The sequence below is a fragment of the Fusarium falciforme genome, chromosome 12, assembly GCF_026873545.1.
Source record: "Fusarium falciforme chromosome 12, complete sequence".
NCBI classification, from domain to species: Eukaryota; Fungi; Ascomycota; class Sordariomycetes; order Hypocreales; family Nectriaceae; genus Fusarium; species Fusarium falciforme.
In genome coordinates, this window is record NC_070555.1 from 1 (window position 1) to 903378 (window position 903378).

The window sequence follows — 903378 nt, forward strand, 5'->3', positions numbered from 1 at the left end:
CCTAACCCTAACCCTAACCCTAACCCTAACCCTAACCCTAACCCTAACCCTAACCCTAACCCTAACCCTAACCCTAACCCTAACCCTAACCCTAACCCTAACCCTAACCCTAACCCTAACCCTAACCCTAACCCTAACCCTAACCCTAACCCTAGCGACGCCGCCAGCGCTTGACCCCGTCAGCGTTTACCTCCAGCCCTGCTCAGCGTTTAACCCCGTCAGCGTTTAGCCCCGTCAGCGCTTACCTCCCGCACTGTTTAGCCCCTGACCCCAGTAGCGCTTGCTCTTGTCTTTTTTTCTTACTTACTTAACTAACCACTTACACTAGCGGTTCGCCTCCGCCTGCCTTACACCAACCCTTACGTCAGTGGTTAGCCCCTTCCTTCCCTCTCCCACAGCACTTTTGTCTTCACTCCTTATTTTGTCTTCACTCCTTAACTCCTCTCTTACCCCAGATCTTACCTTACTTCTCTCCCGCCCACTGGCGGTTACTTTTACCTTCCTAACCCTCGCCTCACACCCTCTGTCCTTTTCTCTCCTTACCTACTTAACTAGAACTTACTAGCACTTAGCTTTACCTCTCTAACTCTTCTCTCCTGGACAGTAGCGGTTACCTTCACCTTCCCAACTCTCCTCTCCTAGACAGCAGCGGTTAGTTTTTACTTTCCAACTCTTCCCCCCCGGACAGCAGCGGTTAGTCTTGCTTCTTTAACTCCTTTACCTCGTACCTTCTCACACCCTCTCTTTGTTTCTTTTCCTACTTGTGCTAGACGTCAGGGCCTTTACAACACTAACCTCCTTACCCGTTCTAACCCTAACTCTCCTTTTCCCCCTAACCCTAGCCCGACATTGGGGTAGGGTTAGGGTTAGGGTTAGACTTAGGGTTAAGGCTAGGGCCAAGCTTGGGGTAACGGCTAAGCAGTCCTTGTCTCTCTTTGGTCTAACCCTCTGAAACACCCGCTAGGCTCTTACCTTCCCCGATTAAATGAAAATTTAACGTTTTGCTTTAGGGTTAGGGTTAGGGTTAGGGCTAAATACCCCCTCTAGTCTCTTTCAGCCAATACTTCCTAGGGGCTACCCTAGGGTTAGGCCTAAGTTGGGGTTTTTTTTTTTTTCTTTCTTAACTAACCCCTTAAAGCCAACTTTTCTAATTACTTCCTAGCTTAAAGCAAAACTAAGGGTTAGGGTTATATACTTTTCCTTAATTTCTCTCATTTTTAACCCTAGGGTTAGGGTTATATACTCTTCCTTATTTTTCTTTTCTTTTATTCTCCGGCTAGGCCTATATACTTCCCCTTTTTTTCTTACCTTAAGGTTAGGGTTATATATATATATATCTTCTATTATCCTAGGGTTATCCTAAGAAGATTTCTTTTTTATTATTAAGACTTTTTATCTTTTTTTCCTTTCTTTTATTTAAATATCTAATACTATTTTACTAATAATAACTAACCTCTTTTTATATTACCCTCCCTTTATCTTATTCTCCCCTCGGTAGTTGCCATTATGGCTGCCTGCTGTGCCGCGTTGACCTGGTCACCTTGCCGTCGTCTTCGTGATACCCTCATGTGCCAGCCCCATCTCGACCTTAGTAACTTTGAGAGCGAAAAGGCGCTTCAGCTTAGTGGTCAGAGCGATCCCTCTGACTAAGGGACAGACCCGGGTTCGAGTCTCGGAAGCGTCTAGCCAGCCTCAAAGAGCTTTTTTTGCTGATTAGAATGATATTATTTTTGCCTACCCTGGACTACTATATCTTTCTCTTTTTCGTCTTTCTTCTACTTCTTTTATTTTTACCTCCTCTTATATTATTTATACCATCTCCTATAAGCATTCTAATTATATAGTTAAAGCCAGCTATTATCACCAAGTCCTATTCGTATGTATAGTTACCGTTAAGTATTATGTGGGTAGTATACCTACTGTGGGAGCCCCCCCTCTCTCTCTCTCTCTCTCTCTCATATACTCCTTTTTTTTTTATTTTTATTTTCCCTTCCTATTATTGCCTATCACATCACATTATATATCATTATATATAACTAGTCAAACGTATTACACTATGCGTAAAACATAGTAATTAACTAAGCTCTTGAGTTTGTCTCCACTTGAGCACTAGATCAAAGACGGCCATAGCATTGGTCATCTCTCGCCCGCATACCAACTTGCTATGCTTACGGCCCAGCCAGTCAGCATAGTCATCCCGACCTTTGAAGTCTCGACCGGCAGCCTCCTGGACTTGCGACCATATATCTGCCTCCGTCACGGCGGCCAACGCCATAGGGACTACAGCATGCTTCCACCGACATGATGCTCCTTTGGTCTCGTAACCGTCCCGACAGAGCTCCTGCGATACGTGACAGTAGAAGCAGCTCAAGAAACGTGCCTGTGGATCCTTCTTGTAGTTGACCAGACCCTGAAAGATCATGCAGCTGGAGAAGGACAGATCCTTCTCTGCTGTGGCACCACAGGTACCCCACTGGTGCCCGGCCTCCTTGACGCCATCGAACATCCAGCAGATGCGGCAGCCCATCTTGCCAAGCTCCTCTATCTCCTCCAAGGCGGCCTCGAAACGTTCTAGAGCGAGGGCATCGCGCCTGCCGCGGGCATGTGATGCTATGATACCCTGCGAGGATAGCTCACTCTTCCACAACAGCTCATCGCGGCGGCAATTATCGCATCGGACGGCATCGAGATCTCCACAGTCCCGTAGGTCACCGTCCAAGCATTGGCCAAGGAGGCGGCGACGGCAACCTTGTGTCCGGATCAGACTGCGTACCTCGCGCGTGCTCAAGTCTAGGTAGCTGTCGCGGATATGGTCCTCAACCGGCCAGTCCTTCTCCTCGACGACTATCTCTGCGGTGACGGGCTCCCCAGCTCGCCCGCCCCGCCCCGCCTCCTGGGCGTAGTCGATGATGCTGAATGGGGCCTCGAGATGGATGACATGGACGATGCCTGCAACATCAAGGCCCGTGCCTAGAGCCGCGGTAGCCACGATGTAGGGTGTTTCGCCGTTGACCCATGCCTGGAAGCCCTGCTCGCGCTGGGCAAGGAACTGCGCATCGCTATCATCGCGCTGAGCGTGATAGTAATGGCAACCAAGCTGCCGGGCAAGCGCTCTACACTTCGCGTGGCTGGTGCAGTATATGACCCCCTTCTCCCCCGGTGCTAGACGTGGGAGCCGGGCGTCCACCAGCCTCTTCACCTCCATGACGCCCCGTCCGTTACGGACGCGAAGGACGGAGTACCGCACGTTCAGCCGATGGCTCGAAGCCCGTATGTAGAGCGGAGCCTGGAGCTGCATGGCTTCTTCGAAGTCGCGTTGACGGAGCGGCGGCAGGGTCCCAGTGAGGAATACGAAGGGACACCCCAAGCTCCGCAGGAGAACGAGGCACCGGAGCTTCGCGCGGTAGGTTTCGGCGGCAGTGAATGACAGATGGCACTCGTCAATGACCACTCGGTCCAGCCTTCCCCTGACACTCAGATCAGCGGCCCACTGCAGGAAGTCATCGGTGACAGCCGCCTCGGCCGAGACCAGCGTAACCCTGGGCCAAGATTCACGCGCCTCGGGCCAGGACTTGCAGTCTAGGCCGGCATCGACGCAGCGTGTGACTAGCTGCCTCTTCAACTCGGCGAACGGAGCCACCACGATGGTCACGCCTGCACCTGCCAGCATAGCCGGGACCATGAAGACCAAGCTCTTCCCGCCGCCCGTTGGCAGCACGGCAACCAGCGGGCTCTGCTTCGCCGCGGCCAACCTGACGGCCTCTTCTTGCTGGGGTGACCGAAACTGGGCAGCGTCATCACGCAGGACAGCCCGGAGTGCCCGCAGGATCATGTCGTCCTTCTTCTTGTCCCCCACTGCTGCTGTCATACCTGCCCTTAGCTTCTCGAGCGAGGCGATCTTGGCCCGCTTCCGGGGAGGGTGGCACTTCTTCTCCTCGCCGCCAGACTCGGCCGCACCCTTGCGCTTCGAGGACGAAGTTGACGGCGGCGGCTCCAAGGCCGATTGCTGCTGCGCGTCGCAGCCGAGGAACTTGTGCCAACGACGGCTCACCTGCCCGAATATGTCCAGAGACTCGGCCGTCAAGCGCTTCAGCACATCGATCGTGACACCGTAGTTGGCGGCTGTCTGGCCGGTGTGACAGGCAGCCAGATCGTCCGGCGCCTCGTACTGCTCCGACTCGTCATCGTCGTCGCCGTCCTCAAAGTCTGCCCGAGCGGCCCCCGGTCGCGAGCGTGCTTCTTGCTGATGGCGATGGCGATGTGGCGCCAGTCTTGGAGCGTGATCCTGCGGCCGATATAGTGGGAGGTCCACTTCCCCATGGCCCCAGACATACGACTGCTCTCCCATGGCCCCGTCTCGTTATGCCAGATGAAGTCGCTCGGCGGTGCCATCTTGCCATATAGCTCCCATCTGTCCGCCTCCCAGCGATCCGTCAGCGGTCGGATGTAGACCATGTACATCACGAGCAGCTGCCCGATCCTCTCCGGCAGGAAGCGGGGGATCACCTTCGGCGAGTCGAAGTGGGCCAGAGACTTGTGGTACTGGGTGACGAGCACAACATCGCCGTCGATGACAAAGACGTTGCGGTCCCTGTTGATGCCGTTGACCAGGCGCAGGCCCGTGATCTCTTCCCCTCGGCTGGGCTGGCCGCCGGTGATGTGGGAGAGGAGCAGCAGAAACTCCTCGAACTTCTTCACCAGCTTCAGGTACTTCCTGATGCCCGCCCACTTCCACTCGCCCGCTCGATCTAGGAACTCTGTCTTCCGCGAGCCCATGACGAGGTCCTCGAGCATCTCGACCTCCTTGCCAGCGAGGTCGTTGGTATGGATGAAGGACCGGCCTCGTCTTGTATGGGTGAGGTCATCCTCAATGCCGGCCAGAGGAAGGATGAAACGCTCGTCGTCGCCCTCCTTGAACATCAACTGACCCCACAGCAGGTCCTCGGCGTCTTTCGTCATCCTAGCCACCATGTGACGAATCTTCTCCATCAGGATCGGCTTGCCCATGAAGTACATCATCTCGCCGTCCTTGCTCCAGGACACCATCAGCCGGCTACCAGTCTCCTGCGCGATCTTCCTTCCGTATAACAGCAAGCTGAGCGTATAGCCCATGGGAGAGTATGTCGCCTTGCAAAGCCAGGCGTCTCGAACCTGGGCGAACCGTTGCGCGAGGTCCGTCATCCCGGCCCGCTCCCGGGTGGGTATAGCCCACTCTCCCAGCAGCGCCCGCCCCGTGAAGACGAGTCCCGCAAGCACGTAGGTGAATAGGTGGGCAGGTCGGAGCTGCCCCGTCTCGCCGTCGATTCCCAGCACCCCGACGAAGTGCCACAGCGGGCTCGCAAAAGGGTCCCCGTCGAGCCGCTGCATCCAGAAGTCCGCCAGAATCTGCAATATCTCTTCCTGCAGCCCCTCGCCCGACTGTTCCTCGTCCTGCAGATGCGCCCAGAGCAGCTCGAGGCTGGCCCTCTGTGCAGGCGTGAAGCGAAAGCCGTGTTCGGCAAACAGCGCATCCTCCTCCAGCGACAGCACGTTGAGGCAATAGCATAAGAACCGCTTCACATATACCAGGTAGCGATCCATGCTGGTCTTCTCCTGCAGCGGCCCAAACGGTCGGCTGTGGGCATCGTGAGGGTGGGGGCTGGCCAGGAGCAGGCGGGTCATCAGGGGCATGCTCTTTAACCCGCCGATGCAGCGGTCGAAGAATAGACGATCTAGAGCCGTGGCCATCCGTCGCAGCTCGTCGTCGTCACAGCCGGGCATCCTGCTGCAGGCTTGGATATCCACCAGATTCCTCCCGGCGAAGTGGGCTGACCAGCCGGTCCTCTTCAGCCAGTTCGTCGTCTCGTGCCTCAGGATCCCCTCCTCCATGACCTTCTGCATCTTCTCCTGCTCCTCCTGCTGCAGTGACCACCCTTGGGTGATGTCGGCGATCATCGTCTGATCTTCCGGGTGCGTCTGCTGCCTGTCTGCCATCGTCGCTCTTCTCCCCCTGCCGACCGGCGTCGGAGGATCTCCTGCTGCCGAGACAGCATCATCGTTACCGCTGGTCGAGATTCTTACGCAGAAGTAGTAAATCGCCCTCTTTGGACCTGTAAAGAAGGTTTGCAGATAGACGCCGGTCCAGAGGCCCGCCTGCGCCTTGGCTCCCTTTATGTTGTGCTCGCCGTTGAGGTGAACCCGCAGGCACTTCCAGCTCGGCGTGAGGTGCCTGCAACCCGGCCAGGTGCAAGCGAAGCCCCGGTGAACGACGAGACCCTTGACGGCCCGGGTCGGGTTTGACGCACCGTGCTGGACGAGCTGCTCCAATGCCGGCCCTTGCAGCTGTAGACCCTTATGGCGGTGGATGATATCGCTGCGGGCCCGATGGTCGATGTCTGGGTGACGGTCCCTCAAGTGACCCTCGAGGCTGCAGACCGCATAGCCGTGAAAGGCGCAGATCAACGACCGGTATTCGCCATTATATATAAGCCACCCTTCTCCCGGTTTGGTGGCTTCTGCATGAACACAGCTGGCGGACTCTCCTGTATCTTCTTGCCGCTCCGGTTCGTTGCCGCCGGGCGAGTCTGTGGGACGCCCTCGGGCCATGGCTGCGATCTGGACTATGTCGAGCCCTTCCCTACCTCCCTCTGGTTCCTCCTCTTAGGATACTGTACGTGCAGTCCTTGTTTCCCTTCTTTCTTTCTTTTCTTGATAGTCTCTCCCTCGAATGATTGCCGCTTGCTGGGAAACTGCTCGGTCGTCCTTAGTTGCGCTCATTTTATAGACTCATGTCCATATGAAAAGGATATCCCTCGTTCACCCGGTCGGTCGCGAGAAGGCTGGCCTTGGGAGACGCGTTCTGTTGTATTTCCCTCCTTTGCTTGCTTTTTCCTTAACCCTGAAGTTGCCCTTCCCTTTATCCTGATTGGCTGCAGCATGAAATGGTAGTTTGGGACTGGTAGTTTGGCCCCCCTGCCCGCGTCTGGGACCCACCCCCGCGTGTATCCCTGCATGCCCATTCGTCCGTGCCCCTGACCCCGAAATGGTAGTTTGGCCCAAACTACCACTGGCCTCCCGGTTAGGCATTATATATATATATTATCTAGCCTATCTTAAAGTACTTTCCTCCTAGTAATAATATATAAGATCTTCCTAGGGACTTAAGAGTGCTTAGGGTTTAGATAGCTATAAATAGTGATTTATATAACTTGCGGAAAATATTTATCCTAAAATTACTTAGTATTTATTTACCTCTAATAGGTTTTATAGAGGAGTTAGATAATATAATAGCAGGCAATAATAAGACTAAGATAATACTAATCCGCTAATATTGTATTCTCTATAAATATTATAAAAATAATAAAGATAGTAATAATCATAATAATAAAAATAATAAAAAAAAAAATAAGAATTATTATTAATATAAATTAAAAGTTTAGTAGGGGATTCTAATATATTTAATAGGAGTAGAACTTAATTATATATGTAATAGTAGGGCCTAGATTATATATGCGATAGTAGGGCCTAGATTATATATGCGATCGTGGGGACTTAATCACATATATAATAGATAAACCTAACCCTAATACCTTAGTATAATAGGCTTCCTAGAGGGCCTCCCCTCTAGCTATAGGCATGCTAGGCTAGAAAATGCTAGCTATTTTAGCCGCAAGTGGCTTAGAGTCTTGCCTACTTAAAAAGCCCTATCTTTTATAGACTCTAAGATTACTAAAGCCCTCCAAAGCCAGCTTTTCTACCCAATTAAGCCTATTAGCCTACCCTGTAGCTCTTATAGAGCTATAGCTACCTTAGGCCATTAGGATACCTGCAAGGGTGCTAATAGAAGGTAGATTATAAGGCATAACGCGATAACTAGGGCCTTTTTCAAAGCCCTAAGTAGCCAGCCTACCCTAGAGGTCAAAAAAGAACCCCTAGTCCACCTAGAAGGTAGCCTAAGGGCCGACTTCGCAGTTACCCTAGGAAATAGCCGCTATTACTATGATACTCAAATCGTAGCTATTTCAAAGGATTCTACCAAGGAAGACCCTTATAGCACCTTGAGAGAGGCTACAGAGGAAAAACGCAGAAAATATAGGTCTCTCAGGGCCTTCTTTCAGCCTCTTATCATCTCAGCAGGTGGCCTTATGGACCTAGAGACCGCTAAGACCTATTAAAAGCTCTAGGACCTCATCGGCCCCCTGGCGGCAAGCCAGCTAGACTCCTCTATAAGCCTTGCCCTTATGAGGACTAGGGCGACCTCTGCGGCTTCTATAGCCCGAGATACCCCTAGCAACCTAGCTAGATCGATCTGGAATACTTCTAGGGCCTCCTAAGGCTATTTTGCCTTTATCTCTTATCTCTTATCTCTTATTTCTTATCTCCTATCTCTTATCTCTTATCTCTTATCTCTTACCTCTTATTTCTTCTTTCTTATTTCTTATTTCTTACTCTTTATCTCTTATATCTCTTATATCTCTTATATCTCTTTTCTAGCTATATCTCTTTTCTTTAGTTATATTTCTCTCTCTTAGTTATATCTCTCTTTTATTAGCTATATATCTCTTCTTCTAGTTATATCTTTTTACTCTTATATTTCTTTTATTTTTCTTTCCTAGAAAAATCTCTTCTCTTTACCTTATAAGCTATATCTTTAGCTAGAAGAAACCTGTAACGGTGCACCTTAGCCGTCACGCCACAGGCCAAAAGATTGGGCTATAATCGCTATTGTAGCAATCATAGTAGTGCTTCAGCTGCCTATAGAGGCTTACAGCGCCGTTACCTGTAACCAAGCCATAACAAAACCTCTCGGGCAGACTAGCTTAGATAGTAAATACTAACCCCAACCATAACCCTAACCCATAAAGCTTATATGCACTAAACCTATCTATTAAAGTCTTATAAGCTATATTAGTAATCCAGTAGATAGAGTTTAGGTAATTATAGAAAGACTTAGTTTCTAGCTAAACTATTAACCTATAGGTAGCATATATTAAAATCTAATACTAAGCGTTATAAATAAAGCTATCTAATAGGCCGTTTATATTATTGTTATTAATGCTTATTATAACCCTCTTTAAGCCTTTGTTTAGGTTATTTAGGCTAGCTGCTCTTTTTCGCCCTTTAGAACTAATAGTTAGAGGTATATATAGTTTTAGCTTTAAAGCCTAGTAGTATTTATAATAATACTATTAATTCTACTCCTATTATATAGTAGATAGTTAATAATATATCTTAAGGAGCTTTAGCTATAACCGAGCGGGTAGGGCTTTATTAATTATATATGCTATTAATAGCATTTAGGGATAGTAGCTAGCCCTAGCTATAAATATTTATATTAGATTAATTATATTAGATAGGTAGTAATAGTTTATCTTTTTAATAAGTTTATTAAGGTAATATTTAGTAATAGTAAGAGCTACTTACCTATATAAGGAGAGAGTCTATAGTATAATAAGATCTCGAGTTAGATTTTTAAGGATATATAAGGCTTATATTAAGCTAAGGTGCCTTTTTTTATTATAAGGTTCTTAGAAGAAAAACTTATTACTTATATAGTAAGATAGTTTTAGCTAGTTTACTAAGAAGTTTATAGCGGGCTAAATAATAGTAAGGTATTTTAATAGGCTTAGGCTAAGGTCTAGTAAAAGATATTAAATAATATAAAAGACATAGTTGTTTAATATTCTAGCTTTATTATAGCTAATAATAATTATTATTTAGCCTCTATAAAAGAATATATTATATATAGCAAGTTTAGTATTAAGGTATTAGATATTAGTTACCTCGGTGCCTTAACTAGGTAACCTACTTGCTAGCTATAATATAGCAAAAGCTAACTTATTAAGGTTAATGCCTATGTTTAGATACGCTATATAGGTCTCGGAATGCTAACTAGAGGTATTAGTAAATAGCTTACTATAAAAATAAGATATCTAAAGCCTATTTATTAGTATCTTTTATAAATTAGCTAGCTTATTTTTAGCTTTTTAGAGGAAAGACTAGCTAGCTATTTAGTAGGTTAGGTTATCTTAGATATTATTAATATTAATTTTAAGTTTAATACCTAATATTATTTCCTTTACTTACTTATAAATAAGCATTATAACCCTATAATAGGTCCTATAGAAATTAAAAAGCCTTACTTTCTTATTATAGCCGATTTTAAATAATAAGCTATTTAGAGCCTATAAGAGGTTTCTAGGAATACCTTCCTATCTAATAATAGACTTTATAAATACTTTTAGCTTAATAATCTCTCTAAAAGGGGTATAATACCCCTATATAAGATATCTTTTATAAATAGTATTAAGGCAGTCGAGTTAAGATAGATATTAGTCCCGGGATAGCTAATAGTATATAAGGGTACTATAGCGATAGATAGGCAGAGCATACTCGAGGAATAAGACATAGCTAACCTAAATAAGAGCTGCTAGCCTAGGTATAGAGTTATTCGCCGAATTATAGGCAAGAGATTCCCTTTATATCCCTATAATAGCTATATAATAGATAAGTACTAACAAGGCTATGTTTCTAATAGGGTCCTAGTGCGTCTAAAATATTATTAAGAGTTAAAATAGGGCCTTGGATAACTGCAACCAAGAGCCAAATAGGGGTATAAAGTCTGATTCATCTCCTATTAGATAGTTTTCCTCCTCTATATATTCCTCTTCTTCGTAGTCAGCATCTTTATCGGTTTCGGCGTCGTCGTCGTCGTCCGCTTCCTAGTACTCCTAGTTATAGTTATCAATAGGTACCCAATCCTCTTAGCCCAAATGATCAAGGTTATAGCTACCTCCTTCTAGTAGTAACTAAGTAACCAGCGTTAAGATATACTATATTATCTTCTCTTTATCTAACCCTAACCTTAAGTTATAAATCTATTAGCGCTACTGCGCCTTAAATTATAGAACCCGGAAGATAAAGCAGATAAACCTCTTCTATACTAAGATATATCTCTTAAAGTATAATACTAACTAGAATATATATAGCTAAAATATATCTTTTGAGTATATATTTAACCAGCAGCGGGATATATATAATATATAAGCTAGTATAGCTATTGCCCGATCGAATATAAGGTTAATGCCCTATAGTAGAATATACAGCTAGGCTTTAGCATTAGTAGAGCTCTATAATAAAGTCCCTTTCTATTAGCCTAGTAGGTAGTCTTTGCCCCTAATAAGCCCTGGTTGCCGTGCTAATATAGTAATAATATCGAGCGGTTAATTACGGAATAGCTCTGGCCACCGAGTATATTAGAGCCATAGAGTTATTTTATTCTGCTCGGTAACCTTGGCTTTATCGGGTAAAATATTCCCGAATACTATATTTATAGTATTTAATTGATTTATTAAGAGTTGTCACGGCCCAGGAAACCCCCCGGCCACATGACCAGAAGGACCTATGTCATCGCATTAATTAGGAACAGATCAGAATAGATCAAGCCCTATAGTCTATAATCCCCTCTAATCTAGCAAGCGGGATCATAATGGCTTAGACCTTATAGGCTATGATCTATTATGATCTACCTTACTATATAAAGTATATAAGATGCACTTATTATATTTCTTATATAATAATTACCTTAGCTATTAATATAACTTAGTTATACTTAATACCTTAAGTATATTACTAGATATAACTTATACCTACTACTACTTAGACTATGCCTAGTATTCTCTACTAATATAAACCTAGTATAACTAGTTTATCCCTTAGGAAATATATAATTATTATATATTAATAGCTCTTATTTAGTAATATACTATATACTCTAAGTAATATTATTACTATAGCGCATAATATTAGATCCCCTTTTACCTCTTATAGTAAGCTATTTATTACCCCCTAGTAGGGATAGCCTATAACTAAGCTAGAGGAACCTAATATCCTAATAGATATAGATAATAATAATAAGGAATATATTATCCCGGCCTTATATAAGAATAAAGTCTAAAAACTTAGAAATAAGTATAACTACTTAACTACTTAGTATAATAACCTCCTAGATGGTATATATAATAACGCTAAGATTACTTAGGAATAACTAATAAGCATAAAAGTATCTATAAATAATATATAGAAATGTTTCTACTAAGCTATAAAATAATAATAATAATAATATTAGTAGATAATTAATAAATAATAGAATTAAATTAACTAACTTACTATGCTCTAAGCCTAGTAAAATAACCTAGCATAATAGCAGGTCTATGATCTCGGTAACCTAATATTTAAACATAACGCCGCTAGTATTACCTATAAAGATATTAGCGAGATTATTAAACCCAAGGACCTAGAGCTATTTAATAGATAAGCTATCTATATTAGGACATTCCTTATATCCCTTAGGGTATACTAATAGTATTTTCTTACTAGGATGGCTAGTATAAAAAGTAAGGTCTTATATATTAGTAGATACCTTATAGGTAGCGTACTTACTTAGTTTAAGCCTAAGCTATGTGACTTTCTCGGGAATAAACCTATTAAAGAAATATAACTCTTTTTTATTAAATATAAAAACTTTAAGGATATAATTAAATATAACTTTAGAACTATTAATAAAGAATAATAAGCTATATAGAAACTTAAGAACCTATAATAAATAAAGGCTATTTTGACCTATATAGCTAAGTTTATATAAGTTATTTTATTTCTTAACTAGGAAATAAGCGCCCTTTAGATTATATTCTATAAAGGACTTAAAAATAAGATTAAGGATAAACTCTATAAAATAGAAAAACCTAATAACCTTTAGGATTATATTAATATAGCTATTAAGATTAATAATTAATAGTTTAAATAATATATAGAGAAATCTAATAAGGGATAAATCTAGGGCAATAAGAATAATACTAACTAGTCCTAAAAAAGAGAATAAGCTAAGGGTAATATATTTTATAGGACTTATATAGGACCTATAGAACTTAAAGTAGCCTAAAAGTATAATAAGGATATTAAGTATTATTACTATTATAAAAAAAGCTATAAGGCTAATAAATATTAAAAGAAATAATAAAATATTAAGGAAGGATATTATTAACTAAAGCTATAATAAAACCTCCTAGAAGGTAAGAAATACCTAAATATAACTAATTAAGATAATAACCCCTAGATAGCTATTTATACCGCTAAAATACTAAGAATAGCGCAGAAAGGATATAATAAAATAAGACTTTAACCTAGAGAAGTTACTATGCCCTACTAAGCTGCCTACCTAATAAAAGAATAAGCCACTAATAACTATATAATTAGTAATATCACAAAGGAATAACTCTATAAACTAATTAAACCCCTAAAGGTCTATTAGTTATATCTCACTAACCTAGATATATAAAACCCTCTACTAGAATTAAATAATAAAAAGGGAAACCTTACTTATAAATAATAAATAATCGCTACTACTTAGCTAAATAGATATTATAAACTTATTAATTATAGTTAATATTCCGCGGGAGCATAAATATAGTGAGAATAAGATACTATATAAATCTATAGATAATAACGCGGCTAATATATAGCGCTCTAGGAAGATAATTATAAGGTATTAATCTATAAAGGGACTAATAAATACTATTAGCTTAGCATAGCTACCTAATATATCTAATTAGCTAGAGAATAATAAAATATAAATAATATAGAGGATATCTATATATAGGTATACCACGAGGAAATAGCGCTAAACCTAGGATAGCCTAAACCCTATTATAACCTATAGGATAACCTATATATAATATCTATATACCTATAATATAAAGAAATCTCTTAGGTATTATATAAGGATTACTACTATAGTATATATATCGCAAATAAGTAATAAAATAATTATTTCTTAGCCTAATTACCTTAACCTAATATTAAACCCTACTTAGCCTATAAAACCTTCTAGTATAAGATAAAGAAATAATATAAAGGACTTAGTATTACTATGCTATGCTTTTACCCCTCGAAGGAAGGAGCTATTAGCCTAGAGCGATAGATTATTATTACTATATAGCGAATTATAATAAAGTAAGGGGAAGTACTAGATAGGAGCTATCCTAACGCAGAAGTAACTCTTTGCTATAAAGAAATATACCTATAATATAGATAATAGGTACTAGTTATATATGATTAGCTAGAATATATAATAAAAGAAGGATTTAACTTCTTAACCTACTAAGGAAATACTATTAATAAGAAATAATATAAAGGTATTTAATTATACCTTAGAAAAGACTATAGACCTATAGATAAGGTCTTATAAGAATATACTAAATATATCTAATATGGAGACCTTAATAAGGTTTACCTAGAAACCTAATAGCTAAATTATAACTATAATAATAATAAGGCTATAAAATAAAGTTATTAGGAATAAATTAATAGCTAAGTAAATAACTATAACTATAAAACCTATATAAATAGTAAATGTAAGTTTAATTATTTTAGCTATATAATATTAAAAAATTAAATAGCCTGTTTAATATAGGGTAATAGATAGATAAATAAGGATAGGAATTGCCCTAAAAGGCTCTTTACTCTATAAATAAAGTATATAGGCGATATTACCTAGAACTAAAAGTATAAATTAAGGGAGAATAATTAAATACTTTAGTAAATAATAGAGCTAAGTAGAATTACTTTAACCTAATAATAGTAAATAAGCTTAAGCTACTATAGAAGTATAAATAAATGCCTTACTTAGTTATTAACCTAGAAGGAACCCCTTTTAATTATAATAATAGTATTATTAATAGCGAGATTAATTATCTTAAAGTTTTTATTAAAAAAAAGAACTAAGGGATATTATTTAATATTATACTAAATAAATAATATAATCTTATACTTAGGTATTTATAGTTATGCTGATTTAACTTATATTTTAATTAGAGAACTAGCTAGGTGCTCTCTTTTAATAATAAGATGCCCTCTATATTAGATAATAACTTAGATATAAGATCTTAAATTTCTACTAGAAATGCTAAAGAAGTTAGATAAAGGTAAATATAAAATACCTCTTTACCTAAAGGGATATAATATAAATACTATAATAGATAGAAATAATAGAACTAATAAATAATTATATATATTATATAATAATTCTATAAGCTAGAAGAAAACCTTAAGTAAGCTAAAAAGATATTAAAAAAAGAATAACTTAAGAATATTTTATTATAATATTATATTTATAAAAAACTTTTTATAAAAAAACTTAAAATAAATCTACCTAAATATATATACTATAACCTCGAAATTAAGTTTATTAATAAGAAGTAACCTAGCTTTAATAAACTCTACTTACTTAATAAAGCATAATTATTAATATTAAAGGAATATATTAAAGATATATTATAAAAAAGATATATTAGGGAAAATAAATTATTTATTAGATATCTTATTATATTTATCCTAAAAAAGAATAAAAAGCTCTAACTCTATATTAACTTTAAAATACTTAATACTATTATAATTAGAGATTATATATTATTACCCCTTATTAATAAGTTAAAGGATTAACTTTTTAAGATAAAATACTTTATAATACTTAACCTTAAAGGAGCCTATAATCTTATTTAAATTAAAGAAAGATATAAATAGAAAACTACTTTTTATACTAAGTATAGACTATTTAAGTACCTAATTATACCTTTTAGACTTACTAATATACCTATTATATTTTAATAAATAATTAATAATATACTATAAGAATATCTAGATATATTTATTATATATTACTTAGATAATATCTTTATCTTTTTTAAAATAAAAGAAAAATATATAAAATATATCTATAAGGTACTATAAATACTATAAGACGCTAAGTTATTAATAGAACCTAAGAAGAGTAAATTCTATGCCTTAGAAATAGAATTCCTTAGATATATTATCTTATATAATAAGATATATATAAACCCTAAGAAGGTCTTAGTAGTTAGGGATTAAAAGGAACTAATAAATATTAAGGAAATATAAGCCTTTCTCGGCTTTATTAATTATTACTATAGATTCCTTTAATAATTTAAGAAGATTACTATATTATTAATTAACCTTATAAAGAAAAATAAAATATTTATATTTAGGGATAAAATAAAAAAAGCCTTTAATATAATTAAGGAATTTATCCTAAGTGAATTAATACTTAGGATATTTAACCTATCTTAATAAATTAAACTTAAAATAAATACCTTAGACTTTATACTAGGCGCCTAGATTAAATAATAAGATAATAAAGGACTTCTATACCCTATTATATTCTACTCTTATAAGTTATATAGAGTAGAACTTAATTACTTTATCTATAATAAAGAATTCCTTATAATAGTTAATACCTTTAAGGAATTTTAATATTATCTCCTTAGAAGTAAATATTAGATTAAGGTATATATAAATTATAAGAATATTACTTACTTTATAAAACCTAAGAACTTAGTAAATAATAACTATAATACGCTAAATATCTTTTAGAATTTAATTATATTATTATTTATATTAAAGGAATAGAGAATAGTAAGGTAGATGCTATTAGCTAATAACCTAACCTAGATACTAGAAAAATTAAAGCAAAAGAATAGCTTTTATAGTTTATATAAGAAGGATACCTAAAGTAATAAATAACCGCTTATATTAAGTAATAAATACTATTATATTACCTAATAAATAAATAAAAGGATAAGATTATTATTAATAATACCCTTAGAGAACTTAGGAGACTTATAATTAAATAAATAGACTAAGTAAAAAGCTAATAAGAAATAATTATATATTAAAAATATATCTTTATACCTTAGAAATATATAAAAGAATTTATTAAATACTATTATTAAATAATAAAATATAATAAGAAACTTAATAATAGAGATTTCTAGGAAATAATATATTAATATTTTTATTAGGAAAATCTTAGTATAAGACTTAAAAGCTACCTTAACTATAAAATATACTATAATAATATATAGCTAGGAGATAAAGACCTACTAAAGTTATATAAATATAATTAAGCTATAGGGATATCTTATATTATTATTAAAAATACCTATATAATAAAATAAGATAATTTACTCTTAAAATAAATTTAGGAATATAATATATAACTCTTAGATAATATGAAAACTAATAAATAATAAGTCCTAGATAAACTATGCTATAAACTTATATATAAAATATATAGTTACCTACTATATAGATACTAAGGAATTAATAAAACCCTAGAGCAAATTAAAATAATATTTACTTTTCCTAATATAAAAAAAACTATCTTAGTAATTATTAAATAATGCGATATTTATATAAAAACTAAGGCATAATACTATAAACCTTATAGGAAGCTATAACTACTCTTAGTTATATAATAACTATAGGACTCTATTACTATAAATTTTATTACTAAACTACCCTTATTAAAAGAACTAGCTACTAGAAACTTCTATAATAATATTCTTATTATTATAGATAGACTTATAAAATTTTCTTATTTTATACCTTATAGAGAATTAATAATAACTAAAGAATTCACTTACCTTTTCTATTTCTATATTACTAAGATATATAATATACTACTTAAGATTATTATAGATTAAGGACTATTATTTACTTTAAAATTCTAATAAAGCCTTATAGGATACTTAGGGATTAATTATAAGCTCTCTATTATATACTATAAGGAGATAGATAAATAGACTAAATATATAAATTAGATATTAAAATAATACCTTTAATATTATATTAACTATAAATAAACTAATTAGGTTAAAAAGCTATTAGCCGCATAGTTAGCCTATAATATAGCTATAAATAAAAGTATAAAAATTATATTAGCTTATATTAATTTTAGATTTATATTAAATATATATTAATAAATATAAGATATTATTATTAACCCTAAAGTAATCCTTATTAGTAATTAATTAAAAAACCTATATAAAGAAATAAAAATAAAACTAGAATTTATTAAAAATAAGATAATAAACTATGCTAATAAGAAAAGAATTAAGGGATTAATCTTTTTAGAGAGAGATATAATTTATTTTATAATAAAAAATATTAAAATAAAATAATAAAATAAAAAACTTAATTATAAATATATTAGACCTTATAAAATTAAATAGAAAATCTTAGAAAATAATTATAAATTAGACTTATTACTAAAAGTTAAGCTTTACTTAATTATTTATATTTTATTACTTAAAATAATAGAAAATATTATTTAAATTAAAACTAGAAATAAACTAGAAACCAAAGTTAATAGACTAGAAGAATATATTATAAAAGCTATTCTTAATATAAATAAAATTAATAATAAAATAATATATTTTATTAAATAAAAGGATTACCCTAATTCTAAAAATATATAAAAACCCCTAAAATACCTTATTAATATATAATACCTTCTAAAGGATTTCTACTAATAATATTAAAAAGGGAAATAAACTTAAGACTAATAATACTCTAATTAATAATATCTATAATACCTATAGACTATATAGTAATTATAGCCTCTAACTTTGCCTTCTTAGTTACCTCTAACTTATCTAAGGAGCAAAGTCCCCGGATAGCTATCTTAATACCCTTAGTATATAGCTAGTATTTTTAGCGATAAAGCCGGGTTAGATAAGCTAAAACTTTATTTACCCTCGCTTAAGCCTCCTATGCCTCCTACTATAGACATAAAAAATCCTCTTTAGTATACTCTTCTTTAGAATTTAGATAATTAGACTCCTAGTAGATATAATTTCCTTAGAAAATTATTAGTAATAAAAACCCCGTAAGTAGGAATATATAAATAAGCACTAGAGATATTCGCCGATATATTACATAAAAGGCTATAATAAGTATATTCTCTATAGTAATTTAACTTCTTAAATAAGACTAAATAATAAAGGCTATAAGAATAATAAAATAAGCAAGATATAATCTTAAATCTAAAACAGTTAATAATATCACTTAGTTTAATAATAACTAATTACTTCTTAGAAAAAATAAAATAACTAAATATATTAATAGAAGATTTTTATAAGTCAAAGATTAATATATATACGTGAAATAACTAAGGTTATAGATATAGCCTTAAGGATAAAATTAATAGAGGGGAGATATTATATTATAGCCTAAGAAACCCCCTGGCTACATAACTAGAAGGACCTATGTCATCGCACTAATTAGGAACGGATTAGAATGGATTAAGCCCTATAGTCTATGATCCCCTCTGATCTAGCGAGCGGGATTATAACAGCTTAGACCCTGCAGGCTATGATCCATTATAATCTGCCTTACTATATAAAGTATATAAGACGCACTTATTGCACTTCTTATATAGTAGCTACCTTAGCTATTAATATAACTTAGTTATACTTAATACCTTAAGTATATTACTAGACGTGACTTATACCCACTACTACTTAGACTACGCCTAGCACTCTCTGCTAATATAAACCTAGCATAACCGGTTTATCCCTTGGGAAACACACGATCGTCATAAGAGTAGTAGCTTGCGATATTGCATAACTAAAGATAATAAAATCTATAAAGATAAGGAAGCTATGTATAGTCGCAATGTTTATAGATATAAAGAAGATATATTCTTCGCATATTAACTTTAGTCTTAGAAGCTAAAGCTGAAATTAATATCATATGGCGTTTAGCTACTATGCCAAAGTTGTGAAGACTTGCGTAGGGTAAATACAAGGGTAAAAGGGTAGTAGCTAACCAGGGGGCTAAATGTCTACTTTGTTATGAAAAAAGGGCCAGGGCGGCCTTATTAAATATACTCTTTCAGGTGAAAGGGGACTATAGGGGTGCTAGACTAATCAAGACGCGTAAAAGTCTACTTTCAGTGAAAGTAAGAGGAACCATAAGGATGTAGACCTCTGATGCTCATAACATCTGTACTTTCATCCCCTGAATGCTGCAGTTTCAACCCTCTATCACGCTAGGTGCAGTAGGCAGATCGCTGAATTCACTACCAATTGAGGAGAGCAAATTTCCCAGCTCTGCCAATATGTCGAGGGGGAGGGCGGCAGTTGGTGTGGCATCTGTGACCTCACAAGTGTGAAACCGCCGATATGCTCTTCAAAGATGCCCATGCTTGTTCGCAGACAAAGACGGACACAGCGCATAGATAAGGCTAGAAATACAGCTAGGTACAATGGTCAAGAATATGTAAAGTATCTACAGATTGCAGTGCCCAGAAGGAACCAGATTTTGATTAACAAATGTTTGTAACATAGTATACCAATAAAAGCGTGCTGCATAACATGCCCTGCTAATCACCGAGAGTAGAAAATAGAAGAGAATATAGAAACTAACATACGGTGTAGCTCACAAGAACCCAGATTGGCTGGCTGTAGATCTCCTTCGAACTTAATCCAGGAAGTTTCACAACGATGCCATCTGCTTCGTAGTTTCCAGCCCCAACTTCAAACACCTTCATGCCACCGATCTCTTTTGATGAAGAAACCACGGGTAGTTGATTGATAGTTGCTGCTGCGTCAAGTTTTGCTTCACCTGGTCCAGCAAGCCATATGTTGTTGATAGATATCTTTCTAGAACGCGTCCAGTAAGGGAGTCGAGAAACAATGCCACCTAGCTCAACTGTCTGACCCTCAGAACTGTTTGAGAGCTGGATCATCCTGCCTGAACTGAGCTCGAATGGAGCTATGAGCGTCTGGTTCAACAAAGACACTTGGAAGTTTGTTACTGCTGTGGCGGCATTCTCAGTCCAGCCAACACCTCCATCGAGTGATGTGTACTTGACGTGAAGGATAACGTCAGAAATTGTACGATAGTCAAAATGACGAAGCTTGGCGAGTTCGAGAGACCAGGTGCTGATCACGCCGGCGCCTTCAAATGGACCATAGCGTTCCCCGGTGAAAGAAGCTTCGAAGCCACCATTATCCTGGTTGGCGGTGCTGATAGCAATGGAACTGATGGGGATTCGGTCAGTGTGGTAGCGCGGGTCAGTATCAAGCTCTTCAGCTGCTGGATAATAACCAGAACCAGCTCCAGCTGACTGGCGTAAGCGGTAGCAGTGAGACAGCAGGCGGAGAGTGCATGAGACACTGGTGTAAGGCCCATGAACGCATGGGATAGTCACAGAGACCGATTTGATACGGCGGCAGTGGTGGCCCGGGAAGTCCATATCGAACAAGAGCTCTGAAAGGCTGAAGTTGGTGCTTCCCTCTTCTTGAAGGCGCAATAGTGCCCATGGATCAAGCTGGCGGAGAGATATGTCTTTTGAAACTTCATAGTCGTATGATTTCCGACTATGATATGCATTCTCGATCCTTTTCAGTCCCAAGTAAAGGTTCTGCGCTGCAAATGCACCATTTCGACCAGAATCCCAATACGAAGTCGACAGAAGATTCCCACCAGCTGCTTGAACTCCTCGCTCGAAGAGAAAAGCTTTCTCTGCGCTTTTTGCGAGGTCCATTGCGAGGGTGTAGGTTTGGTACATGAGGCTATGCATACTGGCGTCCATCCATGAGTAGAGACTTTCATTCGTATACTTTGATCGAAGGTAGTCAATCATCTCAGCAGTGTCAGACATCTGCTTTTTTTGAGAGTCAATGTCGCGTTCGCAGATCTGCAACTTGATGCGCTGAGACTCCAACTGACGGTCGACATTCTTGATGTCGCGCCCAGCCATGTTAGCCGAGAGCCGACGTTCTTGAAGCTGACGGATTAATTGTCCCTTTCGTGAAGCTCTGGATGCATCGGTAGACCTTGTACCAGATTCAGTGTGAAGAGCAGACGCCACAAACTGCATTCCCTGTGCTACGTTTGACGCATCGAATTTGAGACTTGCGCCCATGCCCATCGGCTGAACGTTGCTGGAGAAATTTGGGAGTGCCATGAGTGTGGAGCATGTTTGTTCGATGGCTTTGGCAACATTGGTGAGAGCTGTGGCCTCCTCGGTCTTTCGCATCTCCAATAATTCTTCCGGACTCATGACAAGTTCGTCCTTTGTAGGGGCTCCGATGGCTTGCTCAATGTCTTCCCACAAGCCCTCACACTCCGGGATCCTGCTCTCACTTTCACCGGCGAGAGCAAGGTAATATTTGAGTCTCATGACATGGGAGTCGCGCGTCTCTTGGAGGATCTCGATGGCTTTTTCCGCATCTTCCTTCTGCATCTTCTTGATATCAAGAGCCAGTAGCAAGTTTGACGCATCTTGGTTTGTACGCAGAGCTGTTAGCTTCTCGGCATCTTTCTTTTCCTTCACCGTGAGGTATGCGTCACTCAGAACCTTGAGCTCAGAGCATAAGTCGAAAGACTTTTGCAGAAGGAAGAGGAATCGATAATTTGGCATGGGTCCATCCACAGCCCGGTCAAACGAAGAGGATGAAATGCCACCCATAGCAAGACTTTGAACAAGTTGCATTGGATCGATTGGCGGGTCAAATAGGGGCAATTTTCGCTTGTTCCCATTAATGTCCAGGCCGTGGCGGATTTTGTAGAAGCGATCGTCAATCAGCCCTCGAAGAGCAGCCAGCTGAGGGTTTCCAGGAACACAGAAATAGCTCGTGCGAACCATTCCAAGCACACCTCGAGACTTTGGAGCGTCCTTGATAACGGCGGGAGACTTTAAAGATCCAGAAGTTGCGGCGAAGAACGGAAATTCCAGCTCAAGGTCCACCAGTGCGTTGGAAAAGTCGGTGACGTTGTTGAATAGTTGGGCATATGACTTGACCACCCGCTTTGTGGTGTTGGGTAGCGACTGGGGTGCAGAACCAAAGAGCTGTGAGGCCTGGACGTATCTCTGCAACGCCAGAGCAATACTCTCCATTGAGCTGTGACGGAATAACTCATCTCCGCTGGCAATGAGTAGCTCGATGTACTTGGTAACGAAGCGTTTCATGTAAACAGCTGGTCTTCCCCGAGCTATACTGTGAGCGTTGAAAGGGTCTGAAAGCCATTCGTTCACTTTGTCGTTGGTGTTTTTGCCAGGCCTCAGCTTTTTGACTATGGTCTCCATGGAACCGGCCAAACGCATCCTTGAAGACTTGAAAGGCGGAAACCGCCAGCAGTTTGCTAGCTGTGACTGGTATGCTGTTCCTCCAGCGCTGGAAGCTGTTTTGGAGGTCTCTGTGGTAGTGGCCTTGTCATTTTGCCTGCCCTGGCTCCAGGGGTCAAACACCATGTTAGCAACTTCAAGGCCGAGCTCAAATTGCTGCGTCGACAGTAGTCTCTCCACCAGTAGGTTAACGAGGTGGAATCCAAGCTCCCAATTGTAAAGCGAGTATGGCGAAGCTAATTCGCTGAACTGGTCTGTCCCGCGGCCGCCAAAAGTTGATGACAGGTACTTGGGCGTGACATTCTCGAAAACATCATAGATCTGAACTAGACTCTCGCTGTTCGTGGCGCTCTCCATTAGCGATTGACTAGTGGTGTACGAGAGGCTCCAAGTCTCTTTGGCCACTCTGCTGCTCTCATCGAATGAGCCGTCGAGCTTACGGCGAGGAGCACCAAAGAAACTCCCCACCCGCGACCCAGTCATTCTCTCTACCACTAGACCCGAGGCACCGGTGCATTGGGTTTCGTTGAATGACATTGTCCATACCATCTTCTGCGTATCGGCTTTCATCGCTGGCGCCAATGCCAGTAGGGGTCTGTTGGCTGTGACTGTCGCCCCTGGAGCCACGCTGTCGACTTCCTGAAACCTGTTCAGCTCACCATGCAGAGTTTCCCAGTTGGAGTCGGTGGTTGAGTGGTGAAGTTTGTTGAAATAAGTCGGGCTCGTCGGCTTGAGCATGGTCGCTTCATGTCGGATGTCGCTCGTAGCCACCATGCTTGTTCCTCGAAGCTCGAAGCGGCCCAAATTCTGAAGTTTATGCTGGGTTTGAGTCTTGATTTCGGACTTCAGCCAGCGAAAGACGTCAATGATGAGAACATTTTCCTCGTTACTTGTCAATCCTTTGCCGCTCGCGTCGTAGTCTTCGGGTCGCTTTGCTCGTACCCAAAACCGAAACGATGATATGCCTGGCAGAGTGTGCGTGTCAGATGGCGATGACTCAATAGCTGCAAGGATTGCATCTGTCTCAGTAGCGGTACTGCGTGTCTCTTTCAATGTGCGTTCGTTGGTGCCTCCGATCTCCAATGACGCTGATGACACTCGCTTCGTTGACCAGAGGCCGTTTCGACGCTCAGACCAACCCATCTTGATCTCCCAATAACTCTGTGTACCCAACTCGTCAATCGCAACATCTTTAGCAAAGTTCTGACAGGTCTTTCCGGATCCCTTGGGGCTTTTAGCCTGGGTTTTGAGCACAATCTGTGGCATGAATAGGAAGAGGCGGCCGTTGTAAGTCGATGGAACAAGGTAGGTTCCTGCAATCGGCAGAGTGTTTCCGTTCCATTCCGCCTCGTACGTTGGAATGTCGATGTCTAGCTTGATCCACGGGTGCCAGTTATAAATAGGCGTATTGACTTCAACACCAGATACCTTGAGTGCTCTGTAGTAGTACGTATAAGGAGCCGTGCGAGTCCGCGCAAAAAGATGGTAAGTGCCGCGAAACTGATCAGATTGCTCCCAGAAGTAGCTTTGAGTCTCCAGATCCGCAACTTCATGGGTATCGTAAACATACTGCCGGGTAAGCTCCACCACCTTGTCCCTGCTGAGGTTGGCTTGCAGAATCGCAGCTTCAATAACCTTGAAGGCATCACTCTTGTCGTCGCGCAAGCTAGGCTCAACAAAGTTTTCTGGAAACAGAAATACCTTGCGATTGGCCTGCCATAGTGTAAACTTGCGCATCCACTGCCACTTGTTCCGATCAATTGAAGTCGGCCTCAACCGGTTCTTGGCCTCAAGGCCGAGCAGGCATCTCTGAATGTAAAGCTGGACTGTGGATATAGCTTGTTGTAGACGTGACGTTTGTTGCTCGGTGCCCATTTGCACGTCAATGAGGAAATGCTCAAACAAGCCATCGGCGTCAAAGATGCCTAAGTCTCTGATTGGTTTCCTCGATAGCAGGAAGGTTATGAGAGCGTTCCTCTTCCGGGAAATCAACCTATCACAAGCTGAGGACGTTTTGGCGTTGTTGCGCCCTAGTAAAACTGTAGACATTGTTTTGGCCATGTCAAAATCGAGTTGCGTGTCTCGGGGTAGGTGAGGTTGAGTCCAGTCGAGTAGCCCGTCAAGTGGAATCGAGAGGATATCAACAATCGACGCCATTCGCTTAGCAGAGAGTAGAAACCGGTATAGCCATTTCTGGCTTTGCTTGTGCAGAGCGGCCTGCGCTTTGAACTTTGGGATGAGGATGCTCTGGATCTCCAGGAGCTTCCAACCAGTCGCAACCGAAACACTGGATAGTATGTCGCTTGCTACTGATGCAAGTGAGGACCCTCCAGCAAACGTCTCCAAATACCCAAACAGCCGCCCAAAGCTGGTACTGGGTACAGACTCTCGAAGTCTACAGTAACTCTGAATGGCGTCCAAATCGTCCCAATCAGGCTGGGATAGATTCACGGACATAGATAGAAGAACCCTGGCCTCGGCAGAGCTGATTTTGCACTTGTCGAGCAGCGATGATACGCGCTGCAACGACCCCAGCAGCCGAGTGCATGAGAGAACAGTCTTGCTCGAGATAATGAACTTGGAAGTGGTTGACTGCTGGACATTTGCAGAACTCGACACCGTAGCGGTCTGAATCCCGCTAGTTCCGGTAAAAGACAGAGGATAACATTGACCTTTCTCAAGAGAAATGCTTTCTTGCTTCCCTGGCTGCACATCGTCTTTTCCAAGAACCATTTTTGAGCCGCCTGGCAGTGTAAAGACATAGTCAGCAGTATCTGGAGCAATGAAATGCCCGGTGAAGTTGGTATTGTTAGACTCGACAGAAGCCTCGTTGATATCATTGAGGACCTCTACCAGGCTGCTCTCTAGCATGGAAGTACCAGACTCTTCGAGCTTTTGACCTGATATCAAAGCTGTAGCTAGAGATGGCCCCAACAGAGGAAATTGGTCTCGGAGGAATGCTTGCGTTGCAATTTTGAGGCTCATATTCTTCAAAGCTGGCAAAGCTAAAACCATAATCTTGTTGCATCTTGCAAACAAAATGCTCTCCAATTGAGCAGGGTTGAAGATGTCCTTGGAAAGGGTGCCGTACAAGAAGGATAAATCTGAGGCATTCCTAACTTGAAGGGGGCCAGTCAGCTGGGCAAGAAGCGTATCAGACTGAGAGGCTATAGCGAGACAGGCCTGTTGCCATGACTCGCTCTTTTCCCCTGCAGATGTCAAAGCCTGGATTTCGCCTGGAGTCAGAAGACCCCAGCACTTAAGACAGCTTCGTGTTTTCTGAATCTTTGTTTCGAGATGTTTTGGGACGTTAATGTCGTCGCAGGCATCGAGATTAGCGGTCAGAGGCCTTGAGCCCTCGACAAAATGAATGATTCGAGGGGCAAGGATAGACCCAAACAGATCAGTGCAAGTGTTGAGAAAGAGTTCGCCGCTGATGATTGGTCTACCTCCATCCGCGTTCTGATCTTCCCCCATAATCCCGTACTTTTGCTCGACGTCTTTGTACATGTTAAACAGATTTGCGGCTGTCGCGACGTCTTGTTTTGTCACCAGAGATTCCTCCATAGGTTTGACTTCCAAGGTTTCGAGTAACCATTCGGAGGTGAAGTTTCTCTCACGGAGGTCATACCATTGTTTGAGAACTCGTAATGTGATATGCGGGTTTGAGAGTGCGATGGAGGCTTCAAAGTTACTGGATGCCCAAACAGAATACTTTGCTGGTGGAATATCGAGGATTTTGCAAAAGAGATGCCACCGATACAGAGCCGAAACCGGTTTTATACCCCAGCGACTTGACCCATCCAACGAAGAAAGTTTGGTGAGTATATCAATTTCTGGCTCGCGAATGCCCAGAATGCTCCTGACAGGGATGAGATACTCGGCAAGTGAAGATAGATCGGGCTGGCGAAGCGACTTCTGTTCAGCGTCTTCATCATCGTTATTGCCATCTTGATCTTCGTCCTCATCCTCGTCTTCATCCTCATCTTCCAAAAGTGTATCGCTTGAGAGGTATTTTGAGTCTAGTCGAGGGAATCGGGCCAAGACGTCAGGGCGCATGAAGGTTTTCCGATAGAGGGAATCTGGTCCCTCGTACCGAATGTCACCCCAGAGAGGGAGTAGATTGCCGATTTGGATGTTGGTCAAATCGCCGACTTGCTTGACCGCTGCCAAGTCGTCAACTGTCTGAGGGTTGATCTCATGAAGACGACCAGCGGATGAGCCTGATAATCGAGTCGATTCGACTGTGATAATGGCCGCATCTGTATCCCCTATTGACCATCCAAGGCGTTTCCATAGTCGGATGAAGCTGTGCAGTCGGCCACAGTTAGCTTCAAAGCTAAGGCCATCTTCATCTGCCTGAGGGGAGTTTTGAAGTCTCATTTTCCCGTAATCCTCGGTGACGTAGCCCTCATCGTTGAGAACCGACACCACCAAAGTCTTGGCGATGTACTCTGTGTTGAGAATCTCCAAGAGCTCTGGAACTGATATGCCAGCTCTTGGTAGCAGTTCAGCCATGATGTGATCGAGTCCATTCGCGTCTTTTGCTTTGCCAAGCATTTTGTCGGTTGCAGCGAGAACATTGTCACTTGAGTAGTCCCAGTACTCTCCAGTTGTCTTCAAACCAATGATAATGTTATACTCAGACCGCGAAAGATTCTGTGACCGATTCTTCATAGCCTTCACATACTCGAACGAGAAGACTGCCTCTTTCGTAATGGCAATGAAGTCATCCTGGTCGAGGCCTAGGTATTCAGCAGCCAGACGCCTGTGTGAAGCCTGATCGACTAGGGAGTAAGCGAGAGCATCATCAACGAGTGAGAGAGTCTCTTTAATCTTGACTCGATCCTCAAAAAGAGAGAATAGCTCGTGTGTCGAAACGTCGACTGACTTTAGGAGTTCCCTAGTCGTATGGAATGCCAAGTTGAATGGAAAGTGCTCCATGGGTGAAACTTTGTGGAGGATGCCCTCCTCCTTTTGGTAGACATTCCAGTTCGTATTGGCAAATGGGGATTTTGGGGATGAGTTGTTGTCATCCAGATTTGTTTCATTGAAGACGAGCGGGGATGGGTTGGTTGAGTTGTTGTTTGTCATCGATAAGTAAATGTAAGACTCTAAGATTTCGATGACCAGGTCTGAGTACCGAAGTGAATTTAAAGTGTTTGGCTTTGAAAGTTCAAGATGCTTGATGTCCCCGCGGCGTGAAAAGAGTTCTTGCAGAAGATTGCTTTGTTCACTCATCTTCCGAGGCGACGTATCCGGCTTTGAGGGTTCTGGGTCAATGAGAGAGTATCTGAGAAACTCAAGGAGGTCAACGAGATATGCAGCTGGACTGAACACAGATGTATGATCATCCGCTGCCATTTGATTGATCTCGCCGAAAAGACTGCCCATGTCGGCTCGTTTCTCAGAGCCGCTCGCTTCCACATCCCCTCCCTCAAGAGCCAGAATCGGGATATTGCTCCTGGCCCGAATGTAGTCAGCCCAGCGCTGCTCGTTGTATTTGTCGATAGCGACGGCACGTTGCCAGATACTGGCTGTAGTATCTCTGTCCACCCCTTTGGACTGGAGAACGTCCATGAATTCACCAGTGCTGGCAATATCGTGGGCTGAAGAGAAACCAGCATCGATCAGATACTGCATATCATCGACCTTGGGGACCAAGACGTGTAATCTCTGAAGAGTCTTGAGCGAATCGACGAGTAAAGTCCGTTGGTTTTTCGGTAGACTCATTATCTTTGCATCTTGAGCTACACGCAAGGCCAAACTGCTTCGACTGATATTGAAGCCCTGCGCAATCTCACGATCTAGAAATTCGATAGCCTGTTGCTGTATTTCCCGGTCTCCAAGCCGGAGTTTTCCGCATTCGAGGAGTCCACAGATGACAGCCGTGGGCTGTTTTTCGACCAGTTTGGACTTGAAACTGCTCTCATCTGCTTTGGAGAGACTGGGACGATTGGGCACGGTGTCAAGAGCGTAGAAACGCTTTGCCACCTCAGCAAGACTCTTGAACGATCTGTCTCCAAGTACAAAAAAGAGAAGAGCCAGGTTGTTCTTCGTAATCTCAAGAACATCCAGTATCAGTATCAAATGTTGAATATCCTGCTCTGGCAGTGTATGCTGAGAGCAGTATAACTGGATAGAGTGACTGGCATTATCAGACTGGCTGACAGATGTGGCCAGACTCTGGGCGAGCTGGCTGTTGGAGAGAAAGGTAGAGAACAAACGCGACCATTGTTCTTGGAAGGCCATGTCGACAAACTGATTTGAACGCGTCTTTGTCTATTGATTGAAACCGATGAAAAAAAAGACAATGGTCAAGCCCTGAAGAAAGATGGGACAACGGAGGATACCTATCAAAGTCGTGATAGCCGCTGGTTTGTTTGTGGCTTGTTCGCATGTGTCCATGTATAGGTTGGGAGTCTATCTACCTTACTATCCAACCCCTGAAGAGGGGGGTGCATACATCACTTTATCATGGGGCATGGTGTTTAGTCCACCCACACCCTTTGCCAAACGCAACGTGCGGCACACGGAGAGACTAAGAATGCAGCTACACCACGTAAAGGGATGGCATAAGGCTAGCTTGTTCCAAGGTTAATTTTCCCGTTCGTTCCAGCCTAAACGGGAGCGGCCCGCATAACGAAGGCAGCCTGACGAGACGCAACAGAATCTAGATCGCCCGTGGGGGAACTGAAGACAAGAATGTGAGACTATTTCGCTGCACCCCACTCAATACTTTACTAATTTGACTTTTCCCGCCGTAGCTAGAGACGTCAAATTCTACACCAAAGTAGATAGTTTTTACACAATAACAGCATCTCAACAGACCTAATGCTGCATAGTACCGAACCTTATTGGATTCTCTTGATTTAGTCCGATTTCACAAACCAGCTGACTGATAGTGGCTGGCTGACGTCGCATAGTCGGGTTTTGGACGTTCCAACCCCTGTCGACAAGAATGTGACAGCAATTGGCATTGTGAACAGTCCACTGAAACTGACAGGTGCGTCATTAACCCAATATCATTGCGAATGATGCACCTGAGCCGCTGGATCCTGTCACATGGCTCAGCGTTGGGTGCATAAGACATGATAGGTATCTATGCTAAGAAACAAGTTATTCGTTCCAGGTGTTCTGTCGAGATTAAGAGATGCCGCGTTGTGATGTTGTTTTTAACAGATCTATCATAATTACAAAGGATAGCTTCAAAAGACAATTACCTTATCTCTTAGAGATCGACTTCCATTTTAGAAGGAGGAAAACCGACTCTGACTCGGCCGTAGCCAGCGATCACAGTCGAATGGAGAATCGGCCCTGTTGGGACAAAAACTTGAGTCTGTGCACGCATGAGAGCATCGTGGCTGGGTGAAAGGCTGGAGTCTACGCTAGCTACGCTGATCTATTCGGTGAACTGAAAGAAACATGCAAGATGAAAATAGTGAACATGTTTGGTCAATCTTAGCAACACTCTATTGCGCACTTTTGAGACCTCGGCTTGAGCTGAGCTGAGACTGATCTCGGTTCGGAATGTAGCTTTTGGTAACTAGGAAACACTTCCGCTACGCTCGAATACGTGATTAAGTGGATATTCCAAGACAGCAGGGCATTCCATCACGTACTCTTTTGCCGGGAGTTCGTCTTGTCACACGAGGAGGGTGTTGCTGCCGAAGAGTGGGTAATACACCATGTTGGCTCTGCACAGTTGAGGGTTGGACTAGTGTTTCACTGGGGGCTGCCCGAACCGAACAAGCATGCCCCTCATGTGGCGTTGAATAGTCTAGTTATTGACCGAGTCTGGGCCATGACCATCATGAACTTGCCAGACCGGGACGCGGCTGTCCTGATGCGTCCCCGCCCCACTAAAGTTATCGTCAGCGCAAACTTGATCGAGTTTGTTGACAACTTGGGATTGCTGATCGAATGCCCCGGAGAGCCGCCACCCGCACTGGCTAACCTGTAGAAGCCAGATCGTATAGCGAAGCGAGAATTCTTCTCCACTGACCTTCCCAAATTTCGCAAGGTAAATACGGTAGTCAAACACACTATCGAAACGGCCACGGCCATCCAAAGAGTTGAGGCTGAAAAAGGGCGTCGTTGTTGGATGTGGGCTTCACTAAACAATGTGGCCAGGCTTGTACCTGTGTAGCGTCTTCACATGCAGTATCTCGGCAAAGTGATTACGAAACTATTGTATTCATCTCCAACTTAGAACCTCCACTAATATCCAATATAGCCTCATCATCGTCTCATCCCGGTAGCCAGCTGCAATCATAGTGAGTTAACGCTACGAGACTAGCTAGATTAGGCTTACCATACTTCGGAATTCTTGACACGTAATACTGGAAGCCACTTAGTCGGTGTGTTGATCTAGACTCTCGATCATGATAGCCTGGACTCTTGCGACGAGACAAGTCAGCCAGCCACGACGGGACTCGTTGTCAGCCTTCAAAGCTAATTCTAGCTTTGTGTAAACAAAGGCACTGTCCCCTCGGCTTTATCAGCAATTCAGACAACCACTAAGCGACTTGAGAGAACAGATACCAATAAATAGTCATTGGTACCAGGCCATCAAGAAGAAGAAGAAGAAAACAAATAAGACCAGGTGAAGAGTTATCTATCCATAATCATTCACAACTCATCCAATCTATCAGAGATTCGTCCTCGCCTCCAAAACTCGCCAAGATGTCTTCCTCTGCGACTACTCCTGCGTTCCGTAGCAGAATCGGCGAGTTCATTTCCGCCATAGAAGTGATTATCCAGCCCACCTCAGGCCAAACTACGTTGACTCACACATCATAGGTTATTTACCAGGACGATAAACCAAGCGGCACCGTCAACGGGATTGGTAATAGCAATGCCGATATCAATGCTGGGCATGGCGGAGAGTAAGATACCACTTACAAATAGGTGCTGTTTGAGAAGCTTCCCCGCTAATGTAACTCAACTTTAGATACGTGTGGCTCAAAGTCCACTACGCTTCTAAGCCCAGTGAATTGGTCAGCAACATCTGGTTTGAACGTCGCAACAGCCATATTGAAGGTCGTGACGATGATCTTGCCAAGGGAGATGAGGGACAGTTTCGTTACTTTCATCTGGACAACGATATGTCGGAAGACAAGTGAGTCATCTAATGAAGTCATAAACTGAAGGTCTTAGGCTCACGTATGATCTTTTCCCCTTTTTAGATTTGTGACCGAGGTTGCCCTTTGGCGAAGCGGTAGCCACCAGGATGGACTTCCTGAGGATTGGAACGGAAAGACTACCGATATCAACGACAGCCGTGCTGGCGATTTTCTTTACCTGGTTTGGAAGACCAAGAAGTATTTCGGACCCAAGAGTCCCTAGAAGATAGCCATTACATACGGCATAAGGATCTGTTAATTTTTTATTTGTCTTGTGCCGATTTCACGATGTTAGAGTCTCTGTGATTTCGAACATGCCGATTGGTAGTCATTTCTCTGGCCACTCTCGTTTATTAGGGGACTGAGGAGCTGTGATGTGTCCCGGCCTCCCCGTCGACCCGTGTCTTCTCAGAATTCACAGACAGAATGGATGTGATTTCGTTGAGGTTCGCTGCGGCGGTTTCCAGAGTTGCGATCACGTACAAACGATGTGAATTCTGTTGGCCGCTTACTCTGAATGGCTTCGGATGATCGGACTGATAGTTTATCCTTGGCAAAACACATGGCATTCTTGGTGTGTGTCCTAGCGCGAGACCATTCCCCTTCCTGTCATCATAGAGGTGCTAAAAATGGTTCGATCACTGCTGATCTGGAATTCAATAGTTATAAGAATTTTATGATACTGGTTAAATTTATCACACCTGTCACAACAATAGTGTTAACCTTCTTTTGCGTGGCTTGCATTATCGGGGGCCGACCAAGGCTCGCTGTCACATAACGATGCAGATCTAGATAGTTTCCACTAGCACTGCAAAGTTCTCGCCCCAGAGCAGCAAATGTGTTGGTGGCCCCTTACTATCATTCTAGACTATGAGATGTCTCAAGTTAGTGGCGACCTGGAGACTAGAGGCTTTCTAGATTAGTGTAGTAGAGTGGCTGAGCTGATAGTGGCCAAGAACGGTAGATGTGTTGGTGGCCCGTTGCTGCCATTCCAGACTATCAACTAAATGTCTCAGGTTAGTGGCGAGCTGAAGACCCGAAACCTCCTTGGTTAGTGCGGGTAAAGTGGCTGAATTGATAGTCCTCAACTACTAGCGACACAGATCAAAATGGACCTTGTAACTATAACTGAAAGAGAGGGTTGGGAGGATACATGTGGGACAGATCTCAATTGATGCACATGCAACCATCTCAATGGTATGTGAACTGTCGAGTCTGAGCACTGGGGGTCAGATGATGGCGGGTGAGGGAGTATTGGCTGGCTGCATTCTCTTAGATCACGTACTTGCCGAAACTGACGACCACAGTCTGTTAATGGATGAGCCGAGAGATTTGAGATTTAGCATGATGTTATATGAGCTGTTTCTTTACAAATACCGTGGGCCGGGACTTAATATTCTTCTTTGCCACTTGTGTTGCTGAAACCATCGCCCAAGTATTGTATTTTCTCTTGCCTCTTATTACAACTTCTTCTTACCATCACAATGTCGTCTCAAATTCAAGCTCCCGTTTCGGCTATGCAGATGAAAGATGTCGATTCCCGATATATGCTCCAAACTAGAACCAACACACAGCCTTGGGATCAGGTTACCGGGGTGTCCCAGGATATTGTCAATAAGAATTTCGAGAATCTCTTCCGTATTTACCCTCAGATGAGTTCCATGGATGCCATGTCCTCGCGTGGCCGTATTGTGGCAAAGCTAGAACCTCCAAAGATTCTTATCCCAGCTGGAACTTACGGCAGTAACACCTCCGAAGTCTTGTTCCTCTTACGGTTTGTTTGTCTGTGTCTGGGAGAACTTAATTTGCACTGACATCTACTGGTATGAAGCTTCAAGTCTGGTTCCGTCTATGACGAAGAGGGCATGTTCCTTGTTGAAGACCTTGCCGGCTGGGTCATCGCCTATTCCGTCCCACTCAAAACGTTTTCAGATGATCCAAGCAAGGCGAAGACGTTTACGAGCAATAACGAACAACAGCGCGAAGAAGCTCTGTCGCAGTCACTCAGGGAGCGCCTGAAGCTCAATGGCAAGGAATTACCTGGCCAGTACTCCATTGAGAGGCTGTACGCCAAGCTCTCAAGTAAGATACCAGCTATACTCTCGCCACAAGAGAACATTCACTAATCTAAATGTCACAGGTGCCAAGTTTAGTGATCCAGATACGGCGCATTCTGTAGCTGTCATCGACGGCGAGAAATTAGCATGGTCCGACTGGGCTACAGACAACTACGATGCTTATGATAAGTTGAAGAGTTTCATTGAAAGATGGGCCATAGACCAGGACAAGAACGGTCGTAACGCCATGGGCTACAACATCCAGCTCAAAGGTATGTTTCTGAAGTCGACATATGCCAGATTCGATAGACTAATTCTTGTATTTTATAGATTTCAAAACACCCCTCCCGCCCACATTTGGTAAGACAAGATACACCTAAATGAGTCCTTTTAGCCCTGAATTCATCAGCAAGGCTAATGTTGCTTCGCAGAGCCAACCGACTTAGTCTACCAAACCCATGCCTACAAGTCAGCGCCGTTATGTCCAGATGGAAAGACAAGCGAGGGTGGATTCGGCGGACGAAATGCACTACTCTACTGCGAAATGGTAGAGCATCGACAGCGGCCAGATGACTTCAAGCTGGTTTGGTCGGGAAACTTTACGACTATGCCAAGCTCCCCAGGCGCCTCCGACGCCATTGAGGGGACATTTCTCATGAACCGCGACGTATTCCTGGAGCGTTTCATTCTACCAAAGATCCGCCAGCTAAATCAAGCCAGCGAAATCTGCCATTTGCTGCCACGGGGCGAACAAGATGGTGATCGGATCAGTTGCCATGCTCCTTACACGACCTCGGTTGATCATAACTTATCAATCTCTTCACCTTGCTATGACTTTATTAATATCAACAAGACAAACAACATCGACCTCACCAACGGTTATCGATTCAAAAAGGTCAATATCCAGCCTCCTGATGACAGTTGGGCTACGAAGCAGAACAGTGTAGCTGGCATGTCGAATTTCCGCGGGAAGATGCGAGGTTCGTGCAAATTACTTTCTAATTCTGTATGGTGGCATCATGTCTCACCTCTCTCTAGATGAGACTCAGGTCAGCGTGACCTGGCAGAGGGGTTCTCCAATCCTCACGATTGAAGGAACGATGACGAGTCATGAGGTGATGGAGTGGGATCAGGGTGGAGATCCAAATCTGACATCATGGGAAAGGAGAAACCTGTGGGCCTTTCTCGAGTAAGTCCCTAAAGTTCGTTCAGACGAGACACACTGACGAGAAATCCAGTGATACATATACAGCCAAGTGGAAGATCACAATGACTTTTTGTACTATCCCGGGGCCGAATAACAACGGCATCCTAGGTGTCAAGTTTGACACTGGAGACGATCATTGCTGTGGTGTCAGCGTTACCTTGGCCAGGGATCACAATAACTTGGAGGAGAAGGGTCGTGACCAAGCGATGCTGAAGAGCTTCAAGGCCCGCTTCAGCGAAATTGTGCCCCAGATCACAAGGTCTATCGAAGAAAAGGTTGCACAATCCGGAGGCTTCATATTCCCTGGCAACGGAGTTTTTAGCTTCAAGAACCCTGCCTTTACCCAGTGGGGAGACTTGGTGGCGGAGATCGATTATCTGCCGTAAGACCCAAAATCCTCCTCATGATAAGCTCAAACTAATGATAGTATCACAGACTCAAGGCGGACAGTATGGTTTTAATTCCTGCACCCACTGAGCCTCTGGTCGTGAAGCCACCTCCTATCAAGATCGAAACCCCAATCATGTCCGCGCCCCCGGGCCAATACACCCTGAACTGGATCTCTAACCCGGAACCATGCATCCTCAAACCCAATCAATACCAGAAACTTGTGTTCCGTGGTGTCAACGAAACTGGCAAGCCAGTGGCTTTCAAGGAGATTCGATTGACATTCACGGCCAAGAAAGGCCCTTCCAATCTGTTTTACACGAGCGATTTCTTTTTGAAGGGCCAAGAGCCTAAATCAGGGCCCACAGAGAAGTCGACGTCCAGCGCAGCGTCGCCCGGGGCAGCAGCTAAGGTGAGCTCCGAGACTCAGACGAAAACTACTGCTGGCGATGCTTCGAACAACACGCCTGTGCAGAAGAACGGTGAATCTGGCCTCGCCAGTGACACCTCCGCCGTTCCAACGGGTGACACCGCCAAAGCACCGGTCTTGCCTGCGCAGAGTACTACTTCGGACAAACCCATCGATGCCACCACAGATGCTGGTGTCTCTGGGAAGGGACCAAGTGATCAAGCAGAAGGTCCGGGGTTGTTGGCTCGTGCAAAGCATGCTATTGCGCAAAAGTTGAAGGGGGCTCCAGAAGCTGCTGAGGAGCCTGAGAGCGGTATTGTGTCACTCGGGCAGTCACCTGGCAAAACAAGTGCAACTATCAAGCTCGTGTGCCAAACGAGAAACAGGGTAAGCAGCAAGTCAAAGCTGATTAAATGGCTCGTCACAGTCGACGACATTTCAGATACGCTACGACTCGAGCCGAATGAGTGGATTGAAGTTGTTCTTGAGGGTCGTGTCAATATGGAAGGAAGCTACAGCGTGGGAATCGATGAAGAGTATGTACAACCAGATGGGTTCCACTGGAGCGGAGACTCGCCAGTCATTGTCCGTTAGGCTGCTGTGTTGCGTTATTTACTGTGTCAAATTCTTGTCTTAGGCGCACATAATGGAATGACCGTTATCATCTCACAGACTGCGACGGAATGTAATGAGGAGGTATTGACGAGCACTGCCCAATTCATCCTTGGTTCATGACGTGAATATGAACCTGGGTTGGGCTTTTGCCATCATTGACGCGGCACATCCAATATCCTAAACCACTGACAGCCTCATCGTAATGATCAGCATTAAAACAAGCTCACCACAAGCATGGATGCTCTCGTCGCATGACGCCCGCGACTCTGAGAGAGCATTAACATCAATTAGATATGTCATCGAGTTGCTCTTTCCGCCAAGGCCCCACTTGGTGATTGGCCCTGTTCGAGGACATCCGAGAGTTTGGATGCACAGAGGCATGTGTCATGATCTACTGGAAATGGTTTGGCGACCACCCACTCTTGTGGAAGGTTATTTAGGGTTACGGACTGATATGAATGTTGAAAGATGGCCATGTACAAGTAGAAAACATATGGCTTTGCAGTAGACAGGCAGAGGTCTCTCAGCTAGCCACACGTAGCTGATATGACATGCATTCCATCAAATAGCCATGCCGTGTATGGCTATACCAAAGCGGCCCGGGGCGGTGCTTCCGGGTTTTCAAAGTTCATTAGCACTTTACTGGTCAATTTTCTGTCATCTTGAGCGATATACCGATGCACGGCTTTAGATAAGACACTGGAACGTAAGACATATCTGAGCGGGCATGTTCACAAGAACTATCCACATACAGTTGTCTAATCATCATAGGTGTGATCCTGGGCCATGGGAGAAGCAACACGAACCATTGTGGTATCCCAGCGTTGAGACTGTGGCTGGCTGATAAAACCAACGGGGAATGCGCACTAGTAGATATGCATGTAGTATGTCTAAAGTCGGTGGGAGTGTCTCCCTATCAAAAGCCACGCCACCAATCCTCCAATGTGTCTCACACGCCCAGATGTTTGCTATTCGCGCTGTGACTTAGCCAGTGTAGTCCAGAACGCAGGACGGCTCGCTAGCGACCGGCGCTTACAGCACCTGGCGCATACTATCAAATGTAAAAACCGTGGAAGGCATGGTGTTTACCAATCATATTTTTACCTACTTAGGTAGTAGATGTTCTTGCCAGCCACTATTTTGAACCTTTCTCAATCTGGATAACTCCTGTCTTAGTGATCAGACCCTGCTGCATGGACTAGTCAGTGGCCAGCTCAAACTGGCTATGGTATCGACTTGGTGCATAAACCAAGACACTCATACGCAATAGCTCACAACTGTATCCAGCTGATACCTCTCGAGACCATAGTGAACGAGAATAACACTTGCCTATAGAGGAATAGTTCCTGCCGTAAACGGTACTCAGCCAGCCCTGACCTGTTGCAGCTGCCAAGCGGGCGGAGTCTTTCGAAAATCACGCTTTCACGGGGGGTCGAGAACCAGTCACACTGGCTACTAGTGCAGGTGGCCGGTCATTTGTCCCGCAAGCTAAGTCGTCAACGCCATGGCCGAGCCGTGTTTATCCCACCCGCATGCCAGCTGGAACAGCAACGTGTTATTGGGATGGGTCATGCGTGAGAAATGCACTACGCCCAGTGTTGGCATACGCCTTCGAATGGGGAAACCTTGAAGTGAGTCAAGGGAAGAGCGTGACTTAAGCTTGTCCGATTCTGACAACTTCTGTAACCATCAACCGTAGCACGTTGGCCAAAGAGACAACCAGAAGCTACCGTTACAGACAGTCTCTAGGTATAAATATGTATATGTATAGGACTTCTTCGTTTATATCAGCCATCTTTCTACCAAGAACCGAACCCGCCTATGAGATAACTTAGGGCTCTTCGATCCTTTACACAGTCGAGTGTCGTTCATATTCAAATTACCAATCATGCCACCTGTTTTCCATCGCCCACCAGGTCCTGGCGGGCCGTCTACGCAGAAAGCCAAAGCAGGAGTAACGCTACCAACCAGCAAAGACAATACGGCTGCATCAAAGAGTCACATGCTGGCACCTTCCAAGACCTCCAACTCCTTCTCCCCTCGAACTCGGACGCTGGGTGAAGGCGTCCCTGGTTTTCGTACCTCCTTCGATGTCTCAGGAAAAGGCGGCGGCGCCTTTAAGCCTATCAGTGAGAACTTCTCTGTGAGCCCTGCGAATGGCACCATGTCGTTTGCGCTGCCTATCTGCACATCGCCAAGTCGCGGTGGGTATGAGCCTAAGTTGTCGCTCGCGTACGACTCCGGTGCAGGCAATGGCCTCTTTGGATTTGGATGGAGTGTCTCACTCCCGTTGATCCATCGGAAAACGACGCATGCTGTTCCGAGATATAACGACGATGAGGATGATCTGGCCATGTCTGGAGCAGACATCATTAGAAGATTGAATGACGACGGCACCGCTGAGACAAGAACCGAGTCGGGACCGGAAGGCGAGTTTGATGTCGCCATCTACCGTCCAAGGTTTGACAATGGCTCTGTGCGGATCGAGAGATGGGCTAGGAAGGCCAGTCCCACAGACGTGCATTGGAGGACTCTCACGGCCGATAACGAGACGGCAATCTATGGCGACAATGACCACAGTCGAATCATGGACACGTCTAACGGCACAACACGAATATTTTCCTGGATGTTGAGTCGGTCTTATGATGCATTTGGCAACGCAATCGAGTACACATATAAACAGGAAAACGCCAAATGTATAGTCGATGCGGACGGAATCATGCCTGACTGGGAAATGAATCGAACCCAGGACGCGAGGTGCCGTCAGAAATACATCAAACGAATCAAATACGGCAACAGAGTTCCAAACCGCGATCTGGCGACATGGGAAGCATCAAAGTGGCCCCAAGACTGGATGTTTGAACTTGTCTTTGACTACGGCGAGCACAGTGGAGCCAGCCCGAGTACTGTTGAGTCTCATGACTGGCCGGTTCGTCGGGATGCTTTTTCTCAAAGCCAGGCCGGATTCGAAGTGCGGACCTATCGGCTCTGTCAACGTCTACTGATGTTTCATCATTTCCCCAAGCAAACCAAGGAACCAGAGAATCTCGTCTTCTCAGTATCTATACAATACGATGAGTCCCCCCAAAGGACTGTGCTGAGAGGCTTATCGATGAGTGGACATGCTCTCGACAAGGACGGCCCTGAAGATATTACAAGGTACAGGTCAGAGAGTCTGCCTCCGTGGTCATTCGAGTACACGCCGACGCCGGAATCCAGCCACTTGGCAGCCTTGGAAGCTAACGTTTTCAATCTTCTTGAGTTACCTGATCCAAAATCAAAGGTCTCGGAGTGGCTGGACCTCGACGGTGAGGGCATCCCAGGGCTGTTGATACGATCCAACAATGGGACGCTCTGCTACCAACGCAATAAAGGCCCGGGTTCTTCAACTGATGAACCACAGTTCTGTCCGCCAATAGTACTTGGGCAACAGCCGAGCCTAGTAGGCGGCACGTTTCAGGATCTTGATCGGAACGGACATCTCAACTACGTCCTGCGAGACAGCAAAGGTTGTTTGCAGGGCTTTTTTGAACGAGGGGAATCAGACACATGGAGTACATACTCCAACTTCCCCGAGACCCCTAGTGGGGATACATGGCCAGACAGTGTTGCGATTGACTTGACCGGCGATGGTCTAGTTGATACGCTGTGTGTGGCGGACGACTCGCAGGCGCTGGTCTGGCAGCAGAACCTCGGTAAGAAGGGTCTCTCTGGATACAAACGCATTCACCAAGTAAATCCGAGCAGCCTGCCACGCTTGACCCAAACGCCTGACGCTCAGATTCATGTTGCAGACATGACAGGTAGCGGATTATCAGACGTGGTACAGGTCTCAGCAACATCAGTCAGATACTGGCCAAACTTGGGTTACGGCAATTTTGGCGCTGCGGTTGACATGGGCAACCCGCCTTTGCTTTCGACAGGCGGGGAGTTTGACCATGCCCGCGTACGGCTCATTGACGTGGACGGCAGCGGCACGACAGATCTACTCTACGTTCTTCCTACGGGAGGAGCAGGTCTGTACTACAACCTGAGCGGCAATTCCTGGAGTGAACAGGTCTTCATTCAAAATCTCCCATTGATCGCCAATCCTTCTTTGGTCTTCACCCTGGACATTCTTGGAAAAGGAACTGGTTGCCTATGCTGGGCCGATACGTCGGATGGAACGAACAGAATCAAGTACCTTGACCTCATGGGAGATACAAAACCACACTTACTGCAGAGCTATAGCAACGGACTAGGCGCGGTCACATCTATAGCATATACGCCATCCACCAAGTTCTTTCTGGACGATGAAAGCAGAGGTCTACCGTGGTCAACGAAGTTGCCCTTTCCTGTCCAGTGCGTTGCCAAGGTGGAATTGAACGATACCATAACGGGAAATCAACACTCCACCGAGTACATCTATCACAATGGATGCTATGATCAAGTTGAAAAACAGTTTGCTGGGTTCGAGATGGTGGAAGAGTTTCATCGGGAGAAGCTCATCATCGGCCAAGACGAAACATGTGAGCCCCCAGTCACACACACTAAGTCATGGTTCAGCGTTGGTCTGGGCCTGCAGGTGGATGAATCTCGCTTTCTAACCAGGCCACTCGTATCATCGAATCTTCAGGATTCTAGCGACAGCGACCCCGCAGAACACTTACAGGCTCTCCGAGGAGTGAATTTGCGCTCTGAAACGTACAGCCAGGACGGAACAGACAAGGCCAGCCTACCATTCGTGGTCCAGGAACTTTCGTACCAAATAAAACTGCTCCAGTCACAAGGGCCGAACAAGTATTCCGCGGTCCAGGTCAACCCAAGAGAGACGCTCTCTAGGCAGTATGAGAGAAACATGCAAGACCCGCGGACCACGCACGACATTATCCTCAAAACCAACCTCTTTGGCGACGTGGAGGAAAGTTTGCACATTGTTTATCCTCGTGCCTGTGTGGAGACTACGTTTACGGATGTCGACAAGAACCAAAAGGCCGGGAATATGTCACACACCCAGATCTGGTACACCGAAGACGTTCAAGAGCGATACAACTTTCGCAAGCCAGCGGCATGGAGGCAAAGAGAGTATGAGATTCTAAACTTCTCGTTCAACGGAACCCTGACTGTTGAGGAAGCTCGCAAGTACGACTTCCAAGTGCTTCCCACAGCCAAGTGCCTGGCGACATGGAAAGCTCTGCGAAGCGAGAATAGGGCTTTTTACAAAGACTCGCTTCTCGAAAAGCGGCTTGACGAGGGCAAGCTACAGGCACATTCGCTACTAGACCAAACATACACTCTTGCTTTCACGCCAGACATCATGGCCCAAGTCGAGCTGGGCTTGCGCAGCTGCAGTATTGGGGGCTCGGTGAAGGATCTTTTGGCACAGGGCAAGTATGTGAGTTTCAATGACAGTGAGGCTTGGTGGGCTCCATCCTCACGCTCCCTCTTCTATCGTCCGGAAAGCGTGGGGTCGGGGGAGGAGCTCAAGCATGCCCGCGAGTCATTTTACACCCCTTCATTCTTCGTGGACGTCTTTGAGAACGTGTCACGGATCAGGCTGGATGAGAACTTCCTGCTCACCGAAGAGATGGAAGACGCCTTGGGAAGCATAACGTTGTTCAAGAACGACTACGAAAATTTACAGCCCGTTGAGATTACCGACCCGAATCTCAACACCGTGCAAGTGGTACTTGATCCCTTGGGCCAGATCCTTGCCGTTGCAGCTCTGGGCAAGGGTTCAAGAGACGAAGAAGAAGCGGATAGTGTTCAAGACATGGTTCGAGACGTTAGTCTTGAGGATGCCGAGAGGATCCTTCTTAATCCTGCTGGAGAACTTGCCAGGCGTGTTCTCGGAAATGCAGGAAGTAGAAGCATTCACTGCATCAATCGCTACTCCCATTGGAAAGCCCGGCAGGTTGTTCAGACAAGCTCCGAAGTCTTAAAGATCAATCAGACGTCGACTGCTCCTGCGCCAGCATTCACCGTCCACATGACACGCGCTCTTCCAGCGGGAAAATCGAGAATACCGGAGATTCGCGTTAACGTTTCCTATATGAATGGCCTTGGAGGTCCTTATCAAGAGGTGCATCTGAATGATCTGGACACCTTTGAGAAGACATGGTTAATCCCTGGCCATTCGGTATCGGATAAAGCTGGCCACGCTATCTGCACATATCACCCTTGCTTCACCACCTCGCCAGCACCCCTCCCAGTCCAGCTTATGAAAGCCAATTCCGTCATCGCTTTTCACGATGCTATGGGTCGTAGCGTTGCCTCGCTCGCAGCAGACTGTACGTGGACAAAAACGGTCTTTAATCCTTGGGCTACAGTCGAATACAACGCCGGTGACTTGATTCTCAAGTCCAGACCACAAGACGATCCAGATGTTGGCCACTTCTTCACTCGCATTCGAGCTAGCAGATACTCAAGGACTTGGTACGACAAACACAGACTCGGGACGCTACAGGAGAAGCGAGCTGCCGAAAAGTCCTCCATTTACTCTGACACCCCTGTCGTTACTCACATCGGTAGCTGTGGGCTTCCGATCCGTACTGTTCGTGTGGTTGATGGCGAGATGTATACGCGCAGCTCTGCTTATGATGTGGATGGAAACAAAGTGCGAGATGTCGACTCGTACGACCGTCTTGTAGAAAAGATGGTTTACGACAAACTCGGTCGGATGCTGCAGAGTAAAGGGATGGATAAAGGTGAATCATGGGCTCTCCATGATGCCCAAGGCCAAGAGTTTCTGGCCTGGAACTGTCGCGGATACTCATTCATGACCCGGTATGACGGTATGCGCCGTGAGATCGAAAAGTTGGTGCAGAAAGGGACAGTGGCGTCGAAGTTGGTCACGAGGATTACTTATGGGGAGAGCTGTGCTGACGCACCGGTTCTCAACCTGAAGGAGCAAGTCTGGAAAGTGGAGGACCAAGCCGGCGTTCATATGAGCACCCGTTACGATGTACGCGGTCGTTGCCTTGAAAAAACATTCCAGTCTACCCAAGAGTACAAAAGGGTGGTTGACTGGAGGTCCAATAACTTGTTGGAAAAGGCAATCTACTCGCATACTAGCAAGTATGACAGCTTTGGCCAAGTACTCGAGGAGAAAGACGCTCAAGGGAATCGTACCCGAAGACATTTTACGCGACAAGGGCACGTCGACAGTGTCGAGTTCAGTTCGAGCAAGGAAAACAGCTGGAAACCATATCTCTCAAATGCAATCTTTTCCGCCGATGGACTGCCTCTGAGTATCACGTACGGAAACACAGTCACTACGCAGTTCGTGTACGACGAAAATTCAAGAGAGCTCCTTTCTCAACAAACCGTGCGCGGGTATCGTGGCAGAAGAGAGCTTCTCGAGGACATCACACACATCTACGACTGCCTTGGTCGCCTTATCTTCACTTATGATAAGTCTGAACAAGTGAAGTACTTTAAGGAAAGCCGCATCAAGCCTGAATGGGACTATACGTATGACCAAATGGGCAACCTGATATCTGCCACCGGAAGGGGCCAGCTCTCATCAGCACTTGGCAAAGGTAATCAGCTGAGCCCTCACAGCGCCATGAATGGGCTCAGTCCAACGCGCGGTATCTCTGATGGCAACTTGCTCTATCAGTACCTTGAGACGTACAAATACGATCGTGAAGGCAACATGCTTTCGACGAAGCACGACGCGCCCGCAAGCAAAGGCGTCACGGGATGGACGAGGAGCTACTTTTACGAAGAACAGAGCCTCCTCAGTGACGACCCGCTCGTCAAAAGCAACCGCCTCAGCAGAACAGCAATTAGTGGCAAGGATGAAGGCAGATACGCTTACTCTGCAGATGCTGGACTTGCGGGTTGCATGACATCACTTCCCAAATTCTCTGAACTCGATTGGAACATGGATAACATGCTTTCATTCTCGTCTACCCAGTATGTCAACTCCGGCACACCAGAGAGGACATACTACGTCTATGGTCACACAGGCAAGCGCGTACGAAAGGTGACTGAATCCGCTGCTAAAGCTGACGGGGAGCCTCGCAAGAAAAAGGAGACGCTGTTTCTCAGTGGTGTCGAGTTTCAAGCCCGAAGCGACGGGTCTGATTTGTGGATTGCAAGTGTCGGAGGTGACAGTGCATTGGCCATGGTAGAGGTCAGCAGCAGTCGTCAAAGACCCTTGATACGTTTTCAGACTGGAAACAACATGGAACTGGACGACCAGGCCCAGCTCGTCTCGTACGAGGAATATTCTCCCTTTGGCAGCGTTACTTACTCGGCCGTGCACGGTAATGTCGAGGCCCCACGAATCTATCGTTTTGCCAAGTACGAGCATGACCGCGAAACGGGACTGTATCATTGTGGACACCGTTACTACTGTCCGTGGGTCAGCCGCTGGACTTCACCGGACCCCCTTGGCGACGTAGATGGGCCAAACCTCTACGAGTACGTCAAAAATGACCCAGTCAACTCATATGACCCATCTGGGACCTCTAAATTCAAGAAAAAGCTTGCATTGCATGCGGCAAAGAAAAAGGAGGCATCAGAAGCAGTCGACAACAATGCCAACGCACTGTCTCCACTCGATCAAGAGAATGCAGGCCTCGACAATATCAAGAGTAAGGCAACCGACATTCTACTGAAAAGGATACAAAAGACGAAGGAATTCTGGACTGGCATTGCCACAAAGTTCGAGAACAAGATGAACCTTGCCTTGGACAGACTGCGCGCCGCCCATCAGAAGATGATGCAAAAAGTTCGAAAGCCTCCAGGTGATCAGCACCACTTGTTCCGCGATTGCTTTGAGCATTTCTTCACAGCTGCTGGGATCGATCATAACAAAGCCACTCTTTTTTGCGACAAGGAAGTTCATGATAGGATTGGCCCTATTCACGACCGGGGCTGGGAGGAGTACTTTATATCCAAGCTTCACGAAGCTTTCCCACATACTAAAGACTTACCGCAGAGGTTGTTCCGGCAAGCGCTACGTGATGAGATGTATGATTTCTCACAGGCTCTCATTGAAACAATCGAGGCAGATCCGGCCAAGTACCGGGAGGAAATGATGGGGCAGCTGGTTGAGAATATGTTGGAGTCCGGCATGAATCTGACGCTAGTGACAGCGTCTATTGCTCCCTACCAGGTCCCTTACGAGTATAGAGGTGAGAGACTTACGTGGGAAAAGTACATGGGCTTTCAGAGCACGTACAGCGCGCCTCAACAGATGGCAGACAATATAGTTTAGGATGGTGGTTTTGGTATACAGTAGTAATGGTGCATCTTGCGGCGTGCTTGATTGTGGTGAAGGTTGGGCGACCGGGAAGGTCGGATACGGAGCGGTACATGCATTTAAATGTTTAGATGGAGATTAGGCAATTCTGTTAACATTGGTTACGATGCTATGACGTGGTAAGATAATGTGTTCTTCGTTATTGTGGAAGCTTGCTCTTGAGGGAATAACTTGCCTGACAGATAGTCGAAATAAGGCTCGGTGTTATGCAGCATTGGGTCTGTTGAGATGCTGTTGTTGTGTAAAACTGTGTTCCTTGGGGTGGCTGCTGACGTCTCTGTCTGCGGCAGGAAAAGTTAAACTAGAAAGTAGAAAGTAAAGAAAGACATATATCGGATGGCCCCAAGGTCTACGTGGTTTATTAGTACTTTACTGATAAGGCAGCCCATATTTTGCTTATAGCTATTAGTTCCCTAACCATAAGACTTATATTAATATATAATATAAAAAAAGTCCATCATAAAAAAAACTATCAATAGCTTAACTAATAGTTTGTATAAATAATAGGCTTATTTTTAAACTTATATATATTACTTTTATTATTTATCCTAAGGCTCTTTCTTTTCATTTTTCTAAGCTATACTATAGTCTGTTTAATTAGGTATAGTTTATTTAATATATTAGAAATCTTCTAGTATTCTTCCAACTAGTAATTAAGTATATATAACTACCCTTAGAGCTATTATATAAGGTCTAATCTAATAGTAACTAGCTAATCCTAAGATTATAAATTGCGTCGTTTAGCAGAAACTAATAAATACTAGGTTACTTACTCCAAGTAATACTATACGTCCGAAACCTTGCAATTATACTAAACTCAGCATTCCCTAGTCCTATTTCGTTTCTGTGTCCTTAAGAAAAGAACAGGCATTGGGCTTCTAGACATAGCAACTCAGTTGGATGATTTCGCTACTATATTTTAACTCATCTCGATAAGGACTGCCGGCCGGACAGCGAAGACACATGGAATGTCTTTTGTGTCCGCTTTCAGACCAACTTCGCCTGCATCTTCGAGACGTGATGCATCCAGAACCTGGATACCCTGTAACCTATCCACATAAAAGCGCACACAGCACTTGATATTAACCAGAACTTTCCGAAATGCGGGTTTCCGGGGCCCCAGCTCGTCTGCATACCAAGAATAGCAGCCAAGGCGTTGAAGGGAAGTGCAACAGTGGCAATGAGAGTCAAGAAAGATAGTCTATCATTCTGCTTGATGGACTGCTCCCCCGCCCGAACTTGCATGATAGAGGCGACAAGGTCTAGAGTCTGGGATAGCCGGGCTCCATTGTTGTCTATGGTGCTCCTAACCTGTTCGAAATCGGCTTTCATCTCGGTCCTTGCTTTCTCGGTAGCAGGTGAAGGTGTTTTTGTCCAGGCGTAGGGCAAACAGTCGCGGAAGAGCTGCAACTGTTCGTCAACTAAAGCCTGGTACTTGCGGATCCGACGACGCAGAATGAAGAGCTTCTTGAGGAACTTCTCAAGTACTTCTATGCCGACCTCACCGTCTTCCAGTCTCCACTCAAGGGTATTGATGTCTCGCTCGATGTAGGCGCTTGTGGAAATCCACTCAGACGCTATGATGCGAGCCACTGCTTGAGTTACGACGAGGGGATGGAAATCGCCCCCTTGAGCAATCTCACGCACTATAATATGTGCTAGAGAAGCCCGGTAGGTGGATCTGGGCTCTTTCTCCCTCTCCATCACTTTGTTGGGTAACGGACGGCAGATGAAGGACCGGTACGCCGAGTCGGCTCTGGTGCCGTACATGGTTTCGCCATCCTCAGCTTCGAAAGGAGGGTCAACAAGGATAATTGCTGCATTTATGTTATCCGGTGTTCCTTTAATTTCTTTTCTCTTTTCTATTATCCGTCAAAAAAACTCGAGGAAGGGCACCGTACCTGTGGTCCACGCTGAATAAGTAGCGTCGTCGGGTTGTTTGAACCAGATAGCGGCACAATGACGTGTCATTGCAACGTTGTCGAATTGTCGTCCCCCATTACCTAATTTTCGGGCTATGGGGACATGAAGTCCCGCTATCCGTTCGACGTTCATTTTCTTCATATCGGGCTTCATTCGCTCGGGAGCTTTGCAGTAATCTTCTCCTCTGTATTCTCTCGGACCGACAAATCGCAAGGACATATGATCGCGGCGAGTGTTCATCGACTTCAGAGTGGGTAGGTGCCCTTCGATACCCTGGTGACGGTACCATGCCGTGGGAATCAGGTCGGGCCTAGACGATATTTCCTCCTTCGTGACGTCCATCTCAGCCGGCACTGCATCGATGTAGTCGAGGAAAAACTCAGGATCGACATTCAAAAGCCCCCCAAAGACACGGATTACCTTCGGAGTTACATTTTCGACTATAAAAATTTGCCGAGTAGAACCCGTATCGATCTTAGAAGCGAGTTCATATTCCTTTATGTCGCGGGCAAAAATCAGATTGCCAGGCGTATCGAATGATATATGGGATATTTTTGCCTCTCCGACATGGAACGGAACACTGTTTGGGGCTGGATAGCTATCGAGATGAAGAAAGGTGTCGAGAACCTTGTATCTTAAGAAGATCCTTGAAGTCTTCGCTTCCTCGGCAAGGGACGCAACGAAGCTGACGTACCGGTCTTCCGCCTTGTCAACCACAACCTGCGCGGCGGTCATATCTGTCGCCATCTTGAAGAGAGATACTACGTCTAGCACCTTGCTTGACCTAGCTCCCTTAGTTTCTTCACACGAACTTCTTCTCCAGCTCCTGCTACGTCCACCTCCACACACTTAAATACATAAAAGCAAAAATGCCCCAGGTGTCAGCAGAGCCTATCGCACATCCAAGCAATGGCATCTGAGTCACTCAGGCGCAGTTGGGCATGACGTGGATCCTACAGGGATAATGTACATATCTCGTCTCGGGGAAAGAGAAAACTACGTCGATCCATTGCCGTTTTTGGTTTCAACGGAAACCCTTATCGGAGACCCAATTTGACGGCTTGTTTGACCGGCTGCAGCCACAACAGCCACGCCGTAGGGGTCGCATATGAGCACACGCCAGTTAGGTGCCCAATTGCAGGCAGCTGATCAAGTCATGGCGGGGACACATGGGTATCAGACCTTCGGTGGCGCTTGATCAACAGACAATGTACGGAGTATTGCCCAACTCTTTGGTGTTGATTGGCTTGAGCAACCGGCTCGACACTTTCCCGCAACCCGGGAGATTTGACTAATACGAGGCGTAATTATTGGCGTTGCGGGCGTTTCCTGCCCCTTCGGATAGCTGGCGGAGGGCTTTTGTAGCTCCAACGGCCTGAAGGTTTGTAATTTTATGAGAGATGGCGGTAAAAGCTTTCACCCACACGCTTGGCTGAGCTGACCAAGCCCAAAGGCCAATGAATATCGCACAATAACCTTGGGTAAAGGCCCGCTTACCCAGCATCTACCTCACTCGATCAAACACGCCACTGACCAGGGTCGGTAATAGGGGTTGACAGACATGTGATGTGTGAGTAACAAGAAAAAAACGAGAATATTATCATCACGGTATTTGAAAAGGAAGTCTGGAGTCATATGACTGCCGTGACTATCGAGAATAAATAATCGTGGCTCCTTGGCGTCATCTGGCTTAGTTTGGGGGTGAAGAACTTTCTTAGCCATTCTAACGCAATCTGTTCATTCGTCCAGCCGTTGGGGGACGGTGTGAAACTCCAGCCGTCTTGAAAGTCCAATTCCTTAGGGAAATATTATTCTTAACCCGTTGCTCCCCCAAAAACCACCAGGGGAGTCAGTACTCTCCCATCTGCAAAGCAATATTCAAGAATCGAAGTCTAGGAACGCGATCCTGGCCATTTCTTCAATACCGGCTTCTTCTCTGCGTTCCCTAGTACGAAACTGTTGTATCTGACTACTTCCATCATGCCAACTTCGTCGACGTTGTACCTATTCTTGCGTCTAATGAATTTAACGGCCGGCATCACCAGTAGCATGAAAAACGCCTTAAAAGGCTTAGTAGAAGCGCCTTTAAACCGGTCTAAATTTATCCTTTTGCCTTGTAGTATCCTTAATTCCTTCTTTAGACTCATTCAACGCTTAATCTAGTTCTTCCCGACGCTATCTTCGTATCTATTACGTCTAGTAACTTTGCTGGCCCAGTCCCGGACCTACTGGTGCATAACAGGGTCCCTAGGTCGTGCTGTATGAGAATCCAGTTGGTCGGATGCTTTTCCTGCACCCGTGATAGCTTCTTATAAGCTTCGTGCGATTCTTTTTTTATAGTACAGCCTTGCAACTTTGCCTTCAAGGTTAAACGTGGGATCTCATGCCGGTCGGCAGCAGAGTTGGCAGAGAACCTGTTGTTGGCGTCGTTGAACGCCGCTTAAAGGTTCTCTTCAGTCCATTTAGGCATACTGAATCGATTTCTAAAGTCGCTTTGCGATAGCTTCTTTTTTGCGCGAGAAATCGCCATTGGAATGCCTGTTGTTATGGTTGTGTTGGTGGTGTGGAGGGGGCCTGATTCTGGGGGTGGTCCGTTTCTGCGTGGGCCACGCTGATGATGGAGGGAAAAACTTTGATCATTTTGACCCCAACACTTCTAAGCACCCCAATTTTCTCCACTTTATGTCGAGAGCCGCAATGTTGCCCTGTCCCATCGTTGTTTTTACTACCCGTTGTCACCTGGCATTTATGTGTCACTTCACATCTCAGGTCCCCAGCCTCTAGTCTCGCCCTTCAGCGCATCCTGTCACCATGATCTTCACCTCAATCGCCATCATCGTAGCTCCCTACCACGTAGGTGTCTACGATCACCGTGTCGGCGGAGGCCCTCTTCGCATCCTCTCTCACGGCATCGATCGGGACCTCAGCGAGTTGGCTCCTGTTTCCTTTATCAACATCGGCCCGGTCGATGAATTCGAGGGCGAGATCGGCAGGACCTTTGAAATTCTCCGCCGTATCTCAAATGCCGTCTCTACGGCTGCGAAACGCAATTCGTTCCCTCTGGTCCTTTCTGGCAACTGCTATGCCAGCACTGCAACTATGGCTGGTCTCAACCAAGCAAAGTCAGGCCAAACCAGCCCCAAAGCTGGAGTGCTGTGGCTCGATGCCCACGACGACCTCGATACCCCCTCGACCCACGAAAACGGATATCTCGACGCCATGGCTGCGTCGATGCTGACTGGCACCAGCTGGCACACCTTGATGAAGACTGTCCCCGGCCACCAGCCTGTGGATGTCAAGCAGGTCATATACTGTGGACTGCGGGACGTATCCGAGCTGCAAACCAAGACCATCAAGGAGGCTGGAGTTGATGTGGTTTGGGGCAAGGCGGACGAGAGGGTGGATTTTACTGCCGGCCTAGCTGCGATTCTAGATCGAAGGCGCGATGTCCAATATGCCCATGTCCATCTCGATTTAGATGTTCTCGACGAATCACTGGGCCGTGTCAACGAGTTCCCATCTCCTGGCGGCTATTTGCCCGAGGATCTGATGGATTTGATGCAGATGATTCCCACCAAGGTAAACCCGACCTCGCTTGTTGTCTGCTCTTTCAACCCACGCCTTGAGGGAGGCGACACGGTAGCTAAACTTGCATGTCAAGCGGTGTTTAGACTCATTAGTGGCTTGAAAGAGAAGGGTGTCCTTACTCCGGATGCTGAGGGCTGAAGTATGAGGAATAAGAGTGTATTTCGCGGTTAGACATTGAACAATTACACCAGCTTTATAAACCCATGTGTACTCCATGCGACTGTCTTGACTGGATGATATGTGAAGCAAATTAACTGACTTCCAAGCCCCCGAAGGCAAGACATATGCTCAACTTGGAGTGCGTGGCCCCGTTCGGTGGTAGCATGACAATGCTCTCTTGAAATGGATAAAACATCTATGGACAGGTAAAGCCTATTACGAGTTCACCTTGTTCCCTTCTTCTCATCCTATTTAGACAGCTCTACCTCCATCAACACAAAGATTTACTCCTGTAACAACCCCCGCCGCGTCAGAACAAAGAAAGAGAGCTGCTTTTGAGATATCATCGACCTCCGCTAGCCGGCCAAGGGGGACATTCGCGATGAACTGTTGGCGAGCCTCTGGACTTATCAGCCACTCCAGTAAACGGCTCGAAACTGTTCAAGGTCAGCATCTGTCGAAAAGGTCCCTGGGGGTACATACAGTCCAGTGCTAGACAGCAGCGGACTGATGCTATTAACTCGGATGCGCGCTGAGCCATACTCAAGCGCGGGACCCTTCGTTGATTTGGAAACCGCCCCCTTAGAAGCGTTGTACCACACGAGCCCCCTACGCGGCCTTTCAGCTCTCACACTGGAAATATTCAGGCAGACGACGTGGTCTTGTTTTATCACTATCGGAAACACTGCCTGGACCGAGTGGAAGATGCCCAGACAGTTGACGTCGAACGTGCGTCTGAATTCCTCCTCGGTCACCTCGAGAGTAGTCTTGTTCCGGTGGCTCGTTCCCGCATTGTTGACCAGGATGCCCAGTGTACCAAAGTGCTTTTCGATATTAGCTATGGCCGCATCCCACTCGGCTCGAATGGTGACGTCGAGATGTCCCGCGATCGCTTGGCCCGGGTACTCGTTGGCGATAGCTTCCACGCCACCAAGCTGGATGTCTCCGATATACACCTTCGCTCCTTCCGCAAGGAAGGATCTAGATATCGCAGCTCCGAAGCCGGATGAGCCTCCTATAGCACTGTTAGCTTGTGGAAACCACATAAACCAGCAAGGGATGAGCGATGTTGAGCTGTTCGATTCTGAATTACTCCACTGTCGCTATTCAGGGTCTCTAGCCTGCATCCTGGTAAAATGATGACTTCATCGCCACGATATGGAGCAACATAGGCCATCTTGACAAGACTGTAGGCTTAGCTGATGGGCAACAACTCGAGGAGGCTATGAGAATTAATGCCCTGTTAACGGTAGTAGCTCTTGGGAATAGTGAGTTGGATGATGTTTAGTTTGTCTAGGACCCCCCTCGACGCTTCTAATTACCTGCTATACACCCTAGTAAGCTAGGAGAGTTTACAGAGTAGTGTTCTAAGTCCAAGTATTTAACCTCGATCTTTTAGCTTAGTTAACCCATCAAGGGCCGGGCTTTAACTACAATAAAGAACACATTATCACTACATCATAGCATCATATCCCAATGCTAACACAGTGGCCTTTTTTTTAACCTTCTCCCGCCTGCAGGAGAAGACTCATACCTAGCTGCATGTATTTAACCTCTATAGCAACGGAATTGCTAAACCTTTAAGGTTCCTATCTGCCCTCCCTTAATGCATTTATTAACTTCTCGTCCCTAGTTCAAGATACTCTGCTTATTTAGAGGAATAAACTATACGCATCTTCTAAATTAATCGCATTCGCCCTTATCACATCTAACGGAATATAGGTTTCCTGCGTTCCTAAAAACTGCACTTCCCGCTCTAATAATAAAGTCACAAAATCCGCTATTTTAGCAATAAATTAAGGCTTCTAAGAGGGTTAGCATAAAGACATAAATAAAGAATAAGGCTAGGAGAGGGTTAATCTTACCTATATTAATATAGCCTATAGTAAAGAAGGTAATAATAAGGAAAAAAATAAAGAGCTATATTTTAATAAGTATAGTTATATATATAGGCTATATAAAGTTAGCGAGGAAGTAATAAGGCAATTAAATAATAAGTAATTATAAGGTATCTAGACCCTATGATAAGTATTTAATTAATAATTTTAAGGGCATAGTTAGGTATTTTTATACTTAGGTTATAGATATAACTTAGAAGCATTATATTCCTCTCTTCCCTAATTATTTATAATACTCTTAAAGTAAAAATAACATCGCAGGCCTAATATAACAAGTTTTATTATAAGTTCTAATATCCTGATTTAATTTAGGCTAGTAGAGTCATCATAGTTACACAGAGCGTTTCAGCTAGAACAAGGTGCAGCAGGTAGCAGCACCAACGTTTAGGTTATTCTAGGTCTAGAGTTAAGACGGTATTAAAATAGCCTATATTAATCTTAGGAGGTATAATATTAAGTCACTCCTAACATCACGCTTAATAGAACTTAACGCAGGGATACCTCTTCGCCGACCAAGCGGCCCAGGTTTCATAGCTAATATAGGGTTCCCTTATATATAGCCACTATAGTTTATATATAAAATTAAAAAATACCCGCCTAGATAGCTTCTTAGGGGAAAATAAATCTAAGTCCAAAGGATAACGCTATTATAGCCAAGAGACCCAGTCCTACCTTTTAAGGAGAAGTCTATGTAAGTAAGTACTCCTTAATCGCATATAGGGACCATAGTGCCCGCGCAAAGGGTAATCCCCGGATAGCTATAGAAGGACTTAGCAGATTAAATAAGTAACTCGCAGCCAATCTATATACCTAAAGGGGATAAGTAAGGAGATAGAATGTTACTGATAAAAATAGGGCATAATAAGTAAGACCCAGATGAATAATAACTCTGGCGAGAGTATCATAACCGCTGTCTCTCTATAGCGCTAAGGATAGCTTCTCCCTCCGTGGCAACTATTCCGGGTATAACCCTAGTGGTGCTACCATTATCGAGGCCATGTTCTACGCCGACTCGGGCAAGATTTTCATTGCCAAAAAGGCCATGCGGAAGTATAGTCCGTGTGCTATCAGCAAGGGAGTCACTATGCCATACCCCCGTTGCTGAGTAAGTATAAAAGGTATTATACCGTCGCTTAATCTTATGTCCTCATTGATGTTGGGATGCTATAATAATTACCTCCCTCTCCCGGTATATAATGCCTCTATTAAAGACTCTACTAAGCGATTAGAAACTGCCTACTAATATTACGCTTTAAAATTCTAATAAGCGCTAAACGCCTTACTAGTGCGCTATAGGTCTTTTAAATCATACGACTCTTACTTTAATAACCCCTTTAGTACTTAATAAACTATATCCCTAACCTTACTATACTTTATATTACCCCCCAGATCTCTAATTCTAATCTCTAATCCGCTATTCTCCTTTACATTAAGCACTCTAATAACGGCCTACTCTATAGTAATAGCCTCTTTCTCTAGTAGGAACAAGTACTATAGCATTATAGCCAGGCTTAGAATCTCAGCGATAAGGTTTATAAGATCCCTACCTGAGATATCTAGCGCGCTACCATGGACTAGCTTATATAGACCCTTATATAAGCCCTTTCTAGGAATACTAGCGAGATTAACGCTAGGTAGGACGCCTAATATGCCTATGAGACTACCTAAGATATTAGAGAGGATATTACTAAAGGTATTATTTATATAAATAATACTATAGTTAAAGCGCTTAGGGTCCTTAACTATTAATATAGCTAGATTATTATAACGATCATGTGTTTCCTAAGGGATAAACCAGTTATGCTAGGTTTATATTAGCAAAGAGTACTAGGCATAGTCTAAGCAATAGTAGGTATAAATTATATCTAGTAATATACTTAAAGATATTAAGTATAACTAAGTTATATTAATAGCTAAGGTAGCTACTATATAAGAAAATATAATAAGTATATTTTATATACCTTATATAATAAGGCGGATTATAATAGATTATAACTTATAGGGCCTAAGCTATTATAATCCTACTTATTAGATTAGAGGGGATTATAGCCTATAGGGCGTGATCTATTCTAATTTATTCTTAATTAGTGCGGTAATATAGACCCTTTTAGTTATATAGCCTAGAAGTTTCCTAGGCTATAATATAATATCTCCCCTCTATTAGTCTTATCCTTAAGGCTATACCTATGACCTTAGTTATTTCATATATATATATTAATCTTTAACCTATAAAAATCTTTTACTAATATATCTAATTATCCTCTCTTTTCTAAGAAGTAATTAGCTATTATTAAACTAGGTAATATTATTAATTATTTTAGATTTAAAATTATATCTTACTTATTTTATTATTTTTATAGTCTTTATTATATAGCTTTACCTAAGAAATTAGATTACTATAAAAAATATACTTATTATAGCCTTTTATATAATATATTAATAAATATCTCTAGTGCCTATTTATATATTCTTACTTATAGGGTTTTTATTATTAATAATTTCCTAAGTAAATTATATTTACTAAGAGTCTAATTATTTAAATTCTAAGAAAAAATATATTAAAAAGAAATTTTTATATTTATAGTAGGAGGTATAAAAAGCTTAAGTAAAAGTAAATAAGGTTTTAGCTTATTTAACTTAGCTTTATTACTAAAAATACTAATTATATATTAAGGGTATTAAGATAGCTATCTAGAGACTTTATTTCTTAGATAAGCTAAAGCTAACTAAGAAGGCAGAGTTAGAGGCTATAATCGCCGCGTAGTCTATAAGTACTATAGATATTATTAATTAGAGTGCTATTAGCCTTAAGTTTATTTCCCCTTTTAATATTATTAGTAGAAGTCCTTTAAAAAGTATTATATATTAGTAAGGTATTTTAGGGGTTTTTATATATTTTTAGAGTTAAGGTAGCCCTTTTATTTAATAAAATATATTATTTTATTATTAATTTTATTTATATTAAGAATAGCTTTTATAATATATTTTTCTAATTTATTAATTTTAGTTTTTAATTTATTTTTAATTTTAATTTAAATAATATTTTTTATTAATTTAAGTAATAAAATATAAATAATTAAATAGAGCTTAACTTTTAATAATAAGTCTAATTTATAATTATTTTCTAAGATTTTTTATTTAATTTTATATAATCTAATATATTTATAATTAAGTTTTTTATTTTATTATTTTATTTTAATATTTTTTATTATAAAATAAATTATATCTCCCTTTAAACAAATTAATCCCTTAATTCTTTTCTTATTAGTATAATTTATTATCTTATTTCTAATAAATTCTAATTTTATTTTTATTTCTTTATATAGGTTTTTTAATTAATTATTAATAAAGATTACTTTAAGGTTAATAATAATATCTTATATTTATTAATATATATCTAATATAAATCTAAAATTAATATAAACTAATATAATTTTTATACTTTTATTTACAGCTATATTATAAGCTAGCTATATAGCTAATAGCTTTTTAACTTAGTTAATTTATTTATAATTAATATAATATTAAAGGTATTATTTTAGTATCTAATTTATATATTTAGTCTATTTATCTATCTCCTTATAATATATAATAAAGAGCTTATAGTTAATCCCTAAGTATTCTATAAGGCTCTATTAGAATTTTAAAGTAAATAATAATCCTTAATCTATAATAATCTTAAGTAATATATTATATATCTTAGTAATATAAAAATAAAAAAAATAAGTAAATCTTTTAGCTATTATTAATTTTCTATAAAGTATAAAATAAGAAAATTTTATAAATCTATTTATAATAATAAGAATATTATTATAAAAGTTTCTAATAGCTAGTTCTTTTAATAGGGGTAGTTTAATAATAAAGTCTATAGTAATTAAATTCTATAGTTATTTTATAACTAAGAGTAATTATAATTTCCTATAGGGTTTATAATATTATGCCTTAGTTTTTATATAAAGATTATATTAATTAATAATTATTATAATAATCTTCTTTATTCTAAGGAATATAAATATTATCTTAATTTACTCTAAGGTTTTATTAATTCCTTAGTATCTATATAATAAGTAATTATATATTTTATATATAAGTTTATAATATAATTTATTTAAGACTTATTATTTATTAGTTTTCTTATTATCTAAGAATTATATATTATATTCTTAGATTTATTTTAAGAATTAATTTTTTTACTTTATTATATAAATACTTTTAATAATAATATAAAATATCTTTATAACTTAGTTATATTTAAATAATTTTAGTAAATCCTTATCTCTTAGCTATATATTATTATAATATATTTTATAATTAAGGTAGCTTTTAAGTCTTATATTAAGGTTTTCTTAATAAAAATATTAATATATTATTTCCTAGAAATCTCTATTATTAAGTTTTTTATTATATTTTATTATTTAATAATAATATTTAATAAATTCTTTTATATATTTCTAGGATATAAAGATATATTTTTAATATATAATTATTTCTTATTAATTTCTTACTTAGTCTATTTATCTAATTATAAGTCTCCTAAGTTTTCTAAGGGTAATATTAATAATAATCTTATCTTTTTATTTACTTATTAAGTAATATAATAGTATTTATTACTTAGTATAAGTAATAATTTATTACTTTAAGTATTTTTCTTATATAAATTATAAAAACTATTCTTTTATTTTAATCTTTCTAATATCTAGGTTAAGCTATTAACTAATAATATTTACCCTATTATTCTTTATTTTTTTTATATAAATAATAATATAATTAAATTCTAAAAGATATTTAATATATTATAATTATTATTTACTAAGTTCTTAGGTTTTTATAAAGTAAGTAATATTCTTATAATTTATATATACCTTAATTAAATATTTACTTCTAAGGAGATAATATTAAAATTCCTTAAAGGCATTAATTATTATAAAGAATTCTTTATTATAAATAAAATAATTAAGTTTTACTTTATATAACTTATAAAAATAAAATATAATAAAATATAAAAGTCCTTTATTATCTTATTATTTAATTTAGGCGCTTAATATAAAGTCTAAGGTATTTATTTTAAGTTTAATTTATTAAGATAAATCAAATATCTTAAGTATTAGTTTACTTAGGATAAGTTCCTTAATTATATTAAAGGCTTTTTTTATTTTATCTTTAAATATAAATATTTTATCTTTTTTTATAAGATTAATTAATAATATAATAATTTTCTTAAATTATTAAAAGAATTTATAGTAATAATTAATAAAGCTAAGAAAGGCTTATATTTCCTTAATATTTATTAATTCTTTTTAATCCCTAATTACTAAGACCTTCTTAAGGTCTATATATATCTTATTATATAAGATAATATATCTAAGGAATTTTACTTCTAAGGTATAGAATTTACTTTTCTTAGGTTTTATTAATAACTTAGCGTCTTATAATATTTATAATACCTTATAGATATATTCTATATATTTTTCTTTTATTTTAAAGAAAATAAAGATATTATCTAAGTAATATATAATAAATATATCTAGATATTCTTATAGTATATTATTAATTATTTATTAAAATATAATAGATATATTAATAAGTCTAAAAGGTATAACTAGGTACTTAAATAGTTTATACTTAGTATAAAAAGTAGTTTTTTATTTATATCCTTTTTTAATCTAAATAAGATTATAGGCTCCTTTAAGGTTAAATATTATAAAATACTTTATCTTAAAAGGTTAATCTTTTAACTTATTAATAAAAAGTAATAATATATAATCTTTAATTATAATAATATTAAGTATTTTAAAGTTAATATAGAATTAGAGCTTTTTATTTTTTTTTAAGATAAATATAATAAGGTATCTAATAAATAACTTATTTTTCTTAATATATCCTTTTTATAATAGATCTTTAATATATTCCTTTAATATTAATAATTATATTTTATTAAGTAAATAAAGTTTATTAAAGCTAGGTTATTTTTTATTAATAAATTTAATTTTAAGGTTATAATATATATATTTAGGTAGATTTATTTTAAGTTTTTCTATAAAAAGTTTCTTATAAATATAATATTATAATAAAATATTTTTAAGTTATTTTTCTTTTAATATCTTCTTAGTTTACTTAAGGTTTTTTTTTAATTTATAGAAGTATTATATAATATATATAATTATTTATTAGTTTTATTATTTTTATTTATTATAATATTTATATTATATCCTTTTAGGTAAAGAGGTATCTTATATTTATCTCTACCTAACTTCTCTAGTATCTCTAATAAAAGTTTAAAATCTTATATCTAAGTTATTATTTAATATAAAAGGTATCTTATAATTAGAAAAAAATACCTAGCTAATTCTCTAGTTAAAATATAAGTTAAATTAGCATAACTATAAGTACCTAAGTATAAGGTTATATTACTTATTTAATATAATATTAAATAATATCCCTTAGTTTTTTCTTTTAATAAAAGCTTTAAGGTAATTAATCTTATTATTAATAATACTATTATTATAATTAAAAGTAGTTCTTTTTAGGTTAATAACTAAGTAAGGTATTTATTTATACCTCTATAGTAGCTTAAGCCTATTTACTATTATTAGGTTAAAGTAGTTCTACTTAGCTCTATTATTTATTAAAGTATTTAATTATTTTTCTTTAACTTATACTTTTAATTCTAGGTAATATCGCCTATATGCCTTATTTATAAAGTATAGGGCCTTCTAGGGTAATATATTCCCTTATTTATCTATTTATTACCTTATATTAGATAAGCTATTTAGTTTTTTAATATTATATAGCTAAAATAATTAAACTTATATATACTATTTATATAGGCTTTATAATTATATATATTATCCTAGCTATATAGCTAATCTTAGTATTACTATTTTTATTTAGCTCCTAGGTCTTTTTTATCTTCCTAGCTAATTGTTTTTTATTAGTCTTTAATTCTATAAGTAACTTATTTTTTCTCCTAGATAGTATAATAAAGTTCTAAGAAGTATTATATATTTGCGATACTAATAGATTTATATTAATATATTACCTTATATCCCTCTATTTTATACTATAAGTAAGGTTTATTATTTAGCTAATATAGTAATAAGATAAAAAAATAATCTTATTTTTATTTTTCCTCTTAGTAGGTTTTATACTAATAATATTAATATAATATCTAAGAGATATTAATATATTCCTAGTATATTAGGTATATTCTTATATTATCCTATAGATTAAAAAATACTTCTAGGTATTAAGGGTTTTTAGCTAGTTCCTTATAATAGGCTTAAATATAGATTTCTTATTTATTTACTATTTTTATATATTCCTATATAATCTAAATATACTTTTCCCTTAGGCTATTTTAATACCTATTATTATTTTTATTATATAATTAAGGGTAGTTTTTCTCTTTTTATAGTTTTTTATTACTTTTCTAGGGCTTCTTAGAGTATCCTTAGCATAGGTTTTTTTATAGTTTCTAAGTATTATACTTATACTTAGTTTAATTAATATTACTATTACTTATCTTAGTAACCTAATTATTGCGTAGTAGCTTACTATATTAATTTGCCTTTTATTATTTATAGACCTTATTATATTCCTAGGATACTTTAAGTTTATATTAAGGGCATAGGGTGCGGTTATATTATACAGAGTTATCCTATTAGTAGTCTCTGCGGTGGACTATGGCGGGCATATGGGTTTATTTATTATATCCTATAATCTATTTCTTATAATTAAAGCCTTCTATAGTAGCTTCTTAAAAGTTAGCTTATTTATTAGCCACTAGCGGTGGTTATTAGGCTAAAGCTAATACTATAGGTTCTTCTATCTAGGGTTCTATACGTCTAGTCACGGCGATAGTTTATTATTATAAGAAGCTATTTAGATTTCTTTTCCTATTATCTAGTTCTAGTAAAGGGCTCTATATACCTAGGTTAGTAAGGTATAACTAGTTAGTTTTTTAGGGCTTAACTAGTTTATAGAGCTATTTCTTTATAATATTACTAATTATATAATTACTAATAGCTTTTTCTTTTATTAAATAGGCAGCTTAATAGGGCATAGTAATTTCTCCCTATTATATACTAATATAGTTATATCTTATTTATGCTATTCTAAGTATCTTAATAATATAAATAATTATTTAGGGCTTAATATCTACTTAGGTAAATCTTACTTACTTCTTATCTTCTAAGAGGGGCTATTATAGCTTTAGTTAATAATATCCTTCTTTTATATCTTATTATTTCTTTTAATATTTATTAGCCTTATAGCCTTTCTTATAATAATAATAATATTTAATATCTTTATTATCCTTCTAGGCTATACTAAGTTCTATAGGTCCCGCATAGGTCCTATAAGAAGTATTACCCTTAGCTTATTTTTACTTTTAGGACTAGTTAGTATTATTCTTATTGCTTTAAATTTATCCTTTATTAGATTTCTCTATATATTATTTAAACTATTAGTTATTAATCTTAATAGCTATATTAATATAATCCTAGAGGTTATTAGGTTTTTCTATTTTATAGAGTTTATTTTTAATTTTATCTTTAAGTCTTTTATAAAATATAATTTAAAGAGTATTTATTCCTTAGTTAAAAAATAAAATAATTTATATAAACTTAATTATATAAGTTAAGGCGGCCTTTATTTATTATAGGTTCTTAAGTTTCTATATAGCTTATTATTTTTTATTAATAGTTCTAAAGTTTTATTTAATTATATCCTTAAAGTTTTTATATTTAATAAAAAAAAATTATATTTCTTTAGTAGGTTTATTTTTAAGAAAATTATATAACTTAGGCTTAAACTAAGTAAATATATTACCTATAAGATATTTATTAATATATAAGACTTTACTCTTAGTATTAGCTATCTTAGAAGGGAAATATTATTAATATGCCCTAAGGGATATAAGAAATATCTTAATATAGATAGCTTATCTATTAAATAGCTCTAGGTCCTTAGGCTTAATAATTTTATTAATATTTTTATAAGTAATATTAATAGCATTATGCTTAAATATTAAGTTACTAAGATTATAAACCTATTATTATATTAGGTTATTTTATTAAGCTTAGAGTATAATAAGTTAATTAATTTAATTTTATTATTTATTAATTATTTATTAATATTATTATTATTATTATTTTATAGCTTAATAGAAATATTTTTATATATTATTTATAAATACCTCTATGCTTATAAATTATTCCTAAGTAATCTTAGTATTATTTTATATATTATCTAAGAGGTTATTATATTAAGTAATTAGGTAGTTATATTTATTCCTAAGTTTATAGACTTTATTTTTATGCGAGGCTAGGATAATATATTTTTTATTATTATTATTTATATCTATTAGGATATTAGGTTCCTCTAGCTTAATCGCGGGCTACCTCTACTAAGAGGTAATAAGTAATTTACTATAAGGGGTAAAAGGAGATCTAATATTAGGTATTATAGTAATAGTATTACTTAGAGTATATAATATATTACTAAATAAGAGCTATTAATATATAATAATTATATATTTCCTAAGAGATAAACTAGTTATACTAGGTTTATATTAGTAAAGAGTATTAGGCATAGTCTAAGTAATAGTAGATATAAGTTATATCTAGTAATATACTTAAGGGTATTAAGTATAACTAAGTTATATTAATAGCTAAGGTAGCTATTACATAGGGAAGTATAATAAGTATATTCTATATACTTAGAGTGCTTATTAGGGTAGAACCTATAGTGCTTACTTACTTATTGCCCTTATGCCATCGCAGGTAAGCGCGATATATAAGTACTTACTCGTATTATAGTAGGTCCTGCTTACTTCTACAGCGTCTTGTTACGTGGTGGTTTTCTGCCTGGCTAGACCGCCTGGTCTGGTACTGGGCCGTAACACCTAGGGTTAATAAGATATAAAACCTAGGCTTTATAAGTTAGTTACTAGCGCTATGCTAAATCCCTATATATAATAATCTTAGGTTAGCTAACGCCTGATTATAATATATAGTAGGGCTTTCTAATAGTATAGGTTAAGCCGCGTGTATTACAGAGCTGATTTTTCTAGAATTATTTAAAGCTATTTTTTCCCCGAGTTGATTTTTTTCTCTCTGACTTTTTCTCTTACCCACGGGGCTGACCCTGGCACCTATACGGACGACTATGTTGGGATATCTCAAATGAACTTTCAGCTGTCACTGCAAGTCTCAGACCAATCGAAACGTCTGCAAGTCAACCCCTCGACCACGCAAAGCTTCTGGAAGCATACGAGGATCTGAATTCATAGTCTCTCCTGTGACTCTATTCCGGAACCACATAAAGAAATGCGGGTCGTCCTTTGTCCTATCCGCTTCAATGGCTTCCCACTCTGGGGTTAGTTGGCCTAACCTAGGATCTTGCTGGACCTCTTCCCCTGTCTCTTTATTAAAGAAGTAGGGGACTTCAAACCCACACGAGTCGGGCTTGTATTGCATGACCCATGGTGCTGGCAGGGGGCCGAGAAAAGCCTCCACGCTAGAGAAGCCGTGGAGATAGCAGCTGCCCACAACTCGGAAACTACCCCCTGCCGTCGGGCGGAGAATAACCAAGACTTTGCAGCCAAGGAACGCACATACGATATCACCTGTAACTTGATCAGCTTCCAGAAGCCATGAGCAAGCCGGTTCGTGGACTTTTCTTACCTGGCTCCGCATCCCGATGGCCCAGACCAAAATACCCTCTCTCGCAAGTGACGAACGCCTGCTTAGGGAGAAACCGCAGGCCATGGGCATAGTTATTAATATCAATGTTGCTCGAATGCCCGTCAAAAGGGTCCTCGAAACTCGCCAACAGTTTGGTCAGTTTGTCTTTGAATTCCTGAAGGGAAGGCCAGGTGATTATGGCAGGGAACCGATCCCTAAGTCGGTCCTGGACGAGAGTCGTGATAAAAGCGTCCAGGATGGTCTCCCCTGTAGGATATATCCCTGTCATTAAATTATCTGGCTTCCAGCCGTGGAGTGCTGCCAGGCCCTTAGTTGTATCAACCGGGTATGCTCCTTTGTTGCACTGCACAGTGCCCACCGGGATGCCGCATACTTCGAGAATGTTAGGGGCACGATAAGTTGCCTCAGCACGGGACATTCCAGACACAAATCCCACCCCCCGGGATATCAACTCCCCCAAGTCACTAGACAAATCGGGGATCCATGACGAAAGTTGCCGAAGCCGACTCGTTCGCAAGCTACAGAACTCAAAATGCAGCCGCTTCATCTGGTCTGTCAGGCCTAGAAATAGACCTCGATAGACGGATGCCACCGGCAGAGTGTACTGAGGCTGAATGCGAGCCAGCAGGCTAGGCGAAGCAAGTCCAAGAAGCCCATACACTTTATCACGAGGGTCAGAGCAGACTTGATAGGTCATAGAGAGGAGCAGAGTAGCGAAGTTCACACCCTCAAAGTGGTAGCAGAACGTGCCGAGTAGTGGGAGCTTGCTCAAGGAAATAGAGCCAGGGAGATTTTTCTTCCAAATGAGGCAGAGAATTGCTCTGCGGAACCGTTGCCACGTGGTCTGGTGTAGTCCGCATTGCATGACCGCTTTGTGGTTAAGGAGATGGATCTCTTGCACAACCCATAGTCTGCCGAAATAGGGACGGTTGGCCAAGTCTGCAATAGCCTGCCAAGTGTTGTTGTCGTATGGCATGTCAGTGAGCGAATGAGACCAGCCTTGATGCGCGCTTCCCGGGGAAGGCCGAATCCAGCTTGCTTTGGTCATCTCGATCTGTGCGGCTAGATAGTCGAGCGTGGATAACGCAAGCGCGCTATTGTCTGATTCTGCCCCCAGCCAGACCACGACACGGTCTGCCAGCCGGAAAATGTCGGCCATGCGGGGAACTTGGGTGTTTTTTTCAGGTATGTCGCGTTGGTTTATGCAGATTGCATCAACCCATAGTGTCCGAGTCTTGTCTGGATATCGTAGATGTTTGAGCGCGCCGGCGAGGTTTTGGTGGATCTGGAGTGCCCTGGATATAGAAAAGGCATCTTGAGAGATAACTTGAACGGTTTGGGGGTTGTTTGCACTGCCCCAAGTGTATGATAGAGCCTCATATTGCGGGGAAAATGCGGGATCATCTGCAGGGGAGCTGTATAGCGATGGTGTAATACTGGCATCTGGGTGAGCCCACGAAGTGATATTTAACTCTTCATTCCAGAATATAAATCGGCCCTCGACGGTTTCTTCTGCCCTCCAACCGGAGGGTAAGCTTTTCTGCAGCTCATCTAAGCGCCTTTGCTGACGAGGTCTCTCCGGTGGGGCTCTGAGTGGCGCATGGTGGATTGTGATCTTGATGCCAGAGTCAGGTTGACCGGGTAGCAATGTGAGTAGCCGAATATCGAGGTCGGCCAGCTTAGAGTACTGATATGAAGACATTGTCACTCCGGGGGAAAGACGAAGGGCTTTAAAAGCATCTGCCTTGCGCGGGGTTGGGTTTATTTATAGTGGGTTATTACATAATCAAGCAGATCAATGATGGGTGTTGGATTTCGCTCGTGTTCGGACAGACTCAGCTAATAATAAATTATTTAATTAATTAAAATTATTTATTATCTTTTTTCTTAAATATCTTAATTATTACTTTATATATTTTTATATTATAATTAAATTTATTATAAATATTATAATATTAAACCCTTAGTTGTATTAATTTTATTTTAATTATTATTACTTAATATATATATTTTTATTTATATATTTATATTTATTTAATTAATTATTTTTTTTATTATTTTTATTATTTCTTTTCTTTACAATTAAGTTTTTTTTATCTTTTAATATTAACTTTATATTTTATTTATTTATTTAAGGTTTTTAATCTTAGCTTTTAATAAAATAATTTTATATATAATTATTTTTATTTCTTTAAAAGAAAACTATATAGCTTTTTAAATTAACTTTAAGGAATTATTTTTATTTTTTTTAATATATATTTTAATATATTTTAATTAAAATTAAGCCTTAAATATAATCTTTAAGGTTTTTAAGACCTAAGGAATTAATACTTTAGCCTCTATTTTAATAAATATTAAAGTCTATAGTTATATATTAATCTTTAAAATTATACTTTTTATATTAAGAGAAATAAGCTTGATCTTTTTAAAGATTAATTTAATATTTTATTTTATTATAATAGCTTAAAATATAATATAAAAGGCTAAAAAAAACTTAATTTTTAAGATATAAATTATAAAATATTTAATTAAAAGCTTTATTTCTTAATTATAAGTATTTTTAAATATATTAAAGTATTTAATATTAAGAGACTAAAATAAATAAATAAATAAAGTAATATATATAATTTAATAATTTTATTTTTTTATAATATCTTTTAAATTTAATTAAATAATAATTTTTATAATTATTAAAAATTAATATATAATAATAATTATTTAATTATTTAATTATATATTAATTAAAATATTTAAGTTATTTAAGATTAATTTTATTATTAATTTAATTATTTTAAGTTATTATAATAACTTAATTATTTATAAAGTTATTTTTTTAATATTAAGTAATAAAATAATATTAGCTTATATTAGTAATAAATAATAAGATTATTTAGTTTTTTATATTTATTTATATTTATAATAATTATTTTATTTTAAATTATATTTATTATAAAATAAATTTTATTAATATTATAAATATAATTTAATTCAATATTATATTTTATAATTTTATTTATTATAAATATAAATAAATTATAAATAATAATTAGATTTTTATATTTACCTCTTTAATAATTATATTTTTAAAATAAAAATATTTTAAGGTCTAGGTATTACTTAATAAAGTTTAATGCTAAATATATATTAATTAATAATATATTATAATTAATAAGTAATTAATTAGTTATTTTTTTTATATTATATAATTAGGGGGGAATTCTTATAAGTCTAGGTTAAGAATAAACTAGATAATAATCTATTTCTTAAGATAAAATAATTAATATAATTAAGGGATCTAATTATATTGCGATTAAATATTATTCTATTAGTAATAAAGCCTATGCTTAGAAATCCTATAGAGGTTTATAGCATATTAAATACTTAGTTTTAGGTTATTTTAAAGGGCTTAAAAAGTAAAAAGAGTTTTAGCCTTAGTATTTAAGTCTACTATATTTAATAGTTAAAGAATTAATTAGTTAAATAAAAGTTAGATATAAAAGGGAAAAGTATAATATATACTTGTCTATAATATATGCTTATTATATATATTATTTCTATTTTATTTATTTTATAATAATATTATAAAAATATATTTTTACTAATAAGTATATATACTTAGATTAAAAATATAAAAATATAAGATAATAATAATACTACTTAAGGGAACTATAAATAATAAGGTTAAAAGACTAAAATATATAAAAAAAACTATTAAATAAGATATAAGATATATATATTATTTTAAAAGTACTTAAATATAAATTTATTAGTAATATAATTATTATAGCTATTAATAAATAAGTAACCTTTTATTTTTTTCTATTACTATAGCTATAACCTAGGCTAGGTAGGGAGACCTAGTAAAATAGTTTAACTAAGCAAGGGACTAAAGGGACTTAATTTTATTTTTATTAGTCCTAGGACTAAGTAATAAAAGTTTTAATCCTACCCTAGACTAATACTTAAAACTATTAGTATAAAACTATTATATTAGTATATAAAATGCCCTTATTATACTTTCTTATATAATAGCTACTTTAGCTATTTATATATGTAAGTTATACTTAATTATAAAAGAGTAGGCCTTAATAGCTAGATTAGGGTAAAATTATAAATAAAAGGTAGGTCTTTGTAAAAGACTAAAAAATACAAGAAATATAGTCTTTAAACACTATAGGGTAGGTAATAGAGATAGGAGGTAAATAGGTAAAGGAATTAGTCCTTATATAAAACTAATTAGCTAGGTAAGGAATTATAAAATAATAGAAATAGGGCAAATAAATCATAGGGTTAAAATAGAGAAGACTAGCTTTTAATTAATATTCTTATTATTTATATTAATTAAAGATCTAAGGAGCTATCTTTAAGAGAAGGTATATAGCTTATATAGCAAATTATTAAAATCTATTAGCCTAATTTAGATAAAGGTTATATGATTAAATAGCCCTAATTCCGCGATTTAAAATCCTATTAGTTTTACTAATAATAAATAACTAAAAGCTAAGTTATAATATAATAAATATTAAAACCTATAGGGTTTTAAACTAGGATATTTAAAACTAGATAAGAAATACCTTATAGAAAAAGACAGGTTTAACAGCGTTATCGGGCTTATAATAAAGCCCTAAGTCCGAGATCACATAACCTTCCTAAAAGGGAAATAAGCCCAGAAAGGGCAATATTAATACTCCCTTATATCTTACTTATCTAAGCAGATATTACTTAGTTAAGTACTCTATAAAAAAGCGCATAAACTAAAGTACAAGGTAGTAGGATCCTAGGCTTATATCTTATAGGCTTATTTTTCTAAAACTGTATTTATAAAAGACCTTTATATAATAATAACTTTTATATATTTAAAATTCTGTATTATTTATTATTACTTTTTATTAGATTTCTTTTTTAATTTTATTTATTTATATGGTTTTTAGTTTTATTATTAATAGTAGTTATATTATATTATTACTTACTTAGGCTATATATTAAGATATTATAGTTAATTCTTAAATATTTTAATATTTATTCTTTTTATTTAATAATATATACTATTAATTATATTTATATATTTTAAGGTAATTACTAATATAAATATTAATATAATATATTAGCCTAGAGGTAAGGTAAATATATATATATTATAAAAGAAGTTATATTAGCCTTATAAGAGTAATATTTATAATAATAATAAAAACAATATACTTTTAAATTTACTTAAATATAGCTATAAGTTATTATAACTTTATAATTACTATAAAGTAATATATGCCTAAAGATTAGAATTAAGACTTTTATATCTTAAAGAATTAAATAGCTTATAAAAACTTATAGTTTAAGTTAGGCTCTTTAACTAGAGAGTTTATAACCTAGGGTATAAATAGAAGTTTTATAGTTTTTTAAGATATATATTAGTTTAACCCTAACCTTAAAAAGTATTTACCTTAAGGATATAATATATCTTAAATTTAATATAATAAAATTTTTTATAATTATTAAAAATTAAAAATAATAAAAATAATTTAATTAATTAATTATATATTAATTAAAGTATTAAAGCTATTTAAGATTAATCTTATAATTAATCTTATTATTTAAAGTATAATAATAACTTAATTATTTAAGAAGTTATTTTCTTAGTATTAGTTTATAAGGTAATATTAGCTAATATTAATAATAAATATTCATATTAATTACTCTTATATATTAAGTATTTAAATAATTATATTATATTTTTACTTATAAAATTATATTTATTTTAGGTTTTTATTTCTTTTTAAATATATTTTAAGTATTTTATTTATAATTATAGCTATAAGAAAGTAAAGCTTATTAGAGTTATAAATATCTTTTAATTAATATTATATTTAAATCTTTATATTTAGGTTTTTAAAAATTATATTTTTAAGTCTTAAGTATTATTTAATAAATTTATATAGCTTATAATATATATATATAGCAAGCTAGATAGTAAGCAAACTAAATAAAAAGTCACTTAATTTATATTATTTATATTTATTTAATTAATCTTTAATTAGTTAAGATATTATAATTTAATAAAAAGGCTAGAATTCTTTTTATATTTTAAGTTTATTAAAATATTGTAAAATTAAGTCTTAGAGGTATTATAAAGCTCTATTAAGTTTAGTATTTAATACTTGTTAATTAATATAATAATATCTAAGCCTAAATTTATTTTATTCTTAATTTATATTAGTTATTTAATATAAAAAGATAAACCCTTATTTATTTTATTTTTAATTTTAATTTATATAGATTTCTCTCTTAGCTTTATAATATAAAAGAATTAACTAATTAATTACTTATTAAGTATAAGTATTATTAATTAATATATATAATATTTTAAACTTTATTAAGTAAAACCTAAATCTTAAAATATATTTATTTTAAAAATATAATTATTAAAAAATTACATATAAAAAATTTAATTATAATTAATAATTAATTTCTATTTATAATAAATATAATTATAAAATATAATATTTAATTAAATAATATTTATAATTATAATAAAGTTAATATTCTTATAAATATAATTTAAAATAATATAATTATTATAAGTATAAATAAATATAAAAAGTTAAAATTAATATAAGTTAAAAAATATAAATAAATTATAATAATTTAAGTAATTAATATAAAAACCTATAAAATTTTATTAGTTATTATTAATATAAATTAATAGTATTTTATTAATTAATATTAAGAAAATACTCTTTTAAGTAATTAAAGTATTATAATAATTTAAAATAATTAAATTAATAATAAAATTAATCTTAAATAATTTATATATTTTAATTAATATATAGCTAAATAATTAAATAATAATTACTATTTTTAATTCTTAAGAATTATAAAAATTAATATTTAATTAAATCTAAGAAATATTATAAGAAAAATTAAATTATTAAGCTTTTTATATTATTTTACTTAATATATTTATTTTAACTTCTTAATATTAAATATTTTAATATATTTAAAAATTACTTATAATTAAAAAATAAAGCTTTTAATTATATATTTTATATTTTATATTTTAAATATTAAATTGTCATTAGCCTTTTATATTATATTTTAACTTAATATATTAAAAATAAATATCAACTTAATATTAAAAGAGACTAAGTTTATTTCTTTTAATTTAAAAAGTATAATCTTAAACCTTAATATATAACTATAGATTTTAATATTTATTAAGAAAGAAATTAAATTATAAAATTCTTAGGTCTTAAAAACCTTAAAGATTATACTTAAGATTGAGTTTTAATTAAAATATATTAAGATATAAATTATAAGATATAAAATAACTCCTTAGAGTTAATTTTAAACCTTATATAATTTTCTTTTAAGAAAATAAAAATTATTATATATAAAATTATTTAATTAAAGGCTAAAATTAATAACTTTAAATAAATAAATAAAATATTAAATTAATATTAAAAATACAAAAAACTTAATTATAATAAAAAGAAATAATAATAATAAAAAAAGATTAATTAGTTAAATTAATATTAATATATAAATAATAATAAAATTATTAAGAAATAATAATTAAAAAAAATTAATATAGTTAAGTATTTAATATTATAATATTTATATTAAGCTTAATTATTTTATAAAAATATATAAAGTAATAATTAAAATATCTAAGTAAAAATATAATAAATAATTTTAATTAATTACAGAATTTATTATATTTTTATTATAATTTTTATCTTAAAGCTTAAAAATAATCCTTAACTTCTTTAATATTTAGCTTATTATATATATATATATTATTTAATTAAAAAACTTTAAGTTATTATAATATTTTTAGTTTTAATTTAATTTATATTTATAAAAAGATTAAAAAATATTATTATAGAGGTTTTTTTTAAATATTATTAAAATATAAAAAAATAAAGATTTGATTTTTTATAACCTATTAAGTACATATTTTAATAATTAAGACCTTTTATTATTATATTATAAGTGCTTTTATAAGTAATTTAAGTAAAAATAGCTTATTAGCTTTAATAATAAGAAATACTTTTTATATAACTATAAATATAAAATATTTATTTTTTTAATACTTATATTAAATAAGTTTTTTTTATAATTAATATTTATTTTATATAATATTACGATTTATATTATTATTAATTCTTTAAAGGAATTTAATTATATAATCTTTATCTTTTAATAATTAAAAAAAAAAAATAACTTAACTTATACATAATTTTAATAGTTATTAAGTAATTCTTAGGCTTTCCTTAATTACTTATTATATTTTATTTATTATATTTTTTTAATATCTTATATTTATAGTATTATAAAGGTAATTATATTAATAATTTATAAATTAATAATATAAAAATATATTTATTATCTAATTCCTTAATTTAATTAACTTTAATAAACTTTACTTAAAGAGCCTAAGTATATAAAATATATTTATTATATTTTCTTATATAATCATTATCTTAGCTATTAATATAACTTAGTTATACTTAATACTTTTAAGCATATTATTAGATATAATATATTATTATTTAAATATAATATAATTAATCTACTTATTAATATAAACCAAATATAACTAACTTACCCCTTAAGAATATATATAATTATTATATATTAATAGCTCTTATTTAGGAAATTACTTATATTACCTTAAATAATATTAAACGTAATAGCTACCTAGGTAACTCCTATATATAACTACTAATAGGTTTTACCTATTAACTATTTACCTATATTTATGCTAGCTAATTAAAATAAAAATATAAATATTATAAATAATTCTAATAATAAAGAAATTAAATAGCTCTAAGCTTAAATTAGTACTATAAGTATTAAAATAAATAGACTTTGTAACCCTATTAAAAGAATAAATAAAACGCAGCGAGTATAAAATACCTAATATATAAATAATATTTACAATATTAATAATATAGCTATTACCGCTATAAGAGGTAAAAATAAAAAAAAAATCCTAAAGCTAGACCCCTTAGAGAAATTTAATAAGACTACTAATAAGCTATTTATATTCCTTATATAGCTACGCGCCTTTATAATATACTATCTAACATAACTTAACTTAATATCTAATAAAATCTAAGATATTATAAAATAATTTAATAAATATATTATAGCCTAATTTAAACTTATTATAAAAAAATACCTTATTTATTGAACTCTTACCTAAGATTATTAACCTTTACTTTAATTTTAAGACCTTTAAGTTTATATTTTAATAAATATTTAAAATATTTAATAAAAGAGTATAAGCTAAAAAGGAAATTAAGGCACTTTAATAAACCTACTTAGCCTTAGAATATAAAATAAAATATCTTTAATTTACTATAAAGCTTAATTAAGACTAAAAACCCTTAATATTCTTTTTTTAATAAACTTAAAAAAAAGGTCTAAGTAAAACTTTATAAAAGAAAAACTAATTAAATAACCTTAATAATTATATTAATAAGGTAATAATAATTATTAATTAATAATTCTTATTAAAAAAACTATAAACCCTTAAGTTTAATAATAATAAAGCTAATAATTTATTATTTAATATTAATTAAGATAAGAAAAAAATAATAATACCTTTTATAATATTAAAGCTAACCTTATAGTACTTAGCTATATAAAAAGTAAATAAGATTATTATAGCTCTAAATATTAATATTACTATAAAATAAATTATATTAAGAAGGTTTATTATAAAAAATAATAAGATATTAAAAAAAGATATAATTAATTAAATTAATAATAATCCCTTTTAAGAAATAAATAATATATAAATAAAATATAATAAGTTTAATAAAAAAATATAAAACCTTAAGCTATATTTTAAATAATTAAACTTATTATAATATTATAAAGTAAATATAATATATTAATAAAAATAACTAAGATAAGTATAAATAAAAACTAAATAATAAAATAACTTATAATTAAGTAAAATAAGCTAAGAAATAACTAAAAGAAACCTAAATATATAATATTAATTACTCTTAGTACTAATAAAATAAAAAAACCCTATACTTAATATAATAAATAATAAAAAAGCTATTATTATAATCACTAAGAAGCTTAAGTAAAAAAGGGAAATAATACTAATAAGGCAAAAATAGTAAATACTTTTAATACTAGCTAAGTAAAAAGACTTTAAAAAAGCTATAATAAAAGGTTTTAATTATAAAAAATAAATGATAAAATATAATAAAGATACTTAATTCTTAATACCCTTTACTATCTATTATAGGGATTACTAATAAGATAATCCTATATAATATAACTATATCTTATACCCCTAATATTAAATTAAGGTATTATAAAAGTATAATAAGTTCTATAAATAATAAAAAATATATTAATATAATAAGCTACTAAGATATATAGACTCAAATATAAAAGAAAATAGTATTTATATTTATGAAACTAAGTTTAAATATAATACTAAGAAACTATAAAAAGAATTATAATAAGAATATTCTTAATAATAAAAGTACTAAAAAAGTAATAAAAAACTATAAATATAAAAAAACTACTTATAGTTCTATAATAAAAATAATAACTAATATTAAAATAGCCTATAAGAAAAATATATTTAAATAGTATAAGAATATATAAATATTATATATAAGTAAGAGATCTATATCTAAGCCTATTATAAGGAATTAGCTAAAAACCTATAAAATTAAGAAATACCTTTTAATTTATAAGATAATATATAAATATACCTAATATATAAGAAATATCTTAGTATCTTATAGATATCTTATTAATACTATTAATATAAAAAATATTAAAAAGAATAAATAAAAATATAAGTATTTCTTTATTACCTTAATAGCTTAACTTAATAATAAACCCTATATATAATATAAAATACAAGGCTATTAGGTATTTTATTAATATAATATTATTAATATTATATATACTAAGTATAAAAAAGAATTATATAAAGTTATTTAGAAATATAAATATATAATTTATAAGGTTAAAGAGTAATAGAAATAAGTTAATTAAGAAAAATAAAAAAAACTAAAAGATAAATACTTAGTAACCTAATTAAATATTAAAAAAGACTTAAGATAAAAAGAAATATAATAATACTAAGACTAGCTATATAGGTAAAATAATATATATAACTATAAAGTATATAATAATAATATATATAAATATAATTATATTAGCTATATATTATTAAAAGACTAAGAAACTTACTTATAAAAAGGCTATAAGTAAAAGAATAATATATAATATTATAAAAGGCCTTATATATTATAAAAAGAGGTATTAAATTAAAATATTTTAAAATATTAATATAAATCAAAGAAAAATAATTATATCCTTTAGTAAATAATAAAGCTAAGTAAAATCTTTTTAACCTAAGGATAGTAAATAAGCTTAAGCTATTATAAAGGTATAAGATAAAACCTTATATAATAATTAATATTAAAGGGAAATAATATAATTATAATAATAGAGTTATTAATAATAAGATTAATTACCTTAAAGTTTTTATTAAAAGAAAGAACTAAGAAATCTTATTTAATATTATACTTATAAAAGGCTATAACCTAATACTTAGGTATTTATAATTATATAAATTTAACTTATAATTTAATTAAAAAACTAGCTAAGTATTCTTTTTTAATAATAAGGTATTTTTTATATTAAAAGATAACTTAATAAATAATAATAAATTCTTAAATTTCTATTGAAGATATTAAAGAAATTAAGTAAAAGTAAACATAAGATATTTATTTATTTAAAGAGATATAATATAAATATTATAACAAATATAATTAATAAAATTAATAAATAATTATATATATTATAAAATAATTTTATTAATTAAAAGAAAATCTTAAGTAAATTAAAAAGATATTAAAGGATAAATAGCTTAAAAATAGCTTATTATAATATTATATATATAAAAAGCTCTTTATAAACAAACTTAAAATAAGCTTATTATTATATATATATTATAATCTAGAAATTAAATCTATTAATAAGAAATAACCTAGCTTTAATAAACTTTATTTATTTAATATAATATAATTATTAATATTAAAGTAATATATTAAAGAAATATTATAAAAAAGATATATTAGAAAAAGTAAGTTATTTATTAAATACCTTATTATATTTATTTTACAAAAAATAAAAAACTCTACCTTTATATTAACTTTAAAATATTTAATATTATTATAATTAAGGATTATATATTATTATCTCTTATTAATAAGTTAAACAATTAATTTTTTAAAATAAAATATTTTATAATATTTAACCTTAAAGGAGCTTATAATCTTATTTAGACTAAAGAGAGATATAAATAAAAAACTACTTTTTATATTAAATATAAATTATTTAAATACTTTATTATGCCTTTTAGACTTATTAATATACTTATTATATTTTAATAAATAATTAATAATATATTATAAGAATATCTAGATATATTTAATATATAATATTTAGATAATATCTTTATTTTCTTTAATATAAAAAAGAAATATATAAAATATATCTATAAGGTATTATAAATATTATAAGATATTAATTTATTAATAAAACCTAAGAAAAGTAAGTTTTATACCTTAAAGGTAAAATTCCTTAGATATATTATCTCTTATAATAAGATATATATAAACCCTAAGAAGGTCTTAGTAATTAGAGACTAAAAGGAATTCATTAATATTAAAGAAATATAAGTCTTTCTTAGTTTCATTAATTATTATTATAAATTCCTTAAATAATTTAAGAAAATTATAATATTATTAATTAACCTTATAAAAAAATATTTATATTTAGGGATAAGGTATAAGAAGCCTTTAATATAATTAAGGAACTTATCCTAAGTAAATTAATACTTAAAATATTTAATCTCTTTTTATAAATTAAACTTAAGATAAATACTTTAGATTTAATATTAGGCGCCTAGATTAGATAATAAGATAATAAAAAAATTTTATACTTAATTATATTTTATTCTTATAAGCTATATAAAGTAAAACTTAATTACCTTATTTATAATAAAGAATTCCTTATAATTATTAATAATTTTAAAGAATTTTAATATTATTTCCTTAGAAATACTTATTAAATTAAGGTATATATAAATTATAAAAATATTACTTACTTTATAAAAACTTAAAAACTTAGTAAATAATAACTATAATATATTAAATACCTTTTAGAATTTAATTATATTATTATTTATATTAAAAAAATAAAAAATAATAGGGCTAATATTATTGGCTTATAACCTAACTTAGATACTAGGAAGATTAAAGCTAAGGAATAATTATTATATTTTATATTAAAAAGATTGCTTAAATAAAAATATATTAGCTAAATATAGAAACTTATACCCTTATTAAAATACCTTATATTTATTAGCAGTTATAGAAAATAAATTATTAATTTTATTAACTGTATAAGGAGATATAATTACTAAAAAGATAAATTCCTTATATTTAAAGGAAAAATTATAATCCCTAATAAAGTTTTTAAAAAAATATTTAACTACTATTATAACTAATTCCCTTATAATAAAGACTATAAATTAATATTTAATGCTATAAACTAAATCTATAATAACTACCTATTTAAGGAAGAAATCTAAGGTATAATATAATACTATAAAGAATATAACTAGAATATAAAACCTACTATCTATAAATAGAATAGGATTATAGGGATACTGCACTAAATTATTAAAGTAACCTATATAGTAAAATAGGATTTTTACTTTTAAAATATAAGAATATAATAAGTAACTCTTAGATAATAAAAAATTAAATAAGCAATAAGTCTTAGAGAAACTATAATATAACTTTATATATAAAATATATAAATACTTATTATATAGATACTAAGCAATTAATAAAACCCTAGAATAAGTTAATGTAATATTTATATTTCTTAAAATAAAAAAAACTATTTTATAAATTATTAATTAATACGACTTTTATATAAAAACTAAGGCATAATGCTATAAACCTTATAAGAAACTATAATTACTTCTAGTTATATAATAACTATAAGACTCTATTACTATAGATTTTATTATAAAACTACCCTTGTTAAAAGAGCTAGCTACTAAGAACTTTTATAATAGTATTTTTATTATTATAAATAGACTTATGAAATTTTTTTATTTTATACCTTATAGAGAATTAATAATAGCTAAAGAATTTATTAATCTTTTTTATTTTTATATTATAAAAATATATAATATAATATTTAAAATGATTATAAATTAAAGACTATTATTTACTTTAAAATTTTAATAAAGCCTTATAAAATACTTAGTAATTAACTATAAATTCTTTATTATATATTATAAGAAAATAAATAAATAAATAAAATATATAAATTAAATACTAAAATAATATTATTAATATTATATTAATTATAAATAGATTAATTAAGTTAAAAGATTACTAGCTATATAGCTAGCTTATAATATAGTAATAAATAAAAATATAAAGATTATATTAGCTTATATTAATTTTAAATTTATTTTAAATACTTATTAATAAACTAAAGATATAATTATTAACCTTAAAATAACCCTTATTATTAATTAGCTATAAAACCTATATAAAGAAATAAAAGTAAAACTTAAATTTATTAGAAATAATATAATAAATTATATTAACAAAAAAAATTAAGAGATTAATCTTTTTAAAGAGAGATATAATTTATTTTATACTAAAAAATATTAAAATAAAATAATAATATAAAAAACTTAACTATAAATATATTAAACTATATAAAACTAAATAAAAAATCATAAAAAATAATTATAAATTAAACTTATTATTAAAAATTAAGCTATATTTAATTATTTAAATTATATTACTTCAATTAATAAAAAATATTATTAAAATTAAAATTAATAATAAATTAAAAATTAAAATTAATAAATTAAAAAAATATTTTATAAAAGCTATTTTTAATATAAATAAAATTAATAATATAATAATATATTTTATTAAGTAAAAAGATTACTAAGACTCTAAAAATATATAATAATTACCTAAATACCTTATTAATATATAATACCTTTTAAAGAATTTTTATTAATAATTTTAAGATTAAATAAAAATAAAGTATTAAAGAAATTATTACTTAGACTAAGGGATATCTAATTAATCTTATTAAGGATATAATTAAGTTAGAGATTATAAATTATAATACCCTTATATATATTTAATATAGATAAAATATTATCTTATTATTTTATTTCTTAAGGACCCTAATAAGTAGCCTTTAAATATTTCTTTTTACTTAGGCCTAAATCTTATAAATAAATAATAAATAGGCTATAATAGCTATTTGATAAGACTATAATATAGCTATTCTTTTATAAAGCTTTAATAAATTATTATTAGTCTTACTCTTATTTATCTCTAATTTCTTTCTTACTTTATTAAGTTAATAACTATAAAATAATACTAAAAGTAAGAATTATAATAAAAAAAATAAAAAAAAGATAGATTTATAAAATAATATTATATAACTATTATTATAAGACTTTTTATTATATATATATTTATTATAATATATAAAATCTATAAATATTAAGCTTTTTTTCCCGAAATAAAAGTAATAAATATAAGATTTATTAGCCTTTTTATTAATAGATTTAATAAAAAAGATACATATATTAATTTTTTTATCTATATAAGAAAACTATTTAGAAATATAATTAAATATTATATAATATAATAATAAAAGGTCTAAGTTAAGATATATTAAGAATAAAACTAAGAAAATAAAAATATATAAGTCTTAAGGATAAGACTTAATAAAGAGGAGATATTATATTATAACCCTTAGTTATATTATATATTCCTTATAAATCCTAAGATTTAAATTACTAATTATAATAAGATTAATTTTACTAAGAACTAATATTATTCTTAGATTATATTAGTCCTAGAACAATATTACGCCCTCGTATGATTAGCTTTACTTAAAGAATCCTAAGTAAATAAAATATATCTATTATACTTTCTTATATAATAATTACCTCAGCTATTAATATAACTTAGTTATACTTAATACCTTTATTTATATTACTAGATATAATATATTATTATTTAAGTATAGCGCGACTAATCTATTTATTAATATAAACCTAGTATAACTAGTATCTCCCTTAGGAATATATATAATTATTATAAATAAAGGTAATTAATTAATTAATAATAATAAAAGTTATATTTTAAAAAAAAGCTTAAGCTTTTTTATTACTAAATTAACCCTAAAGAAGGTAATAATAATTAAAGGTTTAAAGGCCTTTAACTTTTTTTTTATATATAAGAAATTACCTAATAGCTTAAAACGGCTTAGTACTAATTTTCCCTAACTTAATACTTACTTATTAAGTATATTATTACTTTAATTATTTAATTAAAAGTCTTTATAAAAGGCTAGTATAATTCTTATAATATATTAATTATTAATTAATAAACTAATTAGTTATAATTATTATTAGTTATAATTAAATCTTTTTTTAATAAAAATAATAATAATAATTTCTATAAATAATTAAAAATTATAATTAAAAGGTTAATATTAAAAGAGAGAGCTATTATAAAAAAGGGATTTTAATCTTCTTAATTAATTAAGATATAAGTTATGTATTATAAACAGAGCTAGCTTTAGTAAATTATTAAAGCTATTAAAAATTATATAAATTAACTTTATAAATTTAAACCTCTTAAGATCTCTAGCTTTAAGTATTAAGCTCTTATTATTAAAACTACTTAGATATTAATTAAGATATATTAATTCTTATTTTAAGTAATATAAAGTTAAGTTATATTATACTAATTTTAAATTTACCTTAGATATTTATTAATAATTCTAAGATATTATTATTAACCTAAAAGTAGTTATTATTAATAATTAATTATAAAATTTATTTAAAAAAATATAAATAAAGTTTAAGCTATTTAAAAATAAAATAATAAATTATATTAATAAAAGAAATATAAAAATAAACATTTGTTAAAAAAATATAATTTATTTTATTATAAAGAATATTAAAATAAAATTATAAAATAAACAACTTAATTTTAAGTATATTAGATTATATAAAATTAAATATAAAATCTTAAAATATATTTATATATTAAATATATTACTTAAGGTTATATTGTATTTAATTCTATATATATTTTTTTTTAAAGTATTATAAAATATCAATTTAATTAAAACTAATAATAAACTTAATATAAAAATTAATAAACTAAAGAAATATATAATAAAAGCTATTATTAATATAAATAAAGTTAATAATATAATAATATATTTTATTAAATATACAAATTACTTAGACTCAAAAAATATATAAGAATTACTAAAATACCTTATTAATATATAATACCTTTTAAAAACTTTTATTAATAATACTAAATATAAGTATGTTCAGACTAATATTATTTTTATTAATTAAGTTAATAGCTCTAAGGGAATATATCTTTATAACTATAAATAACTCTTTATAAAGCTTACTTAACTCCTTTAAAGTATATAAGCTATACTTAAAGGCTTTATTACTCTATGCCTTAAGTAACCTTTTTTATTTTTAAATATATATAAGCTTAGGTATTACCTCTTTAAGAATAGTTTTTATTTTAGCTCTTTTATTTTTTAACTACCTATATTCTTAAATATTCTTAGCTATAATAAATAAATAGCCACTTAATATAAAAGAGATTAATATAGAGCTATAAAAAGAAAGTATTTTAGCCTTATTATATATAACCTTTAAATTACTATAATTAAAATAAGAGTAAGAAATAATAAATAATTACTTTATATAATAAATCTTAATAAAAATTATAAATTTAAAATATAATTTTAAATTTAAAAGCCTTAATATATATAAAAAGATTTTATATCTTAAAAAGCTTATACAATAAAATATCTTTAAAAACTTAACTTAATATTATATAAAAAAGAAAAAAGATTTATATAAATTAATGTTATTTATTAATAATAGTTAATTACTAAAATTAGCCTTATGAATAAAACAATTAAAATAGAGATTTTATATTATAATTATAATATAAGCTAAGTAAGAAAGCTAAATAAAATAATTTAATTAATTAAGAGACTATAGGGATTAAATTTTATTTTCTTTAGTCTTAAGACTAAGTAATAGAAATATTATTTATACCTTAAATTAAACCTTAAACTAATTAATCTAAATGAATTATTATAAATATATAAATATATTTACTATATTTTTTTATATAATTATTACCTTAGCTATTAATTTAACTTATTTATACTTAATACCCTGAAGTATATTATTAAATATAATATATATTTTTACTTTATAATATATTACTTAATTTTCTCTTAATATAAACCCAGTATAACTAGTTTATCCCTTAGGAATACCCTTTTATTATACTTAGGTTTAAAAGTAATAGTTTAAATATTTATAAATAAAGAGAATATATAAATACTTACCCCTAGGGTTAAAAGTAAAAAAAAACTTAAAAGCGGTATAATTCTAGGCCTTACCATGCTAAATATAGGTAGTTTTACTTAGTAATACTCATAGCCCTATAGCGTTTTAGCTAACTATAAACCTATAGAATAGTTAAGATCCTTGCCCTTAATAAAAGCTATCTATGTCCCCTAGTTTATAGTAATTTCAGCCCGAAAATAGACAGGTTAGATATATTTACTAAAAGGCAGTCAATGTTAGCGGCAGACGATCCCGCTGCCTCCCGGCTTCGCGGACAGTTGGGACCGACCTTTGCGGAAGAAGTCATGGTTTGGCGAGATAGAGAGACCAGCAAAACGTCTTCCAATGTGGGGGACAGTCGTAAAGCGGCACAGAAACCTTAGTTAGGGCGGATGGCCAGTCTCCGGTTATCAGCGGAGCAGCACATGCTGCCAAGTCTGAAAGAAATTTAATCTATCACGGCTTATCACATGATGCTTGAACTTTGTTTATTTCGGTTCAAGTAGGTATTCTGTCGTAATGAGCGTACTAAAAAGATCAAGGGCTAGGTATATAATAATAAGCTATAGCAGTGTATTAATTAATTGTGATCTAATGTTATCTCTTATGCGAAGTATTCTATCCCGTAGAATTACTTAAAGCATATAGGTAGATTACTAAACGTAGTTATTTCATAAGGCCGTGAAGATGATGCCTACCCTGTGATATATTCTCTTACCATCGCGCTGGAATTATGCCTATGCACTTGTCTCTGCAGTTGCACAATAACGAAGTGTCGTATTGCCTCTTCGATCATATCATAGCTCTTAGCATATCACTAGTATACATTATTTTCGTCCAGCTGAACAACGCTCTCGCCCTGGTGCTTGCTTGCTTGAATGGAAATATTAGACTGCAAATTAACCCATTGGCTTCTGCGGTGCAATGCAAGACGCAATAAAGATAAACCAGCGCGAGAGGTAATCGGACGAGACTGTGTAATCAGCCTATGCATATAAATAGGTTACAAAACCCACAGGTCAGCTGCTGGTCAGCCCTAGTCCTAGAATGGCACCTTGGTAAGCATGAGACACGGCATCTGGCAAGTATTGTTAACCTCTCACATGATATCTTCCCGCGAATGGAGGTAATCCAATCGGGGCTGCTGAACGCCAAACTGCACAGCATGGGCGGCCCCTCAAGGCTAACATCCGGAAATCTTGCGTCCGGAAGTATGTTTTGTCCTGAATGTCGCCGGCGACGAGCGTATCTTTCACCGCCTCCCGAGATGGCTGGATGCTACAATCATCGCCGAGGAGAAAGTGTCGTAAGAAAAGGGCACCAACATTGCAGTTATGCCGCTCTGACGTGGAAATCCTCGATTTTCACTTCCCCAGAACTTTCTCAGAAGTAGGAGGGGTTGCCTGCTTCAATAATACAGGTCTGATGCTCAAGGTCTGGCAATACGAACTGCCGATGTTGGCTTACTGGGAGTCTAACAGGTATCCCGCGCTCTCCGGTTCGCCAGAAGATAGCCTGATTCTAAATTTTTAAGTCTGAAATAGAGTTAATTGTTTAAAAGTCACAGTTATGAAATTCAATCCAGGTGGCAAACGCCTTGCGTCTGATCACCCTCTAACGACGGCTGCGACTAACAAGGCAGGAGAAAGAAAGCTGAGATGATGGCAAAGATACGGCCCATGAACACCTAAAAAAAACCACACGATCCGGATTCAGTCGGCCAATCATGGCCTCCAATTTCTGCCGTTTGCACAGCCATCGTCAGCTCTCCCAACTAGCCCCTAACAGAGCACAAGTCTCTGCACGCCTAACCGTCCAGCCGTTGTTTCCGACCCTCCAAGTCTGGTCTCTTGCTTTTACAAAACTAGTCCGTCGCAGATGGCGTTTATAATGATGACGAAAAGGTATAGTAAGAGCTGTGAGCAGCCTCGCCTTTCCTTATCACATGTTCCCCGCATCCGGAACGTCGGGGCCAGAACTCGTCGGGAGGTCGGGACATTGATAGAAACCCAGCTTTTCGGCTGCATGTATTGCCGATTTATTTTCTCCGAATTACTGGCTTCTATATTTCAGCTCTTGGGAGATTCAATTTAGCCCATCGCTTCCCGGCATCCCATACCCGTATTCCTTTCAGGATGTCTCGCCACCTTGTCAGACGCACATTTGCGGGTGGACGTAAGGTCATAGACGAGAAGCTGCTAGACAGGATCCACTGTGATTGCATTGCAGATAAAGCATCCACAAATTGTACCCTCGAGATCCCGTAGCTCTACTCCACACCTTGTGTTGAGTCCAACCCTGGCGGCCCAGGCACTCGGCAATGCTGCCGCCCCTGGACAGCTGGGCGAGCGGTTTTCGCTCGTTAGCGTTAGACCGACTTGTTACCAGATTACCTTGCTGGCGGCGTTCTCACGTTGAAGCAGGGAAGCATCAGACTATGTTATGTGCGCCTGATAGACTTCCACCACACGTAAAATAAGACATGGTGGGCTTGTCTAACCACCCCTGGGGGACGTAAACACCATATTCGGATAGCGCCTACAGGTAACATCTCAATATCTCGTATTCGGAACTCTCCGGATGCCAAATGATGCTTTCCGACTCCAGACGGAAGGCCAATACACCGGCGCCTCTTTGCCACGATTAGTTCACCCGGCCATCATGTGATACTGACAATGCCGCCTGCCAAGCTCTAGTTAGTACGGCTCCACTGGGCTGCATTGGCGGGACAGCTCCTTTCCGGGACCTACATCTGATCCAGGAGGGGGTTTCCTCATATAGGTCCTTTTTTTCAATGCAGAGAGAAGGAAAGCGTAGAGGCTATTAGCTTTAGAACTAGCGGTTAGAGTCTAATGCATCCAGGAATAGCACGATCTAATCTCAAGAAATGGTAACCTGGTCTGTAGCGACGCAAGGTTTTTTTCCCCAGATCATTGAGAATGGATACCGGCAGGAGGAATTTTCTCCAGCTGTCTATATAATCCCCTGTATCCTCTGTATTCGGGATTTATCAACACTCCTCAGGCGGTCTCCAGGGCTTCTCTAATATCCTCCATATACTACTCAAATATTCCTTATCCTATCAAACTACCTTCACCGCGAAAGGATACCATAGCTGCCTAACATGCTTCTCAAAAGTCTTCTCTTGACTCTCCTCCTAGGCGCCTTCTCTGTGAGCGCCCTCCCGAACCCTGAGGCCGAAGATTTTGGCCTCGAGGCTAGGGACGACGACAACGACCTTGCCGCTCGTGGCTACAAGCCTCCTAAGTGCGGCTATGACTCGGGCGCGTATTGGAAGCACGGGCGTTGCCACTGCAAGAACAGGTGGGAGGATTACAACAAATACTCCAAGAAATGCGAGAAGAAGTGCGGCGATGACGCATATTGGAAGAATGGAGACTGCCACTGCAAGAACAGGTGGGAGGATTACAACAAGCACTCCAAGAAATGCGAGAAGAAGTGCGGCGATGACGCATATTGGAAGAATGGAGACTGCCACTGCAAGAACAGGTGGGAGGATTACAACAAGTACTCCAAGAAATGCGAGAAGAAGTGCGGCGATGACGCATATTGGAAGAAAGGAAAGTGCCGCTGCAAGAACAAGGGAGAGAAGTTCAATGAGTGGAAGAAGGAGTGCTACTGCCCCAAGGGCAAGAAGTGTGGAGGCTACGGCTACGGCTATGACGATAACGATGGTGGTGATTGAAGGAATCATATGTTGGTGATGGTGGGGTTTGGTGGTCATGGCAATGAGATGGGCTTCCTAGTTAGGCTTGAAGGGCGAAGTTGTGAGTATTGGGGCTGGACTACTGTATCCTTCCTGTCGCTCCCTTGGTCTGCATTTATATGTTTTCACTCGTTTTACAGATTGTACGGCAAATCAATTTGATTAGGGTTAAGTCTTAAAGCTGGTAACTCCCGACACTTGCTTCCACCAATGCTTTCAGGTCTGTGAGGTTATAAGTTGATATTGTTGCAAAGCAGGGCTATCCTTGTGGATCGCCTCAATCAGTGTGTATTACTTGTTCCTGCCGAGATAATTCCCTCTTTCCCTTTTCGGACGGTGACGAGGCCTTCCTACTTGGACCTAGTCTATCCGACGAGCCGGAGATCACCCGGACATTGAAGGCACGTGACCATGCTCAGAGTTATTATATAGGGTCCAATCTAATAGATATCCCTTTAAATATATTAAGGCTTATACTAAGTTAGTATAAGAATATTTATATAATTAAAATAAAAGAATATATAATAAAGAATTTTTTACTTAATTTAGCCTAAGTTATTTATTTTAAAAACTTTTAAAGTAATAAATTATAATAGCTTATTATTTATATTATTTAATAAAATATTATTTTATTATTTTTATTTAAGTATTAAGTTAGGAAAAATAAGTATTAAGCTATTTTAAGCTATTAGGTAATTTCTTATATATAAAAAAGGAATTAAAGGCTTTTAGACTTTTTATTATTATTATTATTATTAGGGTTAATTTAGAAATAAAAGACCTTTAAGCTTGTTTCTTAAAAATAATTTTTATTATTATTAATTAATTAATTACTATTATTATTTTATATAATATTTAATTTATAAAAAAGTTTATAAAGTTTCTTTCTTAAAAGTTATTTAAAGAAAATTATATTTAAAGTTTTAGTTATAAATAATAATATATATAATAAGTAAGTTAATTAAGTAAGTAAGTTAAAGAAAAGTTCCTTAATTTATATCTTTTTTATTTAATTAATTAATTCTAAATTACCTAAGATATTATAACTTAATAATAAGACTAAAATTCTTTTTACGTTTAAGACTTATTAAAATTAGTTAAATCTTAGTTTTTAATATATTGTAAAGATTTATAAAATTATTTATAGTATTCTTTATTATTTAAACTAAGGTATATAAGCCTAAGTTTATAATATCTTGTAATTATATTAATTATTAAATTTAAAAGAAAATATTAATAAATATTTTATTTTTAATTTTAATTTATAAATTTTTTTTTTTAGCTTTATAATATTAAAGAAATACTTAATTAAGTCCTAAATAATTATAATATATAACCTATTAATATATATTAGGCTTTAAATCTTATTAAGTAATACTTAGAGCTTAAAATATATATTTTTTAAAAATATAATTATTAGAAAATTAAATATATAAACTTAATTATTATTTATAATTAAGTTTAATTTATAATAAATATAATAATAAGATATAATATCTAATTAAATAATATTTATAACTTTAATATAATTAATCTTTTTATAAATAAAATTATAAATAAAATAAATATTATAAGCTTAAAAAGGTATTTAAATTTAAAATTAATATAACCTAGAAATTAAAAATAAATTATAATAATCTAAGTAATAACTATAAAAAATTAATAAATCTTAGTATTTATTATAAATATAAGCTAATATTATTTTATTAATAAATATTAAAAATATAACCTCTTAAGTAATTAAGCTATTATAATAACCTAAAATAACTAAATAAATAATAAAGCTAATTTTAAAGAACTTAAATATTATAATTAATATATAATTAATTAATTAATTAATTTTTTAATATTTCTTAATTCTTAATAACTATAAAAATTATTATTATATGAAATTTAAGTTATTATTAATATTACTATTAAAATTACTATTACTTATATATTTATATAAGCTAAGATATATATATTATATATTTAATTAAGTAAGTTTAATTAATTAAACCCATAGACCTTTATTTACCTCTAAGTCTAATATTAAGCCTTAGCGCTAATTCTTTTTAGGTTTATAAAACTCTAATATTAACTCTAAGAACTAATCCCTCTAAAAAGTATAATATTAATAACCCTTATTTCTCAATATATTTATGCTTATAGCTATATAGCTAGATCCTAGCTAGTTCTAAGACTTCTTTAATATTTTTATTTAATATAATAAAAGGTATTAATATTTATAATAAGGGTTATAAGCTATATTATATATTAATTATATTTTAAGTCCCTAAGGAATTAATTTTCCTTATTAATAAAAACTTATTTTTCCTCTAGCCTCTTTTTAAAAGCCTTTAATAAGAAAAGTTTTTTTTTAATAAAATTAATTCTTTTATTAGTATTATTATTAAGTAAAAAAAGGCTAAATAAAAAGAAATATTATAATTAAAGATTATAAATTTAATATATTTTAAATTATTAAAGTCCTTATTTAATATAATACTTTAAAAGTATTTATTTAATATTATTTCTTATAGCTTATTATAAATATTTTTTATACTTTTATAAGGCTTATAGTCTTTCTTACTAAGGTTATTTTAGTTATATTAAAAGGTATATTAATAGGTACTAGTTATATTACTTTAATTACTTAATTATATATCTTTATAAAAAGCTATTATACTTATTAATATATTATTAATTAATTAATTAGTTAATTAATTAGTTAATTAATTAGTTATAATTATTATTAGTTATAATTAAGCCTCTTTTTATAAGAATAATAAAAGTATAATCCTTTAAGATTTTAACCTTTTTAAGGAATTAAGAATTATAATAGTAATTAAAAGGTTAATATTAAAAGGGAGAGCTACTATATAAAAGGGATTTTATAAGGATTTTAACCTCTTTAATTAGTTAAGATATAAGCTATTTATTATAAATAAAGCTAGCTTTAATATATTTTATTACTTAAATTAATAAAAAAAACTATTTAAGTTAAGATTATTAATAAATCAGAGATAGAAATTAATAAGCTAGAAAAATATATTATAAAAACTATCCTTAATATAAATAAAATTAATAATAAAATAATATATTTTATTAAATAAAAAGATTACTTAGACTTAGAAAATATATAAAAACCCTTAAAATATCTTATTAATATATAATGCCTTTTAAAGAACTTCTACTAATAATACTAAGTATAGGCTTATTAAGATTAATAATATTCTAATTAATTAAATTAATAGCCCTAAAGGAATATATTTTTATAATAATAGATAATTCCTTATAGAGCTTATTTAATTCCTCTAAGGTATAAAGGCCACGCTTAAAAGCCTTATTACTATGCGCCTTAAATAACCTCTTTTATTTCTAAATATAAGTAAATTTAGCTATTATTTCCTCTAAGGTAACCTTTACCTTAGCTTTCTTATTTTCTAAATATTTATATTCTTAGATATTTTTCGTAATTATAAAAGATTAGCTAATAGCCGCGAGGAAATATTAATATATACTTATAAAAAAAAGCTATATTAGCCCTATTATATATAACCTTTATATTAATATAATTAAAATAATAATTAAAATAATTAGAGACTACCTTATAAGATAAGCCTTAATAAAAGTAATAAATATAAGGTATAATTTTAAAGCTAAAAGCCTTAATATAAATAAAAAAACCTTATATTTTAAAAAGTTTTTATAAAAAAGTATATTTAGAAACTTAGCTTAATATTATATTAATAAAAAGAGATTTTTTATAAATTAGAATTACTTATTAATAATACTTAGTTACTAAAACTAGTCTTAAGGATAAGACTAATAAAGGAGGAACCTTATATTATAACTATAATATAGGCTAGGCAGGGAAGTATAATAGAAATACTCTAATTAAGTAAAGGACTAAATATTAAATATATTAATCTTACCCTAGATTAAACCTAGAGAATTTTAGTCTAAAGAAGTAACTATAAATATATAAAATATATTTATTATACTTTTATATATAGAAGCTACCTTAGCTATTAATATAACTTAGTTATACTTAATACCCTTAAGTATATTACTAGATATAACTTATACCCACTATTACTTAGACTATGCCTAGCACTCTCTGCTAATATAAACCTAGTATGACCGGTTTATCCCTTAGGAAATACACGATCGTTATACCTAGAGTTAGTATTAGAGTTTTATAAACCTAAAAAGAGTTAGCGCTAGGGCTTAGTATTAAATTAAAACTTAGTAGTAAATAAAAGTCTAGGTTTAATTAATTAAACCTATCTAGTTAAATATATAATATATATATCTTAGCTTATATAAATATATAAATAATAGTAATTTTAATAATAATTTTAATAATAAGTTATTAAAATTATAAATATTATTTAATTAAATATTAGACCTTATAATTATATTTAGTATAAGCTTAACTTAAGTATAAATAATAGTATAATTTTTATACTTAGCTTTTTAGTAATTACATTTATAAAAAAGAATATATCTTAAGCTCTAAGTATTTCTAAATAAAATTTAAAGCCTAATATATAATAATTAATAATATATTATAGTTAATAAGTAATTAATTAGTTATTTTTTTTTAATACTATAAAGCTTTAAAAAAAGTCTTTATAAATCTAAGTTAAAAATAAATTAAATAAAAATATATTTCTTTAAATTAAATACATAATAGAATTTATTAAATATATTATATTAAGATTAGCTAGCTTATTATTAGCGGTATAGCTTTATTTAATAAATATTATATATTACTATTAAGTATTAAAGGCTTAATTTTTACTTGTTTTTAAGAGCCTAAAGTATAAGAAATAATTTAGCTTTATTATTTAATTAAGATATAATAAGTTATTAAGAATTAATTAATTAAAAATAATATAACTTAAGGGATTTTTATTATTATTAGTTAACTATTATATTTACTATATGTATATCTTAATATAATTAAAAAGATTTTATATTTATAGAAATTAATAAAAAAATATATATTTAAAAACTTAAATTAATATTATATTAATAATATAAGTATTTATAAATTATAATTCTTTATTATTAATATTTAATTATTAAAATAAATTTAAAGAAAAAGATTATTTAAAAAAAACCTTATATTATAGCTATAAACTAAGTAAAAAAACTAAATATAATAACTTAACTATATAAAAGACTAAAGGGATTAAATCTTAATTTTATTAGTCTTAATACTAAATATTAAAAACTTTAAGTTTATCTTAGGTTAAATTTTAAAATTATTAATTACTTAGGCTAATTATAGATATATAAAATATACTTATTTATATTTTCTTATATATTATTTATTTTAGTTATTAATATAACTTACTTATACTTAATACCTTAAGTATATTTATTAAATATATCTAATATTTTTAATACTTATATTATACTTAATACTTCTTATTAATATAAAGCTAGAATTATTATTTTACTACTTAGGAATTATATAATTATTATATCTATAATACTTATTTAGTATTTTAATTATATTAATATAAAGGTTATATATAATAAGGCTAATATAGTTTCTTTTTATAAGTATATATTAATATTTCCTTATCGCTATTAATTAATTTTCTATAGTTATAAAAAATATCTAAGAGTATAAATATCTAGAAAATAAGAAGACTAAAGTAAAGGCTATCTTAGAGGAAGTAATAATTAAACTTACTTATATTTAGAAATAAAAAAGGTTACTTAAGGCATATAGTAATAAGGCTTTTAAGCATAGCTTTTATGCCTTAGAGGAATTAAGTGAGCTCTATAAAGAGTTATTTATTATTATAAAGATATATTCCTTTAGGGCTATTAATTTAATTAATTAAAATATTATTAGTCTTAATAAGCCTATACTTAGTATTATTAATAAAAGTTTTTTAAAAGGTATTATATATTAATAAGGTATTCTAGGGGTTTTTATATATTTTCTAAGTCTAAGTAATTTTTTTATTTAATAAAATATATTATTTTATTATTAATTTTATTTATATTTAGAATAATTTTTATAATATATTCTTTTAGCTTATTAACTTTTATCTCTAATTTATTATTAGTCTTAACTTAGATAGTTTTTTTTATTAATTTAAGTAATAAAATATAAAAGATTAAATAAAGCTTAACCTTAGATAATAAGTCTAATTTATAATTATATTTTAAGATTTCTTATTTAATTTTATAAGGTTTAATATACTTATAATTAAGTTTCTTATTTTATTATTTTATTTTAATATTTTTTATTATAAAATAAATTATATTTCCTTTTAAGAAGATTAATTTCTTAATTCTTTTCTTATTAATATATTTTATTATTTTATTTCTAATAAATTTAAGTTTTATTTATATTTCTTTATATAGGTTCTTTAATTAATTACTAATATGGATTACTTTAAGGTTAATAATTATATTTCTTATTTATTAATAAATATCTAATATAAACCTAAAGTTAGTATAAGCTAATATAATTTTTATATTTTTATTTATTATTATATTATAGGCTAATTATATAGCTAATAGCTTCTTAACTTAATTAGTTTATTTATAATTAATATAGCATTAAAGGTATTATTCTAGTATTTAGTTTATATATTTAGTTTACCTATCTATCTTTTTATAATAAGCTATAAAGAGTATATAATTAATTCCTAAGTATCCTATAAGGCTTTATTAAAATTTAAAAGTAAATAATAATTTTTAATCTATAATAATTTTAAGTAATATATTATATATTTTAATAATATAAAAATAAAAAAAATATATAAATTCTTTAGCTATTATTAATTCTTTATAGGGTATAAAATAAGAAAATTTTATAAGTTTATTTATAATAATAAAAATATTATTATAGAAATTTCTAATAGCTAGTTCTTTTAATAAAGGTAATTTAGTAATAAAATTTATAATAATAAAGTCTTATAATTATTATATAACTAAGAATAGTTATAGTTTTCTATAAGGTTTATAGTATTATGCCTTAGTTTTTATATAGAGGTTATATTATTTAATAACTATTATAACTATTTTTTTTATATTAAAGAAAATAAATATTATCTTAACTTATTTTAAGGTTTTATTAATTCTTTAATATTTATATAATAAGTAACTATATATTTTATATATAAGTTTATAATATAATTTATCTAGAACTTATTATTTATTTATTTTTTTATCTTTTAGAAATTATTTATTATATTACTAGATTTATTCTAAGAGTAAATTACCTTATTTTATTATATAAATAGCTATATTAATTTAATAAGATATCCCTATAATTCTATCTTATTTATAGATTAATATTTTCTTTTATTTTTAGATATATTTATAGATAATATAATCCTTAGTTTACCTATGGCATTTTTTTAAGAAATCTCCTTAGAAGTATTTATTAATATATCTTACTAATCTTTCTAGGTATTTATAGTTTATATTATAAAATTATTTGATAATTTATTCTTAGTATTTCTTTTCTAAGAGATAAATCTATTTCTAGCTTATTTATATAACTACCTTATAATATCTTTTATATTAAAATATTCTTTTTTATATTTTAGCCTAGAGTTTATAGTTATTATAGTATTATTATATAGCCTAGGTTATTTCCTCTAGGTTTTTATAATATATAACTTAATACTAATAATAATTAAAAATAATTTAAAATACTTTATTAGAGATAAAGAGTTTTCCTTTATAAGTCTATAATTTATCTTTTATTTATTAATATCCTTATATATAATTAATAAAATCTATAACCTATTATTTATATTTCTTAATAAATATAAAGTACTTTAATAAAGGTATTAATTTTTATATTTATCTAATAGACTTCTATTTAAGGTATCCCTCTAATATAAAATATAATAATTACTCCTTAGCTTTAATCTTTTTTATATCTAGATTAAGTTATTAGCTAATAATATTTACCTTATTATTTTTTATTCCTTTAATATATATAATAATATAATTAAATTCTAAGAGGTATTTTATATATTATAGTTATTATCTACTAAGTTCTTAGGTCTTTATAAAGTAAATAATATTTTTATAATTTATATATACCTTAATCTAGTATTTATTTCTAAGGAGGTAATATTAAAACTTCTTAAAAGTATTAATAATTATAAGGAATTCTTTATTATAAATAAAGTAATTAAGTTCTACTTTATATAGCTTATAGAAATAAAATATAATTAAGTATAAAAGTCCTTTATTATCTTATTATCTAACTTAAACTCTTAGCGCAAAGTTTAATATATCTATCTCAAGTTCTATTAGTTAGGATAAATTAAATATCTTAAGTATTAATTTACTTAGAATAAATTCCTTAATTATATAAAAGGCCTCTTATGCCTTATTCCTAAATATAAATATTTTATTTTTTTTTATAAGGTTAATTAATAATACTATAATCTTCTTAAATTATTTAAGGAATTTATAATAGTAATTAGTAAAACTAAGGAAAGCTTATACTTCCTTAATATTAGTTAATTTCTTTTAGTCCTTAATTACTAAGACCTTCTTAGGGTTTATATATATCTTATTATATAAGATAATATATCTAAGAAATTTTACCTCTAAGGCATAAAACTTACTTTTCTTAGGTTCTACTAATAAATTAATATCTTATAGTATTTATAATACCCTATAAATATATTTTATATATTCTTTTTTTATCTTAGAGAAAATAAAAATATTATCTAAGTAATATATAATAAATATATCTAAGTATTCTTATAGTATATTATTAATTATTTATTAGAATATACTAGGTATATTAATAAGTCTAAAAGGCATAATAAGGTATTTAAATAATTTATATTTAATATAAAAAGTAGTTTTTTACTTATATCCTTTTTTAATCTAAATAAGGTTATAGGCTTCTTTAAGGTTAAGTACTATAAAGTATTTTATTTTAAATAATTAATTCTTTAGCTTATTAATAAGGGGTAATAATATATAATCCCTAATTATAATAATATTAAGTATCCTAAAGTTAATATAGAGATAGAGTTTTTTATTCTTTTTTAGGATAAATATAATAAGATATCTAATAAATAACTTACTTTCCCTAATATATCCTTTTTATAATATATCTTTAATATATTCCTTTAATACTAATAATTATACCTTATTAAGTAAATAAAATTTATTAAAGCTAGGTTATTTCTTATTAATAAACTTAATTTCTAAATTATAATATATATATAATAATAGGCTTATCTTAAGTTTTTCTATAAAGAATTTCTTATAGATCTAATATTAAAGTAAGATATTCTTAAGTTATTTATCCTCTAGTATCTTCTTAATTTACTTAAGGTTTTCTTCCAATTAATAGAATTATTATATAATATATATAATTATTTATTAGTTTTATTATTTCTATTTATTATAGTATTTATATTATATCCCTTTAGGTAAAGAGGTATCTTATATATATCTTTACTTAATTTCTCTAGTATCTCTAATAGAAATTTAAGATCTTATATCTAAGCTATTATCTAATATAGAGGGTATCTTATTATTAAAAGAAAATACTTAGCTAGTTCTCTAGTTAAAATATAGGTTAAATTAGTATAATTATAAGTACCTAAGTATAAGATTATATTACTTATTTAATATAAGATTAAATAATATTTCTTAGTTTTTTTTTTTAATAAAAACTTTAAAGTAATTAATCTTATTATTAATAATATTATTATTATAATTAAAAGGGGTTTTTTTTAGGTTAATAATTAAGTAAGGTATTTATTTATACCTTTATAGTAGCTTAAGCTTATTTATTATTATTAAGTTAAAGTAATTTTATTTAGCTTTATTATTTATTAAAATATTTAATTATTCTCCCTTAACTTATATTTTTAATTCTAAGTAATATTACTTATATACTTTATTTATAAAATAAAGAGCCTTTTAGGGTAATTCTTATCCTTATTTATCTATTTATTACCTTATATTAAATAAGTTATCTAGTTTTTTAATATTATATAGCTAAAATAATTAAACTTATATTTATTATTTATATAGGCTTTATAATTATAATTATTTACTTAGCTATTAATTTATTCTTAATAACTTTATTTTATAGCCTTATTATTATTATAGTTATATTCTAGCTATTAGGTTTCTAAGTAAATCTTATTAAGGTCTCTATATTAGATATATTTAGTATATTCTTATAGGACCTTATCTATAGGTCTATAATCTTTTCTAAGGTATAATTAAATACCTTTATATTATTTCTTATTAATAGCATTTCCTTAGTAAATTAAGAAATTAAATCTTTTCTTTGCTATATATTTTAGCTAATTATATATAGCTAATACCTATTATTTATATTATAGGTATATTTCTTTATAGTAAAAGATTACTTTTATATTAAGATAGCTCTTATTTAGTGCTTTCCCTTACTTTATTATAATTCGCTATATAGTAATAGTAATCTATTACTTTAGGCTAATAGCTCTTTCCTTTAAGGGGTAAAAATATAATATAATAATACTAAGTCCTTTATATTATTTCTTTATCTTATATTAAAAGGTTTTATAAGTTAAATAAGGTTTAATATTAAATTAAAATAATTAAATTAGAAAATAATTATTTTATTATTTATTTATAATATATATATTATAGTAGTAATCTTTATATAATACCTAAGAGATTTTTTTATATTATAAGTATATAGATATTATATATAGGTTATCTTATAGGTTATAATAAGATTTAGGCTATCTTAGGTTTAATATTATTTCCTTATAGTATACCTATATATAGATATCCTCTATATTATTTATATTTTATTATTCTCTAGCTAATTAGATATATTAGGTAGCTATACTAAGCTAATAGTATTTATTAGTCTCTTTATAGATTAATACCTTATAGTTATCTTCTTAGAGCGCTATATATTAGCTGCGCTATTATCTATAAATTTATGCGGCGTTTTATTCTTATTATGTTTATACTCCCGCGGAATATTAATTATAGTTAATAAGTTTATAATATTTATTTAGCTAAATAATAGTAATTATTTATTATTTATTAATAAGGTTTTTCTTTTTAATATCTAATTCTAATAAAAGGTTTTATATATCTAGGTTAATAAAGTATAATTAATAAACCTTTAAGGGTTTAATTAGTTTATAGAGTTATTCCTTTATAATATTACTAATTATATAGTTATTAGTAGCTTATTTTTTTATTAGGTAAATAGCTTAATAAGGCATAATAATTTCTCTAGGTTAAAGTCCTATTTTATTATATCTTTTCTATACTATTCTTAATATTTTAGTAATATAAATAATTATCTAATAATTATTATTTTAATTAATTATATTTAAGTATTTCTTATTTTCTAAGAGGTTTTATTATAGCTTTAATTAATAATATCCTTCTTTAATATTTTATTATTTCTTTTAATATTTATTAGCCTTATAGCTCTTTTTATAATAATAATAATACTTAATATCTTTATTATCCTTTTAAGCTACTCTAAGTTTTATAAGTCTTATATAAGTCTTATAAGATATATTACCCTTAGCTTATTTCTTTTTTTAAGACTAATTAATATTATTCTTATTACCCTAGATTTATCCCTTATTAGATTTCTCTATATATTATTTAAATTATTAATTATTAATCTTAATAACTATATTAATATAATCCTAAAAGTTATTAGGTTTTTTTATTTTATAGAGTTTATTCTTAATCTTATCTTTAAGTCCTTTATAAAATATAATCTAAAGGGCATTTATTTCTTAATTAAAAAATAAGGTAATTTATATAAACTCAGCTATATAAATCAAAGTAGCTTTTATTTATTATAAGTTCTTAAGTTATTATATAACTTATTATTCTTTATTAATAATTTTAAAGTTATACTTAATTATATCCTTAAAGTTTTTATATTTAATAAAAAGGAATTATATTTCTTTAATAGATTTATTTCTAAGAAAATTATATAGCTTAGGCTTAAACTAAGTAAATATATTACTTATAAGGTATTTATTAATATATAAGACCTTACTTTTTATATTAATTATCTTAATAGGGAAATACTATTAATATACCCTAAGGGATATAAAAAATATCTTAATATAAATAGCTTATTTATTAAATAGCTCTAAGTCCTTAGGCTTAATAATCTTATTAATATCTTTATAGGTAATATTAGTAATATTATATTTAAATATTAGGCTACTAAGATTATAAACCTATTATTATACTAGGTTATTTTACTAGGCTTAAAGCATAATAAGTTAATTAATTTAGTTTTATTATTTATTAATTATTTATTAATATTATTATTATTATTATTTTATAGCTTAATAGAAGTATTCTTATATATTATTTATAAATACTTCTATACTTATAAGTTATTTCTAAGTAATTCTAGTATTATTTTATATACTATCTAAGAGGTTATTATACTAAGTAATTAGGTAGTTATATTTATTTCTAAGTTTATAGACTTTATCCTTATATAAGGCTAAGATAATATATTTCTTATTATTATTATTTATATCTATTAGGATATTAGGTTCCTCTAGCTTAATTATAGGCTATCCCTATTAGGGGGTAATAAATAGCTTATTATAAGAGGTAAAAGGGGATTTAATATTAGGCACTATAATAATAATATTACTTAGAGTATATAATATATTACTAAATAAGAGCTATTAATATATAATAATTATATATTTCCTAAGGAATAAACTAATTATATTAGGTTTATATTAATAAAAAGTACTAGGCATAATCTAAGTAATAATAAATATAAGTTATATCTAATAATATACTTAAGGGTATTAAGTATAACTAAGTTATATTAATAGCTAAGGTAGCTTTTATATAAGAAAGTATAATAAATATATCTTATATACTTATAGTTACTTCTTTAGACTAATATTCTCTAGGTTTAGTCTAGGGTAAGACTAATGCATTTAATATTTAGTCCTAGGACTAATATAAGCGACATTTAGTCCCTTTAGTCCCTTGCTTAGTTAGAGTATTTCTGCTATGCTTCCCCGCCTAACCCATATTATGGTCATGACATATATAGCATAGAAGGCTAGAAAGAACTTAGTCTTTAAAATATAGATAATAGAGCATTTAATTAAATGCTTTATTTCTCGACTATAAGCCTTCTTAAGTAGCCTAAAGTACTTAATATTAAGGGGCTAGAGTAAATAAGAGAAATAAAATAGTATATAAAGCTAAATAATCTTTTTCTCCTTATAATATCTCTTAAATTTAATAAAGTAATAACTTTTATAGCTATTAAGGATTAGAAGATAATAATAATTATTTAATTATTTAGCTATATATTAGTTAAAATACTTTAGTTACTTTAGATTAGTCTTATTATTAATCTAGCTATTTTAGGTTATTATAATAGCCTAATCGCCTAAGAGGTTATTATCTTAGTACTAATTAGTAAGGTAATATTAGCCCGCGCTAATAATAAATAGCTAGATTACCTAGCCTTTTATATTAATTACTTAGATAACTATAATCTATTCTTAGTTTCTAGGTTATACTAATTTCGGCTTTAAATGCCTTTCTAAACCTATAATAACTATTTTACTTATAATTATGCCTATAAGAAAGCTAATCTTATTAAAGTTATAGAGATTATTTAATTAGATATTATACTTTATAATTATATTTACTATAAGCTAAAACTAATTATAGATAATTATTAGGTCTTTATATTTAGCTCTCTAGTAGTTATATTTATAAAAGAAATATATCTTAAGCTCTTAGTATTGCTTAATAAAGTTGTAAGCCTAATGCGTATTAATAAGTAGTGCATCGCGGTTAATAAGTAATTAATTAGCTATATCTTTTATATTATAAAGCCGGGGGGGAAATCCTCGTAAATCTAGGTTAAGAATAAAGTGAATAAATATTTGTTCCTCTAGATTAAATAGCCGATATGATTTCTAGATAGTATCGCGTTGAGATTAGATGCCTTGCTGCCGACGCCAGAGCGTTATTAGATTGACTATATAGATCGTTATAGCGCGTTAGAGCTTTAATTTTAAGTCATTTTAAAGGGCCTAAAGGGCAAGAAGCATTCTAGTCTTATAATTAGATTATAATATACTAGGTACTTAAGAATTAATTAATTAAATAGATAAGGTATAGGTTAAGGGATTTTTGTTTTACTTACTTATTTGATTTACTTACTTATTAAGTATATTATTATATTTAATACCTTTTAATATAAAAATTAATATTAAATAAGTTTTATAAATTTCTTTATATTTAATACTTTACCTTAATAAACCTTCTTTTATTAAAATAATAAAAATAATTTATTTTTTTATTTAAAATTAATATAAATAATATTAATTAAATACACTTATTATAATTATAAGATAGATTTTTTTACTTAATAAGATTAATATATTAATATTATAATATTATAATAAAATATAATACTCTTATAATTTATTAACCCTATTAAGGTTAAGTCTTTAAAAGGTATTATAATACATTAAAGATATTAGCTTATTAAGGTTATTAGACCTAAAGAGGCTCTTAGTAGTCTCTAGGCCCTTATTAGACCTCTAGAGGGTTAATTTAGTTATTTTTAATTACTTTTTATTTATTACTAAATAAGTATTTAGTAATAATACTAAGAGGTATTTTATTAAGGCATAAAGAACAAAGCTTAAGCGCCTAATAATATAAATTAATTATAATATATTATAGGCCTAAGATAAAATATTTCTTAGCTAATTATAATAAAAAGAGATATATTTATAAGAATTTCTTTATTACTTAAAGTAAGTTTAAATAATAAGTTAATAAGTAAGAAAGAAGACTTATAAGCTTTTTAATAAATAAGCTATAAGATAAGAATAAAATAAAGTTAAGGTTTAATAAAAAGTTTATTAATATAATTTTAAATAAAGTTTTAAGATATAAAAATAATAAATATAATATATAAATATAATAAGTAATTTAATTAAATTACTAGGGATAATAAATATAATATATAAATATAATAAGTAACTTAATTAAATTACTAAGAAGTTAATTTATTATAATATATTATTAAATATTATAAGATATTATATAAAATCTTATAATTATATTTTATATTAATATAATCCTAATATTATTAGTTTATTTCTTAAAAACTTTTATAATTATTATATTAATAATATTTCTTTAAATAAGTATAAATATTACTTTTACTAATATTAAAATATAATAATTACTTAACTAATTCTTATAAGTAATAACTAATAAGTCTTACTTAATATTATAGCCTAAGCTATAATAATTAGTATATTTTAGTAAAGCCTTATTATATTATTTAAGGCTATAAGAAATACTAAGTAATAAACTAATTATCTTAATAACATTTAAAAAAAAAAAAGAAATTACTAAAATAACTAAGCATTTTAGCTTATATTACTAGTACTCTTAATACTCTTAGTACTTTTAAGAAATATTATAAATATATAAAATATATTTCTTTATATATTTTTCTATAATAGCTACTTAGTTATTAATATAGCTTAGGTATACCTTATCCCTTTAAGAATATTACTAGATATAACTACCTTTTTATTACTTAGATTATATGTAGTACTCTCTGCTAATATAAACCTAGCATGACCGGTTTATCCCTTGGGAAGCCTACGATCGTCACATAACCCCCCACCGAAACCCCGTTCCCAGCCGCTCGTCTTCGGGTCCTGCACGGGCCTCCCCTACCTAAAATACTTACATACCCGGCCGTGCGTTCGTTTTGCATACATGGTACGGTGTCTTACAGGGGGCCTTGGCTTCCGGCGAACACATCACAAGTATGTTAAAAGCATCAAGACAATATCTAATTCAATTAACTATACCTCTTACGCCAAGCCCGCCGGCTTCGGCAGCCTCTCAACTTCAATAGGAGCATTCGCCGCCGCAAGCCCAGTAAACTGCCCCGTAACATGGGGAATCAGGTCCAATAAAGTCATTCGGGAACCCTATGTCAAGCGTCTTCACACTTTCCAGAAACTCCACTTGCTCCTCGGTCAATTTGATGCTAAGAGCCTCAATATTGTCCTTTAGATGTTCCACTTTGCGGCTGCCAACCATGGGGAACACGTTGTTCGCCTTCGCCCGCACATACGCGAGCGCGATGGCGGTGAGCGACTCCACGCCGTGTTCGGCGGCGACCTTTTCTAGTGCCTCGCTGACCTTCTTTTCTTCCTCATTCTGTTCAGCGCCGAACATGGACCGAAGACCCTCGCCTTTCTTCGCTCGCTCCTCTAAGGCTTTCTTCCCCTGAAACTTCCCGCCGCCTAGAACATCCCATGGTGCAAGTGCCATTCCGTAATGACGAGCCATGGGGATAATCTCCCTCTCGAAATCCCTCCGCATGACATTCCATCGCCCTTGGTAGATGCTAAAAGGGGTCTTTCCGAAGGCCATAGCGTATTCGTTGGCGGCACTGACAATCCAGGCAGGGGTATCAGACACCCCTAGGTAGAGGACTTTGCCTTGTTCGACAAGAATGTGCAGACTATCCATGATTTCCTTCACCGAGGAGGTGAAGTCCCACCAGTGGACATATAAAATATCAATCCAGTCAGTTTGCAATTTTCGGAGAGAGTCTCGCACACTCATATGCATACTCCTTCGGGAGTTACCGCAGTGATTCGGAGCTCGACCTTTTCCAAGTGCATACGACTTATAGTCTGTGGTAAACTTGGTGGCAATAACCATCTGATCGCGGTTCTTTCGCTTCGCCATCCACTCTCCGATCCATTCCTCGGATTCCTCGTTTTGATAGTTATTGGCGGTATCGATAAAATTGCCGCCAGCGTCGAAGAAGTAGTCGAGCAGTCTGAAAGACTGTTCCTTGTCCATTGATCCCATGAAGCTGCGCCAGGCACTGCCAATAGACATGGCGCCGAGTTGGAGTGGCGAGACACGGATCCCGGCTGTTGAGGAGAGGATCCGATACCTTCCCTGTTCCGTCTTGGGCTCCGGAGCCGGGCTCCAGATTTCGGACATCTTGCTCAGTATGAATTGATTCTTGTGAGTGATGGGTCAAGTCAAGTAAGGATTGAGTGAGTGAAATGAAGCCTCAAAGTGGGTGAATCATATTCACATCGTACACCTTTTATCCCTAAGTCATCCGCATCCGGCTGCTTCGGAGGCCACGGAGATAACGGGCTTCACGGTCAGCGTATATAGAGGGTGAGGTAGGGGTGACGTCTAGCTTCAAGCCATCACACGACACCCATTGGTCGGCCCAACTACTCCTCAGTGGCAGTGGTTTCGGCCCCACGACCGAATTTTATCGGCCGAAAGGTTCATACACGCGCTAACCAATACTTGATAGGAAACCCTTTTAATGCAATATCTCCGGGTTTTTTCGACACGGCCAGGCAGTCCCATAAGCGCCAACTCATCATGGCTCAGGAACAGCTCAGGAAGTCTCAGGTTAAAGCAGCAGCCGCTCAAGTTTCCAAAACATGGGAGGAAAATGAACAAGGCAACTTTCGGGATGCGCATATGTGGTATTTCTATCAAAATACAGGATGACACTTTTTCTTGGTAGTTTGGTATTGCTAGTTATTTTTCTGTTGACTTCTTTCCCTCTTCGCTGCTTGCAAAATCTGCGAGCGTTTTCCTCTGGGCAATGGGTATACTCTTGCCTGTGTTAGGTGTGTGATGAGATGCGATTAGTGTTAAGCTGGACTTGCTAAATCTTTGAACGCAGGTGGGAATGACAGGTCGTCAACTGAGTTATCGCTATAGTGTCTCAATTTTCAGGGGACTAAAATATAGATATCAGTATTAAACTCGTTAGGATTTAGGTTAATTAATATGTTTACTTTGGGAATGTTATTACCTCTTAGGGTAAGGGTATTTATAAGCTTAGTAAGATGTATTTTAATATATCTTAATTAGACTAAGGTTATTAAACACATTGCTATTATGTTTTTAAATAGGTATTTATTATATATAGTAATATACTTAAGGGTATTAAGTATAACTGATTTATATTAATAGCTAAGGTAGTAATTATATAAGAAAGTATACATTAATATATTTATATTTTTAAAATATATCTTAGGACTAAGATTTATATAGTCCAAGGTAAGGTTTTTTTCTTTTTTAGGATTTAGTCCTAGGACTAATTAAAATATGGTTCCGTCCTAGCGGTCCTTAGCTTAGTTAGTATAGTTCTACTATGCTTCCCTGCCCGGCCTATATCATAGCCGTGACAACCTCTATATGCACTATGCATATTGCACTACTCGGCTCAGCTGTTCCAGACAGTAATTGGATAAAGTCGTTGGTGGGAAGGAGGGGGTTCTGATACTGGGTGTAGCTTCAATTAGTTTGTACCCAGAGGACTTAGGAAGCAGGGGAACTAGGAGAGAATGGGGCAGTTGTGCCATTTGGCCAATAGCATGGATGACCGATATAAAGACGATGAAAGTTAGAGTGTGCTAACTCCCCCCTCCACCCAACCCTCAAGAGACTAAGGTTACCTCAATACAGAAATATCTAACCCAGTATCGCTGTCGTCATTCATATTTGCTCTCCGTATTATCTCCTCATGTGATAGTTTTGGGGAGTATCGACTATACTTACCTTTATAATCACAAAAGTCCATGAAGTAAAATTTCTTCCGAACTCGGAGACTTTGTCTCTTTAAAGTCGGGAGGGAAGATTTCTTAGTTTCCACCTTATAACCTGAGCAAACCGTTGGCGAAGTTACCACATGCCATGAATAGCAAGCCGGAGGCTGCTTGTATGTTTTACTAGCTATTGCAGAGGCATGGCCTTCATCAACGCCCCGGTTGGCGCAATGGATGCTTATGAACCTTTTTAGGATGATTCTCTATTGCTGTGCGACTTCTAAAGAGATGCCGGTCTTGATCGACAGGACAGAGTAGGTAGCAGATTCCATCGTGGAAAACACCGAGGAACTATGTCAGACGCTCAATTGATAATGGTCGCACCCTTCTGAATATCTCATTAGGGTCTCGTGTGAGAAGTAGATGGTCGGAACTTGGCTTAAACAGCTTGATATTAGCGGTCCTGAATTCACGCATTGAATTATAGTGCTATCAGAGATGCCGGGCAATGTTAGTTTTTGTGGGATAATATCACGCTGCTTGCAAATAATGGTACGCTAAGAATTATTATTACAAGGGAGATCGTGAAATCCTATAATGAAAGGAGGATAAATTTCACTAGAGATTCGATAGTATCAACTTGCAAAGACTATTAGAAACACGTCTTGGATCAAATGTATTGCAGACAGAGTCGATAATGTAAGAAGGACAGAGCACGCGTTTACAGGCATTAGTAACGCGCACCGACCACCGATCAAAACGGTAAAGACAGGTTGCCATAGTATGGATATGTGGTAATAGACCGGAGATAGATACACCCATGAGAAATGGACAGAGGTACAGGACAATTAAGAATAGAAGAGTAGGGATCCCTTGACTGCCCTTTACACACAATTCCTGCTTCATTGCTGTTTACTTATCGTTCCACCGAACCCTCAGAGATCATTGGCCAAAAAGACTGGCGTCGAGGCGTGCGTGTTGACTCGAAGGCTCAGTTGATCCGGGCGAGAGTAGTGTCCAACAGTATCAAGGTTCTGTTTAGCCTTGTGCTTCTTCTTGATATCAACCTGAGCATACAGGGTACCCTCCTCGTCAGGCCTCAGTGGCTCGACAAGTTCCTGTCCGAATGGCGAAAAGATGGTCCTAAACCACCTCCGCTCTTTTCCGTGTAAGCGTAACCTTGAACGTTGGCCGCCTCCTTGCTCTTCTCGGTGAGAATCTGACTCGCCAGAACAACAAAGCATACAACCTCTTGAGACAGAATATTGGAAAAGTTCTTGTATGTCTCTGGGACAATGTGGTAGGGCCACCCGGGATTGTGTTGCGGGAAGATGGAAGGCTAGCTGGAGATATGAAGATCCACATCCTGCGAGTACTCGTAGTATCGCAGAAGCGGCTGGCTGTGCTCCCAGCAGTTAAGTCCTTCAATTCTGCCGAACTTGGAGGGCACGACCGTTGAGCGGCTCGCCCTGTCCGTCGCCATAGAAGGCTCGCTCCACGCGGGTGGGCTTGATCTTGCGGCGATGGTGAACGATGGTACCAGTCTCATCGATGAAGGACAATATTAGGACCCTAGAAGGAACGAGACGACGTTTCCATTATTTTCAAAGTTGATGTGTACCAGCCAAAGTTTGGCAATTCGCCGAGATGTTGCATTCAAGCTCTAACTGACATATTTCTCCCCGTACTCCTATTGTCTCGTACCGAGGTTAGAGCAGTTAAATACCCCATGAGAGTTTTAACCTTTTATGATGATGCGGCTAGGTATGACTCTTCTACTGCGGGCAGCAGAAGGTTAAAAAAAGCCTACTATATTAGCATTGGGATATGATGCTATGATGCGTTGATAATGTGTTCTTTATTATAGTTGAAGCCTGGCCCTTGATGAGTTAACTGAGCCACAAGATAGAGACGACGTTGCCTTTGACATACGTGAGCAATATACAGAGTTCCCTTGTATCTCTCACTATATCCCAGCACAACAAACACTCCAGCCTCATGAACAGCATCCCGAATATGGTCTATCTCGGTGGAGTCCCTCTCCAAAGAGTTCTGGAAGTACTCATTCATATATGGCGCATTATCCGTGGGATAGTTGGCCCAGATGCAAGTAAGATAATCCTGCCTCGACACGATCATAGTGGTCTGCACTTACCATGGGTAGCCGGGGATAAAGACCTCCGGGAACCCGGTGACATTGGTGCTGTTGCTAGAAGCCTCTTGGATGAGGCTCATGACCTTGGCAACGCCGCCTTGCAAGTCGTTCCAGGCAGGCTCGGCCTGAATGGCGGCGACTTTGACGGTACTCCTGTTGCTAGACATGTTTGATGAGGATGGTCAGTATGGCAGTGGAGTGGAGAAGGTCATAGGTGCTGATGTGACTGGTGTTGGTTTGGTTGAGTTGCTACGGATGGTTCGGAGTTGAGAAGGTACTTTATAGTTGTTATTCAAACTTGTTAACCAACACCTATAGATCAACTCTAAGTCCTCCAGTTTGTCCATTTCCCGATATACTAATCGGATAGTTCGCGAATCATTGGATCAAGAATGCTAGTAAGTGGCGGACGCAATACGACGATGTTTGGCCAAGTGACTACCGGATAATGAGTACCCGGCCAATAGCACAGGTTTGCGTCGCTGATCACGAGCATGACTTAGACTATCCCATCGCTGATTACGGGTAGTGATTATCCTATCCTATCCCGTTCATACCTATAGCATTTTACCCGACGCTCAAGTCTACATGCCGCCCCACCAGCCGAAAACAATCCGACAGACAATCCGAGGGCCGGCGTGCTACCGACCCTCCGGTTCGCTTGGCAGTAGAAGAAAGTTGAGGAGGTTACGGATGACCCAGGCCAGTCTAAGCTTGGAAATCCTCTTGACTAGTTAGCATTTATGCAGCCTTCTTGTTGGGGTCCATTGCGTAAAGGATCGATAGGTATTCCGACGTATTGGTGACAAGGAAGTCTCCAGTGGTTAGCACTATGGCGTTTCTACTTTTGATCAACTCGACATGCTCGTTTCAACACAGAGACCAACCGTACCCGGTTAAGGTTGGCGGTGCAAACAGGGCTTCAGTGCTAGATTCATCCGGCAATGTGCTGCCGGGGGCGGCGGCGGCGGCGGCGGCACTGTGAGGTAGCCCAAAACCAGGAACGGGCCCCCCGTCCCCAACTAGAATACTTGAGTAAGAGGATCAGGCCAATACAGAGTTATAGTTGGGTAGCCATGCTGATAGCAAGGCAAAGATATCTACAACTCTAATAGGGTGTCGTGAATGCATCTAATACCACCTTGTTTGCCTTACATCGCGTCAAATAACTGTGGCTTCGGACTATACAAGTGATAATGGTTGCTCAGCTGAAAGCCAAACCACCAACCACTGAGGTCAATGCCTTGGCGATCAGACTCTAAAGGATCCTGCTGCATGAGAAGTTATGCGAAACCACTCATGACAACGGACCCTTTGCGCCACCGCCTGAGGACCTTGGTCGGAGAATGGTGACAGGACTTGAACTGCTGGCACAAGCTTCAAGATATACCTAGGAGGTAAGAGATGCAGTTCTAAATAAGGCGTCCCGATATACCAGCGTGTAAACTAATAGATCTTGCAAAAGTCTGGAAACAACTATGGAGTGAGTTTATGGACACTAGCCCTGGCCATCATCAAAAGCCCAATCTAATCAATTAAAAGTTAACATAGACCCTACTCTCCCATCCCTCAAGTGCTGGACGTCCACTCTTTATCTCTGCAGTCCCTTTGGTTGTTGTGCGAGCTAATAACCGGACTTGGTTGTCTGAGCAGCCAAGGGCAGTATAAATATCGGGGCCAAGCCTGGTTTCCTGTGACATATTCAAAACAACAAGAGCTCTCCTCTTTGTTGACTCCTGTGCATTTATAGGCACTGCACTCTCCTTGATGTAAGTGAACGTGTGCTCGTCGGCGGGATCCAGCAGTTTGAATGAGCCAAATACAAACAAATCCTGGTACTCCTTGCGTAGTTGCAGAGTATGCTTGTAAAAACTCAGAATTGAGTCAGGATCCTTGACCTGTGCGGCTGCGTTGATATCACAATAATTCTCATGGACACGCATCCAGGGTCGTATTTGAGCATCCGTAAAGCCAGCATTCGGAGAACTATCCCACTGGAATGGAATTCTGGCATGGTCACGAGCCATGATCTGCAAGCCATGCATGGTGGCCCGGACCTTCTCCTCATCCCCAGACTCGACGGCCTCAGCGTAAAAGTTGGTGCTTTCGATATCCTTGTATTCTTCAATACCCCAAGACCGAGGCATATTGGTCATGCCAATCTCCTGGCCCTGGTACAGGAAAAGTGTACCAGTGAGCGTCGTCTGCCAAAGAGCGATTGTCTTTGCAGATTTCAACCACCACTCTGCTGATGAAACATCCCCAAAACGATCCACTGCACGTCCATTGTCATGGTTCTCGCAGAAGGCCGTCGTCCACGCATCAGTGCCCTCGATGAAGCTCTGCCACCTGTGCACAAACTCCTTGAGCTTGGATAGCGGGAAAGGATCATAGATGTACTTGCTGCCGAAGCCATTGCCATTGCCGAGGCGGATCATGGAGAACTCAAAGACCATGTCGAGCTCCCTGGCAGCTCGGGACACGTAGGGGATGACTTGGGAAGGGTGTGGAGTGAGGGAGAGCTCGCCGACTGAGACAGCGTTGTAAGGGCCGAGGACTTGCTCGTACATCTCATGGATGAACTCATGAATGCGAGGTCCGTTGCACCACATCTCTGGGGCGGGCTGATGGGGAGAATCTGGGTCGGTGATAGGGGCGTCAACGAAGTCGCGTCGCTTTGAGTACTTGTTGACCGTGTCAATGCGGAAGCCATCCACACCACGGTCGAGCCAGAAGCGCATAGTATTCTCATAGATGGCCTCCCGGCACTCATCGTTGTCCCAATTCAGATCTGGCTGATCCGGCGCGTAGAGGTGAAGGTAGTACTCTTGGGTATGCTCATCCCAAGTCCATGTAGAACCTGCAAAGTACCCACGCCAGTTTGTCGGTGGGTGCCGAATGCCGTTCTTGTCGTAGCGAGCTGGCTTCCAGATGTACCAGTCTCGCTTGGGGTTGCTCTTGGATAATCTGGAGGCCTTGAACCACTCGTGCTCAGTCGAGGTATGGTTGACGACAAGGTCGAGGATGATCTTTAGACCACGGCTGTGGCATTCCTCGACGAGAACGTCGACATCTTCGACGGTACCGTATGGCTCGTATATCTTCTGGTAGTCTGACACATCATAGCCCATGTCTTTCTGGGGACTCTCAAAGATGGGCGAGACCCAGACCACGTCAATCCCCAAATCGCTCAAATAATCAAGCTTGGAAATGAGGCCGGGTAAATCGCCCCAGCCATCGCCATCGGAATCTTTGAAACTGGCTGGGTAGACCTGGTAGAAGGACGCAGCTTTCCACCACGGTTCTTTGCCGACATATTGATTGTCGTCATCCCAGATGATGGAGCCCATGGCGAAAAGATTCAAGGAAGAGGATGAAAGGAGACAAGAAATCTGCAGTGCAACTGATTGTTGGGACGGATGGGTGCTTATTATTCACTATATTTGTGGAGTATGCTCTCTCAGCAGCGGAGTGTCCGCATGCAATGAGTGTCGCTACGCACACACGGCAGGGATCGGCTGTGGCGAGTTTGTTGATTGATGTCATCATATGAAAAGGGAGTCCGTTCTTCCGCCAGCGTGATCAATTTCCGGCGGAGCTTCCGCATTTAAATCATAAACGAGGAGGCTATCGTCGGAGTTCCTCCGCCACCGTCTCCAAACGCATTCACACACCAATCATGATCTAGCTGTGCTCACCAAACAGGGGCTAGCGGCGGAATCTCCGCCAGATACCGCCAAGAGACGGAGACTCCTGATCAAAATCGCTCCTCTTGATGCTCACGAGCCAATGCAAATCCTTTCCTGTCACCCCACAACCCCCAGGCACACTCTCCAGATTTCCCCACGCTGTTTCCAGACTGCTGGGCGCATGGCAAAAACCGGGAGAAAAGACTCTGGGGATTGAATTACAAGCTTCTGCTCAATCAGGCTTGATCGAGACGTTTTCGCCTTATATAAGGACCGTGTGATCCCCCCTCAAAGAGCATCAGATCTGCCTTGACTCCATCCAACCCTTCTATCAATTGCTCAGTTGCTCAATTCCCTTCAGCACGACACAATGGCGCAGCCAAAACACTCCCTCCACGAAAAAGACCTGGACGCCTACCATGAGGAGACAGCCAACACCGAGGCCCTTGCCTCTGAGGCAAAGGTCGCTGCTGACGCAGAGCATCACATGAGCCTCTGGGACGCTGTCAAGACGTACCCCAAAGCCATCGGCTGGTCCGTTCTGCTCTCCTCGACGCTCATCATGGAGGGCTACGACCTCGCTCTGCTGGGCAACTTGTACGCGTCGCCCGTCTTCAATCAGAAGTTCGGCACCTACAACGCCGCCACTGAGGAGTATCAGGTGTCGGCAGCGTGGCAGTCTGGGCTCTCCAATGGAGCGCGTGCCGGCGAGATCATTGGATTGATCATTGCTGGCTGGACGGCTGATCGATACGGATACAAGATGACGACTATCGGGGCATTGGTTGCCATGATCGCATTCATCTTTGTCTTGTTCTTTGCTCCTAACGTCAAGATCTTGGTCCTTGGAGAGGTGCTTTGTGGTATGTCCCATCAATCCCCAGCAGCAAGAAATAGTGTTGACTCGAGTAGGCATTCCTTGGGGTGCTTTCCAGAGTGTCACACCAGCATATGCCTCTGAAGTTGCGCCAGTCGTCCTGCGTCCATACCTTACGACATTCATCAATATGTGTTGGGTCATTGGTCAGTTCTTTGCTGCTGCTGTCAACAAAGGCTCCGTTGGCCGAAATGACCAGTGGGCATACCGTATTCCCTTTGGTGTACAATGGGTTTGGCCAGTCCCTATTCTAGCCGGCGTGATTTTTGCTCCCGAGTACGTCTTCCATTGTCACATATCAAGATCTCTCCTGTGCTAACTATCTGCCAGATCTCCTTGGTGGTACGTCCGCAAGAATAACAGGGCCGCCGCCAAGAAGTCTCTGCTCCGTCTCACATCCCGAAACCAACCCAACTTCAACCCCGACGACACTATCGCCATGATCGAGCACACAAACGAGCTGGAGAAGAACATGAAGGAGGGCACCACCTACCGGGACTGCTTTAAAGGCGTTGATCTGCGCCGCACAGAGATTGTGGTTGGAATTTGGCTTGTTCAGACCCTCGGGGGACAGAACCTCATGGGCTACTTCTCCTACTTCCTAAAGCAAGCCGGAATGGATCCCAGCAACTCCTTCTCTCTTTCCATGGGCCAGTACGCTCTCGGAATGGTCGGCACTTTTGGATCCTGGTTCCTGATGGCCAAGGTCGGCCGTCGTACCATCCACTTCTCAGGCCTCTGCTGCCAACTCATCATCCTCGTCATCGTCGGCTCTCTCTCCTTCTCAAAGGATAACGGCTCCGTCTGGGCCATCGGCGCCATGCTCATTGTTTTTACTTTCGTCTACGACTTCACCGTCGGCCCCGTCACATACTCGCTCATCTCCGAGTTGTCTTCTACGCGTCTGAAGGCCAAGACGATCGTCATGGCCCGCGCTGCCTACAACGCCAGCAACATCTTTGTCAACGTCATGACCAACTATCAGCTTTCGTCGACGGCGTGGAACTGGGGAGCTCGAACGGCGTATTTCTGGGCGGGTACTTGTCTGGTCTCGGCGATTTGGGTCTTCTTTAGACTCCCCGAGCCCAAGGGTCGGACATACGCTGAGTTGGACATTCTCTTTGAAAAGAAGATTGCAGCGAGAAAGTTTGCCAAGACCCACATCGACCCTTACTCTCATGAGTTGACGGCTGAGAAGAAGTTGAATGCTGAAAAGGAGCTGTAATGTAAGAACCATGCTGGAGGAGGTTGAGTCCAGTTGTCAATATCAAAGGAATACGAGATATCTCTGCTTTAATTAATTTAATGGTGTCTGATGCATTTTCGTCTTTGGCCCTCGACATGTCGTTTACCCCGTCGGGCTGCTTAGTGTAATGCTCGGCCCTGGACTTGGAAGGGCTTGCTGAATGTGATTGACAAGCAGCGGTTCGTAAATGCTTGTACCACCTGGTAGTTGAGCCATGAGGCCTCGAATATATGCCAAGTCATCTTGCGGCGATGTACCCATTGCCAGACCCTGAGGGCTTGATGGGTTAACAGGAACACGGGCCAAAACATCCACCACTGCCGAGACCACATCGTAAAGCTTTTCAGTCAATCCGACCCCGTGTACTTTGATGCTCTCAAGTGGCAGGTCCCGTGTCGACAAGGTTAGGTCCTTTGCTACCTCGAGGGGATACTGAAACGTGAGACTGTGCTGGGTCGCACTTTCGCTGAGATGCCCCAGGCGCAGACGTAGCTTCCAGATGATAACGCGAAGCCAAAGTTGTGTTATCCGCAGATTTGCTTTTTGAGTGTCGTGTAGGTGTATATCAGCCTTCAGGGCCGTGTTGACCGATGTCTCGACATAGTCAAGTGACGCATGAAGCGGCGGCGTTGCGGCAATCTCTTGGTTGAGCAGCGCGACGAACGAAGTGTCGATGGGTCGAAAGAGAGCTGCCAGACTCCAGAAGCCGACCAGTGAAGGGTCACCCATCTCTAGCTCTGGTGTTTCGCTTGTGATTTGTAGCGTGATAGGGCGACGGTAACGGATTGCGTGTGATCTTTCTGATACAAGGAGAACCCAGAAGAGGCGACCAGCCAGGGCTCTCGTGGAGACGTCCATGTCGTCGAGTCTCAGTAGACAAAACAGAGTTGTTGCCTCGCGGAGGAATAGGAATGCCTGGCTGTGATGTGACAGCCTCGCATGGCATGCGTACAGGAAAAAGGCGAGGAGGCACTGATTGAGGCTGGGCTTGACATTACGGGAGATGGACTGATGCGTCGCCACAGCGCTCTCCAGGATCATGTTCCCGTAAATGGCATTACTCTCACGGATGACGCCTTCAGAAAGGAGATTCTCTGGCTCTTCGGCCTGGAGGAGCACCTGCGCGCACATGGCGGCTAGTACAGCGTGAGCCTCGACCAACGATGAGCCCTTGAGGCTGAGGACATGGTCGCGGGTGAGGATGGGGATGGTGGGATACAGCCTCGCAAAGAACCTCTCGACGCAGTGATCAATGATCTGGCCAGGCACAAGCTCTACTAACCGCTGGGACGGATCTCGCCCTCCTCCTATGGGCGCTGAAGGACCGGATTGCGCGGCACACTGTTCCCCGAGGCCGGCGTCCACGCATCTCCTGCAGGGCCGATACTCGTTGCAGCCGCGCCGCAATGTCTTGCATCGTTGGCAGGCTCGGGGTACCTGAATCCGCTTTGCGGGCGGCGTTGATCGAGTATCGTCAGACATGTATGAGATAACGCAAGATTTTGGGTGCGATAGTGCGATAATTGCCTCAAGGTCGGAAGTGGGGATGCTTCAGAATTTGAGAAGTACCGCTTACCCTATAGTACGAGGAGAGAGTTTCGGGCTTGGCTTCCAGTAGCGGTGAAGGATAAATGTATTACTACAACGCGGGTCTGACTCTTAATCCATTTTTCATACTGGCAATAACACCGGAAGGCATGAAGGATAATGCTGTTTAAGATAACAACGATGAGATTTGATGTATACACTATTGGGAAGAACACATGTACAAAAAGCAAAAACATGCCCCGAAAAAAACGTTGAATCCTGATACTTTTGCATCATGCACACAACCTCTTATCCTCAACCATCGGCACAAGTGCAAAAGCCTTTGTTTATCGATGTCTCATTCGATAGAGTGACGTTTGCTGGTCAAGCCACGCTTCAGTCAGATCGAGTCCTACAATATCGTGGTTCATTTCTGATGTAGAGTAGTCATCCCCATCGTCCATCCATCCCAGTGTGCCGCGACTGGCTGTCAGCTTGTGTCCGATCTCGCGACAGGAGCCAAAGTCAGCCAGGATGGGAAGTCCTTGAGAGTTGACGAGGATGTTGGCCGGGTTGATATCGTTGTGCGCCATTCCGATCCTGTGAAGGTGGCGGACTGCCGACCGTAGAGCCGTCATGAAGGCTGTTTTATCCACCAGCCCTACTCTCTCTAGATGCCGATTTAGATCGTTGGGGTGCTTCTCGAGAACTAGGCCGGTAATGCGGCCCCGCTGAACGCGGCAGCCGTAAAAGTTTACGAGGCCAGGATGGGGCTTCCTGGAGATGACCTGGAGCGCGTGGGCTTCTTCCAGAACCGCGGCAGGTAGAACTGGCAGAGTTCCCTCGCCTTTGCAAGTCTCGTACAGGTCTAGAGGCGGCCGTTTGATGAAGACGTCGCTCCTTTTGCTCACATCATTGGGTACGACAGTGAAGCATTCTCTTGAGCTTGATAGCCTTGGAAACACATGGTCGTCTGGCACCAGAGTAAGAGCTGCCGTTACTTGGTCCAAGGTGATGTCTTGTTTGGGTATATCCAGCCGTCCAGCATATACCACGTCATCATCGTCAATGACAGTGAATGTCGTGTAGATGTCCGAGTGATCCTTGCCGGAGGACTCGCAGACCGTGTGTAGGTCGCTCCAGCACTTGACGACTGGTGACATGGCTGGCGAAAAGTGAGATCGCTCGGACGGTGAAAGAAGGAATGACGAGTCAAAGGGGGTGAAAGGTTTGACGATTGATCTGATCTCACAGCTCGAGCGGAAAGTTTCTGATCTTGGACCCCTCTCACGCGACGCACCGGCCCGTGATTTGCCGCCAGCGTCAAGCTTAACGCCTCAGCTGACCAACGAGGCTTGGCTTTTTGTGCTTTAATAAGCGGAATCTGCCCGAGGCTTATGCATGATATCCATTACATGATGTTAATTGGACCCACTTGGTCTCCAAGTTTTGCGCAACCAGGCTAATTACGCCAAGCGGTGTCGCGTGCTCAATATCAACACAATCACCGCCCATCTCCTCTCTATCCCTGAGCCCATATCTCGGCGCGAAAGATCAGAATCGTCTACAGAGAGATGCACGATAAATACACGGTCATCATTCGGCCTTGTATGTCCTCTTGTATTGGCCAGTGTCCCCGACATCAGCCCATCTAAGGCATCTGCTGCAAGGATCGTCCCATCATCGCATTGAGCTAAGTCTTGTCAGCCCTGGAGGCATGCAAGTGTTCCTCTAGACACGGTTGACCTCAGCGTGCTTAAATCTCAAGCGGATAATCTGCCAACCGCTGCCATCTTAGTACATTTGAAACAAACAAAGCTCAGGCTTAAAGCCAGACAGGTCCAAGATTCTATTTTCCTCTGGATGGGATGGGTCTCTTTCGATGCTGAGATCTGGATCCAAGCACTCTATTGGGAACTACCAGAAACCAAAAGCCAACTCTCTAAGGGAGTTGTGACCAAGGCCCGCATTTACGCCTTTGCGCGACACCGCCTTGTTGTCCATTTCCCAATCCAGCTCAAAGTCTTCAATGCAGTATCTCGATCCTTGATGGTCACCCGTGGTGTTGATTGACGAGTGTGTACAAGTGGGTAGATGTTCTTCGCAGCAACAGGTTCGGGTACCAGGCGCCCCAAAAAGAGTTGCCGTCAAAGGTGCACAACAGATGAAATAGACACATCTTAGTCTCTGAACAGCCTCTCGAAGACGGAACACGTTGGCCTTTTGGGCAAGGCATACCTCCCAGTTGATTTCGGCTGGCCACAGATTCTCCAGAGCAAAGTTGGCGAGACCAACGCGCTGCGAATCTTTGAGCCAGAGTCAATGCGCGAAATCGGCGAAATAGTTTGGGGTGCTGGCCAGCGATCGGTTCCAGTCGTAACTATCGAAATCGGGGTCAAGCTTTATTATGTCAAGCTCAGGATTAGAGTAGAGAGTTCCGCTTTTCTCAACATATTCCCAACGATATTGACAAGGCAACTGGACTCGATAGAAGCGAAGCGCGACTTGTCGGGATTGTTGGCAGACACGGAAGAGCTTGCTTATAGGGAAGGGCGCCAATAAGACAATGATGTATCTTTTGCTCTTTATTGTCATGTCAACGGCACGGTAAGGCTTGTACAGTTTGATGTGTAGCAGGCGCTCATGTCTAAGGGCATGCTCCCAGATGTCGCACTGAAGCTCAGTAGGGCGTTGAGAAAAGCTGGGGAAGCCTTTGTCAATGTTTTCAGGAAGAGGATTGTGAATTTGTCGGTCTGGGAGCATATGCTGATCACTTGAGGCTGGTGTCATGATGAAGAAAGCTTGCTCAGGTGATACTAGGGTTAGCCGAATCGAAAGGCGGGTTGTCGACAGGTTATATAGAGAACAAAAGACCTTGGGACTGGTGACTCATTTGATCAAAAGATCGGATGCGGTGCACCCTTCACGTGGGGACGCCTCACGCATCTATGTTTGATTTTGTTGAGTGAATAAGCTCTGTACATCCCCTGCATGACGTGCCACGAGCTCAATCAAGGACTCCGGCCCGACTAGCCTAGAATTGCTCTGTTGTGGATGTGGTACCGTAGTATTAGCAAGAGCATTATTATGCGTTCCATTCCTCGAACGTTTCTGAGACCAAGTTTCATCTCTCACTGGGAACGATCTTCTGGTTCAGTTAACCCATCGAGGGCCGGGCGTCAACTATAAAAAAGAACACATTACCAACACATCATAGCATCATATCCCAATGCTCATCCAGTGGCCTGAAAGGCGGATCGCAAGATGAACACGTACTGCCGTCTCGTGATCCATTTTCTGGCCCTTCCCATTGAGAAATGTTGTATAGTAATTATTACCGAGGCTTTGTCACCACTGGCCAAGAGAGAAGTTAGTCTGTAAGGAGACAAGTCACGGTAGGCATGAGGCTGATCCCAATGGATCCAGGCACCACCCACCTCATACAACTGTCCATTGACCTCGGCAGTGTAGGTTCATCCGCCGATTCTGTCTCGGTCTTCAAGAAGTAGGACATTGAACCCTGTGTGGATGGGAGGGTTGTATCCCTTGAATGACTGAATGTGTCAAGTTTGTGCGTAACACGATGCTTTTTGCGTTGGAGATTTTGGTGATGTATTGCATTAAAAGATTATGTCCTTTGATTCCCTTGTTCATGACCCCTTTGTCCCAATTGGTAGGGATGCGCTGGGTGGTCGTCTCCTCGATTATCTATAACTTGGTTGCTACTACGGCCTGGGCCGTCCCCTTGCGGCTCTTGGATCTAGGCTTCGTCGACTTGAGTGATAAAGCTGTACCACCAGTCTTCCATCAAGTCATAGGCGTCATCAGTTGGATGCACGCAATCTCGGAGGAGGTTATGTCCGGCCTCCTCCCAGCGAGAAAAGTCGACAGCCACGACATGCTTACCCTTCTGCCGCCGTTGTCGGACAATACCAAGAATGAGCTTCTGATACTGCTTGGTGCGCTCTCGCCGGGCGTGGTGGCTGTCGCATGTGTAGATGATGATTGACACCAGAACAACAGCGTCTGGGCACTCTTCAGTGATTTTATCGATGAGATTTCCCAGTCGCCCAGCCGCCTCCCTTGGGCCATTGCCATCTTTGGCGATTGTACTAGTATTGCTATTCATGTCGTTAGTTCCTGCGGCCAGCAGAATGATATTAGGTTGTTACTTCAGCGTAGGCCCGACGTGGTTGGTAATGTACTTGATCGTCTTGCCTAGAAGCCCTGCCTGTGTGTCTCCCATATTAGCATCATAATTTCTGGGCATGTCATAAGCGCCGGCTGTAACTCACATGGTTACCATCGGCCATACCACTGTTCTCATTGAGTTGTGTCCCAGCCCAGACCACCTTGTTCTCTAGGCAAAGGTTGTTAGCGAAGTAAAGACCATAGCACTAGGTGGCTTACTAGACAAATTCTTTCGCAGCTATTGTCGCTATCCATTTCCATCAGTGTCGCCGTATCCGGCTGTGATGGAGTCGCCGACGCAGAGGATGCGGAGTTTGATGCCGTTCTTGATGGCTTTGCTTGGTTGTCTCTTTTGATACTGAAGAATTTCTTTTACATGCCCTGGTCTACAAGTGGGATTTGGCTTTGGATTTGGCTGTTTGGTTGGTACCACAATAGACGTATATACCGTAAGTGTCGGGGGAGACCATGGAGTGGTAGTTTGACCCGAGTGTAATGGTGGAGGCTCCGTAAAAGTCTCAGTCGAGAGAAGCCGTTCTTCAACAGTCTCCCCACTCCACGAAGAAGAGGATTGAGCAAAAGAAGGAGGAATTTCTGAGTCTTGGCCTCTAGCAACCACACGCAACGTGTCCGCCGGGTGTGAACCGGCGTGAGGAGGCGCGGCGACGCCGACCGTGGCCAGCGCAGATAGTAGTAGGAGAACAACACTCCGAAGCTCTGGCATCGTAAATAAGAGGGCAGAAGAATGGAAAGTGGGCTGGCAGAGTCGGCAAAGGCCGGTGGACGTTGGCTTTCCTATTAATAACCAACAAGCAGATGATGTGGACAGGCGGTTCTGGCCTGTGGATTTAGGTCGAGAGCGACATTCCGCTTTCCACAACCCTCGAGTAAGCGCAGCACCATGATGCTCGTTTCAGCACAGCCTTGGGATGAATCTACCAACAACGCACTTAGTGGACCTGGAACATTGGGCATGGTGATTCGGCCTATCAACTTTGATGTTGGATTTGTAGTCATCTAACAGTTCGGTCACCCGTGATCCCAGACCGGGCTATCGTGACTATAAACAGCAATTTCTAACCGAGGCACAGATGAGCAGTGGATCAGTTATATGGCCGTGCTTCCGTGATAATTCCGCCAGCCTCTCTTGGCAGGACAAAATAGGGAATTACTTTGCGACACAATCTAATTCTGTGCACAAGGGATTCATGCCCCCAACAACAGGCCCAAAGGCCCTGCTGTAAGCCGCATTGAGCTGATTTCAGGCTGGCTTCAAGAATGAACGCCAGCTTTCACTGGAGCAAGCCGGTCCCCTGTAATTTCCGCCAACAGTCCAGCCGTTGGCTTCACTTCTGCGTTGTCCCCAACTGCTGGCCACATCTCCTGCCGCCTGGACCCGCTACGCCTGAACAAAATAAACATGAGGGTACGGATTAACATCGCAAGTACCGGGTCTCAGCTACTAACTGCTTGACTCACCACACTGGAAAACTTTCTGGTACCGAGTAGACGGATGGCTGGAATATTTCAAGTCACCCGCCAGTATGTGTTCATTACCACATTCTTTGTGACGAGCCACCAAGCTCTCAATAACTTCAGTCTGCTTGGCAAACAGCAGCTTGTCGCAAGAATTAGTAGACGCGTTATCAGAGGGGCGCCCGAGAAGACCAAGGCAAACTATCCCAGTAGGTATTTCTTTCTATTGCGAGTGCAATTCGGTCGAATTCTAGATATGCCAGCATCAATGGCCGACCACAAATAACATGTTTAATTCTGTCTGTTTACTATGACAACTGTAACAGCATATCCCATAACTTGGCTGCACATGGCTCAATCGGGTTTGACGGTATTTCGGCCGAATCCCTCCCAACCACTTGCTTACCTTGATGAAATTGTTGACCCCAATCAATGGACACATAGCGAAGTGGGCGCACGGGCGAAGGGATAAGCAGAGGGTCGTCTCAGAGAAAATAATGTTTTTACCAGATGAATGTAAAATACTCGAAGATTTCAAGGATAGGGATGGAATCAGTTAGATCTCTGAATATATTTCCTTGTCCTTTCTTCCCTTATGAGATAAGGATATCTGTATGCCTTCCGATGCATCATGCCCTTTCAAGTTGTTGTGGTGGGCGGCTGGGGATAACCAAGCAGCGGGTCGATAGAAAACCCCGACAATCGGACGAAATACGGACGAAATCTACCCCAACTTTCTGTGCAGTTTGTTAGTGAATCAACTGACGAGCGGAAGTATAAAAGAACCAGAGCAATGCATTAAATATGGTCATCTCAGAAGAGCGCTCATCCCAGTCCAAGCAACATGAATGTCACCAATCCTCCCACGGGCCAAAGCCCCATCGAGCCTTTCAAGGTCGACTTGTCAAAGAATATGCCGAGAATGCTCGAGTTGGTGAAGAATACCAAGTTGCCTGATAAATCTGCCTACTCTAGTCTTGGATCATCGGCCGGTATTGACTTGGATGTCCTGAAGGAACTACAGAGAGAATGGGTAGCGGATTTTGACTGGAAAACAGAGGAAGAAGACATAAACAGGTAAGCCCTGGATGACATCACGATCTTGTCACATGGTAGCTTCACTCACACCGAATCTACCATAGTTATAACCACTTCACCACAACCATCGAGGACTTGAAGATTCACTTCATCCATGAACGCTCTGGGGAACCTGATGCAATTCCGCTTGTCCTCTTACATGGCTGGCCAGGCTCTTTCCTGGAGGTTCTGCCTGTCATCAAACCTCTGACTCAAAAGGCGAAAACCTCGGCGGGCAGAGACGTCTCGTTTGATATCGTCGTCCCCTCACTTCCAGGTTTTGCTTTCTCCCAAGCCCCGCCAGCAAATTGGACTGTTGTCGACACGGCTCGCATTTTTCATTCCCTCATGACTGAAGTTTTGGGCTATCGAACTTTCGCTGTCAATGGTACCGATTGGGGCTCCGGAATCGCTTATGCCTTGTATGAGCAATACCCCGCCGCTACTCGGGGTGTGCACTTTTCCATGATTCCTTTCATGCCCTTGCTGAAGGATCAGCTCACAGCTCGCGATATTACCCTTACTCCAGAAGAACAATTCCAGGAGAGGAGGTTCGCAGGTTGGAACATGACTGGTAATGCCTACTTCATGGTGCAGGTCACAAAGGTATTGGATCCAACGCATAATGCTACAGCTTCAATGGCTAATTTGACTCCAGCCAACTACAATCGGACTCGCCTTACAGGATAACCCAGTTGGCCAGTTGGCATGGATTGCGCAGCAAATCATCGACTGTGAGTATAAAAGCAGCCCAGTGTCAGTGGAAGCCGAAAATATTCTAATGCTCCTACAGGGTCAGATCCCCGGGCTGGAACTGGTCCGTCTGCTCTAACTCACCGAGAAATCCTTCGATTTACGTCACTCTACTTCCTTACTGAAACATTTCTCTCGTCTGTCTTTATTTACTCATCAAATCCCAATGGGTTTAGACCAGAGTACACCAAGGCTCCCACTGATGCCCCGATGCTTTACAGTAATTTCAAGTACAACAACGCTTTCTTTCCCCGAGCCTTAGTGGAAAAGGTTGGAAACCTGGTGTATTGGAAGGGTGAGTCACTGTGCCACATTATTCATGGTTGAGACCCATGCCCATGGACTAACCGTCGTCCGTCTTAGATCACGATTTTGGCGGCCATTTCCCAGGGGTTGACAACCCATCAGCCCTCACTTCTGACCTTAGAGAGCTTGCGAACTATTGGGTGTCATAGTCGACAAGAACGTAGTCGAGGGGTTTGAAGAATCCGGGGCGAGTATCTTATTGATGAGCTGTACTGGTTTCCCAACCTTTGCTCTTCTTGATTTCGATGATGTCGGGCAACTCTACTCAGGCCTTTCTCTCGATCACCAAGAATGACAGCTCGGTTCCTAACGATCCGCCGACACTGAAGCCATAGGGCTTGATGACGTCGGGATATCTCAAATATCATATCACAAGAGTTACTCAAGGAGGCGGGTAGTCACGGAAGTGGGATTTATGAAGAATATGATCGATTACAAAATAAATACGACAACCCTAAGAAATCATGGGCTGTGGGTGATTAGATCGTCGTCGGATGTGCGTATTCTGCTTAGGTATTCCTTGATCGGAGCGTCGTTTAACTTAGACACCAGGAGTAGTGAAGCCAGGGAGCTTAGGCCAATCGCCCAGATGAGCTGGATCGCCACCAATTCTCACCCAGATGGCATGCGAGGGAGTTGGTCCGTCAAGGACGAACATCTGATACCAGGAGGGGGGACTGATGAAGGCGTTGGGCGGCGCCTCGACAGTGCAAGTGGTTCCAGTGCAGGAAAAGGATGGGAACATGGTGCGCTGGCCCATTGTGATACCATGGGTAGAGCCGATCGAGGCCAAGAGCGACACACGCATGTTGGCAGCACCCTCAGTCAGTGGTGAGGTGAGAGTAAAGGTGTAGCTCTGACCATAAGCCCAGTCGCGATCCTCGATAGTGAACTCAGGCTGGGTAGCGCCAGACAGAAGATAATCAGGCACGAAGTACTCAAGGCGATACTCCTGAGGATGCTTGCCCTGGTCCTGAGGATCCGAGCCTGAAATAAGCACCTTGCCATCACTGAGGAGAACGCCTTCGGAGTGGTACATGCGGGCAATGGTGGTGTTGGCCAAAACTGTCATGCGCTGACCAAGGGGCTGCTCGGGATCGTACATAACAGCGTTGAGGTTGGAGTCGTCAGCCAGTCCGAACCCACCGCGGCCTACCTTGGCTCCATTGACAATAAGGTAACGACCGTCGGGGAGGGCGATCATAGTAGGCATGACACGCTTTGAGGGCTGTCATCAGAGTTAGCATGTGCATAACAGAGTGTGTGAGGGTCATCTTGTCTTACCATTCGCTCGATAGTCCACTCGGCACCAGGGGTATCTGGCTCGATGATGACACAGTTGTCAAGGGCCTCGTTTCCAGGTTCAGCAGTAGTGCCACCACAGACAAGAACCTCGAGAGGGTCAGTGTAGGGTGCCTTCTGGGGCATGAGCATCATGGTTCCCTGCAGGGGGTAGTTGCGACCAGTCAGAGGGTTGTCGACAGCGCCAGGCATATCAGGCAGCTGGCGGATGGTTTGGAAGTCTGTCTGGGAGATGATGCGTGACTCGTTGAACTGTGCAAAGAACATGTCGCCCGAGGGTAGAATGGCCAAGTGCGGGTACGAGTTGGTACGTCCAATGTTCTCGGCGCGCTCGAGATAGTCGAGGTAGGTCGACTCAGTGACACCTTCAGGATGGGGCAGCACCTCACACGACGGTACAATTGGGGCATCAGAGCCAGACTCACCACCCATGGCGAGCAGAGAACCGTTGGAAAGAACAATAGCAGTGGGGTACCAGCGGGGATCAAAGAGGCGCAACAGCGAGTAATCCTCCTCCCAGTCATTGGTGCCATTATCGACTCCTTGCGGCGAGTCGGGAGTGAAGAAGCGGATACCATAGACAGACTCGGCTGACCAACCACCAATGTTGATCATCCGACCGGCCTTGTCAGGTAAGGTAAATGAGGCCGAACAGAAGACGTCGGTCTTGAGAGCGAGCTCACGGTACGTGTTGGTCGTGTAGTCAAACTCGAAGGAGCCCTCGGTGTTGTCCCAAGAGGTGCCGTGCTTCTCGACAAAGACGACCTTGTCGTTGATGCCAACGGAGCTGATCAAAGGCACGATGGGCGCGGTCGAGAAGAAGTCATACTCGCCCGCGGCAAACCCAGATGCATAATGGAATGTGTTGAGCGAGCTTCCAGTCCACTCATAGTAGCTGATGTGGTTGCCAGCACCGCACGTATAGTTGCGATCACCCGGGCAAGGCATGCTGCAGAATCCGTCGTCCTTCCAGACATCGCCCCTGGCCTCGACGGCACCGAGATCACCACAGACGCACTGACGACCGTACTCGACACCAGCGGCCGAGTAGCCGAACCTCTGGCAACGCTCGAGGCAGAAGTCAATGGTCATTTCGCTGCTGTCATAGTTGGGCGCATCCTCCCAGAGCCACTCAAGGATATAGGGGTTGGCATTGTCAAAGACGCAGCCCTTGTACTCCCAGTCGCCAGGCAGATCCTCGTCTTTGGCCACAGGAATCGGCCAGATTGGAAACTCACCATCTGAGTAGAGGGAAAGACGATTGCCAGCACCGCACATCTGACTGCTGTCACCTGCGCAGGGCATGTTGCACTCTGACTCAGCTGTCTTGGAGGCGGCGTTGTTCAGCGCATTGCCACAGAAGCACTCCTCAGAGTACTCTAGGCCGGCAACCTTGAAGCCGTTGGCGATGCATGTAGCAATACACCTCTGGGGAGTCATGGAAGACGATGGGCTACCTGGAGCACCAGCCATGGCACGTCCAGGGGGGTCAATGTAGCAGCCCTGATAAGCCCAGCCGTCAGGCAGGCCGGTGGCACTGGGAAGAGGGGACTCCGTCTTGGATATGGTGACGCTGGACTCTGTCCCAGTCTCGGTCTCAGTCTCAGTCTCAGACACAGAGAGGCTAGACTCCGTCTGAGAGCTCGAGAGAGTAGCAGATGACGTGACAGTAGCAGAGGAGCTGGCAAAGACAGTCAACCTGTCGCCGGCACCACAGGGCTGACTGCTGTCGCCAGAGCATGGCATGCTACAGTCAGCCTCGGCAACCTGGTTGGTGGGCCTAATATTGCCACAGACTATAGAGCACCCTGGTCAGCCATCAAGATCTCCTATATCTCGGTTGATGGTTCTCACTCACAGCATTCAGCCGTATACTCCATACCGGCGTAAGCGAAACCGGCATCAGAGCAGAAGGCGACGCAGCTCTCAGCAGTGAGGCCGGTGGTGTCATAGTGGACAGCGCCATTGAGAACGCGCTGGGCAACGCTGTCAACGAAGCATCCGATATAGTTCCAACCTTCCTGGGGGTTTGTTGGGGGGGTCAGATCCCTACGAAGGATGACACTGGCCGAAGTCAAGTGAAGGAACACTGCACCAAGTGCAACAAAATGAAACGCGGTCATAATGAGTGAAAGCCGCAGGGAATTATGAATGAATGTCAGAAATTAAATGAATGTGATGGGATAAGAAAAGGTGTTTGTGTTGTTCTCGTGAGTGAAAGAGCGATGTCTTCATCATATATCCATGGATTCGATGTGTCCAGCTGATGGTGGCTTTCTAGGCATCGTGCCATATAATTTCCCTAGGGTAGCTTTCTATCCATTTTGGTCCCTTCTTGCCGCCCGTTTTCCAATAATTAATTCAAGTCGGTTCAGCTCGTAAAGCTCTTACACACTTCGGTTATCAAGGAGGGGATCAAAGTCCTGCCTCGGCTCCTATCATGCAGTTGTACGGGCGCCTCAACGCAGGAGAGTCGAGTCAGGCCGCGCAGCTGGCGTGTGACGGGGGTTACCATTCGTCGTCCTCTAAGCATGCCTTGTAATTGCCACGGCACTGTCCTTGGATAACGCGCTGTGCACCCTGTTAGATGATGGCGCTCAGATCTTGTTCACGGTCCCTCCCTGCTGGTGCATAATGGTCCCAATCTGGCAAAAGTGTGAGGATGAGGAAGAATTCAGTCTGATAAGTGCATCAAGGGGCGTCAGCCACGGTTCTTGTGTTGACTATCGCGGCCGCAATCTGTACTGGCCAGAACAGGGATCTCAGGGGCTCACAGTAGGAGGCCATGTTTGTATCTAGATCCGGACGAAGATGCATGAATTGGCTGCAGCTTCACATGGGCGTATCAACACAACATGAACCCCTGCTCGTTGTGTTTCAAGGCGTGTGCATAGCGAATGGGCACTTTCGGTTGGTGGGTCATTGCCAATCGCCAATGCAACATTGAAGAAAAGAGAAAAGAACCAACAAAAGTTCTGCTGCACAGGACCGAGGAGGGAGGGGCTGGCGCCCAGCTGCCCACTTCGCAAAAACATTGTTTGTCAAGCCAATCTTGGCGCCGAGAGAGCGGCGGCGAATTACCATCAGCTGTGCATGGTTGGCGGGGAACCAGTTAACGCAGCCTCGGTTATTAGATAAGAGAAAGGCAGCATTGAAGACAGGCTTGTGATGTGGCTAGAGATCTTTGATGAGCCAAGATCGGTTACTCTTCAGCTCTGATATGACTTGCCAGCGTAGGTAGAAAGAAGCAGAAAGGGGAGGGAAATGTCTCATCTACCCTGAAGAATGCATTTGGCGCAAGATTTCAGATAAAGTCAAGTACCGAAGCTACCAAAAGACCTAAAGCCACAGACTGATTTCAATACAGGGATTAAAATCCCCTGGCTGCTCGCCAAGCGTAGCGCCACATGACGGCATCTGAGCCGAGAGCCCCAACCGTGATATCCCTACCGAGATTTGATCTCTCCTTCTTGGCATCTCCCCGGTGTGTCTGATAACGACGTTCTGCAGTTCCAAGCCCTGAGAACCTTGGCAGGCCATGCATGCCCAGCACAAACAGCGGGACTAGCATTGGCCTTGCTGCCACATTTTGACCGATTTTACAACCATGCCGCGCTCCTCCTTGGGACCCCAACTTGGAAGCCATGTCTCGTTGGCCTTCCAAAAGTCCCGCATGGGGGTCTCACTGCGGTCGGCCCACGGCTTTCCGCCAACAGCGTCGCTAAAATAAACATTAGAGTTAGCCAAGGCGCTGTGCAGATCGAGGCTAGGAGATAACGGCTCGTATTGCAGGGATCGAGAGTGGCTGGAGACAAGGAGGGTGTGCCAGAGGGTGCCCAGGATCTCGGGAGGGGCTTGGCAGTAGGTGTGGTGGCCACTGAAAAGGGGGAATTTGACTCACGGAAACCAGCCATTGGTGCCACCGACCGCCACGTTCAGGATGAGAAAGAAAGACTGGTCAAAGGGCGTATTAGGACGGCCCGTGCTGCCCCAGGGATCTACAGGGACCGAGCCGTTGACGGACTCTCCGGCAAATTCGCCGTAGGTCCACAGGTTCTTGTTCTTGGTGAAGTCGAAGAAGATGACTTGCTGCAGATGGGGTCAGCGGGTCGTCTGGACATTGAGCGTAGCTGCTAGGGCTGGATGGAATAGATCCAATGCAACAACTTACCCGAAGACGACCGTCGAGCCAGGTGAAGAGGTACTTCTCACTCCACTCGAGTCCATAGGTGTGGAAGTCGTCAGTGTAGCGGACTCGTTTGCCTCCCCACTCACCGTAGCTCCTCCGCCAGCGATCATTCTCAGTAGCAGTGCCCCAGTGAAGTGCCGACGACACGAGGTTATCACCCATGGAATATTTGCGAGCGTCATTGCCGCGGCTCTCGGCGATATCAATCTCACCCGACTTTGGCCACTCACCGTAGACGCTGTCCTGGGGCATCATCCAGATTGCTGGCCACAGCCAGTCTCCACGAGGCATACGTGCCGTCACCTCGACACGACCATAGCGGATCGTCTTCTTGCCCTTGGTGTTGAGTCGTGCTGACCGCACTGGGTTGATGATCTGGCCCTTGGTGCTGTTGCTGACGGCGGCGCATGGCCAACGGGTCTCCCATTCATCGTCGGTGGCTTTTTCATCAGATGTGCACTTGCCGTCGGAGCGTCCATCGGTCGTCAGGTTGACAGTGTGGCCGTGGACCAGCTGATCATAGGTAATTTCGGTGCTCTCAAGCGTCAAGGTGGGTACGATGTGCAGGCCCTCGGCGTCGACATACGAATTGGCCTTGTCGGTGGTGGTCCAGTCAAAGGTTCCAGTACTGCGCCATTGTTAGTGATACGTACGAGGGATAAGTTCGAGCACATACCCAAATCCGCCCATCTGGACCTCATGATTCCAGTTGTCGAGGTTCTCAAAGTGATCATCCATGATCAAGCAATACTGCCCTCAGTCAGACCTGGAATACCTCGAGGATTTGGGTGGCACTTACTTCATAATTGGGGATGCCCTGAGTTTCCTTCCAACAAAGGAATCCTCCAATGCCTAAGAGGGATATTGTCAATGATCTGGCCGAGCGGATACTGCTGATCGTGCCAACTTACCAAGTCCGATAAAGATACATGTGTAAAAGATAATGCTGTCCCAGTTGACTTCCTTCTTGGACTTTTCGAGCCATGGCTTCTCGAATTCGCCCTTGAGCCGACTGCTCTTGAAGCGTCTGCGAGGGCCAGCAACTGGACGACATTAGCTACAAGCTAGTGCTTGACAACGTGGGCTCGCCTACCTTCATATGTAGAAGCATTCCGAGTGTGTGGTGACCGTCGGGACGTTAAGGACTCTGCAATAGGTGTTGCGGCAACAGGAGTTGAGAATGGGTTCTCGGGCGGCTCATCACCCGGGGTTCCGAAGGGGTTAACCCGCCGGGAGGACGATCCCTCGGCAGGAGAAGTGACAGCCGTCGAGCCTTCCATAGCTAGAGCGGAACTTCCAGTGCACGTAGGCTCGGCTTTTCCAACACCAGGGAGCAAAGGGTGAAGACGTTCGACTTTGTCCAAGGGAGTTCTAATGATATGAAGCAGGACGAAGTGCCCTCTGAGAGGGCTTCCCTTCTTGTTGACTCTTCCTCACGCACATGCTCCGAGGCGAGCTCGAGTTCCCCAACGCTCAATCACAACAAACAATCTAAGGGACATCTCGATCGCGTAAGCCCCTCCAGCCAACCTCCTGATATGCGGCTCCAAAAGCGGCTGAAATGCAGACAGGCATGGAGGTCGATTAGACAATGGGATCCTATCGTATCGCCTCGTTCTCACGATTGCAATATGACCTGTAAGCTCAACCAGAGATACGGTCGTGATGAGACGGGGACGCGGCCCGTGTGCCAAGATTCGGGCCTTCGGTACCAAGGGCATCCCGAGCGGCTATCATGCATGTTGGGTAGGCATTCCTGCAATGAAACTGCAACCCTGATAGTACTGCCTCCGGAAGCTGAAAAGGAAGCTGGAGAAAAATCAAGACCAAGACGGAGCAAACCCCCGCTGTGCCAAGAGGTCGCTTCAGGGCCTGAGTGGATGCAGCCAAGGCGGTTTGTCACGGTTCAGCTGTGGTGGCTGACTCCTCGTTCTCCTCATAAAATTACGGGGAGTTGTTGATATCTAAGGCCACGGGCGCGTGGAGTGGGAACGCAAGAATCTTCCATGCGTATGCTGTCGTCATCACCACCAATATGGTAGGCAGTGGGCAATATTTGAAGCACGAGGTCTCGGCAGCACCCGAGGTACCTACTTACTGGTCGGTAGGGTTACACCCCGGAAGTGTCATCTTTTCCCCTAGCGCCTCATCAACCTCGCCAACGGGAATCACGTTAAGCGATAGACACGTTGCGTTGGGTATGGGGACTCGGCGGCGGATCGATGAGTGGGTGTGGGCAGGGCAGCTGAAAGGGCTGCCGCCCCTGGACAAACAGTGGGTGGATCAGACCAGGGGTCACTTCAACGAGTTGGATAACGTTAGAGATTAGCTGTGACAAGGCGAAACCCATGGTCGGCAGGCGTTTACGATCTGGATGAACATCTTCTGCAGACTGCCGAACGAGTCGTTACAGGCTGAAGGCCACGCATGTTGTGCAACCTTATACAGCCCCTTGTTGGTCAAGAGTCTAGACTCTACCCTCTTGGGCCTCGCTTTTCTAATATTAGCCGAGCACGGATTAATCGTACGCCGCATGAGTACATTGCATCGCTGCAAGAATCAAGCAAACATTGGTAACAACCATGCTGCCTTCTCGGGTCCTGGTCCTGTTCATTTGCAAACTCTGCTTATCTGGTGGCGGCTTGCTCTTCTTCACCGTAAGCTGGGATCGGGTCGCTGAGCTGGCAATCAGCCAGCCTCCGTATCTGGTGGCGGACGGTTGGTCTGCAGTCGGATCAGGGTTGAGGTTACGTGCTCGCCTGGAAGTGCTCGCCCGCCTCGATACGAGGGGGTCTGCACAAATTTCCACATCCGCGGCTGCCGTTTGGCGTAATCTAGAGGCTTACATGTTGACCGAGAACAGACCAGCCTCCAGTCCAGCTCGATGCTGGCCCCGCGTGCGCGGCCAGGCTGCTCTCTGGCGTTTTCATGGCAAACAAGCCTCGATACGTCTACTGCCCAAGATTTTGGAATGAGGCCCGTGAAAAGTTTTCATAACTTGACCCATGCCGTTCAACATTTGCTCTTCTCTTGGCCTGACCAACTCGTCCCCTTTTCTGCCTCCCCCCGAGTTCACTACTCCCCTCCCCCCAAAGGCAGATCTTCGAGTGCGCTTGAAAAGGGATTACACAAGTTTACTCTCGGATCTTGGCGATGGCTGCTGAAAAGTCACGCTCTCGCTTTGTCGAGTCGGGAGTGCTTCAGCCGCCTAGTCCCACGGCCGACACGCAGACTTTGAAGAAGCTCGAGGGAGGGGATTACCCATTTCCCACTACTCAGAAGTCTCCAGAATGGCTCTTCAAAGGATACCCTCCTCCGTCTAGGTCCCCACACAGCTCCTATTCCGGGACGCCTGCCATGCAGTTCCCCGAGGCCAAGGAGCCAGCCATGGTGAGTGCTACCAGCCCGTCCCCATGCCTTATTCTCTACTATCTACGCCTCCGTACAGTGGTCTAATGCAGCTTTTGCTGGCCAACAAGTCTGTCATTGTCTTGGAACACCCACTTCTCTCCCCTCACACGATGTGTTATCAAAGTTCCCTTTCCCTTGAGTCAAATGTTATGGTTTCAATGCCGATCACACCTCTTACTCGCCCTACACACACAAACCAACCGGTCTCTCTTCTGACACAGAAATCTAACATGGCGTAGGTTGCCAAGTACATCGCTCGCCGCGCAACTCTGCTTGGCTGGTTCGATGAGCCGGCTGCCGCTGCCATCACCAGTGGCTGGTCGTCAACATGCATCGCGCTCAAGAAGCCCGACGGCTCTTATACCTATGCTCCAGATGATCCGAGTCCGGACCTGGTGGCAGCCGTTGCTCGCTTGGATGAGAGTGCCGTCGTCTCCATGGTGTCTGAAGTGACCAACCAAGTTCTTGATAGCATCAAACCAGAACAGGCCAGCCTGGTCATTGAGAGTACCGGTGCCCGTATCCCGATCGTCGCCAGGCTGGCTGATGTGCAGTCGTCACTTGTGCACTCGGCCAGCTCATGCATTATCGTCGAGGAGCGGTGTGTTCTTATCTGGTCCAATGAGACAAGAACCATCATCAATGTAGCTCACAATGTCGAGAAGCAAATGCTGGGCTTTGTAAGTATCACTGCGTCTGTCGATAGCACCCATGACATACCAGTAGCTGACCCTGGTATCATTTTTCAGATTGTCGGCCCAAACATGCCGACCAACATGCTTGCTCAGACCGAAGAGCAATCAGTTGAAGGCCTCGTCACACCTGTCCGCGGTGCCATCGACGAGAAGGATGAAGTCTATCAGCGCGCAATCAAGGTCGAGGAGGGTGAGGGAGAAGGGGAGGAGGACATTGAGGGCAAACAGCCTGTACGGCCTGTTCTGAGGGTACACTCATTCCGAATTGGCGTTGTCATGATCTTGGTGATCCTAACGCAGAGCGTGGGTGTGTCAAAGGTGAGTTGTCCGATTCGTTGCTTGATTTATTTGTATACTGACCTTATGTACTTCAGCTCCTCCGGCAGTGGACTTGGGACGGTGACTGGATGCGCTTCATCCTGGTAGCTGTTATTCCACCTCTTTGCCTCCTGTCACTGGTACGCGTTTTACTTTGAAGTCGGCAGCTTATACAGCCTAACCAATGTCCAGTTCTTCTTCATTGTTGTCGTGAGCAGTGTTTTCCAGCTCCTTCTCCCAGCTGGCATGTGTCTGAGAAACTCGAAATATCACTCCGGTAAGCCAATCTTCCAATAAGGCACATTTGAATAGGACTGAAAGTAGGTCACAGCTGTCAAGCCCAACCCCAAGCGCTATCGAGACTATGAGCTGCCACACATCACGGTGCAGATGCCTGTATACAAGGAGGGTCTCCGAGGGTAAGTTCATTACTCATATCATATAACTCTAGTCCAATTTCTGACTCTCATCAAACAGTGTCATCGTTCCAACCATGGTCTCCGTCATGGCCGCCATCCAGCACTACGAGAATCAAGGCGGCACAGCTTCTGTCTTCATCAACGATGACGGTATGCAGTGTATCCAGCCTGAGTTGGCTGCGGCCCGTAAGCAGTACTACCGTGAAAACGGTATTGGATATTGTGCACGGCTGCCAACCATGAGAAGTCACAAGAGCGGGGGCTTCTTGTCGTGGTTCAAGCGATCGCCACCCATTGACCCAGCAGTGGACAACCAGGACGAGAGCGAACTCAGTCCACAAGGTCGAGCCAACAAGCTCGGCTTTGTGCGCAAGGGAAAGTTCAAGAAGGCCAGCAACATGAACTACTGCTTGGCCTTCTCTAACCGCGTCGAGGATGAACTGCATCGGCTGACGGAGCTGGAATGTCAGACTCGCGACTGCACTTACGAGAGCCTGACAGCAGAAGATGATGACAGGCTCTATGAAGTTGCGCTTCAGAACATGCTCGAGGCTGACGAAGGCAAGACTTGGGCTGAGGGTAATATCCGTATGGGTGAGATCATCTTGATCATTGACTGCGATACCCGCGTCCCTGTCGACTGCCTACTATACGGGGCTCTCGAGATGCACGAGAGTCCTGAGGTGGCCATTCTGCAGCATGGCTCTGGTGTCATGCAGGTTGCTCACAACATCTTTGAGAACGGTATCACTTACTTCACCAACATTGTCTACACAGCCATCAAATATGGCGTTGGCACCGGTGATGTCGCCCCTTTTGTCGGTCACAACGCCTTTCTTCGTTGGAAAGCCATCCAGAGCGTTGAATTCGTTGATAGATCCGACGGCATCACGAAATGGTGGTCTGACACGCATGTCTCTGAAGATTTCGACATCAGTCTGCGAATTCAGATGGCCGGCATGGTCTGTCGTCTAGCCACCTATCACAACGGGAGCTTCCAAGAGGGTGTCTCTTTGACCGTCTACGATGAGCTGAACCGTTGGGAAAAGTACGCTTACGGTTGTAACGAGCTCGTGTTTCATCCGTTGTGAGTCAACTGGTCTTTTAGTCCCCCTTTTAGTCCCCTCCCTCGTTGGCATCATACTCATCGCGTTATCACAGCTACCAGTGGATTTACAAAGGGCCAGTAACCAGGCTATTCTTCCGATTTCTCTGGAGTAACATGCCAGTCTCCAGTAAGGTCTCTATCATTGCCTACATTTTTACCTGTGAGTACACCACACTTTGGCGTTTGACAGGTTGGAGTTAACAGCGTCACCTAGACTATGCCATTGCTGCTGGCATGCTTCTTACACTCGTCAACTATGTCATCGTCGGCTTGTTCTTTTATGACCTCGACCATTTCTATACTCCATCGTGGGGTATCTGGGTGTCTCTGCTGGTTGTCTTTAACGGTGTCGCCTCCGTATCAACCAGCATGACCCGTCACCGACTCAAAGAAAAGTCATTCTGGGTCGCCATTCTTGAGACAGCCAAATGGCTGCCATTTCTGCTTCTATTCTTTGGTGGCATCAGCATCAACTGTGCCAAGGCCTTGCTGTGTCACGCCTTTTCCATCAACATCGAATGGGCGTCAACATCAAAGGAGTTGGGTCCTACGGGCATTTACATCGGTCTCAACAAGATGATGCATCGGTTCAAGTATACCTTCCTCATCTGCATCGTCATCGCTGCTGGCATGATTTACATGGCTGTCGGTGCACCCTGGGGCTGGACCATCGCCCCTGGCCAGTTCTCGGCAGGCACGTACGCCATCGTCCCTCTCGCTGTGCAAGTGTCCTGTGCATTCACTCTTCCCCTGTTCCTTGGCTTGACATGATTCGGTGTACTAGTTTGAAGAGTGAGGTTGTCACATTACCACTGAACTCTATGTATGGCGAGGAGAGAACGACGGTTACATATCAGTGGCCTCGTTACTTGGGCGAACTTACATACCTAGTCATAAGAAAAGAGAATTGTCTGCCTCAGTCTTGCAAAAATTCGCATCTTCCTATGCCTAGACAGACATTACTGCGGCGTTGGAATAGTAATGTGGCCAGCTTGGAAAATGGGTTTTAAGCGAGATACTTTCTTTAATAGCAGAATCTCTAGCAATAATAGACTCTTAGGTACTATAGTATGCTCTTAACCACCGTCTCAATATCCTCCTCTTTTAGTCCAACTTGTTCCAATTTCTGAAGTAACTTCGTGTCAACCTTGTGCTCGATATCGCCCCCGTAGCCATCCAGCAAATGCGTGAGGATAAACTTCTGATACGAAGCCATAATATCCCCTTGGCTAATTCTTTCGTTAAACTCTTTTAGGGAATCACCAACATCCCGTGATGTGATTTCCCAGTCCGCATCCGTTGTTTTGGAGACGCGCTGCACAGCATCCAACATCTCCCGGTGTGTGGTATGGAATGAGGGAGCGTAGACAGCCCGCTTTTTATAGCTCGCCAGATCAGTCTCTGGTAAACTCAGCACCGCCGCAATAGCCTCGCCAGTATGTTTGATGCTGGATGTCGTGACTCTACCGCCAGCCCCAGGATAGAGAGTTGCCTTGCGGCCCTTGGCATCAATGCCCCATAGGCCATTGCTAAGGTTAACATCCAGCCATACGCCAACCGTGACCGATATCCAGCTACTGACGCCGAGTTCGTCAATAAGGTCACGGATCTTCTTTTTAGCCTGTAATAGTCCATTCTCTTCGATTAGCTTTGTGGCGAAAGGATCCGGGCCGTACTCTGCAGGCAAAAGGTAGGGAACACCCGCCTTCGCAGCGGCACGAATAGCAGGCTCCTGCAAGGTAATGATATGCGAGAGAGGAGGCATCAAGACGACGACATCTTGACCTTCGAAGATATGCCCCAGGAATGTTTCGTCTTCAAGGTTTCCAGTCTTAACAATGACGCCAGAGGGAAATTCGCTGGACGACTCAGGCCGCTGGACCACTGTGATGGTGTGCGCGTCCTTGGCGAGCAGGGCTCTGAGCGTTGGGGACCCAAGGCTACCGCCTGCGCCTAGGATAGTGATTTTTCGTCCTTGAACTTGTGCCATGGTTGGTTTCGGGGGTAAGGGGATGAGTAGATAGTGGTTGTGGATAGAGGATTCCAGGAATTATTCTTCATGCTTCTCAGTCCAAGCCTTAAGTATTCGAGTGTTGTCATTGTTGCGTAATTAGGCTGAATAATCAACTCGCACGTAGGTAGTAGGTAAGCTGACATCAGCTTACCGCCCAGACTCGGTAACCGTCATTAGCCCCTTGCTATATATTTCATGAAGTAATAACTCATATTATGAATGAGATTGATTTGGTGAAGTCTATTGGCTGACCAAGGGCCATTAGCTGCGGGTCTCTCCGTGACCAGTGATCTGTAAAGTAGACAAGCAAGCTCAACCCAAAGTGAGCTCTTGTTTTTGGTAGAGATATTCTCTATAAAGAGTTCTTAAATCATGTATTTAAGCAGCATAAGTCAGGTTATGATGTGGCGATTCCTGTGATAAGGATGCAGGCCCCATTCTGGGTGACAACGACCAAACTGCTTCCAACACAACTCTTAAGTGGACGAACATGGCTGTCCCTCCTCAATAAACTCTACGCGAGGACCTTGGTAATGCTTTCTCGCATAAATCATCTAGTTGATGAGGCTCATAATCCCAACCTCAGCTAAAATGACCGACGAGTAATCCAAACGCCTCGGTGCGAAGAATGAAGCCGGTGACCTCGCCGCCTGGAAGATGTGTGCATGGAACTTCAGTAATATCCCAATCGCTTCCATGGAAGGGGAAAGTAAAGTCAAGGTCTCCCACGACTTGATGGTCGCGACACCAGGGCTCGGGGCGAGGTTCTTGGCCCCGCCCGGCGTGGTGATGACTCGACGCCCGTCAAGGAGGCGACGAGACGACCCTCAAAATCGAGGTTATCGATGTGGTCTGGAAGCTGGGTGGAGCCATTCTGAAGGCAGTGATTCGTTGGACTTGGTAAGATACCAAGACAATTGTGAAGGTCAAGTCTGAGGTTTGAGTGAGGCTGGTGGTGATGGTAATGTTTTTTGGTCAGGATGCCGTCTCGCATCGTGCTTACATCCTTCAACGCTACTCTTGATAAGCATCAGAAAGATAGTCTTCTAAACTCTTCGACTTGGAGATTGCATTCTACACGAAACGTATCATCGCAAGATTGAGCGCATGGCCATGGAACACTCCGTCGAACTAGGCGGATGTTGTCGTGAATGCTACCTACCCTATCGTCGCCTAGTCAGATGTCGAGGGATTTGTTCCCATTTCGAGACTTATTAGCCGAGACGCTAATTTAGTCATGCGCGCCATCAACGTCATAACATCTTGGCGCTGATAAACCCTCGCAAAGGACTAATAGCGTTAGCTTTAAGGCCCGCCAGGTTATCAGTTCGCATTGTCTTTAATGCGCTTATCTACTAAACGCCTTTATCTGTGGACACCCTCACTTGGTCCCGGTTGGATTGGCTGAACATTCTTCTGCTTGTTCGATGAGCGCGCTCATGGCACTTGGAGATCTGCAAAGGGTCCTAGACAAGTCTGTGATGCCGTTTTCGCAACAAGTGTGGGCGAGTTTCGATTACCATGTGGATGCATCGCTTTGAATTTTGCCCGAGAAGAAAATGGAAACAGGAGGATGGACGTTTGAAGTCGAAAATGTTTATATAACTGACCTTGCTGCTCTAAACATGATAATCTGGGCTCTCTAGATTGAAACAGATCAAACCCTTTCTTCATATTCAAGTAACATACCAACAAGATGTCTACTAAGTCTGGCGAACCCCTCTCTAACGCTGCCCAAGAGCTGCTGCAGCTTGAGGAGAAGTACTCCGTCGGTGGTTTCGCGCCCACGCCAGGCTTCCTTGTGTCAGGCAAGGGTTCCACCCTCATTGTATGTGACCTCAGCCTGTATTAGTTCTTGAATTGGACGACTAACGTAGGGATCTTCCGTCTCACTGATAGGATGTCGATGGAAGGGAAATCATCGACTTTGTCACCATGTTTAGTGCCACCAACATGGGACATGGCCATCCCAAGCTGATCGAGGCTGTTGTCGAAACCATGCGAAAGAGTGAACCTCCAAAATTCTTTGTGTTTCTTCGGGCCCAACTAACTCTTGTGCTTTAGCTACCCTTATCAACATGTCTACTCACTACGCTGGATGGCCGAAATTGGCCAAGGAGCTTTGCGAGCGATTTGGCTACGACAAGGTGACAGCCATGGTTTCAGGCGCTGAGGCTGCTGATACTGCTTGTAAAATTGCTCGCAAGTGGGGTATTATACACAAGGGAATTGCTCCAGAGGAGGTTCTCGTTCTTGGAACCTCTGACAATTACCATGGCTTGACCTCCGGCATCTGGCCCATTATGACCCCTGGTAGCCAAGAAGGTTAGCATCATAGTCGGACGTCTTTTGGCAAATGCTAAATTTGCTAGGCTACGCCGTGTTTAGTAAGAATATCACCAACCGACACCCTCCGGACGGGCGAGGTGCTCCGATACGGCCACGTCGAAGACTTTGAGGCTGTGTTTGAGGAGTTCCATGGCCGAATTAGTGGCGTCATTATGGAGTGTATCCATGGAAAGCTGCCGTAAGTGCCATCTTTGTCTTTCTTAGCCCGGATCATGATCGCTCGGTTATCCCTGCTCATCGGCAGCCTGGTCGCACCCGACCGGCCTTGGTGTCGATGGTGTTTTCCACCATTCAATGACAACACTGACTCTTCATCTAGTACCTCTCAGGAGGAGATCGACTTTGCCAGCGGAGTCCGCCAGCTGTGCAAAAAGTACAACATTCTCTTCATCTCTGATGAGATACGAATGGGTTCCGCCAAGACTGGAAAGTTCCTCTGCAGTGATTAGCTGGGTCCTAAGAGTAAGCCTGATATGATTACTCTGGGCAAGTCCATCACTGGCAGAGCGTTCCCGGCTTCATACATTCTTAGCAACAACCAGGCCATGTCACTTGTTGAGTCGTTCCAAACTGGAGGTACCTTTACCATGGCCCCTGCAGCTGTTGCAGCCACCACCGCAGCCTTGAAGATCTACGATGAGGAGAAGCTTTGCGAAAAGGCTTTCGTGATTGAAGCCAAGTGGAAGGAGACTACATCCAAGTGGGACTACCCCTGGATCAAGTACGTCACCTCTCGAGGCGCCGACATGAGCATTGCGACCGAGCAAAGGTATGGCACTGTCACCCCTCGTCGTATTGCGAGACTTGCGTGGCAGAAGGGGCTATTCATCTATCCCACCAAGGCCGCCATCCGTGTGTACATGGCGTTGACCATCTCCGACGAGGAGCTGGAGAAGGGATTGAGTATCTTGACAAACGTGATGGATGAGATTGAGTCGTACGGAGATATTCCTGGCTCTATCCATCCGTCTGATGATGCTAAGCACGGGGGTTACTAGAAGGGGTGTCATGTGAGGTAGAATCATCGCCTGAGCCTCATCCAGGGCTCAAGTATAAAGCACCCACCGTGTTAGCATTGGGATATGATGCTATGATGTGTTGAAAATGTGTTCTTTATTATAGTTGAAGCCCGGCCCTCGTGGGATAACTGAGCCAGAAGACCGAAGATGACTTTCAGTAGATGACGGCATGGTAGCACAATTACATAATACGATAACCAACGACTTTTGGCATTGAATGAATAGGTATTTAACATCACAATTGACCTGAAAGATGGAAGTCGGGTGGGATGGATCACAATTTAGCTGGCCAACGCGACATGGACTAAGAACCTCATGCTACCAACACAACAGGGTAACCTGTATCTCAGAAGCTATTTTTCTGAATATACCGAATGAGATTCTCGTATTTAATTTATTGCCGGGCGCTGAGATCGTTTCCTGTAAGTCGCGATGCGACTGCGAAGCGTAAATTCTGTCAACAGCACATGTGTCACATCTAGCGTCCTAAGAGATGCAACTCACCCAAAGCTTTTTGCATGTCTTCTGATGTCATACTAGTCGAATGGATAAGCTATCATGGATATAGCCGCACTGAGATCTAGGGCACGTAAAAGGGACCTTTGTAATCCTCTATCGGGAAAGCAGGGAGCCGATTAGCACCACTTTGCTGCAGGTCTTGACAGACACTCATACGCTGGTCTCTGCCATCCCCTGCTCTGTACACTGAAACTACTTGGCCCAACTCTTAACAGAATGATGCTCTGGTGGATCCTCCTAAGCTCCAGCTCGCGAGCTTGGAGCCTTGGCAATACCCGAAACGCCGATTTGCATGTTCACATCAGCGGGTCAACAACCATTGCGGAGACTGAGAGGCATTACTCGTTGCCTGTGTCGAGTCTTTTTCGCCAGAGATACACGAACCTCTAGAATAAACTAGATCGAGGACATGACAATGGTAGGGACAATGAAGAAAGGGCGCAGTGGGATTCGCCATGCCGAATTCGTTGTCATGGCCCCTCATGGCAAACATGCGCTATCTCCTACCATACCGCTCACTGACCATGGGTACAGTCTACAGTGTCTTATGGTATTGGGTTTTAATGCCGTCATGTATTGGCAACAGTATCTTGTGCTGTTATAAGCGACGGTCTCTTTCGAGATGCCATTGATGACAAGAGAGCAGTACCCGGTAGACATTTGGATGGGAGACCGTCATCCGACTATAAAAAAGCTTCTGGTCCCGCAGATTCATGACCCTGGTATGGGTGTAAGAATACATTCGTTGAGAAACTCAGTGTCAAGATAATCTCACCTCCCGTTGAGACGGGCTCGTGCTAGTATTGTTATTAGCTCTAGTTAGAAACGGGGAGAAGGGCCTTCATTGGTTGTTCTATGAGACCACCTGCAGCTTAATATCTAGATACACAGATCCCGTCTTAACGCCCATTGTGTTCCTCCTCTCCAGGTGATGCCATTTTTCCAGGGATTGTCTTATTTCTGGCGTACCAATATCGAGCTGCTCCAAAACCTCCATGACCACTGCGTAGAGAATCTCGATACTTCCGTCATCGACCTTGACTGCGATGCCCAGTGCGTCACGTGCGCCTAGGCGTCTGGTCTGCTCAGACTCGCGGATGCCGACTCCGTAACAGCCATCGGCACCTAACTTGCCGATCAACTGTCCCTGGTATACCTCCATGAGCTCTGTACAGAACCTCCCGTCTCCTCCTACACATTCTGGATGGTTTGTCATGGCATGAAACACGCGTGAGAGGTTCTTGGTTCGTGAACTAGACTCCTCCTTCTGTTCAGCCTGATCCGCCGCCTCTGCGAAGAGGGCGTAGATGTGCCCCAAATAGGAGAGAGGAAATGCAGGAGCAGGCAGATTGCAGCCATCAATTCCCCATTGGATAAGGGTAGGATCAGGGCAAAGATCCTCTACTACTTGCTTCACCAAAGTCTGCATCGGGTGATCTGGAAGGTGGTAGTCCTCGACACTGGAGCCTAGAGCGAGAGCACCAGCCATCATAGCAGCATGCTTGCCAGAGCAGTTGTTGTATATGCCTCCTAACGGCTCGATTCCCGCCCTAGTCCAACGTTTGTTGACGAAGTCGGATAGGGAGGCATGGCCACCGCAGCGGTATTGTTCTTCGTGTGCACCGGCCTTGGCCAACATTTTCCTGGCTCGGTCGATGTGTCTGTCTTCACAGCTATAAGAAGCACACATGAGAGCGAGCTCGGCCTCACTGAAACCCGCGTTTTCAAAGGCGCCGGTCTCAATGACAGCGATAGCCTGGGCTGGTTTGGCTGCGGATCGAGCGAGGGTGACTCTCGAGGGGTTACCAATGGCAAAGAGGACGTTGCCCTGGGAGTCGGTAACTGCGACATGAACACGATGAATGTTCTCCACGATGCCACCTCGATCGGTGACGACGCAGTTGTTTCCGATCTCTTTTGTTTGTGTCATGGTAGTTATTGACGGGATGGATGAGAAGGAGATGGGCTGAACTGAAGTGATGGGGGCGTTGGATACATGACACTAGTTGGCATAGGTATTTATAATGAAACAAGGGCACGAACAAGAAGTCCCTGTGAGTGAGAAAGGAGCTTCTCCCCGTCCCGCCATCCAATGAATTAACCTGGAAGCCCAGTCTCTGTGACTGTCGCTCCATCAACTTCCTCCGTACCCACAAGGTTCCGTACCCACAAGGCTCCGTCCCCGGTTTTACGACCGCTTCGTGTGATGAGATTCGTCCTATTTTGAGCCACGACCGACTCTGCGACAAATTGTGCTTCCTGAAAATCGTCTTCTCCATCCTTCAATGGGTCTCAGAGATGGAGTATCTCGGCTGTCATAGCCCTGGCTGCCATGAGCTATTGTGAAGAAAATCAAGCGACAATGAATCAATGTCGAACAATTCCAACTCCTCCGGAATCACGAATAGAGAGTCTCCTATGTTCATATGGGAGTCTGACGGTTGCTCTCCCCGGAGTAGGTGTTCGTCTTCATCCAACGGCATGACAAAGTGGCTCTTGAGGCATATCCTCGAGTCGCCAGTGTGCCCTAGTCTCTGTGTAGAGAGCTTGTTAACCTTCTGGAGGCCATTCTGCGTATTGTTGCAAATTTTCGGATCCAAAAGCTCCCAGAACCATGCGGGCTGGAAACCGATTGTCGTGTCTTGATCTGAACTCTGTAGGTGGATCGACCCAGCCAAAGCTTGAAGCTTTCTCAATGTGTTCAGCTGTTCATCCGTGTTAGCCCTTTCGTTTTAGAAATCTTTCCCAGCTCCGGTAAAGTAGGATGCATTGCCCACCTTTTGGGAAATGTGTGGCCAAGTCTGGGCCACATGATTCAAAAATGCATCGCATTTAGCCAAGTTCTCTTGAGCCCTTCGAGACACCTTTGCATCTCTGGAGAACTGGAATAGCCACAGTACTGTCGAAGCTGCCGCAATCGCATCGGTAATAATCGGATCGACTACGTCTGTCAGGTTACAGCATTCTTCAAGGATTCGAAATAGCCAGCCTGTGTGGTATATGGCTAGGTCCGCTCTTTGCTGAAGGAACAGACAGGATGGAGGAATGCCCTCGGGAGAACGCAGCAGAAATGTGTGGATAAACGGATGGTTGAGGATAACGTGGCAAGCGTGCCAGAGAAGTTGACTCGTTATCCAAGGGTTCCAGTACTCGCGGTTCTGGGACACTTCTACTGTGGTTCGGTCAGGTAGTGACGCGTTGCATAAGAAGTATTGGGTGTTGAGCTGGGCTTCATACTCAACCATCTCGACACATAATCTCGTGTGGGTTGATTCGGGCGACCATGGCTTCTCGACCATGCCCTGCCGTAATCGGTGTAGGTAACATCGTATCTTACCCCAGATGTCGATGATGCGGAGACCATGCCAATTAATGCCAATATCCTTTAATCTGGATCCTGAACCCTGCCCATTTGAACTAGTATCATATCCATTGGCGGATAAAGGGGGAGGGGGCAACGGTGCGCTGAGAGGATAATCAGGAACGCGAATGGCTGTAATGTTCGATGTGAAAGGGATGAAGATTCTTTCAAGCGCAAAAACACTCCAGTGAGCCCTAGCGATGGAGTCGCCTTCAGAAGCCGGGCTACTATCATTCGAGAGGGCATACAGAGCTTCCAGTCGCGAAGTAGCTCCGATGACCACCCAAGCTTGAGCAAGCTGCTGGGCTTGGGCATCTTATTAGCAGCTTGTCTTGGCTATTCTGTTAAGGCAAGAGACACCTACTTCTGATATGTTTTAGAGCTACAAGACACAAGGCTTGTGTGAGCTCTACTGTCGGAACCCCCTCAAAGACTAACTGCATAGTGGCCTCCTCTGCCAGTCGTGCGTAAAGGTTGTTTGCAGCGGGCTCGTTATCCTCATAAAACTCATGAGTGGAAAAGTTCATCATAAGAGCCATGAAAGCCCACAAAAGAAACCGGGGTCCGGTAAGAAGTTGTTGGGCGAGGTTTTGGAGGCAAAGCAAGGGCAATGGCTGAAGGTGAAGTCTGAGACGGTAGACCTCGATAAAGTGCTCGAGGGCTTCAGGAGATGGCTCCGGCCTGAGGAAGAAGTGACGTCAGTGGACATTGAGCGGCATGTTCTAGAAATTGAGGAATGAACCTTGACGGAGAGAATCGCTGCGGCGTGCCAAGTGCATCTGGAAGACGGCCAGATGATCTGAGAGAATATGAAGACACAGGCCTTGTGGACGAATGGCTTGACGATGCCATGCCAGGTGAAGCCTCGAACTGGGTAGCCATGGATATTGCTGAGCCCAGTAGAGGGTTAACAGCAGCGTTAGACTATTGATGAGCCCAGGAATAGAGTTAAGATTAGATTCTTGATGCCTTCGCGCCCTTGTTCTAGTGGGTCTGGTCCTGATTATAATGAGCTTCCACTTTTGTCTTGGAAACCCGCGACTTACAACGCGTCGATGGCTTCCCTTTTTCCGAACCCTTGAGCACACGATCGACCTCTTGGCATATAGAAACATTCAGTTTTGAGACGCTTGCAGTAAGAGCAGGTCGGCCTTTCTCCCGTGCATTTCGTCTTCTTCCGGCTGGTTGACGGTGAGTTTTGCAGAGGCCGCGGTGCACTCTAAAGGCAAAATGCACTTACCGGCATGGCTCACATGCTTGCCGTATTTGCGGCTGCAAGCTTGAGATGGCCGGCGGCATGATGTTCAATTCATAGGATGGATGACTAGGGATTAGATGGAATAGGCTTGTGGAAGGAAAAAGGCTCTCGTGGATCTCGTGGAGGTAGAGAATTAGACGAAATAATCCGATAACTTCATAATGCGTAACTAATAATCTCGAAAAGGCTAAGCATGAAAATTAGATATTCTTTTAAGTGAATATTGGTCCCCATCCGTCATCAGTCGCCAAAGTTCCCAAACCGCCCCGCGCGAGAACACAACAAGGCATATCCGACGGGGCCTTAAATGCCGCTGCGGCCAGAGGTTATACTCAGAGGTAGTACGGCGCTTGGTAAATACGTCCGAGGTTGGAATGATGAGCGGGTATAAGTAATTGCACTTGTGATATTCTTATCTCCAGTATGTGTCATCACCCTGCCTTCTACGTCCCGTCGCAACTCGTTTCCATAGTTTAGTTCGAGGCATCCTTCTTTCTATCTATCCGCTTAGTTATCCCATTAAGGGCCGGCCTTCAACTATATCAAGAATGGTAATATCGACACTTCATAGCATCATATCCTAATGCTAGCAGAGTGGTCTCTTTTTCTTTAGTTTTTTCCCTTGCATGCAAATGATGCAATGTAAGACTATCCAGGGTCTTCGAAGAGGACTCAGTGGATCCAGCGGCTGTTTACGAGGCCGCCCTACAAAATGACTAGTAGATAACATCGCTGAGAATTGACGGGCCGTACGGTGCCCCAGCCGAAGACGTTTTCGATACGGAGAAAGCCACCTTGATGGGAGCGGGGATGGGCGTAAGACCATGGACCTCTGTCTTGAACAACATTGGGCATATGCGCAACAACAATAATGGTCTTGAATGTTTGTTTCGTGTCGAATTTATCTTTATGACCTGAGGTGTCACTTCCTTTGAATGGTTTGAGTCACAACTTGGTGCTCTCGAAGACCGCCCAAGCAAAAATTCCAGACGCGTCGAACGATCGATTCCTTCGAATTCATATCTTCTTGACAAAAAAAATCGACTATTATATGGCGCAGAACGTGATAATTTCGAATGTTCACAGGTATCCGAAGCAGAATCTTTGACAAAATTTATCTTCGTCGGCTTGAGAAAAAAAGGAGAACACAAGTAGGCATCTATTTCTCAGGTGTCGGTAAATGTCCATGACCAGTCTCTCCTGGTGATTCATCTAACATTTTGTAACAGCTTGTTAAATCAGGTCGACACGCAAGCAGGCCTCTGATGTTGATGTCGAGGCCAAGTTCTGGAAAGAACATTTTTGAGCTCACTAACCAACCCTGTTGCTATATATTAAATAAGAGTGACATGGGCTTATCGGAAACTTGTGGTACTTATCCAGCTGGTCTGTTACTTTACCAAACCCTCTATATTGTACTAAGCTTGTTATGGGCAATGTCAGATCATGCCACCCCCAAGTCTTCCCCTCGTCTCTGCCTTGCGTGGCCTCGTCTGCAGACGGTTCATCCTCTCAAACAACCTTTGCCCTTACTAAATCAGCCTTCATTATCGATAGATTCATCCCGCCATGAGTAGTTCGTTCTTCAGCGCGAAAACCCAGACTCTAACGCTTCCTGACGGTCGCATCTTATCCTTTAGCGTCTTCGGCGCTGGCAGGGATACAGAACCTGGAACAGAGAATCTTCCGGTCGTCTTCTACTTTCACGGAGTCCCTAGCTCCCACGACGAGGCATACATGATGCACAATGCCGCCCTCGAGCGAGGCATTCAGATTGTCGCCCTCGACCGTCCTGGCTATGCTGGCTCCACGCCCCAGCCTGGTCGACAATTCCTCGACTGGCCGTCCGACGTACTCGCTGTTGCCGACCACTTCTCCATCCCCCAATTTGCTATAATAGGCGCATCTGGTGGCGGACCCTATGCTTTGGCATGCTTGCGGTCGCTGCCGAAAGACCGGCTCACTGGGGTTGCCCTCTGCTCCAGCGTCTACCCGATCTCGTTTGGACTCGCAGGCATGAAGTTTCTCAACATTCTTTTGCTTCGTATCGCTCCTTGGGTTCCTTCTCTTCTTGCCTGGATCGTGGATTATACCCAATCGTCGGCTGCGCGAGACGAGGAGCACCCCGAAGTCTATGTGAGCAAGATGATGGAGATGATGAAGAGCATACCTGCCGCAGACCGCGTTGTCTTTTACGACAACATTGGCGGCTACAGGGACGCCATCGTGGCCGGCTCCCGCGAGGCGTTGAAGCCAGGCGGGCAGACATTTGCCCAGGAGTATGCATTGCTGGGAAGTGATTGGGGGTACAAGATTGAGGAGATACAAGATGCAGACCGTCTTTTCATCTGGCATGGCACAGAGGATATTCACGTGCCGATTGCCATGGCCGAAAAGGCAATTCAGCTGCTACCAAACGCCGAGCTGAGACGTCTCGAGGGAGAGGGACACGTTGGCCCTGTTCTTCGAGCGAGTGAGATTCTGGATGTGATGAAGGGCAAACTTGGCTGATCTGCACAGTAGGTGTGTCCCAGCAGCGGTGGGGTCTGGAGTAATTGTCCTCTTTCCTTGTTGACTGCCTCATTGAGGAACCATCGAAGACCAAATACAACTCTAATAAAGTTCGACTTCAAGATGAGATAAAATGTGGTTCAAACTACCTTCTTGGGACGTCAGGCCACGAGCCAAAAAGCCCGATGCGCCAATGTCAGCAGGTCGCATTAGCGTGCGGGGCGAGCGACCTTCGGGTGGTCGCCTCGCGTTGCCATCACTCGATCTTGCCCTTTGACTGGAGGGTTTAGATGTGGCTCGAGGACTTTGATATCGATGACGAAACTCTCTGGCAGCGTAGATGAAGGGAAGAAGTTTTTTCTGGCTATATATTGCCCAATTCTCCCAGTAAACCGAAGTGCTCAACCCTTCCTTCGTTAACACGCATCACCAACCCCAACCCCAACCACCAACTTCACAAAATCAAACCAACCAACATGTCTCTTTTTCAACCTCCACCAAAGCCCAACTCCCCAATGGGCTATCACCGTGTTCTCTCCCCAAATGCGGCAGTCAAGGTCTCTCCCATATGTCTTGGTGGAATCAGCATCGGCAACAGTTGGGCCGAGTACACGGGCAAAAACCAAGACCCCTTTGAGTTTCTCGACGCATTTTTCAAGATTGGAGGCAACTTTATCGACACCTCCAACGTCTACAACTCCGAGGACTCGGAGAAGCTCATTGGGCAGTGGATGGAAGAGCGCGGAACCAGGGATCAAATGGTCATTGCTACAAAGTACAGTGCTCACTATCGCGCCCACGATAGGGAGAATACGCCTCTCCAGACCAACTTTCTTGGAAACTCTGTCAAGAGCATGCACGTATCAGTTCGGTGCAGCTTGGAAAAGCTAAGGACCAACTACATTGATATTCTGTACGTGCACTGGTGGGACTTTACAACCTCGGTCGAGGAGGTCATGAGGGGACTGCATGCCCATGTCATGGCCAAGGAGGTGCTCTACTTGGGCATCTCAGACACTCCAGCTTGGATAGTTGTGAAGGCAAACGCCTGTAAGTTCCGCTTCGGCCTCGATTGCAATCATCTCTGACACGTTCTAGACGCAAGACAACATGGGCTCACCCCATTCTCTGTATATCAGGGCAAATGGAATGCTTCATGCCGTGACATGGAAGGTGAGATCATTCCCATGTGCGAAGACCAGGGAATGGCGATAGTTCCTTGGTCTGCACTGGGCAGTGGTCAACTGCTTTCTGCAGAACAGAGGCAAGAAAGAGCAAACGATCCGGATGCTCTCCAAGCGACCCCAAGTCGGAGAGACCTTGCGGTGTCTGAAGCACTGGAAAAGATTGCAAGTGCAAAGGGAACGTCGTTTCAGGCAATAGTAAGTGGACAATTTACCATTGACTCGAGAGTTAGTAACTAATTCGGCCTTGGGCACTCTCTTATTTGTTCCATCAGTCGACTTATGTGTTTCCGATTGTCGGCGTAAACACTGTTGCCCACATCAACGCCATGCCTGATGCGCTGCGTGTGGAGCTCTCCAAGGAGGATATCGACGCCATTCATGAAGCAGCACCATATGATCCAGGGTTTCCAATGAGCTTTTATTTCTCGTGGACAAAGCCCCAAAAGTATGATCTTTCTCTCACGGCCGCCAATCATAATCAGATTCAGATGGGGGCTTGGATCGATGTTCCGCCAAAGCAACTGGTGAGTACCTACCCTACAATGATCGTCGATGAACTGAAGCTCACCAGTGGCAGCCTTACCGACCCAGGCCTAGTTAGATCATTTAAATATTATCGTATAGGAAAGGAAGATATTGAGTTCAAAATTAATTCCGTCTCAAAGGCTTCGTAGCACGCAGGATGCTGACCCGGTAATTTGGGTCCATTATCCTCGCGAGTGTTTTTAATTTGCTTCTGTGAACCACAACTTGAATACTCTTGTAAAATCCCCTTAAATCTTCTCCCCCATAGATATTGGGTAGTGCGTAAGTAATAGATCTTTGTTTCTTTGGGAAGTATAGATATTGTTTCCTACCCATGGCCGCTTTTTGATAGGCACTCTTTGGCGAGATGGCAGGCTCCCCCGCAAAACTACCTCGCAAGTTTCCCCATCGGGCAAACACCGATCCTAGTTACGTAGTAGCTGACGCGTTTTATCCAAAAAGAAAGCAACTATGTCGCTGCCTGTTTAGAACTTGTCCTGCCTCGTACGAGCGCGATATAGCTGCTGTTTAGGCATCTTTACCGAGAGAGCCAGTAGGAATGCAATAATATTCCTTAAATCTGTTACTTCCTGGGCTTACAATCCCTTGTAAGGTACTGCACGTGACTACTAATATGGTAGCCAAGCAATGATTGCTCAAAATACGAGCGGTTCGTAAAAAGTTCCATTGGCTTTCGCCCAGGGTTGGGATGTGGGTGTGAATCCTCCCTTGCAAGCTCAACGTAACTCTTGCTGCATCGTTCCACTTTTCTGGAGGATTTAGCCAGGGGAAACTCACAGCTGCGGATCTTTCATACCAGACCAAGCGGTGGACGATCGGTGAAGCGAAGGATCTAAGCAGAGGGGGCGCAGTAAAGCGAAGGATTTAAACCGAAGGGCATTTAGGCGAAGTAGGATGTTTATCAAAGATTTAAAAAGGGAACATGTCGCATGATTCACTCTCATCTTCATCAACCTCGCTACTCTATCTGTCCCCTAAAGACGATTTCAACATGCGTATTCAATCGAGTGTCGCTTTTGGCCTTTGGGCTGGCGCTGCCACAGCTGCCCAGTCTCCTTGCGGCACCTCACCTTCCAGCCACGCTTTGAGGGCTGTAACTGAGAACCTCAAGGGAGACTTGGAGATTCGAGGAGGGAGAAAACATGTCACCATCAATACATACGTTCATGTTATTGGAGCAAGTGACAAGGAGGAAGATGGATACATCACTGTGAGTCCCGTCATTCAAGAAACTTCAAATGCGTGCTCATATTCTTTCTATAGGATGAAACCGTAAAGGGCCAGATCGATCTGCTCAACAAGAGCTACAAGCCTTGGGACTTTTCTTTCAAATTGATCGAGACCACCAGGTCTATCAATGAGTCTTGGGCCGACAATCCCGGAGGCAGCCCCGTGGAGGACCCCACTGAGCCTGACTTCAGAGCGGCCCTTCGGAAGGGAAGCTACAAGGATTTAAATCTCTTTTATATCAAGGACATGGTCCCTGGTGGAAAATGCGAGCTGCCGATCCCTAACCCCACTAGCCAAGACATTGTCAACGACGGTTGCCTCATGAAATCTGAAAACCCTGGTCAACTTCCCCCAACGTATGGTTTTGTCACTGTCCATGAAGTTGGCCACTGGCTTGGTCTTGAGCACACGTTTGAGAATGGCTGTGAGGAGCCAGGAGACGGGGTTGACGATACTCCCGCCGAGGCGTATCCAGTTGCCGATGGGGACTGTCCCGAGCCAGGTCGCGATACTTGCCCTGATCAGCCGGGCCTGGACCCAGTGGACAACTTCATGACCTACATTAGCCCGTGAGTCTTTAGCCATTGTACGTGTTTCAAAGTTGAGCCACTAACAGAGAATAGTGATTGCGGTCCCCAGAGGTTCACACCTGGACAAGCCAAGCGAATGCATAGTCTTTGGAAGAAGCTGCGCGCAAATTGCAAACCCAAGGCTTAAGTGGAAGAAATAGATGTATCTCGATTCTCAAATTCATGAGGCGGAAGGGGACCGAGAGGTGGGCTACGCTGGATCCCAGAGCACACTTAATAGGTTGAATGAAACTAACCGGTGTGCGTATAGAGTGGTTGTTTTAAGTTAGCTGGACTCGTTCTTTAGCGAAAATGGCCAGGCGGAGGTGAAAGTGGCTGAGGGTTTGGTAAGCGAAAGCAGGGCCAAGACAAACCCACAGAGAGTCAGGAAGGTCATATTCACGGTTTACGAGACCGACATGTGGCGGAAGACTCATCTAGCACTAGTTGGACTAAAGACCTGCAATGTATCTTGGCCGTTTGTTGGGTATGATGGCTTTGACTGATCTCGATACTGTCATTCGAGTGTAACGTTCACAGGTGACCTGACAATGTGTTCTTTATTATAGTTGAAGCCTGGCCCTTGATAGGTTAACTGAGCCAGAAGATCGTTCACAGGTTGCGTGTGACGATCTCTGCAGGGGTTTCGTGTTCCGTGTGTACACCTCTGTGTCTTTGACTGGCAAAAGGATCTTCTCTGGCGCTAATAAAAGAGATGATAGAGTTAGATATCGTCAATTGCCTGTTGGAACTGATCCGCGACTTGCACCACAATAATGTAATGGTGGTAGGGCAGGTCACGTGGTGGACAGAATCCTTTCCCCCGAGTTCTGAGTCGGGTTAGATGAGAATTAGGGAGCCCTGGTCTGATCAAAAACCCCTGTACAAGAATTTCAACCATCCCTTCCCCGAGATCGCTAACAAGCATAATTCAATCACTAAAACCGTTCGGGTCCCTGCATCGTCGCGCGTGAGCCGTGAGAGTCAGAACCATTGCTCATTTCCAGCTTCAGTCCAGAATTGGTCAACGTCATGGCAGACGCGCCACTGATAAACCCAATCTCGGTGAGTATGTGGAAAATTGAATTGATCCATAGGCAATTGCGCGCAGTTCGCATAATGGCTGACCATCCCAGTGCAAAAGGTGCAGGGTTAAAAAGGTCGGTGCTCTTGTGCTCTCAGTCAAGCTCAACTGACGCGACAAGATCCGTTGTGACCGACGTTTGCCCGGATGTAACAGGTGCCAGGAGCAAGATACTGAATGTGTCTATGTTCGTCGGGTGCCCAGGAAACCCGTCATAACTACCGGGGACCGTGTAGGGTGAGTGATGAGCTTTGACTTGGCAGACGCGTAAGTTGACGTGTCAGATCGATTGAGGCGACCTTGGACACGATTCTACAACGACTGGATCGAATTGAACAAAACTGCCGTTGTCAGAACCTTCAAAGTCAATTGGATGACTCGCCCGAGTTCCATGCTTCACCCGAAGATGCATTTCAGAATCAATCCGAATTAGACTTTGCTATTGACGCGGGTAGCGGTGTCAAATCGGATCCTCCATTCCCAGTCATCCCTTTGACTTCTGTGTCTGGCGGTAACGTTGCCTCTGAGCACTCAGAATCGTCATCTGCTGCGTCAGATCCAAATGCACCGTTACCTGTCCTTCGGTATGCCGTCGAAGAAGCCCAACGGCGTGTGGCTGAACGCCATAATTCCCCCAGTGCAATTGCGGAGGAGCCCATTGAGCCGGCACTAGCGAAGTCATGGATACAAAGCGAGTGATTGCTTAACTGAAATAAAGATGCACAACTAACCATGTTGCGCTCAGGTTACTTCGCTCACTTATCAGAAGACCTTTTTCCTGCCTTATTAAACATTCAACTTATACAACTCATGCCTGATATCGTCGGGCTGCCCAATGTCCATCTCGATGCAGCCATCATCGTTGTTTATTATTGCATTTTATACCATGGCTGTTTTCTCAGTCGCCAGTTCACATCGGCTTCTGACAACGCAAAAACCATGAGCAAGCTATATCATCGCTGCTTGAACGCAGCCTCAGCCTGGGAGCCACAAGCGACGGGTACAACCACGGACTTTATCGCTGCCTTCTTTATGGTAGTATTGGCTTTCAGTTGGTATATATCACCGCTAATCCAAGTTCGCCAGGTGCGAGTAGCCGCCGAACGTTTTGACATCGAGCTGAGCTGGAACATGTTCAAACTCGGATGTCAATATGCCGAGAAAATCGAACTTCACCGTCTTGATAACGACCCCAACTCACACGCGACAAACTTGGACAAGTCTGTACTGAATGCAGGCCGAAAAGGCTTCTGGGAGCTGGTTACCATGGATGTGTATTTCCGTCTGATTCACAACAAACCACCCGCTATAATGGCTTGCCGACCGGAGGCCAAGGTCAACCTCCCATGGCTTGCTGAGCCTGGATCGCAAGTAGAGGAAGAAACGACAACAACAATCCGGTTCTTGATCGACTCTCGACGGACCTTCATTCTCCTGGACTTTTTACAGTTACTGGAGGATTCTGAAGGTAGACCTGACCCGGAGCTTGTCTCGAAAACCGAGGCGCTTTGCCGCGACATTGAGGCATTGTACGAACAATGGGGAATTGTGAGAAGCCCAACCCCGAGAGTCCTTAGTCGTGTAAAGCTAAAGCGGCGAGAATAGGACGACTGGGTTAAGAAAATGATAGACTCTGACGGTCAGCTATGGACGATTGCTGGTGTTGCTTTAGAAGGATACACTTGTATTATCTTCATGCTCCGTCGCGCTCTCAGTGTCCATTCTGGCATTCCAGAGAACCAGGCACTTGGTCTTGAGGTTGTAAATCACCCATTGGTGCTCAACGCGTCACGGCATATCCTCGAGATAGTAGCCCTTCTTCTGGTGGCTATACCCTCCATGGGTGCTGTTGCTGTCACGTTTGTTGTCCTCCAAGCGCACATACCGCTTGCATGTTTGGCTACTTACTTGCTGCATCCGGTGGCCTCTCACGATTGCGAAACAGACATTATCCTGCTTGAGCATGTGGCCGAGGCGACGAGGGAAATATCAAGGGATGTAGAGGAACTGGTGCCTTTAACAGCGGCCATGGAGGAGCTCAAGACCAAAGTGAGGAATACAGTAGGTGACAATGTGGCGAGATGATTACGCTCTCTGTTGAAAAAGCCCCAGGAGTTGATGAAAAAAACATACACATTGATTAAAAGTATCTACAAGAGTCCTATCGTTCTATAACCTTTCCTCGCTATGCCATAGTAGATCTACATTGCTACCGCGCCTTAATAACAGCTTTTGATACATGTGCGGTGTCCTTCAGCCATCACTCTTTTTTCATCCCTTCCCATCTCTCAAAGTTTCCAGCTTCGAGCCCAAATAGATCCAATAACCGCCCGACCATCTGATCCAAGATATCATCAACCGAACTCGGTTTCGTGTAGAAACCGACCACTGGCGGCGCGATGATGGCCCCCGCACGAGTAACCTCCATCATGTTCCTCAAGTGTATCTCACTAAGTGGCGTCTCTCTAACCGACAAGACGACCCTTCGCCGCTCCTTTAGGCACACATCAGCGGCACGCGTGATAAGATCGTCGCAGATGCCCGCGTTGATGGCGGCCAGTGTTTTAACAGAGCATGGAGCGACAATCATGCCGTCGACACGATACGAACCGCTTGCTATCGGCGCTGCTAGGTCGCATGAGTTGTAGGCGTGGTCTGCGAGAGCACGAACAGCGGCTGGTGCGTAGTCGGTCTCGTATTTGATGGTCTCAGCTGCCCATTTGCTGATAATGAGATGGGTTTCGACGTTAAGGCGGCGAAGGATCGAGAGGATGTGAATGCCAATGGCGGCCCCGGTTGCGCCAGTTATGGCCACTATAATCCTCTTTCTGGTGATCTCTCCCATTTTTGTTGGCAGTTCAAAGTTTATAAGGATGAAGATAAAAGATGTGGCGCTCAGGGACACGCGATCGATGTTTAAGTTGAGGGTGAGTCACAGGTAGAAGGATGATCGATGTAGATTTGAAACCGTGGTGAATCTGAACAAGGAAAGGAAGGCCTCAATCGTAGTCTAATATAGAGACAGCCTTAGGGCGGAAGCTGCATGGGCCTATGGTTCTCGGGAGGCGACTTCGTGGCACTCGGTCAGCTCGGAGTGGCTCCCCTATTGAAGCGGCCCGAGATGTACCCACCCCGAGCCTCGGAGGGTTCGGCGGACTCGGAGGCATCGGGCATCGTTCCAGCAGAGCCCTGGACATTACGCAAAGAGGGCTGGGACTGGCTGGCTTAAGGACTATAAGAAGCACCTGGGAACTATCTTGGTGATTGCTTTTACCCCGATCATTAGCACCCTTACCCACACATCTGCAAATATCAACACCTATTCTCACAACATGTCTTCTCAAGATCTCCCACACATGAACTTCCGAGCCTACGTCGAGGCTCTCGAATCTGACGGCGATCTTGTACAAATCAACCAAGAATGCGACCCCCATCTTGAAGTTGGCGCCATCATACGCAAAGTTGTTGAGAACGACGAAAGGGCCCCCCTGTTCAACAAACTCAAAGGCCAGGACAACAATGGCCTCTGGAGAATCCTCGGCGCTCCCAACTCGCTCCGCTCTGACCCTAAGCAGCGTTTCGGGCGACTCGCTAGACACCTTGGCCTTCCCGTGACATCATCTATGAAGGAGATCTTGGATAAGATGATCGCGGCCAAGACTGCTGCCCCTATCCCGCCCGTCGTTGTCGAGACCGGGCCCTGCAAGGAGTTCCGCCTCACGCCGGACCAGTTTGATCTTACTCAACTTCCCGCGCCACTGCTGCATCAGTCCGACGGTGGCAAGTACATACAGACCTATGGCATGCACATTGTTCAGTCGCCAGACGGCAAGTGGACCAACTGGTCCATCGCCCGCGCAATGGTCTACGACCGGAACCATCTCGTCGGCCTCGTCATCAAGCCGCAGCACATCTGGCAGATGCACCAGATGTGGAAGAAGGAGGGCCGCGACATGCCCTGGGCGTTGGCCTTTGGCGTTCCTCCAGCTGCCATCATGGCGTCCAGCATGCCACTGCCTGATGGACTCTCCGAGGCTGAGTACATTGGTTCGTTGGTCGGATCTCCGCTTGAGGTAGTCAAGTGCGAGAGCAACGGGCTTTACGTACCTGCAAGTTCCGAGATTGTCTTTGAGGGTACATGTTCGATTACCGAGACTGGCCTTGAGGGCCCCTTTGGAGAGATGCATGGGTAAGGAAAGTCCTGACAACCTAGACAAGCTTTTGACGCTAAATCTTATCCCAGTTATGTCTTTCCTGGCGACTCCCACCCGTGGCCCAAGTATACGGTTGATCTTATCACTCATCGTAAGGATGCCATCCTCCCAGTCTCAAACTGCGGCCGCCTGACGGATGAGACTGTAAGTAACCAATAGCTACCCACTGCGCGACTAGCCACTGACCTTGACCAGCATACCATGATCGGTCCGCTTGCGGCTGCAGAGATCGGTTTTCGCCTCAAGTCAGAGGGCCTCCCTATTAAAGAAGCATTCTCTCCGTTCGAGTCGCAAGTGACGTGGGTCGCTCTACAAGTTGACACTCAGAAGCTACGGGAGCTAGATACCAACCCCAAGGATTTCTGCCGCAAGGTGGGAGACATCGTCTTCCGTCATAAAGTCGGATATACAATTCATCGTCTGGTCCTCGTCGGCGATGATATCGACGTGTACAATTTCAAGGATGTCGTCTGGGCTTTCTGCACGCGCTGCCGTCCTGGAATGGATGAGTACCACTTTGAGGATGTGTCTGGGTTTCCCCTGATTCCCTATATGTCTCACGGCAATGGTGCCCCTGATAAGGACGGGAAGGTTGTTTCGGATTGTCTTTTGCCTGTTGAGTATACCACAGGAAGAGATTGGGAGGCAGCCGACTTTGAGCATTCGTTTCCTGAGGATATCAAGGAGAGAGTTATTAATCGGTGGGAGGCGATGGGCTTCGGCTCGTCCAAGTAGATGCTGATGTAGTTCTCGCGTGAGACTAGTGAAATGGGTTTATTATTTCTACAGCCAGTCTGTAGAGTAGTTGAATAGAGTCATGTTTCTGCTAAAGTACCTATGCTGGGCCCTGCTGGAGCCTGGTCAGACATTATGAAGTTGTACGCGTCCAGAGGAGAGAATGCGTCAAAGTCAAAGGTACGAAGCCAATCGTCCATCCCTAGCAAGCTGAATAATAGGTCAGTGACATTGCTCTCTCGCTGAGGCTATTAAACTGACCTGGAATCTTGAAGGTCAAACATGCCCTCTTGGAATATTACATCCTCCCCTGCGTAATTTGGAGATGGTACTTCTCCCACTTGTCCTGTAGAGGCAATTTCTCCCGTCCTGGCTTCTTGCAACACTTTGAGAGCTTTTAGAGCCTTCCTATGTGCCGCGGAAAAGCGACCGGCGTCTTCGCCCCCCTCGGACAAGCTCTTGACTAGCTGAGCCTGTATCTCCCCAAAGTCCTCGGAATCGTCAAGGTGCCTCGTAAAGGCTAACAATAACGCAGAAGAGAGCCCGTTGTGCACAAAAGCCCATGACCGGGTGGCAAGGTTACTTAGAGACCGTAGACGAATGAATGCGAGCACACTCTTCTTAAGTGCACTTTGGAACCTGCTTAACCACATTGCGGAATCATCTGTACCTAGGCTTTGCCTGACCTGCCGGGAAAGGACCGGGCGGCATAGGGTGGATAGAGTAAAATTCCGGTGCAGTTCTAGGCTATAGTGCTCTTGAATATCTTGTATGGAGGAGCAATGCTGTCGATCTTTTAGATGCGGGGATAACGAGTCCTTCAGGGAGTCGAAATTGTCGAGGAGCTTGCCCACACTTGATAATGGACAAGATTGGTCCCGGCTTCGAGTGTGCGTGAGTGTTAGATGACAGAGCCAGTTCATTGCCTGCCGGTAATTCAGAGCCACCTCTTGCCCCAGAGGGAGAAGATCCGATGTCAAATCCATCTCGTGCGATGCTGGAGGTCGATCAAAGGCTAAAGAGAGGAGGGCATCTTGCCAAACTATAGCCAAGCTGTGATGGCAAATCAGATTTCAGAACTCGTAACAAGCTGAATGCTGTAGGTCTTACCGAAGGTGCTGCGCCTCAGAAGAAGAGACCCCGAAGCCATCATAAGCTGAGGCATGTTGATGAAGGCCCAAAGAAAGTGCGAGTCTGATGGTAGTCCCACCAAGTACCCAAGCACCCCGTGGGTTCATGTCGTTCTGCAGTACATGGCCAAGGATTATGAGAGCCTGGAGCAGCCTCTTTGAAGGATTCCAGAGGTAGTCAAACGCACCAAGATGGCTCAATGCATGTTTCACTGTGTATCCAGATGAGCTATCAAGCTAAGAAAGGTGAGCCGAGTAATACTAACAGTGTTTTTGGGACTTTTTAAGTCTGGTTGATGGTGCGAGGTCTGAGAATTGCGCTCCTGCAGCAAGGATGGCATGGAGTAGACAAAGGAGATGGCTGTCGCTCTGTCTTTGTGCAGAGTCCCGATTTATCAGCGAGCAAATCATTCTTTCCACCTCGTCAATGTCGTCCAGCACAAGTTGAGACGGATGCACTCGATGACGGTACGTGTTAAAGAGCTGAATTATTTCCTGGTCTTCAGGAAGTGATGGGCCTGGAGGAGAAACTTGGGTAAACTCCCTCTGTTGAGAACTAGTGTCCATACCCAGTAGGGGAAAGATGCCCGTCTCAAATGCCTCCCGACTTTGGGAATCTGACTGAGGCTGTATGCTCTCCCGTCGAGCTACAGCGATGATGGAGTTGCCGCCCAGCAATGATGGGGTGCCAGCGTTGACAGTCGCCTGGGATGTCTCCACGGAACCGACATGTCCAAGGACTGGTCCATCCTCGCCGTGTCGGTGACTCCGGCGCTTGGGGGAGCGAAGACCAGTCTCGGGTTCAGGGTAAAAACAAAGGTCAGCATGGCCTCGCTTGCGGCATGTCTGGCAAGGCTGTTGGTGATCACAGCGTACTTTTCTCTCCCGGCATGGGAAACATGCCTTGCGACTATGAGCTAAGCGTCTTTCTCGAAGGATTCTTCTAAGGTTTGACGGAGGGGTTGGGGTTGAGTTTGCAGACTCTGGCGCGGGCTCGGTCGGGAGGCTCGGATGGCTCGGAGTGCGAGGCATTAGTCTCAGCGATAACGATGGTCGGTCTGCCGTGAGACAAGTACGCTTTGAGTCTGTGAGTTGGTTAACGTATAGTCTATTACTGATTAGACCAGAGAGTTGGGGTCTCCTGATAACAATTTTCTGTTTGTTTGTTGATGACGAGAAATGGTAATCGGAGCATGAAATATTGAGGGATGACGATCGCCGGAGAATTCGGAGCTAAGGACGCCAGATCCACATTCTCAGGGCGGAACTCCATGGTAGTAAACCTTCCTCTGAAGCGACATTATGGAGGAAAGGCTGCGAGGCAGGTTGGTGTGTTTCTACTGTCGAAAAAATGTTGGAATATGAGAGCCTATTCGAGATCTAGGCCTTTCTAATGGTATGTATCAGTCAGCTATGAACCATTCTAATCCTGCATCAAAATCCACCATGCCAGCTTCCATCGGGGGATCTTATCTAAAACACCTCTGCTTTTGGTTGTTCAGTCAACGGTATCTATCACGCAATGACCAATCCTTCCAATTTCCCCCCCTCCACCCATCCATGGACAACCTCCTGGAAACTGAGGATACCTTCACCCCAGTAAGACCTCTTGGCCATTTCATGCTCCTCCTCTTCAGTGAGGCTGCCTTGCGACTGAACCATACCTTCACCAGTCAGGTATCCCGGGGTGCAGGTGGGAAAGGCAGAAAACCATCGGGCTCGCTTGGCAATCTCCTCGGACCACGCATCCTCAGAGCTCTTCTGAACTTCAACTGTTGCCCTGGCCGGGTCCTCTGCTCGGATGAAAGTTTCCTTGACGACGTGTGCAATTAGTCGGGTGAGGAGGTTATAGAAGCTATGCGCGTTCTGAGACACGGTGCTCCCGTTACCAGAGGCAAAGAACAGGTTTGGAAACCCCTCCGTCATGGCGCCGTAAAGGGTGCCATAGTCTGGCCCATCCCATTTGTCCTTAAGAAGTCTGTTATCACGTCCCGTCAGAGTCGCATTGAGTGCTGACGAAGGACAAGAATCGACGAGCCCAACAGTGTAGCCTGTCGCAAGGACGAGGACATCAAGTTCATGTTCCCGGCCGTTGGCCATGACGCCATTGGGAGTGTACCCCTCAACACCCTTACCATCTGTATCAACGAGTGTAACGTTGGGCTCGTTGAAGAGGGAGAGGTACTCGGGGTGGAAGGTTGGACGCTTGCAGAAGCCAGAGTACCAGGCCTTGAGTTTCTCGGCCGTCGATGGGTCCTTGATCAGAGCGTCAACGCGCGACCGCATCTCTTCGGTCCATGGATAGTCCCGGTTGAGCATGTCCTTGACGTGTTGCTCTTCCTCCTCCTTGGTGACGATTTTACCTGCGTGGCCAGCCATGGCAGTCATTCCCACCATGTTAGTCCAGCCATCCTGGATCTTGTCCTCAGCATCCTCCTTTGCCGTGAACATGGCGTCCAAGCTGGCAATGCGCTCATACTGCCAACCGGGTTTATTCGCCACCTTGGACCAGTCCTCAACTGTCGTCTCCTTCTGAGGCTGCGGCCCAACGTATGAGGGCGTTCGCTGGAATATGTAGAGCTCCTTTGCCCGCTTGGCCAGATATGGGGCAACTTGGACAGCCGTAGCTCCAGTTCCAATGATGCCAACTCGCTTGCCTTGAAACTTGGTCACGTCTGGCCTTTCTTGAGAACCGCCGCTCTTGGACCAGTCCCAACGCCCAGTGTGCATCAGGACCTTATCTGACCTGGACTGAAAGACATCGAGCCCGTTCAGCTTCGGAGCGTGAGGGCACATCTGAATGCCTCCAGCTAGAAGCAAAAACTGCGACCGAACAGTTATCTTTTCTGGCTCTTGGTCAAGTCCCAGCTTGTGGAGCATCGTCACGACCCAACGCTTTGCCTTGTCATCCCACTTCTGGTCAGTGACAGTGGTACAGAACTGTCCTTGGAGGTCCCATGTGTGAGCGATTCGTTCAAGCTGCTCACGAATCTCGTAGCCGTTGGAACTTGTACTTTGTGTCAGCTTGGGGCCGTCGTAGGCAGAGATCGTACTTACTATCTCAGCTTGGGCATGTAGCCAGTCTCCTCCAACAAGGGCACGTAACAGTATCCTTCAATGTCACAGGCGACACCTGGATAGCGGTTCCAGTACCAAGTGCCTCCAAAGCCGCCCGCCTTGTCTACCAGGACAATGTCTTTACTACTGATGCCAGCCTTGGTCACCAAATGATAAGCAGTCATCAGGCCCAACATGCCGGCTCCTGCGATGAGGAACTTGACCTCCGCGCCATCTTTGAGAGGGAACCCCTTGGAAGTAAGCGCCTCATAGTTGACATATGGGTCCTTGTCCATGCTGGCGAGTGTCGGGTCCCGAAAGTCGACGAACTGAGCGACTTGGTCGGGACGAAGTCGCTTTTCTCGCTCGGCGGCATATTTCTTGATGACGTGCTCAGGGATGCCCATTTTGGTGTTTGAGTGTGATACTTGGAGAAAATAGGAGAAAAGGATCGATCTAAGCTCAAGTATTTGTATTTGACTCTTCTAAGATGCAACCACAAGCTGGTATTGCTGTCTACTTATACTACTGTTGTAACGACCCGAGCGTGATCATCTGTGTCCATTACATTTCCTACGAAGCATACAGGTTTCTCAAATGTCGGAGACAAGATTAGATGTCACGGTATTTCGGAGCAGAGATATGTCCGTGGCTGCCTCGACTCCCATCCTCACCCCTGTTGTACATCCACTCGAGACTGTCCTTGTTAGCGCTCGCGTCCGGACTTTGCCAAGACTCCGTTTCCTACTTGGTGGGGCGGTCTAATGCAAGCTGCTTACGCTAGGCGAAGAATCCCTGTTGTTCGTGCCGCCACTCATCAACGACTCGTGATGCGGAATTTGCATCTACCTTTCACGGTGAACACGTCGTTGAATCCAAGAAGGGTAACTTTCCCCGGCAGCTCGTGGTTCATTTGGCTTGTGAGATCCAAGATGCTTCCCCTGAAAAGTTTTCCATCTTGCACAAATGTCTATGGCTGGGGTGGCAAACATATGGTCTTCTGACTCAGTTATCCCATCGAGGGCTGGGCTTCAACTATAATAAAGAACACATTAGCTGGCAAACATAAGAAGTGGTTAAGCACAGGTGCGAATCACTGCGATTGATGTAGAATCATTTAGAAAGAGGAAGTTTATTGAGCCAATAGACTTCCTACTTGTGCTACGATAATTCTCTGCCTGGCTACCACCATCTCGAAACACCCCTCCCATTCGTTGTCCCGTATTCCCCACCTCCAACAAACGCTATCTTCACTTGCCGGTCCAGGCCTTGGCGATAACATCCTCTGCAGAGGTGAGGGGGATCTCGGGGAACATCTTACTGAGTCTACGGTCGTCATCAGGCAGGACACACGCCCCAGAAATGATCATCTGGCACACCCCAGCCAGCAGAGTCTTAAACTCGCCCTCGTTGACCTCTTCCGAGGGGGACAGAAGCGTCACCTCTCCCTTGGCCAGCTTTTCGGCAGGGTCGTAGGTGACGTCGATCTTGTAGCCTGTATGACCATGTCAGGAGGAGTTGGAGGGTTAAACACTCTGGATACATACCGCGGGCCTTCTCGACACTGGCGATAACTTCATTAAGAAAGATGTCCGAGCCAGACAGGAAGGCAACTGGGGGCCACTTGTCTTCCGCATCCAGGAGTCGAACGATCATACGGGCAAGATCTTCACTGTATGTAACAGTGAATTTGTCCTGACCGGTGCCAGGGACCACAGCTTTTCCATTCTCCACGTCGATGAAGAACGGGAACGGCTTCAGGTTACTCTTGATATGAGGCATGCCCCAGTAGTCCGAGAAGAAGCCGATCGAGATGCGGATGTACTCGAGGCTTGTCTTCTTCAGTGCTCGGGCATTGGGGATCCAGCCGCCAATTCCAGGCCCCGAGTTGGCGTCACTATCGTCTCATGTGAGCATTCCAATTCTGGATTGGCATTGATACATACTCTTCGTCAAGCTGCGAAACAAACTCGCTCGGAATAAAACGTCGAGTAGTCTGACACTTGTCAGCCGCAGCAATGAGGTTGAGCTGCGACTGGCTGCCAGCGTCGGTCTCGAGGTTAATGGTAGAAATCACTGTGTCGATTGCATAATCCTGCAAGGTGGTGACAAGCGAGCTGACATCTGCATAGTTGACCTCGAGAAACGTCGGAGACCCGGGAAGGGGCTCGGTTGGAGTCTGGCCGAGTCAGTCAAGCCTTCATCTGATGGAGACGCCTGTTTACCTTGCGGCCGAGGACAAAGACTTTGTGGTGGGAACCATGATGCTGCAGATGCTCTAGGACACTCTTACCAATGCCTCCAGTGCCTCCGGCAACAGCGACGATAGCCATATTGACGTGTATTGCGTGGGTTATTGAGTGAATTGATAGTTTGTGCTCTGTGATATAGCGTATGTGTGCAGACTAGCTATCGAGTCTTTACAACATGAGTTTTCCGGTATTTATAGCCTGAGTCTTGACCGTGTGAGCTTTCGCAGCTAATTAGGCGGCGGATTTCTATTTCGTACTGCGGAGTTCCACGGCGGAGTTGATGTGTATTGGCTCACGGGTTACAAAGCAGGAGCTTGATGATCTCCCGTGTCCAGACCCATCGGGCTACCATCACGAAAACAGGGGGGCAAGCGAGAGCGGGAGCGAGCTGGGAGCTTTGGTTACATGAAGCCAAGCCACGTTACTAGCCTTCGATAGCCCGGACCTACGGTCGTTTCGGGTCCCGTGTTGGACGTTTGCTTATAAAGTCGGCCCGTGGGTCTACCGGGTGCCGTGGCTATGCAATTATCTATGCAAGGTACTGAGCCTTAATCCAAGGCTTGCAATCACGATGTTTCGTTCTGCTTAACAATCAATAATCCTGTCGGGTCGATCATACAAGGATTCTGACAGTCAGTCTCACCAGTACCTCACATCCCTTGAACCCACCTCTCTTCTTTTCATGTTGAAACATCACTATGCGACTGAGCATGACAACTCCCTTTCGATATATTATGATGCCTAGCTTCAATGGCTTCATTGCCGCCAAGGATGCCTCCGCCGGCTGATTCATCGAAGACTCTGGTGCCGACTTTGAGGCTCTCTCCGAACAGTATGAGCCAACCATCGTGGGTCACAAAACCTACGAGCTAATACAAAAAGGGGTTTCCTGAAGACATGTCTTCGCCGTGAAAAGTAGACCAAGTCAGTGTCAAGAAGCTTGGCTCGAGCAAGTTTAGGGCCAACTATTATGTGGTCCGATAGGATTGCAAATATGGAGATTAAATTACATAGAAGCAGATATGGAGATATGGGTCATATTGTCTAAGTGCGATGTGCAACTGTTTGCATGAGAACGAACGGACCTCACCGGTTATAGAGGAGATATAGGGTGATAAAAGAATATTATCAGCAGAAAGGCAAGGACAGATGTATCTTACCCATTGGAGGTTGATCTGGGGGACTCTCGGAGCAATTGGGTTTGGCAAAAGTAGAATGCAAGAAATGGAAAGTATATACGACGACCTCTAATCTGATTCTTTCGTATACTCTGGAGCGAGAAGTATTATCAGGGAATCAAACATGTGACGGAATATAACCTATATAATCTGAAGCTCGAATCGGATTGTTGCGACTTCTCACACCGTTTTGGGCATGGTGACTCCTCTCGCAAAGAGAAGGGTAGGATGAGAACCGCCTTCAGCTCTTATCGCCAACCTCACAGCAACGAATAACAGATCCACACTACGGGTTGGTGGCTGGGACTTTCAGGGTAGTGAAGCGCCAAGTCTTGCCACCATCTGGAGTCGACATCTTGCCACCAGTGGCACCGTACTGCCAGCCTCCGGAACGGCCAAAGGTTGAGTCAGCCTGGCTCAGCGTGATAGAAATGTCTTCCCAGCCTTATCAATAATTAGTTACTATATTAGAACATTTAGGCTGGTAATTAAGATTGGTATAAGGCGTACTGTGGGCAGGAGCAGTGGCACAAGTGCCAGCTGCACACTCGACTGAGATGTAAAAGATTTCGCCATGCTGCCCCTGGCCTGCAAGATGCTATTAGCCCGTATCCAATACCTAAATTGAGATGCGTACTGGTAGAGACACTGGACATTAGCTTGTCATTGATGTAGAGGTTCTGGTCCCACATCTGCGTCTGATAGTTCAGCTTATCTACGATCAAATCAGTCAAGCTCTTGAGAGGCAGAGATAAATTCTACTAACAGTGCGTCTTGATACGAGATCCTGGGGCGGCCTTGACTGGCTTGCCGTTCTTAGGTTCAGAGCCTTTTTGCAATATTGTGTTAGTTTTAGACCTAAGTCACTTGGCCACGATCATAGGGTGCTCACTCTGGTTGACAAGAGCATATGCAAAGTTGCACCACTGCTTTCCGAGGTCGGTGCAATATCCGAGACTCCCAACGTCAGCGGCATGTCTTTAGGGTTTTCAGATCACAACATACCCCTGAGGAGCATTCTCTGTTACACCCTGGAGGAAAGAAGCCTGGTTCTCCATCATAATGGCACTCCACAGAGCGACATCTCCAGTAATGGGGCCAGGGACATCTCCAACAACAAGCGTGGCAGAAGCCTCCTGGATGTATGCATTGGGCTTGGCGTAGAGAGTGACTACATCGAGGTTGGCGATGGAATGTTGGATGAGGGCCGAAAGAGTGGCGAGAACAGCAGTGGTCTTCATGGTGGCGGGCAGTTTGGTGCAATAGAGACGAGATAGAAGGTGCAAATTGCGACGCCTAATCGAGCGAGTAACGAACAAATCTACAAAAAACAACGTCCTGTATTAATAGAGGTTTGAATCGACCCCTGAGCGCCGGAGCAACTGAATGCACGGCCGTTGTTTCAGTGACCTCGTATTATTGTAACAACAGGGCGCAGGTTGGTTAATTTAAATGGAACCGGCCATTCTGAAACTCCAACTTGTCCAAATCCACCAGTCACTGCCGGTAAATTCGAGCATGGGTTTCGTTCCCCGGCATTTGTCTGCCGTGAGCATTGCTATTGCTAACTCGCCAATCGAGGGAAAATATTCCTCCTCAAACAGTGAGCATGGAATATCGTAAAGGATACGATAAATCGCTATACGAGCATTACCCCAAGTCACCGTATATTTTATAATCCTTGATACATACAGGTTGTTTTCAGGGAGCCTTCAAAATGCTGGTGACCATCATGGTTATTGCTCGAGAGGACGACCACTACATGGGTCTTGACGGACCCCTTACATAAGATTCCGGCTCAGCCTAAGTACACATGCATCGAATCTCAATACATTTACCAAGTCATACTCCATCTTGCCCCTCTCCAGTATCTTGCAATCACAATTCCTTTGGAGAACCTGCATGATTGGCCATCTTAGACGGCAAACGCGTGACGAGTGCTCTCCCCTCGGATTTCTGGAACCAGCCCATCTAGGAAAGGCGGTGAGTAAAAGTGAGACGTATCCAGCTTAGCCGTCTTGGCCTTAATGAGACCAAGCTTTCCATGCTCCAAGTTCGGCGCCATCCCATCAATGGCATCAAGCGTAAAGCTATCAATGTCAAAGGGATCTTCGCGGATCATGCGTCTGCTCTGCAAGATCTCGACGATCTGCGACTCCTCGGGGGTCAAGTTCTTCTTGATATCTTCAAGCTCCTTTGCCGTTGTGGTTTCGCCTTGTGCACCGACGCCGAGCTTCTTGAGTTTTTCGAAGAGGGCGTCCTTCTTCTCGGGAGGGACGTAGACAAAGGCTCGGAAGCAGAACTCGAGGACCTTGGAGATCTCAGTTTGGGACAACGTCTTTCTGGAATCAGCATCGACAGTTCCTTGTATGACTGCGTCATGTTAGCTGGCACCCAAGGAATAGCTCTGAGAATCTTACTGGGCCGAAGCAGGTCAAAGGCTCTCTGGAAGCCTTCCTCGTCAATGCCTTGAAGCACTGGCTCATTTTGGGTGCGAATCTGCTTTGTAGCGCTACTCACGGCCAGGAAGAAGCGAGTGTAGCTTTCAATGATCTTCTTGGAGTGCCAAGAACCAGACTTCTCCTCGTCGTAGTCGCCTCTAAGCGAAGACATAATAGTGACTGCCGCAGAGAGGCCACCAGTGATAGCCAAATGAACACCAGAGGAGAACAAGGGATCAATGAAGCATCCCGCGTCCCCGCAAATACGGGCATTGGGCAGATGGTACGTGGACGCAGTGTAAGAATAGTCGGATGCCGACCTGATTTCAGAGACCAGCTCCGCGCCCTCGAGCAGTTCCTTGGTCTTGGGAGCCAATTCAAGTACCTTCTTGTAAAAGTCCAAGGCTGAGGGTCTGCCAGATGCCTGCCTCTTCTCAGTGGCCAGCTTTTGATCCTGGACTATACCGACAGATCGGGTGCCATCGTGCAGGGGCATGAACCACGCCCAACCACTGGCATCTGTTGATAGTGAGTCACCGTTCATACACAATTTCTGATAGCCATACCCTCAAGACCCTCAAAGTACGGGGAACCCTCCATGTGGGTTCCCACACCATACAACTTATCACTCTTCCAGTAACCCCAGTTGGCGATGTTCTTGAAGTTGGGGTTGAATGTTCTGTTCTGCAGGTACTTGGTGCTCAGAATGCCGCGTCTTCCACTAGCATCGACGAGATACTTAAAGGAGACTGATCCAGAGGTTCCATCTTTTCGAGTCCATGTCGCAGACACGGGTCGGCCAGGTTGATTAGCCTTGACGTCGCTTGCTGTCTGTTCAAACTGAATAGTGTCGACCTTGGTCTCATCAAAGATATGAGCGCCACAGGCGCCGGCATGTCTGAATAGCAACTCATCCGACTCTGATCGAAGCAGATTCCAGGCATACCCATCAGGGCCCCCTGCCGCGAGAAAGTCTGTGTCTAAAAGGAGGTCAGTCAGGTCCGCTGGCAGGGTGCAAAGGCTACTCACAGGCATCGGGCTGACCCTGGGCTAGCCGGAACACGGCTCCGTTCTACGGGCAAGTCAGCACATAGCCCACCATAGTCTTTAAGATGCCCTCCCTACCTTTTTGAAGAATCCGTGCGCATTGAACTGATCATCAAAGTCGATGAACTTGAAAAAGTGTCGCAGTGACGGCAACGTGCTCTCGCCAATGTGGTATCTGTTGCCTAGTGAGCACGATGACACTGTGAAACTGCCAAAAAGCACAATAATGACTGACCTAGGGAACTTGTCTGCCTCGAGCACAACTATGTCAATTCCCTCGCGCGCCAAGCAACAGGCCGCGTAGGAGCCCGCCGGGCCACCTCCAATAACCAACACGGTGCACTCTTGTGGGACTGCCATGATGGATAAGAGAGTTGTGACGAATTGACTCAGTAAGATGAAGATAAGAAGAAATCGATCTTGTAAATAAAGCGACTGTGCCCTTAAGAAGATTGAGATTAACCGGTATTTGTACCTCGAGCAGCTCGCCCAAATAACGGAGAGGCGAGTCTTCTCAGTCCCCCAAGACATTGAAAAGACCAGTAGAACATGTGCATGTTTCATCTTCCCCAAGTTTTGCCTCTCGTTCAGTTTAAACTAAGTGCCAATTGCAAGATCTCCCCTCACTCTGACGGATCACTTGCAGGTATGTGACGTATATCTGGTTCATGCATGCGATTCTATCTAGATCCGGACCGAGTTGCTATAAACCCGCATGAGATCTGCATCGGGCCGGACCTGGCCCGCAACGAAAAGAAAGGATTTCCACAGAGTGGGCTCTACAAAAGCAATCACTTGCGGGCCTCACGGAGAGTTGCCGCCTGACTCTATTGGTAGTGGTTCCTGCATGTCTTGATCCCTTCGTATCCTCTCCAAGCATCTTCGAGAGCCAATCATTGCCACTCTTGATGCTCCACTAAGAGAATTGTTGAGGAGCTTCTATTCCCACCTTTATGCTTTACTTCTCATTCTTGGCCCCTCACTCTTGGGTCTGTGGACCCTAGTTCCCCTATTTCCTGGCGCACAGGCAAAATGTCTTGTTGGGAGCCGCACCTTGGCAAGTACTTTTGTGAGTTATGACGCGCCCGACATGCGGAAAGGGTCTCTTGCAGCTGCAAGACCCTGTTACGCGCCCAAGACAGTCCCAACTCGAAGATCCTGAAGAACATGGGGCAAATACGGGGACGCGACGAGATCTACCAATGCTAACTTGGCTGGGTGTCGGACAAACATGTGCGTGGAGGAAGCTCGAATCGGGCTGACTCAAGAAGCCCACAAACGATGTTTATTCATCCAGAAATGTTGCAGATGTTCAAATGCGAGCTTCTTCCAGACAAGACCAAACAGGCCCTATCTGACTGCAATCACAGAAGAGTACTTGTAGTCTAGTACAAGGAACAAGGCCCTATTCTTCCATCCCAAGTCAGCAATACAATCACCATGAACACTGATGAGTTTCGCACGCGGGCCAAGGAGGCCATCGACCAAAGTGAGTCCCAGAGATCCAATCAACTTGCAACTCTAACATTACGTCTTCAAGTCGCCGACTATCATGAATCAGTTCCGTCTCGTCCTGTGGTCTCAGCGGTTGAACCAAACTACCTTGCCCCTTTGCTCCCGACCTCGGCGCCTCTTGACCCAGAGCCTTGGTACGACATCACAGCCGACATACAGTCCAAGATTATGCCAGGCATTACACACTGGTCCAGTCCCGGTTTCATGGCCTTTTTCTGCTGCACAAGTAGCTACCCCACTTCAACTGGGTCTGTAGCCCTGCTGTGACAGAGCTCGAAGTCATCGTCATGGATTGGCTGGCAAAATTGATTGGGCTCCCTGAGTGCTTCCTTTCAAAGGGCCCGACGAATGGAGGAGGTGTGATTCACGGTTCAGCGAGCGAGGCTATCCTGACAGTCATGGTCGGTGCGCGGGACAAGTTTCTTGCCGCCAAGACGGCTCACTTGTCCGATGATGACCCTGATGACCCTGATGCCAAAGAAGATGAACTTTGGCGCCTACGAAGCCGCTTGGTCGTCCTTGGTAGCGCTGGAACTCATTCTAATACCAAAAAGGCCGCTCAGATCCTTGGTGTTCGGTTCATCGCCGTTCCAGTCGACGAGGAAAAGGGATTTGCTATGCAGGCCAGTGATCTGGCCCATGTCCTCGATGGCCTTGCGTCCCGTGGTCTAGAACCCTTCTTCATCACTGCTACTCTGGGTACCATCGAAGTCTGCGCTGTCGATGGCTTTCCTGGCGTTGTCAACGTTCTCACACCTCGCATGAACACCCCCAATGAGATATGGGTTCACGTTGATGCGGCGTATGCTGGCTCTGCTCTCGTACTCGACGAGTATAAGGCTATCGCAGCCCCTTTCGAAAACTTCCACTCGTTCAACTTTAACCCCCAAAAGTGGCTTCTGACAACGTTTGACTGCTCCGCTCTCTGGGTGCGCAACCGTTCACACCTCATCAAGTCGTCCCTCAGCGTCAAGCCGCCATACTTGCATGATCAGCTATCGGATGATGATCGAACTGTTGATTATCGAGATTGGCAGATCCCCCTAGCTCGTCGTTTTAGGTCCCTCAAGCTTTGGTTTGTCAGGCGTGCTTATGGCGTCCGAGGCTTGCAGGCCCATGTACGACAGGGGATCCTCCTGGGCAAGTCACTCGAGGCAAAACTACGTTCTCGACCGGATCTTTTTTCTATCATGACCCCTTCTCACTTTGGCCTGTTAACACTACGCCTATGCGCTGGCGGCAATGAACAACTTAACAACAGCCGCACAGAGGCGCTCTGTGAAAGGGTCAACAGTGGAGGCCAGTTCTTCCTGACTGGAACAACCTTTAATAGCAGATTTGCTATTCGAGTCTGCACCAGCGGTGCCTCTGCGAGTGAAGAACACATCAAAAAATTGTTCGACCTTTTTGTGGGGGAGGCCGAGAGCATCATGAAGGAGGGAGAATTATTGCAACAACTGTAGATAGACCTTACTTGTCGGGTCATTATAGGAAATTTGGCATCCCAACTTTGGAGTACAATATAGAACACCTTGTTTAAGATGAAGCTTAGAGTGCAGCAAGCATCATGGTAGGAAAGAGAGGAATGAAAGAGCCATCAGAGTGAGCTAGAGCAACAATTACCAGACTAGAAGGAGATTCATTTTCTCCCTCTTCACAATATCCAGCCAATACACAAATAGCTCGCTTTGATCGCTCGACCTCCATATCAGCCGCAGTGTATTCACAGCCGTGCCTAGAGAGCCCCACGGGAATACCAACCCTATTCTCCGGAACATATCCCAAACCCAGGTCTGTTGATCCAAGGTCACAGCCTCAGCGCCAGCCACGAAAACCGGCCATAACGTCGAATGCAAATTAGGATCTTGGTCAGGAATAGAGCTCAAGTAGAAAATCAAATCTCTTCCAATACAATCCCGGAGATCGCATGGTATCATGGTATGGATGGATGGGATGGCACGGAGGATGTACAAGCAAACCGAAAGCTGGTGAGCAGCCCCTGCATTTTTCCGGCACTGGATATTCATAGCTTGTCGTTCAATCGGTACGCAAGAGGTGTTGGCTGCCCAGGCGTTAATGTCAAATGACAGGGCAGTATTGAAAAGATCAAGCCCTGCTTTCATCACATCGCCAGCGAATTTGTCGTCAGCAGCCTCATTGGAGAGATGTGCAGCTGTCGCTAGTAACGGACATATCTCAGCAGGGCAGCACATGTAGCTGTTCATGGAGGCGTTTTGCAAGAGAATTGATTGCTCTGGGCAAGCGTTGCTAGGAGGCTGGACAGGGGATCTTTCACCAAAGACTGTGCAAACGCAGAATAACTGACCATATATAATCAGCACTATGCAAATAAACGGCGAATCGATTACTAACATTATTAGATCCGATATGACACACTTTTCTCACGTCTCTTCATCTCGCCCGACAGGGGGAGTATGCAAGAACAACTGGATGGCACCCTCCAGATGAGGCTTCCAGTTGTGCCTCCCAGACCCGATAAGCTCAATATTGATGAGAAGCAAAATTGTCGCGAGGAGGACAATTCTCTCACAAGACTGAAGGTTCTGGATGGTCATGTGTAAAAGCCTCAGGCTTCTCTGTCTGGCCTGGAACGAATGCATCAATGCTCGATGTGACGCTTCCACAGAGTGGTTCCGGTCTGCTGAAGTCTAAATATGATCATTTTCATCGTATACAGGCGCTTTCAGTAGATTTGACATGTATGCAGATGCGGCCGCTATGATCGATGGCGAAAGGGATTACGGTCTGGCAGGTCGACGGCGACAAGGTCCTGACAAAGTCGATGGGTAACTGTATGAAATCAGTGTTGAGTTTCACCAGGCTGGGTTTAATGAAACGTACAGTGGTCCAAGTAGTAGCGTGCCATAGAATCGACATGCCGAAAAGATGGATCACCAAGCCCGAAAGGGGACGAAGACGATAACTGGAAGCAACTTATCGACTGTACTTCATCACCTATAAACATTTTGCTAATAGATGTCGTCCTCTACGCTGCTGCTAAAGATATCTCATCTCGGATTCGACACACCTTCTCCCCTTGGGCATCCGCGTACCTTGCAGCTAGGCTTTTGCCGGCCGACTTGCCTCTGCTGGCCACAGCATTTGTCCATTTGTATAGCCTACCGTAGCCAGGACACTGAATATCAGAAAAGGTGCATCTTTTGCATTGAGGTTGAGAAGAATCGCAGGTGAGTCTACGACTTCGACAGAGATGGCAAGGCTTGGAATTGCCTCCCATTTGCTTAACGCTTGCGGCGAGAGCTAGCGGCAGGTATTTTTTCCAAGGGTCTTCATACAAACTGCAAACAATTACAGCGGTGCAGGTCTTCGAGAAAGGCGGCGGTGATGGTCAGGGGTGGAGGATGAGGGAGGTAAAAGTAGGGGGGCGAAGAAGGGGACGATTGATGGAGGGCTGGAAAAGCCTGGCGTCTAATAAATACGGTCAACACGTGATGCTGATTCACTCTAAGCCGTGATACTATCACATGAAGATGCGATCCTTACATCTTTACCACATAAGTGATACAGTGATTACGATGAATGTCTCCAAGTTGTACAAGGACTTGATGCGCTTAAATCAATGTCATCCACACTGCCCCACCCAGGTGCTACCGGTAAATTGGAACCTGAGGAAAGTGTTGCCCAAGACTGCGAATGACAAAGCACAGTTGTATTTCATCCACTAGGAGTGCTTCCTGGGAGCTGGCCAAGTCGAGCGAATATATCAGGGCCTCATGCCAAAAAAAAGGTGCAAAGTCAGCAACCCCTCTTATGCCGACTCTTGCCAGCTAACGGCAACATCAGTAGATATCCCCCCATTGAAACCACCCTCCTCATACGAACAACAGCTGACTGCGATAACCGAGTCCATGAGTGCTTCAAATTCGATAAAGCCTCCTGCCTTGCTCGAGTCCATCCAGCCCTTCATGATGTAGTAGGGGGTGTTTCGAAACGTGTTGAAAGGATCGTGAACCTGGTACCACTCAAATTTTACCTGCGGATCCACGTTCTCGTGCAGGTAGGTTGTCATAGCCTCGGCAAAGTTTCCAGCGCAACTTCTGTGCTCAGGCTTGCCGATAACTGCGTAAAGTCCTGGATTGCAAGCCATGTATTGCATAGCGTGGACTTTGACCCTGTCCTCAACAACCTTGAACATCTTTCTGGCATGGTTCGAGTAGAGGAACTGGTCGACAGCAGGAGGTGCTTGGCTGCCCAAGAACCATCTTGTATAAGATGTAGAGAAATGCTCACATGAGGTGTCGGACGAGTAAGTGGCACGCCAGGCCATCATATCAACGACCTGCTCTCCGTGGAGGTCGATAATGCGAAGCCGGCACCCAGCCTTGACGGCGAAGGCAAAGCCGCGACCTGCAGGGACGATATGGGTTTTGGCAGCACCAGTGAGGGTGTTGACAACGGAAGAAGCCATTGTCTGGATTGGATCAACCATTTGATCAACTAACGGACGGTATTTGAAGGCGGGATGGGTAAATGAGTTGTGATGTGAGTCAGGAGAAATTTGGGATAGGAATGTCGATGCTGTCGGCGAACTCTGTGGTCCAAAGCTCTCACTCAGACAAGAGATGGATGGGGATTTATACTCCAGTCCAAGCATCATGGCACCATGCCATTTGTCCTCTCAACAGCCCGACCACGGCTGATGGAATTCCGGGCAATTCGGGCCATGCCGTACCTACCTATGGATAACAACACGAGCGTCCACTCAACAGGACAGAAAGCTGTGTTTCGGCGTCGATGTGGTAAAGTCGTACCTAGTCATGGAAAATCGCTCTACCTTGAAAAGGCAACCCAGAACCAGACTCACCTCCCTCCCAGCTAATAAACGGCGCGGGATATAACATGGCCAAATTAGCATTACCTATTTGCTGTGCGGGGCCATTCAAATTTTCTTCTTCCCGCTCCTATCTGACCTTAGACCCTCGTTGTTCGTGATGCGTCCAGACTCGCTACGGACCATGGGTTATGACGCTCTATCCCCGCAGTTTTGGTTTTAGCGTCTTGTAAGGGGTGGGGACATTTATTGGCTGGCTTCCCTTTTTGGCAATAGGGCCTTTGCAAGTACCCCCGGATCTGATGATGTACTCACATCCCGCCACCATTTTATTTAATTGAATCCTTTTCTATACAGCTCTAGAACGATAAGAAAGCGTCAGTTCTCGGCCCTTCTCAAGTGACACCATGTTACTCCCACTCGCCCGTTAGAATCGAGTCTGAATGCGTCATACGCTGACACAGTTGTGCTACGCTGCACCTCCAAAAGGCCTGGCTGACAGTTCCCTCAAGTATCGAGCGTCAAGATAGTCAGCAAAGTACATCTAATAATAGTGTCACCTGTACTAAAGACATCGAATATTGAAGCATTTTTCGAGGGTTCGCCAGCGGCTCTGAGCGACTACGTCAAGGTCAAGATTTGACCTGCAGAACGTCCTCTCTAAGCGCACGGCATCTCGCGGAGACGCTGTCGATATGGTGAGAGCTAAGTACCCCCTATTGGCTACTTTTGGCACCTTAGATCGGCTTTTCCAGTCAGCATGATGGATTTTTCTTGCCAAAGCGTTGTGTGTGGGACGACCAGAGTGAGAAAGGTTTCTCGAAACCTCAAGAGCTTCTTAAATAGCTACACTGGATTCAGTTGGCGATCAAGATAGTCAATTCAGCCTTCCCCGACTGTACTCAAGTCAGTCGGACCAACAAACGATCCGAATTCCTGCCCGCACCGCCAATCACTTGTCGAGTGTAGACCTCATACTCAGACAAGAGCCAGCCATGTGCAGGTGATCCCAATGTTTTTGGAGAGTGTAATCGGCTGTACGGATATACGGATATACGCCACACTGAAGTGAGTTCTGGCTCTTGTGACTAGTTCGCTCTAATAATTATACCTCGTTTAGGAGATGCTTGAATATCTATCACTGGAGCAGCTCGTCGATTTGCCCCTTCATCAGATAGATGGACATTTTAGCAGGAATTCTTTCGAGTGAAGTGCCCATTCTGGCGCCAGATATACAAGGCGAATGTCATCTTTTCTTCTGTTTTCACAGTGGTGGCTATCACTAACGTCGCATTACTTGCACAGCCATTGCGTTGATTTCTTGGTCTAGGATGAGTCACCATTCGAATAGTGCTTATGCGGCCCCACTTAAAACTGCAACGTCGTGTTACGGTGAAAGAATTCTTCTCATTAAATATCATTTCATGACCACACTGCTTGTATCTTTGCAGCTGAAGCATACCATTACAATAATACGAACATGGCCGAGACTGTACCACAGGATAAGCCGACCGTAGTCTGCGTCTTGTAAGTTGCCTCTCCCCTTTCACTGCAGTAAAGTCGCTGAATGATACAGTTGCGGCGCCGCAGCTGGCTACAACGAAATCCACCTCGAGGCCGCACGCTCTTTGGCGCGCGAATTCCACAAGAATAATGTCCATCTTGTGTACGGCGGAGGCACGGTCGGGCTGATGGGCGAACTTGCCAAAACGCTTGTGTCCCTCTCTGGCCCAGAAGCCGTCCACGGCATCATCCCCAAAGCTCTGATCCGAGTCGAAGAAGGTTATCAGGATAAGGAGTCAGACTCGGGATCAAAGAAAGCTGAGCGAACCGTTCAAAATAACGGGGCCGAGTTTGGGCGTGTCACCGTCGTTCCCGACATGCACAGCCGCAAGCAGTTGATGGCGAAACAAGTCTTTGAGGGAGGCCCGGGGTCGGGATTTATTGCTTTACCTGGTGGCTTTGGCACTATGGAAGAGATGATGGAGATGACGACATGGAACCAGCTTGGAATCCACCATGTTGGTGTTCTCCTGTTGAACATCAACGGCTACTGGAACCATCTTGTTGCTTGGGTCAGGAATGCAGTTGACGAAGGATTCCTTTCGAGTCAGAACGCAAGTATACTGATACAAACGGATGATACGGCTGCTGCTCTGGAAAAGCTGCGGGCTTATCAGGCCAGCGGCGACAGATTGAAGCTGAGCTGGGGTGACGAGTAATCTACGTCGATCCCTTCATCAAGTTCCCAACTCCACTCTGATTAGTTTCATATTAATACCATGGCCATTATTACCAAGCAGTATGTGTCATCTTTCCCAATACTCTTCTCTATGAATAAAACAATAGGCATACGTGTCGAGGCGATTTGGCGAAAGGGTTGATCTGAAAGACAATGTCATGACTCTTTTGATGAAACCCAATGAATCTTGGTCTCTGTACATCATTGACAAGCCATGACTATCTACAAAATCCCAGTCCAACATTCGTCAAACCTTCCGCCGTCAAAAATGACAGAAACAGGCATGCTGCCTGTTACACCCAGAGGCGCTACCTGGGACCTAAGGCACTTTCATAAAAGCAGGTAGGCCAACATGCTTCTTGGCTAGGTCACTGTTTTGTCTAAGGTCAAATAATGATATTTATCGTCTCGGTCTCGTTCAGGTCTCTTCATAAAGTAAAAGGTTGTGCCATTAACGTTGTTTGATGTTGATATGTTAGAGATAGTTACTGTGAGTGTCTGACTGACACCGTCATACCTATATGACAATATTAACAAAGCCCTTGCAGCTTGGAAAGGACACAGACTGGCATTAATTAAGATTATTACGAGGAAGAAAAACGTAGATAAGGACAGGAGGTAAAATTAAGATCTTTAAATCCTCTTCAACGTGTCAAGACACCCACGTTTTCACCCCACTGCTAGAGCACTATCTTGGGCTCTGGCTAGCTTGGTGAGGTAATGCTAGTACGGTATCACATGCAAAGGTTACCACTTTCCAACTCTAGGTGCAAAACCTCTTGGGCGAGCGGCGCATCCTGCTCAAACACGGTATAGCGCCCCTTGTTCTCAGCCTTGTTTTCACTGCCGCGCACATCATGGCAGCTGAATCAGGGAACCTGGATGCCAAGATATTGCTGGGAACAGTGAATCCTTACCTGATTGGCTGGCCGAGATTGCCAGATATTCTGATGTCATTCCATTCTCCAGATCTTCGCCTGGATTGCCCAAAACAGCACAAACGCAGCGCCGCTCAGCCTCCACCATGATATCCCCAGATTCACTGCCTTGTCAGTGCCTCGTAGAATTATCCTTCGAGATCAATGCGATCGGATTATTCAACGAGACTAGTTGATCAATTACCGAGGTTGACGAATCCAGGCGCTCTAGCGAATTGGCATCCTGCATGATGATTGCATGGCTGTGCCTGGTCTGTAGCACATGGTCTCAGCTTGTGAAGTGAAATGAATATATATACTCGAGAATACGCATGCTCTATGGTTAACTCTCTCTGATATCCATCTACAAAATCATATCATCAACGGCTTGCCTTCATCATGCGGCGCTTCAACCCTCTTTTCTTCCTCTTCTCCTACCCCGTCGTTGGGGCCATGCCCAGTGCTCATCTCTCAACAAGAGACGTTGAAGGCCTAGACTGGAAGCCATGTGATCTACCTTTGCCAGAGACAGTCAAAAACGCTACCACGGTCCCAGTCGACTGCGCTACACTTGAAGTTCCTCTCGACTACACCAACCCCAAGTCGGACAAGAAGCTACAGTTGCAGCTTGTCAAGGTTAATGCAACAGAGAAGCTCGTCAAGGGCAGTGTCATCTTCAACCCTGGAGGCCCTGGGAGTAGTGGTGTTGAAGAGGTCACACAAAAAGGCTCGCTCTACGTCAAGTAAGTCACGCTCGGATATGGCATACCTGACCGCTAACAATCGACCAGGACTCTCGGTGGTCACTTCAATGTAATTGGCTTCGATGCACGGTAAGAATTACTCTGTAACATGATTGAGTAGCCAAAACTGACAACTCTGCAGAGGCACAGGCCGAACCCTGCCCTTCATTTGTGATACTGGAAGCGCTGCCCCTGGCACTCCTGAATCAACGAAGTTATCCCGCCGCGACAACAAGTACCCTCACCCCTACTCCGATGTACCACCATCGCCACTGTACGACCTTCTCAAGTATCAGGTGTGGGAGCTCAGTGCAGAGTATGCCAAGATCTGTGTCGAACCCAACAAGGAGAATGCCACCTTCTACGGAACAGCCTTCGTCGCCAGGGACATGCTGGCGATTGTTGATGCTCTCAAGGAAGATGGCCTTCTTAGGTTCTGGGGACGTTCTTACAGTACCATTTTGGGACAGACCTTTGCCGCCATGTTCCCTGATCGTGTTGGCCGTATGCTTCTTGATGCTGTGGTTATTCCCGACGAGTACTATTCTGGTACCTGGCTCAGCGCCCTTTCAGGAGTGGAATCGACAATTCTGCGCTTCTTTGAAGAATGCGTCGATGCCGGTGTTGATTATTGCCCTCTCGCCAACTTCACAGGCCCAGACACCACCGCCCAAGGCCTCATGGATGCTACAGTCGAGGTCTGGGAAGAACTCGCCAAGGACCCAGTCTTGGTATCAAAGGACTTTCCCATCCCTTATCTCACACCTGGCAACGTCAGCGTGCTACTCGCCAGCAAAGCCCAGATCCACTCGGCACTCTACGAGCCAGCGTCCTTCACTGGCATGTTTCAGGTTCTCGTTCCTCTTCTGAACCGCAACTTCAGCATGTGGACCGACCCTGTGAAGCCAGAGACACCCGAGGAGCAAGAAGAGCCATGGAACATTTCCCTAAGCCCCAACTTTCACGCAATTGGGTGCTCGGATTCCACCTTCAGGGCTGACTCGCCGGAGGATATGTACAACATTGTCGAGGGCCAGAATGCGCAGAGCTCATTCGGCGAGATTCTTGGCCCAAAGACATGGATGTGTGCTCGATGGCCCGTGTTTGCTGCTGAGAGATACGAGGGAGAGTGGCAAGGATTGAACACCAGCTTTCCACTTCTGTTTGCCAACGGCCAATGGGACCCAATCACACCTCTCACTGGTGCCTGGAATGCTGCATCGAGGTTCAAAGGAAGTAGAATGCTAACCCATGAGGGCTTTGGTGTAAGTCATCCCATCCTATCTTGAGTTGGGGGAAAGCTAACAGACCCAGCACGGTGTAATGAAGCAGCCGTCCGACTGCACCAACAGGGCGATTCGAGCATACTTCCAAGACGGTATCCTGCCTGAGCTGGGCACTAAGTGCAAGCCCAACAAGAGTTCTTTTGAGCAGTTTGCAGTTGATCTGGAGAAGGGAGTTGGGACCGCGCCATGGGGAAATGAGTAAAGCGTCATCTGTGGACTATTGGTATAGGATTTTGAAAGAACATGATTTGTACTATTATTTCATGACTGACACGCATACACGTTTTAGTACAGCATAATCTCTTGTGTTTGATTATTAAATAAATCTCGACTTGAGAGACAGAAAACTCCTACATGGCCATATCTACGGCAGTAAAACCACCGGATTTGAGTAAAAGTCACCTAGCTTAAAGCCCAACACTCTATCGGTGTTTAGGAGAAGGACATCCTCTCCTTACAAAATAGTACTCCCAAGCGCCATGTTCCCGAACGCTCACTGCGCGTATGGCCCCTGCCACTGGCTAGGACCAGCCTCGCCATCGTACAACTGATAATCATATCCAGCAGCCGCCATGGGCTGATCATCACTGGCCCCCGTACCGGCGTCGCCATGGGTATAGTCTCCAGCATCAACAGCGCTGTACCCGTATGGTTGGTAATATGCATCCTCGTAGAGCCTGGGGTCGACACCTCCGCTCTCCGTAATGCACGGATCCTCTTGTCGGTACATCACCTCCTGTCTTTGCTCGTCGCCTCGGCGTCCCCTGTAGTATTTCCTTGAGCTTTTCTTGCTGTATGATGGCTTCCTGCTCTGCCTCAAGCTTGGGCTGCGGGGCTCGGGCATGGGATAGATCCAAATCAAGAACTCCTTGTCTCCATCGGAAAGCTCAGTATTCATAGGGATCACCGTCCCACCTTGGGCGTCTCCTCGTTCCACTGGGTAATGCATGATGGACTTGGGATCATAAGCATTGCGTATTGTCATGGAAGCCTTGTCCAGCTTGCGATAGTTGTGTGTGACTTTTTGAGCATCCCATCCCCTCCTGCCCTGAACTATTCTGTAGTTCCACTTGATCGGGCAGTCAGGATGAGCGTGCTCATGTTCCATGCCTAGAGCGTGGCCAAACTCATGCAAGACATCAGACTGTCTGTGCTTTAGTCGATCCTCCGCGCTTCGCTGGCCTTTGTGATGCATGTTCAACGTCATGGTCGATTCATGTGGGTGCCGCTCAGCGTCAGTGCCAATACACGAGCTCGAGACACCGTGAGAGATGAATGAAACGCGGATGTCGGAGGCTCTGGGGTCGTCATCCTCGAGGAAGACGAATCTGATCCGCATACGAAGAGTGTTGTAGTGCTCCTCGATGAGAGACTTAACCTTGTCCTTGTCGGATGAATGACCGTTCAGGAAGCATACATAGAGGAAGGACTTGTCCTCAGGCCATAAGCGATGATTCAAGCCAGCCGCGTTTGCCCATCCCTCGGTAGCAGTGTCTGGGCCGACATCATCGTTGTCGTTAGGGGCCCCGTCATATTCAGCGTTACCACCAGTCCAAGACGAGCCTGGATCTGGCTGCTGATAGCCATGACCGGAAGGGTATTGATTAGTGTCATTTGAAGACATGTCTGCAACCTTGAGGCGACAATAGGGCATTGAAAAAGATTACCCTGGTAAAGTAGGAGTAGCTCACTGCTACCAATGAGACGGAAACTAGAAAGTTGAAGGCAAGTGGCGAAGAGAGTGCTTGTATAAATGTCGTTAGACAAGTGCAACTGCCTTCCGTTGGGCACTAACAACGTGGCTCGGTTATCATGGTTCGCCCTGCTACAAGAGCCAACGGCATATCGATGCTGCTGCCTACAAGGCAAGCGGCAAGGCCGAACCAGAGACTGCCAGGAATGAGCTCGTATAGCGTCCGATCAAATTGATCACTTGGCGTCTACTAACTCCCACAACGACCAAGCATTATAGAGTGAAGCGATATTATCCTCACTTAGACAGAGGCGATCAGACTAGTTGATTCAATTTATCAAATTAGCCGACTACCTTGACAACGAGCCAGGCGTTAAGCCGAACGGGCAGCCTAGGCTGGAGTAGCGGGTTGAGGGATTTATGCGCGTCGGCGGAACGCTGAACCGCCATCACAACTGAGGGCTTTGCCTAGACATACCATAGGCTCTGAATGCTCCTCTGCATTCTGTGATGTGTCTCAGACCATATCAACACTTGAAAAGCTCCACTTGAAGTGAACTTGCGCCGTCTTTTCCTACGTTGACCTGCCTGACTACACCATTTGCACTCTTCTGGTGAGTTGTTCTCTCCGGCTGTCTGCAGATGGCCAGCACACTGACTCAGCGCCACCATAGCCAAGGCTGTTCGGAATCCATACGTTCGTCCCGGTTGGCTGATATCCAAATATCCACTGCGAACACACGGTGCGTGACTTGGCAGGCAAACTCACTGTAGTGGCTATTGGCTAATGGGTTTGCTGACGGTATTTTCAACCGTCGCACGTACCCGTGCTGACTCTGATGCGGGATGCGTGGGGGGCAACCTCTTCGAATTGTGGGTGAGGCCGGCTGCACAAATGTGCTACGAATCAGTTGCCTTGTCTGTGAATGCGGTGAAGGAAGAGGGTGTGTTCAGGACCGTGAGCGTCTAGTTTAGGCATCAAAGGAGGATGCACTGTTTCTGATGGAAAAGATGGCCATCCGTTCATCCGTTTCAGCACTGAGGATGGTGTTTAGAGAGCGACCAGATGAAAGATGGCGAAAGGGACGATCCGTTCGTGACGTAAATATGAGAACATGCCTCATGATCACTATTTGGTGGATTAGAAATTCCCAAGGCGATTGGGATTCACGAAGCAAAGATTACAAAAGTAACGCCTTTCATTACGATGGGCATAGACCTGATCAGTGAAGTACATGGGAAAGAATAAGGCTGCATTTGTAATACGCAAAGACGCATGATGAGGCTACAGAATAACCAGGGTAAAATGTCTCGTGTTCTTGACTGGTGATAGTTGAACTCCGGCCGGTGGTGTTCGAGTGCACTGTTTCTGGACTTATCTTCTGTCCAACCCTGTTCTTGGTTTCCATTCCATGCTTTGCACTCAGGTTATATGAGAGAGGCATTGAATAGACTATAGCTTGTGCTATTTATAGTCTTTCGGCCCCCGATTGGTCAACTTGGAGTTTCTGTGCGACTCTTATCTGACGTCGTCGTTCTTACTCTATGCTCACTCCTGATCCTTCACTACCAACTGTATCTCCCAGCAAGAGGCATCGGTTACCACATTTAGCCCATCACAGTAGACCAAAAAAAGACAGATCCGAAGCCTCACCGCTTCCTTGTTTACCGCCCTCAACCTAACTTCCATGCCAAAGGAACGATCGGCAAACGAGACACACATAACCTATCGCTAATCACCTTGGAGTACGCATGGGAGGTCACTGATTGAGCCCCAGCTGTCTTAATCACCCACTATAGCATTATAACAACCCATAATCAGAGATGTAAAAGAACTATAAGTAGCCTGGCAAGCGTCCGTTCTTCCAGCTTCGCTTTTCCTCTGGCAACTATCAACCTCACTAAGAAACGAAATAAGACGACCGAAACGACGACCAAAAGCAACATCAAAGCAAACACTGCGTCCACACACCGACAAACCACCATGTGTCGCAAACTCACCATCGTCACATCATGCAGTAAGTGCTGGTTTTTGATGAATACCAAATTTGAAGACGAGATCTGCGACCAGGCCAAAGGCAAGCTGGGTGGGTGCCAGTTTGGGATCCTAACAGATCGGATCGAGTACAATTCCATTTGTGATCCCTGCTTTCAGAAGCAAAAGAAGAAGAGGGAGAAGGAGAGGGATAACTCTCGTCTTTCTTAAGTGTCTTCGGTGATGCTCTCTTTTGCAGATGTGTCCTCACGAAAACCCGAAGGCAAGGGGACAGAGATAAAGACAGATGCATTGAAGGCAACAGAATCAATAGTGCTCTCCCCTTGAGAGGGAGGTCCAAACTTCTTGTAGGATGAAGGGGTCGCTCTCGAGTAGGTAGCTAACATTGCTTTAGTCTGGTATTCTGCCTCCTCGAGCACTGGCAAAACCATGCAGGGGTGGGCAGAGAGGCAAAAGCATTAATTTCGCACTATTCTAGCATCTTTATCTATTTTCACTTACCTATCATTTCATTTACATGCCTAGCGCCCTCGTGCATCTCCATGCGACGAATAAACCCAACGCTCCCTCTAACCCTTGTCACTCTTATCAACGCCCATATTCTTGTAGCCCTTGGAGCAATAATCCTTGTACTTGATATCTCCATTTGTACCAGGCGCACAGTAGAACAGAGAATTCTTGACATGCCTTCGGTCGGCGCAGATGCCTTGCTTGGTGGCGGCGAGGGTGTCTTCAATATAGTCGTTGTAGTTGCCTTGGCGAGATGCTAGGCAAAGATTTTTGCAAATGAAGAAATGAACTTACCGATATCCAGAAGAGAGCTACCGCAGTAGTAGAGGTCGGGCGTGCAGTTCCTCGCTGCGCCAAATGAGGCAAAGCAGGCCACGACGGCCGCAGGAAAGGCAGTCACGTTGACCATTATGACGGCGTAAATGTATAGGAAAGCCTGAGAACTGGAATAGGTTGATAGAGATCTGGACAGTTTCTTGGTAGCCAAAACAATCCGATGAGGAGGTTCTATAGCTTGAAGCATCGAAAGCAGGAGATCGATAAACCCAACCCTCAACCACCCAAAGGCGCCACGAACCGCTCGTTTGGTGTCTGATTGGCCCCGAGACGCCGATTTACCCCTGGGAACTAGATTCAAGCCCAATATTGGTCGGTGATTTGTTTGGATCGAGGAGCTGAAGAGTGGTGGGCACTGGTGGCGTGGTCGAGAACACGCTGGCGCGCCAAAAGCTTACTGTTAATTTACCCTCATGTCTGCCAAGAGACGGGTCTCGAATAGAGCAGGCAGGTTTTGACAGAGATTCCTAATCCAGAACCAAGAGGGTCTACGCGTATCAACCTAGTTTCATTCTACTTTAGGAGCAAGGCAAGCTGATACTTACGATCTTCTGGCTCAGTTAACCCATCAAGGGCCAGGCTTCAACTATAACAAAGAACAAATTAGCTGATGCTCACTATGAGGACACTAGGCTTGATAGCTTCACCGCTCATCGTCCAGTCCAGAGAGAATTCTCCTAAACTGACGCTCCGAGCTAGGCCAAACGGCATAGAATTGCCTCGAATCTAGATGACCTCATATTCGAGGGCGACATGGAAGCTGTGGGGATGAAGGCAAGAAGCCTCCAGCCAACAAGGATGACGAAACTCAGGAGGCTACCACACTACCATACACAGTCATGCGAGTACTTCCTTCAATTGAGCGCCCCGGGACTTACCCCGATGCCGAATGCGAATATATGAACCGGGCCATTTTATTCTCCGTTCCGACGCCACTGGTGACTCCATTCTGGCTTGGGGCAATTGGGATCGTTAATCCTTGACTAAAATGATCATGCCAAAGACCCCGAGAGAAAGTCCGACATCAACAGGTCATACGGTGTAACTGTTAACGTCCATGAGCCGCACAAATGAGAGTGCGCGTGGTTTACCCCGCAGCAAGAAGATGCTGGGGGGCGGCGCAAGTTTCGGTCCATTGATTAACTATGGCAAGGGGAAACGCATAAATAAATGCAAGGTAATCAAAAGCAACCAAGGCTTTCGAGTTCGTACTAAGGAATTTACCAGCAAATCCTGCTATCTATCCGTCAAATTGTTTCTGTCTATCAGACGAACTAGACCTACTTCCTAAAGCGAGCGAGTGTAGTCCCGCTTGCTGATCTTCCAGCTTTTGCTCACAGAGCTATTTATTCTTCCAAGCACTCGTATAAAAGTGCGAGAGTAAAAAGAAATGAAGCTTCTGTTTCCGTTGCGTACTATTTTTTTTCTTATATCGTCTTTCATCTACATCTGCGGCGCTCAGCAGTTCAGCACGAAACGTGGTTAGTTGAAAATAAGCCCTGCCACTTGTCTCTGCTTTGTTGACGATGATAGGCCTTGTACCTTTTAAATTCGAGCAACTTCCCCTAGGAAGTATCAAGGCCTCTGGATGGCTCAAGGACCAGATTGAGCTTTCGGCTGAGGGTCTTGGTGGCCACTTGTTCGACTTTTATCGCTATGTCCAACGCTCCACATGGCTCGGAGGGGACTTTGAGTACAGTGAGCTCCACGAATCCGCCCCGTACTGGTTTAACTACATTGTGCCTATGGCGTGGGTTTTGGGCGATAACCGCTTAAAATCACAAGCGAGACAATTTCTTGATTATGTATTGGAGCATCAAGCCGAGGACGGCTGGTTGGGTCCCGAGAAAACTAGAGAAACGAGGGGAGTCTGGGCTAGAAGCCTTCTCCTCTTCGGCCTTGTGGTGAGCTCCTGCACCATTTCCATCATATTTCCACGTTACTTATGGTTTCAGCAATATGTAGAGGCAGATGCTTCCCAAACAGAACGAATCGTCGACTCAATCCACAAGTTTACAGTCCTAGTGCATTCTATGTTGAAAAACAACTTCACTGGGTTGCTTCAAGGCGAAAACGACAACTTTGATCCTTATGGTTTTGGTGTTTCTCGCACTCATGAGTTGCCAATCTCGCTCATGTGGCTCTACGAAACACATCCAAGGAACAACTCAGAGTTGATACTCGAAACGATCGAACTCATGTTTGAAGGTGGACGGAAGGGAGGCCGCGATTGGACCACCTTTTTTGTGGATGGCACCTTTCCTACCAAAGGCACAGGCACATTTCGTCCGAGCGGCTTTACTCACGGTGTCAATCTTGCCCAAGGTTAGAATACGGTACATGTGCTTTTATGCCTACAGTCCTAATGATCTTTTACAGGATTGAGGTATCCAACCGTTCTGTACCGACTCACCAATGATTCCAAACTAGTTCATCAAACACATAAGGCTATAAACCTAACTCTTAAGTATCAAACATCACTTTCGGGCACAATTATTGGTGATGAGCATCTCGGCGGACTCAGTCCTCAAAGAGGGAACGAATAAGTTGCACGCCCCCCGAGAGTACATCAAACTAATAACTCCCAGGTCAGAACTCTGCATGGCTGTCGAGTCCATGTTTTCCTACTCCTTCCTATACCGATTTCACGGATCAAACTTGTTTGCGGACAGGGCTGAGCTTGCTGCTTTCAACGCCCTTCCCGCGGCAATGAGCCCTGATTGTGAGTAGAGGACATCCAACCTAATACGTATTTGACACTTAATTATTTGCTGTATACTGATCTACATAGGGTGGTCTCATCAATATGTCACCCAGACCAATCAGCCGTGGTCCCGAAATTTGACGGCAAACCCGTTCTTCAATGTCGTTTCATATGCCAATAGCTTCGGTTTGGAGCCGAATTTTGTAAGCCTTGACTGGAACTGTCAACACCATTCATCTGATTCTGACTTGTCAGCCTTGCTGTACCGTCAACCATCCGCAGGGATATCCAAAATATGTTGCATCGTCGTTTGTCAAGTATGGAGAAAATGGCCTTGTTCATATGTTACTCGGTCCATCGATAGTGGACACCAAGGTCAAGAACAGGCCGATTCAAGGTACGTATTATGAAAACAAGTGACCCAGCTCCACTAACTCTGGTCCAAGTGAAATGTCGGACTAACTATCCGTTCTCGGATCGACTGGACTATGAAATCCTGGCTGCCATCGATTTTGACTTTTATGTGCGAATCCCACAGTGGGTAGACGAAACCACGGCGCTGAGCCAATTTGCCGGCCAAAAACCCCAACCTATTTCGGCAGAAGATGGACTTTATCGCATGTCGATTCGGAAAGGCTTCCACAGATTGTCTATCTACCTCCCTATGACGACCACCATTGCATACAGGAACAACACCGTCGGTGTATATCGTGGCCCTCTGCTCTACGCCGCCGACATCAAATACTCCTCTTCATCCCATCGACCGCTCAATTGGACAGACAGACAGCCCTTGCCAACTTCCGAGGTGGATGCTCGAAGTCTCGATTGGGTGCTTGAACCCACATCCAATTGGCGATACGCGATAGACCCCACGACAATTAAGCTTGGGAAGACCATTCCTTACGACACCAAGCTGCCAAACCCACTGTTCGATAGACACAATTTCTTGCCGAGTCTCGAGGTCGACGCTTATCCTTTGAACTGGCCAGAGACGCTGGGTACTGCCGCTCTACCTCCAGAGCATGTGGAGGTTAAAGAGTCAGAGGTCACAAAGCTTAAGCTCATTCCGTTTGGGGCCGCCAAACTTCATATAGCTCAGTTCCCTATTGTGAAATAGGTTAGTGACGTCTTTTAGGTACAGGTTGGTATGAAACATAGCCACGGCTATAGGTATTATAGTTATATATCAATTTGACCAAATCCACATCACGAGCAGCATCTCTTCAAGGAACGTACATGTGTCATCAACACCAAACTTTTACATCAGGGCCATGCAACCGACAAAAGGAGTGAGTTTCATAGCCCATCGTCAGCAATCCTCATCACTTCCAGCCCCTTTAGTAGTACTCCTTCTTACACTTCCCATCATGGCCGCGACGATATCCCTTCTGGCAGACACAAGAGCCTCCCTTCTTCCACTCGTAAACCGGACAGTTGCACTCATCTTTATTTTTGATCTGGCCATGAGGACACTTGCAGTAATTGCCCCTTCTGTACTGACCGTCCGGACAGACGCAGTCCTTACCCTTCCTCACAAGCTCCCCGGGACACTTGCACTGGTCCTTATCCTTGACCAGACCATGAGGACACTTGCAGTGCTTGCCCTTTCGGTATTGTCCGTGGGGGCAGACGCACTTATCTCCCTTCTTGACAAGCTTGCCAGGACAATTGCAGTACTTGCCCTCTTTGATCTGGCCATGGGGACAATTGCAGTACTTGCCATCCTTGATCTGGCCCCAGGGGCAGACGCAGTGATGGTGCTTGTCGTAGTGCTGACCGTAGGGGCAGTACTCGTAACCGCCGCGGGCGACTAGATCCTCATCGTCCCTTGCCTCAAGATCGACGTCCTCGGGCTCTGGCTGAGGGATGGCTGCCACCGAGAAGGCACCCAGGAGGAAGCCCAGGAAGAGATGTTTGAGAAGCATGTTGGTCGGCCGACTAGGCGTCGATAGCTTGTCGAGATGGTAGTATAAGGAAATGAGTTTGATGATTGTCCCAAAGAAAGAACAAGAGAATGTCCAGAGGTGTTTGTGTCTCTGACTACCCTTGGGTGAAATAATTGGATTGAGAATGTCAAAGGGTCTTTATGTACTATTGTGTTTGCTTCCATGACGTTACTCAAGTTGGTTCTTCTCAAGAACCTGATTCTGTCGTTGAGCTGGACACACTCCGTCACGAATCGAAGCACAATCATGAAGCTTGATTAGCCTCAGCTCGTATTCAGCTCCAAACTCAAATCTCTCGACAACTCATGACCTCTCAGACACCGAGTCACACCACCCTCTCTTAGAGATAGAGTGGACTGCCGCAGGAGCCGAACATGACTTGACCGCAACTTACAGTTCGCGATCAGGCTAAATGGTTTCCCCGATCAGGGTCTATGACCGCTTGGTTGGCTACAAGGAGGAATTGAGTTTGCAGTACTAATATTCCCAAGGCGGCAGTTGGGCGAGAGAAGAGGCCGTTTATGAAGTTAAGGTGAAGTATGCTTGTCTAAACAAGCATACATGCAATGTGCAGGTGAGGTGGCTGTATTAGCGTACCATGGTGGTGGGAGGACGTTGTGTTGTCCCTCTATGCCAAGAATGTCCATCTGCTCGCCCTGAAGGGATGGATTAGAAGACTTACATGGTGTTTGTTTCGCAGCTATCGTACCCTTCTTCTCGTGCGGCAAACCGCTGCGTGTTGAGATCCGTAATGCGAGCACTGCGTAGAGGGACATATACCGAAAGAACTGTCATGCACAACCGAGATCCTCATCATTGTGAGCTTTCCATGAACTCGAGTTTGACTACTCAGTTGAGGCTTCTCCCTGACGGATGCATGACCTCAACCTCTGCCCAGCTCTCCGGTAGCTCACCGATGATCCGAGCCTCCGATATGCGGAGCGTCACACGGAGGAGGTTCTAGACCGAGCCCTGGTTGGATGCCAAGTTGTAGACCCGCAAATTAAGAAGCGCCGGTGGCCGAGAGCCGGAAATTTACTCTCCCGAGGATGGCATTCTCGGCGAGACAACACATTCGATGACCCATCTTCCGTCAATGTTCGGTCAATTCAACTCGGAATATGCCCCTTCCGTATCCATTGAGGCCGATTCAACAAGACAGCTGATCACCCAGAAATCGGTCACGGAGCCCCGAGGTGAGATGAATCATCAGCTGAACTGGCAAACTCTTTAAAGTGGGATATCAAGGTTATAAGCGTAAGACGGCAATGCCCGGCCCTAACTCTCTCTGCAATGAGGAGCAACAAGAGGTTTTTCTCCCGTCCCTCCCTTTCATCTTGGAGAACCGTCTTTGTCAAATGATTCCATAACAGAATCTCGATCGTTGGCTTACACGCATGTGAATCTTGCATGTTGCCTCGTTTGCCCCCCAACATGGCAAGTCATTGGCAAACACAAACTCAGCTCCGAGGGATTATGGTTGTCACAGAGTGTTTGCAGAACTCTTCCCGCATCTTCCTTGAAGTTGGGCAGTTTTCGATCCATCCCCATTACTGCCTATTCAATGGCACGCTTGTCATTCTTCCACCTGGCAACGAACTCGCAGGAAATAGAATCATCTACGATATAGAGAGTTCGGGTGAAAATAGAAGATTACAATTGACAGGCTTGCCGGGGGAGTACAGGTTCGGGTTCCGGCTTAGCCGCACACCTTTGGGTTTCAGCCCTGGCCCAGCTGAGAGACTGGTCGACATAAGGCCTCACATTTTCGACCAAAACTGATGTGTCTCTTCCCAGGCCAGCATATTAAAAACTACATCCGGTTAATTTGTCCATGGCTTCCACCATGTCATTCCGTTAGTTTTTCGGCAGCCTACCTTGAGATGTTTGCATTGTGTCGACTAAGAAGCTCAAAATATCGTCAAGAATTCTATTCCAACAGACGCCGTATCGTTGCACTTACCCAAAGATTCTCATGTGCTAAAGATTCGAGCTTTGTTTTGTGCCTTAAATTACAATGAGGCTTGAGGAAAGGTGGGCTGGGAAACTGGAATGCACTGTTGGAAGTGATGCCGTCTAGTACGATCGAACCTTAGAACCGGCTGAGACCCTCCATAAAATAGGAATGACATCATTGTCGGCTCGTCTCTTCCCTATCTTCTAATGCTTTCATAATTCTTCCATGATAGCAACAGTCAAACTTTGTTTGCCTCTGCCGTGCGCGAGTAGGCATTCTCTGCAACGAGATTCCAAATCCTTTATCTCCTATCCATGGCGTTCCATATATATGTCACTAATCCCAATAGAACCGACACGTTCCTTTCTTTCCGATGATGAGACAACATGTCACACTCTACGCACCGAGATAAGTGTGGAGATCATCACTTAGATGGTGTGTATCTATGGTGCTGATCGATCCCTGCAAGTTCCAAGGATAGAAGAGGTAAAGCAACATGTATAAACTACATTTCTCGGTACTCTACTACAGACCAAGATCCTTCTGCAACTGCCCCAGCTCATATCTGATCTCTGGGACGCGGGGCAGAGACCATTCTAGAACGTTTGTAAATATGTCTTTGATAGTTTCGGTGCCATCCTCAGCGCAGATGTTGGTCTTTGCCCCCGCAGCCAGCAGAGTCCTAGCTATAGAGATGCACGATCGGAGAGTATCCACAGGCATGGTGTGGTCAAAGATGGTGCCATCAATCATCCCTTCAGCCACGAGATAAAGCGGCGTGATGCCGTGACGATCCCGCAGATTCACCGGCGCGCCTTGAGCCAGGTTTGCTTCGACCGCTTGGAGGTTCTCGCTACCTCGATCAGACGCCAGGAAGCCTGCCGCCCAAAAGAGAGGCGTTCGGCCACGACTGTCTTTAGCAAAGACGTTAGCTCTGCCGTCAGTGATGAGAATCTCTGCGGTTGGACCTATGGCCAAGTGAAGGGGCGTCACTCCGTGGATTGTCATATCTGAGCCCTGACAGCGGACAGCAGCCGTGGACGTAACTGCAGCCTCGGCATCTAGGAGTAGCCGGGTCATTCCAGGAGAGACACGAGCCGCGACGTGTAGCGGAGTGTAAGATTCCATGGCCATGTCGCCAAATTCGAACCACATTTTGCCCTCGTCGGCACCACGAGGCTTGCTACGCAGAGGCCCCTCGCTTAAACCTCCAACCCACACGTCCCAGTTCAGTAGACGTTTGGCGGCTTCTGCATTGTCCTTGCAACAGGCTGCACTTAAAGGTGTCTGCGGGCAGTTGGAGTGGGCGTCGCAAATCGGTTCGTGCTCCGTTTCAAGGAGACTAGACACCATCTCGACATCATCCCTCCTGACGGCATCGAGCAGAGGTGAGGTTTTGTTCTTGTTTAGCTTATCGATCCTTGCTTTCCCTAAATGCACAAGCGCTGATACCAGGTCCAACTCGCGCTTCTTGACTGCCAGACTGAGGGGCGAGAGGCCATCCCACTCTTGGTCACAGTCAGCACTATGCTTTATCAGGAGCTTGACAAGCTCCAAGTGACTGGCAGCAACGGCCATCAAGATCAGAGGACACCCGTTGGGTGCATGCAGCGTGCCACTCCCAACAACCAGTCGAGCGAGGCCTAAATCGTCGTTCGACTCCAAGATCCTCTTGACTGCGTAGTTGATGGGCGAATAGCCGTCGTGGTCGCAACCTTGTTGGTTAACATTGTGTTGCATCAGCAACTGAACAATATCTTGGCGGCCTCTCATGGTAGCGACGAGTAATGGCTCACGACCCATCCTATCCCCTCGGCAGCGTGCGTAGTCGTATTCAAGCAGGAGCTTGATAAGGTCTACTCGACCGCTCGCCACGGCTATGGAAAACACATGTTCTCCGACCTCGTTCTCGAGGTCTCGCGCTTCGCCCACTTCCAGCAGAAACCTTGCCAAGTCCAAGTGCCCTCTTGAAATAGCCTCGACCAGAGGTCGCGGTCCAAGGAGTCCGCTCAAGCTTGCTCCGCGGCTCACCAGACTTCGAGCGATGTCCAACGGCATGCCATCATTGATGACTCGCTCGATGGCATAGAGAAAGGGCGTGTGCCTCTTTTTGTCCAGAATATTCGGCCTAGCGGAATGATCCAGAAGCAGATCTACAATATCTTGTCGACCTGTTTCCACTGCCAGGTGAAGTGGGCTCTTCCCCTCCGGATCTCTCCCTGAGCCGTTGACTTGAATGGTCTTTTCTTCAAGAAGGTATTTCGCCCATTTGAAATTGCCCTCTTCGCAAGCATCGCATAAATCGTTAAGATCCTCGTCATCTGACAGGTCATGTTGGAAATACTTGACGGGAGATCTTGGGACAAACCTCGTTTCTGCGAACATAAACTTGGTCTTTTCTGGGCTCCTGGGTGGGCTAGATGCCAGTGGAGGGAACGACGCGTCCATCAGCCTCTTGAGGAATACATCATCGAAATTTGGTTTTGGATCCTCTGGAGATGTCTTCAGTGGGACAAGGACATCAGACTCTTCATCAACGCTACCAGTCAGTGAAGCTGGCTTCATACGCATCCAGCCACCAAATGGCGTCCATCGAAGATCAAAATCCGGTGACAGAGATGGAAAAATGATATCCTTGACAGAGTCTAGGGGGCGATCTTCAAGTTTCTGGGTCTCATGCCACCTCTCCGGAGGTGGTTCAATCGGGGCGCTCAGCGGTTGCTTCATGGTTCCTGGCCGATGTGATTGAAGCGCTTTCATGACTGCCACCTTGTCGAAGGGTTCGTTGAAACGCCTCGGAGAAGAAACAAAAGCTGCTGTGGACCTCTTGCGTACGGGCTTGGGAAGAACAGCAGCATTCTTGGGGCCATGTTCCTCTGTCTTCTTTTCCAAACACTTTGGAGTCAAGGCATTGCTCTTCGGTTGCATCTGGACTGGCGGCGGCTTTTGACCATCTGGCATCGACTTGGCGAGCAAGGCTCTGTAGTTGGCGACATAAGGGCCGCTCTTGAGTATCTCCTCATCAATATCAAACTCAACTTCGGTGTTGGTGGAGCTAGACCATCTACTACTGCTACTAATGGACGTAGAGATAGAATTCGTGTCTCTGCCTTCGCGGATGGAGCGAGCGTCACGGGCACTCTTGGCAAACGTTTTCCTGGAGCCGGGCTGGCCGAGCACGGAGTTTTGCTTTGCAACATCATTTCTGCAGACAAGCGGTTCAGTATTTTCACACTTTTGAGGTGGTAGAAATCGAGGGCACTCACTCCCGAACGAGGCTGATTAGGAGCATGACCGTCTGTAGTTGGCGGTGCAGCGTTTGCTCCTCTTTGCCGACCGAACTCTGGCTCCAGAGTAGCCTGATCTTGCTGGTGAATGCGAGACCCTTGGACCCGTCGCTACTTGAGATGACCTTTTTTACGTGTTCTTCGAGGTCGCTGATAATGTCGTCGCAATCCCGCATGGATGATCTGATGGTATCCTTGAGTTGGTCCGAGACGGTCGGCTGTCCGTCTAACAGTTTCTCCAGTTGCTCGACAGACACGGCAAAGAGGTGTAGCTGATTCGCAAGCTTTGCGACCGACTTGTTGGCTGCTCGGTAGCCCGTGATAAAGTCGTCGAGTTCCTTGGCCGATGCTACAGCGCGTGCGCCAAGTCCCACGCAGCTCGCGACGAGGCCGACAATCCCGGCTGGCTCCATTGCATCGTGAGTCTTGAGGATGAAGCTGGCAGCTTTTTGAGGTGGGGAGAATGCCTTGTCTCTGAAAAGGATCTGGACCGAGAGTGTTTGCCACGGGCTGAACACCCACCATGACAAGAACGCCTTGAAATCGTACTGTGGCGTTGATATCCCATCTCGTTAGGCCAATGGTTGGACGTTTTACATGAGAACTAACGACGCCCGCAGCTCTCAAAAGCAGGGATCTCAGCAGGGTGAGTGATGCATTCGCCTCGGTCACGCGTTGACTGCAAAAGGCGCAGCTCAAGTCAAGACTGGAATAAAACACCTTACTCAGTGGTTTAATCCTTACATTCTTCTAGACTTGCATGCAATTACAAGTGTCAGGCTGGTTGATGGTGCGAGCTACTAGCCCAGTGATGAGCCATGCAAGCTAAACAGACTAACGCAGCATGTCTCAGAGCCGAACGCAGTTGCGCAACATCAGGCTTCAGTGCTCCTCGTGAGACTGATTGAACTCTCGACAACACGTTTCAGGGTTACAAAAAGACCGGGATGGTTTGAGCAGTTCTCTTGCTGGTTTGCCTTGATCTGCCTGTGGGTATGTAATGGGGTTAAATAACTTGAATGATTTGACCGGGACCCTCGCCATATTCTTCCAGCCTTTTCGTGACCTAAATCTCCCTATCTTGTCGTTGCCCTCATCAGGGCTATTAATAGATAACCTTAAAACTTTGACAGAGATCAAGTTACATGGCCTATGAACCTCAAAATATAATTTCCATCATTAGCATCTGGAGAATAATATGATGAGACAGAAGCAGAGGTATACATACATTTTAACCTTGCCTTCAACTCGCAGAATCCCCTATAAAAGAAGCTGTATGCAACTGTCAATCCCGCGATATGGCTCTCGGTTTCCGTCCATAATTGATTGTCTCAACGAAGCAACGACAACGGTAGCAGTGTATTCATGGCATTTAACATGTGCTGACAATATCCAATAGCTGAAGTCTCTATCTCCTAGTTTCCCTTTCCGATTTCACACTTACTTCATTTGCAGCATAACCAACATCGTCGTTTCAACATCCTCCTCCCCCTCCTCCACAACCTCCACCACCTCCACCTCCACCGCATCCTCCTCCTCCTCCTCCGCCGCCGCCGCCTCCACCTCCGCAGCCACCACCACCACCACATCCTCCACCTCCTGCACTGCATCCTCCAGCGGCTACAGATCCCCCACAGCTGCCAGCGGCGCATTGTGCCCAAGTACCGCCATCTACACCTCCAGCCCCTCCAGCTCCAGACGAGTAACCGGGGTCCCAGGCATAGTACATGCCGGGCGTAAAGTAAACAGGATACATCCACGGTCCGTACACTATAATTTCGGCGTTAGCCTCTGCATGGGTATATATATAGCCGGGTTCACTCACTGTAATAGCTGTACCCCCAGTGGTCATAGTACTGTTCCTTGGGAGGCAGCTTACGGCCCTTCTTCTCGGCCCGTCTACATGCCTTCTGGTAGTTCTCTTCTAGCCGACGTTGGTGCAGTTGTTGAAGATGATTCTTGACCCGTTCTGCATTATTTGTAGCCAAGAGAATGTCGCCGGGGGCCCTCACGGCATTATGTGAGGAGATATGGGCCGAGTTGTCTGGAGGACAGAGGCTTGCAGCGCCAGACTGATGGAAGCTTTCTGCGACTAAGAGACATTTAGCGAACTTGTTCCAATATCACGCGGTATATCTTACCCTTTTCGTTCTTGGAGAGCCCGAGAACCTTTCCCACCGAAGATACATGCGACGTCCTCACAGACTCGCAGTACCAGCAAGTACATTCAGAGTACACCTCACCATATGTCTCTTGGTACTCTTTGCTTGTCCATTCAAATGCCTCACTCAACTTCCCCTCTTCGATCTTGTCGTCGTGTCGGATGTAACGAGCCGCGACGCGAGTGGTGTACTGGTAGTAAGAGAAAGGCGTGAGTTGGTGAGTGTGCCAAGGAAGGTCAATGTCTAAAGTCTCGCTGTCAGTCCGGTTCCCATATCTCATAATGACTATCATGCTTACCAAGAGTTGGAACGGCGACTTTTGATACGTTCTTGGCCATGATGCTCATGAACCGCTCGTATTTGGTACAAAACCTCGCCATCGTCTCCCGAGCAGTGGGTGAGTGCAACCAATCAATCTTGCACATCTTCTCAGAAAAGATGCCCTGTCTCATGATGGCTCCGCAGAGATCCAAAGCAAAAGGGCTGAAGTTCTCCCAGTATCGCGACATCATCTTGCGTATGCACATGCGTGAAATAGAAGGCACACCCAGTCTCCGTCTTGCAACAAAAGCCCCAGATGATTCGTGTATCGTGCGGAGAGAGCTTTGCTTCATCAATACCTCATCTTGTATCATTTTCCGCACAGTCTCCATGGTAGGCGGTCGGTCTGGGTTAGCCTGGTTTAAGAGATCGTGGATCTTGACGCTCAATATGAGCTGAATCATGCGGTTCGGAAAGGTCCGATGGTCCCACCGCTGCTGCGCGGTTCGAGTCCATCGTTCTGGCACGCCACTAGAGGTCTTGAGGATGGTTCCAGGCATAGGATAGTGCTTGACGAGAAGGTTCTTAGAGTCGTTGCAAAACTTGGCAACACTGAGTAGTTCCTTGTTGATGAGAGTGGCACATTTGGAACATCGAAACTCTAGTTTACCGTCTCCGTACCCGGATCCGATCAGACCTGGTCGCTCCAGAGTCTTTGGGTTCTCTTCAAGGCCGCAAGTCGTCCAAGGAATCTCGAGGTTTGTTGTGCAGACAGGACAGCTCAGAGACTTGACAAGGGAGTCGTCGACGTTCTCCCACTGGCGGCCAGTCTTGGCAACCCATCTAGCCTTGTGGCTATTGGGAACGGTGTAGTTGAAGGATTGGTCGATTGCAGCATTGACTCGGTTCCATGGGAGGCCACTTTGCCAGAACCGACGATATCCTTTTCGAATGCAATCTTCGAGAAAATCGGTTGGGTTGAGGAGATGAGCGTGGAAGACCATCAAGACGTCTCGGTACCTGTTAGTAAGGCACAACCGAGTGACAGTTCAAAACGTACCTAGCGGAGGAAGTGCTTCCTTACTCCAGTAACTGTGCTCTTTTCTAAGAGCAAAAGCTTCATATGCTGTCGTCCGGGACTCTTCCATATCCTTCTCAACTAGTGGTCGCCCACCAGTCAAACTGTTCCACCACGCTTCGTAGCGATCCACTGCCCTTGCAACAAATAGGGCCCAACGCTTCTCCCGGATCTTGCTAAGTGCCTTTCGCTTCTCTTCATCATCGGGAACATCGCCATCAGCGCGGACGTGTTCTTCGATCTCGCCATTGTCAGCTACGGTGATGGCTCCATCTGCGCGGCTGTCCCAGATGCCAAATAGCCCATCGGTGTACCCCACATCTTCTTTCAGGGCTTGGAAGGCAAAGAGAAGCTTAAGGTGGGCTAGGCAAGTATCTGGGTCCGGGTCATGAGGTTGGGAGTCAATCTTGAGGTCTGCGAACGAAGCCACAGGGTCGATATCTGGCGGGGCCGGTGCCCCAGCCGTTTCCTCGTAGGGCGGAGGGGCTGACGCTGACATGATGTTTATGGTTCTTGATCTGAGTGGGAAAAGATGTCTTGTTGTCGTGAGAGTATGGTGTTCATGTCTTGACGATGGTGCCGGTTGTGGTCAGACGGTCAAGACGAGGTTAAGATTGGTTTTAAACATGGCAATGTTCATGCCGAGGCCTTTATCTCCTCGTCAATGCATCCATCGTCTGCGGCTGCGGCTGACTGGGGCTGTTCCGGGTGTAGGATCGACGTGCCGATTTACGGGCAGTGCAAGAATGTTGGTCGCACAAGATTGCGTCATATTATTGGCCACAAGTTGTACAAGACAAAGACGACCCTTGGTCACGCAGAAACCCAATCCAAAATGACGCTTGAGAGGGTCAATCACCTTCTGCATGCAGCATAGCCACTGCGACCTCGCTCCCGAATAGCCGAAATCATCTGATGCCGCATCACAGCTATTGGTCAGCTTGGTCTGTCTCTGGTTCATTAGCTCGACATCAGCCACCGCCCGACCAGAGAAGAGATCTCGCTTGTTGGTTGACGGGGCCGATCGTTCCGCATACACAGGCAGATCTACGGCCAATCGTCCAAGCTGAAGAGGTGCCACAATTTCTAGAAGCCTTGGAAGGCAGCAGTATTTCCATTGTGCCTTGCGGTGTGGCTGTGGCATGTGGAATGTGAAGATCCTCTCGTGATGCTGCACGGGTGTAATAATATGTTGTCTCTATAGGTAGTAATATGCACCTTGACGCGTCTTCGGCATCCGAGCTGCTGTCAATCCATGAAATTTATCGCTGTACAATGTGGCAAGCTTCAAGTGGCTTTGACGTCGAGGCTCGAATGACACCGCCAACAACAATGCATGGCGGCCTTCCTTGCTTCGAGGCATACTCCTCTAAGGCAGAATATGATTATGTTGGTATTATTGTTGTTGTATCGATGACGTCTGCAAGAGGAGTCATCAGGCACAATGTCAAAGAACATAATAGTTGACACATGACAGCATTAAAACCCAATGCTGTAAAACACCGCAACCTGCCTAGATCAAGGTTAACGCTCTATAAAACTTAAGGGAGCATACAAGTTTTGGAGACCAGCGCAAGTCTAGACTTACATCAGCCACAGGTTGGTCATCCCCGGTGTAACGAGCTGTCCTTGGGTTAGCAGTCTTGGCTGCATCAGTGCCACTATTTTCCAGACACCAAGATATCAGGCACATCTAGGTTGAATTACAAGGACGAAGTGGATGAAATTGAAGCTCCAAGTAAAATCTATTCATACTTGGCGTTGGATACCAGTCAAGTTCGTCCTCGCGCTTAGAGCACGCTGTCTCAGAAGCCACAAAGAAAGTAAGACGGTACGAGATTAGTCCGCTCACCAATCAGCAGCCGGCTTATCATGGCGATTGTGACTCCCCCAACCACTATTGTACGTGTCATTGACGACCAGAAGCAGTCTTACTAGCCGTTTTAAGTAAGACGGGAGACTATTTCGGTGTTTTGAAAAGTCCGTGGCCAGCTACATATACGGCCTCTAGAGTAGACGCTACCACTACCACGTCTTGGCATTTCTCTCTCTAATAGAATTACTTTCCTACTAGAATGGAGTCGTTAAGAGTCCTTATCGTTGGTGGTGGCATCGCCGGTCCAGCTCTCGCACACTGGCTATCACGAGTCGGCGCCAACATCACCCTCATCGAACGCTCTCCAAGCATCCGAGCGTATGGCCAACAACTCGATCTACGCGCGCAGGGCGTCCCAATGATGAAAAGGATGGGCATCGAGGATGCTATACGGGCTGTGACGGTTCACGAGTCTGGCACTCAACTCATCGATCTCAAGGGCCAGACCAAGGCCTTTTTCCCAGCTGCTCCAAGTGGCACCGGAAAGCAGAGCTTCACGTCCGAGTATGAGATCATGCGCGGTGACTTTGTCCGTATTATATATGGGCTTACTGAGAAGCGCGAGAATGTGAAGCATCTCTTCAGCACAACCATCGACTCATTCACCCAAGACCCAGAGGACAATCCCACCGGCAAGGTTCACGTCAAGTTCCATGATGGTCACAACGAGGACTTTGATCTTGTTGTCGCTGCTGATGGAACTGGCTCAAGGACTCGAAAGCTCATGCTTGGTCCTGACGCTCCAGATCCACGACATCGGCTGGGAGGCAACATCGGCTTCTTCAGCGTCCCATCAAAACCAGGGGACTCAGACAGGATGACATTCTGCCATTTACCCGGAGCCAGCGTATCTCGCATCATCGGCACAAGAAAAGACTGTCCAGAACTTACGCGCGTGTACATGCACGTGCGCGGCAATGACCCTGCCCTCGATGCGGCACACAAGTCTGGAAATCTAGCAGAGCTCAAGAAGGCATGGAGCGATTTGTATCAAGGCGGTGGATGGGAATGTGATCGGTTCATGAAGGCATTAAGAGATGCTCCCGAAGCCGACGATCTCTACTCTACGCCACTTGAAGAGGTCAGACTCCCAGAAGAATCTTGGTCAAAGGGCCGAGTTGTTCTTCTCGGTGACGCTGCTCACAGCCAGACAGCAAATGGCTTTGGCTGCACATTCGCCTTGGTTGGAGCCTATGTTCTTGCAGGCGAGATTGCCACTCTCTACAGGAAGGACATGTTGTCTCCAACAGCAGCAGTGGTGCAGGGGGCCAAGAACTACGAGAAGAGGTATCGACCGATAGCCACTTCCAAGTACGGAGGGAATCAGTGGATCAAGGCCCTGATATCACCCAGGACAAGCTTTGGGATATGGTGTCTGCATTCCTTTGCAAGGGTAGTATCGTACTTTCAGTTTGATCAGGGGGCTGGGTTGGATGCGAAGACATCGGCTTGGAAGCTTCCAGACTATCCAGAGCTAGAGGGGAGTGCAGTTGAAGTCAAGTGAGCAGTCACTGGAAAGTCTTTCCTTGTACCATAGATCTCCTCTCCCTCATAACCCTCCTGCGAGTTGGATCACGAGGACAATACTAATATTATTTTCCATTCCACAATATGCTTCATCAAGGGCGCTCGGGTACGCAACGTGAGACATGCTCAAAGACTTCCAATGCATGGAGCTCTGCTTCTTTCGCATGACAAGTTCCGTGGCCAAGTTTATCTCCCGCGATCGCAAAGACCGCGTTTGCTTCGAACCTAACAAACGTGAAGTCGAAGTAGGTTTAGCCTAGGAACCCCAGCAAGGCAATAAGCGGAAAGATGGCCCCTATCTTTCCCTCTATCCTACGTTCAGACAACTATTGGGAGATTTCCACAGAAAAAGTTGGCACTAAAAGCCTATTAATATTTATTTTACGCAAAATCATGTCATCGCACGCTTGTTTCTGAAAGCCTAGAATCACTCCCTTGAGATCCTTGTAGACTAGACATTCGATACTCTCGATGGTGAAAAATCCCCCTCCCTGAACTAGAATTATCTTTCAAGCCTGGTAAGCTGAGCGTGTCGTACTCCTGACGGGTTGACCCACGCTCTGAATCAAGGGGATCTTCCCTGGGACTTCTAGGTGCCTGAGGAAACTCCGAAGGGGGTTGAAAAGCAACGCTGGGGCGGCTAGCGGCGTAGCTGTTTCCGGAGGAGAGGCCCGGGATGACCTTACGGAAGATGGGTCTGAGTAGGGCAAGACAACCTGGGCAATAGGTTAGCAGCTATAATGTATCAAAGGAGTGGACTACTTACTTATAAACACGGCCAAGTGAACCTCGACACTCCCCCAAACCATTGCCAGAGCAAACTCATACGGCAACTCGTTGGTTTTGGGGTTGTAGCTTTGTGACTGAATGATCTGAAAGATGGAAGCGATACCAACGCTGAGATATCATGTGAGCGGCCGGTCAGGCGGTGTAGTTGATAAGAGGACGTACAGAGATCCTAGGGCAAATAGACCGAGGACGGCAATCTTTTGTCCAAAGGGTAGCCTCATTCTAATAATTTCCCATATGGGTAGAGCCAAAATGATGAAATCCATCAAGCAATGTGTCAGGTCCGTTCCGAGATAGAACCTTGCGACGTGAGTAATGCACCGCGCATTCGTAATCGTTTTATCCCAGTAAGCCTGAACCGGTAGACAATGGAAAGTTGTGAGAAACGTGCGCAGGGTAAGCCATATCCCGCACATCACCATCAAGACGATAATGGGGATGCGTATCGATGAGAACTGAAAGAGGCGCCGGTAGAAGGAGAGAACTGCGAATTTCGTGAGGGCTATTGACCAGGCGTATAGGTATTCGCTGGCCCATAGCATCATGCGAGACTTTTCCATGTAGTAATCGATCTTCTCATCGCTATAGGGTGCGAGTTTCTGGCCGAGTTTGAAGCAAGCGGCCCCTGCCCAGCATCAATCAACACGAGGCAAACCTGGGAGATGATAGTTTATCACTCACATACGATAAGATCAACCGAATATGCAACTGCAAAGACCTATTCAAACTATGAGCGAGTGCTTCCTCTCTCAGCACCAGCGTCTTACCCAAGCGACGATGCACAACGCATCGTCATAACCCAGGCCCATCCGAGTCATCCGCCGCGCCTTGATCCTCAGTACAAGGGCCAGGGCGGCGGCGGGCATAGGAATGATAATGGCCGCATACACATTCGGAACCAACCCCGTCATGATTGAATTTGTGACGAGGGGAGGAGAATGACGACGAGAGGAGGCATTTGGAGCCAAGGCCGGTGGGGACAAAGGACGCACGAGGGAAAACCTGGGGAAAAGAGGGGCGACATGACCGACATTTATGCCGGGAGGGATATCAACGGGCTGGGCGGACAAGGGTCTTGCCACCTGTCTGACGAGTCACGGGGGGAGCTGTTATCTCTAGAGATATAGTAGCCCAGGGACGGATGTTCAGGGGTACTGTCTATCTAGACCCATCTCGGCTTATGAGCTGTCAACCACCTTGTAGCGAGGCATTCTTTGGGATTGTACGGAGTATTTCACTGGGAAACCTCCCGCAGATGCAGAAGTGGGCAGGCAGATGATTGCGTTGCTGTGCTGTGCCACAGCATGACCGAATGTCTTTTGTGCAACGCGTTAGCGTAGCCCACCTTTTCCCCAGACGCGCCCAACCATATTCGGTCTAGGGCTGGAGCCAAGTTCAGCCAAGAGCCACTGGATTGGGTGCCAGGTTTTTGCAGGCTCAGCTGTCGGGGGAGGGGGAGGCAGAGACACAACGAGGCAATTCGAGACAGCGTTGATCACTTCCTCGAGAGGATGGTCCCCCCGATATGCCAAGAGTCTCAATGAAATGGCTGGCTGAGGAGCTGAATTGATGATATCAAGGGTGAGGACCCGAGAATGCACATTAGTGGTGGCTTCAGGGATCCAATCCAAGTGGCTGCTGTGGTTGAGTTAGGTGGTCAGCACAGCCGGTTTTTCCAGCCGTTTAAGGCGCAGCGCGACAGTTGGGAAAATGCAACGGCCGTTCCATGCTTAAATACTCGTCTTTAGACAATATTTGAGGCCACGCGACCAAGGCACACAGTAACTAACAGTACAGTACTCTACACCAGAAGCCATCGACCCTTGAGCCATCCGGCGGCTCAGCTAATCACATTCACTACAATTATTCTTATCTCCAATGATATTGGGCTCAAGAAATTGCCCGCAACCGTTGCTTAGCATACGCCTCGCGGGAATTGAACCCGACTCCGACTCAGCCTCGGATCCGCTCCCGATAAGCATCAGATGAGCATTGCTTCACTCGATGATTGAGAGCAGCCCGACGCGTTGAGATGCTTTGCTTCACCGATGCTTCTTAATGGTGAAGGCAATGCAAGATCTTTTCCTTTTCCTGAATGGCTTGCCCAAGATTATGAGTGATCCATTGATAGTCGCACGCGAAAAAGGCGACGCTGTTGTCCAACCCTGTACCGAACATCAGACAAGACGGGGAGCACTGTCAGACCCAAGTGGGCTCGTTGGATACGCGAGTTTAAGGCAATTGTTCGAATTTCTATATGGAGATGAACTAGATTGATGGATGCTACATGCAAGAGCGAGAAGGAGGGAAACGCGAGTCCGACATTGAGCACAGTTGAGCTAACGCGCAAAGTGTTCATGTTGTGATGCTGTGATGGTAATTTCACCGCCAGCAGCTAACAGTGTGTGAGTGTCGTCTCGCCAGTAGCACCCAGATAGTCCAATAGTAGTATAGAAAATACAATATAAATTTACTTAAATATTCATTTAGAACTTCCAGTAACCGTCACTTGACTGACGCATTGTTGATTTATGAATTGAAGCGCGTGCTATGGGTGCCTGAAGTCCCTGCCTGAGGCAGCAAGCAACGCCACACAGCCTGACCAACCACGCAATCCATGGCAGCGAATGTCACCACGCCTTCGCCTCGTGATCAACCCGGGCCTTGGAACGAAACCAGACTCTCGATATCAAATGCCGGCGCGTATCTCCCTGACCCGAAGCTTATCGTGACACAGCGTCAAGCCGTGTGGAGCCTCGCATCCATGGCAAGACAAAATGAGGCGGAGGCGTGTGTTGATGCTCAGCCTTGGTGCAGGGATGTACTTCCCTATCCCATAAGTGGTCTTAAGGCTCCAAGCAGGTCACGACGAGGAGTTCAGGCCAACCATAGCTCTCAATACCGACAATACCTTTGCCCTTTACTGTAATCCGCCTAGGAAGTAAGTAGATAAATTATATGTCTTTATCAGTCGTGCTGCCTCAAACCCCCCATAGCAGGCGCTAGCTATTAACGACGTAACACGAATTAATTCTTCCGCTCTGATCCGTCACCTCGCCCCTTCTCCTCGAGCTGGTATATAATCAGGGCAGGGCATTTGTTGACATCATTCTCTTCCCATTTCTATATCCAACTGGGATAGCCGCAGCAAAATGGCCGCCCTCTCCAAAGGCCTCCACGGCGCGGCCTGCGTTCTGCTTCTGGCCCTGCAAGTTGTTTCTCTCACCCCTCTTTCTGTCTACTACGCACTCCCCAGTAGCCGCCCACATCGCGGCTACACCTTGCATCAGACACTGGCCCGCAAGTTGATGTATGATCTGATGATGCTCTACACCCGCCTTCGTTGGGTTACAACGCTACCTTTATCGCCTGGGGGCCTCGGCCATCGCTTCGTCCTCATCAAACCCGCATCACGCCCTGACATCTACCAAGGACCACTGCAAGATCCGACAATCCATCCCACGGCCATAAGCGGTACTTGGTATCCCCATGCCCCTGACCTATCGTCGCTCGTGGAGACAGAGCAGAAACCTGGCAAACTTCTCCTCCACTTCCATGGCGGTGGATACGTTATAGGCAGCGGTCGTCCCCTGGACAGTGGTTATATGGCCGGCGTTCTGAACCGTCATGTTGCTCCGATAGCTTTGTTTGCAGAGTACCGACTATCTCGTACTTCAGGGGGGAGGTTCCCAGCTGCATTGCAGGATGCCTTGACAGCCTATGTCTTCCTTCTTGACAAAGGTATACGCCCCGAAAATATCATACTGAGTGGAGATAGTGCAGGTGGACACCTCGTCATCTCCTTGCTTCGGTATTTGAGCGAGTACATGGGACCTGTTCTGCCTGCTCCGAGCCGCGCACTGCTCTGGTCTCCATGGATCGACGTACAAGCGGCGGCATCTGCAGCTGCTGTAGCCCAACGAAGGAATTACCGCACGGACTACCTTCCAGCAGCCTTTTCAGAATGGGCTGTAGCTTCTTTTGCCCCAGCTAACACTGTTGATCTTGCATCCCCATACATAACACTGCGGGATGAACCTTTCAAGACGCCCACAAAACTTTGGGTACATGTTGGATCTTTGGAGCTGCTCTATGATGAAGTGAGAGACTGGACACAGAAGATGATTGATGCTGGTTGTGAAGTATCTCTGAGGGTTGAAGACGGCGCCCCTCACGACATTGTTGAAAGCGCGTATCTTAATGGTTTTAGGGTAGAGGCGGAGGCGGCTGCAAGAGCTGCAGGAATGTGGTCCAGAAATGTCTAGGAGATGGAGCTTGTAATTGGGCCTGATTTCGTCATCGACGTATCTTTATTCGTTGCGAAATAGATATGCTAGAACAACATGAATTTCTGCAAGAGCGAGAGGCTGGCCGATGCAGCTACGTCGCCCCTTGGAAAAGGAGACCATGTTCTGCTCCATCGCCGCGCCTTCAGCAGTGAGCCAACGGTGAGGATCAAACTCACTGGCGCGGGGACCCCAAAGCTCTTCACTTCTGTGCATTGTGTATGCAGACATGCCAACGATGGTTCCTGCGGGCACTCTCTTGCCATCCACGAAAAGTGCGGCATGGCCGGGCACGACGCGAGGTAATCTCCCAGGGACCGGGCTCGCAATTCGCACACATTCCTTGACAGTGGCTGTGAGGATGGGTATTTTCTCAAGAGCCGGAAGGCTGGGGATTGTCTCCGGGTCAGGCATGTTCTCGCGGAGAGCTTCCGCAAGTTCCTCCTTGATAGACTTGCTGTTCATGATATGCCACAGGCCAACCGTTAGGCTGTAGGCCGTTGTATCAGAACCTGCAGCAAGAATATCTGTAGCTTCAGCTACCGCCTCGACTTCGGTACAGCTGTCCAATGCAGAGTATACCACAGGCCTTTCGACATCTCGCTTGGCCCTGTAGGCCTGCAGCGCTGCAGTGTTTGCCGCCTGCAATCGATTGAATGCTCGTGCCTCCTTGCTCAGCCGCTTTGCGATGAAGGCTGGCGTCCATGCAACAAATGCACGCACGAGTGGCTGATAGCACATGTCCCAAGTGAGATCTGCCATGGCGTCGAATGCCTCCAGATAGCTTCCAAAGAAACTATCATCCGAGGTGCTGACTTGATCCAAGCATTTGCCGGATGCATAGTCTGAGATGATGTCCACAGTAAGGCAGCGAAAGGCATTGTAAAGATTGACTTTAAAGCCAGGCGGCAGCTTTCTCAATCTCGCACTCAGGGTCGTCGCTTTCTCCGAGATCAACTCTTGGACATTAAGCACGCCAGCACGAGAGAAGAAAGGGTTGAGGAGCTTCCGCCGTTGTCTGTGAAGACCATGATCTGTCTCAACAAAGACGCTGTGAGGAGTGCCAAAAGCGGCATAGAAGTTTCCGTCCTTCGTCCAGGGATCATTTTGGCTGTATATGGTTTTGTACAAAGCTACGTCGGTGATGTGTAGCTCGTTTGGAGCAATTCTAATAGCATGAGAGTCTGTGATTACAGTGAGTAAAGAGTAATTTGCAACCTAAATCGTCCAAGACATACTGTATTGATTGTGAAGCTTTTCGAGTAGCGGTTCAAGCCGCCCGTCTAGCGAGTTCTTGTAAATCCAGTTTTGTGACAGAGCTGCCTCCCGAGGGCCTGGAAATTTCGCAAGAGGGTGGAAATACAAATTGTATATAGCATTGCAAATTTTCCATGCCAAGAAGCTTGTAGCGCCAAAGGTGATGAGTGCAAGGAATGACGCCCAAGGCTGGAGGGAAGGAGGAAGCAATAGCTCCAACATCCGTGTTACTGACACCCAAGCCTTGCTTTCCGAGACCTCATTCAGAATAGTGTTCATGTTGATGAGAGATTGGGAGGTAGCCCGGGTACGTGAATAATAAATGGAGGACTCGGAGGTTATCATGTCTATTCCTAGACCCGAGACCTAGCAATTTATAGAGATGAAGGCAAGCTTAATGTCGAGGCAAAGGTCCATAGCAGGGCTGGGGCACAGTGGAAAGTGTGTGGCACCCAACAAGAGGGCCTCTGACTAATACTTAGTTTATAAGAATCCTGATTTGCTATCCGAGTGTCTCCGTCACCGACGGAGGAAAGGGTACGATCGCCCATGACACTTCCTAGTACAGGGGTTTGTAGGTAGAGTTGTAGATAGCTAGCCACTGACCCAGTCTTTCCAGAGGCGGAGCCGCTCCGAAGGTGGCATGGCAGTTGCCGCCTCTCTCGGCCAGCAATGAACCACCCCCCCATAGTCTTTGAGAATCACTACAGGTCTCGGGAGTTGCAATTGCCATGAAGTGGAAATCCTACTCCACGGCCTTGCGTGTTTTTTGCATGATAGGCCAAGATGCTCAACACATATCTTTTCTGGAAGCTGTGAGTTGTGAAGTCGTTGAGAGAGAACTTGGTGATTAGCGGCAACGAATAGAGCATGCATAGACTTGCTGCCATATTGCCTCGGATGATAGGTATGGGCACGTACGTCAAGAAGTTGACGTATGAATAAGGCTACCTTAGAAGCTTCCAGTGGTTGAACGGCAAAGCTCGGATAAGCAAAGGTTAAGATGAAATAGATGGATGAAGCTAGCTACGATGACGAGCTAGGTGCCTACTTAGATAGAGTTGGGGAAAGGTAAAAACTAGAATAGGTCTCCCAAGTCCAGTCGGTGTAATACAATACAATCTAACGCTCCCTGTTGCCTCGAAATACTGCCAACAACGTAACTCTAGCCAGACGGTCGTTCAGAGCTAGTTCACCATGGCCGTGACACTTTGCTTGCCCAAGTAGTCCCGTATTGGCCACGTTAGAATTGTCAGGAGGCAAGTACCCAAGGATCGAGGTTTAGTCCTTAAACTCTGGCGTGTCGTCAACTGGGGGGCTGTTGCGGACAAATGCAACAAACTTGGATACCCAGTATGAGACGATCATTAATGGAGCCACGACCAGACAACACCCAAGCCTTACGTAAAACCTGTTCGTGTCGAAGGGCTTTGGAAGGTAGTTAGCCAGCATTACGGGGTGTACTCTCTCGCCGGCAACCACTTACCACGACAGATGTGCCACCACTCTTCTTTACCCACCCGAATGCTCTGGGGATCATCTCTGTCTCATACGACCGGAGCTGTCTTGTCACTTTCTCCGTGGTGGGTGCATTGCCGGATTCCGAATCCAGCGAAAGCCCGACCAAGAGTGGAAGGATTGTCGCTGTATCTCTTAACGCTTGGTTGCCTCCCATACCTCTTTTCCTTCGTCAGAATGGTTCTATCATGTAGACAAGATTCTTACCGTGAAGGAAGCATTGGATGTATAGCGTCACCCATTAGCCAGACACGTGGATGGCCCAGAGTTTCGTCTTGTGAGCTGCGGAGCTTGGCTCTCCAATCGACTGACGGCTCTGTACCTACCCTAGGCGTGTATGCGTAGAAGCTTGTCCCCTTGATGAGGTCTAGGATCTCATGACTAGGTGCATCATCAGAACATGGGCACAGTTCGTAGGTGGGTAAGAGAGGATTACTTACAATTGCGGTGCCCAATCCTTCACGCTACTTCGGCAGAATTCCCATTGCTGTTCCGCAGGCATGGTAGCCAGGCCTTCGGGAACAGTATTGGTAGGCACGAAGAGTCCAAACATACAGGACGAAAGAGTGTCATCGAAGTCGACTTCCGGCTTAGATTGTTCTCCCTCGTCTGGTCTACGCTCTGGGAGATATGCTACCAACTCTCAGCCTCATCTTTCTTTCCTCTGTTCCTTGTCACTTACCGCAAAAGTACATGGACTTGTTGTCCGCAAATGTTAGGACGGGCGTCTGATGCAGCTCGGGCGTCATTTTCAGATATCTTGATGTCGGCAGATCAGTTTTCAGCACAAGGTTGGTGTGTGTTTTGAGTGGTCGAATGTTATCTAGGCCGAGTTGTTTGTTGATCTGCTATGATGTGAGTAATTATTCTGAGCAAAACGGTTGGTTATGGTGAGTTATCAGCATACTCTGGAATGGCTTCCATCAGCTCCAATCAGTATGTCACCCGTGTCTGAGGAACCATCCTTGAACCAAACTTGGACCAACTCCCTCCCCTTGTCTTGAATGATTTCATATCTTTCGAATTCCTTGTTGTACTGAAGCTTGCCTGCATCATAGACGGGGTCGGCGAGTGCATCGCGGAGAATGACACGGTTAATCGGAGCTGATTTGCTGTAGACTGGAAACTTGGTGAAGTCCAAAATCGGCTTGAAGTTGCTGCCATAGATGACGGGAGCAGAAGAGATCCTGCCGCCCGATTTGCCAAATTTCGACACAATGCTGTGGATTAGGTCCTTGTCCAGGCATTCACGGAAGCCAGCTAGTGCATTTCCTCCCATTCTGATCTGATATCCTTCGCGCTTGATATGTCTGTCTAGTCGTTCATAGACAGCGACGTCGATGTCGTGGCGAATGAGCCCGTTTGCTAGAAGGCTTCCACTAAGCCCAGCACCAACAATAATGACTTTGAAAGGGGCCATGATTTATCAATGTAAACGAAGATATCAGTCTCTTACTGTTCTGAAGGATTACCACTGTTGTCAAACACTTGGGGCCGAGTACTTAAACGGGATCGATGTATGCTTCCAATCGGATTAATTTAGATCGATCTGATGCGGCGGGGTGCCGCCGAGGACGTTGTGGCAGGGTAAGGCGAGGTCAATTCTCCCACGACTGGTACTTTATGTCCTTTGGCCGATCCGCAATGTGAGTGAGACGGATGGTAATTGCCGACCCGTAAACATACAACATGGCAGCAACACTGGAGTGGTTTGGTACGGAATGGGGTCGCAATTATCTCGATACATGGCTGACAATAATCAGGAGCCACGACTTACCGCCTTAGGACAAATGGCCTCACCATTTTCCTCGACAGTTGGTTGGACAAACCGGCGAGGATGCCACGGTACTTGGAGCTCAAAGACGTCCAAGAAGCGGACTACATCTTTATCTCCCATGCGCACTTTGACCAGTATGTTGAGTGCCCTTCTGAAGAGGTACGGTTCACTGAACAGTTCAAGCCTACCGGGCTCAGATGTCATTGCCAAAAGAACGGGAGCAATGATTGTTGCGAACGGAGAAGCAATCAACATTATGCGCGAAGCAGGTGTCCCCGAAGAGCAGCTTCTCCCAGTTGGCGGCGGCGAAAGAATCCCTCTCTTCACAAAAGACATTCGTGATAAAGCTACAAAAGGACTAGTTGAACTGGAGATACGCCCCCCTGGAGCCCCGAAATCGCCTCACCCCTCGCTAGCAGTTGCAGCTGTGCACGTATGGCCCTCTCTGCACACCTTTATGCCAGAGGATCATCCAGAATTGATGGACACGGGCGTCAGATATGTTGGTGCTTCAACCGACTTTTTCTGTACGCTAAACATCACATTTGGTATGAAGCACGGCCTTCTTCGTTTAGGAGATCTGATACCTAGGGAGCAGATCGACCAAGACACACAAGCTTTCGTCGACTACGTCAATGACACAGAAAAGAACAAGTTCTCTCATTTTGATGGCGGGCAGCTCATGTTCAACATTCTGACAGACGGGAAGGCTCTTCTCTGGTCCGCACATCTCGGTGGGTATGAAGGAGTCCTGAGAGATCTTCAGCCACAGCCAGATGTGGCCATCATCGCCGTTGCGGGTAGAGCGAATCTGAATGGGCGGCCATTCGACGGCTCCGCTGCCGAGTTTTTGGTCAAGAAAGCCAGATGGATTGGCGAGCCGAACACAATCATATGGTGCTTGCATGACAAGAGGTGAGCCTCTCCTCCCCCCACATCGACTGTATAGCAGCTAAGATTTACTGACTGGTTCCAGCTTGGTGAAGCCTTTCAGTGTCGATACAAACGCCGCGACAGAGGCTATCCAGAGAGAGACAAAGTCCAGGGTCAAAGAACTGGTTCCGGGGAAGAGCTACAAGTGCTTCGACTGAGCCCTGAGCAATTTAAAAATGGTCACGACTCTATGCTGATTCGACATGCTCGACAATAATGTCAAGTCGCATCAAGTAGAAGTAGGAGCTTTGCATCAATGAGATTTGGAGGCTGTTGTGGACCGTTTATCTTTTTTGGTAGTCCTTGAAAGCTTATATATGTTACGTTTTTGCGTATTTATCTGAATGTTATTGAGTCGACAGACATAAATAGCTCTAGCAAGTGTAACACTGATTTGGGAGGTTCTCATTTCTCTGAGCTCATGTTGCCCATGCCCTGGTCCCACCGTTCCAGTCGAGAGGGAGGGGCATCTCGGTGACACCGAGACAGACATAAAATGCCGAGAGCCAGTTGCCTCTTGTCTCGGCGACATTGAACCAAGCTCCCCAGGAAGAGGTTGGTGAACAAGGGTGCTTTACCGGCCCAGCCCCACCTCAACAGGACATCGATAAAACAAAATGACAGCTTTGCCCTGCATAGGGCGCAGCGGCCCCGCCCCCGCAAGTCTGTTGGTGGTGGATTTTTGGGACGGGTGTGCTCCGTATTCCGTACGTCACCTGTGGCCGCAACACACAGCCCTTCTCCCCAAATCAATCAAGCTACATCATCGTCCCTTGGCATGGCACAGTCGGCTCCTTGTGTAGTCATTTCTTCCCTAACTGCGCTTGTGATGTTCCGATCGTCTCAGTGCGGTGTTGAAAGGGCCACAGTGTGTTGAAGGTGTGTCCGGCAAGCGAGGCGACTCATAAAAGAGCTTCGAAGGTGGCGAGGACCACTCTACCATGGCTCCCTTACCTGTCTTTAAGTGGTGTTAAATTGATCATGTCAGTCATCTTCTTCCTCTTCCTCGTTCTGGTTATTTGGGGGCCCACTGGCATGGTACACAATGACAATACCATAGCTTCCAGCCTGGGCGATTTTTTAGGATAACAAAGGCTTCATCTGGTTTGTTGGCTCCGTGGCTGGTTCCATTGATACTTCATATTTTGCCTTCTAGGCTTCAGGCAACTATGGGATAGGGAAAGAATCAAGACAGGCCACTTTCCCACGAAAGGTTTCGGAGCACTGCCCTCTTTCACATTGTAGTTCGCCTTGCAGATTTGGTCCGACTACCCTTCCCAAAGGAAGTCCTGTGTCATGCCGGGTATGTGCTTCCTCAGCGCCATACCATAGTCCCCAGCATTAGGCGTCCTAAGGAGAGTGTGAATGTGAAATTTAGCCGGCTCTTTGTTTGTCAAAAACACTCCTGAGTGATGGTCATATTCGATAATCACGACAGGGCTCTGGATACGATAGTAAAAAGAGTCGGTATCCTCAAATCCACCGATCCAGCAGAAATAGGTCTCATGAAACCAGCGTTTGCACTCAGTGAGGCGAAGGTTGCGAGCCTTCTCAGGCAGGTACAGGAGGTACTCGCGGAGGATCTCAGTGACGACTTCTTGCTGTTCTGCTGAGAGTTCCGAGACTAAAACACCTTCGTAGGGTACAACACGATTGTCGCGGTAAGCTCCGCAAAGATGCCTCTGGTCATCGTGGTTCCAACGTCCATGCGGCATTGCAGGATCTTTCATCTGTTGATAGATCTGAGCACGAGATTGCATATCCGGGAGCAAGTTCTGCATGAGCTGGAGGCCAAGCCTCTCCTCTCTTTCCAAGATTCGGGTTCCGCGATATTTGCCATGATCGATAAGATTCGGCTCGGCGCCCGTGAACCACGGAGAGAGAACCATTTGCCTCTTATAGAAGAAGGCATTCAGACATAAGTGATGCCCGTAAAACGAGAAACCCCACGGCTCCGTGATAGACGGCTCAACCCCGAAGAGGGCAAAGTTGTAAGAGAATTCGTTCATGACGGCAGGTGCTTCAACCAGCTCACCAAGAAAGCCATTGATACGCATAGCTGAGATTGCTTTCTGGTAGCCTTCCGGGGAGAGAGAGATGTTGAGAACTTGCAAGATTGCCGTCCGGAGTTCCTCAGTAACCTCATCGAGCCTAACACCTTTATCACTCAACAGAATCTCCGGGTTAGACCATGTACGCCATTCTGGAGAGTCGATGTGATAGATTGAGCGATCTTTTTGCTGGGGACTCATTTTGGCCAGGGCAAGCTTGGCTGCCCTGACGATGTCCTCGATGGGGATACCTTGGTCCTCAATCCCAAAGAGATCGGGTGTGACCTTGCCTTGATACCAATCAATTTTTCCTCTAGGGCCCTTTGTTCAAGTGATCCGACTCACCATCACTAGTAACACCTTTGAACGGTTCAGAAAGAAGTTTTTGCCAATGCAGGTACAGGCCATGGAGCCACGGCGGATTGCCATTTTCTTTAAACGCTCTAGCATACTCGTAAGAATTCTGCTTCTTCATTGAAGTGAACCTGTCGATACTCAAGTTGGGCAGATGTGCCCGAAATGCGCCCTCTCCTTTCGACAATGATGGCATCGTGGATTAATTGGATCGATGTGGATTTGGATAAAACAACTTCGTATTGGGGGCCTAATCAAAACGTAGGAGGGATCTCTGGCTTCTATGCCTGAAAGCTGTTCATCCGACATGTGCTTTTTTCTCGGCCGAGAGGCGATTCTCTTGTAGGGTAGCTACAAATGTCCCCAGTATCATCGGTCCCACCCCCACCTCTGTTCCGTGATGCGGCGGTGGGAAGTGGCCGATTGAATGTTTGTGGCAGGCTTACGGGGAGAGATCCCGGAGGGGGAATCCGAGCCGAGGATGTCGGACAATCTGAGTCCCCCTATTGGCAGATCAGCTTCAAACGTCGCAAACAACATTCCTCGAGTGAAAGTTGGATACGAGGACTTGACGGCCAGACGGTAAAGACTTCATATTCGGTGCTGTTTCCTTCCTGAACGAGGCTTCGCTACAGCTTTGTTGACCCAGGGTCCTGAAACTGCACGACGGTCTTCTGGCTCAGTTACCCCTCAAGGGCTGGGATTCAACTATAATAAAGTCTACATTGAAACTGCACTACAATGGCAGCACCGTCGTTCAATCGTAAGTACCCTGAGAGGTCGGCCTGCAGGCTGGGTGCAGCGTCATCCGTAATCCAAAGAACGGTGGCTAACTTACGTGCCAGGCCTTGTTCGTTTTGTTCCACGGTCCAACGCGGAAACGGTTTTAATTGGACAGCCTGTCTTAGATGACATCGACGTCGGGCTTGCTCTTTACAATGGTGAAAACGTAGAGGTCGAGGTATTTTCGGGGGCTTCAGCCTTGAACCCTGGCAAGGGAACTGGAACTTTGGAGATAATTGACCGAATCTTGTCACCTTTGGCTGCCAATGAAGTTGGGACAATTCGCTGTATTGGCCTGAACGTTTGTTGATACTTTTCCTTTGTGTTTACAAGTACGCCACTAATGGAGTTTATCCATATAGTACAAGCAACATGCTCAAGAAGTAGGCTTGGAGCTGCCTACCGTACCAACCGTCTTCTTGTAAGATGTGTGATATGGACACAATTCGCAGTTCTCTACTAATCTTGGCATCTAGAAAACCGAGCACTTCCCTAGGGGACCCTTGGCCTGCACCTACAATCCTCCCCAAACTAACCCAGCTAGATGATTGTGGAGACTATGAGGCCGAGCTCGCCGTCGTCATCGGCAAGACTGCCAAAAATGTGTCTGAGCTAGAGGCTATGAACTATGTGCTGGGTTACACTGCTAGCAACGACATCTCGAGCAGAACTAGCCAATTTGCCCAGTCGCAGTGGTGTTACTCAAAGGGCTTCGATGGGGCTTGCCCGATAGGTAGACTACCCTCATTCGGTCTCTAAAAGCTTCTAACAATTCCAGGGCCAACACTGGTTTCAACTGCGGTTGTGCCCGATCCTTCCGACTTTCGAGTGCGTGGTCTTAAGAATGGCTATGTCATGCAAGACTGTGGAGTAGAGTAAGATAACCATTACTATATGAAGGCCTCCCTCAGGTACCGTTGCTGACAGAGTCCGGCGAAAGCGACCTGATCTTCAGTGTTCCGAGACTTGTGAGCTTTCTATCTCAGAGCACTACCTTACCTCCGGGAACCGTAATCATCACTGGGACCCCTGCAGGAGTTGGGGTGGGAAAGTCGCCCAAGGTTAGTCTCCGTCACGGAGACCTGTTCAAGGTTGAGATAACGCCACACATCGGTACACTCATCAATAAAATCCAGAATGAATGAGGAGAAAGACAGTTAGGGCTGATAGAAGGTTGTAGAAGGAGTGTCTTCTCGCTTTAGACTAGGAGATAGAAAAAGTGAATGCTGAACCCGAGCTTGCATCTACCGTCACTCATCCCTTATTCAAGAAGCAAGGGAATTTGCTCCTTGAGATGCTCCACTATCGCGTCAGGACCTTCATTAACCTGAAGACCGTAAGGAATTGCATGAGTTTTGATGTCAGGAATGATGGACTTTGCAATCTCGCGCATTTCTGTGCTATCCTCAATCGTCCACATCGAGGCGCAAAACTGACCATTCAGTATCAGCTCCGCTCACTCTACATGCACTTTGGCAAGTCCAACTTACGAGTATATGGGGTCGAAATTCTTTGACCTTGGGCTCTACCTCTTCCTTGTCTGCAGGTCTCGTTAGTTTCTTGACTTGCTCAACTGACTCGATAAAATCGCGGCTGACTGATACAGTTGGCAACATATTCGATTGTGTACTGATCTTTGAGGTCATCCACCACCCGTCCAATGAGCCTTTTGGCGCGCTCGGGTGCATTGTTCACGGTGACGAGCCTATAAGGGCCTTTGGGGCTAGCGAGTGTCATCTTTGAGAAGTGTCGTTGTTGGTGGAGTGTTGACTAAAATTGGTGAATTATGAACTGAAAATTGAAAATCCAAGCTTTAGTGGGATGAGGTTTCGTCCTATTTATGTTGCAGGGACTGAGAAACACGGAGCCACAGAATGGCTTTTTCACGGCACTAGCGTCATTCCCCGAAGCCGTCCAAAAGCTCTGACGGACAGAGCTGTGAGCAGGGGATGGTTGATTCATGGTATGCAAGGAGCAATCAATCTCCAATTTTGTGAAGGCGATGTGTTTGTCTGTCTGCTTACTTGTTTTCCATCCGAGCAGCCGTCTCTGTCTTGCCTTGATTGGGTTCTCTGGTTGTATGATGCCATTGACTCCGATGGCGGAAGTGGAGGATTTGGTCTCGGGGTCTACGCAACGGGGCCGATTCTGCCCAGGGCTGGGCGGGGGTGGAGGTGGGGGAGAGAGGAGGAGAGGAGAGGCTCCAGGAAGCTCGGGACCGGCCGGGGAAGGGTGTCGGGCAATCCCCACTCGTCGGGCCGCCGAAGTGAGCTTCTTGCGAATGTTATGCAACGGATGTAAGGGTTCGGTGCATTCCCGCGACAGCCACGGTGCTGCTACTGCTGCTGAAAGAATCAAAGAAGAACAGTCACGGCCAGAGAGAGACTAGAATTGTTGAGGCAAAAACTCCGGATTGCTTGCATCCAAACTGGCATACGTCTCACCTCCAACCACCTCACTTCACGTAAGGAACTCCATCACATACCTTTATTGCATATGATTGACTGGCAAGACAGTAAAGCCTCCAAGGCGTCACCATCAAGGACGAAGCAAGCCAGCCATAAACCCACTCGCATCTTCTTTGCCGTTGTTACCTATCTCCAAGACTCACCCCACGGCGCGCTCGCTTCGTGCACCATGTCCAACAGGTCTGAACCGCCCCCAAGACAACGGGCTTCTCGCGCATGCAACACGTGCCGGGTCAGAAAAGTCAAGTGCACTTCGAACCAGTCCTCGGGTCCTTGCGTAAATTGCAAGCGATGCCAGACCCAGTGTGTATTCGATTCGGGATTTAGGGCCAAACGAGGGTAAGTTCGTCTGGGCAAGTCCGCTCTCGTCTAGCTAACCCTCTTGTCGTCTCCAATTACGGAAACGCAAACGGACCAGTCACCGAGGCGAGATGAAGCCTGGGAACTCAACAACTGGGATGGATCCCTTAGCAAACCCGCCGGTTGCACCCACTCCCATCATTCTCGGGGTTGCCGATTTCCTACCGCAGCTGCCAATGGACCCGTCCGGCTCGACTTCCACCAGCTCCCCTAAGCTTTTCCAGACCCCATCCTCAGTAGGTTGAACATCTCTTTTAAGTTAACACAGAATATTTGACGGCTCCGCTGGAATAGTTCGGCTTCGATGAAGGCCTCCAAGACAAATAAACTACCACCGACTACTTGTTCCTTAAAACACCACGAACGGGGGACATGTTTCCTCAGGACTTGCAGTTTCTGGTGAACGAATCATGCTTCCTTACACCTAGGCGAGATCTTCTGGATGCCCTTGTCTGGGAATACTTCCTCAATGTCCATCCCCTGTTGCCAATTCTCAACGAAGCCGACTTCTGGGCCGCTTATCACTCGACTGGTCGAGAGAGTGATAGTCCAGGTTCTTTGTCTATCATGGTTCTCCAGGCAATCATGTTTTCCTCCTGCGATGTACGTCCCAAGAAATACAACTGCTTCTAAAGTTGCTGACCATGAGCAGTTTGTATCTCCCGATGTGGTCCGCTCCCTGGGTTTTACGACCGTTCTTGATGCAAAAAAGGCCTTTTATAGGCGTACCTCAGTATATATATTTCACCCAGTCCCGTGTAGAGCCGCAGGCTGACTCTACAAGTTACTTTACCATTTCCATTACGAAAAGTGCCCGATCGCTATCGCTCACAGTACATTGCTACTGAGCCTCTCCTGTTTGACCATGTGCTCCTACATTGAGTATAGACGAACGGGACCCTTATGGCTGGGAATCGCTATTCAGCACGCCAAAGATGCCCGAGCACACGATTACAACTACATGGAGGTCAACGGTGGCCAATACGCCACCTCCGGAAGGAAGCGACACAATCTGTTGAAACGTCTATGGTGGTGTTGCATCATCTGCGACAGAACTGTGTCTTTGACGTGTAGGCAGAGCATCATGGTGACCAACTCGTTCTTCGACTTTGACGACAAGAGTAAGCTTCTGTGCAGCGCAGATTTGGTAGACGAAGTTGACGCCTCTCGGGTGTTTGAGCCTATGACCAAGATCCTTGTTGCTGGCATTCTGGAGAACTTGGTCGAGCTGTGTGTGTTGGCAACCGACGTGCTTCTGATGTCGTCTCTTGTATACAACAACTCCTCGTCATTCTTTGGCCACAGTAGCATGCGAAAGATCAGTCAATGCAAGATACGACTTCAGCAATGGTACTTGACCAGGCTTAAGCAGACACTAGAGGCTGCTACTTCGATATGTGCGCAAGATAGCACCCTCTCTAGGCCGAAAAAGTCCGTGGCTTTATTTGCAAGCACAGTCGAGATGTATTACCAGTGAGGATTTCAATCCGGGGTGTGAGAGGTCAGACTGACATGTCTTGGGCGTCAGCTCGGCCATAGTATCCCTCTGCCACTGTGACATACTCCTTTCCATGGCCTTGCCAAGCCCGCTCGGGTCTGAAATCGTCATTCCTGAGAGGGAATTTGAACTCCAAACAACGATAAACCGAATGGCAGCTTGTATGCAAAACATGACCCAGCTAGATATGTTGTCGCACTTGCCAATAAGCGTGTAAGTTGTGTTGTGTTTGACGACCTACGTCTGTCCATGCTGATTGGACCCGTAGCATCTGCCGTATCGCATTTCCGCTGGTCTTGTGTCTGCTCAACAGCTGGCTTAGCCGACAAGATGATCACACGAGACCGTCGGGAGGCGATGGGCATCTTCAAGGCGCCGACCAGAAGCCTCTTGTGGTGTTCATAGCAGTAATGAAAGCCAGCAAGCCGCGGTCGCCGGTGGTGGATTGGCTTGCTGGAACCATTCGGCAGGTTTTCCAGCAGGCTCAAGACTGGTTCCTCGCCAGTCGAGGCTTACAATCACTGGAACCCCAAGCACCTAGCTTAAGCCATCTCCGCCTGGTGCCGACTGACTGCCTTCGCTTGGCTATGACTATGGACCTTTGCTTCATGGATGGTCAGCTCCCAGAGATAAATCGCTTGCCTTTTGTCCATGGTGCATTTGGGTCTTAGGGTTGCGCGCAAAGTTTTAGGGAGTAAAAGTGTCAGGAAGTGAAATTGCCAAAGATGTATAACTTCGATTGTGCTATTTTCAAGTTGAGGCCCTCAAGCCTGGACCCATTTTCGTTATTCTCACAACTCTCAGTGTGGGAGTTTCTGGAAACTGCACTTGGGGGTGCTTATGATATCCGAAGCAGGCTACAGTTGCAGCGGCCCAAGGTCAGACTTGCTTCCAAGACGGGTGTCGTGATTGAGACTGTCGAGTCTGATGTGCCAGATCTTGTCTCCGTATCGGCCTTGTTGAGACCCTCCCAATACGTCGAGAGTGGTGCTACGGTTCTCATGACATTCCAAAAAGGGATTCCATTTCCTGGCAATCCATGGACAATTTCGGGAGAAAAGGGCCAGCTCAAATTTACTGCCCAAGGTGGAACAACCCCTCGAACCATGGCTTCAGGAGATGCTAAGATTGTGATGCATGACTTTTCCACTGGTGAGATTAGCGACATTCCCTGGGCCTGGGAGCCCTGGCGCCAGGAACTGCCAGTCGCGGCCCGGGGCGTTGCCGGTATATATGAAGCGTATGCCCGGGTTGATAGCACGGGGTATTGCGATTTCGAACATGGTTTGAAACGTCATGGGCAATTAGCAAATATTCTATCTTACTCCTACCAATACCACTGGAGAATTTGCGCTTGCAGAAATTGAAGAGGGTGTGAGTTCCCTGCTTAATTAGATTGGAGAGTCCGAATCTTTTGACAGACTGAACCTTAGAGACACTGCCCTGGAATCGAAAAAAAAAAAAAAAAAAAAAAAGGGGGGGGGACTCGAGCTTAAAGACAGGCCGTGTGCATGATTGGAGCTGTCAGAATCAGGGCGGATGACATGGTCGGCCGTAAATGAGCCGTCCGAGGACAGGTCTTGTCGCCTGCTGCCCAAGACTCTGAGAGTTCATGTGCAAGGTTGTGATGTAGCCGTACGACGTGAATTTCTCGAGGGACTGTATTTCTGTTGAATGGGCATAGTCCACAAACTAGCCAGGGAGCCATAAGTTTCCTGTGTCGTCGATATTCTTGATAGAGCTCTCGTATTAACCCAAATCTATGATGTATCTACAGTTCATGCAGAGACTTTGCGGTGTTCATAACCCCCATCTGTTAAACGCACGCACGTATTCGGCGTGTGAAGCTAAAAGATGTCGCAGGCCTGTTGCTTGCTGAGAGGGACAGGTTTGGAAGCTAACTTGGCAGGAGTGTAACTGGCAGGGAAGCACCGCCACTGGTTGAGGCTACCCTACTACCAGGTACCCTACCATCCTTAGTTGCAGGATATGCTGGGACGGGTATCACTGGAGGGTCGGCCCCGGGAGCGGAGGGGGCGTTTCCTGGCAACTGAGGTCTATCAAGTGGCAGAAAACAGGACTGTTCCACAAATGAAAGAAGGAGATCCAGGGACTGCAGAGCCGATGCTAGCTGCCGACAAAGCCCTTCCCCGGCTCGACCAGGTGGGAGGGGGATAATACCCTCGGTATGGAGTGGAGGTAACAGCACGATTTGGCTAATGTCTTGTGAAAGACGCCGTGTCCCGGCCTCGGTATTCTCGGGTTTGTGAACCCCCTGCTTGATTAGAAATAGATTACGAACCCAGTATGTTTTGTCCCGAGTGGGATTGCGGTTATTGCGGCGCTGTCTCTTAACACGTTTCGCATGCTCCGTTTCAAACAGGCTGTGTAAACTTTATGTGACAAGATCAGACCAGATCAGGCTTTGCGTCCGTTACAAGAGTCCTGGCGAGCCAATGAGCTTGTTGCGTTTCTGATTGAATGTCAATGCCATTTTCCAAGCTTGCGGTGATGGCTTCCGTCTTGGGTAATCTAATCTCTGGCCCTTGCTCCTGAAACGGCCATGTCTTGGGGCCAAGGAGAAATAAACTTTCAAGAAACGGCACGTTTACTGTACTAGGCTTACAAGGAGGTTAGTGCGGTCGAATGATGGCGCAAGCGATTGAGGCGTATGGTTGTGATTGATACAGCATGTATAAGAGCAAGTAAGCCTTCCTGACTGAAAGCTGGGCGTAAAATGATCAGTTGGCCACCAAACCAATTGTTTACACTATTTAAACTTGCCCATTATCCATAGTTTGCTAAATATGGCCAGGCTTCCGGTCCTTGCTGCGGCCGCTGTTGGCTGCCTCCATGCAACCACTGCCCTAGCCTACCCAGGTGCTAAGAGTGCCGAGCTTAGTAAAGAATACGATTATATCATTGTCGGTGGAGGTGCAGCTGGTCTGACAGTTGCAAATCGTTTGTCTGAGAACCCTGGTATGTCTTTTTTCTTAGCCTTATTCCTTCACAGCCAATACTTACTCAATTATCTCTCAGCTGTAACTGTCCTCATCATCGAAGCTGGTGACTTGTAAGTGATAAGACGCAATGTGAGTATTTCTAACCATAACGCAGTGATGCCAATGAAGACTTTGTCACAATTCCTGGCCTCGCTGGCGGCGCTGTCGGTACCAAATACGACTGGAACATCACATATCCCGCCAGCGAGTCGCTTAACGGGCGGAGCGTTTCGATCCCCCAAGGCAAGGTCGTGGGAGGCTCAACTAAGCTGAACCGAATGGTTTTTGACCGAGGATCGAAAGCAGACTATGATGACTGGGCTGAGCTAGGTAACAAGGGCTGGGACTGGGATACTCTTTTTCCCTACTTCAAGAAGGTAAGGTAACTGAGCCAGACTCAACCAGTGCCAATAGGTCACGGTATTTTACGGTATTGGGGTTTGATGTTGTCATGGATCGATGACTGTGTCTTTTGCTGTTTTGGCTGATGATCCCTGTTGGAGACGTCACTGATGACAAGAGTCAAACGCTGACTTGGAGCTTTAGAACGAAAAGTTCACTTCTCCCAATGCCGATATCAAGAAGGAGTATGCCATTACTACGGATGCGTCAGCTCATGGTACTTCGGGCTACATGCACTCAAGCTACTCACCCTTCTTTTGGCCTACCACAAGTATGTTGATTGTCCCATTTTAAGCTCTACAATGAACAGCTATACTGATGAGTCTGCCTTAGAGAACATTGTCAAGGCGGTCCAAGAGCTTGACATCACTGTTGCTCGAGACCAAGCCAACGGAAGTCCGATCGGAGGATACTTCTGTCCTCACAACCAAGATCCCAAAACGCTGACGCGGTCCTCTGCCCGGGAGGCCTACTACGAGTCGGTATCCAGCCGGAAGAATCTCAAGATATTGACCGGCCAGCAAGTCACACGAGTACTCACCAAGAAGTACAAGAGCACAGTCAAGGCCACAGGTGTAGAGGTAAGGCGTCAACATACCGTGCGTGTCCGTCTAGCTAACTAGTGATACTATAGTTTGCCAAAAGCAGAGACAGTTCTCCTCAGACAGTCAGTGCCAAGAAGGAGGTTATCCTTGCAGCAGGAGCAATTCATTCGCCCCAAATTCTCCAAGTCTCTGGCATCGGCGACTCGGCCCTTCTCTCTAGCATCAACGTAGCTACAGTCGTGGACCTCCCCGGAGTCGGCCAGAACTTCCATGATCACGTCTTGCTCGCTGTAGTCAACCAGAGTAAGTGGTGCCATCCATGCAGATCTTGTCAACTCATTAGAGACTAACGTGGAAGTAGTCAAAGCACCTATTCAGAACAGCAACCTGACCAGCAACGCCACCTTTGCGGCCGAGGCACGAGCTCAATATGACAGTCAGAAGAAGGGTCCCCTAACAAGCCCCACCGGTGATTTTCTAATCTTCCTGCCCCTCTCCGACTATTCCAACGCCGCTTCGGACATTCATAAACAAGCAGCCAGCCAAGACGGCACCAAGTTTCTGCCGCCTGGCACGCCCGCCGATGTAGCCAAGAGTTACCATAAGCAGCAAACGCTTCTTAGCGAGAAGCTGCTTGACAAAAAGACTGCTATTCTCGAGCTCATCTGGGGTGACGGCGTCTTTGTCCTCGGTCTCCAACACCCATTTTCACGAGGATCCGTCAAGGCTAAATCATCTAGCATCTTTGATGCTCCTGTAGCCAACCCAGAGTTTCTTAGGAACCCACTTGATGTTGCCCTTTTGACTGAAGGTATTAGGTTTGCCCGAAAGCTGGTCGAGGCACCCTCTATCAAGAGTCTTGCGCCTGTTGAGGTCGTCCCTGGAGCCAATGTGACGTCCGACGATGATCTAGAACAGTTCATTCGCTCCAGCGCTGGAACATTGTTCCACCCGGCTGGGTCTAATAGGATCGGCAAGCGTGAAGAAGGCGGTGTCGTCGACGAGAATCTCAGGGTCTATGGTGTTGATGGGCTCCGGATTGTTGATGCTAGCGTGATTCCTTTGCTTCCTGCTGCGCATACTATGACGACTGTATATGCTGTAGCTGAGAGGGTAAGTGACTTGATCCCGCGATGAGTACCTAGACGAAAGATTGCTGACCATATGTACATGCAGGCTGCGGACCTTATCAAACGGGGATAGATGGGGCCGCGCTGTTGGTCCTACCTTTTGAGAATCTCTCGCTTACATTCTTCACTTTTTATGTACATTTACAAATTCCTGTCCAATCTTCAACACATATACATAGTTTGATTTATCACTGCCGTCTTTTCGAAGGCAAGATCCTGATAACAACCACAAAGCTCCATAGGGTCCATAATGACTGCGTGTTGAGATCCCTCCTAACTACGAATCCGACGTTTCCAACGTGTTGTTGAAGGGGATGAAATGAGACAATTGGGTCCATTTCTGGGATGCGAATGTGAACAAGCGATCTGTATATGGTGAACCTTGATCAACATGCTACACGCCAACATCTTAAAATGTGCTGCATGTAACGTATCCCACAGTGATTGCAATAACCAGAAAGCCCGTAGTCTTTCTGTAATGAACACCCAAGAAGCCCATGTCACCTTCAGTGCATGGGATGGCAACATATTGACCCGGCATAATCCAGGCGTGTTCGAGGGCAGCGTCAGCTGCCACACGGCTGCGAAGCATGGTGGCGATTCACTCGTCAGTGGCATCAATGCTTTTTCGAAGCAGCAGAAGATATTCGGAAAGGACTAACGCTTACTTCGGAAATGTGGCATTGACCATGGCGCCTAAGTCAAGCTGCTCATGGTGCGAACGCGGCAGATGCCTGCTACTTAAAAAGATCAATGTCAGGGCCGATACAACTACTCTTTAGATACAGGATTCTGGTAATGGTGGATTGTCTTGATGTTGCAATACACCCCCAGCCCTTCACGTCCCCATTCTCCGCCAACTCCAGACTCCTTGCGGCCAGCCAGATGTGCCTGTGGCAAAGGCTTCTCGGCGCTGTTGATCCATATAGTTCCCGCATTGATTCCCGAGGCGATCCTCTTTGCTCGGTCGATATCGGCAGACCAAACAGCTCCGCCTAAGCCTGTCGTGGTGTTGTTTGCACGGGACAAGACGTCATCTTCGTCTTTCCACTTGAGTAGCGGCACAATCGGACCTACATGGGTGATAAAAGAAGGAATTAGCATATTGAAGTTTCAGGCAACTGTTTTCCTAATAAGTGGAAACCAAGAAATAGGAAGAGTCGTCATGGACTTACCAAAGGCTTCACCTTCGACCACAAGTGACTGATCGGGAGGATTGTCGACGATGGCCGGGTTAATGAAAAAACTCGATCCATCCAATGCTTGACCTCCCCCGCACGCAAACTTGTAGCCATTCTCTGTTGTGTCTTGGAAAAAGCGCTTCACAATGTTGTACTGCATCTCGTTTTGTACTGGTCCAAGCATAACACCCCCCTCTGCGTCAGGCGGTCCAACCTTCCATTTCTCGACAGTTTCAACCATTTTCTGGAGGAACTTGTCGTATATGTCTTGGTGAACAAAAACACGCTTGCTGGCCACGCATAGTTGACCAGAATTGAAGAAGGCTGCCAATGCCACTTGAGGAGCAACGACATCTACGTCAACATCGGGACAAACGATGTTGGCGCTGTTCCCGCCTAGTTCAAGCGTCACACTCTTGAGCGTGGCACTCGCGGCAGCCATAATCTTCTTGCCTGTTGCACTTGACCCTGTAAAACTTATCTTGTCCACGTCGGCATGTTGGCAGAGCAAAGGGCCTAGTTCCATATCCCCATGAAGAGCCTGCAGGACTCCAGGAGGGAACACATCCTGGACCAGTTGGGCAAATTTGAGGAGGCTGTATGGGGTGTACGGCGATGGCTTCGCAATCATACAGTTGCCTGTCAATAGCGCAGGCGCGATCTTGCCGATTGCGAGTACAAGAGGATAGTTCCAAGGACAGATAGCACCAATCACTCCCATAGGTTCGTACTGCAGGGTTAAGTGAAGGTCCTTATCGTCTTGAATGACCCGTGTCTCTAGCGGCTCCTGGGCAGCTGTGAAGTGGAACCTCAGTCAGATAAGCTCACATTGGCAACACAAGGTAGCGAAAGGCAACAAACCAAAGAAGTCGAGGAAATTGATGGCGTGGATCACTTCAAGTTCGGCAAACTGTGGTGGTTTGCCGCACTCCAGGGATAAAAGCCTAGACATGTCATTTTTGTGTTCCGCGAGGAGCTTGCTTGCTTGTGTCAGGCAGGCTTGTCTATCGGCCCACGGTGTCTTGGACCAATCCGCAAAGGCGACGCGAGCTGAACTGACGGCGCTTTCAAGGTCCTGTGATGAGGCGATGGGCACATCCCAAAGAGGTTTGCGGGTAGAGGGATTGATGCCATGTCCAAGCCGTTTGCTCCCTCGAAGGGCGCCTCCGATGGTGTTCTTAAAGGTAAAGAACCTGTTGCTGCTCATGTTGACTTGGCTTTGCTGGTGAGTGGGGGACAAGAGGAGGAGTGAAGATGGTTCGCAAATCTCATCCACGCACTCACCTCGGTGTATTTGAGGTGAAAGTCTGTCCTGACAAGGACCATGTACCACCGGCAGTTGTCAAACCACAGCTGCCGAAGCCAGGGACCTCGGGTTGGCAGATTACTTCCCCGCAAACTTCCCCGCAGACTTCCCCGCAAACGCATCTACCCCTGGCCGGGCCTCTCGGAGCTATATGCTAGCCCCAGACTCCGTCCACACACTGTTTTGTATGCAGGTTAAGATACATAGATAGATAGTTACCTAGAGGGGCAGGCTTGTTCAAGGCACCTACCACTGGACTTGTAGGGTTCGGTGAAGCAAAGAAAGTGCCACCTGACCTCTGCTGACGCTATAACCGCATACGCAATCATTCCTTGAGTGATGAGGTTGACGATGGTCTCGCCATAGTTCAGGCATCAAGCAAAACTAGGGGCTGTCGGCTATTGACACACAACATCACAAATGTACAGGGAAACTCGTTCAAGGCGATCATTGGGATTCATCACAAGCTTAGCTAATTAGCGACATGGTACTTGGTTCGGTCAGATCAGAGGTAATTCGGCCATGTTGTGGTGTAGCAAATGAATTGGCTATGAGAGTGACGTAGTCATAAGTAGGTTAAAATACCCCTTCTCCGACCAGGGAAGGTGTCCGAAGCGAGCAAAATCGAGTGGTGGCGTGAATCATAACTCATTTGACAATTAGCATGAGACAATAGTAAGCCCTGTACTCAGTCCTCGTCTTCGGAATTGATCTAGAAGGAATAGAGAGAATGAGACACGAACACTTCCAACTCTCAAGTGTAGCGAGGCTTCGAAATAATGGGATGCTGCCATCTTGTATAGAACTAGGATCTAAACTAGTTGCGGCTAGGCTTAAAATGATAGCTGAATTTTAAGTTAGTATAGAAATAGGCTCCAACTCTTCGGTAAGATAGTAGCACTCACGCAGCAAAGGAGACTACCGCCATCTATCTAAAGCGCTCAACCAAGCTACAGCATAACTTTGACCGTATCCCTAACACCCTCGTTACGCAACCAGCTCGGTCGAATATTAATCCGAAACCCCGAAGGCGGGGTAGGTCCAGGCTGCAGCTGTCTCCTCTCTTTCTCCTCTCTTTCTTCGTTCCAACACTGTGACGTTTCTATTGAGAAGATCCCACCACTCATTTCCAATATGACCGAGTCGGTACATTGGCAGTGGGATTCCTGCGGAGTGTTCAAAAAATATCGCTCGCATGGAGAACAGGTCGAGTAAGACGCACAGTAATATCGTTCCTAGCCAGCTTGCTTATTCGTCCTTCCCTAGTATTCTGGTATTTGATGGCTTAACACGATTTTGTTTTTGGAACAGGCCCCTCAAGAACGAGCTTGTAGGGAACCTACCAGGCGCGAGCATCATGACAGCTGCGATATCAGATGTCTTCACCGGACCTCCAGCCAAAGTGGCGTATATTGGGCATCAGGCCCTATTACAGCTGCAGAAGAAAAGGTCTAGTCATCAGGTTTGGCTATTAAGTGAAGTTAGTAACTTCGAGCGCTGGGCTTATTGTTATCCCAGGGACGGCAGAAACCCATTATCCTTGTTGGCCTTTCTCTCGGTGGCCTAATTCTGAAGCATGTAAGTTCAACCTTATCATCTTGGACTGAGAATGAGTTGACTCTGGAAAGGCGCTTTTCCTCGCCGCTGCCGATCCCGGCCTTCAATCTATCATGCAATGCATCCAAGCGTTACTCTTCGTAGGAACACCTCATAGAGAAGATGAAGACCAAGAGTATGGTCGGATACTGGCTAGCGTCGCGAGATATACACGTACCGAAGAACGTGAAGACTGTCTTGGCCATTGGCTGTATGACAACAGCGAGGACTTTAGAGAACTAACGATGGCCTGGCACCTCCTCCCCGACTTCCCTGTCTACTCCTTTTCCGAGACCAAACCTATAGATGGCCTCGATCGCGTGGCGAGTACATCTAAAATGGTTACATACCCATTAACCGGCTAATCCCCCTCAGCTGGTTACCAAACACTCCGCTACCCTCGGTGCAGAGAATGAGGTTCATCTTTCCATCAGCGCAACGCATTCTGGATTATTGAACGCCTTATTCGAAAACACAAATCCGGCTGACACATCCATCTTGATCCACGAAAAGTCAGCTTACCAGACAATATACGAGGTGCTGCGGACCCTAACACGCAGCGAGCAGTTGCAAAAGAGTTGCAGTATGATTAGGGCAAAGACTGACCAGTTTCAACCTCTTCTTCCCAGACTCTTGGAGTATAGCTGTCCAGTTTGTGCCTCGCTCCCAGACGGCGAGCTGCCAGTTGGTTTAGACGCGCCGCACCTCGAATACATTGTCGACTCCAGCGCGTCGACTGCAAGACGGCTGAGAGTCTGGAACAGGGATTGCGGCCTTGCGTTAGCTACCCTCCTGATTCTGAGGCACTGGTGGCCGCACCATGACATAACTTGTCCTGAATGCAAAGGGGGTGTGCGTCTTTCCGGATTAGAGTCGACATGTATACAGCCAACATCTAATAGAGGCCCGAGGTTCAAAGTCAAGACGGAACATGGTAAGGGATCCTGTCAAACTCGTATTACGGCAAGCTTGAGCTGACTCAGTCAGATGTTCCATCCTCTGACTGCTCCGCATGGGTTGTGCATGTCGATCCGCTGTCGGAAGCCACTAAGCGGCAAATGCGTTCTTGGATAGATAAGTGTGATCAACACCACAACTGCCGGTGCCCAACGAGCCCTGCTTCAAACCGTCCGCCCTCCACATCAGAAGGAAAGGGCAAACCTGACAGAGCCACACGACTCAATGATCTGCTACCTACCCGACTACTTGACGTCAGGGATTTGGGCCGCATCACATTGTGTGAAGGGGCCAGTCTTCAAGAGGTAGAGGCTAACACAAGATATGCCACTCTTAGCCACTGTTGGGGAGAGTCACGGAGCTTTCTTACAACGAATCAGAACCTTCAGAGGATGAAGCAGGGCTTTAAACTCTCCAAGAAGGTCCCAAAAACATTCCATGACGCCATCATCGTGACTCATGAGCTGGGCGTGCCTTACCTATGGATCGATTCACTCTGCATCATCCAAGATGACATCTCGGATTGGGACCGGGAAGCTTCGCAAATGGCCCGCGTCTATACCAACGCCTATATCAACATTGCAGCTCTTGACTCAGACGACGATACCAAGGGCTTTTTGCGCACGCGGCCTTTCCCGTACACCACCCTGACGTTGAATTCTTCCACAGGCGAATCGGCCAATATTTACCTCATAAAAGATTGCGACGAGTCGACATCCGTCATAAGAGGAGTCCATGCACTGAGAACTAGAGGATGGGTTCTTCAAGAACAGTACCTCTCCACACGCATCCTCTGGTTCACATCCAAAAAGATTGGGTGGAGCTGCAAGAGAGTACAAAAAACAGAAGACGGAAAATTGTTTGGTTTCAAGGTTCCAGATCTAAGATCCACCAAGTGGAGGGAGGTCTTTACCGATTTCTCAGGAAGGAGCCTCACCTACGATACGGACAAACTCCCCGCCTTGGCTGGAGTGGCGTCGGCCTTTTCTGCTCTATCGGCCCTCTCTGGGGAGAATCAAGGTCGCTACTGTGCAGGGCTATGGCAGAAGACGCTTCCGGAAAATTTGCTGTTCTACTGGAATAACCCCACCTGCCCAACCCAATATCTCGCCCCTTCTTGGTCTTGGGCTTCGCTAAATGGACAGGTTGAATGGCTTGACACATTTTTTGCCGGCTACGATCTATTGAATGGAGTGGCGGTGGTTGATTGCGACATGAAACTCGCGAGTGACAATCAGTATGGGCAGGTTATGGAAGGAAGTTCTATCACCATCTCGGGCCCCTTGATAAAACTTCGGCCTCGAGTGTCGACCAACCAGGAGGAGACCTTTCATCGTAAACCATACGAAGTACTGGAAGGTGTGTGCAAGGGACAGACTCTTTGGTGCAGACTTGACCTACCACATGCCCAACCAGCAGAAGTCTTGGGCATGCTGCTCGCCACGGGGCAAGACAGTGCCTCTGCGTATAGAGGCCTTGTTGATTTGTCCGTGGTAGGTATTGCCCTAGCGGTAGCTGAAGGAAGTGAAGGGGGGTATAAACGCGTTGGAGTTTTTGGCAAAAACAGTATAACCCAAGACAAGATCAATGACCTCGAGAGCTATCCGCCTCGTGTGGTTGTATTGTACTAGTTACGGAGCGGTGGCATCGTGTCGGAACCTGGTTCTCAATCTCATAATAAATGATGATACAGAGCTACTCGCTTGGTGTGATGGAATGTGAAGCAGCCACTTGATTCGAGTGTTGGAGGCATGGCTCGGTAAACCTCGATGTCAATTGCCACCTTTCATAGGCGCAGTCTTCATAAATACGCACTGTAGCCATTGCCATTGGCAGAAGAGACCTCAGGACGCACTAGGCCTGCAATACGGGTGATCTGGGGGCACTGGTAGGGGAGGTAGATGCTCGTCGTAGTTGGCTCTGGGATGTCTAATCTAACCAAGATTGAATCTGTGCACATTCTTGTCATTCTCGAGCATAATAGCACGTGGCTTCATTGGTCATTTCCTATTGCCCGGGGATCGCTTGATCAACCGTTAGAATGACCTGATCTGGGAGTCGACGTGATGAGAGTAGTTGCCAAAGACCAAGCTCTATAAACTGGTGGAGCAAGAAATATTAGCATGCGCAACAAATCCGATACTGATGCTGGAAATCCTTTGGAAAGTTTGGCATGAATGCTCCACAGCGGCCGATCCTGACCATGGTGAACAGGGGTCGCATGGCTCAAGCCAATGACCCTTTTCCGAGCCAGGGAGAGTTCTGCCATTGCTCCGTTACATCCGCACAACGTGGTGCTTATAAGGCCAGATGGGTATCCATGCGCCGAGACGGCGTGAAACAACCCGCGTCTGGTAGGGCTGTTGACCACCAGAACCACCGGAATTATGGACCGAGGTGGTAATGGATCGACAGCCCGTTGTCTGACATAAATTGATTGGCCTGGTAAATGCTCTGCAGGTTTCACTTCAGCTCCTGCAAGCCGTCATGCAGTCATCAACCCACCCTGGGCAATACTGGCGAGAACACCTTACTTCGCGGCCCGAAGTCCCATCAAGCTGTTCTAGATCTCACGTCGAGGCATTCCATGTCTGAGCCCTTTCATGGCACCTTCGGGATCGGGCAATCCGTATGAGCGACGGCGTGATGTAGTACGCCACAGTAAGCTCAATACAACTACTTATGGCATTAGCTAGACTCGTATCTTCTGCTTAGAAGTTGAAATGTCACCGGCTGGACCGTTTTCCTTCTCAAGCGGTCAGTTGTCCATTGATTCTCACGTAATAGTCCACGAAACTGCAAACTAGTAATAGAAGCACGTATGTATTTAGCAATACAGGTAACAACTAACTAGCGCCTTCGATGGGACTCTAAAACAAGAGGAGTAATGAAGAGAGACCGGCTCACTTAAGCCAATGTCACCTGCCTTTTCCCTGGGCGGCAGTGGGATGGCCGCCTTGAGCCCACTTCAAATACTACTTGCCTCATACGGTAGCACTTGCGGATGTCGTGGCATTCATTTCACTGACCAAGCTTTTCTGAGGGCAAAAAGCCCAAGACATGTTCTAAATACAACGCGGTGGCTTATGTGTCTCGGGGAGTTTGTGGATAAACAAGTAAATTGCCCCGGGGCGCCTTCATGCATCATGCAACAAAAGATCTCCTGATGGGGCTCATGAGGCTCGTGTCCTCCGGCCTGCAAATATCTCAAGACGAGAAATTTATGTTGGTCAGTTCTCATACCGAAGCTTGGAACTCTTCAACCCACTCTCCTATTGGCGAGTTTTTACGATGTCTGTTCTACAGGGTAATCATCCCTGCCCTGCACAGGACATAAGCTGATCGCTGTGTATTAGCTGAGGGAAATAGGGCTAAGGATACGGTGGAGTGAATAAGAGTAAGCCAATTATGGTAAAAGGTGATGTTAACATGTGCTGCAGACTGTGTGGTTTATAAGTTGTTAACTATCCCCGAGCCTTGACGTCCTGGCTCTTTAATAGGCACTCCCAGGACAACCGTGATATCTCATCTCCAGCCCGTCCTTCCCTACTCCTCCTTACCAAAACAAGACGGTCCCTCTCGTTGCATCGTTATCATGAAGCTAATCAACACCATCGCGGCTGCCTTGGCGCTCGGTCCCCTCTCCGCCTCCGCCGAGCGCAAATTCTACAACCCAGGCAACCTCAACGGCTGGGACTACATCCGTCGGGAGAACAAGGGTACCGTCGAAGCCGTCACCAACGTCGCCTACAAGGGCGGAAATTCCCTGAAAATGACACAGACCTATACACCCGGCTACACTGGCCGCTACCATTCTGAGGTCGATCACAACCAAGGCTACAAGCGTGGCGACCAGCTTTTCTACGGCTTTGCCTTCCGTCTGTCAGAGCAGTGGGAATTTCAACCCCAGTCGTACAACTTAGCCCAGTTCATTGCAAATCGTCCTGGTGCCAGCTGCGGTGGTGATGATTGGATGCCTTCGTCCATGCTTTGGCTCGAGGGCGACCAACTGATGTCCCGTGTCGTCAGCGGCCAGTACCGAGTGCCAGACTGCAGCCGTGACATCAAGCCGTTCCCTAATTTGGCCAAGGTCAGTGCTGGCCAGTGGCACAAAGTTGTCATCCAGGCTTCGTGGAAGAGCGACAACACTGGCTTCTACAAGATCTGGTTTGATGGCAACAAGGTTCTGGAGGAGTACAACCGCAAGACGACCCTCAACGACGACAGCGTGTTTCAGTTCCGCATTGGTCTGTATGCCAACGCTTGGCACGACGATAAACACATGGAGGGTAGCCAGGGCTTCCGACAGGTTTGGTATGACGAGGTGGCCATTGGTACGACTTTTGCCGACGTGGACCCTGGCCAACCTGACTCTGCCTAAGTCAATCAGCTCATGATATACGTGAGCACAGCAAGTTACCAAATCTGTCGGTTCAAGTGACCAAGTGTATGTTTTGTTTTACAAACCTGTATATATTCGAAGAGAATATAATGCCAAATATCAGAAAAGTCACGCAGATTGGAAACCCCCCGCTCGCCTTTGCCAGCACCTTAAATGGACTGAACTGTAATCATAATAGAATTCTCCAGCGACTCCATCGCCCTCGTTTAAGCCCAATCCTCCGGGTTGTATGGACCCTGCCTCCCTGCGGCACAATACCTCGCCCATCTCCTACCCTTCTCAGCCTGCACTTCCTCAGCTCGTCTGGCCATTGCGACAATATCAACCGCTTGCCCCCGGCGGATCTTGCCCTCTCTTCGATAAGCATCCACGCAGTTGAGAATCTCCTGGCAGTCGTCCCATATCCTGCGTCGGTTTCGCAGTCCCTGTAATTTCTTCCAGTTTCTCCCGATCTCAGTCTGTAGACTGTACCAGTCCGTCTCGGTACGATCTAGCTGAATGACCGCGGTTGTGGGACGGGGGCCACCGGACATATCCTCGAGTTTCTCAATCTCTCTGTCTATGGCTTCAATAGCAGCGTCGTTGGAGCCGGGGTCGCCAGAGTCATGGGCTTCGTCCTCTAGAACTTCAATGGCGTTTCTTAGCTCTGTCAGTCTGGTCTGTCGGGAATTTTCCTTCTTCTCTTCCTCTTCCCTTGTTGTGGTAGCCCAGAAGGAGATGGGCAACGATGACCAGGCTTCGTACAGCCACGGGCTGTCGCTCAAAGTCAAGTGATAGAAGAGCGACTGGGGTAGCTGCAAAAATGTCCGCGAAGCGAGCCGGAGGTTGGCAATATCCCTGAAGCCCAACTGCAGCAGGATAAACATCCTAATCTCTCCAGGTAGTCGGGAGAAGAGATCCGTGGGATTTTTCGCCATCGAGACGGCCGTGGGAGTTACTTCAGAGTCAGCCTGGCCAAGCTCTTTTAGACGCTTCGCCGAAGATAAGAGAGATTCCAAGCCAGGTACAAAGCATGGATTGGCGGCAAGGTACTCATCCCCTGGGGAATGATTCCAGGACTGCTGTTGGCCATTTTCGACATCGGGATGTCGAGGAAAGGCATAAAAGTCCTCGTAGTTTGCTTCATGTGCCCACCACTGTGTGAGGCATTCAATGTCGACAAGGCCGTACCTATGCAACGAGGCTCTCTTGAAAACCTCGAGACAGGTCGGATGAAAAGGCATGGCGTAGACTTCAGCGTCCTCAATAGTCCAGATGCAGTTGTCAGCATGAGGACTGTCGCAGTCATGGCGAGCAGGAAAGACCTCGGGATAGTCCATGTCCCTGCTCGGCATGGAGTCATTCAGACCGCTGAGGAAGAAGTGCCCCGAAGTTTCAAACTCCTCATCATCCGGCTCAGGTTCCCAGTCCTCTGGCTTGCGCACAAGGCATTGGGAGGTTTTGCAACCCCTCATGGCCTTTACCGAGATGTCGTGTCCGTTGTAAGCATCACCTTGATTACATCTTGGCCCTGAAATATGTTCCCAATCATCCGGCTCGAAGTTGTCTTCATCAATGTCGGCGGGGAAGACTTTGACGGGCTCCACGAGAGCAGTCTCGGGTTCTTCAGCATCTTCGTTTCCATCGGCATATCTGTTGACCCAAAAGCATCCCGGTTCATCAGGACAAGACTCTGGATGGAAACGATATGGATAGTCGCACTCTTGACCCCAAGCTGCGCTGCGAGGTTCCTTCTCTGTGCGGGCACGGCTGATGTTGAAACTGACGCCACATATGTGGCAGTGAATTTCGGAGTAACCCATGGCGTAATGATTTTATTGAGAAATTGGCTTTCTGAGGTGAAAAATATTGCAAGAGGAAGAGTTCACGATGGCCCCTTTATGCTGACCGACGGTTAATTTCGGAGGCAGAAGTCTGGGCGCCCCACATCGGCGATTGCTTCTTTTGCTTTGGGAAGCACAGGGGACAGACAATCAACCAGCCAAGAACAAGGCACCAGAACTGTAGATTGCAATGAAAGAGTAAATTCCACGGAAAGATTTACCGGACACTATTGGTCTGTTTACCGCAAGAAGTAACAAAACGAGCAACATGGATGTCAGCCGTCCAGTACGGGATCACATCGCAACGTCTGGACAGACCTAGGTACCTAAGATTCTATCGTACAAGGACCAATGATAGATGCCCGCAAGCATCACGTCAGTGAAGCTTGGTCCCAGAATCAGACCGGGGTTTGGTGCCTTCACGCTGCTTGTCATTCGACCTAATCCAAGAGCACAGACTTGTCCTGCCTCCATCATGCTCAAAAACCTTCTGAATAAGGTCACAAGAAGCTATTATAGGCACTCGCCGCCGCCGTAACTATCCGGGCACGTTGTTGCCTGCTGATGTCGGTGCTTCCTTACCTAGTGAACATGGGTATTCAGCAAGTTCGTAGGAGATGCTTGTGTTTTAAACTCCGCTGCTTGGGAACAAAAATTATCCCTTGCAAGGACTCAGGTTATCGTGCTAGAACGTGGAAAGTCATGCAGGCAAAGGGGGAGGTCACGTGTGTTAGGGAAAGAAGAGATTGGACAGTCACGTGATACGTCAAGGCAACCCACTGAGTCAGGATTGGTAGAGATAAGATAAGATAGGGCAAGATAGAGGGGCAATTTGGAGGGGCACGAATGGATGGCATCAAAAAGTTTCTCTAGCAACAACCACGCACTCATCAATCAAGCTCCCATCTTTGCTTCTGCAGAAATCAGACAACATGGCCACCGGAATCGACGCCGAGGCGCCTCACAACAACTTCGACGTGCGTAAATTTCCTCTCCCAAGCCTCCTCGCTCTTCCCCGGCAGCGCCAACCCCCCCGCAATCCGGCTTCCACGGCTTCAGTACTGACATTTTTCGTCACAGACCATCTTGGTGTTGGATTTCGGCAGCCAAACCAGCCATCTGATTCTCCGTCGCCTGCGAGCTCTCAGTGTTTATGCTGAGATGCTCCCCTGCACCACCAAGCTCGCCGATCTCACCTGGAAGCCCAAGGGTATCGTCTTGTCTGGAGGTAAGAATCCTTTCGGCCCTCCTCCATTTTTCTTTCTGACAAACTCAATAGGCCCCTCCTCCGTTTACGACGACGGCTCACCCCGTGAGATTTCCCTCCCTCGCACATGAGATGCAAGTATGCTGATCTAAAAAAGACGTTGACCCCGCTGTCTTTGAGCTTGGTGTTCCGATCCTGTGAGTCACCTCGGTGTTGAGAAACACACATTCACTGACACGAAATTATAGTGGTATTTGGTATGACTCCATTTGAGCCCCATTATGGTCTAGTACTAATTACTCGAATTTAGCTATGGCTGCCAGGCAAGCTTTTCATTTTCTCTGATCTCGCAAATCTTTAACTAACCTCGTATAGGAAATTGCTTGGCAGGCCGACTCTGCGAACGTTGCTCGCGGAATAGCTCGAGGTTTGTCTTTGCTCATTGAACCCGCGTGTCCACGGTTTCTAACAACTCGGCTGGACAGAGTACGGCCACGCTGACGTCACCATTCACAAGGTTGACAACCATGTCGACCGTCTCTTCGCTGGTCTGGGCGAGACCATGCATGGTGAGTTCCCTTCCCTATGAAACTTCCAAGTCTTTTACGGATTCTAACGCTGGATAGCCTACATGAGCCATTTCGACAAGCTCGTCCGCCTGCCCGAGGGGTTCGTTGTTGTGGCCAAGACTGCCAACTCCGAGTTTGCTGGCATTGCTCACCAGTCAAAGCCCATCTTTGGTGTGTTTGTCCATCACAAACTCGATTCACGTCACCCATCTCCCCACCTCATCATTCACTGGCCGCGCTGCTGCGCTTTTGCCCCCCTTTTCTTTTCCCTTCTCGTTACATAAGAGTCCCCTCTAACTTCACCCACTGTGTGCTCTTTACTAACTCAAGATCCCAACAGGCGTGCAATTCCACCCCGAGCTCGAACACGTATGCATACCAGCTCCTTCCTACCTTCTTGCCCCTGCCCCTCAACTAACATGATGCGACTCATAGACTCCCCGTGGAAGTGAGCTCTTGCGCAACTTCAGTGTCGACATTTGCGGAGCTCAACCCAACTGGGTCATGAGTGACTTCATCGAGCAGGAGATTGCTCGTATCAGGAAGCTTGTTGGCGACAAGGCCCAGGTTATTGGAGCTGTTTCTGGCGGTGTCGACAGCACAGTGGCCGCCAAGCTTATGAAGGAGGCAATTGGTACGCTATCAGGGTTGTATCATGCATATATGGAGAGGCTGACACAAATATAGGTGACCGCTTCCACGCTGTCCTCATCGACAACGGTATGACCAAGTCTTGTGCACGAGCCTAACGGACACTAACTTGGTGTAGGCTTGATGCGTCTCAACGAGTGCGAGCAGGTGAAGGAGACTCTTCAACAGCATCTCGGAATCAACCTTACGGTAGTTGATGGCGCCGAGCTCTTCCTCGGCCGCCTCAAGGGCGTCAGGGAGCCCGAGAAGAAGCGCAAGATCATTGGAGAGACCTTTGTATGTCCTCAATTGCTCCATCCCCCCGGCTTTCATGTCGCCAGCGGTGCTAACTGGTTAATAGATTGACTTGTTCGAGAAAGAGGCCATCAGAATCGAGAAGGAAGCAGAGAACACCCCCAACGCCGGAAAAGTCTCTTGGTTCCTCCAGGGAACGGTATGTCACCCTGTGCCAAGGTCCTTCTTATTTGGATGCCTGGATTGACTGACATCTTTGCTCTGATGTAGTTGTACCCGGACGTGTATGTGTAGCGAGCGGTTTGTGTACCAGGGGAAGACTGACCGTCTACAGCATCGAGTCACTGAGCTTCAAGGGCCCTTCTGCCACTATTAAGAGTTAGTAGCTGTCGTAGAAACCGACGCCTGCAATTGCTGACTCTTTTCATAGCGCATCACAACGTCGGTGGTCTTCCCAAGGCAAGTCTCCCCTCCCACCCTCCGTATCCAACATTGAACTAACCAAAACATAGCGAATGATGGACGGCGTTAGTTACACCTCTTCTTACTCTTTTCTCTCGTATCATGACTGACTTTGACCATGACAGCAAGGCCTACGCGTAAGTTGACAGTTCAACCCCCTGAAGTCCCTCCAGTGACAACACCAACTCTCCTATCATTTTTGACCATCTCCATCCCCCTGAGCGCGAAAAGAGACCCACAAAGGCGTTTTTTTTTCCCCGCTCTTGAGCGTCCGGGGAGTAAAACTGACAGCGATTCAGCTCTTGGAACCTTTGCGCGAGCTCTTCAAGGACGAGGTCAGGGCACTTGGTAGGCGTCTCCAGATTCACGAGGACCTCGTGAACCGACATCCTTTCCCCGGGTAAGTTTCTTCTTTCTTCTTTTTTCTTTTGTCTTTTTTTTTTACCCCCTGAGGGGTCAAGGGGGGACACCCTCCTACCAACAGCAGGTCATGCTGAACCGTTTGAGGCTGTGCGGAGCTAATTCTATGGACTACACAGACCTGGCATCGGAGTTCGTGTCCTGGGAGATATTACCCCTGAACGAGTCGAAATCGCGAGAAAGGCCGACCACATCTTCATCTCCATGATCAAGGAGGCCGGAATCTACAACGAGGCAAGTTCACTAGTACTAGTTCTCAAACAAGAGCTGACTGTTCGGATAGATGTCCCAAGCCTACGCCGGTTTGGATACCAATAAGGGTATGTGCACCAGAGATGGGGTGGTTAAGACGCCCGTCTCGACTTGACTAACTGTTTCTCACAGCTGTTGGCGTCATGGGAGACACCCGTGTCTATGGATACATCGTCATGTAAGTTATCGCCCATTGCTCTGTCCTAGAGACCTGAGTTCTGACCTGGTTCATAGCCTCCGAGCTGTCACAACTAGTGACTTCATGAGCGCCGAGCCCTACGAGTTCTCCTTCAAATTGCTCAAGGCCATGGCTCGCAGGATCGTCAACGAGGTGGACGGAGTTTCCCGAGTCACATATGACCTGTAAGTCACTTCCCTTGTTTCCGTCTTGAAGCTCCAGCTGATATTTGGCAGTTCTTCGAAGCCCCCCGGCACCATCGAACTGGAGTAGAAACTGGATTGATCTAGAGGCAGAGAATGGCCAAATTGGGCCTCAACCATGGGTTTCTATGAAGACAATCTTCTCAAAGTGCCGTTTTTGTGGGCAGATAGATTAGGGAAAAGTGAATCGATTTTAAGTAAACAACAGACAACAACTTTCCAAGGACTGTGATGATTCGCTTGAATTGTCGTGAATTCTCCACCAGGAATCACTCATTCAGCGAAGAAGTTGGCGACTAAGACTTTGAGCAGTTTGTTACCTGTACAGATCAGCCTGATCAGGCAATCAAGTCTTCCCAGGCAAAAACACAACGCTTTCGGTTCAGTCACCAAAGACGTAGACGATTGGCACATCCAGTTGGTTGATTGGCACACTCACGGTTTTATAGAGTAAGGCCAGCTAGCTATGCTATTGTTCAGTACCTTTCTTTGGTGCTGATCTAATTACACACACCAAGGCCATCATTTGCCAAGGCCATCAGGACCAGCTCAGCCGGAATTGAGAGTCAACACGTGGTTTCATTTAAAAGAACCATCATCTATCTGATTTGCGTGGGCTGTTTTGTTTCCTATGGGTCCTTTCTCCCTTGAACTAAACCCTGTTATATGCCTGCGATTAGGAGCATTGCTTTCGAATGGTAAACGCATCCACTGCACTCATTTTCGCGCCTGAGAACTTCCCATTCTAGAATAGTAGCACGAGACGAGTTCATTCAGGCCTCCAACGCTGCATGTCGCCCTCTACACAGCCCACCTGAGGCTTGCATGATTCTGTGGGGAGCTGACACTTGGCGCCAACGTGGAGCATCCGAGAAGCCGAGAGAACTGCCAACAGCCCAATAGATTGTGAAGATCATATTCGATAGCTTGGCAAGTAGTACATAAATCGATAGGTGGTGCAGAGATAAGCGCCCAACTTGCAGATAGTGGTACAAAGCAGGTTGGGCACAAGAGGAGGGCGACGAAAGCCTGGTGATTCGTAGATGCTACGAATGAAACCGAGGCTCCGAGCGCCGTGGATTATCCCTTGCATTTAGTTATGCCAGGTTTCTAAATAAGAGCACTTGGCGAGAATGAGCACACGATGTGGCATGGCAGCGACTGCCTGTCTAGTTAGTTAGAGCGTTTGCCTTGTCGCGGAGGCAGCTCATTCCAAGCCTTCCAATGTCCAAGGGACATGACCATATCAAAGCATGTTACAAGCCATTCTGGTCTATACTGAGTTGTTATGAAGGAGGAGAGGTCTACTCTGTCTAGCCACCAAGGCAACCATATGCTCAATGGTCACGTCAACACTGGTTGATCGAGAGACACAACCAAAAAGCAAGCAAGCAAGAAACAGACATCACTAGACTGTTTCACTTGGTCTGCAGGGTGCTCTCCAGCGTGATGACGGCCAACCTAGCAAATCACGATACACAAGGCGCACCTCTCGTGTAAGACACCCAAGAACCCTCCGCCTCTTGGCGTGCGGAGAAGCTAGCACAGCCCATACGGTCCGTCCCGCCATGATGAATTCAGCTTGGCGATCCTCGCATGGTTAGCGAGCTCAGGGTCGCCAGTTTTCTTGCTTGTAATGGGTTACAGCTTGGGGAGGCTGACTGGTCATCTGGCTCAGTTTGAGTCGAGGTGCTTTCGTTTCGATCAAAACCACGCTTGGTATGGAAAGCATATCTGCTGCCAAGAAACAGTATGTCAAGGAGGCCATCCAACGTGCCCACTAAGTTGTAATGAAACCGCCCATGTCTTGTTTCCTCACTTGTTGGTTCTGAATCGCCGCCGAGTCCAGCCTGTATGTCTTGCCAAGTCCATTCCATCCCGCGATAGGCAGAAACGAGGGGAAATATGTGCCACGTTGCCCACGAGAGGAGGCCACGCCAAGATACGTCATTACGAGATATCCAGCCGCAGAGGACTTGGCGCTGCAGAGACATTGGAGGCCTGCGAGGGGCCAGTTGAAGGCGATACGAGACCATATCGCCTGTTTCAGGCAGTGGCAGAGCATTATATAAAGTAGTCATCTCCCCGCTTCTCCAGCTACTATATTCCACACTTCCAGCACCAGTCCCTCAGCTCCAACTTACCCCTTACCCCCAAACCCTAATATAACATGTCCGATACCCTCAAGAACGGCGAGTGGCTCAAGGTCGGCGATAGCCTTTGGAGCCCTGATGGCTCCGTCGAACTGAAAATGCAAGAGGATGGTAAGCTGGCCATCTACTGGGAAGGGGAGTGCCGGTTTCAGACCACCGACGAGGAACGCGACGACATTGATGGAATTCGAATTCAAGAGGACGGGAACTTCGTTATTTAGTAGGTTTTATGCCTTTTACTAGTTGCTATTGTCTGCGATAAGCTAACCGCGTCTTCCAGTGACAACGACGGCAATGCTGTCTGGGCCTCTGACACTGCTGAGCCCACGGGAGACAGCAGCGTCGAGGTTGTTGTCCAAGATGACGGCAATGTAGTCTTGTACAAGAAGACCGCTATCTGGTGCAGCGAGACTCACAAATAAGGGTGGTGCTGTTGAAGAGTCAAGGTCGTGGTGGTGATATGGCAACCTCCAGGGGGACACGTGATGCTCCACTGACTTCGCCCGTCACACACTTCTGTCGGACATGCACCTTTTTACTTACTGTCTGATTATGATTGAATGATAAAACGTGTTCTAAACGGTTTTTGCTTTCTTAGGTGTGATTCATGTTTGTTGAGCCATTCGGCAGCTCATCTGCACCTGGTTGTGCAACGATCGTCAGGCGTGTCTGGCAACGATGACAGCCCAACAGAAACAATACTTTAATGATGGAATACAAAGTGTCTCATTTACCGTTAGTTGAGGCTCATGGTTCTATTCACTCACTGCAACTGTCAGGTTCATTCACGATACGCGGTTTCTCCAGTCCCCAAACCTCTACAACGCCGTGACAGGTGTGTACGATCTTAACATATGCTTCGTGTTTGCTACAATCTTAATAAAATCATCCTGGTGTAAAGCCAACGTCATCCAAATGGTGTCTAATAACATGTTGAGGCGGAAGGGACACGATGCTATCATTGGTTTCAGCGAGGACAAGGTTATCGATCCACTCAAACCATCCAGCAGCCCGCACTAAAAGCTAGAAATGGCTCATATAACGGAGGTTGGTATTAGTGCTGCACGATAAGGGCCAGTTACAAAAGGCTATATGCCGTCTCGTCGACTGACCGAGACTCGCGAGGCTTGGTCTAATCCCTGGCAGCAAGACATCGTCCATATACAGGTAATACCAGATCATCTGATCTAAGTAGAACGTTCCCTTCATTGAGTGACAGTATCAATGGGAGATGCACCATTTCCCTTCTGCTGACGTTGATGCCGCCAAGGAAGCGAGTGGGTGGAACAAATGCAGCAGTAACCTTTGCCGCCATTGAAGGCCTGACACCAACTTTATGGCGGCATAGAGCATACGACAGTAGAGGCATATAAGCTTTCCTGATGTAGGCCTCTTCGGCGGAGCCAGTAGTCCCTTACGTGAGGGACAATCTTCCGTAGCTCGTCCTAGATCTCAAGGGAATGAACTCCTTGTGATGAATAGTGATATCCTTGATACTCTAGAGCAGATCTGGCGCATCAAGAAAAAGCTGGTCGATGGTGTGACTTCCCAATGCTTCGAGACAGATGGATATCCTCAACGTCCGGACGTTGTTGCGCTGACCAGGAAGGTCTTCCATGGCGATGGTCTTCACTTGCTGAAGCTTCTGACGCTGATATCAATGGCGAGCCATTTGAGAAGAAGTATATAGCGTTCCGTATAACTTCGTGGTGTTTGAAACCGGTGATATCACTGACACATCTGATTGATGAAGTGAATATTGTAAGACTCTTGTAACACTGTCGCTCAGCATCTCAAGCATAGTGATACAGGGTAGTTGCATCGACATGTGCATTCTACTCAAAAAAATGAATGGATATGGACAGTAGAGCAAAGGCTATCTTGAAGCAGATGGACTGTTGATTTGAGTGCATGTTGCTAGACTGGAAATCCCTACTTGTAGGCAAAGTAAAGTTCCTTGGTGCATGAAAACCTTTTTCAAATTCGACACCACTAGCAACTTTAGCGCGATAGGCATGGTCGCCACTTCGCTTTATGGATTTGAATAGAGGTAGATCATCTAACTCTCTTCTTCTACAATTAATGCAAGGAGAGAATGTTTCTCTTGTTCAAGGACAATGTTTAAGCAAGAGTAACTTAAGCTCAGTAGTAAGTGAAACTTGCGCATGTTGTCATCTAGTGACATTTTCCCCTCGTGATGCATTTCTTCAGATCTATTTTGGAACAAGGTTGACCCGCTGTGGCGGTGGAATACGGGTTGTTATTGACAGAACCGCCGACCCTGGCAGTCATCGTTACCCTTCCCTTGAGCCGGAGCCAAGACCTGTCAGAAGTAACGGTGTTGGTGGCGAGCTCGTAACGTAGCAGGGATCCTTCATCCCGCACGTTTTGACATGGATCCGTCAGTGAAAGCACTCGATGCACTGCATCAATCACCCCGGGGTACTGGTCATGTTACCGAACTTGATGAAACGTCGACAGCAGTACCGTCAATTATGATATGACCAGTAATTAAACAGTCACAAGCGCAAATGATGCCCTCATTAGGAAACGCGCGCAGAATCAAGCTTAGTTTAGGGCTTGCCAGTCAAGATCTGGCCGTAACCAACGCATCCGCAAACGGGATCCAGGGCGGCGGGATCCATCAGGGGCCCAGAGACAATCTCATCTCCGTAGCGCGAAGTCAAGACAAAAATGGAAATATCTCACGCGACCTCTTGAGAAAGAGATGAATGGCCCCCGCTCGTTCGATCTCGTCTGGTGACGGATCCTCGTAATAACGTGCTTCATTGACAGCCCTTCGCAATGAGGACCAAATATGGAGCCCGATGACACCGAGAATGATTCGATAGGCTTGCCCGTAGCGAAGATTCTCGGCTGTAAAAAATTTATCTTCCCACTTGGTGCTGATGATTTCAAGCCACGCTCGTATCGCCAGGCGGTGGACTGATGGACCCCTGTCGATTCTTGGCCCACGCGAGACCAATGGAGGATGGACTGCGACATTGGGTTTGAAGGGAATGCTGAGGCGAGACATGGGGATATCTCGTATACGGAGAACAGTCCCATGACATCTGCAGCCTTAAGGAGGACGTTTGCAGGGAATGGAAGTGGTTGATGCACCAGCGTTGGACGTGGATCACGTTGACAGTGGTTCTCAGTGAAAGGCCAGAAGTGATGATTCATTCATCGCGATCCATCAGAGATTCCATTCCGGGCGTCTAGTCTCTGGCCCGCTGAGGGGCTCATCCACCGACAAAAGACACCGTGCGAGATTGCATCAGGACGATCTGAGGGGATTCCACAGAGGCTTCTAGCGTGGCAATAGCGCCTAAGCAGGCGAGGTGTCAGTGCAGGCTAGACGAGCGCAGCGTCTAACCCTTGCTGAAGGGAGCATTGATGGCTGCCAATTTGCGAAGCCAAGACTTGAGCTAAAGCATTCTTATTTCTTGACCCTGTGATATCGTCAAGAGCTTTCAATATCAAACAGGCCCCATTCACCATTCACCGTCAGCGGTAAATCGGCAGGGACCGGGAATTGCCTTGTCGATCTGTGCTCCACACGCTGCCGTCTTACCCTTCAAGGGACATGGTTGGCTGGCTCGTATCACCAAGACGCTGGTTTGCGTTCGAACAATCATGTTGAAACAGAAACAAAGAGTGCAGATTTTGCTGCTACTCTTCCAGATTAAGTCTATGCTGTCTATACCCTTCCGATGCGCCCTGACATAAATAATGATCCGTAATGAGGTCCCTCGCCTTGATGTCTATCCACCCTGCCGCAGAATCCTTGATGCCAAAGCTGAGCCAAATCTCGTCATCCAAAAATCCGTGGTTCCCTGGGAATTCGTCCGTCTGATTCGCAAAATACACCATGCTCCCTGTCCAGATGTACTGCCCGTCCACCTCCCCGTGATACGTGAGCTTTCTGCTCACGCTCACCATGTTGTATGGTGGCGCAGCAGAGTACGCGGCAATCCGTCGATCGTACCATAGATAGCCTGCTTCCCATGAGTCGCGTCGACGTTGAACCATGCCCAGCATGACCGTGTTCTGCTCATCCGGTTCGCAATCGCCTCTATTACAAAGCGTGAGGCTGAGCATGGGACTCGACTGGTGGACGTTCTTATCTGAGAGCATAACGTCATGCATACACGTCATCTTCTTGTCGCTGTGCCATGTGTCTTCAGGCTTGACGCCAATTGGATACGGCGCCTCGACCGCCGAGACTTGGTCTTTCTTGGCCACCACCTCTTGGACCGGCTCGTTGTCTTCCGTCCAGCGGAATAATTGGCCTGGTTCCACCATGAAGAGGAGTTCGTCTTCGTTGCTGAAGGGGGATTGGGCGGGCGCCCAGTTCTTCTCGCGTTGATATCGGTGGTGGGATTCTTGTCCTGATGGAGGCTGGCGACGAAGTCCAACTGGTGTCTTGAATTGGATTGGGGGCATCTTCTTGGCGTATTCTTCTCCCAAGACACGCTCAAGCTCTGGAAGTGCTGCCCGTACGTCGACGATGAATTGCCCTTGACAGAGCACCTCGTCGTTGACTTGATAAGTAAAGATGAGGAGAGGTTCGCCCTTTCTTGTCCAGAACAACTTCATATCTTCTGGACCGATATACTTGTCCATGTCGGGCTGATGCTGGCAATGATGTTCTGGCCCGGCAAAGTCCTGTACAAGGAGCTTGGCCCATTTGTTGCTCGACTTTAATACCGGGCGTCCAAGTTTGGTGTATGTAAGGTTGGCAAAGGTGGCGACTTGACGAGCGAGTCTGTACTTGGTACCGTTGATAACCTTGTCGACGTGTAGTGTTCGCGCAATGACGAGGAAATCGTGAGCGCTGTTGCTCCCACGGGGAAGCTCGAGGAGGGTCGGGTTCATGATCTGGTAGCCCGTCTTCTTGACGTCGATCTTGTTGTAGAAGCCCATGCTATTCCGCAGACTCGTCAGTAGTCGATAGTCGTTTTTGTAGCCGGGTCGTTTGCGATAATCGTTCAATTCCTCCTCCTGATCCTCCATCTTGTCATCGTCATGTCCCACGCCATGCCCAGCATCCGTGGATTGCGACTCATTCTCATAGAAGAAGGGATGCTCTGGGGCCGGGGCGATGGACAGCCCATCACCATCAAACGTGACCCGAAATACAGTAAAGAGAATGAAGATGCACGTAGTAATCGCAGCCGCCGCGATTACTATGCGCGTCCGGCCATTGTAGGACCGCATAGTGTCACAACAAAGCCGTGATGGTCGAAAGAGTAAACAGCCATGGATATGACGAAGCGCCACGAGCACCAGGGCCCGAGTACCATTTATATTCTCAGCAGGGACCCTTGTTCAAGCTTTTGCCAAGTTTCCTGGTCCTTGCATCATACCACCATCCGATCTAGCCGGGGCCGTGGGGCCTCGTATAACAGCAAGCGTATGGACCCAGGCTAATGGTGTTCGGCTTATAGGCCCGAGATTCTGGGGCGTTTTGCAAACGGGGGTGTAGAGTCTGAAACGGAGGTTGAACGGCGACGTCCGAGTTTGATCTAAGGGCGGCTATTTCATAGGTTGATGGGCGGTAAACGTCCATGGCATTGGTTCTATCGTACTAAGGCTGATTCAGGAGCATGCCCATGACAGGAGAACACCCTGTCACAGAAGGCGATACTTAGGCCAGTCACAGATAGAGCGTGATTGGAGGCCTGAAATGCTTCTTGCTCCTCTGCTACTGTACCAAGCAACATGTTCAAGCACCTAGTCAAGGATGGCTGACAGGACGCGTAAGGCTGCATACAAACAGTGACACTCCACTTGCCGTCTTTTCCATGAATGCCGACACCCCCAGCTTCTTAGCGCGCGGCCACTGACTCTGACACTACATATCAACCAGTTGCCACCTCGATGAAGTGGCTTCTGGAAACAGCCTGATTTTGGATGTGACACGCAAGAGCTAAGCTGATCTGGGAACTAGCTTGACAGTGATCGTCAACCAAGCGAAGCCAACCATCATCGCCGGCAGTTGACCTCCAAAAGACGCTTCGGTTATCTCGGAACCATTTGAAACACCGAATTTCTCCCACAGCCGCCTACAAGAAGCAACAACTGTCCCTGGGCGCAGGCATTCTAGTTGGTTTTTACCTATGGCGTTCAAACCCTGTAGCCCTAGTTTTCAGATAAAGGGGCTGCATCTGCCCATCTGCTATGAGGATCAACGCAGTCCCATGGATTGCCCTCCTGCATTATGTATGTTGAACGATTGCATTACGCGTCTGATGTGTTAGGCGCCTAGATCTATTTTCCGCGTCATTTTCTACTCCCCCTTCATTTCTACCGATATGATTCCTTCCCACGATGAGGTGCCGACTTGCCGACTTGCCAATCTCGTCCAAGTTTGGCGGTGCGTTGCGGTGAAAACATTTCCACGGCCATCGCGCGTCTCACACGTCCAATTGCTCTTGGGAGATGTATCGCTTGACTGAGTGCCAAATTAGGGCGGCAAGGGCATCAAGATGCATGAATTGAATTCCAAATCACCAGGGCCTATCTTGGCCTCTCAATAGCAGCGCCGTTTGGCAGAGGGCACTGACTGCTAGGGAGACAGCCTTCTGATGTGAGCCCTGTCATCTTGCATCACCCATGGCCTGGTCTCCGTGGTTGACATTTATGTCGTGGTTTCGACAGAGACATCGAGACAAGAATCTCATCCTCGTCGCTAGGAAATGTAGGCTTGTGTCTTTATCGAGGCGAAATTGCTGAAATACGTCACCTAATAGCATCTTCCAACAATGTCTTTACCCAACATCGTTCCGCGTGTTTGGAATAGAGAAGAACTGGAGTAGACATTCGTCGCAGAAGCCTTTCGCAGGGCATATCACCTGACAGAGATTGTGCCCTTGCCGATCAAGATGGTTCAACTGCCGAGACCTACAATTCCGCACATCACTTTTGAACAACAAACAGTCTCAAATATCCATAGTAACGAGGTGAATTCCATTCGAATGTTTCACACTTTACCTCCCTTAAATATAAACATAATGAATCACTATCAAAACCAATAACGTTCAGTGAATGGCTGATCATCACTATCTTGGGTGCGAGGAATGGCAATTCTGTGTTGTACAAGAATGTTTCACACTCGGCACGGCATGTGTTGAGTCACGGTCATCACCCCTCCCTGAATGTTGAGCCTGTCAAGGGGTTTGGAAGGCCATGACTAGAAGCTGTCTAGTGAATCAATTCAACTTTGGTTCTCCATATGCCATAACGAACGATGGAAGTCAAACCAGAACACCTTGCGGCGCTAGACATCATCGTGGTTGGTGCTGGCATCAGTGGGCTGGCTACCGCAATCTCGTGCTCATTGTCAGGCCATCGCGTCACAATATTGGAGGCTGCAAAAGAGCTTGGCGAGGTGAGATTTGAAAAACCCTCTCTAAGCTAAGTCTTCCCATTATTGAACGCTGTTTAGGTCGGTGCAGGCCTGCAGATCACACCAAATGCCTCCCGGATACTCAAAGAATGGGGCGTCCCAGCCAGCCTTTGGAAGGTGGCTGCAGAGCCTAGATGTCTTGCCGTACACCGTTACTCCGATGGAAAAATCCTTGCGATGGAGAAAGACTTTGGTAAAAAGATAAGATCTAAATACCGAGCTCCCTTCGTCGCCTTACACCGGGCCGATCTCCACAAGGCCTTGTACGAGCGGTCGCACCAGTTAGGGGTAGAGATGCAGCTCGGGCAAAAGGTCGTGCAGATCGACTTTGAGCAGACCATGATCGTCACAGAGTCTGGTTTGACAGCTAAAGCTGACCTCGTCGTGGCTGCCGACGGTCTCTGGTCGCAGTGTCGACAGTGCTTCCTGGGTGTTGAAGAGCCCCCCCTGCCAACCGGCGATCTGGCGTATAGAATACTCTTGCACCTGGATGATATCGATGACCCCGAGCTCAGAGAATGGGTGAGTAAGCCTGCAGTTCATTTCTGGATCGGACCAGAAGCGCACGCCGTGGGTTATTCTCTTCGGGCAGGTAACATGTACAACATTGTCCTTTTGGTTCCTGACGACCTGCCTGAGGGAGTCAAACGGCAGACTGCATCCGTAGACGAAATGAGAGCCTTGTTTAAAGGGTGGGACCCTATTCTTGGAAGGTTCCTGGACACGGTGAAGAAGGTCGACAAGTGGAAGCTGATGCACCGTATGTTTCTCTTTCATCATTCATCACTGTAACCCTTTTTATAACGAATTTTTAGGAACCGAGCTCCAAAACTGGGTCAGCGATGAGTCGAACCTCGTCTTTGTGCAAGTACCAGGCTGCATTAGACCTCTTTGAAATGCTAACTTCTTGAAGCGGTGACTCGTGCCACCCAATGCTGCCCTATCTTGCACAGGGGGCCAATTCCGCTATTGAAGACGGCGCAGTTCTTGGACGCCTCCTCGGTAAGATCAACAGCAAAGATCAACTTCCGAGCGCTCTGAAGATGTACGAGAGACTTCGGAAAAGTCGAGGGGAGGCCATTGTGAAGGAAGCTTTCAAACAGGTAGGCGCCGTTTATTTCCAGAGTCATTTTGCATCTAACCTCTCGCAGCGTGACGCATTCCACATGAAAGATGGCCCTGAACAGCGAGCTCGCGATGAGCTGTTTCTTTCACAACTGGGGAAGGAGATCCAGGCCCCATTCCCGAGCCGCTGGACTTGTCCCGACGTCCAGCGTTGGTTATATGGATACAACGTCAACAAGGAGCTACAAGAAGCAACGAAGAGGGGGCTTTCTAAGCTTTAGCACCTTCCGCTCTCCTTCTGCGGCTTAGTCTATCCAGTGGCAGCGACGACTGAAGAGAAGGCTGAGGTGAGACAGCCAGTCAAGATTGTGGTTTGTATACGCTTAACATTAAGCCTATAAGGGAGCATGGAATATGACCTGGCCTTTATTTTGTCATGAAAGTTCTGATTGGGCAGTTTTCAAGGTTTCGGAGCTTCTCGTTACAGACTTGAAACAGTACTACCTCCTGTTCGCCTGAGCATCATCCTGCGCTTAGCTGATACCGGACGAGTGTCAGAATTTCGAGCCAGCCAGCTGAGTGATACAAGGGGTCATGGCAAGGCGCTCGTCTCCATATTTTAGCGCTTTCTCAGTTGCCTTGCACTAGGAAGATTGAAGTTTTGGTGTCTCGGTCTCAGAACTGTCTCTTTTCTCATTCTCAAACGGGGATAGTGACTGAAGTTTTGGAATTTCCAAACCCGTTTCACACCCCATACAGTTTATTGAGCGCGTAGATGAGACCTTAGCTTGCCTCAACATACTGATATTATACCTGGTATTGCGCGGTCTGATATATAAACTCTGTCATCTGCTTTCTCCAGGTCAGCCATCAGCTTACTAGCCATCTTTTCTTCAAGTGCAGGCCACATCCTTGTTTTTTTAAATATTGACTGTAACTTGCACTATCCCTCGTGGTTCAGTTGTCCTACTCAATCTCTACAGATTCCATCATCTCCTTCCAGCAGTCAAAATGAAGTGGTCTGCTGTCTTCGCTCTCCTCATCGCCATCCGCGGCTCACTTGCGCGTAAGTCACCAGGAAACCTGCCTCAAACTAACATGAACTAACTATTAACTCCAGTTCCCCAAACGCGGTTTCGCGGGGCCAATCCTAATAGCGCAGACAATACCAACAATAACAACGGCAACGTTGCCTCATTCGAAGGCCAAGCATGCACCGATGGCACATTCGATGGATTCTGTGATGATACTGGCCGATGCGGTTTAAACATTCCACCCAACGAATTTTCCAGACAGTTTGTGGCAGACCAGTGCGGCTTTGACAACTCTGAAGCCGAGGAGGCGTTTAGGGATTTCTTTGGCGGGAACAACGGCAACGATGATAACAATGACGACGGAGGGAATGGAAATCCGGCTGAGTTTGAGGGCCAGGCCTGTACTGATGGCACATTTGACGGTGTCTGTGATGATACTGGGCGATGTGGGTTGGAGATTCCACCAAATGAATTGTCGAGGCAGTTTGTCGCTGGCCAGTGCGGCTCTTGAGACTCTCACCATCAAGTAGGATAACTCAATGAAGAGCCAGATCAAGCATCCTTCAAGCATCCTGTATAGTAGAGCTGTGTGGTTCGTGAGCCCAATAACCTCCTCACCCAACGGCTACGTGGACGTACGTGATGTTGGGCGCATATCACCACTCAAACCCAGCTGCACAACAGTGGCTAGTTGGCCGAAGGACCAGCAACTCCGCGACACCGGGTCGTAAATGCAGGAAGTAATTTGGGGGAGGAAGCCCATCAAGGTTTGAGGGGAAGCACTTGACGCCGAGGCTGGCGTCTGTTGGGTGTCATGTTCTCGATTCAGTGTGCGACATAGGGTGCCTGACAGTAATTTGCAGAAGACGGGGGAAAAAAAAAAGAAGAAAAGGAGAAGAAGAGAGCGCTCATCTTTGTACGCCCCGAGGTCAAGCAGGTAACAAGAGAGAAAAAGTCAAAAAGAGTGGACATTGGTGGAATTAAACCACCTGCGTTGGACGAACAGGGAATCGAACCCTGGACCACTCCCAGAGGCGAGATCTTTGGAGAGAACTTGCTAAGGGAGTATTATACCACTAAACCATTCGCCCGGAACGAGTTGTGATTGGTTGACATTTGGCTGCACAGGATCAAACTACAAGGCTTTGATGGAGAGACATGGCGTGAGCCCCTTGATCCCTGCGAGCCTCTACCCTGAACATCCGAGACCATCATTCATGCCAAGATTTGCGAATATTGAAAAGGGACAAACCAGTTTGTTGAGTGGTTAATTATGCATGTATGAGTAGCCACAAGGTACGACGCTTCCCACGTAGATATTCGTTTCATTGCGATTGTAAATCTACCTAACAAACAAATCCCGGGTCTCATCTTCACTCTTCGTTTAAAACGCCAACTCAACCTCGTCCCTCTACTGCTTGTTGTTGTTGTTTTTGGTGCTGCTGCTGCTGCTGATGATGACAAAACTCCTCTTGTCAATCAGAGAAATCATCGACCGGCAAAGAACATTCTTCTTTGACTGGCCGTCCGGCGTGATACTCTAACTGCACTTCGGGAGATACCCGGCGCTGCAACGGACTTATCGCCTCCTCTTTGCACGCCTGGTAAAGAGCAATATCCTGCTTTAACCTTTCCATCTGAGCCCCCAGGTCACCGCACTCCTCGACAATCTTGCAGAGCTTCTGATGGGCCTTCTGCGCGGCCTCCTGTGCATCCTGGAATTCCAGGTCCGCCGCTTGCTTGGCTAATGTGGCGATGTCCCGTTGACGGTATATCTTGGCAAGAGAACCCTTGCAGTCTAATTCGGCATCGACACTCCAGTCGAGAAACATGCCGCCGCTGCGTAGGCCCATGAGGTTTTGTTGTAGGGAGTGGAGTAGTTCTTCTTCTTGTTTTAGGGTCTGGATACGGTCGCTGGCCGTTCTTTGGAGTTCTTCGGCTGCGATGATACGGCATCTTTCTGTTTTCAGGGCCTTTGAAGCTTCCATGGCTACCTCGTGTTTGTTGATGCGTTCTTTGGAGTATTTGAACGAGAGGGCCAGGTATTGGCCGATGCTGGCCTGTAGGTTTTGGAAGTCTTCAGTCATCTTGGCTGGCGGCGTGGTTGGACGTAGCTACCATCATGATCGTTTTGGGTACGAAGACGGTGCCAACATCGTCGCTCCTTGATAGTAAGCTACACGGACTTCTTTGCGTTGCTTGGGCCAGGGTTAACAGTTTGACAAGAGTCGGTCTTCAGGTGGATCATGGTTGGCCATGTTAGGGTTAGGGGTTATTTATACACAGAGCCTTGAAATCAAATGGCGCGAGATGAGGCCCTGATAGGCAGCACTCATGGTGTCATCACGTTGTGAGGTTAATTCGGTTGGGGTTATACGTTAAGGCTGAGGGCATCACATGTAAGTTTGTTCTATAGTAGAAGTGACATGCTCGGGTACAACTTTTTTAGCTTGATAGTACTATTTGTTGTGTGTTGTTTTGAGCAAGCAAACTACGGTGCGCTGGGTGAATCTGCACTCGATGGTTTTCCCTTGCATCCCATCAAAGCTCTAATGTAACGTTTCGGTTCAAGATCTGCACTCCAGATGATAGGAGAGACAAAGGAATTTCCGTATCTGGCTTACTGAGGGTATAGTTAGAGGCGGAGTGACTCATGAGAGAGTCAGTTGCGTTCGGTTTGAGTTCGGAGACCCTCAACCTCGGGTGTTTTCATACTTAAGGGGATCTGTAGACCGGCTCGGCCCTTTATTCTCAACCTTCCGCAACCTGCTCTGGGGAAAGATTTTGATGGTGAGCCTCATTACGTCAAAATAGAAAAAAATTATGCGGTGATAAAGCCAACAAGGTGGTCTTCAATGACAGCGCCAGGTCACGTGAGCACCCTGACAAGACCTCCCAACATGAAAAAGAGAAAGCCTCGCAAACGCTCGCAATCGAAATATAGGAACAGCCCGATGCGGGGGTCGAACCCGCAACCTTGAGATCGCGTACTCGATACCATTAATTGGCATTTCTAAGAGTCTCACGCTCTACCGATTGAGCTAACCGGGCGTGGCTCGAATTGATGGGGCCGCAGTGCGCAAACTGGAGTTCTGTGGACGTGGACCCATTTTGCCGGGGCTTCGGGAGGATCCACATAGGGCATATGAGGATAGGACTAGGGCTGTTAAGTGAGAGTAGCTACTTGAAATGTTTCATTCCGGACTAGAAAGCTTAGTTAGACGAACTTTGATCTCTAACTCAGTTATGCGTCGCCGTGTCATGGAAGCTTCTGGAATGCTCTGGGAGAATTCTAAATGGAGGGAAACCCTGACTGCTCGTTTGACGATAATGCTTAGGATTAGCAGTGATGGGTTGCTAAAACGAAGAGAACAAGTTCTAGAAGGTAAGAAAGGGTTTAAGTAGCATCTATGGGATATGTCATATTACACTATAATTAAATTAACATCCGCAAACCAACTTTACCTCATTATTTGTGGCCTATCATAGAATGGTAGTTCTTTATCGGTTGTTAAGCCCGCGACGACGTGATGGGTCTTCAACTTCAACACCTTCGCCACACCAAATAATTACCCTCAAGAACACTCTCCTCGTGAATCTCCCTGTCATTGGGAAGCCGATAGCGGATAACACAAGTCTTGCGGACTTCTTTCTGAGGATCATTCTCGTCTCCTCCAACGACGGTTTGATTCGAAATCTTGACCCTGGGCATCTCGACACTGGCTTTCAGCAAGTCGAGGTACTGGCGTTGGGTAAGAATCTCCTTTCCACCATGTTTGAGGTGAAGGATGTCGTGCTCGAAGTGAAGAACTGATAAATCCCTTGCCCAGCGACCTTTGATTATGTCGTTCTGGGAGTACAAGACAGCACAGGACTTGGGCATACCATGCCAGGTATCAACAAAGTTTTGGTTCTCCACTGCAAGACTCTCCCCTTGGTTGATAGCGACTTGCACTCTAGCTTGAAGAGCTGGATCTGTGACAAAAGTGCCTCCATAAACAATGACGGGCTGTTTCTCTTGTCTGTTGTCCCGATAGAGTCGATATATGGTAGAAGCGAGACAAAAAGTGAGAAGATCAGCGTTCTCGATCTTGTCCATCTCTATCAGGGACTTGGTGAGTTCATAGTTGGCCAGATCTTGTAGTAGCCACGGGAAGCGCTTCTGTTGCACCGCCTTGGCAAGCTTGAGCACGGTGAAGTTGTTGTTTCTTGGCAGTAAAAGCGAAAAGATTGCCTCCTTTGCACCCTGAGTATGTGTGACAGACTCTTGATTGAAAGAGATGGAAGTCCTGGGCCAGAATCCATGTTCAAAAGCCACATCGGCAGAAATCTTGTCGAGGTCCTCAATCACGACAACCACAGCAGCTTGACCATTTCCGACGAATTCATTGAGTGTGTAGTCGTGTAGGGCCTTTTCCTTACCCCCTGAAGCATTTCTGACTGTGAACAAGTGGTTCAGTTGGCCCAGCGACGCCAACAAACTGGTTACATGGTCCGGTGTCAAGGAATCCTCGGTAGCCCAGAGCTTTGAGTGTCGGAGGACAACGACGTGTGAGATTTTGATAATGACGAGCTCCGCATGACAGCGCGTGTACTCGTTGACTTGCTCAACAAGTTCATCGATAGAAGCACCGCTGCCGCCCTGCCAGCCAACTCCAAACTTTTGACCCTCAGGCGTGTAATGGCCACAGTACCAACCAGTTTGGGTGCCGCTGGGGGGTCTCTGGAAAGAATCTGACAAGAAAGCATATGTTGCTCGGATATCCAGATGCCTGACGCCGAGATGGAGCTGGTCTAACATAGACTTTGTCTGTGTTAGGACGACGTTCTCACCACCTCCAAATGTGCCGAATCTGAGGTGATATGTGCCGGCATCGTGGGCGGATGGGAGGCAAATTTGAGAGAGGATGCGATCTCCGATGAGATGACGATGCTTTTGCATCCAACCAGGAGAAGACATGGTGGCAGGGCGGTGGAGTGGTGTGAGGTTGTGCCAGACTGGAAGGACGGGTTGGTAACAAGGGACACGTGATGCTACGAACAAGAAAAGCCTGCGTGTCGGTGACCAATGATGTCCATCATCTTGTAGAACGGAGAAGTCAGGACAGGATCAAGTCTGGAAACACATAGAATAGTGGGCTGAGATGCATGCCCCTATTCCTTGTTGTCAGCTGATCTCGGTTGCTCAGTGACCATCGAGGCCTCTCTTGTCTGATCATTACGTACCCAGTCCAGCCTTATACTTGAGCCACAGAGCCGGTTGATGACAACAACGACCAATAGACAACAACCACATGATACATGCATTCAAATAAGAATCATGCTGTTCTCATACCCCGCTTCTTCTTGTACCCAAACAGTCGCCCTTTTACTCTCATCCCATAACCATCAAGCACCACAGACACGGGAAAATAAATGCTCACACAAGCAACAACACTAAGAGACTGGAAGCTCGACTAAGAATGGCCTCTGTCCAGTGATGGGACCATGAACAAATACATGTCTTGTGTCCATGGTGTGAACACCTACATCGCCACGGCTTCAATGGCGACTACACACAGCAACGGCGCGTTGCTCATTGTGGCCCGTTTCGCCCCGGGAAATACTGTGATATGAGCTACAGCATCGAGTTTCCGATCGGATCGAGCTCAGAAGAGGCGTGCTACGAGATTGATAAAGAAAACTTTCGATTTGTGTCAGGGGGTGCTCCATTATCTGACCGAGGCATTCCCGACGGAGAAGCTGATAAATTGAGAGCAAGATTTAGGGGCCCAATATCCTTGAAGAGGATATGGATAGAGGAAGTTGAAGGCGTACTGAGCGACATGGTTCAGGGAAACGTGCCGGCCGTTCAACAATTCCTCGAGGCTTCGCCTGATGCCGATCTTTTTCTTCATGAAGTGCAATCAACTGGGGTTATTATTCTCCGCGACTCTGATGGGGAGAGCGACGAAGACATCCCAGAACTGGACAGTCTCGAGACGGATGGTGTCACTGCCTTGCATCTGGCTGCTACTGAGGACTTCCCGGATATGGTCAAGCTCCTGCTCTCTAAGGATGTTGATGTAAATGCTGTCGACATGGACGGCCGCACACCTCTAATGAAGGCAGCATTATGGGGCCGTTGGGAGAATGTCGACGCTCTCTTGAAGCACGGTGCTCATAAGTCCCTGCAATCAGTTGAGGGCAACTTCCTCCGACGGGCGGCTGATTATGCAAAGCCATGGCCAGTGAATGAGCGGCGTAGAAAGCATCTTGTCAATACAGAAGTTGGCCCCGCAAGAAACATGGATCGCAAATACGTCATGTTCCTTCTTATTGAGGACAGAAAGAAACCTGCTATTCCTTGCCTGGACGGATTCACATTCCATCAAACCACTGGGTTCAACACTTTAATATCTCTCACAACTCAATATAGTCTCCCAAGGAACCAAAAGGCAATCGCTCGATTGATTCGCAGTGATGGGCTACCAGAAATTGCAGCAATGAGCGGCTAGTCACACGGACAAAGCGACACCATCGACGTTGCAGGGTTTGACGGGACGCAGAAGGTACTGAAAATCTGTGAATACATCGGATTCCTGTTGGAGCCTAGCCGGTTCGACGGCGGGATACCAAGGCAGTTTAATGCCTGCCACGCTGAGAAGCAGCTGGCTGCCTCCTTTATCCACAAGCACTTAATCTTATCGAGCGAGATTCAGGAGCCAGGGGACCCGGTGGATGATATTCTCCTTTCGAGACTGACTTTGGAGGATTTGCTAAGTACTGAGGAGTGTGAGCGACGGTAAAGGGAGCAGGAGCGGAGAGACAAAGCCATGGACTATGCCACGAAACTACAGGTACCGCAAAGAATCTGGCCTAAAGTCGCGTTGAAGGATTCTCTGATCTTGGTTAGCCGTGAGCCCTACCATGACTGTCAGAATTTTATTGAAAGGGTGAATGAAGCGCTGCGCTTGAAGATCAAACTACTACACTTGGTGAACACGAGTTGAGCTGTTTTATTGATGTCAGACAGACCTAGTCCTCTATTTCAGTATCCGTCTCATATATTAGTCGACATTATCTATCAAGTCCTTTATGAATCTCCAGTCAATTTTACATGATGCCGCTTACACTTCAACCTCACATGTTTTAATGGCATATTTCTTACTATCCTCACTCTCTATCCCTTGATTCCCTATTCTCTTCCTTTTTTGCCTTCCATATGGCAAGATTACCGAGTCGCACAAGCTCCGCCACGAAGTTATTCATCTCCTGTAAATACTCAATGTCATCCGTGGTCAGACTTTGCACAGAGGTAGTCTGGAATATTGAGATGGCCGATGCCAAGATACCCAGATCTACCTGTCCGCGAGGATCAATGGGGTGGATTAGGATGTTCATGAACAAAGACATGGCCGCAACAGGAGGATAGAAAGCGACGCGCCTGTAGTTGACGTTAGCGTGTCCGGGAGAGAACGATCAAGGGTCAGACGTACCAGAACGCCTCTTCTTCTAGGAGGTTTATATGTTCCTCAAGCAGTGTTAATGTCGAACGACTGGCTTCCAAAGATAGATCACTGCTGGAGTGGAAGACACTATGAAGATCATCAGGAAGATTTGGGGCTTCAGCATAAGCAGCACCGCATCGCCTGACGGCTGTATGAATGGCCGTTACCACATAGTGGTATTCAAGCTGTAAATGCAAACATCTGATGCGTTGCAAAGAGTTCATCTCTGAATCGAATAACGGTCCTCCAGGTGTGACAGAGAGCTTGGGCCGATATTTGACCGGAATGGACGATCGCCAACTTTCAAGGTCAATATCGAGATGGCGGATGTGAAGGAGAATCTGAGTATCATCCATGGTGAATGATTTGGGCGAGTAAAGCAGGCGGCATGCTTTCTCCTTGACGTGACTTAAACCAAGGTCTCCTGGGAGGTAAGGCACTAGTCGCCCAAAGGTGCTGGTGTCTTGATCTGAGGGAGCTTGACAATCATATCGGCTGGCGTATCCTTCAGGGGCAGCCAAGTCACAGTAGTCTTCGGTGAGCAAAGGAGGCTGCCCGGACCGAAGTGATATGTCCTTGTCGAAGATATACGACATCCAAAAGAGTGTTCTGATATGCCGGAGCTTTTTTTCGGAAGCTACGCTCGAAGAAGCGCATGTCGTCCGCTGATTCAAATGCCCACCGAGGTTGCAGACCATGTGACAAGCAATTGAGTGGAGTGTGGAAGCGTCTTCCCACTCTCCGACTGATATTTTACAAATTTGCTGTAAACGATAAGCCATCTGCCAGAGACTTGGTCGACCTTGGGAATGCTTACCAACATGAGGGTTGCCTGAAGACCCTCAATGCATGCCTCCCAAGAGACAAGAGCCAAAAGGGACTTTGCTTGGTCCACGTACAAGCCACCTTGGAGTGGTTTTGAAGCATCCTTGGGCCTCACCGTCCGCGTTATCATGCAAAGGGCCGCCAGGATGCAGGCCTTGGCTGATACTTGAGAGCGCGTGAAGGATGAGTCGATGTGATCTTGATAGGCCGCCTCCAGCGTCTCTTGAACAAAGGCTCGATCAAGGACGGGGTAGAAGAGGCTAAATGATGATCCGAAGAAGGCATCGAGGCAGCTCTCAGCATAATGCCGGTCGGGCAGCTTGTGAAGCTCGTGGTATGAGAGATTGGTTAATGGGAGAGCAGGAAAGCCGCGTTTTGAACCAAACATATGAAACCGCTCAAATTGAGCGTCTTGTCCAGTTTTCAATCGAATCCAATCCCGGCCCCTCTCGGATAGAATGGGTATGCCCTTGTGATACCAATTCTGTCCCAGGTATTGTGCAACATCAGCAATGTCCCTGGTCTGGGGCTTGAAAGTTGTAGGTGTCTCCGAAGGAGAGTTAACAGAAGATGGGAGAGTTTGGCTAGTTTGCCCACCAAGGCTGGATGGTATTCCTTGGGTTGAGGCATCTTGTATTGCCCCAGGTGTCGTCGATGGCATGGAACAAGGAGAGGTCTGATCCGACGACTGCCCTTCAGATTGGATTTGAAATAGAGCCTTCTCAAGATCTAAAACGCGTCGAAGAAGTTCTTGTACATCGCCGGCTATGGCTTGTCTGAATGTCATGACAAATGTCAGTAACCAATGAAGGCATCGTAAGTCAAATAGCTTACACATTGTTGTGCTTTTTCTGTGTCTCTCTATCAAAAGTACAAGAAAGGCCATGATGACTGCACCATTCGCAAGGCTCATCAGCGTTTTCTATCACGCATTGGATCTTGATAGTCAGTGTTGGCAAATATTTGGCTTGCGCCTTTGCGGGGATTCCAAGTGTACCTTTCTCTTGTAGCAAACATCGCAGGCTCGTTTGGGACGCATTAATGACAAGAACAAAAGCAACTGAATAGGCTTATACGCTAACTTTGATAGTGAGAAAAGCTCGAGGGGTCCAATTGTTACCACGGAAGTTGTGGAAAAGATCCATCGGAGCATCGGACTCCGTGGCGGTTTTAACATGCGGCACACCAGTGGAGCACAGCAACTTGGTCTGGCCAGACCAGGTCAAGTGCAAAGGCCTCGGAGGCCCGGAGTCCGCTTACATAAGGACAGTCCGGGGTTAAAAGCAGTTGGTTGTTGCTTTTGACGGAGACGAGTTGCAGGGTCTCTTGGTTGTCCGCATGTGACGACAGAAGCCGGACCGAAAGGGGCTGTTCTTTTTTTTTCTTGTGCTCAGGAAACAACAATTACTTGACAATTTTGACAGAACAAGACCAAATCCCCATGTTACTCCGAAAAATGCAGCGACCAGACATCCCCAAGTCTCTGGTTATCCTCTCCGAGACCTCCATGAACGATAACGATTTCCTTTCCAGCCCCATTCTTGGCCACGTCAGCATCAAACCACCCCCTCGGAGCGGGACCTTCAGTTCTTGAATCTAGCTTATGCCAGAGGTTCTGCTCAATCTCATAGGCCCATCCATTAGAAAACATGTTGCCCGCACCAGCGTGCCCAAGGGGGCTAGGGTTTCCTTCGCCAAACGCTGTGACCAAGTAGGGCTTGCCCTGGACTGTAACGGGCAACAGAGTCGAGACACTTCGGGGTTCTGGGCCGCTGATGCCATCTGCTTTGTAGAAAATGGTTTTCCAAGTAGACGTCTCGATATTGAACACGTCGAGGGAGCCACCTTGTTCCCTCTTGCCATCAAAGCCATTCATGCGGTAGAGCTTCCCGTCAGAGAATGTGATTGAAGATCCGCCTCGCGCTGGACCAGGGGCCTGAGACAGCTCTGTCCAGGTGCTGTCGATGATGTCAAAAACCCACAGGTCACGGAGTCTTCCGTCTTGGGGGCAACCTGAGTGAACATAGACCTTTCTGACACCATCGGAGGTGATGCAATGGTAGCTCCTCCCAGCTGGGAATCGAGCTGAAGCATCGGAGGGATGCACCAAAGTCCACTGAGATTTAGATACTTCATAGCGCCAGAGACCACCAGTTTCCTCGATAGGCTTCATCTCCAAGCCCCCACGCCCTGAGAACAGGTAGATGTCCCCATTGATGGCTGTGCTGGGACTGCCAACTCGAGGTGGAGGACTATCCTGCTTGGGAGGGAGTGTCTGGACACCGTATTCTTTTACAGATTCAACGATTAGCTCATGAATGATAGGTCCTCGGTCTTTGGCTTACCTGGCTCCCCTCCGACCTTGACAACGTCGATTTTGTTGTCCACGGGCTGCCGAGGCACAAGCTCCCCGCCGAAGATGTACATCTTCTCCCCAACCACTGAAACGGCCTGAGATGATCGGTAGAGTCGCATACTGGAAGCTATGCGGGTCCAGGTGACCGGAGGGAGCTTGGAGAGGCTCGCCATGGTCGGAAGTGCTGGTATATTCGGGAAAACCTGCTGCGAGAAGGAACAATGTGGGAAGCTTATCAGCAGTACGTGACACAAGGGAAAGAGAAAAGCTGCTGGAACTGCTGTATTACACTAATAAGCCGGGGAGGAGAAGCCTTTTATTCTTACTCTTGGGAGCTGCTCTCAAACTCATTCGTTCACAGACCCAGTAAATGTCCCACCCACTGAGGGCGGATACAACGTGACACAGCACATCGGAGAACCTGAATCCGCTTACATAACGGAGGCTATGGATATAACTGGTATGAAGCCTCGAGTATCCATGTTCACCGGTGCAGCTGCGACTGCAGCAAGGCCCAATTAAAATCTGCTCATATTCGGCCCCCGAGTGATGAGAGAGCACATTGTGTGGCCATTGATGCGACGCGATGGAACACAGGCAGGTATTCGGAGGAATGTCAGCGGGGAGAAAGCGGGGAAGGCTCAATATTAAAAAGCTCAGTGGGCTTTGGGAGGTATATTTACTTATTGCTTCCACGCTGTCACGTTCATGGTTAGGCATGCATTATTGGCCATAGTGTCTTGACTGCTTTACTGCGCGAATAGCTCGTCCTCACAAATCGTGGAAATATGTATGAGTAGTGTATTAAACATGGCACTCGACATAGCTGTTTAGCCTGATAAAGAGGCTGAATGCATGTCGCTGGATTGGGCGTGGGCCTTGAAGGCGTGATCCACCCCTGTTGCTCTACTCATATTGCCTCATAAGCTTGTTCCCTTCAACCTTTTCAGCAAAGTCTGGGATATGTGTTGTATGACACCAGGGCTTCATAGTCTCTTCTTTGCGAATAGTCTCGGCGAAGCACCCCAGCCAGCCATCACGGGGAAACGCCTTGTTGACCTCCTCCCGGGTTTTCTCGTGGATGATCTGATCAAAGTCCTTGACCGAGGGATGATCGCCCACGTTGTCGTAGATAGTGGACAGCTGAATCAACTGCCCCAGGAAAGTAATGTTGCCTTCTGTACCAAGGTCCTGATGACGAATGATGGTTTCGCAGACGGCCTCGGCCTGGTCCTTGGTCGAACCGTACTCCCCCAGAAGGTTGAGAGCTTGAAAGCCACCTTGAAACTCGAACGAGAGACGGGTAGAATTCATGTTGTGTTCGGTTGTGCCAATGTCGTGCAACAGACAAGCCAATGCAAGAGTCGAGGGTGAAAGTGTGGCTGCGTGTTCGGGGAACTGTTGTCGGAGAATAACGGTCGCTTTGGGCATCGGAGGGAAGTCAAATTAGCCAAGAAAGGACCCTTATACTGTATGGACATGGCTTACACCAACAGTAGACCCTCATTGAGTGATTATAAGTCTGCTTTAGAAGGTGTGTCTCGACATGTTCCTGAGTCTTGAGGACGATGGGGTCCTGCGAGGGGAACTTGATGGTCTCGAGATTGATGTAATTGGGCGTATTGAGGTAGGGCCCAGTGTGGAAGATCCTGCCGGCGTCAATAGGGACGGCTGTCCATCCGTTCTGGGCGATGCCTGAAGAGTTCATTTCGAAAGCGATGGGATCTTGAAAAACAGTGTATTGATGACGTATACGATAGTAAACTTGAGCTATTGAGTTGGGCTGTTTTCTACGGGGAGATGAAAGCACAATTTATACCTCGACGACGATTAGCAATCAAAGATTTTCTTTGAACGGAGCCGCAGCCATTAATAATTCATGGAACTTTTGTGCTTATGAGTCTCAACCTGAGGCCGTCGTTTGAGGGGTAAATGTGGGCGACTATCAACCTCAGGCCGTCGTTTTTAGAGTTGTTGACATTGGGGTCGGATCAAGGTCCTAGAGCCATCATATATCAATGTCAACTCTTCGTAGGTATCGTGTTATAGATAGATTTGGCTGGAGATTACGCCACGATATTGTCGCAACTGACATATCAAACCGCTGCGGCTTCGACAGCGATATCCAAGTTGTAATGCAACTAGTTACACTACCAACGCCAGCGCCATCGTTGGACAGGTCATTCGGGGATACCAGAAGATAGTACGTACAGGCATCACGGCGCCATGCGATGAAAGCCTCATAGTACATGATTGACCCCATTGCATATTGTGTGTATCCAAGGGCAGGTCGGCAGTGGTTTGATACGTCACAAAGCTGGGCCTAATCTCGGCACAGATCATGTACCTTGTGAACCCCCAATACCAGCGTCGGGATACAAACAGAATACTGAAGTAATTCTGAAGATAATCGATCCGCTTGGAAGTATGTCTGCGGTCGCCACTCTCATTTCTTTGGCCCTGAGAACTGAGCCGCTTTCCTGGTCGCCATCCATTACCAGCTTTCCGACGCCAGCTCTCAACCACAACGAGCCTAGAGAAGTAGATCTTGATATCCCTTTTTAACTTATAAAATCGCATGTTGGTTTTGCGCATTTGGATGCTGACTGTCTTCTTCCTAGGCATCGCCATAAGATCTGAGATTTTGGCATCTGTAACGGAAATTTCATCAAGATGGAGAAGCTAGAGGCAGTATTGTTAGTCATGTTCTGATAGCCAGACATACTGAAACCTCTAACAAGTAAATATCGGACTATTTTAAAGGGGCAAAACATAGGGCCTTTGTGATGAGTGCGAAACAAGAGTTTTTTCAAGGCTTCCACGACTGTGCTGATTCATACACAGACTGATAGAAGTACGAATACAGTCGAGAAATGTTTCTCTGTCGTTTTCTTCAGCCAAAGGAGGCGTTGAGGGAAGCGTTTGCCTTCTCGCCCGTTTTACATCATAGACTAAAGGCCAGCACTGACTAACTCGGAGGCGGCAGTGGGATCCCAAAGACTGGCTCCAAAATGATCGCATCACCAGAAGCGCATTGATAGTCAAGACAGCTTTATTGAAGAAACTCATGGCTGATGCTTGTCTCTTTGTACAGGCTCTCACCAATACACCGCTATTGAGCTCACCACGTGGTACCAGCCTCCTCGAGCCACCTCTCGATCTGAATTAGGCCTGGGCGGGGCAGATCTTTGTATCTCTTTCTATCATATGTCTCATAAATGCCCTGTTGGAGACGCTTTGCCTTGTTGATGAGCATTCTGTTTGCTCCTGCCGCCTTTTCCCGTTGGGTGAAACGGTTTGCCTTGTCCTCGAGATCTTTTCTCATCTCCCGTACAGCTAGCCCATCAGCTTCTTCTGCCAAACACAACCCACACTTGCACCTAAAACCCCAAGTTCTTTGAAAAGACGCTACTCTCACATCGTAGTCGGTAGCTTCATCGTAGCTCTGCAATATTTCCTCGCCCGCGACAATCCGGCGTGTAGCACGCACAATCATCAAGTCGCCAATGTAGTCCTTTTTGGCGTTGGGGATGCAAGAATGGTTCATGTACGATGCCCTTATCCAAAGGCCCGTGCTGGCATTGCTGATGTCTTCGTCCTCGGTTTGTTGACCAGGGCCAAAGGCGTTTCGCTGAATGATGTCGTGGATCTGAAAGGTGTCAACCACAGCCTCGCCGTCGACTTCAATCAACTTCTTGCCAAGGCCCGAGTAGTCCCCAAAGAGGTCCAGGACTCTCTCGATCTGGGACGGATTGTTGAGGAGTTTGTCCACAACTACCTTGTGTAAACCAGAAGGAAACACCCTGATCTCAGCGTCGTCTCGAGTGTCACACGTCAAGGAAGAAAAGGCCTCAGGCTCGTAACTCCAGGCGACGCAAAAGGCCTTCTCGCACATGATGATCTCGTTGAGTTCAATGTCACGAGTTGCAAACAGCCCTCTGCCAGCTCCAGGACTGGCTTTGACCTCAGTATCACCATAAAAACTGGCAACGTCTGGTCTGCCTTGATTCTTGGAAAGGCTTCTGACAACCTTGGCCATCTCGTAGATTCCCGTAGATTGCTCCTGGAGTCGCGCTTTGATCCTCCGCACGTTGAGCTTGGCATGATTATCAGGCTGGAGTTTCTCTTGCTGCTCAAAGAAATATTTGGCACAGTCAAAATCGCCGAGAGAATATGCTGCAAGGCCAGCTCTGTAACAAGCCTTTGCATCAAGAGCCTTGTCTGCTCCATCGGTAAGAGAGGATATAGCATCGGCTCTGGCCTCGTCGAATCGTTGCAGGAGAAGGTTGACATGCGATCGGTTTCGATAGAGGTCTTTGGCCAGGGTATCTGTTGCGTTGACACTCTGGTACAGCCCTTCGGTATAATATGCATGTGCTCGCGCAAAGTCCTTCTTCTTCAGGGCTGCATTGCCCATCTCCTTGCACTGTTCTGGAGGCTTGATTTGATCTGCAGCAGTGTGACGTCTCTGCCGCCACGATTCTGGGTTCTCACTGAGCAAAGTGACAACGAGATCGGAAGGATGATCGACTCGGATAGTTCGCTCCCCTTGGTGGTTCAATGTATAGTAGGGCTCCTTCACCAGCAGCTCGGAGCACATGTCGAGGACGTTTCGCCCATTTTTTGACTTGTGCAAGAAGACTTCGAGCCTTTCCACCTCGTCAGGAGACTCTCCCTGAACAACGGCCCAGGATGAAGCCTCCAACTCGACAACTGGAGATACGCGCCGTAAAGCAAGGACAAAGCCACGATGATGTGATTCCATCTTCAACTGGGAAATTTTCATGTGCTCTAAATCTTGCAGTTTGGCGGTGCAGGGTGGATATGGGCGGCCGACATCATATGCCAGCATGGTCTCTTTGCTCTTCGGTGCTCCTAGACCAAACGCCGCTGATGAGAGGTCCTGCATCAGGGACGCCGAAGTCGCTTGCTGGATTAAAGCATGGGAATCCATAGTTTCCCATGGCTGGTTAGTCAGTTGTTCGAGTTTCTTGAGGCGATCCCGGACGGTGTTTTGCACTCGGTGAGACTCTTCACGGGTCATGTAGAGAGTGTTGTTGCTAGACATGTTGGAAAGCAAGAAGTGCGACGGGATAGAGGTTGGTGTCGGAAGAGATGTCCCCTGAGGACATGCTAGCGGAGCATATGCCACCATCTGCCAAGGAACCCTTTCACTTTTATGGACAGCTTGGAGTCAATGGGGTCTTGTACTGAGTGAACATTCTCTCTACGAAGAAAGGGACAGGGTCTACAATCGCCGTGTGAATCATACCGAAAGGGATCAACAAGGAGCTGGCAGGCTATACCCCTGTAAGACTATAAATTCGGATAGTGTGGCATAAGCACGAGGTTTCATCAGATAGGCGGTTTATTTACAATGATGGCCGAGTCCAATATTTCGTTAATGAGATCCAAGGAGAAAGTTGCTGTTGATATTCGTGATGCGTTTGTCGAGCTGTGGCCATTGTTGAAGAGCTACGCGACCGGTTCAGGTCCCCATTTCCTTCCCAAGAAGATCTTTCAGCGTACGAAAACTCTACACCTTGATCATAGACATGATAAATACGTCTTTGGCCATCACCTCACTACTTCTCGCCGTAAATTTCAAGATGCACAGTCCACCCAATCAAGATTCTGTGTTTCCGAGCAATCCAATCAGGGTCCTTGATGCCCTTGATTGTAGTCCAGTATCACCTCGGTCGGTGCTGACATCTCCACAAATTCTGACTCTTCGGAGTTCAAGAGCCAATCAGCGAGAGAGATTTCCGAGCAACCCAATAGAACTTGGGGAGACAAATCACATGGTAACTGGCAGGCAAGGGCAATTCGGTTGGATTGGGTGTGTCTAATTGTTATCACGAAAGGTGCCATTATTTGATCCGATAAAGGAAGAAGACCTGGTGTTTCTCTGGTATAAGTGATGATTGAATGGTATTGCACAGCCAGCCATCAGACTGTACAGTATGTATGCCGAATAAAGATTGCCTTGGCGGTACCAGAGAATTGATGGGTACGCCGCAGCTGTCTTTCAATTTGCCATATCTTTCTTCTCATTCGTGTACAGTACAGAAATTCCTCCTTTGACTTGTTACGCCTGAATTGTGTTGTCGTCATAGACTTGCCGCAGAAACGTCATCGATGACCTCCACCACCGTCATCGTCGACAACCCCTACAAACCTTGGTGGAGTTTGAGAAAAAGTCAAGTCGTTGGGATGAACGTAGCAAGGAGTGATTCCTCGAGACATTGGCAATATTGGAATGGAAATTTGTTGGAACAAGGAGAGTTATAGTAACCCTCATAAAAGTACAGTAAACGTGAAACCTCTGCGGATTATTCTTCATTCACTTCGCGTATATCCATCCCTTCTACGTTTCTGAGCTGATTGATTGCATCTACGGTAAGGGGCCTGGGAGATGCGAATTTAGTTGACCATTGAGCTGGGAATCTTTATGTTTATTTTGAGTACTCACGGCGGCATCAGCATGGGTGGGATCGAGTGAGTGGATGGAATATCACGAACATCGGCTCCGGTGTCATCCTGGATGATTCTGCCGAGGAAAGGTTAACACCCTCACCGCAGCGGGTATTATGTTGGAAATACTTCTCGATCTTATCATGCGAGCTGAGATATACAACAGCGTCCGAATAGTGGACGACGACAGGCTTTGAAGTGAGGCTTGTTAGCTCTGATCTAGCTGGAAGTGATAGGTGATGTTGTGGACATACCTTTCGATCAGACATGTCTTCGGTATTGTTTAGGCACAAGGGGCAAGACTTCATTTGGTTCTGGAATTCATCGGGTTACATGGCTGGCTGTTAAAAGATATTTATCGTGGGTTGGTAGTACTGACAAAGACACTGCGTCCTGGTCCTGTATAGTACTAGTTTCACTTCCACAAGTGAAGCCAGTGACGTGATGATGGCATTTTCTGAACGGTCGGCATTGGTGAGGGAAGTAATTCTACGCTCAAAATAAACATCAATCCAACGATTGGTAACCTGTGCCAAGTAGGCACGTGGCAAAATTAGAATCACCCTCGGCCAATGAACTCGAAGGTCTGAATTTCTGCCGTTCTGTCATGGTCAAAAGCATAGTTATCTAATATTTTCACTATTCAGCTCCGCCTGATCGCGGAAGAAGACAGAGCGGGCAGTTTTGGGTCAGAAAAGCTCACAAAATCTTTAGGCTATGTGAATACTACAAAGTAAGAATCCTATCTGTTCTCGAGATACATCAGAGATCTCTGAGTTAGGTTTTGCCCAAGTTGCCATTTCGACCTTTCCGTTCCTGTCTTCCTGAACCCTGCTTCGACCAAATTCCTTAAATGCCTTTGGATGGACTCACGCTCACTGGCTGGGCATAGCGCGAGTTCTTCTTGGCCTCTGAATGCGAGAATTTCACGCGAGACCTTCCACTTCATCAAAACGTCATCCTTCCCTGGAAGCACACAAGTTCACACCCAAGCATGAACCCCGCTCGAAGGATTGGATCTTGATAATACTACAATGATTGGGTGAGAACAACATGCAGCGTAGTGCGGGGACGAGCCTCGCTTGTTGATCCTTGGCAACTTCGAGCACGCAATGTAGGATGCGTGCGACTATTCTTGGCAATAATGTCGGCCTGGCCCCGACCGCTAATCAATCCTAACTTAGATGCGGGAATAACTAATGCCTCGCTTAGGCCGTGAGCGGTCGGGTCATGACGGACATTGTAGAGGTCCCTGGCTGTTATCTCTACCTACATTCACCGTTGCTTTCGCTTTTTTGCCGTGCAGCGGGACATTCAACATTCAGCCATGGCGGACGCGCAAACCCCCAATTTGCAACACACGGTGGAAGGAGATGCCAATACGAGTGCTGAAAACGAGCGATCGCTGACAGTTCGGGCAAACCACCAGAGCGAGAATACTCGATCTTGGCTGAGGTATCCATTCCTAGCAGCAGGAATCGCTCTATTCCTTGGCCCCTTTTCATTCTTCTGGCCTCGAGAGGGCCCTATCAATCCCACAGACTATGTTGAGCGCACAAAGCGTGTCTTGAAGACCACACCGTACGACAATACTTCGCGTCATCTGGTTCTCGCTAACAATCGCCCAGGCTAATCGACGGTCACAATGACCTCCCTTGGCAACTAAGAATTGAGTTGCACAACCGCATCTACGATGGTCGCGTGGATCTTAGCAAGAAGCTTCTGGGTCATACTGATATCCAGAGAATGCGGCAAGGCATGGTTGGAGGGCAATTCTGGAGCGTATATGTGGACTGTGATACTCAGCAACAGCACTTTGAAGATCCGTCTGTGCGTATCCCCCCATGAACTTGTGAGGTGAAGATTGCTGACAGTTTCCCTCTAGTGGGTTGTGAGGGACACTCTAGAGCAGATCGACGTGACCAGACGATTTGTCAATGAACACCCTGAGCATCTCCAATACTGCGACACTCCTGCTTGTGCTCGAGAAGCTTTCAAGTCAGGTCGCATCTCCAGTATGATCGGCATCGAAGGAGGCCACCAAGTTGGTGGAAGCATTGGAGCCATTCGCCAAATGTTCAACCTTGGTGCCCGGTACATCACCCTCACCCACAACTGCGATAACGCCTTCGGAACGTCTGCTTCGACAGTGGCGGCTGGAGGTGCCGACCAAGGTCTTTTTAAGCTTGGGTACGACGCCGTTAAAGAGATGAACCGCCTTGGTATGATGGTAGATCTATCACACGTCTCACACCAGACTATGCGAGATGTCTTGGGCGTCACAAGAGCTCCGGTCATCTTCTCGCACTCTGGAGCTTACGCTGTTGAACCTCACCTTCGCCATGCCCCCGATGATGTGCTACGGCTCGTCAAGCAGAACGGAGGGATAGTTATGGCTGTTTTTGTGAACAGGTTCCTCAACATGAAGAACCCAGACCAGGCCACGATTCACGACGTGGTTGATCACATTCTTCACATTGCCGAGGTTTGCGGCTGGGAATGCGTGGGCATAGGAAGCGACTTTTCAGGCACCCCCTTTGTCCCAATCGGCCTCGAAGACGTTTCCAAGTTTCCTGGTTTAATTCAACTCTTGATGGAGAGGGGAGCTACAGACCAACAGATTCGACTGCTGGCCGGAGAGAATATTCTACGCGTTTGGGAAAGAATCGAGCAGCGGGCCAAGGAGCTTCAGGCTGGTGGAGAGAAACCCATCGAGGCCGAATATGAAGGACGAAACTGGCACAAGGGGATGAAGAACTCGCCCTGGATGCTTCGGAGAAGTCGAGAGGAAGCTCTTATCAACGGTGCAGCTGAAAAGCCTTACATGTTCAATGTTGATAGCGAGGGGAAGCATAACCCTGCGGTGAAGCAAGTCTAATTAAGATCAATATTTTCCAGGGCTCAATGAATCTTGATTGCCACTACCATCTTATCGTCAACTTCTGCCCAATGTCAGAATAACAGCGAGTCTTTTCCAATGACAATAAGATGCCCCATCGGCACAGGAAATGACGCCGTTGTGTCGGGCATGGTCCGACATTCCTGTGCAGATTGCGTGCTTGACGCCAGAACTCGAGACAGCTGCGTCTGGACTGGAGCAAGCCTAGCCACGGAGATAACCTGGCAATAAATACTGCTGCCTTTTCACAATCAACACTCAGGAAGGGGCCCCTATGATTTGTTCGAGACAGACGGTAGCGGAGTATGACGAGAAAAGAACGATGCCATCAAGATGGTCTATTATGATGTGCTCCGTGCCTGAGTGGTCTATGGCCTTGGCAGAGATAACCCCCGCAGTTGATTCCAAAGACTTTGTCGAACAAATCTTGGCCATGCATCGATGACAAATGCCATTGTTCCAAGAGGAGGCTAATCCCTGATGCCCTAGCCTCTGTTCTGGCACACGGCCCATTCCGAGGTCGCGTCTCGATACAGGACATGGAGATGGCGTAATTCGAATGGATACTCTGCAAGTTGTAACCGATGATATCTCACTCTCGGTAAACTTGCTCTGTTTCTTTAAAACACTAAACTCATCACGGTGTAGGTGAAGCTGGTGTCTGTTTGCACCATCGTCAAGATGAAACTCATTGAGTACTTTCTGCCAAAGGAGCTAAACCTCCTGGCCCTTTTGGAATACGCAATTGCTGTTCCAGTCATTGCATTGCTGGCTTATCTCGTACATAACGAATTTACTCGCCACTCCAGCCGTATCAAGCACCTGCCCGGCCCTCGAGGCTGGCCTATGGTAGGGAATCTTTTTCAGGTACGATCTCTGATACAGTCTCATACCATCCACCAGCTAAAGAAGAAAGCATCGTGATGAGATCCCCGCCGAGACCTACCGGAGATGGGCCCAGAAGTATGGCCCAGTCTTTCAGATCCAGCTGGGCAACACAACAGGCGTTGTCGTCAACTCAGTGGACGCCGCGAAGAAACTCTTTATCGGGCAAAGAAACGCCATGAATTCTCGACCGACTTTTCATGTGTTCCATGGAAAGGTCAGCAAGGCCGTCACTAGCATTGGAACCAGCCCATGGGATGAGTCCTGCAAGCGGCGAAGAAAGCTAGCGGCAGCCGGCTTGAATCGTCCCCGCGTGGAAAGCTATGCGCCTATTCTCAACCTCGAGTCTCGAGAGTTTCTCAGAGACTTGTACAATGAGTCCAAGGACGGATCTGTCGAGATCGACTTTCGCCAAGCTGTCACGCGATTCTCCCTTAACTTAAGTTTAACGTTGAACTACGGAACTCGAGTCTCGAATGTCAAGTCCCTGCATGATGACCCCTTGCTTGCAGAAATCCTCTACGTCGAATCCGAAATCTCAAAGTTTCGGGACACCGCCAAGAACTATGCCAACTACATCCCACTGCTAAGGTACTGGGAGCCCATTGCGTCGTTCCTGAGCCTGACCAGCGCGCCAAAATCTCACGCAGCCGACATTGGGCGAAGACGACTTGAGTACAATGACGTCTTACTCAACAAGCTGAAGGATGAAGTTGAACGGGGTGAGGATAAACCTTGTATCCAGGGTGCCGTACTCAGGGAACCAGAGTCTGCAACATTGACTCGTGAAGAGCTGATCAGTGTGAGCCTGAGTATGATGGCAGTGGGTTCACCCTTCCGAAGAAAAAAACTTGATATTGACTAATAACTCGAAGGGCGCTGATTCAAATCAGCCAACCATAGCATGGGCAATCCTCTTACTCGCTCACCGTCCAGATATCCAGGAAAAGGCATACCAGGCGATTAAAGAAGCGGACGTCTTGAATCTACCTTCAAACGCATATGCATCATCGAAGGTGGAATACATCGATGCTTTGACAAAGGAGATTGCTCGATATTTCGTCGTCCTGAAGCTGGCATTGCCCAAGGCGACTTATACAGATGCGACCTGGGGGCCAGCCACGATTCCACCGAACACGCTTGTATTCTTAAACAGTTGGGCTTGTAACAGAGGTGAGATGCAGAAGCTAGTTATAAAAGAAATCATAGCTAACAATGAAAGACCCAGAACTTTTCACCGAGCCAGAAGTCTTTGCACCAGACCGCTGGCTTCCGGGCTCTTCAGACTACGCGGCTCACCAATTCGCATTCGGCATCGGTGGGAGAATGTGTGTAGCGTCACTCCTCGCCCATCGTGCTCTTTATACAGTCTTTTTGCACCTTGTCGCCCGGTTCCAGATATTTCCGGCCAGTGGGGCAACTGATGACGAGATTGATCCGCTCAAAGGCTTGAAAGGTCGTTCTTTTGTAGCAACGCCGAGAGGTTTCCGGGCACGATTTGTGCCTCGAGAAGGGCAGGAGTTGGAAACCTGGCTACGAAAGCCAGACGGGGATGCATAGATTATTCTCTCAAGTATATTAAATCAAACCCTTGGGCTCCACGCGATTATCTATCACTCAGGTATATCAGTACACCATCGAGTATAAACTCATTGTGCCCGGTCACTCCTCTTGCAGGCGTCATTGATGCCAACAATAGTATCTCAGGCTATTCCACCACACTCCGATCACATAGTTACACCATTCTTCTCCAGATCTCTTCAACACACTTCTCACCTCTTTCACCAGTGGCTTTCCTCTACAGCCTTTCCCCTGAGCTCACAGCCATTGTCTTCCTCATTGATCCTAACCTCTAGTCCCATCAGAACATCCACCTAGTCGGGTAAAATTGGTGGCACAGGGGCGCTGGGAAGCTCAGTCAGGGAGAGAGCCCCGTATGGCCAAGGTTTATTCCGGTTGCGTTGGACCTCAGTGATAGACTTGTTACTCGCATCTCTGGCTCAGGTATCCCATCGAGAGCCGGGCCTCAACTATAATAAAGAACAAATTACTGACCAATATACAGCAGAAACTGGTACAAGTCGGCCAGGTATCAGGAGCACTTTGACTTGCCAAGCACAGCACTCACAGCACATGGTCCATAAAGGAAATCACAGACCGAGCTTACAACATAACACTGAACCTATTCCAGCATACCTTCCTGTGATTTGAGTCTGTTCACCGACCGCCCCTATGCTACGAATAGCCCTAAGAAACCTTCAACGGTCATTCTTCTATAGCAACGCCACGGGGTTTCTAAGCAAGGCTTGTACCCACCAAGTCCATAAGTTGGAGACCTTAATATTAAGGCCAAACGGGGATGTACGGATTCAAAATGACGGTTCACCCCTACTGGCACGCTTTCAAAAGCATCATATTAAACAGACGCACAAATCGAGCCCTTGAGCTACACACAATATGCTATGACCTCCAGCTCTCATCCTCCATCCTGTGTAAAGTTCAGTGACAGCTTGCTCTAAAGAGACAGCCATATTGGCAAGGGTTCAATCAACGAAATACCACTGTTCATGTTCACACCATCGTCGGTAAGAGCCTGATGTTGCCTCACACAGGTATTTCAGATTCCGTGAAAGTTGGCACCTTCGCTCTCATCCCTTCCCCGCTCCCACCGTCTCCGCTTTGAGCCTCATAAGAATCGGTATCAGGTTGCTTCTCCTCCTTTGGCTTGAGCTCAACGCCGTCGATAGAGTGACAGCTCTCCCGTAAACCCCCCAACTCGTACATGAGGATAATGCGACAGACAGCCACACCAGCAATGTACTTGTCACCGCCGGCCAAGTAGTTGATGTTGGTGGAGTTGATCACTCCTGACTTGTAGTCGTCGTACTGGACTGAGCAGTTGGCCTGCGTGATGTTCTCGAAGACGTGTCTATACTGTGGAAACCAACGCTGGAACTGATTGGCCGACGAGCCCTTCAATTGATCAGCCGACGCTGTAGCGTTGGCTAGATTCATTTTGATTATCCACAGCGAGAGACATAGAAGGATGCATGTTCTTGGATGATGTAGAGGCATGGCAATGATGTCTAAGAAGCGATATGGTTGGAGAAGGCTGAGTATAAGGGAGCAGGTTGCACCATTTCAAGATCCGAGGAGAGAAGCAACTCAGTAATTAACTTCGCGTGAGTAAACAAGGCTGGCGCTTAAGCACCAATTTTTACCGAGTAGCAGCTCAGATGTCCAGTAACTAGACTGCACTTTCATGCAAGGTGGAAATTGGGCTTTCAGCTTAGGGCTAAGTCAACAATCAATGCACAAGCCATAAGCTCTTGGCTTCAGGCAGAGACTTAGCAATAGCACTTTGGTGCAGACCTGTACGTTTTGTAAGCTTTGTATTGGTGGCCTGGTTTTGTTTCTGGAGTTGACCTCGTAAAAAATGGCAGCTGAGCCTCACAACCAACAACTCTTTGTCTCAGCCAACTCTGTGTCTCTCCTTGGCTACCCACACCGCGTAACCAGCTGGTGGGAACTTGCTGATCTGCTGGCGTTTGGCCGCATTCTTGGTCGCGTCTAATAATTGCGCAAGTCTCCATCGTTCTCTATCAACCTGCTAATCCACCGGGTTGTCTTTTCATAGTCTCCTTTATCCCCGTACCTCAATCAGCCCGCTTGAGTTTCCGCACGTCACCCACGGCTGGAGGATTACGAGTTCATGTCAAGTGATACAAGGATGGAAGCCTAGCTACAAAAGCAAATAAGATATCCGGGTTGGGAAAATGAGTCAGTTTCGAGACGTTGGTAACAACGGGGCGTCAAGAGGCGCCGAGCAACGACTGGGCAAGACAGCAACGAGTGAGGCTTGGCCAGAGTGGGTTTCCACGTTCGGAGGCTGGCCCCCATGAGGAACTGGCTTGTTGCAGAGAATCAGTGCAACAGCTCAATTAACTCACTATGATATCGGGAATAGTAATCGCGGACTAAGTATGGAAGTTGTCGATGTCGCAATATCTTGGGTGGATTAATAATAGCAACCCCACTCTCGATATGTCTGCGGGAATAAAACATGCCCTTGGACACGATCTCAAGGCTTCACTCTTGATTATCTTCTCTGCCCATCTCTCCGACTATCATCATGGCCTCAGCTTTCGAGATCAATAACCTCTTCAACGTCAATGGCCTTATCGCCGTTGTGACAGGAGGCGGGAGCGGTAGGTTCATCTATTTGCACTTGATGTCGTCACTGACACTCGATAGGCATTGGCCTCATGATAGCTCAGGCCCTGGAAGCCAATGGCGCAATTGTTTATATCATCGGGCGAAGAAAGGAGGCCCTAGAGAGTGCATCCAGCACTGCGGTAGGCTGCCCTTGTTGAACTGACTGCTGGGATAAAGGCAACTGACACAGAGCAGAAGCATGGAAACATTCATCCCATTCAAGGCGACATAACAAACAAGAAAGATCTTGAGCGTGCAGTGTCCGAGATTGAATCGAGCCATGGCTACGTCAATGTTGTCATTGCTAATGCCGGTATTGGAGGTCCCTCTCTTACCAAGCTGCCGTCCAACCCCAGCATCTCAGAGTTCCGCAACTATGTCTGGGGCTGGGATACCAAGGATCTCAGCGACACTTTTACCATCAATACTGTCGGAGTGCTAAACACAGTGTTTGCCTTCCTTGAACTACTCGATGCGGGCAACAAGAAAGGAAATCTCAAGCAGAGAAGTCAAGTCATCGCCACCAGCAGTATTGGTGGCTTCAACCGATCGCCCGCTCTGGGATATGCCTATGGGGGTTCCAAGGCCGCAGTTACACACATTTTCAAGCAGCTCTCCACTTCTCTAGGGCAATTCAACATTCGCGCCAACGTTATCGCGCCGGGATGTAAGTTGTCTCCAGATGCCGCTTCCATGTACTCGTCTAGATCAAATTTTGACTGTGAATTGCCAGTTTACCCCAGCGAAATGACAACGGAAGCAATCGAATACCGCAAAACGGCTGGCTGGCCCAAATCTGTCGTCCCAGAGGAACGGCCTGGAGATGAGGAGGATATCGCGGGTGCTATTCTGTTTTTGGTCAGCCGAGCTGGTGCATACATCAACGGAAATGTGCTTGTGACGGACGGTGGCCGACTTGGAGTCGTTCCAGCCTCCTACTAGACACGGCTTTTGTTTTTCCAGTATTTCCATCCTTGGAATGAGGCGACCACAATCGCAAGGACGAGATTCATTAGAAACTCAATCCAGGAGAACATTCGCTGGTTCATCTTCTGAGAGCGGAACGCGCTGTACAAGATTCATATACTCCAACTATCAATATTTATCATGGGAGTCAGTGTCACAATAGGCTCCAAGGCTAGGGAGCTTCGTATAGCCCAAGACGTCTTTCTATCGTTAGGAGCCACTCTGCTGTCGCTTCAATGGGAAGGGATGAATCAGACAAGCTAGTGTTTTTCGACAATGAAACATGGAAAGCAAGAGAGCATCTGGGTGTACCAGGAATTCTAGCGAGAAAACAATCTGGCATAACTAAAAATAAGGGCAAAGGACGATAAAAAATCGTAATCATTACAGTATAAACAGTCTCGGCGATTAAACCTTCAGAGGAATAAAGGAAATTCAAGACCTAGTTGCACAGAACACTGGTATCAAGATCAGGTCTTGCACTTCAAGGGGTGGCATTGCAAGAGCAACCCCTGATTCACCTACCTGGCTGTGAGGTCGGTGCACGTGGACTTGAAAAGGAAATTTTAACGTAGGTAGTTATGATCAACCTCGGTTCGAGTAAATAAGGGGCCAGTACCGACAGGACGGGCCACAAGGGTACCTAAACCCAACCTCGCAAGGGGTTTACTCAAGATCGAGGACGGCGTTTACGAAATTTGCAGGAAACCGAATCGCCGACAGCACATCACAAACAAATGAGAGCCGATTATGTAAAGCACAGCCCCTCGCCAGTTCCCAGCATCGCGTCCCTCAACCCCAGTTTCAAACGCAAGATGGTGGTCTCACCACGAGTCGCTTAAGCACAGAATCATCTCACAGGGCCCCAAAAACCACTGCAGATAAGCCCAGTGCTTGATCGGCTGCATGGATCCTCCAAGCCAAGCTCGCCCGGCAGTCTCGGATATTTCAGCTCAGGAGGGGGTGAGGTACCATACGAGCTCTTTCGTTTCATGAGCCTCGCGTGCGGATGTGATCAACGGATCTAGCTAGCGCTCATTAATTTGCGGGCTGGAGTGTCTTGCGATTGGGCGTCTTGTCTCGGCACAAGGCCGCGTTTGCAGCCATGATCTGATGGTCAAGAACTCCGCGCTTGCCGAGAGCGTGGCGCAAGTGGCTCAGGGAACATGATATGATCAGCCACGGCGGGAACCTGATTGCCTCTCTTGACGGTATTCGAGTAACCTGACTGTGGCTTTGAATCATCAGGTTTTGGTCATGGCGTAAATTCTCGTTCTTCGAATTTTGAACTCGTACAATGATATCTATCTTCTCGCTCTATGAACCCATTTTCCTGCCTAGCATCCATACTTTTTTCTTAAATCTACCTGAAAATTTGTGCCTAGATTGTTATCCCAAAACTCCTGCCCGTTGACGTTGTAGCGAATGCAGAGAAACATGGGCTTCGATTCTATGTTCACAGTCTCTGTTAGCCTGATGCTGAATATGAATTGATCGTATTTGCCCATCTGCCCGGGCACAGGGCAGCAATGCACCGCCGTGGTCTCGGAAGTCGTTGTCCAGTAGTCCAAGGTGAAGCGGCAAATGACCGACTTCTCAAAAGCCAGGTTTGCCACTATGACCGAACCCAAGATGTGCTTGTTGTCATGTGAGAGGTACAGCCTCTCGAGCCGGACTGGCATGGAATACCTATCCAGGGAATTCCGAGGAAAGTTGGGTGTGAAAAGCTGCCACTCAAAAAGGTCCTCGTCGTTGTCTGCGTAGAACGGGTACTCGTTCGCCTCGAGATGGCCAATGACTGGCGAAGAGCCTGCGCTGACGGCGAGAGGGCGATCGGCCTTGCGGAAGTAACAAACGTTGTTCAGTTTCGTGTCGAAGTGGACCGTCTTTGAAAAACTAGGCATGCTGGAGCTTCGATGATGGCGCGGACGAAGGGCGGGACGGACCCGTTCACTGGACTCGCTGCGAGGCCTTTGGAGCCTTTCTCCAGGACCCTGAGTGGTGCTCGTCTCTTGGCATGATGGCGATTCGTTATCAACTTTGCCTCTGTCGTCGAGGGACCCTGTGCCTGGGCTGGTCTTCTTCGTAGGGGCAAATGGTGGCGATGATTTGCCGCCCAAGTCTTGGTTCGACGCCCTTGCCACTTCCGGTGATTCCTTTGGCCGCCTCTCCAGAGCTTCGGGAGCCATCTTGTTTTCGTTGCCGTTACCAGCATCGTCTCGCTCTCGGTATTGGACCAGGGCAGGTGATCTCACTCGCATGCCCGAGGACCCCGCGACCATAATGCTTGGCTCCGCGCCCAACCCCGTTAGAGTTAAAATGCCCGCCGTCGTAATGTGGAGTGGCTGTGCGTAATTTGCTTGGCAAGAATGCGAGGTCGGTAGCCGGTAGTGTTTGAAAGACGGAGAGCCGGGTCGCAGGGGCTGATCCAGAGTGAGGCCGTAGCAAGAGGTTGAGGAAGTAGAAGAGCGATGCATTTTGTGTCGGTACGTATGGTCGTCTGGATCTAGTAATCCACTGTCAAGAAATCTGCCGTTTCTGCTTTCTCGGAACGAAGGCCGAATCTGATGTGGTGAGTCGATTTTGGAGGCTGGGGGAAGCGAGCTTCGTCCTGGGGGTTTGCTGAGAATCTCAGACCAGATAAGGGGGTATCATTTATGACTGAGATGAAAGCAAGCTGGCCATGACGGTAGTAAGCGAAGGATATTGATCGCAGTCGTCGGGAGGAAGAGAAGGTTGAGGAAGCCAAGACGGGTGGGACGCGGGGAGCGGCTCTTAATGAGCACCACGGCCACCAAGTTAGTTCACTGGCCACTCTAGACCCAGATGAGATATTATCTCTAGCCAAACTATACAACTAAAAGCCCCTCATGGGATGGATCTAAAGATCTGCCGCGGACCCGTGGAGTCCCTTGTCAGATCACAGTACTCTTGACGACTTGCAGCTAGCGTTGGTTGGCATCCGTCACTTCTCGCCCACCACGATAACTCTCCATCGTGCGATTTTCATGCCAATGGCATCAGAAGACGGGAGCAGGTGCCTCAGGTTGTCGATCCGCAGGCACAAATGACGTTCGGGGGAGAACCTAGAATGCCCTCCATGATCTGATGAACGCACGCAGGGATAGAGAGTAAGTGATTGGACAGAGTGGACAATCCCAGTGGATCTTCAATGTCAACTTTTTTCCCGAAGCCCTTGGGTTGCAGCAGCCGTTGGTGGCGTTCGTCACGGGCGTCTTGACGCGGCGGCCAAGAGTCGAGACCCTTGGCGCCAATGGCATGGAGGATCAGTTCATTGCCCATGTTTCAGGGTATCTGCAGTGGGCAATTCCCATGTCGGAACATGGGGGATAGCGTGTCGTAGATACCTCAAATGCCGAAGCCCTTGAGGTGATCGCCAGCAGCCATGTGGCGGGTGGTGAATGTAACGGTTGACGTCAACTCTTATCGCTCCTGGAGCGCTCTTATCAACACCGAGACACCCATTCTCGACTTTGACTTCTTTCAACATTAAAGTTCAGCAGAAATCAAGCATGGCGCAAGGGCCAAGTGATGTGAAGCCATTCACCATCCGACCAAGACACAACATCTTCAGCTGTCCATGCAAAATCACGAGAGATTCCCAGATCCATTCTCGAAACAGCATGCTCAGCTCTCCTCTCCGTCATCGATAAAGGGTGTCCAGTCCCATCCCTGTACAAACAAGCATTCGTTGTTCCATCATGACGCATTCTGCATGTGACGCGTTGGAGCTAACATTTTTTCGACGTGAACCCATCGAACCATCCCTCGGTCAGCACATGTCACTGGCCGGACGCCACCAATCCGACGCTTGGTAGTTTTCTCGAGACAACGATAAGCGATTGACTTCGGACAGGATGACAAAGCTCTCCGGCTTCTTTATCAGTCACTGGACGGCATCATTGATGTACGCTCGTAGTTGTTGATAAGCCCGCTTCCCTGGTGATAGAGCCAAAGAAGGGGAAATAGACACAGGCTTCAATCATACATCTCCAAAGGCCTGCATGCCCCTGCTCGCATAATCAGAAGCAGCGAAGAGGGTGGACACGAACCCTTCCAACCTATCAATATCCATCTAGCAAGAGCCGTCCAGCAATCTGACCTCGGCGTAGTGGTCTAACATGAATCACCAACGCACTCCTAGTGAGGAAGGACTCAATTAAGCGTTCCAAGTTTTATATTCTCTATGGTCATTGACAATATCGCGGATCGCTCAGATGTGACACATTTTCCATGAGATTATTTCCACATATTGGAAGTAAGGAATATTCCAACGACACATTGTCGTCCCCATCGGGCTTGCAGCATCTCATTCTGCCGACACCCGACGGGAACAAAGTTGCAATCCCGAATGAAATACCTGTGGCGTGAAAATCGGCTACTCAACCACATGTGTTGTCAGCCAAAGAACTCCCGCCCCAGTTAGTTGACAGGCTACATATTCTTGCGTCAGTTTATCACCTAACCGCATTGTCAAGATTACAATCACATGTCTCTAGTTATTAATAGAGGGCTATTTGTACTTTTTCTGGGAGTCTGTAACATGTTGTTTTGCCGATGGCTTGGCTCGAAGGAGCAAAGCTTTCATCCCCATACGAATGATCGGATTGTTATTCACGTTCACGAACCCAGCTAAGTCATGCATGGAGCAACTGACAAATAGAAAATGTTTCTCCAGCACTGTTTCGATAGGAATCCAATCGTCTCGTCAATCGAGGTGGGAGAGGAGTCGTCGATCTCCTATCGCTACCCTGTAGCAAAACAAGATCTGTCAAGTGTAATTCGTTGTGCTTGCTATAGAGAAATTAAGAGGACGCGAATCATTTATTAAGAGCTCCTTTAGCGGCCATTCTGAATATCGTTGTAATTATGGCAACCCTTGAGGGATCCGATTTGACGTTTGAGCTTTTGTTTTACATATTTGTAAGCGCACACTTTTTGAAAGCCCAGGTTATAAGATCTCTTATTTCACCCACACCCTCTTCCTTTTATATTTTGCCTCCCTTCTCACCTTCCTCCTATTTTACTAAATGATACTTCAGCTTATTCAATCATATATAATCTTATTCAAGCCTACTTTGGTCACTTTTTATTGCAGAGCGAGGTTGAAGGTCTCTTTAGGTGAGGCCGTCCATGATGTGATTGACCCGCGTTTATCTTATCAGACTCCAGCAGTGGTGCTTATCGCAAAGAATTATGGACCATTGACCTTGAGCCATGCGACTGATTGGCGCTAAAGCGTTGGCTCCGCTTACCAAATCAAAATCGTTCCGGAACATCATCTCCTGTGGCCCGCTTGGCGTCTGACACCTCAACAACACATCAACCTTACCCTCTGGGCCTCGGCAGTGAATCAAGGTGCATCATTATATTTATCCCTGCAGTCACCTACCAGCTCCAAAATTTTCTCCCTCTACTGCGGCAAGAGTGAACGTCTCACGCGACCATGGGCGAAACCCTTGTTACGCGTAAACGGAACCTTCAAAGTAGAACAAAGGTGAAGACTGGATGTACAACCTGCAGGTCAGTCCCAGCCCGGGCCACTGATCTACATCCCAAGATCAAGCCATTACATAGATCTACAGTGATTGTGCTCACTCAGCGGTAGAATACGGAAGGTTAAATGTGACGAGGGCAAGCCATTCTGCCTGAAATGTGTCAACACTGGCCGTACTTGCGACGGCTACGAGTCTCCCTTTAGACTTGTTACCAGTCAACCTACCCACAACTCTCATGCTCGTAGCATGAAGTCAAGTGCGGGCGCACTTGTCACCCGACACACCGTGATTGAGATCTCCCCCAAGGACATCGATCTCCTAAGCCGTTACTTCTCAACCAAGACCATATTCGACGTCAAACTGGGTTGCGATGAAGAGGCCAGGCAAGTTCTCCAAGCTAGCCTGACTAACCCACCAATACAACACGCAGTTTCGTCCCTTCGAGCTCTCCGGGAACATCTTGAGGCTTCCGGAGATCTTCCGATGTCTCTTGGGCAGCGACATCCGAGCTATGGCTCTGACTACGGCCTGCAGCAATATTGCATGGCCCTAGGGGGTCTCGCCTCCAATCTGTCGTCTTCAGGATCCAACGGACTGAAGTCGGCATTACTTTGCTGTCAGATCTTCATAAGTATTGAGCAAGTTCGATGGAATTTCACTGCCATGGCCAGGCATATGATTCAAGGACTCAGCATTATGCATGAGTACCGGGCAAGGCCAACCTTTGCTGGAAAAAGATTAGTGCCGGCGCACCATAGCCAGCTACCCTTGCTGGATGTCTTTATCATCAAGATGTTCGCTGCGCCATGCAAGTTTGCGGAGCCTCCAGCAGCGGTCGATAGAAGCAGAGCGACGGTGTCTGGGGTTTTAACGCCGCCCCATCAACAGACCATAGGGTCCCGCAGTATTCGCGCGATTGCACCTGACATGCGGACAGAGCTTACAAGGCTCGCTACGTCGACGCTTGAGTTTCTCGGCAGAGTATCGCATGTGGCATCACCAGGAGAGGGCATTCGACTACTATCCGAAAAGGCATCTCTGCTAAAATCGTTGGGATCATGGCTTAATGATCTTGAACTTGTCTATAAGGATAGTGGAAGTCCTGGCTCTGAGTCTCTTTCCGTCTCTTTCCTGCGCTTCTTCCACCAGGCACTGAAAGTTATTCTCTTGGGGACACTGGACTCCTCGCCGGATCTTGATAGCGAGCTGCGAACTGAAAGTGATCGATTGCAGGGTATAGCCAGCAATATAGATGAAAGAGTAAAGGCTTATGGAGGGTTCAAGAGGACTGGGAATGGTCAGGGGGAGCTATCTAATGTCAGCTGATGTATTTTTGGGGAAGCGACCTTCCCAAGCCACGCATCTAATTCCTCTTTTTGTTACATCGACTAATAACATATTGGAGCGGAGCATTAACATCCTTCGTCTCTGAATTCATCTCTACCATTAATGCCCTATTAACGTGTGGCAGCCGCAGCCGCAGCCTCTTTATCAGCGGCCAGCAGTTTCTGTACGGCGGGTCTATTGATGCAGCGATTCCACCATGCACTCACAGCTTTCCGGCTGAAGATGACATCCGTATACCCGCACGCAAAGAGCCTCTGGACCACTGGGATATAGTAGATATCCACAAGAGTAAAGTCGTTTCCGGCCATGTAGTCGTGGTTTTGCAAGAGCCCTTCTGCCACGTCGAAAAACGCCTCGACTGCACGCAGTGCACCTTCGACAACGGTCTCATCAGGAGGTAGTCCTATAAACCTTTTCGCAAACTTTTCAAATGCGATCTTTCCTGCAGGTTCTGCGAAGTTGACCATTTCCACCGATTGTGCCTGGTCAAACAGGGCCACAGCCTCAGGATCCGAGTCTGGAGGTAGAAGCGGGAAGGAGTACTTTTTGGTGAGATATTTGCAGATTGCACGGCTCTCAAAGAGAGTGAAGCCATTGGGAAAAGTGACGACAGGGACTTTGCCCCATGGGTGGCGCTTCATGTGCTCATCAGACTGAGTTGCAGTGGTGTTAGTGAGCTGCAATGGCAGAGGACAATAACATTTATGTACCTTTTGTTCCCTCTTTGCCAAGTTGACAAGCACGAGTTCATAGTCGGTGAAGCCGCCCTCGGCGAGAGTTAGGCGGACACGGTCCGTGTTGGTCGAGCCACGGGCGCCATACAGAGTAAAAGCCGGCATTTTGGAGCGGTGCAACAGCGTCGGCGCGAACCTGGGACTGTTGGTGATGAACCTCGACATGTGAGTGTATAGAACTAGTTTGGATTTTCAGAGAGACTGGGTACGTCTATTGATATTTAAAATCGACCAAGATAATAAAGCTGGGCTTCGGATTTGCTTCATAGGAGGCCACCCCAGCCTCGGAACGAGTTCATCACCGGGGTGTGGAGAATAAAGCCCACCATGCCGCCGCTTGAATAGTACCTCTGATTGGCCGGGTCGCTCTCACAACCCAACCGAGCTAGCGCCAGACAGCTGGCCTTCATCCCGCGCCGGTAGTTGGGGCATTGCTTGACATCCCCTTGTGGGCGACAATCTCAGCTTTCAGGTCGCGCAAGCCGGTGGTTGGTTGCTATACGGGGTCCAATGTCACCGATTCTTGCATTTGATGACAAATTAATGGGTAGCCTTATTCTCGTTGTCATTCGGCCTTCGCTTCTTGGGTCCGGGGTTTTCGCTCTCGAGGCCGAGACCCACGTCCGGCATCCATTTCTAGAATGCTGACCGAACAAACCAATCAAGGACGATCTGGGGTCTCAGCCTCGAATTCCGATCGATTGAGCCCCCAGGGCATCTTATAAGCTATTTGTTCATCCTTTGATTGTTGCCAGTAGCTTTTCTCGTTCATCATCACAGTTAAATAAACGCCGCAACCCTTCGCCCTTTTACTACCCAGTTCTCCCACCTCCTCATCAGCTCAGGCATACAAATACTCAACGCTACCTCTCATCATCAAAAACCATGCATTTTCTCCTTCTTGGCGCAACTGGGCGCACCGGCAAGCACGTCGTCTCTGAGTTACTCTCCCAAGGCCATACGGCGGTAGCCCTCGTTCGTACCGCTGGCAGTCTCACTCCTCGTCCTGGCCTCACCGTCGTCACGGGATCGCCGCTATCAAAGCCGGACATACAAAAAGCCCTCTCTGCAGCGTCTTCTCTCACACCTTCTGCTGCCATCGTCACCTTGAATACGGTTCGCAAGTCCGATAGCCCTTTTGCACCCCAGCTTTCACCTCCTCGTTTCCTGGCCGACTCTTGCGCCAATGTCTGCGAGGTTCTGGAAAAAGCGGGCATCTACCGCATTGTAGTCATGTCGACAGCAGGCGTCGGGGACTCATGGGCCAACCTGCCGTGGCTGTCCAAGGCATTCATGGGATGGACCAACATAAAGTACGCCCTCGAGGATCACGGTCTCGTTGACAAGGAGATTCGATCGACAAAGATGGACTGGACACTTGTGAGGGCTGTGAGGCTGGAGTTCGACAATCCAAAGAAGAAGACCGACACTAAGAAGGACGTGCAAACGCTGGGTAGCGATGGTGTTGGAATGGGCATGGCCGACAGCGTGAGTGCTGCTAGTGCAGCGAGGTTCTTGGTCAAGGTTGCAGTCGAGGGAGTCTTTAGCAAAAGCGCAGTGGTTATTAGGGGTCAATGCTAGATAGAAGTTCGTGGAGGTTAACGATTCTCAGGGAACGGCTATAATGGAGGAAAGCTAGACGATATATCAGTAGGCACAAGTGGATCCGGCATCTTTTGGCTTAACGGAGACCCAGTCCAGAATTCTGCCAAGATGCCTAGTGGTAGTAATAGGCTCAAGACACCTAATAGCATTGCGTGGGTTCATCAATCCTTGTGAGTGATTTTCCACTCTCATCATTACTTCCAGCGACTTAATGATTAGAGTATCTACCATCATAGCGTCTGATCTTTTCTTGGATTATCCGCCGACGGCACCTCCCTACCACTTCTCCAACCCTTGATCCCGACCTGATCCTCTAAGTGGCAAAACGGAAGTCGAGTCTATGTAGTAAATCAGCAAGGGAAATCTTAGCGGAATCATTGGCCAGTACTCACCTCTTGTTACCCTCGTCTGTTGTGGTCGTTCTGTAATGGTGCTGCTCTTCTGTAGTCATAGCGTCCCACTTCTTTGCCTTCCGGTTGTTCCTCCATTTGTAGTAGAAGTAGGTTCCCGGGTATTGAATGAGCTATAAAAAGGGTGAGCGTCTGTGAATGCGAGAGGAGCATAGCAGGAAGGATGTTATACTTACACACATCCAAATGCAAATGACCAGGAGGCCCTTGTTTGCTTTGAAGTATCGTGGGGCATCGTCGGGTTGATAGACTGTGAACTTAGCACTCGGTCTTTTACCGATGGGATATTGACTCACTGTTTGCTCCAATCATTCCACTGACTTGTACGAACATATTATACAGACTAGGTACAGTTCAGTTAGCAGGTATGGTACGCAGGCAAGAAAGTTTGCTTACGAGGCGGAAACCGTTCTGTTCTGGACGGATCCTGCGTTCCGGCTTGTCCATGCAACCTGAATTGGGTGGGTGCTGGGGCAGGTTAGCACGAGTCCTCTTTGTTTGGGCCTCTTACTCACTATGGGAATGACAGGAGAACAGTTGCGATGGCAAAGTACGCCCACGGACTGATGGGGTTGGGAAGAGCAATGAGCGCCACGAAGCATGGCAGTAGCCAGAAATCCTCTGCCATGGCTACGAAACTTCTGTTGTTGACAAGCTCACTGAAGGCTGTGATGAGAAGCATGGTTATGCAGGAGCCGACAATGTTGGGGATCTTAAGAAGATTGCTCTGAATGACAGAGAATCCAAGACCTCGGAAGGCAAGAGTCAGGTACTGGTCAACGGGATATTTGGGGAGACCGAATAGCAGGCCAAGGGCGTAGAGTGGCCACATGTCATAGTCCTTGGCGCATTCCCAGATCTGACGGACTGAGAGACCTTGTCGGTTGTACATTCCACCCTTTTGAGGATCGTCTCGAATGACTGATGAAATCAGCAATAGCCAGCAATGAAGGCTTGTGGGGGACGGACCTGAGTTGACAATAATCTTTTCTTCCTTTTCGGTAAAGTATCCCTTCTTATTCCACCAACTTTTGGTCTTGGCTGGGCACTGGGGCATGAGGAAGAAGGAAGCAACGCCAACGCAGACTGGTAGTGTTAGAATATTGTAGTTGGGTTTAGCATGTTGACTCACAAGTGAAAGCGCCTTCAAGAAGGAATAGCCATCTCCAACCAGCGTATCCGAGAATGCCACGCATCGACAGCATACCTACGGCAGCGAATCCAACCCCGATGTCGACTGTATGTTGATGAGCTTGTGATCTTTTATCCACAGTAGAATAGGCTTACCAAGCTGGGAAGACATCCAGAACCAAGCCAGCCGAATTGGGAGCTATTGAGGTCAGTTACAACTGTTGAGGGGTTCGAAACCGATGAGTTACTCACTCGTTTGCCGGTATACCAGTAACTCAGGTACAGAATCGTATCCCTGGGTCTTGTCAATGATGCGCCTCTTTCATCAAGCAAGCGAGACCTACGGAATGAATCCACCTTGGAATGTGGCACTGGGCAGATTGTTAACAAGGCCCGACTGATGATGCCAGGGCTACTCACATCAGATATCGAGTTGCGAGGAATGACGCCCGACCACTGAGGAAGAACTGCATGGCAGAAACGAGACTGAAAAGACAGATCTGAATGGGAATCCACAGATCCGGACCGATACTAGAATCAGAGTCAGCAAGACCATCACCATGAACACCGCAAGGTGGCTAACCGCTTAGATATGAGCTGAGATGGAAGTTCAGCCACAAGGAATCCAACTCGGGAGATGGTTTGACCAATGTTCTATCACCAGTCAGCCAGTAGAAAACACTTGCATGGTCGACGACGCGACTCACATAATCGGCACGATCGATGCCTAGATCGTCAAGCATGTTATCCGAGACGGCGTTGGAGATGTTGTTGCGATCAATGTTCAAGGCCGAAAACATGACACAAACCCAGACCTAGAGAGTCAACAAGATGATCATTGTAGACCCCAAAGCACTTACCATGATCTTCCAATCAACCTTGTGCCGCACGGCATTCTCTTCCTTCCAAGTCCACCGAAAGTTGGGATCGAAAGCGCTCCAATTCTCCCATTGCGGGTGAATGTACAGCTGCTTGTACTCCTCCAAGTTCTCCGAATCCCAGATACTTGGCTGTGTCGCAATCTTGATGTCGTTAGCTTCCGATTCTACATCACTGTCGAGAGAAGGCTGATCAATACCGAATCGGGATCGTACTCGTCGCCCTTGGGACCCTTCCGGATTCTCAGAAAGCGCAGAACGGCATCACCAAGAGCGCCTTCCATGCGCTGGTTCTCTTGGGAGGCCAAGGCTGGGGCAGTGGGAGCCAAGGCGCCATAGGTGGCGGTAGGCCTCTTCTGGGACTCTAGACTCCCATGCTCGGATGGTGTATCGGACTCGGCAGGCGAGGGTGTGATGGCTGATTGCTTGGCAGTCATCCCGTCGGTATCCTCGAAAGAGTGATACTGTCAATGGTAGTATTGAACTGCTCGACCAGCCGAGTGCAAACCGTGACTTTTCAGCGATCAAACGAACTCTTGATGGACGGCCCAAGTATTTAAATACGGACCGATCGCTGAACTGTCATCAGGGGCCCAGCGAGATATTCCCGAATGTGACCCCCAACTCGCACGAAGCAGCTTCACTTCTCAGTGGATTCCACTCCACAGCGGCCCATGGCGACATCAAACTTGCCTATGTAGGAAACTAGTAGGCAAATCCCCGACAGAAAGTCTAATGCTCCGAGGAGATCCATGTTTACTATGCAGCGGCGACCCTGTGTTGAGGGGTCGTACGCCACTCGAGTTTCGGTTTGCGCCATTCATTCACCATTTTGCTATCAAATGTCGTGCTCGAAAGAGACGATTTCATTGCTTGGAGATCGTCGAGACCCGTTTATCTGGAAAATACTACGTAAAGGTGGCCCGTAAATCCGGCTCGTGCACCTAGTCACAGCATAGATGGATACCAGTGAAAAGGGCTATCAGTTCTATTGACAAGGAAGCGAAGCAAACTTTGGTCATGTTCATGGATCGTTGCCCGAACGGCGGGTCCTGTCCACTTGTTGGGCCTTTTCTAGAACATGTTCGCGGCGAATAGGGATGCTTTTGAGATTTTTTCCGCGGAGGCTAAATTTTCAAACACGTAATGTTACATGCAAGTCATAGTAAGTCCTGGATTAAGTGGACGAACCATGTAGTATCCGTCGGTACCTGGTTCGGGGAGTTCGCTGAATGTGGAATGATCAAGAATTGTACTGACTCGAGCGAGATATTATGTTTTCTGATATAGTTGAAGCCCGGCCCTTGATGGGATACCTGAGCCAGAAGACCGTACTGACTCGAGCCCAAGAGATACAAGCCCACCGAATCGAGACTCTTTTGGTGATAGGCGATGAAGTCCACTGTTCTAGGCTTATTGAACTCTCAAGTGGCACTAAGGACGACTCTATAAGCGCCGCCTCTTCGCTCTATCATCAGAATGTTGTTTCATTCATGAAAGTCTGTCATTGAAGGCCGTAAACGCGGGTTGAAAATGCCGCTCAGATCTAGCTCTCGAGCCCACACACCGGAAGGGTACCTCGCCAAGCCCATATATCTCTTGACTTCTAGCCCTCTCGGTAGCAAGGGAGGGTAACTACTACTCAGCCTCTGGCTTGCGAGCATAAACATAACGAACCCTCATGTATCCGTGGACCTTGCGGTTTCGTAGGTACTTGCGCATCTCCATAAGGAAAACCTGATATTCATCCTCGCCCCATTGCAAGATATTGTTCCACAAGAGAAGCGTGTAACCTAATAATTATTCACGTATGCGGTCAAATGGGTCAAAGGCCAACTCACCTTCCAGATCATTCTCAAGAGTGGCCTTGACAAAGTTGCCAATCTCGGCCATGCGGGGATCCTTGGCCCAGCCACCAACGGGGAACTACCATGATGGTTAGGCAACCATCAGTGGTGAATGCAGAGAAAAGATGGGAATGGCACCTTGTAGTCCACACTCGTCATTTCGGTGAAACCAGCTGCCTCCAGACCCTTCTCTTGGAGGTCTTCCTTCTGAACATAAAATGCATTTCCTAGCTTCTTTCCTCCTTCGGCGTAAAGCTTTGCCCAAGTCTTTAAGACGGGCGCCAGTTCAGTCGTTCCGTCGTCACTAAGAATCTCAACGTCGGCTTCGGCGGTCTGGATCCAACCACCCGGGGTGCAACAGCGGTATGCCTCCTTGAAGAGGGCAGTCCAGTCGCGAATAGCTCCAAAGAGATAACGAATATGAATGAAGTCAAAAGTGTTATCAGCCCAGGTCCATGTAAGGGTCGCATCGTCGATCTCAAACTTGACGTTGGGTGGGATCCAAGTGGGCTGAATAGGCGAGAGGTCGGAACCAATCACTTCGGCGTTGGGGTACTCGTCTGCAAAGTCGCTGTGCAATATGAGTTGACTAGTCAGATAATTCTTGTAGGATGGGGCTCATACATAGCCCAAATACCTAGCATAAAGGTTAGTCTTGCTCGCAATTCAGCCAAGAAGAGCTCATACCAGTTCCAGTGCCCACATCAAGTACTTTCTGTCACAGTCTGTGAGTTATAGCCTCACGGCTTCAGTGAGAACTTACCTGAACATCAGGCTTGATAGGAGCAAGGAATAGCTTGCCCTCGAGCAGCAAAGTCAGAGATTGATGGCTGCCAAGGTTCGTCAGCAGGTAGCCCATGATGGGCCAGATTCAACTCACTTAATATCGATAGACTCGGATTGCTGCTCGTCATTGGGCGTGAAATATTCGGTGGGATGTCTATCACTGTGGTACGTCCGGCCTTGAAACTTGCGATATTCGAGGATGCTGCTGGCGATGGAGGCAGTGGAGCTCTCTCTATATCGTGTCAGCGAGTTTCACGGAAGTCTCGATTCGCTCTTACGCATCACCACCAAGAGCGGAGTCACCATCATCATCATCCTAAAAGATGATCGTCACTATCATGACATGGCATGGACACAGTTGTCAGGAGGCTACCTGAGGATCCGGCCCAGGAACGAGCTCCTGCTGGGCCTGGACAGCGGGGCCAGGCTCGGACCGACCCGCAGCAGCGGACGGCGACGTAGGAGGCGATGCAACGGGGGCAGGCGGGTCAGACATTGTAACAAGTAAGACGATACGTCAAGAACAGAGTCGCAGAAGAGACGTTGGTTCGACGCAAATCACGCAGAGTTTACAGAAGAGGGGTTCCTGTGAGGGGCGATTCCACCCTCATCCGATGCCTCCCTCTCGCTTCCCTCTCGCACCGCTACCTTCATAGCCAAGATGAGTTTGTGGAGTCGCCAATGGGTCTTTTGACTGTTATTGGAGTTGAAGCCGTGAATGGTTACATTATGCATCTCGCTTATTCATGGTAGCGCATTACGCATGTGGCTTACTGGCCTATGCAAGGAACAGGGGTTGACGGGTTATCGGTGCCAGAGTGAATAAATATTTAGGAATGAGCATTGTGAGATCTTGTCTACTTTTCCGTTACCTAAGGGGTCATATCAATCCGAAATCCAGCTGTCCCGTATTCTAAGGGTGAGTATCGACGGCAACCACCTTGGCACCCTCCGTCTTCGTGTCATTGACAGGCTTTGCAAGAGCACCACCTGTAGAGACATAAAGCACATCCCTGTCCTGTCTTCCACGTCCAAACGCCACTGCCGTGGACCCTGCAACAGTCATCTCGCCGACTCCTCCAGCCACGATCTTCCACTTCCGGGTAGCGCCGTTCACAAAAACAACCGAGTTGTCAAAGTTGCTAGCGCCGTAAAGGTTGCCCTTTGTATCCAACGCAAAGTCGTCGAGGAAAGTCAAGCCGCTGGACAGGTTGACGAAAAGCTCGGGCTTGGCGCCCTTTACAGGGTAGCCTGCAGGGGTGATGGGGATGCGGTAGATGGCAACCTCGTACGAGTTGTCAAAGTAGAGGTATCCGTCGTGGGTCTGGATACCGTTGACTCCAATTGGGAGACCAGCGCCTTTGATAGGGGCCATCTGCGGGAAGACAAAAGCTGAGGTATCAAACTTGCCGGAAGCCAAGTCGAGGCGGCCAACCAAGCCATTTGCAGAATCAGCCACAAGAACAGCATCAGATCTGTGGGGAATGGCCGCGACACCGTTGAGAAATCCACTCTTGTCCATGTCGCTGATCTTCTTGGCCTTGACCTTGGAGCCGTAATGGGAAGTCTGGAACTCAATTGACCAGGCACTGAAGGTACCAGTGACGGGAACACCGACACCGGTCGAGTTGCTACCAACAATGATAAACTTCTCAGCCCTTGAGCGATAAGATGGAACCTCAGCGATGCCGTAGATGCTCTGAATGGCAGGAATTGACACGAGCTCCTCGAGGGAGTTTTCGCAGTCGGAAGGGTCCCGAATGGTGTAGATCTTGGCAGAGGGCCACATCTGAGTTGCCAGAAGATCCCCGTTGGGGCGTACGGCGATGTTTTCGAGCCATGTTCCAAGCGGGAGCTGGCCGAGAGTCTTTGCAGGCAAGGACTTGGAAAGTGCCAGGGCTGGCAGGGCCAGACTGGTGAAGAGGAGTGAGAACATGGTGACGAGTCGGGAGGTTGAGGAGGATTGCAGGAAAGATGGTTGATGGAGAGCAGAAAAGGTCTACTATGGTCGGCTGTTCCTGAAATTTTATACGCAATAATTCTCTATTACAGATCTCAAGTCAAACTTTCTAAGCCAAGGCAAGCTTTCTAAGCCAAGTCACCGCTTGAGGGTGGAACCGCAGCTAATGCAGCTACTCGAGCTGTCGCATCACTCTTGGCAACGGGATAGGATGAACGCCTGCACCTAATGCAGGTCGAATGGATTGACCAGGATGTAAGCTATTGCTCAATTAAAGATCATCGCTGAGAAATATCATTCTGATGCAAGTATCCGTATTCGAGATAGTTAATATGCGAACCGTTGATAATACGTTGGTAAGCTCAATGCCAGTTTAGTCATTCCCTGTGGGGTTGTCTGTCAGCGTTCCAGAACGATTTGTAGGGCTGATGGGGAAACGCTCTCTATCGATAGGGGTTAAACGGCTCCAAAAGCAAGTTTCATGGGGCTCCCTGTCTCATGACTGCATTACTTTCTACTTTCATGTGGTTGTCTTACGAAATGACTGCGTCAGACAGGTTGAGTTATCCAATTGGCTATTTCTCTGCCTCGTCTCCAGCACGTTGAGCTTACATCCTAGTCACCAGAAGATCGTTTATGATGAGCCCAAGTGGAAGAATTTTTTTCTCAAAGAGCCAGAAGGCCGGAGGGCTCTCGTTTTCTTCTAAAGGGCTGTAATTAATGTTGACAAGGAGAGCCCTTCTATGACATAGAACTTGCCGCAGTAGAAGACTTTTTGCAAGCCACCAAGTGTCTCTGCTTGGGATGCCATACCCTTGACACCTTCAGTGTCTCTCTTTATGACTCCTTACTCCATTTAATACACCAAGGACAATGGAAGAATCGTCTCGAACGGTCCTCCGAAGCTAGTCCGCTTTTATCATGTTCCTCGTGGTACTCGACGACTCCCTCCCTGGTGGTCCTCACAGTATATTTGAGTAGAGAAAAGCCATAACGTAGGAGACGTTTGGCTCTTCGAGGCAAATAATCTGATAGGCATGTTAGAAAATTCTTTTAAGTCAGGTGATTGGCGAACTTACAAGCATCTACTTTGGTCAATGATTTTTTCAGCTCCTTCAGGTAGCCCTGGTCAACAGCAAACACCTGGGATATTCGTCGACGCCAAAATCCCCATATAAAGTCCTCGAAAGCTTGCCGAGAAGGAGATAAACTAGTGGTCATCTTGTCAAACTCAGCCATGAGCTTCTGAAAAAGCTGTAGGGTGCTATCGTCCGGTCCGGACTCAATCACGGTGAGTTTTGTCATGAGGTCATGGCCGAGATCCCGAATCATGTATTGTGTTTGCTGAGTAGCTTCTGCATTGCCCACGATATCGTCTTTGAGTTGGGACGTACTTTTTTGAACGGTGGATTGTAGGTGTTACAAGGCGTTGCTTTCAACCTGAGATCCCGCTTCAAGGCTGTGCAGCAAAGCCTTAAGTGAATCAATCTTGTCGACCCAAGCAAGGCTCTGCTTTCTGAGACTTATCAGCGCCATTTTAAATGCGGGTTTGCTAGGTTGGCCTACAATGACGATGCGCCAATGGCCAAGTTCAAGTTGCTGAGAATGTCCTGTAAAGACTGGCAAACTGACATTAATTGGCCCTCTCGAAAGGGATAGGCGAGAGAGCGACCTAGCTCCACCAGCTTCACCTTCGACTTAGAGCCTGAAGAATCTACAGGGCCCCGTAGCACAAGAAGAAGCATCTGCAGCTCACGAAGTTTGCTTCTACTTTGGAGTAGACATTGTCGAATACAAGTGAGCTCGGAGTTATGATCGGCCGAGAGGGCATCGTGAAGGGAGTGAAAAATGTGCAATAATGTTTGGACTGTCCTCAGGCCATTCGCGATTTCTTGGTTCCGTCCTTGAATCGAAGTTAGGTAGTTGACCAGGTCCTTGCAAACCTCGATCCCCAGCGAGGCAATGCCTACGGCAGTTCCCACCGCCGAGAGGGGATCTTACATGTCGAGATGGATATTCACCAGTGTGGAAGAAACATCCAAGTTTGTCGAGGAGCAAGAGAATTTGAAGCCACAAGACTATCTGTGAGTTTCTCCTGGACGCACAGACGAGCAAGGCATAATCCCCCCCCCCAAACTCATTAATCAGGCATCAACAATGGGAGAGCAAGGCATTCTTGGTGAACGGTGAGTTGCAAGAAACTGCACTTTGCGAGCCTGCTTTTTCAGCTCCAACGCGACAACCAATGACATGCCTATACCCTTGTCAACAACCGGGTTGCGGGGGAGGGGAAACGTAACCACATCAGACGCTTTACGAATTGTGGTCCAATACCGCGCCGTGGACCATCTTGGTAGTGCCATGTTCGAAGGGGAGTAAAACTTCAGCCACAGCCTCCCAGCAAGATAACGAGAAGTGAAAGCAACTGGCGTTGGGGCTCCACAGTTGAGAGGCATAGGGATAAGCGTTATGCAGAAGATAGGAAGGAAGCCAGACGACTGAATAGAAGGCGCAGATGGAGATAGTGTCGATGATTTGACTAGCTCAAATACCAGCTTATCATTAGACCTGCAGAGTGTGAATCACTTCTAACTATCCACCGACTACTTCAATATTTTAACCCTTACTCATCTCGAAGGGCCTTTGAGATGGCCTTCATGCCTCCCTCAAGCTCCTCTCGCTTCGGCCAGCCGTACCCAAGTCGGAAGAAGTTATCCGGAAGCTCGAACCAGTGACCAGGGCCAACATAGGTCGCATACTTGGTCAGCAGTCTATCGTAGAATGCTGCGAATCCACCCTCGGGCTCCTTCTTGATTCTAGGAAAGCAGACAACACCACCTGTGGGCTTGACCCATTCCAGAAGCTCCTCGCTCTCGATCCACGACTCGACCATTTGTAGACGGACCCTCATCTCATCTGTCGTGTCGGCCAGGATCTGCTGTCGCCGAGACAGAACCTGCGTGGCAATCCATTCATCGATGACGCTCCCGCTGATGCTGATCTGCTCTTTGGCCGCTAAGAAGGTCTCTTGGAGGTTCTTGTTGGTGCTGATGTGCCAACCGATCCGGACTCCAGGAATACCGAACGATTTGGACAAGGAGCTCACACTCAGGACGTGGTCGCCCAGGGAGGCAGCCACAGGAAGCTTCTCGCCAAAAGCGATATCACGATACGTCTCGTCCACTAGCAAAAGAATTCCCTTTTCCTTGGTGATGGCTACGAGCCGGTCGAGTGCCTCCCGAGACAGAGTAGAGCCAGTAGGGTTGTGCGGGCAGGTCACGGAGACAAGACGGGTGTTTGGCTTAATGGCAGTCTCGATATCGTCAACATTGGGCTGGAAGCCAGACTCAAAAGTGACATCGATGTACGAGATCTCGCAGCCGACAGCCTTGGGGGTCTCCAGGTTGGTGGCGTAGTTGGGTCGAACAACGACAAGATGGTCACGCCCCGAGGCATCCATGGTAGCCAACTGCGACGTGGTGATAATGAACAAGGCACCGGCGGCGCCCGAGGTGATGAGAACGTCGTCCGTATTCACCCCGGCATCCTCAGCGATGAGCTTTCGAAGCTCAGTCTCGCCTCGATGCTCATTGTAGAGGAGGGTGAGGTTGGGGATCTTGAGGCCCAATGACTCGATGGTCTGGTCCGTGATGGAGCTCTCTGAAAGGTTGAACTTGATCTTGTCGTACCCGTACTCCTCGGGCGACTCGATCTCGATGGGCATGCGCTCGTACTTCATGTTTGCGGTGATGATGGCCTTGATGGAGGTGGGGATGGAAGAGTAAATTTGAGGTGCTGGTTTCACTACAAGAACACATGCTGGCTACGCGGTGTTATTTATCTCTTTTCGCCTCCGGGTTCGAGCTGTCCAATCTGATATGGTAGGAATAGGGACGAAGAGGACGGTTACTCGCGGTCATGAACTCACTACCTATCTGAGTGGTGGGCGCCTCGACTTGCCCTCCCAGTTAGGAGTGAGTGGATGCACATCGGCGCTTCGAACTGCCCTCCCGTCACCCGATAAATGACCAATCAGCGTCACTCCCAGAAGGGAACCGATGTAGCATCAGCGTGTTACCTCTCCTGGACATGCAATGGGCGTCATTACGATATTTCCCCCTACTACAGAGTCTCATGACTTCGTGCTTCGGATGCTGTTAAGGAATATCCTTAACTATGACCCGTCTTCTCCTGCAAAGTGACCCAAATGCCTATTCATTGATTACACAACTCCAGATAACCGTCCAATCACTTTTATCTCTCATTCCGTTCCTTGCTTTCCGTCTCAAGCCATGCTAACGGTAGACACTTTCTCTCTGGTGGATGCTACCATCGCCCAGCTGAGGCATGCCCTTGATGGCGGGTCCTTGACGAGCGTGGAACTCGTCACTCTTTACCTGCACCGCATCGCCCAATTCGACATGCGAGGTCCGTCTCTCAACTCGATCTGCATCTTGAGCCCGCGAGCCCTACAAGAAGCGCAGGCTTCCGATGATTACCGCGCCACTGCTGGTCACAAGGCTCGTCCTCTAGAGGGCATACCGTTCACCGTCAAGGATAGCTTCAAGGTCAAGGGCATGACGGTGGCCGCGGGATCTCCTGCTTTTGCTCATCTCATGGCCCCAGACGATGCAGCTATCGTTGAAAGGCTTCGAGAGGCAGGTGCCATCGTTCTAGGCCGCACAAACATGCCACCTATGGCCGATGGCGGTCCGCAGCGTGGCCTATACGGTAGATCCGAGAGCCCGTACAGTACCATATATGGCACAACAGCCTACGCTTCTGGGTCCTCAAATGGCAGCGGCACTTCGACAACGGCCTCACTCGCAGCCTTTGGCTTTGCCGGAGAGACGGTTTCTTCCGGGCGTTCCTCAGCTTCCAGTAATGCCCTGGTTGGCTACTCCCCATCACGCGGCGTGATCCCTAATCGAGGGCAGTGGCCGCTATATCCAACATGCGATGTCATTGTGCCACATACAAGGACAGTCCCAGACTTGTTTGACGTGCTCAACATCATTGCATTCGATGATGACAAGGCCTCGACAGGAATCGATTTCTGGCGAAATCAGCCCTACGTCCCCATCCCCAAAACTTCTCTAGTCCGACCTCTTAACTTCCACCATCTCAAAGACCCTCATGCTCTTCGAGGGAAAAGGATTGGCGTGCCGCACCGGTTCCTTGGTAGGAGAGGAACAGATCATTCCAACATCTGCGCCGACTCCGTCTTGGAGTTGTTCGATCGAGCTTGCAGGGACCTACGGTCCTTGGGCGCGACTCTCATCGAGGTGGACTTTCCACTCGTCGAACAGTATACGAGACAGGACTTTGAAGGTCAAGGAATCAATGTGCCTGGACTTCCAGTCGATTGGCCAAATATCGAACGATGCGAGATGATTGCCATAGCGTGGGATGACTTCCTCAGAGCCATCAACGACTCTGACATGCCAAATCTCACATATGCCGATCCGAACAACATCCATCCCCATATCGCCCCCTTGGATGATCCAGTGGCAATGTCTGAATCTGAGAATATTGTTCGATATCCCGATATGATTGAAACTGTCCGTACTCGGACCAACACGTTGGAGACCCTGCCTGGATGCGAGGAGGCTGTCAAAGCTCTTGAGAAGATGCGAAAGACCTTGTACGACGATTGGATGGAAGCTTGTGACCTGGATCTATTGGCCTTCCCGACTAACGGCGACGTTCCTTTTGCAAACGCCGATGAGGATCTAAACTCGATGCGTCACGCCCTCCAGGATGGTATCAAGTATGCCAATGGCACACAGGCCCTGAAACATCTTGGCGTACCCTGCATCACCGTCCCCATGGGAGAGATGAAGGATAAAGCGATGCCCGTGGGCATCACCTTCGCCACAAAGGCTTGGACAGACCAAGATCTGCTCCGGTTCGCATTTGCATACGAAAACGCCTTTGCACGGAGAACCCTTCCGCCAAGGGCTCCAGAGCTTCCAACTGACCAGATCCCCCTAATGGGAAGGGTATTGACGACGCTGAAACCCAAATTGTCGATTGAGCAAATCACATCCAGGCCAGTCGAGGATGACCACTCTGAGATACGGTCCGTGTCGGTTCAAGGCACAGTCACCTTGGAGGATCCCGAGGTGCAAATCTCTTCGTTCATTGTCTTCGTTGACGGAAAAGCTTCTGGGAGTGTGCCGGTTGAAGCTGGGATGTGGTCATTGGACCTTGAGCTTAGCAGAAGAAAGACAAAGGATAAGTATCCAACCTTGGCTAAGGTCCCCAAGGACTATTTCATGTTGACATTCGTGGCCAAGGCTTCAAATGGTCGATGCGCAGCGGAGATGGTTCTCGTCGATTAAGTAACAGGAATTAAGAATTGCAATCTTCAGTCACATAGGACGCAGTCTTGGTGGTGAATGGTGACGAGCCCATCAGATCAACAACACAGGTACTCCTGTCTGGATCGCCAGGTCCATGCCTTTTCTCTCCTGCTTCCGCTGCCATGTCCAACAGTTCCTCATGATTCTGAGTACCGTACTACCATTTCCGCACCCTCCACACTCATTAACAAATTCGGAGAGAAGTAATTCGAAAAAGGGCTGATGCTTCGGCTCAGCCATGCATCCAATGACACAGAGAGGCCACACGAGCCCTTGAAGGGAAATCGCTCGGGGCCATTCACGAAGCACATTCACAGCCTTGTCGACATTCTTGCTGATTTCAGGTAGTGATTCCCACGGTCCAGACACGATGGTACTTGACAGAATGAGCGAAGCGAGTGCAAAGATGTGTGAAACCCATGCAGCCCAGGGGGCTTCGGTATTCTCCTATCAAGGTATTAATAGTTAGCCTTTGACAACCAAAAAGGGACCTAATGCAATTCGAAACCCACCTCGATGATCGATTCTAGCTTTTCAACGCCGTCCTCTAACCGTGTTTCAACCTCCCGGCTCCTCGTTACCAGATCTGGTACACTCAATGTTCCCTGTTCCTTCATCCTGCTCTTCCACGCCTGCAGGTGTGCTAAATCACCGATGGAGATCATGACCCAGTTGTAGCACCCCATGAGATCCGCCATGTCAAGGTTCGATGTTTCAAGCCACTGTCGGTAGGCAATCCGCGGAACTCGACCCGTGGAGACGCACGACAGAATGTCGAACCATATCGCATGGACTATGAGAAAGTCAAAGTCGGGCTGTGATTGAAACACGTTATAGGCGTATTCATCACTGCCATTGGAAGTGTATGTGCGATTGGGAGAAGTAGAATCTTGAAGCAGGACTTCTGGTGAAAGTGTATTCAGAAGAGTGGTGACGGCGTCAAGATGGGGGAGCCAATCATATTCTGCGCCATTGAATACCTAAAGGAGATTGAATGTGAGACATGAGTTATTCAGAAACACCCACTGCTGCTGTCAGCCCATGTCTTACCTCGAAACTTATCAGCATAAGGCTGGAAGCTGCAAATTCCGCAAGCTGGGACTTGTCGTTAAGGAGAGCCTCTGTCTCGGTCCTCTGCGAAAGCTCACAGAGTTCTCTTAGGGCCTTTGAGTGGTACTCGAAGGCCTCTTGATTGCGCAGGTAGTCTTGCCGGCGAGAAATCTGGACTTTGTTCCGGTGGAGGGCCGAGAGCGCCAACGCGGCATGATACAAAGGACCACCATTGCTTAGGTACATAAGGAGCCAGCCTCTGTTACCTAGGCGGGAGCGGGGTTGGAAGTAAGGGTATTGCCAGGAGAAGACATGATCCAGATAGTGCATGACCAGAGACGCTGACTCTGGCCGAAAGACACATGCGAAAGTTGAATGTGGACCAGTTGATGTGCTCCTTTCATCTTGGGCCGGGTCATGGCTGTGCCCCGAACTCGGACTGACTAGATCCCCACTGCAGCTTTCCCCAAGCTCATGGAAAGCATCCTCGGGAACATGTTCCGATCGTGAAGGTGGAGAAAGAACAAGAACAGCTCGGCTTGGCGGTGTAGACGGATTCTCACTGGGCACTTGGGGAGGGATTGTGCGAGCAGCGGAGTGTCTATCCCTCCCAGCTTGTCGATCGCGATTCTGGGACTTTCGCAGATTCCGAACGTGTTGTTTGACGGCCTTCTTGATGCGCGTGAGTTCCCGTGTCTCCGCAACCGCCCCATCCATCCACAAGGGCTTGGGACCGTACCCGTGACATGGGATCTGTCGGTCCAGGCACTCCCTGCAGGCGGGCGTTTTTGAGTCACACTTGCGGTGTCTGAGCTTGCAAGTCCAGCATCCAGATCGAAAGGGCCTCATTGTAAACGGCTGTTGTGACGGAGGGGATGGTGTTGGGTGCAAAGATTAAACTAAGGGCAGGAGAGCAGGGACATGATGTTTGGAATACCCGGAATTTCATTATTCCTACTAGAGTAGCCAGAACCGCGCCAACCATAAACAACCTCCGGTCGAAGTCATTGAGAGCCTGGTGATGCCTCCAAAAGAAGCCATCAGCCACAATAACAGAGAGCATGATTCTTAATACATGCCGGCATTAAAACCCGAAACGAAAACCCACCGTTACCTAGACCTCTTCACCCATGGTGTTCTCTGTTCCAGACCAAAAAAATCCCCTGATCAAATCATGGGGCACACACGTTCAGCCTGACTTACTTTGGCGCCTCGACTTTCCCTAGCGAGTCGCTACGATTTTCCTTTTACAGATTCTAACGGCCCTTCTGATTACCTTAGACAGACAAGACTGTTATCGCGGAAAACCTACAACCCAGAAAGCCTTTAGGAAAACCTTAATATCCTGGTATTAATATAAATAATTGATACAGTAGATCTTCCTGCAATAGACAAGATAGCTATCAATTTGTTGCCTGCCATGGTTGACCAGGGCTACATACGTCAGGCACGAAGGAGTGGTTCGCCGACCTGTCCCCATTAAGCAAATCAAGCACGCAAGCTGACAATAGAGGCCTCAGATGTTCCGAAAGTTTTCAGTTTCATCAAGGAACTTGCCGATTGTCAAGACGAGCTCCACGTGATTACCACCACCGAGGAAAACCTCTCCAAGACGATTGCATTCGACCCCGACGAGTGCGACACAGACGCTGCCCCAGACCCCATAACGCCTTTTCGACCAGCCCGCTGTCTCCTAGCCTTCAACGATGTTGGTGAACCTGCAGGCATGGCGCTGTACTTCTACAGTTACGTGACTTGGCACGCAGCACCGGGTATCTACTTGGAGGACCTCTACGTTCTGCCATCGGAGAGGAGAGCCGGTCATGGGGAACGCTTGATGAAAGCTCTTGTGGAAGAACTGCGCGCCGTTGGGGGTGTGAGGATTGAATGGCGAGTGATGGAACGGAACGAGCCTGGCCTTCGCTTCTATGAGAAAATGGGAGCTAAGGTTATGGAAGGCTGGAAGGATTTGAAGCTTGAGCCAGCAGGGACAAACTAGCCTTTCAGCATAGCTCTCGTAATGTTATTTCGCTTCTCAAGACACAAAGATGCGCCCATGGGTCCGGCGACTTTCTCTTACTTGTAAATATCTACGTGTAGTACGTAAACCATAGCATAATTAGTCCGAGCCGGCCACTTTCCTTGTTTTTTTTTTTTTTTTTTTTTTTTTTGGTCAAGATGCATCGCAGGGAAGGCCTTTGGGCGAAAGGGCTACATTCTATGCTGTTTACACATCGCTCATTTTCCGAACGACAAGATAGTATATAAACATTTTGATCTTGCAAAAGATCGTAAAAACAATGGCCTCAACTATCTAGCTTGGCTTGCTCACTTTGCGCTCCAGACCAGACGACCCTCAAACCAAATCTCCTTGACCTTGGCCTTGAGTAACTCAGTAGGGTCCAGGCTCATGTCTACAACAACAAAGTCTGCCAGCTTTCCAGCTTCCAGTCTCCCGGTACGGTCTTCAAATACACTCCTTGCAGCCCCTTCGGTCGCTGCGACGATAGACTCACACAGGCCTAGTCGAAAGTGTTCATTCACTGGCTTCCCGTAGCCGGGCTTTCTCGAAGACTGGCGTGTAGTGGCCACATACAGATTATGCATGGGTAGCCAAGGCGAAGTCGGGCTATCACTTCCGATGGCCATCAGGGCTCCGGCATCCGCAAATTCACGGTATGCAAAAGCCCTCTTGCAGCGGTCTTTACCTAGTAGGTGCGTCCAGTCCTGCAGGATCGATGGGTCGGCATGAACAGGCTGGATGGAAGCTGTGAGACCAAGCTCCCCAAGACGCTGTGCATCCCTCGGTGACGCGAGTTCTAGGTGTTCGATGCGGTGTCGCCGTCCCGCGGTGCCATACTTCTCCAGAGCATCGATAGCCATCTTGATCGCTGCGTCGCCGATAGCATGCAGGGCAATCTGTAATCCCAAGGCATCGGCTTCTTTGACGACAGGCTCGAGATACTCCTTCTCCCAGATGGGAGGAGGGCATGTGGCAGGCAGTGGAGAGTACGGCTGCGATAGATAGGCAGTGCAGGCGTCGATAATGCCATCGCAGATGAGCTTGACGCCCACAAGTCGAAGGTTTGGGCTGGTCGCAGTGTTGAATTGTCTGCTTAGCTCGGCCGCACGTTGAACCTGTCTGCGGTTTGCCTCAACGTTGGTGGTAGGTTTGATCAGCCAATATGCTGCGATGCGTATGGCAAGGTCTGGCTCTTCTACCGTAAGAGTGACCAGCGCATCCCAGGCCTCCTCGTCCATCGCCATCTCTACTAGTCCAGTATAGCCAGCGATGTTATACTCGCAAATAGCGGCGCGAATAGCTGCTATCCGTTCTTCCTTTGGTGATGACTTGGCCTGAAAAGGCCAGATGATGGACATCATCGCTCCCTCATCAACCAGACCCGACGGGTTGCCTTGAGCATCGCGGTAGATTGTACCTCCGGTAGGGTCAGGCATGTCAGCGAGGCCCAAGACTTTAAGGGCCGATGAATTGCACCAGCACGAGTGCAACGAGCTGGCATCGATAAATATCGGCCGTGGGTCAATGTCGTCCAACATGGTCGCCGTCACTCCGTTTGGAGTCATAAAGTGCATCCATCCTTTGCACAAAATAGAACCGACGTCGGGGTTGGCGACGGCAAAAGATTTAATGGTTGCCTTGATCTCATCGAGATTATTGCACTTGGTGAGGTCCACCTTGCGAAGGGACTGGCCAAGAAGTAGAAGATGCATGTGCCCATCGATGAAGCTTGGAAGAATGACGCGCTGCTTCATGTCATGGGCTTCCAGCTCCTCAATTCCGTCTGCGATGCCCCGGTGTCCAATGGCCATAATCTTGGTTCCTTGAACCAGCATGCTGTCCACAAAAGTGACTGGCCCATCTTGTCCTGTGTCGCTTTGGGTGAAAATCCGGCCGTTGTAGAACAGTTTGCTAGGCGCCATTGCGAACTAGGGTGATTGTTGTCTGTAGAATGGGTTGAGTACTGACACAGGGCAATATTCAGAAGCATATTACAGCGCAAAGAATTTGCTTTATAGCCATTGATTGACAAATGCACCCTTTACTCTTATTCCTTCTCTCCATCCAGATCAGCCTTTTGGCCCAAGGTTGATGGCAAGACGACCTGTTTCGCTTCGAGCTGCCTTCCGAGAGCCAACAAAGAGGGCAGCCTACTAGGGCAGGTCGAAACGAAAATCTACTTGCCCCCAACAGTGCGGGTCCTTCGCAGTGGCGATACGTGCGCTATGCTACCCGGGTTATGTCAGTTATTGGGCTGTGGATCTTATAGACCAGCCACCAAGAGTTTCTCATGACATGTTCGATTTCCTGGGCGCGCCCTACATGTCACGGATGTTGTTGTCATCCAAATCATCCGTGTAACGCCGCCCGTGTGCAACAAGGAGAGTGATTTTCCAGGACAGGTCAGGATCGACCCTTTTTGGGGGAAAATGGGGCGGTGACTTTTGTAACAAGAACTTTGGAAACATTGACAAGCGAGTTGGGCTTGGCTGGAACATGTCAGGGGGAGAATGGGACGAGTACAAACACAAAGTTCGCTTCATCATCAAATGGCGCCGAGGCTGCACCGTGACGAAGCCGCGCAAGACATGGATGTTCTGAATTCCATGGAGGATTACAGCGCCAGGTGTTGGTAGGCATCCCGGGTTCCTTGGGAATACTGTAAGTGAGGCCATTAAGGCTGGCTTAGAGCTGGCTAACTTACTCTCTTAGATTAGAAAGGAGATAAATGAGTTGGGGCATATCAGGATATCAGATGCCTTCGATACCAAGTCGATGCGGGAGTGTAGTGTTGGATAAGTACCGAATATTACCTCTCATTAACAAGTACCATACACATTTTGAACCGCTCATGCGGGACTACTGATGCTTTGTTCATCTTGGGACTTCACTTTTTATAGGACACGAAGCCTATTGGACAAATTAGGGAATCCTAGGTATTAGTTGCGAACAGTGCCACAGGGATCCTGAAAGTGATACTCTTCGTTACTTTTCTAAGTGAGGAAGAAGAAGATAAACCAAAACCGCGGTGAGAAAGCACCTGTCTGTACTCAACGCCGCGGAGGTTGTGGCGACGTTAACTTTCAAGTGGATCCTCGTCCTCGCCGTTTTCAGTGGCCCTTTTCCACTTCTGAATCAACTGCCCCCGTCTCCTGTCTCTTATGTTGGTGATGCCGCTAAAGTCATCAAGGCCACCCTTGGGCCAGTACCCCCGACCCCCGGCGTTGTAGATATCCTTCTTTCGCCTCTCGGCCAGACGAAGATCCTTTCCCATCCAGTCGCAGCCGTATCTTTTGAAGTAGTCCCTGCACCCCGCGATATTTGTGCATATTCCCTCCAATTGTTCCACCGAAAGATCAGCATGGTCCCACATAGTATATGCAAAAGTCGACTGCATCCTATCTAGAAAGACAGTGTGGGTACGCTTGGAGTGATGAGCGAGCCACATCCGAAAGGAAGATGAATCAGTTGAGTCTTGTGGCCCATCAGACGCACAAACTTCCTCTTCAAGTTCCTTTGCTGTGTAGCTTGATACTGGAAGGCCTCTTCGCATCACACCCCAGGTGTTTACTTTCACGTCACCTGCCTGTCTCGGGCACCACAGGAGTATTGAGATCAGATTGCAAGGAGGATCCGGCACTCTGGCGTTTGAGCGAACTATTTTCAGTTTCAACACCTTTAATCTTTCGTCGTACGTTTTGGAACGTGCGATGGAGCATAGAAAGGGGAGGCCTCGACAAAGCTGGAACGAGTCAGATGATCTTCTTCACAACTACAGGTAGCTCAATGAGCATAGCGCGAGAGTGTAAGCCTTACCAGCCGTTGAATCCGATCACATTGCTCAAAGGACTGATCCCACTCTATAGGCACCCCAGCCCACTCAACGTTGTGCGCAGCAATTTGATCAAAGGCTATTGATACATTAGATCGGCTAGAGTGAAAGACAGGTTCTTCTTACCGAAGCTGACCTGCCTTTCCAAGTAGGTGTAGACAGTCAGTAACTGGTCGTTCACCCACTGAGAAGAGGCACGACAAAAGTTTGAGATTTGGGCCGTAACTTCACGTCTATGACGGCGGGGACGATGGCAGAACAAATTGCACATAATCTGGTAGCGAACAAAAGCTCTGTACATCCGAAAAGTCTCATTGTCGGAGAGTGTTTTCGGGTGGGCTAGCCCTACTTCATTGATAGCCGGGATGAGTTCGTCAGCCATATCCTGGCTCATCCATTTTGCAGCAGCTTAGTTTTGACTGATGAAGGCGTATTCGGCCAAGGACAGGTGAACAAGAGACGGCGATGGATCAATGTTCTCGAGGCGCGCTATGAGTGGATCCACAGCGTTCTGGTCCATCACATCGATTTGCGTTGTTTCGAGAAGGATGAGAGAATAGGAGAGGATACCATCTGGGACCTGTCGAGTGAGGATACGGCGAGCGATGGCGTGGAGATTGTCATAGAGGGCATCATGAAAGATCCGATGACTGAAAATTGGTGGACCAAGCTCTTGGATCGTATCCAAGTGTCCAAGAATCTCGGCGACGATATGAAGCGGCAGTCTCTGAAGTGGAGGCGTCATCGTGGTCGAGTCGTTATAATCTCTCAATTGATGTTGGAGGAGGAGAAATGAAGGCCAGGCCGGCACAGGAGGAAGCAAAAGGAGGAATTGGAAGGATGTGCTAAGTTAGGGACTTGACCAATGAGGCTGAGCCTTGGCATTAGGCAACCGACCGGGGCATTGAAGAGCCCACAGGGATCACGGGCTTTGGTTTTGGTGGTTTGCTTTGCGTCTCGTTTAAGCACCAACGAAAAGCCTCTTGGCTCATGGGTCAACGCGAACAGCTCTAAACTCATCACAATATCTTCACCATCAAGAACGGAACATTGATACAATGATCATGAGCTTCTGGCCGGTAGAAAAACGACTAGTGTTAAGGACTGATTAATTATCATTTAACTGAATACAAAGCCAAAGCTGGCCAATCGCAGCTGACAGCTCATACTAGACAGCCTCCGGCTTACTCTCCCTTCCATGTTTCCTCATTCCTTGGGTGTCTCAGGTTGTTCATCCGTGATAATAAACCCAGGGTTAGGAACGCTTCTCTCCTCCGGCTTAAGAGCCGACTCGGGAAAAAAAATACCCGCGTTGAACAAGTGCTTCTTCAGGCCCTCGGGCGTGATGTTTGGAGTCGAGATGACCCATTTGTCTTCCTCGACAATCTTGGCAAACGCGGTGCCGTAAGTCCGTACGAGGGCAGAATCGAGATTCGACTCATTGATGATCAGCGATTTAGGGATTTCGTGTCTGAAAAGAACGTTAGGAGACATTTTGGAAAAGCTGGATAGGATGGGTTTGGCAACTAAAAAATTGTGTAGCTCGGCTAGTTGGGCACGAGGTGTTGGGACTTCGTAGAAATGCTGGCAAAGAACGCAAAAAGCTGTGGTCTTTTTACATCGTGGACCAGCTTGAATCAATGTCAAAGAGGGTAATAAAATCAGAGGAGGTTTTTCACTGCTTGAAGGAGGAAATCAAAATGCCAAACACTCACAGTACCTCAAAGCCCATGGCGGCTGACTGAATCAGATTTCTTCATGCCGACAGGTTGACAAACTGCCCGTGTCACAGCCACTCGCCTATCGGCCGTGAAGGTAGAAAGACTCTATACGTGATCCAACACCCTCAACTCCAGCAGGGTTGCCACGATGTCCTCCGGCGTTCTCTGGGGCGACATGACGACCACCGCCCGATCTTCTTCACCTAGGGTGTAGCCATCAGAGTCGTAGTAATACTCCAGGGCTTCAATGAGAAGAAAGATATCTCCTATCATCTCGTAGGAAATAAAATGGTAGTAGAAGGCCGGGAGTTCTTGGTTAGACATGGTGGGAGTGATCGTTCAGCAGGACGACTTGATGTCTGGTTGTGGATGGGTGATGGCTGATTGTTGATGAAGTCTAGTAGTGGACGTGTTTTATAGCTATTGCTTGCTTCGATAAATAATCTGAGTCATTCTTTCAAGGGAAAAGCGTGAGCTTGACGCATGCCAGAACTCTGATGAGTTTCTGCAGAAGAAAAGTAGCATACAGATAGTAAAAAATCTCGGTGAACCTTAATGGCGAATACAAGGGATTTATCAAGCAAACAAGAAACGGCACAGTAAGATTTATTATGCGACATTGGGTTGGTGCAAACCTTCAGGGCAATGCGAACATAGTTTAATCATTCCTCCCATGCCCCTGGTTCGCCAGGAGAGAATTCGCGCCGCCATCTTCGACATCATTGGGGAAGCCTTATTTTGCAGTATGTATTCTGACCATTTCCTTCCACACAACTCTTGATGGCAGATCAAGAATACAAACTCATTTCAAAACGAAAGCACCCTACATGTGCATGCGCGAAACTCGCCATCCTATCATTATTACCTTTTGCAATCACCGTCTCAGGATTATTTCCAAGACATAGATTCGTATGAAAGAGGAGTTTACTGACATGACGACAGAAGAATTGAAATCCATAACAGCCCCTTTAGGCCAAAAAAGCAATAAAAATATTCTGCGGTAGATCTCAAGCAAAGTGAACAAGACAAAACTGCTAGCAAACAGCGCTGCGATCGATGTAGAGAGTGTCTGTGATCTACCTAGTCTGACTCCGGCAACCTGCCGCCCAGCGGCAGAGCAATGTGACAATAGCTTGTGCCTAATCAAACATACCTAATTATATACATTTTTCTAATCGATGAGAATGTAGAAATGAATAATCCACGAGCACGCAAACTTTCGAGATGTGCGTGTGGTTTGTCAAAGTCGTCACCTGAATGCCTCGCGTAGATAAAAATAGTGTACGTGTGTTCGCTGGGACAGCTGTGTCCTCTTCCCCCTCTTTTTTCTCGTCGGAGGTGTGTCCCTGGATCCCGAAGCATAGCAGACGTTCCAGTCAAATAATCACAGGTTGATTAATCGAATTCCCTGCCAGGTAGGTAGGCAGAAATGCCGAGCCAGTGCCTGCATGAGGCTCGCAGGCCTTGGCAGGGAAAGTTGAGTTACACACGTCTCAAATGAAAAGTTTGGCTATGACCAATAAAGAGGTCATAGCTTGGTGAGGCGGACAGGGGACATGCACAGCCAGAATGCGAAGTTTGGACACGGCCAATGAGCTGTGACATGACCTCAGCCAACCACCACAATCGCCGAGAACACGAATTTTGGATCTGGCCAACCATTTTCATGTTTCAAGGAGCTGTGACAACCCAATGAGAACTCATTCAGAAAGCCTCAGGCTGAGGAGAACACACATAAAACCCACGCTCGCCTCCACGGGTTCCTGATGGTCAACCCGAACACACAACCCTTTTCAGGACACTTTGTTGGCCACAGAACATTCATCACCTTTACTCACAAATGTCTCGAGCAGACAGGATTCCCCGCTCAGAGTGGGACAGTAACAAGGAGCATATCCGCGCCTTGTACCTCGACCAGGACAAATCCCTAGATGATCTTGTCACCTCCATGTCCGAAGAGCATGACTTTCATGCCACGTCTGTGTTTCCATCCTCTTCATATCAAGGATTTAGGCCTCTAATTTTACAACAGAAGAGCCCAGTATATCCGAAAACTGGGCACCTGGAATGAAGAAGTACTCCAGCAAGGAGGACTGGAAACACGCCGATACCTTGATTAGAAAACGCAAGGTCGAGGGCAAGGACACGGAAATTTTTATTAATGGCAAGCTTGTGTCAGCAAAAAAGCTGAAAAAGGAGCTTGGGAGATATGCATGGCAACAGCCACACGGTCAACAGTCCTTGGGTAAGACACCCGTAACCCTCAAGTTCTAAGGCCGATTGATGTCTAACATTTTTGAAGCTAAAGATGCTCCTGAAGGAGTGATAGCCCGCACGCCACCCTCTTCCACGATGGCATTCATCGTGGGGCGTTCAATCCCGTGGTTCCGATTCCAGGATCATCTACATTCCTTCAGTACTCGCTCCCAGTGTTCGCTCGCCCTTTCTATGCACTTTCTAACCATTCATTAGTGGCACGCAACTCCCCGATGGATCCAGGCCATGGCGCTCTGAGACTGGTCATATCGCCATCAGCGAAACAACTCGACATTCTTCCATTTTTGAACAAAGTCCTGATTACCGCTTCAAGGACAAAAACTCTTTCCGAAGCCACTTCAATCATCGAAGGACAGATGCCCCGCTCGCCTGACCTTGACGCTACATCGCAAGTCGGTCGACATGGCTCAGATCCTTTGTCTCTAGCTCTTCAGTGGGCTGTCTATCGCTGCACAAATAATCATCTAAGCTCGCTTCAAATCGATGAGTTTTTAGGTTTCATAGCGGAAAGCGGAAACCTCGCAGCGTTGAAGGGAATCTGTCGCATGCCTGGGCCGACAACCAAGACTCTGCTGTCAAAGCTTCTTCCAAGCGCTATCCGCCTTCGGGACTTCGCACTTGCTAGTTTTCTTCTTGATCAGGGGGTCGATCCAGAAGCCAGACACTCAGATTCGTCTTTCTCCAGTATTCTTCAGAAGGCAGCAAGAGATCACAACGATGACGTCGTGCAGTTATTGCTTGAGCATGGTACCAATCCCGAGGATGCCAACAAGGATGGCTGCACCCCTTTGCAGTCTGCCCTAATGGAACCCGGAGGACTTTCTACTGTCAAGCTACTTGTCCAAGCTGGAGCAGACGTCAATCCGCCTTCTCGTGGATATTACGAGTCATCTCTGATGATGGCAGTAGCCCAACTAGACATGGAAGCTGTCAAGTTTTTGATCGACGCTGGCGCAGATCCCAACCGGGGAGACAGGTTACACTATTTGCGCACGATACGGCACATTTCATGTCTACCTCTAGCAGCGGCAGCCCGCCTAAACACGAGGGGTGGCATAACCAAATCGAGCAAGCAAAGTCAAAATCGTTGTCAAAGGCAGATCATCGACTTGCTTCTACAAGCAGGAGCTAACGTCAACGCAATCCCTTCGTGCGCACCTAGGGATAGCGCCGTGACAGCGATGCAGGCCGCTGCCGAATCAGGCAATTTCGATATTTGCAGTTTATTTATCTCTCACGGGGGGGATATCCATGCCCCGGCCATAGGAGAGTACGGAATGACATGTCTCCAAGCCGCAGCATTCTCTGGGAACGTCGATATCGTCTATCTGCTTTTGGGCATGGGAGTCGACGTGAATGAGGCTGGTTTGCACGCGGCAGCATCTTCCGGAAACATGGAGCTCGTCAACCTTTTCCTAGATATGGACGCCAATGTCAATCAACAAACCCCAAAGACTGCTCTTGAGGTTGCTATTGATGCGGGCCACAATGACGTTGTCGAGAGATTGCTAGATGCAGGTGCAGATGTCAACCAAAATCATCGCTTTGGGTCCGCACTTTTCAGTGCCGCCAGGAAACAAGACGCCAAATTGGTTGGCCTCCTGATGGCCCAAGGCGCTGATCTAGAACCTGTTGGTTGTCATGTCAGCCCTCTCATAGCAGCCATCGAGCAGGAATGGGCGTATGGCGCTCGACTCCTCATACAGGCGGGAGCCGATGTGAACAGGCCATGCACCAAGCCAGACTTCTACAGTCTACCAGAGTATGTGCATCGGGATCAGACAGTGCCACTTGTAGAAGCTGTCCTTACAAGGGAGGTCAAGTTTGTCCAGATGCTTCTTGACGCTGGGGCAAAACTCCATGCCCATTCCTCTCGTTGCCTTGAGCTTGCTATCCAAAACCGCTCCAACGACATAGTCCGACTTTTGCTCCAGAATGGCGTCAACCCCAATCAAATTTTCGCGGGCGAGGAAGCAGTCACTCCTATCCATGCCGCGATCATAGATAAGGACGAATTTATCGAGACGGATGTCTTGAAAACATTGATTGAGTTCGGGGCCAACGTCAATGCTTGCTCCGAAAAGGGGTACCCACTTGAGATCGTCTCCAATGTAATGTTGGATCTGAGCGAGCTCGGGTGGAATGTTCGGAACCTTGAAGAGGCCCGAGACATTCTATTGCGAGCCGGTGCTGATCCTAGCTTGTTCAACAACGACTGCAGCGAACTACAACTTGCCGCCAAAAAGGGCGACATTGCCAGGGTCCAGTCTCTCATTTTGAACGGAGAAGACGTTAACGAGCCAGCAAATGGCAAACGTGGTGCAACAGCCTTACAGTATGCCGCAATGTATGGTCACTTGAATATCGCCATGCTGCTAATCGAGAACGGAGCACTCATCAACGCTCCAAAAGCAGGGATTGATGGCCGCACCGCGCTCCAAGCTGCCGCAGAGAACGGGAGACTCGATATCGTACACCTTCTCCTAGAGCATGATGATGAGCTAGGCTTATTGGAGGAGCGTTGTTTTGACGCGGCCGAATATGCCGAGGAGGAAGGCCATAGGGTCATTGCACAAATCCTGCGGGAATGGAGGAGATCATGAGTGTCCTCTTTCCTCCATCTACTTGATGGAATTAGGTCTGCACTTTACGAATTGGGACGGAATGTCACGTTAGTTCTCTTTGTAGCCCGGCACTTGATGGAACACTTTTTGAAGCCATATGTTGTCATCGTCTATCTACTACGAACCGACCGCCAAAGGCAGGCAGTAACTGTTATGCGGAGTAGAGGGCATTGAGAGAGACTACAGACACTCCACACTTTCATATCCAGTGCAAAGAGCCCACAATAGATAACCCTGGGTCGTCGAGCATCAATAGGCAGAGATACCGGCCGAGGTCGCTGAGTGGCAAGTTTCGAGCTTGTCGAAAAGCCGCAGTGAAGCACCCAGCAGGCCTAGAAGATCACACAAGCTCCGTGGTTTCAGCGTCATTTATACCGCCCCAACGTCGAAGTGGTGCAAAGACAAAGACATGCCGTATCTGATCTAGAACTAATTGGCTCCTCTGGAAGATCAGTCCATGCGTGAAAAGAGAAAACTGTTGGTCCATTCAATTACGAAAACCGGTTCTGACCCAGCCCGCGACGCCAGGGCGCTTAACGAGCGGGTTAAGACGCATGTTCAGGTGAAGCCCTCAGAGCCTGATTTGCCAATCCGCACCCTTGAAATGAAAGCGGGCAGGGGTTATCAGAGGGGAAAGTGTCCAACTCGCTGCAACCTCTTTACATCTATGTGACGTTTCTGTAGAATCACATTTCTGTGGCAGTTGAAGAGTTACTCACATATCCGCACTACTACTCCTGCGTCAAATCGCCGTTAGAATAGTCTCAACGCAACTCAGCCGAAAGGTCCAAATTAGGCTCCGACAAAAGCAGCGCCTCAGTGTACAAGCGCAGCCCAAATATGCATCACTTTTTCAGCTTGCACTTTCAGGACACGCTACTAAGCGCCGCGACTCATTTCAAAAAAAAAAGCAGACGATTAAATATCTGATGTTCGCTTTTCTCAGATCCTCGGTCTTTCTCTCTTTCTCCTTTCCTCCATCCCTGTTCCATACCTTGCCGGCCAGGCTATCTTGTAATCTCTTTCAATATGTACGGCATTTACATCATAGTTCCGGTCTTGATTCTCGTGTCTCAAGCATTGGCATCGACAGTAGAGACACACCTCACTACTGCTGGACCAAGCCTGTTAGCCATTCGACAAGACCATCTGCGGCACCACAAGAACGCCCCCCTGAATGCGAGAGGGGAAGCACGTTACAAGAGGGACGACGGCGACAATCTCATCGGATACTTCATCGAGGACGGCGAAAGCACGTCTCCCCCAAGCATCACATTCCACATTCGCCGTCATCGCTAACAAAGATTTACAGTTGGTGAGTACCGATGCCAAAACACCGATCTCTGGCTGGGGGACACGAGCGTTCCTGGACGCAGGAGCACATATGCCCATTGCTCAGGCAGAAGTGCCATCCCTGGCGATTCTCCACCCATTGGAACAACCTGCTCGGGCAACACTGTCTTCTGGGCGAACATGGATGGAAGGACGCTAGCTGGCAGTAGCTCCCGGTATTGGTATTGCGCCCTCTCTCAGTAGTTGCGCATCGCTTGCACATACTGATGTATCAAACCAGTGGGAAGTACTCATGCATCACTGTGACAGTGTACGACTCTTACGACGACGGCTCCGGGTCAAGACCTCAGTACTGGATTGACTGCGAGGAGAACCTTCGGCCCCCGCGAAACATCAGAGAGTTTTACAGGACAATGCCAGAGCGTATGTATATAATCACTACCTTGGTCTCATGTACCTTAATAGCATCTGCTAACACTCCTGAGCGGCAGCTACTGCTGAAACATCCGCAGAATCGATATCATCCACCACAGAGCTCAGCGCCGCTGGTGCAACCGATTGGTCACTCCCACCCAGCACGGCATCGGAAATTGCGTCTGGAACTGCCTCGCAAGCCCCTTCTGAAACCGCCTCCAGAAGCACGACGGCCGCAACAGAAACTCCCAAGCCAACGAGTGACAACGGCCTGGGCGGTGGGGCTGTCGCTGGCATCGCTCTAGGATCATTCTTTGGAGGTGTTCTCTTTACCAGCACCATCGCTGTGCTCCTGATGAGAAGACAAGTCAGCATGGCAAGTCAGTCGGGAAACGGGATGGAGACCGTGGGCGGCTCCGAAATGGAATTAGTGGGCCATAGGGGGTAGAGGGGATAAGTTCCAAGAGGAAATGGCGGGACGACGGGATATTGGGTATCGTTCAGCTTCTATAAGGAGAGCATGAAATAGACAGTTTTACATGAATAAACAATCTTTTACGTGCCTGCCGCGTGGAGGAACGTGGTCTTATGGAGCCTCGGGTTGAAGTTTGTCTCAGCCAGTCGTGGCCCTGAATAAGAGCTGCCACAGTGCACGACTTGGAGCAAATTACAGACGCCTTCTCCCATCCAATCAGCAGCCTCGGTTCCGTGGTCTAGTTGGTTATGGCATCTCGTTAACACCGAGAAGGTCCCCGGTTCGATCCCGGGCGGAACCACATTTTTGCTCTCAGCACCAAATGGGTAGGTAAGTCATGAGGGTTTCTTTTTGCCAGTGACCAACTGTGGATTATGATCTCCATGTTTATGGTAATTATCTTAGTCAGTGTCTTTCATCCCACCTACAGGGGCAAGTCCTGTTCCATTGTTGTCATGTTAGTATCTCCTGACTCACGAGCCTGTGTCCTGACATGGAACGTTCAACTACCTGAATGGCTGTTCCAAACTGCCTCTAGCACATGTTTCAGCTTCACCTAAGAAAAAAAAACTCCTACCTTGACCCCTGGTTCAATTCTATGGACATGAATAAATACATGGCAATTTTGACGGCGACATCGTGCTTCACGCGACGTGCATTGCCTTAGATACCCTGGAGCTGCAGAGATTCCTCGCTTCGTAAGGCACACGCGCACGGACTGTTAGCCTGCTGTTAAGGAATTGAACTTATTACATGTGAACCATGGCCAGGCACTATCATTGGCTTATTAGCCATCACGAAGACGGAGTTTGCTGAGACGCTGGACCTTTCACGAGCTAGACCTGATCCTGGAACGTAAAAATACACCACTTGAAAGCTGCAAGACCCTATCCGCAAAGTAATAAAAAAGGCGTCTTTAATAATGAGAAGAATTAAAGAAAAAAAACGTACACTTCGCTCTGGATCACATTGAAACCAATTAACAGTAGGCCAAGGTAGCCCGATAGACGACCGTCAGAAGTCTTTGTATTGAATGCAACGTATGCGATACCATTGCTATAGCCAACCATGGCATTCTGCTGAGAAGTCCTACCATGACGCACCTGGAGAGCGAGCGTGGAGGGCTCATTCAGCTCCTCATCAGCTACTAGTACCAGTTTCGACCACGTATCAAGCACTCGAAGTTTCACTTTCTCCTTCTAACTATCGAGGTCTACCGGGCTGCTGATGTCGGGCCGGCCAAACTGCTGAGGCCAAAACCGGTGAGCCAATCTCCACCACACTCCCCAATAACAATCAATCAGAGCCGGAGGCACCCATCTCGTGTCATCCATCATGTCAAAGATTATTAGACATAAATCCCCCGGCCTATAAAATCGCCCGCGTGATTCTGCAGCCCCCAACCATACATGGTTCCCCGCTCTCGAGGTCGACCGACCATTTTACTCCATGGGGAAATATTCGGAATGCGGCTCGGTTTGCCATTCTGGCTAAACCCGAAAGATAGTCGGGGGACAGGGTATTTAAGCCTCACCTCACTAGCTTCCAGGTGTATCTCGGCCTCTTATCGTTCCTTTGCTAAGGTGACATTGACTCGACGGTAACCCTGTCTTTGTTTTTTCGGCCCACCATGACACGATCCATTATCCATCCGGTCCCGGAGAGTCAGAAGACTGATCGTGAGTGGCTCCTTTACGGGGAAGCTTATCAACTGACCCTGGTAGCAATCGTGGTGAATGGACCTTCGTTTGCGCTCAACGGAACCAACGTCTCGTACAGGTTCCACGTTGATAGCACTTCGGGAGATCTCGTCCAGGATCACTTTGGTGACCATGTGACGGAAGATCCCGTGGCAGAACCCACCGCCGTCCTCGGAGGATGGTCATTGCAAGATCATCTTAGACGCGAATTTCCAGATCTCGGCCGAGGAGACTTCCGAGCACCGGCTGTCCAGATCAAGCAGGCCAAGGGCTACACGGTATCTGATTTCAGATACAAGTCTCACAGCGTTGTCAACGGCAAGCCTGCCCTGGATGGTCTGCCCTGTACATTTGGTCAAGATGACGAGGTATCAACACTGGTGATCCGCCTCTGGGACAGCTACAGTTCGGTTGCTGCAGATTTGTCGTACTCGATATTTCCCAAGCATGATGCCATTGTGCGAAGTGTCAAGATCACAAACCAGAGCGATGAGGAGGTAACCATTGAGAAGCTGGCAAGCATCAGCGTTGATCTACCTCATCGTGAATATGAAATGCTTCAGCTCAAGGGCGAGTGGTCACGAGAGTGCACAAGAATTCGGCGAAAGGTTGATTATGGATCGCAAGGGTATGTCAACCATCATTTGAGTTGCATCCTGCGTACTAACACGGGTGAAGCTTTGGGAGTAGGACCGGCTACTCATCACACTTCAACAACCCCTTCCTTTCTCTGGTATCTTCAGAGACAACAGAGTCACACGGCGAGGCTTGGGGATTCTCTCTTATCTATACCGGATCTTTCGAAGTCGAGGTTGAGAAGAGTCCTCAGGGCATAACACGCGCCTTGGTCGGAATGAACCCCGACCAACTTTCATGGCCCCTTAAGCCTGGCGACTCGCTGCAATCCCCAGAGTGCGTCTCGGTGTTCTCAAATGCGGGGATTGGCGGCATGTCGCGCAAGTTCCATCGTCTTTATCGCCAGCATCTCATCAAGAGCAAGTTTGTCAACGAGCCTCGGCCAGCTCTTCTCAACAGCTGGGAGGGGTTGTACTTTAACTTCAACGAGGACACCATCTACCGACTTGCGCAAGCATCTGCAGAGTTAGGCGTGAAGCTCTTTGTGTTGGACGACGGTTGGTTCGGAGACAAGTACCCTCGAGTCAACGACAAGGCTGGTCTAGGAGACTGGATCGTGAACCCCAAGAGATTTCCAAATGGTCTGAAGCCTCTAGCCGACAAGGTCAACGAGCTTCAGGCTGCAGGCTCCAAGGAAAATCTCAAGTTTGGCCTTTGGTTTGAGCCTGAGATGATCAGCCAAAAGTCTGCTCTTTACGACGAACACCCCGATTGGGCCTTGCATGCTGGAAACTACCCTCGAACAGAGACTCGCAGCCAGCTTGTGTTGAATGTGGCTCTTCCTGAAGTCCAGGAATACATCATCAACTCTGTCGCCAATGTCCTTGACAGTGTCCCCATTAGCTACGTCAAGTGGGATAACAACCGGGCCATGCACGAGACTCCGGCACCTGCCAATTACCATGCCTATATACTCGGCATGTATCGTGTCTTTGACACATTGACTTCTAGATTCCCTGACGTCCTCTGGGAAGGCTGCGGAGCCGGTGGCGGCAGATTCGACGCTGGTATCTTGCAATACTTCCCCCAAGTCTGGACGTCTGATAACACAGATGGTCTTGACCGGATTCAAATCCAGTTTGGCACATCGCTGGTTTACCCAGCATCGACAATGGGGGCACATGTTTCTGCTGTACCCAACGAAATTACAGGACGCACAACTCCCATCCGATTCAGAGCCCACGTCGCCATGATGGGAGGATCATTCGGTCTGGAGCTCGATCCTGATGCCATCCCCGCAGAAGAGAAGGCTCAGATTCCAGAACTGATTGCCCTTGCCGAAAAGATCAACCCCATTATCATTCGAGGAGACATGTGGAGATTGAACCTCCCAGAGACGTCCAACCATCCCGCTGCACTCTTCATCTCCAAGGATGGAAGTCAAGCTGTGCTGTTTGCGTTCCAGGTTCGGGCCACGACTGTGCACAACTACTCCTTCATTCGCCTGCAGGGGCTTGATCCTTCTGCAAAGTATAGGCTTGATGGAGAGGGGACGTTCTCGGGAGCGACTTTGATGAATGGTGGCATTCAGTATCGGTTCAAGTCTGACTATGAGAGTAAGGTGGTCTTGATAGAGAGGGTATAGATGGAAGACTATTTGGTATATGCGTAGATCGGTTATTGATACAGTGGGTGTTAGCGGGATAGGGGGTTCATACGACTGACCGGAACGGGCGAGTTATCATTTCTGGACCAACTGGAGACGCTACAGATGACTTTGGTATAGAATGTATACAGACTGGATACACAATTTCCCTATTCAGTTCAGGGTAGCTCAGATTATCCAAAAGATAAACCAGTATTCGGGTCGAACAGTTCACCAAGCAGCGCCGGATCTTCCCACGTCGAAGTTGCCGTGGGTGTGCTCATATCCAACAGGTCAAAGTCATCGCTCGATATCCAACTCAAGGGATCTATTGGCTCGTCTTCCTGCACAACCGCCTCCTCTGCAGCTGTGTTTTCTTCCTGGTTTTGCGGTTGCGTAAACTGCATGTCAACACCAGCGGATGGATCTGGGGTTGCCAAGAGTCCTTCAGAGTGTTTTAGTAGCTTGGGGAGAAAATGAGATCGCTGCCCTCGAACTGTGGTGAGTGCCTCTATAACGGCGCTTAATAAATCCCGAGGGCCTACTTCGAAGGAGGACTTGCTCCAGCCGGGAAACCGGGCGCTGTCAGCCAAACTGACACCCACGTCGTATAGTTTTTGCTCCTATTTCGAACATCAGCTACATGTCCACGAGAAAAGGACAGCCCTATTGGCTCTGCTTACCATTCCAATCCCATGACAGTTTTTTGACTTGGCCCCCACGGAACGCAGGGCTGGTAATATGATCTTTCCGGCATCAAACGGCAAACCAACTGGCAGCAAGCGTCCAAACTTGCATGCCGAAGAAGGCTTGTTGCCAAAAGCCAGACGCCACATGGATATTCGAAGCCATTGCTGTGTGATGAGCGTATCGAACCGTTGACTCTCAATCACCGATTGGTTCGGCTGGACTGTACAGAGCTTGTTGTTGATACTGGGTACAAGCTGTAAGTCTTTGGGTTGGTGATCGTCATTGTCTGGGTGCCATTCATAGAGAGACCAGGGTAATGATTCAAAGAGGCGGATGTGGTTGAGGAAGTCGTGCATCACGACGGGACATTCCGAGTCAATCACCTGAGGTTTTGTAATGGAGCTTCGTAGCATGACTGATCTCCGATGTTGGAGGGCGAATGTCCTGAGTATCGTTAACAAGGTGCTTGAAATGTGGATATGGAGGCATACCTTTCTGTCACAAATAGAAGCCAGAATAACCGTCTCCTCTTCTCCCGATCTGCCAGAGATAAGTCTTGATAACCGGCTTCGCGGGTGAGATCAAGTGACTGAGCGAGTGTGATGCTCTGGTTGAGATAGAACCAAGCATGTCGAATACTGTAGTGGTTTTCGTAGCACGCGAATAAAAAGAATGAAGCCAAAATGGAGTCGAGGCTGGTGTCGTCGATAACACTGACTTGTCGGAGTGCATGCTCAGCGTTTGCGAGTAGCGATTCTCCAGTAAGGTGTGGCTCCGGTGGGATATTCTCCTCTAGTCCTCTTCCGTAGCCATCCTTCGCCTTGCCTATGCCCAATTGCATTCGTGTTGCGGCGCAAAGAGCGAGGACCAATGCATATCGTGGTGGTGGTAATTGGTCTAGTCGAGTCGCATCTGAGAGAAGTTCGTCTCCATCGATGACGGGCATTATTGGAAACATGAGTTTGAGAAACAGCTGTATGTGAGCAACAAGCGACAGGGAGAACTGTCGACTTGATGTCAAAGAGTCCGATAACGGACCATCCAAGGAGCAAGCTCCCTTGTCGCTCACCTCAACCTGCATCACAGCTTCGGGACTCTGCGATGGTGTCGACAGCTGTGACAGCTCAACCTGTTGTCCATCGTCACTGCTCACAACTCCGAGCGATTCCGGAGAAACAATCCGAAAGGGGCTCTGCTCAAAAGCCAGCCCCTGTCTAAGCTGCGCCTGTCGCCGACCTTGGCCTTCCTTCGGCCCCCTCCGTCGAATATGATGTCGATACTGACAGCGCAAATCTCCGAGGCTGCAGTTCTTGCATGGCAGGCCGCGGTCGCACTTGACCTTGCGGAACCGACAGTTGTCGCATACTTGACGAGGTCTTCCAGTCATTTCTGCCGAATGTGAGGTGAGGAGTGAGGATGAATTGCGTGTCGAACCACGTCGGCCCGAGCAGGGATACTTTGGGTTATCCGGAAAAACCTGGTGATCCTGGCTTATCTGTTGGGTCTTGGCAAGCGAGCCCAACCTGAGTTAACCGCATGGGGAAATGTTCGGGTTTTGTCATGTACCCCGGATTGGACCACTCCCCACGGGGAAGACGAGTCAAGAGAATGATCAACAGTTCTTCATATCGGCAGTTGTTATATAAAGCGGTGTTTTCTGGGATTGGGAGATGGCTCATCAAGCTTTACACTTAGTTTAAACCTTATTTCTTGACATTGATCATCATCACCTAGCGCCATTTTTCAACTATGTCGAAAGAAATATCGACTACTATCCACGGGGAAACCCTCGATGTGGAACGTATCGTCGAGAAATCTGTTGGTCAAGAGATCAGAGAGCAGGCCAGAGGAGGTGCCGAGGAGGAACACAACCTCCCGCCCCTTGAGGCCATTCGCAAGTACCCATGGACTCTCTTCTGGTGCCTGGTCGTCTCCATGTGTGTCGTCATGGAAGGTTACGATACTAATCTTCTGAATAATTTTTACGCTTATCCGACGTTTGCGAAAAAGTACGGTCATTGGAATGAGGGGACCAATAATTACCAGCTGGATGCAGCTTGGCAGGCTAGTCTTGTCAATGCTGCTCCAGTTGGTGCCTTCTTTGGTACTCTCTTGAACGGTGTTCTCGTTCCTCGGTTCGGTCACATCAAGGTGCTCATTGGCGCTTTGCTGTCTCTCAGCGCCTTCATCTTCATCGTATTCTTCTCCCCCAACACCACCGTTCTGCTGGTCGGTGAAATCCTCTGTGGTTTGCCTTGGGGAATCTTTACCACGACTGCCCCGGCGTATGCTTCCGAGGTGCTGCCCATGTCTCTGAGAGTCTACATGACCAGTTGGGCCAACATGTGCTTCATCATTGGTCACCTCATCTCAGCTGGTGTCTTGGCTGGTCTCGTCAACAACACAACGCAGTGGGCATACAGAATCCCTTTCGCTCTCCAGTGGTTCTGGCCCTGTGTTTTGATCCCTGTCATCTTCTTTGCCCCAGACACGCCTTGGCATCTCGTCCGCGTTGGACGTCACGAAGATGCTCTCAAGTCCCTCGCTCGCCTCCGGCCCAAGGCTACAGAGACGGAGCTCCGCGATGCCCTCGGTCTCATCATCTACACCAACGACCTTGAGCACCAACTCTCCGTCGGAACTTCATACTGGGACTGCTTCAAGGGTTTCGAACTTCGACGAACAGAGATTGCTTGCATGGTGTTTGCTGGTCAGATCTTTACTGGTCTCAACTTTGCCTATAACTCGACCTACTTCTTCCAGCAGATTGGTCTCGACCCAACCACGACCTACCATCTCAACGTCGGCGGCACTGGCATGGGTCTATTCGCGACCCTCATGTGCTGGATCTTTGTCATGCCCTATGTTGGAAGACGCACTGCCTACCTCTGGGGTATTTTCGTCATGACAATCCTCCTCATGTTGATTGGTGGTCTCAACAAAAAGACGGAGAATGACAGTGTTGCCATGGCCCAGGCTGTGCTGGCTCTCATCTGGACATTCGTCTTCCAACTGTCTTCTGGACAACTCGGCTGGGCCATTCCCGCCGAGATTGGATCCACGAGACTCAGGCAAAAGACGATCTGCCTTGCTCGCAATGCCTACGCCATCGCCAATATCGTCTCTGGAGTCTTGCAGCCATACTTTATGAACCCGACCGAGTGGAACCTCAAGGGATACACCGGTTTCATCTGGGGCGGGACTTCATTCTTTATGTTCATCTGGACTTACTTCCGTCTTCCAGAGACCAAAGATCGCACCTTTGAGGAGCTTGATTTGCTGTTTGCTAAGGGTGTGCCGGCTCGCAAGTTCAGTACTTATAACATCGAGACGTTCCGTGATACTGAAACTGGAACTGAGAAGGTGCAATCTCATGCCTCTATGGCGTAGGCAATGACGTCAAAGTTGAGATGTCTGAGGACGCAGTCAGGAGAGCAACCTCCAGTTCCCTCTCTCAAGTGGTGTATTGGGTTGGTGGATAGTTAGCAAGCATAGTCACTTACATTAGCACTCGTTAAATCTTAGCATGAATCAAAAGGCTTGTAGAACTATTTGCACCCCAACGTGCCACCGGACTTCCTATCCCAATGTCAACAACTCAACCTCGGGCTTCGCGCCACTGAAAGCACAATAGCTAATCTTCCCAGACCCAATCCTCTCCGAAATCCCATCTTTATCCCTCCTCAGCAACAACACATTGCATACATCAAATAGGCTCACACCTCCAAATCTGCCCTCATCCCACCAAGGGTCTCCATTCTCGTTTGCCTTGTCGTCGCTCGGAGTTGCATCCTCGTTTGGCACCGGAGGGGCTTTTCTATTAGGAGACCACTCCTCTCTGAGAATCATTTCTTGCATCATCTGAGGATCTCCGCCCCAATACAAGTTCCAGCCAATTGGCGGCGGCGCAATGTGAGGTAAATTGTCGCGAGAAATGGCGACAATAAAGTAACCCTCTGGACTCTCTTTCTCTATGCTTTGCGCAAAATCCAAGTCTAATTCTTGGTGAAGGACGTTGAGACTCAGAAGTCCGGCCCGGTATCCCTGATGGTAGACGACATGCTGCCATGGTCGTCGCTCGTTCGCCGAGCGGTCTTCGTCGTTGAGGCCGATTTGAAGGAAGTTGTCACTGATGGGAGTTTGAACGGGCCCCAAGTCTCTCATGTCGCAAAACCGTGCAGATACCATGCGAGCTTCGAGATGCAGCTTACCATCCGTAGACGGAAGATCAATGATAGGCTGACCTGGGAGAGAGATTGGATAGTTCAACTTGACTTCGGGATATGCTTCATGAACGAAAATATGCTGATTTCGAACTTCGTCCTTCTCAAAAACCCAGCCTCGCTCTTGATAATCGAGATGGAAATAGTCGCTAGGGTGAGGCTCTCGCAAGATGGTCCCAACTTGACGCAATCGACGAGCGAATTCCTGAATCTCCTCTTTAGTTCTCTCCTCGAGGGTAAACTTCTTCATGGACTCTTCAAAAGTTGACTCATACAGCCATCGCACCATGGAAGCTGGTGGAAAGCCAACAGCGTTGTGCCAGCCTCTGCCGCGGTACGAGACATGCCCTTGCCAGGCAGCCCAGGTCCAACTAGGGAACAAGGGGGTACCATCGTTCGACACGCGCCTTTCGAGTGGTTCTTTGGGCTGCCACAGAAGAGACTGGGTGAATGCAAACTCTGGCAAGCCGTACCAAAACTTGGTGTTGGTTCCTCGCCGGATCAGGTCGGCAATACCTACAAATGCGTTGACGGCATCTGACTGCCAGGTCATGTTACGCGTCGTGTAAACATTGACACTCTGAATGTACGTGTCCCAAAGAGTGAAGCCATCAATCATAGGTGCATCCAGGGACTTATCGCTCGGGATAATCTTGTGCTTGTACAGAACCGCCTCCGCAACGGAAGCTTGAGCTGGCGTGAGTTCTTCTCCCACCATGATCGTAATACCGTCATCTGTCTCGAAAGCTTTGTTGGTATGCCTCAACTGCGTACGATCACTCCATACGCGAATCCAGATATCCTGAAGTCGAGGGACCTTGGAGCTTAGCTGAGATGCGTTATTCAGCGGTGTAGGCTTGTAATCGGGGTCTGGGACTGCGACCATGTCTTCAAATGCAGCTCCATGTGGGCATACAAAGCACATTTGAGACGCTGTAAAGAAGACGGCCTTCCGAGAAAGAGCCCTTTCCTGGAATGTCCATGCTCTTGAGTTCCAAAGGCCATCTTCAACCTCTGAATGCCGTAGTCGGCCATCATACAACGCGACTCCGAGTGGCATTCCCTGGATCTTCTCCAGAATCTGAGCCCGAGAGCGAGGCACGCCGACTCCCGGAAGTCCGTCTGTGGGATTGGAGTTTGTTGAAGCCATGATTGTAAATGATGCATTTCCGTAAATAGTTCCCATCTTGGATATGATTTGAGCCTTGTCTTGATCGTCGTCTTGGGTGATGCAGAGGGCGTCTATCCAGATGTACCGGAGGCCAACCTCTCGCGTTACCCTCATTGCGTCCAAAATGGTTTGTGGTAGGTTGGATGTAGCATCCGTTAAGCCGCCTGGAGTTTCTAAGCCCACCTTAGTGTCTGTTGTGTATTGTGTTTGACTTCCATTTCCCCACACGTACGAGAGACAAGCGTATTCGCAGGGTATTTCCACTTCTCGGATACAGTTGTCGGCCGTGTCGACAAGTCTCAGACTTCCCATCAAGGGGGAGATGAGTTCTTCTTGGTCCTCTCCTTTCATACCGTGAGTCTCGTCACAAATGTGTAGCCAATTCCTCAGTCGTGTCATATCAGCAACATCCTGTTGAACGACAAGCCCCTGAAGCGGCCGTGGCTGGTCATCCTGCTCAGTCATTTTGTGCAAAATGAACCTAGGATTTTTCCTTCGAGTTTCATCAAGAATCTCAACCTCTAGACGGAGCGCATATGACGGACCATCGTCGAGAACATTCAGGTGGAAGCTCATCGATTCAAGCTCCTCTTCAGGCACACCCTCCAACAGCTTGTCCTCGGTGATCTTTCGACGCATCAATCTGCAGAAAGCACATGATGTTTCCTCCACCAAAATCTTTGATAGTCCGAGCAATAATATGCTGGTTCGTCCTGGCTGTTGGTTTCCAGGGAGACCGCGCTTTGATAACAAGGCCTTGAAATCGATGTGTCGACACATGCCGCAAAGATAATTTTGGTCGTCCTCTGGAAAGACTGGGGGGTCCGGGATGAACCACTCTTCATTGATGCCCTCCGCATCCGAAAACAGTCCCCACCGTCGCACATATTGATGGTGTTTGTACTTGTTGAACTGAGCCACGTCGGAAGTGTTGGGCTCTGTCTCTGACTTGTTTTCTTCCTCGTTTTGGTGGATCCAAATGCTGATCTGGCCCAGCTGCTCATCTGTCATGCCATCAATATCCCTCTTGTCACTTTTGATGGTATCATCTAGCTGATCCAAATTTCTCTTGCCGTGGTTCCGTCGGATCTCCCCCCAGTCTCGTATCATCGCCTCCACTTCAGCGCTGTGACCCGAATGCTCGCCATCACGGTCCTTGAAAGCCTTCTCAAAAACTGTGATGGTTTGATGATTGTTGATGTTCTTGGTGACCAGGTTTCGGATTGGTGGCGCCATGTTGACACATGCGGATGAGTACTGGAGGAAGCGACCCGCCTCTGGCCTCGTTCTGTGGCTTGAGAAGCTAGCACAGGAGTCGCAAAGACAACGGGCATGCCATGCACAGCTTATTGGGCGTTTCTCTGTCTGCGACTCGCAAGATGAAGGAAAGTAGCACAAATGCAGTAAATGCCTCAGCTTTAGAAGCCCCGCTTCCAGTGTTTTACTAGCTATCCCTGTCATCATTACTCGTTTCACGTCGGTGAGATGTAGATGGGGGCCGTAAGCAACGGAGACGCTAAGGAAATAGGCAACCGAACTATCATTAACTGGCTCCCGATTGTCGTATAGAACAAATTGGATAGGGGGAAAGTCATTCATGCGCGTCAAAATACGATATCACTCTAGGCCTTTTCCGCGACGTCGGCCTCATCACCACCCATCACACCATCGCCACCCTGATTCTTCCTGTTCCTGATAGCTTCAACTTCCTTGTGAAGACGCGATTCGCCCTTTCGAGTCTGCCAGGGGCGAGGGCCATCCTTACTAAACATGATCTCGATTTCTTCAATGGTCTTGCCGCAGGTTTCGGGATAGAGGAGGAAGAACCACCCGGCGGCACCCACGCAAAGGACGCCAAAGACGATGAAGATGCGCCACTTGATGTTGATGAATGCCGGTGGGAGGAACATGTTTAGGGCGAAGTTGAAGAGCCAGTTACCCAGAGCAGCGATACCCATGCCCGTTGCTCGGGTTCCCAGTGACCAGACTTCGGCAGCGTAGATCCAGCACACGGGTGCAAGAGTGAGGGCGTAAACAACAATGAGGAAATAGGAGAACACAATGACAGCGTTGGCCGGGGAGCCTGAGCTGACCTTGAAGATGATGTTGTGGTTCGGGGGGTCACCGACACCTTCTGGGACAGAGATGTAGTGTGTGGCCATGGTACCTCCAACAACAAAGTGGCAGAGGCCCATTCCCAGGGCTCCGTAAATAAGCAGTGTGCGACGTCCAAAATTGTCGACGAACGGCGTGATCAAGCCGGTAAAGACGATGAAGATGGCATATTGGATTCCAGATGTGATCATAGCGACGTTGCCGGTCAAACCTGCCATCTGAGCGATATACGTAAGATAGTCTAAGATATGTGTCAGTAAGTTCATGATGTTTTCGAGTTAATATGATCATCCCAGGCACTGTGTAGCCGTGAAGCCGATCGTGGTCCGGATAAAGATGGTGGGGCCGGAAGGGGCCGCTCCGTCCCGAGCCCGGAAGCGGGGCCATCAACTCAGAGACCAAGGCACTGTGAATCCTTCCTTCAACAAGGAGACCAAGGAAAGGTCTGTGAACTTACAAACGATCGTATTTGCACCCGCGAGCTGCTGCCATGCCTGAACGGAAAACCCAGCGAGAGTTCGCTTCCACATGCCCCGGAGGACGAACTTGCGCCAGCCCGGAGCAGCTTCTCGTTCAGCTTGCATTGTGGTGACAATCTCTTCCCACTCGGCGATAACAAGAGGATCATTGGTGTCTCCTTTGGCGTGGATCCGAGCTAGGGTGTTAACAGCCTCCTTCTCTTGGCCAACCTTGGCAAGCCAGCGAGGTGAGTGGGGAAGAAACGGGAGACCCGCCATGAGGAACACAGCAGGGATGAACTGCATTGCCCAGGCGGCACGGAATGAGGCGGGGCCTTCGATGAAGGTGCATCCATAGCCAAGAAAGTACATGATCAGGATGCCAAACTCGACGGCCAGCTGTTGGATGATAATGATGGAACCACGACTCTCCGCTTTGGCAATCTCGGCAAGATACACGGGGACTTGGGACGAAGTGATGCCGACGGTGAACCCATTGAGCACACGGCCAACAATGAGCATACCGCTGCTGTTTGTGGCGACTTGGACGGCGGTACCAACAAGCCAGAAGAAGGTCGCGAAGAAGATGGAATCACGACGACCGAGTTTATCAGAGATGACACCGCAGAGGGCAGAACCGACGACGGAACCGGCCGACATGCCCGAGCCTATAGCTCCTTGAAGGGCGCCAGCCGGATTATGGAAGTATTCGATGTATTGCTTGCTCACGACGATTGCAGAGATGGACGAGATATCAAAGCCGAAGCTGAGCATGACGCATTAGTAGCAGCGACAGCAGTCCAGCACCGACGGGCTGACATACAGCATACCGCCACACGTGGCGATAATGGCAATGAAGTGGACATTGTAGATTTTAGGAAAAGACGCAAAATAGTCTTTGGTCATGGTGATGATCTGTAGCTGATCGATCTTGGCATACAAGCATAGGGTCCAAGACGATGCCCAGGCAGGACGCAGTGGAGATGGCTTTGTCTTATACAGGACCATGTCCCTTGTGCGGAGAAGCTCAAAGCTACCCCGCGAAGGTTCCGTGTTTACAAAGGTCCCACGTAGAATCCACGTTCTGATCTCCCGGAGGGACATCCACTCAAAAGCTGGGGAAAATCCGGGGTGGTGTTTGGGTGTGACTGCTCTATAGCCGCTCCAACCAGGACCTGGTTCCGTCGACATGTTTTACGTTGCAAGATCGTCTCTACTGCTACACAAAATGCGTGACAATTGGTGGGACATTCTCCAATGTTACATCTACTCGGGCCTTTTTATGGGATGGCGTGAGTAGGCATCGACGATTTGACTGGGGTGGCCAATGGGCAGCTGGACCGTGGTTCCTATGGTTTCCTCGTGACTATAAAATCAGTAGGAACGTGCTTTGCATGGTGAACGTGTTCTTGTAAGAGGATGATGATACTGTAGGATCTGTAGGAGACGCTTCAACCTTTCAATGCAGTGATTGGGCTGCATGAAAGAGCTGAGGCCACGAGTTCTGATCGATCAGTGCACCTCTTCAGAGGCTGCAATCATGCCACTAGCCTCTTATACAGTGCATGCCGGCTATACTGAGAATACTATGATGTGAGCAAAACCCATGACCCTGCCGAAGAAGATGTGTAAAGCTTCTGGAAGCCTTCTATTGCGAGGATGTAGCCTCCTACAAGGACTCCCTAGCTACTGCCCTGATAAGGTCTATAAAGGCAAATTTATAATCGTATATCAGTACAGGTGCAAGGAAGAAAAGGTTTCCCTAGTTCTAGCCAGATTTGATAGGCCTGATTGTGATGCCTGTTTTTTTTTTTTTTTTTTCATTGCCTAACTTCTAGACGGATCTACTTCCGCAATCTTTATTAATGTATGGCGGCATCATAGCCCAGATGTAAAACCCAGTAAATGACTGAGCTCAAGTCAAAATAATCTCAACTACCCAGGCGGCTAATATCACGATACCTACATTTAGTTTAAAGTCTCGAGCGGCAGTGCACATTGTTTTAACTCATAGAGGTGTGTAGATAAGGTCTGTACCTCTTGCCTCTTTGCTCTGCTCTTTCATGACCCCAGAAAACCCCTAAGCATGCTATGCCGTCAGCCGGCAAGCTTGGATATCGAAATCACAGCACTTCGCTTCCCTCGAGCTCAGGTAGTGGTAAACAGATCAACGCTTCAGAGTCGTGCGTGACACATCCGAGGAATCCCGGTCCCCTCGCTTCCAGATCCGTAGTGGACAAATGTATACATGCAGGGCAATATGCGGTGTTGGAGGTGAAGAGTAGTACAATGTTCGTCGCCCACATATGTCAATGAACGTGATCTTTGTTATGATGACCGATGGCTTCTTCTGTAATCGCCACCAAGTTCACAAAAAATGTCCATCGTTCCGCACTCAAGAAATTCTGAGATTTGTCAGTTTGAGACCGGGTGGATTGCACTGATGTGTCTGCTGTAGGCTTACTGTCACCATCTATGTCTGACGTCATGAGGCGCTGAAATGTCTTAGAAAATTTGTTCACGTGGCATATGTGACAGCAGAATCCTTGAGACCAGCAACCGTTTCTTCAAGTACAAAGTGTGCGAAGCGACAGAATGGACCATTGTCAAGGTGACGATGACTATGTCCTGGGTCGAGATATTTCCGACTCAATCAGGCACGGCTAATCATCCTGACCGAAATAATTCCGGAAGAGAACTAATCATACACAGGCTTGATGCCCAACACCTGTTGTGGAAGCTTCACAACAGATACACGTTGCATCCTGCGATTCCCAAGTCTGACCATATGAAAATAGCCGAAGTCGGGACTGGCACAGGGTACGTATACTTGGAAGGCACGGAATCACCGGTTAAAAGGACTTCTTAGTATTTGGCTGTTTGACTTGGCACAAGACCTCCCTGACACCGTCTGTCTCCACGGATACGACATCTCTCCCCGCCAATTTCCCTCTAAGAAGCTATGGACTTCCAACATCAAGCTCAGCCTGATGGATTCTCTCCGTGACCCACCCGAAGCCCTCCATGGGAAGTACGATGTCGTGCACCTACGCATGTGGGCAAGTAACCTTCGAACGAGGGATGTGAAGCTTGTGATTCGCAGCGCCTCCAAGTTGCTCAGTAAGCTTGAAACAGCAACTTGACCATTATTCAGGGGGGGGAGGCTAATCAACACAAACTTTTAGAAGCTAGGGGATATCTCCAGTGGGAGGAGGCAAATCTTCTGAATCAAGATGTGCGAAGTTTGGCAGGGAAGGACTTTGAGGCCCAAGTCAACAAACTTTTCGTATCCGCAGGCCTTGACTACAGGTACTTTCCCCTCGGCGACATTCGGCTGAAATACTGGCTACTGACCTTCAACATAGCTGGGTCACTCATCTTTCCTCTTCTCTATCGTCCAGTGGCATGACCATCATCGAGCACAAAGAGCACCCTTTCGCACCCGGGCTGATTCAGATTGGTACTAACACATACCTGATGGCTCTAAAGGAGATTCTGGCAGGTATCAAGAGGACTGGCTCTTGCACAGACCACACTCTGTTGCAGACTTGCGAAGAGGGGCTGGACAAACTCATCACCTCGCGAACTGACGGATTGGTGTACAACTGGGGCCCGGTTTCGCTGCTGGCACAGAAACCTCATGCTGCTCAAATGTGACTTGCCAGATGTGAGAAACTGGGATTAAGACTCTAATTGGACAGGGAATTTACTGAATCGTGTGATAAGCTGGCAACCATAGCATCATTATTGGTGCACAACAAGTAGATGGCGATGCCTATACTCAAATATAGTCAAGTATGCACTCTTTTTCGTTTTTTTACGATGTACGCTACATACCCTAAGTTTACATGGTACCACCTAATGAGGGAAAATTCACCTCTGAAGGCAGTGACAGCAAGAGATGATGGCATCGTTTGGCGATGGCAGGCATCCGTGAGATATCTCACCACCCCAAGGCTTATATTAATAGAAAGGTCTATAGTAAAATATATCTATGCCAGGAGGTCTCCTAGAAGCTTCTTCGCCAGGGCTGTGACAGACTGAACCACGGGGTACTGGGGGAAACGAGGGTTGTAGACCTAATACCTTGTTAGCGCGGTGGAATCAAAACGAATTGAGGCACTTACAGATTGGCAGACGCCGTTGAACTGTCCTCTGGAAGCCTTGAGCAGAGAAAGCTCGTCACCGGGAACGCCAAGCTTGACCAACTCGCCCGACTGAGAGACCTTGTTCCAACCAGGTCCAGCAGCGGGGTTCTTGATCCAGGCAACAAACCACTTGTGGATAGAATCAGCCAAAGCCTGCTGAGCGTCGGTGACGCCCTGGAGAGAATCGAAGCACTCGTTTCCGCCATGGAAGAAGGGAACTTCGGTTCCATGTGTAGGCGCAGTGTTGGGAGGACCGACGACGTTATCGTAAGCCCCAAAGAAACGGTAGACCCAGGTGTCCTGTTGCTTGCTTCGGACATCGAGGAAGTAGTCGACGGGGCAGTTGAAGCGGGCATCGCCGTACTGGGCACCGCTGCGAAGGGACTCGCTTGCGTAATCCGAGGCCTTGTATGCGTTTATGAGCAAATTGTCGGGAATATGAGCGCTGTCAGCGTCAAAGGTGTTGATCCAAGAGCTAAAGTTGCCGTTCTCAGCGCCGTAAACAAGGCTGAAGATGGTTCCCTCTCCGTTGGAAGTGCCAGTTAGCAGGGGAACGTGTGAAGCATAGCATCCGGCCGAGAAGCGCTTAGCATAGTTGGAATATCGAGTGATATCATCAATAACGGGAGTGAACCACGTGTTGAAGGTCGAGTTGAAGTTGGCAGTCTGGAAGTCGTAGACGTTGACGTCACGAAGACACTCGAGTTGGCCATTGCCCTTGGGGCAACCGACCTCCTGGGCAACGGCGTCGAGGGCCTGGTTGACGGGAGCATAAGCAGGTCCCGATACGGCATTGGCGCTCATCTCGACAGCACCCTTGAGGAAGGTGTTGGGATGGTTCCAGAGGTAGTGGTCGACTTGGACGGCGCCGGAGGAATGACCACCAAAGACGATGTGGTCGGGGTTACCACTGAAGGCTTTGTCATGTTAGCCAAAGTATTCATCCAGGCGAGCGTATCTCCTTACCGCGAATGTTCTTGCGAATCCAGTCCAGGGCCTTTTCCACATCCAAGATGCTAAAGTTCTGCGACTCATCGGGGTTGCTATTCTTCAGCTCTACAGAGTTAGGCGAGGCGAAGATGCTCTCGCGGGTGTTGAAGTTGACATAGACGACGCCATTGCGAGCAAAGTTGGTGCCTTGGATCTGGGGGTTGCTGTTGGAGCCAGTGACCATGGCACCGCCATACATGTACACAAAGACCTGTAGAATCGATCAGCCTAGAAACGACATGTTGTCTGCAGTCGGCACTTACGGGCAGGTTCTTGCCCTTGGAGGGTGCCCAGATGTTAAGGTTCAGGCAGTCCTCATCTTGTTGGGTGAAGTGGTCGTTGGAGATGGCCTGGGGGCATGTCGGACCGTACGAGAGAGCCTTGAAAGTGGACTTGGAGTTGGGGAGATCCTGAGGCGCACGCCATCTAATCAATCGTCAGCATGATGGGCAGGTGAGAGTGACGTCGAGTATCAGGATACTCTAGACTTACCGGTTGTCTCCACCAGTGGTCGCAGCAAAGGGAATGCCCAGGAAGACCGAGTTACAATGCTCGTCTTGGAACCCCTTAATCGTGCCCTGCGGAATAACAGCGCTGGGCACCTGCGGGCGACTAGGAGGACAAGCAGCGGCCGCTGTTCCAGAAACGAAACATGAGGCAGCCAGAGCTAGACCTGTAGCGGTCGTGATCACATTGACGAGTCCCATCATGATGCACTGGTCGCTGATGGCTGAAACCTGAGATGCAGAAAGGGACAAGATCGACTCCTCCTTCACATGGAATATTTTTTTTCAGCAGCAAGCAGGCTCAGACTTTTTAATAATGGAAACTCCCCAGATGAAAGGGTAATATCCCCGAGGAGCGGGCGGTGCAGGAGCCTCTAACTAGATGCAGAGACGGTGAGGGTTCCAGAAAGTGGAGAGAACCATGAACAGCCGGGATGTTCTTCGGCAGAGCTAGGGGGGCAATGTTACCCGCCTCGCTGCACGGAAGACTCAGCTCAGGCAATCATGGTACGCTTTGACGTTTGGTAGCCGGAGATAATCGACAAGTTGAGGCATGGGTCATGACTCTGCCAGGTAAAGATCCCAGCCACTCTAGTGCGATAGCTTCCTCAATAGGCAGTGTCAAGAGCCCCTGCGTCGCTAGTTTGAATGGCAAGACTTCGGGAGGACGTCGGAACGGCCGGATGAGCTGAAATATCACCCCGACGGTTTGTGTGTGAAGATTCCATTCCATGGATTGTTCGATGGATGCTTACGGCCAGGGATACTTCTTGGCTCCGATCCATTGACTCTTCGCTAAGCGATCAAGTCCCTGCTCTCGAGAGGTGCTGAACGAAATCTTGGTCATCAAAGCGCCAGATGTTATGCCCAAGGCGAGGGATTTTCCTCAAGATACCATTCTCTTTCGCCATCAAGTACCTCTACCCCGAGTCATTACCAGCTTTACCAACAAAGTGAGTACCTTGACTCGATGTCAAAGTGATCGGCAGACAAATATCCAAAATGGGAAGACCAAGGACCGATAAAAACTAGAGAGTGGATCGTTATGCAGCATCACCACAATTTAGAGTTCAAGACCCTGGAGGCGTTCATCAGAAGCATGGCCGTTCCTGGATTTCATCATCTTTTGCAGAAAAATGTCCATGGCTTGGCTTGCCTCGGAATACTGCGGTGGATGGACGCTTGGGGACACAAGCAGCAGCTATGGCCATAATACGGTCTTTATTACAATCGTACCATTGCTTGAGTCTCGCCTCTCTTAGCTCACAGCGTGGAGCCAAGCCAAGATGCACCGAAACTACGCCGTCCTTTCACGTAATAACTCAGCTGCATAAACACACACAGCTGACGGGCTTCCCTAAACACCGAGAACTTGGTCAGCTAATGCACGATCCCTGTACCTCTCGGTCTACGGCATGGAAGGTCAGGGGCCCAAGGCTAAAACACAAGCAAAACGGAAAACGGCGACTGACCTGCAGATCAAAGGAATAAGACCTGGGACCCCCTCCACCGGCCTCTCCGCGTGTTGGTTCACTTGCACATCTTGAGTCGCAATGGCAGAGGGTCTCGGTCAAGTGGTATGTGCAGTTTGTTCCCCGTCGCTGATCCCTAGGGTATTGATCGTCTTCGCTAGATATCGTGGTATATCTGCACCGTGGTCGCCTGTCTCTTTCTGGCCGCCCGGTTGTGGATCCGATTTCGAAAGTTCGGGTCACTGGCGGTCGACGACGGACTCATTATACTGGCGACATGTTGTCTCATCGGGGACTTGGTTATACAGCAGCATATGTGGAATCTGGGGATGGCTGAGATTCCAAAGGCGAGCAGGGAGAACTTTATACAGATTATGAAGGTATTCACTATCCCTTTGGAAGAATTTTTGGCAATGGCATCTGACTCGTTATGAAGATGATTGTTCCCGGATCGATTCTTTACGTGTCTTCGCTATGGGCCATCAAAATCGCCCTCGTGCTCTTCTACAAGCGACTCGCCGCGCCAGGAACGAAACTACAGATTATTTACAATATCGCCCTCGGCCTTTTGGTCGTGTTCTGGACCGTCATCTTCTTTCACATTATCTTTCAGTGCTTCCCGCACGACAAGAGATGGTCGCAAGATCCCGATTGTACGCACAATATGACTAGGTGGGGGCGATGTGATGCTGACGACTTACAGATCAGTGCGATCCGCACAGCGCCGAGATCAATTACTGGTTGACGATTATCTGTAAGATGATTCACTTGCAGCATTAAATCCCACCGACATGCTAACATTTCTCCAGTAAATATCGGCACTGATGTTGCCAGTGAGTAGCCAAGTTCTCGCAGCCGCCGTCTCCATCTAACACCCACCAGTCATCAGTCTGCCCATTTCCATGGTCCTCCAGCTCCAGATGAAGATGAAGCAGAAGCTCGGTGTTGCAGCCATATTTGCGCTCGGCTTCTTTGTCGTGATCGCAAGCAGTGAGTATAGCCCTCACCCTCACATCGCAGGGCCTGACCTGTGCAGTTATTCGAGCATACTATTCGAAACGAAACGAGACCATGTTGACGTGCACTGTCTCCATGATTGAGACCGCTGTCGCAATCATCGCCACATGCCTTCCGCGTACGTCCTATCTTCCAGAATTACCTCCAGTGTAGCTAATACTAACTTGGACGCAGCGCTTCGCACCCTTCTCCTCGGACACATGTCCTCCGCCGGAACTGGCTCCAACTACGGTCATTACGAACTCTCATCGGCGGGCGCAAACCGCAGTAGACGAACACAACAAAGCCGTATCACAACCAATGTCGTCGGGGGAACAAGTAACCGAGACAACGACTCGCAGGATGAGCTGGTCAAGGAGACGACGAGTCGACCGACCGATAGGACAGACAAGGCAGGAATCACGGTCAACACGACGATCCAGATGCATCATGGAAGGGATGAAAATAGGAGATCGCGGATGGAACCTGGGGATTTCGCTTAGACAGTTTGAGGCCCGCCTTTGTAATGTTTAATGAAGTTTAATCACTGTCTTTGCTCAGTAATCGGGAGAAATTCCAGTCTTCAGCCAGCCTTGTGTGGCTTAATCGCACACGGTTGCGAGAGCGGTCCTCTCATCACGAACACGACATTAGCCACGTTCCAAGCTGTATCTAAGCAGCTCATGTCCTTGAAGCTCCATTCATCACCTCATGGGTTGAAAATACATCTCCAAACACGCATGGGAGGACACAAATGAACGCTAGCCATGACTGTGCTTACTCTTTGGCGTCATGCCTCCGTAGAGCCCGCCCGAATAGAACGATACAGTTCCGCATCGGCGGTGAACAATGTCCTGTCTGTCGGTCGCACAATGGGTAGCCTCTCAGCAGCCAAGTCTTAGTTGGGTTGAAAGAAGAACTGGATGAAGTGACCATCACCACTTATGTAACGAAACTTGACGAGCGTTGACTGAATATCACGAGCTGCGTCAACACGGGGCGTTCTGTAAGGAGATCAATTGAACGCTGATTGGCAGCCCTGATAAGCCACCTACACAGTTGAGGAGCGCCCCGGCGCTTATTGGTCTCACGGGGGGTTGCCCACACTTGTGTGTTTGAGGCCCACTCAATGGTGCCCGAGGTTCTACGGGGCGAGCTCCAGCGCTTGATTGTCTCGGTGTCAGCTACAGTGTTTGCCTGTTGCCTTGTCTGCCTTGTCTGCCTCAACTTTTACCGCGGACCTGACAAGAAGAGCCTCAATATCAGCGCAAAAAGGGCATTTATATCAACTTCAAGAATGTGGATTAATTAACAGACTGCTGCAATGAATATCACCAATTATTTTAAGCCCAAAATCACCTCAATTGTGCTTACCCCCCTAGACCTTTCCCCCCGAAACCATCATGACGCCGCCAACGCGTGGTCAGTCTCGTTGCCCAAAATCACCCAATCAAAGACTGGGCAACAGAAGCCTTAGATTTGCACAATTGGCAATAAGAAATGTTTTGGCACGTGAGTTGACCTCAAGCTCCTTGGCCAGGTCTACCACGTGCCCATCACAAAGCTTCAGTCGCATGACGACCCCTGTCCGAACTTGGGCATCTGCCACAACCTCGCCTTTGTCTTCACAGGATGAATGGGACGCCTGCTCTTCGAGCAGCGACAGTGACAGTGATTCTGAGGATGAAACCCCCATTGAAAGCTACACTCTCCCTCAGGAACATGAGTTCTGGGAATTCAGGCCGGAACTCTTGCGGTTGTCCCAAGTTCGGCTCAAGGAATTCATCTCTCGGGTGCAATACGATGTGCCACCCCGTAAACGGTCGAGAATGGCAAGGCTCCAACCAGAGCCTCTCTACCTTCGAGAAGACGAAGACCCCAGCGACACGGAACTGGTTGTGCTGTCCAGTCAACCCAAAATAAGAAGGTCGTTTCACTTGGCCTGCCCCTTTCATGCCGCAGACCCTGAAAAGTACAAGCAATGTCTTCTGCGGTACGACCGGCAGTCGATCGAGGGGTTGATCGACCATCTCATTCGCCATCACCCAAAGCCCTTTTACTGTGCAAGGTGCTCTGAAACTTTTTGCACTGCAATCGATCGTGATAACCATATTCTGGACGCGAGATGCGAGCTGCTGGATCCGAAGCCCATGGACGGGATCGACCAGTATCAGAAATCCAAGCTCTGGAAACGAGACAGATGGTATCTTGATGAAAGGGAGCGATGGCGACGGGTATGGACAACCGTATTCCCCTCGCAACCACCTCGCTCACCCTACCTTGATCAAGGGCTAGGGCTGGAAGTATCCATAGCTCGAGACTTTTGGGAGATGTACGGATGGCAATATGTGTCGGAGTTCTTAAGCAGTCGAGGCTATTCAGATGAGCCAAATATGGATGACGAGAGAGCTCAGAATGCACTCTGTGACTTGGTTTTGGAAGATTTGTTAATTGCCATCACTGAGGGACAGTCGTCTGCCGGTGGTTGCTAGATGCTTAGCAATGGGTCAAGGGGGAACTCCGATGTATCAGAATGTTATAAGAGGTATGTTTCATTGAACTCACTCCATAGAAGTAATATGTTACTGATAAGCTTTGGACATCCGAAGACGCTGAGCGCAAGTGCAGCACAGGTCTGAAATGGGGCGTCAAGTTGTAGTAATGAGTAGCAAATTGAAAGCTCATAGATAATAGCCATGCCTAGTAATGTAACAGCATAGGGATTAGATGTAGAGCGATGGTATGATTGATATCACAGAGTTATCAAATTCAATGTACTAAAGACTTGGCACACTTGAATATTCCCTAGCGTGCGAATTTGGTAGCCAGATACAATCCCTTCCTGCTTGACAGGTTCGCCTGGAGAAACAAGAAACAGGGCCTCCGCTCCATCCTCCACTCTAGAGATCTTCTCTGACGATTCTTTAGAAAGACAAAACAAGATAGAAGGGGCATATTTCTGGGCATCAAATCGTGTGATGTTTTACGGATCGTTGTCCATCAAGCCATATCCTCATACTGCGTGACAAAGGGAAAAAGCGGCTGCATAAGCCAATTCGGGTACTATATACAGGAACTTGAATTGTAGAAAAGAAGGTGACAAAGGCGATAAGCGGAAAGATGAGAGATGGGAATTGGTGGCTTATTGCCTATAGTCGGTCCACCACCCGGGTGGATTAGTATAATCATAACCAAACATAGGCAGATCGGAGCCCTCATTGTAATAGCCGGCTGGGGAGTATTGGGTCTGCATGGGGTTATTGCCGGGGTCGCCGTTGTCCTGCTGGCTCGGCTCTGACTCGGAAGGTTCTTCGGTCGCCGTGATAAAGTCGGCGAAGATACCATCGAGGATCTGTTGACTCATCGATTGAACCAGTTGGTTGTCGCGGTGCCCAACGTAGGGCGAAGGAGGTGGGGAATCGAAGATCTTCGCCCACATGTAGTTCCACTTCGGTTCGCCAGGAGCGTTGTCTCCAATTTGTCGAAGATCCCTTTTCCATACATTCCACTCCGCAGGCAGTAGGACGCCTGTCTCTCGGATGCTCCGTTCTGAGCAGCTGCCCCGCATATGAAGATCCCGTGCCGCCCTGCCTCCTCGAAAGAACTCGATGCGGCAGTTCGGGCAATAAGGTTTCTCGTCTTTGAGCAGGTGCCGTCGCTCTATATGGAGCTTGACGTCGCAGAAACGCTCATATCCATTGCAGCACTGGTATCGGACTGGGTCGGATTTATGGAAGGGGCAGTCGAACAGTCTAGGCATGATGCTAGACTCTGGGTATCGAGGGCCGTCTGGCTTCTTACGGCCGTCGTTCCCTTCACCGTCGTTTCCGTCGTCATCAGGGTCGCCCCTGTTGCGTTCTCCGTGCTGGCTGCGCTTGGTCCTCTTGTGTTCTTTTCTGTCAGACCCATAGCGGTGTCCCCGAGGGGCATGTTCAGGGGGCCGTGGGCACGTCTTAAGCAGGATGTTGTCAAAGTCGCAGAGCTTTGGCTGGGGTAGAAGAGGGATGGGGAAGAGCAGCTCGAGGGTAGCGCCGGCGATAGCAAGCAACTCGGGATCGATTTCTCGGACCTTGACATCCTCAAACGTAGGGACCGATCCAAAGATTTCGAGTGAGCTAGAGAAATCCCGTGGCTTGTAGTCTAGGGTGGGACATGTCTCAGCCGGCTGAACTGGCTGCACATCTGCAGTGGCGGCAGTTTTGTCACTGCTGACATCAAAGTTGGAGTGGGAATTCGACCCGTGATTCGATGCTGAAACCACAAGAGACTTGTGCCGCCTGGACTTGAAGCGGTGGAGGATGCTACAGGCGAATTTCGAGACTACTTTGATAGGACGTCGGGCAGTGTGAGACAAGCCAGTAATACGGCGCTTGGTGATGATTTGTGAAGCCATGATGTACTTCAAATTGACGTTGGGATGGAGGCGATAAGACTTGGGAATGATGGACGAGTGCAGTGAAGGACGAAATGCTCCGGTTCTAAAGGTTTTGAACTTGAATGTGATTGCTGTTTGGAGCGGCCTACAATTGCCTGCCAGTAGCCGTCTTTTTATCTGGAACGAGGCAACCGGAGGCTCACGCACGTCCACCACTGCGGTTTTGTAATTGTGATAAAGATTCAAGACTCATCCAAGCTAGTTCTTCGGCTGTGGTTGGGCTGTTTCTAGCTTAATCCGCGTTGTCGATTGTGGTTTGCCAATACCATTTCATCGCAGTGTTGCCTCGGCCTGTACATCCACAGTTGTGTAGGGACATACGAATCTGTGGAGCGAGGCACACATTTTCGGAGCTCTAGTCTGTGCAAATCCAGTTCTTGTATATTAATTGGACGGAAACCATCGTGTTCATGTCGGATGTGTCGGATCATCCCATTTATCGTCTCCAACAAGGCATATTCATTCAATTGAGGGCGGAGTGTGGGGGACGTTCAGCCGCTTACTTTTAACCTTATCCAGAATCTGGCATGTAGCACAGTACAGCCCCGATGACCGGCCCGTTGGGCTAGGCGCGGGCCGTCCTACCGACATTACATCAAATCCATTCACAGGTCCAATTCCTGGGGATCAATACAGAACTATGGCTTCAGTGATAGCTCGCTACGATTAGAAGCCTTTGCAACCCAGCCGCCTCTCCAATCGACCTCTGGAAGCCGCCGTTGTAAGCCGCAGTGAGAGGTCGTTGTAAACCGTACCTACGAGCTGTTTGTAAGTTGCGCATGAACGGTTCTCGCGTGAAAGGCCTATAATGAAAACAGATCTCTCTCTTTTTACCGAGTATAGCAGATGACAGACCAATCTGGAGGCGCCACCATACAGACGCCCTGCGCACAAGACAGGATGGGCTGTGCCTCCACCGTAACACCCCCTGCCTGCTCGGGTCAGACTTTGGGGCCCGCTGCTCACACAATCGAGTCAGCAAAACGCCATTGTTTCAACAAAGGAGACGACATCTTCACAAAGAAACCCCAGATTTGGTGCCTCCCCGGCAGTGCGCGCCCCAGAGCCAGGGTAACCCCTGTTACCTAGAGATCACCTCCACGGTTGCGTATCACGTCCGCATGTGCGGACTCTTGTCTACACGATTGTGGAATTCGAGCGCAATCGAGGAGAGTTGGTCAAGCGATAAAACACGATTGTTCGTCCTCGATTTCGGATGTAATTCTCCTGTCACATCCCCTCTTTCAGACTCAAACCATCACACTAGGCAAGAAACATCACTTTGGTCTAGGCCTGCTTGTTTCCAGTATGCCCCAATCAACATCAACACAGAGGTTTGTCCAGGCTGTCTCCCCCTTGCCCCTACTGGCTGACCAACAAAGCAACACGTATCAGTCATCAAGCTGCCTGTTTTCGCCCCAGGACTACAATGGCAGTATTGAACGCTGGCTGTCTGACACAGGTCTCGACATCCAAGGTCGGCTGCTGGTGGGGGCGCAGTGCGGTGGAGCACAGCCACCCTCCTCCACGCCGTTGATGTCGAAAGATGAAGGCAGGGGGAAGATGTGATTTTTTACACTTTCAAGTGTGGCTTGTGGAAGGTATCAAAATGTGCATGTATGGCGTTCTCGGTGACGTGGCACTCACCGTGGTTGTTTCCCGGGTTGATTTCTTGCCCTGTTCTTAGCGATGGTGGTATTTCTAGTTTCAACCAGTACATGTCGTCTCTCTTTCAACTTGCTTGAGCTGCCTATCAGGCAGCAGGCATCCACCCCCAGATGTTGGTCATACAAGAGTTCATCATACACTTTGCAAGCATCGCCCACGGCACGCGTTCCATACTATTGAACCACCCATTAGGCAATAAACTAGAAAATTTCGATAGGTCTGCTTGTCACTTTCTCCCTCACCTTCTCTCCACCATCTCTGCATCGCCATCGCGTCTTGCACGACGCTCCCTTCTGTGCTTCCGCTGTAATTACCACGTCCTGCCGTACCTGCGGGGCCTCCCAATGCGATCCTTGTCAGGAGAAACCAAGCTTGGGGGTCCACGTGACTATGCAGGTTCGACTTTCACGATTGAAGTGAGGCGACCCTTAGACTTACAGGTTTAGCACTTGAGTGCTTATCAATATGGGGGGTTATAAATCATCTCCATTTCTTAAATTTCAAGAGTGGAGTATCACAATATTCTCTACGCCTAAAGTGACGAGCTTGTCGGCGAGGGAGTTGCGTGAAGTTGGAAATGGGGAAACACAGACGTTGCTTCACGTCGCACAAGGTGGACAAGATCTCTTAGGATTATGTAGATCATTATCCTGATTGGTGGTATTCTATGTGATATGGTTTGCACGGTTCTGGGGGTCCGATAGTCATTACCGAGGCTGAGTTGCACCTTTAAAAGACGCCATAGAAAAGGAAAATAGTCACTTTGACAAACACAAATACTAGCTGGCTTTTCTTTCAACCGACGCCCCTCGATGGGTAATTAAGCTTCCTTCAGACTTCTTCTATGGGATTCTAGAGTGGTCACACGGCATACGACTCAAACCAAACCACACCTCATCAGTCGCAATCTCTAGGGTAGGTGACAATCGTTCGAGGCTTCCATGACGTCACATGCTTAAAGAAACCAAGGGCGCAACTGAGCCGCAGGAAAGGCCAGGGCAACGTCACATTTTTCTACCGTGAGGATTTATTGGGGGTTTCTGGTCTTGATGTTGTTGGTGTCAAAAGAATCATAAGGGTTGCGAAGCAAATGGAGGGCGATTTTGACGACCAGCTGCTCAGAGGGTGAAGAGGCCACATAACGGTGTCAGGCAGCTCGCCCACCATCACACTCATTTGCAACACATTTTGAAATTTGCCAACCATGCCTTTCCGCTCGTTTTGACTCTATCCCTCGCTGCGGGCATGGCGGCTGCCGGCCCATGCTATGTTTCGGGAACCACTACTGCCCTCACCAGTGAGACTACGACCGCCACCACCTCCAGCTTTTACAACAGTGAAACTGCATCGACTAGTGCCACCCTGACGACCGTGGGAAGCGAGACTACATCGACTACTGCTACTCTCAGCACTGAGAGCACTGAGACGGCATCCACTACAGCAACCCTTACCACATCGAGCACCGAGACCGCGTCCACCACTGCCACCTTCAGTAGCGAGATCGAATCAACCAGTGCCACCATCACTACCTTTAGTAGCACCGAGAGTGCATCGACCGCTACTTCGGCGACCACTACGAGCTCTGCGGCCCCTGATCCCGATTGCTACAAGCACATCAAGATTCTCTGGGGCCAAGCTATTGGTGGAGTCGACTTCTACGGAGACAACATGACTCTGGGGGAGTGTCTCGACACTTGCACCAATGCTGGTAACTGCATCGCGTTTACCTACAGGACGCTTGGTAACGAGTGTTACGTCTCTTATACTGGAGAGGAAGGGAACCTCTGGGGTCCTCTCGATGACGACTCATATGACAGCGGTTACACGAACACTTGCTAGACGGCCAAGAGGGATAGGGAGGTCGTAGGACCAGTATTTTCGGTTGGAAGGTGGGCGCATTCATTGCAGGGGATCCTCGCAGTCTCAAAAAGCAGTCGCTTGCTGTTTCTTGGGTTGTCCCCTTGCGCTCCTGTGGATGTAATCGGATAATATTTAATTACACTTCTTTATGACACTCGCTTTATAGAACTTTGGATACTTTTGGGCTACATTCGTTATTTAAGCTGAGGACAATTATCAAGCCGATGCCTTTTACATGCTCGGGCCCAACTAGCCTTCACTACCTTGTGTACCTGGATGTTGCGCAAACCAGATACTTTTTTTACGGCTGAGTTTTCCCTACCATAGTATTAAAGTGATGTTAATAGTTTCTATATCGAGTCTTTTGTGTCATAACTTCGATCAACTCATGGTACTCCTGGGTGATATCTTGATGGGGCGAAGGCATCCATAGGTGCTTGCCCCACTGTTAGTACACTATCAGCTGCTGGTGATCCTTTCGTATCACATTGATCTGGCCCTAGGTTAATTTTGGTGTGAGACCAACCATGATTGGTTTAGATCCCCGTATGCGACGGGCTGGATACCTCCATCTCTTAGGCACCTACTCAAAAGAATCAATGAGAACAAGGGGCCTTTAGAGCAGCCCAACAGGATAACACAGCAGTAAGAAACGCGAAGCTTCTGGCCTCCGCGCAATCAAGGAGAGGTATTGTAAGCTCTCAATCATGCCAGGCCAATCCGGTTAACGGCATCTCCCAAACAGTCGACGAGGCTCCAGCTGACGACTCGACCAGGTCTAGCGTGCGGGGTGACATTGCTTACCCTGTCCTTGTGCCTGGTTACCTGAAGCCCTTATTCGTGCATCCTCCAATGTCCCCCACAATAACTTCGAGTTTCAGACCAGGCTACGATTTCAGGACTTGATTGAGCTCGTAGGACTCGATGGGCCATCTTGGACTCGTCATCAGAGGGTAAAGGAAGCAAAATGTCGGACGGATCGATAACGGCGACGGAGAGTGAGATACCCCTCGCTGATTGTATCGTTGCGAGCTATGTCAGGAGCAAGATCAGCACCGACCGCGAACAAAAGTACTTGCCCGAGGGTTCGGTTGAGCGACTCATCACTCCTTCTTCTATTCGAGAAGAGCTCAGCGATATCCCCATCGATCCAGAGTCGTTGGATAATCTGATCGACTTTATCGTAACTCGAGCGAAAAAGGTCTTTACAATCACTATCCTTGCGCAACTCAGCGGACTCGACCTTTACAACGCCATCAAGACATTTCAAGACGTGGGATTTGACGATGACAAGCTACCAGTGCTACCAGACCGTCATGCTGACCTCATGTCGGCTGCGTTCAAGGGGCGGAGACTATGGAACGCAGTCCGAAAGGAAGGATTCCTAACGGACCAATGGGGCCTTCTCGTGCCGGTCTTCACCAAACCACAATTGATGCATTCACTTCAGGAGAGCGCTATACTTCCCCTTGAGCGTGTTAGCAGTGCCTTCAAGGGAGGCACCTTTGGCGATGTCTATGAAGCCACTGTTCACCGGGCCCATATGGACGATGAGCTGTTCAAGGTAAGTAATGTTCTCTTAGTGGTATCGTTGTTCCTAACACGTCTTGTAGCGAAATGGCTCTCGTACCAATATTGCGGTCAAGGAGATCAAAGCCAGTCAACTGTTGCAAGGCGATGTCCAAAAAGCCTATGACATTGAGGCCCTGGCGCTTGCTAGAAGCAGTAAAGTCGAACACGAAAACCTTATCCCATGTCTCGCCGCCATCGAGAAAGGGTCGATGCACTACTTTCTCTTCCCCTGGGCCGATGCTGGCAGCCTCGAAGACTTTTGGCAGAGTAGTCCAAAGCTCAGCCCGGATTTTCTTATGGATGTCTTTGAGCAACTGCGTGGACTTGCGGCGGCCCTTGAGAAGCTTCACAACTATGACGACAAGAACGTCCCGGTTGAAAGCGAGGGCCGTCCTGCCTCGCCATCAGGCGGCATCAGGCACGGTGACTTGAAGCCCGCCAACATTTTGATCTTCAAATCAGGCGACCCCAAGCGAATTGGAACCATGAAAATTGCAGACATGGGTCTTGCCAAGTATCATCAAGTTCAGACTCGTCTACGAAGGAATGCAACTAGCTCTAGATACGGGACGTCTCGATATGAACCACCTGAAGCCGGAGCACCGAAACTCAACACGACTCCTGCCATGTCCCGCCTTTACGATACCTGGTCTATGGGCTGCATCTTCCTCCAGTTTCTCGTCTGGCTTTTGCAAGGAAAGGAAGCCTTGAAGAGTTTCAACGAATCAATCCACGAGTACAACATCAAGAACCAGTGGGGATCCATGTACGATCTGGAGCCACCATACTACATCATCGGATCCGATAGCAAGGCTCAGCTCCATCCTCTCATCGTACAGCGGTTTGGAGAGCTCTCCAGAAGCTGCACACGCAACACAGCGATTGGAGACCTCCTTCATATCGTCAAGACCAAACTGCTCATAGTTGATCTCCCAAGCAGTAGAGAGCGACCTACAAGTAGATGGGTTTCCTTGAGCGAGTCGAGGCCACGATATCGCGCTACGGCACAGGTTCTCAGGGAGCGTTTGGATCTTATCGTAGGTAATGCCAAAGAGGACCATTACTACCTTTTCACAGATAGAAACCGAGAGAATGCACCACCGCCATCGCTTTACGCGCAGCAATCGTCGAGCACCCTGCATCCGGACTCGGCTGGGCTAAGGAAGCGGATCAAACAGCTGATAAGGCCAATTGCACAAATGAGAGGCCATGTAAGTGAAATCTTGATGAAGGCAGTCATATTACAGACAGACTGACCCTAACGACTTAGCCCGTATGTTATCCCAAGAAGTGGTGAATACGTGCTAATAAGGCATGGGTGTTTTCGCAACCATAGAATGTAAGTCAGCGTGTCCAGGATTTGAATAGATCACAAGTTAATCGATGTTGCAGTATGTGAGACAAGCTACCGCTTACCATAATGTTGATTCTGACCTATATGTGATTGCAGTCTGTAAGATATGCCCGGTTGTGTCTGCACTCGCGATTCATGCCTCACTTTCAATCATAGAGAAGTGGTTGCTAACTTGTTAAGCACGTAAGTCCCTCTTACTCATATCCCTCAATAGAAAGCAATGACTGATATTTTCAAAACCAGCGGGTAAATATCTCCTTCAGCGATAGCTGAGAGTTAACTAACGGGTCAAAGAACGTATGTACCCCCCCTGACTTCTTAAATGGGGTTTTAGCTCATCAATCATTATACAGTTAGACATTCATGTCTGGGATTATCTTGTTGACAACGATTTCGCCTTCAAAATTATCGACGCAGGAGATAGCCCTGCACTCGAGCCTTTCTCTCACGGAAAAACCGAGCAACTCTGCGACAGCTGCAAGGACCTCAACTTTTGGGCAACGGACTTTCACATCGAGGATGATCTTTCAGAGCTCAAAGTGCGCCAAGAGGACTGTCAGTTCTGTAGCATGAGGTGGGAGGCCTGCAAGTATCTTGAAGGCTATTCTCCCTCGGCTAGATTTGATAGGATTGATTCGGTGGTGAAGCTCAACGAGAGTGACCCTCCTGTCTTCTCTATCTGCAGTGGCCCCGGTAACTTCTCCCTATCTTCTATGTGATCCCATACACTGACAGTGTGCAAGGCCTGAATCTGCCGGCCTCACTGCAGGTCGGGATCCCACAAGTAACTGAATTGGCAAGAACACCATATCAGATTAGGTTGATCAACACTTGGATAAAAGAATGTGACGAGAACCATCCCAAGTGCAGAGGATTGCCTCAAAAGGACGGACCTGGGAGTCGCAAGGCTTTTCAACTGCCAACCAGGCTCATCGACATTGGCCAGCCTGGCTCCAAGATCAAGTTGTACGAGACACAGCCCGATGACAAGACCGAAAACCTCAAGTATATCGCGTTGTCTCATCAGTGGGGAGACCCTACCGCCAGCAACCATTTCCGAACCACGACCCAGAATTACGCCGCCCATCTCAACAATATCGACTTCTACAAGCTCCCAGACACCTTCAAGGATGCCGTCACCATGACTCGTGACATGGGCATTCGATATCTCTGGATAGACTCCATCTGCATCATTCAAGGCCCAGATGGTGATTTCAACACCGAGTCTCAGAAAATGGAAGATGTCTTCAGTTCTGCCTACTGTGTCATCGCTGCGAGCTGTGCCAGAGATCAATGGGATGGGTTTCTCAAGAACAGGCTTGAATCTGATTCGAGACGTTTTGCGACATTCAGAAACGGCCGAGACCCGCCATTCTATGTCTGTCAATTCCTGGATGACTTTAACGCCGATGTTCTTGAAGGACCATTGAACAAGAGGGGCTGGGTTCTTCAGGAAAGAGTCTTGGCTCGTCGGACCATCTTCTTCACTGATAAGCAGATCTATTGGGAGTGCGGCAACGGCGTTCGATGCGAGACTCTAACGCACATGAAAAAGTGAGCCCCTTATTCGTTTCAAATGTCATGTCGCTGACTGTGTTACAGTGAGCTTGCAGCTTTTCTTGGAGATCCCAACTTCCCCGAAATCGCCATCCACTCCCCTCGGGCCGACCGAGACACGTCTCACGGCGAAAAGATCCTCTATTACCAAGATCTCTATAAGACCTATTCCCGACTAGCTTTTTCCAAACCTGAAGATAGAGGAGTAGCAATGAATGGTCTAGAGCAGCGACTTAGTCGCGGCTTCGTCTGCAACGGCAAGTTCGGCATTCTAGACGACAAGAGTCTCTTCCACCGAGGCTTGCTGTGGAGACGGGCTGTGACTGTGACTTCTATGGAGAAGATCCTGTTTCCGGCGGATAGACAACAAGTGCCTTCTTGGTCTTGGATGGCTGTTAAGGGTGAGATGGATTACATTCCGGTGCCGTTCGACACGGTGGATTGGGAAACAAGTCTCAAATCTCCTCTAAGACACACTTTGACATTCAAGGACGAACAAAGTAGAACTATGGAGATCAGAGCCAAGGCCAATGAACTTGTCCCTGGCCACGGTGATGATCTCGAGGAGTTCTACGACAGAGTCTCTGATCACGAAGGAACTCCACGAAAGGTGCTCTGCGTCATTGTTGGGAGAAACAAAGGCTCAGGTCGAGCTGAGGAGAAGTTTCACTTTGTTCTTCTCGTGTCTCCTAAGCTGTCTTCTGGACCATGGGTGTGTGAGAGAGTGGGAGCTGGCAAGGTGCCAGGAAGCTGGATCGACTTTACTCGGCCGGCAGCTGACATTGGAATTTGTTAGGGGTGGAGGCTTGGTTTCATTATTTTATGTACGTCTAGATGGTATCATTAGACCCGCGATATCTATCACTGAGCCAGCTATGCGTGCAGCCCCCAGTTCTATTTCCCCGTTCACCCAGAACGAACCGGATTCGGCTCGTCTGCGTAACCTGGGACACTTAGACACTTTTGATGCAACCTCTTCAGCTTGGTAGCAAGCGGTCCACACCCCAAGCGCTTGAGGCCATCGGCATCAGCGGTTTCAACCACTAGTAACTCCTTCTCAATGATATCAAGAAAGTCGTGGATGAAATCACTACACTTGGCGTGAGAATGAAGCCAGTTGATGAACTGGACAATAGTTAGTAAAAGCTCATGAGTGAGAAAAGGTGTATGCTTACCTCGCCTACACATGGCTTGACCTGGGCTGATCTGCCCTCATCTAACCGGTCAAAGAAGAGATGCTCTCTAAGCTGAGGAGCCCAAGGAATATCAGGTCCTGCCCTCTGTCGAGCAAAAATTGTGACTAGACTCCAGCCACCTAGCATCCAAGCAACAAACTCGAGATACAGACAGCCCAATGTCCAGATATCATATGACCGACTGATCGTGCCACCCTTGATGTCGCACTCGGGCGGCCGATAGAATAGAGAGATGGCGACGTCCGTGTTTGGTCGGTTGGATCTGCTGTGAGCTGAATGAAGCTCTGCTTGTCCAAAGTCGCAGATCTTGAGAATGCCTCTACCCTCGGGGTCTTCGGGGTCTTTGAAGAGGAGAATGTTTTGGGGCTTAATATCCCCGTGCCTACCGTACAGCTTCCTACCAGGAGCAGCCCCGTAATCAGCTGTCGTCGAAGACTGGTATGCACTCTGCTCAATGCTTCCATAGCGATGAATAGTCTGCAGACCATTCGCAAGCCCATAGCACTGCTTGGCTACCCAAAGCACAGTATCCTTATTAAACGGCGGCCTGGGTTCCGTAAAGGTCCAGAACCGCGACAAGTCTGTATCGGCCCAGTCGAAGATGAAGTAGCAGGCATTGCGAAGACGATATGCAGCTCTTAGAGGGACCAGGTGAGGGTCTTCGGTCTTGGAGAATGTGGCGAGCATGTTGAACTCGGACTTGTACTTTTCCAGACTTCTTGACTTGAGCTTTTTGATAGCAAAGGCAGAGTCGTTTGTCTGCGAGTTGTTAGAATGGGAAAAAACCGGGGAATAGAGTGAGGTAACATACCTTGCCATCGTAGAAGTTGTGGTGTTCTGGATGGATGTACACCTTGGAAACCTTGCCAAACCCTCCTTCAAACTCTTGTTCTTGGAGAAGATCCCCGGGTTGTCTCTTCTCCTTTGAGAACGGCAGAATAGTAGAGTCCGGAAACCGATATCTCATAACCTTGCCGTCTACCGCACGAGAGAAGAACGGTGCCATGACAGTCCATTGCCAATCATCAAACTGCATGAGCTGCACTTGGTTCCACCTTCTGAAGCAGGCAAGACGACTCGAATCCTGGGGTCGCGGTCGTAGTTCGAATCTTGGTACTCTCGCCGACTTGACCTCGACTCTTCGTAAGGGGAGCGCACTGTCATCAACCCCCTCTTTGATGAAATCGCCAATGGATGAGACTCTTTCTATGAGCACTAAAATGGCAAAGATCTTGAGATAGGACTCGGGTTTCGAATTGTTTCCGTGCCTGGACCGTCTGTGAGGCGAAGGGTTACAGATCAGTCGCGTGTACTCATTGGCCTTGGCCAAGGTGGCCTGTGATGGCCCGGAAGGCCCAGACAATGCCTCCGCAATCTCCTGTCTCACGTCGCGCTCCTGAAGAACCCGCCTGATATGGCCCCTGGGGATGAATCCCTTGCTCCCCGCCTGCGGTTTGCGATACTCGGCTAGTAGCAGGTCGTGTAGCGCAGCTTCCGGGTGGCGATCCTTTTGCCACTCGCACAACCTCTCCTCCGGCTTGGTATCGTCAAGGCCATCGCCAAGATCGGAGACCTCGCTGTGGTCTGTCGGTAGAACCGGCTGCTGATCGGGGCTGAGAGTCGGTAATCCCTTGCCTCTTATTGAAGCGAGGGCGATGTCGTTGTTGGTGCGTTTGTCGTAGAGATTGGGTGATGAAGGTCTTGAGATGTCTCTCTAAGCTGTCATTAATTGACTTGCAAGTGCATTAGGTTTAAAAATACGTACTAATTCAGAGTCTGACTCTTGAATCTGAGGCTGGTTGTTGAGAGGTGTCCCCTCAATGTGGATAATGACTCCGGTCGGAGGAAAGTCATACTCATAGTCCGAGTCTGTCAACGGTTCTAGATCCGATGTCGAGGAAGCAGTGCTCCGCCGAGATACAGGTTGTCCATCGTTGTCTGTACTTGATTGGGAGTGCTGTGCTGGCACCTCTAGCAGTGCATCGCCTGCAGGACCGGGGTTGTCGTGGGAGCTTCTCATGGCGACAGCAAGGCAAGACAAGGCAAGGATGGGCCGATCGAGAATTTACCGGGAATTCCGAGGCAACCAGTCGGTCGCAAGGGGGCGCTGTAATTTAAAGGGTATTTGCAATCAGGCTGCGGTAATCCGACAGGCTCAGCTGCCCTCTCAGCCTGGCAAGGCGGACTCTCATTGGGAGGGAGTGAGACATTTGGTGACTCGAGACTCGAGGCGCAGGGGGTCATTGCTCTCGAGGACCCCTGTACGGAGTCTCGGAGTAGTGACACCGAGGCAGGGGTAAGTGTGAGAGCACAGCCTCAGTTGACCAATCGATGCTCTGGACCAGCAGGGTGGCTCATGGTTGAACCAGTATAACCAATAAGCTGAGCTCTTGTGCCTCTCGACGGGACCACCGAGTGTGGCTGAGCAAGAATGATAGGTCAGCCCTTTTTCCACTTCGCGTTGCGCGTCACGATGGCAAAGTCATTTCCCGAATAGGGACCATTCCCCGAATACACGTGAGCCCATGAGCTGCCTCACCACCGTGGCTGAGAACGATAAAAGTCCTACAAACGCTGCCTAGTCCTTTAGAACTTAATCCTAGCAACAACAACAGAGCCAAGCATCACAGCAACAATGTCTCGCGGCAGTGAGCGTCCTCCGCTCAAATCGACAAACACCAGCGGTTCCGACACGACGCCCTACGACGATGTCGACGACTTTCAGGATGTTGACGGCAGGAGGATCGACCCTACAAAACTTGTCACCTTCTTGAAGAAAACGTTCAACGAAGGAAACTATGAGGTTCACGTAAGTACATCCCACTCCCGGCAGATGTGATGCGCCATCTAACATATTGTCCTCAGAGAATCCATGACATTTACAGCGTCCGCGCGCCACGCAGACTCTCCATCGACGAACTTCAGTTGTGCATGTGACCCATCACAACACCTACATCGAGATATTTCATCTCTTACATACGTTTCAACCTGCAATCTACAATCGCACAATTTGCATGGTCCCATTTCCTTCCACCTCGAGACGAGAATGTCAACCGACTCGTCTTGTTATCATCACGGCACAACGCCCATGAGAAACGACCTTCATTTACGATATATACTGCCATGAGTTATGATATTTGGGTGGAATTTGGATTATTTAGCGTCATGAGATTTTTCATTCGTTCTCCTGTTTTAGAGCCATGAGCATAGCAACGCTTCGCAAGGGGCACTTTCACTTCTCAGAAACTAGTTTACTCAATACTTGATCGATCTTGTTCTCATGGCATTTTTCAAGAAATGGTCTTTCAACATGTAATGCTTGGGTTAAGAGAAGAAAGTTTCCTGAAATGCCTATACTGCTAACCTGCCCGTGGAAAGCCGCGACCTGAGTCCTCTAATCATGGTGGCCTCTACGTACCGTCTATTGTTCGGTCTTCTGGCTCAGTTAACCCATCAAGGGCCGGGCTTTAACTATAGCAAAGAACATATTGAACCCATCTATTGTTCATGTTTCGGCATCCAGGCCCCCATCAAGCTCCGCCACACCACCTTGAACAATCAACCTATCGTATAGCTCGTCCAAGTTGGCCCCTCCGAAAACACTCTCCGTTTCTCTCAAGATCCCCCAGTCCTCCGATACATCCGTGTTGAAGGCTTCCAGTACTTGTAAGGAACCAACGGGGTCCGTTTGAGCTTGGGTCGCTGACTCGATGGCTTCTATTGCCGGCGTTCCTGCATTGTTGTCCTCTGGCATCGATGTGATCGCCTGGTCGTCGGCACGGGAGCCATGAGAGGAGTGAGAAGTCAGTATCACCCCGCTGTCTGTGCTTCGGTTGTCTGCCATGGCCCCTTGCGGCCTTGAGTCACCCGATGTACGGCTTCTAGTCTGCGGAGGCTCCGCTGGGACCGGGGCTACGTTCATGCGGTAATAGTCGAAGAATGAATCGAGCGCTTGGCGAAGTATGTCCCTCACCTCTTGCTCTGGCACGTCTGGTCTCAATATTCGCCCTGTTGCCCGAATCCTGTCGTGAAGAATAGAAACACCCTCTCTCTGACTAAACTCTCGCAGGAGAACGAAGTCTGCTGACTGGTCAGAGTCGATGTAGATACTCAGTGGTCGTGACTTGCTTGGAAAGAGGATGTCCCAGATGGCATACCACTGCTCCTCGGTCGTCCCTTTGGACTTCTGGGAGAGCTTGCGGCTTTGAATTGTCGAGATACCTTCCAAACTTTCCAGAGGATCTCGTTCACAGGATCTGCTGAGGATATGGCTTTCGAGGAGGGCCTCGTCGTCAAAAATGGCGAAGCACGTCTGACAATAGAGAGCAGGGGTATGTCGTCTACTCAAGTGCTGCTTGACATAACTGACCGTTGTGAGCTTCTTCAAAAAGCACTCCCAATGCTTGTTTGGATCGAGTTTCCAGAATGGGCAAGCCAAAAATCTTGGCTTTTCCAAAGAATGAGATGGCGGGCCCTTGAGTCTTTTCCTTGGTTGAAGGTTGTTCTCATCCTCATCACCCCTGGAGTGTTTGTTCTCGCGGCGTCGTTTGTAAGGCATGCTTTGCCTTGAAGAGTCGCCATTCGAGGTGGATGAATGTGTTCCAGAGGGTAATGCTTTCGCGTTGCCTGCAAAAGTTGCGCCATCGCTAGGTGCCTGACGGAGATAGCCTTTGACTATATGCTGAAGCACATTGTTGAAGAAGCAAAATCCAGGGCCCACACGATCCTGCTGGATGATGTTTACGGAATCGCTTGACACAGATAAAATGACACCAGTTAAAGAGGTGCTGGAGGTAGACGTGGATGCCGAGGGGGTTGTATCGCCTTCTATCCAAGATATTAGCAAATAAAAGACTTGAGAGGGATGGTGCTCACCCGTTTCCATGTAAAGCTCACAGTCGCAGATGACATGCCGAGCGCCTTTCAAGGCATCGCTAGGCGGTTGCGAGGGGATGCTGTCTCCGTGGGCTTCCAAGAAGAGCTCAGTGGAGCATCTACATGAGTGCGGTTCGTGCCAGTAGAACACGCCTTTAGATGCTCCTGCTAGAACAAGGGCAGCAAAGGACTCTTTGAGGGCGGTACTTTGACCGAAACCGGTGCTTCGTGCAACCTGCAACATGTCATAGGACAGTTCAAGGCCTGGGCACCCTTCCCGTCTCCGAGCCGTCGGATATCTCTGGATAATTGGAGGACCAGATGAATATCCCAGCAAGCGACCCCAAAATGCTGCTGGCTTTCCTTGGAGAAGTTTCTTACTCCCAAGAACTTCTATTTCGACAGCGACAAAGGCTCCCGTGTCTGAGATAGTACTGGATAGTGGCTGAAGAGACTCGAAGCTTGCCCATGTGGCTGGATAAGAGTTACAGTGAAATGTGCCGGTCATGGAAATTGAGGGGATGCCGAGGATGACGCCGCCATCGCCAGAAGATGAGTATTCAGAGGTAGCAGCCACAAGCCAGGCAATCTGCTCCCCAACTTCTGCGATAGAGTAACTCGGCCCAACGAGGCTGACAAGCGAATGTGACCGTCCGGCAAGTGTTAAAAGTTCCGTTTCGTCGCCCAGAACGGCTTTGGGGTCATTAGCTCGCAACTTAAATGCTAGGGGGGTGAAGGACGAGTAAGACTGTCTTACTTGAGAACCAACTTGTGCAACGGCCCCAACCTTGGAATATGTTCCCAAGAAAAGATATTGCAGAGAGCACTTTCCTGCCAAACAATGGCCAGGTCTGGTCCACATATGTTGAAATCCGTGTCAACTGAAGATTGCAAGAACTTGAAGTAACCACGATTCGATCCGACCGCAGATGATTGATCGATGGCGTGGGGATGCGAAACACGACATGGTGATTGGTTGGGCATATTCGTTTGCTGATATCCCCGGACGGAAGCATGGAAAGAATCTGTCGTCGGATTGATGTACCATCGCTCAAGGAAGCAGTTTCGTCCCGTTCGAGTAAGAGTTCTGTCTTGAGACTTTGAATCAGCCAGTCATAGCCCTTGCTTTCAAGGACCATCTTTTTGTACATGAATGAGGCAATTGTGCTGGAGTCGTTATCGGCCTTATTTTGAAACAACTCGCCGTGACTGGTTTTGTCCTCGTCGACAGATAACATTTGATCCCACAAGTCCATCTTGTCTCGCAGTGACATATTGTCAACATCAGCACAAATTGGCACTTCAGCATCCTCCAGCGGGCAAATTATCAGGTTCTGAACTTTGTCGACAATGTTTCTGGAAGCAACAGTCAGATTTGGCAGACTGGGACGGGGGAGCGCAAATACTGGTGTTCCTTATGTATGAGGTACATGACGTCTCGGTGGGCCTGCGAGTAGCCACTGCTACCAATTTTGATAGCAAGGGCTTTGAGAAGGTCAGGGAGCGTCCTTGATAGAAGTGGCCAATCTTCGGGATTAATAGTAGGCCCCAGCTTCCCGTAAATATCGCTGGCCAACTCGTGCACAAAATCACGCGTCTGGGTGGGATCCTCGTTGGTTGCTTTCGAGTACGTGGTTTTGTCATCGTCATCAGCGGCTGTGTTGTGTATCAGTGCCATCTCTCCCGCTCCCTCTTGCGTTATAAAATTGAAAGAAAAGGTTCTTTCAGCAATTGATCCATATCCTGAGTCTTCGGGAAGGGTGGCGATGGAAGAGCCACAGGCTACTTTACTAAGAGTCGATCCTGTAGCGGCTTTGGACTGAATTTCCTGGAGGCGGCTCTGTGAATCGTGTTTTTCGGATTGAGTTAGGGCGGGAATGATGGATATTGTCATTCCTGTATGGCCGATGCCTTCCAGGACATCGAGGTCCTTGACTGCCTCATAGGGAGGATCCAAAAGGTCAAAGCCTTCTGAGTCGTGTCTGTAACATTTATCAACTGGCCATTCCGAGGCCATATCGTGTCCACCCTGAGCGTTGACTGACCCCACATCGAAGCAACGCTTGCAAAACCCGTTATGCTCATGAGGATGCATGGCGAGGGCGTTTTTAGTGCTGATTTGTTCAGCATTCATTCATGTCGTAGGTCAGCAGAGCCTTACATATATATTTATTAACCACGTGCAGTCTAGAAACGGGAGAATGAGTGTATTTATTTCGAAGAGAAGATGAACTCGTAAGGTGCCTAAGTAGAAGGACGTTGCTGGTAGTAAGTTTGAGTCGCAAGTGAGGAATAAGCTGAAGCTGAAAATGAGGTTACGTGGCTTGGAGCTGCCACCAGGCTGGGTTATCACCAATGTGTTTTCTCTTGTCATTGGCTGCCGAAAAAGCACGCTCCTCGAAATGCCAAGACACAGTCACCCAATGTTGTTGGTCAGCACGCTTGTGGCCTTCTCGCTGTGTGATAAGCTGGCTTTGGTGTCTTTATGATGATTGAGGCAGGTTCGGCAATTGAGCTAGTTCGCCTGCCATGCCTTTCGGCTCTGGAATTGGTGCATTCCGAAAGAAATAAAAAAGGAAGCATATCTGGTGGCATTATAGGGCCGGAGGTCATATCTTACACGTGTGCGAATCGACCTCATCTCATACCAGCCTTCAACTCAACACCATCTGCGCTAATCCTTCAGGGAAAAGGGCGGTAATCCGTTTGAGCTTGTTGCATCGAATTCGAATAAATATGCATATGATATGAGCCAAATTCGTATCTTGTGTGTTATCCCTCAGGCTTTATGGCCAGGTGTATATAGAAGGAGTGCCATTCTTGTGATTATTAATACCGTCTCCAAAGGAGACGGGACCATCACCCACAATAGCAAAGGACACAGTTTTCAATACATGGTGGCATTGAAACTTAACATGTAAAACACCGTTAAATAGGCATCCGACAGAAAGGCCCAAATTTTGCACTAGCCTGTCTTCTCCCTACCTACCCACACATGTCATTGACGCCCTTAACGTGACACTCTTCAGCGGCCGCAGCACACTGGCGCTGCTCCAGCCTAATGACACTACCTACCAACCTACTGTACCTACTATAAAGCAAACGTCCCCCATCCTCTCTTCGCCTTATTTTCACAAAGCACTGCCTCCTCGCACCATACCAGTCCCTTGCGACATTTGAACGCAGTGGTTCTTCCGCGTTCGCATCATGGACAATTCAAGTCTACATGAAGCCATTATCTCCTCGTTCCTTACCAACCAACGTCCCCCAACTGTCAACGAGATCGCCACCCGTTTCCAATGCAGTGAAGCCACTGCACGACAGGGCCTCAAAGCTTTGGGAGACTACCATGGGGTTGTGCTGCACCCACATTCCGACGAGGTCTGGGTTGCCCACCCGTTTTCAGCAGCGCCCACGACCTGCATTGTCACATCAGGGGAGCGCAAATGGTGGGGGAACTGCGCCTGGTGCTCCCTTGGAGTGATGAAGCTAGCAGGCGGCACTGCGAGTCTCACGACAAGACTCGGTGCTATCGGCGATGAAGTGACCCTCACCGTCGAAGATGGAAAGCTGTTGGACAAGGGCTACGTTGTACACTTTCCAGTCCCAATGCGAAATGCCTGGGATAACGTCATATATACCTGCTCGGTCCAGTTACTGTTCCGTGACGAAGCTGAGGTGGACGAGTGGTGTTCCACTAGGGGAGTCCCCAAGGGCGATGTGCGGCCAGTTGAGCAGATTTGGGATTTTGCTACGGAATGGTACGGACGCCATGCTGATGCCGACTGGACGAAGTGGTCATTGAACGACGCGGTAGAAATCTTTCGCCGTCATAACCTGACTGGCCCAACTTGGACGATTGGGGGCGACGCAGGGCGCTTTTAGGACAATCTACTGCCCATTCCTCATTAACACTACAAGCCGACGGGAAAGGAGGAACAGGTTATGAAGGGCCAGCCCACGAGACTCAAAGATTACTAGTCAATATATGAAGAATAATGCAATTGGGCAAAACGATGGGAAGTGAAGGGTTGATCCGCTAAACCACTTGATTATTTCCCAAGTTGCTATTGCGTCCAAGAGACACACCTTGCCGCTGTACAGTCTGTGCGCCAAGAACCACCTTTTCTTGATAAGCCTCCTTCGCCAGCCTTCCATAAAACACTTGATGCAGCAGATTAACATGCAGAGCGGCTTAATTTGTCGATGTTGCCGTATGCAGAGATTGTTGAAAGGCAACCTTCTCGACCTCCTCAAATGAACATCCGCACTTCAGAGTTTCCGCAGGACTTCAAAGGACTTGGTGGCTCGCGCGGTGGTGGACTCCTCTCAAAGACGAACATACAGAGGAAGATGACGAAAGTCATTGCGAACAGGATCAGGATGCACAAGAAGTAAGTTTGGACCCTACACGCCTAGCTTTTCTGACAAGTTTCATCATCAGTTTGAACACTCCCCTCCATTGGCGACACCTGAAGAGCAGTTGATCCATACTCAGACGGTGATCAGCCACTATCGACCCCTATCCCCATTCCCCTTCCGGAATCTATCTGTATCACCCCAGAAGCCGAGGATGACAGAATCGCTGTAGAAGACGTCATGCCTCGGCATCCAAGCAAACGATCATCGACTCCCCGCCTACCCATGCCCAGCGCTACTGGACAGGAGCAGTCGAAGCAGGCCGTGATGAAAGACGAGGTACAGCAGCAGACTAAAGACATCCTGACTGCTGTTAATCTTAAAGCCCTGCAAAAACTGAAAGCGCAGGCCAAACACGAAAAGGAAAGTCGAGGTGACGACATGGGGAAGCGGATGTGGAGGCGAGAGGAGAATGGGGGCAGCAACGATATTCTCACGGAGGAGAATCTCAGGATCTTCAAGGAGCTCAAGATCCAGGCAAGAGAAGGACGACGTCGAGGTTAGCAGAGCCAGAGAAAGCGATAATGTAGGGCATGAGCGAGCACAACGGTGACTATGGGCGAGATACAAGGCTCAACAAATAGGAGCGAGAGTTGGCGGGATGGGAGTTGGTTTAGCTAACCCCTTGAGAGAGATCAATGCCATGCATTTCCAACTCCACCTTTGCGTGCTACCCCAATGTCTGTACGACCGCACGAGCTATCTGAGTGGCGCCGTCATTAACACTTCTCCCTCCCCGCCCTGAGCGCTACTGGAGATCACTATGGGGGGCGATCAACCTAATCTTTGGAGAACTTTCCATGTTGGCGGTCTCTACAATACCGGTAAAGTGCACTGGGCACTTGCTCTGGAAAGTCTTACAAGCTTAGCTACCGGCAGCCCGGACCGCGAAGTGATGGATCAAGAGGGTACCAACGTCTTCTCAAGCAGCTACCATTTCGAAATGGCTGTGAATGCAGTTATGTCTCCTGTACAAGGACATAATGCAGAGAAGTTTTACAACTTAATAAACATTTGTTTGTTCCAAAATTGGTGACCAAAGCTTAAACCACGATTTGTGTGACGTCTTACCAGCCATGTCTGTTTCCTTAGGTGCCCAACTTAGTTTCTTTGTTCTTCATAGCCGGTCCGCCTGTCAGTTAACCCGTCTGCTGCCCACTTCTTCTTCCTTCACCTCTTTTTGTTAGTTGTGTCTCCTCCACTCGCTTTGCTTGCAATTGCTGAGCCTGAAGACTCATCGCCAACTGTCTCTCTTGTCTTTATTACCTCTAACATTTCCCTGCCTTCCCTGTTTCATCGGATCAACTCATCTACTGCAAGTCAGAATATGCCACCCCGGACGAGATCTATGACGCGAGACGCACTGTCCAGATTATCTTCGGAATACTGTGATGCCGATGAAGAGCAGCATGGCACTCCCTCAGTCCGACGCTCCGCCTACGGTTCAAGCACCTCAGCCTTCAGGGATCGTTCATCTTCAGCTCACCGAGCGGTAAAGCAAGAACAGCGGATCTCTTCTTCGCATCGAGACCTGGTCCCCAGTTCAACCTCCCTTTTTGCGTCAGCTCCAACTTCCCTCATCGCCCCAGGCCCACTGTCAAGTTCGAGCCATCACGACGACCAAGAGAGCCTTGAGCCTGATCCCATGCCTCCACATCCTGCCATGGCGACGCCATCGGTTTCCTCTTTTCCCGAGCCACTGTTGGAATACCACCAAGACCCATCGGCTGCTACTCTGCACTGTCACTGCATTCAGATCCCCGTATCTATGGGACCACCTCCTACCAAACTTCACGCTATCCAACTCTGTGTTCATCGTAACTGATGTCCTTCTGAAGATACTCAGATTCATCTTGTTGGTGATACCGCCACTTTATCTCGGACGCCTATACATCCTCCTCCACACCCATGTACCGGGTACAGGCCCCTTGACCTTTGGGCAGATGATACTAAGCTCTCCCCGGTCATGGCCTTTGCCAGGCCTACCCAGCCATGTTCGTCGCCGCTTGAAGACGACAAACTCACGCCTCCCAGTCCTCCCACAGGCTCAAGAGCCGCAAAGCCTCTTCACTATCTCACACACTTGGCAGTCCTATTTATCATGCTTCTCTTGCCTCTTATCCCGTTGCTACCCCAAGGCAATCTGGCATGGGTTTCACAGTCCGCACATAATCGAACCGCACCTTTCACCTTCTGGGAGCCTATCCGTTCGATCTATGATAAACACGAAAATACGCTACTCCCTTTAGTGACTCCCTTTGAAGTGAGCGGGCCTGTACCTGCACAACCCCGACTCATTCTCTATGGTCTCTCGGAGGAGCTCAACACCATCAGGGGAGGTTTCGCATCCTGGTCAGGAGGTCTTCGTTCATTGCCACCTCTACCAACCAACCTCGTTGTCCGGGTGAAGGACTGCGAGGCTAGAGTCAAGGCTCTTGTTAAGGACCAAGACTCCTTTGAGGATATGGCCCCTTTTCTTATTGCTGGAGGGGCCGCTACTTCTCTCCTCAACGCATTGGCTGAGACCGATAATGGCCGACTTAAACAAAGAGCCAATCAAACCCTGACGCCCAAGCTCATCAAGAGAGTCTTCACTGTCATCGAGGAGCACAACCTTGAGACCCTTGTAATCCTTCAGCGGATTGGTCGCGAGCTGCGACGACTACTACCTGAAGTTCGAGGCTTACTCATCGAGGTATCTCAATCCGTTAGTCCCTTTGCCAATGGTATGCCCAACAGAATGTGGGTTGAAGGGACACTCGACGCAATAAGCTACGCTGAGAAGGAACTACTCCCCTTGATCTCGGACGTTTACCTCCCACTGGTTGAAAAAGCTACTTACGCCTTTTCTGACGTCGACGCGAGGCTGGCTGACCTCATCGAAAAGTACAAAACTCTGGGGCTGACGAAAGGAATCGAGGAAATCGACGTGTGCTACTTCCAAAGCGACCGTCCCACGTGGTGGTCTGGCTGGTTCCTGAAGCAAGAGAAGATCACGACGACATATTTCTTGGATCCGCGTACTCTTGACGAACTGTGCGATGTGGCAGTCAGGGATGCGGCAATAAGAACGTTGCTTTTGGAGGAGTATCTGAAGGAACATCGTTCCCAACCCCGATACAACGACATCCGCCCCCCGAGGCCGCCAACCATGTAGGATTTGATGGATTTGTGCTGCTTTTTTGGTTACTGGTCACTCCATGTACTCTATCGGAATGTGTTTTTGTTACGTCTTGATATTTAGCGGGGTTCCGGGGTTAGTTCTTGTTAAACGTCGAGTGCTAAACTATTGAATCACTTTTCCCTTTGGTGCGATAATAAAGTGATAGATGACAGTCTCCATCTTGCCGAAAAGTCGCTGGCGGTGGAAACGCAACATGTCCAAGATAATTTGATAGGGCGCAATGCGTCGGCAATATGAACATGAAAGGCCAACTCAAGTTAGTCACTGAGGGTGATATTCAGGTACCCCATAATCACAGATTCTGGGACGAGGTCTAACGAATGACCGTCACTGGGGCCAGAGCTATTTGTTATCGTCGATGGTTGGTTGGTCAGAACTTCCCCCTTATCATGATTATTTGTACCTTACTAACTGGCCTGGGTACTTACCCGACAGTGGGTATTTCTGCGCGGCAAAGGCACGATAGCTTTCACTTCAAGGGCATCAGCTATAGAGGGGTGTGGTCGTGAGAATATAAGAAACATGGTAGCTTTATTTCTTCTTACTTCATAGACTTACTACGAGCAAGCGCTCATATAGACTAGGATTTATCGTGATTTTTTCAGGACATTTATTGCCGCTCCATCCTGCCGAGTTCGTCGGAAGCGGTCCGCAAGATATCCAGTCTCGGACCGCCCCTTCCGACGGGGCGCCTCGACCCCCCGAGACATGCAGACAACAAGGGGTCACGAAGGGGGACAAATGCCACGTACTGTACTACTGTGCGACATGGTCAGCATCTTGAACACCCTCACTTTTCTCCCTTTCTCTGACATGCCCATTTAAACACACGTACCATTCTATCCCAAGCAAGCATGGCCAGACCCACGACCGAATTTGCAGTGCTCTCGTTAGTACCAGGAGCAAACTTGGTAGATCCTGAGTCTGAAGGGAGCCGCATCTGGAGAGATTGCCTCAAGACATTGAGTTCCTTTGAGGGGTTTCGCAGCTCCCTCTACAGCGTCGATGAAAAGAACACCAATACCATGGTGGAGATTGTGGGTAAGAATGTTCCCTCACTCGTCGTGTCTTTCGCCGGGGTAGACGAGGAGCTCCGCAACTTCTACCATCTCCCTTTCGCCTTTTTGTCGCGCTGACAATGAGCCAGACTGGGAGAGCATCGAGGCTCACCAAGCAGCGACCGAATCTCCCAAATATGGCCCTTTCTTGGAAAAAGTGAGCACCATCTTGGCCGGGCCTCCGAACCTAAAACATGCCATGCTCAATGTCTACGGGGCGGAAGGAGAGTTAAGCCTGTCTCCACCGGCCGCCGCTTTCAAAGGCACTCCGACCGTCATCCAGAAGTTCTACTTCCCGGCTTCTGTCGATGCTGCGGCAGTCGACGCATCGGCTCTCGAAATGGTCCACTCGCTCAGGAGCCTGAAAGGGTTCAAGGCAGCGGCAACAGGGTGGTTGCTTGAAGACGTTGAGCACCAGGCATTGGGAGGAAGTGCAGGCAAAGGTTTCGTTTTGGTTACGGGCTGGGAGAATTCTGGCCTTGCTAGAGAGTTTAGCACGTCTCTGATTGCCAACCATGAGCTGCAAAGAGTTGGAGCCAAGGCAGACGAGGGTTTCGTCGCTAACTTCTAAACTTGGCTGTGACTGAACCTGGGGCGAGAGCTGGAAAGACTCAACAACTATCTTTCAAACGACTCCATCATGACAGAAAGATCTTACTTGCTTAACTTAGCGAGAACGGATAGAAACATATTAGTTGGCACGACTATAGAAAAGAAACCGTTTCTGGTAATGTGCAGGCCAAATCACTTCCACTACCAGTCTCTGTTCACGTCATTGTTGTAGTTGTTGTCCCGAACACAGTGCCTGGCATCCTCCTACCCACGTCTCCTTTGCATCAACTCTACATTTCAATGGCCATATACAATAGCGCTCATTCATAATTCTTTGGACCTTGAAGCCCAAAAGTTCAAGTCTCACCTAGCCTCCCAGGTCGAGGAAATGAGACCAAGCTACTCGATAGTAATGGGCAGGTCCGGCGGCGGAAGTCCGTCCGACTGTGCCTTCGGACCATTCCGTACCTTTAGTGGATCAACTGACGGGCGGCGATATGGAAGTGGTTTGATATATAGCCTGGTCTTACCTTGAAGAACGGCCCCTAGTCCCCGACTATCCGCCACGCAACACCTGGGTGACACTGACATGATGTCCTGACCTTGAAGGGACATCGAATGGTTATCCACCCACGGCGAGGCGATGAGGTGATGTCACCTTGGGCTACCTGCAAGGGGAATAGCTTCAAAGGCTTTACCGCTGTTCTGGGTCGGCATCTATGTTTACCGACAAATCGGGAATGTCTCGGAATTGTAGAGCCACATAAGGATAGTTATCATCCGGTTCCTGCTTGTTTTTATGCGGGTTCGTGGCATGATTGTGGATGTCATGTTGGGATGATCTGATAGTTGGACCCATTCATCAGTTGACGAGTGGATACCCTCAGCTTCAAGTATAAAGGATAGGGCTATCAGGCGTCTATCAGAGTTTGTTACTTGCTCGATATTCTCTTATATAAATCACATCGTCTTCTTAAAAGTCCCATCATCACTTCTCTCTCCTCAAATACCCATATAAATCAACCTTGAAGCAATCAACATGCCCAAGTACGTCCTCACTGGCGCAGATGGAAATCTGGGCAAGATTGCCGCCAGCCACGCCGTTGAGATCGTTCAACCCGAGGACGAGCTAGTTATCACAACATACAAAGAAGATGCCGTCCCTGCTGAGTTGCGTCAGTCTTGGATAGACAAGGGCGCCAAGTTCGCTGTTGCCACCTATGATGATATTGAGAGCCTCAAGGCCGTGTTTGAGGGAGCAGAGGCAGTCTCGTTCATCTCCACATGGCTCTTTGGTGAAGGCCGACGACGTCAGGCTCAGACTGTTGTTGATGCAGCAAAGGCATGCGGCGTGAAGCGAGTCTGCTACACGTCATTTATCGGAGCTGGAATTGAGGCCGAGAACGAAGAGGATATTCCCTTCTTGCCTAGAGACCACCATGCTATCGAAAAGATCATCTACGCCTCTGGTCTGGACTATAGCATACAGCGCAACTACCTCTACGCTGACAACATTCCCACTCTTTTCGCCCCTTCATTCAAGTTCTGCGGTGACCGCTGGTTGACAAACACCCACGGTCAAGCCGGCGCTTATGTCGCCCGAGAGGATTGCGGTCGCGTTCTTGCTTGCCTACTTCTCGGCAAGGGAGAGCCCAACACTGTATATGACATTACTGGCCCTGAGGCTGTCACAAACCAGGAAGTCTTTGACTGGATGTGCAGCCAGACTGGTTATAAGGGAGAGCTCGTGGACATGCCAGATGACGAGCTGAAGCAGTGGTGGCTGGATCATGGACTGCCTACCGACTTCTTTGGTGACTTTTCCCAGTTGCCCATGAAGCTGTGCATTGGCGATTTGATGTGCTGTGGCGAGATGGTTGCTGAAGGACACATGGCCAAGACGACCGATAATGTTGAGAAGCTGACGGGTCGGAAGCCAGTGCCTTTCCGGGAGACCCTTCTTCAGTATAAGGACCTCTTCCCTAAGCCTGAAGAGTAATTTAGATATGATGGACAGATGAGTAGTCTAGTTAAGATAGTTATGAAATATGAAGCCTCTAATGTGTGTACCAACAAGATGTGTCATGACACAACCAAGTGCAAGGTCTAAGTGCGATAACTATAATACAGGCAAAGAAAGATACTAGTCGGGTAAATGGGCATCTGTTTACTGCCCAGTCTATCCTTCAAGAGTCATTTTGCCAGCCCTTTAAAAGGCAGCAAGGCCAGAATTACCAAGTCCAGGCATGAGACCCATGCCCTTTCCAAACATCTCACCAACCTGCTGCAGCGAACCATCCTCCTTGATCTTGTAAGCGACAACGGCGCCAGCGCCTCGGAGGAGGTTGTAAAGGTACACGCCGTCGCTGCTGAGTGCAAGATCGACAGGCTCGGAGCCATCACCCGGGAGAGCGGCCTCACCTTCGATCAGGGAGGTGGTTCCGTTGTTGAAGATGGCGTAGCTAGAGATAGAGTTGGAGACAAAGTTGGCAGTGTAGGCGTAGCGGCTGTCGGGAGTGACGACAACCCAGCAGGCATCGGTCTGGTCGCTTCGCTCGGCCTTGGTGACGGCGGTCAAGCTGGGGACCTCTCCACCGTTGAGGCGGTAGGTGGACAGAGCGCTGTTCTTGAAGGCGGGGAGACCGGACTCGACGACGTACAAGGTGCTCTCGTTGTTGAAAACAGCGCCAAAGGGTCGAAGTCCACTGGAGGCCATGGTAGTGACAGGGGCAGAGCTGGCTTGGCCCTTCTCATCGATCGAAAAGACGTCGATGGTGCTGCCAACCTTGTTGGTGACTATCAGGGATCGGCCATCAGGGGCAAAAGCGACGACACCAGGGACACCGATAGGGGTACTGAGTGGGATAGTCTCATTGGTGAGAGGGGAGAGCTTTCCGGTCTTGCCGTCGACCTTGAAGCCAAAGATGCCAGTCGAGGCAACGGAGCCAGTGAGGGAGTAGGCATATCCGCTCTTGCTCAGGGTGATGCTAAGAGGCTGGTCGCCTCCGTAGATGGTCTGGACCTTGGTGAGAGACGAGCCATCAACAGCAAAAACAGTGATCAGATCGTCAGCCGGGTTGACAGCATAAAGATACTTGTTCTTGGCATCCAGCTGAAGACCACCCTGAGTATCAAAGTCAACACCCTGACCCCGCCCACCAGTAAGGTACGCCTTGGTCTGAGTCAAAGAACCATCGCCGTTGCGAGAGAAAGCAATGACTCGGTTTCCGGTGGGCTCGTTGGTCATGGCAAAGACAGCGCCAGCTGCGTTCTTGGCTGAACCGCCTTGGACACGAATGTCGATGCCGGCACGGGCTTCGATGCCGGAGATGGCAGCGAGGGTGAGAGAGGCGAGGTTGAGGACACGCATTGCGATGGTTAGTGTGGTGGAGATGTTGAAAGAATGTGTTGAAATAAGAGTTGTGGTGGTTGTTGTGATGGTGAAGCTGTTGATGGTTCTGTCCCGAGCGCTCTTCATTACTCTTTATACAATCCAACAACTCCCCTTCAAGCCCAAAGAACTACGACGCATCAACTAATTACGTTGAAGCCATCACCTCCGCAACAAGGCATCTCGGCTTGCGGCAAGAGGCTGAGCAGGTTTAGCCCCTTGATGTGAAGTCGAACTATTATTCTGTGCCGATTTCCCGGGCGATCTCAGCCCTACTGGACCCCAGACTGTGCCTCATCTAGGAGGTATTTCCTGCGGCTGGAGTTTCAAGCCCCTGGAGTGATTCCAAAGGTGACAGGGATAGCGGCTGCAGGGTTCAGCTGAGCTTGGACAAGCCTCAAGCGATCCACGTCGTCGTGTTTATTGCATGGTTCTAGCGAGCGATCAATGTCAAGTTCGCTGCACACGAGGATTCAGTCTCTCGGGTCTCTTCGATGTTGCGTTTCAATTATTGACTGGTATTTCGCAGGGTAGTCTCCTCGCGACGAAGTTACAGCCTGGGCGTCGGCTTGGAGCCCGCCACGTTGATGCTATTCAGAAAACCTCCACAGAACATCTCAAGATTCCTTCCCATGCCCAAAAATCGGCAGTTTCATCCTCATTAATTCTTTTTCCCATTAACCTCGTACCATTCAAGCCAAATAAAGGGATGATTCCATCTCATTGTCCTCAATTGCTTGCCCCAGATTGTTGACCGGCATCAAATTCCAAAGCCACAAGCAATTTTCGGTTTCAGTTACGTAAAATATTTAAACTCAAAGGCTGAACCCTGAATGATTCCAAAGCCAACGCGCACTAAGATCTCACCCGCGTCCTGCTTATGGCTTGGACACAAGCGAGCTGCAGATCAAACACAATGGAAGTTTAATGAGACTTTGGAATCTGTGTTTATTGAATGAGGTGATTGTTTACAACTGTCACATGTATTACACTGTACTCGCGAAGGACTGGAGTGGACTCGGGGCGACTGCGGCAATCTTTTGATGCTGCAGTGTGCGTGTGGAATCAGTGTGATGTTGAAAATAGACATCTTGGCAATCAAAGTGTATAAAATGCTTTGTTGCAGCGGAACGTTTACTGGAAACGCAAACTTCACAGCCCCGTAGAGCCTGCGTCACAATTCAACCCCTTTGCAACAATTGCAATGGCTCCAAAGGTTTTTCCCTTCTCAAAAGAACATGTAGAATTAAACAAACCTGACTCTCGCACCAGCTCACTCTCTACTCGTTTGTCGGCTCGCAGTGGGCGGGCGTTGCCCATCTTGCCTTGACAGAGAAAGGATTCTCTGCAGATGACTACGAAGTCAAGGAAATAAACTTGGGTACGCTTCAACACCTTCAAGTTGGGATCGATACTCACATTTCTCAGCTGCCGCGGAGAACTTTGCGCCAGAATATCTCAAGATCAACCCCCACGGCACCGTCCCATCTCTGGTGTCTTCTGCTCTCGAAAAGCCCCTCGTGCAGAGCATGGACATCCTCCGTTACGTGGACAGTTTGGGCGAAGCCACTCTCGTACCCAAAGACCCCAAGGTGCAACAAAAGGCGCAGCAAATCATCGATCACGTTCACTCTGCAGACGCCGACACGAATGTCATCCTCTTTGATGCCCGAGATACTAAGGAGATGGAGGCTAAGAAAGCCAGCATGTGGAAGGACTTTCTCCAGAACCGGCAGACCAAGCTTGAGCAGGAACACAAGGCAGCACCTGACAATGCTTTCTACAGCTTCAAGAGGGAAGAGAATGGAGCATTGAATAAGCTCTACACCACAGAGCTCGGTGCTGATCATCAGCAATTCTTCGAGACCTCCCACAATCAGTACCGTACCTTTGCAACCGGCATGAACAAGCTGGAGGACATTCTCGTGCTCCCCTTCGCTGCCGGAGACTCTCTCACAGAAGCCGACTTTCACGTCATACCCTGGCTCTCGCATGCCATGTGGGGAGCTGGAACAGAGCCTACTGATATTCACAGCTTTGGGCCGTTGGAAGAGTTGATTCGAAAGTCAGACCCTAAGTTCAGTGTTGGACCGAAGACTAAGCAGTGGTGGAAAAGGGCCTCTGCGACCAAGTCGTTCAAACAGGTTTATCCAAGCCTTCACTGAGTTGGATTGGATGGAGGGTGGCAAAATTGGATATAACAAGACATTCTTTACTCTCTTAAGAGATAACAATACTATTAACACAAACCACCAGGGCCCTACCGACGTGACTAACCTACCTAACTAACTCAGACAAACACCAAGCTTCCAAATCCATCGCACAATCGACCCCTCCCTACCTCGACATATCCTTCATACAAAACAAACAACACTAGCATTCGTCAATATCAATCCAAAAATTCTTCGTCAACACCAATCCATAACTTCTCCTTTGTATCCTCAGCATCCCATACCTCCGCAGAAACCATATCAACCATAGCCCTCCGGCTCGGCCGCCTTAACTTTGCCAGCGGCTGCTGGATGAGTTCAATCCCCATGACCCTGTCTTGCTCGTCGTCGTACACCTTGAGGCCAACAATGAAATGCCCTGTTCGGGGTGCGAGAAGATGCGTGGCGTGGCATTCCGGGTCTCCAAAGTCGGCATGACCACCAACAGGAGGTAGGCTGAAGGGAAAGAATATCCCGGTAATTACTGTTTGAGCCGGGATTATGTCATCTTCCTCATCGTCATCCGGCTGATCGTGGTAAATTCGTATCGATATACCCGCAAGCCAGCCGTCTTCGGGAAAAAACACTTGGTTTTCGAGGTCGAGGCCCATGCTTTTCTTGTACACAAAGCCACAGTTTCCAACTTTGATGGCCTTGAACTCGAGGTTCCTGGTCCATTCAACCACAATTTTGGGGTGCACAGAGTCCAAGTCGCCGAACTTGCGAAGGAAAAGAAGGTCTCGGCAAGTCTTGTATTTTGGCTTGGGCCCCGTGTCGACTACCGCGTCGATCATAGTTTCGGGTATTTCCTCTTCTTCCTTATTCTGGATAGCCTTTTCCTCGTAGAAAGCCTTGACAAGTGGTGAACATACTTGCCATATCCGCTTCCTGTTGATAAGGGCTGGACTCATGTGCTCACCCCGGCTGAATGAAGCTAAGTGAAGTGTCTTGTAGACCTTCTCCCAGTCTATGGGCGACTCAGAAATCTCGGGATAGGGCAGGTCAAACATCCAAGGCATATCCCGGATCAGCCTGTCCCTCCAATTCTTGTTCTCCAAAGCGAGAAGAGCAGTCCTCCTCGATGCTCCCCTCCACTGACAGAAATCAGCCATGGTCATATGCTCCGTGGTGAGCAAGACGAGCTCGGGAGGCAACTTGACAAATGGGTCATCCCTTGAACTTGGTAGACGTTTAACAAGCCGAGTTTTCCCATTCATTTCTGGAGGTTGGTTCTGCAGTACAGCATACCACCTTCTGAGGGCCTGGTCCGTGGAGGGTGTGACCAGATAATGTCCCTCGCCTGGAACGAATTTCCAATATTTTCCCATGAACCTCTCAGCGCCGCCATAGTCCAAGGTCAGGCATCTTGAGGGGGCTGAGTTGGCAAACTTCTTGAATGCCTTGTAAACACAATCAAGGTCCAACTCTTGCGGTTCAAGCATCTTTTGGAATAGATACATGCATACAGCATGGACAGGAAACGCGACGGGAAAGTCTGTCTGATTGTTATACCTGGATTGAAATGTCAGCCAAATACCCCATAGAATAAACAGCAACTTGAATAGAGATTATGCACTAACGCATATTGCTTTATTGTTCCCATATGTCGTATATCGTAAGCGTAGAGGCCATTGCCGAGATGACGAGCGCCTTCCATTAGGGCAATTCTATAATACGTCAGTCAAGGTGTTGCTAAGGTTAGAAATGAGCTACTAACCCTACGCCACCGAGGTTCTCAGTAAGGATACTTGTCTCTCTCAACCACCAGAGGGTTCTTACTGGGGAGGCGAGGAAGCTATAGGAGGCATTCAGATTGCCGTGGGTCACGCCCGGCCGACCCAAGGGTGGGTTGAAATAAGTGAGGGTGCCGCATAGCGCACAATAGACCTCTCCCTCAATCATGAAAGGGTTGGCCTTTTGAGTCTTTGAGAAGCAGAAGAGAAGTGGTTGGTGAAGTGATGTTTGCAAGTCGTCAAAAGGAATGACTTGGGGGAAAAGAGATTCATTTAGGCTACATGTAGCTTTTAAAGGCAGCAGAGCTGATGGGATGAGAATGCTAAGTATCATTCTAACTTTCCATGAGCATCTGAATATCGTTTTCTCTGAACAGATACCGTTGATGCGCTTGTCGAGTTACGAGCACCCGCAAGATTATCTCAGTCTTGGTACGCATCTGCGTGATTGCTTGCAGATGTACTCGGAAATTTAAATAAATATATCTTATTAAATAGCAGCATTCCCTTCCATCAACTGCTATCAGCTTTCGGGGTGAATAAGCTTAATGTTTTGAGTTCCTTCCGACAGCAAGTGTGGCTTAACGCCGACATTTCGGCTGAAAGAAACGATGGGCCGTTGCCGGCTGCACGGAAAACGAAAATACTGTAAGACCATGTAAACCAACGGCCATGCATCTTCTGTTGCATGAATGAGTCCCTTACTACGCATGAAAAAAATGATAAAAACTCTTGGTTTGTTCATGCATTTGTTGCCACCATCGCGAGACACGATGTCATGTTGCAGGTGGTCACGTGACTACCTGTCGGTCTGCATGAAGCTGTTTATACTTGCAGCATCTCGTGTTGAATCGGCCCAGGATTTTTTTTTTTCGTCTCTGGGTTATTACAGAATCTTCTAGTCGTTCGATGTTTGGACGTCACCATCGTCATCAAGAGGTGGTGTGTTGGACTCCTCCAGGCTCCTCTGCACTCTAGTCATCTGAGTGCAATATTGTTACGACAGATCAGTGAGTGCCCAACATCAAGGATGCAGATGCCCAAGATTACTCAGCAAAGCATCTGAGACATGTCGCCGATCTCCCCATCTGCTTGGCCTTTTGAGCTGATAACGACGAGTCACGTGGCCCCCTTGCAATGTCCCTTTGTCACTTCTGATCTGCCTTTGTCTAAGACTCGACAGTAAAGACCAACCAATCATGAGAAAATAAGCATTTGGGTAAGGTTTCTTGCAGGGCTTGGCAAGCCATTGCCATTAAGACTTGGCGACTTGGGATATTCCAAGTGCGTGATACAAGTCTAGGGTGAGAGCTGAGTGACGCAGCTGGCTCTTCCATGTTATCACAAATAATGATTCCAACTTGATATAAAAGAATGTAATTACTCCATGAGCATTCAGAGCGATTCCTACCAAATTCCCAGTTTAACCCTTCAACACTCTACGCTCAGCCCGTCCATTGTGAAAATCCCAAAGTTCTTTGTAATTTGGCACGTAGATCAGGGTCCAATCTTTAGAGCCCAACCCATGTTACAACTACGTAGTTACAACATGGGTAAAGTGATTAACTACGATCATATAACCCCCCTCGTCGTCGGAGAATACATGATAGCATCAACCCAGTCGCCATGAAACAATCCTCCCCCTTCAATTGGCCGTGCTGTAACCCCCAATCTCTCGTTTTTCGTCTTGACGCCTTTGCCGCTAGCTCGGTGGAATCCCGAGGCACCCCGGAAACACGATCAACTTATACCCGACCAATCAGGAGGGACCAGGTTCTGACACGTCATCGCAATTTTGTAGATCACTGTCTTAAAACTGGGAAAGTTTGTCGTGACGTCATGGTGGTGGTGTAAGTCCATGCACTAAAGTTCGCGTTGCCGACCAAGGACGCTGATCGAGCGACTTGCGGTGTGCAGCCATCGTGTACGATACCGTACCCATCATGACTTCTATATACCCGATGCCGCTGCTCTCCCGAGAGTTGACGCCGATCGTATCGCCAGACATCCGACTCCTCCTACAGACGACAAGTCGATAGCAGACACCCTGCCGCGATGAACCACGCCAACATGATCGAGGACAAGCACCTCAAGGTATCTCGGCACGCTCGCATCTACCTTTGACCTCCTGCTAAGGTTGCACCAGAAAACCTACATCATAGCCGTGCTGTGTTCCACCCTCGTCGGCACATTCACCTCGTCCATTGGCCTCTGGGACCGCGTCAAGGAGCGCCGCAAGCAGAACCATCGTGACACGACCCAAGACCAAGAGATCAAGAAGCTCAAGGAGCAGGTCGAAAAGTCGGGGAAAAAGGCCAAGGAAAAGGACCAGGCGCTTGAGAGGGAGAAGGAGACGGACGAGGTCAGCGCTTCGCTCAAAAAGTCGAGTGTCCTCATCAGCCGGGAATTCGAGGACGGATACGAACGACTGGGTCGGAAATTCGCCATCGGAGACGTAGTTACCGAGAATAAGCTGCAGGCACAGGTTATTGCTCTGCAGCAAACCGTCATCAATGTCCTGCAAGATGCCGTATACCACGGCCGGCGACTTGACCGCGTCGACATGCAACACCTTATCGCTGCTTCCAACGCCGCACGAGACGGATCCCTCGGAGCTCTTCGAGAGCAGCGACAGCGTCTCTTGATGGCTACCGAGAAGCCAAGGCCAGCACTGGCTCCGCCGCCGAAGCCGCTGCCTCCGCAAAAGGCACTCCCTGCTCCCGCTCGCAGCCGCGCATCGAGCATCGCCCGGTCCGAACACCCCCGATCCGAACCCGTCCGATCCGAGCCCGATCCTCTGTACTGCATATATAGCATTGATCTGCAGTGCGATAAGAATATGCGCATGGCCTCGACTTTTGCCCCTGGAGGCATCTGTCAATGTCCGGCCTGTGGGATCAAACTCGGTGTTGAAGCTGACGACATCTGGGCCATCCGAAAGCCAACTACAAGGTGGATCACGATCGACGGATACGAGCGAGAGGTCGATGAAGATCTCGAGTTCATCGTCAACCAACGATTCGTGATCAAGTGCCATACCCCAGACGGGGACTTTGCCTGCGTTCTCTGCACCAAGTTCCGCGACGGAGACGTTCTCTGTGCGAGCGCCGATGCATTGATCAACCACGTGGGTCGATCTCATAGTATTGAGGAGTTAGAATGGGAGCCTGACTTTCGTATGAGGGCTTTGTAAGTTATGCATTTTTGGGCGGAATCTTTTAAGCGGCATATCTCTTTGGGCGGACACTGTGAAGCGTGTGAACATTTTCTTGGGTGGCATCCTGCATTTGGTGTTTGGGAAAATTGCATAGTCGGATCTTTGATAGAGACTATAGATGATACACGATAGCGTTCATGAATGATGACAACTCTTTCGATGTTTGCTTTTGATCAGTCACATCTTAGCTTCGTGAGCTCCTGGGGATTTACTTGGATGTCTTTCCCCAAGACAACGTTCCCCTGACATACCAATCGGCTAAGAGATTAAGCTTAACAACACATACCAATAAGACCAGTAGCATTTGGAGCCATCTCTTGGCGCCTCTGGGCAGGCTGCGGGATGGGGTCTGGACCAAGGTGGGCTGAAACAGCTGAACAGCCTCCACTTGGCGGTGACTAACATTGGGCTCAGCCCGGGGTGAGTCAGACAACCACCATTAAAAGAGTCGTGTATAAAGCTGAGATTTAGGAGCCTGCTTTCTCCTTTGTTCAACAAAAAGAGCAACCGTCAAAATGGAGAACCAACCCCCATCCAAATCGCTGGCTTCACGCATGAAGGAGTACGAAGCAATAACGGAGATCCACCTCGATCCATTCAGGCCTGCCATCCTCCGACTCGACGGTCACTCGTTTTCCAAGTTCACAGCGTCATTTGCGAAACCATTTGATGGGCGATTACACACCGCCATGGTCAAGACGTGTGCTGACCTACTTGGCGCATATTCATCAGCCAGTTTGGCGTACACGCAGTCAGATGAGATCACCCTTGTGTTCCCAGATGGCGTCGGTAGCCAGTTCAATGGCCGTGTCACAAAGATTGCCTCGCTAGCTGCGGGACGTTGCTCTGTCCATTTTTACTCGCACCTCATGGACGCACTGTTCGAGACACCAGAACCACCCGTCAAGGGCTTTTCCCCACTCCCTTTTCCTCATTTTGAGAACCAGACACTTCCTCACTTCGATGGTCGCCTATTTAACGTCCCAAACGTTGAAGAGTGCCTGAGCAATGTCATATGGCGATGCCGCGGCGACGCCATCCGGAACAGCGTATCAGGCTTTGCAAGGAGTCTTTTCACAACAGAGGAGCTACACGGAAAGAACAAAGACGACATGCTCGACATGGTCAAGAAGAAGGGCTTTCCGTATGAACAATCTGTACCAAAATGGGCTCTAGAGGGGTCCATGGTGAAGAGGACTCTTGTCAAGATGGCAGCGGTAGATCAGAAAACCGGTGAAACAGTCGAGGTAGTGCGGACGAGGACAAGGTGTGAGGATAGAGGAATAACAGAGTTCTCGGATGAGAACTTGGCTCTGGTAAGGGACAAATACTGGCCTAAGACATGATGATAAGGGCAGGCTTCTGTATCGTACTGGCTGCCAAATGAGATGCTGAGGCAGGGATGGCTGGTTGACAGAACTACATTATTTGGTTATGATTTTGGCCGCTGCCGTCAGATGAGATTTGCATATATTAGCTACCTTAACTTGCCGCCTTGTTACGTGCTTCTCAATAAATCTCAGGCCTCACTGTGATGCACACTAACACCCTTAGCGTCTCCTCCATGCAACACTGCATCCTTGACATCCGGGGTCAAGCACCTCGATCCGAGTCTGCTTAACCTTCCGAAGCGGCACCTTCATCTCAAAGAGCTTGTCCACCTCCTCCAGAGTGCGATCCTTCATCTCGGGGACAAACAAGAAAGCAACAACCGTCATGACGAAGCAGATCGAGCCGTAAATGAACCCAACCTTGCCACCCAGACCTGCATAGTCGCTATTAGGCAGGTAGGGTAAAGTGAAAGAGGTGACAAAAGTTGTGAGGATGGAGATGCTGCAGGGGATCAAGCTCGTCTTTTCCTTCGCGCGGGCCGAGGTGACTTCTGCCAACACGACGTAAGATCTATACGGTTAGACTCCTGCCCTTAAAGGCTGGGATACAACTTATAGAGGACCCCATGAAATACAGTACGTGGCACTGAAGAGACACATGGATGCCACCATCATCTGTCTGGCAGCATATGTTGGATCAGGAACGGTGGACACAATGGCGACAATGTATAGGAATGCGTCCATCAAGAAGCCTCCCGTCAGCAGAATAGGCCTGAAATATTCAGTGAGCACGCTGTAGAGTTTCATCAGGATAAGTTGACCAACCGTCGTCCAAAACTGTCAACAACAAACCAAGTGCCAGCAGTGCCAATAACACCTGCGACATTAGCCAAGGCAGTAAACGAGAAGGCCTGTTTAGCAAATCCGTTTTGCGGGTAGAAAATAGCAGAGTAATGATTGACAAATGCCTGGCCAGTAATCTGCTGTCCAAACATGGCGAGGATGGCAATAATTGTTCGGAGCCTGTTGTGGCTGTCAAACAGTTCGCTCCAATTACCCTTGCTGGCATTAGCCTGGTCTGCTTGGATCTCAGCCATCTCGACTCTGATGTTGTTCTCTGTCAATTTGCCTCGAAGACGTTGGAGGGACTCTAATGCCTCGTCGGGACGGTCTTTCGATAGAAGCCAGCGAGGCGATTCAGGGATGAATGGCAAGAGAGCGAGCAGAATGACTGACACGACAAACTGAAGGCCAACACGGATGCGCCAATATACATCACGTGGAATGCCCTTAGTTCCCAAGTTGACGAGTGAAGCAACCGTCTGCCCAAAGATGATGACCATCTGGATAGTCGAGTTCATCAACCCGCGAAGCTCTTTAGGGGAGCACTCTGCCTAGCAAATAGGGGCAACAACGATGCAGAATCCCGCTATAGCAAAGTTGGCGACTCTGCCAACCGTGAACCGAGCCGCTAAACAAGCTGCTATTTGTAGAGAAACGCCCACGAGCGGGATGGAGGCAAGGATGAAGATGGCCATCTTTCGTCCCCAGCGCTCAGAGACTGAACCGCAGGTTATGGCCCCGATGAGTTTGCCAAAAAAGGGAGTCGAGGTCATGATAGATGAAAGGTAGCTCGGCAACGCGTAAAGATCTTTGTCGTCGTTGTATTTTCAGAATCTCTTGGCGAAAGCTGGAGATGTTAGATAGAGTATCAAAACGAAAGGGACTTGACTCACGCTGCATGGCCTGGACGCCTGCAAAGTTGCCGACATCAAAGCCAAAGTTGAAGGCACATAGAGCCATGTGACTAGGAGACTGTTAATGCGAGTATGCCAGAGAAGTTTATCAATTCTGACATGGCGACGAATGAAATCATCGGGGTAAAGTAGAGGAACCGCTCTATCAGCGACTACATGACGTGGAATATTGCTCTAGCCTCTCAGTTTGCCTTTCCAATGGAAGACTTCTTCTCGACTCCACAGCAGATGGAATGAGTCGCGCAGCGAATGCAGGCGGTCCCACAGAAACAATGACTACTGATTTACGTATGGAACACTCTGGTTGCGTTGTGTGTTAGACATCCAGGCACAAGTAGTTTGGCTCAAGGTGGTTCCTTTGGGACCCTCCTACTCTAGGCCAAGCGACCTGGATTTATTGTTTCGTCTTCCCTTGCATCCCAATGCCATTACGTGGTCTCTAATACGAACTGTGCATTGGAATTTATTGTGATTTGCCACTCATCCGCGGCAAGGCAAACTCGTACGAGGACGCCTCGTTGTGTGGAAGCATAGCCCCCGAGGCTCTGGCAAGGCAGATCGCACAGCAGATAAACAAGCCACCCCTCTCAGGTGAAGACTTTTTCAAGATCAAGTCCCTGACGTCTTTTCATCACCACATAGTGAACCCAAGAATCACCCACCGTTTCAAGTGAATTCGACATGTCTAGGATGGAACCAGTGGGTGCCGTGAAGTTCTCTCCTGCCAGTGTGAGGGCAGGTGTACAGGCTCTCGGTGCAATCAATACCTTGCGAGCTTTTCGCCGGATCCAAGAGCCATGCGGCAAACTAAAAGAGGAGGTGAGGCCGTTTTACCAGCTCGCTTTTAGATATCCCAACCCAGGATGCGATTCTAACACGGGGATAGGTGAACAGAATTCGCAATGCCATGGAGCTCATCTTCCAGGAAGGCTCCTTAGAAACAGCCATGGAGCAATCTCTAACGGAGGCTATTGATTCACAAGTCATTACGATTGCTCAAGACTTGGGCTATCTTCTGAGGAGCCGTACAGAACTTTTGAAACCCGATATACGAGGATCTATCCTCGTAAAGAAACGCATTCAGCATATCCGGGAGAGGGCTCTGGCCGTACTGGAGAACTTGGACCGCCTTTGTTACATACGTTTCCAGCGGTCATCGCTACTGCCAATTTGCCAACAGTATGTTGGCATACCCCTATGCATCTCGGCTCACGTGAAGGTTGGGCAGAAGTGCTTATTTGCTAACACTAATGATAGTGCATCTCATACTGAACCGTTAACCCCCCAACTATTGGAGGGCGATGAGGAAAACAACGATGTCGCCATATGGTTGAGGAAGCTGCCAACAAGGAGATTATCAGAGACACCTTGGCTCGATGATACTGCAACACCGCCCACCCATCTTAAAACGTTATCCGTTCGGCTACCTGTGCTCCAATTCCTATCAGCAGGGGGAACAGACGAGAGCCAGCACAACACCGCGAACTATCCCTTGGGGTTGTTAAAAATTCGGGGATTGTCCCCACCTATTTGGTGCAGTGTTGACTTGGAGCCATTCCTGGTCTTTTTGCAACCCCCCCCTGGCCACCCTTCTTGGCAAGTCGGCAGCCAACATCGCAGACCGATCTTAAACACAAAACTCTTCCAGGCTGAGCATGGCAACTTGTCCAGAGCGTTGAAGAGATGCCGCTCTCAGTTTAGGCCTGATCAAGTTAAAGCATTGTTTACAGATTTCCCAGTTGAAGTCGACGATTGCCCACCCGAAGAAACTGATGATGGCCTGCCTGGGAAGCTCTCCTACCTGATGCAGGTAATAAAATGGAAGTTGGAGGGGCAGGACTTTAATGAGAACACTGCCTTAATTTTAGCGGCAGAGCACAACGATTTCCAATTCTTGAACGTACTCATGAAGGCTTTGGCAGCTTCACACCGCGGCGAGGGTCACTTACGGACTATCCCCCCCTCTGTTGTCTCATACGCTGATAACTTCCCGTTGGATGTCTTTCCGGTTCATGTCGTTGAACTTGACCAAGCCGCTGGGGATCAAAACCATAAATCTGAACAGGAATCCTGCTCAGTGGATGGCAATAACTTGCAAGACCACGCGAAACATCCTCCATACGGGACAGTGATAAGTACGCTCAAGGCCTACGAGGCTGCCTAGATTCCTACTAACGAAGGTTATAGGGTCCTCATCCACACTGCCGGAGCTAGTCGATATCATCTTCCACAAACTTGCTCCCACTTTTGAACCGCCTGTGCCCTCAGGCAAGACTCGGGTCAGATGGAAATGCGTATGGTTGAACCCTGTTGTTGGAGCCTATTGCTATGCTGACATGAACTTAAGAGCTGTGGCGATGATCTGTTTGAGGATTTTACCGAAACCAAGCCGGGCTCTTTGGATGCTTTGAGAGCTCGCCTATCGGAAGAGCATAGAACACGCAGCTCCGGTCAGCAAAAAAGCGAATTCAACCCCCAATCAGTCCACAGTTTACTAGAAACTGTCCTCACTTGGGCGAAACAGCTCACAACACTACTAAGGGAGAAGCGTAATCAACTGACCAATACTCCTCTACCAACTCTTAAGTCACAGGTTCCACAACGTGACGGCTCGCAGCCAGGCCAGGAGATCCTGCACCTTCTCCTCTGTATTGACAAGGGAGAATCTCTCACCAGACTACACCAGGATCATCTCTGTAGTGTTAACGGAGACAAAGACCTCTTTGCGTTCCTGAGAGTTTGTTACCACAAACATAGGAAGTTCACTTCCTGGTTCACCCTGCGGAGTGTGAAGAGTGTGTCATTGACTAGAGTATGCCTTATCGAATACGATCTATTGATCAACACCAGCTTACTGACATTCCTATAGTTCAAAGTAGATGCCAACTACTTCGCGGGAGTCCATGACCACAGCGTAGCTTGCTCGTCTCAGTGCATCTGTCTCCCTCCTGTTGAGAGAGTAGAGTCAAACGAGTATCGCTGCGCACCAGCACCCAAGGTCGAGCTGGGCTACTTTCCCGCCCTTGGCCCACGAGAACTCCTGCACTACTTTAAAAAGCCCCATGATTTCGAGATCCCCCAGCGCAGCTACTTGAATCAGATTCCGAAGCGGGCGTGTGGGCAGTTGCGGGCAGCACAGGACCAGGCCGAACTTGGTTGGGGGTTGCATTTCGAGGAGGGGTGGCACTGGAAGACCATCTACTTCATCATGGTTGCCCTAGTAGCTGTGCCAGCCATGGTATTTGGGATTGTCTGGTCGATTGTCAAGGAAGACATCCAGAGTGCGTTTGCCATTTCCGGGGCCTGGATAGCTTTGGGGCCCTTGATGCTGGGGTATATGGCGATTCGAGATGTTTGACGTGGTGGAGGACCAAAATATGTTCGAAAGGTATCTAGATGTACACAGTCTTTGCCGTAATGACGTTAGGAAAGAAGGTAACTGGTCGGCAGGGGAATATTAGCAAGGCCAGATCTTTTCGTCTCTACAAAACTGGTGTATTACTGATCAAAGCTTCCAGTTCCGGTCAATATCGCTTTCGATGCTCTCGAAAACCTTGACGCCCTGCTTGCCCAAAGCAGTGCCTACGGCCACCGCGCTTGCACCGACCGCTCTCATCCTCCAAAAGCCATCACCATCACGAACCCCACCAACTCCGATGATGGCAACATGTTTCAATTCTTCGGTTTGGTTAACAAATCTCCGCAAGGTTGACACGTTTCCGAGAGCGAGAGCGTGTAACGGTGGACCAGCCATACCACCGACACCAAGGTTTGGCAGCTGGGGCGTCAGGTTGTTCCCGCCATCTTGTTCGAGGATGAGGCAAGATCCGAGAGTGTTTGTCGCAGTGATGAAGCTGATAGAGGACGCTGCCGGTACGAGCGTCTCAATCAAGGAGGTGAACTGGCCCTCGTACGTGTAAGGTGGTGTTTTGATTCCAATTGGAATTGCAGGGTTCTTGGGCAGTATGGAAAGGTATTTCTCAAGAGCTGCGCCGTGATACGCAGGTGGTGGGGCGCCAGGGATGTTTGGGCAGCTCAGGTTGACTTCCATTGCCAGAGGAAAAGACAGGACTTTTGAAGTGGACGCAAGCAGCTCATAGGAAGCCAGAATATCTTCGGGTGAGCCCGTGACGCTTACAATGAAAGTCTTCTTCATCGTCGGAAGCCGGTCGCCAATTTCCTTGAGAAACTTGATGTATCCTTCCAAAGGGATTGGGCTGTAACCAAGACTGTTTAGACTGGCTGTTGCATTCTCTGTGTGGCCCGCGGGGGGAACTTGGTTCGAGGAAGTTCCCTCGTTTGGCTTTGCCGTAGCAGGGTCAAAGAAAAGATATCGATGGCTGGCATCCTGGTGGTTGAAACCCTTGATAAGAGACGTCCTTGTCGTGACAGCACCTGTTGATGGGCAAGCGGCTAGGGCAATGAGATCATCAAGGTCTGTAGCCCATGGAGTCGCTGAGTTTAGCAACGGAGGGTCGATAGCCAGACGAACAGGCATAGTTGCGGTGTTGGTGGATGGTTGTTGAGGGTGAGGGGTTCACCGTGTTGCATTGCAGTCGAAGATAAAGGTCGTTGATAAGGTTGGGCGGTTATGTAATCTTGGTGGTGGGACTGGAATGGCGATAACCTCGGCACCACCAGGTGCGCTGATCTCCGGCCGTACAACGAACATACCTACAACTAAGGTTAATGTGTTTTTAGAGTTTGAAGGGTTCCAATGAACGCTGAAGAGCAAAGTCGAGAATGAGGAGCCTGGCCGAACTAGAAATGGGCAAAGATGGTTCATTGAGAGTTAGGGGATGGCATATGACGACTCGAGACAAAAAGTGAAGAAGTCTTAATGAAGTCAGATTGACAAAAATAATGCTTGTCCATTTTATGCAGCATCCGAATCCTCTAGACAAACGCCGATGGTAAAACTGGCTTAAGCAGTCTCCAAGACAACACCAACAACTTAAACCTTCTGCAAGGCAAGACCATCAAAGTACCAATCGAGCTCAGAACCACTCGAATAAATCTTGAACATGAATGAAGCCTCACCGCCCTGGCCCTCACGCACAGTGAACCTGGTGTAGAACTGATGCCATCCCCCAATGTACTGGGCCGGATACTCAGGGAAAGCCTCATAGATGGTCTGATCGCCGCGGTAGATGACGGTGCGGATCAAGTCGAAAGGCTCAATGTCCTTCTTGTTGGACTTGGCTAGGAAGGTGATCCGATAGGAGGAGCCAGGCTCGAGGTGGAATGTGGGCAAGTACTTGACCTTGACTACGCCTTGATCGGCGACTTCCAGGACGCGAAGGGCCCAAGAGTCTGGCTGTTGGATGTCGAGGTAGAAGTCCCCCTCCTTTTCCATATCTAGACCCCACTTTTCGACATTCCGGTCCTCAAAGTCCAAGTTGAAGAGGGTGTCGGCTGGCGATAAGTCATTAGAATGGGGCTCAAGAGTGTGTGAGGAGCATGCACTCACCGTTGGTACACTGATAACATTCAAGCTGAGAAAAGTAGCTACCGCTAGCCTCGTCACGGTGGCCGACAGAAGCAAAGTTTCCAGAAAAGAGCTGGCAAAAGCCAGATTCGGGACGAAAGTTGAAGAAGGTGCACGAAGGAGTCTTGGCGCAAAGATCGGCACATTGGGTTACTCGAGGGATGTTTTGAGGATCGCCAATCTTTCCAGAGTCGTCGTTGATGTAGCCTTGCTTTGAGCAAGCCAACTTGCTTGGGCGGGCGTTAATGATGGAGCAGTAGGGCTCAGAGTCACGAGGGAGGACGGCTGCGCTAGCTCCAGAGAGGAGGAGGCCAGCGAGGGCTGTGAGGTATTGAGATGATCGCATGGCTGAGTTTCTCTGCGCAGATATTATTGAGAAGGATGTTTCTTGTTTAATTGTATTGAACAGTACAGGTCTCATGAGTTTGCAGTAAATATATACAACTCCCAGCTCCTTCATCGGCTTGTTGTTGAAATGCAATTACGGCCATCGAGTGTGTAACTGCGCCTCACAGCCCATCGGGCTCCGAGTAAGCGGAGTACTGGCTGAGATTGAGCAAGGCATATTAATGCTTCATCTGGTCCATAATTAGCCAGTAACGGGATTGTGTGACAGTGTCGAGCCCAGCCACACGACAAAGGCCGAGGGCGTTGAATCCGCTTACTTGCAGGGGTTGAAAGGTCGCCGACCTGCGAATGCATGCACAGTCGGCCAAGTCCGAATGCGGCCTCTTTTCTGACACTATCAAGCGCCACAGAAGCTGAGTTCAATACTCGACTATATGTCAAACATGGAAGCTGTCGCGCAAGCAGAGTCACATATGTCGAGGGGCCGCCAAGCATAAATCAGAGAACTGTTGCATTTCATCAAAGAATATCGTCACAAAATGAAGAAAACTCTAACTAAGGTGCCCCCAAGTCATAGCCAATTCCTAGTCGCAGCACTCCTCACACAAACAAAAGCCTTGCACAGGAAACTCAAGCAGTGCGAGTCATCTTGACCTCGCTCAACCCCGACCCACCATCATCCCTCGTCGAACTAACAGCAAGCTCAAACTTGGTAGTGGCACCAGCAGCAGCCGCAATATTAACAGTTCGAGTCCTGATACCAGTGTTCCAAGCAGTTGTTCCAACCTTGCGGATACTCCATTCGATGCCTGGGTCGGCTTCAAACGTGACACGCATCTTTTGGCCGGCCTTGATGGAGAAGATGTTGATGGCGCCTTTCCAGGCACTGCCTGTGACCGACTTGGAGTAAGTGCCGCCAACTTTGGCAACGTTGACAAGGGGATGGGTAGTTGTGGGTGGTCCTCCGAGTTTGAGGGGAATCTTCTGGCCGTTGGGGTACTTGATGGTCTGGTCCCTGCAGGCAAGGACGAAGCGATGCCATAGAGTAGATGTAATCTTTGTGTCTATCGACAGCGACTTCCGCTCAAGTTCGTAGGTTGCCTTGTTAGGATGCCCCTTCATCCAGTTGTTGACATCAGTTGGAGACCATCCGCCTAATCTATCGGCAAAGTGGAAGAAGAGGGCAGCAGCCTCGTCATTCTGGTAGAGAGGGATTCCGAATTGATACTCTTCAGGGTAGAGGCCGCGGTTCATGATAGCGTTGGTGGTAGGGTAGGCAAGCCCATCAAAGTAGCGAGCAATGCCCTGACGCCACCATTCATTTCCGTCTGTCCAAGCAGTAACAGTCGGACGATGGAACTGCTCCACGCACTGGTACATGCCCTTGATGACATCCTTCTGAATAGCCAGAAGAGGGTACTTGCTAGTACCGGGAGGAAAGTCGATGATCATGTAGCAAGGATCCTTGGTACCAAAGTTGTTGTCGTCGACTTGAACGATATCGCCGAGGACGCCCGAGACAAAGCCAATGTGAATCTTGAGAGGACCAGCCATCGATCCAAAGATACCAACGCCTTTCTTGATGGCAGCAGCGACACCGTTGACGATCTCGCTGTAGCGAGGTTCCTTCTGCCAATGCCCAGGAACCTGGTACAGACGAGCAGTGATGGAACCTCCTGTGATGGTCCGAGTCCAGGCATTGTTGCAGGTACTTCCTACAAGATCCTGTGCACTCTGAGGAAGAGGTCCTTTCCAGACTGGGCAGCTGAACAACTGGCGGGTCCACCATTTGCTCCAGTCGACCTCGAAGCCGGGGAGCAGAGTCGGGCCGGCCGGTTCGGGGGCCGGGCTTGCGGTGGTAGGGGCGAGACCCGTGAGGGCGGTCGCAACGATGGCGAGGAGCCGGAGGGAGTTGACCATGGCGAGTTTGATCAAAAGTGAATGGCAGTATCAAGTTGAAGCTCCCATGGGCGTGAAATCAAGGAAAGGACGAGCAAAGGGGAAGTATTTTAACAACTCAGCTTCTCTCGCCAAGGATTCTAGGCTTCAACTATTTTTACTCGACCGCCTAAAAAAATCAAGCTTAAATTTCCTGGGTCTTCTAGTGTACCCTCACAAGAAGCCACCACGTCTCCATTTGAGGCAGAAAGCCGTTAGCATTGGCCCATGCTTAAATATCGTGGCGGCGCCTCACTCGAATGCCGAGTCGCACTGAAGCTTCTGGTTGGTTGGTGTTTTCAGCCTTGGACGCTACTTGTGAGGGCTGAAACCCGTCCTGGCAATCTCCGTTGAGTTGCGGAGGGCGGTGAACACGAGGGCAGAGAGTCACACCGGGAGAAGTTTTTGGTCCTCATTAGAAGGGATATAATGAGTTGCCTTTGACTTCTCCCGTGCTCTAAATGACACTGGCTTGGGCACTTATAAATGACAGAAATACAAGCCATCGATTCGGTAACGGGAACACGCGACACTCGCCGGGAACGACAAGGGATGGGTCCGTCCCAATCAGGCAGCAGCATAATGAAAGAGGCGCGCCGATATTCTTCTCAAAGGATCCTTTCGTTGGGTAGCATCGCAGTCGCCAAGCTCGACCTTGTACCACGCGACTCCTAATATCCGTTTCTCAACGGATCTGGCGGCGGTTGGAGGCCTTGAAGCCGGGAAGCAGGCGCTGGCAATGAGGCTTGGCGCATGCAGGTACTCAAAGCGCATGCCCAAGAAGTGAGGAGTCGCTACTTGTCACCATTTAGTGATGGTTGGGACAAGAGGCTGAGCAGTGAATGGGTGCCATAAACAAGAATAGATGGAGGGGATACGGGCAACGGGACGGCGACAACAAAGACAAAAATCGTATCCAAGTGCCCTATTAAACCAGCGGTTTCTGTCCCATCCAAAAATAGTACTTCTCGTATGTATGAATCTCTGTATCATAAAGATCCTTTCTTGCCGCCGCTAGGAATGCCTCGATGTCCTTGGCCTCCATAATCCGGCGGAAAGGTTTTGCAGCCATGGCTCCAAACATGTCCTCCACGGCAGTCCGACAGTACAGTCCTATTAGGCGTAGCTTCTGATCCTATTTGTGCCTTTGATTAGCAGCGTGAGTAACTGCAGGACGAAGGGAAAGTTACCTTTGCCCACGCTCCAATGGGCACCTTTAATACTATGCATCCCACGTTGATGAAGCCAGCTTTTTGGAGGGGCTCCCCAAGTCTCTCGCCAGCTCTGAAGTTCATGCCGAAACTTCTTACAGCAGCCTCGGCCGTGTCAAAGAATTTGCCTAGGGAGGAGTCAGGCGGAAGAGATCCATCATCGCAGTTTGCACGAGCATCGAGCTCCTGGATTTCTATCCACCCTCCCGGATTAAGATGTCTGTAGGCTGCGTTCAGTACACTTTCAGCAACTAGAATAGTCAACCAGAGTAAGGTCTGCGGCTACTTACTCATACGCTTGTTGAAGGACTGTTGGTTGATCTTTCAACCACGGACTGATACAGCGCATGTGCACAAAGTCATAGCCATCTCCAAGCATCCATGAATCTTCTATGTCGTCGACAACGAATTTCAGGTTCGGTGGCACCCACAAGGGCTGTATAGGACTGAGGTCAACACCAACGACGGAAGCGCTGGGGTACATGTCGGCCACTACAACCATCAGATGTGTCCGGAAACTACAGGGCCTTTTGGGAGTCACCTTCAATAGCCCAAGAGCCAGTCCCAGTGCCCAAGTCCAGGACCTTCTGTGGGTTATTACCGACCGGGGCGAAGAATAGCTTGCCGCTAGTCAGCGTTAGCGAGCTGCTCCTCCCACGCTGCAGGGACTTACTCGGTAAGTTCAAGCATCATTACATGCTTCATATCATCTCGATTCTGCTCGGCATCGTCATTCGGGATCGGATACCTGGCAGCTCGTCAGGTTACACATCGGCAGTCGAGATCGGTCTGAAACTCACGTCCCATGCCGATAGTGGTGATACTGCCTCAGCATCAGGTCAGTCTGTCAAGGACATACACACAACTAGCAATAAATACTCACCCGCCTTCCATTCTCATAAAAGTGTTGATATATACTCGAATTCAAGCTTGCAGCCTGAAAGCTGACAGACTCGGCATCGTAATCAGACGTAGGAAACTCGTCCACCTCGTCGACCCGGTCTCGCGATTCGATTGGCTCAATAGTAGCAGCATGAGCAAAAGCCCCCGCTTCCATTTCGACGGTTAGACAGTTGGACAAGAGGTGAACAAATGGGGCTTCTTGGTGTGATGTACGACCATGTTTGCCGGCGCGAACCCCGCAGGCGGAAAATGGCTCATGAGATGTTTGAGTTACATCAGAGGCGCAGATCCAGGTCTTGGCACCACGAGATGTAAATGAGGCAAAATAGCCAGCCTCGGCTTAAGCTCTTTGTTTCTGCAGTTGTAACCTAATGGCATAATTCACGTGTTTGGACTTGAAATGCATAATGTCGTTATATTTATGTCCCAAACAAGATCTCGGCTAAAGTGGTCACGAGACTCTTCGGAGCCGTCTATAACATCACGCCACTCCTTGGAACCCAATCATGATTGCAAAGACTCTACAGTGCATCCACAAATTGTCCATATGTTCTAGAACATGCTAGTAGTATTCAATGTCAGGGGAATTAGCTGAGGATGAGTTGGAGTTTTGGCGGAGAGTTTCGAGTCTTGACAAGTGCCGGGTAGGAGGGCCAAGTATGGGATCTTGGCATGCGTCAACTACCTAGTTATCTCGATACATCCTTCTCACTTCGTTACCTAGTTAATAGCATCCTCATCCAATACCCGATATGGTCTTGGCAAGATAGACTCTGAAATCGTGACTGGTTAGCATTGGTGGCTTTTCATGTTCTGTTTTGGCGGGTTGGTGTGTCATCAATTTTTGATGTTTGATAAGATCATGACCTTTCACCAGACTCAATCTCCACCGAATATCAGCACTAATCTGCCCGAGGAACCAACGGTACATCATTAACAAGGTGTCCTGAAACTCGCAAAGACCTGAATGTGTTTCAAGTGACAGATTGAGGACCAGAACAAGTCATCCACCGTCAGAAGTATGGCGCATATGCAACCTGAGTTGCCTCAAGATTTGGAATCCGACAAGATCATCTCGGACTTTCATTGCTTAATTAAAAAAAAAAACACCTTTTTTTAGGGTGTTTGTCAACGGCTGAGACCCTGTCGTCTTACCTGGATCCACAGCATAAGCGCCGAGTCGCGTGGCTGAGCTCTGTGCTTACTCTTCGCAATCCAAGGACGAATCAAACATGACCAACTTGCAGGGCATAAGCTATAGACCAGGTTCCTCCCTCGGCTATGCTTAAAAAGTAGCTTGAAGGATCAAACCGTCATCCTCGGCGTCAGCCGTGAGGCGCGGGTGTCCGCTTATGGGGGCTGGGGGATCGCTTAGAACAGGAATAGCTTCAGGTACACCAGCCTTCTTTTGACTAGTCTATGGATCTTTGGTGTTTTTGGGGGCACGAGTCTGACAGTGATCTTTAAAAAGTGAGTTCTCTGTCAGCAGCTTACTTTTGACCCCACAGCATGCATTCCCTTACATGCCCGCCTTTTCCCACATATCCTCTAATCTTTGTTCTCTTTTTTTTTCTCCCTGTGTTTAGCGGTATAGACTCGGCGATTTCAACATGGTTTCATCGGCGCTTTCTTTCCTCCTTGGGTCATTGGCCATTGGCGCCGTGACAGCGAAGCCTGTGTCTACTACTACTACTGTGTCTTCTTGCGTCCCCGTTCCCACAACAGTTGCACCCGGAGATCCCACTGTCACCTTCATCACTCAGCGTGAGTATTATTAGGAAAAACAACCAATCTTGTCTCTCTAACTTCTTTCAAGCAGAGGAACGCGATGACGATAAAAAGCCCAGCACCTCCCTCCACATCGACTTCGAAGACAACAGCCTCGACCACTGGACCATCAATTCCGACAAATCCTTCTCCTACAACATCGAACACCTGCAGACTCCCTACGGAGACTCACATGTGTTCAAGATCATCGAGCCTACCGCAGAGGGCTACGCCTTTATCGACTACAAGGAGGTCTTGAAGCTCGAAAAGAGCACACGCGGCTACAAGGTTGCCTTTACCGCCAGGTGCAGCTGGATCGATAAGGACGGCGTCACAGATTGGTCACCTATCGAGGTCATCCTCAAGCACAGCGGTAGCAGAGTCTTCGAGACAAGGCCTTCCAACGGCAAGGACCTGGGCAATGGCTGGGCTCGGTTTGAGGAGGAGCTTCAGAATGAGGACGTCACTGGTGATACCAAGTTGAGAATCAGGGTCAAGTCTACGGGTTGGTCCTTGCAATGGTACTTTGACGACATCGTGGTCGAGAAGATCGAGTAGAGAAGCCCTTCTATTGATCCTCGATCCTCATGTAAAGTACCAAGAAGGCGCCTCAGGAGTACCGGGATTCTTGAAGCCGAAATGAATACCCCTGGAAGCTTCCCCTGCATTAAAGATAATTTGTTGTCCGTCTGCTTCGTTCAGTTGGTAGAGCTTTTCGTTTTCAGCTCGTTCTTTCCAGATCAAATAATACTACAAACAATCAACATTGTTCTGATCAAGTCCTTGAAGCTGTGATACTCACTCCTTGCGGCTGAAGAATCGCCACCTGTCCACTCCGGCTCGATTGATCAACACAGATGGTCGACCACCGATCCCCAACGTCTATGTGGACATCCTCGGTGGCACGCTCAATATATATCAACTTGTTAGTGGACGACCTTCTAAGCCAGACTTGGAAGCCGACACGTCACGTACGAATTGGCCGTTGATAAGAGGTGCAACAAGGTAGTCTTGTACCTTTCAGTTCACGTAAACTGAGCGTTGGGAAAGAGTGGCTGAAAATCCCCACGGGCTGGAAGCTGAAACCAGTACAGACGGTATTCATGACGTCACTGACCTTGCGCGCAATGACGAGGTTATCGCCACAGCACTGCCTGGATAGGGTCTCATCAATTATGACCTGGAGTGTAGAAGAAGTCATGGTGATTGACGCGTCTATAATAAAATTACTTAGTTAAGAGTTGAGATCAACTGCGACTTATTGAGGCGGGCGAAGACAGACGCGTTATATAGCTAGATACTCTTGCCGTAACCTAGTCCAGATGCGTTGAGGCATTCAATGGATTGTGAGTGGCCTCTTCTTAATAGAATTGGTGTAGCCTTGGGTAGATCCAATTAGGCTAGATACTTAATAGTTACAAGCGTATAGAGATTTGGCTTCTAATACCTCTCGAATGGGCCGCAGTTCTAGACATTTTTGAGGGCTATGATTCAACTGTCACCAACCATGCTGATTTTATTAAACTTGAGCAGCATGCGAGCTTGTACGGTGGTTAGTTCCAAGTTTTTTCGGCTTCCCGGCTCAGCGTTGTTCGCCCCCTTGTGATCCCATTTAACCGACACACCCCAATGTCAATATGAAGCATAAGAAAACTCACTAGCCAAGCTATCCTGTGAAATGCGTAACCTGATCCCCTCCATAGTAGTTCCTCCATCACATAAGACTAAAATCCATCTGGATCTTGGCAAGATCCCCTATCTTTGGTGCCCAAAACTCTATCCCGCCAGTGAAGCCAACTCGTTGATAGACTCCGCATTCTATTTCAGCAACAATCGTGAAATGCCGATTTGGAAAAGAAATTTGTCGAGCCAGCTCGATGGCCAAGCAGGCACCCATGGCCCGTACATCTAGATCCTGTTCAGTGACATTGAACCTCCACTTCACTGGTTTGCTATCCACTGTCCAGGCTACGGCCTCGATCTTGTCATATGACGGACCACTGGCAAGTTGAATTGGTGCAACTAAACCAGAGCAGAGGAGCCTGTCTGAAATGGGCATATGGTGATTGCCGCACTTGTGAAAATACTCATCCAAGTCACACTCCTCGCCACATTCGAGTTGAACTTTGAATTGGATGTCAGAGGTGCTTCGGAGTTGCCTCCATTCGTGCTCATCGAATGCCCATTTTACCCTCCCCTCCCAGCCTGCCCATGACCAGCTTGGAAAGCCGTGTCGCCGCTTTACAGGGTTCTTGACATCCCAGCAGAGTCCAGCGCAAAAGCCCACAGTCGGAGACCACTCGTAAGCGTGGTAGATCTCTTCAGCCTCCTTCGGCCCAAGACCTGACGGTTTGGGTGGCCTGGGGAGAATTGGCACTCCCTTGCAGTGTCGAATCTTGTGCGGACCCTGTTTCAACACGCGTAATACGCCAGACATCCCATCTAAGACGTCCGAGGGGTTAGTGAGTGACTTTGCGCTGTACTCGGTGATCCGTTCAACAACCTCCCACTCAGTGCGCCCGAGATCCCGGGGGAATATTCCAAGGTTCACACCATCGCAGAACGAGGCTTTGAAGCGGGTCGAGTCCTTTAGATGCAACGCAGACATCTGAAGCTTTAGTACTTCGAAGCAATACATGCCGCAGCACTCAAAGTAGACTTGGTGATCGGTGAAAACCAATCGTCTCCGAGAGAGCAGCCCTTCTTGGTAGGTCCAACCTCTCTTATTCCACGCAGACCACCCGATGAGCATACGAGGGTCTGTCATTGATGAGACAAGGTGATGCTTTCCGATCTTCGCGGATGGTTGGATCACCTGCCTTGGCGACACACCAGGGAGGCCATACTCGGCGTTCGTTCCGCCGGCAGCGATGATTGTTAGCTCTGCATGGTTGTAGATAAGATCCATCTTGTGAACTTGTTCTGCGACCTCTTCTTGGCAAGACTGATTGATACAATATCGATCTACCCATAGGTACCTGAAACCCATAGCTCGCGTCGCCGTCATGGCATCTTTGATGGTTTTCGGAACGTCGTCTGGTAAAGAGTTGACAGATGAGACGGCGCTGTTGAGTCCACCTCCCCAGAGATAGCTAAGAGCGATATATGGCATTCCATTGGCAGGAATAATCGTATTTGTGTCGCAATCGATGAACTTGAGTGAAGAGATCATACCCAGTTCGTCATTGCCGCGAACTGTAGCGCAAGTCTTGCCATGCCGAGTCCTGCAGTAGCGCAGCCAAGACTTGACGAGATCGAAATTGGTGCGTGGCCCCAAGAGACGAACAATTTCCATGTGTTTAGACTGGGAAACAATGTATGGAATGCCGTAGTGATGGTATTGGTCCAGTGATAAGAGGGTCGTATCGATCGATGCCCACCCTTGGTCCATAATCCGCCTGCTGGAGAATGATCGAAGTTGCTTCTCGTTTTCGATCATCTCTTCCTTGGACCGTCGGAAGGTTTTCATAACCAGCTGACATAACGGGCAACTGTCAAGGTTGGCCTGATCAACGGGGCCTTCCCATCCTTGAACTTCTTCCCCGACCTTTGTGAGGTGACTTCTGCGGAAGAGAGCGTTCAGGTTAATCCTCCGACATCGTTTACAGAGCGGACTGCTGTCGGATCTCCTATGCATCATGTACTTGGTAGATATCTTGGTGATTGGTGTTTCGATCTTGGGTGAGATTATTGATTGTGATTTGGTAGTCACATCGCCAACTGCGCCGTCTGTTGTTTAAATGACATGACCTGTGCTTGGGCGGTTAAAATTTCATCTTTGTAGCATGAAACCGGTCTCTGAAGTGGCCATGGGAGGAACAAATCGGAGAGTAGGTGGAAGCGCCTTGGTAGTTGTGTTGGCCGGCTAGGCCGCTATAGTGGGCCTGGCTCCCCACCATGATGAGTTCTCCTCTGGCCACGGTATTAACAGCGCTTGCATCTTTGCCAGAAATCATCATACTTGTCTTGATATACGTATGTTTGCGTAGATTCTTTTCCAGCCAGACCTCTGTCGTTGGGTATCTCGAACGGGTGACTGGGGGCATCTCGTGCCTAAGCTGATAGTGAGCCTATCGGAGTTGCCATGCCTAGGAGCGAGGCTGAGTTTCATAGCCCGGGGGTGGATAAAGCCTTCGAGGGGCATTGTTGCGTGAATCCTGGATGCGACCCAAAAAAGCAACCCTTCAGAGGCACAGCATCCTGCGCTCAGCCGACCTCAGTCGAGACCTTGGCTCCCTCCGCCCAGCCCGAGAACTATTTCAAATTAGACGGGTGTCAGTTCAGCTCTACAGATGGAAATATACTGCGTCATGCTCCAGTATAATTGCCAATTTTATCGTGCTTTGGATATATTGTCTCACAATTTGAGCTGGAATCTGATCACTCTTCCATTCAGCAACACCAGCTATGGAAGACAGCGTCGCACATTAATCCCACTTCAAGATCATATCTACCGAAACTCCCTAATTATCATTCCCATTTCCGGCATACATATTCCCAAACTTTTTAAACTTGGCAAGTGACGGCGCATCGATACCAGAATCCTTTTGTCCCACACTTTTCTTCAGCGGAGACGCAGCATTTGCTGAACCACCCTGAGACGTGGCCACAATCTCGCCCATAGCCTGTTCAAAGTGACGCATGCATAGCTTTCGCTCCATCTGTTTTCTTCTTGTCCTTCTTCCCGCCTTTATCTTGCCGCTCAAGCTGGCGTTGCCGTAGATTGACTCGTAAACAGCCGCCATGGCTGCTGAAACACAAAGACTCTTGAGATCTGAGCCTGAGTATGAGTCCGTCAACTTGGCCAACTCTTCTACAGTCACATCAGGGCCAAGACTCTCATCTCTCAGGTGTATCCTGAGGATACCCTCACGTTGAGCGGCCGTGGGAACACCGACGAAGATACGTCTCGGCAGACGACGTAGTACGGCTGGGTCAATGTCTGACATTCTGTTGGTGGCTGCCATGACAAAGCCCCCTTTGGCGCCGCCCTTGACTCCGTCCCACTCTAAGAGGAATTGCGATACGAGGTCTCTCTTCCAGGAGCTATCGTCCTCTGTACGCTGACGAAAGACGGAGTCGGCCTCATCAATGAAGATGACGCAAGGGTCAAGTTTGCGAGCGATGGAAAAGATGGCGCGGACGAGTTTCTCATCCTCGCCTACCCATTTTGAGAGAAAGTCGGCACCGGAGACAGGCAGAAAGCTGACGTGGGCTTCCTTTGCGACAGCTTTGGCGAGCATCGTCTTTCCCGTGCCAGGAGGGCCATGGAGAAGAACACCAAGAATCTTTTCTTTAGCAAGTAGGCCGTAAGTGAATGCGAGCGGCGCGGCGGTTGCCAAGGCTGTCAAAGCCCGGAGTGAGGTGATGGCTGCAGGGTCGACATGGACATCGTCAAATGAGACGTCAATATCATCTTGGTGGTATTAGCTAGAAACTGGAATATTGACCGAGGAACTAACCAGGCAGCACGACAGCGTTCAAAAGTTGCTTCTCAAACTCGTTGCATCCTTCACGAATCTTGTCTACCCTAGCCGCAACCCCCTTCGATGCATCCTGTGAAGAGTCTAGGTCCGAGTCTGCGCCCTCAAGGCTGTGGTCAAACTCTTCGTCAAAGGCTTCTTCATCGATCAAGTGCAGGACATCGTCCATTGAGTCCTCCTCCTGGAGCAGGCTAGACGGTGCCCAAATAATTCGGCACGGCTCGGTCGAAGGTGCGTCGTCATCAAACAACCCGTCAACCTCGGTGTCGAAGCAGACTTCTATCTCATCTCCAGATGAGAACTGAATCACTTTAGCCGTTGGTTTGAGTTTAGGGAGAGTGTAAAATGCCTCCGATAGTGGCATCAGGGGAATGTCGTCCAAGTTACCCATTTTGCTGGTTTGTACTAGGCGATAAAGCTGCGGCAGGGCATGAAAAAGTTGACAATTATACCTACACTTTTCACATAACCTGTGCGGCTGAAGATATCGAAATCAAAGTAATGCGGCTCTTGCCTTGAGGCCTCTTCAAGGCAGACTGTGGCCTAAGCTGACTGATCAAAAGAGGCGTTTGTCCTGCCACGACGCCATGTTTGAGGGGTGCCAGCCCATCCCCAAATCAAGGAAGGACGGCGTCTAGAACAGGCACTAGTGATATCTGTCTCGGGATATCACAAGCCATCCGCCTATCATAAGCAAGCATGCCTTTGGGGGTTTGAAAGGCGCATATCGTGTGGAAGAGTCCGGATATCGGCACTGAAACTATTGTTTCGATGTTAAACAGGCGTCAGATCGAGGCAGAAAATTGATGCAAGACTGCTGCTGTTCTGCCTTGGAACTTCAGGCGAGGCAGTATACCAAAATTAGCACTGGAAATGTTCTGCAAGAGCCGATGGTGTATCTAATAACTGTCTCTCTCAAAACGCCCGTCTCCAGAAGCTCAAGATATAAACTGCAGATCCACCACTATCATGCCGTCCTCCACTCCAAAAGACTACGTCTATCAGGGCCTGGACAATCAAGACGTGTCCATTCTCGACCATGGCTTTACGCCCTTCGATTCTTTCATGATTCGTGTTATCGTCCTCGAGCCAGCTGCAGACAAAGATGCAGACCTACACTGCACCATCGAACACTGCGACGTCAGCATCACGAGATGGGACAGTCGCTACGATGCCATATCCTACACATGGGGTCCTGCCGTCTTTTCCCACACGTTGTATGTTGGCAAGTCAAAGATATCCATCACACCGACGTTGGACCAGGCCCTCCGACGTTTCCGAAAGCCCGACATGAAAAGAAGGCTCTGGGCCGATGCTGTGTGCATCAACCAAAAAGACTCCAAGGAGCTAGGCCAGCAGGTCCAGCGTATGGGCCAAATCTATCTCAATGCGGGCGCAGTTCTGGTTTGGCTCGGCGATGCTGAAAAGATGGATCAATGCATAAACTTCTTTTGGGGCCTCAGCAGCTCGGGACATGAAGCCAGCACCACCAGCGAGCGAGCTGATGAGAGTATTCGCGTAGAGATGGTGAGGTTCTTTGGACATGAAGACTTTGCCACTATACAGAGATTCCTTCGTCTCAAGTGGTTTACGAGACGATGGGTCATCCAAGAGGCCGTCACCAAAGCTGCCCACTTCTATTGCGGCAATCTAGACATCACCAGTCACGCCTTGCACCATGCACTCTTCATCCTGAACAAGAGCACATTCAACTTTGATCGCCGCATACTGGATCACATGAGGTTCCTAGAGCTGGCCGTCGAGACCTGGGAACACTCGACAGCCACGTACCCTATGGGAATCCTTGACCTTCTTGTTCGTTTCGGCGGTGTCTCATGTACCGACGACAGGGACCGCATTTACGCGTTCTTGGGTATGGCTGACGATGTCAAGTCGCCCTATGCAAGCATAGCTCCTATTCAAAGAGACAACATGACGGGCTTGCTAAGTACCGAGAGGCGCAAGCAGCTCAGGCCCTCGAGAGAGTCCATCCCAATCGTCGTCGATTACGAAGCCGACCCAAAGCACATGTATGCCGACTTTGCGGAAACAATGTTGCAGCATAAGGAACACCTAGACCTACTTCACTGCGCTGGGGCGTTTCGTCCACCTGTGGCTTCCATGTTGAAGCTGTACCAAAGCTGGATTCCAGACTTTAGAATTCCCATGCGCTATCGACCGTTTCTCTCGGTGCCCTGGTTTAGCGCTGGTGGTCCACCGCAAGAGCAGAAGCCGTTTGTCAACCACCCATGGTGCTCTGTCAATGGCTTCATCTTTGACACGATATCAGTCGCATACAAGATCCCCGGCCTTGACACCACCTACGCTCGGGAGCAGCGGGTCATGCCTCCTCTCGCAGAGCTGTGCAATGTTCTCGGCATGTCTGGGCGCTACATCACGGGTGAGAGGATCTGGCAGGCTCTAGGCCTCACGTTCATTGCGGACCATGCGCTCAACGACATCCTTCTAAGAGAGTACCAGCGTCGCGACAGGTACAACGGAAAACTCATGAAAAGAAATGCCCGTGAGAGGGACATGCACACCTTTCTAGACTGGTGGACCAACCTCGAGGATGAAGACCAAGCTGAGGAGTCAGAAGATCAGCGTTCTACCAAACATGAAAAGATTCAACGCGTCGTCAAGAAGCATCAAAAGTCCTTGCACAGGTCTTCATGCACTGGCTTGTTCCTTAAGCCTGGAGCTACCGAAAATGAATGGGGCCCGACGAGTTATGAGGTTCAATCTCACTGGCACAGTCGGGTTGACGACGAATTGGAACCGTATTTTATGGAGACAATCTTGTCCCATGTCGAGGAAACCAAGGAGAAGGAGAAGGAAACCAAGGTAGCGGGACTCATCATGGACGGAAATGACGCCGAGAACTCGGAACAGGCCTTGGTACCGAAGAAGAAGGCAAAAACAGACCACGAGGTTTATGATCCTCGCGAAGATGCACCGATGGATTGTGAATGGCGTCACTACAAAGGGGGTATCATCTACTTGGATCCTCACCGACACAACCATGAGAGATACACACAAGCAGCACACAACACGCTCTGCGGTCGGTCATTCTTCATTACCAGCAAGGGCTTGATTGGTATTGGACCTGATGACATGGCCCCTGGTGATGCAGCAGCCATATTCTACGGTGCTAGAACGCCTTTCATCCTTCGTTCTGAGGAGCAGTCAAAGTGGAGGCTGGTTGGAGACTCGTACATACATGGTATCATGGGCGGAGAGGCTCTGGGTATGAGTGATAGGACTGCTGACCGGAAGTTTGTGTTGATTTGAAAAGGTGTATATAGGATAGCAAAGAGGGGTTAGGCTTATTAGGTCAGGTAGCTTAATATTGGGGTTCATCAACTGGTGTCTCGATAAGTTCACTCTTATCACCATTCTGAAGAAACAGAATGAGAAATACCATGCCAAAAGCCGAGAAAGAACCACTTTCTTCTTTTTATCAGTGCTGCGCTGCGTATCTTCATGTTTTTCCCCTACTCTTTAAGAGGTATATCTTCGAGACCCTAGTGGACTATGATGAGGCCCGACCCATGCTTTCAAACTGAGAGGATGATCATGATACCCGATAGCGTTAGTGACACCCTGGACCCTAGCCAGGCTTTGGTACACAGTGTTACATGCAAACTCATAGTGTACAGGGCTCCTCCAATGTCCCGCGTAGCCTCACACCTTCACACCAGGCTTCACCTCGGCGTACTTGTCCAGAGCATCGTGCAGCTTCCCGAATACGCCATCATGCCAGCTCTTAACATCCTCCCATTCCGACTTGGGCAGAGTAATCATCGACATGCGAAGCCAGGCTCCAACGATGAAATCTGCATAGCTGACCTGCTGGCCGAGCAGGAAAGGTCCATCGGCGTTCTTGGTGAACAGCTTGGCTAAATCACCCAGCATGTTCTTGAAAGATGCCAAAATCCCTGTGCGCGCCTCGGGGGACAACATGAAATCATCCCAAGACTTGAGGCCAGAGCGGCGGACGAATTCGGCCTTGCTCTGCTCAGCGGTAGCGGGGTCAAGAGGCATGTTTTCAACCATCAGAGGAACGTGGGAGCTAAAGGCCGTATCGACGTTTGTGTTGAAACGAAGGTATTCGGGGAAACCACCATCTGACTGCTCCGACAAGGGCGCAGGGAAGTCAAACAGGGGCACAAACGTGAAGTCAAGAGTTTGCTCAGGGAACAAATCGCCAGCTCCAGAGTCAGGATGCGTTTTTTGCAGCCAAACAGCAATGTCGAACGAGTCACCAAGCTTGACTCCGGTGGCAGGATCCTCGAGGATGGGAAGTGTGTAAAAGTCGCTGCCATCGGCCAACTTCCGACCGGCGGGGAGCTCAAGACCCCGACGGACCCTTGAGATGTCGGGCAGGCCGACCCATTTCATGGAGTAGGGGACACCCTTGAAGTTGAGGGCGAAGCGGCTCTTCCATGGGTTTGGTGAGCAGCATGATTCCTCCACGGGGGGTTTGTGAGCGATGTCGTAGAGGACAATGGTGCCTGAGGTGGTTGAAGCCATGGTGAGAACGGCGAGTGAGGTCAGTGTTGGTATCGTTGGCGTCGTGGCGTTTGTGTTGCGATGCTGAGTCCACTGGGGCCTAGTCCATATAAGTATGCGTTTGAGGTAGGACGAAATGGTAGCCTACCTAGGAAGGTCTCGAACAGACACGTTGTTGGGATGGAAGGTTCTGCCTGCGGAGTCCTCATGGAAGAGGGGAAAGGCCCATTATCTCACATACAGAAAGCCATTGGTGGCTTTCAGAGTGTTTCAGTTGCACGTCGATGGGTCTTGGTCGTTAGCGGCATGTGGCTAGGTGGCACGAAGCAGAAGCTGAAGTCGGTTCTCGGCGAGCAGCTGACGGGAGTCGGTGGGTCTCGCAGGTCGTCATTGAGTTGTTGGTTTGTCCTTGGTACAAAGTTATCAAACGGGATCTGATAAGCAGCAATGAAGCATCACGAATCGTCAATTCATTACTAGAAGAGAGTTCATCTAATGTTTCTGCCTCCCTCGAGACCCTCATTGATCTCCTTGTGGATCTGTTAGAATCCGGGTCCTTGCATCAACTAGTCGATGCAGATAAGCTGTGTTCCACCCACATAGCCACAAATGCCTTACCAATAGCCGCCCTGATTGTGGAGGTCAAAGGGGTCCTCTTGAGCCAAGCCAGAGCGGTACAAATGGTCCGCTCTTTTGACGTCACAATAAAGATGCACCAGTCGTGTAACTAGCTCAGAATCTAGAGGCGTTCCGAGGTTTATCGGCACGTAATGAGACGATCTGATAAGTGGACCTAACTATATCATGCCAACCAAGCAGACATAGACGACAGAGACATTCGAGGCGAGTAAGAGACAAAGCGGGTATCAATTTAGATCTTGACATAATTCATCATTCGTCTTCGGGGCAGATAGTAGTATGGGCTTGAGCAATCTCCGTGACAGTGACGACAACATGCTCAGTAACAGTTGCGACCCGGCGCGATGTGACGAAGGTGCTGAAAGTCGACGCCGTTTGCTGCTTCTGGCTGGGGCCGACAACTCCAGTCTCAACCGCCTCATCGCAGTCATCAGTGGCAGAAGGACCGCCCTGAGTCTGCGTGACAACAGCATTAGACTGGGTAACCCCATTTCCCCCGGTCACTGTAGCGGACTCTAGGCACTGAGCCGCCGTCGGGCCGGTGAACAAAGTAGTCACCGCGGTAGGGTTAGGGCCCAGAGTAGCCTGGCCGATATCAAGATTGATGTCGGCATACACGCCAGCATTGATGTTGAACGATTCAGTAGCCTCGAGGACGCAGACCGCGTTGTTGTCGTCCCTCTCAAAGTCGACGACAAGCTCGACGAGGTTCATAAAGACTCCCACCGCGGCTCTCAGATCCACTAGTTTGCTACCGGCACCGAGCTCGGTTCGCAGGCGGAGCGAGACTTTGAGCGTCGAGGAACCGGTAGCGAGATCCCACTCAAGGGACTTGCCCGTTGCGCCATCACTAAACAGGTGTCAGGTGAGATGCATGGAGTGGTTCAGGATGGCTCTTACAAGCTGGTTTCCATGATGTCCCCTTTCAGGTCAACTGAAAGCCAAGATCCTTCTGGGATGGTGAACTCAAAGCCGCCAGTAGCCTCCAGCTCACCGTCCAGCGAAACCACCAACTCGAGGAAGAGTGCAAGGCCTTGAGCTTCCTACACACAGTCAGTTCTGGACACAATTTTCTCCCTTTTACCAAACTCACATCGGTGGGGACGCCCTGGGTATTCCACAGGGGAATGACCTGTTCAGTGCCAGAGCCAACAGCAACAGTCATGTCGATGTGGCCCTTTGTCTCGGCAAAGGAGATCTTGAACTCAGACTCGGGAGGATTGAGGATGTTTGCATTAAAGTCTGCGTCGACTCGCCCTCCGACCTCACACTTGTTACAGTGGACTTGGAGCTTGCTGTCCGCCAAGTCACTTGCCACATCAGTTAGCTGGGGATGCACGACCTTGGAGAAGAGCACTTACACATTGATGATGTCCTTGTCAACCTCGGAGAAGTTGATGTCCTCCGAAAAGTCTGCTCGCTTCTGCAACATGTCCTTTCGGACAGGAGGCAGGGCCTTGAGGTCTCGCTCGGAGAGGTAAACACCTCCCGCGAGGATGGGCGTCACCAGGACAGCCCAGATTGCGCCAAAGGTTGTTGCTCGCATCTTGAAAAAAAAGAGAGTTGAATGAAGAGAAGAATTGTTTCAAAGGAAATAAGAAGGGTCAAGAAGGAGTGAATGGTTGATCGTGTGCTTAGCCATACGATAACCTCAATGCATCGGGCGACACGGTTTCATATATAGACGCGACTGTGGGATCACATCGTGAGTCCAAGGGCGGGCCACTTAAGCATACCAACAAAGTTGAAAATGCCTTGTGTCTGATTGTGTCAAGCTAAAGGATCAAACTCTCAGGATTGCATCTTCTAACCGCCAGGGTCGCAGATTTGGCCCGGGCCACCGGGTCCTCGACCATCCCGGCACAAGCCTAATTCGTCCCGTCTCCAAATCCTCCTGCAAGAATGCGGCGGTGACATTCATCGTCCAGTCTTTGGTAAGGCTGACGGCTTAAAGACCTGCAGGACGGGTATTGCATCACACTTCCCGACAGTTAGGAACTGTTTCGGCCGATTCCTTTGTGGGGGGACGGGCCAGTCTCGCGTCTGCTGTAAGCGCCATTGACGCTCTTGAATGCTTATTCTGATGCAAATGCGACGCTGTGGGCAGAGCCTGCTGTGGAGGTGCAGAAATGCCGCGTTTTGGGGGCCAAGACCAGGGGCAGTTGAGCTGAATTGACAAGAGTTGCATGTATTCCAGCATGCGAGAAGTTAATAGAAAATCGACAAAATGAGAAATACTCTATCAGATTAGGTATCGACCTGCAAGATCAGACTTGTTATGTTTATTCTAGACTCAATCAGTTGGTCAAGTGTCCACGGGGCTGCCTCAAGACATGGCTGTGCTGGCACACTCAAACAGAGGTGCAGCCAACACAACCAACACAACCAACAACTTATAACATGCGATAATCTGCATGGTGGGGAGCATCACTGCGTCTGTTGGTCCTTTGGTCTTCAAACGAAGTTTAGAGAGGATATGCCCGATATCGAACCATGGTGGCTGAGCATGTCACTAAAGTATTGATAACACTTACACCGCCTCTCAAGCCTACTTGCAATATGGAATCATGTAGTTCCCCATGTCTACTGGCTACATGGAATCACGTAGGTTCCCGTGTCGGTATGTGCCTCAAGTCTTGGTGTTGGCCCCCAACTCCCCTAGCTTCTAAATCAGTCACTGGCTTCGCTGCTCACTCAGCCGCCAGGTCGAGGAGGATTCTGACTTGCTGCATGCCAGACAGAGCCTGTTTTCCTCCCGTCTGAGGCTGGCTCGGTGTGGTCCGCTATGCAGCCAAAAGGCAACCATGTAACATGCACCCAAAATGAGTGTCTTGAACTGAACCAAAAGTGCTGCCGCATCTTGTTTTTCAGGCCGCATCGTGAACAGACCATGAGCACAGCTACTATTCCTAGGCAGCCTGGTCACCCTGAGCCATCAAGTCACTTATTACCGCCTGTGTCAAGATGGTTGCAGACACGGCCCATCCCTCCAAGACTAACTGACAGATTGTGTTAGCCGCTAATCTTGACAGCATTGACAGCTGGGGGCGCAGAGATTGCTACCAGACTTTCAGAGTTTCTATTTTTAATTGAGTAAAGCTCGCGTCAGCACCTATGGTGCCTTAAGCCTACTCATATTAGGGTAGGGAAAAAGCGAAAGTTCCATCTAAGCATTAATCTGACAGCTACCCAGGGCTTAGATAACCCTTGGCAACTTCCGGAAAAAGCTTAGCAGTATCATTCTTGCTAATACGAGTTGCAAGTCTCCCAAGGGTCTATTATAAGCCACATGGCAGGCTGGACATGCAAATGCGACTTTTGCACCACTGAAACCAAATGGGAAAAGAATTGTGATTTCAACTCATGGCTGACTTAAATTAAGACTAGAGTCACCTAGTCTCGTTTATTCTCACAGATCTCGTTCTAAATCAGGCTTATCTCCTTCTAAGTATTATTAATTACGCATGCCATGCTTAACAAGCTGGTCGGCAAGCTTCTCCTCTTCCTCCAACAAATGGTTGTCCTGTCCCACAGGTCCCACAGTGGGATAAAGAAGTTCGAGGGGTACCTCACGGACATTAACAGATGGGTTGTCCCGAGTTCCAATGAGCATGGTCTCGACAATGTTACCATCACCATACTCGGGTTGGGTGAGGACAGTCATCAAGACATCAGCACATTGCTCAGGGGTCATTGTCAGGTCATCGGGGCGGACTCGGTCACGGCAGTACTCGGGGTGGAAGATGGGAGTCTAGGTAAGATACCATATTAGCATGACAGGTCAGAAGGGAAAGGGCTTTGGTCCAGCGGAGACAGAAAAGGGATGGTTGAGTGGACTTACATAAACGGCACCAGGACAAATGGCGGCGTTCCTGATACCCACTCGCTTCTTGAGAGTGGCAAGGGACTTGACAAAGCTGACAATGGCAGCCTTGCTAGCAAAGTAAAGAGGAGTTTGCAGGGAGTGGACATAACCTCCCAAGCTAGCCATCCACAGCAGGTTACCCTCAATGTTCCGGTTCTCCAGCCAGTAGTCAATAGCAATCTGCGCCAGACGAATAGGGCCCATTGTGTTTACAGCAAACGTCTTGTACACTCCAGGATTGCAGTCGACCTTGTCCTCAGCCAGGGGGGAGATGCCGGGGGCATTCCAGAAGGCGCTGGAGGGGGGCTCGTAGATGCCTGCACCGTTGCAGAGGATGTCGATGCGACCAAACTTTTCCAGGGCCGTGCTCCACAGAGAAGAGATCTGCGCCCAGTCGCTAATGTCTGTCTGCTGGAAGTGGGCGATGGGCTTGCCCTCTTCGACGGTGGACCACTTGTCGAGAACCTCCTGGGCTTCGGGGCGGAGCTTGACGTCGGCCATCACAACGGAACAGCCGCCCTCGAGGAGCTTCTTGGTGAAGGCCAGGCAGATGCCTTGACTGTAGTTAGCATCGGCTTCTATCGGGAAAGGAAGCTCCCCTTGGCAGGGTAACAGCCGGGTTACGACGTACCAGAGCCGGCGCCAGTGACAATGGCAAACTTTCCCTTGATTTCATAAGCAGACATGGTGGCAAGTATAGACAGGTATAATGCAAGTGAGACGTTAAACTAGAGTCACAGCGAGAAGAGAGGATGAGCAGAAGAAGAAAAGAGAAGAGGGCGGACAGCAACCTCTCATAAAGCCAACAAGCAACGAGAAGACAAACCACCGATGCCCCTGCCCGGGAGAGCATCGGCTCCTCACCTGCACGCCCAACAAGAAACAGTAAGTCGGAACGAACCATCCAAGGGTATGGAGCCACTAGCTTGGTTCCTGGTTCCTGGGTAGCTGGGGTCGGTCGGCCATCAGGTGATTGTATATCCGTACATGCGGAAGAAGTCCGGCATCTCCAGGTGGACTGCTAATCTCGTTTCTTCAGCCCTGAAGAGAAGTCAAGACTTGCCCAGTCTGAAAGAGACCTTGTTCTTTGTTGATCAGTTTCAGTTAGTCTGAAGATATCCTTCCGGCTTTTGTGCCGACAATGGCGGTATCCACTATGTTGGGTCTGAATACTACTTTGTTGGAGCTATCACTTGAACCACGTACGATGAGGTGGTGACCAAGGAATTATCAACCCTGGTCGATGCAACAGTGTTGGTAACCTGATGGTTCAGGCCTGCAAGCGTGGGCATGTCAGGCCAAGACTTTGGGAGCCATTCAGAGGGATCCCTAGATGTAGAGTTCCATCCGCTTGGACTAGTCAAGTCAAATCATGCTATGAAAAAGGAAATGGAATCGAGAGTGAGGACAAAGTGGGATCACCCAACGTTTTTATTCTACAGACTCTCGCGCCGTTAGTGATGGGCCGGGACGATCCCGCCCGTTTTCGGAGGCTAGGGAACAAGGAGGATCGCATCCCCTGTCGATGTGGAAATCTCGTGTGGAGAGCCTGATTGCGGCTCCCAGCGAGTCAACCCAATCTAGTACGTACGCGTCCTGGGGGACTTCATGAATCATGTGCACTCTTCCGGTGTTTCCTTGCTGAATCGTTCTTGACAAGGGCGAGTTGCCTACGAGCAGACCAACCATGGCCCCTGTTGTGGCAAGACACTAGCTTGGACTTGGCAATGGCATCTCGCTTTGCTTCTTTTGCTGCATGGATAAACATCCTACGGAAATGTCTTGGATTCTGCAGTCTCTGTATCCACGCTCCCCAGTTAAGTCCCAACCGCCTGCCTCCCCCTTGCATGGTTCACGGCACATCCGGGTCCCCAACATCCCGGTTACGCCTATGAGCAGAATCGGGCATGTTGTGCGAGTTGGTTCTTCGTGCGTCAACCATGCGAGTGACCTGCTTTCTGGGAACGTGTAGAGGAGAAACGATGCTTTGTCGGTACCGAGATCTGCGCCGTGGGAGTGGCTCAGTGGGGAACCGCTGCCCTCCTCCCTGCGTCTTTTGAAACCCTTCACGGCCATTCAACGCACTCTACGGAGTACCGTCCTTTTCCTCTTTAGTATGGCCATTCCTCTTTGGATTCAAACTCAAACCAAGCCATCACAATGTCGTCGACTGCTGTGGAAGAATGGCACGCAGTTGAGCCTCAAGGGCTCGCTGCGGCGATTCTCGGCGTGACCATCGCCTTTACAATTCTGTGCCTGCTCGTTGTTGGACTTCGAGTTTATCTCCGTCTGTCAACACGGAACTTTGGTCGTGAAGATTGGCTGATGTGTGTTGGGACGGTAGGCTTCCCCCAAGTCAAGCAGCATGTTGGGAACCACTGACATCCAGACAGACAATCAACATGGTACACAACGGTATCGTGATATGGGGATGCTATACTGGCATAGGGACTCGTGACTCTAAGCTCAACACCCCCATCATGATGGAGGGCGCAAAGGTACGATAATATGTCTAAGGGCGGCTCCCATTTCAGGGCCAAGAGAATGGCTAAGAGCCCAGTTTCAACATGATAACAGCATCAAACCCAATTCTGAATACCGACATGCACCTGGTTTATGACCAGACTTACTAACTTCTCCCAGGCAATTGTCTTCTGGCAAATTTTCTACGTCACCGGCTCCGTCTTCATCAAGTCCTCCATCTGCGCCCAACTCATCCGAATCTCGACGCAGCGCCGCTACAAGATCATTCTGTACCTCCTCATTGTGGTGTCCATCATAACAACCTTGATAGCCATCCTCGCAGTTCTCATCCGATGCAAACCAGTCGCGGCGTCGTGGAACTCTGCGCTGGGAACGTGTATCGACCAAAGTATCATCATCGCCCTGACATATGTCGTGTCTGCGGTCAACATTGCGACGGATTGGTCCGTGGCTATTATTCCCATTTTTATCTTGTGGAATATCCAGATGCGCAGGACGCTCAAGAGGATGATTGGTCTCGTTTTGGGTCTTGGTGTTTTGTAGCTCAACCTCCCCCTATCTGCTACGGAACTTACTGACAATACTCGCAAGGGCCTCGATTGCCACCATCATTCGAATGCCATACTCTTCCGCTTACTCGAATCCCAAAAACCTTCTATGTATGCTCTTCTGTCGACATCGATCTGCGCCCCTGTCACTAACGCTATTCTCAGACAACGTGGGCAACATCATTCTCTGGACTGTCGTGGAATGTGGCCTAGGTATCATCGCCGGATCCATGCCCATGCTCCGAAAGCTGGTCAAGGGCCTCTCCAAAGACGAAAGCACCGGAAAGAGCGGCACGAATGACCTCAATCTTGTCACGATCGGTCGAGTCAAGGGGAAGCACCACCCAATCCACGATACCGATATTCAGATTACCGTCGTCGCAGGCGATGATCCGGAGACTGCGAGGGACGACGACAGTACAAAGAGGATGATCAGGGTGACGAAGATGGTGAACCAGACGACATCACAAGGATACCGGGAGATGTGACGGGGGTTCAAAGGAACAAACCATGTCCACTCTCTGACGTTTTGGATGGATTTCAGTCTATCATTGGGGAATTTATATCACAGGCCAAAAGGGCCACATTGGACTATTTCAATATGTCTAAAATTCTTGGGAGAGCTCTGCTGGTCATGGTTGATACAGCCGAGTTGTCTCTCACCAGGGTCTAGGGTATGCAAAACACAGCAAGAACAAGGAAAAGGGAAAATCACTGAAAGGGCACTTTGAGCAACAAAAATAAATAAGTGTTTGTAATTGGAGCGTCTATATGATGCCGTGCGTTCTTTCTCTCTCCTCTTAGGGCAAATAAGCTGTTTCCTGCCATGACTTGGTCCAACTCTGGTTTGACTCCCCAGCAGCGAATCTTACCCTTACAGCCATCGAGTTAAGAAGCGCTGAATCGTACCACTCGAGGCGGAATTAGACCAGGGACCCATGAAAGTAGCTTATCTTATCTAGTCACGTGTTGCTTACGTGTCCCTTCATAAAAGCCGGAGTGTTTCCTCCGGTTGCAGGCATAAATGTCACGAACAACTGCATAAAACAGCATTACAGAGTTAATTACATCGTGAGTAGTTAGCACACTAACGAGCATAACCCATGAATCTGTTCACTCTCATTATGCAGTTCATGAAGTATCATCATTCTACGTAGCTACTGAGTTCCATATCAGTATCCAGGTGTACAAACCACTACTCCAACACATAACTGGTTCTGAAGTCTAGGAAGAGACAAGCACGCGCCATACGCCAATCGATTGGAAATCGCTGTTAAGTCACCATCAAGCACAAGATGGGCATGCATGTCAGCGCTTGCAAAGCCGAAGATCCGTCTGGCGGCCGACCGTGGCACCTCAAGCGGACCACTGTTGAGTAAATCATTTGTCAGCGCCAGCAAGGCTATTTGCAACCTGGATCAATCTAGTGATGTTCAAAATTGGCTCTCCCACCTGCGAAATTCGCCTGACGGAGGATAGAAGAGATGGGATTCTCTTCTCTCATGTCGCCGCCTTTGGGCGGTTCCGTAGGAGACATGTTTAATGCTCGCCATCTTCCGAAGGCGCTGGTATGCACTGTTATCGTTATTTTGGTGGGAGGTGTCCTTCAGAAAATCATCAAGGCTGCCATTCGCCCTCGGTTTTCCAGATTGCGCCAGCTTCCAGGACCTCAGGTAATGCCACCAGACAGAATTTGGTGGAGCAGTCTCTAACATATGTCGTAAAGAACAATCAGTTTTTAGTCGGCCAAGCACTCCGTCTCCTCCGTACCCCAGGCCCAAATGACCTCTTTCTCCAGTGGATGCGTCGCTGGCCCGAGGCACCCTTCATACGATGCCTATCCTGGTTGAATTCGGAGATGCTCCTGGTGAACAACATTGAAGCTTGTCGCGAGGTGCTGCAGACGAACGCCTATTCTTTCGTCAAGCCTGCATTCTTTCACACTCTTGTGGGAGAATTTCTCGGTGTTGGGCTTCTTTTCAGTGTGGGCGATGAACACAAGCGTTTGAGGCGTATCATTGCGGGTATGAAAGCCCTCCACTCTGAAGGATACGTTGCTGACCATGCATCTATCTGTAGGGCCTCTTTCTCGACCAAGTGTGCGGAGATTGATGCCAGTGTTCGTCAACGAATCCAACGCGTTGAATAGAGAGATTGCAGATGCCATCAAAGAGGATGGCCAAGGGGGAATGGACAGTGAGTTCCAATATGCATTGCCCATAGAGACTACGCCTGACCCTGTATTAGTCGAAACCTTCTTCACCAGAGCATCTCTCAACATCATCGGAGTCTCATTGCTCGGAAAAGAGCTCCACAGCTTCAGATCTCCTTCATCGCCTCTCACCTTCGAGCAATGTTATAGCAACATCCTCACACAACCTATAACCGGCCAACTGATAAGCTTCATTAATCCCTTTATTCCGCTGCGATGGCTTCCTGTCAAGGCAAACCTCGACTTTGTCCGTGCCAAGGCAGCCCTTAAGACCATGATGACGGAGCTGATTGAGCAGCGGACTGATGAAGTCTTGGCGGCGAGAGGTGGCCAGTCTGATATTGTGCTTTCCGATGATCTTTTGACCCGAATGATTGAGGCCAGTTTCGGTGAGGATAAAAGGCTTTCGAAGCAGGAGTTGATCGACATTGTCAGTATTTCCTGTTCCTCATAATTATACATGTGCTAACGCCCACAAAGACCATGCAAGTCATCGCCGCTGGTCACGAAACAACTGCCAGTGCTCTAACCTGGATAACATACGCTCTCGCAACACACCAAGATGTCCAAAACCGTCTCCGGGAAGAGCTATCGGGAGTCGAAGTGACCAATTCTGCGGCCAAGGCTCTCGATGATCTACCCTACCTCAACAACGTGATCCGGGAGGCACTTCGGGTGTATTCCCCGACACTGATGGCTCCTTGGGAAGCCGGCGAAGACATGGTCATAGCCGGCGTCGAGATTCCCAAGGGAACAATGATTCAGACAGTTCCTGCCATGGTCCAGCTGAATCCCAGCATCTGGGGTGACGACGCCGAAGCCTTTGTCCCTGAGAGATGGGATACCTTGACCGGCGATGCCTCGAGTCCGTTTTCCATTGAAGTATTCTTAAATGGTCCACGCATGTGTCCTGGAAAGGCCTTGGCTCTGCTTGAGATCAAGGTTCTGTTGGTGGCAATGATCAAGGAGTTTCAACTTGATATGGTGGACAAGGAGATCGAAGTCAGGAATCCAAGTTTGACGTTGAGGCCCAAGGATGGATTGCATGTGCGAGTCCGTCGGGTATGAGATTCTTCACGGTTTTTGAAGATGATGGGAGGAATGGGTCGAAGCATCGTACTACAATAAAATGGTACTAGAACTATCAACTATTGCACTCTTTGCCTGCCCTCGCTTCCCGGCCTGTAGATTCTGACCTTAGACATCGAACTGTAGCATCTCAAACCTCCTATTAATTCTTTCTTTCATTGCTTGCCATCGTTTTCAGGCAGCTCATAGATGACCAGCGGATGTTCCAGTGCTGCCATCATTCTTGGACTCTTCATCTCGACTGGGTCAGCCTTTGGCGTGTCATCGAGTGACGGGCTGTAGACTGGCTTGAGCGTAGCCGCTTCGTCCACTTCTGGGAAGCCTGGAGACTGATCGGGCGCCGGATCCCCATCTCCTTCCGTGTCCTGCCCCTTCTTTGTAGCACGTCGTTTCACCAGGAACCAGATCAAGCCAGCGATGAGGATGACACCCATCGAGACACCAACTCCGATGCCCACCTTGGCTCCAGTGCTCAGGCCTTTCGAACCCGAGGAGTCAGTGCTCTCTTGTGATCCTTTGTTGTCATCGGAGTTCTGGTTGGCTGGGTTGGTCGCATTCATTGGCAGCGTCTTGGCCGGTTCCCAGTCCTTGAAGTTTTTCCTGTGCACTTGGACAATAGTGTCGTTGGCCCAGTAGTATATCCAAGTCTCGCCGTTGCCCTGGTCACTGGCGACTGCTAGGTTGGCACTCGAGTCATCAGCTTGAGGCCAAATTTTGTCAGTCTGGTTGGGAGCCAAGTCCCATTCATCATTCTTTTCAATGACCTGATACAACTTCTTGTCGGTCCCAATATAGAAGATGCTTTGAGAACGAGAACTGTCGATAGACATGCCAAGCGACCTTATCTCGGGGCTCCAGGAAGGTAAGCTGAAATCTGGTTCGACTTCTTCGTCGATTTGAATGGCCGACGGAGCAGTTTCATTCGTAGGCACGATAAACGACCCAGAGAGTCCCTCTAAGGGCTGGGGAAACGTCGCTGCTTCTTGTTAGCGGTCTGTACTATGAATTCCCAACCAGAAGACGTAAAAAGATGCCATTCATCCGTATTCGACAACCGTGAGACCTCGATGTTGCTCTGCCCTTGTGGGAATGCCACTGAAATATTCTTCACATAATGAGCAGATGCCAGCGCCATTCCGGCTAACTGATCCTGTGAGATTGCCCCATCATCCACCCATGCCGTCATTTTCGGCATGTACCGGAACATCATGAAGTCTCCGTCCTTGTTGTGGTAAAAGAGGCGATATCCCTCCTCGCCTCCTAGCAGTTGCGCGGAGAGCCCAGCCTCGTTGTTGACAGGCTTGACTTCGGCAGTTTCTGATATGGCCCAATTGTTGATGTAGGTGAGCTTCCCGGTCGTCATGTTACATTCGCAGTACGCGTTGATGATGACGGACTCGTCGGTTTGGTAGAAAATGGATGCTTTTCATGGCAGTCAGGGTAAGATACAAGTCCAAGAAACAACTGACAGTAAATTTTTGTCCGTCCCACTATCCTGCTGCTGCCAACGCTGTGCCCTTTCGCGGCTTCAACCCGACTTTGAGAACGTTGAGCTGTTCGATAGGAAAGATGGGAGTTTTCTCGCTGTTGCAGTTGCTGTAGTGGAGTTCTCCCGTCTTTGGGTCCTGGGCGCCGACTTGGACCCCTTTAGCGGTGCTATAGGCATACAAACTGGAGGCGCTAGTTGCTCGGATCCAAATCGTCAGCCATAAGAGAAACATGATGAAGTTATGGGCGACCTGAAGTGTATAGAAGGATGCGAATTGCAGAGCCTGGTCGGGGGACGGGGAAGGATCTGAGGGGGTATAGGATGGCCGGGTATCTCGACTCAGTCCAAATCACAGCCGTCTGGAAGTCTCGAGGCGCGTGGGGCGTAGCTGTCACCATGGCGGCTCAAAAGTAGCTGCCTCGAGATCACGCTTGGCGACGAGCTGAGGAGTTAAACAAGCCAGGCTTTGGTTCACCATTGGCTCGGCCAAGCCACGAGAACCTTGGCCCTGCAAACATGAGGTGGAAACATTTCTAACAGCCGAGCTACTCTGAAGCCCTGAATTTCTGCAAGGAGGATGTTGACGGAGGTTTGTTAGGAACACTTCGACCACTGAGGCAAGGGGGCATCCGAAAACTTGATGGTTCGCGATTTTCATATTTGTCTGTGTTTCAGATTATCTCTCGGCAAGTGGAAGCGCATAGAGTTTACCGTTACATACACAATCGAGTCGTATAGGGCTGACTGCTTGACGCCTTGTCGTTCTAGAACTGTATGTGTTGAAGCCATTGCTCCTAAACAGTCGACTTGCATCGTCACATGAAGAGATTTGGTTAAACGAGGATCTTGGAGTCTGTCATCTCACTCCCTTCAACGTTATCAAAGCCTGACGCTTAGATACCATTACTTAGCCTTTCGACAGACGACCTTCTTCTTCTGAAGCTCACCGAAAAAAACCCATCTCGGCAGTTCTCATCCCCCCTGCTCTCCATCGTGGAGACTAAACCCAAGATGCTCCAGTTCCACCTGACAAGCCTTGATCGACCCTCATGCCCCGGCTGAGGTGAGACGCCACAACCAAGGCCTCGCTCTCACTGGTCCACGAATACGGGCGGGGGCGATCATTTCCATTCCGGCTAGACGACATGCACCCTTGACTCCAATCCACCAATCGATAGCCTCGATTTGACGAGTGTGCAGTGGAGTCGGATAATGTTTGATTGAGAGGCGTCGGGCCTTGACTCGAGAGACAAATCATGAAATTATTCAGCCTTATTCATATGTTGAATTAGTTGATCGTCGAGTCAAAGAGGAAAATTTAAGCGAAGATGGAAACCTTGATACACCACAGCCATTATCTTGGAGGTCAGATCGGCATTGAGTTGTCTTATTGCCTTGGCCGTCCGTGACAACTCACTGCCACGACTGCAAAGCTTGTTGAGACTCTGGGGCCCGGACTTAACCAAAGTCCCTCTGAGACCCAATATCAGGTGCCCAACCTTTGGTATACATCAATTCCACTCCGGCATTGGCTGTCCAGTGATAAGATGATTGCCCGAAGAGTTGAATCTGGACATCTGCAGTCTTCACCTCGAAGCTGAAGCAGGACAATCCTGGAAGAATCTTACGATAGACTTAAGCCTGTGAGTCAAGCCTCAGTTCGGAGCTGATTGGTGTGAGGAAGATCCTAACGGACAGCTCGTCTCTTGGCCTCGGCTATCGTTCCCTGGGCAAGCGACCCTATGGCTGCTCTGGCCTGCTGGTATTTTTCAAAACTCGTCCCTGACTCTATCATTTGTTCGATATCCAAAGAGATTCCTCTCGCGTACAGTGGTGAATACCTAGCTTCTCCCGACTAGGCGAACCCCTGTTTCTAAAATTTCTCTTATATGCGTAGACCCAGGCATAATAAGAATACTGACTAGGTCCAATCAGTCCGTTATGGTATCCTACATCCCCAGTTGCCGATACTGGGAAGATCACATCCTGGTGGTGTCGAGGAGGATCATGAAGAATTTTACTACGGAGGGGTCGATATGAACATTTCCAGTCGGTAAGAGCGGCAGATTCTTGGATTTGTCAAGTAGAATTGTTCATTCCTTGAAGCCATTTCTCTTTAGCCGAAAGGAATGCAAGCCTGGAGTGGCTGATGGGAACTTGAACCCAGGATCATAAACGACTAAGCAAACTACTCGTCCTCGGCGATAGGAGGGTCGGCCGCCCTTGGTGGATCACCACCACGGGAGATATATGTCTATCGAATCACGTTCGCCATGCTGAGCGTCATTTGTCCCTCGGCCATCATAGGCGCCTTCACTAACATCTGCGAAGGATTCGATCCTTGGGAAAGTCAGACGGGAGAGCTGCAGAAAACATTGTGCCACCCTGTCCTGGGCCATGTGGATTTGGTACCATTGGGGTCCAAAACATGGGGCGCTGTTGGGCCTGGGCAATCTCGCTGGCACTGCCATAGTTTTCATCACGTTCCGTATTGACAAAGGGGGTAACTGGAGAAGGTTTGTTGAAGAATGTTTGAAATCTGTATCTGCTTGTGCTTGAAGGTACTTTGAGGGAGTGGAAAACAGCGCAGCAACTCATGAAGAGTGGAAACGCGAGATTTTATGGCTCTCGAGACTCATCTTAGGTGAGCTCATTCACTTGGCAATGTGCAATTTTGAGTTGCACCCTTCCTCTTTTGGCTCCTCGTCGTCTATTCTTCCGTATTCGCAAACTCCGCAATGATCAAGCGGAGTTAATGATAGGCGCTACTACAGAGTAGTATTCGCTCCACTGAGCCGAGCCTCATGATAAGGCTGGACTGACAGGCCCTTTTGCACCAGAAGGAACAATAATAGAAGCTTTTCACCAGTAACGTGCAAGGTGGAAGCCGAGGTAGCATGTATGCTCAGCCCTACCGGGGGGCCCCCCCTTGTCGTTTCGCCACAGGCTACCACCCATCTAATATTAGTCAGGGTAGGGTGGTTACACACTTTCTTAGCCCCTAACGTTGATAATCTTGCTTATTATTAAGGAATGTCATCGCTCGGTCTGTATTTTCGTGGCCGAGTCTCCTATTCTGCATAAAATTCGTATCGGATAGCCAATACTCGATTACCCTTTACCTTCACTCTAAGACACCCCGACCCTTCGACAGTGTGGGCTAGACCATCTCGGTGAAGTTGGTGAGCCGTTGGCAAATCGCCAGCAAGGTACGAATCTCTATTCTCGTTTCCTAATCGAAAATTCTAATCAGTTCAGTTCTAAGCTAAGAATCACAGCATCAAATCTCCCAACGCCCGGATACAGCACGATCTCCAACATGACATTCATCGATGATCAAAGCCAACTGCCCGTTCGGAAGCGCGAACGTATTAGCGCCCCTAAAAGCCGTGGAGGATGTGTAATAGTGAGCGTCCTAGGTGTTAGCTGGAGGAAGATGCGAACCATCTGTCAAAATCCCCTTGACTAACCACTTGAAGTGCAAAAGAGGTCACATCAAATGTGATGAAGCAAAGCCAAAGTGCTCTCGATGCATCAAGTCAAATTTTAACTGCGAGTATAAAAAGCCCGAAAAGAAGAGCAAGGGATGCAGACCAGAGCGCGTTTCCCAGCGAATTATTCTTCCCAAGGGGGCAGCAGAGGAACCAAGTACGCTCATCATACGCCCATACGAGACCAATTCTAGCTTCGATGATGATTTTGCAGTTAAAAGGGGTTTAGTATGGACGTCTGGGCCCCTAGAGGGTCAGATGAGGCCCTGGGAGAGGATAGTACCTCGTAAAGCATCTCCCCTTACCCGGGTTCTTGAGTCTCCTGATTGCCTGGCTATCGATATGCCATTGAAGTCCAAGGAACTATTTCATTATTGTAAGACACCACTTCTTTCTGAGGAGCTGAATGTGCTAACTATTTATCTGCAGTCTATGTGGCAGATCAACAATCGGGAGTTCCGCATAGGGATCAACGAAGAGACTGGTTCGTTTTAACATTGTCCTCCGTCTAACGACACTAGCTGCTAACAAGACTAGCCTCTCGTTCGTCACCAACAACCCACACGCCTTTCGCAGCGCTCTCATCATTGCTAGCCTTCACTTTGTGTGGAATAAAGGAGACCTGCAACAGTTTAAGTCCACCTTTCTCGTCCACAAGGTCCACGCTATTCGCATGGTGAACGATTGGATGGCCACCAAGGATTCGTCACTGTTCACTTCGATTGTTCGGCAGGTGGCCACATTGTGCTTTGCAGAGGTGAGCTGGTCCATCTCCCATTTTGCATATAATATTGACATAGTAAGCTCTGTTTTGCCGACGTCGTCAGCGCTGAGACACATCTCATTGGAATCATGAGTCTCTTGGACCACAAGCAGCAGCTCAGCAGCCCTTTGACCGAGGAGGACCTCATAGAGCAGGAGCTTGCTGATCGGTATTTCGTCTTGTAAGTTTCAACCCGAGCACCATCCTTGGGCCTCACCAGTTAACCATCATCTTAGCACATACACCTGTTTCGTCGGCTTCAAAAGCAGACTGATCGAATACTTACGTCGCATTGATCCTACCGGAAACGTCTACAACATCACACCTGACGAGGCCATGACCCTCACATCGTCGTTCCTACAATCAGAGGCTCCGACTGGTGCTCTTGCAATCAAACTCGCTGCGCTTCGTCTCTTACCCAGCTTCTTCAATCCGATGCCTGCCGGCGTTAAAATGGCCGATATTGACGGTTACTACACCATTCTTGCGATGCGCGAGCTGACGGCTGAACTTGACGGGGCTCGAATCAAGCAGCGGAATCGACCCAATGACTCTACTGCAGTCTTTGAGGCCATTTGGTCCAACGGGGTGGCTTCAAAGTTGCTTGCGCAATATGTATTCTCTCATACACGGTCCATGTCGGGAAAACTCCCGCCTAGAAATGGACGCCAGGGATTCAGAACAACATGGTGTGGTATTCAAGTAGCCGCGAACATGTATCTTCATCACGTTGTCAGAATGACAGAACCGGGCTTTCTGGAGCAGAGAGCTCATCACTATATGATGTATCTCTTCCGACGAGAGCTCAGCCAACTCACTGCTCGACTAGAGGAGCCGGATTCAGATATCAACTGGGACTTTTTGTTCTGGCACTACTTTCTTGGGGCGATCCATATGTACAAGAATGACGAGGAGTCTCCTACTGCTGAGTTCTTCTACCAGGGTATCTGCGACTGGAGCAAGGCGACCGGTGTTACTGAGTGGGCAGATGCGTGGGCTGCGCTGAGGGGAGTGAGTTGGCCGGCAGAGTATCCTGATGAGTCGACTGGTCAGAGTGTTTGGGAAAGAGCACGATATAGGTGAATAGCCACTGAAGAGAAGTGTATAATTCTAATTATTTTTCGTGTTGATCTTATCACTCTGACCACACATTTCAAGAGGGCAAGGGAGAGAAGGAACATGGTATTCAATTAAATGCGTAGCTTTTACCTTTGACATTTGAATAATACTACTTGGCTGTGAATGATGTGAGCTTTAGTTCCATGGAGGCAGAGAGCTGTAAAAACAGCAGCAAGGAACGAAACTTGAGTTCAACAACGACACTGAAGCCCGACACAGCCAGCACTATGAGAGAGAGCGTAATATTCAACTTAGCGGAGCAGAAGAATTACGAAAGGGTTGTCCCGAAATATATATATAAGAAGTAGCTATGCTATGCACAAAACAAAAAAGGGCTCTATTCTACACTCTAGTTCTTGGCCTTGACATCAAAGCGGTCCAGGTTCATGACCTTGTCCCAAGCGGCAATAAAGTCCTTGACAAACTTCTCCTTGGCATCTGCGCTGCCATAAACCTCGGAAATGGCGCGAAGCTCAGCGTGCGACCCAAAGACGAGATCAGCACGAGTGGCAGTCCACTTCTTGGCCTTGGTCTTGCGGTCGGTGCCGGTCCAGAGCTCACCCTGGGAATCCTGCTTGGTCCAAGTAGTGGCGGCGTCGAGGAGGTTGACAAAGAAGTCGTTGGTGAGCTGACCCTTCTTGGTGGTGAGAATACCCTTCGAGGAGCCGTCAAAGTTGGCGTTGAGGGCGCGGAGACCACCGACGAGGACGGTCAGCTCGGGAGGAGTCAGGGTGAGGAGGGCGGCCTTGTCAACGAGGAGCTCCTCAGTGCGGGCGCGGGCGGTTCCATGGCCGTAGTTGCGGAATCCGTCAGCAAGAGGCTCGAGAAAACCGAAAGATCGGACATCAGTCTGGTCCTGAGTGGCGTCGACGCGACCAGGGGTGAAAGGGACCTTGATATCTGTGAAGCCAGCATCGTGAGCAGCCTTCTCAACAGCAGCAACACCACCAAGGACAATCAAGTCAGCCAGAGAAACCTGCTTGGTCTTGTATCCAGAGTTGAACTTCTTCTGGATAGCCTTGAGAGCGCTAAGAACCTGCTCAAGCTGTTCGGGATTGTTGCTGGCCCAGCTGCGCTGAGGCTTAAGGGCAATGCGGGCACCGTTGGCACCACCACGCTTATCGGAGTTACGGAAAGTAGAAGCGGCATTCCAAGCGGTGGAAACAAGCTTGGAAACACCAAGACCCTTGGCAGCAAGCAGCTCAGCCTTGAGAGTGGCAATATCATCATCGCCAATGATATCACCCTTGCGCTCAGGAAGAGGATCCTGCCAAGTGAACTTCTCCTTGGGAACCTCAGGGCCCTGGTAACGAGAAACGGGGCCAAGATCACGGTGGAGGAGCTTGAACCAGGCGCGGCCAAAGGCCTTGCGGAGCTCCTCGGGGTTCTTCTGCCAGCGCTTGCAGATCTTGAGGTACTCGGGGTCGTGGATGAGAGCGAGATCGCTAGTCAGCATGGTGGCGCGGCGGAACTTGGTCTTGTCGAAGGGATCGGGGTAGTCGACTGTGCCGTTGACAGCTTCCCATTGATGGGCGCCGGCAGGGCTCTCGACGAGGGTCCAGTTGTTGGTGAGAAGACTGGTGAGGAAGCCGTTACTCCACCTGATTTGGGTCAGTTACTGAGGATTCTGGTTGAAGTTTCATCAAACTTACTTGGTAGGGGTCTTGGTCCAGATAACCTCAAGTCCGCTAGTCATCTGGTTGGGCCCGTTACCCTCACCAACCTTGTTGTGCCATCCCAGACCCATCTCTCCAAGGTCAGCAGCCTCGGGCTCGGGGCCAATGTTGGCTATCCAAGTCAGCATTCAGCCAATCCAACGTAGAACTCGGAGAAACTCACAAGCAGGAACAGCGCCATGCGTCTTGCCAAAGGTGTGACCACCAACAATGAGAGCAACAGTCTCCTCATCATTCATACCCATACGGTCAAAGTTGACACGAATATCCAAAGCCGAATCAGCAGGATTAGAGTTAGCATCAGGTCCCTCTGGATTCACGTAGATAAGGCCCAGAGAAACAGCCCCTAGAGGCTTCTCGAGCTTGTCGGCGCGATCGACAACATCCTTGCTGCCGTTATAGCGGACGTCGTTGCCCTTGGGGACAAAGGTGGTCTCGGCACCCCAGTAGACGGATTCGTCAGATTGCCAGGTGTCGGCACGGCCAGCGCCAAAGCCAATGGGCTCAAAGTCCATGGACTCGAGGGCGACGTTGCCGGCGAGGAGGATGAGATCGGCCCAAGAGATCTTGTTGCCATACTTTTGCTTGATGGGCCCTGGAGATTTATGAGTATAATATCACTTTAACGAATAGCTTCAGGGACTCACAGAGAAGGCGGCGAGCCTTGTCAAGGTTCTGGTTATCGGGCCAGCTGTTGAGGGGAGCAAAACGCTGTTGACCCTACAGAACCGTTAGTGAATTGTCATACTGAGCCACCGTCATAACTCACCATGCCACCACCACCACGGCCGTCAATGGCGCGGTAGGTACCAGCGCTGTGCCAGGCCATACGGATAAACAGACCTCCATAGTGGCCAAAGTCAGCGGGCCACCAATCCTGTGAATCTGTGACGAGCTTGTGCAGATCCTTCTTCAGAGCCTCATCTATCCCATGTCAGCATAGTCTCGGCGGTTTCAGATACACAAGATCTGCAACTCACAGTCAAGCGTCTTGAACGCCTCCACATAGTCAAACTCCTCGCCCAATGGATTAATCTGAGGCGAGAACTGACGCAACACATCGAGCCTCAACTGACAGGGCCAAAAGTCACGGCTTCGAGTACCAGCACCGGCAGCATTACCAGCGACACGGCATCGTCCAAAGTCTTCGGCAATCTCCCTTGGAGGGAACAAGTCAGAACCAGAGTCGGTGGCCCTCTTGGCAAAAGGGCAGCCGTCGCCAGCCACCAGAGGCAAGACGCCCGAGGCTAGCAACAGCCAAGCTGAAGAGATGCCGTGCATGATGAGATGGATTCAGGTGAGATCAGACACGAGCGACGATGAAACCCAAAGAGCCTACTGAGAGCTTCAACGTGGGAAAAGAGGGGATATATGGCTTCATTTTGTAGCAGCCAGACTCGCAACGTGATTGCCCAGATCGGCAGGGGGGCTCGATCAACTTGCACAGCGCCAAGTCGGCAGTGCTGATGTGTCGGTTGGATTTGAAATGACCTCTCTGTGACTGACTGCACATTTTTGCGAGGGGTCCCTTCCAGAGGTCCGACTGGCCAGGCTAGACGCATACAGCCCACGTATCACCTCGGCCAAGAAGGCTCCTCAGCACTAACGTAACTATTTCTGGGGACGTCGGGCATGGTGATAGGCGGCTGGGCATACTGGATGCAGTTGCTTCGCCGCGTGGGGAACGGGCCCTGTGACGAGGCCGGTTGGCGGGGATCGTCACGTCACTTACCATGTTCTATCCAACTGCCGACCAGGATGACGAGTCCAGACGATGCTATTCGCCCGGACGCTGCAAGGGGCAGGCCCTCAAAGCAGAAGGTGGCAGCTTAATCTCAACCTCGATCTTGTCTCAAAGAAACCTTAACGGAATCGTTCAACTTTGAGTTTGGATGACAAATTCATCTCTCAGAAAGCAGTGAGGCATTAGGTTATCCCACCGGCAGGGATACAACCATGGGAGTCTACTTGGTACGTCTGACATTGATGAGGAGAATATTCGTGCCAAGGAGTGACATCGTCTGATTACCCACCCGTGCAGGGTCCAGCGGACCAATAGCTGCGAGATGAAACAAATCGGCTGGGAAATAATCTATGCCCTCTTCTCACCTCACCCCTGACAACGCGGGAGGCGGTGCCTGGATCACCCGCGCCCAAATGCCGTGCAACAATGCCCCGGCTCTGGTCAGCGGGCTTAGCTGAGATGTGGAATACGGGCTGGCTCACAAGAAGGAATGCAGTATTACTTTATTTCTGGGTGATGGCTCTGCCACGTCTACGCTGACTGTGCGCCAAGGCAGCATGTTCTCGTCCGCATGGCTGGGACCGTTGTGAAAGTCCTGTTGTGCGGCTTGGCCCCATCGTATCCATGTAAGAACCTTAATGGCCGTGATGGCGAGGTACACAAAGTTTACAGAAACGCTATCAGAGCAGAACCACGACATCGTTAACAGGGATCGGCCGCAGACGAGTTATGGTAGAAGTGCTGCGCTGGTGGTGATAAGATAAGCTCTGTTACGTCTTTTTCAGTGGCACAGCAGCTCTTCTAGCCCTAAAATCGACCCGGAGTATCGGCATACCCTTTTGGAATCATTCAATTGGCTGCGTTATTGGAGCGCCTCAATGTCTCCTCACCGTTCTGCAAATGCATGTTCTCGACGTTGTGCAACCATCTCCCAGCCCTAGAGTATCGTATTCGAACAGATGCGGCTTGTTTTGCACGAGTCTCAGCCATAAGCCTGTCGCGTAAGACAATTCCTCCTCACACCGCATCGCCAACGGTTGCACATTTGCCATATCTTCCGACCTCCTTCACCGAACTCGCATTGAGCTCACCGCTCCAATTAATTGAACGTGAAACTCCTCAAACGTGCAAAGCCATTGAAGCTATTTGGAATTCCCTACGGAATACCCAGGGATCAACCATCAAGTTTCTCCATTATTGTGATTCCGGCAACCGATATTCCTGGCGAGACTCAGTGCACAGTCCATTCCAACCGTAGCATCCGGTACGCGCCTGCAAATCCGGAACCCTGTTCAAACCCATGCCACTATTATAATTTGGAATCTTTCCCTGGCTCGTACAACGAATGAGATCGAGCGGAATCTTTCTAGATCCCGCCGCACAAGGCCCGGCTTGCCGAACCGGCCCACGCCAGGCCTGGGGTAACATCCAATTTAATGAACAGGATACAGACTGCTACCCTGGTCTCTCGTAATATGTGCCTAGAGCCGTAGTTAGTGCATGATGATACCCGAGATTCTTTGCCGTGCATTGCATTCATTTCATTGTGCGCCGAGACCGAGGTCATTCATAATACCCACGTTTCCCCTCTCCCCTCCCACGTGCGATGACTGTCACGACTACTCTTGGCCCAGCATTTGACGATTCAATGGAGAGTCCAGTTTTATTCTGCGAAATGTTTAACTGTAACCAGCCATAATTGAGGCCAAAATTAGGTACTTCAGACCGCACAACATGGCAAAGGGCTCAGGCTCTCTCCCTCAATGAATGAAGCTCTCAACACCTGGATGGGACCTGGTCGACTCCCTTCTAACCGAAGACTCTAAGGGCCTCCAGAAGAGTCATTCTTGTCCGAAAATAAGCTTTCAGCCGACATGTGGTGTCGGAGCCCACGCCCGAATTTGGTTATCGATCGTGGCGCCCCAAGGATGAAACGGCGTGGTGCAAACTCAATTGTTCCGTGCAATAGACTTCCATATGCCCCAATGCGCTTTCTCAAAGGACTTCTGACACTTGTACTGACCCTACGTGGTCTCTGCCAGGACTGACGGGGAGCAGGTATTGCAATGTGCATACATCGGAGTAAGATGGCCAAGGCAAGTTTATAAAGTCAAGTCCCTGGAGATCATTCCTCTCAGAAATCGACAAGTGCCAACAATCTATCAAACTCATGGATAAAAAGAAAACCAACCAAATCCGATGGACCTGATTCGAACAGTTTTCAAACCGGTGCCATCCACGTTATCTCGCGATTTGGTGAAAAACCGAAGGGAACGCGAAAAGGTCAGGCCTGGGTGATGGAATTTCCGAGTCGGAATTTGCCTCTCGGAAACAGTTAATAACTGTGAGTTGTCATAACAAATGTCCGAAGAACTGTAAGATGCTGCAGCACATTGTCTCTTGTGAGTTCCTTGGCTAATTCCACTCTCTTCCATGCTCTGCCAAGTACTTTCGAATCCATTCGAGACCCTCGGCAAGACCTCGGCCATCTAGAGCACTTGAGCCCAGAATATGCTGTGAATAATGTGTCAGCGTATAGCCTCATGTGGTGCTGTGTAGATACGAACACATCTCTTGCCCTTTTCCAGTTCATCACGTATTCCTAAAACGTCGACTAGTTCGTCCACACTCATAGCATGCTAAGCACAACTGTCAACACTGTTCTGAAGTAGAGCAGAAGGATCGCATTCCTACCGGAGAGTCTTGCTTGTTGGCAAATACCACAACAGGTTTCAGCTCGAGTCTCTCTACCAGAAGCAGCCGATGCAACTCTTCTCCAGCTTCGTCCATGCTGTCGCGATCTACACTATCAACAACAAAGATGATGGCGTCTTTTGGGGCAAAGAAGCTCCTCCAACATGCTCTTAACTTTTCGTCTCCAACGAAGTCGAATAGATCAAAGCTCTGCCCGTTCCTGGTTATAGTGTCGACTTCTATCACTACTGAGAATAAACACATGTCGCGTACCGTAAAAAGACGCAAGACTTACTTGATCGCGGCGGGATTGTAGCTGGAACGGCTCTATGGAGCAGGTGCCAAACGATTGCTGACTTGCCTGCTGATGGCAGCCCAGCGAGGCCGACCGTGATCTTCCGCGGTGTCCAGACAGAGGAGATAGCCTGGCCCATGATTTATTCTCGAACGACCCTATCGAGGCGTGTTTTATGCGTGACAATGGCAAGTATAAAAGCTTTTGGTCGTGTCAGCGGTTGTTGGTGGTCATATAGGTGTCATTTGCCAGGCTGCCTAATTGTGGGTTGTCTGTCCTTTCGGGGACCATATCATAAGCGCTAGGAGATCCAGCCACCATAATCATGTGATGCCAGTTACATGCCTTGCCTGGGACTTGCTGCCTATTCCCTAGAGTTGTGTTCGGGAGCTGTGAAATGTGCTGGGCTTTTGTGGTGGCGTAGGGTAGCCCAGCTTCATTAGATACGATAACGAGCTCTGGTTTGCACAAGCTCTATTCTAGGCACATGTTAGAGTGATCTATAATGGTCTATAACTATTATCTCATGAAATCTTTGTAGTTACTTTTCCTAGAAGATCGCGCTCACTAGGTTTTGCCCTCGAGTCCCCCACCCGGCGTTGTATACTTTACCTCTTCTTTAATGGCAACCCACAGGCTACCTTAGAACAGCTCATTTATTCCCCGCGGCTGACACCCTCCACCCTCCTTCTCCATTTATTGAGCGTAATTAGTTCACACAACATTGAAGAAGCTTGGTAGATCAGAAGCGACTTCTTGGCTGCAAGACTCGAAGGGGACTTGTAAGTTACTCCTGGTCCCAGTCAATTTCTCAGTGGTTATTCAAGTGGCCAAAATGAGCCTTTTAGTGACCAATCACCATATAATGGTCTGGTCTAATAAATCCTCAACTAAGGAAAGGATATCGTGAGATTCAACTCAACTATGTCGAACTTTAATAGTTTCACAACCAATCAACACCAGCTGATATGATATCCATGTGTGATATTCTTGCTTTCTAGACAAAAGTTCACTGCATGTAACCTCACTGGCTTTCCGGAATTATCTACCTCTACAGGGAACTTTCCCTCTCGGCTCTGTGAGGCCACTGGCAGTCCTGGAATTAGGTGATAGGTTTCTCTACTAAACATAGGGATGCAGAACACAGTTCAACTAAACGAGAAATGATACTGATTGTGATGAGAACGCTCTCACTGCGTATTTGCCTCGCTTAAATCATGGTCTTGGCGAGCTCTGCGGCTCAATGTTGCGTCCCAGGAGCAGACCCTTGTCTTGATGGACGGACCCTCTGACGCGTAAAAACAGCGTCTGGCTCCGGATCATCCGGAGGCGCCCCGCAGCATTAAGTGCTTATCCTTGTTGGCATCCATCCTCGCTAATCAGAGTTCTGACACCTTCATCAGTGATTGCCGATGAGTTTTGACTCTTTGTGTTGACATGGTGAATTGCCCTCTGATGGGACACAGCACTGGACACACATATTGCTCAATGACTGTTTTGTTGCCACTTCTAGATGAACAGATAACGCTGGCAAGACGGGACTCATGACGACAAGATCGACGGCCAAGGGCCCCAAGCGATTAATCACCTTATCCGACAGATCAGGCGAAATCTCCCGCCATCCTCGTCCAATGCGGCCGTTAGGCGCCCGTTGAGCGCAATTCTAATTTGGGATACGAAGCCAAGATTCTTGGTATGCAGGGGCTCAACCTTGCAACCGTTGATCAATAAGGTTCGCTGTGGACCGCACGCAATTTTGGCCTTACGAGTCAGTGGCTCGATGCTCTTAGCGAGGGTCGTATTAAAGGTGAGGACCTCCGCAACGTGTCTTTGTTGTTGATGTTTTGGGCGTTTCGCTTTCGGTTTCGTTCTGTTGGCGTCTCACCATGTTAAGTACACGGCACAAAGGCATTCTGCGGACATGCGGCCTCGCTGCCCTGGTTTGTAAATTGGCGAGCTGAAAGTAGGCCATCGATCTGACCCGTCAACGTAGGTTTTCTGGGCGTTCTACTATATATGGAGCACTCAAGCCGTGAATGCCGCCAACCGAGGCTATTCCCAGTCCACAATTGGTAACAATGAACGGCCAAGACCGGCTGGTCCACGAATGAATGCCACTTTCGTCACCCTTGCTCGGAATAGTGACGTCTGGGAAATCGCAAAGTCGATTCGACAAGTCGAAGATCGATTCAATCACCGTTTTGGCTATGACTGGGTTTTTCTCAACGATGGAGTATTCGACACTACTTTCAAGAACGTCACCAGCAGCCTCGTGTCTGGGAACACATTGTATGGTCAAATCCCCACAGAACATTGGTCGTTTCCCGAATGGATTGATCAGGAAAAGGCGAGAAAGGTCCGCGAAGATATGGCTGAGCGAAAGATTATCTACGGCGACTCTATCAGCTATCGACACATGTGCAGATTCGAGTCAGGCTTCTTCTTCCGCCAGCCCCTTCTCATGAACTACGACTATTACTGGCGAGTGGAACCAAACATTCAGCTGTTTTGTGACATTCAAGAAGATCCTTTCAGAGTCATGGTAGAACAGAAGAAGAAGTATAGCTTTGTCTTGAGTTTGTATGAGTACCAGGAAACGATTCCTACTCTTTGGGATACGACACAGAAGTTTATGAAGGAACATCCTGAGCACATCGTCAAGAACAACTCGATGGGCTTTCTGAGCGATGACCACGGCACAACTTATAACCGCTGCCATTTCGTGAGTGCCATCAAGGTTTCCGGCCTGAGGGAGGACTGACAGAGTGTGACAGTGGTCCAACTTTGAAGTGGGCGACCTCAACTTTTTTCGAAGCAAGGCCTACATGGACTATTTTGAGTACCTGGACAAAGCTGGAGGATTCTTCTATGAACGTTGGGGTGATGCTCCAGTGCACTCGATTGCCGCTGGACTCTTGTTAGAGAAGTCGGAACTGCACTTCTTCAACGATATCGCCTACTGGCATAACCCCTTCACCCACTGCCCAACGGGGTCTCAGAAGCGACTAGATCTTCGCTGTCACTGTAATCCCAAGGATAACTTTGATTGGAAGGGCTATTCTTGTAAGTCTCCCTCGTCTGTCCATTCTCTCTAGCGCTAATTCCTGTTTAGGTACATCACGATATTTCGAGCTCAACGGCATCGAGAAGCCCGACGGGTGGCAAAGTCAGGCAGATTAATCGCTTTTCCGAACCCAGTACATATTCTCGTGTACTCGTGAACAGAGAAAATATGAAACGGTAGGCAGCATTGAGATTCATGGATGTTTGATTCAGTGTATGGCGTGTATGGATACGAGAAAGGGTGCATATGACCCAGGGCTGGGACCGGGACGGCCAGAAGTGGACGATGTCGCCACTGTATAGAAATTGAGAAGCCAAAAACATGGTCTGAAAAGAAAGAGGGAAATGTTTCAGGTAGTCCAGAGTGGCCATTGCTTTCGTCATGGGGTCCATTTTGCGACATCCCATAGAACAATCAATGATCAGCTTGCGTGAAGAGGCTATGAAACTACTTCTGCTCCCTATCATGGTTACCATCTCCAACAGAGTCCGTCAGCCAGAATAGCAAGGAATACATTGAAATCATTTCTTTTCCTCCTCCTTTTTCTCTCGGCACTTTTCACACTTGTCTGGACCGATGTGGCTGTCATATGAGTAAACCTTGTTCTCGCAGGGTTTCTTCTGCTTGGCCAACTCGCTCGTTTCATTGATTAGGTCGAATTTCACTAGGCTTTTGCATGCATCGCACCAGTGACGATCCCGAGTGGTGGAGCATATGTTGAGGACCTTTTGGGCTAGGCCTTTGAGTAAAGACGGAATAGTTGTCAGTCTCTTTCGTGGTCCAGGGTTGTCGTTCTTGAGCAGATTGGCTAGGACGAGATGTTTTAGATTTAGGTCCCAGTGGAATGAAGTGAGAGTTAATTTATACCTCTGAGCGTCTGGGATGTCCCGTGACCATCGAAGTGATCGTTGTACCTTTCTAGATAGGTAGGACAGTGGATAATGTTGTGATGCTCTCCTCATTCTTCTCAAAGGTCTCTTCGCCGGTGACATAGGGATTTGATAATGAGGCTGTCAATGCTACCAGGAGGGGTGTGATTATATGGATAGACATGTGTGCCAAATGCTCGCGATCGGAAATCTAGTGCTCGCATTGACCCAGTGATAGCTCGTTCAAAGATACAGAGAAATAGCGAACGACCTGTGATGAGAAGAGCTGTGACTAAGCGGCATAGAATAAAGATATCAGTGATTATTAAGATGTTCTCTGTTCTGGCCAGTGTGACGTGGTGTCGAGTAGGTAGGTGTTCAGATGAAAGAACTGATTGTTGGTGAGGAAATGTTTGAACAATCTCACCAGCACACCTGATTGTTCAGCTTGAATGCTGGAAATCAGAACAAACATGAAACCTTGAATAAAAGGAGACAAACGAAGGAACTATATATAACCAAGATCCCTCCTCCGGGCTCAAGTCTCAGACTCAATCTAAACATTTCATAATCTGCAACGACTTCGACCATCGCGACCAAGACGTCAACTCAGGTACTCTATCACGACACCCTCTCCATCGTAACTCCTAAACGGCAAATATGTGCACCACCACTTTCGTCAAGTGGCACTGCTCACTGTGCGACTACCTTATAGGCTTCGACCAGAACGAAGAAATTTGCGAGCATGTGATGGACAGGGAGCCAGAGAAGTGCTGGAAAGAAATCAAGTCCGAGAAGCAAACTGCTATTCTACCGTGCGAGGAGTGTCAGGAGAAGCTTAAAGAGGAGCAAAAGAGGAAGTATGACAAGGAGTAAGTTTGTCCATTGTTTTACGGTATTGGGTATTAATGCGGACATTTATTGATAACCGTGTTATTTGTTAGGATCACTGATAGCTCCTTGTAGAGACGTCATTGACCCCAATAAAAGAATCAAAGTTGGGCTGTGCTAGGACTAGCACCTATGTAGGTGAGCAACGAGTATTCTTGCATTTTTTCTAATGGAACATATTTGATGCTGCTGTGTCTCTTCGTGTGTTCTTTGATCCTGTGTATGACGGATACATCATTGAAAAAGAAGAATATGTACTCCGGAATCATCATTTCTTACTCTCTGTATCGACCAACAAAAGAACCACCACATCGTTCACCCTGGCATCGGAATTTAGAGCTGGAATCGGTGGTATCGGGGGATAGACCCGGACTCCGTGTCCCTCTTGGCTGCGTTCTTCTTGGCCCAGTATTCCTTCAGAGCCTCCTCCACTGCATCGACATCTCCATAAGGATTAGCACGCGCCATACCCTCGACAGTTTCCACAATGGCCTCGTCTGAGAAGGGCCCTGTTCTTTCCTTGACGTCAGAGAGCTCATAGGGCTTGGGACGCCACTCTTTCTGCATGGGGTCCAGGAATTGCGTGCTATTGTAGCCAAAGTCATCGAGCGACGTGACGTTGAAGGCAGCCATCATGTCGCTGTCTTCATGGATCAAGTTATGGCAATGAAACATGTACAATCCGTCGAAGGGGGCGTAGACAGCGGCAACGCGGACCGTTTCACCCTTGCCCAGCCACACGACGTCCTTGAGTCCGGCGCTCTCATAGGGCATGACTCCACGCCTGCCTTCGCGGTCAAGAACCAAGAAGTCGACGAGATGGACGTGGATGGGATGGGTCCAGCCTCCAGAGCTGTTCTCGAGCTCCCAGATCTCGACAGTGCCGCGGGGGACCTTGGCCAGAACACGGTTGGCAGCATCGGCAAACCCAACGCCGTTGATGCGCCACTCGCCATTGGTGCGGTGGAAGCGGAAATGATGGTTGATCTCGTTGCTTTCCGGCCTGGCGAAGGAGATATCCCTGAGCTTTTCGGGCACTGTCGAGTTGTCCTCAACAGTGTCGGAGCTCACGACGAAACGCATAACCTTGTCTGTGTTCTCATAGTCGTCATCCGTGCCAATGCTGCCGACTTTTTCGAGGTTCCGTAACTCGAGTGTCTGGCCGGCATACTTGGAAAAGTCGAAAACGATCTCATAGCGTTCAGCCATGGACACGTACTGCATTAGCAGTCGATCAGCATTCGGCAGCTTCAAATTCCGAGTGGCTGACTTACAATGTCTGAGGCTTGAACAGGCTTGCTCAACAGTCCAGTATCAGATCCGATAACTTGGAAGCCAAGCCGGGAATTGAGTGCATTAGAGTTGACAAAGTACAATGCAAATGAGCGAGAGATGGCGGCGTTCAAGAAACGGAACCGGTACTTGCGTGGTTCAACCTTCAGAGAAGGCCATGGCTGACCGTTGACTTCAATGACGTCTCCCCAAAGGCTGTCCTTTTCGCCGGCTGTGGAGAAGACTGAACCATCCTCGTTGTACTGTTTTGAGCTCAAGATCAATGGAATGTCGTACACACCATATCCAGAGGGCAAGCCCAGCGACTCTTCAGCCGGATCGGTGAGGATGTAGGCTCCTGCTTGGCCCATGTACGCATTCTCAGCAGTCTAGTGCAATATGTAAACATTATTGTCTCAGAGGGTCGAGAATGTGCAGTTTGATCAACTCACCAGATGCATGGCATGGTCATGATACCATTGGAGACGGGCAGACTGTCCATTGGGATAGTAGTAGTCCTTGTACTCTCCTGGTTGTGTGATATCCTCGGCCCACCCGTCGAAGGGAGCTCGGGAGTAAGAGCCGTGCAGGTGGACTGAGTTTTCATGTGCAGCATTGTTGATGAAGCGTACGATAGACTCAGTGCCCTTGGGGACCATGATGGTAGGTCCAGGCGCCATACCGTCATAGCCAGTGAAGGTGGCATCCCGGAGGTTCGGGTACACAGACTTGGTGAATGATCGAATCTCGATTTCAAAGTACCAGATATCTTTCCCAGTCACGGGGTTCTTGATGATCCTGATGATCTATGAGCTTCTGTCGGTATTACATAGGGGTGATCTTACTTCAAGGGCTTCTTGACGGGTGGGATTGGGAGAGCGTTACGATAGATGAGAGGGTACAAGGGGCTTTCGTCGCTCTTCATGAGGTGAACAACATCGTTGGGATCATCTTCAACGACTGCTTCCAGAGCGGCTGATTCCTCGGGTGGGAGATCATAGGTCCATTTCTGGGCTGCACATAACCCACTAAGGCCGTTCAAAGCCAGGCTATGGAGAAGGAAGCGGGTAAGCTCCATGATAAACGAAGTTGCTGAGCCAAACGCTTGCGTAAAGTTGGGAAGAACGGGGAGAGGGTTGAAGGAGGGCGTCTGGTGTCTGTGTAACAGCAGATGCTTCCAGTTGAGCTCGAGAAGGCTTCTTCGTTCTAGGGACTCACGAATTTATAGAAATCCAGGCGATGGAGTCTGAGTGAGTTCAAGCCCATAAACTATCTCCCCTTGAGCCATATACCAACGGAACCAGATCATGCAACAGTTCAGCAACGAAGGGCCCATGCCGAATTACCGTAGTCCTAAATCCACTCATCAATCATCATGATCAAGACGCCTACCGATGCGACATTTCGGAGAAGGAGCACGACTCAGGCATGCTAAGGTCCATGAAGACTGCAACGATAACGGCGATACGCGAACGTCCCAAGATCGAGTACAACCGCTCATGTCGTAGGCAAGAGCTAATTGGGATTAATGATTGACGCAGGTTGAAGGGGAAAGAGGAAATAGGGGTGGTGAGCGGGTCACCAAAGGCTAACTCAAGCCATTGCAACGCTGCCGCCGGGAGGCCAGTCCTTGGATTGGCTCTCTCAATGCACGTGTACGCCGACCATGGGGTTTATCGGTTGGGGCTTCTCAACAGGGGCAGGAGAATGCAAGGAACAACAACTGGAGCAATAGTTGAGGACAAACTGCCAAGATTCTGAAGCTCGAAGCGAGGCAATTGTGGCGTCTGAACAGTTCAAGTTGATATGTCGATTTGGCATTCGTTAATTCTGTTATACGATAGAGATCCAACCAGCTATTGTTTCGCTTGAGAAGAAGAGACATTCCAGTCCTCCTTGTCTCCTCCGGTCTCCTTTGCGATATTGGCTCCCCCTTAGTGCGTGTTGTCTCACAAAACCCCAGCCTCCTTCTCCTCTACCACTTGTTTCCTTTTTTCTCCTTCGGTTACGATATAATTAGATGCAGTCGAGACAAGACAGCCACTCAAACAGTGACGTCGTACTGGCCCTGGTGTAGAGTTTGAGGACAGGGGCAAGTGCCGAAAACATTGCGCCTGGGCGGGTATCTGCCCGTTCCCGCCAAGCGGCCGGGGATCGTCGCGGGTTTCCCCTCAGCTCGCTTAGCACCTATCGATGAGAAATCTTCTGCGGGCGGTTCGAAAACGACTGGGGTCCCCTGAAAACCTGGGACTGGAGACGAGCGATAAACCTCCCCCTGAACGATAAATAGAAACCTGGGGTTACAGTCCGTGCCAAGGAAAACCTGATGAGGGTCTTGACTATGATAGGCCTGGTTTTTTTTTACCAGCGACACAAACCCTCAGCGCAGGACCGTGCCTCTGCTCCACACGGGTTTTGTTCCGAGTCATGTTGTTTGGGAATGCATCTTGGCTGCGCCTAGCGTGGGATGGCTGGTAGAGCTCGTGAGAAGTAATTGGCTATACCGCAAAAACAACAATAGCACATCACAGCTGCGTGCAGTTTATCCAATTTAAACGAGGAAACTGTGCTACAGTGTTGGATATGATCCTTGATACTTACTGTTGGACATTTGCAGATCGGTTGCTTTGATCTATGCTTCCAGGGTATGAGCAAGAGAAACAGAACAATGCCACACATGTGGGGTCACTTGTTGCACTTTAAAACCAAGCTTAAACCCAAGCTTCTCCGAACTTCTCGCATAGCAAGCGGAGCCTGCAAGAGTCATGAACCGCAGCAAGGGGCTACATGTAATCCGCTATTCTAGATGGACGGTTGTACTCCTGATGGAGCTCGTTTCTCGCTGCTGCATATTTCGGCCAGGGCCTACCTGGTGATACCACCCAATGGTGTTCCAGTCATTTAGAAGCTGGAGAACTGGTGGAGGCTCTCCTGCAACTCAATTTAACGTCATAGCCCTCCCTCTCTTCGCCTTTATGAGTTTGCAAGAGCTTCAGAGATCAAAATTTAGGGGTCTTACTGGTCGATTGGATTGGGGGGTGTTGTCTCCCCAAGTCAGCGCATGACAGTCATGGCGGCCAAGAGTCTCATCGGCACGGAGGTGATGAAAGCCCCGTGGCCGGTTGCCTCTTTTCCATTAGTCACCTTTGAGACAACATAGAAGCCAGCCTCATAGGCTACCTGAGCCGACCGAGTCTCTCCTTGTGATAGCTGACTGTGTTGTCTGTGTTGTTGAAAGGCACGGTGCACCTCGACCCCCTTCACTGCTTTACTTGGGATAACCCTGTCAGTCAAATTCTCCCCTTACTCTCCTACATGATAATTGGTCGCCACCAAAGGAAATCATGCCTAAACTATAGTTGAGCGCTTAATCCCGCAGATACCGCCAATGTTGCAGTCCATAAGGAACCAGGCTGCATGAACAGCACCTGGGCTAGCACCCAATCAGTAAGTGTCCGGATTCCGCGGCAGTGTCTTCTGGCTTTCCCGAATGACCTGTCATCATTCAGCCTGTGGACGGTTCACCGACATGCAGGCTGCATGCACTCAGCTCGGCGCAAGCTTGTGGTCAACTTTCTCCATACCATGAAAGCACGGTATAGGGGCACCTATTAGGAACGATTCTATCATATGATCGATTTCTAAGCATCACAAAACACAACTAGGATCTAGAACCGAGCCGAGGAGGGTCGACGGCACGGCGTTTGAGGAAACCACCGCCGGTCCTGGGCCACAGATGCACTGCTATCGCCATCACGCACGGTTGGCCGATGGCCATGCAAAGGACAGCATATGGGAGCTTGTCAATGGCTTTTCTCTTTCACTTATCATGTAAATGATAAAAGGCGCTCCGTCCCGAACAGTTCTCACTTCTCCTCACCACCTCCCTTCACTCCTTTGAAGTCAAATCCCAACCACATTCGTTCTTAATCCTCACCCTATCCAATTCTTAACACCACTATACACCACTCTTTTAAACATGGAGTTACTCTCCTTTTTAGTATTTCTTGTTTTTGGTGGCCACTTCTTTGGTCTGCCTTTCTTTGCCTGTGCCCAAGACGCTCCTGTCTTCATCCAAGGTGGATTCGAAGATGCTACAGTGGATGATGAATTGCTCTATAACACCGGCGGGACTATCAAAGTCAATGGCTTTGACATGGTAGTTCCCAAGAATGTTTTGGTCCAGTTCCCTGCTGCCTGGGTCCCTTGGAAGGACTTCGTGGCTAGCAAGGCAGACTTTGCTGGCTTCGAGACTTTGGTGAGCAGAATCTTCTTGGCTTTATTGGCGTTTTGATATGCTCACTCTTGCCCTCTACCAGGTCCTCGGAAACACCATCAACGGTGTTCATCGCGTCGCCCAAGTTATCATTTATGAGTTCTTCGAGGGTCTTGCTAGTGGCTTCATTGAGTCACTCGACTACGCAGACGGAAGCATCAAAATCCAGAACGGTCCTACCGTCCGTATCAGCGACCCCAATGGTGTCTTTTCTGTTGGTTATGATGGGGCCCCCTTCATGACGGCGGACGACCAGAGCCCCAGCATCTCGTCCTTCTCTGGATTTCCCATGTGCATCCCACGCAACGACACTGACCCTCTCTGCCCTCTCAGCAACAGGCCTTTCAAGGGACCTGGAGCCTTGTACGTATAATGCCACTCCTCTTGTGATAACTTCAATTATTGAAAAAAAATTTAAGCACTGCTCCTGATCCCATTGTAATGGCACCCTTCCAGGCAGGAGATTTTATCACCTTTACTGGCTTCCGCAAAGGTAACGAGGTTATTGCTTTTAGCATCGTTGCGCAAAACGTTCAGATTCAGACCCTGGGAGACATTGTATATGTTCGGATGGAGCTCGGCCTTTTGGGCATTGATAACCCCAATCCTAACGCTGAATTCGCGGACTCGAGGGTACGTACTATTGTCTCTTGCTGTCACAGCTCCCTTGATAGAAACATGACAGTATGTCCGCTGACTTATTAATAGTTCATCGGGTTCACTTCCAATAACAGAGCAACAGTTGCCTTGTACGCCATGGATGTCGACCCTTGCACTGGGGATGCGACAGACCGTATCATCGCCACAATGGGATTGCGTGGAGGTCGCAACGAACAGAACAAGTTCGAGTACCGGAATGACATCTTGCATTCTTACACCAGAGAGTACAAAGTCGTTGCCGAGATCAACGGCGTTGAGAGGACACGCATGACCAAGAATGGTATCCTCAGCGGCACGTATGTGCAGCCTGTCAATGTCTGGGTCCAGGCTGAGCAGAACATCCCTGGCACGCCGCCGGTTCCCCACGACTTTTCTGAGATGGCTTTCCTTACCAAGGGTGTTGGCCGTGACGAGGACGGTAACCTTTGGGGTCCTCTTGACCCATTCCCCCAGACAGGTGTCTTTATTGAAGCACCTAACTGTCCGACGGATGGCTCAGCATCAAGTACGTACAAACGTGAAAGCAAGTTGCTGTTCTCTATGTCGAGAGACTAACACGAATGATGAGGATAGGTAATTTGGCCCGACGCGGAGGCGTGGGCCTTTGGTACAGCCGCGCCAAGACTCAAGCAGTCGCCGACGCGGAGAACAAAGGAACTACTGCCGGATTTCTTGAGATTGCTCCTTCCGAGGGAGGCAACCAGACGGTCAAGCGAGTTAAGCGAGAGTTTTGAATGATTGTCACTCCATATGTCACGAATATTCTTTGTATGCACATATAAAGCTTCACTTCAACTGTTATGTATTAATTGACGGCGTCCTTTTGCAAGGTCTAACGGCTAAGATGAAGCAGCGTCTCCCCCAGGAGTGTCAAGCGGTTTGTACTAGTAGAGTGGTTGAGGAATAAGTATCGTAGTCTGGGCTGGCCCGCTTGCGAGGTCATGTTCAGCATTTTGGTCGCAACGGGTGCGGACAAGGATGCGACTGACAATTGGGGCAGAACCCTCCTAAACAGAGTGTTGAGGAAGGGTGGCAGTCAGGCGACTGGCTTTGGCAGGTTCTTGGTGCGTCAGGGAGTACGAGTAGATATAAGGGATAAATATGGGCAGACAGCAGAAGATTACGCTCGGGGGTCTGGGCTGACGGACCTTGCAGATTGTTTGCACGAGGCGATGGAGCGCAACAGAGATGAATGGACCAGTCATGGGGAGAGTGACCGCGAGCAACGGTGACTTATTTAGGGGAAGCTGAATGCCCGGAACTCCATAAGGAGAGTGACGGCAGTCTAGACTCTTGACAGACAACGGCTAACCAGGGCGCTTGGCGGGAAAACGGTAGACAATTTCAGTATTCGTGGAGCTTGGCGTTAGAACGAAACAAACCATTGGCCACTCACTTGGTTGCTTTGTTAAGGCAGCGCCACACATGGACTATTCGACGCTATCGCCAGACCGCCCAATGCCGACTCAGAAGCATGTCAGCACTTGCCAGCAACTCAATTAAATGGCCAAGCCACCATATGCCTTCTCCGTGTAGGGCAGAACATCCTTTAAGAGTCGGGGCTGTGCCACAGAAGCCGTTTCGAACCAGTTCTGTATCCTACCCACGTCACTCTTTGCACAATGGTTTCTCAAAAGTTTCTTTCCGCGTTGGCGGTTTTGTCTTTGTTTTCGGGGTCTGAGGCTGGCGTTTGTTACCCCAGCGGTTCGACATCTTCAATCACAGCTGAGACAGTTTCGTCTACGACTGAAACAGCATTGTCTACCACCGAGACAGCTTCGTTCTCTTCTGCTGACTCGAGCACAAGTGTCACGGCCACCGCTAGCACGAGCACTGTTCAAAGCTCTTCTTCAGCAACCGAGACAGGTTCTGCATCAATTTCTACAACATTCTCTACCACGTTTTCTACTACTTTCTTGACCACGGCATCGACGACAGCCTCGACCGAGAGCATCTCCGTTTCTGCGACCACCACCTCCGCCGAGCCCGAGGAGACTGTTTGCCTTCGCAACGGAGACTTTGACGACAGCTACGACGTGTCTCCCTGGTACTCGGCCCTAGACGTGGCCAATATCCTCATGGGCGTCGTCTCAGGCATGTCCCACGAAGGCGGCCACTCTCTACGCCTGAAGTTCGACAGCCGCCCGCTTTACTTCCTCGCCAACCCCCTGAACCCTAAGGCTCTCGTTGCTGAGCAAGACTACGAGATCTCAGTCTGGGCCCGCTTCGACAAGGAAGTCGACGACAACGGCGAGGGCTGCACGCAACTCTTCCTCTGGTGCATGCACAGCGACTGGGACTTCGCTGAGAATGGGGGCAATGGACAGTTGTTGGCATCGGCTGACTCGGTCAATGACTTTGCTCAGGTCAAGGCCACTTGCCGTTGGTCTCAGGCGCAGCTGGACAAGAATCCTCTTTTGATGCTCAAGTGGTCATGCTCCAAGACGCTGGCCTGGGTGGACTCTATCACCATCGAGAAGGCGGGTCAGTAAGAGAAGCGAAGCTCTGGCAACGGCCAAACACTGGAAAGCCTCAATATATCACAGCAGCCCCCTGCTGATAAACTAATTCTTTTATCTATCTTTCTTTCACCTCAGACACACTGTACATGCTCCACGCTGTTAACAATCTTTTTGCCCGATGCTCGATAGAATGTCACATATCCATATCTGCCAAACTAGCGCTTGGCGATCAATACTCATAGCTTCTTGACTACTTCTCAATTGAAGCAAATGCACGTGATTTGTGATCAAATGCTGTCATGAGAATCCTGAGTCATCCCATATTATAACCTCAAGTTCTCTGATGATGGCATGCACATACCTTATTAACGGAAACTTTGATACCTAGAAGCCTCGGTTTAAGCATAATTGTCCAACGTCACTGTTCCACCTCAATTGGGAAGGAAGCCGTTAAATCGGTCCTCATACCGTTACCTCGCCCTCACGGAGACAAAAAGCCCCAACCACGGAGCAAGCATCAAGTCTTCAATGGGACAATTAAACTGTAAACAATGATGATCAACGCAGAAATTGACTGACCGAGAAATTTCGAGAACAGCAGAACCGGAGAAGGAGAAGACAAAGACCGTGTGAGCTCGCCCAGATGTGAAGAAATATATTGAAGACGGCTACCTCCTACACTTACGTGTTGTTAATTCTATGCTTTTGCTGGCGTTTGATCTCCCCTCTTGTTGAAGCAAACTACTTTGATTCCTCCTCCGGCTTGCGGCCGTAGAGGTAGCGCACCATGAAGTAGCTATGAATCCTGCGGTTGCGGATGGCGTTGCGAATACTCATGAGGAAAACTTGGTACTCGTCATCGGGCCACTGGAGGACATGCTTCCATAGCATGAGAGTGTATCCTGTGGGTACAATCAGCATGAATAAAGAGTCAGCCAGATAGCAATTGCTTACCCTCAAGGTCGTTCTCCAGCGTGAGCCTGACAAACCGGCCAATCTCTGCTAGCTTAGGGTCCTTGGGCCAGTCGCCCACAGGAATCTAAGATGTTCTAGTAAGCTCACCAAACGTGACACGGCACCTTGGGCACTCACCTTGTACTCAACCATCTTGATATCCTGGAAGCCAGCCTCCTCGATACCCTTCTTCTGCAAATCGTGCACGAAGAATGGCAGCCCCAAAGCCTTACCGCCCTCCTCATACATCTTCTTCCCTAGCCTCAGCACATCCTGCCTCTCGGAGGTTCCATCGTCGCTGCGGAATTCGACATCAGCCTCGGCCGACTGAATCCATCCGCCGGGTGCACAGCATCGGTAGGCTTCCTTGAACAAAGCAGTCCAGTCCCTAATGGCGCCAAAGAGGTAACGGATGTGGATAAAATCAAAGGTGTTGTCCTTCCAGGTCCAGGTTTCACTGGCATCATCGATTTCGAAGCGCACATTTGGTGGAACCCACTTGGGCTGGCAGGGAGATAGATCAGTGCCTGTTACTTCGGCACCGGGATACTGGTCAGCAAAATCACTATGGCTTATCAGCACGACGATATCCGTCAAGGCGTGTAGCAATCGTACATTGCCCAAATACCTATGAGAGGGTCAGCGAGGCGTCAGCATTGAGCATGAGAGACCTTACCGCTTCCTGTGCCAACATCAAGCACGCGCTACAACAAATTCACGTCAACTCATATTCTCCACAATTTGGATACAATAATCCGCACCTTGACATCATCCTTAATTGGAGCAAGAAATAGCTTGCCGTCCAAGAGGATCATCAAGTAGTGGTGGCTACGGCAGTCAGTAAGCATCAATTGGACGGGGAGTCAATCGTACGTGATATCCACGGACTCAAGCTGTCGCTCATCGTTGGGGAACGAGTACTCTGTATCGAATTTATCGCTGTGAAAAGTGCGACCTTGAATCTGACGATACTCGAGAATGCTGGCAGACACTGACGCAGTCGAGCTTTCTCTAGTGTCTCACATTAAAAGCATGTCTCACCCCCTCGAGGGGCACTCACACATCCGATCCAAGAGACGAATCGCCATCATCAAAGGCGTCACCCTAGTTCAAAAGATCAGCCGCATGCATGAGGCATTAAGGACCAGTCAAAAAGTACCTCGACGTCATCAGCAGGAACAATCTGAGGCTGGACGAGCGGAGAACCCGTAGCAGCAGGTGTGCGCTCCCCAGCAGGCGACTTGGACACGGCACGCAGATCAGACATGACGAGCTGTATACGAAGTTCGATGTTGATTGAAGAGATGCGAGAGGACAACAAAGAAGCGTGTGGAGATTGGGGGGGGAGTGAGGGGAATAGCGCGCGCTCAAGCCGTGGCCCCATTAATCACGGGGAATTTTCGACGCGGAGGTAGCATCGGGAGCTTCGGCCCGTGTTGACGCGAGCCAGGGGGAGTATCCAATAGGAAGCTGTGAGTGCTGTGACGGTCGGTCAGAGGGAAGACGCTGAAGCCATGTAATCATCAAGTTTAAAGGAGAACATGAAGCTATTCGTATGTCTCGAGATCTATATAAACGGGTCTCGTTCTTGGTCGTTGACTAGCTCGTGGGTGACGTGCCGCTAAAAGCTGATGCCGCGTGCCAAGTTCGTGACTAGACTTGCGCCATCTGCCAGACCATGCCGCTTCTGGTGTCTGGAACGCGGATCCCGGGCCGGGTTGCCAGTTGTCAACGGAACAAGGCACAGGCGTCAATGGCTGGTAGAGTTGACAAGTCGCATTGTCGGTTTGTGTGAATGTAACTATTGACTTATAGCTGTTGGATTGAGTATTGTTGAGGCCATAGCCGAGGTTAATTCTGTGGAGTGACTGTTACAGAGACGCGACACAAGTTTCGAGTGCCCCGGTACACACTGACGACTGTGTTCTTTGACTGACTCTTTCTCATCGTTAGAGGAGAAATACGCAAACCAGCAATGGCAATGAACACAAAACCGTTCTATCAAGATACAGAACGCGCCATGCCCTTCCAATGCCTCTTCTGGTACAATGGCGCTACCGATTATCCCAACCGTCGCTTCATCTCCGTCAAAATCTCCGACACTTGGCTCAAATTGTCAAAGGCATCTTGCGACAGATCCGCTGACCCTAGCACCTCCTCCAACACAGCTTCTGCGCGCTCCAAATCTCCTCTGTTCGCATACTTGTCTTCCCTCAACTTGGCATTTTCCTTTTCAACCTGTTTATACTGGCTCTTGAGTCGCATGTGATTTCTCTCCAACTGAGTTTGACTGACACTCCCTGCCACGCTCCCAGATGCACTTCGTGATGATGTTGATGGTGCAGTGGTGGTTGCAGGGGTAGATGGACGGGGAGGCGTCCATGGATTCGATTGATCGGATGACGCGCCAGAGAATGAACCTAGGCCTGCTGCTATTGTGATTTCGGGAATGTTTCCTGGGTTTGAAGGATCTGGGACTTGGAACACGGGTACTGAAAAATGCTGTGATACGAAAGTCGACGTGGCTGCGTTGGCGTCGACACCCAAGACCATCTGATCTGGAGGATTTGGACTGCAGAACCGATTAGAGGGCGGCCGTCCAGACAAAAAGTAACTTACAAGACATCTGCAGGGGCTGAGATATTCTGGTCAGGCATTGAATCAAGAATCGAGGCTGAAAAGTTCATTGCTGGAAGCATGATGGCAGGGGCTCGGTGAACATAGTCTTGGCTAACGATCAGTAACTCCACTACCCTCCTGATACGTGAACACTCACATGGCGAGTATTCCATCTTCAAAGATTCCAAGTCTCGATCCTGCATCCCCGGAATGAGCAGCTGAAAGATAAACCACCAACCGGCCAAATCAGACATGGGTGTCAGGAATCGCTCGGTAATGCTTTCGTGCGCCGCGCTCATCAGACGCTCAAAATCTGGTAGCGGTATTATAGGACATGCTGCGAGTGACTCGTGTGTGCGTGCTTTGGCGTCGCTTTCAAATGCTTTCAAGCAGCGGTTGCAGCGACGGGAACGCTTGTGACGACGACCAAGATGTTGCCTGCGTGATGTCAGTATATCGCCTAAAATGGGACCATGGAGGAATACTTGAGCCGAGAGATATCCTCGCATCCACCCAGCGGATTCTTGGGCCCTCGCTCCAGGCAGTTCAAGGCATCAGGTTCAAATACCCGATAAGGGCAGGCGAACCGAGGGCGAGACCCCATGACATATGCCGGATCATCATCCTTTCTCCTTTTTCTGCCTCTTCGTCCTCCATCTCCACCCTCTCCCACACCTTGACCACTGGGAGTCGAGATCCCAGCCCACGACGCTTGTTGTCCACTTGCGGGTGCTCCCACCCATCCCTGTCCAACACCTGTGCCGCTCCCTGCGCCTTGGTCTGCATCGCGAGCTTCCGACCCTTTGGAAGACGTTTCTGACTCGTCTGAGTCACTTTCGTCACCACCTGCGGCGGTAGTTCTAGTCGCATTTTTCGAAAGGATCATCTTCACCTCTACTGTAGCCATACCGATCTGCTTGAACGATGGCTTCGGGGGCGGTGGCGTCTCGGGGGGGTTAGGAGACACTGAGGCAGAAACCTCAGGAAGAGTATCCTTGAGCCTCGCTGAAGGGGATAAAACGACTTCGGGGATCTTTTCTTTCTTAGGGCTAAAAATGTTTGGGGAGGCAGACATGGGCTCCTTTGGTGTCGTTGGGGAGACCAAGTGATGGTGCAGAGTCCTTGCTCTTCGAGGGCTAACGACTCTTGAGGTCTCTGGAATAGAATCCATGGGTGTTATTGGAGAAAATAAGTCTTGATGTGAAGTCTTTGTCCTCGGAGGGCTGACGACCTTGGGGGATTCAGGTACGGGTGGCGGCGTTATTAGGGAGAACAACTCTTGATGCGGTGTCTTTGCCCTCTGGGGGCGAGGCTTGGGGACTGAGCCCTCGATACCTACTCGAGGAAACAAGCCACCGTAAGGAAATCTCTCCTTTGGAGGTGGACTTGACTTGGCCTGGGGCGGCTCTGGGTTGTTGTCAAGCTCAGCAGGCTTCGTCTGCCATATCCCCAGAGACGCCCCTGGATCAGCTTCAAAATCTCTCCAGGTGCTGTCCAGAAATCCTTGGCCAATCGTAACCATGTGAGTTGCAACATGTGCGTCCAAGAAGTCGAAGTCGGCGTATCTCGAGTCGCAGAAATTGCACATGAGTAGCTTTTGGTGTGGGGGTTGAAGGAGTCGCATTTTTGGGATTTGTTGTCGCTTGTGTACCGCATCCATGTGAGTGACTAGGTCCGAAAGAGAACGAAACGCTTTGATGCTTTTGCAAGATTTCCACGTGCATATAAAGGGGTGGAAAAAGCTCGACTCGAGAGGTCCCATGATACCGAGGAATGGATGCTGCCATTCGAGTTTGTAGACCTGAGTTGCATAGTGATACGCGATGCGGTCCGTCAAGTAAGCGTTTGAGTCTCGAAGGTGTGGATTCAAGGAAACGATGAGTTGTCGGATCTGGCTGGTCGTTTGCAAGACCGAGTGAGCGTCTGAAAAGTATGCCCGGAAGAGAGGTCCCTCATCAGTATTTTTAGAGGGATTTTGGTTGTAAGGAACGTCTGGAAGCTCGAAGACATTGTGTTCGAAGGGATTGTACCCGGCGCTGACACAGGTTGTGCCGCTCATCATTGAGTTGACCGACTCATAACGGCCCGGCGTAGGTGTGCTTTTGGACATCTGCTAAGCGCGTCAACGTTTATGTTTCATTGAACAAAGACTGAGGCATGAAGCGCTCACTGGTTCATCTAACCGATCGACCTGTTGAAATCCTTTCCAAACTTGTACATGGTCGGTGTCGAAGCCAACCGGCATTCCGAATGGGGTAGAGTGCATCGGAATCATCACATGTTGTCTTTTGGTCAGTGAATAAGTGTCCCATCGGTGCCTTATGAAGCGAATCAGATTACTTACGGTTCGGGTTTGCTTTTCGGCACGCCCCCATACATTTGTTTGAACCTGGAGAACGCGTTGCCTCGCGCCGTCGAGCTTGAGACCACGTAATCCTCGTCTCCGACCTTGGCAGCATCTTCAGGCTCTTTGCCGACCGAGCCCTCGTCCTCGGTGACCAGTCCGATCCACGAGGAACTGTGCGATATCACCTCATCGCCTGGTTGATCCGTCATGGCGGCTGCTCAACCAGCGACAGTGGTATGCGACCGAGAGGAATTGATTTCCCCATTCCCTTCCCCGCGGAATTGAGATAATCCAGAGCTGAAAACCAGGCTGCGGGATGGACGCTTCTGACAGGCTGATTCAGACTTTGTCGAGGGTGCGCACAATTGTGTGCCAGAGGCGTCTTGGCGTCCCTCCGATTCGCCCAGCCTCGTCACGTTGCATTTCTCCTCACACATCTGGGCGCTTGTTGATTGGGGGCCAAGGACTTGGCTCACCAGCAAGGCGGAATCTCGAGGCGGGAAGCGCCGCGCCTAATCTTTGTTGGCCGGTGGTGGGACTCAAAGGTGTGAGGTTGTTTTGAGATGTTTTACTGAACACACTTGGCAGGGAATCATTGAGTTTCCTTCAAGTCATGGGATAGGGAGCGTGCCTCTCTGTTGGGTGCACTGCATCCTTTGATATCCTCCTCAACCATGTGCTGATCCATTTGTGTGCATACCTACGTCAAGTACATAAGTGTATTCGCACTGCATAATTATTTATGAAGCTTATCAAAGTTATGCTCTCGCAAGACCAGAGTTGTTCAAGTGTCTCAGCCAAAGCAGCCAATCAAAGGTTGGATTTTAACACACCACGCGCACGTCCAACACAATCGTGCGCTTACCCTACGGCCTCATATGTGCGGGAGTTTTTGAACTCAGCTCGCAAACATCACATTTGTTATCAAATAGTCTCAGTCCTCGATGATAAAGGATTCGCTCTTCCCCTACTTTTCCTAAGCTAAGATTGATAGGTAATTGCGAAGATCCAATTTTATCAATGGCTTGTTTTTCTCCTGATTGTGTCCATCCAAACAAGATTCCCGCTACGGTGCACTATCACGAGAACTCACCAATATTTACATACTTTCTGTACATTTCAAACTACTCGCTCTCACTTGATCAGTCCCAATACTTCCGAGACTAAGTATTATCTACAAAACATGCCGTCTAACCCCGCCTTCGTTTGTGGCTGGGAGTCGATTAGCTGGGAGAATCAGAAGCCGTGAGTCTCTGCCCGATTGCAACAGTCACATATGGCTCGATCTCATTTCGCATGTTCTCAGGCCAACTATGAGTATGGCTCAAACTCAAAGTGTCTCAAGCATGACGTGCGAGCCAGACACAGACAGAGTAGAATATCAACAAGATAGCAACGTAGGGAAATCAACGGGAAAGGAAGTTTCGGGTTTGAAAGAAGACCCCCCGCCTTCACTCCTGGGCATTGGAGGTCAGTTCGAGTAGGAGAGCTTGGGACCGAGCGGCTCGGGCTTACAGAACCGCGTTTGGAACACGAGCAAATGTTGTTTTCCGGTTGGATTGTTTGTTAGTTATTCATAGCGTGGCGATTTTTTTCGGGTGTCTATTATAGAAGGGTGCGCATATGGGGAAGAATATCAACTCTTCGACAGATGCCCTGCGTTGCAGTCATGTTTCCGATCAAGTGACTCGATGAGCGGCACGGATTTTCGTGTGGGATGCTTTTTTGTCGGCCTGGCCGAGGCTCCAGTATTCCTAAGTCTCGTACTGAATGATCTGGCAATTCTACTCGTGAACTCCCTGGATAGGTAGGGCAGGTAAAGCGCACGCGACCATATCCTCCCCAGCGTACGGCGTATGTCGTATTATATTCAACATTAGACTTTACGCAATAAGTGGAGTACCACTACAAACCACCAATGGATCCCCTGAAATGGTGAGATGCTTCTCTAGTTGCCCTGCAGTCTGATGGGGCCGTATGCAGTCAGCGGCCATGATACGCCAGTGAGAATTACCTTGTTTGGTATCATTCTGCGCAGCAGAAATAGAGAGTATGACTTATTAGGTGACTTCCTCTCCTCCCATCCTAGCTTAATCTTCATTGAATTATCGCAACGCAACAAGTGCCCCCTCAAGTAACCATACCCATCTCGATAACTGACATTTCTGTCAAGACAGGCAGAATGATAGAATCCGCCGACCCTTTACCCGTCACCACTGAGGAGCTAACCCCAGCTTGGTTCTCCAAGGTATTGGGGAAGCGGGTTAAGGATGCATCGATTGTTGAAACGATTCACGGGACTGCCTCCAAAATCCTCGTCCAGCTGACGTATGAGGATCCAGCCGATGGCCCAATAGCCGTCTGCGTGAAAGGCGGATTCAACCCGGCGATATTGGCCCTTCAGCCGTCTCTGAGTCAGATGTACCAGCTTGAAGCCGAGTTCTACCATTACATCAGCCCCACCGTCCAGATGCGTCTGCCTGATGCCTACTACTGCGCAATAGACGAGGCGGGCCAGCAGGGAATCGTCGTGCTCGCGGATCTCAAGGCCACGGGCTATAGGTTTGGCAACCCCCTTGAAGCCTGGCCAGTTAAACGTGTCTGGGCTGGGGTAGAGCAACTGGCTACTTTGCACGCCAGGACATGGGGCGGCGAGCCTAGAGATTTTCCATGGCTTAACAGGGAGTTCTCGATCCGCGACATTATGCGATCCTTGCTATCTGCTGAGTCTTGGGGGGCAAGGTTCGGAGGTGACTCCAGGCCTCCCGTGCCCGATGAGCTTGCAGATCGTGAGCGGATGGCCAAGGCCTTCGAGACACTTTGGAGCAACACCGACACCAAGATGAATTGTATCGTGCATGGGGACCCTCACATCGGCAACACCTTTATCACACCTACGGGCGAGCCAGGGTTTCTCGACTGGCAATGCATTTACAGAGGATCGGCGATTCATGACGTGGCCTACTTCATTGCTGGCTCACTCTCCATCGACGACCGCAGGAAGAACGACGGGCAGCTTTTCCAGCACTATCTCGACACCCTGCACCAGAAAGGAGGGCCTAGGTTCAATATGGAGGAACTCTGGGAGGAGTACCGGAAGCACACACTACACGGGTTCATTTGGAGTCTCGCCCTATCCGAGATGCAACCCCGGGAATTAGTCGACGCTATGGCGAAGAGATACTGTGCGGCTATCATAGACCTCAAGACCCTCGACCTGCTTGAAGGTCTTGAGTCCAAATAAAGGCTTGCTGGGTATGAATACGTACTTCAAAGCATCAAAAAACATTCAAAGGCTCTATGAGGTTTGGAAAGTGTTCGAGCGTAAGTGAATTGACTATCATTACGCAATGTCGAGTTAAAGCCTGGACTTTCCCTCTTCCTTGACTCAAATGAAAGTTTCATTGGATGCAAAATACTAGATCTGAATCCCAACACGTGGATCCCTTGTGTCAGGACGTCTTCCTCTGCCTTGCCCAAATATCTGCTCTTGGTCGCAAGTACCACAACCAGATCGGCCAGTCTCGCCCTCGTACCAGCATCACAGCCCATGAATATGAATATCACCAAAGCTAACATTGATACCAACATGAGTTCCCTCACTCATGCTCGGTATCGTTCAAGATCCACATTGTTCATCGCTAGTTTACTCCCCTAAGCGGTTTTGAGGAAATGCCTGTGAAGGTAATCCAGCTTGAGAGAAATGGCAGTCTTAGAAGACCAGATCCAAAGGGTCAAAGTCTCATAGCTATATATGAATTGGTCGCTAGGTCTTCAGATGTTGTTCTTGCCTCAAGTTTCAACATCACGTCACCCAACATTCTACTTCAATCACCAATCACTTCTGAACCCCTCAAAACTTAAATATTTTATCAGTGATCACCATGAAGCTCGTCTCCCTTATCCTTATTTTTGTCTCCTCATGTCCGCAGTCCTTGTTGTCCCTGGCATCGAGTCTCGTGTTGACATCCCCGGCGTCAGGTATGAGGTCCCGGGTCGGACCGAAAGGACCCAACCTCACTCCTCTCGGTCCTACCATAGACCGAAGCTCATACATCCCAGTCCCAGGTTATCTCACAGATATCTAAAAGACCTGTCATAGCTATCTTTTATACTAGAGACTTCAGCTCTCAATAGGGCTTGGTTACACATAATACCCTAAACACATCACCAGACATGACACTACTCGTTCAGTACGACACGCCTGGCCCTCTGCCAACATAAACCTAGCACGGATGGCTTATCCCTCGGGAAGCAACCTTTCCCTAGCATTGTCCACAAGGATAGCTACGTTCTACTGGAAAATAGCTTATCAAGAATCTCTTGAAGCACGTCAGTTATTCAGCTCGGCACGCGAAGCTAATCAGCGCCTGGTTTCGACCTCACCACTGGTACCAAGGGGTCCCACATTGGTTATGGCTTGATCCGAAAGCGCAGGGAGGTACTTATGTCCGTATATCCGTTGTTCCTGGCGCCAAGAATCACTGAACTCCAAGCCATGGATGACGTGATGCTTGGTTACAGGGGCAAGGCTAGACGCATTGCATCCTTCAATGGTGGATCACGGCTCCAAGGTGGGATGAGAGGCGTATGTACAGGCTTTAGCTGACAAATTGGTTTTTAATACTGCCACTCATCAGTGACTATTGGTGATGGACATCCATCACGCCGGAGTTATCAGGCACGCCCTGCTATGCCCTGCTCCGTCTGTGCTTTACACAGGAACCCTAGGCATCGACGCAGAAACCTCCAATGTCGTCCCCCAAGAAAATTCGGGTCTCCCGTGTTGCCGTCATCGGGGCGGGCGCAAGTGGGCTGGCAGCTCTCAGGTGTGATTTCTTGGTCCTTATCCCGGGCTTTTTGCATGTGGCCCCTCTGACCAAGACTTTCTAGGTATCTACTTGCTGAGAAGAAGTTCACCTACGTGCAGGCGTTTGAGCAAAGGGCCACGCCAGGTGGTGTTTGGAATTACACGTCTCTCGCCAAAGAAGACAACTTTCATGTTCCACGAGAACACCCAAGTTCCCGCCCGGATGAAGCCATATCGGTGGAAGATGGCAAAAGGTTCGAGTTCATCACGCCGGTCTATGAACAACTTGAGACCAATATTCCGCATACACTGATGAACTTTACCGATGAGAAGTTTCCGGCTGGAACGCCTCTATTTCCGAGACATGAAACAGTTTTGCAGTATCTTAAAGGCTATGCAGAAGACGTCAAGTCTTATATTCAATTTGAAGCACAGGTGCTAGATGTTCAAAGACTAGCTGGAGCCTGGGAGATAGAGATCCTTGACCTTCGGACTGACCAAGTCTCTCGAACCGAATTCGACGCTGTTGTGGTGGCGAGCGGTCATTTTAATGACCCATATGTCCCAAACATTCCCGGACTCGTTAAGTTCGACCAAGCCCATCCAGGGGCCCTGCTCCATTCCAAGTTCTACCGGCGGCCTGATAAATATGCTGGAAAGGTAAAGGAAGAGGATTGTTTTCCTTTTTGATGGAAAAGCCTGAATGTCTTGCTAATGCAAAGTCAGAAAGTCATCATCATTGGCAACTCGGCGTCCGGTATTGACCTGACAGCTCAGCTATCTCGAGTTGCCAGACTGCCCGTCATCATTTCGGAGAAAGAGAAGCAAGTTGGACTCGAGCCACCTTCAAACACTAATTCCACTGTCCATCTTCCCGAAATCACCCAGTTTCAGGCTGAGGGCCGAACTATTCACTTCGCCAATGGCAACATCGAAACTGAAGTTGATGCAGTCATTTTCTGCACGGGCTTCCACTACTCCTACCCCTTCCTTCAATCCCTTGAACCCGGCATTATCGACCCTAAAGGGGGATATGTCAAGCATCTTTGGGAGAACATGCTCTATACCGCAGATCCCACTTTGGCGTTCCTTAGTGTTCCGCAGAGGGGGATTCCGTTTCCCCTCGTTGAGACCCAGAGTGCTGTCATTAGTCGAATCTGGTCTGGCCGACTTAGTCCCCCGTCAGAGGCTGAAATGGAGTCGTGGGTGAAGAAGGAGCATTTCCAAAAGGGGGAGGGGAAGCCGATTCACATAATAAACTTTCCCGAAGATGTCAGTTATATGGAGCGCCTCTATGATCTCAGCGCAACTGCTGTAAGGGCTCTTGAGCTGGGGTTGGAGAATAAGGGAGATGGAAAACGACCACCACGTTGGGACCCGCAGCAGGTCTGGATTAGGGGAAAGGTCGGCGAGATCAAGCAGGCGAGTCGTTTGGCTGGAGACCGCAGGTTCAACATCACGTCACATGAGGAGCTGGGCTTTTTTTACGAAGAACCAAACAAGAACGGAGAAAACGGTACCGCCTAAGCAAGCCATGGGCTTCGACTAGACATATCTTGGTACTTAATTAAACCGTGACAAAAAAGCCGAATAATATTAATAGCCTGTGATCCCGAATCTGTGGCATTTGGAGTTGCCGCAACGAGAGAGCTCTCCTTGCACTACGACCATGCCCAGTTCCCGCCGATAAAACAACTCAGTTCTTTTGCCCCCACAGATTCAAGTTTCTCCCAAGTGCTTGTTAGTATCCAGGAGAGGGTATGAACCATTTGCCCCTTGAGATCACGGCGCTGGCTTGGACATTTTGGGTGGTGGGAGAAGGTAGGGGCGTAGCACAATGAACAACTCATATTTTCCTAACTGATATCTCATAACAACGCCACTTTACCCTCCCTGATCATAGACGCAAGAAGCTACGGGTTCCCGTGACCGTTTTGTTCTCCCGATGAAAATCGACGAGTGATGGCCTCCTGAAATGCCTTCTCCACGTCATGCTCATGAAGCCAGGCCGCACCTTTTCTACCTTTCATCCTCTCCCTAAAATCTTGATCGCTCTCCTCTTTTCCAGCAGCTTTAAGTCCCTCATTGCGCGCAAACTGCTTCTGGCGATCCTGCAGCACAATATCCAGGACCCTGGCAGCATGCGGACGCCGAACCGACTCGTACAAGTCCAGCGCTAGGCCAATGTGGCTCCGTCGGATGGGCCTCGAGATGGGAAGTGCCTGTGGGAAGACGGCTCGTAGTGCGAGATAGAGCGTGTAGGCATCGTCGATTGCCAGCGAGGCTCCGGCGCCAAAAGCGCCTCCGTGGGCGTGGGCTGCGTCGCCGATGAGCACTACTCGATCTGCAAAGGTCCAGGTATCTAGCTTGGGGCCGAATGCGTTGGTGTATCTTCGTAGAGTGCGGGTGGTATCCGGTTGATGATTGCGGGGACAGGATGGTGATATCCCTGGGAGTATATGGTTATTAGGGGATTCACGGGACTGGGTGGGATGTTGAAGGTTTGAGGGCGATGGTAGGCGCACCTTGAATGCGTCACGGACGTCATCAACGCTCGCAGGCGAGTTCCAGACGACATCTTCAAGTGGCTTCTTCAAGTCGTCGAGCTCCTTTGTGTTGGCATTGAAGTTGAAGGTAACCCCGTAGCCTTTTGTCCCTATCCATTCCTGTTAGTCTTGATGCTACAATAAGCAATGCTATCCTCGAGATACCTAGCCTTGATGCGAAAAACCAGGATGTCGGACTTTGCTAGATATAAATTGCTAGCTCGTACCTCGGGCAACAGTTAAAGGGGCCTCTGGAGTTACTCACCCACCGAGTCGAGTCCTGGTCCAGACCCTCAATGTCTTGGACCAACTCATACGGGAACGTTGCTCGAAACATTGCGTCCCCCCAGCCCATAAGTTTATACTGGGGAACAAGGGTCTTTCGAACTTGCTGAGGTTAAAGTCAACCTTGCTATTCTCTAAACAACTACACCGAAATGTGTCACATACCGACCGAATCCCGTCCGCGCCGATAACGAGGTCCACCGTCGTCGACGTCTTGTCCTTGAAGAACACCGTGACATCATCCTCACTCACTTGCACCTCAGTCACATCCTTACCTGGGTGCAGAATATCCTCGGGCAGCTTCTTCAACAGCTCTTTCTGCAGCAGGGCCCGGTGCATGCGGGAAAAGTGATGGCGTCGATCGGGTACTCGCTCGTAGGCATTGTTGGACACGACATCCCCTGCCCTCCAGTGTCTAGTAGGGTAAGAGATGCGTGTAAGCCACCTTTTGATGCATAGCGACCAGTTTAAAGATGAAAAAAAGGTGTGAGTGTTGGCTTACTTGGTAAATGTGGGTGTTCCGGTTGGGTTGCGCCATCCAAGCTCGTCCTCCAAGACCCCCTGGACGCCCAACTTCTCCAGAGTCCGGAGCCCATTAGGGGCTAGACCTATGAGTGCACCGACCTCTTGGAACTCACTGGCCCGTTCGTAGACTTGGACCTGAATACCGGGGTGTTGGCGAAGGGCAATCGCAGCCGTAAGGCCGCCGATTCCACCACCGACGATGGCGATCGTGAGAGCCATGATGCAAGAATCGCTGTCTCAACAGTAGCCGAGTCAGCTTAGACAAGCGAGTCTCATCATGGACACCTGCTTCCTGGTTATCATACGGCGGTGGTAAGCCCATATAGTTTGCCGCAATCGGAGAGCTTCCGCGGCTTCTATTGCGTGATTTAAGCCCAGAATGAGTGCAGCTGTAGGAATGTTATCAGCAAAAGTAATTCATGGCCTACAGTGGATTGGATTCCATCCCACCGGCGAAGGAGCGATGGTCAGACCATAACTTCCAAGATGTATGTGCAAGGATTAATGACGTTGTTCTCAGCCTGTGGTATATGGCTTGCGGATGTGGCCATGACAATCGGACGACTCGCTTGCGTCTCATATCTGCGCTGTCACCACGGCGCTTAAACGTATATCCGGAGATCTAGAGACAAATTCTGAGTGTCTATCTAGATGATTGATGCGAACGGATGGGTCGATGATACCATAGCAAGGATACTAGCGGCTGGGAGCCAACGATTGTCGGAATGGATGAAAGGACATAACATCAAATCCGATAAAGGAGGTATATAAGTTTCAGAGTGTCTTCTATCCATCATGGCGTATACAGCCCCAGTGACAGGATCATTTGTTACGTATCGGTGATTACCAACATGACAGTCAAAGAGGAAAAGAAGCCTGACTTGGGCGAGAAGACCGGCTCCGTGGTCGAGAATCAAGCCGTCTCGGAACCTGTCATGCCCGAGAAGATTCCGTTCTTTCGAGGGACAACCTTCCAGGCTCTCATCGTGGCCTTTTTGTTTTTCAGCGGTCCTGGAATGATCAGCGCACTCGGTACGTTTTTAATACTGGGCTTTAAATCTCATCTACGCCTTTAGTATTATCCATTTCTCCATTTTGCATTCGACCTAACTCAGGCGTAGGTGCTGTTGGAGCCGGTGGCCTGAAGGACCCCTTACTTGTCAACATCACGAGCGGTATGCAATATGGCATGAATTGCGTCTTTGCGTTCTTTGCTGGTGTTGCCATCAACATTCTTGGAGTGAGAGGTGCTCTCTGCTTTGGGTTGCTGTGCTTTCCAATTCGTGGAGCATCTTTGTATTGTGCCAATAAGTTCAAGACGGTTTGGTTCATGTATTTCGCCAGTGCAATTGGCGGTCTTACTTCATCCATTCTTTGGTAAGTTTAAATATCACCCTCACCTTAGTAATACCATATCTGTCCATGCTTAGAGAACTTTGGGGCCAATTGAACTTCACAGGGTTGTCCAAGGCGCCATCATCCTTTCCTATCCAGAGCCTTGGAAGAAGGGATTCTTCAGTAAGTGGCAGCAACTTCTTTACCCCTGATAGCAAAGCCTAACATCGATCCAGTTTCGAGTTGGTACAACTCTCTCTCTTTGGGAACCTTGCTAGGTGGCATCATCGCCATCGCGTTCAACACCAAGAGAAACAAGGCCGGATCAATTTCTCCAAGTAATAAGAGCTCAAACAATCTCGCGAAGAAGGGCTAATGTATTGTCAGTCACATATATCCCACTGTTTTCTCTGTCGTCTGCTGCTCCCATCCTCGCATGGCTGTTGTCGCCACCTGAAAAGGTCATCCGAGCTGATGGCCAACCCGTCAAGATGAACAGACAGCGAGGGCCATGGGAAGAAGCAAAACGGACCCTTTCGAGTGTGAAAAGAAGAGAGGTGAGAAGTCCACTACCCTATTCAGAGCAGCCCCTGATAAGAAAAGTAGATTATCCTTCTTCTGCCCATGTTTATCTACTCACAGTGGTATCTTTCCTACCATGGCAACTTCAACGCCGTCTACCACTCCGTTCGCGGCAGAGCGCTGGGAGGTCTCTTGCATTCCATCACCGGAATTCTTGGAAATATCACCTTCTGGTACATGACTGACCGGAGTGGATGGACACGGAGACAGGTAGCGCGCCGGGGGTATTACATCATCTTCAGCCTTTACACTAGCAGCTGGATCTACAACATTGTTGTGCAGAAGCTCTACACGGACTGGAAGCCAGTCGGGTTGGACTGGGTTGAGGGTGATTACTGGCTGAGTATCGTCCTATACATATACTGGCAGTACGTCTCGCTGCGCCATTTTGTCGTCGTTCCTGGCAAGCTGATATTTAGACAGATATGCCAATGACATGTATCAGTGCTACGTTTACTTTCTCATCGGTACTCTCTCCACGGAGGTTGAAGAGCTGGCGCGATACACGGGTATTTTGAAGACGGTCAACACTGCCGGTGCAGCTTTTGGATACGCGGTCCAGGTCAAGTGGTCCATGTTGGGAGGAGCATCTCTGCTGTACGGAAAGGAGAATCAAAGATATGTGAAGAATTAACTAACAATGATCTAGGACTGGCCTCTGGTTTGCGCAAATAATTCCGACCTGGTTAGTTGTTCGGGAGGTCTCTGATGACGAACCGGGCAACGAGCCCAAGTCGACTGTCTCTGGCTCTGAGGCTCTGGCATGAGAATAATCAAAGTACCCCTTTGAAGCTGGACTAGAAACATCAGTGGCGATTGTTCAGTTCCTTGATCTGTGTTAACATATACTGTATTGGTGGTTGAAAAGATGCGCTTCGCAAAGACAATTAAAGGCCCCTTGACTTTGATGGGTCATAAACAACTTTCAACGTGTCTGGAAAGTGATGAGAAGTGGTAGGGAAGAGAGGGATAGTAATAATCCCAGTCGTCAAGCGCTCGCTGGGGACATGGAAGAGTGAGTGTGAAATAGTCTATCTATGTATTGGATTCTTGCTGTTTCTGCTCCCATCTTACTCTGGAACTTAAGGCTAAGGCTCCTGTGCAAATGTTGGGAGTCAGCCGAGATAAGCTCAGCAGGCAAAGCAGACTCGTAGTTCGCCTACTTCTAGTCATATGTCTTTGTCTCTCTGGTGATAGAGACCTCATTGTGGTCCAAGGTCTCTGAATTTTGCATTCAGGGCGCCATTTGTGGGAGGAATAGGGAACGGGGTTTTCTAGTCTACCCTAGGTAATTAGAGCAGGACCTATCTCAGGTGTAGATAAAGCTATCCAGTGGTGATAGAGTTGCCATTTTGAGGTGATGCCTGGTGGGGCGGTTAGGAAATACGAGCCCTCGACCGAGTGGTGCCCATCTTGCAAGCGCCTGGCAGGGGTCCCCATTACCACAACCGTTCTCAGACCTTGCTATCATCAGACAGTAACCACCAGTTCTTATTTTCTTTCAACACGTAGTATGATATCGGGTACCCTGGACAGCTCGAGAAGCAATATGAAGATGCCTACTGTTGCAGAATAGCCGCTGGCTGGGAACCTTCATGAGGCTTAACGACGTTGTACTAATTTAGAACCCTATTCATTTTTTATCAGGTCAAAGTTTTACACAGGGTAGCTGGCTATATATTGTTCATTATTCATATCTTTTGCTGCCATTCCCCAGATCACGCTAGGTGGACATGTTCCAACAGCGCTAAGTAAGATGTGACTGCCATCCGTGTGCGAGGAACGCCTCGATTTTATTGTCACATGCAAAATGGCAGTCTCTCTTCTATAAGCTATAGCACTTTATGAACTGCTGTTGTCATGATCGGTGAAGGCAGGTTGGCTCAAGAGCAAAGGCCAGCTGGGCCTGGGGTAATAGACAAGCACATCTATCAATGGTTATGAGCCCATAAGGGGGTGATTACTGAGTGTCAATTGTTTCATACACCAAGTTGACAGACAAGACCTGTGATTACATTCTATACAAGGCCCACATGGTAGGAATCGTGGTGGCACATCAGAATGACGCAGGAATTCACGTCGATACTAAGAACACCACTTTATTGTCAACTTGATCTACAGGGACATCGCTCGCCACAAAGAGCTTTACAAGACAGCGATTACAGAGATACAGTCATAGTATCAGCCCTCCAACAGGCCATGATTTTCAAAGCGTCCCGCGACGCCTTCACCAAGGAAGTTCCTGGCCCTTGTACGTGACAAACTTGCCCGAGTACTTCTCTCTAGTAGCCTCATCAATGATCTGAAGCATTCCCTCAACAGACCCTTCGATGGTCTCAGGAGGTGAACCAGGAAAGCCCCAGTCCTTAGCACACAACTCTCCCATACGCGTCTGAACCCAGCCAGGATGAAGTGCAACAGCCACAAGCCCCTGGTTCTGCATGTGCAGAGCACGAGTGAGCCAGTTGAGTGCAGCCTTGCTCGGACCATAGGCACCGCCAGGACCTTCCTGGATAGTGATACAACCGACAGAAGAAGTGACGTTAATCACTTTGGGGGCCGTTGACTTCTGCAGTAGAGGCCAAAGCCCCTGAAAGACCGTGAGAGGTCCAATGGTGTTTGTCTCGAAAGCGGCTCGAAGGTTGTCTGCAGGGGTTTCGGCCGCGAGGGTCATGGGCGGGGAGAAGGCAGCGTTGTTGATCAAAACGTCGACATGATCAACGGTGAAGGCATCGCGGATCTGCTCAGGGGCGAGAGCAGTGGAGAAATCGAGCTTGACAATGATGAGGGAGCTATCCTCGCCCTTGGTGACGGAGTCAGTGTCCGATTTGAGGCTTGTAGCAGCATCATCATTGCGGACACTGGCGACGACGGTGATGGAGGGGCGGGAGAGGAGGGTCTTGACGAGGCCGAGTCCAATGCCTCTGTTGGCGCCGGTGACGACGTAGACGGTGTTGTTGTTCTCAGCAGTCATGGTGAAGGATGATTTAGAGGAGAAGCAGTAGACAGACAATGAAGCTAAAGAAAACAGACAGTGTAGATGAAGGATCTGGGTGCTGCTCAAGGGGAAGGGTACGGGCTGCGGCTTATAAGTGACGAGCGGGAGGCGGGCCAACAGCCTTACACGCGATCGAGGGCAATGTGCCCTGGAATATCATTTTTCCGGTTTAGATGCCTGACATGAGGGGACGCGGCTACGAGGAAGGGAGGAGGTGATATCAGGCATTTGACGGGTCTTTGAGGGGGATACCACTCTACGATAAACTTTAGAAGCATTATTAGAACTGAATTATGACCGCTTATGTCTTCTGGATAGGATTTGCTTGCGGACAACGCTTGCGGATAACGTCTGCCCTCGCCTTCACGCTGTCTTGGCACGAGGGCCTCATGACCCCCGCACACAAAATCCCCCTTTTGCCTCAATAACCCTTGTAAATGACCGGGTAGATATGAAATTATGGATTTCGGAGACTTTTACGTTTGCTTATTCAGCGTCGCGATCCTGCTCACACGCCTCATCGATCAATCTTCCCCTGATCCTCCAGCCTCCACAAACCAAATTCCAGGTCCTGTTCCACTACCCTACCTGATGGTGGCTGGAATATCGTGCTGGGGCGGAGATATGTGTGTGGAAGGTTGAATAAGTATGAACATAAACATGTACTGTTAATCGCCCTTATTGTCCTGGCGTACTGTTCCCAAGTCTTCAGGGGCCCGGTCTTGGGATGGATAAGAAGCCGCTCAACACTGCCTCCTGGCTGATATCAGAAGCATGTGGAAAAAATGGAGAAGAGTCGCTGTTAAATAAATAGCAAGACTCATATCATAAACCCCTCAGCGTCTGGTGCTACTACTGGCACGCCATTTAAGCAAGAGGGGAAGTGGCCGCACTGACAGCGTGTCGAACGACTTCTTTTATGGCAGAAATACGGCCAAATTGGGAAGGCGTGCAATAGCCAACAGGTCATGAGCCCCGTGATTCCCTGTCGTCCATGGCGCCTGAGTCGAAACATTTATGTGTGCCGGGGTGGGAGTTTGTCGTGGGAGATATCCCGCTTTCGACCACGCTATCATCCTTGCTTCATTTCTTGCTACCATCATGAGCAGGATAACAATTGCTAGTCGCCTTCGAAACAACTGAGTGCATGCTGGAACTCCTTTTGAGGTAGGTGGTGACGGTTGTACCCCGCTTTAGATTATTGCGCGTCTTAAGCCCGTCCATTAGGCCAAACTGTTCATGCCAGTCTTGCAAGCGCAGCTGCTTGTGGACGTACTCTTACAACCAAACTGATGCCGTTATGATGTTTCAAGGCTTTTTTATTCCATAGCGGCAATGAATGAGGTAGCCCCGTATGAGAGGTGGGTGTGAAGACGACCTTCAATGTTAGCTGGAACAAGTAGTTTTAACGAGTCGTGATATGCAGTCTTCTTTTAATTTGATTTAGGCAGTCTTTTAATGTTAGAAAAAATGCATTTATGAATAGATAGAGAGTCATGGTGTGCAGACACCTGCGCAGCCTATAAATGGGCTGAGCTACAGAGCAACGCTGCTCTGTGGCCAGCAACTCATCACCAATGGTGACTCGAAATTGTGTTTCTAGGATGCCACCAGCATCTCACTCAGCAACGACCACACCATCTCGTGACCGGTCCAGACTTCGCTGCCCTGCGCGCGCGGGGTATCACACCTTTTGGCGAAGCCGAAAGCAGGCAAACAGCCCCCAAGAAAGGGCTACTTGGTATCAGTTCCCCCAAAGAATCTTGTGTAGATTACTTGTTTCAGTGTTGATATTCGAGGTGCCCTTTTCACACAGGGTGCTATAACAACTAGCTCAGGCCCGTCGTGCTTCCCCGTGTCTTCTGCTCGTTGCTTTTTAGCTGACAGTCTAGACTCTTCTGTGGCGTTCTCACTCATTGCCTGTGTTTGATGGGCCTGAATTCAGGTCTAGCGCGCCCTGGCCTTGGTAAAATTCGCTGTGATAAGCGCTAAGCTTCATATGGCGCCTCTTGACAAATATCGCTATTCTATTGGCTTGATGTGTTGAAGCAATCGTGGTCGGGAGGTTTTTCCAAAAACAACAACGTCGCCAGTCAGCCATTGACCAATCTGTTCCCCTCTGTACCACAGAGCACTACATCGACTTCTAGCTGGTTACACAGCGTCATGGCGACCGCCGAGCGGACAGGTCCGATGGGAGCACCTGGCACGCCCATCAGTGCTGGATGGGTCTTCGGCGGTGAGAAAGGAACTTCGCCTGTTGTTCTCACGGCAGCAATCATCATCCCTCTCCTTTTTGTGGGTTTGAAGAAACTTCTTTATCCAAACTTTGATCCACGCGAGCCCCCGGTCCTGAGACCTCGTATTCCCTTCATCGGCCATATCGTTGGTATGATACGGGAGCGCAGCAGCTGGTATATCAGGATATAGTAAGCCCACAACGAGCACTCCACATACCAATCATCTAACATTCTGGTAGTAATGAGAACCCATTGCCGATTTGCACTTTGCCCATGCTCCACGGCAAAATGTACATCATCAACGCTCCTGATCTCATAACTGCAGCCATGAAGAACGGCGATATCAGCTTCGACCCCTTCTTGCTGGAGGTCCCTGTCGGCTTGTTCGGTTTGAGCAAAAGGCTGTCGGACATAATCGAGCAACGACATGTTATCGATGGTCTCTTGAACGTCATCCACTATACCTTGATGGGAGACCATCTGTCCAGGATGAACATCACAGCGCTGACCAAGATGATGCAAACCCTCAATGACGTAGGTCCAAGTCCAGCTGAACTTTCGGACGCATATGAGTGGTCATGGGATATTTTGGGCAATGCCACTATGGTGGCGATATTTGGGAAGAAGAACCCACTTACCCCTGAGCATCTGCATCTGATAAGGTGAGATACCCCTTGATGCAATGTTCCTTTACTAATGCAGAACAGGGACTTTGATGAGGGTGTCGCGAGATTCGCTACCGGTATTGCGCCCAGATTGATTGCTCCGGGGCCTCTACGCGCTCGCGAGAAAATAAACACCCTCCTTGAATCATTCTACGCAGCAGGCTATGAGACGCTTCCCGATGTATCATCAATCATCCAAAAACGAACAGAGATTCTCAGAAGAGAAGGCTTCAACGACCGCGACCTTGGCATCCAAGAGATTACCATCCCTTGGGTCGCAACGACCAACACGATCGCTGTTCTGTACTGGCTTTTTGCACACGTCTTTTCTGTCCCAGAGTATACGCAAAGAATCCACGATGAAATGGAGGCTATTTCCATCATAACCAGCACCAAAGACAAAGGCCGTGTGGGTACAATCTCGGTCAAAGAAATGAACAAAGACTGCACCTTTCTCTATGCCTGCTACCGCGAGACTCTGCGTCTGTACATCCACAACACTGGCCAACGACGCGTGATCAAGGACACTACCATCAAAGATCAACAAGGTCGGGAATATCTTCTTAAGAAGGGCACCAATGTCCAGTGGCCTGGCAGTCTCACGCACATGACTGATTCTGTCTGGGGTGACGACGCCTGGACCTTTCGACCAGAGAGATTTCTTGAGGTGTCACCACAGGAAGAGAAGCAGCGCCGTGGTGCGTATATCCCGTTCGGAGGAGGTAAACATCTGTGCCCGGGGCGAAACTTTGCTTTGTCGGAAAACATGGGGTTTGTTGGTATTCTTGCTCTTGGATATAATGTTGAGGGGGTGCGTGTGCCCGAATCTGAAGATCCTGGCTTAGGGTTAGGATCGAGGAAGCCTATCGGGGGGACAGCGCTTCGGAGCGCCAAGATTTCAAGGAGGGTCGGATGGGAAGACGTAACCTGGGAGTTTGTTGAGTGATTTGGGATCATTGTCTATGCTGGTTGGACATGAGTAGACACGAGCTATTGCTTGTAAATGAAAGTTATAGTGGTAGAATGCAGAGCACGTGTTGAAGCCAGCAGTTCAGCATGACCTTTGCTGATGTTTTCCCCTGCAGAATGTCTCCAATAAAAGCCAGGTCCAAAGCCAACGACAACAAAAGAAACCCGAATGATGATATGAGAACACTCTCGCACTGCCATTCAACAGCCAAATAGAAAGGTTGTCATAAAAATGCTCCCATATCCGCCAAGACACAATCCCTACCAAATGACCAACACCAATATCATGCAACGTAGACCGGCATTCCACTCCCAAGCAACTCACTCTTGCTCACCAGCACATCTGACCTGTCGAAGTCGTGAAGCATCAACCAACAAATCATGCGAAAGACCAGCCTACACCACACATCATCACGAGACACTTCCTCTACTGGCTGACAAGCGACGGCTCCTGTTGGGGGAACTTGCTCTCCGCTTCCAGTGCCCGGGTTAATGGTAGACAGCCTGGGTGAGGGAGGTCCTGAACCATCCGCCCACCTTTTGGCTCGACTAAACCCTATGTGAGGGAGAATGTCTCTGGCATGAGTGGCCGATGGAGCGCTTCGACGATCTGTCGCTCTACGGGCGCAAGCTGATACATTGGGACGGGTATTTGAAAAGTGAACTGCCATGAATTTGTCCTGTCGCTCTTCCGGGCTGGCCTCATGGATGTCCCCAGCAGACTCTTGCCTTCTATATATAGCAGGCAATACGTTTGTGTTCTGGTCGGGATCCGTGTCTGAGGAGCGGTCGTCATCTCTATTGAGAAGTCGCAAGACCTCTTGGATATGCTATCTTAAGACGTCTTGGTCGACTTCTCGTCTCCCTGGCCGTGCTTGAGTCATCTGGGGGATGGCAGTATCATTCTTCGCCGTCAAGATTTCGTCGCAGTCATTAATAGGTTCATGCAGTGTCTTGAGCAAGCCTATCTTCCCGTCGAGATAGGACTCCCGGGTGCGGTTGAGGATCCGCTCACCATGGGTCTGGAGCTCAACGAGGACAGAATCCCAACTCTTCCATTGAACGTCCACGGCAAGGTAGGATAAATAGGCCTCGAGAAGAAGTTGTAGATCCACATTGTTCTTCTCCCAATGGACAGGTATTGGGTTCGGGACATATGTGAACATAGTGTTTAGGATATGGAACGTGCAACTCAGCATCCCTAAAATCTCGAACACGACTATTACCAAATTAATTATGGGCTGGTCCTTACTTGTCAACGCTAGCGAGTACCGGGGAACAAATGCGTGACGTTCTTTGTCTTGTCAAGGAAAAAGTTGCAAGTGACAGTGTTGCAACTTATTCGCCCCAGAGTCTCAGCAATCTCCCGTCGGCTCCCAGCCTGGAGTACACTGAGGCCCAGGGGTTCGTCACTCGAATACCCGGCTCTTTCTGTATTTTTCAGGTTCTGATAGATAGCTGGAATGACGACAAAACAAAGGTTCCTGACGTCGCCAGTAGGTAAGACGGGTTTCACTGAACTTTCGGTTCCCGGTGACCTGAAAGTTAGACAAGCCGAAGGTCCAGGACTGCTGTGCCGGTCAGCATGCAGCCATTGCCTTCAGCTCGGTACTTGTCTTCGGCTCGATCAAACACTTTCCGATACAGGAGCAGCATGGCCGCCATCTCTATCAAGTGGGAGATGGTGGTCATTGCGTAGGGCTTTTTGACATTGCTGGGCATAGTTTCCCAGCTCCGCCGCTGTTTCTACAAGGCCACTGCCATTGTATGTTCAAGCCAGGCGGCTGGAACCCCATCAGGATTAGGCTCTCCGGTACGCTCTTCCGTCTTCCTATATGCTTCTTCCTCCCAAGCCATACTGTCATGTTCCATTCGCTGTAGCTCGTTCACCAAGTTGGCCCACGCTGCACCCTCGTCATTAGCTGTTCCAACTCCCTGAGTGTAAAGTTGATCCTCCAGCGATCTTTTGGTACGGAGATTGCTGCCTGTTGCAGCCAGGCTTTCATCCGTGCCGTCAAGGTAGGTTACCTCGCGTTCCAGGACGGGGCCATGTGTGTTTTTGGGCGATCATACGAACAGGACGGGCATTTCAAAGTCGGGCCCTGGCCGCTGCTGAGGATTTGAGGGTTCGTCTTCCTCCTTTGATTCCTGCCGGGAACGTAGCTCTTGTGAAGCAAGACGCAACACCTTTCTTTGCATCGAGCCCATGTCAAGTCAGAGATCTCGTGCGGATTCTGGTGATTCGGAGCTCAAGTCTCGCTCAATCTGCATGTCGATGGCCTGGACCTCGTGGTCACTGAGCCCCTCACCAAGGTCGGTCGAGGTAGCTGACAATTTGACCAAAACCCCGTTGTCCTCAGAAATCCTTTCATGTGCTGTTGGATCAAGTCTTCCGGGGGATTCATCGCTAGTATCGTGGACTGTCTGTATGCCTCTCGTGGTTGCCAGTCTCTCGGGCGAAGACCCTTCAAACGGTCTTCTGGAACCTGTCTGCCGATCTGCACGGTGGGACTGATCTACAGCTGCCATAGAGTTCTCAAGAGAAATTTGCATGATACTGGCACTTGTTGAGATAGATAATAATTGACAGATCATGGTAACCTTACAAGAAATTTTGTGGGCTGCGGTCCTTTGTCGTCTGAAAGATCATTACCTCGAGTGTTGTATCCAAAATCCGATGCTGTCCCTTCAACACCTCTCGATAGAACAGTAACTTGTCCCTGCTTGAGAACACCCATCGCAGCCTGAGTCCCAGCTGTCGAAACTTCCCAGGACTGCTTCTGAAATGCACAAGAAGAGGTTTAAGCGTTTTCTAAAGACGATCAAGTGGCGTCAAGACTCTGCCACAGACGTCTATGACATCCTTGACGAGACTCTGAAGGTCGATGGATACATCAGTTGAGTTTGGTAGTTCACCTTTGACGCGGTTGAGCAGTTTGGAGAAGGCGTTCATCTCCTCTGCATAAACCCACACTTCCTGTCCGGCAGAACCAATTGCATCAGCGACCTGGAACAAACCCTGGGGGGTTGTGAATCCCAGGGAGATGATGCCGGCAGCACCGCTGGCGATACTGAACGGGTCTGGCATGCTCAAAGCAGGGGCATGGGAGCTGAGTTCATTGAAGGAATTTGAAAGAGGCGAGTCTCTGACGTAAAGAAAGTGATGCGACAGGCTACTCTGCAACCAGCGGTTAAACCGTAGTTGCTATTGGCCGAGGTTGATTACATGCATGTGCACGGCCTCTGCCAACGCGCGGGGGCCTCACGGTGATGGTACTAGGCAGGCTTTAACTATGATCTGACAAGGACTGGCTGGGCTGTAGAGGCTGGAACCAAAAGGAAGGCCTTATGGCCTCTTCCAGTAAGTCACGCCAGCTTGTCCGGGCATTATGTGGGTTGAAATTTCAACGTATATATTTCAATTTGACTGAAATTTGTTCACAACAGTCGACAATATTTACATCAGAATCTTCATCAGCATCAAGATGTCCCCTCAAGCCTTCAGGGTTCAGTGACACTCCCATCAATCATAATATCCTTGATACTCATATCAAATGATTCATAAACACTGGTGCCTGAAGTATGTGCAGGAAAGGTGGTTAACTAGCTGGTGCCTGAGCAGCCAACAAAGTTGTTACCGGAAGCTCCAGTGTGAGTGATCGCACCGGCATACTGGCAGTTGGTGTTGATGACAACACGGTCAGCGCCAGGAGAGCCTACAAAGAGGATTAATTAGAGACTGCAAGTCAAGGCGCCAGAAAAGGGTATCTAAGGACATACCGCCAGTGTAGACACCGCTGGACCTAATGGGAAATTCCTGGTAGGGGCCGCTGACGAGGAAGTCGAAGCCCTCACGGTTGTTGTAGGTGTGAGGGTAGGTCGAGCTACCAGCAGTGTCACCCGCTTGGTAGTAGGAGCACGCAGCGTTGGCAGCGGCGCGGACCTGGGCAGCAGAGTAGGCGGTGTTACCGCAGGTGGTGGCAGACTGGCGGCTCTCGATGGGGCCGGCCACGGCAACGCCCAGGAGAGCGGCCAGAGGAGCGAGGGACTAGCAAGATCAGCAACAGGTCTATAACAGTGACGAGATTGAGTGGGCTGATGTACCTTGAAGAAGAGCATCTTGCCAACGGTTTGTTCCAACCAGGGATGAATGGGTGATTCGCAAAGTGATGTTTGTCTAAGCTATTGTTTGAACGGCAAACATTCTCCGTACATATATAGCCGTTTGGCCACAACAACTATCGAGCTATTGCTGTTTGCGATACCGAGGTAAGACAGGGTATTCTAATCATCCAAAACCCCAGGTGATTGCCCTCATGACGATGATTGGCCCCAAAGGCATCGTGCTTGATGCCAACTAGACACCCATCGACCACCTGCTCAAAACGGCTATACCCCCGGCAGAAAGTTCCCCGTGGGTGAGGCCATCGCTAAGTGCCGTAGTACAAAGCGGGTCGTGATCGGCGTAAGCTGTTTCAGCGATTCCCCATGTGGTTATCTCGGTTCTGGTGATTGGCGATAATTAATCCCTCAGATTTTATCAGATACCGCTGAACGCCGGACGTGATAGATGGACTTATGCGCTCTTCCGCTTCTATAGTCTCTCTCGCTCTTGGCCGCCGCTTGTTGTTACATTCATCAACAGTAATTCATCGTCGGCGATCTCCTACACTCACCGCTGCCTCTCTTACTTCTGCCGGTCACATCCGATTCTCAACCACACACTTTGCTCTTTCTGCGATGGCTGATAAAGTCATCTCGCTCCTCGGCGACAAGGCCGTATCGGCCCAAGATGCCGCTCAGAAGCTTACCGACCCTTGCAGAACTGCCTTTGTCAAAGACGGTGATCTGTCCCGATTCGAGGAGGAGCTTAACGCCCTTTGGAACAACATCCTATCTGCCGCCGAGAAGACCCCTCATGACCAGCAGGATAAGTTGGTGGACGTGATGCGCGCCATCAAAGGCATGCCAGAGCCTGACCACGAAGGGAAGAAGATTGAGATTTGGGGTCAGGAGACGCGCTGGGACCAGCTTCCCATGTTTGGGTCTCTAACCCGGGAGCGGCTGGACATTGGTATGACTACTGATCTTTTCACGTCCTCAATAAAGAGACAGCTCAGCTAACACAAATGATGAAGCTCAATCAAGGTCGGGCCAGGCTTTTGTCAACATCAATGCCTTCTTTGCTCGGCTTACTGCTGCCAATATTGAAGACAATCTTTTGTTCGCCATCTGGGTCTTCCGTGACGCACTCGAGGATCCTGCAGAGGATGAGATCGCGCAAAAGACTTCACCTGAGCTACTGAAGGCAGCTGCAGTCTGGTTCATCTACGCAACTGAGAGCTTGGCAAAGGCTAGAGATGAAGCGGAGCAGTTTGACGGCAAGGTGGCGAGACCAGGTGACAGCTTGTCGGCATTCAAAGATGTGCCTGGATGGAGAGGCTTTTGCCCAGATCGATGGAATGTGTGGAAGGCTCGGCTCGCATCTCTTGAGAAGACGGAATCGCTGGCAGATGCCCAGCCTCTGATTGACCAAGCGCTGGATAAGCTGAACAAGGTTTAGAGCGAGATGGCGGTTCATAGAACAGATTCAAGCTTGCATCTCTCCTCGCACTCGTCATACCTACTAGTGAAAGGCGGTTGCATGGAAGTGTTGAGGACTGGATCATCAATGACTATTTTGCTCCTTCAGCGCGAAACGCGCCACCGTAGCTAAATGTAATCTTCAAGCCATTCGCCCACACTACAGTCTACAGGTGAGTTGAGGTGGGCCGGACAGCAGAGAGACCACGAGACCGCTGGCAACCCGGGCTAAGTCACTTGTCCCTCGGTTTTCATGTGGCAATACCGTTTTCTCTATCACTGTATTTGGTATAAGAACAATCAGACACACATGAGGTTGAGGGCGAAATCTTCAACAGCTCTCAAGGGCTAGATTCAGGAATGTGAACCATCTCGCCCACAGAAAAAACAGGTTTCAAAGAGACCAAATACAAACCTGACATCTCTTATCTCCTGTAACTTCATCAGGGCACTTTCAATGTCGAGCACTGTGTCCTCCCCTATCACCCATGTCCCCCTAGGTGAGTCGCTCAAGACTGCAATATTCGGGGCAATGGAGCCTCCACGACATTGAGCACGTCAAAACGTAAAAAGGTGCCCTACGGGACAGGCTCCCATCACAACATGATACTTGTCGAGGGCATCTTTCCATTCCCCTGCCTTCGCGTCAAGCATCCGAAAGTTGCTCGTCCCACTCGTGTTTCTCCCGAGAAGGACATTGCGGCTGTTCTCCCAACCACCGTAAGCTAAATCTCCGAAGGCGATGATGTCCAGTGATGGGATCCCATCCGGTCCGAAGGCCCATTCGGCAAAGTGGCGGAATTCGTTGCGTAGTTCGGGTTCGCGCTGCGTAAAATCCAAGTCCCAATCGGGTCCAGGATCTGAGTCTTCCGTGTAGGTAGTCAAGTCCGAGTCGGATGAGGCATCGCTGTTTGCGCGAGAAATCGATGGTGCCAAGATTTCGACGAGCGCCCAAGAGCCGAAGTTGCTGACATCTGACATGGTTTGGCGGATGTGAATTGCCTTCAATGAGGTCTTGGATGTGAAGGGGAGCAGGATGTATTTCTGTAAGAAACAAAGTGAGCCTCCGGCTATCCACTCATGTAGATATTGAATGCTTACCATACGCCCTGGGATACAAGCCAGGCCAATAAACTCAAGGTCAAGCTCTGCAAGAGGATTCTGTGAGGGATCTTTCTTTATTCGGCGCATGTCCCGTCCATAGATGCTTAGATCCGCCAAATCACATAACCCTGGTGGATCCTGCTCCAGCCTGATGGTCCTTTGGTGACAGACAAGTCTCCTGAGAGTAGTATGAAGACGAGCGAGGATTTCCCAAAGCCGAAGTGCTGAGACTGGTCCTGCATGAGACAAAAAGAGCTCTTCAAGTTCCTCAAAGGCGTCGACCAAATCGAGAATAATATCCTCGTTGTCATCGTCCTGTATCTCGAGTGTCCTCAGCTTGATCGGGAGGTTGAGCTTCAAAACGCTCTTGATGAAGGCATCCCAATGGGGGCAAAATCGCAGCTTTAGTGAGACGAGCGTGTCGAAATTGAATACGAGAGCCATACTTGCTGTCAAGGGTACCAGAGAGAGGGACAAGACGCGGATTTTTGGGAACAGCAGGGCTGGGGAGTTTGGGTCCACTCCAAGAACGGTGGAAGCAAAGAAACTCGGCTTTTTCATCCTGCGCATTGTCTCATCTTCAACGTCGCCGGTGTTGCTGGAAGTGTTAAACATTCCGTCATCTTGGTCATCACTAGAGTTGCTGGCGTCGCTGTCGTCATGACCAAGGCTGTCATTAACGCTAAAGATTTCGAGCAAGTTGACAAAATTCAATTCCAGCCTCTTAAGATGCGCCGAATTGTTCTGCAGGACGACGGAAAGAGGTTGCATATGAACGGGACGAAGGCCCTTCCAGGTGAAGTTCAGAAGCTGGCGGAATGAGGATAAATCGACACCAGGCTCGTACTTGAAGCGCGCTACACGGCAATACAGACAGTTGGGGTCGGTTATCAGACTCAACATCTAGGGTGAGGGCTGGTGAAGTGAGAGGATGCCTTCGGTCCCAAGGATATTGACCGGAATGCATGTTCCTAAATCCTAGCTGCAGCAGTGTCAGCAGAGTCGCCTTGGGGGCAATGCATCTCCTGGTGCTTGCCTGAAACTCTGCAGTTGGTCGGGTTCCGTTCGATCGAGTAGTGACTCCAATTTTTCGGCAAGGTCATCGAAATAAAACCCGCGTTGGGGCTCGTCGTGAATCTTGTCATCATCGTCACTACGCATCGAGCGGGGGTAATCATAGACATGGGGACACCGATTATCTGTGACTCTTGTAAAAGAAGCCCGAAGGTGAAGCTGGGTGGCAATTCTTAGACGTCGATAAGGTAGGCCGTTCGTCGGAAGATCATGTAAATGAGATTCGCCCCGTGACTTGATCGTGATGAATTTCCAGAGGGTCCTAGCAACGCTATCCCGCAGCCATGACGAGGCCAGGGAAAGGGTTTTCATGTCGGCTTTTGGTAACTGTATAGAGAAGTAATCATAGACTGGCAACGAGAAAATTCTGAACAAATAACGAACCGCGTCAAGTATGAGAAGAAAGACGTCTCGCGGCACTGCTCTCAACAGGTCGGTCATGGCGATGCAGTGGTTGCTGGGGCATCTGGTTGTTGTTCGCGGATATGTTTTGAGAGGCGCAGGCTTCAATAGTTTCAGTCATTAATCGTGACTAATCCAAGTGATTTGAGAAATCTGGTGCTTGGTGTGGTAGGTGATGTTGTTGATGAGCCAGAGGTGAGTGCCTGGGCTGGAGCTAGGTGCCTCAGGTATCGGGCTCGAGTTCCCAACTATACACCTGGGAACTGATCTCTAAGGAGTTGGAACTGAGTCGTCGTCCCGACTGGCTAGTGTTGGCGCCTACGGCTGTACACTCACTTGAAACTGTAATGTGCGAGTCAACACCGCCACTGAAGAAATGGTGTGCGTATGCATTCGACACCGCCCGGAAGAGGGGCTTGTGGCTACTTGTTTGCAAGGGGAGGTCAGCAAGAGATCGGCTGTCATCCAATCCTTAATGGCGGAGACTTGGGAGCTGGCAGCCTGGCAGGCCGCCTTGGTTGGGCTGAGAGGCTGTTCGACCTCTTGGGCTAGCTGCATCAAACACTGCCACACGCAGTACATGTCGCCTACCCCGTCAGCGAGAATCATTTTATCTTTCTGATGTACACATTTTCAAGAGTGCGAGGCATAGCCTGCGCCAAAAACAGCCATAGTATGATCGGGGGCCATCATAGCCTCAGGATTTAGAAATTACAAATTCTCTGTCCAATTCCACCTGCATTCCGAGGCGTAACTTCATGTTTTATTCTCTCATAAAACCGCCCAGTCCTGCTAGATCCATGCCAACCGCGAGAGTAGTGCCCTTCCACTGAAACCCAGATCACCGATGTGTCGCCGCTTGATGTGCTTTTCGTCTTCTCTTTTTCACCATCAAGATCAAATCCCCTCGCGAACTGCCCTAACCACATGAGATGGAATTTGTTGGTGTTGTGGCGAGCGGTATCACGATTTGGGATCTGGTTGTGAGAGCCAAGCACTTTTGCGACAAAGTGAAATGCGCACCTGACAAATGGATACGATACTGCCAGGAACTTGAGAACCTAGCCCATGTGAGAGAGATTCCCATCCTACCAAGTATCGCATTCCTTTAACATGATGTAGGTCCAGGTCGTTCTAAACGACATGGTCAACACTTCTGATGCCATCAAAAGACGAAAAATCGAGGTTGAGGGGGGCGAACCTGAGTTTTTGGTCAAGTTTATGGCTGACAGAATTGAGACCATTCGCAAAGAGGCAGAGGGTATCCTTGACCGGTATGACCGACTAAAGAAGCAAAGCCACAGGAGTCGCAAGGCGAGGGTTTGGAAGTGGTTCGGACTCAACATGACGGCCTACAAGTTCGTTTTGGACGATCAAGACATTCATCACTTGATTGAGGCGGTCGAACATGCTAAGACGTGCTTGCAATCGTTACTCTGCCTTCTTCATTTGGAGAGCTTGGACTATTGGTAATAAGATCCTCCAACATCAGAGACCACTACAAGCTAACCATGGTTCAAGGCAGCAACAAACACAAAATGACCTCAGGAGCATCCATGGAAACATGAGAAAGCATGCTGAGGCATTGGAAACACTTCACAAAGACAAGAATCTGGGTCAATTAACGCTGCAAATTGTCCAGGAAGAGGGTCCTCTGTCCTATGACCAAACACAAAATAGGTCTTCTCTGAGCCTTCGTTCATCGATAAGGGAGTCGATGGGTAGTTCAAAGATCGGCCAAAAACTCAAAAAGGGGCGAAAAAAGGCGAAGAATCTCTTTTCTACTATCTCCAGCACTTCCAAGATAGGCCATGGCCGAGCACACTCCTACGCTGGGCCCGCAAAAGCAACAGGCAAGAAAGCGGAAGAGACTAAATACGAGCATGGATTAGAGGCGCACGCCGACATGCACGATCCGGAATATGAGCATCCAAACTCCGACACAGATGACGAGGCCGTTGATGATGACCAATTCTCATCCCTTGGATGTTCAGGAACGATGACTCAAGGAAGAGATCCAGAGCTGGAATACGATCTTATCTACCGCGATAATAAGCTACTGACGATTGATACCAACACTGAAGAGTACAAAGCCCTCGTCAGTGGGAATCGCGGCGCGACACGACATCCGACAACCATCCGACTTCATGATGCCTTCAAGCCTATGTCTGACGAGGAGTGGACAAGCTGCGTTGAGTCTAACCCTGGACAGCTCGCTGCCATTCTCTCTTCAACCGTCTGTTCTGATACCGAAACAGTCGATGGGGAAATACTTGAAGAGACCTGCGGAGGAAATCTTGAACCAGCGGATGAAGAAGGGTTAGAACTCACTGACAAGGGGGCTATTGAAGCTAGCCCCGAAGAAAGGCCTCAAGTCATCAAGGAAACCACGCTTGGCAATCCAGATGAAAGAACTGTCGACAACACCAGAAATACAACCCCTAAGATTCCGGACGGGGGAGTACCTGAAGCCACTAATGGTGAAGACCCCGAGGCTGTCAATGATCGAGCCGAACCCACCGGTGAATCAACGGTTGTGGACATTAACATGTGTCCTCCTGATGCCACCAATAAAAAAAGAGTTGGAGCTCAGGACGAAGGAGCGTCTAAGATCACCGAAGAAGTGAATCCGGATGCCACCTATGAAGCAAGTGTCGAAGTTGCTGCTATCGAAACGGTTAGAGGTATCAGCGAATCAACGATTGAAGCCACCAACAAGACCGCTAGCGACGGACGTCCTGAGGACATCGATGAGATAACTTTTGATCCTATCGACGAGGCAACTCTCAAGGCTACTGATGAGGAGGGGTCCGAGGTCACAGGTGATGTGACTCTTATCACGATCGACTTTGAAAGACGAAGTGTTGCATTCGTTGATGCCACGGTCGACTTAGAGTCAGGCCCTACTTTTTGTGTTGGCGCTATTTTACACACGGAACCATGTCAAACACTCACCATTCAAGAACCTTGTCAGGATTCTTGCCAGCATGCTACTCTGATTATAGAGAACGAGGTCAAAGCACAACTCCCCCCTTACAACGTTACCTTGCAGGCTATCAGCTGCCATGCGAGCCTTGAGATGGCAGATGAGGCAGACCCACGTCCAAAGTTTACATCGAAGTGTGCCGAAAAATGCAAAGACAGGTCGGCTTGTTTTCATACGGGGGTAGAGGGTTTTCCTGGGGGACAAGACGCTTGTTTGCTCCCGGGTTCGCTGCCAGTGAGCATTCATGCCTGGCTGGACGAAAAGCGATGGGAATCAGAGACATCAACAGACAGTGACGTTTCGGATACGGAGGAGGAGACCTTTCCTTCCCATCCTGCGCAAGATGACGATACGCGAGCTTTTGTTTTGATCAAAGGCATCAACGACGATTCCGACGGCGACGATGTTCCAGCCGAAGTTCCATTCGACGTTTTAGTCGAGTTTCTGAAACTAATCGACAAGTACAGCCTTCAAGAACCTTATCTAACGCGTAGCAGAAGCTGGACGAATGCCCTGCTACCGAGTATCCCAACTACTCTAGATCAAGACGCCATAGCCTGGCTGTGGGTTCTGTGGCGACTGAGGATTAGGGGCGAGTTCAAGAAGTTGTCGGGTATCGTACAGAAGCAAGCCGAATGCCGCATCGACGAAGACACAAACGTATATGGAATTGAGCTACCGGAGTGCATCGTCGGTAAGTGAAGAAATTTGCAAAGTCCCTGAAAGAATCATCCGGTAACCACCATTTCAGAAGCCATAGACCGGAGAAGAGTTTCAGCACTGTGCACAGTTCGGGATCGCGTCGGCTCCATAATCGAACAGTATCGGCAGGAGTACGTCGATGGTTTTGATGGCGAGCCCGAGTGGTGTCAAACACTGACAAAGATGGGTTCAGCAATGACGATTGGATATTTGATAATTGAAAGTGAGGACTGTTTTTCATATAACCACACAACGAGGAGCGCAGACTTCCACGGGGTAAGTTTCCTCCAAACTTCAAGATGGGCTCATTCCCTCGTGGACCTGGGAGATTGGATGGTGAGCACTGTGCCGCCGGCTCGCAGAATGCCTTTCTTCTTGGCGGGCCTAACCATGTTTGTCCCGCTTGTCGGTGCTGGTTTGCGGGAGGCTGGAATTTCGGTTTGTTTATCTTCAACAGTCAAAGAGCAACTTGTAGAAACGATCAAAGAGCTCGAGGAAGAAGATTGGGGATTTGATTTGGCTTAGAAACGTTTCTGCATGGGCAGATAAATGATGTTGGCTTCTTCCTCTTGCTTCCGCCTCGTATGGCTCCAGTATTGACACTACTTTCATCGGACTTGTTGATTTCCTTGTTGATTTCACGAGCACAGCTCCTCGTCCTCAAATGGACTGCCCAATAGATTTACAGGGGAGATGATTTTAGTTCTAATAAGGGGGTGACTCTTCTTAAAAGCCCTTGCCTTTGTTAGAAGGTAGATGATCCAGCTGCTCTGCCTGATATCTCTATAGGTGTGAAGGTAATAAGTTGTCCATTACTGCGGCCTTGATTGGATGCATCGTACGCTGCGTTTCTGCCTGGAGCATGAGTGAGATATTTTTCTCCACGGCTTCTGCAATCGGTTTATCTATTTCTATTGTCCAGTCAATTCGCCAAGACCAAGATCAAATCATCAAAAGCATACGCCAATATCTCCCGAGCACGGTATCTACACACCGCTACCACCGGACGAGACTAGCATCCAACTTCTTACCCTCCTCCCCGGGCCTTTTGACCATGAAATCACCTGCAACCTGGAGGCTCATTCTATCTCTGGCGACTATGAATACGAGGCTCTTTCTTATATCTGGGGCGACCCTAACGGCCTACGACCCAGTCTCGTCAACGGAATACACATCAGTGCCACGGCAAACTTGCAGGTTGCTCTCCAGTATCTCAGCCATGACTCTGAGCCCCGAGCCCTGTGGATAGATGCTGTATGCATAAATCAGAGTGACAAACAGGAAAAACTGCTTCAAATCCAACGAATGGGCTACATCTTTTCCTCTGCGGCCTCTGTTATTGCTTGGCTTGGGGAATCCACTTCAGATGTGGATCAAGTCTGGTCAACTATGGCTTGAATAGGCGAGGTCATCTGGACTGCTCGAGTAAGTGGCGAGCACGACCTTCCAGATACCGACCTTGGACCCGGTTTGGCTTCTCCAGACGACCTGCGTCAGAAAGGAGTGGATGTTGACGCCATCGACTGGACCACCATCTGGGAGTTATGCGAGCGTCCATTCTGGCATCGCGTTTGGATCATTCAGGAACTTGTTCTCGCGAGTAACTTTTAGGATGATCCGACAAAGGGATGCGTCGTTGGCTGCGGGTCAAACTGGATGCCTTTGATCTCCTTCATAGGCTTCCAGTCACTGTTTGGAACAACACGTGTGTATCAAGGCCGGATAAACGGCCTTTCCTTCACAACGCTACGGACACTGCTAGAGACGAGGGGTTCTCCAGCGGCCGAGAGAATGTTGAAGGTCGTTCTCAGCTTATCCGTCGGGTCTTCGGACGATGCCAAACCGAGCACACAGAGATCGCTATCCCATCTATTGCGACTTGCACGCGGCTTCCAGGCTACTGATCCCCGTGACAAGCTCTACGCTTTCCTGGGAATTGCCGACAACCCATTCACCACGCCAGACTATACCCTGAGTGTGGAAGATGTCTTCAAGAACTGGGCTAGGGGGTGCATACAGCGAGATCGTAACCTTGATTGTCTACATGGAAACAGAGCATCAATCAACCAGTCTGGGCCATCCTGGCTTCCAGAGCTTTCGGGATCGACAAAGGAGGGATTCTCTTTCGTGGAAGAGCGAATTCGATATGCCGGATGCTCCGAGGGAGGGGATAATCGAGCTCATGCAGAAGTGGCGTTTGCAGAAGGCGGCTTGCTCGAGAGGAAACTTGGAGGGCACTGGTCATGGACAAAGACACGAGCAACAGAAGGGAGCCAGTTTCTCCGGCGCCTGACAATTTCGGCCGCCTATGGCATACGCTAATGGCCATATGCAGTGTAACTAAGGCACCAGAATCTTGGTCGATGGAGGATCTAGAGGGGATCGACCAGCTGATGGCCAGCCTTGCCACCGCTATCTTCATGGGCCGCTGCTTTTTCGCGACTCGAGATATTGTTGTTGGATTAGGGCCTTTTTCTACACGACCGGGTGATGAAGTTGTCATGTTGTTTGGGAGTCCTCTATGCTTCGTTCTGAGGCCTGAAAGCGAGCGGTATCGGCTTGTTGGTGACGCCTATGTTCAAGGGGTTAACCCTGCCACTTTGTCAAGCAAGCATGGCAGTACATCTGAAGCCAAGGATTTCATAGTTGAGTAACATTTGGATGGTTTTGGGGTTTGATGCTTCGTTTATTTGGAAGGACTGTTCTTTGGGTTGCTGCCCGACGCCCCCATGACTCCCGGGGAACTTTTCGGGTAATAACTTATTATAATGCAATACTCTTATCATAGTCACCCATTGGCAACTACTAACCACTAGAGTCACTATCTGGATGGTCTGGCCTCATAACGAATCCTCGTAAACTCCCATCATCAAGTTGTTCGACCAGGTCCTTTGGCCTCTCCTCACCAAAAGCCTCAAGCCACTTATCGGCTGCTCCCTTTTCTACGAGAAACCCAATCACTTCTTTCATCTTGGAGCGCGTAGCTACATGTAGCAGTGTATCCCCGACCTCGTTCTCCACATGCATATTAGCATTTTTCCCCATGGACAACTCGACGAGGTCCAGATACCCAGACGCAGAATAGTGGTATTCCCATTAGCTTCTGTTCATCGTTTTCCTTGACGAATCACTCAATCTCCGAAACGCCGTTGCTGCGTCTTTCTCCTCCCTGATCAGGCCACTTTAACTTCATGTCCGGAACCTCCGGGAAGCGGCTCAATATCATCAAACGCCATACTCGTATCCAGTGTATACGAACAGTGTCACGGGGATACGGCCAGCCTCTAAAATTGCAACCGTAACAGTCGAAACCAAAATCCTGTCATCGCTGATACCTTGGGCCATTCACAGGTTCCCCAGTTTGTGTGGAACCGCGGCAGTATCATAAGCTTACTCGCATCTAACTTGTGTCCTGTGCGTCAGAGAAGACTTACCCAAAAGAGAAAGCAGTCTTGTGTTTTGACGAACTTGGTAAAACTGGCGGTTGTGGGGATGCTAAGACGGGGCCTGCATGCAAGGCGGCTTGGCGATATCGGTAAGGCTGGAGGCATGTATGATGTGCATATACAAATAGACCTCCTCTTTCAGGAGTTTTGCATTGTTCTCACAGTTCATCAGATTAGGCCTTTGATATGAGACTTGAAAGTGCTGGTTACTGATGGGTGGAAGTGGGCATGTGTGAATCCCGTTGTAGGACGCAACTGTAGCGTGTCAAAGACATGTGCCTCCCTAAAAGTCTTCATGTGATGTGTCAAATATGTCGAAAAGACTTGAGGCTATGCTTGAAGCATGACGTCAAAGTCGGGTTCGGCTCTCCCTTCGAACTCGTCCGTCAAGCAGGCCCATCACGCAACCGACCACCAGAGCCCACAGAACAGTACCACCAGCCAGGTCTTTCTGTCTTTCGAGCTGCATTTCGATGTCGTCTTCGTCTTCGTTCATGTGTTCCACCGTTTAGGTCATTAAGGGTAAGCATCTTGGTGGCGGTGTGATCCGCAACCATCTCAGATCATGCAGATCTACATAGAGCAAGGTTATTTACAGGCCTCAAACGGCTCGTCTCCGGTTTTGCCACGATCGTTCACCGATTGATGATCCCGGGAATCATGAGCCCCATTCTCTACTGAACATGCATATGCCATAAAACCGAGTGTACGATTACGGTCAAGACGCCATCACGCAAACCCACAGCCCAAAGGCCTCCAACCCAACCACTCCAAAGAAGAAACGAAAATCAGCGTATTCTTATCCGCGTATCCATCAATTTAAAGACCCAATAAACTATTCAAGCCCCATAAAACCCCCTTTCCCACATCCCTGCACTCCCGCGGTGCCGCGGCGCTCGCCCCATTCGGGTTTTAAGCTGGGGCCGGGGTCCGCGGGCGCATGACTCCTGATCGTATCACTCTCTGATGTCCTGACCAGTTTTGATCATCCCCTCATTTGACAGGCCATTTTATCAACACTGTTTTTCTTTGAAAGGAGGCTGAAAGGGCTTTCTTGAATGTTCAGGAGGTGGTCTTGTCTTTGGATCTGATTTTACACTTTCTTAGAGATACCCTTAATCATGTCGGCCAAGATTCACCCGAGCTACTACTACCCCAGACGCAAAGGCGCTTCTGCCAAGAGATGGTTTGTTGAGAACCAGATAGGTGAATTTCTCCAACTCCTTTTCGTCGAACCCCTACGTCGGACCTGGCGTCATCTGCATGTCTTCATCACCTGGTTTGAACTCACTGACCTCGATAGGTCTCTGCCTCTGCGTCACTGTCCCTGTGCTTCTCGCACGAACCGTTGCGTTCACTCGTCCCTACACCACCAAGTTTCTGTCATTATCGTACTACGACGAGAAGACAGGGGACTACGGGCTGGGCTTTGACGATGTCTACCTTGTACTGTTTTTGGTCGCTGTCTTTACCGGCCTTCGTGCTGCTACCATGCAGTACGCCTTGGTTCCACTCGCAAAGAGGTGCAACCTCAAGGGAAGCAAGGTTACCCGCTTCAGTGAACAGTCTTGGATGATCATCTACTACACTGTCTCTTGGAACATTGGCATGGTATGTAATACCCTGTCTACTATCAAGTGCTCCCCTATGTCGTTGAGCCAAATCACTGATTTTCAATAGTATATCTATGCTGCCTCTCCGTACTGGCTCAACCTCAGAGAGATGTGGACGGGTTGGCCCAACAGAGAGACAACAGTTTTCATGAAGTCTTACATGATAGCCCAGCTTGCCTTCTGGCTACAGCAAATCATCGTCATCAACATTGAGAAGCCACGCAAAGACCACTGGCAAATGTTTTCTCACCACATCGTCACCATCGGTCTGGTCTACTGCTCCTATCGCTATGGACTTACCAGAGTCGGCAACGTGGTCCTTGTATTGATGGACCTTAACGACCTCTTCTTCTCGGTGGCCAAGTGTCTCAAGTACCTCAAGCACCAGACGTTATGCGACATCATGTTTGGCATTTTTGTGGTTAGCTGGGTTCTCCTCCGTCACGTTGCCTTCTGTCTTGTTATCTGGTCGGTATTTGCGCACACGACAGAGATGATGACGGGATGCTACAGGGGCATGGGAGAGAACGTCACTGGACCCTTTGACATACCGACAGATGGATCTCGTTATTGGCTGGTGCCGCTTGTTTCAAACTCCGGGATTGTGTGCTACGACTCTAAGATCATGCACGCATTCCTTAGTGGCCTCCTCTTCCTCCAAGGTCTTATGGTTCTCTGGTTCATCATGATCTTCAAGCTCGTCGTACGTGTGCTCCTCGGTGAGAACGCAGAAGATACCCGCAGCGATGACGAAGCAGAGAACGAGCAAGACTACCTCGAGGTGGAAGTCGGTTCTGAGAACCTCTGTTTGCCCAGTCGATCATCCGTCACTGGACTTGCCAGGTCCGATTCACGGCACAGGTCCCGGGGCGTGAGCACATCTCTGCAAAGCGATGGTAGAAAGCTCCTGGACAGAATAGGGTGCGAGAAGAAGATCGAATGGGAGGGTTAATAGGGTCTTTGTTTGTTTATCGATTTTACACAAGGTCGCGGGTGCGTGATAGAATGGGTGAACGGTGGGCATCACAAAACCGTATAGAGACACATTAATACTCCAGACACGAAGAAACGAAGTCAGATGAGAAGAAATGGGGGATACCCTGATTATATGTAATTACTTAATTATAATTAGCTATTATTCTAGTTCCTTGAACTCCTTAATTCAACCTTGACATATTCCAAACCGACCCACCACCTCCGGACTCCCTCGTTAAGTTGATCTTTTTCTCAATAAGACGTGGCAAACTTTCCTCTCCCGTGTTTTCAAGACAACTGACTGACCGATGATCTAAACCACAGACAGTTCAGTTCGCCTTAGTCTTTTCCGTCGTCTCAACCTCGGCATCCGAAGCCTCCTCGTCAGAGCGAGCATCACGCTGTTCATTGTAGACGGTGATGCGGTAAGCGACCCGGAAAACATAGTATAGCCAGACAAGGTTCAGCGATTGCAGGGCGATGAGCAGCGTCGATGTGATCACCTGGGCAAGTGGACACTTGTACTGCTCAGTCTCCCAGTTCAGTTCGTATGGGCCGACTGTTTTGTACTCCGTAAAGAGAGAGTAGATGATGCGGAGGTTGATGTAGTGCCGCATGTAGATCCAGACGCCCATGAAGGTGACGTAGAAGGGGACGGTGATGGGTGACTTGAGGTAGTTGAGAACCTTGGATCCCTATGATCTGTGAGCAAGTTGTGACGGTCGGAAATGACGTGGAGGACCTACAGCGAGGAAGAGATCGCTAATATCATGTGTGATGTACACAGCGATACCAATGTGAGTGAAGTGGAACCGGTAGCTCAACCCAATCAAAGACAGAGTCACGATGTGATGAAGGATCATCTCATTGGCATCCTTGCGAGGCTTCTCCATACCAAGAATAAGCACAATAGCTTGCTGGGCCCAGTACGCTCCTTGGAACAGGTAGTAAAACTTCAAGTCCCCAGTGAGAGTCTTGTGGGGGAAGTCCTCGTACATGCCCCGCGTGTTGAAGAACCACACCGGAGTGCCCTTCATGATGTACAAGCCGAGAGGAGCCATGAAGATGAAGTACACGATGGCGTAGGCTTGTTCCATGAAACGAGTCTGCTTTCCACGACTGGCCAGGCCCCAGTGACGCGCCAGTGGCCGCAGGACCTCTTGCATGACAAACTCCCTCGTAAAGGAGAAGAAGATGATGTAAAAGAAGACAAATGCAAAGTCATCTCGCCCCTTGGCGTACTTGACAGGTCCGCCGGGGGTCTCGGGTCCCACTGGATAGCTCGGAAAGATAAACTTGTGCACCGGGTTGCTTTCCGATGGGTTGAGGCTGTAAACGAAGAGAAATGCGCAGATGACGGCAAGGGGGAAGGCCCAGGTGTATCGAAGAATGAACCGCTTGACACGGCGACTCAAGGAAGAGTGTCTTCTCCGTCGCTTCCTTGAAGACATCTTGTGGTGAGCGAGGGTTCGGCCGCCGTCAATGCTCGCCGTTTTCCGGTGACGAGTGGTGCGGGCTTCGGATAGGTCAAGTTGGGATACCGAAGTGACGGCGGGTAATATCTGGACACTGGCTCTCTCCTCCATTTTGAGTTTGCGAGTCGATATATCTGTCTTTGTTGTATTACTTTATGTGTGGTGTTTCGATGTAAGGAGGCCGTGAGAGTGGGTCGATATTGACGTGGAATCGTAAATGTCAAAAACAGTAAAGAAGTTGAAGAACTCCAACACAAAAGATGCAATAGAGATACACCAGCAAATAATAACAAGAAAGAAGTAAAAAGATCAAAGAAACCCCCTTTATTTCCATGACAAGACGGACATTCTCCCAAATGTCCGATCTCTCAGATTTCACGCATGACCCAAACAAGCCCCCTGGCCTCGAATCGGGCGCTTCGGCCTCCGCGGGCCACCACAAACAGACCACCAAACACGTAGCCAACGAGCCCCAGCAAATCACGTCCCTTGGGCCAGATCCTGTAATTCCTTGTTTAATTTGCAGTTAGCCGATTTCCCGTGCCAGCTCATGGATGTCGCTGGCATTCCACTGCGTGTGCTCACGAGAGCAGCCTCAGCCATGGCAGATTTATGACGTCACGCCATACGCCAAGCTGGGCACGGTGGTTTCAAGATGTGAATTTCGAATGGTTTTAAGGAGTCGATGAATGTGATACTTTGATCCGCGGCTCTTACATATGTGCCTCGGGATGTTAAAACTTCCGACGGGAGTCCCATATTTGATGTGCACTAGGATCACGACCTGACAGTAAGCTTCAGCTAGGCGGACTATTGCACGAATCAACAATGGAGTATTGAATTGACTTTTGGTATTTCTAACTAGTGAGTGAGCACCCGTACCTACATCATCTTGGGCGTGGTGTGTGCCCAGGAAGTGCAGTTTTGTGGAAACCTGGTTATTGTGAACCGCTGCAAGTAAGACACATCCTGGGTTGATTTGTACCCATCTATCATCATCTTGCTTACTTCATGGCCTTATTGGAACCGATAAAGTCCATCCTTATCACCCTTTGCGCATTGTCTTGTAGTTGATTCTGCCACACCACGGTACCTACCTAGTAGACAAGGGGGAACTTGGGAGGTTTCACCGTGGTCTAGGGTAAGAGGAGACTCAACACCAATCTATGAGTTGGCTATGAAGGATAAAAATATCAAGAAATATACTTTGGTGAATTTCATTTGTAGGATTCACCAGCTTACATCCTTGAGGCTTTCGTGAGCCATGACTGACTCTTGGTGCTGCCAAATATCGTCTGGTCTCCTTCACCTGGATTCTCACCTAGGACTTGCTTTGACTCCCTAGCTAGCCAGATTAGCCCAATCTAATACCGCCTCAAAGAAGAACGTTGTAGACGATGAATGCAACGATGCATATGCTTGGTTGGATGCTAAGCGAGTTGCTTATGATCATGCCTGACAAGATAGTATTCCTCTAAGCACTTCCGACATTCACCCATGGAGATATCGGGGTGCATCTTTGGACCGGGACACAGCAGAACGGCGATAATTGACGGAGATATTGATAACCCCACGAATCTTCTCTAGGTAAACACCCTCCTGGAATGCAATTTCTTGGCTCGCGGCTCAAAAGGATTCGAATTGGTCCACAAGGCGTATCCTGAATCTGTTGGATGCATCGCCTAAGATCTGACCGGGTTCCGCGGGCGAGCGATGGCCGACAGGGGTGGTTGCTTCTGCCTCCACCTTGAACTCGGGCTTGCTTTTATTACCTAGCATACTAAACTCGACTGGTCACCTTAGTACGACGCTATACTAGGCCGGGAGTAATGGGCATGAACAAATGCATCTTTTGCTGTTGTGGTCAATGGACTCTTCTGGAGTCGTTGTAGATGATAAGCATAACGGGCACGAGCTGCCAGACCCCCCAAAGTAAGAAGTATGAATTTACCCAACGTGAATAAACGCGATTTCATACTACATCAGTGTAGCATTACCAATCAAGTAATCATCTTCTCGAGCCAGGCGTGGATGAACCGAGGATCCTTTGGCTCGCTTTCCTCCTTCTCTTTCAACGGTACGTCTCGCCCAGAGCGACGAGGAACGATGGTTTCGCCAAAACCCTTCTCAATCTGGGTGCAACACCACCAGAACACAGCCTTGGTAGTGACTTCGGATATTTTGCGCATGGTTTCTTGCCCATGCATCTGGGAGGAGGGTATTGGAGCCGAGCGACGCGACGCTTCTTTTGACGGTCGATCAGAAGCCCTGTCCGTTGAGAAGCCATGATCCACCGTACCGCTAAAAGACCATTGCCAATGCGTGTAGGTCCAGTTGTGTGAACATGTGAGGTGGTCTCTGGTTTCGAGCTCAACATCTGCAGCTGATGTGTGCCCGAATGGGGGCCACCCGTAGGGCGGCGTATGTAAAAACCCGTCATCCGAGTAATTCTGACAGCAATCGTGCCGCAGACGCCACACATCTGCCCTTGAAACCGTGCCATCGCAGGATGGTCGTGTCTGATGATGATCTAAAAAAGACGCCGCTGCTCCAGTTCATGCCGCTGCGTCAATGTCGGGCCGAAAAAAAGGGATAGTCTCGTAGCTTGACTATTGATGGTAGGATACAGTCGATGACTGGTCCTCGACCGCATATCGCCAGACCGAGACACAGTGGACCGGTGATGGTGGACGACATTGCCTTTGCGAGAATTTCCATGTTGTTCTGGTTGATGACCGGTTGTAAGCTGGCAGCAATAGGGAGTAGCTAGTACCCTGAAGAATTGCAAGGAACACACTCCACAATGAGGAACCGATGACCTAGGGAGAGAGACTGAGTGTCATTAGGTGGTCAATGAGATCAAGCTCAGCCGGCGCCCGATTCGAGACTGAACAAGTGGTCGAGGTGGCAAACTTTGGCTGGGGCAACTCTATCTCGGATGGATCAAAGGACGATATATCCGCGTGAAGCGGAATGGTAAGAGCGGCAGCAAGTGCTACTGAAGACCGGTTACCGAGGTCATAGACATCACAGAGCCTGGAAAGGTAGCATGCTGCGTCTGATGCCGTTGGTGGTGGTTTGTCGTTGTCGTCAATGTCAGCCTCAACGTCGACACCAATATTGTCGACATTAACTGCCCAAGGGGAAATCCTTGTGCCTGCCATCGACAATCCGGTACCCAAAGAAACAATATACTTCCACCACCTTTTCTCTTCGATGGAAGCATAGTCAAGATGGAGTATTGCCCCAGGATGAGGTGATGGACCGATAGAAGGGCCGTGCCGGCCATACATAGGAATTCCTTGCCTCTCTGCCAGAGAAGCAGTCAATATGTATGAACAACCCAAGGTTAGCAAAGCCACACTGTTGTTGGCGTTGGTTTCCCAAACCCGGAAGTTAGGCGACGAGGAGGCTGAGACGCTTGTGGCGTGCAGTTTGGATAGACATATCCTTTCGGGGTTCTCCTTTCTGGTTTTCAAATTACAATTCGGATCCGAGTTGGTCCACAATGAGTGCCCTTCAATATATTCCGTGTCTGTGGGGGGACATTGTGGAGACAACGCCGTAGATCGAAGCAGACCCCCGGTAGGCTTTTGAGACTTTTTGCCAGGAAGAAAGCCGATCACCACTTGAGGACGCTTCTTGAGAAGATGGCTTGAGCCTCGGGACCATCGTATAGCGATGAAAACGATGGGGTTTCCATAGATGATAGCCGAACATGAGTAGGTAGGAAGTGAGGGTGGATTTGAAGATGCTGCTGGCCAGCCTCCTACACAAGCTAGGTACCGGGTGTCAGTGTCATGTGGCTGATTACGCATACAATGCTCTGGATGACCTGCAAGATGTTTCTAGCAACGGAAACAGTCGACGTACTTGACAACTTTGGTCGTTGACAGGTTTGCTAGCACTGAGCCCTTCGCGTTCACCCCATGTTCATGTGTCGATTCTAGCCTCAGCCCTCACTCCCGTCCGTGTACGGAACCGTGCTTGATCCGTTACACGACTCATTCGACAGGGTCCGATAACGAGCGAGATCTGACCTGCCCTGAGTCCGACTGCACAATACATGTCGGCGGAGCCCTATCGGGGTGCAGAGAGGCGCCGCTTCAGAGATGACGCATGACAAGGATAGAGAGTCTCATTTATGGTGATACCTAAATACCCATCCGGCTGTCGGTCGGGCTCACAACCCCCTACCCTCTTTGCTTGAGGAACTTGAAGAAGGGCCAAAAGCGTTGACATTATACCACCTCACCGCCTTCTACTCTGGGACCACGGGCTTTGTTCGGTTAACTAGTCACGCCATCACGTGTCCTCTGACCATCATCACAGGCAGCCTCGTAACATTCTACAAGCAACGTCACCTTCATTGGCAACGCACGTGAGGATTCACTTTTCGCGATTAGACGTTAAAATGGAAACCTTTTACTACATAATCCTGGGCCTTATCGCTCTTTTTATCGTCGGACCGGTACGTTCTTCCCCTAACACAGGCTGTATCCACAGCTGGTGAAGCGAACCAACTCGTGCTAATCCCCTCTCAAAGGCCCTGTTCGCGGACCGATCTCCCATCCCTGAAACCTCGGGCAAGGTCTACAAGATCGCCAATGAAGCCGAGCTAGATGCCCTCTTGTCCTCCACCGCTCGTGTGGTAGTCGACTTCTACGCTGACTGGTGTCCACCCTGCCGCGCCATCGCCCCCATTTTCTCCAAGCTTGCCGACGACCACGCCTCCAGCGGCAAGCTCGCATTTGCCAAGGTCAACGTGGACCATGTCGGCAACGTCGCGGGCAAGTATAGCGTCTCTGCCATGCCTACGTTTGTGGTCTTCCAGAATGGCGTGCCCAAGGGCGTCGCTGTTGAGGGCATCTCAGCTAGCCGGTCTGTGAGCCTCTCTGATGATGGTCTGGTTGAGAGGATTCGCGGCGCGGATCGGGCGGCCCTTCAGGCTACGGTTCAGGCTTTGGGCGCCAAGGAGTAAGTTTTGGAGACAGATCAGTCAAGGAAGATAGATTTACGCAGAGGATTGACCATTTCTTCGTGGGCCAAGGTCACAGGACATGGTGCATCATCTCATTAGGGGCATTTCACCAACAAGGGAGACCTCATGGCAGATAAGCGGTCTACACCAATCTTAAACAATTTACATTCCAGTCAATCTAACAATCATTTCTCCACGTCTCATCTTTGAGAAGCAAATGGTGTCTTTCTTTTCAGTGATTCATGGTCATCAGGAACGCGCCCCGTGCGCATGTACTTGGGCTTCCCTGGTTCCAGAGGAAAGATGTACTTCTTCAAATCTTCGAGACTCTTCAAATCTCTCTCAAAATACTTGCACTCGCTGAGAAGCGTCCCTGTTTGAAGACGCACCACCTCTGCCCCACGCGTGCAGTAGGCAAAGTTGGTGATGAAGGGGACCTCACCATTCATTCTGATGTTGGCTGGGGTCAGCTCGTTGTGAGATAATCCCATCTCGTGAAGGTGAAGCACACCTGCTTCTACGGCTTTGTAGTATTCCATCTTTCGTTGCATGGTGGCGCCAAAGAGCTTCTCGGCCAATGAAGATGTGCCCCTTTCGATGCAGAGACCAATCACTCTCCCCTCCTCGGTGACACACCCAAAGTAGCGTCCGATGTTGGGGTGAGGATGCTGCTTCAGCACCTCGTACACCTTGATCTCTCGCAATGACAGCTCCGCCCACTTGGGCCAGTCAGCCCGCTCAATCCAATCTTCGATCCGAGGGCGCTTGATACACTGACCTTGTCCGAGTGCGCAGCCACTCTCAAAGGCTGGATCTGCCACCGGACAATACTCGTCCAGGGGAATGCGAGTGAATGGGAGTTGAGAGATGGATTTGGTGTCTAGATTTGGTACCTTGCCGTCGATGACACAGGAAACAAGGTAGCAACCCTGTCGTACTACGATCTTTGTGCGGTTACCTAGCGGGATGGTGATGATATCCTGGCGAAGGCTCCGGGGCTCGAGAAACTCCGCGCTGGGAGTGACGCTAAGGAAAGAAGGCCCTATTGCTTCGGTATGGAGTCTAGGCATTATTGTCGTGTGATGAAATGCGTTGGCTCGTGCTGTGTTGCTTTGTTGTCTGTCAAGTGGCGCGACGATGATGTTGAGAGCAGAGTGTTGGAGAGGATGAGAGGAATGTTCTAGCTAAACGGAGACTACGCTCAACGTTATATATTCTCTTACTTGCTCTATCGCCCAAGACGGCTTGAAGCCATTGTCAACCTGAGTACAACGCGAACACCTTGCGATCATCTCAACAACCCCCAACTCTTGCAAGAGCAAGTGCAGAAACTCCTCGGAAACTCGAATTGAACAGCCAAGGCTCGAATTGAACAGAAAAAGATCTGTTAGTGCACAAAGATTCATTCAAGGCGCTATTGTTGTCTGTTCCTGGCGTTTCCCCCGCTTGACTTCTTTGTTTCCTCTTTCATGGTCGCCATGATTGATCTCTTCAAATGTGTTTGTTCCTGAGTTGGCCGCCCTGCACCACTTGAGCAAACCCCATCGAATGGCTACCGTTCAGTCTGCTCGCCCTCTTCACTCATAGGAAGCATGGGTTTTGACTTCTTCTCCACTTCGCATTTTTGTCCCAACCGCTCACTCACCAAATCTTCTACTTGACCACTACAACAACCCTCTTCGACACTCCATCCTTTGTTCAACGGCTTTCATCCTGCTTGATCCCGTACCACCACGTCGTGAAGCCCCCCGAGGCCTCCCTGAAGGGCCCATGTACTCCCCACGCAGCATTGAAGCGAAGCGCCCCAGGCTCTTTGTCCGTACCGAAGAAGGCGACAAACCACGCAGGTCGAGCTCGAATTCCTCCCTTCCTACTCTCCGGATGACGGCCCCCTGCGTATCAAGGTTGGCCGCAACAGCGATGGCAAGCGCAGCATAGGCTGTATGAACCGTCTGGAGCGTGATGACATGCCTCCCCTTCACCGTGAGACTCTCTCAGGTGTTGTCGATCTCTTTCCGGGTGGAAGAGGCATCGTGACCTTCTTCAACATCCTTGCAGCTCTTTTCGCTATCTTCATCATCTTCATCAGCAATCCACCAAACGCATACATCTCACACTTTGTCGATGCCAGAGGCATCAGGGTCAGAGACCCTTTCCACAACCAGAACCATTGGGAATGGGGCATCAGGGTCAAGTGTCTCCTTACTCAGCCCGGTATGAAGGAGAACACTGGCTCCTTTGATCCCACATACGACGAATGTTTCACAAGTACACAGTCTCTTACGACCCCCTCTCGTCGGCGAACTCATGTCAGCTGTCTCCCAACCCGGCTACTCTTCTCGACACGTTCTCCTCATGCCGTTCAAGCGCAAAGCCTCTCGCAAACCTTTCAACCCGGACAAGCTCTTTGAGTCTCTCGTCCACGGCCTGGATATGATTCACCCTCATCGCCCTGAGCTCGCTCGCATCAGCCACGAAACTGCCAAGTACTATCCCTCCTTCATGGGGTGGCATCAGTACATGAACGATTGGGAACAGGATGGCATTAGGGCTACCGCGCAACGGGTCACCAAGCGCTGGACTGAGCTAAGAGAAATTGTTGGCAAGAACATGGTACAACTGTTTGACGAACTGAACCAGCTCAGCGACAACGTGACAACGTGACAAATAAAATCGATCAGCCTGACGCCAACCGCAAAGTCATCAACTTGTTCGAAGACTTTCTCTCGCCGGGACGTCTCATCCAGTTGAGTATAAATCCTCGGCAGCCTGGCAGGCCTACCTGAACCGAATGTTCCCACGGCCCTGGCAACTGCTTTGCGAACAAGCCCCAGATGATGAAAGTCGGAGGAGGTTGGATTTCAAGATCATCGTATACAACTCAGATCATGACACAATCTCTCCTATCGCTATTAGCGAAGTGAAGCGCCCTAGAGGCTCAATTCGAGATGTTGAAGGACAGGGGCTTGGGGTCGCAGCGCGTGCCATCAACTCGCATAGATTGACTGGCATCTACGTTCTTCCTGTGTGTTGGCTCAAATTCCGGGCCCGGCATGTGCGCAACAACAGTCAAGCCCTTGTGCCACTCTTTGGATCTGCCCCTCAAGACAAGAAGGAGTATCTCGACATGATTTCTCCGAGCGGAGTTTTCGAGTTGGAGGAAACGATCCGCCGGGTCAAACGCGAGCCTCCATTACGACAAGCGCCCGTGGTGCCTAGCCAACAAGCCGAGATGGACAAAATGCTAGAGGCGGGGATTTACTACTCAGTAAAGGTGGTAGTCAGAGCAACCCAATGTACCCATGGGAACAACAGCCCTCTGCGGACTATCAGACAACCCAGACCCCGTAGATGGAGATGGAGCCGGACATTGGATATCTAAGAGACGCGGCCCCGTGGATGTCATCTCAGGAGCCGCATGCTCAAGAGGACATGTTTATCGATGACCCAGAAGAGGCTGACGAGGATTCTGGGGCAGAGGGTGACAGCAGGGGGAAGGGCAAGGAGAAGCGTATGACAAAGGAGAGGAGAGAAGTGAGGGTGGAAGTGGTAAAGCACAGGATGAGTAAAGATGAATATGTTTTCCGGGGCACAGACGGGAGCAAGAGGACCACTCAAAGATCTGACTGGAAGCAGAAGAAACGTGACGGCGCCACTGTCTATGAGTACAAGGGCAAGCGGGTTGTCTCTTGGTGCAAGCGGCTGCCGGAGCCATGATCTTCCGCACCTTGGTTTTCCTTCTATTGTGCAATGTGTTTTGTTGACCAGCCACTCCTTACTTCAATTACCATCTTGAATATGATGGAACCATGTTTAACACCGAGATGTGGCCTGTGCAACGTCATATTCTCCGACGATGGCGTTCTTGTCGCCAGCGAGTTCTTGGGAACTTCCAAAATGTGTTGCTCTTGGATGCTAACCCTAACCAGTCAAGCCCAACGGCCAGAGATCAGACCAGTTTCAATACGGTGCTCGTGCAGACCCCTGTTCTCAGGCTCAGGCTGGACTTACTACATACAAACCACGTGCCGGCCATTGTGTTCACAACAACGGCAAAGACGTTGGCTGTTTTGCCAGTATGGGACTAACCATAGTGAACAGGGCGTCAAGGTACGCTTTTAATCTACAGAGACGACTTGGTTACATATGACACCCGACGTTTGCCCTCATTCTCTGTTCCACATCACCCGGAAAACCGCTACTGCACATACCTCTACCATCGACTGCAGGGTTCAGGGCCACCTCGGTTTTCCCGGTTACAATACAACCAGTCCAGAGTTACTGGTATCTCTATCTACTGCGACCCCTCTCCCATTGCCTTCCATGCCCATAAATCCAACGAGGACTTGTCTTTCTATCAGTCCAGCCCCGAAGGGTCAGTTTGGGTCTACATGCCTCTTGAGCCGGACGAGCGCATTACAAGAATCTGGATGCGAGCCCGCTCCCGTCTAAACGGAGAGGTAGCTCTAGCATTTGAGACTGATCGAGGATACGTCAAGTTGTTTGGTACTCAATCAACTCCACCCCTTACAGCTTGCCAATGGATCCTTCTCGACACGCCGCGAGGATCACCCGGTCACTTTTTCTTCGACAACCATCCACATGGCATCCGCCACATATCGCTGGACACTCTACCTCCCAAGCAGACCCCAGGCTTCGCCGCTCCGGCGGCTTCTTCCGACTACCCGAACCTGCACAGCACTGATGACTTTCTTTGGTCTTGCGCTTCTGTCGAGAACGTGGTTGCAGTGAGACCGTGCCGCCGCCAAACTGGAGACCTTGTGGAGATTCTGGGATTGCTGTTGTATTACTCGGATGGCAAACAAGCGCCTGTCGGTCAAATCCGCTTTGACTACCTTGATCAGCCAATCTTGACACACGGTTGCCAGCTGATATATCTCGGATTTGAAAAGACCGACACAAAAGGCCCGTTTGTTTCTCGGGGCGAAACCTGCGCCGATAACTTGGATCATAAGGTTAGCATGTGGTTTGAGGTCTCTTTGAAGGGTGCTCTAGAATGGTGACTATCTTATCGACAGTGCCAAGTGTGCCAAGATGGCCGTCGAAGCATGCCTGTGAGGATATGAGAAGTTTAAGCACCTATTTTAAACCTGTGTAAAAGTTTCGAGCTTGACCGGTTGTATTTATGCCGTCCACTCCAGGCTCGACTTTTCACAGTGCCCCATCCTAGGCTCAACCCTCAGACACATGGCATTTCCATCAGCCTCTTCGGCAGTAACATCAAGAATTCGTATCTTTTTGAATTGTTACATACAGTGTCCTGTTGCCCATCATCTCATTGCCTCATCACGATAGCTCCCCTTCCTTGCAATGCCCATTTTTGCAGCCTTCACAGAGGTCTCTCTCATGCGGCTTCCCAGTCTTGCGACTATAAAAAGGACGCTCCACCTCTACACCAGACCACTTTTTAAGACGATAGGCAACTCTGTCCACATATGTGTCCACGTCGAGATTCGGGCGACTGAGCCAGTTGCAGCTCCTGCAGCGCTGGTGATAGACGCGGACGTTGTATCGATCGCCGCTGTACATGCGAATGGTTATGGCGATCTTCTTGCTTGACCATCCACGGCTGGTGCAGTTGTTGTTGTGGCAGGTGAACCGGCCCATAATGTTGGTGTCGTATGTCTCTATGAGGCCTCTCTCGTCGTCATTGTTGTTGAAGGTGAGATCAAGGTCCTCTTCCTCTAATTCCCTTGACAGCCCATTGTGGAGAGCTGGGTACATGGACCATGACTTGGGTTTCTTGCGTGGTGGCATAATGGATTGGCCGGGGCCAGAAAATAGGGCGAGAGAGAATTGGGAGAGGAAGTAATCAAATTGCATTTGTAGCAGAATTTATTGTATGTTAAGGCAGCAAACAGAGTCAGATACGCAAGAGAGAAGAGGAGAAGGGAAGTATGCCTTCATTAGGGGCCTGAGACATGCGTGACGGATACGACGATATGCATGTTGCCAGGCCACAAGCAAACTGTACCAACATGTGTAAGGAACTGAGTAATTTGGTGACTGTTGAGTTTCAGCTGCTGTTATACCCTTCATCGGCCTCTAGGCCCAAAACCTTCTGTGTTGGCCTGTTTCTACAACCATTGGATCTCGTCGAACTTGTTGGGCATCTTTGCTGTCACCAAGGGAGGCCGACCTCTGCCTGTGACGGTAAGAATCGCTGTTTTACTGGCTGGCCAAGAAATAGTAGCTCTCAATGACCACTGTATGTCGCTCGGTCGGCCTCCCGCATCCCCAACCTCGTCGTCCAACTCAGATGATTGGACAGCACATCCTGGGCCTAGTGACGTACCCAGTCATGTTGCAACCGACCTGACAGGGCCATTCCTGTCATTCCGACATGGTGCCTCGACAATTATGCGAGAATATGGCGGTTGATGTGTCCTGATGATCGCCATTGGTACATCTATTCGCTTCGTTTTCCAGGCTGGATGGGAAGTCATCTTGTTGGCAAGGCGATGCCAAGCCTGCATTATTCTCGATTGAGGCTAGATTCTATGCAAAAGAGTCTATATGTCTATCTGCTGTCTATATGATTAAAGATGAGGTAGATACCCCAGATGAAGAAAGAAAACGTGAAACGCTCATTCGCTCCAATCAACCCCGTCTATGATAAAATCCACATCTCCTATCTTCCAACAAACCCTCAAGGAAGGGAAGCAGGAGCGTAAGCCTGGTCAGGCTTGACGACCTTGCCGCCGGCGAGCTGCTGGTCGGTGTAGGCAGGGTAAACAATCTGCTTCTTGCTCTTGCTGACAACCGAAAGAGTAGTGAAGCCCTTGTCGGCACCGAACTGACCGCTCCAGCCAGAGGTGATGGTGAAGTCGCCGCAGGTAGCAGGCCCGCCGTTGGCCTTGGATGCCTTGGCCGTCTTGGTTGACTTGACGACGTACTTGCAAGCGGTAGCGGTGCCGCTGCCAGTGTTGATCTTGAAGTTCCAGGTGCAGGTGGCGTCGGGCTTGTCGCAGACGCGGTTGAGGGACTGAATTGCCCACTGGGGGGAGGCGGCCATCATAGAGACTTCGTTGGCGGGGGCGGCCATCATAGAGACTTCGTTGGCGGGGGCGGCCATGCCAGTGGCGGAGAGGAGAGCGGCGACGATGGTGATGGAGAACTTCATTTTGGCGGCTGGGGCTATTTGGTGTTGGCTTTGCCGGTGTTTGTTTGGAGTTGGCGTTCAGACTGACCTGTGAGTTGATGCTTAAGCGTCAAGTATATATGGAAGTGTGGAATATGTGAGTGATGTAGGAGGTAGTTGTTGATGATGAAAGAAGACGTCTTGTCCTGGAGTCTTGGACTCTTTATATCATGATGAGGTCAAGTCAACAAGTTTCCAAAAATACATCGACTCTTGTCAGCCCTGCCTGTTCGTATTCCATATATTCCCAGCCCCATATTATCCCATGATCAATAGAAATAAATCTGGGCCTCAGTTTCATGCTTAGCTCCAGTCCCGGTCTCGCCGTCTGAGGTCTTCCTCGAGACTCGAAAGGTTCTCACAAGCCTAAAATGCCGATGTACCGAACGCTATTCCTTGCCCTTGTCCTTTTCCGGAGTCTTGATTCATGCGCTAGACAGGATAGATCCCTGCATTTTAACTTCGCTGGGCTTAGTCAAGATGAAGGGCTGTCTATTTTTAGTTCTCCCCTGTCTCTCCACAACCGTTGTCAACCTTTCCTCGGGACATAGACAGATACCCGAAGATCGTTAACGTTTAGGGCATTCCGGCTCGTATTTGTTGATATTGGAGTCAATGCTGATGGAGCTACTATCGGCAGTTGGGTTATTCATTACTATCACCAGTGACATGTAGCTCCTAATGAACGTGGCTGCAAGGTTAAGCCACGACAGCCCATTCTCGAAGCGAAAATAAACATAGAAGATTGGCTACAACCAATCATTCAGACTGTCAGAGATTACTTTGTTCAACGGAGAGGTAAGAAAGCCGGGACCCAGAACAACCCAGGATAGGACGAGGTTGTTGCATCTTACGGCCAAAGCTCCTTTGTGAATGAGGTTTTACTGCAGGTATTACAAGAATTGTTGTTTATCATAATGGAATTGCACGGAAGGCTAAATTGCATGCGCGGATGGTGAGAGATTGCAAGAAGTTGAATGACGATTAGCTCTGTAGTCGAGGAGATAAGCAAAGTGCTGACCTCGACTGAAGCAGCTATAGACTGAAACACGTCTAAGAGAGAAGGAAACTGAAACGCGCCATTTATGATGCAGAAACAATTTTTAAACGTGTTATGCATTTAACAACGAGTAGGAAGCCGTCAATGAGCACGTCACTTATCGAGGGAGAGGAACTGGTGATGCCTAGCTGTGGACGGCCTACCCTACAGCGTAATCCGATTTCCAAGACGAAACAATTCGGAAATTACTCGACAAGGACAAAAGAACGAAAAGTGGCAGATACCGTTTTAATGAGCACACTTTCGTGGGAAAATGAGAGCGCAAGTAAGTTCTGTCCATGCTCGTCACACAGTTTCCAGTTTTCCAAGGTATGGAGGTCAGCTCAACAGACACCCCTAAGGAAAGCGAAGGAAACGCGGTACTCTTGCGAACCCATCAGCACTCTGGGATAGCATAGTTGAGGGAAATTAGACGGAAATTAGGAGGACGTACCACTTAAGAGTGCAAGGGTAGCAGAGGGGCCGGTGAGTATGCGCCATCAAGTAAGATGTGCAGGATCACACCCTGCTTCTAGTTTGAGGCTGTCCAAGCCTGTGACCAGAAGCTCTTACGAATCACATGGTAGATAAAACGTACTTTTAAGCAGGCGGACTTCCTCGACTCTTCAACTTTTTTTGTCTCTCCTCTTCCACCATCACATTGATCACTCACCACGAGACTGTAACTATCAATTGACCAACGTTTTCAACAGCCTATCCACCCTCGCAACAAGTAAGCGATAACGACTGTTCTTAGGTCAGACTAACCCTTACTCTTGTAGTGGATCGCTGGGGAATAGGGAAATATTAGGACCCGTGTTGCGGCTGCGGAGGCAAGCAAGATTGGGCCCGAGAGGCTGCCCTGAAGCCATTCGCGGTGGTGTCCGTAGACCAAGAGTCATGCACCCACTGGCTAATGGTACTTATAATGTGATGGGGGGTTAATAAGGGAAGGGCCGCATAATCATGTGCAATTTCTGATGACGTGGTTGCGTGTTGATGGCCAGAGCCCGCTGCAGCTCATACCAACCAGGCATCATCACGCAGTAGAGCCGTCCAATAACGCTTGTTTAAGCTCTCATCATGTGAGTTGTTGCTTCAAGCAGGCTGTGACATAGTGACCCGAACTGGCCTAGCATCCTCAGCCACTTTTCTAGGGTACGCACGCACGCCGCTGTTGTGCAATATGATAACGCGTAGCGTACGCGTATTGATTGCAAGCACTTCTAGTCTAAGCAATAGAATATTGTTCCAACATCGGCCACAAGAGCAATGTTGCAAAATTGGTGAGTTGAAAGAAGCCAACTATTTGCTAAACAGTCCTGGCCGATGACATGGCCTCTCACAGTCCAGGTTCGGATATTCCGGCAACGACTCTTACCAACCATCTACTCAACTCCTCAGCCCTCGTATCACAAGCCACGCAAGCTGAGTGCCATCCACGTGACGCCAGCGCTAACTGCGGACTCAATCCAGGCATTAAATCCCTCTCATATCGATTTCGAACTTGCCAAGACTCCTGGCCAAGACTATCAACATGACTCTCTGCAGCCTATGCAAGACCATTCCCCCCAAGTTCTTTAGCTCAGCTCGAAATGACCAATGCACTGTCGAACATCACCCGAACCTTGTCGCTCTTGAGAAGTCGGTAGAAGCAGGATGTCGCATGTGCGCGATCGTTTATAATGCGATACAACGTCGCGTCAAGGACGGCAAGATTTACAGTACAATGGATGGGAAGCCTGTTGATTTGTCCCAGCAGATCAACTTGAGGAGCACCAAGTTTGGCGCGCAGTCAGTATGTCTGGGTTGGGCTGACGTGGGGAGTATGCGAGGCATAGAGGTCCCGCACGATTGGGACGATGTCGCTGTATACGACTGCAAGCCAGAGTTGGGAATGGCATCGGACCTTAAGTACCAGAGTGACACAGTCAGGTGGTGGCTGGAGAACTGCTGGGGAAAGCATGCCGAGTGTCGGAAGAACCACGATGCCTCATATCTTCCGACCCGCTTGATCGACGTCGAATCCTCTGATCCTAACCTCGTCCGATTGGTAGTCACTGCTCAAGAGCCCATCGACGATCCACGCTATATCGCTTCCAGCCATTGTTGGGGTCTCAACATGCCAGAATCAGCCAAGACGGTCACCTCCAACTTCAACAAGCATACTGAGAGCATCCCGTTATCAGACCTGTCCCGAACATTTATCGACTTCATAAGGATAAGCAGAGATATTGGCGTCCGATATGTCTGGATTGACTCGCTATGCATCATCCAGGACTCCTATGAGGATTGGACCGTCGAGGCGGCACAGATGGCGGCTGTGTACTCCAATGCCTATGTTACCGTGGCTGCGTCAAGTTCATCTGACGGCACTGGTGGATGCCGAAAAGGAGATGCGTCAGATTCGTTCTTTGGGCCTGCCGACTTGAAGTGGGATGAAGAAGATGAGTCTGGAAACAGAAAGACTCGTACAATCCGTGTCTTTGCTAAGCCCGAGGGCCATGCAGTTACCAGTCTCTCGCAAGATCCTCTGGTCTCAAGAGGATGGACACTCCAAGAGCGTGAGCTATCACCTAGAGTGGTGCACTACTCAAAGGACACAATCCGATGGGAGTGTGCGTGTCAAAAGGCAACCCTCGAATTTCCCTGGAGTGACAGCCTCTCGTTCAACAACGCGCTCAGGGCGTTTGACCAGGGCCAACTTCAACCTCAAGGCACTGAGGGATGGTATTCAGATGAGGCTGTGAGGAAGAATAGCTTTGTGTGGTTCGAAGTCGTGGAGCGATATACGAAACGATCACTCACGAAGCAGACGGATATCTTACCAGCGGTTTCTGGAATCGCGCGATACTTTTCTAAAGAAATTGGGGACAAGTATCATGCTGGCCTCTTTGAGTCTCATGGTGTTATCGCATTAATCTGGAGGATCGCAGGCAAATCCAAGGATAAGAGGAGTCGACACTCCGAGTATCTCGCCCCAACTTGGTCTTGGGCTTCAGTGAAGGGTCCGGCCGAGTGGTGGTGGACGCTCAAGCAACACAAACCAGAGCCCGTCGACCACACATTCACGCCGCAGATTCTCGAGATGAGCACAGTACCTGCGGGAGATGACCCTTTTAGTATTCTCAAAGGCGGCACACTGAGGCTAAAGGGTCTCCTCGTGCCTGTTGGCGCCATGTGGCGAGAACAAGACAGGCTTGAGCATGACCAGCGGTCAATCATTGCCATTCAAGCAGATGGACAAATGACAAAAGTCGGAACCATAACTTTTGACATTCCTGAGGAGGCTTGCCAAGTATTGTTCTGCTTTGCCTGTCGCAGGGAGAGCCAGTTTGGCTGGATCGACGCCCTGGGACTGACTCAGACGGGACAGGGAACGTTGCAGTTTAAGCGTGTGGGACTGGTTCGGTCGAAAGAGAAGTCTTGGTGGGAGAAGGCGGTCACGGCAGAGATTAGTATTATATAGAAGGAGTATTTTTCAGAAATAGTTATCTATTATGTCGAGCTTTCTAGATCAAGACTAACAATCAATGTTCCATGCACTGGTAGCCGTTGTTTGGGTATTCATCATCATTTATCCTCTTTGGCAGCGTTGGCTTTATCGGCGCTGTCTGAACCCAGATATGTCAAAAATCTCCTGAACCGCCTGTCGCCAAGAAGTCTGCCTCTGCCATCTCCTGAACCCTTCGCTTTGAGATGGATCCTGTATAACAAGCCCCTCATGACTAGGTGCTGGCCTTAGCGGGACGTTTTGAGTCATACCCGTGACTCTATAGTCAGCTCTTATGCTCTGCCCCTTCTCCTGAATAATGGCACCAGGCTGTTCGACTAGGTCGACCTGGAACCCGACGTAGAATCGGATTTCGTCTCCATCCCAAGAAACAGGAATGAGGGTTAGCAAGTTCATAAATGGCTTGCCTCCTTTGCGATAGTTGATCAGACTTTGTTGAACTTCGTCTCTCGCTTCAAGACCCTTCTTCAACCTCAACACCGCTTCGTTATCCACATAATTTCGCTGCTGACCTACCTGAACGAATCCATCTGGGGCTTGCAAGAACCTACAATTCTTGCCAACAACCTCTCTCCGTGAATATCCCGTCAGGTTCTGGAACATTGCGGAAGCGTAGACGATGGGACAATCGTCCATTGTGACATCGCATACGACAAATGAGCAAGAAAGATCGATGGTTCCAATGTCAAACTTGGGGTTTTTACGATCCGTGACCTTCCACAGCAGTCCCAAAAGATCGAACTTGGGCTCGGCGTTGCTGTACGCCTTCGGCAAGGGAGGAGGAATAACGTTCCTGGGGATTGGCAGAGTGGTTGGGTATTGCGCAACTTCTGGTAACGAGTTTTGCATTCCTCCCAGGCTATCAAGGTCCTGAGAGGCTTCGGCAGGTAGAAGAGACGGTGAACCGGGGAACGATCGAGGAGGAGAGTCACAACGAGTCTCTGTGTACTCGAGAAAGCGGTTCAGGGCAAAATGAGCATCTGTCCCATACCACTCAGACCCCTTGCGGCCGGAAATGCTCGCCAATTCGACTCGATCAACATCAAGAGCCTGTAGCCTGGCCTGGATGTCTCTAAAGTCTTCTTTAAAGTCTGACTCCATGCGCTTTGTTCGTTCATCTATAGATGAGATCGCCGAGCTGTATGGTTAGCACAAGTGGAGAACTCTCGGATGGGTACTTACAAAGTCATAACATTTACAGTTATGTCCAGAGACATTTTATATGTTGTGACTGTGTCTCGAAACAGTTGAATCTCCTTATCTTTGAATGCCCACGCAATGTTTTTCCATGTCCGGACCTTGACTTTACCATCCCGAGTCGTTTGCGTGAAGCACTTCAATGTGTTTGTAAACTCCTCAAAAATGTCCAGACAGTTCTCTAGTGGTGTTGTAAGGCAATCGCATAGCTCGGGATTGTTTGACAGCTTGTCCTGCATGCCAGCTAGTCGGCCAAGGACCTGGTACAAAGCCCGCAGGTCTGTTGAGAGCGCTGCAATGTCTTCGGGGGCGCTTCGTAAGCTATCGATGAACTCATAGAGTCGTTTTGACCCGTGGAGGGCGGCGCCGACGATGCCGACGACGCTCGCCCCGACAGACAGTGGATCGGCCATGAATAGTGTCGACGTTACGAGGTGATATCTTGAGGGTTGAAAAGGAGCGGGGAAGTCTGATGCGGCTGGCAGTGCATGTGACCAGGCCCAATGATAGAGGCTGATCGAAACGTGGCTTGTTGTCAGTGGGAATGAGTAGATTCGACAACTTGGATGAGAGGACTGAGATGAGAGTGTCGAGAGGAAATTCTGTTTTGATGAGATCTTTTGCTGGCGTTTAGAGGCGATGCTGCGCCATTATGAGGCTTAATACAGCCGTGTTTCCCTCCACGAGGCAGAATGCAAGGCGTTCTTGATGCCAGCGGCATATGTACAGTATTGGTCTTGAGTAGTCCTCAAAGTTGGCAGTATACATAAAGCATATTCTTCCACGTCACCTGCTAAATCTCATACAACAATGCGGCAATATAGCAAAACCACGCAGGAACGTCTGCAACCAAAGTCCTCGTAATATGCAGGCTAATCCATCGAGTCATGTGAGGTTGCGCCTGATCGGGGTTGGACAAGATGCTATCCATGATTGAGAGAACCTAAAAGGCGTAAGTCGAATTAACTGACTTGTAGTGAGACTCATGAACGAACCTGATTTCCAAAGGTGAAATGAACAACAGTGAACCCAAGGCCAGCCAACGACCACCAGGAAACAGCCTTAGATCTTGGCTGATCCTTACGACTTTGATGGGACCAGAATGACCAGATACCACCTCCGAAAGTGAGCGCACCAATTGTCGTCACAGAGATGAAGCCTGGCATGAAAAAGTCTTTGAACCAGGCTGCGATGGCTGGGCCGCTGTAGTTGGGGTCGCTGAACGCGGTTGTGGTGACATAACCGCCAAGAGCAAGGCCAACGTTGAGAGTCGTTGAGACCAAAGGGAGGAAGGATCTTGGAATATGCTTGCGTTGTTCCATTGTGCTGGAAGAATATGTTGAGATGATTGATGTTATGAGAAGAGATGAAGGTTGCGCGTCAGCAACGCGCGTGGGTTCGCGATATTCACGGCTGACTCATTTCGTAGGTGGATATCAGTAAGCGCTAGAAGCCTCTGTATGTGACGCCGTCACTGCTTACAAGGGCATCTGAACCCCCAACACAGCGTCCATCATGGCTTTGCAGACAGCCCAACTGCAACGCCCTTAGTCGATGTATCTGAAGCCCCTCTTCTCGTAATCAGTCTTATCTTCCAGAATCTCCTCGGTTGTCAGGGGGTCACTTCTGTGCCCTCCCTCTTATCGCGGATTCTATTTTCAATCTTGCACCCAATGGCGTAGGCAGCTAGAATGGTGATGGCACCAATCTCGAACCCCATCAAGCTTTTGTAGCCAGTGCTGTAATGGGGAGCCTCTCTTTCTCGGAAAACCTGCGGTCCGATTATCATGGCACTTCAGTAGGCTACAAAGATGCTGGCCGTGACTGTGAGCTTCTTTGTGTATCCTGTGACGTTAGCCATTGAGATAGAACTACAGCCATTAGCATGGAGATGAGATGAAGACGCCATTCTCAAACTAACCAGTAGCATAAGGCCCCAGAAGAAGTGGAAGAAGTAGTAAGCCAAAAGCCGGCCAGTCTTCTGATCTTCGGGAAGTTCTGGGCGACAAGTATTAGTTCACATGTACGAGAATCCAACAAGTAGATTGCTTACTCCGGATAAGAATAGAGCACGCTAAAGGTGGCGGTCGCACTTTTTGTTGCGGCGACGGGGACGTTGAAACTAGACTGCTTTTGGGCATTATTATTTTTAGAAGGCAAATATTATGGGAGCAAGTAGAGGTGGATGAGGTCAAATGTGAGGCCTCAAGAATAGCACAATGAGCCATTGTCACGTATCAACATGATGCGTCGATAAAGAAACGCTCTGCATCTAGGCGATGTCGTGATAAGAACTATCACTGTTTCTCCATTCCCGTCAAAGCTTATTCCAGAGACTAGAATATTTACCCCAATATATCTCCAGCGCTACCTAATTGATCTCCAATGCTAGACCTCACGATTCATATAAATGGAAGATCATAGCGATAATCTTCTATCCGCCGTTACACTTTATTACAGTGTCTCTTTGTGCTGGACACAGGTCGCGAAGTCGGATCCCTTCGAGGCCCGTTGAAGATGTGCGCCTGGCGGCTGCTCGAAGCTCAACCTCCACCTACTCGGGCTCCTCTCCAGATCATGATTTTCCATGTCGCCTATTCAATAGGAAGAATGAAGGGCCGAGGCTATCTTCTTGACGCGTAGATAATCAGTGAAAAAGAATTGGGAGTATTGTCATTGCGGGGAAGGAGAAGACAAGTTTGCACGGATGGGAAGTATGCGGTCAAGTACGCTAATTAAGCCACACTCAGTTGTCCAATTGTCGGTGTGTAGACTATGTTTACAGGTATTTTCATCTTTTATGTAGTCATCAGGGGACCTAGACTCGTTCTCGCTGAGAAACTAGCTTGCACGAGTCTGTTTCTAGGTTGTCCAAGAGTTGGTGTTGAAAATGTCGTGTCTCTTACGGTGGCTTGCAAGCGAGGGGAAGAAATCCAGTGCTGTGAAATTGCTGTTGATGCCTCAGGAATGAACCCCCACATCGTTCTGCCTTGGCGACCGCGCTGTCAGCCTTACTCCTATGTATGTACCGGCGTAGTTATCCCATCAAGGGGGCTTCAACTAAAAGAAAGAACACACTACCTTACATCATTCATTGCTCTCGTCTCGTGCATCTGCATCCCCACTACCCCATATCACCCCCCTAAGACCACATTTGACTTCCACCTTTCGGGGGACCTCCTGATGTCGTTTCGGCTAAGGCGCAAGCCAGTCCCTCGCCCGACCAAGGACAAGGCTGAGGACAGAGTTGAAGCCGAAACGCTGTACCCTACGCTTGACACTAGAACCCTAACAATCCGCCTCATCACATTACTTCCTGGAGCTTGGTCCGAACCGATAACCTGCTCACTTACCGAGACGAAGCTATCGGCTCAGCAGCCCTACAAAGCTCTGTCGTATGCTTGGAATAATGGTTACGCAACGTCCGACGTCATCCTCATCAGCGTCAATGGCCGGGCCATCCCAGTTGGCCACAACCTGTACACAGCGTTGAGAAGGTTACGGCGCCCTCAGACATCTGTTCAAGTCTGGGTGGATTCCCTGTGCATCAATCAAGATGATGTCTCGGAGCGAACCCAGCAAGTGAAACTGATGCGTGACATTTATCAGAACAGCAGCGAGGTCGTCATCTGGCTAGGCGAGAAAGGCATCAATGACGACCTCGGCGACTCGATCTTGCCCATCATTACGGGACAGAGGTTGAGTAGGACCCCTGAGGACGACTTGGCGCGGGTCGAGTGGTACGGAGACGACCGGGACTTGCCCAAGCTCAATGCATACATCCAGTCCGTCTCCAAGAGAGACTCGTCGTTCAACCCCAATATCCGGGACATCTTTGGAGGATTCTGTGTCCTCTATCTGCTCTCGATGAAGATCCCTGCCGCGGAAATCATGCATCTTCGACATATTGACTATTCCATGCCCATTGTGAAAGGATTATATGCAATCATGGACCAGTCATGGGTAAGCCACAAACCTTTGATCAGAGATAGCTGCTGATTATATAGTGGCGGCGAATATGGGTCGTCCAAGAGACCGTCGTGGCTAGAAAAGCAACCATCTACTACAGCAGGTTCTCGGCGCCATGGTCCATGTTTTCCGATGCTGCAATCGAGTACGATAGAACACACCTGCTAGGGAATGTCAACTCTGTCTATCCGTACCTCCACGACGGGCAACCGCTCATGCACTTCTCCCGCATCGTCACAGAGATAGAGACGACACGAAGGCTCTGGCTGAACATCCAGCCAACGTCTCTCCTCCCGCTTTTACGAAAATTCAGAGCAAGGCAGGCCACAGACCAGCGAGATAAGGTGTTTGCCCTCCTTGGACTCGTCAGCCATTGGCTACGCGGCCCGCGGGTTGTTCCAGACTATCGTTTGGAAGCACGTCAAGTCTTTTGGGACACAACCACAACGCTCATCCAAGCCAATGGCTCTCTATCAATCTTGGCTGGAACACTGCAGCAGAACAGCATGCAGTGGGACCTCAATCCCTCGTGGGTTGCCGACTGGGGCAGCCTGCCCGAGTTACACGAGAACGTTCGGGTCGGCAATTTGCCCTTGTATGATGCTGCTAGGGGTCTGTCCGGCACGGTTCGTGTTCACCGCCCCTCTGTATTGGAAACAACTGGCTGCCAGGTTGATGAGATCATCTTTGTGGGCCAGGAACTTCCCCTAAGTACAGAAAGACAGAGCAGTCGGTTAAGACTAGTCGTCTCCCAGTGGGAGAAGACGCTCGATCAACTCGGGACTGCCGAGTACGTCGGAGGCGGAACCGTCGCAGATGCGTTTTGGCGGCTGCTCTGTGGCGATACCGAGTACTGCAAAGATGTCGGAGGAGAATTCAAGGAGGAAAAGATAGAGTTCCGCAGGGCGGGAACCTCAACGTATTCAACGTACCTGCAATGGCGCTGGGTAGACCACAGCGCAAACAGAAGGACGACCATTATAGGAGGTTATTGGAAAGAGTCAGGCCATGAGGAGGGAGCTAAAGATGAGAATGCCTTCCACCACGCGGTGGAGTGCGCCTCCGGGTTTAGGAGGATCTTCATCACTCGCAAGGGGTACATCGGAACAGGTCCGGGACACATAAGGGTAGGAGATGGGGTTTTTATCCTGTATGGGAGCCGCGTGCCGTTCGTTCTCCGCCCTGCTGGTCGGGCTGCCACCTGCACCATGGTGGTTGTCAATGAGCTGTTTGGCCCGGAGGAGGACAAAAAGACCTTTATTGATCTCAAAAAGGGAAAGGGCGACAGGCCGGAACCGAAGAAACTATCAACAACGTGTAATGATATTCATGAAGGGGTTTACCATGTCGTTGGGGACGCATACGTGCAAGGGATGATGGATGGAGAAGCAATGAAAGGGGAACAAGGCGATGAGGTGTCGCCGCAGAGCATCTTTCTTGTATAATAAATTCTAGCTCTAAGGCCGGAGCATTAATTCTAGTTTAATACCTCTCCTGTTTTAATACACTCTCTTGCTTGTATAGTTTCCACATGGCTCACTCATTTCATTTTCCGACATCAGTAAGTGCTAGAAGAATTATGAAGCCGTACAGGTCTTCAGCCTTCTCAACGTTCGGACGATCACGTTGAAGCAACATAAAGGATCCAATAGACATAAAAATTAGGCCAATAAGTTGTGAGAGTTCGCTTTCTCCGCTGGTTCAACATAGCGAATGTACCTTTGCGTGTCGTAGCACTCTCCCTCAGCCATGCTCACAGTTCTGGCCGCGAAGCTCGTGACAGGGAGAATGTATGTGAGTATAATGAAGGGCTATTGCTCACTCAATCACTTAATAGCTCAAATAAGCTCACGTGGCCCTCTAAACATTTGTTCGCGGCATTGATGACGACAAATGCCCTAAGATGGTGCAACTCTGCAAGGCCAGCTCAGTGATTCAGGCACACACGACGACACCCCACATAGCCCCCGTATTTGAAATATCATAGCGGGGAGGCGCCCGCCAGGTGTTATTCAAACGTAAGACTGCGGCACACTGAGAAAGACAAGGTTAATTCTAGAGAAACATGACCAATACTGGGAGGGTACGGAAGCGTGCATGGCCATATATGACTATAGCATTAAACACCTGCGTTATGGGAAACGAGAGTTATAAGGGTGTGCAGAATACCATGTCTGCTTTATAAGCTGGTAGATTTGACAGTAGGTGCACTTGTTCACCCCGCCTCAGTGATGATGCCATAGAGGATCACTCGCATGAAATCAGCCTCCCCGCATTAACAGTCTATAAAGCAAATACTCTCGGTGCATGATTGTCTATCAAAACTAGATTGTAGGCTTGACACCACGCACTACAAATAGCAGCCATGGTCCTCATTGTCAATGCCTTTGGAACCCCGTACGAGGTGTGAAGTCTAGCACTCGCTCTGGAGATGCGCCGCTAACCTAGAAAAGATAGGTTTCCAGCATGGTCAGCAAGCAAAAGACCAGGTCCTTGGCTCAATATCTTACTACGGATCCCTCTTTGAGTCAACATGCGGCCTCGATTGGCCGAGCGTACGAGAGGAAGCGACAAAGTATCTCGACACACTCGAGAGGCTGTGCCCAGAGTACCTCGAGGAGATTCGTGGCATAGCAGAAGGTGCAGGAGTAACGCTACTCGACATCGTTGCTCTGAACGTCCGAACCGAGATCAACTTTGGTTTATTCAGTGACGAACCGAAGCTTCCAATCCAACTGGATGGATGCACTGCCTTGGCCATTAAGAGTGGGCATGGTCCGTCGTTTCTGAGCCAGAACTGGGATTGGGTGACACGTCAGGGACAGAATCTCATTGTATACACTGTTCAGCAACCAGACACGGATATCCCTCGCTTCACGGTAGTCACTGAGGCCGGAATCATCGGAAAGATTGGCCTCAATGAGAGCGGAGTCGGCGTGTGTCTGAATGCAATCAAGGCTCGTGGTGTTGACCACACAAAGTGGCCTGTTCATCTTGCCTTACGAAAGGTCCTTGAATCTTCCTCAAGACAGAGCGCTATCGATCAGCTGGTGTCAACTGGTCTTGCTGGAAGTGCGCACCTCCTGATAGCTGACGAGTTTGGAGCGACTGGCCTTGAGTCTACGGCCAAGACCGTGGAACTCCTTCCAGCGGATGGTCAAGGCGTTGTGATTCACAGCAATCATCTACTTCTTGATCATGACGGGTCGGAAGAGCATCTATGGCTGCTGGACTCACCTCAAAGATCTGATCGAATGCAGGAACTCGTCACCGAAGAGCTTTCATCCAAATCAGCGCTTACAGCATCCGACATATTCAAGCTGTTCCAGGATGAGGAGGGTTATCCGAACGGGATCAACAGGGACGCAGTCGGTGATTCAAGCGCAGAGACGCTATTCAACATCATCATGAACCTGTCTGAGAGGACAGCAACGATCGCATTTGGACGGACAACAAACGTTGTGGAGCGTGTGCACGTTAGTTTCTAGCACCTGACTTTCTTGATCTCTGAATACACCAGTGTTGGACTTGTGCGTCAAAGATTCAGTGCTTGTACGCGGACTTTTTGCTGATGACGTGTCAGAGAGTGGCCCGACTAATCAGTAGTTATCATCTCTTGTGTAGTCGTTTGTGAATCACCGGGACGTGTGCTCTGTATTCTTTCGTCGAAATCATACGTGTTGCTACTAGTACGTCAGCTCGTTGACGAGTAGACGTGGTCAGCAGATGAATTGCGCCTCGTGGCAGGTCAACTAGGTCGTTGATTACACACGACAACGATGGTATCACAAGGCTCCGTGTTGGTGATTCAATACCCCCTTTCGGGTATATAATCCCCCCTCCTCTCTCCCTTCATCCCAACTGAAATTCATCAAACCTCAAACACCAAAAACAAGATCAAACTCAACAATCTCCAAACCTACCAAGACCAACCCTAAACAAAACATCTCCCCAACACCATCCACCATGACGCAGCTTCCCGACAAGTCCAACGTCGTCACCCACGAGATCCCCGCCAAGCTTGTCCCCGACATGGTCAAGTTCCAGGCGGCCCTGGAGCTCATCTACGGCAAGTCGGCTGCCGGTCTCAACTTTGACTGGAAGCACGAGGGCGACGACATCATCGTCAAGACCTACTGGAAGGAGCCCGAAGACCTTCTCAAGGAGCTCCAGGAGAAGGACGGCGCCATCAAGGAGGAGGCCCTCGACAAGAAGGAGACTGCCAAGGATGAGGCCATCAAGGAGGAGGAAGATCCCAAGGAGAACTGAGGTGGCATAGCTTCGCCCCTGTACCGCCCTGCACGGTCTAGTGTATCATTTTGCAGATGAATTGAGCAATCATTGAACTTTTTTGATCCTATTTCTGTGCTTCACTCTCTGTTCCATTTATTCCGGTGACCGCCAGGAGAGACGGTGGCTAGTTCAAAGCTTCGCTCTATAAAATATGCCGGGAAACGATCAAGAAGTGTGTTTACTACGGGCTAATGACGCAAAGCTCCTCAACAGAGGATTCATGTGGTGATCAAGTTAATTTAGGTGTTGAGATATGGAGATTGAGAGTTTCAAGTTGGCATGGGCACATACTAGGTGAGTCCCGGAGATAATCAGAGATATTAACTGTTATCTAGGTTCGTCGTCCCTACCTCCAGTACAAGGAACACGAAGGCTTGGTGATCTCCCATGCTAGATCAAGAGCCACCAGCACCTCATCTGGCAGTGGCCCCTTCTCCAGATCAGTCAAGTTACTCTGCAGCTGAGATAGAGAGCTAACACCTATCACGACCCCGTCATTCCCATCATGAATTTTGAGCTTGCTGTGATGGACCAACCACCGAAATGCGACTTCCAATAGGGTCAAGCCAAGCTTGTCCGCAACCGGCTTGATGACCTTCAAAGCTTCAAAGTTGACATCCTTGAAGTATCTCTCACGATACATGGCTCCGACCACCGGATCATTCGTCGAATACCGACCGCCATCATCCGGGATCTCCTTGCTTTGATACCTTCCACTGAGTACACCTCCAGCGAGTGGGTTGTAAACAAGAACATCGATGCCATACTTTCGGCAGCATGGCACCAACTCTTCCTCTATAGCCCGCGTCAAACAGTTGTACATGGCCTGATAGACAGTTGGCTTGATCCACCCTCGCTGATCAGCAATGTTCCAAATTTCGGCGACCTCCCAGGCTGCGTAGTTGCTCAGGCCCAACTGCTTGAACTTCCCCTGCTGATGCAGCTCATGGCAAGCTTCGAGCGTCTCTTGGAAGGGAACAGACCGATCGGGCGCATGCAAGTAGAATATGTCGACAGAGTCCGAACCTAGCTCGTTTAGACTCTTGAACAGATTCTCTTTGACCACAGACTTGGAGTGATCTCCTGGCTTGTATGGGTACCACTTTGTCGCCAGTACAAGCTTTCGGTCACGCCAGTTTGTACGCCTGGTCCATCCTTCTTGGTGTCCGCCGACGTAGGTACGGGCTGTATCAACTTCGTTGTAGCCCCGCGACTGGAAATGATCGAGACATTCATTGAAGGCGTCCAAAGACGTAATTCGGCTCCCATAGGATTGGGTTCCGTCTGGGCCGAAAGTCAAGAGGCCCAAAACGGCACGAGGGCGAACCCGAGGATTTGCCATGTCGATCATGATTTGATGTGAAAAAGGGAGCCGAGATAAATGACTGGGACCATATGCAAATATAGCCAAGTAGTGTAGAATTTTGTGAATTGGAACTGTTGGAGTCACGGAATGATACAACTTGGACACTACTGGGTATTTATCATGGTAGTTGTCTACTATCTACCTATGCTATGACATGAGTACGGTTAATAGCCGTCTGGCATGCCGCAAGGCAGTGTACATCCCGGATATAAGCCGAGCATTTCATGGCATTTAGCTGGCTCGGATAGGTGGCCGCTGTTGTGGAAAGACTACGGCAACGCATCCGACCACCTTTTGACGGAAATGCTTCGGCTGCTAACCGTCTCTAGGATTGTTTTGCAAGCATAATCAACCCGACCCGTGACTATTCGCTCTCCCCTCTACATCTCCTTCGCCGGCAGATAGTGAATGTCATTGGCCGGAGGGTGTGGGCGCAGATCGAAACAATGCATCCAAGACACATGCGAAGACCTCTCTACCAGATAAGCCTTCAGCACATTTGACGGCATCGGATCGTCCATACGAGGTCTTCTGACCATGTTTGCTCCGGTCTTACATCCGATCATCTACCATGATCATACACATGATGCCCCAGGGTCACGGCTGATATCCGTGCATCGTTCCCCTATAATAACTTGTTCGTCCTTTTACATATACCATTCCATCATCACAACTTCAGTCACATATCTTTCTATCGACACTTCTCGATGCAACCATGACTTCTGTTCCTCAAGCCAACGCCGGTGAAGTCAAAGTCACCGACCGCTTCGATCTAAGCGGCAAGAACTTTCTCATCACAGGAGGTGGCGGAGGCATTGGCTTCGCCTGCGCAAAAGCCATAGCTCAACTCGGCGGCGGAGTTGCCATCATCGATACAGCCTCCAAGCCCACCGCCGAGTTTGACACCCTCGGCGAGCGGTACGGTGTCAAGACGTCGTACGTACGAGGTGATGTGACTAACCAAGAGTCTCTGGAGGATGCATTTGCGAAATCCGTCCAAGCCGTAGGCCAACTTCATGGAGGATTGACAGCCGCGGGCATTGTCATGGACACGCCATTTCTTCAGGCAGATTGGGAGGTGACCCAGCGGACCTTTAACGTCAATGTTTTGGGAACATTCTGGGCCGCTAAGCTTCTTGCACAACATCTAGTCGAGACCAAAACGCCTGGAAGTATTGTTGCCATCGCCAGCATTAACGCTCAAGGACTTTATGTCCCCGTGCAACCGAAATCCGCATACAACGCCAGCAAGGCTGCAATTAAAGGGCTGATGGGCCCCCTTGCCGGTGAGCTGGGTCAGTACGGTATCAGAGTTAACTGCATTTCCCCTGGTAGGTAATTATATGCTGATTATAAAAACGTCTGCTAATACTAGCAGGCGCAATCCAAACTCCTCTTCTAGCTCGCTTGGAAGGGGAGAAGAGAGCCATCCTTGATTGGTATCGGGATGGGTCGCCTCTTCAACGGTTAGGCGTGCCGGAAGATCTGACGCCCATGGTATGCTACCTACTCAGTGACGCCGCTGCTTTCACAACCGGCGCCGACATGCTGGTTACTGGTCAGTCTACTTATTCCGAGATTAATCCAAAAGGTGTTGACATGGTCTCAGGTGGCTTGCACGCAGGCTCAGCTCGCGTGTAAAAGAACCAACACACCTCGTCGAGAAGCATCTCTCTACTGAATGGGCCATGATCCAGGACTGGCACATGACTATTGAAATCTTGAAACTTGCAAGACAGGTAGAACTTGGTCGAGCTGGGGAAAGCCGCTCACAACCCTTGGTGCTTTACTTTTCCATGCTCTAGTTTTGAATGCCAATACATATTTCAAGCTCGAGTCGTTGCAAGCTTTGGAGTTGATTACAGATGATGATTCATCACGTATGTTGAGGAAGCCTTCAGTCGTCTCGGTCCATCTATATTCTGGGCCCTGGTCGATCCAAAAGTCGATCAATGACTCCGTCTATACCTGATCGCGATGGACTAGAGCACATGCCAGACGTCAGGATCCTAATATTAGCCTAAGACCGGTGTTTAGTTAGTACCTATACTCCTTGGCCGCCTGACCGCTTTAGTCTCCTTAGTGCCTTGCTGTTATAGAGATGCCTTTGCTTGTGAAGCTGCATCAATACCTCTTTACAGTCTCGCTCATTGCCGAGCCCCCAACGGGCGGGAGATTAGATGGCCAAGACTGACAATGGCCTAGAAAATGCCGCCATACCCGTAACAAGGTTCCAAAACCCCCGTCGAAGCGGAGAACCAAAGCCGAAATGATGGATCCCCAGCCTCGCGATGTTATTTCCGATTGGTACCCCCAACGCATAACCGTCTTGGAACCCCGCGTTAATTAATGAGGGGAATACGATTCTGGGGTTTAAAAGACGAATTAGGAAATGATCTCTCTTGATTCATCATCCTATCTGCCCATGGGCCGTGCGTTTAGCTTTTAGCCGGATCATTTAGCTATGTTGGGGGCAGAATTGTTCCACGTATAGGATTCGTTCTTTGCTAGGCCCTGACCTTGTCAAGGTTTCTGTACCTGAGATATAAGAGCTGTTGACAGCAGTGTTACAATGATTGAATGTGACATTGCTTGCCATTGCTCATTTCATCCATCCCTGTCTTCGCCATGTTGTTGGGAAATCTCATCTCCGTGTCGGCCTTCTGTGCGCTGCTGTCTCCAGCGCTCGCAAAACCGTCTCACGGTCTTCCCAAGCGACCTCACATCGAGGTATCGCCTTACAACACCGGCAAAGACTTTCCAGCCCCTTCCAAGAGAGACAACCATCGGTATTGTTATGTCAAGCCTGGCAAGGGATCGAACAGCAATGATGCCTCTCGAATCCTCAAGGCATTCAAGAAGTGCAACAACGGCGGTACCATTGTTCTTGACAAGGAATACACCGTCGCTTCGCCCTTGGACCTGACATGGCTCAAACATGTTGATGTGATCATCACTGGAGAAGTGAACTTCAAGCCTGACCCTTACTATTGGGCCGAGAACAGCTTCAAGTTTCCTTTCCAGAACATGTCTTCATTCTGGAAGGTTGGCGGAGAGGATATTCACATTTATGGTGACTTGAGCAATGAGCAATCAGTGCTTGATGGGCATGGCCAGGCGTATTGGAAAGAGATTGAGACCAACAAGACGGTGAGTTTATTGTTATTCAATGGTTCGTGACCATCGGCTGACTGTCAATACTATAGCTTCTACGACCTATTCTGTTTACTTTTGAGGGTGCCCACGGCGCTTCCATGACAAATCTCCGGATGAAAAACTCGCCTAACGTATTTTCTTCCCTCTGAGAGCCCACAGGCAGAGGCACTAATCTTGGTCAGTGGTTCAACATTATCGCCAACAGCACCGACGTCCTGATTAGCGACCTGGACATTCGAGCATCTGTAAGTGAGTCTGGATCCTCCGTAAGCTGGCACTAACACCCTTGACAGAGCCTCGATGGAGTCAAGATTGCAAACTCCGATGGTTGGGATACATACCGCTCGGACAATGTGGTCATTCAGAACTCCTACATCGACAACACAGACGGTACGACTACTGCTCATCATTCCGCTCAGGCACTAACAACCCCCAGACTGTGTTTCCTTCAAGCCCAACAGCACCAACGTCGTCGTCCAAAACCTCATCTGCAATGGCTCGCATGGCATTAGTGTTGGCTCCCTCGGCCAGTACAAGGGCGAGACCGACATTGTGGAGAATCTGTACATCTACAACATCTCCATGTCGAATGCCAGCGACGGGGCAAGAATCAAGGTTTGGCCGGGTATCGAGACCAAGTTCCAAAGCCTTCTGAACGGAGGAGGTGGTCTCGGACGGGTCAGGAACGTCACGTATGATCGTTTCTACCATGAGAACAACGACAATGCGATTACGATCACTCAGTGCTATGGTCAGAAGAATCAGACTCTTTGCAATGAGTTCCCAGTAAGTCTCTTCCTGGCCAACGCCGTATCAGAATTAACATTATCGACAGGCAAACTTGACAATTGAGGACATCACATTGAAAAACATGTGGGGAACTACGTCCAAGAAGTACGACCCCAGGGCTGGAACTTTGGTTTGCAGTGCGCCGGATGTAAGTAAACTCCTATGCCTACTATGAATGAGATCTAACCAATATTCCCACAGCGCTGCAGCAACATTGTTGCTGAGAACATCACGGTCACAGTACCGAGCAAGGAGCCTCCGGTTTACGACTGCCAGAATCTTGACACGACGACTCTTGACATTACTTGTGTTGACCCAGCGGACAAGGATAGGGATACATCGCAGGGGTAAAACAGGTGGTGTTGGAGTTTCACATAGCTGTTGAGAGTGTATCCGATCGTATACCTAGAAGCCAATTCTTCACGGAGCCTGCATTGATCATTGTGAGGCAACAAACTGATTCAGTCCAATCCCTCAAAGCCTTCCACCATATCTCTAATTCAAAGTGGCGAAGAACGCTTTTCAAGAGCATTTTCTACCAAGGAACTTGGCAAAAATTGCCATCTTCGTATTCCCAGAATGTTCCAGGCTCAACCTCTTCTTTCTTTGTCTCAAGTAGTCTCACGACGGCCTCAGCTCCTTCTAGAGGAGCTTTCTTTCCCCTGTAGCCGTTGAAAGCAGTCTTGCAATGACCTGGGCTAACCGCCCAGTACGTGATGCCGGATACACCTTCTCTACCATCCTCCGCCAGTTGCAGCTGCAGTGTGAGCATGTTGAGGCCAGCTTTTGCAATGCAATAATCCATGTTTGCGACAGGTGGAAGCTACAAGAGTCAGAATACGTAGTCTGATGACTGAGGGCTTCTCACCTCTCTGTCGGCAGTCCGTGACACGCTACCTCGTGCACTAGAGATCATGATAACCCGCGGCCATTCACTCTTTCGCAGTACATGGTTGAATGCCTTGGTGACAATGGCGTTGGATGTGATGACATTGTTGTAACAAGAGTTGCTTGCGGAACGAATGTCAGCCAAACTATCTGAGGCCGGCCACTCAATCTTGGCCGCATTATTGATAAGAACTTTCGAAGTTAGCGTTGCGTTGATAATCGGTTCTCCAGGGACTCACCATCTAGACTGCCATATTTCTTATCTATAGCCGCCACTGCTGACTCGATTGAAGCATCGTTCTCAATATCAAGTTCAACATGGTCCAACCCAGCTGAAACTCCGCTGCCGCAAAGAGTTTGAATAGCTTCCTCAGCTGAAGTTTTGCTCCTGCATGCGAGGATGATGTTGGAAGTGGGAAGACGGGTCGCGATGGTTTGCACAATGGCATAACCGATTCCACGGTTTGCGCCAGTCACAAGAATGTTCGCCATTATATCAAAGACAAAATATCTCTGCGATAGAGTCTTGGCGATTTTGATGGGTTGCGGCCAATCTTGTTATACTACTGCTACACTCGGAATTAGGCTCCCTGGAGAGCTGGTATTCCGATCTCCTAAATCCGGATTCAGAAGCGTAATAATTACAGCTTGACTGAGATGAGCTAATGGAATGTGGAGTGATCTGTTTGATAGGGCTTACCCGACCATTACCAGCATTGCCGTGTTGCCGTACAGTATCGGGTATGATGCTAGCATTGTACTTGAACATGCCTTCTTTGATGGCATGGCTAGTGCTCTATCTGTGAGATGAGAGGTCGTCTAAGATGCAAACAAAAAATGCCTATGTCCCAACTCCAACCAGAGCAGACTCTCACCAAAACCACGGGAAAGCCTCTTCCTCGGAAATCCCCTGCATCATCGAAGTCCATGGTAACCACTCATCCCCGCCATTGTCCAATACTGAGTCTTCAAAGTTTAGTCCATCGAGTGCGCCCACTGGGACGCCCTGGGACTCTCCTGGCTCTTCTAATGGCCCGTTGCTAGGCTTGGTGGCGCTCTGCTTCCTCAGTGCTTCAGCTTTCGACTTGAGGGCGGCGAGGACTGCGGGCTTGGATCCAACTCGGTCGGCAAACTCATCGGCCAGCTCAGTGGAAAACACGCCTTCGACGGCTCTCCAAGCCCTATCCACATGTGGTCCATTTGGCCGAGTGCACAGATGCCAGAGGATGTACATGGTGACGTGGTACTGCGGATAAGCCTTTCTTGCCCAGCCGTATTGCCCCAGGAGAGGCTCATCACCAAACATCCTCGGTTCCAGAATTTCCAATGCCTCTAGCAGATCATCTTCCGTAGCTAGTGCTTCTCGGGAGCCAGGATGTTGTAATGCAAGCCATTGCTGTCTGGTGAAAAAGTCAAGCTTGCGGAGTAGGAAGCGGGCGCAGTGCACAGTGAGACGATACTGGGGCAACCCTGATGACACCGAACCACACTCATCTACTCGCTTCATGACTTTAGATCGGGCTTCTTCTATGATCTTACGTCTTGTCTCTTCACTTGGGGAGGGAGATGAGACAGCGGTGGCAAGCTTCTGTATCGCCTTGGCAAGCTCGATGTAAACCAGTGAGAATGTCATGGCCGTCCATCCTCGCTTTTCTGGAGGGAGCTCTTTCATCTCTGGCGAGAGGTCTTCGTCGTTGATGTTGAGGGGCAGTTTTACGTCAGATTGTGGTTGCATGCCGGTCGAATTTTCCAGCCCATAGTCTTCCCCAGAGCGACTGTCTCTGGTGATGAGATGCCACCAAAGCCGACGACGGAGTTCAGATTCGAAAGGCGGGAGACCCAGTCGCTCGCCGTCTCTGTGCAGGCCGAGGGATTGAGCAATCCGGATGGCGAGACCGTTAAGGATCCATATTCCTTTGCCTCGGTTGTGAACACGAAGGGCAGACTATCACAGGCTTGTCAGGATGATGACGCATAAAAAATTGGAGATTGGCTTACGAGATATATAGCCAAGGCACGGAGACCTGTCAGAGTTGGCTGATCCAGAAAGTCACCCTGCGCAAGAGCTTGCTCAAGACCAAACTTGAACAACTGCAGCTGGCGTGGCTTATCTAAGATCAGCATCGACGGAGCATCTGGCTCCTCTAGAGACATGGTGGAAGCAAAATAAATTGCGAAACAGAATGCCAGGTCATCGAAGGAGGCTTTCGTGGGGTTGTGAATAGCTGAATACACCTTGACCTCGTCGGTAGGAAGATGGAGGATCCTCAGGCCAAGGCAGCTCTCGACTTTGCTGACATACGTGTTCCATAGTTCGGCTGCTATCGGTTTGTCGGGATGGAAGATAGATGGGTGTTGTGAGAGGGAAGGTGAAGACAATATCCCCATGGCACTGAATGGTGATGGTGATGTGCCAAGACGTAGTGGCGTTGGCGCTGTCAGTGCAGACTCGAGGTTTTTTTCCTTCATTAACTGTCAGCGTAAATCATGGTGATAAAGTCGGCTAAAGTACCTCTCCAATCATCCTTGATAGTAGAATCTCGTTAAAGTATTGGCTCGACGAGCCTCTTTGCAAGAGAACATCATCATTGGACCTCTCGCTCCCATCTTCAGTTGACTCGGAATTGTCAAAGACAAAAATATCAGGAATAGCCGTAGCCTGCCTCTCTCCAGTGACTCTTGCAAGAGTCTTTTCCAAGCTGGCCAGTCGCCCTGCCATGTCCGCCATGATGGTCTTCTTTGTCCGGCGGACCCGGGGACCTATGGGCGGGAACACGCAGGTCTTGGCGGAGCGAACACATGCCGAACATGGATCATTCCTGTCGCACCGGATCTTCTTCCTGCGACAGGCATAGCAAGACCTTGTTCCCGACCTTTCGGGGGCGGGGTTATCAGATTCCGGCTCAGGAGACATTTTGATGACTTGATCGTCTGTGGGAAATAATTTGTGCCTAGGTGACAGAATGCGAGAGAGAATATGAGACCGAAAGAATCGGGGTTTTGGCAAATTTAAGTCCGGGTCCGTAGCGCCCTTACAGCCGAAGGCGCTGATTTGCGCATTTCGGCTTTTTCAAGAGGTTTATCACCGAGGGATAAGCCACCGGAGATTTAGGGTAGTTAGTTCATCAAGCAAAGTGCGCCTCACAATGAAGTGCATTATTGAAGAATACATGCGGCGGTTCTTGCAAGATTGCAGAATCAAACGATCGAGCCATGGACAGCAAGCACTTCTACTCGGTATAATGTCAAAATACAAACACCGATCAATCAACTGTAATTGTACAGGGCAGATCCCGCGACCAACCAAATAGCCACCCTGAAACCAGTTGGAAACCTCCAATGGAGCACGCCATGGTCTGAGCCCACCGGGAACCAAGAACTTCCAATGTGTTGTGCCAGATTCAAGCTCTCTTCTTCTGTGTCTCCGACCCCTCTCCCTCCCCTACAGATTTCCGCTTCCTGCCCCGGCTGTTCTCTTGGTTTCCCGGCGCACCGGAGGTCTCTGTTTGGGGCGAGGTCTCGACCTGCTGATCCTCACCCCCCCAGTTCTGCCGCCATCCTCTCAATCTTGACCTTTTGCTCATCTATCTATTTGCCAGCCTTCCTCATAATGAAGGCGTAATCTTCAAAAAAGTCATCCTGTTATTTTTTCATGACTGCAAGTTCTCTTTCGAAGCCTGCGCTGCACCTGGGTGTAGTAGGCTCTGGGACGTTGGCGCGTAGTGGCGCTGCTGGGTGAGGGCCATCTTTTGACCCAGGTCGGCTTTGCTTGTGGGCGTGCTAAGACGCCTTCTCTCAGGCGTTGGCGATCTGGCAATTGCTGTCGCCATTGTTGAGGATGTGGTAGATGGATGCTTTTCTCGTCTTTGATTGAGCGCGTCTGCCAAGGAAAGAAGACGCGTGCTGACAATGTCACAACGCGTGTGTTATCGGTACGGACCCTTGTACATTACCCCTGAACAGTCTTGGCTTTCGACCATCTCACGGGGCCCCCTCCCCCGCCTCACTCAACATCGCTAATAAACACCACAACTCATGGAGCTCAATCATTTCCCCGATGAGGTGCTAAGTAACATCTTCAGTCACCTCACAACCAAAGCCCAAAAGCACCGCCTTCACGATGACTTCATTGTCGATATCTGGCCTGTCCGCCTCGTCTGCCGTCGGTGGAACGTCCTCGCGACGCCGCAGCTTTTCCAGACCCTGACGCTCTTCCATAGCGAATGGAACGCCAACAGAGATTTCGAGTTTTGGAAGCACATGCTAGCCACAGACGCCATCAGAGCTGCCGCCCGTCGTGTCGCCATCGAGAGTGCCCCGTGGGACGACCTGGACGAGCGCGCGTCCTGGGTGTGGGAAGACTGGAGAGATGACAACGACTGGCCTCAATTCAAAGCCGCCATTGATCACATCTGCGATATGCCCCATCTCAATGCACTTGAAGTACGCTTCTCGTGGGCCTGCGTTGGACGTGATGGGGACCAAGAAGATCCAGAGATGGAGTTGGCCGTCACGCGTGAAAACACTCTCAGGGCCGTTCTGGATTCCATGAGAAAACGTGCAGCTCGTCCAAACACGAGCATCATTCGTGAGCTGGTACTGGACAACCTACAAAACATATCGTTGACCAAGGACCTCACCGACGGCCTTTTGGAGAATATCGAGCGACTGCACATCCTCACCACCCAAGAGATATCTGGCAGACCGGAAAAGGATGTACACCTGCGCGAAATACGCGAATGGGAGCCCTACCTGCAGAATACATTGTTACCTTCAGTCGCCGAGCAGCTTGTCGAGCTAACCCTCGCCAGCCCATCCAAATGGGGCGCCATACCCAGCGAGTTCAACGGCAAAGGGCTGCATTTCCCCCGACTCAAGGCTTTAACGCTGGCCGAATATGTTATTGCGCAACAAGATCAGTTCGAATGGGTGCTCTCGCTAGAGTCCCTTACCTCACTTTGTCTGCACGGCTGCACGATAGCCACGCACATTCTCGTCCTCGAGCCAGAGTTTGCATTCTGGGGGGTAGATATGCGAGGCTGGACATGGGTCGCTGATCCGCCTGAGCTTGATGATGAGAATGATGCCCGTCCTGCATACGAGATATCCGCTGGAAAACGCACTCTCACTCCCGGTTTCTATGTCCATTCCCTACGATGGAACGCCATGTTTGATAGCATCCGGGAAAGACTTCCTCGCCTAAAAGAGTTCCGCTTCACCAAGGAACAATGGGTCACCTTTTTCCGGCACAGCGGGGAGGCAAATGATGAGGCGTTGGTGGATCGGTACTTCGCCTTCACCCAGTACTGGTGTGAACTATGGTCGTCCAACCTGAAGGAGTGCAACTATGTCGAGGAGAATCGGCCGGGCTTACCGGAGGAGCTGCTGGAGATCACCGAGGAGGCGGATCGTGGAGCGCTAGAGAGGCTGCTTCAGACTACGAGGGAGCGACAGATGATGGTCAAGTCAGGGTAGTTGTCTGTATCGCAAGATGCTGACCTTGTTACTATTCTTATTCATCGAGAGTATCAAGCAAGCCTAGTAGGGAAGAAGTGTAACTACATCCCCCTTTTGGCTCTTCCAAACTCACCGAAACTCTACTATTTGCGAGTCGTCTAGCGGCGAGCTTACTGTTATTCTCTCACCCTCACAACGTCAGACCCCCACGAGCCATTTCCCCATCACCTTGGCAAGGCTGATCGAAAATGGGATCATGAACTTCACACCCCACATCGAATGCGAATCGATTCGCGACCGCTGTCGCCGATCTACCCCGGAATTAGCCCGCGAAATCTCGCTGTCAGCCTATGTGTGGAACCAGCAAGGATTGGGGGTCTTCAGCTCTTGCACAGCCATCGTTTCATAAAGCCCTCACACGAGCACTCTTGATCTTCAAACTCAACTTCTTCTTCATTTTCATCATGCCCGATTTAACAAATCTTTGTCCGCCTGACGAGAGCCGGACGAGCAGAGAGCTCATCGTCAAGCTCGTCGTGGCTCACCTTACGGGCGTCACAGCGTTTTGCAACCTCGTCTCATTGCGCAAGGACCCGCTTGACTCGATCGAGCCTATTCTCTTCTTCGCTTCTCCCCTTATTGTCCTAGTGCAAACAGCCTTGGGCCTGGCACTTATGATCTTTGACTTTGCCATCAAAGTTATCAAGTCACCATCGTCGATTCGCGAGCAAGGCCAGCTTCTTGAGCGTCGATGGAGGATTCTCTTCTGTCCGAGGGCTGAACCCAAGGTGGAGCCGTTGGAGATGAGCCAAGACGGTTTTATCGGAACGCCATGTGAAAAGAACTCTTGGCGGTCCAATCATGATGAGAGTGCTTGGGTGAGGTTGGGAAGAAGCATCGTCACATTTGGGACTCTTTTCCAATGTTTAGCAACCATCTTCCTCTACAACCGACGCATTGAACTGCATGGGAAAGAATCCCTAACAGTCGCCGACAACCGCTGCTTCGAAATTGCCGTGGGAAGTGCCTTTGTCTCTGTCCTGTCCATCGCTCTGTTGCTCAGATTCCCCGGATTCACGCAACCGGCACCTGAGGCAGAGTACAAAAAAGAGCCCAAAGAAGATGCCCTCTATCTCTTCTGCAGAGGCGACCCAAGACGATGCACCTGTTGGTACCAGTTCATCTACATCAAGGATTTCGGGTCCGAGTCTACAGCCGCGACATTCTTCTGGTGCTTCTTGTCAAGCACACTCAATGGCGCGTCCATTGTCGTGTCTATCATCAAGATCACATACCCGGGCCTCTACAAAGCATTCGTCACACAAGAAGGCGACCATATTTCCATGTTTGACTTTTATCGAAACCTGGCTATTGTGTTTGGCGTCCTCCTCACCATCGTCATCTCATTCACAAAACGCGTGGAGAAAAACGACACCTTTTGGTCGCTTATCCCCCTCGCCCTCGCCGCTCTCTCTTCGATAGTCCTTATTTGCCTCGGGGCGGTATTTATCCTTTATCCGTTCTTGATTATTTGGCTCCCGGGCATGTTGAGTGGTGTTGGATCTATTCTTTTCATTAAAATCAAGGAGTTGAAGATGTTACTCGGACAGCCGCCGTTTGCGCTGGCTTCTGAGGAGTTCCCGGCGTGTCCTGCACTTTGGAAGGACCCGATGGCGGAATATCTTTGGTCTTTGATGTAGGAGGTTGGAAGTGATGTGTTATCGAGACAAGAGGTGGATGAAGAGAAAAATGACATGGATGTTCGCGGGGACAAGTTCTCATGGGAAAAGGGCTGCTAACTTCAGGGGTGTTTTATGGTTATGAATAGCTTCAAGTGTTGCCTCATCCTGCATTCAATGACGTAAGGATGGCGTGTCCTATCAACAGAACATAAATTATCCTAAACTTGCAAGGCAGTGAGCGTGAACGGATTCTATGGCTCCTGTGGGCTCACTCTCCGTCTCAAGTCGGAGAGCCTGATGCCACTTCGAGATGTGCCGTAAACGCTTCTCGCAATAGTGGAATCTATGAATTGCGGCGTGCCCCAAAAAAGCCAAGCCGAAACGTCACCCGGGCGTAAGCCGGCACTTCGCGTGAGAACATGGCATTGATGAGATGGTTCTTTGGTTAAGCTTATTGGATTACTACTGACAGGGAATCAACTCTTCAGCAATACCGACAACGTCATCGACCCCCAAAGGGCCCTGCAAACGATAAGAGCCATCGGCAGATGTTTGCAGACGCCTGCAGGTGCTCGCAAACGATCAGCCCTACCACCCAAGCTAACCCCCATCTAGCTCGTCTATCGCGGCAATAGTGGACAGTAGTGGACTGTACAAGCGCGTGGGCGTTTTGCGAGCATCAGCCACAAGGGAACTTTGTCTAGTCCACACCTAGGCACACCAGGCTCCATAGGGCTGATTCACTCAGCTAAGCCTGATCTCGATGGTACATGTCCGAGACCGAGGTTTTTTGCCGCTACGAGTCGCAAAGGGATAGCTCCAAGTAGAAGATCGGCTGAGGGTGATCAGGCTGAGCTGAACAGACCAACATAGGTTAGCCACCTAACACAGTTTGGTCAGGCAAGACCAGTAAGAATGGGCAGTTGTCATTCATGCAACAACACAGACATCAAAACGGGGGACGTGCATTATCATGAACAGGTGAGGCTTGAGTCGCTTAGTCCGAAAAGGAGTTGAGGGTGTCGAGCAAATCATGATGAGTGGGGGAAGACGTCACGAACAGACAACCATAACTCGCTAACGTCGAAGTGGTGTTGAGGCTGTAAAGCAAACGATCGCTATGAGTGGATCACACCATCCGGTGACAACAGTAGCGCCTCCGGGGCAATGATCCTGGACCAACAGCCAAGAGGCCGGACATGTCGCTAGGGCTCGCAACACGAACTGGACCAACAGACGTCCGGAAGAGTGACCCGGGCCAACAGACGCCTGAAGTACTCATCCTAGGCCAACACGTCGCGTGTATTTGTCCCATTTGGGATTGACAGCTCAATTCTAGTTCTCGACATGTCGAAGACATCGCGTGTAATTGTCCAATTTGGGATTCACTACTTGAGTTGATCTGTTCAGGATATCAGTGTTCGAGGCCGATGAAAGGGCATAAATATCAGGCTGTAGAAGACTTGTTTAATAGGAATCAACAGAATCAACACAAGAATACTACACTTCACTTGCACACACACACCTTTTATCATTACTTCACCTGTCATAATGTTCTCAAACGCCACGCAACAGCCACAGCCCATTCAACGTCATGACACCCCCCATGGCACCATCAATGAAGCTTCCCCTTACCTGTTGAATGGGCATGGCATTGACCATGTTCCTTTGAACGGACACAACCATGACATCCAACCTTCTTTGAACGGCAACCCTACCAATACACGCCCCATTGCCATCTGTGGCATGGCGCTTCGTCTCCCAGGAGGAATCAAAAACCCAGAAGCCTTCTGGGACGTGCTCATCAACGGCAAAGACCTCCAGGCTCCAGTTCCACCAACTCGGTGGAACGCAGCCGGCTTCACCAACAAACTCGGCAGCCGTAGCTCCATCGCAGCTCAGAAGGGTTACTTTCTCTCAGACGACCTGTCCACCCTCGACACCTCCTTCTTCACCATGAGCAAGAGGGAGCTTGAGAGGTGTGATCCACAGCAGCGAAAGCTTCTGGAGATTACTCGTGAAGTTTTGGAGAGTGCCGGGGAGACTGAGTTTCGTGGTAAGCCCATTGGGTGCTATGTAGGCACGTTCGGTGAGGATTGGCTTCAGATGAGTGGTAAGGAGGACCAACACATCGGGGGATACCCTCTGGCCGCCTACGGTGACCTTATCCTTGCCAACCGCATCTCTTTTGAGTATGACCTGAAAGGTCCAAGGTCTGTTCCCTTTTGGCATTGCATGTGTGTCTGTGCTAATTCGTTGGTACAGCATGGTCATCAAGACTGGCTGCTCGGCCTCCCTTGTCGGCTTACACGAGGCTTGCCGAGCCATCCAAAGTGGGGACTGCTCCTCTGCCATTGTTGCTGGCGCCAACCTGGTCATGGGTCCTATCCCCACGTCCGTCATGGCTGGTGAGGGCATGCTCTCGCCAGATGGCTCTTGCAAGACGTTTGATGCCTCTGCTAACGGGTATGCCCGTGGTGAGGCCATCAATGCACTCTACATCAAGCCCCTGGATGACGCCATTCGTGACAACAACCCGATTAGGGCTGTTATTCGGAACACTGCTACTAACAGCGATGGAAAGAGTCAGGGCATCCTGGCCCCTAACGGTGCATCACATGAAGCGCTCATGCGCAAGGTCTACGGGGACATTGGTCTAGACCCGGGCAAAACTGCATTTGTCGAGGTACGTTTACATCCAACACTTGCTTCATTTAGTATCCCTCTTTTCATGCTAACATTGAAAGTGCCATGGGACTGGGACACCGACTGGTGACCCTATCGAGGCCACTGCCGTCGGCAATGTCTTTGGACAGCATGGTGTCTACATTGGATCTGTAAGCATCTCGAACCATCTTTTATTCGCCCCTAACTGTTCCATAGGTCAAACCCAACACCGGTCATGCTGAAGGAGCATCGGGCATCACCAGCATCATCAAGGCTGTCCTAGCTCTTGAGAACAACACCATTCCTCCAAACATCAAGTTCAACAACCCAAACCCCAAGAGTAAGTCTACCAGAGGTGCCACACATGAGTCGATTTTAATTTTGACTTAGTCCCCTTTGACACCAAGAAGCTCAAGGTACCTACCGAGCCTGAGTCATGGCCAGAAGGTCGGGACAAGAGAGTGAGCGTCAACTCTTTTGGCATCGGAGGTTCCAATGCCCATGTAAGTTGCCTGAACTCTTCACACAGATTCCCAACTAACTTCCCTTTAGGTTATTCTTGATGCACCTCCAAGCTTGTCCACTCAAACTGAGACAACCTCGAGCCCCAAGCTCATCGTCATGTCTGCAAACACGAGTGAATCTCTGAAGCAGTACCTTTCGACCGCCCAAGACTACCTGGCACAACACCCACACAACGCTGCCGACATGGCGTACACGCTGGCCCACCATCGCCAATCCTTCCCTCATCGTGCATTCATGGTGGTCAAGGCAGACGGCTCGCTGGTCGAGACGTCCTCCCCCGCCAGGGCTCCAAGCTCAGCTCCTGGAGTTGTCATGGTCTTCAACGGCCAGGGCGCTCAGTGGCCTGAGATGGGAAAGCAGCTCTTCGAGACAGATGCCTATTTCAGAGAAGACGTGATGAAGATGAACGACATCCTCAAGTCTTTGATGCATCCTCCCAGTTGGAACCTCCAAGGTCAGTCACAGCGGTTCTTCACGAGAAGTGAAACTAACACGTACAATAGATGAGCTCTTTGCTCCTCGCGGCCACAGTCGGGTCCATCAAGCTGAGCTCTCCCAACCTCTCTGTACAGCACTGCAAGCTGCGCTTGTCCGTCACTTGCAACGTGCTGGCATTCACCCATCGGGGGTCATCGGTCACTCCAGTGGAGAGATCGCGGCAGCATACGCAGCTGGAGGTATTTCCCTGGAAGAGGCCATCATCGCCGCCTACTATCGAGGCTATGTGACCAAGCTTCAGACCCTAAAGGGTGGCATGGGCGCTGTTGGTCTGGGCGTGGATGGCGTGTCAAAGTACATCCAAGATGGTATCGTCATCGCCTGTGACAACAGTCCTGAGAGTGTCACTTTATCTGGCGATGTGGAGGTGCTGGATAAGGTGCTCGGCACCATCAAGGCAGAGAACCCCGATACTCTGACCAGGAGACTCAAGGTCGAGATCGCCTACCATTCAGATCATATGAAGCCTTTGGCAACCCAGTACAAGGATCTGATGGAACCTGAACTGGCAAGGCGAGATCTGAAGCGACCCGCTACCATCGACGTCCCCTTCTTTTCGTCTGTCACAGGCAAGATGATTACTTCTGGTGACAGTCTGGGTCCGGATTACTGGATCTCCAACCTGACCTCGCGGGTTCGCTTTACTTCAGCTGTCAGCAAGGCTCTTAAAGATCTCCCAAACAGTGTCTTTGTCGAGATTGGCCCTCATTCTACCCTCTCTGGACCACTCCGCCAAATCTCGACTGCTGTTGGCGCAGACTATCGTTACGTCTCTACCCTCAAACGCAGCGGCGACTCTTCTTACAACTTGCTGTCTACCTTTGGCCATTTGCACCAGAAGGGAGTCCCCCTGGACTGGTCAGCCATTGCCCCCAAAAGCAGAGCCTTGACCAACCTGCCCAGCTACGCCTGGGATTATAGCAGCGGTTCATTCTGGTACGAGACTCGCTTGTCTAGAGAGTCGAGGTTCCGTGAGTTTGGCCACCATCGTCTTCTAGGTCTTCGCAACCCGCACAGTTCGAGCTTAGAACCGGCTTGGCGCAACAACTTGACCCTTGAAGATGAGCCTTGGTTGGGTGACCACATGGTCGGATCTGATGTTGTCTTTCCGTTTGCTGGTTACATCGCCATGGCTGGCGAGGCTATTCGTCAGACGACAGGCATCTCAGAGGGCTATCGAGTTCAAGATGCCACGGCACGATCTGCAATGATGTTGTCCGACCAACCCGTTGAAGTGGTGACAACTCTTCGGCCCGTCAACCTCTCCGACACATCTGTGTTCAGATGGTTTACCTTCACTATTGTTTCTCACAATGGCTCTTCCTGGACACTTCACTTTGAGGGCCAGGTCAAGGCATGCAACGAGGCCTTGACTCCTTCTCTTACGCCGGCCACCAGTGCCCTTGTCCGTCCTGTTGCCTCAGCCGGTTGGTACGATGCGCTGGAACACATCGGCCTTGTGTACGGTCCCGAGTTCCAAGCACTCGAGGAAATTGTAACCTCAGCTACGGAGAACCTGGCGGTTGCCAAGATCAACAACAAGAGTCGACAAGGCGATGAAGCCTTCCTCTTCCATCCCGCCGCCATGGATAATTGTCTTCAGCTGCTTCTTGCAGCTACAACAAGAGGTCTTGGCAGAAACTTTGGTCAGCTTCGTGTACCGACTAGTATCGACGACTTGGTTGTCAGGCGCAGCTCTACTAGCATGGATGTCGTGGCCTCAGCTCAATCCCTTGACAACCTTGCTGTCGAGGTTGTCACGGATGGCAAAGTTTCACTTCGTCTAAACGGCTTGCAGCTGACGCCTGTCGATGACGGACAAGACCAGCAACAAGAACGCCATGCAGCTGCACGCCTTGAGTGGTTGCCGGACTTTGACCTAATGAATCACAAGACGCTCTTCAGTTCGACACGGTCAGACTTGAAGGAAGCGCGGATGCATGAGGAGATGACCCTCCTCTGCATCTTGGAAACCGCTGAGAAAGTTCGAAATCTCGAGCCCGGTAACTGGCACTTCGAAAAGTTCCGGAATTGGCTGAACATGGAGATCGATCGTGCCAGACAAGGCACGTACCCCGTCGTCGAGCAGAGCAAGGACTTTGCTGAGATGTCGTCCCCGCAACGTCGTGTCATGATCGACCAGTACTATGAGACTCTAGTTCAGAGCACTACGAGGGCATTCTTTGCCGTTGGTCTCAAAGCCATCTACGACAACTGCGAGGGCATCTTCACTGGTGAGGTCGATGCTCTGGAAACTCTCATGAAGGATAATGTGTTGGCTGAGATCTACAACGCCGTCAGCTTCGGGAAAGGCGACTTCTTGAAGCTTTTGGCACATTCAAGACCAGATCTCCGCATCCTCGAGGTCGGTGCCGGAACTGGCGGTACAACCGAGATGATCCTTCGCAACTTGGCCAGACCAGATGGTCTCCCAGCGTACAGCGTCTACACTTTCAGCGACATCTCAGCCGGGTTCTTCCCGCAAGCTCGAGAACGCTTCCATTATGCGCCCAACATGGACTACCGTGCCTTTGATATCTCCAAGGACCCATTCGAACAAGGCTTCAAAGCCAACACGTACGACGTCATTCTTGCTCCGAATGTCATCCACGCTACTGAGTCCCTCAACAAGACCTTGTCCAACCTTCAGCCACTGCTACGCACAGGCGGCCTCTTGGTGCTGACCGAGCTCTGCGGTGTTGTGCGTACTCCCAACTATGTCTTTGGGAACTTCTCAGGATGGTGGCTCGGTGAGGCTGATGGAAGAGAGTGGGAGCCGTATGTCAGTGTTGAGAGATGGGACCACGAGCTCAAGTCGGCTGGTTTCTCTGGAGTTGACACTGCTGTGCTCGACGCTGAAGAACCTTTCAACTATGGTGCTGCTGTTGTCAGTACCAAGGTGGAGAATGGCAAGAACCCGAAGGCTTTTGTGAACACCAGCAGCGTGTCCATCATCACGACGGAGCCTGAGAGCGTTCTAGCCAGGAAGTTGACGGCAGAGCTCAATGAGTGTGGCATGCCCACCAGCATGCATAGCTTACCTGAAGCTGCCACCCTGTCACCGGACGCCGATATCATCTCCCTGGTCGACCTCGAGATCGACTTCTTTCAAAACACCAGCCAACAGCAGTTCAAAGACTTTCAGGACTTCTTGAACAGTCACAAGACGGGACGGGTCCTGTGGCTGACCAAGCCAGCTCAGGCCAACTGTCAAGATCCACAATCATCCCTTTCCATTGGCCTCGCACGTTGTATCCGTGCCGAGTCTCAGATCCCATTCCACACCCTCGAGATCCAACCTGATGAGTCTTGTTTTGCCGGACTGGTGGCCAAGGTTCTGAATAAGATCCGGCGGACAGTTGACGATGGGCTGCTGTCTCCAGACAGGGAGTACATCGTTGACGAGGGACTTGTCAAGATCGGCCGTTATCAGCCACTGCTCGTTGGCCAAGAGCTCAAAGAGTCGAGCTCAGCTGCTGCTATTGACACAAGTGATGATGTTAAGGAGCTCTTTGTTTCGAAGCGCAAGCTAGCTTGGGCAAATGAAACTCAACCGGAGCTAGGAGAGAACGAGGTCGTTGTCGACACACACACCGTGGCACTCAGCGCCGGTGCTGATAGTGCAGTCTTCAAAATGGAGGAGGATGCGTCTCTCAGCCATGATCTTCTCCAAGTGGCTGGTATGGTGTCAGCTGTTGGCCCGAACGTTGAAGGTCTGGCTGTTGGCGACCGTGTCCTTGCTACAGCGACAGACTGCTCCATCAAGACCAAGATGACTTGCCTCGAATCTCTGGCTCAGAAGATTCCACAAAGTCTGGACTTTGAGGATGCTGTAGCGATGGCGATTCCTTTCACCACCGCTCATGAGAGCCTCATCAACGTTGGGCAACTCCAGAAAGGCCAGGTAAGTCCCAGACCTCAATCACGTAAATGTGATACCAAGTCTAATGAGAATTCCCAGTCTGTCTTGATTCATCCTGCAGCCACTGCCATCGGTCAAGCCGCCATCCAGATCGCCAAGTTCATCGGCGCCAAGGTAAGAAACTCCATGCTCCCTACTTGTGTGGTTCAAAACTAAGCAGCAATACAGATATATGCTACAGCGGCCAGCCAAGAAGAGGCAGAGATCCTCGATGAGGCCTACGGGATTGATGTCGGTCACATTTTTACCTGCCATGAAGATTCTCTTGCCGCTACTCTCAAGCGTGAAACCAGCAACTGCGGCGTTGATCTTGTCCTCCACTCAGTCCCCGGTGTCTCCAGCCAAGCTTTGAGGGACTGTGTTGCCGATTTCGGCAAAATGATCGACCTTGGGAAGACAGACAGCCTTGGCCGAGAACCTCTCACCATGAGGAGATTCTTGAAGGTCAGATATTGCCATGGCGTCAACATGGCCCAGTTGACTCGGATAAGACCCCAGCGGATGGCAGAGTAAGTACCATTGCAACAAAATCACAAGGGGAACACCTTACTGATCCTCCCTATAGGCTTATCAGAAAGAGCATCCAGCTTTTCGAAGACGGCCTGATCGAACCCATCGGCTCTGCCGTGTTTGAGGCAGTTGACATTGAGAAGGCCTTCCGGCAACTCAGAGACGAGCACGTTGACAACGTCGTGGTGAGGATCCCTACAGATGCCTCAACTCTCTCTACAACACCGCGCTACACCAAGCTAAGAATGAGGAGCGACGCTTCCTACCTCCTTACAGGCGGTATGGGAGGCCTTGGAGTGGGCATCTCAAGATGGCTTGTTGAGCGCGGAGCAAGATCTCTGGTCTTCCTCTCCCGCAGTGCAGGCCAAAAGCCCAAAGACGAAGCGTTCATCAGAGAGCTCGAGTCGTGCGGGTGCTCGGTAGTGACAGTGGCCGGTCAAGCTCAGTCGATGGAAGACGTGCAGAGAGCCATCTCGCTCGCACCACATCCCATCAGGGGCGTGGTTCATCTTGCCATGGTTCTTCGCGACAATCCCATTGCCACCATGTCATATGAGGATTGGACAACAACCACCGCCCCAAAGATACAGGGAGCGTGGAACCTGCATGAGTGCCTCAAAGCCCACGACCTTGACTTCATGGTCATGGCGAGCTCCATCAACACCATCGTCGAAAGTCCAGGTCAGGGCAACTACTCGGCAGCCAACACGTTCCTCGAGGCATTCACCCAGTATCGACGGTCGCTCTCCCTTCCGGCGTCTGTACTGAACATCTGTGCCATCGAGGATGTGGGATATGTGGCTGAAAACGCCTTTGCCAAGAAGAACATCAAGTCTCAAGGCCTGTACAGCCTACGAGAGAAGGAACTGCTGGACTTTTTCGAGCTTGCCATCAGACTATCACCAGCCTCCACCACTACACCTGACTCATCGTCGAGGCTAGTGGAGGAAACCGAGGTTGACCATCACGCCAAATTGACACAGCATCATCCATGGAGCAGCAAGGGGCAAGTCGTCATGGGTCTGCGATCTGAGAGCGATCTCAACGACACCAACACGCGAACCAACTGGCGGCGAGATCGTCGAATGGGCTTCTACCACAACTACAACAGGACCAAGACCACAGACCAGGACGAGTCTTCCAACAAGCTTGCCGAATTTCTCTCCAGCGCTGCAGACAGCCCCAATATTCTCGATGAAGCAGCCACTTCCGCCTTCTTGGCTCGAGAAATCGGCAACAAGGTGTTCAATCTCATCCTCAAGGACGCTGAGAACCTGGACACGAGCTTGACACTTCAGCAGGTTGGCCTTGATTCGCTCATGGCTATTGAGCTACGTCGCTGGTGGAAGCTTGCTTTTGGCCTGGAGATTAGTGTGTTGGAGCTCATGGCTACCGGAACTATGGAAGCGCTTGGGACCGTTGCTGCCAAGGGACTGAAGGGGAGATTGACTTCAAGTGGTTAGATGGTTTTGATAAGGAAGTTTGCTAAGGGTAATACCAAGGTATCGGGTTTAGCATGGCTCATCATGTATTTTTCTGGCTTTGTATCGGGTGTGGGCTCGACAGTCACAGGGCCACTCTGGATCATCAAGGAACATGTTGCAAGAATGGACAAATGTAATTCTCTTTCTATTAGACATTCAAATTGAAACTAATTTGCAGGCCTCTCATGTTACTTATGTCTTCAATCACCGCTGAAATCATGGCCGAAAAAAACATTGCCTATGTTGCACTCATCCCTCCCAAGAAGCACTAGATAAGCAACTCAGAGGCCATTGAGAAATACGAATCCTTTTCAGCTCTTCTATTCTCGGTCCGATACGGATCTTGGCATGCAGCGACGGGGGAAAAACCACGCAGATGGTGCTCCATGCTATTGAGAATGAGAGAAGAGGACCGAGCAGGTGAAAGGATCTACCCTATCATTGTGAAGGAAATAAGATTGGTTTTCGCCTGGCCTCCTCGTATCAATCAACGTTGCACAGTCCGCCTCACTTGGCACTCGATCAATATGGTTCTTATTGGTAGATAAGAGCAAGGAGATCCGCGTTGTGGGTTTCTTTTGCGTGAATTCTTCCTAAATCCATGTGAATTATGGAGAAGGAGGCTATCCAGATCCAGCCGCTTGGCTCAGACGAGGAGTCCAAGCCACCTTGCCAAGCTGCCAAGCCGAACGAACACAACCTTATTCCATTCTTGTCACCATCTGATAAGCTTAAAGCGACAAATGTACCCATACAAGGCGGGTCACCAATCAGGCGATGTCGGTGACAATAGCTTGGCAAGAGGAATTGTCCGTACATAAAATAAGAGAGAACGGTAGACACAAATGGCTGCTCCCCTTGGCCTCTCTAAGCTCTTCCAAGATTGATTTACCATGGAGCAAAGACACATCAAACGTGTCGGTGCTGGGAATGAAGAGTCAGCAGTGGCGGATATCAACATCACTGAAGTCGACACCGAGCCCTTCAACCCCCTCCGAATTCCCGCGAAATACAAATGGACGGCGCTTTTCCTCGTTATCACTCTTCCAATAGGGCACACCTGGACAGGCTCAGCATTGGGTCCTCTGAAAAATACCCTACGAGAAGAACTCGGCATCAACAACACGCAGTTTGGTGTCATAAGCAGCGCAGATGCTTTTGTGAATACCATCTTCCCCATTGTTGGGGGCTTGATCCTGGACTGGTGGGGGCCCAACATCGTCACGCTGTGCTGCACAAGTGTCATTCTTGTCGGCTCCATTGTTGCTGCCGTCGGTGTTCAAATTGGGCTCTGGAGGTTGCTTGTCTCTGGGCATGTTCTCATGGGATTTGGCATTGCAGTTCTTGACTCGGCGACACAAAAGGTAGAGCAACATCACCTACCCCAAGTTAATTCATTTACATGTGAAGAGACTAATGATTTTAAGTTCTTCTACCACTGGTTTGGTGCTTCTGGCCTGGCCTTGGCCTTTGGGCTCGAAAGTGCTATTTCCAGCACTGTCGGCCTTGTTTCAGGCATGGTGGCCATTCCGATCCGAGACCAAACTGGGTGGTACGGCTGGACCTTCTGGATTCCCGTTGTTTTCTGTGGATTGTCTCTAATCATGAACGCGGCCTATGTTTGCTTTGAGCGTCTCGTGGTTCCCGTCGAATACAGGTTGACCCCAGGTCGCGACGCTGCAATCACCGCAAAGCACCTCATCACAAAGCGCAATTTTTCCTGGAGACTCCTGCTTAACCTTCCTTGGGCATACCTCATGCTGCCGGCGACTCAATTACTTCAGAGCGGTGCTGCTGGTGGATTCAGCACTAGCTCAGCCGATATCATATTCCTCAAGGGGTATACAGAGGAAGTTGCAGGCTATCTCTCCACAGCACAACGAATCCTTCCAATCGTCCTGAGCCCTGTGCTTGGCTTAGCTATCGATAAGTATGGTCATCGATTCCACTACGTCGCGGCAGCCCCCGTTCTTTGGATTACCGCCTGCTCACTGCTGGGTTTCACCAATGTCCACCCGACCGCCGCCCTGGTCTTCTCCAGTTTAGCAGGGGTTATCAACTCCATGCCGCTGCAGATTTGTATACCGCTGCTGGTAGCCGACCAAGCCAAGATTGGTACTGCTTTCGGAGTTTGGAGGGCTTTCAATAACTCCGGATCGACTATTGTAAGCCCTCGCGATCGAGTGACAGAAGAGCATATTGACTAATTTTACCGTGCAGATGGATGTTGTGTTTGGCGTTCTGCAAGATGGCACCGAGAACAACGGCTATTACAAGGTTCTACTAGTGGCGATTGGGATCAAAGCTTGGGCTTTTGTGCTTGGAGTATCGTACATCATCGTCGACTACAAGTTACTTGGGAAGGGCATGACTATGACCCGCCTCCAACGTGAGGCAAAGGAGGCCACGATTGAAGATCGAGAAGCAGACCCTCTGACTCGCAGGAACTCCAGCACGTGGTTTACTGCTTTGACTTTCGGTCTCTTGGTTGGTATTATCGCGAGTGCATGGGCAGTTTTCCTCAAATACTTGATTTGAGAGGAGGGGCTCCTCTTGACACAGTCGAATCCCTCATCCAAGATACCCAACCAAAACGCCCTTCCTCTCTCTTGTAAGACCAGCGTCTTAGATAGAAGGTGATATGGTACATACAGAAAATCAAGAAGCCTAGTCTCCGGTGAACGATCACAACACAATTTCAAGGTCTTTAATGACGGTCTCTCGCCCTTAGGAGTATCGAGGGTGCATTTCCCCATCCCAAAGCAGGTCTAGGGGGTACATCCTCAGATGGGGAAGCATGGTGCAGAGGGGTTCCATGTCCCGGTAGAACCGCTCAAGTCCATTCTCTGTCCACTCTGTGCCAACTTTCCACTCTATGCCCAGGAGGTTAAGGCACTGTAGCAGGGGCGTGTTCTTAGTTTACATGTAGGTTAGCCTGCTGAAGTGATGGCTTACAAGGATCGTGTGAGGCTTTCAACTCACCAGGTTCGGAGAAATGCCAGTTAGGTCGTACGTAAATAACTGCGGAGCAGGATGATGCGAGATGAGAAAAACCGAAACAAAAACACTCTCGACGTCACTGTTTTCGTGTTGCCCCTTGACCATCTGCAGATAGCCGTCTGGTGGTGCACAACTTCGTGCCATTTTATGACAGTGCTGCTCGGTAGTCATCCTGAAGTAGACAACTTGGGCTTTTGGAAGCATTGAGCTAGGCCAAAATACCACTCTTATAGGCTGAACAAGACTATTGCCGTTGTCTTTCTCGACGTATAGATAGATCTTGGTCGTTGGTTGAGAGGAGTCGCATTGCTCTGTGTCATACTGGGGTGGTGTTCTGGTGTGGCTATTTTGCAGAAACGCACCAGCGCTAGGGGCAGGCGGGTACTGCTCTATTTTATTCAACCAGTAATGCGGATTTTACTATCCGCTAATCAATCCAAATAGCCTTCTTTAGAATAGCTAGTGTGCAATTTTGGCCTCTAATCCCCGCACGTCCACTCGAACCTCATGGAGCAGCCGTTTGTGCAATGTGATGTTATGAGTAGAACATAAAGAACAATTAACTAAAAGCAGACCCCCTCCAACATATAGCTGCAAAGTCAGAGGAGTAAAAGAATTCTTTTAAGCATTCTCATCCCAGACTAGGTACTGGACCTCTGGAACTACCCCTTATTTTTAGCTTTAAGTGCAATCTTCGTCAATTCACAGAACACTCTCGGGTAGGGACTATCATTTTACAAGGAGTGCAAGGGCTTGGCAGAGCGTTCTTATCGCACGTGATGGGGCGGATCATCGGTACCTACAGAGACGCCTGCACTTGCCCTGTACAGGATAATGGGCATGCCGGAGCAGTTCTCATCCGACCAGCATCGGATGTAAGGCAGATTGGTAATACCATCAAGTTCGTGCTGCTATCCACATTGGGAACCTGTCCGATGCGATGCAACGTTTCTCCATCAAACACCTCGTGCCAGGAGTAAGCTTCGCCGTCCTTGAAGGATTGCTTACTGAGCGATACTACAAGGATAGCGTCAGTAGTGGATGCCGTAGGATTCTGTCAACAATACCAACGTTCGCGTGGACCTCGCCAACCTACACAGCTCTCCACATCGACCGGTTTTTGTGCCAGTAACGCCGATGCCCCGGCCGTTCCGGATCGGCTCCGCCATAATGGGTCAGGCGATATAAGATGTTCCATCCTGGAAGGGTTTACTGTGCTATCATCGGCATCGGATCGAGGCAAAAATGACTCTGACCTGGCTAATTACTGGCTGCTCAAGCGGCTTCGGCGAGATTCTTGTCCGGCAGCTCCGAGCCGCTGGTGATAATGTCATCGCAACCGGCCGCAATGCGGATGTAAAACTCGCTCACCTCAAAGATACCGGAGCTACAATTCTTGACCTGGATGTTACGGAGTCCCCTACGGCCATTCAGGCCAAGATCAATGAAGCATGGGGTGTCTACGATGGTGGCATCGATGTCGTTGTCAATAATGCGGGCTATATCCTGAGCGGCGCCGTTGAAGAGTTGACGTAAGTGGCCTTGATGTTGGAAAGTAAGCAAGTCCTTAATAATCATTTGTAGACAAGAAGATATGGAAAAGTCCTTTAGGGTCAACTTTCATGGTCCTCTCAACATCACTCGCGCCGTTCTCCCACGCCTGCGAGCCAAGGGCAAAGGTACACTCTTGTACGTGAGCTCACAGGCGGCGTGGCACGCAGACCCCAGTGCTTCCGGGTACTGTTCGAGCAAGTTCGCATTGGAAGGTTAGTTGGTTGTTGACGACGAATGAGGTTTCAAAAGCTGATCTGCTCCAAGGGGCTGTCGAATGCCTCGCCAAGGAGCTTGCAATATTCGCCCCAGGCATCAAGCTCCTAATTGTTGAGCCAGGCTACTGCCGAACCCCGGTCTTCAACAAACTACAGCATGTAGAGGCTCGGGTCCCAGAGTATGCCCCATTCAATGAAGCAGTTCGACAAGTTGAGGCGTCTTTGACTGCGTCTTCGCCTGGAGATCCAGACAAAGCTGTGGCTCGAATGATAGAATTGGTGAGGGTAACTGGCATGGCCTCTGGTAAGAAGGTGCCTTTAAGAGTTCCTTTGGGCTCTGATAGCTGGTTAAAGATTAAGACAAAGTGTGAGGAGACGTTGGAGATATGTAAAGAGTGGGAGGAGGTGGCTAAGAGCACGGATGCTCCAGTTGAGCAATGAACATCTTGAGATGGAATGAGTTAGGAAGGACCGTGTATTTCCTTTGTTGCTATTCAAGGTTTCGGAAGTGAATTACCAGTATTGAGCCCCTCCTTCTTCTCTAGCTTGGTGGCGTCTTTGGTGGGACGACGGGACATTGAACTGAATGAAACAAATTCCAAATACCATCTCTTCCATCGACAGACGCTTCTTGGGCATAAGACCGCAATCTACTTCTACTAAACTCCAAGACCCTCAATCAACTCCGCCTTCACCTTCTCAAGTACTTCAGAAACAAACTTGCGATCGTAAAAGCTCGTGTTGAAGCACCCTTGGATGGTCAATTGATCCTTAAAAGTCCACACATGGCACTGCAGCGACCGGGCAAGTGTCTCCGTACCAATCCAAAACCCATCCACCTCTACCTTGTCCTTACCGCCTTGGCCAAAGGCATACTCATGCTGCAAATACTGCTCGACCTTGCCAAAACTGCTCAAGTCTGGGTTCTGGACTGGAGGCAGTTCCCAAGGAGGGGCAGTGTTGAAGAGTTTAGTTGTCCGTCTGACATAAGGTGCCATGAGATCCAACATGCCTTGTGGCTTACCCTCATCATTAGTGCACATCCGCGTCAGGTCTCTTCTGTAGACATTATTGAGAATCTCTGCGATAGCGTCGAATGACCGGCTCAAAACGTTTGGAACGGTGACTGGGAGACCACTACAGAACATGCCAACCGCAAAAGCTTCTCCATTGTAAGGTGAAGAAAGGTATGGGCGTAGATCAGTCGGGAAAAAGGCGGCGTAGCTTTTAGCGAGCGGATGCTGTGGATAAGTCGCTGTGACGCGAACCAAGGCAGCATGAACAGCACTGGGGACACTGAGACCACGTTTCTTGCAAGCGGCAATAATAGACTTGGTGGTAGTAGCATCAAGACTGTAGGATTGTCGCTCGGTTGGGCCGGGAACAGCGGTCAAGGACCCTGTGATAGTGGGCAGGCCTATGCTTGGCACGCCTTTGACAAATTCCGCGACCAGGGCGTCGGCAGTGGAGCGTAGATACATGGGTGTGGTCTCTTCGTCCAAGTAAGAACCAACTTGGCATCAGGGGTCCCTGGGTGGTAGGATGGTTTCGATCATGCCGGAGTATTTCGGCAAGATTGTTCATGAAGCTGTTGGCCAGCATGAGCATCCCGATACCATCGATACGCCAGTGAGATGACGATATGCAGAGCTCTTGAGAAGCAGGAACCCAATGACACGTCGCTGTGGGGCTGGGGCGAAGCGAGGTGAACAAGGTTGTTGAGTCTGGGATGTTCTCGTGCTGGAAAAAGGTCTGTGATAGTCATGTGTCTTCATTTAGAGGGCCAACAGACAAGATTTGACTGGGCAGATCGTCCGCATCAGACATATGAGACTTTCCAGCGAGGTTTGGATGAAGTCGGACAAGGGTTAACCAGGTTCGTCTCAGAACCGGCACAACCTCCTTGACAGATTCTGGGGTCTTCAGACGCAAGGCAACAGTGATGGCCCAGTGCTCGCGGTTGATGGGGGCACCACCATCAGCTAGAAGCTTGAAAAATGTTTCGATAGTGTCGAGAGGGCGATTAGAGGTGCCATCGGCTTCCAAAAACCATGTCTGAAACGGTAAAGCAGTGGACATGTTAAGAAAAGTTCAATCGTATACTGAGGGCTTGGGCAGCTCTGGAGATTTAATATGGGGAAAGGAAGGTAGATCAAAGGGAAGATTATGAAGGCCCGAGAGTTTTTATATCTGGAAGTCGATGATGGCCAAGGATTACGTACAGATACATCTGGAAATCAAGTACTAGATGAAGTAACTGCGTGGGAGACATGGGGTGTGTTGGGAACGGAAAACACCAAACAAGGTGCCAAGTCCGTTTTGTCTAGGCATCTCGAATGCAGGATCCCCGAGTCGATTGGAGGGAACTCTGCCCCCCTTGGTAAGAACGAGGTGACATCCCACCGCTGGAACCTGCAAAGCCACCGATTTATCCTCTTTGGGGCCTTTCCGCACCTCACCGGCTTGGCAATGACCTTGGGATGCTGCGCCCAGCCTGACAATCAGCTCGAGGCTACGAACCTGGACAGTCAACGGGCAATGTATCATGATGTCAGATTACTGGGCGAGGCGCCAACTCCATTTCAAACCCGAAGGGAAGGGGAAAAATCGGTTGGCAGACCCATTGCTCGCTTGCCAAGCTAAAGCTGAACTCGAAGCGCGCTCAGCGGTTATTTTTGTGCCCACAGCCCGATTTTGACTTGGTCTTGTGGCGCAAGCGGACATGAATGGCTTAGAAATCTATCAGTTGAGATCAAGCTGGTGCTTGAAATTCGAAGTGAGTTGGTAGTGTGTCAGAGAAATTTCAGACTTGAGTGATATTCATAATCGTCGCGGCACCACTACAAAAGAGGGCATCAACCATAGCCCTAAAAACACAGTTATTAATACATGAGCATCAAAACCCCAACCAAAGAGGTATTTTTGCCGGAATGCTACTTATCAGCTCAACACTTGGTGAGCTTTCCAACAGAGCAAGCCTGATTATGCCCCAAGGGGCATCCACGCCTTGTCTACAGAGTCAGCCTGCTTGTTTCTTCACCCACTTCGCTGGAAGGTTCTTCTTTCTGCATGTCTAAGTAGAGGAGGTTCAGCCTGTGCTGACGTGCTTTGGTGTTGATCATCGGGCTCTAAAATATACCAGTAAAAGCTAAATATATAATGGCGCGCCTTTCGCCTCACCACTTTAGCGGTGACTTCAAAATTTGTCTGCCAACGAAGCCCTCATTTTCACTTCTTTTACCGAGGATGGCCACAGTCATTGAGAGGCGGTTCAACATCACCAGGGGTGACTCTCAACAAAGCTTTTCCACCCAAAAATGGCCGCAGTGGGAAACCGCCTAGCTCAAGCTCATTGAGCGCGTCGCTGACCACACTAACGACCCCATTGTCCTCATAGACAATGGATGCGAGACGAAAGAGTATGGTATAAACTATACGGAGACATGCAGCAACTCAGCTTACCTCTTTGCGTCGACTGAGACGCTCTAGAACTGTGTCAGCCTGGCAACAGTTCGCCTGGCAACTTGGGACAACCCATATGATAGCCAAGTTCGAGGTTCTATCAACGAAGACGATGAGAAGGAAATAAGGGAGCAATTTAACCTCGGCCCGCTCGAGGACTTTGACCATATCGGCGTCTTCCAAAAATACCGCGCATGTGCTATCAAGTCTTGTTTCAATTCTGAGTTCGGATGTTCCCTAGGATTGGACATATTCCAGGGTAACTCGGTCACGTACAACAGTACTCTTGAACTTGGATCTATCATGAGCCACATCTATTGCACCAAGGACGATTTGGGAATCGACGGTGACCTCGCGGGTCTGGGTGTGAGTTTACTTTCGGCAATCGAAACATGATCTAATGACAGTAATAGTTATTCATTGCCTACCTCATTCAATTCTCACTATCCATGTTCTTCGTCCTGTCACTAAACCTCACCACGACTTGGACTAGATACCTTGTTCGGGCCTGTTTATGGCCATTCCGCACACCTGATGAGGCTAAAACGACGGCGCAGAAATGGCAGAATACTCTCTCAAACAACCGCTTTGCTGGAGCCATAGCATCAACCATTGTTAACCTCCAAGAAGCTCAAACACAATATCTGGCCATCATCTCAGTTGTTGGCGTGGTGGCATATGTCAGTAACAGCACCACTGGCTTCGGCAATGGACACACGTTCCGTGCGTGGTATACAAACAAAGACCTCTTGGATGACATGATATCAATTAGTATCTATCCCATTCTCTTTGTCCAAATAGCCCTCCACAAGACCGGAAATGGATGGTGGTACACGATACTATGGGTGATCTTCACCAGGGTACTGGCGTATTTCATCGCCTTCTCATGGCGGGAAGCCGAGGAGATTCCAGAGAGGTTCCGAGAGAACGATGGCCTAGAGTCTTGTGGACAGAACTCTGGACCAAAATTGTACTGCATGAACTACGACGATCCCTTCGATGGCTTCGCTTACAACGGGTTGATGCCATCACGCCAGAGTATGCTGCTGAACAAGCTTTCTTACTGAGCCATACACTCAATCATCCCAATTATTATCTTAGATTGGTTGTGGAAATCCCCTTTCCCGGCTCTCCTCAACCCAAACGACACGCATTTTCGCTCTTTGAACTGCAAACTCGACAAGTTTGTGGCTTCCATAACAAGCCAAGTGGTGTTGACTATCCTGGAGCTATTCACTATGGGTCTGGGCAACTATAATCTGGCAAAGTTTGTCATATTTAGAAAGGCACTCGGTGACATCTATGGAGACGGTGAAGGCGACTCTGTCTTTGGTGGATGGACCTATGGGCAGTGTATGGCCTTGTTTGTGAGGATTCCCATCGCCGGCAAATTTCTGTATCTTTTGATCGGTAAGTCCGATGCTGCGTTCTTGAAATGGCAAACGATTAATGCGAAGTGCTTAGACGGTATAGTTCCAGTTCTAGAGAGGCGAGCGAACCAATATGTTCGCGTCAATCTGGCCCCAGGAGATCAAACGTCAACAAATCAGACAGAATCAAGGCGTTCTGAAACAAATCAAACTGAAAGGATTGCTTTGGAGGACGTATCGCGTTGAACGTTGCTTAGATATTTGTTTTGTGTTGACGGGCATCGGGCATAATGGGTTCATTGCGTGGAGATTCATGTCTTCTTTGCTGGGTTTTCTTGAAATATTCCTAGATGAGTAGTGGGTTGAGAATAATATGCAATAGTCTCTGTGTGGAATCATTTAAGGCTGACGGCAAGATCGACTATGGCCATGATTTGCCGGTCAAGAGAAATGATGTGTCTACATTATGGTAGCTCCTGGTAATCCTGGCGCTTCCAGCCGCGTTTTGTTCCCCTCGCGCTTAAGTCTGGCCCTTGATAACACGCTCAATGGTCTCTTCAATTGATTCAGTAGGAAGACCAAGGAGCTTATTCCACTTGCCAAGGTCCAGATGCTTGTGGTCCTCCAAGTTCTCCTTGCCGAAAACAAGGGCACTGATTAGCTTGGCGCCTCCATCATTGATGTTGCCCTCACTCAACAACTTGAAAGCCTCCCCTCGGAGCTCCTCGGAGGTCTGGTACTTGCGCTCGAACTTGGTGTTGGTGACCTTCTCCAAGATTTCGAGGGTCTCAAGTTGGCTGGTGGTGAAGGACTCGACGGCAACGATGATGTTGGAGGTCTCCTCAGGGTGTTTTAGGATACCAACAAGAGCGCGGCCGATCTGGGCTCCGTTGCTAGTGGTAAATGTGGCCTTGCCCTCGTCGACCAAGAGAGCCTTTCGGTTGGCCAGATCGAAGCCCCAGAAGCCCAGAGGTAGACCCTACAGACATTTGTTAGTACGCAATCAGAACACATCGGAGGGCAAGGCTTACCCAGTCAAAGAAGGGTCCGGTGAAGAGAGCAGTCCAGCTGATAACATCCTCCTTGGTCTTGAGGAGGTCCAAGTAATCCTTCTTGACCTTGAAGAAGGGCACGGCAGCCAAGACCTTCTCGCTCTGTACCATGTTAGCATCGGAATCTGCTCTTTAGCGCTGCGAATACTGACTCTAGTATCTGATCCATATTCGCTAGGGATAAACCGCTTGACGCCAGCGGCAATAGCGGCGTCGATGACCACGGCCTGCTGATCTAGAGAGACGATAGGAATCATGCTGACGACGGCATCCTTGCCCTTCAGGGCCTCGGTCAGGTCCCCGAGGTTGTACTCGGTCTTGATGACTTTGATGCCCTCGGGGAAGGTGGCTGTAGAGGTGGATCGGACGATGGCGGTGACTTCAAGGTCGGACTCGAGGAAGGCGGGGAGAGTAATCTGTCCTAGGTTGCCACTGGCCTGTTTTGTATCAGCATGGTGTCGTTGATGGAATGTGGTGGGTGGGCGATACGCACACCGACGAGAGCAACACTCTTGTAAGCCATTGTAAGGATCGGGTTGAAGATGGACTGGGTGGCTGATGTGTAATTGATAGTGGTACTGGAGGGCCCTTGAAGAGAATTGATTGAGTCGAAACTAAATGTATGATGGAGGAACCAGATGCAGTCGAGGCACGGCCAACGGTACTTATATGATGGTTGCTCCATTCAGCAAGATGTCGGAATTTTGGTATGAACGACGCCATCCCCTAGACACTTTGAAGCTGAAACAACTCCGCAAGAGTTTCGAACATACATAGATAGACACAACTGCCGACATGCTTCATCTCAGACACGATCTCAATAGGTCATAACCACCGTCGGAGATGGAGGCGGAGGAAAGTGGAGGCCGTTGCGGGGGCTTGGCGGAGGCCGATACGGACGGAGGAGATGATGGAGATAGACGGTTAATTAGGCGCCAGGTCCGGATACGCGCAGTAGTTGAGGCTGGGGCAACTCAAAGTTAATTGTGCCCTGTACCTCGGCATCGCAGCAGTGACGGTTGGGTGTTGGCGATATGCACGGCTAGGCTGGGCTGTGGCAGAGTAATTCCTCCGCTACGTATTGTTTGACTACCCCCAGGCTTCCTTATTAGTACAACTACTTGCTTTGTCAAAATCGGCCGATGATGCCATCTAGACCAACTTGCATTGCCTAGCTTATCTATACGCGGATACGGAGGAGTCTAGCTGCTTAGTGTTGAGTTTATTGCTCCTTTTTGCACCACTGTGGTGCTGCTTTCGGCACACATTCCCACCGGTCAAGATTATTAATCTAACGCCACCGATGTTATATTGTCCCGATCACCGACGGCCTAGGCGAAATTACTCATGCTCCCCGAGTCAACTTCTCATGGTACGGCCCGTAAAAGAGGCCCAGCCCTGGCCTCAGATTTGATGCTTCAGCATCAGAACAGAGCTTCTTCTTATCTTCCCCTTTCTTACTATCCTCGAATCCTCCACAATGTCAACCACATTCCGTAAAGTCATTATCCCCACGTACGGCGATGCATCAGTCCTTGAGATCGTCGAGGCCACCCTCCCTCAGCCTGCTGCAGGGGAGGTGCAGGTTGCACCCATATATGCCGGGTTTTCTGGTGCCGACATCAACATGCGGCGTGGTGTCTACCCAAGCCAGGAGAAGCCACCGCTGACCCCCGGCTACTGTCTCGTCGGCACTGTGAAGACTAATGGCAGCGGGAGCTCAAAGTTTAAGGCTGGCGACACTGTCGCGTGCCTGACCAAGTATGATGCTCAGGCTCAGCTGATCAACCTGCCGGAGAAGCACCTCATCCCCGTCCCTGAAGGTTCCGACCTGCAGCAGGTGACGGGCCTCATACTCGACTGGTGCACCGCCTACGGCATGGTTCACCAAGTTGCCAAGGTGAAGAAGGGACAGACCGTTTTCATCCATGGCATCAGTGGCTCTGTTGGCTATGCCACCATGAAGCTTGTCCAGCTGCTGGGTGCGACAGCGTACGGTACAGCATCAGAGAGGAACCACGCCGCTGTCCGGGAGCAGGGCGGCATCCCCTTTGTCTATACCGACAAGAACTGGATCAAGGCCATGAAGGACACGGGTGGCGTCGACGCCGTCTTTGACTCGATCGGCTTTGAGAGCTTCCACGAATCCTACGACATCCTCAACAGCCATGGCATCGTCGTCGGCTTTGGCGCCAACAAGTACTCCCTTACCAACGACGCCCCGGTTCCAGCTACATGGCCAACTGTCAAGTTCTTGCTGAAGGGTCAAATTCCCTGGAGGGGGAAGAGGACCGCCTTCTTCCTCATCAGCCGGGACCAGCCAGACTACCAGCCCAACATGAAGGTTCTTCTCGACCTGCTCGGCAAGGGCAAGATCTCGGTGCCCATTCGCAAGATCTGGGATATGGATGACATTCAGGAAGCCCATCGTCAGTGGCATAGCGGTTCGGGAGTTGGCGCAGTCATCATTCGGATACCCGAATTGAAGTAAGCTGGAGACAAGCCAGCTGTACCAGATCTTTGTTTAATTTTTAATATTTGCCTTTCTGTTATGACCTAGGTCTAACTAGGGACTCATTCACATCTCAAACGCAAGAGGTCTGCCGCTCGAATCGACACGGACGATCTACTTACGGCGAGCCACACGTCAATCTTATGTACATAGACGACACCCATTTACATATTCTCATATAGACTCTAAGAACCCAAGTGATTAATACCATTCAACTGCACTCAGTATCCCGTGGCATATTACTGCACTTGACGTGTTCTACATAAGAACTACCTCTCTTCTCGTCGTTCGGTCCAAGAACGGCTCGATCAAGTCCTCTGGAATAGAGAAGTGTCCTAGTCGCTCATACACCCCTTCATCCACCTCGTGCAGCACCAGCCCCAACGCTATGCTTCCGGATCTCCTTCGTATCTGTATGCACATGAGGAATACATCTTCAGTCACCGCACCATCGTCCCAGTGATCGAAAGAGACATCTCCATAGGTATCGGGGATAGTGGGAATACCGAAAAACGACATTCGGCGCGTTTCACCTTCGAGGCTAGATATGACACAGCTCGTTCCGAAATCATTCAAGCTAGACCACGTTGCTCGCAGTAAGGGTGTTGATAGACGGAGACGCATCCCGTTTTCTCCTACCGCCTCTGCATCAATGAATTCTGTGATGAGCCGGTCACGACGGTAGTTGAACTCGCAGCTCGTGTAATAGACTGGCCTTTCAACAGAGAACCACGACCAGGTGGGCGCTCGCAACGTGGACGGCCGTTGACCCGTACCTCCAGCTTGCCATAGCAGCTCTAGGGGCATGAAGATGCGCCACATTCCGAACCAGTGATCGCCAAAGAACGGTCTGAAGACATCCGTGATACCGGCGAGTGCGACTATCCGGTCCGTGTCCTTGGTCAACTTCATCTTTGTGTACTCTCCCACGATGGCAGACCAGAACGCAAAAGGGGCCTCGGTGTATCGTTCAAGGGACCCCCTTCCCGGGGCAATCGGAATTTGCAACCGTGTCTTTAGACTGCTGAGACGGCGTTCCAGGATGTTTGCTGTGATCATGACTTGGTCGTTATCAGTGGAGATGGCCTTGAACTTGGACGCCGGGTGGTCATCATGGTAGATATTGGTTGGAACGCCCCCTGGAAAGACCTCGGACGCCCTCATCTCACTGCATCGCCAGAAGAGTTGGCCCCGACCACAGTCCAGTGTCCGTCGTGCCAGTATGGCCTCTTGGAGGACCCATGCTCTGGAATACAGAACATGGTCATCGTAAATGTCTGTCTCGTTGACAAGGTACTCTTCATTCTCAGATCCATAGTTCATCGGTTCGGGCTGTATTGTCCGTGGGTTCCGTGGGTAAAGACAGCCTTGCTGGCCGCTGGAGGCATCTGGGGCTGCTATGTTGCATGCTGCATTCTTGTAGATTTTGCCCATGAGTGCAGCCTCTCGCAACCAGTCTTCTTTGGAGTCTTGTATAATGCAAAGACTGTCAATCCAGAGATAAGAGAATCCAAGACGCCGTGTAATGTGGATCGCATCCTGGAAGGTCTTGGGCAGCGATTGCATACGAATATCCAGGTGGAAAGAATCCTCATTGGATTCCAATAATCTGAGAATATGCAGCTTGCCCCAACAGTGACTGAGAGTCAAGTAACGGACCCTCTTGGGCATCTTCCGGGTGGTATGAAGGCAGACGGCATCGTTTTCGACATACAGAAGACGCGAGGGCCGAAATGACCGGTCTTGATTGGAACAGCACACCTCGTGATAGATGGTGCAATGCTGAAGCCATTTTGCTGCCACTGCCAAGCTTTGGTCAGAGCCAGTGTGAGATGGCAGTTGAGTAAGTGCAATGCGCTTTCGAAGGTCCAACATGCCAGGTCTAATCCAGCTATCGGCAACTTTGACTTGTTAGCATGGTGTAGGATTCCCGAGTAGCTCCCCAGCACGAACCTTGACGTTGTCGCATCTGAAACTGACATCCATGAAGATTGTAGGGATCCTGACGATATCTGATACTCCATGAGCTCACACCGGCTTCATATGACGTGGCTGGTTTCCCGAACATCAAGACGGCCAGAAAGTTCTGCTGTACATGGGATCTTTGCTGCCAAACAGCTGCACAGATTCGGCAACCTGTCAATACCGACCTATACAAGCTATCGGCAGTGAGATGGTGAGTCGGGCCAGTGAGGGCATTTGAGAAGATGGTGGACCGGCATGTTTGGCAGAATGGAGGCCCCTGGCTCTCCGGGAGAGAGTGGACCGAGACGGAGTCGTTGAGATACTCCGGTTCATGACCATGGCTGAGATATCCCAGAAATGTCGCCACTGCCGTCATGGGAAAGACAAAAAGGATGTATATTGGCCATTGATGATCCTTCATGGTGAAGATGAAGGCAACCGCCAGGGCCATAGCCTGAGACACAGCAGCCAAGGCAAACCGTGGCTTATGTTGATAATCAAGCCTTGGTGTGAGATTTCGCATGTTTTGGCCAAATGCTGCCTCGATTTGCCGTAACAACAGGAATACGGCATCAAACAAAATGGCAAGTAAGCCGACACCGAGTAAACCACCCAGTCCTCCAAACTTGACCATGCCGAATATGACAGTCCCGGCATGGACCGAAGCCAGAGTGTGCCTGAAGTGCCATGGTGATGCCCGAATAGCCTGTCGCCTCGATGGCCCAAGTCTCGAATACAGAAAGTTGAGCCCGACTAAAGGTGAGGTTGGTAGGAGAAGTTGAACAACATATCTGATATCGAGATCCCTCCATGGCGATGGCTGGTCACGTTGAGCTCTCCGGAACGCCGCCCACATCAACAATATGACAGAGAGCTGAATGAGAAGAGCGCCGCCCATAAATACCAATTGCGAGATGGGGTTGGATATGAAAGGAACCGCAGGTAATCTTGTGAGACCCCACCAGAAGATACTAAGGGAACCGAAAAGATATCGTATCGCCATGATCAGGCCGAATAGCATGAATTTGGTCTCCCATATCTCTTTGAGCTGCCTGAGGACGAGCTGTCCTACTCGGGAGGCAAAGAGTGACTGGATTATGCGAGATCCTGGCATGGCAGACTATGGATGATTGAGATGGTCATGTTGAGGTTGAAAGACGGCATGCAACACCGAGATAACGCATTTTGGTAGTCCGCCTTGCAGGGGTCAAGATGCCTTAGTCAGGACATGGCGACGGATGATTGGGACTGGAGACAGATGTGGCGTTCTCCATGATACAGGTTTCGGAGCCAAGGCTAACTGGAGCGGGGTGTCAGCTGAAGAGAACAACAACCGCAGTCCACCTCGACCTGCTTGAGGCTCGATTCTCCCATCGGCCAGCCCATCAGAATGACGACCTCAGAGTCGCCACAGTTCTTGCGCCGGATAGATATACTGGAGGAGCCCAGTGAAGAGCAGATCCAAAACCTCCTTGAGATAGAGACATCCGACCATGCTGAGGCGCCACAGCCCCAGAACGAACAGTACGGCCTCTTTCACATCAACAGTTCCGCATCACAACCCCCCGAGTCTCCACAAGATGCCTGCAAACTCGACATTGTCGCCGTTCATGGCCTAGGGGGCGATGCCTACCGCACCTGGCAGCATGAGAATGGCTTTAACTGGCTTCAGCATCTTGAGGAAGAGTTTCCTGGCATACGAGTTTACTCGTACGGTTACGACTCTGGAGTTGCCTTTTCGGGTGGGACGGCGAGTTTGACAGACTATGCCCGGCATCTCCTCAGTCTTGTAAAGATGACAAGGTCGAGTGAAAAGGCAAGTCTGGCTCCAGGCTCAGCAGAGTACATGATTGACAAGTAGCAGGAGGAGGACCGCAAAATCGTATTCGTCTGCCACAGTCTGGGAGGGCTTCTTGTCAAGCAGGTTAGTCGACAATGTCGATGCAAAGGACGAGCAGTTAACAGAAAAGGCGTTTCTCCTCGCAAGCAACGAGAGAGGATTATTTGGATCCCTTCGACAGTCAACCTGTGCGATACTCTTCTTCGCGACGCCTCAAACGGGGACACGTTCAGACTACTACGACGACGTGCTTTGCAACATTGTAGATGCCATGGCCTTTGCAAATACCAACGACAGGCTACTGGAAGGCTTAAGGAAAGCTATTCTCGAGTCGATACGATCAAATGGAACTCGGCTATGCCAGTTGGCTAAAAAGTTTCATTCAGAAGCGTACCATCTACAACACGTCAGTTCATTTATCGAAACCTCGCCTATGCCTGGTCAGAAAGACATCGTGAGTACACTTGCATATGCTTCCAGGTCTGTTCCGGTGTGTTTTTGTTGCTGATCAGTGTAGTTGGTTGGCAAGGTCAGTGGCCAAAGTGGGCTTTCAAAAGAAAGAGTGATACCGATGCTACAGCACGACCATCGCCAAATCTGCAAATTTCCATCTTTGGAGAGTAAAGGCATGAAATTAATCCTCAGTCAGCTCAGAGACATAGCAGACTCTCTGGAATTTGATCTCGCAGAGGCCATGATCGCGCTGGAGGTGGTGTGTCCGCAAGATGAACTGGCTCTCCGCCATTCAACAGACAGGCTCAGAAACGATGCCTTGCTCCAGGCAGCATCTACCGGGAACCTTGTCGTTGCGCAACGTTTGATCAAGAATGGGGCAGACGTCAACGCCACGGATCATAACGGTCAGACTGCTCTTCATCTGACTGTCATAGGAGGCGCCCAGAAATTGACTCTGAGCATCCTGGACAAGGGAGGTGATCCTAATGCGCAGGACCACGACGGGCGCACTCCACTACATCGAGCCGCCGAGATCGGCGACGAAGACACTGTGAAGCTTCTTCTGGATAGAAAATCGGACTGCACAATCCGCAACAGATGGAATGAAGCTCCGGTCAGAGTGGCAAGGAGGGCGCACCATCTGGGCATAATGAAGATGCTACAGGAGGTACAGAACATGCAACAGGACTTGCAGGTAAGTGCTATACACTACTTACCACCAGAGTAATGCTGACTAGTGAGCGAATTGAAGGAACAAATCAATGTCGTTATGGAAAACAATTTGCCCAGAAACCGCCAAGTCATTAGATCGTATGCGGAATCCCATTACGAGCATGCCCATGTCGTCATAAATATGGACATGGATACTGCTGTCCAGAGAAATGCATCGCAATTTTCACAAACAGCCAGAAAAGGAAACCTGGATCTCGTGGAGGACCTGCTCGATATTGGTGTCGAGCCTACCCCTGACGCCCTCTACCTCGCGGCAAAAGAAGGCCACTCGGACGTGGTCGAGGTCCTAGCAGACGTCATGGAAGACATAGATGCCGATGTAGGGTGGGCGGGAAACGCCCTTTGCACCGCCGCGTGCAATTTGCAAGGCCTCAACACTATCCGAGTCCTCCTCGAGAAAGGTGCAGATGTCAACTGGCAGGGAGGCGCATACGGCTGCGCGCTGCAAGCAGCCGCCGCCAACTACAGACTCGAAAATGTCAAGCTACTGCTGAAGCATGGCGCAGACGTCAATGCCCAGTGCGGTCATTACGGAAACTCCCTGACTGCTGTGGCAAGGCATCATACCCATTTCACCGAGATGGCAACGCTGCTCTTGGAACGCGGTGCTGATATCGATGCCCAAGGGCCTGGGGTGTATGGGAATCCATTACAGACGGCCGTTTGGATGGCGCACGTTCAGAACGTCAGGTTCCTGATGCGCAACGGCGCGAGTGCGACGGTGCAGGGCCGGTTTGGCTCTGCGTTGGAAATTGCCCAGCGTCGGGCATTCCGGTTTACCCCTAATCCGAAGGATGAGGAGGATATTCTGGCTATGCTGATGGAGGATGAATTTGTTGGGTATATCAGCTATAATTAGAGCTTGGTCCAGAGTTTGGCCTGCCTTTTCTCTTGCATTTTCTAAATACTAAGGACTTTTTTGAGAAACCGCCCTTGCCGTTTCAGCACCTCCAGAGGACCTGATCGATATCCTGTCCAAATTTTGAAGAGATCAAGAGCCAGTGATGATCGGGGCACAGCTCCTGGCCTGGGTCTGGCAAATGTCAAGACCAATAGCAAGGGACTTTGGGCAATATAGCATTGGCATCAAGCCAAATGTTACACAGCAGAGCAACCTACCTAGATAGGCAACGGCCAGAAACGAGGTATGAGACAAATCGCTCCGTGTCAAGTCTTTAGATCACTAATACCCAAGCTTACTCAGTCCTAAGTCTTGCTACTGGGTCACATTGCCAAGACCTATTGACCAAGGATAAACGGTATGCTTCATTGATCGATCTCTTTACTCCTTTTCCCTGGAATATCCAATTTGCACGGTCCCTGTAATAGAGTCGTTCGAGGCCCCACATGATGAGGAATCATTCAGTCAGCGACGCTCCATCACCCTCGGCAATTAACTCTCTTCAATGCTGCTTCCAAGGCTCGCAGAAAGTTTCCTCTTCTGAGCCCCCAATTTCTATACTTCAGAGTAACGATCTTCAGGTTCTCCTGCTGATCCTATGCAGGATGGTGGCTGATTACAAGGAATACGGATATTCCGCCGTCAAGGTATCACGACCTCACTGAGACATGCCAGCAACTTTTTCCGTTTTGGTCCAGCTGAAGACAGATCCTATTCCCAGCTTACAGGTTATTCCTAGTTGTACTCGATCACCGGTGATATATCTAAATCAAGAAGAAGGAATGGCATACGTCAGCCACCGACATGCTGTGAATGTCGGCATTAGCTCCTCTCAATATAGAATCATCCATCTTGCAACGTCATTGGTTAATTCATCTATGCAAGCACAGCCTGTTCAACAGTGTGAAACCACTTGCCAAAGCCTCTGTCCCACAGAACGTTCAACTGGTGGCTTACCAGCTTACAAACACATATCCCGGTCAGGGCGGCCGCCTCGGGAGTCGGGCCTCGGTCGATCTGATCCACAAGGCTGTGCAGAAGAGGGCGATCGACCAGGGGTTATTTTGTTTTTGGTGCCATCTTGCAGCCCAGGAATGCTGCTGCCTGTCTGGGGTCTTGAATATATTGGCGTTTCATCCGTTCAGTGCACGATCGGTGGATCCCTGTCAATGTCACAAGGTTATTAGAGAATCACAAGGCCTTGCATTGATTTCCAGCAGGCATATGAAACCACTGACCTCACCAAAAAAACGCCTCCAAGTCTCATTAGGCGAATATTGCAAGGCTGTGCCGCCAAATGGCGGAGCTGAAACATAGGTTGAAAAGGAACCATCCCAAGGAAGCAGCTGCGCCTCCTTGATGCTTGAATAAGATCGACAACTGGCTACTGTGATGTCAATTCTCGTCCTACACTTGCAGTAGCGGTCTTTAATTAAGTCCCGTGTTTGCATGTGCTTGAACCGTCCCATCGACCCACGTGCCTTCATCTCCGCCCTGAAGGTCCCCCAGCTTTCCCGCCGATCACGCTTGGATCTGTCGTTCTAGGATTGCGCTCGGCTTCAATGATGTAATTTCCCGTTCTCACCTGCCCTTTAAGGAAGTGAATCAAGACGATCGCCCCAGAGAGAACCCGCTATTAGGCCCGGTAGTTGTAAACGAAGGATTCGCTCAGACAAGGGGAGAGAACTTCTGTCAGCTTAGCGCTGACTTGATGAGACGGCATTTCAGGGAGGACAGGAGATGCCACAATGCTCTTGTAAGCGCTGGGGGCCATGTCGCATATGAAGCATGTTAAGCTTATTGGACCACAATGCTCCGAACAGCCACCACGACCGTTGCACTTTGATACCTGCCCCATGATTTGTCTATCGTGAAGCCCAAAAGGGTATCTCGTAGAGTTGAGCGATTATAAAGGTGTTGATGCGCCCGGATGATATCTCAATCTCGACAACTCACACAACCTCAACTCACAGACATCTCAAGCCCCTTTAACATCTTCATCATGCACAAGAACTTCGTCGCAGCTGCCGCTCTCCTAAGCGCTGTGGCTTCGGGCACTCCCGTCCACAAGCGAGATGTCATCGGAGCTCTTCCCGAGGGTGCTGACCAGCTCGAGCTCAAGTTCCAGCCTCACCTCGACTTTGACTCTGATGGCTGCTATCAAACTTCTGCCATCGACCCCAACGGCAACGTCAACCCTGGCCACGGAGCCACTGGCACTCCTCAGGGTGATTGTCGTGACCCTCACCAGCTGGAGAACAGCAACACCTACTCTCGCAAGCGCTGCAACAACGGCTTCTGCGCCGTCATGTAAATCCCCAAACAATCATCCTCATCTTCAGTCACTAACAAGAATCGCAGGTATGAGTACTACTTTGAAAAGGACCAGGCTGTAGGCGGCAGCTTCCTCGGCGGCCACCGCCACGACTGGGAGAACATCGTCGTCTTCACCCAAGGCGACAACGTCGTCCGCGTGGCTCCCTCCTGCCACGGCAAGTACGACGGCGCCAGCAACCAGTTCCCCATCGACGGCAGCAGCCCTCTCCTCGTCTACCACAAGGACGGCGCTGGCACCCACTGCTTCCGCTTTGCCAACGACGATGACCGCAACAACCCCGAGAACCCCACCGGTTCCTTCTTCCGCGCTCCTCTTGTTGGCTGGGACAACTGGCCTGATGTTGGTCTCCGTGACAAGATGCTCCAGAACTGGAGCGGTGGTGTTGGTCCCAAGCTTGATGATGAGTTTGGTAACTCGCTGCAGGCTGCTGCTGGTGATGGTGTCCAGGGCTTTGACCCATTCACTGACTCTTAAATAGGGTTTAGACCAGCAAGGCCTTTAGGTCCGTGGGAGTGTTCCTGTACATAGTTATTGCTCTCGTACATTTTTGAATGTTGGGATCGGTCTAGTTAGCATACGACAATCTGGCCACCTAGTTTCTCTCGAAGTCTTGAATGCGTTCGCTCTGATGTGCCTGTGAAAAGGCTCATATGCCGGAATCTAAATGCTATTTGGCTCTTCTCGAGAGTTCATGGTGCTAGAGTTACCCAGCCAGGGTAGTTAACAGCATATCCCACGTCCATCAATACCTTCAGGCATGGCCGAATAGTCCGTCAGATACACAGATTTGTGCAGCGCTACACCATTACATATCTACAAACCTGGCTTTCACATAGCAATGCAGCATAGTCAGAGCCGTCCCTAGTAGCCATTCTTTCGACGCCGACTGCTCCATGAACAGCGCTTCCTTCTCCTTCGCGGCGGCATCGTACCAACCACTTTCATCCGAGGGCAAGTTGCCCCATTCTTCAGCAACTCCAAGAGCTTGTTTCTCGAAAAGTCATCTTGAACGCCCATAAACAGAAAATTATCAGGTCCCGTTGCCTCTTTTGGTCTATCCTGGAATGCCAACTCCCGGCTCACTTTCACCATCACGTGGTCGTTGTCGATGATCTGAACAGCGAACGTGCATCGTGAATCAGGTCTCCTCTCTTTGATCTCAAAGAACTCTGGGCTTGCTTCTAGAGGCTGTAAAACTCGTTCAAAGGAGCAGTCAATCGAACCGTCGAGGTGCAGAAAGCCGTCTAAGGGACTCTTGCCGTCTCGTGCTCTGAGGCCAGAGTAGTCCAATTGACCCACCTCATCGAGGTAGGAGAAATTAATATATCTTGTGGGCCAATAGGCCTAGTCCTAACAAAGATCGAGGTGGGTGATCGAGTATAGAGGGAAGTGACCCTCCAAAGTGTGAAAAGGAACAGTACCACCCTCCGACCGAGTCTTTTCGGCCTTTTCGAGAGCAGCCTTCACTTCACCTTCTTTTGCCACTTCACGCTCTCTGGTCTTTTTGTGCTGTTCATGGTCTCCTTCGCCCCAGTCTGACATTTCTTTCCTTCGATTTCTCCAGTGGCACTTAGAGTGGGAGAGGAAACAGTATTCCGCCGGATTGGGGATGGTTGTGGTTTGATAATCTTATCCGCGAGGGGATGAGAAGGGAAGATTTTATTGAGAGCCGGATTGGCCAGGAGCCACTAATCTCGCTAGAGATCACTTGATTACACAGCGGTCAACAAGTGGCTAGGCATTGTCTACAAACAAGTCTTTGCGGGTATGAAGAGTATGAGATGATATATCAGAGAACAAAAGAATAAAATCCTTTAATATTTTATGCAAATTAAGGTACGGGCCTAGACGCTTAAAGCCTGAGTCCATCCAGCACCACAAATCATCGACGCGGTCAGGACTTACCACCCGATTGAAGTTACCATCCCACAACACTACAGTTACACAAACGATGAGAATTGAACCAAGATTCAATAAAGGGATCAAATAATGGATCATTGGCGGATTTACTTCGCGTCTCGACAGGTCTGTTCACTCAGCCGATTGCCGATTTCTGCCCTACAACTCCAACCGGCCAAGCCAAGACGAAACGCCGAGCCGAGCAGTTGCTCGGGAATAAGCTTCTCGGTAGTCTAGCGACAGTCCTTCCTATCCCGGAACTCTGTTGACTCACATCTCGGTGAGACTAATCAAGTCAGGATGACGTCGAAACTCACCCGCCGATCACGGTGCCGAAAAATCCGGTCCACCAACCACCACCCCGCAGATCGCGCAATGAAACCTCCGCTTCTGACAGGGTGAGATATTTCTCGTTCCAACTTCATACCTCGTCGCAATGGCTGGTCATCCGTCGTCGTTCGTCAAGACGGTCAAATGGCTGTATCACGAGTCTGGTATTGCCTCGCTGTATCTCACTGGTCGTGATGCGTGGCTCGTCATCCTCTCGCGAACGTGTCGCATGTTTGCATTCGGAGCTGTTTCGCTCACGATAGCTCTTTTCTTCTCGGAATTGGGCTTCTCGGACTTTCGCATCGGTCTGTTTATGAGTCTCACCCTCCTCGGCGATGTTGTGCTCGGCTTGGTCATCACTCTCATGGCCGACGGCCTTGGTCGTCGCAGGGTTCTCTTCGCAGGCGGCCTTCTCATGGCTGTTTCCGGCGGCGTATTCTGCGTCTTTGAGAACTTCTGGATCCTCCTCCTTGCCGCCGTCGTAGGCGTCGTGAGTGCCAGTGGTGCCGACTTTGGCCCCTTCCGAGCAATCGAAGAATCGATGCTCTCACACATTACGACACCAAAGACAAGGGCCGATGTCTTGTCTTGGTATGTCACATGCTCAAGTCTTGGATCGGCAGCTGGCACGGAACTCGCGGGGAGGTTTGTGGAGAGATTGAAGCAGCGAGAGGGCTGGAGTCTGGTACAGACGTACCACGCGACCTTTTGGATTTACATCGTCATGGGTGGCTTGAACATGATTTCGACCTTGTCCATGAGCAGCAAATGCGAGGCGGAAAAGACAACCTCGGAAACTTCGGATGAGCTGGCTCAGGGTTTGCTTCACGATTCTGACGAGGAAGAGCAACCCAGCCCTCAGCAACTGCCAAAGGCAAAGGGCCGCTTCTCTCAAATTTCGCAATCTACCCGTCACGTCATGTACAAGCTATGGTTTCTCCTTACAGTCGATTCCCTAGCCGATGGCATGGTCTCACAGGCCCTCACGACCTACTTTCTGGATCGCAAGTTTCACCTGTCCAAGACACGCCTCGGTGACATCATGTCGGCGGCTATGATCTTGGCGACAGTCTCGACAATCTTTGCTGGGCCGCTTGCGAGACATCTAGGACTTCTCAACACCATGGTGTTTACGCATCTACCATCCTCGGTGGCTGTCTTACTCTTTCCCGCGCCGAGTGGACTTGTCGTCACTATTATCCTCTTGTTTATCCGCATGGGTCTCAACAACATGGATCAAGCACCTCGAGCAGCCTTTATCGCAGCTGTCGTCAAACCCGAGGAACGCACGGCCGTCATGGGCATCACGAGCACGCTTCGAACTTTGGCGATGGCTACAGGGCCGTCGTTTACGGGAGCTCTAGCCGGGAGGGAAAAGTTCTGGATTGCCTTTGTGGTTGGAGGAGTGTTGCGCATCATGTATGACCTAGGCTTGTGGTCTATGTTTGTGAACATGAGACTACATGCTCACGAGACACATCACGATACCGGCTCACGGATGTCAATCGATGAGGAGGATATTGAAATGATGCGACAGTCGGCGGAGCATGAGCAATAAAGAGGGACTTGTACGAAATACTTCATAGGTATTAAATTAATACTAAGCTCTTATAATTAGTATGAATTAGGTATAAATAACGGTTATCTTAGACTAAGTTGATTAATATAAAGTTATAAAGCTGAATATATAAAACTTATAAGTATTAAGATTTCTTAACTTTTAATTATTTTAACTATTACTATAATGAAAGTATATTTAATATTAGATATTACCTTTTATATCCTTATATAAAGGGACTTAGTTACTTTTATAGATACAGGGTTAGTAGGTATAAATATAGTAAAATAAATACGTTATCACACAACTCAGAGTTTAGAGGTCCGAACATGGAAGGCCTCCCATGCAGCCAAGCGGGATCTCTAATATATATTATGGACGGTTAGACTCAGACAGACGCGGAGGGCATGGGCGTGGTCACGCGAACATGCAATCCAGTATCTCAACATCTCCTGTTTACACTTCGAGCTTCACAAGTCTTCCTTGCTACCGTGACAGCGCTAAAAACCGCACAAATACCGCGTTTCAGCAGGGGAAATCACACTCGACCGCAGCAAATTCCTTGTACTTGCGTGTGTAGTGTGGCTTGTAGCTTGTCGCTCGCCCGTTTCGGTTGGCGCCGCACAAATCGCTCATCCTCTACGTAGCGCCCAAAGTAAATCGCCAGTGGTTCTAGAACGGCTCATGACATACGTCTCAAGACCCTGGCCAGGCTGTGTTTGTTTCCCGCAATAATAACGCTTGGTGTTGCGCCCCTGTTGTTCAAAACTTCTCTTCTTATCCGAGCTCTCTCCTGAGCTCTCCTATTAAACGAGCTGCCGAGCTCCTTTCAACATTTTGCAACCAGACCTAAGCCAGCATCTTGTTTATCAAACTCTATCTCTCTCCTTTACATAGTCGACGCCGAGATGCTGATAGCATTTCTTATTTTTGCCCTTCATACTCTTGGCACTCAAGCTGCCTTGCGCCGATTCAACTTTACGGTCCACAGCGCTGTCAGTTCTCCAGGCAAGTGGCTAGCTTCCTTACCTACCTCTTTGTGTCCACGAATGGGCCGGGCCAGTGACCCTAATTACTGCCAGATGAATTCAAGCGCAAAGTATACCTCATCAATGGCCAGCATCCTGGGCCCTTGATCGTCGTGGACGAGGGAGACGACATCGAAGTATTCGTCCAGAACAACCTCAACGTCGAGACCACGATTCACTGGCACTGTTAGTTCTGTCCTTTGACCCGCGCCACAGTACAGTCAGCCGATACTGAAGCATAATTCCCTCAACCAGGACTCTTGCTTCGAGGAACTCCAGATATGGATGGTGTACCTGGCGTTACACAGGTTTGATACGCTCCCATGCCATGGCCACCGTAACCTAGCCTACTGACTAACTTATAGGACCCTATCCCGGCTGGAGGAAACTTTACGTATCGCTTTTCCACATCGTCCGAGGACGGGTTCTTCTGGTACCATTCCCACTTCCGCGCCTACTACAACGACGCTATCCGTGGCCCGCTCCTCGTCCGACCAGCTGAATCTCGTAAACGCCCTTTCGAAACGCTCGCTCGCAACGCCGACCAAGTCCAAGCGCTCCTGGCCGCTGAACAGAACGCAACAAACATCCTTTTGAATGACTGGACGCACGAGCTCTCGGATGTTATATTTGCGCGATATATCAAGACCGGCGCTTTCCCGTCATGTGTCGACAGCGTCTTGGCCAATGGTCGAGGAAGGGTTTAGTGTCTCCCAGAGAGTGTCCTTGAGGCAGGACCTGGGCTTGGTATAGAGCCTGAGAACATGGCTACTGCGTCTAGACCATCCGCGACCGTCTCCGAAATGCCAGATATGTCAAGCATGGATATGATGAAACGACGCGATATGGATCACATGTCCATGGACTCAGCCATGAGTTCGGATACGCCAGACCCATCTTTCCCTATGTCCACAGATCACTCTACTCCCTCGTCATCAACGGCCATGCCTGACATGCCTGGAATGGATTCTCTGAGCCCCCGAGGCTGCATGCCACCCATGATGTTCAATCCAGGTTTCAACATGTCCTCACTGCCGCCAGAGAACTGCACCAACACGACCTCGTCCTTGTTAGTCATACCAGCGGATCACTCGAGGGGCTGGTTGGCTCTCAACCTCGTCAACTTGGGTGCAGTCAGTATCTTGAGGGTCTCTTTGGACGGACATTCAATTTTTGTCTATGCTGCTGATGGTCTTTATACCAAGCTACAGGAAGTCAACGTGAGTATCTATAGACCATGTCAACGACGTAACTTCACTCACCAAGTTAGGTGCTCCACATGGAGCTCGGCCAGCGGTATTCCGTCATGATCAAACTAGACCAATCTCCAGGAGATTACTACCTTAGATTCGCTACTTTTCCCAGCGGTGACATGCAGCAGGTCCTGGAAGGTCGAGCGATCGTGTCATACGAAGTGAGTGTCCCAGTTCCCGCGTGGCTGTGATTTCCTACTAAAACTCAGGTAGTCAGCCGTGACGAGTGATATGGATAATCCGGCCGAGCCCTGGATGTACATTAAAGGATCAGCCAAAGCGGGCGCTGCCCTCCTTGACCCCTCAGCGCTCTCTCCATTCGAGAACGGCACAGCACCCCCTTCAGGGGGGGCTAACAAATCTTTGTCATTTACAGTTAGACTGATGTTGTCACCTGGATAATTGATCGCGCGCCATTCATGGAGCCAGACATCCCTCTCATCTACGGGGAAAACTCCTCAGGCTGGGATGCAAACACGACTATACATCTGCCGATCAACTCTACCATTGACATCATCATGAGGATCTCAAACGAGTCCATGGATACAGTGCGTCCAATTCTTCATTATCAAACATGGCTTAAGAGAGCAGTGCCGCGGAATACTGACATGAATGGCAGATGGGTCATCCGATACACCTCCATGGTCACAAGTTCTGGCTCTTGGGTTCTGGAGTGGGAGATTTCCCATACACAAATGTCACAGATGCGCCGAAGGAGCTCATCAACCTTGAAGATCCTCCATACCGTGACACGATTGGCCTCCCTTCCCAGGGTTGGGCTGCTCTTCGGTAGGTTTCTGCATGGAGCTAACTATCAGCATTCCCGCTACTGCATCCTCGGACAGCTATGTAACCGATAACCCCGGTGCTTGGATCTTCCATTGCCATCTTCAATGGCAGGCTGTCGTGAGCTTTTCCCCGATTGACGTGTGCCATCCCAGAAACTGATGTTGAGATAGGTTGGCATGGCCGTAGTGCTTGTCGAGGGCGGAGACCAACTTCCAGCCTTAGTTGGGCAGTATAACAAAACTGAGAGTGAAAATGGAGGGCCTGAATCGGTTGGCAGTCGTTATAGTCGTTCCACTACGCTTATTTGTATCGTGGTTGTCGCTATGGCCTTATGGAATTGACCAGCTAAGATGGTGGACGCGTTGACTTCTCTTCCGTAACCCTGCTTTTCACGTGATAGATATAGGAAAGATCTAAAAGATTATCCCCGTCACCGACAGTCGGGCCAGGCCGCGCGTCCTCCAAGTTCCCACTCCTCTCACCACTGATAAAGGGGGGACCAATTTTATTATATACAAGGACAAAAGCGGTCAACTTTTCTATAACTCCATCAATTGAATTTCACATAACTAACTAGAGTATAGTACGTAGTTCAACATCAGGCTTCGGGGGTTGTGGCCCATGTTCAGACAGGCTCTCTACGAGCAAAGCGTTGATGCACCTGTGTGGAGGTTGCAGTCGCCCTCCCTGCACCGCCTCTGTAAGATACACGTCGGCAGACACAAGTTAAGGTTATTTCCCACCTATAGGAAGATAAAGATGACATTGCACGGAGGGACAGCACCCGGTTGCCCAGAATGGTTTCAAGGTCGACCAAGGAATCGGGCTCATCGGGAAGTGGGACCACCACCGGGGTATTCTTGAAGCTCAATGGCCCCTTAATACCATTTCAGTTGCTAACAGATCTCATGATCAAAATGCTTTTCCGTAGTGCGGCTAAGCTCGTCTGGTATTTTCCGGTGTGAAGCATGCAACCACCCAACCAGGCCATGTCCAGCGTAGTATGCCGCGAGAGGTCACGAGAGATCATATACAGATACGCTTACCTCAAACTGCTCGGTCAGACTCAGAAACAGATAGTCACCTGGCTATGTCGATCTCTAGCCACACTCAATTACTTCCGGGACCTATCGCGGGGGATTTACTGCCCGATGGCCCGTGGCTAAAGCCGGAGTCGCCATTGCAACTCGGCCGAAGGACTAGTACCAAGCATGGATCACGATGGATCAATGATCCTTGAAGAAATTCATTCCATGTGGTAATTACGCATCCTCTGTCATGGCCCTGTCAGCTCATTCAAGTGACAACCACCGAAGATCCCTGGTACACCATCTCCCACAGGCAATGATCTACCGGAAGTCGCAAGGAACCTCTACATCCGATTCACAGCACCTCTACCCGACCCAATCAGCTAATATGACGCACCAACATCTCTGAGGCCTCCGAAAACGGCATCTGATCTTCAAAGTCGAGCGACTCTACTGCTGGAATATCACCACGTCAACTAAACTCTTTCATGGATAACCTTAACCAGAATAAACATTCACCCCCATTAACGTCCGGGATGTGTGAACTACTAGACAGGGGTCCAGTCCTAAGGCAGCCTATCATGGAGTTACTCGGTGGAGGACAAGAACATGCATCTCTTTCGTGAGTGGAGGAATTATTATCGAAATAATCAGCATGAAACACTGGCGACTGAAACAAGCAACGTCAGATTCTAGTCCTTAATTAACACACACCTCGAGAGATTATTACCGAGCGGAAATATGCATGACAAGACGAATTGTCAGTTCATACCGCGTGTAGATGAAAATGTCGATATAAGGCTATGGTTGCCCATATCTGAGACTTTCAACCCACACGCTTCCGTCCCGTCTTCTGCCTTGTCTCATATACAGCATCCTCTGACAACCCGTTGATCGGTATTTTTTTGTGTTTTACATTTACGTCACCGATTTCATCATGCACTCCGCTAGCCTTGTTTCTCTCATCGCCGCTCTCCCCGCGGCCTTGGCCTGTCTGGGCTATGAGGGTGGTCTTCCTACGCCGACCGACTCCAAGACCCTGAGCGCGCCTCAGTACATCAAGGCTGGTCAGACCTTTGATGCTGGTTGGGTCAAATATGACCGTGGACAGTCTTGCACTGGCCAGAGCGAGGGTGGTACGTAACTTGGCTCAAACTGCCCAGCCACATGCTAACAACTCCAGGCGAGGCTGACACCGTCTTCGTTCTCGAGGAGGGTGCCACTCTTCGTAACGTCATCATCGGCAAGAACCAGAAGGAGGGTGTCTACTGTCTCGGAGCCTGCAACCTCGAGTTTGTCTGGTTCGAGGACGTTTGCGAGGACGCCATCTCTATCAAGGGTGACGGAACCGCCAATATTATCGGCGGAGGAGCCTATAAGGCCTCTGACAAAGTTATTCAGCACAACGGTTGCGGCCATGTAAACATTGTCAACTTTTACGCCAACGACTATGGCAAGGTTTACCGATCTTGCGGCAACTGCAAGAACAACTGTGCTCGTTCCGTGCACATGGAGGGCACCACTGCTGTCAACGGCGGTGAGCTCATGGGCATCAACACCAACCTCGGCGACAAGGTACGTAGCATAATTTTGAGCACAAGAGTTTTCGCTAACAGTGACAGGCCACTTACTCCAACAACTGCTACCCCAAGGTCCAGTGCCAGGCCTACGAGGGCTGCGACAAGAGCAACGGCGACTGCGAGCCCACCAAGCTCGGTCTGTGCTAAGCGGATGGAGAGCGTGGGAAAGGCTAGCGTATTCTTTTCTGTGACGGTTCTCGGGTTGCTTGGGTCAGCACGAGGTTAACGGTCATGTTACATATTTGGATGATAGCACATGAACTTAGCGGACCAGCAATGAATGTCCATGCATTGGTGCCAATTTAAAGTATATTCGCTGTCGGTGTGTCGCTGAGAGTTTTGAATGGCCGACGGTGAAAGCTACTTGATATATCGGTAATTTGACATTAAAGAGCTTCCTTCTGTAGTTGAACGTGACTGGACGAACCATTATCGCTCGTATCGGTGATCTCAGGCGGGTAGGGCTGATCGGCTTTAGGATGCAAGGTTAATACGAGAAATGTGCATTGCCGAAGCTAGGCAGCGATTAAAGTCCCGTTCCTGGGCAGCACTTAAAATGAACCGTCGATATGTTCTCATAGCGATAGAAGAAAGGGAATGGATGAATTGGATCCAAGGGGTGTTCAGCGAAGACCGCGCCCGTGGACGGCGAGTGGACGGCAGCAAATACTTCCCCTACACACGAAAAAATTTTCACGATATTATCAAATGCTTTCCAAGCACGAATACCCTCTTAAGGGCAACAGGTAATCCATGCAAAACCTGCAAAGAAAGCTCTTGGCGCATCAAACAAGCTGCGTATGTCTCGCAAAGCTGCCCACAATGACATACCCGCGCGGGACAAGGACCAGGTTAATGGAGCAAGAAAAAATGCAGCTGGTGGGATGAAAAATGCCCCGCAAAACAAGCGTGACAGGATGTCACTCGCGTGAAGCAGGGCTGAGTGAGGGAGGCAGTGAAAGGAGAGGGAGAAGCCAAGACGGGGTTTCCGTTGCGTCGCAGCGCTACCCGACAATATTCGTACCTCGGTAAAGACCCTTCAAGTCCTCTCTAAGCAGATCGAGTCATGATCATCAAGGGACGCCTTATTTGTGGTGACATGGTTCGGAGTTCGGGAGTAATACGCCAAGCCTTAACGGTGATAGCACCCCCTGTTAAATCCGCAAAATCGATGCAGTGTACGGATAGAAGGATTCATCACCTTCAAAGTCCATGTTGAAGAGTGAGACGACGCAATGCAATGTTTGACAGTGGGCAGTGCTGTTCAGTTCTGTCGGCGCATGGCCTTGATTCAGTACATTCTCCAGTTTGGATGAAGCCATAACCCATTGCTAGTCAAATTGATCATGCTCAGCAAATGCCCAGACTCCAATGCCGCGTGGCCAAGCATCTAAAAAATCTGTCGCGTGCTCCGTTACCATCCCAGGCTCTAGCCTTTTTTCTACCCCTGCGTTCAACTACCGCCTCAATAGCCTCTTTATTGGATTACGCGTCCAATCTCGACGTTGTCAAGCTCTTCGGGAAAGTGGGAGAGCCCACTCGGCCGACAGCTCCGTTTAAGCTTAGTTGCCTGTGGATGACGAGGCTTACAGGCGCCATGCGCCAAGCCTCTCCCCACATCCCGTCAAGGTTCGACAACAGGGGATATCGTCACGATGCGTCTGCTGAAGGTTAGAACAGACCTGTAAGAGCAAGGTTTGCCGTCAAGACACGGGAATATATGCCCCAATTGGATACAAGAGGAATAGCCCCGGACTCTGGAATGCCAGGTCTCGCGGCTCGCCTAGCAAAAGCCCCCTTCCAAGCAAAAATCGTCACCATTTGACCCCGACCTCGGCGCTTCTTGACGATAGTCTCAGCATTGGTAACGCGCGGCAGTCCGCGTAGCCAAGCCCTACGCATGCCACTTTAGCTTCCCGCGTCCCAGTCTCGCGGTATGGGGTCGACTCTTTTTTTCAATCACCTCGCCACAGGATGACGTCTCGGCCGTGGAGCTCACGATATGTAAATACCCTCATCCCTTCGGGGGGATGGAGGAGATCATCAGACACACATTGACCAACAAGCTTCACCATGGCATCAAGCGTACTTGCAGCAGCTTCTTCTCTCTTTGCTTTGTCGCATGCGGCGAGCATCCCTCGCGCCGTCAACAATGACAACCTTCCCCCTCTGAAGTTCACCTCCAATGGAACATTTCAGATCGCAGTCTTTTCCGACATGCACTTTGGCCAACGTGAGTATTCCAAGTCATACTGACCAGGCGCATGCTAACCCGCGACAGTCGCATCAACAACAGGCCCAGCTCAAGACGCCAAGTCGGTGGAAGTGATAAGCGATGTCTTGGACTACGAGCTCCCCGACTTGGTGGTCCTCAATGGCGACCTCATCAACGGCGACTCGACCTTCAAGCACAACAGCACCCACTACATCGACCAGATCGTCGCGCCCATAATCGAGCGGAATCTTACATGGGCATCGACCTATGGTAACCACGACCACAACTACTACATCACTGGCGAGGGTATTCTCGAGCGCGAACAGATGTGGCCTGGAGCGCGCACCAAGTCTATGGTCGACGACGATGACGCCGGAACCTCCAATTACTACCTCCCCGTATACGCGTCTAACTGCACCAACACCAACAAGTGCACTCCGGAGCTTCTTCTGTGGTTTTTCGACAGCCGAGGTGGACGTTACTACGAAGGAGACGACCAGGAGAACTGGGTTGACGAGAGCGTCGTGACGTGGTTCAACGAGACCAACACTGAGCTTGTCAACAAGTACAACAAGGTCATTCCCGCGCTCGCATTCGTTCACATCCCTATCAACGCCACGATGTCTGTTCAGACCGAAGTCGGCATCGACGAGAACAAGCAACCTGGTCTCAACTACGATCCACCTGTCGCGCAGCAAGGCGAGGGATGGTGCGCGAACGGCACCAGGGATACAGACAACTGCCACTATGGCGGACAGGATAAGCCCTTCACCGAGGCTCTTGTCACTATTCCTGGTATCATTGGCCTGTTCTTCGGCCACGACCACGGCAACACCTGGTGCTATCGATGGGAGGGCAGTCTCCCTGGTGTGGAAGTCGAGGGCAACGGCCTCAACCTCTGCTACGGACAACACTCTGGATATGGCGGCTACGGCGATTGGATCCGCGGCGCACGAGAAATCATCGTCTCACAAGACAAGCTGGCAGACAAGATCATTGACACCCACATCCGACTCGAATCCGGCGACATTGTCGGAGCTGTGACGCTCAACTCGACGTACAACGAGGACTCTTATACCGCGACGCCCGATGACAAGACGTATCTGAGTGATACCGGGGATTTTAGCAACGCTGAGGAGATGTCGGCGGGTGTGTCATTAACTCCTGAGTTTTTGTATGCGGCTGTTGGAGGGTCCTTGGTGACTATGGCGTATTTGTGTTTATAAGCGAGATATCCTTTAGAGTTTTATGACATATAGACGTAACGATTATGAATTAGCAATTGCATTCAACCAAGGCCCGATTGAAGTCTCAAGGATTGCATCCAACGTGTGACCTGTCTGAGTGAGCAACCATGGCCTGGATGGTAACCTTTCGTCTTGGTATGCCGGTAAAGGGCGTCGGATGGTCTCCTACAGGCTTCCAGGCTCGGGATTTAAATGGCCAGGACATAATTCAACGACGATTCATGTTCCTGTTCGAGTTGATCAAGGTGGGGCAAGTTGGAGCTATGCGCGGCCTGGGGAAGCAGTGAGTGGAGGAGGTGGACCAATCCGCGAGAAAGTCATTCCTGTAGCTTGGGGTTGCAGGCCAATGCTAGCACCAATGATGAGCTCTCAGCTCACGAACGAAGCATCCAAGTCCATCATGACTTCGGGAGGAGTGGTGGCAAAAAGGGATACGTATTTTCCGCCGCGATGAACAGCAAAAGAAAGGGTCTGGCCGGGGATTGAACCCGGGACCTCTCGCAAGCTTGCTTTCGGGTTTGCCCTAAGCGAGAATCATACCACTAGACCACCAGACCAAGTATCTCGATGATTTGATGGTTAAACGAGCTCCAGACACAGCTCATCAGCCGGAGCATTGCGCGAAACGGACGCGCTTTCCTTCCCGACCGCGAATAGTGTCATCGACGTCGCCACTAAACCATCTAATTAAGTTCATCCTGACGGCCACGTGGGTACCCAAGCCTTTAGAGCTTATTTTGACCTTAGCTCCACCCCTTTCAAACAATCAAACAAGAATAGAACATTCATCCTTTTTAGATCTCCAGTTCACTCACAATCGGTATTAAGCGGGAGCGACTTTTGGACTTATTTCTTGGCGCAATTCATCGTTCGCCATATGCATTACTCCAAGCATAGTGACATCGAGACGAGGACCAGCGTCATAGACAAGCCTCTATAGAGCTCTAAACTTGGATGATACCCTGTGTTTATATGGTTCAAGATTGAGAAATCTGGAAGACTTTGAGACTCTCCCAGGTTTAGGGTAGGCGCGAGAGATCATCTGGTGTGCTGGTGTGTGGAAATGCTTATGAAAGCTAAGAAATACATACTCATTGGGAAAGATACCACTGTAGCACATGTACTCGCTATCGGGTCCAATCTGTAAATCCTACTCGCTGGACTAAGCCCCACATACTCCCCCCACTGAGTTTTCTATTTTGGGCAGCCCAGGACTCAATTGACTTTCTGTTACTTCAAGATAAAGGATACCTGTCTATCCATGGAGTCCCCGCCGAAAGGCAAGTAGTTATTAACATGCGTCAGTCGCCATTGACTCTGGTGGAATTGCTTGGTGAACTCCCAGCCGCCTAAGAAATGGCATGTTCCTACATGACAATAGGTTATCCACTAAGGGACGACTCCAGCAACCAGCGCGCGATGGAGCTTCGTCGCCATCGTATAGCACCTCTGAGATCACGTGCATTCAAGGATGTTGCTGTGATCTTAACCAGGATCGAGGCCTCACGAGCAAATCGCCGTAAAGAATTCGCAATCAAAATAAAACAAATGGGTCGATTCTCGCTCCTCAACCAACAGACATTGGCCCCAGCGTCTCTCCTTGGAACAAAAAAATTGATATTCCCACTTTCCTTGTGCCCTCGACTCGAGTTTTCATATCAGCGTCTTCGGTATTTCCTTGCGACGGCAATAAAAATGCCCTCCTCTCTCGTCACTTCTCTCCTTTGGACAGACCCCGATGATATCCTGGTGGCCAAGGTCCTCGGTGCTAAACCCTCGGCTACCACCTACCTCCTAGGCTGCACCCCGGAGCCCGACGGCAGGGACTGCGGCCTCTACGCGGCCTTGACCTTGGGTCCATGGGCCAGTGAGACACCGCCGCCGGGCGCCGCCAGGGCGGGTGACTTCGACCTCGACATCACTGATTCGATTTATCCCTGGACGTTCTCGATGCACTGTGAGATGAGTGGGACTGTTCCACAAAAATGCACTACAATCAACTTCGGGGACGACAATGATGGTCACCCCACGGCGACTTTTGGATCAGAAGAAGATGGGGAAGAGGAAGAGCTTGGCGGATTGGTCTACGCGACCGTGACAATCACAGAGGGCCTCGAGTTGCTTGCGGCGACATATTCTAGTTCTCACGAGACTACGGCTGCTTCGACTGAGGAGACATCCGCCGGCGCCTCGTCGACCGCTGAAAGTGCAGCCTCTGCAACGGCTACAAGCAGTGAAACAGGCGGAACAGAGAGTTCAAGCGGCACTTCCACGCCTGAAGCCACCTCTGCAGCCGCTTTTTGCGAAACTCGCGTGTTGACTGCCATGTTTGTGGCTGGCCTGGCTATGGCGATGGTGTTTTCGTGAGTGCGAGCTACTTTAATCGGAGACGGGGCATACTTTATAAACACTGTATCATTCTAATTTATCCATTTGGCTGGAGTAAACGCCCAGCACTCTTCTATGACTGGGTCTGGGCCTGCATTTTGATTTTTTTCCCTTTTTCTTTGAAGAGCAAGGAGAAGTGGGGAAAATGATACCAAGAGAGGCACGGTATCATCTGTTTGTATACATGCATCTAGCGTTGCCATTACTATCAGGTTTTATGTATGATGTTTAGCTACATAGAGACGTCCCCCCATCTAGATGCTCGCGATGGCACTCGGGAGATTGTTCATGTCTTCCAGAAAGACGTCGACTTCTTTCTTGATTACCTCCATATCCTCGTCGACATCGTCTGTCCACCTGTGGATGTAAATTGTCTTGATCCCGCACTGTTTGGCCCCTCGTAAATCGTAGATGTGGGCCGCAACCATGACGACCTCCTCTGGATCAAGCTTCAGAAGTTCAAGGACCTTTTTATACGCAGCCAGGTTGGGCTTATACACGCCGAGCAACTGACTCGAGAACAGCATGTTGAAGCTCAACCCTGAGAAGCGAGTGAGATCAACTTGCAGACGAGTAGTGCCGTTGCCATGAACATATGTCTCAAGACCCATTTCTTCCCGAAGAACCTGGATAGCCTCTTTGACTTCTGGCCAGGCTGGCTGAGTGTGCCATGCTTCGATCAGTCGCTTTTTGACATCTGCGTTGAAGTCCGACTTGTAGTCCGAAAACCGGTCGATAATGACATCCAAAGTTTGTGCGAGCGATATGTCAATATCCTCAGGATCGAGATTTTGCTGGACGCGCTGTTCATTGTAGACAAAGTATTGCTTCCGCCACTCGAGAGCAAGTTCGGACGCTTCGGCGCCGGGGATTGCGGGGGGCAGCGATTTGACCACGCTGCTGTGCCAATCAAGGCAGGTTCCCATGAAGTCAAAGAAGACTGCCTTGATCTTTGGTTTCTGAGATGCCATTGTGGTTTTGGATTTTTGCAACAGACCGAGGGTGGGGACGATGGTTGCTTGGCACTTGAACAATGAGGAGATCTTTGAGATATATACAGGGAGTCTGCGTGAGATTACTAATTTCTTGATTATTAATGTCTTGTTGAAGCCTGCTTGTCTATGGCAATGGATCAACCATTTCAAGCTCGATTCGTCTACCTATGATCTGACTGCGTCAACACCGGCAGCTAATCATGCCGGCTTAACCGCGTTGTTTACGCGACCCGTGCCAGGATCCAAGGGTTCACGGCTAATGTCTGGCGATGACCTCACTTTTCGTTCTAAGCCCAGGCCGATTTGGACCCGTTTCACAGCTGCCGATTAAGTTGCCTCGGCACCGAAAGAGTCGGCAACACTAACGGGGAACATGACGGGCGAAGATGTTGATAAGAACTGGCGAGTGTGGGGACGGAAAAGTCGCAAATAGAAACAAAATGCCGGAGGCTAGATTGATCAAAGATTAGAGGCCTTCCCCGCATTCTGAGGCTCTATAAATCCCAGGCCTCTTTCTAAGTACTTATGTGCCAATGTAATTATGCATATAATGCCGATTATTGCCTCAATTGTTCTTGCATGGCTCGCTGCCAGTCAGGTTTCTGCCTTGTCTCACACAGAAGCTGATAGCTCTATCACTTGGGGACCATGCCCTGAAACCCTGCCCGCTCCAGGCTTGCAATGTGCCAAACTCCTCGTCCCTCTGGACTGGGACCATCCGGGTGGCGAAAAGATTGAGTTGGGAATGGCAAAGCTGCCTGCTCAAGAACCCGAAAACCGCATCGGCAACCTCTTTATCAACCCCGGCGGCCCCGGCTACCCGGCCACCAAAGAGGTCTCGGATATTGGACTCGGCACGAACGGCTACACGGGTGATGAGATAAAGCGACGGTTCGATATCATCGGCCTTGACCCCAGGGGCGTTGGACTCAGCACCCGTGTTCAATGCGACATTGATCTCTGGAACCGGCGAATGTCCCTGTTCCCAACCGACGAGGCATCATTTCGCCGCATGGTTCAGTTTTATCAAGAAGTGAGCGCAAACTGCCGGAATCTGACTGGTCCTCTCATGGATCATCTCGATACGATCCAGGTTGTCAAGGACCTAGAGGCGGTACGTGTTGCGCTTGGGAACGAAAAGATGAACTGGCTGGGCATGTCATATGGTACCATGATCGGCACCCAGTATGCATACCTATACCCCAAGAACATCCGCTCCATGATTCTCGACAGTAACCTCCAGCACTACCAGGACGAAGCTTCCATGCTGCTAAGCGAAGCGACGACCTATGAGGCAACACTAAGGAGATTCTTCGACTGGTGCGAGACAGCCAATAAGACGACCTGTGTGCTGTCAGGTCAGAACATCGCAAAAATATGGGAAAACCTTCTTGTCAAAGCAGCCAAGACGCCCATCCCAGCACCTGGGTGCGGCACAATTTGCCGGTTAAACGTGAACGCCGAGGAGATTCGTTTCGGGGCGCAGGTTCTCTTGTTTAATGCCTCAGCTTGGTCGACGCTCGGCTCAGCCATTCATAGTAAGAGTTCCCAACCAGTTGATCTAGTTATGTCCTGACATTGAGCTCTGCAGATGCCACCAAGGGTGACGGGACTGCCCTGTCCACGTACCTCGCGACGGGGGATGCTTTGAGTGACTCAATGCTCTTCGGCTTCTTAGCGACGATTTGCAATGACTTTCCCCCGGAGGAGAAGTCATTTGCGGATCTCCGGGCCAAGCAGATTGAAGCTGCTATATTCGCTCCCTTGACTAGAGGCGCATCCGCCACCTACATGGTCCAGAGTGGTTGTATCGGTTGGAAACACCGAAACAGAAATCCGCCAAAGATGGTTAAAACTAGGGGAACCCCGAAGATTCTTGTTGTGAATGGGATATACGATCCCTCTACGTCATACGCTTGGGCCATGGGAGTGTCGAGACAGTTTGGTGAGTCTGGTGTGTTGTTGACTAGGAACGGCGCAGGGCATATTTCGTACCATATTGGAGGAGAGACATCTCGAGCCATGGATAGATATCTGGTGAATCTGACGGTGCCGGCACGTGGGACTGTTCTTAACTCGTAGCTGAGCAATGCATGTATATTACCCCAGACCTTCTCTATTTTCACGGGAAAGAATTGCATGATTGCAAGGTGTAATTAAGTCACCACTTCTCATACAAGCAATGGCGGCTGGAGTTGTATCTGCTAAGTTCTACTCTATTGCGCTCCCGCCTCAGACGGCCCATACAGACCTTCCTGAAGAATCAGTGCGGACTTGACCGTAGGCTTGGTGGAGATGGCCTCTCGCTTCTGCTTGAGATGCACAGAACCCCATCGCAGCAATTCACCAAAGGTTCCTGGGGCACTATCTTTGCCCTCATTCTCATCCCAGAGCGTTCCCAGCGCTGCAGCGTGCGTAAGTCCCTTTCCATGCGTGATCTTCTGCCAGCTGGCTGATCTCAACAGCAGCCACACCAAGTTATACGTCTCCTTGTAGTCTTTCGTCTCTTGGTCCGAATCAACCCGGAGACTGAACAACTCGTACAGTCGTGCACCAGAACCAAAACCGACGGCATCCTCTGCAGCCCAGTTCTCATGACGAGCGTCAATGCCGAGGATGTTCTCCTGCCAGTACTTGGAACCATTAAATCCATCACCGGCGTCCTCCAGCATGGTCAAACGGCGCCAGCACATGACCTGCGAAACGTACTCAAGAACATGCTGAGGGCCAATCTTGAAGTCCCAGGGCCAGTCTGCGGCTTCGCTGAAATCAATGTCCCTTACAAAGGCGAGTGCAGGGTTTGCACTGATGCCTTCGTAGTTGTTTCGGCCCTCCCAAAGATGCAAGAACAGCTTATGCCTGCGAGGTTGTTAATGAATGCCAATGGAGAGGCTAAGTAGGAGAGTTACCATCTTTCAATGAAAGGATTGCCTTTTCGGGACGCAGTGAAGTGGTTGGCGATTGTCTGCCCATACATGAGAGGCACAGCTACTTCAATCGGTGATTCAGGATCCATGATGAGATCCCAACACACACGATCCATGCTTCGTAGTAGGACACACCCGACATCTATGGCCACACCGCCATGTCCAAACAGTAGAGCTCCTCTGAGAAAGTCCATAGAGTGTGGACCAACATAAGGTCCGTCCATGGTTCCTTTCAGAAAGGCGTTGGGTAGCAAGTCCTGACTGGCAAACTTCAAGGCATGGTTTGGTGAGTCAGGTACCACGTCAAGGACGCGGACAGTCCATGAAGGACCACAGATGCGAACCCAGTCGGCGACGTTGCGCTGACACCATGAGGGCATAGCATCGAGACCAGCATGCCAAAAAGCCCAGACGTTCTTTTCGGAAGTGACAGGCTTATACTGGTTGAGCTCGACAAGGATGTCCTTAGTGGAGCGGGTATCGGGCTTGTCAACGAGTTCAAGTTCAGAGGTGAACTCTTCAGGGATGGAGTAGGTTGCCATAATTTGATGATTGTAGTTAAAGAAGAGAGATTGTTGGAAGCTAATGAAAAGAAAAAGAGCTGTGTCTGGTACTACTTATACCTTTTGTCTGAGTCTTCTTATATCTCAAGGCCAAGCCGATCACCGCGCGGCGTAGCACTCCTTGTGGCGACTCAACTGAGATGTCAGCACTTTGCCAGAATGGGACAAATATACGCAAAGTGGGCCGTTTTGATGGCTCTTGGCGTCTTTATCAGCGTATCGTATCTCACAATGCTGACGAAATCGCTGGTCTTCGCCAGGTACTGTATGTGGCTGTGGTATACAGATGATCCTCCTCAACCTCCAATCGTTATGTGTTAGTAATAGTCCCGTAACCTGGAGAATGAGCTCAATTGGCACGCCAATGCAGATAATTTCTCGGCAACTTCGGAACGCGTAAGGATTCCTTTCTTTGGAAATGACCGCTCGATCCCTAGTTTCCAAACTGACGTGAGACCCCAGCCCAGAACCGCGGTGTCATCCTCAACTCACCGAAACTTGGAAACCAATGACACTGGCCGAGAACTTTGCACGCCAACAATAGCAGGATTTGTATATAACTTTACAGACTCTGGAAGCACCTTCGAAAATCCTTTTCGGAGAATGACTAAACCGGCTAAGCTCCATCAACGCAAGAACAACCACCAGACACCTACTCGTATTCTATCACGTCTATGGGTGCAAGTACTCCATGGCTTGGCCCGTGCTGGCTCTGCGGCAAGGCTAGTTATCAAGGACAAATTTGAGGTCCTGAAAATAATTAGCGTTGGTAACTGGGGGTGCGCTCGATTGTTGCTCGTCCTTACGTCGAGCCCTTCATTCTGGGTGTCCTCCGCACGGCTATCCAGTGAGAACTTGGCCAGGCCGCTTTTCTTCTTCTGAAGAGTTACAATGTTCTGGGATACTGTTAACACTGACTTCGCAAGTAGTGTTAGAGTCATACCTCCTCCACGGTGTTCTGTACGATGTATTTGACAATCGTCACCTTGCGTGTCTGCCCGATGCGGAGAGCTCTTCCAATGGCCTGCTGCTCAACTGAAGGATTCCACTGTGGCTCCACGATATGAACGCGATCAGCTGCCGTTAACGTGAGACTGGCTGAATTAGCATGAAGTTATCTAACTTGGTGAGAGTGGGTGTACCCAACGGCCCCTGTTTCAATGGACAGCAACAGCACAGGAATGGTGTTTTCAGGGTCAAATTGAAACTCCGATAGTCGCTCCGTGCGATCAGAGATGCTGACTTGTCCGTCGATTCGGCGACATTGAATTCCGTTTTCGGTAAGAATTCGCTCGAGGAGGTCTAATGTCGATCGCCAAGCCGTGAAAACTATGCTGTATCTCGGTAAGTATCTCGTCCTGGGGATGAACTGAGGGATAAAGAGCAGACTTTTTAGAACCTGGAAGCGAACTTGTAATATTTTGAATCACCATGGAGAGCTTTGTAGAGTTCCCAAACAAACCATCCCCTGGCCCGGGAGTTGCAGGGCTAGATAGCCGGCTCGGAGAGCCCGGGGCAGACAATGAAGGTGCTGGGGAGAGCGACGACTCTTGTCTCATCGATGGAGCAAGTGTCTTTCTGTTTGAGCTTTTCAGAGCCCGCGAGCATTCAGGACACGTCTCGAGTCCGTCAAGGAACGTCGTTGTCTCTTTGGAGTCTCCACAACAGAACTCGCAGAGAGCCTTATCTCGACTGGAAACGTGAAAGCTGCCATGGTTGCAAAGCCTGCGGAGTTTCATGATCGTGGTGAAGAGGATGGTATAATTGTTGGCCTTTGACTTCTTGCTGACAACGTCGTCGAATTGTTTTTGACAATCTGCGAGGATTCCTCGGTAGAGTCCCATCTCTTTTGGTGTAAGCGAGATTTTGACCTCGGTCGTTTCGTCGGGAGGAAGGTCCAGGTAGGTCTCGCCTCGGCGGAGGCAAATGGTTCTCAGAAGAATCCTGAGATTTCGGAAGCCCTCGTGGGGATCTTTTCTTAGTGGATCAGCAATGTGTTTGTTGAAAAAGGAATGTCCATCAAAAGGTTGAAAGCGAAGAAACTTGAGAAGGGAACACAAGTCATCGAGGGAGTTCTGGATTGGGGTGCCTGTCAAGCACCATCTTCGACTGGCTTGAAGGCTGTGGGCGGCTTTGGATCTCTGTGTGGAGTGGTTTCGAACGTAATGAGCTGTAAATGATGTGAGTAGGGGGAAACGAAGACCTGGGATCAAGGGTTTTGGGCTATTGTCACCTTCATCAAGCACAATTCTAAACCAAACAATATCCTGAAGGACTCGACGACCTTTATAATCGGCGAGAAGAGTTGGATAAGTCGTCAAAACAACATCGTACTTGACAAGGTCTTGGGTGATCTTGGCACGATCATCGCCATGAAATATTGCGGTTCTCAAGGCTCCTCGCTTCAAATGTCTGAATTGTACAACAGTCAGGTCTCATTCTCCAGCAACGTGGAGACACTCACTTCTCAATCTCAGATAGCCAGACATTTAGAACTTCTATACAAAGAAATCAGTCTGGGAAGGTTAAGACAGAAGAAGGAGGGATAACAATAACGTACGATGCGAAGTTGCAACAATCAGAGTTGCTCTCGTGGGCCTGGGAGGAGGCGAGTCGAGGTTCGTCTCAAAGTCTTGAGCAGCTGGCTTCGAACAAGCAATCGCCGCTAGAGTCGTCAATGTTTTGCCAAGTCCCATGACGTCGGCAATGATGCCGCCTAGGCATAGCTCGGGCGAGTTTGAGAAGAACCTGATAGCATCTTGTAAGCCATGCGAGTGAAAGAGATGTCCGTAAAGGCCTTACCGTGGTCCAATCAAACCCCGGATCTCTGATGCCGTCGAGTGGCAAAAGTGACGATCCTCTCTCTTCAGGATGAATCTAACGCCATCTTTCTGGTGACTGCGCAACTTAGTATCCCTGGAGTTATGAGAAGCAAGTGAAATACCTCTTCAGTGGGGTCAAGATAAGCCTTTGCTCGATTTCGCTACCTTCGTTGGCAGGAATGGCGGATGTGCAATCGAGAGAATCCAGAAGACGGTTGAGTTCTTCACTGGCTTGTGAGGATTTGGGATCCGTTTTCACCGGGCCAATATGTGCCCTCATGTCAGCGAGTTCTTCGCCAAAGCAGAAGTAATGGGGATTGATGTATCTGACGCCGGATTCGAGGAAACAGGGATGCTGGAGATAGGCAGATGCGGCTGCAAGTGCATCTCCCACCGCATCGGTCAAATATTCGGGCCCTAAAATATTAACAGAAATGTCGATGATGCGCTTCTTTCCGCTGGCCCGGCCAAGGGTCGACATTGGACAAATAGCCCTAAATGTGAGACTTGAGAACTTCTCCAGTGATCTGAGTTGTCTCGCCCTAATCTGGTCCAGAATGCCGATTCCATGCCCATCACTGAGGGTCAAGTGGTAATTGTCCTTGCCGGCAATGAGGTTGAAGATATGGAAACGGTTCCATGGGAGATGGAAATTCTTTGGTATGGCGGTAGCATCGATTTGTGCCTTGGCGTCACACATCTTCAAAGCGTCGCGGTTAGAGACTCATCCATACCGTTAAAGAGGGGAAGGCATGGTTTTGGGGATTCCGGTAGCATTGGAAATGAGAGATGACGTACAGCGCCGTAGCAGATATTTTCAAACGGGCCTGGCGACACCAAGTCTACCATCGCAACATCATTGTCTCCGTAGCACGACCTGTAAGCGCAAAATTATTGCCGGTAAGTCTCGTGGTAGGTTTCTCAAGCACTCCTGTGGTACTCACCCAGCCGCATCTTTGGCGCTGATTCGAGCTCTCTTGGAGCTTGTTGGGGCGTCACAAGCGCGGAAGTTCTCCTGGACAATATCATAGTGAGTTCTTTTGCATAGGTTCGGCATCTTAAGGTGCTGACCGACAAAGAAAGGTGGAAATGCCGAAGGGAAAAATCGGTGATGAGACTCAACGCCATCCCCCGACGCGCATGGCTCATTTTCAACCCCCTGAGAGCCTTGCGGTGCACCTACATGTGGCGCTGGGGCTGTACGGAGGCTTTGCTGACTTGGCATGCATCATTTTGGCTAATCATCATTTTGAGGCTGCTCAGGCTCAACGCCGCCTCCATTCCTGTCTCACTTTGTAACTCGAACATTGATCATAAGGATGCCACGTCAAGCCAAACTCCTCTTTCTCATCTTAACTCTCTATACACTTCTCTTATGAAGAGGAACGTGTTTTTTCCCTGAATCCCCTCGGGAATAGCGCGCTAGAATCACCTGGATTCACGACAAGTTGAAGTTTGATCTCAGCGCCATCAAATCAGGCTCCGGTTACCCCCGATGGCCATCAACGAAAAAGATGGGTTCATGAGGGCCCTGGACGGCTTCCGAACGACCCTCACGCCGGAGCAGCAGAAAGACTTCTCTTTCAACAACCTTCAGGATGTCGAGGCCAGGATTAAGAGCATCCAGGATCGATACGGCCCCGAGAAGAAACTTCGGAACATGAGGCGGCTCTCCAAGTTTCTGGCCGGAATGAAACAAGTCGAAGAACTTGTCACCATCTTTCTCAACGTCCATGAAGTCGTGGCTTTTGTTTGGGTATGAAATCTCCGTCTTGCTCCTCCGATATTGTGACGAGTCACTAATATACCGTTAGGGCCCCATCAAATTCGCATTGATGGTACCTGTAACCCATCCCCGAGAAGGCCACGTTGGCGCTAACAGCAGGCAACTAGATCGCGAGCAACCGCCTTGAAACCCTCGAGTTATTGCTTGATACATATGTCGAAATCGGAGAAGTCATCCCTAGCCTGCGCCAGTACGAACAGATGTTTAAGAACTATCCCTATCTCAGAGAGGTTCTTGAGCGCTGTTTTCATGATATCCTTGAATTTCACAAAGAAGCTCTCGAAGTGTTTTCAAGGACAGGTGATTGCTTTTTATTTCCACTGGGATATACCGGCTATTAACGAGAATCAGGTTGGAAGAGATACTTCGATTGTGCCTGGAACACGTTCAAGACACGCTGCAAGCCCATCATCGACAGTCTCAAGCGTCACAGAACTCTTTTGTCTGACGAGAAGCTCACTGCTGCTGTCGTCGAAGTTCAAGAAGGTCGTCGTGAGACTCAAGACTTTCGCGATATGGTGGAGACAAGATTCAGCAACATTTCGAGGCAACTTGAAGCAGACTTAGAGAAGAGGTCTAGAAAAGAGATGGAGGAGAGGAAAGATACCCTCTCGCAGGCACGACGCACCATCTCCTCACAGCTCTCCCCAGGAAACTACGAAGATGATCAGCGATCTGCTTTCTCTCAGTTTTTCTCATCTCCTTCGGGAGACTGGGTACTCCACGAACCAAGATTCAAAAAGTGGCTTCAATCTTCCAACGGCCAGGTGCTCTACCTTCATGGGATGCCGGGAGCAGGTTAGTGGAGCTAGGAGTGTAAGGCGAAGGGGTCGGTACTGACATATTATGAGGCAAAACCACTTTGACTTCACGTGTTGTCAACTACTTGCAGTCTCGAAAAGACACGCTGAAGGGACCAATTCTCTACTTTTATTTCAAAAGCCTTCAAGAGGACAAGAGGTCAATGGGCGGCATGCTTCGCGCCCTTCTCAAGCAGCTCATTCATCAAGAAGATAGTGCTGTTGACTATATGCGTGAATGGTTGTCTTCGGCGAGCGAATCTGACTTGACATCTCTTCCTGTGCTGCAAGAGTTGGTGCAAGATTGTCTTGCTACTCAACAAGGAGGAACCATCGTCCTAGATGGACTTGATGAGTGTCAAGATGAACGGGGTACTTGCCAAGAGCCTCGGATGATTATTGATTGGATTCAAAATAACCTGATCTCGGAGGCTCGCTTGCAGGGCTACCCTATCCGAGTCTTGGTGTCTAGCCAACATGTCGACTTTCTCGAAAAGGAGTTGACCGAACACCCCAGCATCAGGTTGGACCAAGATGCGGGACATCTTCACAACATCCAGGCATATGCCAAGTCCAAGGTGTCCAGGATCCAAGAGAGGTTCTTCCTGACAGACTCTAAGCGGGATAGCATTGTTGAGAAAGTGACTGCTTCATCAAATGGTCAGTTCAAAGCTTGCGTAGAAGCAAGAACACAATGGCTGACATTCCAGCAGGCTTTTTCCTATATGCAAGGGTTGTGCTGGATAATCTCATGGAACAAGGTTCTCAGAGCGAACTCGACGAAGAACTTGATACACAAAATTTCCCAGAGGATCTTGAAGCTGCGTAAGCCCCTTCGTGGCCCTTGGATGACACCAGAGCTGACAACTCTACAAATAGCTATGAACGTGTTGTCATTCGCGTTCTTGATCATGGAAGCAGGTCCAAAAAGGCAGCCGCATCGAAAATTCTTGGTTGGATGACATGTGCAGCCAGACCGCTACACTGGAGAGAGATTCAATCTCTGTTTTGCATTGACCCAGAGCGTGGGGAATGCATTCCTGGACGCCGACGCGTGGACAGCTGCAAGGCTCTTTGCAGCTCGCTTGTCGAAGAAGACCTACCCGATGAAGCGGAAGGGGAAGTACGAGAGCCAGTTGTAAGGCTTGTCCATCACACTGCAGGAGGGTAAGCCAGTGTCTTCTATTTACAAGGACATTACATTCTAACCATCACCTATTCGCAAATAGTTATCTTGTCCATACGGGACGTATCAATCTCCTAGACACACATGCCAGAATGGCACTATTCTGCTCGCAGTATCTGGCATCCCAACCATTTCAAGATGGGCCACGAGCCGAAACTATCCAAGAATTCGCAAAAACCGGGTATTACGGCTTTCTGGATTATGCCGTGACATCATGGACTCATCATCTTGCCCTCGTTTCCAAAGATTCATCTTCACTCCAAGCCGACACCCTTTCCAATCTCATTTCTCGGATAACACGCACCCTTGAATCTTACGAGATTCCCTACCACGGATCATCTGAGGATGAGGTGACTATGCAGAGCCTTGAAGAAATGCTCAAGGCGTGCCTCGTCAACGATAGGAAGTGCCCATTTGAGAGCCGAATTTCAACCATCCGGAACGCTATGGAATCCATTCGCCTTTCAGACCTGGACGACAACGCAAGATCCATCTTTCTCGGGCTCAATGGGGTGTTTTGCTTCAAATGCCCGAAACGAAACTGTCAAAACTTTAGAATTGGGTTTTCAAGTTGGAAGAACCGAGATGACCACGTCAAGCTCCATGAGAGGCCTTTCAGGTGCTCCAATGGAGGCTGCTATCGTGCTATGATTGGCTTTCCTTCTCAATCTGATCTTCAGAGTCATACCCGACGATGTCATCCTATGCCCGAGCCCTCGGCCTTATTTTCGAACCCAAGGGCAACTAGGCCACGGGATATATTTGATGCTTGTATCAAAGGAGACTTGGAGCAAGTAAAAGCTTTTCTTGAGCAAGGGGTCGATGCCAATGCACCAAGCAGGCCCAAAGGCAGATGGACACCTTTTCGGTTGGCAGCGAAACACGGACAACACCACATTTGCCAGTTCCTGGTTGAGACAGGGGCTCAGAAAGCCTTTGAGCTCAGAGATGGCTCGGCTTTGGAATATGCCATCCAAACACATGACGATGAGCTTATTTGGCTGGTTATCCGTGCTGCTAGTGATCAAATGAAAACAAGGTTTATTGAGAGTGGGGAACTCGGTCCCACAATTTCGCGTTTTCTTGGACCTTACATCAATAGTAAATCGCCAGAAGCACTTCAGGCTCTTCTCTCCCTGTGCGACCCGATCTCAGTTGACGATTTGCCGGACAACTTGAAACCAGATAAGTTGCTCTATGAAATCGTTGCCAGGACAGGGCTGGTTTCACAATTTGAGGTCGCTCTGAACTGGGCTCTGTCAAAGAGTCACTTCCACGACCTCACACTCGGCATGACAGATGCCGCGCGGCCAGAATGTAATTCGACAGCCGCGAAACGCTATGCGCTGCTCACAAGGAGATACGAGAATCACGATTCTCTCCTACATGTTGCGAGCAGATCGAAAACGGTCTCCATCACGCGCCATCTGCTGCATCAATTGAAGCAGCTAGATATCACTGCAACAAACGACATTGGCAACACACGCTTGCATGAACTCGCCAGTGCAACATGGACCATCTCGAAGACATATGTACAAGACATCGCCAAACTCCTAGTCGAGGCAGACAATGGTGCCGCTGCAAATATGAAAAACAATTATGGCCTGTTACCGATCCACCTTGCCTGTGAGAGCGATCAAGAGAAAACAATTATGGTTCTTGCCAGCCATACCAATGATCTCGACTCAAAGGACTCAAAGGGTAACACTGTGCTCATGGACGCCGTGAAGAAAAAGATGACCCAAGCAGTCGAGGCACTTCTTGAGACAAAACGCGTAGATGTTTGCAGACGGAATCGCAATGGGGAGACAGCCTCCGATTTGGCACTCCAACGAGAAGATGTGGGCATACTCCAATTATTGCACTCTTCTTACCAGGCGTCGCCATTCGGTCGACCAGGCTTGAGCGACCTTTTCGGGAAAAGCCATCTTGAATCTTACTTGTACTCTCAACGTAAGGAGCTATGGGCGCAGCTTGAGAAGATATTGGGCCCTGGCATGTTCGACACATGGCTTCAACTTGAAGTATCAGATCAGAATTCAGAGCCTATCTCCGCCAAGACCGTCCTCCGATTCCTGTCACTTGGGCGAATCGTCACAGCAAAAACTTTGTTGTCGTCCGGGAAGGTTTTTTGCTCCGATGATGAGGCGGATGATCTGTGGGAGTTGGTCAGGGAAAACGAGGATGACGAGCTTCGGGCATTGGTGCTTCTCCAAGGGCAAAAGGCCCAAGATGTTTGGAATGAGCAGCTTCCTACCGTGAAGAAGCTCTTAGAGAATGGTTCCCTTGCTCCCCATTTGCTAGGGTTTTTGGAGAATGATTGGTACGCTCGTCGAGTCCTCACCAACCAAGCCGAAGTCCAGGACGATGTGGAGCTTGTGGGATTACTTGGCAGAACGACTAGTTAACGGGGATGGCAGATTTTGAGACACCACAACCTAAATGGATTGCAGGGGCGTTGTTTGTTTGTGGGTTAGCCTAATATTGAAACGGACTTCTTCTCTGAATGAACTTGAATGCTTGATATAAAGCTTTTGCTTGGGGGTGAACATGGTTTAAGACGCATGGGGCAATTTGCTAACTTGCCCATAAAAACTACACTGCCTTGTATGAGGCGCGGCATCGTTATATCATTCAGTGTCTGGAATGGTTTAAGGTGTTTCAGTGTATGCAACAGTGACGGGGCAGCATCTAGTGATGTCACTAAAGACAGGACTGGCGCCGCGGAGCCATGGGTCGATAGGGTAATTCGGACGTGGAAGTGCGTTAAGGCGCAGGATTCTGCACAGGGCTGCGAGGATGCCTATTGCGATAGATTTGAACGAGGTCATTCTGGGTCCCTTGGCAGATAGTAGAGGAAGAATGGTCCATGCCATTTTTATATAGTTTTGACCTCCTTTTAAACATGGATGCTGATGTTGGCGCCAACATAGTGGCTTTCCAAGAGAGCAATTTTAGGAGCTGGGCGCCCGACAAAAAGACCGCAATATTAGTTGTTGGGGGTGGGCATGGGGATGTTTGCTTCTAGCTAGCCGGGCTAACTTGACTATCAGAAGACCATGCAAGTGGTGGGTTGAGTCCAAAAGGAAAGGCGTCTGTTTGCAACCCCTTTAACCCCAAGCTTGCTTGTCCTGTCTATGCCTAGATGTCCATTTACATCCAGGCCAGTGGTTTTGAAAACAGCCGTAGGCCAATAACAGCACGGATCAGCTTGGCGTCAGGAAAAGCTCTTGCCCCCTCGGTAGTGTCAAGACTACTCACTAATAGTTTAGCTTGATATTGGGACTGAGCTGTCAGCATGGCAGATTGGATCAAAAAGAACGAGATTAAGTGGCTGTGCGAACGGGCATGCATCCAACAACAGTGGCGAGAGGCTGTGCACAAACACCAAAAGTTGCCATATAACCGCGGAAGGAACTGTATTTATAAACAAAGCTTTCCTTCAAAAGCACGACCGAGTGCTCACACAGTCCCCAGCCCTTGCAGTGCTTAGATAAATGCCTGACTATTTAAAGCATGAAGTGATTGGCCTGTTCAAGGACGCGCTTAGCTTATTTGACACTGGTTTTTCTCACAGGATTCCTTTGATCATTAGAGAATGCTTTAAAAACAAGAGGATGAGCAACACTGATGACTGAAGGGGGTATAGAGGCTTGAAGAGATGAAGCCAAGGTTCGCATGCGACTATTAATGGCAAGAAAACAAGGCAACAAGAGAGTGTAGAGGGATCTAATCTAACAGTTATAGAGAAAGGAATAGAAATGACAAAGTGAGGAAGTCCGTGCCAGGACGTGTTTTTCATGTCAGTCGCAGAAAACTGAATCCTCTCGGTCGCCCACCTTAACCACCAAACTACACCAAAGGACACCTCGCTCCATCATCAAACCAACGTACCAATCATACCAGTAAAGAAGAGCACATTATTTCGTCTACTGAGGTCGCAAGGCTCCCTTCTCCGACTCGCTCCATCGACCGTGAATGTACTGCCGCGCAGTCTTTCCCCAGAACGCAACCGGAACTGCCAGGGCACCGAGGAAGAGAATCAAGCCACCAATTAGCATTGTCGGGGCCATGACTTCCTTATCCTGAACCCATCCCATAATAGCGGTGCCAATCCCGAAACTGACCATGTTGCCCGTGAAGAGTTGGACAGCTAGTGCAGCTACTGCCCATTGGGGGAAAGCCTCAGTGATCCAGAGCGTAAAGGCCACATTCCCTGTCAGGTAGCTGAAGATGCTGATTCCGGAGGCAACGTAAAGCCAGATTGGTTTCCAGTTATTGTTAATCGCGACTCCGTTGAGTATCACGCTAACCAAGCCAGACACAACAGGCATGGCAAAGGCCGGCAAGTATATCTCTGCATGACGAATACCACCCGATCGCAGGGAATAGTAGCGGGTGAACCAGGAAGCAAGGGGGCCGCTGGCAGGGAAGGCCAAAAGTGAACCGATGATGCCAGCGATGCCAATCCCGACTCCCTTGGTTTGCAGGTCCAGGTCCCAGAGTCCCACCAAGACAGCTGGTTGAGAAATGCTCAAAAAGATGATGCCGCTCAAGTTGACGCCCGTGAGTAGAGCAACCCAGAAGGTGAGGGGATTGAGGATGCAGAGAACCATCTGCATATAAGTCACACCCATGGCCTTGAAGTTGGTTCCAGGCGCTCGGTTGACACCGAATCTCGCCCAAAAGCTTCGTTTTGGGGGAACGTCTGGAAGTGGTCTCTCCGAGCCGGAACTCTCGACATCCTCCCAGTCATCGTAAACCCTGACCTTTTCCGAGCTGCTCTGCACGAGCACACGACCATCAAGAGCAACTGGTGGTCTTTCAAAGTAGGTCTCGGGAACAAGGAATATGACCAAGGCGAGGGCAACCAGACAAGGCGCGGACCATACATTGTAGATCGAACGCCAGTTCTTGCATACGTCCGCTATGAATGGTAGAATGAGGACGCTTAGTTTGATGAACGCTGAGCCGACGCACCAGAACAGGGACAGCGCATTAGGTCGTTCATGAATGAAGGTGCCATCGATGATAATGAGTGTGCACTAGAGAGGTTAGACGTGACACCCTCGAAGGAGACGAGTTACACTTACCATGCCGACGGATGTACCAACTGCCAGAGCCTGAAAGCAGAGGGTGACTATCAACTCTTCAAAGCTCCCTGCTGCTCCAGCCCAGAAAGTGGCTATGCTCGTGATGGTAGCTGCACACAGAAAGACGGGCCGTCGTCCGAGAGCAGTAGAAAGTGGAATCCCGAAAAGGTATCCCAAGCCAGTAAAGAGCGTCATTGCGGAAGAGAGCGGCTGGGTGTTTCGCTACAAATGAATTAGCCTCATCTACTCTGTTTAAAGAGATTTTCCACATACGTCTCCAAACTCATCTTTAATCGCCAACATGAGAATTCCAGGAAGGTTAACCTCGAACGAGGCCACCACTGAGTAAAAGTTGAGAGCAATGAATGCAAATAGCCTCTTTGAAGATCGCCATGTCAGAGGATCTCGATGGGAGGTGCTAGGGATCGGTAGTTTGAGGACTCTCCCCGCCGAAGAGACAAAGAATACGCTGCCCGCAGCGTGGAGAGAATCACGAGGCGACTTGGATGGTCCTTCGAGAGAACTCATGGTGTTGATGGTATCCGCATGATACTGAAAATAGATGTGAAATCCACAACCGGGAGACCAGCCGGTTTTATGATACAATCAACTTGGGCCCTGGTGTTCTTAAAGTTTATAAAAGCTCCGTCAACAAACCCCGCGGACGCCGCGACACGCTCCAAGCCATACTGAATCCGACCTGGCACTCAGTGGCTTTGAGAGCCCACGTAACACTGCAATCAATCAGCGGGCGCCGTTGAGAGTTGGCGTCCCGGCAGCGCGTCACTCCATTGGCGCTGTATTTATTTAAACTTTTCTAGGCTGCTCTAGAAGTTGGATCGCCAGGGGTCTCTCGCTTGGGGTGTTAGTGCGCCTGCAGAGAACTTCGAAATGACAAGGATTCCCAGCCGTTGAAGCCCAATGGGTGACGCGAGAGAAGGGCCGGGCAAGGGAGGAACCGTTGAAGGTTTGCTCCAACGGCAAGGCTGTCCCTCTTTCGGTTAAGTCGGAATGAGACCAAGGGTCCTGGTGCGTGGGTGACATTACGGTAGCTGCGGTGCCTCTCTAGACGAGACACAGTGGTGAAACCCATCTGCCGAGGCTTGCTTTTGTGAACCGGGACATGCCATCAAGGTAGGTCGATGCTACGTAGTAAGTATTCTCGAGCTTGCTTTTGAGGCGTCAAGCCGTTGGTCCGGATCGTAAAATGAGGCTCGCCATGATCTGCAGTGGCTGCCCAAGTCAGCATGAACCTTCATCATGGCCAGCCTTACATACTCGCCCGGCATTTGAACGCTGAAATTGGAAAACATGCATCCACCTGGCACATGAGATATGGCTGAAACCGGGGAACCTGGTTCTAGAGCCAAGGCTGTGCAATAAAAGCGAAACCCCTAAGCTCGGCATCTGCCGGCTGGGGATGACGTCTTTGCCTAACAAGCGACACGGAGTCTGCGACGAGAAGGAGTTAGCGTGCATGTCACGTCAAACAGTGGTGAGTGATGAATAGAGTTGTTTACACGTTGCAGGTCCTGCAGCTTCTGTTTGATCCTTTGCTCAGCTCAGCCTTGATGCTGCCTGTATCCGTCTCAGAGCACGGCCTTTTGTCTCTCACAGCATGTGCCGACGCATTGTTCATCCTTGATGCTCATCCTCCCCGTATTGCAGTGCAAGGACCATTCCCCAGACAAGCTATTTGACGAAAACAAATGCCTCGGTAATCGCGAGCTCCACCAGGAGTTGGAGTTGGGTTTCAAGTGATCAACAGCATTTCGGAAGTCCGGATGACACCTTGCAAACTCACAATTCGCTGGGTTCACGGTGCAACAATTTTCTCATTTGTGATAGAAACGGTATCCGCTTGCCGAGCCGTGCCGCTCCGGAGGCGTCTGTGGGCTGGTGTGCTACGAGCCGTCCGCGCGGGTTTGGCGCTCGGCCCTCCCTAACGAGACACGGCGTATGGCTACCAGGGAACGGAAACTCTATCGTTATATATGTGTCACTGCCTCATCTTCATACCTGACTTGGACTCTGATTTCAGCTCCTGATGATCTGATGGGTTGCGCTGTCGCGTCACGCGTAGCTTCGTGTCTCGGCAATGGCCTGCAGCTGCTCTCTGTAACGGCCCAATACCGTCGTTAACTACCGATCAAAAGCAAGAAATTCTAGCAAGGTCTAGGGCCATAACGTAGAGGCCAACAAAAGTGCTTGTTCATAGTGATGGGTGGCTTAGGTGCATGGATCCATGGAGTTGCAATGTGCTCAAAGATGAGACAGGTATGAGCGTGACACAGACGACTCATGGAGATACTAAGCATAAGTGTAATATTTGATGTACTATATGCAGTCTAATGCACTTTAATCTCTTACTTATGCGACACTAGAGAAGATGTGCTCCTTAAAGTGCTTTCTTGTCAAAATGCGTAGCTACCCTACATCACAGCGTGGCAAATCCGAGCTCATAGGTAAAGCCAATGACGACCTTGACAAACTCGGCAACATGGCCAAAGTTGACAGTGCTGATGGTATCCTGAGCACTGTGGATGTACGGGCTGCTGTCGTCAAAGGTTGACTCGAAGACAAATGCCGAGGGGTAGCCGACTCTGGTGGCCGAGGCATGGTCGGAGCATCCATAACCACACTTGGTGTCGACAGCGGGAAGGGTAGAGTACTTTGACCTGTTAGCGAAAGTCCTAGTTCTTCATCTTATTGGGTTACTCACAGCAGTGATGACCTTCTTGGTGAACGCAGTCAAGGAAGCGTCAACGTTGTCAGTGATGACGCCGATAACCTGTCTGGAGCCAGGCTTAACATAGCCAGTCATATCCTGGTTGAGCATAGCCCTGACATCGCGGCTTTCGCGGAGATACTGCTGGAAGATGGCACCACTGCCAAGAAGACCAGCCTCTTCACCGGCATACCAGTGGAACTCGATAGTGTTCTCCGCCTGGTTCGATGCGATGCGAGAGTCGGTAAGCAAGACGCGGAAAGCCTCGAGGATAGTGGCAGAGCCCGATCCATCATCATCTGCAACTCGTTAGAGCGTTATTAGCCTTTGACTGAGAATACTTACCAGCACCAGGAGCACGGCCTGAGACACGGTTTGAGAGGTTGACAGAGTCCTGATGAGCACCGACAACAATAGTCTTGGCGCTCTTTCCAGGAATAGTAGCAATGATACTAGGCTGCCTCCAAGAATGCGTAAAGGTCTTGACATTCACATTGGTAGCTCCGCTGGCGCTGATGATGGCCTGGACCTGACCCAAGAGCCACTCAGCAGACTGCTGGCCGTAAGAAGCCGTGTAGTACCTGTTCTGAAAGTTGGAGAAGGTGGTGAGAAAGTCACGCAGTCTAGTTTGGCTCAGCTTGGGCAGGAGAGCGTTGACGGCAGTCTGTTGCGAGACAGCGGTGGGAAAGCCGGCGAGGACTTGGAGGCTGATGGGGGGCTCTTCGTCGAGATCGGTGATGTCGATGAAGTGCTTGTGTTCCTATAAAGGTCAGCTAAGAAAGAGAAGGAGAGAATGGTAGACTTGCAGCCCTGAGTGCCCACTTCTCTTCCTCAGTTACGGTTCGAATGTCATCGGGGGCGAGCTGGATCTTGTACAGCTGCGGCGCTGGACGCGGGACCGCGACAGCGCTCGACAGGCCGACGAGGGCCGCCAATGCGAGAGACAGATGCATGATAGTTTTAGAGCGAATGATCCAGAAATGCCAAGTCTTGGGACGAGTATTGCCTGACGATCACTCGAAGCCGTATTAGGGAGGCATTTTATACTTGTGCCTTGTGAATCACGATTCTGCCTTGGGAAGGCAGCTCATATTGGACGAATTAATCGTCATCATCATCCGACTCGGCTTGCTACACGTATCCGGCAGGAGGAACATTAAGCATCCTACATGCCACCGTCACATCACAGCTACGCGGTCATAGGCATTGCAAAAGATCCCACTGACGCAATACCCAAGCTGAACCACACAAGCTCCCTCACCTTCCAGAACGATCCTTTATGCCGCGGGATGTTGATACGGGAGAGCTAGCGTTGCATTGCGGGCCGCATCGGCATGAGCCTATTCGGGCAGGTCGAGAAGATTCACGGGGACTTTGGGGGATCTTGGCATTATAGCGGGGTTTGATCGACCTAGTAGGATGATCAATGCAAATTGATCAGACTATCTTGATTTGAGGGATACTAATCGATGGGCGATTCTCAATTAAGCATGTGGTATTCTCTGTCCAAAGTCGACTGTTTGTCTGGAGTGAAACAGACTAGTCTCCATGTCCCCTGTGCTTCTAGCGATAAGCTTATAGATTTTTCTTGGCTTTCTTTGGATGTTCTATTTCAACCTCATGGCCGATGTTGTTCATGCGCAATGCATCGGGATTTGCCCGTGGAGTGGCGGTACTTTGCTTCCCAGCTTGCAAATACTCACGTTACCTACCTAGATGGGTACGCAACTGGTCAATGTTGAAGATTTGAGATCATGATACCAAGTACAGTTCTTAACATTACCATTCTATTTTCCATGTACCGTAACCTGCGCCTAACTCAGTAGTGAACCCCTCTTCACGGGCTCCAACTTCTCAAACGCCTCGGGCGTGGGCAACTCGTACTGGCTCCACCTCTCGATGCCATATCTCAACCAGTGAGCGTATGTTCCCTCGACATCATCACTTTCTACATTCTTCCTCCACAAGCTCCCAAGAGTCTCTCCAAGAACCTGCACAATCAAGCCGTGCGCCAACTTGAACCCAAAACTTCTTGACAGACAGTTTTCCACGATTTCTCTAGCCAACTTCTGATCATCCGATTCCGGCTGTCCAGGTTCGGGGAGCTTGAGACTCATGAGTTCAAACGCCTTGGGACCGTTCCAGTTTGTGTATTCGTTGATCAACTGGCTTCCGACCATGTACTCTGGTGCAAAGATTTTTGTTGAAGTGTACTCTGGTCCATCCCAGCCTCGTTCTTCGTCCACAGTGCTCATGACCATGGTGATGACTTGGCCTTGGATGATATAGTCGGTAAGCCGCCGACTGATCTCCTCGTGTCCGGCTGCGGTAAAGGTCTGTCCTAGTAACGGCAGTTCCTTGATGAGCGGATGTTTGTATAGACCCTCGGTATTGGTCTTTCCCCCCCAAAGCTTCAAGAGAAGATCGTGACAGGCTTGCCAAAACGCGTTTCCAGGAAGACTGGCGATGAAATAATTCAACAAGCTGTAGCTGCGAGGGCCGCCAGCGTTGTAGGATAGCACTTCATATGGGCTATCGGCGTTTGCAATAGTCTCATTCCACAGTCTGTCGAGGTCTCCAATCTGCATGAACCCAACATCCGTGTAGACGCCGCCATATCGTAGCAGCAGTGGAAATCGCACTAGATCGGAGTAATGCTGCTTGGCAAACTCGCCGTCGAGAGTACCATTCTTGAAAGCTTCGGGCACAACAGTAGAGTCCTCTAGATCGATCCAGCTACCGATGTAACCAGTCGATTTCGGATCGAGGTCAACGACGCGAATCTCCCATCCCTTCCTCGAGAAGCGACGATACCAAGCTCGAACATTGCGCTTGGCATATGGGTGCAAAGTATCGTAGCCAGAGTTCCAGAAAAACCAGATGTTTTTGGGAGATGTAACGGGACGGAGACTTTTGATGGTGTCATCTACCTCGGCGTCCGATCGGAGATCTAGTTGAACATCGGGGATTGCGTAGACGCCTTTGGGGATTGAGTAAAGAGAAGAGGGTGGCATTGTAGTGTCGGGCAGGGTTTTTATTAAATCTGAGGTAAACAAGTGGCCCATTAATCGTGAGTTTGTGTTGTTTCTTTCTATCATGATAGAAGAGCTGCTGGATGTCTCGCTATTTGTACCCATCGCGTGTTCCTATTTCGGTTAGCGCACGATGATTCATTGTGCGTCATGCTAAATCGGTGCCTAGTGCGTGCGTGGACGAAGCTGGCGCGAGTGATGAAGGTGATGGTTTGGACACCTTGCACAACACACGAGTCAATAGAGTTCATATCTTATTATCAAGCCTTTATTTGCTATTCTAAGGAAGCTCATTTTGGTCAAAAATGTCTATCGAACAAGATACTGCCTCCACCGGCGCATCTGAGCGCAGCCATGCTGAAATCATGGCCATCGCAGCCAGAGGAAACGAGATCACGGGATTGGACATTTTCCAAAAGACAACAGACGATATTGCTCCCGCGAGAGTCGACGAGTTGATGTCGCGGATGCACCAAGATCAGCCCGTTGGAGGTACCGACATGTCGTATGGGGACAGTGATGCACAGCATCTTCGCTTCTGGAAGTCCAAATCACCGAAAGCTCCAATTGTCGTGTTTGTCCATGGCGGGAGCTGGAGAGTAGGCACACACCTGGACTCGATAGGAGCAGATAAAGTCAACCATTTGCTCACCAAGGGGTACGCATTTGCCACCATCAATTACACCCTCATTCCTCTAGTCAAGGTGGAAGAACAGGTGCAGGAGGTAGCCAACGCGGTCGGCTTCCTGGCCAAGAATGTAGATGAACTCGGATTTGACGATGGACGGGTCATTTTGATGGGGCATAGCTCTGGAGCACATGTCGTCACTCTGCTGGGGACTGACACAAGTTACTTGGGGCGCGCAGGGGTGGATATCCGCACCATACAAGCCGTCATCTCGATCGATGGCTCCAACTATAATGCGTTGGCCGAGATGATGGACAGTCCGGGTCCGATAGCACAAAACATGACCTACGGACTCGGCTCCGATCCGGAGCGGCTGCGCGCCATGTCGCCGACTTACCACGCTCGCGGTCCTAATGCCCAGGCTTTTCTGCTACTACATGTTCAAAGGCAAGGCGACATTAGACAGGCGGTCGAGTTCGCCGCTGCATTGACTGCTGCGGGCACTAAAGTAGCCTTCCATGTATTCGAGGGCGAGTGGTTTGAAGGTCATATGCAGATGCTACTCAAGCTTGGTGACCCGGAATATCCTGCGACTTTGGTTATGGATAACTGGCTGAATGAGCATGTTCCATTGGCCTAGCTGCTCTCTTCACAGGGGAAAGAGTGGTTAAGACTTTGGAGGTTAAGAAGATTGAGGTCGGGACATTCATTCTACTTAGGTACTGGGCATAGAAACAACAAGCCATGTGTTCCGCTACATCCCCCTACCTTAAACTCGTATCCAGCCAATCAAACGTATTCAGTAGGTCAAAATTAAAGTTCATAGGCCCCGTCAGCCCAGAATTAAAATCCTCCAAAACACCCAAAGTACCCATCGCGTCGTTAAGATGATAATCCAGCACATGCTGAATCACAATCTTGCAGTTGGCGCAGAGATCTGCATTTGGCGCCGAGGGTCCAACCCAGTCAAAGAAGCCGACCAACAAGCTGAGTTGTTGGACAAGACTTGAGCGGGTTAGGCGGTCGTCTTTGGGGTGCTTCCAGTGAAAGGTTGGTTGTAGGAGTTCGAGGCATAGGATTCCACCTCCTGGTGCGGCGAAAGCCATCAACTAAGACGTTGTTAGTCAGAGCGATCAAACTGTGCTCCTGCGGACGTACCAGCCACTCGAAATAGCGACGGACTTGAGAGAAACGATCTTTCTGCGTCCAGAAAGTAAGAGTCAGGGTCACAATCTCAAACGTTGTTATGAGCAAGTCCCCCTCGTCCGGAGCACCGTGCCGCAGCAGCAGCCTTTCCAGCAAAAACAAGTTCTGCAGGTGTGTAATCTGAAGCAACATTCTGACGGTAAGAATGTCCGCGTCGATACTGGGGTCGGCAAGGTCTTGAGGGTTATAGACCAGTCCAGCTGGGAACTGTGAAATGGTGTCCATCTCGCGCTGTTTGAGAGCCCTGTTTGAGTGAGTAGATTGTATTCCACAATTTGAACCACACACAACGTACCTCAGCGACTCGAGAGTTGGGTTGGCTCCAGGGCTAAGAGCTAGTTCCATAATCTCGTCAAGAAGATAGATAATCATGACGCGCGCTCGGCAAAACGTGGACACATAGATGCCTCCACGCGTATTCCAGCCATTAGCATCCAACGCAGCAACAGCGTTCGTAAAGGTAGCTTCATCAGCCACAAGTTCCTCTTCACTCAAGTCAAGAGGAAGGGGAGTCGTGCAGTATTTACGATGAAGCAGCGGTGGACGCCCTGTGAATGCGACACCATGTCTATCAACGGAGAAGACTTGGGCGAAGAGATGTCGCTTGTACTCGGAACACAAAGAGGGCTTGTAGTTGGGGCCATCCTTTTGCGCGTGTCCTCCAAGGTACGTCATCATGGCGACTGCCTCTGCATGGGTTACCCAGCAGATCAGGCCTGGCGGACATGGTAAGCAGCTGTTCGTTGAGGGCAAAGAGTATACTCACTCGCGTCACCTGTGATACCCGACTGGGATGTTTCCTTCAGACGATAGAGATTAATCAACAAGTCATTTCCTTCGGTGAAATTCTGTGCCAACTCAATACATCTTGCCAAGAATGACAAGGCAGATGCCGGTGGCGTCTTGACTCCTGTAGTGTTGAGTTGAGCATCCTCGAGAGTATTGAAAGCGTCTGGCAAGGTTGCAAGGGTGGACCACAAGAGACCGAGTGACTCCCATCTGAGGTTCGGGCCGCAAAATTGATCCATCCATGCCTTTGGACTGGTATGAATGTCGAGTAGGGGTCGACTTGTGTTGTTGCATATCCGCTCAGCGATGCGTTCCAGATCTTGCTTTTGGCTATACGAATGGGGTCCGAAAGCAGTGTGTAACGAGTCGACGATGACAGGGACCGCAAAATGCGAAAACGGTGTCGGCTTCTGCATCGTGTTTTGCAGCAGTAGCTGTTGATAGGTCGGGCCGAATACACAGCCCAGGATTGCAAGACAAGTCTGGCGAATTGTGGGTGACAGGTCCTGAAAGTTGACTCGGCAATGTGATGTTGATCCTGATACACTTGCATCATCAAAGTCAGTATCGAATAGTCGGAGCTGCGAGAGGTAATTCTTTGTCTCTTGGAAGATCTCGGTATGGCCAGTGAAACCGAAAAATGTCGGCCCCGTCGCGGGCGTGTCAGGAAGTGAAATGTCTCCTTCGCCAGATACCCTGTCAGTTGAAGTATTGGGGAGAGAATATGACGCTGCAATTGCCGATGCATACAGGCATTCGGCCTCTTTTCCTCCTCGATGGCATCGACCACAGACGGGCCTGGCGTGATCGCAAGCGACCTTTCGCCTTCGACAAGGCACGCAGGCCTCTGGCCGACCGTTCGGCCTGTTGGACGACGAATCAATAATGCTGCTCATGACAACATGTATACACAAGTTTCTTGATTAATTTCAAAGCGAGATGGACTATAAATGATGGATTTAAACCATGACACATTCTGGTCTGACTCAACACTGAACCCGACCAAAACGAGTGAGATATCCACGCAATCGCATAAGCGAAGCGGACTAGGACTAGCGGGGTCAACCAAATGACGCTTCTCTTTGCAGGGGAAGGATAAGGGCACATTGCCAAGATCTTAACAGCTATCACCATTCGCTTCCATCACTCTATGCCGGACTCCCTTTGCACTGGCTTCGAGAATCTCGGGTGCTGGATAGCCTCCCACCAGCGGCTACTCTGGCTTCCGACCGTACACAATTTTGATGCGATAGTAAGGATGATGCTTCCCAGAGCGAATCTCCTTTCGCAGCTTTGCGCAGTAGACCGTGACTTGTTCTTTCGACCACCCCCAGGCGAGATCGGCCACGTGAAGAACATGACCCTCAACATCTCCCTCCAGAACCTCTTGTGCGAAAAGACCAATGTTTCTGTAGTTGTGATCCTTGGGCCATCGTCCAATGGGTATCTAAAAGCCAATCCAGTCAGTGTATCCTAAACAAGAGTATGAATGCCCACCTTAAAGATCCTCGATTCAATGTCGACCAACCCTGCTGCTGCCATGCCCTCCTCCTGCACGTAATCATCAACCACCGTAAAAGACCTTCCAAGCTTCTTGCCAGCCTCAATAAACGTCTTGCCCCAGCCGGTCATGGCACTATCGTCAGGGACACTGCCATCGTCGCTCTGCATAATCGGCACGCCTTCGAAGCTTTCGACCCATCCTCCGGGCTTGCATGCGTGGAAGGCTTGCTCGAAAAGACTGTTCCAGTCCTTGACGCTTCCTACTAGATAGCGCATATGGATGTAGTCGAACGTGTCTGGGCGAAAGGTCCATGGCTGGGTGCAATCCTCGATTTCGCTACCTTGTTAGTTAAGCACCGGAACAATCTTGATTGCTTACAATTTCAGGTTGGGCGGGACCCAAGATGGCTGAATTGGAGAGAGGTCGGTTCCAATTACTTCGGTGGCAGAAAACTCATCGGCAAAGTCGCTGAGAGAGTCAGTCACCTTTTCTTTCGAGGTTGAAACTGCAAAACTTGCATAGCCCAGATCCCTAATGCCAAAGAGAATAGTCAGCAACTTTTGACTGCCATAGAATTCTAGGAATGAGGTCGTGCCTGTTCCAGTTCCAATATCTAAGGCTTTCTGGCACTAGTCAGCTTACTTCTTCACCCTCCAGACCTAAAAATCGGGCTTACTTCGATATCCTTCTTGATTGGCGCGTGATGGAGCTTATCTTCAGAAGCAATCGTCAAGAGATGGTGACTATCGAAGTGAGCTTCAAGCATTGGATGTGACTCGAAAGCCTACTGAATATCCATGACTTCATTCTGCAGTGCATCATTGGGTGCCCTTCACGAAGTCAGTAGGGCGAAAACCACCAATCTCCAGACTCCATACCAATACTGAGCAGTCCCTCTCTCAGAATGATACGTCCTCCCGTGCATCGTCCTATAGTCTAGGATACTCGAGCTGATAGACGCTGAGGAGCTGCTGGCCTCGATACCAAGAGCCGAGTCTCCATCATCAGCGGGATTATCATCCCCAACCTCGATTGGGGCCGCATCAGCTGCTGGAGGTGTGTCCGACTTTTGAGACTTGGGTGACGATGCTGCTGCGGGAAATGTAGTGTCTGCCATAGCTCAAGATTCGAGAGAAATGTCCAAAGCAGGGATTGAGGTCAAGGAAGCCCCGAGGGGAATGAAGGGAACGAGAAATATCAGCAACCAGCAACACCAACAGTCACTTCACAATCAGCCTATAACAAGAGCTTAATAATCTGCACGCTTCGTTGTTGGCTGCAGGGTCGCAGCATAAAACGCGTATAGCAGAAGGGTGACTGCGATGCGTTGGTGGTCTTGCAGGACGGAAACTGCTGATCAAAAGACGGCCTGGTTTCCTATTGGCGGTATGAGAGCCCAGAGTCAAGGGTTCAAACTCAAAATTCCACTATTGTTTGCCTTTTTCTCGTTGTATGCATGGGATAAACAGAGCCAACAGCAGGAAACCCTTGTCTTGGACCCTGCGGCCTTCCGACTCCCCGACAGAGGAGATTCTGCTTGGAGATGGTGGTAACAGACTCAAAACGAGTTCTTCTCATTGGTTGCAGTGGATTTTGTGCCTATAGACTTTTAAGATATCGTAGACAAGAAACATCCATCATATTATGATAGCCCATTGTCATCTGAGACGGCAAATTCGTAGACGCATGCCCCACAAGCAGCTTGCAAACGTCAAACTTCGAATCACAGGGTTACCTCTCAGTTTAGACGTGCCCCTGAAGCCTCAAGCGTAGCATAGAACAGCTTGGTTCTTCCCATGATAATCATCCGACCGTCACCAGCGAACTGAAAGTTGGCGGCGTTGATACCGGTGAAAATCTTGCCGATGAATTTTCCAGAGGGGTTCCAGACGTGAACGCCATCTCCGCAGCCTGCGTACACGTTTCCTTTGGAATCGCAGTGAATTCCTAAACTTGTATTAGCATTTGTTGGAGCAGCCGCTGGGACCAAACTGACCGTCAGGCAGACGTGATGAAGCGTATGCGAATGTCTTGCGGTACTCCCACGTGCCGTCCTCTTGGACGTCGAAGCGGTAGCTATTCACTGTAAGCATGTTTTGCAATCTCAGATCGGCATTGTAGCATAACTTACATTGAGGCAGGCCTTGTGTAGTTCTGCCCAAATAGTCCCTGGCTCAGTCCTGTGTCTGTGACATATGCATAGGATCCATCCGGGGAAAAGGTGAGGCCTGTCAAGCACACGTCAGCAACAGAGCCACCTACACGGTGGTCGTTTAACTAACCATTCGGGGATACAAAGCCATCAGCAACTACAGTCACTGCCCCGGTCTCCAGGTTGAGGCGGTAAACCTGGTTTTGCAAGCCAGGCTCGGGCCTGAAATGCTGCCAGTAGCCGTACTGGGTGTCGGTGAAGTAAATATCGCCATTTCGAGGGTTGATAGAGACGTCATTGAGGGAGTTGAACTGTCTACCGAAAAAATTATTGATGAGGGCTAAGGAGTACATTAGTGAGACTGCGACGCTATTCTGCGAGTACCTGCTTACTTGTAGTGTTGTATGGCTTTTCGGGGTTCATAAGGTACAGGGCGGAGGGGATCTTGTCTCCCTGACCTTCGCCCGCAAATATGATCTGGCCCTTGTAGTTTGTGCCACCTATCGACTGATGAATATGTGTTCCGAACGATCTCATCTCACATACCGTTTGGGTTAATGACCTGTGGCTTCGAGTCCACAATGGTAATCTTAATCTCGCTCGCCTCGTGCGAACCATTTCTCAAGGCCTCGGCCTCTGCAAGGGAAATCTTCTGAATGACAGACGATTTGTTAAGACCCGTCCCAGCATCGGGGTCGCCAGCATTCTGAACAAAAAAGACCTCGTCGGTAGGAGGGTACCTGAAGATGTGAGATTAACCCCTATAAGATTGATGTGCTTCACTGACCAGACGACAGCTTCATGGAAGATAGGATCCTTGTCTGAGGTGGACAGCAAGGTTAGGGAGGGATCACTTCCAATGATGTCGTAGAACTCGGGGTCATAGATGTGAAAGGGTCGTTCGCTGAGGGATTTTTGCGTAACCCCAGGCCATGTGAATTCCTATCATCCGTTAGTTGGCTATATCATTGCAAGTATAGCATGATCCTCACCTTGGTTGCGAGAAACTCCTTTGGTGCCGGGATATTGTCCAAGACAAGGAAGCTCTTCTGGTCGATCACCTGCGCCGCATCCGGTAACGGCCTTATGGCCGCCTTGGCCTCAGCATGATGAAAAAGACCCAAGCCAATAGGCCCAAGAACAGCAAGAGTAAGAACTGAAACAGCCATGGTGGTAGAGCTGAAGAAGCGCGACTTTCTCACCGACTCGGCCTCTTTATATCCATCCTTACCCCGCCTCGGCGGTTCACGGCCCTTTTTCGCAGACGGCATCGAACCTTGTCGATCGTTTTGAGTTGTTTTACGGGCTTTTTGGCAACTGCCGGGACGTCAGAGTCAAAATTAGGCACTGCGAGTCCGGGGTATCGTATGATGGTGCAACCTTGGCGTGAGGTGCGGGGGATGGATCGGGAGCTCGGGTTTTAGACCTCACGATTTGTCCTACGGATTACATCATATGTCTTGGACATGCAACTGTTTATCAATCAATTGCAGTTTCAAGAAGCATATTCATTCTCAAACTACTATTTTGCAGCCCTCAATTGTCTGTCTACTTCGCATGGTCGCACAAACATCGCCAAATGCAGCCGTAACCTCCGCACGAGGCTCGGAAAAGTTGGGATCGGAAAACAAACCAAACCGGAAAAACATCCGAGAAATAGACGGCATGTAACATTAAACAATAACCGCGCATGACTCAAAGAATATGGATCGCCTCTTCTTTGATAATGATCTTCGCAGCTTAACAGAGGGTTTCAAGTAGATCTACCCTTGACTCAAATCGTGACGATCTGTGTGACTGGCTGGGCTCACTCCAGAACAAGTGCAACCCTTGGCCATTCTATCATGCTCGTATTCTCTACTGTACTTTCTCAGTGTCTGCCTCAAATGTCACGGTTCTAATCAATTGTTCTACCACACTAAGCAAGATCCCTTCAATTGTTGTCCCAAGTTGTACCTGGTGTTCCAACCGAGAATGTCTACTCACTCAGACGATCACTAGCACCCAGATGCATGCATTTGTCGCTTCATTGCAGACAAAAAAGACATTTTGGCCAAAAATAAACAACATACAACATTGGGGATTCGCTAGTCGTCACCGACCTAGCTACTAATCCAACTCTTGCTAGGTTATCGATGGGAGATCGGACGGGATCCCGAGCTTTCTAGCAGATGTGGTCGTATGTGCTAGAGATCTGTTGTGGAGAGGATCAAATGCTCAAGGCGCTTCATGCCCGCGGAGCGGAGTTTTCAGCTCTGTGATCTTGAGCGTAGTGGAGATTCAGCCATAATTTCCAGTCATGTTCCATCCATAGATGCGAGTTCTGATGCTGCAAGTGACAAATTCTCTGTTGAGAACAACACCGTTTGTTGAAAGGCATGTCTATAGTAAAGCCAATATTTTATTTCAATGATAACTTGCAAGTTTAAGTACGCTACAATGCCAACGATGGTCTCAAAACTGTGCTTCTTCTCGTGGGGCCAAGTCCAAGACATGATTTGATCCATCACGACTCCAAGGATTTGGCTACCTACCCTAGGCCTCCATATCGACCACCCCGTTTTACTCGACCTAAACTGCTACTACATCTTCATGATAGACATTAAAATTCAAACGTCGGTATAGAGACAAAAGCACTCGCGATGTTTATTACCGTCTCATTTTGTAGTATCTACTCACAGTTCTTGCATACTCTATCGCTAGAACCTCTTCCTCCATCACGGAGTGCTGTCAAAGCTGACAGTTGACTCTGCCAAGACTAGTCTCCCTGCCCATCAGACGATAACAGCGGCTACTTTTTGCAAAGATGTCTTCACCACCTACTTCATTGGTCTTTTTACCGATGCGACAAACTTGAGCTTACTGAGGATCACTTGGCAATGGGCATCCCGCAGGACCAGTGCTTCAGCCGCACGGCGCGAGCCACAATATGACCGCAGGGCTTCGACTGTGGATATCATGGACACAGATGATTGGTTTCAGCCACAACCACGTCTGACCCCTGAGCGTGCTGGTGAGATGCGAAATGAGGCGCCAGCCAATGAGATGTCGCGCCCAGAAATAAGCACTGGGCAGCGACTTCAGGTGGTGATGTCAATGGTCCACCTTCAAGGCTGAGTACAGCATGCTAAGCCCGAAGCGGTGGAATCGAGCGCCAGAGGTATTCAAGGGTCAAGAACGATGGTGAGAGGGTCTTCAGACGCAGGTATAACTATGGCCTCGGAGACTCATCTTGACTTCAATCTTCATCAGATGCTTGCCTGTTATTCACCCATCTTCACCTATCAACATGACAGACCGTTCTCTTGGCGACCACGTGAAGGGTTTCCTTTCAACCCTCTCGTCCTCGCACTCGAACAGCAACTCTCCCGCTCCCCCATACACCGGTAGCTATTCACAGCCTCCAATGCAGCAACCACCGTACCAAGATCAACAATACGGTGGCCAGCAATACCAACAAGACTGGCAATCGCAGAATGGTTCCCCTTCTTACTACGGCCAACCTCCTCCCCAACAGTGGCCACCCGCCAACCAATACCCTCAACAGCACAACGGACCTCAGCAGTATGGTGGGCCACAGCAGTATAATGGGCCTCCGCAACACGGTTACCAGCAGGGTCCACTTCAGGGTCCCTATAATCAACACCCCTCCAATGGATTCCCACCTCAGCCACAACAGCAACAACAACAACAACAGCAAGGATATAGCCAAGGGCCCTCTGGCACTCCCATGTCTCTCCAAGTGAGAGCAGCAGGCGACAGGGTGTACTATGTGGTGGACTCAAACACGGACCAAACCGTCTACACCTTCAACTTTGGCTTCAAGTCTTCAGGAGCTGGACCCGTCCATGTCATGCGCGGCGACAACGGACCTCCATGCGGAACTCTCACCTATCATTCCTTCTCAAGCAAGGTGGACATGAACCTTGGAAACTCATTCGTGAAGTTCAAGAAGGACTTCCCGAGCAACACTGGCCTAGGGTATCTTACCTGGCAAAAGAACGGTGGAGGCTGTTTCTCAAGCGGTGGAAACCTCATCCTGGAGAGTGGAGGTAGCGTCCTCGCCACCTACCGACTGGAGAAGGGTCCTGGCAGCCAAAAGCGTCAAGGTGGAGGCATTGAGATTCACAAGCCAGGGTTGAGTCAAGCTCAGCTGGATGAGATCGTCATCAGTGGTGTCGCCAAGCTGGAAAGGTTGAGGCTTGCGGCAGGCTCATCGTCGGGCGGAGCAAGCGCTGGTGTTATTGTTGCTATCACTTAAGTACATAGGCCGGGTCAGAGCATACGAGAATGGTAAACTCGCTTTGGGGAGTATATAGTCCCGCGATGGCGCTGAGGGTAGTTTCACTGAGTTTGATATGAGCGAAAGAAAATGATTGAAAACAGTATATATGTTACAGTTCACAGCTTGTCTATTCCGTCAAGATGCCCTATCCTACTCCCTTACCTTCCAAATGCTGCTTGCCCAAGTCTAAATGCACTCTATAATACAACAAAGAAAACTGCGACGCTATGAAGATGATGTAGTTTGGGGTTCCTTATGCTTCCCCTTCTTATGGATAAGTAGTTGCCACACATTCATGTTGGCGAACTGCATAAGAGCAAGTGATCCACGAACTGGGATACCCCTACCAGGAACACAAATGAATAAATCTGAGCTGAGTGAATCCTCAGGATAGAATTTGTTGAAGAAAGCCGCCTTGCCCGTCACAGGGACCGACTTGATAACGCGATTGTAGCCCTGTTTCCAGACCCAAGACTCAAACTTGGTCTGTCCATGCACTTCCTGAATATCGGAAGCTGGTTCGAAGCCTAGGCTGAGGTAACCAATCTCGGCATGCTTGAGGATCTGCATGGAAGTGACGATAAGGAGGTCGGTGATGCCACGCGGGGCAGTAGAAGAGGCAATAAAAGGGTCGATATGAAATCCGTTCTGGGCACCGAGCGCCCTTAGAGTTGCGAACCCAGTGATGGAGCCATCTTTGTCAGTGGTGTAAAGAAATAGTGTCGAGGCTGGATATGAGAATAGATCGTAAACTGTGACAAAGGCCTGCAAGTCTTTCCCGCACTTGTGGTTCCTCTCCTGTCGCCAATCGTCGTAGAGCTGCTGCAGTCGATATTCCAAAGAAGCGTCAACACCAGTGACACTGGGGCAGTATATCTTTATCGATGTACCACCCCTCTTAGGGTCGAGAAGCATTCTATTTTGGCTGATCATGCGCTTGCTTGCTTGGTTCCGCAACACTTTGTTAGTGAGAGGGTTGATGACTCGTTCATGACCAAAGCGTAGTGTTGTCCATCCTTGTTGCTGGGCGTACAGGGAAAAGTCCTCGCTCGCGCCGACAAATGCAATGCCAAGCCCTTGTTCCTTACGAAAGATGGCGAATTCCTTTAGGAGTGGTGTCCGGTGCTCAGTTGTGCATAAGGGGTCCCCCGCTACGACAGCGGTGCGGGCTTGGAGCTTGTAAAGTAAAGCGCCCAGGCCTTGGTGGCTGGTAAAGACTTTGTAGGCAGGGTCGAGAATGCCCATGTGAGCGGTTCGAGCGTGAAGGTGGTATGCTTCATCGAAGACCGTCACGGGGTTGTTGATACTGTGATCATCTGTGGGAGTGGAACCGGAGTCCAAGTGGAATAGATCGCAAGCGGCATAGTAGGTTCGAGAAATAATAGTTTCATCGCATACTTGAGTTGTTGAAGAGGGAGATGTTGATAGTCTGGGTGTGTCTAGCTGGGAACAGCCTTCACAGGTGAGAGAGGAAGAAGAAGACTGCATGCTGGACCCGCGCATGGTGAGGTATTGGAATAGAAAGGAGACGAAATGCTATATGGAAAGGAGACAAAGGCTGAGATGGAAAGGAATGGCGAGTCGAGATGCTAAAGCACTTTACCTACTGTTCGGCACCCCATATAGGGGGCTCTCAGACAGTTATATCTCTCCTCTTGATCAGGCGCAAGGCAGACGCCTGGCTTGGCGCCAGGTATGAGATCGGAAGTACGGCATCTGACTGTCCAGCATCTCATGTCTTGCGCATATCGAAGTTGGTGGCTGTGCAAAAATAGCCACGGACTCGGTGACCACGGACACCGTCAGGAGGGCATTTTGATTGGCGGCGGAGGCCGCGCAATCGCTGTTTACGAAGGGAGCATTTTCTACGAGAGACGCACTGTAGACTTGTGTAGACTGAGGTAAGCTACGCCTTGTGAATACGAAGTACGATAAATGTGGAAATTGGGCGTTCGGGAGCACAGAATCGTGCTGATGGCTTCAGCCCTAGCCGGCAGCCTGGTGCCGGCTGGGAGCCCGAAACAGAGACAGTCATGATATCTCTAGAGGCTTCAAACCATCAACTCATACATGGAACTCCTTCTGGAAAAAGTGGACGCATGTATGTTGGACATGTTTGGCACAACGAGTGTCGTAACGCGGGCAGAAGATGAGCCGCGCGTGCGTGCACCCAAACCTTCAAATTCGAGACTCGGCCATTTTCCTTGCTGACTCGGGCTCCGCGGGCTCAAACGTCAAGGCCAAAAAGTGGCGCGGCCCTACGCGAGCACGAATCGGACGCGAACTTTAATGCCAACAACTCGGCCGTCGCCGTCTTTGCCGGTTTGGCGGATCACATAGTTACGAGTCAACCAATCAGATGCACCCATGGCGTTTGCTTTCTTCATGATCTGGCGAGAAAACGGCAAGGCAGAAATAAACATGTTAGATGAGATTGCGAGAGAGATGAGACCCGAAATTACCCTGTCTTGCGGCAGATGGACACGACGAGGCCTCCAGGAACTTCCTAATTGGTAAGGCTATTGACTACCGAGCTTTGGCGATGATCACCTTTGGCGGGTAAGCCCGTACGGGACGCCCAATACAAGGTAATAGGGAAACTAGTAAGTCACACTGAAAACATTCCAGAAAGCCTGGCTCTTTTGCCAATTGAGCTGTTTTCTCCTTCCAGCAGCCAGGTACTGTCCCTTCTCCTTGGCCTTGAACGAATACCCCCTGCTCGGCTCGAAATCGACGACAAAGACAATGGCGTTGTCAGAGTCCTTGCAAAGCCTCAACTTGTCGCATATATAGAGATTGTTGTTGGCGGAGCTGATGGCGAATTCGTCGCCGCCAACCTCGATGGCGTGGATGACCCAGCCCTGCTCGACATTGTCGTGGTTTGTGGTGGCAGCGCTCAATCCGACAGCCCTCCCGCGTTGAGAGACACTCAGAGCTTGACCTGAAGTCTCAAAGACAAGAGTGCGACCCTCGGTGAGGAGACCGCGTACGTTCTTGAAGCCCTTTTCAGCAAGACTCTTGGTGTCATCGACTTTGCCATTTCCAGTGTAAGGTACGGTAGGTCGTCCATTACCATACTGAGAAGCGCAGTATGATGAGCCATCATATTCACCCTTGCTGTTCTTGTGTGGCTCAGGAGCATCCGGAAGATTCGGTAAACTGTAGTCTGGGTTCTGAAAGTCAAAGGCGTTGACAAGATCAGCCATGTTCTCGCGACGCCATGGAACAATCTCATCCGTCCTGACATCCCGACCCTTGGCAGCCTGCCATTTCTCGACAAACATCAATTGTGAGGTGTGATCACAGTGCTCAGTGTAAACTCCGCCGTTCCGGGTGAATGGCGAGACGATGTAGAAAGGCACGCGGAAACCGGGGCCCGCGGGCGTGCGGCCGGCTTCACCGTACGGATCTTCGAGCCATTCTCCGGAGGTTCCGTCTGGAGAATGATATGGGCTGACGTGATCAGCCCAGCCGCCCGTCTCATCGTAGGAGACGATCAAGACGGTCTTGGAGTACTTGGGGGAGTTGATAACAGCTTCAGCAATCTTGCGCTGTAGCCAGGATCCGTCGTTAGGTGAGTAGGGAGGATGTTCTGAAAGTTGCATGGGCCCAACGATGTAGGAGACTTCAGGAAGTGTTCCGTTGGCGGCCTGAGCATAAAAAGTGTCAAGAGACAATCCCTTCATGCCCTTTGCGTTGAGTGGAGATCCTTTGTTGGCATCTTGGAATTGTTCAAACCAAGCATAAGGGTTGTCGTCAAAGTTGTCAGCGTCCTGGTACACGCTCCAAGAAACGCCGGCCTCCTCGTACTTTTCAGCAACGGTCTTCCACTTGAGAGGGTAGCAGTTGATGCCATCCTTATCACAACCGGGAGTCTCATTGTTGTCGATATAAGGGTAACCGCCCTCATCCTTGGTCTGGGGAGATCCTGGGACGTTGATGGAGCCGCTAATCCACATGACACGGTTGGGGTTTGTAGAGGCAATGACTGACTCTTGGTACATGTCGCCGATGGTCCACCCCTCAGCCAAGGCAAAGTGAACAGGCAGGTCCTCCCTCTTGTAGTACCCGATGCTGTAGGGAGTATTGTTGACAGCCCAGTGGTCGTTGGCACCGTGATTCAAGGCAGCTTGGTTGGCGTCCCAGCCATTGGAGCCGGCAGACATGCACTGGGTAGCCTCCGGCCAAGTTCCTCCGAGGTAGTTGAGGTACCAAGGAGTGATGTAGTCAGTATCCTTGCTAAGGTTAGGAGTTACCAGCTGTTTCCAGACCGGAACGCCGTTGTTGTACTGAACATTTGGGTCTGCAAAGCCGCGAACGCCGGCCATAGTGCCAAAGTAATGGTCAAAGGCACGGTTTTCTATCACAAGGTTAGATAAGATGCTAATAACTGATAAAACCAAAGGACCAACCTTGCATGAACAGGATGACATGGTCGATATCCGCTAGGCCCTTGGATTCCGCAGGGCCTGAAACAGCCAACATGGCCGCAAGGACCCAAGCAGTGCCGCGAGAGATGAGCATTTCGAAACAGCCTGGCCAGTTCGCTATACACTGCCAAGTCCAAAGAAGCCAAGACTCGAGATGTTGCAACATGGTGGATTCATATACTTGGCAGTTCTCTGAAGGGGCCCGATGTCTTCTGGTGGAGAATGACGATGGTCGTTTGTTTGCAGTCCAGATGGTTGATAAGGACCGACTCACACGTTTCAAATCCGCCTTTTGTGATTAGCAGACAATATCACGCGGAAATAAATGAAACCACTCTTGCTGTAACTCTAGATGCAGATCTCATCTGGATCTGGAGGAGATGTTATATGCTAACTTATTCCCCCGACCGATGCAAACTGGGTCCATGTGACTCAGCCAATCACGTTGAGCCATTGCATCTCGTGCGGGATCTACTTATCCCATGAGTGCTCACAAGGCACCAAGGAGGTCACAACGGGGGGTTAGGACCAATCAGAGCTCCCCGTGGCGGCGATACATCTTCGCCCTCTATCGTCTGCTTGAGAACTAAGTATCGCGATGATACGTCTTTAGCAGCTATCTGAATAAGAAAAGCAGCTAATTATTAACGACATAACACTGGGGCAAGGTACTGCTCAAAACCTTGTGAGCACTCATGGGATCAACAGCATCACAAGGACGTTGCACTTACACGTGACGCTGCGGAAATACGGCACGGATTTGAAGTCGAATATCGCTCAGTTACTCCAAAATCATCAAGAAGCAGAGGTTGTTTCCATCTCAACGATAAAGACGCATAACCATGGTGGCCCACGATGAGGAGCACGACGGTCTTCTTGACGAGTTTGAGCTGCAAGATGAAGACCAAAAGACACGGCCTAACTCGTCGCGTCGTACAGTGAGACGGTGCACCAGGTTTGTACGGCGGCGTGTTTGGTGTCTCGTAGCAGTCGCTGTCACTATTGCGTTACTATGCATCATTGGTGTCGTTTTCATACCAGTAGCGGCATCAGAAAGTCCTCAGCAAGGCCATCTTGGCATTCGATTGCATCCAGATGAACACGCATCCAGACCTCCAACAACGCTCACCTTCAACTGGACCATCAGCGCTGGACTTAGATCACCAGACGGCGTTGAGAAGCGAGTATATCTTGTCAACGGTAAGTGTCGTCTTTGTTCCCTCCTCTTATTTCTAACACAATATCGTAGATGAGTTCCCAGGGCCAACCATCGAGGCAAGATCTGGAGACCGACTTGTGCTGTACATCCACAATGACCTTGAAACAGAGGGTGCATCTCTGCACTGGCACGGCCTTCGGATGAAGGACCAGAACCTGATGGATGGTGCTGTGGGGATCACACAATGTCCTATCCCACCAGGTCAGGATTTTGTCTACAATTTCACTATTGGCGACGATGAACACGGCACCTTTTGGTGGCACAGCCATTCCGACGTTCAACGAGCTGACGGGCTCTGGGGAGGTCTGATCGTACATTCCCCTCAAGAGGCAAACCCACCACTGGAAGAATACTTGGTCATGGTCAGTGATTGGTTTCATAGAAACCAGACTGAAGTCTTGGCTTGGTACGCTGATTCCAGCAGCCGAGGAAATGAGCCAGTTCCAGATTCGCTGCTGGTGAATGGGAGGGGACGTTTCGACTGCTCCATGGCGGTTCCTGCTAGGCCAGTTGTCTGTTCTCAGATTTCAGCACATGAGCTTGCACCACTATTCAATCCATCCAGAGAGAAGGCGATGCGATTGCGTTTCGCCAATACGGGTTCAGTCGCAGGCTTCAGCGTGCAGATAGACGGAGCGACAATGCAGCCAGTTCACGTAGATGGAGGATTCAGCGTTCACGCAGAGACGAGCGATTCCATTGGTATACTTTATCCTGGTGAAAGGGTAGATGTTGATGTCAAGTGGGCTGAGGACTATGTCAAGGGTCGATGGCTGAGCATAGACTTGGACTCTGAGTAAGTGGAAAGTGTCCCTATTTCTTGTGAAATTCTAACAATCATTATAGAAACTTTGGATATCCCAACCCAGCATTGAATCCGACACAAAGCTTTCAGATCTTCGCAGGGAAGGGAGGCGAATATGACCACAAAGAGCATCATGCACCGAGTGAAACTCATACCCTCAATCTTCAAAATCTCACCGCTGCCACGCGAGTTTCGGACATCCCGTCTAAAGTAAAGGAGACGTTTGTCTTTTATGCAAAAACTGAAAAGCTGTCACACTTGAATTACGAGCCTGTCGGTTTCATCAACCATACATCATGGAAACCACAAAGCCCACCTTTACTCTCTCAAAACAGGACTGCTTGGGACGAGAACCAACTTGTTCCCTTCATCGGCTTGTCTTTAGGCGAGCCTACCAGAGTGGACATTATCATAAACAACCTCGACGACGGTGCTCATCCCTTTCACCTCCACGGGCATTCCTTCTACGTTCTCTCATCCTACAGGGATGAAGGCCGTGGTGGCTGGGGCAGCTATAATCCTCACTCTGGTGAACAGCCGCCAAATGGCCTCGATCTGGACTTTCCGCTACGCAAGGACACGATTGGTGTTCCTCGAAGGGGCCATGTAGTGTTGGCGTTGGTGGCGGACAATCCAGGCATTTGGATGCTGCATTGTCACATGCTGGTTCATATGGCGAGGGGGATGGCGATGGCCTTTCATGTTGGAAAGGCTGAAGATAGGGAGCATGTTACTTCAGCCAACCATAGGTCTGGCGAGCTATGTTGCAGAGAAACGACCTGAAGCTGTCATGGCTGTTTCTATAGCCTATGGTCGAGTCCACTGCAACATGTCAGTACATGCAACTAAGAGCAAAGAGAGAATCCAACAAACTGAGCAGCATACGCAGGATATAGCTTATATTAGCTGCTGTGAGCTATCTAGTCATCGCCTCCAGCGCAATCTGGGTCTTCCATGTTGCAGGAACTACGCAAGACCTTCTTCCAACAGTGGAGCGACTCGAGGCCTTCTCTTGGCCAGCCTCGGGCAGATAAGATCAGAGCTTTTCAACAGCTTTCAATACGAGACTCATTATACTTACAGGTTGGAATATTTCTCTCACGAGAAAGCTGTAGGTTTAGTTAGCTGCGTGACAGTAACAACTAAGAAGTTCTTCAACCGGGTTCGAGGGATTAACCTCGGTTCTGCCCGACTCGAGTACATAGCCCTCGATCCAAAAGATGCCAAAGTGACAAGAGACATCCCCCGGTTGCCGTATCCCTAATGAAAGAGTCCTCGTCTCCAGCTATGATCGGCTTGCTGTTCTTGATTTCACAGGATTCGGGCCTGTACTCTCCATAGCCATTCGTTTAAAGGCTAGACCCAGTAATTCAGAGCAGCATTCCTGTAAAGACGTATTAGCTATTAAATATTAACTATTAACTATTAAATATTACACATCAGTCGACCTTCCTAGCTCCCTCCACACTCCCCATTTGTATTGCCCGTGGATCCTCCGGCACCGTCTCCAATGCCTGTCTTCGTGCCTTCGCCCTTTCCTTCTTTTTTCTTCTCCTACAACCCCAAATGCAACATCCAGTACAGAGAAGTGTGACCCCCACGAGAACTCCAATAATTAGATAAAGAAAGTCCTCTATGCCCCTAAGAGACGAATCATTTACCGGCTGAGTTGACGATGTCCCCGTAACCGGTGGTGGCCACACTCCACCTGTGTAAGGCGTTGAGCAGTCCGGGATACAAGTTGAACCTCGTTTGTTGATCACGTAGGTTATCGTGGCAGCAGATGCTACGAGTTTATCCGTCTCGGGGTCGAATTCTGCGGTTGTCCCGGCCCTGACGACGCTGTCGCCAAATGTCGACCAGTAGCTAATGTTCAACGCCCATGGAGGACTTCCAGCAAATGAAGGTTGCCTGGCGACGCATGATGAGATTGTCAGACTGGCGGAGCTGCCTCTATTGTCTGTCAAGGTTGCCATTCCGCGCCACTTGAAATCATAAACACTGTATTACCCACGAGTTAGTCAACACTAGGTGCGGACGTTCCTTGGCGGCTCACGTTGGACAACAGTAAATCTCGCGAGTCGTTTCGCCGTTGGACTTTTCCCAATCCCAAGTACTCGCCGCCGTGTACTGAACAGGACATTTCGTTGCAATATCATTATAACCTGGGAGGCAATCGTTGCTTGGCTCATCCCTGACCGCGTCAATGCCAAAGAAGGTACACGTGTGCGTGTCTGGCTTGTATAGGCCTATTCCGGTACCCCAGGAGCATTCGTCTGTCTCGTAGAAGATGTTGGAAGCGTTGACGCATCCTGGTCCAGGGGTGAAACGAGGGATATGTAACGGCGTAGTCTGTGTGGTGAATCCAGGAGTGGTTGCCGTTAAAGCGTCTGTGGAGGTGCTTGTCATGGCGAATTTTCGCCTTGTCAGCTGTAAAGAAGGTTATTTACAGGCATACTTGGAAAGGCAGAATGCCACCATCTTTATATTCGCTCAAAGGTCATATTGTCTTGGGTAACATGGTGCTAGCAGGGATCCTTTGCTCCCATCGTGACCAATCGCCAGCAGTTGATCTTGCTGCGCCGCCTTGGGAGCCAACCAAGGCTCGTATTCCAGCCCTTTTTCGCGCCCCTTGAAGCTGGGCAACAGGATTTTAAGGTGAAACAAGCTGCGGGGTTTTCTCTTCTGGAGCCGGCATCTGACGATGTCAAGAATCAGTGCCGGACGTAGTCTTAGGCCACGTTGGGTGGTGTTAGTAGAGGGGATTGTAACCGCATACCCCTGTAACAATTTTACCGGCTCCAAAGCTAAAGAATAAAGCTTATTCGAGTCGTCTCTGGCGTCTCTGTGAGCGCCTGGCCCAGCCCTACGATTTCCAGGCAGCACATTAACCAACAAATAAGGCTGCGCCAACTCAGCCATCCAAGATGACGACCCTCCCCCAGATCAGACCAGGCGGGTCCCAAGTATCCCTGTCAAAGCCAAGACCAGGCCACGCCTTGAGACATGATGATTGGGCTGACCTCAAGAGCTGACCATTGGTTCGACCCCCGCCCTGCTGTACCCTTGAGAATAGGCTGACATTCGCTCCGGACCGACGGACGAAACTTCCTTGTTCCTCCTAGTCCACGATCATACTCTACTCTAATCTTGGACTAGAGTGGTGATCCTTCGCCTCTGTGCAAATGACTCCACAGCCTTTGTCTAGCTCCCAGTTCCAGACGGTGCTGCTCGAGGCCAAGAGCAAGAACAGGCTGCTGCTGACACGATCCGAGCAAGAAATATGTCCCTCAGAGCCGGCTGTTGCAGGACATCAGAGGTTCATCAAGCTGGAGGATCACAAGCAAGGTTTCTTGTCTGAATCACTGCAACGACGACGCCCACCTGCAAATCGCATACAGCTGCTGCTGGAACCAACAAGCAGGAAGCGGCCACGAGAACCTGGCTTCTCAGAGCCACCACCACCTTCAGATCTACAGTGTCACGGCGAGGATCAAGTCCTGCTGCCTTCAAATAACAAGAAGCGTTGTACCGAAACCCAAGACAACCGACCAGATGAACCCTCGTCGAGTGACACCAGACCTAAGACTCAACCACATCCTGCCGGTCGTACAGATGTCACCGATATCTCCAGTACCCCCACAGTGAAAAGGGATGAGCCTAGCACATCGCCCCAGACCAGACCAACAGCATGCCCATCGCCAGGAATCAGCTGCATGGAGCTGGACCAAAGGAGTTCCAAGGCAAACGGCCCAAATGAGATCACTTGCAATGAAGAGCGGGCCCTGGCTTTTGATGATCACCGGTTGCCTACCTACGGTCCATCAATTAAGATTGAACTCACAGGTGTTGACGCCCAAATCCCAAAAGATGAAGGCGGTCTCACGCAAGAACTCGAGGAGCAACAGGGCCAAGAGCTCAGTGCCAAGGAAACAGACCCACGCCAGGCTTCGCCAGATGAAGAGATGAAGCCGGCTTGTGATGAACAGCTAGAAGAGACTGAGAGATATGAGGGAGTACACAGCATCCCTACGCCTCGGGATTCTCCGGATTGGCCTGTCTTCGAACCAGACGAGCCTTTCCAGCATCACGGAGCAATCGTGCCATCTAGCCCGCCAGCTCCAACAGAAATCAGCAATCTACACCTCCTCCTCGAAGTGCCGGACTCCCCAATGCGACTTTTCGAGGCCAGCAGCCCTTCACGTCCTCTGTGGGAGGATGACCTACCCTCTGTTGAGCCAGTGGCTGATGATCATTCCCAAGCTATCAAGACTCCCTTCAGCAGTGATACGATGAACCCAGCTCACCTGAATCAGAGGCCTGTTAGAAAGGCGCTGACTAGCAAACCACCTGGTCGTGAACACCCACTGTACAAAGGCACACGAGGACCGGATGGTTTGTATCACTGCCCTTGGGAGAAGGAAGTGGGCTGTAATCACAAACCGGCCAAGCTCAAGTGTACATTCGAGTAAGTACTTAATCACCCTGAAGTGCCGTTTGAATGCTCACGCTTTGTCCTTTACAGCAAGTTTGTCGACTCCCATCTCAAACCATACAAGTGCAGAGTTCCAGGTTGTCAAAGCACTTCTTTCTCGTCAACAGCCTGTCTCTTCCGTCACGAACGAGAAGCACACGCATTGCACGGCTACGGCGATAAACCATTTCTCTGTCCACAAGAAGGTTGCGAGCGAGCAACACCAGGCAACGGCTTTCCTCGACGGTGGAATCTTGTTGATCACATGCGAAGAAGGCATAAGCTGGACGCACCCATTTCAGGAATCATCGACGCGCGAACATCTATCAAAATGGCAGACAAGAAAGAGACTGAGGAGAAGTCTCCTATGCAAGAGGAGACAGAGGATGATTTGAAGGATAGATGGGAGACACACCGGCTTGTTTTTGAGACCCTCATGGAGAAGCTGAATGATCCCGAGAACCCCGACAACGCGGCCATGACCAAAGAGGCACAGATTCACCTATCTTCTCTACTTAAGATCCAAACCAAGCTGGACGAGAAGAGTAAGAATGATGATGAAATGGGTCAGGAGAAGACTAAGGAAAAGGGCAAGGAGAAGACAAAGGAAGAGAGTAGGGGTGATGATACCGAGGGAAAGGATGCAGAAGGAGGTGAGAAGTAGGACAGTTCGAAGCTAGCCCCGACATGAAGTTTATGAGTAAATGAATACAATACGTCTCGTTCAAACAGGGGGAAGAATCTCAAGTATCCAAGACATTGGCGGTGCCTGAAACAGAGCTGCTGCCTAGAGAGCGCGTATCCCGGCCATGACGATACAACACTTGTTGATCCCTGCCAGAGCAGTTTTATCTGTGCTATTATCAATCAAGATGCATGATAACAGTATTCCAATGGCAGAACAAGCTCTCCCGTGTATTACGATACCGATAACGATCGGGCGCCTGGTTTATCCACATGCGTCTGTCCCGCTTCCTTCATTTCGTATGTGGCTTTTGGGATAAGCACTTGAGCGCTAATCCCTGAACTACTCCTCCAACAAAGAATCTTCTAGATGTTTCTACAATTTCGGGGAGACTTGAAGAATCATCCAATATCCTGAGCTGTCACTTCCAAATTTGGCATAAAGGGGCGACTTTGGCCGGCTTTCCTGAAATAATTCATTCGCTCACACTCACCACTCACTCCATTCGCCTCAATCATCATCACCATTCCTCTTCATTCTCAATCATTCCATTCTCTTCCTCAATCATGACCAACTACTCAACTCTCCCCACCGGTGCAACCCTCGATGTGAAGCCGTTCAAGGCTCACGTCGCCGAAGAAAAGCTCCAGCACTTCAAGAAGCTCCTCGAGCTCTCCCCAATTGCCCCTCCCGTCTTTGAAAACACCCACGCTCGTCGCAGGTATGGAATGGAGAGAGGCTGGCTCGAGAATGCAAAGAAAGAGTGGCTAAATAAGTTTGACTGGCGCCAGCATGAAGATCGCATCAACTCCTTCCCCAACTTCAAGGCTTCGGTGAAGGATTCCCAGGGCAATGACATCGAGATCCACTTCTTGGCTCTGTTCTCGGAGAAGCCTGATGCTATTCCCATCGCCTTCTTTCATGGCTGGCCTGGTTCCATCTGCGAGTTCCTCGACCTTCTTGACATCCTCAAAGAGCGGTACACTCCCCAAGATCTGCCCTATCACGTCATCGTCCCGTCACTCCCCGGCTACGCATACTCCTCCGGTCCTCCCGTCGATGTCGATTACGGCGTCGATCTCGCAGCCAGCGCACTTGACAATCTGATGATCGGTCTGGGTTTTGGCTCTGGATATCTTGCCCAGGGCGGCGACCTTGGCAGCTTCGTCAGCCGATTCCTCGCCATGACCTCGGATGCCTGCAAGGGCATGCACGTCAACATGATGAGTATCCCGCCGCTGAACAAAGACGATCCTCTCACAGATGAGCTGGAGAAGAAGGCACTGGAGAAGGCGAAGGAGTTCCTGGATACCGGAAATGCCTTTGGACTGTTGCAAGGGACACGAAGTGCCACAATCGGATTGGCATTGAGTGCCAGTCCTTTGGCGCTGCTCAGCTGGATCGGAGAGAAGATTCTCGCATGGACTGACCAAGATCCTCCCCTTGACAAGATCCTCGAGACAGTGACCCTGTATTGGCTGACGGATACTTACCCTCGGGCCATGTACCACAACCGCGGAATGGGCAACCCAGATGAGAAGCCAAAAATGGCGAGGATCAGTGTGCTCACCAACCTCACCCATGTGCAACTCCCATATGTTGCAAAGTCATGCGGCTACTCCCTCTTTGCGCATGAGATCTTTCCAGTTCCCAAAAGCTGGGCGGCCAAGACTTGCAATCTCGTGTACTTTAGCCAGCACGAGCATGGAGGTCATTTCGGGGCCATGGAGAGACCCAAAGAGCTTCTCGCTGACGTTGAAGAGTATGTCAGGAAGGTGTGGAAGACCGGGGAGTAGGGACTGGGTGATCACGCCAGTGTTATTCTATTATAACTGGATATCGAACGGGTTGTTTTTCCTTTCATTCCCTTCTCTTGGTATCTCACCCTTTATTTTCACCCTCCTTGGCCGCACCTCCTCTAACAGATTGACAATATTGTACTATTACGCATGCCAATTGACATCGCTTTGGGTAGTTAGAAACAGACTTCGGAATCTTGATTCACATATTGGGTACTCCCTCCTTCAGAATAATGCCTATTCTCAGCCATCTGAGCCCCCTCTTCGTATGGCATTACAAGTGATTCCATCACCCACAGCTTTCTTGACTTTACACCAAAGTAGCCTCAGAAAAACATTTATGATTACATTCATATCAGAAAAGAGGCCACTGTGTCATGGTCCAAGTATTAAATTAGCACTTTTTAGCGATAATCATAGGCAGGGTCGCACATGAAACCCGACTCCTCCTCAAAAGATCTCATTAAACTTTAACAAGAATTAATGCCAGGCCCATGAACGCATCGAACCCAAGCCCATGCTGCTTTCTCATCAAGCCGTCCTCGGTTCTTCAACCGGACCATCTGCCCCCAGTGGAATATTCAGTAGCGCCGGGTCTCCCCAATATCGCGGATTACAGCGTTTGCAATATGTCCAGAACAGCTGCTTCTTTAACCTCCTTGGGTGGATGATGCATTTGTCTTTGTCTCCCGGATGCTGACAATATCTATAATGCGTGCGTGTCGTGATGACAAAGTCGCAGAAAGAGCAGTGGTAGTATACTTGTAGAATGATACACATTGTTCCTGAATGTGCGGCTTGGATGGATCTTCGAAGGGGGATAGTCGTTTATTCGATGTTGTCGAGGTGGTTGTGGACTTTATACCAGAATTGGCGGGTTCTTCATAGACTTTTGAGAGCTTTTATAGTCTCATGGTATCCGGGCGTGAATATCAGACTTGATATACAAGTTGGATTCACAGCTTGTAGGAGACGTTGTACCTGGCGATGATCCAGGCCCAGACAATGCTTCCGTGACGAAATGCATTAGCTGAGACATATTAGCTGACGGGGGTTTCCCACAAGTGTGCAATTCCTACAATGAAAAGGTAACGCCGCTGATGCTGAATTATACCGGCATATCGGGCATACTCTTACTGGTAGGTTCATCCATCAACTTTATACCTGACAGCTGTTTCACAGGTACAACCCGTTGTACTACAGCCATCAATGGACGATGAGGGGGAGTCATAATTCTCCGCATGATCTGAACATGTGAACGAGATCATTGTTGCACATTGTACTCTGGCAATTGTTGACCTGGGAGCATTAGATAATTGGGGGAGAACTGTGATATTTGGCCCAGGCTGATACTGCAGACTAATAGCACATCGTGATTATACACCCCTCATAGCATCTAACTGTTTTGCATCTCATTACTTTCAGTCTACTCCCTTACTCACGCATCAACCCAGCAATCTTGTCCTCTCGCCAATACCACAAGCCAGCCCACGTGGCCCCGGATCCGGCCAGAAACTGACCAGCAACAACGTCGACGCTGCCTTCACTGCCTCACATGTCTTGACATATCCAAGCTGACGCAAATCCCAGGTGGAGTAGAGATTGCTCCTCTCAAACACCGTCGTGGCCAATGCCATGTCACTCCTGGAAAAGATCCCCAGCTTTTCAGAATAGTTTAAAAGACCTCATTGCGCGTTGAAAGGGTTTGGCAGGCCCAGCAAAATATTGCGGGTGCCAATTCCTGGATGTTGCCATGCGTGGGCATTAGGAGTTGGAGCCAGTAGGAACCACAAAGTCAAGCCTAATGGCGGGAACCAATGACTTGACCACCTCGACAGGCATAGTACGTCCTGTGGGTTTCTCATAGGAGAATAGTGCAGTCAAGATACAATAAAATGGCCCGATTCTACCGATGCCTTCAATTTGCATTCCAACTGAAAGCAGCGACGGCAGAGACCCGTACAGCAGACTCAGAAGACTCTCTCGTCCGCTCAAAGGCTATACAAACTTGCAGACGATTTTAGATATCGCGGGGTTCTCATAGGCGAAGAGTGACTGTTGGTCATGGGCTCGGCTGACAATCGCCATAACACGCCCATACTGTGTCTGATTGAAGATATTTCAATCTCTTCGTCCGCTAGGCTATTCAAGTAGCCACCTCGGCTATCTCTTGTTCGAAGCAGAGCATCCATCAACTCTGCACACGACTCCATAGCGTCATTCGCCCCTTCTCCCACGCTAAGAACGCAGTGTTGGTCGCAAATTCTGGCAACCACATATAACCTTGTCAGGGGGCGCCACAGGGTTCCCTACCAATGAAATCGGCGCAGAAAGCGCACTGATCATTCTGGGTTTCTTTCGCAGTGTTGGATCGAGCCAAAATTTTTCTCCGGCCTCATCTTGGAGGTTATAAAAGAGGACCCAGACCGCACCATAATAACACCCAATTCTCAGCAACGACCGCACTCCTTCAATTCAATTACACGTTCTCTCAACAACATGGCAGGCTCAAGAAGCATCGCCCCGGAGGAGTGGGAAATGCTCAAAGCAGTAATTTCTGACCTGTACCTAAACCAGAAAATGACACTGGCTGAGGTGATGAGACTCATGGAAGATGAGCATGGGTTCCGAGCCAGGTCTGTCATGGTCCCCACAGCAAGCAGTGTCCTAACGTGTCAATAGCAAAGCCCAGTACGTTCGAAAGCTGAAGAACTGGGGAATGGAGAAGTATTCAACCAACCAGAAGTGGAAAGTTGCGGCCCAGCAAGTTCAGAAGCGGAAGTTGGAGGGAAAGGAGACCGAGATCCTCATCAACGGAAGGCTAATCCCGGGGAAGAAGCTCAGAAAAGAGACAGCCAGATATACCGGCTCCCAATCCGGCATGATAGAAGGATCAGGTAGGTTTTTTATTCGAACATGATGGGGAAACAAGCGTGGGCTAACACTGTTAGACATCCCAACGGATCTTTCAACTGGCGTGATCGCCCGTACTCCGCCAGGAGAGGTACCCACAGGCATCCAAACCATTCATATACCGTGGTTCCAGTTTCAGGCTTTTGTGGAGTCATCCAGTACGTTGAATCTGCTGAATCCTTGTCTTGATCAGACGCTCATCAGTCCCTCAACAATAGTCGAGTGTCTTACCATGGACGCTAGCTCCCTTTTTATGAATCTTCCATCCACGTACAATCCGATACAATGGGAGCACTCGATGGGCTTCTCCAGCGACCTTGGCACCGAGCCACTTCCTTCTATCCCGAACAATGAATTGGATCTCTTGCTAGGCTGGGACCCGAGTTCTGCCAATGACGAACAAGCCCAGGCTTCTTCGCTGCTCCATGCAAGTTGCCGTGAGGCTAGAGGGCTTCTCGGAGAGTGCCTCGGCGAGTCCATCGATCCGGACAACCCAGATTATTCCTCTCGAATCTCGTCGAGTTTGGAAGAAATCACCATCGATCGGCATGATGGAGACCTCGTGCACCATGTAAAAAGGCTTTCAACTGCCTCGGGCCAAGAGGCAGTGTTTCAACTACTCCGCTATACGGTCTACCTCTCCTCCAACAACCTCTTATCCGACACGAAGACCGACAAACTCTTGAGGTGGATTATCGACAGTGGACACCTCTGGACTTTGGAGGGTTTACTCGGAAGTATGTTACCCACCACCAAGATCTTCGCCTCCAACCTCCTCGTGAGTGCTGCCAGACTTGAAGAAGTCAGCTTGGTTAAATCTCTTCTTACGAAAGGGTTTGACCCTAATACTCTTGCTGGTATTCCAGAAAAGAAAAATCCCCTCGAGGTAGCTGCGGATCAAGGAAACGTCGCCCTTGTAAAGGTCTTGCTAGACGCCAAGGCCAACCCCAATGTTCACCATCAGAATAGCCACCCCGCCTCCAGAACAGCTCTCCATAGTGCAATCTCTGGCCGCCACAAGAACTCGGACATTGCGAGAATGCTGATTAAGGGGGGTGCGGATGTGAACGCAGTAGGCCAAGATTGGGACCGCCCGACAACGATGCTCAATTTGGCAGCACACTATGGGGATCCGGACCTTGTTCAGATGATGCTGGACGCTGGCGCCCGGGTGAATGAAATGTCGGTGGGCGAAGGCACGGCACTGCAAATTGCAGTAAGCCGAGGCAACATAGACATCACTGAGATTTTGATCGCAGCGGGAGCTGATGTCGATTGCCCGATTGGCAAGGCATATCAAGATGTGTGCAAACTTTCCGCAGAGAAGAAATGGTCCAATGTTATTCAAACGCCAATCCAAAGGGCAGCGAATGGAGACAATATGGAGATGGTACAAGTTCTTCTAGAAGCCGGCGCAGACATTCACGGCTTCCCGGCCAGAGAGGTTTTCCCGAGGCTCATGTCCAGTGGTAAACTCAGCGAGAAGGAGGACAAGGAAGAGGAAGAACACTATTGGGATGATTGTGGCCTTGCTTGCAGGCTACGACCGGCACTAATGTCAGCTGTGGCATGGGAAAATGTCGTTCTGGTTCGAATGCTCTTGAACCTTGGCGCAGATGTCAATGCTAGAGGCTGTGAAGGCACTGCATTGCAATTAGCATCGGCACAAGGAAATCTCAAGCTCGTTCAGCTATTGCTGAAAAAGGGGGCAGATGTGAACAGCCCCGTTCAGAATCTCAAAAGAGGGGAAACTGCTCTCCAAGCAGCTGCAGGATCGGGAGACGAGGATCTGGTTGAGTGCCTGCTCAAAGCTGGTGCTCAGGTCAACGCCCTCCCAAGTTCCTGCGAAGGCCGTACCGCAGTTCAAGCAGCTGTTGAATCACAGAACATCGACTTGGTCAAGTTATTGGTCAATGCTGGCGCTGATATCAATGCTGCACCTGCGCCTACGCACGGCTGCACATGCCTTCAAGCAGCCGCTGCCAGCAAGAATGCCGAGATGGTGGAGCTGCTGCTTCAGCTCGGGGCTGATGTTGATAGCCCTGCATCCTCTGAAAGAGGCGGACGAACACCCTTGCAAGCTGCAATCGAGTCTGGTCATGAACGGGTATCTGCGATACTGATTGAAAGGGGAGCGAGCCTCAATCTGCCATCATCGGTCAAAGAAGGGTCTTCAGCGCTCGGCTGTGCTGTTGCGAATCACAATCATGACCTGGCTCATTCGCTGCTAGCCGGTGGAGCAGATCCAAATGGCTGCAGGGGGGGGGCAGACGCCTCTCGGAATTGCGACGAGTCAGGATGACCTTGACATGGTGTGCTGCCTTTTGGATGCCGGCGCAGATGTGAATAGAACTCATGAGGGCGAGACGCCGCTCGAACTCGCTGTCGAGAGAGAGTGTCTAGATTTAGCGCGTGCTATACTACGCGCTAAACCTACATTTGGCGGTCATGTTGGCGTGAACGTACTCGGATGGGCGATCCGCAACAACTTGGTCAGCATGGTTGAGCTTTTACTTTCACATGGGGTCAGCGTGAACAAGCCTCTGGGTGTGAAGTGTGACTCGCCACTTCTGGAAGCAGTGAGCCGATGGAGTATCAACGAGGACCTTGTCCGTACTTTGTTGAGCCACCATGTTGACGTGAACTCGGATCACGGTAAACCTCTTCAGGTCGCTGCTGCGAAGGGTTCTATCTGGACAGTACAAGCCTTGCTCAACGCCGGGGCCAACGTCAACTCCCCGGCCCTTGGTCCACATTCCAAGACGGCCCTCCAAGGAGCAGCTGCATCAGGAAAAACTGAGCTCGTTGATATATTACTGGAAGCTGGAGCAGATATCAACGCTCCTGCTAGCCCAGAGTGGGGCGAAACAGCGCTCCAAGCGGCAGTTGCTCGAGGATCTGTTCGCATGGTCAAGTTTCTGCTTTTGCACGACGCCGATGTCAATGCCCCGGCAAGTCCGTACCATGGGGCAACAGCATTGCAAAAAGCAGCAATGGCGGGTCATCTGCGTATTGCCTTGATGCTACTTAAAGAAGGCGCTGATATCAACGCACCGCCGGCGGCGACTGGAGGACGCACAGCGCTCGAAGCCGCGGCCGAACATGAACGCCTTGATCTTACGTGCCTACTTCTTCGGAATGATACTGAGCTTGAAACTTTGGAGAAGAGGTGTAAACGAGCTGCAAAACTGGCGTCCTCGGCTGGCAATCATATACTTGCTAATGTTCTGCGGGAATGGAAGAGGGATTAGGGAAAGGTATGTCTCGCAGTAATCACACGTAATTAGGTTATCTCTCCTCTGTAGGAATTCCAAAACATTTACACGCCATGTTAGACCTGATAGCTGAAAGAATTGCAAAAATTATCAGATGTTTTACACTCGTTTCAAACAGGAAAGGTATTACTTCAAGAGCATATTCATCTCAAGATGGAGAGTCACAGTCGCGTCCCCAACATACCTAACTCACCACAACTTCAAGATCCGCGGCATGGGCCGTAGGTATAAAACCCGCCAGCACTGGCTAGACGCTATGAAAACACGTGCTTACATTTAGTAAGCTTGTTTTCCCTATCACATCGTCTTTTAGTCTTGCTCCTCCTCTCGCCCAACATCCAGCCTATGTCGCAAGATGTACCTCCCTCAAGTCACCCATCAGCATCCATAAAACCACTTGCTCCCCTGGTGTTATGCATATTTCGGTTTCTGTTTTCCTCTTCAGAGAGAATTTCCAGTTTCCTGAACATCAGAATAACGATAGCGGCATCCAGGTGTATGTTGCAGTACGCGCGTAGTGCTTCTTCGCAGCACATGAAACCACTGTAGTTCTACAAGCGAAACTAAACTTACCCAATAACCACTCGCATCTCCCTTGCTCATCACGCAGGATACAATCGCCCGTTTATGGGTCGTTTTTAGGAGAACAACACTTACACAGCATTAGTGGGAGTTGGCCTCCTGTTTCGGTCAATATGTTCCGAACATTCAGCATCTACTCCTCTGCCTCTCTAGGGCCCGCTACGGCCCCCAATAGCGATGGTTTAGCTTCTATTCTTAACTATCTTGTTTGATACGTCCAGGTAGCACCTCAAGTCATTTGTCAAACAGCACTCGTGGTAGCTCATTCGCAATCACCTGCTTATCCAGGCCATATGGAAAATGGGAAACATGGACACCGGAGCAAATTTGAGAGACTTACGCGTCCCGTCACTCAGCATAACTCGCGGACATCAGGCATTCGTTTGAAAACGTAACTTCATCCGTTGCCTGCTGGCTGGCATACGAAGCCTATTCATACATCGGCTTATATCGGATGAGCTTATTTACAGTTTCAGGTAGTGGGCAGCGATATTCGAACCACAGACATGCCCCCATCTCAGATAGTAAGTCCTACATCCAGGCCGGATGACAAATAACGGCAGGTTCCATCTCACCCCGTATACCTCGGAAGGATCTGCTTATGGCAGACGCATACTCCTCACTCGCATCCTGCTTACTGAAAACAGCAAACAGCCAAGACCTCACAGCCTGCTTCATAACAGACATTATTTTCAAGGATGGTATACGTGCCGCGAGGCCTGTCGGCGAAATAGCCTGCTGTGTAACTCTTCGCCGAAAACGTCCTGTTGCGTTCAGCATTGCCACAATCACGAATACAATAGTCTTACGTAGCTATGTAACATGTACCAGGCTCATGGAGCCTCAGTTGTCATCATACATCGCACGTGTATGAATGCCACATGGGATATGGCCGCAGTAGCTACCCATAGCTGAAATCGCATCAGGCTCTATTGAAATGGCGCACGGCACGACGGCATCACTCCAGGGTCGAGTCATCCTCAGCTCAGTCTTGGCATCTGCCGTAGTGGTGCACTTCCGGCGCTGATGTTTGCTCGAAAAGCAGGCTAGCAGATGCGGGCTTGCGAGGAGGCTTACAGCTTCGCCCTCGACGTAATCGAATGCAGAGATTCGACCATCCCAGAGGCCTCTCGATCACATCGTGAGAAATGGCTCCTAAACTTGGAAGCCGCCACCTTTTTGTCTTGGTTGCACACCATCAGCCAGCCCGTATGCCCTTCGGTAACACTGAATTCCGGGTCAAGACACGGCCTACCTAAGCCGTCTTGCGAGGTAGGGCTGAGGAACGCCAGTAAGCATAGAGAGTAACGTCTCATTGGAGGACTTAAGCTTACTAAAAAGGTCCGATGAGCCATCACTAAAGGGTTTAGCCGTAGGGCGAGCTGAGTTTATCTCGGCCTTGCCCATGATGACGGAACCGAGTTTCCACCTCATCGGAGGGTACATGCTCACGCCTGCATCTGACATCCAAGACACTTTGACAGCCTGATATGCACATATGCCGCTCATTCTGACAAACAGACATGTCCCGCAAATCCTTCCAGCGTCACAGTAAGAAGGATCGCCATGACGTGCTGTACTGTCTTTGAATACGAGGAGGATGCTGCGACAAGGCCGACAGTCTTGCACTTTGGTCAGGTTACAGCGCCGTCAACTGCCAACTCCAGCAATAGATTACCCAGCCCGACCTGCTAGTCTTACACACGTTATGCAAGCTCATGATGGAGGCGTGGCACAGCTGACCCTCCCTCAGCCCCGAGCATCACGGCATCTCGTTGCGGGGTAGACACGGCAGACTCGGGGCCCTCGTCCGGGTGGACCTCTCGCATCTGGGATGCCACCACCATCATCACCACATGGACTCTTGTCCAGGCCTGTCCGATCAGCACAGCCACCCCGAGCACTAACAGACAGACTATCGCCGATTCCGCCAAGGTCGTTGCCCAGAGGCTAGCGCTGATTCGCTGGGCGCAGCTAAGACCGAACTGGTGGAGGCTCAGTCAGCCCGAAATAGCAACCCACTGTACCACGAGGCTTTCCACCCGCTTATGGCGGGACAGAGCCCCAGCCCTGGCTACGTTAGATGTAGTGTTGAGAGGCTTGACACACGCATGCTGCGCCGACCATCACCATCTTCCATGGTGTAGATGGAGGTTTGCGTTGAAAATCAACGGCAACTTACAACAGAGGCTTTTTGGCTAGGAGAATTCTATTATTTAAGAATCAAGTGATTCCCCGATCAATTCATTCTCTTCATTCTCATCATCCTCATCCACCTCTCACTTACACAACAACTCAACCGCCTTTCACTTATACCAACATTCACACAACACTCGCTCCCTTTCATACCATTACTTGATTAATTCATCTCTTCTTTCAATCTTCAACATGCGCTACTCCCTCACTCTCATCGCCTTTGCCGCCACGGCTCTGGCTCTCCCCACTGCCAAGCCCGCCGACGATGGCTCCTGGGCTCCTGGCAAGTACGAGGGCAAGGGCACAGGCTACGACGACGGCAAGTGGCACGAGGGAAAGTATGAGGGCGGTGACACTGGCTACGATGATGGCAAGTGGACCCCCGACAAGTATCCCAGCGGCAAGGCCAAGCGCAACGACGATGGCTCTTGGCATCCCGGAAAGTACGAAGGAAAGGGAACGCCCTATGATGACGGCAAGTGGCACGAGGGCAAGTACGAAGGCGGCAGCACTGGCCACGACGACGGAAAGTGGTACCCCGGAAAGTACCCTGGCGGCAAGGCCAAGCGCAACGACGACGGTTCCTGGGCCCCTGGCAAGTATGAGGGCAAGGGAACTCCCTACGATGATGGAAAATGGCACGAAGGAAAGTACGAGGGAGGTGATACTGGCTACGATGATGGCAAGTATCATGGTGGCAAGGTTAAGCGCAACGACGATGGAAGCTGGCATGAGGGAAAGTATGAGGGCAAGGGAACCCCTTATGACGATGGCAAGTGGCATGAGGGCAAGTACGAAGGTGGTGATACCGGCTACGACGACGGAAAGTACCATGGCGGCAAGGTCAAGCGCGCGGATGATGGCTCTTGGCACGAGGGAAAGTACGAGGGGGGTGACACCGGATATGACGACGGCAAGTGGGAGGAGGGCAAGTATGAGGGTGGTGATACTGGCTATGATGATGGCAAGTACCACGGCGAGAAGACCAAGCGCAACGACGACGGCTCCTGGCACGAGGGCAAGTACGAGGGTGAGGGTACTCCCTACGATGATGGAAAGTGGCACGAGGGAAAGTATGAGGGCGGCGACACCGGCTACGACGACGGCAAGTACCACGGTGGAAAGAAGAACTAAGCGGTGGTTTGATTTGGCACTGTTCTCAATAACATTGGGCCGGAGTTTTTGGGCTTTAGACATGGTACATATTCACTTCTTGCCAGCGGCCTCGGTCTTTTGACTGATGGTTGACTTGGTCCTTTTTTGGCCTTCTTGTTTATAGTTATTCATTCCTTTTACTTTATATACATGGATACATTGGCACTTCAACATAATCGTCCATCGACAGTGACTTGCTCTGATCATGATGCATCTTCCCCATTTGAGATCAACTGCCTGATAATCCCCTCGCATACAATTTCATAACCTTTCAGTAGATTTGTATCTTGAGAATTTGGGCTCTGTCCTCTGCCATCTTATAACAATGCCACATGGCTATTGTCCGCAAGGCTAGACACTCGTGTTGCGGAGACTGAAGAGAGGACCAGACATCCGACGCAACTAGCAGCCAAAAGCACCTGCAAACCCACTGTCCCAGGTTCAATGAACATGAATGAAATCATCCAAGCCATGACGACATTTAAGCTGGCTCAAACAACTGCGTTTCGCTCCTGAGCACCCGGACCTCGGAGCACCCGACCGGGGATCCACCAAGACTGGCGGCCCCACCCGAGCCGAAGCTCGCAAGGTCCGTGCTCGCACCGCTCGAAGACGCGAAAGGGGCAACACACGCACACCAGAGCAAAGGAAAATGAGAATGATGTCTGTGAGATGAAGACACAGAAAGAGCCAAAAAGAAAACAATTTATTTAACGGGAGGTGTTGAGAAGAAGCAGAAGACAGGGCACTATACCGGGCCCACTTTGGATATTTTATGATGATTCCTATGATGATTGCGGATGAGGATTTACTCAAGGCGGCCCAAACAGGTAAGTCGGCCAAATACAGCAAAAGTCAAGGAACAACACCACAAAAACAGCATTCACGGCATCAACAGGTGAGAATCGCAAAAAGGACTGTTCTGAAGGGCAAAAAACAATGTCGACAACGGCAGGATTCGAACCTACGCGTGCGAACACAATGCCTTGATATGCAGGATAGCAGGGCATCGCCTTAACCACTCGGCCACGTTGTCCTCCTTGATGCCAATGAGCTTCAAACTTGGGAATATGAGGGGAGAAAATTTCATGATTGACGTTCCTAGGACTCACTGCACGTTGTGAAGAACCCTTTTCATCGTGAAATATGTGGATGCCTTGTGTTTCCAATACATTGCCCCTTCGCACACCGTTTAACGCCGTGGACAACGTGATATCCCATCACGCTTCGGCATGTGGCTGAGCGTTGTGGCTGCCGCCATTCAGGATGGCTTGGACGAGGATGTCCTTCGAACTCGCATCTCTCTTCGAGATATGGAGATGACAAATTTGCAAAATAAAACGCTCATACTCGGCAAGAAGCCCTGATTCATGTTTACGCAGCAAGCAAATTGGTACCATACGAAGTTTGGTTTTAAGCGCTCTCGATGCGGCAGGCTCCTTAATGGATACAGAAGTCTGCAGGAAAAAAAAGATGAGAAACACACCTCACAACTTCGACAAGGTGCCATCACCATATCCGGCAACTAGAAACAGAGCCAAATCATGTCCACATTCCGTAGAAAGCTGCTAGATCAATTGCCTCTTGATATTCGGTGCTAGACGAGCCGCGTTGTGATGACACTGGGGTGTAGGGTACGCGTCGCGTCAGCCAAAAGCCACTCCGGTGAGCCACGCGCATGGCTCAATGAATTCTTGCATAACAGCATCAATCAGCTCAGTCTCCCCTAAGAGATGCGATGAGGGTATTATAAAATTATGAAACGATATCTAATATAATTATAAAGTATAATCCTCTTTTATGATACCTTTGTTCCATTTCTCTTCCTAATTTTATGTCGACCATTAACTTAGAAACTGTGTATTCGCCCAGTTCTTGGCTTGCCTCACCGAGCTGAGGCGCAAGCGCCTGATCCGAGCGGCCTCGATTTGAGCCTGAATTCTCAGGACGCAAGCCTGATGTGCCAAGTGAGGCCTTCGCAGACAACAAGAAGCGCGTTTCAACCGTACAATCCCCCTCAAGCGCCAGTATGACACGATCTGAACCATGACCAAGGTCCGCGACATCGGATTCACCTGTTTGGGCACCAGCGGGGGATCGTATCGCTTCAAGTTCGTCACCCTCAGGCAGTGGAGACTCGGCGGAAACTAACTTCTGAATAGCGTCATTTTCGTGCACGGCCTACGGGGTCACCCGAAGCGAACCTGGGGAAGAGGTTCAGACGAGACGTCCCACACTCCGACAGCGACAGCGACGGCGAGTGGTTCCCGTGATCGGTCCTTCAAGTCATTCTTCCGAAGAAGTCGGCCGAGCCCCGATACAACGCCAGATGTCGAACTGCAGAAGCCTTTCTGGCCTGAGGAATTCCTGGCCCAGGATTTACGCGAAGCGAGAGTGTGGACGTACGGATACAATGCGAATGTGATTGAGGGTTTGTTCCAGGCAAGCAACCAGAACAGCGTTTCGCAACACGGGCGGGATCTTGCAGCCCGGTTGGAGTGGGACGTTGATAATGAGGTTTGTTGCCCCTCCACCGGAGCCTTGGCTAGACCTCGTTGACGATTGTAGGATCCTATTGTCTTTGTGGCCCATAGTCTAGGTGGAATCGTTGTTAAAGATGTGGGTACATATCTCCAGCCTCTGGCGCGAAGTTCTCCTTTAGGGTCGCACTCTTGTTCTTATCCTATCCTCATCCTCATCCTCTTCTTAAGCCCTGCCTCTTTCTCTTCTAAAGCTCTTCGTCTTCCTCACAGGCTCCTTCTAAAGTCACCCAAATACCCTTCCTAAACCCCACTTCATTCTTTTCTTATACTTCTTACACGACTACGCACATCTTCCCTAACACCCACAGGCAATCCGCAGATCCGAGGCCTGCCGCTCGAGAACGCAGTTCATCGTTTTCCTCGGAACTCCGCATCGTGGAAGTCAATATGCCGGATGGGGTGTGATTGCATCCAATCTCGCTAGCTGCGCATTGCAAAATGCAAACAAGAAGGTCGTCCAAACGCTGGAAGTAAACAGCGAGGTCCTCGACAACATCCATGAAGAATTCGTCAAGATCGTGCTCGAGACCGGCCTCAAGATCCACTCGTTCCAAGAGGGACGAGGGTTATCGGGTGTCAAGGGCTTTAGTGGAAAGGTTAGCCAGACAAAATTTAGCCTTTATATATTTATTGTATCCAGCTGACTAACTGGCAATAGGTTGTTGACGACTTCTCTTCCAAATTCGACCTTCCACCCACAATACAGACGGTTGAGAGCATCGATGCGGACCACAGCCGCATGACCAAGTTTTCTGATAAGGATGACCCTGGTTATTGCGCTGTTTTGGGCGTCCTCAGACAGTTTGTGCGGTCAAGCCCTGAGCCGAAGACCGAGCAACAGGTGGAGGCCAGGGTTGAGGCAACGACTGTGACACCGGCAATTGAGATGGACCCGAGGACAAGCGGTTAGTGTAATAAATAAACATTGTTGGCCAGGGCTGATATGTAAAAGCCTCAACTTTCTTCCATGTTCCGTTCTCCATTAACCGCCAGTTTGTCGGACGTACAGAGGTGCTCCAAGAGCCCCAGAGCAAACTTTTTGATGGCGACGAATTCCAAAGAGTCGCACTCGCCGGCCTTGGAGGCATCGGAAAGACCCAGATTGCCATGCAGATTGCCTTCTGGGTCAGACAACACAAGCCCGATTACTCTGTGTTCTGGCTGCCCGCACTGAGTAATGCCAGCATTGATCAGGCGTGTGCAGAGTTCATGGCGGGGCATGACACCCAGCAGGAAAGGCCGACCAACCCGAGAGAATCGTTTGGGCAATATCTGAGCTCGCCTGGTGTCGGGAAGTGGCTCCTCATTGTTGATAATGCCGACGATATGGACCTCCTGTTCCCCGCAGGAGCGGTTACCCAGCACGTGGACAACTGGCTACCAAGAAACGACCAAGGTCGTATACTTTTCACAACACGATCGTCCAAACTCGCCTTCAGAGTGATCTCTGACCCACAGTACGTAATCAAGCTATCAGAGATGGGCCTGAGCGAAGCAAAAGATTACTTGAGGAAATCACTCTACCGTCAAGATTCTCTCCAAGATGATAAAACCGTGGTTGAACTCCTCGACAATCTGGATTACCTGCCACTGGCCATCAAACAGGCGACCGCTTACATGAACGAGAACGACCTGACGATTGCAGAATACCTCGAGGTTCTGCAAAACACTGAAGACGACATGGTTGAGTTGCTACGCAGCGAGTTTCGCGATGATACGAGGTACATGGAGAGCGAACAGTGTCAAAACGCCGTGGCAACAACCTGGGTGATATCTTTTCGCCAGATCAGGGAGATTGACCCATTCGCTGCCGTTCTGCTTTCATTCGTGGCATGCATAGAACCAAAGGCAATTCCCCAATCGATGCTGCCGCGGCCAGAGACGAGACAGCAATTGACCAGCTCTATTGGGACTTTATGCAGCTATGGCTTCTTGAGCAAATACGCTGACGGTCAAATGCTCGAAATGCACCGTCTGGTACATCTGGCAACGAGGACCTGGACCAAGAGTGAACGCATCATGGAGCGCATGGCACAATTTTCTGCAGCGCATTTCAATCAAATATTCCCGTCTGGCCACTGGGAAGACCGTGAGCTGTGGCGACAATATCTGCCGCATGCTCTGGCCATCATCCGAGAACACGGGGAGGATGCACCCCCGAATTATCCATATCGCTTGATTCATTGCGTTGCAAGATCCCTGGGTCGTGATGGCCGATATAGGGAGGCACTTGGGATACTCAAGCGGCCAGCTGCCATGGAAGAGCAGCAATTTCCTGACAACTACGCGCATCGAACCTTACTCGCTGGTGCATACTACAATAATTCGCAACCCCGAGAGGTAATCAGACTTCTCGAGCCCCTTACTCAACACCCGATGAGAACACTGCCAGAGAACAGCCTTGATCTCCTCAACATGCAATTTTGGCTGGGATTGGCTTATCGCGCGGTTGGGGATCTAAAGAAGGCAGCCCGGCTGCTTGAGCATGTGGTAAAGCTGCTCTCCGAGCTTCTACCAGAAGGGGATGAGCGGCGATTGGCATCGGCAATTGAACTGCATTTAGTGTACCGAGAGAACGGCAAGATAGAGGAGTCAATGCGGCTTCTTGAGTCTGTGTTGAAGGTGGCGAGACGGTCCTTCGATGAGGATGATCCCCTAACCCTTAGGGTACAACACAACCTTGCTTAGACCTATCGGGGCGAAGGCCGAACCCAAGAGGCACTTGATCTGATTAAACATGTAGTAGCCGGGCGACAAAGAGTTCTGGGCGAGCACCACCATGACCGACTGGCTTCGGAGATCGAACTTGCACAACATTACCTAAGCAGTGGGGAGATAGATGAGGCGACACGAATGCTTGAAACGCTGGAAGTCAGGGGAGACGCAGTGTTCTCCAGCGGCCATTACAATCGGCTGATTATAAACCACCTTCTCGCCAAGGCCTACCTAGCCAAACTTCGGGTGCCGGATGCCATCCATCTGCTTGAAGAGATCATGGCACAAAATGATGAGATACTGGGAGCCAGCAAGTCTGTGCAACTGAAGGCTGAGTGGTTGCTCGCGGGGACATACCTCGACTATGGCCAGCCAGGGAAGGCAGTGGAGCTCTTCCGTCACTTGATGGCAACCTTGAAAGAAACTTTCGCCTTGAGCGATTCAAAGGTGCTTGACTGCAAGTGGGAGCTCGCGTGGGCATACAGAGCCAATGGACAAACGAATAAAGCAGTACAGGAGCTTGAGGAGTTGGCAGAGGTTGTAGAGGAGCTTCATTTGGAAGATACAGTCTCACGGTTGCTGACAAGACGAGCCCTTGGGCAGGCGTATCTGGATAATGGTCAATCAATGGAAGCGGTTGACACCTTTGAGAGAGTGGCGGCAACAAGTGCGAGGGCGAACGACCCGCGATTGCCCTTGGCGGATGTATACGAGGAACTTTCGATCGCATACGAAGCTAGTGGGCGTTTGGATGAGGCTGTCTGTATCGATCTGCTTCGATAATGGTGTGGTTTAATCGGGCGCTCTATCATTGCACGACTGGAACGCATTTTGTTAAGCATTGGGACAAAAATCAAGCATATTTTACGGTGATGTTTTTCAAGTTTTACTGTACAATGAGGAGAATTTAGGATTGCCTTTGGACGAGCTTTTGTTGAACGCAATAGACCATTGCACCATCGGCAAAAGTGAAAGATGTACCGAGGCAATTAGGTCATAAACACTGCTCAACAGCTTTCTTATAGTCGATACGTTGTTTATTCCATGAAAGTATTATGTGTTATCACGTAATAAGCCGCAAGGACTAAGATATGGGATGGAGGGCAATAAGATAATTACTGACAGCACTCGACTGGACGAGAGTATGCACACCGTGTATAAAGAACAGTATTATGAGTTGGACGTTGGTTTTGACGACCAACTTCATAAATATGCAAATCATATGTGATTTAGTTCTGATGAGAACTTTAGTGGTGATGAGAGCAATATATATGATCACCAGAGGAATATTGGTGCTTCCCTTGCCACGCACTTCAAGAACACGACGAACAGTCTGTACGTAGCGATGGATAAACCGTTGATGTTGATGGGCCTTAATTATGAAAATAACCCCCTTTATACTCTCACACACATAATTGTGTGAAGAACAATGTGCATCGTCGAGATATTAGTTACGGTTAAGCAATGCTTGGCTGGCGGGATCTTCTCTGACCGGATGCTGCGTTCCCATTACTTCTCTGGTGGTATGGATCTGTTGGATTACCTGAAGCCAGTAGACAGCTGTCTGACGACTAGACACTGAAAGCTTTGGGCTAGAGCATCGGTCGTCGCACAAACAAATGAAGCGCTCTAAAACACCTAAACTCGAACCTGAACTTGACGATTTCCAATGTGCAGCGATATCTACTGTACTTACGAAACCGCTATCACCAACAAAGGATCGATAGCTCAGCGGTACGAGCGAGGGATTGCAGATCCCTAGGTCCCGTGTTCGATCCACGGTCGGTCCTGTTGGTTTTCTTTTTGCATGTCAAAGCCACGATCGCTCGCTTTCACACACGTACAGATTCAACCAGAACAGCCCACGGCTTTACTTCATTTTTAAGCTTGATGCCATCACCAGACCCAAGGACCCCGTTTCTCAGTTGCTATCCTCGCCCCACCTTTCCCACACTTCTGACAGCGACACTGAAGGACCTCTACCGACACCCTCTCGCCCCACCCAGTACAACGTTGTCCGCAATGTCCCTCTAGGGGCATCAGCGGGTTCAGAAGGACTGAGCACAGAAGCTCCTTTGAAAAGTCGGGAAAATCGTCCAGAACCTCCTGGATGGCGTGCCAGCTATCTCCATGGTTCATGGCCGTCCGAATCTCTGCCCTTGCAAATTCCACTGCGGCCTGTCGGAGCGACTGAGACGCTTCTGTGGGCATGCGGTAGATGTTGGGGATTGAGTCAAGGAACTTTGCAAAATCACGGTCATTTGCGAGGCACTTGGTGTACTTTTCCGTCGCCAAGGATATTAGGCCTTGGATGTCGTACTTGTCTGCCAAGGCGGCCATGGCTGTATGCAGGAAAAGCACCGGAAGCTCGTTGCCACCGTCAGTATCGTCTTCGGTCGTGCTCTCTTCATCGGGGTCAGAATAATCGTCGGTATACATGTATTCCACCATGCGACTGACAACGGCTAGGGGGTAATCGTCAATCGTGTAGGTTCGAGATGTTGCCTCCTGAACTCATGTGAGTTTCTAAGCTACTGTGGACATTTGCGGGGTCGTTTCTTACACTGAATCTTGACGTACATGCCCTGTAGAAAACAGAAGATTTGCCACTGATGATGACTCGGTGGACGTTAATTCTTTCCTCTTCGCATAGAATGGCAAAGTCGGTAAAGTCGCCATTCTCACGCACACTAGATAGGTTAGTCAATGCTCTGAGGATCACACGCAATTGCTGGATGAAACACACTTGGCCATTCCGGAGTAGGACTTGGGAGTCATTGTGATTATCTGAAATGAGAAATCAGATGTTCAGAAATCGTGTTGATGTATTCACCTGTGCGAGAAACGAAGTTGGAATTGAAAGCTCGAGTTTGTTTGTGGAGGAGAAAGAAGGTAACATGGACACAAGGGGGAGGGCTCAGTATAAATGGGCAAAGAAAAGTCAAATCTACTTCGACAGACGACCAGACCCAACTAGACCCTTTCCAGATGATGTGTGATACCTAAGTTTGAGCGACACAGGCATGGTTAAAGCTTATGTTAAAGGTTTCGGCGTGCGTGGCAGAAAAGCTACAAGGAAAGCACTGAAAACACGGCGGAAATGGAGGCAAAGTGACAAGGGCTCTTTGGTATGAAGCTTGTGCATGATAAAGTTGCGGATAGACCCTTGGCCGTGCAGGCTGCGGCCTATAGCGGCTGAGGGTGACCAACCGATCAAAATTTCCAACTCAGCTAACTGGGCTGTATGCCGTTGTGTTGGGGAAAACATAGGCCCATTCTGCACAGGACCAAGGCGTGTTGACTCACACTCCGACCACCAAGTATCCTCGCTGGGAAACAAGAACCTTCTCATGAGCTGTTTCCATCTCCAGTGGTCACCGGCACAGTGCAATTTCACGTGGGCGTTCCAAACACTGCCTGGCCTTGGGAAATCAGCCCAGCATGTTCGACCATAGAATGATACAGGCCGTGACCACAACTGAAAAGGGCTGCCGGACTATCAAAAGCGGCGACCTTGCCTTGGTCAAGGACAAGAATCTTGTCATAGTAAAACTGGATCCCTGCTAGTGTCTGCCTCGCGCTACAAATTGCCTGACAAGCGGAAGGGGGTCAAGATACTTACTGTTAGCTCCAGCTTGTGCATGATGGCAATAATGGTGATAGCCTTGAAATTGGTGAACAAGGTTTGATGTATCACGCTCTCAGTCACTGCATACATCCCCGAGGTTGCTTTTAGTGCACATGGTCAGTATGATTCAGGCATCAAAGGGTATCAGTGGGATGAAACATACCTTCTTCGTCAAGGATCAGGACTGGAGATTTCTGGATGAGCGCCCTCGTCAGCGCCAGAAGTTGAACCACTCCGACCGACAAGCTGGTCCTAGTTTGGTATTAGCGACATGGCCATGGGAAGTCTTGTAAGCAGCGGTTTTGGGGTTACTTACTTTGTGCTGACCCGAGTTTCAAGTAATTGCTGTGGTCGTCCGTCGCCAGTCTCATTGATCTTGGCCATCTAGCTGATCATCACTAGACCGGCTGCCTTGGGCGTGGAGCACGTTATAAAAGCCCAAGTAACGGGCCATTACCAACATAGCGTGACCAAGGACTACGATTAAATGAAAAGAACCGGTTCGTTTAGGAGTGAATAAGTCACATTTGAGGTCTTTAAACCGAGATACAACATGGCGAAAGCAGAGCGTCGGACCCAATTGCCTAGATAGGTAAGCATAGTGCACACTCCACTGTATGCAGGGATGCCTCAGGCTGTAGAGAGAGCGTCCATCCATCCTGTTCAGCGCTGCCATTTCTCGCAACTGACCCAGAAATCCCCCTCCGGCAGACGAATTACTCGCTACTGACTATGGGATCAACGGCCGCACCCAGCAGAGTCAAGAAGACAGACATCACGCGCAGGCGGACTGGCTGCCAAACATGCCGACACCGGCGGCGAAAGGTGCCGTGCAGCTGACCGCTGAGAATTCACCATCGTAGCTAACATGTGTGTTCAATAGTGTGATGAAACGCGGCCCAAGTGTTTATCCTGTGTCCAGAGAGGCGTCGAATGCGGCGGCTATGAGCGCCGCATCGCCTTCAAGGATGTCTCGGCCGCCACCGCTGACTACTCCAAGAGGATCGAAGAGGCCCGATGGTCGGCACTGCGACTCCGGGATACGAATAAGAAGAGGGTGAAGGGGAAGCACTCCGTCGCTGAGCCTCTGATGCAGCGGGATGGTGAGGCAGATGCCCAGCAACAGCTCGAACAAGACGACGACGACAGCCAGGCGGACTTGGAGCTGAGCATGGGTGGAGCTTCTGATCCCGAGAGCCAGTCTTCACTTCTTCAATCTCAAGCTCCAGCAGCAACACCCACTCTTGATTGCCAGCAACTGGAGCAAGACACGCGCGCAGCAGAAGACTCCTTGGACACGGCATTTTCACCCTCCAGAGTCAATTTCGACACCGCTCTCGACTTTCTAGTCCAGACTCCCTTTCTGGGGCCTCAAGGCGAAGCGACTCCAGCCGACCAGGTCGATGATGCATGCACGGTCCTGACTTCACCATTCCCAATGCCTTTGGCCGTGGAGGAAGCCAACGATGAGCCCTTTGAGCCTATCCACGGTGAAGATGAGGCGTCTATGATAAATCTCTCGCTCAAATCCGGGATGCATGGTCAGCAAAGCTTCCAAGATAATGGTGGTTTGCGGGATGGCTTGGCGCTGGCCTCACTGCCATGGGGCAACGTCTTGGTAACCAGGGAAGACGACCAGCCAACACTGCTCGACATGCCGCCATGTCCTCACCCTGCCCAGATGCCCAGTCTTAAACTTCCCACAGAGAATATCCTCCTACAAAACTTTGAAATCCATCTAGCGCCAACGATCTTTGGAGAAAGGACACCTCTAAACATGCTCCAAGCGGGCAACTCCCTTCGTGCAGCAGCACTCGCACTTTCGGTCAGCCATATGGAACTGGGCCACGATTCCATCACGCAGTCACTGCGTCTCTCTCCAAGCGATGGTTTACGCTACTACGACCTCGCCATGAGGGACATGGCCCATCGGCTAGAGCAGCCAGGCCGACACCACGACGAGCAGTTGGTCGGCACTACGCTTCTCCTAGCCTACCGCGATCTGACAGTTGGATCGATTCGGGACGTTCAACACCACTTGCGCAAGCTCCAATCCATAATGTCCAATTCTAAACGGATATCAGCTCACGCCATGGCCTTGTTCAAGGCATCCCGCATACTACAGTACGACTTTAGGCTGACGCGGAATCCCACACGAAAGTCTACCACAGCCTTTGATGCGTCAGAGCTCCAAGTGCTTCTTGACCCGCAGCTTGCGATCCGCGATATACTGGCTCGCCTCACTCACCTGTACGGGCGCTACTCGATGGAGGCGTCATTTCGCACTGATGATGGTGGCTACGGCGAGGTCGGGGCCTCCTCCAAAGCTGTTCAGTGGATACAGCAGATGCTCAACCGCCAGTGTGACTTTCACCAGTTTCAGCAGAGAGATTATCACGATCAAGATCTGACGGAAGAGGAGTTACAAGATCAATTTGATATCCTATCTCAGCGTCTCGATGTGTGGCACCATGGCCTTTGTGACCACGACATGCCCCGACCTAATCTTGGGACAGAGGAGGATTTCGTAGTCGCGAATCCCCTCGGCACGATCATGACCTTTCGATTCGCAAGCGAGCACAAAGCCGTGGACTACTTGCTCTATCTCCTCTCGCGGCTCATCTGTAGCCGCTTACAGAGCATCTTGAGAGGCAAGAGGACCAACGCCCACGGTCAAGCTTGGGGCAGGGTCATGCTCGGCATAATGGCGTCGATGGACGTCGACAGGCAAAAGATTTCGTTACATAGTATAGAGAACCTGCTACTCGCCATGATTGAGGTGAGCGAGGGGACTGATCTCCCCATGGCTATCCTGCACACCTTTATTCCTCGCTTCTCCTCGTCCTGCTGGAACTCGCAAGGAGCGGCCTCTTGGGCTTTTGTTCGGCAAACCGCCGAGCTCGTAATTCGTGAGAGGCTCTGTGGCAAGGACGTTTGGTCTGTGTTGGTGGCCAGAGATGACTATGAGACTGATAAGGATTGGTACCGAGCATGTAATCGAAGGGTTGTGGTGTTCGGGCACGATAGTAGCGGAATCGGGTTTCGAGAGCTTCATTTTCTTCCCTCCGGATAGGTAAGTAGATGAACAGATGTTTTATATATGGTTACAAGCAGTAATTGTCCAAGGCAAGATTCTTCTTCCATCTAGAGTCCGCCACCCCTAAAATTTGCCTGTTCATGTGCATCACCGCCGCCTAGAGTGTACGTACATTTTGGGGCCGGGAGTGCAATGGACTTCCTATCTAGGAAACCGTTGTGACAGCCCCAGGGCCCCATATATCTGCACAATACCTACCTACCTAGTCTCAATAAGCCACTACTTCTATTCCCCCTTAAACCGTTTGACAGAGTCCCCCGTGATTCAAGGTCATCAACTCTCTTGCATGCCCTCTCGTTGTTCAACATAGCAGCAACACAATGCCACCTCTTCCTCCTTCCCGCCGCGGAGAGCGCAACGTTCATGAGATGCTCATGATTGATCTCGGCCGCGAGGTGGAAAAGAATGCATACCATCATATCAAGAACCCCAATGGAATCATCGATCTGGGCTCGGCCGTCAATTGCAACATGCGAGATGTGCTGGGGCCTTGGGTCCAGCGTCGTTTGAGCAAGAAACAGATCAAAGAATGTGAGTCTTGAGCCTGTCGTCTCTGCGAATCGTCGCTCATCTAAGCAAAGCTCTCGATTACAACGACACTCAAGGCAGCCCGGAGCTTCTGCAGGCTGTTGCTAGTTTCGTAAACCTCTTCTTCCGATGTCGCTACCCGCTAGTCCCCTCCAACGTGCTCGCCGCCAACGGCTGCACTAGCTTGCTCGACTCCCTAGCATTCAGCATCGCGGATGAAGGGGATGTCATCCTTCTGCCGACGCCGAGCTATGGGATGTTTGCCCATGACCTGACGGCCAGGAATGGAGTTCGCCTTGTTCATGTTCCGTGCGATGACATTCCTCAGGATCGGTTCACGGCAGATGCACCTCTCGACGACTCAAGCTGGAGCTCCCTTCTTGCGCGCCGCCTGGAGAGTTACATAACACAGGAGCGTGCTCAAGGATCTAAAGTAGCAGCTGTCCTTCTCACCAATCCCGAAAACCCTCTAGGTCGTTGCTACAGTCCCGATGTCCTTTTACAAGTATCCCAGGTCTGCGGGCTGCACCAGGTTCATCTAATCGTTGATGAGATATACGCCTTTACTGGGGGCAATGACTTTACCAGCATCCTGAGTCTCGACACCGCTATGAACCGTGAGAACGTCCACGTCTTGTGGGGCATGAGCAAGGTAAGTTAGCAGTTTTTTGACGTGGCGTGGCTTGATCGGAGTGACTGACAAACCCACCTTGCCACAGGATTTTGGCCTCGGCGGTCTGAGGCTGGGATTCCTCTTCACATACAACAAACGATTATACGAGACCATGAGGACCCTGAGGTACGTGCGTCCTGTCAACATCCGCACCGCACTGAAACTAACAAGTTGGTTGTTGCTCTCAGCATGTTCGGTTGGGTTTCCGCCTTCAGCGCCAAAGTCAGCACCGAGGTCTTGTCCGATCATGACTATCTGTCACGGCAGTTCTTTCCGTTGCTTCAGCAGAGGTTACTCGGTAGGAGGAGGAACGTCACGAGCCGTCTTACCAAACTCGGAGTACCTTTTATTACCCCACAAGCCGGGTTCTTCATCTTCATAAACTTGTCAACGTGGATGAAGTGCTTGTCTATCGACGATCCAAAGGAAGACTTGGAGTTGAAGCTTCTCCGTCACTTGATGGCTCATCAGGTTTCCTTGGAACCTGGGCAGGTGAGAAAATGTTGTCATGTCCATGCTGCTCGACCCGACTAACACACTCAAAAAGGCGTTTTTCTCTTGCTCTCGCGGCTGGTTTCGCTTAAACTATGGTGTCGAGGAGGCTGTTCTTGAACTTGGGCTTCGTCGGCTCGAACACGCGTTGGGGGTTTTGGAGGACGACGGGTTGACTTTATGCGATTCAGTGGCTGGTGAGCCTGGCGAGAAGGAGAAGCGTAACAAGAGTCATATGAAGAACTGGGCCATGTCATCTTTCTTTTATAGCACGTAGTTTTTTTTTAGTTTCTTTTCTTTACTACTTCATTATTCATGATAATTCCAAACATAGTGTCTCCCTCTTCGAAGATTGATGGTCAGGAAGAAACATTGCACAACTATCTAGGCAAAAGGGCCTCGAATCCCTAGGTGATCTTCAATTAGAATATAGAGCATGCTAGTATTCTAAAGTCAAGATTTACCATCCCCCACTTTCATCATGGTGTCTAGTGAGTCCGCCAGCCATGCCTTAACAAGCTGGGTGACGCCTTGGGGCTGGTCCCGAGGAGCCATATGCCCTGCATCGTCAACCGTGGCAAATGCCAGCCTGCTGAAGTTCTTGACTTCTCCCCCGCGGGACCGGGTGCCATCTTTATCCAGGAAATACCACGGTGTTAATCTTTGCGTCTGAAATCTGGCTTGGCCGCTCCACACGAGGGTGTCGAAGGCTAGAATGTTGCCCTCTGTACTGCTGTTACAGACGTCAGCCCGTCTTTTCTCCAAGAAAAACAAGAGGTAGATTACACAATGACATCGTTGTTTCCGTTAACAACCAGTATAGGTGTGGCCTTGTCGTCGAGAATATTCGACAGCTCGCGTGTGGATGGGATCACCACATCAGGGTGAGTCGCCCACTCCATGTTAAGATCCATGTTCACCACGCTATAGTTAACCGCTCTCTCGAAGCCAAGCGCTCTTTGCAGGTTTTCAGAGTTCATGTACTTTTCGACTTGTTCCATTCCTAACACGGATTTGTTAGCCATAGAAAACTGGGCTTCCGTGAGGCTGGCTTACCTAGATGGCCACACATGGGCGGCGTTGTGCATTTGGCCCTGTCATCGTAAGGGTTACGGCCACCGCGCACCACCTCACGATAGAAGGGTTCCCAGACAGCTGCACACCTCTTTGACGCCTCGCTGCAAATGTCTGCATCGTATGTTGAGCTGCAGAGCTGCCCAAACTTGTAGCATACTGGGTACGCAGCCTCCATCTCAGCGCAGGCTGTGCCATTGAGAGGATTCGATATGGTTTTAGAGCGGCAGAGATGACGGTAGGCGCCCAGAGACCCCCAACGCTCATCCACGAGCGCATTAAAGAGCATGACGGAGGTCAACTTCCTCTTTATCATAGAGGCATATACCGGACAGTAGCGACCACCAAATGACTCACCCGCTAGGTGAATTTCCCGGTCTTGTAGCTGCGGGAAGAATTCGGTCAAAAACGTCTCGAGGAAATGGTCGAAATCGACCCCTCCTTCAGTCAGACTCGCAGCCCAGAGGTCGGAATCATCGGTTGCAGAAAATCCAACGCCAACGGGTTGGCTAGAGGAGTCAGCGATAGAAGAAAGGCGAGAAGAGGGGGATTATGTATACTCTATAAACAGGACATTCGCAAAGTTAGTCCAACTAAGTTCATTACGAGTCGTCCCTTGGCCATCGTCGTTGACAGTACAAGGGCCGACCAGCTCATGGAAGGCGCCGAGCAGGGACGATGCTCCAGGACCCCTGAGATGCGTCAGTAGGAATTTCTTTTTTTCCTGGGTATCCAGTCATCTTACCCATTCAGCCAAATGATCAATGGCGCCGTCTCTGGGTCAGCTCGGCTCTTGAAGTACCCTTTTCGACATGTCAGTAAAGGTCGGCCTTTCGTACATTGAGACACTCACAGAAAAACATGGCTCTATTGTCTCCAACAGGCACGCTGCCCGTCCAATGAGCAGACCCGGCATCACAGATACTAGCATTTTGCTTAATGAGCCTCGACCGCTGTGTAGACAAAGAATGCTGTTGGTGATCTACGATCAATGGCTGTTGGGCCGCGGGCTGGCTTGGTGCTGCAACTGCAAGCCACGACGCAACAAGGGGAAGCAGACAAAACTTAATGATACGAGACATTGTGAGGAACGCTGGCGAACTGGTGGATGTGCGAGGGGAAGATAGCGACTCCTTTGATGAGGGAAGATTGCAACACGACTTCCTATTTAGGCAATCGGGTCCGCACGCCCATCGGCTTGGGAGTCGGTCTCCACCCGGCGCCGGTTCCGGCGGGCTCTAGATGGCCGAGAGTCGGGGGGGCGCCATGGCGAGATCTCGTTGTCCTTTGGATGACGGGCGCTCCAGGATGCGCATCTGTCGGGGTTGGGCTTCTTGGGGGTCTGTATGATTTGTGCAAACATGCACAAATCAGGAGTTTTATGATGGGAAAAGGAGGCCAGATCGCGACACATCTGAACCCCTTTCATTCGAAGTCCCTATTGGGGATTCCGGACCGTGTTGAGCTTCACATGTGCGACAATGAGGCTTACTAAAGCTATGACAAGAGAGGCATCACGTACCAAGATCCGGCATGGGTGGTGGAGGAACTTCTGGAGCAGGTAAATCTACCTTTACAGTCCACGAGTGTGCTTAGAATTCGCCAACAGACACAGGGCTACCGTGTCCTTATGTATGCCTGGTATACCAACGCAGCTGGAGAGAGGGAGCTCACCGGTCATCTTCGCTGGCGGCGTCAGTCAACCCTCAAGTCTCTAGATGTCAAGTCTCTGAAGATGAACGGTAGGGAGATTGAGCTGAAGAAGGATTTCAAGAACTTGGACTTTGTTGAGATTTACGATGCCGGGCATCTCTCTCCAGGCGACAAGCCTGCCGAGGTCTCGTTCATGATACACCCCTGATCGGATGGCAGAATAAAGTCTACGTAGAGGTCGGCGGTAGCCTAGCCTCTGATTAATTCAGTCGCTGTTCTATTCCATTGCCGTTGGTACATTTGCCTTGTCAAAGTGGAGGGAACTACTTAGAGATTGTAGGCACAGCGTTTACTCAGTCCAGCACCGGTTCTATTAGGTGAGGCGATAAACCGTACAACTAAACTGTCATAAGAACATGCTCACACATACTGAGAAATACCATCCTCGCCAAGGTTTCCCGTATGTTATGGGCTTGCCCTTTGAGCTCAGAATGAAGATTCATCTCGTGAGGTGTCATCGGCCCCATCACCATCAACCGTACCTAGCCTCTCCATTAGCGACGAATATCCGGAGACGATGATCTTTAAGACATTTCAATCACACTATTTGTGGAAGCTCTTTCTGTCATATTCTGGATTAAAGTGTTGGAAAGGTTGTTTAACACGTATCGCTATCATGTGGGGGACTCATGGTTGAGCAATTGAGATAACAATAGACCTCGGTATCTACGAAACAGTCCCTTGTATGCGAAAATGGAGATCCATCAGACTCAACCATGAGATGATGCCTACTACAACATGGACCCCTTGCAGTGTTACACAAGCCTCGGGGCCTTCTCTACAAAGTCAACCTCCCCGCCTTGGCTAGCATCCTTGTCTCCGAGGCACGGAGCGTTTGCTCTTCGCGGATCGCACATCATCAATCTGTTGGCGGACAGTGGACCTGGATCCATACCGCGGCCCGTCCCCGGAGGCACGGACTGTAACTCATTGGACCCTGGTTGCTTCGTCGATGCAGTTGGTTGTAATGGTACGACGGGTTGCGAGACCGAGGATGAGGGGAAGAGCTTTTATGCTCGGTTTCGCAACTTGACTTGATCTTGCCATTGTTAAACATCAAGTGTCAAAATGGGTGCCAGCGATCGTGCTCCGGGCGTTGAAGCTGGTGCTCCAGCTGAAGCTCAAGCAGGGGATGTAAACCCCATGCTCGCTCCGTCGCATTGGGAGGTAAGTACCGCTATAAGCAAACATACTGATTGACACTGACAACGACCAAGAATACCGGCCCAGCAGACAATGGAGCAGACGACGCCGACTCCTCGCTAGGCGAAGACGCCGCCAGCTCTACTGCCTCCATCAGCTCCAGCATCATCCAGTATCGCGTCATCAACGGCCGCACATACCACGCCGATCGTGGCGATGCCCAGTATTGGGCCTCAAACGATGCTCAAGCCAGCGAAGCCCTTGACATCATCCACCACACGTCGACCCTTGTGATTGACGGCAAGCTCTACCTCGCGCCGCTCAACAAGGGCGACGTCAACAAGGTCCTCGACGTTGGAACAGGAACGGGAATCTGGGCTATGGACTTTGGCGATGAGTTTCCCGAGGCAGAGGTTGTGGGCACTGATATCTCGCCTATCCAGCCGACGTGGGTGCCGCCCAATGTCAAGTTCGAGATTGAGGACTTCACCCTGGACTGGACGTTCCCTGATGATTCATTCGACTTTGTGCATATGCGGTTCCTCTATGGAAGTGTCCCGGATTGGTACCAGCTGTATGAGCGAGCTTATCGCGTGACCAAACCTGGAGGATGGATCGAAACACATGAAGGAGATCCCATGGGTCAGAGTGATGATGGCACGCTCAAGCCGGGTAGTGCCATTGCAGAATGGGGCAAGTTCTTCTATGAGGGTAGCAAGAAGCTAGGACGCATCTTTTCGCCCATCCCAGAGAGTCTGCAAGAAAAGGGTCTCAAGGCAGCTGGCTTCGTCGACATTGAGACCAAGACAATCAAGGTTCCGGTTGGGGACTGGCCCAAGGATGAGAAACAAAAAGAGATTGGAAGGTTCACCAACCTCGGTATTGAGACTGACGTTGAAGGTCATATTACCTTCATGGCCAACCTGCTTGATGGTTGGACGCGCGAGCAGGTCATCCTGTACTGCGCTCAACTGCGTCGTGAGCTGAGGGCCAAGAAGACGCATGCATACTACCTCCAGAGGATTGTATGGGGACGGAAGCCCGAGGCCAAGGAGGAAGCTTCGTAGGATAGACAAGACATCAATTGCGTACATACATCATTGCGATATCCCAAGCCTCGTCAAGATTGTAACTCCGGTGCAGCCAAACTTTTGATCATCACAAAGCATTACACTTTTAGTTCTTGCGAACTCTCTACGTCATACTCAATCTCTGTCCTGATGACATACTTGGCTCCCTTCCTCACGCCTGTGCCCTCGTGTAGCAAGGCGCTGGTGTCGCCGTGTGGGAAGATGGCAGCACCACCCATCACTGGTCGAATGGGGTACGCGTTGAGAGTCCCTTCGTGCGCTGCGGGGATAAAGTATGTCGTCTCTCCACCTTCGAACTCCTCATTGAGGTAGATGAGGAAGGTGAGCAAGGAGCTCTGCTTGTTCTCTGCGGGCGAGTTGTCGTAGATGTATGTATCATCCTTGGCAATTCCGGAAGGCGGCCAAGCTCCGTCAATGTGACATCGGTACTCGGCGCCGGGGACGTATCGATATACACGGAACCGTCGGTTGATGCCCCTTGCTAATCGACCGTTGAGCGAGGCGGGGACAAATGGGGAGATGCGCGACCACAAGGTATCGTGGAAAGTCTCATCAACAACCCAGTAGAAGTTGTGAGCCAGGATGCTGATGTCCCCATCTTCACGGAGTGGTGCGTCAGCGAGGAATTTGACGTGCTCGCCAGCTCTGATGATGGCTTTGCACTCTTCGGGGTATAGAACATTGGTGGCGACACGGAGGCCGGGCACAACGGGGTGGTCTTGGCAATCGGTGGGTGGTTTCGTCGTTGAAAGAGGAACAGCTTCGGGTGTGGAGGCGTAGAGGATGGCGTCGTGGTGGTTGGGAGGTTTGCGTTCGGGGCCGGGAGTTGTCTCGATGATGCGTAGGGATTTAGCTAGAGAAGGTGGCGCTGAAGCGACAAGTGATCCATCAAGGACAGATGCGTAGACTTGTTCTGATGTCGTTGAAGGGCGACGATCCCAAATGGTCTGTAGAGCAATAGGAGAGGATAGCTGTACTGAAGCCTTGGGGTTGGTGTCAACTGGGCCGCAGACTCGCAAGACAGCGTCAAGCACACGAATGAGCTCTTCTTCTCTTTCAGTGCGCTTGACAGAATTTCCCTCCTCTGGCAGCGTCGACAGCCCACTGATGACATCGAGCTCCCTCACCCAGCGACAAAAGGCACCAATCTTTGGCTTCTCGCCGCGAATCCTCATCTCAGCGAGTAGGATCCGAGCCTCGGTATATCTTCGATCGGCGAGAGCGCCCGTGATTTGCGCCGTGAGGTTTGCGCCGGCTGTAACGAGATCAGAGGTGACATTTTCAACGTCCAGCGTGCAGCCTACCCGCATTATTCACACCCGTCGTGCATGCTTGACGGAAGTCATAGACAGCACCGCGAAGGTCCTTGCAGAATTTCGATTTGATCAACCCGGGATACTGAGCCAGCGAGTTCAGGGTATCGATGGTGATTTCGAGTTCTTCGGTTGAGACGACGGTGTGGAGGTTCTTGGGTTCGAATTGCGCGCCATCGGGAGGAGGAGTGAGGACGGGGGCGGTCTTGGGGTGCTTGTTGGGATGCTCGGCTTGAGCGTTTTGCTGCTTTCTCTTCTTTGACTTGGACTTTGCCATGGCTGATGGCTTGATTGATTGCGATTGATAAAGAGCTTGGTGGGGAGCGAGGGCAGAATTGATCCCACAAGCGTGGGGTTAGTCGCTTCTGCCAAATCGCGAGAGCGGTGTGAGGCGGCAGAATAGCACCATTGCCACCCAAGCCTGGGAGGATCATCAATTCCCAGCAAGAAGGGGAGAATCATTTGATCAAACCCTTCAGGCATGAACAATAAAGTTTTCCGTGCTCATGGAGACTTTCCAGCTCTTTTCGAGCCGAATTGTTGCGTAGAAACTAGCGTCGTAACCTGTCGACTACCATCTCCACCCTCAGGTCTAGGGTTGCTCCCCTCACGACGACAACCATCTCCAGTCCCATGCTGCACGCTCCATGTTATGGCTTCTTGAAGCCAAGCAAACTATATTGATACTGTTTATCAATTATGCGACTCAATTGAGCCGTGTATACCTCGCTCAAACCGAGCTACGAGGCGTTTTCCGAGGATTGCCTGCACGAAGACGCGTTTCGTCCTTAAACCAAAGCTGGGGCTCGCTAATTCTTCAACCTTGCCCATTAACCGATCAGTATAACCATTCGAAAAAGGGATCGAGCGCTAATGTGAGCGAATTTGATCAAATTATTTGAATAGCCGCGGAGTACCCTTGCTCAAGACGACGATAATCATGAAAGGTTAGTGACAAGATGCCCTGCATATTGCTTGACGCGCTGACGAGTCATAGGCTGCTCTATGTGTTCAAAACGGCGTATCCGCTGTGATAATAGCCGGCCAACTTGCACAAAATGCCTTCAAAAGGGCCTCGACTGCCCCGGATATGAGCCTAAACTCCGGTGGGTCGGAGGCCCAGCTGTCCGGGGTCGCTTGAAGGGATTTCAGCCTCAAGGCTCATCCGCAGACATACAGCCAAGCATCGATACATCTTTTCACTCGTTCCTCGGATACCCGTTACAAGAACTGGTTGATTACTACGACAAGCAACTATGCAAGATCATGGTGTGGGTGGACTCGGCCGACAACATCTATCGAAGATACGTTCTCCCTCTGGCGCAGACGAATCTGACAGTCCGCCTCTCTGTGGCTGCTGTCTCTGCTCAACATGCCGCAGCTTCTCGCGGAGCCTGTCTCATGTCTGAGGATGCCCGAAATCAAGCTATTTCCATGATATCGAGGCACATCACCGATGTGACGAATCATCTCGCTAACGGGCATGAGATTGACAAGCAGCTGAGTTTAGATGACGCAGAATGGATGTTAGCCTGCATGCTTGTCCTCTCGTGTTACGAGATGGCACACTCTGGCGCATTAGCAGCCGAGATTCATCGCTCGGCGGCGAGATCACTCGTTAACACGCTTCCAACAGCTCAGTGCCGAAAATCGATGTTGTTCATGTCGTTGAGGAACATGCTTTCTACATACGAGGTGTTTGCATCTACAACTTGCTTTGACTTGGAAAGCGTCCAGGATGCCATCCTCCCGATATCTGAGGCGGGCACGGTTCTTCTAGACGAAAGCATTCTTTTTGCCGAGTATCTTGGGCTGCTGCACCAAGCTACTGTACTAGCACGCCAACCTCACAGAATCCAGGCTCCAGGCCGTGACTGGAGGACTGATTTTGAGATGGCCCGGGGAACAACCTTGATGATTGGAGGCAGGCTTTCCATCACGGCCCAACAGCGCCGAGATCTGATCCGTCTTGTGGATATCCATCACAACGCTGCCCTCCTCTATGTTTCTAGATGTCTCGGCTATGGGACTACATACGAAACCATGTCGGCCTTCTCAGACCTGAAGAGGCAACTTCTGGCGTTTGAAGATATCGCCGACTGGACCCATAATCTCGCCTGGCCAGTATTTATCGCCGGTGTGGAATGCCACGGAGACGAGCAAGATCAAAAGATCGTATCTGACCTGTACGAGACCATCGTGCAGGTGACGAGACTCAAGTCATACCGCGAGGTACTTTGCTTTTTGCAAGACTTTTGGTCAGGAAGCGAGCCCGACTGGCAAGTGTTGGCGAGAGAGTGGGAACTGCTCGGCAAACGTGTTTTGGCATACTGAATCTCCACCGAGATGCTGTTGTTTCGAGATATCTACGTAACAACTGGCAGGGCCCCTCTTGTTAGCCGTCTTACAGACATGGGTACGGATGAATCTTCTCTGATTCAATGCCCATTCGGGTCAGGCTCGAACATCTCTCTACTGAAATACCATATTGGTGTTAGCTTGCCGCGTGGAGACGATGCAAGTTTCTCGATTTCGATACTAAAGAAGGAAAAGCGCGTCTTTGACCATTTTGGTAATCAAGACGAGAAACACACCCAGTCTTCACAGTTCTGAGGTCATGAGGACTATAAAAACGTCGAGAATTCCGACAATATGGCCAATTATTTACTATCAATCATCTTAGACTTATCACTTGCCCCCTATTATAGCTATGACCGTCCCAACACCCCCAATTGTCCGCTTCGACGCAACTGATCCGTCAACCACCATCGACAAGCTCGTCGAGGTGATCAAGCGTGATGGAGGCGTCATCGTCGAAAAGTTGATTACCCCCGAGCTTGCGGCTCAGATCAGCAAGGATCTCAAGCCTGCCTTTGATACCGACATCAAGGACAAATATGGCTTCTTCCCCGAGACAACTCAACGAGCAACAGGCCTGCTTGGCTTGTCTGAGGCCTGTGTTGAACTCGCTTGCAGCAAAATCTACAATGAAGTTGCTCAGGCTGTGTTGCCGTCCACTTACTCTTTCTGGAGGGGTGACCACAAGAAGACGGTCAGCGGCAAGCCTATCATTTCTTCCACTGCTGGGTTCCGTGTCAACCCTGGTGGAACCCAGCAGGTTCTCCATCGAGACGACAAGTATTTGTTCCGATCCTTTTATTGAGTTCAGGCGCTAAACCTTCCTAGCGATTATTACCGTCACAACACGGATGAACCTCTGATGATTGGCTGCGTCACAGCCTTGACCAAGACAACAAAGGAAAACGGCGCCACGATCTGCATCCCCGGATCGCACCTCTGGGGCCCTGATCGGAGGCCATTGGACGAAGAGGCGGTTCCTGCTGAGCTGGAGATTGGAGATGCCCTTATCTTCTTGGGCAACCTGTATCACGCCGGTGGCGCCAACACAACCAAGTACGTTACGAATTCTCCTAAATCGTATAAGATGATTAACGGGTTTTAGGAACGAGTACCGGGAAACCGTTGGCATATTTCTCTGCAAGCCATATCTCCGCCCGGCAGAGAACCAGTTCCTCATGGTTCCATTGGAGAAAGTCAGGAAGATGAAGCCACAGGCACAGCGCTTGCTGGGATACGGCCTCTTGGAGCCGGGAGTTGGCTTTATGAACTATCAGGATCCCATGAGAGTATTGTTTGGCGTTGAGGATGAAGAGACGGTCAACATGTGACGGGATGACCTTGATTGTATTATCAATGTTGAATGGAAATTATGTCTTTCTTCTTTCTGTCAAACTAGAACTATCCTTCAACCCTCAGTTCACCAGGACCAGACACCAAGTAATTGCTCGGGCTGTATATCGACCACCCGACACTTTTTGTGAGGAACCCAGACAGACCAAGTGTCTCAAGTCCACCTCGTGCTGTAACCATCTTAATGATGCCTATACCATGGGCGAAGAAGGCATCCATATCTCCTTCAAAGTGCTGTAGTCTGGGATTAGACAAGCCTTCAACAACAGGGACAAGGGCACGTACAGATTCGGACGCCATCAGCAAAGCCAGCGCAATGGTCGTATCACTAGCCACTGCCTGAGAGGCAATTGCATCTTTTGCCATCTCCAAGCACGTGAGACGATATTGGAGTTTCTTCACCGCGTACCTCTTCGAGTTGCTGTTGTTCGTTGTGGCGGCATAATTGCGGCATGCTACGTGGAATATTGCAGCCATCAAGCTTGGTTGGCCCATGGCCCATGGAACCCAGACGTTTCTCATCGACGCTTGGAAGACCTTTTCGTCTTCTTTGTGATAACATGCCTTGTAGCCGTATTCAATGACATAATTAAGGTCTGATGGGTAAGCTTGAGTCTTGGAGGTGTTCGAAGCACGGCTAAACTCACAGAAGTCAAACAGGTAGTGCTCGTCTTCTGACATTGATCTGGCGAATGTTTGGTATGCATCCTTGCGAGCACCTCCAACCAGCTGAATCGGGCTCGGAGAACGACTTCTGGTTCTTCTCTGTAATGCCGTCGTTTGTGGCCTTGGAGCAAGTCTGCGATGCCTGGTTCTGAGACCGATAGCGAATTGTGACGTTTCTTCTTGATTACCATTCAAAGAAACATATTCATCCTCCACCTCTTTTTCATTTTGAACCTCGTCTGATATTGTATCCTCTTCAAAAGCGATTTTTTGCGTCGAACGCTGGCGCTGCTCCGTTTCGCGTTGAAGGGCACGTGAATGCTTGGCTGCATGAGATCTGATGAGTCTGATGTTGCTTGTGTCGCCAAGCCCATTGCCTGGGATGGTGTTGATGAATTGAATCATGCTGGTATGCGGCTGTTCTTGTCTGCTTGGGACATGGCCCTTGGGTCGTCTGCCGCGGCCTCGCTTCTGTAACACGACTGTTTGCCCACTCATCAACGGCCCGGCCCGCTCGGCTTGCATCTTCGTGGATAGATAGTGTCAAGAAACACGTGTTAGGTGAATGAAAGAGGGCTTAGACACCGGATTTGCAGACAGTTGATTAAATAGGGAGAAGGGAGAGATTTGAAATGAGGTCGTTGAAGTAATATGAAGCTAAAGTAGATCTGAGTCAGCTCACGATCCGAGCCAATGAGTGGCGCGATGAGAGTCACAGGAGGTAACGAGGTAAGCCCAAGGGCTAAGAAACACGCAAGAGCGTTTTATCAAGGTACTGGAATGTCTAGTGCTCTGTACTTGGTATAGAAGTTTTTAGTTGTAACTACTATTTACTACCATTCAATCAGAACAGCTCTTCTATCACTTCTTTAGCTTGAGGTCGATGATGCCCTGTACCGTCTCCTTCACACACGTCTCTAAGCTGATCCAGTCGCGCCCTGCCCATTTCTTGACCAAACCAAGGGCAATGTCATTATCGACCTTGTAGTTCAAGCTAGGATTCTCGGGTTGGAAGTTGTCAACAAACTTATGGTCCGGGTAGGCTTTGCGCAGGATGTCAAGACAGTTGTCCCAGTTGAACGATCCCGCGAGTACTTGGATCCGCTGGCCTTTGACGTCTGGGTCTAGGGCAGCGGCGACGTGAAGGACTGCAACGTCGGTGACGTGCGAGTAGTACACTATTTCCCGGAAACGATACTAGTTAGCGATTTCTCTTTCTCAATTAGAGGGGCAACTTTGGAAAACTTACGTGCAGGTGTCTGCAAGGCTGCGGTGTTGCCCAAGTACAGCTGCTCAAAAAGCTGCGGCGGCACAGAACGAAGATGCTTGTCGACTCTGATGTCTCCCAGAATCACACAAGGACTGACTGAGTTGACAACCCAGGGAAGTTTCTCATCCTTGACAAACTTCCACACTGCCTTCTCAGCCTCAACCTTGGAGGCGCAATAGACGGGAATAATCCGGTCAGCTTCATAAGGCGGAGGAGCCCAGGCAGCTTTAAGTGCAAGCTCATTCCAGGTGTCGAGATTGGTGATTGTGTCAGAAATGCCCGGGGCCGGGAATGTGGCAGCCCAAAAGGTAGATGTAAAGATGAAACGGTTGACTGATGGCTCGCGGGCTGCAGAGCGACAGACCGTAAGTGCAGCCTCGACGGTTGCAGGGATGGCGATGTTGGGGTCCGCCACCAAGTCGCTGATGATGGCGACGTGAATCACAGCTGACACGCCTTTGACGACATGGTCAAACGCGTTGGGGACACTGGTATCGGCAACAACGAGCTCGAGGTCGCCTCGCTTGGCATGTGGCGCAACGAATTCATCGTCCAGAAGCCATTGCGAAGATTCTAGGTTGCGGACAGTTCCACGGACCTTGAATCCACGCTTCAGGAGCTCTATCACGATGTGACTACCGGTGTGGCCGTTGGCAGCGGTTACGAGAACCCATGAGCCTTGGGGGATGGCGGTGACGTTGTTGGTCATGATGAAATGTTTTCGAGGGAGGAGGAGATGTGGAATGAGGTGTTTACTGTTAATGAGTAGTCTGAGTTTGAAAGGGTCTATAGCTGTCTCTTTATACTTGGACCCACGATAGCATTTCTTCACGGTGACGCACGAGAATGAGAGATGCTGTAAGCCATTTGGCCGTGACGATCAACCCCTAACCAATGAGAATGCGGCTTCAAAAGACGAGCAACTTCCCATTTTGGATAGCGGATTGTGCCTCTCCTTTGATTCCGTTACCAACCACAACAGCCTTGATGCTCATCAGGTGGCGATCATACTTTCTCGTCTCACATGAGCCTAGCCAATCATTGGACGTTTTTAAATTTGAGCAAATACCAAGTTGGGAATAGTGCTGACGGAGCTGAGCCGACTAGGGTGGTGCTGAGATGTGAGGCTGCTTTTATGGAACTCCGCGAAAGGTGGGAGTCAGATCTGCGCAAGGATCTATTGGTATGGAAGGAGAGAGATGGGAACATACTATACTCTTACGGTCAAAATAATACCACCTCTCTTAACATTGTAGTAAAGGGACCGATGTGTGATGGGAAGTAGACATTTCCTCGGTCTTGAAGATGTAGGCAGATTGCTATTCCAGATACCGTGCTACTAGAATTAGACGAGTAATAGGGGACAAGTGAAGATTAATAAAGAAATAATGTATTTCAAGATACGATATAGCTAAATTATGCGTGACCTATGATGCATCTTAGCTTTATAGGAGGGTATCTCGTAGCTATTTGGTTGATGGGCTTTCTTGACGTGAGACTTGTGTGGAGACGCGCTCAGGAAAGAGAATTTATCAACAGCTTACAGAAGACAATCCAGATAGTGCCCTACTGGAAATACGCGGGGCCTTGTCTATATGTCCGGTAAGGCGCGAGCAAAAGGTGTTGTGCGCGGAACGCGCGGGGTTAACAGGAGAGAGCCTAGGCAATCAAGTAGTGGGAATTGAAGTACCGCGGGAGGCGCGCACTATAAATGTAGGCGAGACTGAAGTACCAAGAGTTTATTTAACTAGAAATAACGCGGGAATACATAAATGTGGCTTCCTCTCGGACATTGGATGTGGGTGGCCTCGAGTCCCCTTGATGCCTCATTCTCACACAGCATCTGCGATAACTTTCCGATACCAACTCCTGAAGCCAGAGCATTAGAATCAAGGCACCAAGAATTAGTTCTCAATCGTGGACTATGAGGGCACTAATCTCCCTGAAGCCCTATGCGCCCTCCCTGAATAGCACTGCGCGGCTACGATGGCCGATCACTTGTGTCACAACATTTCAGCCACGCCACCTCACCACATCGACCTCTGATAAGAAGCCAGATCTGATAGTGGTAGGCAGCGGTATAGCCGGGCTCTCAGCAGCCATAACAGCAGTTGAGAAGGGTGCATCAGTGCTCGTCATCGAGCGGTTCCATGGAGGCGGCACTTCAGCGCTCTCAGGAGGCGTCGTTTACGCCGGCGGCGGAACACGGCAGCAGAAAGAGGCCGGCTTCGAGGACACGCCGGAGAACATGTTGGCGTATTTGCGACAGGAGGTTGGAAGCGCCGTCGACGAAGCAACTTTGAGGCGGTTCTGCGATCAGAGTGTCGAGAACCTCGAGTGGCTAGAAAAGCATGGGGCGCGGTTCGAGGCCTCCATGTGCCCTTACAAGACGAGTTATCCGACCAACAAGCACTACCTGTACTATTCAGGCTCGGAGAAAGCATATCCGTTCAACGAAAAGGCAACGCCAATACCGCGGGGACATCGCATGGTTCACCCGGGCTTTTCTGGCAGTGGCCTCGCCCAAGCGCTGCTCGACTCTGCGAAACGGTTGGGTATCCGCCTCTTACCTGCTACCAAGGTTGAAGAGGTCTTATTGAACGGAAATGGCTCTGTCCGCGGGGTCAAGTGTCGAACGATAAGACATAATTCGAGGCTTCAGAAGCACAAGAAGCTGACCCAGAGGGCGCTTCAGTACCAGCTCACTGTTCCTCCACTGGCAGCCATGCTTCACAAGCGAGCGAATGCTATCTTTGAGAGGGAATCGCGGATCGAGTCTATCGAGGCACCCTCAGTGGTCCTTGCAGCTGGCGGTTTCACATTCAATCCTGAGATGCGGCAAATGTACTTGCCGGAGTTCTCAGGCGTTGCTCCTCTGGGCACGCCGGCTGATGACGGAGCCGGAATTAAGCTCGGTATAGTGGCCGGCGGCTCGGTATCTCACATGAATCGTATGTCAGCGTGGCGCTTCCTCTATCCGCCAACAGCTCTCCTCGAGGGCGTAGTCGTTTCGCAGGAGGGGCAACGAATCGGAGCCGAGGACGTCTATGGCGCTCTACTAACCAAGAAAATGATCCTCAACCATGAGTCCCGGGGCTTCCTTATCTTAGACTCTGCCCAGTGGGCCAAGGCCAGAAAGCAGATCCGGGAGCAGACGGCGTCCTTCGTGAGACTGCAACGACTACACTGGCTCTACTGGGGCTACAAGCGAGCCAACTCGGTTCAAGATCTGGCACGCAAGTTTAACATCTCTGAGAAAGGTTTGGCGAGAACCGTGGAAGAATATAACAGGGCCATCGAACGCGCAGAGAGGGACCCGATGAACAAAATGCCAGATATCCGCTCACCTCTGTTGACGCCGCCTTTCTACGGTATCGACATCTCAGCCACGCCGAATATGGGGGTTCAGATGGTTCTTGGTCTTACCCTTGGTGGATTGAGGGTTGATGGAGAGACGGGGCTTGTCTTGAATGATAAAGGTGGCAAGATTGGCGGTCTCTACGCAGCTGGACGAACAGCTGTTGGTGTCTGCTCGGATGGGTATATCAGCGGCTTGTCTCTCGCAGGTGGTGTCTTTTCGGGAAGAAGAGCTGGTCGTCATGCTATCGGAAGATCTTGAGCATGGGGAAGCATGACTAAAGGAATTCTCAGTTCTATATACAAAAAGTCTACACCAACACATATAGGCAGTCATATAACGGATCGACGAGAGGCCTTAGGTACCCAAGAAAGGAAATTTAGGGGCCCCTCGCTCGAGACCAATCACTTGGCCCAGAAATGACCATATCAAGCGTCGTCCTGTGCTCTAATGAGTTCAAGCCCTATCTTCCACAGCCGCTTCTCCCCATCCTCATCATATGCGTGAGGCGCGTAGACAAGCCTGATGATATCGGTCTCTGATCCTCTCAGCGGGCCGGCTTCGGATACCTCTGCAAGGTAACGGCCGCCTCTCTTCTCCCACTCCTTACCAACAGCCGCCCAAACTTTGGTTGCAGCACCTTGCGCTATGCTCTTCATATATAGGCCAATGGCAGGATTCTGCATCGTTCCCTCAGATCCTCCCATTTGAGCGCTGATCTTCTATGTCAAGACCGCTCCGGGATGCACCGAGGTTGCATGGAGGCCCTTGGAGCCGTAGCGCCTCTCAATCTCATTTGCCATCCAGAGGGTGGCCGTCTTGGAAGAGCCATAAGCTACATAAGGCTCATAGGGGGTGCGTTCAAAGTCTTAGTCATCGAGCAAAAAGGTGCTCATTGCGTGAACCATGGATGACGTAGTCACTACTCGTGATGAGAACTCAGGAGTTGCCGATGCCAGAAGGGTGTCGCGTAGTTCATGGAACAAGGCAAAGTGGGCGACATAGTTGACGCCAAAGTGTGTCTCATGGCCATCCCTTGTGGTTCCTTGGGGCGCAAGGGCAATGCCTGTAAATGTTTCTAAGTTAAATGTTGCATAGGTTTATATGGATGAGCGTACCAGCGTTGCAGATAAGGACATTGAGAGTCTTGGAGAGCTCCAAGAAGTTGGCCGCCGCCTTCTTGACACTTGCAATTGAGTCAAGAGACATGTCCAAGTAAACGACCTTCTTTGGCTTTCCATCTGCTAGGATTCTATTGGTAATCTCCTTTCCCCTGTCGGCCTGCCTACCTGTGATGTATACATCGGCGCCTGTGGCGTGGATCGCCCTAGCGATTTCGACACCAACGCCCGATGTGCAACCGGTGATTAAGAGGACTTTTTCAGTGAGTTTCCTATCGGGACCTTCATCTCGGATGATCTTGAGGGCCGTGGGACGAGCATCGTTAGGCCCGTTGGGGTTGAGGTGGTCGTTTGCATAGTGGGCTGCCATGGTGTGGGGTGCTTGAGAGTAGAAGAACGGAACGAACTAAAGAAATCGGATAACGGAGATCTCAATTCTGCCAGCATGAATTGTTCCCAGACCAGTCTGCGTATTTCAACACCTGGAGTTCCGCATGGCGGTCTGGCTGGTCCAAAGCCACCCGCGGAACGCGCGGGCTGGCGGAGTTAACGGACAGCATGACGAACTTCGTGCATCAAACTAAGATTGAGGTTTTCCGGGGTAGAAACATTATGTCCAAGGGGTTAGATGAGCGGTCATTTGGGCCCAGAAAAAGTGATTGATATGCTGTAAGCATCCAAACACTAAGGCTGGCGGTGCTGATGGACGTCAAGAGAGGCTGATCTGCCAATCATATAATTTCACATTTCGAAATGCACTTACTTCACCGCTAAAACCATATGAATCCATATTAACGCTAAAGAGCTTTTGGACGCATGTCTTCAGTGTTGAGGACAGGGCGTTCGCATACCACTACGTATTGCACATAGGAGGAGGTAATGGAAATAGGGACGTATTGCATGAGTTTCTAGTTGACCAAGTTGGGCAGGCAGGCCACCTTAGGCAAGAAAAAGGACGTACAAAACAGCCAATTACTACAGTGGTAGAGCAATGTTCTACAAGGTATAGTGGGTGGTCGTGGTTCCCCTTGTTCGAGCATACGGGAGTATTGGGTAGCAGAGCGGTACATCTTATTTTCAACGTAAGAATGCTAAAGCCCCGTGCTGTAAAAATGTAATTTGCACCGCTCAGGATCGTGAAATCTGGATTGCCCATGCTTGCCCTTTTCTTGAGGCCCCCCAAAAGAATGGCCCGGCTCGCTGCTGTGCGTCACTCGGTCTGCACGAAACCAGGTCGATGAAGGGGAATACAACACTGCTAACCTGCCGGGCGACTTGATGTGACCCAACAGCAGTCCAACGGACTCACCGAGGGTGGTATTGCTTTCTGTTAGACAACCAAACGTACCACCATCGCTTGAGCCTCATTTCCATGTACCCACACACCTCCATGCTACTTTCGTCACGGTTGCATACCACTTACTGTGTATATATGTCGTCTGACAGTTTGACAGCTTGACGTCTGCACATTCGCCAGCCTATAGCCTAACAGTCCAAGTACCACTGCAGTTTGGTCAGCATTACCCTCGGCTACGGCGTAATAAGTGGAGGGGGTGCATCGAAATGGTGCCCACGCCATTTCCGTTGCAAGGCTGGTGAGTGGTAGATGATCAGAATTCTCTCCGAGGCCATCATGTTGCCTCACCATGGGTTCGGCATTGAGGCCCGACATAGAGGCTTAGAGGGGCGGTAGTGACGCCCAATTTTCAGTGCCGCTGTTATTTCCATGCCAGCAGAGCTTATTTGGGAGACCGGTTGGATTGCGGTGGCTCATTGTTAGCTTCTCAAAAGCTTCGATAATCTCGATCCAAAGAAAGTATGAAAACCTCCCCATCATGCTTGACATGTTGGGGTAACAAAGGACACCCCCAGTTCACTGCCATCCAAACTTGGTCAAGTATCCTCTGAGGCCCCCTTAGAAACGGGGTCAACCGAGAGCACCATGACACAAGACGTGGAGGGCAGCATTGCAAGGCTGCCGTGCAACCTTAGTAAGGGTGACCTTTTACTTCAACAGCTCCGATGCATCGCCGACCCTGAGTATCTACGACAGTCTCAGAACTACGATGTCTCAGATTGTGAAGCCATGATGGCCACAGTAAGAGAAGTATTTGAGGCTAGAAATCTAGGTGCAATACTCGACAAGTTCGAGCAGCCCTTATACGCCATTGACAACTTTGTCAGGGGCATTACCGTAATGGTGCAAGGTTTGGATCTGATAGCCCAGATTATCTGGGGCGGTTTCATAATCGTTCTCAAGGCAAGTTCCGGTTACAGATACATGAAAATTGACCCAGTGGCTGAAGAATTTGATGCTTAGAACGCTGCTCGCTTTGTTGATCTTATCGACACTCTTCTGAAGTGCATAACCACATTGTCCAAGATGCTTGCCAGGTTTCGAATCTACAGCGACATGTACGCAACGGAGAGAGTAACGGCCTCTCTGGTAGATGTTTGTGCTTCCTGTGTCGAGTTTTGCGCTGCCACCGCCAAGGTATTGCGTCGACGTTCAATCTGTAAGGTATTCTATACCAACCCTCCTCCCGCCGGTGACTGACTCTAGTGATCTCAACTCTAGTCAACTTTGTTCGGTTGAACTGGGATCCTGTTGATCTCAAATTTCGGCAGCTGAAGATAAAGATCGAAGATGCGGGAAAAAACTTCGTGGATGAGGTCGGGTTGCAACATGCCAAAGAGACACACGAATTGACCCAAGCAGTGAGGTCTAAGGGCCCAAGAATCCCATGCTACATCATGTCCCCGGCCAAAAACCGCCTGTTCTTTCCAAGACCCATCGTAACGACACAGATTGAGGCCCATCTTCTTCCTACCGAGTTACCATCAGCTGGGCTAAAGTCGTTTCTCCTTCACGGACTTGGAGGCTCAGGAAAGACGCAGCTGGCCGCTAACTTTGCTTACGACCACTGGCACGATTACGACATAATTATTTGGGCTGTTGCTGACACTGAACAGCGGATTGCACACCATTTTCTCCAAGCTGCAACCGCTCTCAACCTTCCAAGCAGCGGAGATGCAAGTACCATTGGGACAAACGTCATAAGTTGGCTCAGAGATTGCGGTCTGACTTTTCTTCCAGAACATGTCTAGGATACTCAAGGCTAACAAACAAGTAGAGTATAAGTGGCTTATCATCTTCGACAACGTTGAGGATGAAAAGCTGCTATTGGAGTATTGGCCAAACTCGACCAGAGGGTCTATCCTCATAACCAGCCGGCAACGGATACTTGGCACCACTCTGGTGGGTGACGCCTGTGAGGTGGGCTCACTCACTAACGAGCAAGGTGCTTCAATGATTCAACTTCTTCTTGAAGACACAGTCAGTGATGCTCAAGACCGCAGTCTTGTTGAAGAAATGGCGAACCAGCTATGTGGGTTACCCCTGGCGTTGGCACAAATGGCGGGATACCTTCGAACCAACCATGTCACCGTCAACGAGTTCCTGGGTGATTACAAAAACCGAGAGTACGTCCGCACGCTGTTGGGGAGCGCCAAGAGTTTGGATCATCAACAGTACCAGCAGACGTTAAAAACGGTCTGGCGGCTGTCCTTTGAGAAGCTCTCAGCGGATGCTCAAACTCTACTAAGGATTGCTGTGTTCCTCCACCCGGATGGAATGCCGAACCAACTGTTCCAAATCCCGCAGACGCCATCAGGAATGACCTCGCCCCCAGCCCTGCAGGTCTTAGATAAGTCGCACAACAGATTCAGATACAATGCGGCAAGATCAAGTCTCACTCAACAGTTTCTAATGAAGTATGATAGCAAGGTGTGTCTAAAACTTGCAGGGGCACCCTTTCGTAAATAACTCACGCCGTGCTACAGGAGCTCTCACTATCTATTCACCGACAAGTTCAACAGAGTGCTCTCCATGAACTCCTCGACGGGGATTCTGGAAAGATCCAAACAGCATTATTTGGGGCAGTCCAGGTCTTGTATCATGCTTACCCCCGGCAATCCCCTCTGGGCAAGCCAATCCCAAACTGGTCGGCCTGTCAGCTGTACACCGCCCACGTTCTCCATCTCCTGGGCCTCTACGATGTAGAGACTAGAGTCAAGGGGGAAGCCAATGAGAAAACTCTCACGCTACTGACAGAGCTTTTTTGCGACTGCGGGGTTTACCTGTGGGCAAGAGGGCTGTTTGGGGATGCGGAGCGCCTCGCGCGTGCATCAATTGAGATTGCGGAGAGAGTTCTGGAGCCCCATGAGTGCCTGCGGGCACAGCCGTATACTCTGCTTGGTTGCATCTGCCTCCGGTCGGAAAATAGAAGGGAAGAAGCCGTTGAGTCGCTCGAGCTCGCCCTCAAAATCCGCCAAGAGAACTTGCGGATCGACTACAAACTCACCGAGCCGCCACTACACATTGACATCCAGCTGGCCAACGCCTTCAGTAACCTGGGCATTGCTGCGAAACAGGTTGGACATTTTGAAAAGGCTGCTCAATTGCACCAAAAAGCTATCGAGATCAAAGAAAGACGGCGAGGTCCTTGTGCTGGCTTCTTGCTGGCCATTTCTCTATTTAATATGGGAAAACTCCGCCGCCTGCAAGGGGACATAGAGGAGGCGGTGAGGCTCTTTGGTGAATGTAACAAAGAAATGAGCATTTACAAGGAGAACGAAGAAATGAGAGCGCGACAGGCAGTTTGGCTTTGCTCGCTAGCCGAAGCCGAGGCGAGTCTGGGCCACGCGAAAGACGCTGAAAGGCATTTCAGAGAGTCGCTCCAAGCGCTCAAGGAGGTGATGAATGACTCACTGGACACTGGAACGACATGTCTGAGATTCGGCACCTTCAAATACAGAGCTGGAAGATTCGAGGAGGCTGCGTGAGTCACTGCCACCCCCTTGAGGTCTCTCCACAAACTAACCTCGCGGCTAGGATCTTGTTCAAAGATGCTGAGAAGATCTTTGTCAAAAAGCACAAGACTGCGTCTGGCGATGAGTTTGTCTTTCAGAACAAGCTTGCGTGCTCTCTCCACTGGCTTGGTCGAACCTACGCCAAGCTCGGCAAGGAACGCGATTCGGACGAGGTGCAGCACAGAGCCTCGGAGCTGTACAGAAGAATCACAGGGAGGCAGATTTCGTTGGATCCTGAGGAAGCACTTGAAGGGTATGAAAAACTTGTCTCGGATGATTGATGAACTTATCTTTCCCCCTCCTCCTCGGCCCTTTTTATGCATGTTTCACCAAGTATGCACTCACTACCTTAGATAGTCCAGACAGATTCATGTTTACTTTCTCCGTCACGCTGTGCCCTGTCCCACTGCGTTGGCCAGTTCATCCAGTTCATCCTTGAAGCCCTGTCTCAAAACATCTGGAAGATCTCCCACCTTCTCCATAATCTCGAGGCTACGACGCATTCTTGCCGGATTGGTTGTACCATTCAAGACTGATACTTGGGACCCATCTTGCCCGAGCGATAGAACGAGGTTGAAGAGCCCATCCTCCCTTGAGGCCCCAACCTTTTCAGCGAACCAACCGACGAGGCTGCAATCCAGCAGCTGAGGATTTCCTGTTAGCACCCAAAACGCCTGGTAATTAATCTTCTCTTCTGCGCAGAACGATCTCACTGCGGAGTCGAAGTGGTTATATCGCCAGAACCTATTTTGCACCATTGAGGGCTTAATAGTTGCACGATCGTAAATCGCCTCGAGTTGCTCCAGGGAGACATTGGAAATTCCAAGTTGGCGGACTTTGCTGCCAAAGACAGATTCCATTCCAGCCCAAATCTCGAGTGTCTCTTCCAATGTCGGCATCGGCCCATGGAGGAGGAGGGAGTCAATGTAATCGACTTGCAGCTTGCTCATGCTCATTTCAAGGCTCTTTTTCACCTTTACCTCTGGGGCATCTCCTTCCAGGTAGGGCGCCAGCCCTGGCTGATGGCCGGCAGGTGTGGTAAACTTTGTTTGGATGAAGAGCTGTCCACGGCGCAAGCCCAGCCCTCCCTGGGACGTGGGTGAGAGTGCTGTGGCGACTGCTTGACCAACAACCTGTTCGTGGTAAAGGCCAGGCTGGCATGCACAGTCCAGAGCTCGGTAGCCGGCGCTCAGAGCAGCGAGGATCAGTGATTCATCTGTCTTCTCCGCAGTTCCATAGAGGAAAGATGGGACTGGTGCTTGAGAGTGCTGGGAATTTTCGATCATGGCCAGTGGCTGGAAATGAAGAAGCTGGAAGCCATGAGCAATGAACAGCAGATATGTTCAACAGCGGGCTCATAGTGGGCTGTGCTTACCATCCATAATAACGAATCCTCCCGAGAGACGGTCGAATGGCAGTGAGTGGGTGGGCGGACGGGACAGCTATCGGGCAGGGGGGCTAATTCGGCATCTCCGGTAGAAAGTCTTGGGTCCCGAAATGAAAAGCCTTGTGAGCTGGCTGGCTACAGGTGACAACTCCGAGTAACTGAGATAGTCGACCAATAATCCGATATTATAGTGGTGACTTAACGCCACCAGTAACACTCCTGAGGCATATTTTGAGGCCCGCAATGAGGCCAACTTGTATCTTCACACTCACAATATCCATCACTGTACTCCGGCCCGGAAGTGGAAAGCGCTTCTGATAGGCTGGTGTCAAGGGCGCCTTCCAAAACTCACGGCGATGCATAAGCTAGGTGTGCAGGGTTTTATAACATTGCATTTTTCGCCGGAGCGCCCCTAAAGTGCTACCGTAACTGCACCTACCTGCGTCTGACAAAGGTAGGTCTGCTTTTTACCCCCGCACCCACACCCACGCCAGCGGCATCAAAGACATGGCGCACCCTAGGCATTCATGTCTCGTGTTGATTTCTTTTCCGTTCTGTACAAGTGTGGGTACACTGAATGGTAGGTAGGCATCCGAGGCCCTCGCCTGATCACCCGAGGCGTTGGTCACACATGTTTGCTTGTTTGTTTCCAGTATGTGGTGTGGTAGCGTGGTCAGGCAACCAGCCGATATTCTCCTCACTTCTTTCGCTCAAGGCAAATGTGGTGGGATGTTGTATCAATGTGCAACCTATTAGGGCAGGATGACTGGATGAATCCTCCAAAGATTACCACACAATCACACCCCCTTCCAAGGGCGACCAGCATGGTGTACTTGGTTCGGTGAGATCCGGCTGTAGTCAAACTGCTGTTGGATACTGCAGGGCCCCCCAGAACCCCCTGGATGTTTGGTTCCCCCAAATCTCTCAGTGTCGAGTTCGGCCTGACTTGACCACTGATCAATCCATCACGATGGGCAAGTTCAGCAAGCGAATATCTCATGAGCCGGGCGGTGACCGTGCGGCTGCCTTGAAACGGTTAGTTTTTATTTACACGGACTGCTAGTTTGATCTAACAACTCCTCGTCTAGGCTGGAGGGTGTCATCAGCCAGATAGAGGACATTTTGGATCTGTTCAAAGCCCCTTCCCTGTCAGTCGGTGTCTATTATAAAGGATCGAAACTATGGGGAAAGGGCTTTGGTCATGCGAACCTCGAGACTGGACTAAAGCCCGATTCAAAAACGGTCTACTCTATCGGTTCTTGCACCAAAGGCTTCACCGGAACCGCCCTGAGCCTTCTTGCGGAACAAGGGGCCATTAATCTGAGCGCTCCCGTATCATCCAAGATCCCAGAGCTCAAGACGGTGGAGAACCCAGTAGTGGCCAAGAAGATGACCGTCCGGGACATGCTCTCCCACTGCGCAGGCCTCTCCACTATGCCGTTCGAGGTCTTGGGTAGGCATGGCGAAGTCTTTGCCAAGCATGAGGATATTGTGCGCATCTTCAACCACCTGCCACGAGCCGCTGAGTTCAAGTCAGAGTGGATGTACAACAACTGGCTCTTCGCTCTTGCTGGGACTCTCGTCGTTCAGGAGTCCAATCTTTCCTATGGGGACTTCATTCAGAAGGAGATTTTGGAGAAAATCGGCATGAACAGAACCTTCACCAGTGCGTCTGTCGATAAAAATCACGCCTTGCCCTACCTAGTATTTGACGACAAAGACCCCATGGCCGTCGATCTTCCTAGTCTAGATGACGGAGTAGCATTTGACAGTTCAGGAGCCATCCGGTCTTGTGTTGATGACCTCTTACTATGGTCCAGCAAACTCATGCAAGCCTGGAGGACTGCGAACCCGTCTCACCGTCACGCTCAGTACAAACCAAGTCGAGATCCTGGATGTTTCATCAGCCCTGCTCGTCTGTTCTCTCAGCTTGGAACGTGGTGGAAGAAGCAGCGGCACAACGACAAGCAGCTCATGTTAGCCCTAGCTACCGCACAGACACCACATTTTCCGCTTGCTGGAGACAAGAAGCAGCAGTACGCGCTTGGGTTATTCAACTTACATCTCCCAACCACAGAGATGAACGTTGTCACAAACCCTGACGTCAATAGCCGTGACTACTCCATTGGTAAGGGCTGTGGAGACCGGCTAGTGATTGGTCATACCGGAGAACTGGGTGGTTTTCTTTCTGCGTACTGGACATTTCCAGAAGACGACTGTGCTATTGTCGTCCTCACCAACTCTTTCCAGATCAACGGAGATCCAACCAATGTCGTCGCGCAGCTCCTGGCGCAGGCCCTCTTTGACATGAGACCCGCTGTTAATTTCGTTGAGGTGGCTGAGAACCTCGTTTCCAAGGCCAAGGGTCGATGGAGTACCATCGAAAGGGAGTGGACCGCCCATCGAATTCTCAACACCTGTCACAAGTCTTTGACTGCTTATGTTGGCGAATATGCAAACGAAGGCCTAGCTATGACCCTGAGAGTCTCTCTTTCTGGAGATCCAGAGTACCCACTTCGTTTGTGTATCAATGGCCTCAACAGCCAGGTGTTTGAGCTGTACCACTACCATACAGACTCATGGACTTTTCTGGGTGAAAGCCGAGATGATTGCATCGAAAAGGGCTATTCCATGTATCTGCTGAGCTGGGAATCTTGGATCATCGACTTTGATCTCTTTGAAAACGACCGGTTTTGCAAAGTCAAATGGAGGCTCGACACTGATAAGCGACTTGACTCTCAGACGTTTCTACGGAAATGATCTTATGGGATATTACGCCAGGCAGCGGTCCGTCTAATTCTTCAGCGCAGCGCATTTCGCATTATGGTCATGTAATTTTGCAGCTCAGTTGCTCAACTCAGTCCATCATTCTGATTTATGGGGAGATAGGCATTTGCGAGGACCAGCTTCGATGGTTATTAAGTAGCTTCTTCTGAATCATTTTTTACTATGCGAATTTCGACGCCAATGAGAGTGTTTGTTGGCCTTAACTTAGCTACACCATGTATTCCTTCTTCCATCGTTCAGGTGAAACAACGAGCCAGTCAAACATCACCGAGGACAACCGTCTACATTCCTCCACTTCTCCGTTCAAAGCTTTCAGACACGAGCGGGATTGATGACGGGATAAGTGCCCATCATTTCCTTCGTAGGCCCCGACCCTGGTTCTCGTCTGAAATCGGGGTCCCCGTAAGCTCCTGAACGACCTTGTTCCATCTTCCTCTTGTTCCAGTGAAGCCACGGTTTATCACTCGGGTCACTCATGTTGGGCTTCCAATCTAGCCATGGCCGAGACGGGTCGTTTGATGCCGCCATCTCAGTCTGAAGCCAGTCCTTCCACGGCTGCACCTTGGGTGGATCAGTAACGGTCGGGACGTCAGCCTGCGGTTTTTCTGGGATAGTGACAAGTCCAGTCTCGCGGGGGCTTTCACCACCTTTGCGTCCGAATCCAATGACGAGGGTGCTATCTCGTATCAGTGAGCACACGAAACACGGTGCGTTGTGTAGTATGCAAAAAGACTAACCTGAGGGCAACGACAGCCAAACTCACAAAGAGCAAGTACACGGAAAACATTTTGCAGTCAGGTTGTATCGATCTCAACTGGCAGCTTTCAATTCATCAATGTTTGAATAATCAGTAGGAATATGGGCAATGACTAGAACAGGGTTTGGGGCCGTTCTTCCTTAAACCTCTTTTATGTTTGAAAGCATTTCAAGGGTCTCGTTACTCGGAGGCATCGTGCCAACACCACTTCTTCCCATCTAATCCAGAGGTATCAATTCTATTGGCACAATGCTACCTTGACGTTTCTCGGGCCCGTGGCCTCACTGATCCACACTGAGCCTCATTGAAAACGATCCAGTTAAAGGCCTTGCAAAGGGGGGTAGAATGCCTTTCCTCTCTCATCGTTTTTTTCATGGCAGTGGCCACCTGACCTGAATTGTACCTGAAGGTTGCTACGCTCAGACACATGTGAGGAGCATCTTGCATTGCACGTTGGCCCCGTCACAATGCCCGAAACTTAAAATATGGGCTGTGATTAGCTGTATTTAGTGTAATTATTGCCTTGTCTTACCTATCTATGCACGCTCGCCACACCGGTCAGTCTTTCTCCCACACATCTTGCATCCCTGCACTCAGAGCCTGATTCTTCGCATCCGCTCGTCCGGGTACGGCACAGCCGAGCCCAACGAGATAACAGCTCATCCGAAGACGTAGACACGAAATTCCACGCTCTCCCTCACACACCCCGCGAGTGCCTCATTCTCGTCAAAGAAGGATGTATGAGCAGAGACTAAACGTCATTATCAGCCCATCCAGATGGAAGCGTTCGGTGTGTGAGTACTCACATCCTGCCACGTTGGAGTCGGTGAGGCTCTGCGAGTCAATGATCTTGAAGATCCAGGCCTCACCCGGGACTTGCTTATCGATGAAGTACCACTTCTGGGAAGCCGAGTTTCTAAACACCATGATCTCGGTGATGGTGTGCGGATAGATCAGGTCGCAAGGGACGAAGTCGGACTTCGCCGTTCTGTAGTCGCAGAGAACAAATGGATGTTGCTTCACTGGACCTCGAATTGGATGCCACACACTACGAGGCTTGTCAATAACTGGAGAATTTGAAGGCGGACAGAACTCACTTGATGATGCGAAAGCGGCCCTTGAGGATCTCTTCAGCCTCATCTTTGAAGTCGAGCCTGATCTGCCCGACAGTTGCCCCGTACGTCTGGTCTGAGCAGCACTTGTCAGCTTTCCCTCGGAAACGTCGTTCATGGTGAGTTTTACGTACCAACATGGGCCACGCGGCTCGGGGGAGCAAAGTTATCCCCTAGAGAGACGGATGTACTTCCGTTAGCATCTCTGCTTCTACGGAGCTGGGAACAGATAAGTATGATAACTCAAGTACCTATGTTGGGGCATGACACCGACCGTATGATCAAACACAATAACCCTCACGTCCTCTCCAAGCTGTGTCTTCAGAAGGTTTATGATCCGGGGGTAAACTTCTTGGACCACCTTGTGGCCATTTTGCCACTGGTCAAAGTCCGACGGATGCTTGATTAACTCGAATCCGTGAATGTCAAGACTGAAAAGGCTCTCGTTGCCTCTAATATCATGGAGGGTGACACGAGACTTTTTGGAGACGACATTGGTGCTTGGGGCGTCCGTCTTGGTGAAAGGGACGTTGGAGTAGTATGGCTTCTCCGTCTTGTACTTGGGGTCCAAGTCGTCCAAGAACTCGAGGCTCACCTCACGCTTCGGCAAAGCAGCCAGTTCCAGCGTGTCCGCTGAAGCCTGACTGCCTTGTCCAAGCCAAGATGTGAACCACGACATCATGGATGCCATGATTGATAGGACAAGCTGGATCTAACTGAGAGACCGAGAAATCAAGTAGTACAAAATGATGACTTATCTGATGTAGAATCGGCATCTTGAAAGAGGTAAAGTCGATGTTCTTTATGTAGGCCGAGAGAATTCTTACTAAGCTGAACATCAGTTCATTTGAAGGTCTTAGAGGTGAAGGCCCCATTTACCTATGCACTTGAGCTGATCGCTTATTAAGGCTAACATGGCAAATTCTGTTTTCCAGGCAGTAATAAAGGATTGAAAATTTCATTTATAAATCTTTTTGTTTTTCTTCCCCGGATTTCAGACCAAATATACCCGCTTAAGGAAGGGTTGAGCTCAAGTATACGAGCTGACCTTTTGGAGGGTAACAATAATTTCTCGTCCTGGAAGCATATTCCGGAAAGGGCGTTCTAGTTCAACGCGTTTAGAGGTATTGCGTTTTGATGCCGTCGTGTAGTGATAATTATGTTCTTTGTCATTGTTGCAAATGGCCTCTTTTGAAAACACCACAAAAATCGGCGATGGGATGAGAGCTGTTGTTTAGACAGTTGGTTCTTTCCTTTACTTGTGTGAAATCCCGAAAGAATAATATCACGTCTCTCCAACCAACCGCACGCACCCAACTGCTGCCGCTGCTGCTGCCACCCCCAATATCAACATTTGCAGCCCTTCAAAGAGACATCTTAGAGCACTGGAATCTTGGCTCTTCAAAATCCAGCTCTTCCCGAAACCAAACCCAAACAGCACAATCAAGCAAAGTCCAATACTCCATTGTAAGCCCAGGCCCACCGTATTGGCAAAGAAGTAAGGGAAGAGAGGAATGGTACCTCCAACTGTGTATCCCAGGGAGATTGAAAGTCCAGATATAATGGGTGATGGAAGGAAAGATGCTGAGGGAGACGAAGTATCTTCTCGATAGGACTGTAACCTTAGAGCGGCACGTTCAAGGCCCGTCACCTCCTCTTGGATAGTGCTGATAATCGACGTGATGGCAGAGTGAGGCAGATCCAAGGGCTCCAGGTGTTGTCGTACAAGCTCCTCAGCTCGAGACTGAGACTTTTCGCTAGGCTCTGAAATATCATCGCTTTCCCTGTTTGAGTCGTAGCTGAGGATGCCTCTCGTTTCTTCATCGTCGACTGAGTCGGATTGACGACAGGTCTGGGAGGGAATTTCATCGCGAGCTGCCAGATAACCACCAATTCCCATACTAATGCTGCCCGCACAAAGCTCTGCTAGACCTCCAGAAATGACCGTGTCTGTTTTGCCCAAGGAACTGAGCCCTGCCGTCAGGGCAAAGGGGACAGTCAATCCATCGGAAAACCCGAGCGTAAAGTCGGAGAGAAACCGCTTGAGGGCTGGGCTATGTGAAAACCTCATGATGAGTGACAAATGGTTGATGTTAAGAGTAGGTTGGCTGGTCTAAACCGGACAGAATGTGTTGAAAGCCAGCAATAGACATTCAGTTGACGCGAAGGTCTATCGAACTGCCATTAATTGCATTTCTACCTTCCTTCCTCGGCCAAATGCGTCCTTGTTGATCCCTCGGTGACAAACTGGGATAGTGTTGCATCTCTTCGGCAATATCCTGCCGGATATCGCTGCTTGTGATAATCTACAAAAGTTCTCAGGAGCACATGGCGAAACCTCGCGTTCCTACAGGGTGGTCCAGACCATTAGCGGCCGCCCCACAGGTGCTGACCAACTTACGGTGTCTCATTCGCTTGCCCCTGGCTGGAAGCCAGTCTTAGCGGCGCAGGGTCCACGATGCCGCTGAAGCCGATCAAGATCCTGGTTTGAGATGAACTTGGCGATCTGGCCGTGGCTTGGCGATGAGCCGTGCCTTTCAACGTCAGGCGAAGAGATCCAATGGCGGATTCAAACGGTATTGGGTTTTAATGTATTATTGTTGATGACTACATGGTCTCTCACGTCTGGGAAACGGAATTGAAAAAAACTACAACTTAGGGGGAAATCAAAAGAAACAAAGCGTTTAGCAACTAGGAGCTTGTATTTATTGTTGTTAGGTCAAGCTGAAGTCGATCTATCTACAAGCTTGCTACGCCCATTTACTTGGACTTAGGAGCCTCGTAGCCCTTAGGAGGGCTCAATCCATCCGGCACCTCAATGCTATCCTTGTAATAAGTAGGAGAATGGCTATTGTGCCACTCCTTACGAATAGGCTCAAAAACCTTGCGTCCAGAGAAGCTGTGCTCAAGATCCAAGTTGGGAGCGGGATACTGATGATTGCCACCAGCAGTGTTGAAAGGACCCGCGTAAGAGACGTTGTAGAACATCTTGTCCAGTTTGTGAGACTTCCATCGACGGAGCTTGTCACCAGTCTTGCAAGCCACCAGTTGGAAGACGTTGGCGCCGACGTCCCATCGACCAAGTGTGGGGAGGTTCCAGTTGGCTTGGACCGTAGAGATTTCAGAGTAGTGGTTGTAGAAGTTATTGTCGGTGGTGCCAACAAGATGCTTGGGAACGGCATCGCCAAGCAAGATACCAAGGATATGGTTCTGGTTGGCATACGTCTCGTTCTCATCCCAGGTGATCAAGACAAGAGTGTTGTCCATAAAGTGCTTATCCTTCAGGAGAGGTTCCAGGAACTTGCGGCACCAGTTACCAGCCACAGTAACAGAGGTATCATGGCCATCAGAGGTCATGTTGGGAGTGATAAACATCCACTGAGGCAGCTTGTTCTCCTTGAGATCCTTATGAAACAGGGATCGTGAGGTATCAACCAAAGACACGTTCTTGATCTGCGACAAGCGCTTCTCAGAGAAAGCAATGCTGTCATGAAGAACGGCAGGGTTGTGCTTGCGAACATAGTCGTTGGCGCCGTTCTTGTGGTTCACCCAAGAGAAACCCTCGAAACCAGAGTAGGGCAGGTCCTCCTGGTAAAGTCCCCAAGAGATACCGCGGTGCTCGAGCAAGTCAATGACAGTAGAGACGTTGCGAGGGTTGCGGTTGAAGTCATCGTTCTGCATGCCAAAGTAGTCACCGGCGATGGCGGCCATGTAGTTGGGCTCAGAAGGATGGGTGACGCCAAAGTAGTTTGAGAGGGTGATGCCCTTCGATCTGAACCAGGCAAAGTTGGCTGTATTTGTTAGATTTTATAAAAGTCAAGAGGGAATACATTGCTTACGATCTCCAAAGGCCTTGTCATAGTTCTCGTTCTCAAAGTAGATGATAGCAATGCGATCAAATGCCTTGCCTCGGACCTTGCTAGTCGGGCTGCTGGTCTTTGCAGTCGCAGCAGCGGCGGCAACTTCAGAAGTACCGGTAGCCGTGTACTTGGTCTCCCATCCTGACTTGTCGCCGTGAGGCTTGTCAGGAGGAGAGTAAGGAGAGTGGCCAAGCGCTAGGCCAGCGACGGCCAGAAGGGTGGCGGTTTGAAACAGCATCGTGAGCGTGACGGGTGAGGTTGGCGTGGCTGACCTTCAACTCAACTCCAAGATGTGACCTTGATATGATATCTATAGTCTCTTCGTCTGTGTGGTTACTGCCATGTGCATCCTGTCACGGATATTGTGCCGAACGGAGCTCGCACGTCTCCACCGTCGGTCAACGTAACATGTTTGGTGTTGAGTGACACTTCCAACCTCCATATGGCCCCCAGGATAAAAAAGTTCCAATCGGGCACAAACTCTAAGCACGTGGTGTTAAGGACCCTAGGCTCAAGGTTCGAAACGCGCGGTGCTCGCGTGCCGTCGTATCCGACTTGACGTCAGTTTGGCCACCCCTGTCACCTCCACTTCGTGAGAACAACCAGGGTGGAGATGATTGTTTAGCTGGCTTGTGAGAGGTGCCCTTCTTCACTGGAAAAGGAGAATGGACATTACACTGCAAACATCGACTCAACAATGGCTGGAGAGTTGGATGCAGAGAGGGTGCCGTGGGTGAGGCAAGATGGCTGTGACGCTGACAACACCTGGTTTCTGCAAGACAACCAGGAGAAGCCCGACGACCTGATCTACAAACAAGAGACTCAGGCAGCTTGGCTTCAGAGACTTTTACTTTCCGTTCTCTGCATCTTCTCCCTTTTCACTCTAGCAGTCTTCACCCTCAGCCAATTCATCACATCCTCGCCAGCCCATAATGACGACTACTCAGAGACTACAGTGTCACCATCATCATCGCCATCAGTCATTCAACACCATGAAGATACCCTTTCTGCACCTCGACTTAGGGATCCCGATGAGTACATCCTCTCACCCTCATGGGATTTTGACGCTCATCCGATAATCCGAGAATATTTCTGGACTATCACAACAGCTACCCTCAACCCAGATGGTGTCTACCGCCCAATGTTTCTCATCAACAACCAATTCCCTGGTCCTCTGGTTGAATGCAATGAGGGAGATATAATTGTTGTACACATTATGAATCAAGCACCCAATGCAACTGCCATACACTTCCACGGTATATTTCAGAACGGCACCAACAATATGGATGGAACTGTGGGCATTACGCAATGCCCGATTGCGCCCAATTCAAACTTTACCTATCGGTTCAACGTCAAAGGTCAACATGGCACATATTGGTACCATGCTCATCACAGTGCCCAGGCTTCTGATGGTCTACTAGGGCCGATGGTTGTTCACTCAAAACAAGAGCGGGAACTGCAGAAGCTTGACTATGCAACCGACAGAGTTATCATGGTGCAGGATCACTATCACAACTTGACTTCAGAGCTTCTGATGGATTACCTTGCTCCTGATCAGGAAAACGACGAGCCCGTACCCGACAACGCGTTGATCAACGGACGTGGTGTCCGTGATTGCTCGGACTTTTTGGGTTGGCCGTGCGATACCACGAACGTATCAACGCCAAAGATCGATCTCGAAGCTGGAAAGCGTCACAGGCTGCGCATCATCAATGTTGGAGCGTTTGCCGAGTTTCAGATCCAGTTTGATGAGCATCCGTTCTACATCACCGAGGTCGATGGAACGGATGTTCATCCAGAGACTTTCCATCGCGTCAACATCCTCCCAGCACAAAGATACAGCGTGGTGCTGGAAACCAACGTTACTTCATCCAGCCCAGTGTTTTGGATGAGAGCGCGAATGGTGACACACTGTTTCAAGAGAGAGAATATGCATCTTCAACCTGAACTAAGGGCTATAATACGTTACACATCACCAGACTCGGCACCTCCAGCGGAACAACCTACAAGCAAAGAATGGTCCGAAGCCATCGAGGTCATATGCCGGGATCTAAACACCACTGCCCTTCGTCCTGCCGAGTCAATATCTCCACCCCAAGCAGATGACTTTATAGTGTTGCGAGCAAACTTTGAAATCGGCGACTGGCGACTAGCTCGAGGTTTCTTCAATGACTCGACATGGCATGGCAATGCTACGCATCCATCGCTGCACCGATATCTGGATGCGGGTGTCAAGGGGTCTGTTGAAAGAGGTGCTGTTAGTGTGAACGAACAAGTTTTTGATCGCAAGAAGGAACTGGTCCTTGAAACGACAGAAGTTCGCACCATTGACATCTCCATCAACAACTTTGATGACGGTGCCCATCCTTTCCATCTCCACGGCCACAAGTTCTTTGTCCTCTTGCAAGGGAATAGCGGGTATCCTCCAAACTCTACTGAGCTGCCAAAATACCTCAAAGAACACAACCTGCTCGAGAATCCACTGCGTCGAGATACCATCACGGTCGAAGGCTACGCATGGGCCATCATCAGGGTAGTCCTGGATAATCCAGGGATGTGGGCGTTTCATTGTCACAACACATGGCATGCTGAGTCAGGCATGGTGATGCAATTCCTTGTGAAATCGGATGTGATGGGTGAATGGGAAGTCGACCCTGAACATCGAGAGATGTGTGCGAGAAAGGGCGTCGCAACAGGGACGAGGCCAGATGATAGCATTTGGTTTGGACAGTTTAGGGAGTAGAATAGAGGAAGCTTGGACTTGCAACTTGTTATCTAAATACATTCATAATAAAACCCTACAATGCTACACATTAGCCGAACGGATGATAGAACGACTGCTGAATGTTTTAGACCCAAGTCAATGTAACCAGTGCATGCGATCGGAGTCCCGTTGGTGATGGAGTCCCTTCAATGAGAATGACTAGCTAGAGTTGCTTTCAAGCCCTATTTCTCTATTTTCTTTTTGTACCATGACATCATCGTAGCAAACATCGGCCCTGGTGGCGAAGACATCGTGGCATGAAAGACCAATTGGAAAATTACATCACCTAAGCAGTCTTTCCCTTTATCGCGGTTACCCGCTCCTCAGTGATGATAACCAAGGAAGTTCCGGGCCGGAATTCTAAAGACCCATCAGTGTTGGGTATGACAAGGCTCCCGTCAAGCTCCTAGTGCGTCAAGATAGAAAGCCAACCCGGTCTTGGCAGATCTGGGGAGGGGAGACCGGAAAGCCGCGGCTGAGCAGTGTCTCATTGCAAGACGGCAGTTCCGGTATTGAACGCCACCGCATAGAATGAGAGCTTTCCGGCCCTCTCCTTGGTGATCTGCGGAAGCGGAACAAAGATTATGTCTTTGGATCTCAGCCGCCTGCAAGGTAGCCCCGAGTTCAGGTATTAAGCCGATACTGGTCATCGAAAGTCTGTAACTGAGGCTGCTTACTGGTTACTGAATCAATATCACTCAGGTGTGGCTTCTTGGCACATCGTGAGCGGAGTCTACACCATTTGCAGCGCCGATTCATATCCAACGATATCACAGCCTGCTTCCTGGCGATCAACACTTTTCGGTGCCATGCATCACCGGTCAAGTAATCGGTGAATACCTGAAGAGAACTACCAGAGCCTGCTTTAGTTGGATGCATGCACGCCACCGAAAATGAGGCGCCCAGTGGCATTCTATTTAAGGGTTGGCAAGATATTGGAAAGATGACTTATATTGGTCAGTATGGAAGGGTCCCCATCGGCCATGGACGACAACATTATTCTCCAAACACGATTTATTGGAACTCTTATCTTTTCCTATTCCTAGTAATCGTCCAACCAGAAGCCTTTTCTCTATTGGCGGGATCTCATCAACTACACAAACTTACAATGGAGGCTGCCGCCGCTGCAATATCTGCCCTGCAAAACGCGCTAAGACCGTCGGTGGGGTACTCCTTTGGCGATGAGGGGGTTACTGCAACTGTGAGCGACTCTGGACGCTTACAGCGTATATGGCGGCACTTCCCCGAGCAAGATTTTGGTTATTGTGTCGACCACCCGACCATCTCAGAACCCTATTTCGTTGTTGATCGTATCAGGTCACTTCTTTCTTTGCCCTTCGACTTTGGCGAGACTATAGGGATTGATCCGACACTCGACGTCTTTTCCGTCAGTGATGAGCGATCGACCAAATTCGTCCATGATCGCTGGCCGCGTTTTTCCATCATTACAGCAGACGGTTCAAGGATCAAGATGCAGTTTTTTGCGTCTGGTGGAGTTATATACCAGACCTACGAAATCCTCCTCCTGGAGATCGACAGCCAGACTCCAACGTTGAGAATGATGCCTGGCCTGCTCATTCGGCAACTTGATTTCATTGATGCTGGGAATAAGTTCAATGAGGCCGATCCAATGGACAAGGCCTATCAAACCGAACTCTTGGAGGACAGCACGTGCATCAAGAGATCTCACCGCATCAATGAGGGGGAAGTGGCCTTGCTTATCCGTGCTTGCTCCAACGGCGAACTTCTTACATTCAAACAAGTCGAAAACGAAGAAAGGGAAAGTGAAGGTGACAATCGTGGACAGGAGCGAGAAGGCGATCAAGATATACAAGCAGACGGAAGTGGTACTCAGGACCACCGGGCGGGCAAGCGGAGAGCCAAGACATTTGAGATAGCATGGAGCGACAAGGCTTTGGATCATCTCCGAGCCGACAAGTCACTGAAGGTTACATTCGCCTATGACCTTGATTTTCTTCCCAATCGAAACTCACACGCCTATTCCACTATGAAGGCTGCAAACATTGAAACCACAAGCCAGCGAATCAACGACGACCCTTTCGAGGAGCACTCCTTCGTCAATGATCCAGATGTCAACCAGGCTCTGCGGCGGAATCTGGAACATGATCTCTCAGTTTGCAGTATTCCCGTCATTTCTGAGAATGATGAAAGCGAAGAACCTGCCTTCGCCCTCACGTGTGGGGATGTGGACGGCCATCGAGTTGCAACGGCAGCCAGTTTGTGAGTAATCGTCAGATGGTTCATCATGGCTCACTAACACATGTAGCTATTGTTTCGAGTTTTCACTCCTGGCCTTGGACTATTTCAAGTCCATTCCACGCCCAAGCAAGTCGGTCTATATTTACTGGATGACGGAACGGATTCTGAAGACCTGCAACGGACACTTGAAGTGGTTGTTTGGCAAGAAATACAGGAACCTCTCTGAGAATCCTTTCGCTCCCCATTGCTGGGTCAGCGGCAAGGTGATCGACAAGTGGGACGAGAACGCCAACCTCGCTCCGAAGTGATTAGTCGAAGTGCCCTTCCAGATCATCAAAGCTGGGGACTTTTTCGCCCGAGACAACAACTGGAAGGTCCCAAACGAGGTGGGGGTGGCTGTCCAGGCTTGGACCAAAGAGCTTGACCAGCGCAACAAGCTTGGCCGCTACGCGTTTCCTCGTTACAACAAAGAGCCCACGCACAGCTTTTACTTCACTGACCACGTCTTCATCTGGCGTGCTCTCAAGTCAGCAGAGAACCTGGGTCTAAAGTCAAAGCTCAATGTAGCCGTTCGTCTGGAGGACGAGGGCGGTGATGGGTCCACCAAGAAGAGCGCCAAAACGAAGGATTACTCTTCTGTTCAGGTTCAGGACCAGATTCTCAAGCGCTTTACCACTGAAAATTCAATATCCAAAAAACAAATGATTGCTGTCTCCAGGAGTCCTGCACACAACCAGTTTCTGCTCCGTACCAAAGATGTCGGGTTGTTCCATGCCATGGATATAGGTTTCTTCGACAAGCCTGGGGCAGAGAATGACCATGACCCTTGGCAGAACAAGATCAATGTATGGAGAAACCTTGTGGACTCTCAAGTTTATCATGAGGAAAACGATGACACCACTTGGGATGAGCCACTGCGATTTGCTTTAGCATTCATCGTGGCCCAGGCCGCGAAGCGTATCAACCACCCTTCTGCCAAAGAAATGCGCGAGCGTTCTACGTCGGTCTTGATGCAAAGCGTTTGGTGAAATGGGCTAATCTCCGGTCAACTTGACCAAAATAATGAACCGATTCTCTATGATGATGAGGTCATGCGGGATACATACTGGGGAGTTTCTTTCGATATTCCATTCATTCTTTGGAAATACTGGCGTCCTGCCTCCGTTGCTGAGGGTGCTCCACAAACGCACTGCAATGATATTATCACCAAGAAGACAGCAGCCACATCGAACTCAGATACCGAGCTTCTAAACTTGTTCAAAGAGCTCCTGGAGCACCGGGACGAGGAAAGAGGCTCGACTGGCCCTATGATCAACTCCATGAAGCACAGTTTCCCGCTCAACAACGTCACGGACCCGGAGAAAATAGTAGAGCTCTCAGACGAGTGGCTTTACAATGAACCGGAATTCTTTTCGCGTACGTCTGTGAGGAGCGAGAACTCAAGCTCGGCTTCGAGTATTGATGGTGGTAGTTTACCATCGCCCCGCGACACGATGCAACAGGGGCCGAAAAGAATTGTGGTTATCGACGTCGCCCGGTCCAAGATGTCGGGAAAGAGGGTGCTGGGCCTAGATGACCTCATCCAAGAGTTCCAGACATCGACCGAGCTCGAGAGGTTCATGCACAGGAGAAGGTCCCCGAGTAACGCTAAGAAGAGGCTTTGTGTTTTGTTTGCTACATGCCCAGACGCGAACAGAGTCTACAGCCAGACTCCTTCCGAAAATCTACATATGGAGACTTTCGCCAAGAGACACATCTCATACTACAAGTTCTTCGACCAGGTAACGGCACGAGCACTAAACAAGTGGACAACTGAATTTCATCTATCATTCTATGAAATCGATAAAAAAGGGGCAAGCAACAATGTAGACAATCATTTCGTCCATCCTCAACCCCGAGCTGGGAACGAGGCTTCCGGGAGGCTCACTAGAATTGCCATGAGCTTTCGATTTGACGGCGATTTATTTGATCGATACTGGACCTGCCACTTCCTACAATCTGGTCCTCAAATGACCGACTTCGACGCCAAGAGGGAGGTGATAGCTATGCTTCGGTCAGGAGACCATGAGTGGGCCACAGACTCCAAAGGACCTTGGCGACAACGCAGAGTTTTGGAGCTCCTCATGTTCGGGAGGATCATGCTCCGAATGCGAGAGTGCACGGATAACATCCTGGAAGATGTAAAGCGCTACGCTTGGCAAGAGCCTGGAGGGGGCAAGCTGCAACAGGGTACCGAGGAGATCCACCTCAGGTCATCTACTGAATTTAACTACGACAACTTTCGTGCGGCGAGCTGGTGGTGCCAGGAATATCAAAGGATCCTCAGAATGGTTGAGAAGGACATTCGTGAGAACCTAGATCAGATCGAGCTGTGGCTACATCGAGAGAAAGATTTCGGGTCCGAGCGGCCACGGTGGACCTACAACGATGAGTGGAGATACCGCGGCGTCATCTCAAAGCTACTCATCGAAAATAATCGTCGCGTCGAGGAGCTCAAACGCAGTTACGCCAGCTTCTCCAGCTTCAATGTCTCACTTGGCGAGAAATTTCAGATTGCTCGTAACGACTTTGACCAGCGGCAAGCCCACAACATCAGACGATTTACGTACGTGACAGTCGTGTTTCTCCCCCTAAGCTTCGCCACGGGGGGTTTTAGCATGAGCCAGGCACCGGCCAGTCAAACACTAATTAACATGATATTCACTGCAGTTGTTGCCATGGGCGCAACTTTGCTGCTTCTGTTTTCGTCGAAGACGCTGGAAAGACTCTGCAACCGGTGTTGGAGGGGCCTTCGCCGCCTAGTGGCCCCAGGACTGGAGGCATTGTTACAGGTCATTGGGCCATTGTTACAGATTATTGGGTTATTCCTGGAATGGGGTCGACTCTTCGTAAGTGCACATTCTTTGGTAATCATGCAGGAGGGGACTAAAAAGTAACACATTACCTAGGTCCTCCAGAGAATCTTGCGCAGGCAAAAAGAACGGCGTAGGGAGGTTGAACTTGGACCGATAGAAGCAGCATAAACTTGCTGAAATGTGTGCGATATGGAGTAATGGGCTGTCGTAGCGGCTGGGGAGTGTCATGCATGTCTATCATTTGATGGAAGGATAGGGGCTCGACCATCTTTTTCGTGTCAATACGTCATACACAACTACACTTGGCGTTATTCATCCTTTTTCGACTTGCGGTTTTGTCAAAAATGTATTCCAACTCTTAGGTAGAAAAAGAGGAGCCGATTATCCGCCAGAAGTACACTCGCACATTGCAAGATTGACGCAAACTACATGTATCTCAGCGCAAGGGTCTCGTGCCCGCCTTCGTGCATGGTGGCTAAGACAGTCAAAGGCGGGAATTCCGCTCGTGCAGCCGGGGGGCGGGCCGTAGATGGGAGATGCAACGTCTTGGGCCAACCAGAGCCCGAGCATTACCACATCGATGCATCATTGGCTTCATCGAGGTTTTGCCTTGGCGGTTATCACACTCCACCTGCCGAATAAGACAGGGCATGGGTCTCAGCTGCTCGCAATACCATTCCTTGATTCGATCTTGTCGGGATCGGACGGGTCGAGATGTTTCCCCTCCCTGGGAGATTTGTTGCGAGCAGGGAAAATCTGAGACATGAGCGGGATATTCACATGCGTGTATAAATACAAAGGAAAACCCAATCATTCCTGCAGATTTACTTCCTCCTTACAAGCCAGTCAATATGACTTTGCTGATTGATCTTCTGGGTGACTTCAAGTCCTACTTTGTTGTCTTTTTGTTTGGCGTCATTCTCCATGTTGTATTCTTTTGTCGTGGAGAATGGGATATCTACACGAACAAAATTGTTGTCGCCTGGCTTGGGACCTTGGCAGCTTCCACCTTTCTGATTGCGCAGAGAGCCGAGGATGAAAACGACTCTCATTGGCAGGCATTCATGATCGCCTTGAAGCATTGCTCTACACTCGCGGCTGGCACCATATGCAGTATCCTCCTTTACCGAGCTGCGTTTCATCGACTCAATGTCTTTCCTGGCCCGTTCAAAGCTCGACTCTCGAATCTCTATGTCACGGCCTTGGGACTAAAGAAGAGGCACCTCTACAAAGAAGTCCAGGAGCTGCACAGGAAATACGGAGACGTGGTCAGGATTGGTTTGTTGGCAACTCCCATTTCAGACTCACAATTCTAACTCTAACAGGGCCTTCGGAAATTTCCATCAACAGCTCAGAAGCGCTACACGCTCTTCACTCCAATAATACACCATGTATCAAAGGCCCCTGGTACAACATTATCTACCCGATGGTTTCGCTCTTATCCGATAGGGATAAGAAAAGTCACACAGAAAGGCGCAAGACTTGGGACAAAGCATTTAATGCTAAGGGCAAGTACCCATGACCCGGCTGGAAAATGATTCTGACCATGTTCCTAGCTCTTCGAGACTACGAAACCAGAGTGGTGCAATATGCAGAACTCCTTCTCCACCAACTCCAGAAGATGGAGGGCCAGCCCTTCAACGCCAAGCTTTGGATTCACTATTACACCTTCGACATCATGGGAGACCTTGCTTTTGGGCAGAGCTTTGGCATGCTCAGAGATGGCTTGAAGCATTACTACATGAAACTTGGCGATGAGAATATGTTACTGCTTGGAGCTTTTTCTCGTCTCATCTGGCTCTTCCCTCTCTTCAAGGCCATCCCTGGTGTGAACCATACCCACCTCAAGTTTCAGCAGTGGCTGAGGGAACAGGTCGATCGCAGGAGGAAGGCAAGTGATCTTCGACTTGTAGTTTACTGATACTGACAGTCTGTAGAACGAACCACCTGTGTCGGACGTGTTCTCTTGGATCTTGGAGGATTATGAATCGAAGGAGCAACCAACCAAGCAAGACTTTTTGAACTTGCACGGAGACGCTCACTTGATCGTCGTGGCCGGAAGGTAAGTTATCCAGTCAGGACTACCACAGATACGTTGACCATGATTAGTGACACTACGGCCGTGACGATTACCTCGTTGTTTTACGAACTTTCTCAGCGCTTAGATATTTGCTCTCAACTTCAAGAAGAGATTGATGAGTACAAGAAGGAGCACAAGAAGTCTGACTATGCCTCTCTTTCTCACCTTAAGCTTCTTCAGGCATGCATAGATGAGACCCTCCGCTTGCACCCGGTGGTTCCATCAGGCCTTCAACGCATGACGCCGCCAGAGGGTTTGCAAATTGGCGACACCTTTATCCCAGGAGATACAATTGTGCAGGTGCCAAGTTATACACTACAACGAGGTGAGCGAGCCTACTACTTATTAGCACGGAGGGATTCTGTCTCACTGTTCATCGCTAGATGAGAGGGTATTTTTGCGGCCGAACGAATTCCTACCTGAAAGATGGACTTCGCAACCAGATTTGGTGAAGGATGCATCCGCATTTGCTCCGTTCTCTATGGGTGAGTTGAAAATGTATATTTGTCCCTCGATCTTGGTATTTTCTGACAGTCCAAGGCCGTAACTCGTGCGTAGGAAAGCAGCTCGGATTGATGGAGATTCGCTACGTTACAACCGAAATCTTGTCCCGATACAATATCCAGTTCGCTCCAGGGAATGACCCAAAGGAGTATCTAGAGAACAAGATGGATGTCTTCACGGCGGCTGTGCCAGATTTGAATCTGGTCTTTACTCTAAGAAATTGACGGTGGAACTTGTATTTCACGATGTAGCAAGTATACGAACAGTGTTGGTCTTGTGGTCGGGCTTTGTTTGACAACCGGAGATCTGTGTCTGCCCGATAGCCATTACTGAGGGCGCGAGAGATATTGCTGGATGGTATGTGTGAGTGAAACAAGGGTCATAAAACAGAAATAGAGACTCAATTTGTTAAGCCCCGCCTCTAACATTGAGTCGTATTGACATCAGGGGCTTGGGACAACCTTCATTGCTCGTCCGTCGGTGAAAGAGCTTCACATCATTCGAAAGTCTGCCATCGATAGGCAAGGAATATGTTGAAGAAATACAGCGCAAACTCTCACATACGATCATACCTACCGGAGAACTCGGGATCCCGTCCGCTCTCCCCTAGATAAACCGGTAAGGGGCGGATTAGTAGTTGAGTCGGTGACGATCAGCGAATACCCGCTGTTGTATGTTTTTTTGCCGTATTTGAAACTTCTTTTTGGGCCATGCTCATAATTGGCGAGACAAGTAACAGGGAAAATCCTGGCTGGTGGTGAGCCGAGGCACAGCTCTGCAAATTGCCTCTCCACCCAAAGCAAAACATGGCTCTTGCACAAAACAATGCCAAGTGCCTATCGCTAAAGTCATAAAACACTTAGCATCTTTTTTACTGGTTGTTTCTTATCTCGTGTCGGGCCCCAAACCCTGACCCCTTGCCAAGATGTCGGGGTGAAGAGGTCCAGATCATATCCTCCGGCTCGAACCGTCTCATGTAGGGGCTTGGCAGTCCCAATGCCATATTTCAAGTAAAGACTCTTCTTCGTTGTTTCAAATTGTTTGGACGTGATCTTGAGCAGCCAATTAGGGTGATTCTAACGTAACCGGTTCAAACATGAACTATTTTAAGTATGCACCATTCTCCTCTCATCGCAAGCGAACAAGTGACACATTCCTCGACTACCGACTGAAGGTCGAAGCCACCAGTCTTTACACGTCTCTTAGCCTTGTGGCTGACCTCAAACCATCGCTTATTCTAAGTAGTAATGGAGTGATACATACCAAGGTCTACTGTGTCGCAAGATGATTGCGCCAACCTCTTCTAGAGTCGAGGAGTTTGAGGTTATTTTCAAATTCTCTTGGCCACAGAGCTCACTACACATAAATACCAGCCAATTCTCTCTGCCAGTAGCCATATTGCACCAATCCCCACCAGACGCACTCCCAACATCATCAAGAAGATACCCAGCCCCCTTTTCATACCAACATGCCTCTCTTCAGCAGTCTTCGGCGGCGCCAGCCTGCCCGCCACCGACACGTCAACCCCAACCATCTCCTCGTTACCGCATTCCTCCTACCCGCTTTAGCCCTCGCCCAAGACGATGACGAGCCCACCTCCTCCACCAATCAATTCTCCCAACCCTTTGTCGACCAAATAACAGGCCTCAATATGGAGAGATTTTTTGGTGCAAGAACGTCGTTTGGCTTTGGCTTTGCCCTCCCTGATGCTCAGCCCGGTGCTGGCGCCGGCTCCTTCATTGGCCAACTCTCGTTCCCCCTTGTGAATGGGCAGGGTTGGGGATCGTTCGGCTTGACTGGAGATATGGAGGGCAACTTTATTCTCGCTGTCTGGCCAGATGGCAAAGGAGGTGTCATGGCATCCTTTCGACAAGCTACGAATGAAGACAACCCGCCCGAAGTTACGGGACAATTCCGAGTCAGACCTCTGCCAGAGGGAGTTTCTGTTAACTCAACTTCTTTGTTGTATACCTTTCTCTGCGAGAACTGCCTCGACAGTACTCTTGGCCTAGGCCCAGAAGCCACCGCAGGGAACGCGGTCATGGGGTGGGCATTGTCGGAGAGGCCGCCAAGGGGGGACCCTTCTGATCCTGGTGCATTCCTAGGTTTTCACGAAAGGGGCTTTGGGCCCTTTACGGCTCGTCTGGCACAGGCCAAGACTGCAGGGTTCGATGCCGTTGCAGCCACGGCACTTGACCCCGTGGGGGACTCTGGGAACGCAGTGGCAGCCGTCCCAGGGGCTTTCGAGGATGGGAGTGGTGACGAAGATAGTGGTGACGAGGGAGGTGCCATTGGCGGGGGTGGAGGCGGGAGCAGAGACGGGGACGACAGTGGCGATGACAGTGACGACGATGATTAAATTATTTTGATCGAGAGAACTGCCTTGCAGTTCACCTTGTGTATCTAAAGTCTTGTATAGTAGCCCGGTAACTGCCACTCTATAGCCTTGAAATGTAAAATATGCCCAACTTTTGCCTCCACCAGTGGATGACTGTTCGCGACCGTGGCGACCTTTAATCTGTCTATCGGCGTCCTGTGATGCCTTCCTTCATCATCCTCCGAATAAAGTAGATGATGCTAATTCCCAGACCCAGACCAGCGAATCCTACAGCCATGTACCAAGCTGCTCGGTAACCGAAAAGAAGATCAGCCATCGTCTCTCCGCCATTGTTGACATGCACCTCGACCGTTGCGGCAAATCCCAGGCCGAGACTGATGCTGTAGTTGACAACCGTGCTCACCAAGCTTGCCGCAATTCCTTGGTGTTCCCTCTTGACGGAATTTGACAGAATCAACGTTGCTGCAGGGAAGGACATGTCCATCCCCCAGGTCATGATGATCAAGCTGAAGAATGACTGAAACCAGTAGTTTTGCTCAACAGGGGCAGTCATCATTAAAATCGTGCCAACCGTGAACGACACGAGGGCAATCAACATGACCAAGGCGGGATGTGTAAAGTGCAGCAGCCACGCGGTCGTCAGCGAGGCTATTGCGCCTGAAACAGCGACAGGGCTCATCCACGCCGCTGTGAGAAGGGGCGAGCCTCCCCGCAAAAGCTGGAAGAACTCCCAGGTGTAGTAAATCCAAATACCGAATGAAGCCCAGCCACCGGCTACACAGGCGAGGATAAATCCAACGTCGCTTGTTAGAGTGTCGAACGGAATGAGAGGATTTGAGGCGACTCGCAGTTCGATGTAGAAGAAGACAGGCACCAGAAGAACTCCGATGATGAGGAGCACGTAGACGTACGGTGTCTCCCAGCCAACGATCGGGGCTTGGTTCCAGGCAAAGTTGAAGAGGACCAGAGCAGTAATGCCGGTTGTTGCGCCCAGGAGATCCAGCTGATCCAAAATCTCCTTCCATGTCATGCTTGACGAGGACAGCTTGTGAGGGGGATCTGGGATGATGAATGTCGCAAAAACAGCGATAGCAGCCAGACCAATTGCAAACGAGTAAAATGCCCAGGGCCACCACTCTTCATGATCCTTGACAAAGAGACCGGCGAAGGCAGCGGCAAAGACGTTACCGCCTGGCGCGCAAGCCCCAAAGAGTGCGAACGCGAGTGTTTTCCTAGGGCCTGGGTGATACGAAGCTCCGAGAATCGCCAATCCATTGGGCATCACAATGGCTGGACCAATGCCCTGAAAGACTCTTGCAAAGACAAAGAGTACATGGTTGGAATACGTAGCAAGGCCTGCGATCATTGACCACAAAGCAAACCACACGAATCCGATCAGAAACAGGCGCTTGTAGCCAAACACATCTCCGAGGCGACCTGAAACGAGGATAAACGTGCCGACTGTCAAACTGTAGCCAGCGATCAACCAGCTGAGCTCTGCCGGGTTGCTCAAAGAAAATGAGGCGCCAATAACGTGCAAGAGATTAAGACAGTTTCCTAGAGCTCCTTGGGTCATGAATTGGGCCATGCAAATGGTCGAGATGAAGAGGATCTCATGAGGCAGCGAGAACGTCTCGGCGATTGAGACGGCCGATTTTGTCCGAGCCAGCTCCTCCTCGTCGGGCGTTGTAATGCCATTGTTCTGCAAGGTAGCCTCTCCATCGCTGATGCGCTCATCTACGCCAATGTTAGCCATGGACCTAATCAATTGAGCGCGTATCTCACCTTTTTCTCGCTCGGTGAGCACCATTTTGAAGTTTCTGCTGCTGTTATTAAGGAGAAGCGCAAAATGTCACAATCCCAGGCACGGATTGCTCGGATATAAAAATTCGGCGACATGTCCGTTGCTGGCATCCGTATATCCGGATATCCAGGGTGATATCATTGAAGCCGCCACGACGGCAAATGTTGACGGCAATGCTACCCTGAGTGCTCAGCGTAATAACAGGGGCGAAATGGAGGGAGAGGAAAAATCATGACTAGTACTTAGAATATCTAGTTCATTCCTCCCCTTTGTCCTTTTACCAAAAAGGCCGTCATCACGCCTTCTCCAACTCGGAAATGGGGTGCATGGATTACCTCCAGTATTGACGAGAGCGCGAACGAATGGGTGACAAGGGCGATAAAGGTCCCTGAATCTTGACTCCAAGTGTCTTCGAGCAAGTTCTGCGTGCGAGCGACATGCTCTGCATTCGACTCTAATCGATCGGCATGCCACAAGAGATCTTCTTCTGCGAAAGTAGCCTCCAACTCGTACTCTGGGTAAGCGGCCGTAATCCATTTCCTAGCTCTCCTCCTGTCACATGTATGGTCGGTTAGGCGCTACCGGAGGAGTTCTTTCACTACCGGCTTGAAGGTTCCCCCGTGTCCCTCTACCACATCTTTGAATACGAGTTTTGTTGTCTCGAGGCATCGGGCTAGTGGGCTGGTGCATAGGGCATCAGGGACAGGGAAGTTCTTGTGTTTGACGCCTTCCATGATAAAGTGCCGAGGGCTTTCGCTTGCTCAACTCCTTCGCCAACTAGCTCCGCGTCGAACCAAGTGCGATTTCCATCGCCGTCTAGTTTAGACCAGTGTCTCTACTTTTATGTCAGCCTTGCTCATTCAAGGATGTTAGTCTTCAGGCCAACAAGGCTGTGCTGATTACCTTCCATTCAGCTGAGCCAACCTCGTCCATCACAACGTTATGGACGCCACGACCATGTCGCACGACCAACAATACTTTGTATGATACTCCAGGTTCTCTCTTGTCATTACAGTGTTGGACGTAGCGAGCAAGCCCACCCCAGCCTTGGTCCTCGCCTGATGAGCCTTCGTCACTCTCGTGTACGATGTCTAGCAGGCCGAGATTGGGCTGCGTGGTCAGCTTGGACTGAGGACTTGCGCGAGCAGCCTCTATATAGTCGATAAACCGGCCCCCCTCAGAGGAGAATCGGTAGCTGCAGGTGGAATTCGACATGACGGTAGGCGCAAGAGACCAGTGCAACCAGTGGCTGGCATGCATCAAAAGACAGAGTGGCGAAGTAGAGCTGTGATGGGCTCGCCTTCAAGTGAGCAGTCGCAAGTCAAATATTGGTAAGAACAGGCCATAAGACGCGCTCTCGAAGATCTTAAGAGGATATGGACTTCCCCGCATCAATCAGCCACCAATCAAGCGCCAGTCACCAGCAGAGCTAAAGGCCGTGTCAGGCTGCCATGCATGTCGATGGGTGTGCCCAATCACCATTCCATTTCCATCCAAGCCCTCACTCACAGGATCGAGGTCTTATTTGCTTTGTTGCCCTCAGCGTTTAGTTAAAATTTCTGAGCCCTGAAAGCATCCCATCCATCCTTGAGATGTCCCTTCAACCAAAGCCTGTCACTCCTCGCCACCTCTCGTCCGGCTAAAAGATGACGACTCTTGATTATTCCGGGCTTCCCCTCCAGCCCAACGAGGTCCGCTTAGTCTCACTGGAAGCGTCGGCCGAAACCATCACCCAGGCAAAATGGAAACTTGCCGTTGCGAGCTTGGCCGATAAGTCGGCCAGCTACTACGCTGTCTCGTATAGATGGGGACAGCCTCTAGACGAGCAACCCTTCAAATCAATGACCAACGACCGAGTATCATGTATCCAGGTCAACGATAGTAACGTAATGGTTACGAAGAACCTCTCGGACTTTTTGCATGAGGTGCAAAGGGACAAGAAGCTGAAGGAGGAACTGTTTTGGATTGACGCAATATGTATCAATCAAGAGGGCCCCCAGGAGCGGAGCCACCAAGTCAGTACCATGATGGGCAAAATCTACCGGTCAGCGAAGTGCGTCATTGCCTGGCTCGGGGACGCAGACTCGCATACGCAACGAGCGTTCGACCACTTGGATCATCTGGCCAAGTCCCCGACCCTTCCACCATCCGGGACCCAATCAGCGTCTACCAACTACAGTGCCTCGATCAATGATGATGAGGATGGGTCCTGTTGGGAATCGGCTGTCAAACTGTTTGATCGGACATACTGGAACAGGTCCTGGATAATCCAGGAGCTCGTCTTACCAGAGAACGTCACTGTCCGCTGTGGAGGGCATGAAAAGGATTGGAGCGTGCTTTGACAGGCATCCCACAACATTTCCACCAGCGACTGGAGAGGGCGTTTCAATAACCTCTCTGCAGACATGATATCACGTAACACGGCTCGTAACTACGGTATCCCAACCGTTCTAAAGGCAAAGAGAGAATCCATTGCAACAGAACATTGGACAGATGTTCTCTTGCACACGCTTATCCGATCCCGTGATTTCGAGGCAACAAACGAGGAGGATAAAGTATACGCTCTGTTTAAGCTCATCGAAGACTCAGTCAATGTTAGAAAGATGCCTCTGTTGCGCCCAAAATACAGAGAGGATTGCAGCCCAGCAAAGACGTATCTCAAGGTTGCCGTTCAGCTTCTCCGCGATTGCGAGGAACTTCTCATACTCTCCTGCGTTGAGGGCAGATCCTTCCAAAGGGTAAAGATTGGTGACCGTCCTCTCCCGTCCTGGGTGCCCGACTGGAGTGTCCGCAAACCCCTCGGTCTTCGAATTACTGGGTACAAGAGATATTGTGCAGACGCGTGCTTCACCCTGGCAGACGCGGATCTCTCCCGAGAAACCAAGTTACGCATCTGGCCCGCGGTTGTCAGCGAAGACGACCTGACCGTTATCATTCGTGGCCTCAAAGTCGATGAGATTTCATTTCGGGGAGAGTCAAAGCAAGATATCCAAAAGGGGAGCCCATTTCCACAGCTGTTGAACATGCTGATGTCCCTCCCAACCCAGTACCCAACCACAGGAGAAGACCGATTGGAGGCACTTTGGCGAACTCTCATCACCAACACTACCAATGACCGTCGGTTTCCTATAGAAAATTCGTCTCCTCTCGACGCGGGTTTCGCAAAATGGTTTGCAGAGAGAGTCAACTCGGTGGTGATGTCTGAGGGGGAAGATCGCCGCCAATGGAACGAACTGAAGCATAAATTCGATCAATTCTGTAAGGATAGGAAAGCATGGATGTCCACTGTGGATGATACTCCTGAGCTTCCGAGTTCCGCGGCGGCTGAATATGCTTCACTCTTTGCCCATGGGATGCACCTGCGACCCTTTTTAACAGAGAAGGGTTCCCTGGGGCTAGGATCACAGGACCTACAAGAGGGAGATACAATTTGGGTAGTACCGAGATCTCGTGTGCCCTTGATATTCAGGCGGGTAAAGGATGCTGGCTCAGTGTCCGACTATCACTGCGAGTTGGTTGGAGGCGCATATCTTCATGGATTTATGGACGGTCGAGCTCTTTTGACAGCAGCAGCAAAAGGAGGCGTGCGGCTGAGTGACCGACTAAAAACTATTATAATTCACTAAGGTAAGTAAGTTTGACGGCAAAGACTGGTGCTCCTGACGGAAATGTGGCTACGATTGCTCAACATAATAAGAGGAATAAGTCGGAAAAAGCAGGAGAGATGACTTCGCTTAATGCCCTGTGACGGGGGTTGAATAATAGACACAGTCAACACCCCAAGAGTTCCACTACTGGCAACATGACGTAGGTTTGCAAGGTGATGGATGAGCCGTGCTGTGGAAAGAAAAATAAGGGAACGGATAGATGAACAAAATATAACCCATCATGAGCACATGAGACAAGAGTGGAGGAACCATGCCCTCAAAGCCCCTTCTTGATAGTCAAGAAAGCACAAGCCCCAACACTTCAAACAGTGGTCTCCCTAGTCGCAAACCCAGACTTCCCATTCAGGGCGGACCTCGAGCTGTTGTTTTCCTGTTCACCACTATCTCGAAGCTCAAACTCGTATACTCGACCCCCGGGGCCTTGTCCCACGTGATTTGACTTGATCATCGTCTCCTTATCTCTGTACTGATCCAAGCTCAGCTTCTTGGTTGCTCCAGCAATCGCAGAAAACGTCATCTCGCGCTGTTCATGTACTCCGTCCTTCCACATGGCATACATCCCGGATATCACGCCAACCGAGGCAATGACAAAGGAGATGGCGTACACAGCCAAGAGGACCTCCCACTGATAAGCAAACTTGTTCACAAGTTTGTGTCGGTAGCATGGATACAATGGACCACCAGGCAGCGTCCCTGAGAGCTCAGAAGTGTTGGCTGCCCAAGACACGACGAGCATCTGGGGGTTCGAGAGGAGCGAGATGAGGAGGTCTTCGTACAATCTGCGGACTTCCTGTTGGAGATCGGTAACGGCGATGTAGTCGCGTTTGTCCATAAGCCTGGAGACCATAACCTTTGACTTTGAGATATGATTCGGGAGCTCGATTGTCCCGTTAACCATGTCTCGTAGAACCTTGCCGAGTGAGTGGTAGGCCGCTATGCGAAGGTACGTCTCCATGTTGTCCTTAGTCGGGAGGACGTAGTTCTCCTCGGGAACCGCTACGACTCCGTTCAAAAGCCCGTCGGTAGGGACCTTGAGGGTCTCGTCGTATGTCGTGTTGATGACCTTGTGCATGTAGTCCCGTTGAGTAACGTTGTAATTCTGCAGACCACCAGTGTATGTGAGGTTGACCGTGTAGTTTGTCACATAGTGCTCGCAGGCCAGCACAGCAGGTGTAAAGGCCTCATCCCATCCCGGCGCGCCCTTGCGTTCAGGTTGTCTTTTGGTGATATCATCAACGGTGGTGTAGCCAAGCCAGATGATAGGCTCAGCTTTGAAAGCTCCAAGGTTGGCAGGGTAAGGGAGTTGTTGAACAGGTTTCCCAGTTTTATTCAATTCAATCTGAGCTCCATAATCTCCTTCTTGCGTCAGCGCAAAGTAAGTATGGCTCCCCTCTGGTGCGAGCTCGGTCATGTTGAACGGGGCCTCGACTCCTGCAAAGTCGTCAATGAAAACTCCCGACTTCGGGGTAACGGAATCGCACTTGTATCCTGGGCCGACGAAGTGGATGACAGTTGAACAGTTCCAACCTATCCCACAGATGTCTTCGGCCACGTGGTCTCCCTGCAAGGCTTGGTTTGCTGTAAAGACCTTGTCGGCAATGGCACTGAATTGCGCACTGGGTGAACTATAGTAGTCGACGTTGTCATCATCCTCGTACCGTGCCCCCGTTCTCTCCCAAAAAGATAGAGAAATGCCAATCAAGCCATCGCTCTCAGCCCTTCTAGGTTCGTCCCACTTGTTGGTTGATTCTTGCGAAAAGTTCAGGGTACGGACTGAAGGACACCTGGCGTCCCTATCTACTGTGAGGCCGGGAGAAACGCTGAGTGTGGCGGATGAAAAGATGACGACAAGGGGACTAATCCAGATGTAGAGGCTCAGAATCATGACTAGCCATGTCTTCGTCCATGCCTCTCTACTGAACAGCTCCATAATGTCATGGGAAGAGCCAAAGAGGGAGTCAATGGCATGGACAGAGTAGTCCTTCTTCCCAACAGCCCTCCAGGCTGTCTGCTGTTGTGCCATAAGCACAGAGAGAACGAAGCCAGCCTTGGATACGAACGAGATGAATTGGCCCAAACGGAGCCACCACTCTTGGTCTTTGGCATCTCGACCCTTGAGATGCCAGTAGAGGAAATGATGGCTCAGGGCACTGCCAATCCCGAGGAGGAGGAAGAGTACCATGGACCATTTACTTTTCATGACCTTCTGGAATAAGGTGTCCTCCTTTGGAGGGGCACGCGGCTTTTCACGACTGGAGTCATACAGACCCAGGCCAGTGTTTGTATTCTCGGCTCGGTTGGAATCCAGAAGGCCCATTAAGCTGGCACGCTTGCGATCGAACACGGGAGAGGTCCCAAGATTGGGGCTTGCGGGGTCTAGCCATGGTGAGTTGCCACCTGAGCCTAGCACTGTCGACTGAGGTGACTGAGCGGGTAGTGATGGACTTTCTCCGTTGGTGGGAGAACCCAGAGGGGCAGCTGAAATCTCGTGGCTCATGCTGAATTGGGGAATATCTGGTCTGGACTTGAGTGGCTGGCTGAAGGGATGCTTGAGTAGGACACAGCTGCTGTGTTATCGGGCGGTTTCAGGGTGCTATTTAACACCAAAATCCCAGAACGTTTCTCGGGCATGCGGCCCCCTAAGCTCTTCCCAACCAGACTTTCCAACATGTTTCTCGACTTCTGCAACTCGAAATCAGGCTCTGTGTTGTGCCGCATCCATCTCAAGCCCCGGTTTGTCTATCGAGGCGCGATTTGCTTGTGAAAAAAGCCTCTTCACCGGGAGCTGAGCAACCATTGCAAATGGTGGACACCATCCAACGCCGCATCACAGTTGGATCTAGGGCGACTACTGAACTTCTGCAACTGTTCCTCTTCCAAGCACAGCCGACAGGGCGCCATGTTATCCCTTGCGGGAGACAACAGGGCTATGCTTGTAGTGACAGTGTCCCGCAGATTCGAGGCCCTAGACTCATGCAAGACGAGAAAACATTGTGTTCCACAACTCGCCCGTGGCACACGATAGCCAATTGTATCTCTATGAGATAGACAGTGAATACGGGCGGCATGTTTCGGTGGCTGGAACGGTTGGTTGCCATTTGCTAAATTTGTTGATCAGTCGCAGAGCCTGATCTGTACAGCCGCTTTTCCCCTCCACAAAATGAAGGATCCAGAGCCTGCTTTAAAAGTGCAAGTAAGTGACTGAAGCCTGAGCTGAAAAGAACTGCCGACAGGCTGGGCATTTCGGCAGGCAAGACAACAAGCCCTCAGCTGAGCAGCCAGAGGGAGCCAAGAAGCCTGGCATGTGCCTCTCTCGCCTGGCTAGAAGACAAAGATTTTGCAAGTTATCGTTCTTCGAATCAGACGAGAAAGCAAATGCACTATCCATAGAACATGGCCAAAATGGAACTCGTTCCGGCCAATGCTAACTGTGGGGTTTCAGTTTAACAGGGCTCTCCTCTAACCCCGTCAGAACTATGTTGGATCCGCGACGGTAGAGCCGGGCCAAGTAGTCCGACTCTTACGCAGCCTTGTTTATGATTTGATGTTTCACTGCATCTGTCGGCCCTCGTGAGGGTACCGATCCTCTTCGAGTTGCTGCATTGCAGGTTGCTTGCATATGATATTCCACCAACACATGTCAACACGAGCCATTATCAAAACTTTCCAGTCACTTCCATGTCTATCATATTTTTACAAATGGCCCCCCACCCTCAAGAGCTCGAATGCCTCCTTGGCGGACAATGTGGTAACACATGGCTATGGTTGAGCTATCAGCTGGTCGTCGTCACATATGCTTGGCACTTGAATCAACCCCGCCAAGCCGTAAATCATTCCATGTCTTGTTCAAAGCCTGTTTTGTTTGCCGGCCAAGACCAGGTGGCTGTGAGCGGCTTGGGAGGGCCGGCAGGCCGGCCAGCGTGACCAAAGCAGCAACATGCAGACGCAGGTCTCAGTCGCTCGGACGGACTTCTGTGCGAACACATCTCCCACCTACAGATTTCGCTCACCGATGCCTCGGCTGAAGAATGAGGCTCTGCACCATCTTTGGGCTCCAGCCCACAGAGTCAGAAAGGAGCCCCTTCCTGAACGATACGTCCTGTTATTGTTATACAGGGCATAATACATGAATAATACATGATTCACTACATTTCATGTGGACAAATTTTTTCGAGTCCCAAAGTCTCGACGATTTCTTAATTCTCCTGAATCTCTAACTCTCTCTCCCATTGCACAAAGGCAGGTTCCTAAAACATGTGTAGCTGGGATGCCCCCTCAGGATTAACAATCTTAAAAGTCTCCTTGGCTTCCCCAATGGGCATGAACCACTTGGACTCATCTACTTCGTACCATCGCTGCCCTTCTCCTTGGCTGACGACCAGTTGCTCCCAAAATTCTAGAAACTTTTCCCATTCATCCTCCTCAGCAATCTCGGGAACGATTTGCGTCATGCGGATCCATTCCTTACGAGGGTCCCATCTATCGGTGACGATAAACTTGTGTCTAGGCTCTCCGTGCTTGGCGACCTGCTCTTCCCGGCAAGGCTGGTTGGCGAAGTACGACATGGCATCGCAGAGGACATACCAGCTATGAGATTTGAAGGCCTCAAAGTCTTCATGCTCCACCTGGAGCTCCTTCTTGATGCTCTCGATGCCCAGAATAAGTTTTTGAAGCCCTTCCAATGTGGGCCCGTCGTCGGCAGCGTGCATCAACATCTGTGCCTTTCGGGTAAACAGATCGCCAGGCTCGCCGCGATACTTGTAACCGTGAACGTTGGATCGGTCCATGAGTTCATGGTAAGTACAAGTCATGACCCATTCAAGGTTAGTCACAGCTCGGTGATGACCTCTCGGCATGTTGGGGTTGAAGCGACGCGCGACCTTGACTTTACCATCTATCCGGCACAGGGGGGAAAGCCCGTTGCCTTGCTGCTCTAGGAACAGCCGGAGCAGGTTTGGAGGACACTGGGGTTGGAGGGCAATCTCGATGAGATTATCCGGGCGCTTCATCCTAATGTGAGCCAGCATCTTGAGTCCATACTTGCTGCCCTTGATCATGAAACGATCTTGACACATGTCAAGAATCGCCCCCTTTTGGCACGCAAGCTCGGCCATCTTGCAAAGCGTCGCCACGATTTTCCTGTTATCGGTCCACTTCATCATCTCTGCCAAGTGGTCAATCACTGGCAGCATGGATGACGAAGCGTAGTACACCGAACACTCAGGCAAGTCGGAGGCCGAGGAGATATCGACCTTGGCCCCTCTGTCAAGTAGAAACTCGAAAGCCTGTAACGCAGCATCAGCATCGATCCCGCCGCGATAAAATCGCTCTGCAATTTTGACGAGAGGCGTCTGATACTGCCCCTTGATCTCACGGTTCACAAGAGGGAATCGGGTGTGAGTAGTTCCAAGGTTGTGTCCGGTCACTCTCAACTCATTGTTAACGGCGTTCTTCAATGTGGCGATATAACCATTAAGGATGCCTACGTGAAAGAGGGAGTCAGGCTCTTCGTACTCCTTGGCTGCCGGCGGATGATGCCTTAGATGAGTTGCTCTCGCGCGGCGAAATGCCTTGTGCAGAGGCATGTCATCGCTCGAAGACATGTCGTAGATGATGTCAACCAGACGATGACGTGAAAAAGATGTGAGGAAAGAAATTGTAGCCTCCATGTCAGCCTTTTTGTTTGACCACCGAATACTCTGTTCCAGAGTAGTCTTTGCCAGCTCAGACATGGGCAAAGCTGGATTCTCGATCATTTCAATGACTGATTGATAAGTAGACGATCCGAGAAAGGCAATTGTGTTTTCTGGGATGAGCTCGTCTAGCGCTTCCAGCAGAGCCCGGCGGAGGGCGTTCCTGCGATCAGGCAGTTGTCCCTCAGTTCCCTCATAAATGATCTTGAGCTGTACGTCCCGGGGAAAGTCCCCTAAGAAGGCGACAGCTGTTTCCATAGCAGAGTTGTCCATTGTTGCTGGGTAGTCAGTCGAGCTGGATATGGTGGTGTTAGCCTGCAATGAGATGCTGTTGGTGGGTATACAGTGAAAAGAACGATGAATTTGAATTTATATGAAAAGATACTCAGCACATAACAAATCTGTTCCTTTCCTGTTCTCTTCATGTTCCCGTCTCGTTCCATCAGTTTTGGCTCAATATATCGTAGTAGTGAACACTCATGACCCTAGAACAAAGGAGTGTTCAAAAGGAACCAGAGAACGAGAAGTCAGTATTATGGTTTGGCCACTTGACTGTTGTTGTTGAACACACATTCGATGCATGTTCATGGATTCTAACCCTTTGTTGGACGTTCACATTGGGTGTCTGAGCAATATCTGCTCCAACCTTAACTTTCCATACTAAGCGAATGAAACAGCGAATGCCTTTTGTTACTGATACATCATAGAATCCTTCCACAGGTTCAGTTATCAAATCAACTGATACCTTTTACAGGCAAAACTGAAGAAGGAGGAAGGTGGACGGTTTTCTTCTCCTGAGACGATGAAATGCAGTGGGCGCAATAGTTGCCAAGATCGCCACCAGCCACAAGCGGAATCGCCGAAAGAGGAATGCCCGCGACAGATCATGGACATGAAGATCTTGGATCTCGATTGCCAAGAACGAGACATTATTAACCTCGTATTCCTGACTCATCAGATAGTTCCCAGCAGAGATTCCGCTAGATGAATCTGGGAATGGTTTCTATTCGATACAGCTAAGCAGGGTTAGAGGTGCAAATAAGCCCCATAGTTAGCCAAGTATCTATTCCAATCGATATTTTGCCTTGATCACAAATATCGCTTCAGAGATCACTTCTCAATCGCTCCGAGGTTGATTATGCCCTAACAAAAATGAAGGCATTCCCGGCGACTCATCCCACTCTCTGATGGAGCCTTAACAGCGGAGACAGCCCCGCAGGCTTCGCCGAATCAGAGCGGGAGGCTGACAAATGAATTGACCAAAGCCGATGCGTTGCGGAAGATGACAAATGAAGAGAAACCTGCTCTGTCAAGAATCGGAGACCTTACACAACTCACCGAGAATCGAATGAGGGGATTTAAATACTCTATTCTGCCTCGATCACGCCTTGATCCTCGCTTAATTACCATCAGCAGACTACAACGAGTACGAACAACCCGACAGGCATCATCCTACACCACTCCCACAATGACCACCGGAGTCTTCAGATACATTGACCCAGCGTCAAGTGTTGGTGCCGACGGATCTCGCGTCAAGCCTTGGAGCAAGGTTGACGTCGACCAAACGTCTTTCAAGCGTACAGAAAAAAAGCGCTCCGTCATCAACATCCGCGAGGCCGCCCGCTCAACACCATTTGGAGTTGACGTCTCTGGCTTCGACGTCTTCACCTCTCCCGCCAAGGAAACTGCATTTACCGACGATGAGGCGGTTCGTAATGGATACTATGCCGAAGTCGAGGAGCTGCTGCGGAAGAAGATCCCCGGGATTAAGAAGGTTGTAATTTTCGACCATACCATTCGGAAGCGAGAAAAGGACAGCGCGCGTCAGCCTGTGCAGCAACTGCATGTCGACCAAACCCCTGGCGCAGCGGAGGCCCGAGTCAGACGTCATATTGAGGACCCTGCCGAGGCAGAGGAGCTGACCAAGGGCCGGTATCAGATCATCAACGTCTGGAGGCCGATTGGACATGCTGCGACCGATTTTCCCCTAGCTGTGGTTGATTGGAGGACTACACAGCCCGAAGATTTGATCGGTGTTGATCTGCTCTATCCCCAACGCAAAGATGGCGATGATGAGGATGATCGTGGAAAGGAGGTGCGCCCAGACGAGTCAACATTCACCTCAACCGAAGGATACGAAGTGCGAGGAGAGACCTACGCTGTCGCACCAAGCGACAAGCACAAGTTCTATTACGCCAAGGACATGACTCCTGAAGAGGTCATGCTGATCAAGTGCTTCGACTCGAGGAGTCAAGGATTGCCTGGAGGCAAAGAGGGGTTGGCGGGGCTTACTCCTCACACTGCTTTTGTTGATCCTGCTACGCCGGCTGATGCGAAGGGTCGACAGAGCATTGAGGTGCGCTGCTTGGTGTTCTACTAGCTCAATTTCACGGGAAGGATTCGGTTGGATTAATGTTGAAGATGGAGATGAGAAACGTCACCAGTTTACGAAGATCGGGGTCAGATTAGCCAAGATAAAACGAAGTAACGATACTTGAGCAAACTTGCGTACATATCATTGCTATTTCTTTTGGGTTTCAGAGTCGAGAATTGTGGAAGCCAAACAAGTGTGTATATTGCTAATCTACCAAGCCTGAAAGCTCGATGATGATGGCTGATGACGACCATACCTACCTATTCCCATTGGCGCCCCCCATCGTGTCTACGAAGCTAACTTCTGATGCAAGCAACTATTACCATATGTAATCAAGACACCAGAGCACAGCGGGGCGGACCAAAAGACTTGCCTTACTCTTGCTTCCCCTTGTACCTGTCCAATTCCTTCCGCCCAACCTGGTTCTCCGCCTTGGGGGCCTCAACACTATCCTCAGGCTCATCCACTGGGAACGCACCCGGGTAGTTCTTGAGACCACCATTTGCGTCAAACATGTCATCTTTCTTATGACTCTCTTCCTTGAGACTCTCTTCCTGTGGCTGAGGGAAAGCTCCGAGGCAGTCTTTCGAACTACCGGCCTGACCAAAGATGTCGCTCCCTACAGTCCTAGTCTCTTTAGCAAGGGAAGGCTCAAGAAGCGGGAGAAAGCCAATGCTCCCGCATGCACCCAAGAAACGGGCGTTAGAAGGAGCTGCCTCGCTGTCAGAGGCGGGCACAACGGCATCCTTCTTCTCCGAAGCGGTGTTCTTCTGGTTGGTCGACATAGTGTTGATTCTGCAGTTGATGCTAGGTAAGCTGGGTACTCAGGTCTGATTCAAGGTTGTTAAAGGTGAGTTTTGATGAGTGGGTAGGTTCTATTGGGCTTGAGGTAGCGCGATTATATATTCCAGAGCGAGGTAACAATCACTGCCTTTTCTTGTGGGCTTGGGCACGTTCATGGATATCCTGTACTGTGCTTACGAGGCGTCCATTTCTCATCCAAGAGCATTTCGCGAACAATGGCTAACATATTGAATTACATCGTTAAACAAGGAGACGGCAAAATACAGCCGATCAAGGAATGGCATTATGTTCCCCGCGCTCCATAGAGTGAAAAACCCACAGAGGATAACTCCAGCAATCAACATGAACAAACAATAAGTAAACTCAAGACCTAAAAATGTCCGATTCACCTTACAATGTGATGCTCTGGGGCTCATCGACTGTTTGTCCGACAACGATTGCGCTCATCTTCTAGGAGATCAAAGTTTGGGTTGGCTCTAGCGGGGTGTTTTCAGATGGAACGCTAGAAGAACATGGCCCAAATAACTGGGATGATAATGACGTCTAATTGTCTTTCATTTGAGAAGTTATATCTGTAGAGCACTGTGAAAGAGTGCAGTAGCCGTCACATTCTCAGAAATCTGATGCTTCAAAGCCCGAGTACCGCCCGGCGAGGAATAGGGTAGGTCGGGTTATTGCAAGTCGGAGATGATTTCGGACTTGGCATAAATCCGCGGAATTCTAGCCGGGGCGCAACGCTAACTAGAAGCGGAAATGATCTGAAGTCATTGACTTGCTGCTTACATATACCCGGTTCTCAGGGACTCAACTGATGCTCCACGTAGAACCTGTCTTCCTCGTTACTGTACTGACGTAACGGGAGGAGATCGCAATACGTCATCTTGTTGTGTACAATGGTCTTCTACGGACCTTCTAAGGGTTGTGTGTCGTGCAAGCAGCGCCGGAAAAAGGTCTGTCATCTGGTACCCGCTTCCTGAACTCTGCGTCAAGGCTAACCCGTTTTACAGTGTGATCAAACTCGTCCAGTATGTTGAGCCTTCTACAGACGTACTCTTTTGGAGTATGCCTTGATTTCAAGAACTGACAACTTTATTCAGTCATGTTTGAGGTGCACTAGGGCGAACCGCAACTGTGGTGGTTATGACCAAGAAGGACTTACAGCATTTCGACGGTATGAGGCCGTCAACACATGCCCGTCGAGCCCACCATCGACAGCACGAAGGTGCATGTTACCTAAACGCGCGCCTATACCGGGAACCAATCTGTTTCTGTCCGATGTCGGCCCAACGGAAACACCAGTGAAAAAGTCCTACGAGTTCGCGTTGAGAGCTTTTTTCTACGACTTCTGTATCCCGGAAACGAATGGGAAGCTTTCGAGAGGATTCTTATCCGGCCTTGAGGCTATGGCTTATAGACTTGGACCTGAATCCAATTTGGTCAAGGCTTGCCAAGCGGTATCGTTCTTTAGTCACGCAAAGCCACTGAACAGGCCGCACATGCACGAGAGAGCAGAAAGGCTTCATCAGGAACTTCTGGGCTCTTTGGCTAGAGCGATAGAAGTACCTGCTCTAGTGGCATCTCTTGAGACCAGATACATTGCCTTGCTGCTGGGACTCTACGAGGTATTCTGTCTTGTCGTCCCAACTGCGTCTCTTCCATTAATATGTCTCCAAATAGATTTCAGCAGCCAACAGCGCCGATCGTCGCTCCCATGATGCTCATGCAAGGGGGCTTTCCGCACTCTTGAAGACCGGAACTTCGCCGTTAGATCTGCTACGCATTATACGGGATGGAAATAGGCCGGACACTAACGCGCCGAGTGGGCGTTGTCAAGGCACCCAACCACGTCTTAGGGTATGTTTTCGAACGAATTTTGTCCTTAGCTACTGGACTGACTGATAAGCCCCGTGGCATTTTCTCGGTTCCAGCTCTGAATGAGGGAGAGGAATGCCTCGACAACTTGATGCTTGATCTCGACTCTCTGCAGACAAGGTTCTCCGGTGCTCTCGAAACGTCCAACTTCTCCCCGGGCATGGAAGAAGAGATTTCATCCCTGTACCAACGATTTTCCCGCTGGTCAAGTTCTCGGTGCCCAGGGTTCAGGCCAATAACAGTGACGCATCTCAAACACTCAGCGGTTAACTCTGACATTCCGGCTGGATGTTGGCCCGGACGTGTTGATACATATTTCGATCTTTACGTGGTTGGAGTCTGGAATATCGTGCGCACCTCTCAGTTACGTATCATTGACATGATGGTCAAACTATCCGACTACCATGGTGATAGGGAAGCATCTTTGCACTGGATACCTCGTGCGAATGCGCTTGTCGAGGACATTATGGCATCGATTCCGTATCATCTGACTGATAATATGCATGCCTTTGTCAACCAATACGATACTGGAGAGGGAATCACCGACAGAGGGAAATCGCTTGGGGGTTTGCTTCTTATGCATCCACTCTACGTGGCTTCTAGATTACCGTTCATTCCTGAGAAGATGCAGATTTACATGAAACAATGTTTGCTGTGGATTGGGACAGAGATGGGCTTAGGTCAAGCAACCCTCTTAGCTGAGGTCAGAGCCCCCTTCCCGGGTACAATGAGTATGAGAGCTGACATGTGTGATAGGCACACGATATCGATAGAAGCTATCTGGAGAGCGGGTGTGTGATAATATGGGCCGGTTTTCTGGGCTAGGACATATGTGGAACGGTTCTGTGAAGGAATAAAATATTAAAATTCAGTAGCAAATCAACAATTATCCTGGATGCTGCCTCAACATCAAAGGATTACTGATATTGTTGTGCGGTCTCGTGATATCGACGGAATTAGGCCCTGAAGGCGAGTATTTGTCGGTTAATTATTCTCGGACTTTTACCCTTGACCATTGGGCCAGCTATTTTCAGTATTCGACGACATTTGTAAGCCATGGTGCGGTTGGGAAAAGTGATGAAGCTATCGCCCTTCCGCATTGGGTAAGTCTTGCGCTCCAGTGGGGAACCACCCAGGAGCTCATCGCCAAAGCCACGAATGCAATGACCTTGAGTATCGGAAGAACTCAAGAAGTCCTTGCAATCTCCGAGCACTGACAGGAAACCAGGCGGTATTCTCAAGGTATAAAGCCCTCAAGACATCCCTCCTTTTCCCTCGATATCATCACTCGAACCATCCAGCCTACAAACATCACTTTGATACACTTCTACTCTCTACTTCGACCAACATCACTCTCAAAATGTCTTTCGAAAACACTGCCGCCTGGATCACTTCCCACAACGCCTACCCTTTTGAGGTCAAGTCAGCCCCGGTTGGTGTCCCCAAAGAGAATCAAATCCTGATCCGCAACCGCGCCATCGCCATAAACCCAATCGACTACAAGGTCCAGACAAGCAGCGTCCGCAGAGGCCAAATAATTTATCCCACGATCTTGGGCGAGGATGTCGCCGGTGAAGTCGTTGCCGTCGGATCTGGCGTGACCAAGTTCAAGATTGGAGATCGTGTCGCTGGCCTTGCTGCCGGCTTCTTGACCAACAAGAACGAGGAGAAGACATTTCAGGCGTACACTATCCTTCGCACTGATCTGTCTGTTCAAATCCCAGAGAATTACTCTTTCCAGGAAGCCTCCGCCTTTCCGCTCGCAGTTGGAACCACAGCCGCTGGTTTGTTCAACACCGATTTCCTTAACCTGCGACTTCCCACATTCCCGGCCCAGAAGCCCACTGGGGAAGTTCTTCTGGTCTGGGGCGGTGCCTCTGCAGTAGGCTGCGCTGCCATTCAGCTTGCTGTTGCAGCAGGCTATGAGGTTCTCACAACGGCTTCACCCAAGAACTTCGACCTTGTCAAGAGACTGGGAGCGAGCCACGTTTTTGACTACAAGAGCCCAACAGTCGTGGCTGACCTCCTCAAGGCGGCTGAAGGCAAAAGGTCAGCAGGTGTTTTAGACACTATCGGCTTTGCGTCCTGGCCCTATACTCTGGAGTTTGCCGAAAAGACTGATGGGGTCAAGTTTGTTTCTTGCACGGTCCCCGGATGGCCGGAGCCTCCTCAGGGCGTGACCATCAAGCATGTGTTTTCTCTTTCCATCATCAAGTCCCATGTTGCTTCAGCTGTTTGGGATGATTATTTACCCAAGGCAATTGAGGCTGGGGCATTTGTGCCTGCCCCAAGCCCTTGGGAGTTTGGAAAGGGGTTGCAAAGTCTTCAGGGCGCGGTGGATTTCTTGGGCACGAAGGGTGCCTCAGCTCAGAAGGTGGTTGTATCTCTAGAATAGTACGTGGACGAAAGAGCCAGGCGTCTCTATCCGGGTTGTTGAAGGATGGAGAGACTCGGGTCAGTAGGTAGATAGAGAACGCACAGGCAATTCCACTTTTCCTCAATGAACATGAATGGTTAAATGGGTTCGTTCTAGGCACATCGATGAACTCGTGATCCAGGAAAGCCATGCGAGGGGCCGGCAGGTTGCCTCGTGCTAATCCGCTGCAGGTCGCCAATGTCTCACATTTCCAGCCAGCCACGACGATAAGCTGGCTGGGCTGGACCATACCCACCTTCCCGCGCCCAGACATACAGCGCTTAAATGGGAAAAGGGCCGCTGAGATGGCGAGCTGGGTTGTATGATGATCCTAATTGGAGCTCAAACGGGAAAGGAACAGTTTCATAGACGGCCTGCAGTCAGCCAGCCATTTGACTTTCAGGTCAAGCCCAGAACGTCTCGGTCGGGACCTGCATATCTGCACGCCGATAAGCCGGCATGTAAGCGTCCAGGGGGGCAAGAAACCTGGGGAAAAATGTGCAAGTCTCATTAGGGGTAACTGGATATCTGTAGTTACTAGCAGATTGAAAATTTGCTTTGCCGATTGTACAGAAGAATCCTTCTCTAACTTGCGAGAACCATTGTCCGCCCCAGCCATGAGCCAGTACTCTTGGGACGGGCCGAAGCGCTCGGCTGGGGCGAGATCACCACTAGCCCCTTCGACCCCTGCATTTATTGATGGATTGACCTGATAGTCCAGAGACAAGAACGCCACTCTTTCAATAGCTCAGTTCAGGGCACTCGGCATGCAGAAAGAGTGACATCCATCAGCTACGGTACCCCAGACTGTTCAGCCGCCAGCCACTTTGAGTGATACGCGTCTGTTCGCCGAGAGAGGAGCATCTCCTTCGCGTCGACTTTTTCTAGGTCTAGGTCGACCGACTATCTTCTCCTGGCATGCTCCGAGAGAATGGCTGGTACTATTGGCACTGGTTCTGGCACCTCGACCCTGCTATTTGTGTGGGATGGCCAATTGGGCATTGATCGTTCAAGATCCTGCAGTTACTATGGCTCTGGGAGGCGAGCTGAATGACTTCTTTAGGAGTGCAAAGAGCGATCCAGACCGGAAAAGAAACATGCCGCTGAAAGATTCGGGGACTGCCAATCAAGATAAAAGGTGACATGGTTCACTGTGTAGACAGAGGCCCTGCATCATCAGCTCATCATTCTTTTCTAACCATGGCTCACTCGTGGAGGGCTCTCCTCGTTGCGAGCCTTGCGCTCGGCAGTACAGCCACCACGCTGGACACGGCCATCGTGGTCCAGTATCCCAACGCCAACTTGCCTGTGGGCTACCTTGCCGACAACAACAACACAGGTCTTGGTGCCCCTCGCCTGCGTGTGAGGTCTATCGGCCTCGCAGATATCCTCCCCTCATTGGACTCCCGTGGTAACAGCCGCTGCTGTCCTCTCGGCACCGTCAACGACGGCACAGGTTGTGTCTTTCCCGAGTCGTCCGTGTGTGAGCCCGGCACGAGGCTCGAAGGCAATGTCTGTGTCAGCGACCACCCGCCTCTGTGTCCCGACGGACTCAAGTTCAACGGCAAGCTCTGTGTCGCCGTGAATCCTCCGCAGTGCCCGCCCCTGGCCAGGTTCAATGGCGTGGCGTGTGAGGCCGAGTCGGACCCCATCTGCAAGCCCCCCTTTGAGTACGAGGATGGTGTATGCAAGTCGACGAGTCCGCCGTTATGTCCTGCTGGCTTTGCCATCAACGAACAAACACGCCTTTGTACATCCAATGAACCTCCTAAGTGTCCCGACAAGCAGACCTTTGATCGGGAAGCTGGAGGCTGTGTCAGCGTTGACGGACCCAAGTGTCCCGGCAACAGCAAGCCCGAGGGAGACCAGTGTGTCGACCACAACCCTCCCGTCTGCCCAGACAAATACTACATCAGCAACGGCGTCTGCAGGCATGAGCACCCTCCCTCATGTCCCGACAAATTTATTCTCAAGGGCTGCGCATGTGTCCGAGAAGAAGACCCAATCTGCTCACCTGGCTTCTTCAACACTCGTACCAAGGTCTGCGAGGATAAGCCTCACTGCCCTCCAGACTACGAGTTTGTGGGATCCGTGTGTCTTGGTGAGGTGCCGCTCATCTGCCATGACGACACACAGCTGGTCCTGAGCGAGGCTACGGGCAAGTCGGCCTGCTGTCCCGAGGGTTTTGACTTTTACAATGGCGAGTTCTGTACCATGGATGTCGATGATCCTGATGACTGGGACTGCCCGCCCGAGGCCAAGTACGAGGCTGGAAAGTGCTGGATCAAGCCTTCGGAGCCTCCATCTTGCCCCGAGCACAGCGAAAGGATTGGCAATAATTGCGTCAAGAAAGCTGTCCCAGTTTGTCCTGATAACGGCAGCTACACCGACGGCAAATGCATCCTTCCCGACGGACCCAAGTGTCCTCAGGGCTCTTCTTTTAACGGTATCGACTGCGTCTCCGATGAGCGCCCTAAGTGCCCTCCAGACTCAGTCATCAATGGTCGAGAGTGCATCTCCACAGGCGGCGCAAAGTGTCCCGACGGCTACAGCCTCACTGGGAATGAGTGCATCGCAATTGAACCTCCCAGGTGTCCTTCCGGATCCACACTTGTTGGCAGACACTGCAGACACCCCGATATTCCCATCTGCAAGGACGGCACCAACCTGCAAGACGGACACTGCGCCTCTCCGACACCTCCTGAGTGCCCGGTCGGTAGCTATTTCAGCAACGGTAGATGTCTTGCTCGAGACCGCCCGCATTGTCACTCTGCCAACTTCATCTATGACGGTACCAAATGTATCGCGACAGGCAAGCCCAGGTGTCCTGATGATCTCTGGTTTGATGGCACGCACTGCGTTGGCAGGGATAGACCTGCTTGTCCTGATGGCCAGTCGTTCAACGGCAAGGAGTGTATCTCTATCAAGGACCCTAGATGTCCCGACGATCTCTTCTTCGATGGCAATGGCTGTGTTTCTAGAGGCCCACCCAAGTGCGATGGCGACACTGCCTGGGACGGTCATAAGTGCGCCTCCAACAAGGACCCCAAGTGCCCTGAGCGCACCACCTACGACCGCGCAACAAAGTCGTGCACAGCAAGACCCCCCAAGTGTCCTGAAGGAACCGAGCTTCGCGGCGACGTCTGTGTCCTTATCAAGCCTCCGGAGTGTCCTGAAGGTACCTACCGTAAGGGAGCCAAGTGTGTTGCTGACACACCACCCACATGTCCTGATGGCCTGCACATGGAGAATGGCCACTGCGTTTCGTCCAAGCCACCGACCTGTGGTGAGGGTACTGCGTTTGATGGAAAGAGATGTGTTATTGGCACCAAGATGGAGTGTTTCAACATGGAAGTCTGTCCTCCTGTCGGTGCAGCGTCGCTGCCTGCTCCATGATTTAGAGAGTAGACGGAGATGTGCCTGTAGTTTTAGCAGTTACATGAATGCACTTTGTTTTGTTCCCAACTTTTGTCTAAGCCAGTCTTGTTCACCGTCGTCTTTCACAGTGAGGTACATACGGATGAAAGGACTTTTTTGTTTTCCAGACGCCGAGATGTTCACACCTTCTTAGAGAGTGCGCCATGCTCGCACAAACCGCCGATGTACCGACAATACGCTTCGTTTTAGACAGAAAGAAAACGAAGATAATAAGAATTCTTAACTCACTATAGAGAAGAGAAGAGCATAGTACTAAGAAATATACGCCACTGTTGAAATAGTGTTTAGATACCGATACCTTCTAACATAGGGAGACTCGAAGAAAATATTAGTCTCTTGAGGCCTTGGATCCAATTCCATCCACATCAAATTATAGCATGGAACCTCCAATGGCACATTCCCTTCATCTTAAAATAAAATGCCGAACAAAAGCCGCTCTCTTCAGCTCACAGGTCATCGTCCAGCGGACTGAGGCCCTGAGGTGTACCTAGCCTCTTTTCAAACCAGAACCTCACTCGCCCCTCGTTCGATCTTCTATGAACTTTAAGAACGCCAAAGGGTTGGTTTCAGGCATCTCGATGAACTTGAAATATCCAACTGGCGCAGGGACATCAGATCTGACACTCCAAAAGCCACTCTGTTTCTGGAAATCCTTGCTGAGCAGGAAGTTGTGAAAAAGCTTGGCGCCTTCGGGGTGTGGTGCGTCCTTGAGGGTAGCGGCTGTCTGCGGCTATGAGACGAACTGGCTTTGCTTGGGGAAAGTAACATTGAGTGGTCCCTGGGGCTTCGAGAGGCCAAGGCCAGAGGTAAAGATGGCGACGTAGGTTGTGTTGGGGTCGGCCACAAGTGCTGGCCCGGTGGCAGAACCGCGAACCCATCGTGGCTTCTGTTGCAGCAGTTTGTTGAACCAGGATGTGCCGTACTTTTTGAGGCTATGAAATGAGTTAGTGACGCTGTGTGTAAACGAATTCGGACACTCACATGAGCCCAAAGTCAAACAAAATCGCATCGTCGTCGTTGAGATACGTCAGAACCAGCTTCTCCCTGAATCCCGGACGTAAGAAATCCGGATACTCTTGGGGCGCCTTTCCCTTCAGTTTATCGGTATTCAAGATAGGCTGCCAACCAAAGCCAAGAAATCCATGGTAAGTAGCATCGGTGTCTCGGAAACCAGGATAAATCTTGTCAAAGCCAAGAGGGAAGTAGTTGAGTAACGCACCCTCCTCCTTCCACCTCGGAAAGTCCTGGAGCGTTCGTAGACCCAAAGTGTCAACGCAGACCCTTCCATTAGCGAGCTGCTCATCGATGTTCCTTTCGTGGTACTTGTAAAGGTCGACAGTGAGGTTGAGCTTCATTCCGGGGAATGCCTTTTCGAAAGCGGTTTTGACAACATCTTGCTGGTTCTTTTCGTCCCCGCCCATCCAGGCGATAACAACACCACCTTCCCTCAATGTGGTCTTGTAGATCTGGTCAATAGACCTTGTTTCGAGTTGAGGTGAAGCATTGAAGCGCAGGAGGTCGTCGTAAGCTACAGTGGAAGCAGCCAACAGCAAGATGGAACAGAAGGTCGGTAGACGCATGGTGAGTTTGTAAGGGTAGTAGATAGCTGTCAAAGAAAGGTCTCCGGAAGCTCCCTCTTGGATTATATACACGAAGCAGCAACAGGTGACAGTACTCGTAGGATATGCCGACTTCTTTTGCTCGGCACAGGCCTGATTACCTTCCCACTAAGGAGTAGGCACTGCCATACAGGAGTCGGAATATCTTGCCAGCTGCTGCCGAGTGCCGACTTTTCCATATCGAGTTGGTAATGGTAGATATGATCAATAAACCTGGACATGGTGGTTTTCTAAGCTACCGCGCGGTATCCCGCTATTGGGAATAAACTTTCTCTTAGAAGTAGCAGCAGTTCTACAAGTCTCTTCGTTTTCCCCACATCCTGATTGGGATTGTCACGTGCAGGCGGTGCGGCTGAGTTGATAACCTGGGAACCCCTCAGCGCGCCAGCTCTCTTTCCAAACATCTTCTGTGTCGTTTCCGACCTCCTAGGATTATCGTCTGGTCCTCAGGCCAATACTACCTTGAAGTGGCACGGACTGATACCGCATTCCTCCCCGATGTTGGACGCAAAGACTAGAGACAAACCGAAATGGGCCGATATCAAGCCTCTGATCAAGATCGAGCATGCAGATAAGCTGCGTTCGGCCCTTGAGAAGCTCTCCGGGGTAATGCCGTCTTTGATATACGAGAGCGTCAAAAACTTGTGGGAGGACCCCGGGAACTGCGAGATGATTGACCTCCTGCTGCGCTGGGGACCATGCAAAACAGGCTGAACCTTTTCAGATACCTCTTGATGACCATCAGCGCTAACAAGTTGACTGAGTTCGAGGACCCCGACGACGGGGCGCCGGCCGTTCCGATGGATCTGGTTGCTGTGCGGCTGCTCCGAGTGTCGCAGGATTTGAACGAGCTGTTGCGCGAGTTGTAGCCCGACGAGGGCATGAATGTCCTGCACTACATAGTTGAGTACGGGTCCGAGAGTCTGTTGGCCGACGTCGTGAAGCTTGTCAAGGAGAATAGACTAGAGGGCATCGAGACGCTCCTAGTGACAGGATCCGAGAAGAAGACATCGCCAATGGGCCTCATTGTTGAAAAGAAGCAACTGGACATGCTCCGGCAGTTGCTGTCATCCCTCCCAGAGCTCATGATCGAGGAAGCCATCATCCAGCAAGCCATCGATGCCAGAAGGGACGAGTTTCTGCTCTTGTTCGCGCAGCTGCGGCCGCAGTGTGCCACGGTTCCATTACTCAAGTCCGCTATAGCCGACGCCAACATCACGATCCTGGAGGAGATCCTGAGCCATCGGAGCTCGTTTTTCTTTGGGCATGGACTGCTGTCCCACGCCGTTGCAAGTGGCCAGGTAGAGGTGGTACGCACGCTGATGAAGAAATGTCCACAGCTCGCCATAGAGTATGACGGGGAGGACAAGCCGGCCCTCTCTCATCTAGAGGAGATAGCAGACTGTAACAGGCGAGATGAGGTAAGGTCGGCGGTGAGCCCATATGTCATTCGAAGGACAAGGTCGGAGCTGGAAGCGTCGTCCAAAGGAAGCGGCACAACGTCTGTGATTGAGATGATTCGGATGTGGTTGGCCGAACCAAAGGGTTAGTCAACTCTGAACCCCTTCTTGTTAATCAGGTGCCGTGCAAAGTTGAAATGCTAACAAGAGACGCAGATAGAAGTAAGGGCACGCTCTGGAAGTTAGTGTCTTTGGCATCATGTCAACTAAAACTTGCCACACAGGAAAAGAGATCAGCCTGGATCTAGGCGGCTTCCAACATTCCTCTCGGTCAATTGATCCTTTCCTCCGGATGATCAGAGCGTCATCAACCAACATTACCACGAAAGCCGCAGAGCTGAAGGTTGAGTTCGAGTCGACACTGCGATACGTTGACATTCCAATACCAGATTTCCCAGAGGCCCAGGCCGGTGGCATGAAAAACACAGAACGTTCCGAGGCAAAGGTGATTATGGAATGGCTGCGCACCAAGAAAGAAGTGACGGGCATCTACGAGCTTCGAGTTCGGGACTCGCTCTTCTTTCCGCACAGCGAGGAAGCTATCGCCCAGTGTCTCCACGGCTTTGATGTTGAAATGCTAGATTGGATGCGGGTGGACATGTCAGCCAAGCCTTTGCTCAAGACTTGTCGTAACCTGAAGAAGTTGATGCTGTATGCTGGCAACTGGGCCACTCTGAGTTACTGGACTTCGGAAGAGGCTATAGACGCGCTCTCGGGGTTTCCAGAGGTATGGCCCCAACCCCAAGGCGGGACCTGCTATCGCTAAACGTTCGGACTTCATAGCTGAAAGAAGTGACGATATTCATTCTTCCGGTGAGCTACGGTTTGAGTCGATGGTTCTATCGTCCTACAAGTCGACACTCTTCTGACAGCCGTTTCAGGACCTGATTGGCCCTGCCTATGGTGCAACCTATGAATCAGAGACAAGAGAACGCCTCAACGCTGTGAAAAAGTCCAAGCCCTTCGATTTTTCTGTAAAGCTTTCTCTGCGGTCATGGTTCTCCTTGCGACGACGAAAAGAAGAAGCGCCTGTATTAAAGAAGACGTATTTCTTGACCATACCGCTTCTCAAGCTTGGAGTCGAAGCTAATCACACACTGCAGCACCGCTGTGGAGCTTACCCAACTGGAGAGTTTCATCCGGGCCTATAGTAAGCTCCAGGAGGAACTAAAGGACGAGGACTTTGTTGAGGAAGTAAACCCGATCTTGAAAGAGGAGCCCTATATCAGAGTGGCCGTCATTGACACTGGCGTGGATCCCAACTGTATACAATGCAGCCAGATCAGCGGAGCGTCATTCGTGTCCTCGGACAGCGGCGAGAGTCCTTGGTGGTTCTCCTATCACCCACATGGCACGCAGATGGCAAAGGTGATTTCAGAGCTCAACCCTCATTGCAAGCTGCTAGTGGCCAAGGTTGGAGACTCGAACATGGACATGACGGTTGAGAGACTGATCCGGGTGAGTCAAGCCATGGTGAGGTTCTCCGCTCCACAGTAGCTTAACATCCCCTTCCCAGGCTTTGAGATGGGCAGTCGACTCGAAAGCAGACATAATCTCCCTCAGCTCAGCCGTGTTCAAGGCAGACACGAATCTCGAGATGGCAGTTCAAGAAACCATCGCAGCCGGGGTCGTCATCATTGCAAGCACCGCGGGAGAAGCGTACAAGCAGCAAGAAGCTTACCCGGCCAACTACCCCAACGTACTCAAGATCGCGGCAACCGACTCGAGAGGAAAAGCGACGGCTGAGAGCCTCGCATCGCAAGCCCACTACATGTTCCCGGGGGACCGGATCTTGGCCCCGACAGCCTTTCTGGGGACAACTAACAAAGCGGACGAAATATCGGGAACTTCCGTGGCAACGGCGATAGCTTCGGGGGTGGCTTCTCTGGTCTTGGCATGCCATCGGCTGTGCCTTAGCAACCAGGACCAGCAGGAGCCGTGGGATAAGCATTCGAAGCTAAAGCGGACGATTGTGAAACGGGTCTTCGACACCATGGTGGACAATGAGGGCAAGTTTGTCAAGCCCTGGCTGTTCTTTAATGAGGCGGATCAGCATAACTGGGGGGAGCCTTCAAGGACGTTGGAATGGTTGGGGAACAAGAAATTTTGATTATATGCTGGTAGGCGTTTAAACTGGCCGAACTGTGCGCTGTGGACCGGCTCCTTAGTCGCTAATTTCTCATCTACAACCTACGGGATTTCTTCAGGTGATAGGACATGGTAGCTAGTCTGAAGAGCCAGATGTAAGAACTCGCATAATGGCCAAACCAGGGCTGAACAAGAAGCTTTTAGTTAAGGTGACTAAATAGAGTGTGACCCGCCCCAAGGGCGTCAGCATTCCCCCCTTACGATCACAATGAATCAGACAGGATTATTTACGCCACCTACCAACTTGTGATCCTGAAGCAACACCCCCCCGACTCATGGATGCCTAAAATATCAGGGCACCTTGCATCTGAGGATGCCGACATATCACTGCTCCCTCGAGGGAGCCCCGCTCGTAGCACGGTTGCAACATTCCAGGAACTCGCGCCAGTATCAGAAGAACGGGAGCCTATATTGCCTTTCCACGTCTTGCTTCTCCACCTGATCTCAACATGCCGACCCAGGACGAACTCACCCGAGGCATCAAGCAGGACATCTTCCAGGCCTCGCTCGACGAGGCAATAATCCGAGAGCGCAACGACCCCTTGGATCCGATCCAGCGGAGCGTCATCACGGACCGCGGCGCAACAAGCGACTACAAGGTTCAAGCCCTGCTCAGAGCATGCATCCACGGCCGTATGGATGGTGCATCCAGCAGCCCGGCCTCTCTCATCGTTCTCGATTACCAGCTCCAGTCGCTCAAACAGGACAGCATCTTTACGTCTGTGACTACCAGCTTCACATTCTCGGAGCACCCCGATACTTCAGAGGAGAGCAAGGCTTTGCCCAGCGTCATCGCGTACGCTCCGTTTGAGCGTCCAGTAAAGCTTAACCAGTCAACCGCAACTGAGGGCAAGACCACTACAACCCAGTTCAGCATCTCCCCGCAGGTCAAGGGCATCAGCTTGGGAAATTTCACGCTAGGACGCGACAAGACGTCGAGCCACGAGCAAAAGTACTTTGAGCAGGGAAGGGCGGGGAGGCACTATGACCACGGCAGGCCGAACCTCGTGTGGTGGAATCTCGTCCATAATAGGAGCCAGGGCTCTGAGGTGACCCCCCAGTTCCGAGTTGCGATCCTGATCGAGAGGAAGGGCAGCGCCAAGTTTCAGGCCGACTTTAAGATTGCTGCCAGCGGAGGCTTCGGCTACAAGATCCAGGAGCTCAAGAATAGATGGCTTTACAAGACGGCCATCGACGACCCTGTCATTTTTGATCCGGAGAAGGACCCTATGGGAGATTTAGAGGGCGTCGATGCTAATGAGCTCGGAAAGTTGAGGAAGAGAGAGAGGCTGGAGGTCCTTTCTTATTTCCCGGGACTAGAGATTCTAGGGGATGGGGGACAGTGACTCTTTGCTTACACGAGGCGCAGAGGGGCTGCCAGTCTCGATTACCAGATATTTAAGTCACTACCGCTCCAAGCTGAGCTGGTTGATGTCAAGAGAGATTGCGGTGGGTTTCTGCTTCGTCGAGCCAATGCTAGAGGGGTGGCATTGTGTTAGCATTGGAATATGATGCTACGAAGTATTGATATTGCGTTCTTCGTTATAGTTGAAGCCCGGCCCTTGATAGGATACGGCCCTTAACAGGATACCTGAGCGAATAGATAGCTATACGAGCAGCATCCATGAATTCCCAGTATCAAAGGAAGATTAAAGGCTAGGAAACCTGAGAGAGTAAGAATTCAGACCTGAGGATGAGTGGCGTCTGTAGGGTCACGTGCGACCAAGTTGATGACCTTCAGCCGTGGCGCGCCCACAACAACCAGGCTGAACAAGGCCCTCACAGATGCTTCAACATTGCCTACGAGCAGTTACAGCCGTCACTTACCTGTTATATAGCAGGCTTTCTTGTCTAAGATCACACCAGTGACGTTCTCTTGGCGCTTCACTCGTCTCGCCCTACAGTGACTGGCTCCAGAGCCAGTTTCCCCGCCTCCGCCACTGACCTCGAGCCAAGAAACCAGCTGGCCCAACTCAGGCACAGAGTCAAGAAATGGACCCTTCATCCTTCGCCAGCGCCGCGGCCAGCCTTCTGGCGCTTGACATCCAGATTCTCTCCTCTCTCTACGGCGACTGGGACGAGGGGAGCAGGCCTCTGGTCGACAGGCTCACATACGAGCTTACGCAGATCCGAACCGTCCTCCAGGCACTGGAGATCACGTCGCTATCATTTGCGGAGCCGGTCTTTGATGTTTCTCGCCTGCGGTCATGCCTGGAAGATCTGAAGGAGCATCTCCTGTGGCTGGGCCCCAAGGTCTCGGAGCCAGGCCTCCAGAGACATGAGTGGCAGTGGCGTACAATGAACATGCTGGAGCGAGCTGGACTCAGCAACCTCTCGCTTTCAAAGTCTGAGGGTGCGAATGAGCTCGTGTACTTGCGGTCGTCTCTGTCCAAGTTAAAGGATTAGTAAGGATTAAGCACACCTCCAATGCAAACATGCAACCCATATCCCAGAAAACACATGCTTTGCTGAATCTACCGTCGAGGACTGACAAAAACGTTAGCATCGAAAACTCTCCTTTCCAATCTCCCGAAGCTGCCGTAGAGCGCCAGGCAAGAACCCTAGGCAGCTCTTTATGGAATGACTGCATGGACTATACCAAATCGCACGAGGTGGCGCGAGAGACACGCACAGAAGGGACTGGCAGATGGCTCCTCAGTGACAAGACGTATCATAAATGGTTCGAGATCGACCGTTCATCAAACGCATTGTACTGTACCGGGAGGCCCGGCTCTGGTAAAACGGTTCTGACGTGAGTCGCCTGTGACCCCATATCCTACCTAGCCCCGTCATCTAACCAAGTGGATCGTCAGTTCTCTGGTCGTCGACGAGATTAGGGATCTCCAACAGCGTGAACCATCTTCAAATATCGGACTGGCATACTTCTACTTCAGCTACAAAGTGCCGAGTCCCATGCGAGGCGTTGTCCTTGCACTCCTCGAGCAACTATTTCTACAGTCGTTGACTGCCCCTGACGAAGTCCTACAGCTCGAAGCTAGGGCTTCAAAGGGGGAGCAGATTCCTTTTAGGGAAACCCTTTCGACCCTGTCTGCTGTATCCAAGCGTTTTCGAAAATGCTACATCGTTATCGACGCCCTCGATGAATGCGCCGATGATTATCAGGCCGACTTGATCGTCCTCCTCAGCTCCATCCGGGACTCTCGAAGTCGCCTCTTTATCATTTCCAGGCCATTTCGGAGCTACAACATGTTTGAAATGTGCCCGCGTATTAGCGTCACGCCGTCCGCAGAAGATGTCGAGCTCTATACGAGGTCACAGCTTGAAAAGAGCCCCCTCAGGGACCACCCCGAGCTCCTCCAGCAGGTCGTTGGGGCAATCATCGAAAGCAGCGCTCAGCATGGCATGTGAGTTGTCCACATTGTGTTTCAGGCGCACTATCTAACTTTTGACGCAGGTTCCTCCTCGTCATGTTACAGGTCCGCGAAGTCCGGGATAAACAGACCGCAAAGGGCACCGCTGAGTGGCTTGAATGTTTCCAGAGCCAAGGCGCCTCGGAAGGGAGTCTTTTGAGCGCATATCGGAAAGAACTGACCCAAATTTCGAGCCTCAGTCTTGACTTGGAAGATCTGGCAGCATGGACTTTGACGTGGCTCTACTTCGCACAACGGCCCCTATACGCCCAGGAGCTACTGGATGTCCTCAGAGCCACGGGACATGTCCCAGTGTTAAAGCTCAGCGACAGTGAAGCTATAAGGCTTATTATCAAAAGCTGCATGGGGTTGGTACACAACTCAACTACTATCACTTTTACGCACTTTTCGGTCAAGGAGTTTTTCGACCACAACAAGAACCATCCCCTCCTTTATCCTGAGTCCATGGTCGCCGAACGTTGCCTGGAGTATATTTCTCTCTGTAAGCTCTTCGCACTCAGTAACTCAGAAGAAGTCGAGAAAGCTGTGTCCACGCACCCGTTCTTGCTTTATGCGGCGAATCACTGGGGACGCCATGTTTTCAATGTTGGACTGGATCAGCAGACCTTCTTTAAACATAAGTGCATCATCGTCCTCAATGAGCCACAGACGGTGGCTATCCTGGGTCAAATCCTACTATTACCTCGCCTCGAGATGCAAACGCTCGAGGGACTCTTTGTCGAGTTCTCAGTGCTCCATATGATAGCATATTTTGGCCTCTTCTGGCTTCTCGACTTCCCTTGGGACTGGTCCTCCATTTTCAATCATCTCGAAGACAGCTGGGGAAGGACTCCACTCCATATCGCGGCTGGTCAAGGCCATGCGCTCTGCTTGCAAAAGCTGCTCTCGATGCAAGATCTAGTTTCCAAAAGTCGACGAGCAGACGACGAAGGTAGGACGCCATGGCACTACGCTGCAATGAGCGGCAACGCCCAGGCTATCCAGGCGTTATCGGCGAGATATCCTCTTAGCCTCGACCACGAAACACACGATGTGCAGGGACTTAGTCCACTGCAATACGCTGCGATGCAGGGCGATAGGGAGGCTTTCGAATATCTCATGGATGCTTACCCGGCTGAAGAGGCATCCAAGACATACATGGACGAGGCATTGACAGCTGCGTTGCAACATGGCAGGATAGACATTGTTCGAATGCTCCTCGATAGCATCACGCCGCGATACGAGCATCTGACAGTAGCTATCAACTGCAATTTTGTGCTAGCAGTGAGGCTCCTCCTTGATTACGTGGACGATCTCGACAACCCAGCGACAGCGCAAGCAACAGCCTTGCTTGAAGCGGCCCGCACGGGTAACAACACAATCTTGTCCTTCCTGATACGCAGTGGAGCAGGAGTAGGAGAGACAGACAGCAATGGACTTACTGCTCTGGCCCACGCGGTGGAGGTGGGCAACGTCGGAGCCGTGGGCGCTCTGCTCAAGGCCGGCGCGAACCCAGCAACTCCTTACTCTGACGGCACAAGCCTTATCATGCACACGGCCTCTCGCAACATGATTGACATCCTGCAGCTCCTCATAGAGGCTGGGCCGGGCGACGGAGACTTGAAGAAAGCCGCTTTCCTTGCAGCCAAAGAAGGACATCAAGATGTTGTCCAGCTCCTCCTCACGTCTGGTGTGTTGCCTAATGAACGCTCCCGTGACGGACAAACCCTTTCAGAAGTTGCGAGGGAAGCTGGGTTCGAAAACATCGTAGCACTCCTGCAGGATACTGGAGCTGAGGCTCTGCCTCGAGTTGTCTACTCCACTGATAAGGTGCCTCCTCAGGACCAAGAAGCCTCAACACCCAGGGCAGCACCAACGAGCAGCTACCGAGCCCCCAGCGACAGTACTAACCGTGGCTTTGAGAACCCTGCACAAAAAAAGGAAGAGAGCAAAGTGTGTGGCGGAGAAAGTCACTACACGCGTCGAGCCAAAGGCGAGGATGTCGTGGAAGAACCCAGACAACAAGCCAAAGAACACACCGCCGAGCCTAGTAGTAGACCCACTCCTCTACCGAGGAGAGAAGATACCGAAACCATGGAAAAGACGTCGCCCGGCTCCCAGAGGAGGTCTCGGCGTGACGTGCCAACCACCCTACGCAGCACTCCCCAATCAAAGGGCCCCACATCCTTCTTTCTTCTAAGCACACCAATCGAGCCGGAATACCTTGCTCTGGGCATGATTGTGGCGGACCCTCGCAACCCCTTGCAATTCTACGTCCCAAAACAGATACAATCACTCGAGCACCTGACTTCTAAGGCGCAGTACGAAACGGTGCAATACGACTGGAACGTAACCCAGCTCTCGTCAAAGACGTCCAACGCCACCGTGGCATCCATGCTTGAGATATCCTTCGCGGCTACTCGAGCGTCCCGAGGGCCCAAAATGGACATCCACTCGCCTCGTCTCCTACGACGTCAACTCCGAAATCATGACCATGTGGTCAACACAATCTGCCAAGGGAATGAGGGAGAGCTGTTGGACATGCTCAAGAACTGGAAAGAGGTGTTCGTTGTCGTCGGGCTGCTGATCGCGACCGACCTGCAGGTAGTGGATGAACAGGAGGAGAAGGCGGCAGCGGGTGACGGGATATCCCTTGGCGTGGGTATCGACGTAGTTGGTTTATCTGCTCAGATCGGAGCAGAGTCGAGCAGGAGCAAAAGCCGCTCCGCACGGTATTCAGGCGACAGGGTCGTGGCGGTCCAGTACCGGAGCCTCAAGCTCGAGAACCGATTGTTTAAGAACTTGCTGACAAGGGCAAAAGAGACGCCGTTGACTCTGGGGGCCTATTTCCAGGGGCGTATGAATGAAAGAGTATTATAAGAAATAAAAATAGGCTCATGCAGTAGCTTTTTTTTTATTATTGTCTGCAATGATGACAAGAAGCCATTAGCCACAACAGCAAAAAACACAGTCATTAATACATGACGGTATCAAAACCCATGGGACGGGTTAGAGCGAGCGATAAGTACAAATACTTATAATACTAATCTTGGGACCTAATGCTATAAAGCTACAGAGAAGAAGAGTAATAGGGTACTAGCAAAATCCAACGTTACTATTCAGCGAACTCAATCGACACATCTTCAACGTAGTATCTGTTCGATTGACCCGTGGCGATGCAGGTAAAGGCAATCTTCAGCTCGGCAGACGTTGTAGAAGGTCGGTAAACCGTCGAGACAAATTCCTCGAACACGTTGTTGGGAGTTCGAGGCGGCAGTGTAGCAACCTCACCAATGTCCTCGCCGCCAAAGCTTGCCGTCACCTTGCAGCCTGCCGTGGCCGAAGGCGTATCGAATTCGACATAGATGAATCGGATGCGGTAGGCTAGGCCGGGGCGCAGACCGGTGATTTCTTGGGCGATGGAGGTGTAGGGTCGCATAACCCTGTTTTCATTGCATGTTAGTAACCAAGAGCATACATACTGGACTTCTGGCTCTTATTGCTGCTTGTGTACACTTACATGACGTTGGGCTCGGAGTATTTCCAGAATACAGCGCCGTTGGATACCGAAGCCTGCCCGGTGCGAACCCAGGGAGCGCCATTTGAATTCTCGTCGAAATTTGCGTTGGCAATCGTGGGGAGAGTGGCCGGGGCTTCTGATGTAGTGGTGGATGCTATCGCCGATGTTGTCGACGTCTCTTCGGCGGAGGTGGTGGTCGCCGTCGAGGATAATTCAGTGGACGTAGCGGTTTCCGTAGTCGATGGGATGGTCGATGTCGTGGAAGCAATCTCGGTTGTCAAAGTGGTTCCAGTCGAAGCGGTCTCAACAGAAGAGAGAGTCGTGGTCTCGCTCAGAGAAGTTTCAGCACTGCTCGAGGTCTCGGACGAAGTAACGGCAGTCGAGGAAAGGGTCGAGGTTGTCGAGGTTTCCGTAGCCGCAGAGGTCGTGGTCCCGGTTGACACGGTGTACGTCTCAGTATCGGTCGAGGCAGAAGACGATGGGGCAGAGGACGTGGTAGAGACGCCCGTGGTGGTCAAGCTGGGCCTGCATGGACCAGCAATGACAGCATCTGCCGCGAGAAGGGCGACAAGTCCCGTGGCTATACTCTTGAAAGAAGGCATTGCGATGGTAAACAAAGTCTCCGGCGCAGTAAACGAGTGATTGCGTACGGAGGAGGGAAGAAGCAGGAGGAAGGTTGAAGGGTAAGAATCCCACGAGGAAAATAGGAGGATCACCCTCTCCTTTTCACCTCCTTTTCGACCAACAAACGGAACGGCACATCTCAGCTTTCTCTACAACTACTGCAGGGACCATGCTGTTGGTTCTGCAACAAAGAAAAAAACTACGCAAACATAATCACCACTTACAAGGACTCTCCTGAAAGGTCGTGCTTTTTGGACCCACGCGCCATGCAAGCTAAGCTGAAGAAGGAGTTGGTCTGGACTCCATTGGAGAGCGGCACAACCAACTTAATCTGATTTCTGACGGACTATTGGCACACTAGAGTCAATAGTTCCGGCGGGAGTGCCGTGCCGTGTATTTCGTAATAACAAACCCCAGTTTTCGGTCAGACTTGTCGCACGACGAGTCCGTAGATCGCACGCGATGTGTGCCCTAACTCTGTGAAGGTTATCTTCGAAGCACGCAAGAAAAGTACTTAATTATATCTCATCTCCCACTCAAACTAAGAACGCCAGCTTCATACTGACTCGTGTCTTCCTAGTATCTCGGACCAGAGGAACCCAGAAGTGGCTGCTCTGACCTCGTCCGCGGCGAGCCTCCAAATGAGCTAACACTTTCCGATCTTCCGTTATTATCATCAAGACGGAAATAATCCACCGGTGAGACAGGTTGTAGCGATATCTGGCTATCGCTGATCGATGGCAGACGTTGCGGGCTAGATTTGGGGCTCATGGCAGGCGGTGGCAGCAAAAGCTCCCCATATTCACTGCTTGCAGCAGATCCCCTGGAACGCCCCCAAGGCGAGTATCCAGAGCCCGTACCACGGCCAGGTGTGCTGTTGAGTTCTGATCCAGGCGAGTGGAGGCCATGAACACGCCGGTAAATGTCCATCTTGGTATCTTCGTCGGGACGGAAAACCTTTGCTCCTGGTCGCATAATTCTGAACATAAGGCCATACACAACAAGCTGCAGACCTAGGCAAGTGGCTACCATAGCGGGGTAAATATGTTTGGCGTTGTATTTTCGGTCAGCCAAGGGGTCGAGGGTGATGTATGCACGCACAGCTCCCCTGGAGAACACGCCGCTCCTGGCGTGGATTAGCAAAGTACCTAATGACAGAAATCGTCATCAAACTTACCAGCATGTGCATGTATTAAACACCCCAATAGAGGAGCAAAGAATAACAATTAGAATGGGTATCCCCAGCCCCGTGTCCTTGGCAACGGTCAGGTACCAAGCCACTTGGCCCTTGAAAAATAATTGAATCAGCCACGTCAAGCCAGGGCTCAATATCAACGCAAAAGCACACGATATGACCCACAGACTTCGACAATCCAGTCCTACAGTAGGAGTGAACCACAGTAGGACCAGGGCGCAGGTCGCAGCTATCAGTACCGGTGCGAGAGATAGCATGAATAGGTAGAATGGTGACCGATCATCCTGGCCACCAGTAATAAGGACCTTCTTCGGTCGAAAGTTGTACAGGCTACCCGTCCACGGCTGTGCATCGATAAAGTCGACGACGCTACTCCTGCGTCTATTGGTAAGCCAAGCGATCTTGGACACTAGCATCGGGCTGTTCGGAAAGATGTGCTGATCTCGCTTCTTGCCCTTGATTGTTCGGCAGTATCGCTCCATGATGCGCAGGCATGTTCGACGAGACACGAAGCCGGAAAGCGTGTTGCTGAGCATGACAATTGTGACGAGCCAGGACAAGAACATGGCAGTACCGATTCGGCCACCAGGTTGACTTGTTTGTTCTCCGCCAATTTCGGGGATAAGGGCGCTGAGAACAGAACAAAGATAGTTGAAGATGACGACGCACGTTCGCAAGACCTCGTTGGAACGGCTATCGACCAGCTCCTCTGCGGCTTCCAATAGGATATGATCCATGTCTTGCTTTGCAAGACGTGCTCCGTTTTCATTCACCAGGTTTTCGAGTTCCCGGTTAACCGACGGCATGTCGTTGGTGAGTTCTTCGAATGCCGACAAGATTGCCGCCAAAGCGCGAGCCGAAGCCTCATTGTCAGGTCCGCGGGGAGTTGCTCGCAGAGCTATGGCATAGAATCGATTCCAGACCTCAGCTTTGGTGAGGAGAGACCATAAGGAGTCGATAGGGTCGCCCATAAAATGCAGCATGGCAAATAAGCGATTAACAGTTCCAACCCGGGCGACGTGAAGGTTACCCACAAGCAGCAACGCGGGAAGCAACCAGGTGAGAATGCGAGGCCACATGTCTTCATACAAGCCAAAATCTGCTTCTGGACACATTTTGTGGCATCCGTCGATGGTAAGTTTGAGGTGGCCCGGCTCAGACATGGGTTTGCCATCATGGTGGAAGAAAATGCTGTCATGTGGGTTGATGGATTGATTCAAAAGGCCCTTTGCAATAGTCTTGTTGCATAATTTGAGGTCGACTGCAGCAACTTGAGAAGCTGCCCAGAGCAGCAAGGCCACGGTGGTTGCCATAATGCTAGAGGAGGAACATGAGATGCAAAGAAGGGAGAAGAGTCACAGGTCCAACACTTGAGAGGTTTTTACAACAAGGACGCCACGAGGCTTTAAAAGCATGCCAAGCAAGGCGTTTTTACCGACACAAACTTGGGGGCTTAGCAGGCAGACTTGGGCATTGTGTGGTTCGCACACTTCACTTCTATTCTCAACCGACACCAACCAACGTAACTGGGCGCCAGCAAGCCACACTCGAATGAAACGGTTTCTGCAAGAGAAGAGACAGCAATTCAGGGTTAAACACGACACGTGGGAGACCATACGCCCCGTTTCTTGGGGGGCAAAGCGGCCACCAGCTGATCGGAAGGCAGATCACGCCAACAAGCGAGGGCTGATCAAGCTTAATTCTTCGAATTTACGGCGCTTAGCTATGGGGCCGTAACCCATTTGATAAGATGGGTGAATGGCAAGGTCGACGCAGGGGGAGGTGAGTCTGCGAGTGTGAGTGGTCTTGTATCCCACGTTTTGGTGTTTGAGGCCCTCATTGGCCACGAAAGGCGGAATGGTCAGCGGAATAGAAGAGCAGAAATCCGCGCTCGCTTGGATAAAAGGACACTCAAAATGGATGGAGCGAGAAGAGAAGAGGGAGCCTGGAGGGCCTGAATGCCTCTGGCAGACAAGCATCGAAGATGGTAGGTAGGCATGGATATGGAGAGTCCTAGTCTCCCCACACTACCGATTTTCCACAGGTCTAAGCAGATCGGTCGATCACTGCACTATACACTCTTTCTAGCAGAGGGGCTTTTACATAAGATCTGCCAAGTATCATCGGCAATGTATTGGCCGTCGGCGGTGGGGAAAATGGATAGACTTGTTCCTGAACGTCCTCTTCCAGAACTAGCCCTGACTTCTGCAGCCACGTAAAGCTTGCATCGATCAGCAAGCCCTGTCACCAAGCCACCAAGGCCAATTGAGATTTTAAGAGGTCTCACAAGACCACTGATCCAACATTCTACAGAAAGGTCTATTTTTAGCTTTCAGATCACGAGTCTGCCCTTTGACGGAAGTGTATATGACAGGCCAGTTCCATTCTTTGACAAACCCCCTGCGATGTAAGACTCTTGTATTGAAAGCACCCTCTGGTACCGGTGTTCAAGATGCACGAGTTATTATCGCTGTCTCACGGGGCCTCTGTGATACTGTTTCGGTCATTAGGGTTTGATCAACACCGCCTCTCTAATTTCTCACAGGGAGGTGTTTTCCGGCCCCCTCATGTTTAACACACTGTAGGTAGCTACTATGGCAGCAGAAAAAAGAATAATTAGATGAACTATGACACATTGACAATCTTAGGCATCACAATTTTCGTTGCGCTCACAAACAGGTCTCAGGTTTCGTGTCCAAGATTGACCTCTGTCATCAGCGACTGTGAGCTACCCTATGCTCAGGGCGAAGACAATTTGGACCTATGTACACTTCAACTTGATTTATTTAGAGTTTCAGTGATATGAGCTAGCTAATTTTCTCTGAGGCCCTTCCTGCTAGATCTTTCTTTAAATGAAATGGAAGAGGCAACATAGCACTAAGCATTGAGGGAAGAGCAGCGTTACGTTTCAACCACCTTCCAAGGGTGACCACCACCCCATGTCAGATCTGACACTCCAGCCCCTCCCGTTGAGCCAATGAGAGGGAGATGATGAGTGGAGTTGACTTTACACTAACCCAGAGCAGAAAGACACCACCTTCTATCTTCGGTAATGATCGTCGTTGAGCATTCACAACCACTCTTTCTTGGCTTCATCAGACAAGAAATGCGATTCGGAACAAGTTCAATGGGAGGCGTCTACTGGAGGCAAACGCATTCAATTGCGGAAAACTATCACGTGAGATGATCTTGGCTTCTGTGGCACCTTTGCAACAGCCACGTTTCCAGGTTCTCACTAAAAAAACAAGGCTGTGACAGGGATGGCATTCACATGGAGATCATCTGCACTTCAGCTGTGTGTGCTAATGAAACTAAAAAGGAACACGTCCACTTCCTCCAGCCTAGTCAGTCTTTCCCACCTTCACCACTTCATGTTCTTTTCAGTAAACGGTGATGCTTTCGACGCATTCTCGTCCGCTCTTCTTCCTCCAACACCAATCAGCCGGCTCATCAGACAACCGTCAGCTCAATGCAGAGGCACGTGCTCACGTCGCACGCCAGGCTGCCCTCAAGGAGACCAAGAAGCCAAAAACACTGCAGTTCATAACCTGTTCTCCAGGAACAAGGCCTCGTCGAAATCATTATCGCCTCGCTGGCGATACCGACGACCCTGAAGAGGACAGGGATATTCGGCGCTTGAGAGCCAGCCACCGGTGCAAAATCCCGCTCAGTCCAAAAAAGGCCGCGAGCTTCGATCCGTTCGACTCTCTTGCTGTTCCAGAACCGGCACGAGAAGAGCGATTTCTGCTTCACTATGGTGTGTTGTGCCCTGCATCATTTGTACTTCAATAGCTCTGACGGATCATCTAGCGTTCAACAGGACGCTACCCGCGTTTGGGGAGTCAGAAACCTACAAACGTGAGTTTGCTCACTCGTGGATAACAAGAACCATGGAATCTCCCTTGGTTTTCTACGCCCAGATACTTGGATCCTCAACGCATTACTCCATTTCGTCGCCTGGTGCTGATGGGCAGAACCGCATCATCACAAGAGGGTTACAACGAAAGATTCAAGCCATCAGAGCTTTGAGAACCAAGATAGAGCAGTACAAGCCAGGTTCTTCCGGAGTTGACCAGGGCCTCCTTCTCGCCATCTTTATTCTTGCGATTCATGGAAACTTTGACCTGACGGAGAGACCTGAGCCGCACCCCTTGTCGCCGATGGCCACCTACCGCGATATGAATATCTATGGTAGAATGACATTTGGTGAGGAGCACATCAATGCGCTCTATTACCTTGTGGAGCAAAATGGAGGAATCTCGTGTGTGGACCCGCATGCTTTTGGATACGTGCTACCTCTGTAAGGCCCCGAGCAATTCTGTTAATCAGCCTATCGGGCCACTCTACTAACTCCTAGTCACAGGTTTGATATCGTCTACAGTGCCCGGGCAGGGTGTGTGCCCAGATTCTCTTGTCCGCGCCAGCTAGAACCACTACTCGGTGGCAATTCATGGAAGCCTGATGCGCAAGCCAGGGAAATGCTCACAACATATGGTCAGCGTCTGCGACCAAGTCCCGACGGAGTGATACCCATCTATCTGGACCAAAGCCTGGCCAAAGTTTTTCAGGTCATGTCAGAAGTCACAGTTGGCCTCGGTCATTACTGCCGTGGTGGAGAGGGGGCACCGGATTCGCTGGATGTGCTGCTAAACAACTGTGACTGGGCAGCTCACACAACCCTATCGTTATCTCCCTACACAACGATGCCTACGGAAGGTGAAGATGAGGAGTCAGGGATTGACGTGTCATGTACGCTTCGCGAGATCTGCCGGCTTTGTGCGCTCCTCCATGTCGACATGGTCCTTCTTCCGACACCACCCCACACAGGAATCAAGCTACGCCACGCAAAGAATCTTTTACGCCAACTGGAGGTGCTAGATAAACAAGAGCCCATCGGAGATGACCAAGTCTCGGAGTTTTTGACCTGGGCAACAGTCCTGGGTGCAATTGCTTCAAGATTCACAGAGCTTGAGGTCCGCTATCGCGCCCGCATCGAGAGGCTTGCGCAGGAAACGGCCTGGGACATTGTTAAGCCCCGCCTAGAACAGCAGTTGTGGTTTGACCCAGTCTATGACGGCCCAGCCTGCAGTCTATGGCGTGAGGCAGTAGAAAAGACAAGTCATGGTGATGGGGAATCGACTCTAGGGGGTGACGGAGAAAAAGGTTCTCCGTTAAGTGGCGATTAAACGCTTGCAATATGGGAGGCAATATGTCTGTGGAAAGTCTTGTAAAATATCGGTTTGCTGACCAGAGAAACCATGCTTGTTCCAGCAAAGGCAGTGCTCAAATGGTCCAGCCACAGATGTTGGCTATGGTGTTCATGTCAGTTCTATAATAACACCAGGACCACGTAATCCTTTGACTGTAGATATGATATGATGGTGGGCTCGACCACGGGTCGAATGAGATCCGAAGCGTGCTAGTGGCCACTGGCTTTCAGGACTCGGCACTCGGCAGGGGGAGTCGCATGGTGAGTCGAGCGCCACAAAGAAACGACTTGGTGGCTTCGTATCAGCTGAGAATGCCCCCAGGTGCAGTATAAAGCGCTACGGTAATTCCCGAAGAGACGATTATAAGCTTAGTATTGTACAAATCATACGTGGGCATCTCGCAGGTCAGAGAAACTTGGGTGTTGATCAACGCGATATCCTTGGCCATCTTGGCCACGATATGGAATTATGGATGCTGTCAAAAATGCCAAGGCGGGATTTGAAGTCGACCCTCCACACGAAACAACTCGAGTTCGAGACCAGTCTGGCGGTAGTGCCGCCTGAGCACCATGGTCCCTCACCATGGCTGTCCACCGGCGTTCTAGACCTCGTCATTAGAATTTCGAGGCCCGTCATTGGACGGATGTGGCTTTGAGGCTGAGACTTGCCCTGCCTTGTCTCTTTTTATAGCACATCTTTGTCTCGGTTACGTAGGCTTACCCTCAGTGACCCGGGCTTTGATTGGTTGGGGCTTTGGCTGTTTTTGGGAGAGATGGGATAATTAAGGTGTCCCGAGGCCAAGACTGTTAGACTTGAAAGGGTTCTGACATTCAATTCCTTTCTCGTTTACCATCTTGTTGGTTCAAGTTTTTATCCAGTCTTTTCTATCACTTCACTCAACCCTTCCCTATCATGAAGTCTCTCATCAGTACAGTCGTTGTTTCGTCGATAGTACTCTGTAAGTCGAGACCATCCTTCCGCTGGGCCGTGAGCATCTACTCACAGATCGCCTTTGTTCTTGACTAGTTACGCAAAGAGCATCAGCAACACTCGCAACCTACTGCACCGGTGACTCAAAAGACTTGTGCTACAGCTGGGGCGTCCCAGAATCGACAGCCTCTTCAGGTTCCGGCAACATCTTCTTCCGCCTCGAAGCTCCTACCGATTACCAATGGGTCGCCCTCGGAACTGGTACTGGCATGAGTGGCTCCACCATGTTCGTCATGTACCAAGATGGCTCTGGGAACATCACCCTCAGCACAAGAAAGGGACACGGTCACGACATGCCCGAGTATAACACGTTCCAAGGTATCAAGTTGCTTGAGGGAACTGGAGTGTCCAATAAGACGATGGTTGCGAATATCCAATGTAATGGCTTCACCCACATGGACTTCACTGGGTCCAACGACTGGATTGGTGCTTGGAAGAAGGGCCAAGCTTTAGACGCTACCAGTGTTCGCGCCACTATCGAGGAGCACGACGGCACGGAAAGATTTTCAGTGGATTTCGCAAAAGCCAGTATCACCGCTGATGGGAACCCCTTCACAAAGACATCCAGCAAGACGCCTAGTTCTACCTCTGGCAACGATGCGGTCTCTAGCGACGGCGGAGGCGAAGACCACAGCGGCACCATTCATGGCATTATCATGTCGATAGTCTTTCTAATTGGATTCCCCGTTGGATCTCTGCTGATGCCTTTGATTGGAAAATGGCTTGTTCATGCTGGCTGGCAGATCATGGTCTTTATAGGTATGTGGGTTGGGTTTGGGATTGGCAAGATTGCTGCCGACAAAAACGGCCAGGTAAGAATATTCCAAGCTTCACTCTCATGTTTCAAGAGCTGACTGTTACTAGTGGCTGAATGAACCTCATGTCCAACTTGGTCTGGCCGTCTGCATCTTGATGATCCTGCAGCCTGTGTTAGGATGGTTGCACCACCGCAACTACGTCAAGTATCAGAAGAGAACACCTGTTAGCCATGGGCATCTTTGGTACGGGAGGGCCTTGATGATTATTGGTATCGTTAACGGCGGTATTGGATTGCAACTAGCTTCGGCCTCTACAGGGTTGATAGCGGCATATTCTGTGGTTGGCATCATCGTGTTCTCATTGTATGTCGTCAGCGCTGTTCGTAAAGAGATGGCGTTGCGCAAGAAGAGCAAGGGGATGGAGCAACTGGGTACCCGCTCTCACAGTGCCCTGGAGCTGGTGCCATAACATGTCACTTTGAATGAAGCATGTTGAAAATCGAAATCATTCCTACCAATGGCTCTCCTCAAGCCCAACGTACAAGCCGTGGTTCACCTCCCTAACGAATCTTGTGCTGGTTCTCCAGAGGGTATTGCGCCACCATGGAAACAGGGACAGTGACTTTCCCACGAGGCGCAATCTTCATGCCATGCTCATCTCTCATCATCGCCCATGTAATCCCCTTTCCCCCCTCAGCGTTGATCTCATACACCTCATTAATGTGGTAGGCGTAGTCGTAGCCCTCGTAGTCGGCATGCTTCTTATTGTACTCCTTGTTCCCCAGACCATCTTCGGGAAGCGGCTCATCACCTGGGCTTCTGGTCACGGCCTCATCGACAGGGCAGATGTGGGTAATGGCAGAATGTGGGGCAGTGCGGTAGAACCAGATTCTCTTGATGCCTGCCATGTTGTACTTTCGAAACTCGTATATTTTGGTGCCGTCGATGATCTGCTGCATGTAGGGATCATTCATGGCGAGGATCATGTCGGAGCGGCAAGGTCTGGGGGGAGATGATGGAGTAGGCAACTTGCTGCTTCTGCCTTTTCCAGTCATGGTGATTTTCGAAGAAGCTCAAGAGATTTCAAGGGTTGTGATGTGATGATTGAATGCTGTGGGCGGGCTGTTGATGAAGGAAGAGAAAGCGAGAGCAGTGAAATGTCAGTTTCAGGGAGAAAGAAAAGGCTCCTATTAGGTGAGCAGTGTTTTGAAATCCCAGACCAGTCAATTCGTTGTGATGGTGATTCAGTCACTTCACAAACTTTCGGCGGCACATGATTGCAGAGTTTGAGGTTATCCAGCGACCAGGCAACAAACAACAAACAATTCTACTACCTATTTTACATTAAATAACAGTTTGCCCGTCTGATGGTTGTTTTTATGGATCAGAAAATCTCAATAGTAATCTGGGTGTTGTTATCGGCCTAGCCTCTCTAGCGAGACTTTGTTGCAGTTCTTCAGCGTTATCGATGGCCAAGTATAAAATATCCTGTATCTAAGGTGTGACCTACGGCACTTCTCTTGTCAATCTTTCGTGCCGCAAAAGCCTTTCCTTTAATTCTTTCATGTGACTATTGAAGTTATCTTATAGATACCCTGGGGTGAGCCTGTGCCAGTGCGGACGTTTACTCGACCAACATCAAGTTGGCGGTTCTACAGGGCCCTATCTTTTGTTTCCCTCCTAGCAATGGGCTATGCTGCAACATCGCATCGTCTTCAGTTCTGGCAAGTATTGTTTCATGATCCACGGGTCATTGTCAGGATCAGCTTTGTTCAGTCATTGCGATGGGGTGTTTTTTTCCCAGCTCATGTCGTGAAGATGTTTTATAATTCTAATCTTAATTCAGTAATGATGATTGATTAGGGTTATTCGCCTATCTAAGACTAAGAATATCCTTAGTGTCTATCCTTACGCCCAAGTCCGTTTATCTAGGACTTAGCACCCTCCTTCACCCTCCGACCTCGTCTCTACTCAACTAAAGAGGTTCAAGACCCTCAAAAGCTAAGCTTGGGGAAAATGAGATTCTTGGACGTCCACTCATCTTGAGTGACATCCTTGGCGGGCTCCTTTTCGGTCTTCTTAGGCTTGTCCTTGGCCTCTTGTGCCTGTTCCTTGTAAACGGCCGCAGCCTTCTTCCACCGCTCCTGGATCAGTCTGCGAACAGCAGCAGCTCGATCCCTGTCTAGTCCACGAAGAGCCTCAGTAACACCCCTAATTGCCTCTGGGTCATCCTCCATGAGATGACGCCCTTCAGAGTTGACCCAGATCAAAAAGTCTGGGTCCATGCACTCTCGCGGCAGTGTGCCGCATTCGGTGTCATAGGGGTCGACATAAACCCAATCTACGGTACTGTCGTCGGCGCACTCGCTTTCACCACCTTCCTTAGTGGTTGGTGAGCTCTTGGTGTCATTGACCTCCGGTGTGACGGTTTCTGCGTGCTCCAATAGCCAAGTAAGCCAGGGAATCCAGGCGGCTGCGCGCTCGTTTGTCTCAACGTCGGTCTGCTTTGCCATTTTGCGATTCTTAGAAAGGGCTATGATGGTGGAGATGGTCAGCTGTTGTAAGCGGCGGGTGCCCGATGATCAAGTTTACTACAAGGATAAGAGCCGATTTATAAATTTCTTGTCATCATAAGACATGGGCCTGAACAAATCGATGTATTTCCCGTTCAGGACCCTTGTCTATTTATCCGGGCCGTCTCCTTTCTGGCCTGCCCTGTTGTTCGATGTGTCCGCGACTCGTGGGACTGAACATAGCGGAATCACGGAACACTTGGCCTTGATCAACGAACAACACAAACACTGATTCAAACACACCAATTCTCATTTGACTTTTTTCTCTAATCACATATGCTAGCACCACTTTTGTAATTCAAGTAGCTCCAATGCAATAGAATATCACTCTAGTGTCTAATTAAGATCCTTAGTCACCATTCGGAGCCATTCACTCCCTAGAACATTCGTAGCAATCGCATCTTCACAGAAACTCCGAACCTCCCGATACATGACTTGGCGCTCTTCATATCCTTCGTGCGTCAGTATCTTAGGTTTCTTGTTACCTTTTCTTGGCTTGCCAAACGCTGAGGCGACATCCCATAATCGGTGCTTGAGAGATATGCGTCTGAGCTTGTAGTCATCTTCCCAAACGAACTTTCCCTCGACATTGCCGAAATCTCAGATAAAAAACCTTTCAGGATCCCAGTAACAACTATGAGCCCTGAATCGGGACCCCGTGTAGATGCATGAGGCTGGTTTGGCTGAAGGCAGCAGAGGATGGACACGAGGGCTTTGCCGCGGCTGAGCGCCTGTCCAATTTCTTCCTATTGACAAGACTTAGTAGGTTTATCAGGCTTGACTTATAGCTTGATAGAGGGCTCGTACCATTTCCCCTTCAGCTGGTGCAAACTCAAAATTCCTTAATTTGGGTAAGATGGCCAGAAATGGGGGGCCAATGACGAAGAGTCGCTTGGCGCGGGAGATGTGTCCAGACTAAGCTGCAAAATCGTGCTACAGGCACCATCATAAAGTAGTTCTAGAAATTATAGATCAAGTAGTCGAGCTTCATATGAGGCTTATTTTTTAAATACCTCACACGCAAGGCTTGGGCTCTAGTTCGACGAAATCCTACGGATGCATCAAAGTAATGCAACGATCTCAAAACAATGCTCAGCCGAAGAGCCTATATCTGTTCCAGCTCTGCGCGCAGCTGGTCTAATGTGCGAGCCCACAGCCCGTCAGACCAAGCAATTCGAGCCACGATCCTAAGAACGTCATCCCAGCTGAGCTTTCTGACAAGCATCGTGCGGTTGATCTGTCCCAGCACCCACTCTTGGTCTTGGCCCGTCTCGGCCAATGCATCGATAACCAATACCCAGAGTTCCAAATCCTCCAAACCTGTCCAATCGAGTTTGTGCGATCTGAGCAACATTGGGAGTCGCCCCCGATGGTAGGACACGATCGTGTTGCCACTCTTGTTCCCAGCAAGCCTCGTGGAGGGTCCAGAGAGAAACAATAGTGAAGCTAGGCGCAGCACCTCGTAGAGAGCTACACCATCATCGCGGATGCCCAGAATATCATGTCGAGGCAACTTCAGCATCGTGGAAACGACAAACTGCAGTTTCTGTTTTGAGATTGTGTCATTGGTCCACTGCGATTTCTCGCGGGCTGCTGTTGCAAACTCGGACATGGACTCAAGTAGGGTGCACAGATTCAAGTGATCTGGCAGTCGCTTCTGCAGTGTGCTGGTAACAATGCCAAGATCACGCGATGCCCGTCTCTGTGGTAATGGCTCTTCAAGGGCTTCAAAAAATGAAGGTGAATCAAGCATCATTGAGCCAATTAAGCTTGTCCTGCAGGAGTTTAACCTGGGTTATAAGAATCAGCGCAGGGATATCTTACCAGGTAAGTGTCGTCTGTAGATAACGAGAACTGATCTTGTTGAATCCGCCACGAAGCTCAACTACTTTCCTCAGCCCCTTCATGTGGATTACCCATCGATCAAGGTTGAAGATACATATCTGTGGGTAAATTTAGTGAAGCTGAAATGATGGGGAACCATGAAATCTCACATCATAACATGCCAGGGTGATGACGACGCCGATAAGAGCATCACAAACCTGATTGCCAATGCTGGTTAGCCGCTGGTTAATAAGACCAACTGACTTGTTGTAGTGGCCTAAGGAGCTGTTGCTCTCCTCCAGTAGATGCTGTCTACGCTCCTGGGCAAAGACCAATGTCAGCGCAAGAGTAATATGCATTGCGCTGTCTTCCATCATTGCTAGAGTAAAGGACAGCTCTCGCATCATTGAGCAAACAGGAGAGTCCCATTCGCGTACTATTTGCAGTCAATACACACACAGAACGTGAGGAATGCTGATGGCCTTACAAAAGGCGATGATCTTGTAAGCACGGCTCGAAAAATGCCGATAGTTGAGGTCTTGGTCCGCGCTCATTGGTGAAGGAATACTTTGCATATACAGCCTAGAAGCGTACTCGATGTTATCGTCTGCTTGCCAGGGTACAACAGCAGGAGACGATGGCGTTTCCACTGGTTTCAGAGCAAGCTCTATTTGCCCATTCTTTTGTTTCCTTCGTCTCGCCAGGCCTATCGGTTTCATGACATGGCGGTTGATCTTTCTTTGAGTGTTTCGGTCTTTGATCTGGTCCGGGCGTGTGATGCTGACAAACATCAAGTCGGCCGTAGGCTTGGAGGCTTCATGCCCTCGAACCGATCGTGATGATACCATGTTTGAGATAGGACTGAGCAATATCCCCAAGGAGATTTATTGAACTGGTAGAAATGCCCGACTAGTGTTTCTTATAGGAAGACGGTGCTGACGGGTGCCAGGGATGCCCATTTGTAAGCATCATCTTGGTGGGCCCACCTTCATGAAGCTGGTTGTAAGTACCAGACGCCACCTATTTAGCACAGGTAAGAAGTGCAACCTTGCTTCAAATGAGGTGAGATGCGACCGGCAGTTGAATTCTTGTCTATCTAAATAAAGTTCAACTAGAGTCTCATGCCATGAACGCATGGTTGTCCAGACCATAGGTGGTATTAACTCTAGTTGCTCACTCCACCGCTGACAGAAATGTACTGTCCAGTAATCCATCGAGACTTCTCGGACACAAGGAGCAGAACAGCATCACCAATATCCTCAATGGTGCCGACTCTCTTAGCAGCCCTAGTGTTGTTGACGTGCTCCCGGTGCAGCTCTTCCTGAAGCTCCGGTGGGACAATGTCTGTGACAACGGGGCCAGGGGCGACAGAGTTGACAGTGATACCACGGCTGCGACCCCACTACATCTCGTCAGCTCAATCCGTTTATTACTCGTAGACTTTCTTACCTCTTTGGCCCACGACCAGGTAAGGCTATCAAGGGCAGCCTTGGAAGCTCCATAGATGGGAATATCGGCTTGTCCAAGCTTGGATGCGGTGGACGTGATGTTGATGACTCGGCCACCGGGGGGCATGTGAGGCACAGCAGCCTGAGCAACAAAGATGGGGCCCTTGACATTGACATCAAAGGTTCTAGCAATGTCTTCGGCCGTCATGTCGAGACTGCTACTAGCAGTTCCCCAACCCGCATTGTTGACTAGTAGGATGTCAGCCATATTCATTTTTCCACAATTTCGCGAAAGAGACATACCCAGAATGTCAATGCGGTCAGTTTCGAAAGCCTTGAGGGTCTCTTGAACGAGAAACTTGGCACCCTCAGGTGTATCGACAGTGGTCTTCACAACAGCAGCTCGGCCTCCAATGCTCCTGATCTTGTCAGCTAGAGCGTTGGCTCGCTCAGTGACTGAGTCGGAGACGTAGTTGATGGTGACAGCCGCTCCGTTTCGGGCTAGGGCCAGAGCGATTCCGGCGCCGATTCCGTTTTCACGGCCGGAGCCAGTGACGATGGCAACCTTGCCAGCGAGGGAGAGAGTGTCGACAGCCATCATAAATGAGGTGTTTGGAATTGTGCTAAAATGTGATTAAGTAGTTGCTGGTGTTGATTGCTGGTGCTTGTGAATATTACTTACATGAAGTTGGTCCAGGCCTTTTATCCATCTCAAGAAGACATGCTATGGTAATCCGTCTTTGCAACTGAAGACCTACCTATTACCACATTAGGAAATAGGTGTTTCTTAAAGATTGCATCATCGCGATATGTTCCTTGAGCCTCATCAAGCCCAGAGCTCTATTCATTGCTTTCTAATGTCTTGACGCCTTGGCCATGTCCTACAATGCAGGGTAGGCCACTTCGTCATGTTGAACTATACCCGAAATGGAAATAGGTGATCCTGGTCGTGCAGGACGCCATTTGATCTTCCAGGGGCTAAGACTCTCAGGATGGCTGACAAATGATGAAGAGGGCAGTTCATTGTAATCCAGCTATCCGTCCGTGAAGAATCGAATCGAGTGACCTCTACCCCTTCACCGCTTTAGCTGCTCTTCGGCCTAGTCACCGAGGTTTGGCTCGTCTTTGTGTCCTGTTCAGTCACCACCGTCCACCTATTCTGTGCTACGACCGTTGTTGTCAAGCAATCACGTGATAGGTCTGGTGGTCTAGTGGTATGATTCTCGCTTAGGGCAAACCCGAAAGCAAACTTGCGAGAGGTCCCGGGTTCAATCCCCGGCCAGACCCTTTCTTTTGCCGTTTATGACGACAGAGAAGTGTTTCTTTTTTTACCTGATCCAGGATTTACCCGTAGCAACTGCGAGTTGGAATCTTCAAATGATGAAATAACCGTCTTGTAATGTGTGGAGCTCAAGTTTTCTCGGTTCGTAGTCATATTCTCGGATGGTCACTTTGTTCTTTCTAGCAATCAGCCTGCTCGCCGTGCCATTGTAACACGACGTTTCTGTCAACCAGGGCTGTCTTGCTGCCATGCGATACCTGAAGCCTCTGTGTTGATGAAGTCAACATTATCCACTTTGGAAAACACCTCTTCATGACGTTTGTGGCCAAATCGGGAGGACAACTGCTCTGGCCGTTGCGAGATTGCGCTCAATGGCCCCCAACAAGGGCTGGCCTTGAACAATGGCTTTCAACATCGAAAGTTTATCCCTTTGGCCCAATTTTCTCCTCCGACAAAGCTTTGTTTCTGGTACCCAGTCACCTGGCCCATCTGTACTGTTCTTGTACGGGCTTTGTACTAGAAATATACTTATTACTCTTGGTTGACTCGGTTCATCCGTCTTCAGTATGCACCCATATTTGACTCCTGGAGTTACATTGTCTTCGTCTTTACTCAACCAAGATCCTGTAATAACTATCCTACTACGCCTTGCTTCTCATCATGACCGAGCGACGCCCTCCCACGCCCGCTACAGGCGACGACTCCTTGTCCATGGGCCCCCCCAAAAAGTTCCTGGAGGCCGAGGAATGCGCTCTCATGTATTTTGATGCCGAGACGTATCCTGGAGGAGAACCTCTCCCGCATACTTTGTGGTTTCACGAGAGCTGGACTGGTTTTGATGCCCCAATGAATATTCTATTTGGCGAGATGGATGACAAGCCAATGGTGTTCATCCTCCCTCATACCCTTGAGGGGATACCAAAAAGGGAGATTATTTTTGAGGGCATCATGAGGTTTCACGGTCCTAAACCAAAAAGATCTGAACAGGGACCATCTGGTCCCGACTCCCAGGCAGACAACCAGGACGCAGATGCTGGTCGCCGATCAACCTTTCGAGACTCCGCTGACAGGGCCCGCGGAATGTTCAGTGGTATCCGCCTTCCCACTTTCCGGTTCCCTTCCGCCCAGTGGTGGTATAATAAGCTCAAACTGTTGGTGAAAGCTCTTCTCATCCTTGCCGTCATTTTTGCCGTCATTTTTGCCGGCCTTAAGCTTGTTCACCATGGTCCACAGCTGCGAGAGATGATCGTATCCAAGTTTGAGTCGATCAGCCAAGGACGTAGTCACACCGATCATTTCAACGCTGATAGGGACCATTTCAATATGGGAAGAGACCATTACAACACCGACAAGGACCCATTCAACGCCGATAAGGAGCAAGTCAAAGCTGACACGCACAATTCCAAGGCTGATCAGGACCGCTCCAAGGCCACCAAGGCCACCAAGGCTACGAAGGACCGCTCTAAGGCTGCCAAGGACCAATTCGAAACCAATAGGGACAATATCAAGACGGATAAGGGTCAGTTTAAGTTTGACAAAAACGCTGACGGCAACCATATCCGCGGCTCCTGGACCAAGCCAGACGATACGCGCATTACCTTTGAGGCTTCAAAAACGTCTGGGGACCACGTCACTGAAATCAGGTTTGTCCAATCAGAAGAGCAGTTTATCAAGGATGAAAATGACAAGGTGCTCTTTTCCTTGAACAGGATTACTCGGTTCTTCGTGACGCTCATTGGTGGTGACGAGCATGACGAGAAACTGGACAAGGTGAGTGAATTCACTAAACGTACTTGTAAAGAATGATGCTAACTTTTGAACCTAGATCATCGATGGAATCGGGACTGTGTCTTCAAGAGGGAATACGAAGGCCAGCTCACGATGGTGGTGGTGGTGGTAGGGCTGTGTGTAAAGGTACATGGGGCTAAGATCAGCGACATAGTAATGATTAATGCACTGGTCTGAGATCATACATGTACTGAGTAGAGTTTTTGGATTGGAGTTCGGGCGTTTATTTTGGGCCAAAAGCTTTGTATTTGCGGACGTATTCTGTATGTTACTGGTCCCCTGTTTCTAGACATATCTCTGACCGAAGATTGCCTTTCATGCAAGATTGACGCTCAAAATGGTGTTAATTATCGTCTCTTTGTTATTAACAGTCTATTTGAAGTCGATGTGCTGTAGATTTACACGAGTTGAAGCTGTATCACTGCCTCCTTGAGTGAGTTTGTCCAACGCTGAGGATCATCAATAGGTGAGCTCCGTACCCGAGAACTCGGGTGGGAGGTGGCCAGGTATCCGAGTCTCTGAAATGCCTTGGAATCAAGATCCTGTCCTAGAACCAGAGCCCCGTTTCCCAGCCACATGATCCAAGCCGTTGCCGTGAAAGAAGCCGGGTCTGTCATGTACTCAGGGACGTCCTCATCAGGCGCTCTGAGAGCATTACCATCTTTAATTGATAGCGAATAATCCACAACGAGATCGTGAGAGGTGTACGGTTCTTCGCCATCATCACTTCCCATAATTGAAACCATGTATTTCAATCGCTCAGGGCTTGAGCGATCGCCATAGGTTAGGGTGGCCTTGAACAACGGCGCCTTGATAGACATGTGCCCACCCTTGACCCGACCGAATGGTGCGCTCTTTGAAGTTTCGCAGTGGACTTCTAGAACCTCTGGGCGAAATTTAGAAGGTAACTTGGGTATGCCAAGGTCAAAATGAAACATCACACGAGCTCTCTCGCTCATCGATACCCACGACCACGTTGGAGCGAGCTTGTTACCTGGCGCTCGAATGTCGCGCTCGCCCTGCGGTAGTCTTATCCAAGAAAGACCTTCTATGAGATAGCTCTCCCATATTCCAGCCAAGTATCGGCCAAATATAATACTCTGAAAACGAGAAGCCATGCCACTCAGTGCCGGGAGTCGATCGGTCGCATAGGTGATATCGCGACCTGTGAAGTCTTCAACCACTCTCGTCCATAACTTCCAAATCGCCATTCTCTGATAATATGCATTGATATTGATCCAAGCAGTAAAGGATGGCCTTGATGGCTCGTGGCTCTCGAACCCATCCTCGGAGACGGCCATTCCGTCGCACTCCCATGTGATGTCGGAGGGGGTGAACTGAACAACTCGAGTCGACAAGAAGGACTCTTGCATTGCCCAAGCTCGGGTCGGGAGGCAGTGGCGCGCCTCGGGGAAGTAAGACGGTAGTTTTATCGTCCCCGGTAGGTATGTCTCCATCGTCCTGTCATAGTGTTCTCGCACGATCAAGCACGGGGCAGATGAGGATGTTTGAGGTTGCCATCGCTCAGCCCTTTGAGAAAGAAACGGAGTCGTACCATCAGGAGAGGAGTCGACGGCGATGGTAATCCTTGCTTCAGAGTAATATTGCGCCATCTTGGCTGCTTCAACCTCCCAATCGGTGTCATCGTCCTGGACAATGCAGAGAGAATCGATCCATGTATACTTGATGCCAAGCTGTCTGCAGAGCCAAATGGCATCTTTGAAAAGAGAAGAGAGGGCCTTCCATGGAATCTCTGTCTTCATGGATCCAATGTTTCCTTGCAACGTTCGAGGAGGGTGCTTCTCAAGTGGTCCCTAGCAGTGGCTTAGGGCTCCGTAGGAGTCTGGTTCATCTTTGGCTGGCTCGTATAGTCGGATCGAACCGTCCCCATCTTCGATAGAGACTAATCTGGTGGGCAATAGTCTCTCACTTCTAGGTCTGTAGTTGGGGTGACAGCCGTGACTTGTCTCACAGAGACTAAGCATCGTCTTTATGAAACTAATGTTCTAATGGGATTTGGGACCGGATCTGGCTTCTTTCGCTGCTGCGACGGAGATGGAGGCCGAAGCCTGATATTGGTGTGAGTAAGTGCTCTTGGGGACTCGGGGAGAATATGCAACCCACGTCTTCTGGGTGGCTGATGGTAATAGCTTGTCGGGTGAGCAATTCGAGGCAATCAAACAAAACCCAAAAAAACGGTTGCGTTGATGACTCCCTTTGACACTTTTACACTCGTAAAATCTGCAAGCAAGGGCTTGGGGTCGGAAAAGCCCTGCTTGTAGAGAGACGGTCTTAGTATGATAGCTGTCTTGGCTAGTACCAGGCAAGACTCGCAGATATCCTCATGCTTGAGAACGACGTTGTCGGTGCGCGATTTTATTTCAAAATCTCCGCCTGGGACGTACTCTCCTGTCGGAGCGGGCTTCTCGAGCAGGTCGCATGAAACGCCGCATGAGTCGCACGGAGTCAGGTTAAGCTTGAGCTCCTGATCAAACCACGGATGGGGCTTCGATTCGACCATTTTGAGGAGAAGATGAAGGAGTGGAGTTGATATGTCCGAGTGGCTGTGTTGGAGCCTGACTTGAAGCGTCTGATAAGCACCGGGGACAGCCAACCAATCATCCAGGCGCTCTTACGAAGTCCCCTCGTCTTGGCGAGAAGCTGAGTCCGTCCCCGAACATCAGCCTCGACGGGCGAGGTCTGAATGTTGTCATCTCAACGGTGTAGCAAGTGAGGGCGCAGCGGGCATTGAGGAGCGATAGAAAGCCTAGTTTTAAGCTTAAAACTGGGTTTCTTAGCTCCCGCTTCATGATAATGACCACTCCCTTTACCACGGGCAATTAACAGAGCCCTAGAAACGAGTCACTAAGATCCACCAGAGACATCGTGCATCTTGTAGGACTTCCTCGGAATTATGACTCCCGAACGCAGGTAGTGGCTTTGCCGCATAAGATGACTTTTCTGGAACATCCTGTCGCCCCCAAGGCCTTGAATGGGGGCTGGTGACAGCCGGTGACAGGGGTTGAGACGCGTCGAGGTTCTACAAATAATTGAGTCGATAATCATCAAAATAGACCAAGACAAGCCAGAAACCAGAGGCAATTTGAGTACGTCTGTTATATTCCATTAGCTCCACTTGAGCTTTTGTACAACCTTTCATCTCTCATCCCATCAAAATGAGGGATGAATGGTTGACGGCCCTAGGCGAACGAATCGAGCTGGACTGTAGCTCCTCAAACGAGACAATCTCGGCATACCAGCAGATACGCGACTTTTGTTATTCAGGCATCGTGAACCATTTATCCTCCGTCTGCCTTCACATCACTTTGGCAACACATGTGACGGATGCACCGTCTAAGACGGGTCCTACGTATGGTTTTACTGAAGCCGATGGGATGGAATATCCTACTGACACACCACCTGATCGTAACGACACCATCATACATCAAACATACTTCTTGGAAGGGCATGTCTATGACTTCAAGGGAAGCTGGACCATTCCGTTTGCTATCTCGGTTTTCCTTTTACACGTCGCCGTCGTCCTCATCCACTTGGTAACAGTACTGTCATCACGACACCCATGGCATGTCTCTAGTTGGTCGAGTTTCGGACAAATCCTGGGCTCGCACTACGTTCCAAAGCTTCAGACGAGTTAGAGAGCGTTTGTGGAGGAGTGGAGAGTTCTAGGACATGGAATACGTCTGCTTCAGTGAGGGTAGTTGGGGATGAGGGACGAATAGAGATGATGCTCCGCCAAAAAGGGAGGAGTACGGGCCAAGATCAGGAATTGGAAGAGGAGTTACGCGTGTGCAGCCAGGTGTTAAGTACCATTAGCTAACAAAGCAAGACGATGTTTTTGTGATTCTATACAAATTGAGTGTATCGTTGCCCTCTCTTAGTATTCACTGACCAGCTTATAATGCTGCCTACCTCGTTGTCGAGGCTGAGGGTGTAGGCTAGTCTTCCTGTCGATCTGGGTTTGTTCAAGCGCGGAACTTGAGTAAAGTCCGCCCTCCACATCAAGCAGACAGAAAAACTCCGATCGCGGCATTCTAAACTTCCGCTCTGTTCTTAATAATCCTTGAAAGTCTCGCTAACTCGGACCGCTCAGTGGAATTAAGAAATTTCAGGGTTAAGTTCAAGTCCGTTGTCCAGTGAGCAGCTGTTTCTACATGAGTGAGAAATCTCTTCTCAACACCAAGGTCGTTTTATGTTCCTACCCTGTCAGTCCAGAGGCAGTCATCATCAGTTACCAACATACGAACCCGCCATGAAGCAAGCTACATATCCGGGAGATGACATTATTCCCGAAGCTGAGATGGTTTACAATCGGACCCCGACTATCAATGCATCAGCAGCAGACATATTTCCATGGGCCGTACAATTAGGAAAAGAACGCGGAGGCTGGTATCTCACATCACGCTGGGAAATGATGCTGTCCAAGTCATGGGTGGCCAGCCGCGTCATCAACCCAACCTTTCAACAGCTCAGACCGGGAGATCGAGTGCCCGATTACGGAACAAAAGATGACTATTTCGACGTTGTTAGTATTGATCCGCCTCGATCACTCGTCTACGAAAGCCTCCGGTTCGGCACAAAGTTCACATGGGCCATACTACTTCACGAGGCCGACTCGGCAACTGGTGTATCGACTGTCGCCCATCTCCGGTTTCGTGGCAAAATTACATGTACAGGACTGAGGCGTAGAGTAATTGTGTGGTTTGGAGGTATCTTGGACCACATTACGACAGCGCCTATGCTGGCTGGGTTGGCTGAGAGAGTAGAGCGACAGCATCTTGGCTGAAGAGGGTCGGTTATACTTCCTAACGATGAGGCCTTGACTTGCAAAAATTAGATACCAATGACATACAACTCTGTCTGGCTTCCTAGGCTCTATCATCTGTTTACGTAGCCGACATGCTCAATCAAGCTTGTTTGCTTAGGATTGCTGACCAGCCGTGTCTCTTGGCCCATTCCTCCCAAGAAGTCATCGGACAGTCAATGCCAGCCTTATAATCTGTCAGCAAACAACTTCACATGCCGAAAGACCGAATTTCATACCTTTTGAAGGTCCTTGGCCGTCAATAGATCCATTGCACCGTCGTATCCCGGATCAGACGTATAGCTGAACATCAGGGCGACCTCAATTCCTGCCTCCCTGTCGGGAGTGGCAGACACCATCTCCTCCGGCGTAACCTGGCGATAGCTTACTTTAGCGCCTGTGATGCGCGACCAGGTTTCGATCCATTCTGGCCAAGTGCAGGTTGTGCCCTCGGCCATGTAGGCCTTGCCCGGCGGCATCTGATACACCGCGTAGGTGAAGTTGCCCATGTCTCCGACTGGATCGAAATGAGGAGCTGGCTTGTCTGGGGCAGTTGTAAAGGCCATCTCGAAACTTCCATCAGGTTGCTATTGAACATTCAAGTAGAATTAGCAGGTCGAGTACAGACAGCCAGATGAATCCACTCTGTGACAACTGACCTTGCCAAAATACGAGTTGGGAAGAATATTGAAACTCGTGAAAAAGTAGCCTGTGTGAATGCAAGACATCTTGGCAGCTAGCTCTGGATAGTTGGCCTCAACGTACGCGGGGAAGATATCGGCCTTGCCATCAAAGTGATAGAGGTCCTTGAACTTGCCACCGCTACACTTCTCTGCCTGACTCAGAGTCGAAACCAAGAATCCATTGTTATCGAGAGAGTCGACCACAGTAGCTGCAGCATCGGCAATGTTCTTACCGTGCTGATACTCAACATTGTAAGCAAACTTTCGACAAGAGATGCCCTCCTTCTCGGCCTGCTCTCGACAATCAGGTCGGAAGAAGGGTTCCCAGTAGTTTGTAACACTGAAAATGACATTGGCTCCGCGAAAGGCCTCCTTGAGGGTAGTGACGTCGTTGAGGTCTGCGGCGATAACCTCGGCACCGGTCGCGGAAAGCTTCTCAGCCGAAGCCGAGGCCGTGTTGCGGGTCAGTCCCCGGACCCGGAAGCCGGCGTCTAGGAACCGACGGGCAACGGAACCACCCTGGTTTCCGGTAGCGCCAATAACGACGATGAGCTTATCACCAGACATGATCGAGGCGGTATTAGGGGATAATATTTATGGTGTTGAGTGCCCTCTCAAGGAGGACCATCGGCGCGAAATCTGGTGCCCGGCTGCGATAACTCGGCATTATCAGGCCCCCTCTTTGCGACAGGGATTGTGGGCTCCCGGATATCAATTCGTCGGTCAAGCATTGCCTGATTTGGTTCTCGCTCCGGGCATTTGCCCATCCGGCGCGGGGTTTCTTGTGTTGAACATGAGCTGATTGCTCAGGGAATCAGAGGACAACAGGTTCAGCGGTGAGCCAGTGTCACCTTGTCTGCCCATTTCCCCTTAGCTCCCGTGGCACAGTGGCTTCAAACATGGTGCCCCGAAGGAAGAAAAGAGCCCCTCCCCAACGAGATCCCGATCGTCATGATCCCCGGCTTCAATCAAAGCCAGCTACTCCGGAAGCTCAGCCGCTAGCGGTCGAGGTGACAAGACAGTCGCCGATTGAGGCTGGTGGTACGACTCAGATTTCTGGCAAGAGGATGAATGGTGCCAAGAAATCACAAACTGTGGATGAGTGATGCTGGGTTCGAGGACGTTGACGAGCGTGTCTTCCGGGCGAGTATCATTTCTACTTCTTTAATAGATCAGCCGGGTCTACAATTACTCCCTAGGCCAAGTCAAGGTATTGATGGAGGGTATCAAGAGAGAGTTTCACAGTCGTGATTTGACACTGGCTACGCGTTGCCGGTTCATTGTTAGACGCAAGCCGGCCGAAGGAATAAGCCGCCCCAAGAAATATATGCTATTACAGACTGTGATGATAGTTCTACGGTCTCAATAAAATGGTAGTGTTGAGTGGAAACATCTGCAAGCTTATGCCGGTACCCTTACCAAGCAAAGCTCTCCTCGATCAATCTCACAACAGACCCCTTCTTTCCAAGCTCGGTGACAGCAACTCTGACTTCATCTGCCATGCCAGATGGTCCACATACAACCACCGTGGTGCCACCCGTGACGCTTCCAAGTTCCTCTGCAAGTACAGCGTTGAGGTCGAAACGCTTGCCGACCGAGATGGAAACGTCAAAGTCATTCCAATCCTCATGTCCATCCTCGCCGTGGTGAACCTGTGGGATAATGTCTCGAACTGCTTGCACGAGGGGCTCAGTCCTGACGCCCCAGAAGAGCTTCTTCTTGCCTCGGAGACCCATGACGCTTGGGTTACGGTCCAAGCAAGGTAAAACGCCCGTGACGCCAACTCCTCCAGCAACGCAGATGATGTTGGGGTACTCGATAGTTGGGTATGGCGCCGGAGATGGGAGAATGGACGCTTGAGGGCCGTACGAACCCTCGACCAACACGGGGATGCCAGTCGACAAGTTTGCCTGAGCCGACAGCAGAGATGTCAATCCAGTATGACGTCGGACAAAGATGACTAGACCAGGGATGGTGGCGTCGGCCGAGAAACGCTCCAAGTCGGTTCCGGGGGCCTTCTTCTCTTCCTCGTTCACGTCGTCACTGCCATTATGAGATTGGGTCTTTGGAGAATGGGTCTTTGGAGAATGGGTAGGGCCACAAGACACTGCGGCCACCGAGAAGGGGTGATTTTCCCAGAAACGCCATGTAAGAGTTGGGAAGTAAAGGTACACATGGCCTTCAGCCTCAACTCTGGGAATGGTGAGTTGAAGGTAGTCTTCGTCAATGACGGTGACAATGGCTCTCTTGACACCATTCTGCACGACTCTCAGGGGTCTAGCAAGGAAACGGTCGAAGATCCAGAAGGCAAATGTGATCCAGATCCAGGTCTGGTATCCCCACTGCCACTCGTATCGGTAGAAGATGTGCAGCATGCAGCCGATCATGGACAGAAGTGCAAGAACGATATGCGATGCCAAGAAGGCCTCGTATAGCTTCTGTCGTAGTGGCAGAATTGAAAGGGGCATGAGCAGGACCAACGCCAAGGTAGCCACGATACCCCAGATCCAGTAGTCCAGCTTGGACTCCTCTGCATAAGCGCCCTCACCCGTCAGAGGATCAAGGTAGAATTGGAGGTAGATGGCAGAATGCAAGCATGCCTGCAACATACAGATGACAGCAATCCAGCGGTGGATGAGTAGGAAAGTCGAGTGAGACCAGTTTGTCACGAAGAGGAGGAGGTTGTTGCGGCTCGAGAAGAGAACAGCGAGAGCGAGGTTGGCAAAGCTCAAGAGTCCCACACGGTTGCTAATGTAGGCGATGAGCTGCTGCTCTAGGGATCCGTACCAGGACATGGGATCTCGGACTTTGTATCCGACGGCCGAAAGGATGATGTTGATGATCCAGATGTAAGCGACGAAAAGCCCCTGGCCACGCGTGGGAACGAAGCCAAGTCCAAGAACTGGCACGGCATGATATCGTCCAAACAGTGGAGGATCAATGACGGTAGCGTAGAACTTGGAGACGAGAGACTGAGGAAGTGGGAGGAAGCGAAGCCAGGAGAAGACGACCGGAATGGCGACGCAGGTTGCCATGAGAACGATGCTGTGCTGCTGTTAGCCTATGGGAACTTCAAGATGATTGTGATTACTCACCCATATCTCTCGGCCAAAATCTCCATCTGTTCAAACCCATTGTCGCCATTAAAGTTGGCTAGCCATGCATCCTCATCCACCAGAGACGTTCTGTTGAGCACCTCTTCCTTATCTACCACTTCGGTGGGAGGATCCTTGGCGGCGAGAGCCAGGGCGACTTGGTAGGAGTACTTGGGCGTGGGCTGTATCTTGAGACGGCCGACAATGTCCATCTCCCAGATGTTCTCAAGAGTCGAGTTCTTTTCGTCAGCGCAATGGGTGTGGAAGCACCAGGCCATGGTCTGGAGGAAAGGGTTGTTGGTGGCCTTGCATTCAGGTGTTGCAGTAGCCATGTGCATTGAGCTCGAGTGTTCACCCATGCCGTGATCATCTTTGCAGTCAAGAGTCCAGCTTTTGACCGTGTCGATGCAGCCAAAGGCACATGGGGGATCATACATTACCACGCCATAACCAATGACCCCATATCGCTCTCTGCCTGTGGTAACATGCGCCCAGACATTGACAGATGAGACGCTGGCAAGAACCAGTGCTGAAAAGAGCGATCGCATGCTGGCGGCTTGGTGTTGGAAGCTGAGTGGTAATCATGCGTGGAAAAAGAAGCTTCACCAACAGAGGGCCCTTATATAAGCTTAACAGAGCCTCGGATTCCTTGCAGGCACAGTCAAGGATTATCAAATATCTCCTCCACTGAGAAGTGTGTATCGTATCATCCAGTAGACGGCGTCGTCGCCTCACCCGCCCTGTTGGTAGCGAGAGGGGAATTGAGCAATATGGCGGCCGCCCAGAAGCGATAGAGCCCAACCGCCACACACCAACAGGAGTCTAGACCACCAACAAGAACAAGGGAGGCGTTTTTACTTGAGCACTTCGACCTGGAGCTTTCTCTCCTCACACAACATGATACAGACATCAACCGGGCTTGCCAAGGCCTCATGTGGCGCTGATGCTTTCCAATCTTTGCCTCTAGATAGGTCGAGATGATGGTTGGAGGGTCTCTAGCCCATGTCCGAGTGAAACTCGCTCAAATGTGCGCGTTCACGGGATATCTGCATGGAACCCTTGTTCACCGACTGCCACACGACGAACGCGGCACTTGGTGGGTAACTCAAAATACTTTTCATCCAGTAGAAGACGATGAAATCTCATGATTGTATTTCTATTTGTCCGTAGTGAGCCAGTTGCTTGGGATCAGTGGGGGTTGGTGATGGGTTTGTCTGAGAAGCTACCCCCGCCAACAACCCTTATTTCTCCCCTAGAACAGCAGATATCCTGCATCTAGACATTAGTAAACCATCACTAACATGTGGCTTGACACTAACCTCTTGATCCCTTCACGAAGGGTCCCCTCGTCTACAGTAAACATCAGGCGAAATCTTCCCGCCCGAGGCGCCCGATATTCACTCCCCGTGTCCATAATGACTCCGGCCCGCGTGAGGCGCTGAGAAAGTCTCTTTTCGGCTTCCCACTCGTCACCGTTGACTTCTTCAAGGTCCAGATGTCGTGACAGGTCGAGCCACACAAAGAGGCCGGCGTTACTATTCCTTGTCAGCGATTGCTCACACGACGCGCGGTGAAGAACCTTGCCCTTTTTCGTGATAGTTAATATTGGCTTCTTTCAAGAGCTTATTGGTCAAGACACGACCTGATTGTAGCCTGGTTCGCGACTTCTCCAAGAACTGGTCTACGAACGCCTCGTCTTCGAGGAACTTGGCTGCCAAGTACATGGACAGTTGCGACGGTGAGGAGAATCGGCTAGAAGATAATATGAGTAATGACACCTCAAACTATTTGTCAAACTTTCTCACCAAATGGCACGCACAGCCTTGGAAAACTCTTTGTTCTGCGTAATGACGCATCCAAGTCGAAGACCAGCTGCGGCATAGTCCTGATGCCGTCAGACAAGCCAAGAGTAAAGAGATGAACATGACCTGCCTTGGACATTCCATGAAGGATATGGACTTGACTAGGGTCTATGATGCCCAAAGTGTCAACAGCTCGAAGAGATGTGAACCTCTCAGATCCATCACCCTCTTGGTAATAGACTGAGAGCGCATATATCTCATCACTGATAAGATGGATTCCCTTTGATGCACAGAATCGCAAAAGAGCAACTAGCGTCTCGCGAGGATAACATTGTCCTAGACTCTCCTAAGCTTCACCCCATTGAGCCATAAGTCTTCTCACCTATAGGGTTGTGTGGGTTGCATATGACCAACGCCTTGATGTTGACGCCTCTTGCTTTTGCATCCTCAAACCCGGCTTCGTAGCCTGCAATGCAGTCAGGCGAGAATTGGTCTGTATCTCCCACTGACACATATTCAAGGTTGACCCTATAAGATGAATTAGATTGGCGAATACAACGGGACCTGAATACTAACCCAGTCCTCATGACAAAGTCCTTGGAGAAGGGGCCGTAAATAGGCCTCCCAAGCATAATAGCCTCCCCAGGATCGCAGGTGACCAAGGCACAAACCTCGTTAATGTTGGTTACACCTGCAGTAAATGTGATTTCCTCAGCATCAATGGCCTGAGCTGGATGAAAGTGTCTGTTCAGGTGCTTTGCCATGGCCGATCGAAGTCGCAAGGTTCCTGTGTAGCCTTCGCCATATGTGAGGAGGCTCTTATCAAGCTCATGCTTGGAGTGATGGTCAGTAATTTGCTTGTGGACTGGAGTCCGGAAGTGGCTCAGCATACATGGCTATTCATGAACTTGGCAAGATCTTCAAGTATGAACCACTAAATGGTCAGCATTCCCAGCACTGAGCTCCAGTGATACCACCACTTACGTTGAAAGCATTGGTAAGAATGACATCACCATTCGGGTTCTTAACGGGGTCATAAGCGTTCTCCTTGCCATGAAGGTAACCATATTTCGTCCAGGAGGTCCCTCGTGCTGACAACATACTTGCTGGTAGACTTGGAACCGGGGCCGAGTTGTTGTGAGAGGACAAGGGCGGATTGACTCAACCAGGGCCATTCAACTTATATCTACCCCTCACGAGGGACAAAGCTGCAGGCCTATCACATAAGAGGGCAACGCAAGTGAGGGGCATCTTGCAAGGATATTGCAGTAGACAATAATGGTTGGGCCACGTAAGACGGGAGAGGCCAAAAGGGTGCTGTTGGTTTGAACAATCTTGATGCAGAGTCCCGATTGGAAGATGACTACAGAGGCTTCTCCATCTTCAGCCCTTACTGGAGTAGATCTACGTCAGTTGCGGATACCGTTCACATGTATCTTGATTAGAACCTCGGAGATGAACAATCGGTGTTTCTATTTCACTAGGCCATGAATCTAACCGACTCCTTTCTTCCTTCCTCTATCTTCTGGCTCAGTTAACCCATCAAAGGCCGGGCTTTAACTATAATAAAGAACACATTTTCTTTCGTCCTCTATCTAACTCGTGGTAACGGGAATCGAGTTGTACTTTACCAAACCAGCGGTCGCACGCAAAATGTCTGCTCTGCTTTTACGAGAGGAGAGAAAAAAGAAGCCTCCAAGTCTCACCACGCCATCTGCCGGCTCTGGTATCAGCTCCCCTCGTCGATAGAAGCAGCAAGATCTCGTAACAAGCGCCCGATCTTCCGGTGATAGCTTCTCGAGCGTCTCACTACAGACTGTGTCCGTGGAACAGATACCGCCCTTGTCGGCTCTGAGCCAGAAGAGGTCGGACCATATCCTCGCATTGTATGGAATGGTCGAGTGCGGCTCAAACGGCTTTGAGAGCGCCCGGATTCGCTCAATATCCCCCAGCATCCTCAAAACATGGATGTCATAAAAGTTGACGCCGTAGGTGGCACCTGATCCGTAGCAGTTGGCCATGCCCGGTGGTCGAGGGTTGACCTCAATGGTGAAGCATCGCTTCGGTGCGTTCTTCATAGGGCCTTCTTTTGGGTACAAGTCGTACACACCGTCTTTAACCCTGTACTCCCAAGACGAATTCTGTACCTTGGCCTCGAGGTGAAAGACTCCAGTCTTGAGACCCATGGCAAGCAACAGGCGATGCATGTCGGAGCGCAAGAGCGCAAACTCATCAGGTGGGAGAACAGTTGGGAAAGCGTTGATAGTCTCCCAAAAGTCGCTATCAATGTCTCCCTGGTCCCCTGCGGTTGGAAAGTCGTCATTCATCTCAAAGAAGAGAATCTCTCCATCCACAAGAACAAAGTTGGCATCTAGTTCTGGCCCTTCGATGTACGTCTCGATCAGGGCCTTTCTCTTGGCGAGTTCTGTGATGCGACGCACTGCCTCCAGCAAGGCTGCTTCGTCATCAACTTTGTGAACGTGAGCAGACCCTGTTCCAAAGGTTGGCTTGACGATGAGGGGATATTCGGGCACAAAAGACTTGTTCTTGATGCGCTCCTTGATATCCACTACACTGCCAACCATGGCCGAAAGGACTGGGTCCTGGTCAAGGAGCCTCGTCTGGTGTTTGTCGTTTGCCATTGTTATAGCCTCTGGTGGCTCAGTAGGCAAGCCTAGAAGAGTTGCTGCCTTAGCCACAGGAGGGAGAGAGTATGTGGCGATGCCGCAGATGCCGTCCACGTATCCATATGCCTTGACAGCCTCGGCAATGCGCACATGGAACTCTTCGTCTGGCGTCATGTCGATGGCGATGTAGTCATCGTACAAGTGCTGGAAAGAGGGGTCGGTGATCCAATGATCTTTCCGATCCAGAAGCACCACCTTGGCTCCAAGTGCCTTTGCCGAGTTGTAGAGGCCAAGATAAGACTCCAAGTTGAGATGGCCATCAACCAAAGCCAGCGTCTTTTGCTGGGGTTGATATTTGAGTAGCCATTGGAAGTTTATCCTGGCATCCACTTCTTCGACGAGAGCAACTTCATCACAGAGACTGGCTTGCTCTTTGGGGCGAAGGACCATGAGGACGCTTCCATCAAGAACCTGTTCAAGACTTGGCTCAGCAAGAAGACTTGCAGGCTTTCCGAAGACCGAGCGGTCAATCAAGACGCCAAAGTCTTTGCAGCCCACAAAGCGCTCTTGGAAGCAGTTGGTCCTGGCGAAGAAACCAGTGGCTGTAGGCACGGCTAGAAGGACACGATAGGACCGCGAGGTACCGGAACCAGAAGAGTCCAGCGTCTGCGCAGCCCGCAAAAGGTCACTCAGACCATCGCTATAAACTTGTTAGTATATAATCTGATAGCGTGCCATGGTAGAGGTACCTCTTGTCAGGTTCCTGACTGCCATTCTCTATGCCCTGCCGTGGAGTGACGTCCACATCCACGAACCAGAGATCATAGCCCTGTCGCTTCTTGTCACTTGAATCGACTAGAGAGCCAGAGCAATGAACGTCCACGGCAGTCTCGGTAAGATCATGGGTGCCATTGCTCTTGCTGTCAGTCTCTTGGTCGATCTTGACCACACGAGACGTGTGCCAAGTAACTGGATTAACAGCCATGCTGATGAAGTTGGTGGGATGAGCCCCTGGCAGCGTATGCGTCCCAGTTGAGTCGTTTATGCTTAAATGGGTCGAGTTCTCTCGTATGATGACGGACCGCGAATATCCACATATACCCTGGCTTCGGCATATGCGGGCGAGGCCAAGAATGGAGGAGAATCTCCGCGTCAACGGCCACGGGAGATGGGTCGTGATACATGTCGCGTAATCGGGCTCCTCCTCACGTCAGAAACTGTCTCCATTCTTTCTGCGCCTTATTTCTGCATTTCTAGTAACTGCAGGTACTTGTGAAACGCAGATCACGGCACAAACAGCCGACCCCTGCTGAAGGATCTCACTCGCCACGAAGCGGCAGATGCGCTTGGGCGTTTGTAGAAGCCCAAAGATGCCTATACTGCATATTTACATATGTGCTACCATCAAGGTAATCGCCGCGGTTGCATCGCTTATTCAGACCAGGTTTCACGCTTCACAAATTGCTCATATGTGCGCAATATTACTAGACTAGTTCGTTATTGAATCCGGAAGGTAAAACAAGCTCGCCATAGTCGAGTCATGCATAGTCAGCTTCCCCATCGGTTCGGCCCGCAGCGTCTTACTACTTCGACCCCTGGGCCGCCGGCCTCGGCACCCCCGTGGGGGCAGATCGGCACTGAGCAAGTTTGATACCTGCCGATCCGGGCGGCGCACAAGGTCCCCGTAAGATTGGCGGGTCAGCATGGATATGTTGACATGTGCGTGCATTACCATTTGCTAGGCGAGGCATGCGATGACCACGTTGCTTAGAGAGGCGCGGAAAGAGGACAGTTGCCTAGCATTGCTGATGACGAGCCTGTTGCTGGTATCGGTAGAAGGAACAGGATGAGGTATTCTCTCAGTGTCGAGGTCTGGTAGTGGAATATTTCCAAGTAAGTCAGCCAGTTTCGCTATATAAATCTTGGTGTTGAGAGACAGCTACTACTTGGCAGGCGACCAATACAGCATCAAGTACATCACCAAAGTACACACACACACAACATGGCAGTCTCCAACCCTCTCAATGTCTTCAAGGGCCCTGATGCTCTTCGCCAGTTCTTCGATCCTGATGAACAACCTCCGGTTCCCTTGGTTGAGCTGCCCGACAGTTTGAACCCATTTCGAAAGGACAATGTGCGCATCTACGCCAAGCTGCTCACATTTCTTCCTGCCCAGAATGTCAAGGCACTTCCAGGTAAGCCATTGATGGTTCGTACTACAGCCATCCTGAATATGCTAACGAGACCTCCCCATAGCTGTCAACATGCTCCTCCACGATCCCTCGGCTGCCAACAAGTCCGTCGTCGAGGTTAGCTCCGGGTCGACCGTCACCTCACTCGCCATTGCCAATCGAGTCCTCTACAACAACGATGATACAACCGCATATGTCTCAAACAAGGCTGCGATAGACCGCGTTCGAGAACTGCAGTTCTTCGGACTCAAGGTCATGCTCTACGGTGGCCCAACTTACACCGACACCACCGACATCAGGGGGCCGGTTGAGTGGGCCAGAAATCTGGGCAAGAGCTCGGACAAGGTAGTCAACCTCGGCCAATATGACAGTGTGTGGAACTGGAAGTCCCATGAGCGGTGGACAGGTCCTCAGATTCTCAAGCAGCTGCCAGAGATCGACATCTTCTGCATGGGCATGGGTAGCACGGGGTGTGTCACCGGCACTGGCATGTACCTCAAGTCCCAGAAGCCTAGGGTCAAAGTTTTGGGCGTCTGCAATGTCGAGGCCGACATTGTACCAGGCCCTCGGGAGCGTCCCATGCACGAGACAAGTCCGTTCCCCTGGAAGGAGGTCGTGGACGAGACTGAGATTGTCAGCTCCAAAGAGTCGTACAGACTGTCGATGCATCTTTCCCGGGAGGGTATCATTTCTGGTCCTTCAAGTGGTATGAACCTTGGCGGTCTGCTGCAGTTCATCCAAGCAGCCAAGGACAAGGGAACTTTGAGCAACTACGCTGACCCTACTACGGGCGAAGTCTCTTGCGTCTTTGTTTGCTGTGATCTACCACAGAAGCACATGGACACGTATTTCCAGAAGCTGCCTGATAGTGAGTTCAAGGAGATTGGCAACCGGGTAAGTCAGCCACTTTCCTCATCTTACACATGTGCTGATTGCCAATCATTTAGGAACTGTTTGATGTCGATCAACACGTATATAGCTTCAGATGGGAAGCTGACCCCGAGGCCATCCACCCAACTGACCCAGAAGTCATGGCTCGCCTTGCTAAGCTGACAGTTGCCAAGGGCGCAGTCAATGGCGTCAACGGGCCCAATGGCACTAGCCTCTCTTCTTCCTCAGCCATTCGCTGCATTGACCTGCGTTCCCCAGAAGACTTTGAACAGTGCCATGTACAGGGCGCGTTCACCTCCCCGCTGGACGGTTTGACGCCCAAGAGCACATCAGTCTTTGAGTTTGGGGAACCCCAGGTCCTCATTGACCAGTCAAAGAAGCTCAAAGCCAAGATTGAGGATGCAGGTGTCTCAAAGTGGTTATCGGCTGCAACAAATCCCCTACTGGTTCTGGACTACGATGGTAACACATCAAGGGTTATGGCTGCGGCTTTGAGGGCGCGAGGCTTTGAAGCTTACTCCTTCAAGGATGGCATGTCTGGCTTGGCCAAGTGGCTCAGCAGCAAGCAGTCCGCATGAGTTGAAAAGTGTGCAATGAGATAGTTCAGGAAACAGGAATTAGAATGACATCTGGCTAGACTTGAGAAATTTTACCAATTGGGGTCTACTTTTAAAGTCTGTCTGCTCTAACAACTCAGAAACATCTACTTGGTACCCTGATTCAACCTCATCGGTTTGAAACCCGTAGCTCGTCCGTGAACTTGGCCAGCCTGTGGAAAAGCAAACCCCAACTCCTCATCATTGTAAATGGCCTGATGGATCGGGAGCAACAACCTTGGACGGTCCGCCAAAGGAGGCCTCTGCTGGCAGACGGTATGAAAGTTGTCTTCACGAACCACCAGTGCGGGGATAGTGTCAACTTGGAGAAATTGCCTCACAGTGCTCATCTTGCTCTGCAAGAGACGTTTGTGGAATGCACTGCCTCGAAGAACTTGGAGGACATCTGCCAGATCGATCTTCCACTTGAGACCAAGCTCATGAGCGTGACAAAATTCATCAAGTATGGCCTTGTAATCTTCTGCTGTCAAAATATCCGGATAATGAGCAATCATTCGGAGAACCATTGTTGCGCTGGCTCGATGATTGCCATCAATAATGACAGGCATCCTCTTCCCGTCCTCAAGTGGCAGTGTTGGGTAGGTCGAGACTGCGATGGGGGCAATGCAACAACCACCTTCAGACTCGTTGAGAAGCATCTCCTCCACAATGGTTGCAACATGGGTCGAGATGGAGAACTCGGAGCGTGGGAGTTTGTCCAGGGGCACATACGCATAGGGCAGCTGTTGGTGGCCCGTGAAATGGACATGGCTAATCCCCTCAAGCAGTGGACAACCAAGAAACAACGCTTCCTGTGCCGCTTGAGCGATAGCGGCGGGCCAGTTGGCCTTGATTGCATGTGTTCTTGGTGCTTGGTGTGCCACCGCAGCAACTGACGACAGCATGCGGGCAAAGCATTCGACAGATTTGTCTGGGATATTCTCCAGGCCTCCCAACGGGTCTTTGAGGAGAGAAAAGATTTGCAGAAAAGCTTCTGCTTCATCTTGAGTCGCTTGGCTTTTGCATAGGCGTGTTGTCATTTCCGACAGCGCTCTGGCCCAGAGCTGGCTGGCAAGACCTGAAGCGATGCCGTCTGTTTCATAATCCACCGGATTTGTGATGAACGATGACTTGTGAATGCCTTCAGTCTGAGCTGGCCTCTGTTTTTGCATATGGCGTATGATCCAAAGTGTCTGCTCTTGGGCTCTCTCTTTCAGCTGGGGAATTGCCCGTTTCCAGCCAGCCATTAAGGCCGGAGCCTGGAGAACCTGACATATCGTGGGTGTAAATACCGTAGGAAGACCTCTCTCAGGAAGGTTTGCGAGCATGAAGCTCATTCTTCCAAGCTCCGTCTCGAGATCCCCATGGTTCATCCAGTCATGGTACGTAAAGTGTTGGGCAAACACTGTCTCGGCCGTGGGGAATAGCCTCGGTGGGCGTGTGTCCAGAGTGAATGCTGCATCGAAGACTCGAAACAAAGCCAAGTCGACAAGATCTTGAAAGGAAGGAGAGAAGAGGTCCCGAGGCAGTGGTCGCTTCTCTGGAACCACCACGTGGCTGCCGGGCAGCTTCGACTTGCTGGGTTCCAGCGACGCCGAGGCTGGTGCTTGAAGAGGAAGTTGGAGGACCTGCATTGTTGTAGATTGATCAAAATGGCCAAGATCTTTGCTCCTCTATCTACATGAAAATGCAAGACTACTTCAAGGCTGGCTTATAACGGCTACAGAAAGGGTGTACTAAGGCAACGAGAGACATGCCTAGGCTGCTCTAACACCAGGAGCCGGATACTGTTACGCCTCTTTCTCTGCCGTTACGGATCTCCGCTTACCTTACCAAGCTGGAAACATATTCTAGGTAAGATTGGGCATGTTCGATTGTCTCATAGCCGGCATGCAAGAGCGAGTTTGAGAGCCTTGAGGGACACTCGGTCCAGGATCGGACTCCATCGGACGTAAGACTGAGGCGAAGAGCACGCGTGGCGAGGCAGCAAAGAAGTTGTACTCCATAGGATCATAGTACATGGACTTTACAAGCAAGCTCCAGTTCCTAGCCGTTTCACCTACAGGGGAGCTCGTGGGGGCTAAAGCAGGTGAATGATATTACTTGCACCGGGTCTAATACCACTTTCAGGTCTACAAGCGTCCGCAAGGCCTGGGTCCATCGGCTTTTGGTACGGCCGATCCATTCCGTATTCAGCCAGTCTGTGCTTTCATGATCTGTTGCATTAGTGAGATTGGTGCGTGTTGCTCATACAGGCTACAGTCACAGTTGAAGAGGTTTACAGTCTGAATCATCAGCTGAGTAGAAAATTGTGTAATGTGATTGTGTGGCAGTTCAAATGGCTTATTGGTGTTTCAATAAGACATCACTTCAAAGCATAATCACAGCATAAATGTCAGCCGAATCTGGCATACGGATCATCAAGATTTGTGACTGGTGAGATTCGGAGATGCACGATGTGACTGGAGAACCACTTGTGTCTGAATATGGCATGTTGCACAATTAGGCATGCCAATAGGGCTTTACGCGGCAAGTTGTACTCGGCATTGCTCATCTCTATTGCATATTAGCAATCATAGAATGAGTAATGAAAAATCGAAGCACGCTCCCCATGGCTTCTCTGACCATCCTCCTCGGCACGTAACAAGAGGCAGAAGCCGTGCATACGCATCAAATCGCCACGCCCCTGAATACCCAATACCCCCGGAAAGTACCTTTGTTGACATCCAAGCCAGATCTACGTCAAGATCACCCTTGTAGCGGTGGAGTACCACCAATTGTTCTCCGCCCGGGGTGAACCAACACATGCCATCAGCTTCCTCTCTTGCACCGCCATAAGTTCCTGTGGGACCATACCTGCAGCCATGTGCATCCCGACCTTCCCTCTTCTCTCCCTCCAGTTGTGGGGAAATCTGTTGGCTCGGCTCTGACCGGGGACTTGAGAAGGATTGAGGCCATTTGACCCGTTTCCGGGGGCGGGACGGGGATAAGCTTACAGGGTACGAACCAATCGGGGGATTGGAGTGCGGGTATCACATCCCAGGGTCTTTTTGGTCGGCCCGTATTCGCTCTGCGAGGTCTCTTTGTTAGTGCTCGAGCTGGCAGGGACAAATGTCGCCATGGTTGGTTGGTAGGTAATCCTTTGTCGGCTATAGGCGGTGTCTCACTCGCCACCAGCTTTGTACTGTGCGTCGTGGCTTTTGCTGAGTTTGTGTTCTCCCTTCAAACCTTCACTGGGTTCCCGCTGCATCAAAAGCCACTGGCATTAGCACTTTAATCCTATGCCGGAGGAAGAGAACCTGCTTGGGATTAGCTAGGTATTGAATATCGTACCATTTTGCTATCTTTTTTCCTCTTTCACCCTTGTGGGCAACATGAACCCCTCTTCAGAGAAAGAGAGCCCTGAACAACTCACAACGGAGCCTTCTGAGAAAACCCCCGGGCAAAACGCCAATGGCGTGATGAATTCTTCTGCCACTGAAGCCCAACCTCCAGATTCATCGGCAGTCAGTGCTCCCGAGACTGATCAAGAGGAGCCATCTGAAGACGACCTAGCAAATCTAAGGCACATCAGCGGCAAAATTCCAGTCGAAGCATGGATCGTTGCTTGGTTCTCCGGGGCTGAAAGGTTTGCCTACTATGCATTGCAGGCGCCGCTACGTAAGTTGCATCTCTCCTAGTCCACACCTCCCATCTAACATCTAAGAGAAAACTACATCCAAAACCCTGCTAGCGGGTTTGGCCGTCCAGGTGCATTAGGTATGGGTCAATCAGTTGCTACCGCTCTCAACTCTTTCCTAAGACTGGTGAGCTTCACGACACCTGTCTTCGCTGGCGTGTTGGCGGATGGGCATTGGGGGCCATACAAGACGCTAGTTGTCTCATGCGGGTAAGTTGCACCAAGCATAAATGGTGTTATTCGTCTCTGATCTGGTGTAGACTATACTTCACTGGCATTCTATTGCTTCTCTTGACCTCAATTCCCCCAGCTCTGGATGCTGGCGCCGGTCTTGGGGGCTTGATTGGAGCCTTCATCCTGATAGGTCTCGGCGTTGGAGGCGTCAAGTCGAGTGTTGCCCCATTTACAGGTAATATTATACCCGTATATATCTATTATATTGATGCATCTACTAACTTGACAAAGCTGACCAGGTGCGGATCACTGGAAAACAAATCCAGACGCTTGACTCTGGAGAGCGTGTCATCGTGGACCATGAAGTGACAGTGAGACGCGTATACAGCATCTTTTACTGGTGTGCCAATGTTGGCGCACTTTCTGGTCTTGCGAGCGTCACCATGGAAAAGTATCTCGGTTTCTGGACCTCGTTCTTGATGTCTCTTGTTGCTCTCGCTTCAGGAACTGTGGTGCTTATTCTTGGACGCAACAGATTTTGTCAGTGATATTCGGCTTTGTTCCCCGAACTAAGTGGATGCTAACATTTTGTGTAGACCGTCGAAAGCCCGAGGCAAGCTTTCGAGCCAAACTTCTGAGTGCACTTGGATGCGCCATTAGAGGAGGTTTCAACTTGGATTCTGCCATGCCCGCGGTACAGCTGGAGAAGCATGGACGCACCGTTCCTTGGGATGACCAGTATGTGGAGGATCTTCGACAGGCCTTGCAGGCATGCAGAGTATGGTAAGATTATATAATCCAATCCCATCTTATTCAGATAGCTGACAGAAATCCCAAGGGCCATCTATCCCATTGTTTGGCTATGCTATGAACAAAATCAGACCAACTTGGTTTCCCAATCTGGCCAAATGGTCACCCACGGGATTCCAAACGATGCTGTATCGAGTCTGAACCCCATATTTGTGCTTATGGCTGTTCCTCTATTCGAACACTGCGTGTATCCGTACATGCACAAGCTGAAGTTGAACCCAAGACCAACTGTCAGGATGACCCTCGGGTTCATCATGATTGCCTTCTCCATGGCGATAGCCGCTGGTGTGCAGCAGGCTGTTTACAACGCTGGCCCTTGTTACAACATGCCTCTGGAATGCGCTGCGTCAAGCGACGGCCACATTCCAAACCAGGTCAGCTTCACGTTGCAGATACCTGTACATGCTGTCAGCGCTGTCGGTGAGGTATTATGGTCCGTCTCTGGATCTGAGTATGCATACAACAAGGCTGCGTCACATATGAAGTCGACGCTTCAGGCGGTGACGTAAGTACTCAGTTTCGTCATTTCATCAACAATGATCCGTGGCTAATACTTGATTCAGTATGTTGACGCTGGCTTTGAACTCCGTCCTGGGACTTGCTGTCTCTCCTGCAGCCCACAACCCAAACCTCGTCATCTTGTTTTCCTCGTTTGCTGGTGCCATGACGGTTGCTTCAGGGGTATTTGGTTGGTTCTTTTGGACTAGCGACTAAACAGGCATGTTATCCATGGAGTTGTGGAAAACTTTTCAGTTGGATAGACAAAGGCTCCAATAGATCCTCAAGTTCATAACCTTGAAGTTGATCGAGATCACATGGGGCCGGGAATAGACATCAAGAACCACTTCTACAATAGAGCTTGCCGCTTGGGGGTCTATGTATCTGCGTATACGGTCATTCGATGGATCATTCTCGCAAATCAATCCTAATCCTCTCCTCGGATATAATACTCCGGCCTTGCCCACCATACCATATACCGTCTTGGCCTTTGCAAGGGCTCATGCAATGAAAAGCTCTGCAAATCAGATGTCTGCCTAAAATAGAAAATTTTTGGTCTTTTTAGCTAAAAGCTTGTCATGGTCATTCCACACAAGCTCTCCTACGTGCATGATTGGGTATTCTTGCCATGGATCGCCTTTCGCAGATAATCTCAATGTAACCATATCAGAACGCAGTGAAAGGAATTTCCGACGTATTTTAGTTTATATTCTAGACATAATTAACACTGTATTTCCATTCATACTCTATAACGTAGGTACCTGTGCTAACACGCGTGTTTCTCTTCGCACCCGAGCCACAGGAGGCTGTAGCTGCTTCGATCCCTGTGTCGGCATTGCCGTGTGCTGTCTAATCGCCATCGGTAACGGCGGCTCCGACGGCAGTTCCCTTATATCGGAAAGTCTTTAACTGAATAATTGAAATCGACACGTATTGAAGCTGGGGTTTTGCAGTGATATGCTGGAGTGGGCGCCTCTAACATCGCGTCCCCCTAAAGTCGTCCGTCAGACGCGAGGGTTTCCTTACCACGGCGGATAACACAAACTGAAGAATGACACGATCTTAGTCTTGGACCATATGGCAAGTCTGTGTTCTTTGATGCTTCTATTAATATCCTTTGATAGCGACGGCAGAGCGTTGTTCAATGCCGAGATAAGGTGAGTGGCCTCTCAGCAGCGACCGGCCTCATAGAGTATTATCGTCAGATTCTGGGATGATATAGGGGTCTTCTGGTCTTATTTATTGGCATATTAATATATGTTGCATAGTCTATCGTACGAGTCACGCTCTGCCGCATATCTGTGCTGAATATCACTGTTTCAGCATGCGCCCTATCAACACCACGCTCCCCTATACCTCAGCAACGTGTAGCTGCATGTGCGACCGAACAAATGATATCGAATGTGAAATAATGTTTGATCTTCGTAGTATTTACTCGATGCTGGCGCCTCAAGCTTACGCCGCATGTGATGGCGCGACTCGGCTGTGGGTTTGTGAGCAAGAATGAGCAGTTAACCGCCTGATTCATATCGCCAACCCCGCTCGTAGATGGCTGGAATTGATATCATCATAACAGATAAACGGTATATAGCATCACCTTTCCGTCTTCCACAAGACTGCCTGGTCTTCAAACAACCTCCTGTATTGCCAAACTGCCCGTGCTCAGTTCTCCTGTCCCTGGAACCTTTAATCACTCTCCGCACCCCTTCAACATCAAGCTTAATCATGCCCTTTACTTCCAAGGCACTCGTCACATCCAAGTGTCTTTCTTACGGACATGGACGGTTTGGTACCAGAAGACGGCATTCTCTCAGCTGCCCCTCAACACGCAACCAAACTCCGCTATGGCCTCAAAATCCCCGTCCCTCCCCTCACGAGATCTTGGGCATCGAAGCTGGGAAGCCTTACAACAAAGAGCGTTTTCGAAGGCTTATCAAGTTGTATCATCCTGATGTGCACGGCCAGAACCCCTTGGTCAACTCTCTTGCCCGAGCAACGCGCTTGGAACGATACCACCTCATTATCGCGGCCAACGAGCTCCTCAGTGACCCCAGCAAACGAAAGATGTATGAGATGTATGATGTAGGATGGGCTTTCAAGAACCAATACCGTGGGCCACCTACTCCGAACCCAACATCCACGTGGCCAGGGTCGGGCCCTTACACGTCGGCCGCACAAGATTCTGGACATGCCGGTTGGACGGGGCACTGTGCAACTATGCGCCAGGAGCCTATATACATGTCCAATGGTGGATTCGCCATTCTCCTTCTTTTCATTGCCATGGGCGGTGCCATTACACAGCATGAGCGAGCAAAGAAGGCAAGACTACGGCACAAGACATTGGAACTTGCTTTCCATGACTCCATCCTCATGGGTCTACAAGACATCATCTTTTCCTCTGGTGATAAACAAAAAGACGAAAGGGTGTTGGAGTTTCTAGCTCGTAGGCACCTAGGCCTAGTTCGGACTCCTGGTCATCACCACACGCTGGAGAGCGGACTAGAGGATAATATCTGCCGACACTGACGGTTAAGTACTAAATGGCCGAAAGGGCGATGATCATGATTGCACTCTTACATGGTTGCTTGGCGCAGTTTCTTTTGAATGGCTCGGGGCATGGAACAAGGACTCAGAGAATGGCACTTATCTATTTAATGCAACGGCCTCGAATGATGTTGTATAGTTCTCGTTGAAGCCTGCCCCATACAAAGGCTTCTTTCGACATGTCACATGTGATCGACTCCAATTGATACAGCCATTCGACTGGATCCAAGTCTTCCCAGACGCAAACTCTCACATCATACAATAGGGCTGGAATCCTACAGTTCCAGTCGCCAAGTTCGGGAGCTGCGATCCGTCAGACTTGGCAAAGAGCTAACAAGCCATCAACGGAACTTGCCGCTCATTTCATCTTCCAGCGAAGCAACCATGGCATATCCTCTTACGCCTTTCTCCGACACAGGCCTGCGGGATTCACAATTTGATGTTGGCGAGGCATACTTGTACGTCATATCCCCGTGTCAGCCTAGCCTAAACTGCTTCCAGCACAAGTTGTCTCCAGGCGCCAGTCGAATTCAGCCCAGTCTTTGGTCCGTCGATCTAGAACTTGGTGGCTTGGAACAGCCGGCCTCTACTAGTTCCACTCCGAACGCCTCATTCCATGGCAAGGCAAACCAAGAATCAACACGTGATTATTATTAAACCCCGCTCACAATCCAGCAACCGCATCAGTCCAGCGTGCAACCTGCGCCAAGGTCGGGCAAGTCCATGGACCCCCTCTCGATAACGACAGGGGTTCTCGCCCTTCTCGGAGTATGTTACAATGTCGGCACAGGACTCAAAAAGCTGTACGATGACATCGAGGCTGTTGACGAGACGGTGGCGGCCATCATCGAGGATGTCAAGGCCCTTACCAAGGTTCTCAACACCATGAAGACGAGCTTCGACGGCGTGGCTGGACCTTTGACTGGGCATGTCGGAGCTCACTGGGAGAACATTTACTCCAGTTTGAAGGATGGAAATGAAGCACTCGAAGGCCTTTACGAAGTGGTGAAAGAGGTCAGCAGGGAGACATCAGTCCTCAGCGGGACAAGGAAGCAGATGCGCCTCAAAGCTGCCGAGGGAAAGATTGGGCTCTTTCGGAAGCAGATTCAGTCTTTCCGAGATACCTTACAGCTCTCCATGCAAGCCCTTATTCTGTGAGTTGCGCCAGCCTAGCCCCGATGAGCGGTGAGCTAACCAACACAGATGGAATCAAGTATCCATTCAAGGTGCAAATGATCGCATCTTGCCCAGTCTCGAGGATATGCAGCGCGAGATCCGAAGCCTTGCCGTCAAGCTGAACGAGCGCATCAGCACTTTGCAGACAACACCGGCTGCTGCTAACCCTCAGTTAGACATGAAACCTGCAGAGATCGCAGCCATGTCAAACCTGAGAAACTGTGTACGATCAGCTGCCACCATCGTATCCTCTGCTTCAACCATCTTGACACTCGACCGGGACGAAGAGGCGGAAACCTACTGTGGCTCTGACTGCGGTGACGTCTTGCCAAGTCAGACCAGCGAGTCTACCATGGCCTGGTTGCAAGACAGCGTTGACAGAGGACGGATACAAATTCCAGGATCTTCAAGACCGCCACAAGAAGATGACTCCGACTCCGACTCGGATCTTGACCTCGATCTTGCTCTGGGCCTATATCAAAAGGCACAAGTCAAGTATCAGTCGACGGACTATGAAGGGGCTGAGCCGTTACTGCGCAATTGCCTATCGCGGCTAATGCCCATGACCGAACAGGGCCGTACACGACCACGAAAGTCAGATCTCCCTTCAGCACACGAAGTCCTGTCTCTCTTCTGTCAGACATGCATCGGCCTCGAGAAGTGGGAAGATGCAGCCACCGCTATGATCGACAAGATCGCGCTCAGCCCACACGGCCTAGAGGGCAAGGACGAAGCGGCTTTGAAGGACATTTCGACACTAGTCATGGTTCTGTACGCCAAGAAAGACTACGTCCAAGGTCATTTATACGGCCGCAAGCTCCTTCGCGGATACCGGAAGCTCGGTCCCAGCGGAGAGGATGGTGTTGAGCGAAGTCTGACTCTGCTTGTCGCCATCTGCAAAGCCAGCGGCAACACCGACGAGGAGCAAGCCTATTCCATCATGTTGGAGAACCTCCGTGAAAGGAAGGCAGCTCAGACAATGCCTATACCCGTCATCGAAGAGGAGAGTTATGGATGGAGAGACCCAGCTATTCCCGTCCCTGAAACAGAAGAACAAGCGACGTCGCCTCTGACTGCTGATGGAAACGCCTTGTTACCGACACTAGAACTACCTTACAGACCTTCGACACCAGTTGCATACTCTGCTCGGGCGTCTCCAGAGCCTCCTCCTCCGCCAAGCATCTCCGCAGTCACACCCCAACGATCCTCTATCGCCTCCTCTTCCTCCGTCCAGACCACAGTTCAATCTCCAGATAGTTTAACTACAGCAGTCCCACCGATCCGTCCAGCTACTCTAGTCATTCGCGGCGAAGCTGAGAAGCTTCTATTGTCGAGTAAATACTACTTTGAGAATCATGAACGACTACTACGAGCCCCAGTCAAGAGAAAGCTGGTTATCGTGGGCGATACGTTGTCCGGGAAGAGCTTGTTGCTCCAGTGAGTACACCTCCGTTCTGAACAGGTCATTTATTAATCATATGCATGTAGTCATCAAGCGCATGGTAACATTGACAAGGTATAAGCCACCGGAGGCATTGTTTGACTCCCCATTTTCTCTAACATGAATTTTCTCCAGGTGGCCCATCTCCAAGAGGCTGCAAGCTTGTTAGAAACCTTCTACACAACTGTCACTCTCGCAGACATAACAGTCGACATGACCATGACCGACACGCCGGGCCAGATGGACTATGATCGCTTGCGTCCTATTTGCTACCCCAATGGCAATGTTATCATATTGACATTTGACAAGAGCATTCCAGAGTGTTTCGACAATATCGAAGAAGCGGTTAGACTCTATGTCAGTTGCTGGATGAATACTGCTAATCCGTGACCGATCAGTGGATGCCCGAGATTCAACACTTTCTACCTAATACTCCCATCATACTTGTAGGCAATAAGAAGGATCTCGAGCACGACCCTAAAATAATCCAAGAAGCGAAAAAGATAGGTTACCACCCAGTCACCTATGAAGAGGCAAGCTTAGAATCTTGACGCGTGGCAGACACATGCTGACCAATCTATAGGGTGCAGAAAAGGCAGCCAAACTTCCAGGGGTGGTCAAATTCCTCGAGACTTCTGCCAAGACTGGCGAAGGTATCAAGGAGGTGTTTGAGTTCGCGGCTCTATACGCTTTGCTGGGGACAGGCCAGGAGAAACCCCCAAGTATCTTCAGGAGACTGTTCTCAAAGAAATGAGAAGGCAACCAGACCGAATGTGTCTCCGCATACAGCTGTGTGTCATCTTCCATACAGCTTCGCTGTCAATGACATTGTCTTTGTTGGACATGCTACCTATGCTATGTTGGAAGTGAATGAAGTCCTTCCATCCTTGAACTGTTCAACCACACGCCCATTCATTCACGGCAATGGCTTCTGGCCGTAAGTGACATACCTATCGAGATAGTCAGTAAACAGGCAAAGTTTTACATTAGGAATACATACATGTCACCATTTGTGAAGTTCTTCTGATCATTGATAGCGGCACGCATCTGAGGAATCAATACTGTGATCTCTTCGAGGCTCCAACCCAGGATCTGGCTCATGGGGTAAGTGGCAAAGCCACCCAAGCTCATGTCCATGTAGAAGTTGACGTATCGGCCCAGTTCCTTGAGCTTTGGGTCCTTGGGCCAACCACCGTAGGGAAGTTTAAATGTCTTAGGGGTGATCTTAGAAAAACCGGCCTCGCGAGCCCAGTTCTCCATTCTCTTGTCTGTGATGTCAAATGTGTGCCCCAGGCGATCGCCAACGTTGTAGAAGAGCTGATCCCACTGCTTAAAGATGCTACCTAAGTTAGAATCCTAACGCAAGGGGGTAGAGAAAATACAACGGGGCGTTAAGGCAATGCATACTGGTCCTTGTCCACCTTGATGGCCGGGTTATCACAGCGCAGTGCGATCCCCGGTTCCATGTGCTGAAACCAGCCTCCTGGCTTAAGGAACTTGAAAAGCTGGCCATAGAGCTTAGGCCAGTCATCGATGGCGCCGTGGAGCGAGCGGATGTGGATAAAGTCAAATGACTCGGGTTCGAAGGTCCAGTCGAGTTGTGCATCGTCGATCTGAAAGCTCACGTTTGGTGGAATCCAACTGGGCTGCGTAGGCGAGATGTCGATGCCGATGATGTGTGCCGAGGGGAAGATATCTGCCATGTCACTGTCGCTGTCAGGGTGGTAGTGATGATCTGTCGGTTGTCTATACTCACATTGCCCAAATACCTGAGCCTGTACCCACGTCTAGGATCCTCTGCTTACTTGTAAGTATGGGCAATGTCAGAATATCTTTAATCTTACCTGTGGATTGTCTCCAATGGGTGGGAGGTAGAGTTTATCGCCTAAGAGCATGGTGATCCAGTGGTGACTATCAGCATGAGTTAGCAAGGCCCTGTGGGTTGCCAGTATCTACCATACCCAACGTCAAATCCTTCCACATGCTTCTCATCATTGGGAGCCCTATTACGGTTTCAGCACATCAAATGGTAGATATTGTTAGTCTATGTACCAGTATTCCGTCGTCTTTGAAGATTGGTAAGTTCTCCCGTGGATTTTGCGATACTTGAGAATACTGGAGGTGATGGATGCCGTTGACTCGACCCACCTGAGCTTTCATACTTATCAGCACATTCTTCACACCATTTTCAGATGTCTTCGCAGTTTCTCGACCTTTGAGAGTCTATGGCAGAGTCGCCATCGTCACCGCCAACAATGTCGGGGTCCTGAGACGCACGTTAGCCCTGAAGTATACGGGTATACGGTGTTTAGAGAGCACTGTAGTAGAACCTATACTTACAAAATCGATTCTTTTTTCTGTTTCTTGCTGATCAGCCATTGCTAGCTGTGCTTTCTTTGTTTTGCTGTTGATTCACCTGATCAACCAACATGCAGCAGTGAGGGGAAGGTTGCGTGTTGGTTGTTGGAATGCAGTTGGCAACCAGGATCCCACCAATCAAGTACCCTTCAACGTCGATGGCTAACTGCTGTCAAGTCATGGTAAAAAAAAGCTCGGAATAGGAGTTTGTGTCGTGCCTGAGTTGGTTGGTTAGACCTCTGATTGATCTGTTTATAATCTCGCAGTTTAAATTCAACATGAAGTCACAGGCCAACGACAAAGTAAGCATGTTCAGATTGGCAATTGCTTCAATGATATCTTATCAGCTATACTTCAAGTACATAGTTGAGTTTATTGTTTGTGAAGACAGTTCTACGAGAACAGCTCGATCAAATATTTACAAGTACAAGCCCACATCCAGCCACTAGTTCCCACAGCTCTGGCCTCGACAAGTCAAGGCCAATATGCTATGTTGATATGGCGAAAGCCTCTTAAGAGGAAGCCTTGTCCAGGTTACCATCAAAGGTATCGTCCTTGAAGGGCACAGTCGCCTTGCCAAAGTCGGCGCTGTTCAGCGCATCACGAGAAGCCTGGGGGATCGCATCCCAGTCGACCAAGGCAAGATCACGACCAAGGGTTTCGGTGAACTGCAGCTCGTGGTTGGTAGGAAAGTTGGTAAAGTACTCGACCTTGGGTCGATCGCCCTCACGCTGAGGAGAGTCGGTCTTCTTGTAGCTGCCGTGACCAGAGGCCGCAGCGCTGACGAGTTGGGCGCCGGCGCTGTCAACAAAGATGACGACGTTCTCCCAGTCGTGGCGATGAGCACCAGTCGAGACTCCGCTGTTGGGCATGTCCTTGGGCATGTACCAGGCGTACATGATGGCGATTTGTCCGTTGCGCTCCTTGGCGCGAACATAGGTCTGTCCCCTGCCCTGATCACGGCAACCACCAGTAGAGCTTCCAGTATCCTGAAGACCGCCACTGAGACTGCGTTAGTTGCTATCCGAATCGCGGAGTGCACGCTTACTCACCTGGTGTTTCCATCGGCATCTACAGCAGGATAAGACTGGCAGCCGTGGGCAATGTGAAGGAACGGTTCAAACTTCTTGATGGCATCTCCGATAGCACCAGTCTGAACTGTCTCTTCAAAAGGCTGGACAGCATCATGGTTGATGACGGCGCGGGAATGAAGAGTGCGAGCCAACAAGGCCTCGAAGGGGAACGCGTGCACCTGTGCAGCGAGGGTAGCAAGAGCAAGGATCGACTTGGTTTGCATTTTGGCAGTGAATGTGGTGGGTTGAAAAAGAAGGTATTTGGTCAACAAATAGTGTAGTAAAGGAAGGTGCTTTTGTGAAAGACAGTGGTGAATCTGGTGTTGAATGTGATCAACTACGAGACCGGGACTGCCTCTTTATAGCTTTTGGGATGATGATATCTCTCCTCCAAAGACTCAGTATTTCCTGTTAAACTCAGTTTCCATATCCATTTGACGATTTTAAGTTCGCGGTGCGTTTCAAGTGAATTCATGGAGTTTATGCATTTTCCAATTCGCATCTGAAGCTCATGTTTGTCACCTGCCAGGCCATCAAGCCTCCTCCAATAGGATAATTTGGCCCTCAAGTCCTTCCTAACCAACCTTCCGCAATCGGTCTTAAGGCCATGGGCTCATCGCCTATCCTGGCAGCACGTGTTAGATGATGCTAAATCTGGACGAAGTTGACAGGGATGCCGCGGGAACTTTTGCGAATCGTACGTAATTCGACATGTGCGGATACCACCACATCAAACCATCCTTGTCCCGGTCGCTATTGATATTCTCGAGACGTTAATGATTGTAAAGTTTACTTGGCATCCATATATGTCGATTCGAATCAGCCCTTGTCCGGTGGTACGGTAAGACCGACACCTCCGAAGGCCCGAAAAACCGGGGCTTTGTAAGTTGGCTCACCGTTGACCGTAAACTCTAATTCCACCTTCAACTTGTTATTGGGTAATAGGCGCCTTGTTGGTGGATATCAAGAGTTTCAGCTGTGCCATGGCGGCAGAGCTGTACCGAACCCAAGCCTTGGCAGGGGTAGACTCAGTTTCGGCCAGTCTCACTAGCTATAACGAGCCTACGTCAGTGACAGGTAAGCGTGCAGTAAACTGATGGAGAAGAGATGACAAATTAAGCTTAACAACTCCAGGTGTGTCGTGGCGTGCCGACCCGGACACCCCGAACTCAAGGCAACAATGGTGACGTCTTCAAGCTGAAAGATCATTACGCGCCATCTCCACTCTCGCATCCGAGCACAGTCTCAGGAGCGAGACTTGCTTATCAGTTCATCGTCCTCGGCTTCATCAAGTGATACTCTTCGGCCTGTTCAGCATCCAAAGTCCGGTGTGGTGTATCGGTTATCATTCCGCGTTTTCACCGCGGCGAGCGGGGTTCGACTCCCCGCACCGGAGCTTTTTGAGGCGCGTACGGGCTCGTGTCTTTTTACGGGAGACGGGGTTGGACCGTGATGTCAAGCTGGTGCAGGTGGTGACTCAAGCATCAGTGAAGCTAGAGAAAGGGCTTTACTGGTCTCGTGGTGGAAGCTTCTTTTTGTCTGACGTGACATTTGGGTGGTGGCTATCGTCGTGGCACCAAGGGAAGAGTTGGCATGTTTGCTACTAAACACTACCACGAGAATACTGACTTTGGCAATTTATTTTAATAATCAGGCTCTTAAACTGTAGGGTACCTTGTTATCCTAAGCTCAATCCATTACAAAAACAAGTCCTACGAAGTTTGTGATAATAACGGCAAAAACCGGCGGGCCAAGTGCAGTCACCAAGCCAAATCAAACCAACACAAGCAATTTTCGTTGTCGTTTAAAATCATGCTTATAATTAGAAAACACAGCTTGAGTGATTCTGCAGATGCAAAAGCAAGGAACAAAAGAAAAGGGTAGAGACAAACATTTGTTTTGTCTTTGCTCTTGTGCTCTCAAGTTTACTCTTCACCATAGGGTAGATGTCGTGACCAGTTTGTCCCAGCCATTACACCCAGAGCGCGCGTGATTACGTCAGTCGTCAACCGCCTACAAGACCATCATCCCCATTCCGTCCCTGGTCGAGGTCATACATGACTGGGAAGAAAAAGAAAGACCAAAAAAATTGATCACGCTGGGGATCGAACCCAGAATCTTCTGATTCGTAGTCAGACGCCTTGCCATTGGGCCACGCGACCTCCTTTGTTGAATGAAAATTTTGGTCAGTCACGAGCTCAAGTGGCGCGTGCGCTTCAGCGCCATCTCCGCCATGTCCATGTCATCACATTCAAGCAGGACCACGTCAATAGTAACAGAGCATCTATCATTGAGAAGAGTACAACATATTGCATCCATCGCGTACAATGAGGCCTATTAGCCCTGGCCCGCTCCGAGCCCCAAGTGTTGAAAGCCCACCCTCTCACATAGAGCTCCATTCCATCATAATCCACACATTCCCATTCCCAACTCTCGCCCAGTCACCATAGACAGTGGTAGGCCAACTGACAGTCTCACCACAAATACCCATTGCGCATGGAATCCTCCGCGCTCGAACGTAGATGTAAACATGCGACATCAAACAAATCGCACCTAAGCAGTCGGCTCATCTGATGGCTGTCCAGAGCTAGCCTCGGTGTTGGTGGGCTGCGCGCGCTGTCCAATCCGCTGTACAATGTCCCTGAGAGAGAATCCTCTCGCCTTGAGTTCGCCATCCAGAGCGTCGATAGCAGGGGCACCAAGCACCACGAGACTTCGAAGCATGCCAAGGTGTTTCGCCTGCAGATTGAGTGACCTCCCAGCCATGCTTAGCTCCCGTAGCTTGGGGTGAGTCTCGTCGATGAGAATCAAGGCAGGCAGGGCAATCTGTCGAGCTTGTTCGAGTTCCATGGCGGCAGCTTGGCGGTCGGACTCGGCCTGATGCAGCTCGGTGGCGTTGATGGTGGTCTTGTCCCAGTGTGCCTCTTGGAGCGCCTGAAACTTCTCTTCCGAGATCTGCTCCCACGTTTCCTTCGCATCATCGAGGGTTTTCTTACAGTCCTTGAGCTTCTGTTCCTCCGCCAGCAAAACAGAGATCTTTTCCTCCATCGTAGCAAGGTTGGCTTGAGCAGACTTGTGGCGGTCCAACGCTCCCCGGTGCGGTTCTGTTCGCAGCTTGAGCGACTCGGAAAGTTCAGCAAACTCTTGGCCCATTTCGATGTGTTGGCGCTCTATGGCTCGGATGTATTTGGCCAGAGCTTCGAGGAAGGCGGGCGTAGCGTGCATAAGGCTCGATCGAGTTGCGAACTGATCACTCTGGTTAGCTGATGATACTAGCGACAGCAATCAACCATGCAATAGGTCTGAGAGCGACTAACCAAATCTTGTGAGGCTGTACCATCATCATGGCGAGCACGCTTGCTCGGGCAGATGCCTGTGGGCGTAGCAGACCGTTCTCGCTTCTTGATGTTGGGGCTGTCAGCCGGGAGCGTTGTAGAGGAGGCCAGAGGGCGGGCGTCAGACGCGGTGTTGGTGGCCAACTGAGCAGAAGAAGCTGCCTGCGAGGGCTTTGGCATCATGAAAGGCAGCTTATGTTTGACTGGGGTAGACTTCTCGGGTTCGGGTTGGTGGTGGTCATTGTCGACAGTGAGTTCATCCTCGTCATCGGTCCCGGCGACTTGTTCCACTCGCTTCTTGCCCTTCCCTTCCTTCTGCGTCGCATCGTTGGTCTTGTCGCTGAGTTCCGCTCGCTCGCTTTCGCCAGCATCGCCAGCATCGCCATTGGGAGCAGGGTCAGCCACCTTTGGGGCAATAGCGCTCCTGCGTCTGGAGGCTGCGATCGACTTGAACTGCGGGTCAACAAACTTGTCCTTGGCTGCCTTGATATCGCTCATTCGAAGCGAAAGATCGGAATCATCTTCGTGAGAAGCAATGCTGTGGCCCAGAAATGCTTTGACATCGGTGATTTCGAACTCTGGGTTGGCGTCGGCGTGCTCAAGAATCATGGCCAGAGTGCTCAACATGGTGCATCCCTACTGCTTCGGAAGAAACTCTGCCACCCATTCCCAGGGCTTCTGGCCGATGACGGCCTCGATCCGCTTGAGGGAACGCTTCTGTCGCTCGGTGCCCTCGAAGTTGTCGGGCCATTCACTGTTGTCCGGGTCCGAGGCCGGGAGCCCGGGGGAAGCAGATGACGGCCGGGTACGGGCTTTGGCATCGCTCTTTGCCATCTTGTCCGAGTATCACAACGCGGTTTGGTGTATCGAGTGAAACCTTGGGCGCAAGCAGTGAAGAAGCGTGGGTTGGATTGTTGACATTTGGTGGTGTGAAATGCGATAAACAAAAGGTGGGGCAGAGGAACGCGTCGCAGCTGGCGCGCGTACACGTGATCTGATTCCCCCAACTGTGTGGCCCATGTTTGTGTTGTGGCATAACTGCATCGCTGTGAATAAAACATGCATAAAACAAACACAAGATGTGAAAGGAGTTTTCAATTGCAGGTTGAACTCTGAAATCGTTCAACAACTCAAAGTCAGGCATCAGTTCAAGGTCTGGCGATTGAACAGACCCACAGGCAGGTAAGCAGAGCGCAAATGCGCAAAACTTGCATCCTCAGAGGGCGGTTGGTTATTAGGGGTCACATCAGAAGTTGTTGAAGCAAGATCTATCATTGATGCACTACTTAATGTTGAGAAATAATTCTGCGTTTCGATAAAGAATCATCTCCAGCTCTTCTTTCTTTAACAATCTACTGGCTCGCACTTGCTCGATCCATTCAACCCCATCCTGCATCCTGAGAAAAGGATAGTCGATGCCAAACATGATTCGATTCAACTTGGTATTCGGAAGCATACACGCCAACGGGGCAACGCCTTTCAGTGAACTAACTCGTGGTAAACCAAAAGTTCTCGGCATAAACCTGTTGGAAGCTTCGATTTATCGGGCCCCAAGTTGCGCTGAATCACTGGACACGTTCCAGGAAGCGGTCAAAAACGCCTGCCGCGTAGAGCCGGAGAATGTGTGTGACAGTATCGAAATGCCACCCGAAGGCGAAATGCGACATGCCAATACTCGCTTGAGGGGAGCAGCTCCCCTGGTACCAGTCGGCCATGGTGCTTGTGGGCATAGTTGGATGTAGGTAAAGGGGAACATCAAGCTCCTCGAGAGTTGCCCAAAAGTTGTTGTACTCAAGTCCCTCGTAATATCTCCCTCCCGCGTGATTCGCAGCGGCTGGGTTTCAGAGGAGGTCATAGTGACAAATAATGCTGGTGTTGGCAAGATGAGGATCATCTAAATTGGGGAACCACTCTGCGCAAAATTCGGCTCAGGTTACGGCGGCGACCACTCACAAAGCTAGGCGACAAAGGAAACATTCCAAGTCGATCTTCGTGTTATATATTTACTTGTTTTAGCTTCACTACTAGTCACTAGTATATCTCGTGGTGAGATAAAATCGAGACTATTAACTCGTGCTTTGGTTGTGTTCGATGTAGCGGGTTGCCTATGCCAGTATTACCCACCCTACTTGGAGGTTTTATTGGTCTCTAACATGAGGTACGCGGCAAGAAGCTAGACCTCTCATGGGCTGTACTGATATCCAAGCGATGGGCTAGATGGCCAATCAAGCATAAAGAAACGTATTTGTGACTATGTCTGTGATACGCGGTTTCTGCAAGCCTCATCCCCGTGGATTGTCCCGGTCTGATGCCCCGCTGCTGCCTGCGTGTGCCCGAATTCACGTAGAAAGGGGTCTGCAAGCCTCTATTTGCTTTATTGGAGACGTATCTTTAAGCCCCTGGCTTGGTCCTATTGGACTCAGCTCTGGTCACATATTGACATCCAGCTGACTTGTCATCTGCCTTAGATACCTTGTAGCCCTCGATGAGTTGTATTTTACTTTCAGCTTCCGCTCTCACACGGTGTGGCAATGTGTTTCCATCACATCTCCGAGACATTGCGGAGAAAGTCGACATTGGCGAGTGAGTGGTGTTTTGGCAAGGCCAATCACTATTTGCTGTCAACCACTCGTCCGTCTAGGCAACACTGACTGCATAATGAGGCGCTGAATATTTGCGCCTCTGCCACTGACCTCTCAGCTGATCAAGTCACAATTCCAAGTCAATCAGCAAGAAGGCATGAGACCAAATTCTATAAAGACCTTCAGATGTCTGGCTTGGTGTTGGAACTTCAAACTGCATCCCTCACTAAACACTTCACTCTCACTCCCACTTCCAAATCCCCCCTTTGCCTGTCTGGCTGTCTATCATTTGTAACCATGTCTACTGAAGTCCCTGCCACTGATTCAGCCTCTGCTGCCACGGCTGGGTTCTCCCAGAAAAACTGGCGTTGGTGTCAGAAGTGCGCATCCCTTTTCTACAGGGGAGAAGCTCTGTGTGTTCCTGGGGGCGTCCATGACCATTCCTCCAGCGGCACATACACCCTCTCCCAGTCTGCCGCCGGTCAAGAGAACTGGAAGTGGTGCAAGAACTGTCAAGTACTCTCCTTCACTGGAAACGGCGTCGTCGGCCCTTGCAAGGCCGGTGGAAAGCACGACGTTTCTGGCAGCGGAAACTATCGCCTTCAGCAGAATGGGGATGGCCAAGCCGACTGGCGCTGGTGTCGCAAGTGTCAAGTCTTGTCGTTCGCTGGTGGGCCAGTGGGCGACTGTCAGGCTGGAGGAAAGCATACCTTCACTGGAAGCGGCAACTACAGCCTCTGCATCGATGGCAATCCTCGTGCTATAGCAAGCGGTCAAGATCAATGGCGTTGGTGCAACAAGTGCCAGGCCCTGGCCTACGATGGTCACACTTGCTGTCCTGCCGGAGGAGCCCACATCAGCACCGGGAGCTGGAACTACACACTGATTGGCAATAATCCTGCTGTGCCCAACTCTCAGAGCGGGTGGATGTGGTGTCACAAGTGCTACGGTCTTGCCTATTCCAAGGCTTCCTCTGCTGGAACCTGCCCTCGCGGTGGCACACATGATCACGCTGGAAGTGCTGACTATGCCTTGCCCATGAACGTGGGTTCTGCTGGAGGCCAGAACCAGTGGAGTTGGTGCAAGTGGTGTCAGCAGCTGTGGTGGAGTGGAAATGGCCAACAAGGACGCTGCAGTCATTCTCCCATTGGCGGACACTCCAAAGATGGGTCTGCAGACTACACGCTTTCTCATGAACAGAACTAGACACGGTATTTGTAGATACTCAGCTGAGAGCATTGTCGAGGAGACATGAGCCTGGGTATATGAATGTGCTTTTCTCTCGTTCTTGAGTTGGTAGATGGAGGTTGGATCTGAACAATTCTGGGAATACGAAACTAGGGAACAAATTGGCCACTTCACAGTCAAGTTCAAGTGACGGCAGATCACGAGATGAAGTACTCAATGTGAGTGAGAGTGCCAAGGCCCCTGGCTCATTGCCGTCACGGCAGAGATAGGCCCAGATCGACCGACTCTAGGCTTGGCTTCAAGGGTACCTAGCACAGAAGAGAGGCTCGTGAGCACATTGAGATTGCTCTAGCCATCCCTGTTGTTACAGATTGAACAGGTCGTGCCTTGTGAGTCGACATCCACAAGACACATCCAGATGGTTTCCTTTCTTGGGTGACTGGCCGACCCACGGAGCATGTTGATTGGACCATCTTCCACCTTTAGGGGTCTTAATTTCATTTCCCCCAGACTTTCCGGAACAACGGTCTCACCCTCCGACGGAATGGGTCCCCTCGTCGGCCCTGATGCAACCTCGGAGCCTCAGCCTCCGGGCCCGAACTCGGTCTAGAGCGGGTCCAATCGGGCCATGAGTTCTCTGTTCTGAGGTTTTTAAGTAATTTCATTATAGTTCTTTTCAATAATGGCTATCTAACTCACCAAGACTCGGACATTGTCACTCCGAGCCATTGTTGTCAGTCGATTACCAGTCTCCTTTCGGGCTCAGGACCTCCGGGGGTCTTCCCTCCTCAAGTTCAATGGAGAAATCCTTCCGGAACAACTCACGGCTGACGGGCCGTATCAATGTGATCAAGAAGTTGAGAGAAATTGAATGGAACGGTAGAGTGGGAAGAAGGGCTTGGTCAGAGGGTCTCACGATGGTGTCCTATTTCGCCAACAGCCTTGCTGGACGAAATGGTTTGACTGTTGGCGAATATAAGAGCAGCCTGTTTCTCCTTTCATGATGATATCCTCAGCTCAGCGCACTCTTAGCTCAGAACACTCACTCAAAGTCTTTGTCAAAAGGAACTGAACACCATGCGCTATCTCCTCTCCCTTAGTGGCCTCACTGGCCTTGCTCTGGCCCAGAACGGGGCCTGGCAGCAATGTGGAGGCCAAAACTGGAGCGGCTCTACCACTTGCATCTCTGGTTACACTTGCAGCTTTATTAACGACTATTACAGCCAGTGTGTGCCAGGCTCTAACCCCAACCCGCCTTCTACTACTCTCTCTACCGTCACTCAGCCAAGCTCTTCTCCCACCAACAACCCCAACCCAGGAACGGGCAAGTTCGTCTGGGTTGGTACCAATGAGGCTGGTGGTGAGTTTGGAGAGAATAATCTGCCAGGCACTTTGGGCAAGGATTACACCTTTCCAGACACTGCCGCGATTGACGTAAGTCTTGCCACTAAGGATGTATTGCAGTACGCATACTAACATGGCTCATCAGACTCTGATCGGTCAAGGATACAACACCTTCCGTGTGCAGCTCAAGATGGAGAGGCTGACGAGCACCTTGACTGGTAGCCACAACCAGGCTTACCTTGATGGCTACAGCAAGGTTATCAACCACATCACCCAGAAGGGTGCCTATGCTGTTCTTGATCCTCACAACTATGGCCGCTTCTTTGGAAACGTCATTACCGACACTTCAGCTTTCCAGACCTGGTGGAAGAACCTTGCCGCCGTCTTCAAAAACAACGACCGCGTCATTTTTGACACCAACAACGAGTACCACAGCATGGACCAGACTCTTGTTCTTAAGCTCAATCAGGCAGCCATCGACGGTATCCGCTCGACCGGTGCCAAGCAGTACATCTTTGTCGAAGGCAACCAGTGGTCTGGTGCTTGGTCCTGGCCCGATGTCAACGACAACATGAAGGCTCTCACCGACCCCGAGGACAAGATTGTCTACCAGATGCACCAGTACTTGGACTCTGACAGCTCTGGCACTTCTGAGGTCTGTGTTTCCTCCATCATTGGCGCTGAACGGGTCAAGGCAGCCACAGCCTGGCTCAAGAAGAACGGCAAGGTCGGTGTTCTCGGTGAGTTTGCCGGTGGAGCAAACAGCCAGTGCAAGGCAGCCGTCCAGGGTATGCTCGACTACCTTGAAGACAACAGCGATGTCTGGAAGGGTGTTCTTTGGTGGGCGGCTGGTCCCTGGTGGGGTACCTACATGTACAGCTTTGAACCTCCAAGTGGAACTGGCTACCAGTACTACAACTCTCTTCTGAAGAGCTACGTCTAAAAGTTGGGGGAGATGAACTGTTCTGAGGGCAGCTATTGGTCCAGTCGTCTGATATTGTCAACCAGAGGCGACACTGCAGGATGAAAGATGTAGGTAGACAGATTGACCAGGAATAAACAAACATTGAGGGACTTCGGTTACCAGATAAAGCTCACATGTTGCGAATAGAACTCTTGGCGATCGATGGACTCGTCATCATCACCCGATAAGCCACCATCAAACAGAGCTCTCGACAAAGGCTTCTTTTCGCAGCTGTGTGTTTGTGCTTAAGCGACGTGTGGTGTGGGGCGGGCGTCAGCATCGTCAAGCGCGAATGTTATACCCTGATTTGTCTTGCTGACGCTGATGTTAGCTTTGCTGGGCTGGAGTCTCGTGTCTGAAGGACAAAGTCATGGAGATGGGAATGAAAAGGCCTGAATCAAGGGGCCTGTGTGTTTAAAACGGATATCCCAGACAGATATTGACCTCTTTCATGAAGACAGCAAGATGAGATGGCGTCGACTTTGAAACAACCGCACAATGAGCTAACTGAAATCGTCGTAGTTGACGCTGGGTCCTTAACCGAGGGTGCCAATCGCCACTCCTGCTTTGCAATCCCAAGGCTGGCTCGGACTTTTCAGCACTAAAATCTCACCTTACATGAAGAACCCCTGCAACAGCGTGTGTCCTAGTTTCGTGGCAGCTCAGCGCTAAGCGAATGGCCTGGGATAAGTATCTGCTAGATCCGATCAACTTGGGCTAATCTTGATCTTTTGTTTCCTTCTCGTGCTAGACTCGACGAGTCATCTCTTGGTTTGTAGTGACCGTGGGGCACCTGGTCTTAAGCCATGACACAAAACGTGACAACAGCCTCAAATGGCTTTCTCTCCTTTGTGGCAGAGGACGTTAAGCAGTCACCCGCAAGGTACTTGACTGGGTTGGCGTTGCTTTTATCCGTCATCTTTCTACAGAAGCTCTCATCTCCTGGTCTTGATGAGAGGGAGCCCCCCTTGCTCAAGCCTGGCATTCCTGTCATAGGCCATCTTATTGGGATGATGAAGCACCATGGTGGCTACTTCCAGATCCTATTGTAAGTCAAGAGGAGAATACTCCGAGTCGTTGTTGATGGGCAACCGGACTTGAGCTGATGGGCCAAATTTAGTGACAAGACCCGCGCTCGGATTGGCACCTTGCCTATCCTTGGCGGAAAGCTGTACATCATCTTTGAGCCTTCCATGGTCCAGTCAGCCTACAGAAACAAGAACCTGGCATTTGAGCCGTTTGCCGTTGAGTTTGCTCAGAGAGAGCTCGCCATTTCAAACGAGGCAGCCAGAATCGTCCGAGAAACCAATCTCGTTCCTGATTTCTTTTCCGTCATCACCAAGTCAATGGCGGGAGAGTACACACATCGGATGAATGCCAATGCTCTGAAATATGTATCAAAGGAGCTCGAGGCCTTGGGAAGCAGCGAGCCCTTGAAGATCCCAAACATGTATCTCTGGGTGCGAGATATGATGACGATTGCCACGACGGAGGCCTTGTATGGGCCTGATAACCCTATCAAGGGGAACCCTGATTTGATGGAAGATCTCTGGTAAGTATCAACACTGAGATACTACTCAATGGCCACTGAAGCTTGGGTTGCGCTGACCATCGTTCAGGACCTTCGAGGCTGGCTTGACTGGAATCTTGCTCAACGTTTTCCCAAGCATCACGGCACGAGCTGCCCACTACGCAAGGGCCAGACTACAAGCTGCTTTAAGAAAATACTACGGCGCCATGAAGGACCAACACGAGGATGCAGCTCAGATTGTCAAGGGTCGAGCGACAGTGCTTCGCAGCTATGGTATCGGCGCCGAAGTCGGTAACTTTGAGCTTGCTTTGCTTCATGTGTCGACAGCCAACACTATCCCTACGCTCTTTTGGTTCATGGCACAAATCTACGCTCGACCTGAACTTGTCTCTCGCCTGAGAGAAGAGGTGGTGCCTGCGGCACAATACGGGGATGACAACGAGGTTACTATCGACATCACTACCCTCGACCAAAAGTGTCCACTACTTGTCAGCTGTTACCGTGAAGCCATCCGTTTATCTAACCAGACTGTGGGTAACCGCAGAGTTATGGAGGACACCACCATCTCCGACGGAAAGGGTAGTTCATACCTCCTCAAGAAGGGTCTCAACGTGCAAATGTCGGCCCAGGTTCTGCACACATTGCACAGTGTTTGGGGCAACGACGTGATGGAATTTGATCCCGAGAGATTCATCGAAAAGGGCGGAAAGGAGAACCTCCAGTCTGATCGAGCAAAGAGGACGTCGTTTGCTCCCTTTGGCGGTGGACGTCATCTGTGTCCTGGACGAAACTTTGCCTTTGCTGAGAACCTTGGGCTGATGACTTGTCTCCTTCTTGGCTTTGACGTTGCACCCCTAGACCAAGACTACACAGAATTCAAGGTTCCCGCCATGAAGGCGTGTGTTTTCTCTGAAGCCGCAGGCAAGCCGGAAAAGGAAGGCGAAGGGTTTGGGATCCAGATTCAGAAGAAGAAAGGTTGGGAGAAGACCAAGTGGCGATTTGTGTCTTAAGAGTGTCGACACGAGAATTTTATGCGAATAATTCATTATTGGTATTTAGGTAACACGGTTGCCTCGGTGGTAGACCGTCAATTCATAGGATGATACGGAGTAGCAGCGTTCTCTCCATTCAAAACCTGCATTTAAATGCTTCTATGAGCCTAGGCCTCAATCTAGCTGATTCTCCTGTGACACCTGATGCAGGTCAGCAGCGGCTTGCAAGGAGCCTCTGGTTGTCAACTGGCAAAAATTTGTACGTATGGGTGTTTCCATTTACCCTTTGAAGGATTTCTGTTACATAGTTTCTTGTGTACTGAGTATATTGGAACTTGTAGAAAACATGTTACACTTCAGGCAAACTCCATCTCATGGCACTTTCTTTCATCCCAAGCCTCGCCGAACATGATGCCATGAACATAACAGTCTCCTAATATCTTCCAATGATTTCCATCTCTACGTACCACGAATGGTGTTTTGCCTCCTTTCAGAAGCGCAATCTCATCCCCAACTCTGCAAGTCCCAGGGACCAAGGCCAAGTATCCGCCTTTGGTCCTCGCCATCCTCTGATCGACGGCCCATCGCAAGTTGAGGATAGCTAGTTCAAACAATATGAAATCATCATCATCCATCCTGAGTTCCTTACTGTACCCCACCAGCATGTGGTGTAACCTGGGGACCATGTGCGGCAGGCCCAGTATCTTGGACACGGCGCCTGTCTTTGAGTCATCAGCCATGCCCTTGATGCAACGGCGCATATGGTCAAGAACAACAGTCCTGTCTGAGGTCAGAGGGATCTGGTCCTTGCACATTGTCGTCAACAGAGCTTCCTCACGGCTTTCTCCAGGGGCTGTATGGAGGCGTTTGCATCCAAGCGCCAACTGCTCCCAGCCTTTGAGCGTGCTCCATATCTCCCCAATTGCCTCTATGACCTTTTTGTTGTAGCTCATGTTTTTGTTCCACACTCTGATACGGTTTTTAGTCGTCACTGGTTCCTTTATTGGCACCGGATAATCCAATTTGCCTCCAAGAACATCCAGTTCGTCGACAATCAGACCCTCGAGAATCAGTATTCCACTAGGCCCTCCATCTTTCGGATAGTCGTCCATCTGGGGGTTGGATGCTTGGAATTTGGGATGAGAGGCCTTGAACATGAAGGAATGGGTGTTGAGCCAGGTCTCACGTGCAGACGGCTTGAAGATAGTTATGGGGTGACGAGCTTCCTCTGGAATGCTGCAGTAGTCGTAACTCCAGTCGGGGACCCACGAAGGGAGGTTGGGGATGGTAACAGGCAGACAAGAAGGTCTCCTCAAAGCCCTTAGAATGTCCAAGTTGCCACTGCCACGTATGATTTGGTATGCAGCAGCTGTGTAACAGTCCCTTATCGAAATGCCATATTCGGGCTGAATGCCGTATGTTGATTCAGCCAACGCCAAAAGACCATAGACTTTATCCCTTGGGTCAGTGGCCATGGACCATCTGTAGTTGATGAGCAAATCTCCGAGCTCGCTGGGCATTTTATAACCACCCTGCTCGCGCCGACGATCAAATATTAGACGCGTGTAGGCCATGGTGTTCATCTCGTCCATCGCGAGCGTGGAGCTGTTCGACTCGATGTTGTGGCCCTGCGTCCGAATGGTCTCAGTCATGGCCATGACGAATACCTTTTTAAAGACCTGCCATGAGGCTGATAACTTGCCGCACATGATGATTGCATTCGCAGAAACGGCTTGCTCTTGGATAGTCCACGTTCTCGTCCACCATGGTCGCCTCAACGTTGCCACGATACCATCCAGCATCTCTTGTGTCAGAGCAGGAAACGCTGTGTCGGGAGATTCTGATGATTCCGACTGAGAATTGCTTACAATCTTGGCTTCTTGGCTACCTGGAAAAGTCGTCTGGACAAACTCGGTCCATTTGGGGCCCATACGTAGCTTTCCGAGCGTTGGGAGTCTCTCAGCAAGTTCAAATACATGATAAATGCTGTCCGAGGTTGGATCAGGACCTAGCCAAATCAATACGTTTGTTGCCTGGCTATAGATGTCTCCCATCAGGGGAACCTGAAGTCGCCGTTCCCCGAGGTCGAGTTGGTTGATGCAAAGGGCATCGATCCAGAGCGCTCTTTGGGTGCGGCCATTTCGAAGGTTCCTTAGCGCGTGACAGAGATTCTCGGTGACTTTGAAGGTTTCTCCATTACACTTGATTTCGCGGACAGGGTTGTTGTCTCCCCAGCAGTAGGACAATGCCTCAAAAGGGGGATGTTGTCCTAGAGTGACGACTTCCAGATGGCACTCAATCGGATCATCGATGCTCTCCGCCGGGGCGAGATAGAGTAAACGAATACGTTTCTCTTCGGACAGGGCTTCGATTTTAGTATAGACGAACATGGCGAAGGGTCTAGATGTGGAGAAAGCCAAGCACCCGGTGCGCATTGGGAGATGATGGAACGTGGAGATTGAACGTGATCACCACGGTGCCCTTACCTTGAGTGTGAAAACAGAAAAGAGACTGTGTGGGACTCGAACAACTGCTTCTTACGGCCTAGCTTGGAGATGAATTTCGGCATGGGTGGTCCCTCGTGACAATTACTTATACTGCCTACATCGTGAGCTCAAAGCATTCGCTTCCTTGTATTCCTGGACAAACTTGCGTAGAAAGCCTTGAACCTGGGGTGTACTGTCACTTTCCTCGAATCAAAGCTCAGAACTTGCAATCCGCCTATGCTCGTCGCACGTGAGAGCGCGACGTACGCCTGGCCAGTCTCGAACGTCCGCTCAAGATCAACCTTGACACGGTCCAGCGTCTGACCCTGTGCTTTATGTATGCTGAGTGCCCATGCGAGGAGGAGAGGAACTTGAACACGCGTTGCTAGTTTCTCAACGACCCAACCCTCTTGAGGCCATTCTTTGGGCACCCATCGCTCAACAGCCCATTCCATAGGCTCGCAAAGGTGATCTCGGGTCCTACTATCTCGAGTTGCAAAACGAACGACCGGATAGAAGGGTCTGTCGCCCTGAAAGTCAATGACGCGGCCCTGAGACCCGTTCACGAGGGCATCATCAACATTTTGAGTGAGCATGACTTGTGCCCCTTTCTTCAACACCTTGAAGGACTCCGGGGCTAAACAGTCCTTGAGGAGCATCTTGTGGGTATCCGCGTCTCTGATTGTCCCACCATCTTCTGCGATATAGCTGTGAGCAATGTCGTTGATGTTTTGCAGTCGCCTTGAGTTCGCCTGGTCTGCTTCGTGGCGAAGGGGGAAGAGCTCAGTGGCTTCTGCAACGCTGTCTGCTACCACAGGCCTGTGAAGTTCCAGGAACTTGTCAATGGTAACAGATGAAAGTCGACCTTGTCGGATCTGGTTCAACATGGTGCTAAATTCGGGATACGTCTGCCTATAAATTCGAGTCAGGCCAATGGTATCTTGTATGGCCTCATCCCGTATCTTGGACTCAAAGTAGAACTTCGGACTGCCATCATCTCGCCCTTTCCTCACTGGCGGGAGCTGGAAAAAGTCGCCGGTGAAGATTAGTTGGATACCTCCAAACGGCAGGTCTACCCTTCGTAACTCACCCACAATGGCATCGAGCTTGTCGAAGAGGATGGAGTCAACCATGGAGATTTCATCAATAATCAAGACATCGACATCCAACCAGCGCCGCAACTTGAGTTTGTTTTTCCGAATGTCATGAATGAGCTTCTCAGTAGGCGCTTGGCCAAGGCCAATCCCTGCAAACCGGTGGAGCGTCGTCCCGCCAATGTTCTGAGCGACAAGGCCAGGAGACGCAGTCACGCCGACGCGCTCGGCGTCTCCGGCGTACTTGGAGTACTTGGTTTGTAGGCTTTGAATAATATTCCTCAGAAGAACTGATTTCTCGGTGCCTGCAGGACCTGTAAAGAAGACACTTCTTCCCTGCTTCACCACGAGGTCGGAAACAGCTTGTTGCTCTTCGTTCAGCTCCCAGGCGTCTAAGGATACATGCTTTTTCCAATCTTGAGGCTTTTCCACACCTTGATTCAATCCAAGAAGAAGCTGAAGCCCTACTTTATGAGCTCCTTTACGGACTCGCTTGGCGGGTTTCTTCGCTAGACGACTCGTGGTGGAGAAGCAGAGAGTCGGGGCACAGAATCGCCAACTTGCTGCTATTGCCCCATCTAGTACCAGAGAGCCCATCTGCTCAAGCCTCCGGACATGGTAAACTGAAACGATCTATTAGACTGTGCACCTAGCTCATCTAGTAGTGCACTTACAGGAACGACCTAGGCCTGTCCTAAACAATACCATCGTGCTGGAGGAAGCAGCCAGGGGGTTGAATGGATTGCAAAGAGGGGCTGGGCCACCACTGGGGTGACGTGGAGATTGAATTTTGTGAGTGTGAAGAGTGGGAGCAGACTGTGTGGGAACCAGAGACTGCTTCTTGCGGACTAGATTGGAGATAAATTTGGTTGTCGTGGATTGTACACGGCGGCTTTTCCACAAGAGCTGGAATGTATCGCCAACTCTATCTTACGGGGATACACTTATACCTCCTGAGAATACCTAGGTAGATCTAACAAGATTTTTATGGTTTCTGCTTGGACAATGCTGAGGCCTTGAAAGGGCAGCTACTGGTTTGGAGTTGCCCTGCCTGCTTGTGACTTTTATTGATATTTGAGGTTGTACAAACCAGCCTTGGGGATATAAGCCGAAACGCCGTCCCATACATTTTACAATGTTGCCGCTGAAAAGATAGATGACCAACACCCAACTCTATTCGTTTCTACTCAACTGAAACACAGCCAATCCCAGAGCTTGAGGCAGAGATCGGAAAAAGAGAGATAAGCTTGTCCAGTAAGGTAAGGTTACTCATAGATTCACCTGCATATCGCCATTGAGTCATGACGCTTACTTGGTCATATGTCGCCTTTTCGCCTCGTCCCTTCCAACGAGGCGCTAACAACTTCGATTGCCGGTCTTAAACAAGTCGTGCTGTCTAACCCATTTCGTGTCGCTGCTCGGCCGACAGTTCTACTGGAGCTTGTTCATGCAACATCTCTTGAATCGAAGGGGGCTCGCTGTCGAGCTTCTCGCTCGGTCGTGTAGAGTTGTATGCGGGCACAGGAGATACAGGCATCGGAAGATCGTTTCCCTCATTGTTGGACTCTGAAGAGCCAACAGAATTGGTGTTTTGGGCGTTCTGCTTCCTTCGACGCCACAGGAAGAAGGCTAGGAGTGCAATAGCAACGACCGCGAGAGTAGCACCGATGCTGATACCGGCGATGGCACCAGATGACAGGCCCTTGTTGTTTGAGGAATCACCACTTGAAGATTCGGCCTCGGAAGTTCCAGAAGTAGAAGTCTCAGATTCAGAAGCCGTGGATTCGGAGGTAGATGCTGATGTCGTCATGGGGTGTGATGTTGACGAAGAATCCTACAGATTGTTAACCTTGACACAGTCATGGAGACAGGCGACCAACTTCAGAAAAGACGGTGCTGTATGCAGCATCATCTACATCCTTCACACTCGTCATAAGCCAATGTTGCCTGCTCTGATACCCCTCGTGGTTGGGACTCAGGAAGACAGGACCATTGGGAACACAGTCGAGATAGTAATCGGTGCCGTTCTTGACGTTGATCAATCTGTATGTATCATTGGCACCCCACGAGGCAACATCCCAATGCTGTGCATCAGTGCCATCGCTATCCAAAAGACAAGCATGAGTGCGTCTATTTTCGACCTTGACGTCTGGGCGGTAGCATACAGAGAGTTGCTTCTGGGTCGTGGTTTTGGAGCATCGAATCGCGTAACGGCCGGGCTTGTCACCTATAGGTTGCTTGAGGTTACACAGTTAGTGACCGTCATGCTTGGATCTTCATGGGATTCAGAGCATGGTCGCACTGAGAGGCCTCGAGACGTACAAATTGCCAGAACGCGTTGATACCTTTGGCGGGCCAGACGTGCAGATCGTCATCTTGAGCGACAGGTTGCAGGCTGCTAACGAAATCACCCTCATAGTCGTCCACCGCTGCCTCTGTTAGTTGGTACCACACATTGGGGTCGATCTTGGTGGCAGGTTCGAGGTCAGACATGGCGCCGGTTGGAGCTGAGGACCCGAGAAAGATGGAGCAAACGAGAGAAACGACAGAAAGAGCAGAACAAAACGTGAACAAGGCGAGCTGCTTGATGATACGAGTAGGGCTGAGAGATTGGGGTCCATTTCCAGGCTTTACCAAGAATGAGGCCAGTAAGCAGACCAGACCCGGGCAGGTTAGCTCTACCCACTTGGACGGGAATGGCTCCCTGTAAAGCGCTGTGAATGGACACTGAGCGGGAGCTAAAACACGCTATCTAGGGGAAGATCTGCACCGTCGACGCCACTAATATCATTTACGGATGTTTTGACCCGGATGGGCCAGGGTGGTCTTCCACGAACTCAAGATGATTCTTGGTCAATGAGGACCATAAAGACATTCCAAGCCATGCCGGGTGACTTTTGAAAGATTAACTAGATTACTGTCTATACTAGAAACTCTGCAGTGGGTTGCCTTCGCGAAAATGCTTCAAGTTTTCACAAGTATCGATGCCGCCGTTTCTTGACTGGCAACCAAAATTGTGTTCCATTATTGTAACACTTGTGCTCAGGTTCAATGTCCATGAAACCACTACAACCATTTGGGCACATTAAGGTTATATCCTGTCTATCCCATTACTCTTACTTATCTCTCCACCCACGTATCAATGATCCTAGATATCCCCGTTCCGCCGTGTCATGACATAAGTTGGTGTGCCTAGGGAGGAGCACTAACGTGGTGCTCAGGTGAGTATGACTATCGTCATAAGAGCGCTGATCGGAAGTAACCTTCCAATTTGTGTTTGATCATGGATTCTAAGTCGTACCTACAGCCCAATGACTCGCCATTTTCTCCTCGGGAATATGGAAAGCCTAGCAGGCCTTGGCTTTTTCGTCTTCCCAGTCCTACAAGCAATATTAGATTCAAATCCTAGATATCTGTACCTTTGAAATTGCTTGAATCGATGTGACAGTCGGAGAAAAGGATATCTACTTCTAGAATTGCGACTGGTCTATTCACGCACGAGCCCTTTTCGATTGTCAAAAGACCTGGCCATCCTAATGAATAGTTATGTGCCATACGAAGTCCATGCGTTCCTTGGCTAGATCGATTACGATTTTTTAACTGGGTGAGGCTTTTGTCAATTCAATCTCAAACCCTATGTTCTGTGGTAGCTACTATGAGCAGAGAGATTCTATACAAGACTATTTGGACCGGCGGAGTTGCCCGATCAAGGGCCGGGCTTCAACTATAACGAAGAACACAATATCAACACATCAGAACATAATATCTCAATGCCAATACAGTGATATACAAGACTCACAAATTACTATAGTATCGAGAAAAAAAAGGCCAGTGTCAGGTGGTATGGACGGTTTGATATCTTAGATGCCAAGGCGGACCGGACCATCTTTTTAAGCGACTCACTTGGCACCGATATTGGATAGAATTGTCCAGGTCCCTTGACAAATTCGTCATATTCTGTCTGATGAGGTTTGAGCTGCTTATTTTTATTCTAGAAGGAGAATGATACACGTGAAAAACTTCTCCTTGGATGACAATCTCCTCACTTGAAACTTCATAGGCAGTCAATCATATGTGATCGGCATTTTCCCAACCTCGGCCCTCCACAATTCCCCGAACTTGCTAGCGGCAGCTGCTCGCTAGGAGAGTTTCGCTTCGCTGATTCGTAGGCCCCAAGATGGCGATCGGCAGCTGTGATTGTGATTGCTCGGCACTCACTTCCCCCTCTAGCAAAATGTCAACGACATGGTTGTTTCATGCGCTAACGGAAGATTATGACGACGCATATCCTCCACAACCCCTTAAGCACGGATAACGCTGAGCTTGCATTAAAGCACGACGTTGCTGCTGCCCATAGAAATCGTTTCAGTCAAGCTTCTGTGTTTGTCACTGCACTCTTCCTGTCACTCTCTTAGGACATTTTCGGAGACATTGTTTCTCCAGCCACTCATTACTTTGCTTTTTCATAAACCAACATGCGCTTTTCTAATCTTTTTCCTGTCCTAGGAGGCCTCGTGGCTTTCGCACAGGCCTCCCCGCACCTTTTGGGCGGTCTCGGTGTTCCTCAAATCAGCAAGCCTAGCCACATTGCTCCGTCGGTTTGCAGCTTGGCCAACAGCTGGGAGGACCATATTCTATTCAAGGGGTATGTTTTGAGATGCCCTTCCTGGATAAACCATAGTCATTAACTGTTTTATGTAGTATCGCTGCTCCCGAGACCGAGACCTCTCCTGCCCTCAACCTTGGCCTTCATCTTCCCAAGGCCCAAATCTCTGGAGATGTTGAACTGGAGCTCGTCAAGGGTTTCCTTGAGGAACCGCGAGTCCGTGTTGGCCTTGGTGGTGTGAAGGCTTACATCGAGATCGACATCTCTGCCTCGGCTGCTGTCCATGAGGCTATCGAGTTGTTTGCTTCCCCTGCCCTTGAGCTTGAGATTCCTGGGCTCCTGGAGGTTGAGGCTGGTGCGGCTATCGCCCTTGACCTTGTTATCGGAGTTGACGCAGCAGTCGATCTTTCGACTGGTGTCTATATCTCATTCGCTGAGGGTGCCTTTGTCGAGATCTCTCTTCTTACCAAGGACATTGTTGAACTCTCTCTCGACGGACTTGTTGCCAAGGCTCTTCCTCTTGGTATTGGCGCTGACGTTGATTTGTCTGCCGAGGTTGCGCTCCAGCTTGGTCTTCGCCTACGCACTGAGATCGACCTTGAGGCAGAGCTCGAGATTCCCGCTCTGGAGATCGAGGCTGGTGCCAAGATTGCTATTTGGGTCAGCCTCTTCGACTACACTGCAGTCTTGATTGGCACTGATAGCTGTGCTGTCTCTGTTGCCGAGGCCATCGCTCTCACCCTTGGCCTTGAGGTCGAGCTGAATGTTGAGATTGGCGATATCCTTGACCTTAGCTTGGCCCCTAGCTTGACCATCACTCTTGCCACTGCTGCTAAGGCTGAGAACTGCCTGCCAGACCGTGGTCAGCCTGGCATCTTCCTTGAGAGTCATCAAGACACCGATTCGAGCACTGCAACGGCCACCTCGTCTTTTGAGAGCCCTTCTGGCAGCTCTTCAGGTGGCTCTTCTGATGGCTTTTCTAACGGTTCTTCCAACGGCTCCTCCAACGACTCCTCCAACGACTCTTCTGACGGCTCCTCTGACGGCTCCTCCGGTAGCTCTTCTGTTACCGAAACATCGGACACCTTTGCCCACTTTACCAGCACTCCCACCGCAGGCCATGGCAACGTCACTGCTCCTCGCCCTACCGGGGACGTTACAAGCACAGTCCATTCGACCCATGTCTACACCATCACCAGCTGCGCTGCCTCGGTCGTGAACTGCCCGGCACGATATACTCAGAAGGTTGTCACCTCGACTGTTGTTTCAACCACCTACGTCTGCCCTGCCACCCAGAGTGGTGCTGTTCCCGCTACCACCTCGGCCTCCCCGTCAAAGTCGACTCCCGTGCCTGTGTCTACCATCACCGAAACCCTGACGACGATTGTTCCTTGCAAGGAGCGCACCACCAGCACTTTCCATCCTCCTACCAACTCACCACCTGCTCCTACGGTCACAATCGTTGACCGTACCACCGTCTGCCCCGAAACCTCCAAGACACATCCAAGCACTGTGATCTCGCAGCCCACTTCTGGCTTCCAGGTTGTCACTACGGCTGTTCCTACGAGCAAGACTCCCGGGGTGCCCAGCTCAGCTGTTCCTAGCTCCGGAAAGGTGGTGTCTGAAGTCCCATCTTACTACGAACCCGTCCCTGTTCCTGAAAAGACAGCCCCTTTCCCGTCCTACAACGGAACTGTCACGACGAGCAAGCCATCTTCAGGAGTTGTAGTCCCCACTGGTTCTTGGACCACACCTGTTGCTGTCCCAACTCCGTTGAGCACACACATCGTTGTGACAACTCCTACTAGCGTGCCAATTCCCCCTCAACCTACCACTCCGGTTGTAAGCAGCGGAAATATGGTGCATGTTGGTTTGGCATTTGCCCTTCCCGTTATCGCTGCTCTCATTCTGTAAAGGGAAGGCCAATCATGCCTCGTATCAATCACGAATGGATTGTGGGTAGCTTGATTGATTGGCAACAAAGAGCCCCTTTGTAGTAATAAAGCCAGCGAGGTCTATGGATTGGCATCTCGCAAGGAGTGCAAGGGATTGCAATCTTCCAGCAATTACGATTATATCTATCTACTCGAGCGCCCTTGGATCCGTGATCTGCCCTTGTTTTGCCAGGTTGTACATCTGCAGTCGTTATTTCGTTGTTTGAATATATCCCCCTTTTTACTCTAGTTAATATTGTGTTTCCTCGCAACACAGACCACGAGCCTGGGGCAATCACACGGGTTTAATTATTCATAGACAGGAAACTAATTATGTAGTTTGCCGACATATCCATGGTATGATCTGATCCGCTGGTGGCTCACTGGATGACTGGTACACCCTCTTTGAGCTTTACGCATAACAAAGTTTCCACATGTGATCTATTACAAATCCAACAAGCTAGATCCCGCTCTCTGGCCGAAAAATCCAGGAAGGTCGTGGGAAGATGGATGGTAAATACGGCAACCCATTACAAATCTCGGAGACTTCTCGGCGATTTCGTCTTACACGGTGCCAAGCATTATATAAAGAAAGGCAGAGCTGCTTACAGTGTGAACGAGCTCCTGCAGACTCGCAAGCCGTTATCTTATGTCACTTGGATCACTGGAGTCAAAAGAATCAGTTCAGCCATGTCCCCCAATACTCCCCCGACCTATCTCATCACGGCGGCCTCTGGTCACATCGGCCAACGACTTGTTCCTCTCCTCCTGTCCCAGGCAGCAAGACCAACTCTCATTCTTCCTACAAAAAAGCCTGACAGACTCAAGTCGCGACTCAGTTCCCATGGAGATGATGCTCGGGTCAGAGTTGTCCATGGAAACGTCCAAGATCCGGTCTTCCTCGAGGAGACCTTGAAGGCGCATGGTGTCACAGCCACGTTTGTCTGCTTGACCGGCGAGAATGAGTTGATGGTCACGCTCAACCTTTTTGATGCAATGAAACGTGCTGAGACAGTAAAGCATCTCGTTTACCTGTCTGCATGTGGTGATTTTGGTCTTGACGCAATTCAAGCTGGCCACCTCCGAGACGTGGCTTCAGGCCATGTATTGGTCAAACACATCATCGAAGCCAAGTTGCGTTACGGGGTGACAGAGCGAAGCCAGCCGGGAGGGTTTAGCTGGACCATCATTGGACCTTCTCTCTTCTTCGACAATGACTTGCGCAGCAAGGAGAGCATACTCAAACAGGGATTCTTTGACGAGCCACTTGGGAGCAAAGGCGTTAGTCGAGTGGACCCTGCGGACATCGCATTAGCAACAGCGAACGCATTGCAAGATGATGGACATGTCTGGGCTGGAAAGAAGATCATGATTGGAAGTTTGGAAACATACACCAGCACTGACACGGCAAGACTGTGGTCAAAAGCCCTCGGAACAGAAATCACGGCTGCAAAGAGTGATGAAGAAGGCCTAGTAGAGTTTGAGAAGCTCTTCCGAGCGAGGGTCAATTCCATTTGGGCCAGAGACATGAGACTCATGTATGATTATTTTGAACAGAATGGTTTTGGAATGACTGAGACAGAACATCAGGAGCAGGTTAAATTATTGGGAAGGAGTCCTGCGAGCTATGAGGAGTTTATCAACAAGACTGCCAAAAAATGGAAGATGGATGTCCCCGAATAGAATGGTATGAAGAAGATAGTTTATGTCAATCTTTCTAATCACAGTCTGAGGTATTATTATCGCCTGTGCTGGTGTGACTGAACTGGACGTAGATAATTTAGTTAACGCGCATAGATCATATCTCATTAATCTTATTTTCGTTCCCCTTTGTTATACTCAAGCGCAGCCCTTGCCTCTGAAGATTAAGACTGATGGATCTACGCTCTCCAAGTAACCCTTCTCGATCAGAGCCATGATGTTGCCTACCTCACCTGTGAAGAACTGGGCTCCAAGTCCCGGCTGGCCGAACCAAGGTGCGATAGGGCCTCCCACAACAGGAAGAGGCTTGAGCACTCGGTAGACGTGGTAGTTGTATGGGAAGTTGGGGGATGAAGGGTTTGTGGCCAGGTTGGAGGGAGGGAGAGCACGCTGAGAGTAAGGGGCAGCAGCAGCAGAGATGAATGATCCTGGGGGATGGTTAGCCTATTCGCATCTGTTTGATACGAGAGAAGCACGTACCATATTCGCTTCCGAAGCGATCCACGAGAGCGCCCTTTTGCAATTCCATGGTACCGTTAATGGCGTTGCCGTTCTGGTCAAGCTGGAAGCCGTTCTGAGGAGGATAGATGAAGTTGCCCTTGTCGTCGGTCCACTTGTCGAGGAATTGACCCGGAGTGAGTCCTCCAAAGCGGTCATAGTTCTCTACAAGGTTGTCGAGAGGAAGCTTCTTGGGTAGGACCTTGGGTCCAAGGCGGGAGTCACGGCAGATGAACTCCTTGGCCGAGGGACCTCCATTCTTTGTGCCGGTACAGTCGCAGCCGACTGCCTTGCGCTCATCGAGAGGGGCTGGCAGGGCTGAGGCGGTAGAAAGCCACAGGAGGCTTGAGAGGAAGAAGGAGACGCGCATCTTGACACTAGGTTATCCCTGCTCGGATGGAGAACGTGAAGGCAAAGGTGATTGATGATGAAGAGATATGTTCAAAGCGGGACGTCAACACGAATGCCTTTTATACTTCTCAGTTCTCTCCCCCTACCCTCTCAGTCTCTCCTCCTCAACTGAACGATCTGCGTGTCTCACCGGTTTTGCACTTGGATGCCCAAAGTGAGCACAGAGCCTGCCGTGTCTTACAGTCCCGCCCGCTTATGCAGGGATCCAGCGGGTTTGATGCAGGAATGCCAGCAAATGAAGAGCTGGGGCACTGAGGCTACTGCACAGCGCCCAGTAATCGCCGATAATAATCCCTCACTGGCTACTACCAAGTAATCGGCGACGATAATCCCTCAGGCGAGCGCCGTCAACGGGCAGGCCTCAAAGTTGGGATGGCAGCTGGGCTGCTTTGTGGGCGTCTCAGCTACAGCTCAGCTCAAGCGGGAATTATTCACGCACCAACGACAAGTCTCTAATTCGAATTAGAGTGCTGAGAAACAAGGTGAGCCGTCACTATTTTCTTGTCTTGGTGCCCCATCTTGTCGGGATCCCTTCATTCTCCCCGCAGCGCAACCATGGCGACCTGAAAACCCCTGTTTGTGGCTGGCTGACAGTGCTTGGCACCATAACACTATGGGACGAGCTGAGGCCTTGCATAAACGCATCTAGAAGCAGGTATTTTGCTGCTGAGAGTGAACGCAAATCGTCGCACAGCTGTTGGCTTAATGATTGATGCACTGCACCAGTCTTGAATCAGGGCTAGTTCTCCGACGTTGTACAACGACGTACGGAGTTCTTTTCTTTCACCGGAGACATTATTTGACCCCGACATGGACCTTTGCTGCACCTGTCTCGCTTGTTTGTGTGTTGTCCATAGCAACGCGAGGACAGGGCGATGTTATTATTGCCCACTACTGCATGCACAACACGCCTGATCTACAATTTATATGGTGGGTAAACGACATCCAAGGAGTCCTTGTGGACCTACAGATGGAAATAATTCCACAATGGGGCTTCACCGCCAACAAGAGATATTGTTCTTCGATGCCCCCTCGACCTCAAAGAAGAATTTTATCATTGCCCAAGAGAATAGCGATAGAAACCATGGTTGAGCATCATAGTCGTTAGGGTTGGCTTAGCGCCGCGATGTCGTGTGGTCAGTCGATAACTACCTCACCGTCGATTCCATCGATCGGGGAGAGGGCACGACTTTGACCTGGAATGGGTATCTCTGGCGTTGAGAGTAGACATCTAGTGTAACAACTTTGCTTGAAGCCATGCAAACGAATTGCATGTGACACTTGAACAAATGTGCGACAGTCACCACGAGCCAGAAATTTGCTGACTTGTAGGACGAGATGTTGGCCTTATTTGAGATTATTTATACGAGTGACGACGGTCGCAAAGTCGCACATGAGCAAGAGTAACATGCTGTTCCATTTGAAGAATATAGACATGTATATGCTATGGAAGGACACACCTTAGATAAAGGAATCGGAACCATAGGTAGGTAGGAATTCATTGCCAAATGATTGCAAATGATGCCCCTCATCTCTTCCAATATCCCTCTCACGCTCATAACCAGCCTACACGAGCTCTCTGTGCTGAGTCTGGGTAGGGTTACCCTCCTGCTTAGAGCTCTCGGTTTGGTCCCCAAAGTGAATCTGCTTCTCGACGGCAGCGACTGTCTTCTCGTTGAACTCGTCGTCCTCAAAGACTGTGATGGCAATACGTAAGTGTTCTGACATATACAAAAGCAAAGACGAGGCTTACGGAAAGTGAGCTCCTCCAGAGTTCGGCCGCTCGTCTCCGGGTATAGCATGAAGACGATGCAAAACTCAAAGAAGATCCAGCCACAATAAATGGCAAGATAACGCCACTTGATGGCATTGAGTGCAATCGAGTTGACGTTTGTGGAGAAGAATCCTGCGAGCTTGCCAAAGATTTGCTGAACCCCGATACCACGGCTTCGTTGGGCATAGGGCCAGAGTTCGACGAGGTAGGCTAGGATGTGGTTAGATGGGCCATATAGTACTGGATTCTTGAACTTACTGTATGTGAGAGCGTTGTTTCCGATGTTGTAGGTTGGGGAGTAGGCAAAGTAGAAGAACAGGGCGGCAATGCCGGCGGCACGGTTCTTTACGTCGGCTGCCTGTGCAGCCTGTAGCCTCTCAAGGGAGACGGTGATGGCAATGAAGGTAACGAGCATTAGACAAGCTGAGAGCATGTACATGTGTCGGCGCTTGAAGCGGGTGACTACAAGGGCAATGATTGTCGCGTTAATCAACCCCCAGCAGGCGTAGGCAAGATTGATCCGGGTCTTGGCGTAGTTGCTGGTATATCCCATCATCTGGAAGAGAATGCCTGAGTAGTAGCTGATGAGAGTGTTGCCAGAAAGTTGGGTGAAGAGACCAATAAAGACCGTGACGAGCACTCGGCGGCGCATGCCGCTGGTCCGGAGGAGGTCAAGCCAGGACTGTTTGGAAACCTCCATCTCAGTCTTGATAGTCTCTCGAATCTGTACAATCTCGGCTTGGACGAGCTGCGAGTTGGCATCGCCCTCAGCGTGGTACTTGACCAGAATGGCGGCAGCCTCTTCACTTCTGTCGTTCGCGACGAGGAAACGGGGAGATTCCGGAAGTAGGCTAGGTTTCGCCCGTCAGTCTTGATCCATAGCGTGACGGGGTAGAATACATACAAGACGGTAACGATCTGAAGCAAAGATGGACAGATCTGGAGGAGAGATGGGACACGCCATGCCCAGTTACTAGGGATATTGGTGGTGCCAAGAGCAATGGCCGAAGCCGTGATCTGTCCGATAAAGTACGACGAGTTGAAGAGCGATGTCAGAATAGCACGCTCCTTGGGGTGGCCAAGCTCTCCGATCAAGGCAGCACCAGAGATGATGCAGAAGAGGATGCCAACTCCGAGGAGCATGCGTGCAATGATGTACATGGCAACTATAGTAGCTCGTTAGAATGAATGTCAATACCGAGTTCTTAAGACTTCATCTCACCGTGCTGTGCGAAACCTTGAAGGAGGGCTCCTACAACCATGATCAGAGAACCCAACATGATGGACCATCGTCGTCCGTAGCGGTGAGCGAACCAAGGCGCGAGTGGAACACCAAAGATAGAGCCAAGCTGATACGACGAGTTGACGAAACCGAGCAAGCCTGGCTCAATGGCAAAATCGCCATCTTCGTTCGTGCGCCCATTGCCAAAGTCTATTCCCAAGTTAGCACGAACTCGAAGCGTTTGCCATTCCACCGCTTGGATCTGATTGGCCAGGATTTCAACCAAATTATGGGTCCTCTTTTGTGGATAAATCTGGGATATTCCGACCCCTTTCCGTTGTCGAAGAACAAGGCTCTCCCAACCCCCTTTTCAACGCTCGCTACTATGAAACGCGCTCTGTTTAACAGATACTTACACTTGTGAAACGTAGGCGCAAACTGCAACGTGTTGATTAACTGGGAATCGAATCCTGAGGTCATCTCGACGCCCATGCAGCAGCAAAAGAGCCACACGTACATGAGGCGGAGGTTTGGTTTCTTGTACCATGGTGTCTTGTCCTCTTCGACGAGGCGGGTGACGATGGGGTCGGCCGCTGAACCTACGTTGACCATGATGACGATGATCTGGAGGTTGTAAAAGGGTTGAGTAGAGGAAGTTGTCTCTCTAGGAGGTTTCACTGACTTGTAACTGGGTCTATATAGTCTGCACTTCTCAGCTGAAATCCCCGCGCGGTCCCCGTCCCGCCATCCCGTCAACAGGCTGTTTCACTCGCCAATACGAGGCCATTGGAAGGGTAACATCGTCTAGTCTGACGCATGGCGGCCGACCTGCCAGACGTCATGACTCCATCTCCTTGCTTGCGCGGGGACTTCCATTGGGTATTGAGCAGGGATCTAGACCAATTACGATTAGTCTCTTCCCATACTAAAATGAAGATAAGAGATTAACCTATCCTTGTATTATTTTTATAGAGTCCTGAATAGTGCTCTAATAGTGGGGATGAGTACGCTCTGGCAGTCCCCGCGCAAGCAAGGAGATATCGACCCCAGGACTAAAAGCCGGGGGTGGAATACGGCTAAATAGACCCAAACAGCTCATTTGTCGGGGAACCATGCGGAGGTGATGCGGGGGAGAATCTAACCAGGGATCTAGAAAGGATCTCCTCACTGCTTCTCGGCCAAATACACGGTTAAACGGGCCGGCTTATTTCAAGCGAGGACAAAATGGTGAGCCGGGGAAGAAGGAAAATAGCCCATTGGCCAGGCTATCATGCTTAAATACTGGGCATGTGGCAGCCTGCAAGATCCGAGCCAGTGGAATTGGATCGCGTCAAAAGAGGTGTTAAGTGCCGACGTGGGTGTCGTGAAACGTTGAATGGGGGTTTGGGGGTACCACGTTCCATATAGCCTGTTGGTAAATGGAAACAAGAGCAGCTTAGAGAGATATTATGAAGCTTGCGCTATCGCCAAGGTGATGTGTAGAGGGTGCTCGCGAGCGGATAATATGTGTAGAGTCTGTGCTGCTCGTATGACTCAGTCACACTCAGAGTTCTTGAACTGGAGGGTAAGGAGAACTCTGAAGGCTGAGAGTGAGTGAAGATTTCATGTTATACTAAGCAGCTTCAGCTGATGATCGTCAACAACAAAGAGCAAAGATCTAACATCCAGATCAACAACAGTTCAAATGAGCTTAGGCCTAGCCTCTTCAACTAACAACTGCAGTCCGTTATCTGGAGACTCCCTCTCCCGATCATGTCCAGGTCCCTTCTGCCACCCCAATAGTGCCAAGCTCTCTGATGCTTTCCACTGCATCAGCCTTCTTCCACGCCATTTCCTGGGGACCCAATCAATAACAAGATCAAAGAGGCTCATAGTAATGAGAAACGCCGAGACCATAATGACAACCACCACTCCAACAAAGCTGAGCGAAGTGTGGTCTGCAGAATGATACTTTACCCTACCACAGATATTCATCATCGGCGAATCAGCCCATAGGTTTATGGTGTCGGTGGGACGCAGACCGTTCGGCCCCTGGATGGTATTGAAGATGCCGAGCTGTAGTTTGGCCATTGCCACTGCGAACCAATACGTAACTTCCGTCTTCCACTGTTCCTTTTCGAGGTAGTACTGTTCTCCATTGTTCGTGTGTCTCGAGGCTCTCAGGGCTGACGAGCCGTCACGCCCGGCAATAACAGCCGGGATACTCGTGTCGGGGATAACATTATTGAGTAGAGATACCGCCGTGATGAGATCCCGTCCTATTTGAGCATCTGAGCTGGCTCTATCGTCAATGGCCTTCATATCCACTAAGGGTATCAGCCCCGACCATGGGAGACAGCGGTTGGTATGCTTGGCACACAGCTGAAATCGTTCGTCACACCCGATAATATTAAGGACCCTATCCATTCTATATCTCGGGGGTAACTTGGTGAGGTCAAGGCCCCGGAAGGTCCCATTGGGGTATTCGACCTCTGTATGAACAGACCATAGGGCATCGTCAGATTTGTTGGTGAATGTGATGCCTCGGCCGCTGAGCAAGATGATGCTCGGCCCGTGGGAGCCATCGCGTAGTTGGTCTTTAAAGTGCAAGGGAGCGGCTAAAGTTTCGGGCAGCGGATAGGGGAATGGGAAATGGTAGGCATCAAGCTTGTAGGCGGCGCTCCGGTTGTCGTGGCGTACGAGATGATCCATCATGGGAAAATCATCCGTGGGTGTTATGAAGCGGTATATGTCCATCTTTTCATCAGGCTTGAACCACGACAGGTTTGCCGATGTATAAGTTCCAACATAGAAAAGATCCTCATGGATGGGGGCACACACGCTGCGCCGTCGAAAATAGAGCTCGTGGGCAAGCCTGGTGTTGATGCCAAGGTGGGCGAGGCTGACATTGCCCGTGTCGGCGGCGAGAGCAAACTTGGTCCGACATCCATTGCTAGAGAACGGGCATTCGGCATTGTGAGAGACTGAGACATCAATAGCCTGACTCATCAATCTTTCGCAGTCAAAGATGCCTGATTTGACGTGGTTGAAGTAACAATTTTGGACATAGTTGTCAGCATCAAGCGTGGCGTTGAGTCCCAGCTCGTTGTACACCAGGTTGAAGTTCGAGCTGTTGAGGTCCGGCCCCCATTTGCCGCAGCTCGAGGTAGCCTCGGAGACGACAGTTCTACCGAGAACTATCTGGGAGGTGAGGATTGAGAGGACGACAAAAGTGGCCCAGTGGCCCAATGCTATCACGCCGAACAAGGTTCCCTTTCGCCTGTGTCGATTCCCGGCAGCCTCGGTTTCCTTGTTGACATATGTGTAGCTGAGAAGGCCTACTGCAGCTCCAGTAGCTGTCTCGGAATTGCGGAGGATGACTTGTTGTGGAAGTAGCTGATGATTGATACTGGCCTCGACATGCTGCTGTCTAGGGATGAAGGCCATGTACATGGCAAACCGGCTGATTCTCCAGCTGCGAACTCCAGTGATGGCGACAAGAGTAGCCAGGAAGGCCAAAAGTACAGCGGCATCCCTGTTGATGAGCGTCAAAGTCGCGGATGAGATGACATCTCTAGAATAGTCTATCCAGACTCCCAGCTTCGCAGGTGTTGAAGGGTTTCCGAGAATCATAGCAGGCGTATACCAAGATTGAGAAGAGTCTCTCCTCAGATTGGGGGTTGGGTGAAACAAAATCTCGTCCAGCACATCCCTTGAGTACCTTTTCTATTTCTCCTATATTCATGGCTGAATATGCCACTCACTGTCTTTCGAGGCCCATCCCTCATTTCGTGACTCACACACGTAATGCCAAGAAACAGCACAGTTAGTATCCAATTACGGAGTGGCAATACGCAAGATCCCCTCAATTTGCTGCTGTGGCTTAAGCCCTTCCAGCAAAGGCGCCATGATTCGGCACATGACTGTCAGCGGACCGTCCACAGAGGTCAGCTCCGGTTTGTTCAACGGTGGCTGTCAGAGCTTTAGTATGCGGCTTGCTTTTGCAATTCCGAGGAGGGGCTCCGCACTAGCAAGGGGTAATGCGATAAAGGTTGCGGCAAGGCGGAATAGACTTAAAACTTGACACCGACAAAATACGGGACAAGCCGAAGGCGGCATGCTTATCAGTCCGGTTTTGCCTTGGCTGAACTACCACTGGCTTCGGGCTGCATGTTTTATTCTGCATTGACCTCTCTTGGAGCAGGTGGCTTTTGGGTCCTAGGTCTGGAGCGGTCGATCTGCAGGTCTAGCCCATGGCACGCTGAAAGCCTGAAGGATACTTGACGCAAGTATGTTTCTTGGGTTTCTTGCTCGATGCCAGTAGGAAAAAGCGCTAGTATCACAGAAAACAAAAGGCGACTTCAAGAAAAGTCTGCTTGCTAATGATGCACTTGGGGATATGCTATGAGGTGTCAAAAGCATCGCGATGGTCACGACCTAACGTAGCATAGGTATATGAACCGGTAATGTCTTATCAAATATGCTTTCTAGATTCGATATGCTGTGTAAATGTTCAGGCCAGCCCCACGAGCTTCAGCGAATCCTCCCAAAGACGGCCTTCCCTCTCTGGGTCGTAGGTATGCTCGACATAGCCGGAGCTACCCGGAGGCTTCTCATCCTTAGATGGCTCTGCTTCTCTGCAGTCCTCCAAATATCTTCCTCCCTTACCCTCCCACTCCTTTCCAATCGCAGCCCAGACGGTGGTGGCAGCACCCTGCTCAGGGCTTTTGAGCTGTTTCATGAGCTTCTCATCATCCTTGAACGCCTCGAGCTCACTGTCGGGGATATGCTGCGAAAGGCCAGTCAGGATCCCTCCAGGGTGCACGCTTGTCGCGTGAAGCCCCTGAGCTCCGTATCGTCGTTCAAGCTCGCTGGTCATGTAGACATTGGCCGTCTTGGACTGGGCATAGGCACCCCACGGAGTGTATCCGCCCTTTTGGTAGTTGTAGTTGTCTGAATCGTTGATGCTGTTGAACAAATGCGCCGTAGATGAAAGAATGACAACGCGAGAGTTAAATTCAGGTGTGGTGGCAGCGAGCAGGGCGGGCTTCAAGAGCTCGAAGAAGAGGAAGTGAGACAAGTGGTTGGTTCCGAACTGCGTCTCGTGCCCGTCTTTGGTAAACTCGAGGTTCTGAATTGCCATGACTCCGGCGTTGTTAATCAAGATGTTGATCTTATCAGTCTTGGCCAAGATCTGGCTCGCCGCGGTACGAACGCTTTCCAGCGAGCATTGGTCCATTTCAACGAGTTCCATGCGCTCAGGGTCAAAAACACCTTCCAAAGCAGTCTTGGCCTTGGAAAGATTTCGAGCCGTCAAGAAGAATTTTGCTCCAGTGGTTGAGAGAGCACGAACTGTCTCGATTCCGATTCCAGATGAGGTTCCAGTGACAACAATGACTTTACTATTCAGCTTGCCTTCCATCCCTTCATCTTTGATGATTTGTAATGCGGTTGGTCTCGCATCTCCAGGTCCCTGAGGGTTGGCATGAGCTGCTGCGTATCGAGACATGATGTATAGTTAAGGGAGTTGTGAACAACTGTGGAAGCAGATTGGATGAGAGAGCTTGAGGTGTGTGTTGGAGACTTAGCTTTTCGAGGGCATTTTGAGCTCCTTTATAATGTCGGCTTTGCGGGCTAGACGGCTCAGCCGAAGCCTCGCTGTCCTCATAGCTCGCCATCATGATACTCAGCGGCCAAAGTATAATCCCTTGTTCCATGTCATTCTTGCTCCATATCTAAAAGCCCCATCCTTCGCTTCTGATTGGCCCATCCACTCCCCGTCGGTGAAATTGAAGCTCTTTCGACTGACCAAAATTTCCTCCTTTGGTATAGCGTCGGAGTTTAGGCCAATGCCCGGATTTGTCGCTGGTTGACATTTTTGCCCCTTGGGGTTTGGGTCCAAGACAACAGCCAACGAATTCCTCCATGTGTTACGATATGGATTTGAAGGGCTGACAAAATTGCCGTTTTGAATTTGGTTCCTCCCAAAGACAGCCTCTTTTTCTTCTATATTTCATCATTTTTGTTGTTCCGCAAGATCCGCAAAGATGGGGCCTACCAGCCAACACACCGCTGACGAGCGAAAGGAGCGCAAGAGGCTCCAGAATCGGATCAATCAGAGAGCACGCAGTAAGACCACGTCTGACCCCTAAAAGCGACCATATTTCCTAATTTGACTACAGGACAACGTCTCAGAGACCAAAATGGCACCCATAATCAGCGTGGTCCTTACCAGGTTAACCGCTGGCGACTTGATGAATCTCCGGCTCTTCCAGAACCAACCCCGAAAGCTCCGGACACGAGTTCAAGGGATCATGCCACCAAGTCCATTTCGGATCATGCCGATGGTCAAACATTGTTATCACAAGCCCCAAACATCCACCAGGCTCCAAACCAAGTCTCCCTTACCAGTTCCAAATGTTGCCCACGCATCTCCATGCCCATTGATCATGTCCTTTTACCTCTCATAGGCTACAATGTATGCCGAGGGATTCTGTCCAACAAGGATTTGCTCAAACTTTTGGGGAGTTTCATCAGCCCCATGGCCGAAACGTTACCCCGTCAAATAACATCCGAGTGCGAGATATCTGTCTTTAGACAAACACACGAATCCATGCCAGCCTGCCTTCAGCCAACACAGCTTCAGATGAACCTACCACATCCTACCTGGATCGATGCACTCCCCTTCCCAAAGATCAGAGATAACCTCCTACGTCGGCAAAACTTGTTCCATCACAGACAATTTCTGTCGGATCTAGTCGGATATCTAACCTATGCGCCGATAACTGTCTCACAAGGAGTGCCCGTTGTCGATGAAACAGACGACATTAGGAATGGTCTCATACTTTGGGGAGAGCCATCCTCTCAGGAAAACTGGGAGGTTAGCCCCGAATTTTTGATCAAATGGGCTTGGGCTGTCGTGGGGTGTGAGGAACTTGTCCAATCTTCCAACAGATGGAGGACAGTTCGGGGGGAAGACCCTCTTGACATGTCTCTTGTGGGTTACCGTTGATATGGTAGGGTTGGACTCGGGTTTAATTTCCCGCTTTGTACTAGCATAGGCTATAATCGAGGCACGCTGGCTATTCGGGTGTGTAACGTCCAATTGTCGGGGCCTTCAACCCCCTAACCTTGTGGCCTTTCCTCAATCGCTCTGGAGCTTGGCTCATCTCAGAAAGCAGGATTTACTCCAACATGGTCTGGATTCTCGGCGTGTGCCCTCAGCAAAATACCAGGCCAACTTGCCGACGGGAACTTTTCGTCACTCGGCCAAGTGAGGCTATCCACATGTGGAATCTTCTTGGCCTGCTTCACCACAGCATCTCCCAAGCTCTTTTCCGCCTCCAACCTTGGCAAAAGTTTCTCAATCTCGTTGCAATATCCAGCCACTCCCATCTTTGCCCTGTTCTCTTCAGATCCAAAGTCCATGATCACACCAAGTCGGATCAGTCTGGATAGCGGGTCGATGCGCTCTGCTATACCTGGAGACGTATGCACCGCAATTGCAGTCCAGACTTGATGGGATTCCGCTTCCGAGTAGTCGTGGGCAAGGAGATGAGCCTTTGCACAGTCGGCGGAACAAAGCTCGAAACGCTGTGAACCGTTGTACAAATCGCTAGCACCCATGTCGTGATGGATGGCCGCAACAAATAGGCGGGGCAATTGAGGGTCGGAAGCAAAACTCGACTGTTCTTTTTTGGCCAGCCATAGCGCCAAAAGGTAAACGCGCAAGGAGTGGTTCAAGATGGGTTGAGGCAGTGCATTGCAAGCCAGGGTGAGGGCAGATTGGCAGACCAAAGAATCGGGAATGCGCTGAAGCAGAAGAGGGTTTATGGCTGGCTGGAGATTTTCGCTCATGTTGACAACACAGCAAATTACTTGCAGATCTTGGCTTATGGTATTGGTAGGAATGAATGGTGATGACTCTTGCCTTTAAACAGCCGATGCGAGAAAATAAAGGCGGGGTAATTAATAATTCGAGCGATTAATAATAGGAACTCAAGACTCTGACTCTACTCAACCTCGAAGAAACAGGGTCCCGCTGAAAGAGCAGCCCTCATGTACAGCACGGCCAGCTGGGACTTGGCGAGGAACAACACACATCTCAAATGACAGGCAAGTGCAGATCAAAGACGGAGGCGCCCTGCGGCGAGCCCCCGACGGGACCGTCGGAGAAAGACCGTAAGAGACCTGAATTGCTCGCAGGCATTAATGGAGCTGATTGGCTGAGCGTGATGTGGGTCCTATTTGCATGTATTTTATGCGCTTTATGTAGCATTATAAATCCTTATGCCTATTTCAGCGATTTTCTGTCACCAATTTGCATAAAGACTTGTGGATGCATAACCAACCTGAGGGCAAGCACGCCCGGCAATGCATCGGTGGGCACCGTCCCTGTGTACCTCAGGAGAAATATTGAGTACCTAGCTTTGGGTCGAGTTTGACTTTTCCCATTGAAGCAATTAATAATATTCATTGCTCGGTTCTAGCTTGGTCCTTCCGACAATCGGAAGAGATGGGATGCAGTCATCCAAACAAGGCAGTTCTGCCCAGTACATTCACTTACCCTGTAGAAGGACGACACCATGGGAGGGAAGCGATGAGCTGCTCATTATCTGGACAATATGAACTGTTATCCTACTTTTAACTTACACCCGGTTTGGTGTGCTTTCACCTTTGGTTAGTGAGACTGGCTAAATATGATAGCACTCAAAGTCGGATTACTTTTTGTGAAGGAGCGCGGTCTGGGATGATCAGCATTAACACCAAGAAAGATAAACACATACCTTCATAAGTTATATCAGGAAGCGAAATTAGAAAAGCAAAACAGACTACTCATTAATCCTTTGATATGTCAATAAGAAACCAGAAGATGAACCTGCGCTGTGGATACAATCGCACACCAGTCATACCTACAGTTCAAGCCAGGCCATCTCGGCAAGTTCAATCGCGGCCTCGCCAATCCAAAAATATTCAGACTCATAAAGACTTATCGTATTCTCTGACAAGGCTTTGTTCTTCCGCAAGTCTGAGATCACTCCTTCGACCTGGCGGATCAAAGACCTGATGGCTTGCATCTCGATGCCTACCCCGTCAAATAACACCCTCAAATCCTTTTCAACATCTTGAGCCTGTCTGCAGATAACATGAGTTGCTTCATGGGTCTCTTGTAGGTTCATGTGGACAGGCCAGTCAAAGATCCTTGCTCTAAGTGCGTGCGTTTTAAGCTCCTCCGAGACACGGCAGATTTGATGGGTGAGGTCATCTAGACTGTCCTGCTGCATTCTCCTAACCCCATCTATGACGACTTGTCGAGATGTGTGAGCTTGTTTAAGAATTTCTAGCAGAACTGTACCGTGCTTGATGAGCCGATCGCGTTCCGACTTGGATGCGATCGATTGCCACCGCGTTTGGCTAAATTTATGTGTTTTTGAGGGTTCATCCTTCATGGCTTGGAAAAGCTCGATGATTGGGTTCTTTGGTCCAGCCGGGTTGAGGTTCTCTTGTCGGACGATGCTTAGATTTCGGTGAGCTTGATGAAAGACGATGGTTTCGTTTATCGGAACGGTCATTGATAGAATAGCCCTCGAGGTGGTGTAGTCGGGGATATCCTCCGCCATATTGCTAAGTTGCGATTGAACTTCCTCCAGAATTTCTGTCCAGGGGCCAGCCTGGGGGACAGTCGGGCGAATCCAGGTGCCATTTTTGATATGAGTTGAGCTTGCAACGGGGTCTGTTGCAAATAATCTGGACCAAATTAGACATAAGAGTGAATCTGCCAGTAGAAACACTGGGATGAAAAAGAATAGGTAGATGTTCATTTTTACTGATTTGGACCTGTACAAATAAGTTGTTGGAGGGGATCGGGTGACCCACCTCCTGGTGGCACGACTCATTCCTTATATGTTCAAACATGATCTCGGTCCTGTTGTTGGTGAAGTTGTTTTGATGTTCATGGCCTTGTTCAAACAAAGTGGTCATTGGCTGCTGGATTGAGCTGTGGACTGTTCATGTCGTAGGTCTTTTTTCATAGGCCTGGCCGTTGTTCACTTCTGTTTCAACACGGGCATCTTCTCGTCCAAGCCTTTACACACACTCCAGTTGGTCTACTTGATCGGGAGAAGACCCATGAAAGACGAGCAAGACAAAAAGGAAAAGAAAAACAAAAATAACCCAGAGGGCAAAAGATTAGAAGTTTGATGAGACTGGGACTCGAACCCAGGAGGATTGCTCCATCAGGAATCTTAGGTTGTTAAGGTGACCTTAACCTGACGCCATAACCAACTCGGCCATCTCACCGAATTCATGTCTTTCGGAGTTGCAAAGACTTGCCATGTCGACGGCGTGGCCTGGTGAGGCACAACAATACACTGGACCGAGATGTGTTGAGAAATTGGCAGCGACGTAAATTGTAAACATGAAACCAGCCGCCGACGCTTTGTGTTCCCGATTAGAGTTTTATCGCTTGTGCGTATTTATGCTGTTTCTTTCAGCCTGACCTAGGGTCTGGCCAGGACCAGCCCGGTAAATCGGCCTGCCTACCAGGGAAAAAGAAACGCGGCCTTGACACCTGGGCTCTATATCTGTTTAGACACGTCAAACGATGTGATAGAGACAGAGAAACCCCTAGCATCATTAATGCAGCTATACCGTAGAAGGGAGGTACATCAACCATTGACGGCTTCAAGCCAAAGCGTAATAACGGTAGGTAACGGTAACCAATACGAGAATGGCGTGGGATAACCGTCATGGATTTAAAGATCCTGGTTGATTTAAGCTTATTAAGAATTCCGCTTCCATTCCCCGCATTCACTCTTGGATCTTTTGGAAATAGGATCATCACCCCTCGGCGTGCCTGGTGACCTGCCTAAACAGGGATTGGCCCCCGAGGCTGGTCTTTGTCATGGCCTGGGCGCGTTCACACCCAAGGCTTACCCCTCTCTTGGATTCTTGGGAAGAAAGAAGGACAAACAAGCTCGTTGTGATTCATTGGTTTCCACAATGCCGTCGCAGAGCACAATTGATTGTGATAATGGTACACTACGTCGGGAAAGGTTGACTGTGAACACACACGAGACACACCTGGACCACATAGAACGACTGAGAGATAAAGCACCTTGCTTATCACTCCACCAACCGAATCCCCGTATTCCCGTGAGCAAAGTAAAGACCTGCCAGCCACACAATTAGCTGATGTCCCAGGATCCCCTGCATATCTGAACAAGCCTGTCCTGACAATACCATTGTTTATCTTACCCCTCGTTGTTAACCCCGTCTTACTCTGAACGACAGGAGTGCCTAGACTTGGCTCGCGGATGGTGAGGTGTGAAGCTCTTGAGCTGCCCCATGCGGAGTAGCACGGTAGCACCGAGAAGCTTGGCATTCACAAAGACCAGTAAATCTTTCCCAAAGTCTCTCAACTATGCAGTGACGCCTAGAATGACCAACGAGGGTGTTTGTTGCGGTAAGACGAGGTATCAGTGTAACTGGGCCCTGGACAACCGGACCTTGCGGAAGAGCCGCCCTTGATCACGTAGCTATATGAACCTCATCTCCTCTCGACTTTTTGCGTGTTGTTTTTTGGTCCTCATCCACCAGACGCTGATCAATTCCCCACACGGGTTTTCTGACCTGGATCCTTCGGCTTCGTACTACTTCTCGTTCACGAAATTGGGCTTGTGAGCACTACTCACAATGCGTTACACCGTACCCCTCGTTGTGGCCCTGGCCGCCTCTGTCTCTGCCGCTGTCCCAAGGGCACCCCTCGGGGAGCGTGCCGACAAGCTTTTCACACTTGAAATCGCTCCCGGCGAGACGGTCGAAGTTACTGAAGATGAGAAGTTCCAGATGATTGATGTAGGTTATCAAGTTCAATCTGAGCCCTTGAGAACTGCCAGTGATTGACAGCACCTAGGATCATATTCACTTCTTTGATATCACTGAGTGGAAGGACCATCAGCCTGCCTCAGCAGCTCGTCTCCTTGCAACCACTGCTTCCTATCCTAGCAAGGTTCAGCACAAGTCCAATGTTGAGAAGATCATCAAGAATGTGGACCTCAAGAAGATTGAGAAGCAACTGAAAAAGTTCTCTTCTTTCCACAACCGCTATTTCAACTCCAAGTACGGAGTTGAGGCCGCTGAATGGCTTCACAAGGAGGTCAAGAAGGTTATCAAGAAGCACCCTCTGGCCACAGTTCGGTTGATCCAGCATCAAGCTTGGTCACAGCCATCTATTGTCGTTTCCATCCCCGGAAAGGTCCGCCTCAAGACCATCATCACCGGGTCCCATCTTGACTCTGTCATTTCCAACGACCGTGGTGCCGGTCGAGCTCCTGGCGCCGACGACAATGGCTCGGCTTCCATCATGCTCCTCAACGTCCTAGACGCTTTCCTCAAGGACCCCCGAATTGCCAAGGGCGACCATGACAATACTGTCGAGTTTCACTGGTACTCGGCCAAGGAGACTGGTCTGCTTGGCTCCCAGGACATCTTCAACACCTACTCTCGCCTTGGAATTCAGGTCGAGGCCATGTTGAACCAGGATATGGTTGGCTACAAGGGCCGTGATGGTGTTGAACGGTTTGGTCTCATCACAGACAACACGGATCCTGGTCAGAACGACTTCCTCAAGGTTCTGATTGAAGAGTACGCCGATATTCCATATGAAGAGTCGCAGTGTGGTTATGCTTGCTCTGACCACGCCTCGGCCAACCGCAACGGATTCCCCTCGTCTTTCCTCTTTGAGACGCCTTTTGGAAACCACAACCCTCACATCCACACGCCTAATGATACCATTGCCTATGTCGACTTTGACCACATTGCCCAGCATGTCAAGGTCACGACTGGTTTCGTTTATGAGCTTGCCCATCATGACTTTATCAATGCCTAGACTGGGAGTGGATATCCCAATCCAAGAGATGGACATGAATCCTAAGAGGGTGATGACATGGGGATAGTGCACTCTAATTAGTCTCTTGGTGGAGAGATAGAAAACAAATAATGATATGAATACACGTTTTTCATGAACTCTATGTATTTTATCGTTACCTGTCCAAAGGATATTGTTGCAATCCGTTGATCCACCAGGTTGCTTGATGGTGTTGAATATCCTTGATGGGCTGGGCATTGAACCGCTCGAACAGTACTTGAAGAGACAGAGATATAGAGCTCCAGAAATTCTAGCATAGAGTCTTAAGGGTAGTTATTATCTTATACATCACTGGAAATACCTATGTAGGTAGTATACAGACGTCATTTTTCTCTAATAGCCTTAGCGAGGAGGCACCAGTTTCATTTCGCATATTTTTGCAAATAGCAGAAATAGCAAGCTTGAATTGTAGACAGCACACTAAGCGTTGCGGCATTTGCAATTTCATTTGAGTGATGAGAAAGATAAAGTGTAGTTCTCGCTTTCAAAGAGGTACTTGAAAATTGAATCGGATCTAGATTCTCTCATTGCCAAGAGCGTTATGGCGATTGAAAAAAAGAAAAAGACTTCATAAACTGCAAACCCTAATACACTCATGGAATTGATCACCACCGAGAGCCACCATAGTTTGATTGGCCGTGATGATGGCCCCCGTAGCCACCGTCGTCACGTCGATCGTAGTCATCCCGCCGAGAATCTCCATAGCGCAAATTCTCTTCCTCACGACGGCGGCGATCATTATCGTAGCTGCGGTCACCGTAAGCAAGGTCGTCATCGCGGCGACGACGACGTCGATCGTCATCCGAGTCGGAGTCGCTGCTGCTTGTTGAGTCGCCAGAGTAGTTTCGAGGGCGACCATCCTTGTGGTTCTTCTTGTCCTTCTTGTGCTTCTTGAACTTGTGCTCGATAAGGTTTGCGCCAATTGCGCCAGCGGCCGCACCAGCGAGGCTGCTTAGGAGGCCACCGCCAGCCTTGTGGGCGGCCCAGCCAGCTGCACCTCCTCCAACAAGGGTTGCACCGAGTCCTCGTTCTCCGTCGGGTCCGGGCTGACCCTGGTCACCGCCGGGGTATGCGGAAGAGCCTCCATAGGGACCACCCTGTTGTTGGTTGTAGGATTGTCCGCGGTTGTCATACTCAGACTGTTGAGGGCCGCCATATCCGGAGCTCTGTGAGTACTGTTGCTGCGAAGCTGTTAGTATGTTGCTTGATGTTTCGGCGTCGCGGGTTCAAAACTCACTTGTTGGGGATAGCCCTGTCGTTGGCCGTAGCCCTGCTGCTGGCCATAGTCTTGTCGACCTTGCTGACCATATCCGTCTTGGTTGTAGCCTTGTTGACCGTAGCCTCCTTGCTGTCCTCCACCTCCACCGCTGTAGTAGTCCTGTGCCGACATGTCTGAAATTGTTTGGATGTTGTAAAGTAGGTAGCGTGTGACTGATCTAGGGAGATTGGAAATAACGCAGTAAAAGTGTATGGAGACCAAATTGAGTTCGCAACAGAGGAGGGGTCAGGTTCCCATTTAATCTTCCAGCAGCTGCTGTCGTCATCAAGGTTGAACACGAGCTGACCACCAACAGCCACCTTCAGCTTGGCGCTGGTACGTCTTCTGTCTTGGTATCAATCTCGGCTGATATCATACTTCCTTCATGTCAAGGTGGCGCAGTTCCCGTCCAACAGCTTAGCTTGACACAAATGCCACGGATTTCGGCACTTTGCCACGACTTGGCGGCCGGATCCGTCGGCATCGGGTCAAGATCAGCTGTGGCTCGGCGCTGGGCGCAGCGGGTCAGATGGCGGAGACGGAGCAGGGAACCTCGGTGATGCCGGAGCGCCGTGAGCTGCTGTTGGGGAGACAATTTGCATGTTTATGTGTCTGGTGATTGAGCTGGTTGTGGCCTTGGCGTGACCTTTGGACACGCGTCTTCTGCGGCTTCTTAGTAAGATATGCCGGCCAAGAGGTGGAGTGGCTGAAGGTTTACCACACTGTCCAACCACTGATGGAGAAAGTTCCACGGGGTTCTCTTGGCTGCGAGCTGAAAACATTGAAGGTTGCGCAGCTAGAGGACGATATACTCGGGCTTGTTGGATACCACAAGGCAAATGAAATAGATGGTAGAATGAACATTGGATGTTAATACACTAAAGCGGCTTTCTTGCACTTCATTGATGTAGGTAAGCCAAGGCCCTGTAACCGAATATCGTCAACACACTAATTAAATTCTTGAGATAAGTCCCGGCGGGCGCTCGTTGGAAACCAAGCCCGACTATCTTTCGCATACCATAAGCAAGGATTAGAATAAACTCTAAAGCATAAAGGAAGGGTGTTTTAGCCTACGGGAGTTGACTGTGTGGTCTTGCTAGTCACGGGGGCCCTGAGAATAAGAAGTATGGCCGGGGTTATCCGCCATGTGTCACGTACTTGGTCGATAGGTGGCCATGGATCAGATCAGTTAGATGGATACAATACTGATTAGTCACTGCATCTATTGATTAATGACTACTGTCAACCTAAATAGGCTTTGCAATAGTGGATGGTGTCCGGGTCGGTCCGTCTTGCAGACTTTAATACTTGAAGATGGGATCACCGACGCCCCCACGCCTGTTCCTCCATACATAGTAGAAGTGCATCACGATACAACCCGCGGACACGAACAAGAGCAACCCAGCATTGGTCCAGTGGCCGGTTGGATATCCCTTTTTAGCTTCCTCAGCCTTGTAGATCCAGACTCCCACAATCTGACCAGGGGCTCCCATAGAGATGTTCAAGGCAATCGCCAAACCAATGGCTGCGGTGGATTGCAGGTTGGATGAAAGCCAGCCTAGGAGAGGAGGAATGCAGGCGAATGAACCGCAAGCTGCAACAATGAGACATCCATAACGAGGCTAGAAGAGGTCAGCACGTTGTTTCTTACTATGGAGAACCGGCTTGTACTTGCACTATATGAATGAGCTGGCAGAACTGCAGACGCGATGAACCCCACAGCCCCAATGAGAGAGAATGCAGCGGAATGGAGGGCGCGGCTAGAAAGGTCAGCTTCGATCACGGAACAAATATTTGGTGTTGCCACTAACGCGTTGTATCTATCAGCCGACCAAGACACGAGGAGTGTGACTACGTATGCCGCTGCGTATGGAGGCACAGTCATCAACTGAGCTCTCAAGTCTGCGAACTGGAATTGGTCAGCTTGGAATCAACCTGAAGCGACTGGCAACTTACCCCAAGGCCTGCAGTGATTGATGGTGTAAACAAAGACAGACTTGAGAATGGTGCTGAAATGCCAAAGTAGATCTATAATTATGCGAATTAGCAACGGCATAATGCCACCTGAGAAAGGCAAGCACCCACCAAGTAGTGACACCATAGTCTCCATTCCAGGAGTGTCGACTTGGCATCTTCCCAGGTCATGGATTTACTGCTTCCGTGAGAGCCTTGTTCAGCCAACCTGGCAGCTGCCAGATCCTTCTCTTCTAGGGAAAGCCACTTGGCTGTCTCGGGATAGTCAGGGAGGCAAAACCACACCAATGCCGCCGATACCACTGAAGGAGCACCTTCGAGGATAAACAGCCATCGCCAACCAGACAAACCGCCAACTTGATTCATATGGCCAACACCATATGCGATGGCGCCACCAAATGCACCAGCAAGCGTTGCTGAAGCAAGAATGGTCGCAACACGGAGGGATCTTTCTTCAGGGCGATACCAGAAAGTCAAGTAGTATACCAAGCCTGGGAATAAACCTGACCTGACTTATTAGACTTGAGATGAGATGCAATTGGCGTGATACTTGCCTGCTTCGAAAACGCCAAGCAAAAATCGCATAGCTGTGACAGAACCGTAGTTGTGGGCAGCGCCAAGACACATAGTGATGGTGCCCCAAGAGAACATGAGGAACGAGATCCATCGGCTTGGCTTCATGCGCTTGAGAAAGTAGTTGGAGGGCACCTCGAAGAGCGCGTAGGCAATTAGAAACACCATGAGGGCGATGGTGTAGTCCAAGTTGGACATGCCGGTTTCGGAGAGAAGGTCATGCTTGGTTGATGAGTTTAGAACCTTGGCATTGCCAATGTTGGAACGGTCGAGATAGCAGAGCAAGTATATACCCGCTGCCAAGGGGATGATGCGTGAATCTTGCTTGCGCAGAAGCGAGCTCTGCAGCTTCGGGTCGATGGCGGTGGCGTTCTCTGGGCCGCCATCGGAGCCATGCTAAAGCGGAGATTAGAACCAAATGGCTTGGGTGGCTTGACCAAGAGCTTGGTGTTACCTTTTCGACCGCTGCTAGGTCATCAGCTATATCGACGCGAGTGTCGATGTTGGCTGTGGAAGGCATCTTGATGACTATGCTGACAAGTCCTGAGATGAAAGACGAAAGAAATTGCAACAGTCAAGTCGAGAGAAGGAAAAGGAGCCGAGACAAAACCTTTCCTCACTATGTAACCGAGATATTCCCCGCACCTTGACACTGGGGTGCCGATCCTCCATCCCCACATCCCCATGGAGGAGTGCTCGGCGCCGGAGACCGACGCCGAGATCTGAATATTGAGTAGATATAGACCGAAATTTGTGTGAATGAATAAGTAGCTCGTGCGATTTATAATTGACGTCCATCTGAGACGCTACATATGTGTTGACTTGACTGAGCTGGACACTCTTGTCGGTGTGCGAGGAGCTCACCTTTGCAGTAGCGAGATGAGTTCCTCTCGATGTGGAGCGGATAAATGAAACAGTAAAGCAGGTAATGGCGATGGACATGTATTTCTATCTTCTTATTTTGATTGGACGGTTTAGTTCAAGCCTCGAGATTCTTTTATGTGTTCACGGGCCGCTACTTAACTACAGTTTCTGATGCTATGGCTCGTCACCCATTTTCTCAACTGTGCGCTGATCCATCTGGCATTCCTATAATTTCCCCTTTAATATACTTCCAAAAAGAAGACTATCTTCTTTGACAAAACTGTATCTATACATGTCAACCAAGGGTGACAAACTGAGATCCCAGCGTCGAGCCGTAGGCACTCACCTTGTGCGTAGAAGTCTCTCTCTCTGCAGTATTTGGATCTGATTGTCCGTCCTCTGAGAATTAACACTATTATATGCATCCTTCTCTTTAATAATGACATTTAACTACGCACAATATGCTCACCCTTTCGCTCTCCGGCTGTCTTAACCTTGCAAGAGAAGGCGCCGTGAAGGGGTGCCAGAGAACATCAAGAGAAAAGCCGGGCGAATTTTGAGACATCATAAATCATCCTCTAAAAATCTCTTCGTGTAGCGATTTGATACTTTTTCGCAGGGCCTTGGCTACATTAGCGATCTGTTCAAGTTCAAAGATCTGGCAACGCAACGGGGTTCCATGAGGGCCTGGAACACCAGGCTGTAGTGTTTCACGGTAACACTTGAATGCTGATATCTGTTAGAACTTTTATTCTGTGATACTGTGAGCGTTCGATGTCCCTTCTATAGACATGATGAAGATCGACAACAATGAACCTGTAAGAATGGTGGCATGAGTTTCCTCGTTGTTTCGGACGACTTAATTAGGACAGTTCTTTAGGAGTTTTATCAATGTGAGATGATAAAAAATTACGTATGTATCAGAACAAAGCAACAGCGCGATAATATTTCTATTAAGCGGACAAAAAACCAGTGCCCCTGATGAGCGGTATAATGCCGCATTTGATCTTTAGTGATTGCACCCTACCTTGTTGACCGCTGCAACAAGGAGCTGATTTCATGAATTAACGAATATCAACACAGGTATCTCGCTAAATAATCTCCTCATACACTATCTGGTCCCGCACAATGAGGAATGACCAAGACAAGTGTGAGCACCAAATTCTACCGCTTCAACGAGACCTTTGAGCTCGTCTTGGCTGACATTGAACACGAAAACCTTTTGCATTTCGAGTGCTCCTGGGACGTTCACCGAAGAAAACGAGTAAACTAGCCTTAACCAGAGGCCCTGTCGGGTCGATCATTTACTACGATCGCTGACCGACTCGACGGACCAATTACACGACGTTCAATAAGCACGAGGTCTATCAGTTTCACATGCAACGTCATACATCCCGAGCCAAACTACTCAAAATGTGGAACAAGAGCACGGCAAATGTCCTGAAGAGGAAGGTTACCGAAACTAAGCCAGGACGCCGGATACACGGCACTCAATGTGCTTGAGACGATGCACAGTCTGATTTGCATATAACTCAGAAGCCCAGTCCGCGAGATGAAGCTGAATCAGTAAATGCAGAGTTGACACTACAAAATGGTTTCTTACAATTGCATCGCAATCTTTTCACTCTTGATAGGGACAGCTCTATCAAAGGCCAGCCTTCCACCCATACCCTCAGATTCGTCGACGCCAGTTCAGCAACGTCTGTCTCTAGATGGGCCGAACAGTAAGTCACCTAGCCACGCTGCTTGGACCTATGCTAACAAGTGTTTAAAGGTGTTACGATAGGGTGGAATACATATTCCAAGCAAAGCAACCCCTGCGTTAAATATGGCACTTCAAGAGAGCTGCTTAACCAGGAGGCTTGCTCGGATACTTCAATCACCTATCCTACCTCTCGCACCTGGGCCAATGCAGTAAAGCTCACTGGTCTAAAGCCAGCAACAACCTACTACTACAAGATCACCTCGACAAATTCCTCTGTTGATGAGTTTTTCAGCCCTCGAACGGCCGGAGATAAGACTCCGTTCTCCATCAACGCCATCATTGACCTGGGTGTTTATGGCGAAGATGGATTTACGATTAACATGGACCAGGCCAAACGAGACGTGATTCCCAACATACAACCTTCACTGAATCACACGACGATTGGCCGTCTTGCGTCTACGGCCGACGACTATGAGTTTATCATCCATCCAGGTGATCTGGCCTATGCTGACGACTGGTTCCTGAAGCCAAAGAACTTACTTCATGGAGAGCAGGCTTATCAAGCCATCCTTGAGAATTTCTACGACCAGCTTGCGCCTATTTCTGGTCGGAAGCCCTACATGGTCAGCCCTGGAAATCACGAGGCAGCCTGCGAAGAAGTACCATTGCTGAATCTTCTTTGTCCAGAGGGCCAGAAGAACTTTACCGACTTTATGAACAGATTCGGACGGACAATGCCACAGGCATTTGCATCGACATCATCAGATGATACTGCGAGAGTCAATGCGAACAAGGCAAAGCAGCTCGCCAACCCACCCTTCTGGTTCTCTTTCGAGTATGGCATGGTTCATGTGGTCATGATCGACACCGAGACGGACTTTCCTGACGCCCCTGACGCACCGGGAGGATCTGCCAATCTCAACAGCGGACCTTTCGGTAGTCCGAATCAGCAACTTCAGTTTCTCGAGGCGGATCTCGCATCTGTTGACCGAGACGTCACTCCCTGGGTTGTTGTCGCAGGACATCGGCCATGGTACACAACAGGCGATGAAGGATGCCAGCCGTGCCAAAATGCATTCGAAAACATTTTCTACAAGTACGGCGTGGACCTCGGCGTGTTCGGACACGTACACAACTCCCAAAGGTTTTATCCTGCATACAACGGAACCCTGGACCCTTCGGGCATGAACAATCCAAAGGCACCCATGTATATTGTTGCTGGAGGCGCGGGAAACATTGAAGGCTTGAGTAGTGTTGGGAAGAAGACGCCGTTGAATGCACTTGCATATGCAGACGACTTTAGTTATGCCACGATTCGGTTTGTGGATGCTCAGAAGCTGCAGGTTGACTTCATCCGCTCTTCAACTGGCGAGGTGTTGGATCGGTCGCAGCTTATCAAGTCTCATAAGGAGCGTTTTGTCCGGCAGGTCTGATCAGCGGGGATTGATGGATACCTTGAGGGTCTTGAGGTTGCACAAAATAGAGTATTTCATTGAGCCGAGATATGAAAGAATGAAAGAATGCATAAGTATCGAGAGGGCGTTTTGAGTGTCCAACACGCTTTGAGTGTGTGATTTACCACGTGAGCGCATGACGCGTTTGTTATCCATTCCCTATCGAACAATGCACCAACTGACAGCAGGTTACGCTGCATGACCAGCACCCTGTCCCAAGTATTCGATCCTGATATACCACTTGTCAGTAAACTTCCCAATGCGAGGCCTGTTCCAATGACCCCAGGCGCTAATAGGACCAGCTTTTGACTGCCGCTACCGACGACGATGCGGAAACCCAGACGCAAGGGCCTTCGGTCGCGGCCCGCACAGCGCATGCTAACCCCTGTTTTTGATAATGCTACGAAACCATTCACGGAATCAACTGCTAGTTTCCTCCCTGGTCCCACTTCTGGCAAGAAAAGGAAGCGCGAAGTCGACGCTAAAGCCGCACCTCGACCACCACCATGTGGGCCCTCATTCATCTCTGGTTCAGTCCAGGACGCACCAGGTCCGATCAGCTTGCCTATTGGGTATCCCCGACCTGGCTCGCCGCTTGGGAACACACCTGCTGAGTCCAAGCAGCTGGACGATGCGCAGCAAGTCCTCGATGGTATTCCTGGCAACTCCGCGTCGAATGATAATGTGCATCAGGACAGCAGAGTCCCCAATAACTCCCTGTATAACGACATCGTCGGGTCGCTGGAAGCTGCACCAACGCTTTCCGCGGAGCAACAGGGGATTGTCGACCTTCTTGACCAGACGCCCCCACCCAATATTTTCTTCACCAGCTCAGCCGGCTGTGGAAAATCCACTGTTTTGAAAGCCATTGTGGGAAAACTAGAAAAGGTTCCAAATAAAGTCTTCTGGGTTACTGCACCCACTGGTTCAGCGGCTGTCCAAGTTGGTGCTAGGACGCTCTCGAGCTATCTGGGGTGGACACCTGAGGATGACAATCTATGCGTGGACGATCTCATTGATCTAACAAGACACGGAAGAAAGTGGCTCGAGTACCATCAGAAACCCCCAGAGGAGAGGGAGGGGAAACCGCCGAAAAGTAGCCCGTATACCAGGAAACGTCTGGGGCAAACTCATGTCCTCATCATCGACGAGATTAGCATGGTCTCGAGCAATTTTCTGGAGCGAATTAACAAGACCCTAAAAAAGGTAAGGGGCGTCTCCCAAACCTGGAATGCAGACCGCCCTTTTGGGGGAGTTCAGCTCATCGTCACTGGCGACTTCTGCCAACTCCCCCCGGCCCATCCCTTCCAACACTGCGTGGAGTGTGGGCAGGAGATGTATGACCCGAAAACAAAGCAAATTCTCACGGTGTTCAACTGCAAGAACAAGCATGGCCCATTCCTAGAGAAAAACAAATGGGCTTTCATGAGCTCTGCCTGGAAGGAAGCCAACTTCACCCAGACATTTGAACGAAATCCATCATCAGAACGACGCACACTTTATTCGAATTCTTCAGAAGTGCCGAATTGGGCATGCGATCTCTCCAGCCGAGATGCAGGTGCTCATGGATCATCCCAACGACACCGCCAATGCGACCACGCTTCTGTGTACAAATAAAGAAGTTGACAGCGTTAATACATTCCAATTCGAAAAGTTGAAGACGCCTCCACGCCGATACGGATGCTTCGACGATTATTGATGGATCGATTATAGGGATAAACATCTTGAGGAGAAATTCAACTGGCTTCCTGATGGAACCCTGGCGGGCTTGGAAGAACATCGCCTCAGACGCGAGCTTTCCGTCAAGACCGCGATGGTTGTTGTCCTACAGATCAACCTTGACATCGGGGCAGGGCTGTGCAATTGAAGCCAGGGCTGTGCAATTGAAGCCAGGGCTGTGCAATTGAAGCCAGGGCTGTGCAATTGAAGCCAGGGCTGTGCAATTGAAGCCAGGGCATCATTTACGGTTCGAGAAATTTGACGAAGCGAAGCTCCCGAAAGCTCAACTCTCTGACGACAGTATTCCTCCTTGGCAGGCTCTTAGAGGGAAACATGCAGAGCTCAGAGAGGAGCAGATCTGAAGGTTTGCGTATCGACAGAGGGTGAAGGCATGGCCACGAGTCCGCTTCCACAATGGCAAGAAGCGCACCATTTTCCCTACGTGTATCGTCACGTCTCTCGGAGATAGGGAGCCTTATTCTCTTCTATACCGTACCCAGATCCTGCTAGCCGCCGGATGGGCTATGACTATCCATAAAAGTCAAGGGATGACGATGGACCGTGTCATGATTAACTTGTCAAAAGTGTTCGCGGAGGGCCAAGCCTATGTCGCCCTGTCGAGGGCGACTAGTCTCCGGGGACTCAAACTCGTGGGCGACTTTCAAACGTTGGCAATGGGTAGTGCCGGAAATGAGCAAGTGAGAGCCTTCTTCAGGAGACATTTTGCACAGGAGCTATCCCTGGCCCATGAAGAGTACCAACCAAGCCAACCCTTGCCCCCACGCCAATCCGTCTTGCCTCAAACCAGCCCTGATGCTACATCCGCGCTAGATCACTCAGACGATGCATCATCAGATGAGTTACCGGACATATCTTTCTTGGAGGATTTTCCCGACATCAGTTCTTTGGAAGACTGTCCAAAAGCTGGGACCCTGGAAGACGGCCCAAAGATAACATCGGTGGGACATCGTCGAGATGCTGCATCCTCCGGAGACCGCCCTGAAGTTGCAATCCCGGACGAGTACTCAGATGATGAAATTGACTGGTCATCTTTTGATTGGGCATGACTTTCAACACAGGCTGACTCGGTTTGCTTAAGCCAAGGTCATCGTGTACACGAGCTGGTACGAAGTGCTTCGAGAAGCATGCATTTCTGGTTATGATCCTCCAACGATTTTACTTCTGGTACAACACTAATAGCAATTTTTCGATGTCTCAATGGGCAGCTTTGTTACATTGTCCTCGACTGTGATTCTGACATGCCCATGTCACTTACAATCGACGTCTGATACCATGGCAAGTTGGTTGGGCAATTTTATCCCTTGTGTTGGCGATGTCCATGTCCCAATCCATGATCGAGATTTCGCCGCTCCCTCTCAATGCAGGCATTGATGAATGTACAAGGGAGCACCCTCAGCCTCTCGCCCTTCTCTGCCAGAACCTCTTCCGCCTTGATTATGTAACTATCCCGGAAGTCAGACCAGAGCTGCTTGCCCAGGTCATCATCCATCAGTGGTAACGGGTAGTACGGGTCGTTTTCAAAAAACGCCGTCACGAGTTGCTCGATCAGGGCCTCGGGTTGTTCCCATCCGATTCTCTCCTCCCATCGGGTGCACAGGTTAAAGTCGAGCACCCAGATCCGAGTAGTCTTTCTCCTGCCTTCAGTTACGGCCCAAGAGGACTCTAGAATGGTCTGGGGAGAAGGAGTTTTCGGCGATTGTGAACTAATGCTGGCCTCGCTGCCCAGAACAAACTCGGCATCGTATCCATCCACGTTGGCGGCCCAGTGGATAATTGCCAGTGCTTCTCCAATCGCCGAGGCATATGATGAAACGGGTAGGTCAAGGTTCATCATTTGATCAAGGCACAGATTAAAGTTTCTGAGAGAAAAGCTCACCTGTCGAGGCTGGTGAGGCGAGCGCCGTCGGCCAAGGTAGATCCGAGCCAGACAATCGCGGTTCAAGGGGCTCTCCAGCGCGGCTTGTTGCATGCTTTGAGGGCAATACCTCTCGATCAATATTTCTCGTACAACTCCAGCTAATGGCAAGATATGTTCTGAAGTGAGTGCCGAAGATGGAAAGGGGAAATCATCGTGCTGCTCCATGAACAGCCCCTTGTTTCCCTGCCACCACCGGTTGTCCTTTGATATGTGGCTGAATACCCGTGGAACTCGGCACTGGGGGGCATTATTCTGTTTCGAGAACGCAGAATAGACAGCTTTATGGGCTTCATGATCGACCCAGAGGGCGCCCTGAAAGCCCGGTCTAGCTACTTTAACAACCATCTCTCGGCCAGGCCATTCAAAAACGAGGCCGCATTGTCCGAATCCGATCTTGCGAAAACCAATAGTCTTTTTCGGGATCTCCTTGGCGATGTTCGAATCTCTACTGCTAACGATCGTGTCCAACGAAAGAAGTCGAGTAGCCAATTCCACCGGTGAGAGCCCTTTGTCTTGCCCAATGTGCTCTTCCAGATGTGTATTTCTGTGTCGGTCGAGAAGTTCAGATAGCTTCTCTGTGGCTAACGCATCGGCGGAGGAGGGTTGAGGTGGGAGCTCATCGAGGCTCTCATCGTGTGGGATATCCATTGTGATTATGGAGAGAAAGAGAGGGCTGGGAGGAATATCCCAAGTTGAGATCTCTTAGGATCAAAACAAAGCGAATATCCGTTGGGGGTATAATGAAGCATTTTATACTGCATGAGATTCTGCGTCTAGGCAGCTAATTTAGCTTCCAGTCAGCATGATGAGGAATCATTTTGGGGGCAGTGCAACATCAATGCAACCGATGGTTGCCTGTCTGCACGGCTGTTTGGCCTAACTAGTTGAATGTCAGACTTGATGATACTCCTCTACTAGGTAGTGAAGGCCTCCAGGATGTAACTGGAATTTGGAACTGCTCTACACCTCCCAGCTAGAGAATATCTGTTACTCCTCAGCACCCAAGCCTTTGCACTTGCGAATAAAAACAATCGCGTTTATTTTTGGTATTCTGTGTTGGTTTCTGTCACAGACTTTCCTCTGTGTCTTCGTTGCTATCATTAGAGTAACCAATGCCCTTCAGATAGTTTGGAGCGAGACTCTCATCACTGATCTATATGGGCCATTCACACAAGACACTGCACTAGATGTTTCAATCTATTATCGTGTTGAATAATGTGCATTCGAAATAATTCAAGTCATTCATTCGTGTTCAATCCCAACCTCCTTCACAGCACCTCCGCCTAGTCCTGTTACATTCCATCAGCCAGCATAGCATCAATCATTTGGACATGTCGGTTCGCGTTGGTCTCGCTCCACTCGTTGTCGTAGTTGAGACCATATGGCCAAAAGTGGCCGCCGCCACAGTTGATGCGAGCATTTGGGCCGTCGAAAGATTGAAGGAGACGGGTTGCAGAAGGCCAGTTGTTGGCTGCGCACTTTTGGTCAAAGGCAGCCGTCTGTCCAACACCCAAGGTGTGAGCAATTTCATGCATTGCCGTCCGCTCAGTCATGTAAGCCCGGTTTGAACCGAAGCGGAGATCTCCGTTGTAGCTTGCTTCGGCAGTGGGAACGCCGGGGGCGTAGTAGACGCGGATGGTCTTGCTGGCGTCAGTGAAGCGCCCATATCGTGCCACGGCGCGACGCATGGCCTCCTCAATCCGCCCGTATGCATCAGCTTGGTCTGATGTTGGGTTGGAGGCCTTTTGCAATGACCAGCTCAAAGCTGCTGAGGCGGTCGAGGCGTAAGCCAAAGCGACAGTCAGGATAGAGAAACGCATGTTCTTTGCTTGTCGAATATCAGGACTTCGATAGGTTGAGATGTCAATGCTGGTGACACTGGAAAGGCTAGTGATGAAGTATGAGAATGGATGCCAAAGTCTGAAGGCTGATCTAATAGCTGAGGTCTAACTGTATTCTGCGTCTACTGATAAACTTGTTTCACTCTGGCGTCGTTCCTACTTATATCATGTTTGCAGACCCCTGCAACTGCATTGCCGGCCTTCGATCTTATCCCTTTCAATTTCTTCGTTTCATCCGCTCGTGTGGAATAACCACCGTCATAGCTCCGATTGGCCTTTGCGGGACTACCTGTGTCAGGTTGATGCGATCCCTGCCTCTTCTTGCTGATGCAACCCTGTTACGGCCACGGGTCTTCCGTTGATGCTACACAATTCCGCATGTCTACAATCGCGCCAGTAGCGGTCATTGCCATCACTCCATCGGCAATGATGGCGGTCACCAATGAATATCCATTTGGGGCCTATACAAGGAGTACCCTGACCTGTTCTCTTAGAAGGTCATTAACTAACCATCTAAGCTCTTACTCAGTACTCACTGATAATCATGGGCATGGAATATATCGCACGTCTTGATGATAGACGGGTATCACGGTCAACAGTCTTCCGAATAGTCATACTTATTCTCTCCTGTGCCATTGAAACCACACTGACGGTCTATAGCGATCGCCCAGAATAGACTTCGGACTAATTAATACCTAACTGGGATCAATGCTTGGCACAAAACTCTCCATTGGTGGAAGATCCTGGTTCTCGGTGAAACACATTCAGATGGGCAGTTCTCCCGACAGCGGAGAAATAACTTTAAGACTATAGACGGCCATATCGAGCCACTTCTGGCAAGATTTTCAAGACCCTATCGACGGATCCCTGAAGCCTTTGTTTCAAAGTCGCCTGCTTAGACCACACTGGGCCGAGGCAGACTTCCGAATACTAGATAGGAAGGTGACGATGGGTTCAAGAGTATCACGAGAAAGCACAAGTAAAGGGTTCCAGAGTGGTACATTTCGGACTCGACTGCTAAATGTAGAGTTAGATACCCAGAGTAGCTTTAGTTAGTAGAGATCTACACAGCGTAACCATTCTTGATACACTCATCCCGGAGGCGCTTAGCACTCAACGCTTGCTCAACCTTGCCATCTGCACCCCACTCAACAATCCTAGACCTGTCCAGTACTTCTGTTGCCGGTTTCCACCCAGCCTCTTCCAGTCCATGTGCTGGCTCGATGGCAAACTTGAGATAGAGGTCCTGCATTCGCTTACTAACACGTCTTTGAAAGGGAGTTGATGGCCCGTCAATTTCGCATGTGCCAAACATTAGAGGCAGCTCCGCGGTGTGGTACGCCCCTAGCCAGGGTAGAGGTGAGATGTTGGTGAAGTTGCCAGCGTAAAGGTATTGGTATGTTGTTGCCCCAGCCTTTGACCGAAGCCTGACTTCTTTCAGAGTTGTGCATTGAAGGTTCAGTCCAAACCCCTGGGATATCTTGGCAAGGTCGCCAGGGAGTTTGGTCGCCGTTTTACTCCCTTCAAAGTCGTATGGGACGACTGCGGCTCCTTCGTTGGCGTTGGTGCCGATTAACATGGGAATGTGGGCTGGATACTTTGAAGGGTCCTTTCCGATTCTCTCAGTGTAATTGGCAAAAATGGTGACGTTGTCCGCAATGGTTCCGAACATTAGCCCATCATCAGCGGCACCTCCCGCACCAATATCTGCTTGCAAATATGCCTTGATCTTGGATTCGGGAACCCGGCGCATACACTCTAGTTCCTCCTGGGGTGATAAACCGCCACACCCAAGGCGGCTCGCAGCCACTGAGAACGTGCTGTGGTTGTTGGAGTCAGACAAGACGCTCTCAATGGCCACTGCATTTCCGGAGTCGGCAATGACGCCTTTGATAATGGGATCTCGAGGCCAGGCAAACAGATAGCTGTCCACCGAGTACGCTCCCGCGCTTTCTCCCCAAAAAGTGATGCGGGAGGGATCACCGCCGAACCGAGCAATGTTGTCACGCACCCACTCAACGGCGAGGCGTTGATCAAGGAAAGACAAGTTCAAATTCTTTCCGTCTTTAGCTAGGCCAGCAGCGTTGGGGAGACCAAGGAGATTGAGACGGTATTGGACTTGAACAACTATATGTCTCTGGCTGCGTTGGACCCAGTTAGGGGCGAGCTGGTAGGGAACGTTGGTGCCTCCGAAGCTATAGCCTCCACCGTGAATCCAAATTACGACAGGTAGAGAGTCGTGGTGTGTAGAAGCTGTCGATACCGTCTCCTCAACTGCCCTCTTGGGTGCAAACACAGAAAGTCGGAGGCAATCCTCAGTTGTGTTGGAGTAATCTCCTCGCTGAAATGAAGCGGCGGTGACGGGGCCATCCGTGATGGTACCTCTGAGATTTGGTGCAACATATTGGAAGCAACCAGCAGGCAACTTGGTCGCTTTGGTGACCTCTTTTCCCTCGTGCTTTTTCGCGACGGGGGGGGCGAATCGGAGAGGCCCAACGGGGCTTTCGGCGTAGGGAATGTCCAAGAATGAAGCAACTTTGGGTTGCGAATCTCTGAAGAAGGGTTCAAAGATACCAGAGCTTGTGTTTACCGCAACTGACGAAACGTGGCGTTGAGTAGATGGTGCCGCTGTGATTGGAACAGCAGCCAACAGAAGGGACAAGAGGTGAAGTGACATCATGTTGCCTGTTGGTTGATTTGTTGACCTACAACTCATCACCCATCTTTTAACTGAATCTATATACCATGAAGCCGCCCCGTTTACTCCCTTTGGCATCGTGAATTACCAAGCCGTTGTCGGCGTCTTCATCTTAACTCCGATACCTCCATGTTGAGTCTCAACTCGTCATTGGCCCGACAGCCCAATAACGTCCAAAAATAAGCGTTAGATGAAGAAAATGGTAAGCATGGGTCTTTTATTTCGCAGGCTGAGTAATTGGGCCCGTAATTACGCGCTGGCTGGGCGTCCTCAGTCGACGGAAAACCACAGTTTTCCAAACTCCGCGAGCCAACTCCCCGACCACCTTTTCAATTAAGCGACCTCTTACTCCTTCTCCTTATCATCTACGGGAACTCTTGGTTCTAGAAAAGCTAGTACTAGGGGACAGTAGAAAACTTCAGCCTTGAGTTGTCATCACCGGCCATTTCATAAAGGTAAAACACATACCCATTATCAGGCTATTTCGTAGACAACGAGGGCTATGGCATTGCTGCTAATGTGAGCTGACAAGAGCAGTAGGCTCATGGCTTTTATGGAATCAATAATTCTCTCTAATTAGTTGCTGAAGGTCATATAGATCTCGTGAAACTTCTGTCATTAAAAGAACCCCGACAGTAGGGTAGTTCGCTAATGCCTTGGCAAACGAATGTGATATTTCCCACCACGATGGGCAGACATCAACTTATTGAAGAAAGGGAAAATGTTTTCGGTTAACAGATTGGAAATGACAAGAGAAGTAGAGTAGAGGACAATGATATTAAGTAGGCAGGCAACGGGGAACATGATCGAACGCACAACTCTTGAGGGCGTAAATCGTAGACAGCGGCATGTCCAGGTTATGCTTGCATAAATACTGCACGGACAGCGGACTAATATTGATCCATTTACTTCTGCTTGTGAGTGGTGTCATATCCTTGCAAAGGGTGAGCATTGCGAGTTCTTAATATAGCATGATACAGGGATCATCGTTTGTACACGAGCCTTTATAACCTCATTCTTACACCCACACTTCGCTGCCTAGAATGAATTGTCAGATTAATTTCCTGCCATCTTCAGTTCAGAGAGTTACCCATCCTTCATAATTCATTATCCACTTTCCACCATGAAAGCGAAACTCGGCGGCTGGCTTCAATCCAGGCTCGACGTTGTTCGAGGCAGGGGTAAAATTCCTCCTTATCTCCCCGAGCGACGACATTATGTTTTGACCCCCCTCGGCTTCTCACGAGAACCCCAACCAAGCCCCTCCGTTCTTCAGCAAGCTACCTCCCGAGATAAGGCATGAGATCCTCGTGTTGGCTTTTGGCGACCGCATGTTGCACATGGACTTTTCTTTCGATCACCCAATGACCCCCTTTCCATATTGGCGTACTTCGGCATGGCCGCGTTTCTTACATGAATGGGTCTTGGAAATGAGAGCCAGACTACCACAAATCAAAACGTTGGCACTGGCGGAGCAGCATATGTCATCGTTGTCGACCCGACCGCCGTAAACATTCACTGCAAACTAGAGAGGAGCCCTATGAGAGTGAGTCAGATGCCGGAGATGGCCACTGCCTTGATGGGTTTGGGCAAAATTGCGAGTCCTGGCCCGGAGAGTCACCATCAAAATGCTTGATTGGTGTTATGGGCTGGCTCTTGGCCTGTAGACAGGCGTGAGTTGTGCAAACAAATGCCCATGTTGCATTCGTATCGGAATTCTTGCTGACTGGTCTGGGTGATAGATACGCCGAGGGCATTGCGGTGCTCTATGGGACAAACACTTTCCACATCTTGACCCAGGAATTTTTGGGTCGTTTACCGCAGCTGTTGCTCCCCGCTAGGCTTGCCAGTATTTCATCACTGGAGATCGTATTGCCTCTAGAGTTGGAAGAGGAGCGGAACGAAACATATTTACCCCAGCTAGATGCTTTGGAGACTACTCTGTCCATTCCTACGTCTGCGTTTCCGAACACATTCCGTCTTTATCTCGCCTTCAAGATGAACATCGGCCATCCAGACTTTCTAGACTGTCACTCTCTACTCATTGCCTTGGACACCTTTGTCACTCAAAGCGAAAAATTGCACCACCTCAGAGTTCCTATTACGAGCACTGTGGCAGAGCATAGAATTAAGTAACCGTGGACGGACACGTGGTTACAGAAGCCCGTGAGCAAGCAGTTCTGGCCAGAAGATGGAGTTGACAGGGATGGCTATTGGGTTAAAGGGGGCAATGCCAATGGCGGGGGATGTGTGGAAGCCCTGTGTGTGTGTCCTCACCACAACGGGTTGGGCTCTTGTATTCTACGGAGTTTGGCTTCATGACAATCTTGTGTATAAAGCTGTGCTCCTGTATGAGAAGAGAAGTGACTTGAACCATATTACCAGATTGGTATGGCTATGTTTCATGGGTAAGCTTATTGATCCGAGAACCGTGTAGAATAGATCCAGCGCTATTTATCCTTCTCTTTCCTTCTCTCATCAAGTGGGTACTCCATATAGTTGTCTTCTAGGACAAGATCCCGCTCGTTCGGCGGATATCCCTTGTCTGTGACAACGGTGTCTGCTCCCTTGTCGAAAGTCAGGCAAGCAAATACGCCAACATAACTTGCAGAGAGCTTCCCATTCAGGCATGCTGTGCGAGGGCTTGAAAGTCATGGAATGCTATGTTTAATGCAGTTATTACAAAAAGTATGTATGAAGGCGATTTAGCCTTGCACTATAGACTGATGTACCTTCTTTCCTATGCTTCTATCCCCCCCAATCTGTCCCTTGTTTGACATCCAGAAGAATGCCCTGCGGTTGGAAGGCTTCATGTTGTATGAACAGGTATTGAATGAATCATTGCCAGAATGCTTAGACTTAGCAAGTGCAGCTGAACCTACCCACACCGTTGCAAAACTATGGCGTCTTGAACTTCTGCTCGATCTCTTCCTCGGAGAATCTGCGAGTATGTCTCTGCAGAAGCTTGACACGCTCATCCATGTTCAATGACATTTGGCTACCAATAGGAACCAAGCACTCCGCCAGCCGCTTATAATCCTTCATCAGTAGCCTCACGGTGACCATGAGATAATCGATATCGTGAAAGACCAGGGCTTGCTGAGAGGCGTAGATGTGCTTGGTTTTCAAGAAGGAGACCGGGTGTTCACGCCAGTGGCGCATAGGGTTGAGGTGGTGAGAGGTGTGATACCCGTCGTTGAAGCAATGTCGGTTGCTCTATAGAAAGATTAGCATGGAGATCATAAGCCGACAGGTGAAAAGAAACTCACAGCAACATCGATGAGAGTGATACTTGATCGGTAATCAGAATCTGGCTCATCTGCATCGACAAATGCATGCTGTCCCCAGTTGCCAGCCATCAGACCAAGTCGAAGAAGAAACAGGGGGATGAGGAAAACAAAGACAGTGGCTCGAGGGTTGATGCGATAGAGCGTGTATAGCGAAGTATAGGTCGAGAGTTCCCAGAACGCCGCCTTGAATGCCAATGAAGTCCTGCCCTTGCGAATGAAATAGTAGGGGAGCTCAGCCCAGATGAAGAAGAAGAATCTTCCTGTATAATGCAAGAAGTGAAGAAGGCTGTCCCTCTGGTATCGGATTGTTGAAGACAGGTCATTGGGTCCGTTGCCTTCAATGTGGTGGTGCTTGACGTGATGGTAAAAGTATGAGTTCCACGTATGGCCCATAAGAGGATCGAGGATGTATGGGAAAATGTGATCAAAAAGGGCAAGACGCCTGTGTAGGATGCCGCGCATATGGATATGCTGGTGCATCATGAGGGTGTAGGTCCCCATGTAGGAGAACTGCATGAGAAAATGCAAGACGCCATGAATCCAAGTGAAGCTGTAGAAGAGATAAACAGCGCTGGGAATGGAAGTGAAGACGTAAAGCAGAAGATGTGTTAACATGATGACATCCGTCTCCACGCGGACGAGGGAGCGCGCAATGCGGATGTAAGGACGTAGAAGAAGCTTGTCGAGAACAGGAGGCAGCTTGATCTGGTCAAAATCCAGATTGTTCATGATGGTCGGCTCAAAATGGGCATCATTGGGGTCATTCAATGCCTGAAGGTGACGCACAGCTTCTTCGTATGAGAGCTGGTTGGCTGATAGGGGGTCAATCACTTGTCAATGGCTACATGTGGGTGATGGAGGGGATCGACAGAGCGTACGCACCATGCTGGTTTGGTGATGTGCCGTCATTTGATGCCTTGGCGTCGACATCGGGAGTTGATGCATCCGGTGTCTTGCCATTGGCCTTGGCAGCACCATCTCCGCCTTCTTTCCGTGTGTGCTCCCTCAAGTCCTCAGTGAGGCTCTGCAGCACCACATGGTCCGCCTTGGTGAGCTGCCTGTCGAAAACAATGTACTTGTCCATGGCGGGCAGTGGTCTGTGAGCAGCTGACAGCGGGGTGTAGTTAGTGTAGACGTGCCAACGCTGAGCTCATGGCATCACAGTCGTATGAGAAGGGAGGGAACGAGCTTCAAGGACGAGAGCGGCTGAGAGTTTGAGCAACTCCTTGGCAGCAACGTAAAGGGTCCAAGTCGGAGAAAAAAAAATGAAATGAGCTAGCAAATTCAACCCCCTTAACCATTCTGTTTTCAGCGCTGAAGCGACTCCGCTTTGGGCGGAGCTCTAGTGGGACAAGGGTCCAACATCCCAGCTCTCTGGCATCGGTTGAGCCTATGATGGACGCTCAAGACTCACACCGCAGAATTGTTTGCCTTCTTGTCCATCCTTTGAATGCATGCAGAGAGGACTGAGGCATTTCAGCCCGTCTAGCCATAGCATAGCCGAGGCGGCACGGTACACACCGCTAAGCGACACGGAAAGCCTCGCTGTTCATGATTCGTGCGTGGGTATTGCCGAAGCGCACCTTTTTTATGCCCGCTTGTGATTCGTCTTTTTAGTCCAAGCCAAAGTCGAGTTATGCATCCTCAGATTATCGGAATGCTCCGTCTTGATCGTCCCATTAGCACAACAAGTTGCATCATCACCAGCCGTGTTTCCCCATTATCCCCAAACAGCCTTTTAACCACGTGTTCGTGTAATCACGGATCAATGGACACAACGAAGAGATTGAGGCCAGGTTGTGCATAAACGTATTCCCGAACCCGCCTCGGCTCGCTCTCGGAAATAGGTTGAGGGCGGTGAATTTGCGTAAGGCTTCTCGAGTTTTCAAGTTTCAACGCATAGATGGTTTCCATCTGCATGACTGTAGAAAGGCGACTAATTTCGTATATCAACGAGAGCTATGTTCATCAGTCACAGTTTAGGTGAAAGCATCATCACGCACATGATGAAGCCTCACTGCCGAGTACTGGTTTATTCTTTAAACCCATATCCGTGTCGTTGGGATAAATTGGATGATTGAGATGCTTGAACGACACCTCTTAAAACAGATAGCTGTTTCCAAGGGAGAGAGAACTCTAGCCAAAAGGCCTTAGCTGCTTTGAAATTCCACTTCCATTAATCCAAGCTCATTCGATACTGCACGAACGAGGTCTGGGCCAACGTGTCGTATAGGCTGCGGGCTCTGGTATTATCATGCTTCGTGAGCCATTGCAGGCGCAAGCAACCCATCTTCTTGGCAATCTCAGCGACGGCCTCAATGAGCTTGCGTCCTTGGCCCTGGCCACGAACGGATGGATCAACAAACAGATCTGGTTCGAGATTAGTATTAGAGTCATCACTCTCTAATAACTAGAGTAGCTAGGACGTGGGTATTGTAACGTATAACTCATATCCTTGAACCTCAGATTGGAGTTGGACAAGCTTACCATTAAGCATCAAGATTTGTTTCTCGCTCCACGGCGTTTGCTCGGGGAAGAAATGGGCAATGCCCACTATCGATTCTTTCCCATCAAGAGTCCTCCTTAAGACCAGGGCTTGGAGATCATTCTCCTTGTTAAGGATGCGATCAAAGGTTCGTTTGTATTGCTCTTCCTCAATGGTAGCCTGGTAAAAGTCGATATACGCCCGAAACATGGCAGACCATTCGTCAAAGTCGGCACTAGTTGGCTCATTGATCTGGTATTGGGCGCTTGAAGCCATTGCTGGCGGAGATGTAATTGCCAGGGCGAGGTTGGTAGGGAGAGAAGTTGAACTGACTAACGATAGAACGCATTCCAGACCCCATACGAAAATACGAGGATGAGTCAGTCGTCCTGTTGGAAAGTGACTACGTGTTCCAGTCCGGTCTAACTTGACTCGTGGCTAATGTGGCCCATTTTTGTCTCCACGGCAGCCAATTGTCGACCTCAAGCAACTGGGTGAGGCAAATTGGATGATGAAATTGCGAGAGAACAATGAGATGTCCCTATGACTGAAGGATAGAGAGGGTTCTTCCTTGAAGCACCGCGAAGCGTTGGGGTTGATATGGTCTTTCGATACGTTACATGTCGTTCGTTGCCTATTTGCCGAACATGCGTTTGTCCATGAGAATGAAGATGAAACACGACAAAATTTCATATTTCTCAGTTAAATTCCATAGAAGCAAGACACCTTGCATCTTTCTTCGGTTGTATTTGGTGCATTCCTACAAACACCTATTTGTGAGGGAATCTCGAGTGTACTTCTGACAGCAATTATGAGTCATAACCATCTCGTCAGTGAGTGTACACAGTGCTCGCATAGAAAAAAGCCAAAGGTGTTTTGTTTTTCGAGGATGGATTGAAGGCAAATAGGAAGCCAAATGGGTGACACTGACAATTGGGCTGGGCATACTACAATGCATCGACATTTATCCACGGGGAGGCTGCAAATTACTGAAACAACCATTTCAAAGTATCTGTACGTTCCATATATTCCTTAAAATGTCTCGCGAAAATATCTACTTCTTACACGTGCCGAAATTCCTATCATATGTCGATTCCGTCAAGCCTCACTTCGATGGGTTAAAACCTCCTGATGCATGAAACCATCTTAACCACTCATGTACGCGTTTCAATAGAACTGCTTTCTTTCTAACTGTTCTATGATCATGATTACATCCCTTAAAGATCCTATGAAGATGACACGATTTGGAAAATAATTGAGATAATGTAGGCAGCGAGTTGCCAGAACCCTCACCTTGAGGAACACCCCAGCCAACGTGGCGGTAGAGAATTCATTGCTGCAAGACCACTACGGATGATGGATATAGCAAAGAATAATATTCACCACGTGTCAGTATAGCATCAGCATGATCTTGCTAGTTAATGCTCACCCAAGCGAGTCTTCTACTGCAGTCAGCTAGAAGACTACAGAAAAGGCCACTATGTTAGCATTGGGATATGATACTATGATGCGTTGACAATGTGTTCTTTATTATAATTGAAGCCCGGCCTTGATGGGATAACTGAGCCAGAAGACCATTCACCCAAGGATTCCGTCCAAGATCCCACACCGGAACCTCTCCTAACCTCACAGGCGAGTTTACAACTCTTCCAAGATCTTCAGACTACCCTGTACGCCTCAAATTCATTGGCTATCATAATCAATAAGTTCCCTTCCCCGGATTTCTTGACTGACCCTGCAGCCAAGGCCTGCTAGTCCTACACCCTCTGGGCTTAAGCTCCCAGAACCACACTCATAGAACGTGGTTCTTTGAAGTCCGGTGCAATTATTAGCGTTTCTTCTATTCTATATCAAGTTCGTATCATGTTTTACATGGCTTTCAACGATCCTAGCGACTCCTGTCTGAGCATCGATGTATTGCCAATTCCACTCCCTTCGGCAGCGTTATTGGGACATCACCCATGTCAATAGAGATTCTGTAAACGGTATTTCGATATCTGAATTGCCAAATCGCCTATCGTCCGGTCACAGCAAGTACGACAGACATCGGATGAACAGAAATGGACGACTCCGGATCTGTCAGCAAACACCACGAAACACTCTGCAAACAATGACACGACAGTGCCAAGACGCGGGGTAGCTGCAACCGAACAAGAGGGGTCGATAAAACAATTCAACCTTGATCAGGAAAAATAGCCTAACTTGTCCTATCAAAGACTCATGGATCTGGGAGAGGTTGCACCTCCACCCCCACTTTCGATGCTCTCTGGAATCTCTGGCTAACCTCACCAGCATTATCAGTATGGAGAGGGGTGTGGGGTCAACGGAAACCCTCGGCTCTCACGGATCAGCTTGCCTAGTGTGAAGATAACGATGCCTCACTCGAAGCGGCTCTTACGCTAAGGCAGGTTATCGCAGGAGGGGTATCAGGCCGAATCTGGCAGATAGGATATCACAACCTTTGAGTATAACAAAGAGCAATTCAGAAGATAGTCCTATTCCCGCGGTTTCAGTGCAAACTTCAGCTATCAATCAGCTTCTGTTTTGCAAGTCAGATCTCTTGTCAACCCCCTGCCACAACACCAGAACCCAACCGCAAGGATCATCACCATGTGGAAGTTTCTCGGTCTCTCCTCCGACAAAGTCTCCAAGACAGCCCCAGTTCGTGGGCTTCCGGCTTCTTGGTATCGATCTCCAGAAATCTACCAGCTGGAACGTCGCGCCATCTTCTCCAAGAAATGGATCCTCCTCACCCACATGCTGAGGTTCAAGGAGGACGGCGACTACCTCTCTTTCACCTACGCCGAGTTTCCATTTTTCCTCATTCGAGACCGGGACGGCAATATCAACGGCTTTCACAACGCTTGCCGACACCGTGCCTATCCCATTGTGCAGAATGAATCAGGGAAGGCTAGAATTCTGAGCTGCAAGTACCACGGTTGGTCTTACGGGTTCAAAGGGAATCTTGCAAAGGCACCAAGGTTCGATACCGTACCTGACTTCGACAAGAGCCAACACGGCCTGTTGCCCATCAATGTACATGTCGACAAAACAGGCTTCATCTGGGTCAACTTGCAAGCCGGAACACCAGAGGAGCCCTGGGAGAAGCAGTTCCCTGGGGTTGATGAGAGCGCCAGGATGACCAGCTACGACTTTGACGGTGGCTACAGCTTTGATCATGTGTGGGAGATGGATCTTGATTCGAACTGGAAAGGAGTCATGGAGAACTACAACGGTATGGATAGCGAAGAACCACATCAAGAAATATGGAATACTAACAATGGTTTAGAGTGTTATCACTGCCCGACAAGTCATCCTCTGATTGCTGGAGTTTCGGACCTCACCAAATACAAGGTTGAGCCTAATGGCAGCTGTTTGGAGCATACCATCATTAATAAGAAGGAAGACGATGGGACGGATGAGTTCAAACGCTCTATCACCTTCTTCTTCCCGTCAACCTCAGTGACAGTCACGTATGTTTCCACGCACGTGGTATTGGGGTAGCAACACTAATGCGAGAAACAGCATCAACTTCTTCTACATCCAACGCATGATCCCCATCAGCGAGACCAAGACAAAGATCGAGAATGAAGTGTATCGTCACCATTCAGCAAACGATGAGGAGTTTGCCTCCATCATGGCATTCTACAAGCAGGTCCTTACCGAAGACAAGGACCTGTGCAATGGAACACAGAGAAATCTGAACGCTGGTGTCTTTCTCAACGGCGAGTTGCATCCTGAAAAGGAAAAGGTAGACATCCACATTTGGAGTTCCCAAAACATTTTTTGACTTGACATCAGGGCCCGATTTACTTCCAAAACACGGTCAGAGAAGAGGTCATGGAACACAGGAGAAAGGAAGTGGCACAAAACGGGCAGCAAATATGGCCTGCGATGCCCAAGGTCGTTGGAGACATGATGACAAGCAAGCTTCAGGAGGAAGAGATGTTGTGTTCAGAACTGGAAAGAGAAAGCTGTGCGGCGAGGTCAGAACTGGCATGGTAATGGAGAGAAGAGGCTACCAGTGAATGAGAAAATGTACGTTAGACTGTATGGGAAAACAAGCTAGATTTGAGACAAACTCGATGTTCACAAGGCTTTACTCTTAGCGTGTTTTGGGAGACTGACGGGTGCAATGAGGCTATATAAGTACTAAGAAGAAACCAACAGGAAAGAAGAAGAGGGGACATCCCTCGAAAGACACGGGTTTCCCTCATTAGATTGCATGTATGAAGTGGTACGGAGAGCTTGGCTCCTTAGAGACTTCCAAAGATCCTTTCGCTCATCGACCATTACCTTTCACGTTAGACAGTCTCATGTTCTAGTCTTTGTTCACGCCATAAACATCAAAAGTCCATACATCAGTTCTCGTTAGATTCATCTACTTGTCGTCATGAAGCGTTCCTCATCAAAAGCCGTCCCCAAGCGGATCATCATATTGATTGATCAACCGTTGAGGTACCAATCCACGTAACACCTTGACACCAGTCTGCACGATCTCCCACCTCACCTTTGTCAATATCTCGGCCATCGACCACACTAGACCGTTTGTCTGCCTTCTTTGACTGATCCCTGATGTACTGTCTCGCTGACCCATCTCTGCCATGCTGGTCACGAGTGCCTCCATCTCACCCCGAGGATCCCACACCATCTCGTCGGTCTCGTCGCTGCTCTCATCGGCCATTTCATCACCAGGCGCGATGCTCCGTCCGCGAAGAGGGCCCGCGTGATGAAACGCCCAGCATGTCAAGGTGGCCAGATATAAACACCAAGGGACGTGGAAGAGACTCATGGCGTCTGAGCCAGTGAGGATCTTTGTGCCGTCGCGCAACATGCGTCCTGCGTGCCATGCGGCAGTGTTGGCTGAATTCCTGCCCCAGGTCGTTGGTTGTTCAAGGTTTTGCTTTACTAGTGCATCCTTTGCGGCTTGCGTCTGCCCTGAATCCTGAGGTGGTTCTCGCTTCGCCGCAGATGCCCACTGCTTGACATTCCTGGCTGATCGGCGATAGTCCTTCTGTTGCACTGGCCGCCCGAGGATGTTTCGAGCTCCTGCGTAGATCTGCACATCAAGGAACTCCATGTTCAACAGTGCTTGTGCCGAGTGATAGAGGGTGTTGTAAGCAGTTGCAAACGCTATGTGCTCACTGCGTTGTGACTCGTCCTCAGAAGACCGTGGCAAACGACCGATAACAGCCAAGGTGTAGGCATCAAAGTCGGATTTCCAAGTCTCGTAAGCACCTCCAATGATCTTTCGCCAATGTCCTCCTGGGTTGTCGCCTGATACAACTCCAAGGGCTGTTTGGTCACGCCTTTGCATATCCCAGGCGATGGACATGAGTCCGTGGAAGAGGAGTACGCGGGATAGGCCACTCAGCCCCTGCGGCCGTGGCACAGTAGGGGTCATATATGACTTCAAGGCTGGTAAGAAGAATTGACCTTGGTTTGACTGAGAGGATCGCCAAGCGGCAGCCCAAGCCATGGCATCTCCAGCCTCCCACATTCGCTGGCTACAAGGTAGCTCAACCCGGAGTTCAAATGCAGACATGCAAAGACTCTGGCAGAATAGCACAGCGTGTTGGGTATCCCACATGAAGCAAAGCAAAGCAAGGCTAACAACAGAGTCAGCTGAAACGGTTGTTCAAGTGGAGTAGCAATGCTTACCGTTTCTTTTGTTCAGCAATCGACCATCGCCTCCAGGCGTCTCGCAGTGTTTGATCATGATCAACAACATCGGAGGGAGGGCCGGTTGGCCGTACAAACTGGCAGTCAGATCGTCGAATGAGGTTGATGAGGAGTCCATGGAACAAGTGGCTCATATCATGCTGTTTCTGGCCCGCTCGTGACTTGCCAAAACACTCAACCAACAGAATGGTCTGTAGGGTCCAGAGTTCCGGGCGAGGAGAGAAGCCCGCATGAGCGAAGATGCTTGGTCGCATGACATCGTGAATACGGACAGCCAACTGATGAGCGTCCTTGTTCGAATACGTTGCCCCAAGTAATAGGATTGATAGTAGATAGAGAGGCTCCGCGGTATTGGCGTCAAAAGTAGGCAAATGGATCAATGGGTATGCGGTGTTGAATCGAGTAAAGTAAAGGTCTAGATAGTTCTGGAGAGATTTGACTGATAGAAGTGGTTCATTCGACAGAGGATGGTGGGATTCTGGGAGGCAAGGGTTGGTTGCTTCGATGATCTGCAAGAGCCGCTTTCGAACTGTTTCGTTAATCTGCGGTAGGACGGGCCTCCTTGACAAGAGAGAGAATGGCCTGTCGATGTCGTTGGGAGTTGACTGGTCTCCACCATCAACAGGGCCGACCAGCGCTGTGCTAGTCCTCCTTCCTCTCCTAACAGGTTTCTTGGCTGTCCTTGGGACAAGGTCTGAGGATGCCGAGTGGGTGGACTGGTTGGTTGACGGCAAGGGGAGTTGCTGCATATTGTTGAGGTCTTCAGAAGCCGGTTGTGAGTCTCGTCGTTCGGGCCAAAGCTGAGAGCTATCCATGGACTCGGGTGATATGGTGAAAAGAGCTTCTTGGAAGCTGGGTGCTTGTTCGAGTTGAGATGGCTTGTCGGGGAGGTTAATGAGCGATGTTTGGGTTCCTTTCATGTCAAATAGCCAGTTGTAGTCTAAAGCCGTAGTGTACGGCATATTAAACGAGCTGGCTGTGTCTGGCTGAAAGATTTGGTCGTAATCCAGTTGTGCAACATCGAGCATAGCCCCAGAGAGTAGGCTTGGGTCAAGGTTGGGATCTATAGCATCATCCCAAGACTCGCTTAGCCGGCCGTTGTGGTCACCTTGCTCGGCCAGTGTGGATGCCTGGAAACTATAGTCGAGCTGTGACACAGATTGGAGACCCAGAGGCTCACAATTCTGTACCTCCAAACCAAGATCCCCAGGTTGTGGCCAGTCTGGGTGTTCTGGGTTGTCTCCGTGATGGTCACTGTCCTGACCCCAGTACTCTATCGCTGATTGCTGTTGATCTTGTTGCTCTCCACTTGACTCTGGAGGCTCAGACTCGGGTGATGGGATTTGTTGTGTTTCTGGACGAAAGCAGGGTCTCTTTTCGACAACGGAACCGTCAGGGGCTTTCCATGAACGCTTGCGAGTATCGAGAACTCCGCAACCAGGACCGCCGGCTTCAATATCCTTCTGGACGTGACGGTCCATATGACGCTCTAAAGTCATGATGAGCAATTCCGCGGCGAGGAACATTGGGTGTCGCTTGTGAGCCCTGAAGCTCTACTACTTACTCAACAGATCTGGACGCTTGAAGTGAGCACGACACTTGGGACATGCAGAACCTCCAGGTAGGTGATTCAGAGCATGCCTCTGTAAATGCTCAGCGCGTGTAAAGCGCTTGGTACAACCAGGATGCTCACACACAAAGGACTTGTCGGTGGAGGGCTGTCGACCCCTAGTAGGGATTACAGGGCCGCCCGGGCCTGCACTTTCAGAAGCCATCCTGCCACTACCAAGGTTGTCTTCAGTACAAGTCAATGCTCCATCCATGCCGCGCATTGGCTGTAGAGTGGGCTCAAAATGGAGAGTAAAAGCATACACAGCACAAGAGAATGGGAACAAAAGTGGGAGAGGGCACTCCTAATCTGCGATTTTGCTCGTCAGGCAGGAGCACGAAGGGTTATCGGTGGTGGGTACCGATGTGGAGCTGAAGGCGGGGGAAAGCGGGGTAAAAACGGGGCGGGTTGATCCCGAAGCAGGCCGGGAACCCGGAAATGGTGTCCCGCGGCCAATAGGGAAGGAGGGACGTATCTTTGGCTGCGAGGCGTTATCTGCGTGTACTTCGTACCCCCTACGCTGCCATGGCATGACTGTGCCAAGGGCATTTCCAATCAGGTCTCTTCTGCTATCTAAACTCGGTCATCTTTGCCTCCCCCACTCTTGCTCTCGCTCGCTTCGAGCAGGGTGGGAGTAAGCTTCGGGCTTCGGGCGCTCGGCCAAAGCTCTGCATGACCATGCGGTGGTTCAAGGCTAGTAACCATAACATTCGGAGCTGGAGGCATTGGTTGGGTTATCCAGTCCTTCGAGACTCTCTGACTCGTTATTATGAGGATATATCTTTGGTGACGGTAAACCACAGTGTCGACTTGGATGAACATTGAGTTGAGCATCGATGAACAGAACAACACACAAGAACACAATGCCTCACTATACTGTTCAAGAAATTATGCAGCGCGATGCTTCAAGCAAGCTACACGTAGGTTTAGACCCTCTTTCGCAAAAACGACAACGCCTTGCTCAGTGTCGCTAATAACACTCTAGGTTGTCATAGTCGGTGCAGGCCTTGGTGGACTTGGAGCAGCTATCGCTGTCCGCCTGGCTGGTCATGATGTTACAGTCTTGGAAGCTGCCCCGTCGATCGGCGAAGTCGGTGCCGGCATCCAGGTTCTTCCCAATGCCAGTCGGGTTCTTTTCTCATGGGGACTTGAGGATCGTCTCCTGAAGTTCGCAACCCGACCAAGCAAGTGCAACTTTATCGGATGGAAGGGAAACCACCTCTCTGAGATGGACTACCATGGATACGCAGCAGCCACAGGCAACTATCCTTTCCTAGATTTTCACCGAGCTACCCTACACGGTTGCCTTCTCGACCGTTCCAAGGAGTTGGGAGTTAAGATCCTCACCGGCGCCTCGGTTGAGAAGTACGCCATTACCGATGATGACACAACAGCAACTGTCCACCTAGCGGACGGCCGCACCATAGTATCTGACCTTGTGGTTGGAGCCGATGGTATCAACTCGAAACTACGAGAGCAGTTCCTCGGCAAGACAGACCCGCCTCAACTCACCGGTGATCTGGCATACCGGCTTCTTCTTTCGACTGCCGAGATGCTCAAAGACCCAGACCTACGTCCTTTCGTGGAAAACCCCCAGGTCAACTACTGGGTTGGGCCCGATAAGCACGCAGTCAACTACGTCTTGAAGGGCGGCGAGCTGTTCAACATGGTCTTGCTTGTCCCAGATGACATTCCGCTTGAGCAAGGAAACACACTACATGGGACTATGGATGAGATGCGAGCGCACTTTGCTGACTGGGATCCTCGCATCGGCAAGATGCTTTCTCTCTGCGACTCTGTTGGTTCCATCCTCAAGTGGCGTCTATGTATCCGTCCCGGCCTTGACCCAACTTGGTCTGATCCTTCTGGAGCATTCACCATGCTTGGAGACGCCGTTCATGCGACGCTTCCATACTTAGCTAGCGGGGCAGGAATGGCACTCGAGGATGGCGGAGTTCTGGGTTTGTGTCTCGCCCGGCTCACAGACAAGTCACCAGAATCCAAGAGAAAGGTCCTCGATGTGTACGAGGCCTGTCGGCGGGAGCGAACAGAGAAGGTCGTCCAGCGAGGCACATACAACCAGTGGATCTACCATCTCTCTGATGGGCCAGAGCAGCAGGAGCGTGATGAGCGCTTCAAGCAATTTGGAGACTTTGACCACGCCTGGCTGAGTGGAGAGGATCCTGTGCTGCCCAAGTCAGAGGAGACAGGCGAGGACCCCTTCCCCTGGAGGTACAACGGTGTTGGAAGGTGGCTTCTGACATACGATATGTGGAAGGATGTTGAAGCCAAGTTCTCCAAGGTGGAAGGTTCATCTTCAGGTGTAGAGTCAGTTCGGGCCAGCCTATAGATTACATAAATAGAATCCCTCATAAATACCCGATCTAGACCCAATTGTAGTATACTGAATGGTGATTAATGCCTATAGCACTGATTCCAAGGAGTCTTTCTCCGCCTATTTGTGTGCAATTGTGGACAGAGTGATTGTAAAATTGTAGACTGACGTCAATGCCAACCCAATCGTTATACCATCTCACACAGCAAGTTGTGCCGGATAACTTACAGCAAGGGTGATAACAGTGCCATGGCGGGGAGACCATCACGAAGTGCCAGTCTTCCAATTAGTGTTATTGATCGCTTTCTAGTCAATTTTATTTCGACTCCTATCCAGTTTGACGCAAACGAGCATGGGTCAATCGAACAGAGGTCTCGCCATATACCTGTGTATAATACAACGTCTCAGGGCTTCTAACACTCGTGTGATCACTTGTTACTACTTGAGAAACAAAAAAAAAAAAAACTTGGAAAATGCGTAAATAGTTCTTTATATTCGACAATGAGGTCAATTCACTGCTTCTATGCCTCTATAGCTTCGTTTGCCCCTTGATCAATGGGCAAGTTCCCAACACTATGCCTTGACCTGAGCTTCGGGAGTCTCGTGAAAAAAAGGGTAATCGTTGTATCCCTTCTCAGGAGGGTCAGCTCCGTAAAAGGTAGATCGGTCATAAGAGTTGAGAGGCCATCCGTTTCGGAGTCGCTCAACCAAGTCAGGGTTGGCGATGTAGTGTCTTCCCATAGCCACAATATCGGCTTCCTTCCCCTTGAGCTTCGGGACTGCGTTATCCCGGTTGAAGTTTCCGCAGGCCAAGAACAGTATTCCCGCAGGCTGGAGAATCTCGCTGAAGATGTTGAGCGAGTTAACCCGCTTACTCTTCTCTGCCACTTCCGTCGTGGAGCCATTGGCGAGAGAGGCGAGTTTTTGCTCCTCGTTGAGCACCTCATCGAAGCGAGGCTCAATCCTATAGAATTTTTAGTCATGTTTCTCGAACATTATACCCGTACTGCTTACATATGAACGTAGGCGGGTCGCCGGGCCTTGGGCAGGTCCGCGATACGCTTGCAAAGGTAGGACCAATGCTCGTTGGGGTTGCTGTCTCTTGTATCCTGGAAGTAGTTGTACGGTGATAGACGAATACCGACCTTCTCGGCACCGATAGCGTCACAGACAGCAGTCAACACCTCCAAGACAAAGCGGCACCGGTTCTCAACAGAGCCACCATACTCATCAGTGCGCTGGTTGATGTTGTCATGCAAGAACTGCTCCAATAGATAACCATTGGCACCTAAACTGTGTGTGAGAAAGGATATTCCAAGGGAATATCGGTAGACATACCGTGAATCTCAACACCATCAAAGCCAGCGACATCCACTGCCCTCTTGGCAGCGGCGGCCCACTCGGCAGTCATCTCGTGGATCTCATCCACCGTCATGCCCCGTGGGGGATCATCCTTGCACTCAGTGCCATCGAGATACTTGCCATTCATGGGAATTTCTCCAGAAGAGATGGGTCTCTCGCCTCGCATTCCACTTGAGGAGGCTCGGCCAGTGTGCCAAAGCTGGGTAAAGATGAACCCACCCTTGGCATGGACGGCGTCGGTCACCTTGCGCCATCCCTTGAGCTGCGACTCGGTAAAGACGCCTGGGACGCCGCCATAGCCACTGGCTCTGAGGCAGATATCTGTGGCCTCAGTGATTTGCAGGCCGCCATCAGTGGCACGATCGCCGTAGTACTTGACGACTCGGGGACCAGGGACGTGGACGCCGGGGGACTCGGCATCACATCGCATGCGCGTGTTGGGGGCCTATATGACCCCTGTAAGTGGCTGTTCCCGTGGCACGGGTCGGTGGGTGAACACGATGAGAACGTACCTGGATGATGCGATGTTTCAGGCTCAAATGTCCCAACTTGAGGGGCGTGAACAGCACACTATCCTTGAGGGCGACGTGTGTCTGAGGGGGGGTGATGGCAACAGGCATTGTGAAGAGAGGTGGAGGAACTCGTGATATATTGATGCCCTGGAAAATGAGAAAGAAGTAACACTTTTATCAGAGCTTGTCAAAAGTCGCTACAGCCAACGGTAGAAATACTAGTTGTTGAGGAAGATGAGACATCTTCTCCCAGGACATTGTTTTGCGGCGCTACACGTATCCCACTGTCTGCGCTAACTCTCAGCAACAGTGGATTTCACCGCCGTTGATCTTGGATCTTCCCGACCCCTTTCTCCCACTCTTGATGGCCCTGAAAGTGGAGGCCGAGGGGCGTCAGCCAAGATTACAGGGGGGATCGAGAGTGGGGGAAGGGGTCCTGGATACGAGATGAGATAAGCAGGGGAGTCTAACTTAAAACTAGGCTAAAAACGGTGCGTTTGACGAAGTGCTCTAGGGTGGTGATGTCTTCTCTGGTCCTGAGCCCTGGACAAACCTCACTCAATCTCAATGGTGATGCATTACAAAGCATGGAGGCGTTGATTTGTAAATAGTATTATCCTAAGATCCAAAATACGTACAACCGTTAGGTTTAGGAAGATTCCCTGAAGACTATTGTTGAACGATGCTTCACTTACAATGGCCCGAGAAACGTATTGTCTCACAAACTAGCCAGCAATCAAGAGCTCCTTTGATGATGTTTCAGGCATCCGAAAGCAGTGGCATCAGGAAATTTAGACTAAAGCGGCAAAAATGCATCACAAGGCCATTTTGAAAAAAAATCTCCGTGAACTAAGATTTATTCCGCTATACGTTGCTATAGAGGAGTCCTCCCATCCCAACACCCCATCCGTCCAAGCACTCTTTGAACATCACGATCTTGCTTAAATGGAAGCATGACCATGGGTCTCATACGGAAGCGCAATGCAGAAGAGTCCGACCACAATCCAAAGAGCCGCACTGGCGTAGATGGGAACGACAGTGTAACCACCATAGGTCGAGACGAACGAGGCCGCAAGACCACCCAGTCGGAGCAGTGTGGCAGCAATACCCGTTCCAGTGCCTCGGACAGGTCCTGGGAAGGACTCTGGAGTAAAAGCAAACATGATGGCGTATTCTGTCGACCGTATGTTAGAGATGACCATAAGATGGGGTGATAGAGCAACTTACCAAAATTTCCGAGAATAGCAGTGGCACATTGGAAGCCGATATCAGCAGCCTGGGTACCAACAGAGGTGTAGGCAAACAGGAAAGCGCCTGTAAGAACAGAAGAGATGGCCATCATCCATCGACGACCGAATCGAGTCTCGACAAGGAATCCAGCAGCGATCGGACCAACGATGCCGACGGACGACACGATGCAGTAGACCATGTACGTGTAGTTGAAGGAGGTGTTGGCAGAGTAACTGGCCTTTGTCTCGAGGTACGATGGGATGAAGGCAAAGTACAGCGGGTACGCGACACCGATGGTAAGCCAGATGAGGAACGTGACAGAGCTGTGCTGTGCCATCTTGCGTCCGGCAAAGAGAGTACGGTAGCTGTCCAGGCTGAAGTCCTTGAAGTTCTCCCTCATGATATCCATAAAAGACAGCTTCGTAGGTGCGGGAGGAGTGGCAGCTGCAGCAACCATTTCGTCAATTGTCTGCGTGACCTGAGGGGCATTCGACGCGCCTTGGATCCGGTTGTCAATCTCTTGCAAGAGATCAAGAGTCAGAGTCTCTGGCTTGCGGTTGAATCGGGCAATGTGATTGACCGCAGCAACAGCCTCTGCGTCTCTTCCCTGGGAAAGAAGATACTTGGGAGACTCAGGGATCTTGAAGATGAAGATACGGATAAGACCAAGGAAAATGGCAATGCCGCCCAGAGTAATCATGAGGTATCGCCTGTTCAACATACCGTATTAGCACACAGTCGAGCTCAGGAACCAGGTTGACTTACCATCCCATGTTGTCTTGTCTCGTGCAGTTGGTGGCATCATCGCAAGCAAAATTGGCAAGGAAAACCCATGCCAAAAGAGATACAATGACCTGCCCAAGGTTCCACCAGGCAGAGAGTGTCACGAGAAGCCATTGATGGCTCTGAGGGACGAATTCCAAGAAGACAATGCTGTCAACAGGGACATTGCCACCGGCGGCAGTACCGACGACGGCCCAGAGAGCGCAAAAGGCAGTGAAGTTTTGCGCACCAGCACTGGCACAAGCAAAGATGCCTCCGTATAGAATAGTCGAGTTGAAGGCAGGCTTACGGCCGATGACATCAGCTGCCGTGCCCCAAAAGAAAGCACCAATGATCAAGCCAACGTAGTAAGCGACAGAGCTGAAGCTCAGCCGGCTGATGTCTGTGAACTCGTTGCCGACTGGGGGACGAATGGCTGTGATGCCCTGAGACCAGAAGTTGTCGATCATCCAGCCGCAACCGTTGACGATGAAGAGGTACCATTGGAACCTGTTGAACATGAGTAAGCTTGTGATCACGAAACCTTAGATGCCAAAGATCATGTGTACCTTCCAGTGCCAATTGCACTGAGATGCTCCGCGATGAGCTCTGACTTGAGACGGTAAGACTCATTGATTGCACTTCCGTAGAATTCACGGACGGCGCTGTCTTCGACGGCATGAGTCTCACCCGGGCGGACGGAGCTGGCGGTAGAGCTATGCTCAAGCTTCGTCCCCGAGATGTCTTTGGGAGTGGATGCAGGGGCAATGGCAGACATTATGAAGGATTCTGAGGAGGTATGGGCAAGAGAGAGAAGGATGAGGGAGGTGGTAGTCAGCTCGACTTTCAGGCTTCAGGGCACTCCTTCATATATGACTGACTCGGTCTGGCTGTGATCAGTGCTGAGGCCTTGCTATCTTCTCTCAACAAGGGACCGTAGCTACGTACAGCTGCGAAGAGTCTGGCCCTGGCTGAAGACGTAAGGTTCACATCCATGTGCCCCTATCCCAGACAGCCTCTAGCGGTGTCGTTTATCACAGCCGGGGCCTTGGGAGCTGACTGATAGCATGACAAGGGTAGAATGGAACGAACTCGAGGCAGTATCTTATCGTCCGGCTACTCCTAGCCTTGTCTCTTATCGGAATGCCTCGATATCATTCGCCTTTACGAGAAATCTCACCCCACCCCCACTTTCAACAAAGCATGATGCTGCGGTTATCTGCGTAGCAAAATCCGGGGAAGCCCAGGCTAGGATATCGACCCTGTTACGCCACTTTGCGGGGAAAGACACCTTCTACCATGCAGAAGTATGCTAGTGACACGATTGCTGATTCCATGGATGCGGATAGGCTGCAGCCAGGGTAGGGGACTTGCCGAGAGCCCCGGCGAATGCGGCCCAGATGCAGTCCGGCCAATGCAGTCATGAGACCGCAGCTGACGGGAAGAATGGTCCATTTGGCCGATATCAGGACTTGGGCCCAGACCGCTGGAGCCAGCTGAGGCTCTATATGGGAACGATGATGTAGTGCCGTATGACTCGAGCTCCGTGATGGTCCGAAATGAGGTCAGGGCCAGATCAATCTTGAAGGCAATGGCGCCACGTTCTGGATCAAGCAGGAAGATTGATGATATCGGTCGGCTAGATCACAAGCAAACCATTATTGCTATCTCAAGAATGGGACTCCACGGGATGAACTTGAGGACATCGACAGAATGTGAAACTAGGGACATGCATGAACTGGCTCAGCAAGGGAACGCGTTGCTGTGCTCGGTACCAGATCTATTCTTATCCCTCCACTGAGATGGCAAATCTAGACATCGCGACTCGTTTATAGGTTTTGGGGAACCTGGAGGAACCCCTGAAAGTACGAATCCAGCCACTGCGCTGCAGCCTTCCCGTCCTCGCCTCCTGCACCCTTGAAACGACGAAGAGCACCAACGTATCCATCCGGCCTCACCATGATGACGGCCACTTCGCCTGGGCTTACAGAGCCTAGCCATTTTTCTGTGCACGAGACTCCTCGCCTATCGAGGTATGACACATCGTCAAGATACACAGTCCACTTGCTCTTGGAGAAGGTCTCGGGGAGCTCGGCAATCTCAAACTCGTTCTTGTCGGTAGATGCTATAGCGGAGGAGTGGTTAGCAACAGTTTGATGACAATTTCTCGAGGAGTAGCATGACTTACTGATAAGGCCATATGTAAAGAGTTGGCTGACGGTAGTATACCGCTCTGGTCTTAGATAGGCATCGTCGGCACGCTTAGGACGAGGCTTGGCCTTGTATGATGCTTCAGCTGCCTTAGAAAGCTGAGACAAGAACGTCGAAGGAGCAGATGCTGCTTGATCGAAGCTTTCGAGAAAGCTCTTCTCACCACTTCCTGTGACGTTGGGGACGGCAAAGTACAACCGGAACTGACCCAGAATAGGAATATCGAGCTGAATGTCGACAGGACAAGCGTCAATATATCTTGTAACTTTGGCGGGTGGGAGATTGCATCCGGTCTTCGCGTTACCACCATGAGCCTCTTCAACACCCTGGTTGAGCTCGTTTGACCCGTACTCAACCCCTATTCCGGAGATGAACCTGGTGTTCTTGCGGAAGTTCTCTGCCAGGCGCTTTGCATCACCACCGGCAATCTCATTGGCATGCTCAAAGTCAAAGTTGATGAGATCGTGGGCAATCTTCTTTCTCTCCTGCTCGTAGCTCTGGAGGAGAATGCCATCCTTGGCGAAGCCACGGGCAGCTAGGTTGAGCTTCCATCCCAGGTTCCACGAGTCGTGTACACTGGTGTTCATGCCCTGAGCAGCCTTGGGGCTGTGGGTATGGCTTGCGTCTCCCGCGATAAAGGCACGAGCGGTTGGGTCGAGGAACTTCGAAGCTACGCGTTGAGAGACTGCGTAGTTTCCGAACCACTCGACCGAGACCCATTCAACTCGGTAGGGAGCCATGACAAGTCTTGCTTGCTCCATCACGTAGTCCTGGGCAAGACCCTTGGAAGTGATGGAAGACTTCATCTCGATATAAAGACGAGTCATGTTGCGCTCTCGTGGAATGATCAAAACTGAGCCGTGCTCTTCAGAGAAGACCACCGTCTTGCTCCAGATGTCAGGGAAGTCTGTATCAAGCTCGCCGTCGAGAACGCCCCATACGGAGTTGTGAGGACTTCCTTGTCCATTGGCATCGGGGATACAATTGCGAACCTGCGAGCGCGCACCATCAGAGCCGACTAGATATCGTGCTTGGATAGTCGTTTGCGCGTCAGGAAGGTCGCAGTTGATGAGAAGAGGGCTTGATGGATCCTCAGGCTGTGATGTGAAGCCAGTGAACTTGTGACTGCGGCTGACTTCAACGCCGCTCTTTCGAAGATCGTCAATGAATGTACTCTCCATCATCCCTTGATGGCACAGCAAGATATAAGGCTCCAGCACATCGACAACAGAGGCTGGATAGTGAACTTCTCGTCCTGTGCGGCGGATACCCTCCTTCTGTGATCCTCGCCAGAGACAAATGTCGTGTACTCTAACTCCAGTCTTCATGAGCTCATCGCCAATGCGTAGCATCTGGAACGTCTCAATGGTCTTGGGTTGGATGCCATCAGCCCTGCCAACCGTGGTCTGGTCAGGCCTCTCATCAGCCACCTTGACTTTCAGACCAAGCTTTGCAGCAATGACACTATTCAGGGGTGTGTCAGCCAAGTGTAACAGGGGTTGGAGACCAGGATACAAACCTCAGCATGAGGCCGGCAGGGCCAGCGCCCACAACGCACACATCGTAGGGTCCATGCTCCTCAGAAGCGGGGGCGCTTCCATTTGTGTGGCCGTTGGTAGTTGAGAGACTCGTCATGTTGAGAAGCGTTGCCAGGTTGGAAAGGTTGACGAGGTAAAATGTCAAAGCTACCGTACTGAAGTCGGCTTCCAGAAGTTTGTATCAATATCTGGATTAAAAGAGAGAGTATAGACCTTTTCTGATAATTGTAACAATTCGTCCACAAGGCTCAGAGCAGCTATCACGACAGGTTCATGTACCTTTCTGTTGGAGCTCGGCAGTAAGCTCGACGGGGTGAAGCCCGAGGACGACGAACCTGACAACTGCTCTCGTCCCACGGTCAGCCCATTTGCAGTGGAGTAATAGCTCGAGAGTGCGGGTAACCACGAAACAGATTATGATTAACAACCCCATTCAAACGTGAATCTGTCCATGCCGGGTTTCGGCTTGTCCCCCCCACTCTTGAATGCCGGGGTTCCAACCGAGTCAAGGATGACGCCTCAAGGAGCCACTAGCCTTATCAGCAAGCTCTAGACTCACGCTAGGCCGGGGGGCTCCGGTTAGATGCGGAGAAGTCTGAGTCGGTGCCAGATGCCAGCCAATTGGATTGAAAGGTTCTGAAGCCGTTGATCAGCGTATGGTGTTCACGGAGCTCGCCGAGCTTCGTCTGCCATGAGCCTGCTGTCGTTCTCTTGAAGGTTTTTTGAATGAGAATAGTCTACGTGGTAGCTTATGAATACAATCGTCGCAGATTTGGAGAATACCTAAGATAAACCTATCGTATATCTTGGGACTGTTTTTCAGAGGGGATTCTAGTCTGTATGAATCCATTGATTCCCTCCTCGACAAAGCGAGTAATTTGGTGTAGGGTAGGGAGATTTCATCGTGAACCATCGAGCATGGAGTTGAGGGGAGGCTTTTGGGACATAGCACGTCAAGCTTCTTTTTTAGGAGCTGCATCATAGCATACAGATATTTTTGTTAATTTAAATGACGCCTCTTCAAGGAGCCAATGGCCACAGAAGTAAAGAACACAGTCATAGAAGCTTTGCATTGACGACCTGCCCCCATTGCCCTGTCACTCGAGGGAACCTCAAAATGGGAATGAAGGCATGGTTAACTTAAACGAAATGACATTTCTATCTATTCTCTAGCTCTGTGCCTTCTTCCACTCGTGGTATCTCTTCATCGCCTCCTCTTTGCTCGCGGGCATCAGAGCGCCCTGAGGCGCTGCGTTCTTACTTTTGAAGTAATCGGCCATCTTGAGCCCTTTAGTGACGATCCTAAATGTGATAGAAAGGAAGCTTGGGCGACATACCTCGGCCATAGTTACCCACTCAACGCCTTCGTGTTTGTTGATGTGCTCAATGATACGCTCATGCATCAAGAGGACGTGGGGTCTTCCCGAAACATCGGGGTGGATGGTCATAGGAAAGATGAACTCATCTAGGTGGGTCAATGTTAACAGGGGAAGGGTGCGTTGGAGGTGAATTGACGATGAGACGTACCATACTCCCTGTAGAAGTAGTCGAAATGGTCTCTCCAGATGTCCTCGACGTCCCTGCTCCCCATTAGCACCAGTGTCACACAATGACCTGTCTGGCAGCCACAAACATACCGAGGGTTAACCCATCCGTGTGAGTTGGCAGAGTTCTTGATGAACATCATTGGAGGAAGATCATCGATATACCATGATCCAGGGATCTCAACCAATCCTGTTTCCTTTCCCTTGACCAGTGGCTTCATCCAATCCTCGGCGTTCTTTGTGTAGTCGATCTTTGTCCAGGTATCACCAGTCCTCAACCAATAGGGTTGGCAATCGTGATGGAGCATGGAATGGTCATACTCGATGCCGTAGCTGAGGAGCAACTCAGTTCCTTCAGCACTAGTCTCCCACCATGGAGCCACACTACCTCGAGGCGGCTTGCCTCCACAGAAGTCAGTGATCAGCTTCCACGTCTTGTCGAGAACGTCTCTCTGCTGCTCAAAGGTCATATCTGCAGGATTCTCATGGGTGTATCCATGAAGCTGTACATTTCAGTGCTGCTCGATAGCCTGAGAGGAATAGAACATACGCCAATCTCGTGTCCTGCATCCCGAACGAGAGCGCACTCCTCAGGGAAAGACTCTAATGTGTGACCAGGGATGAACCAAGAAGCTTTGATGTTGTACTTGTCAAAGAGCTTCAAGAGGCGGCGGGTTCCAATAGTGCCCGCCCAAATACCTGTTGGCATCACGTCAGTCATTGAGATCACATCTGTCGAACTCAGGCTGACCCACCTCTGCTCACGTCACTGGTGCTATCTTCGCCACCATATGAGCCAAGCCATCCGGCAACAGCATCAATATCCACACCATAACTGTTGGGGTGGTCGGTAAGTTGACAGTTCCGCCATAGGAGTGGAATTGAACCGGGGTATCACTCACCAAACCATAACCTTCTTCTTGCCCATCTTGAATGACGCGAGTAGAAATGAGTGAGTAAGCAACACAGACTTCTGGAGGTCTTCTAAAGAGATCCGAGCGTCTAAAATCAGCTGATGGTAGGTATCCTTGGAGCAAACTGAATGCCACTGGCTTGACTTGAAGTATCAGGTTGCCTGTCTCGGGACCCCTGATATGCTTCTAGGTTCAAGGTAGGGTAGCTCGTAAACTCTATCTCGTCACAGACCCCGCTATTGATCGCGATTTGATATGCCTATTGTGTTCACATGCAGGCCTCAAAAGTGGGAGAGTGGGCTGTCGTGACTCTCCCACTCTTGGCGGAGATGACTCCACCAACGCTTGGACAAGCGATATGCAGGCCCTGAACGACTCGACAACGGTAAGACAAGCATGAATGGAGATAATGGCGGGTACTTTTGACGACAATCTCTTTATCGTATGAGAATGAGTGCAACTACAAATCGTACCAAAACATCCCGACCATCTGCAGCACCCTTGGCATTTGGTACTTAACTTGTTGTTACTTGTTAGTCCCAAAGACGCTAAAACCGGTTCGATCAAGCCCGTCAACACCATAAACATGTCCAAGGTTAGTTACCCATGCCGTTCAAAGTATCGGCTGACATCAGGCGATAGTTCTCACTTAGTGGCCGCGTGGCCATCGTCACTGGTGGCGCCAGGGGCTGCGGGATGGCTTTTGCTGAAGGCCTGGCAGAGTCCGGGGCAGATGTTGCAGTCTTCGATGTGATCAGTCCAGCCGGCAACGAGTTGGAAGAGTTGGCATCTAAGCATAGGGTCAAGACTCGATCTTACATCGTTGATGTCACCTCTCTTTCGAGCTTGAAGGAGGGGTTTGCCTCGGTGGCTAAAGACTTTGACGGAAAGTTGGACATTCTAGTTGCGTGCGCTGGTGTGAACAAGAATGTCCATTTTCTTGACACAGAGGAAGAGGACTTTGAACGTCTCTTTAATGTCAACTGCAAGGGTGTTTACTTTGCCGCGAAGCTCGCAGCCAAGGCCATGATCGCCAATGGAACCAAGCATGGGAGCATCGTTCTAGTGGCAAGCATTGCATCTCACATGGCTATCAGATCTCAGAGATCAACAGCCTACTGCGGCACAAAGGGTGCAGTGAGAGCCATGGTGGCGCCGATCGCTGCAGAGCTGAACGAGTACGGAATCCGTGTCAACTCGGTCAGTCCTGGCTATGTCAGGACAGCCATGACAGCGCCGTTCCCAGACCTACTCGAGGGTTGGAAGGATGAGATCATGAATCATCGGGTTGCAGAGCCCGATGACATCAAGGGAGCTTGTGTCTTTTTGGCCGGTGATGCCAGCAAGTGAGTCTACAAAGATGCAATACCAACAATCTCTTCATTTACTAACTCACAGTAGGTATTGTACGGGCACTGATATTCTGGTGGACGGAGGAGTAACGAAATGGTAGTGGTAGAATAATAGACCCCCTTCGCAAACAATTCCTTGTGTCCCGCGAATCCCTAGAGCCTTAAGCGAACTTGTCCTTGATTCGGATGACTTTGGTCTCACCACTTTGGTCTGTCTGCTTCGCGTTGCTTCTTAGAGAACAGGGAGATTGTTGCGAATTCCAGTGACGTCTCGAACGGAAAGGAAACAAATAGAATACACACGACACAGCATCAAAGAACGTAGCAACCAACACATAGCGGCATGAGCCGCAATGCTGAGACACACAGTCGCTAGGGATATGGCGAGGCTAGTAAGACAATGTAACAATCTAGTGACAGCATAAAAGCAACAGTTTTACACAGTAACTCGGGTGGTGCGATTGATCATCTGCTGTTGTATTGATGAGGAGGTAAAGAACAAGAGAATTATTTGCAGCCAGGCTGTTGCTTGTCCTTCATCGGGGGCATCTCCAGACTCTCCTGACCTTAGACAAAGTACCTCCATTTGGGGTCATCTTCGCCATCTCTCAACTCATTCGTATCCACATCCTCGGCTCTGAGAACAACGCCCTGCTCCTGGTTCTTCTTGCTATTCTGCTTCCGCATCCACAACCCGAGTCCCAGGGTGAAGAAGATACAGGTCACATTACAAGCAGCCGTGGCGATCAGGGTAGGAGCATAGCGAGGTGCATAAGTTGTCCTAAACGTTCCAGCTGAGAGGATTCCTCCAATGTTTCCAAGACCAACAAGAAGTCCAGTTGTCGCAGCTCGAGAGTTTTCACTCATATTGTTGTTGTTATGCCAACTGTGCACAAGACAACTGGGGATGTATGCTCCTCCAGCCAGCATGAAGCATGCGAAGTACGCAACACCAACGTGTGCTTGAGCATCGATGATGGCCAGCACAAGAAGCCCTGTCAGACTCAGGACGAGACTTCCAACGATGTGGAAGGTTCTCTCTCTGTTTCTGTCTGAGCTGTAGGTCACAGCCAGAAGAACCAGGAAGCCGGCGACGTTGGGTGGCACAGTCAGAAGGTTGGTGACAACGACTGAGTAGCCAAGTCGACGAAGAACGAGAGGCAGGAAGTTGGCAGTGGTGGCAAAGGCAACGGGGTAAGTCAAGCTAATAACACACCAGACGAGGAACTTCCAGCTGTTCCACGACTTGAAGCATTGCCGAAGATTGAACTCTTCGTTAATCTTTCCAGAGCCGTCTCGGAGAGATCGAAGAGTGGCAACCCGTCTCTGATCTTCTGTGAGGAACCAAGCGGTCTGGGGACTCGCTGGTAGCCACCAGAAGGCGATGACTCCAAAGATGACAGTCATTGCACCTGTTCATCCGGGGGTCAGTAACATGGACAATAGGCGTGTGACAAGTTGGTCCTGTTTCAGGTAGTAACGAAACCTATGTGCAGCTCACCTTCAATGAGAAACAGCCACATCCACCCAGTGACTTTGGGGTGATGAATTTGGAAGACACCAAATGAGATGAGGCCAGAAAAAGCACTAGCAAGGAGTGCACTTCCAAAGAACAGGGCAATACGGAAACCGAGCTCGCCACGGGTGTAGAAAAGTGTCAAGTAGAAGACGGCACCAGCGAAAAACCCTGCTTCAAAGGCGCTAGCAAACCGTGAGCATAGACACAGAGACAAACATGTCTATTCACTTACCCAAGGAGCAGACGGATGGCCAGCATGCCCCCAAAGTTCTTGACTGCGGCTTGCAGCAGCGCCATGGCCCCCCAGCCGACCATGAGAGCGGGAAGCATTACTCTACCAGAGAATCTTTTGGTGAGAAGGTTAAGAGGAAGATCGCAGAGGCCATTGGGTACGTAGAAAAGCAGAATCAGAAGAGAGAACTGCTCTCCAACGAACCCCAGGTCCTTGCTCATTCCGTCTGTCTCGGCGTTTCCAAGGTTGCTCTGGATGAGTTAGCACATCATGCTGTCACCCAAAGACCTTGACTTACCCGGTCGACAGCATTGAAGAAATACATGATGCTCAAGAAAGGCAGCAGGTACATGTCCATTCTCTTGACTGTGGAAGATGAGTAACATGAAAAGGGGGTGACCATAGGATGTCGAGTGTTGTTTCTTACCATAAGCCCGTTCAGCAGCGGCATCAACGACTAAGGTTGAGCCAGTTTCTTGATCTTTCTGAGCGCCATCATTGAAGAGCTGGGGGCCCTTGGTTTCATGAACTACGTTGTGCATTTTGAGTCAAGAGTTGAGATCGATGGATGGACGAAATTGCTGTGCAGCAAGGCATTCACGCATTTGATTCAGTGAGACAGAGACCAAGAAATATACAAATGAGAGTTCACAGGCAACTCGTAAGTGTAGATAGTATACATGATAACCCCTCTCAAGAATGGGCGATCGTATCGTGAGCTAGCAGTTGTGGCTTGCTCTGGCTGAAGGCTAAAACTGATACAGTATCTCGAAGGAATCGAGTCAAGATTAGCTGAAGGCAAGCGACAGTCGCTTGGTGGGAGACGGAGATCTATACCCAGGCGTCCATCACATCTCAGGAGTGGGTAATTCCTTGGCAATCCTTCGCTTCACCATTGGGCCATTCTTATCAAGAATGGGGGCCAAAGGGCAGCATTGAAGACAGTCTGAACATGTTGGAGGAAAGGATCAAGACAAAAAAAATTGCATCTCGAGATTATCTCTGGTAATCTCGAATAGGTCATATTTATCAGCATCTCTAGTGCGTGCGGTTGGGGATGTAGTGCGGTTGCCAGACCCAGTGTTCTTCCTGGTCCCGGTCTTCTGTCGGGTCCATGGGTCGTCGAGAGCTCTACAATCCAGGGCATTGTCCCTTCAGTGGTTATTCTAAGCAAAGCACTAAAGGGGGTTAAGATTGAAACATTATGGGGTGCTGCGGCCGCCAACTGTGAGCCAATAACGACCTGACCGTGGCTTCGTGGATCTCACGCAAATGGCGTCTTTCACCCGCTCACAATGTGGGACATGAAAGAAGAAGCTAAGCTCGACAGGGTCCCAGCAAGTAAAATTGGGCTGTGCCATTTCTGTGCCAGCTTTAATTGACAGGGCGTCGGGATGTTTGAGAAATAGCCTCGCTTAGAGATCAATTTACAGCCCCTGTTTCACTCCTTGAAAGGTTGCATAGCACACGATGCTCATTGTGTAATACAATCTTCATTATCAGATCAACCGAGACTTAAGGGGTAGCATTACTAGTAGGGCACTGAGATGCGAAGAGTCGTAACATTGTAATTCTGTTCTACATACAGCTGTATCTTGGTGAACGAGAACCTGCTCGCTTCCTTTTATGCAGCAGCGATCCCGGCAGGCTTGACCTGGCTATCAATGGTCTTCTGAAGACCTTGCTTGTAGAGTTGGGCCCTGCCATAGGACTCAGCGTAGGACGCCGACACAACCTGCTCAACAGTGGCGGGCTCAAACTTGGCAGGGTCCTGAGGAGCCTTGCATGTGGGAATGCAGTCAACAACGTAGTCGGGGTTGCCCGAGACAAAGACGGGGATCGAGTATCGCTCCTTGCCAGACTTGTTGATGACCCTGTGAACGTTGCTCTTGTACTTCTCGTTGGTCCATCGAGCCATCAAGTTGCCCAAGTTGACAACAAGAGCTCCCTCGGTGGGGGGAACCTGGATTGCGGTTAGCTAATTGTTCAAAGGTGTAAGAGTTTAGTGTGATCTCATGACTTACATCAATCCAGACATTGTTTTTCTGGTCCCAGACTTGCAGACCATCAACCTTGTCTTGAAGAAGCATGGTGATGGCACCAAAGTCGGTATGGGCACCGATTCCTCGAGTCAGCTTCTCATCAGCGTCGGCTGGCTGGGATGGGTAGTGAAGCAGCCTCATGGTGGCAACAGCGCCATCCAAGAAACGGGAAAAGTAGGTCTCTTCGAGATCAAGAGACAAGGCAAGCACCCTCATCAGGTCTGATGCCAGCTTGAGAGTGGAGTGGTAATACTCCATGCTGTGGCTCTTGAAATCGGCCAAGTCATCACCGAGAGCCTCAGGCCATTGGTTGGGACCACTGTTAAGCTTCTTGTTGACGAAGTAAGGGTGAGTCTTGGGAATATCATCACCAATGTAGAACCCCTCCTTCAGCTCAGGCTGGGTTCCCTCCTCGAGGATCTGCGACCGCAGCATCTCGTATCCTCGGTTCCAAGTGGTTTTATCCTTGGATACCTCGTCTTTCTCAGCTTGTGACAGGGAGAAGAACTTCTTGGCGCAAGCAAGGGCTTGCTTTTGCTGCTGCAGAGGCACAGAGTGCCCAGTGATCTGGAAGAAGCCATTGTAGAGGCAGCTTTGGCGGACTTGGTCCACAACCGCCTGCTTGCGGGCGGGATCTTCTGAGTAGAAACCTGGGCCAATTAGAAACGGTTGGCAACTCTATAGGGGAACCAGCAACCTACCAGAGAAGTCAATGATGGGGATCTCGAGCTGAGCCATTGTGGAGAATTATGTTGGCGAGTTGACAAGGGGGATTGCTGTTTCAATGCGAATGCAGAAGCAAAGTTGTTATTGAAGCTTTGACTGTGGATGCTTTGGTGTCCGAATAAGCCAGACTTCGCAACCCCAGAGTTAATAAATAACTTTGAAGCAATTCAAGATGATCATGAAAATACACCAAGATTATCTTGAACCCCTCCGGAGCTCTCCGACACGCATTTCGGGCTTTGTCATCCCAAGGCCGAGAGCCCGAGTCGATCCTCCAGCTAAAAAAAAAACCGCCGACAACCGAAAAGGCGACGTTATCAAAGGTGCGGGGAAAGTGGGAGACCCCCATTCTCGACATTTCGCTCATCGCCACAAGCTGTAATTGGCTAGTGAATTACGCCTGAAAGAGTAGTTGTTGTCGAGAACGTGGGAGGGACTTGGAAGCGAAGAAGGAGATTAGGGAAACATGCCGAGTATTACTGCAAGTCCCTATCGCCAAGTTCTCGCCTCTCTTTTCCTCCCCATGTCTCTCAGACGGCGGTTTCAGGGGACGGATTCCTGAGATTGGTAAAATCAAAGAATTTCGAAATATGGTTTAATGGCCCTGATCACCAGCTGAGAAAGCTGAGACAACCAAGTCTCTTGGCCCTAAGAATCGGGCGTGATGATATTTACAAGAATCGGTACTCCTTAACGCTGCCTCAAAGCTGGGGAAAGTCCCAATCTAAGGTCCTCCATTTCTCGTTTATCTCCTTGTTGATCGCCGACCTTTCAGATGTCACCTCCTCGCGTATCTTTTTGGCAGCCTCTTTGTCGATTGGAAAGTCGATATTCCCATTGATCTGATGCCAAAGTTCAGGTGGCAGATTTCTGACCAACGGCAAATCTGCGAACTTTTCCGACCACCAGTCTCGCTGTTGTGGAGGGATGTTGGCTATTGAAATGATGGGGTTCATCGGGTCGACAAGAAACAAAGCCAGCATCTTCCAGTGGCCTGGACGAGTCTTGTCAGCCAGCCTAAAGGGGCCTAGACGGTTTTGGTAGACGTTGGGATACAAAATGGCTCGTCTCTCTCTACTTAGTACGCTGCCAATTTCCTGCAACCTAGTCCCACGGATTTTCATGGCGAAGACCCTTTCGATGCTAAGCCAGTCGCCATAGATGTAGTGCAGCCTGTCACCCAGGTTCTCCCTATCTCCCTGGGTGCGAAAGCTAATAGGAGTATCTGCAATGTTATCGCAATCGTAGCAGAACAAAGCTGCGGCACAAATCCTCTCGATGGCTTGGCCTTCAATCTGCCATGGGCTCCCTTCGTAAGTTGGTTTCTCTGGTGTTAGATGGATATTGGCGATCTTGACGATGACTTGGATTTGAGATACCTCTATTCCACCATAGCTCTTGGACTGGGCGTCTGGACGTCTCTCTTGAAGAAGCCCTTGTCGCGGACATGGCTGGCCTGTAGTTTGACCAAATGGTCCTCATCAAGGCTGGGTTCTGGAAGCAAAAGTTCGTGTGTTGCCTCCCACCATTCTTGATCCAGCCTCCGGCTTTCCTCTGTGTAGTCAGAATCGTCGTCCTGTGGTCCACCTGGTCTGTTGTTCGGCTCGCACGTATACCTGCACACTTCTGGTACACTGCAACGATATTTGATGGCCTTAATGCGCTGAAACCGGGAAACCTCGAAGGCTTCGTCAGTCGAGCGGAAGACGATATCCCATGCCGGAAGGGACTTTTCGATAAGCCTCTCTATGATTGAATAGAGTGGTGCATCTCGTACAGGATGCAGATTGTTGATGTAGCTGTCAATGCGAGGCTTCTCGCCTGTCATGTCGATATTGCAAGGAAGCCATTGAGAACGTGTCCCAAAAGCTTTCATCCTCAACGGGAACAGCATCGCTGTACGGCGGCCCAACATTGGTTTAGGCGGCTGAGGAATGACCTCTCCCATGCCACAGTAGTCGATGCAGCCGTCAAGCGGTACATGTTGGTCGGGCAAGATTTTGGACGTCCCATATACCAACGACCAGATCGATGGATCCACCACGTTGAGAACCTTTCCATCGGTATCTGGCTGCCAGTCGTTCTGGGACCTTTGCAAGTTCTCCAATGGTTCAACGGCAGCCTTGAGTTCGTCCTGCAGGGTTTGGGTGATGAGAGTGTCTGACTTTATCACATAGGCGGCGTAGTCCATGACAGGAACCATACCCGTCTCCTCAAAGAGCTTTGCCTTCTTGGCCAGTTCTATGAGACACTATAGGAAAGAAGTTAAGAGGCGAGACTGGAATATTGGCTGATCTGGACCGTTACTTACAGCATCTGCCATTGTCCCTGTAAAGTCGGCGTGTGGCCGGTACTCGGCCCAAGGTAATTCAAGCACTTGCCTCTTCCACTGGAGGACAGTTTCAGGTTCGCGGACCTTTAGCCACCACTCTGTCTCGTTGGTTATGTCCTCGACGAACTTGAGCATGCAAACCTCGCGGTTTGTGAGCGTTGGTGCGTGCCAGCCGCCGTAGACGCCATGCAAGTATGGCGCATGCGGGCCAAAAACGCTCGTGTGGCGAGTCAAAGGAAGGCCGTAGCCTGGAAGTTTGAATGGGCTTCCGGGGTCCTAGAGATTAGAGGATTTAGTCTTGGTCTTGAAAATAGTAAAAGGTGCGGCTGTGCACTCACTACAGGTCCGTTCGGCAATCTGATATTGAGGATGACATTTATAAAGCTTTTCACAGGACTCGCATCTGGGTTTTTGTGGTTATTAAATATGTCCTTGAAATGTTCCTTGATATCTTGAAAACAGGGAGGCAGATCTGGAGCATTGAATACCCAAGACTCGATGGCATGCTCCTCGTCTTTTGTCAGAAACTCTGCATCCCTTGAAGAGTCTCGGCGGTTAGCGAAGAGCCTTGAGCTAGAATCCGAGTTGGAATGGCTCTGGCTGGAGTGTCTCTGGCTGGAATGTCTCTGGCTGGAATCTCCTTGGACATCCATTGTAGAAACTGGGCTTGTCAAGCTTCACTGTGATGAACGACAATTGCAGTGAGGGATATCTTGCGAAATGTTGGTCAGCAGGCAGCAGCAGGGATGACATCACGGCCAACATCATAAGCCAACATTCTCCTCAGCTCTCTCTCATAGAGAGTAAACTTGGTTACAGAGGAGGATATATCAACATCTTTGGCAGTATCTTGTTTCTTTTCTTGACTCACAGGCCCTGTCTAGCGATTCCAAGAAACATGCCCATTTTGCTATGGACCGACACTAGATGCTAATCTATAAGCTATTGTTATTGTTATCCACTTCTCGCTAGCTGGTCCTAAACTTGTCCTCTCATTGACTGCTCTCAGTCAATGGCGAGTCGCAGCCAGTGATGCTATTCCAGGTATGTTTCGATTACAAAACAATAGACTCAAGCCTGTGCGAGAATGCTCAATATGTACAGTTAGCAACTGTCATTTTAGGCAAGTGGGACGGAAAACAATACCCCGACGGGAACAACACCAACCTCGGCTTTATTTCCCCCGCCCAAGGTGCTTTTCCGTCAGCATCTCCCACCCTTCACCATCTCTACTCGTTCGAGTCCCTTCTTTATCTGGACTTTTTCCGTTGATGCCTTGGCTCAAGGTGACGTCTTCTTTGTTTCCGTTGGTCAAGGTCAGTGCCAAATGTCTTCAGAGCGTCAACTACTACCTGCCCCTGCTGGCGAGATCACGCGTGTCTTGAGGAGACGGAAAAGGAACAGTGAGAGGGTGAGGGTAACGCGGGCATGCGATCGATGCAAAAAGTGAACCCACCCAAGCCATTCTCTTAGTGACTGGAAGGCTAATCATTGGCATCTCGTCTAGGCGGAAAATTAAGTGTAATGGCACCCAGCCGTGCGAGTTCTGCATGCGGGCAAAGGCCCGTTGCACGTTTGACTCTGCCTATGCAAGGGGCCGAGTGCCCATCATTCCCCCAGCACCAGACGTTGACCATGGGACTATCACTATACCGACCTCGCCTCACTTAGACTCCGGTGAGAGTCCTTCAGTCTCGGCACAACAGGCCCCAGTGACACCAAGCACAGAGGGGGCAGATGCTCCTATAGGCTTGCAGAACTACAGCCTGGCGCCCAATAGTCTCATGCCTTCAGAAGAAGCACCCCCGGTAGCATCTCTGCAGCATTCTCCAGAGCCGTCCCAGGAGGATCTACAGGGACACTATATCGGTCCCGCCTCTGGTGTTTCGTTTCTGCTGAGGGTCCAGAAACGTCTCCATCAAGCGATCTCGTTCTCTTTACCAGGAAGCATCTTCACATTTGGTGATGCTCCTCTCCATCCTCCCGATTTTGATCCGTCTTTTTGCATGATGCTTCCAAAAGACGACGCCCAGCACTTGATAGATCGGTACTTTGACTTTGCGATGCCGACACACCGCTTCCTGCATCGTCCAACAATTCAAGAATGGTTCGTCGAATTTTATGATACCCTGGGTACTATGCGTGATGTGAGCAATGCTCCAGCCAAGATCGGATTGCTGTTTATGGTGTTTGCTCACGCCAGGGTGTACATGCCCGAGGATGACAGGCCTGGCCCATCAGATCTGAGGTGAGTGTCCCATACTGCATAAATATACATCGCTAAGATCAAAGATCATAGTTCTCGCTACTATCTTGCGGCTGAACACCAACTCTCAAAAGAAAGTGGCTCAATACGTCTCACCAGCGTCCAGGCCCGCCTACTACAATGCTACTACCTCCTAACCCAGTCTCGAGTCAACCATTGTTGGAGCCAGTTTGGTACAGTGACCAGCTTAGCCCTTGCCATCGGTCTGAATCGGAACAAACGTCCCGGTGCAACAAGCGGGCTCAGTCAAGTTGAAGTCGAGAGTCGTCGCCGAACCTTTTGGTGTGCATACACCTTGGACACTTATCTCAGCATGTCTCTGGGCAGGCCGCGGTCATTCCACGATGATGACATTGACACAGAGCTCCCTGCATGTGTTGAAGATCACGAGATAACAAGAGACCACATTAGCACGTCCGCGCTCAACAGGGGGTATTCTATTATGCTAGCTCCTCTCGCGCATATGAAGTGAGATGACCACAAGTCCCCTTGAGCGCTCTCAACTAACTTGGCAGACTTGCTCGTATCATTAGCAAGATACTCCGCAGCCTGTACTCCATCAAGCCCGTGTCAGCCAGCCGTCGAGCGGAAGAAACAGAACGCATCTCCAAAGGCTTGGACGAGTGGCGAGCCGAGCTTTCCCGATTTCTCGATGCCGACTTTTTTAGTTCGTCCCTCCTAGTTCCAATCTTTCAACGGCAGAGGAATGTTCTAAATTTGACCTACTACCATGCCATCATCCTCACCCATCGGCAGTCAGTGCTCAACAACTTCGCACGGGTGTCGCAGCAGGGGGTGAGGTCGTCTAACGAGAGTTCTCAACATGAGGAGAGTGTCAAGCAGTGCCTGAAAGCAGCCATGGAGATAGTGGAGACGATTGATGAGATCACGCACAGCCGTCAAATGTTCCGTGCATTCTGGGTTCGTCTTCCTTGACGTCTAGCAACAGATCGTATGGCTAACTGGCTATAGATCACGGCATACTTTGCCTTTACCGCTGCCATGGTGCTCTACATCTACGTCATCCAGAAATGGGCATCTCCCTTTGAAGAGTATAGCAGCTACTTTGCAGCCGCCACCCGATGCCAATCTCACATGTCTTCCATTGCTGAGAAGGGCTCATTGTTCGAACGCTATTGCCTCGTGTTAGAGGAACTACGCACCGAAGCTTTGCGCCATATCAACCGCATGAACCCGTCGGCCAATGGACTCGAAGGAATCGATACTCAGCTACAGGATATTGGCTTCCAAAACGTGGGACTAGCAATGGACGGCAGCCCCAGCAACGAAACGACCTACACGGACTTGATAGGGCAGGGGGCTATGGACTTTAGCGCTCTTCAGGATTCTGCACTCACTGACTTTTCTGGATGGAATCAGTTCGCTTCTATGGTTTCTTCGGGGCTGGGCAACCTTGATGTTTTCCTCAACGACGACACATTCAGGATCTAAACCAGACCAGAGAGTAAAGAACTGTTCGATACCAACCAATCAATGCTACCACGGATAAAGGCCAAATGAATGACCCCTCGTAAGCCGATGCCTGCGGAACGGAGATAGTGTCACCATTGTTTAACTATCTAGTTGCCTCTAAAGAGGATATTGGTCACAATAGCAAAGGTCACGGCTATCAACACATACCGAGACTTAAACCGAATGCCGTGAAATAAGCGTATGACGATCGATCCCCCGTCGAGCAGGCATCTGTTGGATCAATGGTTCTCTCAGAATCGAATCCGCCGCTTGGAGTTCGCACTGTCCAGGAGACCGGACTCGCTCTCTTTTTCCGGTGCTTCCCCTCTCAAGTTGTGCCACCATCCGTCGGAAAAGATGCGACGGATATGTACCCCTGGATGCAAATCCGTGGCCGCGGCACGGAACAGCCAAAGTGGGACGGAACTTGCCATAAGTCGTAGTTGATGCCGTCTACAACGTAGATTATTTCAGAGGTACATTAACCTATCCTCTCTTGTCAGTTGTCACCATCTGCAGTCTTACCAATTGTATGTGGACACTATCGGATTCTTTTCCCTCCTTGACCAACTAGTCCCCTCCCCTACACCACCTATCCAATCTTACACATTCCCGCTATGGCATCAGCAGCTGCCAAGCGCCTCCAAGGCAAGACCATTCTCATTACTGGTGCCTCATCGGGCATCGGGCGTTCTACGGCCTTTGAGTTTGCGCGCACTAGTCCCAATGACCTGAAGCTCATTTTGGCCGCGCGTCGAGTCGATAGCCTCAAGAGTATTGCGGCCGACATTGCTAAGGAAGTGGGAGATGGTGTCAAGGTCCTACCAGTTCAGCTTGATGTCAGCAATCCAGATGAGGTGCGAGGATTCGTGGACAAGTTGCCTGCCGAGTTCAAGGAAGTGGATATTCTAGTCAACAATGCGTGAGTATGAGCATGAGAAACTGTCGAGGGAAGAATAAACTAATGAATCGTTAACAGGGGTCTTGTCAGGGGCATCGCTAAGGCACCCGAGATTGCAGAAGAGGACATGAACGTCATGTTTGCAACCAACGTGACTGGCCTGATCAACATGACACAAGCTATTCTTCCCAGCATGCTAAAGCGCAACAACGGAGAGGGAGCCGGCGACATCATCAACATTGGCTCTATCGCTGGTCGTGAGCCGTACGTTGGAGGAGGCATCTACTGTGCAACAAAAGCAGCCGTCCGATCCTTCACTGATAGCTTGCGGAAAGAACTCATTTCCAAGAGAGTCCGTGTCATCGGGATTGATCCCGGCCAAGTTGAGACAGAGTTCTCTGTTGTGAGGTTCTATGGCGACAAGTCCAAGGCCGACGCCGTCTACGCGTGAGTCCTCCCTCTGCCTATTCCTTTACTCTTATGTAGCATGGGCTAATCATATCCCAGAGGCTGTGAGCCATTGACGCCTGATGATATTGCCGAGGCGGTTGTCTTTGCCGCTGGAAGGAGAGAGAACGTGGTCATTGCTGATACCCTGATCTTCCCCAACCATCAAGCTGCTGCTACAATTATGCATAAGAAGTCTTGATAGTTATTTTAGTAGAACTTTATGCTGTGACTAGGACTATAGATACTGTCAAATAGACTTGATAAGCCAGTTCGATCACATATGTTCTTCCAATGCTCATGGTGCTGGTCTATGAACCGGTTGCCATATGCTCGCATATCAACAATACCATTGACCCCTTACCATTCTGCATAGAAGTTTAAGGCCCTATACATCATTGTGTTCGATGTGAATATGTTCTCACAAACCCTACTGTTTGCAATTGTGCCCGACACCCTGTTTGTGAGAATGCTTCAATGATAAAACAAGCAACTTAAAGGCTCACTCTCCTGGGCTCTATGATCAATAGGGTGAAAATAAATAGCAGGGCTGGTCCTCTTTGAGAACCCCTGCCCCCAGAATATTGCCCGGGCAGGCTTCCCGCGTTCATCAGCCGAATCTAGATATGTTACGATCGAGCTAATCTTGGTGTCTCGGCAACACTCCGACATAATCAGCTCATACGCGATATCTGGCCTTTCTAAACTGCTCATGACTCATGCAATGTCACGCAGACACGGCTTGGTGTTGCATCGTCTATCCGAACTTTGCGAGGGATCGGCACTCCCGCATTTCGTCCGTCGGAAAAGAGGTGTGACATACCCGTCGGAAATGTCACTTTCCAGCCACTCTTTGCCGAGTCTGGCATTTCTGCGAGGAATGGCCTGAGAAGCTCGAATTGAAGGGTCGCGTAGAAGTTCATTTTCTGACGCGTCAGTGATGAAAGAACAGCATCAACACTCGGATGAAGGCGTCAACTTGGGAATCACGTCTTGGGTTATCTGTGAAGCATGTGACGGAGATTGAAGCTGAAGAATCGGGTGTGGGACTGGGCCTAGTACAGCCCGGTTGTAAGAAGCGGAGCACCCAACGGCTACTCGGATACCTAATAACCCCTGCCGGAAGGGCTTTAAGTATCTTGTCTTCTCCTAGAGCTTAGCGTACCTTCTGCTCTGCAATAGTCACGCTCCCTAGCACCTGAATCAGTCATCATGTCGTTCTCCAAAGTTCCCCCAAGCGGAGTCTGGGCCCCCGCCATCACCTTCTTCGATCACAGCACCGACACGCTTGATACGGAATCACAGGCCAAGTACTACTCCTACCTGTCAAAGACTGGCCTTGCGGGACTCGTCGTTCTCGGAACCAACGCAGAAACATTTCTTCTCACCCGTGAAGAACGCAAGACTCTCCTAGAGACGGCTCGACAGGCATGCGGACCCTCCTACCCCATCATGGCTGGCGTAGGGGGCCACTCAACGAAACAAGTCTTGGAGTTCATCTCGGATGCGGCTGATGCTGGTGCCAACTACGTGTTGCTTCTACCTCCAGCATACTTTGGCAAGCAAACGACACCAGAAGTCATCAACAACTTCTTTGACGATGTTGCCAAAGAGAGCAAACTCCCTATCGTCATCTACAACTTTCCTGCAGTTTGCAATGGTATCGACCTCGATTCAGCAACCATTGCCGCTCTAGCGAAGAAGCATAGCAACATTGTTGGCGTAAAGCTAACATGCGGAGCTGTGGCCAAGATCACCCGGCTCGCCGCTGAGCTTCCGGCTGATCGATTCGCTACATATGGAGGACAGTCAGATTTCCTCATTGGAGGACTTGCTGCTGGCTCCATGGGCACTATTGCCGGCTTCGCCAATGTCTTTCCGAGAACCATTGTGCACATCTATAACCTGTATAAGGAGGGCAAGTATCAGGAAGCTATGGAGCTGCACAAGAGGGCTGCGCTCGCTGAACAGCCCTGCAAGGCTGGCATTGCGTCCGTCAAGTACGCGGCTTCTCTGCATACTGCAAAGGCGGCTGGAATTAAGGGGGCACAGGAGAAGTTGAAGCCTAGACGGCCATACACTGAGCCTTCAGAGTCTGCCAAGAAGGTTATTGAGGCACAGATTGCGGATTTGGTGAGCATTGAGGCGGCACTGCAACCCAATGCGACGAATGGAAGCACCAATGGACACACTAATGGTGTAACAAATGGGAACTGAGTTGGAGCATTTTCTAGATGAATAGCGAGGGAGCAATAATTTGACTTCTTTCTTGGTATATCTCACACTTAAAACTCTTCACATTGTTGACATTGACGTCTATTAATCTTGCCAATCAGAATTATTGCCTAAAATAACCAGTTATTGCCCTAGTGTTGGTCAAGCTTCTTGGCATTAAAAAGTGACTTTTAGGCTTCCTTGACCCTTTCATACCGATTCAAGGAGTGATAGGTAACGAACGGTCTATCCTTTAGGAGCAGGTCTCTGACACTGCTTTTCGCCAAGACTATTTGGCGCAGAGACCAAGGGAAAGCTGTCGAAGATAGGAGTATCAGGTCGAGCAACAATATCCATCTCTGCATGTACATCATCGAGCAAGTCGTAGTGTTCGTCATCAAGTACTCATTTCTGGGATATATACGCCAAAGGTCTTAATGGCTTCGCTGCAAGTGATGGTATCAGACTCAGCTTAACAAAAGTTATACTAATAGAATGTCATAACCAATTTCCCTCATCTCATCAAATACAAAGGAAGAACCCAGGTATTCGTGCCTCGCCATCGCAACGCCATGCAACAACCATTTCCATTCTCCCCAGTCACCAGTGTTGATATTTCTGTACAGCCCATCACAGAACATGTTTGAACAGTGGCGATCGGTCACCCATCTCAAACAGTTCCTCCTCAGTGTACTTCTCCTTGGCCTCGTCGGCAATCTTGGCCTTGTTGGCGTTTGCAACCTTGTAGCTCCACTCGAGGAGAAGAGCGACGATCAATCCACTAGCACCGAATGCCAAACTGAGGCCGAAACCAGTGTGGTACTTGGGCTTCTCCTTCTCGAGGTACATGAAGCTGCCCACAATGCCACCAACATTGCCGACGCAGTTCATCAGGGCGATACCAATAGCTCGTCGGGAAGCAGGGGCAATGTTGTTCGCGTTCCAAGAAGCCGCCGCTGCTTGGATCGGATAGATACCGATGACAGCGAGGACGACGGAAAAGTATGCCACGGCCTTCTTTGCTTCGAGGGCTCCGTTGAGGGAAAGGATGATGGAGTAGGCGGTCGTGACGATAGCCATGGGGATAACCACGAACGGCATTCGCCAGAAGAAACGGTCGGAGAACTTGGCGAAGGTGATGGCTGAGATAGCGGCAGCAACATACGGGGGAGCGGAAGTAAGCTGAGCAGTGGTGTTGCTGAAGCCCATGGCCTTGGTAATGGTCGGGAGAGTGAACTTGATGCCTGTTCCAAAAGATTAGCTTGTGCTCTCCTTGACCGTATCCTGGGAAACTTACCGTAAGAAAGGGCAGACTGGCAGAGCAAGAAGTATGCCTGCACGTAAATTCTCCAGTTGGTAAGGACCATCTTGAGATCCTTCCACCTAACCTTGTTCTCCTCGTGGAAGCCACCTCCCTGCTTGATGAACATGGAAAGCTCAAGGTATCGAATCTCATCAGGCTCAAGCCAGCGCGTGGACAGGGCAGGCGTGTCGATGAGCAAGAAAAAGCAGGCAACGCCGAGAATAACGGTGGCAAGACCTTCAAGGATAAAGATCCATCTCCAGCCCTCGTATCCACCAACTCCGTCCATCTCAGCGATACCGGCAGCGAGCAGACCCGAGAAAGCACCAGAGAGGGCACTTGCGCAGTAGAAGTATGAGATTCGAGCCGAAAGGTCCTTGGGCATATACCAGTACGAGCAGAGATAGATGGCACCGGGGAAGAAACCGGCCCTGTTGATAGCCGTGTCAGCACAGAAGTGGTGAGGGTTGGGGGTACTACTAACTCGAAAATGCCAAGCAAGATGCGTGTAGTCATGAGTCCGCCAAAGTTCTGGACCAAGCCAGTGCAGGTCATAATGATACCCCAGCCAAGAGTGAGGATACCGAGGTACATGGAAGGGCGCTTGAACTTCTTGAGGAGAATGTTGCTGGGGACTTCGAGGAGGACGTAAGGGATGAAGACTATGGCATTGGGTCAATATTTTCATCCAAGGCTCGCCAAAAAATGAAAAAAAAAAAAAAAGAACAAGAAAAAGGGCGACAAGATTATGCCAATGGTACTTACAGATGGAGAGAACAGTGTTGTACTGCACTCCCGACATGCCCAAGTCCTCAACCATGCCCTCAATCTTGGCGTTACCAATATTGGCACGATCAATGTGGCAAATCAAGTACAGCGCTGCAAGCATGGGGACAAGGCGAACGTCAACCTTTCGGAAGACCTTCTTTCGCTTCTCCTCGGGGTAATTTGTGTAGAACTCAGCATCCTCTGGGTCCAGGCCAAAGACGCGAAAGCCGGCAATGTCGATGGCCTCGGGCGCATTCTCAAGGTGAGAGTGCTTGTCCATGACGTCAACGTCGCTCTTTTCGATTGAGCTCTTTGGAGCCATGGTGGTGGTGGTCACTGAGGAGGGTCGCTACAAACAGACAGACACCTTGGAGTTGAGAGGAGGAGAGGAAGTGTCGCTGGTGGCCTGTTCGTCACCATCGATGGGGCCAAGCTAGATATTATAGCCAGAAGGCCTCTAGCAATATCCCTCCTCAACGCCAGTACATAGCGGTGTCTTTACCCCAGACAACCCCAGACTTGGCAACCATTCCAAGTGGGCCAGTGACTCGAGAGTGCGGGGTTAGAGTTGAGGTTTCACCGAGGCGGAAATGCTGACCAGGAGGTGAGTTTTACGCCGTTGATCAGCCACACTCTTGTCGATCTGTGCTAACGGGCTTGCGGATAATGATCCAATCATGGCTTTATCCGCTAACAGTATCCGCCATGTGCGGCAGACGTGTCCTCAACATCGGAGCACCACTGCGGTCAAAGGCCCCTTTTCCTTCAACGGCCTTGTGCAGATGACACGGAAACTAAATGACGGATACTACCCAACGGACTCTTAATCAACTCCCGTGATAAACCGCATTACCGAACTGGCGAGTGGTGCATTACCCCGCAAGAGGCAGTGAGGGACGGGAGCGATATTGCTATCGTTTTCCGGCCAAGACGAGAATAGGTCGACCACGTTTTAACGTCTGGCCAATCCGCCATCATTGACAGTCCCCTGTAGCAATTCAAGCACTCAACCAATTTGTTTTTTGCCCAAGAAATCATGTCCCAACGCAGTATTATCAAGGATATTGTCATCACGCCGGTGGCATTCCATGACATGCCCCTGCTGAACAGTGTGGGTGTTCATGAACCATTTGCACTGCGCAGCATCATCGAGGTCATCACCGAAGATCATTATGGCTTGGGTGAATCTTACGGAGATTCGACTCACTTGAGTCGTCTGCAAAAGGCCGCCGAGCAGATCAAGGGCCTCTCAGTACACAGCACAAACCTCATCTACAAGAAATGTGTCGAGACTCTGACTGACGACACAAGTACTGGGGGGGACGGCATGGCAGGCATGGTGACAACGGCCAGTGTTACCGATAAAGTCTTTTCCCCATTTGAAGTCGCCTGCCTTGACATCCAGGGCAAGCTGGCCGGTGTCCCTGTCAGTGACTTGCTGGGTGGACGTGTAAGAGACAATGTCCAATACTCGGCGTACCTCTTTTACAAGTGGGCGGGACACCCCGGCGACGAGGACGATGAGTACGGTCCAGCTTTAGATCCTGCTGGGATTGTCAAGCAAGCAAAGAAGATCATCGATGAGTATGGCTTCAAGGCTATCAAACTCAAGGGAGGTGTCTTTCCTCCGGCCCAGGAGGTTGAGGCCGTAAAGGCGTTGCATGCTGCATTCCCAGGTCTACCCTTGAGACTCGACCCCAACGCTGCATGGACTGTCGAGACGTCCAAATGGGTCGCCAAGGAGCTTGATGGTATCGTCGAGTACTTGGAAGACCCCGCCCCGGAGATCGAAGGCATGGCAGCCGTGGCCAAAGAATCGCCCATGCCGCTGGCTACCAACATGGCCGTGGTGTCTTTTGACCATCTCGTCCCCTCCATTCAGCAGAACGCAGTCCAAGTGGTTCTTTCCGATCATCACTTCTGGGGCGGTCTTCGGAAATCACAAACATTGGCATCCATCTGCGCAACCTGGAAGATGGGCCTATCAATGCATTCCAATAGTCACCTGGGCATCTCACTTGCTGCCATGACACACTTGGCATCTGCAACCCCCAATCTCGACTATGCCTGTGATACTCACTGGCCGTGGAAGCGTCGTGACGAGGACGTCATCGTCGATGACAATCTCAAGTGGTCAGATGGTGGTGTGACTGTGCCCTCTTTGCCAGGACTGGGCGTTGAGCTTGACAGGGCGAAGTTGGCAAGGCTTCACCAGCAGTATCTCGACTGCGGATTGCGGAAACGAGACGACACTACCTATATGAGGAAATTCCAGCCAGACTTTTCCGCCAAGATTCCCAAGTGGTGAGGCGATTGGTTGCTGTATTGGCGAAAAGAATAGCTATTGGCAGTTGACTTGGTCTGAACATCCCTACCTATGTTAATAAACTTCTTTATACTTTAAATGCATATTATTCAAGCACGTGAGCCGTCGCTTGATGTCGATCACCCGAGAAGAAATGTCCGGCTTGAAACATCACGTTTGTTACAAGGGTACAGCCAAACAATGTGGCTGACGCAAGGTCAGACTGCAAGGTACGTGGTGAACATCACCTCTCGCTTGACACATAATCCTCAATGACATAGGATCAAGGCAATCATAACTAGGTAGATAAGCATCTAAAATACAAGCTGTTAATCGAGCAATAGACCTCGATCTTAACCACAACACTACCGGGTAGGCCGGAGTCACCGAAAGGGTTGCTCCTCTGCCTCTGATCCGAGCGCGTTATTTTTACTCAATTGGATTACACCACAGGAAACACATGGCGGCACGTCGTGCATACAGACGTGTAGGGTAGATTTTTCTGGTTTCTTGCATTATCAACCGGAGGTCATCAGCGCTCATCGAAAGTCCCCCTGCATCGGCATTTGTCGGTGTAAGCCCTCGTCAGCAAGATCAGGGCAACTCTCTGTGAATGCCTTTCTAGTCAACTTGCAGTCTCCAGCTCAAGTTATCACCGTCTTGTGCGAATGAGAAACAGCACACAAAACACGTGAAAAATCTTGTTTCTCCAACCTTGAGGAGTCGGCAAGTGGGCAGGCAACGTTGCCATCTGCCGCATCTAACTCGTAACGGCGAATTGTAGACCCCTTGGCATCCCCATAACCTGCGTGACAACCATTCAGATGCTCGGAATGAAATATTTTCACGCGGTTAAAAGTGGAAAAGTGGAAGGCCAAGGTGATGGGATGAGACCCGTTCGTGCCTAAACCGCCACCGGAAAAGCGGTGCCTTTGTGCGTCAAAGAGGCCAGGTCCTTGTCTCACCCTTGCTTACGACGACTGACATTGCGTCACTTTCCATCTGCCGGCCACCTTAAGAGATGGCTTGGGCGGTGGTGCCATGAGGCTAACGGCAGCCTAGTCTTGGGATAACTTCACTTGTTCACATCTTGCTGACCGTGGTAATCTCGATGCTCTGCACACTAACTAATGTCCCTGTTCCTTTGCCCAAGGCTTTTCCCAAGCTGACATTACTTTGCGTGGCCGACACGTCAGCGATCCTGCCAACTGTCTAGCACTCTTTGGACCGGCGCTCCATTCTGCCTTGTAGAGATCCGTCTTACTCGTACTGCTATTTTTGAGATCCTCTGGACGAAGACATAACGGGTTTCTTCCTCCCAACGTCTCTCGTACGATCTAAATAAAGCGCTGGGGCACAAGAGGAGTTGGCCGCAAACCCACAGCCAAGAAATGGATTCTGCATCTCGGATTGTGAGACTGGGCTGACGCCCTGAGAATGAGGCACTTGTGGATAGTTCCAGGGGCTCGGATAAAAATCTTACCTATGGGATTTATTCGCAAGCCGTGCTCTAATTGGAATCCATGGGGGGCCGGTAATAGCAACTCATGGATCCTTGTGAGACAACATTTCGAGCTCCAAGAGACATCCCTGCCTCGACTTCAGACACGTTCATCCTGCGAGCAGCCACATCGGATCCCACATGCTCTCCAGCGTTTACCCCTGTAATCTAGATCCGAAATGGAGCATCAAAGAAAACTCCGGAGCCGAAGACGAGGTTGTTGGGGACTCCACCAGAATGCCGTCCTGACGGTCAGGGTGCCCCCTTTACCTGTTCCTGGTGACACTTCAGAGGGGTGGCAGTGCATTGAACCAAACACAGGCCCGGTATTGGTCCTGACAGGCGTGATGTTGCATCTAATCCAGGGAAAATTATGTCATGTTTTGACTTTGACGATACGACCCTCGGGCTCGCTAATCCACTCTTCGATACCCGCGAAACAGTGGAGATGGGATCCAGTAACTTAGACCATGGTGCGACTGGTGCTGAAAAGACTCGAATCATGATTGCATCTGCGTCGAGGCAAGAGCCGGGTTCAGGGGCGTCCTAATACGAACAATGTCCTCTTGGCAGCTTGCCTTGCCTATCCTGGGTCGGAGCTCAGCTCAGCCTGGACGTGGTGATAACCTCATTTCGGCGCAACCGGATGCACTGAGCTAAATGGGGGAGCAGAAGGATGGCGAGATCTTCCATGATCCCTGGTCAAGATGTTTCCGAGAGCTCTGGAAACTCAATATAGAGCATGCTCCTCGCCGGCAGTGTGTCCCAGGCCAGATGCTTGTTGCTGTTTGCCGTATCAAACCCGTCGCTCGTTGTTACATTTTTACATCGTCCTCTATGTGAGGCAGTCAATCGTTCTTATTCACTCGTTATATAATTGCAATTCAGTAGACTTGCTGCCCACAAGATGCATCTCGAGCCGCCGCCCCCCGTGAAGCAGTTTGCTATTCCCAATGGCCTCATCCAAAATGCCGTCAGTGGTCAGAGTCTACAGCCAAATGATAGGCAACAGCAAACACACCTCGAGTCCCTGCCCCGGTCCGTCGTCGTAAGACGAGCCTCTGTGAGTGGAGGTATCTCTCGTTCACTGAGCGTTGTCCGCACTGCCGAAGTCAAATGGACCTCGGGACCTGGACCTAGCAGAAGAAGATTGCATCGCAGTTCAAGCTTGCCTTCTATAGTCCGGGAGGGCAGCTTTAGAATTGAAGATGTGGCTCGAGCACCGTCGCCGGTTACACCCTCTTTCTATGGCTTCACGAACCCATACATCGATATCAGAACCCCTGGGTCGCAAGAAGACTCGATTCTCCCGGCCTCTCATGAGTTTCCTCCATTGCCCCTCGCACCACCCCCAGCTCACAACACAAGTGGCCTAGCTAGATCACTGAGCCGTGCTCTCTCCAAACGCAGTGCTCGAAGGGGTAGCATCTATGAGGTCTACGAAAAGGCCAAGGTCCGTGGAGAAAAGATCAAGCGACAAAAGTGGACACAGATCGCGTTTGAGTATACTGTCTACACTTTCCTTCTCTGTTTCATCTACTTTGTTCTCGTCGGCATGCCACTATGGCGTGGAGCCGTTTGGTGGCTCTTTGTTGCGATTCAGGAGAAGATGATTGTTGCTGGTGGCTATACAATCATGATTGGTGTGGCTGCCTTGTAAGTCGGATGCACCCCTAGAAAGTTCATGCTCATGAAAGGGCTAACTGTCTTCAGATACGCGTTCGCCCCCCTACTCGTCCTTTTTGAACCCGACCCTCCTCCCGTTGAACGGTCCACAGGGACTGATCAATCGGTTCGCGAGACGGCGTTGCTCATCCCCTGCTACAAAGCCGCCAACATCATTGGGCCAACCCTCGAAGCAGCCGTCAAGATCTTTCCACCTCAGAACATCTTTGTCATAGCAAACGGAAACTCTCCTCAGCCTCTCGACAATACCGAGGATGTCTGCAAGCCCTACGGAGTGAACCACATCTGGTCCCCTGTTGGCTCCAAGATCGTGGCTCAGTTTGTCGGATGCTATGCGGCAAAACATTTCAAGAATGTTCTCCTCATTGATGACGACTGTGCTCTGCCTCTGAACTTTCCCATCGTCGGCGATCGCCTTCGAGACAAGGTCATGTGCATTGGCTATGCCATCAAGAGTGTTGGGCCAAATTCCTCCAGGGGCACACTATGCCAGCAGGCACAAGACCTCGAGTACAAGATCTCGGGTCTGCAAAGAGCCTTAGCCGGAAAGGCCGGCAGTGCAACCTTCCCCCATGGTGCCATTTCACTCTGGGATAGAAAATTCCTCGTGCAGACGTTCCACGACCATGTTGGCTTCTCAGTATCTGAGGACTGGTTCATGGGCCATAGTTGCCGCAGGCTTGGAGGTCGCATTCAGATGTGCACCTCTGTCTTTGTCGAGACAGAGACTCCATCGGCTATATTTTTCAGCTCCGGTGGAAGCCGGGGTGGCTTTGGGGAGATGACAGTCTTCAAGCAGAGGTTCCATCGATGGAACTTTTTCTTTGTCAATGGAGTGTGGTACAACACGGCCTATATCCTGGGCAGCTGGAAGCTTGGGTTTTGGGAAATTGGAACGAAAATCTTTGTATTTCAGGAGGTATGTCCAACTTCACCATGGTGAAATATCCCCAAGCTAATACCTGGTGTCTTCTAGGTGTACGAGACACTGCTCTATCTCATGACGCCATTCGTTCTCCCCATCTCCATGATCGTCAGGCCTTGGTTTTGTGGAATGTTGTTGGGTATTACTATTCTAGTCTACCTAGTAAACGCCATCATCTTCAATGAGGTGCATCTCAGGCGAAAGAGGGAGAGAGTCGGCTATGGTGTCCTACTCTTCTATTACGTGAGCACTCTCCATACCAACCATGCCACGTTTTTCTAACATGGTGCAGATGCCCTACAAGATGGCCCTTACGGCGGTCAATGTTGCCAGCTGCTATTGGTCTCTGTTCAAGTATGCAAGATACTTTGCACAGCGCCATCCAAAGGTGATCGAGGACGAGAAGGCAGTTGAGGTTGTTGTGCGCCTTCAAGAAAAAGTTCCCCGTAATAACGAGGCGGATCTAGATCGCCTCTACGGCGAGAAGTCGGTGGTTGGTCAGAGGAGGGATAATGCAGAGATGCCACCAACACAGCCTTGCCCAGTTGTGGTGAGCAAAAGAGTGAGCTATGTTGAGGACATGGTTTAACAGCGAGGTACTGCACGGTTTCTTTAATTACATATAATGAAAATGAATCAACACCCGGTTCCATACATGATCCAGCCAACTCTGGCTTCAGCTTGACGGTATGTGAAACCAAGAACTTGTGTGTTCTGTTCCTGTAGTCAAGAGAGGAAAGATTCTGTTTAGCCATCGTATGGAGACAATGTCTGTTGCCCTACTCCCCTTCCAGTTTTAGTGGCTAGCTTTGCCGTAGGTGGTAAGTGGATGGATGTACGCTCAGCGTCAATAGGTGGTGTGTTGTTTGAAGCTGAGCCGGCTTCAAGGTCTGGTTGAAGGTCCCGGCTGCGCAGGCGGAATGTGAAGCTCGCACCTGAGCACAAGGTCGCCACAGCAGAGCAGAGAATGGAAGCGTCGCTGAACTCTTCCCGCTTCTCACCTACGGGTTCCTGCAATGTCTTCAGTAAAAGGACAACGGATGCCACGCAAGAACCGAGCGCGAGGATGATGGACAGTCTATGAAAACTCTTGGCAAACGGCGCCCGGCTACCCAGCCCTCTCAACTTGAGAGCTGGCTCGACTTTATCTTTCCCCTTCAAGTGTGCCATATCGATGAGTGTCGTACGGGATAAGGTCGTACTAGGTAATTGGTGTCTGTCGTAGTGATGCCAAGTTATAACAGATCTTGTTCTAGTGGCGAGCTTTGTAGGGTTTCACGAAGAGGACGTTGCTGATGAATTGATGAGATGAGATGACCCAAAATAAAATGGAGGGCCCTCCCCTTATATTTCCTATGTTCCAACCGCCCTTTAGACTCTTTTTCGTGGGATGACTCGAAATGCACGTTGAAGGTGTCACAGGATTGGGCTTTGAGGCAGTGACTTCGGTGAAATTTAATTGCAAGGTGTGCATTTGCATCGAGTTACGGGTAAGTAAGGAGAGGATGCTTTTGTTGAGATTCTCAAGCATTTGTCAGTTAGCGTTCGCCTCTATGCAGCCAGTCAAAGCCAAATGCCGTTATACCTACATTATGCAGAATCCAACTACAGTTACTCTTCCCAGGCTTGAAAATCCAAATACTAGGCAAGGAACCTCCACGGTTGCCAGCCAGCCTTGTAGGCGAAAAAGAAAACAGGACACGCAATCTCTGCGCAGGATTGGAAAAAACTGACGAGTCCCCCATTCGATCCCCGGAATCATGTTTTGACGTTGGCAGCCAATGGCTGAACACTGGCTCGAGATCCGCTCTAGCTACAGCATCTCCAAACTTCTTCGCCCATTGCCCTCTACCCAAGCGGTCTGTCGCTCTTCGTCGCCACCGCAGCGTGGCTCCTATCAGCCCGGGCTAGACAACGGGCCTTGGTCGGGAAGTGGGGGTTTCAAACGGGGAGTTCCGCCTTGCACCGGGGTGGCGGAGGTTGACTAGCGCCAGGGGTGTGAACCTCAACTAACTAGCGGCTCCAAGGCAAAGTTCAGTGTGGAATCACTAATGCCTGCAAGAAGCCAATGACGGTCAGTTGAAACATCCCGGGATCACGGTCGGGGGCCAGGTCCATCCTTGATGGGATGGTGATCACGAACTGGGGTGCCCGAGGATCTAGGTGTTGGGAATCATCAAAGAGCATGTATCTCAAAGAACAAGCATTAGTTCAAACCAAGCGCTATATTTTAGGCTTCATAGTAGAATAATTATCATCAAGATAGTGAAGAAAATTTGTGAACCCGGTAAATTGATATTAGTCACAGGGTTGGTGAGCCAGGCAGAGCGCCTCGCCTCCATGGGAGCACCCCGACAAGAATGTCACTATCAAGGATAGGGCGCAAACAACGGGAGATATTCTAGGCATCGGGAGGTGGGGGTCTCGAAGTACTGGCTGTTCCGAGTTTCCGACTTTTCCATGCGAAGTGTCGACGCTATCGACTGCGCCTAGTGCCGATCTCAGACAACTACGCCCATTGAGATGGAGAATCACCGGAAGCCCTAGGTACGGTAACAGTTATCTTTGAAGCTTATGCTACACATGGAGCTTTTGAGGGGTGTTTTACAACGCGTGTGCCTTTCGATGTTGAAAATTAAGTAGGTGTTTAGAGATCTGTATTTCCGTTGCAAATCGCCAGATTGGAAGGAAAAGGGGCCAGTTCACTGAGCCCCTACATGGTTGTTGAACTAGAAGGTGAACAAAAACTGCATAAACAGTGGAAACCATCAGAAATTCGGGAACTTGGCTTGGCACTAGAACATTCTCCTTGGTTGTCGGGAGGAATCCAGAGACATGGATATGGAATATGGGGCGCTATCGTCACGCCCGTAGGAGCCCCCCGGGATGGAACGCACCCGTAGGCGTTGAAGGGGTGACACGTAACCTGGATACCTAAGGAAATATTCATGTTCAAAACATAGGTCAAGAAAAGTCTAATCGTGATGCACAAAATAGGGGACACCATGATATCCCCAGTTGCCATCGCCAGCCACACGCAACTCCGGGTTGTCGGCATCGTCCTCCTCCCAAGACACGTCAGGATCAGGCTTCATGTGGATCCCGGTGACCTCTCTTCCAAGTCCACTCTCCAACTGCTACATCGCCATGACGAGTCTTTGGGGCAGCGTGAAGAGGACATGGTGAGAAAGACTGACGCGGACATTGAGAGTTGACCGCTCAGGGGGTCGGGAACCAGAATGAGTTGCCTCTGAAGGATCCCAAAGACTGTGAACTCTACGAGTATAAATGCATTAAGATCATCCGTCCAAATAGCTTTCTCTTTCATCACCACACTCTACAACAACAACAACAACAACAACAACAACAACAACAACAACAACAACAACAACAACAACAACAACAACAACAACAACAACATCAATCACTCTCACTTCCACACAAACACTTCCACACTCTTTCAACTCAACAGCCAACTCCACAAGCTCAACCTTTTACAACTGGCTCTTCAAAATGAAGTCCACCATCGCTATTCTCTCTGCCACCATGGCCGCTGCTGTCCTGGCTCATCCTCTGGATGCTCGTAGCCAGCAGTGCAACGTCGCTCCCTCGGCCGCCACCAACGCCAAGATCAAGCCCATTTCTCAGCCCAGCGCTGCCACCGCCGACGCTTGCCTGGAGGCCTGCCTTAGCAACCCTGCTTGCAAGAGCTTTATCTTTGGTCTCCCTGCCAATGTCGACGTCCCCGTCTGCGAGCTCTTCAGCGTTCCCGCCGCTCAGGTCCCCAGCCAGGGTAGCGAGCTGTACGTCTTTGACAAGGCTTGCTCTGAGAACGCTGTCCCCAATACCGCTCCTACCCACGCCCAGCCCCGTGGTCAGATCAGCCGCAAGCGTTCTACCCGTAGCCTTGTCTGCAACGCTGCCCCCTCCGGCCCTGCCGACAGCAGCATCCAGCCTATCGCCACCCCGACTGTGAAAACTGCCGAGGAGTGCCAGGAAAAGTGTGTCGCTGAGGCCAAGTGCCAGAGCTTCCTGTTCGGTCTTCCTGCCGATGCCTCTACCCCTCTGTGCAAGCTGTTCGAGGTCCCTCCCGCCAAGGTCCCTGTTCGCGATGACGAGCTCTACGTCTTTGCCAAGGGCTGCGCTGCATCCGAGGTTCCTACCGCTGCTCCTACTCACGATGAGCCCCGAGGAGAGGCTCCTTCTGGAAACAATGCGGGCAAGGATAGCGCCAAGACTAGTGACTCCAAGAACAGCGGCTCTGACTCCAACACCAAGAACAGCGCCAAGGCTGCCACTGGCAACACTGCCGCCAAGGGCAACAAGAAGCAGAACTAAGCGGCAAGCGGCTTATACCTACCAGCTTTTGATGGGCATCTCTTCCTGAAAGTGTTCGACATCAAACTATTCTCTCGGGGGTGATGTGGGGGATGTGGCAACAGAAAACCGGTGGGGGGAAGACTTGGGGTTGTGCCTCTGGGAGGCACGGAAAGGGGAAGTTGTGAATTTTGTACACTCTTTAGAATTAGGCTTGAGCTTTTTTCTTTGCAAATCAATAGATCGGCCGATCATTCAATTTGTTTGTCTCTACTCTAGTTATAAGCTAGCGTAACTGAACTGGAAGCTCTCCGCAGAAAATTGGTGATGGCTTCAATTGGTGGCTGGACACGAGGTAAGAGAAGCTGGGAAGTGTTGGGGGCAAGCAGACAAAAAAGCGTGAAAGGTGCGGCCCGACATTGGCTGTACGTTGCTCTGGCTGCCTGGCCGCAGAAAACAAGCACGCATGGGCAAGATAATACAGCCTTAGCAGACATTTACCTTGCTATTGACATTAACTGTTAGAGACATAACAAGGGACCAGTTAGCACAGGCGGAAGGAGAAAATGACCAGGGGCCAAGTCAACGGCATGTGGGGCCACGACGAATGAGCTCAGCAAAGGGCTGTTGCCTGAGGCACGCACGTTTCACTCACGGAAGAAACACTCCAGGCTCTAGGGTGAGCGAGTCACTCTACCGACTCTCACATTCCTGGTTAATATCTAATGTCCTAGGTAGAGGAGGATAAGTTTAAACGTTCAGTTTAGAAGTCTGCCTCAGTTTCCATAGAAATTATTTATTCGAAGGGGCTTTTGGGCCGCTGGTCTGATTCTTCTTCGAGGGTTACTCAATGCTTCACAGCGAGCATAGGCTATTTCAACGGGACGAATTCTTCGATGCACTTGTAGAACCAAGCGACGCCATCGCGTGCTCCAAGAAGGAGAGGGATAAAAATCCAACGAAACCCTCTTTCTTAAAGCTAAATATTTATCGCAAAGCGCTGAAAGATGGAAGACGACGAGTCTCTTGAACTGATCGAAATTTAGAGATCCAGTGACCTGTGGCTGTTGTTCCTGAACGTGGCACTGGCTTGTGTGGCTGGTGCTACTGGCCTTTGGGCAAACTGGTCTCTCCGCCTTGGTTTGAAGTTTGGCCGACGGGATTGTCTTTGGTGGCGGTACGATAAGGCGATATCAGAACAGCGCTTATCGTAGGGGGGGGAGCAGTGTTATCTGTTAGCGACAAATCTCTTGCGCGGGCCCCTCTGGTGGGCGAGGACGGATCAGCGGGGGGCATTGATTCATCCGATCCTTCGTGCCGGCTAATCGCTCAGCCACTTGTGTCAGCCACTCGCTGCTCGCGTATTCGTGGGGCTGAAACTCGTTGCTTGCTGTGCTCGAGCAACGCTCAAGCGCGAGCGCGAGAGCGAGGAGCGAAAAAGGCCTCGCGCTGGTTGGTCCGAGTGCGGATGCGAGTAAGATCGACGCTGACGCGCTCCATGTATGAAGGTCAAAGCATCAAGAAGAGAACATGTATATAAGGAAATGCCAAGGTCTTGTGTTTGCATTCATCATTCACAAATACCCAGCACACAAACAAGCAAGCAAGATCAAGACTTCACAGTCACTCCCAAAACAACACACTTACTTCATCTCACTTCCTTAACCCCTGCCAAGAACCCACTTTCACACACACAATGGCCACTCATACCATCCGCAAGGTCGTCATTACCGCCTTTGGCGGCCCCTCCAACGTCGAGGTTGTCACTGCCGAGATTCCCCCCCCTGCCAAGAAGGAGGTGCAGGTAGATGTCATCTACGCGGGTTTCTCGGGCGGCGACATCAACATGCGTCTGGGTTCATACCCCATGCAGAAATCTGCACCCCTGACACCTGGGTATTGCTTCGTTGGTCGTGTTAGCGTCAACGGTAGCAAAGCTTCCAGGTTTGCGCCAGGAGCCCTTGTTGGCGCTGTAACAGTCTATGACTCTGAGGCCCAAAAGATTAACATTGACGAAAAATACTTGATTCCCGTTCCCGAGAGCGTCGACATGAGGGAAGCCGTAGGAATCGTCCTGGACTGGAACACGGCTTACGGTCTGGTCCATCGAGCAACCAACCTGGTCGGAAAGGGACAACGAGTCTTTATCCACTGCATCAGCGGTGCCGTTGGCTACGCACTTATGACACTATGCCTGCTTGAGGGTGCTGATGTGTATGGTACCGCCTCGGAGCGAAATCACGCTTCTCTCCGGGAGCTGGGAGTCACTCCATTCACCTACGCCAACAAGAACTGGATGGATGAGATGAAGAAGCGTGGCGGCGCGCATGTTGTCTACGACCCTATCGGTTTCGAAAGTTGGGACGAATCCTGGGATATTCTCATTACCGATGAGCCTAGCCGATTGGTTGGCTTTGGCGGCAACATGAACATCATCCAGGGAGACTCCGCCAAGACTCGATCCCAGTTTCCGGCTCAGGCCAAGCTCCTTGCCAAGAATGGCTGTCTCTTCACCAAGAGAAGCACGAGCTTTTACTACATTGACCGCGATCGCTCCACCTTCATGGAAGATGCCTTGGCCATCATGCAGCTTCTCGCTGACGGAAAGATCGAGGTCCCCATCAAGCAGATTTGGGACATGGAGAACATTCGGGAGCCTCATGAGAACTGGGGCAAGGTCCCCGGCATGGGTTCGTGCCTTGTTCGGGTGGATCCCACTGCATAAATGGAGTGTACACAGCAATGAGGAATATGCACGCGTACTCGTCTGGGAGATCGGGTATACATGGTTTTGTTTGGTTGATTTATAAGGAGTTGGGCCGGAGAGCCCAGGGAGTGCTGATTTGGTCCGACACGATTGATACAACAATGTGGTATCTGTAGAGCGAGGGAGGGAGAAGTGGTTTTGGTCAAGGGATAAGCCTCACTTGAGTATAGATATCGATTTCGTTGAGATATTTTGTTTCCTTACTCGACCAATTTGCCTATAGCCCTTCTCGCCTAGTGAATGTTATTTCTGGATCCGTTGCTGAGAATGCACAGCTCTTCATCCGACCCTGATCGAAGATCTTTGTCGCCAAAAGTGAATTAAGTATCTGGGCCGCTTCTCATGCCTCGGCTTATCTGTGCCGGTCAATTGAACTATTGGGACGAAGCGGCCCTTAAAGAATCAGCACTTGATACTAGTTACATCTAGTATTATGATAATCTGTGCATATTGTAAGCTGACAATGGCTTAAGTGACGTCGCAAATAAATGTGGCATGGAAGCAAACACTGAAGAACAAGCCATAAAAGCCCGTAGCTAGCTCATTTGGAGGCTTGCCATTGTCCCCATCGCCAACGACACTACGAATCTACCTCTTTTCCACCATGTCTTGTTCTTCTAAGGCCATTCTTGTGATTACAGGAGCTTGGCATGTTCTAAAACACTATCACAAGCTCATTGAGCAACTCGAAGCCAAGGGGGTGAGGGTTATTCGCGAGCAACTGCCCACAAATAACAACGCCATACCGCCAAATGCAACAGCAGATGATTATGGAAAGTTCATCAAAGACATCATCGCCAGAGAGTCTGCCGCAGGAACGCAGCTCACGGTTATTGGGCATTCCTATGGCGGATTGATTGCTTCCGCAGCGTTGGCGGACTTTGCCGTGGCGACGGGCTCTGGCAAAGGTGGTGTCACCAACATCATCTTGATGTGCGCCTTTATCCCACAAGAGAACGACTCACTCGCTGGCCTTTTTGGAGGACAATTGCCGCCGTACCTGACTTCGATATCGAATGGTACCATCGTCTGGACAGACCCCATTGGCCACTTATACAACGATCTTCCCGTGGAGGAGGCTGAATGGGCAGAAAAACTGATGGTTGCCCATGGTCACAAGACGCAGTATACCCCGATTGACTGCATCAAGGTGGCATGGAGAGTCATCCCTTTGACATACATTGTTTGCGAAAACGACCAAGCCTTGCCCGGACTTGTGCAGGATATGATGATTGCCAAGGTTAAAGAGCAAGCCATCTCGGTGAGACAGTATCGGCTACAAGCTTCTCACAGCCCCTTTCTTAGCATGCCCGATAAAGTTGCTGGAATCGTTATGAACTCGGCGGGTGAACTCAATGTGGACCTACCTAGCTGATCAAATGTTGAAAGACACTATGATTCAAGGATATTAGGTTGGATTGTAATGATTAATGAATATGTCTTCTAGTGAAGGCCTTTATTTGGTTTTCTGTGTTAACATACCGAAGTGAAGATTTCGGTTACGCCTCGAGTTAATGTGTCCGTTTCTAACCCGTACTTTTCATCCAGACACATCCGGGATATGACGCTTCCTGTTTACCACTTAAGACTTAAAATAAAGCCGTATCTCTATGTGACTTACTCTTAACCCTACCTACTCCAAGGAAACACAAACTGTGCATCTTGGCATGTGGCTGAGTGGATTGGGTGGGTCGGGTGAGGCATAAAAGGTAAAGCCGATCTCGCTGTGGGAGATGAAACTCGCAATTCCCAACGAATCTGACGAAGTGGGACATTGTAGTTTCAACACGAAGCACCCAAGTTCAATCCTGAGAGTTTCATCACAAAATGCCACCAGGCGGCCATCAGTCAAAGACCTCAGACACCATGGACATTGTCATCCACACAGCTAGGGCCGATGAGATTCCAGCCATTTTGGACTTTGTTGGAAAGGCCCGCGCCGACATGTTTCCGATGCTGGACCCGAAATCCCACAAGAAGACAGTGGAGCGCGAACTTGTCAGCTTCAAGGGGACCTACCTGGAGCACTCCAATGGTGCCTTCTTAACAGCCCGGGCCGATGGTCGTCTGATCGCAACCATTGGCTATCTCAACTACGACGGGCGTTTCCCACAACTCAAGTTCAGTCATGAGCGAGTCGTCGAGGTGGTCCGGCTCTACGTCGACCCAGCCTGGCGCCGGGCCGGGTTGGCCTCGAAGCTGTTTGCGGCCCTGGAACAGACTGCGCGCCAAGCAGGGATCAAGCAACTGTACTTACACACCCACCCCTTCTTAACCGGCGCACGGAGTTTCTGGGAGCGGCAGGGCTTTTCTGTTCTTTGTGTTGATGAAGACCCGGTGTGGCAGACGACGCACATGAGCCGGCTTTTGGAAGGTTAAGATATACCCCGGAGGATGCTTTCAATGGATGGAGAATCAGATAAGCTCGTGGTCAGCATCCTGGCTGGGCTGATGGAGCTGAGATGCACGTTGTTTGCAGGGGTAATGTGGGCTTTTCCACGGACGACTGTGGATGAAGACGGATAGCAATTGATTGAAGGAATTGAATAAGTCGAGAGTAGCTACTGGGCGATTAGTAGATCCAGTTCATACTTCCCCTTTTTCTCCTTGTTTGCTCGGTTGAAGGAGCCAGGATTGTCGCCCCAATTGATATTCACCCTCACCAATTGTGAGCAGTGTCCAACTCAATCACGGTCGCATGTTGGGAGCAGGTCAACGCGAAGCCACCAACGTCAATTCTGGGAAGAGGCTTGCTCACACAGGCATGAAGTCGGATAAAGCGGCAACGGGCTATGAGGGAGGACGCCATAAAGTCCAAAACCAATTGAGGCTGATGATGATTCTGGGGGACAACAAGATAATCCCCGAAAAGTCCTGCTCCACTACGCGGCACTGGACCATCGCGCGTTGGTGTGGGCGGAAACGGAGTTTTCAATGGCACCCGATTTCCCCGGACCTCGTCAGCTTAGAGACAATGAGACTCGTGTACATGGGAAGCATGTTGATTGAATTCATATTCAAGAACATATATAAGAGCATAGCCCTTCCAACAATTATCTTCATAACATCCCATTCAAACGCATTCGCATCAATCATCTTGCCACTCCAGCAACTCCAATCAAAACACCCATTCCACCCGACCCTATCTCACAATGAAGGCCGCCCGCGTCACCACCTGGGGAAACCCTCTCGAGTACATGGATGTTCCAGATGTTCCACCTCCTTCATCCAATGAGCTTCAAGTCAAAGTCTTGGCCGCTGGAGTCCCTCGAGTGGTCTAAAACCGGGCGTCAGGCAAACACCCCAGCGCATTCAACTCGCCACTGCCTTATGACCCCAGCATCGATGGTGTCGGACTCGACGAAGCCACAGGAGACATGTACTTCATCAGCAGTCTCGCGGCTCCCGTCTTTTGCGAACGCGCCAATGTCGACAAGGCTCAGCTCATCAAGCTGGATGCGGGCGTTGACCCCGTAACCATTGCTGCACTCGCCAATCCTACGATGAGTAGCTGGCTTGCGCTGAAGTGCCGTGCCATTGGAGGCTGCGAGGGCCGTACGGTTGTCATTATTGGAGCCACCAGCGCTAGCGGCAGAGCTGCTGCATTCGTGGCTCGTGAGCTGGGCGCCGCTCGTGTCGTCGGGATTTCTCGCACTGAAGAAACCCTTGCCACAGTTGAGGGACTCGACGAACGCATTGTGATCCAAACCCCTTTGTCTATCCCTCCCAGCGTCGGCCCCATCGACATTGTACTCGATTACGTTGGAGGATCTGCTGGTGTCGAGGTGATGAAGGCTGCCGAGATTAAACGCGGCGAGAACCTGCAGTATATCCAGATTGGCGGCCTGAGCGGTGAGCAAAACATGGTCCTGCCAGGGCGTCTGCTCAATGTTAAGCCTATTCGTGTCATGGCGTCTGGCATTGGAAGCGTCAGCAAGCAAGAGTTGAAGAGGGAGATCCCTGGGCTGGTGGATGCCCTCTGCCGGATGAAGCGACCCTTTGAGATCCATGCTTTCTCCATGTCGGATGTGCAGAAGGTCTGGGAGTCTAAGGAGGCGAATGCGAAGAGGCTTGTTCTAGTCCCATAAAGCTCTTGGGACATGATCATCTTCCCTTATTCTTATGTTGTTGCCTATGTTGGAAGATTCTTGTTATGTAGAACTGTGCGTCTAGTCAGTTAGAAATGATTCATTTATACTTGCCACTGCTCATGTGGTAACTGCATGGTATCGGCCGATTGATGTATTGGTACTAGTCGAGCAGGAGTGCTCTTAAAAAGAAACACAAAATATCACGAACAGAACAAACAGAAACCATCCCGAGACTTATCTACCTCCATCCAAGGCGTCACTGAGAACAATGCCCCCAATTCCATCACACCTCCACATTACCCCTTTTCCTCCTCTACCCCCTCTCAGTGTGTCCACATCCCCGCTGTTCGTTTGCTAGAGCTAGGAAGCTCTCAGAATCAGGGAAGCGGGACTTTAGTTGCTCTTCTGAGCAGCAGAGACCTCGTTGGTGTTGGCATTGGCAGTCTGCTTGGCCTGAGTCTGGCACTTGGTAGAGGTAGCAGCGGGCTTGCCGTAGGCGATAGTGGCCTTGGCTTGCTGGTTCTTGGTATCCTTGGACTCGACAGCCTTGGCCTGAGTATCCTTAGCCTTGGAAACCTGGGACTGCACAGCCTTAGCCTGAGTCTCCTTAGTCTCGGTGACCTTGGAGTCAGCGGCCTTGGCCTTAGAGTCCTTAGCTTTGGCAGCCTTAACCTCGGTGTTCTTAGTCTCAGTGGTCTTGGCCTTTGTGTCCTTAGCCTCAGGGACCTTGGACTCGGTAGACTTCGCCTTAATGTCTTTGGAGTCGGCAGCCTTGGCCTTGGTAGTGGTCTTGGTAACAGCGCTGGCAATCAGACCGCGAGGAGCAGAGTGAGTGGGAGCGGTGACCGGGACCAGGTTGGCGGGGCAAGCCTTGTCAAAGACAAAAAGCTTATCGCTGCGGATGGGGATCTCAGCAGCCGCAACCTTGTAGAGCTTGCAGACAGGGGCCCTGCAGTTGTCGGGGAGGCCAAACAGGAAGCTGAGACAGGCGTCGCCAGACTCGCACAGCGTCTGGCACTCCTCGGCAGTAGTGACCTTGGTAGTAGTCTGGTAAGGCTGGATCTTCTTGTCGATAGCACCGGTAGGGGCGCAGTTGCACTTCTGCTCACTGCGAACAGAGACCTTCTTGGGAGCAACACCCCAGGGCTGGGCATGGGTAGGAGCTGTGGTAGGGACGAGCTTAGCAGAGCAGGCCTTGTCAAAGACATGAAGGCCGTCGCTGCGAGCAGGAACCTGAGCCGCAGGGACCTTGTAGAGCAGGCAAGAAGGAGTAGTAGCATGAGCTGCAAGGCCAAAGACGAAGCTGAGGCAGGCCTCATCAGACTCGCAGATGGTCTGGCACTCCTCAGCGGTGGCGGCCTCGGCAACATCGTAAGGCTGGATGTTGGTTTTGGCCGAAGCGGTGGGAGCGACGTTGCACTTCTGAGCCCGAAGAGTAAGAGGCGTGGCCATGGCAGAGGCCAGAGAAACGGAAAGGAGAGCGACGGAGGTCTTCATTGTGATGGTGTTGAGAGAGTGTGGTGAACTTGAACGAAAGTTGATGAGAGTAAAAGAGTGTGGTTGGGAGGTGGAAGTAAGCGAGTGTATTGAAGTAATTGAAAGATGATGAGCTGAGTGAAGAAGTGTTTCTAGACTGGTATCGAGACGATATTTATCCTCGAGAGCCATGCTCTGACGTTCGTCTTGCCCGACTAGTGAACTTGGCTTCAAACATACGGTGACGCGTCGTGGATACTCTCCACCTACGCGCAGCCGCAAGCATGCCGCCATTCCGAAGTCTACAACAAAGAATCGTAAGCCTCTTTGGCAGGTGAATCGCTGGCTTGCTTGGAAGTGGTGCCGCCCGGGGGTTCTCCGTGATGTGGGAGCGAGATGGCTGGTCAGAAGCTATCACGTTGACTCTGGACCTGCAGAACGACCCTGGGCGAATCTGTAAGAAGCACCTAGATCCAAACTATTGAATCACCTCCTGCAAAAGTTCTGGTATCGAGTACCAATGGGAAATCGTAGCACACCGACAGCCCTGCCCGAGAGTCGTCATCAGCCGTACGCGGAATCGGTGTTGTGAGAATGAAAAGGGGTATTCCGAGTAGGGAATCATTGCATCTCTCAGTAGATATCTTGAGTTGCTAGGTAGAATTTGATGATTACTCCAAACACCGACTTGACTGAGTTACTGAATTTACTACGATAGGAAGAGAAATGCCAATTTGTACATTATAGGTTGAAATGCAGCAAGATTATCCAAATTGACGAACAACCTCGAACATGATAAGTAACCAATCCATGAACGAGGGCAATAATCATGAAAACAATCGGAATTCCCCGTGAACTCTCCCCTCAGGTCCAACCCATAGCGTGTCCTGACGCGTAGTTAACTACACGCCCTTGAAATGACCATGCATCGTATGATTTTCAATCAGACGAATCAAACTCGTACTGATGATACTTCGTTAGTTCCGTCTCTCCAGGCTGCGTGCATAACTCACCGCCCTCTCTACCACACCAGATCAAGCCCAGTTGGGTCTTCTGAGATCTCGCCTTGTTCTTCAAGTAGATGCGGAGCCGTAGGTGTAGGCTTCTCTGTGATGACTGAATAGATGATGACAAAAGGGATAATGCAAGCTGCCATGATTTGTAACAGCATTGGGATATTATCCCAAGCAATGGTTTGAGCGAAAATGTGGCTCTTATCCACCGGTGATTCCATTTCAGACATGGTCTTTCGATATTTGCAGAAGAGGGAAATTTCCTTTGGCGAGATGAGATGGAAGAGATTGGGAGTCTTGTTGATGAATGGTCTTTATGGCCTCTCTGCCAATTGCTCTTTTCCCACGCAGCACCGCGACGGCTGTTTATGAATGAGTGTCAGTCACCTCCAGGAAGAGGGAGCTCCCTCCTTCAATTTCTCATCACACTGACCTGCTATGTCGTGCGAGTCTGAAAGAACGTGGAAAACCAGGATTCTATGACTGGGAGTACGCGTACAGTTGCTAGAGATCGGCGGAAAGGAAAAGGGGTACCGACAAATGTCGCATCACAGGAGCTTCGGCAAGTCACAACTCTTGCGGGATACCTTCATCTCGAAAGGGGGCTGTGTGAGATGGGCTGAGAGAATCATCATCAGCCGCAGAAAATGTTGAGTATTCTCTGATAAAAGTTCCTTGTTGCGGTTGTCGTCCTCCCGCCACGTCAGAGGGCAGTTCAGAAACTCTAAGCCGCAGACTAGCGTTACAAGAATGTCATCGTGGCACAAGGGTCTCTCCACAGCCATGAGCCTTGCTTGTTGGTCCAGAGAACGCAGCTAGGGCTTAAAGTATAATCTTTTTGATTGGTCATCCGAGTTTTCGATGGGAAAGGTACACATGCAGTCCCCGGACGGCGCATGAAGCTATCCCAAGGATGGAAGCATGGCGTTGAATCAATGTTCCGGCGCCAAGGATGCGGGAGCGGGAAGTGGGAGAATTAGGCCAAACCGAAACGAAACGAGTTCTTACCACGTTGGTGATAGACTGTTTTCACGACCCGGTCTTCGGAGCACAAGGGGTGCATGTGGGCTGATTGGACGAGGCTTCATGATCGAAGACACCCTCATAGCGGCATGCTTCAATCGGATGCTCCCATGCTTTGAGTGAAGGCCTTATGCTATGCCGTGTAGTTCCGGCCCTAGTCACTTGATTGTAGACATTACGATGACAGAATCCTCGACCATGTCTAACTTTACCTGGTAGATAGACAAGCAGTTCCATCAAAGAGGCACATTTAATCAGGTACTTTTACCCTACACACCAGCGTATGGTACTAGAACTCGACTCCTTAGCTTCTATCATGGTCCCCTCATGGTAGGGTGTATTGCCAAGTTACACCCCCACGGAAGGCAAGATGAACGAGACCCGTACGCGGCAATGTTTGCACCATTGCGCAAACGCGGTAGTAGCCGACATAAATTATGCCTAAGAACTCGGAACCTTTCCTGAGAGTCTTTCGGTCTTTGATGACCCAGCCCCCCGAGTGACCCGGGAGCGCGGGAGCAGCCCCATCGTCCTTGGCGCCCTACTTGGCTGTCTGTACCCGCTACTTTGTTTCAAAGACATGGGGCTTTATGGAGTTTGAACTTATCAGTGGGCCAAGCTATGGACTGTCAATGACGTTGGTGTTTCCGCAGCTAGGTCTCGAACGGTCTCTTGAGCCCACAGCTTGGACATCGCTAAGCACCGATTGGCGCATGTGGTTGACCTCAGTGTTTCGATTTGCACCCTAGTCGTCCAAGGGGCAATGGACAATTGTGAATTTAATGTTCGTATTGAATAATAATCATGACACTGGGCTGTAATGTGCTATTGTTTCCATGTGTTTTCAACGCCTGTGACCCCATGAGGCACACACCAGTGATTTCTTCCTAGCACTGGAAGTCCAGATTAACAGACATTATACTTTGTCTACCCAACAAACGATTACGAAGATAAAACTGAGATAATAGGCCTTGATTTAGTGAGTAAATGGAACAGATTGAAGCTAAGATCCTGTTCTCATGAGATCTACTGCTTCGTAAATCTGTTTCATGAGAGAAATTGGGTTGACACGACACATTCTGTGGTGCATGTCAAAATATAAGAAGGAAAGATCATTGATAAATATGCTTTTATCTCTGAACTCATAAGAAAGTGAAACAAGTAGTGCCATCTTGCACTGATTGCTGTTTAGCACATATATGGTTGTTTCTGTGTAAAAAGGAGAACAGATGCTCAGAACACCTGCTTGCTTGATCCTGCGACGAGACATTCTGGTTGGAAAAGGAGTCAAAACTGGCAAAAATAAAAGAAGAGGCGGGTTGTGAACCAGCTGAATGTTGCAATGCCACGTCAAGGGATCGAACCTTGGACCTTATCATGTCTACTGTACTCGGAGTACTAGTACTAGTGATACGCTCTACCACTGAGCCAACGCGGCTTGTTATGACTAATCAGGACACTATGCTGCTCAAGTGCTCTGGTGCTCAAGCTGGCGAACTGACTTTCCTCCAAACGCTACCCTAACTCCCATCTCTTCACTCAATAGTTGAGTAACGGGATTTGAGTCGAATGCATGGTAGGTTGCAGGCCTTGGGTACGGGGAGGGTTCTATGCACCAGCTATCTTGATGGCATCGACACTGTGGCGGAGTCTGTGAAGTCGGTTTAACATACTGGGGTCAATGCCTTCCTAATGCGTGGGTTGGAGTTGTGGTGTGGGTGCCTTCCCAGACCATCGCACAACGACAAATAGAACCATTCGTTTTGTAAGGATGCATCTTATCTGATACCTCTTTATCTAATACAGTGGATGGAGTGTGCCCGTGGTTGGAGAACGATATTGACAGATGGCGTGCGCGCGTGTTACAATGTCATCAACTCACTCAATCGACTCCGAATGTAGGTAGACCTCTTGTAGATCATTCAGTGAAGGCAGACAGACAAAGGAAAGGATTTCGTTATCCAGACGCTAAAATTGTGTGACCACACCCTTCTTGTCTGCTGCATTTCCGCTCCAACCCCATAGGCCTGGAAGAGGATGTCATGAATACTCCGCAAACTGACGTGATAGCTGCGGTAGAACGTGATTTTGGGGGAATATTAACAGCAACAATATTAATATGCCTCGCATCAGCCTGGAGACTGGGATTTAGTCGCTGATCATCCATACTTTCTACTCCTTTCGCTTCGGTCGCAATGTCTACTACCACCACTCAGACCTCAGGCTCGACCACTACGGTCAAGTTGGCCTTTGACACTACACTGCACAACAAGTACAAATATGGTGCTTATCTCCCGGTGTACGATGAGACAACCACATTTCCACCACTTCAATCATTTGAGTTCAACGACCGTGGACTGGTTGCGAACAAGGCCAAATCCAATCTCTTCCCAGAAGGCAATTCCGAGGTGCAGGTTTCCAAGATAACTCCCGTTATCGGAACCGAGATCCGTGGCCTTCAGCTTTCCCAGTTGAATGATTTGCAAAAGGACGAGTTGGCCCTCTTGATTGCCGAGCGCGGTGTCGTTGTTTTCCGAGACCAGGATTTCAAGGACATCGGTATTCAGAAGCAGAAGGAGTTTGGTCGCTACTTTGGCCCACTGCATATCCATGTGAGAGATACTAAGCCTGTGCCTTTTCATCGCCCTGAGGTCGGGATTGCTAACGGAAAGTTGTTTCATAGCCAACTGGAGCGCACATCAAGGACCATCTGGAGTTTCACAACATCTATCTTGGCCCAGATAACGAATACCGGAATGAGAGCAAGCTTGACAAGCTGTCCACCATAGGCTATCACTCTGATGTGTCATACGAACACCAGCCACCAGGTATCACCATCCTGACTTTGCTGTCTGTACCACCTTCAGGCGGAGACACAATTTGGGCAAGCCAAACTGCTGCATATGCTAGACTGAGTACTCCAATCAAGACTCTTCTGGAGGGTCTACGCGCCGAGCATAGCGGATACCCGCAGGCAGAAAAGGCGCATCGAGATGGCCGGCATGTGAGACGGCAGTCTGTGAAGAGTGAGCATCCCATTGTCAGGATCCATCCGGTAAGACCACCTACGAATTGCACATGTCATCCCATCGTATTGAATGATGATTAGGCTACCGGACAGAAGGCGTTGTTTATCCAGCCGGGTTTCACTAAGCGTATCATCGGGCTTAAGCAAGAAGAATCTGACGGGTTGCTCAAGATTCTGTTCAAGGTGCGTTGTGATGCCTCCATATTTCTGCCAAGTAAGTAACTAAGCGAACTTTTCCCAACAGCATATTGCGCAAGGGCAGGACTTCCAGGCTCGAGTGAGGTGGGAGGAAGGGACTGTTGCACTTTGGGACAACAGAGTTACTGCTCACACCGCTGTCAATGACTACAATGTGCATAATCCACAGGAAGGACTACGACATGGATTCCGAATCACTACCCTGGCTGATAAGCCCATTGGCGTGAATGGGCTAGAAAGCGTTTGGTAGTGTCTTTGGCATTTAGGGAGCCGATGGCATTAACACACATTCTATTGGGGTTGCTCCTATTAGAGACGGAGTGCCTGGCGTAGTGGCAATCAACGCAATTTTGGCATAAATCAAATTTCACTTGATGAGGAACTAACAACGAGTTTCGTTTTCTCTGCCTGCAACTACTGTCATGTAATCAGGAAGTAGGGAGTCTCCAGCTTCTACGCGGGAGCGCAAGGGGCTCCGCACCGCTGTACCGTATGTAGGGACTCTGCTTAACTCAGCCAGTTCGATGGATTCATCGATCGTCTCGGACGATATATATGCTGCTACATCAGCAGCGTTGGGTTGTGATGTTGAGGCGCTGGAGTTGGCTTGCTGCTCTGTCTGAGTGCAAGTTGCTGATATAAGTCGCCATGACGCGTGGGCGCGGGGCGAGGAGGATGGTTGGATACTCGAATCCTGTTGAGATGCAGTATGTTGCCAGCCAGATCTATGATCAAATACTTGGTCGAGCACATGTTCTCCATACTCTGGTGGTACATCAATCCCAGGCATCAAACCTGGTGATCCTGTCGTTTGGTGGGCGATGTTACCTTCTTCGTCTGGAGGCATATTTGGAGAGATAAAAACGTGGACAGGTAAAGCCATGTCGAGCTTCAAACGTTAGTGGGCATCTTGTCAGTGGCTTCAGGCATTACTCACTTTGGACATATGTCCATCCAGGTTTCGCAGCGGGATAAACACCTTGACCTTGTGCTTAACCTTGATGCCTTGTACCTCCAAGTCTTGGATGCATTCGCAAAGCCTCCTTGGGATATCGAGCGTCTTGTTCATAACCCAGCCTTCCTCTCCGGTCTCCTCGATGCAGTCTTGCCAGTCCTGATCAGTTGCATCAAACTCCCAGCGCTTGACGATACGCTGGACCTGGTGATCCCTTGAATAAATTCGGTGCCTGCTTTGAGCTGAAAACTCGCAAAGTTCCCACAGAGTCACCTCGATGCGTCCCAACACCAGACCTTTGGCAAGAGGTGTGAATCGCATGTCCAAAGTGGTTGAGCCACCAAGTACTATAGCCTTTGTAGGAATAGTCACTGAGTAGTCAATCTTGTCGACCCAGAGATTTTCGATTCTCATCGTATGCACGAACTCCAGAGCGGTGAGAGGTAACGTGCGGATTATGCGAACTCGCTTCCGAGCATGCTGTTGGCGCCCCAGTTTGCTTCGATTCATAGTAGCCTCCAGGCTATAAATGATGCTTGCTTCAGGCATCCCCTCCACCGTCTCAGCAGTGCCACTCGGGATGACATACTCAAACGGCCATTCGTAGTTTCCAGATGGCAAGGTCGTGTTCTTGTCATCCGTCCTCACAAATGGGGGCCATTTGTGCATGAGTATGGCATTGCTATGAGATATGCCTGGGTCCGATGTCCACCTCCTCATGGTTAGCTCAAGATTCCTGTGCAATTGCTCAAGCTCGAGGCTTGAGTTATTAGCTCCGGATCACGTACGACTGGCGGAGAGTACCGCCGAAACAAAGTTGAATTGTTTCGACCTTGAGTGGTGATTTCAAGCAGAGCACCACAGCCCCTTTCAGAATCTGGTCGGTGGCTTCATCCTCGCCGCCCCGAAACACAATGACATCTCTTTCGAGTCTAGAAATCCGATCGTTAGAATAATTCCTCATCTGACGTCAAGACTGGCACCCTGGCTAAATACGCACCGAATTTCGAAAAGGGAACATGCACAGGCGGATTCGCGGTTCAAGGGCGAGCTGAAATGTTGGCCACCGAAAATACGTCCAGTGGATGGTTGCATTCTGCTGCTGATAGCCAGATAAAGAGCAATGTAAGCCTCTATCGGATATCTCGGAATTGGGGGTTGTGCAGAGGAAAAGGAAGATGCCGGGAGCATCGGAACAGAAATACCTGGAAGTCAGACGGATATAAGGGGTAACAAACAATAGAGCCAGACTCCGTTGGACCTGCCTGACCTGGCGTGACTGAGGCGTCGGATCCCTGGCCTGTCAATATCCCCGTCGGCAAAAGGTTCCGAGATGGTGACGTGTTGCGCCCGGCACATGCTGCTCCAAGTTTCCCCGACGGGGTTTATCAATGCCGGCATTGACATGTGACGCTGTATCCACCGCGGCTGTTATTAGTCCGCGAGGCCGCTGAATCTTGTGCCTGGTTGCATTCTTGATTGAACACTTTGGTGCGTCATTGATATACTATTCAATGCCTCCATTCGGCTAAAGAATGGGCTCTTTGGGACTGCATGATGCCCTCAATGCCCTAACGAGTAAGGAAGCGAACATGTCGACACAACTGTAGAAGAGAAACTGATCAGCATTTAAAAGCTAAAATTTTTCTGAATGCAACTTGCATGGCCTCGGCTGCCCTTTCATTGACGTCGTCAAATCCTGGCCTTGGCTGATACTGTCTCCCGAAGCCGTACTAACGAGGCCCGGCAGAATGAACCATGTTGCTTCAGCAGCAGTGGATCTTCTCTTGTTTCAGATGCCGGTCTACTCGAGATCAATACGTTACACGCACGTCATCGTTGTCACTTGCTGTTCTAGAGACCCAAGCCTCGACCCTTTCAGCTCCCCACATGATGGTAAATAGGTTCCTCGCCATTTCGTCAACCTCAACAGCCTTTGCAGTGCGGAATAGGCTTTCACCATCCAAGCTACAAATGAAGAGTGGACCGGCATTTCGACACTCTTTTGCCCAACTGGATGCAGATTTTGCGTCCCAGATGTTTGCACTGGCTGTAAATTGGATACCTCCCTGACACTCTGCCCATGACTGCCGTATCGTGAGATAGACTCCTATCATCGAAGTTGCCAGAAGCCAGGTCCGCCGTATGCTCTCTGAGAGAACCCAGGATCTCCACAGCCGTGGTAAGGGATCACCGTCAAAGAACTCATCAGCAGCTGCAGCGCTAGTTGATGCTGTCAAGTCGCCTTCTGGGGTTTGACAGATATCTGGGTCGCGGGGAGCAGCATCCCAAAGCTGGCGCGTCCACTGAAGGAGAGTCTGAACGCGCTTCTCGGCATTGGCGCGAGCCCTGATAGAAGGCGAAAACAAGCCCAGGACTAGGTGTACAAACAAGGACTGTGTACGAGCCAAGTGCTCTCGTGTGTCAAGGGCGCGAGACACGCTGACGTCCTGGCTGCTACTTGGATAGGAATCTTGGTATGTCTTGAGAAGCGATGCAACCCGAGCCTCGAGGATCTCATCGATGGCGGCCTCATTGGCTGGTGTTTTGGTGTTGTGTACTGAAATTGCGGTGAAAGCGCCTTGGATAGAGTCGGGGAGGCCTGTGTCAGCGTATAGTTGGCGATGAATGAAGGGGCTATGGCAATGGATAACCCAGTCGGTAAACCATGTTTGTATCCCGCGTATGTAGTTCAAACAAACAGATGAGGAAAATGTCGGGGCATTAAGCGAAAGATGACGTATCGACCAAGATTCGGGCGCAAAAAAGAATCTGAAACTGTTGGCTGGATTTGAGAGCGCTGTGGTACTCGTGGCTGATTGGCACGTTGCCGGGTCCTGTGTTTCTTTTGGCGATATAGAAGGGCCCTGAAGGTTTGAGACGGGAGGATCAGAGTGTTCTTGTGGTATAGATTGCAGTAGAAGACCATGCGACAGAGGCAGTGGATCGTCTGTCAAAGCGTTCCAGTTAATGAGGCTTCGTGTCCACTGGTTCAAGTCGATAAGATCGTCGGTCTCATTCGAGAAGGTAACTTCCGTAGAACCCAATGTACCGTCATTAGCTGAGGATTGACAAGGGGCGTTGCTGCAGTCGCCCTCGAACGTATTTCCTCTCCTCCTCTTAGTGGGAGGGTAATGACAATCGATGTCTCGGTCTTCACAGCGGCCACACATTGGCTGAGCCTTATCGCATCGCCGTTTTCCGCTTGTGCAGGCATAGCAAGCCTTCAACTTTCTAGCCGACCCCATAGTGTCTACTAGTTTTGCGGAAACTGTGGGAGGCGTCGTGGGCGGGTGGAAGGGAACTTGTCAGAGTCTAAAGCCAAGACGGGTTGCGATGTCATGTCTGGTTCGTGATCCGCATTTGTCAGCCCGCTGTCTTGCGGGTTTTGTGCGGAAATCTTGCGGAAATCTTGCGGCAGTTTGGCCGTGTTTGGATCCACCCAGCAACGTGATGATGGCCTGGCCCATGCCTCCAGTCATCCAAGTATCAGAGTGATGGGAGAATTTTTGCAAAGACAGAGCCAGATTCGATATCAAGCGGAAATTTTGCGGGTTTAGTTCATTGTGCAACGTAGAGATCAAAGGGGGCTTATGAACCGAATTGAAGATGTTAACGTTGAACGCATCGAGACTCATGAGGTCTCTATAAAAGCACTTAGTCTTCCTCACATTCACATCTATCATCAAGCTCATTATCACCTATCGTCTAGAACGCAAATATTTGCATTATGTCGGCCCCTACAGACTCCCTGCGCAAGGCAAACCCATGGGACTCGGTTGATACTCCTAACGACTCTCTTACCTCCGTTGTCCACCGCAAATCTTATCCCTCCATCTCTCCAACTCGCTCTGAGCTCTCTCAGGCTGGCCGTACAGTTCTCGTCGCCGGTGGCTCTACTGGGATTGGCTTCAGTATTGCCGAATCTTTTGGTGCCGCTGGTGCAACACGCATCATTCTGACAGGTCGTCGCCAGAGTGCTTTGGATGAAGCCTTGACCAAGATTAAGCAGGCGTATCCTAAAGTCAAGACTCTTGGTTTGGTCAGCGACTTCGGAGATGAAGCGGATGTGGAGAAGCTTTGGAGTGGTCTTCGACAGGACGACATTTTTGTCGATATTTTGGTTCTAAATGCGGCTAAGATGTGGCTACCTAACACTCTTCTTGGACTGGGAAGCCAGACTGTGAAGGATGGTTTTGCATTTAATGTGGTCTCGCCATTCCTTTGGATTGGGTGGTTCTATAAGCAACGGGAGACGCAGCCTTCGAAAAAGCTGGTAAGTGTTCAGACCCGTTCTAGAGTCCCCTTGTTCACTGGAGCTGAGAAGCCACATCGGCAACTCCCACATGTCTATGGAAGGTAATGTAAACTAACTACTTTCTAGATCTTAATCAACCTCACATCTGCGGTCGTGCACTCCCCAGACCTGGCTGGCCCTGTTCCCCTCTACTCCCTTACAAAGAGCGCCTCCACCGCCATGATGCAGACCATTGCATACGCGACACCCGCCAAGGATATGCAGATCATTAGCATTAACCCAGGCATGCACTACACCGAGTCCTTCCAGCGCTTTGCAGAGGCGGACAGCTTCCCTTGGGATGATAGTAAGTTCAAGATGGCAATGCCACGCTGTCCATTTGCAGGGCTATGTAAGCTAACAACTCGACTAGTCAAGCTTCCTGGCGACTTTGCCGTGTGGGCGGCATCGGACGAGGCTGAATTTCTTCATGGTCGCTTTGTATGGGCAAACTGGGACGTTGATGAGCTTCAAACAGGGCCTTTGCGGGAGAAGATCGAGAATGACCCCGGCTTCCTGAAGATGACGGTCAAGGGCCTCTAGGGTGCTAATAGTCCTGATACGACCCCGGCCAAGCTAAGCGTGTGAGAATATGTCCTATGTATTTGTCTAAGTCTGAGATATCATCCCAATAAAGAGATCAGCATACATGATGAAGTTGGGTTGTGCATTCAGGATTATGCTACTGTTAGCCAGTTGCTCGTCTGCTCGTCTGCTACTGACACAGCGACGCTACCACAATAACATACCAGGTTGGTAAGAAAGTGGTAGCAAGGTGATAAGTCAAGTGCGAACTAGCCTTAAAAAGAACTGCGTTGTGTTGCAGGCAGAATGCGAAATCTAAGGAATGAGCTAGAGTCCTCTTATGGTAACTTGAGTTACTCGTCTGGACCAGTCCCACCTCCAAGGAAGTAGGAACTTAGCCGCAGTATCGAACCTTGAAGAAGATTGGGGTCGCGCTCTTGATACGGGTTCGACTTTTTGGAGGAATCGTAATAGCACGTGTTGAGGACCTGGTGTGGCTCGAATTTTACACAATGGGTCGTGTTTGGTCCATTTCTACGGTCAACCTATCCTGGCAGCAATGAGTCTTCCCTCCGGCTTGTAGTTGCTCCTTAGCGAGGAGGAGGTATCATGAAGTATTTGTATACTATATAATAAGTCCTCACAACGAATTATAACCCTCTAAGCTAATAAGGTTCAGGCAGGACGGACTGCAACCCAGCCCAAATACCTCCAAAATGTAACCTACAAAACTCCCATACAATCTCCCCGCGTAATTAGGACACCAAAATCGGGTGCCTAAATGCCCTTAGCGACTTTCCCAATATTAACGACACCCAAAGCGCTATCCAGCGAGTCGAAGTAGCCGTTACTGTTGACAGCGAGGTTGTTGTCAACAGCACCAATGTCAGCTCCATTGAGGAGCTCTCCAACGGCTTCAACGACGGCAACCAAAACACTCAGCGGAGCACCACCTTGAAGGCTTTCCGTAAGCTTCTGAGTCAGGGTAAAGTTGAGGGCATCTTCAATCTAGATTCATGGTATGATGGTTAGCTTGTGATTGCCAACAGGAAAGTCTTGATCAAAAGCGGCAATTTTTCAATATTCTTTCAAAAAGAGCTGAACAGAGAAATATACCTTTCTCAGAGAAGGGCCGAGAACTTGGTTCAGCAGATCAGTAATCGGAGCGTAGCTAAGCCCAGAAAGGAACGAAAGAGGATCGTTCGCCTGGGGAACACGAGCCTCAATATCTAGAACAAAGAGACGTAGCCAAAAGTCAGCAAGTCCATAGCATCACATGTCTTCTCTCGTGTTGGAATATAACATACGGGGGTGCCCAGCAATGGCGGTACCCGCCAGAACGGCAAGGACCAAAGCGGAAGGGTTGAATCGCATTTTGGGAGTGAATAGAAGAGACGAGATTGGATATACTATTGCTCCGAGTATTTGATCTTGGCTTTCATGGCATTTCTTGTCCTTTTTATAATGCACATTGCTCCCCTGTCTTGGGAGACTCGATGAAAGCTGTGCACCCCGCAACAGATCGACATGTTAGCCTCATTCCTAGAGCTGAATACTCAAATCTTCGTGTATTGTGATCTTTCGACGTGATTTTGGAGTCGATGGGCTCATAGTGTCCGAGACATAATCACAAAAGATCGACAATGGTTTGGAGTCTGATCACTTCTATCGGCAATTGCTGGCTTGCATTGTTCCGAGATGGCCGGCCATGAGACACAAACTGAGTTAGGCACTACACCAGAGAACATGACGCGAATGCAAGGGTGGTAAGTCGAGGGCACTTTATACGGTAACAAAGGCACATCTCTCTAATGAAGATCGACAATGTGAATATTGAGCGTCCAAACGCTGTTGTTAAATGTCGGTCAATGTTCAATTTTCAGCGTGGATGGCGCCATGCTACTACTGCCATCTCTAGTTAGGCGAGTTGTCGGTGCCCGTCTTTTACGACATTCTATTCTCGATAATGCATTCTCGACAATTGCGTTGAGCTGTCACAGCCTGTCAGGGTAGCTTTGTGTTTCTCAACGCAAGAAGGTGATATTAGTTCCTTAAGCCATGGCGCATATGCCAATACCAATTACCAGTGACATCAACGGAGGTAAAATGACGTCTTCAAAGTGACTGCACCGCGCCTGCGGTGAGATGGAGGGCAGCTCCTGTGTCGTGCACATTCAGGACGATATGCCAGTCAATACCTAAACAGCAGATACTTGGTGACTCGCCTTTGGTGAAGCCTCGCAGTGTTCTGGCGCCTTGATCTTCTGCGTGGCGTTTGTCGGTGGTTAAAAAAGAGTTCAGTGCTCTGAACAGCATAAGGAAAGATACTTCGAATGACATAGTCTTCCAGGAGGATAGGTCTCCGTCTATACCACACTCAGTTGTGCCGCGTCTTGATTTCTAAATAACACGGCAGTGAGTAGGACATGGCTGGTTTGTGAGGCCGCCATGCTTAGTCCAAATGGCTTATGAAACGCCCAACGATAGCCATGATTTTACAACGAATGAATAGCGAGGATAACCTATGGAGACAGACCTGGATGTGGAAGATAGTTCTTGGGGTACTTTTATAGGTCCGTAATCAGAGGGATGGCAGTGTAAACATTGGACTCAAGCCCTAACAATGCTCATAACAACTATAACGCATAGTAAATCCAATAGACGTTTAGATAGGATCTCTGATATCTCGTATATACTCGTTCTTATTTTATAATAACCGGTCTTCAGTATAAGCCATAACCTTCGTGATGAAAAACCAGGATTTGTTATTTTTTAGTGATCCTACCCTGAACGAGGAACGCGAACAGTTTGGTGGGACTATTTGCAAGATACCCAGGTATGCAATGTATTTCATGCCTCAATTTACATCTTTCACGGTCCTTTCCCATCCAGTGACTCTAGCCCAATTGACTTCATTACCAAAAAAATAGTGAAGACATCGGAAAGAAGGCTTGAGGCAAGGTGGCAAAGTGGAGATATTTGGGCCATGAATCAGTGACGTCATTGTACGCGAGCCCAGCTCTATCGCCGAAGAACAAGATACTTATCGCCATCGGCGATAACCAGTGGGAGTTGGAGCAGTAACTGTCTATATAAAGGTGATTCGACCTACTCACCAGCGTCCAATAAGTGACAAACGTTGATCTCCATCTACCACCAATTGATCCTCTCTCTACTCACCGCCGTTACAATGGACTCCTCGCAAAGCAACTTCCAGACCCTCAAGGGCAAAGTCGCCATCATCACAGGTGCTTCCCGAGGGCTTGGTGCGGGTTTCGCGTTTGACTTGGCTCGGAGAGGTGCCAAGGTGAATTCCCGTTAAGATACTAAAGAGGAAGAGCAACGGGGTTCTGACAAGAGCACAGATTGTGGCAACATATACCTCTCCAAACAGCAAACAGCTCGTTGAGGAGCTTTCAGCGAAGATCGCCTCGCTCGACCCTCCGTCTCAATGCGTTGGTGTCAGGGCAGACCTCCGGGAACCTGACAGCGCTAAAAAGATAATCGAGCGAGCCATCAGCGCGTTTGGACCTCACATCGACATTCTTGTCAACAACGCAGGGGCCGAGCTGGTAAAGCGTCACACTGATATTACACCCGCCGATTTTGACTACATCTATCACCTCAACGTCCTCGCTCCACTGCTCCTCCTCCAGGCTACAAAACCTTATCTCCCTCCTGCAGGCGGTGGCCGAATCATCAACATCTCTTCTGTTGGCGCACGATACGGATTTAAAGACCTCTCTTTGTATTGCTCATCCAAAGCTGCACTGGAAGGAATGACGCGCTGTTGGGCTGCGGAGCTAGGTCAGGAGGGACACACTGTCAATGCAGTAAACCCAGGGCCTGTGCAGAGCGAGATGTTGGATAACATTCCACAAAATATTGTCGCGATGCAAAAAGCACAAACACCAGCGGGAAATAGACTGGGATCCGTCGATGACGTTGCCCAAATCGTTGCGTGGTTGGCGTCAGAAGAAAGTCGGTGGGTAACGGGCCAATGTCTGAGTGCGAGTGGTGGATGGGTGATGTACTGAATAGATTGAGGAGGGACTAGGAAAAGGCTGCAAAAAGAACATACAACAGCGGGGATTCGCTGGTCGTCACCGACCCAACTACTAATCCGCCCCTCACTCGCTTATCTATGGGAGAGCGGACGGGATCCCGAGTTTTCCAGTGGGTATGGTCGTATGTGGTGGGGCAGGGCTTGTCCCCCCCTGATGAAGCCTCCAGTTGAGGCCGGGCGTCCGCGGGATGCGCAAGATGAAATGGGTTGCGGACTTTGGCGGAGTGTCTTCAAGCCTCCATCTGCGATTCCTCCGTGTCGTCTCCGTCGGTCTAAACCCATCCCGCAGTTTGGACTATATAAGACATATACATCCATAGTGAATTGATCAATATGGCAAATGCCTTTCCAAAGACCCCAAGGACAATTCTTCTCTTGACTTCTCAACCGCCGTTGAAAGCGCCCTGGACATCTTGTGGGACTCCATCCTGATGGGGGTCAAAGCTGCGTTTATCGGAGCCGCTGGCGCAACCCTCAGCCATGTTCTTACATGGACATTGCTCGCCGGTCACAACGCGGTAGCTCGTACGTTTCAGCTAAAATGGATAAATCTCTCTCGCTAACCGTTCCTAGTGGTCCGAGATGCTTCCAAGCTCAGGAAGATATTGACAAGCAACAATGTCTCGGAAGAGATCCTGCAATCCCAGCTGGTCATAGTTGAGGGCTCTTCCCGCGATGTAACTGCGGTTAGTACCCTTCTTCGACATGAGCCAGATATCATCTTCACTGGCATCACGAGTCTGCCAAGCTTCCATTGGAACCCTCTTCGCCCGATCTCAATGCAAGACTCGACTATTACCGGAGACTCGGCGGCGGCTGTTGTGGAGTCACTTCGAGAGCTAAAAGCGAGCAACACGATTTCGAATTCACCAATTTTTGTACCAATATCGTCTACTGGCCACGGTACACAGCGAGACCAGCCGTTTCTGCTGATCCCACTGTATCTATGGCTTCTACCAGTTGCGCAGGCCGACACAGCAGTACTGGAGCGAGTGGCACGGGAAGCAGCAACGCAAGACAACGCATCGCTGGGTGGGTACGTGATATTGCGACCGCCGTTATTGACACACGGTCGCATGAAAGGGACAGCGTCCCTCCGAGTGGGCTGGGTTTGGGAAGACCATCTATATAAGAATGCAGACGAAGTGGAGCGAGGCGTAGAGGTTGGATATACTATTAGTCGAGGAGACTTGGCTAGATGGATATTTGAGCAGCTAGTAGAGGGAGATATAAAGAAGTGGGAGGGGAAGTGTGTAAATATTACTTACTAGGGAAGTGTTAGAAAGTTATAGCTAAGCTAAAAAAGATACCGTGCGAGTTTAGTTAGTAGTACTTTTTATATTACTTATTACGTAACTAAGTTAATATGCCCCTTTTATAATAGCTATAATATAGGTTAGCTAGGGAAGGCTAATAAAATAGCCTAATAAAGCAAGGAACTAAAAGGATTAAATTTTATTTTTATTAATCTTAGGACTAAATATTAAAAATATTAGTCTTACCTTAGACTAAGTATAAGAATTATTAGTTTAAGAAACTTATAATAAGTATATAATATATATTTACTTATATTTTCTTATATTATAATAGTTATATAACGTATATATATAGCGAGCGTAACAGTCAACCGAGCGGGATAGTATACTGTGCACCTAGAAATAACCTACCCTAGATAGCTTAACTTTCTTTATAAAATAGTAAGAAACTTAAAAAGAGCATTTTTATAAAGCTAAACTTATATATAATCTAAAACTAATTTTTATATATTTTTATAAAAATCCCTTTATAGAGAAATTACTAAGTATATAGTGCGAATATATAATTCTTTATACTACCCTATAAGAAATTTACTTAGATTATTTTAAAGACTAATATAAGATAGCATATTATATAATTAACATATTATTAAGTTTATAGCTATTTTAAGCTATTTTTTTTAATTTTAAAAGGTTTTTTTAATTTTCTTATTTAAGGTAGAAATACCTCTATTACGCTTAGTTAACTATTATGATCGCTATACATATATGTTATTTCTTTAAGGATAAACTAGTTATATTAGGTTTATTTTAATAAAAGGCTAATTATATTATTTTAAATAAAGAAAAGTAATATTTTTAAGAATATATTTAAAAAGTATTAAAAATAACTTAGCTATATTAATAACTAAGGTACTTAATATATAGGAAAATATAATAAGTATATTTTATATATTTATAGAGTATACTTAGGCTAATTATAAGCTAAAATATTATTATTCTTAGCTTATAATAGTATTAAATTAATATTATTTTAATATATTATTAGCTTAGTACCTAATAGGTATATTAGGGCTAGGAATTTATAGAAATTATATAATATAACTATAAGGGTTACAATTATTAGATTAGGATTTATATAATAGCTTAGAAGGTAATTATATATCTTTATAGCTAGCTAGGTAATTTTAAACTCTATAGTAAACAAGGCCTAATTAGAAAGGCTATATTATAGCTTAAAAGGGAAAAAGGAAATTATAATTAAGAATAATAATAAAAGTAGTATAGCTAAATTAAAGTATTTTTTATACATAGCTCTAATTTATAGTAATAATATAATATTTCCCCTTTATAAAGTCTTTTTTTTATAAATATATATATCTTAGTAATCTTATTTCTATTATAGCACTAACCTAGGTTATATATGCCTCTATAGAAAATACCTAATTAAGGCTAATAGCTTATAGTATATATTATAAGCCTAACTAAGACTTATAAAAAGACTTATAACTTATTATAAGCCGCGACTTATAATTATAAGTTATATCTAAGTATATAGAATATATTTATTATACTTTCTTATATAATAGCTACCTTAGCTATTAATATAACTTAGTTATATTTAATACCTTTAAGTATATTACTAGATATAATACCCTTATTATTTAAGTATAGCATAATTAATTTATTTATTAATATAAACCTAATATAACTAGTTTATCTCTTAGGAATATATATAATTATTATATATTAATAGCTCTTATTTAAAGGATTACTTATATTACCTTAAATAATATTAAATATAATAATTACCTAGGTAACCCCTATAAATAATTATTAGTAGGTCTTACTTACTAACTACCTACCTATTATATTTATCCTAGCTAACTAAGATAAAGATATAAATATTATAGATAGCTCTAATAATAAAGAAGTTAAGTAGCTTTAGGCTTAGATTACCGCTATAAGTACTAAAATAAATAGTATATATAACCTTATTAAAAAAATAAGTAAAACATAGTAAATATAAAATGCCTAATATATAAATAATATCTAGGAGATTAATAATATAATAACTGCTACTATAAGAGGCAAAGATATAAGAGAAATCCTAAAGCTAGACCCCTTAGAGAAGTTTAATAAAACTATATATAAGCTACTTACTTTCCTTATATAGCTATATACTTTTATAACCTATTATTTAATATAATTTAACCTAATATCTAATAAGGTTTAATACGCCGCAAGGTAACTTACTAAGTATATTATAGCCTAATTTAAACTTATTATAAAGGAGTACCTTATTACCCTATTTATTAAACTCTTACCTAGGACTATTAACCTCTATTCTAACTTTAAGACCTTTAAGGCTATGCTCTAATAAGTATTTAAAATAATTAATAAAAAAGTATAAGCTAAAAGAGAGATTAAGGCATTTTAATAAACCTACTTAGCCTTAGAATATAAAATAAAGTATCTCTAATTTACCTTAAAGCTTAATTAGGACTAAAAACCCTTAATATTATTTTTCTTTAATAGACTTAAAAAGGAGATCTAAATAAAGCTTTATAAAGAAAACTAACCTAATAACCTTATTAATTATATTAATAAGGTAATTAAGATTAATAATTAATAGTTTTTATAAAAGAAACTATAAAACCCTAAGTTTAATAGTAATAAAGCTAATAACCTATAGTTTAATATTAATTAAGGTAAGAAAAAAAGTAATAATATTTCTTATAATATTAAAGCTAGCCTTATAATACTTAGAGCTATATAAAAAGGCAAATAGGACTATTATAGCCTTAAATGCTAATATTATTATAAAATAAACTATATTAAGAAAGTTTATTATAAAAAATAATAAGATATTAAGGAGAGATATTACTAGCTAAACTAATAATAATCCCTCCTAAAAGGTAAGAAATATATAAATATAATATAATAAGTCTAAATAGAAACTAAATACTAAAATAGCCTATAATTAAATAAGATAAATAAAAAAATAACTAAAAAGGACCTAAGATATATAGTAATAACTATTCCTAAAACTAATAAAGTAAGAAAACCCTATATTAGATATAATAAATAATAAAAAAGTTATTATTATAATTACTAAGAAGCTTAAATAAAAAAAAATAATAATAATAAGGTAGAAATAATAAGTACTCCTAATACTAATTAAATAAATAAACTTTAAAGAAGCTATAATAAAAGGTTTTAATTATAAAAAGTAGATTATAGGATATAATAAGGATAAGTAGTTCTTAATATCTTCTATAATTTACTAAAGGGACTATAAATAAGATAACCTTATATAATATAACTATACCTTATGCCCCTAATACTAAGTTAAGGCATTATAAAAGTATAATAAGATCTATAAATAATAAAAGGTAAACTAATATAATAAGCTATTATGCGATAACTAGATAGCTAAGGTAAGTAATAATAATATAAACTAAATAAAGTTTAAATAAAATACCTAAAAACTATAAAAAGAACTATATAAAAAATACTTTTAATAATAAAAATATTAAAAAAATAATAAAGAATTATAAATAGAAAAAAACTACTTATAGTTATATAATAAAAATAGTAATAAGTATTAAAATAACCTATAAGAAAAGTATATCTAAACTATATAAAAATATATAGATATTGCATATAAATAAGAAATCTATACTAGAGCTTATTATAAGGAATTAGCTAAAAACTTATAATACTAAAAAGCACTCTTTAACCTATAAGATAATATATAGATATACCTAATATATAGAGAATATCTTAGTATCTTATAGATATCTTATTAATACTATTAATATAAAAAATATTAAGAAAAGAAATAAGAGTAAGATTATTTCTTTATTGCCTTATTAGCTTAACCTAATAATAAACCCTATATATAATATAAAATAAAAGGATATTAAGTATTTTATTAATATAACTCTATTAATATTATATATATTAAGTACTAAGAAGAATTATATAGAGCTATTTAGAAGTATAAATAAATAATCTATAAGGTTAAGGATTAATAGAAATAAGTTAGCTAAAAAGAATAAAAAAAACTAAAAGATTAATAATTAATAACTTAGTTAGATAATAAAGAAAACCTAAGATAAGAATAAAAATAATAATACTAAGACTAGCTATATAGCTAGAATAATATATATAACTATAAAGTATATAATAATAATAAATATAAATATAATTATATTAGCTATATATTATTAAAAAACTAAGAAACCTACCTATAAGAGAGCTATAGGCAAAAAGATAGCTTATAATACTATAAAAGGCCCTATATATTATAAAAGGAAGTATTAACCTAAGATATTTTAAAATATTAATGTAAGTTAAGGAAAAATAATTATATACTTTAATAGATAATAGAGCTAAATAAAATCTTTTTAACCTAAGGATAGTAAATAGGCTTAAGCTATTATAAAGGTATAAAATAAAGCCTTATATAATAATTAACCTTAAAGGGAAGTAATTTAATTATAATAATAAAGTTATTAATAATAAGATTAATTACCTTAAAGTTTTTATTAAAAGAAAAAATTAAGGAATCTTATTTAATATTATACTTATAGAAGGCTATAACCTAGTACTTAGGTACCTATAGTTATATTAGTTTAACCTATATTTTAACTAAAGGATTAGCTAAATACTTTTCTTTAATAAAGAAGTATCCTTTATAATAAATAATAACTTAGAAAATAATATAAGATCTTAAACTTTTATTAAAGATATTAGAAAAGTTAGGTAAAGGCAAATATAAGATACTTTTTTACCTAAAGGGATATAATATAAATATTATAATAAATAGAAATAATAATAATAAAAAATAATTATATATATTATATAATAATTCTATTAGCTAGAAGAAAACCTTAAGTAAATTAAGAAAATATTAAAGAAGAAATAGCTTAAAAATATTTTATTATAATATTATATTTATAAAAAGCTTTTTATAAAAGAGCTTAAAATAGGTTTATTTAAATATATATATTATAACCTAGAAATTAAATTTATTAATAAGAAATAACCTAGCTTTAATAAACTTTACTTATTTAATATAATATAATTATTAGTATTAAAGAAATATATTAAAGAAATATTATAAAAAAGATATATTAGGGAAAGTAAGTTATTTATTAAATACCTTATTATATTTATTTTAAAAAAAAATAAAAAGCTTTGCCTTTATATTAACTTTAAAATACTTAATATTATTATAATTAAGGATTATATATTATTACCTCTTATTAATAAATTAAAAGATTAACTTTTTAAAATAAAGTATTTTATAATACTTAACCTTAAAAGAGCCTATAATCTTATTTAGATTAAAGAAAGATATAAATAAAAAACTACTTTTTATACTAAGTATAAATTATTTAAATACCTTATTATGCCTTTTAGACTTATAAATATACCTATTATATTCTAATAAATAATTAATAATATACTATAGGAATATTTAAATATATATATTATATATTACCTAAATAATATCTTAATTTTCTTTAAAATAAAAAAAAAATATATAAAGTATATCTATAAGGTATTATAAATACTATAAGATACTAATTTATTAATAAAACCTAAGAAAAGTAAGTTTTATACCTCTAGAGGTAGAAGTTCTTAGATATATTATTTTATATAATAAGATATATATAGACCCTAAGAAGGTCTTAGTAATTAAGGATTAAAAAGAATTAACTAATATTAAGGAAATATAAGCCTTTTTTAGTTTTATTAATTATTATTATAGATTCCTTAAATAATTTAAGAAAATCATAGTATTATTAATTAACCTTATAAAAAAAAAAGTATTTATATTTAGGAATAAGGTATAAAAAGCCTTTTATATAATTAAAAAGCTTATCCTAAGTAAACTAATACTTAAGATATTTAATCTATTTTAATTAACAAAACTTAAGATAAATGCCTTAGACTTCGCGCTAAGAGCTTAGATTAAATAATAAAATAATAAAGGATTTTTATACCTAGTTATATTCTACTCCTATAAGCTATATAAGGTAAAACTTAATTACTTTATTTATAATAAAGAATGCCTTATAATTATTAATACCTTTAAGGAATTTTAATATTATCTCTTTAGAAATACTTATTAAATTAAGATATATATAAATTATAACAATATTATTTATTTTATAAAAACCTAAGAACTTAATAAATAATAGCTATAATATATTAAATATCTTTTAGAATTTAATTATATTATTATTTATATTAAAGAAATAAAAAATAATAAAGCTAATATTATTAGCTAATAACCTAACTTAGATATTAGAAAGATTAAGGCTAAAAAATAATTATTATATTTTACCCTAGAAAGGTATCTTAAATAAAAGTTTATTAAGTAAATATAAAAGCTAATACCCCTATTAAAATACTTTATACTTATTAAGAAATATAAGTAATAAGTTATAGATTTTATTAATTATATATAAGGATATTAATAAAGAAAAAATAAATTATAAACCTATAAAGAGAAACTCTCTATTTTTAATAAAGTATTTTAAAGTATCTTTAATTACTATTATTACTAAATTATATATTATAAAAACTTAGAAAAAATAGCCTAAGTTATATAATAGTATTATAATAATTATAAATTCTTATATAAAGTATAAAAAAGAATAAGGTAATTTACTCCTAAAGAAAATCTAAGAATATAATATATAACTCTTAAATAATAAAAAAACAAATAAATAATAAGTTCTAAATAAATTATAATATAACCTTATATATAAGGTATATAATTACTAGCTATATAGGTATTAAGGAATTAATAAAACCCTAAAATAAGTTAAAATAATATTTATATTTCTTAGAATAAAAAAGACTATCTTAATAATTATTAAATAATATAACTTTTATATAAAAACTAAGGTATAATATTATAAACCCTATAAGAAACTATAATTACTCCTAGTTATATAATAACTATAGGACTTAATTACTATAGACTTTATTATAAAACTACCCTTATTAAAAGAACTAATTACTAGAAACTTTTATAATAGTATTCTTATTATTATAAATAGACTTATAAAATTTTCTTATTTTATAACTTATAGAGAATTAATAATAATTAAAGAATTTACTTATCTTTTTTATTTTTATATTATTAAAATATATAATATATTACTTAAGATTATTATAAATTAAGGATTATTATTTACCTTAAAATTCTAATAAGACCTTATAGGATACTTAGGGATTAATTATAAACTCTCTATTATATATTATAAAGAGATAAATAAATAGACTAAATATATAAACTAAATATTAAAATAATACTTTTAATATTATATTAATTATAAATAAACTAACTAAGTTAAGAAGCTATTAGCTATATAGCTAGCCTATAATATAGCTATAAATAAAAGCATAAAGATTATATTAGCCTATACTAATTTTATATTTACTTTAAATACTTACTAATAAACCAGAGATATAATTATTAACCCTAAAGTAATCCTTACTAATAATTAGCTATAAAACCTATATAAAGAAATAAAAATAAAACTTAAATTTATTAAAAATAAAATAATAAACTATATTAATAAGAAAAAAATTAAGAGATTAATTTTTTTAAAAAGAGATATAATTTACCTTATAATAAAAAATATTAAAACTAAATAATAAAATAAAAAACTTAACTATAAATATATTAAATCTTATAAAATTAAGAAAAAAATCTTAAAAAATAACTATAAACTAGACTTATTACCTAAGGTTAAACTTTATTTAATCTTTTATATTTTAT

The 903378-nt window shown here is 48.3% G+C and overlaps 290 protein-coding genes and 10 pseudogenes across 300 annotated transcripts, besides 10 other annotated features; 145 read left to right on the plus strand and 155 right to left on the minus strand.

The window, feature by feature from the left end:
• Nucleotides 1–2074: 2074 nt before the first annotated feature.
• NCS54_01375900 (Hypothetical protein) lies at nucleotides 2075–6585 on the minus strand (the record flags this gene model as incomplete). The annotated part of the gene is made up of 2 exons (XM_053158932.1): nucleotides 2075–4206; nucleotides 4335–6585. 2 exons carry the CDS (start codon nucleotides 6583–6585, stop codon nucleotides 2075–2077), a joined length of 4383 nt encoding a protein of 1460 aa, XP_053014907.1.
• A 25069-nt stretch (nucleotides 6586–31654) lies between these two features.
• NCS54_01376000 (Hypothetical protein) lies at nucleotides 31655–32317 on the plus strand (the record flags this gene model as incomplete). Its single annotated transcript, XM_053158933.1, has 4 exons — nucleotides 31655–31720; nucleotides 31772–31857; nucleotides 31923–32090; nucleotides 32158–32317. The coding sequence occupies 4 exons, from the start codon at nucleotides 31655–31657 to the stop codon at nucleotides 32315–32317; spliced, it is 480 nt and encodes a 159-aa protein (XP_053014908.1).
• A 6340-nt stretch (nucleotides 32318–38657) lies between these two features.
• Nucleotides 38658–45977, plus strand: NCS54_01376100 (Hypothetical protein; the record flags this gene model as incomplete). Its single annotated transcript, XM_053158934.1, has 1 exon — nucleotides 38658–45977. One exon carries the CDS (start codon nucleotides 38658–38660, stop codon nucleotides 45975–45977), a length of 7320 nt encoding a protein of 2439 aa, XP_053014909.1.
• A 1032-nt stretch (nucleotides 45978–47009) lies between these two features.
• On the minus strand, nucleotides 47010–48785 carry NCS54_01376200 (Hypothetical protein; the record flags this gene model as incomplete). The annotated part of the gene is made up of 2 exons (XM_053158935.1): nucleotides 47924–48785; nucleotides 47010–47839 (listed from the first exon to the last, which is right to left on the minus strand). Exons 1-2 carry the CDS (start codon nucleotides 48690–48692, stop codon nucleotides 47010–47012), a joined length of 1599 nt encoding a protein of 532 aa, XP_053014910.1. The 5' UTR covers nucleotides 48693–48785.
• Nucleotides 48786–50756: 1971 nt separating this feature from the next.
• On the plus strand, nucleotides 50757–51671 carry NCS54_01376300 (uncharacterized protein; the record flags this gene model as incomplete). The annotated part of the gene is made up of 1 exon (XM_053158936.1): nucleotides 50757–51671. The coding sequence occupies one exon, from the start codon at nucleotides 50757–50759 to the stop codon at nucleotides 51669–51671; it is 915 nt and encodes a 304-aa protein (XP_053014911.1).
• Nucleotides 51672–52035: 364 nt separating this feature from the next.
• NCS54_01376400 (Hypothetical protein) lies at nucleotides 52036–52869 on the minus strand (the record flags this gene model as incomplete). The annotated part of the gene is made up of 3 exons (XM_053158937.1): nucleotides 52036–52129; nucleotides 52176–52707; nucleotides 52743–52869. The coding sequence occupies 3 exons, from the start codon at nucleotides 52867–52869 to the stop codon at nucleotides 52036–52038; spliced, it is 753 nt and encodes a 250-aa protein (XP_053014912.1).
• Nucleotides 52870–85931: 33062 nt separating this feature from the next.
• On the plus strand, nucleotides 85932–86513 carry NCS54_01376500 (Hypothetical protein; the record flags this gene model as incomplete). Its single annotated transcript, XM_053158938.1, has 1 exon — nucleotides 85932–86513. One exon carries the CDS (start codon nucleotides 85932–85934, stop codon nucleotides 86511–86513), a length of 582 nt encoding a protein of 193 aa, XP_053014913.1.
• Nucleotides 86514–102455: 15942 nt separating this feature from the next.
• On the minus strand, nucleotides 102456–103571 carry NCS54_01376600 (Hypothetical protein; the record flags this gene model as incomplete). The annotated part of the gene is made up of 1 exon (XM_053158939.1): nucleotides 102456–103571. One exon carries the CDS (start codon nucleotides 103569–103571, stop codon nucleotides 102456–102458), a length of 1116 nt encoding a protein of 371 aa, XP_053014914.1.
• Nucleotides 103572–106575: 3004 nt separating this feature from the next.
• On the minus strand, nucleotides 106576–107473 carry NCS54_01376700 (Nitrilase; the record flags this gene model as incomplete). The annotated part of the gene is made up of 2 exons (XM_053158940.1): nucleotides 106576–106723; nucleotides 107307–107473. 2 exons carry the CDS (start codon nucleotides 107471–107473, stop codon nucleotides 106576–106578), a joined length of 315 nt encoding a protein of 104 aa, XP_053014915.1.
• Nucleotides 107474–108841: 1368 nt separating this feature from the next.
• NCS54_01376800 (Aamy domain-containing protein) lies at nucleotides 108842–110656 on the minus strand (the record flags this gene model as incomplete). The annotated part of the gene is made up of 1 exon (XM_053158941.1): nucleotides 108842–110656. The coding sequence occupies one exon, from the start codon at nucleotides 110654–110656 to the stop codon at nucleotides 108842–108844; it is 1815 nt and encodes a 604-aa protein (XP_053014916.1).
• A 682-nt stretch (nucleotides 110657–111338) lies between these two features.
• On the plus strand, nucleotides 111339–113097 carry NCS54_01376900 (Hypothetical protein; the record flags this gene model as incomplete). Its single annotated transcript, XM_053158942.1, has 3 exons — nucleotides 111339–111858; nucleotides 111908–112148; nucleotides 112203–113097. The coding sequence occupies 3 exons, from the start codon at nucleotides 111339–111341 to the stop codon at nucleotides 113095–113097; spliced, it is 1656 nt and encodes a 551-aa protein (XP_053014917.1).
• Nucleotides 113098–113220: 123 nt separating this feature from the next.
• NCS54_01377000 (Zn(2)-C6 fungal-type domain-containing protein) lies at nucleotides 113221–115808 on the minus strand (the record flags this gene model as incomplete). The annotated part of the gene is made up of 2 exons (XM_053158943.1): nucleotides 113221–114375; nucleotides 115062–115808. The coding sequence occupies 2 exons, from the start codon at nucleotides 115806–115808 to the stop codon at nucleotides 113221–113223; spliced, it is 1902 nt and encodes a 633-aa protein (XP_053014918.1).
• Nucleotides 115809–118405: 2597 nt separating this feature from the next.
• On the minus strand, nucleotides 118406–119306 carry NCS54_01377100 (SGNH-hydro domain-containing protein; the record flags this gene model as incomplete). The annotated part of the gene is made up of 4 exons (XM_053158944.1): nucleotides 118406–118766; nucleotides 118818–118876; nucleotides 118941–119005; nucleotides 119285–119306. 4 exons carry the CDS (start codon nucleotides 119304–119306, stop codon nucleotides 118406–118408), a joined length of 507 nt encoding a protein of 168 aa, XP_053014919.1.
• A 1850-nt stretch (nucleotides 119307–121156) lies between these two features.
• Nucleotides 121157–122597, plus strand: NCS54_01377200 (EHN domain-containing protein; the record flags this gene model as incomplete). The annotated part of the gene is made up of 5 exons (XM_053158945.1): nucleotides 121157–121389; nucleotides 121455–121995; nucleotides 122048–122123; nucleotides 122183–122437; nucleotides 122506–122597. 5 exons carry the CDS (start codon nucleotides 121157–121159, stop codon nucleotides 122595–122597), a joined length of 1197 nt encoding a protein of 398 aa, XP_053014920.1.
• A 392-nt stretch (nucleotides 122598–122989) lies between these two features.
• Nucleotides 122990–125873, minus strand: NCS54_01377300 (Hypothetical protein; the record flags this gene model as incomplete). The annotated part of the gene is made up of 3 exons (XM_053158946.1): nucleotides 122990–123676; nucleotides 123733–125546; nucleotides 125609–125873. The coding sequence occupies 3 exons, from the start codon at nucleotides 125871–125873 to the stop codon at nucleotides 122990–122992; spliced, it is 2766 nt and encodes a 921-aa protein (XP_053014921.1).
• Nucleotides 125874–127314: 1441 nt separating this feature from the next.
• On the minus strand, nucleotides 127315–129261 carry NCS54_01377400 (GH16 domain-containing protein; the record flags this gene model as incomplete). The annotated part of the gene is made up of 7 exons (XM_053158947.1): nucleotides 129033–129261; nucleotides 128851–128982; nucleotides 128739–128791; nucleotides 128616–128689; nucleotides 127922–128567; nucleotides 127652–127839; nucleotides 127315–127471 (listed from the first exon to the last, which is right to left on the minus strand). Exons 1-7 carry the CDS (start codon nucleotides 129217–129219, stop codon nucleotides 127315–127317), a joined length of 1437 nt encoding a protein of 478 aa, XP_053014922.1. The 5' UTR covers nucleotides 129220–129261.
• A 1831-nt stretch (nucleotides 129262–131092) lies between these two features.
• NCS54_01377500 (Glyco-trans-2-like domain-containing protein) lies at nucleotides 131093–134661 on the plus strand (the record flags this gene model as incomplete). Its single annotated transcript, XM_053158948.1, has 9 exons — nucleotides 131093–131329; nucleotides 131590–132030; nucleotides 132100–132363; nucleotides 132420–132503; nucleotides 132556–132640; nucleotides 132695–132782; nucleotides 132841–133869; nucleotides 133944–134050; nucleotides 134105–134661. 9 exons carry the CDS (start codon nucleotides 131093–131095, stop codon nucleotides 134659–134661), a joined length of 2892 nt encoding a protein of 963 aa, XP_053014923.1.
• Nucleotides 134662–134953: 292 nt separating this feature from the next.
• NCS54_01377600 (NmrA domain-containing protein) lies at nucleotides 134954–135880 on the minus strand (the record flags this gene model as incomplete). The annotated part of the gene is made up of 1 exon (XM_053158949.1): nucleotides 134954–135880. The coding sequence occupies one exon, from the start codon at nucleotides 135878–135880 to the stop codon at nucleotides 134954–134956; it is 927 nt and encodes a 308-aa protein (XP_053014924.1).
• Nucleotides 135881–137600: 1720 nt separating this feature from the next.
• NCS54_01377700 (Ornithine aminotransferase) lies at nucleotides 137601–138702 on the plus strand (the record flags this gene model as incomplete). Its single annotated transcript, XM_053158950.1, has 5 exons — nucleotides 137601–137732; nucleotides 137804–137912; nucleotides 137969–138229; nucleotides 138293–138431; nucleotides 138573–138702. The coding sequence occupies 5 exons, from the start codon at nucleotides 137601–137603 to the stop codon at nucleotides 138700–138702; spliced, it is 771 nt and encodes a 256-aa protein (XP_053014925.1).
• A 24-nt stretch (nucleotides 138703–138726) lies between these two features.
• NCS54_01377800 (Ornithine aminotransferase) lies at nucleotides 138727–139251 on the plus strand (the record flags this gene model as incomplete). Its single annotated transcript, XM_053158951.1, has 1 exon — nucleotides 138727–139251. The coding sequence occupies one exon, from the start codon at nucleotides 138727–138729 to the stop codon at nucleotides 139249–139251; it is 525 nt and encodes a 174-aa protein (XP_053014926.1).
• A 1393-nt stretch (nucleotides 139252–140644) lies between these two features.
• On the minus strand, nucleotides 140645–141721 carry NCS54_01377900 (Hypothetical protein; the record flags this gene model as incomplete). Its single annotated transcript, XM_053158952.1, has 1 exon — nucleotides 140645–141721. The coding sequence occupies one exon, from the start codon at nucleotides 141719–141721 to the stop codon at nucleotides 140645–140647; it is 1077 nt and encodes a 358-aa protein (XP_053014927.1).
• Nucleotides 141722–142523: 802 nt separating this feature from the next.
• On the minus strand, nucleotides 142524–143691 carry NCS54_01378000 (Hypothetical protein; the record flags this gene model as incomplete). Its single annotated transcript, XM_053158953.1, has 2 exons — nucleotides 142524–143458; nucleotides 143517–143691. 2 exons carry the CDS (start codon nucleotides 143689–143691, stop codon nucleotides 142524–142526), a joined length of 1110 nt encoding a protein of 369 aa, XP_053014928.1.
• A 2288-nt stretch (nucleotides 143692–145979) lies between these two features.
• NCS54_01378100 (AB hydrolase-1 domain-containing protein) lies at nucleotides 145980–146921 on the plus strand (the record flags this gene model as incomplete). Its single annotated transcript, XM_053158954.1, has 1 exon — nucleotides 145980–146921. One exon carries the CDS (start codon nucleotides 145980–145982, stop codon nucleotides 146919–146921), a length of 942 nt encoding a protein of 313 aa, XP_053014929.1.
• A 476-nt stretch (nucleotides 146922–147397) lies between these two features.
• Nucleotides 147398–148709, plus strand: NCS54_01378200 (Aldo-ket-red domain-containing protein; the record flags this gene model as incomplete). The annotated part of the gene is made up of 4 exons (XM_053158955.1): nucleotides 147398–147971; nucleotides 148020–148303; nucleotides 148381–148632; nucleotides 148686–148709. The coding sequence occupies 4 exons, from the start codon at nucleotides 147398–147400 to the stop codon at nucleotides 148707–148709; spliced, it is 1134 nt and encodes a 377-aa protein (XP_053014930.1).
• Nucleotides 148710–149645: 936 nt separating this feature from the next.
• NCS54_01378300 (Peptidase-M43 domain-containing protein) lies at nucleotides 149646–150601 on the plus strand (the record flags this gene model as incomplete). The annotated part of the gene is made up of 3 exons (XM_053158956.1): nucleotides 149646–149864; nucleotides 149918–150453; nucleotides 150508–150601. 3 exons carry the CDS (start codon nucleotides 149646–149648, stop codon nucleotides 150599–150601), a joined length of 849 nt encoding a protein of 282 aa, XP_053014931.1.
• Nucleotides 150602–151485: 884 nt separating this feature from the next.
• Nucleotides 151486–153622, plus strand: NCS54_01378400 (Hypothetical protein; the record flags this gene model as incomplete). Its single annotated transcript, XM_053158957.1, has 7 exons — nucleotides 151486–151518; nucleotides 151590–151613; nucleotides 151659–151774; nucleotides 151822–152121; nucleotides 152440–152572; nucleotides 152624–153085; nucleotides 153143–153622. The coding sequence occupies 7 exons, from the start codon at nucleotides 151486–151488 to the stop codon at nucleotides 153620–153622; spliced, it is 1548 nt and encodes a 515-aa protein (XP_053014932.1).
• A 175-nt stretch (nucleotides 153623–153797) lies between these two features.
• On the minus strand, nucleotides 153798–154382 carry NCS54_01378500 (Flavin prenyltransferase PAD1, mitochondrial; the record flags this gene model as incomplete). The annotated part of the gene is made up of 1 exon (XM_053158958.1): nucleotides 153798–154382. The coding sequence occupies one exon, from the start codon at nucleotides 154380–154382 to the stop codon at nucleotides 153798–153800; it is 585 nt and encodes a 194-aa protein (XP_053014933.1).
• Nucleotides 154383–154869: 487 nt separating this feature from the next.
• On the plus strand, nucleotides 154870–156486 carry NCS54_01378600 (Ferulic acid decarboxylase 1; the record flags this gene model as incomplete). Its single annotated transcript, XM_053158959.1, has 3 exons — nucleotides 154870–155726; nucleotides 155781–155895; nucleotides 155947–156486. 3 exons carry the CDS (start codon nucleotides 154870–154872, stop codon nucleotides 156484–156486), a joined length of 1512 nt encoding a protein of 503 aa, XP_053014934.1.
• Nucleotides 156487–156566: 80 nt separating this feature from the next.
• NCS54_01378700 (Zn(2)-C6 fungal-type domain-containing protein) lies at nucleotides 156567–158701 on the minus strand (the record flags this gene model as incomplete). Its single annotated transcript, XM_053158960.1, has 4 exons — nucleotides 157883–158701; nucleotides 157597–157828; nucleotides 156748–157539; nucleotides 156567–156696 (listed from the first exon to the last, which is right to left on the minus strand). Exons 1-4 carry the CDS (start codon nucleotides 158646–158648, stop codon nucleotides 156567–156569), a joined length of 1920 nt encoding a protein of 639 aa, XP_053014935.1. The 5' UTR covers nucleotides 158649–158701.
• A 430-nt stretch (nucleotides 158702–159131) lies between these two features.
• Nucleotides 159132–161080, minus strand: NCS54_01378800 (Hypothetical protein; the record flags this gene model as incomplete). Its single annotated transcript, XM_053158961.1, has 2 exons — nucleotides 159132–160623; nucleotides 160674–161080. The coding sequence occupies 2 exons, from the start codon at nucleotides 161078–161080 to the stop codon at nucleotides 159132–159134; spliced, it is 1899 nt and encodes a 632-aa protein (XP_053014936.1).
• Nucleotides 161081–161923: 843 nt separating this feature from the next.
• NCS54_01378900 (NmrA domain-containing protein) lies at nucleotides 161924–163006 on the minus strand (the record flags this gene model as incomplete). Its single annotated transcript, XM_053158962.1, has 4 exons — nucleotides 161924–162168; nucleotides 162221–162570; nucleotides 162620–162852; nucleotides 162899–163006. The coding sequence occupies 4 exons, from the start codon at nucleotides 163004–163006 to the stop codon at nucleotides 161924–161926; spliced, it is 936 nt and encodes a 311-aa protein (XP_053014937.1).
• Nucleotides 163007–164389: 1383 nt separating this feature from the next.
• NCS54_01379000 (Hypothetical protein) lies at nucleotides 164390–165344 on the minus strand (the record flags this gene model as incomplete). The annotated part of the gene is made up of 6 exons (XM_053158963.1): nucleotides 164390–164547; nucleotides 164614–164691; nucleotides 164741–164818; nucleotides 164870–164932; nucleotides 164996–165060; nucleotides 165109–165344. The coding sequence occupies 6 exons, from the start codon at nucleotides 165342–165344 to the stop codon at nucleotides 164390–164392; spliced, it is 678 nt and encodes a 225-aa protein (XP_053014938.1).
• A 674-nt stretch (nucleotides 165345–166018) lies between these two features.
• On the minus strand, nucleotides 166019–167951 carry NCS54_01379100 (Hypothetical protein; the record flags this gene model as incomplete). The annotated part of the gene is made up of 6 exons (XM_053158964.1): nucleotides 166019–166476; nucleotides 166524–167063; nucleotides 167111–167524; nucleotides 167574–167616; nucleotides 167670–167766; nucleotides 167827–167951. 6 exons carry the CDS (start codon nucleotides 167949–167951, stop codon nucleotides 166019–166021), a joined length of 1677 nt encoding a protein of 558 aa, XP_053014939.1.
• Nucleotides 167952–169031: 1080 nt separating this feature from the next.
• NCS54_01379200 (Hypothetical protein) lies at nucleotides 169032–170569 on the plus strand (the record flags this gene model as incomplete). Its single annotated transcript, XM_053158965.1, has 3 exons — nucleotides 169032–169080; nucleotides 169132–169332; nucleotides 169377–170569. The coding sequence occupies 3 exons, from the start codon at nucleotides 169032–169034 to the stop codon at nucleotides 170567–170569; spliced, it is 1443 nt and encodes a 480-aa protein (XP_053014940.1).
• Nucleotides 170570–172896: 2327 nt separating this feature from the next.
• Nucleotides 172897–173556, minus strand: NCS54_01379300 (DUF1989 domain-containing protein; the record flags this gene model as incomplete). Its single annotated transcript, XM_053158966.1, has 1 exon — nucleotides 172897–173556. The coding sequence occupies one exon, from the start codon at nucleotides 173554–173556 to the stop codon at nucleotides 172897–172899; it is 660 nt and encodes a 219-aa protein (XP_053014941.1).
• Nucleotides 173557–175399: 1843 nt separating this feature from the next.
• NCS54_01379400 (Hypothetical protein) lies at nucleotides 175400–176141 on the plus strand (the record flags this gene model as incomplete). Its single annotated transcript, XM_053158967.1, has 2 exons — nucleotides 175400–175446; nucleotides 175496–176141. 2 exons carry the CDS (start codon nucleotides 175400–175402, stop codon nucleotides 176139–176141), a joined length of 693 nt encoding a protein of 230 aa, XP_053014942.1.
• A 1336-nt stretch (nucleotides 176142–177477) lies between these two features.
• NCS54_01379500 (Hypothetical protein) lies at nucleotides 177478–179309 on the plus strand (the record flags this gene model as incomplete). Its single annotated transcript, XM_053158968.1, has 4 exons — nucleotides 177478–177821; nucleotides 177870–177911; nucleotides 177964–179086; nucleotides 179136–179309. The coding sequence occupies 4 exons, from the start codon at nucleotides 177478–177480 to the stop codon at nucleotides 179307–179309; spliced, it is 1683 nt and encodes a 560-aa protein (XP_053014943.1).
• A 291-nt stretch (nucleotides 179310–179600) lies between these two features.
• On the minus strand, nucleotides 179601–180731 carry NCS54_01379600 (Peptidase M12A domain-containing protein; the record flags this gene model as incomplete). The annotated part of the gene is made up of 1 exon (XM_053158969.1): nucleotides 179601–180731. One exon carries the CDS (start codon nucleotides 180729–180731, stop codon nucleotides 179601–179603), a length of 1131 nt encoding a protein of 376 aa, XP_053014944.1.
• Nucleotides 180732–183365: 2634 nt separating this feature from the next.
• Nucleotides 183366–183715, minus strand: NCS54_01379700 (Hypothetical protein; the record flags this gene model as incomplete). The annotated part of the gene is made up of 2 exons (XM_053158970.1): nucleotides 183366–183550; nucleotides 183601–183715. 2 exons carry the CDS (start codon nucleotides 183713–183715, stop codon nucleotides 183366–183368), a joined length of 300 nt encoding a protein of 99 aa, XP_053014945.1.
• Nucleotides 183716–186231: 2516 nt separating this feature from the next.
• On the plus strand, nucleotides 186232–187463 carry NCS54_01379800 (annotated as a pseudogene). The gene is made up of 4 exons: nucleotides 186232–186364; nucleotides 186434–186549; nucleotides 186602–186743; nucleotides 186793–187463.
• Nucleotides 186232–187463: a sequence feature.
• Nucleotides 187464–187683: 220 nt separating this feature from the next.
• NCS54_01379900 (Hypothetical protein) lies at nucleotides 187684–188385 on the minus strand (the record flags this gene model as incomplete). Its single annotated transcript, XM_053158971.1, has 1 exon — nucleotides 187684–188385. Exon 1 carries the CDS (start codon nucleotides 188269–188271, stop codon nucleotides 187684–187686), a length of 588 nt encoding a protein of 195 aa, XP_053014946.1. The 5' UTR covers nucleotides 188272–188385.
• Nucleotides 188386–195010: 6625 nt separating this feature from the next.
• On the minus strand, nucleotides 195011–197536 carry NCS54_01380000 (Hypothetical protein; the record flags this gene model as incomplete). The annotated part of the gene is made up of 5 exons (XM_053158972.1): nucleotides 195011–195306; nucleotides 195362–195628; nucleotides 195678–195941; nucleotides 195997–196971; nucleotides 197020–197536. 5 exons carry the CDS (start codon nucleotides 197534–197536, stop codon nucleotides 195011–195013), a joined length of 2319 nt encoding a protein of 772 aa, XP_053014947.1.
• A 1576-nt stretch (nucleotides 197537–199112) lies between these two features.
• NCS54_01380100 (FAD-binding-3 domain-containing protein) lies at nucleotides 199113–200417 on the plus strand (the record flags this gene model as incomplete). Its single annotated transcript, XM_053158973.1, has 1 exon — nucleotides 199113–200417. One exon carries the CDS (start codon nucleotides 199113–199115, stop codon nucleotides 200415–200417), a length of 1305 nt encoding a protein of 434 aa, XP_053014948.1.
• A 419-nt stretch (nucleotides 200418–200836) lies between these two features.
• NCS54_01380200 (Hypothetical protein) lies at nucleotides 200837–202140 on the minus strand (the record flags this gene model as incomplete). The annotated part of the gene is made up of 5 exons (XM_053158974.1): nucleotides 200837–201156; nucleotides 201207–201337; nucleotides 201392–201854; nucleotides 201911–201947; nucleotides 201997–202140. The coding sequence occupies 5 exons, from the start codon at nucleotides 202138–202140 to the stop codon at nucleotides 200837–200839; spliced, it is 1095 nt and encodes a 364-aa protein (XP_053014949.1).
• A 3399-nt stretch (nucleotides 202141–205539) lies between these two features.
• Nucleotides 205540–207051, minus strand: NCS54_01380300 (Hypothetical protein; the record flags this gene model as incomplete). Its single annotated transcript, XM_053158975.1, has 2 exons — nucleotides 205540–206699; nucleotides 206754–207051. 2 exons carry the CDS (start codon nucleotides 207049–207051, stop codon nucleotides 205540–205542), a joined length of 1458 nt encoding a protein of 485 aa, XP_053014950.1.
• Nucleotides 207052–208531: 1480 nt separating this feature from the next.
• Nucleotides 208532–209710, minus strand: NCS54_01380400 (Hypothetical protein; the record flags this gene model as incomplete). The annotated part of the gene is made up of 5 exons (XM_053158976.1): nucleotides 208532–208564; nucleotides 208617–208671; nucleotides 208731–208923; nucleotides 208973–209138; nucleotides 209198–209710. The coding sequence occupies 5 exons, from the start codon at nucleotides 209708–209710 to the stop codon at nucleotides 208532–208534; spliced, it is 960 nt and encodes a 319-aa protein (XP_053014951.1).
• A 269-nt stretch (nucleotides 209711–209979) lies between these two features.
• NCS54_01380500 (Lactamase-B domain-containing protein) lies at nucleotides 209980–211158 on the plus strand (the record flags this gene model as incomplete). The annotated part of the gene is made up of 4 exons (XM_053158977.1): nucleotides 209980–210004; nucleotides 210054–210201; nucleotides 210251–210982; nucleotides 211044–211158. 4 exons carry the CDS (start codon nucleotides 209980–209982, stop codon nucleotides 211156–211158), a joined length of 1020 nt encoding a protein of 339 aa, XP_053014952.1.
• A 1110-nt stretch (nucleotides 211159–212268) lies between these two features.
• On the minus strand, nucleotides 212269–213601 carry NCS54_01380600 (Hypothetical protein; the record flags this gene model as incomplete). The annotated part of the gene is made up of 2 exons (XM_053158978.1): nucleotides 212269–213341; nucleotides 213397–213601. 2 exons carry the CDS (start codon nucleotides 213599–213601, stop codon nucleotides 212269–212271), a joined length of 1278 nt encoding a protein of 425 aa, XP_053014953.1.
• Nucleotides 213602–214146: 545 nt separating this feature from the next.
• On the plus strand, nucleotides 214147–215333 carry NCS54_01380700 (FAA-hydrolase domain-containing protein; the record flags this gene model as incomplete). The annotated part of the gene is made up of 6 exons (XM_053158979.1): nucleotides 214147–214168; nucleotides 214251–214489; nucleotides 214551–214609; nucleotides 214665–214921; nucleotides 214967–215063; nucleotides 215129–215333. 6 exons carry the CDS (start codon nucleotides 214147–214149, stop codon nucleotides 215331–215333), a joined length of 879 nt encoding a protein of 292 aa, XP_053014954.1.
• Nucleotides 215334–215449: 116 nt separating this feature from the next.
• Nucleotides 215450–215925, minus strand: NCS54_01380800 (Hypothetical protein; the record flags this gene model as incomplete). Its single annotated transcript, XM_053158980.1, has 3 exons — nucleotides 215450–215620; nucleotides 215679–215728; nucleotides 215787–215925. 3 exons carry the CDS (start codon nucleotides 215923–215925, stop codon nucleotides 215450–215452), a joined length of 360 nt encoding a protein of 119 aa, XP_053014955.1.
• A 1956-nt stretch (nucleotides 215926–217881) lies between these two features.
• Nucleotides 217882–218836, plus strand: NCS54_01380900 (Hypothetical protein; the record flags this gene model as incomplete). The annotated part of the gene is made up of 2 exons (XM_053158981.1): nucleotides 217882–218366; nucleotides 218700–218836. Coding segments are annotated over 2 exons (486 nt in total). The 3' UTR covers nucleotides 218701–218836.
• Nucleotides 218837–221321: 2485 nt separating this feature from the next.
• Nucleotides 221322–223666, plus strand: NCS54_01381000 (Hypothetical protein; the record flags this gene model as incomplete). Its single annotated transcript, XM_053158982.1, has 3 exons — nucleotides 221322–221493; nucleotides 221554–221587; nucleotides 221632–223666. 3 exons carry the CDS (start codon nucleotides 221322–221324, stop codon nucleotides 221900–221902), a joined length of 477 nt encoding a protein of 158 aa, XP_053014957.1. The 3' UTR covers nucleotides 221903–223666.
• Nucleotides 223667–224364: 698 nt separating this feature from the next.
• Nucleotides 224365–225981, minus strand: NCS54_01381100 (Aldedh domain-containing protein; the record flags this gene model as incomplete). The annotated part of the gene is made up of 3 exons (XM_053158983.1): nucleotides 224365–224666; nucleotides 224769–225569; nucleotides 225636–225981. The coding sequence occupies 3 exons, from the start codon at nucleotides 225979–225981 to the stop codon at nucleotides 224365–224367; spliced, it is 1449 nt and encodes a 482-aa protein (XP_053014958.1).
• Nucleotides 225982–227392: 1411 nt separating this feature from the next.
• Nucleotides 227393–228092, plus strand: NCS54_01381200 (annotated as a pseudogene). Its single transcript has 4 exons — nucleotides 227393–227542; nucleotides 227599–227658; nucleotides 227709–228003; nucleotides 228052–228092.
• Nucleotides 227393–228092: a sequence feature.
• A 4067-nt stretch (nucleotides 228093–232159) lies between these two features.
• On the plus strand, nucleotides 232160–233014 carry NCS54_01381300 (Hypothetical protein; the record flags this gene model as incomplete). The annotated part of the gene is made up of 1 exon (XM_053158984.1): nucleotides 232160–233014. Exon 1 carries the CDS (start codon nucleotides 232229–232231, stop codon nucleotides 233012–233014), a length of 786 nt encoding a protein of 261 aa, XP_053014959.1. The 5' UTR covers nucleotides 232160–232228.
• Nucleotides 233015–233241: 227 nt separating this feature from the next.
• NCS54_01381400 (F-box domain-containing protein) lies at nucleotides 233242–234837 on the minus strand (the record flags this gene model as incomplete). Its single annotated transcript, XM_053158985.1, has 1 exon — nucleotides 233242–234837. One exon carries the CDS (start codon nucleotides 234835–234837, stop codon nucleotides 233242–233244), a length of 1596 nt encoding a protein of 531 aa, XP_053014960.1.
• An 893-nt stretch (nucleotides 234838–235730) lies between these two features.
• On the plus strand, nucleotides 235731–239104 carry NCS54_01381500 (GMP synthase [glutamine-hydrolyzing]; the record flags this gene model as incomplete). Its single annotated transcript, XM_053158986.1, has 24 exons — nucleotides 235731–235835; nucleotides 235939–236086; nucleotides 236138–236170; nucleotides 236223–236251; nucleotides 236314–236322; nucleotides 236441–236492; nucleotides 236551–236634; nucleotides 236692–236805; nucleotides 236975–237003; nucleotides 237070–237268; nucleotides 237322–237354; nucleotides 237404–237561; nucleotides 237626–237718; nucleotides 237790–237803; nucleotides 237854–237897; nucleotides 237950–237982; nucleotides 238032–238050; nucleotides 238107–238118; nucleotides 238250–238381; nucleotides 238521–238647; nucleotides 238685–238721; nucleotides 238786–238831; nucleotides 238888–239016; nucleotides 239068–239104. Exons 1-24 carry the CDS (start codon nucleotides 235791–235793, stop codon nucleotides 239102–239104), a joined length of 1656 nt encoding a protein of 551 aa, XP_053014961.1. The 5' UTR covers nucleotides 235731–235790.
• Nucleotides 239105–241204: 2100 nt separating this feature from the next.
• NCS54_01381600 (Bulb-type lectin domain-containing protein) lies at nucleotides 241205–241609 on the plus strand (the record flags this gene model as incomplete). Its single annotated transcript, XM_053158987.1, has 2 exons — nucleotides 241205–241407; nucleotides 241468–241609. The coding sequence occupies 2 exons, from the start codon at nucleotides 241205–241207 to the stop codon at nucleotides 241607–241609; spliced, it is 345 nt and encodes a 114-aa protein (XP_053014962.1).
• A 3253-nt stretch (nucleotides 241610–244862) lies between these two features.
• On the minus strand, nucleotides 244863–246461 carry NCS54_01381700 (Hypothetical protein; the record flags this gene model as incomplete). The annotated part of the gene is made up of 1 exon (XM_053158988.1): nucleotides 244863–246461. Exon 1 carries the CDS (start codon nucleotides 246408–246410, stop codon nucleotides 244863–244865), a length of 1548 nt encoding a protein of 515 aa, XP_053014963.1. The 5' UTR covers nucleotides 246411–246461.
• A 1981-nt stretch (nucleotides 246462–248442) lies between these two features.
• NCS54_01381800 (FAD-binding-3 domain-containing protein) lies at nucleotides 248443–249947 on the plus strand (the record flags this gene model as incomplete). The annotated part of the gene is made up of 5 exons (XM_053158989.1): nucleotides 248443–248583; nucleotides 248641–249361; nucleotides 249417–249465; nucleotides 249515–249704; nucleotides 249753–249947. 5 exons carry the CDS (start codon nucleotides 248443–248445, stop codon nucleotides 249945–249947), a joined length of 1296 nt encoding a protein of 431 aa, XP_053014964.1.
• A 730-nt stretch (nucleotides 249948–250677) lies between these two features.
• NCS54_01381900 (Hypothetical protein) lies at nucleotides 250678–251211 on the plus strand (the record flags this gene model as incomplete). The annotated part of the gene is made up of 2 exons (XM_053158990.1): nucleotides 250678–250732; nucleotides 250787–251211. 2 exons carry the CDS (start codon nucleotides 250678–250680, stop codon nucleotides 251209–251211), a joined length of 480 nt encoding a protein of 159 aa, XP_053014965.1.
• Nucleotides 251212–254244: 3033 nt separating this feature from the next.
• Nucleotides 254245–255660, minus strand: NCS54_01382000 (Hypothetical protein; the record flags this gene model as incomplete). Its single annotated transcript, XM_053158991.1, has 1 exon — nucleotides 254245–255660. One exon carries the CDS (start codon nucleotides 255658–255660, stop codon nucleotides 254245–254247), a length of 1416 nt encoding a protein of 471 aa, XP_053014966.1.
• A 2195-nt stretch (nucleotides 255661–257855) lies between these two features.
• Nucleotides 257856–259853, minus strand: NCS54_01382100 (Fungal-trans domain-containing protein; the record flags this gene model as incomplete). Its single annotated transcript, XM_053158992.1, has 4 exons — nucleotides 257856–258126; nucleotides 258179–258954; nucleotides 259008–259780; nucleotides 259850–259853. 4 exons carry the CDS (start codon nucleotides 259851–259853, stop codon nucleotides 257856–257858), a joined length of 1824 nt encoding a protein of 607 aa, XP_053014967.1.
• A 606-nt stretch (nucleotides 259854–260459) lies between these two features.
• On the minus strand, nucleotides 260460–261544 carry NCS54_01382200 (Hypothetical protein; the record flags this gene model as incomplete). The annotated part of the gene is made up of 2 exons (XM_053158993.1): nucleotides 260460–261304; nucleotides 261361–261544. The coding sequence occupies 2 exons, from the start codon at nucleotides 261542–261544 to the stop codon at nucleotides 260460–260462; spliced, it is 1029 nt and encodes a 342-aa protein (XP_053014968.1).
• A 733-nt stretch (nucleotides 261545–262277) lies between these two features.
• NCS54_01382300 (HD domain-containing protein) lies at nucleotides 262278–263079 on the minus strand (the record flags this gene model as incomplete). The annotated part of the gene is made up of 2 exons (XM_053158994.1): nucleotides 262278–262792; nucleotides 262860–263079. The coding sequence occupies 2 exons, from the start codon at nucleotides 263077–263079 to the stop codon at nucleotides 262278–262280; spliced, it is 735 nt and encodes a 244-aa protein (XP_053014969.1).
• Nucleotides 263080–264492: 1413 nt separating this feature from the next.
• On the minus strand, nucleotides 264493–266439 carry NCS54_01382400 (Hypothetical protein; the record flags this gene model as incomplete). The annotated part of the gene is made up of 1 exon (XM_053158995.1): nucleotides 264493–266439. The coding sequence occupies one exon, from the start codon at nucleotides 266437–266439 to the stop codon at nucleotides 264493–264495; it is 1947 nt and encodes a 648-aa protein (XP_053014970.1).
• A 2733-nt stretch (nucleotides 266440–269172) lies between these two features.
• NCS54_01382500 (Hypothetical protein) lies at nucleotides 269173–270723 on the plus strand (the record flags this gene model as incomplete). The annotated part of the gene is made up of 3 exons (XM_053158996.1): nucleotides 269173–269426; nucleotides 269474–269675; nucleotides 269731–270723. The coding sequence occupies 3 exons, from the start codon at nucleotides 269173–269175 to the stop codon at nucleotides 270721–270723; spliced, it is 1449 nt and encodes a 482-aa protein (XP_053014971.1).
• Nucleotides 270724–271425: 702 nt separating this feature from the next.
• Nucleotides 271426–273189, plus strand: NCS54_01382600 (Hypothetical protein; the record flags this gene model as incomplete). The annotated part of the gene is made up of 4 exons (XM_053158997.1): nucleotides 271426–271611; nucleotides 271661–272452; nucleotides 272505–272802; nucleotides 272852–273189. The coding sequence occupies 4 exons, from the start codon at nucleotides 271426–271428 to the stop codon at nucleotides 273187–273189; spliced, it is 1614 nt and encodes a 537-aa protein (XP_053014972.1).
• Nucleotides 273190–275749: 2560 nt separating this feature from the next.
• Nucleotides 275750–276786, plus strand: NCS54_01382700 (Hypothetical protein; the record flags this gene model as incomplete). The annotated part of the gene is made up of 4 exons (XM_053158998.1): nucleotides 275750–275837; nucleotides 275884–275984; nucleotides 276040–276511; nucleotides 276578–276786. The coding sequence occupies exons 1-4, from the start codon at nucleotides 275762–275764 to the stop codon at nucleotides 276784–276786; spliced, it is 858 nt and encodes a 285-aa protein (XP_053014973.1). The 5' UTR covers nucleotides 275750–275761.
• A 1361-nt stretch (nucleotides 276787–278147) lies between these two features.
• NCS54_01382800 (CBM21 domain-containing protein) lies at nucleotides 278148–279287 on the minus strand (the record flags this gene model as incomplete). Its single annotated transcript, XM_053158999.1, has 1 exon — nucleotides 278148–279287. The coding sequence occupies one exon, from the start codon at nucleotides 279285–279287 to the stop codon at nucleotides 278148–278150; it is 1140 nt and encodes a 379-aa protein (XP_053014974.1).
• A 2990-nt stretch (nucleotides 279288–282277) lies between these two features.
• On the plus strand, nucleotides 282278–283655 carry NCS54_01382900 (Zn(2)-C6 fungal-type domain-containing protein; the record flags this gene model as incomplete). Its single annotated transcript, XM_053159000.1, has 2 exons — nucleotides 282278–282354; nucleotides 282440–283655. 2 exons carry the CDS (start codon nucleotides 282278–282280, stop codon nucleotides 283653–283655), a joined length of 1293 nt encoding a protein of 430 aa, XP_053014975.1.
• Nucleotides 283656–283786: 131 nt separating this feature from the next.
• Nucleotides 283787–284515, minus strand: NCS54_01383000 (Hypothetical protein; the record flags this gene model as incomplete). The annotated part of the gene is made up of 3 exons (XM_053159001.1): nucleotides 283787–283837; nucleotides 283883–284329; nucleotides 284387–284515. The coding sequence occupies 3 exons, from the start codon at nucleotides 284513–284515 to the stop codon at nucleotides 283787–283789; spliced, it is 627 nt and encodes a 208-aa protein (XP_053014976.1).
• Nucleotides 284516–285295: 780 nt separating this feature from the next.
• Nucleotides 285296–285991, plus strand: NCS54_01383100 (NAD(P)-bd-dom domain-containing protein; the record flags this gene model as incomplete). Its single annotated transcript, XM_053159002.1, has 1 exon — nucleotides 285296–285991. One exon carries the CDS (start codon nucleotides 285296–285298, stop codon nucleotides 285989–285991), a length of 696 nt encoding a protein of 231 aa, XP_053014977.1.
• Nucleotides 285992–286328: 337 nt separating this feature from the next.
• On the minus strand, nucleotides 286329–288871 carry NCS54_01383200 (Hypothetical protein; the record flags this gene model as incomplete). Its single annotated transcript, XM_053159003.1, has 16 exons — nucleotides 286329–286353; nucleotides 286408–286538; nucleotides 286602–286675; nucleotides 286722–286768; nucleotides 286822–286893; nucleotides 286941–287346; nucleotides 287395–287511; nucleotides 287558–287662; nucleotides 287713–287755; nucleotides 287809–287851; nucleotides 287901–287927; nucleotides 287977–288087; nucleotides 288140–288210; nucleotides 288264–288371; nucleotides 288417–288578; nucleotides 288635–288871. The coding sequence occupies 16 exons, from the start codon at nucleotides 288869–288871 to the stop codon at nucleotides 286329–286331; spliced, it is 1779 nt and encodes a 592-aa protein (XP_053014978.1).
• A 1201-nt stretch (nucleotides 288872–290072) lies between these two features.
• Nucleotides 290073–291563, minus strand: NCS54_01383300 (Hypothetical protein; the record flags this gene model as incomplete). Its single annotated transcript, XM_053159004.1, has 9 exons — nucleotides 290073–290227; nucleotides 290276–290360; nucleotides 290420–290852; nucleotides 290906–290918; nucleotides 290969–290996; nucleotides 291045–291111; nucleotides 291162–291299; nucleotides 291346–291383; nucleotides 291441–291563. 9 exons carry the CDS (start codon nucleotides 291561–291563, stop codon nucleotides 290073–290075), a joined length of 1080 nt encoding a protein of 359 aa, XP_053014979.1.
• Nucleotides 291564–291980: 417 nt separating this feature from the next.
• On the minus strand, nucleotides 291981–293003 carry NCS54_01383400 (Hypothetical protein; the record flags this gene model as incomplete). Its single annotated transcript, XM_053159005.1, has 1 exon — nucleotides 291981–293003. One exon carries the CDS (start codon nucleotides 293001–293003, stop codon nucleotides 291981–291983), a length of 1023 nt encoding a protein of 340 aa, XP_053014980.1.
• Nucleotides 293004–295650: 2647 nt separating this feature from the next.
• NCS54_01383500 (Aminotran-1-2 domain-containing protein) lies at nucleotides 295651–296766 on the minus strand (the record flags this gene model as incomplete). Its single annotated transcript, XM_053159006.1, has 1 exon — nucleotides 295651–296766. One exon carries the CDS (start codon nucleotides 296764–296766, stop codon nucleotides 295651–295653), a length of 1116 nt encoding a protein of 371 aa, XP_053014981.1.
• Nucleotides 296767–297319: 553 nt separating this feature from the next.
• On the plus strand, nucleotides 297320–299371 carry NCS54_01383600 (Hypothetical protein; the record flags this gene model as incomplete). Its single annotated transcript, XM_053159007.1, has 1 exon — nucleotides 297320–299371. One exon carries the CDS (start codon nucleotides 297320–297322, stop codon nucleotides 299369–299371), a length of 2052 nt encoding a protein of 683 aa, XP_053014982.1.
• Nucleotides 299372–299883: 512 nt separating this feature from the next.
• NCS54_01383700 (Hypothetical protein) lies at nucleotides 299884–300688 on the minus strand (the record flags this gene model as incomplete). Its single annotated transcript, XM_053159008.1, has 2 exons — nucleotides 299884–300372; nucleotides 300443–300688. The coding sequence occupies 2 exons, from the start codon at nucleotides 300686–300688 to the stop codon at nucleotides 299884–299886; spliced, it is 735 nt and encodes a 244-aa protein (XP_053014983.1).
• Nucleotides 300689–301862: 1174 nt separating this feature from the next.
• NCS54_01383800 (N-acetyltransferase ats1) lies at nucleotides 301863–302441 on the plus strand (the record flags this gene model as incomplete). Its single annotated transcript, XM_053159009.1, has 2 exons — nucleotides 301863–301902; nucleotides 301954–302441. The coding sequence occupies 2 exons, from the start codon at nucleotides 301863–301865 to the stop codon at nucleotides 302439–302441; spliced, it is 528 nt and encodes a 175-aa protein (XP_053014984.1).
• A 329-nt stretch (nucleotides 302442–302770) lies between these two features.
• NCS54_01383900 (Hypothetical protein) lies at nucleotides 302771–304387 on the minus strand (the record flags this gene model as incomplete). Its single annotated transcript, XM_053159010.1, has 1 exon — nucleotides 302771–304387. One exon carries the CDS (start codon nucleotides 304385–304387, stop codon nucleotides 302771–302773), a length of 1617 nt encoding a protein of 538 aa, XP_053014985.1.
• A 2319-nt stretch (nucleotides 304388–306706) lies between these two features.
• NCS54_01384000 (Hypothetical protein) lies at nucleotides 306707–307042 on the minus strand (the record flags this gene model as incomplete). Its single annotated transcript, XM_053159011.1, has 1 exon — nucleotides 306707–307042. The coding sequence occupies one exon, from the start codon at nucleotides 307040–307042 to the stop codon at nucleotides 306707–306709; it is 336 nt and encodes a 111-aa protein (XP_053014986.1).
• Nucleotides 307043–307503: 461 nt separating this feature from the next.
• NCS54_01384100 (Hypothetical protein) lies at nucleotides 307504–308342 on the minus strand (the record flags this gene model as incomplete). The annotated part of the gene is made up of 3 exons (XM_053159012.1): nucleotides 307504–307768; nucleotides 308013–308038; nucleotides 308130–308342. 3 exons carry the CDS (start codon nucleotides 308340–308342, stop codon nucleotides 307504–307506), a joined length of 504 nt encoding a protein of 167 aa, XP_053014987.1.
• A 1516-nt stretch (nucleotides 308343–309858) lies between these two features.
• On the plus strand, nucleotides 309859–312898 carry NCS54_01384200 (Clr5 domain-containing protein; the record flags this gene model as incomplete). The annotated part of the gene is made up of 4 exons (XM_053159013.1): nucleotides 309859–309995; nucleotides 310061–310263; nucleotides 310321–310434; nucleotides 310491–312898. 4 exons carry the CDS (start codon nucleotides 309859–309861, stop codon nucleotides 312896–312898), a joined length of 2862 nt encoding a protein of 953 aa, XP_053014988.1.
• Nucleotides 312899–313948: 1050 nt separating this feature from the next.
• On the plus strand, nucleotides 313949–315074 carry NCS54_01384300 (Hypothetical protein; the record flags this gene model as incomplete). The annotated part of the gene is made up of 4 exons (XM_053159014.1): nucleotides 313949–314171; nucleotides 314232–314433; nucleotides 314493–314635; nucleotides 314704–315074. 4 exons carry the CDS (start codon nucleotides 313949–313951, stop codon nucleotides 315072–315074), a joined length of 939 nt encoding a protein of 312 aa, XP_053014989.1.
• Nucleotides 315075–316731: 1657 nt separating this feature from the next.
• On the plus strand, nucleotides 316732–319022 carry NCS54_01384400 (Alpha-galactosidase; the record flags this gene model as incomplete). The annotated part of the gene is made up of 3 exons (XM_053159015.1): nucleotides 316732–316780; nucleotides 316826–317429; nucleotides 317480–319022. 3 exons carry the CDS (start codon nucleotides 316732–316734, stop codon nucleotides 319020–319022), a joined length of 2196 nt encoding a protein of 731 aa, XP_053014990.1.
• Nucleotides 319023–319216: 194 nt separating this feature from the next.
• On the minus strand, nucleotides 319217–321117 carry NCS54_01384500 (Zn(2)-C6 fungal-type domain-containing protein; the record flags this gene model as incomplete). The annotated part of the gene is made up of 3 exons (XM_053159016.1): nucleotides 320204–321117; nucleotides 319706–320156; nucleotides 319217–319645 (listed from the first exon to the last, which is right to left on the minus strand). Exons 1-3 carry the CDS (start codon nucleotides 321097–321099, stop codon nucleotides 319217–319219), a joined length of 1776 nt encoding a protein of 591 aa, XP_053014991.1. The 5' UTR covers nucleotides 321100–321117.
• Nucleotides 321118–321461: 344 nt separating this feature from the next.
• NCS54_01384600 (MFS domain-containing protein) lies at nucleotides 321462–323102 on the plus strand (the record flags this gene model as incomplete). Its single annotated transcript, XM_053159017.1, has 1 exon — nucleotides 321462–323102. One exon carries the CDS (start codon nucleotides 321462–321464, stop codon nucleotides 323100–323102), a length of 1641 nt encoding a protein of 546 aa, XP_053014992.1.
• Nucleotides 323103–323291: 189 nt separating this feature from the next.
• Nucleotides 323292–326342, minus strand: NCS54_01384700 (HET domain-containing protein; the record flags this gene model as incomplete). The annotated part of the gene is made up of 1 exon (XM_053159018.1): nucleotides 323292–326342. One exon carries the CDS (start codon nucleotides 326340–326342, stop codon nucleotides 323292–323294), a length of 3051 nt encoding a protein of 1016 aa, XP_053014993.1.
• A 386-nt stretch (nucleotides 326343–326728) lies between these two features.
• NCS54_01384800 (MFS domain-containing protein) lies at nucleotides 326729–328585 on the minus strand (the record flags this gene model as incomplete). Its single annotated transcript, XM_053159019.1, has 3 exons — nucleotides 326729–327462; nucleotides 327679–328445; nucleotides 328503–328585. 3 exons carry the CDS (start codon nucleotides 328583–328585, stop codon nucleotides 326729–326731), a joined length of 1584 nt encoding a protein of 527 aa, XP_053014994.1.
• Nucleotides 328586–330232: 1647 nt separating this feature from the next.
• NCS54_01384900 (Methyltransf-12 domain-containing protein) lies at nucleotides 330233–331336 on the plus strand (the record flags this gene model as incomplete). Its single annotated transcript, XM_053159020.1, has 5 exons — nucleotides 330233–330336; nucleotides 330392–330499; nucleotides 330549–330799; nucleotides 330865–330988; nucleotides 331045–331336. Exons 1-5 carry the CDS (start codon nucleotides 330275–330277, stop codon nucleotides 331334–331336), a joined length of 837 nt encoding a protein of 278 aa, XP_053014995.1. The 5' UTR covers nucleotides 330233–330274.
• Nucleotides 331337–331671: 335 nt separating this feature from the next.
• On the minus strand, nucleotides 331672–333587 carry NCS54_01385000 (annotated as a pseudogene). The gene is made up of 5 exons: nucleotides 333310–333587; nucleotides 333081–333243; nucleotides 332794–333028; nucleotides 331807–332744; nucleotides 331672–331758 (listed from the first exon to the last, which is right to left on the minus strand).
• Nucleotides 331672–333587: a sequence feature.
• A 1289-nt stretch (nucleotides 333588–334876) lies between these two features.
• On the plus strand, nucleotides 334877–336294 carry NCS54_01385100 (Hypothetical protein; the record flags this gene model as incomplete). Its single annotated transcript, XM_053159021.1, has 8 exons — nucleotides 334877–334900; nucleotides 334957–335175; nucleotides 335232–335448; nucleotides 335499–335549; nucleotides 335605–335628; nucleotides 335678–335785; nucleotides 335832–335930; nucleotides 335987–336294. The coding sequence occupies 8 exons, from the start codon at nucleotides 334877–334879 to the stop codon at nucleotides 336292–336294; spliced, it is 1050 nt and encodes a 349-aa protein (XP_053014996.1).
• A 6845-nt stretch (nucleotides 336295–343139) lies between these two features.
• Nucleotides 343140–343733, plus strand: NCS54_01385200 (Hypothetical protein; the record flags this gene model as incomplete). The annotated part of the gene is made up of 1 exon (XM_053159022.1): nucleotides 343140–343733. The coding sequence occupies one exon, from the start codon at nucleotides 343140–343142 to the stop codon at nucleotides 343731–343733; it is 594 nt and encodes a 197-aa protein (XP_053014997.1).
• Nucleotides 343734–344721: 988 nt separating this feature from the next.
• Nucleotides 344722–349226, plus strand: NCS54_01385300 (Protein kinase domain-containing protein; the record flags this gene model as incomplete). Its single annotated transcript, XM_053159023.1, has 8 exons — nucleotides 344722–345318; nucleotides 345368–346537; nucleotides 346597–346619; nucleotides 346861–346863; nucleotides 347015–347373; nucleotides 347424–348234; nucleotides 348283–349028; nucleotides 349072–349226. The coding sequence occupies 8 exons, from the start codon at nucleotides 344722–344724 to the stop codon at nucleotides 349224–349226; spliced, it is 3864 nt and encodes a 1287-aa protein (XP_053014998.1).
• On the minus strand, nucleotides 349144–351453 carry NCS54_01385400 (Protein kinase domain-containing protein; the record flags this gene model as incomplete). Its single annotated transcript, XM_053159024.1, has 4 exons — nucleotides 349144–349362; nucleotides 349413–350192; nucleotides 350245–351147; nucleotides 351199–351453. The coding sequence occupies 4 exons, from the start codon at nucleotides 351451–351453 to the stop codon at nucleotides 349144–349146; spliced, it is 2157 nt and encodes a 718-aa protein (XP_053014999.1).
• Nucleotides 351454–352938: 1485 nt separating this feature from the next.
• Nucleotides 352939–356403, minus strand: NCS54_01385500 (Hypothetical protein; the record flags this gene model as incomplete). The annotated part of the gene is made up of 4 exons (XM_053159025.1): nucleotides 352939–354260; nucleotides 354309–355001; nucleotides 355354–355664; nucleotides 355715–356403. 4 exons carry the CDS (start codon nucleotides 356401–356403, stop codon nucleotides 352939–352941), a joined length of 3015 nt encoding a protein of 1004 aa, XP_053015000.1.
• A 1112-nt stretch (nucleotides 356404–357515) lies between these two features.
• On the plus strand, nucleotides 357516–358193 carry NCS54_01385600 (Hypothetical protein; the record flags this gene model as incomplete). Its single annotated transcript, XM_053159026.1, has 1 exon — nucleotides 357516–358193. The coding sequence occupies one exon, from the start codon at nucleotides 357516–357518 to the stop codon at nucleotides 358191–358193; it is 678 nt and encodes a 225-aa protein (XP_053015001.1).
• Nucleotides 358194–360693: 2500 nt separating this feature from the next.
• NCS54_01385700 (Hypothetical protein) lies at nucleotides 360694–361884 on the plus strand (the record flags this gene model as incomplete). Its single annotated transcript, XM_053159027.1, has 1 exon — nucleotides 360694–361884. One exon carries the CDS (start codon nucleotides 360694–360696, stop codon nucleotides 361882–361884), a length of 1191 nt encoding a protein of 396 aa, XP_053015002.1.
• Nucleotides 361885–362759: 875 nt separating this feature from the next.
• On the plus strand, nucleotides 362760–363540 carry NCS54_01385800 (ABM domain-containing protein; the record flags this gene model as incomplete). The annotated part of the gene is made up of 2 exons (XM_053159028.1): nucleotides 362760–362952; nucleotides 363059–363540. Exons 1-2 carry the CDS (start codon nucleotides 362766–362768, stop codon nucleotides 363538–363540), a joined length of 669 nt encoding a protein of 222 aa, XP_053015003.1. The 5' UTR covers nucleotides 362760–362765.
• A 1020-nt stretch (nucleotides 363541–364560) lies between these two features.
• On the plus strand, nucleotides 364561–365520 carry NCS54_01385900 (NmrA domain-containing protein; the record flags this gene model as incomplete). Its single annotated transcript, XM_053159029.1, has 1 exon — nucleotides 364561–365520. One exon carries the CDS (start codon nucleotides 364561–364563, stop codon nucleotides 365518–365520), a length of 960 nt encoding a protein of 319 aa, XP_053015004.1.
• Nucleotides 365521–365730: 210 nt separating this feature from the next.
• Nucleotides 365731–366891, minus strand: NCS54_01386000 (Hypothetical protein; the record flags this gene model as incomplete). Its single annotated transcript, XM_053159030.1, has 1 exon — nucleotides 365731–366891. The coding sequence occupies one exon, from the start codon at nucleotides 366889–366891 to the stop codon at nucleotides 365731–365733; it is 1161 nt and encodes a 386-aa protein (XP_053015005.1).
• Nucleotides 366892–368184: 1293 nt separating this feature from the next.
• On the plus strand, nucleotides 368185–369077 carry NCS54_01386100 (annotated as a pseudogene). The gene is made up of 2 exons: nucleotides 368185–368293; nucleotides 368341–369077.
• Nucleotides 368185–369077: a sequence feature.
• A 224-nt stretch (nucleotides 369078–369301) lies between these two features.
• Nucleotides 369302–371024, minus strand: NCS54_01386200 (Hypothetical protein; the record flags this gene model as incomplete). Its single annotated transcript, XM_053159031.1, has 3 exons — nucleotides 369302–370634; nucleotides 370703–370789; nucleotides 370840–371024. 3 exons carry the CDS (start codon nucleotides 371022–371024, stop codon nucleotides 369302–369304), a joined length of 1605 nt encoding a protein of 534 aa, XP_053015006.1.
• Nucleotides 371025–372910: 1886 nt separating this feature from the next.
• On the plus strand, nucleotides 372911–374048 carry NCS54_01386300 (Hypothetical protein; the record flags this gene model as incomplete). The annotated part of the gene is made up of 2 exons (XM_053159032.1): nucleotides 372911–372949; nucleotides 373002–374048. 2 exons carry the CDS (start codon nucleotides 372911–372913, stop codon nucleotides 374046–374048), a joined length of 1086 nt encoding a protein of 361 aa, XP_053015007.1.
• A 539-nt stretch (nucleotides 374049–374587) lies between these two features.
• Nucleotides 374588–375418, plus strand: NCS54_01386400 (TRNA(His) guanylyltransferase; the record flags this gene model as incomplete). Its single annotated transcript, XM_053159033.1, has 1 exon — nucleotides 374588–375418. One exon carries the CDS (start codon nucleotides 374588–374590, stop codon nucleotides 375416–375418), a length of 831 nt encoding a protein of 276 aa, XP_053015008.1.
• A 204-nt stretch (nucleotides 375419–375622) lies between these two features.
• NCS54_01386500 (MFS domain-containing protein) lies at nucleotides 375623–376746 on the minus strand (the record flags this gene model as incomplete). Its single annotated transcript, XM_053159034.1, has 3 exons — nucleotides 375623–375974; nucleotides 376044–376175; nucleotides 376229–376746. 3 exons carry the CDS (start codon nucleotides 376744–376746, stop codon nucleotides 375623–375625), a joined length of 1002 nt encoding a protein of 333 aa, XP_053015009.1.
• A 3919-nt stretch (nucleotides 376747–380665) lies between these two features.
• On the minus strand, nucleotides 380666–381673 carry NCS54_01386600 (Dihydroorotate dehydrogenase; the record flags this gene model as incomplete). The annotated part of the gene is made up of 1 exon (XM_053159035.1): nucleotides 380666–381673. The coding sequence occupies exon 1, from the start codon at nucleotides 381656–381658 to the stop codon at nucleotides 380666–380668; it is 993 nt and encodes a 330-aa protein (XP_053015010.1). The 5' UTR covers nucleotides 381659–381673.
• Nucleotides 381674–382114: 441 nt separating this feature from the next.
• On the minus strand, nucleotides 382115–382994 carry NCS54_01386700 (Apple domain-containing protein; the record flags this gene model as incomplete). The annotated part of the gene is made up of 2 exons (XM_053159036.1): nucleotides 382115–382575; nucleotides 382631–382994. 2 exons carry the CDS (start codon nucleotides 382992–382994, stop codon nucleotides 382115–382117), a joined length of 825 nt encoding a protein of 274 aa, XP_053015011.1.
• A 632-nt stretch (nucleotides 382995–383626) lies between these two features.
• On the minus strand, nucleotides 383627–384916 carry NCS54_01386800 (Hypothetical protein; the record flags this gene model as incomplete). Its single annotated transcript, XM_053159037.1, has 1 exon — nucleotides 383627–384916. The coding sequence occupies one exon, from the start codon at nucleotides 384914–384916 to the stop codon at nucleotides 383627–383629; it is 1290 nt and encodes a 429-aa protein (XP_053015012.1).
• Nucleotides 384917–385862: 946 nt separating this feature from the next.
• NCS54_01386900 (Hypothetical protein) lies at nucleotides 385863–387208 on the minus strand (the record flags this gene model as incomplete). Its single annotated transcript, XM_053159038.1, has 7 exons — nucleotides 387029–387208; nucleotides 386946–386968; nucleotides 386819–386893; nucleotides 386687–386772; nucleotides 386436–386637; nucleotides 386125–386365; nucleotides 385863–386069 (listed from the first exon to the last, which is right to left on the minus strand). The coding sequence occupies exons 1-7, from the start codon at nucleotides 387200–387202 to the stop codon at nucleotides 385863–385865; spliced, it is 1008 nt and encodes a 335-aa protein (XP_053015013.1). The 5' UTR covers nucleotides 387203–387208.
• Nucleotides 387209–388658: 1450 nt separating this feature from the next.
• NCS54_01387000 (Hypothetical protein) lies at nucleotides 388659–389373 on the plus strand (the record flags this gene model as incomplete). The annotated part of the gene is made up of 2 exons (XM_053159039.1): nucleotides 388659–388812; nucleotides 388865–389373. The coding sequence occupies 2 exons, from the start codon at nucleotides 388659–388661 to the stop codon at nucleotides 389371–389373; spliced, it is 663 nt and encodes a 220-aa protein (XP_053015014.1).
• Nucleotides 389374–390529: 1156 nt separating this feature from the next.
• On the minus strand, nucleotides 390530–392452 carry NCS54_01387100 (HET domain-containing protein; the record flags this gene model as incomplete). Its single annotated transcript, XM_053159040.1, has 1 exon — nucleotides 390530–392452. One exon carries the CDS (start codon nucleotides 392450–392452, stop codon nucleotides 390530–390532), a length of 1923 nt encoding a protein of 640 aa, XP_053015015.1.
• Nucleotides 392453–393278: 826 nt separating this feature from the next.
• NCS54_01387200 (AAA domain-containing protein) lies at nucleotides 393279–394689 on the minus strand (the record flags this gene model as incomplete). The annotated part of the gene is made up of 2 exons (XM_053159041.1): nucleotides 393279–394231; nucleotides 394278–394689. The coding sequence occupies 2 exons, from the start codon at nucleotides 394687–394689 to the stop codon at nucleotides 393279–393281; spliced, it is 1365 nt and encodes a 454-aa protein (XP_053015016.1).
• Nucleotides 394690–395267: 578 nt separating this feature from the next.
• On the plus strand, nucleotides 395268–397589 carry NCS54_01387300 (Hypothetical protein; the record flags this gene model as incomplete). Its single annotated transcript, XM_053159042.1, has 1 exon — nucleotides 395268–397589. The coding sequence occupies one exon, from the start codon at nucleotides 395268–395270 to the stop codon at nucleotides 397587–397589; it is 2322 nt and encodes a 773-aa protein (XP_053015017.1).
• Nucleotides 397590–397982: 393 nt separating this feature from the next.
• Nucleotides 397983–399061, minus strand: NCS54_01387400 (GST N-terminal domain-containing protein; the record flags this gene model as incomplete). The annotated part of the gene is made up of 3 exons (XM_053159043.1): nucleotides 397983–398910; nucleotides 398959–399004; nucleotides 399052–399061. 3 exons carry the CDS (start codon nucleotides 399059–399061, stop codon nucleotides 397983–397985), a joined length of 984 nt encoding a protein of 327 aa, XP_053015018.1.
• Nucleotides 399062–399701: 640 nt separating this feature from the next.
• NCS54_01387500 (Hypothetical protein) lies at nucleotides 399702–400995 on the minus strand (the record flags this gene model as incomplete). Its single annotated transcript, XM_053159044.1, has 4 exons — nucleotides 399702–400299; nucleotides 400350–400492; nucleotides 400543–400759; nucleotides 400811–400995. The coding sequence occupies 4 exons, from the start codon at nucleotides 400993–400995 to the stop codon at nucleotides 399702–399704; spliced, it is 1143 nt and encodes a 380-aa protein (XP_053015019.1).
• Nucleotides 400996–402903: 1908 nt separating this feature from the next.
• Nucleotides 402904–404000, minus strand: NCS54_01387600 (Hypothetical protein; the record flags this gene model as incomplete). The annotated part of the gene is made up of 3 exons (XM_053159045.1): nucleotides 402904–403200; nucleotides 403291–403868; nucleotides 403946–404000. The coding sequence occupies 3 exons, from the start codon at nucleotides 403998–404000 to the stop codon at nucleotides 402904–402906; spliced, it is 930 nt and encodes a 309-aa protein (XP_053015020.1).
• Nucleotides 404001–405474: 1474 nt separating this feature from the next.
• On the plus strand, nucleotides 405475–406834 carry NCS54_01387700 (Hypothetical protein; the record flags this gene model as incomplete). The annotated part of the gene is made up of 5 exons (XM_053159046.1): nucleotides 405475–405654; nucleotides 405708–405812; nucleotides 405958–406337; nucleotides 406390–406457; nucleotides 406512–406834. 5 exons carry the CDS (start codon nucleotides 405475–405477, stop codon nucleotides 406832–406834), a joined length of 1056 nt encoding a protein of 351 aa, XP_053015021.1.
• A 981-nt stretch (nucleotides 406835–407815) lies between these two features.
• Nucleotides 407816–409626, plus strand: NCS54_01387800 (Hypothetical protein; the record flags this gene model as incomplete). Its single annotated transcript, XM_053159047.1, has 5 exons — nucleotides 407816–408019; nucleotides 408073–408370; nucleotides 408426–408542; nucleotides 408594–408988; nucleotides 409039–409626. The coding sequence occupies exons 1-5, from the start codon at nucleotides 407831–407833 to the stop codon at nucleotides 409624–409626; spliced, it is 1587 nt and encodes a 528-aa protein (XP_053015022.1). The 5' UTR covers nucleotides 407816–407830.
• A 176-nt stretch (nucleotides 409627–409802) lies between these two features.
• Nucleotides 409803–411010, minus strand: NCS54_01387900 (Hypothetical protein; the record flags this gene model as incomplete). The annotated part of the gene is made up of 2 exons (XM_053159048.1): nucleotides 409803–410623; nucleotides 410662–411010. The coding sequence occupies 2 exons, from the start codon at nucleotides 411008–411010 to the stop codon at nucleotides 409803–409805; spliced, it is 1170 nt and encodes a 389-aa protein (XP_053015023.1).
• A 3406-nt stretch (nucleotides 411011–414416) lies between these two features.
• Nucleotides 414417–416473, plus strand: NCS54_01388000 (annotated as a pseudogene). Its single transcript has 6 exons — nucleotides 414417–414542; nucleotides 414616–415003; nucleotides 415057–415111; nucleotides 415165–415384; nucleotides 415432–415571; nucleotides 415627–416473.
• Nucleotides 414417–416473: a sequence feature.
• A 385-nt stretch (nucleotides 416474–416858) lies between these two features.
• NCS54_01388100 (Catalase-peroxidase) lies at nucleotides 416859–419466 on the minus strand (the record flags this gene model as incomplete). Its single annotated transcript, XM_053159049.1, has 6 exons — nucleotides 416859–418110; nucleotides 418162–418297; nucleotides 418349–418780; nucleotides 418833–418905; nucleotides 418955–419109; nucleotides 419166–419466. 6 exons carry the CDS (start codon nucleotides 419464–419466, stop codon nucleotides 416859–416861), a joined length of 2349 nt encoding a protein of 782 aa, XP_053015024.1.
• Nucleotides 419467–422457: 2991 nt separating this feature from the next.
• On the minus strand, nucleotides 422458–423057 carry NCS54_01388200 (Hypothetical protein; the record flags this gene model as incomplete). The annotated part of the gene is made up of 3 exons (XM_053159050.1): nucleotides 422458–422568; nucleotides 422624–422871; nucleotides 422919–423057. 3 exons carry the CDS (start codon nucleotides 423055–423057, stop codon nucleotides 422458–422460), a joined length of 498 nt encoding a protein of 165 aa, XP_053015025.1.
• Nucleotides 423058–424804: 1747 nt separating this feature from the next.
• NCS54_01388300 (Hypothetical protein) lies at nucleotides 424805–426098 on the plus strand (the record flags this gene model as incomplete). The annotated part of the gene is made up of 4 exons (XM_053159051.1): nucleotides 424805–424858; nucleotides 424912–425640; nucleotides 425693–425981; nucleotides 426031–426098. The coding sequence occupies 4 exons, from the start codon at nucleotides 424805–424807 to the stop codon at nucleotides 426096–426098; spliced, it is 1140 nt and encodes a 379-aa protein (XP_053015026.1).
• Nucleotides 426099–428075: 1977 nt separating this feature from the next.
• Nucleotides 428076–430092, minus strand: NCS54_01388400 (Bilirubin oxidase; the record flags this gene model as incomplete). The annotated part of the gene is made up of 4 exons (XM_053159052.1): nucleotides 428076–428960; nucleotides 429017–429403; nucleotides 429467–429812; nucleotides 429860–430092. 4 exons carry the CDS (start codon nucleotides 430090–430092, stop codon nucleotides 428076–428078), a joined length of 1851 nt encoding a protein of 616 aa, XP_053015027.1.
• A 2901-nt stretch (nucleotides 430093–432993) lies between these two features.
• Nucleotides 432994–434684, plus strand: NCS54_01388500 (Hypothetical protein; the record flags this gene model as incomplete). Its single annotated transcript, XM_053159053.1, has 5 exons — nucleotides 432994–433272; nucleotides 433334–433653; nucleotides 433710–433923; nucleotides 433999–434455; nucleotides 434524–434684. 5 exons carry the CDS (start codon nucleotides 432994–432996, stop codon nucleotides 434682–434684), a joined length of 1431 nt encoding a protein of 476 aa, XP_053015028.1.
• Nucleotides 434685–435572: 888 nt separating this feature from the next.
• NCS54_01388600 (Hypothetical protein) lies at nucleotides 435573–436442 on the plus strand (the record flags this gene model as incomplete). The annotated part of the gene is made up of 1 exon (XM_053159054.1): nucleotides 435573–436442. The coding sequence occupies one exon, from the start codon at nucleotides 435573–435575 to the stop codon at nucleotides 436440–436442; it is 870 nt and encodes a 289-aa protein (XP_053015029.1).
• A 711-nt stretch (nucleotides 436443–437153) lies between these two features.
• On the minus strand, nucleotides 437154–438750 carry NCS54_01388700 (Hypothetical protein; the record flags this gene model as incomplete). The annotated part of the gene is made up of 9 exons (XM_053159055.1): nucleotides 437154–437314; nucleotides 437367–437451; nucleotides 437505–437931; nucleotides 437982–437994; nucleotides 438043–438070; nucleotides 438128–438194; nucleotides 438240–438377; nucleotides 438427–438470; nucleotides 438526–438750. The coding sequence occupies 9 exons, from the start codon at nucleotides 438748–438750 to the stop codon at nucleotides 437154–437156; spliced, it is 1188 nt and encodes a 395-aa protein (XP_053015030.1).
• A 677-nt stretch (nucleotides 438751–439427) lies between these two features.
• On the minus strand, nucleotides 439428–442541 carry NCS54_01388800 (C2H2-type domain-containing protein; the record flags this gene model as incomplete). The annotated part of the gene is made up of 6 exons (XM_053159056.1): nucleotides 439428–439938; nucleotides 439986–440091; nucleotides 440143–440423; nucleotides 440471–442098; nucleotides 442156–442270; nucleotides 442330–442541. The coding sequence occupies 6 exons, from the start codon at nucleotides 442539–442541 to the stop codon at nucleotides 439428–439430; spliced, it is 2853 nt and encodes a 950-aa protein (XP_053015031.1).
• A 1973-nt stretch (nucleotides 442542–444514) lies between these two features.
• NCS54_01388900 (CHK domain-containing protein) lies at nucleotides 444515–445576 on the plus strand (the record flags this gene model as incomplete). Its single annotated transcript, XM_053159057.1, has 1 exon — nucleotides 444515–445576. The coding sequence occupies one exon, from the start codon at nucleotides 444515–444517 to the stop codon at nucleotides 445574–445576; it is 1062 nt and encodes a 353-aa protein (XP_053015032.1).
• A 1508-nt stretch (nucleotides 445577–447084) lies between these two features.
• On the plus strand, nucleotides 447085–448669 carry NCS54_01389000 (Hypothetical protein; the record flags this gene model as incomplete). Its single annotated transcript, XM_053159058.1, has 3 exons — nucleotides 447085–447161; nucleotides 447226–447802; nucleotides 447869–448669. 3 exons carry the CDS (start codon nucleotides 447085–447087, stop codon nucleotides 448667–448669), a joined length of 1455 nt encoding a protein of 484 aa, XP_053015033.1.
• Nucleotides 448670–449055: 386 nt separating this feature from the next.
• NCS54_01389100 (Hypothetical protein) lies at nucleotides 449056–450717 on the minus strand (the record flags this gene model as incomplete). The annotated part of the gene is made up of 5 exons (XM_053159059.1): nucleotides 449056–449798; nucleotides 449854–449890; nucleotides 449954–450079; nucleotides 450139–450388; nucleotides 450476–450717. The coding sequence occupies 5 exons, from the start codon at nucleotides 450715–450717 to the stop codon at nucleotides 449056–449058; spliced, it is 1398 nt and encodes a 465-aa protein (XP_053015034.1).
• Nucleotides 450718–451349: 632 nt separating this feature from the next.
• On the plus strand, nucleotides 451350–453182 carry NCS54_01389200 (Hypothetical protein; the record flags this gene model as incomplete). Its single annotated transcript, XM_053159060.1, has 8 exons — nucleotides 451350–451530; nucleotides 451620–451875; nucleotides 451958–452016; nucleotides 452070–452171; nucleotides 452221–452390; nucleotides 452440–452783; nucleotides 452839–453012; nucleotides 453065–453182. The coding sequence occupies 8 exons, from the start codon at nucleotides 451350–451352 to the stop codon at nucleotides 453180–453182; spliced, it is 1404 nt and encodes a 467-aa protein (XP_053015035.1).
• Nucleotides 453183–454642: 1460 nt separating this feature from the next.
• Nucleotides 454643–455389, minus strand: NCS54_01389300 (Hypothetical protein; the record flags this gene model as incomplete). Its single annotated transcript, XM_053159061.1, has 1 exon — nucleotides 454643–455389. One exon carries the CDS (start codon nucleotides 455387–455389, stop codon nucleotides 454643–454645), a length of 747 nt encoding a protein of 248 aa, XP_053015036.1.
• A 2190-nt stretch (nucleotides 455390–457579) lies between these two features.
• Nucleotides 457580–459264, plus strand: NCS54_01389400 (Hypothetical protein; the record flags this gene model as incomplete). Its single annotated transcript, XM_053159062.1, has 3 exons — nucleotides 457580–457842; nucleotides 457893–458315; nucleotides 458361–459264. The coding sequence occupies 3 exons, from the start codon at nucleotides 457580–457582 to the stop codon at nucleotides 459262–459264; spliced, it is 1590 nt and encodes a 529-aa protein (XP_053015037.1).
• Nucleotides 459265–462890: 3626 nt separating this feature from the next.
• NCS54_01389500 (Ribonuclease T(1)) lies at nucleotides 462891–463406 on the minus strand (the record flags this gene model as incomplete). Its single annotated transcript, XM_053159063.1, has 3 exons — nucleotides 462891–463003; nucleotides 463068–463335; nucleotides 463392–463406. The coding sequence occupies 3 exons, from the start codon at nucleotides 463404–463406 to the stop codon at nucleotides 462891–462893; spliced, it is 396 nt and encodes a 131-aa protein (XP_053015038.1).
• Nucleotides 463407–463910: 504 nt separating this feature from the next.
• Nucleotides 463911–464850, plus strand: NCS54_01389600 (Hypothetical protein; the record flags this gene model as incomplete). The annotated part of the gene is made up of 2 exons (XM_053159064.1): nucleotides 463911–464361; nucleotides 464426–464850. The coding sequence occupies exons 1-2, from the start codon at nucleotides 464028–464030 to the stop codon at nucleotides 464848–464850; spliced, it is 759 nt and encodes a 252-aa protein (XP_053015039.1). The 5' UTR covers nucleotides 463911–464027.
• A 578-nt stretch (nucleotides 464851–465428) lies between these two features.
• Nucleotides 465429–466877, minus strand: NCS54_01389700 (Hypothetical protein; the record flags this gene model as incomplete). Its single annotated transcript, XM_053159065.1, has 2 exons — nucleotides 465429–465914; nucleotides 465972–466877. 2 exons carry the CDS (start codon nucleotides 466875–466877, stop codon nucleotides 465429–465431), a joined length of 1392 nt encoding a protein of 463 aa, XP_053015040.1.
• Nucleotides 466878–468382: 1505 nt separating this feature from the next.
• On the plus strand, nucleotides 468383–471359 carry NCS54_01389800 (Hypothetical protein; the record flags this gene model as incomplete). Its single annotated transcript, XM_053159066.1, has 6 exons — nucleotides 468383–468520; nucleotides 468573–468919; nucleotides 468972–470345; nucleotides 470730–471130; nucleotides 471188–471269; nucleotides 471332–471359. The coding sequence occupies 6 exons, from the start codon at nucleotides 468383–468385 to the stop codon at nucleotides 471357–471359; spliced, it is 2370 nt and encodes a 789-aa protein (XP_053015041.1).
• Nucleotides 471360–475705: 4346 nt separating this feature from the next.
• Nucleotides 475706–477149, plus strand: NCS54_01389900 (TLC domain-containing protein; the record flags this gene model as incomplete). Its single annotated transcript, XM_053159067.1, has 3 exons — nucleotides 475706–475790; nucleotides 475888–476195; nucleotides 476265–477149. The coding sequence occupies 3 exons, from the start codon at nucleotides 475706–475708 to the stop codon at nucleotides 477147–477149; spliced, it is 1278 nt and encodes a 425-aa protein (XP_053015042.1).
• A 352-nt stretch (nucleotides 477150–477501) lies between these two features.
• Nucleotides 477502–478758, minus strand: NCS54_01390000 (TLC domain-containing protein; the record flags this gene model as incomplete). Its single annotated transcript, XM_053159068.1, has 2 exons — nucleotides 477502–477867; nucleotides 477919–478758. The coding sequence occupies 2 exons, from the start codon at nucleotides 478756–478758 to the stop codon at nucleotides 477502–477504; spliced, it is 1206 nt and encodes a 401-aa protein (XP_053015043.1).
• Nucleotides 478759–483001: 4243 nt separating this feature from the next.
• On the plus strand, nucleotides 483002–483628 carry NCS54_01390100 (Thioredoxin domain-containing protein; the record flags this gene model as incomplete). The annotated part of the gene is made up of 2 exons (XM_053159069.1): nucleotides 483002–483118; nucleotides 483194–483628. The coding sequence occupies exons 1-2, from the start codon at nucleotides 483062–483064 to the stop codon at nucleotides 483626–483628; spliced, it is 492 nt and encodes a 163-aa protein (XP_053015044.1). The 5' UTR covers nucleotides 483002–483061.
• A 200-nt stretch (nucleotides 483629–483828) lies between these two features.
• On the minus strand, nucleotides 483829–484698 carry NCS54_01390200 (Protein kinase domain-containing protein; the record flags this gene model as incomplete). The annotated part of the gene is made up of 1 exon (XM_053159070.1): nucleotides 483829–484698. One exon carries the CDS (start codon nucleotides 484696–484698, stop codon nucleotides 483829–483831), a length of 870 nt encoding a protein of 289 aa, XP_053015045.1.
• Nucleotides 484699–485106: 408 nt separating this feature from the next.
• On the plus strand, nucleotides 485107–488652 carry NCS54_01390300 (Hypothetical protein; the record flags this gene model as incomplete). Its single annotated transcript, XM_053159071.1, has 7 exons — nucleotides 485107–485127; nucleotides 485476–485896; nucleotides 485943–486288; nucleotides 486347–486905; nucleotides 486980–487139; nucleotides 487558–487704; nucleotides 487730–488652. The coding sequence occupies 7 exons, from the start codon at nucleotides 485107–485109 to the stop codon at nucleotides 488650–488652; spliced, it is 2577 nt and encodes an 858-aa protein (XP_053015046.1).
• A 283-nt stretch (nucleotides 488653–488935) lies between these two features.
• On the minus strand, nucleotides 488936–489406 carry NCS54_01390400 (Zf-3CxxC domain-containing protein; the record flags this gene model as incomplete). Its single annotated transcript, XM_053159072.1, has 1 exon — nucleotides 488936–489406. The coding sequence occupies one exon, from the start codon at nucleotides 489404–489406 to the stop codon at nucleotides 488936–488938; it is 471 nt and encodes a 156-aa protein (XP_053015047.1).
• An 892-nt stretch (nucleotides 489407–490298) lies between these two features.
• NCS54_01390500 (Hypothetical protein) lies at nucleotides 490299–490900 on the minus strand (the record flags this gene model as incomplete). The annotated part of the gene is made up of 1 exon (XM_053159073.1): nucleotides 490299–490900. The coding sequence occupies exon 1, from the start codon at nucleotides 490770–490772 to the stop codon at nucleotides 490299–490301; it is 474 nt and encodes a 157-aa protein (XP_053015048.1). The 5' UTR covers nucleotides 490773–490900.
• Nucleotides 490901–493351: 2451 nt separating this feature from the next.
• On the plus strand, nucleotides 493352–495298 carry NCS54_01390600 (HET domain-containing protein; the record flags this gene model as incomplete). Its single annotated transcript, XM_053159074.1, has 1 exon — nucleotides 493352–495298. The coding sequence occupies exon 1, from the start codon at nucleotides 493367–493369 to the stop codon at nucleotides 495296–495298; it is 1932 nt and encodes a 643-aa protein (XP_053015049.1). The 5' UTR covers nucleotides 493352–493366.
• Nucleotides 495299–495595: 297 nt separating this feature from the next.
• NCS54_01390700 lies at nucleotides 495596–496953 on the minus strand (annotated as a pseudogene). The gene is made up of 2 exons: nucleotides 496526–496953; nucleotides 495596–496481 (listed from the first exon to the last, which is right to left on the minus strand).
• Nucleotides 495596–496953: a sequence feature.
• A 380-nt stretch (nucleotides 496954–497333) lies between these two features.
• On the minus strand, nucleotides 497334–497862 carry NCS54_01390800 (Hypothetical protein; the record flags this gene model as incomplete). The annotated part of the gene is made up of 2 exons (XM_053159075.1): nucleotides 497334–497483; nucleotides 497536–497862. 2 exons carry the CDS (start codon nucleotides 497860–497862, stop codon nucleotides 497334–497336), a joined length of 477 nt encoding a protein of 158 aa, XP_053015050.1.
• A 1861-nt stretch (nucleotides 497863–499723) lies between these two features.
• Nucleotides 499724–501954, plus strand: NCS54_01390900 (Hypothetical protein; the record flags this gene model as incomplete). The annotated part of the gene is made up of 2 exons (XM_053159076.1): nucleotides 499724–500503; nucleotides 500548–501954. 2 exons carry the CDS (start codon nucleotides 499724–499726, stop codon nucleotides 501952–501954), a joined length of 2187 nt encoding a protein of 728 aa, XP_053015051.1.
• A 920-nt stretch (nucleotides 501955–502874) lies between these two features.
• On the plus strand, nucleotides 502875–503997 carry NCS54_01391000 (Hypothetical protein; the record flags this gene model as incomplete). Its single annotated transcript, XM_053159077.1, has 2 exons — nucleotides 502875–502913; nucleotides 502963–503997. 2 exons carry the CDS (start codon nucleotides 502875–502877, stop codon nucleotides 503995–503997), a joined length of 1074 nt encoding a protein of 357 aa, XP_053015052.1.
• Nucleotides 503998–505148: 1151 nt separating this feature from the next.
• On the minus strand, nucleotides 505149–506153 carry NCS54_01391100 (Aldo-ket-red domain-containing protein; the record flags this gene model as incomplete). The annotated part of the gene is made up of 1 exon (XM_053159078.1): nucleotides 505149–506153. One exon carries the CDS (start codon nucleotides 506151–506153, stop codon nucleotides 505149–505151), a length of 1005 nt encoding a protein of 334 aa, XP_053015053.1.
• A 730-nt stretch (nucleotides 506154–506883) lies between these two features.
• NCS54_01391200 (Hypothetical protein) lies at nucleotides 506884–507809 on the plus strand (the record flags this gene model as incomplete). Its single annotated transcript, XM_053159079.1, has 3 exons — nucleotides 506884–507499; nucleotides 507547–507726; nucleotides 507778–507809. 3 exons carry the CDS (start codon nucleotides 506884–506886, stop codon nucleotides 507807–507809), a joined length of 828 nt encoding a protein of 275 aa, XP_053015054.1.
• Nucleotides 507810–508796: 987 nt separating this feature from the next.
• On the plus strand, nucleotides 508797–510464 carry NCS54_01391300 (Hypothetical protein; the record flags this gene model as incomplete). The annotated part of the gene is made up of 7 exons (XM_053159080.1): nucleotides 508797–509318; nucleotides 509375–509455; nucleotides 509507–509569; nucleotides 509618–509714; nucleotides 509761–510110; nucleotides 510160–510261; nucleotides 510315–510464. The coding sequence occupies 7 exons, from the start codon at nucleotides 508797–508799 to the stop codon at nucleotides 510462–510464; spliced, it is 1365 nt and encodes a 454-aa protein (XP_053015055.1).
• A 184-nt stretch (nucleotides 510465–510648) lies between these two features.
• On the minus strand, nucleotides 510649–513155 carry NCS54_01391400 (Zn(2)-C6 fungal-type domain-containing protein; the record flags this gene model as incomplete). Its single annotated transcript, XM_053159081.1, has 6 exons — nucleotides 510649–510936; nucleotides 510982–511193; nucleotides 511241–511514; nucleotides 511702–511789; nucleotides 511877–512946; nucleotides 513000–513155. 6 exons carry the CDS (start codon nucleotides 513153–513155, stop codon nucleotides 510649–510651), a joined length of 2088 nt encoding a protein of 695 aa, XP_053015056.1.
• Nucleotides 513156–515036: 1881 nt separating this feature from the next.
• On the plus strand, nucleotides 515037–516476 carry NCS54_01391500 (F-box domain-containing protein; the record flags this gene model as incomplete). Its single annotated transcript, XM_053159082.1, has 1 exon — nucleotides 515037–516476. One exon carries the CDS (start codon nucleotides 515037–515039, stop codon nucleotides 516474–516476), a length of 1440 nt encoding a protein of 479 aa, XP_053015057.1.
• A 446-nt stretch (nucleotides 516477–516922) lies between these two features.
• On the plus strand, nucleotides 516923–518158 carry NCS54_01391600 (Hypothetical protein; the record flags this gene model as incomplete). The annotated part of the gene is made up of 1 exon (XM_053159083.1): nucleotides 516923–518158. One exon carries the CDS (start codon nucleotides 516923–516925, stop codon nucleotides 518156–518158), a length of 1236 nt encoding a protein of 411 aa, XP_053015058.1.
• A 1533-nt stretch (nucleotides 518159–519691) lies between these two features.
• On the plus strand, nucleotides 519692–527725 carry NCS54_01391700 (Carrier domain-containing protein; the record flags this gene model as incomplete). The annotated part of the gene is made up of 10 exons (XM_053159084.1): nucleotides 519692–520353; nucleotides 520406–520826; nucleotides 520888–520977; nucleotides 521024–521147; nucleotides 521198–521310; nucleotides 521360–521786; nucleotides 521836–525734; nucleotides 525792–525866; nucleotides 525921–526261; nucleotides 526318–527725. 10 exons carry the CDS (start codon nucleotides 519692–519694, stop codon nucleotides 527723–527725), a joined length of 7560 nt encoding a protein of 2519 aa, XP_053015059.1.
• A 914-nt stretch (nucleotides 527726–528639) lies between these two features.
• On the plus strand, nucleotides 528640–530284 carry NCS54_01391800 (Hypothetical protein; the record flags this gene model as incomplete). The annotated part of the gene is made up of 3 exons (XM_053159085.1): nucleotides 528640–529110; nucleotides 529174–529911; nucleotides 529967–530284. 3 exons carry the CDS (start codon nucleotides 528640–528642, stop codon nucleotides 530282–530284), a joined length of 1527 nt encoding a protein of 508 aa, XP_053015060.1.
• A 1701-nt stretch (nucleotides 530285–531985) lies between these two features.
• On the plus strand, nucleotides 531986–532956 carry NCS54_01391900 (annotated as a pseudogene). The gene is made up of 3 exons: nucleotides 531986–532278; nucleotides 532331–532512; nucleotides 532565–532956.
• Nucleotides 531986–532956: a sequence feature.
• Nucleotides 532957–533174: 218 nt separating this feature from the next.
• Nucleotides 533175–533996, minus strand: NCS54_01392000 (Hypothetical protein; the record flags this gene model as incomplete). Its single annotated transcript, XM_053159086.1, has 1 exon — nucleotides 533175–533996. One exon carries the CDS (start codon nucleotides 533994–533996, stop codon nucleotides 533175–533177), a length of 822 nt encoding a protein of 273 aa, XP_053015061.1.
• Nucleotides 533997–534276: 280 nt separating this feature from the next.
• Nucleotides 534277–534594, minus strand: NCS54_01392100 (Hypothetical protein; the record flags this gene model as incomplete). The annotated part of the gene is made up of 1 exon (XM_053159087.1): nucleotides 534277–534594. One exon carries the CDS (start codon nucleotides 534592–534594, stop codon nucleotides 534277–534279), a length of 318 nt encoding a protein of 105 aa, XP_053015062.1.
• A 1321-nt stretch (nucleotides 534595–535915) lies between these two features.
• NCS54_01392200 (Hypothetical protein) lies at nucleotides 535916–537044 on the plus strand (the record flags this gene model as incomplete). The annotated part of the gene is made up of 3 exons (XM_053159088.1): nucleotides 535916–535939; nucleotides 536005–536343; nucleotides 536391–537044. The coding sequence occupies 3 exons, from the start codon at nucleotides 535916–535918 to the stop codon at nucleotides 537042–537044; spliced, it is 1017 nt and encodes a 338-aa protein (XP_053015063.1).
• An 823-nt stretch (nucleotides 537045–537867) lies between these two features.
• On the minus strand, nucleotides 537868–539084 carry NCS54_01392300 (NmrA domain-containing protein; the record flags this gene model as incomplete). Its single annotated transcript, XM_053159089.1, has 4 exons — nucleotides 537868–538326; nucleotides 538379–538501; nucleotides 538552–538836; nucleotides 538893–539084. 4 exons carry the CDS (start codon nucleotides 539082–539084, stop codon nucleotides 537868–537870), a joined length of 1059 nt encoding a protein of 352 aa, XP_053015064.1.
• Nucleotides 539085–539879: 795 nt separating this feature from the next.
• On the plus strand, nucleotides 539880–540890 carry NCS54_01392400 (PKS-ER domain-containing protein; the record flags this gene model as incomplete). The annotated part of the gene is made up of 1 exon (XM_053159090.1): nucleotides 539880–540890. One exon carries the CDS (start codon nucleotides 539880–539882, stop codon nucleotides 540888–540890), a length of 1011 nt encoding a protein of 336 aa, XP_053015065.1.
• A 279-nt stretch (nucleotides 540891–541169) lies between these two features.
• NCS54_01392500 (HET domain-containing protein) lies at nucleotides 541170–543510 on the minus strand (the record flags this gene model as incomplete). The annotated part of the gene is made up of 3 exons (XM_053159091.1): nucleotides 541170–542812; nucleotides 542865–542923; nucleotides 543062–543510. The coding sequence occupies 3 exons, from the start codon at nucleotides 543508–543510 to the stop codon at nucleotides 541170–541172; spliced, it is 2151 nt and encodes a 716-aa protein (XP_053015066.1).
• Nucleotides 543511–544275: 765 nt separating this feature from the next.
• NCS54_01392600 (Hypothetical protein) lies at nucleotides 544276–546763 on the plus strand (the record flags this gene model as incomplete). Its single annotated transcript, XM_053159092.1, has 5 exons — nucleotides 544276–544692; nucleotides 544741–544800; nucleotides 544847–545170; nucleotides 545234–545866; nucleotides 545924–546763. Exons 1-5 carry the CDS (start codon nucleotides 544672–544674, stop codon nucleotides 546761–546763), a joined length of 1878 nt encoding a protein of 625 aa, XP_053015067.1. The 5' UTR covers nucleotides 544276–544671.
• A 1972-nt stretch (nucleotides 546764–548735) lies between these two features.
• Nucleotides 548736–549617, plus strand: NCS54_01392700 (Hypothetical protein; the record flags this gene model as incomplete). Its single annotated transcript, XM_053159093.1, has 2 exons — nucleotides 548736–549115; nucleotides 549167–549617. The coding sequence occupies 2 exons, from the start codon at nucleotides 548736–548738 to the stop codon at nucleotides 549615–549617; spliced, it is 831 nt and encodes a 276-aa protein (XP_053015068.1).
• A 1861-nt stretch (nucleotides 549618–551478) lies between these two features.
• On the plus strand, nucleotides 551479–552930 carry NCS54_01392800 (MFS domain-containing protein; the record flags this gene model as incomplete). Its single annotated transcript, XM_053159094.1, has 1 exon — nucleotides 551479–552930. One exon carries the CDS (start codon nucleotides 551479–551481, stop codon nucleotides 552928–552930), a length of 1452 nt encoding a protein of 483 aa, XP_053015069.1.
• A 2050-nt stretch (nucleotides 552931–554980) lies between these two features.
• On the plus strand, nucleotides 554981–556159 carry NCS54_01392900 (Hypothetical protein; the record flags this gene model as incomplete). The annotated part of the gene is made up of 5 exons (XM_053159095.1): nucleotides 554981–555178; nucleotides 555229–555372; nucleotides 555592–555759; nucleotides 555831–556000; nucleotides 556030–556159. The coding sequence occupies 5 exons, from the start codon at nucleotides 554981–554983 to the stop codon at nucleotides 556157–556159; spliced, it is 810 nt and encodes a 269-aa protein (XP_053015070.1).
• A 1806-nt stretch (nucleotides 556160–557965) lies between these two features.
• Nucleotides 557966–558755, plus strand: NCS54_01393000 (Pectate lyase; the record flags this gene model as incomplete). Its single annotated transcript, XM_053159096.1, has 3 exons — nucleotides 557966–558164; nucleotides 558212–558603; nucleotides 558651–558755. 3 exons carry the CDS (start codon nucleotides 557966–557968, stop codon nucleotides 558753–558755), a joined length of 696 nt encoding a protein of 231 aa, XP_053015071.1.
• Nucleotides 558756–560681: 1926 nt separating this feature from the next.
• On the plus strand, nucleotides 560682–562049 carry NCS54_01393100 (Metallophos domain-containing protein; the record flags this gene model as incomplete). Its single annotated transcript, XM_053159097.1, has 2 exons — nucleotides 560682–560841; nucleotides 560890–562049. 2 exons carry the CDS (start codon nucleotides 560682–560684, stop codon nucleotides 562047–562049), a joined length of 1320 nt encoding a protein of 439 aa, XP_053015072.1.
• A 1716-nt stretch (nucleotides 562050–563765) lies between these two features.
• Nucleotides 563766–564437, plus strand: NCS54_01393200 (Hypothetical protein; the record flags this gene model as incomplete). The annotated part of the gene is made up of 1 exon (XM_053159098.1): nucleotides 563766–564437. One exon carries the CDS (start codon nucleotides 563766–563768, stop codon nucleotides 564435–564437), a length of 672 nt encoding a protein of 223 aa, XP_053015073.1.
• A 275-nt stretch (nucleotides 564438–564712) lies between these two features.
• On the minus strand, nucleotides 564713–565429 carry NCS54_01393300 (Hypothetical protein; the record flags this gene model as incomplete). The annotated part of the gene is made up of 1 exon (XM_053159099.1): nucleotides 564713–565429. One exon carries the CDS (start codon nucleotides 565427–565429, stop codon nucleotides 564713–564715), a length of 717 nt encoding a protein of 238 aa, XP_053015074.1.
• Nucleotides 565430–566003: 574 nt separating this feature from the next.
• Nucleotides 566004–567535, plus strand: NCS54_01393400 (Hypothetical protein; the record flags this gene model as incomplete). The annotated part of the gene is made up of 2 exons (XM_053159100.1): nucleotides 566004–566991; nucleotides 567045–567535. 2 exons carry the CDS (start codon nucleotides 566004–566006, stop codon nucleotides 567533–567535), a joined length of 1479 nt encoding a protein of 492 aa, XP_053015075.1.
• Nucleotides 567536–567669: 134 nt separating this feature from the next.
• NCS54_01393500 (Hypothetical protein) lies at nucleotides 567670–568922 on the minus strand (the record flags this gene model as incomplete). Its single annotated transcript, XM_053159101.1, has 2 exons — nucleotides 567670–568312; nucleotides 568363–568922. 2 exons carry the CDS (start codon nucleotides 568920–568922, stop codon nucleotides 567670–567672), a joined length of 1203 nt encoding a protein of 400 aa, XP_053015076.1.
• Nucleotides 568923–569666: 744 nt separating this feature from the next.
• NCS54_01393600 (Hypothetical protein) lies at nucleotides 569667–572822 on the minus strand (the record flags this gene model as incomplete). The annotated part of the gene is made up of 12 exons (XM_053159102.1): nucleotides 569667–569693; nucleotides 569750–569839; nucleotides 569887–570037; nucleotides 570086–570272; nucleotides 570406–571113; nucleotides 571177–571355; nucleotides 571408–571441; nucleotides 571504–571691; nucleotides 571746–571841; nucleotides 571888–572465; nucleotides 572564–572642; nucleotides 572710–572822. 12 exons carry the CDS (start codon nucleotides 572820–572822, stop codon nucleotides 569667–569669), a joined length of 2430 nt encoding a protein of 809 aa, XP_053015077.1.
• Nucleotides 572823–573260: 438 nt separating this feature from the next.
• On the plus strand, nucleotides 573261–577945 carry NCS54_01393700 (Hypothetical protein; the record flags this gene model as incomplete). The annotated part of the gene is made up of 8 exons (XM_053159103.1): nucleotides 573261–573521; nucleotides 573580–573603; nucleotides 573659–573851; nucleotides 573903–574349; nucleotides 574403–575011; nucleotides 575065–575176; nucleotides 575231–575518; nucleotides 575581–577945. The coding sequence occupies 8 exons, from the start codon at nucleotides 573261–573263 to the stop codon at nucleotides 577943–577945; spliced, it is 4299 nt and encodes a 1432-aa protein (XP_053015078.1).
• Nucleotides 577946–579466: 1521 nt separating this feature from the next.
• NCS54_01393800 (Hypothetical protein) lies at nucleotides 579467–581158 on the minus strand (the record flags this gene model as incomplete). Its single annotated transcript, XM_053159104.1, has 3 exons — nucleotides 579467–580582; nucleotides 580631–580852; nucleotides 580904–581158. 3 exons carry the CDS (start codon nucleotides 581156–581158, stop codon nucleotides 579467–579469), a joined length of 1593 nt encoding a protein of 530 aa, XP_053015079.1.
• A 1909-nt stretch (nucleotides 581159–583067) lies between these two features.
• Nucleotides 583068–584311, minus strand: NCS54_01393900 (Peptide hydrolase; the record flags this gene model as incomplete). The annotated part of the gene is made up of 4 exons (XM_053159105.1): nucleotides 583068–583301; nucleotides 583353–583657; nucleotides 583704–584118; nucleotides 584165–584311. The coding sequence occupies 4 exons, from the start codon at nucleotides 584309–584311 to the stop codon at nucleotides 583068–583070; spliced, it is 1101 nt and encodes a 366-aa protein (XP_053015080.1).
• Nucleotides 584312–585172: 861 nt separating this feature from the next.
• NCS54_01394000 (Hypothetical protein) lies at nucleotides 585173–586372 on the minus strand (the record flags this gene model as incomplete). Its single annotated transcript, XM_053159106.1, has 1 exon — nucleotides 585173–586372. The coding sequence occupies one exon, from the start codon at nucleotides 586370–586372 to the stop codon at nucleotides 585173–585175; it is 1200 nt and encodes a 399-aa protein (XP_053015081.1).
• Nucleotides 586373–586695: 323 nt separating this feature from the next.
• Nucleotides 586696–587658, plus strand: NCS54_01394100 (Abhydrolase-3 domain-containing protein; the record flags this gene model as incomplete). The annotated part of the gene is made up of 1 exon (XM_053159107.1): nucleotides 586696–587658. One exon carries the CDS (start codon nucleotides 586696–586698, stop codon nucleotides 587656–587658), a length of 963 nt encoding a protein of 320 aa, XP_053015082.1.
• Nucleotides 587659–587782: 124 nt separating this feature from the next.
• On the minus strand, nucleotides 587783–591634 carry NCS54_01394200 (Fungal-trans domain-containing protein; the record flags this gene model as incomplete). The annotated part of the gene is made up of 10 exons (XM_053159108.1): nucleotides 587783–588127; nucleotides 588177–588468; nucleotides 588520–588940; nucleotides 588991–589709; nucleotides 590249–590460; nucleotides 590511–590853; nucleotides 590896–591140; nucleotides 591194–591260; nucleotides 591306–591347; nucleotides 591396–591634. The coding sequence occupies 10 exons, from the start codon at nucleotides 591632–591634 to the stop codon at nucleotides 587783–587785; spliced, it is 2925 nt and encodes a 974-aa protein (XP_053015083.1).
• Nucleotides 591635–592255: 621 nt separating this feature from the next.
• On the minus strand, nucleotides 592256–593940 carry NCS54_01394300 (SGL domain-containing protein; the record flags this gene model as incomplete). Its single annotated transcript, XM_053159109.1, has 8 exons — nucleotides 592256–592464; nucleotides 592514–592593; nucleotides 592649–592745; nucleotides 592800–593009; nucleotides 593062–593169; nucleotides 593216–593409; nucleotides 593457–593611; nucleotides 593662–593940. The coding sequence occupies 8 exons, from the start codon at nucleotides 593938–593940 to the stop codon at nucleotides 592256–592258; spliced, it is 1332 nt and encodes a 443-aa protein (XP_053015084.1).
• A 2018-nt stretch (nucleotides 593941–595958) lies between these two features.
• On the plus strand, nucleotides 595959–596930 carry NCS54_01394400 (Hypothetical protein; the record flags this gene model as incomplete). Its single annotated transcript, XM_053159110.1, has 1 exon — nucleotides 595959–596930. The coding sequence occupies one exon, from the start codon at nucleotides 595959–595961 to the stop codon at nucleotides 596928–596930; it is 972 nt and encodes a 323-aa protein (XP_053015085.1).
• Nucleotides 596931–597179: 249 nt separating this feature from the next.
• NCS54_01394500 (LPG-synthase-C domain-containing protein) lies at nucleotides 597180–598457 on the minus strand (the record flags this gene model as incomplete). The annotated part of the gene is made up of 1 exon (XM_053159111.1): nucleotides 597180–598457. The coding sequence occupies one exon, from the start codon at nucleotides 598455–598457 to the stop codon at nucleotides 597180–597182; it is 1278 nt and encodes a 425-aa protein (XP_053015086.1).
• A 1097-nt stretch (nucleotides 598458–599554) lies between these two features.
• Nucleotides 599555–601478, minus strand: NCS54_01394600 (Hypothetical protein; the record flags this gene model as incomplete). The annotated part of the gene is made up of 2 exons (XM_053159112.1): nucleotides 599555–601314; nucleotides 601367–601478. The coding sequence occupies 2 exons, from the start codon at nucleotides 601476–601478 to the stop codon at nucleotides 599555–599557; spliced, it is 1872 nt and encodes a 623-aa protein (XP_053015087.1).
• A 748-nt stretch (nucleotides 601479–602226) lies between these two features.
• Nucleotides 602227–604191, plus strand: NCS54_01394700 (Hypothetical protein; the record flags this gene model as incomplete). The annotated part of the gene is made up of 3 exons (XM_053159113.1): nucleotides 602227–602584; nucleotides 602634–603399; nucleotides 603450–604191. The coding sequence occupies 3 exons, from the start codon at nucleotides 602227–602229 to the stop codon at nucleotides 604189–604191; spliced, it is 1866 nt and encodes a 621-aa protein (XP_053015088.1).
• Nucleotides 604192–606593: 2402 nt separating this feature from the next.
• Nucleotides 606594–608546, plus strand: NCS54_01394800 (Hypothetical protein; the record flags this gene model as incomplete). The annotated part of the gene is made up of 2 exons (XM_053159114.1): nucleotides 606594–607876; nucleotides 607934–608546. 2 exons carry the CDS (start codon nucleotides 606594–606596, stop codon nucleotides 608544–608546), a joined length of 1896 nt encoding a protein of 631 aa, XP_053015089.1.
• A 587-nt stretch (nucleotides 608547–609133) lies between these two features.
• Nucleotides 609134–610363, plus strand: NCS54_01394900 (EHN domain-containing protein; the record flags this gene model as incomplete). Its single annotated transcript, XM_053159115.1, has 1 exon — nucleotides 609134–610363. One exon carries the CDS (start codon nucleotides 609134–609136, stop codon nucleotides 610361–610363), a length of 1230 nt encoding a protein of 409 aa, XP_053015090.1.
• A 9161-nt stretch (nucleotides 610364–619524) lies between these two features.
• Nucleotides 619525–620466, plus strand: NCS54_01395000 (Hypothetical protein; the record flags this gene model as incomplete). Its single annotated transcript, XM_053159116.1, has 1 exon — nucleotides 619525–620466. One exon carries the CDS (start codon nucleotides 619525–619527, stop codon nucleotides 620464–620466), a length of 942 nt encoding a protein of 313 aa, XP_053015091.1.
• A 2067-nt stretch (nucleotides 620467–622533) lies between these two features.
• Nucleotides 622534–625718, plus strand: NCS54_01395100 (NB-ARC domain-containing protein; the record flags this gene model as incomplete). The annotated part of the gene is made up of 6 exons (XM_053159117.1): nucleotides 622534–622598; nucleotides 622650–623004; nucleotides 623056–623106; nucleotides 623339–623626; nucleotides 623689–623935; nucleotides 623983–625718. The coding sequence occupies 6 exons, from the start codon at nucleotides 622534–622536 to the stop codon at nucleotides 625716–625718; spliced, it is 2742 nt and encodes a 913-aa protein (XP_053015092.1).
• Nucleotides 625719–626024: 306 nt separating this feature from the next.
• On the plus strand, nucleotides 626025–626528 carry NCS54_01395200 (NB-ARC domain-containing protein; the record flags this gene model as incomplete). The annotated part of the gene is made up of 1 exon (XM_053159118.1): nucleotides 626025–626528. The coding sequence occupies one exon, from the start codon at nucleotides 626025–626027 to the stop codon at nucleotides 626526–626528; it is 504 nt and encodes a 167-aa protein (XP_053015093.1).
• Nucleotides 626529–627641: 1113 nt separating this feature from the next.
• Nucleotides 627642–628523, minus strand: NCS54_01395300 (BTB domain-containing protein; the record flags this gene model as incomplete). The annotated part of the gene is made up of 3 exons (XM_053159119.1): nucleotides 627642–628253; nucleotides 628309–628435; nucleotides 628492–628523. 3 exons carry the CDS (start codon nucleotides 628521–628523, stop codon nucleotides 627642–627644), a joined length of 771 nt encoding a protein of 256 aa, XP_053015094.1.
• Nucleotides 628524–630090: 1567 nt separating this feature from the next.
• Nucleotides 630091–634440, plus strand: NCS54_01395400 (Hypothetical protein; the record flags this gene model as incomplete). Its single annotated transcript, XM_053159120.1, has 7 exons — nucleotides 630091–630198; nucleotides 630257–632310; nucleotides 632781–633001; nucleotides 633052–633650; nucleotides 633718–633797; nucleotides 633860–633969; nucleotides 634355–634440. The coding sequence occupies exons 1-7, from the start codon at nucleotides 630106–630108 to the stop codon at nucleotides 634438–634440; spliced, it is 3243 nt and encodes a 1080-aa protein (XP_053015095.1). The 5' UTR covers nucleotides 630091–630105.
• Nucleotides 634441–634945: 505 nt separating this feature from the next.
• NCS54_01395500 (Hypothetical protein) lies at nucleotides 634946–636319 on the minus strand (the record flags this gene model as incomplete). The annotated part of the gene is made up of 5 exons (XM_053159121.1): nucleotides 634946–635166; nucleotides 635220–635746; nucleotides 635798–635929; nucleotides 635983–636040; nucleotides 636091–636319. 5 exons carry the CDS (start codon nucleotides 636317–636319, stop codon nucleotides 634946–634948), a joined length of 1167 nt encoding a protein of 388 aa, XP_053015096.1.
• A 1699-nt stretch (nucleotides 636320–638018) lies between these two features.
• NCS54_01395600 (Hypothetical protein) lies at nucleotides 638019–639160 on the plus strand (the record flags this gene model as incomplete). Its single annotated transcript, XM_053159122.1, has 2 exons — nucleotides 638019–638117; nucleotides 638168–639160. 2 exons carry the CDS (start codon nucleotides 638019–638021, stop codon nucleotides 639158–639160), a joined length of 1092 nt encoding a protein of 363 aa, XP_053015097.1.
• A 101-nt stretch (nucleotides 639161–639261) lies between these two features.
• Nucleotides 639262–640774, minus strand: NCS54_01395700 (Fe2OG dioxygenase domain-containing protein; the record flags this gene model as incomplete). The annotated part of the gene is made up of 2 exons (XM_053159123.1): nucleotides 639262–640439; nucleotides 640489–640774. 2 exons carry the CDS (start codon nucleotides 640772–640774, stop codon nucleotides 639262–639264), a joined length of 1464 nt encoding a protein of 487 aa, XP_053015098.1.
• Nucleotides 640775–641437: 663 nt separating this feature from the next.
• NCS54_01395800 (Zn(2)-C6 fungal-type domain-containing protein) lies at nucleotides 641438–644186 on the plus strand (the record flags this gene model as incomplete). Its single annotated transcript, XM_053159124.1, has 5 exons — nucleotides 641438–641444; nucleotides 641495–642729; nucleotides 643181–643635; nucleotides 643684–643911; nucleotides 643961–644186. The coding sequence occupies 5 exons, from the start codon at nucleotides 641438–641440 to the stop codon at nucleotides 644184–644186; spliced, it is 2151 nt and encodes a 716-aa protein (XP_053015099.1).
• A 70-nt stretch (nucleotides 644187–644256) lies between these two features.
• Nucleotides 644257–644889, minus strand: NCS54_01395900 (Hypothetical protein; the record flags this gene model as incomplete). Its single annotated transcript, XM_053159125.1, has 3 exons — nucleotides 644257–644442; nucleotides 644494–644804; nucleotides 644856–644889. The coding sequence occupies 3 exons, from the start codon at nucleotides 644887–644889 to the stop codon at nucleotides 644257–644259; spliced, it is 531 nt and encodes a 176-aa protein (XP_053015100.1).
• An 846-nt stretch (nucleotides 644890–645735) lies between these two features.
• NCS54_01396000 (Epimerase domain-containing protein) lies at nucleotides 645736–646853 on the minus strand (the record flags this gene model as incomplete). Its single annotated transcript, XM_053159126.1, has 2 exons — nucleotides 645736–646052; nucleotides 646124–646853. 2 exons carry the CDS (start codon nucleotides 646851–646853, stop codon nucleotides 645736–645738), a joined length of 1047 nt encoding a protein of 348 aa, XP_053015101.1.
• A 1215-nt stretch (nucleotides 646854–648068) lies between these two features.
• Nucleotides 648069–649763, plus strand: NCS54_01396100 (FAD-binding-2 domain-containing protein; the record flags this gene model as incomplete). The annotated part of the gene is made up of 1 exon (XM_053159127.1): nucleotides 648069–649763. One exon carries the CDS (start codon nucleotides 648069–648071, stop codon nucleotides 649761–649763), a length of 1695 nt encoding a protein of 564 aa, XP_053015102.1.
• Nucleotides 649764–650371: 608 nt separating this feature from the next.
• Nucleotides 650372–651199, minus strand: NCS54_01396200 (Hypothetical protein; the record flags this gene model as incomplete). The annotated part of the gene is made up of 3 exons (XM_053159128.1): nucleotides 650372–650568; nucleotides 650621–651029; nucleotides 651191–651199. The coding sequence occupies 3 exons, from the start codon at nucleotides 651197–651199 to the stop codon at nucleotides 650372–650374; spliced, it is 615 nt and encodes a 204-aa protein (XP_053015103.1).
• A 1366-nt stretch (nucleotides 651200–652565) lies between these two features.
• NCS54_01396300 (Hypothetical protein) lies at nucleotides 652566–655776 on the plus strand (the record flags this gene model as incomplete). Its single annotated transcript, XM_053159129.1, has 6 exons — nucleotides 652566–652883; nucleotides 652944–653139; nucleotides 653187–653684; nucleotides 653758–654410; nucleotides 654467–655464; nucleotides 655518–655776. The coding sequence occupies 6 exons, from the start codon at nucleotides 652566–652568 to the stop codon at nucleotides 655774–655776; spliced, it is 2922 nt and encodes a 973-aa protein (XP_053015104.1).
• Nucleotides 655777–655881: 105 nt separating this feature from the next.
• Nucleotides 655882–656781, minus strand: NCS54_01396400 (Aldo-ket-red domain-containing protein; the record flags this gene model as incomplete). The annotated part of the gene is made up of 1 exon (XM_053159130.1): nucleotides 655882–656781. The coding sequence occupies one exon, from the start codon at nucleotides 656779–656781 to the stop codon at nucleotides 655882–655884; it is 900 nt and encodes a 299-aa protein (XP_053015105.1).
• A 1041-nt stretch (nucleotides 656782–657822) lies between these two features.
• NCS54_01396500 (Hypothetical protein) lies at nucleotides 657823–659642 on the plus strand (the record flags this gene model as incomplete). The annotated part of the gene is made up of 2 exons (XM_053159131.1): nucleotides 657823–657917; nucleotides 657971–659642. Exons 1-2 carry the CDS (start codon nucleotides 657853–657855, stop codon nucleotides 659640–659642), a joined length of 1737 nt encoding a protein of 578 aa, XP_053015106.1. The 5' UTR covers nucleotides 657823–657852.
• Nucleotides 659643–659981: 339 nt separating this feature from the next.
• Nucleotides 659982–660456, minus strand: NCS54_01396600 (Hypothetical protein; the record flags this gene model as incomplete). Its single annotated transcript, XM_053159132.1, has 2 exons — nucleotides 659982–660345; nucleotides 660407–660456. 2 exons carry the CDS (start codon nucleotides 660454–660456, stop codon nucleotides 659982–659984), a joined length of 414 nt encoding a protein of 137 aa, XP_053015107.1.
• Nucleotides 660457–661085: 629 nt separating this feature from the next.
• On the minus strand, nucleotides 661086–662229 carry NCS54_01396700 (Hypothetical protein; the record flags this gene model as incomplete). The annotated part of the gene is made up of 5 exons (XM_053159133.1): nucleotides 661086–661177; nucleotides 661233–661474; nucleotides 661524–661614; nucleotides 661673–661757; nucleotides 661813–662229. 5 exons carry the CDS (start codon nucleotides 662227–662229, stop codon nucleotides 661086–661088), a joined length of 927 nt encoding a protein of 308 aa, XP_053015108.1.
• Nucleotides 662230–662823: 594 nt separating this feature from the next.
• Nucleotides 662824–663609, minus strand: NCS54_01396800 (Hypothetical protein; the record flags this gene model as incomplete). Its single annotated transcript, XM_053159134.1, has 1 exon — nucleotides 662824–663609. The coding sequence occupies one exon, from the start codon at nucleotides 663607–663609 to the stop codon at nucleotides 662824–662826; it is 786 nt and encodes a 261-aa protein (XP_053015109.1).
• A 689-nt stretch (nucleotides 663610–664298) lies between these two features.
• On the minus strand, nucleotides 664299–665636 carry NCS54_01396900 (Hypothetical protein; the record flags this gene model as incomplete). Its single annotated transcript, XM_053159135.1, has 2 exons — nucleotides 664299–665329; nucleotides 665378–665636. The coding sequence occupies 2 exons, from the start codon at nucleotides 665634–665636 to the stop codon at nucleotides 664299–664301; spliced, it is 1290 nt and encodes a 429-aa protein (XP_053015110.1).
• A 459-nt stretch (nucleotides 665637–666095) lies between these two features.
• Nucleotides 666096–668141, plus strand: NCS54_01397000 (Hypothetical protein; the record flags this gene model as incomplete). Its single annotated transcript, XM_053159136.1, has 1 exon — nucleotides 666096–668141. The coding sequence occupies one exon, from the start codon at nucleotides 666096–666098 to the stop codon at nucleotides 668139–668141; it is 2046 nt and encodes a 681-aa protein (XP_053015111.1).
• A 1492-nt stretch (nucleotides 668142–669633) lies between these two features.
• Nucleotides 669634–671410, plus strand: NCS54_01397100 (Hypothetical protein; the record flags this gene model as incomplete). The annotated part of the gene is made up of 3 exons (XM_053159137.1): nucleotides 669634–670403; nucleotides 670450–670645; nucleotides 670712–671410. 3 exons carry the CDS (start codon nucleotides 669634–669636, stop codon nucleotides 671408–671410), a joined length of 1665 nt encoding a protein of 554 aa, XP_053015112.1.
• A 63-nt stretch (nucleotides 671411–671473) lies between these two features.
• Nucleotides 671474–673371, plus strand: NCS54_01397200 (Hypothetical protein; the record flags this gene model as incomplete). The annotated part of the gene is made up of 3 exons (XM_053159138.1): nucleotides 671474–672987; nucleotides 673092–673270; nucleotides 673331–673371. 3 exons carry the CDS (start codon nucleotides 671474–671476, stop codon nucleotides 673369–673371), a joined length of 1734 nt encoding a protein of 577 aa, XP_053015113.1.
• A 717-nt stretch (nucleotides 673372–674088) lies between these two features.
• NCS54_01397300 (Hypothetical protein) lies at nucleotides 674089–676045 on the plus strand (the record flags this gene model as incomplete). Its single annotated transcript, XM_053159139.1, has 7 exons — nucleotides 674089–674515; nucleotides 674563–674745; nucleotides 674794–675128; nucleotides 675175–675299; nucleotides 675347–675642; nucleotides 675701–675802; nucleotides 675858–676045. 7 exons carry the CDS (start codon nucleotides 674089–674091, stop codon nucleotides 676043–676045), a joined length of 1656 nt encoding a protein of 551 aa, XP_053015114.1.
• A 1244-nt stretch (nucleotides 676046–677289) lies between these two features.
• NCS54_01397400 (CDH-cyt domain-containing protein) lies at nucleotides 677290–678180 on the plus strand (the record flags this gene model as incomplete). The annotated part of the gene is made up of 1 exon (XM_053159140.1): nucleotides 677290–678180. One exon carries the CDS (start codon nucleotides 677290–677292, stop codon nucleotides 678178–678180), a length of 891 nt encoding a protein of 296 aa, XP_053015115.1.
• A 163-nt stretch (nucleotides 678181–678343) lies between these two features.
• Nucleotides 678344–679969, minus strand: NCS54_01397500 (MFS domain-containing protein; the record flags this gene model as incomplete). The annotated part of the gene is made up of 2 exons (XM_053159141.1): nucleotides 678344–679896; nucleotides 679945–679969. The coding sequence occupies 2 exons, from the start codon at nucleotides 679967–679969 to the stop codon at nucleotides 678344–678346; spliced, it is 1578 nt and encodes a 525-aa protein (XP_053015116.1).
• Nucleotides 679970–680636: 667 nt separating this feature from the next.
• NCS54_01397600 (Hypothetical protein) lies at nucleotides 680637–681259 on the minus strand (the record flags this gene model as incomplete). Its single annotated transcript, XM_053159142.1, has 2 exons — nucleotides 680867–681259; nucleotides 680637–680798 (listed from the first exon to the last, which is right to left on the minus strand). The coding sequence occupies exons 1-2, from the start codon at nucleotides 681221–681223 to the stop codon at nucleotides 680637–680639; spliced, it is 519 nt and encodes a 172-aa protein (XP_053015117.1). The 5' UTR covers nucleotides 681224–681259.
• Nucleotides 681260–681609: 350 nt separating this feature from the next.
• NCS54_01397700 (HET domain-containing protein) lies at nucleotides 681610–683589 on the plus strand (the record flags this gene model as incomplete). The annotated part of the gene is made up of 2 exons (XM_053159143.1): nucleotides 681610–682263; nucleotides 682309–683589. The coding sequence occupies 2 exons, from the start codon at nucleotides 681610–681612 to the stop codon at nucleotides 683587–683589; spliced, it is 1935 nt and encodes a 644-aa protein (XP_053015118.1).
• Nucleotides 683590–683932: 343 nt separating this feature from the next.
• On the minus strand, nucleotides 683933–686128 carry NCS54_01397800 (Hypothetical protein; the record flags this gene model as incomplete). Its single annotated transcript, XM_053159144.1, has 1 exon — nucleotides 683933–686128. One exon carries the CDS (start codon nucleotides 686126–686128, stop codon nucleotides 683933–683935), a length of 2196 nt encoding a protein of 731 aa, XP_053015119.1.
• A 1750-nt stretch (nucleotides 686129–687878) lies between these two features.
• NCS54_01397900 (Hypothetical protein) lies at nucleotides 687879–689597 on the minus strand (the record flags this gene model as incomplete). Its single annotated transcript, XM_053159145.1, has 1 exon — nucleotides 687879–689597. The coding sequence occupies one exon, from the start codon at nucleotides 689595–689597 to the stop codon at nucleotides 687879–687881; it is 1719 nt and encodes a 572-aa protein (XP_053015120.1).
• Nucleotides 689598–690618: 1021 nt separating this feature from the next.
• NCS54_01398000 (Hypothetical protein) lies at nucleotides 690619–691704 on the plus strand (the record flags this gene model as incomplete). The annotated part of the gene is made up of 1 exon (XM_053159146.1): nucleotides 690619–691704. The coding sequence occupies exon 1, from the start codon at nucleotides 690673–690675 to the stop codon at nucleotides 691702–691704; it is 1032 nt and encodes a 343-aa protein (XP_053015121.1). The 5' UTR covers nucleotides 690619–690672.
• A 368-nt stretch (nucleotides 691705–692072) lies between these two features.
• NCS54_01398100 (Hypothetical protein) lies at nucleotides 692073–692483 on the minus strand (the record flags this gene model as incomplete). The annotated part of the gene is made up of 1 exon (XM_053159147.1): nucleotides 692073–692483. One exon carries the CDS (start codon nucleotides 692481–692483, stop codon nucleotides 692073–692075), a length of 411 nt encoding a protein of 136 aa, XP_053015122.1.
• An 879-nt stretch (nucleotides 692484–693362) lies between these two features.
• Nucleotides 693363–695199, plus strand: NCS54_01398200 (Zn(2)-C6 fungal-type domain-containing protein; the record flags this gene model as incomplete). Its single annotated transcript, XM_053159148.1, has 6 exons — nucleotides 693363–693452; nucleotides 693510–693527; nucleotides 693600–694124; nucleotides 694180–694356; nucleotides 694406–695077; nucleotides 695131–695199. The coding sequence occupies exons 1-6, from the start codon at nucleotides 693396–693398 to the stop codon at nucleotides 695197–695199; spliced, it is 1518 nt and encodes a 505-aa protein (XP_053015123.1). The 5' UTR covers nucleotides 693363–693395.
• A 535-nt stretch (nucleotides 695200–695734) lies between these two features.
• NCS54_01398300 (PKS-ER domain-containing protein) lies at nucleotides 695735–696769 on the plus strand (the record flags this gene model as incomplete). The annotated part of the gene is made up of 1 exon (XM_053159149.1): nucleotides 695735–696769. One exon carries the CDS (start codon nucleotides 695735–695737, stop codon nucleotides 696767–696769), a length of 1035 nt encoding a protein of 344 aa, XP_053015124.1.
• A 1221-nt stretch (nucleotides 696770–697990) lies between these two features.
• On the plus strand, nucleotides 697991–700186 carry NCS54_01398400 (Hypothetical protein; the record flags this gene model as incomplete). The annotated part of the gene is made up of 1 exon (XM_053159150.1): nucleotides 697991–700186. One exon carries the CDS (start codon nucleotides 697991–697993, stop codon nucleotides 700184–700186), a length of 2196 nt encoding a protein of 731 aa, XP_053015125.1.
• A 772-nt stretch (nucleotides 700187–700958) lies between these two features.
• Nucleotides 700959–701808, minus strand: NCS54_01398500 (Hypothetical protein; the record flags this gene model as incomplete). Its single annotated transcript, XM_053159151.1, has 2 exons — nucleotides 700959–701160; nucleotides 701210–701808. The coding sequence occupies 2 exons, from the start codon at nucleotides 701806–701808 to the stop codon at nucleotides 700959–700961; spliced, it is 801 nt and encodes a 266-aa protein (XP_053015126.1).
• Nucleotides 701809–702728: 920 nt separating this feature from the next.
• On the plus strand, nucleotides 702729–705417 carry NCS54_01398600 (Hypothetical protein; the record flags this gene model as incomplete). The annotated part of the gene is made up of 7 exons (XM_053159152.1): nucleotides 702729–703392; nucleotides 703464–703469; nucleotides 703532–704034; nucleotides 704091–704120; nucleotides 704189–704352; nucleotides 704411–704765; nucleotides 704824–705417. 7 exons carry the CDS (start codon nucleotides 702729–702731, stop codon nucleotides 705415–705417), a joined length of 2316 nt encoding a protein of 771 aa, XP_053015127.1.
• A 487-nt stretch (nucleotides 705418–705904) lies between these two features.
• On the plus strand, nucleotides 705905–706801 carry NCS54_01398700 (Hypothetical protein; the record flags this gene model as incomplete). The annotated part of the gene is made up of 1 exon (XM_053159153.1): nucleotides 705905–706801. The coding sequence occupies one exon, from the start codon at nucleotides 705905–705907 to the stop codon at nucleotides 706799–706801; it is 897 nt and encodes a 298-aa protein (XP_053015128.1).
• A 646-nt stretch (nucleotides 706802–707447) lies between these two features.
• NCS54_01398800 (NACHT domain-containing protein) lies at nucleotides 707448–711706 on the plus strand (the record flags this gene model as incomplete). Its single annotated transcript, XM_053159154.1, has 4 exons — nucleotides 707448–707860; nucleotides 707959–708207; nucleotides 708269–708820; nucleotides 708871–711706. 4 exons carry the CDS (start codon nucleotides 707448–707450, stop codon nucleotides 711704–711706), a joined length of 4050 nt encoding a protein of 1349 aa, XP_053015129.1.
• Nucleotides 711707–711941: 235 nt separating this feature from the next.
• NCS54_01398900 (Hypothetical protein) lies at nucleotides 711942–712948 on the minus strand (the record flags this gene model as incomplete). The annotated part of the gene is made up of 2 exons (XM_053159155.1): nucleotides 711942–712269; nucleotides 712347–712948. The coding sequence occupies 2 exons, from the start codon at nucleotides 712946–712948 to the stop codon at nucleotides 711942–711944; spliced, it is 930 nt and encodes a 309-aa protein (XP_053015130.1).
• A 598-nt stretch (nucleotides 712949–713546) lies between these two features.
• On the minus strand, nucleotides 713547–715478 carry NCS54_01399000 (Hypothetical protein; the record flags this gene model as incomplete). Its single annotated transcript, XM_053159156.1, has 2 exons — nucleotides 713547–714096; nucleotides 714148–715478. The coding sequence occupies 2 exons, from the start codon at nucleotides 715476–715478 to the stop codon at nucleotides 713547–713549; spliced, it is 1881 nt and encodes a 626-aa protein (XP_053015131.1).
• Nucleotides 715479–717192: 1714 nt separating this feature from the next.
• Nucleotides 717193–719351, plus strand: NCS54_01399100 (annotated as a pseudogene). The gene is made up of 3 exons: nucleotides 717193–717214; nucleotides 717958–718465; nucleotides 718529–719351.
• Nucleotides 717193–719351: a sequence feature.
• Nucleotides 719352–720287: 936 nt separating this feature from the next.
• Nucleotides 720288–721592, plus strand: NCS54_01399200 (DOMON domain-containing protein; the record flags this gene model as incomplete). The annotated part of the gene is made up of 3 exons (XM_053159157.1): nucleotides 720288–720333; nucleotides 720402–721177; nucleotides 721230–721592. 3 exons carry the CDS (start codon nucleotides 720288–720290, stop codon nucleotides 721590–721592), a joined length of 1185 nt encoding a protein of 394 aa, XP_053015132.1.
• A 91-nt stretch (nucleotides 721593–721683) lies between these two features.
• On the minus strand, nucleotides 721684–722178 carry NCS54_01399300 (Hypothetical protein; the record flags this gene model as incomplete). The annotated part of the gene is made up of 1 exon (XM_053159158.1): nucleotides 721684–722178. One exon carries the CDS (start codon nucleotides 722176–722178, stop codon nucleotides 721684–721686), a length of 495 nt encoding a protein of 164 aa, XP_053015133.1.
• Nucleotides 722179–723117: 939 nt separating this feature from the next.
• On the minus strand, nucleotides 723118–723636 carry NCS54_01399400 (Hypothetical protein; the record flags this gene model as incomplete). The annotated part of the gene is made up of 1 exon (XM_053159159.1): nucleotides 723118–723636. One exon carries the CDS (start codon nucleotides 723634–723636, stop codon nucleotides 723118–723120), a length of 519 nt encoding a protein of 172 aa, XP_053015134.1.
• A 1165-nt stretch (nucleotides 723637–724801) lies between these two features.
• Nucleotides 724802–726368, minus strand: NCS54_01399500 (Hypothetical protein; the record flags this gene model as incomplete). Its single annotated transcript, XM_053159160.1, has 4 exons — nucleotides 724802–725471; nucleotides 725521–725639; nucleotides 725691–725956; nucleotides 726008–726368. 4 exons carry the CDS (start codon nucleotides 726366–726368, stop codon nucleotides 724802–724804), a joined length of 1416 nt encoding a protein of 471 aa, XP_053015135.1.
• A 317-nt stretch (nucleotides 726369–726685) lies between these two features.
• On the minus strand, nucleotides 726686–727566 carry NCS54_01399600 (Hypothetical protein; the record flags this gene model as incomplete). The annotated part of the gene is made up of 3 exons (XM_053159161.1): nucleotides 726686–726922; nucleotides 726970–727217; nucleotides 727272–727566. The coding sequence occupies 3 exons, from the start codon at nucleotides 727564–727566 to the stop codon at nucleotides 726686–726688; spliced, it is 780 nt and encodes a 259-aa protein (XP_053015136.1).
• Nucleotides 727567–728910: 1344 nt separating this feature from the next.
• Nucleotides 728911–730150, plus strand: NCS54_01399700 (Hypothetical protein; the record flags this gene model as incomplete). Its single annotated transcript, XM_053159162.1, has 2 exons — nucleotides 728911–730020; nucleotides 730076–730150. The coding sequence occupies 2 exons, from the start codon at nucleotides 728911–728913 to the stop codon at nucleotides 730148–730150; spliced, it is 1185 nt and encodes a 394-aa protein (XP_053015137.1).
• A 286-nt stretch (nucleotides 730151–730436) lies between these two features.
• Nucleotides 730437–732559, minus strand: NCS54_01399800 (HET domain-containing protein; the record flags this gene model as incomplete). Its single annotated transcript, XM_053159163.1, has 2 exons — nucleotides 730437–731852; nucleotides 732269–732559. 2 exons carry the CDS (start codon nucleotides 732557–732559, stop codon nucleotides 730437–730439), a joined length of 1707 nt encoding a protein of 568 aa, XP_053015138.1.
• Nucleotides 732560–734963: 2404 nt separating this feature from the next.
• NCS54_01399900 (NmrA domain-containing protein) lies at nucleotides 734964–736110 on the minus strand (the record flags this gene model as incomplete). The annotated part of the gene is made up of 3 exons (XM_053159164.1): nucleotides 734964–735047; nucleotides 735100–735447; nucleotides 735520–736110. The coding sequence occupies 3 exons, from the start codon at nucleotides 736108–736110 to the stop codon at nucleotides 734964–734966; spliced, it is 1023 nt and encodes a 340-aa protein (XP_053015139.1).
• An 848-nt stretch (nucleotides 736111–736958) lies between these two features.
• NCS54_01400000 (Hypothetical protein) lies at nucleotides 736959–739186 on the minus strand (the record flags this gene model as incomplete). The annotated part of the gene is made up of 2 exons (XM_053159165.1): nucleotides 736959–738588; nucleotides 738639–739186. The coding sequence occupies 2 exons, from the start codon at nucleotides 739184–739186 to the stop codon at nucleotides 736959–736961; spliced, it is 2178 nt and encodes a 725-aa protein (XP_053015140.1).
• A 693-nt stretch (nucleotides 739187–739879) lies between these two features.
• On the minus strand, nucleotides 739880–741541 carry NCS54_01400100 (Aminotran-1-2 domain-containing protein; the record flags this gene model as incomplete). Its single annotated transcript, XM_053159166.1, has 9 exons — nucleotides 739880–739907; nucleotides 739958–740173; nucleotides 740223–740390; nucleotides 740444–740523; nucleotides 740571–740776; nucleotides 740823–740968; nucleotides 741017–741273; nucleotides 741333–741374; nucleotides 741425–741541. 9 exons carry the CDS (start codon nucleotides 741539–741541, stop codon nucleotides 739880–739882), a joined length of 1260 nt encoding a protein of 419 aa, XP_053015141.1.
• Nucleotides 741542–742035: 494 nt separating this feature from the next.
• Nucleotides 742036–744052, minus strand: NCS54_01400200 (ATP-grasp domain-containing protein; the record flags this gene model as incomplete). Its single annotated transcript, XM_053159167.1, has 2 exons — nucleotides 742036–743767; nucleotides 743817–744052. The coding sequence occupies 2 exons, from the start codon at nucleotides 744050–744052 to the stop codon at nucleotides 742036–742038; spliced, it is 1968 nt and encodes a 655-aa protein (XP_053015142.1).
• Nucleotides 744053–745069: 1017 nt separating this feature from the next.
• On the plus strand, nucleotides 745070–746728 carry NCS54_01400300 (Rhodanese domain-containing protein; the record flags this gene model as incomplete). The annotated part of the gene is made up of 3 exons (XM_053159168.1): nucleotides 745070–745262; nucleotides 745324–746153; nucleotides 746207–746728. The coding sequence occupies 3 exons, from the start codon at nucleotides 745070–745072 to the stop codon at nucleotides 746726–746728; spliced, it is 1545 nt and encodes a 514-aa protein (XP_053015143.1).
• Nucleotides 746729–746853: 125 nt separating this feature from the next.
• NCS54_01400400 (Hypothetical protein) lies at nucleotides 746854–748380 on the minus strand (the record flags this gene model as incomplete). The annotated part of the gene is made up of 1 exon (XM_053159169.1): nucleotides 746854–748380. The coding sequence occupies one exon, from the start codon at nucleotides 748378–748380 to the stop codon at nucleotides 746854–746856; it is 1527 nt and encodes a 508-aa protein (XP_053015144.1).
• Nucleotides 748381–750120: 1740 nt separating this feature from the next.
• NCS54_01400500 (Hypothetical protein) lies at nucleotides 750121–752123 on the plus strand (the record flags this gene model as incomplete). The annotated part of the gene is made up of 7 exons (XM_053159170.1): nucleotides 750121–750406; nucleotides 750455–750635; nucleotides 750686–750834; nucleotides 750891–751139; nucleotides 751196–751382; nucleotides 751438–751914; nucleotides 751973–752123. 7 exons carry the CDS (start codon nucleotides 750121–750123, stop codon nucleotides 752121–752123), a joined length of 1680 nt encoding a protein of 559 aa, XP_053015145.1.
• A 1509-nt stretch (nucleotides 752124–753632) lies between these two features.
• NCS54_01400600 (J domain-containing protein) lies at nucleotides 753633–754433 on the plus strand (the record flags this gene model as incomplete). The annotated part of the gene is made up of 1 exon (XM_053159171.1): nucleotides 753633–754433. The coding sequence occupies one exon, from the start codon at nucleotides 753633–753635 to the stop codon at nucleotides 754431–754433; it is 801 nt and encodes a 266-aa protein (XP_053015146.1).
• A 402-nt stretch (nucleotides 754434–754835) lies between these two features.
• NCS54_01400700 (Helo-like-N domain-containing protein) lies at nucleotides 754836–757822 on the plus strand (the record flags this gene model as incomplete). Its single annotated transcript, XM_053159172.1, has 7 exons — nucleotides 754836–754909; nucleotides 755162–755605; nucleotides 755655–757064; nucleotides 757116–757143; nucleotides 757204–757413; nucleotides 757467–757601; nucleotides 757652–757822. 7 exons carry the CDS (start codon nucleotides 754836–754838, stop codon nucleotides 757820–757822), a joined length of 2472 nt encoding a protein of 823 aa, XP_053015147.1.
• Nucleotides 757823–757984: 162 nt separating this feature from the next.
• Nucleotides 757985–759447, minus strand: NCS54_01400800 (Hypothetical protein; the record flags this gene model as incomplete). Its single annotated transcript, XM_053159173.1, has 9 exons — nucleotides 757985–758018; nucleotides 758069–758407; nucleotides 758476–758775; nucleotides 758825–758865; nucleotides 758913–758979; nucleotides 759030–759071; nucleotides 759121–759216; nucleotides 759282–759334; nucleotides 759409–759447. The coding sequence occupies 9 exons, from the start codon at nucleotides 759445–759447 to the stop codon at nucleotides 757985–757987; spliced, it is 1011 nt and encodes a 336-aa protein (XP_053015148.1).
• A 491-nt stretch (nucleotides 759448–759938) lies between these two features.
• Nucleotides 759939–760723, minus strand: NCS54_01400900 (Hypothetical protein; the record flags this gene model as incomplete). The annotated part of the gene is made up of 2 exons (XM_053159174.1): nucleotides 759939–760428; nucleotides 760479–760723. The coding sequence occupies 2 exons, from the start codon at nucleotides 760721–760723 to the stop codon at nucleotides 759939–759941; spliced, it is 735 nt and encodes a 244-aa protein (XP_053015149.1).
• A 2329-nt stretch (nucleotides 760724–763052) lies between these two features.
• Nucleotides 763053–764668, minus strand: NCS54_01401000 (Hypothetical protein; the record flags this gene model as incomplete). Its single annotated transcript, XM_053159175.1, has 3 exons — nucleotides 763053–763745; nucleotides 763817–764470; nucleotides 764498–764668. The coding sequence occupies 3 exons, from the start codon at nucleotides 764666–764668 to the stop codon at nucleotides 763053–763055; spliced, it is 1518 nt and encodes a 505-aa protein (XP_053015150.1).
• A 4013-nt stretch (nucleotides 764669–768681) lies between these two features.
• Nucleotides 768682–769891, plus strand: NCS54_01401100 (CBM1 domain-containing protein; the record flags this gene model as incomplete). Its single annotated transcript, XM_053159176.1, has 2 exons — nucleotides 768682–769038; nucleotides 769094–769891. 2 exons carry the CDS (start codon nucleotides 768682–768684, stop codon nucleotides 769889–769891), a joined length of 1155 nt encoding a protein of 384 aa, XP_053015151.1.
• An 827-nt stretch (nucleotides 769892–770718) lies between these two features.
• Nucleotides 770719–772453, plus strand: NCS54_01401200 (Hypothetical protein; the record flags this gene model as incomplete). Its single annotated transcript, XM_053159177.1, has 3 exons — nucleotides 770719–770960; nucleotides 771033–771464; nucleotides 771532–772453. The coding sequence occupies 3 exons, from the start codon at nucleotides 770719–770721 to the stop codon at nucleotides 772451–772453; spliced, it is 1596 nt and encodes a 531-aa protein (XP_053015152.1).
• Nucleotides 772454–772939: 486 nt separating this feature from the next.
• Nucleotides 772940–774825, minus strand: NCS54_01401300 (HET domain-containing protein; the record flags this gene model as incomplete). Its single annotated transcript, XM_053159178.1, has 2 exons — nucleotides 772940–773036; nucleotides 773090–774825. The coding sequence occupies 2 exons, from the start codon at nucleotides 774823–774825 to the stop codon at nucleotides 772940–772942; spliced, it is 1833 nt and encodes a 610-aa protein (XP_053015153.1).
• Nucleotides 774826–776333: 1508 nt separating this feature from the next.
• NCS54_01401400 lies at nucleotides 776334–776723 on the minus strand (annotated as a pseudogene). Its single transcript has 2 exons — nucleotides 776690–776723; nucleotides 776334–776638 (listed from the first exon to the last, which is right to left on the minus strand).
• Nucleotides 776334–776723: a sequence feature.
• Nucleotides 776724–777411: 688 nt separating this feature from the next.
• Nucleotides 777412–778508, minus strand: NCS54_01401500 (Hypothetical protein; the record flags this gene model as incomplete). The annotated part of the gene is made up of 3 exons (XM_053159179.1): nucleotides 777412–777849; nucleotides 777896–778252; nucleotides 778338–778508. 3 exons carry the CDS (start codon nucleotides 778506–778508, stop codon nucleotides 777412–777414), a joined length of 966 nt encoding a protein of 321 aa, XP_053015154.1.
• Nucleotides 778509–780490: 1982 nt separating this feature from the next.
• On the plus strand, nucleotides 780491–782535 carry NCS54_01401600 (Hypothetical protein; the record flags this gene model as incomplete). Its single annotated transcript, XM_053159180.1, has 2 exons — nucleotides 780491–780660; nucleotides 780717–782535. The coding sequence occupies 2 exons, from the start codon at nucleotides 780491–780493 to the stop codon at nucleotides 782533–782535; spliced, it is 1989 nt and encodes a 662-aa protein (XP_053015155.1).
• Nucleotides 782536–784394: 1859 nt separating this feature from the next.
• On the minus strand, nucleotides 784395–785124 carry NCS54_01401700 (TNT domain-containing protein; the record flags this gene model as incomplete). The annotated part of the gene is made up of 2 exons (XM_053159181.1): nucleotides 784395–784684; nucleotides 784737–785124. 2 exons carry the CDS (start codon nucleotides 785122–785124, stop codon nucleotides 784395–784397), a joined length of 678 nt encoding a protein of 225 aa, XP_053015156.1.
• A 1607-nt stretch (nucleotides 785125–786731) lies between these two features.
• Nucleotides 786732–788773, minus strand: NCS54_01401800 (MFS domain-containing protein; the record flags this gene model as incomplete). The annotated part of the gene is made up of 6 exons (XM_053159182.1): nucleotides 786732–786862; nucleotides 786919–787149; nucleotides 787198–787790; nucleotides 787844–788105; nucleotides 788162–788371; nucleotides 788578–788773. The coding sequence occupies 6 exons, from the start codon at nucleotides 788771–788773 to the stop codon at nucleotides 786732–786734; spliced, it is 1623 nt and encodes a 540-aa protein (XP_053015157.1).
• Nucleotides 788774–789841: 1068 nt separating this feature from the next.
• On the minus strand, nucleotides 789842–791773 carry NCS54_01401900 (Hypothetical protein; the record flags this gene model as incomplete). Its single annotated transcript, XM_053159183.1, has 1 exon — nucleotides 789842–791773. One exon carries the CDS (start codon nucleotides 791771–791773, stop codon nucleotides 789842–789844), a length of 1932 nt encoding a protein of 643 aa, XP_053015158.1.
• Nucleotides 791774–792653: 880 nt separating this feature from the next.
• Nucleotides 792654–793649, minus strand: NCS54_01402000 (Hypothetical protein; the record flags this gene model as incomplete). The annotated part of the gene is made up of 1 exon (XM_053159184.1): nucleotides 792654–793649. One exon carries the CDS (start codon nucleotides 793647–793649, stop codon nucleotides 792654–792656), a length of 996 nt encoding a protein of 331 aa, XP_053015159.1.
• Nucleotides 793650–794187: 538 nt separating this feature from the next.
• On the plus strand, nucleotides 794188–795152 carry NCS54_01402100 (Hypothetical protein; the record flags this gene model as incomplete). The annotated part of the gene is made up of 2 exons (XM_053159185.1): nucleotides 794188–794269; nucleotides 794323–795152. The coding sequence occupies 2 exons, from the start codon at nucleotides 794188–794190 to the stop codon at nucleotides 795150–795152; spliced, it is 912 nt and encodes a 303-aa protein (XP_053015160.1).
• Nucleotides 795153–799834: 4682 nt separating this feature from the next.
• On the plus strand, nucleotides 799835–801029 carry NCS54_01402200 (Peptide hydrolase; the record flags this gene model as incomplete). The annotated part of the gene is made up of 2 exons (XM_053159186.1): nucleotides 799835–799996; nucleotides 800055–801029. 2 exons carry the CDS (start codon nucleotides 799835–799837, stop codon nucleotides 801027–801029), a joined length of 1137 nt encoding a protein of 378 aa, XP_053015161.1.
• A 644-nt stretch (nucleotides 801030–801673) lies between these two features.
• On the minus strand, nucleotides 801674–802458 carry NCS54_01402300 (Hypothetical protein; the record flags this gene model as incomplete). Its single annotated transcript, XM_053159187.1, has 2 exons — nucleotides 801674–802249; nucleotides 802306–802458. 2 exons carry the CDS (start codon nucleotides 802456–802458, stop codon nucleotides 801674–801676), a joined length of 729 nt encoding a protein of 242 aa, XP_053015162.1.
• Nucleotides 802459–803627: 1169 nt separating this feature from the next.
• Nucleotides 803628–805393, minus strand: NCS54_01402400 (MFS domain-containing protein; the record flags this gene model as incomplete). The annotated part of the gene is made up of 7 exons (XM_053159188.1): nucleotides 803628–803948; nucleotides 804002–804086; nucleotides 804138–804235; nucleotides 804283–804354; nucleotides 804412–804808; nucleotides 804851–805269; nucleotides 805328–805393. 7 exons carry the CDS (start codon nucleotides 805391–805393, stop codon nucleotides 803628–803630), a joined length of 1458 nt encoding a protein of 485 aa, XP_053015163.1.
• Nucleotides 805394–807328: 1935 nt separating this feature from the next.
• Nucleotides 807329–808875, plus strand: NCS54_01402500 (Purple acid phosphatase; the record flags this gene model as incomplete). The annotated part of the gene is made up of 2 exons (XM_053159189.1): nucleotides 807329–807461; nucleotides 807512–808875. 2 exons carry the CDS (start codon nucleotides 807329–807331, stop codon nucleotides 808873–808875), a joined length of 1497 nt encoding a protein of 498 aa, XP_053015164.1.
• Nucleotides 808876–811930: 3055 nt separating this feature from the next.
• NCS54_01402600 (DUF3669 domain-containing protein) lies at nucleotides 811931–813202 on the minus strand (the record flags this gene model as incomplete). Its single annotated transcript, XM_053159190.1, has 1 exon — nucleotides 811931–813202. The coding sequence occupies one exon, from the start codon at nucleotides 813200–813202 to the stop codon at nucleotides 811931–811933; it is 1272 nt and encodes a 423-aa protein (XP_053015165.1).
• Nucleotides 813203–813846: 644 nt separating this feature from the next.
• NCS54_01402700 (Hypothetical protein) lies at nucleotides 813847–814374 on the minus strand (the record flags this gene model as incomplete). The annotated part of the gene is made up of 1 exon (XM_053159191.1): nucleotides 813847–814374. One exon carries the CDS (start codon nucleotides 814372–814374, stop codon nucleotides 813847–813849), a length of 528 nt encoding a protein of 175 aa, XP_053015166.1.
• A 1084-nt stretch (nucleotides 814375–815458) lies between these two features.
• NCS54_01402800 (Carboxylic ester hydrolase) lies at nucleotides 815459–817075 on the minus strand (the record flags this gene model as incomplete). The annotated part of the gene is made up of 1 exon (XM_053159192.1): nucleotides 815459–817075. One exon carries the CDS (start codon nucleotides 817073–817075, stop codon nucleotides 815459–815461), a length of 1617 nt encoding a protein of 538 aa, XP_053015167.1.
• A 2916-nt stretch (nucleotides 817076–819991) lies between these two features.
• Nucleotides 819992–821467, minus strand: NCS54_01402900 (FA-desaturase domain-containing protein; the record flags this gene model as incomplete). The annotated part of the gene is made up of 3 exons (XM_053159193.1): nucleotides 819992–820309; nucleotides 820363–821195; nucleotides 821266–821467. 3 exons carry the CDS (start codon nucleotides 821465–821467, stop codon nucleotides 819992–819994), a joined length of 1353 nt encoding a protein of 450 aa, XP_053015168.1.
• A 1092-nt stretch (nucleotides 821468–822559) lies between these two features.
• NCS54_01403000 (N-acetyltransferase domain-containing protein) lies at nucleotides 822560–823144 on the minus strand (the record flags this gene model as incomplete). The annotated part of the gene is made up of 2 exons (XM_053159194.1): nucleotides 822560–822753; nucleotides 822871–823144. The coding sequence occupies 2 exons, from the start codon at nucleotides 823142–823144 to the stop codon at nucleotides 822560–822562; spliced, it is 468 nt and encodes a 155-aa protein (XP_053015169.1).
• A 2334-nt stretch (nucleotides 823145–825478) lies between these two features.
• NCS54_01403100 (oxygenase subunit alpha) lies at nucleotides 825479–826873 on the plus strand (the record flags this gene model as incomplete). Its single annotated transcript, XM_053159195.1, has 4 exons — nucleotides 825479–826103; nucleotides 826158–826341; nucleotides 826394–826619; nucleotides 826670–826873. 4 exons carry the CDS (start codon nucleotides 825479–825481, stop codon nucleotides 826871–826873), a joined length of 1239 nt encoding a protein of 412 aa, XP_053015170.1.
• Nucleotides 826874–827276: 403 nt separating this feature from the next.
• NCS54_01403200 (C2H2-type domain-containing protein) lies at nucleotides 827277–830382 on the minus strand (the record flags this gene model as incomplete). Its single annotated transcript, XM_053159196.1, has 3 exons — nucleotides 827277–828477; nucleotides 828530–830039; nucleotides 830115–830382. The coding sequence occupies 3 exons, from the start codon at nucleotides 830380–830382 to the stop codon at nucleotides 827277–827279; spliced, it is 2979 nt and encodes a 992-aa protein (XP_053015171.1).
• Nucleotides 830383–830995: 613 nt separating this feature from the next.
• Nucleotides 830996–832509, plus strand: NCS54_01403300 (FAD-binding-3 domain-containing protein; the record flags this gene model as incomplete). Its single annotated transcript, XM_053159197.1, has 2 exons — nucleotides 830996–831079; nucleotides 831145–832509. The coding sequence occupies 2 exons, from the start codon at nucleotides 830996–830998 to the stop codon at nucleotides 832507–832509; spliced, it is 1449 nt and encodes a 482-aa protein (XP_053015172.1).
• A 558-nt stretch (nucleotides 832510–833067) lies between these two features.
• Nucleotides 833068–834476, minus strand: NCS54_01403400 (Oxidored-FMN domain-containing protein; the record flags this gene model as incomplete). Its single annotated transcript, XM_053159198.1, has 4 exons — nucleotides 833068–833458; nucleotides 833509–833782; nucleotides 833833–834301; nucleotides 834369–834476. The coding sequence occupies 4 exons, from the start codon at nucleotides 834474–834476 to the stop codon at nucleotides 833068–833070; spliced, it is 1242 nt and encodes a 413-aa protein (XP_053015173.1).
• Nucleotides 834477–835309: 833 nt separating this feature from the next.
• Nucleotides 835310–837138, minus strand: NCS54_01403500 (MFS domain-containing protein; the record flags this gene model as incomplete). Its single annotated transcript, XM_053159199.1, has 4 exons — nucleotides 835310–835542; nucleotides 835596–836308; nucleotides 836364–836870; nucleotides 836930–837138. 4 exons carry the CDS (start codon nucleotides 837136–837138, stop codon nucleotides 835310–835312), a joined length of 1662 nt encoding a protein of 553 aa, XP_053015174.1.
• A 1051-nt stretch (nucleotides 837139–838189) lies between these two features.
• On the minus strand, nucleotides 838190–840272 carry NCS54_01403600 (annotated as a pseudogene). Its single transcript has 3 exons — nucleotides 840091–840272; nucleotides 838549–840035; nucleotides 838190–838485 (listed from the first exon to the last, which is right to left on the minus strand).
• Nucleotides 838190–840272: a sequence feature.
• Nucleotides 840273–841278: 1006 nt separating this feature from the next.
• NCS54_01403700 (Peptidoglycan deacetylase) lies at nucleotides 841279–842581 on the minus strand (the record flags this gene model as incomplete). Its single annotated transcript, XM_053159200.1, has 7 exons — nucleotides 841279–841389; nucleotides 841447–841574; nucleotides 841637–841689; nucleotides 841747–842156; nucleotides 842204–842352; nucleotides 842409–842488; nucleotides 842556–842581. The coding sequence occupies 7 exons, from the start codon at nucleotides 842579–842581 to the stop codon at nucleotides 841279–841281; spliced, it is 957 nt and encodes a 318-aa protein (XP_053015175.1).
• Nucleotides 842582–843153: 572 nt separating this feature from the next.
• On the plus strand, nucleotides 843154–844020 carry NCS54_01403800 (Hypothetical protein; the record flags this gene model as incomplete). Its single annotated transcript, XM_053159201.1, has 3 exons — nucleotides 843154–843162; nucleotides 843210–843913; nucleotides 843969–844020. 3 exons carry the CDS (start codon nucleotides 843154–843156, stop codon nucleotides 844018–844020), a joined length of 765 nt encoding a protein of 254 aa, XP_053015176.1.
• Nucleotides 844021–844486: 466 nt separating this feature from the next.
• On the minus strand, nucleotides 844487–846212 carry NCS54_01403900 (MFS domain-containing protein; the record flags this gene model as incomplete). The annotated part of the gene is made up of 5 exons (XM_053159202.1): nucleotides 844487–845331; nucleotides 845421–845620; nucleotides 845671–845921; nucleotides 845969–846036; nucleotides 846098–846212. 5 exons carry the CDS (start codon nucleotides 846210–846212, stop codon nucleotides 844487–844489), a joined length of 1479 nt encoding a protein of 492 aa, XP_053015177.1.
• A 1082-nt stretch (nucleotides 846213–847294) lies between these two features.
• NCS54_01404000 (Fe2OG dioxygenase domain-containing protein) lies at nucleotides 847295–848450 on the minus strand (the record flags this gene model as incomplete). The annotated part of the gene is made up of 3 exons (XM_053159203.1): nucleotides 847295–847633; nucleotides 847695–848362; nucleotides 848414–848450. The coding sequence occupies 3 exons, from the start codon at nucleotides 848448–848450 to the stop codon at nucleotides 847295–847297; spliced, it is 1044 nt and encodes a 347-aa protein (XP_053015178.1).
• A 689-nt stretch (nucleotides 848451–849139) lies between these two features.
• On the minus strand, nucleotides 849140–851423 carry NCS54_01404100 (Hypothetical protein; the record flags this gene model as incomplete). The annotated part of the gene is made up of 4 exons (XM_053159204.1): nucleotides 849140–849765; nucleotides 849843–850689; nucleotides 850750–851046; nucleotides 851109–851423. The coding sequence occupies 4 exons, from the start codon at nucleotides 851421–851423 to the stop codon at nucleotides 849140–849142; spliced, it is 2085 nt and encodes a 694-aa protein (XP_053015179.1).
• Nucleotides 851424–852320: 897 nt separating this feature from the next.
• On the plus strand, nucleotides 852321–854488 carry NCS54_01404200 (Fungal-trans domain-containing protein; the record flags this gene model as incomplete). The annotated part of the gene is made up of 4 exons (XM_053159205.1): nucleotides 852321–853018; nucleotides 853070–853504; nucleotides 853552–853957; nucleotides 854009–854488. 4 exons carry the CDS (start codon nucleotides 852321–852323, stop codon nucleotides 854486–854488), a joined length of 2019 nt encoding a protein of 672 aa, XP_053015180.1.
• Nucleotides 854489–855126: 638 nt separating this feature from the next.
• On the plus strand, nucleotides 855127–856059 carry NCS54_01404300 (Hypothetical protein; the record flags this gene model as incomplete). The annotated part of the gene is made up of 3 exons (XM_053159206.1): nucleotides 855127–855431; nucleotides 855489–855857; nucleotides 855918–856059. 3 exons carry the CDS (start codon nucleotides 855127–855129, stop codon nucleotides 856057–856059), a joined length of 816 nt encoding a protein of 271 aa, XP_053015181.1.
• A 1010-nt stretch (nucleotides 856060–857069) lies between these two features.
• On the plus strand, nucleotides 857070–858074 carry NCS54_01404400 (Hypothetical protein; the record flags this gene model as incomplete). Its single annotated transcript, XM_053159207.1, has 1 exon — nucleotides 857070–858074. One exon carries the CDS (start codon nucleotides 857070–857072, stop codon nucleotides 858072–858074), a length of 1005 nt encoding a protein of 334 aa, XP_053015182.1.
• Nucleotides 858075–858701: 627 nt separating this feature from the next.
• On the minus strand, nucleotides 858702–860464 carry NCS54_01404500 (Hypothetical protein; the record flags this gene model as incomplete). The annotated part of the gene is made up of 4 exons (XM_053159208.1): nucleotides 858702–859315; nucleotides 859369–859805; nucleotides 859859–860036; nucleotides 860140–860464. The coding sequence occupies 4 exons, from the start codon at nucleotides 860462–860464 to the stop codon at nucleotides 858702–858704; spliced, it is 1554 nt and encodes a 517-aa protein (XP_053015183.1).
• Nucleotides 860465–861178: 714 nt separating this feature from the next.
• Nucleotides 861179–862450, plus strand: NCS54_01404600 (MR-MLE domain-containing protein; the record flags this gene model as incomplete). Its single annotated transcript, XM_053159209.1, has 1 exon — nucleotides 861179–862450. One exon carries the CDS (start codon nucleotides 861179–861181, stop codon nucleotides 862448–862450), a length of 1272 nt encoding a protein of 423 aa, XP_053015184.1.
• A 2405-nt stretch (nucleotides 862451–864855) lies between these two features.
• NCS54_01404700 (Hypothetical protein) lies at nucleotides 864856–867148 on the plus strand (the record flags this gene model as incomplete). Its single annotated transcript, XM_053159210.1, has 4 exons — nucleotides 864856–865604; nucleotides 865662–866553; nucleotides 866611–866802; nucleotides 866852–867148. 4 exons carry the CDS (start codon nucleotides 864856–864858, stop codon nucleotides 867146–867148), a joined length of 2130 nt encoding a protein of 709 aa, XP_053015185.1.
• Nucleotides 867149–870072: 2924 nt separating this feature from the next.
• Nucleotides 870073–870897, plus strand: NCS54_01404800 (Hypothetical protein; the record flags this gene model as incomplete). Its single annotated transcript, XM_053159211.1, has 1 exon — nucleotides 870073–870897. The coding sequence occupies one exon, from the start codon at nucleotides 870073–870075 to the stop codon at nucleotides 870895–870897; it is 825 nt and encodes a 274-aa protein (XP_053015186.1).
• Nucleotides 870898–872572: 1675 nt separating this feature from the next.
• On the plus strand, nucleotides 872573–873601 carry NCS54_01404900 (PKS-ER domain-containing protein; the record flags this gene model as incomplete). The annotated part of the gene is made up of 1 exon (XM_053159212.1): nucleotides 872573–873601. One exon carries the CDS (start codon nucleotides 872573–872575, stop codon nucleotides 873599–873601), a length of 1029 nt encoding a protein of 342 aa, XP_053015187.1.
• A 646-nt stretch (nucleotides 873602–874247) lies between these two features.
• NCS54_01405000 (AB hydrolase-1 domain-containing protein) lies at nucleotides 874248–875018 on the plus strand (the record flags this gene model as incomplete). Its single annotated transcript, XM_053159213.1, has 1 exon — nucleotides 874248–875018. The coding sequence occupies one exon, from the start codon at nucleotides 874248–874250 to the stop codon at nucleotides 875016–875018; it is 771 nt and encodes a 256-aa protein (XP_053015188.1).
• A 473-nt stretch (nucleotides 875019–875491) lies between these two features.
• NCS54_01405100 (N-acetyltransferase domain-containing protein) lies at nucleotides 875492–876022 on the plus strand (the record flags this gene model as incomplete). Its single annotated transcript, XM_053159214.1, has 1 exon — nucleotides 875492–876022. The coding sequence occupies exon 1, from the start codon at nucleotides 875510–875512 to the stop codon at nucleotides 876020–876022; it is 513 nt and encodes a 170-aa protein (XP_053015189.1). The 5' UTR covers nucleotides 875492–875509.
• Nucleotides 876023–876795: 773 nt separating this feature from the next.
• Nucleotides 876796–877731, plus strand: NCS54_01405200 (Hypothetical protein; the record flags this gene model as incomplete). The annotated part of the gene is made up of 2 exons (XM_053159215.1): nucleotides 876796–876836; nucleotides 876951–877731. 2 exons carry the CDS (start codon nucleotides 876796–876798, stop codon nucleotides 877729–877731), a joined length of 822 nt encoding a protein of 273 aa, XP_053015190.1.
• Nucleotides 877732–878127: 396 nt separating this feature from the next.
• On the minus strand, nucleotides 878128–879231 carry NCS54_01405300 (Hypothetical protein; the record flags this gene model as incomplete). The annotated part of the gene is made up of 1 exon (XM_053159216.1): nucleotides 878128–879231. The coding sequence occupies one exon, from the start codon at nucleotides 879229–879231 to the stop codon at nucleotides 878128–878130; it is 1104 nt and encodes a 367-aa protein (XP_053015191.1).
• A 4210-nt stretch (nucleotides 879232–883441) lies between these two features.
• On the plus strand, nucleotides 883442–884722 carry NCS54_01405400 (TauD domain-containing protein; the record flags this gene model as incomplete). Its single annotated transcript, XM_053159217.1, has 4 exons — nucleotides 883442–883858; nucleotides 883930–884301; nucleotides 884356–884457; nucleotides 884519–884722. 4 exons carry the CDS (start codon nucleotides 883442–883444, stop codon nucleotides 884720–884722), a joined length of 1095 nt encoding a protein of 364 aa, XP_053015192.1.
• Nucleotides 884723–884854: 132 nt separating this feature from the next.
• NCS54_01405500 (Arrestin-C domain-containing protein) lies at nucleotides 884855–886522 on the minus strand (the record flags this gene model as incomplete). The annotated part of the gene is made up of 4 exons (XM_053159218.1): nucleotides 884855–885361; nucleotides 885410–886139; nucleotides 886216–886359; nucleotides 886428–886522. 4 exons carry the CDS (start codon nucleotides 886520–886522, stop codon nucleotides 884855–884857), a joined length of 1476 nt encoding a protein of 491 aa, XP_053015193.1.
• Nucleotides 886523–889157: 2635 nt separating this feature from the next.
• NCS54_01405600 (Hypothetical protein) lies at nucleotides 889158–890267 on the plus strand (the record flags this gene model as incomplete). Its single annotated transcript, XM_053159219.1, has 3 exons — nucleotides 889158–889703; nucleotides 889812–890031; nucleotides 890098–890267. The coding sequence occupies 3 exons, from the start codon at nucleotides 889158–889160 to the stop codon at nucleotides 890265–890267; spliced, it is 936 nt and encodes a 311-aa protein (XP_053015194.1).
• A 759-nt stretch (nucleotides 890268–891026) lies between these two features.
• Nucleotides 891027–891623, minus strand: NCS54_01405700 (Hypothetical protein; the record flags this gene model as incomplete). Its single annotated transcript, XM_053159220.1, has 3 exons — nucleotides 891027–891257; nucleotides 891366–891478; nucleotides 891557–891623. 3 exons carry the CDS (start codon nucleotides 891621–891623, stop codon nucleotides 891027–891029), a joined length of 411 nt encoding a protein of 136 aa, XP_053015195.1.
• Nucleotides 891624–893439: 1816 nt separating this feature from the next.
• Nucleotides 893440–894120, plus strand: NCS54_01405800 (Hypothetical protein; the record flags this gene model as incomplete). The annotated part of the gene is made up of 3 exons (XM_053159221.1): nucleotides 893440–893556; nucleotides 893615–894056; nucleotides 894104–894120. The coding sequence occupies 3 exons, from the start codon at nucleotides 893440–893442 to the stop codon at nucleotides 894118–894120; spliced, it is 576 nt and encodes a 191-aa protein (XP_053015196.1).
• Nucleotides 894121–903378: the final 9258 nt, after the last annotated feature.